Source organism: Pelmatolapia mariae, linkage group LG16_19 (genome assembly GCF_036321145.2).
Source record: "Pelmatolapia mariae isolate MD_Pm_ZW linkage group LG16_19, Pm_UMD_F_2, whole genome shotgun sequence".
NCBI lineage: Eukaryota > Metazoa > Chordata > Actinopteri > Cichliformes > Cichlidae > Pelmatolapia > Pelmatolapia mariae.
Genome location: NC_086241.1, coordinates 59542069 through 60695501, shown reverse-complemented (window position 1 = coordinate 60695501; position 1153433 = coordinate 59542069). Strand labels below are relative to the sequence as shown.

The 1153433-nt window shown below is 39.7% G+C and overlaps 60 protein-coding genes, 1 non-coding gene, 1 pseudogene and 1 gene segment (V, D, J or C); 30 read left to right on the top strand and 33 right to left on the bottom strand.

The window, feature by feature from the left end:
• Positions 1-49841: 49841 nt before the first annotated feature.
• On the top strand, positions 49842-50311 carry LOC134644713 (immunoglobulin kappa variable 1-8-like). The segment is given in 2 exon segments: positions 49842-49875; positions 49986-50311. Coding segments are annotated over 2 exon segments (360 nt in total).
• A 28378-nt stretch (positions 50312-78689) lies between these two features.
• Positions 78690-96759, top strand: LOC134644061 (M1-specific T cell receptor beta chain-like; annotated as a pseudogene).
• A 78715-nt stretch (positions 96760-175474) lies between these two features.
• LOC134645605 (M1-specific T cell receptor beta chain-like) lies at positions 175475-223530 on the top strand. Its single transcript, XM_063499106.1, has 8 exons — positions 175475-175523; positions 175667-175954; positions 193733-193740; positions 218047-218092; positions 222437-222802; positions 222915-222938; positions 223051-223157; positions 223265-223530. Exons 1-8 carry the CDS (start codon positions 175475-175477, stop codon positions 223289-223291), a joined length of 915 nt encoding a protein of 304 aa, XP_063355176.1. The 3' UTR covers positions 223292-223530.
• Positions 223531-226746: 3216 nt separating this feature from the next.
• paplna (papilin a, proteoglycan-like sulfated glycoprotein) lies at positions 226747-248852 on the bottom strand. Of its 2 annotated transcripts, XM_063498079.1 has the most exons (28): positions 248688-248852; positions 246589-246651; positions 246405-246508; positions 243380-243440; positions 242956-243058; positions 242664-242794; positions 240864-240987; positions 240613-240693; positions 240363-240535; positions 239732-239855; positions 239502-239628; positions 239259-239324; positions 237376-237580; positions 236365-236541; positions 236122-236272; positions 235826-235906; positions 234836-235034; positions 234584-234668; positions 234346-234472; positions 233333-233798; positions 231785-231943; positions 231563-231690; positions 230611-230656; positions 230300-230446; positions 229774-229901; positions 228673-228781; positions 228057-228232; positions 226747-227414 (listed from the first exon to the last, which is right to left on the bottom strand). In XM_063498079.1, the coding sequence occupies exons 2-28, from the start codon at positions 246637-246639 to the stop codon at positions 227236-227238; spliced, it is 3708 nt and encodes a 1235-aa protein (XP_063354149.1). In that variant the 5' UTR covers positions 246640-246651; positions 248688-248852; the 3' UTR covers positions 226747-227235. The 2 variants fall into 2 exon arrangements, with proteins under 2 accessions (XP_063354149.1, XP_063354150.1); XM_063498080.1 differs by lacking the exon at positions 239259-239324.
• Positions 248853-256532: 7680 nt separating this feature from the next.
• Positions 256533-267812, bottom strand: psen1 (presenilin 1). 2 transcript variants are annotated; one of them, XM_063497845.1, is made up of 11 exons: positions 267692-267812; positions 266240-266326; positions 264486-264847; positions 264011-264152; positions 262693-262760; positions 262378-262598; positions 261221-261319; positions 259977-260069; positions 259715-259891; positions 258799-258917; positions 256533-258587 (listed from the first exon to the last, which is right to left on the bottom strand). In XM_063497845.1, exons 2-11 carry the CDS (start codon positions 266273-266275, stop codon positions 258432-258434), a joined length of 1473 nt encoding a protein of 490 aa, XP_063353915.1. In that variant the 5' UTR covers positions 266276-266326; positions 267692-267812; the 3' UTR covers positions 256533-258431. The 2 variants fall into 2 exon arrangements, with proteins under 2 accessions (XP_063353915.1, XP_063353916.1); XM_063497846.1 differs by having other exon boundaries at positions 264486-264844; positions 267692-267811.
• A 166-nt stretch (positions 267813-267978) lies between these two features.
• LOC134644786 (enhancer of rudimentary homolog) lies at positions 267979-275747 on the top strand. The gene is made up of 4 exons (XM_063497847.1): positions 267979-268104; positions 269737-269824; positions 270394-270514; positions 274434-275747. Exons 1-4 carry the CDS (start codon positions 268102-268104, stop codon positions 274534-274536), a joined length of 315 nt encoding a protein of 104 aa, XP_063353917.1. The 5' UTR covers positions 267979-268101; the 3' UTR covers positions 274537-275747.
• A 1044-nt stretch (positions 275748-276791) lies between these two features.
• On the top strand, positions 276792-291317 carry si:ch211-168d23.3 (BRD4-interacting chromatin-remodeling complex-associated protein). Of its 3 annotated transcripts, none has more exons than XM_063497379.1 (14): positions 276792-276896; positions 277872-278057; positions 280252-280297; positions 280443-280485; positions 280699-280764; positions 280963-282504; positions 282867-283100; positions 284288-284960; positions 285135-285277; positions 285681-285742; positions 287448-287596; positions 287761-287855; positions 288013-288115; positions 288765-291317. In XM_063497379.1, the coding sequence occupies exons 3-14, from the start codon at positions 280257-280259 to the stop codon at positions 289457-289459; spliced, it is 3846 nt and encodes a 1281-aa protein (XP_063353449.1). In that variant the 5' UTR covers positions 276792-276896; positions 277872-278057; positions 280252-280256; the 3' UTR covers positions 289460-291317. The 3 variants fall into 3 exon arrangements, with proteins under 3 accessions (XP_063353449.1, XP_063353450.1, XP_063353451.1); XM_063497380.1 differs by lacking the exon at positions 276792-276896 and adding an exon at positions 277250-277437; XM_063497381.1 differs by lacking the exons at positions 276792-276896; positions 277872-278057 and having other exon boundaries at positions 280015-280297.
• Positions 291318-291335: 18 nt separating this feature from the next.
• exd2 (exonuclease 3'-5' domain containing 2) lies at positions 291336-301470 on the bottom strand. Of its 4 annotated transcripts, XR_010096486.1 has the most exons (11): positions 301371-301470; positions 299992-300043; positions 299451-299891; positions 298915-299171; positions 298701-298827; positions 298262-298569; positions 298002-298108; positions 295877-296012; positions 295237-295605; positions 293835-294319; positions 291336-293427 (listed from the first exon to the last, which is right to left on the bottom strand). XR_010096486.1 is itself a non-coding variant. In XM_063497382.1 (10 exons), exons 3-10 carry the CDS (start codon positions 299850-299852, stop codon positions 294103-294105), a joined length of 1923 nt encoding a protein of 640 aa, XP_063353452.1. In that variant the 5' UTR covers positions 299853-299891; positions 299992-300043; positions 301371-301470; the 3' UTR covers positions 293659-294102. The 4 variants fall into 4 exon arrangements, 3 of the variants coding, with proteins under 3 accessions (XP_063353452.1, XP_063353453.1, XP_063353454.1); XM_063497382.1 differs by lacking the exon at positions 291336-293427 and having other exon boundaries at positions 293659-294319; XM_063497383.1 differs by lacking the exon at positions 291336-293427 and having other exon boundaries at positions 293659-294319; positions 299466-299891.
• Positions 301471-301793: 323 nt separating this feature from the next.
• On the bottom strand, positions 301794-350476 carry numb (NUMB endocytic adaptor protein). Of its 7 annotated transcripts, none has more exons than XM_063496955.1 (11): positions 350338-350476; positions 319709-319845; positions 314964-315038; positions 310157-310189; positions 309338-309412; positions 307907-308047; positions 307493-307697; positions 306336-306632; positions 306067-306210; positions 304878-305009; positions 301794-304202 (listed from the first exon to the last, which is right to left on the bottom strand). In XM_063496955.1, exons 2-11 carry the CDS (start codon positions 319832-319834, stop codon positions 303448-303450), a joined length of 1983 nt encoding a protein of 660 aa, XP_063353025.1. In that variant the 5' UTR covers positions 319835-319845; positions 350338-350476; the 3' UTR covers positions 301794-303447. The 7 variants fall into 7 exon arrangements, with proteins under 7 accessions (XP_063353025.1, XP_063353027.1, XP_063353031.1 ...); XM_063496954.1 differs by having other exon boundaries at positions 301795-304202; positions 306336-306635; XM_063496957.1 differs by lacking the exon at positions 310157-310189.
• Positions 350477-352464: 1988 nt separating this feature from the next.
• On the bottom strand, positions 352465-389227 carry galnt16 (UDP-N-acetyl-alpha-D-galactosamine:polypeptide N-acetylgalactosaminyltransferase 16). Its single transcript, XM_063498804.1, has 15 exons — positions 388820-389227; positions 381757-381938; positions 379238-379336; positions 379009-379076; positions 374440-374505; positions 367284-367405; positions 362495-362582; positions 362043-362127; positions 361028-361131; positions 360156-360282; positions 359473-359565; positions 358735-358818; positions 356877-357003; positions 356045-356161; positions 352465-353357 (listed from the first exon to the last, which is right to left on the bottom strand). Exons 1-15 carry the CDS (start codon positions 389018-389020, stop codon positions 353214-353216), a joined length of 1707 nt encoding a protein of 568 aa, XP_063354874.1. The 5' UTR covers positions 389021-389227; the 3' UTR covers positions 352465-353213.
• Positions 389228-398932: 9705 nt separating this feature from the next.
• Positions 398933-422264, bottom strand: vps39 (VPS39 subunit of HOPS complex). Of its 2 annotated transcripts, none has more exons than XM_063498508.1 (24): positions 421749-422264; positions 421480-421545; positions 421300-421364; positions 421140-421182; positions 420896-420990; positions 419743-419841; positions 419542-419634; positions 418835-419018; positions 416391-416511; positions 415650-415770; positions 415266-415395; positions 414741-414883; positions 414467-414607; positions 413081-413222; positions 411558-411644; positions 410636-410709; positions 410341-410557; positions 409212-409340; positions 408993-409095; positions 408103-408148; positions 407220-407369; positions 403324-403458; positions 401342-401433; positions 398933-400963 (listed from the first exon to the last, which is right to left on the bottom strand). In XM_063498508.1, the coding sequence occupies exons 1-24, from the start codon at positions 421819-421821 to the stop codon at positions 400882-400884; spliced, it is 2631 nt and encodes an 876-aa protein (XP_063354578.1). In that variant the 5' UTR covers positions 421822-422264; the 3' UTR covers positions 398933-400881. The 2 variants fall into 2 exon arrangements, with proteins under 2 accessions (XP_063354578.1, XP_063354579.1); XM_063498509.1 differs by having other exon boundaries at positions 415266-415392.
• A 336-nt stretch (positions 422265-422600) lies between these two features.
• Positions 422601-433997, bottom strand: LOC134645940 (transmembrane protein 87A-like). Its single transcript, XM_063499576.1, has 20 exons — positions 433820-433997; positions 432473-432530; positions 431917-432014; positions 430504-430620; positions 430238-430285; positions 430108-430149; positions 429732-429858; positions 429591-429652; positions 429221-429404; positions 429012-429111; positions 428795-428888; positions 427028-427099; positions 426778-426886; positions 426013-426071; positions 425817-425920; positions 425642-425718; positions 424956-425020; positions 424820-424872; positions 424567-424597; positions 422601-424438 (listed from the first exon to the last, which is right to left on the bottom strand). The coding sequence occupies exons 1-20, from the start codon at positions 433934-433936 to the stop codon at positions 424397-424399; spliced, it is 1659 nt and encodes a 552-aa protein (XP_063355646.1). The 5' UTR covers positions 433937-433997; the 3' UTR covers positions 422601-424396.
• A 1378-nt stretch (positions 433998-435375) lies between these two features.
• ganc (glucosidase, alpha; neutral C) lies at positions 435376-447986 on the top strand. Its single transcript, XM_065472084.1, has 24 exons — positions 435376-435404; positions 435783-435845; positions 436491-436593; positions 437151-437263; positions 437374-437377; positions 437471-437540; positions 437712-437808; positions 437917-438100; positions 438193-438337; positions 438435-438670; positions 438757-438883; positions 439045-439124; positions 439403-439546; positions 439778-439874; positions 439982-440083; positions 440352-440526; positions 441791-441859; positions 442050-442114; positions 442213-442289; positions 442368-442442; positions 442534-442647; positions 444149-444261; positions 444414-444517; positions 446773-447986. The coding sequence occupies exons 1-24, from the start codon at positions 435376-435378 to the stop codon at positions 446880-446882; spliced, it is 2496 nt and encodes an 831-aa protein (XP_065328156.1). The 3' UTR covers positions 446883-447986.
• Positions 447987-448644: 658 nt separating this feature from the next.
• On the top strand, positions 448645-460434 carry capn3a (calpain 3a, (p94)). Of its 2 annotated transcripts, none has more exons than XM_063497206.1 (21): positions 448645-448896; positions 449510-449579; positions 450288-450406; positions 451418-451551; positions 451934-452102; positions 452475-452558; positions 452735-452829; positions 452944-453021; positions 453105-453265; positions 453693-453862; positions 454031-454042; positions 454218-454426; positions 455967-456003; positions 456269-456346; positions 456508-456565; positions 457009-457073; positions 457393-457461; positions 457574-457649; positions 458215-458331; positions 459744-459802; positions 459908-460434. In XM_063497206.1, the coding sequence occupies exons 1-21, from the start codon at positions 448645-448647 to the stop codon at positions 459932-459934; spliced, it is 2139 nt and encodes a 712-aa protein (XP_063353276.1). In that variant the 3' UTR covers positions 459935-460434. The 2 variants fall into 2 exon arrangements, with proteins under 2 accessions (XP_063353276.1, XP_063353275.1); XM_063497205.1 differs by having other exon boundaries at positions 456269-456372; positions 456498-456565.
• A 617-nt stretch (positions 460435-461051) lies between these two features.
• Positions 461052-478151, bottom strand: znf106a (zinc finger protein 106a). The gene is made up of 22 exons (XM_063498663.1): positions 478052-478151; positions 474957-475039; positions 474568-474629; positions 472908-473102; positions 470020-471903; positions 469482-469941; positions 469312-469381; positions 469054-469208; positions 468643-468703; positions 468119-468430; positions 466943-467732; positions 466698-466738; positions 465969-466114; positions 465733-465867; positions 465524-465640; positions 465145-465336; positions 464887-464949; positions 464672-464791; positions 464483-464554; positions 464139-464210; positions 463876-464022; positions 461052-462522 (listed from the first exon to the last, which is right to left on the bottom strand). The coding sequence occupies exons 2-22, from the start codon at positions 475008-475010 to the stop codon at positions 462466-462468; spliced, it is 5205 nt and encodes a 1734-aa protein (XP_063354733.1). The 5' UTR covers positions 475011-475039; positions 478052-478151; the 3' UTR covers positions 461052-462465.
• A 355-nt stretch (positions 478152-478506) lies between these two features.
• On the bottom strand, positions 478507-484983 carry pacc1 (proton activated chloride channel 1). The gene is made up of 8 exons (XM_063499050.1): positions 484832-484983; positions 482363-482504; positions 482018-482230; positions 480381-480535; positions 480104-480246; positions 479863-480004; positions 479662-479769; positions 478507-479574 (listed from the first exon to the last, which is right to left on the bottom strand). The coding sequence occupies exons 1-8, from the start codon at positions 484865-484867 to the stop codon at positions 479413-479415; spliced, it is 1101 nt and encodes a 366-aa protein (XP_063355120.1). The 5' UTR covers positions 484868-484983; the 3' UTR covers positions 478507-479412.
• A 554-nt stretch (positions 484984-485537) lies between these two features.
• Positions 485538-488759, top strand: nenf (neudesin neurotrophic factor). Its single transcript, XM_063497450.1, has 4 exons — positions 485538-485717; positions 485849-485909; positions 486103-486206; positions 488096-488759. The coding sequence occupies exons 1-4, from the start codon at positions 485577-485579 to the stop codon at positions 488270-488272; spliced, it is 483 nt and encodes a 160-aa protein (XP_063353520.1). The 5' UTR covers positions 485538-485576; the 3' UTR covers positions 488273-488759.
• A 507-nt stretch (positions 488760-489266) lies between these two features.
• ezra (ezrin a) lies at positions 489267-499142 on the top strand. The gene is made up of 13 exons (XM_063497449.1): positions 489267-489278; positions 490928-491011; positions 491574-491669; positions 492016-492290; positions 493055-493138; positions 493597-493743; positions 494131-494227; positions 494392-494555; positions 494663-494793; positions 496317-496477; positions 496678-496770; positions 497220-497480; positions 498978-499142. Exons 1-13 carry the CDS (start codon positions 489267-489269, stop codon positions 499140-499142), a joined length of 1770 nt encoding a protein of 589 aa, XP_063353519.1.
• Positions 499143-501766: 2624 nt separating this feature from the next.
• kcnk3b (potassium channel, subfamily K, member 3b) lies at positions 501767-504261 on the top strand. The gene is given in 4 exon segments (XM_063499412.1): positions 501767-501802; positions 501804-501878; positions 501881-502187; positions 503372-504261. Coding segments are annotated over 4 exon segments (1308 nt in total).
• A 5864-nt stretch (positions 504262-510125) lies between these two features.
• On the top strand, positions 510126-516503 carry marc1 (mitochondrial amidoxime reducing component 1). The gene is made up of 7 exons (XM_063498215.1): positions 510126-510430; positions 512428-512598; positions 512910-513072; positions 513164-513307; positions 513587-513648; positions 513865-513936; positions 515102-516503. The coding sequence occupies exons 1-7, from the start codon at positions 510180-510182 to the stop codon at positions 515226-515228; spliced, it is 990 nt and encodes a 329-aa protein (XP_063354285.1). The 5' UTR covers positions 510126-510179; the 3' UTR covers positions 515229-516503.
• A 1580-nt stretch (positions 516504-518083) lies between these two features.
• On the bottom strand, positions 518084-529427 carry hhipl2 (HHIP-like 2). The gene is made up of 9 exons (XM_063497749.1): positions 529068-529427; positions 527828-528480; positions 526309-526452; positions 525393-525724; positions 525114-525240; positions 524831-524976; positions 524666-524747; positions 522769-522851; positions 518084-522216 (listed from the first exon to the last, which is right to left on the bottom strand). The coding sequence occupies exons 1-9, from the start codon at positions 529425-529427 to the stop codon at positions 521654-521656; spliced, it is 2490 nt and encodes an 829-aa protein (XP_063353819.1). The 3' UTR covers positions 518084-521653.
• A 6727-nt stretch (positions 529428-536154) lies between these two features.
• wdr32 (WD repeat domain 32) lies at positions 536155-545693 on the top strand. Its single transcript, XM_063496904.1, has 7 exons — positions 536155-536844; positions 537516-537629; positions 539449-539646; positions 540291-540493; positions 540636-540716; positions 540801-540946; positions 541330-545693. The coding sequence occupies exons 1-7, from the start codon at positions 536357-536359 to the stop codon at positions 541699-541701; spliced, it is 1602 nt and encodes a 533-aa protein (XP_063352974.1). The 5' UTR covers positions 536155-536356; the 3' UTR covers positions 541702-545693.
• Positions 545694-545797: 104 nt separating this feature from the next.
• On the bottom strand, positions 545798-558007 carry LOC134644153 (probable carboxypeptidase X1). Of its 2 annotated transcripts, XM_063496902.1 has the most exons (13): positions 557659-558007; positions 556891-557000; positions 554799-554938; positions 554532-554616; positions 553088-553238; positions 552872-552957; positions 552607-552730; positions 551696-551892; positions 551329-551508; positions 548668-548962; positions 548121-548260; positions 547933-548035; positions 545798-547533 (listed from the first exon to the last, which is right to left on the bottom strand). In XM_063496902.1, the coding sequence occupies exons 1-13, from the start codon at positions 557981-557983 to the stop codon at positions 547211-547213; spliced, it is 2259 nt and encodes a 752-aa protein (XP_063352972.1). In that variant the 5' UTR covers positions 557984-558007; the 3' UTR covers positions 545798-547210. The 2 variants fall into 2 exon arrangements, with proteins under 2 accessions (XP_063352972.1, XP_063352973.1); XM_063496903.1 differs by lacking the exons at positions 556891-557000; positions 557659-558007 and having other exon boundaries at positions 554794-554875.
• Positions 558008-561975: 3968 nt separating this feature from the next.
• Positions 561976-571930, top strand: zmp:0000000662 (RING finger protein 145). The gene is made up of 11 exons (XM_063497973.1): positions 561976-562233; positions 562431-562738; positions 564773-564881; positions 566068-566159; positions 566487-566728; positions 566983-567158; positions 567254-567394; positions 567480-567662; positions 567741-567888; positions 568448-568804; positions 570614-571930. The coding sequence occupies exons 2-11, from the start codon at positions 562570-562572 to the stop codon at positions 571445-571447; spliced, it is 2451 nt and encodes an 816-aa protein (XP_063354043.1). The 5' UTR covers positions 561976-562233; positions 562431-562569; the 3' UTR covers positions 571448-571930.
• A 1906-nt stretch (positions 571931-573836) lies between these two features.
• On the top strand, positions 573837-580290 carry LOC134645113 (ubiquitin-conjugating enzyme E2 D2-like). Its single transcript, XM_063498402.1, has 7 exons — positions 573837-574246; positions 575364-575427; positions 575835-575866; positions 576061-576138; positions 576567-576672; positions 576980-577073; positions 579165-580290. The coding sequence occupies exons 1-7, from the start codon at positions 574223-574225 to the stop codon at positions 579208-579210; spliced, it is 444 nt and encodes a 147-aa protein (XP_063354472.1). The 5' UTR covers positions 573837-574222; the 3' UTR covers positions 579211-580290.
• A 1217-nt stretch (positions 580291-581507) lies between these two features.
• On the top strand, positions 581508-594755 carry manba (mannosidase, beta A, lysosomal). 5 transcript variants are annotated; one of them, XR_010096459.1, is made up of 18 exons: positions 581508-581808; positions 582852-582946; positions 583025-583130; positions 583219-583392; positions 583605-583728; positions 584263-584432; positions 584517-584627; positions 586114-586265; positions 586420-586537; positions 587765-587851; positions 588026-588193; positions 588509-588727; positions 588808-588972; positions 589423-589567; positions 589695-589837; positions 590158-590415; positions 591211-591419; positions 591678-591772. XR_010096459.1 is itself a non-coding variant. In XM_063496864.1 (17 exons), the coding sequence occupies exons 1-17, from the start codon at positions 581608-581610 to the stop codon at positions 594731-594733; spliced, it is 2730 nt and encodes a 909-aa protein (XP_063352934.1). In that variant the 5' UTR covers positions 581508-581607; the 3' UTR covers positions 594734-594755. The 5 variants fall into 5 exon arrangements, 4 of the variants coding, with proteins under 4 accessions (XP_063352934.1, XP_063352936.1, XP_063352935.1 ...); XM_063496864.1 differs by lacking the exons at positions 591211-591419; positions 591678-591772 and adding an exon at positions 594440-594755; XM_063496866.1 differs by lacking the exon at positions 591211-591419 and having other exon boundaries at positions 591678-592073.
• Positions 594756-595598: 843 nt separating this feature from the next.
• On the bottom strand, positions 595599-631385 carry sos2 (son of sevenless homolog 2 (Drosophila)). The gene is made up of 23 exons (XM_063496862.1): positions 630524-631385; positions 616852-616977; positions 616454-616585; positions 616164-616328; positions 615872-616075; positions 612846-612989; positions 611474-611584; positions 606544-606642; positions 603964-604091; positions 603178-603833; positions 603014-603095; positions 602789-602911; positions 601422-601534; positions 600362-600584; positions 600144-600263; positions 599889-600051; positions 599006-599123; positions 598581-598753; positions 598377-598493; positions 597950-598211; positions 597712-597756; positions 597488-597588; positions 595599-596110 (listed from the first exon to the last, which is right to left on the bottom strand). Exons 1-23 carry the CDS (start codon positions 630605-630607, stop codon positions 595604-595606), a joined length of 3996 nt encoding a protein of 1331 aa, XP_063352932.1. The 5' UTR covers positions 630608-631385; the 3' UTR covers positions 595599-595603.
• Positions 631386-632888: 1503 nt separating this feature from the next.
• l2hgdh (L-2-hydroxyglutarate dehydrogenase) lies at positions 632889-639286 on the bottom strand. Its single transcript, XM_063498701.1, has 10 exons — positions 639095-639286; positions 637885-638000; positions 636362-636513; positions 635236-635367; positions 634990-635152; positions 634857-634891; positions 634607-634774; positions 634142-634299; positions 633912-634043; positions 632889-633822 (listed from the first exon to the last, which is right to left on the bottom strand). The coding sequence occupies exons 1-10, from the start codon at positions 639172-639174 to the stop codon at positions 633627-633629; spliced, it is 1332 nt and encodes a 443-aa protein (XP_063354771.1). The 5' UTR covers positions 639175-639286; the 3' UTR covers positions 632889-633626.
• Positions 639287-639359: 73 nt separating this feature from the next.
• dmac2l (distal membrane arm assembly component 2 like) lies at positions 639360-644183 on the top strand. The gene is made up of 5 exons (XM_063499565.1): positions 639360-639437; positions 639534-639630; positions 641255-641463; positions 643369-643540; positions 643658-644183. The coding sequence occupies exons 2-5, from the start codon at positions 639536-639538 to the stop codon at positions 643770-643772; spliced, it is 591 nt and encodes a 196-aa protein (XP_063355635.1). The 5' UTR covers positions 639360-639437; positions 639534-639535; the 3' UTR covers positions 643773-644183.
• A 167-nt stretch (positions 644184-644350) lies between these two features.
• cdkl1 (cyclin dependent kinase like 1 (CDC2 related kinase)) lies at positions 644351-651959 on the bottom strand. The gene is made up of 10 exons (XM_063499564.1): positions 651850-651959; positions 650051-650241; positions 649011-649132; positions 646978-647050; positions 646562-646652; positions 645868-646068; positions 645652-645734; positions 645452-645508; positions 645195-645356; positions 644351-644710 (listed from the first exon to the last, which is right to left on the bottom strand). The coding sequence occupies exons 2-10, from the start codon at positions 650216-650218 to the stop codon at positions 644609-644611; spliced, it is 1059 nt and encodes a 352-aa protein (XP_063355634.1). The 5' UTR covers positions 650219-650241; positions 651850-651959; the 3' UTR covers positions 644351-644608.
• A 1055-nt stretch (positions 651960-653014) lies between these two features.
• On the bottom strand, positions 653015-681094 carry map4k5 (mitogen-activated protein kinase kinase kinase kinase 5). Of its 10 annotated transcripts, none has more exons than XM_063496710.1 (36): positions 680700-681094; positions 680136-680366; positions 676140-676197; positions 671955-672045; positions 670814-670878; positions 670639-670694; positions 670502-670549; positions 669457-669499; positions 669278-669350; positions 668880-669011; positions 668707-668769; positions 668504-668585; positions 667452-667568; positions 666589-666673; positions 665811-665882; positions 664742-664800; positions 664488-664552; positions 663946-663984; positions 663431-663475; positions 663299-663341; positions 662988-663216; positions 662844-662867; positions 662639-662724; positions 662218-662259; positions 661923-662007; positions 661761-661840; positions 659915-659975; positions 659097-659202; positions 658748-658806; positions 658515-658618; positions 658098-658275; positions 657834-657902; positions 657570-657662; positions 657068-657138; positions 655674-655729; positions 653015-653822 (listed from the first exon to the last, which is right to left on the bottom strand). In XM_063496710.1, the coding sequence occupies exons 2-36, from the start codon at positions 680241-680243 to the stop codon at positions 653735-653737; spliced, it is 2775 nt and encodes a 924-aa protein (XP_063352780.1). In that variant the 5' UTR covers positions 680244-680366; positions 680700-681094; the 3' UTR covers positions 653015-653734. The 10 variants fall into 10 exon arrangements, with proteins under 10 accessions (XP_063352780.1, XP_063352782.1, XP_063352783.1 ...); XM_063496712.1 differs by having other exon boundaries at positions 662988-663198; XM_063496713.1 differs by lacking the exon at positions 662844-662867.
• A 1067-nt stretch (positions 681095-682161) lies between these two features.
• Positions 682162-695891, top strand: atl1 (atlastin GTPase 1). 2 transcript variants are annotated; one of them, XM_063497290.1, is made up of 14 exons: positions 682162-682383; positions 683940-684190; positions 684574-684708; positions 685171-685275; positions 685855-685905; positions 687087-687143; positions 687261-687353; positions 687508-687646; positions 688180-688307; positions 688448-688504; positions 689731-689802; positions 689883-690314; positions 692125-692139; positions 693929-695891. In XM_063497290.1, the coding sequence occupies exons 1-14, from the start codon at positions 682344-682346 to the stop codon at positions 694040-694042; spliced, it is 1689 nt and encodes a 562-aa protein (XP_063353360.1). In that variant the 5' UTR covers positions 682162-682343; the 3' UTR covers positions 694043-695891. The 2 variants fall into 2 exon arrangements, with proteins under 2 accessions (XP_063353360.1, XP_063353361.1); XM_063497291.1 differs by having other exon boundaries at positions 682164-682377.
• A 146-nt stretch (positions 695892-696037) lies between these two features.
• Positions 696038-703436, bottom strand: sav1 (salvador family WW domain containing protein 1). Its single transcript, XM_063497292.1, has 5 exons — positions 703130-703436; positions 701953-702444; positions 698404-698674; positions 698129-698284; positions 696038-697506 (listed from the first exon to the last, which is right to left on the bottom strand). Exons 1-5 carry the CDS (start codon positions 703242-703244, stop codon positions 697293-697295), a joined length of 1248 nt encoding a protein of 415 aa, XP_063353362.1. The 5' UTR covers positions 703245-703436; the 3' UTR covers positions 696038-697292.
• Positions 703437-704537: 1101 nt separating this feature from the next.
• nin (ninein (GSK3B interacting protein)) lies at positions 704538-731908 on the bottom strand. 5 transcript variants are annotated; one of them, XM_063497361.1, is made up of 29 exons: positions 731676-731908; positions 729041-729253; positions 726188-726281; positions 725383-725555; positions 723541-723586; positions 723241-723416; positions 721677-721823; positions 721345-721512; positions 721058-721194; positions 720709-720849; positions 719676-719850; positions 719419-719529; positions 719162-719251; positions 718935-719070; positions 717940-718061; positions 716570-717693; positions 713960-716314; positions 713561-713659; positions 713387-713456; positions 713094-713261; positions 712890-713006; positions 712480-712593; positions 710360-710506; positions 710094-710273; positions 709865-709999; positions 709676-709777; positions 709490-709582; positions 706522-706635; positions 704538-705406 (listed from the first exon to the last, which is right to left on the bottom strand). In XM_063497361.1, exons 2-29 carry the CDS (start codon positions 729230-729232, stop codon positions 705200-705202), a joined length of 6933 nt encoding a protein of 2310 aa, XP_063353431.1. In that variant the 5' UTR covers positions 729233-729253; positions 731676-731908; the 3' UTR covers positions 704538-705199. The 5 variants fall into 5 exon arrangements, with proteins under 5 accessions (XP_063353431.1, XP_063353430.1, XP_063353432.1 ...); XM_063497360.1 differs by lacking the exon at positions 731676-731908 and adding an exon at positions 729409-729488; XM_063497362.1 differs by lacking the exons at positions 712890-713006; positions 731676-731908 and adding an exon at positions 729409-729488.
• A 2677-nt stretch (positions 731909-734585) lies between these two features.
• Positions 734586-740494, top strand: LOC134644368 (lysophosphatidylserine lipase ABHD12-like). Its single transcript, XM_063497366.1, has 12 exons — positions 734586-735056; positions 736374-736476; positions 736700-736819; positions 737008-737038; positions 737138-737183; positions 738259-738388; positions 738504-738541; positions 738961-739040; positions 739786-739868; positions 739969-740047; positions 740140-740273; positions 740387-740494. Exons 1-12 carry the CDS (start codon positions 734954-734956, stop codon positions 740412-740414), a joined length of 975 nt encoding a protein of 324 aa, XP_063353436.1. The 5' UTR covers positions 734586-734953; the 3' UTR covers positions 740415-740494.
• A 65-nt stretch (positions 740495-740559) lies between these two features.
• Positions 740560-752149, bottom strand: pygl (phosphorylase, glycogen, liver). The gene is made up of 20 exons (XM_063497365.1): positions 751833-752149; positions 751275-751376; positions 751082-751160; positions 750618-750721; positions 748706-748837; positions 748291-748402; positions 747878-747960; positions 747630-747767; positions 747109-747201; positions 746720-746866; positions 746442-746605; positions 745643-745757; positions 745361-745462; positions 744019-744166; positions 742932-742990; positions 742707-742848; positions 742416-742623; positions 742197-742331; positions 742033-742099; positions 740560-741179 (listed from the first exon to the last, which is right to left on the bottom strand). The coding sequence occupies exons 1-20, from the start codon at positions 752073-752075 to the stop codon at positions 740991-740993; spliced, it is 2562 nt and encodes an 853-aa protein (XP_063353435.1). The 5' UTR covers positions 752076-752149; the 3' UTR covers positions 740560-740990.
• Positions 752150-753381: 1232 nt separating this feature from the next.
• Positions 753382-797709, bottom strand: trim9 (tripartite motif containing 9). Of its 4 annotated transcripts, none has more exons than XM_063498408.1 (11): positions 796730-797709; positions 781024-781119; positions 780011-780133; positions 768262-768372; positions 766891-767044; positions 766509-766654; positions 763425-763563; positions 760990-761028; positions 759672-759975; positions 758485-758647; positions 753382-757799 (listed from the first exon to the last, which is right to left on the bottom strand). In XM_063498408.1, the coding sequence occupies exons 1-11, from the start codon at positions 797561-797563 to the stop codon at positions 757722-757724; spliced, it is 2187 nt and encodes a 728-aa protein (XP_063354478.1). In that variant the 5' UTR covers positions 797564-797709; the 3' UTR covers positions 753382-757721. The 4 variants fall into 4 exon arrangements, with proteins under 4 accessions (XP_063354478.1, XP_063354480.1, XP_063354479.1 ...); XM_063498410.1 differs by having other exon boundaries at positions 759726-759975; XM_063498409.1 differs by lacking the exon at positions 760990-761028.
• Positions 797710-820855: 23146 nt separating this feature from the next.
• Positions 820856-827427, top strand: tmx1 (thioredoxin-related transmembrane protein 1). The gene is made up of 8 exons (XM_063499767.1): positions 820856-821097; positions 821431-821546; positions 821818-821863; positions 823206-823334; positions 823683-823728; positions 824931-825032; positions 825161-825227; positions 825320-827427. The coding sequence occupies exons 1-8, from the start codon at positions 820934-820936 to the stop codon at positions 825550-825552; spliced, it is 903 nt and encodes a 300-aa protein (XP_063355837.1). The 5' UTR covers positions 820856-820933; the 3' UTR covers positions 825553-827427.
• Positions 827428-867992: 40565 nt separating this feature from the next.
• frmd6 (FERM domain containing 6) lies at positions 867993-896344 on the top strand. Its single transcript, XM_063499672.1, has 14 exons — positions 867993-868124; positions 880540-880815; positions 882181-882271; positions 883981-884060; positions 885260-885336; positions 885484-885670; positions 886862-887017; positions 887188-887253; positions 888127-888195; positions 892030-892204; positions 892426-892734; positions 893054-893185; positions 893310-893401; positions 893551-896344. The coding sequence occupies exons 2-14, from the start codon at positions 880717-880719 to the stop codon at positions 893854-893856; spliced, it is 1839 nt and encodes a 612-aa protein (XP_063355742.1). The 5' UTR covers positions 867993-868124; positions 880540-880716; the 3' UTR covers positions 893857-896344.
• A 9747-nt stretch (positions 896345-906091) lies between these two features.
• LOC134646083 (guanine nucleotide-binding protein G(I)/G(S)/G(O) subunit gamma-2) lies at positions 906092-923723 on the top strand. Of its 2 annotated transcripts, none has more exons than XM_063499781.1 (4): positions 906092-906323; positions 916596-916672; positions 920838-920956; positions 922787-923723. In XM_063499781.1, the coding sequence occupies exons 3-4, from the start codon at positions 920870-920872 to the stop codon at positions 922913-922915; spliced, it is 216 nt and encodes a 71-aa protein (XP_063355851.1). In that variant the 5' UTR covers positions 906092-906323; positions 916596-916672; positions 920838-920869; the 3' UTR covers positions 922916-923723. The 2 variants fall into 2 exon arrangements, with proteins under 2 accessions (XP_063355851.1, XP_063355850.1); XM_063499780.1 differs by having other exon boundaries at positions 906093-906323; positions 920834-920956.
• An 830-nt stretch (positions 923724-924553) lies between these two features.
• On the bottom strand, positions 924554-924636 carry trnal-cag (transfer RNA leucine (anticodon CAG)). The gene has a single exon. It is a non-coding gene; the product is annotated as a tRNA-Leu (tRNA).
• A 165-nt stretch (positions 924637-924801) lies between these two features.
• dusp23b (dual specificity phosphatase 23b) lies at positions 924802-945457 on the top strand. 2 transcript variants are annotated; one of them, XM_063499779.1, is made up of 4 exons: positions 924802-925080; positions 925775-926054; positions 926444-926567; positions 945390-945457. In XM_063499779.1, the coding sequence occupies exons 2-4, from the start codon at positions 925785-925787 to the stop codon at positions 945434-945436; spliced, it is 441 nt and encodes a 146-aa protein (XP_063355849.1). In that variant the 5' UTR covers positions 924802-925080; positions 925775-925784; the 3' UTR covers positions 945437-945457. The 2 variants fall into 2 exon arrangements, with proteins under 2 accessions (XP_063355849.1, XP_063355848.1); XM_063499778.1 differs by lacking the exon at positions 945390-945457 and having other exon boundaries at positions 926444-926630.
• Positions 926855-940816, bottom strand: LOC134646076 (afadin-like). 6 transcript variants are annotated; one of them, XM_063499770.1, is made up of 24 exons: positions 940601-940816; positions 937662-937854; positions 937307-937416; positions 937095-937219; positions 936883-936986; positions 936736-936771; positions 936420-936625; positions 936088-936233; positions 935563-935663; positions 935193-935464; positions 934843-934986; positions 933026-933224; positions 932840-932931; positions 932661-932747; positions 932461-932526; positions 932280-932353; positions 930981-931099; positions 930729-930887; positions 930502-930590; positions 930221-930364; positions 929217-930116; positions 927642-927729; positions 927461-927512; positions 926855-926965 (listed from the first exon to the last, which is right to left on the bottom strand). In XM_063499770.1, exons 1-24 carry the CDS (start codon positions 940694-940696, stop codon positions 926872-926874), a joined length of 3696 nt encoding a protein of 1231 aa, XP_063355840.1. In that variant the 5' UTR covers positions 940697-940816; the 3' UTR covers positions 926855-926871. The 6 variants fall into 6 exon arrangements, with proteins under 6 accessions (XP_063355840.1, XP_063355838.1, XP_063355841.1 ...); XM_063499768.1 differs by having other exon boundaries at positions 930502-930593; positions 940601-940815; XM_063499771.1 differs by having other exon boundaries at positions 930502-930593; positions 935569-935663; positions 940601-940815.
• On the bottom strand, positions 944619-945657 carry slc22a3 (solute carrier family 22 member 3). The gene is given in 3 exon segments (XM_065472128.1): positions 944619-944783; positions 945262-945573; positions 945576-945657. Coding segments are annotated over 3 exon segments (504 nt in total). The 3' UTR covers positions 944619-944673.
• A 1999-nt stretch (positions 945658-947656) lies between these two features.
• LOC134646080 (prostamide/prostaglandin F synthase-like) lies at positions 947657-955440 on the bottom strand. 2 transcript variants are annotated; one of them, XM_063499776.1, is made up of 9 exons: positions 955276-955440; positions 955023-955116; positions 954845-954898; positions 954594-954639; positions 954379-954506; positions 954122-954236; positions 948246-948368; positions 948032-948169; positions 947657-947888 (listed from the first exon to the last, which is right to left on the bottom strand). In XM_063499776.1, the coding sequence occupies exons 1-9, from the start codon at positions 955382-955384 to the stop codon at positions 947781-947783; spliced, it is 915 nt and encodes a 304-aa protein (XP_063355846.1). In that variant the 5' UTR covers positions 955385-955440; the 3' UTR covers positions 947657-947780. The 2 variants fall into 2 exon arrangements, with proteins under 2 accessions (XP_063355846.1, XP_063355847.1); XM_063499777.1 differs by lacking the exon at positions 954594-954639 and having other exon boundaries at positions 954379-954525.
• Positions 955441-957333: 1893 nt separating this feature from the next.
• On the bottom strand, positions 957334-962926 carry txlnbb (taxilin beta b). Its single transcript, XM_063499774.1, has 10 exons — positions 962891-962926; positions 960651-960921; positions 960194-960285; positions 959893-960063; positions 959066-959260; positions 958666-958785; positions 958502-958576; positions 958320-958412; positions 957978-958073; positions 957334-957840 (listed from the first exon to the last, which is right to left on the bottom strand). Exons 2-10 carry the CDS (start codon positions 960883-960885, stop codon positions 957358-957360), a joined length of 1560 nt encoding a protein of 519 aa, XP_063355844.1. The 5' UTR covers positions 960886-960921; positions 962891-962926; the 3' UTR covers positions 957334-957357.
• An 807-nt stretch (positions 962927-963733) lies between these two features.
• hivep2b (HIVEP zinc finger 2b) lies at positions 963734-976818 on the bottom strand. The gene is made up of 7 exons (XM_063497399.1): positions 976632-976818; positions 970201-974107; positions 969450-969607; positions 969104-969279; positions 968850-968948; positions 967972-968759; positions 963734-966319 (listed from the first exon to the last, which is right to left on the bottom strand). The coding sequence occupies exons 2-7, from the start codon at positions 974005-974007 to the stop codon at positions 965900-965902; spliced, it is 5448 nt and encodes a 1815-aa protein (XP_063353469.1). The 5' UTR covers positions 974008-974107; positions 976632-976818; the 3' UTR covers positions 963734-965899.
• A 4070-nt stretch (positions 976819-980888) lies between these two features.
• On the bottom strand, positions 980889-985384 carry fuca2 (alpha-L-fucosidase 2). The gene is made up of 7 exons (XM_063498130.1): positions 985092-985384; positions 984193-984380; positions 983694-984033; positions 983400-983610; positions 982481-982671; positions 982249-982354; positions 980889-982107 (listed from the first exon to the last, which is right to left on the bottom strand). Exons 1-7 carry the CDS (start codon positions 985280-985282, stop codon positions 981970-981972), a joined length of 1365 nt encoding a protein of 454 aa, XP_063354200.1. The 5' UTR covers positions 985283-985384; the 3' UTR covers positions 980889-981969.
• A 165-nt stretch (positions 985385-985549) lies between these two features.
• Positions 985550-989427, top strand: LOC134645305 (putative deoxyribonuclease TATDN3). 2 transcript variants are annotated; one of them, XM_063498699.1, is made up of 10 exons: positions 985550-985656; positions 985741-985773; positions 985860-985933; positions 986015-986099; positions 987615-987677; positions 987760-987869; positions 988411-988466; positions 988555-988667; positions 988876-988953; positions 989134-989427. In XM_063498699.1, exons 1-10 carry the CDS (start codon positions 985603-985605, stop codon positions 989275-989277), a joined length of 810 nt encoding a protein of 269 aa, XP_063354769.1. In that variant the 5' UTR covers positions 985550-985602; the 3' UTR covers positions 989278-989427. The 2 variants fall into 2 exon arrangements, with proteins under 2 accessions (XP_063354769.1, XP_063354768.1); XM_063498698.1 differs by having other exon boundaries at positions 988873-988953.
• A 2258-nt stretch (positions 989428-991685) lies between these two features.
• Positions 991686-1004784, top strand: coq8ab (coenzyme Q8A, genome duplicate b). The gene is made up of 15 exons (XM_063498572.1): positions 991686-991969; positions 992261-992417; positions 993799-994089; positions 994198-994264; positions 995411-995482; positions 996480-996605; positions 998257-998342; positions 998427-998567; positions 998664-998745; positions 998854-998947; positions 1000621-1000762; positions 1000978-1001085; positions 1001181-1001246; positions 1002470-1002556; positions 1003430-1004784. Exons 2-15 carry the CDS (start codon positions 992283-992285, stop codon positions 1003721-1003723), a joined length of 1791 nt encoding a protein of 596 aa, XP_063354642.1. The 5' UTR covers positions 991686-991969; positions 992261-992282; the 3' UTR covers positions 1003724-1004784.
• Positions 1004785-1007729: 2945 nt separating this feature from the next.
• LOC134645533 (proton-coupled zinc antiporter SLC30A2-like) lies at positions 1007730-1011740 on the bottom strand. The gene is made up of 7 exons (XM_063499005.2): positions 1011707-1011740; positions 1011358-1011504; positions 1010736-1010889; positions 1010440-1010638; positions 1009942-1010047; positions 1009731-1009865; positions 1007730-1008010 (listed from the first exon to the last, which is right to left on the bottom strand). The coding sequence occupies exons 1-7, from the start codon at positions 1011723-1011725 to the stop codon at positions 1007883-1007885; spliced, it is 888 nt and encodes a 295-aa protein (XP_063355075.2). The 5' UTR covers positions 1011726-1011740; the 3' UTR covers positions 1007730-1007882.
• Positions 1011741-1012316: 576 nt separating this feature from the next.
• On the bottom strand, positions 1012317-1021740 carry dnajc5gb (DnaJ (Hsp40) homolog, subfamily C, member 5 gamma b). 4 transcript variants are annotated; one of them, XM_063499905.1, is made up of 7 exons: positions 1021576-1021740; positions 1019980-1020109; positions 1018246-1018459; positions 1017930-1018083; positions 1016227-1016283; positions 1015222-1015278; positions 1012317-1014349 (listed from the first exon to the last, which is right to left on the bottom strand). In XM_063499905.1, the coding sequence occupies exons 2-7, from the start codon at positions 1020090-1020092 to the stop codon at positions 1014285-1014287; spliced, it is 660 nt and encodes a 219-aa protein (XP_063355975.1). In that variant the 5' UTR covers positions 1020093-1020109; positions 1021576-1021740; the 3' UTR covers positions 1012317-1014284. The 4 variants fall into 4 exon arrangements, with proteins under 4 accessions (XP_063355975.1, XP_063355977.1, XP_063355976.1 ...); XM_063499907.1 differs by having other exon boundaries at positions 1015222-1015275; XM_063499906.1 differs by having other exon boundaries at positions 1016227-1016280.
• A 1262-nt stretch (positions 1021741-1023002) lies between these two features.
• On the bottom strand, positions 1023003-1027260 carry tp53i3 (tumor protein p53 inducible protein 3). The gene is made up of 7 exons (XM_063499491.1): positions 1027154-1027260; positions 1025746-1025824; positions 1025444-1025617; positions 1025020-1025287; positions 1024622-1024834; positions 1023451-1023647; positions 1023003-1023255 (listed from the first exon to the last, which is right to left on the bottom strand). The coding sequence occupies exons 2-7, from the start codon at positions 1025797-1025799 to the stop codon at positions 1023058-1023060; spliced, it is 1104 nt and encodes a 367-aa protein (XP_063355561.1). The 5' UTR covers positions 1025800-1025824; positions 1027154-1027260; the 3' UTR covers positions 1023003-1023057.
• A 2616-nt stretch (positions 1027261-1029876) lies between these two features.
• cenpo (centromere protein O) lies at positions 1029877-1032619 on the bottom strand. The gene is made up of 6 exons (XM_063499451.1): positions 1032510-1032619; positions 1032171-1032322; positions 1031569-1031719; positions 1031142-1031413; positions 1030510-1030669; positions 1029877-1030093 (listed from the first exon to the last, which is right to left on the bottom strand). The coding sequence occupies exons 1-6, from the start codon at positions 1032529-1032531 to the stop codon at positions 1029984-1029986; spliced, it is 867 nt and encodes a 288-aa protein (XP_063355521.1). The 5' UTR covers positions 1032532-1032619; the 3' UTR covers positions 1029877-1029983.
• Positions 1032620-1032674: 55 nt separating this feature from the next.
• On the top strand, positions 1032675-1044256 carry slc5a6b (solute carrier family 5 member 6). The gene is made up of 17 exons (XM_063498072.1): positions 1032675-1032713; positions 1032878-1032934; positions 1034305-1034764; positions 1034849-1034914; positions 1035854-1035905; positions 1036007-1036074; positions 1036323-1036477; positions 1037421-1037561; positions 1037906-1038035; positions 1038414-1038502; positions 1039888-1040000; positions 1040103-1040173; positions 1040252-1040338; positions 1040415-1040566; positions 1040641-1040747; positions 1040833-1040954; positions 1043362-1044256. The coding sequence occupies exons 3-17, from the start codon at positions 1034417-1034419 to the stop codon at positions 1043497-1043499; spliced, it is 1839 nt and encodes a 612-aa protein (XP_063354142.1). The 5' UTR covers positions 1032675-1032713; positions 1032878-1032934; positions 1034305-1034416; the 3' UTR covers positions 1043500-1044256.
• A 9292-nt stretch (positions 1044257-1053548) lies between these two features.
• LOC134646330 (adhesion G protein-coupled receptor F5-like) lies at positions 1053549-1057277 on the top strand. Its single transcript, XM_063500198.1, has 7 exons — positions 1053549-1053685; positions 1053902-1053977; positions 1054192-1054371; positions 1054913-1056238; positions 1056338-1056379; positions 1056656-1056691; positions 1056772-1057277. Exons 1-7 carry the CDS (start codon positions 1053549-1053551, stop codon positions 1056829-1056831), a joined length of 1857 nt encoding a protein of 618 aa, XP_063356268.1. The 3' UTR covers positions 1056832-1057277.
• A 4792-nt stretch (positions 1057278-1062069) lies between these two features.
• Positions 1062070-1073875, top strand: LOC134646329 (adhesion G-protein coupled receptor F3-like). Its single transcript, XM_065469443.1, has 5 exons — positions 1062070-1062165; positions 1071963-1073282; positions 1073382-1073423; positions 1073700-1073735; positions 1073816-1073875. Exons 1-5 carry the CDS (start codon positions 1062070-1062072, stop codon positions 1073873-1073875), a joined length of 1554 nt encoding a protein of 517 aa, XP_065325515.1.
• Positions 1073876-1074182: 307 nt separating this feature from the next.
• Positions 1074183-1077992, bottom strand: LOC134646327 (ankyrin repeat domain-containing protein 66). The gene is made up of 3 exons (XM_063500196.1): positions 1077854-1077992; positions 1074441-1074669; positions 1074183-1074330 (listed from the first exon to the last, which is right to left on the bottom strand). Exons 1-3 carry the CDS (start codon positions 1077990-1077992, stop codon positions 1074183-1074185), a joined length of 516 nt encoding a protein of 171 aa, XP_063356266.1.
• Positions 1077993-1087480: 9488 nt separating this feature from the next.
• Positions 1087481-1108733, top strand: smc6 (structural maintenance of chromosomes 6). 2 transcript variants are annotated; one of them, XM_063500211.1, is made up of 27 exons: positions 1087481-1087586; positions 1088378-1088538; positions 1088638-1088749; positions 1090539-1090644; positions 1090776-1090912; positions 1091802-1091863; positions 1091975-1092055; positions 1092160-1092261; positions 1092536-1092655; positions 1092755-1092850; positions 1093087-1093233; positions 1093334-1093422; positions 1093506-1093676; positions 1093761-1093939; positions 1095841-1096042; positions 1096145-1096259; positions 1096378-1096538; positions 1096752-1096887; positions 1097644-1097724; positions 1097823-1097993; positions 1098075-1098212; positions 1098340-1098485; positions 1101252-1101377; positions 1101481-1101586; positions 1101688-1101840; positions 1101948-1102045; positions 1102344-1108733. In XM_063500211.1, exons 2-27 carry the CDS (start codon positions 1088392-1088394, stop codon positions 1102429-1102431), a joined length of 3270 nt encoding a protein of 1089 aa, XP_063356281.1. In that variant the 5' UTR covers positions 1087481-1087586; positions 1088378-1088391; the 3' UTR covers positions 1102432-1108733. The 2 variants fall into 2 exon arrangements, with proteins under 2 accessions (XP_063356281.1, XP_063356280.1); XM_063500210.1 differs by lacking the exon at positions 1087481-1087586 and adding an exon at positions 1087601-1088083.
• vsnl1b (visinin-like 1b) lies at positions 1107811-1114290 on the bottom strand. The gene is made up of 4 exons (XM_063500212.1): positions 1113963-1114290; positions 1112120-1112286; positions 1111727-1111942; positions 1107811-1109862 (listed from the first exon to the last, which is right to left on the bottom strand). Exons 2-4 carry the CDS (start codon positions 1112279-1112281, stop codon positions 1109665-1109667), a joined length of 576 nt encoding a protein of 191 aa, XP_063356282.1. The 5' UTR covers positions 1112282-1112286; positions 1113963-1114290; the 3' UTR covers positions 1107811-1109664.
• A 2112-nt stretch (positions 1114291-1116402) lies between these two features.
• On the bottom strand, positions 1116403-1123643 carry LOC134645223 (sex comb on midleg-like protein 4). 3 transcript variants are annotated; one of them, XM_063498574.1, is made up of 9 exons: positions 1123459-1123643; positions 1121662-1121727; positions 1120585-1120821; positions 1120052-1120181; positions 1119701-1119901; positions 1119363-1119524; positions 1119049-1119267; positions 1118806-1118951; positions 1116403-1118719 (listed from the first exon to the last, which is right to left on the bottom strand). In XM_063498574.1, exons 2-9 carry the CDS (start codon positions 1121662-1121664, stop codon positions 1118594-1118596), a joined length of 1224 nt encoding a protein of 407 aa, XP_063354644.1. In that variant the 5' UTR covers positions 1121665-1121727; positions 1123459-1123643; the 3' UTR covers positions 1116403-1118593. The 3 variants fall into 3 exon arrangements, with proteins under 3 accessions (XP_063354644.1, XP_063354646.1, XP_063354645.1); XM_063498576.1 differs by lacking the exon at positions 1121662-1121727; XM_063498575.1 differs by lacking the exons at positions 1121662-1121727; positions 1123459-1123643 and adding an exon at positions 1121174-1121363.
• afg1la (AFG1 like ATPase a) lies at positions 1123088-1134266 on the top strand. The gene is made up of 13 exons (XM_063498573.1): positions 1123088-1123301; positions 1123650-1123855; positions 1125724-1125775; positions 1125874-1125975; positions 1127188-1127318; positions 1127412-1127511; positions 1129544-1129602; positions 1129702-1129784; positions 1129886-1129956; positions 1130050-1130150; positions 1130896-1131036; positions 1131126-1131236; positions 1133236-1134266. Exons 1-13 carry the CDS (start codon positions 1123175-1123177, stop codon positions 1133371-1133373), a joined length of 1422 nt encoding a protein of 473 aa, XP_063354643.1. The 5' UTR covers positions 1123088-1123174; the 3' UTR covers positions 1133374-1134266.
• An 8793-nt stretch (positions 1134267-1143059) lies between these two features.
• Positions 1143060-1152191, top strand: foxo3a (forkhead box O3A). Of its 2 annotated transcripts, XM_063498571.1 has the most exons (3): positions 1143060-1143509; positions 1143591-1144519; positions 1149060-1152191. In XM_063498571.1, exons 2-3 carry the CDS (start codon positions 1143965-1143967, stop codon positions 1150362-1150364), a joined length of 1860 nt encoding a protein of 619 aa, XP_063354641.1. In that variant the 5' UTR covers positions 1143060-1143509; positions 1143591-1143964; the 3' UTR covers positions 1150365-1152191. The 2 variants fall into 2 exon arrangements, with proteins under 2 accessions (XP_063354641.1, XP_063354640.1); XM_063498570.1 differs by having other exon boundaries at positions 1143060-1144519.
• The last annotated feature ends 1242 nt before the right edge of the window (positions 1152192-1153433 follow it).

The following is a 1153433-nucleotide window of genomic DNA, read 5'->3' as shown; positions in this document are numbered from 1 at the left end:
CAAGTCAAAGCCCTGATCTTAACCCCATTGAGATTCAGTGGGGTGACTTGAAACTGGATGTACATGGCAGAAAACCCTCAAACATCTCACAGCTGAAAGAACTGTGCATTGAGGAGTGGGGCAAACTTTCTTCTGATCGATGTCGGAGATTGGTAAAAGGTTACAAAAGGCGTCTCGCTGAAGTTATATCAGCCAAAGGAGGCAACACTAGTTATTAGGGGGTAGGGTGTCCTAACTTTTTCCTCCATTGAAATAAACATTTTTGTTTATATCTTTTTTTTCTCCATGTTTCACAAAATGTTAATTTTTGTTGTTTAATTGCAATTACACCGCTTGCTTTTCCAGTAATACACAAAATCATGATAGGAAATTGATATGTGAACGGTTCATAATAAAGAGCTGATTATTTAATGGGGAGTCCTAATTTTCTCACATGACTGTATACACACTGAAATTACTACCAACCATTAAGTTAAACACAAAACAAACAAAAAAAACCCAAAACATATTTCACTCAAAGAGAGCCCAACTTCGTAAAAATCTGTATTTGCTGATTACAAAGATGATATATTTCACACCCACAGGGGGAGACAAATGTCAGCAAATGAATAATGTCACAAACATTTTGCATACGCCCAAATGCCACAATATCTACATAGCATACTGATAAAGTCAAAGCTTTGGTTTCACATCTGTCATATTTTAACTGTGATGAACTCCACAGGACAGAAAAGGAAGGGTCTATATTCAACATGATGTCCACAGTCTTCTTGATCTATTTCTTTCAGCTCATAGGGAAGTATGGTGAGTATTCTAACATCAGGAAATTTCCACTCATCTGGTAATTTCACTTTTTAAAAATCATATGTTTTTCTTTTTCCCCCCAACAGGAGTTTCTAGCACCTACACGGTCCAGCAAACACCTCCTTCCATCATTAAGAAAGTTGGTCAATCTGTTTCCAGTGAGATCCACTGTTCACACAGTGTGCTGTCTTTTAGTCAGATTCTCTGGTACAAACAAGACAAAGACAGAGCTCTAAAGTTCCTCGGATACCTAAATGTAAACTCCCCAATCCCTGAGTATGACGTGAAAGGGAAAATCAACTTTGATGGAGACGCCAGAAAACATTCAAACCTGACCATTTCTAATGTTTCAGTGACTGACATTTTTCTGTGAAGATTTTCACAGTCAGCCACATACATTTTGAAACAACGATGTCAAGTACCACAAATACAACTGTCAGTGCTGACACCACATAATAGGATCACAGAGCTCCCCACAAAGCAGTGACACGCCCACCTGAAACTCTTGAACTCAACATAAATTCAAACTGTCCTTTATTCATTTGTTCCTATCATCTACAACATGGACATTTTCATATATGGTGCCCTCCACTTTTTGATATTTCTGCTTTGGCTCAAAGGTGAGTTGAGTAAAATCTCATTTATGGTGTTTCTTATTTTAGGGAAGGCAGAAACAAGTGATTATGATTTAAAGTTTTATAGTTAAACATCTTAACTATTAATTGAACTGTTCTACACACACAAACACACAGGTCTAATTGATGCCAAGGATGTCACACAAACTCCCATGCTGTGGGAACAACAGGGTAATAATGCAACAATGGACTGCAGCCATACCAAGGGTGCTTCCTATGTCCAGATGTACTGGTACAGACAGCTGCCAGGAGAAAATATGGAACTGATTGTGTTCACAACAACAGCCAAAAAATACGACCATGACTTTGGAAAATTCAGCAGAGAGAAATACTCAGCCACAAAGACTGAGGCTCATGATGGGACATTTACAGTGAAGAACCTGGAGCCAAAAGACAGCGGCTGGTATTTCTGTGCCGTCAGTGAGCACAGTGATACAGACTCATGTGAAAGCTGAACAAAAACCTCACTGAATGGTTGGCACAAGTGTTGCATTATTCCCTGTACTGTAGGGGGACCTCAAGTACAACTACAGATTGGGAAATCGAATGAAGCTCTTCAGCTTCCCAACTCCCATCTCACACACACTAACAGAGACTCTGGTCTCTTAAGTTTAAGATCCCCAGAACACAATAAAATAAAAATGTTCTTCACTGGAAGTGCTGATCTGTACTACTCACTCACAGTCAAACTACTGAATGCATGCTTATTATTCCATCTTCATTCAAAGGAAGCTTGATAGTTTTTAACCTGCACAGATTTAAAAAGCTGCCATGTGAGGGAATGAGGTATGTCCTTTTCACGTTTCTAAATCTTCTGCAAAAATATGAAGGAGGCCTCATGAGGACCAATGTTCAGTAACAAAGAGTGACATTCAAACTAGATCTCTGACAGTGGAGAAGGTGCTGGATGAAGAGAACAGTGCATTTCTGTGCTGTAAGTCAACACAGTCAAACAAGCGATTTAGACACTTGAAATAATACCGCACTGCTGGTGTCAGGAAGCAGAAGATAATCTCACACACAGGGAACTTTAGACTCATTACTTGTAATGGCACTTAGAGACTGTGGCTGCTTTTCAGCTTTACTATTACTGCATAGTTGTTAAACAGACTACTACTAGTGTTGCAACTGTAACTGAAAAGACGGTCTGTTAAAGCAGGCTTGTATTTCTCTGCGGTGCGTCAAGGGCCGCAGTGCCATGACTAACTGCAATAATGTTTAAAGAAATCTGTGTAAGTCAGAAAACATAAATCCATGGACTAAACCATTATTTTTTATCATAAAGCTGCATATATGAACCTTCCACATACATGACCACATGAAAAACCATTCATAGAAAATTATGAACTCATATTCGCAGGCTTATTAAGTCATTCAGTAGATACAAACAAAATTAATCAGTAAAATAAAGAAAGATAGATTTAGTTACAATTTTAAATGACTGGTTAATGATATGACATACAGAACCATATACACACACCCTCTGAAATTACTACCAACCATTATGTTAAAAAAGCAAAACAAAACAAACAAAACATATTTCACTCAAAGACAGCCCAACTTCATAAAAATCTGTATTTGCTGATAACAAAGATGATATATTTCACACCCACAGGGGGAGACAAATGTCAGCAAATAAACTAATGTCACAAACATTTTGCACACGCCCAAAATGCCACAATATCTACATAGCATACTGATAAAGTCAAAGCTTTGGTTTCACATCTTTAACTGTGATGAACTCCACAGAACAGAAAAGGAAGGGTCTATATTCAACATGATGTCCACAGTCTTCTTGATCTATTTCTTTCAGCTTATAGGGAAGTACGGTGAGTATTCTAACATCAGGATATGGCCAAACATCTGGTAATTTTTTTTTTTTTTAAAGAAATCGTGTGCTATTCCTTTCCCCCCCCAAGAAGCTTCTAGCACCTACAATGTCCTGCAAACACCTCCTTCCATCATTAAGAAAGTTGGTCAATCTGTATCCAGTGAGATCCACTGTTCACACAGTGTGCTGTCTTTTAGTCAGATTCTCTGGTACAAACAAGACAAAGACAGAGCTCTAAAGTTCCTCGGATACCTAAATGTAAACTCCCCAATCCCTGAGGATGACGTGAAAGATAAAATCAGCTTTAATGGAGATGGCAGAAAACATTCAAACCTGACCATTTCTAATGTTTCAGTGACTGACAGTGCTGTGTATTTCTGTGCTGCCAGCACGGTACTACAGATTCCACTAAAGTCAATACAAAAACCTCTCCTAATGTCTCTGCAGAGAGATTAATATCTGAACACCTGCAGCCAGTATGTAACTAAATTTAGCCTTGGAAAAAATTTTCTAAAATTTTCAAGCTAATTTTCATCCCATCTGAAGTCACATTGGTGGCTCATTTCAAATATTAATAGTTGCAAGAACCATTGGAAGAATTAGAGCATTCATGTTGATCTATGATTAAAGCCAGGCACATAATTTTGCTTCCTCCAATCAAGCCATACCCATTTTTCTGTCAAGATTTTCACAGTCAGCCATATAAATGTTTAAACAATGATTAAAGAAAAGACAAAGCATCCTGTAATCTGTCTTCTTCAGCCTTCATCTATAATTAATAAAAGTGGTAACCAACAGTTTCACATATAGTCTCATCTACACTTGGAGAGAAAGTTGCACTGCTCAAATAAAATCAAAGTAATTAATGCATGATGCTCATTCTGTCTGAATCATTATATATATATAAAAACTGAATAAATGTAGAAACTAACACTATTTCAGCTTGAAGGTTTTACATATCAGGACACAAGTACACTCAAATTCGCTTATAAATGGCCCAGCTTCATTCAAATCTGTATTTGCTGAGGGCACTGATATCATTTTTCCCACCTACAGGGGGGGACAAAAGTCAGCTAATGAAATGAAAGTACGTAAAGACATTGTACACGCCCAAATATCACAGATCAGTTGTCTGCGTGCTGATAAAGTCAGTGCTTTGATTTCAAATCAGTCATGCGTTAACTGTGGTGTACTATAGGGTCTATGTTCAGAATGATGTCCACAGTCTTCATTCTCTTTTTCTTTCAGCTGATGGGGGATAATGGTGAGTATTGTATGATCAGGAAATCATCACACAGCTGATAATTTCATTTCTTAAATATCATGTGTTATTTTTGTGTCCCCACAGGAGTTTCTAGCACCTACACTGTCCTACAAACACCACCTTCCATCATTAAGAAAGTTGGTCAATCTGTCTCCAGTCAGATCCACTGTTCACATAATGTGTCAATTTTTGATCGCATTCTCTGGTATAAACAAGACAAAGACAGAGCTCTAAAGTTCCTCGGATACCTAAATGAGGGATATCCAAACCCTGAGAATGACGTGAAAGGGAAAATCAGCTTTAATGGAAATGCCAGAAAACATTCAAACCTGACCATTTCTAATGTTTCAGTGACTGACAGTGCTGTGTATTTCTGTGCTGCCAGCACGGTACTACAGATTCCACTAAAGTCAATACAAAAACCTCTCCTAATGTCTCTGCAGAGAGATTAATATCTGAACACCTGCAGCCAGTATGCAACTAAATCAGCCTTGGAAAAAAACTTACTGACAGTTTCAAGCTAATTGTCATCCCCTTTGAAGTCACATTGGTGGCTCATTTCAAATATTAATAGTTGCTTCAATCACTGGGAGAATTACAGCATTAATTTTGATCTATGATTAAAGCGAGACACATAATTTTGCTTCCTGCAATCAAGCCGTAATCATTTTTCTGTGAAGATTTTCACAGTCAGCCACATACATTTTGAAACGATGTCAAGTACCACAAATACAACTGTCAGTGCTGACACCACATAATAGGATCACAGAGCTCCCCACAAAGCAGTGACACGCCCACCTGAAACTCTTGATATCAACATAAATTCAAACTGTCATTTATTCATGTGTTCCCATCGTCTACAACATGGATATTTTCATATATGGTCACCTCACCTTTTTGATATTTCTGCTTTGGATCAAAGGTGAGTTGAGTAAAATCTCATTTATGGTGTTTCTTATTTTAGGGAAGGCAGAATCAATTGATTATGATTTAAAGTTTTATACTTAAAGATCTTCATTATTAATTGAACTGTTCTAAACACACACACAGGTCTAATTGATGCCAAGGATGTCACACAAACTCCCATGCTGTGGGAACAACAGGGTAATAATGTAACAATGGACTGCAGCCACACCAAGGATGCTTCCTATATCCAGATGTACTGGTACAGACAGCTGCCAGGAGAAAATATGGAACTGATTGTGTTCACGACAACAGTCAAAAAATACGATCACGACTTTGGAAAATTCAGCAAAGAGAAATACTCAGCCACAAAGACTGAGGTTAATGATGGGACATTTACAGTGAAGAACCTGGAGCCAAAAGACAGCGGCTGGTATTTCTGTGCCGTCAGTAAGCACAGTGATACAGACTCATGTGAAAGCTGAACAAAAACCTCACTGAATGGTTGGCACAAGTGTCTGCATATATGAACCTTCCACATAAATGACTGCATGACAAACCATTCATAGAAGATTATAAACTCATATTCGCAGGCTCATTAACTCATTCAGTAGATACAAACAAAATTAATCAGTAAAATAAAGAAAGATACATTTAGTTACAGTTTTAAATGACTGGTTAATGATATGACATACAGAACAATATACACACACCCTCTGAAATTACTACCAACCATTATGTTAAAAAAGCAAAACAAAACAAACAAAACATATTTCACTCAAAGACAGTCCAACTTCATAAAAATCTGTATTTGCTGATAACAAAGATGATATATTTCACACCCACAGGGGGAGACAAATGTCAGCAAATAAACTAATGTCACAAACATTTTGCATACGCCCAAATGCCACAATAGAATAGAATAATCCTTTAATTGTCCCACAAGGGGAAATTTGGTTGTAACAGCAGCCAAAAAGACACATATACAAACAAACAGTACACAGGACACAGAACAGAAACATACACAATTTTTCTTACATATCTACAGAGCATACTGATAAAGTCAAAGCTTTGGTTTCACATCTTTAACTGTGATGTACTCCACAGGACAGAAAAGGAAGGGTCTATATTCAACATGATATCTACAGTCTTTTTGATCTATTTCTTTCAGCTCATAGGGAAGTATGGTGAGTATTCTAACGTCAGGAAATTTCCACACATCTGGTAATTTCATTTTTTTTTTAAAAATCATATGTTACTCTCTTTCCCCCCACAGGAGTTTCTAGCACCTACACGGTCCAGCAAATACCTCCTTCCATTATTAAGAAAGTTGGTCAATCTGTTTCGAGTGAGATCCACTGTTCACACAGTGTGTCATCTTTTAATTGGATTCTCTGGTACAAACAAGACAAAGACAGAGCTCTAAAGTTCCTCGGATACCTAAATGTAAACTCCCCAAACCCTGAGGATGACGTGAAAGGGGAAATCAGCTTTAATGAAGATGAGTACACTCAAATTCACATATAAATGGCCCAGCTTCATACAAATCTGTATTTGCTGAGGTTACTGATATCATTTCTCCCACCTACAGGGGGAGACAAAAGTCAGCTAATGAAATGAAAGTACGTAAAGACATTGTACACGCCCAAATATCACAGATCAGCTGTCTGCGTGTTGATAAAGTCAGTGCTTTGATTTCATACAAGTCATGTGTTAACTGTGGTGTACTATAGGGTCTATGTTCAGAATGATGTCCACAGTCTTCATTCTCTTTTTCTTTCAGCTGATGGGAGATAATAGTGAGTATTCTACAATTAGGAAATCATCACACAGCTGATAATTTCATATCTTACAAATCATGTGTTATTTTTGTGTCCCCACAGGAGTTTCTAGCACCTACAATGTCCTGCAAACACCTCCTTCCATTATTAAGAAAGTTGGTCAATCTGTTTCCAGTGAGATCCACTGTTCACATAATGTATCAATTTTTGATCGCATTCTCTGGTATAAACAAGACAAAGACAGAGCTCTAAAGTTCCTCGGATACCTAAATGGGGAATATCCATACCCCGAGGATGATGTGAAAGGGAAAATCAGCTTTAATGGAAATGCCAGAAAACATTCAAACCTGACCATTTCTAATGTTTCAGTGACTGACAGTGCTGTGTATTTCTGTGCTGCCAGCACGGTACTACAGATTCCACTCAAGGCAATACAAAAACCTCTCCTAATGTCTCTGCAGAGAGATTAATATCTGAACACCTGCAGCCAGTATGCAACTAAATCAGCCTTGGAAAAAAGTTACTGTAAGATTCACATTGGTAGCTCATTTCAAATATTAATAGTTCCAAGAATCATTGGAGGAATTAGAGCATTAATTTTGATCTATGGTTAAAGCCAGACACATAATTCTATTTCCTGAAATCAAGCTGTACCCATTTATCTAACATGTTGAAACAACGTTCATAAAAAGACAAAGCATCTTGTAAATCTGTCATTCTCAGCCTTAATCTAGTATTAAAAATGGTAACCAACAGCTGCACTTCATTGAATTCAATCCAATTCAATTTTATTTATATAGCGCCAAATCACAACAAAAGTCACCTCAAGGTGAACATGTGAAACAGCATGGACATAATGGTTAAACGATCACTCCTCATATTGTTTCATCCATTTGCTGTGTGTATCAGATGTTTCCCAATGAACTTCTTCCATTAATCCATTCTGTTCTTTTTATCCAATTCCGGGTCACAGGATGAGAGGTGGTGTACACACTGGACAGGTTGTCATGCTGTGGGCTAACATAGAGACACAGAAACATCATGGACTGCAGGGGGATGTCAAATACCACAAATACAACTGTCAGTGGTGAAACCGAACAGGATCACAGAGCTTCCCACAAAGCAGTGACACGCCCACCTGAAACTCTTGATATCAACATAAATTCAAACTGTCATTTATTCATGTGCTCCTATCGTCTGCAACATGGATATTTTCATATTTGGTCACCTCACCTTTTTGATATTTCTGCTTTGGATCAAAGGTGAGTTGAATAAAATCTCATTTATGGTGTTTCTTATTTTAGAGATGGCAGAAACAAGTGATTATGGTTTAACGTTTTATACTTGAAAATATTCATTATTAACCGAATTGTTCTACACACACAGGTCTAACTGATGCCAAGGATGTCACACAAACTCCCATGCTGTGGGAACAACAGGGTAATAATGTAACAATGGACTGCAGCCATACCAAGGATGCTAACCATTTCCAGATGTACTGGTACAGACAGCTGCCAGGAGAAAATATGGAACTGATTGTGTTCACAACAACAGCCAAAAAATACGATCACGACTTTGGAAAATTCAGCAAAGAGAAATACTCAGCCACAAAGACTGAGGTTAATGATGGGACATTTACAGTGAAGAACCTGGAGCCAAAAGACAGCGGCTGGTATTTCTGTGCCGTCAGTGAGCACAGTGATACAGACTCATGTGAAAGCTGAACAAAAACCTCACTGAATGGTTGGCACAAGTGCTGCAATTATTCCCTGTACTGTAGGGGGAGCTCAAGTACAACTACAGATCGGGAAATCGTATGAAGCTCTTCAGCTTCCCAACTCCCATCTCACACACACTAACAGAGACTCTGGTCTCTTAAGTCTAAGATCCCCAGAACACAATAAAATAAAAATGTTCTTCACTGGAAGTGCTGATCTGTACTACTCACTCACAGTCAAACTACTGAATGCATGCTTATTATTCCATCTTCATTCAAAGGAAGCTTGATAGTTTTTAACCTGCACAGATTTAAAAAGCTGCCATGTGAGGGAATGAGGTATGTCCTTTTCACGTTTCTAAATCTCCTGCAAAAATATGAAGGAAGTCTCATGAGAACAAATGTTCAGTAACAAAGAGTGACATTCAAACTAGATCTCTGACAGTGGAGAAGGTGCTGGATGAAGAGAACAGTGCATTTCTGTGCTGTAAGTCAACACAGTCAAACAAGCGATTTAGACACTTGAAATAATACCGCACTGCTGGTGTCAGGAAGCAGAAGATAATCTCACACACAGGGAACTTTAGACTCATTACTTGTAATGGCACTTAGAGACTGTGGCTGCTTTTCAGCTTTACTATTACTGCATAGTTGTTAAATAGACTACTACTAGTGTTGCAACTGTAACTGAAAAGACGGTCTGTTAAAGCAGGCTTGTATTTCTCTGCGGTGCGTCAAGGGCCGCAGTGCCATGACTAACTGCAATAATGTTCAAAGAAATCTGTGTAAGTCAGAAAACATAAATCCATGGACTAAACCATTACTTTTTTATCATAAAGCTGCATATATGAACCTTCCACATACATGACCACATGAAAAACCATTCATAGAAAATTATGAACTCATATTCGCAGGCTTATTAAGTCATTCAGTAGATACAAACAAAATTAATCAGTAAAATAAAGAAAGATAGATTTAGTTACAATTTTAAATGACTGGTTAATGATATGACATACAGAACAATATACACACACCCTCTGAAATTACTACCAACCATTATGTTAAAAAAGCAAAACAAAACAAACAAAACATATTTCACTCAAAGACAGTCCAACTTCATAAAAATCTGTATTTGCTGATAACAAAGATGATATATTTCACACCCACAGGGGGAGACAAATGTCAGCAAATAAACTAATGTCACAAACATTTTGCATACGCCCAAAATGCCACAATATCTACATAGCATACTGATAAAGTCAAAGCTTTGGTTTCACATCTTTAACTGTGATGAACTCCACAGAACAGAAAAGGAAGGGTCTATATTCAACATGATGTCCACAGTCTTCTTGATCTATTTCTTTCAGCTTATAGGGAAGTACGGTGAGTATTCTAACATCAGGATATGGCCAAACATCTGGTAATTTTTTTTTTTTTTTAAAGAAATCGTGTGTTATTCCTTTCCCCCCCCAAGAAGCTTCTAGCACCTACAATGTCCTGCAAACACCTCCTTCCATCATTAAGAAAGTTGGTCAATCTGTATCCAGTGAGATCCACTGTTCACACAGTGTGCTGTCTTTTAGTCAGATTCTCTGGTACAAACAAGACAAAGACAGAGCTCTAAAGTTCCTCGGATACCTAAATGTAAACTCCCCAATCCCTGAGGATGACGTGAAAGATAAAATCAGCTTTAATGGAGATGGCAGAAAACATTCAAACCTGACCATTTCTAATGTTTCAGTGACTGACAGTGCTGTGTATTTCTGTGCTGCCAGCACGGTACTACAGATTCCACTAAACTCAATACAAAAACCTCTCCTAATGTCTCTGCAGAGAGATTAATATCTGAACACCTGCAGCCAGTATGTAACTAAATTTAGCCTTGGAAAAAATTTTCTAAAATTTTCAAGCTAATTTTCATCCCATCTGAAGTCAAATTGGTGGCTCATTTCAAATATTAATAGTTGCAAGAATCATTGGAAGAATTAGAGCATTCATGATGATCTATTATTAAAGCCAGGCACATAATTTTGCTTCCTCCAATCAAGCCATACCCATTTTTCTGTCAAGATTTTCACAGTCAGCCATATAAATGTTTAAACAATGATTAAAGAAAAGACAAAGCATCCTGTAATCTGTCTTCTTCAGCCTTCATCTATAATTAATAAAAGTGGTAACCAACAGTTTCACATATAGTCTCATCTACACTTGGAGAGAAAGTTGCACTGCTCAAATAAAATCAAAGTAATTAATGCATGCTGCTCATTCTGTCTGAATCATTATATATATATAAAAACTGAATAAATGTAGAAACTAACACCAAATATAGTCATTTGAAAAACAAATTACATCCTATTTCAGCTTGAAGGTTTTACATATCAGGACACAAGTACACTCAAATTCGCTTATAAATGGCCCAGCTTCATTCAAATCTGTATTTGCTGAGGGCACTGATATCATTTCTCCCACCTACAGGGGGAGACAAAAGTCAGCTAATGAAATGAAAGTACGTAAAGACATTGTACACGCCCAAATATCACAGATCAGTTGTCTGCGTGCTGATAAAGTCAGTGCTTTGATTTCAAATCAGTCATGCGTTAACTGTGGTGTACTATAGGGTCTATGTTCAGAATGATGTCCACAGTCTTCATTCTCTTTTTCTTTCAGCTGATGGGGGATAATGGTGAGTATTGTATGATCAGGAAATCATCACACAGCTGATAATTTCATTTCTTAAATATCATGTGTTATTTTTGTGTCCCCACAGGAGTTTCTAGCACCTACACTGTCCTACAAACAAAACCTTCCATCATTAAGAAAGTTGGTCAATCTGTCTCCAGTCAGATCCACTGTTCACATAATGTGTCAATTTTTGATCGCATTCTCTGGTATAAACAAGACAAAGACAGAGCTCTAAAGTTCCTCGGATACCTAAATGAGGGATATCCAAACCCTGAGAATGACGTGAAAGGGAAAATCAGCTTTAATGGAAATGCCAGAAAACATTCAAACCTGACCATTTCTAATGTTTCAGTGACTGACAGTGCTGTGTATTTCTGTGCTGCCAGCACGGTACTACAGATTCCACTAAAGTCAATACAAAAACCTCTCCTAATGTCTCTGCAGAGAGATTAATATCTGAACACCTGCAGCCAGTATGCAACTAAATCAGCCTTGGAAAAAAACTTACTGACAGTTTCAAGCTAATTGTCATCCCCTTTGAAGTCACATTGGTGGCTCATTTCAAATATTAATAGTTGCTTCAATCACTGGGAGAATTACAGCATTAATTTTGATCTATGATTAAAGCGAGACACATAATTTTGCTTCCTGCAATCAAGCCGTAATCATTTTTCTGTGAAGATTTTCACAGTCAGCCACATACATTTTGAAACAACGATGTCAAGTACCACAAATACAACTGTCAGTGCTGACACCACATAATAGGATCACAGAGCTCCCCACAAAGCAGTGACACGCCCACCTGAAACTCTTGATATCAACATAAATTCAAACTGTCATTTATTCATGTGTTCCCATCGTCTACAACATGGATATTTTCATATATGGTCACCTCACCTTTTTGATATTTCTGCTTTGGATCAAAGGTGAGTTGAGTAAAATCTCATTTATGGTGTTTCTTATTTTAGGGAAGGCAGAATCAATTGATTATGATTTAAAGTTTTATACTTAAAGATCTTCATTATTAATTGAACTGTTCTAAACACACACACAGGTCTAACCGATGCCAAGGATGTCACACAAACTCCCATGCTGTGGGAACAACAGGGTAATAATGTAACAATGGACTGCAGCCACACCAAGGATGCTTCCTATATCCAGATGTACTGGTACAGACAGCTGCCAGGAGAAAATATGGAACTGATTGTGTTCACGACAACAGCCAAAAAATATGATCACGACTTTGGAAAATTCAGCAAAGAGAAATACTCAGCCACAAAGACTGAGGTTAATGATGGGACATTTACAGTGAAGAACCTGGAGCCAAAAGACAGCGGCTGGTATTTCTGTGCCGTCAGTAAGCACAGTGATACAGACTCATGTGAAAGCTGAACAAAAACCTCACTGAATGGTTGGCACAAGTGTCTGCATATATGAACCTTCCACATAAATGACTGCATGACAAACCATTCATAGAAAATTATAAACTCATATTCGCAGGCTCATTAACTCATTCAGTAGATACAAACAAAATTAATCAGTAAAATAAAGAAAGATACATTTAGTTACAGTTTTAAATGACTGGTTAATGATATGACATACAGAACAATATACACACACCCTCTGAAATTACTACCAACCATTATGTTAAAAAAGCAAAACAAAACAAACAAAACATATTTCACTCAAAGACAGTCCAACTTCATAAAAATCTGTATTTGCTGATAACAAAGATGATATATTTCACACCCACAGGGGGAGACAAATGTCAGCAAATAAACTAATGTCACAAACATTTTGCATACGCCCAAAATGCCACAATAGAATAGAATAATCCTTTAATTGTCCCACAAGGGGAAATTTGGTTGTAACAGCAGCCAAAAAGACACATATACAAACAAACAGTACACAGGACACAGAACAGAAACATACACAATTTTTCTTACATATCTACAGAGCATACTGATAAAGTCAAAGCTTTGGTTTCACATCTTTAACTGTGATGTACTCCACAGGACAGAAAAGGAAGGGTCTATATTCAACATGATATCTACAGTCTTCTTGATCTATTTCTTTCAGCTCATAGGGAAGTATGGTGAGTATTCTAACGTCAGGAAATTTCCACACATCTGGTAATTTCATTTTTTTTAAAAAAATCATATGTTACTCTCTTTCCCCCAACAGGAGTTTCTAGCACCTACACGGTCCAGCAAATACCTCCTTCCATTATTAAGAAAGTTGGTCAATCTGTTTCGAGTGAGATCCACTGTTCACACAGTGTGTCATCTTTTAATTGGATTCTCTGGTACAAACAAGATAAAGAGAGCTCTAAAGTTCCTCGGATACCTAAATGTAAACTCCCCAAACCCTGAGGATGACGTGAAAGGGGAAATCAGCTTTAATGAAGATGAGTGCACTCAAATTCACATATAAATGGCCCAGCTTCATACAAATCTGTATTTGCTGAGGTTACTGATATCATTTTTCCCACCTACAGGGGGGGACAAAAGTCAGCTAATGAAATGAAAGTACGTAAAGACATTGTACACGCCCAAATATCACAGATCAGCTGTCTGCGTGTTGATAAAGTCAGTGCTTTGATTTCATACAAGTCATGTGTTAACTGTGGTGTACTATAGGGTCTATGTTCAGAATGATCTCCACAGTCTTCATTCTCCTTTTCTTTCAGCTGATGGGGGATAATAGTGAGTATTCTAAGATCAGGAAATCATCACACAGCTGATAATTTCATTTCTTACAAATCATGTGTTATTTTTGTGTCCCCACAGGAGTTTCTAGCACCTACAATGTCCTGCAAACACCTCCTTCCATCATTAAGAAAGTTGGTCAATCTGTTTCCAGTGAGATCCACTGTTCACACAATGTGTCAATTTTTGATCGCATTCTCTGGTATAAACAAGACAAAGACAGAGCTCTAAAGTTCCTCGGATACCTAAATGGGGAATATCCATACCCCGAGGATGATGTGAAAGGGAAAATCAGCTTTAATGGAAATGCCAGAAAACATTCAAACCTGACCATTTCTAATGTTTCAGTGACTGACAGTGCTGTGTATTTCTGTGCTGCCAGCACGGTACTACAGATTCCACTAAAGTCAATACAAAAACCTCTCCTAATGTCTCTGCAGAGAGATTAATATCTGAACACCTGAAGCCAGTATGCAACTCAATCTAGCCTTGGAAAAAAGTTACTAAAGGTTTCAAGCTAATTTTCATCCCCTTTGAAGTCACATTGGTGGCTCATTTCAAATATTAATAGTTGTAAGAATAACTGGAAGAGTTAGAGCATTAATTCTGATCTATGATTAAAGTCAGACACATAATTCTATTTCGTGAAATCAAGCCGTACCCATTTTTCTACATGTTGAAACAACGTTCATAAAAAGACAAAGCATCTTGTAATCTGTCTTCCTCAGCGTTAATCTAGTATCATTAAAAATGGTAACCAACAGCTGCACTTCATGAAACCATCTGAAACAGCATGGACATAATGGTTAAACAATCACTCCTCATACATATTGTTTCATCCATTTGCTGTGTGTATCAGATGTTTCCCAATGAACTTCTTCCATTAATCCGTTCTGTTCTGCTTATCCAATTCCGGGTCACAGGACAAGAGGTGGTGTACACACTGGTCAGGTTGTCATGCTTTGGAAGGGCTAACATAGAGACACAGAGACATCATGGACTGCAGGGGGATGTCAAAGACCACAAATACAACTGTCAGTGGTGAAACCGAAGATAACAGGATCACAGAGCTTCCCACAAAGCAGTGACACGCCCACCTGTTACTCTTGATATCAACATAAATTCAAACTGTCATTTATTCATTTGTTCCCATCTTCTACAACATGGACATTTTCATATATGGTCACTTCAGCTTTTTGATATTTCTGCTTTGGATCAAAGGTGAGTTGAGTAAAATCTCATTTATGGTGTTACTTAATTTAGAGATGGCAGAAACAAGTGATTATGGTTTAAAATTTTATACTTAAAAATGTTCATTATGAACCGAATTGTTCTACACACGCAGGTCTAACTGATGCCAAGGATGTCACACAAACTCCCATGCTGTGGGAACAACAGGGTAATAATGCAACAATGGACTGCAGCCACACCAAGGATGCTAACTATATCCAGATGTACTGGTACAGACAGCTGCCAGGAGAAAATATGGAACTGATTGTGTTCACGACAACAGCCAAAAAATACGATCACGACTTTGGAAAATTCAGCAAAGAAAAATACTCAGCCACAAAGACTGAGGTTAATGATGGGACATTTACAGTGAAGGACCTGGAGCCAAAAGACAGCGGCTGGTATTTCTGTGCCGTCAGTAAGCACAGTGATACAGACTCATGTGAAAGCTGAACAAAAACCTCACTGAATGGTTGGAACAAGTGTTGCAATTATTTCCTGTACTGTAGGGGGACCTCAAGTACAACTACAGATCAGAGGATCATATGAAGGTCTTCAACTTCCCAAATCACAGCTCACACACACGCTTGTTTTTTAAATTTAGGTTCCTCAGACCACAATTATTGATCACAGTTGGTCTGATCAAGCCCTCTTTAGCTCCGTTGTTCATTAGAGGTACTGTCCATTAAAATGGTCATCTGTACTCGTCACTCTGCTCAGTTAAATTAACTTATGCCAACACATGGGGAAAACATGAGTCCACATTCCCCCCCAGGTACTCGTGCTTTCTCCCACAGTCCAAAGACATGTTAATTGCTATGTTAATTGGGGGTTCTAAATTTCCCATAGGTGTCAATGTGACTATGAAGGGTTATCTGTTCCTCTGTGTTAGTCCTGTGACAGACTGGTGACCTGTCCAGGGTGTTTCTCCGGATCCAGACAGAATGACTGGCATCCACACACCCATCCATTCTTTTCCACTTATCCTACAGCAAAACGCAGGATACCCCATCTCTTAACATAATATCCAACCTTCTAACTTCATTTAAACAGCTAATCAGAGAGCTTAGGAACATAGATGGAAAATATATATATTTTTTCTACTGGATAACCAAGGTTTTGGAGTTCAGTTCAGGTCAAGTATTACGGTACTTTGATCACTTCTACAGGTAGCAGCAGAACTTCAGTATAGTGACAGTTCAGGAAGAGAAGAATGCATTATGGCACCACCTAATGAACTAACCCCTCACCCCACCCATGGGACGGTTAAACTCACATAAGAAATCAGAACTTCATACACGCAGTTTTAGAGCACAGAAGGAGTTACAAGGACCTTCTTAAATGAAACTATGAAAGACAAAATGATGACACCTGTCTTCTGTATAATCTTTAATATCATACAGGTTTCAGGTAACTGACTTTTTATATGTCTTGATACTTAAGATTGGTTTTACTTTTCCATGTGTAAAGTTGTTTGTTTCCGTACTGCTCAATGGTTAATTATGATCCATTTCCCACAGGTTCTTCACTCAGTGACCAAGTCCACCAGACTCCAGCTGATATGTTCCAAAATCAGGGACAAACGGCCACAATCAACTGTTCGCACAGTATAGATGACTATGATCGAATCCTCTGGTACAAGCAAACAAAAAGCAAAGAGCTTCATTTCCTGGGATACATGTTTGAAAACCTTAGAAACCCAGAGCCTGGAGTTAATGTGACAATGGCTGGAAATGCAAATAAAGATGAAACCTGCACATTAACAATCGCAGATCTCACAGTGAGCAGCAGTGCGGTGTACTTCTGTGCTGCTCGTTACCACAGTACTACTTATCACTGCGCCTCAATACAAAAACTCCCTCTCCACAATATGCACTGTTTGAGGACTCCAATGTGCTACAACAGCAAGAGTGATAGGTGACACATTTAGTAGCAGGTTATATGCTGATGATTGTTCTTAATTTATATTTAATATTTATATTTATTTATTGTTAGAAGTGTTGCTGTAGGTTATCACTTTTTGGTCTTGGGATCTGTGTATTACCAGGTACAAGAATGATTTTCTTTAGGCCAAACATTTCAAAGGTTAATATGGTGTGTTCATACTGTACATCACAGTTGTTAAAATGACACAAATCTTTGTGGATACTAAAAAAAATGTACTTTTTCAAAACTAAACTGTATATGGTGAAAAATGCAATATGATGGAAAATGATATATGGTAACTACTTTGATGCATGTTTAAAATGTATGCATATGGCTCAAAGATGCATAAATACACCTATAACTTTGACCCACTGGTGTTACTTGAGGTTTATGCATGAAACTTGGTGAAAAGAGTCAAACACTGTCGCAAATTTCAGAACCTTTTGCCATATCGTTCTACTGTTCCGGCTGCCACTGACAAAGAAAGAAGAGAAAATTGTAATAGAGAATTTAGAAACACTATTGGAGAGCTTACAAAGCTTTGCCATCAGCTTTCCAGCAGGTGCTGAAAAATAGGAATCAATTACACCAGGTGTTTCTGGGTTTTTGTTATTTTGAGTCCTGTCATGAGGTGGCAGTATGTCAACAGTTTGTGGCTGTTCAGAATACATTGCCCACCTAAAAGCAGTTGATTTCCAAATGGGAGGGGTTAATTCAGATATGAGATATCAGTGTTACAGAAGCTACAGCTACGAAAGTAAAGAAGCAATAACGCAGACAACATAAATCCATGAATCTGCAAGCAACCAAAAATGATCATCTTTTTGTTCTGTATGAGCTTTAAAATGATCCTGGTGTCAGGTAATGAGCTCTTTTTACTTTTCCATTTTTTGAAGATTCTCTCTCAGATTACTATGTTTTACATTTTTTGTTTCACAGGTTCCTCACTCAGTGACCAGGTCTACCAGGATCCAGCTGATATGTATAAAGAACAAGGACAAACCGCAGAAATCACCTGTTCACACAGTATAGACGACTATGATCGAATCCTCTGGTACAAGCAAATAAAAGGCCATCTACAGTTCCTGGGGTACATGCTACAAAAAGACGGCTATCCAGAGACTGGAGTGGACGTGACAATAATGGGAAATGCAAATACAGACCAGACCTGCACGTTGACTATTAAAGATCTCAGCCTGAACAGCAGTGCTGTGTACTTCTGTGCTGCTAGATACCACAGTGCTACATATCACTGATCCACAATACAAAAACTTCTCAATCATATTTTATTTGATCTCTATGTCACAGCTCACAGGCCCATGCACCTGTTTTGCAATATCTGGAATATATTCATTTGTATTGCGAATGTAAAGCATATGTTTAGGTGGAGGAAGATGCATATTGACACCACCCACAAACTTGCTGGGGAAGGCTTACTCAGAAAGGAGGTTATAAATATTGCAACTGCTTCAATTTGCTGTATCTGATTGCCTCTAATTCAAGCCAGGAGTCAAAATGATCATCTTATTTCTTTCCATTATTTTAAAATGTTTTCTGGTTTCAGGTATTAAACATACCAGTGTTTACTACAATCTTGTAAATGTGCAGTTTAAGTATTACTTCATTCAATTTTTTAAAATGTTTTTTAAATTTGGCTTTGCATCTTGGCAGCCTCAATGCTCATGTCCTTTTTTTGGTCTAATTCTTTCTTGTTTCTTTCCCCACAGGCTCCTCTCTCAGTGACAAAGTCCACCAGAGACCAGCTGACATTTATATAAATTCCACAGATACAGCCAAAATCTACTGTTCACACAGAATAGACAGCTATGATCAAATCCTTTGGTACAAGCAGTTAAAGAACAAGCAGCTACAGTTCCTGGGACGCTTGTACATAAGCATGGCAAATGTAGAGACCGGAGTGAACGTGTCAATAACTGGGAGTGCAGATAAAGACAAGACCTGCACATTAACTGTTAAACATCTCACCCTGAACAGTGGTGCTGTGTACTTCTGTGCTGCTAGATACCACAGTGCTACATATCACTGATCCTCAATACAAAAACCTTATCATAGTGGTTTCCATGTCTGCATGAAACTCCATGACATGCAAGCTTAAAGCCAGTTATATTGCTTCTCTTCATAAGGTGGCAGTACAGCCCCACAGTAGCTGACTTGATTGTAACATTAAGAGGAGGTTTATCAGAGTCCACCCATTTCATGAGTTCATGTCTGTGTGCTGATAGGCAGCTTGACTTGAAAGGAGGCTGAAAATTACCAGTATAAATGTTTATGAACTGAAGGATAAAAAGACTATAAGAACAACACTGTAGTCTCTTATTTTTCCACTAACATTTAGAAAACACAAAATGTTTGTCTTATTGCTAAGCACTACTTTTAACACCATACTGGTTTCAGGTAATGAGATTTTTGAAATTTATAAAATATATTAATATTTTGGGCCAATAAAGCAATTCTCTAACCATGCTAAAACCACAATACTTTAACTTATTGCATTGAATTAAGTCTCGTGTATTTTCTTTTCTGATTTTTTAACAGGTCTCTCTCCTAGCGACCGTGTCCACCAGGAACCAGCTGACATGTACAAAACATCTGAAGATATAGCCAAAATTGAATGTTTGCAGAGTATCGACGACAACCACAACCGAATCCTCTGGTACAAGCAATCAAATAGCCAGCTGCAGCTCCTGGGGTACATGTTAGCAAACAGAGGATTTCCAGAGACCGGTCTGAACGTGTCAATAGATGGGAGTGCAAATAAAGACCAGACCTGCACATTAACAATTAAAAGACTCGACTTAAGTAGCAGTGCAGTGTATTTCTGTGCAGCTAGTTACCACAGTGCTACATATCACTGAGTGACAATACAAAAACCTTGCAATTGGCAGTTTCTCCCTTACAGCCCACAGCCCCTTGCACCTGTATCCTAACCAACATTGGTCTTCTGGTTAGAACGAAGCATTGAAATGGGAGGTCCTTAATGTGAAGTAAAGCTTTTAATTGCCACCTATCATTATACAGGCTTCTTACTTACAGTATCAGCCGTATCTCAGTGTAGAATATAACTATGATTGCTAAAGTAGTCACCATATTTTTAGTCTCATCCCTGTGGCTTCCAGGTACATGAACATTTTAACATATGTGATAGAGAGGGTTTTTTTCTTTTAATCAGAAAATAATTATTATTAAATTGTATTTTATTCTTACAGGTCAATCCCAAGAAATCAGATGGAGTTATGTTAACAAAGCTGCACACATGAACTGCAGCCACAGCAAAGATAAGGGCCACCTCCAGATGTACTGGTATATTCAAAGACCAGGAGAGACCATGAGACTCATCGTCTACACAATATTTGGTGGGAAGCCGGACTACGGTGGAGCCCCTGAGAATAAATATTTAGCCAGCAGAAAAACCATTGAGAACGGGGCTCTAACTGTGAATGATTTGCAGCAGAATGACAGTGGTGTGTATTTTTGCGCTGTCACCAAACACAGTGATGTGAGAAATAAAAGTAGCTGGACAAAAAACGCCTGACAATTAATCTGATATTAGATATGACTTGATATTCATGTCCTCCAGTAGGTGGCGATGAAGCTCAAGAAATACTGACATCAAAACCTTTAGCAGCTGGTTTCAAGAGGAGGGCGTCAGTAAAAGTTTGCATGGTAAAGTGTTCAAGCCACTCTGTGACAGAAACTCATGCCGACATTTTTTAGTTTGTTTTGGCTCACTTGTAATCACATTCATCATTCCCACTTTATATCATTTATGGTATCCATGTAGATTATTCATTTTTTGTCTTTCTAGGTGTTGTCTGGGTGTTGAAGTTTCCCAAACACCTTTGGAAGTTTTCAGAACACCTGGAGAAAAAGTATTTTCTGCAGCCATGAAAAGACCGACTACCCACTCATGCAGTGGTACCAGAAATCCCCTGGAGACCAGGCTCTGAAACACATTGGACATTTATATTATAACAACAAAGAGCATGAGGAATCGTTTAAGACACATTTTAATATTAGTGGAGATTTGAGTGGAGAGAAACCAAAGAATGCTTCTATGTTTATAGTGGACCTAAAGGCCTCCTGAGCACAGTGCAGTGTATTACTGTGCAGCAAGCTATGCACACTGAGAGGAAAACCCCTCCCTGTAATACAAAAACTCAAACCCAATAAAGTGAATGGTTTCAAACTGAATGCACTCGCCCCACCTCGTTGTTAAATCCTGCCAGTATAATTTTCACTTCACTTTCCTCTTAAACCTCAGTCAGTCGAATCCCAGTAATTAAAAAGTAAACTCTTAAACAAATCAAAGGAATATAAAAATGATTCCCTTTCTTGTCTTCTGGTGTCTGACAGGTAATAATTGTTTGAATAACATAAAATTATCTAAAAGTGTGAATGTTTATGATTTAAACAAAATGTTTTTTGGTTTTTTTTCCTGTATCCAGGTGTCTGTCTGGGTATTGAGGTCCGTCAGTTTCCCTCTGGGGTCATCACTGATGTCGGATCCAAAGTGCAGATTTTTTGCAGCCATGAAAAGACTAACTACAGGGTGATGCTCTGGTACCAGCAGCCACCCGGAGACACAGCTATGAAACTCATTGGGTTTCTAAACTTTAAAGCTGTCACATTTGAAGAACAATATAAAGATCATTTTAATATCACAGGAGATCTGGGTGGTAATACAGCAAAAAATGGCTCTCTGATAGTCAAAGTTGTACAAAAAGAGGACAGTGCAGTGTACTACTGTGCAGCTAGAGAAACACAGTGACAAAAAGCTCCTCTGAACACTACAAAAACTCCACAGCCTGAAATCATGAGTGGTTTGACACAAGAAAGGGAATAAACTGATCTAGAACACCTGCTTTTGTGGTTTTGGTTTTCAATTTGTATATAATTTTGTTCTAATGATGCCACACTGATAACATATTTAATACATAATAATATGTCAAAAGCAAGATAACATGTGGATGATTCATGTAAAAATAATGGTATACAAAGAGCTAAACTGAATATTTAGAAAAAAATAATTTAGTTGCAGCTGAAATCTACATGTCCATACGTACTTGGACAATGACAGGATTTTTGTAATTGTGTCTCTGTAAACCAACACAGTGGATTTTAATACAAACAAGACGTCTGACTGATGCTGACTTTCAGCTTTAATTCAGTGAGTTTCACAAAACACTGCATTCACCTTTTTAGACCTATAAAAAGCTCCCAATTTACAGAGGTTAAAAAGTATTTGAACAATTGACTAGCAAACATTTTTATGACCATGTGAGCCTGTTGCCTAATTACTCCATGAAAGATTAAGCAGTGTTAAAGTGTTTAACACTTAGTGTTGAACTTGTATTTGGTAGCTTCTCAATGAAACATTTCAATATGAGGACGAATGATATACGGATGAAAGTGAGGAAGGCAAAAAACATATTGCAAAACATAAGATTTTTTTTCTTTAAGCCAAATACATTTCACTCACTTCCCACAGCTCATAAGTGTGGCTTGAAAAAAAATTAACCTTTTTTTAAAAGTGAATATAGCCAAAACATTTATTAAGGTAGAAATACATTATACTGTCCCTATACAGTATGTTTATTTGAAAGCTCATAGAAGTGTTCTGGCAAAGATTGAAAATGTGTAACTCAAAGTAAAAGATACTACTTTAAGTCCTTTGATAAGCTGGAGGTATGTCTGTAGTGTAGTGGCTCTTCAGAATCCACTGCAACACCACCCAATTTCCTGGTGGGAGGGCTTTATCAAGAAATGGTGTATGAATAATTAACAGAACTGAATATACAGTTATGAAAGCAAGGAAGACATACCAGCTCTGTTCCTGAGTTTAATTATGAAACACAACATGATAATCACTTTCTTCTGCATAAGCTTCAACATTATCCTGGTGTCGGGTAATGCACTCTTGTTAACTTTTTTTTATTTTTCAGGATTTACTCTTATTCTATATTTTACATTGATGCAAGATTTCTGATATTTCTCACAGGTTCCTCAATCAGTGACCAGGTCTACCAGGATCCAGCTGATATGTATAAAAAGCAAGAAGAAACAGCACAAATCACCTGTTCACACAGTATAAATAACTATGATCGAATCCTCTGGTACAAGCAAACAAACAGCCAACTGCAGCTCCTGGGATACATGGTGGGACCAAGCAAATCTCTAGAGCCTGGAGTGACTGTGACAATTGCTGGGAATGCAAATAAAGGCCAGACCTGCACGCTGACAATTAAAGATCTCTTCATGAACAGCAGTGCAGTGTACTTCTGTGCTGCTAGATACCACAGTGCTACATGTCACTGACACTCAATACAAAAACCTTCCAATTGCCAGTTTTTATCTCTTACAGCTCACAGAGACTTGCACCTGATTCTAACCAAGATGGGTCTTGTGATTATAATCTGGTAGTGGAATGGGAGGTCCTTAGAGAGAATTAAAACCTATAACCTCCACCTACCATTACAAATAGCAGCAGGCTTTAATATTTACAGCGTCAGCTTCATCTCATTGTAGAGCATCACTATGATTGCTCAAGCCCTCATCGTATTTTTTGTCTCATCTCTCTGGCTCCAAGGTACATGAACCACTCAAGAGATACCTGGACTTTAAAGATTTCTTTTCACCATCTAACGCCTAAACATTTTGCTCATAGAATTATTGGTATTAAATTGTATTTTTTTCTTACAGGTCATTCCCAGGATGTGATTCAAGAACCTAAAATCAGATGGAGTTATGTTAACAAAGCTGCAGAGATGAACTGCAGCCACAACAAAGATAAGGGCCACAGCCAGATGTACTGGTATATTCAAAGACCAGGAGAGACAATGAGGCTCATCGTCTACACAGTGTTTGGTGGGAAGCCGGACTATGGTGGAGCCCCTGAGAATAAATATTTAGCCAGCAAAGAAGCCATTGAGAACGGGGCTCTAACTGTGAATGACTTGCAGCAGAATGACAGCGGTGTGTATTTTTGTGCTGTCAGTAAACACAGTGATGTGAGAAGTAGGAGAAGCTGTACAAAAACTGCTTGACAACCAACCTGACATTAGAAATTACTTTCATCTCCTCCTGTAGGTGGCGCTGGAGCTCAAGAAATACCGATCAACATCTGCAGTAGCTGGTAAATGTCAGACATGTTCAGACAGGAGCTCACCATGCCAACAATATTCAGTTTCATTTGATTCAATTCAATTATTTTATATAGCACCAAATCACAACAACAGTTCCCTGGAGGTGTTTTATATTGTAAGGTAAAGACCCAACAATAATACAACAAAATAAGAATAATAAAAACAAAACAAAAAAAATAAACAGAGAAAAACCCCAATAGCGCTTCTGTGACAGTGGTAAGGAAAAACCTCCAAACTATATGCTTTATGAAAAAGAAAAGTTTTGAGCCAAATCTTAAAAGTGGAGATAGTGTCTGTCTCCTAAATTCAAACTGGATGCTGGAAGTTCAGTGCAGCTCATCTGCAACTACAGAAAGGCATAAATTCCCTGGAGACCAAGCTATGAAGTGCACTGGACATTTACATTACAAGAAAGATTTTCATAATAAACAATAATGTGATGTTTGCTTCTACCATTAGAGTTTGTGGGGGTATGTTAAGCTTTCTCTCCTCTGTGTGAGTTTAACATGAGTATGAAGATTTATTTTAATATTAATGGTGATTTGAGGAAAGCAAATAATTTTTCTGTGTTTATAGTCGACCTACAGGCACCTGAGCACACTGCCTTGTACTACAGTGCAGCAAGCTATGGACAGAGGAAAACCCCTCCCCTTAATACAAAAACTGAAAAAAAAAAAACCCAAACATTTATTTTGTTGGGTTTTGATTGTTCGCTTCACTTTCCTTTTAGGTCTTAGTTCAGTGTGGTCACACACTGAAGTCAGATCTGAAGTCAGATCCCAGCAATTTAGATTCCTACAACTCTTAGGCTCATTTAGTTTGACATGTTATCAAAGGAGGTCCACACGATTAATTTCCTCTTTTTTTGTTGCCTAACAGGTAATAACTTCTTTACTTACAACAAGGTTATCTGAACATGGTCGGTTTCATTAAATATGGCATTATGTTATGATTTAAACTGAATTTGTTTTCATTCTTTATCCAGGTGTCTGTCTGGGTATTGAGGTCCATCAGTTTCCCTCTGAGTTCATCACAAATGTTGGATCCAAAGTGCAGATTTCCTGCAGCCATGAAAAGACTGACTACAGGGTGATGCTGTGGTACCAGCAGCTTCCTGGAGAGACAGCTATGAAACTCATTGGGTATTTGTACTTCAAAGATGTCACATTTGAAGAACAATATAAAGATCATTTCAATATCATTGGAGATTTAAGTGGGAATACAGCAAAGAACGTCTCTCTGATAGTCAAAGGTGCACAACAAGAGCACAGTGCAGTGTACTACTGTGCAGCTAGAGAAGCACAGTGACAAAAAGCTCCTCTGAACACTACAAAAACTACACAGCCTTGAATCAGTGGTTTACACAAGTATAGGGAATAAACTGATCTCAGACACCTGCTTTTGTGGTTTCGGTTTTCAACTGTGATGTTATTGTTGGTTCATTCTAACTACATCACACTAATAACATTTTTAATATATAACAAAAGTCAAAAGCAATAGCTTGTTTGTGGGTGATTCAGATGAAAATATGAGCATATTAGGATCTAAATCACAAGGATTACATCAGTCACACAGAAAGGAAATAACTGGCAAGTTTAAGTTTCTTTTAGTGTTACAGGAAAATTAATCTTTGCATCTCACTAATCAAAATAAATCGTCTTAACCCTGTGGGCTTTACAAAGTGGTGATTAGCATTTTCTATTAAATATTCATTAAAGAGGTTGCACTGTTTACCAAAAAACAATGGCACTGACTAATGATATTCTTATGTGCTTAGATAAGGGTGAATATTCCATTTCAGTTCAACTAGATTTATCTGAAGCCTTGGACACCACTGATCATGGCATTCTTATTAACAGCACAGGCACTGCTCGCAGACGGATCTCTACAGGTCCCATCTCAACACAGATTTTTGACAAACTATAGAAAAAAGTGGTTCATATTTGCCAGCTATGCCACTGATTTTACTGGCTTTGATGGATTTATTTCTAATAAAATTAAAAATCCAAAAATGTTGGTGCATCTTGTCCAACCTTTGGTGGAGACCACAAAAAACTGTGGTCTTTGGATATTTTTAAATCTTCCAATAAAAAATTTGGGCAGTTGCAGGAACTTTGTTGGCATTCAGAAACCAGTCTTACTTGTTATTATCTATCGTCCACCTGGGCCTTACACAGAGTTTCTCTCTGATTTCTCAGACTTTTTATCTGATTTAGTGCTCAGCTCAGATAAAATAATTATTGTGGGTGATTTTAACATCCATGTAGATGCTAAAAATGACAGCCTCAACATCGCATTTAATCTGTTATTAGACTCAATTGGCTTCTCTCAAAATGTAAATGAACCCACCCACCACTTTAATCACACTCTAGATCTTGTTTTAACATATGGCATAGAAACTGAACATTTAACAGTGTTTCCTGAAAACCATCTGCTGTCTGATCATTTCCTGATAACATTCACATTTACAATAATTGATTACACAGCAGTGGAGAGTAGACTTTATCAAAGTAGATGTCTTTCTGAAAGTGCTGTAACTAAGTTTAAGAATATAATCCACCCACTGTTAGCATCTTCAATGCCCTGTACCAACATAGAGCAGAGCAGCTATCTGAACGCTACTCCAACAGAGGTCGATTATCTTGTTAATAATTTTACCTCCTCACTACGTACGACTCTGGATACTGTAGCTCCTGTGAAAACTAAGGCCTCAAATCCGAAGTACCTGACTCCGTGGTATAATTCTCAAACACGTAGCCTAAAGCAGATAACTCGTAAGCTGGAGAGGAAATGGCGTGTCACAAATTTAGAGGATCATCATTTAGCCTGGAGAAATAGTTTGCTGCTTTATAAGAAAGCCCTCCGCAAAGCCATTACATCTTACTATTCATCACTGATTGAAGAAAATAAGAACAACCCCAGGTTTCTCTTCAGCACTGTAGCCAGGCTGACAAAAAGTCAGAGCTCTACTGAGCCAACCATCCCTTTAACGTTAACTAGTAATGACTTCATGAACTTCTTCAGAAATAAAATTTTTATCATTAGAGAAAAAATTACCAATAATCATCCCACAGATGTAATATTATCTACAGCTACTCTTAGTACCATTGATGTTAAGTTAGACTCTTTTTCTCCAATTGATCTTTCTGAGTTAACTTCAATAATTAATTCCTCCAAACCATCAACGTGTCTTTTAGACCCCATTCCTACAAAACTGCTCAAAGAAGTCCTGCCATTAATTAATTCTTCAATCTTAAATATGATCAACCTGTCTCTAATAATCGGCTATGTACCACAGGCCTTCAAGCTGGCTGTAGTTAAACCTTTACTCAAAAAGCCATCTCTAGACCCAGCTGTCTTAGCTAATTATAGGCCAATCTCCAACCTTCCTTTCATATCAAAAATCCTTGAAAGAGTAGTTGTCAAACAGCTAACAGATCATCTGCAGAGGAATGGCTTATTTGAAGAGTTTCAGTCAGGTTTCAGAGCTCATCACAGCACAGAAACAGCTTTAGTGAAGGTTACAAATGATCTTCTTATGGCCTCTGACAGTGGACTCATCTCTGTGCTTGTCCTGCTAGACCTTAGTGCAGCGTTTGATACTGTTGATCATAATATCCTATTAGAGCGATTAGAACATGCTGTAGGTATTACAGGTACTGTGCTTCAGTGGTTTGTATCATATCTATCTAATAGACTCCAATTTGTTCAAGTAAATGGAGAGTCCTCTTCACACACTAAGGTCAATTATGGTGTTCCACAGGGTTCAGTGCTAGGACCAATTCTATTTACATTATACATGCTTCCCCTAGGCAGCATCATTAGAAGACATAGCATAAATTTTCACTGCTATGCAGATGACACGCAGCTCTATCTATCCATGAAGCCAGGTAACACACACACCAATTAGTTAAACTGCAGGAATGTCTTAAAGACATAAAGACCTGGATGGCCGCTAACTTTCTGCTTCTTAATTCAGATAAAACTGAGGTTATTGTACTTGGCCCTGAAAATCTTAGAAATATGGTATCTAACCAGATTCTTACTCTGGATGGCATTACCTTGGCCTCCAGTAATGCTGTGAGGAACCTTGGAGTCATTTTTGACCAGGACATGTCCTTCAAGGCACATATTAAACAAATATGTAAGACCGCTTTCTTCCATTTGCGCAACATCTCTAAAATTAGAAATATCCTGTCTCAGAGTGACGCTGAAAAACTAGTTCATGCATTTATTACTTCCAGGCTGGACTACTGTAATTCCTTATTATCAGGATGTCCTAAAAACTCGCTGAAAAGCCTTCAGCTGATCCAAAATGCTGCAGCAAGGGTACTGACAGGGACTAGGAAGAGAGAGCATATTTCTCCTGTTTTGGCTTCCCTTCATTGGCTTCCTGTTAAATCCAGAATTGAATTCAAAATCCTGCTCCTCACATACAAGGTCTTAAATAATCAGGCCCCATCTTATCTTAATGACCTTGTAGTACCATATCACCCTATTAGAGCACTTCGCTCTCGCTCTGCAGGCTTACTTGCTGTTCCTAGAGTATTTAAAAGTAGAATGGGAGGGAGAGCCTTCAGTTTTCAGGCCCCTCTTCTGTGGAACCAGCTTCCAGTTTGGATTCGGGAGACAGACACTATCTCTACTTTCAAGATTAGGCTTAAAACTTTCCTTTTTGGTAAAGCATATAGTTAGGGCTGGACCAGGTGACCCTGAATCCTCCCTTAGTTATGCTGCAATAGACGTAGGCTGCCGGGGATTCCCATGATGCATTGAGTTTTTCCTTTCCAGTCACCTTTCTCACTCACTATGTGTTAATCGACCTCTCTGCATCGAATCATATCTGTTACTAATCTCTGTCTCTCTTCCACAGCATGTCTTTATCTGTTTTCCTTCTCTCACCCCAACCGGTCGCAGCAGATGGCCGCCCCTCCCTGAGCCTGGTTCTGCCGGAGGTTTCTTCCTGTTAAAAGGGAGTTTTTCCTTCCCACTGTCGCCAAAGTGCTTGCTCATAGGGGGTCATATGATTGTTGGGTTTTTCTCTGTATTTATTATTGTGCGATCTACTGTACAATATAAAGCGCCTTGAGGCGACTTTTGTTGTGATTTGGCGCTATATAAATAAAATTGAATTGAATTGAATTGAATTCCAATATTAAAGGTTTACTTGGTGACCTGTATATTGCAAAAAAAAAAGAAAAATGAAAAAAAGAAAAAGTTTTCTTTAAGGTAAATACCTTTCAGTCACTACCCACAGCTCATGACCGTAAGTGTGGTTTGTGAAAAATTAAAGTTTTCAAGAAATTTAATATAACTGAAAAAATTTGTGGTCTAGATAATGACATTATCGGGTTCATAGGAACCCAGCAGTACCACGTAAAATGCCCAGAGAATATACTTGAAAATATAGGTCATAAAGACACCTCCAATTTAGAACCAAGTCCTTTCATAATCTGGCAGTATGTCTGTAGGGTAGTGGTTCCTCAGAACACACAGCAACACCACTGTATTTCCTCATGGGCGGGGTTTACCAAGAAATGTCCTATGAATAATCAGCAGAACTGAATATACAGTTATGAAAGCACAGACAACATAACAGCTCTGTTCTTGAGTTTAGTCATGCAACACAACATGGTAATCACTTTCTTCTGCATAAGCTTTAAGATTATCCTCGTGTCAGGTAATGTACTCTTGTTAACTTTTTTTATTTTTCAAGATTTACTCTCATTCTATATTTTTTATTATTGTGAGGTTTCTGATTATTCATTTTTACAGGTTCCTCACTCAGTGACCAAGTCCACCAGAATCCTGCTGATATGTATAAAGAACAAGGAGAAACAGCACAAATCACCTGTTCACACAGTATAGACAACTATAATATAATCCTCTGGTACAAGCAAACAAACAGCCAACTGCAGCTCCTGGGATACATGTTAGGAACAAGCAAATTTCCAGAGCCTGGAGTGACTGTGACAATGGATGGGAGTGCAGATAAAGACAAGACCTGCACACTGATAATTAAAGATGTCTTCATGAACAGCAGTGCAGTGTACTTCTGTGCTGCTAGATACCACAGTGCTACACATCACTGACACTCAATACAAAAACTTCCTCACTTTCTTTTCATCTCATAGCACACAGTTTCTTGCACCTGTATTCTAACCAACACTGTTTTGTGATTATGATCCAGTACAGGAATGGGAGGTTCTTAGAGTGACTTAAAACCTTTTATAAATAGCAGCAAGCTATAATATTTACAATATCGGCCGTATCTCATTGTATAGTATCACTATGAGTGCTCATAGAATTTGTTCTCTCGTCTCTCTGTCTCCAAGGTAAATGAAGCCTGCAAGAGGTACCTAGACTTTAAAAATTGGTTGTCAAACAGAGAGATGAGATAATCTGATAGAAGAAAAGACTTGACTTTTGTCTTCCAGTAGGTGGTGCTGGAGCTCAAGAAATACTGGTATCAAAACTTGTGCTAGCTGGTAAGAGTCATTTAATGTTCTGTTTTCAGACAGGTGCTCATCATGCTGACAAATTTCCATGTATTTTGATTTATTAGTAATCACATTAATCATTCAGGAGGCCCCCTTCATATCATCTATATTCTATATGTTTCTTTCTAGGTGTTTTTCTGGGTTTCAATTTACCAAACACCTGTGGAAGCAGCTCATCTGCAAGCACAGGAAGACAGAAATCACCTGGAGACCAAGCTATGAAGTGCATTGGACATTTGTATTACAACAAAGAATGTCACGATCAGTGATTATGCGATGTTTGTTTCTACCATACGAGTTTGTGTGGGTATGTTCAGCTTTCTCTCCTCTGTGTGTTCTGCTGAGACAGGTGGAGATTCCTTGTTAGCTGGTTTGCAGAAAATACTGCGTGCGAATTGGATATTTGGATAGACAGAAGCATCTTAATTTCCAGGTGACAGCCACCTCACCCCGCTGCTTGCTTCCCCTGCAAACAACGAGCCAGCAGTTAGATTTCTAGTAGCATTGAGTGTTTGTGTGATTAGTGTTAGAGTGAATTGTTAAATGTTTGTCATTTTTATGCTTACCATCCATTTCTACATTGTAAAGCAATTCCACAGTCCCCCTCCCCAGATTCTTGAGTTTTTGGGTGAGGGGCTGTAGGTTTGATTACAGACACATCCTATCTGGAAGGTCTGTTTGATGTAAGCTTCCTGCCCAGCAGGAGGTCTCTCACACACACACACACACACACACACACACACACACACACACACACACACACACACACACACACACACACACACAGTGCCTCGTCTTTGTAACCAAGGGGGGTTAAGAGGGGAGGTACGTGTTGTAAACTATTGTGTGAACTGTAACAGTTTGTCAATAAATAGCTGCGAGGGAAGCTGCTCTTTGAAGGACTTTGGGCTGGAGACAGGTTAGGAGCGTGAGCTCCAAGAGCTGGTTCTTGACCAAAGGCCTCCCTTGAGCAAGTAATCGATCGAACGCTGTTGCCTTGTTTTTCTTTCATGGGAATAAGTCCTGGATACAGCGGGGTCTGAGTTTAGACCCAATAATTAGTCTGAGTATAAGCTAATAATTGAAATGTGAAAGCTGAAAAATGCATTCTGAAATCTTTGTGTTTTATATTACTGCCAATATGAGTGGTGAGCAAGCAAAGAATACTTCTCTATTTATAGTTCAGGTAAAGGCACCTGAGCACAGTGCAGTGCGGTAGTGTGCACTCTGAAAGGAAAACCCCTCCCATTAATACAAAAACTCAAAAACATCAAAGTGGATTGTGATCTCTTAAATAGATGCCAGCCAGCATAGTGCTCACTTCACTTTCCTTTAGATCTTAGTTCAGTAGGGTCACACAGTGGATCTGAAGTCGGATCCCAGTGACTTAAATCCTAAAGCCTTAGGCACACAGTTTGATATGTTATCAAAGGAAGGTCAACATGATTAATTTTCTCTTTTTCTGTTGCCTAACAGGTAATAACATGTTTACCAAGAATAAGATCTTCTAAACATGGAAACTGATCAGATTATTTAAATGTGTAATATGTTTTGGTTTGGTTTTTTTTTTTTTATATATTTTTATCCAGGTGTCTGTCTGGGTGTTGAGGTCCGTCAGTCTCCCTCTGAGGTCATCACAAATGTTGGATCCAACGTGGAGATTTTTTGCAGTCATGAAAAGACTGACTACAGGATGATGCTCTGGTACCAGCAGCCACCCGGAGAGACAGCTATGAAACTCATTGGGTATTTGTCCTACAAAGATGCCAAATTTGAAGAGCAATATGATGATCATTTCAATATCACTGGAGATCTGAGTGTGAATACAGTAAAAAAAGGTTACCTGATTGTTCAAGACGCACAACAAGAGCACAGTGCAGCGTACTACTGTGCAGCTGCAAAGCACAATGATAAAAAGTCCCTCTGAACTGTACAAAAACTCAGCATTATTTTTCATCATTGTGGTTTTGATAAAACACGCTCTGAAGCACCTGCTTTGGTGGTTGTCTAGTGGCTTAATCCATCCATAGAACAACATGCTAACACACCCATGTTTTATTCTTATCTATCTAGGCATGTTGTTCAGATATGTACTCTTTATATAACCAGGAAGGAAGTCCAAATAATAAGTACAACTTTAAATCACAAAAGTAGTAAAAGCAGACATGCCTCTATAAGCCTCATGAAATTTTTCTGTTAAGATTTGAAAAGACATCTTCATCTCAACACACATGTACACGCATTAATGCCATGAAGTACTTAAGGATCCTTAAAGGTGGTGCAGTATAAATACCCACAGTTTGAGGTTATTACTATTCAGGTAAAGAAGAATTTTATCTACTTGTATCTATTTTTTTATCTATCAGCCAGCAAAAACAAAAAACAAAAAACAAAACATTAAGAAAGGGGCTCTAACTGTGAATGATTTGCAGCAGAATGACAGTGGTGTGTATTTTTGTGCTGTCAGCAAACACAGTGATGTGAGAAGTAGGAGAAGCTGTACAAAAACTGCTCAACAATTAATCTGATATTAGAGATGACTTGACTTTGATGTCCTCCAGTAGGTGGCGATGACGCTCAAGAAATACTGATATCAAAACCTTTAGCAGCTGGTTTCAAGAGGAGGGCATCAATAAAAGTGTGGATGGCAAAATGTTCATATCACTCACTGTTCTGTTTTCAGACAGAAGCTCATCATGCTGACATTATTCAGTTTGTTTTGGCTCACTGGTAATCACATTTATCATCCAAGTATCCCAATTTATATTTAGTTTATATGCTGATTATTCATTTTTTCTGTTTCTAGGTGTTTGTCTGGGTGTGAAAGTTTCCCAAACACCTTTGGAAGTTTTCAGAAGACCTGGAGAAAAAGTCCAGCTGTTCTGCAGCCATGAAAAGACCGACTACCCACTCATGCAGTGGTACCAGAAATCCCCTGGAGACCAGGCTCTGAAGCGCATTGGACATTTATATTACAACAACAAAGAGCATGAGGAATCGTTTAAGACACATTTTAATATTAGTGGAGATTTGAGTGGAGAAAAAGCAAAGAATGCTTCTCTGTTTATAGTGGACCTAAAGGCACCTGAGCACAGTGCAGTGTATTACTGTGCAGCAAGCTATGCACACTGAGAGGAAAACCCCTCCCTGTAATACAAAAACTCAAAACCATTAAAGTGGATGGTTTTAAACTAACATACTCCTCCCCACATCTTGGTTAGATCCCTGCCAGTATAATTTTCACTTCACTTTCCTCTTCAACCTCAATCAGTCAAAGCCCAATATTTAGATCCCTAAAACACATGGGAAAAAAATGGGAGGACAATATGATCCATATTCTCTTTCTCTCTCTGACAGATAATACGCTGCTTGCATAACATAAGATTATCTAAAAGTGTAAATCTTATGATTTAAACAAAATTGTTTTTTTTAATGTTTCTATTCAAGTGTCAGAGTCTTGAGGTCCGTCAGTCTCCCTTTGAGTTCATCACAAATGTTGGTTCAGATGTTCTGCGGCCATGAAAAGACTGACTACAGGGTGATGCTCTGGTAACAGCAGGAGCCTGGAGAGAAAGCTATGAAACACCTTGTCTTTAAACTTCAGAGTTGTCACATTTGAAGACCAATTCATGATCATTTCAATGTCACTGGAGATTTGGGTGGGAATAGAGCAAAAAAGGACTCTGTCCCTAAACAGCATGCCAAATTTCAGAGCCTATGAAGCTTTCACAGACAAAGAAAGAAATAACAGTGCGTAACTCAAACACAGAAACACTATTAATTTTCATGAGGTGGCAGTATGTCTATAATATAATGAATCCACTGCATCACTGCCCATTTTCCTGGTGGGAGGGTTTAACAAGAAATGAGATATGAATGATCAGCAGAACTGAATACACAGTTATGAAAGCACAGACAACATCACAGCTTTGTTCCCGAGTTTAGTTATGCAACACAACATGATGATCACTTTCTTCTGCATAAGCCTTAAAATTATTCTCGTGTCAGGTAATGCACTCTTTAACTTTTTAAGTCTTCAGGATTTACTCTTATATTGGAAATTTATTTTTGATGAGTGACATCATCGGTCACTGATGATTTTTGATTTTATTCTTTTTTTTTTTTTTTTTTTTTTTTTTTTTTTTTAAACACAGGTTCTTCATTCAGTGACCGAGTCCACCAGGATCCAGCTGATATGTATAAAATTCAAGGACAAACAGCAGAAATCACCTGTTTACACAGTATAGACAGCTATAATGTAATCCTCTGGTACAAGCAAACAAAAAACAGCCAACTACAGCTCCTGGGATACATGTATTTAACAAACCCAATTGTAGAGCCTGGAGTGACTGTGACAATTGCTGGGAATGCAAATAAAGGCCAGACTTGCACACTGACAATTAACGATCTCTTCATGAACAGCAGTGCAGTGTACTTCTGTGCTGCTAGATACCACAGTGCTACATATCACTGATGCTCAATACAAAAACCTTCCAATTGCCAGTTTTTATCTCTTACAGCTCACAGACACTTGCACCTGTATTCTAACCAACATTGGTCTTTTGATTATAATCTGGTACTAAAATGGGAGGTCCTTAGACTTAAAACCTTTAACCTCCACCTATAAATAATGACAAGCATTAATATTTACAATGTCAGCTGTATCTCATTGTAGAGTATCACTTCCTCAGGTGCTTCACATTTGTTGTCTCGTCTCTGTGGCTTCAAGATACATGATTGATGCAAGAAATGAAAAAAAAGAGAGAGAGAAAAAGTCATATCCATATGTACTGGTACATTCAAAGACCAGGAGAGACTGAGCCTCATCATCTACACCTTCTTTGGTGGGAAACAACTGAAACAAATTATTCAGGCAGCAGAAAAGACATTGAGAACTCTTAATGGGAATAATATGCAGCAGAATGACAGTGACATGTATTTTTGGCCTATCAGCAAACAGTGACGTGAGAAGCAGGAGACGCTGTAAAAAATCCGCTCGACAACTAACGTTGGAAATGACTTGACTTTCATTTCCTTCCAGTAGGTGGCACAGGAGCTCAAGAAATACAGATATCAAAACCTACAGCAACTGGCAAAATGTAAGAGTCACTCAGGGTTCAAACAGTAGCTCATCATGTTTATCAGACACCCGGAGACAAAGTCCAACAGGTCTTAACCACAAAAAGACAGAAATCCCATGGAGCCCAAGCCATGAAGTGCACTGGACATGTGCATTAAAACAACAAAGAATGACATGATCCATGAAGATGTGATGTTTTTTCTACCATTACAATGGGTGTGTTCAGCTTTCTCTCCTCTCTGTGAGAGATCAGCATTACAATCTGCAGTCTTTGTGGTTACAGTAGCTGAAAGCATTTTGTAAATAATCCTTGTAAATAGTAAACTTTAAATTTGTATTCACTTCACATATCGAGCACTTTGTAGCTAGCTTTATAAGGAGGGAGAGGCCCTTTTTTATTCAAATACTTCATTTTTTGTTTCTTGGTTTTTGAGAGTTAGAGAATAGTCTTTAGTTTGCTTATTACTTTGTAAGGGAAGAAAAAAGATGATTAGATGTTTTTATTTGTTTTGGATTGCATATCTTCAAAGTGACAAACTGCTGCTCATAAACTTGGATTTTTCTGTGCTGTTGACCTTTTCATAGGAGTGGTATGTGGGCAGCAGTTGCACTTGATGTAGGCCCAGGAATGAAACGTCAGAATAAAAATATATTTTAAGGTGATTTGAGTGGAGAGGGAAAAAAGAATGGTTCTCTGTCTATAGTCGACCTCAAGTCACCTGAGCACAGTGCAGTGTACTACTGTGCACACTCAGAGGAAAAACCCCTCCCCTTAATACACAAACTCAAAACCATCAAAGTGGATGGTTTTGAACTGATCATACTTCCCCGACCTCTTAAACACCAGCCAGCATAGTGTTCGCTTTTCTTTTAGGTCTTAGATAGATCAGTGGGGTCACACAGTTGATCTGAAGTCAGAACACAGTGATTTAAATCCCTATAAGTCTTAGGCACATAGTTTAACATATTATCAAAGGAAGGTCAACATGTTTAATTTTCTGTTTTTCTGTTGCCTAATAGGGGATAACTTCTTTACTTAAAATGAGATGATCTTGACCTGGAGGTGGTTTCTTTAAATGTGTCATATTTTCTGGTTTAAACTGAATGTTTTTCCATTTTCTATCCAGGTGTCTGTCTGGGTATTGAGGTCCGTCAGACTCCGTCTGAGTTCATCACAAATGTTGGATCCATAGTGGAGATTATCTGTAGCCATGATAAGACTGACTACAGGGTGATTCTCTGGTACCAGCAGCAGCCTGGAGAGACAGCTATGAAACTCATTGGGTATTTGTACTACAAAGATGCCACATTTGAAGACCAATATAAAGATTATTTCAGTATCACTGGAGATTTGGGTGGGGATACAGCAAAAACCAGTTCTCTGATTATCAAAGTTGCACAACAAGAGCACAGTGCAGTGTACTATTGTGCAGCAAGGTATGCACAATGACAAAAAGCCCCACTGAACACTACAAAAACTGCAGTTTTTTTTTTGTTTACATTTGGTGGTCTTGATAAGACAAGCTCTTAAGCACCTGCTTTAGTGGTTTGTGGACTAATCCAGTCATGTAAAAATGTATTAATATACCCTTGTTCTATTATCATTTATCTAAGCGTGTAATTTAGAGTATGCATTGTTTATAAAACCAGGAAGAAAGAAAAAAATAGCAAAAAATAAGTACAGCTTTAATTCACATAAGTAGAAAAAGCAGACATGACAGACCTCCAAGCCTTATAAAAGTTTACATTCTCTTTTGTTCCTACCAGGTCGGGCAGACCTACATCTCAACACATACACTATATTGCCAAAAATATTCACTCACATTCAAATCATTGAATCATTGGTTTTAGGAGATGGTGATGAGCATTTTCCATAGTGTCTGATATTCTGCAAGTTAAACAGTAAAGAATCAAAAGCCAACATATTTTTAGCTGCAGTTTCAGTTTACTTATGTAATATCTGCTGTGCTGATATCACATTTGTTTATTCCTTAAATGATATAATGCTGAGTGAGAAGGGACTTACAGAAGACACTAAACTTCACTTAAAGACTGCAATACAGCCATTATTTTAAAGTAACTCATCTTATATTGCTGCTTGACTATTACATTTCTCGTTTTATCTTTAATTTGTCCATCACTGCTCACAGCAAGTGTAGTCAGGTCCATAAGCATTTGGATAGTGACAGTTAAATACTGCATGCCACAGTCTGATAATTATACATGGAAACATCAGATCGTTGTCAGGGCAAAACAATATACATTAAAAAAAAAATCACATGCATTTTTGCAGCTCCCCTTTCAGATAAAAATATTCTTCTCTTTTCATTAATATCCTCTGGAAGGCCTTTTGATTTATTACACCACATCTGCTGTCAAACTACTGAAATGGTAGCTCAGGAAACAGCTAAATGTAGCAAAATGTAGCTTTTTCATAAATCTGGATATAGTGGATAGAATTCAGTGATAGAAATGAAAAATTCAAGCATATTAATGCACCATCAATTTTGACCCAATGGTGCTGCTTGAAGCTTGGATGCAAAGCTTCCTGAGCAGATAGCAGATAGTTCTGCATAGATGAAGGAAAAGATGATGAAGATGTTCAAGGAGATATAGAATAACATAGTGAGGTGCTGAAAAATGACAGTCTGTTACAGGTTTTTGTCACTTTAAGCCATTTCATAATGTGGCAGTATGTCTGTGGCGTAGAGGCTGCTCAGAATTCACTGCATCACTGCCCATTTCCTGATGGGAGGGTTTAACCAGAAATGACAAATGAATGATCAGTGTAGCTGAATACACAGTTATGAAAGCACGGAAGACAACATGCAACTTCTTGAATATAATCATGCAACACAATATGATAATCACTTTCTTCTGCATAACCTTAAACATTATCCTGGTTTCAGGTAATGCAACTTTTTTAATTTTATATTTTTAATCCTTTACTCACATATTTGTTGTTTTATATTGTTGTGGGATTTTTTGTTGACATTTTTCACAGGTTCCTCACTCAGTGACCAAGTCTTCCAGACTCCAGCTGATATGTATAAAACTCAAGGACAAAGAGCTGAAATCAACTGTGTACACAAAATAGCTAGCTATGATCGCATCTTGTGGTACAAGCAAACAGAAAACAGTCAACTGCAGCTCCTGGGATACATGGTAGTAACCCGAGACGTGTTAGAGCCTGGATGGATGGTTGAAATCAAAGGGAGTGCAAATAAAGACCAGACCTGCACATTAATAATAAAAGATCTCACCCTGAACAGCAGTACAGTGTACTTCTGTGCTGCAAGTTACACAGTGCTACATAACAATAATCCTCAATACAAAAACTTCTTCACTGTTGGTCTTCTTACAGCTCATAGCTGCTTGCACCTGTATTCTAACCAACATTGGTTTTGTGATTATAACCCAGTAAGGGAATGGGAGGTCCTTACTGTGAGGAAAAGCCTTTAACCTCCACCTACCATTATAAAAAGCAGCAGACTTAAATAATGAAAGTCTCTCTCATCACATTGTACAGTAACACTATGATTGCTCAACCAGTCATCGCTTTCATATTCTCATCTCTGTGGCTTCAACGTACATAAACATTTATCATTTCTGTTTGTGTAAGACCTGAACACGTTTGCTCAGAGCATTTTTAGTATTCATATATATTTTCTTCTTTCAGGTTTTTCCCAGGATGTGATTCAATACCCTGAAATCAGATGCAGTTATGTTAACGAAGCTTTCACAGACAAAGAAAGAAATTAACAGTGTGTACCACAAACACAGAAACACTATTTATTTTTACGAGGCGGCAGTATGTCTGTAGTATAATGGCTCTTCAGAATCCACTGCATCACTGCCCATTTTCCTGGTGGGAGGGTTTAACAAGAAATGAGATATGAATGATCAGCAGAACTGAATGTACAGTTATGAAAGCACAGACAGCTCTGTTCCTGAGTTTAGTTATGCAAAACAACATGATGATCACTTTCTTCTGCATTAGCTGTAACATTATCCTCGTGTCAGGTAACGCACTCTTCTTAACTTTTCAAGTCTTCAGGATTTACTTTTATACTGGAAATTTCATATTGATAAGATTTCCGATGTTTTTTTGTTTGTTTTTTTAAACACAGGTTCCTCACTCAGTGACCGAGTCCACCAGGATCCAGCTGATATGTATAAAAATCAAGGACACACAGCAGAAATCACCTGTTCACACAGTATAGACAGCTATAACGTAATCCTCTGGTACAAGCAAACAAAAAACAGCCAACTGCAGCTCCTGGGATACATGGTAGGAACAAGCCCATCTGTAGAGCCTGGAGTGACTGTGACAATTGGTGGGGACGCAAATAAAGACAAGACCTGCACACTGACAATTAAAGATGTCTTCATGAACAGCAGTGCAGTTTACTTCTGTGCTGCTAGATACCACAGTGCTACATATCACTGATACTCAATACAAAAACCTTCCAATTGCCAGTTTTTATCTCTTACAGCTCACAGACACTTGCACCTGTATTCTAACCAACATTGGTCTTGTGATTATAATCCGGTACTAAAATGGGAGGTCCTTAGATTTATTTATAATAATAGGTGGAGGTTAAAGGTTTTAATTAACAACAGGCATTAATATTTACAATGTCAGCTGTATCTCATTGTAGAGTATCACTATGATTCCTCAAGTGCTTTTCATATTTGTTGTCTCATCTCTGTGGCTTCCAGGTACATGATTCATGAAAGAGATTTTTTAAAAAAAGGAGCTCCCCTTTCAGATAAAAATATGCTTCTCTTTTTATTAATATCCTCTGGAAGGCCTTTTGAGTTATTACACCACATCTGCTGTCAAACTACTGAAACAGTTGCTCAGGAAACCTCTTCTTCATCGAGTTAGCTATGACAACAATCATTTTAAAAGGAAAAAAAAGCAACTTGTGAGCTGTCAGCAACTTTGGGACTTTGAACCTTTGAATAAAATCACCTTTGACACAGCTCACGGTCACTGGTGTGGTCTGAGAAAAATGTAGCTTTTTCATAAATCTGGATATAGTGGATAGAATTCAGTGATAGAAATGAAAAATTCAAGCATATTAATGCACCATCAATTTTGACCCAATGGTGCTGCTTGAAGCTTGGATGCACAGTTTCCTGAGCAGATAGCAGATAGTTCTGCATAGATGAAGGAAAAGATGATGAAGATGTTCAAGGAGATATAGAATAACATGGTGAGCTGCTGAAAAATGACAATCTGTTACAAGTTTTTGTCACTTTAAGCCATTTCATAACGTGGCAGTATGTCTGTGGCGTAGAGGCTGCTCAGAATTCACTGCATCACTGCCCATTTCCTGATGGGAGGGTTTAACCAGAAATGACAAATGAATGATCAGTGTAACTGAATACACAGTTATGAAAGCACAGAAGACTTAACATGCAACTTCTTGAATATAATCATGCAACACAATATGATAATCACTTTCTTCTGCATAACCTTAAACATTATCCTGGTTTCAGGTAATGCAACTTTTTTAATTTTATATTTTTAATCCTTTACTCACATATTTGTTGTTTTATATTGTTGTGGGATTTTTTGCTGATATTTTTCACAGGTTCCTCACTCAGTGACCAAGTCTTCCAGACTCCAGCTGATATGTATAAAAATCAAGGACAAAGAGCTGAAATCAACTGTGTACACAAGATAGCTAACTATGATCGCATCTTGTGGTACAAGCAAACAGAAAACAGTCAACTACAGCTCCTGGGATACATGTTAAAAACCCGAGACATATTAGAGCCTGGATGGATGGTTGAAATCAAAGGGAGTGCAGATAAAGACCAGACCTGCACATTAATAATAAAAGATCTCACCCTGAACAGCAGTGCAGTGTACTTCTGTGCTGCAAGTTACACAGTGCTACATAACAATAATCCTCAATACAAAAACTTCTTCACTGTTAGTCTTCTTACAGCTCATAGCTGCTTGCACCTGTATTCTAACCAACATTGGTTTTGTGATTATAACCCAGTAAGGGAATGGGAGGTCCTTACTGTGAGGAAAAGCCTTTAACCTCCACCTACCATTATAAAAGCAGCAGACTTAAATAATGAAAGTCTCTCTCATCACATTGTACAGTAACACTATGATTGCTCAACCAGTCATCGCTTTCATAGTCTCATCTCTGTGGCTTCAAGGTACATAAACATTAATCATTTTTGTTCATGTAAGACCTGAACATGTTTGCTCAGAGCATTTTTAATATTCATTTATGTTATCTTCTTTCAGGTTTTTCCCAGGATGTGATTCAAGAACCTGAAATCAGATGGAGTTATGTTAACAAAGCTGCACACATGAACTGCAGCCACAAAAAAGATATAACTCATAACCAGATGTACTGGTATATTCAAAGACCGGGCGAGACCATGAGACTCATCGTCTACACAGCTTTGGGTGGGGTGCCCGACTATGGTGGGGCGCCTGAAAACAAATATTCAGCTACAAAAGCAAAAGCTGAGAACGGGGCTCTAACTGTGAATGATTTGCAGCAGAATGACAGTGGTGTGTATTTTTGTGCTGTCAGCAAACACAGTGATGTGAGAAGTAGGAGAAGCTGTACAAAAACTGCTCAACAATTAATCTGATATTAGAGATGACTTGACTCTTATGTCCTCCAGTAGGTGGCGCTGAAGCTCAAGAAATACTGATATCAAAACCTTTAACAGCTGGTGTCAAGGGGAGGGCATCAATAAAAGTGTGCATGGTAAAATGTTCAAGTCACTCACTGTTCTGTTTTCAGACAGAAGCTCATCATGCTGACATTATTCAGTTTGTTTTGGCTCACTGGTAATCACATTTATCATCCAAGTATCCCAATTTATCTTTCGTTTATATGCTGATTACTCATTTTCTCTGTTTCTAGGTGTTTGTCTGGGTGTGAAAGTTTCCCAAACACCTTTGGAAGTTTTCAGAAGACCTGGAGAAAACGTCCAGCTGGTCTGCAGCCATGAAAAGACCGACTACGTGGTCATGCAGTGGTACCAGAAATCCCCTGGAGACCAGGCTCTGAAGCGCATTGGACATTTATATTACAACAACAAAGAGCATGAGGAATCGTTTAAGACACATTTTAATATTAGTGGAGATTTGAGTGGAGATAACGCAAAGAATGCTTTTATGTTCATAGTGGACCTAAAGGCACCTGAGCACAGTGCAGTGTATTACTGTGCAGCAAGCTATGCACACTGAGAGGAAAACCCCTCCCTGTAATACAAAAACTCAAAACCACTCATGGTCTTATGGATCTAAACTGAACATACTCCTCCCACCTCTTGGTTAGATCCCAGCCAGTATAGTGTTCACTTCATTTTCATCTTAAAGTTTAACACAGATCAGTAAAGTCCGACATCAAAACACAGCAAGTTCAATTTAAAGACACGTTATCAAAAGAAGGTCACAATGATTGTTTTTCTCTTTTTCTGGTGCCTGACAGGTAATACCTTGTTTACACACCATAAGATCCTGTTGACATTTATAATGTGTCATTAAGTGTATCATCTGTTGTAATTTAACCAGAATTTTTTATGTTTGTCTATTCAGGCGATGTTAACATGGAAATGGTTTCATTAAATGTGTCGGGTTATGGTCTAAATTGAATTTTCTTCATTCTCTATCCAGGTGTCTGTCTGGGTGTAGAGGTTGGTCAGACTCCCTCCGAGTTCATCACAGATGTTGGATCCAAAGTGGAGATTTTCTGCAGCCATGAAAAGACTGACTACAGGGTGATGCTGTGGTACCAGCAGCCACCCAGAGAGACAGCTATGAAACTCATCGGGTTTTTAAACTACCAAGCTGTCACATTTGACCAAGACCAATATAAAGATCATTTTGATTTTACAGGAGATTTGAGTGGGGATACAGCAAAAAACGGCTCTCTGATAGTCAAAGTGGCACAACATGAGCACAGTGCAGTGTACTATTGTGCAGCTAGGTATGCACAATGACAAAAAGATTGTCTGAACTTTACAAAAACCCCACGGCCTGGAATCATCAGTGGTTTGAAAAAAGAAAATAAACTGATTTGAGACACCTGCTTTTGTGGTTTTGGTTTTTACTTTTGATACAGTTTTGCTGGCTTATTCCAATTTTACCAGACTAATGAGATTTCTAATGTGTAATAAAAACTTAAAAGTGACCCAAGTTTTTTTGATAATTCAGGTGAAATAAGAGAATAGAGATTGATGCTGGAGCTTAAGCTTACAGTAATTCATCACCAGAAAAATAGATGGTAAGTTTGTTAGTTTTAGTTTTACAATGAAACAAATCTTTGCATCTTGACATGACCAACAGTGAAACAGTGAACATCAGCAGAACAGAAAATATAAAGTTAAATAGTAAAGAATAAATATATATATATATATATATATATATATATATACATATATTAGGGGTGCAACGATACACAAAATTCACGGTTCGGTTCGATACTTTGGTGTCACGGTTCGATATTTTTTCGATACAAAAAATGTTCATGCTTTTTTAATTTGTCATTTATTAAAATTATAAATATATATTTTAACTCAAAAGTACAGTTTTTAAATTTAATGTTGCTGAAACAACAAAGTAATAAAAAAAATTAATCTATCTGATGGAGAAATCCCTCATCTTTGGAAAAGAGAGTTTATTACAGAGAAATGGCTCTTTCCAAAATAAAAGCTATACTATACGCTTCTTCTGGGGTATACTCTCAGCAGCATATTAAACATATCAGGTCCCCATAAGGAGAATCATGTGCTAACGGCTGTCTAAATGACTCGGGTAAAGTTTGTAGCATGCGTGCTTGTTGTTTTTGTCTGCTTCCACTTGTCTTTGCACTAGGATGATGTCGGAGTAAATGTGCAGTCATATTCGTTGTGTTCCCACTAGTGCTGTCAGCGTTAATCTGAAATGACATTAACGCCACAACACGGCAAATCTCCGTTAACAAGCTACCGCGGATCGCCCCATCCGTGGGGCTGGACGGTGTCAACACGTTAACGAGCAAACTGCGCTAACGCAGTAGTTCCCACCCATGTAATTCAGCATTGCGTGGCACATCCGACATACTGTTTTACTTTTGTCCATGATGCGCTTACCATCAGGGTCATACTTCACATGAAGACCAAAATAGTTCCAAAGGCCAGATCTGAATGAGGGTGGGGGAGGTTCAATTTGCCATGTTGCAACGAGCTTAGCTTCTGTCTTGCTAGCTTGCGCTGCGCTCAGTGGATCTGCGCTCGACAGTGCAGCCTAGGCGGAGTAGTTGAACGCAGATCCACTGAGCTCTCAACACAGACAGCATCGTCAGAAGAAAAGTTGATAAAATAAATTAAAAATTTTGTATTGTTCGATACACATGCGTACCGAACCGAAAGCACTGTATCGAACGGTTCAATATCGATACGAGTATCGTTGCACCCCTAATATATATATATATATATATATATATATATATATATATATATATATATATATATATATATATATATATATATATATATATATTTCAGTTGTTGCTTGAATATACAGATTCAAAATTTTTTTGCACAAATTTTGTAATTTTGTCTCTGTAAATCACCACAGTGGACTTTAAATTAAACACACAAAAAAAAGATGTAATCAAAGTGCTGACTTTCAACTTTAATTCAGTGGATTTAACGCAAGCACTGTTTATGAACTACAGCTTTGAACAGTCTCCCATTTTCAATACTTCACTGAGTAGTTGACTGAGAAGTAGTTTCATGGCCATGCGAGCCTGTTTTTTTAAAGTGTTGAACTGTATTTGTTCGCTTCAAACTCATAATTCGGTATAAAATCTAAAGCGGCCCCCACAGACCACCTTCATGTTGGATATGAATATGTTGTCTGACATCATACATGAAGCCTTTAAACTTGTTTCCATCATCATTTCTGTGCTCTTGAATTAAATGTATCATTGAACTGTGATGACGAGAAAAACTGTCTGCAAAATTAACAATCTGACTAAAGCTGTAGCATGTCAAACATTATATTTCGTAATAATTACATTTAAAAAATTATAATTCAAGATAATCTGAGAAAACTTAAAACAATTATGACTGTGTACTTGTTCATCATGTTAACCAACAAGAAAAATGACTGTTTTTCAGAACATCCGCCTGAAGTGGTGCTGCATCAAAATGCTATTTGTTGCCAAACTGAAGAAATAGTTGCTGAGAAGTAGTTCTTCCATTGTGGTAGTAGTAGTTTCATTGCCTGTGACAGACAAATGTTTAATAAAATTACAAATCCCACTAACTTCTGTCTTGTTAAATGTTGTTGAAGAATACAAAAATATTTTTATATTTTCTCATTAAACTTGATTTGGTGTTTGTACCAGTGTGATAGTTTTATTACACTGGGACATGATCTTATTATTATTGTAGAGTCTTTACCTTCTAACATGGTCACCAGTGTATAACCACAGATTAGAACCACTACAGGGAGCTTGCACAGTCCTGAGGAAATAACCATCCAGATTATGATTTGTGTTACACATCTCTGTTCAGTTTAGGTCTTTGTTATTTGAAGTCCTGTCATAAGGTGGCAGTATGTCTGTAGTGTAGTGGCTCTTCAGAATCCACTGCATCACTGCCAATTTCCTGATGGGAGGGTTTACCCAAAAATTACATGTGAATGATCAGCAGACTGAATGTACAGTTATGAAAGCACAGAAGACATAATGTTCATGAATGTAGTCATGCAACACAACATGATGATCACTTTCTTCTGCATAAGCTTTAACATCATCCTCGTGTCAGGTAATGCACTTTAACTTTTCCATTTTCCAACATTCACTCTCATATTCCTTGTTGTAATTTTTTGTGGTGTTTTCATTGATATTTTTCACAGGTTCATCACTCAGTGACCAAGTCCACCAGAATCCAGCTGATATGTATAAAAATCAAGAAGAAAAAGCTGAAATCACCTGTTCACACAATATAGACACCTATAATCAAATCCTCTGGTACAAGCAAACAAAAAACGGCAAACTGCAGTTCCTGGGATACATGTACGGAACGGGCCCATCTGTAGAGCCTGGAGTGACTGTGACAATTGGTGGGAATGCAAATAAAGGCCAGAACTGCACACTGACAATTAAAGATCTCTTCATGAACAGCAGTGCAGTGTACTTCTGTGCTGCTAGTTACCACAGTGCTACATACCACTGACACTCAATACAAAAACCTCCTCATTACCAATTTTTATCACTTACCACCTTGCACCTGTATTCTAACCAATGTTTTTCTTGTGATTACAAACATGAATAGGAGATCCTTGCTGTGAAGCAAAGCGTTTAACTTTCACCTACTATTATAAACAGTAGCAGGCTTTAACGTTTGAAATAGGTGCTATATCTCATTGTAGTCTCACTATGATTGCTCAATAGGTTATCACATTAATAATCATCTCTGTGGCTACAAGGTACATGAACATTTCAATGACGTGCATAGCATTTATTATTATTTTCTTGGAATCCCTGAACAATTTTTCTCAAAGAACTTTTAAGTTTCAGGTTATAGGTCTACATAATTTGGCTGACGATGGTGTGGCCCTGGGGAAAAAAAACAACAACCCAAAACAAACAAACAAATGTCATCTGTGGGAGTAGTGGTAGGTTTTAGGTTTTTGTCTTTTTTACCAGTGTGTTATGTCTGTGAAGGTTCTCAGTCACGCATGGCACAACATAGAAGAGCCACCTCCACAGGACAAGACTCAGCAGTCCATCTGCATCTTAAGGACAAAGGTCACTCTTTCGAGGATGCCAATGTTCACATTTTGGACAGAGAGGACAGATGGTTTGAAAGAGGAGTGAAAGAGGCCATCTATGTCCACTGTGAGCGACCATCTTTGAACAGAGGCGGTGGTTTACGACACCAACTGTCTGCCATCTATAATCCAGTTTTGAGTTCCCTCCCCAGACGCCTTAATGCCCACTCACATCCTGGGCCATCTGACCTCAGAAATTCACACGACAAGGTGGGGCCAGGTTTCACAATGAGCATACCCGAAACCCTGGCTGATTAGGTCCCACACCCGCTTTCACACCTTGGCTCATGTGATTAGAGGATCACCAGGGGGTCCTTTGTCCCTCTTTGGGGGGATACTCCCACTGGGTTTAAATCTGGGACTCTCGGCCATCTGACCTTAGAACTGAAGAAGCTTCTCGGATGAGAGGTGAAACGTCTTCAAGCAACTTTAAGAAGTCCAGACGCTTTTCTTTGCTAACTCCTTTGACCAGTGTGTTATAATTTTTAATCGTTTAATTATGTTTTTAACTGTCTTTTTAGTTCTTATAGGTTTATCGCATGCTTTTATTGTGAAACTTGTTTAATCCAGGAGACACCTCACTGTTATCACTAATCTCACCTGTGGGAGTTCATGCCCAGTCAACCAATTAACGTGAGCCTTTCGACCACCAAAAGACCAAGAGCACTGAAAGGAGGGATTGTAGAGGATGTGTGGGGACCCTGGCTGTCTTAGTATTTTAAACTGACTTTAAGTGTTTTTAACAATTTGTGCATACTCTGTCTGGAATTTTATTTTTATATTGTTATATTTTAATTCTTTTTGCCCCTGGCCATGGCTGTTTTTATTCCTCGTTTTTATTGTAAATACATAAAATTTCACTTTTCAAAGGTTGTTCTCTTCTACCTTGGCTCCACACTGCTCTCCACTCATCTAGAATGGTTTTTCTCTTCCAAATGGACCTACCACACAAACATGAACATAGTGATGTTTGAGAACCTGCTCAAAAACATCCTGACAATTACTCTGATAAATCACTTGACTTTTAGGTTGCTCCAATAGGTGGCACTAGTTTCAACAAATACTATCAGAACATGACGTAGCTCCTTTAAAGAGGAAGGTGTTAATACAAGTGTCTATGGCAAAATGTTACAGACACTCAGTTTTTTGTCTTCAGACAGGAACTCATAAGTTATTTTTCGTCTATTGGCAATCAAATTCAGCATTTAGGAGTCCCACTTCATATCATCATATAGTTGCTCTGTAGAATATTCATTTTCTCTCATTTTAGGTGTTGAAGTTCACCAAACACCTTTGAAAGTTTTCAAAACAACAGGAGACAAACCCAGCTAGTCTGCAGCCATGATAAAAAACAATTACATACTCATGTTGTGTTACCAAGCTACAGGAAATCAAGCTGCTACCATTGCTGCTACAAAGTGTCCAAAGACAATGAGGAACTGTTAGAGAAACATCTTAATATTACTGAAAATTTGCGAACAGAGAAAACGGAGAACAAATCTCTGTTTATAGTTAATCTAAAAGCACCCGAGTACAACGCAGTATAGTACTGTGCTGCACAATGAAATGTAATGTAAGCACAATGAAAGGAAAACCCCTCCCCTTGAGACAAAACAGAACCATTAATCAAAGTGGATGTTTTAAACTGAAGGTACTCCTCCCACCTCTTGGTTAGAGCCCAGCCAGTATAGTGTTTTTACTTCAGTTTCATCTTAAACCTTTAGATCAGTGGGGATCTGACATCAAATCTCAGTCACTTAAATCCCTAAAAACTTTAGACACTCTAGCAGCAAAGTGTCAGCATGATTCATCATCTCTTCTTCTGGTGCCTGACAGGTAATGACGCCTTGTTTGCACACAATAAGCCCTTTAAAAAGTGGAATTTCTTTCCTTAAATATCTCATCTCCTTTTCTTTAAATATAATCTTTTGTCATTCTCTATCCAGGTATCTGTCTGGGTATTGAAGTCCGCCAGACTCCCTCCGAGTTTATCACAGATGTTGGATCCAAAGTGCAGATTTTCTGCAGCCATGAAAAGACTGACTACAGGGTGATGCTGTGGTACCAGCAGTCACCCGGAGAGACAGCTATGAAACTCATTGGATTTTTAAACGTCAAAGCTGTCACATTTGACCAAGACCAATATAAAGATCATTTTGATTTTACAGGAGATTTGAGTGGGGATACAGCAAAAAACGGCTCTCTGATAGTCAAAGTGGCACAACATGAGAACAGTGCAGTGTACTACTGTGCAGCTAGATATGCACAATGACAAAAAGACTCTCTGAACATTACAAAAACCCCACAGTCTGGAATCATCAGTGGTTTGAAAAAAGAAAACAAACTGATTTGAGACACCTGCTTTTGTGGTTTTGGTTTTTAATTTAACACTGTTTGCTGGCTTGTTCCAATTTTACCAGACGTGTAACATTAGATTTCTGATATGTAATAAAAACTTAAAAGCAACCCAAGTTTTTTTTGGATAATTCAGGTGAAATAACAGAATAGAGATTCATGCTGGAACTTAAGCTTACAGTAATTCATCACCAAAAAAAATTATATATATATATATATATATATATATATATACATACAGATAGATAGATAGATAGATAGATAGATAGATAGATAGATATAGATGGTAAGTTTGTTTCTTTTAGTTTTACAATGAAACAAATCTTTGCATCTTGACATGACCAACAGTGAAACAGTGAACATTAGTATCACAGAAAATATGGATAAAGTTAAACAGTAAAGAATAAAAAAATATATATATTTTTCCCGTTGTGGCTTGAATATACAGATTCAGAATTATTTTGCACAATTTTTGTAATTTTGTCTCTGTAAATCACCACAGTGGACTTTAAATTAAACACACACAAAAGAGATGTGATCAAAGTGCTGACTTTCAACTTTAATTTAGTGGATTTAACGCAAGCACTGCTTTAAATGTTTATGAACTACAGCTTTGAACAGTCTCCCATTTTCAATACTTCACTGACTGAGAAGCAGTTTCATGGCCATGCGAGCCTGTTTAGTCAAAGAGTTTAACTGTATTAAGTAGCTTCAAACTCACAATTCAGTAGGACATCTAAAGCGATATCAGTGCAAGTGAAAGAGGACATAATAAGGCTGCACCTCCACCCCCACAGACCACCTTCATGTTGGATATGAATGAACATGTCGTTTGACATCATACATGAAGCCTTTAAACTTGTTTCCATCATCATTTCTGTGCTCTTGAATTAAATGTATCATTGGACTGTGGTGATGAGAAAAACTGTCTGCAAAATTACCAGCTGATTAAAGCTGTAGCATGTCAAACATTATATTTCTTAATAGTTACATTCAAAAATTATATTTCGGAACAAACTGAGAAAACTTAAAACAACTAGCTGTGTACTCGTTCATCATGTTAACCAATAGGAAAAATGACTGTTTTCCAGAACATCCACCTGAAGGGGTTATGCATCAAAATGCTGTTTGTTGCCAAACTGAAGAAATAGTTGCTGAGAAGTAGCTTTTCATTGTGGTAGTAGTAGTTTCATTGCCTGTGACAGACAAATGTTTAATAAAATTACAAATCCTAATAACCCATATGGAAAAGAAATAGTAAAAACTTATAAAAGACTTGCATAAGATGTGGCCTACTTCATATAGTGAATCATATAAGGCTTATATGATTTACTCATGAAAGTGGCCACTTTCTCTTTACTTTCATATATTGTTTTAGTAAGTATCCAAAACATACAAGTTTCATTTATATAATTTTTCAAGGGATCTTATATCTGTTTTCACTCTTGTATGCTTTTCATACAAGTTTCACACAAGACAGATACAAACTTTATAAGATTTATATATATCTTTTCCATATGGGAACCTCTGTCTTGTAGTCCTGAGGAAATAACCATCCAGATTATGATTTGTGTTACACATCTCTGTTCAGTTTAGGTCTTTGTTATTTGAAGTCCTGTCATAAGGTGGCAGTATGTCTGTAGTGTAGTGGCTCTTCAGAATCCACTGCATCACTGCCAATTTCCTGATGGGAGGGTTTACCCAAAAATTACATGTGAATGATCAGCAGACTGAATGTACAGTTATGAAAGCACAGAAGACATAATGTTCATGAATGTAGTCATGCAACACAACATGATGATCACTTTCTTCTGCATAAGCTTTAACATCATCCTCGTGTCAGGTAATGCACTTTAACTTTTCCATTTTCCAACATTCACTCTCATATTCCTTGTTGTAATTTTTTGTGGTGTTTTCATTGATATTTTTCACAGGTTCATCACTCAGTGACCAAGTCCACCAGAATCCAGCTGATGTGTATAAAAATCAAGAAGAAAAAGCTGAAATCACCTGTTCACACAATATAGACACCTATAATCAAATCCTCTGGTACAAGCAAACAAAAAACGGCAAACTGCAGTTCCTGGGATACATGTACGGAACGGGCCCATCTGTAGAGCCTGGAGTGACTGTGACAATTGCTGGGAATGCAAATAAAGGCCAGAACTGCACACTGACAATTAAAGATCTCTTCATGAACAGCAGTGCAGTGTACTTCTGTGCTGCTAGTTACCACAGTGCTACATATCACTGATACTCAATACAAAAACCTCCTCATTACCAATTTTTATCACTTACCACCTTGCACCTGTATTCTAACCAATGTTTTTCTTGTGATTACAAACATGAATAGGAGATCCTTGCTGTGAAGCAAAGCGTTTAACTTTCACCTACTATTATAAACAGTAGCAGGCTTTAACGTTTGAAATAGGTGCTATATCTCATTGTAGTCTCACTATGATTGCTCAATAGGTCATCACATTAATAATCGTCTCTGTGGCTACAAGGTACATGAACATTTCAATGACGTGCATAGCATTTATTATTATTTTCTTGGAATCCCTGAACAATTTTTCTCAAAGAACTTTTAAGTTTCAGGTTATAGGTCTACATAATTTGGCTGACGATGGTGTGGCCCTGGGGAAAAACAACAACAACCCAAAACAAACAAACAAATGTCATCTGTGGGAGTAGTGGTAGGTTTTAGGTTTTTGTCTTTTTTACCAGTGTGTTATGTCTGTGAAGGTTCTCAGTCACGCATGGCACAACATAGAAGAGCCACCTCCACAGGACAAGACTCAGCAGTCCATCTGCATCTTAAGGACAAAGGTCACTCTTTCGAGGATGCCAATGTTCACATTTTGGACAGAGAGGACAGATGGTTTGAAAGAGGAGTGAAAGAGGCCATCTATGTCCACTGTGAGCGACCATCTTTGAACAGAGGCGGTGGTTTACGACACCAACTGTCTGCCATCTATAATCCAGTTTTGAGTTCCCTCCCCAGACGCCTTAATGCCCACTCACATCCTGGGCCATCTGACCTCAGAAATTCACACGACAAGGTGGGGCCAGGTTTCACAATGAGCATACCCGAAACCCTGGCTGATTAGGTCCCACACCCGCTTTCACACCTTGGCTCATGTGATTAGAGGATCACCAGGGGGTCCTTTGTCCCTCTTTGGGGGGATACTCCCACTGGGTTTAAATCTGGGACTCTCGGCCATTTGACCTTAGAACTGAAGAAGCTTCTCGGATGAGAGGTGAAACGTCTTCAAGCAACCTTAAGAAGTCCAGACGCTTTTCTTTGCTAACTCCTTTGACCAGTGTGTTATAATTTTTAATCGTTTAATTATGTTTTTAACTGTCTTTTTAGTTCTTATAGGTTTATCGCATGCTTTTATTGTGAAACTTGTTTAATCCAGGAGACACCTCACTGTTATCACTAATCTCACCTGTGGGAGTTCATGCCCAGTCAACCAATTAACGTGAGCCTTTCGACCACCAAAAGACCAAGAGCACTGAAAGGAGGGATTGTAGAGGATGTGTGGGGACCCTGGCTGTCTTAGTATTTTAAACTGACTTTAAGTGTTTTTAACAATTTGTGCATACTCTGTCTGGAATTTTATTTTTATATCGTTATATTTTAATTCTTTTTGCCCCTGGCCATGGCTGTTTTTATTCCTCGTTTTTTTTTTTTTTTTTTTTTTTTTTTTTTTTTTTTCCTTTCTTTTTTTTTCCTTTCTCTCTTTGTGGAGCTCAAAGTCTAAATTGTGGACGCTCTTTTTCCTTTGTGAAACAGTAAAGAGGCCTTTTAAAGTCTCCCGGGGAAAACTGTCCAGGCCTCTAAAACCCTCCCAGACTAAAAAGCGCCCGATCGAGAGGTGATCTGCTGCTAATGGGTGACCGAACCTACTCAGGTCTCCAGCTCTTATCAGAGGAGGCAGTGAAGACACCTGAACTTCAAGGCAGTCAGGCTGAGTCTGTGATTATATACTTAGATTGTAGTTAAATCAAAGTATTTTACTTGTAATTTTACAGTATTGTTATATTGTGTGTACTTTTTACAGATGTTCCTACTTTGAAAATTAAACAGAACACTATCGCTATAAATAGTAACACAATCACTAATGCCGGGTGATTTTTACCCGATATAATATAACCAATAAAAAGTAATCAAATATATCAAAATATGACAACACATGACAAATTAGAGTGGTCGTCTTTTACTTTCAACTGTGCCATGTCTAACAAAATGAAAAAAAAAACTCCTAAAACAAAATAATGACTCTGGAAAGCTGGTCTTTGGTCCACCCATTCCTGGGACATTTGAGACTTCCCTGGTGAAGGCACAGGCTCCTCGACACGCAAACAGCTGGAGGAGAGAGAAATCATGTAAATGTATTTGCTCGGGTGTAAATCACCCGGCGATAGTGTTCTAGGGTTAAATGTAACAACTAGACAGCAGCATGGATGTCATCAGTTTAATGGACACAGAGGAAGCTTTTCTAAGGCTTAAGAAGAATAACATGATGCTAGAACATCACATGTTATAATATGACAGTAAAAATAACTCACAGAGATCATCTCCGATGTTTTGCTCCACAATCAGAGCTCAGAGCTCCATTTATTCAGTAACAGAGGAGCTGCTGTCAGAGGGAAGCACTGCTGAGCATAAGTGGGGCGAGCCTGGGTCCAGCTACATGAGTGGTGTCTTCTTTTGGTCAAGATTTTGAATTGCTTGGCCTTTGAGGCCCGTGTGTCGCTCATAGAGTAGGCTGACACTAAGAGCAGAGAGGCCCACAGTGGGTGCACACACAGGATATAGATCCACAAGGACCATTCTCTATCATCAAGGACTATTCTCACCCCAGCAATCAACTGTTTGAACTATTACCGTCAGGCCGACGATACAGGTCACATAAAACCAGGACAAACAGATTCAGGGATAGCTTCTTTCCCAGAGCTATCACTGTAGTAAATAAGCACAAAAACAATTGAACCTGCTTAGCCATACCATACTGTCATACTGTCATTATATTAATGCTGCTATCCTGTAAATATCATACTTACTTTTGTTTGAGTACTTACGTTTGTTTTATTGTACCTTTTATATTTTACATTTATATTTATTATTGCATTTTGCACCAAGGGAGTGGCACTCCAATTTCGTTGTACCCTGTACAATGACAATAAAGGCTATTCTATTCTATTCTATTCTATTCTATTCACAAGCACCTATCTGTCACTCATTTCTTTTTTTTTTTTTTCTTTTTTTTTTTTAAACCTGTCCCGTTTGGTTCTTTTGCCATCAGAATTATTGTCTAAAGGCGAAGAAAGATGCCCAACGGATTTACTTTACCAAATGGACCATCCCAGCCTTGCCGTAATGGTCTATTTGATTTACCTTTTATTGTTTATTTTATTTTATTTTATTTTATTTTATTTTTTTTACTTGCTAGATACGGGACAGGGGAAAAGAAAAGGGAGAAAGAAAGAGGGGGGAAAAAACAAAACAAAACAAAAAAAAAAAAAACAGCGGAGAAGAGGGACGGGGATAAAGGGCAAAAAACAAAAACCAACAAAATAAGCAGACAAAAAATACATATATCGATCACCTGGATCACCTGTTGAGAAAGAAAAAAGAAAACAAGCAGAAGAAAACGAGAGTAATAGAATAAACAACATCACAATGATATATGGGAATATAACACTACATACTTAATATTAAACATTATTGTGCAGCACGTAAGATCGACAGCGCACAGTGTGCTTTGAGGTAGGAGCCAAAAAGGGTGTAGTTTGTGTGTGTGATCACCTGTGTGTACACCTGTGAGCATGAGCGCGCTTGTATTTAAAAGGTTCCTTAATGTAATGATCTGCTAGAGGGTGTGGGGGGCCACAGTCCCATCCTCCAGGGCATGAAGCAGGTATGGAGGAGATCATAACTCCAGACATCCAGAGGCCCCCAGAACACAAGAGACCAAGGAAGACCAACAGAGGGGCAGCCGCGCCACTGTCCCAGAAAGAGCTGAGGAGAGTCCCAGATGAGGGATCACTCAGCAGCCGCGGAGCAGAAGCCAGGGGGGGTTGCAGTGACGTGCCCGTGAGCTCCGCCGGCAGCCAGCTGTGCCTGAGTGACCGAGCCCCAGGCCGAGAGGCCGAGGGCACCCCGCCCCCGAAGTGGCCCGAGCGAGCCCCAGGTTCCAGGCCCGGATAAGCAGCCACCAAGGAGTGAGCCGGTGTGTACCCGGACGCCCACCCCCGGACACAAAGAACCACCAACGCATCGATGTCTGAGGGCGTCTGCCACCGGCAGGGGAAGTGGTGGGGGGAGATATAATTTTTAATCGTTTAATTATGTTTTCTTTTTAGTTCGTATAGGTTTATCGCATGCTTTTATCGTGAAACTTGTTTAATCCAGGAGACACCTCACTGTTATCACTAATCTCACCTGTGAGAGTTCATGCCCAGTCAACCAATTAACGTGAGCCTTTCGACCACCAAAAGACCAAGAGCACTGAAAGGAGGGACTGTAGAGGATGTGTGGGGACCCTGGCTGTCTTAGTATTTTAAACTGACTTTAAGTGTTTTTAACAATTTGTGCATATTCTGTCTGGATTTTTAGAACTTTATTTTTATATTGTTATATTTTAATTCTTTTTGCCCCTGGCCATGGCTGTTTTTATTCCTCGTTTTTATTGTAAATACATTAAATTTCACTTTTTAAAGTTTGTTTTCTTCTACCTTGGCTACCTGCTCTCCACTCGTCTACAATGGTTTTTCTCTTCCAAATGGACCTACCACACAAACATGAACATAGTGATGTTTGAGAACCTGCTCAAAAACATCCTGACAATTACTCTGATAAATCACTTGACTTTTAGGTTGCTCCAATAGGTGGCACTAGTTTCAACAAATACTATCAGAACATGACGTAGCTCCTTTAAAGAGGAAGGTGTTAATACAAGTGTCTATGGCAAAATGTTACAGACACTCAGTTTTTTGTCTTCAGACAGGAACTCATAAGTTATTTTTGGTCTATTGGCAATCAAATTCAGCATTTAGGAGTCCCACTTCATATCATCATATAGTTGCTCTGTAAAATATTCATTTTCTCTCATTTTAGGTGTTGAAGTTCACCAAACACCTTTGAAAGTTTTCAAAACAACAGGAGACAAACCCAGCTAGTCTGCAGCCATGATAAAAAACAATTACATACTCATGTTGTGTTACCAAGCTACAGGAAATCAAGCTGCTACCATTGCTGCTACAAAGTGTCCAAAGACAACAAGGAACTGTTTGAGAAACATCTTAATATTACTGAAAATTTGCGAGCAGAGAAAGCGGAGAACAAATCTCTGTTTATAGTTAATCTAAAAGCACCCGAGTACAACGCAGTATAGTACTGTGCTGCAGGGTAAGGACAATGAAAGGAAAACCCCTCCTCTTGAGACAAAACAGAACCATTAATCAAAGTGGATGTTTTAAACTGAAGGTACTCCTCCCACCTCTTGGTTAGAGCCCAGCCAGTATAGTGTTTTTACTTCAGTTTCATCTTAAACTTTTAGATCAGTGGGGGTCTGACATCAAATTGTAGTAATTTAAATCCCTAAAAATCTTAGACATCTTTATCAGCAAAGTGTCAGCATGATTCATCATCTCTTCTTCTGGTGCCTGACAGGTAATGACGCCTTGTTTGCACACAATAAGCCCTTTAAAAAGTGGAATTTCTTTCCTTAAATGTCTCATCTCTTTTTCTTTAAATACAATCTTTTGTCATTCTTTATCCAGGTGTCTGTCTGGGTATTGAGGTCCGCCAGACGCCCTCCGAGTTCATCACAGATGTTGGATCCAAAGTGCAGATTTTCTGCAGCCATGAAAAGACTGACTACAGGGTGATGCTCTGGTACCAGCAGTCACCTGGAGAGACAGCTATGAAACTCATTGCGTTTTTAAACGTCAAAGCTGTCACATTTGACCAAGACCAATATAAAGATCATTTTGATTTTACAGGAGATTTGAGTGGGGTTACAGCAAAAAATGGCTCTCTGATAGTCAAAGTGGCACAACATGAGAACAGTGCAGTGTACTATTGTGCAGCTAGATATGCACAATGACAAAAAGACTCTCTGAACATTACAAAAACCCCACAGTCTGGAATCATCAGTGGTTTGAAAAAAGAAAACAAACTGATTTAAGACACCTGCTTTTGTGGTTTTGGTTTTTAATTTAACACTGTTTGCTGGCTTGTTCCAATTTTACCAGACGAATGAGATTTCTGATGTGTAATAAAAACTTAAAAGCGACCCAAGTTTTTTGGATAATTCAGGTGAAATAACAGAATAGAGATTCATGCTGGAGCTTAAGCTTGCAGTAATTCATCACCAGAAAAATAGATGGTAAGTTTGTTAGTTTTAGTTTTACAATAAAATTAATCTTTGCAACTTTTTCGTGACCAACAGTGAAACAGTAAAAATTAGCAAAACAGAAAATATGGATACAGTAAAATAGTAAAGAATAAAAAAATATATTTTTTTTTTCAGTTGTGGCTTGAATATACAGATTCAGAATTATTTTGCACAATTTTTGTAATTTTGTCTCTGTAAATCACCACAGTGGACTTTAAATTAAACACACACAAAAAAGATGTGATCAAAGTGCTGACTTTCAACTTTAATTTAGTGGATTTAACGCAAGCACTGCTTTAAATGTTTATGAACTACAGCTTTGAACAGTCTCCCATTTTCAATACTTCACTGACTGAGAAGTAGTTTCATGGCCATGCGAGCCTGTTTAGTCAAAGTGTTGAACTGTAATTAGTAGCTTCAAACTCACAATTCAGTAGGACATCTAAAGCAATATCAGTGCAAATGAAAGAGGACATAATAAGGCTGCACCTCCACCCCCACAGACCACCTTCATGTCGTTTGACATCAAACATGAAGCCTTTAAACTTGTTGTTTCCATCATCATTTCTGTGCTCTTGAATTAAATGTATCATTGAACTGTGATGATGAGAAAAACTGTCTGTAAAATTACCAGCTGATTAAAGCTGTAGCATGTCAAACATTATATTTCTTAATAATTACATTCAAAAAATAATATTTCAAAATAATCTGACAAATTTTAAAACAATTATGACTGTGTACTTGTTCACAATGTTAACCAATAGGAAAAATGACTGTTTTCCAGAGCATCTGCCTGAAGTGGTGTTGCATCAAAATGCTGTTTGTTGCCAAACTGAAGAAATAGTTGCTGAGAAGTAGTTTTTCATTGTGGTTTCATTGCCTGTGACAGACAAATGTTTAATAAAATTACAAATCCTAATAACTTCTGTCTTGTAGTCCTGAGGAAATAACCGTCCATTAGGTTATGATTTGTGTTACACATCTCTGTTCAGTTTAGGTCTTTGTTATTTGAAGTCCTGTCATAAGGTGGCAGTATGCCTGTAGTGTAGTGGCTCTTCAGAATCCACTGCATCACTGCCAATTTCCTGATGGGAGGGTTTACCCAAAAATTACATGTGAATGATCAGCAGACTGAATGTACAGTTATGAAAGCACAGAAGACATAATGTTCATGAATGTAGTCAAGCATCACAACATGATGATCACTTTCTTCTGCATAAGCTTTAACATCATCCTCGTGTCAGGTAATGCACTTTAACTTTTCCATTTTCCAACATTCACTCTCATATTCCTTGTTGTAATTTTTTGTGGTGTTTTCATTGATATTTTTCACAGGTTCATCACTCAGTGACCAAGTCCACCAGAATCCAGCTGATGTGTATAAAAATCTAGAAGAAAAAGCTGAAATCACCTGTTCACACAGTATAGACACCTATAATCAAATCCTCTGGTACAAGCAAACAAAAAACAGCAAACTACAGCTCCTGGGATACATGTATTTAACAAACCCATCTGTAGAGCCTGGAGTGACTGTGACAATTGCTGGGAATGCAAATAAAGGCCAGAACTGCACACTGACAATTAAAGATGTCTTCATGAACAGCAGTGCAGTGTACTTCTGTGCTGCTAGATACCACAGTGCTACATACCACTGATACACAATACAAAAACCTCCTCATTACCAATTTTTATCACTTACCACCTTGCACCTGTATTCTAACCAATGTTTTTAGAGACACTCAGTTTTTTGTTTTCAGACAGGAGCTCATCATGTTAACATCAGTTTGTTTTGGTCTATTGGTAGTCAAATTCAGCATTTAGGAGTCCCACTTCATATCATCATATATGCACTGTAGAATATTCATTGTCTCTCATTTTAGGTGTTGAAGTTCACCAAACACCTTTGAAAGTTTTCAGAACAGTATGAGACAAACCCAGCTGGTCTGCAGCCATGGAAAATCCAACTACATGCTCATGCTACAGAAAATCAAGCTCTGAAATACATTTCTGCTATTGTCCAAAGACAATGAGCAACTGTTAGAGAAACACTTCAATATTACTTGAGATTTGAGAGCAGAGAAAGAAAAGAATGCATCTCTGTTTACTGTTGATCTAAAGGCACCCGAGCACAACGCAGTATAGTACTGTGCAGCTAGCTATGCACAATGAAAGGAAAACCCCTCCCCTTGAGACAAAACAGAACCATTAATCAAAGTGGATGTTTTAAACTGAAGGTACTCCTCCCACCTCTTGGTTAGAGCCCAGCCAGTATAGTGTTTTTACTTCAGTTTCATCTTAAACTTTTAGATCAGTGGGGGTCTGACATCAAATCGTAGTAATTTAAATCCCTAAAAATCTTAGACATCTTTATCAGCAAAGTGTCAGCATGATTCATCATTTCTTCTTCTGGTGCCTGACAGGTAACAATGCCTTGTTTGCACACAATAAGCCCTTCAGAAAGTGGAATTTCTTTCCTTAAATGTCTCATCTCCTTTTCTTTACATATAATCTTTTGTCATTCTCTATTCAGGTGTCTGTCTGGGTATTGAGGTCTGTCAGTTTCCCTCTGGGGTCATCACAGATGTTGGATCCAAAGTACAGATTCTCTGCAGCCATAAAAAGACTGACTACAGGGTGATGCTGTGGTACCAGCAGCCACCCGGAGAGACAGCTATGAAACTCATTGGATTTTTATACTACCAAGCTGTCACATTTGACCAAGACCAATATAAAGATCATTTTGATATAAATGGAAATCTGGGTGGCAACACAGCAAAAAATGGCTCTCTGATAGTCAAAGTGACACAAAAAGAGCACAGTGCAGTGTACTACTTTGCAGCTAGAGAAGCACAGTGGCAAAAAGTCCCTCTCAACAATACAAAAATTCAACATTCATTCTCAAACACCTGCTTTAGTGGTTTGTTTTGTGGTTCGATCGATTTGCATAAAACTTTACTGATATACCCCTGTTTCTAATATCTTTGCAGCCCCTTTTGAACTCACCACCAGGCCTCCCTCTCCCCCCCCCCCCCACACACTCTCACACAATCTGTTAACTGACTTTTTTGCACTTTACACACCACTACCTCTGTAAGATATGCTGCTACAATCTTTTTTTACTCCGGGTTTACAAGCTGCTGCACTGGTCACTTTAAACCACTCCAAATTATAAATTGTAAACTGTAAATTCTAATTGTAACTCTTAAGTGTATATTGATTTATTTTCTTCTCCTTTTTATATCTATTTATTAGCTTGTTTTTACACTGATGTAACCGGAGCCTCATCATCTTGTCTCTCTGTACGCTGCACTGGATACAGCAGAGATGACAATAAAGTTTACTTTGACTTTTGTGGTAGTAAGAGTTGCAAAGACCTCTTTATGCAGTGATCTTAGTACATGAAATACTACAATTCACAAATCTTAAAGGCTGTGCAATGTATCTAATCATAAATTCAGGCAAAGTTGAATTTGATTTTTTAACACCAAGTATAGTAAAGACAACCAGTACATCTTTCAGCACGCCACTTTTAATCGAGCGGCTCAGAAACACTCACAGAACACAAATATGACAGTTTCTCCAAGATAATTTCTGAAACAATTAAGTTAATACAAACAAAATGATGCCTTCTTTCAATAATTTGAAAAGGCATTCTGTATTCTGGATTAAATGCATCACTGAACACTCTTTAAAAATATATTTTCATTGGAGGGACATGTTCCATAAGGTTCTGACTTAATATTCTCTTACAAATTCCTTTTCAGCTAAGGTCTTTGCTATTTTAAGTCCTTTAGTAAGATGGCAGAGGGTCTACAATACAGTAGCTGCTAAATTCACTGCATCACTGCCCATTTTCCTGATGGGAGGGATTACCAGGAAATGACATACAAATGATCAACAGCTGAATGTACAGTTATGAGAGCACAGTAGACTTAAGAGGATTGTTCCTTAATCATGCAAAGCAACATAATGATCACTTTCTTCTGCATATCCTTTAACATTATCCTCGCGTCAGGTAATGCATTCGTAACTTTTCAGTTTTTCACGATTTACTCTTATACCACTTGTTTTACATTGTTGTGGGGTTTTTATTGATATTTTCACAGGTTCCTCACTCAGTGACCAAGTCTTCCAGACTCCAGCTAATATGTATAAAAATCAAGGACAAACAGCTGAAATCAACTGTTCACACAGTATAGCTGGCTATGATCGGATCCTCTGGTACAAGCAAACAAAAAGCAAACAGCTTCATTTCCTGGGATATATGTTAGTAAGCCAAGGAGCACCAGAGTCTGGATGGAGGGTCGACATCAAAGGGAGTGCAAATCCACACCAAACCTGCACATTAATAATAAAAGATCTCACCCTGAACAGCAGTGCAGTTTACTTCTGTGCTGCTAGATACCACAGTACTATATATCACTGCTCCTCAATACAAAAACCACTTCACTCTTAGTTTTTATCTCTTACAGCTCACAGCCGCTTGCACTTTTATTCTAACCAACATTGGTCTTGTGATTATAATCCATAACTGGAATGGGAGGTCCTCACTGTGAAGAAAATCCTTTTTTTTTCTTACAGGTCTTCTTCCAGCCTCATCCTCGACACAATTTGGCTGAAGTCAGAACATGGTGGGAGCCCTGACAAAACAAAAACTAACAAAGTGGTTTGTGAAGGAGAGACCATGATCCTCATCGTCTACGTACCCTTTAAAAACAAACACTGAGCCAGCAAAGAAATAGCTGGAAGAGGGGCTGTTACTGTGAATCATTCACAGCTAAATGACAGTGGTCTGTAGTTTTGTGCCGTTATCATCCACAGTGATGTGAGAAGTAGGAGAAGCTGTACAAAAACTCACCATTAAACTAATACTAGAAATGACTTGACTTTTATGTCCTTCCAGTAGGTGGCGCTGGACTGCAGTAACTGGCAAATATTCGAGTCACCCATTGTTCTGCTTTCAGACAGAAGCTCCTCATGATGACATCCAGTTTATTTTAGCATATTAGTAATCACATTTATGATTTAGGAGTCACACTTCATTACATCTATAGTTTTGCTCTCTTTCTAAGTGTTTTTCCTTGGATTAAAGTCTACCAAACATTTTTGAACGTTTTCCGAAAACCGGAAGGCATAGTCTAGCTTGGTTTGTGTCCATGGAAAGTTAACTACACACTCATGCAGTGTGTAATCACAAAACTTAACAGCGTACCATACCTGAAGTGGTCCATCTAAAGGCACCTGAGCACAGTGCAGTGTACTACTGTGCAGCTAGCGATGCACACTGATGATGAAATTAGCGATAAAAAACGCTCCCCTTAATACAAAAACTTAGACCCATCAAGTGATCAAAGAGGATGGATTTAAACTAAACATACCCGTAATGTAAGTCTATTTAAAAACCTGCATGTCATGTATAACTAGTCCCAAACATTATATTTGGTAATAAGGACATTTTAAATTAGCACATCCTCAGGGCAAATGCATATACAGTAGCTTAAAAGTAATATGAATAAAATCTTTTTGCAGAGTCTTGAGGACTTACCCTTCCCTACAGTCCTTTCATAAGGTAGCAGTATGTTTGTGATGCAGTTCAGAATTCATTCTAGAGCCTGCCCTCAATGTGACAACAAATGGGAGTGAAAATAAAAGCCAGACCTTTATTAACCACATTAACAATTAAAGATCTCACTGTGAACATCAGTGCAGTGTACTTCTGTGCTGCTAGTTACCACAGTCCTGCATATCACTGCTCATTAATACAAAAATTTCCTCATCGTGTTCATCTCTTACAGCTCACATGTGCTTGCACCTATATTCTAACCAATAATCTAATCCTATATTGGAATGGGAGGTCCTTACTGTGAAGTAACTGAAGTAATGCCTGTAGCCTCCACCTACCATTATAAATAGCAGAAGGTTTTAATATTTACAGCATCAGCTGCATCTCCTTGTAGATTATCACTATGATTGCTCAAGTGCTCATAACGTTTGTTGTCTCATCTCTGTGGCTTCAAGGTACATGGACATATTAACTGTGCAATAGATTCCTAAGCTTTCATTTTTTTTAATGTATTGGCTGAGAAACATTTCTCAAAGAATGATCAGAATTACTTTTTTTCCACAGGTTATTCCCAGGATGTGAATCAATACCCTGAAATCAGCTGGCGTTTCCTCAACAAAGCTGCAGAGATGAACTGCAGCCACAACAAAGACGCACGTTATAGTCAGATGTACTGGTACATTCAAAGACCAGGAGAGACCATGAGGCTCATTGTCTACACAGCATTTCGTGGGAACCCGGACTATGGTGGGGCACCTGAAAATAAATATTCAGCCATTAAAGAAGCCATTGAGAACGGAGCTCTAACGGTGAATAACTTGCAGCAGAATGACAGCGGTGTGTATTTTTGTGCTGTCAGCATGCACTGTGGTGTGAGAAGTAGGAGAAGCTGTACAAAAACTGCCTGACAATTAATCTGATATTAGAGATGACTTTTATGTCTTCCAGTAGGTGGCGCTGGAGTTCAAGAAATACTGACATCTAAGCATAGCTGCCTAAAAGAAGGGGGTGTTAGTAAGAGTCAACTGGTGTTTTGTTCACAGACAGGAGCTCATCATGCTGACATTAAAACACTGAACTTGCTCCTCCCACTTCACTTCCTCTTAAACCTCTGTGGGGTCAGTCAGGTTATCTGATGTCAAATCCCAGCTGTTTAAATCCATAAATAAATGTTTCTTGCCAAAGAAACAACATGATGATTCATTTTCTCTTTTTCTGGTGCCTGACAGGTAATAACTTATTTGCATACAATAAAATCCTCAGACAGCAGAAATGGTTTCAATGATTGTATCATCTGTTGCAATTTAAAAATAATCTTTTCTTCATTCTCTATCCAGGTGTCTGTCTGGGATTTGAGGTCCGTCAGTCTCCGTCTGAGTTCATCACATACGTTGGATCCAAAGTGCAGATTTTCTGCAACCATGAAAAGACTGACTACACAGTGATGCTCTGGTACCAGCAGCCACCTGGAGAGACCGCTATGAAACTCATTGGGTTTTTAAACGTCAACACTCCAAAATTTGAAGATGAAAATAACGATAATTTTGAAATCACTGGCGACCTGAGTGCGATTACAGCAAAAAACGGTTCTCTGATAGTTAAAGCTCAAGGACAAGAGCACAGTGCAACGTACTATTGTGTAGCAAGTAAAGCACAATGACACAAAGTCCCTCTGAACTTTACAAAAACTCAACAATATTTTTTATCCTTGTGGTTTGGATGAGATAAGTTCTCAAACACCTGCTTGAGTGGTTGTTTTGTGGCTTAATCCAGTCATATTTACTAATACGTGTACTAATACACTGTTTATACAACTAAGAAGGAATCCCAAATAAGCAACACACACACAAAAAACAATGTTATTTGACATAAGCATCAACATTAGGGGTCGGGGGTCTGTTTCCAAATAGTTGAGAAAAATTGCCAAACCCCTTTATGAGCTCCCATAGGTGAAAAAAACTGAGATAATGATGTATAAGAAAAGAAGATATAAAATAGAAGGACTATGTGGGCTTGCACAGCCCAAAAGCTCGGCTCTCTTAAACTTGCTAACAAATAACATTCTTATACAGATTTTTGAGTTTCAATTCAGGTCTTTTTTTTTTTTTACTTTTTTTTTTTATTCTGTGTCTGTAGTGTAGTGGCTATTCAGTGTCCCTGTAACTCATTTTCTTAATAGGAGGGCTTACCCAGAACTGAGATGTGAATGATTACAAGAACCAAACATACACTTACAGTTTTTTTGACTATAGCCATGCAACAAAAGATTATCACTGTCTTCTGCACAAGATTTGTTTTTTTCACTTTCAAATTTTTCAAGACTCTCACTTTCCTTGCTTTATATTCTTTAAGGATTCTGATGGTATTTTCCACAGGTTCATTCACTCATTGACAAAGTCTACTAAACTCCAACTGATGAGTATAAAAAAAATCAAGAAAAAAACCAAAGGAAAAACAGCTGAAATCAACTTTTCAGACAGTCTAAAAAATACAATCAAAACCTCTGATACAAGCAAGCATACTAGGATATTAGAAAAGACTTCACTTTTATGTCATTCCGCTAGGTGGCGATGGAGCTCAAGGGATACTAATATCTAAACATGCAGTAGCTACTTCAAAGAGGACGGTGTCGATAAAAGTCTCGAAAGCTAAAGTTACTCAATGTTCCGTTTGTAGTCGAGCTAAAGGCACCTGAGCATAGTGCAGTCTACTATACACAAGAAGAAAGAAAAACCCTTTTAAAATGAAACACACTCCTCCCACATCTTGGTAAGATCCAAGCATAGTGTTCACAGCACTTTCCTCTTAAACCTCTGTGGGGTGAGTCATATGATCTGATGTCAAATCCCAGCAATTTAAATGTTTAAACTCTTAGACACTTTATCAAAGGAAGGTCAACATGATTAATTTTCTCTTTTTCTGTTGCCTGACAGGTAATGTTTGTTTACCATTTATCTTCTGAACATGGAAATCATTTCATTAAATATATATCATTTGTTGCAATTTAAAAATAATCTTTTCTTCATTCTCTATCCAGGTGTCTGTCTGGGATTTGAGGTCCGTCAGTTTCCCTCTGAGTTCATCACAGACGTTGGATCCAAAGTGCAGATTTTCTGCAGCCATGAAAAGACCGACTACAGGGTGATGCTCTGGTACCAGCAGTCACCCGGAGAGACCGCTATGAAACTCATTGGGTTTTTAAACGTCAACACTCCAAAATTTGAAGATGAAAATAATGATAATTTTGAAATTGGTGGCGATCTGAGTGGGAGTACAGCAAAAAACGGTTCTCTGATAATCAAGAAAGCTAAAGGACAAGAGCACAGTGCAATGTACTATTGTGTAGCAAGTAAAGCACAATGACACAAAGTCCCTCTGAACTTTACAAAAACTCCACAGGATTTTTTTTTATCATTGTGGTTTTGATCAGAGAAGTTCTCAAGCACCTGCTTGAGTGGTTTTCTTATGGATTGATCCATTCATGCAAAATTGCACTAATATAATAAGCAGTTTGTAAAAGCAGCAAGGATGCACAAATTAGCAAATATGTGCAACTTTATTTGACATACCCATCAGCATTAACCGCTGACTTACTCCTGCAAGCCTTATGAATGTTTGTATTCCCTTTACTACCCCTAGGAATTGCAACAAGAGATTTGATTTCTGTCAACACCAACAAAATGATCGGTCTTCTTATTTTCTGTCAGCATAGGGTTCGTGGTACAGGGAATTCCATGGTAATTCATATTTAATAATTCTGCATAATTTGGTACAGAATTTGGTAATGCTTCTGTAGCACTTAATGTTTAGACACAAAGCATTCTCTAAAGGTTTTGAAAATATTCAGAGAAATTTCTGAACCATTCTTTAGGCTCAAAAAGGTTTTGAAAAATAACCTTCTGGTACACCAGCTGTTTTGGGGTTCAATTTTCGTCTTTGTTATTTTCAGTCCTTCATAAATTGGCCCTACATCTGTAGTGTAGTGGTTATTCAGTGTCCACTGCATCAAGGCCCATTTTCCAGATAACAGGACTGAGATATGATTACAAGGATTGAACGCACAGTTGTTCTTGAATATAGTCATGCAACACAACATGATAATCACTGTCCTCTGCACAAGATTTAACATTACCCTGGTAACATGGTCTTTTTGACTTTTTCCAAGATATTCTCTCATATTTATTTGTTTATATTCTGGAGGGATCCAATAACTTGACTGTTATGTACTTCCAGTAGGTGGCGATGGAGCTCAAGAAATGCTGATATCTAAACATGCAGTAGCTACTTCAAAGAGGGGGGTGTCAATAAAAGTGTGCATGGGAAAATGTTAGAGTCACTTAGTGTGCTGCTTTCAGACAGAAGCTCATCATGCTGACATTATTTAGTTTGTTTTGGCTCACTGGTAATCACATTCACCATTTAAGAATCCCACTTTATATTCTCTATAGGTTACCTATCTATAGGTTTATTGTTCATTTTCTCTCTTTCTAGGTCTTTGTCTGGGTGTTGAAGTTCACCAAACACCTTCAGAAGTTTTCAGAACTCGTGGAGACGAAGTCCAGCTGGTCTGCAGTCATGGAAAGACCGACTACACATTTATGCAGTGGTACCAGAAATCCCCTGGAGATCAAGCCCTAAAGCGCATTGGACATTTAAACTACAACAACAAAGAGCATGAGGAATCATTTAAGAAACATTTTAATATTACAGGAGACTTGAGTGGAAGTAAACCAAAGAATGCTTCTATGTTTATAGTGGACCTAAAGCCTGAGCACAGTGCAGTGTATTACTGTGCAGCAAGCTATGCACACTGAGTGGAAAACACCTTTCTTTAATACAAAAACTCAGAACCATGAAATCATCAAAGTGGATGGTTTTAAACTGAACAGACTGCTCCCACATCTTGGTTAGATCCCAGCTGACTGCAGGGTGATGTTCTGATCCCAACAGCTGCAGGGAGACAGCTATGAAACTAACTGGGTAATTAAACTATGCAGCTGTCACATTTGCAGAACAACATAGAGATCATTTCAAAATCACTGGAACTGTGGGTGGAGATGCTACAAAGAATGGCTCAATTAATACCCAAGTCAAAAGACACGAGCACTTTTTGCCACTATGCAAGCAACACACAATGACAAAAAGTTTGTTTGAATTTTACAAAAGCTCCACATATTTGATCATTGCTTGTTTTGATAAGTAAAGCTCCCACCACCTGCTTTAGTGGTTGTATTGTAGCTTGACTATTTCATTTTTATTTAACTAAGCATGTAATTTAAGTAGTTTACATAACCAGGAAGGAAGCACATATTAGAGCACTCTTTCACATACTTAAACAAAGCATCTCCATATGAAAGAATTTTTTTTACCAGTAGGAAACACACAGATCCATCGTTAGACTTGTAAAACTCTAATTCACACATCCTGAAATACTATATAATTAATCACAATTTTGATTTTTTGTAACACTGTTAATAGTAAACCCGACGATTAAATCGATTTTTAAATACAACATGTAGACTAAAAGGAACATTTACACAAAAACCACAGAAAAGCACAAACATGACAGTTTACTTAGAGAAAGCTCCGCCCAGCAATCTGCAGTTTCATCTGCAATGAAGTGATGATTCTTCATCTCCTCCCTTTCCCTTCTTAAACCTCAGTCATGTCAGATAGGCAGATGGTTCTCAGTATAAACAATTGTGTGGTCCAATTTCTTTAACTCATAGCCACTAAAATCTTATATAAAGTTTCTAAACACATCTAAAGTCAAGCTTTGAATACAGACAAGATGATCTCCCTTTTAATGTTCTGCTACTTGTCAGGTAATAATTTGAAAAGGTGCTAATTTCTTTAAGTATGGAAATACTTGCACTCTGTTTTTTGGCTTGTTTCTTTAAAATGTATCAACCTTCACAAGCTAAAGTTCTCTTTTATCTTTGTCCTAGGTGCTAGTCTGGGGGTTGAGGTTCGTCAGTCTTCCTCTGATATCGTTGCAAAGGCTAGTGACAAAGTTCAGATTTTCTGCAGTCATGATAAAACTGACTGGAGGATGATGCTCTGGTACAAACAGTCGCCTGGAGACACGGCTATGAAACTTATTGGATTTTTAAACTATGCAACTGTCACACTTGAAGAACAATATAGAGATCATTTCAATATCACTGGAAATCTTGGGGGCGATTCTGCAAAGAATGGCTCACTAACTATCCAAGTCAGAGGACAAGAGCACAGTGCAGTGTACTACTGTGCAGCAAGCAAAGCACAATGACAGAAAGCTCCTCTGAACTTTACAAAAACTCCACATAATTTTTATCATTGGTGGTTTTGACAAGACAAGCTCCCAAGCACCTGCTGTAGTGGTCGTCGTTTGACTTGATCCATGTTGGATGTTTTTAAAGCACATACTGTTTACAAAACCAAGAAGCAGACACACTCCTCCAAGCCTTACAAAGGTTCACATTTCCTTTTCTGCCACTAGGAGTTGCAAAGACATCATCACTAAACATATTCATGCAGTAAGACACTACTATGCAGTACTCGTGAAATACTCTAATTCAGATATCCTTAAAGACTGCGCAGCCTAAGTAATGACAATTTGCGGTTGTTATAGTCAGCAAATAGGAATTAAGTCAGTTTTTCAATATATAAACAAGAATGTTGTTCTATTCCAGTACACAGAAATCTTCAGGGAAACATCAGTTGAAGAGAAAACTCCTCCCAGCAACTGTAAAGCAATGACGTTTCATCATCACATCCTTTCCTTCTTAAACCTCAGTTATGTCAGCTGGGCTGTTAATTCTTAGTAAAAACACTTGGTGTGATCTAATTCTAGTCATTTAAATCCACTAAACTCTGTTATAAAGTTTCTAAATGCTTAGAAAGTCTTCTAAAGGCTTTATGTTGTTAAAGACAAAATGATCTGCCTTCTAATTTTCTGCTGCCTCCCAGGTAATCATTTTAAAAGATGTCAATTTCTTTAAGCCTGGAAATAACAGATTTTTGTATTTGTTTTAATTTATCAGCTAACAAAAACTTCTCTTTTCTTCTTTGGTCTAGGGGTTTTTCTCGGGCTTGAGGTCCGTCAGTCTTCTTCTGATATCATCGCAAATGTTAGTTCAAAAGTGCAAATTTTCTGCAACCATGATAAAACTGACTACTATATGATGCTCTGGTACCAGCGTCCACCTGGGGAAACAGCCATGAAACTCATCGGGTATTTGTACCACCAACAAGTCACAATGGAAGATCAGTACAAAACCAATTTCACTATGTCTGGGGATTTGACTGGGAGTACAGCAAAGAACAGCTCTCTGATAGTCAAAGCTGCACAACAAGAGGACAGTGCAGTGTACTACTGCGCAGCAAGCAAAGCACAATGACAGAAATCCTCTGTGAACATTACAAAAACTCCATAATCTGGAACCATCAGTGGTTTGAAACCAGAATGGAAACAAACTGACATCAGACACCTGGTTTTGTTCTTTTGGTTTTTAATTGAGATATTATTTTGTTGATTTCTTCCAGTTACTGATAATAAAAGGTAATTATTTCTAATAAATAGTAAAATTCTGTTAAAGCAGCATCTTATGTGGATGATTAAAATAAGAGCATATATTCTGTATAACTTGCAGGACTACAATGATACACCATCTAAAAGTTTGAAGTTCGTTTTACATTTACAATGCAGTAAATCTTTGCTTATCAAAACACTGATCATTGACAGGACTTTTAGAAAATGATAATGAGCATTTTCCATATTTTGTGATATTTAACAAGCTAAACAATAAAAGAATTAAAAACCAAATTATCTTCATCTGCAGCTGAAGCCACTCCCCTTCTGCCTACATCTTAGTAGCTTCTTCCTGAAACGGCAATCAGCTCAGTGACATGGTGCTTTCAGCAGAGACTGTGTTTTAATTTAAACGCTTCAGCACATTCATGACTTTATCACCACATCTCTACATTATGATTAGATTTCTTTTTTTCTTTTTCCTCACAGGTAACTGCTTCGTGGTGACGTGACACACACTGCATTCGCTTATTTTAAAATCATTAATTTTTCTATCTCTGCTTACAGCAGGCATCTCTCTGGGGATAGAGATCCGTCAGTCTCCGTCTGCTGTAATCAAAAAGGTCAATGATGATGTACAGCTACTCTGCACCCATGATAAAAGTGACTACAGAGTGATGCTTTGGTACCAGCAATTACCTGGAGAGACAGCTCTGAAACTTGTTGGATATGGATATACACAGTTCAAAGATGACAGCGTGGAGGAACCATTTAAAGAAAATTTCAAATTAGAGGGGGATTTGAATTCGAATAAAAAGAACGGCTCACTTTTCATCAACAAACTAAAAGCACCTGAACATACAGCAACGTATTTCTGTGCTGCCAGTCAACCACAGTACATCAAACACCCATCTGCTCTAAACAAAAACCTCTTCCCATGTCTCCTGTTACAGAAGAGCCTATTAGAACCTATTAGTCATCATATTCAGCAGCACTAATACTCACGGCTATAGGAAGTATTTGTCAAGGAGGCTTTTTGGATAACAAGAAATCTTACAGATTATTCACTAAAAGAAAAAAGATATTTATAATTTTTCAGTTAATAATTAACTTGAGGGAAGTAATGATGACATCATGAAACACAGTGTCAACACTTTCTGAGCTAACCTTTAAAGATGACTTTGAGGAAAAGCATTATTTTTATATTTTTAAAATATATAAATATATTATAAATTTTATAGGACCACAAGTCCTATAAAATTTATATTCTTAAATTAAGCATCAAGAGCAAGGATTTCTGCACAAAACCCCCAGAAAGAACAAAAAAAAAAAAAAAAAACCCACAAGCTGTTGATGAACAACTCTGATTTCACTACATCACTTCCTGTCTCTCCTTCTGACTGACAAAGCACTGAAGAGACTATTTGTGTGCTAACATCCAACATGAAGACATCTAGTTTTATCGTTGCCATCCTAATCGTGTTCTGGATTAAAGGTAAAACCGAACTCTTACAAAATCAGTTTATGTGGAGAAAAAAGAGAAAAAAAAAGGTAAATATTCAGACGTCTTTCTCCTTTTTTCCCCCTCTTCTTCTTCTCCAGGAGCTTATCTCAGCAAAGAAAAACAGCTGTCTCAGTCTCCAACTCAACTGTTAGTGGAACCAAACAGACAAGTGAACCTGACCTTCACTCATAACATCACTAATTACGATACCATTCTCTGGTATCAGCGCTCACCAGGCGACACCTCCCTGAAGCTGATTGCCTACGTCTATTTTACAAATCTAAATGTTGAGAAGCCATTTGAAGGCAACTTTCAGGTGAGTGGAGATGGGAGAAAAACAGTTTATCTCCATATCCTGAACCCACGACACCCGGAAGACAGTGGAGAATATTTTGGAGCAGCACGAATACACAGTTATAAAGATGGTGATGCTCTCATACAAAAACCCTCATCCTGATCTGGTAGATAACAGTACCCCAACAGGAAACCACACAGACTTTGTGAAACTGTACCAAGTTAAAATAGTGAAACTGCAAAAAATGATTGGCTACAAAATTACAATTACTCTTTTATAGAGCTGTTGCTTCTCTCAGTGGAACCCACTTTGTGTTTTCAGACTATAATTTTTGATCCAAACTGCATTTTGCCTTGATAATATGTACTAAATGCTTCAAGGATGCATTATTTGCAAAACTTTGGTCGCACAGAGTTTATATTTACAGATTGCTACTAACACTTCTGACACACCCACTAAGCATTGCAAAGAAATAAGTTGTTCAGTCTAGAAACCATAGCATTGCACGTGCCATTTTCATGCTTAATATCTATATCTATAACTATATCCATACATCTATGCCCAAGCAACGAAATAATTAGGCAGCCACCACCACACCTGTAGAGCATGTGCAGAAGAACAGAAGTTTCACACTGAGGTTTTCATTACAGATAAAAACCCCAAAACATAATTTGTTGCCATTACCAATTTCCAAAGAAGCTGATGCGTTTCACTTTGGAAGAAACCTGGCTTTCAGTTATACATGCTGCCCTCCATTTTCAGCTCTTTCACCCATAAAGTTCAAATAACGTTTTTCCTTCAGTCTCTTTAAAATGTTTTATGTCTAAATAAAAGACTGAACAGCAGAGAGCAGTGGTGACACATGAACATGGTAAAAAGAAAGCTCCTCCCTTCTCTTCACAAATGTACAATAAAGGAAGATGTAGTGTCAGGGTGCTTTCATTCATAGCTTTGTATATCTATATCTAAATCATAGTTATATAGAACACTGCAGCGAGAGTGAAGATTAAGCATCGCTATAAGGATTTTAAAATGTTTGTTGTATTGTCTTTGTCTTTGTTTGCAGGTAGGTAGAAAATAAACGGATGTGTGTACTTTCTCATGACAATATTAAACCAGTTTTTCTTTTTGTCCTAGACACTGTGCTGTCAGCACTTGTGATTCAGCAATCACCTTTAAATCTTCTGATAAAACCACAACAGCAAGAAGCCAAGCTCGATTGCTACCATGGAGACAACAGCTATCCCTACATGTTCTGGTACCAGCACAAGTCAGCAGTAGGAGGTCAGCGGACAATGGACCTGATTGGACAGCTTCATTATGAAAACCCAACTCTTGAAAAGACCTTTAAGAGCAAATTTAACATAACAGGCCATTCAAAGGGCAAAGCTCAGCTTGTAATCTCCAATGTTAACCTAGAAGACACAGCACAATACTTCTGTGCTGCGAGTCAGCACGGTGTTTCAACTCCTCTGGCTGCTTTACAAAAAGCTGGTGGCACACAGCATCAAAACCACACCTGCATGATTGATAAAGGAGGAGTGACAGTTCCAGAGTCTACTTTCACACAGTTTCTCTCACTTTGGTCCTTTTATCACTGATCAGATTCTGGTGTCATTTCCAGCATTGTTGGCTCTGTCTATTTCTGCCCATTTAATTTCCTCTTATAAAGGAAAAGAGACTCCTGGTTCTTTCTGCAGATCAGGTGAGCACTGTTATGTTTCACAAATCTCCCCAAGATAGTGCAACTGCAAGCATAATGATGCCTCCCTTGTAATGATGCTCTGGTATCAGCAAATAAAGGAGAATGTGTTTATAACTGCTATGGATATGAACAGTCTCCAAATTATGAGGGTCAATTTGAAGAATAAGCACAAGTTTTACATTTGTTGCTTTTTAAAACCAGAGATCAGGCTGAGAGTCAGACAGCCAATAAAAATGAAACAGAATGAGTATGATTTTATTTGCAGAATTATTTTGTTTGCAATCACAATTATAATTTTAGAGTAATGTCCCATTCCTATCAAACAGATAGGAATCTGCTATCTGTGTGTCACACAACACTTTGTCTAAATAAAATGACTGAACAGCAGAGAGCAGTGACAACACATGAAAATGCTAAGATAGCTCCTCCCTCTTCTTAACACACATATACAATAAAGGAACATGTAATGTCAGAGTGTCTTCATTGACACCTCTGTATATCTATCTCCAAATCAGTTACATAAATCATTGCTATTTAAGGATTTTCTCCAGTAAAGGTTCGAAATGTTTGGAATTTTGGTTTTGTCTTTGCTCACAGGTAGGTAGAAAAAAAAGATATGTGTACTTTCTCATAACAAAATTTATCCTTCCTGTGATCCTTCAGTTTGGTTTTGTTTTTTGTCCTCTAGACTGTGCGCTGTCATCACTTGTGATTCAGCAAACACCTTTAAATCTTCTGATAAATCCAGAACAACGACAAGCCCAGATCGAATGCTACCATGGAGCGAGTGACTATACCTACATGTACTGGTACCAGCACAAGTCAGCAGCAGGTGGTCAGCGGACAATGGACCTGATTGGACGGCTTCAATATGGAAACCCAACTCTTGAAAAGACCTTTGAGAGCAAATTTAACATAACAGGCCATTCAACGGGCAAAGCTCAGCTTGAAATTTCCAATGTTAATCCGGCAGACACAGCACAATACTTCTGTGCTGCAAGTCAGCACGGTGTTTCAACTCCTCTGCCTGCTTTACAAAAAGCTGGTGGCACACAGCATCAAAGCCACACCTGCATGATTGATAAAGGAGGAGTGACAGTTCTAAAGTCTGCCTTCACACGGTTTCTCTCACTTTGGTCCTTTTATCACTGCTCAGATTAGGATGTCATTTCCTGCATTGTTGGCTCTGTTTATATTTCTACCCATTTAATTTCCTCTTCTAAAGGAAAAGAGACTCCTGGTTCTTTCTGCAGGTCAGGTGAGCACTGTTATGTTTCACAAATGTCCTCCCCAAGATAGTGCAACTGCAAGCATAATGATGCCTCCCCTGTAATGATGCTCTGGTATCAGCAAAGACGGGAGAATGTGTTTATAACTGCTATGGATGTGAACAGTCCCCAAATTATGAGGGTCAATTTGTTTTTTTTGTTTTTTTGTTGTTTTTTTTTTGTTTTTGTTTTTCTTTGGCTTTTGAACTTGTTTTATTTCAGAAAACCAAAACTTGTGAACTGCACTCTTTTTGAACTCTTATTTTTTTTTTTACTTTATTTTTATTGAAAGTTTTATAATTATGACAATCATCTACATAAAAAAACAAAAAAACAAAAACAACAGACAAACAAAAAACAAACAAACAAACAAACAAACAAAAAAGCATAATACACACTGGCAATAACATATTGGCACAGTGTAACCCTCAGATCTACCCGGTCTGGGGGAGCTCCCCTCCACCTCTTTTCAGGTCCCATGTCGTCAGGTTTTTGCTACTGTCCACGCAGCACTTTATGGTCCACCCCTGGTGATATTCAGAAGGGTATTTCCAGTCTATTTTATAAGCTGCCTTCTAAAAACAGTGGCCACGGCCCTAGCATATGATGGTCAATTTGAAGAATAAGTATAACTTTTACATTTGTTGCTTTTGAAAACCAGAGATCAGGCTAAGAGTCAGACAGCCAATAAAAATGAAACAGAATGAGGATGATTTTATTTGCAATCCAATTATAATTTTAGAGTAATGTCCTACTCCTATCAAACAGAAAGAGCTTCTAGCTCTTCAATGGACCCTCTCTGACTATTCAGGCAACCTTTTCAGTTAGCCTTGATAAAATGTAGTCTTCTCTAGCATCCTCTTCTGTCATGCAACCCTCTGCCTCCTTCACTACATCCATAAATATTCTTGGTGATGTTCTTGCTGCATGATAGCTCCAATATTAAACATCAACATTAAAATTCCCCCAATCACTCAACCTGAGCTATCCCTCTGATGTACTCGTATCTAATTTTGTACATTCTGGTCACTGCCAATGAAAACCTTAACATTTTCAACTCTGTCACCTCCAGCTCATCCTCCTGTCTTTGCATTAGTGCTACTCACTACAAACCATGTTGTAAACCTTCCCTTTTACTCTTGCTGCTATCCGTGTGTCACACAACACTTTATGTCTAAGTAAAATGACTGAACAGCAGAGAGCAGTGACAACACATGAAAATGCTAAGATAGCTCCTCCCTCTTCTTAACACACATATACAATGAAGGAACATGTAATGTCAGAGTGTTTGCACTGACATCTCTGTATATCTATCTCCAAGTTAGTTACATAGATCATTGCTATTTAAGGATTTTCTCCAGTAAAGAATCGAAATGTTTGGAATTTTGGTTTTGTCTTTGCTCACAGGTAGGTAGAAAAAAAAGATGCATGTACTTTCTCATAACAATATTAATCCTTCCTGTGAACCTTCAGTTTGGTTTTGTTTTTTGTCCTCTAGACTGTGCGCTGTCATCGCTTGTGATTCAGCAAACACCTTTAAATCTTCTGATAAATCCAGAACAACGACAAGCCCAGATCGAATGCTACCATGGAGCGAGTGACTATACCTACATGTACTGGTACCAGCACAAGTCAGCAGCAGGAGGCCAGCGGACAATGGACCTGATTGGACGGCTTGAATATGGTGCCCCAACTCTTGAAAAGACCTTTAAGAGCAAATTTAACATAACAGGCCATGCAACGGCCAAAGCTCAGCTTGAAATCTCCAATGTTAATCCGGCAGACACAGCACAATACTTCTGTGCTGCGAGTCGGCACAGTGTTTCAACTCCTCTGCCTGCTTTACAAAAACTGGTGGCAAACAGCATCAAAACCACACCTGCATGATTGATAAAGGAGGCGTGACAGTTCTAAAGTCTGCCTTCACACAATCTTTCTGTCTTTGCTCAGATTCTGATGTCATTTCCTCCACAGATATCTACCTACAGTGTTGGCTCTGCTGAATTTCCACCCATTTAATTTCCTCTTCTAAAGACAAAATGACTCCTTGCATCACCACCCTGACTTTCTTGATTATCTCTACAGCAGGTAAAGTTTATCAACACAAAGACAAAAACATTAAGTCCATTCAAGAAATGTAAATATTATTACCATATAGATGATAAAAGATATATTTCTGCTTACTGTGTTTCAGGTGTTTCTGAATCTGTTCTGATCACTCAGTGGCCCCATTATATCTCTAACCCTTCCAATGGCTCGGCAAAGATGCACTGCTACCAGAATGACACAGACTATCAATATCTGTACTGGTATAAACAGCCTAGAGGACAAAGTTTCCAGCTAATTGTGGCTACTGTAGCTGGAAGTTCGAAGAGGGATTCAAATCTGTTTTTCAGGCAGAGAAAAATGACAAGCAGTGGTCTCTGACAATAACCAGTATTCAGGAGAAAGATGAGGCTTTTTATCTCTGCGCTGCAAGGCTACACGGTACTGTGGCAGACCTCAGAAGCATGACAAAAACATCTGACTCAAGCATAAGTAATCGACGCGAGGGGGTGGGGGGAAACCACACTGTAGAGAAGATAACAAACTTGATAGTAAAAATTGCTGTTAAGTAAATAAAAGGTAAGAAAATGTTTTCTAAAATATTAAAAACACTATTTGAATTTTTTCCCCAAAATAATGTTCATACACATGGATATTTTCCTCAGACTAACCCGCTTGTGATGATGCAAGGTGTTTTAAATAAATCCTGCCAATAGATGGAAGCACAGCACATGGCATAAGCACTTTACAATGGGAGTGTAGTGGTGAACTAAGCAGCAGATACTCACTAAACAAACCCTCCTCCCTCTTTACACTGAGCCTTTTTATGAGCAATCAACCATTCTCCCATCAGTGCTTAACTATGTCTTCAACTATTCTCCTCCTCATTTTTTTCATGTAAGATCTTAAATTTCAACTAAATTAAATACAAAATGTACAAATTTAAATGGTGTACTGACTCATTGTAAACTGTTTTTTGTTCTCTTTGCAGGTCAGGCGAGCGCAGTTATATTTCAGCAGTCTCCTCCACAGATGGTGGATAAGAATCGAGAGATCCAGATAAACTGCAAGCATAATGATAGCTCCCTTCTATTAATGCTCTGGTATCAGCAATTAAATGAGAATACATCCATGACCCTCATTGGCTCTGGATATGAACAGTCACCAAATTATGAGGGTGAATTTGAAAAACAATTTACCCTCTCAAGGAGCAGCACAGTAGAAGGAACTCTGACGATAAAAAACACAGACACATCGCACTCGGCTGTTTATTTCTGCGCTGCCAGCACACAGTGATGTGGTTTAATGCTGCTCCCTCACTAAAAACCCTCAGCATTTTCTGTAAGTGAGGTGTTGTACATGCACACATAGCTTTTTGCTGGTTTTCCTTAGAGTTGCAGCGAGAAACAGGAGGACTATATTCCTCCATAGCTCGCTACCATGAAATATGTTTGTTATAAAAATGAACAGAAAGTACTTCAATTTAGACTAAATACAAAGTGCACTGCAGTATAACTTAGGTAGCATAACTTAGAGAGGGCAGTCTATCCCATCCAATAAAAGCTGCTGCTCTCAATCTGTCACAAATCGCTCCTGATGCTAGTCTCCATCCACTCCACCCTGACTACACTCTCTTCTTCACCTCTCCTGTGCACTACTGGATGGTTGGAATTTTTTTTTTCCAATCTGGAAATCATAGCAATACACACAACTTTCATACTGAACACCCATGCCCAGGCAATCTGTTCATTGGGCAGACACCACCACACAGTGCAGAAGACCATAGTGTGGCACTCATCACTGACAACTCCTCAAAAATCTAAGTTATGCCTATCTCTGAAAAATGGATAAGGGAACTTGATGCATGCTATTTTAGAAGATGCCTGGATTTCTGTTACACCAATAGATGGAAGCACAGCACATGGCATGAGGCCCGTATAACAGGAGTGATGAACTAAGCACAACAAACATTCTCCTCCCCCTTTACCATGAGCCTCTATTAAAATGAGCAATCACCTTCTCCCATCAGTGTTTGAAAATGTCTTCACCTAGTCTTCTTGTCATCATCTGGTTTTCGTGTAAGATCTTAAATTTCAATTTGAACTCCCAGAATAATCAATTAAATGCAAATACTGTACTGACTCATTGTAAACTGTTTATTGTTCTCTTTGCAGGTCAGGCGAGCGCTGTTATATTTCAGCAGTCTCCTGCACAGATAGTGGATAAGAATCAAGAGGTCCAGATAAACTGCAAGCATGATGATAGCTCCCTTGTAATAATGTTCTGGTATCAGCAATTAAAGGAGAATGCATCCATGACCCTCATAGGCTTTGGATATCATCAACAGTCCCAAAGTTATGAGGGTCAATTTAAAGAACAATTTACCCTCACGAGGAGCAGCACAGTAGAAGGAACTCTGACGATAAAAAACACAGACGTGTCGCACTCGGCTGTTTATTTCTGCGCTGCCAGCACACAGTGATGTGGTTTAATGCTGCTCCCTCACTAAAAACCCTCAGCATTTTTTCGTGTTGTACATGTGCACATAGCTTTTTGCTGGTTTTCTTTAGAGTTGCAGCACAAACCAGGATGACTGGATTGCTCCATAGCTTGCTTACATGAAATACGTTTGCTATAAAAATGAACAGAAAGCACTTTAATTTAGACTACATACAAAGTGCACTGCAGTATAACTTAGGTAGCATAACTTAGAGAGGGCAGTCTATCAAAACCATTAAATGTTTCTGCTCTCACTCTGTCACAAATCACCGCTGACACTCGTCTCCACCTGCTCCACCCTGACTGTACTCTCTTTCTTACCTCTCCTGTGCACTGCTAGGTGGTTGGAAATAAGTTTTCCAATCTGGAAATCATAGCAATACACACACACAAATTTCATACTGAACACCCATGCCCAAGCAATTTGTTCATGAGGCAGACACCACCACACAGTGCAGAAGACCATAGTGTGGCACTCATCACTAACAACTCCTCAAAAATGTAACTTATGCCTATCTCTGAAAAATGGATAAAGGAACTCAATGCATGCTATTTTAGAAGATGCTTGGATTTCTGTTACACCAATAGATGGAAGCACAGCACATGGCATGAGGCCCGTATAACAGGAGTGATGAACTAAGCACAACAAACATTCTCCTCCCCCTTTACCCTGAGCCTCTTTTAAAATGAGCAATCACCTTCTCCCATCACTGTTTGAAAATGTCTTCACCTAGTCTTCTTGTCATCATCTGGTTTTCGTGTAAGATCTTAAATTTCAATTTGAACTCCCAGAATAATCAATTAAACGCCAATTCTGTACTGACTCATTGTAAACTATTCTTTTTCTTTGCAGGTCAGGCGAGTGCAATTATATTTCAGCAGTCTCCTCCACAGATAGTGAATAAGAATCTTGAGGTCCAGATAAACTGCAAGCATGATGATAGCACCCGTATATTAATGCTCTGGTATCAGCAAATAAAGGAGAATGCATCCATGACTCTCATTGGCTTTGGATATTATCAAGAGTCCCAAAATTATGACGGTCAATTTGAAAAACAATTTACCCTCACGAGGAGCAGCACAGTAGAAGGAACTCTGACAATAAAAAACACAGACGTGTCGCACTCGGCTGTTTATTTCTGCGCTGCCAGCACACAGTGATGTGGTTTAATGATGCTCCCTCACTAAAAACCCTCAGCATTTTTCTGCAAGTGGGGTGTTATAGATGTGCAAATGAAGTCATATTCTTAGAGTAATCTGTGCCACATTATAGATTTGCAGTCCTGGATAAGTGAAATACTTTCTGCATTGATGACTAATACTGTACTTTCTTCCCCATTCAAACATGCGGGCCAGAAAGGGGAAAAAAGAAAAAAAAAGAAAAGGAACCACTGAATTTAGTGCATCCTCTAATAACAGCAAAAAGGTCCAGTGCATTCCTCTAACTGCTTATGAGATTTACTTGGTAGTGAGGAATAGGTTTTTGATTATGACTGCAAACAAATTTACTTCACTAATCAATCATTCTGGGTTGTCTTGATTCAACAGCCCTCTTCAGGTCATCCCAGAGCATTTCAAGGCACATTCAGCACTATATGACTTGGCTGTTCCAAAACATGCATGTTCTTCGTTGAAGTCATTCCGTGTTTGTTTTATTTAGGTTCTTCTGGTTATTGTTAGACCAACTCCTCCTAAGGTACGGTCACAAACTGCTCAGTTCACAGAACAGAACATTTTTGTGCATCACTCAGGTGTGATCTTTGTAAGATGCCCACTCTCAACTCGAGCAATAAAAGTCTTAATTAGCAACAAAAGTGAAGCCCATCCAAAAGCAGTTTGTACCTACTTTAAAATCTTACTTCTCACATACAAGTGTATCCATAAATCTGCTCCTTGCTATTTGTGCGACCTTCATATCACCACTGTCTCCCGCCCTCTCAGATCCTCATCTGCTATTCATCTTACTGTTCCGTCCGCACGTCTTACCACTATGGGGAACAGAGCCTTCAGTCGCTCTGCTCCTCGGCTCTGGAACTCTCTTCCTCCACCCATAAGAAATATAGACTCTCTTCCCGCATTTAAGTCACAGCTCAAAACACATCTGTTCAAACTGGCTTATTCGCTTTAGTGCTGATTTTATCTGTTGTCAAGTTCTGTTTTGCAATTTTAACTTATTTTATGTTTTTATGACTATTGCTTCTTTTATTCATTTTGCTCTTTTGTAAGGTGACCTTGGGTTTTTGAAAGGCGCCCTCAATGAGGCTCTAAGTAATGAGGTCGTTGGGGTCAAAGGTTATTTCTAAAATAAGTGAATCTTTTTCAGAAATAACTGAAATTATCATGAAATATTGATCAATATATATTTACATTTTTAAAATGTTATGTAAATATAGTATTGTAAGTAAAATTGTAAGTGAAGAGGAAATCTCAAGTAGGAGAGAGGAATGTAAGATGACAGGAAGAAGGAAATACCGAGTTTGATTCAAAGTTTTTGTGCCACTGAAGAATTTCAGATTCTTCGGCTTTTCCCGACTTTCTTTAGGATGACATTTAATTACTGGCTGTACACAAAAACCAAAAGCATTAGCAAGCTGAAATTAGCAGGGCTAAATGTTACCTTAGCATTAAACACTTGATGAACAACGACTACTACATGTTACCAAAGTAAATGGGGGCTTACCTTGGTAAGAAAATAAAGCAGCATCAGCTTTCCGGAAATAAGGAGGCTTTTAGAAAACTCCCAGTCCGCAGGTGGATGTTGGTGTGGGAGAAAAGCTGCAGGAAAGGGGACTGGGAAGGATCCTCCACGCAACCCCTCTGGAGAAATTACTAAACTCTCGGCTTTAGAAATGCAGTACAGAATATTAGGACTGTTTATGATACTGGATATACTTGTACTAGGTAAGGAATTAAAAATTAGGCAACTGAGAGGCATAAATCAATGCAGAATTTAGTTTGAGGCTTAATTTAAAAGAAATGGAAAAAACGTGGGCTCTGAGTCTAATTAGGTCAAACCCTGCAGCTACAGGACATTCATGCAGCCACGCCTCCTGCAGCCACGTACAGGTGACCGCTGGGTGTGTCCATCAGAGAGGCAAGCGCTGGGTCAAAATGTTGGTGTCAACAAAACAGACAAACAAATAATTTGATGCGTTTTTATACATGTGTTGTCTTACGTTGCTCTGTTTTCTTCCTTTTATTCTGGCTAGTTTTTTTTAACAGCTCGTTTTCACACTCAACCCCATTTCACCAGCTCTCTTTAACCCGTCAGCACCATCAGTTATAATGAATAAAAATGAACTAAATTAACTAAAAATATGTATGAAAATGAAATTCTGGCTAATGAAAAACGGGAAAATAGAAATAACTAAAACAATATTCTCAACTTACAAAGCTATCTACAAAAAATTGCATTTTGAAAAACAAGAATTTTTTTTTTGACAGTTTAGTCAAATATCACAACCAGCCTTTTATTTATTTATTAGACTTTAGATGTGATTTAATTGACTGTGAGTCCACCACCTCAACGAAGTGTCTACTCCCGAGATCCCTGTTATTAAAAAAAAAGTTTCAGTCAATTACACAAATAAATAAATTGCTTGAAAAAACTGAAATAAACCCAAGAAAAAAACAAAAATCAACCCAAAATAATAAATAAAAAAATTAAATATGAATATAAAAAATTTGACTACAAAGGAAATACACAAACCTCAGTGACATTGCAGCTCATGGTCCATCACAGCTTACAGCTATTGGCAGTATTAAGTTATAAAGTTTTCTCATCACTGGTTGGCAGGTATTCCAGGTACACTGATTCATCTTTTACGAATATCAGCTTTACTTATTTTATTTGACTTATGTTCTTGTCCAGCATGTTTGTTTCCAGGTAATTACTGATACATGTTATTTAAATCTACATAATTTACTGTACTGATATCAAGCCTATCCTTGCTGAAGTCAAGCTTTTCGTTAATTACTAGTACAATATTATATTATTCTATACTTCTGTAACTATGATTTTTGCTGAATAGCAGGAAAGTGTAACACTAACGTGAGTTTAAAAATAGAATCGATATAGTCACTAAATGCTGCTTTCAAAGTTTAGCTCAAAGTAAACCTGGAGTAAACTTTGGACAGAAAACACAGCCTGAGTTTTTTTGTCAAAAGAATTAAAAATGTATTTGTCTCACACTTTTTTATGCTCACTTGCTGTCATCTAACACAGTAGAAACAGTAAGCACATTCAATATAGCTCATAATTTTCTAGAAAATACTTTTTTTTTTAAAATAATTGCCTTTCGAAGACTTTCACATTTAATCAAGACATTTTTGAAAAAGCATTGCAATAACTGTTTAGGAATTACAGTTCTGCTACATCAAATCAAATCAAATCAAATCAAATCACTTTTATTGTCACATCACATGTGCAGGTACACTGGTACAGTACATGTGAGTGAAATTCTTGTGTGCGAGCTTCACAAGCAACAGAGTTGTGCAAAATACAATAATGTAAAACAAGCAAAATATAAAAATGGCTAATCTAAAAAGTAATAAATATATGTACAATATGTAAAGGTATATACATTACTGAATGTGTATACTAAATATGTTTTTCTACGTGTGTGTGTTTGAGTGTGTATATAGTATGTATATACATGTTTTACAAATGAAATAAAGTAAACAATAAAATAAGATATATAAAATATACAGAGGTTGGTATGTGCAAAACAGTGGCATTAATGTACAGTATGGAGTGCATAATGTTGAAGTTCCAGTAGTGAGGGTGAGGTGTCTATGAAGTGTTCAGCAGTCTGATGGCCTGATGGAAAAAGCTGTCTCTCAGTCTGCTGGTACGGGACCGGATGCTGCAGAACCTCCTTCCTGATGGAAGTAGTCTGAACAGTTTATGGCTGGGGTGACTGGAGTCCTTGATGATCCTCCCCGCTTTCCTCAGGCACCGCTTCCTGTAGATGTCTTGGAGGGATAATAACACAACTGTAACATTTTAATCATTTTTAAATCATTTTTTGAAAATCTTTTTCATGGACATCTCCAAATGCTGCTTTTCCTCCCCTGAGATGCTCTGTCAGGTCTTTGGCTGCTTCTTGATTGTGGATCTCTGTGACTTCACCTTAGTCTTCATAACTGGACCTTATGGATCTGAGTGAAAACGCCACATGCTGCATAAATTACTACACAAATCGTCAAAGACTGTGTCCAGTTTCTTCTTTAAAGTTGGAAAAATAAAATTTGAAATGTACATCAAAAATTTGAGAAGCACTGATTACATTTCAGAATCGATCATGTTTAGTTAGGTAATAAAAAAGAAAAACAATTCTAATTGTTTTGAAGCACTATTAACCATGTGCCCTACCATAACAAGAACTCTGCTCTGCAGTTGCTGTTCAGTGTCCACTAGGAGACTGCTGAACTGCAGAGAAAGCTGTAAGAACCTATGAAATGTGAAAGTGAGTGAAGGCTTTGTGGTAAAATAAGAGAAGGAGGATGATCTGAACTCATTTTAGAAGCGTTGATTGTAGAAGACATGCAGCTCTTCAGCCCGACAGACGACTAAATGGTTCTAACTGTAAATGGACGTTGATGGTTCTTACTTTTTTTCCCTAAGTGTATAATAATGACCATGATGTACACTTTTTTGGTTGCAGTACTAATCTTCTCCAGTAAGTGCTTTAAATTCAGAGATAAATATTTTTCTGTGCTCAAGATTTTTTTATGCTCACTTGTTGCCTTTCATCTTGTTTTCCAGATTTCTCCTTCTGTTTAAAAATCAAACAGGATCCATTTATAAACAGTCACATTGGAGATCAGTCTGCAACTTTGTCCTGTAGTCAAGATGAGGATAATTCCTACATGTTTTGGTACAGACAAAGCAAGAGTGGGAAAATAGAGCTAATAACCTATTCTCTTGGTGAAAAAGTGTGGGACACTGAAGCTCCTTTCAACAAATCCAAGTACAGTATGTCCCGGCCTTCCCTCCTGAGGTCCTCTCTGCAGATACACTCAGTTGAAGCTGGAGACTCAGCTGTTTATTACTGTGTCTCTAGAAGAGCACGATGGTTCAGAAAGCCTCTGCAGCTAAACAACAACCCGAAGAGAAAAGAAGGAAGATCTGAGAGTGGATTAAAGTGTCAGACTCTGACCAAAATGTTGTTTTAGAAGTCAAAAAAGATATACAACTTGCATTAAAACACTTGAAACTTTGAAATATATCTAGAAAAGAAAAACATTCATGAATTCAGATACTTCTCAAAGAGTACAAAAACGACCTCTCCACACTTTGTTTCTGCAAACCTCATAAAGCTGATCTATTCAGATAAGAGAACAGGTGCATTAGCATTGTGAGGCTTATACAATATTACCCTTTTCAGCATCATCTGAGTCACTCTGTGCCCAAGCCAGCACCTTATTAAATATTTTGGCTCTGTGTACAGCCTGCCATAATAAAACTATATCAACTTTACACTGACCTCTACAGGGTTAATCATGCATTACACTTAGATGATTACATTTAAATGATACAGGTACTGTCGAGCTGAATGGTAGATTATCATGACGAGTAAATCTTGTGTATCATATTGGTCCTGTAGTACAGATGATTTTATTATGTAGGAATTCCTACATAATAAAATGTATTTAATGGCAAAGCAAAGAAGAAGTAGAAAAGAAAAAGGATTCAAACACATTAATGAGTTATAGAAATATATATACTTTATTATAAACATTATAATGACTAGCAGGTGAGGTGAAAAACTTGGCCTTCTCTTTTTACAGTGGAGGCAAACTTTGTCTGTTGGGATTTATTTGGCTCTTTTGTATAGTTGGCATGTACCATATAGCTAAACACCATTTGAGACACCCACCTGGCTCTCCAGGACAGCAGTGGTCTCTCCCATCACACCATAAAAACTGCCCAGGAATGACTTGATCAATATAATCCAGCTCCAAGGAGTTCCCAACCCACAACCAACAGGATCCAAAAGATCCAAGCTGTATTTGATACATTTTTGTTGCCACTTGGGGGCAGAAGTACAAGCTGTTGTTATGGTATTGTTTTGTCTAATGTAGACTACCTACACACCCAGCGTACACAGAGCACCAGTAGGATTTATATGGAGTTGTCCTCACGCACATAATGGATCAAAGGAAGTTTTTTTTAGCTAAGAAGAAAATATTTGGTCCATTATCTTTAATGTTCAGCAGCAAGAGGAGAACACTAGCCTCTCTGTAGTGCTTTACAACTATTGTTGACTTTTAGATCCTGAAAAAAAATTCAAATAATGAGACTGGGGATATGTTTAAAATTGCAGCCATATACACCAGAAGAATGAGCTTAAAAACAAAAGTCAATAATACTTTTTAAAGAAGCAATTTACTTATTCTTTAAGGAAACTTTAAAAAGCTATAATGCTTGTCTGTTGGGATTTATTTGGCTCTTTTGTTTAGTTGGCATAATGCTTCTTTAAGCCCTTAAAGTTTAGTGATTTATATTTGATATGTTCAGTTTTTGTGAGTTTCTGAGACTTTAGTGTGGATATTTTAATCCAAAAAAGAACCTAAATAAATTCCACAATACATTTTTAAGCATTAAAAAACAACAACAAAAAACAAGATGTAGCAAATACAAATTAAAAGTCATATGTGGAAATTAAAATTTTAACAAATTCAAACAAATTTGCCAAGTGGTTCAATAAATGCTTCGTTTAAATTGTACAGAATTTTCTGGTAATTATTTTATGGTTTAGGCTTTAAAGAGTCTGAGCTGCAGACTAATAACTATCTGTGGATCACACAGAAAATGACAACCTACCAATAACAATACACCAGGTCATCTGAACCACTGAGAAAATACTAAATGTAGAGTTTTGACCTTGGTTTGTATTATAAAGAGCAGCTGTGCTCTGTATTCATTTGAAAGTTAAACATCTGGAGATTGAGGACTGAGAAATGTAAATAATGTCTTGCTGTATCTCTCAGTGAATTTTGCTTACTGATAACTGATTGGATAAAGAGCTGTGACCACCAGAGATGTCACTTCCTCTGAGCAACTACAAACACAAATAAAAAAGTCTCTTTGTTTTGTTCTGCCCTCCCTTCCTGCTTCTTTTCTTAGCTGTCACAGAAATAGCAGCAGTCAGGTTGGAGCGCGTTCAGCCGTCAGTCAGCCCGACCTGCACAGCTGCGCTCACAGGCAGACAGAGATGGAGGCTGAGATAGGGAGAAGCGGGGTGGGGGAAGGAGAGACGAGAGAACGAAAAAGACGCAAGGTTTTTGTGTGATGCTTTTTCACCGTGGGGACAGGGGGCCACGGTGATACAATCCCATAGAGCCGTCGTACAAAAACCTCCTCCCATTAAAATGCATTGTGACGACTGCTACATGCAACTTAAAACGCTGGTAGAGCGGAAAAATCACTAATCTGAAGGTGTCTGGGATGGAGGAACACTTTGGTAGTGAAAAGTTGTTTATATGCAGAAATTTTAATGGAAAAACATTTTTTTTCTAACTTGTTGTTCATAGGAGCAGCATTAGGATGTCTGTCCCGTCATCTTGCCACACTAAACAAATTTGGACAATGTGAAGCTCACCCTCGATATTCTAAGTCTTTAAAGACCATCTGAATTATTAGAATACATGTAAACTGGATGTTTCTGGAAAGTTTTGAAAGCTTTTTGCAGAGGACGACATCAGCGTGACTCTGGAAATGAAGCTTACTTTGGAAAAGGAACAAAACTCACTGTTTTAGGTAAGTTGGATATCTCAAAGCTTCGGTTCAGTCGATTATAATTAAAAGGGTGTAAATGTCAGCATGAGAGTGAAGGAAAAATTTGTTGTTAAAAACAGCAGAAATATTAAGCTGAACAGAGAACACTGTGAACTACAATGATCCTGCTTACTTTGGCCAAGGAACCAAACTGACAGTTTTAGGTAAAAATTTACTTCAATTTTTTGACAAATATGACTTTCACTATAGACTTAGTGTTAACATAAATGTTCATTAATACTAACCTAAAGGTTATTCTGGTGTAAAAAGAGTTTCATGCTGAGTATTTTGCACTGTGACCAACACTCAACCTGCTTACTTTGGCCAAGGAACCAAACTGACAGTTTTAGGTAAATATTCCAATTTACTGTGGCGTTTTGTGAATTGTAATGTTGTTTTGAGCCTTAGCATTGACAGGAGTATTAGTAAAGACTATTGCCAAAGATTATTCTGATACAAAAAGAGTTTCATGCTGAGTATTTTGCACTGTGACCAACAACTACCCTGCTTACTTTGGCAAAGGAACCAAGCTGACAGTTTTAGGTAAATATTTCATTTTACTACAGTTTTTGTTAAATATGACTTTAGCTATAACCATAGTATAAACAGAGGTATCCATGAAGACTATCCTTAGAGAAGATTCGGATACAAAAAGAGTTTCATGCTGACTATTTTGCACTGTGACCTACACTGATCCTGCTTACTTTGGCCAAGGAACCAAACTGACAGTTTTAGGTAAATATTTCACTTCAGTACTGTGTTTTCTTATATGTCACTTTAATTAGAGCCTTAGTATAGAGAAAACTTATAGTAAATAGGATGTTCAAAGATTAGTCAGATCTAAAGAGTTTCACGCTGAGTATTTTGCACTGTGACCACTACTGATCCTGCTTACTTTGGCAAAGGAACCAAACTGACAGTTTTAGGTAAATATTTCACTTTACTGGTGTGTTTTGTGAACTGTAGCTTTGTTTAGAGCCTTAGCATTGACAGGAGTATTAGTAAAGACTATTGTATAATAGAAAAAGAGTTTCATGCTGAGTATTTTGCACTGTGACCAACAACCAACCTGCTTACTTTGGCAAAGGAACCAAACTGACAGTTTTAGGTAAATATTTCACTTTATTTCTGTGTTCTGATGAATGTACCTTTATTCAGAAGTTTAGTACTGACAGGATTATTAGTAAAGACAATCCTCCGAGATAATTCTGGTTTCTTGCTGAGTGTTTTTGCACTGTGACAGACCAGCGAAGCTTACTTTGGAAAAGGAACCAAACTGACTGTATTAGGTAAATATTTCACTTTATTTCTGTGTTCTGATGAATGTACCTTTATTCAGAAGTTTAGTACTGACAGGATTATTAGTAAAGACAATCCTCCGAGATAATTCTAGTTTCTCGCTGAGTGTTTTTGCACTGTGTCAGGGCAGCGAAGCTTACTTTGGAAAAGGAACCAAACTGACTGTATTAGGTAAATATTTCACTTCACTACTCTGTTCCGAAAAATGTACCTTTCATCAGAGGCTTAGTATTGACAGGATTATAAGTAAACACAACCCTCAGAGATAATTCTAGCGTGAAAAGAGTTTCATGCTGAGTAGTTTTGCACTGTGACAATGCTAACGAAGCTTACTTTGGCAAAGGAACCAAACTGACAGTTTTAGGTAAATATTTCACTTTATTTCTGTTTTGATAAATGCAATTTTGATTAGAGCCTTAGTGTTGTCAGAAGTATTATCAAAGATGTTTGTCAAAGGTTATTCTGGAACAAAAAGGGTTTCATGCTGAGTATTTTGCACTGTGAACACTGGCAATCCTGCTTACTTTGGCCAAGGAACCAAACTGACAGTTTCAGGTAAATATTTCACTTTTTCTACTGTGTTGGATGAAAATCGATTTGTTTAGAGGATTAGTAGTAGTGTTGGCAGAAGTATGAGCAAAGATTATTCCTGAAGAGAAGTGTGGTAGAGAAAGAGTTTCATGCTGAGTATTTTGCACTGTGACAAACAGCGAAGCTTACTTTGGAAAAGGAACCAAACTGACTGTATTAGGTAAGTGAAGCATGAAAATAATCAAATAAATGCATGAAGATGTTCAAGGGGACAGCGGCAAAAAGAAATGTAAGGAGCTCAGATGTTTAGAGTGCTTTTTGACATTAAGCCTGAGCGCTGTGTTGATAGAGAAGCTTATTTCGGTCAGGGAACAAAACTGACTGTTACTGGTAAGTAACACTTTTCTGTCACATGAATTCAACACAGAAATAAGTACAACATGTTAAAGGGCAGCTGTTGCTTCAAATTTATTTTCTTAATAGCAGCTTAAATGCTTAAAGAAGCAAAGTGAAAGAAGCATCGTGACATGTTTTGAGCACAGATTAAGTTCACTGTGCCACTGGTGGTTATGAAGCTTTCTTCGGTGGAGGGACAAAATTAACTGTTTTAGGTAAGAAAGAAAAATTATACATAAAGTTTGTAATAAGATTTGGGCCAGAGGAATAACTAATATAAAAAACTTTCTTACATGAGCAGCTTGGTAACAAACTTACTGTACTTGGACTCGTTATAGTCTGAGCTCAGTGCTTTTTGTTCAGAAGCTTAAACACTGTGCCAATTATGAAGCTTATTTCGGCCAGGGAACAAAACTGACTGTTCTTGGTAAGTGAAAAATCTAAATGTCTTTTCATAAACATAGTTAAACTAGTTAAAGCTGACAAAAGTGTTTCAGTAAGGTGTTTGGCATTTAAAGTTGTAAAAACAACAACAACAAAAAACTCCACCAGTCAAGCACAGTTAGAGTTTTTAATTTAAAGAAAAGTAAAAGGAAACTTCATTATTTTTTATGAAGAGACCAAAAAATGAAGATGCAAAGTAGAAACAGCATGTTGGGCTGTTTTGAGCACTAATTAACTTCACTGTGACTCTGGTGGTGCTTCAGAGGCTTACTTTGGTGGAGGAACAAAATTAACTGTTTTAGGTAAGAAACAAAAACTATACAGGAGTATATGTATGTCTGCAGTAAGGTCTTGGCGACATTAATCTAAATAGATGTTAAAACTTCCCAACTGGCGTCATTATTAAACAAACTGCATTTGAATTCTCTGTAGTCTCAGCTCAGGGCTTTTTGCTCTGAGGTTTAAATGCTGTGTCAGAACGAAGCTTATTTCGGCCAGGGAACAAAACTAACTGTTCTTGGTAAGTGAAAAATCAAATTTTATTCTCATAAACCTGTCAAAGTAAAAGCAGTTAAAGCTGAAAAAAGTGTTACAGTAAGGTGTTTGGCATTTAAATCTGTAAAAACAACAAAAACAAAAAAGGGGAAAACACCCCCACCAGTGTAGCATATGTAGATTTTTACTTTAAAGAAAAGTAAAAGGAAACTTCATTAGTTTTTATGAAGAAGATGAAATGAAATGAAGATGCAAAGTAGAAACAGCATGTTGGGCTGTTTTGAGCACTAATTAACTTCACTGTGACTCTGGTGCTGGTGCAGAGGCTTACTTTGGTGGAGGAACAAAATTAACCGTTTTAGGTAAGAAACAAAAACTATATATGAGTATATGTATGTCTGCAGTAAGGTCTTGGTGACATGAATCCAAACATGTTATTTTAGTTATCCCTGGAGTGAAGTCTTTTTTGAACAAGCTTATATGTTTGAGTTCTCTGTAGTCTCAGCTCAGGGCTTTTTATGCTCTGAGGTTTAAATGCTGTGTCAGTATGAAGCTTATTTCGGCCAGGGAACAAAACTAACTGTTCTTGGTAAGTGATGAATCCAGATTTATTCGCATAAATGTTTCAAATTAAAACCATTAACCATTAAAGCATAAGTCTTACCTGAAAAAACCAACACAAACATTTTGCATTATATTAAACTTGTAAAAACTTGGGACAAAAAGAGCAGTGCAGCATATGTGGGATTTTTAATTTAAAGAAAAGTAACATTTAGCTCATTAAAAGTAAGCAAAGAATTGAGGAGCAAAGCAGAAGCAGCATGTGTTGAGCTGTTTTGAGCACTGATCAGGTGCACTGTGACTCTGGTGCTTCAGAGGCTCACTTTGGTGGAGGAACAAAATTAACTGTTTTAGGTAAGAAAACATTTTAAACTTCACTAAATAATGTTGAGGACTGATTTTGTTTAGCTGCCTCTAAAACTTTAAATTCACACCCAAAACTCAGGTAGCTAAAGTCAAAGTCTTTACATGTAAAAAAGTGACAGTTGGAATAATTTCCATGTGGCACAGCTAAAGAGAGGCACTAGAAAGGGTTTTTGTCACAGTACAAAGTCTCTGTGCTCCTACAACGAGGCTTACTTTGGAGCTGAAACTAAACTCACTGTTTTAGGTAAGAAAACCTCCAACAAAAATCAGCTGGGCTTTATCTCATGGTGTTTATATGTTGGTACCATTGACAACATTTAGTATGTGGTTCATATATATATTTTGTGATGGTATTGAACAAGAAGTTTAAAACAATAAGTTTTCTTGTAGAAGTTTTCTTGTGCCAGTAGAAAAAAGTGTTATCTGTGTTCTCCAGTAAAAGTACTCTGCCTATAAAACGTTTGGCTCTGCGCCCAGAATATTGTTCTCACACTGAGTTCTTATCAGCTCTGTGAAATACTGTGAGTTCCCAGTCAGAAGCTTATTTTGGAGCTGGAACTAAACTCACTGTTTTAGGTAAGAGTGCAAAGATGCATTAACATTAAAGTAATAATTTCTGATGAAATATTCATTGTGATCATTCTGTAAATTAGTTGGTTTTAATGTCTGTTATTTTAGATTTGTGCATTTCAAAAACTAATTCTCTTACATGGTCAAAATCTGCTTAATAATGCTACAAGCAGATGATTTTCTTCAGGTCTTTTCTATATGTTTGGGTGTAAAGGTTGTTTAACACTAAAAAAGAGAACAAAGACAGACAGCAGCTTTCTAGAGCAGTTTTTTCTACAGCAGTTTATCAGTGTGAACAACTACGACCCTGCTTACTTTGGCAGTGGCACCAAACTCACAGTACTGGGTAAGAAAGTGACAAAATAGTGCATAAATACTTGTTTTTAGAGATGTAAAGATGTCGTCATCTGCTGCTGTAAACCTTTAAATTGCATTTTAATGAGTAAATGTCTCAGAATGTGTCAGAAAATCTGTGATATTTGAAAAAAGAATATTTGTGTTATGGAACAGCTGGCAGAAAAGTGCAGTTTGTTTTATCAAAAAGTGATTTAAATTGCACATAGCAGAGTAATCGTTTTGTGTATGAACTAACAAATGCTGCAGAAAAAATAAGCTTGAGGTGAATCCAAGTGTTCTAAGTCTTGTGAGTTTTTGTGGCTGTGACTTGGCATTGTGCTCTGGCACTTATCCTCCTTATTTTGGAGAGGGAACCAAGCTAACAGTTCTGGGTAAGATCACCGCAATAATTTTGTAACAAAGAAATCCTTTGTGTTAATATGTGTGAAAAAAAAGTTCTCCTGGATGTTTTTGTGTGTTAATGTTTATGTTTGCCTGGCATGTGCATGAGGCTTGGGTGTCTTACATTTGTTGTAGATCTAAAGGCAGTTTTAGTCATGTGTGTTAATGTGATTCTTCTTTGTCCTTGCATGGTCAGAGCGTGATGTCACTCCACCACAAGAAGTAAAAATACTGGGACCTTCAGAACATGAGTGCAGAAACAGCAAGGACAAAAAAAGGAAGAAGACCCTCGTCTGTGTGGCCTCTGGTTTCTACCCTGACCATGTCAAAGTGTATTGGCAAATGAACGAGAAAAATGTCACTGATAATGTGGCGACAGATGAAGCTGCAGAGCGGATTGAAACCCCCCCTGTATCCTATAGAATCACAAGCAGGTTGAGAGTTTCTGCTAAAGATTGGTACACGAAGGGAAAAAACTTTACCTGCATTGTCAGTTTCTATGATGGGAAGAACACCACCACACATCATAATACAACATTAGGTATTGAAGGTAAGTTTAGGACCACAGAATGATCCATAATTGATGACATGGGAAATAAATGTATTCTTTTCTAATTTAGTTTATTCTTCCATTAGATAACGAATATAGAGGCACGGGAAGAGGTAAATACATATTTTGTGGTTTTATTACAGTTCAAATCATCATCACAGGCACAAAATTAAAATCAGTGTATGTAAGAAACTGTTAAAATTCGAATTTTCTGCTAAAAGTCTAAACAAAATCTGTACTGAAAACTGCCTCCACAAAGTACACTGAACATTTCCCCTGTGATATTTATTTATTTATTCTTTTACAGAGAAATATTTGAAGATCACAAATAAAGCCAAACTCTCCTACGCCGTTTTTATCTTCAAGAGTTGCCTCTATGGAGCCTTTGTTGGATTTTTGGTGTGGAGGCTGCAGGTTTGTTGAACATGAACTCCAATTACATTACATTGTCCTAAAAAAAATTAAAACAAAAATTAAAACAAATATAACTGTTTTCTTGGCAGTAACACAGATTGTCCTTTACGTGTGTTACAGAGTTCACCAGGAAAACGTAAAAAATAAGAGCTGAGCTGTGGACTGACCAAAGACTTGGGACTTGGATCATTTTTGTTTTTTGTAAATAAAAATTATAAAAGATGCTGATTTTATTGCCACAACTTTGTGTGCTGCAGCCCATTTGCATTCAAATAAAACTGCTAAGCTGAGAGGAAAAGGTGTACGCAGGTCTATGCAAAAGTTAAATCTTCATATAGTGGCTAATTTTATTTTAGTTTTATTGTTTTTATGAAACACTGGCTGTATTCTTGCTGAACAATTTCCACTTAATGCTTCATTTTCATATCAATAAACATTTATGAGAGAATCTTTTCGGTCATTTCTTTCCTTTTGACTGTGCCTTTTTCCCCTCTCTGCTCCCACATCTCACCTCACACTGAACAAGATTTTTTCCGGAGATAAAATGCATTCTTTCCTGTTTGCCGATCATGACTGTTTTCTGAGAAGTCAGTTTCCTTTCTTCCTACATAACACTGAAGCATCTCAACTCAGAAAAGCTTCAGAAGTTGGTTCATTTTTGGTCATAAACATAGAAACTGAAAGGTGATGTACATTTTCTGAGAAACATTGCTATTTTAAATACATAATGACCTTTTTAAAGTAGGCTGTTTTTCATTGTTTCTGTTTTCACTTTGCACATATAAGTCAGTTGTATTACATTTTACATTCTCTTTATGTAAAAACCTGTCAGTAGGAAACTATAAGAATGCGAGTGTACATGTAACAACAGTCATCTGTGTACTAAAGAAGGTCAAAGCAAAAAAGCCAAACCAGGGCATGAAACCCTGCAGAGGAGTAAAGTGCAACAGCAGAGGAGAGGATGTGGTCACAGAGCAGCCTGCAGCTCGCTCTCTGTGCTGAGAAACGACGGAGGTGCAACCTTCCACTTTACCACAACCTCCGGCTCACAGTGTGCACCTGCAGCTTTGCACCGACCCCCCTGCTCTGCACATCAATGAGCAAACAGATGAAAAAACTTCCATTTCTGTGCTAACCAAAGCAATAAAATTACAACACCTACAACAGCTCTTAACTCTGATCTGGAACAGATATTTCTATTTGAATCTTTTTAGTTGGAGCAGATAAGAAATGTAAAGTTAATTGTGCTGCTGTCAAATGGCAACTATTTTTTAATGGATGCTTAAGCAATGAAAAAAAACCCCACTGAGGGTGTTTGAGTGAAGGCAGTTACACAATAGCTTTTGTCTAAACCGTTCACTACATCTTGTTTTTCTTGTCAGTGCCCCGGTGAGATGAAGAATGTGTTCTACTTTCCTCATTTGCTTCCTTTAAAAACATGTTTGCGGTCGCTCCTGTCAGATAAACAGAAAATAACATCTGTGAGGCAGCAACGGAAATATGGAGCTATAAACACGTGCAAGATAATTATAGCTCCTTTGGGAAACCTGGATCTTTATAGGTTGAAATTTTCCATATCTTTCAGAAATTAAATGTAAATATTTATGATTTTAGAATAACAGAGCAAAGATAATGCATTCCAAAAAATATACAATAACTTAATAATCAACTGTATTTGAAGATTCGATTAAAAGAGAGAACTATGCAATCTAAAGTATAGTTATTTTGGTCATTTTTATAATAGCTGTAGAGAACTCAAACGGAAACATCCTGTAACAAAAGTATTCAAACTGCAGAGTCTCACACTGACAAGGTATTTTTGTTTTTGTGTGTTTTGTTTGTGTACAAATATTTTTCAGGTTGACAATGACAATAAGAAAGTTTCCTAGAACACTATGAATATGCATTATTATTGTTTTGGTTTTTTTTAAATCACACTTTTACCAAGAGAGGTAATTCATAGGATAATGTTTGTTACATAAAACTGAAGGTGAAATAAAAATAATAAAAAACAGATGCTAAATCACTTCAGCAAACACAGAAACAAAATGCTGCATCCTCATGTTCAGTTTCAAGCAGGTATTCTGCAAAACTCTTGAGGCACCCCCTTCTTTATATTTTCCTAAGAAAATGGGAAATAGGTGGAGAAATTTATTGAAACATGCAAACATAGAGCAGAGCCAGCCTTAGGGAGGGAAAGCCTAGCAAAGTGCTCTGGGGACAATATGGAACTAGGACCCCTTTAAGATATGACGGGGCTTAATTTTTCATAACCTTATATGTGAAGAAAAGGATTTCAAATTAAATTCAGGATTTAACACTGAGCCAGTGAAGAGAAGTTAATATGGGGGTAAAATTATCTTTCTCATCCCTCATTGCAGCAAGAGCGCTATAAATACGAAGCAAAAATTATTCTAAAAAGTGTGGCAGCGTGTTTGGGATTGTTGGGTTGTTGATGCTTAAAAATGAATCTGTTTCCAATAGTATGTGTTCCAAATGGTATTGAAAAGCAGACTAAAATCTGACAGTAGTTTGTTCTTTGTTCTGTCAATTTTGGCAAGATCTCCAACACACAGTTTCAATGAGAAATCATATAAAGAGATAAGATAGATTTTCCACACTGGGGAAATTCTATGCTTTTGAAAAGTCTGATTGTATCTTTATACATTTATTACTATCTAAAATTATTTCTTTCATCCCTTGAGTTAGGTACCTTTTTGTGCATGAATGACTCAGGTGTTTAGTGGTATTAAGTAGAAACAAAAACAAAATTATCTTGACGGAGGCTCAATCATCCAGGTAAGGAAATCCCAAAAAGGTTAATTCTGTTCATCTGGATGTAACGTTTTCAGTTGTTTTCATCCAAGCGACTGAAGAAATGTTTTTCCCACTGAGAACGCTACGTCCAGATGAACAGAATCAGTCTTTTTGGGAAAACCAAAATAATTCCGCTGAACCAGGACAAAGACGGGTACAAGGACTAGACTGAAAATAAGTAATGAGAAAAAGCAGCCAAAGTTGAGCCAATGTTCAACAAACTAGAAAAGAACTGGGAACTATTGTTCAAGACAACAAAAATGCAAACGGAGGGGTGGTCTTAGACTTCTGCACATAACTGTAAACAAAATCTTAGTTATGCTGCATGACCCCTTGTGGTACAAACTCATGTTTTGTATTCAGAGATGCAAAAATAGTGAAGAAGACATCATCGATTCAATTCAGTTAATCTATCATACATTAGAAGCAGCACATTAGAAGCGCACATGTATTTTGTATGGGTACTGTAGTTGTATTACAGTATTTAGGATTTGAACAGCTCTCTGCTGGAGAGGGTGAAATTGCAACAGTTACATCAGTGAAGTCTGTACATGTGTACAGTCTGCAGGATTCAGCTCAACAGATCTCAGGGTGACCTCTGCTGGATAAACCTGCATGACAGCAGTCAAAGCATAAAGTCTCTGACAGCGATTTCAAGGAGAGTAAAGTAAGATAGAGTTCTGCTCATGTAATCTGTTGTCATGACTTAATTTAAAAGTCCAAATTGGCCTTTCAAGCAGTTTGTTGTTGAATTTAGAGCATGTATGAAGTTTTACAATTATGAAATACCCACAAACTCCTGCAGCCATCTTCAAAAAAAATCTAAAATGCTTCCCAAACTAACTGTACTTGAAGGAGCTGCAGAAGACACCTTTTAAGGAAATAACAAAAGTGCTGCTTATACTCTTGCTTGCAATTTCCCCAGTATCCCTATTACCTGCTAATAAAATTAGCTGTTCTGTTATAATGCCATAGTGTCTGTTCTCACCCACTTTCACAGAAATGTCAGCATTTTCTCAACTTATGTTTTAAACAGTCTTCATTTTTCTTTTTTAATGTATATAGGACTAGATGCAAGATAATAAAAAATTATTAGGAAAGCTGGGGAATCTGATGGTTCAAGCTTTTACAATGGCATTTACAGAAGCCTGTTAATGTGCTTTTATTGTATTTATTTATTCAATTCAATTTATATGTATAAAAACTTCGCAGACTTCAATATTACTGTCTTGTTTCCACATCGTTAGTCTACTGTTACTACATTATTACTAAATTGTGATAGTGTCTTATTTATTACATCTTTTAGCACTAATGTGTGCCTGTGATTTGGGAAAAAAACTAGATAACCAAACATTGTATCACATGATGAGATCAAATATACTGGGATGTACCGAAGGGGGACCCACAATACCACCACACCAACAAAGTTACTGACAATTCACAGTGCAAGGACACACTCACCAGCAGGTCTTTATTTAATCTGTGTGAAGCTGTGACAATATGGAATTCTGCACTGTTATACACACGCAGGTTGTGTTGATTGGAATGATGACACACAGACCTCCATACTGTCGAAATAGAGACACAGCAGAGAGCTGAACAAAAACCTCTGCAAGTGGCAAATTAAACAGATTACTGTTAAACAGATTAGAGTACTTTTGCTTTTAAATTACATTATTTTTGGTTAGTCTGAATGTTAAAATGAAACAAATAAAAATAAAAACTACAATTAGCTTGTTGCATCTCTCAGAGAAGATTACACTGTTTTAATTTATATTGATAAAAAATATATTTATTATTGGCAAAATTAGTTTAATCAAAAATCAGTTTCAGCTCATATTATATATATGTATATATATATGCCACATCAACAAACCCAGCCTACAGAAAGAAAGCATATTTTACATCAGCCCACGTGATCAATGTGGCACACTACAGTGACACACCTGCTTGTAACTCTTCATATCAGTGTAGCTACACTGACAGAATAAAGACACTCTCAGTTTTAGAACATGGCTATCACCAGACACAGTCTGCTCAGCTTGTTGGCATCTGTGCTCTGGATAAAAGGTATAGTAGTGTAAGATTATCATGCATATTCTAGAAATCTAACATTCTGGGAAACTGTCTTCTGCAAGAGTTAAAATGTTTACTTCTTTAACTTTCACTCCTATACACACAGGTGGTGCTGATGGAAGTGATGTCCAGCAGACACCCATACTGTGGGAAAGGGAGGGTAAAAGTGCAACAATGCAGTGTAATCACACGAAGGGTAGTGACTATCTTTGGATGTACTGGTTCAGACAGCTGCCTGGAGAAAAACTAACACTAATTGTGTTTGCAACAACGGGCAAAAAAGATAATGAGCATGACTATGGAGATTTCGACACAGGGAAATTTTCAGCCAGCAAGACTATTGCTGAGAGTGGGACATTCACAGTGAATAAACTGGAGCCAAAAGACCAAGGATGGTATTTCTGTGCTGTGAGTAAACACAATGACACAAACAGAGCAGAGAGCTGAACAAAAACCTCTGGGCAAAGTTCCCATTACCTGCTCTACTGTAGGGAAACCTCAAGTACAACCACACACATACTTACTATAATCTAATGCACTCAAAAATATCTGCAGTAACGTCAGACCTCCATCACTCACAACAGTATATTGTGGTCTTGGATTTTATTTAGCTAAGAACACAATAATGATCCTAGATTGCTTAATCTATTGAAAAAAATTCACATGATCATAATCAAAGGTACTGAAAAGAATTAAAGCTCATGTACTGGGATGTCCTGAAGGGGGACCCACTGTACCACCATGCTATCAGCATCACTGACAATTCACAGTGCAGAGACACTCCCATCAGCAGCTCTTCATTTAATCTGTGTGAGACTGTGGCTCAGTTTCTGTGCAACAAAAGATGGATGTCATCATCATTAAACAAGTTCACTTCACATTGGCAGTCTTCTTGCTGTGGGAATTAGGTAAGTTGCAACAAAATCAACATTTAAACTTATATAGAGTTGCATTGGTCATGCTGCAGTAAATATACTTTAATCATATTTTGATATGATGCTGAAGGATGTGAGCAATCAAAGTTCAATATGGCATTCTGTACTGTTATACATACATAGGTCACGTTGATGGGAGTGATGTTACCCAGACCCCCATACTGTGGAAATATGAGGGCGACAGTGCAACAATGAGCTGCAACCATACAAAGGGTGATCTCTATTTCCAGATGTACTGGTACAGACAGCTGCCTGGAGAGACAATGAAACTAATTGTGTTCACTACAAGAGGCAAAAAAGATGATGATCAAGACTTTGGAGAGTTCAGTAAAGAAAAATTCTCAGTCACAAAGCCAACTGCTGACAAAGGGACATTCACAGTGAAGAACCTGCAGCCAAATGACAAAGGATTGTATTTCTGTGCTGTGAGCCAACACAGTGATACAGACGAAGCAGAGAGCTGAACAAAAACCTCAGCGCAGTGTTCACAACTGTTACTATGACATAAACTGTAGGGGGACCTCAGACACCACAAACACTCCCAGATATAAATGGTTTCCCCAGACATATTTCTGGCACAGTTACTAACAAAATCACAGAACAAGTTAAAAACAATCCAAAGAGACTCTTACGTGGGAATTGCAGCAGAAGTGATCAATTAGATGAAAATATTGCTTCACACTGTTAAATATGCAGTCACACATAAGGTAGTATTATTACAGTGAAGCACCTGGTGTCAGAAGATAAAAACATGCAAACACATTCCCACCTGTGACTCATCTCTGCTGTCATACCACACCTCCCAACACAGAAAAAGACTGAGTCTGGTCTCTCAGTGTTATAAGAACACAATGATGTTCACAGCTGCTCTCATCAAACTCTCTGCAGCTTTGCTCTGGTTTGGAGGTATGTTTCATCGTGATGCTGAAGACTAGATAACCTGTGTCTTCAGTTTTAATTTAATGCTAAAAGTTTGTGGTGTTCATGAGGCACTGTATCATAATTATATTTTTCACACCTACAGGTCTAACTAATGGGAGTGATGTCTCCCAGACTCCTCTGCTATGGAAGTCAGAGGGTCAGTCTGCCACAATGACCTGCAATCATACTAAGAGTTTTGATTACTTACAGATGTATTGGTATCAACAGCTGCCAGGACAGAAAATTAAGCAAATCGTTTTCACAGCTCCAAAAACCCAGCATACTTATGAAAGTGGCTTCAGTGAGGAAAAGTTTCCAGCAACAAAGAGCAGTTATGAGACTGGATCTCTGACAGTGGAGAAGCTGGTGCCTGGAGACAGTGGAGTGTACTTCTGTGCTGTGAGTAAACACAGCGATGCAGGTGGATTAAAGAGCTGCACAAATACCCTGACTATGGTTTCACAATGAACTGAAGACATCAGTGTGTTTAATTATCTGTAGGGGGCGCTCAATGCTCGTTACTCAGATTTACAGTCATACTAAGCAATATCTGCAGTAACAATGGGTATGCAATGACACAATTCCTCTGCATTCTGGAAGCATAATTTTCTTGTACTGCTACAGTCAGAATGAACAGAAAAATAAGCATAAATGCACACACAAATCACAAAATTAATTTTGGACAAAGAGGAAAGTATACTTACCTTCAGTGTTAATTGTACAATTTTTAAGCTCACACGCCCCTCACGATATATAAGCAAACTTTTAGAAATTGTCCTCCAACAACACACGTGAAATAGAAAACAACACCGGAAACAATGTAAATGAACTTTGACACTTTCTCCTGATTTACCTGAAAGAAAATTATTAAATTGGATAGCTGTTTGTTTAAAGAAGGATTTTGCTTATCATATTATCATTCAAGATCAGAACTGACCACATGTGTTGTATCAGGTCAGTTAAAGCCTGATTCCCCAGAATTTTAAAGATACTCTTGCTTCAATTGAGCAACTCTCACGTCACCAAACTCAACCAACCGACTTCACAGAATGTCACACACTGTGACAGTGACACACCTACCTGCAACTCTTCATAGCTGTGTAACTACACTGGTAGATGAATGTGACTCTCAGTTTTAGAACATGACTATTATTGGACACAGTCTGCTCAGCTTTTTGGTATTTGTGCTCTGGATAAAAGGTAAAATTCAATATTATTCTAACAATCAGAAATGAAAAAACTTTATGAAGCTGTCAACTGCATGAGTTTAAATGTCCACCTATGTAACTATTACTGTTATACACACAGGTCTGACTGATGGAAGTGATGTTGAACAGACACCCATACTGTGGGAAAGGGAAGGTCAAAGTGCAACAATGCAGTGTAATCATACAAAGGATGCTAATCATCGTTATATGTACTGGTTCAGACAGCTGCCTGGAGAAACCATGACACTAATTGTGTTTGCAACAACTGGGAAAAAAGATGATGAGCACGACTATGGGAATTTCAAAAAAGATAAATTTTCTGCCAATAAGCTTGTTGTTGAGAATGGGACGTTCACAGTGAAGAACCTGAAGCCAGAAGACAAAGGATGGTATTTCTGTGCTGTGAGCCAACACAGTGTTACAGACACAGCAGAGAGCTGAACAAAAACCTCAGCGCAGTGTTCACAACTGTTACATAAACTGTAGGGGGACCTCAAACACCACAAACACTCCCAAAAATAAATGGCTTCCCCATACATATTTCTGGCACAGTTACTAACAAAATCACAGAACAAGATTAAATAGTGCAAAGAGAATTGCAGCAGAAGTGATCAATTAGATGAAAATATTGCTTCACACTGTTAAATATGCAGTCACACATAAGGTAGTATTATTACAGTGAAGCACCTGGTGTCAGAAGATAAAAACATGCAAACACATTCCCACCTGTGACTCATCTCTGCTGTCATACCACACCTCCCAACACAGAAAAAGACTGAGTCTGGTCTCTCAGTGTTATCAGAACACAATGATGTTCACAGCTGCTCTCATCAAACTCTCTGCAGCTTTGCTCTGGTTTGGAGGTATGTTTCATCGTGATGCTGAAGACTAGATAACCTGTGTCTTCAGTTTTAATTTAATGCTAAAAGTTTGTGGTGTTCATGAGGCACTGTATCATAATTATATTTTTCACACCTACAGGTCTAACTAATGGGAGTGATGTCTCCCAGACTTCTCTGCTATGGAAGTCAGAGGGTCAGTCTGCCACAATGACCTGCAATCATACTAAGAGTTTTGATTACTTACAGATGTATTGGTATCAACAGCTGCCAGGACAGAAAATAAAGCAAATCGTTTTCACAGCTCCAAAAACCCAGCATACTTATGAAAGTGGCTTCAGTGAGGAAAAGTTTCCAGCAACAAAGAGCAGTTATGAGACTGGATCTCTGACAGTGGAGAAGCTGGTGCCTGGAGACAGTGGAGTGTATTTCTGTGCTGTGAGTAAACACAGTGATGCAGGTGGATTAAAGAGCTGCACAAATACCCTGACTATGGTTTCACAATGAACTGAAGACATCAGTGTGTTTAATTATCTGTAGGGGGCGCTCAATGCTCGTTACTCAGATTTACAGTCATACTAAGCGATATCTGCAGTAACAATGGGTATGCAATGACACAATTCCTCTGCATTCTGGAAGCATAATTTTCTTGTACTGCTACAGTCAGAATGAACAGAAAAATAAGCATAAATGCACACACAAATCACAAAATTAATTTTGGACAAAGAGGAAAGTATACTTACCTTCAGTGTTAATTGTACAATTTTTAAGCTCACACGCCCCTCACGATATATAAGCAAACTTTTAGAAATTGTCCTCCAACAACACATGTGAAATAGAAAACAACACCGGAAACAATGTAAATGAACTTTGACACTTTCTCCTGATTTACCTGAAAAAAAATTATTAAATTGGATAGCTGTTTGTTTAAAGAAGGAATGTGCTTATCATATTATCATTCAAGATCAGAACTGACCACATGTGTTGTATCAGGTCAGTTAAAGCCTGATTCCCCAGAATTTTAAAGATACTCTTGCTTCAATTGAGCAACTCTCACGTCACCAAACTCAACCAACCGACTTCACAGAATGTCACACACTGTGACAGTGACACACCTACCTGCAACTCTTTATAGCTGTGTAACTACACTGGTAGATGAATGTGACTCTCAGTTTTAGAACATGACTATTATTGGACACAGTCTGCTCAGCTTTTTGGTATTTGTGCTCTGGATAAAAGGTAAAATTCAATATTATTCTAACAATCAGAAATGAAAAAACTTTATGAAGCTGTCAACTGCATGAGTTTAAATGTCCACCTATGTAACTATTACTGTTATACACACAGGTCTGACTGATGGAAGTGATGTTGAACAGACACCCATACTGTGGGAAAGGGAAGGTCAAAGTGCAACAATGCAGTGTAATCATACAAAGGATGCTAATCATCGTTATATGTACTGGTTCAGACAGCTGCCTGGAGAAACCATGACACTAATTGTGTTTGCAACAACTGGGAAAAAAGATGATGAGCACGACTATGGGAATTTCAAAAAAGATAAATTTTCTGCCAATAAGCTTGTTGTTGAGAATGGGACGTTCACAGTAAAGAACCTGAAGCCAGAAGACAAAGGATGGTATTTCTGTGCTGTGAGCCAACACAGTGATACAGACACAGCAGAGAGCTGAACAAAAACCTCAGCGCAGTGTTCACAACTGTTACATAAACTGTAGGGGGACCTCAAACACCACAAACACTCCCAAAAATAAATGGCTTCCCCATACATATTTCTGGCACAGTTACTAACAAAATCACAGAACAAGATTAAATAGTGCAAAGAGAATTGCAGCAGAAGTGATCAATTAGATGAAAATATTGCTTCACACCGTTAAATATGCAGTCACACATAAGGTAGTATTATTACAGTGAAGCACCTGGTGTCAGAAGATAAAAACATGCAAACACATTCCCACCTGTGACTCATCTCTGCTGTCATACCACACCTCCCAACACAGAAAAAGACTGAGTCTGGTCTCTCAGTGTTATCAGAACACAATGATGTTCACAGCTGCTCTCATCAAACTCTCTGCAGCTTTGCTCTGGTTTGGAGGTATGTTTCATCGTGATGCTGAAGACTAGATAACCTGTGTCTTCAGCTTTAATTTAATGCTACAATTTCGTGGTGTTCATGAGGCACTGTATCATAATTAGATTTTTCACACCTACAGGTCTAACTGATGGGAATGATGTCTCCCAGACTTCTCTGCTATGGAAGTCAGAGGGTCAGTCTGCCACAATGACCTGCAATCACACTAAGAGTGTTGATTACTTACAGATGTATTGGTATCAACAGCTGCCAGGACAGAAAATAAAGCAAATTGTTTTCACAGCTCCAAATACCCAGCATACTTATGAAAGTGGCTTCAGTGAGGAAAAGTTTCCAGCAACAAAGAGCAGTTATGAGACTGGATCTCTGACAGTGGAGAAGCTGGTGCCTGGAGACAGTGGAGTGTATTTCTGTGCTGTGAGTAAACACAGTGATGCAGGTGGATTAAAGAGCTGCACAAATACCCAGACTATGGTTTCACAATGAACTGAAGACATCAGTGTGTTTAATTATCTGTAGGGGGCGCTCAATGCTCGTTACTCAGATTTACAGTCATACTAAGCGATATCTGCAGTAACAATGGGTATGCAATCACAAAACTCCTCTGTAAGTCAAAATGAACAGAAAAAATAATAATAAATCTACATACATGTCACTGCATTAATTTTGGACAAGAAACATAGAAACTGTCTTCCAATGACACACGTGAAATAAAAAACAACACAGGAAACAATGAAAATGAACTTTGACACTCTCTCCTGATTTACCTGAAAAAAAAAAGTAATTAAATTGGATAGATGTTTGTTTTAAGAAGGATTTTGCTTATCATATTGTTGTTCAAGATCAGAACTGACCACATGTGTTGTATCAGGTCAGTTAAAGCCTGATTCCCCAGAATTTTAAAGAGACTCTTGCTTCAATTGAGCAACTCTCACGTCACCAAACTCAACCAACCGACTTCACAGAATGTCACACACTGTGACAGTGACACACCTACCTGCAACTCTTCATAGCTGTGTAACTACACTGGTAGATGAAAGTGACTCTCAGTTTTAGAACATGACTATTATTGGATACAGTCTGCTCAGCTTTTTGGTATTTGTGCTCTGGATAAAAGGTAAAATTCAATATTATTCTAACAATCAGAAATGAACAAACTTTATGAAGCTGTCAACTGCATGAGTTTATATGTCCACCTATGTAACTATTACTGTTATACATACAGGTCTGACTGATGGAAGTGATGTTGAACAGACACCCATACTGTGGGAAAGGGAAGGTCAAAGTGCAACAATGTGGTGTAATCATACAAAGGGTTATACTTATCGTTATATGTACTGGTTCAGACAGCTGCCTGGAGAAACCATGACACTAATTGTGTTTGCAACAACTGAGAAAAAAGATGATGAGCACGACTATGGGAATTTCAAAAAAGATAAATTTTCTGCCAATAAGCCTGTTGTTGAGAATGGGACGTTCACAGTGAAGAACCTGAAGCCAGAAGACAAAGGATGGTATTTCTGTGCTGTGAGCCAACACAGTGTTACAGACACAGCAGAGAGCTGAACAAAAACCTCAGCGCAGTGTTCACAACTGTTACATAAACTGTAGGGGGACCTCAAACACCACAAACACTCCCAGATATAAATGGCTTTCCCCATACATATTTCTGGCACAGTTACTAACAAAATCACAGAACAAGTTAAAAACAATCCAAAGAGACTCTTACGTGGGAATTGCAGCAGAAGTGATCAATTAGATGAAAATATTGCTCCACACTGTTAAATATGCAGTCACACATAAGGCAGTATTATTACAGTGAAGCACCTGGTGTCAGAAGATAAAAACATGCAAACACATTCCCACCTGTGACTCATCTCTGCTGTCATACCACACCTCCCAACACAGAAAAAGACTGAGTCTGGTCTCTCAGTGTTATCAGAACACAATGATGTTCACAGCTGCTCTCATCAAACTCTCTGCAGCTTTGCTCTGGTTTGGAGGTATGTTTCATCGTGATGCTGAAGACTAGATAACCTGTGTCTTCAGCTTTAATTTAATGCTACAATTTCGTGGTGTTCATGAGGCACTGTATCATAATTAGATTTTTCACACCTACAGGTCTAACTGATGGGAGCGATGTCTCCCAGACTCCTCTGCTATGGAAGTCAGAGGGTCAGTCTGCCACAATGACCTGCAATCATACTAAGAGTGTTGATTACTTACAGATGTATTGGTATCAACAGCTGCCAGGACAGAAAATAAAGCAAATCGTTTTCACAGCTCCAAATACCCAGCATACTTATGAAAGTGGCTTCAGTGAGGAAAAGTTTCCAGCAACAAGAGCAGTTATGAGACTGGATCTCTGACAGTGGAGAAGCTGGTGCCTGGAGACAGTGGAGTGTACTTCTGTGCTGTGAGTAAACACAGTGATGCAGGTGGATTAAAGAGCTGCACAAATACCCTGACTATGGTTTTACAATGAACTGAAGACATCAGTGTGTTTAATTATCTGTAGGGGGCGCTCAATGCTCGTTACTCAGATTTACAGTCATACTAAGCGATATCTGCAGTAACAATGGGTACGCAATCATAAAACTCCTCTGTAAGTCAAAATGAACAGAAAAAATAATAATAAATCTACATACATGTCACTGCATTAATTTTGGACAAGAAACATAGAAACTGTCTTCCAATGACACACGTGAAATAAAAAACAACACAGGAAACAATGAAAATGAACTTTGACACTCTCTCCTGATTTACCTGAAAAAAAAAAGTTATTAAACTGGATAGATGTTTGTTTTAAGAAGGATTTTGCTTATCATATTGTCGTTCAAGATCAGAACTGACCACATGTGTTGTATCAGGTCAGTTAAAGCCTGATTCCCCAGAATTTTAAAGAGACTCTTGCTTCAATTGAGCAACTCTCACGTCACCAAACTCAACCAACCGACTTCACAGAATGTCACACACTGTGACAGTGACACACCTACCTGCAACTCTTTATAGCTGTGTAACTACACTGGTAGATGAATGTGACTCTCAGTTTTAGAACATGACTATTATTGGACACAGTCTGCTCAGCTTTTTGGTATTTGTGCTCTGGATAAAAGGTAAAATTCAATATTATTCTAACAATCAGAAATGAACAAACTTTATGAAGCTGCCAACTGCAAGAGTTTTTTGTCCACCTATGTAACTATTACTGTTATACACACAGGTCTGACTGATGGAAGTGATGTTGAACAGACACCCATATTGTGGGAAAGGGAAGGTCAAAGTGCAACAATGCAGTGTAATCATACAAAGGATGCTACTTACCGTTATATGTACTGGTTCAGACAGCTGCCTGGAGAAACCATGACACTAATTGTGTTTGCAACAACTGGGAAAAAAGATGATGAGCACGACTATGGGAATTTCAAAAAAGATAAATTTTCTGCCAATAAGCTTGTTGTTGAGAATGGGACGTTCACAGTGAAGAACCTGAAGCCAGAAGACAAAGGATGGTATTTCTGTGCTGTGAGCCAACACAGTGATACAGACACAGCAGAGAGCTGAACAAAAACCTCTGGGCAAAGTTCCCATTGTCTGCAACCTCTCACAATAATGTGACACTCCCACATTTCTATCACTTCATATGTATGTCATGTCAGACTTCTCAGCACTCACACTGTGTTTTCTATTTCAGTTTTGACATGAATGATCACAGCTGTTTAGTATTTTCATGTTGTTCTCTGAGTTTGCATTTAGATATATATAAGATGACTTTTTGATTGATTTTTAACACCACAGGTCTCACTGATGGGGGTGACCTCTCCAGAACTGCTGAGAGTTCATATCTTCAGAAGTACTGGTATCAAAAGCTGCATGAGGAGAACAGATGCATTTTTTCATAACTGCATTGGTCAGTCATAAATATAAACTAGCTTTAATCCAGGAAAAAGTCCAGCATTAAAGACAAAGACTGCTCAGACTGTATTTTTGAGAATGTGGAAGTTAGTGTCTGGAGACAGTGGAGTGTATTTCTGTGCTGTGAATCAACGTAAATGCTACAGCAGAGTTACAAAATCGAAATCTTCAATCCAGACTAATGGCAAACATGCTAGGTAGCTAGTGTGGCAAACAAACCAGGTGAGTGGTCGGACTGTGCAAAGTCTAAAAACAGTCATACCGGAGATAAACCGGAGAAACACAAGGACAAGCAAGAAGAACATAAGGACTAGTAGGAACACTGTTGCTAACCTAACAAAATGTAGAACCAAGGAACTAAATCAGTGATTCCTAACATGACGGCCGGTGCCCTCAGGTGGTCCGTGAAGGTACTGCAGGTGGGCTGCGGTAAGAACAGAAATTCAGGTTGAAGTTACTCACAAGCACATATTGATACATTTTACAAACGTATAATAATGTATTCATCTATATAAAAAGTTAATTAAAACTGGTAATAGCAGGTAGGTAGTTTGTGATATTACAACTATAAGGGGCAACTATAATTACCCTCCATGTATTCTTCCAAAGAGATTAACTCAGACCTGTGCTTATACGTTACATTCACTTTCATTACACTCATTAAATAATATCATCAACAAACCCAGCCTCCTTAGCTTGTTAGTGTGACTGACTTTTATCTAACCATCTACACTTTAACAGACAGAAAGAGTATTTTACATTAACCCACAGGGTGAATGGATGCCACTCACTGCAGTGACACGCCTCCCTGTAAGTCTTCATATTAGCCTAACTACACTAACAACTGTACAAGACTCTTAGCTGTAGATCATGACTATTATCAGACACAGTCTGCTCAGCTTGGTGGTGTTTGTGCTCTGGACAAAAGGTAAAATACTCTAAGATCAGTAGATATCCCAGAAAAGTGACGGCATTTGGGAAAATGACAACCGCAAGATTTAATATATACACTTATGTAATTTTCAGTGTTCTACACACAGGTCTGACCGATGGAAGTGATGTTGAACAGACTCCCACACTTTGGGAAAAGGAGGGTAAAAGTGCAACAATGCAGTGTAATCACACAAAGGATTTTACCTATAGTTATATGTACTGGTTCAGACAGCTGCCTGGAGAAACCATGACATTAATTGTATTTGCAACAACAGGCAAAAAAGATAATGAGCATGACTATGGGAATTTTGACAAAGAGAAATTTTCAGCCAGCAAGCCAGTTGCTGAGAGTGGGACATTCACAGTAAAGAACCTGAAGCCAGACGACAAAGGATGGTATTTCTGTGCTGTGAGCCAACACAGTGATACAGACACAGAAGAGAGCTGAACAAAAACCTCTTGGTAAAGTTCCCATCATCTGTAGGGAAACCTCAAGTACTGCCACACAACACTGTGGAACTGCCAAATACAATTCTTCATATATCTGTTAGACCTGTTGTTTCTATTGCAGTTTGCTCAGATCACAACAATGATCACTGATGCTATACTGGAAGTTAATTACTTTACATTGCATTACAAATCACAAGAAACACTGTTATATTAACTTTGTACTTATGCTAACTATTTCTTTCCGTTATTTCAGAGTTGTTGGAAGTCCTGTAAAATTACTCAGCTGATATGTCCCTCTGTTGTGAGGGACAAAGCTTGAAGTTCGTTAAGGCAGACTTAGTGAGCTGCACGGCATCATAAAATCCCCTAGTCTCTTCACAGAATGTGCAAAACATACTCTCTCAATTGGTGATTTGTTTATGTTCCAAATTTTAAACCGTCTCACATGACATTGGCACTTCTGATCTGCACTGCTACCTGCTGTTTAAACTCTAAACACAGCTGTAGAGTCTGGGGACAAATTTACTCATCACTTCCCAAGAGTGATGAGAAAAGCTGAGCCTAAAGCTAGGACACCAAGGTCTAATTATGTTCTGCTGATGTAACACATCCATGCAAATGTTAGTTATCTGACCGTACTGTGTTCAGCACTCACAAACAACACAGTGATCCAGTAATTTTGGTATCAGTACAAAAGTGACTGGGATTACAGGGAAATAGTGCATGGTTATTACCCTAGCCTGTGTCTTATCATACATATTGACCCATTTAGGAAAAAACACATCTAAAAGGAACTGTCGGATCAACTTAACATTCAGCTATGAAAACATATTTTGTTTAAACATTTCTTGATTATGACAATTGAAGTACTCCAACTAGTATACATGTCTGATTTAGGGCTGGGCGATATGGCCTAAAATTCATATCGCGATATAATTTGAAGCATGTACGATAACGATATATATCACGATATATTCTTTTCTTCTGTATAACGTATTTTCCAAACTATAAGGCACACTTAAAATCCTTTAATTTTCTCAAAAATCGAGAGTGTGCCTTATGTATGAATTCTGGTTGTGCTCACTGACCTTGAACCGATTTTGGCGTGTAGAAATCTGTTAAAAAATGTTTTAGTACAACTTTGGTAAGCCTGCTGATGGACTGCTTGATGGATTGTCAGAGCATTACGGCTGCCGTAGTGAGGAGTAATCTGGGTCCAAAACTCCGTCCCCTTCAGGTCCCAAAGTCAAACGAACACTGAGAGTTAAAAACAGTCTAAATTCTTTCATCTTTAATTAAATCATCAGCGTTGCTGCTTTATCGGGTGTAACAATTAAGTTTAACATCCATGCATCCATGAAAACAGAATTTATTAAATTTAACGGAGTTAGAAGTTAACAGGAAGTTAGCTCGCTAGTTTACACCTAAACATTTCATACCATGTTCTGACAGAGATTTTTGAAACTAATTAAAACGTACAGCTCTGCTACCACTTCCAACATAAGTGAAGACAGAAACACTAAACAGCAGTGGCGTTTGCAGGGTTACCGAAGTTAGACTACCTGGTATATAATGTTGTGCTACGTGATTGCTAGCGACACAGCTATGTTAGCATAACATTAGCACAGTGAAGCTGGAGGATGAACGGCAACTTTTTTTCCACTCGATAAAAGTTAACGTGAGGGATTCTGGTGGTTAGGGACAAATGCAATCGCATAGCAGGATGCTATACACGGGCCAAACTTCAGTCAGGAGAACATAATTTACTGATGATAATGCTTGTAGCCGCTGTGATACTTTCTACCAAAACAGGCGCAGCTTGATGACATCATCAACATGCAATATCGCGATATCGCGATATAGTCAAAATCTCTATCGTTGGCCAAATCTATATCGTTTCTATCGTATATCGTTTATATCGCCCACCCCTAGTCTGATTACTAAAAATAAGACATCAATTTCTTGCAACTTTCAGTTTTATATTTATTAAAAGACCAGCATTTACAGCATATATTTTAATATTTCAACTGATAGCTTCATACATTTTTCATAATTCTTTATCTTCGTTAACTGACTGATTCTCAAGCAAATTGTAATGCTTTGTTCAGCTCAGAACTTCAAGCCTGGCCCGCTGAGCTAATCAATGTGACTGATCTGTATGTAGGGGGAGCTCCTGTACAACCTTTACGTATCTATGCATTTTACTTGACGTGTGAGCAGATTTTTTTTCTTACACCAGCTTATAGGATCAAAGAACATCATACATTGTACTACCTATTTGAAATTCTTCATATCTGTGTAACTACAGTAAACCAGCAGAGATCATGACTGTTATTGGATGCGGTCTGCTCAGCTTGTTGGTAATTGTGCTCTGGATTAAAGGTAAAGTTTATAAGGGGACAACATTAATGAACCTGTCATTAGTTGAGGGTAAAATACTGTAAGATCAACATTTATATATTTCAGCTATCAGAAGGTGACAACTGTCAAGTGCAAGAGTTAAAAAGTTTACTTGATTAACTTCAACTGTTGTACACACAGGTGGTACTGATGGAAGTGATGTCCAACAGACTCCCATACTGTGGGAAAGGATGGGTGGAAGTGCAACAATGTACTGTAACCACACAAAGGGTGATGTCTATTTCCAGATGTACTGGTATAGACAGCTACCAGGACAAACTCTGGAACTAATTGTGTTCACAAGTATAGCCAAAAATGTTGATGACCATGACTTTGGGAATTTCAGCACAGAGAAATTTTCGGCCAGCAAGTCAGTTCCTGAGAGTGGGACATTCACAGTGAAGGACCTGCAGCCAAAAGACAGAGGCTTGTATTTCTGTGTTGTGAACAAGCACAGTGATACAGCTACAGCAGAGAGCTGAACAGAAACCTATATGCAATGTTTCTATTATCTGCTCTACTTAAATAAACCTCAAGTACATACACACTGTCTCACAGTAATGTGACACTTCCACATGTATCTCTGCATATATCACACCCGCTGACAGTTGACTGTGGTTTCTATTTCAGTTTGCTCAGAACACAGTGATGATCACAGCTGCTCTGATCAAACTCTCTGCAGCTCTGCTCTGTATCGGAGGTACTTTACAAGTTGTTATTTTACAGTAAAAGCTGCTGTGCTGTTGTTTTAGTTAACATATAGAAAAGTTGTTGGAGGTCTTGTTACATGATGTGACTTTTTCATTCTCAGGTCTAACTGGTGGGAGCGATGTCTCCCAGACTCCCCTGTTGTGGAGTACTGAGGGTCAGTCTGTCACAATGAACTGCAGCCACACTATGGGGGTTACATATCGACAGATGTATTGGTATCAGCAGTTGCCAGGGAAGGGAATGAAGCAAATTGTTTTTACAACTGCATACAGTACTCACACATATGAAAGTGGCTTCAGTGAGGAAAAGTTTCCAGCAACAAAGACCAATGAACAGACGGGATCTCTGACAGTAAAGCAGCTGGTGCCTGGAGACAGTGGAGTGTATTTCTGTTCTGTGAGTGAACACAGTGATACAGGTGGATTAAAGAGCCGCACAAATACCCTCAACAGACAGCACACTGATAAACTAAAGATATCAGTGTCTGTAGGGGGAGCTCTGTACCTGTTACTGATGTCAGGATTGATCTAAGATAAGAATGGCTTATTGCAGTTACACAAATTTATTTACAAGCTAATTTATCTATTTCAATGTTTAACACAGCAACTTTAATAAAATGTTAGATTACATCTGAGTTTTACTTTATGTTTTTGATAGTTTTTTATGAATAGTCACAAGCAGACAAGTACCTGAAAAAGGAATTTTCTGTGAATAAAGGCCAAATTTATTTGGATTGTGTTCTACAATAAGACACACGGCCTAATTGAAACTGCCTAGTATTAAAATTGTGCATAGTAGCAGTAATGATTTACCTCTTTTGCAGCACAGCGTCATGCTTAACAGCTCCCGAAAATACCTCAGTGTAAGAGTAATTTTCAAAGAAGATCAACATGAACTCTGCTCTCATCATCATCCATTTCTTGGTTCTCTGTTTCTGGTATTTAAACCTGCTTTGGTTCCATGATATTCGTTTTAGATGGGTTAGTATCAACAGCTTTCAGGGAATAGTGCCTTTGAAAACGAGAGAAACAAGTGTACAGCAATCTGGCCAACTGCCATAACATTACAATAACAGTTGCTTGCTATATCATTATATTTATATACTTTGATAAGAATCACTCAGCTAAATATTTTTTGAGTTTTGAGCACTGATAGACAGTGTAATGAATATACACTACACATAAGCGGTTTATTCCATTTAAGGGTGCACAGAAAAATCTACACTGCTGCAGGAAGAACCTGCAAACACCCCCAGCTGACCAGGAGAGTCAAGCCAGAAACCTTCTTGCTTCAATACCGGCACATTCTGTTGCTTTCCTTCTTGGTATCATATTTTTGTCTCCTCCCCTTTAAGTAACCCGCAGCAAGTGTTCAGCCTCTCACTCAGTGCAGATACAAAGAGGAACATAAAGACATTATGATGAGAATCATCACCAGGATCATTCTTCTGCTTCTCTGCTTCTGTAGGTTTGAAACTGAATTTATTACTCACAACTGGCATTTTTATTTTGGTTCACTTTATATTGTTTTTCACTTTCACCACAGGTCCTTCATTGTGCACAAGAGTTCAGCAGGTTCCATCATCAATACTAGGAAGTCTTAATAGTGAAACAACAATCAGCTGCAACCATTCAGAGAGTGCATACATTGTAATATTGTGGTACCAGAAGCCAAGGGGTGACTCTGCTCTTAAACTCATTGGATATATTTTATATGGAAACCCAACCATTGAGGATGGATTCCAAGAATCTTTCAAAATTAGTGGAGATGGGTCAGTAAAATCACAGCTTGAAGTGGAGAAACTCAAAGCTGAAGACAGCGGTATTTATTACTGTGCAGCTAGTACACACAGTGAGCTAGTTAACGTCTAGCTTTTACAAAAACCCTACATGATATTACGCCACATAAATAAGCAGCGAAGAAGAGCGCACCTGCATCTAGCTGCTGTTTATGGCAGGAAATCACCAATGATATCAGCCATAAAACCATCTCTTCCTGTGTTAGCCCACACAGAAAAACGCATTGATGATGAAGTAGCACACATAATGTAGATCCCTCCTCTTCCTTTACATTCAGGCAGCTCTGTTCATATTCGTCACACCTTTGTTTTCATCAATGTAAGGATCATGATCAGACTCATCATCCATTTTGGAACTCTGTCATTCTGTTTAACAGGTAATGTTCAATTCAAACATACAAAATCTTCCTAAAATATTTAAAGTTTTTTGTTACCTCTAAAGCTTTTATTTTTTAAACTTTTACTCTGCAGAAGTCCCAAAATCTGGCGTTCATCAGACTCCAGCTGCCCTCATTAAGGTCCCAGGAGAGGAAATCCAAATACACTGCAACCATTCAAACAATAAATTTGATATGATACAGTGGTACAAGCAGTCTCCGGGGAAAAATGAAATGATTCTACTCGGTTATGCACGATTTACCTTTACGGCTGTTGAAGATGCATTTGAAAACATTTATAAAGTGACAGGTGAAGGGAGTAGGCTGTCAACTTTTCACATTCCAAAGCTGAGAGAGTCTGTGGACAGCGCCATGTATTTCTGTGCTGCCAGCGCTGCACAGTGTTGCATCTACTATCCTTCTTCAACAAAAACCTCCTCTAATGCAGACAGCAGCAGTTATTCAAGAGAGCACCAAATAAACCACATATCAGTGACTGCTCACACAGCTGTCATGCCATGAAACAGCTATAATTATTTCATCCTTTAGGGAGCACTGTTTCTCTCCACATTGTCTGAATTATGATCATTCCTCATTATGAGGAAACAATACAAAACACTTAAACACAGCAGGAGTTCTCTAGAAAGAAAAAGACGAGTCTGGGTTGTTAAGAGAAGTGTGAGGGCTGGAAACAAGAGGTAATAGGCAAACAGAGGGAATAGAAATGGGTAGAGAAGAGGAAAAAGCGACAGTGACAGGAGCATTGAGGAGACTGCTTTCCTGTTAGCTCCTTCCTTTCTCTGTACTTACATCCTGGCCCACCATGCAACAATCATCTATCTGTTCCATTCAACCACAACCTCAGCTTTTCTTTCCCTTTCCTCTATTAACTTCAGCCAGTTCCCTTCCCTTTCTAGCCCAGGACTGTGCTGTGATCCAGAAATAGTTGTGCATATGTTGTACCAGAATTTTCTATTAAGGATTTACTAACAGACAAGAACCAATACAATAACAATATGTTGACTTTACTTAAACTCGGACTGTGTATTTGCATTGCACTATACTTGTGTGTTGCTAGATCCCACAGTACTAGTGTTACTAATAGTAGCATTAATAAAACTCTTTAATTTAACCATTTTGCCTCCCTGTCATCTTTTTTTCACCCAGACACTTTTTCTTACTTTCCCTCATCCCCTGGACCTTTTTAGGGGAACGTTACAGTGTGTGTGTGTGTGTGTGTGTGTGTGTGTGTGTGTGTGTGTGTGTGTGTGTGTCTGCTCCCTAAAATTCAATATTCCAGTGATCAGTTCTCACAGCTCAGTCTCACGCACCTGTAACATTTTCCTTTATGGTTTGGCAGTATATCTTTCTTAGACCTTAATACTACATCAGGCTGACACCATGATAGTGGGCTCCACCCCCAGAATGAAGTTTTACTCAAAAGCTAGTTTACTCAGAAAGGTTGGAAATCCCAAGCAGAACTCAAAACGAGGCATCATGATTTTTCTGCTCCTGAGCGTCCATTTAAACTCTATTCTAGTTTCAGGTAAATACCATAAATGTGCTTAATGGTTTAGGACTTGATTGCACAGTACTATTATTATAACAGTGTATAAGTTGCATTTTTAAACATATAATTTTAGGTTAACTCCTATACATTGTTTCTTACTTTTGATGTTGATGTCTGTTCAACAGGTTCCTCTTTCAGTGATAAAGTCGACCAGACTCCAGCTAATATTTACACAACAGGAGAAGAAGCTAAAATCTACTGCTCACACAGCATTACAAACTATAACCGAATCCTCTGGTACAAGCAGTCAAAAACACAGCTACAACTGCTCGGATTTTTATTTTCAGGTAAAGGTACTATAGAGCCTGGAGTTAATGTGACGATGGATGGAGGTGCAAATATAAAAGAGAATTGCACATTAACAGTTAAGGAAGTCGAACTGAGCAGCAGTGGAGTGTACTTCTGTGCTGCTTATTACCACAGTGCTGTACATCACTGCACCTCAATACAAAAAACTATCAAACATGTTCTTAATCTTTTTAATACAGCCTCTCACACCTGGAATCAGCCATTATAACCAATGTTGGTCTCACAAAGATCAGATATTATAACAGAAGGTTCCTTATAAACAACTATGCAACATTTGAGCTGCCACTTCCTGTAATAAAGGCCAATCTTAAATAGCAAATATATCTGTAGGGGATTATTATTGGCTGTTGACTATGAATAAAAAAGCTTAAAAAAAACAAAGAATCATTTTAAGATACATTAGTTATTATAAAATTAGTGATTTAATTATTTTAAATACATTGAATAAGAGGAAGAAACTTGGTTGGGTCTCTCTAATTAACAGCAGAGTTTCCAGTACTAGTGTAACCTTGGTGATGGCACATGTCCTGTCGTAAGGTGGCAGTATATCTTTGAGTTTCTCACTGAACCAGGTGTGTGAATTGGTGGTTGTGAATGGCACAATCCTGTAGATAAAAATAAACCTCAGGATATAATAGGACTCCACCCCCCGAGTGATGATTTGACATAAGAGAAGTTAGACGTAATCGGCACAACTGAGAACATCTGTCATAGCAAGGCATCATGATTATTCTACTCCTCTGCATCTATTTTAAATGTAATCTAGTTACAGGTAATGTCATGAATGTGTTAAATATATTTGATGAAAGTATTATACACTGCTATTTTTTATGACTGTATGTCACAATTGTTGATGTAATTTTTCATTTGTACATATATATTGTGTCTTACTTTTGTTTGGTGTCTGCTCAACAGTTTCCTCCTCAAGTGATAAAGTCGACCAGACTCCAGCTAATATTTACACAACAGGAGAAGAAGTTAAAATTTACTGCTCACACAGTATTCAAAGCTATAACACAATTCTCTGGTACAAGCAGTCAGAGGAAACACTACAATTGCTTGGATATCTGCGTTTTGGCAAAGATTATCCAGAACCTGGAGTGAATGTGACAATAGATGGGGGTGCAAATGTAAAAGAGAAATGCACATTAACAATTAAGGACATCGAACTCAGCAGCAGTGGAGTGTACTTCTGTGCTGCTAGTTACCACAGTGCTTCACATCACTGCACCTCAATACAAAAACCTATCAAACATGTGTTCTTAATCCTTTTAATACAGCCTCTCACACCTGGAATCAGCCATTAAAACCAATGTTGGTCTAATAAAGATCAGATATTATAACAGAAGGTTCCTTATAAAAGAAACAATGCAACATTTGAGCTGCCACTTCCTGTAATAGAGGCCAATCTCCAATTGCAAATACATCTGTAGAGGATTATTATTGGCTGCTGACTATGAATACAACAGCTTAAAGAAGAAAAAACAAAACATTTTATGATATATTATTTAAGTTTTACATGTTTAACCATTAAAATACTCAAGACTTATATTTCATAAAGTACTAGAAAATTAGTGATTTAATTATTTTAAATACATTGAATAAGATGAAGAAACTTGGTTGGTTGGGTCTCTCTAATTAACAGGAGAGTTTCCTCTACTAGTGTAACCTTGGTTGTGGTGCATGTCCTCTCATGTCCTGTCATAAGGTGGCAGTATATCTTTGAGTTTCTCACTGAACCAGGTGTGTGAACTGGGGGTTGTGAATGGCACAATCCTATAGATAAAAATAAACCTCAGGATATAATAGGACCCCACCCCCCGAGTGATGATCCACTCATAAGAGGCAGGCAAAAGAGAAGTTAGACGTAATTGACACAGCTGAGAACACCTGTCATAGCAAGGCATCATGATTATTCTACTCCTCTGCATCTATTTTAAATGTAATCTAGTTACAGGTAATGTCATGAACGTGTTAAATATATTTGATCAGAGTATTGTACACTGCTCCTTTTACGATTTTATGCCACAATTTTTGATGTAATATTTTGTTTGTACATATATATTGTGTCTTACTTTTATTGGTGTCTGCTCAACAGTTTCCTCCTCAAGTGATAAAGTCGACCAGACTCCAGCTAATATTTACACAACAGGAGAAGAAGTTAAAATCTACTGCTCACACAGTATTCAAAGCTATGAAATAATTCTCTGGTACAAGCAGTCAGAGGAAACACTACAATTGCTTGGATACCTGCGTTATGCCAAAGGTTATCCAGAACCTGGAGTTAATGTGACAATAGATGGGGGTGCAAATGTAAAAGAGAATTGCACATTAACAATTAAGGACATCGAACTGAGCAGCAGTGGAGTGTACTTCTGTGCTGCTAGTTACCACAGTGCTTCACATCACTGCACCTCAATACAAAAACCTATCAAATATGTGTTCTTAATCTTTTTATTACAGCCTCACACACCTGGAATCAGCCATTATAACCAATGTTGGTCTCACAAAGATCAGATATTATAACAGAAGGTTCCTTATAAAAAAAACAATGCAACATTTGAGCTGCCACTTCCTGTAATAGAGGCCAATCTCGATTGTTAAATTTATCTGTAGGGGATTATTATTAGCTTTTGACTATGAATAAAACAGTTTAAAATAAAAAAAACAACTTTTTAAGATATATTAGTTAAGTTTTAGATGTTTAACCATTTAAATACACAAGACTTACGTTTCATATAGTACTAGAAAACTAGTGATTAATTATTTTAAATACATTCGCTAAGATGAAGAAACTAGTTTACTTTCAAAGATTTGTGAAATAAGACCTGAAAATTTTGAATTAGTGTTGGACTTTTAACAAACCAACAACTTATACTGCATTAAAATGTACAGCTATTATAAAACCTTTAATCATTTTGAATTACTAAAACAAAAGGTGATTTGTGATGATTTGCTTCCCTTTGTGTAAGGCTGGTATGCTTTTGACCATAGAGCTGCAGACGGGAAGTTGAATGGTTTGGTCTGTGTCATTAACGGGAGAGTTTCCTCTCCTAGTGTAACCTTGGTGATCGCACATGTATTTCTTTTTAGGGTGTGTTTAATTTGTGTGGATTATAATGTAAATTTATGTTGCACACTAGATTTTGCAATATTATTTTATGATTTTACCCTTTTAAGTTTATTATAAATGAGTAATTACCTTATTGTCACTTACTTCAATTTATAATTTTATGTATAATAATCAAGTTATTTTTTATGGCATTTTGTAAGGTCACTTTGGTTCTTACCCAGTGTTTACGGTGGGACTGTTTATGGTGTAACAGGTCCTTGTGCCTTCTGCATTGCAGAGTTGATGTAAAATGTTGAGTCCTGCCATGTTGGTGTTTATTTTAGATCATTTCTAAGAATTTTAAACTATAGCAATACACCCACAGCCTAGAGAGACTGGAAAACAGTCTACCACAACCAAAAATCAGGGTTACATTAACTTAAAATAAGATTGAAACACAGCATCATTTAGACAGATGTTGAATTCATCATTGCCAGTGCAATATACTTCTGTGCTTCTTAATTACTACAGCTGCTTCATAATCCTGCTGCTTAATACAAAAATATCCCTGTGAAGTTTTCATCTGTTCTTCCGAAAAGCTCAAGACACCTGTAACATGTCCTGTCATAAGGTGGCAGCATATCTTTAAGTTTCACACTGAACCAGGTGTGTGAAATGGTGGTTGTGAATGGCACAATCCTGTATATAAAAATCAACCTCAGACTATAATAGGACTCCACCCACTGAATGATGATCCGCTCATAAGAGGCGGACATAAGAGAAGTTAGACGTAATCGACACAACTGTGAACATCTGCCATAGCAAGGCATCATGATTATTCTACTCCTCAGCATCTATTTTAAATGTAGTGTAGTCACAGGTAATGTCGAGAGTGCTTTAAATGCATTATATTGTACACTTTTTTGAGTATTATACACTGCTACTGTTATGACTGTATGCCACATTTTATGATGTAATTCTTCATTGGTACTGTGTCTTACTTTTGTTTGGTTGGTGTTCACCAGTTTCCTCTTCAAGTGATCAAGTCAACCAGACTCCAGCTAATATTTACACAACAGGAGAAGAAGTTAAAATCCACTGCTCACACAGTATTCAAAGCTATGACCAAATCCTCTGGTACAAGCAGAGAGAGAAAACTCTACAATTGCTTGGATACCTGCGTTTTGGCAAAGGTTATCCAGAACCTGGGGTGAATGTAACGATGGATGGGGGTGCAAATGTTAAAGAGAACTGCACATTAACGATTAAGGAATTCGAACTGAGCAGCAGTGCAGTGTACTTCTGTGCTGCTAGTTACCACAGTGCTGCACATCACTGCACCTCAATACAAAAACCTAACACACACTTGTTTTTCTCTATATCTCTATATTACAGCTCACAGCCTCTCACACCTGGAGTCAGCCATTATAACCAATGTCTCACAGAGATCAGATATTATAATAGAAGCTTCCCTATGAGTAGCAATGAAACATTTAAGCTGCCACATCCTGTGATAAAAAAGCACTCTTTAATATTAAAATTATCTGCAGTGTCTGATTTCATTGGGGGGAACATGTCATCATAAATTTCCCGTATATGTCATTTTCTCTTTATTTTCACATTGAGTTGAGTCTCTATAAACTCTAAATTGTTTTTGTTGGTTTCCTGTAATCTTTAATATTTTAATCAACCTATTAGTAAAGACTTAATACTTAGTAAAGATCTAATACATTAACACATGAATACATTAATGATAAGATATTTCTCTGAAAAAAAAACCACTCTATGTCAACGGCAGTACGATAGTTTACCATTAAAGGTTTTTGTAAAAGAAACTGTTATTAACTTTTAAAGAAAAGGAAACTGTAAATGTGCTGGTTATATTGTAAAGCTGCATGAATACCAGCTCAGTGCTGGAGTGTAAAAAACCTAAAGCTGTTTTATAACTTAAATAACACTACCTTTGGTAAAAGACCAGTTGTGACAGTGTTAACAATAGTTAAATACCAGCATAGATGAAGATGGAAACACAATAACAAGTAGATTTATGTTCATTCAGTCAGAAAACACAACATCATGATCATTTTCTTGCCTGTTCACACCCCCTTGCACCTTTAACATTTCCTCTCATAAGGTGGCAGTATATATCCTCGCTCAGAATTCTATACTGAGCAATGAGTGTGCATTTTGTAATAGTTATTGACACGGTGATGTTCATGATAGTAAACTTAGGACATAATAACGGTCCACCTACTGAATGACAGTTTGCTCATGAGAAAGTTTCTTCATTGATGAGAAATAATCGACACAACTAAGATCATCATGATCATTCTACTCCTCAGCATCTATGCTAATATCCTAATTTCAGGTAATGCAGTGGATATGTTCAATATATTTTTGAACAGTATTATACAATGTTACTGACATAACTTTAAGCTGCATTTTATAATTCTTGTCTTTTCAACAGGTTCTTCTGTCAGTCATCAAGTCGACCAGACTCCAGCTAATATTTACACAAAAGGAGAAGAAGCTAAAATCTACTGCTCACACAGCATTACAAACTATAACCAAATGCTCTGGTACAAGCAGTCAAAAACACAGCTTCAACTGCTGGGATTTTTATTTTTAGGTAAAGGTACTATAGAGCCTGGAGTGAATGTGACGATAGATGGGGGTGCAAATGTAAAAGAGAATTGCACATTAACAATTAAGGAATTCGAACTGAGCAGCAGTGGAGTGTACTTCTGTGCTGCTAGTTACCACAGTGCTGCACATCACTGCACGTCAGTACAAAAACCTATCAAACATGTGTTCTTAATCTTTTTAATACAGCCTCTCACACCTGGAATCAGCCATTATAACCAATGTTGGTCTCATAAAGATCAGATATTATAACAGAAGGTTCCTTATAAACAACTATGCAACATTTGAGCGGTCATATCCTGTTATTAAAAACAATGACACAGCCTCCCTACATGTATCATGTTCACCTTACTGACTTGAGTTTGTGACATTTTTTAAGTTTACTGTAACTTAAAATATTTTTTAACATCTTTTTTTCCTATTATCATCAAATACAACCAAATGAGTGATAAGATATTAATAGAGGCCAATCTCCAATTGCAAATACATCTGTAGAGGATTATTATTGGCTGCTGACTATGAATACAACAGCTTAAAGAAAAAAAAACATTTTATGATATATTATTTAAGTTTTAGATGTTTAACCATTAAAATACTCAAGACTTATATTTCATAAAGTACTAGAAAATTAGTGATTTAATTATTTTAAATACACTGAATAAGATGAAGAAACTTGACCTCTACATTGGAGAGACCAAACAGCCACTTCACAAGCGCATGGCACAACATAGAAGAGCCACCTCCACAGGACAAGACTCAGCAGTCCATCTGCATCTTAAGGACAAAGGTCACTCTTTCGAGGATGCCAATGTTCACATTTTGGACAGAGAGGACAGATGGTTTGAAAGAGGAGTGAAAGAGGCCATCTATGTCCACTGTGAGCGACCATCTTTGAACAGAGGCGGTGGTTTACGACACCAACTGTCTGCCATCTATAATCCAGTTTTGAGTTCCCTCCCCAGACGCCTTAACGCCCACTTACATCCTGGGCCATCTGACCTCAGGAATTCACACGACAAGGTGGGGCCAGGTTTCACAATGAGCTCACCCGAAACCCTGGCTGATTAGGTCCCACACCCGCTTTCACACCTTGGCTCATGTGATTAGAGGATCATCAGGGGGTCCTTTGTCCCTCTCTGGGGGGATACTCCCACTGGGTTTAAATCTGGGACTCTCGGCCATTTGACCTTAGAACTGAAGAAGCTTTTCGGATGAGAGGTGAAACGTCTTCAAGCAACTCAAAGAAGTCCAGACGCTTTTCTTTGCAAACTCCTTTGACTACGATGACCTGGATGACTGAGAACCTTCACAGACATGAAGAAACTTGGTTGGTTGGATCTCTGTAATTAACAGGAGAGTTTCCTCTACTTGTGTAACCTTGGTTGTGGTGCATGTCCTCTCATGTCCTGTCATAAGGTGGCAGTATATCTTTGAGTTTCTCACTGAACCGGGTGTGTGAACTGGTGGTTGTGAATGGCACAATCCTTTAGATAAAAATAAACCTCAGGATATAATAGGACTCCACCCCCCGAGTGATGATCCACTCATAAGAGGCAGACATAAGAGAAGTTAGACGTATTTGGCACAACTGAGAACATCTGTCATAGCAAGGCATCATGATTATTCTACTCCTCAGCATCTATTTTAAATGTAATCTAGTTACAGGTAATGTCACGAACGTGTTAAATATATTTGATGAGAGTATTATACGCTGCTCCTTTTACGATTTTATGCCACAATTTTTGATGTAATATTTGGTTTGTACTTATATATTGGGTCTTATTTTTGGTTGGTGTCTGTTCAGCAGGTTCCTCTTCAAGTGATAAAAATGTCTGGCATATCTCAGTTTTACCATGAATACTATCACAACTCAAAATCTCACGTCTTTCAGGTTGGGTTATAAATACTTTTTTACTATTTTTCTGTATGCCACCACACTACATTTTCAATAAACAATCAAGTGGGATTTAAGTGAAGTGACTTTCTGATTTAATTCAAGAGATTTAACAAAGGCGCTGTTACAGTCTTGTTCTATACATAGTACCTGATTTCACATCATCAAATGTTGCGTGTCTTACGTTGAGATGCTCTGCTTGGCCTTTACTGCAGCCACCTTCAGCTGTCATTTATTAGTGGGACTCTCGGAGACAGGGGAAGAAAAACTGAACATAATGCACATGGGACAAGGGACTATCAAAATAAAACAGGATGTAAGACTAAGACAAATAAACTTGACAGATCTAAACAGGGAAACAACCGTGGAGAAAGAGAGGTAAAAAACTATTTAGACAAGACTGACTCTCACAGGAGATGCTGAGGACAAGGAAGGGACCAATATGATTAAACAATAAATCGTTAACCAGAAATATAGATAAAACTCAAAGGTATGAGAAAGAACTAAACTCAAGATTAAGAAATACAGAGCTTGAACTTAAATAACCTCTTAAATGCAGAAGAAACAATCACAAGAAAATACAAAATGTTGGGTCCCAACCAGGACCATTACAGATAAGGAGTGGTTTCTCTCCTGCTCCATATTTTTCTTTTACCATCACCTTCTATTTATCTGTCCAAACATTTTTTTCACAACTGTGTGTCCTCCTTTAGATTGTTTCTGGAAAAGTTTAAACTGTCCTTCTTAAATTTACTTGTCGTCTTCTGTGGTCTTTCAGGCCTTTTCACGTTGCTGAAATACATTCCCTCCTAACTTCTACCAGACTGTTAATATGACCACTTTGGGCATTTTCTTTACTAAACCCCTTGAATTATAGCTGAAAGTCTGCACTTTAATCGCCTGTTTGACTTCAAATACAACATGGTTGTGTACACATATAAACCTACAGCAAGTGTATCAATGTCAACATTGTAGCAATTCATGATTTAACAGACAAAAATAATAACTTCACTCTACAGATGTGAGTGCAGCTACTAAATGGACCTGTACTATATCAACTAAAGACTGTTAAAAGCAGTGCAGTTTGCTTCCTTACTGCTAGCTACCACAGGGGTTCATATCACTGCTCGTCAGTACATAATCTTCCCAAACACCATCTCAGAGCCCTGTGCATCTTTAAAACATCCCATCGTAAGGTGGCAGTATGTCTTTACCTTTAACGCTGAACCAGTTTTGTAAATTTGTGGCCAAGGTTGACACAGTCATGATTACAAAGCTAAGTTGAAGCTATAGACTCCGCCTGCGGAATGATAGCTCACTCAAAAGGAAGATTACAAAGAAAAAAGGGTGCAAATGATCAGCACAACTGGGAAAATCTGCCAAAGCAAATCATGATTATTGTACTCTTAACTATTACTTTTAACTGTATTCTTGTTTCAGGTAATGCCATCAATATGCTGATTGTTTTATAGTATGACACAATGCTACAATTTTAACTGTATAGCTGCACTTTTTTAACATACATTTTAAATTTGCATAACTTTAAGGCTTAATCCTATATAATGTGTATTATCTTTGGTTGACGTTTGTTCAACAGGTTCCACTTTAAGTGACCAGGTCCACCAGACTACAGCCAATATTCATGCAAAAGAAGCAGAAGAAGCTAAAATGCACTGCTCACACAGTATTCAAAGCTATGACACAATTCTCTGGTACAAGCAGTCAGAGAAACAGCTACGATTGCTTGGATACATGCGCTATGACAAGGGTTATCCAGAGGCTGGAGTGAATGTGACAATAGATGGTGATGCAAGACAACATAAGAACTGCTCTTTAACGATTAAGGATCTCAAAGTGAGCAGCAGTGGAGTGTACTTCTGTGCTGCTTATTACCACAGTGCTGCACATCACCGCACCTCAGTACAAAAACCTTCCAAACACATTTTACTGTATTAAATCTGTATTAATGCTCACAGCATCTCACACCTGGAATCAGCCATTATAACCAAAGTTGGTTAAAGAAAGATCAGATATTAAAATGGAATATTTAAACTGCCACATCCTGTTATATAAAAAAAAAAAATCCAATATTTAAAATATCTGTAGTGTTTTATTTAAATCCGAGCACTTAGATTGTGCATATCACTTTGAAAACTCAATTGTTTTGTGGAAATCATTACAAAATGACAGGCTTTTGTTGTTTTGCTTCTGTTCAAATGATGACATTATAGGTTTGTACTGAATGTTGTCTAGGTCTAATTTAATGTGTTTAATGTTTTAACAAAATGAGAAAGGACTCAAACAAAGCACAACTTAAAGATTGTCCATGTTTTCCTAATGAGAAAATTCCTTCAGAGGTAGCAATAATGAGCACACTACCACACAATTAAAATGAAACATAGTATCAACTAGATTAATGTTCAGTGCGACCTGGTGGTCACAGAGCTGAGGATATAATACGACTCCACCTGCTGAATGATGATTTGCTGAAAAGTGAGTCTACTCAGCACAACGGAGGCGATCTTTCATAGCAAGGCGTCATGATTATTCTACTCCTAAGCTTTCATTTTAAATGCATTCTAGTTTCAGGTAATACAATGAATATCTTTATTATACTTTAAATTGATACAAGGCTATTATTAAACTGTATATCTGTATAATTGCATTTCATAGTATAGTAATAGTATAGTAATGCTAAAATCTATGGTTTATTGTAATATGATGTGTCTTACTTTTGGTTGATGTCTGTTCAGCAGGTTCCTCTGTCCACCAGACTCCAGCTAATATTTACACAAAAGGAGAAGATGTTAAAATCTACTGTTCACAAAGTATTCAAAACTATGACACAATTCTCTGGTACAAGCAGTCAGAGAAACAGCTACAGTTTTTGGGATACATGTATTTAAACAACTATAATCCAGAGCCTGGTGTGAATGTATCAATGGATGGGAATGCTGATAAAGGCAAAAACTGCACATTAATCATTAAGGAACTCAAACTGAGCAGCAGTGGAGTGTACTTCTGTGCTGCCTATTACCACAGTGCTGCACGTCACTATACCTTAATACAAAAACGGAACAAACCAAAGTTTTTTTTGTTTTTGTAAGATATCTCTATTGTAGCTCACAGCCCCTTACACCTGGAGTCAGCCACTATAACCAGTGTTGGTCCCACAAAGATCAGATATCACCAGAGAATGTTCCACACGAGCATCAACGTAACATTTAAACCGCATCCTGCCATAAAAGGCAACCTCCAGTGTTCAAGTGTCCAAATTCAACTTGAGCAATATGATGGCAAAAAGATGCTCACAGGTATCATTAGTTGGTTCATGTTAATATGATAGCATCACAGTTGCTGCCCAATCATCATGTGAATTTTAGTTCTACTATATCCCAGAGTTCCTCTTTTGGACTGAGACCTGGTAACCATAGAAGCCATTTAAATACAGTAGTACTGTCATGTACACAAAAACCGTTTTAGTTTTGTGATTTGTGACATGGCGCCTTATCCTGCTGGAACAACCGTCAGAACATCGGTGCATTGTGATCATAAAAGGATGGACCTGGCAACAGCAGTATGGCCAAAAACATCGTATTTGTACATAAACATTAAAGTTATACAGGCATAAAAATCAACCTCTAATATACAAAATATCTGCAATTTCTGATTTCAACATTAGTACTATGAAGACAAACATTCTCACAAATAACATTCTCGACTTGCTAAGATGCGCTTATGTGATGACTGTAAATAAAGTAGCTGTTTTTTTAAATTAAACTTCCTACAACCTTACAGAAAGATGTCGTGTAATAACACAGGACTTGAGTTTCAATCGTCTATTATACTAATGAATTCGTGACTGGAGATGTGTTTTTTGTTATATATGTAGGCTAAGCCAAAAGTGCTACAGTAGTCTACAAACAAACAATTGCTTTAAAAAAGTTATTAACTTTCAAAGAAAGAAAAAAAAACTGTAAAATGATGGTCAATCTGCTTAGCTCCACAAATACACATGAATAAATAAACATGAATTTTCATCTCTTCTCACACTTTAGAGCCCTTTGCACCTGTAACACTTTCTGTCATTAGGTGGCAGTATATCTTTTGAATTGCACACTGTTGTGAATGGCACAATGCTGTTTACACAAATAATGCTCAAGATAAAAGAACACTCCACCCACTGGATCACGATTTGCTTAAAAGAGACTTTCACGAAACAAGACAGAAGTATTCAGCACCACTGAGGATATCTGTCACACCAAGGCATCATGATTATTTTACTCCTAAGCATCTATTTTAAATATATTCTAGCTTCAGGTAATGCCATTGATGATAAATATATTTTACAACAGTTATATAAATTGTTAATGTCATGACATAAAGCTGTATTTTATATAAAATTTTTCATTTATTCTTTTACATCGTGTTTACTTTTGTTTGATTTTCTGTTCAGCAGGTTCCTCTTCAAGTGATAAAGTCAACCAGACTCCAGCTAATATTTACACAAGAGAAAAAGAAGTTAAAATCCAATGCTCACACAGTATTCAAAACTATGACACAATCCTCTGGTATAAGCAGTCAGAGAAACAGCTACAATTACTTGGATACCTGCGTTATGGCACAAGTACTCCAGAGACCGGAGTGAATGTAACAATGGATGGGAGTGCAGAAAAAGAAGAGAACTGCACATTAACGATCAGGGATCTCAAAGTGAGCAGCAGTGGAGTGTACTTCTGTGCTGCTAGTTACCACAGTGCTGCACATCACTGCACCTCAATACAAAAACCTATCAAACACATTTTTCGATATCTGTACAGCAGCTCACACCTGGAATCAGCCATTGTAACCGATGTTGGTCTCACAAAATATCACATATTATAAACTTATTTTTTCTGTTAACTAACACAACCAAATTAATGATAAGACATTTCTCTCAATACACTCTCTGATGATGGCATTACGGAAATTTACAATTAAACGTTTTTGTGAAAAGAAACTGTGTTATTGACTTTTAAAGAAAAGGAAACCGTAAATTTGTAGGTTTTATTGTATAGCTACATAAATACCAGCTCAGTGCTGGACTTTAATGCTCTTAAGCTGTTTTATAACTGTAATAGTACTACCTTCAGTAAAAGACCAGCTTTAACAATAGTTAAATACCAGCATAGATTAAGATGGAAACGCAATAACAAGTAGATTGATGTTCATTCAGTCAGAAAACACAACATCATGATCATTTGCGGCATTTTGCCTTTATTGGATAGAGGCAGTGAAGATAATGAGAAAACAGGGGGAAAGAAAGGGGGAAGACAAGCAGGAAAAGACCCACAGATTAGACACTGACCCAGGCTGCTGCTCTCTGGACATGCAGCATCTGGTTGCCTGCTTACTAAGCTAAACTGGCATCCCATCATGATCATTTTCTGGCTTGCACACACCCCCTTGCACCTTTAATATTTCCTCTCATAAGGTGGCAGTATATATCCTTGCTCAGAATTGCATACAGAGCAAAGAGTGTGCATTTGTAATAGTTATTGACACAGTGATATTCATTATAATAAACTTAGGATGTAATAAGACTCCACCTGCTGAATGCTCATTTGCTCATGAGAAAGTTTCTTCATTGATAAGAAATGATCGACGCAACAGAGAACATCATGATCATTCTACTCCTCAGCATCTATGCTAACATCCTAGTTTCAGGTAATACCATGGATATTTTAAAAATATTTTAGAACAGTATTATACGATGTTACTGACATAACTTTAAGTTGCATTTTATGATTTTCATATAATGTGTATTACTTTTACTTGATGTCTTTTTAGCAGGTTCCAATGTTCAAGTCTACCAGACTCCAACTAATATTTACACAAGAGGGGGAGATGCTGAAATCAGCTGCTCACACAGTATTCCAACCTATAACCAAATCCTCTGGTACAAGCAGTCGGAGAAAACTCTACAATTGCTTGGATACCTGCGTTATGGCACAGGTACTCCAGAGCCTGGAGTGAATGTGACGATGGACGGGGGTGCAAATGAAAAAGAGAATTGCACTTTAACAATCAAAGATCTCAAAGTGAGCAGCAGTGGAGTGTACTTCTGTGCTGCTAGTTACCACAGTGCTGCACATCACTGCACCTCAATACAAAAACCTATCAAACACATTTTTTATATCTGCATTGAACCTCACAACCTCACACACCTGGAATCAGCTATTATAACCAATGTTGCTCTCACAAATATCAGATATTATAATATAGGGTTTCCCTTGAATAGCAATGCAATATTTAACCTGCTACATCAGGTTATAAAAAGCAATGACACAACTTTTTTTAAGTTTCCAGTAACTTAATATGTGATTGAAAAAGAATTATATTTTTCTGTTATCTAATACAACCAAATTAATAAGCTATTTCTCTCAATAAGCACTCTGTGAAGAAGGTGTTATGGTAGTTTACAATTAAGGTTTCTGTGAAAAGAAACTGTGTTATTAACTTTCTAAAAAAAACCTGTAAATTTGATTATTATGTTGTATAGCTACATGAATACCAACTCAGTGCTGGACTTTAATGATCTTAAGTTGTTTTATAACTTGAATAGCACCACCTTTGGTAAAATACCAACTTTAATAATAGTTAAATACCAGCATAGATTAAGATGGAATTACAAGAGCAAGTAGATTGATGTTCATTCAGTCAGAAAACACAACATCATGATCTTTTTCTTGCCTCCTCACACCCCCTTGCACCTTTAACATTTCCTCTCAAAAGGTGGCAGTATATATCCTTGCTCAGAATTCTATACTGAACCAGGAGTGCGACTTTGTAATAGTTATAGACACAGTGAGGTTTATGATAATAAGCTTGGTGTATAATAAGGCTCCACCTGCTGAACGACAGTTTGCTCATGAGAAAGTTTCTTCATTGAAAAGAAATAATCGACACAAGTGAGATCATCATGATCATTCTACTCCTCAGCATCTATGCTAACATCCTATCTTCAGGTAATAACATGGATATGGTCACAATATTTTTGAACAGCATTATACAATGTTACTGACATAACTTTAAGCTGCATTTTAGAATTTTTATATAATGTTTATTACTTTTGATTCGTATCTTTTCAGCAGCTTCCTCGTTCAGTGATCAAGTTCACCAGACTCCAACTAATATTTACACAAAAGAAGACGAAGCAAAAATCTACTGCTCACACAGTATTTCAGGCTATTACACAATTCTCTGGTACAAGCAGTCAGAAGAACAGCTACAATTTCTCGGATACATGCTTAATGACAAAGGTAATCCAGAACCTGGAATGAATGTGACGATGGATGGGGGTGCAAATGAAAAAAAGAATTGCACATTAACAATCAAACATCTCAAAGTGAGCAGCAGTGGCGTCTACTTCTGTGCTGCTAGTTACCACAGTGCTGCACATCACTGCACCTCAATACAAAAACCTATCAAACACATTTTTTTATATATGTATTGAAGCTCACAGCCTCACACACCTGGAATCAGCCATTATAACCAATGTTGCTCTCACAAATATCAGATATTACAATAGAAGGTTCCTCATGAGCAGCAAAGCAACATTTAAGCTGTCATATCCTGTTATTAAAAACAATGAGACAACCTCCACACATGTATCATTTTCACCTTACTTTAACTTAAATTGTTTTTAACATCGTAAAAAAACCCAACTTTTTTCCCCCCTATTATCATCTAATACAACCAAATGAGTTCAAAGATATTTCTCTTAATAAACACTACTACTATGGTATTTTAGAAATGAAATTGTGTAATTACTTTAGTTCATTCATTTGCTGGCTATATTGTATGGCTAAATAAATATTGGCTCAGTGGACTGCTGCTCTCCGGCCATGCAGCATCTGGTTTCCTGCTCACCCACTGAGTTAAACTGGCAACATCATGATCGTTTTCTTGCCTGCTCACACCCCCTTGCACCTTTAACATTTCCTCTCATAAGGTGGCAGTATACATCCTTGCTCAGAATTATATACTGAACCAGGAGTGTGAATTTGTAATAGTTATTGACATACTGATGTTTATGATAATAACCTTGGGATATAATCAGACTCCACCTGCTGAATGACAGCTCATGTAAAAGCTTCTTCATTGAAAAGAAATAATCAACACAAGTGAGATCATCATGATCATTCTACTCCTCAGCATCTATGCTAACATCCTAGTTTCGGGTAATATCATGAATATATATATGAATATATTTTAGAACAGTATTATACAATGTTACTGACATAAGGTTAAGCTGAATTTTATAATTCTTATATACTGTGTATTACTTTTGTTTGATGTCTTTTCAGCAGCTTCCTCTTTCAGTGACCAAGTTCACCAGACTCCAGCAAACATTTACACAAAAGGAGAAGAAGCTAAAATTCACTGCTCACACAGTATTTCAGGCTATTACCAAATCCTCTGGTACAAGCAGTCAGAAGAACAGCTACAATTTCTCGGATACATGAGTTATGACAAAGGTAATCCAGAACCAGGAGTGAATGTAACAATGGATGGGGGAGCAAATCAAAAAGAGAACTGCACATTAACGATTAAGGATCTCAAAGTGAGCAGCAGTGGCGTCTACTTCTGTGCTGCTAGTTACCACAGTGCTGCACATCACTGCACCTCAATACAAAAACCTATCAAACACATTTTTTAATATCTGCATTGAAGCTCACAGCCTCACACACCTGGAATCAGCCATTATAACCAATGTTGCTCTCACAAATATCAGATATTATAATAGAAGGTTCCTCATGAGCAGCAAAGCAATATTTAAGGTGTCATATCCTGTTATTAAAAACAATGACACAACCTCCCCACATGTATCACTTTCACCTTACTTTAACTTAAAATGTTTTTAACATCGTAAAAAAAATCTCCTTTTTTCCTATTATCATCTAATACCGTCAAATGAGTGATAAGATAATTCTCTCAATGAACTCTGTTGAAAGTGTTATGGTAGTTTACAATTAAGGTTTTTGTGAAATGAAATTGTGATATTACTTTTGTTCATTAATTTGCTGGTTATATTGTATGGCTAAATAAATATTTACTCACCTTCAACAAATAGATACCAGCACAGATTAAGATGGAAACACAAAAGTAATCACACTTACGTTCATTCAGTCAGAAAACACAACATCATGATCATTTTCTTGCTTGCTCACACCCCCTTGCACCTTTAACATTTCCTCTCATAAGTTGGCAGTATATATCCTTGCTCAGAATTTTATACTGAGCAAAGAGTGTGCATTTGTAATAGCTTTTGACACAGTAATGTTTATGATAATAAGCTTAAGATATAAGGAGACTCCACCTGCTGAATGACAGTTTGCTCATGAGAAAGCTTCTTCATTGAAGAGAAATAATCGACACAACTGAGATCATCATGATCATTCTACTCCTCAGCATCTATGCTAACATCCTAGTTTCAGGTAAAACCATGAATTTGTTTAATTTATTTTAGAAGAGTATGTTACTGACATAAGGTTAAGCTGCCTTTTATTGTTCTTATGTATTGTTTCTTTCTTTTTAATTATCTATTTTCAGCAGCTTCCTCTTTCAGTGATCAAGTCGACCAGACTCCAGCTAACATTTACACAAATGGAGAAGAAGCTAAAATCCACTGCTCACACAGTGTTCAAAGCTTTTACCGGATCCTCTGGTATCAGCAGTCAAAGAAAGAACTACAGTATCTTGGATACATGTACTTAGGCCAAAGTTCTGTAGAGACAGGAGTGAATGTGACAATAGATGGGAGTGCAAATAAAGGTGAGAACTGCACATTAACGATTAAGGATCTCAAACTGAACAGCAGTGGAGTGTACTTCTGTGCAGCGAGCTCCCACAGTGCTGCACATCATTCCACCTCAGTACAAAAACCTCCCAGATGCATTTTAAAAAAATATTTCTATTAAAAGCTCACAACCCCTCACACCTGGAATCAGCCATTAAAACCAATGTTGGTCTCGCAACAATCAGATATGGGAAAAGTTTCATTTTGAGCCCCAGTACAACATTTAAACTGCAGGTTTTAAAGAGCAACCTCCAACATTAAAAACGTCTGATATACCCAATATTTACCATGAACTCTGTCTCAACTAAAAATCGGATGTGTTTCAGTTTGGAATATAAATATTTAGTCAATAACATGTTTTCTTCTCTCTGTACAGCACTACAATAGAGTTATAATCAAACAATCTGTGATTGAAGTTCAGACTTTCAGATTCAGGTGAAGAGGTTTAATAAAAGTGCTACTTTAACTGTTCAGGAATAACTGTCTTCTTCTATGCACAGCATCCAATTTTCAGAGAGTCAAAACTAACTGGGTAAGGGATACTTTAAAATTTAAGTACAATTTGAAAGCCTTTGCAATGACTGCCTTTATTCTACATAGGCATAAACAAATGCTGCATGTCTTTGCTTCAGATTCTCTGTTAGGCCTTTACTGCAGCCACCTTAAAGTGAGCTTCTTTGTGGTTCTTCATGCCCTTAGTTTGGTATTAACTAATCAAAAAACTGGCCTTTTTGGTTAAGATCACGTGACTTGGCCATTGAAGAATATCCCATTTCATTGCCTTGAAAACCTCTTGAAATTACAACAGTGCTTCATATTACTGCTCATCAAAACATAATCTTCTCAAACACCAGTTTCCATCTCTCGATCTCACAGCACCTTTCAAACCTCCTGTCATAAGGTGGCAATATATCTTTGACTTTTACGCTGAATCAGTTGTGTGAATTTGTGGAAACAGCTAACACAATGAAAACAAAACTAAGCTGAGGATATAATAAGACTCCACCTCCTGAGTGATGGCTTGCTTAAAAGAGAGTTTTCTCAGAAAAAAAGATTGGAAATCACCATACCTGGGAACATCTTTCACACCAAGGCATCATGATTATTTTACTCCTAAGCATCTATTTTAAATATATTCTAGCTTCAGGTAATGTCATTGATGATAAATATATTTCATAATAATAAAATGAAATGTTACTGTCACAACATAAAGCTTCATTTTATAACAGAACTTTTCATCTATTCTTATACATTGTGTTTTTATTTTTATTTGATGTCTTTTCAACAGGTTCCTCTTCAAGTGATCAAGTCGACCAGACTCCAGCTAATATTCACACAAGAGAAAAAGAAGTTAAAGTCTACTGCTCACACAGTATTAAAGACTATGACACAATCCTCTGGTACAAGCAGTCAGAGAAACAGCTACAATTACTTGGATACCTGCGTTATGGCACAGGTACTCCAGAGACTGGAGTGAACGTAACAATTGATGGGGGTGCAGAAAAAGAAGAGAACTGCACTTTAACAATTAAGGATCTCAAAATGAGCAGCAGTGGCGTCTACTTCTGTGCTGCTAGTTACCACAGTGCTGCACATCACTGAACCTCAATACAAAAACCTATCAAACACATTTTTTAATATCTGTACAGCAGCCCACATCTGGAATCAGCCATTATAACCAATGTTGCTCTCACAAATATCAGATATTATAATACATGGTTGCCGATGAGCAGCAATGTAGCATTTTAGCTTTCACATCCTGATATTAAAAGCAATGAAATAACTTCTCCACATGTATCATTTTCACCTTGCTGAGTTGAGTCTATGTGACACTTTTCTAAGTTTGCTGTTTAAGTTAATATTTTTTTAATATCCAACAAAAAAAATACTTATTTTTTCTTTTAACTAACACAACCAAATTAATGATAAGACATTTCTCTCAATACACTCTATGATGATGACATTATGGTAGTTTACCATTAAAGGTTTTTATTAAAAGAAACTGTGTTATTGACTTTTAAAGAAAAGGAAACCGTAAATTTGAGGGTTATACTGTATAGCTACATAAATACCAGCTCAGTGCTGGACTTTAATGCTCTTAAGCTGTTTTATAACTGTAATAGTACTACCTTCAGTAAAAGACCAGCTTTAACAATAATTAAATACCACCATAAATTAAGATGGAAACACAATAACAAGTAGATTGATGTTCATTCAGTCAGAAAACACAACATCATGATCATTTGCGGCATTTTGCCTTTATTGGATAGAGGCAGTGAAGATAATGGGAAAACAGGGGGAAAGAAAGGGGGGAGACAAGCAGGAAAAGACCCACAGATTAGACACTGACCCAGGCTGCTGCTCTCTGGACATGCAGCATCTGGTTGCCTGCTTACTCACTAAGCTAAACTGGCATCCCATCATGATCATTTTCTGGCTTGCACACACCCCCTTGCACCTTTAATATTTCCTCTCATAAGGTGGCAGTATATATCCTTGCTCAGAATTGCATACAGAGCAAAGAGTGTGCATTTGTAATAGTTATTGACACAGTGATATTCATTATAATAAACGTAGGACATAGTAAGACTCCACCTGCTGATTGCTCATCTGCTCATGAGAAAGTTTCTTCATTGATGAGAAATGATCGACGCAACAGAGAAGATCATGATCATTCTACTCCTCAGCATCTATGCTAACATCCTAGTTTCAGGTAATACCATGGATATTTTAAAAATATTTTAGAACAGTATTATACGATGTTACTGACATAACTTTAAGTTGCATTTTATGACTTTCATATAATGTGTATAACTTTTACTTGATGTCTTTTCAGCAGGTTCCAGTGATAAAGTCTACCAGACTCCAACTAATATTTACACAAGAGGAGGAGATGCTAAAATATACTGCTCACACGGTATTCCAACCTATAACCAAATCCTCTGGTACAAGCAGTCAGAGAAAACTCTACAATTGCTTGGATACCTGCGTTTTGGCACAGGTACTCCAGAGACGGGAGTGAATGTGACGATGGAAGGGGGTGCAAATGAAAAAGAGAATTGCACTTTAACAATCAAAGATCTCAAAGTGAGCAGCAGTGGCGTCTACTTCTGTGCTGCTAGTTACCACAGTGCTGCACATCACTGCACCTCAATACAAAAACCTATCAAACACATTTTTTGATATCTACATTGAACCTCACAACCTCACACACCTGGAGTCAGCCATTATAACCAATGTTGCTCTCACAAATATCAGATATTATAATATAGGGTTCCCCGTGAGTAGCAATGCAATATTTAACCTGCTACATCAGGTTATAAAAAGCAATGGCATAACTTTTTGTTTAAGGTTTCCAGTAACTTAATATCTGATTGAAAAAGAATTATATTGTTCTGTTATCTAATACAACCAAATTAATAAGCTATTTCTCTCAATAAGCACTCTGTGAAGAAGGTGTTATGGTAGTTTACAATTAAGGTTTCTGTGAAAAGAAACTGTGTTATTAACTTTCTAAAGAAACTAAAGAAATGTTCCTTTTAAAGAAAAGGAAACTATACATTTGTAGGTTTTATTGTATAGCTACATGAATACCAGCTCAGTGCTGGACTTTAATGATCTTAAGTTGTTTTATAACATTAAATACCACTTCCTTTGGTAAAATACCAACTTTAATAATAGTTAAATACCAGCACAGATTAAGATGGAATTACAATAACAAGCAGATTGATGTTCATTCAGTCAGAAAACACAACATCATGATCTTTTTCTTGCCTCCTCACACCTCCTTGCACCTTTAACATTTCCTCTCAAAAGGTGGCAGTATATATCCTTGCTCAGAATTGTATACTGAACCAGGAGTGCAACTTTGAAATAGTTATTGACAGAGTGATGTTTATGATAATAAGCTTGGTGTATAATAAGACTCCACCTGCTGAATGAAAGTCTGCGTATAAGAAAGTTTCTTCATTGGGAGAAAGAATCAACATTAGTGAGATCATCATGATCATTCTACTCCTCAGCATCTATCCTAACATCCTAGTTTTGGGTAATATCATGAATATGTTCAATATATTTTAGAACAGTATTATACAATGTTACTGACATAAGGTTAAGATGAATTTTATAATTCTTATATAATGTGTATTACTTTTGTTTTGTGTCTTTTCAGCAGCTTCCTCGTTCAGTGACCAAGTTCACCAGACTCCACCTGATATTTACACAAAAGAAGACGAAGCAAAAATCTACTGCTCACACAGTATTTCAGGCTATTACACAATTCTCTGGTACAAGCAGTCAGAAAAAAAGCTACAATTTCTCGGATACATGCTTGATGACAAGAGTAATCCAGAAACTGGAGTGAATGTGACAATGGATGGGGATGCAAGACAACATAAGAACTGCTCTTTAATTATTAAAGATCTCAAACTGAGCAGCAGTGGTGTCTACTTCTGTGCTGCTAGTTACCACAGTGCTGCACATCACTGCACCTCAATACAAAAACCTTTCAAACACATTTTTTAATATCTGCATTGAAGCTCACAGCCTCACACACCTGGAATCAGCCATTATAACCAATGTTGCTCTCACAAATATCAGATATTACAATAGAAGGTTCCTCATGAGCAGCAAAGCAACATTTAAGCTGTCATATCCTGTTATTAAAAACAATGAGACAACCTCCACACATGTATCATTTTCACCTTACTTTAACTTAAATTGTTTTTAACATCGTAAAAAAAACCAACTTTTTTCCCCCCTATTATCATCTAATACAACCAAATGAGTTCAAAGATATTTCTCTTAATAAACACTACTATTATGAATGAAATTGTGTAATTACTTTAGTTCATTAATTTGCTGGCTATATTGTATGGCTAAATAAATATTGGCTCAGTGGACTGCTGCTCTCCGGCCATGCAGCATCTGGTTTCCTGCTCACCCACTGAGTTAAACTGGCAACATCATGATCGTTTTCTTGCCTGCTCACACCCCCTTGCACCTTTAACATTTCCTCTCATAAGGTGGCAGTATACATCCTTGCTCAGAATTATATACTGAACCAGGAGTGTGAATTTGTAATAGTTATTGACATACTGATGTTTATGATAATAACCTTGGGATATAATAAGACTCCACCTGCTGAATGACAGCTCATGTAAAAGCTTCTTCATTGAAAAGAAATAATCAACACAAGTGAGATCATCATGATCATTCTACTCCTCAGCATCTATCCTAACATCCTAGTTTCAGGTAATATCATGAATATGTTCAATATATTTTAGAACAGTATTATACAATGTTACTGACATAAGGTTAAGCTGAATTTTATAATTCTTATATACTGTGTATTACTTTTGTTTGATGTCTTTTCAGCAGCTTCCTCTTTCAGTGACCAAGTTCACCAGACTCCAGCAAACATTTACACAAAAGGAGAAGAAGCAAAAATTTACTGCTCACACAGTATTTCAGGCTATTACCAAATCCTCTGGTACAAGCAGTCAGAAGAACAGCTACAGTTTCTCGGATACGTGCTTTATGACAAGGGCAATCCAGAACCAGGAGTGAATGTAACAATGGACGGGAGTGCAAATGAAAAAGAGAACTGCACATTAACGATTAAGGATCTCAAAATGAGCAGCAGTGGTGTCTACTTCTGTGCTGCTAGTCACCACAGTGGTGCACATCACTGCACCTCAATACAAAAACCTATCAAACACATTTTTTAATATCTGCATTGACGCTCACAGCCTCACACACCTGGAATCAGCCATTATAACCAATGTTGCTCTCACAAATATCAGATATTATAATACAAGGTTCCTGATGAGCAGCAATGTAGCATTTAAGATTCCACATCCTGATATTAAAAGCAATGACACAACCTCCCCACATGTATCATTTTCACCTTACTGTAACTTAAAATGTTTTTAACATCTTAAAAAAAATCTCATTTTTTCCTATTATCATCTAATACCGTCAAATGAATGATAAGAAAATTCTCTCAATGAACTCTGTTGAAAGTGTTATGGTAGTTTACAATTAAGGTTTTTGTGAAATCAAACCGTGTTATTACTTTTATTCATTAATTTGCTGGTTATACTGTATGGCTGAATAAATATTGGCTCAGTGCTGGACCTTTAATGACCTCAAACTGCTTACCAGCTTCAACAAATAGGTAGATACCAGCATAGATTAAGATGGAAACACAAAACAAGTACACTTATGTTCATTCAGTCAGAAAACACAACTTCATGATTGTTTTCTGGCTTGCTCACACCCCTTTGCACCTTTAACATTTCCTCTCATAAGGTGGCAGTATATATCCTTGCTCGAAATTCTATATCGATCAAAGATGTGCATTTGTAATAGCTTTTGACACGGTGATGTTTATGATAATAAGCTTAAGATATAAGGAGACTCCACCTGCTGAACGACAGTTTGCTCATGATAAAGTTTCTTCATTGAAAAGAAATAATCGACACAACTGAGATCATCATGATCATTCTACTCCTCAGCATCTATGCCAACATCCTAGTTTCAGGTATAACCATGAATATGTTTAATTTATTTTAGAACAGTATTATACAATGTTACTGACATAACTTTAAGCTGCCTTTTATGATTCTTATTGTTTCTTTCTTTTTAATTATCTATTTTCAGCAGCTTCCTCTTTCAGTGATCAAGTCGACCAGACTCCAGCTAACATTTACACAAATGGAGAAGAAGCTAAAATCCACTGCTCACGCAGTGTTCAAAGCTTTTACCGGATCCTCTGGTATCAGCAGTCAAAGAAAGAACTACAGTATCTTGGATACATGTACTTAGGCCAAAGTTCTGTAGAGACAGGAGTGAATGTGACAATAGATGGGGGTGCAAATAAAGGTGAGAACTGCACATTAACGATTAAGGATCTCAAACTGAACAGCAGTGGAGTGTACTTCTGTGCAGCGAGCTCCCACAGTGCTGCACATCATTCCACCTCAGTACAAAAACCTCCCAGATGCATTTAAAAAATATTTCTATTAAAAGCTCACACCCCTCACACCTGGAATCAGCCATTAAAACCAATGTTGGTCTCGCAACAATCAGATATGGGAAAAGTTTCATTTTGAGCCCCAGTACAACATTTAAACTGCAGGTTTTAAAGAGCAACCTCCAACATTAAAAACGTCTGATATACCCAATATTTACCATGAACTCTGTCTCAACTAAAAATTGGATGTGTTTCAGTTTGGAATATAAATATTTAGTCAATAACATGTTTTCTTCTCTCTGTACAGCACTACAATAGAGTTATAATCAAACAATCTGTGATTGAAGTTCAGACTTTCAGATTCAGGTGAAGAGGTTTAATAAAAGTGCTACTTTAACTGTTCAGGAATAACTGTCTTCTTCTATGCACAGTATCCAATTTTCAGAGAGTCAAAACTAACTGGGTAAGGGATACTTTAAAATTTAAGTACAATTTGAAAGCCTTTGCAATGACTGCCTTTATTCTACATAGGCATAAACAAATGCTGCATGTCTTTGCTTCAGATTCTCTGTTAGGCCTTTACTGCAGCCACCTTAAAGTGAGCTTCTTTGTGGTTCTTTATGCCCTTAGTTTGGTATTAACTAATGAAAAAACTGGCCTTTTTGGTTAAGATCACGTGACTTGGCCATTGAAGAATATCCCATTTCATTGCCTTGAAAACCTCTTGAAATTACAACAGTGCTTCATATTACTGCTCATCAAAACATAATCTTCTCAAACACCAGTTTCCATCTCTCGATCTCACAGCACCTTTCAAACCTCCTGTCATAAGGTGGCAATATATCTTTGACTTTTACGCTGAATCCATTGTGTGAATTTGTGGAAACAGCTAACACAATGAAAACAAAACTAAGCTGAGGATATAATAAGACTCCACCTCCTGAGTGATGGCTTGCTTAAAAGGGAGTTTTCTCAGAAAAAAAGATTGGAAATCACCATACCTGGGAACATCTTTCACACCAAGGCATCATGATTATTTTACTCCTAAGCATCTATTTTAAATATATTCTAGCTTCAGGTAATGCCTTTGATGATAAATATATTTCATAATAATAAAATGAAATGTTACAGTCACAACATAAAGCTTCATTTTATAACAGAACTTTTCATCTATTTTTATTTATTGTGTTTTTACTTTTGTTTGATGTCTGTTCAGCAGGTTCCTCTTCAAGTGATCAAGTCGACCAGACTCCACCTAATATTCACACAAGAGAAAAAGAAGTTAAAATCTACTGCTCACACAGTATTCAAGACTATAACCAAATCCTCTGGTACAAGCAGTCAGAGAAACAGCTACAATTACTTGGATACCTGCGTTATGGCACAGGTACTCCAGAGACTGGAGTGAATGTAACGATTGATGGGGGTGCAGAAAAAGAAGAGAACTGCACATTAACGATCAAGGATCTCAAAGTGAGCAGCAGTGGAGTGTACTTCTGTGCTGCTAGTTACCACAGTGCTGCACATCACTGAACCACAATACAAAAACATACTGAACACTTTTTTAATATCTGTGTTGAAGCTCACATCCTCTCCCACCTCGAATCAGCCATCATAACCAATGTTGCTCTCACAAATATCAGATATTACAATACAAGGTCCGCCGTGAGCAGCATTGTGGCATTTAAGCTGCAAAAAAAGCAATGAAATAACTTCTCCACATGTATCATTTTCACCTTGCTGAGTTGAGTCTGTGACACTTTTCTAAGTTTGCTGTTTAAGTTAATATTTTTTAATATTCAGTTTTCAAAAAACTTATTTTTTCTGTTATGTAATGCAACCAAGTTAACGATATGACACGTCTCTCAATACATTGTATGATGACAGCATTACATAGTTTACCATTAAAGGTTTTTTTAATGAAAAAAAAATTCTGTTATTAACATTCAAAGTAAAGGAAACTGTAAATTTGCTGGTTATATTGTAAAGCTACATGAATGCCAGCTCAGTGCTGGACTGAAAACAACCTAAAGCTGTTTTATAACTTAAATAACACTTCCTTTAATAAAAGACCAGCTTTAACAATAGTTAAATACCAGCACAGATTAAGATGGAATTAGAATAACAAGTAGATTGTTCATTCAGACAAAACACACAACATCATGATCTTTTTCTTGCTTGCTCACACCCCCTTGCACCTTTAACATTTCCGCTCATAAGGTGGCAGTATATATCTTTGCTCAGAAATCTATACTGAACCAGGAATGTGAATTTGTATTAGTTATAGACATGCTGATGTTTATGATAATAAGCTCAGGATATAATCACACTCCACCTGCTGATTGCTCATTTGCTCATGAGAAAGTTTCTTCACTGAAAAGAAATAATCAACACAAGTGAGATTATCCAGTAAATATGATCATTCTACTCCTCAGCATCTATGCTAATATCCTAGTTTCAGGTAATATCATCGATATTTTCAATATATTTTAGAACAGTATTATACAATGTTACTGACATAAGGTTAAACTGAATTTTATAATTCTTATATACTGTGTATTACTTTTGTTTGATGTCTTTTCAGCAGGTTCCTCTTTCAGTGACCAAGTTCACCAGACTCCACCTGATATTTACACAACAGGAAAAGAAGCAAAAATCTACTGCTCACACAGTATTTCAGGCTATAACCAAATCCTCTGGTACAAGCAGTCAGAAAAACAGCTACAATTTCTCGGATACATGCTTTATGACAAAGGTAATCCAGAAACTGGAGTGAATGTAACAATGGACGGGGGTGCAAATGAAAAAGAGAACTGCACATTAACGATTAAGGATCTCAAAGTGAGCAGCAGTGGTGTCTACTTCTGTGCTGCTAGTCACCACAGTGGTGCACATCACTGCACCTCAATACAAAAACCTATCAAACACATTTTTTAATATCTGCATTGAAGCTCACAACCCCACACACCTGGAATCAGCCATTATAACCAATGTTGGTCTCACAAATATCAGATATTATAATAGAAGATTCCTCATGAGCAGCAAAGCAACAGTAAGGCTGTCATATTCTGTTATTAAAAACAATGACATGCATGTCCTTGCTTCAGATCCTCTGTTAGGCCTTTACTGCAGCCACCTTAAAGTGAGCTTCTTTGTGGTTCTTCATGCCCTTAGTTTGGTATTAACTAATCAAAAAACTGGCCTTTTTGGTTAAGATCACGTGACTTGGCCATTGAAGAATATCCCATTTCATTGCCTTGAAAACCTCTTGAAATTACAACAGTGCTTCATATTACTGCTCATCAAAACATAATCTTCTCAAACACCAGTTTCCATCTCTTTGATCTCACAGCACCTTTAAAACCTCCTGTCATAAGGTGGCAGTATGTCTTTGACTTTTACGCTGAATCAGTTGTGTGAATTTGTGGTCATGGCTGACACAATGAAAACAAAACTGAGCTGAGGATATAATAAGACTCCACCTCCTGAGTGATGGCTTGCTTAAAAGGGAGTTTTCTCAGAAAAAAAAAAAGATTAGAAATCACCATACCTGGGAACATCTGTCATAGCAAATCATGATTATTCTACTTCTAACTATTAATTTTATCTGTATTCTGGTTTCAGGTAAAGCCATGAATTTCTTCACTATATTTTTGTATGATGCAATGCTATAATAATCCTATATATCCATTTATCTGTATTTTATAATTTAGATAATTTTAAGGCTTATACTTATGGATTGTGTCTTATTTTTGGTTGGTGTTTAGCAGGTTCCTCTGACAGTGATCAAGTCGACCAGACTCCAGCAAATATTTACACAAATGGGGAAGAAGCTAAACTCCACTGCTCACACAGTATTTCAAGCTATAACCAAATCCTCTGGTACAAGCAGTCAGAGAAACAGCTACTATTGCTTGGATACATGTATTATGATAAAAGTTATCCAGAACCTGAAGTGAATATAACAATTGATGGGGATGCAAGGCAGCACAAGAACTGCACATTAATGATTAAGGAACTGGAAATGAGCAGCAGTGGAGTGTACTTCTGTGCTGCTAGTTACCACAGTGCTGCACATCACCGCACCTCACTACTATAACCTATGAAAACCTTTGTTTTCTTAATCTTTTTATTACAGCCTCTCACACCTGGAATCAGCCATTATAACCAATGTTGGTCACAGAAAGATCTGATTACTGTAAGACGCCGGAGACAGACGCAAACTCAACTGCAGCTTTATTGCTGGGTTACATAAATTTAGAATCATGTACAAACAAAGGCATAACTATGAACTAGAGAACAGAACACCGAACAAATCACAGAAGATTGATAACATGACAACGAACAACAGGAGACAAGCGGTAATCCGGGAGATGGAACACAGAAGGGGACACAGTTGAACTTAATCAGAAGCAAAACTCAAAACACTGAACATGGGACACGAGACACTCCAAAGTAAAACACGAAATACAAGACAGACACAGAGCTGACTCTGAGACATGGCAACATGAGGCGCAGAACCAGAAAAGAAACCTAGAAACCAGCAACAATAAATATAACAGAAAACCATAATTCAAAGAGGAAAAACTTAAACCAGCAACACAAAACACTGGGTTGCAGACCGAGGACCGTGACAGTTCTTTCATATATCATTATCCATTAGCTAAGTTGTACTTATGTGTTAAGCTTTAACAAATAGCTCGTTTTGTGTAAAGCATTCAAGCTGATCTTTGTTGTTGTGTTGTGTTTTGTTTTTTGTTTGTTTGTTTTCATTCACATCAACATGGTATTATTTTCTCAAAAAGATAAAGCACTAACTATCAAAGACCAATTTCCATCTCTTGATTCTGACAGCTTACAGCTTGTAGCACCTGAAACACTTCTTAGCGTAAGATGCCAGGCTATCTGTGACTTTTACACTGAACCAGTAGTGTGGATTTGTTTAAGACTCCTCCCACTAAATGATAATTTCTTCATCAGAGAGTTGGAAATAATAAACACAACTGAGAACATCTTTCATAGCAAGACATCATGATAATCCTACTCCTAAGTATTTATTTTGATTGTATTCTAATTTCAGGTAATACCATCAACATGTTAATTGCATTTTAAATTGGTATTATATAGTGCTAGTGTTATAAGTGTATTTAAATTGTTATATATTTTGTCTTACTTTTGAATTATGTATGTTCAGCAGGTTCCTCTTTAAGTGACCAAGTCCACCAGACTCCAGCTAATATTTACACAAAAGAAGAAGACGTTAAAATCAACTGCTCACACAGTATTCAAAGCTATGACCAAATTCTCTGGTACAAGCAGTCAAAGAAACAATTGCAGCTGCTCGGATACATGTACTTAGGCAAAAGCTCTGTGGAGACTGGAGTGAATGTAACGATTGATGGGGGTGCAGACAAAAATGAGAAATGCACATTAACAATTAAGGATCTCAAAGTGAGCAGCAGTGGAGTGTACTTCTGTGCTGCAAGATACCACAGTTGTACACATAACTAGACCTCTATACAAAAACCTCCCAAACACACTCCTTTAATATCTGTTTTACAGCTCATGCCTCTCACACCTGGAATCTGCCATTATAACCAATGTTGGTCTCACAACGATCAGATATTATAATATGAGGTTTCTTGTGAGCAGCAGTTCTACATTTTAGCTGTTAGTTTACACACGCAATATTATAAAGATTTTGTCACTGTTCTAATATGTATAGACTGAACTATGTCATTGCCAACCTACACTGTAGCAGTTCATTAAAGTGTAAATATTGGACAGAGCTGCCATTATCAACTGAATTAATTGTGAAAAGCAGTGAATTTAACTTATGTGATCAGTGATTCATATTACTACTCATTAATATATAACCTTACTGAGCATCAGTTTTCTTCTTCTCACAGGCTGTGAGCTGTTAGACCTGTGCACCTCTAACACTTCCTGTCATAAGGTGGCAGTATATTTTTCCATTGAAGCAGTAGTGTAAATTTGTGATGATGGTTGACACAGTGATGATTGCACAACTAAGCTGAGTACATAACATGATCAAAACAACTGAGAACATATTTCAAAACAAGGCATCGTGATCATTCTTCCCCTAAGCATTCAATTTAACTGCATTCTTGTTTCAGGTAATGCCATCAATGGCATTACTGTATCACACAGTGGGTGGCTGGAAACAAACCAAAAGTTAGTGGGAGCAGGAGGCAGAGAGTGGGCAGGCTGGTGAGCAGGTGAGTCCTCCCTTTGACAGGTTAGACAGATCAGGTGATCAGGTGAAGTGGCCAAGCTTGACTGGAGATTTCCACAGCTAGTGGGTGAGTATGTTTCCAAGACAGCAAGAATTTCCAAGACAGACAGGAGCAGGTATTTTGGGGATACAAGGAGAGACAAGGATTACTACAGACAGGCAATTTCAAACAAAATGTACAAAATGCTCACGATAATGACAACAACTATCACGCAAACAAGTGATGCAGCCTCCAGCCTTGATCTACCCAACACTTGACTGCCAAATATAAGGCATGTGTAGGAAGGATGGACACATGGGGAAACTGCCCTGCATGAGAAGCCAGCCCAACAACTTCACCTGAGACTAACAGCAAAATGGTTAAAGAAAAAAAAATAGAAAAACATCCTTCAAAGACCTACCATAACAAAAATGAAGTATTGGATTCAAAAAGCAAGCTTCCAGTAACCTTGAATATTATTTACTTATTTAGTTGCACAAGAATGAAACTTTATACTAATAAATATTAATAATTTAATTAAAGTAATTTTTAAATATATAACTTATACAGATAAGCTACAATAATCTACCATCATCAAAGGGTTATGATCAGGAAATGTTATGAACTTTCAAAGAAAGAAACTTTATAACAATCATATACTAACTTAGGTAATAAAGAAAATCTTTAACAAATAGATTTAGTATCAACAATACTTGTAGTAATTTCGATCAGAAAATATAACATCACAATTATCTTCTTGTCGCTTTTACTAACGATAGGGTTATTCTTGTTGACTGTTCACTTCTTACAGCTCACAGCCCCTTGCAGCCATGAAACTTCCTGTCTTAAGGTGGCAGTATATATTTGCTCAGATTTTTGTGCTGAACCAGTAGTGAATTTGTGGAGGTGGCTGAAACAGTGATGATTTTAATAATAAGCTGAAGATATTGTAGGACTCCACCCGCTAAGTGATGGTTTGCTTTTAAGAAATCTATTCATAAAAGAGAAAATATCAGCAAACCTGGGAATATCTTTAGTCAAGAATCATGATCCTTTTACTCCTAAGCATCTTTTTTAACTGTATACTGGCTTCAGGTAAGGGTATAACAATAATTAAGCTGAATTTTACAATTTATTATTTGGCTTTTTATATATATTTATTGTGTTTTATTTTTGTTTGTTATCTGTTCAGCAGGTTCTCCTGCCAGTGATCAAGTCGACCAAACTCCAGCCAACATTTACACAAAAGGAGGAGATGCTAAAATCCACTGCTCACACAGTATTCAAAACTATTACACAGTCCTCTGGTACAAGCAGTCAGAGAAACAACTACAACTGCTTGGATACATGTATTATGATAAGAGTTATCCAGAAGCTGGAGTGAATGTAACGATGGATGGGGGTGCTGAAAAAGATCAGAACTGCACATTAACAATTAAGGATCTCAAAGCGAGCAGCAGTGGAGTGTACTTCTGTGCAGCTAGTAAACACAGTGCTGCACATCACTGCACCTCAATACAAAAACCAAAGTAGTTGTTGTTTTTTAAAAAAAAATATCTCTATTGGCACTCACAGCACCTTACACCTGGAATCAGCCGTTATCATGAATGTGGTCTTACACATCAAATATAGAAGGTTCGCTATAAACAGAAATGAAACATTTATGCTGCCACATCCTTTCTTTAAAAGCAACCCCTATATATCTATAAATATCTATATATTTAAAATATCTGTTTATGTATCTAGTGTTTAATTTCAACGTGATCACCATGATGACACATACGCTCACGTATATTGCTCAGCTGGAAGGTCATTTCAGACCCGCTCTATAAGTAATACCCCACTTCCACTTTCAGTCATTAATTCCAAATGCTGGAAAAGTCTGGCCTTTCAGATTATGACCTTTTCTGTGGTCTTTCAGTCCTTTGGTGTTGCTAAGCAGGCCAATCCATTTCTTCTTTCTAGACATGTAACAGATCATTGATTTGGACACTTTGGGCATTTCTTTTGTTAAGCCTTTGAGATAAACCTGAAAGTCTGCACAAAGTCTGCGCAAAATTGCAAAAATTGTGTCACTGTCTAATTGGAGATTATGTATCAGAATTTCAGGAGCAGGACCACACCTCCAAACATGCTCCTTCCGGTTCTCATCTATATAGGTTCCCCCAGTTCTGCAAGCTGTCATTCTCATTTACGTGCCCCACCCTCCCTGCCCTTTTCAATTCTTTAACTTCTTCGCTTCTATTTAGTACATGGGGATGTGCCAGGCCCGGGAACCGTCGCCTTCCCCAAACCGCAGCTCAATTCATGTCCAAGCATTCACCTTTACCTACTAAAAGGCTGTCAAACCTAAAATGAGGACGTGGGCCCAGCTAGTGAAATACTTATGGACATGACTGTAGCATTATCAACCTACACTATAGCAGTTCCTTGATTTCAAACCAATGTGATTCCTGTATACATGGGACTGCAACAAATGGACCGACTTGCACGTGATCAACTGAAGGACCCGTTGTGAAAAGTAGTGCAGTTTACTTCTGTGCTCCTAGTTACCACATTGATTCATATCACTCTTCATCAATATGTAATGTTCCCAACACAGGTCTTAATCTCCTCCCACAGCTCATTGCCCCATGCACCTGTAACATTTCCTGTCATAAGGTGGCAGTATATCTTTGACTCTTACACTGAACCAGTAGTGTGATGTTCATGGCTAACACACTGACAATTACACAACCAAGTTGAAGATATAATAAGACTCCACCTGCTGAATGATGCCTTGCTTAAAAGGGAGTTTCACTAGCTGGGACCACATCTGCAGTTAAGATGAGCGATGATGGATGAGGGAACTGTGAACTGGTGCTCCGGGTTGGGGAAGGCCTCGAAGGAGACTGGCAGCGGCTCCCAGGCCGGGCAGATCCCCATGTACTAACGAGAGCTGAAAGAAAGGAAAAGGAGAAGAGAAGAAGAAAAGAAGGGGGGGTGGGGCATGAAAATGAGAACAGCAGGTATTGGTGAAGGGGACATATAAAGCCTGAGGCCGGAAGGGGCGTGAATGAGGTCTCGTCCCGCATGTCAAGAATGTTTGAAAAGATCTTTACAACTGAGAACGTCTTCCACAGCAAAGGCATCATGATTATTCTACTTCTAGCTATACACTTGATGAATTCACTTCTGGTTTCAGGTAAAGCCATGAATATGTTTAATATATTTTTGTCTGATAACTTCAGCTTTATAGTTGCATTTTATAATTTAAATGTTTTATTCTTATTTACATTTTATTTATTCTTATTCTTACATGTTGTGTGGTCCTTTTGGTTGATGTCTGTTTAGCAGGTTCGTCTTTAAGTGATCAAGTCGACCAGACTCCTGCTAACATTTACACAAAAGGAAAAGAAGTTAAAATCCACTGTTCACACAGTATTCCAAGCTATGAAACAATCCTCTGGTACAAGCAGTCAGAGAAACAGCTACAACTGCTTGGATACATGTTGAATGACAAGGGTTATCCAGAAACTGGAGTGAATGTGACGATGGACGGGGATGCAAGACAACACAAGAACTGCATATTAACGATTAAGGATATCAAAGCAAGCAGCAGTGGAGTGTACTTCTGTGCTGCTAGATACCACAGTGCTGCACATCACTGCACCTTAATACAAAAACCTCCCAAACACATTTTAAAAATTTCTGTATGGCAGCTTGCAGCCACTTACACCTGGAATCAAACATTATAACCAACATTGGTCTCACAAAGATCAGATATTATAACAGAACTTCTAAAGTGTCACATCCTGTTTTAAAAAGAAACCTACGATACAAAAACTGTCTGCAGTATCTCATTTGAACATATTAAAATGATGACACAAATTCTCACATATATCATATGTCAGATATATTGGTAGTTTAAGGTGATTTGAGCTTTGTCACATGCTGTGTTATCTTGCTGGAAGCAGACATCAAAAGATGGGTAGAGTGTGGTCATAAAGGGATGGACATGGCAGCAACAATACTTAGGTAGGATGGGGCATTTAAATGATACTCAGTTGGTACTGAGCAGCCAAAAGTTGAAAGAAAAAAAAATCCACCACCCCATCACACCTCCACTGTCTATCTGAATTGTTAATACGAGACTGGGTGGATCCATAATTTTATGTTGTTTATGCATTTTTCTGATTATCATCTGAATCTGAGACTCATCAGACTAAAAACATATTCCAATCTGTTGTCCAATCTTGATTAGCCTGTGTAAAGAGTAGCCTCAATGTCCTGTTTTAACAGCAGGCATGCCATCCAGTGTGTTTTTCAGTTGCTGTTGTTGTAAGTTATGAAAAGTTGAAACATTTAGATTTTTGGACTTTTTTTGCTTTTTTCTTTTACTTGTCAATTTTATAGGGAATGAGGCTGGTCTTGGTCATGTTTATGCCTATGTACACATTTCACAGCCCCTCGCACCTGTGACACTTCCTCTCAGAAGGAGGCAGTATATCACTAGTCAGACTAGTGTGAATTATTCTAATAATAACCCGAGGATAACTGAGACCAATGAATGATAGTTTTCTCCTATTAAAGTTTACTCAGAAAACTGGAAATGATCAAGACAACTGAGAACATCATTCAGCACAAAGCATCATGATTATTCTGCTCCTAAGCATCTATTTGAATTATATTCTAGTTTCAGGTAATGCCATGAAAATGTTCAGTATATATCCAGTATTATACAGTGCTACAATTATAGCTGTAGAGCTGCATTTTATATTTTACATAAGATGTTGTGTCTTATTTTTATTTGATGTCTGTTAAACAGGTTCCTCTTTAAGTGACCAAGTCTCCCAGACTCCAGCTAACATTTATACAAAAGGAGAAGAAGCTAAAATCTACTGCTCACACAGTATTCAAAGCTATGAGCAAATTCTCTGGTACAAGCACTCAAAGAAAGAGCAACGATTGCTTAATCCTGAACCTGGAGTAAATATAACAATGGATGGGGATGCAAGACAACATAAGAACTGCACATTAGTGATTAAGGAACTCGAACTGAGCAGCAGTGGAGTGTACTTCTGTGCTGCTAGTTACCACAGTGCTGCACATCACTAGACTTCCATACAAAAACCTATCAAACACATTTTAAAATCTGCACTGTAACTCATTGTTAGAGTGATTTTGATAAAAATTGTCATTGTTGTGCTTACAGCTGTAAATCTTGTCCTGAACTGCATGTTCAGATATTCTGTCACTTCCCTAAATCTAGGATGGTGGGGGATGCTATAGCTATAGTGTTTAACTGCAGGCATATTGCATGTAAAGGTTCTGGTTTGCTTATTTGCTAAGGAATGTTTACTTCCTGCCATTTATGGGCTCACCTGTGCTTGTATATGGTGGACCGTTAAAGGGGTTAAGCCGTATACAGGGGTTAGGGGAGATGACCCTTTTTTGACTAGGGATGTTGCTAAAACGGTTGTAACCAGGATTTGCAAAGGCAAATTGTGCAGAAAGAATGAGGAGCAGACCCAAACACAGACAACGGAGAGATAGGTGGAGGTTTAACAAAACGCGAGCCTTTATTTGGGCTACACAAAAACACTAAACAAAAGGCGACAGGAGACTACGATAAACTAGCAAAGACTTAAACTGGGATGGCTAAACTTAACAGTGCGAAATACATAGAAAAACAATACAGAAACTAATAATACAAATAACCTTAAACCGGGAATGAGGAACCTTAGGCGAAGAGACACAGAGGAAAACACACAGGAAGATGAACAGACGATCTGACGAGAAACAGAGCGAAACAAGGAAATGGCACACAGGAGGTGGACACAGCTGGACCTAATTAGACCAGGTGAAACAAGGAGGAAGCAAAACCCAAAACACTGAACACAGGACATGAGACACTCCAAAGTAAAACAGGAAATACAAGACAGACACAGAGAGGCAGATTTGACTCTGAGACATTGAAACATGAGGCGCAGGACCAGAAAAGAAACCTAGAAACCAGGAACAATAATTATAACAGAAAACTATAATTTCAAGAGGAAAACTTAAACCAACAACACAAAACACTGGGTCGCAGACCGAGGACCGTGACAGTTCTTTCATATATCATTATCCATTAGTTAAGTTCTACTTAACAAATAGGTTGTTTTGTGTAAAGCATTCAAACTGATCTTTGTTGTTGTGGTTTTTTCCATTCACATTAACATGGTATTGGTTTCTCAAAAAGATAAAGCACTAACTATCAATGACCAATTTCCATCTCTTGATTCTGACAGCTTACAGCTTGTAGCACCTGAAACACTTCTTGGCGTAAGATGCCAGGCAATCTGTGACTTTTACACTGAACCAGTAGTGTGGATTTGTTTAAGACTCCTCCCACTAAATGACAGTTTCTTCATCAGAGAGTTGGAAATAACCAGCACAACTGAGAACATCTTTCATAGCAAGACATCATGATAATTCTACTTCTAAGTATTTATTTTGAATGTATTCTAGTTTCAGGTAATACCATCAACATTTTAATTGCATTTTAAATTGGTATTATATAGTGCTAGTGTTATGAGTGTATTTAAATTGTATTTTTTCAGAACCCTTTTCCTTGTTATATATTTTGTCTTACTTTTGAATTATGTATGTTCAGCAGGTTCCTCTTTAAGTGATAAAGTCGACCAGACTCCAGCTAATATTTACACAAAAGAAGAAGACGTTAAAATCAACTGCTCACACAGTATTCAAAGCTATGACCAAATTCTCTGGTACAAGCAGTCAAAGAAACAATTGCAGCTGCTCGGATACATGTACTTAGGCAAAAGCTCTGTGGAGACTGGAGTGAATGTAACGATTGATGGGGGTGCAGAGAAAAATGAGAAATGCACATTAACGATTAAGGATGTCAAAGTGAGCAGCAGTGGAGTGTACTTCTGTGCTGCAAGATACCACAGTTGTGCACATCACTAGACCTCTATACAAAAACCTCCCAAACACATTTCTTTTATATCTGTTTTACAGCTCATGTCTCTCACACCTGGAATCTGCCATTATAACCAATGTTGGTCTCACAACGATCAGATATTATAATATGAAGAGCAGCAGTTCTACATTTTAGCTGTTAGTTTACACACGCAAAATTATAAAGATTTTGTCATTGTCCTAATATGTATAGACCGAACTATGTCATTGCCAACCTACCTACACTGTGGCAGTTAATAATAAGTTGAAGTGTAAATATTGGACAGAGCTGCCATTATCAACTGAAGAGTTAATTTGTGAAAAGCAGTGAATTTTACTTATGTGCTGTACAGTGATTCACATTACTACTCATCAATACATAACCTTACTGAGCATCGAACGGCTGTGAGCTGTTAGACCTGTGTAATTCTAACACTTCCTGTCATAAGGAGGCAGTATATCTTTGATTTTTACACTGAACCAGTAGTGTAAATTTGTGATGATGATGATGACGACGACGACGACGACGACGACGATGGATACAAGGAGAGACAAGGATTACTACAGATGTGACAACATGTAACTGAACATAATGCTGAAGATAATGACAACAACTATTGGGAAAACAACTTATGGAGTCTCCAGCCTTGCTCTACCCAGCACTTGACTGCCAAATATAAGGCATGTGTAGTAAGGATGGAAACACGGGGAAACTGCCATGCATGAGAAGCCAGCCCAGCAACTTCACATGAGACTAACAGCAAAATGGTTAAAGAAAAAAAATAGAAAAACATCCTTCAAAGGCCTACCAAAACAAAAATGAAGTATTGGATTCAAAAAGCAAGTTTCCAGTAACCTTGAATTTTGTTTACTTATTGGGCAGAAGTTCAAGATGGCGCCAGTGTGTACGGCCTGCCGTCTGACTCTGTTTGTACTAGTGTTTTATTTTTACTTTGTTTTAAAACATGCTAACTCTCTGCTTGTATATGATCGCCAAATGCTGCTGGCTTTAAGATCCTCTCAGTTAAAAACTCTTTATTGGAATCGTGGATATCAGGGAACCTTCTCCCCACCACTCCTGTCAGGAGTTCCAGCTTGTCTCCGTTGCGTTCTGGCGCTACCTCAACTGAGAGGGCGCCGTAGACGCCGTGGGAAACGCAGTGGCTTATTGGTGAGAATGAAGGCTACCTGGACACGATTTCGAAAAATACCTCACCCTATCCCGACTGGATTTGACCGCGTCAACTACTGGCACTCTCTGGACATGGCTTACACTTGCCTGACACCTCTTATCGGGCTTACGACAATAACCCCGCGCCAGCGTCCCCCCTGTCTTCGCTCAGGTGGAGTAAACCCTCAGAACCTACGGCCGATAGGTCGGGCACCCACATCGGCCGCTGAGCCACCTGTACCACTGATATTAAGTCTTGTTAATGCTCGATCGCTAGCAAACAAAACTTTTATTCTTAAGGACTTCTTTACCGATCGGGAACGGGATCTTATGCTTTTAACGGAAACTTGGCAGAGAGCCGGTGAGTCCAGCTGTTTTACTGAACTTTTACCGCCTGACTGTGAATATCTTAATGTGCCGAGGATGACTGGGCGTGGTGGTGGACTGGCAGCTGTTTTTAGGAAGAAGCTCTCTTGCAAACAACTCTTAACTGACTCGTATTCTAGTTTTGAACTTCTGGCGTTTGAATTGGGGCATCCTCGCCCGACACTCGTTGCAGATGTATACAGACCTCCAAAATATCACAAGGATTTTATCCAAGACTTTTCAAACTTCCTAGCTGGAACTGTGCCAAGCTACGATCGAATCTTAATCGTTGGAGATTTTAATATTCATGTGTGTTGTCCCTCCAATTCGCTGGCCAGAGACTTTTTAAGTTTGATAGACTCCTTTAGTCTTTCTCAATTTGTGTCGGGGCCAACCCAGAAACAGGGTCATACGTTGGATCTTGTGCTGTCTTTAGGGTTACCGGTCCTAAACATGGAAATATGTGATGCTGTTTTTTCTGATCACTGTCCTGTTGTGTTTGATATACTTTTATCTCTCCGCCATTTTACACCTCTTATTTCAACACGTCATTGTCGTGTTTTTAACCCATCTAAAACAGAACAATTTTCTATTGCTTTTAAAAAAGTTTTAAGATCTCCCCTTGGCTTTGGTACCGAGGAAATGACAGTTAATTTTTATGATAAATGCAAAACTGTCCTTCATGAGGTCGCTCCTTTTAAAACTATAAACTCGAAACCACAACCAGACCCATGGATAAATAAGGCCACTCGTTCAGCCAGACGAGAGTGCAGGAAGGCTGAACGTAAGTGGAAAAAAGATGGGCTGCAGGTGTCCTTTCTCATGTTGAGAGACAGTCTGTACAGGTATCAGGACATTGTAAAAGCAGAAAAGTCTAGGTTTTTTTCTAATGTTATTGAGAATAGCTCCAATAATTCTCGGGTTCTTTTTTCAATTATTGACTCTGCCCTGAATATTTCCCCAGCTTCTTGTATTAATAGTTCCTCAGACACCTGTGAAAGGTTCTTGCAGTTTTTTATCAATAAGATAAAACAGCTTCGATCTATGATCGCCCTGCCTTCACATGACCCTTCTAAAATATTCACCTGCTCTGCTGTTTTTGATCAGTTTGAGCCTGTGTGTCTTGATCAGGTGGAGGAAGTATGTAGTGGCACAAAGACATCATCGTGTCCAAATGACATTATTCCAACGCATCTTCTAAAAAAGATTTTTAAGGTTGTCAGTTCTGACATTTTAGCTATTTTTAATAGCAGCCTTAGCTCAGGTGTTGTGCCAGCCTGTTTTAAACATGCTGTTGTACAGCCTGTACTTAAAAAACCTAATCTTGACTCCTCCGTCCTCACTAACTTCAGGCCTATTTCAAAGCTCCCCTTCCTGTCGAAAATTTTGGAAAAGATTGTGTTTGTTCAGCTACAATCTTTTGTAAATGGACACAATGTTCTTGAGAGCTTTCAGTCTGGTTTTAAAACTCTTCATAGCACAGAAACTGCACTTTTAAAAGTTCTTAATGATCTTTTATTAGCCACTGACTCAGGTGACTCAGCTGTGCTTCTGCTTTTAGATCTGACCGCTGCCTTCGATACTGTTGACCACAGCATCTTAATCACACGGTTGGAGCATTGTGGCGTAAAGGGCACCCCATTAGAGTGGTTCAGGTCATACCTGTCTGACAGGACTTTCTCTGTGAGCTTTGGCGATTTTATCTCTTCCTCAGCTCCCCTTACTTGTGGTGTTCCCCAGGGATCTATACTGGGGCCAATATTGTTCTCCATTTATATGCTGCCTCTAGGTCTAATTTTTAGAAAATATAACATTTGTTTTCATTCATATGCCGATGATACTCAGATCTATCTTCAACTGAAGGGAAACAGTCCTGCCTCACTAGAACCCTTACTTCAGTGTCTCGGTGAAGTTAAATCCTGGATGGCCTCTAATTTCCTTAACTTCAATGAGAACAAAACCGAAGTGATCATTTTTGGACCAAGCGGCAATCCCAACACCTCTAATTTTAACCTGCACAGTCTTGAGCCTTTTGTCAAATCGCATGCCAAAAATTTGGGGGTTATATTTGACAACAATTTCACCTTTGAGAAACAAATTAGCTCAGTCGTACAGCGGTCTTTCTTCAAACTGAGGCTTTTATCTAAGGTGAGATCATTTTTATCTTTTAAAAACTTTGAACGGGCGATTCATGCTTTCATTATATCCCAGCTGGACTACTGTAACTCCTTATATGCTGGAGTTAGCCAGACCTGCCTGGCAAGGCTGCAGTTGGTCCAGAATGCTGCAGCTCGTCTTCTGACACGTACTAAAAGATGTGAACACATTTCCCCGGTGCTTGCCTCCCTTCATTGGCTCCCTGTCCGCTTCAGAATTCATTTTAAAATTTTATTGTTGACTTACAAAGTCCTGAATGGACAGGCTCCCGGGTATTTGTCTGACCTCTTGCAGACTTATACCCCCCTTAAATCTCTTAGATCAAGGGATCTTTTGCTTTTAGCTGTACCAAGGTCGAGGCTGGTTCATAGAGGTGATCGAGCATTTGCAGTTGTAGCGCCTACGCTGTGGAATAATTTACCCCTACACATCAGACAGGCTCCCACTGTCAATCTTTTTAAATCTTATCTTAAAACGCATTTTTATTTACTGGCTTTTAATACAGCATGAGAGTTATTTGTTAAATTCATATTTGGCGTTTGCTTTTAATACTCTAAGTTATTTTATTAGGTATGTTGTATTCTTGTACAGTTATATTATGTATGTTGTATTCTTGTACAGCACTTTGGTCAACGCTCCTGTTGTAATTAAATGTGCTATATAAATAATTAAACTATTATTGAGTTGCACAGGAATGAAAGTTTATACTATCAAATATTAACAATTTCATGAAAGTAATTTTCTAAATATATAGACTTATACAGATAAGCTACAATAATCTACTATCAAAGGTCATGAAATGTTAAAAGGAAATGTTACAAACTTTTAAAGAAAGAAACTTACAATTATATACTAACTTAGGTAATAAAGAAAAAGTCTTTAACAATTAGATTTAATATCAGCAAAACTTATAGTAATTTTGATCAGAAAACACAACATCACAATCATCTTCTTGTCGCTTTTACTAACGATAGGGTTATTCTTGTTGACTGTTCACTTCTTACAGCTCACAGCCCCATGCAGCCATGAAACTTCCTGTCTTAAGGTGGCAGTATATATTTGCTCAGATTTTTGTGCTGAACCAGTAGTGAATTTGTGGAGGTGACTGAAAAAGTGATGATTTTAATAATAAGCTGAGGATCTTGTAGGACTCCACCCGTTAAGTGATGGTTTGCTTTTAAGAAATCTATTCATAAAAGAGAAAATATCAGCAAACCTGGGAATATCTTTAGTCAAGAATCATGATCCTTTTACTCCTAAGCATCTTTTTTAACTGTATACTGGCTTCAGGTAAGGGTATAACAATAATTAAGCTGAATTTTATAATTTATTATTTGGCTTGTTTTTATATATTGTGTTTTATTTTTGGTTGTTGTCTGTTCAGCAGGTTCCCCTGCCAGTGATCAGGTCGACCAGACTCCAGCCAACATTTACACAAAAGGAGAAGAAGCTAAAATCCACTGCTCACACAGTTTTCAAAGCTATGAAACAATACTCTGGTACAAGCATTCAAAGAAACAGCTACAACTGCTTGGATACATGAATTATGATAAGAGTTATCCAGAAGCTGGAGTGAATGTGACGATGGATGGGGGTGCTGAAAAAGATCAGAACTGCACATTAACAATTAATTATCTCAAAGCGAGCAGCAGTGGAGTGTACTTCTGTGCAGCTAGTTACCACAGTGCTGCACATCACTGCACCTCAATACAAAAACCAAAGTTGTTGGGGTTTTTCTTTAAAAAAAACAAACAAACAAACAAACAAACAAACAAACAAACAAAAAAAAAAAAAAACTTCTTTATTGCAGTTTGCAGCACCTTACACCTGGAATCAGCCATTATCATGAATGTGGTCTCACAAAGATCAAATATAGAAGGTTCAATATAAGCAGAAATGCAACATTTGGGCTGCCACATCGTTTTTAAAAAGTAGTCTCTCTCTATATATATATATATATATATATATATATATAAAATATCTGTAGCGTTTAATTTCAAAATGATCACTGTGATTGCCTTTTTCATGACTCGGCCATTGAAGAATATCCCCTTTCTTTGTCTTGAGAAATTCTTGGGTTGTTTTTGCAGTATGCTGTGGGTCATTATTCATTTGCATTTTCAACCAAGAGAAAAGCTCGGTACCAGTGTTGGTCAAGTTACTTGAAAAAAGTAATCAGTAACTAATTACTGATTACTTCCCCAAAAAAGTAATCCCGTTACTTTACTGATTACTTATTTTCAAAAGTAATTAATTACTTAGTTACTTTTTAAAAACACGATTTACAACCTGAATAGGTGATAAAGCAATAGATCTTTCAGCCCAATTCTACTTTTTCTGCATAATCCATCATACAAAATGTAATCAAATGGAAAAGTCTCTTTTTAAAACTTGTTTCATTAGTTTTAATCTTTTAACTTTATGCATCAAGCAAAAATTTAATTATATGCAACATTCTCTGACTGGAAGAAATTTGTTTAACATTTAAACCTATTTTCTGCACATTCCAGCAAAAAAATAACATATTTTTTTGTGTTTACACTCACTCTTTCAAATACAGTGGCTTGCAAAAGTATTCGGCCCCCTTGAACTTTTCCACATTTTGTCACATTACAGCCACAAACATGAATCAATTTTATTGGAATTCCACGTGAAAGACCAATACAAAGTGGTGTACACGTGAGAAGTGGAACGAAAATCATACATGATTCCAAATATTTTCTACAAATAAATAACTGAAAAATGGGGTGTGCGTAATTATTCAGCCCCCTGAGTCAATACTTTGTAGAACCACCTTTTGCTGCAATTACAGCTGCCAGTCTTTTAGGGTATGTCTCTACCAGCTTTGCACATCTAGAGACTGAAATTCTTGCCCATTCTTCTTTGCAAAACAGCTCTAGCTCAGTCAGATTAGATGGACAGCGTTTGTGAACAGCAGTTTTCAGATCTTGCCACAGATTCTCGATTGGATTTAGATCTGGACTTTGACTGGGCCACTCTAACACATGGATATGTTTTGTTTTAAACCATTCCATTGTTGCCCTGGCTTTATGTTTAGGGTCGTTGTCCTGCTGGAAGGTGAACCTCCGCCCCAGTCTCAAGTCTTTTGCAGACTCCAAGAGGTTTTCTTCCAAGATTGCCCTGTATTTGGCTCCATCCATCTTCCCATCAACTCTGACCAGCTTCCCTGTCCCTGCTGAAGAGAAGCACCCCCAGAGCATGATGCTGCCACCACCATATTTGACAGTGGGGATGGTGTGTTCAGAGTGATGTGCAGTGTTAGTTTTCCGCCACACATAGTGTTTTGCATTTTGGCCAAAAAGTTCCATTTTGGTCTCATCTGACCAGAGCACCTTCTTCCACATGTTTGCTGTGTCCCCCACATGGCTTGTGGCAAACTGCAAACGGGACTTCTTATGGTTTTCTGTTAACAATGGCTTTCTTCTTCCATAAAGGCCAACTTTGTGCAGTGCACCACTAATAGTTGTCCTATGGACAGATTCCCCCACCTGAGCTGTAGATCTCTGCAGCTCGTCCAGAGTCACCATGGGCCTCTTGGCTGCATTTCTGATCAGCGCTCTCCTTGTTCGGCCTGTGAGTTTAGGTGGACGGCCTTGTCTTGGTAGGTTTACAGTTGTGCCATACTCCTTCCATTTCTGAATGATAGCTTGAACAGTGCTCCGTGGAATGTTCAAGGCTTAGGAAATCTTTTTGTAGCCTAAGCCTGCTTTAAATTTCTCAATAACTTTATCCCTGACCTGTCTGGTGTGTTCTTTGGACTTCATGGTGTTGTTGCTCCCAATATTCTCTTAGACAACCTCTGAGGCCATCACAGGGCAGTTGTGGAGCTGTTTTGCAAAGAAGAATGGGCAAGGATTTCAGTCTCTAGATGTGCAAAGCTGGTAGAGACATACCCTAAAAGACTGGCAGCTGGAATTGCAGCAAAAGGTGGTTCTACAAAGTATTGACTCAGGGGGCTGAATAATTATGCACACCCCACTTTTTAGTTATTTATTTGTAAAAAACGTTTGGAATCATGTATGATTTTCGTTCCACTTCTCATGTGTACACCACTTTGTATTGGTCTTTCACGTGGAATTCCAATAAAATTGATTCATGTTTGTGGCTGTAATGTGACAAAATGTGGAAAAGTTCAAGGGGGCCGAATTCTTTTGCAAGCCACTGTAGATGTAAGTAAAACACAGCAGAAAATAAATAAAATCAAAGACTAGCGGTTCTGTTGCTCTATTTTCACCTGTAAAGCAGGAGTGGGGTAGGCGGAGGTTTACCCTGGTGCAGGTGTGCCGCAGCTGTCAGTTGAAGAATCCGCGAGTTTCTCTGAATTTCCCATTACGTGGTAGCGCACTCGGTGCTTGCTTGGAAGTTTAGGGGTTTTTTTCGCTGTAAAAAGAAGTTCTCTTCCCACGCACAACGGACACTAATGTTTTTGTCACTTTTTATTTAAGTAAGGTCAGTACTTCCACGCTTTAAACGCTGCATGCTCATACTCTCTCCCGCACTCGATATATTATCCATTGTTGATCTGCACACAGCTGTTGTCACGAACGTCGCACTCGCTTACGTCACTGTCATGAGACATTCTCGCAAAAAAAAAATCACGGTTTTAGTAACGCAGTGTTCCTACAGGAAAGTAACGGTAATCTAATTACCGTTTTTGCAATAGTAATCCCTTACTTTACTCGTTACTTGAAAAAAGTAATCGGATTACAGTAACGCGTTACAAGTAACGTTACTGCCCATCTCTGCTCGGTACACATCACAGTTTATCCTGCTCCTCTATAAGTAATGCCCCACTTCCACTGCAGTGCGCCAGCTCCAGTAGCAGTCATTAATGCCAATGGTGACTCTGCCATGTTTAGTAGATCATGATATGCTTCAGATCAAAAGTTGTCTCCTTCATCACTCTCTTCGCTCTATCATTCTGGTAAAAATTTATCTTGGTTTCAAATGTCCAAACAACGCTTTTTCTGAACTGTACAGTCTCTATTTTCTGGAAAAGTCTGGCCTTTCAGATTATCCCCTTTTCTGTGGTCTTTCGGCCTATTTGTGTTGTGGAGCAGGCCAATCCTTCTCTTCTTTCTAAACATGTAACAGATCATTGATTTGGACACTCTGGACATTTCTTTTGTTAAACCTTTGAAAGTTTGCATGTTGCGTATTTAAAATCCACTTTGGTGGTATACAGAAACAAAATTGCAAAAATTGTGTCACTGTCTAAAAACTCATGGACATGACTGTAGCATTATCAACCTACACTATAGCAGTTCATTGATTTCAAACCAATGTGTTTCCTGTATAGATGGGACTGCAACAAATGGACCGACTTGTGATCAACTAAAGGACCCGTTGCGAAAAGCAGTGCAGTTTACTTCTGTGCTCCCACTTACCACAGTGATTCATATCACTCTTCACTGCCCCATGCACCTGTAACATTTCCTGTCATTAGGTGGCAGTATATCTTTGACTCTCACACTGAACCAGTAGTGTGATGTTCATGGCTAACACACTGACAATTACACAACTAAGTTGAGGATATAATGAGACTCCGCCTGCTGAATGATGCCTTGCTTGAAAGTGAGTTTACTCAGAAAGAATGTTTGAAAAAATCTCCACAACTGGGAACGTCATTCACAGTAAAACCATCATGATTATTCTACTTCTAGCTATACATTTCATGTATTCATTTCTGGTTTCAGGTAAAGCCATGAATATGTTTAATATATTTTTGTCTGATAACTTCAGCTTTATAGTTGCATTTTATAATTTAAATGTTTATTCTTATTTATATTTTATTTATTTATTCGTATATGTTGTGTGGTCCTTTTGGTTGATGTCTGTTTAGCAGGTTCGTCTTTAAGTGATGAAGTCGACCAGACTCCTGCTAACATTTACACAAAAGGAGAAGAAGTTAAAATCCACTGCTCACACAGTAATCCAAACTTTTACACAATCCTCTGGTACAAGCAGTCAGAGAAACAGCTACAATTGCTTGGATACACGAATTATGATAAGAGTTATCCAGAACCTGGAGTAAATATGACAATGGACGGGGATGCAAGACAACACAAGAACTGCACATTAACGATTAAGTATCTCAAACTAAGCAGCAGTGGAGTGTACTTCTGTGCTGCTAGTTACCACAGTGCTGCACATCACTGCACCTCAATACAAAAACCTCCCAAACACATTTTAAAAATTTGGCAGCTTGCAGCCTCTCACACCTGGAATCAGACATTATAACCAACATTGGTCTCACAAAGATCAGATATTATAACAGAACTTTTAAAGTGTCACATCCCATTATAAAAAGAAAGCTACAAAGCTATCTGCAGTATCTCATTTGAACATATTAAAATGATGACACAAATTCCTACACATATCATATGACACACATATTAATAGTTTAAGGTGATTTGAGCTTTGTCACATGCCGTGTTATCCTGCTGGAAGCAGACATCATAAGATGGGTTGGGTCTGACGATAAAGGGATGGACATGGCAGCAACAATACTTAGGTGGGATGGGGCATTTAAACAATAGTCAGTTGGTATTACACCACCATTGTCCATCTGAATTATTAATACAAGACAGGGTGGATATACATGTTGTTTACACATCTTTTCTGACTATCATCTTAATCTGACAGATCAGGCTAGTCAACATTTTCCAATCTTGATAAGCCTGTGTAAATAGTAGCCTCAATTTCCTGTTTTAACAGCAGGCATGCAATCCAGTGTGTTCTACTGTTGTGAATTCTGCCTTGGTTATAGCAAGCTTATTAAATAACTGTTGACGTTCTATTAGCCTGAAGCTGTATGTTCATTTACATCTGTTCTCTAGCATCAAAAAACAAACGTAAGTCATCATAATTTCTTGTACATAGCTTTTAAAGTTATTGTGGTTTCAGATGTTGAAAACATTGAAACATTTATTTATTTACATTGTTTTGCTTTTTTGTTTTCCTTGTTAATTTTTATAAGGAATGAGGCTGGTCTCAGTAATGCTTTTTAAACTTATCAATCATCAATTTTAATTTCTTATGCATACATTTCATAGCCCCTTGCACCTGTAACACTTCCTCTCACAAGGAGGCAGTATATCGCTAGTCAGACTTACTCATGTGAATTATTGTAATAATAACCTGAGGATTACTGAGACTCCACCCAATGAATGATGGTTTCCTCCTATAAACATTTACTCACACAGAAGACTGGAAATGATTAAGACAACTAAGAACATCGTTCATCACAAAGCATCATGATTATTCTGCTCCTAAGCATCTATTTGAACTATAATCTAGTTTCAGGTAATGTCATGAATATGTTCAGTATGTACACAGTATTATAGAGTGCTACAATTAAAGCTGTATTGCTGGATTTTATATTTTACATAAGATATTATGTTTTATTTTTATTTGATGTCTGTCTAACAGGTTCCTCTTTAAGTAACCAAGTCTCCCAGACTCCAGCTAACATTTATACAGAAGGAGAAGAAGCTAAAATCTACTGCTGGCACAGTAATCCAAGCTATGACACAATCCTCTGGTACAAGAAGTCAGAGAAACAGCTACAACTGCTTGGATACATGTATTATGATAACAGTTATCCAGAAACTGGAGTAAATATAACAATTGATGGGGATGCAAGACAACACAAGAACTGCACATTAACGATTAAGTATCTCAAAGTGAGCAGCAGTGGGGTGTACTTCTGTGCTGCTAGATACCACAGTGCTGCACATCACTGCACCTCAATACAAAAACCTCCCAAACACATTTTAAAAATTTCTGTATGGCAGCTTGCAGCCACTTACACCTGGAATCAGACATTATAACCAACGTTGGTCTCACAAAGATCAGATATTATAACAAAAGGTTCCTTATTAAAAAAAAATTGCAACATTTGAGCTGTCACATCTTGTAATAGAGGCCAATCTCCAATGGCAAATATATCTGTGGGGGATTATTATTATTAGCTTTTGACTATGAATAAAAGTGTCACATCCTGTTTTAAAAAGAAACCTATAATATTCCAACGATCTGCACTATTTTACTTTAACGTAATAAAATGATGACAAAAATTCTCAAACATATATGTCAGATATATTGGTAGTTTAAGGTGATTTGAGCTTTGTCACATGCTGTGTTATCCTGCTGGAAGCAGACATCAAAAGATGGGTAGAGTGTGGTCATAAAGGGATGGACATGGCAGCAACAATACTTAGGTAGGATGGGGCATTTAAATGATACTCAGTTGGTACTGAGAGGGCAAAAGTTGAAAGAAAATATCCACCAACCCATTACATCACCATTATCTACCTGAATTGTTAATATGAGACGGAGTGGATCTATACTTTCACGTTTTTTACACATCTTTCTGATTATCATCTGAATCTAAGACTCATCAGACTAAAAACATTTTCCAATCTTCTTTTGTCCAATCTTGATAAGCCTGTGTAAGGAGTAGCCTCAATGTCCTGTTTGAAACAGCAGGCATGCCATCCAGTGTGTTCTTCTGTTGTTGTAAGTTATGAAAAGTTGAAACATTTAGATTTTTGGACTTTTTCTGCTTTTTTCTTTTACTTGTCAATTTTATAGTGCAGTGGTTCCCAAACTTTTTTTGCTGGGCCCCCCTTTGTTTACAAGAAAAATGTCCCCCCCCCCGCGCACGCGCACGCACACATCCTCCAACCACACACACCCATATTTTTGCTCCATTGCGGTTTATTTCACACCTCAAACATTTAGTAAAAAATTAAGCAAATACGAGTAATCTGCAATAAATTACAGGTAGTAATAAAATACACTACTAACTCTTTCACGCTGCGTCCACTCCTACAATGGAATTTTTGGAAACGCAGCTGTTTCGTCCACACGTAAACGGCGTTTGGAATCACCGAAAACGGAGATTTTTTAAAACTCCTTTTTTGCGTTTACGCGTGGACGAGGAATACAGAGTTCGTCACGCAACGTCAAAGGTATGTGCCTTTTTTCATGTCACGCTGTGCGCCACGTTATTGTTTACATGAGATGAATTGCAGAATGGCAGATAGAGACAAAATACTGTTAATCTGACTGTCTGCAGGTTTTACACGCTTACATACACACACGCAGTTACTGTCCCTCCATTTAGAAAGGCAGAGGCGTCATGGTGTAATTATTTTAGGTGTAGTTGTTTTTTCCCTGTGTAATAATATTCAACATTGCTATCAATACATTTTTCAAAAAATGTCTCTCTGTGCAAAATGGGTTCAAAAACATAAACAGCTGTGGGATACTGTTAGTCCGTGATTTGGAGAGCCCAGCGCTGCTCCCAACACAGGGAAAACCAATTCTGCAGGGGAGAGCTACCTCAGCACTTCTGCAGGTGAAGCCAAAGGGATGATATGCTTCACCATATTTTCTAGTCTTTGGCTTAGAATGAAGTTGGTTTGGAAACATATTCAGCGATGCTTCATCTCCTGCTTTGCATTTCTGTGGCCGCCCCGTGCTAGCAGTGTCCAAGCGTTTTGTTTGCCCCCTCTTTCATGCCGCGCCCCCCCTGCAATGGCTTTGGGCCCCACACTTTGGGAAGGTCTGTTATAGTGAATGAGGCTGGTCTTGGTCATGTTTATGCCTATGTACACATTTCACAGCCCCTCGCACCTGTGACACTTCATCTCAGAAGGAGGCAGTATATCGCTAGTCAGACTAGTGTGAATTATTCTAATAATAACCCGAGGATTACTGAGACTCCACCCAATGAATGATAGTTTCCTCCTATTAAAGTTTACTCAGACAGAAAACTGGAAATGATTAAGACAACTGAGAACATCATTCAGCACAAAACATCATGATTATTCTGCTCCTAAGCATCTATTTGAATTATATTCTAGTTTCAGGTAATGCCATGAGTATGTTCAGTATTATACAGTTCTTCAATTTTAGCTGTATAGCTGCATTTTATATTTTACAGAAGATGCTGTGTCATATTTTTATTTGATGTCTGTTCAATAGGTTCCTCTTTAAGTGACCAAGTCTCCCAGGATCCTGCTAATATTTTCACAAAAGGAGAAGATGCTAAAGTCTACTGCTCACACAGTATTCCAAGCTATAACAGAGTCCTCTGGTACAAGCAGTCAAAGAAACAACTACAATATCTCGGATACATGCTTACTGACAAAGGTTATCCAGAGACTGGAGTGAATGTGGAGATGGATGGGAATGCAGATCAAGGCAAAAACTGCACATTAACAATTAAGGAAATCAAGCTGAACAGCAGTGGTGTGTATTTCTGTGCTGCTAGATACCACAGTGGTGCACATCACTGCACCTCCATACAAAAACCTATCTCAGTTTTTCAATATCTGGATTATAGCTCACAGCTCCTTACACCTGGTATCCACCATTATAACCAATGTTGGTCTCACAAAAATCAGATATTATAATAGAAAGTTGCAGCAATGAGCAGCAATACAACATGTAAGCTGCCACATCCTTTTATCAAAAGTACCTCTAATACTCAAAATATCAGCGGCGTCTGATTTCAACACGCTGAGGACTCAAATATTTACATATATTTAGAGTTGTTCCTCAGTTGGTCTTTAGCGGGCTGTAAATAACGTAGTTAAATTAGCTTCTATACTGAAAAATGTTCTTTAAACATCTGGATATACAAGTAAATTTTTCTTTTACCAATCACTAAGAATTAATTTTGAGATTCTTTTAATTACACAGATTAAAATGATGGCGTAGTTACAGTTACAGTGTGAGTAAATACAGTAGGAGGTACTGTTATGGAAAAAAAAAAAATAAAACAAAGATATCAACCTTCAAAGTAAAAAGGAAAACTTTAGGATGATAGCCAATTTGTGTAACTCAAACCACCTTAAAAGGTTAGGTCTGTTTACTTAATGGGAGGGAGAAATAATGAGCATAATAACATACGTAAGTAATCAATCAATCAATCAAGGCTTTATTCGCCACATGCAGGTTGCCCTGCAGTGAAATGGGACCCCCCCCCGACCTTACACACACAACACAGACATTACATGGGGATACAAGTCGGAGATCGGTAGCATTACAGAAAAAACACTGAAATGTACACTACAATGGGAAAGTACAAGAAGAAAAAAAGAGACCTCTACTCATGCTGGGCTCCCATGGGAGGACAGCATGACAACAGGAAACAAAAAAAACTCCTCTGCACAAAAAAGCACATAAATGTCCTCAGCACAACATTATGGAACACGTGACAAGCCACAGGGTTGGGTGGGGGGTGAGGAGTAATCCAAAGCGAACACAGCAGCCGCCCTGCCCAACGCTACCATTCCAGCGCGGGCTCAGACCCGCCGTGTTCCCCAGCAGAAAACAAGCATCGAAGGCGTTGGAAAGGGAGGGGGATGAGTGTGTGCATATCGGTGTATATGTTTGTGTGTGCATGTCCAGAGTTCAGCTGAGACAGTGTCCTTCGCCCTGCCAGGCTAAGTAAACAGTCTTCCAGCCAACCCAGGTGGCCTTGCATGGAATGGGAAGGAACAGTCTAAACACAGTCGTTATCAGGGAGTTTTTGTTCGGCTCCAGCCTTGAGCCCACAGCTGGCGCCGAAGGGATAGCCGAGTTATGATGGTGGTTTTTCTTTTATGCGAACAGCTCATGAGAATTTCAAAGATGTTCTGTAACACTCTGACACCGACACAGGTCTCTCAATCTCCCGTTGGAGAGCTGCGAGCTTCTCCATGATGTTATCAAACTTGCGCTCCGTGGTCTTGTCATTCTTGTGCTCAAAGAGCCAATTCTGAGACCTCACGACCGCAGTGAGTATGTAAGTAAGTATGAGTATAATAACATACATATACATAATAACAAAAGTAAGACGTAACACAATATCAAGTACATTGATATTTACTTCAGCAAGAAAACACAACATCACGATCATCTTCTTCCTGTTAACTGTTCCCAATAACAACATTTCAGCCCAATGTACCTGTAACGCTTCCTCTCATTAGGTGGCAGTATACCTTTACTCAAACGTTTACACTGAAACACGAATGTAAATTGGTGGTAGTGACTGAAACTATGACGATTATGATAATAAGATAAGGATGCTGAGACTCCACCTGCTAAATGATGGTTTGTTCATAAGAACGTTTTTGCACAAAGGAGCAGCACTGAGAGCATCAAGGAATCATGATTATTCTACTCCTAAGCATCTATTTTAACAATATTCTAGTTTCAGGTAATGCCCTGAATGTATTAAATACACTTTAAAACAGTATCATCCAATGCTACCATTATAACTGTATTTAAGCTGCATTTTATAACACATTTTTATTATTTTTCTATTTTGGGTCTTTTCTTTGGTTGATGTCTGTCTAACAGGTTCTACTTCAAGTGACCAAGTCAACCAGACTCCTGCTGACATTTACACAAAAGGAGAGGATGCTAAAGTCTACTGCTCACACAGTATTCAAAGCTATGATGAAATCCTCTGGTATAAGCAGTCAAAGAAACAGCTACAATATCTGGGATACATGAATATTGACAAAGGTTATCCAGAAACTGGAGTGAATGTGACAATGGAAGGGAATGCAAATAAAGGCAAGAACTGCACATTAACGATTAAGGATCTCGAACTGAGCAGCAGTGGAGTGTACTTCTGTGCTGCTAGTTACCACAGTGCTGCACATCACTGCACCTCAATGCAAAAACCTCCCAAACACATTTTAAAAATTTCTGTATGGCAGCTTGCAGTCACTTACACCTGAAATCAGACATTATAACCAACGTTGGTCTCACAAAGATCATATATTATAACAAAAGGTTCCTTATAAAAAACAAAACAAAACAATGCTTATGCCTATGTACACATTCCACAGCCCCTCGCACCTGTGACACTTCCTCTCAGAAGGAGGCAGTATATCGCTAGTCAGACTAGTGTGAATTATTCTAATAATAACCCGAGGATTACTGAGACTCCACCCAATGAATTATAGTTTCCTCCTATTAAAGTTTACTCAGACAGAAAACTGGAAATGATTAAGACAACTGAGAACATCATTCAGCACAAAACATCATGATTATTCTGCTCCTAAGCATCTATTTGAATTATATTCTAGTTTCAGGTAATGCCATGAATATGTTCAGTATATATACAGTATTATACAGTGCTTCAATTTTAGCTGTATAGCTGCATTTTATATTTTACAGAAGATGTTGTATCATATTTTTATTTGATGTCTGTTCAACAGGTTCCTCTTTAAGTGACCAAGTCTCCCAGGATCCAGCTGACATTTATGCAAAAGGAGAAGATGCTAAAATCTACTGCTGGCACAGCATTCAAAGCTATAATCGAGTCCTCTGGTACAAGCAGTCAAACAAACAACTACAATATCTCGGTTACATGCATACTGACAAAGGTTATCCAGAGACTGGAGTGAATGTGGAGATGGATGGGAATGCAGATCAAGGCAAAAACTGCACATTAACAATTAAGGAAATCAAGCTGAACAGCAGTGGTGTGTATTTCTGTGCTGCTAGATACCACAGTGGTGCACATTACTGCACCTCCATACAAAAACCCATCTCAGTTTTTCAATATCTGGATTACAGCTCACAGCTCCTTACACCTGGTATCCACCATTATAACCAATGTTGGTCTCACAAAAATCAGATATTATAATAGAAAATTGCAGCAATACAACATGTAAGCTGCCACATCCTTTTATCAAAAGTACCTCTAATATTCAAAATACCAGCGGCGTCTGATTTCAGCACGCTGAGGACTCAAATATTTACATATATTTAGAGTTGTTCCTCAGTTGTTCTTTAGCGGGCTGTAAATAACGTAGTTAAATTAGCTTCTATACTGAAAAATGTTCTTTAAACATCTGGATATACAAGTAAATTTTTCTTTTACCAATCACTAAGAATTAATTTTGAGATTCTTTTAATTACACAGATCAAAATGATGACGTAGTTACAGTTACAGTGTGAGTAACTACAGTAGAAGGTACTGCTATGGACAAAATGTACAAAACAAAGATATCAACCTTCAAAGTAAAAAGGAAAACTTTAAGATGATGACCAATTTGTGTAACTCAAACCACCTTAAAAGGTTGGGTCTGTTTACTTAATGGGAGGGAGAAATAATGAGCATAATAACATACAGTAAGACGTAACACAATATCAAGTACATTGATATTTACTTCAGCAAGAAAACACAACATCACAATCATCTTCTTCTCATCTTCTTCTTGTTAACTGTTCCCAATAACAACATTTCAGCCCAATGCACCTGTAACGCTTCCTCTCATTAGGTGGCAGTATACCTTTACTCAAACGTTTACACTGAAACACGAATGTAAGTTGGCGGTAGTGACTGAAACTATGACGATTATGATAATAAGATAAGGATGCTGAGACTCCACCTGCTAAATGATGGTTTGTTCATAAGAACGTTTTTGCAGAACTGAGAGCATCAAGGAATCATGATTATTCTACTTCTAAGCATCTATCTTAACAATATTCTAGTTTCAGGTAATGCCCTGAATGTATTAAATACACTTTAAAACAGTATTATCCACAGCTACCACTATAACTGTATTTAAGCTGCATTTTATAACACATTTTTATTATTTTTCTATTTTGCGTCTTTTCTTTGGTTGATGTCCGTCTAACAGGTTCTACTTCAAGTGACCAAGTCGACCAGACTCCTGCTGACATTTATACAAAAGGAGAGGATGCTAAAGTCTACTGCTCACACAGTATTCAAAACTATAACAAAATCCTCTGGTACAAGCAGTCAGAGAAACAGCTACAATATCTGGGATACATGAATATTGACAAAGGTTATCCAGAACCAGGAGTGAATGTAACAATGGACGGGGGTGCAAATCAAAAAGAGAACTGCACATTAACGATTAAGGATCTCAAACTGAGCAGCAGTGGAGTGTACTTCTGTGCTGCTAGTTACCACAGTGCTGCAGATCACTACACCTCAATACAAAAACCTAATAAACACAATTACATATTTAAGAAGCCACATCTCTAAAAAAATAAAAACCTCCAATAATAAAAATATCTCCTGTGTAGGATTTCAACATGAGCACTATTTTATTGTAGATTTCTACTCTGCTCTTAAAGAGAAGAGAACTCTGCAAAAAACGAAGACATGGTCAGAAGATGTTGATTAATTGCAGATACATAAATGCACTGATCTTCTCTCAGTGATAATTACCATCCAGCTCCACTTAAGACACTGAACTTGACTGTAATGCACTTGTTCAGTCCTAAAATAAACTAAATTTGTGTCACTAAACAAGAAAAAAAGAACTGAAAAACAACAGGTGAAGTCATTAAACTACAAGCAACAACTCTTTGTTGAAAGAAATCTAAAACAAATGCACATTTTGTTCATCTACATCTACAAATTCTAAAGAGATAAGATTTGCCATCAGTGTCATCATCTTCCTATTCAACCTTTAAAATTATATTGATTTCAGCAATAAATTGTTTTTACTGTCACTTTTACAAACAACGAGGTTGCTCCATTTCACTTAAATCTCCCAAATAACCAACTTCAGCTCTTCTCACAGCTCACAGCCTCTTTGAACTTGTAACACTTCCTGTCATAAGGTGGCAGTCTATCTTTGACTTTTATACTGAACCGGTAGGCTGAATGTGTAGTCATGTCTGTCAGAGCTATGGTATAAGCTGAGGACATAATAAGACTCCACCTGTTGAATGATGGTTTACTTGAGTTTGTTTTCTCATCACAACTGAGAACATCTTTCACAGCATCATGATTATTCTACTTCTGAGCATTTATTTTAACTGTATTTTAGTTTCAGGTAATACAATGAATACATTAACTGCATTTTAATAAGAAACTACACTATTATTATAATGTTGGTATATTTGTATTTTTTAAGTAGCATAATTTTAAGGCGTATTCTTACATGTTGTGGCTTACTTTTGATTGATGTCTCTTCAGCAGGCTCCTCTTTAAGTGACCAAGTCTCCCAGGATCCAGCTAACATTTACACAAGAGGAGAAGATGCTAAAATCAACTGCTCACACAGTATTCCAAGCTATAACCGAATCCTCTGGTACAAACAGTTAGAGACACAGCTACAATTTCTGGGATACATGTATTTAAACGACGACAACCCAGAGGCTGGAGTGAATGTGACGATGGATGGAAGTGCAAGAACTGGAGAGAAGTGCACATTAACAATTAAGGATATCAAACCGAGCAGCAGTGGAGTGTATTTCTGTGCAGCTAGTTTCCACAGTGCAGCAAATCACTCCACCTCTATACAAAAACCTAACAACACAAGTTTTGTACAGCTCCTCACACCTGGAATCAACAATTATAACCAATCTTGGTCTCACAAAGATCAGATATCACAACAGAATGTTCCTCATGAGCAGCAAGGCACTATTTGAACCACCACATCCTCCAGTATTCAAAATATGTGCACTGTCTTATTTCAGCAAGAACACTGAGATGTTACAAATTCTCACACGTCATTATCAACTTGTTGAATTGAATTTGTTGAATTTGTGACTGATGACCTTTAAATTAAGTAATTCATTTTTAATTTTTTTGCAGAGGCCGATATAATCAGCACCTAAAAAGATGTAAACACAATAAACACAATTGTTTCACTGTTTTTGTTTCGTTGACACAAACGAGGCTGCTCTTATTGCTCAAAAATCTACTGCTCATGTAGCCTTCAGATCTTATAACCAAATGCTCTGTTTCATGCAGACAAAGAAAGAGCTTTATAAGAGTTTATAAGATACATGTCTTAAAACAATGATAATGAACTCACACTCCTCTTAACATCCCAGCCTTGCACTGAGTCATGTTTCCATTATTATTGTGATCTTTAAAAAGGGTTTTTTTTTGTCATTTCTCACAGGTTCATGTCCAAGTAACCAAATTTCAGTCAGATTGAGTTTCTTTAATATATATTAGGAAGTCGTGAATTCCAGAGGGTGAAGTTGATGTCAAGATGAATGGAAATGCAAATAAGTGCAGTGTATTTTTGTGTTGGTCTTTAGCACAGAGTAGGAGAGTTACTAGTCATATCAGACAGTTCAAAGCTTCTTACATCTGCATGACTATCTTTGACATAGTGACAGGATATCTATAGGTAGACTTTTATAATGGGACAGGAGTCAATAAAAGTCTGATGGCAATCATATCAACATGGTACTAGTAACATTTGTGTATCACTTTCAACCCAGCAGTCTAAACTGGCTGCAGTCACATGCATGTTTGTGAGTTGCTCAGCTACCGAGAAATATGATTACTTTGGAGCTTAAACAGTCATTTTTACCCGCAACAGTTATTATGCACAATTCTAAATGTGGTGTGCAGTGGTAGTTGATCAAGAAGTGGAGAAAGTACTATGACACACAACCCATCTTAAAGGTTGTGCTACTTCCCTGATGGGAGGGGCTATAAGTGAGATGGAATCAGTACACACTGTTACAGAAACATTATACAGACTGATGTTTAGTCTAGTCAGAAAACGCAGCATCATGATATTTTTTTTCTTTCTAAGCTTTGACGTTATTCTGGTTTCAGGTAATAAAGTCTTAATTGTTCCTTGTATTTCAAACGGATAATGTGTTTATGAGTACCAGTGATTCAAGAACTGTATTTTATGTAATGAAAAAAATAGTTGTTCTTGTCATAAACTCCTGTCCTGAAAATATTTTTGTATAAATCATCTTACAGGTTCTTCTCTCCATAACCAAGTCCAGCAGGATCCTGCTGAAATATACTACAGAGCTGAAGAAACAGCTAAAATCAGCTGCTCTCACAGCGTTCAGTACTATGATAAAATCCTCTGGTACAAGCAATCAAGAAACGATCAGATGCAGTTCCTGGGATACATGAATGTGAACGATGGATATCCAGAGACTGGAGCCAATGTGCAAATAAATGGGAGTGCAATTCAAGGCAGCACCTGCACTCTAACAATTAAAGGACTCATTGTGAACAGCAGTGCAGTTTACTTCTGTGCTGCTAGTCACACAGTGCAATGTATCACTGCTCCCCAATACATAAACCTCCCAATCATCAGTTTTCATCTCTTCTTCTCAGAGTTCACAGCCCTGTGCACCTGTAACATTTCCTGTCATGGCGCTGCAGTATATCATTGCAAAGACTTGTAAGTTGAACATGGCTGACACCATGACAGTTCTAATAATAAGCTCCACCCACTGAATGACTGTTTGCTCTAAAGCAGATTTAGTCTTACTTTAACCATAGAACACCTTTCATAGCGAGATGATGATCGTGATTATTCTGCTCCTGAGCTTTCATTTAAACTGTATTCTAGTTTCAGGTAACAGCATAATTGTGCTGAATATATTTAAGCCAGAATTAAAGAGTATTAGAAATATAACAGGATATAAATTGAATTTTTAAATACATCATTTTTAAGTTTTAAGTTAATGAATTGTCTCTTACTTTTGGTTGATATCTGTTCAACAGGTTCTTCTATCAGCGACAAAGTCTACCAGACTCCAGCTGATATTTACACAAATGGAGAAGATGCTAAAATCTCCTGCTCTCATAATATTTCAAGCTATAACCAAATCCTCTGGTACAAACAGTCAAAGAAACAATTAGAATTGCTGGGATACATGCTTTTAACAGGAAGTAATGCAGAGGCTGGAGTGAATGTGGTGATGGAAGGGAGTGCAAGTCAAGGCAAGAACTGCACATTAACGATTAAGGAAACCAAACTGAACAGCAGTGGAGTGTACTTCTGTGCTGCTAGTTACCACAGTAGTGCACATCGCTAGACTTCCATACAAAAACCTATCAAACACATTTTTTAATATCTGTATTACAGCTCACAGCCTCTCACACCTGGAATCAGCCATTATAACCAATGTTGGTGTCACAAAGATCAGATATCACAATAGAAGGTTCCTCATGAGCAGCAAAGCAACATTTGTTGCAGCTGACAGCCCCATGTATCTGTATTACACTTCAAACCAGCACGCATTTGTTCTCTAACCCAGATCACATATTAACATATATGATTCATAACGAACAGGGATGCAGCATTCAAGTTACCACATCCTAGTATAAAAAACATCCTCAATATTCAATATGTCTTCAGTAAATTTAACTTGAGGATTGGACCGCAGTGATGACTCCAATCCCAAAAAGAAGGAAACTGTTTAGGTATGAAAATACTGGCATTGTGTGAGATGTTTAAGGTTTTACATCTAGAGCTTATAACACTACCTAGGGTAAAAAGCAAGCTTTATTAAACTGCTTTGTGTGGTGTTTTTGGTTCTTCTCACACATTTTGGTCCAGAGTGGTGTGCACGAGTAGTTGGCTTTAATGTTAAAAGAGGAAGTGATGAGATACAACCCACCTTTAAAGGTTCTGTATGCTTACATAGTGGGAGGGTTTCCTCTGAAGTAGGAATACAGTAATCGCCATATCAGCCTATAGTAAGGCAGAAACTCAGTATCAAATAGACCGAGACCCAGAAAACACTGCATCATGATCATCTTCTTGTGTGTAATCTTTAGACTTGTACGGGTTTCAGGTAAATATTATTGTTTCTTTTATTTTTATTTCAGTTGCTAATTAAGTCTATAATTAAAATATTCTATTACTGCATAATTGTTTTGCATTAGTCTCCTTAATACAGACATACTTCTTTCAGCAGGGTCTTCTCACATTGACAAAGTCCACCAGACTCCTGCTGAATCTTTCTACACATCTGAAGAAACAGTTGCCAAAATCAATTGTGTCCATCATATCCAGGACTATACCCGAATCTTTTGGTACAAGAAATCAAAAAATAATGAGCTGCAGCTCCTGGGATACATGAATGTCGATAAAGAATATCCAGAGACTGGAGTAAATGTGACGATGACTGGGCGTTCAACTAAAGGCGAGACCTGCACATTAACAATTAAAGGTCTCAACCCGAACAGCAGTGCAGTGTATTTCTGTGTTGCTAGCCACACGGTGCTATATTCCATTGTTTCTCAATACAAAAACCTCCTGTCAGCTACTTTTTTTTCTTTTTCATTTCAGTTTTGCAGCTCACAGCCTTCTGCACCTGGATCACACTTCTAGCCAACATTGGTCTTGCTCCCCATCCAGATCAGATATTATAATATGAGGTTCTTCTGTGCAATAACGAAATACAGCTGCCACATCCTATTATACTAAACAAACACCTCAAGCCTTCAGTAAGACTGTTTATATTCAAACATAGTTTAAATATTACTGTCAAATAAACAGGTTAATCTTAGCCATGTCCGTTGGTGCAATGGTGTTTATAAGAAACAACTGACCAATACTTTAAATTATCAGTGCTATGTTTTATTTTGAAATTCATCCCAGTTATTAAGTGAGCAGAGCACTGGTGAGTTTGATGCACTGTGCCTTTTGCCACAGATGCATGGACTATGCAATAATACCACTTTAATACCAATAACACTTACATAACCACTTAACTGACCGTTACATTGGTTCCATCCTATTAATGAACCGTGCTTTAAGCTCTTTAGAACAACCCATTTTTCCACAAACATTGTCGAAGACAGATTGTATGGCTATGTGCTTGACTGTATACACCTTTGGCAATGGGACTGAAAACAACTGAATTCAAAGATTAAAAGGCTGGTTTTAACCATGGTGAAAGAAAGAAAGAAAGAAAGAAAGAAGGAAAGAAAGAAGGAAAGAAATATTCATTTATCATTAAACTTGCATCTGATCAATTTAAGTGACTGACAAGGAGGCTGGTCTTAATCGGGGGCTGAAGTAGCCAACTGTCATGCCTGCGGAACAGGAATTTTTACAGTAGCCCTGAGAGGCCAAACGGACTGCAACTTAAGAAAATACCAGCAATAAGAAAAATGCTGCAAAAGCACACAAAACACAAGGGAAACAGGAAAAACGAAAACAGAAAAAGGAAAAAACAAATTTCCAAAAGCACAAGGGAAGTGTTTCTGGGGAGACAATAACCCGACGGACTAGTTTAAGGAACCAAAATATGCTAGGTAAGTGTATTTTAATCTGATGATTCATATAATACTGATGACGAATTTTTAGGCTAATACTTAGGCTAACACGCTTACCTCTCATCTTTTCTTTCCTCACAAAACCGATAGATCCTCCACTTCTTTTAGGTGTCTCCCGGCGCAATTCTTCGCATATTTTGGTTCCTGCTACTGGTCCGTCGGGTTATTGTCTCCCCAGAAACACTTCCCTTGCTTTTGGAAATCTGTTTTTTTTACCTTTCTGACATAAGCTGTAACCATTCATTTACCTAATGTACAGTATCAGTTAGCAGTTTTTACACATAAAGCAGCGTGAAAGAACTGGTCAAACTATAAAGCATGACAATAATGATGGAGGAACTATGGTCTGTTTACTTCTCACTAACATTTAAGACCCAGTCAAATTGGACAATTTAGGACAATTGAATACCTTTAACACATTTTATTATTAATAACGTGACAAGTAACTTGTCTTGTGAAGCAAGATAGTAGATATGAATGAACACATCTACTAATGAATAATAAGTTAATGATTTTACAAAGGGACTGTTTTCTGACTAACTTTGGATATAGTCTTACGGGTTTGTTTTACTTTCTTTCACAAGATGGCAGCATATCTTTGTTGAGGCAGCGGTGTATGGTGGTTAGCAGCATTTAACATAACATATAGAAGAGCAGGAACCCGTAGGACACCACCCACCTTGAAAACCTGGTCTCTTGTATTCCTGAAAGGCTAACCTATAACCAGACTGCTCTTAAACTGAAGTCAGAGAACACAATGATGATCATTCTCTTGTATTGTTCTCTTGTTGGTTTTTTCCATGTTTCAGGTAAAAATAAGTATTTTATTGTATTTATTCTTTAAAATGTTTTTATAAGAGGTATTTGCTTGCAACCATGAGGTTCCTATGGTCTCTAAAACTAGGATTAGTTGTCAGAAGAAGTAGATCGGTTGTATTAACTTAAACACTTAATTTCTGGTCATTTTTCTATTCTACAACACTTGTTTCTTCAAGTAATGAGGAGCTGCAAATATATATTGTTGTTAAAGTGTTGCTCTTCTTGGTTTTTATAAAGGTTACTTACTCAATCTAGTCAATCATATATGCACAAACTGACATGTGGAAAATTTGTCACATTTGTAGTCAGTATTTTTAATGTCTTTTCCACAGGTTCTTTGCTGAATTCCCAAATTTACCAGACTCCAGCCCAGCTGTACATTTCAAGGGAAACAGAAGAAGTCGAAATAAACTGTTCTCACAGTATTCAGGGCTATGATCGAATCCTCTGGTATAGGCAAATGAACAACAGACATCTGCAGTTCTTGGGATACGTGTACGGGACCGTGGATAATCCTGAGAAAGGACTTGATGTGAAATTAAAAGGAGATGCAAATAAAAATAAGACTTGCACACTAACAATAGAAAAACTGGGCCCAAACAGCAGCGCAGTGTACTTCTGTGCTGTCACTCAACACAATGCTAGAAAGCACTGCACTTCAGTACAAAAACCTCACCATGTGTTCTCCCCTCAGCACGTGGTGCTACACCAGCACCTGTGAAGAGGTTTTTTCCCCTCCTTTTTTTGAAAGTTAGCTTCCTTCTGTCAGGCAACTCAGTATTTAAATGCCCTCAGATATTCAGTATATCTGCAGTGGCAGCATCTCAGGAAACTGGAGCACTATCATGATGCAGGTTTTCATTAGATTTGTAATTTTTCCCCTTTGGCTTCAAGGTAGTAATTAATAATTAACATTTGAAATGCAAATATTTTCTGCTATAGTCATGGTGTGCACTGCAACAACCAAGTTTAGTTTTGTTTTGGGTTCTTGTTTTCCTATGTCAAGGAATACCTGGAACATTTAAACTATTTATTTAAAATATTGCCAACTAATACCTGAGATATTTTCTGCTTATTTTAAAAACTGATTGCTGTAATAGTTCATCAATGAATATGGAAAAAAGTTTAAATGAGAAAAAAATAAATACACTTTTTGTTACAACTTATATAAGAAGATATCAAATTCTGTTTGAATGTTGTATTTTCTTTGCACAGGTCACTGCCAGGATGTTACTCAATATCCTAAAATCAGCTGGAGTTATGTGTCCAGTTCTGCAGAGATGAACTGCAGCCATAACAAAGACTTTACCTATATCCAGACATACTGGTACATTCAACGACCGGGAAAGACCATGACCTTCATCCTCTCCAAACCTCTTGGGGGAAAGATCGAATATGGAGATGCCTCTGAAGCAAAATATTTAGCCAGCAAAAAGAACTTTGACATTGGGACTCTCACAGTGAAACACTTGCAGTTTAATGACAGCGGGGTGTATTTTTGTGCTGTTGGCAGACACAGTGATGCGAGAAGCATGAGAAGCTGAGCAAAAACTGTTTGCTAATCAATTAGATGTATATTAGAAAAAAAAAACACGCATTTTATATCATGTCACCAGGTGGCACTAGGGCTCAAGAAATACTTCACCTTAACATGCAGCATATGAAATATAAAGTAGGTAGTTAAGATTTCAGAGGGCACAAACAAAGTTCACAGCAAACAAAACTACTTTAAATGTCAACTATGAATTTTGTCCAATGATAATCACTTTTACTAAGATAGCAAGAGATAATTACTTCTATGGCCTCTGAGTTGATAAATTTCTCTCCATCTATCACATCACAAAATGTAGATTCTGAGAAGCTACAGAAACTATTTGCCTCACTTATATTGACTGGAGTTTTGATTAAATAGGTTTTTCTTTTAGGCTCTCTCAGTCCTTATAAATTCACTTGAACTCCTGGCTCCTCCCAAGTAGCTGAAGACTTTCTCTGTCTGGAAGTGATTGTGTTTCTTTATCACTTCAGTTTCAATTCAGTCACCATCACTATCAGCCACTATAAGTCACTTTCATCTCATGCAAAAGCCCAAGTGTAGTCTGAGTCGCTTTTTGAGCAGTTGCTCAAAATGATTGCGTTTCTCCTCTTTTGCCTGGCAGGTAAAAACTTGTTTCAACTATATTTGTTGATGTTTGATTAATACTGTACATTTAGTTTAGCTTTTTTTCAGGATTGATCAGAGCATAACTAATAGTATTTTGTTTTTTTTGTTCTTCATACAGGTGTTTCTCAGGGTCTTAGAGTTCATCAGACTCCCTCTGATATTATTGCACAACTTGGTGGCAAACCTGGTGACAAAATTCAGATTTTCTGCACCCATAATAAAACCGACTACTGGGTGATGCTCTGGTACCAGCAGCCACCTGGAGACACAGCTATGAAACTCATTGGGTATTTATACTCCAAAGATGTCACAATGGAAGAGCCATATAAAAATAATTTCAACATCTCTGGAGACCTGACTGGGAATACAGCAAAGAAGAGTTCTCTCATAGTTCAACTTACAGGACAAGAGCAAAATGCCGTTTACTACTGTGCTGCAAGAGAAGCACAATGACAAAAAGGCTCGTTGAACCTTACAAAAACTGCACAATGTGGAATCATCAGTGGTTTAAAAAGAAGAAAGGGAATAAACTGATCACATACACCTGCTTTTGTGGTTGTACTGTGGTTTGATGTAATCATGTTTTCATTGGCTAACGTATTTTGTGGCTGTTTTTTATGTTTGTTATAAGGAAAGCTGTCCAAAAATGTCATTTGTTGGGAAAGCTAATAAAAGGAGAGCTTAAATCACATGAAGCCACTCCTCCTCTGCCTACATCACACTGGTTTCTTCATGCAATGACACCCAGCTCTGCGAGAAAGCACCTACAGCACAGACTCTCTTGTTTTAAAAGCTCCGATACAACCATCATTTTATAGTAGCTCATGTCAGAACTCTACACAATGATCAGATTTCTTTTTTGCCTTTTCCTCACAGGTAACTGCTTCACACTTAAATGAGATTTACAATCTTTGCTTTCACATTTTATATCATTGATGTGTCAACCTCTGCTTACAGCAGGTATTTCATTGGGAGTTCAAGTCCATCAGTCTCCCTCTGCTGCTATCAGAAATGCTGGCGATGCTGTACAACTAATCTGCACCCATGAAAAAACTGACTACAGAGTGATGCTGTGGTACCAGCAGTCACCTGGAGACACAGCTCTGAAACTAATTGGATATGTGGACTATAGCACAATAAAATATGAAGGAGAATTTGAAAAGTATTGCAACATCACTGGAGATTTAAGTGGAAATACAGCTAAGAAGGGGTCTCTGTTTATAGCGGGTCTAAAAGAGTCTGAGCACAGCGCAGTGTATTACTGTGCAGCACGGTATGCACACTGAGGCAGATTTCCTGTTAGTTACACAAAAACTAAAAGCTTGTATCTTTTATCAACTGTGGTTTTATGTATTTAAGCAACCTTCAGCCATCCAGCTGCTCTCTGGGATCCCTGTCATGTGATACATACGTCATTTCCTCATGTCTTTTTTTTTTTTTTTTTTTTTTTTAACCTACATACTAGTGACAACCCTCATCAGTATCACATTTATCTCGCAGCTGCACAGGATAGAGAACTAAAATGATCATTTTACTTATTTTAGGTCATCTTATGGGTAATTTCAACTTTCCTCTAGATCAGCAAGTTTCTATTTTGTTTCATTGTTTAAGTAAATCTAAGTCGTTGTTGGGCTTTTTTGTAGGTTTTTCACTCGGGGTTCAGATCCTTCAGTCTCCTTCTGTCATCAAAAAGGCTGATGCCAATGTTGAGATTTTGTGCAAACATGAAAAATCTGACTACAGAGTGATGCTTTGGTACCAGAAGCGACGGGGAGAAATGGCCCTGAAACTTGTTGGATATGGATATGCAAAGTTCAACAATGACAGCGTGGAGGAGCCGTTTAGAAAACATTTCAAATTATCTGGAGATCTGGAAGGAGAGAAAAAGCATAGCTTGCTCACCATAATCAACCTTAAACCACTTGAGCACACTGCGACTTACTTTTGTGCAGCCAGGGAAGCACACTGCATCAAACATCCATCTTCTCCTAACAAAAACCTCTTTTTTGCTTACCCATGAATGTAGGTTAAAGAGTAAGTTATCTCCCATACAATCATGGGTTGTTTTTGTGGTTTACTGAGTTCCCAGCTTATCAGCACATTTATTATACTACTGCTTTCCTTTCACCCTTCATACATACACTGCGTTGCCAGAAGTATTAACTCACCAATCCAAATCATTGAATTCAGGGGTTCCAGTCACGTCTATTGCCACAGGTGCATAAAATCAATGTAAAAGAATGGCTCAGTCTCAGGAATTCCAGCATAGTATTCTGACAGTATGCCATCAGTGCAACAAGTCCACAGTCAACTATTGGTGGTATAATGTCCTGGTTTCCAGGGGTTGGGCTCAGCCCCTTAGTTTGCATTAAACAGTTTGAATTAAAATTACAATTATTTAAATTTTGTGGATTAAACTACCATATTTACCTATAGATCGGTTAAGATCATAACACAAAACAACTGCTAGTACCAGCCCATAACCCTGCCTGTTTTGTTCACCTCTAACATGCCAGCGAGTATTGATTGTAGATGCAACGCAGGTGTGTCAGTCTCACCTGCAGCAGCATCGCAGACCACGCCCTGCCACAGACTAATACCAGAGTTTCACAGAGAAGAGGTGTTATTTTAAATTACACAACAAGTTGACTAAAATAGCAGGTACCACTATGACAAAGACTACTCTACTTCATGAAAGCCTGCCTCAGGTTTGCTTTCATCCACACCTGACTAGGCGTGATCAATTAACAACAGCTGAATACTCTTGCACTGCCCCTGCAAAGAGATTGGGGGCTCCAGAGGGGCGTAACAGTCATCTTATACGCCGGTCTCTTTACATCACTTCCTGTCCCTCCTTCTGTTTCTCAAAGCACAGTAAAAACTCAGACATTCAATTCTTGACATTCAACATGACACCCGTTTATCTTATCATTTCCTTTCTCTGGATTAAAGGTAATTAATTATTTAACCTTCTTCTTTAATATATTTGTAAATTAATTCCCTTAAAATGCTTTACAGATGGAAGAACTGGAGGTGGTATATAAATATTTACTTTCACCATTTTCCCAGAAATCAGCTGACGTGCACAGGTTGTCTTCTCCAGCAGCAACACATTACAGCACCACCTAACAGTGCTTCTTTATTTCTTTACAGGAGTTTACCCCAATAAACAAAACCAGGTTTTTCAGTCTCCAACTCAACTGTTAGGAAAACCAGACATTCAAATAAACCTGACCTTAACTCATAACATCTCGAGCTATGACACAATTCTGTGGTATCACCGCTCAGCAGGAGACACCTCCATGAAACTGGTTGCATATGTCAGTTATAAAAACCCGAAAGTTGAGCCGGGTTTTGAAAGTCGTTTCAGTGTGAGTGGAGATGGAGAGAAAACTGGTTATCTTCACATCCTGAACCCAAAACACCCCGAAGACAGCGGAGAATATTTTGGAGCAGCAAGTATGCACAGTGATAAATATGCTCACCCTCCAATACAAAAACCTCCATAATGATCCAGCAGATACCAGTACCCCAACAGGAAACCACAGATACCATGTGACACAGTATCAGTGTTCTAACAGCAGTCTTCATTAGAACTGGATGTAGGCTTTACAGGTGATGTTAATCTTCGTATTGGAGAGTCGTTTATGAGTGATTTGCAACTTGGATACAATTTAAATACACAACAACTGAATAATAACTATTCATTTTTGGTAAGATTGCAAACTAAGCTCTGTACATTATGTTTCTATATGAAGTTTTATTTATTTTTGTGCACCAAACAGAAGATCTGTTTGCCTTCAGATCTTCTCTGCTTTTTGTAATCAACTCACAAATGACTTTTCAATAAAATCTTGGACCAACTAAAAAGCCCAAATATGGCCAAAAAGCAGCCACATCTAGCAAAGGAAATCAGAAAATATTTACCATTAAAATTTTTGCAAATGACTAATAAATGATTAATCAGTTAGGTGAAAACACCGGTCAGACACGAGATTCCACACAAAACCGTGAACACTCAAGCCACCAAGATCAGACCACAAAACAACTGCCTGTGAAATCTGAGAGAGACACTGTACCAGTCCAGTCCAGTAACCAGTCCAACAGTACCTGTCAGCCAGCATACCTGATCCCTAATAGTTAGAGAAGAATCTCACACAGCCTGGCAGATAAGAAGGTGACATGAATCTTTGTAACAAAAATTTGCCTTTAATTTCATTGATCTCATACATGGCTCATCATTTGAAACATGTAATGATAGGGCATGGACCTTAGCTATCATTACGACAGCTTTTTTTAGAAGTCACTACAATAGCAAAAGTAACCAGTGTCCAAAGAAATGCTTTGATACACATCTAAAACACCTGGAGAACCATTTTTAAACTCAACTGAACATCCTATATATGAAAATAAAAGCCTTTCAGATGAAAATAGTATTCATACTGTAATTAGCCAATCCAAATGTTTTTTTAATGCTAGAAGACAAATGACAAATAAAAAATGGAGTCAGTATCTTAACTGAGAAACTCAAAGTAAGACAAACAGGAGATCTATTGTTACAGACCACTCGAAAAATTAAAAGAAAGTCTGGCTTCTTGGAAGACTTTTACTCACTATTTTATATCTCATCTTATATGCTGATCTCTTTACATCACTTCCTGTTCCTCCTTCTGTTTCTCAAAGCACAGTAAAGACTTCATTCAGTTCTTGAGATTCAACATGACACCAGCTTATCTTATCATCACCATCATCGCCTTTCTCTGGATTAAAGGTAATTAATTAGTTAACCTTCTTCTTTAATGTATTTGTAAAATAACCCTCTACAAACACCTAACTCTGGAGGAATTGGAGGTGAAATATTTACACCTTCTCTACCACTGTTTTCCAGTGATAAAGCTGAAGGTTTTTATTCTCTGGTAGCAAAACATTACAGCACCACCTAACAGTGCTTCTTTATTTCTTTACAGGAGTTTACCCCAATAAACATAAACAAGTTTTTCAGTCTCCAACTCAACTGTTAGGAAAACCAGACATTCAAATAAACCTGACCTTAACTCATAACATCTCGGGCTATGACACAATTCTGTGGTATCACTGCTCAGCAGGAGACACCTCCATGAAACTGGTTGCATACATATATTATAAAACCCCAAAAGTTGAGCCAGGTTTTGAAGGTCGTTTCAGTGTGAGTGGAGATGGAGAGAAAACTGGTTATCTTCACATCCTGAACCCAAAACACCTCGAAGACAGCGGAGAATATTTTGGAGCAGCAAGTAAGCACAGTGATAAACATGCTCATCCTCCAATACAAAAACCTCCATAATAGTCAAGCAGATATTAATACCCCAACAGGAAACCACAGAAACCATGTGACACCATATCAGTGCTCTAACAGTCTTTATTAGAAGTGGAAGCAAGTTTTACAGGTAATGATAATATTAAGAAGAAGAAATTTGAGAAAAGGAAAGGATTGTAAAAACATCAGCATGATGCTATGAAAGTTAGATAGACATTCAAATGATTTTTTAAATGTTCAACTTTCTTTACTGCACAGTAAAAGTCAGGAAATCTAAATATATGAGAATCTATACTTAAGTATACTATAAGTTTTATCTTCCAACTATCTAGTTCAGCCAAAATCAGTCCAACAACTCTCTGGGCCAAAAAATATGGTCAAAAGCAACCACATCTGGCAAAGCAGATCAGAAAATCCTTGCCATTAAAATCTTGCTTCTGTAATACAATAATTTTATTTGTGGGATCAATAAGTATCTCTCTATCTGTCAGTTTATCTTTGCAAATTAACCGGGTGATAAATGTTTTGGACTTGTGGAGAAATAGCATTTCACTAAACTTACATGCTATGGATTTAATATAGAAGAAGAGTGCATTTAAATAAAGGATGTAAATGGTAAAAAAGCAGGTGGAAGAATTGCCACATTCATTATTTCAGAGAAGAAATAGAAAGTTAGCAGGGAGCACATTCAAACTGGTTTAATTATGATCAAGAATTTAAAAAGCAGCACATCAGGGGCAGGACTAAACCAATTCAACCGATAGGTGGAGGCACAGCACGTAGTTTGAAGCTTTTATCATGAGGATGTGGTGATGAATTAACCCGACACTGCTACTGCTTCACAGTCTTAATCTCAGAGAACTACTCTAGTCACATCAGTGCCTGACGATGTCTTCATTGTATGCCTTTGGTTGTTTCTTCGTCAGTCTTTATTGTAAGATGTCAAACTTCAGGTCTTTGTGGAACTCTTTTAATATGCCTGAACAGTCATGTTCAAAATATGCGTTTTTTTAGAGGTGATTTTGTTGGATGTATTTTGTTTGGTTTGTTATTGTTTTTGCACAAATATGTTTATTGTATTTTCTCTACAGGTCAGGTGAGTGCTGTTACATTTCAGCAATCTCCTTCACAGATAGTGGCAGAGAAAAGTGAAGTCCAGATCAACTGCAGCCATAATGATGGGAACCTTCCTTTAATGCTCTGGTATCAGCATATGAAAGAAAATCAGTCTATGACCCTCATTGGGTATGGATATCAAAATACCCCCCAAACATTTGAGGGTCAGTTTGAAGAACAATTCAAGTTGACAAGAGGAAGCGCAACAACAGGAACACTTACTATTCCAAGCGCAGAACTGTCACACTCTGCTGTTTACTTCTGCGCTGCCAGCACACAGTGATGTGGCTTAATGCCAATCCCTTACTAAAAGCATTTTTTCCTATGCCTGCAGGTGTGATGTGTCTCTTACAGACTTTCACTGATAAAAACCGTGTTTATCCTACAACAGCACAAACTTGGAGGATGTCAGCTGTGATCGGGTTGCTTCTCGTCTTGCTTTCAAGTAATTATTTCAAATTTTCTTGCACTTTTTACAACACTTGTTATTTTAACATGACTTCAACATTACCTTCTTTAACATTTGCCTTTCTCCCCACACAGGTCAAGCCAGCAGTGTGACCTTTCAGCCATCTCATCCAAGAATAGTCACTGAAACATCCAATGTTGAAATTACATGCAGTCATGATAAAAATGATTTCTATCTAATGCTTTGGTACCAGCAAAAAGAAAATGGTTTAATGAGCCTCATAGGATACAGCTACTTCGGCAATGTCCCTGTCAAGGAAGAACAATTTGACAATCGCTTTGACATTAAAAGAGAAAATATCCAAACAGGAGCTCTGAACATCAGCAGCTTGATTGTATCAGACTCAGCCATGTACTTCTGTGCTGCCAGCACACAGTGATGTGTTTTGGTGTAATGCCAATGCTAAAAACCTTGTTCTTCCTGAACCAGGCTGCTGGAATGTGCCTCAAAACAAATGTGTTTTTAGCCAAATTTTCAGTGGTTCAAACTCACAGTATCTGTACTCCACATACACACCAGTGAGCCTGGGGTGCCCACTTCCTTTAACCGATTTTGGAGACCCTCTGAGTTCATTGTTTACAGTTTGGTCCTTGTCAAAGTTTTTTAAAAATGTTTTTACACTTGCCAAGTACTTCTTTTTACAACACATCAACTTCACTTGCTGACATATAATTAACTCTTTAACTGGTACATGTGGTACGTCATCATTCTTATTCAATTTGCAGGCTACGTGGTGTAAAAAGAACCAAACATTTACCTTAAAAGGTGAAGCTGTAATTGTCTAATGTCTAATTGTCTAATGAAATAAGCATAGCAGAAAAAGGGATTTCCCTGTTTATTCCATTCTGGTGTCATTTTTGAGTTTTTTACTGTAGTTTATAACAGTCAAATTTATTAAAGTATATATGTGATCTTATAACTTTGTGTATTGTAATGTAACATAATGTGTGGCTTTAATTTGAACTTGTTAAAATAATACAACAACAGTTAAATAATATCCATTATAATTAACATGTTCAAAAAGGAGTTTTAAATTGGTGACAATCTCATATCACAATATCATGTTTTGCTTCTGGCTTTAATCAAGTAAAAATAAGTTGATCAAAACCAGTCATCTTATGAGTTTGGCAGGTAATATAATTTAATATAATTTAATATATTTTTTTAATATAATTATTAGTCCTTTATTTATCCAGGTAAAAATCTCATCGAGATTAAAAAGCTCATTTCCAAGAGAGACCTGGCATCATGGCAACAAAAGTCACATACCACATAGGTATATAACATTTAAAACAAATACAATATCCCATACCAACATGTGTAAAATATACAATAACAGATCAAATTAAAATGTAGACACTAACTTTTTCTTATTTGCAATGATGCTGCTTGACGCTGGGAACAAAAGATTAATGTCACAGCAGCACAGAATACAGGCAACATTTCAAAAAGAATAAAAATAAAGCAGTCGATCATGAAGGAGGGTTATAGATGATACTTCTCAAATCATGTGATCATGTGATCTCAGCTCATGATGTCTTTTGCATTAAATGTGGTGAGGTTTGCATCTGCTGTATCATTCCACTGAAGGCAGCTCATCACTAACATGGTTATAGCAGTTATTTATTTCTCATTTTTTATTCACTCTGGTGGGTGCTCTGTGTATTTACTCACACTTTATTTACTATACTTACTATATAAGTGACAAATCTGAGTAAATTCACTTTTTTTCCTGTTTTTTCTCTACCATGGTTGCTAGGTCTGACTGTTGTTGTGCTTCAGTCTGAAGATCAAATGTCTGACCCAGGGAGAACAGTGATGCTGGAGTGCAAAATGGGTTCAGGGTTCAGCATGAGCAGCTACACCATGCTCTGGTACAGACAGAACTACCATGGAGCTCCAGTCGACTTCCTTTTAAATGAATATGATAAAACTGTGGGACGCTTAGAGTCATTTCTCGATGCATCCAAAAACAACTTCTCTCTACAAATAACTGAGCTGCATATCAATGACAGCAGCACCTACTACTGTGCTGCCAGTCACAGTGATACACACAGACCAGACACTCATACAAATAGCAAGTGTGTCTCTCACACATCACATACAACAGGAAGGGGCTGTGGCTTGTTTGGTTTGATATAAAATTTTTATAAAGATGGAGCAGTCTACAAATTTTCAAAGTTACACAGAACTGACCTAAAACAATTTGGTGCATTTACTTTTAATATCACATAAAAGTTAATGACTAACACCAATTACCTCTTGCACAAAGAATAAGCCAAAACATTTTAAAGTCACATGTCTAACTGTTACATCTGTGTGTCTGTGCACACCAAAAGAGTTTAGACCATACCGTATTTATTGGAAGCAATAGATTTGTTTGTAAATCATAATTTTGTATAACCATCTGCCCTAACTCTACATGCAGCTGCACAATTAATCCAATAAAGGATGAAGACAGCAGGTTTGAGGTTTAGTAAAATTGTGAAATGAGCAAACAAATCTTCAGAAAAGTAAGAAAAAAAAACAAACCTAAGAGAAGAATCAGTATCAGAATCTCTGGAGAAAGGAAATTAAGCTGCAGTTGGCTTGGTGGCCACTGGGAGACTGCTGCTGTAAAAATGAACCCCTTCAGATTGTCTGTATGAAAAACTGTGGGTTGTTCATCTTATTTCAGAAGCTTTGACTGCAGCAGTTCAATAAGTTGCATCAGTGCTGTGCCTGCTCAGTCTGTTAGAAATTTAAATGCAGAAAGATATATTTTTATTTGTCATAATATAATCAATGTAAACATGAATTTCCTCTTTTTTGTCCTTTTGATATTTACTGGTAAGAACATTTATACTCATATTAGATAACTGTAATATCTCTGGAAATTCTTCATCATATTTTTTCACTGAATTTGTTGATTTGCCTTTGTCTCTTTGTTTTACAGATTTCTCCCGTGGTGTTAAAATTGATCAGCCTCAAATTATTTTCAGTCGTGAAGGAACCGCAAATGTGACCCTGGATTGTAAACAAGATGACAATCAATATTACTACATGTACTGGTACAGACAAAGCAGCAGTGGGAAACTGGAGTTAGTGACATTTTCTTCTGGTCAAAATTCCTGGAACATTGAAGCTCCTTTTGAAAAATCAAAGTACACCATGTCTCGGCCTTCCGTGCTTGAAACCACCCTGCAGATACACTCTGTTGCAGCTGGAGACACGGCTCTGTATTACTGTGCTTCCAGAATAGCACAATGGTTTAGAAAGCCTCAGCAGCTAAACAACAACCTCACAGGAAGAATAAACTGGAAGATAAGAGGAAGATGGATAAATCTGAAAGCTGATGTGTTTAACTCTAAGTAAAGTAAGTAAGTAAGTAAAATTTTATTTATATAGCACCTTTCAAGATAAAAATCACAAAGTGCTTTACACAGGCAGAAAACAGACATTAAAATCCAAAACAAAACAAAATTAACCAAAAGCGAGTTTAAACAGATAGGTTTTTAACTGCTTTTTAAAAGACATGACTGAGTCCACAGATCTCAAACTCAAAGGAAGCGAGTTCCAGAGTCTGGGAGCCACTGATACAAACGCTCTGTCACCTTTTGTTTTTAACCTTGTATGCGGGACAACCAGCAACCCCTGGTCACAAGACCTCAGGGACCTGCTGGGGTGATAAGAAAGAAGAAGATCACTTAAGTAAGTTGGAGCTACACTGTGCAGGGCCCTATAAGTCATGATTATGATCTTAAATTGGACCCTGAACTTGACAGGGAGCCAGTGAAGCTGAATCAAAAGAGCCCCATAAAATAAGTATCAGGACTACATGACATAAAAGGAAACAATAATTGTTATAAAAGCAAATAAAGCATATTTATCTTATATATAAGTATAAGAACTGTCTCTGCAAGGTTCAGTCATGTCTGTGCATCACCACAAAGCTGATCTGTTCAGATAAGTGAGCAGGTGTTGGTACTCAGTATATGACTACTTTAGTTAGCTGTAACATTTGCAGTGTTATTACTGATAAATCTACCCAGAAGTTTGAAATTGGCAATAACAGAATATCAAGAATATAATGACTTTGACAGTTTTCCACTTGATTAATTCTGGTCAAAAACACTTTATTCCACCAGAACAATTAAGACCTATCAAGGTTTGGACTCCACAATATCTCTACTGGTGTCTAATAGTATCAGGCAGATCCTTTCAGTTCTGTCAGTTGTGAGGTGGGTCTTCCACTGATTGTTGTTCCAGGGGTCAGCATAAGAAGTCTGTCATTTCACTGTCATTTCAATAATACAAGTTTTCACTTGTATTATTATTTTGAAAGAGATCTGGTTTCCTGTTTTGGTTTTGGTTTTTGTCTCTGCCTGAAATGCATGCATTCAATTTTTATTCTGCTTTCTCCACATTTCAGCAATCTCCTCACCAAACAGTGGCACAGAAAAGTCAAGGCCAGATCGACTGCAGTCATAATGATGGGAACCTTACTCTAATGCACTGGTATCAGTATATATAACAGAATCAGTCTATGACCCTCAATGAGTATGGATATCAAAATGCAAGAGGGAACTTGTCATTCAAAGAGCAAAACTTACACAAGCTGCTGTTTACTTCTGCACTGCCAGCACACAGCGATGTGTTTAGGTGAAATGCCAATGCTAAAAACCTTGTTCTTACTTTTAATATCACATAAAAGTTAATGACTAACACCAATTACCTCTTGCACAAAGAATAAGCCAAAACATTTTAAAGTCACATGTCTAACTGTTACATCTGTGTGTCTGTGCACACCAAAAGAGTTTAGACCATACCGTATTTATTGGAAGCAATAGATTTGTTTGTAAATCATAATTTTGTATAACCATCTGCCATAACTCTACATGCAGCTGCACAGTTAATCCAATAAAGGATGAAGACAGCAGGTTTGAGGTTTAGTAAAATTGTGAAAAGAGCAAACAAATCTTCAGAAAAGTAAGAAAAAAAACAAACCTAAGAGAAGAATCAGTATCAGAATCTCTGGAGAAAGGAAATTAAGCTGCAGTTGGCTTGGTGGCCACTGGGAGACTGCTGCTGTAAAAATGAACCCCTTCAGATTGTCTGTATGAAAAACTGTGGTTTGTTCATCTTATTTCAGAAGCTTTGACTGCAGCAGTTTAATAAGTTGCATCAGTGCTGTGCCTGCTCAGTCTGATAGAAATTTAAATGCAGAAAGATATATTTTTATTTGTCATAATATAATCAATGTAAACATGAATTTCCTCTTTTTTGTCCTTTTGATATTTACTGGTAAGAACATTTATACTCATATTAGATAACTGTAATATCTCTGGAAATTCTTCATCATATTTTTTCACTGAATTTGTTGATTTGCCTTTGTCTCTTTGCTTTCCAGATTTCTCCCGTGGTGTTAAAATTGATCAGCCTCAGTTTATTTTCAGTCATGAAGGAACCGCAAATGTGACCCTGGATTGTAAACAAGATGACAATCAATATTACTACATGTACTGGTACAGACAAAGCAGCAGTGGGAAACTGGAGTTAGTGACATTTTCTTCTGGTCAAACTTCCAGGGACATTGAAGCTCCTTTTGAAAAATCAAAGTACACCATGTCTCGGGCTTCCATGTTTGAAACCACCCTGCAGATACACCCTGTTGAGCCCGAAGACACGGCTCTGTATTACTGTGCTTCCAGAATAGCACAGTGGTTAGGAAAGCATCTGCAGCTAAACAACAATCTCACAGGAAGAAAAACTGGAAGATAAGAGGAAGATGGATAAATGTGAAAGCTGATGTGTTTAACTCTAAGAGCCCCATAAATAAGTATCAGGACTACATGACATAAAAGGAAACAATAATTGTTATAAAAGCAAATAAAGCAAATTTATCTTATGTATAAGTATAAGAACTGTCTCTGCAAAGTTCAGTCATGTCTGTGCATCACCACAAAGCTGATCTGTTCAGATAAGTGAGCAGGTGTTGGTACTCAGTATATGACTACTTTAGTTAGCTGTAACATTTGCAGTGTAAATGATAATGATTTAATACTGGAGTGTTATTACTGATAAATCTACCCAGAAGTTTGAAATTGGCAATAACAGAATATCCAGAATATAACTTTGACAGTTTTCCACTTGATTAATTCTGGTCAAAAACACTTTATGCCACCAGAACAACTAAGACCTATCAAGGTTTGGACTCCACAATATCTCTGCTGGTGTCTAATAGTTTCAGGCAGATCCTTTCAGTTCTGTCAGTTGTGAGGTGGGTCTTCCACTGATTGTTGTTCCAGGGGTCAGCATAAGAAGTCTATCATTTCATAAGTTTTCACTTGTATTGTTATTTTGAAAGAGATCTGGTTTCCTGTTTTGTTTTGGTTTTTGTCTCTGCCTGAAATACATGCATTACATTTTTATTCTGCTTTCTCCACATTTCAGCAATCTCCTCACCAAACAGTGGCACAGAAAAGTAAAGTCCAGATCGACTGCAGTCATAATGATGGGAACCTTGCTCTAATGCACTGGTATCAGTATATGTAACAGAATCAGTCTATGACCCTCATTGAGTATGGATATCAAAATGCAAGAGGGAACTTGTCATTCAAAGAGCAGAACTGTCACAAGCTGCTGTTTACTTCTGCGCTGCCAGCACACAGCGATGTGGCTTAATGCCACTCCCTTACTGAAAGCATTTTTTCCTATAACCTCATGAGTGACGTGACTCTTTTCACAGACCTTTGCTGAATGAAGCCGTGTTTAACCTACAACAGCACAAATAACAGCACAATAAAGAACATGCTAACAGGAGCTCTGAGCATCAGCAGTGTGATTGTATCAGACTCAGCCATGTACTTCTGTGCTGCCAGCACACTGATGTGTTTAGGTGAAATGCCAATGCTAAAAACCTTGTTCTTCCTGAACCAGGCTGCTGAAGTGTGCCTCAAAAAATGTGTTTTTAGCCAAATTTTCAGTGGTTTTGAACTCAGAGTGTCCTTACCCCACATACACACCAGTGAGCCTGGGGTGCCCACTTCCTTTAACCGATTTTGGAGACCCTCTGAGTTCATTGTTTACAGTTTGGTCTTTGTCAAAGTTTTTTAAAAACGTTTTTACACTTGCCAAGTACTTCTTTTTACAACACATCAACTTCACTTGCTGACACATTATTAAGTCGTTAACTGGTACGTCTGGGACGTCATCAATCTTATTCAATTTGCAGGCTACATGGTGTAAAAAGAACCAAATGTTTACCTTAAGAAGGTGAAGCTGTAATTGTTAGTATAAACAGTCTAGTGATATAAGCATAGCAAAAAAGGGATTTCCCTGTTTTGTTTTGTTTTTCATTCTGGTGTCATTTTGGAGTTTCTACTGTAGTTTATAACAGTCAAATTTATTAAAGTTTATGTGATCCTATAACTTTGTGTATTGTAATGTAACATAATGTGTGGCTTTATTTTGAACATGTTAAAATAGTACGACAACAGTTAAATAATATCCATTATAATTAACATGTTCAAAAAGGAGTCCGTCCCTTTTCCACCATTTATAAACTATTGTTTTAAAGACAATGTGGTGACAATCTCATATCACAATATCATGTTTTGCTTCTGGCTTTAATCAAGTAAAAATAAGCTGATCAAAACCAGTCATCTTATAAGTTTGGCAGGTAATATAATTTTATCATACAATTATAGTGCATGTAATATAACAATTATTTGAATCATTAGATGGATTTTTTTTCTATTTATTATTTGCATGGCCTGTTGTTTGTTATAATTAAAATGTAGACACTAACTTTCTCTTACTTGCAATGATGTTGCATGACGCTGGGAACAAAAGATGTAATTTAATGTCACAGAATACAGGCAACATTTCAAAGAGAACAAAAATAAAGCAGTCGATCATGAAGGAGGGTTATAGATGATACTTCTCAAAACATGTGATCATGTGATCTCAGCTCATGATCTCTTTTGCATTGAATGTGGTGAGGTTTGCATCTGCTGTATCATTCCACTGAAGGCAGCTCATCACTAACATGGTTATAGCAGTTATTTATTTCTCGTTTTTTATTCACTCTGGTGGGTGCTCTGTGAATTTACTCACACTTTATTTACTATACTTACTATATAGTTGACAAATCTGAGTAAATTCCCTTTTTTTCTCTGTTTGTTCTCGTATTATTCTCCAAACTGAATGAGAATAATCAGTATCAGAATCTCTGGAGAAAGGAAATTAAGCTGCAGTTGGCTTGGTGGCCACTGGGGGACAATTGCTGTAAAAATGAACCCCTTCAGATTGTTTGTATGAAAAACTGTGGGTTGTTCATCTTGTTTCAGAAGCTTTGACTGCAGAAGTTCAATAAGTTGCATCAGTGCTGTGACTGCTCAGCCTGTTAGAAATACAAATGCAGAAAGATATATTTTTATTTTAAATAATATAATCACTGTAAAAATGAATTTCCTCTTGTTTGTGCTTTTTATATTCAATGGTAAGAACATTTACACTTATATTAGATAACTGTAATATCTCTGATAATTCTTCATCATATTTTTTTCACTTAATTTGTTGATTTGTCTCTTTGTTTTCTGTGTTTTCCAGATTTCTCCCGTGGTGTTAAAATTGATCAACCTCAGTTAATTTTCAGTCATGAAGGAACCAAAAATGTGACCCTGGATTGTAAACAAGATGATAGTCAATATGATTACATGTACTGGTACAGACAAAGCAGCAGTGGGAAACTGGAGTTAGTGACATATTCTCTTAGTAAAGATTCCTGGAACATTGAAGCTCCTTTTGAAAAATCAAAGTACACCATGTCTCGGCCTTCCGTGCTTGAAACTACCCTGCAGATACACCCTGTTGCAGCTGGAGACACGGCTCTGTATTACTGTGCTTCCAGAATAGCACAATGGTTTAGAAAGCATCTGCAGCTAAACAACAACCTCACGGGAAGAAAAAACTGGAAGATAAGAGGAAGATGGATAAATCTGAAAGCTGATGTGTTTAACTCTAAGAGCCCCATAAAATAAGTATCAGGACTACATGACATAAAAGGAAACAATAATTGTTATAAAAGCAAATAAAGCACATTTATCTTATGTATAAGTATAAGAACTGTCTCTGCAAAGTTCAGTCATGTCTGTGCATCACCACAAAGCTGATCTGTTCAGATAAGTGAGCAGGTGTTGGTACTCAGTATATGACTACTTTAGTTAGCTGTAACATTTGCAGTGTTATTACTGATAAATCTACCCAGAAGTTTGAAATTGGCAATAACAGAATATCCAGAATATAATGACTTTGACAGTTTACCACTTGATTAATTCTGGTCAAAAACACTTTATGCCACCAGAACAATTAAGACCTATCAAGGTTTGGACTCCACAATATCTCTGCTGGTGTCTAATAGTTTCAGGCAGATACTTTCAGTTCTGTCAGTTGTGAGGTGGGTCTTCCACTGATTGTTGTTCCAGGGGTCAGCATAAGAAGTCTGTCATTTCATAAGTTTTCACTTGTATTGTTATTTTGAAAGAGATCTGGTTTCCTGTTTTGTTTTGGTTTTTGTCTCTGCCTGAAATACATGCATTACATTTTTATTCTGCTTTTTCCACATTTCAGCAATCTCCTCACCAAACAGTGGCACAGAAAAGTCAAGGCCAGATCGACTGCAGTCATAATGATGGGAACCTTACTCTAATGCTCTGGTATCAGTATATGTAACAGAATAAGTCTATGACCCTCATTGAGTATGGATATCAAAATGCAAAGGGGGACTTATTCAAAGAGCAGAACTGTCACACGCTGCTGTTTACTTCTGCGCTGCCAGCACACAGCGATGTGGCTTAATGCCACTCCCTTACTAAAAGCATTTTTTCCTATAAGCTCATGAGTGACGTGACTCTTTTCACAGACCTTTGCTGAACAAAGCCGTGTTTAACCTACAACAGCACAAACTTGGAGGATGTCAGCTGTGATCGGGTTTCTTCTCATCTTCCTTTCAAGTAATTATTTCCAATTTTCGTGTACATTTTACAACACTTATACGATTTTTAACATGACTTCTACATTAGCTTCTTTTAACATGTGGCTTTTCCCCTACACAGATCAAGCCAGCAGTGTGACATTTCAGCCATCTCATCCAAGAATAGTCACTGAAACAGCCAATGTTGAAATTACATGCAGTCATGATGATAATGGCCTCAATTTAATGCTTTGGTACCAGCAAAAAGAAAATGGTTTAATGAGCTTCATAGGATACAGCTACACAGGCAGTGTCGCTGTCATCGAGGAGCAGTTTGAAAATCACTTTGACATTACAAGAGAAAATATCCAAACAGGAGCTCTGAGCATCAGCAGTGTGATTGTATCAGACTCAGCTGTGTACTTCTGTGCTGCCAGCACACAGTGATGTGTTTTGGTGTAACGTCAATGCTAGAAACCTTGTTCTTTCTGCTCTACGCTGATGGAATATGCCTCAAAGCAAATGACTGATTTGGCTTTAACAACAATGTGTAGTTTTAAATGGACGGAGAATAATATATTTTCTTTCCTTTTAGGGCACAATATCTCAATAAAATACACGAAAATGCCGCTGTCTATTTCTAAGTGGCATTTCAAACTACAATAAAAGGAGGTGGAACTCTTCATTTAGGGCGAATTATGACATTTTACCACTTGCAGGAAAAGACACACCAAAACTAAAAACATTAAAAACACTTGATTAATACTAGTAAGACACCGTTCAAGCCAACAGAGCAGCTCTGACGTATCAACTCTCCACAATACCTGATCTGAGATCTGTAATCACTCATCTGCCTGCCTTCCTCGGTGTTTGGCTGCTTTTCTGTTCTTTACATGACTACCACTTTCTCACACTGTCACTGTCAATACTGACATCATTACTCTAGTCCAATCATCTTCTCGCCTGCCTTCTTTGAGCCAATGAGTCTTCTCAAGTTTTAAATCTGAGCTCTTTATCATTCTCCCTTAAAAAGTGTCTTTCATGCAACACACCTCCCAATCACCACCACTTTTCAGCAGCTGCATCATTACACTGAAGACAGTTCATTGCTAACATGGATGTGGCAGTTTTTTATCTGTACCTGTCATTTCTTATTCACTCTGGTGAGTGCTGTGTATTTAATCAAGCCTTATTTATTACCTAATACCTACTTGACTCTACATCAAATTTAGTTTCCTCCTTGTTCTCTCCCATGGCTGCTAGGTCTGACTGTTGTTGTTCTTCAGTCTGAAGATCAAATATCTGACCCAGGGAGAACAGTGATGCTGGAGTGCAAAATGGGTTCAGGCTTCAGCATGGGCAGCTACACCATGTTCTGGTACAGACAGAACCACCACAGAGCTCCAATCGAGTTCCTTATGAAGGAATACGAGAAACCTGTGGGACGCTTAGAGTCATTTATAGATACATCCAAAAACAACTTCTCTCTACAAATAACTGAGCTACATATCAATGACAGCTGCATCTACTACTGTGCTGCCAGTCACAGTGACACACACAGACCAGACACTCATACACATAACCAGCGTGTTTGTCACAGATGGCGTAAAGCAGGAAGGAGCTGTGGCTTGTTTGGTTGTGAATGTCCTGGTGGAAACATAAGACAGAACATCTTCAGATCTTGAAATCTATGTAGAATTAGGCAGACATGCTGGTACAGTTACATTTATTTTTAATATCAGAATAATGATAATAACTAATATCAAATTTGTCTTTCACAAATAATAAGCATACAGAAGCAGATTAAAGTCATGTGCACCAAAAGAGATTAGACCACGCAGTATTTTTGGAGGTAATAAATTGGTTTATAAATCCAAATTTTGCATCACCATCTGCCCTCACTCTGCACAATTAATTCAATGCGGGACAAAAACGGTGAGTTTGAAGCTTTTACTGGGTATAAAATTATGAAAAGAGCATGCAATAAACTGACTCATCATAAATAAAAGTATCAAAAAACAGGACTGAAAAAGAAAAGGTGGCTAGCAGAAATCAACATTAGTTCATTTACCAGTAAAGTGATATAAACTGCCCCCTTGAGTCCTGCAAGCAGCACTGTCACAGTACACTGGAGAGAGGAAATTAAGCTGCAGTTGGTTTGGTGGCCACTGGGAGACTGTTGCTGTAAAAAGGAAGCTGTGGAAAACTGTGGGTTGATGACATCTTGTTTCAGAAGCTTTGACTGCAGCAGTTCAATAAGTTGCATCAGTGCTGTGACTGTTGTAAATATATATGCAGAAAATTAAATCATTTTTATGTTTTGTTATAAAGATGAATCTCCTCTTGTTTGTGCTTTTTAGATTCACTGGTAAGAGCATTTATACTTATATTATTTAACTGTAATATCTCTGGTAATTCTTCATTATATTTTTTCACTGAATTTGCTGATTCGCCTGTGTTTTCTCTGTTTTCTTGTTTTACAGATTTCTCCCAGGGTGTTAAAATTGACCAGCCTCAATTTATTTCAAGCCGTGAAGGATCTGCATTTGTGACTCTGAAATGTGAACAAGATGACAGACAACATTACTACATGTACTGGTACAGACAAAGCAGCAGTGGGAAAATGGAGTTATTGACATATTCTACTGGTCAAGATGACTCAAACACTGAAGTTCCTATTGAAAAATCAAAGTACATCATGTCTCGGCGTTCCGTGCTTAACTCCACTCTGCATATATACCCCGTTAAGCCTGAAGACACGGCTCTGTACTACTGTGCTTCTAGTAGAACACAGTGGTTCAGGAAGTCTGAGCAGCTAAACAACAACCTCAGTGGGGAAAAAATCACTACATGATGGGGAGGATGGATAAATGGAAAGGCTTATATCTGTAACTCTGATAGCCTCTTAAAATGAATTTCAGAGATATACCAATGTGACATTATAGGACAAAACAAATCTTATAAACAATAATAAAGAACATTTACTGACACATATAAAGTACAAGAACTGCCTGTGCAAAGTTCAGTCATGTCTCTGCATCACCACAAAGCTGATCTGTTCAGATAAGTGAGCAGGTGTTGGTACAGTAAAGATATTTTACTACGTTCAGTATTGTTTTCATGAAATAAAATAAAATTATGCCATTCAATTATTTGCTACTACAAGCTGGATTTGCACCTTTTGGATGAAATTTCTTATATTCTTTAAATTATTTTCAAAATCAGTAAATAATTTTCAATGGCCATGAAGGAACACGTGCATCAAGGGACATGTGAGCAGTTTTAAGGAGGCAGGAATGAAGGGGTGTGGTGTAAAGAAGAGAGAGGATATAACTCAACATGTATAAGTTTGTTAGGCATGAGCGACATGTAAATATTTCACCTCCGAGATGTTAGTTTTGTAATTTTGCTGTGAAAGCAGTTTATTGTATGATTTCACATATCTACATTTAGGTTTACTTTCTAGAATGCCTCCAGCTCTGTACACATTTGGATTTTTACTCGTGGTGCTTACAAGTAAGCTGAATTGTTTTTTCTTTGTTTTTGTTGAATTGCAATGCTCAAATTCACCTCACGTCACCTTTGTTTTTCTCACAGGAAAAGTGGAGAGTGTTACCTTTGAACAGTCGTCTGCTCAAGTTGTGAACAAAGGGACTGAGGAGCTCAGGATTAACTGCAGTCATGATGGCAACAGCTTACAAGTAATGCTGTGGTACCAGCACAAGCAGAGTGATCAGACGATGAGCCTCATTGGGTTCACAGTGCTTATGGGTGAACCAAACTATGAGAGCCAGTTCACAGACCGGTTTCAGATAAAAAGAGACGACACAGTGAAAGGCTCTCTGATCATCAAAAACCTTAATCTGTCAGACTCAGCTGTGTATTTCTGTGCTGCCAGCACACAGTGACGTGTTTCATATCCCAGCTATACTAAAAACCTCTGATAGAAAACTAATGACAATGGCACACTGTTTTTTCTTTTGGAAGTTGAAACTTCCAGAAATGGGTTCAGGGTTCAGCATGAGCAGCGACACCATGTTCTGGTACAGACAGAACCATCACGGAGCTCCAGTCGACTTTCTTTTAAATGAATATGATAAAACTGTGGGACGCTTAAAGTCATTTCTTGCTGCATCCAAAAGCAACTTCTCTCTACAAATAACTGAGCTGCATATGAATGACAGCAGCACCTACTACTGTGCTGCCAGTCACAGTGATACACACAGACCAGACACTCATACACATAACCAGCGAGTATGAGAAACAAACCAGGCTTGTTTGGTTGTGAATGTCCTGGTGGAAATATAAGAAAGAACGTCTTCGGATCTATGTAGAATTAGGCAGACATGCTAGCACAATTACATAAATTTAATTTTAATATCGGAATAATGCTAATAACTAATATCAAATTTGTCTTGCACAAATAATAAGCACACAGAAGCAGATTAAATTCATGTGCTTCTGGTGTACACCAAAAGAGATTAAACCATGCAGTATTTTTGGAGGTAATAACTTTGTTTATAAATCCCAGTTTTGCATCACCATCTGCCCTCACTCTGTATGGAGGTGCATAATTCATTTAATACGGACAAAGACATCGGGTTTTAAGCTTTTACTGGGTATAAAATTATGAAAAGAGCATGCAATAAACTGACTCATCATAAATAAAAGTATCAAGTAGTATAAAAGTATAAAAGATATAATGAGTGGCCTAGTCAGTAATCTACTTTGGAAACTGCGACAAAAGCATTTCGAGTTTGGGGATAAACCTGGTATGTTGTTATCACGACAGCTGAAGGGTGTTCAAGCTGCAAGAGCAATACACAGCATCAAATCCAAAACAGGAACTCTGTTAACTAACCCAATTGATATAAACCGTCGCTTTAGTGAGGTCTACAGTGAGTTATATTCTCTTAAGCATAATGTGTTACAATCTGATCTTAATGGCTTCTTTGACTCTCTCCCATTGCCTAAATTGAGGAACTCCTTCCGGGATTATCTTGAATCCGAGTTCACTCTTCAAGAGGTTATCCAGGTTATACAATCATTCCCTAATGGCAAAACAGCGGGACCTGATGGTTTCTGTCCAGAGTTTTATAAGACATTTTGCAACATTCTTGCACCACTAGTGCTTAGGATGCTGCGCAACTCAAAAGAAGAAGGAAAATTGCCTAAAACTTTATGTCAAGCCAATATTACTCTCATTTTGAAAAAGGGAAAAGATAAGACTGACCCTACTAATTTTAGGCCAATAGCACTTCAAAATTTTGACCGTAAGATAGTTACAAAAATCCTGGCTACTAGATTGAATAAACACTTGGCATCCATTATTCATCCTGATCAGACGGGGTTTATCCCTGGTAGACTTTCCTTTTTTAATGTTAGGCGATTACTCAATACCATCTATTCTGACTATAAAAACTCTAAGGGAGCCTCTGTTTTGGCTTTGGATGCACATAAAGCTTTTGACCAGGTCGAGTGGCCTTACATGTTTGAGTCACTGCGCAGATTTGGGTTTGGTGAATCTTTCATTTCTTGGGTGAAACTGATTTACACAGAACCAATGTGCTCTGTTTTGACAAATAACAACCAATCTGCCCCATTCCTTCTGCAGCGTTCGGTGCAGCAGGGCTGTCCACTATCCCCAGCACTCTTTGCCATTGTTTTGGAGCCTCTTGCTGTGGCTACAAGAGTGCATCCAGATATCAAGGGGCTCCAGGTTGCAGGTGTTGAATCACTAATTAGCTTGTATGCTGATGATGTAATACTGTACTTGCAGGATGCGGAACAATCAGTTCCTCTGCTCCTCAGCCTGATTGCAGCTTTTGGTAAACTATCAGGATATACCATTAACTGGTCAAAGAGTGAGTTTATGCCTCTTTCCAACAACAGCTCGCCAGAATTTCTGCAGCAAGTTCCATTCAAAGCAGTTAGGAATCATCTAAACCAGGGGTGCCCAATCCCAGTCCTCGAGAGCTACCGTCCTGCAGCTTTTAGATGGATCCTTGTTCCGACACACCTGAATCAAATGAATGGCTTGTTATCAGGCATTTGCCAAACTTGATGGCATGCTGAAGAGGCAATCAAACCATTTGATTCAGCTGTGTTGGAGTAGGGATGCATCTAAAAGCTGCAGGACAGTAGCTCTCGAGGACTGGGATTGGGCACCCCTGATCTAAACCATCTTGGCTTGATTATACCTAGAGATCCCAAATTAATATTTAAATTGAATTTCACTAAGTATCTGTCAGGTCTAAAGCAAAGCACTGAATACTGGAAAACACTACCTCTGTCAATGATTGGACGCATTAATTCAATTAAGATGATTTCTCTTCCCAAATTTTTATATTTATGTCAAAATCTCCCCATTTATCTTACAGCAGCCTTTTTCAAACATTTGGACTCAATCATTCAGTCCTATATTTGGAATGGCAAAAGGGCTAGAATCTCTAAAGTGCATTTGCAGAAAACCGAGAGAGAAGGAGGGCTGGGTCTGCCAGTTTTTAAACATTACTACTGGGCTGCTAATATCAGAGCATTAGTGTTCTGGCAGCAGGACTCCCTGGATAACCAGGCGTCGATGCTCCCATTATGGGTTAGACTGGAAGCTGAATCAGTGAAAAATTCCTCTCTGTCGGCTATGTTATTTACCAAGTTTGAAAAATTAGACTCTTGTAAATGTCTGGGTTTTGTATTAGAACAAACCATTAGAATCTGGAATCAGATTAGAAGATTTTTGGCATTGCCAGACACATCTGTACAGACGCCAATATGTTTTAATCATGATTTTATGCCTCCTTGGCATGACAAGACTTATCATGACTGGAGAGATAAGGGTTTAGTGTCTATTAAAGATATGTATATTGATAATAAATTCTTGTCATTTGGTCAACTAAAAGGGAAATATAATCTGCCACATTCACACTTTTATAGATATTTGCAGGTCAGGCATTACATTCAAACTAAGTTTAAAGACTTTGCAACTCTACATTCGGAGCACGGGATCTATGAAATACTCAAGAGCCAACCTGATTCCAGAAATCTTATCACAAAAATTGTACAATTATTTGGCGACTCTATTGTAGTGCATACCGTTGAGATTATGCAGGCTTGGGAGAAAGAATCGGGGATGAGGGTGCCCGAATCTATGTGGAGTAAGTGTCTGGCCAAAATCCATTCCTGCTCTATAAACAGTAGACATCAATTAATTCAATTTAAAATCCTCCACCGGTTACACTATTCTAAGGTCAGACTGCACAAGATTTATCCTTCTATCTCTCCAATGTGTGACAGGTGCAGACGGGCAGAAGGTACCTTGTTTCATGCCTTTTGGTCTTGTCCCTCATTAAGAGGCTTTTGGTTTAAAATATTTGACTGGTACTCCAAGGCATATATGAAACCTTTACAGCCTGAACCTGAACTTGTAATTTTTGGATGTTCTCCGATGTCAGAGCTACTCCCGGTTAAACTGCAGAGGCCATTGGAACTAGGCCTGATTGTCGCCAAGAGACTAATACTGAGGGAATGGAAGTCCCCCACCCCTCCTTCCTTTCAGTTGTGGGTAACAGACACGATGTCCATAATACAAATGGAAAGGTTCAGTAAATACTCAAAAGACTCTCTTCTGAATGTCTGGAACCCCTTTTTGGAACACTTTGCAAAAGCCAGATTGGGCTAAACTAGATTTGTAAACTTACACAAAAAGCTGAAGTCGATGAATATGTATGTGTATGTATATATTTGTAGATGTGTGTATGTATGTGTATATGTATATATATGTATATATACATATATTATGAAGTGCAAGTTTGTTTGAATTAATTGTTTTTTCTGTAACGCACCTGAGCCTGTTTGCGTCTTTTTTCTTTCTTTCTTTTTTCTCTTTTTTTTGCGGGGTTTGTTTCTGTGTTATACTTTGAAAATTAAAAAAAAAATTATCAAAAAATAAATAAAATAAATAAAAGTATCAAAAAACAGGACTGAAAAAGAAAAGGTGGCTAGCAGAAATCAACATTAGTTCATTTACCAGTAAAGTGATATAAACTGCCCCCTTGAGACCTGCAAGCAGCACTGTCACAGTACACTGGAGAGAGGAAATTAAGCTGCAGTTGGTTTGGTGGCCACTGGGAGACTGTTGCTGTAAAAAGGAAGCTGTGGAAAACTGTGGGTTGATGACATCTTGTTTCAGAAGCTTTGACTGCAGCAGTTCAATAAGTTGCACCAGTGCTGTGACTGTTGTAAATATAAATGCAGAAAATTAAATCATTTTTATGTTTTGTTATAAAGATGAATCTCCTCTTGTTTGTGCTTTTTAGATTCACTGGTAAGAACATTTATACTTATGTTATTTAACTGTAATATCTCTGGTAATTCTTCATTATATTTTTTCACTGAATTTGCTGATTCGCCTGTGTTTTCTCTGTTTTCTTGTTTTACAGATTTCTCCCAGGGTGTTAAAATTGACCAGCCTCAATTTATTTCAAGCCGTGAAGGATCTGCATTTGTGACTCTGAAATGTGAACAAGATGACAGACAACATTACTACATGTACTGGTACAAACAAAGCAGCAGTGGGAAAATGGAGTTATTGACATATTCTACTGGTCAAGATAACGTGTTCATTGAAGCTCCTTTTGAAAAAATGAAGTACACCATGTCTCGGCGTTCCCTGCTTAACTCCACTCTGCAGATACACCCCGTTAAGCCTGAAGACACGGCTCTGTACTACTGTGCTTCTAGTAGAACACAGTGGTTCAGGAAGCCTCAGCAGCTGAACAACAACCTCAGTGAAAAAAAAAATCACTACGTTATGGGGAGGATGGATAAATGGAAAGGCTTATATCTGTAACTCTGATAGCCTCTTAAAATAAATTTCAGAGATATACCAATGTGACATTATAGGACAAAAGAAATCTTATAAACAATAATAAAGAACATTTACTGACACATATAAAGTACAAGAACTGCCTGTGCAAAGTTCAGTCATGTCTCTGCATCACCACAAAGCTGATCTGTTCAGATAAGTGAGCAGGTGTTGGTACAGTAAAGATATTTTACTACGTTCAGTATTGTTTTCATGAAATAAAATAAAATTATGCCATTCAATTATTTGCTACTACAAGCTGGATTTGCACCTTTTGGATGATATTTCTTTAAATTATTTTCAAAATCAGTAAATAATTTTCAATGGCCATGAAGGAACACGTGCATCAGGTGGGCAGTTTTAAGAAGGCAGGAATGAAGGGGTGTGGTGTAAAGAAGAGAGAGGATATAACTCAACATGTATAAGTTTGTTAGACACGAGCGACATGTAAACGTCTCACTGCAGAAATGTTAGTTTTGTAATTTTGCTGTGAAAGCAGTTTATTGTATGATTTCACATATCTACATTTAGGTTTACTTTCTAGAATGCCTCCAGCTCTGTACACATTTGGATTTTTACTCGTGGTGCTTACAAGTAAGCTTAATTAATTGTTTGTTTGTTTTTTTTGTTGAATGGCAATGCTCAAATTCACCTCACGTCACCTTTGTTTTTCTCACAGGAAAAGTGGAGAGTGTTACCTTTGAACAGTCGTCTGCTCAAGTTGTGAACAAAGGGACTGAGGAGCTCAGGATTAACTGCAGTCATGATGACAGCAACTTACAAGTAATGCTGTGGTACCAGCACAAGCAGAGTGATCAGGCGATGAGCCTCATTGGGTACACAGTGCCCCAGAGTAAACCAAACTATGAGAGCCAGTTCACAGACCGGTTTCAGATAAAAAGAGACGACACAGTGAAAGGCTCTCTGATCATCAAAAACCTTAATCTGTCAGACTCAGCTGTGTATTTCTGTGCTGCCAGCACACAGTGACGTGTTTCATTGCGCCGCTATACTAAAAACCTCTCATGGAAAACTAATGACAACGGTACACTGTTTTTTCTTTTTGGAAGTTGAAACTGTTCATCTTTTTATCGGGGCAAAATTGGAGTATAACAAATCTATGTATTCTTTATGAAGTGTACTGTAACTATATATATGAAACAAATTTCCCTGTTTAACTACATTTAAGTTCATTTCAGCTTTAGTCTTTTTGTCTGAAAAACTTTTTTTCTCAATAAACTATGTGCTTCACAGTACAACAATGCTACTTTAGCTGTTTCTGTTCCAATGTTGTTGTTTTTTGTATGTCTGCTGTAATCTTAATAAATAGTAAAATATATTAAAGTTCATGTGATCTTATAACTTCTGGCTAGTTAGACTCGACAGACTTGATGCACACTGATTTTGATGCAATGAGCAGTTTTTAAAAAACGATTTATTTCTCTAATTATTTAGACAAAAAGTGTTTGTAAAGCAGTTTTTTTAAAACTCTGGAAGTAGTCCTATACCAAAATATCATAAGGGTGACATAATAAAGACTTTTTAAGCAAAAATTTCATGAGGTAATAAGACAAGATTCTCAATATATAAAGCAGTAATATTGAACATTACATTACTTTTTTAAAAATGATTGTTTCCATTACCTTGGGTTTGTTATGATTAAATATGTACACCTACACAATCAATTAAATGTCACTAAATATATGTCAACATCTGTTTTCAAAGTTGTAGCATTGAAGAAAATTGTAGATGAAACATCCCCCAAATGACGTGGTCGTGTGACCTCATGACCTTTTGTACTGAATACAGTGATGTTTGCAACAGCTACCTCATTTCACTGGAGACAGCTCAATACTAACATGGTTGTAGCAGTTATTTACCTCTCATTTTTTATTCACTCTGGTGAGTGTGTTGGCTGTGTATTTACTCACACTTTATTTACTGCCTAATAAGTGACAAATCTGAGAAAATTCACTTTTTTTCCTCTGTGTTCTCTCCCATGGCTGCTAGGTCTGACTGTCGTTGTTCTTCAGTCTGAAGATCAAATGTCTGACCCAGGGAGAACAGTGATGCTAGAGTGCAAAATGGGTTCAGGGTTCAGCATGAGCAGCTACACCATGCTCTGGTACAGACAAAACCATCATGGAGCTCCAGTCGAGTTCCTTGTAAAAGAATACGAGAAACCTGTGGGACGCTTAGAGTCATTTATCGATACATCCAAAAACAACTTCTCTCTACAAATAACTGAGCTGCATATGAATGACAGCTGCATCTACTACTGTGCTGCCAGTCACAGTGATACACACAGACCAGACACTCATACACATAACCAGGCTGTCTGTCACAGATGGCATAAAGAAGGAAGGAGCTGTGGCTTATTTGGTTGTAAATGTCAGAGCACCTTTGTCCTGGTGGGAACATAAGTTTAAAATATGAGAGAGACTTCAGCTCTTCAAATGTATGTAGAAATAGGTGGAAATTCTAGAACATTTACATGGATTTATTTTTGATATCAGATCAATGAAATGAAATGACAGAAATCTATCAGCATTGCTTCACATTTTTCAAAGCCATCCAATGGAGCATAACAGAGTCTTCACCTCGACAATTTTGGCATCCGGGCCTCATGTTTGACATCCCTGAACAAGAACTTCTTTGTGTTTGCAACAAAAGCGATTAGACCATGCAGTTGTTATTGTAGGTAATAGCTTTTCTGTAAATCCCAGCTTTGCATCACCATCTGCACTCCACAATTAATCTAATACAGAATACAAAAAAAGGGAAGAGAATTAACATAAGTGCAATCTATGTAGCTAGCAGATACAGTGGTTAGTGATAGAAACTGCCCCCTTGAGTCCTGCAAGCAGCACTGTCTCATTACTCTGAAAAAACTAAATTAAGCTGCAGTTGGCTTGGTGGCCACAGGGATATGGTTGCTCTAAAAATGAACCCCTTCAGATTGTCTGTATGAAAAACTGTGGGTTGATGACATCTTGTTTCAGAAGCTTTAACTGCAGCAGTTCAATAAGTTGCATCAGTGCTGTGCCTGCTCAGCCTGTTAGAAATACAAATGCAGAAAGATATATTTTTATTTGTCATAATATAATCACTGTAAAAATGAATTTCCTCCTGTTTGTGCTTTTTATATTCACTGGTAAGAGCATTTATACTCATATTAGGTAACTGTAATATATCTGGTAATTCTTCATCATATTTTTTCACTTAATTTGCTGATTTGCCTTTGTGTCTTTGTTTTCCAGATTTCTCCCGCGGTGTTAAAATTGATCAGCCTCAAATTATTTTCAGCTATGAAGGAACCAAAAATGTGACCCTGGATTGTAAACAAGATGACAGTGACTATTACTACATGTACTGGTACAGACAAAGCAGTAATGAAAAACTGGAGTTAGTGGCATATTCCCTTAGTAAAGATAACTCGAACATTGAAGCTCCTTTTGAAAAATCAAAGTACACCATGTCTCGGCCTTCCTTACTTGAATCCACCCTGAAGATACACCTCGTTCTGGCTGGAGACACGGCTCTGTATTACTGTGCTTCTAGTATAGCACAGTGGTTCAGGAAGCCTCAGCAGCTAAACAACAACCTCAGTGAAAAACAATCACTACGTGATGGGGAGGATGGATTAATGGAAAGACTTATATCTGTAACTCTGATAGCCTCTTAAAATGAATTTCAGAGAGATACCAATGTGACATTATAGGACAAAAGAAATCTTATAAACAATAATAAAGAACATTTACTGACACATATAAAGTACAAGAACTGCCTGTGCAAAGTTCAGTCATGTCCCTGCATCACCACAAAGCTGATCTGTTCAGATAAGTGAGCAGGTGTTGGTACAGTAAAGATATTTTACTACATTCAGTATTATCCTCACAAACAGTTTGTTATCAACATCCATGTGCTTTAGTTTCTACTTCATTCATTTATTTTTTTTGGTGTGTTAGGTTTGATAGGATCAAGTTCAGAAGATTATCACACACTGACCTCTACTGGGTTTATACGGGATAACAATTAATCCAAATAAAGTGTCATTTATACTAAATATTATAGCTACTGTACACATGCTCTCATAAAAATGCTTATAGTTTGCACTATTAAGTCTGTTCTTAATGAATTTTTAGGTTTAAACATGAGAACAATTCCTGTGCTGCTAATTATTTACTCATCCTTAAATGCCAAACATGTAAATATACATCAGCTTTTACAGATGTAACTGATGGAAGGTTTGACTATATAATTAAGTAAGTTCTGAAATGTTTCAAAATACATTATAAAAGTTAGCAATAAATTAGAAATGTAAGGTATTATAAGGTAAGTATAGCCCAGGCTAATTTGCAGAGGAGCAAATGTAACTAAATAAATATATTTAGACATAAATACCGTTTTAAGGAATTTGTACATAACTACGTTACTCAGTATGTGATTACTTAGTTAGCTCAAACTTATGTTATGTAAAATATATCAAATAAATATTTTTTACATCAGTACATACAATTTTATATTATTATGAAATGGCTCATTGTGTTCTTGACTATGACTATTATCTTACAATTCACTTCAGAATAATAACTTTTGCTCTTTTATTTCTATGATTCTATATCCACACAATCCAATATTATGTTATAATTTGTCAAAATGTCCTTTCAGTTATACAAACTATATCATTTATGTGATAAATTTACTCTTATGAACTCGACTAGACAGCAGAAGTTCATCCATAAACAATGAGATTTTACTTTACTGGTATTACTGGTATCAAGTACTTAGTGCTTGGTTGTTTTGCATACCATGCTTTTATAGCATTCTATGTTGGGTCTATCTGAAGGTTACAGTTATCGAAATGCGCGAGCATCCATTTATAGTATTTCTCATCTTGCTTGCCGATAACTGATTGGATAAAGAGTTGTGGCCACCAGAGATGTCACTTCCTCTGAGCAACTACAAACACAAATAAAAAAGTCTCTTTGTTTTTTTCTGCCCTCCCTTCCTGCTTCTTTTCTTAGCTGTCACAGAAATAGCAGCATTCAGGTTGTAGCACGTTCATCCATCAGTCAGCCCGACTTGCACAGCTGCGCTCACAGGCAGACAGAGATGGAGGCTGAGATAGGGAGAAGCGGGGTGGGGGAAGGAGAGACGAGAGAACGAAAAAGACGCAAGGTTTTTGTGTGATGCTTTTTCACCGTGGGGACAGGGGGCCACGGTGATACAATCCCATAGAGCCGTCGTACAAAAACCTCCTCCCATTAAAATGCATTGTGACGACTGCTACATGCAACTTAAAACGCTGGTAGAGCGGAAAAATCACTCATCTGAAGGTGTCTGGGATGGAGGAACACTTTGGTAGTGAAAACCTATTCCTAAGAAGTAATTTTAATGGGAAATAACTTTTTAAAGACTTGCAATTCATAATTGCAGCTGTTGGATGTTTGTATTGTTATCTCAACAAATACAAAATAAATTTGGTCATTGTGAAGCTCACCCTCCATGTTTAAAGTGTTTAAAGATCATCTGGATTATTAGAATATATGTAAACTGGATGTTACCTGAAAGTTTTGAGAGTTTTTGGCAGAGGAGGCCTACAGCGTGACTCTGGAACTGAAGCTCACTTTGGAAAAGGAACAAAACTCACTGTTTTAGGTAAGTTGGATATCTCAAAGCTTTGAGTCACCTTATTACACATAAATTGGTGTAAATGCTGGTTTGACAGTGAAGGAAAATTCTGTTTTCATAAAAATCTAAAATATTGAGCTAAAAACAGAGCACTGTGAACTACAATAATCCTGCTTACTTTGGCCAAGGAACCAAACTGACAGTTTTAGGTAAATATTCCACTTTACTTCAATTTTTTGACAAATATGACTTTCACTATAGGCTTAGTGTTAACATAAATGTTCATTAATATTAACCTAAAGGTTATTCTGGTGTAAAAAGAGTTTCATGCTGACTATTTTGCACTGTGACCAACACTCAACCTGCTTACTTTGGCCAAGGAACCAAACTGACAGTTTTAGGTAAATATTTCACTTTACTGGTGTGATTTGTGAACTGTAACTTTGTTTAGAGCCTTAGCATTGACAGGAGTATTAGCACAGACTATTGTCAAAGATTATTCTGATACAAAAAAAGTTTCATGCTGAGTATTTTGCACTGTGACCACTGGCCAACCTGCTTACTTTGGCAAAGGAACCAAACTGACAGTTTTAGGTAAATATTTCATTTTACTGCAGTTTTTGTTAAATATGACTTTAGCTATAACCATAGTATAAACAGAAGTATCCAAAAAGACTATCCTCAAAGATGATTCTGATAAAATAAGAGTTTCATGCTGACTATTTTGCACTGTGACCTACACTGATCCTGCTTACTTTGGCCAAGGAACCAAACTGACAGTTTTAGGTAAATATTTCACTTCAGTACTGTGTTTTCTTATATGTCACTTTAATTAGAGCCTTAGTATAGAGAAAACTTATAGTAAATAGGATTTTCAAAGATTAGTCAGATCTAAAAAGTTTCATGCTGACTATTTTGCACTGTGACCACTTCTGATCCTGCTTACTTTGGCAAAGGAACCAAACTGACAGTTTTAGGTAAATATTCCACTTTACTGGTGTGTTTTGTGAACTGTAACTTTGTTTAGAGCCTTAGCATTTACAGGAGTATTAGTAAAGACTATTGTATAATAGAAAAAGAGTTTCATGCTGAGTATTTTGCACTGTGACCAACAACCAACCTGCTTACTTTGGCCAAGGAACCAAACTGACAGTTTTAGGTAAATATTTCACTTTATTTCTGTGTTCTGATAAATGTACCTTTATTCAGAGGCTTAGTACTGACAGGATTATTAGTAAAGACAATCCTCTGAGATAATTCTGGTGCAAAAACAGTTTCTTGCTGAGTGTTTTTGCACTGTGACAGAGCAGCGAAGCTTACTTTGGAAAAGGAACAAAACTGACTGTATTAGGTAAATATTTCACTTCACTACTCTGTTCCGAAAAATGTACCTTTCATCAGCAGCTTAGTATTGACAGGATTAGAAGTAAAGACAACCCTCAGGCGTAAAAAAAGAGTTTGATGCTGAGTGTTTTTGCACTGTGTCAGGGCAGCGAAGCTTACTTTGGAAAAGGAACAAAACTGACTGTATTAGGTAAATATTTCACTTTATTTCTGTGTTCTGATAAATGTACCTTTATTCAGAAGTTTAGTACTGACAGGATTATTAGTAAAGACAATCCTCCGAGATAATTCTAGTTTCTTGCTGAGTGTTTTTGCACTGTGTCAGGGCAGAGAAGCTTACTTTGGAAAAGGAACAAAACTGACTGTATTAGGTAAATATTTCACTTCACTACTCTGTTCTGAAAAATGTACCTTTCATCAGGGGCTTAGTATTGACAGGATTATAAGTAAATACAACCCTCAGAGATAATTCTAGCGTGAAAAGAGTTTCATGCTGAGTATTTTTGCACTGTGACAATGTTAACGAAGCTTACTTTGGCAAAGGAACCAAACTGACAGTTTTAGGTAAATATTTCACTTTATTTCTGTTTTGATAAATGCAATTTTGATTAGAGCCTTAGTGTTGTCAGAAGTATTATCAAAGATGTTTGTCAAAGGTTATTCTGGAACAAAAAGGGTTTCATGCTGAGTATTTTGCACTGTGAACACTGGCAATCCTGCTTACTTTGGCCGAGGAACCAAACTGACAGTTTTAGGTAAATATTTCACTTTGTCTACTGTATTGGATGAAAATCAATTTGTTTAGAGGATTAGTAGTAGTGTTGGCAGAAGTATGAGCAAAGATTAGTCTCAAAGAAAAGTATGGTGGAGAAAGGGTTTCATGCTGAGTATTTTGCACTGTGACCATGGGCAATCCTGCTTACTTTGGAAAAGGAACCAAACTGACAGTTTTAGGTAAATATTTCACTTTTTCTACTGTGTTGGATGAATATTGGTTTGTTTAAAGGATTAGTAAAAGCGCTGGCAGAAATATGAGCAAAGATTATTCCCAAAGAGAAGTGTGGTAGAAAAAGAGTTTCATGCTGAGTATTTTGCACTGTGACAAACAGCGAAGCTTACTTTGGAAAAGGAACCAAACTGACTGTATTAGGTAAGTAAAGGACAAAAAATAAATAATCAAATAAATGCATGAAGATGTTCAAGGGTGAAGCTGCAAAAAGAAATGTAAGGAGCTCAGATGTTTAGAGTGCTTTTTGACATTAAGCCTGAGCGCTGTGTCAATAGAGAAGCTTATTTCGGTCAGGGAACAAAACTGACTGTTCTTGGTAAGTAAAACTTTTCTGTCACATGAATTCAACACAGAAATAATTAAAACATGTTAAAGGGCAGCTGTTGCTTCAGATTTTTCTTCTTAATAGTAGCTTAAATGCTTAAAGAAGCAAAGTGAAAGAAGCATCGTGACATGTTTTGAGCACAGATTAAGTTCACTGTGCCACTGGTGGTTATGAAGCTTTCTTCGGTGGAGGAACAAAATTAACTGTTTTAGGTAAGAAAGAAAATTGACACATAAAGTTTGTAATAAGATTTGGGCCAGAGGAATAACTAATATAAAAAACTTTCTTACATGAGCAGCTTGGTAACAAACTTACTGTACTTGGACTCGTTATAGTCTGAGCTCAGTGCTTTTTGTTCAGAAGCTTAAACACTGTGCCAATTATGAAGCTTATTTCGGCCAGGGAACAAAACTGACTGTTCTTGGTAAGTGAAAAATCTAAATGTCTTTTCATAAACATAGTTAAACTAATTAAAGCTGACAAAAGTGTTTCAGTAAGGTGTTTGGCATTTAAACTTGTAAAAACAACAACAACAAAAAACTCCACCAGTCAAGCACATTTAGAGTTTTTAATTTAAAGAAAAGTAAAAGGAAACTTCATTATTTTTTATGAAGAGACCAAAAAATGAAGATGCAAAGTAGAAACAGCATGTTGGGCTGTTTTGAGCACTAATTAACTTCACTGTGACTCTGGTGGTGCTTCAGTGGCTTACTTTGGTGGAGGAACAAAATTAACTGTTTTAGGTAAGAAACAAAAACTATACATGAGTATATGTATGTCTGCAGTAAGGTCTTGGTGACATTAATCCAAATAAGATGTTAAAATTTCCCAACTGGCGTCATTATTAAACAAACTGCATTTGAGTTCTCTGTAGTCTCAGCTCAGGGCTTTTTGCTCTGAGGTTTAAATGCTGTGTCAGTATGAAGCTTATTTCGGCCAGGGAACAAAACTGACTGTTCTTGGTAAGTGAAAAATCAAAATTTCTTTTCATAAACATAGTTAAACTAGTTAAAGCTTACAAAAGTGTTTCAGTAAGGTGTTTGGCATTTAAACTTGTAAAAACAACAACAACAAAAAACTCCACCAGTCAAGCACAGTTAGAGTTTTTAATTTAAAGAAAGGTAAAAGGAAACTATTATTTTTTATGAAGAGACCAAAAAATGAAGATGCAAAGTAGAAACAGCATGTTGGGCTGTTTTGAGCACTAATTAACTTCACTGTGACTCTGGTACTGGTGCAGAGGCTTACTTTGGTGGAGGAACAAAATTAACCGTTTTAGGTAAGAAACAAAAACTTTACACGAGTATATGTATGTCTGCAGTAAGGTCTTGGCGACATTGATCCAAATAAGATGTTAAAATTTCCCAACTGGCGTCATTATTAAACAAACTGTATTTGAGGTCTCTGTAATGTCAGCTCAGGGCTTTTTGCTCTGAGGTTTAAATGCTGTGTCAGAACGAAGCTTATTTCGGCCAGGGAACAAAACTGACTGTTCTTGGTAAGTGACGAATCAAAATTTATTCGCATAAATGTTACAAAATAAAACCAATTAAAGAATAAGTGTTGCCTGAAAAAACAAACATTTTGTTTTATATTAAATTTGTAAAAACTTAAAAGAGCAGTGCAGCATATGTGGAATTTTTAACTTACAGAAAAGTAACATTTGGTTTATTAAAAGCAAGCAAAGAATTAAGGAGCAAACCAGAAGCAGCATGTGTTGAGCTGTTTTGAGCACTGATCAGGTGCACTGTGACTCTGGTACTTCAGAGGCTTACTTTGGTGGAGGAACAAAATTAACTGTTTTAGGTAAGAACACATTTTCACATTCACTAAATAATGTTGAGGACTGATTTTGTTGAGGTGCCTCTAAAACTTTAAATTCACACCAAAAACTCAGGTAGCTAAAGTCAAAGTCTTTACATGTAAAAAAGTGACAGTTGGAATAATTTCCATGTGGCACAGCTAAAGAGAGGCACTAGAAAGGGTTTTTGTCACAGTACAAAGTCTCTGTGCTCCTACAACGAGGCTTACTTTGGAGCTGGAACTAAACTCACTGTTTTAGGTAAGAAAACGTCCAACAAAAATCAGCTGAGCTTCATTCTCGTGCTGTTACATGTTAATATCTTTGACAACATTTAGTATATGTTTAATTTCTTTATTTATATTTATGGTATGGTAGTGAAAAAAGTGGGCAAATGTTAAAGTTTAACAGTAATTTATGTAGTTTTCTTGTGCCAGGAGAAAAAGTGTTATCTGTGTTCTCCAGTAAAAGTACTCTGCCTATAAAACGTTTGGCTCTGCGCCCAGAATATTGTTCTCACACTGAGTTCTTATCAACTCTGTGAAATACTGTGAGTTCCCAGTCAGAAGCTTATTTTGGAGCTGGAACTAAACTCACTGTTTTAGGTAAGAGTGCAAAGATGCATTAACATTAAAGTAATAATTTCTTATTAAATACTCATTGTGATCATTCTGTAAATTAGTTGGTTTTAACATCTATCATTTTAGATTTGTGCATTTCAAAAACTAATTCTCTTACATGGTCAAAATCTGCTTAATAATGCTACAAGCAGATGATTTTCCTCAGGTCTTTTCTATATGTTTGGGTGTAAAGGTTGTTTAACACTAAAAAAGGAGAACAAAGACAGACAGCAGCTTTCTAGAGCAGTTTTTTCTACAGCAGTTTATCAGTGTGAACAACTACGACCCTGCTTACTTTGGCAGTGGCACCAAACTCACAGTACTGGGTAAGAAAGTGACAAAATAGTGCATAAATACTTGTTTTTAGAGTTGTAAAGATGTCATCATCTGCTGCTGTAAACCTTTAAATTGCATTTTAATGAGTAAACATCTCAGAATGTGTCAGAAAAACTGTGATATTTGAAAAAAAAATGGCCTCATGTCTGGAAGAATGTGTGTGTTATGGAACAGCTGGCAGAAAAGAGCAGTTTGCTTCATCAAAAAGTGATTTAAATTGCACATAGCAGAATAATCGTTTTGTATGTGAACTAACAAATGCTGTAGAAAAAATAAGCTTGAGGTGAATCCAAGTGTTCTAAGTCTTGTGAGTTTTTGTGTCTGTGACTTGGCATTGTGCTCTAGCACTTATCCTCCTTATTTTGGAGAGGGAACCAAGCTAACAGTTCTGGGTAAGATCACCGCAATAATTTTGTAATAAAGAAAATGCAAGTTTTGTAATCTAAGTTCATCCTTTGTGTTAATATGTGTGGAAAAAAAGTTCTCCTGGATGTTTTTGTGCGTTAATGTTTATGTTTGCCTGGCATGTGCATGAGACTTGGGTGTCTTACATTTGTTGTAGATCTAAAGGCAGTTTTAGTCATGTGTGTTAATGTGATTCTTCTTTGTCCTTTGTCCTTGCAGAAAAAGACCGTACCGCCACTCCACCACAAGAAGTACAAATACTGAGACCTTCAGACGGTGAGTGCAGAAACAGCAAAGACAAAAAAAGGAAGAAGACCCTCGTCTGTGTGGCCTCTGGTTTCTACCCTGACCATGTCGAAGTGTATTGGCAAATGAACGAGAAAAATGTCACTGATGGTGTGGCAACAGATGAAGCTGCGCGTGAAGGAAAAGATGACAACGACAAGACTGTGTACAAAATCACCAGCAGGCTGAGAGTCTATGCCAAACAATGGGAAAATCCTGACAATACCTTTAAATGCGTTGTCAATTTCTTCAATGGCAGTGTATATACAGATTATCCAAAATCTATTGAAGGAGTTACAGGTAAATTCTTGTGCAACTTAATCGTCTTGCTCTTATATGCACATATTATATGCAAATCTTCTAATATTTCAGTCATCTGTTGTGAACTAATAATTTCTTCTTTTTCAAACAGCCAAGACAACGTCTATGTCAAGAGGTAAATATTGCAGATTATTCCTTCAGTGAATCAGTTCTAGCATGATTGTCATCACTTGGAAATATAGAAGCTGTGTTGTTTCACTGAATATTTCTTCTTTACTCCTTTACAGAGAAGTATTTGACAACTACACAAAATTTCAAGGTCGTCTACAGCGTGCTTACTGTCAAGAGCTGTGCCTATGGAGCTTTCGTTGGATTTTTGGTGTGGAAGCTTCAGGTTTGTCCAAATCTTACCACTTCTGATGAACTGAACTGTCTCTCTCTATAATAATAACAGTAACACAAATGACTTATTACTCTCTGTGTTCTTTCTATGTTTTGCAGCGTTTTGGTGGAAAGCAGAAGTACTGAGAGCTGAGCTGAAGCCTCAAAAAATAACTCTGGGACATGAGTTACCTTGCTCTCTGTAAATATCGTTCACAAACATAGTCTATTGTTAAAGCACAATGTTAATCACCTGTTCAAGTTCTGCTCTTGATTTTTATTTGCTTATTTGTCTTTATGTAATTAATAACTGCCTTTCAAATAGACTGATGTCAATTTCTTTAGACACAAAGAGATTTCTGTTTGTAACTTCATTTTCTTCTTAATAAAAGTATGTTAGATTATTTTAAAGCTGTCTTGTTCTTGTGTAGTTTGCCCTGGAAATACTTTTTAAATCTGTGAGTCAGTCTTCATATCATAATATCAAACACTATTACTTAATTTGAAAAAGATAGGATGAGACAGGTGAATAATAATGTGTAATTTGCTCAAACGAAAGAATATCATCGCCTTTCTCTGGTTTTACATCTCAAGTTTTTCCAGAGATACTGTAAAATGTATTTTTCATCAACTAGCCTGTTTTCTGAGAAGTCTTCTATTTTCTCCCCCATAATCTTGAAACATCTCACCTCAGGAGAACTTCTTAAGATGGTTAATTTTACTCATAACAGGATTTTCCATTCAGAAAACCGATGACTAAAAAGTGTCTGGTAAAATCTACTAGTAAATTTAAATTTCATCCAGTAATTTTCTTTACTTTTCTTGGAAATCAATTATCTTTTTGAGTCACCTTTTCCACAAACACAAACAGTGTGTGACAACATGCATTCTTTTCTTAAACAAAGAATATCTTTCTTTAGTTCAAACACTCTCTGTAGCAAAATAAGAACACGAGTCTAACCCATAACAGGAAATCAGCATTTCATCTGTGTACTGAAGAAGGTCAAAGCTGCTGTGGGTGAGAAAGATAAACCAGGGCATTAAACCCTGCAGAGGAGAGTGCAACAGCAGAGGAGAGGATGTGGTCACAGAGCAGCCTGCAGCTTGCTCTCCGTGCTGAGAAACGGCGGAGGTGCAACCTTCACTTTACCACAACCTCCGGCTCGCTGTGTGCACCTGCAGCTTTGCACCCCCCCCGCTCTGCACATCTATGAGCAAACAGATGGAAAAACTTCCATTTCTGTGTCAACTGAAGTTGCGCATTGTACAAAAACAGTGTCATATATTATGCAAAAGCTGTTTGCAGTGATCTGGCACAACATTTTGCACCAGATAAAATCAGACTTGGGGGAAGCCACAGAACTTCAGGCAAATATCAGCAGCTCATTTGCAAACATAACTGACAGTGTTAAAATGTACACATGTGTATATAACTATAAGATAAAGGTTTGTGTGGGACTGCATTCAAAAGATAATCTGGCCTTTTTACAGGACTCTGTTCAAACTGTCACATTCTGCTTTCCCTGGTTGCTTCCTTAAAAACATGTTTTCTTGTCCTGAAGTCAAATAAACAGGAAGCATAGTCTGTGAAGCAGCAACAGAGATGTTGCACATCTGCCACCTGTTAGGAAAATTATTTTAGCTTCCCCTGCATGTGATCCTTAAATGACTGTATAAGCTGTTAATTTAAACCTCACATGTGTGGAGCTCATAAAGAAAAGAGCCAGTGTTTGGGTTTTTCGTCTTAAAAACACAATCACAGCTGATGGGTACAGACATGACAAAAAGAAGCACATAAAAAAAATTAGCCAGTGTGTACCAGGTCTTATAAGCCGGTAACAAAACATAAATTATTACACTAAATTTAAGCCAAAATGCATCACTGTAGATGAATTTTTAGCTCACTTTTCTTTACAGTATTGCTTCAATTCATTGAGCTTTTCAGTCATTTGTTATGTACAGCTCTCTTAAGGCACAACATTTCACTCAGGTTGAAGTCTGGACTTTATCCCGGCCATTCCAGCACCACTTATTCTCTTTTTCAGTCTTTCTGCTGTAGATTTGCTGCTGTGCTTGAGATTATTGTTCTTTTATATTATCCATTTTCAACCAAGCTTTAGCTGTCCCTCATATGGCCTCACATTTGACTTCAGAATACTTTGGTATACAGAGCAGTCCATGGTCAACTTAATGACTGTAAGGTACTCACGTGTTGTGGCTGCAAAACTAGCCCAAATTCTCTCCCCCCCCACCACTGTATCTGGCAGTTGATATGAGGTGTTTATGTTGATATGCTGTGTTTGGCTTTAATCATATGTGATCCTGTGCATTCCAGTGCTGTGCAGTTGGTTCAAGTTGAACGTTGCAAACCTAAGCCATGCTGCCATGTTGTTTTTAGAGAGAAGAGGCTTTCTCCTAGTAGCTCTTCAAAATATGGTATACTTATTCAGTTTTACTCTCATTAAACTGTCATGAACTTTACATTTAACCTGCTAACTGAGGCCTGTAGAGTCTGAAATGAAGCTCTTTTTTCCCCAGTTTCTCTGTGTATTACAGAATGATCTTGGAGTCAAGTTGCTGGGACTTCCACTGCTGGGAAGATCGGCAAATGTATTGTCTCGTCACTGTAGCATGATGGATTTCAGATTGTCTGTAAATTACCTCATAAATTTTCCCAAACTGAAGGGCAGCTTGTCTCAGATCAGCACCAGAACGCTCCAGACCAGCAAACTTCCTAAATGTCTGCATTTATAAAGGAGCTCACACTTGTAATTGGTCAGTTCACAAACTACCTCTTCATGTTGGCTCACTTTTTGTTAAATAATAACATGATATAACATGATGTTTGTCTGAGGCTGTATTTCCGTAATCTTAGGGAAAGGGACAGATTATTTTTTATAACATCCTAATGTGCAAAGCCTTGAACCTGAACTGTAAATATAAAGATTATTAAACAATGAGTTTATTTTTAAAAATGGCTACATTAAGTAAAATATTACACTATACCGTTTATTGTCTGTCTAAACCAGATGTGCCGTACTATAGCTCATAACTGTACTAAAAAATATATAAGATATAAAGAGAATGCTCCACAAATATACGCCACGGCGAGGAGATTAAATACTGATAGTTGGCTAAAGATTGTTTTGTTTGTAGAGTCAGCAAATCCATCTTAAAGCTAGAATGTAAGTGGTTAAATTATGTTTATGAAAACAACACAAGAGCAAAAAAAGCTGATTGCTGAGAGATGTTACAAATGTTCATCTCAATGTTTATGCTTACTGTTAGACATTGCTTGACTGGACGGTTGGAGTAGATACTGCAATATGCAGTGGAAAAACATCTCTAATGAATTTAGAGATGTCACTGAATTATTTTCCAGTGAAGGTTCAGTTACGTTCATATTCAGTTTCCATCAAGTGAATGAGAAACTGTGCTTCTCATGTTGGGCGACACCTTGTGGTAGAAACTGGAACAATTCAGCACACGTGTATAACGTACAGTCATTGAAGTCAACCCAAGTTTTTATCAAAATATGACCTTTATTGTCAAATAATTACATAGAAATAAAAAAATAGTGGAAAAGTCTTGTAAAGTTTCATTATATGATACAGAAGCAGCAATGAGTGCAGCCTTGTATCAGTGATTTACTGGCATGAAAAAAAGTAATTTCCCCTTTTTTAATAACATATAAGAGTTATTATCATCATGATTCTCAAAAAACAGAGAACATATAGATCAAGTGAGAGCATAACTCATTTTAAAGGTGTGGTAGAGTAAGAACGAGTTCATCGTCTCATCACATTCAGACTTTACAGGTTTGCGTTATATTTTAAGGCCCATCTTTTATCGTTCCATAAGATTCCCTGAACACCACTTACTTTGTAGCTTTAACTACTGTGCATCTACAGTGATCTGTCCCTTTTTTAAGATTGTACAGAAATGTAATTCAATATTGCAATCTGGTCAGGGTTTTTTGAGTCCTTTTGGCAAATGCAGCAGCTCACAGTCAACAGCTTGGGTTTTTTTTAGAATCTAAATGGGAATTCAGATCCCACCCCAGTGTCCACCACCACACATCACATATTTTTTTACACCCTCTGTGGCTTTAACCTGGTCGACCAAACCTGTCGTTTCTTCTGTGAATGCCTGGTGCAGCTGGCACAGCAGAAACTGGAGTAGTATGAGTTGGAGCAAAGTCGGGCGTAAACTATCAGCTCACAGTTGGCGAGCTCAGGCTGGTCCACACATTCTGGCGGGACGTCAACGCCTGCAACAGCACAGTAGACAGGGTCAGAGTCACATAAATATAAGTAAAACAGATTAATCAAGCTACATATAACACTTTTTATGGTTCTACACTTTATTTGTAATTGTTTGTTCTCTGCATTAAACAGCTTTCTTGTTTATTATGTCATATAAAATGTATTGTTAAATCTAAAAAACAGCAACATTAAAATTTAAAGCCTGAGCCATGAAATATTTGCTAGAAAATTCCATTTCTTTTTAAAATAGAGTGCTTATGATGAAATAAAAATTTATTAAATATTAATTTGCATATATCAAATTAATTTAAATCATTTTAATCTGTTAAAATGTAGATAATATTCAGTCATTTTTCTGCAATTGATTTCTTAAAAATGTATCGTGCAGTTTATGTTGTTTTTTTCAGGTGGAAAAGTCACACTGGTGATGCAGAAATCAGAAAAACTCAAGGTCACTCACATATAAAATATGATACACTTGAATTAAAAGGGTTAAAGCAAAATGATTGTTTAAACTCAAGCTAAAAAAAAAAAAATACATGATGATATCGTGGAGAATAAATAAATCAGTTCCAAGTTCAGTTTTTCTACATTCCCTCTGCAGTGCAGATAACAGGTACAGGTCTGAGCTGATTTAGCGTTCTCACCTTGCTGTGTTTCTTTAATGACCTTTACTTCAGCTGTGGCGCTCACAGAGTAAATGCCGGTGTAAGCGTTGCAGGTGTACGTGCCCTGATCAGAAGGCTTGACATTATTAAGGATCAGGCTGCCGTCAGAAGACAAGAGGATGTTGCGCCCATCTGGACGCACCGGTACACCATTTCTGTATTTAAAGAGAGCAACAGGAAAGGTTTAGGTACATTATTTAAATGCATTCAGTAGGCACTTAAATTAAAAATCAGTTCACTCTTTTTAATGCTTATATTAATGCAGGTGTGCTCTGTAACTAACAGAAAGTAAGTAACAGAAATACAACTCATGGCTTTATTTCTGGATTTTAGGGCCATGAAAGTTTAAATAATGTCAGTGTTGATGACAACAAGAACTGGATTTATATATATTTTTGTAGACAAATATCACCTTATTTAACATTTAAGTCTTTAAAGTTATAGGGTGTATTTTTCTGGGTCATTTTTACTTTTATTGGGGATTCTTTTTGAATGCTTTATAACCTAAAATCAGACAGTTTAACAGATGTTTCATGCATCTCTTCCACTTATTCTTAATGATGTCTAATAAAATAATAACAATGTCATTTTTCACCTTGACCAGCCTATATTGACATCGTCTCCTGACACCACACAGGGAAGCATGCCCGTGCTGCCTTCTGACACTTGGATGTTATTGGGAGCTGTAGTGATTTTCAGATCAGCTGGACAAAGAAACCAAGAGAAAAGATCATTAATGTCACTTTTTCCTTACACTAAGTTTTTACAGTTTAATCCTGGGTGCTGCCCTATGGGTAGAGTATTTTTTTTTTTAAAGGCAATAACAAAAACAACATCCCAAAATAAAACTGGTCAACAATTACTTAAATTAAACAGAAAAAAAACTGCTTAGTTTTATCCTTTTACACCCAGTGCATACTGTAAACTGAAAGACCAAAAAAGTAGGCAAAATATTAACAATAATGTTTCATGAACAGTAATGTTCAATAATGTTTCATATGCAATAATAATCACACTCCAGTTTTATATTTGTTTACTATCTGATGTATAATTGTTGTTTTTAACCTCTTAAGCCCCAACGCCCCCTGATACGGGGGCAAAAGGCAGGAGATCAGGTAGGCTTGGGGCTTAAGAGGTTAAATAAACTACACAGCCTTACTTCCTTATAACACTTATTTCACATGTTTACTGGTCTGACAAAGAAATAGATTTCTTTATTACGTGATCAACTCAGCTGTAAAATCTCAGGAATGTAAATTTAGGAATAATATGTTCATGGTCTGGAGCATATAAACTGCATGAGTGTTTATTTGGTGTTTCCACACAGTCGGGAATGCATTGAATGGAAAGGAAACATATCTGTTTACAGTATGTGTTAGATTTAAGATGTCTTTGGTTTTATATCATAAAATAATAATAATTTAGTTTTTAACTATATTTCTATGAGATTTCTGCTAAAGTTTATGTCTATTAACACACACTCACACACTCTCTATTTCAGCACTGTTCATTGTGTTTGAACAGCGCAAGCAGAGAGAGAATCATGCAGTCAGTGACATTTACTGATCTCTGCTGGTGATTATCTGAAACTGCAGTCTCATTTTTCAGTCTTGCAGTCACAATAAGCTACCTATTGCACACAAGCATCCAAATTGTACATGTTTAAAAAAATGATGAGGCTGTGAATAAAACTCACGCTGGACTCTGAGCTGCAGCTGTCGCTGCTCCAGCTGCTGCTGGTTGGAGGCTGTACATGTGTAGACACCGGAGTCGTCAGACTTCAGAGGGCCGATGATCAGGGTGCCATCTGAATGCTGAGTAAACCTGCAGCGCAGCCATCAGACAGGACCCCAGTTTACACTGACTTCTTCGTAAATGACTCATCTTTATGGTTTAAAATGACAAATGGCCGAGACCCTAACAGGCAAACCAGGGCAGTTTATACCAAGCTGGTTTATACCAAATAACCTCACATGGATAAAGACAGATCAGGTTATTTTCTTTAGACTCCAAAGTTCAGCTTGAATCAGATTTATATATAAAGTGGACTAAATAACTGAGCTATGCTAACTGACATCACAGAGGTAATAGATCTCAAAAATAAAAATACTAATAGTAATAGTAAGAACCATGGATAAAATCAAAGAACTTTCACAGCTAGCAATGTTTTTAAAAGATTTTAATAAAAGGTTCATAATTTTGTGAATTTCTTCACTTATTACCTGGGGTCACTGATTATCTGTCCATCTTTAGTCCACCCAATGCTGACAGACTGCCGAGCTGAGGAAGGGACAACAGTGCAGGGCAGTCTGGCAGTTTGTCCTGCTCGCATTTCCACCTGGGCTGAGCTTGAGCGATCAATACTGAACCTGACAGAAATTACAGGGAAGCAAAGATAATGTGAAGTGATTTATTTCTTCTGTCAAAAATAAATCAGAATAGTGAGGTTTCCTGATGTGCCCGGGCTCTTAATATCTACAGAAACAGTAAATAACCATCTTTAGGTGCACAGATCCACAGATATTCTTCTCACCTTGCAAATGGACCGTCTCTGGGAAGCGAGGTAGGAAATGGTCCCTCTGTGGCCGAATACACAAACACAAGCACATATGAATGATTGCAAACATTCAACACACAGAGTGAGCACTTGCACAGTGTCATTGCATAAACACCAAGTGACTTTGCAAGATCAGCATGTTCTGACACAACCTATGACATCAGAGCTTTACCCCAAACTTTCTACATGTTCATGTGACAGACTAATTGGGGTCAAAGTCGGTCAACTTAGCGGTTTGACCGAATCCAGCCCCAATTAGCTGATTGTATATCAGGGTGTGAGAACGCCATTCCATGAAAAATCAGCCATTGCCTCCCAACTGACCCCTTTACAATCAGGTGCAAATTTTTACAACTTTTGTCTTCTTATTGAAGCAAAATGTTACATTCACACAGACTCTATAGCATATATAGGATGTAATTTCACACAGATTCTCAATTAAGACCCCCATTTAGGAACTTTGAAACATTTCTTCAGGTAGATTTTACTTTTTCCAGGCTTGAATTGATTCCCAATGGAATGGCCTGGAAATTGCAATGAATTGCAATGCCATCTAGTCTGTGGATATGTATAACAGCAGAGGTCTGAAATCAGAGACATACCACCAAATGAAGACTTCAGATAAAAGCCTTTAAAGATCACCTCCCTCAAAAATGCTTATCGATTAAAAGCTCTTTATCACTCTGAGCCTCTTCCAAAATATGCCATTTCCCCTTTGTCAGCAAAAGTCACTCTGTTGACATCAACTATAAGAATATGAAATTCAGATCATGTCCCACATATCAGTTTGTTTGGACTGTCATAGTAATGTTTTCCAAATTCTTCCACTACTTGGTATCTTAACTTACTTAACTTCAGATATAATTATCTGCAAGTGAACCTACCAGTTTTGTTTTGACCATAAAGGTTGTGGCTAAAATGTAATTACCTGAAACAGCCAGGTAAATGTAGCGGTGGTCTCTCTCTCGTTCTCGAGTGGCCACACACAGGAACCAGCCAGAGTCCAGCTTAGAGACAGGACCTACTAACAGAGAGCCATTGGGCTGTTGGTGATGCCTAGATGTAATTAAAAGATAGATAACAATTAAAAACAGTAACAGAAAAACAACTTGAATGCAAATTAAGTCACTGAGTATGTTTCTCTACATACCTGTGAGTTGATAGAGGTATACCATCCCTCCTCCACTCCACGACAACGGTGGAGGAAGGTGGAGGGCTGACTCGGCAGGGCAGCACAACTGTCTGGCCAACTAAAGCCTCGACTGTGGATGGGTCGGTCTTATCAATCGTTACTCCTCCCAGAGTCAAGCTGAAGAATAGGGAGGGATAAAAGGAAAGGAAACAGAAAGAAAACAAAGGAGAAAAGAACAGGAAGAAGGAAATGTGAAAGGAAAAGGACAAAAGAAGAAGAAGAAGAAGAAGTCACTTTATGCTCCACTTCTGGTACTTTTATTAGCAGCCACCAAAGCAAGCATAAAGAGTGCCCACAACCTGGCTTTAAGAGTTTGTCAGATATAGCTCAGAGAAGAGAAATCCACATGCAGCCCAAAAAGTGACGAGACAAACAGTGCAAAAAAAAAAAAAACAAAAAAAAACCACAAACCCAAATACAAAAATACTACTAACATACAAAGGAGACAAGGACAACTTCCACGTAAAGTACCCAAACACCACTAAAGAAATCAAAATCTAATACCATCTAAACAAGAAAGAGAGATTTAGGGACGACACACATAGGATGACTGAATTATCACAGCAGAATTTTTATTAGTTTGATTTCATGACATTTAGGTGAAGATACCAAAGCCCAAACGTGATGGTGGTTACTGACACAGAGAGGTAGCATGCACAAATAAGCACCGACAATAATGACTGACAGAGAGCAGTGAGTCCCAGAAGCACTAAACAGCGTTGATGTCCATATAAGGTGTGTGAGGTCTGGTGACTTCCTCCTGATTTGGTTGAGGTTAAAGGAAGAAATGAGGTGTTGCGACATAAGCAGGCGTGAGAGTGAGAGTCTGTGGAGCTGGAAAGAGCTGTGGCTTCATTATAAAGCAAGAGTTTAGATTATATGAGCATCGAAAGAGTCTACAAAGACAGCATGTTACACAGAAGCACAGTACATCAAGTATTTTGTTGGACACAATCCAGGAAAAATGGGAAAGGCTGTTGAAACTCAACACCAGGCTGGGAAGCACACAGCCTGATTTACTTGTGGGTGAGGTTGGGTGTGATCAGAGGTGTGCTTTGTTACACCAGATGTTACAGGAAAATGACACACCCTACATCTGCTGTGTCAGAGTGAGAGCTTAACCACATGGAGGGTAAGACTAAGTTAGCTAATGTTCTCTGTTTTGTTCCCTGATAGATTTTACTAAAGAAAGTTAAAAATTTGGATTGCATAAAATATCATTTGCTTATATATGATTTTGGTTGCTTCATGTTGGGAATAATTATACAACATCAGCTCCACCATCATATTTCCAGGATGGGTGAATGAGGCACATGATTTGTCTTTTGATTGTGTTTCCATCTCCTATAGCCCACTCTTTGGCCCTGCAGGGTAGAGTGAACTGGGTCTCCTTCAGCAGGGATAAGCAGGCTCTGAACAGCATTACGAGGCCAGTACTGGTAGTGGTGGGGTTGGATCGGGTAGGGTTAGCTTTTCACTGCTCTCCCTGGGTCTTCGGGATCTTACCTCGCAGCTGGGCCGGTGTGCTGTGCAGCTGTGCCATGTGAAGGCCGGCGTACCCGCAGGTAGACTCTACCTCTGTGGGCATTAGTGGCTGCACTTGTAGCCTGTGTGCCGGTGCTGCTGGTCGAGCCACGCTGGACTATAAAAATCCTCCCCATGTTGCGTGACCGCCCATCTGTTGTAGATCCTCGCCCAGCTGAGGTCTCTGCTCCAGTCGTGCTGTGTTCTCCAGCTGCGGTTCTTGTAGACTCTCCAGAGGGAGCTGCAGGCTGTGGGGCCTGCCGGCTGGGTGCAGGTCGTGGACATGCCCGTTTGCACTCTGCTAGGGTCATGAAGTTATTGCTGTTGCCGTGGCATCCTCCATACCAGAAGTGCACACATTTGGAGGAGATCACATCGAAGTGGTACCGGGACACCCAACTGCTGCAGAAGCCAGCAGCACGGGGCAGGGAGCAGATTGATCGCTCAACTGCACAAAGACAACACAATGCAGATCAGCTGTTTGTCATTGTCAAGCATTTTCTCAAACAGGGCTGTCTTGCATAGATGTATTGTGCAAATACAGAGGAAAAACAATATTATAGTATTTTTATCAAGTATAATTTGAATGTTTGTGTTCAGTATTACTACTAAAATGTTACAGTTTACTGCAGTCACATATTTGTTTATAGTCGGTTTTCTTACTACAGCACTATGGGGCCTGAGGGGTTAGCCATGAAAAACAACTCCCATGTTTTGTATTCAGTAAGCATCCTCTGCTGCATACCATTTTTTTTTGTTTCTCTGTCTGATTATTTCTTCTCATATTATTACTGCCAGTTGCTACAACACCATCATGGCCATGATATCAATCATGCCCACGAGATGCAGGTGATCTAGATCAACTGGATAAAAGTGACTGTTAGAGTGACCTCTAAATTGGAGCATCTCAGTAACCAACAGCACAAAATTATATTTTAACTGGAAATAATATAAAAATAAAAAAGATTTCTCTTCATTGAGTTTAGAAAACTTACTATAATTTGGAGGATTGGGGCAGCCCTCCCCATTGGGTCCTCCTGCAGGTGTGGTGCGGTCATAGCAGCAGCCATAGGTGGTGGTGCGGCATTCTACTGCATTCTCAGTAGGGAGAGAAGGTGTAACCTGAAAAGGCATGACACATGAAATAAGGCAATATTTTCCCATTCTTTAAATAATTTGACTGACATTTGACTAATGTTTCATTCATTCAGACTTTTGTGTGCTTTTGCTTACAGTTGGTGCAGGGTTCACATACTCCGCACAGCCTTCCTTATTGGGGCCCTGAGCAGCCGTCACACCATCTTCACAGCAGCCATAACTGACACACAGAACAGGAAGAGAGCAAGAACAGTTGGTATTAAAAGTTTGAGCTTCTGGTCACGTATAATGCCACATAGTCCCTGGTTAGTAACCAAGTCAACGACCTAAAAAAAGTCTCTGCATATGACCTCAACTGCAGCGCAATGACAGAGTGCAGGTGGATACCTGGTCTGAATGCAGGATGTTGGGACAGGAAAGGGAGCTGGAGCTGATGGGCAACCCAGACCCTGGGGGCCTCTGGCTGAAGTATGCCCATCTGAGCAGCAGCCATAATAAGACTGGCTGCAGTGGAGAGCCGGGGCGAAGCTGTGAGGGTCGTAGACTGTATTCGTCTGGGTTGGATCTCTTGTCTCAGGCCTGCGGGCTACAGGCAAAGCCAAGTGAGCGGTGAATTCACTAATTGTACATGCAAAACAGACCCCATAGTTCACCATGTTTCACAAGACAACACCATACAAGCAACAGGGACGTTCACACATCGGTTGAATAAACAATAGAGTCTGTCATTGTGTTTGAGACCACACAGTGAGTCTGTACAGGATGCTGAAGAACAAAAAAAATCCATACTCCTTTTGTTTATGGGCTAACAAAGCAGAGGAAATTATAAAAGAAATCACGATCAGCAATCAGACGAAACAATCTGAAGGGAAATAAACACACAAGATGTCAAACTTAAAAATCCTGGACCACTGGGACAGCACATGATGCTGAAAATGCCAGAAACGTCACTGCCAGCACTAGCACACTTCAGTGCTTCGGAAATATTTTAATCAGGCCAACAATGCCCATGGAACCATAAAAACATGTCAATCAGGCCCAGATAATTAGTGCTGGGACAGGCTGAATGGGGATGAAGGGGGGCGGAGGGGTTGCTGGGGACAAAGTGACAGGAGTTATATCAGCAGAGAAGAGGGGATGCTGAGCAACAGAAGGGCAATCACACCTACAATTAGCTTTTAATGCTCCAACCATAATAAGAAGATGGTATGTTTTGGTAGTTTTAATTGTTAATAACTAGCTGACAAGATGTTACCTTTAGTCACATTGAGCTTTTTGTTTACTTTCTGCGTAACTACGTAGCTAAAAATGCTTACGTACTAGCTTATTTTCAATGCTGATGTGATTATGAGATGCCTTTGAGAGGTAGAGTCTAACCTGTTGCGTGATCTGGCACATAAGGCTGGAAGCCAATCTGAGTGCTGTCATGTCCCCGTGGGTCCTGAATGCTGGGGACGACTGCACAAAGTGTGGATAAAACAAACGCAGAACAGTGTAAGCATGCAATTGCAACTTAACTGAAGACTGGCAGCAGCCACAAAATGTTAAATGTAAGTTTGCACATGGTATTTATAGATTGCAGTCTATTAAGTAAATGGAAATTTAACAACTTAACTTGAGAAATAAAATAACAACAGGTGTATTGTTTATTTGCTTAGTTAGCATCTGCTCACCCTGTGGGATGTAACAGGGCTGGGCGTTGCAGCGCTCCACTGTGAGTGGTTTGGGCTGGGTGTTACACTGGTCCACAGGGTACAGGTTCCTCTCCTGATCAGAGCAGATCACCTGGCGCTCTCGTGAGCCAGATCCACAACTCTTAGAGCACTGTGGGAAAATGGAGAGAGTTTTTCACCCATACAGCTGCTATAACTACATTTATGAGTCCTTGTTTGGTTGCATGTGTGCATCAGGTTTACCAGTCCCCAATCTCCTACGTGCCAGCTGATCTGTTGGGGGCAGGAGGCCATCTCACATCGTTGGACAGTGGCCGGGCGTAGCAAAGCACTGCAGGATGTTTCATCCAGCCTCGTACCATCTGAACCCACACAGGTCACTTCTCTGGTCTGCTGACCTGAACCACAGGTCACTGAGCACTGCAAACACAAGGATTATATATCAGGTGCATAGATTACACTTTTTCATAAAGATCCAAGAAAGATGAAAATAGGTGGGGGAGACAAGCTTTTTAAATATAACCCAACCTTACATGTTTGTGTGGTATTTTAACCTTATAGTCAAATGTGCTTATCATGTAATTTTACATGTAGGACTTTCAATCTGATCTGAGGTTTCTTCCTGTTAAGAGGGAGTATTTGCTTCCCACCATCGCCAAGGTTTGCTCATAGAAGGCTGTTTCCAGAATACTATGGCATCTTACAGTAGAGAGTGCTTTGAGGTCTATGTTTTGGTGATTTGGTGCTATATTAAAAAAAAACTGAACTGAACTGAGTTGAGGTAAGCCACTTTTTTCTAGAAACAAATTACTCTAACAGAGTGTAGATTAGATACCAGTGTTTATTATAGCTCAGTAAAGCTAAAACCAGCTTCTCTGCTTTGTAGTTAGTTGGATTAACATATTATTTATGTATAAATCTTTGTTTAGGCTGGTTTAGGGACTGCAATTAGTACCATCTTCACTCTCACAACATATTACATTTGTTCCCAGAGTCAGAGGCCAGAGGCTTTTAAGTATGCAGCCTATTTTTTCCAAAGTAATCAACACAACGGCCAGAAACTGTCAGAAATTCTCTTGATAAATGTGAATGCTCTTAAAGTTCTACTTTCTTGATATCTTTTCCATCACTTCTACATGTTATGTAGAAGAGAGAGGACACACATTTACTGTGTGCTGGTTGAATTTTTTCTTTATTTAATTTATTTATAAAGTCTTTTACCAGGACTTAAATAGAGTTCTACAGTTTGCTCACCGCACTCCATCCAGTCACATGGTACTCAGCACATTTCTGCATGTTGCAGGTCTGCAGAGAAGGAGGAGCGTCAGCGTAAGCGGCACAAACGACATCCTCCACCACGCGGGGTCCCGAGACATCATTGGAAACACACTGCACACTGCGCACCTGAGAGCCTCCACCACAGGTAACTGAGCAGGCGTTCCACTCCCCAGTTTGCCAGCTGAGAAAACCACCAAAAGACAAGAAACAGGAGTCACTCTCTTTGCTGCTGATATAGACACTGTACAGCTGAACATACAACATACACAGCTTCAGCCAAGAGGAGTGATGGGAAGAGTTTCGTTCCAAAATCAGGAAAAACAAATGAGTTGAACAAATACTGTCCAGTTTGACTTCACTGCTCTTCAGAGCCGGTTCTTTACATTTTAGTTTAACTATAACGTAAACATTTTTCTTTGTCTTCCATTAGCCAAAAATTCTTGGCTAATGAATTAAAAGTTTTAGTAGATTATGTATACATTTTTAATTTTATTTTTGGTTGGATGCATGGATAAACTAATACAGGAAAGAAGTGTTATAATTTTAAATTACTTGTTTTAGCAGCAGCATCAGCAGTGAGAAATGCAAAGACATTTAGTTTACTTTTTTTTTTTTTAAATGAGCAGAATCACTTGACCTATGACCTACATGCTAAACCTATTTGTGTTAACATATCAGCATTTTTTATTTATTTATTTTGACTGACAAATTCAATAATTATTTCATATTTGATGCAAATCGCTGTTTGGAAAGAAACCTCCAAATGCCTTTAAAAGGCTGCGCTGTTTGAACAAAGCCTCTCACATGCAGCTAGAAAAACTACTAAACTACTGGACACATACACACTGATAACAACACTTTCAGAGACAGACGTCGAGACACCAGCTGATCCCAGATGAAACTCAGACAGTGTTTTTCTCACTATAATAGGTTAGAACTGGCACTAATGGGGCTGCTAGAAGCATAGGCAGAAGTAAAAGCAGCAATAAACGGCAATTTAATTCCCCGCATCTCTGCAAATTAAGCATCTACTGATTCTGGCTTTAGGTGTTAACTTTAATGGATACTGAGGGTGCAGTTAGAGTCACTTGAGCTACATAAACATCTCAGGTTTCAAAGCTGCAGCAGCATGAAAGAAAAGAAAGCAGGAAATACCAGAAAGTCGTAGACTAAAGCGACTATTTACCACTTAGCACTACTGCTGTGTCCCAGCCTGAAAAGTACACAATCCCCAACACCCACTGCATGACGATCTTTAACCTCCAAGCGCCTCACAACACATCGGCTAGAATATTGCACAGGAACAGAGAGCTTTACAGTTTGCTAAAGAGATCAGGCAGCAGCCCAGCTCAGGAATCAGACACAGGTGCCACAGCTTAAATGTTAAAGAAGAGTTTGCTCTTTGGGGGGGAAATGCTACATCCAATCATCTATCACTCACTGTACAAAGTGCTGGATGTTTGTCTAAGATAAATGACGGTCATTAAAAGGTTGGAAAGAGATCTCTGAGCTGGACAGTTACCCGTGCCTTCATCCTTATCTCACATGGACAGAACAGACTTGGCACTAAAGACGGACTCAACTAGAGTCAAACACTTCTAAAGGGGGAGAGATCACGCTTTCAATCGACATTTATAACATTTCTGGTCATTTTTGGCATTTTCAGGCCAATTTTAGGGACATGTAGCCAAAAATGATTTGTTGTAAAAGTGTTTGTTTGAGAGAAAGCATGGAAATGATCTAAGAGAACTAATAAAAAAATATTTTCAAGGAAATAAGTGAAAGCATTTAATATTTTGATCCTCCCCCTGTGTTTGCAGTCACCTAAAACTCTTCTACGACCGCTGACCATGGGTTACCTGAACACAGAGGCTCTGGGCCTCTTTGAGGATCTCAACAACTGTGGTGGATACAGGTACGCCATCCTTTCAGACAGGCATAACATACCAACAACAGTCAAAATGCTGCTCTGGGAGTTATTTATAGTACTCTTTAAATTCATTCATTCAGAGTGGAGCAAAGTAAACTCTGGAAACGTCTAAAATTTCGCTTACATTTACTGAAATAACACATTTCATCTGAGAAGTTTAAGCATTATTTACCTGCGGATTTGTGGGCATGGTTGAGGATTGCATGTACGGTTGCTCTGTGGCCTCGGCAGAGAAGCACAGAGATAGTCAGGATAGGCCTCATTGTCGATTGAACAGAAGACCAAACGAGACTGGTAGCCTGATAAAGGAAGGTATGGAGCTATTATACTTTCCAAAAACAAGGATGTTTAAAAATCTTTAAATAAAATTATGCTGGCAGCAAATAAAAGTTGCAGTCTAACCTGATCCACACTCTTTGCTGCAAGCAGACCAGGATCCATAGCTCCAGTAGTAGCCCTCTCTGGAGCGTCCATTTGGAAGGTAGTATTCATATTCCACTCCCTGATTGGGCTCCTGGCTGATCAGCTGAGGGAACAGGGTTAAACATACTTATTGATTAATTTTAACTCCTACTTTTATCCACACATCCAAAACGCTACCTTAAGTTTAAAATTTTAAACAAACACTTATGACATGAAGAAACTAAATGTTTCTCTTTTGTGGAAATGTTTCTCATATATTTCTGTGGCAGAGGTGTGGTCCCTGGCTCAGCTGCAGGGGAGGAGTGGTGCAGCGAGCTCAACGGGGCGGTGCCAGCGAGGCAGGTGAGAACACAGCTGGTGGCATTTGGACTGATGACAGTCTTTTTCCCCTTTTAGTGAGGCAGGAGACGAGAGAGGGGAGGATGGAAAGCTGAGACCAGCGCAGACCAGACTGTGGGTCGTTGTATAAGAACCACAACAAACTTGACATGTGTGAGCACCGTTGTGTGTGTGGAGTGCATTCTACAGTTTCATATTTATAACCCTGTGAAGTCTATTTGATCATGAATGGTGCACCAAAATCCCAGTTTCAGTGTCATTTGTTTTTTACCTCAACAACAAGTGGTTCGGTGGTGGGGCCACGGCCGATGATGGTTTCAGGGACGCTGTCGCCCTCAGCACCTCTCTGGTAGTACAGCATGGTGCCGCCGATAGGTGTGGCTCTGGAAAACTCAATTACCCAGTGGCCATTGAGATAGTACTCTCCACGTAGATTCTTGATAGCTGTAAAGAAGTTGTAAATGTAAATTATTTTTGATCATCTTGTAGTGTGTTTTCTAAAAGGTCTGACACAAACTTACCGAGGTAGTTACGTGTGGCATGTGTCTCTCTGATGCTGATGGTGGTGGCTCCAACAGGGATGATGAACATCTGGTTGTAGCCTGATATAAAAGTGGCAAAAAAGAAGAAACTGGGGTTTAAACTTCAGGAGAGGATTTAAATGACACATATTTAGATAATGTTGATTTATGATATTTATCTTCCAGGTTGAGTGGCAGGTATATATATCATTTGGGAGTAAGTGTGACCAAATTAGAAATGTGAATCATACCAGTTGGCAGGTCGCGGGCAGTGAAGCTGTTCTTGACGCGGTAGCAGGACTGGCCGTTACCCCCACACTGCAGACAGTGGTCCTCCTGCTGAGGAGACTCCAGCATGTTGTCGCAGCCCATACGCTGATGAAAAGAAAAGTTGTGAAAAAATGTTCAAAAAAGAAGATGAAATCCAGCTCACCTCAACCTTTATTCTGTGTCATTTAGGTTGTCTTCTGCAGATATAAACAAGCACACATAGCATCATTTTAATTCAACTTTGATGTGTTCATCCTGTCAAATTCCTGCCTTTGTATGATAACTGACAAAGTCACTGCTCCACTATAAACTGAAAGAGATTAGAAATCATCTGCTGAGCAAATGTCCCGAGAATATATGTGCTAAAACATTATTTCTGTGAAATGTGTAGTTCGAAGAAAAACATGATTGGAGGTGAAATAATTGAAAATAAATAAATAAAGACCCGAGAACATAGTGGATTTGGGACAGCTGTTCCCTTCAGGGAAGGTGATAGAGACATGAAGTCAGAGGTTAAACTGACAAGGTTTACTCATGAGGAAAAAGTTGCAGCAATAATTGCATGAGAAAAGAACAAGAGCAGAAGTGTTTGATGTTACCACAGAGTGAAGCTAATCTTTCATCCTGCTGCTCAGCTCCACTGATTGTGTCCTGTCTGATTAACGAAGTGATGCTGCACTCCAAGATTTGAAGTCGTCAAACCCCAAATCATGGATGGGCAGACTAATCAACTCATTAGACCTAACTGGCAACTCATATCAGGCTATGTGTTGCATTTTTTAAATAAGACCTCTAAAGCCCTTCACATTCCTTTAGTGTGTGGTAAGCACCAAATTGCATATGCTATACATACTGTATGGTATTTGAGCTGCCACCTGCAGGGCAGAGGGCAGAACTACAAAATATGTGCCTTGCAACTTAGTTAACTTTATAATTGAAATGTTCATGCACACATTTATTAAATTGCAACCAATATATTTTTAGCAATCATGTTTTCCCAAATATATTTTGACCTCTGCTGGTCACTACGTATTCTGCATGCAAGTATCAGGTAATGTACTTTTAGTACATTACATTTAGTACATTAGTACAAGGAGTACTTTTAGCTGTCTCCTTGTTTCTCAAGAGGTCACTACAACAGATGGATTTTCATATTTTATTTGACACCACCCTCCCATTTATCCAGGCTTGGGCCAATACTAGGAGTAGACTAGCTTGTGCCCCATTGAGGCTGGCTCTCAAACCAGGGATCTTTTGTGTGTTTTTGTGCGTTAACCACTGCATGTAGCTATTACTACTGCATATAACTGTGTTATGTGCAATTATAAATTGCTTTAACACGTGTTTTCTTGTCCACATAGAAACCCCAGATACAAATCACACGTTCGTGTCAGGTATAACCGGGGTAAAAATGTCAGCAGGGATTGCCCTGGGGGTAAGTGCTGAGGAGAAGCCAACAGGAGCATGTTGAGACTAAAGAACTTACAGTACACTCATATTTGGAAAGTTTACCACTTAAAATAATACAATAAATTGCCCCTTACATAATCTCTAATCAACTGAAAAGAATACTTATTATTAGAATTATTAATACTCTTTCTCAAGAAGTATGGAGTAATAAAAACTTACATCAGGACATTTTCAGGACAAGTTGGAAAACATAAAATTACATTTAGATGTCACAAACCTCCTTCCTACCCTCTCTGTTTTTGTCACCTGTCAGATATTAATTTCTTTGTGTGTGTGCAAGTGTGTGCGCAATATTTGGTGGGGCATCCTACCCTGCACACTCCATCCACACAGATATCCCTCCGCCCTGGGTGACAGGGCGTACCATCAATCACAGCTCTGCGGTGGCGGTAGAAAAAGTTTTCCCCTCTTGGCATGCAGTTCAGCTCACAGGGGTTCTCAGCTATCACAGAAATAAGGCTGATTTTAACAATTTAAAGAACTTAGAAATACAAATGCTGACAAATAGCGGGTGCTTGGCAAATGTCACAAGAAAATTCAGTCAATAGTATATATAAATATGGACTGTCAAAGCAAACTCTCAGCTTTGTTTTTGTTTCTGACCTCCGTAATATGGAAGCCATTTGTAGAGTTTCCCGTGGAAATCTGTCCCATCAAACTGGGAGCACTGCTCTTCACGGAAATCCCTGGATCCCTCTGGACAGTCCTGAGTTGAATAAGGAGATGCAGCAAAGGTCAAAGGTCAGTAATCCTAAAATAACTACAGGTTTAATACAAAATCAAACAACTGGAAGGGGTAGAAAAAAAATCAAAAAATATATTTACAATGTCTTCTTTAAGAAAGAAACACACATTTGTTCTTTGATTTGCCTTAGGTTTTAGTGCATCATAGTGATTATTGCTATCAAGTTATCATGTTAAAAAAAAGCCCTTTGATATTTAAAAAAATGTAGAGATCTAAATATAAAAGTATACATGAAAATAAAAGGTTGACCATTAAAACCAAATTAGTTTCACATGTGATCACCTGGATGTTGCAGGACCGATATGACTTGTCTGGTCCCACACAGTTGTGCCCTCCATCCGCCCTGAGTGCAAATAAAATAAAACATGACATTTCACGTAATAGTTTTATGAATGAACCCTGATCTGCCCGATATAGTGAGAGCAATTTCCACAAGAGTAGAAGAGGCTAAGACTCCCTGGCTGACTTTTATCCTTGCTTCTACTACTCGTTATGCTTTAAAAACACTCCACAACATCATAGATACATTTCTTTAGATGCTTTAGATGCTCTGTGCTTCTTAATGACCACTTCATTTAAATTTGTGTCACAGACTTTCTGTTAAAAGAAGATGTTCACAAATAATCCTGTCTTTATCTTGTCTTCCTTCTCTCACCCTAACCGGTTGCGGCACATGGCCGCCCCTCCCTGAGCCTGGTTCACTGGAGGTTTCTTCCTATTAAAAGGGAGTTTTTCCTTCCCACTGTCACCAAAGTGCTTGCTCATATGGGGTCATATGATTGTTGGGTTTTTCTCTGTATGCATTACTGTAGGGTCTGCCTTACAATATAAAGCGCCTTGAGTCAACTGCTGTTGTGATTTGGCTCTATATAAATAAAATTGAATTGAACTGAACTGAAAATGGGCTGACGATCCAGTATACAGTCATTGCCCTTAACTTCCCATCAAACTCTCTCACATCTTTCCCAAGTAAAGTTTCATTAAAACTTGACAGCTTCTCATTGCGAGACAAAAACAGTTAATGAGTAGGTGCAATGAATGTACGCAAATACAGCAGAGACTGTCTGCGCAAGCAGAAATAACAAGTTTCAGCTCTGACATTAAACAACATTCCTCTTTAATCTGTACCTGTTAAAAAAATGACCTCTCAGCACAGCAGAAGCCTCAACATCAACATTGCTAAGCCCTAGCTTTGCACAGACATCCGTGCACATGCCAGTAAACTGCAAGATAGCAGACTGTTTCGCCACTCACCATTCCAGCACTGCTGATAATTCATGATTTAGTCACCTTCAAAAGTACCTGGCCTTAAGCCCTAAAACAAGACATGCTCCTGTCAGCACACCTGAACTGAAACTAAAACATGTCAAAACAACGGCTTTTCACTTAATAATGGAAAACAGCACATTGGCAGCATTAAACACTACTTTCAGTTTAAAATGATACAAAACAGAAATGTGGAAAAGTGGCAGTTATTCATGCAAAATTATTGATTGCACAAAATTGAAACTGATTATAGCCCCGACTGACAAAATGACAACCCCAATCATGCTTGTTTTTCTTATGAATGTGTGTACTTTTTTTTTTTACTAAAATGAATGTATGGTGAGACGTGGGAGTTCCTGTAAAGCACAGAGGGAGCTGTCAAATCACTGTGTTTAAAGGGGTGATTCAGCAAGCCTGGCAGACAAGATATGACAGAGTTCATCTAACTGGCAATGGGTAGGACCTCTTCCCTATTATTCATCATTTTCCTAAAGAAGGGCTACAGACTCACTATAAGGCTCTGACTCACTGGCTGACTGCACGAACATGTTGAAAACAAGCATCAAGAGACATCAGACATCAAAACACTGCCATCAAGCTTCTACAGAGATGTAGAAGCTGCACAAACAGCTATATCAACACTGTATGATAAAAACAACATATCTAACAGCTTGTGGTCAGGTAAATGCAACAAAATATGACACAAAGTAAAACAAAGTAATTAAACCTGTTAAAAACAGCTCCTCACAGACTTGTTCTGTCTAGTGGGAATATTTCTGTGCAAAAGAAAATAAGACTTGTTGTTTTTAGAAAGGTATTCAGTATATTAAGCTAAATTATAGGTCCCTGAGATACTCTGTCGTCTACTTTATAGGAAGACTTTTGTTTTAAACCTCTTTGATAGTTTTATTTATAGCGTGGCTATATTAAGATTGACTTTTTTCTCTATTTTTGTAAGGTACACTGGAGAAAAAGAGCGGAAATGCAGGAAACAAAGCGGGGAAGTGACACAAGGGAGAGAGGCGGGGTGTACCCTGGACAGGTTGCCAATCTAAGGCTAACACAGAGAGACAGACAATCATTCCTGCCTACATTCTCAACTATAGCTTATTTACTCTCGCCATTCACCTCTTTGTCTTAAAATGAAATGATCCGTCAGTGCTGCCACAGCAGTCTGTCACACACTTGAAATCCTTCAGCCAGTAAGTTAACAATAAAATCTACAGTTAATTAAAAAAAAATCATAATGCAGAATTTTAATGCACTCAACTCAACTGTACAAGCGTGTTTAATTTTATATGTGCAGTGCAGTTTGATCCCAATATTCAGGTAGAATTTTGAATGCTAGTTTTATGTGTAATATAGTATCTTTACTTCAGTTTTCTCATATTTGTATCTCTGTAAAAGATCTGAGTACTTCTTCCAAATGGCATTATGTCAGATGGCCCCCAGCAATACTGCAACATTTACGGGAAAAGCTGGGAGCGTGCTTACATATTAGTCACATGTGAGAGGAGAAGCTTTAAAAACCAGTCCAAAAACTAAAGAAAAACTGTACGTGTTACTTAAAAGTAACAACACGTGTGCCGCAAAGGAAACCTAAAATTTAATGTTGACTTTTAAAACCACTACTGAAGCAAAAAAATGGCAGCTCGAAATGTTCACTTCCCACCTGATCCTCTTCAGCAGCCAAACGACAACACACAACACAGAGACGTCCTTTTAATATTAAAGGGCCCCTCCCTGCAGTGTGTTTTTGGAGGTAAGACAAGCCGACATCCTCGTGACTTCAAGGCATTCTTTCACAATAAAAATACACAGTCTGTGCCCGTGAACCTCACAATTAGCTTTATTCAAAAAGGAAAAAACTCTGTGTGTGTGTGTGTGTGTGTGTGTGTGTGTGTGTGTGTGTGTGTGTGTGTGTGTGTGTGTGTGTGTGTGTGTGTGTGTGTGTGTGTGTGTGTGTGTTATAAGTTTATACATGTATTTATGTACATCAAGATGCATTAAAATGGGTAAAGTTAATGTGCAGAAGACTTACCTGTGAGTAATACAGCGCCTAGTTCTCACAGTCACACCACCGCCACAAGTCCGACTGCATTCTCCATATGGACCCCATGAGTCCCAGTAATCCACACTGGGCCCCTGGGTGCAAAATTAGACATCAGAATTTGTCAAAATTACTTTTTTTTCTCAGTGCTTTTCTGTATTAGCTGGGAAATTACCATGAGAGCTGGAGTCAGGAGCAGCTGTAGGATTGCCAAAGGCAGGAGCATCCTCGTTATTCCCTGGAAAAAAAGAATTAAAGGGCATCCAGAGTTAGTCACTGTGACTAATAAAGATGACTGCACATGCAGCAAACTTTTTCAAAAACAAGCCAAGAGTGAGAGAGAAACAGTAATTGATTAGGCGCACAAGAAATGGGCTAACACAAGCAGAACAGAGCTCTAAGGAAGAGGGGGAAAAGACTAAGCAAAACACTGCCGGCTGACACTCAGTAGACATCATTTTTGTTGCCTTGCAGCATTTCCTAAAATTTCCTAGTACATAAATCAGTTTGTGGTGCTTCTGCACTGCTCGTACTTCAGTGTTGGGTACTTTGACAGTTTTACAGACAGACTTTTACAAAGTTTTTTACCTGGCAAAATGCAAAAACATTTACTGGCTTATCTTTTGATATGCACTGTTTTTCTTAGTCCTCTGTAACAGTAAGTTTAATATGTTTTCCACTAGTCCAAATAGTGATTATTGAAAAAATATTCACCAAATTTATGACTTGTTGTTCCAGTTATTGTTAAAACTGGACATTCACAATCCAAAATGCGCATATAGTGACAGGAAGAATGCGGACATGAAGAAAACCTCTTTAGGAAAAACACTTTTTATCAGATGTCCATCACTTCAAGCGCCAGCCTTATCATTTCCGTCTGCTATCTCATTGCTTAATTGCTTAACTGAGCTAAAATGTTTCCTTTGTTGCATGTGGAGAGGCTGTTTGTTTGTTTTGTTTTTTCCAGGGCAAATTGCATGTTTCCTGCCCCTCTGAGAGTGAGAAGGGGGTTGGCTGTAGCTGCCAAACTACCCCTGACCTCTTAGCCATGACCACCAAACTGAAAGGAAAGTTACTTTACAGTAAAGACACAAAGAAAACAAAAAGGATGGCCGTGCCCAAGCGAAGAGAATACAGGGTGTCAGCTGGTCTGTCTCAGACATATATACACAAACACTTACTGAGCCATAGGGACAAAATTGAGTAACTTAATGCGGTAATTGGCCTGGGTGGGGTTAATCTGAGGCTGTTCTGTCTGGACCCGCAGCAGTCCTTGATGATGAAACCAGCACCTCCACATAAAACTTGTCATGTCATTTACTACTGGAGTGGTAACTGTTTTCATGAATGAGTTAATAAGATAGTTAATAAAATACAAACACAGTGAATTATGTTTTCTCTGATCCAAACCCTGTAATGTTTAATTTACATTTTTATTATTTTTATTTATTGATTATTATTTTTTTGGCTTCAAGGGTGATTTGCCATTTTTTCCTTAATAACTATTAACTATTTTTTTTTAATGAATTCATTTTACACCCATCAACAACCACATTAATCGTGAATTTCTGCTTTCATTTGTTTCGGTGGGTTCAGCTACAAATATTAGTTCAGAAACAATAATTTAGAAATAAACTCGCTAAATTAAGCACTTTCGAAAATAAATAGAAACACAGAAATACCACCACAGAAACACATCTAATAAAAAAAAACTTCATATCATTATATTATAGCTTTATTAAAAGTATTCCACCATATTAATGTATCCTGAAACAAAGTACTAGAGTCAAATATTTATTGATTAAAGTTTTAAGCTAATAAATCTTAGTTGTTTTAACAGCGATTGTAAACTGATCCCGACTATAATCGGTCACTGATCTATTTAGAAGTTCCCTATGAGATTCCTGCCTCGCTCCCTTTTTATTGTGCCAGCTCATAAAGCCTTTATCCCCGGGCGATTACATGCTTTTATCCAACCAAATTAATAATTATTCGCCAGTCAGCGAGGGCATGCAGTGTCTTGTGTCCTCTGTACTGTGGGTGAAGAATGTCTGCATCAGGCACCTGATCAGCCGGGAAAATTATAACAGTTTAGCCTATTTGTGCTATTTCCATATTAAATAATAATAATAATAATAAAACATACTATTAAAATAAATCCTACTTCCTATGGTACCTCAGTGATATTTACAAGAGCGCTATCAGTGACTCAGTGACCGTGAACAGGTTAGTTTTAAAAACTTAAAGTCAGGTAAAATAATGTTGGATCCTCACCGTGTTCAGCGGGTTTAATAATGTTTTCCTGGAGTTCCAACCCGTTGGACCTTGCAGCGCGCAGCAGACCTGACAGCTGATTTCTCCCTCTCCGAGTTTTGACCTGAAGATGCGTCCGGTGCAGTGTCCTGGATATATGAGGAAAGTTATCTGGGTGGAAACCTCTCGCTCCCTCTCTATTTCTTTCTTTCTGCCGTGCGCCCAGCCTACGAGGAGAAGAGAAAGTCCCGTTGGTTAAACCTCCTCAGCGTCATCACCGCGCCTTTTAACCAGGAGCTCATCCAGCCCGATTACAGCCCCCCCTAACTGCAGAGGAGGGTACATTTTACTCACCATCTCTAATTTCAGACTGTAATAAAAAGGGTTAATCAGCATGTTCGCTTGTTCTAGGCTCCCCACAAGCAAATGCTAAAAGAAAAAGACCCGCTTTGCTGTAACCAAACGCGTTATTATCATGCTCCCCCACTGTACCCACCGAACATGTAATACCGAACATGTGACACCATGGTAATCATCCAAAGTCATCTTTCCTGGAAGCTGTGGCTCTATTTTAAAGGCTCAGTTACAAATTATAAAACTGAAAATAGGTCCCAAATGTTCCCTGGATTGTATGTTCAGCAGGAATGTGTTGGTTTAATCTTTGTGTTTTACTTTTGCCTCTTTATATCTTGAGAAATTGCGCCTGAGAAGAGAAACAGCTGAGCTTGTTATTACATCAAATATAAATTTCCTTTTTCAGAAGAAAAATTGTACATTATGCTAAATTGTCTGTGCAGTTGTGTGGTCTGTTACTGAGAACTGCAGTAACAGAAATCCAAGTAGACTAATATAGAAAAAAGAAGTCACAGATTACAAAACATGAACATCCTTTTCTTTGGTTTCAGATATCCACCTTCCCACTATTACCGCACAATCAGTCAAGACGTACACTGAAAACTGTTGTCAATAATTCAAAAGTCTGATTTTTTCCTCTTTTTTTGCATTTTTTCATAATCAGAACAATTTAACAGACATATGTCTAACAAAGTGTTTTGATAACCTACTCAAACAAAAAGAGGTCATCTTAATTACAATCACCCAATTCTCACAGTTTAAGGAAAAAGAGACTGAAGAAAACTAACTAAAAAAGACGCCTGTGTAGCTTGATAGCACCAAAACATTCAAGGTTTTAACACCAGTAAATATACCTATAACAGTTTTGTCAAATTACACTGGCGTGGATTAAAAGTCCACCTACATGCCCCACTTTGACATATGTTTGTGTGTCCTTTCATAAGCTGCCACTTTACCTAATCACCCAGTCTTGTATAAGGCTCTCCGGGTATCTTCCAGTCCCTCAGGGTTATTTGTTGTCCAATCATAGCAGTCATTGTCCAGTGTTACTTGGGCTCCAGTAAAATTGTTGAACATTTTTAAACTCTATAACTCTTAAATCTGATTTCAAACTTGACAAAAACACAAAGTCTATTTGTAGAATTTGGTGATTTAATTTTCAAAACTTACTGAAAATGTTAAAACTAGAAGATACGAGCACAAAAAGGTTGTCTTTTTCCTTTGGTTTTTAAATGCAAAACCAGATCTATAAACATCTCCAAGTATGTAACGTGATTATTATTTTTTTCGTCCCACTTCTTCTGTTCCCAACCACAATGTGAAAACTCCACAACCATCTAAAATTATATAGTTTGGGGTTTATAAAAATACAGCTTGGGTGTGATTTGTAGTTGTTTTGAGCCAGCTTTCTACAGTTGACATCATTTGTTTTTCAACCAGAGAGACACTGTGGTCCAGAAACCTTCCTGAAGTGTTTTGTTGCTGAATCTTTGGCTCCAAAAAGCGCTTTTTTCTCCTTACAATGACACCTCATTTTAAATCTTTAAGCCAGACTGAGTGGCTCACAAATCTAAGAATGAATATGTAGAATTTCAGTTACCTTCATCTTTAGTGCAAACTTGGCAAACCTGGCACACCTCTCACTCCACTTAAATTCAGTGGACCATCAACAAGACACTGAGTAACCTCCTGTGGTCCAAATCAAATATACCATCTAGTTATAGCTCTCAAGAATGTCAGTCTTCAATCCAGTGTATGACATTTACAATAACATGCTTCCTATACACTGCACAAGCGTGCTTTTATTTTATCACTGGTAAGACCATTGTTTAAAGAGACCACAGGAGTATATTTTGGTAAACGTACTTTAAACCATCAAAAGCAAAAGGACTCATTGCGATATTGTTTGATATATACATTTTCAGACTTATATATCTCAACAACTCAACAACACAGCTAGTGCTACTCTCAGAAACCGTGGATCTATGAAAAATGAGCTTGAATAGTCATGACAATTTTGCATAATAATGATCAAGAAAGTGATTTCAGAGCCCATTGCTCATTTAGTGAGCTGGTTCCAGTTATTGTGCAAATGTACTGTTTATAAAATTGGGGAAACCTGCAGTCAGCTGAGATTGAAGAAGTCACTTGGATGAGTGATGAAACATTCTTACCCATTGAAAACACTACATCCAGATGAACAGAATCGACCTTTTGGGATGAGCTTAAAGGGGACCTATTATAGCTTTCAATTTAGTGGCATATGCTGTTACACTGGTGGATTGTAAATAATAAGCATATTCATGAGTAATCCAGTGAATCAAAACCTGAAGCTTCAGACTGCTCCTAATGCTTTAGAAAGTTTTTTCTACATTTGGATGTGATCTAATGTCAGTCAGAGTAAGCGTCTTTAACATGGGCATCTCAGGCCACAATCAATCCCACCCACCTGCTCTTTAAATCCTTGTTTGTGAGGGGCAGCCAATCAGAAGAAAGCTTGCTTAAACGGAGGGGGAGTGAAGTTTAAACAGCTTATTTTAGACACTAGATGGACTGAAAGAGTACAGCAAAAAGACAAATAAGGATTATTTTTAATTGCAATCCTACTTGTCTAGATAAAAAAAAAATATTGAGCTAAAATAAGGGTAATAGGTGCACTTTAATTAAATTAAAAACTCTTTAAATCACCTTGACTGTCATTTGGTACATGGTCATTACTATTACTCTTTTTAACAAAGTAGCTCAGAGTTGTTGTCATTGGAAGAAAGCATGCTACATCATGAGTGCATAGTTAATAACCTACCTTAGAACCAAAGTGTTATTCTTTGACTCTGTTATACTATATTTGTATCCCTGAGTTACAAGCTTGTTCCAACATGCTTTCATTTGATGACGAACTTCTTTGAACTGGCCTTTTTTTATCTATATTGTACTCCTCCTAAAGTATTTTTACAATCCAAACAATTTTGATATCTTCTACAGTTTCAACACTGCAAAACACTGCGGAACTTTTTGCCATACCACTCACTTTGTACATACTCACAATCAGAGTGTTGATTAGTGTTGGATTTCAACTACCGTACTGAGAAAGCTTGTGAGGAATCCTGAAGAGGGGCCAAAGTCAGGATGCAGTCAGGTGAAACAAGCAAAATGCAAACCTCAGTGACTGAAGTCTCCAGTTGTTATCTTACAATAATGTCCTTTATCATCTTGAATATGTTTTGTCCTTGAAGGCAGCGATGTTCCTGCTGTGGGAGGCAAAAGGCCACCTGTGACATGAGTTTTAAACATACAGTACATGAATCTCAGTGCATGTTTGAAGATCTGTGCTGTGGTTCACGGCAGTGAGCTCAGATTTCAGGGCAAATTAAGGTCCCTGATGTGTTCTGTAGAATATATTAACTGAACATTAGCAGGTGAAGATGATTTGAAGTCAGAGTTGTGGAATAATTTTTAAAAAATCTAGGCACACGTGTGTCATTGCTGTCTCACAAGATGTCAGCAGAGATGTGATTGGTCAGATGTTTTTCAAAACAGCTGTATGGAATTTTACTCTTATGGGCAAAAATATAAGAAAACAACAAAATGCCACAAATAAGATTTGAGAGAGAAAGATGTTTTTGTATGGCTGTCAGCACTGAGTCTCCTCCTTAGCTCTGCCTAAGAAGGCTTAAGGCTACGTCAGCCACGCCCACAGACTGTTTTTGTGGATTGATTTTAAGCCTTGTGGTGATCATCCCTATCTGGGTTTGTTAAAAGTAGGCAAAGGGTGGATTTGACTGAAAACCCAAAAACAATACATGATGAGAGCAATTACAAAGTCACCGCACCCTAACGCGTACCCTGATATGTCGTTAGTTTTGCTTTAAATATGACTATAACTTGAAAATGATCGTGAGGTTGTGCTCTTTGAGATTTTAAACTAGCAATTAAAACTTTACAGAGGAAATAAATCAAGTGAAAATCAGCTCATTTCTCAGAACCTTTTATACAATCGGATTTCCTTTCAAAACCAGTGAAATCGCCACCTCCTGGCTTTCAGAAAGAATGCAGGTTTAATGCACATGTTTGACTACATCAGTTTTATTTTATGCTGTGTAAAACCATTAGTGTCATAACAAAACTGTCAGCGGTGACATTGCATTATGGGCAATGTAGGCACCAGGTTTTCCCAGGAAAGAATAAAGTAAGAAAGACAGTATTTCCAGTTTGCAGTTTCAGCTCTGATATGTCTTTTCCAACAATGTTGCAGGAGTGAGAGGCTAATTAGTGCTTTGAATGGGTTTGTAAATTAACATGATGCAAAAAGCCTTAAACACAAGCAACTGTCAGTCTTATCTGCATAAGATGTTTAGAATTTAAACATGCTGAACAACAAATCAAAGCACATTTTCTCTGTTTTTCTTGTATTTGCACTCTTTCTGTGGGCGGGAGGGATAGCAAGTTATTTTTAGTCCTTGACACAACCAAAAATAGCTGACCACCCACTTAAAAATAATATCCAGTGGCTTTTATCCTATAAAAACTTTGCAGGGAAGTGTATCTTAGCTTCCAGGAATGTTGTTTTAATTATAGAAATCTAATGAGCATAATTCTACTCTGTGCATAATCTTCACCCATTTTCAAGTCCACACTTTCCACATCCACATTTCTTAAAGACTTTCGGTTTTTATTCCTGGTCATTAAGTCTTGTTGCAGCTTTAAAAGGACTCTAAGCCACAGGATTTAAGTTACATTCAAATTACTAAGCTTTACAGCCACTCTGCCACTGGCATTAAATGTACACATATGTTCACTCTATATGTTAAAGGAAACAGCTGTGCCCAGTTTATTTTGCATGCCCACCCAGATTCTAGACATCATCTTCAATGAGCAGTTTTTTGGGTTTTTTCCATTCGCCTTCCAGTCTGGTTTTCCTACAGGACTGGGTCACATCGGGTTCCCACTCTGCGTGTGGGCCCTCAGAGCTGCCTGCTGAGCTTCTGAGCTTGCCTTTCTTTTGCATTGAAAGCATATTTTGTGTCCTGTAGCTGTTCTATAATCTCCTTGGCTTCCTTCATCTCCACAGCGAGCTGGTTGTACTTCTCCACCAGCTCCTGGTTCTCTCGCCGGAGCTCCACCACCAGCTGGCTCAGCTCCTCGCTCTGCCTTCCGCAGTGCGTTTTCAGCTGCTCCATCTCCGACAGTGTCTCCTCCATACGCTTCACCAGGCTCTCCAGCTTGTCCTTGGACATCTTTGATGATTATTTATTCACCTTTACGGGCTTTTCTGCTCTTTTTGTCCAAGCTTCGTGTCCTCTCTCCCGTGCCGCTGAGTGTCTGCACTTGTTGTCTGCGCAGAGCGATTAATGAAGCCTAATCCTCAATTCCTTGCATGTCTCACATGCAGAAGACGTCCCTCCCTGCACGGTAATCTCCTTATTAGCACTATCCTGGGAAACCTCTTACGTGCACAGGTGTGATACACAGCCACAAAGTCTCCTGGCTAAATCAACTCCCACTAGAGGATGACAGTGATTGGCAGATTACCTCAGTTCACTCTGTGGTCTCACATGCCCAGTAAAGGAGCTTAAACAGCCACAGCCACAGAGGGATGTGGAAAGTTGAAGCTTTCATGTGAAGTGTTAAGTCTTACTTGCTGGCTTACCGGTAGTATTAACCAATATGAATGTGTCCTATGTATGAATCTATATTAATTAAAAGTACCTGCCTGTAGTGGAGGTCCCCCTGACCCCTGTTTCAGATGCTCAGTTGTATTGAGCTCTTAAGATAGATGGTAGAGATCAAAGTAGCATCAACATGAGTATCAGGACACAGTGTGTCCAAGCAGAACAATACCCAGCATCACACTACCTCCACCTGGTAGCTCTCGTCCCATAGATCCTGCCTCCTTCTCTTTCCCAGGTAAACTTGCACGCACCACAGTGGGATTCATCCACGTTCCATTGCTCTGTGCTCCACTCTGACTGGTCTGCAGCTATGAGATGCACTCTGTTTCTGTTACTTCTTTTCTATTGTGCAGACATCATCTGCAGACATCACCAGACACACTGATGAGTCTTGGCTGCCCATGACCCTGTCACCAGTTCATCGGTTGTCCTTTCTTTGACCACGTTTGGTACACACTAATCACTGGATGCTGGGAAAACCTGGTAATATCTGCCATTTTGGTGATGCTCTGACCCAGTTGTCCAGTCATGACAGTCTCATTCTCGTCAGGCGACTCTCTCACACTAATGACTGTTCATCTGCTGAGTTATATCTCACAACTTTTCCAAGGGACATTGTAAAAAGAAAATCAATGTTATTCACTTCACTTCCCAGTGGTTTAAATACTGACGGGTAAATCCCTTCATAGTGTAAACGTCTATGAGGGGATTTACTGCACTTTTCCAGCAAATACTTGCACATCCATAAAGTCTAATTTTTGTGCATTTTCACTTTTAATATCTATGTCAGTGCAACACATAAGATGAGACTTACGTGTCTTTCATTGAAGGGAGAAAGTTAAAAATTAGTTTAAATCTTTTTTTCCCCCTTGGTGAGAAGCCCAAAAGAGCTTCAAGTGCATGGTATAACTTAATCTGAACAGAGCAGGTTTCTGGAATCAGTGCAAGGAAAGCATTATGGAATTAACTCGTAGGTGTTCACCGGCCGAGCTGCAGGATTCGCATGCCAGGAGGAGGCCTCACTGAGGGCTTGTTAGGTAAGTCACAGTATGAGGCTAAACATTCTGGGTAAACTGCCATACTGTGCCACTGTCCCAGCCAGCGAGGCCAAACAATCCCCATGGTGACAGCAAAAGCGGCCAGTGCCCCAGGCTACATGCCAACTGCGTCTGTCAGCCAGCTGGCATCAGGGGATGCTGAGTGCGGGATGCCAGTTTACCAGCACGACGAGGAATTTCCACAATGTTCCCACCGACCCGTGTAGTTCTACGACAGTCTCACGAGGGAAAATCAAAAAAGGCTAAAGTGTTTTTCAGCTATTTGAAGGTTGATGTTGATCCTGACCTTTGTGGGGAATGGAAATGAAAAAGAGAACAATCTAGTTTATAGCTTTTGTGCTGAAATGACTAAATATCCAGGGGTTTTTTCTGGTTCTATCCCGATTCATCTGCTTAACTAAATATTTGACCAAAGTGCCTGAAGAAGTCACTTGGATGAGTGACAAAATGTTTCTCCCACTGAAAACGCTCCAGATGAACAGAATCAACCTTTTGGGGTTTACTTACCTGGATGATTGTGCATCAAGAAACAGAGACATTAATTCACAATTCTGTTAATTTAGGGCAGCTGTGGCGTAAACCTTACATTTGGTGGTGGTCCGATACATTAGCTATGAACTTTAAGTAGCAGAGAGAGCAAAGACACCACTTCCAGGACTATAACTGTGGTCCCACCGTTTGTACAGGTTGAGAATGGACATAGAAGCAGATGTCTGATAAGAAACTGCAGCAACAACAAAACAAAAAAGGCATTTTCAATTTTATTGTTTATTTTTTTTTATTTAAAAAAAGAACAAAATTCGAATTGGAGGAACCTTGCATAACACACATAAGCATGTGAAGGACAAAAAAAAAAAGCCAGTTACCCAGGTTATTCCCAAAAACCAAAAGGGGGAAAAAGAAAATGGTCTTTTTAAAATGTCGCCTCTTGAATTCTTCTCTTTGCAAGCATGAACCTCTAGTGGAATAACAGAAGTCCTGGTCACCCTCCAAAGTAATGTGCAGGCTTTTTGTTCTTACACATATCATATCGCTTTTTTTTAATTTTTGAATGAAAGTTTTTGGTTTTAAATCTGACTAAAGCAGTCTGCTTCATAAGTGGAGATTAAATTGTTTGCAAATTCAAGTGTCAAATTGAAATAGATGCACTCGTTCACTTATCAGGTTTTGACGCTCAACAACTGCACATCACTGTTTTCACACGCTCGCAGGTTTTAATAATCTGGCAGGAATACAGTGAATACAGTCATGTCTCTAAAAGTACTGTTTCTTTTCTGCATATGTTGGAAAAAAAAACCCAAACAAAACAAAACATAACCGTATCTGCTTGTAAGTAAAATCATTTCAGTATCGATGTAGCATAGTTCCAAAAAGCACCAGGCGAGCATCATGAGGGCAGCTATAGCCTAAAGGTTCAGAGTTTGTGACCATATGATCACAGGTTACAATCCCAATGGACAGGTTGGAAAAAAATAAAAAAATAAAGACAACAAACTTTGAGTCGGGAAAGAGAACGAAAAGGATGTTTCTGGCCTACAACAACAACTACTTAAATGCCCTTGAGCAAGGCACTGAACCACCAGCTGCTCCAGCAGAGCTCCTCAGTGGCTGACAAGTCTCAGGTGTGAGTGTGTCACTGTAGTGCTCTTTCCTCCCTCTACGAGCTGCGAATTCAAATCCGATTCCATTTAAAACTGGGGGCAGAAAACTTGGTGAAATGATGTGATGGGTGTCACAATAACACTTATTATTCAGTCCAAGAGAGAAAAGTCTCTACTATTCACATAAGGAAGAGCCTCACATGATCAAAGCATCCATTTCAGCGTACATCAATGTAAATCACACCTGCTTCAGACTTCGGCGTGTCTAAAGTGATTTTTTTTTAACCATTCTTAGCAGTGAGAAAAGCACACTCTGGTGACTGATATCTTATACACAATCAAACTACACATTTCTATCTATTATCACTATCATCACTGAGTGTCCATTCGTTTGATGAAGGCTTGGAAATCTTCGGTTTAGTTCGGGGCCAGTGGTAGCTCTGCAGTAATGCAAACAGACGTGACAGGAAAGTTGTTCAAAGTCTTTAAAGGAAGATTTCATGAAAACGTCTCCCTTTGCTCAACAGCTACCGCTAAGGTGTCCCTGAGGAAGGCACCTGCTGTAAAGCCACAGCTGTAGAAGACTGCAGTTGGACCGGGCTTCTCCCAGTTTTGAGTGTGTGCGTGCGTGTGTGTGTGTGTGTGTGTGTGTGTGTGGGTGTCTGCGTGTATGCAAAAAAAAGAAAAAAAGGGCACTGCTGAGAAAGGAGCGGATGAGCTCTTGTAAAGCTTCCCTGGATAAATAAAAGTAAAAGCTTCCCACTGGGTTTGGACTGCGCCTGAAGCTGTTGATCAGCGAACGAACTGAAGATGAGATCCCAAGCCGAGCGAGAAGCGTCACTTCTTGGTTTAACACAGAAATACAAAGGTTTAAGAACAGCTGTTGTGGAGAATACACTCCTTCGGTGCCAGAAAAAAGGCAGAGCAAAAACAACTTGTGTCCCAGCATCATGAGCTCTTAGGAGGGGATGTGGGGGCGGGAGTGGCCCCAGCATCGCTCTTTGTTCCCTGGCTGTGAAGGGGCTGCTCTCATGTTGTTGGCCGGAGAGCTATGTGGGTGAGGGTTATCAGGGCAGCGTCCTGCTAAATGTAGAACTGGTGTAGCGCCAGCTTGTCCATAAAGGGCCGTACCAAGTTATCTGTGGCGAAATAGAAGACAAGGCCGAAAAAAATGGAGATGGGCAGAGCGGGGAGTGCTTTCTTGAAGATGGCGAGGAGGAGCAGAGTCAGACATAAGCCCTGCGGGGGAAGAGACAGACAAAATAAAACACTTTGGAAATAGCACACTGGGTAATTGTATACCAAACAAAATCAGCGCTGAAGGAGACAAAAAATTGCTTATTATGTAATCAAGAGGTTTACATAAAGGGGGGTGGGTACTGTGCACAGAGAGAGGGTTGAAGTTGCGGTGAGTCGAGTTTGATACCAAAATAAACAGCTGATCACTCACAATGAGGATGGCTACAAAGCAGGCGAGGGTGGTGTTCCAGTCGCCGCTGGCTGTGGCTGAGGCTTTTCCCACCAGCATGCTGTAGAAGATGAAGTCTCCGAGTCCCAGCTTGACACCCCCTGAGGAGGCAGAGGGACGCCACATTCAGGGTGGAGTCAATTCAAACACAAGTTTTGCTTCAGCCACACACCCTATAACCCTTGTAGAAACCTTTCCTCGTGTGTAATTACTGTACAAACAAGATCTCTGACCCCATATTTACTGAAGCTTTAAGTTAAAAAGAGCACTGGCCTCAATATAGCACAGAGATGAACACTAGCAATTTCCGTGAATAATCGCTTCCTAATTTTCTCAGTCCCAAAATAGTTCCATTCACACATGCCCCCAATTTCACAGAAAAGGGAACACTTAAAAACATTCCTAAAATGTTTAATGTCTGTGGAGAAGAGGGAAGTGAAAGCTGATGATTACACGCTAAGAAGAGGAAAGCAGACAATGTGAGAATTCACAGGTTTGAATTACCGAACCCGGCTTTTAAATTTTTTACACTTTTAAAATCTAAAAATGACCCTGACGGGTTTTGTTTTTACTTAATAGCTAATCTGAATGATTTAAAGTATGATGCTCAACTCTATGGAGCACTGTTTCGGCAGGCAGCTGATTTCAGAAAACTGAGGTAGGATCTTTGCCCATTTTAAGTAATAACTGGAGAACAGAGTGGAATAATTCACCGATGCAAAGCCACATAGTTGCAGGGAATACTGGGCTTAAATTTGCAATCCTGCATGGAGGCCAACGTTAGTAAATATACTTGGTCCATTACTTAACATTCTGTTTACGCCTCCATCTGCCCTGTGTACTTAGTACTACATAAGATCCAGTCAGTCATAATGTTCAACATTGTTTCACCACTTACTCTCCTCATCGTCCTCTTCAACAGGAGGACGCGCTGAGGGCATCTGCTGGATTTCCCGTCTGGTCTCCTCGGTGGACTGGAGCGGCCCCAGTCGATGTTCCTGCTGGCTGACCCAGGACTGGGTGAAACCTCCGTCGTCCTGTGACGGACTCGAGGGGACCGGAGACGCCACTGGTGCTGAAAAAAGATAAAAGTCAGGTTTCAAAAATAACCGTTGAGCACCAAAGTCAAGCCCAGTCCATCTCTTTGAGTTGTTAGTTACCTTCTTGAGGCTCTTGTTGAGGCGAAGCTGCTTCTGTCGAGTTCCTATTTGGCCTGTCTGTGTCCGCCATGTTGACGAGCCACACCATCGTAGCTGGAGAAGAGAGTTTGGGAGAACAGTTTGTGTTAAGAGCCTTTAAAATGTAAATATAAGTTAGCAACAGCTGAAGCTCCGTTTAATCTGTGGTAACTGAAAAGCAAGCTCTGCTGGGTCTTAGATCTCGCTGAATCTTAGCAGAGAGTACAGCCCTGTACACTTCACAGTTCATCCTACTACTTCTATCAGCAGTCGCATCATCATTAAACACTAGTGACCCAATTGTCAGCCAGACATGCCCATGGCATAACACTACCTTCACCACGACTGACAGATGACACAGTTTTCTTTGGCTGATGACCGATTTGTGTCCTTCTCCATACTTTTCTCTTTCAATCATTTTGTTACAAGTTAGTCTTCGTTTTGTTTATCCAAAGATTTTTTTTTTCCAGAACTGGGACTCTGGGAGAGTCTAATCTGGTCTTTTTGTTCTTGAGCGCAAACAGTGTTTTGTACATTGTTGTAAACCCTCTGTATTTCCGGTTATGAAGGCGTCCCCTGATTGTAGACCTTAACAAATGTGCCGAGCTCCTGATGAATGTTCTTCAGGCAGACGTTGCAAAGTTGTTTTCTTAGTGATGAAATTAATTATATTACCGTGCTGTTTTGTTGGGCTTATATTTAAAATTACAGTGATAAGCTATAAATTACAAATTTACCTCTTTAAATCAATTTTAGGCATTATGTCTGCTTAATTTGTCATGAAATAACAAGAGATGAATCCTCTCCTGTCATTTAAAAGTCCAATTAATTTTGAGCCACTGAAGAAAGGGGACTGTGTATAAAAATACCTGTAATTCCTAAGTTCTTGATGTAATATGCTTTTAAAACCCTTAAATATCAGCAAAACTCTGCACTTTTAAAACATTACGATTGTTTGAAATTAAATCCACTGTGGTGGTGGTGGTGGAAACACTGGAAACATTACATTTAGAGTAGAATTGGGATTTCTTATTCTACATATAAAATCATTTAAAATGCAAAAAATGAAATTAAATCACTTAAAGAAGAGGAAAGAGTTTAAGTATGAGAAGAAAAATAACATTTTAAGTAAAGGTACTGAGGATTTCATTTGCCCATCTTTGTTTTAATGCAATAAAATGTTACTATGTGTAGTGGTGTAGGCCTGCGGACATTGTCCATCTTACAAGAATAGATGAGAGCTGGAAAGATGGGCTCATTTCTCTCTTGAGCAGTCTCCACCAGGATCCTCAGAGGCCCTTTGGGACAGAGCACCGCCAACAGATCTGCAAGAGAAAAGACGACAGAGGCCAGAAAAAGGATGTTAGCTACTGAACAGAGGGTTCTTCAAGAGGCCAAATGACCTGATGTGATATCTGTTATGAACAAGAGGCAGGAGCTCAAGTTAACATGCACAGTTTCTGGCAGTCCCAAATCTCTAAAGGGTTTACTTCCTAGTTTACTGAAACACGGCAAAATTTATGATACATCCAAGTATTACACAACACTGTGATCTGTGGCTAAACTCTGGCTCCCAGTTAAATATTGTTCTTGGAAAAGAAAACTGCCACACAAACAGGAAATCTAATTTGATGACGCTTGATATACCCTGGACTTTGTCCCAGTGCGCTGTCTTTGAGGAAATACATAAATCAAGACAAAAATATTAAGCAAGCTTTCGGGCAAACACACTTCCTATTTATTTTTCTATGGCATACAAGCAAAGTGATTTAAGCCTTGAACAGTAACTCAAAAATTCCTCTGTGACTGACACCTAATCTATCTAAATGTTTCTTATTACCACCACTGATTTGACAGTTTGAGCATCTGTGTGTGCTCTCTGGATATCAGGTTTGGCTTTTAGCCCTTCTGCCCCCACATTTCCATTCCTCACAGACTTTTCACCCCATTTTCAAGTACTTTTGTAAATGTTTTAGCTCTTGAGAAACATTCTTCCCTCTAGCAACGAGTTATTTCGACACTTGCATACATACCACTGCAGAGAGAAAAAAGGTTCCTATAAGTAAGAATACATTTACACAGCGGTGTTTAGTTAAAAGTGTAACTGATTGGTCAAGATTAGGTTTTATTTCAGAGTTTATTCATTTATCAAAAATATAGAAAAGGCTCAATTGCTTAAAAAGTTTTTGTTTAAAAATCAAAAGTTTATATATCTTAAAAGCGACATTTTAAAGTTTAGCTTTTTTTTTCCCCTCCATGCTTTTATCTAGCGCAACTGCTAAAAGAAACCAGATGACTGGACATTAGCACACAAAAACATCTTCAAAGGTTTGATGAAGACTTTAAAGCACACAGAGGTCAAAAAGCAGAGTGCAAGACTTACCGTAGACAGATATGACAGCTAATATGAGCCAGGCAGTCCACTCTGGCAGGTACTTGATGAAAACCAGGGCCATCAGGGCGCTGATCATGATGAGGTAGGCCTGCTGGAGCCGCAGAGGTCCCTTCCAATGAATACACATCATGCCCACCACTCCGAAATTCCAGATTATTATCGCTAAGGTTATGTAATCCATGGCCAGATTGTAGGTCTTAAAAACCTCTCTGTTTGGACGGAGTGAAAGCATAATGAATTAAACTGCTTGACACTTTGTAATGTTTGTAACAACTGCATTAAAAGTTGAGTTGTGCGGCTTACTTGAGGTAGATGTAGGAGAAGAAGAAGAGCAGGAGGAGAGAGGAAAGGAAGAGCCAGCCTTGGATCACCTGTGAAAGCAAAAATCCGCATTATTTACAGAATATTTCACCGAATCTGTGCTTGTAAGACTATGTATCTAGAATTTGATTTAAACTACAATATTTGACCCAAAAGGGGTCGCCTTTGGGTCTTCAATGAAAATTTGAGTTCCTTTAACCTCTCCTCCTGAAACATTTTTAGTTCAGGGTATGACCAAAATATGTGATTATGGTCACTAATATGTGGCTCACATTTTCTCCAACACTCATTCAACTCAATTTCTGCTACCATTCCACCCTAAAAATCTCATGTAATGGGAGTTGGTTCTCTGATGTACTCCAGTCCATGTTCTTACCACTTATCCTGTAGTATAGCTGCATTTGCTTTGCCAGCAGAAGGTTTGTGGGTGGGGCTTCTGTGATCACAGAGCAGTATTCGTGAGATGACCGTATGAGAGATGTTGTATTATTGCCATCACATACAGCCCAAGAATAGCAAAAATTTATCTGTGTTTGCAGCAGTCTGAAGCCTGTGCTTTTAGCTCAGACGGTTTACTTTTATATATGTTGCAAAGCCATGTTTAATACAAGGTAGACCACAGGAAACACAATGGACTAGCAGAAAACAGCATCAATGAGAGCTGTATTTGTATTTGTGATCACTCCATGATTAAATTGCTATATATTTCATCACACTTAATCCCTGTATTTTTTATTTTAGTCTCCAACTCAATGTGTAAATGTATCCATTATGCTGTGCATTCTAGCAATGGAAAGGGAAAACAATGGTGTCTGTTTCTTATAACTACTCTCTGCTAATTCAACAAAAATTATGAATGCAAAAGTCAAGTATTGATTAAAAACTAAACCTTTCAATAATAATGAAGGAGCTTTGATAAAGGAAGCAGTGATTTCGAGCCACACCTTACCAACTTTATTTTGTTTCTAACACAGTTACAGTTCCTGAAATCATATTTCTACAGCTTGACTGGGGATCTACACCAACTGACAGACAACTTAAAACATGTTTTGTGTTGGGCGGTTTTCCACAGGAGATTTCTGTATTTGTTTTTTTATTGTTTTTTTATCTAAGCCGTACAGCTAAATAACAAATTATCACGAACACTATGTTCCTAGTGAAACTATGTCTTTCCGACTTTAACAAGTTTAAACACATCCTGTAAAAAAGCCTTGAAACATTAAGTGTTTTTACACTCTAGGGTGCAGCTAATAAGACTATATACGTGGTGCGGCAAGATGTTAGAGGTGTTAATCCGTACCTTGTAGCAGCGGTACTTGTATAACATCACCAGCACCAGAGTCATAACGATGATTACAGTGATCATGATGGTGGCGTTCAGAATGGAGTTGAGGGCTCTCTGTCCTACTGTGTCTGTGTCTTCAGGGAATGGTGTGTAGATCCTGAAGTGACAGATTAAACACACATACACAGTAGAGTTACAGTTTTGGAGCTGATGCATTAAAGTCTTCAGAAAAACTAAAGATATGTAAGATTATCTCTCTGTGGTTTGAGCCAAATTCAGGCTCTCTATAAAGATGTTAAGCATTAACAAAGCTACACGTATTACTGTCTTCATGTCCAAAGGATGGAGGAATGACACAAGCACATTACATTAACTATACCTAGTTGCAGTTTGGCTGCTCTGCATGTCATTCAAACAGTGGCTCTAACGTGAGCCTTGGATCATCTCATTTCCCTATTACAATCAGTGTGAAATGGGCCATAGCACTTACAATCTCTGCCCGTCATTCTGGGTGTAGAAGCTGACAGATTTTATGGTTGCCACGACGACCACCATGCAAAGCGTCACTGGGACAAACAGCATGATGACATGCTTGGCCCCGTATTTCAAAGTCAGCTCCTCATCCTCCTCCTCCTCTCTTTCCACCACTCTTGGAGCGGGAGCAGCGGGGGGCTGCCCATTCTGCTCCGGGCTGGTGCCATTGCCACCTCCTCCACCGCCACTATCACCTCCTCCTCCAGTTCCAGCTCCAGCACCAGCTGCTGAACCTCCTCTGGACCGCGCTCTGGGCACACCAGTTTCTTGTGGTTTCTGGGTGGAATCTGGGGATCTATTAGCCTCCTGTTGGTTCTGCTGATGCAGGAAAACAGCCATATTTGAAATGTGTGAAAAACAAACAAACAACCAACCACACACACACAGTTATGCCTCCCGTTACTAAATAAAATTCCCTCAGACAGTTTTATCAGCCCCTATCTACTATGATAGAGTTCAAAAATGTATCTTACACATACATAATGAAATCTCTGAACTAAGATTTTGCCACACAAATGTCTAGTGGTGTACACATTTGCCTAACAAGTGAAAGATCCCCAGATCAATCCCAGGAGGAGACACAAATCCCTTTAGGGCTGTGTCAGGAACGCTGTGGTGACTACCTTATGAATAAAGAAGCAGCCAAAAGTAGTTTCTTCTTTATATTGGCAAATTAAATGTTTTCATTTAGCCACTTTATTTGCTGAAATTGAAAACAAATGCACACCAAAATGTGAAAGATTAAAACTAAATGTTATCAGACGATCCATATGTGCACTTAACTGGCTCACCGCCTCTCTTGCTCCAAGGATAACAGCAGCGTGCTTGTTCCCACTCACCCTGAGGATCTGTCCCGTCAGGACAAAGTAAGGACGCAACTCAAGGAGACTGTGTGAACTAAAACTGTCAGGCTGCCAGACGAGTCGAGACATGCGGCAGCCTAGACATGAAGCAATTGTACCAGGTACACAGAAATGAAGACAGGAGGCGTCTCCAGAGATCTGAGTAGTGAAAGCTGCCAGAGCTTTTAAACAGGCTGCTGTGCAAAAATGACCTCGCTGTGTGGTATGCTGCTTTGTGTCTCAGTCCTGGGAATTAGGCCAATATTGGTCCCAAGGACAAAAGAGATACAGACTGCTTTTCTGAATAAATTAACCAGGTATGTAGTGATACTGTAACAGCATGCCCTTCCTAGCCAGACTTGTCACTCTGACAAATCTGGCTGGAAGACAGAAACAAAGTGTTCCCTTAGCTGAAATATAGATGCAGTGTATGAGTTCAACTGTTGTGGAGCACGAGGCTAAGCACTGTTAAGTGCACTATGACAGTAAAGAGGGACTTTGACTTATTCACTCCACTAAGGAGGAAACGCCTTTGTTTACAGTAACAGCAAACTTCAGAGCACAAAGCCAACTTGTTCCTAAAGCTTCTATCTATGATTTAAAGGTTAATGGTTGTGCTGTCAGTGGAAACACACTGCTCCTTATCAGAATATAATGACCCTGTCCTGGGCAATTTAGTGTAACAGAGACCAAATTAAATGATTCAATTAAAACTACTCAACAGCACATGATGTTACAAAGTGACTACGAAACAGACTCTTACTTTACTTCCCTCTTACTGAGACTCTTGTGTAGCAATCATTAACCACTACATTAACATAGACGGATATAGCATTAGAGCCACTGTGAAACTTTATTTCATACTGACCATATTGTTTTCGATATCCTCTGCATTGTTCGCCATTGTTGGCTCGGTGGACTCTTGTCCTCACATGCAAACCGGAACTTTTCAACCCTGATGAAAGAGAAGTAGGTCAATAGAGCATATAACCACCAACACAGGAATAAATCAAGCGTGTAAAGACAGAGAGAGTCATGTTTTGTGCAGATTATAAACTAGATTAGGCAAATTTATTATGTGAAATTAAAGGGACAGTGACAAAAATAAATCAATCAGAAAACATGTTAAATATCAGTGATTTTCCATTGCGTGTGCATGTTGTTACAAAACATAAGACCAATATGGGTGTCGGTTAGCTCACAGCATGAACATGCAACCATATGCCGCAGCGGCCCAGGTTTGATTCAGATCCACAGCCCTTTGCTGCTCATCTTAACTACTTTCCTGTCTACCGGCCACTGTAAAAATGTTAAAAGTCAACCTAAAATGCATGCTAAAAAACCTAAGACCAATATAAAATACTAAAGTAGCACTAATTAAGTGGTAGGATTTTACTTAGTGGTGGAATTCAGTGTTTCACAGAGTTGGAAATCATTTTAAAGGACAATTTCACAGTTTTTTTTAAATACATTCTTCTTATATTTCAAACAGTTCCAGTTATTTCTCAAAAATATTACCTGTGAAATCGTTTTGAAGACTTATCAGTCATTCCATTTTAATGAAAACATTTTAAATACTAGGAAAAACTTAAATAACAACCTTGATTGTGCTGAATCATGTTGATGTCTCTATCTTTCAACAGAGGGGCCTTTCTTATTGTAAAATAAGGAGGAAATGGATTTTGATAAGACTTCAGTTTTGAGAGATAACAACACGATATGTGAAGGTAACATTTGGGCCACAAATTAGCCTTGGTTGAACTTTAATAAATAAATAAACAAATAAACAAACAAACAAACAAACATACACACACACATTTTGGGGGGAGGAGATCAGATAAGGGCAGTGCTTACTTCACAGCCATTGTGTACAAGAGGAATGATTACGCTGATTAGTAACTCTTCTTGTGTATACAGAGACTCGTGAGAATTGTATTTGAACCTGTACTTGAAGACTTGAAGATATCTTTGAAGGCCATAAAAATAAAAAAATAAAATATCTATGGGAATGTAACGTTCACGTTGCTGATTACACGCCGGGAAATCCAAAATCTTTATTATTTGATCCCTTCTTCTTGCTGACTTTACATGCCTATCAGAGAGAAACCAGTAAGCTGTAACGTTGATTATCTAGCTGTAATAACTACTCACAGAGGTATTTTTTAATTGGAGATTCGCTAAAATGGCTAGTTAACGATAGCCAATATTGTAATAACGATAGAGCAGGCTGCGACCGCTGCGGGAGGTTAGCGCTGGATAAGTTACGTAACCCAAATTTCAAATGGTTCCTGAAAAGGTCCCTTAAAAGAATGACACTTACCTGCTATGAACGCAAGATAATTTCCTTAATTTGGGGGTTCTCGAGTCGGGTTTAAACCCGGGTACTTTCTCCTCTTTGTTGTTCCTGTGTTCTCGCAATACATCCGGCCGCTGCTGGAAACTACTTCCTGTAGAGTCAGCGAGTGTTCAGGATCAAAAAGGCAGTTCGAGATTTGTTTGTACTCTTTATTGTTTTGCCAACCTCGTCGTTAAATAAATTCTAAGGATGAAATGTTAACTTTTAAAATCGCCATACCGAAGCAGTAATAGGAAACCGAAACAAGTAGCTTGAATTAAAATAGCGCATTTTGTTCTCAGCTGGTTGTTCTTCCGGGTAACAAAGGTCAACAGAGGAGAAGACGCAAGGAGCTAAGAAAATCTACAGAGAGCTACTCAAAAGCGTCAGAAAACATGGTTAGTACGTTTTGATGCAGTGTTTGCAGGAATGATTTGTACGAAGAGCAAAAGCAGTGCGTCGGTTTTAGCGTGTCATTTCAGCAGAGCCGGGTTTGTTGTAAAAACGAGTTGTAACGCTTAGTTAGCATGAGTGGGCGTTTGGCTGCAACAAACCTCTGAAGAAATGAAGCACATTCACGGCTGAAAGACCACCAGCCTGAGGCGAAAATATTATTTTAATTACTTTTATTAACAGTTTTTTTTTTGCTACTTGCTTATCGCCTAAAGAGAGTTTTATTAACTAACCAAAATATTGCATTTTAATATACCATGTGTAATAACTTGATTATAACAGATGGAATGTATTTGTTGAATGTAATGTAGTTATTTATTTAATACTCAATGCGCCTTATATTGAAAGACAATTACATTAAATAAAAGTAAAAATGTTTAAAAATTAATAACGTAGGTGACAGAACTGTGCAAAAGTCATAAGCCACTCCTCATTTCATAATGTTTTGCTTCCAGTCGACCAGAAATTTCTGTAATATTTTAAGGGGTTCTTGAGCAGCAGTCCTCCAGGGTCACACAGGGTTAAAATAGTAATTTTGCACCATCAAGATGACTAGAAAGAGTTATTAGCTGAAAACCTATCATATCTTAGCATGCCTTGCAGAGTGCATGGAAGAAAATTGAGGAAACCTGACAAAATAAGTGGTAGGCTGAAAAAGAAACTCTGCACCAGATATCTGAAAGTTATATCCTTAAGAAATAACAAATAAATAAATCCAACAACGACCCGACACAGGATCTGAGAGATGCATCCTACCCTTCGGTTGTTCCATCTACTGTTCACTGGGTTCATCAGAAATGGTCTCAGTGGAAGGGTGGGTAATAAGAAGCTATTCTTAAGATGGGTAAACAGGAAGAAAAGGCTGAGGTATTCCAGATTATACAAAAACTGGACTGAAAATCAGTGGGAACAGGTCTTATGAGGCAAATTTCAAGTTTTTCGTACAAATTATCATCAATATGAGGAGACCTCAGGAGAAAGTGACCACAGTGAGTGTTTTGCGGTTTGGGGCTGCATTTCAGCCAGTACAATTGAGAAATTTGTCCAAATTGATAGAATTATGAACACAAGTAGCACAGATGTTGATCTACTACGTAAAACCATCAACAGTGCATCTGATTGGCAACACCTTAATTTTTCAGCATGACAACGACCCAAAAAACACAAGCAATACAGTAAAAGCATACCTGGGTAGAAGAACACACTGTAGAACACTATCAGTCATGGATTGGCGTCCCCAGAGCCCAGACCTCATTATTACTGAAGCATTGTTGTATCATGTTGACATGAATTGGGGGAAAAAAGGTAGCCAACATCCAAACAATGGCTTTGAATGTCCTTCAAAGAGCCCTGCAGAGCTATTCCTGAAGGCTACTCAAAGACATGACAAGAAGCCTAAGATGGTCAGAGCAAATATTGACTTTCATGCTTCTTAGAACTATAAATTGTTTTTGCCTCAGATTCTATATTCACACAGAAGTACACCCCCACAAATTAACAAAAAAAGACATTTGAAGATGTTGAATTGAGAAGGTGACTTGTATTATCAGACTAACAATAAGTATTTGGTTTTTCAGTCTCACACCATACTTCTGGTACAGCCCACCAAGAGGCCAGAGGGAAGGACCTACGCTGATTATGAGTCAGTCAATGAGTGTATGGAGGGTAAGCTGGTGGTTCTTTGTTCTTTTGTGTATTGCCTTTTCTTTCAGTGATATGTAATTCCACTCCACACTTCCAGGCTTTCATTGTTTACATGTACACAGCTTACGTGCATCCACCTGGAATTTTAGTCAAACTTAGAAAACATCATGGAAACTTTACTATCTATCTTGAGTCTGTAGTGTTAAAATATTAAGGGAAACCTGGTTATTTTCACCCGACATGTATGCAACTTGTGTTTACTTACATGAGAAAACTTTTGGTTGTAGTGGTCAGGCAGTTCAACTAAAACTGTCCAGCAAACTCTGGTCATTTGACAAATAATTGTCAAATAAGCATTTCATATGGTAATAATCTCCTGTTTCTAATAGCACAGTTATCTTTCTTTGACTTTAGAAAGGAATTAATCTGTTATGTTATTATTTTTACTGCAGTATTTCTAATCATAGACTTTTCAGGTATTTATTTTGTAAGGTATTCCTTATTTGCATCAGAAATCAAAACATTGTCAAGTGAATATAGAAATATTTACTCATTGTGAGTGTAACATAGCATATTTTCCCCCTGCACAGGTGTATGCAAGATGTATGAGGAGCATTTAAAGAGAATGAACCCCAACAGTCCGTCGATAACATACGATATCAGCCAGCTGTTTGACTTCATTGATGACCTGGCTGACCTCAGCTGTTTGGTGTAAGTTTCATGTTAAATTATTAAATTGTTTTATCCAGCCCTGTGCATGTCTTCTAAACCTATGTATGTGCAAAACATAATTAACTGATGGTAGAGAATGATCAGTTTTTTAAAAAAACAAGAGGAGTCAATAGAGTGTTAAAAGTGTTTGCCACATCAGTGCATTCAGTTCATGATTCTGCTTGCTAAAGCTGCTGGGCAGGACAGATTTAAAAAGGAGGGTGGGGTTCTATAAAAAAGAGAAATAAGTCTTGATACATGCTCAATCATCCAGGTAAAGAAATCCCAAAAAGTTGATTCTGTTCATCTGGATGTAGCGTTTTCAGTGGGGGAATCGTTTCGTCACTCAAATGACTTCATCAATCTCAGCTGAATGCAGGTTTCCCCAACCTTATAAACCGTGGAACCGTGGAACGTGTCCTCTCTGGTGGGGAAGGAGCCTCAGCTAGTGTGTGAGGTTGAGAGGTACTGGCTGGATAAGATCAGGCTCACCTAAGCGCACGCACGGCTTAGGCTCCAGAACCAGTCTCGTGGAAAGGGCCCGGACTCTTTCTCAGTCGGGAGTTGCCCTTGGTGAGAGGCGGCGGCCTGGGGTGGGTATCTTAGCATCCACTCGGCTTGCTGCCTGTACAGTGGAGGTTTTCCCAGTGGGTGAGAGGATTTGTTCCCTGCACCTTCGGGTTGGGGAACAGGTCCTGACTATTGTCTGCTCCTATGCGCTGAACGACAGCTCAGAGTACCGAGCCTTCTTTGGAGTCCCTGGGTTGGAGTGTTTGAGGGTGCTCCACCTGGAGACTCTTTCTTTTTACTGGGAGACTTGAATGCTGACGTGGGTAACAACAGTGAGAACTGGAGGGGAGTGACTGGGAAGAACGGCCTACCAGATCTGAATCCGAGTGGTGTTCTCTTACTGGACTTCTGTGCAATATATGTGAGGTCACTGAGGCATATTATCAATTCCTTGGTGGCAGGGCCCTTGTGGTGGATAGGGTTTGCCCTGAGTTCCTGAAGGACTTGGCCCACATAACTGGCAATAAGTCAGACCCCAGTGGGTTTTGGACTCTGCCAGGGCTGCCTTGGCATCTTGTGGTGGCCTCCAACTCACACTGGAGTGATTTGCACCCAAGTGTGACGCACGGGAATGAGAATCAGCACTCCAACTCTGAAGCCATGGTCCTCAGCCGGAAAAGGGTGGAGTGCCCACTCCTGGTCAGTGACCAGTTACTTTAACTCCTCCACTTGGGGCAGTATCTTGGGTTCTTTTCACGAGTGAGAGAACGGGAGATCGACAGACCGATTGTTGCTGTGGCTACAGTGATATGGGCGCTGTACTGGTCGGTCGAGGTGAAAAGGAGGTTGAGAATAAAAGCGTAGTTCTCAATTTACTGGTCAATCTACGTCCCTGCCGTCACCTGTCATTGTCAGGAGCTTTGAGTAGTGACCAAAAGAAAGAGATTGGGGATAAAAGCAGTGAAAATTAGCTTTCTCCAAAGGGTAGTTTAACCCTTCCCTTAGAGAGGGTGAGGAGTTTGGCCATCCGGGAATGGAACAGAGTAGAGGCGCTACTCCACCACATCGTTAGAAGCCAGTTGAGGTGGTTCGGGCATCTTAAAAGGATGCCTCCTGAATGAGGTGTTCTGGGCATGTCCCACTGGGAGGAAGTCCTGGGGCAGACCCAGGACATACTGGAGAGGTTATATCTCTCTGCTGGCCTGGAAACACCTTGGTGAGAGGGAGGTCTGGGTTTCTCTGCTTAGGCTGCTCCCCCTGCAACCTGGCCTTGGATAAGCGGAAGAAGATGAATGGATAGGTCAGTACATGGACTCTGCGCTCAAACCAGCGTTCCTCCCTGTCCAGGATGCGTACATCCTTATCATTGAAATAATGGCCACTGGCCTGTAGGTGTAAATAGACTGCAGAGTCCCCTGGCCTGACGAGTTAGCTCTTCTGTGTTGTGCTATCCACTTAGCCAAAGGTTGTTTGGTTGCCCTGATGTATAAATCATGGCAGATTTGTGTCGGGGGACCGGATCCTTGTTGTGGACCAATTTTTAGCGCGGCATGTTTTGGGGATGTTTGTGGATGTGTTATGCTCCAGGTAGTCCAGGAAGGATGAAGGACAAGTGCTGCCTAAGCGAAAAACTTTAGTGATCCCTTGTGTGTCAGGGGTATCGGAAGAGTTTGGATGCATTTTCTCAAGACACCACATCTCTGTGGCTTTCAAACCTCACAGCCCATCATTCATCAGTGGTGCTAGTTTAAGTCATTATGCAAATTTACTGTTTATAAGGGACTGAGACTGAAGAAGTCGCTTGGATGAGTGACGTTTCTCCCACTGAAAACAGTACAGCCAAATGAACAGAATCAACTTTTTGGGGCAATAAGACAAGTGATTAAGAAATGAGATGAATGCTGCAGAAACTCGTTAATCTCTGGATTCATCACACAGAGCAGTGGAATGTGTTTTAATTCAAGTTAATTATTTTATCTCTGAGTGCGCTCTCAGGGATGCTGTTTATTCTAAAGTGATGGCAGCAAATTAGAGCTCTTAAACTTTAAACCAGATACATTAACATATTAAATGCTACTGTCCCACAGCCTGATAGAGGAGATCTAGAAATCACTTTAGTTTCTCGGCATATCAAAGTGAAATAAATTTTATTGACTGAACAGGTATTCTTGCTGTGTGTTCTGTATTTTAGTAGCTGCAGTTCCACCAGGCTAAATGAGGCTTAACCGCAGATTAGGACCGAGTATAACAACATTTATGCAATTTCTGCATCACAAAATTAATACAAGTGCATTTCCATGACAATGTGGTGTCCAGTTTGCACTTTATTTACTGTTTTTAGGTTCAGCTTAACAACATGCACATATAAAACTTATTTCTCCAGCAGAGGATCTATATTGTGCTTAGAGCATGCTGTAAGTAAAAGAATCAGTGAAAACATGGCACTTTCACACTATTTTAAAACCAAACCTGCTCCCCAGGTTATGTGTTCAGCATAAGTTATCGTGGCGATTTAACCAGGTAAAAAGAGAGCCACCCACAACATAGAAAATAACTGTCTAACCTATTAATCTCATTTCATTGTACACCCTTCAGGTGTAAGAATTTAGATGAGCAATGTTGACAGACTTAAAAAAAAAAGATATTACAGTTGTAGTGGCACACTTGATGTTTTGCATTCTTAAAGAAAAACAGATCAGCCCCTCCTCGAGCTAAAATCTGTCCTCAAATTATTTAAAACCCATATCTTTTGATGATGACAAATCAATGACAGTCCTTTTTTTTTTTCTTCAATCTTTTTCTGTCATCTGCTGGGTTTTCTTATTTCCTTCATTTAGATTTCTCCATCACAAAGCTGCCAAAACACATATATAATTCATAGAGCAACCCTACAGGGATATTTCCAGCAGTTTTGTAACACAGTTTGATTTGAAACAAAGTTTTTAGCAGTAAGTTCGCCTTCTAAAGAGAGCTTGTTTCCAGCTTTTTTTTCTGCTGCATTTGGCAGGAACGGGCACATCTCAGCATCAGTGTTTCTATTAATATTTTTTTAATGCTCGTGGCAGTGAGTGAAAACCACATCAAGCTTTACAGAGATGTAGAACAAGCCAGCTGCAATAACCTGCCCACAGGTGATTTAGGGCAATTTGTTATTCTTAATGTGGGAAGTTCAAGCTCATTTATTCAGGCAAGATTACTCTGTTTGAGTTCCTCTGAGCTAATCACAGCTCACAAAAAGACAAATCTAGAAGAAAAGTCGCTACTTAAGGTCACTTATTTGCTCATGTTGGGTGTTTTTAAAAATAAGGAGTTGCATGTTTTTCTATAAAAAAACTGAAGATCCTGGGCCAACCAGAGGGGAAAAAAAGAAAAACATTGAAACTGAATTAAATTTTTGGTGCTGCCTCAGGTATCGTGCTGACACGCAGACATACCAGCCGTACAACAAGGACTGGATCAAAGAGAAGATCTACGTGCTGCTGCGGCGTCAGGCTCAGCAGGCAGCGCAGTGAAGCTTCTGAGGAGGTGGAGGGTGGGAGTGGGAGTGGTGGGGGGGATCAGAATTATTTTTCCTGTCTAGAACTTGTTTTAAAAGTTTTAAGTAACTTGTTTTCAGACGTTTTTGATTTTTTTTTCTCATCTCATGTGGGGGGATGTATTTTGTATTTTATTGTTGGACTTAATAAAGTTTCCCTTTAAATAGCAAAACTCCAGATTCTCGTCTTATTGTCCTATGTTCTGTATTTCTGTGTTCTGTCTTTTCTTTCTTGAATTGAATAATTTTGCTCATCTTTTATTTATTTTTTTATCTCTGTCGTATTTCCTTTAGTGGAATTCTTTGTTTTCTCACTAGTTTTATTCTTAATGTCTTTCATCTACACGCCCTCTTGAACAGCGTGTCAGCTGTAGAAAAGTGCTAATAATGACTGACTTTAGAGTACTCGTGAAGTTTTCCCCTTTTTGCCGCTGCTTTTCTGTTTACATTATTCTTTTTTGTAATTGTGTTCTTTTACTGCCTTGTTCCTCATTTTCTGCACTATTTATTCTCCCCCTCTCCCTTCTGCTATCAATTTGTCAAATGTAGAAACATGCTGCTGAGAATGATAATTTGCCTTTCAGTCCTGCACGTTGTGAGGCTTCCAGTTTTGGCTCAACAACACAAAAGCAAATAAGCTTAACAAAGCAAATAAGCTCTGTGTTTAAAAAAAGGGGGGGGGTTCAAAAAGTATGGACTGATTTACATGGTTTTGTTTTCTTCTTCGTTATTATTATTAGAGGTGAGACTTGGCCCAACTAGATGCAGGGACTGAATTAATGAATAGCTTGGAGTTATTTTTCAGCCTTAATGGATGTGTGCAATCTCATTCATTGTCACAGCCACAGTTCATTGTCTGCCTCCATCTCACATTATCCAGCATCCTCTTCAGTCACGCCAACCCTCTCCATGTCCTCCTCCACTACATCTGTGAATCTTCTCTGTGGTCTTCCTCTTTTTCTCCTGCCTGACATCCATCTTCAACATCCTATGTCCAGTGTTGTCTGTCTAACTTTGTCTCCTGCTTCTCAGCCTGAGCTGTCTGTCTGATGTACTCATTTCTAATCTTGTCCATTCTGTTCACTCCAAATGAAAATTTTAAGCACCTTCACCTCTGCCCTCTTGTCTTTTTTGTCAGCACCACTGTCTCCAAGCTATACATCATAGCAGGTATCACTACCATCTTGTAAACTTCTCCTTTCACTCTTGCTAAAGGTTAGGTTAAACAGACTCTTGCTGCACTCTGTAATTAGCTCCTTAATGACTCGGTCCAGTGGTAAACAGTTTGATATCCTTTCAGAATAAATGGGGATAAGGTTTCGAAGAAAAGGCTTCCTTCTTCACTGATATTTTTTTCCCCTTACACTCATTCTCCTTTGGCAGTTTAGTGCACAACTTTTGAAAACTGTGACTAATTATGTTAGTTTGCTTTGGAGTTATCCCTCATTTCACAGACAAATAACTCTTTGTGTATGTGTGTGTTTTTCCATGGATCATACTTAAGCAGACTTCATTTTTTTTTCTTATTTCTGGTTATATGTGGCCTACATTCAATCTTTTTCCACCTTCTTTAATTTCCTTTCTCTTTTTCCCCTCATTTTTTCCACTTTCTCCTCTGTTGATCTCTTGAACAGTGCGTGATTAAGCAACCCTCTTTGCAGCAGAAATAGTTTTAGAAAACAAAAAACTCTATTTCCTCAGTCATTTTATTTATAAGCATTATTTGCTAATGTTTTCTCATTTTCTTTTAGCACTTGTACTTTCTTCTTCCTTAACACCATAAAGTCCTACACGAATGCAGCTTGCTTTACTTTCCCGTAGTTATGTCTTCCTCCTTTAGGTAGCACATGGCATGTCCAAACATTGATTTTCTTTTTCTTTACAATTGTGACCTACAAATGTATTACAAATATCAGAAGCGAGTGACTAAAAGATGCAAAAAATGCAAGAAAAGCGTCAGTAATCGGGATGAGGGAGCTCCGCGGTGAAGCGCAGACACATCTGAAGCGTCTGCCGCCTGGCGGAGCGCACAGCGCGGTCAGCCTCCTCCCGCAGTCGCGCCGCTGAATCTGGATACTTGTCTCCTCTCAGCTGTATTTTCCTCCTCTCCACCTTTGTGCTGTGATCGGCTCTCCCAGTCTGTTTCTCACACCCACCCCGGTACCCCCCATCCGCACCCCTCCTCCTTCCCACCTCCATCCCACCCTACCCTACCCCATCCACCGCCACCCCCTCCACCACCACCCCCTCTCCTCCTTTTAGCATCTGAAAAGACCACTGAGTGAGAATCGATGGCGCAGAGGCCCGCTTGACAGGACAATAAACCACAAAGAAGGGGTGAGTTTTTTTTCCCTCTCTTGGTTGTTTTTTTTTGAATTGCGGAATTAACTCTAATGGCACAACCATAAGGGGATCGCTCGAGGCTGGCTGCGCGGAGATGATATTTTAACACACGGCATCTTTTGTTACCGCGATATGATTTACAGCAGGCGTCAGCTGCCGTGGTCCCACTCAGGGGGTGGGGGGGAGAGAAAAAATTATATATATATTTTTCTAAAAAGAAATTTAAAAAAATATATACCGTAAGGGGAAACCAGCGGCTCTGCATCCAGCATCGTTTGGGACATTAATTTCACATGAACACACATTCACCTTACGTAACCTATAAATGCATCACAGAATCCAAGAGAATAGCATGGCACTTGCCGCTGCAGCTTTAGATGAGTGTCGTTTGCCTGGATTTCATTGGGCGATGCGGTACCTTGAGGGTGTTAATGCGGTTGTCTCTTGTTGTAAACAAAAATATGTCAGCGGAATCGGAGAGGGAGGCTTGTCTTGTCTTTTTGAGGGACCTCCCCGGGAAATTGAGCGCAAGGCAGTGAGTAATGTTATAATTGGCTTGCTCTGCGCCGAGCTTTTCCACATTGCTTCCCTTTTCAGCCATGAGGAGAGGACAAGTCACATCCAAGGCGCAGGGGGAGCCGTCTATTTACAGCTGAGGCGCTCAGATCTGCCTCTCACGTCTGTGAGCGCCACAACAATAGCTTCCATTTTCCTCATCAGCCTCGGGCATAATCGATAGTAAAATATATATGTGTGTATTACACTATTGTTAGTGCAGATTTGGTCCAGTCTCCCAGGTGTCTGCTACAAAAATCACACCAGCACTGCCCACAGCTGAGAAGAAACTGATGAATCATATATTGATCTTATGTCTCAGCGCTCAGATGAGAATGTGTTTTGGCTGCTGGTAACCTTAAGTGACCTGACAGCATGTGGTGGTCTGTTTGTGCCCCCCCTCCTCGCGTACAGCATCTTCACCGGCTACCCGCACCGTGAGACGCAGCGATGCCCCAGCAGAGGGAGGTCTCGTCTCCGTCCCGCCGCCTCGGCCTGGCATCCACCCGCCTCCAGACACTGATGCCCGACCACGACTTTCCATGAGGCCACCACCAGAACTCAGCTCGACCGCTCTGTATGGGGCCTCTCACATATGAAGTAGGTTCCTCTTATATATGGTATATGGGTGAGATACAACCAGTGCTCATGTTTTTCGTCCAGGACTATAAAATGGTCCAATAATTCTCGTTTTGAGATCAAGATAGATTTCTGGATTCAGTTTTTTCACGTTTTCTTATGAAACATGTGACACTTTTACTCCTTCAAATGTATAAAAAGAAATATTTATTAGCTGAACCACCACAAAACTTAAATTCATAACGAGTTATTTTATTATTTATTTTTTTAAGTGGTGTTGAGAAGTAGTTCTTCAGGCTTTCTGAAGGTCTTTGGATAGCAGCCTGTCACAAAAAACACATGTTATTTGTTCCTTTAGTTGAATCTATAAAAAATAAAATCGAGCATAACACAATTTGACAGGCATAAAACAGAAAACCTGGCAAACCTCAGCATGCTGTGCAGAGTGTTCTTAAAAAAATCTGAGGAAACTGAACAAGTGGAGGAAAAGGGAATGGCAGACCTAAAAGACAATCTACAGCACACAAACAGTCCCCTAAAATTGCTTAAGAGAAGGAACAATTTTAGCAAAGACCTGATTTAGGACCTGAGAGATGCATCTCTTCAGTTGATAATGGATTGCATTTATATAGCACTTTTCAATTCCACTATTCATTCACACACTGGTGCAGGCAAACCACAGTTGTAGCCACAGCTGGGGCAGACTGACAGAAGCGAGGCTGCCCTATCGCGCCATCGGCCCCTCTGGCAAACACCAGTAGGCGGTAGGGTAAAGTGTCTTGCCCAAGGACACAACGACCAGGACAGAGAGAGCTGGGGGATCGAACCGGCAACCTTCCGGTTACAGATGAGCTTCCCAACCCCCTGAACCACGGTCGCCCCACAATCATGATACATCTATTGTTCACTGAAACCTCATCAGAAATGGTCTCAAAGGAAGGGAAACGGGGACGTAATACTGAATTATGCCAAATTACACAGGAATTGGAGTAAAAATCGGTATGTACAGAGAAAATCAGGACAGAGATACAGCTCTAAAACACTGTGGAGGCTCTCCATGGTTTGGGGCTGCCTTTCAGCCAGTGGTGTTGGAGATCTTGTCAAAATTGATGGAATTATAAATGCAGAAAAGCGCCATCAGTTTTTTATACACCATGCAATACTATCTGGAAACACAAACAAACACACACTGACAATGCAGCAGAAGCATATCTGGATAGGAAAAAAACACAGCGATGGACTGACTTCCCTAGAGCCCAGATACTGAAGCAGTGTGGGACAGAGAATGGGACAAAAGGGAACCGACATCCAAAGAAGAGCTCTGAATGTCCTGCAAGAAGCCCTGAGGACTATTTCTGAAGACTGCTTAGAGAAAGCTTGCCTCAGAGAATTGAGGCAGTATTGAAAAATAAAGGTGATTACACTAAATAGTGACATATTTCCACATTTCAATAATTCACTGCACCTAATTCCAATTTTCCTATTAAAATATAAAGAAATGAGGGGTGGCTTGAGACTTTTGCACAGTATGGAGAACAATACTGAAGCAAGAGTAAACAAAATGATTTAAAATATCTTTAAATTCAGATAAATAATGCACATGAGAATATGAAGCAACTTCACTTGGTTGGGTTTGCAAACTGAGAGCAGGAATATTGTTTGCAGTAGAGAGGCTCTTAGAAGTTTAGTTTACAAAGAGCAGAAGCTTAAATTCACAAAACAAAATGTTGTTACCAGAGGAGAAGCCAATGTTCAAGTCCTGGGTAAAACCTATTAGGCAGATTGTTGAATAAGCTAGTCTCTGGTTCTGCAGGAAGACACAAAACCAGGAATTGCCATGGTCTGAACTATGTGTAACAGAGCCAAGTTTTTTTTGGCATATTTCATAGATTGTAAGAGTGTGTGGCCTCATTTCATTTCTACAGTTTTTAATTTTGTCATTAATTTGTTAATTATAATTTTTCCAGGCTAAAAAAAAAGTAGAATGATGATTAAAATAAGTGTGGATGATGGACAAATAAAGTAATTACTGTTTTACTGTCACCGTATCCAGTCACCTGCTCCATCTATTCAGTCAGTTTCAGCAAATGTTGTCCACCCAAACTATCTCTCGTTCAAAAGCAGATTTAGCCACTTAACCAGCTGGGCTGTCCTTAAAACCAAGGAGCTTACATCAAGTTTCAAAATGTTCACTGTTTCCTCCTCTTCCTTTCAGTTGACATGGAGGATGAAGATGGGACTTGTCTACTTGATGTTTTGTGGTGAGTTTCTGATCTGTAATCGTACAGCAGGTTAAAAAAAAACAAAGTCTCAAAGATATTTAAAGTACATAGATTATAATAAATTAAGCCATGAATAAATACTCACTAGGTTATTAACTGATTTTTTTGTTCTTTGCCTTTGTAGTGACCCCCAAGCCCTGAACGACTTCCTTCATGGGACCAATGAGGTAACAAATACTTAAATAAAGGGACTCAAATGGGGGAAAAAATCAATAGTGCTAATGATGGGTTTGAGTTGGAAATATTTCTTGGCACATGGTACTGAGAGATGTCTGGAGGAGCGCAGAGAGTGTGAAAGGGACTCGTTATGTAGTACTGCGTGAATTTCTCAGCACGTTTGCGTGAGCCCGACTTAAAATTGGCTGATTTTATTCCACCAGCTGCAGACTGAAGACCTGCTCATTAACTCCTCCTCTGGGGAGCCCTCCCTCTTCACAGATGCCCCGGTGAGTGTCTGGATCCACAGCCAGTAGCGTCACAACAAACAGCATTTTCCCCCTGGAGAATTGTTTTTCTCCCCTTCTGTGCTTGAAAAAGCTTCCTGTTAACTTGTGCTAATCACACAGTTCTCCCCTATTTTCACTCAGCTTCCTCTCTCTGTTGTCTGCACCTTTCTGTTTACCTCCCACTGCTTCTTCCCCCAGAGTCCTGTCTCTCTGCTGGGAGATGGCAGGGACTCCCCAGACACGCCTCCGCCTGGATGTGTGGATCTGTCCTTCCTGGAAGAGGCCCTCCTGTCATCTCCAGAGGGTGGAGAAGACCCACAGGTGGTGCAGGGTGAGCCACCTGTGGAGGCAGCTTGTGAGGCAGAGAAGAGAGAAGTGGAGGAAGAGGAGGAGGCGGAGGTGGCATGTGATATCCTCCAGCAGAGCCTACAGGAGGCTGAGATCACTGAGCAGACCATGGCTCTGGAAGCAGGTCTGGCACAATCAGGGGACAGCCTGTCCCTGTACTCACCGGCCCCTCTCCTTTCTCCACCCACCGCTCCATTCATTCCTAAATCTGTGACCTTGCCTGTGACCACGGCATTGCCCAGAGACACCCAGGCAGCAGTGGAGCCTCCCCAGCCCTCCCTAATGGCTGTCGGGCCTGGATGTCCTTCTTTAAAGCCTGCCGCCCCTCCTCAGCTGATGGGGCTACTACCTGGAAATGTATTTCCTGCTCCTTCTCCAGAGACCTCCTTCTCTCTAAGTCCTGCCCAGGGCTCAAGTATGATCATCCACAAGGCTGTGCCGAGCGTTGCCAGTCGACCTCTTATAACTCCAACCCTGAGAGCAGCAGCAGCAGCAGCACCGAGCATCGTCCTGCAGCGCGCACCTCTTCCTATACAGCCCAAGTTGCCCATCAGCATTCAGCCCAGACTGGTTCAAATAAGCCCCAAGCCCTCTGGGCAGAAGCCCACTCCTGGTCTTACATTCGTCCCTGGGACTGCCTCACCAAACATTCTATTGTCTCAAGCAGCGGGCCAAAAGACTGTCGCTCCGCCACCGCAGCCCACCCAGCAGCTCCCCAAACCAGTCAGCCTGCAGCTGGTCAATCAGGGTGGCTCCTTTGTGCTCCAGCCTCAGGGACTCTTCCAAGGCCAAAACCAGTTCCTTCTTCCGGGCCAGTCTCCTGTTACAATCTCCCAGCCTGTCAGTGCAGCACGACCGCTGCTGACACCCAGTCACCAAGGCTCATCGGTTCACAGCATGACCCCCTCCACTGGGCAGCTTGTAGACGGCTCTCAGATCTTAACTGTGCCCCAAAGACAGCTGAATTTCAGCCCTGTGTTCACCACCCCAGCTGGGCAGCTAGCGCTCCGCCAGGCCACTGTGCTTTCAGGACCTTTGCAGCTACAGTCAGCACCTGCTACTGTCTTCCAGATGCCAGCACAGCTGGCTGGAACCTATGCTCCAGGAGGGCAGGGGCAACGTGCCACCCTGGTCCACAGTCCTGCTCTTGGAAACCACATTACCTTGATCAACAGTTCAGGGGTGCTTCCCCCAGATCTTACTTCTATCTCAATCGTTAATGGCCCCTCAATGGTTCAGGGGATGCCTTTTGCTGCCCAGGGCCCAGCTCCTCCGAGAGGAGTGACAGAAGGACAGCTAAACCTCCAGCAGGCCTCGGTGGTCCTGCTGCCAGAGAGAACTATTCAAGAAGAGAGGACCAGCTCTGAGGAGACTTTTCACCAGCTACAACAGGTGAGCTGTAACTGGAGTGTAGAGGCACATGATCTGCATGAAGGAGCTTTTGGTGTAGATACTTACAAAGTAAAACTGAGTAGCTGCTTTAACATAAAATGACAACTTTGAACTGTCTGATTTCTTACTGTAGTAACACACGAGATGCCTCAAAATGCCTAAAATCCCATTTTGCCCACAGAGATTCAGAAAATATTCCCTCCATAAACACACCAAGTCTACACGACTACATTTACATTTTTTATCTATTCCTGAACTTAATTACCACACAATAATAATACAACTATGATATAAAGACTTGATGGTCATTGTGCTCAATTACACAACCCAGTTTTATCTGACTCTAACGTCTCCTTCTGCAGCCCTACGGACACACTCTCCAGCACATCTCTGTACAGTCCACCACTTCTGCAGGGCTGCAATCCTCCTCTCCCCCTGTGGTTACAGTCCTACAGCCACCTCCTGAAGCACCTCTGGCCCCCGACCCTGCAGAGATGCCCAAACTCTTGTTGCCCCCATCAGATATGACCCAAGTGGTAGAGGAGGTGACCCACTCGATGAGTCAGAACCAGGCCTTTATGCAACATCTGCAACAGGTCAGAGCTCGACCAACCCCCTGCGAATTTTACATTTACATGACAGCAAGAAAGTGCCAATTCTCATCAGTGAAGTGGATGTAAAAATATAACCAACAGGCAGCTAAACGGTAGAATGTAACTTAAGGTCTAACTTTACAGTACAGAAACTTTACAGAAAAGGACAAAATGATGGTGAATTAAAAAAGGAATTTCACTGATAGAAACAATTTATGTTATAATAACAAGCCCTGGGTGCAAGTATGTGATTATGTTTCAAATAGCTGCTGCTATTTGATAGACTTGCCTCTGTTTCCTGTGGAAGCAGGCTCACCAAAAACAAGGATTTGCCTGAAGTTTAAGGCTCAGGCAAACTGGAAGAACTTAGATAGGTGATACAGAGAGAAGTAAATGGACTGATTCTTATATAGCGCTTTTCTACTCTTCCGGAGTACTCAAAGCGCTGTATACAACATGCCACATTCACACCCATTCTCTCAAGCACTGACTCTAAACTGAGTGCTTTTCTAACAACATTCACACACTGATGGATGCATCAGAGAGCAACTTGGGTATCTTGCCCAAGGATACTTGGCATGCAGACTGGAGGAGCCAGGGATCGAACCACCAACCTTCCGATCAGTAGGTGACCTGCGCTACCTCCTGAGCTACAGCCACCCCCAAGAAGTGAGATGACCTTTTTAAAGATGTGCAAAGTCAAATGTTAGATTTTTGAGTTTGCTGCTTTAAGGAGGGACTAGACCCCCTAAGTCACCCCTCTTTTCTAGCATAATTGTGGCCACAAACACTATAGGATTCAAATTACAAAAAGAACTCGCAATATAGCATGCTTGTTGTTTGTTACGTTTACTGGTGATGCAGAGTCTGAAAAGACCTGTAAACATTCATACCTTGGAGAACTTGGAGTCTTCAACTCTTCGGTCTGCAGCTCAGTCTCCTGGCGTTTTCTCAGTGCCACCATCTCCTAAACAGACATCACAGCAGGTCTCTTTACCATCTTGTAAACTTTCCCTTTCGCTCTTGCCAAAAGTGAAGTTAAATAAATTAAAATAAAATGTGTGCAGAGCTTCTGGTATAGCTCTGTAATGTAAGTTGCCTCAAAACAATAGAGGCAATAAAGATGCAGTGGAGAAGATAATATAAAATGATCTAATTTGTCTTTTTTTTTATTATCCTTTCTACCGCAGCAAGCACTTAGTCCCCCGATCACTTCTGAATTGTTGGTTGGAGCGCTGCCGGTGGTGCCAATGGAGTCGCTTGCCTCACCAGTCACCAGTGACAGAGAGTCCCAACCTCAGACCCATGCAGTCTCCGGTCAGAACACACACACAGTGATGTCAGACCAGTGTGTTGAGGTTTCGCCGCTTCACTCGGACCCTGAGGATACGCCACTGATCTGCTCCCCCTCTCAGATTCAGGACACTGGAAGACCAGCAGCAGCAACTTTTTCCCCTCCAACTGGCCCTCAGATTGCTCTGCCAGGACCTGAGAATTCAGTCCCCCAGACTACAGCTTCCCAGCCACACAGTGAACCTCTGGTTCAGTACGAAGTCCCTCATCAGCTACAGGTATCGCAGGCCTTGTTTGCCCACAACCAGGCGCAGATCCAGTCAGCTGTTTCCAAGCCTCTGCCCCAGGCTCAGGCCCCAGTTTCACGGCCCCAGACCCAGGTCTCAGTTTCCCAACCCCAACTATCTGTTTCCCAGCCTCAGCCTTCAATCCATACTTCAATCCACAGCAGTCAATCCCCTCTGCCTGTGAGTGTCTCGGTGCCTCAGCAGCAGCCTAATCCCACAGCTGCATCTGCAGTTCTCTCCAAAGCAGGAGACGACTCTGCTGTCCAACAGCACACACAAAACAGTGAGTTATCTGCTAGTTGATAAATAATATGATTCTTAATTAGCTTCTTTTTATTTTATTTTTTTTATTGCCCCCACTATTGCTATCGCTGTCATTATCTTTCATTTCCAGTCCATTCATTATCATTATTGCTGCCACCGTTTCTGTCATCCTTGTAATTCTGTCCTCTATCAGAGCCAACAGCTGCCTTGGCCGTGGAGAGTAAGGCATTTACTCTCGATGTCCATCCACCCTCTCCTGCAGCCCAGGGGGTCCAGGGGCCCCCTGCTCCCATGGAGTGCGCCCCCATCCAGACTTGTCAGCAGACGAGCACCAAGGTGAGCGAAAGCTAATATCCAATTACTTGAAGTCTGATTTATTATTTAATTCAATAACAAAAATCTAATTGTTATTATCAGTTAATATTATAATTATTTTGTCAGTGTATTAATTCCTTGGTATGTTTCTAAAACAATTAAATTCTGACCAGCGCCTTCATCATTTCATGATGTTCTTTCTTGTGATAATATTGATTGTGTTTAGTAGGTTTAGTGCTATTAAAATCTGTAATCTACTCATAATTACTATACATAATTTCTCCTCTGTACTGAAATGAAAGAATAAAAGATGACAAGCTTTGAAATTATTATTTGTTTAATACTGCAAATGTGTAACGACTGACTTCAAAATGCACCCGCGTCTGTCGTTTTTAACACGTCCAAAATGTTGTGCATCTGCCAGCTGGCAGGTCCTCTGGAGCTGCAGAGAGAGGAGAGGCTCACACCAGCAATGCGCAGGCACAGGTAAGAGGAACAAAGAAAATTTCTGTACTGCTGAAAGTCGTCATGTAAGACGCTATAGTGTCTTTCAGATTTTTTTTTTCCCGGTAAATAACACGAAACTGTCTGAAATGCAAAATATTGAAAATATAATACATATAATATATATAATACATATAAATGTATAAACAGAGTGCAGTAAATAATGATTCTACAAGCATTTACTGCTATTGACAGGAAAGATGGGAAGTTAACACAAAGAGAAACTTCTGTCGCTTCTCTTGTTGTTGATGATGAGATTTTAGAGTATTGGATGAGTATGCTATCTTAAGTTCGTACACACCAACTGAAGTGTGAGGCCTCGCATTTTAAAACATTGTAAAATTTGATTTAAAATCACTTTATATTCAGTTATTGATTTATCTACTTTAAATATGAAGTGAGGAGTTTAATAAGATTACATGATGATTCAGAGTTATCTACACCATTATCTCAGCTGATGGAGGAATCCAAATGGTGTATTGATAAAAGCTGTATTCAAACTGGAGGGGGGCGTGTTTCAATCCCTAGCTCCACTAGTCTGCATGTCGAAGTATCCCCGGGTAAGATACTGAACCTAAAGTCGCCCCGAATGCATCTATCATCTGAGTGTGTAAGTGTGAGTGTTAGTTTAAAAGCACTTAGGGAAGTGTGAATGGGTGAAGGAGTTTTGTAGTGTTCAAAGCGCTGTATAAGTACCAGATAATTTAGAATGCCCTCGGCATGTAATATGGACCCATTCCCCCAGCTAGCAGTTCAATATTAAGCCCTTTGCAACATAAGTTGTTGGTGTTTTTGTGAATGCAGATGGAATTTCTCGCCATTATCTGGCAGCTGCTGAGGTTTAAGGCATCTCTTATCTAAGCAGTGTTTGTTGGACAAAAATAGGTTTGATAAGCAGCTTTTACTTAAAAGTGAGACAGTTTACATTTTATTCTGCCAGTTGTCAGTGCTACCTGTGTGTTCGCCTCAGTATAGACAACACTCCACCAGCAAACATCAGACTTTACTTGCATTACTGCATACACACGGCATAAACTCAATACTGCATGCTTCAGAAAGCTTGCCCAGTGGGTGAAGCGGATTCAGATTCTACATAATAACCCAAAGTCTCTCCCCTGAAGAGTTCACAGCCTGGCAGCAGCTCCCCGTGTCTGCAGTACATATATATGTGTGTGTGTGTCTTGTCAGCCCTGCGCCTACTGTATAAAAAGGTAGACTTTAATTGGCAAAATGTGCAACAGGTGTGCCAGTCACTTCACTTGGCACTGCTCCCTGAATCGCTCTGCCCCACCTTTCCTCCTGCAGCTGAGCCCCAAAACCACACAACCACAGTACTACTACATACTCACTTTCATGCGGTCCTGCCTTATAAAAGGGCTCAAAACATGTCCTCACAGGGACATGTCCTCACAGGGACATGTCCTCACAGGGACATGTCCTCACAGGGACATGTCCTCACAGGGACATGTCCTCACAGGGACATGTTTTGAAACATAAAACATGAAGATTCCTGTAAACTGGTACTTTTTATGGCTCTTGAAGCTGATAAAAGTAATGAAACAAACAAAGAAAAACCCCACACTATTAGATGGTTCCACCTGTGTTTTCTGTATTGTCCTACTTTGTTTGTCCTGTAATAAACTACTGTAGGTTTAAGTTAACGCAGAGTTTTTATTAAACCCTTCAGGTTCCAGCAGCAGCTTTGTTTGGACCATGGAGCAGTGCAGGCTCCGTTCACTGGCCCAGCCTTCTCCACACTGAAGGACGCCGTTAGACGCCTGCTGCCGTACCACACCTGCGCTGGTCACCTGCCCACTCAGGATGACTTCAATTTAGGTTAGCTTGACCAACAGATTACTGATTTTCCTTCTTTAGTGTTTATCACCTAACCATATACTGCACATCAATGTATCTGGAAGAACAAGTGCCAAACTACCTTAAACCTCAATAGGATGTAATTATTTTATCATATGAGTTATTAATGATATTCCTCTTCACAGTGGACCAGGAGTTCGACACTGTGTCCGGTTTCCTGCTGAAACGCACCAAGGACATGGTCAACAAATACAGGCAGCTATTAGTTAGAGAAGCCCAGGTGAGACATCTCTGGGGCGGTATCGCTTCAAAACCAAAACAATGTCTGGATGTTGAGTGACTCAGTTCGCTCAGTTTCAGATGTTGATTCTCTATAATCCTCTTCTCAGTACCGTTTGGATCTGTGTGTTTAAGGGGATTTGAACTTGTCTCCACAGCAGGAGAGTCCCTCAGCAGAGATGGTGATGCTGGAGCGTCTCTTCCTCCAGGCCGAGCGATACGCTCTAGCAGAGGACAGACGGCGAGCCCGCAGAGACCCGGGTCAGTGTCACAGCAGGATAAAAGAAGTACCACCGCCTATTATTGTTACTATTATTAAACAGAGGTTTGCTATGTGTGTGTGTGTTTGCCAAAATGCAGATGCCAGCGCTGAAGTAAATCTGAACTGGCAGGGAAAAAATGAATTAGTGAAACAAACTTATTAGCACTGCTTTTAACCTGCATATTTGATCCAGAGCAGCTCCCAGGTGTTAAGAAGTAATTAAATGGTGTAAATGTGGAGCAGGGTGTGCTGAGAGAGACTCAGCATGATGATGAAAAACACCGTTATGTTAATTAAACATTTGGAAAAGGGGAAGGAGGTTGTTAAAAGCTGTTACGAAAACTAAGACATCAAACTATTCATGTCTGTTTGCATGTGCTCTCTTCAGGTGCACTGCTGCATTTTAATCTGACAGTTCTATAGCTGGATTAAAACATTATGTTTTGGGGGTGAAGGCATAGGGCAACTAAAAGCACAGCTCTGTGCATAATTAGACAAAGTTGTTTGGATAATTTTTTTTATTCTCTATGATCTGATCCTTTAGACTTTTATGCCTGAAAATTCTTCATCTTCACAGCATGTCTATGTAGAATTAAACCAGCCAAACTGGATAATATTGCTCAATCAGCTCCACTTTCTTTTTTCCAGAGTCCTTTATGACAGCTTTGGCTACGTCAGCGTCTTCCCCTCATGCCCACTCCTCTGGCAGCCCCTCTTCTCCCCCGGCCTGGACCAGACTGTCCGACAGGCCTCCGGGACTGAAGACCTACCGCTCCAGCTCGCGGGGGGCTCTCAGACTTACCATCAAGCAGGAGTCGGGCTCTCGTAAGGTGATCCACAACTCGGCCTATGACCCGGGACTCAAAAGGGACCACACGGGGCAGCTGACCAACGGTGGTGGAGCTGTGAGCGAACGCCACTCTCAGGCACCCAACGGAGAATCCCAGCGTCCTCAGCATGACGAGGAGATGACCAACGGAGCTCCGCTCAGTAACACTGCTGAGCAAGTCTCACAGACAGCACCCACTTCCGTAAAAAAAGTCCCAAATCCTCTTTCTATGCCAGAGCCGCAGGATGTGTGCTTTGAGTTGCCTCCCAGAGATGTCAGCGCTCCAAAACTGAAATGTTTCAGGTTGGATGCGTCACCTCGGGCCGAGCAGCGGTTCAGCCCGCCGCCTCCGCCTCTCCAAGAGGACAACATGCTCAGTGAACATCTACAGAGTGCCATCGACAGCATACTGGAGCTTCAGCGCCTGCAGGGCCCCTCTGCAGCCCCGACAAGGGCCACGTCAGGCCCGCAATTGGACCAGGCTGTCACCAGCATCCTGGAGGGACACCTGTGAGGTAATCTGCATTGACAGGCATCCACACAGATCCTAAAACATCGAAGTTGGAGTAAAACAAAGGAAGGTGTACAAGACTTCTTACCTGTTCCCAGAAGGGTTTCAGATTTTACAGAAAAAGCGAGGAGAAAAAAGTTAAGAGGCACTATAAGCAGATGCATACCAGACAACAGCACTATCTATAGTCCGATAGATGTTAGATACTTCATTTTGATGTACGTTTGTGGAAAAAAAATCTATTTGAATAGGAGCTATATTGTTTCAGTGGTAGTTGAGTCATTCAGAGGTTTACGACACTGGTGTAACCTTCATCAGCATATAGTATATAAGTAATAGTGAGGCAAACGAAAACGTGGAGTAGACTGAGATTATTCAATAGTTTTTTATAAGATTTCTTTCGAAAATGTGAAGTTTTCATTTGCATAGTGCCAAGCTTCCAGGGTATTTATTTTGATAATCTGTGCCAATTGTGTTTTGCGCAGCGAAGGTGTGCGTGCGTGTTTTACTTTGGTTTGTGTGGATCCGATGAGTGCGTGTGTGTGTGTGTGTGTGTGTGTGTGTGTGTGTGTGTGTGTGTGTGTGTGTGAGAGAGAGAGAGGACATTGCATCCTGCTATGGGACAGTACACAAAAAAACAAAAAAAAAATATAGAATTCCCGCAGGCTCCATCATCTCGGCTTAATGAATGAAACTCCAAAGAATTTGTGCTACATCCTGAATACACCAGCAAACGTCCGTGTTGTGTCTCTTCCCACAAACTGGAGTGCGTCCTTGTTATAGCAGAAAGAACCCGAGGCGGATAAAAATACACATTAGGCAGTCATGCTTTCTTATTTTTCATTTTTTGGACCTGTGAAAAATTTCTAGTTTTCTGTGCGTTTTCAGAAACGATAATGGTTTCCCATACTGTATGTATTAACATGCAAGCAATAATAAGTTGGGGTTGTTGGGAGCAGTGGTGGTGCAGTGAAGTGAAGGAGACGACAGATCTTTGCCTGTTTTGCTTATCGGTGTCATTGGATGAGAACAAAGATTATTTATCATTGACTAAGATGCTTACTCCATCATCAAAGCCCGTGTAGTTTAGAAATTGTGTTTCTAACATGTTTTAAGGGCTTTGAGGGTACTTAACTGTAAACGTGACCATGAAAATGTCCATTTTAGGGGAAAAAACCCACCAAAACAGACAAACTGTACAGATATTGAGCCTCTCTGCATCATCAAACAGCCTTTGACCAAAAACTAGAGGAACCATCCGCTTCTCATCTCTTTAGAGTTCTCTTTGTTTCTAGCCCGCTGTCCTAAAGCTGGAGCTTTACTTTACCGCAGCCGTTGTGGAGCAATATATGATTTTTGCAACATCTTATGTTAATGTGACAATCTTATTGGTCTATGTGAAGGTGTGAATTCTGGTCATTTTGGGGTCATTTGTAACAGCTGTACGACTCTCTCCCTCGTGAAACGCGTGCAAAATGTTCCTTGTGGATTTTTGCCTAGAAGGTTGAAACGTACAAGCGGCAAATAGTCTCCCTTTTTTGTGATATTACCTGAAAATTTGTTTAAAATATTTTGCTTTTGCAAATCCCGTTAGGGATAAAGGTTTGACTTGCGAATTGGAATTGTCGAGAAAATGCCTTATTTTAATTTCAGTGTACCTGAATTGGAGAAAAAGCTGATTAATGTGGTGTTTTTGAATACTTTTGAATAACATCTGGTGTTCTGAAAGTGAAAATAACTTGTCCCTTCAAAGAAAAAAAGAAAAAGAAAAAAAAAGATCCAGAGATTTGGGGCTAAATCTGAAACTCATTTGTTGAAATGTATTGTTTGGTTTCCTTTTTTTTTTTTTTTTTTTTTTTTTTTTTTTATCATCTGTAAAAAAAAATTGTCTTTTGTCGCAGCGAACAAAAGGAGTTATAAATATGCAGTAATTTAGTGTTGAAACTCTGCAGGAGTACAGGTGGACACACACAAGAGGATTCACTAAGGACTCTAAACTTTTAAAGTTTCCTGCTCAAGGTTGTGAAACCATGCATATCCTTGCCAACATAGATTGTATATAAAGGACGGACATGGGCAATTTGACACCATGCACTGTTTGTGAAGCCTTATTTTTTTAAGCCTCTAGCTGAGTGTTTTTGTTTTTTGTTTTGTTTTTGATCTTTAAAACCCAGGTACCACAGCATGGGACAGATCTCACTGTGAAATATAAGACAGGGAATGATTTGGCCCCTATGATTGCTAACTGGGATGATTACCTAAAGTTAAGCCCATAAACTCATCAGGAAAGTGTTTACTGAAGGCAGAAATCAAGGAAGCTGAGGACCATATTCCAAGTCAAAAAAAAAAAAAAAGGCAAATGTCAGATTATTGCCTCAAAAATGTCTTGTGATATTGAAATTAGGATAACCTGAAATTTTCACAGTGGCAGAAAGAAGCTTCTACACTTTTCCAATGGAAAAGTGACCATTGGAAGCAGACCTTATAAGACCTTACCATACAAGCAGACCTTTTTTCACAAGCACAAGAGTCGCCCCCTGCTGGCCACTGAAAAGAAAAATGAAGGTGCTTCTGCAGTGAGCCTGAAACTACAGCCTCCTTTATATACAGTCTATGTATGCTAAGTTAGCATGAGGCCTGTCCATAGCAGAAACGGCTAGCCTGGTTATGTCCAAAGGTAAATGCCTACCAGCACTGCTAAAACCAGGTTAGCAGTCACCTTTCAAAGTAGTTTATTTGCAAAATTTATTAAATAGAAATTGCCCAAATAAAAGCAAAGGCTTTCTAATAATTTAAACTGAATCTTCAGGTGTGTTTCCACCCTCAGAGGTTTTCACTGTAATGCAGTAAAGATGTCAGAGTGTCTTTCATAACACAGGATTGCACTCTTTATCACCGCTAGACTTCTTCAAAGGGTAAGTCCACCAAAATTTACTTCAAGAAAAAAATGAAATAATCCCCCAAAGTCAGCCCTTATTTGTCCATGTTAGTAAATCAAGGGCACCCAAGAAATGAAAAGTCAACTTTGATGGAAACCCCTTGGATGAAGCAGCGTCATGTGCCATTGTTATTGTTGCAGTGTCAAACACTGACCGTTAGAAATATGCTTAGGTTGTCAGCGTCTTAGGATAAAGGGATTCTGCATGTTGAGCCATTTTATTTATTTGTAAATGTGTTTTATTTAATTTTCCTGACTGAACTGTGAAACCAGGGGAGCTCATAACTAATTCAACTTCAGATACAAAACATTTGACTGACAGATTGTTTCTGATGCCAAAATCAAGAGGCCTTAATTCAGCAAAACTAGATTGTAGAAAGAAAAAAAAAAAAAATCCACTTAAAGACTCCTTTGACCTGAAAGTCACGAGTGATTCATATATGAAATGTTAAGAAAACCACTTTTGTACTCATTTTTACAGACTATTTATTAAACTGTGATTTTGTAAGAAATAAATGAATGTGGCTGTGTCTTGTTTCGGGGTGGGGAGTGGATGAAGGGTATAGGTGTGTTCAAGAACTCATAAGATTAATAAACATCACTTATTTACTGTATCATTCACAGGAAAACATGAATAAATACAATGCAGCTGCTTCCATAAGGTAAATTTCTTATACTCAAAAGCTTTGCAGAGGGTTAAATCTTGTAATTTATCTTCATCACGTCCAAGTTGGCAGCTTTTCTTTACTGTGCAGTTTGGATTCTGTGAAATGACGTCGCTGTGAAACTGAAACGAGCTCATGTCCCGACACAGTCTCCGGTCAGCTTTAGGGGTTAAGAGGCACGTTCAAAAACGCGCCATGGAGAGGTCCCAGCCGTCAGGAGAATCAGCACCGCGACATAAGCAGGAGTTTAAATAAATGACCAAGTGAAAGACGCCAACTGTACTTACATTTTGTCTCCCCTGCTGCGATAAGTGTACAAAACCACAGACGCAATACATTCAGGCCCAGAAACACCTCGACTGACTCATCTTTGAAAAAAGGAAATAGAGCAAAGATGAATTTTATCTTCATGGCATTCCCAGGGAAATTCAGTTATCATCTATTGACCTAAACCAGACAACAGAATGAAAACTTAAGCTGGACGGAGAGCCAAATAATTTAAGGTCCTATAAAAACAACCATCTCTCTGCAAAGCAAATCATTCATAATAAGCTGCTGACCCACAGGGGGTGGGGCTGGAGGTCAATAATTGTAGGGGGGGGGGGGGGGGGGGGAATTAAAGTAGCAGGCAGCAGCTTTTTCTAAAAATCTGTTCAAGCTTTATGGTCTCAACACAAATCATTTTTGTTTCTGTTTTTTTTTTGTTTTGTTTTTTTAAATAAAAAAGTCTACATGCGAACAACGTGTCCACGACATTGTAAGGTTAGTGTTTTACCTAGATTTCTCTCCACAGGTAGGGTCAGTTACTCTTACTGGCATTTGGCATCAATGTTCTTTGCCCAGTGGGGTCCTGACAGCAGCCACATACTATAACATTTCCATCCCTGCTGCTCAATTAGTGCGTTCACGTGCTCACTAAAAAAAAAGCAAAAAGCAGGTTGGAGAAACTGATGGAGTGGCTGTTGAGTTTCAAAGTAATAGAGTAAAATCCAGGTTTCCTATCCAGGTGCGAGGCTAGTCGTGCCCTTCTTGGAGATGGAAAGTCAGTTGAGTTTAATGGGCAGGTCCTCTCCGTATTTGCGAAGTAACTTGCTGTGATTGTGATCGATGGACCACAGAGGAGGGAGGTGGCGAGGCTGCATGGTGGTGAGGAAATGCTGCCTCCAGCGACGCTCCAGGACCATCAGTCCCCGCAGGCCTTGCTCAGCGTGCGCTTGCACCACCTTCAGACCGTGAGGCACGTACGCCTCGTTTAAAATCCTTCAGAAGAGAGAGGAGCGGTCAGAGTGAGTGCAGACTAGCAAAAACGATCATGATACACTACATGCAGCTGTTTAAACGTACAGTGATGATTAGGACTCAACCAATAATTTGGTCCACTGAGTGGGCTGTTAAATTATGAATGCTTCTTAGCATATTTAAACTGGGTACTAAGTAAAGTTAAATGTGACTGTACACTTATGTTTCACTGTGCCTGTGATTGGCAAGTACACATCTTTGCACAAGTGGTTCACAAAAAGTATAAATAAATTCCTTATTTGTCTGACATCTGTGCATTTTTCTGTCATTTGACCACTTAAAAATCTCTGAGCTTGTTGTCCTGTTGCATGACACCGTTTCAGCCTAGTTTTAATTATTGGACAGATGGCCTCACATCTGACGTTATTTGGTATACAGAGAAGTTCATGGTCGACTCAACGACTGTAAAATCCTCAGGTGCTGGGTCTGTAAAACAAGCCCAAATCATCACCCCTCCACCACTGCGCTTCAGGGTATTTGTGTCGATATTGTCCATCGATTATGGACAAACATCTCCCACTTTGGTCTCATCTTTTCAAAGCACTCTTTGTCTTGTAGTTTTTTCCGATGCAACTTTGCAAACCCAAACCATGCGGCCATGTTTTTGTTAGCAAGATGAGACTTGCTCCTAACAGTCCTTCCAGACAAGCCATACTTGTTCTTTTTTAATTGTCCTGTCACAGCTTTAACATTCAACATGCCAACTCAGGCCTGTAGAGTCTGAGATGTAGCTCATGGGTTTTTTGCAGTCGCTGCTTGGTTACATCAGCAGTGCTCAGCTTTACTTAAAACCTAAACACGAAAGTATTAAAATAATTTCAGGTATCATTAAGACACAACCATAACTGACGTGTGATCACGTATCAGTTTAAACTCACTTAGTCTCCAAATTGGCTGCTTGCTGCAGCGCCTCCTCAGTCACCTCCTCTTCGTCATTCAAATTCAAGAAACTCTTGATTAAAGCCTGCAGCTCCTCTCGCCGTTGTTCGGGGAGTCCTTCCCCGGCAGTGAGCAGAGCCCGAGCCGCCGAGCGTACTTTCCGTCGATCAGAGTCCTCAAAGATCCGAACTCCCTCCTCGCAGCCCTGAGGGGCAGAAAACTCTTCAGCCAGCTGCTGTTTCAGGAAACTGTCGTGTACATTGGAGGCAGCGTGGCAGCTGGTGCACAGCAGCAGGATGTCATGGGAGTTGTGGTCCTTCATCTCTGTGGGAAAATGCCGTCTGTACTCATGCGGCACAATATTTTTCCTTCAGGATCAAACAAAGATGCATGTTAATCACGTCTGCAGTGATTTGGTGGCACCACAAAATAAGACATTTATACTTTAACAGCACAAATCTGTGCATTTAGCATGGCAAAGGATCCTCTGAAGTTCGGAATAAATCCTTCAGAGTTGCAAACCGCCATTTGTCAAGCAAGTGTATTTTATTGGTTCTGTGCTTGAGTTCAGACAAGCAGAGCAAGTTCTAGGTAAACCTTCAATATAAATCAACTGCAAAGTGAATAAGTGTGTCAAACCTGATGTAAGAATCTGCTTTTCCACAGACCACACAGAGATTCTCCTTGGCAGTCAGGTAGTAATCCTGCTGCGAGTCAGGACGTCCCGACGGCTCAAACAGCAGCCTCACAATAAAAGGCTCTTCACTCTCAAGCACTGCATCACAAACAGAACAGCATTGGGTTTTCAGGCTATTCTTTGAACCTCACAGGGATGCAAATGCATGACAGTATTTACAGAATTTGATGAGTTACAAAAAAAACAAAACCCACCAACAACAAACAAAAAAAAAAAAAAAAGACCTCTGCTTTTATATTGTTAAATGCACTATTAATACTATTACACTTTTTAAAAAATACATAAATATATACTTTAAACCGGTGGCCGCTAGCTCTACTCCACAGCCTCTCAGAAGACACACCTTGTTGACTTCCTCTTTATCTTTTAGTTTCCACTTAAAAAACAAAACAAAAAACAAAAACAAAAAAAGGAAAAAACACACACCAACCACAACAACACACAAACTGAAAACTTGCTCTATGCCCTGGATTGCATGTTTGAAATCAAAGCAGGCTTCATGTTGCTGTGAACTAATGACTGAGAGCATGCTTTTTGTAAGGAAGGATGCTCCTGACCATGGCTTTACTTCTCATATTAAGTCCTTTAGTATAAACAAAACAGAAAACTGAGTCAATACAAATACTGCATGTTCATTTAAGAGCATTTTGATAGTCAAATCAAGTTTGAAATGCTGCTGACATGCATGACACTGTGCACCACGTATAACACGACAACTTACTGGGTAAATCCAAACACCTCTGAAACCCTACGATGTGGTCTACATCAACCTGATTAATATTCAATCATCTGATTGCAAACTTTGAGTAAAGATCACAACCAATAAATAAACTAAATGTCAAGCAACAATAAAAACAATTAGAAAAAAAACAAAAACAAACAAACACAAAAATACAGGATATTCTAAGGAGCTGCTGCAGGTGCAGCAACGCGCCTCAAGTCTGGCTGTTTAACCCTTTAAGACCTACCATAGAGCCAAGTCCGCCAGAGCTTATCTTTATATTTTTACATGCTGTAGCGCCATTTTTGAGAGCATTTTAAGTTTCTATATATCAATACAACCGTTATATCCCAAATTTGAATAATATGTATGCATTAAGTCCATAGTAACTACATAAATTGCAAAAAAGTGCAATAAACTACAAAAAACACCCCCCCCCCCCCCCCCCACCTGAAAATTTCTTTGTTTTTTTTAAACATATATTTCTAGTTAGATAAATTTAAGAGGTTTATCCCTCAAAACTGTAAATACAACAAAGTTGCTCAAAATTTATTTTAAGTGTCTACATAGTTTTATTTTTGAGATACACCAACTTTTATATGCTGCAGGAAAAACAAAATATAAATATTATAATGCAAATGTTTAAAAAAAAAAAAAAAAACAAAAAAAAAAAAAAACAAAACCCACACACCAGCATGTGCATCCAAATAAACTATTTCCAGCAGTGCAATCTGAGTTCTAAGCATCCCAGAAACTACACAGAAAAGCATAAAGTCAAACATGACTTTTAAAAACACCAGTATATGCTTATAAGGCCCTGAAGGTTAAAAAATTAAATTTTTCACAATAATGACATCACTTCCGGGTCGGGCAGGTAATGGCGGACATGCGATAGGTCACGCTGATGTCTATTCCAACGTAGGAAGTGTTATGAACAGCTGATCGGATCGGCAAAGCGTGTTTCTGGAATATTATGTTTTTGCTGCTGCAAGTGCTTTTTATGTAGTTTTTGCAAAGCTATATGTGGAAGGAAACGGTGAATTAGGACAAGCTGATGGCATAAGATGTAAGTACAACTCCTTCGGTTTCATATGCAAAAAAATTTATTGCGCTAGCTTACGTGGTTGCAGTTCTACAGGGATTTAAAACAGTTACGCAACACGGAGCGTGCCGCTCTGACCGGTCTTAAAGGGTTAAAGAAAGTCACAAGAAAGTCAGAGCCAAGAAAATAAAGCAACAGAGCTGTGCAGCTGCTGCAAGGAGTGAGACTCAACATGAAAGGGAAAAACATTTAGGTTGTATTTAGGACAGCTGAAAGGCAATAAAGAGGGTGTTATCCAGCATACCTCCTATTCCTTTATCAAGGTACCATTTGGCTTTTTTCTTGTCACAGGTACACAGGGGTTGGCCATCTGGTGCATGGAGGAAACAGTTATCATAGAGGGGAGATTTCCTGGAACAGGCAGAGAGAGACAGTATAAAGCAGTTTACATTCATATTTTCCTGTGCAAACGATGCCCCAAACTCACTGTACAGTAAGAGCGGAAAACAAACAACTGCTCATCCTCATCTCAGGATGAGCTTCTTTGTCATTAATAACACTCACCTGGCGGAATACCCGGCACCCAGTGATTTCCTCTTGTGATTCCTTCGAGGGTCTGAGACTTGCTGATCTCCAGACTCTGGGTTTTCATAGCCTAACGACCTGGCCCTCCTCTTCCTGTCTCCATCACCAGCCCTGTCATCTCTATCTCCTTGGCCCTTGAACGGCACATCGACCAGACCCTGGCAGCGGGATGCCAGCTCAGAGTAAGAGCTCCCACTGGAAGAGGCGGGACTGGCTTCAGACTGAAAGCCGAGGAGATGGAGGAAGACAGCAATGGAAACCTGGGCATCTCTAGCAGCATAAGTCATCTGGAACGAGCAAAGGGGTAAAGAGAATTATTTTGAGAATACGCGTTTTTGTTCGATTAGTTTGGCATGGCAGAAGAAACCAGCGTCTTGTCTGTACAAGCATAGTATTTGCAACACAATAAGATCCCCACCTGCTCCTGTGTCAACTGATCTGCTTCCCAATCACTGCAACGCACCTCTGGAGATTTGTCTAGAGAGATTTTCAACACATCTGCTGCCAGTGACTTCAAACTGAGGCCGTTACTTACTGAAGTTTGCCTAAAAAGAAAAAGAAAAATCAGTGAGGGTGTATTTGCAATTGACACAAATAGCTTAAATTCTAAGCAAGAGCAGAATTATTTTTACTTTTGTCGCAGGGCAAGGTGACGCAGGTCAACCGTACACGTCAGCGACACGCCATAGTCACGTGTTAGCCGCTTGCCATCTTCGTAGCAACCAACTCCCACTTTAAGAATGTGTGGGTTTCTGAGAACTTCCATTAAGCTGTGCGGGAAAGGCTGTTGACTGCTGCGAAACGGCAACAGCCTCACCAGGATGCACAGACCCGAGTACGAGGCCATCTGTAGCAAGGAGACCACAGCGGCTTTGCCTTTAGCAGACACCTGTATCCAAACAACAGCAGCTGGGTCAGAAAACACAGAGACAGTTGTGTGAGGTGATGATGATGGATGATTCTTAAAAGGAAAAAAATCCTCCACAATTGTGTAACGTCATAAATGTTTTGTAAAGCTCAAGGTGTTTGCTTGTTGTCAGCCTTTAGGGAAAAAGTAGGAATTCCTCACAACCGGAACGCTGAACCCCATGGCCAATTATTCTTCTACATTTAGGTGGATTTTTCCCCTTTTTTAAAAATGGAAAAACATGCAAAAGGTATTTCTTACGGCGGAGGTCTTTACCCATTCACAGTCAAATCCCAGCACAGGGAAGACTGACAGTTCTTTTTGCATTATTGGCCACAACTGCTGCCACTCTTCTTCAGAGGTCACAATCACTGGTTTGATTCCCAGCAGGTGATCAGAAGACGGGATCCGGGCAGGAAGTGTGGTCTGGCACTGTACAGTCTGAAATTCATCCTTTACAACATGTGGCGGCTGTATGCATGTAGACTCCACAGCTGTGACCTCTGTGGCCTTTTCCTCAAGATTGTGCAAGGAATCTGCGACCTTCTGGATGGAAGGTAGCCTTTTCCTTTTTGTTCGATACACCCGCCATATGAGCAGCCCTCCCAAGGTTGCCCCTAGTACTGCCGTTACGACAGCTGTTAAAGGTCCTCGATGAGACATGCTGACTTGCAATGATCCTAATCAGTCTGAAGTTCAAACCTAGAGCCAAAACACAGTAGAAGCAGTGAATGAGACGATCTGCAAGTTTTATTCAGCTAGTCTGTTAAAATAAATGTAAAAAAAAGGAGAGATGACTTACCTTTCCTGCATCAGTGAACCCAGCTGTTGCAATTTAGACAGACAATGCGCATCTTTGGAACAAAACCAGCAAAAAGAGGTCATTTTATAAATACCCTTCATAAACAGATCTATATCTAGGTTTTAAACTGTCTTACAGCATCTCCTCACATCATCAATCTCTGCCCATCAACATGCAAAATCCAGGAAATTGTTGGCCAAGTTAATCATGTTGGTTTATTTTTTTAATTCCAAGAAGCCAGACTTTGTAGCAATTTTAATGCACTCTTGAGCCATTGTTCTCCAATCTTTAAGGTCATTCTAAGTTTTAAATTAGACATTAGCTGCATTTTACTCATTTTCACAAGATTTTGATCTACCATGCAATGCCGTCTGAAAAGGATCTGTTTGGCAACAGCTTCATTTTTCAGTATGACAATCTGAAACACACTGACAATGCAATAAAAACATACGTGGGTAGAAAAAAAACAAAAAAAACAATGGAAAACTAGTAGTCATGTTTTGTCCTTAATATTATTGAAGCAGTGTGGGATTATCTTGGCAGACTTGAACACCGCGCAGCCAAAATCCAAATACGAGCTTTGAATGTCCTTCAAGAACAAAACTATGTTTGAAGAATATTTACAGAAATGACAAGAAAGCCTGACTAGTTCTGAATTTGCTTAAGAATAAAGGTGGTCAGACCAGATGCGGTCTTCCAAGCAATACATGTTTCAATAAACATTTGCTCCCATTTTCCTACAAAATAAAAAGAAATCAAGCGTGACTCATGTATAGTTAGTAGCTGCAGCTCTTGACGGTAATCCTGCCATTATATATTTGCACATGTCCCTTCGGGTACTAGGACAGGATTAGGATTATTGGGGAAATTGGGGGACAAAACAAGGGCGAATTTAGTGTAACGTCGGTCAATTTAGCTGACACTGGTTTGTAAGGATAGGCTGGGTTATAAAATCACTGCAAAAAAAAAAAAAAAAAAAAAAAAAAAAAAGGAGCTACTGTTAGTTGTTACAAAGAGCAAACACCTCTCGATCAGGTGAGCAGCCAGCAGTTACTATACCGTTTAACACAACTTTTGCTAGCTTCCCTCTCCGACGTAGCTTTAGCAGAAATAAACATCGATAAATTCAGTTCTTCAAATGTCCATCACTTTTAAATGCAAGGCGTACCACGAATTACGTTCTGCCTCTAATCCCGTTTAGTGTCCTCCAGTTTAGTCAAAGTAAAGTTTAATCAACGTTAGCTTGGTTAGCTGCTGGAGCTAACCGGTTAGCTTGTGAGCTCTTCAGCCCCAATACGTCCTTTAAATGCAACCTGGACGCTAATTTGTAAGCGCAAAGTAGTACACATATATACCATCCCACGTATTCTGCAACTTACCTTTACACTTTCGAACAACACAACGCCACTTTATCTCACATGTACACTTGTTTGCTGTGCTCGTCCATCTCTTCCAGGGTGCATTTATATGAAGCTGCAGCGCCACCTGTTGGGAGGATGGACCAATAACACAACAGACCACTGGAGCCCATAGAACTTTAGCTCTCTGGCAGTGCTGATTGGGTGCGAGCACTTGTAAGGTGATTGCCAACAGCTTTCACACATTTCTGTAATTAATATTTAATATTACATTGGTACAGTGGCAACTAATTGCTAAAAGAGTATGTTTTGTCAAAAAAAACAAAAAACAACTACCCATTAAATCAAAGACATGATTTTTAATCATACAAAAAAAATGGCACAAATTATCAGATTTTACAACCTGAAACCATTTAATATTCTTCTTCTTTAAAAAATAAATAAATCTATGACTATAATTTCACTTAACTAATCATTTAAGAAGTTCATATTTAGTCATTCGTATTAAGAGATTTCTCACATAAAGTGTATATTGCTTATAATCAAGAACACACACCACTTTTTCCTCTACCACCATAAATTTATTCAATCTTTTAGCTTCAGTATTTTTCCAAAGAAGTGGAACGAAGTAATGAAATAATTACAAAATGGAAAAATAGATCAGAGAATAGATCATATTCACAGGTTTGATTTAAAAAAATAAAACATGACAGAGAGAAGAAAAAAAAAAAAAAAAAAAAAAAAAACAGACAGTGAGAGATGAAACCATTAATATCTCCCTGCATTTTTCTGCTGCCCGTCAGAACAACAGCAGTCTAACGGAGGTCAGGGTAAGTCAGCATGCAGCTTCTCAGATCCTGCAGTACCACAACTGACAAACCGTCGGCGATTGAGGTCACCTGGGAGGTGATGTCGAATCATCTACTTTAGTGCTTGTGCATAAAAAACTTTTTTTTAAAAAAAAGAACTAAAATTACCAACTTAAAACTTAAAAAATAAAGAGGTGGATTAAAAACAAGATGACACATCCTACCGTGTTAAATAAAAACAAATAAGATAGTTACCACACAAAATGAAAATAAAAATAATGACAATAAAGACAGAAGAAGAAGTAAAACTATTAAAAACTGAGCACAGGTAAGAGAGGCAACCAGTCGGGCACCACCACCATCGCTAGGTCCACATTGGATGTAAAGCATCTCACTGTAAATAGGGTATCATTGCAGCAACAATCAATCACGGGATGCAACAGACGGCAATAAAGAGACTTGTCTTCAAAAATAAAACAAATAAACACAAAAGTAAAGCAGCTGTCCCTTCACAAAATCTCTTTACATCACATTAAAAATTAGCACTGCTGTGAGCTTTGTGTACAGTATAGATTCTTTATAGATATATATTTTTTGTATAATATATACGATCATTTCTTGTATACACAAACAAACTCGATTCATTGTAGCTAGCCTGTGCCTTTGGCAAGATTACTTACAACTCTTCTGTTAGATTCCAAAGCTATTTAAAATATACTTAATGCATAAAAATAAAGATTTTGGCATCGTCTCGCTCTATTCTTAAGATTCTGGAAGCTGAGTTCTCTCAGTACTGCTGCATTCCTCTGCCAGTTGACAGATCTTGTCATGCCAACAGGGGGCGCTAGGAGCTGGACTTTGTGAAAGGGAGCTGCCACGCCTGGGGTAGTGAAGGAAGCTGCCACACCTGGGGAAGGTGGAGGAGCTGATGGGAGTGGCTCGGCACAGATATTCCACAGAGTTATGACGACCTTGCGCTCCACAGCAGAAACAAAATAATACAGACAATGCCAATGAAATGCCTCAGGGAGGGGGAGAAGGGGGATACACCCTGTTTTTTATTTTTGTTTTTTGCCTTCTTCTTCTCTCAATGTCATGCAGGGTTCTGCTCCCTTCTGATTTGCCCGCTGTTCTCTACAGGCTTAACCCCCACCCCCTGCCGCCACTGAGATTTTCCACTAAAACAGAGAGCGAGAGAGGCAGAACAACCTTCTGAGCTCTAGTCAATTAGTCAATTCAACCAATCCAAGTCCTTAACGTCCAGTTCTTTCTAACTTCAATCTTAGTGTTCAGAGCTGGATCTCAAAGGTTTTTTGTAGCTCAGTAGAGAAGGGATTTGTGGGGGAGGGTGTGGTGCGTTGGCGTGAGCGGCCCTCCAGGGCTGCCCACTGGGCCTCAAAGGCATCTTCCTGCTGCGGGGGAGGCTGTGTGGATGGGGAGGATGGAGCGATTCGAGATGGAGCAGCCCAGCTGTCCGCCCCGTTAAAGGTCACACTGTCACTGGATGGCTGCTGGGGAGCAGGGATTGCCGTGGTGGACTGCGGAGGCTTGATGAATGGGCTGATGTTACTGACAGGCTGAGCGTCATGCTGGGGCGTCGTGGAGACCGGGCCGGGGAACGGCTGGGGTTGTGTGGCTGAGCCAAACACATTAGCCACCATCTGTGAAGGAGTGATGCCAAACACAGGAACGCTGGGCTGAGGAAACGGCAGCCCATTAGCCATCGGGTGGGAGGGTGGAGCCTGAGCGTGGAAGGCAGGCTGGCGAGGGGGCAACATGGGCACAGGAGGGGGTATAGAGGGCAAAAAAGCCACTGGGGGACCAGAAGGTACAGAAGCCACGGGCATCGGCACAGGGGCAACGAACGGCTGGGGAGGAGGCGAGGCAGTTGCCAAGATTGGATTGGGCTGCGGGGCTCGAACAGATTTGGAAACTTCTTCTAACCACCGGTCTGCTTCTGAAGGTGTGCGTTTGTGGGAGGAAATAGCTGGAGAAGACGTGGGGGGCACAACGATCACTGGAGTAGGAGCTGACCAGTCACCTCCTGTCAGCAGAAAGTACAAGAATGAGTCTCGACCCAACATTTAACTGGAAAAAACATGAGACACTGCAACAGTGAGACAGAAGCAAAGGCAGGCAAAAAGAGTATCAGGCAAAGTAAAAGTTGATCGTGCTACTGATATCTGTGAGCAAGAATGAAGGAGAACCTTTTAAAGACCTGAAAGAAAAACACTTTTTCCAAGTTTAATCCTTGAGTTAAATGATCCATGAATGCATTCATGCTTAGTCTGATTTTTAAAATCTTTATTTATCATAATCCCACCCTGTTCCCTTGCTCTAAAGTGTTACAAAAGAGTTGGATACCTCACCTGTATCTGCTTTAAATAACCGGGGGCTGCTAACTTACCCCACATCTGACCTTTAGTTACTGGGTTGTACTATTTAGGAGAGCAGTTCTATAGCAAGACAAGATGTTTTAGGGACTACTCTAATAAAAATCACTTCTTCCTTAGAGAAGACAGATCCTACTATGTGCTAATCTGTAGTAATCCATACCACCTTTTAAGCAAGGCATACAAATTTGAATGGTTTGATCAAATCTTGTCTTCTTCCCACATATTCAGTTTAACTAGAAAAACTGCTCATCACATTAGACTGATCTTATAAGAATTATATTGAATTTTAACTCTCAATCCAAACCCCCTTATGAGCTGCTTACCTGTCTGTGCCGAGGCCGTTGCACCTGCAGGGCTTTTAGCCCATGGGTTAGTTTCTCGAGCGGGCAGAGCAGGGGGGAGAACTGAGGGGTTAGCAGTAGTGGCAGCAGGGAAGGCAGGAGTTGTGCCATTCACTAAAGCAAATAAGAGACAGAAGCTAGTACAAGCAAGCCTGTGCAATGGATGATGTCCATTGGACATGCACAATGTTACTCTGCATTTAATTAGCAGTCTAATGAGGCATAAACTGCACGCAAAATAAATGTTATTCACTAAGTTATGAGAAAATATGAGCAGCCACACATTCTCCAACTGCAAATTTAAACTGCAAGCAACACATTCATCAAGTTATTGGAAGCTGGCTGAACTTCTACAGAGCAGAATTACAGGGAAATTCAGCCAAACTGTGAGAAATAAATAACGCTGATCATAAAAGTGAACAACCAGGGTTTTAGTGTGTGCTTCTATATTTCCCTGAGTTGGCAAATGCAAAATCAACAGCTGATTGAGCTAAACCATAACAAACAAATAGTTAAAGTGGACCTATTATACTTTTTCTTATGTTGGAGTTCAGAGACTGAACCTGGCATGGCTGTTGGTGCCAGACAGACTGGTCTGAGCATTTCAGAAACTGCTGATCTACTAACATTTTTCTGCATGACCATCTCTAGGGTTTACAGAGAATGGTCCAAAAATATAAAACATCCAGTGAGCAGCATCAACAAGTTGAAAATGCCTTGTTGACCATCCCTAATAAGGCCTACTCAGTCACACAGCTCTGTTCGCTTGCTGATCAACCCTTCTGATTACAAGAGGCATCCAATTAGAATACATTTAGATTAAAAGGAAGCGGAAAAGAGCTAAAATGGTTTGATACATAACAATTATTTTGAACTGTGAACCATACAGCGCTCCTCTAGTAGAGTCAAATAATAAAAATAATTTAATTTAAAAAATGAAACAAACATAATAGGTCCACTTTAAGCGTCTTATCTGTTTTCATTTAATTGTGTGTTTAGTATTAAAAATAATCTTTACCTTGCAACAGGATCTAACTGAATGTAACCTTTTACCAGTAAACAGCAAAATTATTTCTCTACTACTTTTTATTTATTTATTTATTTAAATGCAGATTCATTCAGAGCTTCTCACAGTACACACAGCTTATCAGAAAGTTTTACAGGTTTTTACCCGGTGCTACAGGAGACTGTGGGGATGAAGCCGGTTTAGGCATCGGCGCTGAAGAGAAGGGATCCTCTGGCGGTCCACTGAAGGCCGTGGCGATCTGAGTACACAGTGAACTGATGCTGTCACCTTCTCCTTCTAACTCAGGGACTGGAGGAGGTGCACATTAGAAAAGAGGTAAAGGTCAACATAAGCTTATATGCTATAGGAACATGGTAGAAGTATGATTTATATTTATTGTGCATATTTGCAAGGGCAGTAACAGTTGGACTCACCTGTGTTTTTCATGGGGAAGTCAGACTTGCGCTGCATAGTGGAGGGCAGGTCATTCATGCGCAGTGACTGCTGTCGTTTGAAGGGAGATGTCTTCTGACTGAGTGCCGGGAAGCCTCTGAAGGAGCTCTGCCTGTGGAGAATCTCAACTGGTGCGTGTCTGCGGGGTATCGCCTGAGGTCCCAGCATGGGCACTGAAAGAGGCGGGGACGATGAGGGGGACGGTGAACCGCCCGTCTGGTGGACTGACGAGTTTGTCACACTCGCTGCTGAGTTCCCAGCAACCTTCACTTCTGTCTCTGCTGTAAGAGATGCGCAACATTTAGACAACAGGCCTCTGCAGTGGTAAGAAATCACAAACAAATTAAAGCTTGTGGCATCTGCCGATTTAATCAGTCATGCTTTTTAATCATATCTACATCTGTAATTCAGTGTGCAACACTACACCCCTTCTATTCTAAGAACATCTTAGAATAGAATAGAATAGAATAGAATAGAATAGAATAGAATAGAATAGAATAGCCTTTTATTGTCATTTACATCAAATGTAAATGTAATAAAAATGTAAATAGTAGGACAGCAAGAATAAATAACATACAAGAGGAATATATGCAACAAGAGAAAGGCACATATTGGAGGACAGGTTGCAAAGAGCTTGAAAGTAGTGCAATGGACTTGGTCTGAATATAGAGTCAGTAATGAGGGTTACTCAGACCATGGCTCAGATTGCTGGTTGGGTGGGCAGGGGTGGTGTGTGGGGGGGATAGTTGCCTATCCTTCATCTTCTTTTGATGTTTTTTTTTTTTTTTTGGTGCTTTACAGCGACCTTCTGAATCAAATTACAAATCTGAGACTGGTGTAGAGGGGGAAACTTTCAAATGAATGGTTATATATTAGCTAATGTACATTTAAGGCATTTTAAGGAGCCGCTAATCTGCTGCCATGGCTTTGTAAAAGAAAGAGGTTATGTAAAGCAGCATCAAACTACTATATGCTGATTCGAGCTGCGCTGGTTTATCATATATCTCATTTAAAAATATAATCATAAACCTTTAAAAAGTCAATATATCATAAACTATTAAACCTTTTTTAAACTGTGTGGAAGACAAGCCGGTCGATCTAATCCTGAGGACGGGGAAAAACACGCTTAGATACAGACCTTTTTTAGCATCTTGTAGCTGCCTCATGACTTCTTCCCGCTCTGCTGCCTCTGTTGCTGTAGTAACACGAAAGGAGCCCTCACGGGTGAAAGTGGTTCTGTTAGTGTCAAAGGTTGCTGTGACCCCGCACTCCTTTTCCCGTTTCTGTTTTCGTTCCAGGCAAGCAGCGAACGCACAACCCACAGCGTGACTGAGACGCTCTCCCTGAGAGAAACAATTCAAAAAGCACACTGAAGTGCATAATGTCAAAACGGCCATCTAACCTAAGTCATTCAGGGATATGACGGTCTTTTAAAAAAGGTTAATCGTACACCTGAGCAACCTCTGAATATGAACTCCAACATTTTTAATGTTCACTGTCAGTGATTATGAATCAGGAGAATAGAACTGCAGTTATAAAAAGGAGTCCTTACTGAGTCTTTAATGGCCATAAAACAATGGCAGATCCAGCGTCGTGTGGTGCCATCCCTGCAGATGTAAGAGAATGCCCGCTCAAAATTTCTGTCTGGAGCGCAGAATGACACCTTCTCTATTGTCTGGTCCAGAATCAGGTCCTGCAAAAAACACACACAACCTTATAATTTTTTGATGTCGTGATTTTATTGCTGAAAGGAGGTTTTCTGATCATCAAGATTCTCTCAGCCACTCCAAATTTTCCAAAACTGGAGTGTCTGTAGCTCAGGGGGTAGAGCAGGTCATCTAATAATCGGAAGGTTAGTGGTTGCCTGGCTGCTCTAGTCTGCGTGCAAGGTGCTTTGTATTAAATATTGTTGCTGCTTTGGTGCTATATAAAATAACTGAAATAAATAAACACCTGTAGTTAAGAAACTCTGTTTCAATTTGAAAACATGGGCTGAAAATGTTCACAGTAAATAATAACTGAATGAAAACGAGCCCAAAAAGACTGAACTAATTACATCCAGCTTCAGAAGGTACAGCCTGCACTTGATTCTGGTCTCTGACCCAACCCTGATTCTTACATAAACAAACTAAAAAAAAAAGAGAAAAAAAAAAAAAAGAGTTTCACTCATGCAGGAAGCTTGCCACAGTTAATACATTAATTCTAATAAAGCATAATCTAGACAAATGACAATACTATTATAGAAAAGACAAGATCAACAGGGGTAGTATAGGATGCAGAACTTCTTAGCAGTACTTTCTCACAAATTACAGTTATTTTCCACAAAAGGAAATGTTCTACTCTTTCACTATTTCTCATTTAAAATATTTAAAAAGCAGCTTAGTACCATTCTTTAACAATTATCCCCAAGAAGTAAATTGTTAGCTAGAAAAATGTTATGAAAACCGAAATTAGCCAAGTTATATGCAGTGAATAGTTAACTCACCTAACACATGCACGGTGCATTTAACTTAAATTTATCTTAAACTACATTCTGTGCTCACCTGCATGAAATTGCTAGCAAAGGGTTTATTAGTAATCAATGGCACAAAGAAGAATAGATGGGAAAAATGTATTTTCTTTTCCATGTTATAATCTCCATTTATACAGCCTCACAGAAACCACAAAAGACCATCAGCACTGGCAGTCTGAGGCTGTTGTCTGGCAACAAAGTGATGCATGCAGTACCAGTTACTTCCAGCAGGTGTCAGTGGAACCTGTAATGTGACCCTGTTTACCTGAATCTTATCTACAGGTGCACTAAGTACATATTTCCAGAGATCTGCCTTTTGGAGGTCACTAGGCTACAATTGTAGTAGCTTATCTTATTCACTGCTGAAGCTCAGCGGCTTCCACCTTTACAGCTGCTAAAGCTACTTGTAATTCCTCCGACTGTTCTTTCCTTTTGATCAAGGTGCGACAGGCGACCGGAGGGACTCATTACCTTTGTTTTGTCGTCTACAACACGAAGACCATCTGCCGACACCCACAACACAGCTCGCACAGGCTTCTTCCCAGCCTGGAAAACACACGACAGGGATGGAATAAGTTAAGAAACAAGGAAACTTTTTCAGTCTTTCCACATGCCTCAAGATTACTTCCCTTTGTGTTATTCCTTGGAACCTTCTCATAGAGGGGTAAGGGAGAAAAAAATATATATATATATCAGTCCACACACACACACACACACACACACACACACACACACACACACACACACACACACCTGTAAATAAATAGAAACCAGCAGATAAAAAGACAAAAGAGAAGACAAGTCAGGAGTTGTTGTTTTTTGGGGGGTTTTTTGTCACACCGTAGGACCCAAATTTAAAGCAAAGAAGTTGATATGAGATTTTTTGTGCCCTGATGCATTCGACAGTGAACCCCATTAGTTAGAACAACAACAATAAACAAGGAAATGTTCATTCACAAAGAAACTGTTCATTGTTCTATTCTTGGTTCAAGGAAGAAGAGCTGAAGGGAGAGAGTCACGCATGTTAATACCACACACACACAAACACACAACAGAAAAGTGCCCTGCCCCAGCCTAAACCGCCCCACCTGCTCACAGCCACATGCATCATTATGTTTGTCTCTCCCCAGACAGATTCCCCCTGTATTATGAACGTGTGTGTTTGTGTGTTTTCTTCCAGCCTTCAGATGTGATCAAAGGGTGAAGTGTGAGAGGAAGAAAAATAATAATAATAATGATGGTGCTAATAATAAAGAGAAACACACTCAGACACACAAAGCAATAACTTACTTTTGAAAAGAATCCTTTGAAGAATTTCCTGTCCTGGAAGTGGATATGGTAAAAAAGGGAGGGTGGGTGAGAAGGGCGGAGGAGGTGGAAGGAGGAACAAGGCATGAAAATGTTACCTAGGAAGTCTAAAAATTGTCGGGAGCCGAAAGTAAAGGATTGGATTTGGTTTATTTTTGGTGAAGCTGGGTTATGTGTGAGAGTGAGTGGGTGAGGGAATGGATCAAGTAGCTCCAAGTGATTCCACAATGAGAGAGATGTTTCGATGATGTGTTTGATGATTACTGTTAGTAACACCACAATGGAAGCAAGAATACCCCTGAAAGCAAGACCTCCACAGGCAGAAAAACCACCCAGGAAAACGTACAGAGCCGTCTGAACAGAGGTGATAAAGATGGAAGATCATTAGGTTTCTGTCTGTGGACGTGAAATTCCTGAATCCCTTTTCATTCTTTTTCCCTCTGACTCCCGGATCGAGACACTTTGCATGGTTGTTCAGCAGACAGAAACAAATTCCCACTGGCAGCAGTTTGACCTCTGAGTCAAACCTGTGACTGTTCAATGGTCAGCCTGAGTCTGGAGTCATGTTTAGGCTTCCACAACCACATCAAAAAACCAAACCAGACCTGGTCTAGTCTTAGCCACCCCGCCCTCCCTCTTCTTTCCCCCACTCCCCAAGAGTTCCTCGCCTCCCCGTAAGCTGTGAAAAGGAGTACCACTCCGCTCCTGTTACACAGCCATGGTGGAGACGGCACTCCAAGCGCCATGTTAATGCATGATTTAACATGTTAACCAGAACTGGAGATTCATTTGGAATGAGCTAAGCGATTGTTAGGGTGTGTGTGTGTGAGCGTGAGAGTGTTTACATTTATGTTTGAGAGAACCACACAGACATGCTGATGATAGCAAAGCCTGCAAAGTTAGTATTAGTATGCTATGGTTAGGGGGAATAAATCTCTAAAGGGTTAAGAGGAATGTGGAGGGAGGAGGATTTCGAGGCATTTCTCTGCATTAAAAACCTGCTTAAAAAGACAAAAAAAAAAGCACCAACAAAAAGGTAACACAACATTCAAGTATTCAATGTGTGAAGTGAGATGGAACTAAAGTGAATGGGAGGACTTTTGTGAGCAGAAAGGGTAGTTTTTAAATAGATGAAGGTGATTCCAACAAGACAAAAAAATAAAAACAAAGCTGTGAAGCCAACATGATCGCTGTTGATAAAAATAATAATAAGTTGAACATTGAGTATTTCAACTACTGCCTACAGTTACAACCTTTCATTGTCACACCCAACTGGTGGTTTAAAGTCATTTTGCCCTCAAAACAACGGTAGCCACCAACAGGATGTGCAACAATGTATTGCACAGCTTGTGCAACATCTGTGACGCTGCTGCTTTCTGCAACAACTGACACCTTACAATATTTGTCGCAAGGATGAAAGAAATCTCTAATGCAAGACAGCATGCTCTTAATCCCTGAAAGTGGATTATTATTGATGATATGTGGCTTATTTACTTATTTTTTTCCTTCATGAGGTCAGGTTTGTGGTTTAAAAAAAAATGGCACCGAGACCAGAATATTAATAGTGGGGGAGGGTGGCACAGGAAGTACTTTAAAAGTTTGCATCACAAAAAGCACATAATTTAATTGTTTTAGATCCGCCGTCAATGATACATCCTCAGGCTACTGGGCGTTTATGCCCAAATGCAACTATGTCCTTTAAATGTGTCAGCAGTTCCTCGTGGAGTGCCTCACCCAGCCTGCACAGAGGTAACACGCCAACGCACTATCATCTCCTGAGTAACAGCAAAAACATTCACACATTCACTCAGAATACACTTCAAATCCCCAGGCTGCTGGCCAACAACGACAGGAAGTGATGTCACAATGACAGGAACAAAAAAAAGCAAAAAAACCCCAAAACAAAACAACAACAAAAAAGGCAGCCTGGAGGTTGCTGGTGGTGCAGTGCAGCTTTCTTCTCCACTCGCCTCTGCCCCACCTCCTCCCATGTGAGTCACGGGTCAAAAAGCTGTGAGAAAACTCTTATTATCGTCCCAAAGGCTGCTGGGAACGCAGCGGCGTCGGCTCAGAGCTGTGGCTGTCACACTTGCAATCACACACACCGGCTGAAAGGCTGGACCACCAACATGCACCCTCAAGCACAGCGCACATACAAGGACATCTAAACACATTTCTTTCTCTGCAGCTATTTCTCACGGCACATCAGCTTATTGTCGTTGTTCTTCGTGTTTTTTGTCTGTTTCAAGACTTTTAGTGCCGATGTTGTCGGACTGTGTTGGTAATGTGGCTGCAGTTAGCTGACTTTCAGAAAACAGCCTCCCCTCATCGGCCAGGAGCAGATATTAAGTGCCTACAGGTGTGGAGCCTGGTTTCTGACCAATTTAGTTATTAGCTTCTGGAAATAGAGCAATATTAACTCGCATGTCTCTCCAATGGTAGGGACTGTATTTGTTGCCTGGCAACAGTCTGCTTATTAAAGCGTCAGTGAGGATGAACTTGGATGTATCAGGGCCTCACTAATTGTATTTTTGTTTAAAGGGTGGCCCTGGTCTGCTCTGACAATCTAACTTTGACGTGGATCATTGGCATCAGGGGGCTGCTCGCTGCAAGGCTGTTTACTCAGACTTGTCCTGGCATCACGGGCTGCGTTTCAAATCATCCATCAAGAACCTCTCACTCCAACTTCATTTTCTCAGCAAAATGCACACTTCGTATGCTGCATCACGGGGTCACAGTACAGCAGGCTACAAACACTACAAACCTACTCTCATCTACTGACTGAAATGGAAGAAGAATGATGGAAATGAGGGACAGACTGACACAGTACAGCAAGACTCATTTCTGTTTGCTGCTCCACTGCTTTGAGCTCCAGTGGTGAATGTTAATGAATAATAACACTCCTGTATTATGAATTTTTTAACTGTGAAGACTTAGTATCGCTATGTAAAATCTATGGGACAACCCTAAGGAACACAACAACAATGTGCGCCTCAAGGCGGCGGCACTACAATGAGGGAGAGGGGAAACAGATCTGCATCCCTGGCACTGAGGAAGGACAGGCACACATTATGCAGTTCTCAAGCTACTGGCAGACTGTTTTCCGGCATTTCCTGTAAGACAAGCCATTCAGGGCACAGGTAAAGTGCCACATCTAGGCCAGAGCTCAACATTTAGCGAGAATATAATGGCAGCAGTTAAACTACAAACAAACTTTTTGGTTTTTCTAACACTCCCAAAATATAGTTTTGGAAAAACATAGTTTTGGGAGTGTTGGTGTAAAATACCGATCAAGCTTGTAAACGCAGATCAATGAAGCCGTGCATCTGGCCATTTACACATAAGGCTTTTGGCCAGTGAGGAAAGCGAGGGCGAGCAGCAGCGGAGGAGACAGGGGAGGAAATGTCATTAGGCTGAGGAGGGTCAGACAGTCGCAGCCTGCAGGAGGACGGGAGGCAGAAACACCCGCCTCTCCTCTTGAGTTGGCTCCATTTTGTCCGCCTTGTTAAAACGACTGTAACTCAATAAGAGCTCGCGGCCTCGGGCTCCGTGTTAACCACGTGACCTCATCAAGCACCAGTGTGTGCACGACACTGATGTGTGTTGTATCTGCAGTCGACCTTTGTGCATTTTCTGTACACTAAGAGAACAAGTGTGCTGCAGGGCATGCAGCATGTCTGTCTGCTCTGCCTCTGGGTGTACTTCGCCCTGTGTGCGTACACATTATCCCACTTTGAGCTCCATCTCAGTGTGCATGCTGTGCAGCGAATGTCGACAGCTGCATCCAAATATAAGCAAATGTACAAATCGCCATATGTGCTCACGTATGTTTCACGTCAAACCTTTTCCTCCACAAGTAGTGTGTATAATCCCTGTTGTGTTTTCTAAAAATATAACAAAATGTCAGTATGCAAAAGTGAGAAGAAAGGCCCTTACATATAACTGTAAGACTGCGTGTGAGTGCACATTCTCTTATTTGTCTTGCATTTCAACTAGCATGTTTTTCTGTATAATCGTTCTAAGAAAGGGTTCTCACAGCTCAAGCAGTCTTCAGTAGTTTGTTGAGCTCGACTAAAAGCCGCTTTTTCACAATAGCAAGAAGAGGCATTGATAACAAGTGAAACAGGGTGTGAATTCTCAATTATTCTGAGTCACCTCAAACTGAAACCAAAAGCTGTCAGCAGACACGTCGAGCGGGAGATTCATTACCATTGCTGGCAAAGGAATCAAATTTACGTCTGCGCATGACGTCCTCCTGATCATACAGAGGCCGACTGTAGCAGCAGACCTGCCGACTCAGGTTTGGCCCCGACTACAGAGAATCAGCCTCTTTTGCCCAGAAGAGTTTATGACCTGGGTGGGGCCTTGGCAAACAACTGACAACGTGGAAAAGTAGCGCCGTTGCTTTCCCCCTGTCCTTCCCCTCCTCCTGCTCCTCAAACTGGAATTTGTTCCTTTTTGCGCAACTCCGCCGGAATCTGCTCCAGCAGGAAGTACGTGCTGACCTGCTCTGGCTGAGAGTGTGTGGCGAGAGCCAGACAGGAGAACAATCAGACACACTTGGGCCTCTATGTACTAGAAAGCTAAGTAGGAATAAGCAATGATAAATCTTGGAAGGAGAGAAATGATCGCTAAAGGAGGGCTGCCTTAGAAATAGTTTTTAGGAAAAGTCAGTAGGATGTTGGGGAAATAGAAAAGTAATGGAGGAAAAGTTGAAAGAAAGAAGATACAAGTAGGAAATAGCAGCCTCATTCCTGGAAGTACAGAAGATATTTCTAGTGAAACCTACCGTCTTCAACCGTTTTACTGCATCTTCACAGATGTGCATGCCTCTGGATTCATCCACCTCCACATGTCCCAGGTACTGCAGGGCAGAGAGAAGTAGATGGACAGAAAAAAAAAGGAAAGAATGAGTAATGCTGTGACAAACCTTTCCTGTGGCTATCTCTGCTGAGGTTTAACTAAGGCTACAATAATAAACTCTAGAATGAGATTAGGTATTTAAATGAGCTCAGATTGTCTAATATCCCCTGGTACCCGAACGCTGGTGATTTATACACCTAATTAAATTCCGTTTTGAGGTCAATTGCAGTCAATAGCTCCCTAGCTGATCTCTAATTTTGTCCATGGAGAAAATGATAACCCGTTCCTGAGAAATGTAAATGGGCAAGTGTGTAGATTGTAGTGTGTGATCCTGTTAGGGACACAAGGAAGATCAAAGAAGCACGCAAAGTGGCAAAAAGAAGTTGCCCCTTCCGATCTCTTTGTGAGCCAACGGAAACAATGTAGGCTGTATATTTTATCTTTTGCGCTTCACCAAGTTCCAGTTATGGCTGGCTCATTGCAACTCTAGTTAAGACTATAGCAGGTTCCAGGTTGTTCCAGGTTATTATGCAATAACTTGGCAGATGCTCCCACAGTATATTACTCCAAGGCTTCCCACAGTATATTGTTGCTGGAGCAGGCTGCTTCACATGAATCAAAACTGCCTGTACTGACACTTCAAGTATAAAGTAAAGAATAACTTTGAAGTGAGAGCAGTGCATTTCAGCTAGTGGCCTTCAGCAGGGTCATCTTCATCCTATCCTGTGGCTTGTGAGTGCAAACATCCTGGTTTTACTGTGAAGTTGCTGATAAAGCTGTAGCGGTGACCTTTTCGGACAATTTTCCTTCTCGCTGTACTTTGGAAGTAAATAAAAGGTCTCCAGTTATGTTAGACAAAGTCAGTACGCCTTTTAAATCACACAGAATTACAGTTCATGGGGAAGAGTCATTACCCCATATATGCCAAACATTTATTGAGACTAAGCTATGGTAATTAGAGACAAGATATGTCAAGGTTAGTCAGATTCAGCACTGGAAGCTGCACTAAATGATCGTCCACATTATACGTTCAGTCCAATCACCAATTTCTCGGGGGAAACCCTGTGCTCCTGACTACGGAAATACTCACCAGGAGTGAAAACCTTACGTGAGTAGGCTGAGCTCCAACTGAATGAACAGAAAAGGCTGCCGCTTCCTGCCTGAACCTTCCCGCCCCTTTCAGACCTGAAGCAAGATCACGCCCTGCTGTGTGTCACTCCAGAGGAGTCACAACCTTGACTACCCCAGAAGCCATTGTGCATGCTGAGCCGGAGAGGAAGTCCTTACCCTTTCCTTATAGATACACATGCTGACCCACGCCTTTCACCCCCACCCTCTGGCCCTGCTATATTGAGCGTGTGACGCAACCGCTGTGAGTCATACTGTCGCCGTATTGGAATACACATGCACGTAAACACACATCGATGCATGCAAACGTGGAAGGTGTTAAGGACAATAGAGATGCGAGGAGGCAGCTGTGGATAGTGAGGACAATGAAAGCAGCGGGGCTACTAATCGGGGATCAGCCAGAAGGATGTGGCAGAGGTGAAATGAATAAATGCAGGGGAGACTTGAAGTGTCACAACAGATTCTTCATTATGGCGTCTTACTCTGCTCCATTAGTAAATAGCTGCCAGCAACAATCTGGGGGCTGAAACATTCACATGTAACAGAAGAAGAACTCCACCAAATAAATGGAAAATAATAGAATCCTACGGTGGGCTACCGTAGGATAGCTGAAGATAAATAAAACATAAATCGTGACCGTTGAAGAAATATGCTTTAGATGCACCTGCTTTTGTTTAGTTGCAGAATCACTTTAAATTTTTCCAGCAGTAAAAGGCCAACAGAGCTACCATAAACAGAGAAAGTACTAGGGCTGCTTGATAATTGCAACAACCATAAACATGTCTATTGCTGGTCAGTAATTATATCTCTTAACATGGTTATTCATTAACTTAAAATGCATGCAATTATTAAACTGTGGGATGGTTTCATTGACCTTTATATCTAGGTCAAAGTAAAAATGAAAGAAAAAAGGGAGAGTTTTAAGGTTTGTCTGGTTAGGATTTAGACTCAGAGTATGAGGTATTTTTGCCAGTTTCCAGTCATCAGAAATAAGAGCAGCCCTTTGGGAAGGCAGTACTGTAGCTACAGGGAGAGCAATGTACAGCTGAAACTCCCAACCAACACCTCTCTCTTACACTACAGAAAGCAGCACCTACAGGTCCCCGTCAATAATTCTTCCACAGGTTTGCCCATTGAAAAATTCAGAGAAATTTACTACTTCTAGACAGATTTTGCTTACTAAAGGTTCACGTTTGTTTGATTTTTGGTTCAAACTGATCTGAACTATGAAGGAATTTACAGTTTTAGGGGCATGTGAAAGACCCGCCACTATAAAAGAAAGGAGTGTATATCCTCTGGATGTGACCTGGGAATTAATTCTGAGAACTTGCTATAAATCAGTGTCAAGTGACAAAACAAAATTCAGTCCAATTCCATAAGCAGCCTCACAAACGTCTCTGCTGGTAAACAGCACACACAAGCAATTGAATCTAATCTTGCATCTGTCACCAGCCCTCAGCAGTCATAAGGCTGATATTCCCGTATGAAAAAGCAAGTCTACATCTTTATGCCTTTCACCATCACCTTAAATTATAATTGTCTATCTAGACATATTTAACATTAAAACAGTTTGCTTATGCTTAAAAAAAATGTGCAAATAAACACAAGCACTACATAACAGGCACTGATAATGACAATTAAACTCATAATCTTCTTGCCAAAGGCACTACAGAATGGGTAGGTATTCTTCTTCTCCTTCCCTGCATGTCCTGTCCTACCATGTATTTATTACTCTGTATTGTAGCAGTCTGTTATAATTTCACCACAACTATTCACACACAGACAAACACTCATGCACAACAGGGCTCCTCTAAGGCACCTAGAGCAGGAGACAGGGAGCAGCAGGAGGGGGAGGAGGGATACAGATGAGTAGCATGGTAGGTTGCACCATTGCGATGAAAGCCAGTGTAAAGATGGAAAGCAAAATACTGGTGGAGTAGTGTGCGTTTGGCTGCAGAGATAACATAAGGACAGTCAGGTTTCCCCCCCCCATTTACCTAAAGTATCTGGCTTCTAAGTCAATGGCTACTTTTACACCTTCACTTCTGTAATTATGGCTAATTCTTACTTTTCAAACAGATACAAAAGTTTTCTAAACGCAACAAACCCTTTTCTGTGTTTCTTAGTCAAGAAAATACTATCAAAAGTTATAATATTCTATTATTTTATTATACCAAATAATAAGGCTAATATTCCTTAGCATTGCTGAGCTGAGAAATACATTATATTAACAAAATCCAAATTACTTTGCACAACAGAATGAAACTGAGGTGCCGTTGTCAACAAAGGGATAAATGCCTATTAAAGAATTTGCCTTATGTTGGTAATCCATGATTAAAATATCTCTTAAAATATGAACTAAGGGTTAGGGCCATAGCAACAAAATCAAAAATGATGTGCTCATAAGACCTACATTTCTTATATAAGCATATAAAAGATTAAATACAGTTAGCGTGAAAGGTTTTCCACTTATCTTGTTGGAGAAAATTAGGATCTCAATATTCTATTCTGGACTTCGTGAAAGCATCTGGACAAGTAATTCTTTTTAAAATGAAGACCGTTTATGCAATTCCAAGAGCAAATTCCAAGTACTTATTCAGATAGCAAGAAGGTAATTACTAAGTGCTTAAACTTGAAAGTACTTCAATAGGTGATTGGATTGATTTGAGATAAAGTGACCATTTAATAGTTTGGAGGAACTCTTAAATTGCTGGTGTCTTACATTATGGCTAAAATTGTCATACGTGTGCTTAAATCAATCAAATGACACTTTATATTTCTGTTTGGAACACCTCAACACAAGAAAGAAAGAAATCTAAAAACTTCCTGTACTTGCTGTCACTTCCACCTTCCTCCTCTTCAGTTTTATACATTACACATTATATTATATTGCTCAATAAAAACTACATAAAGGGAGCACATAGGCAACATCAAATTAGAGCTTGTACACTTGCTTATGCACAATTTACATCCACTGAACAGCCGCCAAGCTTAGAAATTCTGAGGTAAACGTTCCCTTTCATGACTCTGAAGTCTTCAGTTCCCTTTTATCCCGAGTAAGAGAAGCATTTGAGCCCATGTGATGGGAGGAAGTGTACCGTCACACTTCTGTTTGCAAAAGTAGGAGGTTTTGTTGCCAAAATAAGGTGAGATCGCCACTTCATCAACTGCTGCACAGCAGGGCTGACTGCCATTTCACCATGTCCCCGACTTATCTTGCCAGTAATGAAACATTTCTTTCAATTCCACATATTTTTACTGGGGATTCAAGTGGTTCTGATACTCCTAAAACACAAAGTAATTGTGCACACACATCCCACAGGTTTGTTAGACTACAGCAGATAATCCCGCAACCCAGATAAAAGCTGTGCTCAAACTCTCTGAATGGTTATGATTAATCACAAGCCGTGTCCTTGGGGAGGAAGGTGGTATGAAGAAGTTTCGCAAAGGTAAGAATGCATCAAAGTGAGGTCAGCACTGCACTCGGTTTCTGTGTCTGAAGTGGTGTGTACGCAGGTGTGTTTGTGTGTGAGGGAGAGTCACCTTGACTGCAAAGCTGCATTTGCCGGTGCGGACCGCCTCTTCGTCTGTCTGCCACTGGTGCGGCCGACTCGACTCCGGCACGTAAACGTCTTTCTTCCGGCGGAAGCTCTGCCGTAGCTTATTCATCGCTGAGCTCCCTGTAATTGGAGAGACATTTTTAATAATCCTACAGTGAAAACTGAGCTGTCAGCAGCAGCAGTGAAATAAAGAAGGTGCAGCACTAAAAAGCTGGAGATTCATCCAACTCAGGTTAAGCTTAGTGTTTTTCTACAGTGAAATTATAGATAATGGTCCAAAAAGCAGGCGATCACGCAAACCCACAGCAGCAGAATAACACTTTCAGCAGTCTTGTTTTGGTGCCTGTAAATAGGAATCCTTTAAACTCTGACATCAGTGCAAAACACAGTAAGCTGCTGCGTCTCTGACTCACCAGGAGAAACAAAAGAGGCTGAGACTTTGCAGTGTTGGGAGTCAAGGCAGTGAAAATAAAAGGGAGCAGTGTTCCTTTTATTCACAGCCCTTTTTTTTTTAACCACAATTTAACAGACAGTGTTTGCACATTTTTAATTTAGATGGTCTGACATTTTCCATTAATATCTCAAAACACTGCACTGAGGCCTCTCTGGGGGGAATTTAGTACAACAAATCTTTTCAACCTCTAGATCACATTGAATTAAACTGCAATGTAATATTTTACAAAGCTAAAGTTTGCTAGAACATGGCTTTATTGCCACCCTGTACTTATTAATGTAAACTGAGCAAAAATAGATCTAACAAGGTGGTCAGGTGATCATTCAGGCAGAAAACAAACTCAAGTCCCCAGTAAAGGTCAGAAGTAAACTTATTACCAGGTCAGGTATAAATAGTCTTGGAATAAAACATTTGCCAGTTAATCAGCAGAAAACTTCACATTACATTAAGTTCTGCAGTCATCTGTACAACAAGGAAAAGAGTAGTGTTTAACACACTGTATACACATGAAGACAAATGTACTAGCCCACCTATGAAATACAAAGTTATTGTCAATTGTTTTTAACAGAGCTTTAGAGTTTTAAAAAGAATAAATTACTTCTATTCTATTTCTTTTATTTCAGAAAGACAAACGTTACCAGGGTCAATATCATTAGCCCCCTGAAAAAATGACTTTTTTGTTGAATCACAGCAGAAACCACTGCTGTGTAATGATGTGGTATAACTTTTTTATGCTTAAAGCTTGTAACATCAAGTTAAAATTTAGGGTTATCTTCCAATTTACACAAATGCAATTTGAAAAATCGTCATGGCAAAAAAGAAAAAGAAAAGAAAAGAAAAAGAAAGAAAGAAAAAAAGACATCAGTTTAGACTTAAGAAAAAAAAATTCATGCTCACAAAGCAGGAGATGGAAAGTTCAGGCTTTGAGACTACTTTGTGTATATAATTTGTATCACCAAGAAATTGAAAGAGAGCCACACAGTACATAACAAGCCCAGCAGAGATAGGAAGAGAAAGATTTGAAAGGCTTTATAGACCCCAGAACAACTGCCAAGACATGAGTGAATAGCAAGTCAGGAACTGTAGCTTCAAAGAAGGCTGTCACTAGAACCCTGCACAGGAATGAACTCAGAGGTTACAGACCAAGAAAAACTCTGCAGAACAGACACCTTCAAGCCAGGTTGAAGTACACCGAGGAGAACCTTGAGAAAGATTATGCATATTGAAAGCGCATCCTTTGATCAGAGGAGACAAAACTAGAGCTCTGTTGTCATGGAGACGCTCTTTATGTTTGGACAGAGAAGTGAGAGGCGTACAACCTAAAAAACACCGTCCCCCACAGTGAAACACGGTGGTGGGAGTATAATGCTGTGGGGATGCTTCGGTCTGTCTGGAATCTCGTCAAGGTGGAAAGAATCATGAAGGAAGATGGATATGCAACACGTTCTCACTCCCAAAGCATAACATATTACGTTATGTGACAAGTCGTTGGTATGTTACGCTTTCGGCCACCAAAAGGAAGGAAACATGAGAACCGTCAATCCGCACATGTACATTTATTTTACTTTAATCGCTTTAGAAAACACTATCGAACACCATTAAGGTTGTGGGTAAGGTTAAGGACTAGGTTACAGTTAGGATTAAAGTTAGGGCTATGGCTGGGATACACAGCTGGAACGTCTGTTACTGCCAGGAGCATCATTCTTTTGGATTTCATCCACAATCCGGCCTGTATTACAGGAACGCGGAAGGTTACTTTTCACGTTCCCATTGGACGCCTCGGGACGTGACAAATCGTCGGTATGTTATGCGCTGGGAATTCAGATTCAGAAGACTTTATTTAACCCCGAGGGGCAATAGAGAGACTGACCTTGCCGACCGTACATACAATACACAAACATCACATTGGGGAGACAGGTCAGGCTAGGTAGCTGGCTGGTCAGCCACACGAGCAGCGACCCGGAACCGAACAATGGAAAATACACAACATCAGGAAAGATAAGAAGAAAAAAGAACTCCCCCCAGACTGAGCTCCAACAGGGAGATCAGTTTGAGAACAGAAAAAAAAAAAAAAAAAAAAAAAACACCTCTGCGCATAGCACATGAATAAACACTTAATACACCATAGAACACATGACAAGCAACAGGGATGGGTAAAAGGTGAGAGACAGCCAGTGTAGAATGGAACGGGCTGGGATATGTGAAGATTTTAGAAGAAAACCTCAAGCATTCAGCTTCAACAGCAAAACTGGGTGTGGGTCTTTGTCTTCCAACATGACATCCCATTGAAAAATCTATGGGGTGAACTGAACACCAAGGTCCATGTCAGAAGACTATCAAAGCTGGAGAGGTTCGACGGATTCACAGAAGAAGAATGGGCTGAGACAGCTCAGGAGACGTGTGAGACTTGCTGATAACTACAACTACAAAGCTTAAAAATCAAGTTTTCATATGGAGGATAATAATTAACAAAAGACCCCAATCCTGGCTATAAAATTAAAATCGTTAAACCCACTTCCTCATTCAAGTTTGAACTACCCTTCACACTGCAAGTTGCCCTCAATACTGGTTTAACTTCTAAATATAGTTCTCAACAATCATTCAAACATTTGGCCAACTCCACATGTTTCAGGTCCTTTAGGGATCTTGTTGCACTCTCAGATCTAAGCAGTTATTAAACTAGTGTTATTAGTGCTATTATTCTAAATTATTAGTATACTAAATGAGTATTATTTATAAATAACCTAATACATGGAGTTGTTGAAAATATAACCCAGGTTTGTATTTTTCCTTAAAATCTTACAAATCTGAAGTTTGACCTTAGTGTAGGTTCAAACTCTAAAATTATCTTGAATTTAAAAAAAAACAAAAAACAACACAGCACAATTAATTGGGCTAACAGCACATGTATGTCCTCTTGGCTCTGAGAGAGGATTAGGAGGCACAAAAAAAAAGCAAAGACCCAATTAAAAGTTGCTGATCCAAACTAGAAATGAAAGGTGCATCCATCATCGAAAGCCCGGCTCATGTCTCCTGGAGTGAGTCATAACTGGGGACCAGAAGTCATTCAGCCATGCAGCTCCGACTTTTAACACGTGAGCAAAGCAAACTCCTTGACTAACAAGTTGTACCCGCTAACTTCTGAGCTGATGAGGATCTACTGGGATTAAAGGTCTTTAATCCACTAGATCGGACTGTCCGCATACACACAAGACACAAGGACAAGCAGCAACATAGCAGCAAACACACACTCTCACATGAACACACCTACTTAACCCACACATGTATACACACAGAGGACCTTAGATGTTTCTTTGGATAATGAAACCTGTACTGAGAGTGTAAAGTGTGTTTGAGGTGAGGCTCACTTATCTGTCTGTGCTAGGCTCCGGCGCTACGGGCAGGGCACAATAAAGCTTTCAGCCTTGACCAGGTCACAGAAGCACAGATGAACACATCAGACTTAACTAATGTCACCAGAGAAGGACACTGGAGTTGACTACTGACTCTAAAAATGTCATGCAGTAGCATTTCTCCACAAGACAAAAGATACATCAGAAAGTTAATCTGCTGCACAGGTTACAGGCCAGCTACGTTTTCTTTTCACCAATTTCAGAGCTAATCAGTGGATCAAATCAGTTTGAGTGTAGCCAAATTTAAGTAAGGTTTAGATTATAATCTGTAATGGAAACTGTTTTCTGCAATATCACATGTTGAAAAATCTGACAGAAACAACGTAGAAACCAAGCAGAAGCGTTTAAGCCAAATACTTCAGCGAGCGCTGAGATAATAACAACACTCAGTCACAACCTAGTGCATATGTCTGCATTAACTGTGCACAGACACATGCATGAGTTGTACCCTGCAGAAGACTGGAGTGTTTGAAAACAAGATGACTTGAGCTACCAGAAAAAAAATATTGCTTCATCGCTCGCTCCCGCTCTCTCCTAACACACTCGTTTATTTAGGTCATATCATGTTTGGGCTCACTGCAGTGCCACTGACAGGCTGCATGCTTCTAGCCTGCAGAGTGAAGAGGAGGAGCAGGAGGGAAAACACATTTGTGTGCACACACACCAGGCGCACATTTTGAGAAAAATGTTCTCACCTTGAATTAATTTGTCATATTTTCAGTAGACACAGAACATCGTCCAGTGCTGATGACTTAAACACTTCTTTGAGATGTGTCAACAATGTTATATTTTTGGGGGATGGTTGGGTTTTTTTGGTTTTTTTAAAAACAGATTCGTGATAAGCAGGGATTTTTTTTTGTTTTTGTTTTTTTCACTTTATATAGAAAACATGCAGCTTTGCTCCTCTACCAGTTCCACGGGTTTTTCAAACTTGTAAAGCACATTTTCTGTAAATAACTACTAGAATTAGGTCAAGTTCAGTGCACCAAACATTTTTTTTGTCCTGCCCTGTCCTAAAAACACAATTTAATCAAAGAAAGAGAAATACAACAAATCTTTTCGTAAGTCCCAAAGAGAGAACCTTGACTATGACCTTTTCTAACACTCTTTCACGCGGAATTATCCAAATGCTATTTTGAGCTTTTTTTGCTCACTGTTATTGTGTACAAAGCTGGTTGGTCTGAAACAAAACAGAAAATTAACACGTCTTGCTCTGTTTGAGGTTGACTGAATGGCTCAGTGGAAAGGGTGTTTACCACAAGGGAATCCCCGTGTTTTCGCACCTAAATGTTTACGTCTACCTCTTCTGTTAGACCTAATCGGTGTGTGTTCACCGATCAACTTTAAAAAGTTGACATCTATGTTGTGTTTATAGCAACTATTATTTTTGTTATAGTTCAAGGTGCAGATTCATTCTTGGATTCTTTTATCAGTTACTCAAAAAATAGATAAAGGCTTTACGTAAGTGTGCATCTTTAGATACCTTTATTAAAAGATAAATGCATATTTGAAACCCACTTTAGGCTGAGCTGGAATCTACGCTTTGAAATCATTTTTTGTCTCAGTCAAATGTTTGCCTACTAATGCCCCTGTAATTTTTGCCTCATCTCACAGCACCTTGCTCAAACTCAACCTCTAAATCGCTCAATGCTTCATGCCAGCTTACAACCCACACGCTCTGTACTGTAAACGGCAGGGCCTAGAGTCCAGGAATCTAAGTCAATGCACATATATTCATGTGCGTGGGAAAAAGCATACGCTCACTGTGTGTGTAAGTGTGAGTTAATGTATGTATGTGCTGGTGCTTAGCCAAGCATATGCACTTTAGGAGTGTACAACATGTGTAACCATTTGCATGAATGTGCAAATGTTTGTTCAGCATGTTAGAAACAAGCAGTATTAAGAAAAATGTTAACTTCCCTAATAACATGTTATTGCTGGCTGCTATTAATCCAATTTGGAGCTCCTACTAATGTTCTTTGTGCATTGACCCTTTATATCTCCTTCAAACTGTGCCAAAGAAGCAGGATTTGCCAGTGAACTAAAAAGACAAAAAAAAAATCTAACCCACAGCAAGGTGCAAGGTGCAAGTAGGTTTATTAGCATCAAAATACATCACACAGCTCCTCTCCAGTACAACATGTTTAAATCATAATACTTTTTGGCCACAATAAACCGCGCTTTATTCACAAAGATCATTTCCCTGGCCTAATGAAAAACTTCCAATGCAACGAAGACAAGAAAAATTCCAGCTTCATATAGAACTTCCAAATAATTTACATTAACTGCAACAATTAACAATTTCTAAACTGATCCAAAACAAGTGCTTTGATCAGTAAATCAACAGCATTTACATTTCAGCAACGTAAACACATCACAGCCTTGTGCACACAACTAAAGCTGCAAAGGGTGTAAACCAAGTAATCACCGGTGAAATTTTCATTACCGCTGGCATTAGATAAATGCATTGTGTGTGTTAAATGGCAGAAAGGCGAGCGTGAAGGCCAAGCAGTGCAAACCAGAGAAACCAGATATTGAGCAATGATGTGAAAATCTGTCTGCGTTTGCCTGTTACAATGAGCAACGCAATATGTTCAGTCCTACGACTGGCCACAAGCCAGAAGGACGAAGGGACAGACTTACGGAAGGTAGGAGACAAAGACAGAGTGATAAGTTTAGACAGGAAGGGGAAATAATTGGGAAGGAAATGATTAAGCAAGGGAAGAAAGAGCAGGGTGGAGGTGGAGATAACTTTTCTTCAGTGCAGCAGTAAGACTTCTCAAGCAGTTTTTTTTCACTATATCAAAGAACTATATATAATCAAAGAAACTTTATGACCTCAAAGAACAAAAGCAAAGCTGCACTAATCCAACATGGCTTCTAACACTGACAATCACATCACAGTTTATGAACATTAACAGCGACAATTATATTTAAAAAAAAGACAAAAAAAATACAACCAGTGATATCAAAACTTCAGCTAAATATAAATGAAGCAACTTCAAAATGTTGTTGCTTGCACTTCGAAAAAGTCAAAGCAAAAATCAGAGCGCTGTTTTCACACTTGTAATGTGTCGAGAAACACGTTGTTTCTGCTCTGTGTTAATGAACTTATAGTCTTTGGAGAAATGCCTTAACATTCTGAGTGCCTAGCATTTATATGAACCTTTTCATTCCAGCTGCACAACACATGCTTGGCTACTTACACAGGGACAGTGCTACCAGGAAAACAAGCCTGCAAGTAATGGTATAATTTTATTCTAATAACGAAAGCTGCACAACAGATGCAAACTGTAAGGAGTAAAAATATAACTGTGCTCCTTGACAGCAATTATATATTTTGCACCCATTGTTAGACCTTAATAAATAAAACGATACTTTTTTAAAACAGAGGGCATAAAAGGTATGAGGGGCACGCCAGAGCCAAAAAGTTATGTAGTGAGGTAAGGGCTTTGGTTTAGGAAAGCAGGATCTGAATCCCGCTGGAGCTGTCATAGCTCTTGCAGCCTATTGCTGTGAGGCCCTCTGGCTGTACTCCTAGAAGCACTAATGAGGACAATTACACAAGGACCATTTATACTCTCTCTGCATTCATATACACAGTAACGTGCAATAATAAAAAAAAATTGCAGAGCTCTCCCAAAGACTCTCACGTGCAATATCACCAACATGCTCAATGGACAATTACAGACACAGGCACGCACAGAAAATCAGGTAAACAATGTTGGTAAAATGTAAAGAGAGCAAGACATGGTGGCCAAACAGAGGTACAAACAATAATCAAAGCTACAAAAACAGTGGAAAGCAGAAAGAATGAACAGTACTTTTTTCCCCCTCAGCCTGGTGGTGCACAGCACAAGGAGGGAGGGAGTACTGCTGTTGGCTGTGGATGTAACAGTATTTGAATAATCTCTCCAGGAATGGAAAACTGATTAATCCTCGCAGAAGGATCCTAGGGATGAGTACAGCAGTTGGGTTTCAAAGAAGAGATAGGGGCAGGGAGGGAGGAAGAGGCTAGGAGGGGAAAAGTGTAAGACCAAGAGAAAAGGAAAGAGAGAGAACAGGCAGCAATTCAAGACAAAAAGGCCCCACTGTCCCCTTTCTTGACTTGCTCCACCACTCTGCCAGCTGATACTCTTCATCCCATTTTATACTCAGTTCAGGGAGTTCCACGCTGTGCGTGTTCAGTTACTTCATAGTTTGGGGACAAACAATAACACACTATATACTAATTTGAATAAGACCAGCTATAGATAATGCAAAGCATGCCTGCAAAGCATATCTACTGAGCCATGTTATCAGGGCACCGGCCAACTTGAGGTGATAGTGCCTCTGTTCTCCTTCCCTCCAAGACGGCCATATGAATAGAGAATTTTAAAAATGCTGTTACCGTGGTAATCCAATTTTCCAGCCCCAGTTTGTGGCTTGGCATGCTTATATAAAAAAGGTGGGGGCAAAAAAAAAACAAAAAAAAACCGAGAGGCGAGCTATATGTACATAACAGTAAAAGACAACAAGTCAGACCAAGATTGAACTAAAACCTCAGGAAAATGTAGTTTTTGCCTTTTTTTTGGGGGGGGGGGGGTTTGCTAGGCTAAACCAACTTGGATGATGTCTCATCCGTGTTTGGTGATGCTGTGGACAGAGTACAATGAAATATCTGGGTCAAAAGAAGCTGTTCTGTGCTTCTCTGCAAAGCCTGTCCTCATCATTCTTCTGCTATGAACAGAGAGCAGCCTCTCACTCGTTAAAGTCTCTGTTCGTGTTGGCAAAAAGCTCTGCACCAGTCTATCAAAGTCTGCTGATGCCTGGGTTTGTGTGTGTGTGTGTGTGTGTGTGTGTGTGTGTGTGTGTGTGTGTGTGTGTGTGTGTGTGTGTGTGTGTGTGTGGTTTTTTTGTTTATTTCCTTAGGGCACTAAGAATAAAAATCTGCATGCAACTCAGACCTTTACTGTGTTAAAATTAATTCATAAATGTCACCTGGTCCATTATAACAGCAGTGCCATGAAAAAATGTCCTGGTTGCTCATTCAGATTAATGGAGTATGTGCCTAAAAGTAGCTAAAATTACTGGTGATAAGTCAGCTAATCTCTCAATAATTACACACAAATAACTACACAATAAACATGAGACTGACCAAAACTTCACAACAGACATGCAACAGGGCTGTCACTGACATACAACATTCAGTTAAGAGAAACTGTGTGTGAAGGGGCATTAAGCTGCAGCTTCATTAATGCTAACCCCTAAATGTGATATTCTGGGTCACATGCAACTGTACAAATTCAATTACAGTATTACAGACAGCAAGTCGGAGGAAAGCATGACCTAAATGGTGTCTATTCAGTGGTGCTGTGCCACAACATATAATTTGTGATAGCACTGATACAAATTTTTTATGTGATATAAAAATGTCATATCATGACATAACTGCGTAGTGTGTGCAATAACAAGACAAGGTCGGGCATGTCTGACAGTAAGAGCAACATGCCTGGCAACAAATTAGTACCCAAAATGGAGCTACTTGAAAAATCTCAAAAACTAAACAAAATAAACAAAAAAAACAAGCCCAAAACAAAACACCCCCCCCCACCCAAAAAAAACCCTCACTAATTCACACAATAGATCACAAAACATGCATAAAAAGCTACAGATAAAGATGGAAACTACACACTCGTTTCAGCACTTGAGGCAAAAAAAAAAAAAACACACCATCAAGCACAACCACACTATGGAAATACCAGCAGCTGATGATGTGCAACCCAAATGTAAACAAATTACTTGCCGCTGGAGCACTCGCTAGCTATACTCCATATGAAAGAAAGAGCAAACAGCAGATAAAAATTACTGATGTGACAACATGATGGAAAAGCAGGTTTAAGTTACTTTAGTTTTTGTTAAACTAAAGCATGAAACATTATTTTGTACTTTAACTTAAAATTCTCAAGGGAATAAAATTAATTAATTAATTTAAAAAAAACAAAAACACTACCTAGGCTACTTTTGTGCTTAGGTAGTGTCCTGACTTATGCTGTGTTACTGGATACAATATTGTTTCACTACTATTGCACTAGAATGCTGTTCTTGCCGGCCTATATCAGCCAACTCACACTTGAAATTAAGAATTGCGTCTTCAATGACAGTGAAAAACTGCCTTCATTTACTTATATTTATAAATGCTTAAATACTTATGCCCCTTTTCCTACTCATATCAGCACGGTTCGCTACTTAAGATGGCGCCGAGTATGGCAGCCTCGTCGCGAGCTCCCCCAAGCAACAGCTGTTTTTTGTGTTTAATTTTACTTTTTCTTTATTTTTTCACGAGTAGCACATGTCTCCTTGTGTACGACCGACAAACCTTACTGGACATAAAAGATGGACTTTCTCATCACTTTCCGGAGTTCAAGTTTTGCAACACGGACCCTCCGTTTGCAGACCCCCCATTCATCTCACCTGAGACGCCTTTGTTCTGGGCCCGTGGAGGCCGCAAACGCCGACGCAGAGGGAGAAGATCTGGCGTTCTGGTTCGACTGAGACGGCGCACTAACAGACCACCGTTACCCAGTTTATTACTGGCTAATGTGCAGTCTCTGGAGAACAAGCTGTGCGAGCTTCGGGCACGGATCTCATTCCAGCGAGAGATGCGGGACTGCTGCGTGATCTGCCTCACAGAAACCTGGCTATCGGACAAGGTACCAGACTCCGCAATACAACTACCGGGGTTCTCTGTGCACCGCGCGGACAGGTCACAGGAGCTTACTGGGAAAAGCAGAGGCGGTGGTGTGTGTTTCATGATCAACAACAGCTGGTGTGATTATGCGAACGTGCACCCGGTCAAATCTTTCTGCTCACCGGACCTGGAGTACCTGATGATTAAGTGCCGGCCATTCTGGCTACCGAGGGAATTCACAGCAGTGATTATTACGGCTGTTTACATTCCCCCACAAGCCGACACTGACCGAGCACTCAGGGAACTGTACAGCGCGATCAGCAGTGAGGAAACCGCACACCCAGAGGCGGCGTTTATCACGACCGGGGACTTTAATAAGGGTAACCTGAAGAAAGTCTCACAAAAACTCCACCAACACATCCATTTCAGCACTCGTGGAGACCGGCTTCTTGACCACTGCTACACCTCTTTCCGGGATGCATACAAAGCCCTCCCCCGCGCCCCATTCGGCCAATCAGATCACCGCTCCATCCTGCTCCTGCCCGCCTACAGGCAGAAGCTGAAACAGGAAGCTCCAACCCTGAGGGCGGTGCACCGTTGGTCGGACCAATCGGAGTCTACGCTGCGGGACTGTTTTGATCACGCGGACTGGGAAATGTTTCACGTGGCTGCTAAAGACATTGATGAGTACACAGACTCAGTCTGCGGATTTATCAGAAAATGCGTGGAAGATGTCGTCCCATCCAGAACAGTTAAATCCTTCCCAAATCAAAAACCCTGGATTAACGGAGATGTTCGCACAGCACTGGCGGCACGGAGCACCGCTTTTGCCTCCGCGAACACATCGGACTACAAACACGCACATTACCAACTCCGGAAGACGATCAAAGCAGCCAAACGTGAGTACAGGGACAAGGTGGAGCAACATTTTGACAACCCTCGGAGTATGTGGCAGGGACTAAACACGATCACAGACTTTAGAGAGAAAACCAGCACACCGCAGACCACGGCCTCTCTGTGTGAGGATCTAAACGTATTCTACGCTAGATTCGACACAGCGAACACCACGAGACCGGACAGTGTGCGCACCGCGGATGACGTCAGTGCGCACACTGTGTCTGAGGAGGATGTGCGGAAGTGCTTCAGGAGGGTGAACGCACGCAAAGCTACTGGTCCGGACGGGATTCCCGGCCGCGTCCTCAAGTCATGCGCGGCTCAGCTGGCTGGAGTGTTTACACACATCTTCAACCTTTCCCTCTCTCTGTCTGTAGTCCCAGCCTGCTTCAAAATGGCCACCATCGTCCCTGTACCCAAATCCTCCACCATCTCCTCATTGAACGACTGGCGACCCGTAGCCCTGACCCCCATCGTGAGCAAATGCTTCGAGAAGCTGGTCAGGGACTTCATCTGCTCTGCACTACCCGACTCACTGGACCCTCTACAGTTCGCATACCGCCACAACAGGTCCACTGATGATGCCATAGCCCTGACACTCCATGCTGCCCTGTCACACCTGGAGAAGAGAGACACGTATGTGAGAATGCTGTTTGTAGATTACAGCTCAGCATTCAACACCATTGTTCCCTCGAAGCTGGACAGGAAACTGCAGGATCTAGGACTGAGCAGCTCCCTCGGCAGCTGGATCCTTAACTTCCTGTCTGACAGACGCCAAGTGGTCAGACTGGGCAGCACCACCTCATCCCCCCATCACACTGAACACTGGTGCTCCACAGGGGTGTGTACTGAGCCCTCTCCTGTACTCACTCTACACCTACGACTGCACGGCCACTAGAAACTCCAACATCATTGTGAAGTTTGCGGACGACACTACAGTGGTGGGTCTTATTACCAACGGTGATGAGACGGCCTACAGGGAGGAGGTCAGCGCCCTGACCCACTGGTGTCAAGACAACCATCTCACCCTCAACGTCGCAAAGACAAAGGAGTTGATAGTGGACTTCCGGAGGTGCAGAGGAGTACACACCCCCATCACCATCAACGGCGCCGCTGTGGAGAGAGTGAGCAGCTTCCGCTTCCTTGGTGTACATCTGGCTGAGGATCTTACGTGGTCAGTACACGTAAACAAAACAGTGAAGAAGGCGCAGCAGCGCCTCTTCTTTCTCAGGAGACTGAAAAGATTCGGCATGAGCCCCCGCATCCTCAGGACCTTCTATCGCTGTGCCATTGAGAGCATCCTCACTGGATGCATCACCACCTGGTACGGCAACAGCACCGCTCACAACCGCAAAGCTCTCCAGAGAGTAGTGCGGTGTGCTGAACGGATAATTGGAGGTGAGCTTCCCTCCCTCCAAGACATCTACAGGAAGCGGTGCCTGAGGAAAGCGGGGAGGATCATCAAGGACTCCAGTCACCCCAGCCATAAACTGTTCAGACTACTACCATCAGGAAGGAGGTTCTGCAGCATCCGGTCCCGTACCAGCAGACTGAGAGACAGCTTTTTCCATCAGGCCATCAGACTGCTGAACACTTCATAGACACCTCACCCTCACTACTGGAACTTCAACATTATGCACTCCATACTGTACATTAATGCCACTGTTTTGCACATACCAACCTCTGTATATTTTATATATCTTATTTTATTGTTTACTTTATTTCATTTGTAAAACATGTATATACATACTATATACACACTCAAACACACACACGTAGAAAAACATATTTAGTATACACATTCAGTAATGTATATACCTTTACATATATTTATTACTTTTTAGATTAGCCATTTTTATATTTTGCTTGTTTTACATTATTGTATTTTGCACAACTCTGTTGCTTGTGAAGCTCGCACACAAGAATTTCACTCACATGTACTGTACCAGTGTACCTGCACATGTGATGTGACAATAAAAGTGATTTGATTTGAGTTTTCAGGGTTTTCCATTAGGTCATAGTACCTAGTACCAGATACTGGATTGTAATAGAAAACCAGTCAATCCGAGTACAGTCCATTTATTCTATTTTGTACAGTATTTTATTATATTTTGTATAGTATGTTATTCTACTTTTATCTTATTCTAATCTATTGTTTTTTTTCCTTAACGTTTAATCCTCTTAACTTGTACTGTCCACTTTCTGCCACGACCAAAAAATTTCCCATGTGTGTGACGAATAAAGGTTTATTTTATCTTATGCCATGCGATCCGTGGTGAGTCAACCCAGGTAGGTACTACTGGAAAAGGGTTTTAATGATCAAGATAAATAAAAATACTACCAAATAAGTTTTCTAGCAATCTATCCTGGCAATGTTGTTTCAAATAACCACCCACCCATCCATCCATCTTCTTCCAATTGTTCAAGGGTGGAAGAAGATCTAAGCACCAATTTCTTCATGGAGATATGAAGTAGTTTCCAAGCATGCCGAGAAGCTTTATCTTTAGTATGTCCTGGATCTGCACCAGGGTTTCCTCCTAGTTGGAATAAGACACATTCAGGAGGCATCGTAGTCAGAGGCCCAAACCATCTCAACTGGCTCTTTTCCATGTCAGAGTAGTAGCAGCTTTACTCTGAGAGTCCCTCCCAAATTACTGAGCTTCTCACGCAATTTCTTAGGGGGAGCCCAGCCAAACTTCAGAGGATACGAGAGGAAGCTTGTATCCATGATCTTATTCATTTGGCCACTGCCCACAGGCCATTTTTGAGGGTATTCCATTCACATTTAACTCTCTCTTTACCTCAACCAACCAACCATATCCCTGTCAATCCATCTGTCAAACTTTCCACTCTCCCCCCACTCATTAATAAGAGTCCACTTAAACTCCTCCACTTGAAGCAGAAGCTCAATCCACTTTTTCTACTAGAGAACCATTATGTTTAAATTAACATTTCTGTATTTTGTTTGCTAATGTATGCATACACAAAACAATTACAAAAGTATTAAAGTGGTACATTTATTTTTATAAACCTTTGGAATGAAGTACACCTTTTACCAAATGCTCCATTATGTTCTGAGTAAGATTTTCCTAACTTATATCAACAAGCTCTACATGATATAACTACTACGAAAATTAGCTACAGCATGATCGAGCTGGTGGAACGAGTTTGCAAACAAGTGTAACCCACTGCCAGCTGCTCTTCAGCATGCCGCTTTTGAATATCAATGTCTGTACATTCTGCGTCATTCACCTGTCAGGTATGGCATGTGTTGGAAGTGATCCCCTGACATAAAGTGATGAAAAGACGGATGCAGAGAAGTAGTTGGCAAATGCAGCTAGCATTACTACTTGGAGAGGAAACAAAATTAAAATATTCCAGAATGTCAGCAAGAAATCGGGTCAGCAATTTTATTTTGGTAAAACATCTATTTGGGGATATTCAAGATGCTCAGAGTGAGCCAACTTCCAAAAAGAGAGGCAGAGAGTGCATGAGTAGGACAAGGTATAAATGGGTGGTACGCAACATAGGAAGGAAATGATGGGAATAGGGTTGCTGGCTACTGTTTGTGCTGTTCTCCCTGCCGCCTATCTGCCACTGAATCATTTCGGAGTCCTTCAATCTGTTCCCTGCCCCCAGCTAGACACGATGACCCCTCTTTCCTGAGTCCATGTGATATATATATATATATATATATATATATATATATATATATATATATATATATATATATATATATATATATATATATATATATATATATATATATATATATATATATATATATATATATATATATATATATATATATATGTGTGTGTGTGTGTGTGTGTGTGTGTGTGTGTACACCTAGGAGCATCGGGGGGGCTCAACAACAGCAAGTTCATCAGCCAGCCAACCCTTCAACACAGAAAGCCACACATCACTTTGAGCAACAGCTGAAGCCACATTTAAAAAGCCAAGGCAGTCCCCTTTCACTGGGGAGTGGCAAATCACTGTCACTGTATCTTCTCCCCTCAAACATGCCCCCTGCAATGATTCACAGACTGAATCGATAGCCAGGATCTGGCCTGGTTTCCACCACAAGGCCACAAAGGTCATCAAGCAGGCACTCCTAAGATTTATATCACTTGCATTTGCAAAAAAACCATTTAGTTTTCAAAAATTCTTGCCAGAGGAGATGGCGTGCCAAATTTTGTGCAATTTCACTTAAAAGAATCGTTCTGGAAACGTTGCAGTGATGTGCTGGGCATGGGTTGCTGATTCAAACCCCTGGCCTGCAAGGAAGAGTTTGATGTAGTGTTCTCAGTGGCCCAACTTCATTAATTCTGGCCCTGGACTTTATGACTGCTCCAAACTCAATAGCCATTAACTCATGTGGCAGCAATGGAGCAATGTCTTTATGAAGCAGCTGTGAGTTAACAAAGCGGCTGTTTGTATGTGTGCTTGGGAGCCATGGCCTTCTCTCTCTGCAAATGAGAAGAATCACGATAGCCTTCCTTTGTTGGGAATACATGAGTGTTGTGTAAACTGTGGCACAGAAGTTTAACCTCCTCACAGGGCGAATACTCAGAGCTAACTTCAATACATTCTCCCTGACTCTGGAAGTGAACTCTTCTGGGGAAACTTTGAGTAAACCTCTGAGCAAAAAAGCTACTCATGGAAACCGTGTTTACTTTTTCCCCTTGACATCACACGCATTACGTGCACATGCTATAGCAGCACTTCAGAGAGCGAGCGAGCGAGCAGAAGAGGATACACTCTGACGTGGATACGCACAATGCTCATGAAAACACACTCTCACAAGTTAGACGGATGACCACAGCTTCTCAAGGCCCCAGAGCCAAAATGGCACTATTATTAAGTTTGGGTATTCTTGAGATAAGTAAAGTGCTATTAGTAGGGTTTTACCAAGATGAAGAAACCAGGCCAAACTGCTCACGTTGGGTATTCTTCATGAGGACAGTGCTGACAATAAGGACACACAGCCATGAATGTTACTCATTCACCTGACTTCCAGAGATCAGTTAATACGTGATCTATTAATCCTACTTATGGTCAACTCACAACAAAAAAAAGCAAGCAGTAGCACATTTATTTTGAGCCTCAGAAGAACAGAAGAAGAATGCTAATCTCAGATTGCAGTTTGTCTTTTTTTTTTTTTTTTTTTTTTTTTTTTGAATTACCGAGCTGAGACCATACCCTTGAGATAACAATCTAACCCACCAGAACACCTGCTGACCAAAAAGTGATAGCTTATATTTCTGAGTGGTATTCTTCTTTTGACTTTGTGAAGTTACTGCAAGCTGTGCTCCCAGGATCTATGTGGATTAGTGACTTTTTGAAGCCCTGTGTGTGTCAACATACACTTTATAAAAGTCCCCAGAAAATGTCATGTTAGAGTGCTGTCAGGGTCAATAGAAGCTTAACCACAAACTGACATGTTGTTTTGCCAAGAAGAACGGCGTGGACTGTGTCGCATCAGATCCAGCACAGACAGACACACTGTTTCTGTCAAGTTAAACAGGAGAGTCCCAGTGTGAGCCAGTTAGCATGCAGAGCAGGGCAGTTTAAATAAAAAAATAAAAATAAAAAAATAAAAAAAGCAGGGATGCACCATTGAGCACTTGATGCAGAGCTGGTGATTCAAATAATTAAAATAAAATATGGTATCTTTAATGGTTAAGCAACATGTTAAAGACAGTCCCTGTCTTTCAGGCAAGGATGCTGGATGAGCATCAGCAATCACGAGTCTCGGAGTGAACATTTTGCTCTTCCAGCACCACCACGCCTAATTTAAAAAGCATCAAGAAAGTGACAGTCTACAGTTCTTGTCTTTTTTGAAACACTGTAATTACTGCTGACCCACACAGGCAGCTACCAACCCCCTGTTTGTAACTGTAAAAATGCTTTCAGCTTAATCACCAGCCAAACATGCAGTTTAACTCCCAAGGAAGTGATCAGGAACACAAAAAACACAAAGAGTAGGAGTCAAAGATTAAACAGAGTTAAATTAAATCTTTGGCCAGGTTATTTTGTAGCAGTATAAACACCCGCTAAAGTGTATATCTCAACTCAGCTATGCAATACGCAATGGATTTCACTAACTCTGAAGCCCTAGCCCTGGGCCTTTGTGGATTAATAGAATAAACCATGTCTCCAGGGAATTTCTCATCCTGCAAAGGAACCACAACTCCAACATCTTGGACTACACCTGGCAGTAGTGCTCATTCTGTGTTTAAGATTTGAGGAGCTCTGAGACTGCTGCTGCAAGGAGCTTACCAAGGCTAGGGAACAGAAACAGGACTAGCATCAGCAGATGTTAAAGCCCATGTACAGGTTGAGAAGATCACAGAAGAGACAAGTGATTCCATTAATCCACCATTTATTTGGCACAAAATATTTGGTTATTAAGGTGCAAAGCAGCCTTTGAACCTTGCTTTCACTATGCAGTTGCATAGACTCGTTGGTACAAAGTCTCCTGGGAAAATGAGGGCTCAATTGCACAACCAAGACAGGGAAAGGACAGCGCATTAATTTATTTATTTTTTTACCCAGCATAACTGCGGCGACTTTACCTTGCAAAAAGAGAAAAAAATGAAGAAGGTTGACAAAGAGGAGAACCAACAAGGAAGCAGTCTATGCCACTTAAAACTGCTTCATCTGAAATAAAACAATATTCATAAAATTCAATGTTTGCCTTTTTTTTCTTACTTGACCACTTGTTGGCTGTAACAACTTCATGTTATGCAGTATATAAACACTGCTAAATGGTTACAGTTTGTCAGCTGCCCCACTCTTCTCATTTTCCTTGTAGTCCACTCATCCTTCTTCTTTTCCTTCAGTTAAAGCAACCCAGAGGATAGATCTGCCTTGCATCTGCCAAATGACTCTGCTGCTTATAAGGAGCTTTGATAACACACTTGCAGCAATGAAACTGGCCTGACAGCCGAAGGCAGATGCTCAGTTAACACGAACATTTATTGGTTAAATGTTCTAATTGTTATTTGGACACATGCAAAAGAAGAAAGACAATTCAGGCATATAAGAAAGACCAGAAAGAACAAAAAATGATGCTTTGATCAGAGCCAATTAACGTTTTCCTCAAATGAGCTTGTGGGCCATTCCAAGAGGAATTAAGCTTCACAAGGTGATTTGTCTATCTTGTGCGTGGTGCAAACACACTAAGGGAAAGTTAAATTGAGCTGTCTGCAGCATTTAAAGAACCTGTTAGAATCTCCTTCCAATTGCTGGGGGTGACTAAAAGCTAGTCATTTTTGTCATCATCATCATCATCATTACAATCCGCTCTCTTAGTAAACAGTGATTACGAAGCCACCAGAAACATTTAACAGTAGCATTAGGTTACTACACAGCATGCAAATGAGCCCATGCCTGCGGGCCTATATAAAAACTGAGCTCAGAGGTAATATGGATGCAAGATACAAAAAGAATGCAAATAAAAACTCTTTAAACAATCCAGATTAAAAGCACCCTTGTCGTTTCTTCAGTCTAATTTAAGTGTTCAAAGATCATTTAGGCTGGCAATCCTGGTGTGAGAGGTGCTGAAAGCCTCACAGTTAGGAATGGTGTCAGTATGTGTGTTTATTTTGTTCACTGAGTGATGAAGGCCTGTCACTCTTCAATGCTCTACCAATCATCATCTAGAAATGGCTGCAGGGGGAAGCGCATTCTTTCGGGTCTTTCAAAACTGCACGGCTGGCTTTTGACATTCACACACACTTTGACACGTTGCAATACATCATATACAGTGTTGAACATGTGTCACTTAGACATGCCCAAACACAAGCCCACAGGAAGTCTGAGAGCGCCACACTCACAAGTGATGAAGATAAAGGCAAAGAGAGCAATTTAAAAAGGAAACAGAAAAAAAAGAAGTGGCAGTGTGAGAAGAATAAAAATGAAAAAGAGAGGGGCACGAGAGAGAAAGACATGCAAAAAAACTACTGAGTCAAGGTCATCTCAATAATATAACTGTTTATCCCAACAGTGCTGTTTGTAAACGGAAAGACAGTGGCACTTAGTGTCTGTGTGTGTCAGGAGCAGTATTTGTTTAGCAGCAGGAGTGATGAGAGGATGGAGTGGAAGAGGAATTTCCTGCTGCGTGAACAGACATACAATCGCTACACTGCCCCTCTGACCAGGCCAAGACACACAGGAACACACGTATCCATGAAAAGACAAATAAGTAACATACACGGGGACAAGCCATTTTACAGTTATCTCCACCTGCCCGTCAGTTTGGTTGATTTAACCTGAATGATGACAAACTAAGAATAAAGACTGACGTTTCCAAGGAGGTTGTTCTATAAACTACCTTTAACTGACTTTCAAAGGAAAGGGTAGACTGACTCAAACAGTCTGATGAAAGGCATGTTGTACTGACGTCAGGAAGCCAACCAAACAGGTCTTCTGAGTACGGCTGCAAATGCAGCTGTAGTAATTACTGCAGCTGTATGAGCTGCTCACTTATTTTTGGAATTCTCTGCACGTATCTGAGCTCCACTCTTTGTATCCTGGTTGGGCTATTTGTCAAGTTGAGGATGACTGTAGAATACCAAATTACGTAACAGATTAAGGCAGACTGCTGGTGCTGCCTAGCTATTTATCTAGCACATTTATGGCTGTGGCTTTTGCTCAGACAGGGGTGGAGCAGAACTTCATTTCTAGAATATGACACTAACAGGTTGTACTTTGACTGTTCAATGTGTACTCTACTACTTACGACTATATTGTGTTACTCAGCAGTAGGGCTGCACGATTTTGCAAAAAATGAGAATCACGATTTTTTTTGCTTAGAATTGAGATCACGATTCTCTCACGATTTTCTTTTCCAATATAAATATTTATAGCACTTATTAACTGCACATCAACTTCGTAACAGTTGAAACTGAACATAAAAACAATAAATAAACATAAAAACAATAAATGCCTCACATTTTGTCGTTGCCACAAAATGTTACATTGCTTGAAATTCCGTCTCCACCGTTGCTCGACACTGCGTGCATAGAGCAGGTAGTGCAACAATAGAAAAATAGTTGCGGGACGGCACTGTGTAGCGTTTGTCTAGGGCAGGGGTCAGCAACCTTTAACACCCAAAGAGCCATTTGGACGCGATTTCCACACAAAAGAAAACTCTGGGAGCCGCAAATACTTTTTGACATCTAAAATGAACATAACACTGTATATATAGTTTTTTTTTACCTTTATGCTTTGTGTGAACAACTAAGGTGTGTTGCTTAAATGCATGAAGTGCTACAGAGAAAATTACATTTTAATTTTGTAATTAACACATTTTGAACTTTGCAAAATTCCGCCTAAGTATGTATTTTACCTGGTTAATATGTGTGGCGGGGCGTGGACTGCAGCGCTGCTGCAGGGGAGGCGGACGCACCTTAGCGGTACCCGCAATCACGCCTCGCCGCCTTAACGTCTGTGCCACCTATGCTGTTGTGTTGGTGTGTGTCGGGCTGCGAGCTTTAACACCGGCTGTATGCGTAAAGCAACAGTGTGTGAAAAGTGGTCAATGAAAAGATGCTGAAAAGCGTGTTCATGGAAACATAGTCGGGTCTCCCGTGATATGTTTACAATGGGACTTCCACTCCTGAACCTCTGCGCACAGCGTCTGCTGTACGATCGGGGCTGTACGAAGTCACTTTCATCTTTACGCACGACTGTAAGCTGTCGTCTGTGAGGGGTGAACGTGTTTGTTTTTGGAGAACAGCTGCTGACATAATGTGGATCCGAAGATCCATAATTGGCCTGCCTGGGGTTGAAAGTCTTGCACGGCGTTTCGGCGGGTATATCGGCTTCCGCAAGTGTGACGCTTATTTTGATCGATCAAAAACTAATAGAATATAATTTTATATTTATATTTCAATATCACAATAATCTTCCAATTTAGAACTACGAGTTAAAAAAAGAACTAACGTAAATAAAATAGACTTTAGCTAATTACTTACAAAAAATTATTTATTTCCCCAAACCACGCGGAGCCGGAGCCGCAGGTTGCCGGCCCCTGGTCTAGGGTGTTGATCATTTTCCTAAATCCCTCGTTTTGCACAGTGTTGATGGGAGCCATATCTTTGGTCAGGTGATAAGTAAATAGCCTCCGTAATTTCTTTGTGCCTGCAGGAGTTCGACGTGTATAGGGAAGCGCTGTATAAGGTTCCCGTTATTGATGTTTGGATGGTTGACCGGGACAGATTTTCTCCTGTCACTTTCTCGTCATCCCTGACGTGTTCTCCGTTGTTTCTTTCCTGCCAATTTGAGCATCACACGGCACAGCTTCTGTATCACGTGGTATAAGGCTCCGCCCTTGTCATTTGTTGAGCAGGAAGAGTGAGCGCTTGTTTTCATGCAGGTTATGTCCCGGATCAAAATGCGGTACAATCGTCGTCGTCTTTTTTTTCTTTTTTTTTTTAAATCGTTGTCCTTTGGAAATGAGATCGCATGTAAGTATGAATCGAGATCGCGATTTTCTAACGATTAATCGTGCAGCCCTACTCAGCAGTATTATCTAAAGTCTGGAACTGTGCTGTGTTAGCCATGTGCTTAAATTAGATTCCCAAACAGGTTGCTACCTCTGGAAGCACAAGGAAAGTTTCAGTTTTGGTCAGTTTTATAGCTATGTTAGTTTAAGGCTGGACTATGAACTCAAGCAGAGTCATTAAAAATGTGATAATGAAAACCTAACATCAAACAAAAATCTTTATTGCTTTTATTTCAGAGAGACTAATGATTATGCAGAAATGGCAAAACACTAAATTCATAGTATACTTTGAGTACCAGCACCCATTTGGGACTGTGTGCCTTCTTTTGCCCAAAAATGGACAATTCTTGTGAACAAGCCTGTAAAACAAACATAAGAAATGATTTCACCATGTCCATTTGCACAGCCAACGTGCCCAGGCGAACAAGCCCTTCTTCAGCAGCTAAAAACTGGAGACCAAAGCCATTTCACATTTTTAGATTGGACCCCATTTTGGATCTGATGATTATACATTTACAAATGCAGGCCATTTTATAAATCATATTTGAAGGGTAAATATGAGGGTTGTACAGATCCTGGGTTTTTTGTTTTTGTTGTTGTTGGTTTTTTACACTAGCCAAAGAGAAAATAGATGATGTCATTAACCATCAATGCAGGAAAAAAAAGACCAACGCAATCAGTTCAAGAGAGTTTAGATGAACTAAAACTGTGCAAGGCACAAGATTGAGGTGTAGGTGTCACTAAAGAAAGCTGTGCCAAATCACACAGCTGATGGATACACTATTGCTTGAGGGCCTGAACTTGACTTTCCAAAATTTATTGATTTTGAGGAACTGAGCTGTACACGTTTCAGCACTCAAGCTATTTAACAAGGAAGTAAGCCAGGGTGTTTTTTTTTTTTTAAAAAGCAAGGTAAGGACAGCCCACCACTGTCATGTCATATGAGAAAAGCAGGATTAATAACAGAAACAGACGTCAAGCCTTTCCCTTCATGTCCACAGACAGAGTTGGAGCAGCCAAGCAAGCAGAAAGAGAGATGGACAGGCAAGTAGGCAAAGACTGCAGAGCTTCAGAGGATGGAAAATTACCAGGGTTCCACAATCAGCTGGGCACCTTTGATCAGCAAGAGCCCAGGCACCAATTACTGCCGGATAATCGGCAGCTCCTCAGAGGGCTGACGAGCTGCAGGCAGTGTGGGCACAACGGGTCACTGACCACCAGGCAAAGGCCTGGTCAACAAGGCTCACAGAGCCAAAAGCTGATGGTGGCCCTCGCTGAAATGCTGCATGAAGGCGGCCAAACAGAGAAGCAGCACAGCGAAGCCATTGTTCCCCTCCTGCCGACTCAGCACACTGGCACTCTCACAAGCCAGACATCCCTCTCTGCAGACCGCTCAGTAGTGAAGGAAGAGAGCTATGGTTAGAGTGTGTGAACCTGCTACGGCACATGTCGTAGTTTTTCCACATACTGCCCCCGTGTCTGTGCTGACACATACGTAACATACGCAGAACAAATGTGCACACGCATGCTGATCAAACACCTGTCCCTGTAACTGTGGTAAACAAAATGCTGCAGTGCACAAGGCACCACGAGCTGCACAGTGATGCAACACACATGAAACACATTCCACGCTGCCTTCCTGCCTGATAACCTATTCCTACGCAGGAAAAAGGCCAACCTGCCTGTTCCCGACTTACAACACGTTATCTAAGAGGAATGTGGACTGACAAAGATATTTAAACCAAACTCTGGCATTTCAAACACGACTCATTTCTTTTCCTCTTACTCATACCGATCGCTGTAAATCAGCAGTGATTTATAAACAAAAAACAAAACAAGTGTCTTCACTTGAAGCAAAACATGATATTCAGCTCATTAATAATTGACGTCTTTCTTGTGCTGGGGAACGTTCATTATCGATTAGGCTACGCTAGAGTGGTGGTGCTTGGTGTGCCGATCCTCCCTCCACTGTCAACAATACAACAGTCTGAAACAGTTCTGACCACCACCAGAAAAAAACTCCTGCAGTGGTGCATTAGAAGACCAACTCAGAAGCATCTCCGATTCCTTTGCTTGTTCATACCATACTGTTATCTAACAGAAATCCCAGCAGCAGCCAGCAGACTTTGGATGAGGCACGCTGCAGTTATACAACAGGCAGTGCCGGTAAAAGCAGACCCATATGGGCCAGAAGGAGCTTCCCTGTAAACCAAGAGTTAGAGGAGGAATTTGCTCACTAAGCAGCAACATCTGAACAGACGAGAGATGTTACACTGGAGGAAAAGAGCTCGTTTATGAGGCCATAAAGCAGACAGCTTTCGAGACCGGTATCAATGTCATATTTTCGAGCTGATTTCAAAGATGTTTCTTAGTGTTGATACCACAGCTGTACCTCATTTCACATGTTAATTCATTATGTTGCGTGCAAACAGATGTCTCTATAAAAACAGGTATTTTCATTAAATCAGGCAAGCAACACCTCAGAAATGCACCAGTGTTTAATGCTTTTTACCTCCACACAAAAATAACCAAGAATAAACATCAGCATACAGGATTATTTTATAGATTTATATCACACGTATAAGTTCAAGCTTCAATAGCTGTCAGTTTTCAATCAATGCTATTCTATGAACACACTCTATAAAATAACTACTTATTAAGATAACAAAAAACAAACACTTTTATGTGTTTGATGATGTGTTAATGATAACACACCAACTCTATTAAATCAACTTTCTCTGTATTGCAACACTACTATGGCTTACTATGCTTTCTTTGACTTGCCCCCAACCAGTATCATAGCTCAGTGTATTTCTAAACACAGTTCTGCTGAGATGACAAAAATTGTGGGTGCAAAGGGAATTCTTATCAAGCACAGTAAAACAAAGGAGGAATTTCAAGTAAACTTGGGAATCAATAAGATGACAGCTATTAGATTTAAAATGTAAAAACAATTATTAGATCCTGATGTACATAAAAGCACACAGAGCACATTTAGGCCGTACGCTGTGGACGTAAAAATAATGCAGTTTTTTCCCCATTTTGTATGTAAGGAGGTTTTTTATTCTGTGGCACCAACTTTGAATATTTTGTTGGGTCATCTTGCTTTTTCTGCTGCATCATCCAGCAACCACTGTGGTGGTTACCAGGGAACTGGTTCCACAGCAACCTTGATACATCAGGGTGACGAGAGGAGGCGGGGCCAAGAAAATCCATGACTATTGTGCAGATTAGGCTGAACTACACTGGAAGCTGCCTGCAGATGGTCACAGTATGCAAGAGAACGGTGCAACTGTTACCCATGCTATGGACAGGCAGTCATTTGGCATAAACACATATCACTTAGTGTTAAGACAAGTAGTAATTACACCAACCGCGCTCTCAGTTTACGTAGTTCATACACAGGAACTGAGAAAGGGATGCACAGCGGTGGTTTTACAAGATCAATACCGAAACCTGACTTTGCATCAGAATCTTTTGTCACGTTATAAGCTGCTGAAGTGTTAGTTTAGGTGACAGACAGACACTTTTCCAGTAGTAGATATTCATAGTAAAACTAGCTGGAGATTCAAATAATCAAGTCAATGTGCCTCAACTCCTGAAGCACAGGAGCTCTTCTCTGAGCTCTGTATGGTGCCAAGGGGAGAGGATTTAGCCAATATGGCCATCTCGGGTGTGAAGCTCTTGTTGTGAGAACAGAAGCCCCACCCACCTGCTGTTCAAATCTTCCATCTGAGAGGGGCAGATAATCAGAGGATGGGAGGATATCTTATATGCAGGCTGGAAAGGAGCTAAAAACTTCTGGTTCAAACACTTATACAAACTAAGGAGCTGCACCAAGGCAAGATAAATAAGGATTATTTTGAACTATAAATCATACTAAGCTATATTAGTCCAAGAACAAAAATGTAAACGAGCATTACAGTCCCCCTTAAAAGGTAAATAACATCTAGAAAAGATCAGAAATATAAAAAGCTCCTTAAATCCCAGATTGAAACCTCTTCCAGTGGCTATTTTTATACCTTATCCGATGTCACTGTGGCCTACTGTTAACATTTTGGTCATTCCAATCGTTGTGCTTTATAAATAAACATCTCTTTGTGAAGCAACAAGCACCACAGTTAAAATACTTACACATCTTAGCACTCTAACTAGAACTGGTTACTCCCAACCTGTGAGATACACTAGCGGTCACTCCATTCTGGGTCACTCATAATTAAAGCAGAGATCAGAGGGCTGAATAAAGCATGAGCTGTTCTAGTCCAGGAGGCTCAGGTATCACTATTACAGGGGCCTAGAGAGGGACAAAGGAGTCCCTGAGCCCCATACCATACCAAGGGAGGAGTCACACAGACACCAACCTGAAAGGCAACTCCTTGCATACAGTGATGCACCCCCAACCCTCCTGGCCCTAATCCATAGTTTCAACAGCCAGGGCAAAACGAGAAGCTCAAAGCCCTTTGGACCTAATTACAAGCTAAAGATATTGTCCCTGATGGGGACACTTTAGGAATCGAGTTCAAAGCAGTAAAACACCATCCAGGGCCCACCTTACACTGGTATTTTTTTTCCACTTTCTTAAAAGAGTGCTAACAAAGCCAAATGCTGCCACTAAGAAACAGCCTACAGATACAAATACTGCACGGTTTGCATAAAACAGGGCAAATAAAAGTACTTTGAACCAGAGAGAAGAAATGTGATTTGAAAAACAGCCACAAGAACTTCAAACACTATTTCTGTTAATGTGTAGAAACATTGAGAATTATCAGTTCTACCAGTTTTATCTTCTATAAAAGAGGAAATTCCTGTTGAAGTAGCCCATAGACTCTGTGTACTATGCATATATTTTGTAACTGCAGCAGTTGCACTAATACAGTTATTGCTCCAAGTGATGGGAAATTACTTCACCACGTCTTGGACATCAGGTGCAATATGTATATATGTGATTACAATAATACATTTACAATGAAATTACTGTATTTTTGCTTTGCCTGAGAGAATCACATTACTAAAACCAGGGTTTATGAGTGGTAATAACAATGCAGCAAATAAACATGTCCAGTTAGCCTGTGTGTGGGCATGTAAGCAAACTCTAAAATGCTTATTTGCCTCAATTTTTCCATTCATTTAAATTTGTTTACAATCTGGAAAACATTTTCCCCAAGCAGCTAACTTGTGTGAAACCATCTTGAACGACAATAATCGTCCTTTGTGTGATAAGACGACACGGTTTACCAACAAACAGCAAACACAGAAGTTCAAATCAACTCCACACATCCTATTTTAGGCTACTTATGTTGAAATGGGGTCAGCGGCACATTTGAGATCCTGCTTCTAAAACCTCTTCTCTGGTTGAATCCTCTCAAAGTGTCTTTGCTGGATCTAATCCAGCAGAGAATATGAAGCTAGCAAGTGTAGACAATATCGATTCAAAGGCATCGAATCCCACATGCACCTGGATGTTGACCTCTTTCTTTTGTGAGGGGGGCCATTAAAATACAATGGTCCTTTTTACAATGCTTCCTTTTTGTGGCATTTATTATATACGTCAGTTTCTCTATGCTTATTCAAAGCAGAAGAGTTTAATTTGGTGGATTGCATTCATCTTGTGTCACATTGTCCAATTAGAGTTTATAAATAAAAACTTACAGACTGCAAGCAGCATTCTTAGGGAGCAGCATTTTGGTACTTGTAAAACAGGAGGGCGTCAAAACACATTCCGCTTTAGCGTTTGATGTTAATGACAGCATTTTCTGCACTGTCGTGTCATAATCTCACACATCTACATCATCAAAAGACCCACGCGTTTGGATAACATTCTCACGCCTGACGAAAAATCACTTGGAAGAGAATCGGGTTTGCAGGCATCTCGGTGAAGATGAGTTTACAAACCCTTTTTCTCGCATTCCCACGCAAGTCAGGTTTAATAAGTAAACATCTGAGCATTTCATTTAATGGGTGCATCACTACCACCAAGAACTGGTGTTGACAAAAAGCACAGGATATGGATAACAACACTGAAACTGGCTCAGATGACACATACACATCACCCTTATCCAGACTGTTTGACGATAACGTGAAAACAAAAAACATATCTGCTATATCAGTCATCTCTTAATGATCAAGGTAACGCTGGACTGAATGCTAAGCTGAGAGTGACATTCACTCTAATTTCACCATGAGCAGCAAGAGGCTCAGCTATCACTCTCCTATCAGGGTCCTATCAGGGTAAAGCTTTAGACTGCATCGTCATCATACGGCAACTTTATCTACCTGCAGTTGCATCACTACTCAGTATTCACATGTACAACTCACTGCCAAGTGTAGGCCCCGCCTTTGAGAAGAGAGCAAAATGCTGAGAGTTAAAGCTAGATTCTCCCACAGAGTGAATCACAGAGCTCAGGACAGAGACTTGCTCCTGCATTCTCCTCCTCTCCCAAACAGCTGACAGACTTACACAGTAGGTTCGGTGGCTGGTAGCCAATCTTGCCTCCCTCATCCTGTGAGATGAGCTAAGCCATCCCTTTCAAAATTTGGAGGAAAAAAAAATATCATCTCTCTCTGTAAGGGAAAAGCAGCAGTCCCCCCAAAAGAACACAAAATGAGCCTTTGGAGACTGCTACACACATAACCACAAAAGGGTCTGTATAACCGGACCTTACAGAAGTCTGCATGCGTATTTTAAGGCTGAGTAATTTAGAGACCACTAGCAAAAAATATTGACAAAAATCACAGTCCTGGTGATTTTCCTTAGAGTGGAGGCTAAATTGTCTTTGATGGCCGCCAAAATGTTGTAAATGCAGAACAAACCCTGGATAAGAGCCGACATCAAAACAAACTGCATCTCTCTGGTCATTACTGTGCTACCACTAGGGATGAATAACAATAATGACACTACTTCTCTTTCCTGTATTGCTTTTATAGTTCATTGAGGATTTTTTACATATGGTAAATAGAATTAAGACTACACTGTTTCTCTGGCAATTAATCCATTGATACATCCAGTTCAAAATCACTGTTAAAAATATACATTTGGCAGATCTTTTTTGATTGTTTTGTTTTTATTTTCTGCCCTAACATTCTTTTTCTAACCCTTATCCAACAGAAAGTCTACTGCTTCTTTCAGGTCTTGAAAACACCATCATTAAACATTTAGCCTGTGCAAAACTGACATGACACAACAGATAACTATCCCCTGCCATCAGTAAATGTCATCTTCCCTGCAGATAGCCTGACAGCAGTCAACAGCTGATGTGCGAGCACTCCTAATATCCTCTTCACTCACTTTAGTAGGTGCACCTGATCAACTACTCGTTAATGCAAACAAATGATCAGCGCGATCACATGGCAGCAACTGGGAGAGCTGGTTGACAAGACCAAGTTCAAACTGAGCATCACAATGGGGAAGAAAGGTGAAGAGCACAACATACAACATGTCCAGCCTATGAATCTGTGCCACAAAGAATTTCTGTTCTCAATGAAAAAGGGAGTCAAACCTGGCACTAGCAATACCTAGTAAAAAGTATATAAACTGAATAGCACTTGACTACATCCCCCACTGCTCTGAGCACTCTGAAACCGAGTGCTAGTATTGTAAGCAGAATAAAATAAGCAATGCAGGACATATTTTGAACTTCTTCTTTTTTACTATAATCTGATATTTACAGTCAGAATAACTGGATTTCAGCACCTCTCCTCGACCAGTCAGAGGGTTGCGTCTGTGTTTTCCAAACAAAAACAAATAACTCATCCTGTGTATTATTTCAGGTCACAAATTACATCGCTGCTCCAATAATAAAATGCCTAATGACAGAATCCAAATAGAATTAGCGTCCAATAAACAGGATGTTTTCAACCGTATGGTTGTGCTGCTGGGGCTATCACACAATCTATCACATGGTTATCTTAGTACAGTCTCCACGTGGAAGGTAATCTGACCACTGATGGTTATCTGATCATGAATGGCAGACTTCTCGACCTCTCTTGCAAGAAAAGATCCACCTGCCATATAAGACGATCTAAGACACATTATCACACTTCAGAAACATTCCGAGTGCTAAGACTCTGAGTCACAGTCTGTATCGTCATGGTGATCAACCTGTCTGGATAGATGAGTGTTAAGAAGACTCACCTTTATTGTGACAGAACACTTTTTGAGGGGGGCGGGGGGGACAAACTTGCAAGTCACTAAACTGCCAAGCTACCGATGAATACCATTTGTAAGGATGGTATTACACAAGCGAACCGTGTGATAGGGTGTAAGTGAATGTCGTGACAAACCGTGTGCTAGGAGCAAGCTATCCGATGAGCTTAGGTCATTTTGCTGAATAACGTCCATCCCCCTAAAGTTATCCAGGTAACTTGAGAATCGTTAGCTACTTAACTGACGTTAGCCATACCTCTTAAACACCTTAGCTTATTCGGCAAGACAGAAGCAGATATTTTCTAACAGGAGATAAAGATGTTAGACAGCTTAACACCATCTATTCTGTCCCTGCTTGTGCTATTTTGTTAGGTTAGCAAGAGAGCTAAACGCCGTGTTAATGGGAGCTGCCATAGCTCCGTGTGCCGCATCAGAGAGGCACAAGCTAGTGTTGCTTAGCTCGGTGAGCTAACAAGCTTCACCGGGCATGCTTACCAAAGTGCACACAGCCCACTTTCAGCCTACCTGCGATCACCGCTGCGACCCTGAAGATGCCCCGTGTATGCCGTCACCAGTGTATCACGAGCCGTGCCCTGCCAAAATAATTCAAATTCCACAGAAAGTGTCGGGAGAGACGCTCGCAGTCCAATCGCTTCAGCCACCGCCGCTGAATGGCTGCTACTCAGCGCCTCAATCAAACTTCCTCCTTAGCAACGGACCGCCTCTGCGTGACCCCCATTGGCCGGCGCGTGTACATCGAAGGTGATCGATGGTCGATAGTGCAACCTGGATCGAAGCTGAGTTTCACGCTTTATGCTGTTCGTCTTGTAGTTATTAAGAGAAGCAGGCGTGAAAGCACATTGTAAGACACCGCTTCTGTCTATCGGGTTTAGCTCCAATTAAGATGCACCTGTAAATATATAACTACTATAATCTGACCTGAATCCATCACACACTCTGTGTGATGGATTATTGTTACAATTAATAAGTTGTAAGCAACACTTTACTTTTCGTATTTTGTTACAGTGGGGCTGATTTCTATATAAGCAGGTATCAAACTGTATGCATATGTTCTCATTAAGTTTTCTTGTATTTCATACATTAGTGCTATTTTCCTCTCAAATGTAGTAGGGTATGTAAAGCACCACTGCAAACGTTCAGTTGCACCACTTTTAACGAGCACCTTCATTACAAATTCATCGTCTGGGTGATATGCAAATATAACCCTGTCAGTGAGGTCACTCCTGAAACGACAAAAAATTAGGGCAACAGTCCAGTGCCATCCCGAGTTTCACCGCAATCATCCTTCCTGTGTAGGCCATCACGTTCTCACCACATAACAAAAACGAAGCTCGTTTAAATGAGTGAAACGTGTTTCTTTTCATATACATCCAGTTAAAGGCTTCCTCCACTCCCTCTGTCTTCACTGACCCCTTGAAAAGGCCAGAAGTTTATCAGCATAAAGTTGCATTCCTCGCATACCTTTAAAGCCTTGTAAGCTGAAGTGTAGCTTGTATTGTGTCCTCAAAGGTTATGAAACCAACAAGGAGGGAAACAAAAAAACCCTTTGGTTCACAAAGTTGTCAAGCCTGTTATGCAGCCTTGCACAGTAACTTTAATAATCATCACAGTGCCCCAGCAGTGACCTCCCAGTCTCCAACACGTTGTTACTGCCGATATTTTATCCCCTTAATTATCTAAAATCTTCGAGAGTCTTGTTTTATTTTATTTTTAAATTTATTTAAATTTTGTATATCTATTATTTTTACCACTAGGTTCCATCAATGAAGTTACCAACGTTATAATGAAAAAAAAAGTTAGCATATTATGCCCCCTGGTGGTCACTTTGTGTGAGTAATGAGTGGTGAACGGTTTCAATCATGTAGCAATGAGTCTACAGATTTTCCCACTTACTGCGTTGCCTAATTAAAAAGATTATTTATGCACACATTGAAGCTAATCATGGCCCTTATTTTTAAAGGGAATACACTCCTAATTTCACGCTGGCCCCAAGTAATGGAATAATCTATAGAAACTGTCAGCATCTGAAGAACTCTATTAAACTACTTGAATTTTTTTTGCTTTATATTAAAAATATATATACTTTAAATAAATGTCTCAAATATAATGGACTTAAAAGGGGAACTGCAATGCTTTTCTTTGTATATTTAAATTGATAATTTCAAATAATCTGGTCAGAGTATGTGAAAGTAATGCCTGTGAGCCAAAACCTCACTCCATTTCAGACTCACTTTAGCGTTTGTGATATCTAGGACAGGGGATAGTCTAAAATGGTTATGTTAGGCACTGAGTCCAAACAACCACTCTTTAAACTTTATGTTTGAGAGGGGCAACCAATGACAAAAAAGAAGGCTTAAAGCGAGAGAAGCTAAACCAGTTGTTTGGCTACACAAAGGAATAAAATGATTACTTTTAACTGTGAATCATGTAAATCTACTCTAGTAGACTCCAAGGATACAAATGAAGTTGGAAATGGCTACAATAAGCCCCATGTAATTATTCAGATTGTGAATTAGGATGCAAACATGTACAATGCAAAAAAAGGATTTTTGCTGTTTTATAAAATGATGAAAAGCGCGGTGATGGTGCAGTAATCCAGTTTATTATTCAAATGACTACAACAGCAATGTCTCCATTACCACATTTTATTTTTTCAAACAACATATAGAGAACTTTACACAAAACAAGCCATTACCTGCTTTAAATATTTACATAAAACTTTGTAGAGACGGAGAAAAAAAAACATTCTTTGGGTCTGACCATGCAAAACAATAAATAATCTTCCTGACAGTGCTTCGCATGGTGGTTTCAAGACTGCCATTCAGCAATAACAATTTAAAAAAAATAATTGTTTTCAGATTTTAGTTGACTGCACATAAAACTGCCCTGGTCCACACAGTCATCAGACATGCTTCAACAGCCCAAAAACCTCAAGACTCAGAGTGGGTCAAGTGCAAGTCAGCATATTAGCAACAGTACATTATGCATATTTCTCTTTCTTTTCAGGTAATCTTCACTATTCCAGATTTAAGCAACATATAGACCAGAAGCGATACAGAAATGAAAAAGTGGGATGTGTGACAGTTTTTTGTGAAAAGCGTAGATTACGTAGAAGAACTAAAGCATCCTGGAAGGATGAAGCACTGTACACAGAAGACCTTAGATGTTTTGTTCAACAGGGTCTTAAAATGTTTTCAGCGCGCTCTTGTCCCCAAGACACAATGAGCAGGAGCTAGAAGTTGACTTCAAGACAGTAGAGTTCCCACTACTTTTATCCTTCAGCAAGGCGGCAAACAGTGTGCAGACGTGATACCCCAATTCCTTCTGCAGGCTGGGTCCAGAATCTGCTCCTCCCTCTCCCTCTTCCCATTTGCTGTGGCTCAGGTAATGACTTGTGGCTCCCAGGACTGGCTGGCCATCTGGGGGCGACACTGTAAAATGACTGGAGGTCCCATCGGGGTTTGACTGTCCAGGCAGAGGCCACTGACCATGTGCTGCAGAGCTGTGCCCTTTGGCTTCCACTTCTGTAAAGACCAAAAAAATAATTTCATGCTGGTTTGTTAACAGATGTTCGTGCACATTGACTCATTCCTGTTAATCCATTGCTCATAAATGATGTGCATCAGCACAGGAGGTTCATGTTAGTAGTGAGAAATGAACTGAGTCAGGGGTGGATTGCAGTAATCACATGAATGACTGACTTTCTGCACTCTCGGTGGAAAAATCATTGTACAGCCAGCTGCAGAGCACGGCAGCCTGCCATCCCACGAGAGAAGAAACAATTTGTTTCTGCTGATAAGATGTCCTGTGTAGGGGCCATTTTCAGTCATGTGCATATACTTTATAAAGTTATTTATTTTTATACCTCCGGAGACTTAAAGGGGTTTCAGATGTGGATATAGATTTGTGAGAAAGTAAACTTTTCTTTTTACTTTCCTTCCCCCACCTTCACCATTCTTTGCCCTCAGATCACAAGGTGTCCTGAATCAATCTACATAATGAATCTAATCTTTAATCATAGATAACACAGACTCAATTTGTTACTGCATTTCTCAGAGCTAAACATTAATTCAGAACATCTATTCTCATAAATAACTTAAAATCCAGTAAAGAATCTGGCATTTAAACTACTTATTACTTTTACTTGAATACATGTCATAGAGAATGACTACATTTACTCAGTTGCTTGTGGAGGAGGATTTTAAAAACAAAATATGCAATATCATACCAATAAGCTACCCAGTAAATTTGCATAAATTTACAATTGATTCTTTTTGTACACGATTACCTGATCTTTTTTTAATTACAAGTATAATGCACAGTCATGTGACCCAAGTCTGAGCAGTTCAGCAATATTCCTTTTTCACTAAAACAGTTGCAAAGAAGGTCATTCATTTTGTTTGTTTCTTTGTTATAGATGCACTATTCTTGGAGTCAGTTTGCACTGTAACGTTTCAAAATAATCCTAATTTTTCTAGTACTGGGCTTACAGCCCCTCACTTCATCCACTGTCTTAAACAAGCCATTTTAGCTACATGGGAGGGGCTACTGGGTTACAAGCAGCGAGGATATACATCAACACTGACATAATACAAAGCCAGGTGTTGAACTGATATTCCATAAATCGAATATTGTTTTCTACCATCACAGTGTGTAAAGCAAATCTGACAAGAAATCTGAAAGGAAAGCCTGCCAGAAACACCTGTCCCTCAGGCAGGATGTCTACAAATCACCAGGTATAACTGGTTCCTTTATTGGGTCACTGAGTAAGTACTCAGAGCTGAACTGAATGCCAAGTACAGATATCAAGAGCCACATGGAGGCTTATTAAAGTTTAGAGGTGAATGTGGGGTTAATCTTCAAATCCCAGAGAGAGTGCATCTGTGTATGCACGTGTTATTACACTGTAACTACTAGATGAGTGTGCTCAGTCAGAACTTTTGTTTAAGGAGGAAATAATATGTCACTGCGCCAATGCATCAATAAACAGGAGACTGTGTAATATACAACTGACACCATTATTTTGTGATCCGTTGGCCAGAGAAACTCCGAGTATTTTATTACATTTATTCATTTTGGCCTTGGCTCTAAAACAGCTTTTAGACGATCACTGGATCTGATATCACCAATGAAGCCCTAAACATAATGAAATTCTTTCAAAATTGTTGAAAGAATTGAAAACTGAAAATATCAAAAAGACATTCATGGCAGAAAGGTACAATATTGCTATAAACCATTTCAGACGGTTGTTTATGTTTTTATAGAGGCTCCATTGTCACTTTATGCCTACAGTGTTAATTATCTTCTGTGCAGCAAAGTCAAAAACACAAGTATTATTTTTCTTTCTCGGGGATTAAAGCCTCAGGACAAAGAGACCAAATGTCTCCCACAGCAATAACTGGTTTCTTGTTGATGGGCATCCTCCCAAAAATACTCTCAAAGGACTTCGATGGGCCAGCTGAGAGATGAGAGGAAAGCCTGGCAAGAATCCGGCACATGGTTTGAGTTAATAACTCCCTCTTTAGTGTCATAAATCACCGTGCAGCCAACTCCATTCCCCCTGGGATGCGAGCATTAAATAATCACAAAAAGGAGAACAAGGAAGGAACAGGGTGGGGTCTGAAGTTATGGGAGCATTTGTTCTACTGCATCTATAAAGTCAACTACTCTTATTTGGCAGGATCTGCATCAGTGCGAAAAGAACACTCAGATTATCTTAGCCTCCTGGCATCATCAGCAGGCGGGCTGCTGAGCATCTGCACTGAAACCACCTCTTATGTCCAAATCTTTTATGTTCGACTTCAGGTCTGTGAGTGGCACATCAAGCATGAACAGCTTGATGCCAAAAGTGAAGTAACCTTCTGGAAAACCTAAGACATTAGGTTAACGGTGACTGGCAGCACAAGATTAAAGCATGTCCTGTTTCTTTTCTTAACCCTTAGTTAACACAAAGACAATTGCACAGTGTGTGTGTTAAATGTGTAGACACCACCAAGCTCAAGATAAATATGCTCACCTATGTTATCCTTTAAAGCTATTACTATAAAGCTTTTTTATTGATGAACGGCTAAAGTGTCCCTCACTGACTGCTAGCACAGACTGTTTAATTTGCTATGACCGATCCACAGGCAATAGTAGGAAAAAACGCTTTAGTCCAGTTCTTTATGGCTCTGAAAATACAATTTGATCAGCTAACAGTATTTCCTCTTACCTGTCTCGGCTCTTTTGTATTGCAGGGCTCCATCTTGACCTTCGACCCCGCTGTGAAAGCAGAAATTGCCAGGCAAAGGTCCTGCTGCCGGATCAGCGGCTCTATTAACTCCCATCTCTGCAAAACACAGAAAATGTATGACTGCTATCATCTGAAGGAAGAATGTGAAATAGGCCGGTGGTTCTTAAACTGTGGGGGTGGGCCCCACCGATACAGAGTGGTGCCACTACAGGAATGTTGTGGAGACCATGTTAAAAATATGAAGTTAAATTTAAATGTCGTCTTTAATAATACATTTTTACTAAACTGGTAAAAATGACACCTGTGCATCAGGCACTTTGCTTCAGTGGGTTATGGATTTCCACTAATACGAATAAGAAATCCCATTTTATGCCCAACTTGTTTATAAAGATGCAGTCCTGGGACACGATTGAATTTAATGGGACCATAAGTGAAAATTCTGCACACTCAAAAAAACTCAAGCACACCTTTTAGTTTATTGAATATTTAAAGGAAGGATCTCTTGCATACTTCAAACAATATGTACCAGTGTTTTTTAAGAGCAAGTCAGGCCACATATGGATAATTTAGCATGCATTACACACACACACACACACACACACAGGCACCTATATTAATATCTACCATTCACTGTTTACAAATTGGGCTGGTGAACAGCAGCATAGAATTTAAAAAGAGTTGCATTTTGCTGAGGTAGCTTTAATAGAACTCAATTAGAACCAAAAATGAGAGTGTGCAGGACAGAGTCTGATGTATTTCTAACAATAACTGTGAGCCACAATAAATCGCCCTCTAGTGGCAAAGTCCTGACCTGCGACTGTGGCCTGTTGGCTCCGAGGCCCCTACACTCTGCCAGCCCGAGGCCGTCGGTCCCACGGGTCTCCAGACACAAACCGCCCTGTTTCAACACACTGGACACTGCTTCCTGCTCAGGGACCCTGTAGGGAGCCAAGAGAGAAGAGACAGGCGCAAAGCCAGTGAAAGGTCTTATTTCAACAATAAAGAACAGATGGATTAAACTGAGTAATTGAATTGCAGCGCTAAGTAATGTGCATCATTGCAACATGTTCTGAAAACGATATACAGTTACACTCTGAGAGACCAGACTTATTTGGAGCAGATACAGCTGAAGTGGCGAGGGAGTAGCTTGAGAAAAAAAGCTCGTGAGATACAAGCTGATAACCCACTCAGAGGTTCCCACCCAGATCATTTATATTTAGATGACTGGCTCTGAACTTCGGGGTAATGGCACCTCGAGGGGTTTTGAGATTACTTCAGGGGGAAAAAAAGTTTTATCTTAAAGGAAACAGAGCTTGAATGTTATTTCTGCTTCACCAGAGCCTCTTCCAGAGATCAATCAGAAATAAACATAGGTGAAAACATGATGAGAACATTTCCATTTGTTGGAATCTAATGGTGTTTGGAAAAGTCTTTGTCTCTCTTGCATAACAGATAATTCAAAACAGATACTAAAAAGTGATCCACAACAACTTCTGTGATGCACTGCATAAATAATGTATATCTCCACTGAAAAATGGATGTTCCCTGTGGAGAGTCTGACACTATGACTCAGTTTTCATATTCATCTGCTGATGGAAAAGGTTTTTTTCTATGATAGCCATACATATGACCTCACACATGTGAGGAAAAAGAATACTAGTTTTCGCACAGGCAGTCATTGCCAATCAAATCTGAACTTTATAAGTGCAGAAATGCAGAAAATCTCGTGCCAGTTAATCTTTTAATATCGACTCCTTTAAGTGTAAGTACAGTAATTAATGAAGCTTATGCATAGGTTCAATAAGGGACATCTGTAATCACTCAGCTGTCTGCTTCCTAAGTGTTTGGCTCCTAGTCTATTCTTTACATCACTTCAATTTCTCCACACTGTCAAACTCAATACTAACATGATTACTCATTTTACATCGTGGGCCAAGTACAACCTTCTTTGATGTTACATAGACTGGACCAAAGAAACTCCCCTTTCTGTCAACCTAACTATACCTTAACTACTCATTGTGAAAAAAAGACATTTCTATTGTAGGTAGTGAAAAAAACAAGGATTCTTCTGTCATCTAATAGTTTATTTATTACTTCATTACTTTGGTGTAGTATAAATAACCACAGGGGAGGTTTTTATTATTAGGAAAAGTTGTAAAAGTACAAAGTTTATGACTTTCACTGGGTGGGATTGAAGTCTTATGTTTGACACTCCTGCTCTAATCCAATCATTTTCTTACCTGCTTCCTGTGAGCCAATCAGCTTCCATTCTATATACTTTAAATCTCTTTTGTCATTCTGTCTTTCAGGCTCTCATTTGTGCAACCTTCCCATCTCTGCCTCACCCGGGTCACTCAGAGCCCAGTCAAAGCCTCCATCTTCATGCTCACCACCACTAGAGTCTACTAGAGTCTACTAGACTCCGGGGCTCCTGTCCTAATTCCTGTCACTGATAGGATTCCATTCTGCCTTGATGGATCATCGGCATCTAATTACCAAACAGCTAAACTGAATTCTGTGTCTCAGTAAATTGTGGTCAGTTTTTCCAAATGATTCCTCCTTACTGAAATATTTTTCTGTATGTGATAAAAAATGTTGGAAATTGCACTTTAATTTTTTGTGTTCCAATGCTGTGCCATTGAGGGAGAATTAAACGTTAACCTCGTTACCTCAGCTCAGGATAGACGTTCTCCATGTACCAGCGGAAAGGTTTGCAGTTCAGCTTCCGTCGCAGCGCCAGACGGTCTGTGATACTGCAAGACCAGATAACAAGAATATTTAGGGACAAAGAGAAATAATGTAGAGGGAACACATAAAAAAAGATGAGGAGGAGAGAATGAGAAAGAAAATGTGGATTTAACCTTGTGAACCTACCATCAACAGCTTACGGAGTATGAATTACAGACTCAGCTAACACAGGTTTTCTTTAAAGTGTGTGTGGGTGTTTTATTTACTGAGTTTTGTTTTTGTTTTGTTTTTTGCTTCTTACTTCTTATATCTTTGCATTTTTACTGCTGTTGGGCATTTTATACAAAAGGAACAGAACTTGTAGGTCCAACGGAAGATTATCTGACACTGACAACAGTGTTGAAACTTCATTGTTCTGGTTTCATCTATCAAATGTAAGGGTTTGTTGTCTTAACTGGGCCACCTTGGATTGAGTAACATCATCACAGGCATTTTAAAATTATTTTAACAGATCATACAAATCCCCTGAATAATCTGTAATTAAAATAAATAAATGTTAGTTGACGTCTAAGTGCATGCAAATTTAAAAATTGTTTTTTTTAATGCTTGCGTATAAAACTTGGTACCTTATAAACATCTCAGAAACTCAGGAGACACAGAATCATTGTGTTAAATATAAGCAAACTCGGGAGAGGAGGATGACATTATAGCAGACAAACCTGCCGAAGGCTTTTCCCTGAGCCGACGGCCTCGCAGAGTAGTAGAACTGTTTATACTCATCCATCCACACTTCAGCGGCCCGACGGGTGTTCCTGCATGGACATAGACACAACACCTGCTCAGACACAGTAATGACAGCGCTGCCAGCATTCCTGCAGCCAGCTTTAATGACAGTGCTATGCTTCTGGAGCCTTCATACGTCAGCTATTCACTGCAGCTCCGCTACAAATATTATTGTGCTTTGAGATCTTACGTTTTATGTGCATTTTCAACTAGTAATGTTGGGTTTGATTCATAAAAAGCAACATTATCTAAAGAGTCTGTCAGCAACAGCACATTATGGGTAATTATACAACAGTTCAAAACCTGCAAACTTGCTGCTTTAGTCTTCCCAGACAGAGCCAGATATTTGTGAGCATCTCCACCTTTACTAGGTATTAAGAACAATAATGTAAAATAAGGAGCTCTGCGGATGCTTTCATAGTTCTCTTACACACTCATCTCTCACTGGCACTTGGGTCAAGATGTGTGAAAAGTGTGAGTTTGCCTGGTGAAGCATTTAACTTCACACTGAGTGCAGCTGAATCATGTGACATTTGAGATTTTAGGGCAAACAACAAGCGAAACGTCATTCTGTTGTTTCCGTGTTAATAACTGTCATCAGTCAGGTCAGCCTACTCACTTAATGTAGGTAAGAGCGTTGCCCTCTGGGAAATCGTACGGGTGCCGTTTCCTGAACACGTGACCCACGCGGCTGCAGGGAAGAATCTCCAGACTTCCTCCGCACAGCCACACCCGGAAAGAAAGCTCTGCAAAAGGAAAGATGCAGTGGTTGAGTCCAAAAATGCAGGCATACCACCGAAGACGTGCCTGTCATTTTGTCAGTCTCTCCTAGAATTAATGCCCTGATGTGTATCATTCCAGTATCAGCGTAGTACGCCTGCTACTGTTTCCTGTAGCAGATGGCTGTTAGCTGTAAATCATCAGAATGAAAGCAGTCATAGTGGATCATTCAAATTCCAGGGACATATTTAGCATTTTGGAGATGCTGGGCATTCAAAAGAGCCAGGCATGCAGACTTAACACATGAAATCATTTTATGGGAAACGGCTTCGTATTTTACAAAATACGCTTACTGCAGCACTAAATTGACACAAACATTATTTTCTTTAATATGTGATTACATTATTTTTGTTAGAAAACCTAAACCTAAACACAGGACTTAGTATTTATTTTAGACTGAATGAGAAAATTATTCATAAACATTATGACTTTTATTTTGGTAAGTACATGTGCTAAATCTGACCCTCCTACTTCCTGCTCCTAGCCAACATTAGGTAATTGTAAATGTCATCAATTAACATAAACTTGTTAGGAATCCTTCATCTTGAATAAAGTTGGGAATATTTACATTGTTAGAGTCTGGTAAGTCTTTGCCAGCAGAGTAAGGTTTAGTTTTATTTAAAGACATTTGGTGTGGGATGTGTGTGGAGGATGATATGATAATAAAAGTCATCTGATTCAAGTAGGGTTAGAAATCATCGATGATCTCACCAAAGTTCTCCCCTCCCCAGATGTCCATGTGGGTGTCATACTGGCCGAGGTGGTTGAACCAACTCCTGTCCATGACGAAGATCCCACCAGCGATGACGGGAGTCCTGCAGAGTGGAGGAAGGGAAGGAGTTACAAAACTTCACTTGCAGACTTATTCAGGCAGACCTCATCAGAATCACCAGAAAGGAATATTTTCCAGAAAGAAACAACAAATCAAAGGAGCTTAAAGTTGTATTTTGCTCAGCAGATGTTATGCATTAACTACTTTGCTGCGATTTGGATGTGTTTTAGGGGGAAAACACACCACAAAAAGACTGCAAATACCAACATAGAAAAGACCTGACTATCGTGATTTATCTTGAACTTTTGTAGAGTAAGATATGTCTCTCTATTTTAACTTTAGTCTAATCCAAGAACTAAAACTGACATATTAATCCATAATGTGTCATTCACATACAATATACAGTCTCTGGCCACTTTATTAGTCACATCTTGCTGGTACTGGGGTTGGATTCTATTTATCCCTCAGAGCTGCCTTAATTTTTTATGGCACAGATACAATAAGGTGCTGGAAACATTCCTCAGAGATTCTAGTCGATGTTGAAATGACAGCATTGCACTGTTGCGGCACATTTGCCATGATGTGACTCTCCTGTTCCACCACAGGCGGCTATTTGAGTACAGTGTCATCTTCAAGAAACCAGTCTGAGATGATTTGAGCTTTGTGACTTTGGGTTCATCTATCATGCTTAAAGTCACTGAAATCACCTTTCTTCCCCATTCTGATGCTTGGTTTGAACTTCAGCGGGTCATCTTGACCATCTAAGTGTCTAAACGCACAGAGTTGCTTTCATATTGGTGGATTAGATACTGGTATTAATGAGCAGTTGAACACATATGTCTATCATATCTAATGAAGTGGCCTGTGAGGGTATAATGTACGTATAATGCATAAGAGAATGTTCCAGGTATGAGTCAAAGCATATTATCACACTAAATATCATTGTAGACATACCTTATTGCCTGAGTGGGGTCACTTCTTGCCATCTTTTGCTCAATGGGAATCTGCTCCCACTTGAAGTGGAGACTCCAGTCAAATCCTGACAAAAAAAGCATGGGGGAAGCAAAACGTCAGCTCTCATCTTCAAATTTATCTTCTTGTTGTCTAGATATGAGCCCAAAGCGGACAAGATGACAGATATTCTGGCTGGACTCAGTTCCATGATTTCACCTAATATATTGGCCTGAATTTAATATCAATCGTAGCCTTACATCTGTGGAAAAACTCTCTTCTATAAATCACTGCTTTTCAATAAAACAATGAAATATTTAAACCTCTTTTATTGTTCAGTCGTAGGTATTGAATTCTATCAGGAATCATGATGTCATGTCATAAAGGTTTGTTAAACCTGCAGATCTCTGTGTGATCAACTACCACTGTGTATGATCTATTTATTACGCCCTGACCTCCTCTCAGGTCAGCAGAGGCAGCCAAGTAGGCAAAGTTATCCAGGCTGATGACGTCGATGATGGGGCTGACCACTCTTGTATGATCCTGCATGGGAGGAGAACACAATGACATGTTATTTTAAATTAATTCTATTATTAAATATTTAAAGTCTTAAATACTATTTGTTTAATTTATTTCAACAAATCGAGATGGATTAAAGTTTTAAAAAATACTTGAAAAAACACTGACTTTCACTTAAAGAATAAAACATATTTAAACCTTTGCTTTTCTAACTTCAGGTTTTTCTTTATAATTTCCAGCCTCTGATCTCATGAAAATAAGAATAATGCTAAGAAACAAATTAAGAAGAAAGAACTGCGTGCAGTACTCTAAACTTGCATCTGCATGTAAGCTCTGATTATTCTTTTGATGTGAATAATAACAAGCACGTACTGATTACTTTTGAAGAACATAAGCTGAGTATCCCTAACCTTCCTATTAAGCTCTCAAATCTGACCATCAGCTGCAGATCCAACACAAACTCTAAAAGACAGAACTGTTGATTGGTTTGTGCGTACTCGAGCGTGTATGTGCTGCCGGCATCTGTCTGTGAATGGGTGCCTGTGTCCATGTAGTCAAACAGCTTATAGCTCGGGACAATCCAAATGAGTGTTTCCAATTAGAACCGTCCGTCTCTTTATCAGAGATTGAACCCGCTGTGAACTCTGTGCTTGTTGCGCCGAAGAGTGCGGGGGAAGAGCGAGTGTGAAAAGCCACTCTGCCAGAGAGCAATTTAAAAAGTGATGCTCTCAACAGCTTTAAGCAATGGACGTTTATTGGGCTTTTAATGAGTCTCTGTGATTTGGTAATGCATAAAGTGGCTGCACTTCCAAAATCAATGTCACCTTTTTTCTGTGTTTGAATTTACGACACAGTACTCTGCCGGTGAAATAGTATTTTTAACTGAAACAGGTGTGTATGTTATTCTGTTAAAATGTGCTATCAACATATTAACATCATGTCAGATGGTGCTACACAGCTATCCACCATAATCGGTGTGATAACCAGCTAGCCCTGTCCTGTCTCCTAATACCACTTTGTATTTCACAGAACCAAAATGAGACACAATAATACAAAAATGTGTTGTCGCGTCTGTTGTCAATCCAAATATTTCTTTTATAGTCTATCATTCTGATCTCTGTCAATCATACTGAGGAACGGGCAGGCGACAAATTCACAATTCGCTCTTGCCATTTGATATGTGAGGATCTCTGTTCCTTCACTTTCTCATCCAGGATCAGACTTTGAGTTATGAAACTCAGACAATGCATGCTGGGGTAAAAGATTAAAATTAAAAACATGTTTTTAACCCTCCATATATATTAGACTTTTCCTTCAGAGCATTACAATTATTTTTTATGATTTCATAATTTAGTTAAAGAAACTGTGCCAGCGAATATGAAAACAAGCAAGGTAAAGTGACCACATAAGATTAGCCAGACAATTATTTGAATCGTGTTCCCTTTACATTTGTCAGTGAGAAGCTCATTGCTGCACATTAGCAACATTTGAATTACGCTGTTACGCCTGCTGGTTTTAATTAACAAAGGAAAAGCATAATTAAGTTAAAACAGAGAAGATTTTTATTCAGCATTATTTCTGCCCCCCAGAGGCTTTAATAAAACCAGGGTTTGGTCTCTGGGACACAAACAAATGCAAGGCGGGGTGCAGTTGAACTCTGGGGCTGGTAAATTATCACTGAGGCCGGCACTCTCGTGAACACCAGACTGAAAGATTGTAATGCAAGCTGGATGAGTCACAGCTGCCCAAAGCCAAAGAAACACAAACAAGTTGTGCGCACACCCACAATGTGTCAAGTCTTGTGATTATAAACTGTGAGGTTTGCACTGAAGAAACATGATATGTAGCTTGACTATATAGCTTGTAGCTTGATTTGTTATATTTCCACTGAACTCTTGGCAAGAAATTAGTCAGTCCTTTATCGGGGAAATGACCACATATGGCAACTTAAATCGACATCAGAATTGTCCTCCCTATGTCTCTCTGTGACATAATTTAATCTGATTAATCAGCAGTAGCCCAGAGTTTTTCAAACTTGAGGAACTCCTCGATTGTGGTCATAACGAACAATGGTAGGTTGTTGAAACTCACGCATTACAGTATATAGTTGAAGAACTCTCCTAAAGACTGAAATAGGTTTGATTTTGCATAGGATCTAGATGTGTGAAGTTTTGCTGTTTTTTGTTTTTTATATCCAGCTGTGTGGAATGGAGATTTAAAATGCACCCGGATGAAGTAGCTGGAACTCAAACACAAAGTGGGCATTTAATGCAGCGGCTTAGTGTCCAGAGTTCAAAATCCAAAAATCCACAAAGAGCAAAGCCAGGGGATCCAAATGTCAGAAATGACTAGGAAAACAAAGTCAGGAAAAAAAGGAAATACATGGTTAAGAAACACACAGCTACATGGATGACATGACAAAAGTAGACTGAGACAACATATACACAGCTGATAATGAGGGAAGCGCAAATAGGTGGGGACTATACACATTTAATCAAGACAATGAACAGGGGAAGTAATCTAGACAAGATACAGAAGACCAAAGAGCTACCAGAGTAAAACAGGAAATAAGACGAAAATGAACAGAGAACTAAGATCAACTTGGGGAGCGGTGAAAGACAAAAGATAAAAGTCTTCAGCATAAAAGAAAGATCATACGTGTGTCCTCATTAGGATAGGGATTTTTGTTTATGTGTGCCAGTGTAGTCTATGCCTCCAACATGCACAAACATTTGACCAACAACATGCAATTAATTTGCATGAATGTAATGTCTTTGATATGCTGCTTAGAGATGGTGGTGACTCTCAAAGCAGAGCCAGTGAGAACACAATGAGCATCGATAAGAAAACTGATAAGGAATTGAATTGATGGAAATTTCAATAGTGGAATCGGAATGATTAAATTCTTATCAATTCCCATCCCTAGTAGCTAGTAAAAAGAACCTAATCCAAAGAGAATCCAAAATGCAAAACTCAAATGACATAATAACATATACAGAGGACACAGGGGAGAAGTAATAAATATAACACAAGGATCTTTGTTATGTTCTTTGAAAGCAGAAAAGCACACCACTGAAACAAATGTTATTGTCAACCTCACAGGTATACTGTAATTAGGCGAATAAGAAAATTCAATTCACTGGGTGCCAGTTGAGCTTGCTGGTTGGGCAGGAGCCCATATGCTATACAGCTGAAATACAGGAGCCTGGGTTCAGGTTTGGAACCCTTTGCTGAGTGTCGTCCTGTGCTCTTTCCCGTCTTTCCTGTCTTCTCTGTGTTGTCACATAAAGGTAAAGATACCCCAAAAAGAAAAATCGAGATGCCAGATATCTTGTAAAGTAAAACAAAAAGCCACAAGTTGAGAAAAGTTTAAAAAAATCCATTGATTTTCTTCTTTTCTCAACTCTTTTCTTGTACTTTTGCCTGGAGAAGCAAGCATGCTGCTTAAATGCCAAGCAGGAAGAAAATTAAGAAGCAGTGCATTGCTGACGGGGAAGAAACTGCAGGAGCTACATCACAGTGTCACACATTAGTGCGAGTCATGAACATGAGAAAGGTGATTACTAAGAGAAATATGAAATGAAACAGCTCCTGCTGACTAGAGTCATTGGGACAGCCTGAGATTGGTGCGGGGGGGCATCAGCAGTTGTTCTCAACCATAACCAGTCACAGTCACAGGATGCTAATAATGTCAGGGCAGAGAGGAGACAGTCACAGGTCGTTACTCATCAGCAGGTGATGAATTTCTTTCCGCAACTATATCAATACACTCATTTCTTAGGAATTAAGCATTCATCTCTGCACACGATTTTGTGCCGCTATGTATTTCCATTCTCTGTGCACCTCACTTGTGTGAGAAAAAGAAAGCAGACTGGAACAGAAACAGTGAGTGCTTACAGCTGAAATGTCCAAGAAAGTGCACATGGAAATACCACCAATATTTAAAAAAAATAAATAAATCCAGCACATAATGAAGACTGGCTGGCATCGCATCATATTTTGAAGTGTAAAACACTTGCGGCCGGATGTGACAGTACTATAGTGCTCCTGATGGACGGCCTAATTATTTTTTTAAGAGGCAGTGAATCAGGAAAATCTGTCATTAACAAAGAGTGTTATTGATTTAAAGACTATGCTGTAAGAATAAACGCAATTGCTGTGAACGGCACTACAGCTGCTACACAAAGCAGCCAACTCAACCAAACCACTCCCTCATTATCCCATTCAGAGTTTCCTCTATAGCGGAGACTCAGTTGTGAGAAGCTAATTAGGATTTTGGTCACTCAGTAATCATCATTTTGTCTCATTAAAGTCAGCTCCCAAGTGTCACTGACCAATGTGTTAAGCAAATAAGACAAAAAGAACCAAAATCAGGCAGAGACAACTATATATAGCACAATTTCAGTGAACTATATGAAGTGATTTCATGCAAAGGACAGAGTGGAAAACAGACTGAGGAGGAAAAAGCCCACCAAACTTTTTCCAGCTGCGGCAGAGCAGTGTGTGACATCTGGTATAGTCTGACTTGAATCTTAGCTGAACAAATTGAGTGTTTATTTAACAACACGCAGTGCCAACATATTGCATCACAGTCAATAAAATCTACCACAGAGAAGAAAATAACTGTTCCGCCTCCAAGCATATGCATGAGGTTGTGCGTGTGGATATGTGCAGCATGCAGTTAAGTGTCTGATTAAGTGTGTGTGTGAGCATGTGCGATTGTACCTCCTTGACTCTCTGTATCATAGGCTGCAGCCAGTCAGTGTTGACCTCACAGTGGCTGTCCAGAAAGGTCAAGATTGAAGCAGAGGCCGTGTTGGCTCCTCGCACACGTGATCGGATCAGACCTGAAGGAAACACATGACACTGAAGTCTCAAACTGCTCAGATGGTCACAGTTTTATTAAACTGATGCTGTTTAATGCAAGTGTTGTTTTCAAGACTCTGATCCTTAAAAGAAATCTCTGGAAATCACATTTTCTGGTGACATCTTGGGTCACTTTTAAAAATGCTTTATATTGATTTAAGATGCCATAGTCATTTTTTTTGTCGACAATAACTGTTCTTCAGTCTGTGGACAGCTATTAATCACTCTAGTAGCCGTTCTGAGTGAGCTTTAGGAGAATTGATATCTTCAAAAATCTGTATCTCTGAAACCGAGATGGTTATAATTACAAACTCCTTTGTTTCCTCCTCATGTCATCATGTTCTGGATGTTCCTCACTCACACGGTCATGACATTTACATCTAAAATAACTGTATCAAACTGATTTAAAACTGAAAACTGAAAGTATTTAAATCTTTCTCATCCAGTGCACATTACAAATAAGCAACACTGCACCCTGTTATTTGAAAAGACTTAAAAGTCCATTTTGAGGAAATACAGTATGTTTAAAGACTTTTCTTAAGGAGAGAAGAGATTGTACCAAATAAAAGAGACCCTAGAATGAACATGGATGAAAAAATAGCGGTTTTGTGTAACATTCTTCTGGTTGGAACCTCTTATTCGTGAATAGACAGAAGGGATATAAATGTGATGGAAAACCTGATGTATTCCTTGAGATATAAAGCAAACTGCCCTCCTTAAATGGACAAAATGAATCACCATCACTAAGATGGTGACTCATTTCAAGGATGAGGTTGCCCTCATATCTGGACCTGCATAAATTGAACAACACAGACACAAAGTCACCCTACTTAGGTCTCATGATTCCCCCCACCCCCCTTCTTCCTTTATTTTATATAATATCTCACACAAAATTGGAGAAATCTCTGTGTGCAAGAACTAGCTAAAAAGTCAATATTTGATGGCCATGATCTTCAGGCCCTCAGGCAGTACTGCGTTAAAACAAAAGTTGTGGTTTTGTCATAGAAATCACTGCTTAGGCTCAGGAACACTTCCAGAAATCAGCATCTGTGAACACAGTTTGTTGTTTCATCCAGAAATGCAGGTATAGCTCTATGATACAAAGAAGAAGCCATAAATGAACATGATCCAGAAATGCTGCTGTCTTCTTTGGGCCAAAACGAATTTAAAATGGACTGAGTGGAAAACTGTTCTGCAGTGAGATGAATTTATATTTTAAATCCTTTTTAGAAAACAGAATTTCAGAACAGAGGGCGCCTTGTCTTTCTAAAGAGGAAAGAGACCCTCAATCTTGTTGTCACAACTCAGATGACGCGACATCTTGTACATGTGCAAAAGGCATCATCAATGCTGAAAGGCATTAGAGCTCCCACACAACGTCTTTTTCAGGGAAGGCCTTGCATATTTCAGCAAGACAATGCCAAACCACTTTATTTATTACAACAGCATGGCTTCATAGCAGAATTGTCTGGGCACTGACCTGGCCTGGCTGCAGTTTTTGAGATTGTTGCATTGTAATTGACAGTTGACAGACAAAGCATTGGCTTCTTCTTCTTTATTAAATTGGTGCTTTATGATAAAATATGATGATAATCACCATCATCCATGTTTCTGGAATATTTACTGTACGTTTGACTTAAGCTGGACAAGCATGTAGAGAATAAACAGCCTCTAGAAATGACATTAGTTATTTGGATTTATCTAAAGTAGATACCAGAACTTGTCTCACTCCCGTCAGCGACGCTGAGGGTAAAACCTACTTTTTTTTTTTTTTTTTACTTTAAAAGAGTTCACATTTAAAGTAGACTCGCTGGAAGCACTGAAAACAGTTTTCTTTTTCATCAAGTACGCCTCCAGTTACAGTAATATCTGGATATGTGGAAAAGGTTAATTGTCTTTGATATTTATGCAGCATCCATAAACAGACAGAGCTCGTTATCTTAAGAGTTTTGTTCTGAAGTCAAAGATCATTAAAATAACACAAATTTATTAAATGCTTGTAGTTTTTAATAGAACAAGAGTTTGAGAACTTAATTCTGAATAATAACCTGAGTGTTTCAAGAGGAGGTTGTTTCTCTGAATAATTCAAAGGATGATTTTCAGAATTATCACCTTTCTTTTGTAACAGAGAAGAAAAAAAGAAGAAAAGAAACATTCACTGTCCTCTATTGCTAATACAAGGATCAACTGCCTTAGTTCTTAATTAATTCTGCTGGAAACATTTCTCAGAGATATTTTGGTCCTTGTTGATATGATAGCATTACACCGTTGCCGTTTGCACATACACCCTGACCCTATCGTCCGACTGTTGCACCTGAAATTGAGACTCTTCAGACCAGGCAACATTTTTCCAGTCTTCTGTTGCCCAATTTTGGCAATCTTGTGCAAATTATAGCCTCAATTTCCTGCACCAGTGTGCTCTTCTGCATAGCTTGGTTGTTACTTCCCAAAGGCTTGAAGCTTTTTTGTCACCCAGAGAACTGCTGCTCACTGGTTGTTTTCTCTTTTCCTGATCATTCTCTGCATGTGGGAAAGTTCAAATAGATCAAAAGTTTCTGAAATACTCAAAAAAAATCAAGTTTCTTCCTCATTCTGATGGATGACGTTTAACCGAAGCTTCTTTTGATAGAAGCTTCATGTGAATAAGCAGTGCTCAGTTTAAGGCACATCATTTACACAAACACAAAAATATTAATAAACAAACAGCAACTGATGATAACATACATCATCCTACCTGATGCATTAGCCTTTGTTTTACCAATGAATGAGCTTGAATCACACCAGTTCACATTTCATCCTTCCCCAGTATAACCTAAGTGACATTTGAGAGTAGGTTTGCCGCCTGGTCAGTTAAGGCACTTCACCTCTTAGGGAGAAACAGTAATTTATCTGGTGCTGTGTTTCGGGCCACCTACCGAATGTCAGGCCAATAGATTACTTATCCGTGTGCTTTTAGTTTACACCAACACACGATGAAAAAACTGCATATTGAGCTGCTAAATGTAATGTATGTAATCTATCTAGCAATGTGAAAAATTCCTTAATTTACAGAAGATACTACATATTAGATACACACTGGCTATTCCACAGTTCTCACCCATGATAGCAAAGACTTCCTGGTCGTGCTTGTTTGGTGTAATTGTGGGTACATTTAATGCTTCGGTGCCTGATGACCTCTGGCAGCAGTTTGACGCATTAAAGCAGAGAAAGTCAATGATGCCTGAAGGTGTGAAGCCATTAAGAGCTGAAAATCAATCCAGTCACAAGGACAGGGACTATTTGCTTTTACCGTCTTCAGTAAACTCTCAGAGGGCTGTATTTTGTTGGGTCATCCTGTTTAAAAAAAACCTCTTGTGTATTTTTACACGAGAAAGCCTATGAAAAAGATAGATTAAGATTAAGCTTATTATAATTTGTGGACGTGGGTTTTAAGGGTGGCAGTAAAGAAAGCTAAACTTGGGCTTCTGGACTGTTGCTGCCAGACATTAACAGCATGTGGCCCAAAAAATTTGTTCTGCTGTGAGTGCAAGAACCTGAGAAAAATGGATTATCAAACAGAATCAGTAACACTACTTATTTTAGCTTTAAGTTCAGCTGAACTTCCCTGATTTGGAGCACGAATCTCATTTTGGTTCAAATTAATCTCAAATAGACCAGCACACCATTCAGTAATGGCACATAAAACAGTATCTTCAAATTAAGTGTGAAGAAATTTGCAAAAATGGGATTTCTTAAGAGAAAAAAACCCTTGCATTTCCCACATTCAGTCTACTGTCATCAAAAACAAATGCTAAAATGAAACGAGTTGGTACAGTCCTTGGTTAAACCAGCTTACGTGGTGGGTCACTGGAAAGGCTGTTAGTAAGAAGCTAGAAAACATGACAATGATTCAGACCTGAGGCCTGGATAAAATGAGCCCACATCTATTTCTAACAGCGTGCAATACAAATGTTTCCTGGTTAGAAACACAGTAAAAAAAAAAAAACTGTACCCTGCATTTCCACAATTTCCACACAGTAGGCTAGACTGAACCCTTTGACAGACTAATCATTGTGTTTGACATCCTAGAGTTAGAGAATAAAACTCATTCAGGTGCCTGTGAAGGAGCGATCGAACAATAAAGTGAGTGGTTCTAATAAGTACTGCCACAGAATTTTGTTAAATGAAAGGTGTGAGAGTGCAGAAAAAAGCAGATCAAACTGTAAGGAATGCAGATAAATCCAGAGATATGGATCTATACTTACATGTGACCAAACACAATTAATAATATTAATGATATATAAGTCTATGTTTCTACAAAAATTACTATAACTGTCTATTTGCCTTAGACACGCATATGTTGGTTGTTTTATGTTTATGAAGGATCAGATTTTATGTTGGTTTTTGAGTTTTGAGCGTTTAGCCAATATATTGTAGTTATGATTTCTTTTTAGGTCTTTCTAATATTTTAGTGTCTTAAGTTTGAGTCTTATGTTTTCTCAGTTTAGTTTAGGATTCTTTTTTTAACGTCATATTATTTTAACAATATTTTGCCTCAGTTTTCTTCAGTTTTGGTCTCTGTTTAGTTTTTCTGGACTTCTGAACACCTTTCAAGATGTTTTACTGTTTTCGTGTTAGTTTTTAACCTGTCTGCAGTTACCTACACTATACTGACCACCTCTAGCCGTGCATTTTGCCTTTACAAACATTTGTGAAAGAATGGATCATTCTAAATAGCACGCTGAATTCGAGTGTCGTAGGAAGCCACTTTTGTGACGAGTCAACTTGTTGAATTTCTTCCCTCACAGATATTCCTTCATCAACTGTAAGTGATATTACTGAAAAGCAGAAGTGTTCAAGAACCACAGGAACTCAATCAGGAAGTGGCAGACCACATAAAGCTACATAGCGGGGTCAGTGAGCACTGAAACATATAGTGCACTAAAGGCGCCCCCGTGCTGCTGACACAGTAACTGCAGAGTTAGATACCACCTCTGGAGTTAACATCAGCAGAGAAACAGTGCACTGGGAGCTTCAGGGTGTGGTTTCTACATGTCCCAGCAGCTCCCAGTACTCCATACAGCGTATCAGCTGTCAGTAGGTATACAGTGGATAATAAAGTATTTTTAAATGTTTATTTTTTTGTTCACACTTACATTCTTTAGATCATTAAACAAATTTTAATACTAGACTAAGATAACCTGAGTAAATACAAAATATAAAGGATTATTTAATTTATTAATGGGAACAAAATGCCCTTTATGAGAAAGTAATTGTACCCTAGACCAAATAACTGGTTCTACTCATCCTCAAGCATGTGTGATAACTGGCAATGACACTTTCACATCACTGTGGAGGACTTTTGGCCCACTCTTCTTTACATAATTGCTTTAATTTAGCCAGATTGGAGGGTTTTTGAGAATGAATGGTCTTTTTAGGTCATGCCAAATGATCTCAATTGGACTTAAGTCTGGACTGGACTTTGACTAGGCCACTTCAAAGCCTTCATTTTGTTTTTTAAGCCATTTAGAAGTGGACTTTGGATGGTTTCCTTGGATTATAGCTCGAGCTTCCGAGCACAATCTCATAACCGGATATTTTACTTCAAACTTTGTGGATGAGTCAGCGATGCGCTCTGCTGAGAAAGTTCACCACTCTTCCATGTTTTATCCATTTGCCATGGAAATGGCTTTGTAACCCTTTCCAGACTGATAGAAGTCAATGATTTTGTTTCTCAGCTGTTTCTTTAGATCGTGGCACCATGAGCTGCTTTTTGAGGTCTTTTAGCCTCCTACACTTTGTCAGACAGGGTTCAATTTAAGTGATTTTGGGATTTAATCTGGCAGTCTGGCAGTACTCAGGTCTGGCTGTGGGTACTGAAATTGGACTCAGCTTTCCAAAAAATGTGGTTGATCACAGTTAATTCATGATTTAACATGGAGGACTAATGCTTTTTAACATAGGGCCAGGTTTGGATAGCTTTTTCTTCCTCTTAATAAATGAAATCATTATTTAAAAACTATTTTTTTGTATGTACTCAAGTTATCTTTGCCTACTATTATAATTTGCTTGATGCTCTGAAAAACACAAGTAAGACTAATAAGCAAAAAAACTAAGAAATCAGGAGGAGGCAAGTGTAAATCCTGTCATCATTTTTCATGCTGTCTGTGGATGTTCCTGTTTCTTCTTGTCAAGGTTATTATAATTAACTAAACCGATGCTAAAAACAAAAACTAGGAGTGAACTAAAATTTATTTTTCACTCCTAGTTTCACACACTTTCACACAACACACTAAAGTAAAATAAAAATACAGAAGAAATATCTTTAGTTTTAGTTTTTTTTGGTAAAAAATAAATCATTGACATGTTTATTGAGATATACTATAATAATTAGAAAGACTAAAAGTAACACTGAAACTGTTAAACAATAAAAAACAATAAAAACCCAGTAAACGACCTGAATCTAAACAGAATTAAAAATAAATAAATGAATGCAAAATATAAATCTATAATAACTCTGCTTCTTCTGTGTCCTTCCATTTATTTCCTGGTTCTTTGTGTTTATCCCTTTGGATGCTGTCAGTTTCTTGTGTATTCTTACAATTTGGCCTCATCCATCAGCAATTACAAGCCCACTTTTTCCCGTGACAATCGCTTTTTTAAGCATTTTCTGTTTTTCACTGTGTTGTCAGATATTATTGACTAAATTATTAATTAGATCTCATTACATAAATGATTTTTTTTTAACATAAAATGACTGAAACAACAGTTGTTCATATCTTTTTGGTCTGTTTCTGTTTTCCATTTGATTTGTTTTTTCCACTCCAGTATTTTTGGACACACATTTTCAGTGACTATCTGCTGTCATGTGAAGCATTTTTACCGTCTTCTGCAACAAAGCTCGCCTTCACTTGTCTTTCTATGAATTATTCCTTTAAAAAAGCCACACAAAATACATCCCCTTTTCAGTCCAATATCTTTTCCATTAAGTCATTTTCCCCCCTTCCCATCGTTCCCCTTGTCCCCGCACACTCACCCTCTCTCCTGCCGTTCCTCAGGCAGCGCACTTTGGGGATCTGAGCGAGCAGCTGGCAGTCCTCAGCTGGGGGAGGAGAGCAGAGGAGATGGCATTTTACGGTGGAAGGAGAACACACACTGAGAAAAATATTTCTCCTCGCTGCCTCATCTCACACTCTGTCACTCACCCAAACCCACAAGCACACCACGCTGCCACACTTACATGGATTTAGTGCACTTAAACAGACATAAACACAGACAAACAAGGGCATGGTTACGGATACACACCCTCAATAAGCATACTACTCAGTGCTGTGGTAAAAGTCACTTAATGCTGCAGTATAATATGAGCTAAAGACATTCAAACATCCATCGGTGCATCCATTTTACTTAGGCTATAAAAATGAGAAACACGTAAACACAAAAAAGTGCACAGGTCAGAGTGTTCAAGCAAAAGAGCTACATTTCACTGCATAAATCGACTCAAAATCCTTTTTTCCATAAACAAATCCACCAGCGAGCCAACTTCCATCATCCACTCCATGTTTCTACATGAGCCATAGCTGGCACAGAGCTGCTGTTGTAGTGGACATCATTGCAAACAACACACAAGCACAGGTACACACATACACACACACTTGGGAAGATTGGCATTAGCAGCAGAGAGTGTGTGTTTGTGTTTGTGATCTTGCTGAGGGATTGTGGAGAGATCAAGCAGACCCCCTCCCGAGCAGCAATACAACCTTATGCTGACAGAAACGAGCATGACAAGTTGTAATCCTCTGTGATTAAATTTGCTGTGTGTACAAACCTGTTTGTTTGCATGTAGACTGTAGAGTCAGAGGGCGTGTGTGTGTATGTGTATGGCTTTAGTGTTGCTCCTAATGGGGGGACAGCTGGTGTGTGTAGAGAAGACTCACAAGACTCGGGCAAGAAGAGCAAAAAGTCATAGATCACTCCCACCGAACAGATGTTGTACACTTTTAGCCAGATTGTATAAGCTTGTATGCATGCATGTGTGTGTGTGAAAGCCTGTTTGCATCAGGGAATTTTTTTCCCAGACTACACACAAAAAATGACAATTTTAAGAGTTTTGTGAGTTATCGTTTTAAACTACAGTATATTATCCTGTTTTTCTGAATTAACAAGATAATCATCTCATCTGTTTCTTTCTGCTGACCCAGTTCAGGGTCACAGACAACATTCACACCTACAGCCATTTTAGAATCCCCAGTTAAGCTAACCCATGTATGTCTTTGGACTGTGGGAAGAAGATCGGATACCCGAGGAGAACCCACGTAAACATGGGAAGAACTCCACAAACTCAACCAGCCAGAGGATTCAAACCCAGGACTTTTAGTTTGACTGATTGTGTGAATCTGTTAAGTTTAAACTGAGCTTATCTGATAGAGTCCTGTAAACATTAATTAATCCATTGTACTCCTGTCTCCACACTGTTGGAGTCACATGCAGGCTTGCAGTAAAGATCACTGTCCTTGATTGAGCACCATGTCCTTGTGATTAAAGCAGGCGAGCCTTAACAGGATTACGCTCGGCCAGGACAATCCCTCCTGCTGCTGCTGCTGGCCGACATCCTCCAACACCGTCACGTCTACTAACAAATCAGCTCACACTCTCACTGCATCGGCTGACTGTCTCTCTAAATTCCACCTGCACACTGGACACAGCAGTCCTGATTTGAATATATTCACTCATTCATCTACATTTTTTCTCGGTGGAGATATTACAACACAGTGGGAAATAAATCCATGAAGAAAAGCAAAAACATGCTTATTTTATCATATATGTTGGTAAACTGAACCTTTATGATCAGAGTCTGAATAACAATTGCTGCTCATACAGCGGGACATGTATAATATTGTAGTGGCTGCCGTGAGAGCGTGGGAATCCATGTTTATTTAAGCCTGCAATAACTGATCTGTCACTTGGGACTTGCCAGCTGTGACCAGCTGCTATGACAGCGGTGAGAGTTCATCAAAACACAAAAGTTAACCTCTAACAATGAGCTGAAACCTGCTGTAAAACACTGTAAAGGATTCAGCTTCAGAATGACTATTAGGTAATACATACACTGCAACAATCCCCAGAGTAAAAATGTTGGGTCTAAGTGGTGAGTGACTCTAACTGTACAGAAACTACAGGAAAAAATCTCATTTACTATCTCACAGAAGTAAAATAAATTGAAATAACAATATTTGAGGAACAAAACATGCTGTGGACCTTCCTGTTTCAAAACTGTAGCAGCTGTTGTGTTAATTGTCTGAAACTGGTAACAATGGCACCCATTAGAGCGCAGCAACTGGAGAAGTCAGCTAATTGGAGGCTCGCTGGCTCACAGTCAGACTGAGTCGAAACTAAAAGCCACAAACTGGAACCAAAGTGTGTTTGAGACTGGTTCACATGATAATTAATACTGGGAATTAAAATCCAAAACAGGGAAGAGATTAAGAGTGTAGCTTAAGAACCCTTTGTTCACTGTGAACCCTGCTGGTACAGCCAAGGTGCAGGTAGACTGGCAGCAGGAGACGAGGGATAAATGAGGCATTAGTGGGCTACAGAGCTCCCGCTGCTCCTGCCACTGAGACACTACTGTTTAGATGTCTGGCCAGCTTTGACACCTCCGAGTACGAATGCACGTGTGAGGGTGTTAGTACACCGTGGATATAGGTCGCCGTGCTGTTCCCACAGACAGAGGATCCATGCGGTGGTAATTACAGAACGCACTGGCGACATGAGCTCATGAAATTTCTCAGCCCGATGCTGACAAAGGGGAATAATTACTAAAGTGTGGTTATCCGATAATTCCACAGCCACATAAACCACATCAGCCACTTTTTACGGTGATATTAAACCAATTCAACTCCAATTTCCAAAATGGCAAGGTGAATTAAACTGATTCTGCTAGTTCTCTTTCCAGGCTGTTACTCATGTGTTTCTCCAGCTCACTTCTGCTACAGCTGTTGTTTACGTTCACATTTGTTCATATTTGCCTCAGACATATAAAAAGCAGTCACCTGTCATTAAGTTTCTGATTTCCTGTGAGCATTACAAACCTAAAAGGCCACTAGTTTCTTCTGAAATTATTCCCTCCTACAATTTTCCAATAATTTGGATTCCCGACTGGTCGGTATTTTCATCACACACGCTGATACATTGCCTTCCGTCATCAAAGTCAGAATTTTAGAAATATAAAAAGGAACAGTTAAAAAAAGCGAATATAAGAACTAGTCCATTTAAAGTTTACCATTTACTTTACACTGTCTTCCTTCTGTAACCTCTCCTGACGTCCTCTGTACATATTGATGATTTGAACCAAAATCATTTGAATTAATTCGGACCTACTGACACTGATTTACAGTTCAACTATTATACAATTTGGTACATCTCAGCTTTTTCTCCTTGTTTTCCTTTATTTTGAAAGCCAGGCTCCCACTGAGACAGTAGATGATCAGTTGAAGGGCCTGATGCATCTCTTGCATGCTATGTCAGGTCTGTGCAGGATTTTTTTAGGTCTTTTGTCCTCCACTTGTCCAGTTTCATCACTTTTTATGGACACTCTGCACAACATGCAGAGACGTTTTCAGCTAATAGCTCTTTGGGAATCACCTCTTTGGTGCAAAAAATATTATTTCATGCCTGTCAAACACTGTTATTTTTTTCATATATTCAACCATTTTTTGTGACAGGCTGGTAATAACAAATTGCCCTCAAGATACAATTTACAATTGATTCCTTACTAAGGTGTCTTTTATGTGCGGACACAAAACTGGTTCCTCCCTTGAGTTAGGTGCCTTGACTTTTGCACAGTACTGTTCCTATACATTTACATGAGTCTTTGCACATTTCAGCTGCTCCCTTCTCTCCCAAGGGGTCACCACAGCAGATAGAGCTGCATGTTTGATTTGGCACAGATTTTAAGCCGGATACCCTTCCTGACACAGCTCTCCCATTAATCGGGCTTGTGAGCAGCAGTACAAATACACTGTCTTGTGAACCCCTGAGGCTACCAAACCAAAAACACTGTATTATGCAGTCAGATTTTACAGTAAGCAAAATTTACAACGTCTGACTGTGTTTGCATGTCCTGAAACTTTTTTACAGCAGCTTTCACAGGGAAGGTGAACTATACAATTATAATTCATGCCGGTCAGTGTTTCCATGAAAGTAGCCTCAAAGTTACTCCACATAAACAAGTAAATGAATAAATTAAGAAAAATCGAAATAATAATATGCACCATTAGCCCAAATATAAAATCTAAGTTCTCAGAAACAAGCACAGTACAGAATCTTTGAGCAAATTTAGCTTTCATATTATATTAATATTTATTTCCATTTTCAGTTTCTTTGTTTTGTTTGCTTCAATTAATTTTTTTACAGTTTTCTTTTTTGGGGCAGGTGGGTGGGGGTTGCCATGGAGACAGCAGAAACAAGCCGTAAACTCAGAATTAACATACTTTTTTAACAGTTTTCTATTTTGTACATACAAAAGGCACAGAGCAACATCTATTCAGCATTCATCTGAAGCCTTTCTGACCAGCAGTTCAGATACAAAAAGAACAAAACTCACGGTCAGAGCTGAAGTCATCTATCAGGATTATTTCTTGAATCAATGATGGCGGACTTCGCATCAGGACACTGAGCGGGAAAAGAAAATAAGATAAGATAAGATAAGATAAGATAAGATAAGACTTTATTGAGCCCACGGGAAATTTGTGCTGTGATAGAAGAAGAAGATTAGAGCAAGCACACAAGTTGGTGTCATTTCTCCTGTCTAATTGGGCCACTTGTGTCATTACCTTTTAATGGTGCGAAGAAGAGTAGAGCGGGCCTCATTGTGAAAAGTGATGACGATACTTGTGGAGGGAAGGTCTGTGTCATAAGTCAGAGCTGCACACCTGCACGCAGGGGTGAGAAGGTCACATGTGGTAACTCATACAAACCTGGACGTCTTGTATTCACACACGCGCGCACACACACACACATGCTGGACACAGTTTCAGACACATGCGATTGGCCGAGGTGCCCCGCGGAGTCGTCTCTGCATTGTTGCTGTAGTGACATAGAAATATCCAGTTGCCCAGCAACAGTTGCACAGATATCTGACCCTCAGTTTTAATCTGCTACCTGTTGCTGGGCGCATTGAACCTAGGTTATAAGGCATGAAATTCAAATATCATACACCGCTTTGTTTTTGGAGCAACGAAACAGGGAAATAAAGGCAACAATATACATTCACTAAGGAGTCGTTATTACAAGATTAACAATCACTGCACGATTGCAGCGTTTGTTTAATTAGTAAGTCGTACGGGTATGTTCACATATTAGACGTGCTGCCATTTGATATAATTACGTATGAGACTTTGATGTAATTTTGTAATGAAAAAAAAATCAACAGCAGCTTATAATAGGAACAGAAAATTAAACTGGGAATATTATAGCATGCAGATCCATTATCAGAAATGAAATGAAACATCTTTATAAAAATAGTTTGGCTGTTCTCTTTATAGAAACAAATGTTACAATCCTCGTGAAAACCCTCTGAGGAAAAAACAGTTTGTACAGTGATCTACTGTAAAAGCTGTTACAATGTATCATCAAGTCCTATTACCTTCTTTTAGCATGCTGTCAATGTATAGAAATTTAAAACGAGGGCTAAAATACTGTAGCAACCCGTGAGAGTGGTCAGAGACTCACTGGAATATCCATATGTCATATTCAAATATTTAAATTTGGAAGTGTGATGATTTTCTATTCCACTTATGCTGTGGTTTGCAGTGTTTGTGGGGCAAGAACAGCACTTGGGTTTTATTTAGCACTTGGCCATCATGATCAAGACTCTTGTAGTGATTATTCTCAAAGGAAATTCTCTGGCCAGTGATTATTTTTAGTGTGCTTGTTTCTGTTTTTTAAACGTTGAATACAGCAGAATTTCTGAAATCACAAGACGTATGGAGGGCAGAGACAAAAGCTTGAATTTTTTCATAGTTAAAATGGGCGTTTTGAGTGAATTTCTCCACTTTAGTATGATTTTACATTATTTCACAGGTCAAAGCCTCTTAGGCCAGCTGTCTTCTAATTTGGCCGTCCCTTTCAAACAAAGGTTTAAACAGTAGATGGGTAAAGACTGTCTGCTCACATACAAACCAAGAACCTGTTCAGCATAAGAAGTGCATTTTTAAAGATATGTATCTAAAATACTGAAAAAATATTTTAAATAATAAGCTGGTTGTTGGTAAATAAACAGCTGGCAGTATTATACTGTACAGCTCATACTGTTTACAGCACAGTAAGGTTATATTTTCTCCACCTACACTCTAAACAGCAGTTTCATCCAGTGAAACTAGCTTTCACTAGTTTACTGTAATTTAACAGGAGACCCACTTGTTTAATTATATATTATATAATTATATATATGCACGTATAATAACCTTTTACCTGCATTCAGCCGAGCTCGCACTTTGTTTATTGTCTATTGTCCCCTTCTGTTTATGACTCACTTGTGTTGTTTCCTGAAATTTTATGCCTCAGTGTAACAGTGAACAGAATGCGGCTTTAAAAAGGAGCGACCTGCTCTGCATAAATAAAGGTTGAATAAAAAAATTATTTTCAGTTGGCAGCCATTTAGCTGCATTTTACAGTTATAGAAGAAGCCCAACAATCATGGATAAGTGGATTTTAGAGCAATCTGGATAAAAAACAAAACTCAAAAGAGGCAAAATATCTTCTGAGAAAAACTAAAGGTTTGTTTTACTTCAACTCAAATTGTATCTTTAAACATGACGCTGCAAACAAAGACTGGAGGAGACATTATGCACACTCAGAAAAAAAGGTTCCTTGGTGCCGCGAGTTAAAATGCAAACCTGTATGACCTGTTTTTGTAGCAGTGCTTGTAGTGACCACTCCACTTTAAAAAGAAATTCTAAATATTCTAAGTTACTGAGTGCACTTAAACCCAAGGCCTCTAAACTAAGCAAAGAAAATGTGTTGGAAGATTCATTCTTGATCTTTTGATCTTTAACACAGCAGAAGGCAAAATGTTTCAACACAAGGTCCAACGTCTTCAGCAAAACATTAAATCTCATCTTTCTTTCTTTTCTTTTTTTTTTTGCCAAAAAAAGGTTTAAGTCCACGTCATGATCTGAATCACAGCAGTTTACGCTAAACGCTGCACGTCTGACGACAAACTCCCAACATCAAATCAGCTTATTAGACAGATCTTTGACCACCTCCAAGTGTACAGCTCATGCAAGATTAGTCCCCGATCCACTTGTGCAGATCAGAGGAGGCAGACAGTACCTGGACTAACCCCGCTCACCTGTAGTGTCGAGTGTCTCGTATGGCTCGCTCGCTGCCCAGCCGGTCGCTCTCCTGCAGGTTGAAGGCGTGGTCCTTGTACGGGTCGTCGCCCGGTTTCAGCTGCTTTGCTGCTAAGTAAGCCTTCTCATCGAAGCTGCCCAGCAGCTGGCCCTGATGCTCGGCCCGAGGGGGCTGGGTCACCTGCACAAAATGATGAAAGCTGGATTCAAATACTAAGAAAAACAAGGATTATTCTGAATGACTGATACTCAAAAGTGTGCACGAGTGTGATTTAAATTATATACACACACAAAACTCTCTTGTTGTCACTCAGGCATACACAGGTGGTTTTGACTGTCAACACTCCACTCGCTCAGTGCCTTAACTTTTATCAACAATCAGCACCTATAATTCCTGTGAAAGTGACACTCAAAGGGAACTGTCTGTCTTAACAAACTCTATAAGACACCTGTCTGCCTTTGGGAATAATTTGGGATCTAGTATCCTCCTCAAGTTAAGAGAAAAAACAACTCTGACATCTCTGAAGATTAAAAACAGCTCATCTGATATTTGTAAGCCCTTACACTCTGCTAACTAAACATCTCACATTCTTGTTTTTTTAAATGTGACTTTGTAATATCTGTTCAGGGACATCCCCCCAAAAACCCTCTTGGCAATCTCTGGCATATTTCCTGCCATAATTATTAATGTGCAGCGTCCCTGCTAAATAAGGCAAAAAAATAAATAAATTGCTTTAACTTTTAATCCAATGTGAAGAAAAGTACGAGCCAAGTGATTAAAATGTAAATGCTATTTTCTTATTCAGGTCATCGTGTCAGTGCTAACAGGGCAAAACGGGATGGGCACTCATCAAATCGGAATACATAGTCTATAAATCCTCAGTAATTAATGGATTTTCCCCGCAAGGAGCTTTAACACTCTCTGGCAGCCTGGGTGAGTGGGAGGTTAAAATAGCTGATGAATACATAAAGGGAGATGAGAGCAACCCTCATTAGAGATGCAACGGCAAAATGGACAGAGACAGAAAGGCAGCGGTTTTGTACTGCGCCGCTTTATTAAAGGTCGGTGTAAGTAGGGGGATTTAGAGAAAGCTCCTGAAGAGGTTCAGGTGAGACTGACCTCATTTTCAGTCACCCCAGAGGAGCAGTATGACCCCGCAAGCCTCAAGGATTCATGCTCAAATATATCTGCGCTGCACAGCTAGAGAGAAAGCCAGCTGAAGGGCACACTTACTATAGCAGCGAGACCTCTAGTTTTAAGGCTGTAATTTATATTTTTCAACAGTGGACCAGGTGATGATGAAGCTCAAACTCTGACTCTTCAGTTTACCGCCTTTTAGCTCATTGTTTTGGTTTTATTTGGTGGTTAATGGTGGGAATTTGAGGAGCAGCAGCCTTAAGCAAAGGCTCTCTGACAAATATTACATCAGCAACATGAAACAAACTAAACAAATCACATCCAGCAGGTGAAAATAGTCACGCTGACATTATTCAGAATCAGTGCTAATGTCACTTAATGCCTGGTGGAGGAATCTGTGCATGTGGGATTAAATTGGGCCAGCTAGCAGCTAGTACATACATTAGCTCATGAACTTGAGCTCTTTAGACTTCTTGGGATTTTTTTAAAAACTAGACTAATTTATTTGGACAACTGCACACAGCGGTGACAGCATATTTCTGATAGATCAGCACAAAATCCGGGTTTATGTTATTGAAATAAAAGCAAAATGTAGCCTGAATTTGCAAAGTTTAGACATTACAGCTTATATAATATATAAAATAGGTCTAAATTCTAGTCTATAAGCTTACTCATTTTATTTTATATGATAGTCATTTTATTTTATCTTTCAGAGAATTGCTGAGTTATGATGTTTTTTCTACAAAAGAAAAACAAAAATCTAAAATGCGTTAAATACTTAAGTCTCATTCTCTTGCATATACTTAGAACCAAATTGAAAGCTGTAAACATGAGCTGAGTACATAATTTAAGTAAATCCAGTTCAATCAATTGATCATTAAAGTGATAACCAAGCTGTTTGACCTCAATCTGTGCATCAAGTGCATTTCACTGATAAGGACATATAATTTTCTATCTTCTTTCCATCTACTTGCTAATTAGATATAGATAGATTTCTAATAAAATTACTCGTCTGTATGCAAAACAGGATTAATCCTAATCCTAATTTCAGAAGCCATTCACAGATGGCAGGAGTATTTGAGGAAAACACCAAACAAAGCCCGGCAGCTTTAGCTTTGAAACAGTAACAGCTTCAACAAATCTAATCTGTTTGGCTCGATCGATTGGCAAACCAGATTAACTGCAGCCAATTACAGAAAAATTAAATTTTAAATTTCTTTGGCTGTTATTGTAACATTTTCTAGCCCTGTAACCCAATGCTTGTTACACAGAGAAAAGTACACGAGAATTTATTTAGCTATTATTTATTTTTACGTATTTGATTGATGTTGGGCAAATTGAAATGAATTTTTCCAGGATTACAAAAACCAAACATCAATCCAATAAAATACCCAACTGAATGACATTTAAACTGAAATTATATGTGTTTTTCATATAATTTAATCAAGGTTGATTAAGTATACCAGATTCCTTTAGATGAAAATATAGAGGTGTGATAATTATGCTCATTCAGCAGATTCTGGTCAATTTACAATCATTTTAAACAAGAACAGTTCTGGCTTTTTAGAGCTAAGGTACTCTATGTAAAGCAGGCTCGTAAGGCCCAAACTGTTATCATTTGTGAATGTAAACAAGCTGTCCATTAGCAGTCTCTAAATCATCTCGGAGGGGACACAATCGGGGCTACGGGCCTATATTTATCACTGCTATTAATTTATCTTTTCGGGCTGGAGCCAAGAGTGCTGAGATAACAGAGTCAGGCCATGGACTAGAAAATCTGCAAAACAAGTGGGATAGTTTAATAAGTATATGTTACATGTGAAATTCATTATTATGTTAAGTTCTTCTACCATAATGTGATATTTTGACTTTTTTTAGTCTTTGCGTTGTTCTGATCTCTTTTCAAGATCCCTTGGTTATCTGTAAATATCATCATGACTAAATATTAAAAGCTACAAAAAATGGTACAGAGAGGATATTAAGATATAAATAACAGAAGGCGCTTTGAGGCTCGGTCCACTGAATTAAACATGAGCTTAGTCTGGAAGATGAACACATGTCCGCTCTTTCAGGCTGAGTTAAAAGACTCAACAAGTCACATACAAGTGCAATCTGCCTGATTGCCCGGAGACGCAGCCCTGCTGTGGCTGTGGTAACAGATGAGTCCACAGAACATCTATGTAGGTGTGTATACTAATTTGAATATATTTTATTTCACCCCATATGTGAAGCACTTTGTGTGTTTTTAAAAGTGCTACATAAATGAAATTATTATTAAACTGTCAAGCAGCCATCTTAATTAGTTTTCATCATCAGCAAAACTGGTTCTTTCCTCTAAAGAGTATTTTTGGTCATTTAAAGTAACAGACTTGCACATTTGGTATACGTTTGGAGACTGACATCTAACGGGGATTCATTTAAAATGAAAAGACACAATGCCAAGGGAAGGTAAATTCAGGTCGAGCAAGACAAATACGTCCATAAACACTCTATGAACAACAGCAATGTGCCATCTAAATGTTAGGCCTAGAGGAAAACCATGCGACGAAGCTCCAAACACACTGTTTTTGTGCTGATGTTAATGCCAGAGAAGGTGTGGAGCTCTGCAGTTACTGATCTCTGCATTGGCACGTTTTCCACACTATGCACCTCAGTTCTCAGTGACCCTGCTCTGCAACTTTACATGGTCTGCCTCCTTTGCGTAATAATACCACTTACAGTTGATCTTGGAATATCTAGGAGAAAGAAATTTCACAGTCTGACTTATTATAACAGTGGTTTTGTATGACAGCACCACACTCAGACTCAGTCAGCTCTTTAGAACGACCGTCTTTCACAAATGTTTGTAAAAGCTACGTGTTTACATTTATACGCCTGTGGCAATGGGACTGAACACACCTGAGTTCAAAGATTAAGAGGTGTGGCCCAACACTTTCATCCATATAGCTAATGTGTATTGATATACAAACTTTCTTTTCAGAGAAAGATGGGTGGGTAAATTTAGAAATTATATCCCAGTGTAGGTGTAGGCTCATCAAGGATTCTATAAGAACACATGAGTTTGGAATAATTATAGAGCTGTTTCTGCTTTAGTCATTTCATCTTATTTGGGTTAAGTCAGTTAGGAAAAAATATGCTCTGCATTTTTTTGGGCATACCAGGATCGAACAGGGTTTATACTACAGGCAATCAAATTTAAACAAACCACGCACACTTTGCAGATTAGATGGGTTTTGGAGTTAAAACGCTTGATAAATAAGAAAAAAGGAGGTTTTTTTAAAAAAACATTTACTTGGAATGCTGCTTATTTTTGCAATGTTTATCCGGGTTTTAAAAGCTTTTGTGTTTGTGTAGTGGAAATTGCCAAACTACAAAGCATTAGTTGAGCTTTGTACTCTCACAAAGTCTTCAAGTTATGCATGCATCACTGTAATGGAATATGTAGTTAATCCTAGCTCAGACAAGATTGTTAACAGCACAGTTCTCTCATGAAGTGTATGTCAGAAATAATGTTTGACAAAAAAAAAAAAAAAGTCTGGGCACCCAGACCAGCAGTCTGAGCCGGTTCCAGGCACTGACAACTTCTTATTATCAAATCATACATTAAAAATGTTAGTAACCGAAAAAAAACCTGAAGACATCACCACACATATGAAAAATATAGTAGGGGGGACACGTGTTGCAAGGAAAATGAGAAAGTAATTGGCTGATGTGGCTCTGCGATGACATGATATGAGGGGAGCTGTGCAGGTCGGCGAGGCTGTCAATTACTGTGAACGCTAAAATCAAATTAGACGATGAAAAATGCTCATGCACTTGGTTACTGTAGCAAAACAAAAGCAATGCTGGGAAACTGAAGGCTCAGTGGGAGAAATATGGAGGAAAAAAGTGGAGACAGTGCAAACAGCTTTCAAAGATGATGTATTAGTGATTCAAAAGCATTTAATGAACATAAGTGACAAAAAAGAGAAGCCTAAGAGGACAGAAGGAGGAGAGAATGACAAGAAAGAAGGACGGAAAGAAAGAAATTGTTAAGGAGGGAATACATGAAAAAGAAATAGATAGATGGTGGGAAAAGAATAGATGACTAATGAAGAAGATAAAATAAAGATACAAAGGAAATAAGGAAAGAATAAAGGAAGAGAGGAGAGATTGGCCAATAAAGGGAAAGACAAAGTGAAAAGAAAGGAAGGGGAAAATAAACAATTGGAAAGTCTGTAAGAAAGACAGAAAGAAAGAAAGCCTTCCTCTGTACCAGCCTGCTCTTGTTGAACCGTGGGACCCTGCTGTGCCGAGCTGGCAGCCTGTTAGCTTCAGGTCAGATTACCAGGACAAACTACAGCTAGAAAATCTCAGTTTGGTGATAAAGGTGAACGACCCCGCTGAGCAAATCAAAGATTACAAACAGTAAAGACTTCACTTTCAAAACTAAAGCATACAGACCAAAGAGCAATCTGATTAGAAGTGATGTCTGTTTATGGTTCAGCAGCAGTTTGCAGTTTATGGCATCAGCTTGTAAACTATGACGGGGACATGATACACCTCGCTCTCTCCTCTGACTGCAGTCACACTGAGGGTTTTTTAAACTGATTCCATATTTGTTTGTGTGCATCCTCCGATCATCGCCATACTCTTGGCCAGTGCTCACACACTAATGCAAACCACAGCTTCCTCTCTTCTGCTCCAGAGGGCCTGCCTGCATAGATGCCACAACAACCCCACTGCTTGGTATTTGCCCCTGAATTAATAAATCCTGCGAACAAGGCTTTAATGATTTGGCTGCTGCTGGAGTGAAACGCTTTGACATGTTGGCACACAACCCCAGCCACATCTGAGGCAATTTCATTGGTCTAGTAAATTGTGAAAGAGGCTCGAGTGTGCAGTATTTCCACAACAGTCCCTGTCTCCTTAAAACTGAACTGGATACACACACTTAAGTGATTTTTATATTTGCTTACTGGGTGGTAGTGGCATAAATATCTGAGTGAAAGTGCTTGGTTATGCCTTTGCCCTAAAAATATTCTATTAAGATACACTTTTACTTTAAATTTTACACGTAATCTCTTATTATTTAAGCAAAAGCCTTTCCACCTTCTGACAAGATTAAAAGGAGCTCTTAGTCATTTATATTGAGTCAGTGACCTGTCAGTTATTCCCAGGATACCAGATTATTTTTCCGCACTGCTCTAAAAGCACAAGCTACAGGTCTTGTATCTCTTCACACTAAATGCAATAGAAAGCCTGCAGCCCGACTAGACTGGATATTCTAATCTGAGCTGGCATGTAGCCAGTTCCAGCTCTATACTGTTCAGACCGTGTCTGTAGGCTGTGTTGCAACCTGGAGGCTACTAAAAGTCAAGCCTGACGACCACCACACCTACAGTCTTGGTATTTTTCCTCCTTCCCTCAGGCAACAACAGGCGAATACAGACATGACCTGACTGAAACAGGCCCTTTAATGACAGAATGCCCGACCTGGAAGTCCGTGTTTTTCACCTCACATTTGCAATCCGCGAAAGGTCGCAGCATAATGTGGTTTACTAGGCGTTTGCGCACGACGCACGAGACTTACGGAAAGCCTCTTACGGGTACTTGAGGTTCCCTGGCGTCGGGTGTGCAGCTCAGAAAGGCGGGGAAACACAACAAAATAGGGCTGCACGGTAGGCTGTAGATTGCTCTGCAGGTTGCGTGCACCTGACGAAGTTGAAGTCGGCGCTCAAGCCTGCAGCCTACACGTCCAGTCAAACTGTGACACTTACAGCTGTGCAGCACCACCTCCACCTCCATCCTCATCATCCCTGGGTTCGCGCACACACATGCACATCAACATGCAGCACACACTCTCCTGCAGCTCGGCGCCTCCAGCAACAGCGCCGCTCTCATCCCCCCTTTCCTCTTTATCCCTCACAGCCGTGCTCACTCACTATCAGCGGGATGGTCCTGTCATCCCGGTGAATCTCCAGTCGACCGGGGATCACCTTCTGCCCGTGGCCCCTGCCGCGAGTCTGCGAAGCCGATGACGACGGCGACGACTGGGGCTTGTTGTCCTGCCACAGGTAATAAAACGTCCCTAAGATCCATGCAACGGTCAGAATCGCGATGGCGTTGGCCCGTATCCTTCGCATGGTGAGCCCATACGGAGGGCTCCGCAGCCTGGCAGGTTCAGGTCCGTGCGCCGTGGAAGGTGCTGCCTCCCACGCCGGTGATGGGTCGAACCGCAGCGCAGACAGACAGCCTCTCTGTCTCTGCGCGTACAGCCGCTTCTACCGGAGCGATGCCTCTCTGTTGGGATTTGCGCACTGACAGAGCCACGGTCCTAGCGCCGAGTCATATCATCTCCCCACTCTCAAACACTCGCGCGCTCACGCACGCTCACGCGTTATCCATCCGCTGGCTGTGATGAGGAGAGCGCGTCCAATCTACGACGAGCAGCTGACACGCAAGCTTGGGTGCAGATCATTGGGGGAAACAAAGGAAAGACTCAGATGAGAGATCTTCACTTCTGGCTCTTTCAAGCTTTAATTCGCGGTGATATTTTAGTTTTTACTCCCTTTGCGCGTCACTGAAGCACCGCTGGTTGGTTTTACCTACAAGAACATCACCTCTTTCCCTTTAAACCCAAAAGCAGCTCCCCTTGTTTGTATAATAACCAAAGCATTAAGGGTGTAGGGTAGCTAAGTCGACCTCCACCCAATGCTTTAGAACGGCATTTGGAACAGATTTGAGGAGTTGTCTCGTTGTACTTCGAGTTTCCGAAGGTAGTTTTTAGAGGCAAATATTTTACTTTTAGCCTTTAAAGTTGATTCGTTTAAATAACGTGAGGCATTTTTGGAGGTTCAGCATCCCGAAGAAGAAAGTCAGAGGTGAAATAGAAAATGTTGGGCTGTAACTAAATGTGTTTATGAGTCTTTATTACAATACAAAAATAATTAATAGGGAAAAAATGCTCATCACATTCAAAGACGTGTTCGGATGTCTTTTTCTTATTCTGTTTATAGTATTATAAAACGAAGAAAAACAGCAAGTTTCCCTTTATAAAAAACTACAAATGAGCAATTCATTTGCATTACTTAATTCATCTACCAATCAATAGACCGATTATTAAAGCTGGGGTAAGTTGGGTTTTAAGAGGAAAATCAATAATAACCTTTCAGCTTATTATAATTCAGCAGTCTGAGAGAGAACTGGGCTGCTTCACCTCAGTGGGCTTTCAGGCTTTTATGACAGGAGACTTTGGCCAATCAGTGCTCTTTTAAAATCTCCCATTCGGACATTTTCAGGAACAAAGTGGGGTTGAGCAATAGTTAAGTAGAGGGTTTTCATCTGGTCCCCTTTACTTGCTGTTTTTCAGCAGATGAGAAGCACATGCAAATGACCATCTGGTGGGCATTGCTTAGAACAAAGATGGGAGAGCTGTAGGAGAAGCTGCAGTTGTGTTTTTGTCTTTTTTCCACATCTCTGTCTCCACGTCACTTCGCATCACTTCAGTTCAATCCAGGTTTATTTATACAGGGCTAGTTCCCAACAACAGTCGCCTGAAGGTGCTTTATACTATAAAGACCCTACTGTATTTGAGGAAAATCCCTGCACTTAAACAATCCTCTGTGTGCCAACACTTTGCGACGACGGGAAGGAAAAAATCTCTTTTAACAGAAGGCATGCTGCTATATAAACACAGCGACTGAAAAGTGCTCAGTGTGTCATATGACATCCTGCAGCAGCCTGAACCTATGACATCATAATTAACTGATTGTTCAGGGTCACTTAATCCTGGTTTAAGCTTTATCAAAAAGGAAAGTTTTGAGTCCAATCTTAAACATATCTCTATTTAGCTGTCTATGTGTGATTGCACTGTCTTTTATGGGTCCAACATTCATGAAAAATGGCAACTCATTGATCAAGCATGGTGTCCAACCATGCAGATAATTAGGTTTTGTCCCTGCAATTTATAATGGAGGTCAGTGTAGTTTAATCTGTGGTGTGCAAAACAAGAAAAAAACTTCATCTTCTTCTATTCCAGAAACAGTGGTTCTATTATTTCTTAATTTGCAAATGTAATTGGATTAGTTTCTTATGCACAGAGATATGAATCAAAACTGAAATGAAATGCTGGCCAAATAAAACCAGAACTGAACCAGCTACACATAATGAGAAAAAATCTATTCACTTAAATATATTGACCCTTTTAATTTCTTCAGTACAACATCTGCTTCATCCTGAATCTAAATAAAACCTGCTGCAACATTTTTCCTCATTGCACAGGTAGGCTCATTAGTCTACCTATGCATTTTAAATAACGCTTCTAAATTTGGAGCCTCCAGCTCTCGCCGAGTAAATTAAGCAATGCAGCTGAACCGATCATGAAGACAAAGGAAGACTTTGTAGCAGCATGAATATTTAACCCTTGGTTTGCACAGATGACCTTTGCAACTATGACGTATTCTGTGTGCGAATAAATCAGAGGCGTAAGAAAAAGTCAGAATACATTAGCCTGAGAGGACCCCTCTCCAAAATCCGTAACAACCTTTAAACGGCCTGAGACACCAGCGAAGAAATCAGAGCAGCGCAATAACACCCCAGAGGCATAACAGAGCTGAGGAGGCTGAAATTTCTCATCTTACTCCCTCTCTGCTACAAGAAACAGAAAAAAAAACAGCCCACAATATGAGCTCATCCAGCCCCACCTAACAGAAAATGCTATGTGTGCGACGTCCTCACAAAGCTAGGCCCACCGCTACAACATTGGGAATCAGGAATGCCGAGTTTTCCTTGACAGAAGAAAATAAAGAAATGTGATCCAGCAACAGTGGAGGGAAGGCAACGAGGAGCAAGATGAAATCAATAAATGGAACACAAACCAGTCTGCAGCTGTGCACTGTTATGTTTTTAATTGCTGATGCATTCAAGCAATTATTTTGTGATGAAACACGCTTAGAAATGCCAACAGGCTTACTTTTCTCTGTTATTTCCGGTGTTTAATAGAACCACTTTCTAATGAGTTTATAACTCCTGTGGCGTTAAATTTTTAAAAAGCTAATTACATGCTTTTTGCATCAGTTATAAGCGTGGGTGAGAGCTTGTAAAAAAAAGAAAAAAGAAAGAACTCCCTTTACCACTATGGTGTATGGTCATTCCACGAGGAACACAGACAGTTGGTTGCACTAATCGCCAATTAACATAAGGTATCTTTGGACTGTGGGTGGATGCCAGAATACCAGTGCAGCCACAGGGAAAGCTTGCAAACACCAAACAGAAAGGCCTCAGTCGGGAGGTGGAATCAAACCCAGAACTTCTTTCCTGTGAGGCTGAATCAAATTATTAAGTATTTATCAATAGATCATCATATACAAATGCACAATCATTAAACAGAAAGGATAAATGCTAAACAAAGGATTTACAACCTGGCAACCCAAACCTGGTTGTTATTGAAGAGAAAGCATGCAAGGTCAAATTAAAGTTGACGTATCATAACAAAATAACAGCAGGTCACTGAGTAATCCCATAAAGCTACTTTTGGCTGCTCCCTTATTCACAAGGGGTCACCACAGTGGGCAGCTCCGCATGTCTGGTTTTCACGCCGGATGCCCTTCCTGATGCAACCCCAAAGGGATTTGTGTCTCTCCCAGGATCACCCCGGGGATCTTTTGGTTGTAAACATGCCAACCACTACACTACGAAGCCAGTTACAGCATAAATTCAGAAACAAAAAAAAGCATGGATTCAACCTGTGGATTGATTTTTCAATATTTACTGAGAGAGTAAAAGACTGGCAGCAGCCTCAACCAGTAGCCATCATAGGCCCCTTATTTTCTTCCGAGTCTCTTTTTCATTATTTATTCCCTCTCTTCCATCCCTTCACTGAGAGACCCATCAGGCAGCGAGCTCTGCCCTGCATCCAGGCTGAGTATATAGAAAGGGAAGGTCACAGGGGTCAGAGCCACATCTGGCTCAAGGCTGGGAGATATTTGTCTTCATTCGTACAGACAGGGCTGCGCCTCTCGCGGCTCTGCTGTCACAGTTATCTTTGGGAAAGACAGTGACACCCCAAAGCAGGGAGGGAAAAGTCTCTACACATTGAGACAAGGAGAGGATAAAAGAAGATAAACACACACAGCAGCCATGGTGAGGTGTTGGTACTGCCAGCTTAGCTGGGAACACCGCACACTCTAACGTCTCATGGCATTTTCTTCTTACACAGGGCTTGGCAATCCAGCTCTTAACAGGCCTTTTAAAGGTGCAGAGAGGGAACCCTGGTTGCATGGGGGGCTGACAGCAGAGTAAACTTACTGCTAAAGTCAATATTGTCTCTCCTGAGATGTGTGGAAAGACAAAGCTCCACATTACCACAACAGCTGTGGAAAAAAAGAAGTGAAATGTACTGGGTGAGGAGCAGGTCCAAAAAGTTGACCTCTAATGAGTCATGACTGATCAAGATGAAAAATAGCAACGTTGAAAAATTACTGCGTCAAATTGCAGTTATTGCAGTTTCACAAAAAATTTACGGAGAATAATAAACAGTAAGTACACATTTATAATTATTAAGTCATCAGCAAATTAAATAAATGAGCTGTTCAATGTGGCAACACTTACCAGGAGTGGATGAGCTGGAAGGACTCTGATGTGTCCTAAAATCTCTACTAGCTGGAAGGTTTCCATACCTATTGTGACCTCTGACCTCTTTGTCCTTGAGGAGGTTTAACATATTAATGGGTGTTACACAAAACATATTTTGCGTCACACTTTGCAGTGTTTTCTGTATGTGTGTTTATTGCAAACACAGCCACAGACTGTCACCAGCACCTTTAGTTCCGGTGAGAATCACTGTCGGCATTTCACACAACTTTGCCAGTGCAGTGGAGACACCCCCCCCCCCCCCCCACCTCCCCACCCCCCACCCCCACCCCACAAAAAAAAGAAAACAAGCCTCTATGGAATTCCTCTATAATAATAGTGGGAACTCAGCCCACTCAACTGGCTCTCGGCTGTATCCGGTGATCATCGAGCTCTAAGAAATACAAGTTTAGTCTTGCGTGTGTGTGTCTGCGCTTGTGTATATATTATGCAAATACAAAGTGTCAGAACACAAAGACAAAGCAGGAATTTATGCGAGCATCTGTCCTGATGCATATGGAGCAGGGTTTCAGCTTCTGGTGCTTCACTGAAGGCCAGAGGGGACTTTACCGAGTCTGCTCTGTATAACTGGAGTATTTTTACATCAGGTCACGTAAAATGCATCTTTTAAGTAAAACTCAGGGTGGCAGGTCTTGTTTAGCACTTTCACCTCAGACCAAGAGGGAGACTGGTTTGCTCCTGATGGCCTGGTGGAGCTTCTTGTGTGGATATTGTCGTCTCTCGGTTCTCTGGTTTCCTCTCCCAGTCCAAAGACATATATTTTGGGTTAATCTGTGACTCTAAATTGTCTATAGTGAGCGAAAAGTGACTGGCAAACTGTCTAGGGTACACCTTACCTCTCACCCTATGACAGCTTCGATAGCTCCAGCACCCTTACAACCATGGAAATGTTAAGCAATTAAAAAAAATAGATGGGTAGTATAAGAAGCACTCATTTTAGCCCTTTAGAGGGCTATCTAAAACTGAAAGATTGCAGACTTAACTGTGCATTCAGCAAAGTCTTCAAACATCCATAGAAACTTCTGAGACCTCTGAGCGCACACCTAATAATTAAATGACAAAAATTTCTGGCTTTACAAGGTAATGGTTCCAGGATTATACATGTCTCAGTGACAGTAGTTTCACAGCAAGACTCAGCTGAGAAATGAACTAATTTGTTTTATTGCTGAGAAAGGAGAAAGTCACAGTTTCCCTTCTCTTGTATATGAAGCTCGAGCCATGCGTGCGAAGCGTAGTTTGGCATAAAGTCTGTAACGTCAGAGAAAGAACAAGCCCAGCTCTATTCAAGGACAAAGGTAAGGTTAATTGTTTAACAAATCACACCTTGGTTTACACATATGCCTGATATTAAAAGATCCCTGATTTGAGATATGGAGAAGACACCCTTATGAGTTATGTCAGGAAGGGTGGTGTGGTGACCCTTTGTGAATAAGCGAGCTGAAAGCTGAAAGGAGCTTTTAGCTTGCAGAATCCACCTTATAGTTCCTCTAAAGCTCACTGATAATAAGATTTTGCATTTGGCTGGTTAATATTTAGAAAAACTGCTCAAAAATATAGCACAGCTTGGCTAACTGTTTTCCACTCTTTAGTCTTTGTGCTAAGCTGATTGCACAGCCCCAAGTTTATGATTGAAAGCTTGTTCTCGACTGAAAGTTAAAAAGAAGAACAATGAATTTCAAGTCTCAAGTCTGAGCAGTTAATTAAAAGTCCATCTTCTCTCAAGGACTTTCAAGTGTTCCAGTTTTGTTTAACTGTTAAGTTTTCAGTTCAGTTCCATTCAGTTTAATTTCTATAGCACCAAATCACAACAGCAGTCACCTCACTGTGCTTTATACTGTAAGGTAAAGACCCTGAAATAATACAGAGAAAATCCCAACAATCAAATGACCCTCTATGAGCAAGCACTTGGAAAAAGTGGGAAGGTAAACCTCCCATTTAACAGGAAGAAGCCTCCAGCAGAAGGGGTACCATTCTACTTTTAACTATTCTGTTAACCACAAGTAAGGTAGCAGTCTGAGAGCAAAGTGCTCTACTGGGGTGAAATGATGTCAAGATAAGATGGTGCCTGATTATTCAAGACCTTATTTGTAAGGAGAAAGACTTTTGACATTGATTCTGGATTTAACCTGGAGCCAATGAAGAGAAGCCAGTATGGGAGAAACATGCTCTCTCTTTTTAGTCTTGGGTCCAGCAGTCAGTTTGATCAAAGGAAAGCTACATGGAGAGCTTCAGTGGACAGTGTTGCATTTGCTCAACATTTATAACAAGAATCCAGTTTGGGAAAAGATAATTAAAATCAATTTAGTTTAGTGATGAAGAGAAAACTTTTGATTTTTGAGTTTGAGGAACCCGGCAGTCTGACTTAAAGCCTATAGATGCCTGACCTCAAGATAGATTGTATATATCCCAGCAAATCAAACCCAAAAACCTAAAGTACCCAACTCAGAGTTTCTTTCCTTATGATGGAGTCCCTCTGCTACCGTACCAACTATCCTTACAACAGTTTTCTTAATCAGCCATTCGATGAGAGCAGATGCAGCTACTTTCCAAGCAGTGACGTCTGATGGAACAAAGCATCATTTGTGTTACTTTAATGGAAGTCACATCAGACGGGTGGAGCTCCAGGATACGGAGACTTGTGAGCAGGAAAGTACACTGACCTGATGTGCAGACATTGTTAGACTGTATTACTTAAAGGTTATGTGAGCTACACCCCAACTAAACACATATTTGAAACACGATAAAGCTAACAATCATACACCACTCAACTCCTGCTGTAGCTTAGCAGCCAGTCCATGGTGCTTTGAGCCAGCAGAGCACTTCTACAACCACCAAAATGTGTCAGTATTTTGTCTGCAGGGTGGGTGCATTTGGGATTCACCAAAGAAATAGCCATGGTAGATGACAGAGGCTGAAAACGTTAATTCATCCAACAGCCGATGTGGTATTTTATTACAAGCTTAAAACTTTTTAAACCTGGGAATCACAAAACCTTTTAATAACCTGGTTTAAAAAGGTGTTGTGTGAAAAAAAAAGTCTCTACCAAATGGTAGTTAAAACACGAAAGCCAGCGTCAAAACATGTTGGGTTTATCCATGGGGGGCATAAAAACGCCTGTACAAAATTTAATAGCAATTAAGTTACTGACATATTTAAATCTGAGACAAGCCTGTGCACCACGGTCCTAAAATCACTCGTCATATCTACACATTCAAGTCTTCCAAAAAAACCAAGGAGGTATTTTCTCTGTGCCAGCTGCGAAGAAAGTAAAGCAGATGTGGACTGGTTTAAACTGGGCACACAGCTTCCAACTGGAACATCTTTTCCATTCCCACGCTGCTGCAGCATTCCAAGACATGACACCATCCCAGTGCTGGTGTTATAAGCGCTCTTCATTTTTACAGTAGATTATTAGGGGCAAACGGGACAATACGGTGCTGCTGGATGCAGAAGACACACTTTTAAAAAAAGACAGAGCTACATTTTGGAGATTACTGAATTATTCAGTGCTTCTCTCAGCCTCACAGACACTGCTGTTTTCAAAGTCGCTGGGGACCTGCGTACTATGATGTCGGAGCTCTCCATATGCTCCAGTGATGCTTCTATCAGCCAAACATATTCTGCTGGTTTGGGCCCTGTTCTCAAGCTGGATCCTGTCTCCCTGCCCAGACGAGGAAGTCATCAGGATCCATCCAAGGCCCCGATGTAGAAAGCAGTTGGCAGACTTCACTGTTAGTGTGTGAGACTTACTGCGTTGCTGAGCAGTCGGGCTGTTGTGATTCTGTTACTCCAGCTGGCTTGGCTCAGTTTAGGAAGTCCATTAGCAGGACAAGTTACAGTGTGAGTATTCTCCGGTGCCCCGGCTCTGAGGATAATGGGCCTATCTGGGAAAGGACTTCCAGATGAGATGTGGATGGCTGACTGTTCGCAAACAGATAAGGAGAGGAGCTACTTTTCTTTATTTGTGAAAGCGGGAAGAGGAAGTGCTGTAAATTAAAAAACAACAACAACAACAACTAATAACTGATGAGCTCATTATCCAGTCTGCATGTTACCTGTATATCTATATTTCTGATAGAAGATTTTTCTTAAATTGGTTTATAACTAATGGAAATGTCAGAATAAAAAAAGTAAAGGTGAACAGTTAAAACTGCTACTGAGTTAACAAATTGAATAGTCAAATATTTTAAGAAAAATCTGAATTTTGATTAAAAAAATAACACACAGTTGCTCCAGAACATCATTATTTCCTGAAGCTGCTCTCTTGGATTGAGATGTGGTGACCATTTGTATACTGTGTACTCATTGTCATGTTCAAGAAACCAGTTTGAGATGATTTGAGCTGTGTGACAATGTGTGTTATCCTGCTGGAAGCAGCTGTCAGCCTACACTGTGGCCACATAGACGGACAATGCTTAGTTGCCACTAAGAAGCCCCAAGTGTGCCAAAAACATACATACATACACTATTCCAAAACCAGCAGCCTGAACTGCTGATACAAGGCTGGATGGATCCACGCTTTCATGTTGTTTATGCCAGATTCTGACCCGACCATCTGAATACTTCAGCAGAAACTGACAATTAGTTTATTCAACCCTGTATTGTCCGTTTTGGTGAATCCATGAGGATGGCAGCTTCAATTTCCTGTTCATAGGTGACAAGTGTAGGACCTGGTATGGTCTTCTGGTGCCGTAGCCAATCTGGTTTATTCATATTGTAGATTCAGAGATGCTCTTCTGCATACCTTGGTTGTAACAAGTGGATATTTGAGTTACTGTTGCCTTCCTTTAATCTCAAAGCAGTCTCCTCTGACCTCTGATTTTCACTCAGAAAACTGCAGTTCACTGAATATTTTTCAGACCATTCTCTGTGAACCCTAAAAGTGACTGTGTGGAAAAATCCCATTAGACAGGAAGTTTCTAAAAATATTTAAACCAGCTTGTCTGACAATAACTGCCAATTAAAATTTGAATTTCAGCAGGTTATCCTTATCAGTAATGCATGTCTAAATGCACTGAGTTGCTGCCTGACTGCTGACTGATTTGCGTTTAAAAACAAATAAACATTTGAACAGCTGTAGCTAATAATCTGCCGGGTAAATCAGTTTATTCAGTAGTGGTGTTAGCCACAAGAATTCTGAATTATGCAGAGTAAAAATGTAGATGTTAAACATAAAAAGTAAAAAAATTCAATCATAAACCCATTTTTGCTGGCAAGTTATCGGTAGCTGTAGCCCACACATCTCCACATAATTTATACTTAAGAGTCTGATGACATTTTCCACAGTGACAATACTGTTTTGGCTTCCTGCATCAACTAAATCCAAGCACTAAAAAGATTCATCACCTGCATAATGAATATGTGCAGTGTCGGTGTTGAGAGTTGCTGTCACACAGGCACAAACATGAGTGGAAATGCATGTTTATTACAGATTATAGCCAAACAGACAGACTGCACCAACCTGCTGGGTTGCTTTTCAGGAACAAATAACTTCAATGAGAAATATGTCATCTACCCTCTTAGTCTTTATACAGTATACACTCGGTGGTACAAATATTTCCACAAAACAATACTTAAAAAACAAAAATGTGAAACAGTCTTAGCAGAGAATGTGTGCAAATCTCTAAAAGCAGAAGAGGAGATATTTCAAGGAAGAAGGGATGTAGAAAATGCTACAAATTACAAGAAAGATCCAATTTTTTCTTCCAGTCATCCAGATATCCAAACAACAGTGTCACTGACAACATGGACCAAGAAAAGAAAATCCCAAAACAAAACATACATTCAATGCTTTAACTTTATTCATAATAAACTGGGGGAGCCTTGCTTTCGTTAAATACCTCCCAGGTGAACAGTAATATGTCATTTGAACATACTATTGCAATGAAAAAGCAAAGATCCGAGTTAACATGAACAAACAGGACAAAGTTACAACACTTTTAATCTGTCTCAGAGCAAACCAGGCAACAGCCCTATAAGTAAAAGAAAAGGTTACAGTGGCTAAGCTGAGACTCATGGTCACAGCAAAGGGCATAAATCAATAATATTTACATCAGTTATTCCATTAGTCTTCAAAGCAGCAAAGAAAGCCTTTAATAAACCCAAATATATTAAATTTCATGTATGACAAAGGAAAAAAAACAAACAAAAACTGTTTTGGAAAGTTTCTTTCGAAAAAAAATATTATTAACATAGTTGGAGAGAAATTTATGTCACTGAACCAACTAAATAAACCACAACATCAAAGCTACACATCACATGTTATTGATTATCTTCCATGGCAACAGCACACCCTGACAGAAACAGTTTCCCTCTTCAGGAAAAAAACAACTTTGCAAGAGCACATGGCATAGACCTAGCTCCCAAATTCCCAAAGATCCCAGTCAGATTGAGCAGGAAGATCCATGGGGGCTGCGCCCTGTAACCCACAGGACGCACTGCAATCAAGCCCTGATGGGTCACAGCGGCACGAGGGAGGCCTAGACCGTATAAGGCAGGTGGCTTCAATGCGGTGGCTCATAGGTGAAGCAAACCAGGAGAGAAACTGGGCGAATGCTCCTCAAGCATTACAAAGTTTAAATTAAAAAAAAGTTATCCCACGACAAAGAAGACACCGACGACAAACGAGACATTAAAACAGTGGAGAGTGAATTTAGAGCGATAATATTTAAACTGTAAAAAACAAACAAGGAAAATATGTTAGCTGCAACAGATGATTAAATAAAACACAAAAACCACAAATGTGCTGTAAAGCTGTTTTAGTAAGTACCATCACTTGCAATGACAAGTCATGAGAGACAATCTTCAAAGTCGCAGAAGGCATTCACCAGTACTCCTGCAGAGTCTATATGGCATATGAAGCAGTGTTTGAGGCCGACGCAGCGCAACAGGAGGGAAGGGAGACTGTGTAAACCAGGCTTGTAATCATCTCCTGGTGAGTGCATGCACAACTTCTGTTGTTACAGTTGTCAATAGTGTCCGTTTTCCTCAGAGGGAATGTGTACCGTAGAGCCGTGAATCCCTTCTAGCGTTACAGCGACACATGCTTTTCAAATGTCAACGTCTACCTCGCTCCCTCTCTCTCCCCGCCTGTTGAACGACCCTGGGCATTCCTACTGCTACTTCATGCACAGAGAGAGAAAGTCGTCTTCGGCTCCCGTTCTGCTCTGTGGTTTGAGCATGGCAACGGGAGGTCAACTCAGGTTAAAAAGAATCTGCAAGCAAAATCCTCTGACGTGCTTTGGACAAAAGCGTCCCATTCTAAGCACTTCCAACTACCACGTGTATTTCTAGTTCACAGATGTCCAAGGAGTCGAAGAAAAGAGGGCAATTTATTATTTCTACTGAGGAGATGTTACTGTTCAGCGGGGCAAATGTTGCGGTCTTTGCAGCAGAAGTAATGCACCACCACGCCATTGGGATACCTGGCAAATGCACTGAAAGAGAAAATAAACAGATGTGTGAATGCTTTACTACTGATTGTTACAAGCACATAAACAAGCATTAAATGAAAGCTGAAGGAGTAAACTATGTGTATGTGGTATTAACAGCAGCTTAAGTCTCATAAGAAAATACAACTAAATTAATAAGCGTGCATATAACAATACATAACCCCACATCAGTGAGAGTTAATGTGTCTTAGAGCAAACAAATCATCCCACTTTTCAGTTTTAAGATTCAAATATTTGTCATATACTCAACTTTTCAGCAAAAGAATGGAGAAGAAAACTCAAAATCAATGAAACAAAGATAAAATTTGAAAACTAAGTAAATATAAAACAACAGCATGCTAAATCTGAACAGGACACTCCTACCTATTTCCTATTTTCTTCTTGCAGACTCTGCAGATCTTCTCTTCTGTAATAACGCATTTAACCTGCTGGTGGAAAATCCGCTCCTCTTGCACCTGAAATCAAATGACAGGAACACAGACATTAAATCGGCTTTCTGCAGCACAGTCACTTGATTATAAGGGTACAAAACCTCCATCTCGAACGCTCTGTCGTCCACCATTTCATCGCAAATATTAAAATATATAGCGTGATGGATGGAGGAGTGTGGACTCTCCTGCTTTGAAGAAATAATGCACAAGAAATCAAATTGTGGACATGATTTGAAGTGACAATTTCTGTCAGTGTTTCTACAGCTCCTGTTTATTTAACACTCTGGATTGGAGACAACTTCAGCTCAACCTGTCAGATGTGGATCTCATGATTAATTCTCAAATAGCTCTGGAGATGACAGACGAGCATATGAAATGTAAATATTAAAAAATATATATGTAGCACAAAGATTTATGCTGTTCATTTGAGATATCAGTTTAATTACTCACGCAATCATCCTAGTACTTTTTTTTGTATCGCAAGGAGATAAAAATGTCTTAAAGAAATATATACATTAGGAAAAGTAAACAAATATGTTGCATTGCATTTGCACTCACTGCCCACAGTTTCCATTACTACAGCAATATTGAACGGTTGAACCAGGCCAGCATTTAGGGGCACTAAATTGACATCTGGACATATGTGTGCAAGCTGTTTAATGTGAAGCTAATTAGCTTGCAAACTGATGTCAGCTGTGACCCTTTAAGCTCATCTTTTGTAGCAGGTATTGTTTCACTGCTAATGGGACCATCTGCCCTGCCACTGAGAGAAAGCGCACAGATATGGTTTTAAATTAATTTGTTAAGTTTAATGTGGAAACAAGCTGTTTGGGTCTGCTAATCAAGCAAAACTACTGTTGGTTATAATAATAGTAATTCTAAAAGTAATTCTTTTTGATTTGCAGAGATCTGACAACATCATAGTTCTAGTTTGACTCTGATTAAAAGGAAACAATTTTTAAAAAAAAAATTTTTTTCCTTATTTAACTTTGCGGTGTCTTTTTAAAAACTGGCCACCGACAGAAGATAAATGTTATGCAAATGTGGCTCATTTAGTTAACTACAGACATAAAACCCATGGCCAGTCTACTGCTACTGAAATGAATCCTACTTTCATAAGGTGATTTTCTAATAAAGCACAGCAAACACAATAAAAGCAATAAAAGGAAATGCAATATTATAACTACTCTAAGAAATGGAGAATGACGTAAGAGTTAACGAGAAAAATCAAACTGGAAAATACATTTGAGAAGTTAGAAAAATGTCCTTTTAGCCATTAACTGTTGCAAACTTTGACTGTCCACCGTGTTATTGATATTACAATTTATAAAAAAAATTCTTTAACTAATTTCTAAATATTCTGAGAGATCTGGGAACAAAAAAAGTAGGAAAACAATCTAATTAAAGATGGGGGTAATGCAGGAGCACTGTACCAGGTCAAAATATTAACTTTCAGTTTTAGTGGAGGTGGGGGGGGGCTTCCTCTGAGCAGTGCTTACTTCATTTCAGGTGCAGTAAGCTCACTGAACATTCCTGTTTGTGTCACTGGCCTGGTGGTGTACCGGTAACTTTTTTATTTCTTAATAATTCTTAATAGGCCATTGAAGGAAAACAAACATCTGTTTCTCATAACAGTGCTAATAAATTTCATATTTAAAATATTTTCTCCCAATTGAAACTGCACCCCTCTAAAACATCAGCTGTCTATCCTTCAACATGAGGACTGAAAAACTCTCAGACATGCACACCTCTGCTTCGCTCAGGCGTTGTTGAACATGTCTGGACTCTTTCTCAGATGTCAGCCTAAAGTAAAAAATCTTTTAAGGAAGAGGGCAGAGGCCTAAATTCCTTGCTAGCATATATCAAGTATTAAAATTCAGAAGTCATTATGTGAACCCGCTCTCCAGGACTCACCCTGAGGAATTCAGCTTGCAGCAGACTTTTCAGCACCTGGTTGCAGCGCTTCCTCTGAGCCTTCTCCTCCAGGACGCTCTCCAGGAAAACCCGGATCTCACGGATCTGAGTGTTTGCTGGGAGCAAATTGATGGCCTGAGTAAAGAAAAGAAAAACAAAACACCAGCTTGGTAAACACTACTGACCACACCTTGCTATTTAAAAAGGTTTCAAAGGCATAAGGGACCTCTGTGGATTACTAAATGGCAAACACAGACTTTAAAAGTATATTTTTTATAAACAGCAGTGCTGGTAATTTTCATGTTGTGGGGCAACAAATTTCAAAAGCAGCAATGATAGTGACGTGTAATAGTCATTTTCAAATCCATTAGACTTTTTATTACATACTTGTTCATCATTTCAAAGTCATAACGGCAAATCAAATCACCTCTCTTGGAAAAACTAATTTGCTGTCCCACTTTGTGTTACATGATATCCTCCAAACTTCTAACTGCATCTTACCCTCCTTCACAACAACTAAATTACATCTCCTGCGTGCTTTTATGTGACCGTTTAGAAAAACTAAACACAATCAAGCTCTAGTTTTTCTACTGTCCTCCTGCTTCATTTAATGTAATAAAATTAGTACAAATTGCCTTGTTAAACCCAAACAGCTAGCATAGAGCACAGAGCACAGAGCGAGCATTTTCTTCTGAAAAACAGAGCTGGATTTAGATTCAACTGTATTTTTTTTTATTAAACAGAGACGTGCAATAACAGACTGTGCAATAACCTTAAATAATATGCACATTTTGAAATACAGCAAAGTCTTTACGCTAATCAATTACCCTTCAATTATGCCACTAGCACTTACATTTTTTGTGTTTAAAGTGTTTCTATAGATCTTTCTGCCTTGTGCATCGTAAGGTGGTCAACTGCACTGATGTCTCACTGAGGGGAAGACCAAGCTCCTAGCATCTGGCTGTGGTTCTTCTGGACCTCAATTTTGCAATTGACATCTGCTTTCCTGAAGCCAAGATTGAAGATGCACATGATTTCCTACATGAAGTCAAAAGTGCTGCCCAGGGAACCAGTGTCCACCTTGAAATCTCAAACTAATATCAATGCACCGGCCGACTGCTTTATTCTACTCACCAAGGACAGATCTACCATCAAATGCGTAGAAGGCTTGAAATACCTCAGTAGTTACACTGAAATCATTTAAGGCATTAACTGCCAAATTGGTCAAGCTTGGGGAGCATCTTGCCAAGATGTGGAAGGCTCTGAGTAAAAGTTAGCCAGACTTAAAGTGTTTAAGTCGTGTGTTGATGTGATCCTGCTCAGTGAGTCTCTACTGTTGCCCTTGAACAAACTGCTGAGCAAGAAATTGGATCAAAACCAAAACTGCATGCTTCGTGCCACCCTTAATATTTCCTGGAAGAGCCACATCGCCAAGGCCGTATCTATAGAACCATTCATTCATTGAGTAGACTTATCTTGCTGATTTCTTATTCACTAAAACTGTTCATTTTCATTTTGTTGGAGTACAATGAAACCTATTTTAAATAGCAAGCATGCGAGTGAAAAAATGAAAAAGTGACATTATAAAAAAAACAAAAAAAAAACAACACACATCAGATGTTTTGCATAAAGTTTTCTGTCATCTTGTCACGGCAAGGCAGACTCTGGGAGAAAATCCATGGGAAATGAAAGCAGGGTGCCAGTAAAGCCGATGAGGGTGTGCAGCACAGAAAGATGGGATGAAGCGCTCTGGTCTGTGGGATCTAAACCCCAAACGTGCTCATAAACCCGCAGTGTTCCCCTTGACAGTCTGATAATTTAACATATCTGTGATCTGAAATCAGCAGTGCCTTTCTCAAAGAGTCACATGTTCATTAAGTCACAGACAGAACAGAGGCTGTTGGAGCACATTTTACAACAAGAACATAACCCAGAACAGACAAACATTCTTGATTTATGTGTTTAAACTTTAACAGAGACAAAGAGGTCTTTGAAAAGCCACGCCTCTTCTCCTTCGTGCTAAGATATTAAGAGTTTTTTGTGTAACTGTTAGCTGGATTGTTCAGAAAAAAAACAACTAGAACTGCAGTCAAAAAAATGTTTTGACTGAAATCATATCAATCCACTATCAGTCTTACTAAAGTACAAATCTTTTAAAAAAAATTGCTATTCACAGCAGAAATAACTATACTAGAGCTTACCAGTAACCCAGGCATGGGCAGTCACAAGTCAGTGCACTTGTAGGTCTGGTTAAACAGAAAAGGTTGCACTGATGCTCAAGGGTATCCAGCATAAGATCTTTGGAAGTATGTTCTGCCCCTACCCCTATGATTACCCCTATGAGAAGAACCGCAACTCAAATATCTATAGTATCATCTTCATAGTCATGTAAGATATTTTTTTGCAAGATTTGAGAGGTTTTATAAAAGTTATTGCAACATTAAGTAGGTACTCTCGGCTGTTCCTTTATTTCCCATGGGGGGTCACCACAGCGGATGGATGACTTGGCACAGATTTTACACTTCATGCCCTTTCTGATGCATTTATCTAGGCTTGGAACTGGAACTATGAGTACACTAGCTTGTGAACCCCCAAGGCTGGATTTGTGTCTCCTAGAACTGAAACAAGGATCTTTCACATGTAAGGTGAATACATTACCCACACCAGCTTATGTCTTCTAAATTAAGATTAGACTGAGGTGACAAAGACTTTTAGACAAAGATATTTCCTCTATATATTTATTTTTTTGTTGCGTTTTTAGTATTCAGTTTACAGTTTGACGTTCTAATGCCTTCATTTCAGTTACCCAAACCTAAATTACCCTTAGTTTTATTTTTAACAATAATGACCTTAATTGTGTCACCCAATTTGACATAATCAATTAGGGTGGGTGAATTTAAAGGTGTGGAAACTTTAACAGGTAATCTTTTTCCCCTCTGGCCAAAAAAACTGATTAACTCAAGAATACAGCTATTGATGTAGCACTCTTCTACACCATCAACAGTCAAACCAATGAAAATTTGGCTGGATGAGAATTTATGAACCAAATCAGTTGACACGGCGACTACGGCGGTGTTAAAAACAGAAAAACGACTTTATAAAGTAGTCTTCAAGAGATATTTTCTTCACAGCATTTGGAGGGATTGAGTGGGGGATTGTGAAATGATATTTTGACAAGCAAAATGGGTTACGAGCCACTTTTCAGTGTAACATCTTTTATTTAATTAACTTCTTGCTATTTTGATTTTGGGTGCAGGTCTTTTAACAAGTTACACAAAGTAAGTTTTAGAAACTTCACCACAGATGCCTCTCAGGGGAGACCAGCACTCTGTTGGACATGTTTTTCTGCTTTGCTGAATCCTTCTGTCAAAAGACAGCAGCTTGATTACCCCCAGCAGTGCGAGCGGCTTTCATTTTGTGCTATAAACAAACTAAATCTTTAAAGAATCTGCATTCTGTTCAGTGGCTGCTTTCTTTCTTTTTTTTCTTTTTTTTTTTATAAATGTCAGATTATTAATTTTGTGTAAGTCACTGAGTGCGTGTCACTGTTAAAGCTGTTTTTTTTTTTAAACCTAATTTTAATCCAGCCTAAACAGGACGACTCTGTCCTGGATTGAGTTAGAAAATACTTTAATTGATTGAGTGAGATGTTTGAGGGTTTATGAGTTACTGTTAAGCAAAGTGGAGTTATTTTATGTCAGGGGACTCATAAAATTCAAACTCAATTACCGTCACTATACTCTGACTGGCCTCGCTAGACACTAACAGAGCCTGATCTGACTTGATGCTGTTAAACATTTCATACTATACAAAGAAATAACAGAATCGCTACCAGAGACTAGGCAGCAGTGAGTCACTCTGGTGAGAAATACCCTGCTTATGCAATCACTGTGTACCTTGGTGGTGTTGAGCTTGCTGTGGTGCAGCTCCAGGACCTGCAGGGCTGCCTGGAGGTTGGCCTGAGGCTCAGATAGCTCCATCTTAACTGGCCCCAGGCAGTGGACGTCAGGAGGTGACAGGTACATTCGCAGCAGAGAAAGATAAACCTACAGAGCAGAAATACAGCTGTTATTAATGTGCTTAGTCTAGTTTTGACTGCACTAGAGAGCACCAACGATAAGCCACACCAATTCAGTATCTGACCTAATGTAAAATATACTCATGAGCTCCCAATCTGACACTCAGTTGCAATCTTGAATTATTAACATTATGATGTCAGTCAAACTGACCCTTGACCTTTTGAAAATAAATGGCAGCGCTTGCTCATTTCATCCTGTTATACATTTTAGTGTAATGTGTCATAAATGACAAACTAGCACCTTAAGTTATGGCCAAAAACCTGTTTCATGAGGTTTGACTACTAACGCTTAAAGCACTCCATCCTCAAGTCCAAGTGAACATTTCTGCCAAACATACATAAATTTAAAGAGGCATTCAAGAGAACAGAACAGGCAGACAAACAGGCCAACAACATGCTGTCATGTCAGCTGTCATTTCTAGTTAAGTGAGGAAGAAAATTGGAAAAAAAATGTTTTTTGTAAAGCTGGCAATGCTCCTTGTAGCATAAATAATTCATTATAGTTGTATAGCATGTTCTGTGAGCACAAATGTGCTTATCAGAAGGCAGCAAAGCATACAAACTGAAATATGTGGTCATAAAAAATAAACATAACAATTTTAATAAAATCCAGGAGGACACAACAAACTCAAAAGAGGTAACCCCCCCCCACCACCAAAAAAACCCCCCAACAACCTAGAATTACACTGAAAACTACTTACATCTTTATTTCCTTCCATTGAACTGTTGTAATGTCCGTGACAGTATCTGCAAAGAGCACACAGAAAAGCATTAGCAAATACATGATGATATAAAATTGCTCTTTTTAGTGCTATGATGTTGACTGATTGGACAAACACAGCACTGCAGGTAATTACACTGGCCTTGCAGAAAATGCTGTTAAATATAGAGCTACTTTCAGCTGCTCCCTTATTCACAAGGCGTCACCCTTCAGGCAGCGGCGCATATTTGATTTGGCAAGTTTTTAAACACCGAATGCCCTTTCTCATGCAACCCCGAAGGGGTTTGTGCCTCCTCTCAGGATCAGGCCAGAACCTTCACTTGTTGGGCCAAATATGTAAACCACTACTCATAGTCAGGGCCCTAACTATATGATAAAGCATATAGTTGGGGCTGGATCAGTGAGGGTTTCTTTTTCACTCACTATATGTTTAGACACCACCTTTCATGTAATCATTAGTTATTAATAATCTGACTCTCTTCCACAGTATGTCCTTTTGTTCTTTGTGGTGGCAGATGCCCGCCCCTTCCTAAACCTGGTTCTGTCAGAGGTTTCTTCCCGTTAAAAGTGAGTTTTTACTTCCCACTGTCCCCAAGTGCTTGCTCACAGGGGGTTATTTGATTATTGGGGTTTCTCTGTCTTATTGTGGGGTCTTTACCTTGTGATGTAAAGTGCCTCACAGTGACTATTGTTGAGATTAGGCGCTATATAAACAAAACTGAATTACACTATGGAATCCAAAATGCATGTAAATATGACTTCAGGAAATGACCTAAGTTCATGACTGAGTCAGGAAATACTTTGACAGTTTAACATCAGTAATATTAGCTGTTGATTGGTGTTAGTTTTCAGTTGTGCAGGAATACTCACTCTTCAGCCATGTGGGTGTCTTTCAAGATGTGTACATAGATGAAGAGCGCTTGCTCATGTTTACCCATACGACCCAGAAGCAGAGCCCGTTCCTCCAGCAAACCTTAAACATGGAAACAAAAGTCAAGGATCATGGCATAGTTAAACTCACGTCTTTATTTGTATTTGCCAAGCAAACGGTAGATAAAACCTGTCATCTCAGTGTAAGCAACATCCTACCATCAAAGGGGAAGTCACTGATGAGTCTGGCAGGTTCATAGAATGTAGAAATATCCAGGAAAGTCAACAGCTTGTTCCTGAACTCTCCCAGTTCACCATTCTCTTTCCCTGCAGGAACAGCTGAAGCGCCTACAATAACAGAGCATTTTATTACAGAGATGTTCAGATAATTGGTGAGTCTGTGGAAAAAAAAGAAAGAAAAAAAAAAGCTATTTCCATTTTTAAGAATGGCTGTTGCTCCTTCATATTTGTCTACAGTGATTATTGCCATTTTGGGGGTTTTAGATCGCTTGTGATGTAGAAGAAGTAATATGAGGGTTTGTCTTACTGTTCTTTGACAAATTATAACTATATTAATGAAATAAATAAATAACTGAATTATTAAATTCCAGAAAAGGTAAATATCAAGATGATTTATCATATGCCCAAAGTAAAAATATATTTAACCACATATATTCCCAGCCTTGTACCCAACGATCACAATAAGCCTAGAGAAACTCTTTAATATTGAGGGCTGTGTATGCTTGCATTCCAGTTTATCATGAAATGCAGCAATAGCTGGCCCAAGGATTGGGTTTTTCTTATTTCATTAGCTGTTTTTAAGTTTTTTGGGGGTTTGGTTTTTGTTTTTAAACGGAGTGCACATTAACGAGCATTCCTGCTTGGAGGCGCATTAAAAGGTGTTTCAAGAGTAAGAGATGGATGGACCTGATAATCAGTCCTGACACAGACTTTATTTGCAACAGCAGTGAGAGAATACTCTCTGCATGAAAAGCCAGAGTGAATCCATATGCAGTGCAGTAATGAAATCAAATGAAAATTCTAAAATACAATTAAAAAATAAAGAGTCTTTTTGAAGTCGAGTTCACTTTTAAAGGGCAGGTTTGCTAGAAAGCCTTCAAAGCTCCAAGGTCACATCACCCTGCTACTCTGATGCTACAATTACACTCCTCCACATTTTTCCACAGCAAAAGGAGGTTATTGTGTATGTTAATTAATAATTTATCAATATGATATGTGCCCAACAATGTAACTTATTTTCATAGTCTAACAGGGAAAAAAAAAGGCTAACTGTAAAACTTTTTCATGCCCAGACACTCAGTGTACTCAGGTTTATTCTTGCTCATACCTTTAGGCAGCAACTTGAGGTACTCCTTCATGAGGACTTGAACCCTGCCCAGGTAGAGCTGGATTAGCACATTGTGAAACTCGGGACCCTTCTCTTCCCACACGTAAATGATGTGCTCTAAATATGGGATGGCGAGCTCCTTAAAACCATCCTTTAGAAACTGCAGCACCTTGTCTCTGGGCAAAGACTCCACTTCTGTCAGGTCTTCTGTAAAGATCTGAGCAGGAAGACAGGTTTTTACTCCATTGGGTAATAGAAAGAAAGTAGCGGCAATGCATGTAAATGTTGTACCCACCTTCAGGCCATCTTCAGGACAGGTCTTCAGCACCCAGGGAGAAAACTCAAAGATTATACCCAGATTCTCTGCTCCTGTGTGCACAGAGGTCTTAAGATGGCTAAGTGGGCTTAACTTACAACTCAAATCATTAGGTTTTAATCAGCCTGTAAACATTTCCGACCTCAGGGAATGATTAATTATAAGAAAATTAACATATTGTTTGACTGGACTCCAATGCACTAACATGAATACATTTATACAACTGAACAAGTTCAATACTGCACAAAACAACAAATGAGTTTTACTGTTGTGCCCTGCATTTAGAATTTTGTTGCAAACGGAAAATAATAATAATACTAATAATAATACTACTACTACTAATAATAATAATACCTAAATAAAACTGTTTTGGACTTTTAAAAAAAAAATGCCAATAATTAAACACAGCTAATTGAAGCAAATGAAACTGTCCCAGTGAAGCTGGAAGAGTCCACAGTTTCAGAGGGTTGTTGTTGAGTTTAAAATAACATTTACAATAAACAAAAACACAATCAAACACCAAATGAAATTCTTAAAGCACAGTCGAAACACAGACTACTGAAAGAATCATTTCATTATTAATCTATCACTACGCGAGACTCATTCTAGTCATTACCTTATTCACCTCATAGGAATTCAAAAAGTACTACAGCAATTTTAGCTGTTGAACACCCAGTAAGCAAACGGTATATAGATGTAAAGTTTCATAGCAAAACAAAGGAAATAAGAAAAATAATAGAATTTATTTAAACGCTCCCATGTAATTAATCTCAGACACGCAAATCACTGCAGATCAGTTATATCCAACATCCATAATCAATCAACATGAATGTTTTCTCTGAGAATTTTCCAAAATCCCATCAACAAATTTAACAGGCTTGAGCCAGCTGTTGATCCTTACCCAGTCTTTGGAGGTACTGCACTGTTCGCTCATGGCCCTTAAGTGGAGAGTTGGCCTTGGTGGATTGGTCGAGCAGCACCTGCAGAGCTGCGAGAGTGTAAACAGGTTTGAGAAAAAGTAACGAGAGGTGAATAACAGAGGAACTAGAACAAAAGTGAAGTCTGCCTGAGCGAAAGTAGCAAGATGTGGTCAGCTCTGCATTACATAAGTCCTCCACCAACAGAAATTGGTCGAGGCATATGCAAAGTGTTAATCTGTGTTTTGGAACAGCTGGTTTGAATTGGCAGATGCAGAGAGAGGCAGACTTCAGCAGCATGACATCACAAGCCCAAACTGCAGCAGGCCAATTAAAACCAGACGCACTCTCTGCGAGAACAGCCACAGAGTACCAGCAGAAACAAAGAGCGTTAAGGCAGCTCTGATTCACGATGACCAGTTGACCTCATGCAGGAAACCTCCTCGGAGATAATCTGTGCAACCACACCAGAATACAGCTACGAACTTATAACTTAAACATACTGAAATGGTTACGCTCACAACGGCTTTTGTGTTTGGGAGGTAATGACAAGACCGCTGACAAAAGCAGAGCAGATCTGTGATCAAATGAGCTGCCACTTATATAGCGAACTCCAAATACAACATCCAAAGCTGGAAACAGATGTCTCATTGCATTTTATTATTATGCATTCAGTTGCTATGCTGAGGTCTGCAACAGATAAACCACACTGACAAATCACTTTAACTGTGATGGCAGTCATCATTCAGCTGATTGACATATCTGTTCTCTGCAGCTCATCAATTCAAAAGATATTTCACAGTGTCACTTATATTTTAAACAAGTGCATACGCATCATGTCAAAAGAGACAAAAAGAAAATTAACTTGCATGTATTAAACACTGACAGTAATTTGAATTCTCTCAAAGATGGACATCAACCAGCTAAAGGCAAACACTTAAGGTTTGGTGTACAACTAGCCATTGTTCGAGCTTTGTTTCTTGATTATAAAAATATGAAAAATAAGGGGGGTAAAAACCCAAAACCCATCCTCTCTTATTCCCAGTTTTAAAAAGAGAATGTCAACCAACAAGTCGACAAGCTTGAGAGAGAAATGACTTGACTTTGAACTCTCACTTGAACCCAACAGCGTGATACCTGCCAGTTTTCCAGAGGAGTCAAACACAGCTGAAGGTGTATAAATCTTATCCATTTCACTTGAATTATTACGATCTAAATCACACTTAATCAAATGGAATTCAAGTTGTTATTCCAAAGAAACCTCTCCCTGCAAATACACTAGAAAGGATCCATGCTTTATATTCTGTTTGTAAGACTGGTCACTTTCACAGTGTGTGAAAAGGAAAAATGTTTTAAATATTTTACCTGACATCAATAATGAATACAGCAATCTCATTTATCATTATCAGAAGAAGATAATAAACAAGTACCCTAATAATACAAAGCCCCTCTAACATGAAAAATTTATGAGATTTTAGGATTTAAAAGTCAGCAGCTTGACAATTACCTTTCTGGTGCAGGCCCTTCTTTTCATAGAGAATAATGAGCTCACTGTACTTGTGAGCCTTCTTCAGGACATACTCGCTCTCCTCGATGTGGCAATGATTGTTCTCCAGACGAAGGAGGGGGGACACAAGGGCCACGTTTGTCTGGATGAGGTGAGGATAAAAAGCAGATCACTGTTTCTGTTGCTATTTATTATTTAAGCAATCTGGCACGTATTCCCGGCATCCCAAACGCGCACTCATATTAAACTAGCTGCAGAGGACTTTAAGGCAAATTCAGACAGTTAAGCTGCTAATGCAAAGCCCAAGCAGTAAGCAGAGAAACTTGCTTACATACATCTTATCCCACATTCCAACACAAGTTACCATTTCTCCATAGATGAGGACTGAAACTAAGTTTGCATAATAAATTCAAAGTTTTGTTTGGTTTCCCAGGTACCTACTTCACTCAATCAACACCGGACCCACAGTGCTGCTGCTGTCACGCATCAATGACAGTCAAACTAACACTGCTTTGAACTGTGATCCAGTTTGTCTTAAGTTGCTTTAAACCTGCCCATTAACTGTTTAACACACACCCCTATGGCTACATATCAAGTTGCCTAATGTTGCTGCCAGTTTCTACAAGTGAGAAACAGGAAGTGAATCACATGCGCTCACAGTCATTGTCATTCATAGTAGAGCCATCATTCTTTGTCAGTTTCTGGAAAGCACTGAGTATTTTATGTTGCTGATATTCAAAAGAATTCAATGATGAGTTTTGGTACTGTAAGCATGTTTGTGATTTCTAATAGCGGATTTTATGTTTTATTATGCTTTGCCTGCGTTGTATTCCATCAGATGTGCAGCTATATTGTGCTTGTGAAAGAACGCCTGTATTTGTTTGCATCATTTTGTGACATTACATAGCCCTGGTCATGTCTAATGCATCATCTTTACAACATATGTTTAAAGTCTGTTTGCTGTTGTTTATATGGTGAAACATAAGTGAGTGTCTGGAAGATTGTTGATTAATTTCATTCAGGTTTACATTTTTAAAACATCTTAATAAAGAAGATGATACACCTGTCACTTGTTGAAGAGTTTTGTCTGCTTATCTGACTAAACCAGTTACAAATTTTACTTTTGAGATCACTTCCTTTTACTGTAAATGGATGGTGAAAGCTGCCAAGTTTGTCAGAGCTGATATAACTTGTATCGCAAAGTATAAACATTCGGAGCAGGCTTGCTGACAATAGCAAGCTGTTCTTTAAACTTAAACTATGGTCTGAGGCGTGAGGGGCCAGCTTCATGCAATATTTGACCCTGCTTTGTGTGTGCGAGCTTTTATTTATGTGAAACCTAAACTGCTCGAGAGGGTTATCTTAAAAGTATTAAATACGTCGTACGTGAAGGTAACATTTCAGCAAGGTGGTATCGATGATCTGCAGGAGTTTTTTGCGGCTCTTTATGGTAGGCGTGCCCTCCATGAGAGGAGACGTTGTAGAAGGGTCAGAGTCATTCAGCTGTTTCACAAGGTGGCTCCGTTTCTGTGAGGACAGGAAAAAAATAAAAATCAGGGTTTGTTTAAAAGAAAAAGTGACCAAACCTCCTTAAAGCAAAAATCTTACCGATCTTCTATGAAATTTTCCACTTTTCTCTGACACACAAACACACACCTACCTGTGTGAGGTAATCAATAAGAGCCAGATGCGCCTTTTCCAGCTCTGCCCCAGACAGAGCAGGCAGAGGGTTGGGGTAGTGCAGTTGTTTCCGGTAATCACCTGGGAGCAAGTCTGGATAAAGTCCAATCACGTGTGTGGGATCTGCCGAGCAAAGGAGGATAACTGTTAAAACTTTTACCTTCTTCTAGATTGATTAAAGGAAACTACATTTTGAGTAACATGTTTATATCACAATGTTGTGAAAACTGAAATTAAAAGCCCATTAGAGCAAGAATCACACGATAATAAACTCTCATATAGGCACAAGTGAAGTAATAACATGCAGTGATCATGTGTATAAAATTCTTCCATCAATATGCACAGTAAGCAACAGGAGCAAAAAAGAACATACTGGGAAAATTCAGATGCCTTCATCTGAGTGGACAAAATATTTTCAAGACGTCTCAGCTATAGGCGCATATTGCTGAGCCGTTTGTCAGAAAACAAAAGGAAAGGTGTCCCTGCGGATTGACAGAAGTCCTACCTGTGCCGAGTTTGGCAAACACCTGCATCGAGTCATCAAATCTCTTCTGGCAAAACAGATTGAAGGCATATAAATTCTGGATGTGATGTATCTGCTGCTTCTTATCACCATCCGAGTCATCCTTCATCTTCTGGCAGGAAAAAAAAGAAAGTCAACGAATTCATCACGCTACAGTAAAAAGTCCCAGATACGTCTCTGGATAGCCAGATTGCTAAATAAGGTAACCATAAACTCCAAAGTTGAAAGCATTTTACTGTTTCGGCTTGCTGCTCCTAATCAAGATAAGTGATTTTAATGTCCCATGCTTCGAGCTAAAGCACAAATTGAATCCTCAGGAATGTAATAATGGGCTTTGATAGTAATGTGAGTGGTTTTGCTGCTCACCGCCAGCTGAAGAGCAAGCTCAAACTGTTTGTCCTGTAGAAGCTGCCGGATCTGAGTGGCTATTGACACGGGCACCAGGCGCCACACAAAGTGGTTGCTGGCAACATACACGATATTTGGCCTGTAAAAGATAAGATAAGAGGAGAAAACAAGATTAGAGACAAAAGCCTGAAGCAAAAGTGTTTTTCTTTCAAAGGATGGACCACCATTATCGGCATCATTATCATGGGAAATGGAAACCAGGAGAACCGATGAAAGCGAGGATGTTAGTTAAATGATGTTATACAAGGCAGCCAGTGTGAAAGCATCAGGAAAGGCCAGCATTCATTATCAAACCTACCAAAAGTGCCCAAATACCACTGCAGTGTTTTACACAATACTGCACCAGTAAATATTTTCTGTTTCTGTTTCCAGAAAGAGCCTCTTCACAAGAAGATCTTTTGCCTTATAATGAAACATTTTGTTGACTTTGTTGTTTAGTATACCCAAATAAAATGCATCATAACAGAAGAACTGTCAGGCTTAAAAGCGTGGATGACACTACATTTGAAAGGTTAAAACACAACATAGCAATTAGCTAGTGTAAGATTGTATGGAAATGTACAACTCAGTGTTTCCACTCCATTCTCCAGATTTTTACACTGCAAAAACATAAATCCAAGGTGTGACAATGCAACACATCGTGATGTAAATGATCAGACTTCCACGCAAAAGTAAACTTCAGAGGTCAGCCTGCCTCACCCTGCTGAGGTGATGAAGCGTGGTCTCTGCAGCTCCACACTCTGCACCAGCAGCCTTGGCTCAAAGGTCCGTATCTCCACATACCGAGGAAGAACTGCTATGATGTAGGGAGGCTGGTGCTCTGGAAACATTAAAAAAAAGAACATAAATAAATATTCAGATCAACCAAAATGTTACCAATCTTTGGCAAGATAGCATTATATATAGCATATAGCATTTTGCTTGTAGTATGACCAAATCGTGTCTGGCGACACCTGTAAACTCATAATAAGAAAGCAGTGCTAACAGTATAGTTGCCATGATGTTTAAAGGCATATAGAGGTCAAATCTGACAAAAGGTGAAAAGACCTTCACACAACATCTATAATATATCTATACTGAAAGCAGGGGGCCACATTTGTGATGAGATTTCTGGTCCTCAGGGCTATACAGGAAGGAATCTAACCAGACTGCAATCAAGTCAAGCCTGTGGTTAGATATGGGATGAAAGACTTTCACAGCAAAAAGCCCAGGCCTTCTCTTCCGGTTGGGCAGTTAGGGGACACTGTTAGAAATATTCTAAACTGACCATCCCTCAGCCTCTATGTCTGCTTGCCAACACCACTATCATGACTATTTCAAAATGAGGAAATTGCAAACTGCATGAAACCACTGCTTGGAGGCTTCATTTCCCCTTCATAATGTTTCTTTCCACATGCCAGTGAGCACAGAAAAAAAAGGCCCTTCAAAACAATGCACAAGCTTATCTGCATCTCTTCTGTCACAAAGTTCCTCAGACCTACGGTGTCTTAGTCACAGGATAAAAAAAGCTGATCTAAGACTGAGTTTTGTGTTCTGACATGTGGAAAACAGCATCACAGCTCAGACAGCGAGGGAGGAAGGGAAGAATGGGGACAAGAGAAGACAGACAGCAGCTGGATAAGAACAATGGCAGTATTTAGACAACAGGTCTGACTGATCTGTAAACTGCTGAACAAACCTACCCAGTCACTGTGGCAACAAGAGAATAGACTATTACTATTACATCATCATCATTATTATCATCATTATCATTACAGAAAACCACAGGCTACATACATTTCTTTACCAGGCTCATTTACATAAAATAATATATGGACATTCTGAAAACTTCACACAGATGCTGCCATGACCAAGTTCATTAATTAAGCTCTCCGTTATTAAGACAAGAACTGAAAGACTTACCTAAAATGTAACAACTAGGAAAAAGAGTATTCTCAGATTATGGTCACACATTTGCTAAAAGAATTCTAAAAGAATGTTTTTATATAGAACCTATCGCAACAATAGTCACCTGAATCACTTTACAGCATTAAGTAGAGACCCTAGAGTAGTAGAAAGAAGACCCTATAGGGACTCAGTAACAGCGGAAAGAAAAAACTCCCCTTTAACAGGAAGAAATCTCCTACCAGCAGTACCAGCTTCAGGGAACGGACTGGCTGGGGGGGGATAAAAGAAAAAGGATAGGGATACAAGACAAAAAACACAGACTGTAGCAACGAGAAGACAAAAATCTAATGACGTGCAGCAGTGGTGTATAAACACCTGGGGAGTGAAAAGGGGTGAGAGAACAAGCTTCAGTGTAGAGCAGCATTACTAATGGATGCTTCAGGGTCAACTGATCCAGCGCCAACTATAATCTTTCATTCCATATATATTTTTAAAGCCAACTGTTTTGTAGAATTTATGAGCAAAACAAAAAAGCCAAATGTCACCTCGAGAAAATAAACTGTTTAGTGCTGTGGTTTCTTTATTTGGTCTGCTGAGGTTTTCCTTTCTTGCCTGTGAAGCTCTGGATTTTGGAAGGAGAGTTTGTTTTCTATAAATTTGATTGCTAACATTAACAATGTCCTCAAAGAAAACAATCGATGCTCTCCCTCAGGAATTCATAAACTTAAGGAAACAACAGTTACTGAAATGCATGAGTTTAGTTTCAGTAAATCGCTGGATTTTTCTGAGGTTTTATTGTATATAATCTGTGAAATCAAAGTGCCCAAGAGGAAAAAAAAACAAAAGGTGAACACAGTTGTTTTTCACTTGGGTAAAACAACTGCCAGGGTTACACATTTTGGCAAAACACCTTTGTATAATATCTAAAAGATGAACCCACACAGAGAATTGAGGGAGGATTTTTGGCTCTTGTTTGCAGATAGCTTTGTGCCCTTTTAACTTTCCTGTCAGTTTGTATTGATATCAAGAACAAATACACTCTAGCAAAGACATTATGAGTCAGAAATAGATAAATAAAGACTTGGATTGGGCTTGAGGTGGTGTGTGGGTTTTCCTCTCCTTCTTTCCCTTTTAACATGCTTGGATACATGACAGCAAATTTTTAATATATTTTCTTTTCACAAGCTGATTGATTACATCAGACATAAAGCTTAAAATACAATGACAGCGTATGAGCTGTTGTGTTTTTTTCTTACCCATTGCTATAGGGATATCTGTCCAGTTCAGGGCACACTTCTGGGTGCACACTCCCTCGTCATTAAGCACCACAGTTAGGTCATCCTGCCCAACAGCCACCTTCCCATCTGCCAGTGGGGCAACCAGAGGTTCTAATTGTTTCCCAGTGGGGAAGAGCTCTTTTATGGAGCCACGGCCATCCATCTAGTTGACAGCAAATGCAGTTTGAATGAGTCTGTGAGATTCAGAATAAAGTAATAATATCCTAGCAGTGTTAAAATGATCTGTGAGCCGGGTATCAAGTGCTTTACAAAGACAATAAACACTATTAGGGAGAGACATCTATATTATTAACAGACTTTCTGGATGTAGCTGATAAAACAACAGAGAGAAGCATAAAGGAAAAAGTCTTAAAATAAACACAAAGTCAAGGACAAAAAAAGAAGACAGGAACTCATTATATAACTGTCTGCTTCTAGAAAGTGGCATAAAAACATCACCTTCAGGTATTAGTCTAACTTCTACTCAGCAAACCGGGCATAGAGATGAACAGGGAAGATGTGAAATATGAGAAAGGTTTCTGTGGATATTTCTTTTCTTTTGACAATGAGTTTTTCCACACTTAAAAAGACACATTATGGCTGGAAATATCATTTTAAGTTATAAGCGCATACAAGTAAGTTGAAAAGTAAAGAAGCTGCTTGCACCCCTTTTCTGTAACACATACCCGAATGAGGTAATAGTCTCTCTTGAAACCAACACATATGGAGTTTTCACACCAAGCCATTGACTTTGGAATATCTGGTGCAGCAAAGTCCCCCTGACAGACGAAACGAAAACATTAAAATGGCTAAATGTGTCAAAGCGCTGGAAAATACTGTTAAACTTGAATCACACTATAGTGAGTCACATGTCCAGTATACATTACCTGCAGCTCATGAAACTCTCTGTCCTTCCAGTAATACAGCTGAAGTTTCTTTTTCACTGCAACACACATTCTCAGCTGTTCCTCCCCTGAGCTGGTTTGCTGAGGACAAAAGGAGACAAAATATACAATTCGTGAGAGGAAATGTGAGGCAAAATATATGTCCAGCACAGATGAACAAACAAGACAAAATGTTGCAGCTACTGTATAAAAAACTAAGAAAATGTTCAGGGTTTTTACATATTTAGCACAATTAAATACAAACTGTGTTCATGTCACTCCTCCATATGTATGATACTTTACTGTTTTCAAGACACCCACTGTTGTCTTAAAGCAGATGACAGACGCAGAGTTGAACTAAGCAATCACATTGCTTTTTATTTCTATTGTTAAGTGTTGAAAGAGAAATTGAAAATGTTAGTAAGCAGTGCCATGGTAAACCTCAGATTTACTTCCTGTATTGATGTCATCTGATGAAGGGCAATGAAATCCAGAGGATTATAATTACCTAGGTCCTCGGTTTGCTTCTGTAAAGTTTGTGAGTTGTATGAAAACACATTTGAAAGGCTACTAAAAACAGTCAGAAGTAAGATGAATGGCCTACGCATGCTCAGTTTGATTTGGTTTTGCTTGTAAGCCATTATACTCAAATTGCCACGGCCCCAAATAACTCCAAACTTAGAATTTAGTTCACTTTTGTCTTAAATGGTTCACAAACTTGCAGCTGTATGTCTCGCAGTGTACACAACTGTTCAGGTGAAAACTGTTTTTGCTTTCATTTGTAATGGGAAGCAATGTGTGCAAGAATATGACTGTAGTAACAATACCACTACGAGAAGGAGAACTGGATACCGGACTAAAAGAAACCACCAGCTCACATCAACAGAAACTTGTTTGACTGCAAGACCAAAAAAAGTTCAAGACTAGCTTCTAAGTCTTTATCCTGCTTTAGCCCCCTACATTTCCCTAGGAAACTGCTGCTCTATTGTACACATAGTTAAGACATCACACACACAAAAAATACTAGGGAAAATACTTTTGGTTTTTTAATTGCAATACCACAAGTCACCACTGGGAGATAACTGACAGCTGATAGGTCTTATCTATCCTCTCTTACCACATGCTGAGTTGCAGAAAACAGGGGTCTATTACTGACCTGCAAGTCACATGCAAAGAGTGTGGCTCCTTTGGCTTTGGACACCACAGTGATCTGCTGGAAGGTCAGGAGGTCATGGACATGGATGTTGTTCTCTGTGGGGATGTTTACATCGGTTTGTTTAGTTGTCACGATAATGAAGAATTGATATTACTTTGAAGTCTTTACAAGCCCAAGGTTCCCCCAATTTTTACTTTACATGACATTTTAACTCTGTAAAAATGTATTGCTGAGAGAAACTTACCCAGGAGACTGACAAGAATTTTGTACTGTGAGACAACATAAAGCTGGAGAAAAAAAACACAGTTGAAGAGATAAACACACATAAGCTGGTCAACAAACAGAGGTGAACAATTTTAATTAAGATCTAAATTTGTGGTTAAGTGACTTAAAAAGTCAGATACCTGCTGAATCTTCTTTGAGAAGTTCTTGTTGGATTTTTCCAGTGTGACCTCAAACCGGTTGCCTCCTAAGATAAAAAAAAAGAAATGTGTTCATCAGAATTACTTAAATTGGTATTTGAAGCGTGCAACAGAAAGGTAAACCGGTCTCCAAATGGATAACATCCCCTTTGGTCTCCTTACCTGCATCCTTCTTTATTCGGTACAGAAGGAGATGGCCTGGTTTTGTTCCTACAAGCAGCCAGTCCTCTGTAAGGAAGTCGGTACAAAAGATGCGGTCAGTTAATTTCAGACATAACGTTTTCACATAAGTCTGAGATGTTACCTGTGTTCAGTGGTGAAACAACTCATGATTTCTTGACAACTTAAGACTGCAGTTCGATAAACAGGGGTACTATTTCAGTGTCACAAAATTAAAGAGTAGCCGTGGGACCAAAGTGTCAACAACTCACCCCAGGCCGCAAGGCAGTCAATCTGAAGAGGAAGCTTTTCCAGAATAGGTACAGGCTCATATGCGTCGTGCATCTTGAAGCGACGCTGCTAATTCAATCTCACACACCCCTCTGATATATCAATCCCACACGGGGCGGACGCCTAATCGCTGATAAGTCTGTCCGGGGGTACAGCTTTACATGTCGCCATAAACTAACACAGTTCAGTTTTGCTTTTTTGGAATGGCCAATACGGAGAACTGATTAGGTAATGCAATGCAGTTTGGCTTGTTAGCCACCTTCCTCCCTGACCAAAACAACAGCTGATCGTTAGCCTTTTAGCTAAGAAGTGAGCAACTATCGGCTCCCTATCACTGCAACTGAAATCTGAGCGAAGACTGTAAGTTAACGACCAGCGCAACTGCAATTAACCTAAAACGTTTAACCACAAACGCTATATTATCCACAGCAATTAGTTTTCGTTAGCCATGTAGCTTCTTGTTACTTCCTTAGTTGTTTTGAACACGGCTGCGCGAGCTGCTGGGGTTTGACAGGCACGTGACTGAAGTACGTGAGCTCACGAGGAACGCATTAAAGGCGCAGTGGCTTGCATTAAACGGTAAGTTGAACGGTTATTTTGCACTCTCGCGAGGTTTCGTACGAAAAGAACAATCAGTATTTATGACACAAATACTTAAATATTATGTATTTTTTAAATTTTCAGGATTTAAAGGACACTCCTACTTGTTTTTTTAACTAAAATATTCTAGAAAAGAACACGTTTAAATATTGTAATTGTGATATATATTTAAACATGTCTTTTAGAAAAACAAAATAATTCTAAGTTTATACAAAACTTACGTTTCAACCATCTTTCAATATAAATTTATTTGCAGGACATACGCAAAAAGCCATACAATATTATCAGCTTCACAATACAATGCAGACTCAAATCCAGACACAGGGTTTTAGTGTCTCTCTGAAATAAAATATTGTCAACAAGATTTAGACAAATAGAAAAAAAACAAAAACAAAACACAAACATAGTTCAGAGCTTTAAAATTATCCACACATACTGCAGTAGATCACACAAGGATGAGGAATTATTCCAGATAAGGCTATTTTTGAGCGTAGCTGGGAAAGGGTCAGAGAAATCTGTAATAATGGTGAACTGATACTCCCCTGTGCTACTAAAGTAAGCAGAGAACCTAAATAAAACTCTGGACCTGTTGGTGGAGGGGGTCGGAGAGCACATTTTATAGACACACTAAATTACATGTATATTTTTCAGCTATCCAGGTTCGTTATTCAGTGGCTAGAAAAAAGTGTTCACTTTGGTGACTGCAATATCTAGTGTTTCTAGATCTATTATATGAAATCAAAACTATAAAAAAACGTTACTTTTCATAAAAATTAAAATAAAGCAGGCTTAATTTTACTACTAATGCTTACAAACAGGATTTTCTTTTACTTTTTCTACGCTTATCAACCAATTAAATATAGTCAAATTTCAACTCGCTTAAACTGATCAGTGTGTGGATGACATCCTGAAGAAATGATCTGGCATGTGTCTACAAAATGAACACACCTCACGCGGTTTTATTACAGTTAATTCTTTGCATTGATATAGCTCCATAACTATCATTATATGCTCCCAGATCAACAGATGTGGCTTATTTTCTGGACGATGGTGATATCCTTCAAGTATCAACATGACAGATTTTAACAGTGGCTTAACTATTTTGATATTTAAAATGACCCAGTTAGCCAGACACTACAGTAATAATGTGTTAACAATTAAACACACATATTTGTTGGTTAAGCATTAAAACATTTGCTTTTAGCTGTCTGGCTAAATGGCTAATTGTACAATAGAGTTACTTGCACATTTAAATATTAAATCGTGTGATCAAATAAATATGTAATGTAACAACGCATCTTTTTTACATATATGGCACAGCACTGAAGATAACCTATTGTTCATTAAGATGCTGCAATGGCTTAAATATAATCCTGTTATGAAACTACTTTAATGTTTTCAGTTATGTTCATTATCTTCCGTTTGTAGCATCATCTGATATCTTGGCTGTGATGATGGCCAGGCATCACGAGTCATACCTGACTGTGTTCCAATAAGGACCTCACATTCCTACAACTCTGACCCGTCCAGGAGTTATCTGTGCAGTCTGAAGTGGGTGGAGCTTTTGTCAAATATTTTGATCATCTATCCCTTGCACTGGATATCACATGTTTCATTAAATACTTATAATAGTCTTTAAAAAAAAAAAACCCAAAAAAAACCCCCCCCAGAAAATTTTCACAAATCTCCCGATAACTAGCGCCTTGTGTAACAGAATCAGCTTCTCCTTCATTTTGTTCAACAAATAAAATAGTTATAAATATAAATGCTATACTATATAACTGCTTCTTGTATTTTATCCCAGAATAATCCCAGAATGCCATCAGCAGCCGACCCAGTCACTCCGGGTTGCACAGTATGGCGTTAATATAAGAGCTTACTGTAGTGTTACCCAAAACCTGTGAAATAAAAGTTTTTTTAAAAAGTGTTTGAAGAAAGAACAGATATCCATCCCCCCAACAGTTTTGGTAATCAGATCACTCATTGCTGCCTCAGTTGAATTCCTCTCTTTTCATTCTCAGATCGTCTTCTACTCCATTTTGGACCTCTCCATCTTGGTTTTCAGGATTTCCTGGAAAAAAACAAAACACAGCAGTGTGGTTGTTAAATGATGTCACAGTAAAAGGTCAGGACTTTAAATAGATTAAAGTGTGAGTAGAATCATGGGACTCGCATGTGTAAAGTAAAAAGGCTCCTTACTTCTTCCTCATCTAGCATTACAGGGAGAGCTCTGTATGGAGGGGGAAAAGAAAAAAAAACAGAGAGAGGCCATGGATATATCACGCACATCAGGAGTAAGTCAAACACTATGAGTATGGCTTGAATAACAGCAATATAGTACTTTTCTATCATGGGCTGCCCGTAAAAAGCTTCCTCTTTAAAGTCATCACCATATTTCCATCCAAATGTCATTTAGTGTAGCAGTTTTTCACCAAAATAAAAGTTTACTTACACATCAGCAACAGTAGTAGGAATGTTCTCCTCAACCCACTTTAGATCTTCATCCTGATAAAAAGCACAGTTTTGGAACACAGAATTAAGTAAACGTGACAATAACGCAGGAGAGAAAATATCAGTAGTCAACCTACCTCTTTACTCAACATTTTCTGGGAGCCGTTAATGTCAGGCTTTGCGCCTCTCATCTTCATTCCCTCTGAAAAATCAAGGAAAGGCAGTTGAAATCATTTACTCTGATACTATTAAATGATTATAAATTTCTCAATTAACGTCTATACAAACAGACTGAGAATGTGTCACTGGGTTAAACAAAAGCTCAGACAGAAGGTTGTCAGTAAAGGATGTGAGGAAAATTGTGATTATTTGGGTTTATTAGAGCATACAACAGAAGATACAAACTGCTGGAAAACATTTCTGTGACCTCTGCTGTTTTATATCTTTGTGTTATACTAGCCCACTGGCCTCAATTCTACACTTAAACACTGTTACTATAGGAGAAAAAACATCCTGTTAGTGGAACCTAAACAAAACTGATCAAAATTTAAAGAATCAGCTGGCATGTGATATGGCACAAGATGACAAGCCGGCAGGACACTACATTTTATGGCAGCTAATACTGTTTTACACAACCAAGCTTATCAAAAGCTGTTTTACCTTTTCTCCCAACACACAACACTAGGGTTAAATAAAACCAACATTTTTCTAAGCAACTTAACTGTGTAACACAAATGAGCATTCAGTGTCTTTTTCAAACACTGTTTAATATGGCAAACACTTGTCTGGGGCTTTAAATTACAAGAGGAGTCAAATGTCGTACCAAAGGCTTCGTTCAGCATGGGCTCCTTGGCTTCCTCCTCTTCATCATCATCATCAATCAGAGGGGAATGGGAGAACCTGAAAGGAAACACCACATAGGCTGAAATCTTTATGAATCGCGTTAACCGCGAGCTTACACAGAGGTACTTTGGCCCAAACTCCATACTGACGCTGACCTCTGATTGTTGGCTGAGGGCCGCAGCAGCACCATGATGACCAGAAGAATAGTGGAGAAGAGCAGGCGCCAGAACGCATCATCTACCCACAAGTCCCTCCAACCCTGCAGAAAGGATAAGGACAGATTTCAGGGGAAAAGCAGTGAAATCCAGTACAAGATAAATATAACTCAGCCAAAAGAGAAAACAAACTGACCCTCTGACAGTCGACCAACTTGAAGACCTTGGTGGTCCAGATGATAAATATGATAGAAGCTATGGACACAAAATAAACACCAAGGATTTAGATGATTGTAAACAAAATACACGTGTTTCGCAGAAACTACAGCACACAAACAACAAACTGACCTGAAGGTAATTCTAGCCACAGCATTGGTAAACTGGAGATGTTTTTTGTTTTTTTTAAATGAAACAGATGTGTTCAAAAAATATTTATCACATATGGAAATACGCAGATTCCCTTTCTTGGGAATCTGCGGGTTAAATGAAGATTGGCCACACTGACAGCTACACAGTAAACACAAAGCAGGAGCCTGGAGCTTAAATACAAGTTGGTAACAGAGGGAAACAATAAACCTGATTTCACACGAGTTGATAATAAAGTACAAAAAGGCTAATGAAGACAAAATCAGCCCTCAGTTAGCACTATAACTCATTAACATTTCATGTTTTGTAAATCAATAGAAAAACCTAGTTTTTCTAGAAGAAATTAGCTTCTTTTTTTTTCCAAGTTATATTAGTTTCATTACCTCTATACAGAAGTAGGTTCACATGTTTAGCTTGGCTCACCAGCTTCCAGCACCCTCCACAATAAAACATATTTTCCAAGTCTGACCACATCTTACAGAGGAGCAAGTGCAGCACATTTCTACTATTTCATAATTGGCTTCATAGTTTACGGTAATCTTTTAACTGATGAAAACGTGGAAGCTACGCAGACCCCAGTGCAGCTGTAACTCACCGACAACAGAGAAGATGAGTGTTTTAGTGAAGTGCTGATATAATGAGAGCTTCACTATATTTCTGCGGAGCTTGAGGAGACGAGTGGTTTGAGACAAGCTGATGAAAATGTAAATGCAAATTAAGGAAAACACTGTGTATATGGACAGCTTCTAAATAAATACAATCAAATGCCTATATGTGCAGTGCTTGTGATAATACAAATCGCAGTGACACCTGAGCAGTCATCAGGCTAGTTGATTAAAGGATATCCACCACATGACACAGGAGTCAATGAGGGAGAGGCTGAGATTAGCCACAAGGGCAACAGTCCCATAGAAGCCCTGTAGGAAGAGGACAACAAAGACACATTTCAGAGACACATTTCAGATGTGATCTGTCTAAAACTTAGAGCACAAAAGAGAGCAAAGAGTGACTGTGAATCAAGCAGCTACCTCTAGAACTAAAGAATTAAACCAGCAGTGTAGTTCCTTTAATGTTCACTTGAGGCTGACTCCAAAAACTAGTCAATCTCCTTTCAAAAGAAAAGATCTGCTGTAGCCCAGTGATTTGGTAGAATCTTTTTGCTCCTGGAGAATGACTGCAAAAAGTTTTGTTGGTGTGACCAGACTGACCGTAAACACTCAGATCAGTGAAAATTTCCAAATAAATGCCGTCAGATATCCAACACAAGGCAATCAATCTGAATCAGTCTGTAGCAATAAGCAAAATTTGTCTGCAGGACATTTCTTTGCAATAAGGGACTCAACTGAGCTGCTGGTACTCTGGTTGGTGAGCACCTATGTGATTTTTGCAGTCAAATCGCCATCCTGCAGCAATTACGTCACTACTGGTGGAGGAATTTCTGTTTCATATCTATGAAGTTCTGACTAAACTCATGTGAAAATGCTCTTTTTATAACTCACCTGTTTCACCTGAGTCGTGCATTATTATGGGTGTGGCTGCTTTATCTGACAGGCAGATGTAGCTGACACTTTCTGCTAGGCTTCAACTGTGTTAATTGACAGTCACTGAACTCGAACACTCAACTGTAGTGGTATTTATGGTGCCTTTCAGAGCATTTAATTACGTTTTTAATGTGGTTTTCTGCATGGTTAACTGTACTAACAGCTCATCCAAGAAGTCTGTGCTCTGGCAAGTGAAACTTAGGAAGTATCTATGCCTGGGGATACAGACTGCTGCACAAGTTTGCAACCGTTAGGTGAGGATTTGGCACTCCGGCATCTTATTTAAATATGATCACCTCGAGCACAAAAGAAGAAAGGTGAAGTGTACATGCTATAAAAGTGTTGGGTAAACATGAGCTTGTGTTAAGATTACAAAACACATTCCAATCAACTTCATTACTTCATTCTCCTTGCTGTCTTTCTTATCTTACGTTTAAATTGCATTTGCTGAACTCGCTGCTGTTTTCGAAAAATTACTCATGGATCAAATTTGTCATTCTCTATCATGATCACTTGTCTGCCTCCCAGAGACAGAATCCCTGTGTAACCTTCCCTCTCTATGGTCTCCTGCACTCAAATCAAATTTATATATAGAGAGCGCCTTCCCTGCTGCACCGGGCCAGATTTTTATGCAAAAATACATCACAGCCATCAGCTTCAATCACCCTCCAGAGACTGCAACAAATAATGTGCACTAACTGAAATGCAGTGGGTTCATTTCACTTGCCTGGATAAAATTAATGTGAGGCCACTGAAACTTAATATGTGGTCCTAGAAGTGAAGTATAAAGGGTGTCCTAATCAGCAGAGAGTATGCCTTCAAGGGACATTTTAAATCAACCTTTGTTCAAATGTATTTTATTTATTTAGGGCATGATTTATTTATTTAAAAAAAGAAAAAAAGAATATGTATGTGTGACTGTTCTTATAATCCTTGTATACAAAGTACTTTGTAGTCTTGGTTTTGAAAGCTGCCACACAATAAATATTTAGCTAACAACTGATTTTTATTCTTAAGGGTGACTGCAAGATAAAGACTTGCATCTGCTGCTTATCAATATTAGACACTTACACCGGTTACTCGCAGCACACCTTCTACTGAGGAGAAGAGAAGGTAAAAAATTCCAACAGCTACTAGCCGATGTACGGTGGTGCCCAACCTGGGCCTAAGCAGAAGGGAGAATAAAACAGTGCATTAATACTAACAGCTTGTTTAAAACAAGTAACAGCAGTGGGTTATCCACTAGAGACTATATACAATCAGGTAACCTTTAAAGGAATCAACTCACTTGACTATGCCATAGCCAAGGCTTACAATGAGGACCAGGATTCGAGCCAGAGATCTTTTGAGTGCAGAGAGCAACTCTGCAAAAATCACAGCCCCTAGCACTGCAAAAAAATAATACAAAGAGAAAAACAGATGCCAAAATATGAAAAGGAAAAACCAAAACCAAACAAACTTATACCACAAACAAGAGAACGTGGAAAATCTGCCAACCATAGTCTCCTTTGTAATGGATGCTTTGGTATTCAGAGTAGAAAACCGCTTTCTCCAGCATGCCGAGGATAATGACGGCACCAATCCAGAACTGGATCCGCAGCAGATCCCTCCAATAACAGGCGCACCAGAAGAGCCAGAGAGCCCCAAACAGCACGTAAACAATGCACATGACCATGAAGAACTGTGATGGGCGCAAGAGTGGGAGACAGTCTCAGCTTTGTCATCGATAATAAGTAAGCTATACACTCAGGTTCCAGTGCTATGGTGAAAGATTTTACATGTCTGAATTCATCAACTCCCTTTACTCCTAGATATACCAATTAAATATCAAATAATGTTAAATATTACAGAAAATGAGGACTTATACCATCATGAGAGGCCAGTCTGCTGGAGAGGAGTACTCATGTGGACCTTTCATCTCCACTTTCACTGGGAAATAAAGAAAGTTGCGTTATTGTTTAAAGAAATATGATTCTAAAGCTCTTTATGCAAAATGGTTGTTTCTCACTCGAAAAAGTAAAGCTGGACTGCTCTCCTCCCTCAGCTTCATCGTCAGCTCCACGAAACAAAGGCTGCACCTTCACTATGAACAGATAGGGACTGTCTTCCCAAGCTTTGGCCACTGCACTGATATCCTAAAAAAGAAGATTTAGACTTTTAAATCTGATGAATGAAGCAATTTTTTATACTTTTTATAGATTTATTTCTTTGCATTGAACAAGACAGCATATACTTTTGTTGTACTTTTGATATAATGACAACAAAGGATTATCATTATTACACTTGTTCCCATGAGCACTGGAATATAAAAACCCCCAGAAAGGATTAAAACTTTCCTTAAAAAATTAAAAATATAACATTTATTCACTGTTGTCATGTCTTACCGGTTTTTCAGACCAAAAGAAGCTCTGATTGGATGGGTCACTCTAAGAGAAAAAATTTGTTTTAGGGCTATTCTGATAAGAACAATGAAAAATTATAATAAGCGTCAAAAGATCAGTGTTGATCACGCACCTTTGGGCTAGTCAGTGGCTGATAAGGGTTGAAGTCTGGGTAATAGACCTAAAACAAAGGCCAAAGTAAACAAATACACATGAATAGATATGGATATATAATACAGTGTATGCAGGAAATCTCTGAAAGAGCAGTTTCACATGTTTAAAAACTGACTTACATCAGTATTGGATAACTGCTGCACAGAAACTGGACTATTACACACACATAATAAACGATTTTATGTGCCATCTACAGTGATCTAGGACGGTATTGTTGTCACTGACCTTTGGTAACAAGAGAGAAGAGCAGTTGTCAAAGTACATGTAGCCCTGACTGTAGAAGCCACTCCAGCCATCTTTCAGCATGTGCTCCATGCCAAACATGTTCCTTGCTTTGTTGTCCTGCAAAACAGTGTGTTATAACATGTACTTTAAAGTTATGTGTTTAATATTATGAACAGACAGGATGTTATTGCAATGATACTTGACAATCACAGCAGTAACTGAGTTTACTGTATTTCAGTACATTTTTGCTAAATATTTGACACCATATAAAAATGACCATTAATATGCATATGACAATATTTTACACACCAGCTGAATAATGCTGAATAACAAAGACAAAAGCACCAGCCTTCACAGGACTCATTAAATAGTGCAAACACAGGCAAGTAAGTGGAACCTATTTTCAAGGGCCCAAAGTATTTCAGCTAGTAAATACATTTTTTTGTAAGAAGAGTAGATCCAAACACCCAAATGATTAGGCTCCAGCCCACCACAAACCTGAACTAGATAAACGGAAGATGGATGGATGTAAAGCCAATTCTTTTCAGCTTAAATGAACAGCACTTCTAGGCACAGAGAAGGGGTAAAGGGTGGAGGGTTCGGTGGTCTCAGGATTTTGTCTGTGCTTTTTGCAGTTGCTCTGTTGGCGTGAAGCGTGAAACCAATGCTGCTGGTCTACATTCCTGCCAAGACATTTGGGTATGAACTCTGGGTAAATTAGATGGTAGACACAAACGTGGGAAATAAGCTTCCTTCACAGGGAATGAGCTCAGTCATTCAGGAGGGGCTCAGGTTGCAGCAGCTATCATTCCACATTAAAAGAAGCTAGATGAGGTGTTTCAGGGATATTATACTGAGAGGAAGATCCAGGACATAGAGAGATATTACATCTCTATGCTGGATGAATGCCTCTGTGTCCCCCTTGAAGGAGCTGGAGGAGGTGGCCCAGAAAAAGGATGGATGAAATGAAAAATGTAAAGTTTGTTTATTGCAGTGAATTTCCTTCCTGGTGTAAAACTGCTTTGGACTTGCACTACTTTCCTTCCAGCTTTGCATTTGTCTTGGAAGAGACGTTCAAGCTTGAAAGGAACCAAACCTTTCAAATCAAATCTGACTTCAAAGTCTCCTTTGTGCTACAGGTGACCTCCACGTATCCTTGTTTGTGACCCTCACTTAAAGTCTGACAGCAACAAAGCAAAGTGCAGCTGAGTCTGAGAAGCCCTTGGACAAGGAGCCAGATGGAAGTTGAGGCCAAGGCCAAGAAATCGCTTCAGGAAGGAAACAGCAGCTGCTCTGACTGACAAACAGTTGATGCACAATATATCTAAATCCTGAAAAAAAGTTGATAAACCCAAATTTATCCAAAGTATATCTTTGTTTTCTTTACTCAAAGACTCACTGGTGTATACTCACTGGTGTGTTAAAGACCTCATTATAGCAAACAGAGGAGCGCAGGTACCAGCTGATGTTGAAGGCGAAGCTTTTGTTACACCGCCTTGAGTCACCCTGGACTGAAAAATAGAAGAAAGAAGAACATATCAGCACTTAGTATCCACTAGCTGATTCAGACAAGCAAATGCTTGTCAGTGGAGTTCAAAGTATTCCAGGTTCTATTCTAGGTCAGTGTCTAATTTTCCTTAGAGGAACGCCAGCAATCAGTTCTACGAACAGCACCATACAAAGAAGAGAAATTTACACCACAGTACAATCTGTACTGTGGAGATAAGACTCTTTCAAAGAGTATTCATCATTTTAAACACTGACATTTTGCTTTTAGTCTCTAGATATTCTGTTTGAAGGCTGCAGGGCATCCAACTTATCTGCAATGTCTGGATACCAGTTAGAGCCATAAACACGCTGTGGGGGATGTAAATCACAGCACAACAATGCCATCCAGTCAGCATTTATGTGTGAATCCTCACATCCATAGACCTGGCCATCTGCACCTTAGAGAACGTAGGCTACTTACACTTCATGAAGATGGTGGTGTTGGCATACAGGGTCTTCCGAAAAACGGCATCCTGCGTCTGAAACCCAACAGAGACATATCAGTCAGCTTCTGTTTTTGCTCTTATGCCAGTGTCAGGTACCGAAGCAGCTCATCAGCGATCACTGTATGTGTGAATTCTGCAGATTCCTTTGAACTGTGTTCAGAAAGAATGTACATTTTACACCATCTGCTCGTGTGATGCATACAGTGCTCAGTACTGGAAACAATGGTGCTGCAGCTGCTGCGCTAGACAAATTATGTGATAACACAATTTTTAATCATCTTTTCCTGAATTATGTTCTTTCAAAAAAATACCTATGTCACATTAAAATTATATATAAAAATAGGTACAGCGGTTTACTGACACATGCAAACATACATGGAAATACAGCATATAAGGAAAAAACAGAAGCGTGCACAATACTAAACAATCAATATTTGGTCTGAGCATCTTTATTCTTTAACACAATCTGAACTCTCTAAGAGAAACTTTCTTTCTTTAAGTAGTCTTCAGGGATAGTTCTACAGGCTTCTTCCAAAGCTCTTCTTCTTTGGGGAGGCCCATCTATCGCTGAGTGTCATTTGCCTCCACTGTGTTTCACATATGGCTGTAGACACTCACTGTTATGCCTCCTCCTTAGATATTTATGATGATTTGAACCAAAGGATAATGAGTTTTTAAAAAAGTAGGCAATGTCCTAAGAAACACTTTTAAAGCCCTCCAGATAGCGTGAAAAACTATTACTTAAAAACACACAATGACAGTCTGGCTCCTTGGAACAGAAATGGTCTGGTTCCAAGGCAACATATGAAGAAATACCAAGACACCACTATATCTACCTAAGCTTCAATAACATGATGCAACACATGTTTTTCCACATATAATCGCCTATCCACGTCACGTGGGAGCACGTTTAGCTCGCCTTGAATTTAGTGAGGTAATATCACCGGCTGAGCCACCAATTTCTAAACTAGAATTACTTTTCCTGTGTAACACAGATGCAAACGAAGCTGTAACATGACACCACCTAATTTTACACAGTGGAACTGAGGAAAATATCACATTTTAAATGTCCAGACAGAAATAGTATCGTTAATGAAAGGAAAATCTGTGGTTTAAAAGCGGGGTAATAAGCGAATAAGCAACTTGTCGTGTCAGACAATCCAAACGAGAGCTTGTCAAAGCAAAACGCCAGTGTTTGTGCCAGTTAGATATTACAGAGGAAAGAAGGGGCTAGTTAGCTTCTTCGGCTAACAGCTACAATGGAAGACTTAGCTTAGAGACTATGTAATAATGGTAAAGACACATATGTTAAAGACACTAACCGAGTTGATGTCCATGCTCCATACCGAAACCTCTGCCGCTGTCCCAGGACGGAAAACGAAGGCAAAAAGCAGCAAACACAAGCAATGCACCTGATCATATGACATCTTTTTGTGCATTTACTCCAGGTCAGCCAGGCTCGTGTCCGCATCCAGCTCCGGTTTGTTCTCCCTGTAGTTACCGCGGTCGCCACAAGAGTGCAACATAACACCGAATACAGTGAGAGCGGAAACCATCTCCCTCCATATATGCCTGACCGAGGGGCAGGCAACTACCAATTATTATAAACTATCTGCAACGCTAACAAAAGGTTTTTTGAAAATATGGAATTTCAATTTATTTATTTAGAAGGGACAATGCAGTTTAACATAGTTCCAATACAGAGCATGAAACTCATGTGCACATAGAGTTAAAGCTAATAATTATTTATTATTATTATTATTATTATTATTATTATTATTATTATTATTATTATTATTATTATTATTATTTACAACCCTTGTCCCTAACTGGCCTTTCACATCCAAAATGCACAAACAATATTTGCAACATTCAGTTACATAAAACCACAATACATACATATTACATACACATAATAGAAAAATATAGTGTAAGAAAGCTACAGAAATTAAAAATATTTCGAAAAGTATGAATAATTATAAAATTATAATTAATTAAAATGACTACAGATCTTGTTTACCTTTAATTAACCCTTGACCCTTACTTAAAAAGAAACAATTTTTATAATAATTTTGATTTCAGTTGTAAATGTAGATGAAAAGCCAAATTTAGATGTGTGATGTGGTATTTTGCAGTTACCATTCGGCATGCTCTAAAAATGTGATCACAGTCTTCTCATTTAAAAACACAAATGAATGAAACTCTCAAAACGAATTCAATTATATATATATTTTAAAATTTAACTATGTTACCACCGAAATTGTTGGATAATAATGAATTTCTTATTCATACGCAATACTAAGTACTCTCCTACCAACAGAGCTGGATAAATAAGCCTTATTCTAACATGCACCACAACCTTGGCATGACCTGGCGGTTATACTTGGAAGACCTCCATCTCGACTTGTAAAACAACAATTATAAATACTTTAATAATCAATCTTTAATCAATAAAATTAACAAATGATTCGTAAGCACAAGATTTAAAAATCAATTTCTATAGGTTTGTTTAGATAAATTTAATGAGCTTATTTTTTTCTTCTTTTTTGGCTTTAAATAATTGTATTTTTCAATTATTGTTATTATTTATGTATTATTTTTACCAGTGCAAAATAACATAAACTACATCGTAAATAACTCCAGGAAGAGAGGCCTGTTCGCTTCAGTGGGGGATTTATTTTGGAAATCCACACCGGAAATGAAGGTTGACGTACGTAGCGGTATCTTGAGGCAGAATTTTTCTCTACGTGTTGTTTCCCGAGTTGAAGCTGTCAGGAAGCTCTTCCTGGTTTAAACAGAAAACAAATGTAGCTGTGGTCAAACACGGAGACCACCCCGACTGTGAAGGACCGAAGGTTTTGTCTTATGTCTGCGTGAAATGGCGGAAGTGAGCCAAACCCTTGCTAGGTACTGACATATGGGTATATAAACATGCTGTTTTCAGCCGCTCTGTTGCAAAGACCACTCTCTTATGTTGACCTTTGACATTTCACAATGAACCTATATGAAGAAAGCAACATAAAGTAGGACAATCATGTAGTTACTGTGTAGTTATTATCAAATACATGGCAGCTGTTTTTTACGTCACTGAAAGGTGCTTGGCAATATTTGAATTATGGGAAGTTTGTGACTTTAATATATGTGTGCACAGTCAGATTAAAGTTTAACCACCATTTTAGATACTTTATCTTTTAAAAAGGTGCTTTCCATGCCCCAAGTGTCTTGAACACCTTGGTCTACGTGTATAAGTGTGTGTATTTCGCTTTATTTTTGCTTCTCTTATAGTGTTATCCCCAATGTTGAGGGGGAAGGCAAGTTCAAGAAGAGCAGCGATGTTGCTTTTTACAGGTGTGTTGCAGTTAAAGTGATTTTATTGTGTTTTGTTGGACTTGAGCCAGTGTCTAAGTAATTAAGTAAGTAAGTCACGTTTATTTATTTACCGTTGTAAAGAACTATTAAAAATAATTAACATCAATAGAGAACCATGTTGAAACACAATGAAAGCTAATACAAACGTTTAAATTCACCCTGGACAGGTCGCCAGTCTGTCGCAGGGCTAACATACAGGGACAGACAACCATTCGCACTCACATATTTACACCTAGTGGCAATTTGGGATATCCAATTAACCTATCCCCACAAACTGCATGTCTTTGGACGGTGGGAGGAAGCCGGAGTACCCGGAAAGAACCCACGCAAACTCCACACAGAAAGACCCCGGCCTGACGTTGGAATTGAACTCAGGACCTTCTTGCTGTGCGGCAACAGTGCTAACCACCGTGCCACCGTGCGGCCCCTGATTAAACAGAAATGTTTAAACTGTTTTTAAAAGGTAGCTTACTAGAATTAATTTGGTGTGGCTCAAATACAATGAGATGAATTTTCTAAGCCGATAAGTGGTAAGCGCAATAATCTGGTCTAACTCTAAAACCTCTCTAAAATTGAAAAGTATTTGAATCTCATCACTGATGTTTATTTTCGCTTGCTTTTAAGGCGGCAGATCCAGGATCCAAACATGCAGCATCGGGCTCTTTTGGACACCATGGTGCTCACAGAGAAGGGGGCACGTTTTGAATTGCTGGAAGCAGACTCGCAGGTTAGTGTTACTTTAAAAAAGTTTCTTTAATCAAGTTTAAACATCATTTAGACAGCACAGATCAATGTTTTGACCTTTGATTATGCCCACAATTGTGAATGACACTTGAAGAAGAGTTCTTTTTCTATAAGCTTACTCTTTTCACAGACCAGGCTGCTTCTTTCTTTGTCCCCGTCCAAACACGGCATTGTAAGGATAACAATAGATGAATTCCAGCCTATAAAGGCACGCTATCGAGTTCCAGATGTGTTATCCGGGGAACCACAATGTGAACAGTAAGCGATGTATCATTTTTATATTATGATGTCATGTTACACCAGCACTTCTTTATCCAGTCCCCTTTAGTATTTCTGACAGCCTAAGAACTTCTACAGTTGTGAGAGAAATTATTAATTGTTCATATCAATAAAAGACAAGTTTATAGATCTAGGTTTAACTCACAGGATTGCTGCAACTGGAAATTAGTTGACCTTTACCCCTCATCCTTTGGTAGATTAAGAGTGGAGAAACAGACTAAGGACTCAGTCACGCTTTCTTGGTCTTTCGGACGTTATCAGCTCCGTGTGTGGCATTCTCCTTTCCGACTGGAGATCCTGTGTGAGCAGGAAGCGATGGTCACATTCAACTCTAAGGACAAACTGTGGTTTGAGAGACTGCAGCATCGACCCAGGTGAGATTTGCAGGAAACAGATGTGCAGCAGATAATTGTTTATATTATATAGTTGACTGCATTTCTTTTCTTTATTCTGTATTCTTCTGCTGGGCCACATGTCATGGTAGCGAGGTAAGAAAATAGAAGCACATCTGAAACTGCAGCTTAATTTTGAAGCTTAATAAGGTCTGTGAATGCCATTGTTCTTTGTTGCTTTTATTTCAGCTTCAAGACGAGCGGAAAAGTTCATTATGGAAGGAGACATTCAAGCAGTTTGTGGATATCAAGGCTAATGGTTTGTGCCTCTACTTGAATATTTTACCAGCAACTATCTCAGTTTGGTGTACTGTGTTCACATTTTTATGATCATAAATTACAGGCAAGTGTACATTTACGGAGCTTAAAATTCAAGGAACAGAGTGTACTCTAAACTTTATACTGAGAGACACATGTTGTGCACCTTCAGGTCCCGGCAGCATTGGAGCAGACCTCTGTCTTCATGGGTTCAGGCATGTGTATGGTCTACCCCAACACGCAGACAACTTTCAGCTCAGAGACACAAGGTACACGCGATGGTGTTTGTGTCTTCATTTGTAAAAGTGTAATTTATCTGTGCATCCTGGAGGCAGGAGAGAGAGTTGACAATTTTTAAAAAATGTGTGTCATTTCAGAGATGGTGAGCCTTACCGGCTGTACAACTTGGATGTTTTTGCCTATCCACTGTACAGTCGTCTCGGACTGTATGGATCTGTGCCATTGATGGTGGCCCACAAGCCAGACAGGACTCTGGGTGTATTTTGGCTGAATGCATCAGAGACTTTTATAAACATTCAGTACTCCCCCTCTGACCATCAGGTGACCTTTGTTTCTGTGCTGTCTGTATTTTACAGTGACCATGAAGCAAAAAGATACTTTTCTACTGCTCAGTAACCCTCTGTCTCACACAGGATGATGAAACCCCTCCAGTTAAACGGAGGCGGGCTGATCCTCAGACCGATGTCCACTGGCTGTCAGAAAGTGGTATGATTGACTGCATGGTTCTGCTTGGGCCCAGTCCACAGCAACTTTTCGCCCAGTATGCTCAGCTGACAGGTGAGAATGTGGCTCTGAAATTATGGTACCCAAAAATAAATACAAAAATTAAGCTCTCAAAGACTCAAACTTTACTTGTCTGTCCTCCCTGTGTCAGGATATCAAGCCCTGCCCCCTCTGTTTGCCCTCGGGTACCACCAGTGCCGATGGAACTACATTGATGAAGCTGACGTGAAGTCTGTGGATGCTGGATTTGATCGCCACAGTATTCCTTACGATGTCATCTGGCTGGACATTGAGCACACAGATGGAAAGCGGTACTTTACCTGGGATCCTGTTCATTTCCCTGAACCAGCCAAGCTGCAGCAGCACCTGGAGAAGAAAAACAGGAAGGTCAGTTTTACAGTGCAAAACATGCATCATCTAGAGAAATTGTTTTGCTTTGATACGTTAAGATGTTTTCTGTTATATCTCTTCAGCTGGTCATTATAAGTGATCCACACATTAAGGTTGATCCTTCTTGGTCCCTCTACTGTGAGGCCAGAGACGGAGGGCATTTTGTCAAGGACAGAGAGGGACAGATCTTTAAGGGCTCATGCTGGCCAGGTAATGGGAAAAAAATCTACTGTTTAATGCTAACAAATGTGACATATACTGGACTTTGAAAAGCCTGTGTTAACATGTTGGCTGTATGTACTTGATGTGTATGCGTGATGTTGTCATATGCATCTTCTTTGTAAATGGAGTTATGTTAACTTCCCCTACAGGCGAATCCTCCTACCTTGATTTCAGCAGTTCAGCTACTCGAGCATGGTACTCCAGATGCTTCAGCTTGGATAAATACAAAGTAAGGCTCAGAAGCTATCAGCCATGTTTAAACAGAAATGATGCATAATGCAAAGCTACTCGGGACCAGAGCAGAGCAGCAAAAGGCTGAAGAATAATTAAGCTGTGTTTTCTTCTTATGTTGTGGTACCAGTGAAATAAAATGAAACTTTTTAAAAGCATCTTAAATAATTTAATGCTTTAGTCCTTGACAAAGATTTCATCTCATATTATTTGTTTTTTGTCCACCTAATACTGAGATTGTCTGCTCGGTAGTGATGGTGTTTATTTATGATACAGGGATCAACACCTTCGTTGTTTGTGTGGAACGATATGAACGAACCATCTGTGTTCAGCGGCCCAGAGCTGACGATGCCAAAGGATGCAGTGCATTGTGGGGACTGGGAACACAGAGATTTACACAACCTGTATGGTTTTTACCAGGTAAGCAATCTCTTAAAGGGAAGGCCTGATGTGTTTTGTTACTTTAAGCACAAAAAATCTGCTTTTCTTCTCTTGATGGAAAAATGTTATTTTGTCCTTCAAGTAACTCTAAAAGTACCTATCAATATCCAGAGTAGTTAAGTTGTGAAGACAGTTTTTAAAGAGTAAAGCCTCCAAGCCTATTCTGTATAATAAAAATAAAATAATTAAAAAAATATTTTTATTTAACAGCACATGGCAACAGTGGAGGGTCTAATCACTCGTTCGGGTGGCTTAGAGAGACCGTTCGTCCTCTCGCGCTCTTTCTTTGCAGGGTCACAGAGACTTGGTAAGCTATTTAAATGGGAAAATGAAAATGCTTCCATCCTCTCCATATTTCCGCATATCCATGCTTAACTGTGCCATTTGTTGTAATTGGCTTTGTTTGGGATACAGGAGCAGTGTGGACTGGTGATAATGTTGCCAACTGGGAGTATCTGAAGATCTCAGTTCCAATGGTGTTGTCCCTGAGTCTGGCAGGCATAGCGTTTTGTGGAGGTGACGACATTATTGTTTATGGATTAAATTATTTAAACACTAAACAGAATTATTATTGACTAGTCAGACAGGGATGTTAATGCTTCTTTTTCAGTCAACATGTAAGTTTCTTTTGTTGGTGCAGAGATATTAATGAAGTACACACTATACTAGCTTTTAACTTAAATCTAGTTGAGTAGTTGCTTATATATTCAGTAAGTATGGGATATATTACTGCATACTGTCATGTGCTGCTGTTTATCATTAGTCTCTGTTTTTGGTGTTTCAGCTGATGTTGGTGGGTTCATCCAGGATCCAGAGCCAGAGTTGCTGGTTCGCTGGTACCAGGCAGCTGCCCTGCAGCCATTTTTCCGCGGTCACTCTGCAAATGTGACAAACCGTCGGGAACCCTGGCTTTTTGGGGACGAGGTGACTGCAGCAATCCGCACTGTAATCCAACAAAGGTACTACTAGAGAGGTGTCAGTGTCGGTTACTTGAACACCATGTATAGATTGAACATAACCTTTAGAGCAGCGGTCCCCAACCCCTGGGCCATGGACCGGTGCCGGTCCGTGAGTCGTTTGGTATCGGGCCGCGAGAGTTGAGGCTCGGCTGTGAAATTTGTGATTCTCAGGGTTTTTATCGTTAACTCGGTTTCCCTGTGTCTTTTCCCATGTTGTAGTTGTGTCTTATTTTGAAAGAACTATTTACGCGTCACCATAGCGACCAGAGAGCATTAAGGGGGAGAGAGGAGGATGTTACTCTCAATGTTGTTGGCGCATTTCAGGAGGACGCTGCTAATAAAGTTACACAATTACACAGTGAATTCGAGTTTATTATTATATTTACAAAATACCACAGTTTTTGTCTTGGTTGTATCATTTTATTTTGTTGTATTTATCTGCGACACCTTAAAGGCCAGTCCGTGAAAATATTGTCTGACATTAAACCGGTCCAAGGTTGGGGACCGCTGCTTTAGAGGACGGGTTGTGAAAAACATTGTTGGGATGTGACATTCGGTGAATCGAAAACAATGTTAGATCCAGTCGAAGACAGTTTCACTAATGCCAGCTAACAGCAGCTAACAGTGGCTAACAGTTCAGGATATCCTCGACAACTCACCTCAGTATCGCTGTTATCACACAGATGTGAGATGTTCTGACTTGTTAACTTGTATTGGACCTGTTTCACAAAGTTTTACAGCCTCCTACCGAGTAAATAAAGATGGTTGCTTCTCATCCGGCATTGACAGCTGAGGTAAAGAGTGGACTGACAACCTGCCTACTGACACATATTTCTTTTCTTTTCTTTTCTAATTTATTGCCAAGTGTTGATATTATTCAAATACATTGAAATATAGTGTGTACAACAATGTTTTTATACAAAGAATACAAGAGACATACCAGCTGGCCACAGCCATTATGGGGTACACTCTAAATTGAATGTTTTTGATCTCTCTTGGTTGACTAAAACATGTTTGTCCTACAGCAGCCACTGTAGCTAGGATGCAATTCAAATGCAGTGTATGCATTTGAATTGAGAGTTGACTTCGGTCTGCAACCTACTGACCTCTAGTGGTGATAGTGTATATACAGTAGCTTTAACATAAATGTCAACGTGAGGGACAAGATACAAATTTAACATGTTTCATTAGGTTCTTCTGCCTTTGGTAAAACGCTTATTGTCTGACTATCTCATAATCCAGAGTCCATTTTGTCTGTTCTCAGGTACAGTCTGCTGCCCTATTGGTACACGCTGTTTCACCAGGCTCACACGTCTGCGTTGCCTCCACTCAGGTTAGTCCTGGTGCTGTCTACTGTTCAAATATAGCAGCTGCAGCTACACCTCTGTTAACTTAAGTCATTATTACATCTGTGGAGACAAGATCAGGGGAACATCATGCTATTAATGTTCACTTTATAAGGCTCTCATTTTAAAGCTAGTTTAACTTGGATGTGGCCTCTAATTCAATTTAAAACTATACAGACCTCTGTGGGTGGAGTTCCCAGAAGAAGAGAGCACCTTCAGTGTGGACAGCCAGTACATGCTTGGTGATAAAAACTTTTCATCTTTGCATGATTTCTCTGTGTACCCTGGAAATATTGCACTTTCATTTTTTCTTAGTTAAACTTTGCTTCATTTTATGTAGGAGGAGCACTGCTGGCCTGTCCTGTAACTGAACCAGGCATCCAAGAAATCAAAGTCTTACTTCCTGGATCTGACGAGGTACTGTGTTATATATATTTTAATATCGTCATGTTACACTTGATTGTGGATGTTATTCACATTTTTTGTCTGTTTTAGATTTGGTATGACATCCATTCTGCACTGGTATACAAAGGAGGCAGGACTCTGAGCCTTCCTGTCACCCTGGACACAGTAAGTTTAGACGACAATTTTACGTGTGTTATTTTTTTAAAGTCAGATGATCTGTTATCTGTCAGTTGACTCTGATGTTTCTTCTGCTCAGGTTCCAGTATTCCAGCGCGGTGGCTCGGTAGTTTGCAGATCAGTAGGAAGTTGCTCCTGCACAGCTGAGCTTCGGCAGCTCCCCCTCTCTGTTACTGTGGCTTTAAACTCTCAGGTAACTTGTGCAGGATACTGGAATCCTACACTGATGGGATCGTATTTCCATACTGATAAAACTTAATTTTTTTCCATGAGCCTGAATTTCGCTCTCTGAATTTCACACAAAGATTTAATCTACGGCCTTTCTGTTGTCCCTTTTTTTCTAATACTGATTCCAGTATGTTTCAGTTGCAGTGTTTCAGTTGCAGTGAAATATACTGGAAACATACTGATTCCAGTATGTTTCATTCTGTATTGAGTTTTTTTCCTGAGATTTTACTTTGGGGTCCAGATGCTAGTATAGAAACAATTCCACCAGAGGGTGCCAAACGTTTGTGGACCACAAGCTTTATACAAGTACTTGTCCAAATTTTTATAGAAGCTTGTTTCTGCTGTTAAAAAAAAACATTTTTGCCAACCGTAAGTCAAAATTTGGGGTCATTGTCTCAAAATTTCAACTTAACCACTTGGAATTTACAGTTATTTAAGTTAACAAGTCAAAAATGTGAGATAATAACATGAAAAATTGACTTATGGTTGGCAAAAAAAAGTTTTTTTTCATTGGCAGAAACAAGTCATACCACTTACCATGTGGTTGATCAAAAAAAAAATCCATAACAACCTACAACAGATCATGACTAGTAGAAAAACAGATAATCAATCAGTGTGTTCTATTTATTTCAGTGAGAAATTCATAAATATCTTTCAGTCATGATTCAAAACTTACAGTTACAGTTACCTGAGTAAAAGAGAATGGAAATAAAATAATGTACTTACTTATTAAAATGTTTTTTTATTTTTATAAATTGTAAATATATATTTTTTAAACTTATTTCATTCAGTTCTCCAGGTCACTGTTATCTATTAATATTTAACTTAGTTTTAAAAACATGATTTTACAGTCTCACATAGTTATACTAATAACAGAACAATTATTCAAATTCACTAATTTTCATCAATAATGATCATGTATTTGTTCACAATTACTGTCTATGTAAATTAAGAGTTTCTTAATTCACTGATGTACACATGTTTGCTAAATTGTAAATATAAAAAATAAAAAAAATATAAAAAATAAATATCATAATATTATGCAATGTGTTTCATCAGAGACTTGTGCCGTGGTGCATATCAGTCAATTAATTAGATGCAGGCTAATAAGGATTTATTTAAATGCATTATTTTATGTAATTAACCAAATTCAGAACAGGACTGTGTGTAATGTATCAACTTGTTGCCTTTGGCTCATTTCACTGATATAATTTCAGCCTTTTGGAAAGAAATTGCACATGTCTAAACTCTTTGTATTCAACAATGCTAATTAATGTAGAAGCTGTCTGTATACAGGTTTATTTCAGTGCCTGCTCAAAGATTTGAAGGTAAACTAATACTTATTAAAATTGAGTTTTTATTATGCCAAATCTTTAAGCTACAACTACTGGGAGCTTTTTATGCAAATTGTGACATTTGCATCTTTTAATTAGTGAAGCCCTGACTGCAATCTCCTCTCTCCGCAGGGCACTGCTGATGGTGAGTTGTACCTGGATGACGGCCACTCGTTCAGATACCGTGACAGAAAGGCCTTCTGTCTGCGCAGGTTCAGCATGCTGTCAGGCCGTCTGCTCTGCCGGTGAGTCACATTCACACTTCCAAGATGGGCTCCAGTTTTATGCCACGTGTGAAAAAGAGAGACTGTTTGTCATGTTAAAATAACATTAAATATTTTTAAGGAGAATAACTCATGACAATATGATTTACTGTTGTTGGTGCTGCTTGTCTCAGTCCTGCCAGTGAAGAAGGAACATTTGACTGTAGTACAGTCATACAGTCAGTCACCATCCTGGGGGTCAAGAGCAAACCATCCACAGTGATTGTGCATGCATCAGGTAAGGAGATCTGGCATTGATGTAAGGTTTATGGATAAATGACATTCACAATAAAAGAAACACCCACTTATACCAGCATGACTCCAGAGAACAAGCCTCCAAAACAACCACCGTCAAATAACACATGCAGTTATTGTGTGTCATGTTATTCTGGTTGGCTTTTGAGATATATCTGTGTATGAATGTGTGTTTTTAACATCAGTAAGTAATTTGCCTGTTTCTTACCTTAAGAATGCATTTTATTGTCCTTGAATGCAATTGGATTTTATTGCCACTGAAGTAAGTTGTGGCCTGTAAACAGTAAAACGATATTTAGCACCCAACCTTTCCTACTACCTTCCTGTTGTCTGTTTAGTTTCGTATATTCCTCTGCATGTATGTTCTGCAGGTTTATTCCCTGTGGTACACACACGCATTATTTTAGTAAATGAAACCAGGTTATTCTAGAAAAACAACCAAAAAAGCAAAAAGAAAGCAAATGCACTTTTAAGTTATTAAAGTATTTCAGTTGATAAAGTTTTTTTGTGAACAACATTTGCCCATTTTATATTTGATGTTTCAAAAAGTTGAGACGCAGGACAACAAAAGACAAAAACGTTGTTTCATGCAAGAATAAAAACACTCATTAACTAATTAGATTAACTGATGAAAGGGCAGCAATATACTCTACATGTCTCTGCCTCTCCCTGGTGGGAAGAAAAAAGTATCCCCCCTGCGTCTTGAAATCAGTCTACGACACAAACAATAAAACTGGAAATTCACTTTCAGCAATCCTGGTTCCACAACAGCAAATGTGACATAGACAAGTCAACATGCACCAGCGTTTCCTTATGAAAACAATTAAATAATAAAGAACAGAACTGAGACTTAAACCTTCTTATTTCAACTTTTTGATGTCTGTGATATCCTGCAGTTCAATATCCTCCCTGTAAATTTGTCTCTAAATAAATCTTATGTGGACGGGTTGTTGGCTTTAGAGCTGATTGTGCAACTGTTGAAAAACATCAGTCCTAACCTGACTGTAACTCACTGAATAATTCACAAGTTAGAACTTGCGGCCCATGATGCTGTAAAACACGTGACAGTGGGGGTCATTTTCACAAAATTAATGACTTTTAAACTCCAAAAACCTGCTGCTAATATCAGGATCAGATCTATGGGACAGGGTCACTTTCCTCCTGAGATTTGCAGATGTGCGTAAAAGAGAGCGAGGTGATGCTGTCTGTCAGTAAAACAAACTATAACAGGAATCTAACAGTCTGGAGCAAAATATGTATCTATGTTTTAAAACTAGCAGCATTTTGAGCTGTTGCATTTTGACAAAATTTCATATTAAACATGGAGGTTAAATAGCACAGGGGAGTTAATTTTGGCATGTTAAACTGGTTGTAATGTTACGTTTGTCTTCTGTGTCTGTTTTTTTCTCTCACAAATCTCATCCTGTGATTGGGTAAAAACAGTACATAAAAAGGTACCAGATTGCACAAACACTTAAAAATCGTATGTTTTTAAAGGTAAAATTGCAAATAGGTGGGAAGGGTGAAATCAATAATAGCATTAAAATACTCAGATAATCTATTGGTCAAGTCCAAAGACAAATAACCCAGTTGCTATTCCTAGTGGTGACACCGATTCTTTTTCACTACATCCAGAAATAGAAGCTACATTTCTTCCATGTAAAGAAAAAAAGACATTAAATATTTAGTAATGTTGCTTCAATTTCTGTCTCCAAGCTCATTTAAAATGGATTGTGGCAAATGGGAAAACTGTCCTGTCTAATGAGTCTGCATTTGAAATTCATGTATTGTATCCTCAGCATGACAGAGGAGTAGACCCATGTGTTGTGTTATCAAATGCACAGTTCAGACAACAGCATCTGTGATGGTTACAGGGGTATAAAGAGTATAAGGGTTAGAGGAAACAAATGCACAACAACATTGACTGAATAATTTAACAAAAGGCAAACTTTAAAGCTGATCAGACTTTACCAAAAAGTAAAATATCTGCAGAAGGAATAAAAAGAAAACAAACCCAGGCAGCACACGGGGGATATAAATGAGTCTACATAGGTAACAGATTGCACAGGAACCTTGTTGAATCCATACCATGAAGATGGTTTGAGTGTATGCTTTAATTAAGAAAAGAAAGCTGTCATAGAAACATTTGGAATCTTAGGAATTTGTTCCCTAATCTGTGTATCGATTTAAAAAAACTCTAAAAAGGTAAAGCATCACCCGTTTTCCTTTTATCACCAGGTGCTAAGGACATTTCAGCTGCATTTCAGTACATGGAAACCTGCTGCAAGCTGACTGTGAACAGTGTAAACCTCAGCGTGGCGATGGAGTGGGAAATACAGATACGATGATTGTGGATATGTCAGTGATTGAGTTCCTTTATCTGGATTTCTTCATCCTACCAAGAAAACGTCCAGTTAAATTGCCCATTTTAATAACTGTCAACTACAGAACTTGCCTGAATACATTTCATTGAAAAATAAATTGATAATTGTTTGATGGTGTGGACACTGATGGCATTCAGAGCATATGCTCATTTCTGTGCTCTAAACAAAATCTTCACAAAATTTTAATCACTTTATAAAATAATATCCATAAATCTTTGGACACTGAGATAAAGCCTGTTTTTTTCTGTTTACCATAACCTATTGAAATTGTGGTCATGTGATAAATATGGACTCAAAGTGTACGCGCTACTGAAATTTGTGCAGTTATTTACATAGATTGCAGTAACTACTAAAGAATCACAGCCATTTGTATAAACAGTCTCCTGTTTTCAGTGGTTCAAATGCAATTAGAAATAAAAAATAATTATAAATTAAAAAATTAAATACTTGGAAATATTGGAGATATCCACTGAATAGATGCTTTTCTAAGAAGAAGAATGTAGTTATTTTTTAATCATCGTATGGACATTTTTAAATTCTTGTTACAATGTGTAGCTTATACACCAATTTTTTAAAAGGTTACATCTTATCAACTACAGCCTAAGTGCCTTATCTTCTTAATTTAGCTGAACCACAATAGAAGAATCAGTGGGGATCGTGGATATATATAAACATCAGTGTTTAGTCTCGAATCCTCTTAGCCCTCAAATCCAAAAGATTTGCCAGCAACAAAAAAGTAACGGGGAAAAACATTTCCAGAACAGTCAGGATATCAGAAGAACCCTGACGTTAGGTGACTATCTAAAAATATTTCTGTATTCAACTTCATTCATGCTACTGTCCTATGATTACATGTTGGCACATGGTTTTCTTTGAGTACTGTACTTTACCTTGACACTGCCTTGTCCCTATAGACTGAGCTTTGCTGACTGAATCCTGGTCTGTGAGGACAAATATTTTAAAAAATGCAATCTTTTATTTTTATTGAATGTTTTTAAACAATTATGATTTACAAGTTATTTTTAATTCTAAAGCTTGACTGAATAAATAGCGATGTGCAGCTTCTGATTTTGATGTTTCTAACTCTTTTATTGTTGCTGGATCTCCACCAAATTACTATGATAATTTGTTGCATGTGGTGCTCTGTTTATTATTTGTTCTGTTTAACAAAACCCAAATGATTAGATGGAGTTTTTACTTTTCCTACCAGAGCTAAAAACGGATGGCTGTCCATAGCATTAGCCTGCTCCAGTTATGCTGAGACTGCTCAATGCTGAGCTCCATTGAGAATAGGTTTAAATGGATTGAATGCCTTCTGCTGAGGCAGGGCATCTACGGACCACTCTTTACATGCCCTCTGTCGCGGCCCGCTGGCCTTTGTGTCACCCAACAATGATGGCATCGGAGCGCCACTGCCGGGGAAAAATCATTGTTCACTTTGGCCAATGGGGACGCATCAAATGGACGTTTACGTGATATGCGAGTTTCTGTGCATATGTGTGTGTGTGAATGGTAATGCAAAGGTGAATGCATGTGAAGTGAACATCTCTTTCACATCAAGCGTTTGCATCTACTCTGTAACAAAGAAGAGGGGGACGTCACACCAAGAGAGAGCCAATCACATATTAGCTGTTTGGATTTATGCCAGGCCTTTTGGCTTGTAAGACTTTAGTACAAGTGGCAAAAGCCAGTTTTTTTTTTTCCAAAAAAAAAAGCCTGAGACAAGATGCCTTATACGCCATCTGGCTTTTTTTGCGACCGGTTGATCCGGGAACGAGAGAGGAGAGACGGGGAAGGATCTCTGAACAAGCCCTTGCGCTTCAACGGCCAGGACTATAACACCCTCAGACAGGAGTTCCTTCAGAGGAAGACCCTGTTTGAGGATGAGACTTTTCCGGCCACTGTGGAGTCTTTGGGCTTCAAGGAGCTCGGACACAAGTCCAACAAGGTCAAGAACATCGCCTGGAAGAGGCCCAAGGTAGGAGGGGGGACTCTGTTGGCACATGGAGAGGCACTTTGAAGTTAAATAAAGAGGGGGTGGACACATGGGAGGTGGGATGTTATTTTTGGTACACGGCAAATGAAAGCTGCAAAGAGAAACTGTATTTTTCCGGCCTGAAAAAGGAATTATTTTATGGTGAGAAGTGTTTGCTGCTGTGGAAATTTACCTGGAGATGCAGATGGGATGAAATACTCCACAGCAGTTCAGCTTTGAAGAAGCTGAGCTCAGTTTTCTTTATATAGCGTCAAATCACAACAACAGTCGCCTCAAGGCTCTTTATAATTTAAGGTAAAGACTCAACAATAATAGAGAGACCCCAACAATCACAAGCACTTGGCGACAGTGGGAAGGAAAAACTCCCTTTTTGCAGGAAAAATGGAATAAATTGACTGCATTCCCAAACAAACTGGGAGGGATTAAGTCTGTTTCATGTTTTTTACTCTAATTTCTCTAATAAGATTGGTGTTACCTAAGTCATACATGTAGAGAATACTACACCCTTATGACTCAGAGACATACATAACTGCTATAAGGCTAGTTCTTGTTCCATGTTTAACTGAAGTAAATTATTTGTGTTTATTTTCTGCAGGAAATCTGTGAAAATCCTCAGTTCATCGTTGGAGGAGCCAGTAGGACAGATATCTGCCAGGGAGATCTAGGTAAATTATGCTTCCTCTGGAATTTTAGGCCCACAATTTGATCACAGCGTCAGGCAATACCAGGTGATTTCTATTATGTGAAAAAAGCATTTTAATAACATTCAAAAGGGGAAAAGGGGAGGGACTAAAATTTCTTTTTAGCAAACTTCACTCGACAGCTTCTGACTTTTGACAGGATTGGGGCAAGCGCAGATCCAACACAGTCTGCAGTGACAGTCTTTATTAACAGGGTGGCAAAATATCCCAGCGATCCCCTCCACACGGCCTCTCAGCCTGCAGTGGCCTCCCCATATTGTGCTTACTCTTTTGGAAGGGAATCCAGCCAGCAGCATTTCTCATTGTTGTTTTGTTCAGACAGCAAATAAAGGGGTCCAAACGGGACAAAAGTCCTGGTAGACACTGTTAACCATTGAAATACTTACATTGTTCACAGCCCTTCGCAGCTAACACCCTGCTACACACCTGGTAAAAAAAACACGAGATCAGCACTCGGCAGCAATCTTTTACTCCTGGAATACAAGAAATGTCCAGGAGAGAATGTCCTGTCTGTGTTTCATCTGATTTTCAAAATTTCACTTCATATTCTTTATGTAGGCTGAGGGGTTTTTTCTCACAATTTTCACTGCACTGGAGAAGATTTTAAAATCAAATTTAGGAGTGGAATAGCTGCTTCCAAAGACATAACTACAAGTAATTTTTTGTGTCCAGGTGACTGCTGGTTGCTGGCTGCTATTGCCTGTCTCACCCTGAATGAGAAGCTTCTGTACCGTGTGGTCCCCCCGGACCAAAGCTTTTCAGAAGGTTATGGTGGAATCTTCCACTTCCAGGTCAGAGCCACCCGCCTGCAACCCTGAAATTATTCACACAATATACTTGGTTGAAATTTTTATTAATAATAACAATAACTATATTTGTGTAGTTCTTTTTAAAACACCCAAAGTGCTTTACAGTTTGCATAAAACCTCACATTAAAGAAAAGTGTGCAGGTCCTAGCATGACTGATGCACAACATTAATTCATTCCTGCATCCATTCATACATCAGATGTGAACCGCAGCCAAAAATAATGAGCAAAATATCTGAGAGCCGATCAAGAGAATTAATAATATACTAATTAAGAACAATATTTATCCAAATTAAACTGAAATACTTGAGGATTCTATTCTCTACAGTACATAATGTTATTAACAGAAATCCCTGCATCCAAGTGAAAATCACTGCAAAATCAGCACCAGTGATCACAGTTCATAACTGCATCCACAGAAGATAAAGTCAAAGTCCACCAAGGTGATGCAAGACTCTAATGTGTTGACATCAACTTAAAAAACTTGCATATATTTTTAAAAACTTCAGATTTCCCATTCTTTTTTATTCATGTTCTCCACAGTGCCCCCGTTTATTTTGGCTTTTGTCAATACATCTTTGTAAAATCAAGATTAATGAAGCAAATAATGAGGCATTCAGCAGTTGATGGTAGAACATTATGCATTATTTTTTAATAATTTTTCTGGCATTGTTATTATTTTAGGCACTTTCAAGCTTTCATCCTAGTGTCTCACATATGAGAGTTTGATCTTAGTCATACATGATTGGAGATTTTGAAATTTTAAGACTTCACTGTTGCTGACTATACAATGTTATCAATGTTATACAATGTTACATGTTTTTCATTAATTTGTGACATATTTTAGATTTAAAGATGAGTTGATTGAAAAAGAAAATAATCGCACAACTTAAAAAGTTCCTGGCAACACTTTAAATATATCATTGTCCTCCCGTTTATTTTAACACGTGATTCTGTGGATTGTTTCTCCTTCGTGATGTCCTTCTGCTCATCAGTTCTGGCGTTATGGTGACTGGGTGGATGTCATCATCGATGACCGCATCCCAACTTTCAACAACCAGCTGGTCTTCACTAAGTCCGCTGAGAGGAATGAGTTCTGGAGCGCCCTGCTGGAGAAGGCTTATGCCAAGTGAGTGTCTTTATGCTCGAGTGGTGGAAAGCAGAGCAAAATGGTGCTTTTTGGTAGTTTTATTCAACTGTTTAATCAGAATCATCAGAATCTGAATACTTTATTAATCCCAGAGAAAATTAAATGGTCACAGTTGCTCCAAGACCGTAAGAACAGTAACTAACTGAACTAAATTAAATTATTACTAATATTAAGTATTACAAAGTTACAAAATATAACAAATAGCTCTAAACATTATGATTCATGCAGTCATGGGTGTGGGAATTGCTCACGTTATTAGACATCCTTATACAAAATTAACTTCCTAAAGTCAATTTAAAGGCTTTATTGTTGCGCTGATAAGTTAATGCCTGAATGGACAAAAACTCTCTCTATGATCCAGGCTTCATGGTTCTTATGAGGCTCTGAAGGGTGGAAACACCACCGAGGCCATGGAGGACTTCACTGGTGGAGTCACTGAGTTCTACGAGATGAAGGAGGCTCCCAAAGAACTCTACAAGATCATGAAGAAAGCTCTGGAGAGAGGGTCGCTCATGGGCTGCTCCATCGATGTGAGGCACTGTTGTCTCTCCACACCTCTTCTCTAGTATTAGTGTCGGATGTTTTACTCTTGATAAATTTACACTAAAGCAGTCGAACCACCTCGCTGTGCTCAGATTTTAAAGACACGCATCACAGTCTCACTTGTGTCTTTTACATTTTGACATCTTCTCCGCTGTTAACTTCACATAAAGATGAGGTTAATTAAAGCCTACAATATGTTAACTTCAACCACCAGGTGTCATCAAAATCAAAGCAAGCTTTTCAGCTGCTATTAGGCTCCTCATTCAGAATTGTCATTATGCACAGTCGTGCTGGTGTTTGCATATTTATTTCATTTTATCCCCATTAAACTTCCATAAGCTGTTTTTTTTAATCTGCAGTCCCTGGTTCCTGCACGCTTTGAGACACGTACGGTGACGGGACTTGTGAAGGGACATGCCTACTCTGTGACAGCAGTGGAAGAGGTAAAGTAGTGTGTTTTGTCCAGTGAGATTACACCAGCCGCTCAGCAAAAAATTGACAGGAGTGTACGGCTGTATACTTTGAAGCCATGAATGCTGCATTAATATGAACAAAACGGGAAGATGATGGATTAATGTGAGTTCATATTAAACCTGAGAGTCTCTCTGAAATACCACAGTGCCGACCGTCTCAGCACAAGGAGTCTAAAGTTCGTCTGGTGCGTCTCAGGAACCCGTGGGGTCAGGTGGAATGGAATGGTCCCTGGAGTGACAAGTAAGAAATTTTTAACTTTTACAATTTTTAACCCTACTTTAGCTAAAAAACTCAGTATTTTAGTTTAATCCCTCTTTAGACTGTTTCACTATATCTAATATGTTTCCTCAACAGCTCCAAGGAGTGGGCCACACTTTCTAAGGCTGAAAAGGAGAAGCTTCAACATCAAAGTGCAGAAGATGGAGAATTCTGGTAAGTGAGATCTACAGTTTTTACTATTTTGCTACATTTGTCTGAATCTATAATCTTTCCTGGTCTCTTGAATTCCTGTACAGGATGTCATTTGAGGACTTTAAGAAGAACTACACCAAGATTGAGATCTGTAATCTCACCCCTGATGCGTTGGAGGATGATAAGATCCACAAGTGGACGGTTTCTGTGAATGAGGGGCGTTGGGTGAGAGGCTGCTCCGCTGGAGGATGCAGGAACTATCCTGGTAATCTGCTGTACAGATGTTAGTTAATCCTTTCTCACAAGAGAAGAACAGAGTGGTCTTTCACTTTACTAATACACCAAACGTGTGAAAAAGCTTTACATTGGCTGAAGAATAATGCACCTTCCACCCATTAATTTTCTACTACTTATCTGGTTTCGGGTCACAGAGGCAGCAGTCTAAGCAGAGAACCCCAGAATTCATCACCCACCCATCATTCCCGAATCATTCCCAAGCCATCCGAGAGATATAATCTCTCAAGGGAATCCTGGGGCTTCCCCAGTGCATAATTTGGATCCCCAATTTCCAGTTTAGGCACTTTTTATTCCCAAAATATAATGCATAAAGAACCTGACTGTCCTCTTTTTTAAATGGTGCATATGATATGATCGATAAGAGAGTAAGAGAACAGTAACCAACTCTTTTGCAGACACTTTCTGGACCAATCCTCAGTACCGCCTTCGCCTGCTGGAGGAGGATGATGACCCTGAGGACAACGAGGTGGCCTGCACCTTTGTTGTGGCGCTGATGCAGAAGAACAGACGGAAAGAGCGCAAGATGGGAGCCAACCTCTTCACCATCGGATTCGCCATTTACGAGGTGTCCACTTCAGTTCTTAGTCATCGTTCCAAGACTTTTCCCTTTTCCTCCCTCTGATGCTAATTTACTTTCACAGGTTTCCTTTTTGTACAGACAAAGATACGTCAATTTGATTAAGCCGTAGTTAAAATTAATGTTCTTACTGATGTTGCTATTTTCTCTCGACAGGTGCCAAAGGAGGTAAGGAAGGCATGAAAGGGATTCTCAGCAGTTTGCGAGTTAATTCCACCCTACACTTTATATTTTCATAGCCATTCTTCCAGTTTCTTTTTTCATCACCAACTTTAGCCCTGATGGAATTCTTCTGTACTATTTTGCATTTTTTGCTCTTTACATTGTGACTACCCCAAACCAGATGCATGGAAACAAGCAGCACATGCAGAAGGATTTCTTCCTATTCAACTCCTCCAAGGCGCGCTGTAAATCCTACATCAACCTGCGTGAGGTGACCCAGCGTTTCCGCCTGAGCCCCGGCGAGTACGTCATAGTCCCCTCCACATATGAGCCACATCAGGAGGGAGAGTTCATCCTGCGAGTCTTCTCTGAAAAGAAGAACACCTCAGAGTGAGTGGGAGAGGGTGATCAGGGTGGCCTAAGATGCCATGAAGTGGGAATGGTTATATAAGTAGTTTTCCTTCTAGTATGGTGCAGAATTGTAGTTGGATATGTTATGATCTTATATTTCTTAGTAGGGCTGGGTATTGGAATACAGCGCATTGGCTGTTTGCTAAGATAGTTATTTATCAACTTATTCCTATTACCGGGTGTCAAAGATAAAGTCAAAGCACTCTTTAATAATGAGGGTAGGGTTTGATCTTCATGGCAATAGAAATCTCAACACACAGTGGGGGAGCTTCAGTTTTCATTTTGCAGGGTTAACGTAATGAGGTATATTTTTTTCCAGACGTATCTTTTCCTCAAAATATCCAAAGGTTTTTAGTACCTAAATCTAACCTGCGAGTAAATATGAAAAAAAGGAGGACGCTTATCGTTCTGCATTAAATAATGCCAAAAAACACCTTGTGTCTGACAGAACAGCAGTATTTCAGATTCTAAGATTAGAATCTGTTATACAATAAAGGTTAGGGTAAACAAAGAGGTATACAGAAATTATTAAATATATTATATTGCGGTGCCTGTATTTAGATCAATGCATTTTACTTCCGAGTCCTGTACTATAAAGACAGTCAGTCTCATTTCAGTTCAGTTTTAATAGATAAAATTACAACAATACCCAGCCCAACTGTATGTGCAGTTTAATTGGACTTGGAGTTTATGAGGCATTTCTCTACCCTGTGTGTGCGGGTCTCTGTGTCTGTTAATGAGGGTGGGATTTTCTGCTTGGTGGGTGGGACACAAACCACCAAGAACAAACTATTTTAACGGCGATTTGATTTGTAGAATCAGAAGAAATCGGCCCGAGTTCGAAGCTGTTATGGAATCTTTTTTAGGACAAGCATCTTCAGATTTGGGGATGATCTGGTAAACTTTTTAAATATTTAGTACTGCATACTCAAGCCTCAACAAACATCTGCACCTCCCAACCATCCCACTGCTGCCCAGAGGACCAGACAGCATGCAGAGCCGGCCTGAACTCTGATGGACCCGGACTTGGGTGTGACTCAGGGTGTGGGACGGATGGGCTTTGAATTACCTAACATGGCTTTAGATCACAGTATACTATGACACCATTAGCTATGCAGGTCACAAATTACTTAAACTAATTAAAAATGGAAAGTTCTGGTAAGTGACAATCAAGTTTGCCCAAAATAAGAACAATCGGGAAGAACAAAACTTGACTGGAGGAAGCAGCAGGTGATACAAAACTAACAGCTCCATTTGCTCCATTAAGCGTTTTATGCAATCATTTTTATATTTTAGTGCAATGTGACTTTGGGGACTATAAGCCTATAAACTCCTTTATAATAAATCTGTCAGATGACTTACAGATTCAGCACATCAACATAATTAATGCAAAATTTGATGAGAATAAATTTGATGAATGCAGTAAAAAAAAAAAAAAAAAAGAAAAAAGCAGAGGCTTATAGTCCAGATGAGATGATGGTGTCACCGTGGTGACTGCTGTTTATTCGTCTTCACTCAGGGAGATAGAGAACAGGATCGAGGCTGACCATCCAGTGGTAAGTGTCCTCTTAGTTTTCCGGAGTGTGTAGAGCTACTGCAGCACAGGGATTGCCTTAATATTTCTTCCAAGTATATCTAAGTGTCTGGTTACTTTGGCAAGTTACAGAAATAAGCAGCAAAAAGCTTCAGCTGGTTTAGTTTATCTTATTTTGTTCTGGAATTGAGGATATAACCAGTTTGTAATGTAAAAAGTAAATAACTTGGAAAGGATCATCTTGAGAGTTTTTCCTTCTTATGCTTTGTGGCTCAATGACGCCTCAGCCAGCACCAGCTTCAGCGGGGGAAGAGAGCGAGGAGGACCAGCAGTTCCGGACTATTTTTCAGGAGATAGGTGGCGAGGTCAGTACAGAAAGACGAAGAGAGGCTTTAAATTAAAAAAAACCAAAAAAACATTTTGTGTTTTTCATTAGCAGAAAACATTAGGCGATTGTTGTACTTTGGAAAGTAATCTCCTGTCTCTTCTTTATTGGTGTCCCCCTCTGCTCTTCTTGTTCTCACAGGATATGGAAATAACAGCCAACGAACTGAGAAACGTTCTCAACAGAGTGATCACCAAGCGTAAGGCTGAACTTTCCACCATTATAAAACTTACAGGACACATGCACACATCAGTCCACAGCAGGCAATTCCCTGCTTGATCCATCAGCCACCAATTTTCTCAACCTTTTATCTAATTCAGGGCTGTTTATACACATGCAGGTAATTAAGGGGATTGAACACAGCTGTCATGGTTTGCTGTGTGGCAGGCAGGATGTAGGACCCAAATGCAGGACTCACACACAGGAATTTAGCTGAAAGCTGCAGCTTTATTGCTGGGAATCACTTACGATAAATACAAAACAAAACTCAAAACTTGAAACAAGAAAAATAAATAACACTAGAAAATAATATTTTATCTGCTTGAAAGTGAGCACTTAAAGCCAAAACTTCAGGAAAGGCCAATAGCAGCATGCTGTGTTTAACTGTCGTCCTCTAAGTGTTTTCACTCTTTACGTTCCCAGACAAGGACCTGAAGACGGAGGGTTTCAGCCTGGAGAGCTGCAGGAGCATGATTGCTCTGATGGACGTATCCTTTGTATCGAGTGCATCGGGCTGGCTGTGTTGTCTGTAGGAGGCACAACCTGCCGAGACCCAGGCAGGGTCTGTGATGGATGCTCATGGGGCTTGGGCCTCATTTCAGTCAGAAAACAGTGACATTTGCTTTTAACCTCTAACTTTGTGTGGTTTTAAGCAGTCTGTGTGTTTACTTTGGCAAGTTTATGATTTTTTTTCCCCCATTTCATTTGGCTCAATTTACCTAACTGAGAAAAGCCTTGTTGCACCACTCAAATGTGACAACACGACTGACACGGTACACCATTTTAGTCTTAACTATGTCTGCTCAGATGGATGGGACCGGTAGACTCAACCTTCAGGAGTTCAGACACCTGTGGAATAAGATCAAACAGTGGCAGGTGAGAAAACAGGTGTCAGTTTATTATTATATCAGAAATTATAGAATCGTTCTGCAGTAAGCTTCTGCTCAGCTTATTGTCATACATACCGATCATACCCGATTTCTTTCAGGGAATTTTTAAACACTATAACACCGACCAGTCCGGTATCAACAGTTACGAGATGAGGAATGCTGTCAATGATGCAGGTAATAACATAAAACGCAAATACAGTACTGTGCAAAAGTCTTGAACCACATCTCGTTTCTGGTTCATAATTTTTAAAGCGGTCTTGAGCAAAATAGTTCTTCAGGCTTTCTGAGATTTTCTTTGGACGTCTGCAGCTTTTTAATTTATTTTTAGTCCAGTCATTATAATGTACCATTTTCAGAGGAATGATTTGTTTGTTTGTTTAGCCACTTAACATTGACCTATGAATCATTCAAGCATAAAAATGCACCTAAGTCAAGGGATGAATCAGAAAACTTTGTTGGCAAATGATCTCAGTAGAAGGAGAGCTGTCAAGAAGCTATTTTAAGGAAAGGACACAGGGAGAAAAAGTCATACCAGATACTGACTTTCAAGCTCCTTAGAATTGTACAAACGGCTTTTTCCTTATATCATCTATTTCTGTGTACCTGCACCTATTTCCCATTTTCCATTCCAAATATAAAGAAATGAGGTATATTATATGAAATATATGAAATTACAGCTTCAACTCATCCTCTAAATGTTGTTGTCGCTGTACAGTCATGTGTCTCATGTCCCGCTCAGGCTTCCGTCTCAACAACCAGCTCTACGACATCATCACCATGCGCTACGCAAATGAGAGCATGAACATCGACTTCGACAGCTTCATCAGCTGTCTGGTCCGGCTCGAAGCCATGTTCAGTAAGTCAGTGAGATGGAGTTCATTTTTTTTTCTGACATTTTAGAGAATAACCTCTACACCAAACAACAACAACAAAAAAGCACATTTCCCTTCTTGTGCCTAACTGTATGCATTTGAAAGTTTCCAAGGATGCCAAATAATTCAGGTTGAATTTTGGGAAAATGTTGATTCATAGGCTGAACCATACAAAAACTTAAAAGTTAAAAATTGAGATGTAATTGAAAGATAGTGGGTCTGCTTACGGTACCTCATCTTAAAGGAAAGTTAACAGTCATGGCCAAAGGTTTGCCACTTCAGTTTTTATTCAAACTATTGTTTTGTTTAGTTTTTTTTTACATGTTTCTAAGTTAGAGTGAAGAACAATCATAAGCATTTGATAATGGCAAATAAATCAAATTTATGCAAAGAGTTCATCTTTATATGTGCAGTTCTCTGGATATCAGCTTATGGACCAAATCCTCATTGATGGCGATCCATTCCTGCTTTATTGGTGCTCCCAAGCTGATCACAATTAGTGGGATTGTGGTCTTTAACCTGCTTTTTAAGGGTGGCTTTTTTTGGGATAGCGAGTCCTTAAAAAGCCCACAAATTGTGATCAGTTTGGAGTGTAGAAAAGGCAGCAATGAATCACCGTCAATCATTATGTCCCAGAAGATGATATCCAGTAACCCACAGAAAACTGCAGAAGTAATGAAGAAGTACCTCAACACTGTAAATACTGACTCCATCCATCCATCCATTTTCTTCCACTTACTCAAATCAGGGTTTGGGGCTGGAGGCTATCCTAGCTGTCATCGGGCAAGTGGTGGAGTAAACTCTGAATAGGTTGCCAGTCTGTTGCAGGGTAATACACATAGAGACAAACAGCCATTCATGCTCACATTCACACCTACGAGCAATTTAGAATCACCAATTAACCCAACTCCATGCATGTTTTTGGGCTGTAGGAGGAAGCTCCACACAGAAAGGCCTCAGACTGGATTTGAAACCAGGACCTTTTTGCCCTAAATAAAAGCTTTTTGCATACATTTGCTTCATTTGCCAATAAAACTCTTACTAAATGCATAAGAATGTAAAAAAAAATCATCTAAAAACTGAAGCGAGGTACTGACATGAGTGTACTCTAGAATTGCATAGGAAGGCTATAGGAAGAGAGTCCCTGCAGTATAGTCAGTTTAATCAGATTAGACTGTGGTGTTTCTATGTACTTTATCATTTTTATTCAAACTTTTCTTCTGACATGACTGACAGGCCCACTGGATTAGTAAAAATGGCATTTGTTTCTCCAAACATTGTTTTTGTCATTTCTTTGTGTTTAAAACCAAGTGTAGTTTCATTTCTTTTGCCCCTTATATGAGATGAACCACACTCGTGTTGAACTGCAGCTGCAGTGTGATGTTTCTCTTCTCAGGGGCGTTCCAGGCCTTTGATAAGGATGGAGATGGTACCATCAGACTCAGTGTCCTGGAGGTACTAATCTTTGATGATAAAACACAGATGTAGATATATTTATTTAAAAGGTCAGCACTGGTAGCTCTGTAATCCAATGAACCTCTTCCTTGTGTCCATCTTTAGTGGCTCCAGCTGACCATGTACGCCTAGAAAGCCCAACCATCTCCCAGGTGAGCTCCACTCCATGCGAGGACCAGACCTGCCAGCCTTTACCTCAAAACTCAGTGTGCCTGACTACCGTTAGCCTTCATCCACCTCACCTTCAGCTCTGCTCCTTCTACTCCAAAATGTCCTTTCATTTGATCTTTTCCACTTTTCTCAGCAGGTCTCAAGCCTTTTGCATTTCCTTCTCTGCCTTTGTCCTCCCACCTCTTTCTCTCATCAAAATATCAGTCTCAGTCATAAGCTCTGTTCTGATTTTTTTTTTTTTTAAATACATACTTACCGTTAACATTTGTACCATCTCAGGCAGCAAACACATACGACCTCTTTTATTCTGTCATAATACCTCACAGAGCCTCACCCAGCAAAGCCACCTCTATACCATTCATATCCCCTGCTAACATCTCCTCCTTCAGCCTCCCTGTGTTTTCTTCTCCTTTTATCAAACTGAGCAGCAAGGCCTTTCTTCCTGTATTCATTCCAGTGAACTGGGCTCTCTGGTGGACAGTGAATAAAAACTGTGATTTACTCTCTAACCTGTTATTAACTAAGAATCTGTACAAGTAGGGCCTAACAAGGATTGAAAATATCACTGTTTCCTCATTAAGTTGTTTTATTTGCTGATTTTTTTTTTTTTTGTAAGCAATGAATCCACCTGATCGATCGGCCTGGACTCAATCACATATAATCCCACCCATCAGTAAAAAACATATATATTGTTTTCTGGTGGACAAACTCAGGCTTCTTGTGTTTATCTCAGCTGAAAAACTGTCCAGTTCTCCAGTGCTATTTGTGGATGGATGAAAAACAAGAAAACTGAGAAGCAATGGGTTTTTTCTTTCTTCCAAATTGGATTTTAAAGACTAAGGCTAATGGGTTGAACTGCAGCTTTGTTTTTTTTGTGATTTTCCTCTTAAGGCTTTGGTCTAATGAGTGTACTGCATTTTTAACCACTTTAACCAAAAGAATAAATGTGTAGTTACTGATTTGACTGCGTTACCAGTAATTAAGTTGTGAAACTGTGATAAATATGCAAATTTCAGTAAACACTGAGTGAAATAAGAAGAAAACACCATAAAAATACAGCATTTTTTCTGATGTTGCAAACATTTTTATTAACTTTCTCTTTCTTAAAAAACATCTCATAACTTTGATAACAACAGAAAAACTTGAAGAAACTCAGGAATGCCAGGTAAGAGGTGACGCGCACGCTTTTCTCGATCATAAATAACGAGCGAGAACGTCAGGTTAACTCGGCTAAGGGCAAATCCTCAAAAAAAAGAAAAAGAAAGATAACGCAACCCGGAGAGCTGCAACCTTCAAACCAAGTCTGCCAAAGAGAACAACAGCTGGGCTTTTAACAGAAGATTTAGTCACCTGTTTTCAAGAGGGTGAGGTATGGCATGGGAGATGAATCCAAAATCTTCTCTTCGAAATCTTCCATCGAACACCTCCTCTAAACATCCGTTGTCTCCACACTTTATTAGACAACTGTGGAAAACAAATACAGCTCCAGTGCCTTCTGCTTGATTCTCCAAATACAAAATAAATCCACAAGAATGTGACATAAAAACAGCACCTCACACTCACGCTTGGAAAACAAGGTTCGCCGGACAGGGTTAAACACTCTGCCGACAACGATGAGGAAATAATCCACACAGATTAGCACACGTACTTCACATCTTGGTTCTGTTTTCACAGCAAATGTCAATTCTCAAAAGACAAATCCTTCAACACAGTCCCTATTAACGCACTAATCACCTGACTGAGCAACAACAAATAAATAAACGTAATCCTAAACGACCCAACGAGATTGTAAGAACTTGAGTTTTTTTAGTTTTAGAAAATAAAAACCAAACATTAAATAAATAAATCTTCAATTAAATTCACACTGTTAAACGCAGCCTCAAAGACGACAACACGAATTTCCAAAAATTTTAAATCGCTCATTGTCATAAGTGGCAACTTTAATTAACAAAAAAAAACAAAAAAAAACACACACTACAGGTTGCTCAACGTGACACGCAACAACTGCACAACAACGATAAAAACATCTCTTAACCCATGCCATATTGTAGCCAACCAATCTGGAAGACGATAACTGCTTTTTGTTGGCGTTTCATCGGAAAAGCGTGGCAACTCCCTTAGATACCGGCTACGCTGAAGTTTCTTCAATAAACAAAAGTCACGTGTTTCTTTGTCTTTCTTTGGTCATTGACAAGAAGAAGCAATGGTCAGACGTAAAAAGGGGAAGGTGTGTTTTGTAGAAAGTTAAAAAAACAAAACAAAACATAACAGCACAACCAACCCTCCTTTTTTGTAACTGTATTATGGTTGGATTCCAACACCGAGCATAAAGGATGGACTTGTCAGACGCCACTCGCCAGGCTCGACGAGAGCGCTGCTAAGGGTAAGTGGGTCCCAAGAGCGTGCCTCCCAATATGGGAGGGTAACATTAGGGTAAAGGTTACAGGAAAGGAGAGAAGTCTCAGGGAGAAACGGCGTTCCCACCAGAAGCTTTAAGGCTCCACTTCAGTGTCCTCCTCAGCATGTTTCTGCATGTGCATCAGCATTCCCTGCAACACACAAAGTCACAGCCTCTAAATCAGCTACTAAAACTTGTATGTACTCAACCAAAGCGTATGTAAGCGTTTATATAATAGATTTACAGGAGGTTATATTACAATGCATATTTACACAGCATCACTCATTAAATATGAAGTTCCTGCTATGTATTGCTTTAGAATCATTTATAGATTCTAACAGGACATGATTTGTTTTTACACTTTATTTGTGACAGTGGAAAGGCTGTTGTGGTCCTCTTATGCTCACTCAGCTCCATATTTATTAAAATAGCACAAATTAGCTTTGCTGGATTTGCAGTTGAAAGTTTATATTATAGTGGGCCTTGGTGTTTCACCGTCTGACTGAAACAAGCTATTTTAAATCTATCTGTCTACTGATTGGCTGTTACTAGCAGACAGGAGTTTTCAACAGCAGCAGTAGGAAAAAAATGAGCATTTTAGAGCTTTTGGGCCATAAAGATGATCTGCATATATGCCGAAATGAAGATTTGAAATTTGGGCTATGTTTAATATAAGTATCCACATTGTATCAGTACACACAGTCAAGCAAAAAACACAAAGTACACTCTTACTGCTACCACAGGAATTAAGAGGGTAAGCAGCAGCCAGGTGCTGCTAATCAAATGTACCAAATTAACTAATCATCAGTAAATAAATAAATAATACCACCTCTAATAAAAGCTGAAGCTTTGTGTGTCTGCTGGTCTGAAGCATTCAGGTGTTTTCGAAGGAGTGGGTGCCCGAGCAAACACACCCCAAGGTCAGATCGTGCAATACTCACAGATATGGGAAAAAACCCAAGAGCTACATTTTAGAGTCTTAGTTAGCATGTAATAGGTTAAAGTTCATGACAGTTGCTTGGAGGGACTGCCAGGAGAAAGCCTATTCTCTCTAAAAGAAGTTGGCGCCACGGCTTAGGTTTTTTAAATGTGCATCTGAACAAACCACAAGATGTCTGGAACAATGTTAACCAGACCAAAGTGCAGATGTTTGACCATAATGCATAGCACCACATTTGGTGAAAAACAAACACAGCATATCAGCTGAAACACCGACTGTCAAACACGGTGGTGGAGCGGAGTCACAGGACTGAGCATTAACTCTTCTGAGTTTTGCAACAATCCAGTCAAAGTCCAGACCTCAACCTCACTGAAATGCTGTGGTGGAGCCTTAAGAAAGCTGTGCATACCTCAATGAACTAAGCAACGTTATTAGGAAGAGCAGGGCAAAAATAAGAAAAAAAATATTAATGGCTCATTATGGAGAATGAATGACTTTGACTGCATCTGTCCAAAAAGAAAGAAAATGTTGTTGGGTGTTGAGTTCTGTTGAATGTGTTTATACCTGCTTGGAGGTGTTGCGTGCAGAGAAAAACACTTCACAGTTTTTCCAGCGGCACTTGAGCGTCTGAAAGTTGGCACTGGTGTGGTCGTTGATCAGGTGCTGCTGCAGATGCTCAATCAACCCAAAGACCAGTGAACAGCCATGCCACTGGAAACACAAAACGCCAATAACCAAACAAAATGAGAAGCTCAGAAGGAAAAGACGGGACTGGGACACAGCTTATCCATAAATTTCTCAGCTCTGCTCCATGACCCATGTCTTACCCAGCAGCGGTAGTTTTGCATTAGGTTCAGCTTCACTGCCTGCACGCTGCCATCATAGCAGCCCGTGTAGATCTGAAACACACAAAATTAGAGTTAGGATTTAGCCTTCTGAGATATAACACAGACAATTTTATGAAAAAAGATGTCTTGTAGAAAGGTAATCGCTCTCAATCATCACTTAGGACCCAGTAGAGGTGTGTGACAACATTAAAGCTTAGAAATTCCTCATATCAGCAATGAAACTTTACAATTTGTTTTTCAAAAATATTCTGTATGAGAACCAAATAGATGAGTTATTAAGTCATAACTGGTGTCTAAACAACACTTGAAATAGCGCATCTCACCATGTTCTTGTGGATAGCCATGCACATCACCATGTCCTTGTGTCCTCCGTAGACCTGCAGTTGGTCATGAGACTGTGGAGAGAGTATGCTTTCAGATTTTCTTGTGCAATGGCATGTAAATATTAAATAAAGAAAGAAATTCATGAGCAGTTTATGTTATTAAAAGACAGATGGTGTGACGATGCTAACCTGCAGGTCATAGACACGGACCAGTTTGTCCAGGCAGGCGGTCACCATCACTTTCCCCAGGATGGCCACTACAGTAACAGCATGACTGTGGCCCTTATAAACCCGCACCAGCTCACCTGTCTGTGACAAAGTAAGAAAATATTAATCTCACATGGCTTCTTTTTCAAATGGTGAATAACTGAAATTAAAGATGCAAAACTGTAACAGCGACTCACATGGATGTTGTGTGCATAGACACACTGATCACTGGATCCACTGAATACCAGATCATTGACCACCTGGGAAAAAGCAGCAGACACACTCACAAAAGACACAAATTTGCATACAAACATAGATAATCTGTGTATTATATTTTTTAACAGTACAAAACATCAAGGTTTATAACATGCCATCCTGTCATTGTTGTCTTGAATATCATGAAATTTACTCCAGCAGTAATGCAGTTGCTCTGTCGAAGCTCAGATGTAACCTACCTTCATGCAGAGCACAGTTTTGGTGTGTCCCTCCAGAGTGCGCAGCAGCAGTCCGTTCTTGGCGTCTCTCACACTGATGGTGCTGTCGTAGGAGCCCACCAGCAGGATCCTCCTGGCTCCCTCCTGCGATGAGGCCAGACAGCTCACGGCCCGCGGCCCGTGGCACTCAAACACGTCCATCTGCTTGTTTGTCTAAACAAACAATTGCAAAATGAACATCGAGCGAAGCACATTTCACGATGGTGATGATTCTTCTTTTTATCATTGCAGAAACAAGTAGCTGCAAAACCTTTTTATTTAAGGGCACACTTAAAGTCAGTAATATGTGCAAACAATGCCATTATTTTAAAGACATTCCTGCTTGTGCTTAATTTTTCACCTTAAGGTTAAAGGTCACCACTGTGCCATTCGCCAGACCAGCATACAAAGTTTTCCAGCGGCTGTGGAGGCAGAGGACTCGATCAGACAGAGAGAACTGCTGCTCGAGTTCCCGTGTCTGTGGACAAGAGCGAATATACAAAGTGTCAATAATCCAATGTTGCTGTGACACTAACATATGGCAGTTTAAGTAAAATGCCTGTGATTTACCCTGAGGCTGTAGCAGCGTATGATCTGGTCACTGGAACCAGAATAAAGGCGATGATGCAGGCTTGGAGCCGCTGAGACCAACAGGCAGCTCACTTTGGAGCTGTGACCCTCGAACGTACCCACACATTTATGACTCTACGACAAAATTTAAGAAAAGCAAAGTTGCAACGTTGTTCCATAATAGATATTCAGGCACATCCTGGCAAATAGCAGCAGTTATTTCATTCATAACTCACCACCAAGTCAAAGGCTTTGACGGTTCGATCTCCTGAGCACGTGTACAACAGGCCGTTGTGGATCTGCATGGCGTTCACCGCCTCCTGGTGGCCCTCAAACAGCCCGTCAGTGGGCATCTCATCTTCACCGTGGTCAGATGATGCATCTGGAAAATACAAACATGAAGGAAAAATGTTAAAAATCAAACACACAGTGAGGAAACTGACATAAATGATCTTACAGCAGTACATCCACTCATAAGGGGCCTGTCCAGATCATTTTAACATTTCTAATTCAAAAGATGGAACCAGTCTTGTGGTCCTTTATGGAAAAAAATAGATTACAAAGCATCTTATCTGTGTATGTGTGTCTTCTGCTAGTTATATCTGCATACTCATGCATGTCCTCAGATAACAGCTCTATGAATACTTTGCCCATAAAAAGTAAATTGGGCACACTGGAATCTATTTTCATTTGGTGACACAGTGTGATATTCATAACATAGAAATATTACTACTTAATATCATTACTACTACTGTTTGTACGTTTATGTGTATTTAAGGCTATCTCACTCCTAACATAACTATTTCTGTCACTTATAATGTGAACAATACAAGCCCCATGTTATGACAGCTGGTTTTTCACTCTATTTTCCAACTAAAAAAAACAAAAACCTTTTTAGTACAAACTGTTTGGTTAAGTATGACCCGACTCTAATCATAGCGACTGCTCTCCAGAGATGAACGTACCTGATGAGTTCTTGGGCAGAGTGATGGCAAATGGCATGTCACTGTTAAGAGAAAAGTTAGAGTTCAATCTAAAAGTTTGTTCTTATGAAATCTGACCTTTCTGAAATCCAGTTGTCCATCTTATAATTAAGGAAAAAAAAGTGTATTTTGCAATTATCCCGCTTTCTTAAGTCTTTAAGTCTGTAGAAATAAGTATTTTTGCTCATATGAGTTCACACTGAGCTGAAATTGTGATCGCGACTCACCTCTCAGATGATTTACACAAATCCATGTCACTGGTGGAGGAGACCTCGTTGCAGGCCAGGCTCTGTGGCTCAGGTCTGGGGGAGTCTGCGATTGGGTGTGGAGGGGGAGTTTGAACTTGAACATTCACTTGGGGCTGCTGTCCGGCAACGGTGACCTCCATGCTTTCCTCTGAATCCAAGTTCACCATAATATCAGCGGGGGCCTCATGAGGAAGCTCTGCTGGGGACTTCTGCTCTGCCTTCTCTAATTTAGCACTTGGAAACAGCATCTTGAGTGGCTTCTTATCACCCTCTGTGTTCATGTCACCCTCTCTGTCTTCTGTAGGGAGACTGGACGTACTGACCTGAGAGCCTCCGCTGGGTCTCCTACGCGTTCGGGGGCATCTCGGCCGTGAGGCCTCTTCATCCATCTCAGTGTCACTGCTTTCAAACTGCTCTGTACCCTGAGCTTTCTTCAATGCCTTCCTCTTCTTCAGCTTCCTCACACGCTTTCCAGTCCTCGGCTCTGATGGAGAGGCAGGGATATTAAGGACTGAGGGGGCTAAAGGGGATTTAAAGGATGGGATGTCTGCAGAGTCATTAACCTCACAGTCTCTAATGGGTAATAGAGACTTAAGGGGGCTTTTTGTGTCAGCTAAAGAGGTGAGACTGTGCCTTGCTGTCTGTATGGCTTTTTCCGTTGTCTCAATAAGTGTTAGCGACTTCTCCTTGGAGTCTGCAGGCTCTCTAAAGTTCGACGGGTACAGCTCAGGGTGTCTTTCAGGAGAAGCCTGGAAGTTGACGGCGAAATCTGCAACAAGCAGCACAAATAACCCAAAATTACTTTATTTAGTGAAATCTCCTACATAACAATATCCTTTTATTCAAATAATACAAATAAAACATGATGGACTCTTCCGAGCAGTATGTGTAAAAACTTGTAAAGATTAGATTCACATGTAGTATTTCTCAGGATAAACACACTGTGTCCAGAATGCTTGTAAAACATTTGCAAAGCTGATTTTTGTATTGTGTTTAGTTTAGTGACATAAAAACCTTTTAATGCTTTTTACTTTTTGTTGGTCTTTTAGACATCAAGGTGAGCTCGTTGATCAGTGAGAGAGATCACTGATCACAGTGATCAATGAGATGTAAAATCTGGGTTGCTGTTTTATGGTCTGGGAAAAGCAATGTTACCTGGTGAGGAGGCTCTGGCAGGAGTGACCGGCAGCTCCGGGGTGGTGCTGTGAGCACAGTTGGTCAAAGCGTCCGCAAAGTCCGGCTCTGAGCTGATATGAACAGGGGACAGGGGCTCCTGCTTGATAGCTACAGACATAAAGGGAAGGCTGGAGGAGGGGGGAGATCCACACTCTGCAGCACGATTAGGACTGTGGACGGCGGTTTCCACAACAGAGGAAAGTGTGACAGAGGAGGGTACGTGTGCCTCAGTTTCAAATGTATCCATCTTTTCTTCTTTCAGTTTGATCTGAGGTGCTTCCTCCGTCGTACCTGTATAAAAAAATCCATGATTAAAAAGCTTATTCCACCAATCATAGCTTCTTCTGTAAACTATATTTGTTCCATTACTGCTACAAATATAATCAACTTATTTTTAACTATAGTAGAATACGAACTGGCTTTTAATTGAATCTAGTGTGTAGTAATTTGTAGTAATAGACATTTGGTACAAATGACCAAATGTATTTTGCACATGTTTTTACCTTGCATCCCTTTTAGTAACTCAATGCGCTTGTTTCTTAATGTGCTCATCTCTGCAGTCATCTGAGAAAGACGAAGCCATACAAAACAATGGTTAGGCAGGGAATATATTATCTTGAAAGATAAACTGCATAGAAAGTATAAATCCTCTATTAATCCCTAACTTTTAGAAGTAAATGAAATTCACATGGAACGCAAGACCATCGTTTAAATAGTGAGACTTGTGGTTATATATTAATGTGAAGTAGCTGGCAAGACAACAAAATGCTTGCCAACACATAAACTCTCTGTGAGTCCTTAGGTGTAGGCCCTTTTTGTTATAATGCGTTGGCATTAGACACTAAACACCTAAAAGCATGTAACTGTGCAGAGAGAGAGAGTTTTTGAATAATAGAGTTCAGCTGTGTTCAGACCTGCTGTTTAACCACCATGAGACGCTGCACTTCCATGTAGGCGGCCTCCAGTGCAGCCCGGGCCTGGATCAGGCTGGTGTCCACAGTCTGCAGGGAGCGACTGAGCTCGTCCTCCCGCAGAGACACTGCCAACAGCTGGTCAATGTGCGAACGTTCTGCAGCAAGCCCAAAACACAGATGTGAAACACAAGCAGCTAACCCATGACAGGAAAATGAAGTATAACCCCAGAGATTCTTGGTTTTTTTGAGTCTACTAACCTCTTTTCGATTTGACCTTCTGTCTTTTGCTATTATGTTCTATGCATGAAGACTCTGTACTCAGAGCGTCCTACAGAGAAGAAAGAAAGCAGTCACGATGACATATTCTGCTTGTTCTTTCAAAAAACAAATACACAAATAAAAATGAGAACACTGTTTCCTAAGCTCACCCCGGCTGCTCTCCGCCTCTTTGCTGTTCCCAGACCATCGCACTGCTCCGTCCCTGAACTGCTGTCCCCGAGCACTGAGTCAGACCGCTGGAGGGCTGATGTTAGGTTGTCTGTCTGGTTCAGAGCTTTGGCCTCGAGCTGAACGAGCATCTGTCCAACCTCTGGCTGAGACTGACAGTCTTGATTTCCTAGAGAAGACTTGCGATTTGGATTAACTGTAGATCTCTGCTGCTCTGAGTTGAAGCTTTCTCTCTGTGAGGTTTCCTTTGATATATGGGATGTAAAGAGGTTGTGCGTGGATGCAGGAGCGAGGCTACTCTCTGATAAGGAGCGTTTTCGTGAGGGGCCCTGGTAAGAGACGTCCATCAACGACTCCCACTGGAAACCCTCCAGCAGCGGTATGTCACCCTCCTCTTGGCTCTGGTACTCCTGCTCATATGAAACCATCTCAATGCCAAACCTGAAAGACAGAACATAAACTTGTATTAACTGAAATCAAAACGTATTTAAAAATTTAAAGATGAGATTATAATTTCACCTTGGCATGCCTTTTCCTTTGTCTTGTTTCTTCCTGACCTCGTGATACACCTGTTCCCAGTTAACATTGCGCCGAGACCCAGAGGAGCTGATGAGCTGCCGCACAGTTGGCTTGAGCCCTGAATCCTTTTCGGTGTCGCTTCTCCGCGACTCGCTCACGTTACGCACCCGTCTGGCAATGTTCAGGTTGGGCTCGTGGCCGACTGTTTTGTTCTTGGAGCTGATATGTTTGGTGAGGTCACGTTTTAAAACTGGAGGCAGGTCAAGTTTGGACAGACTTGATGCGTGAGTCTGTGCGTCACCACTTCTGGAGGTGTCACTCTCTGAGCTCTGCCCTGCCTCACTGACCTGCATGGTCTCATCTGGAACAACTGAGCAGCTTTGCTTTTCCACTTTCTTACTGTTCTCCTCGTATTCCCTGCCTGATTCTGCCAGCTTGGAGGTCTCCACAGTAGAGGTGCTAACTTGCAGTGACTGGAGAAACTGACTGCTGTCTGAAGATATCAAAGCAAGCTTTTCTGACCCAACTGGATCAGGTAACACTGATTTTGCTGCATTCTGCCTGCAGCTGATCTCTTTGTTCACTGCAATTTGACTCTGTACCTGATTCGTTTGCAGCTCCTTGACACTGTGCCATGTCATTTCCACTTTTACGTTATTACCAAAGGTATTTAAAGAGCCCTTCTTTTCTAACACAATCTGTTTGGCATGCTTAACTGATTCTGGGAGCTTCTGTTGTTGCTGTGATTGAAAGGACCCAGTCAGTGGAGCCTTGACTTCACTCTGGATTCCAGTTGGTTTTGATTGCACTTGAGCCTGACTGGGGATCTTGCTGAGATGAGCCACACTGCTGATGCCAGGAGCTGAGGACATTTTCCGATCTAGCAATGATTTATTTGCATTCTGATTGGACAAATTAGATGCTGAATTCTGGTGGCCATCTCTCTGCGAACTACTGCTTCTACTGCTACTGCTGCTCCCATCTCTAGGTTTGACTGCAGGGTTTGTTTTATGCCTCCCTTTTTCTTCTAGTCTACTTAAGGGCAAAAGACTTGATTCCTTTTCAGATCGTGACTGGCTGTTAAAACCAGTGGCTTCCGGTGCTTTGTTTTGAGGTTTGGGGGCTCTTGGGTATTCCTCAGATGATTTTGGACCAGTATCTTTATGGGGCACAGACTCTAAACCCTTCACAGGATAGGGTGACCAGCGACAGGATTTGTCAATCTTCGGATTGCTGCCCAAAGTCTTAGAGCTTTTACTGCTACTAATATCAGATTCTGCTGGTTGGCCATCCCCCTTCTGTAGCCCAGCACTGGCCTGACCTGGTTGGTCATTACCTGTATTCTGAAACCGATTCACAGCCTGGGCCAAAGAGACAGGGGGAGGTGGATACATACGAGGAGCCCCCAAAAAGCTCATGTGCCGGTTCTTTTGAGTGTACTGGGAAATATTGTTTTGCCCATAGAGCCCATTTCTACTGCCTCCATTGCTGAGCCACGGAAATCGATTTTCATTTTTGCCAGGAAATGCACAATGACCCCACGTCTTGTTGCTTCGAGCTTCCTGACTATCCGAGCTTCTACCAGCAAACTCTCCAGATGCCCACCTCTCTAAGTTGGGGGGCTCCTGAGCATGCCAGGTGGCGCTCTTCCCCTGTTTCCTCTGGTTCCAGGGTTGTGTCTCCCCTGCTCTGGAGTCATACTGGCTGCTTCTGTACCAAGTCCTGTGGTGACTAGACCCACCGAATCCCTGTCCCGGCTGCTGCCAGCCACGCTGTAAGGAGTAACGCTCTTTAGCTTCCTTTAACCTCTGCTGAAACGCCTCCTTTCTCCTTTTATCCTCTTCCTCTTTTGCTAGCTTTGCAGCAGCAGCCTCTTTCTCTTTTCTGGAAATAACAGTAATATAAATGATATACAAGCAAATATTTACAGCTGCCCCTACATCCAACTTGCAACATTCAAAACAAAAAGTAATAATATCTGAGGCATTAACACAAAATGAGAGAAAGAACTAAACTTAGAAATACGTGAGGAGGATTGCCGCTCTGTGTGGGTGATACAATACACACTGTCAAGCTTAAAGAAGAAGAGTGAATTTGGATGGAAAATTTCAATTTGTTTTTTTAACTTTTTGTTTATTAGACTTCACATCAAAAGCAAATAATCCCACCTACAGATTTGCCATAATAATTTCAAAAGTTTGTTTGACACTGAAAGTCATTATTAGAGCAATTCATTTGCTTTAAATTAAAAATGCATTAATAAAATTATGATTTCAGAGAGTCTCCCTGACAATTACATGCACCGACCAGCAGAGGGAAAATGTCTGGTATGTGACAAATTGTTTTCCTTTACATATCTTCATATGGATCAGCTGCTCCAGTCACACATTATTATAAGGTATTTTGGGGGATTATACCAAATATGCATAGAAAAGACTCATTTGAAGAAATAGTCTAATAGTGCAATTAATGTGACATTTTAGTATGGCTTAAAAAACATGGATTTTAGAAATTAAAGTACAAAAAAAGGGTTGAAGTGAAGGTTTTTGTGTTTTACTCTTTAATAAAAGCCTTAAGCATCAAACTGCTTGTGTCTGAACCCTGTATGTGCAGTCATGCTTTTTTTATAGCCTTCAGTCCTGACATACGACTCCGGCCGCGGCATAATGTGAAGCTGTGGCTAAAAGAGGCCTGTGAGCGCCACTGAGCAAAATGTGACTATACATGGTGTATATACACACACACATACACAAGCTTGTAAGGTATCACTACTATTTAAATCATAAAAGCTTCATAAAAGTCATGTGTGACTGTCCCGGAGACTTTTGATTTAAAATCCTAGACAACATTTTGTGTTTAAACCAAATGAGTAGCTATTTTTCTTTTACCTGATCTTCTCTTTTCTCTTTTCAATCAAGTCCACCAATTCCTGATCGAAGTAGTCTTCTTCGTGGTCGTGCCCAGCAGGCTTCTGGTCAGCAGCCTCCACGTTCTGCTTGTGCATGGGGCTGGAAATGTGGCTGGCATAATCAGTCAGACTCACCACCTTCACCTTACAGACCCTGCACTCATGTCCGCAGTCCCTGGGGAGGGAAGGAGAGAGCGGACGTTCAATCGTTCCTTCGGGCATTGCTCTAAACTTGTCTGGTTCGGTTTTCCTGCCTGCAGAGCTTGCAAATATATATTCTGGCTCTACTTTCTGTTACTTTAAAGTCTTCATAAAATCAGGAAAGGAGAATACTCTACAATCCTTAAAAATATTACTTGTCCAAATTCGCTATCCGTTACAGATCAGGAGGTCGCTAACTTAGAATTTTCTCTCATGAAAAATAATCTTTATCATCCTGATCGTGTTCTCCTTTCTTCAGCAGGCCATGGGTGGCAGGGTGAGGGCAGGAAGAGGAGCAGCAAGGCTGGACAAGGCAGCATGCTAATCTAGCTGTCCCGCTTATGTCCAGCCAAGCAGTGCAGCACTGGGACGCGTGGAGGGGAGAGTAGCCCGGCGTCCGCAGCCTAGTGAGCCCTCATGATGGTGTCCGCTGCGCTCTGAGACTCTACAGCAGGCAATGTCTGTATATGACCTCACTCTGTGTTCCACGAGCCAGGACCCAGCCCCCTCTCAGGCCAGCATGTGTTATTAGCACAGGCCTGTGGATTGTACCGACCAATCCAATGCACAGCCTGTGTAACTGGAGCTGTGTGCAGCTGCTTCTAGCCTGCACTTCAAAACCTCTCCCAAGTATGCCATCCTGTGATTCTGATAGGGGCAGTGACTTTGCTGGCTCCTTCTCAACTTCTTTTTCAAATCTGTGTCATGGCATCCTGCCTTTTTGTGACCTCTCGTGCAGCTGGCACACAACTAATCAATATTTTTTCAAGTATTATTTGTCAGCTACAGAAACAGTGCTGAAAATGCAATCTGCGAGTCAGCTTAACCTCACAAAAAAAACTGTAACGAGCTGTAGCTAAATTTAAGTTTATTGTTGCCATCATATTCCTACACAGGAGCTTTTCAAATAAATCTCCACACATTCTTTTCTTTAAAAAATACTAATATTCAGCTTTAGGTGATGAGCACAATAAGATTTCATCTTTGCACATCAACAGCATGAAATTCCAGTAACTGAAACAAAGTTAGCTCCTCTAGAGATTCTTCCATCTCAGCGACACAGCCACATGCTTTTAGTAATCTACATGCGAGTCACAAGATAGCCAGTTGCCTTCTAACGGTCATGCCTGTTGTTCCGGAGAGATTGTGTCTAAATATATGTGGTACAGTTGAGACAGCTGACCCTATATCCACTTGCTCGATTACTGTGTACACGTGCCCGTGTGCACACGTGCCTCATGACCTAAATAATCTCGGCAAAAGTCTTGTGAAGCCAGTATTTTTGTGAAGCCAGTATTAAGCAGGATGCAATAACCTGAACCTTTTCAGTATTGCATGAAAGTCACGAGTCATATAATGAAATCAAACACCTTTTTGTCTTACATCAATTCAATTTATCTTTAAATAAATGTAACAAAATAAAGAAAGAAAAAACTCACCGGCCTTTAAGGTTCTCCAGCTCACGGTGGTGGAGCATGCTTCTCATGTGCTCATCCATCTCCTGCAGGTACATATTCACAATAAAACATTTAAGGCAAGGTACAGAGAAACACATCAAAAACACGTAGTTTTAGTTTAGTCAGGCAGTATAAAGTCCCTGCATGTGCCTCATAAGGCATCACAGCATCACAACAATGAGGAATATTAAGAAAACTCATAGGTGGTTAAAAATAGGTATAATAAACCTAACTGCAAGTATCTTAAATCAGAACCTTGCACACCTGAGAGTGTAGATACATGCCACGGTGATCAAATACTTATTATTATTCACTTTGTCTTTAAAGTATCGACATATTTATAGTGTAAATCAAATTTCTGGGTTAGTTACCTGCTTGGAGACATAGACGGTTTCACAGAGGATGCACTTTCTGTCTCTCGTCATTTTGAATGCAGATGAATCTCAGCCCATTACTGCCGAAAGAGAGAGTGTTGTTTAACTTATGTGACGCCTTCCTGGGTGGATGTACCTGAGTTTTATGTCACAAGAACAAATAATTATGGGCAGTAACAGTGTCCATACTGTATGTAGAAAAGTGACACGTCAACCAACAAAATGAAAGGAACTCAAAGCTTTTTTTTTTCTTTGAGCAACCACACCTAACTATTCAACAACATGCTTTAGTACCACAGCCCAAATACCAACAAAGTTCAACCTGATCACTAGTCTAATTCCAGTCTGCTGATAGAGCAGCTCTATGGCCAGAAGGCAGAGTGATGTCTGGACGTGTTCAACACTCACAAACAGGGGGAGGAATAAACACCGGCTACAAGTCAACTGCTGGTCAAGGTCTACACCAACACTGCCTGTTTTTAAGAAGGTGACCACATGAAGGATTTTACTTTATCCCCAAAATTCTGCTGGTTTATGAATTTGGGGATCCAAAAAATATTCAGAAAAAGAGAGAAAATTTGCAGTAGCTCTATTAATGTTTAAATACAACGACAAAATACTAGTATGGAAAAACAAACTACCACCCTGGAAACTGGAAAAACTAGCAGTCAAGCCTTTCTACAAACAATGACAAGGTGAATATTTGAGTGACGAGTGGATAAAGACAAAAACAGTAGGGCAAACCTTGTCTCACACTCACACACACACACGGTACAATGCAATTAAAAAGCATTTGGCCCACTTCCTGACTTTCTATTTTTTATTTTTGCATATTTTTCACACTTACATGTTCAGGTCCTGAAGCAGCAAAGCAGCCCCAGACCATCACACTAACACCACCATGCTGGCTTGCTCCCATGATGTTCATTTTATGAAGTATTAAGGTACTTTTACATCAGATGTAGCGGGACCCAAACCTTCCAAACAGTTCAACTTTTATTTTATCAGACCACAGAGTATTTTCCCAAAAGTCTTTGGGATCATCAGGATGATTTTCTATAAGCAAATGTAAGATGAGCCTTTGTGGTGTTTTAGATCAGCGGTGGATCTCTTCCATGTAAGCCATTTTTGACCAGTTTCTATGTTATTGTTAAATCATGATCCCACACCTTAACTGAGGCGAGTGAAGCCTGCAGTTCTTTAAATGTTGTTCTTGGTTCTTTTGTCACCTCCTGGATGGTGGTCGATGAGCTCTTGGAATAATTTTGGTAAGCCAACTGCCCCTGTTAAGGTTCACCACCATTCCAGATTTATAATGGTTCTCACAGTGGTTCACTGGAGCCCCAGTTGCAGAGAAATGGCTTTGTAATCCTTTCCAGTCAGATGTCAGTGAATTTGACACTGTTTCTTTAGATCATAGTATCATATATTTCTTTTTGAGATTTTTTTTTTAGCCTACTCCACTTTATCAGAGAAATTCTATTTAAATTATCTCTTGATTCAACAGGTTTATGAAACTAAACTCAGCTTTCTGAAAAGATAAGATAAGATAAGATAACCTTTATTAGTCCCACACGTGGGAAATTTGTTTTGCCACAGCAGGAAGTGGACAGTGCAAAAGTTATGAAGCAAAAATTAGAATAAAATAAAATAAGAATAAATACAGTACACAACTGTACAGAATAGAATAAAATAGAATACTATATACACTAGAATAAAATAGAATAAAATATACAATAAGATAAAAATGCTATATACAACTGAGTAAAAATACAACGATGCCAGAAAAGATTATTAGATTAATATTTAATTAAATTAGATTATTAATATTAGATTAATATTATATATATAATATTAATATATAAAAGATTAATCACAGTTAATTCATGATTTGGAGTGAGTTATTTTTTCACACTAAACCAGCTGGGTTTGGACAACTTTTTTCCCCTTAATAAATGAAACCATCATTTAAAAATCACATTTTGTATTTACTTGAGTTATCTTTGTATAATATTATAATTTGTTTGATGATCAGGAAGTGGGTAAATACTATTTTTTTTATCAGCATCTGTTTTTAAGCATTATGCAATCTCACTTTCTTCGCTTTTACAGCACAATTTCCATTAACACAACTTTCCAACTTTTACCATACAGAAGAAGTGATCAGGTGAAATAGTTTGACAGTAAGAATGGGTACTCTTGTTTTAGAAGTGCCTTACAATACCTTTGAAGGGCTATCTTTTAACACTTTAATATTTATAAAACGCATGAGTCAGCTGCTAATTTTCTAAAGAGCAGCCAGGAGGCCAATGTTAGATATCCAGTGAGCTTCTGCACAGTTATGTTAGCAGATCGGGCAGCTGTGCTACAATGCTTGAAAACAGGCAGGGGGCAGTTAAAGAAGTTCCATGTCAAGTCAGTTTGTTTACATGCCACAGTTAGGATCTCATCTCATTTAGAAACCACAGAGAACATCTTCTACTGACGTTTCCCCAAGCTCATCACAACAAGGTACTTTATCATCAAAGCTGTGCGTAAATAAATGCTTAAAATTCAAATGCACATATGACCAAAGTACTTGGAAATTTTAGTTAGCATGCTAACTTTGTGCAAAAGTTTACCACCAGTCGCATGACATTTTATTATGATGTTATCAAACACACTAAGGTAATAAAACTTTATAGTAAATGTCAAACCACAGCTTTATTGCTGTTTTAAACTAGCTTATGGTTAAATAAAGTCCTGGGTCCTTGATTGTTGTTAGCCTAGCTGTTTCTAGTTGTACAGTTAGCTGGTAAGTATGCAAAAAAGCATAATAACGTGACTCAAAAACTAGCTTAAATACGAGCTAACCATCCGACTACCAAAGTAATAAAAAAATGTTATTACGAATTATGATTTCAGCAGAATTTACTTGAACTGTTATTGAAAGCTAAGCTAGTAAGTTAGCGAGCTAGCAACAGCATGATAGCTGCCACATGAACACGCCAGTAATGTCCTTAACTTATTAAAAATTATAAGGTGTTGAGGGAGCCCGACTACAACCGAATGGTTTTACACACTGTAGACACTTAGATGTGACTGATTGCTACCTTCACAACATCCAGATGTGTGTAGGACTACTGCATTTTCTCATCCATCGCTGAAGCTAATAACAACATCCGCCTCCTCGCCGCGCCCCCAAACGGAGCACCAACCCAAGAAGCGTTCAGGACCATTTCGGATTTAGGAAACCAGGACGCCACACAGAGACCGTGCAAAAAATAAAAATGTCTAATAGAAAAAATTAACTGTAATGGCACTTTACAAATAAATAAATAAAAAAAATTTCAAAAAAGACAGATTTCCATTTTTAAATTGCCAGTGCTTTATGCCCATTTCAACTCCATAATTTTTAAACAACTTTCTGATTCACTGTCATTTAGTATTTAGTCCTTCCCAGGTCTTAATATTAAATCCCAGATGAACAACTGCACATGATACAGTACACTGTGGTATTGTTTATTTAACAAGAAGTAAATTAAAATAAAGTGTGTGTAAAACTGAGAACACCCCACGATTCAAAAGCTTGTAGAAGCATCTATATCAGCAGTAACTTGAAGCATCTGTTTTCCATCCATCTATTTTCTTCTACTTCACAAATTAGTGGTCCCCTATTCAAGGTAAATCCAAACATATAGATAAAATCAAGTATCAGTTCGTCTGGGAAAGATATAAAGTCTGGACAGTCTACCCATTGATACCATGTAAAATTAAATTCGGCAGTAAAATACAGAGTAAAAACATATTTATTTTGAAAAATCAGTAAAAGATTGCATTTTACACATAACTAACACATACATTTAAACAGCAAGATTTCAACATATCGATGCATAACGTTGAATCTAAATGAAAAACAGCAGCACTGCTGGAACATATATGCTACAGAAACAAACTACAAATTAAAAACAGTTCTCAGTAATCCCTTTAGAGTCTTTAAAATAGTATTATCACTTTCAGAACAGAACCAGTCCAAGATATAACACAAAAGTTCACATTTTCTCAGTTTTACACTCAAAACAACTTTTAAGAACTTTTAAAAGTGTCCTGGCTTTCAGCAACATTTTCTTGAGTGTGCGTGTCAAACGCAGTGTTTATTGAACGTTTTAGAAGATGTTTGTGAAGCACATCTTCTTTTGAAATGCAGTAACTAAATACTGGCTCTTAAAGAAAATTAATCTAGCAATAACAATAATCTAGTAATAATCAGTTATTACTGCCAGCTTACATGTTAAAAGAGAAGCAGCAGGGCATGTAATTCATAAGCATGCCCTAGTGCTAATATTTCTCACCATTGATTACAAAAACAGTGCCTGTAGTGACCTGGAAAAAGCAGCTGTGTGAGAATAAAGCTCAGCTCCGTCAGATCTTAGAGTTTGGATACTGTGAGATTGTGTCATTTCTGCAAAGTGTTTCAGGTTACATTGTTCAGTTCCCGTGATTTATTCCTCAGATGCCTCTTGCGCATCTTGATAGTCCACTTAATAGTGAGTTTGGCAAAATTGGCAGCTTTGAAGAGAGCCATGAAGACCCCACAGAGGATGGCTATAGAGCTCCAGGCATTCGCAGTCACTATCTGTTTGGAAAGAAGCAAAGTTTTGTTGAACAATTTTTTTGTTGAGCACACAATTCAAATAAAGAGAAAACTTCTGTGAGAACATACCAGTCGGATTTCCTGCATAAAAGGATCTCGCCACTCAAAGACAGCAAAGTAGAGCTGATCGGTTTGTGCCCCTTCAGGCCTTTTATCGTTGAATTTCACCACAGAAGACTAGACCATTCACCATAAATAATCAAATTAAAAACTTTCAATTCAAATGCCATCATGCATGGAACTACATGTAAACTGTTGGGACATAAATACCTCTTGTCGAAACTCGACAGCTTCATTTTTTACCCCAGATGTTGTCAATAATGACATTTTGACCCAGGTTCTGAAGCCTCCAGAGAAGGTCCACATGGAGTAATTTCTCTCACAGTCCCTCATAAACTCGGATTTATTTGCACTACAGGAAGAAAACAGGCACATATGCTGCTATCACACAAATCACTGTTAGCACTTTGCAAAACATCAAGCTGCAAGTGTCTTATTAAACAGTGATTACCTGTCAATCAAGTCACTAAACTTGGCAAAAAGCATGTAAGTGATGGCACTGAAGTCCTCCTCTGTTTCATTGCGACTGAACTGCATGAAGATCAGTTCTTTGTTACGGACGTCAGATGGCCCGCGGACCACCAGAGCTTTTTTCTGTAAGAGTATAATAGTATGTAAATCCAGTGGAGACAATTTTGCAGTTATTTTATAGCTGCACATCTTTTGGATTGCTCAGACTTGTGGGTCATGTCTGAGAAACAACCAAATAAAAAAAAGTTAATTCTGACCTCTGTTTCGTTCGCGAATGGCCCAAAGTAGGTCACTTCTTTTGTGTTACAGTCTACTTCTTGAGGCTTGCCGGGGTCCACTAAAGGTGGGATGTAGTCATGGTAGTGATGTTTACAGCTGAGCAGCTGGGCTTTGCCAGGGTACAGAGCTATGCCTGCTCAAAGAAAGTAAACAGAGTCTGCATCAACGTTCTTCAACAGCAGTGTTTATGGACTCACAGCCATTTACTTGTTTGTTCTATGTGGAGGTAAAAATGTAAAATTTTGCAACGGGTGCCTCCAAACACGTTTTATTTTGGTGACGCAGACGAGGACACTTAATGCATTTCAAAATTCTTCCATGTGTCTCTCATCCACAGAGAACAGGATTTGTTCAGCTGTTACTGACTATTTTCATGGATGTCTTTTCAGATGGAGATTTAAGGCTTAAGGGACTAGCTGGAAAAAAAAATACAGAGAGCGTGTATTGTTTAAAGAATAAACCACATTATCTTCTAAAGCAAAAATACAACACAAAAAAGAAAATGCACCTTGCATTGCATGTCTGCAACAACTGACCAAGTCACATTTGATAAGCTGCAATTTTAGAAAAGTTTTCAGATTTAATACACCCTCTGGTGGCCACACAGCAGGCAATACAAATTATTCACAAATAACTAGCGCCTGCCTTCTGTCTCAATGTTATTCAATTATTGACTATTTTGTCACCAACAATAATTTGGGGTTTATTGCGATAGAAAACAGGCCAGGTGTGACGATGAAAAGAAGCAAAGAAGTATTAATTTCTAAAATCTTTGCCAGCGTGGATCATCTGGCTCCATCTCACCCTATCCCTAGCATCTTCCTCTGTCACACAAACCCTCTGCATGTCCTTTTCACTACATCCATGAGCCTCCTCTGTGGTCTTTCTCTTCTCCTCCTGCCTGGCAGCTATATCCACCATCCTGCTCAACCTGAGCTGGTTCTCTGATGGACTCATCTCTAATCTTGTCCACACTGGTCACTCCCATTGAAAATTTTTACCTCTCAACTCTGACAACTCCAGCTCTGCCTCCTATCTCAAAATCATACATCATAGCAGGTCTCACTACTATCTTGTAAACCTTTCCTTTCACTAGTGCTGCTATCCTTCTATTGCAAATCACCTTTGACACTCATCTCCATTATCAAATGCTTTCTCTAGATCCACAGACACACTGAAACTCCTTCTGACCTTCTCTATATTTCTCCATCGACACTCTCAAAGCAAACATCCCATCTATAGTGCTCTTTCTCTTCATGAAGACATGCAGCTGCTCACCTATTATAACCTAGCTTCAAAATCTCTGTCCCATATCTTAGTGGCATAGTTTAATCAGCTATATCCCCTTGTATACTCAGATACTATATTCCATCTAGTGCCACGACAACCACTACACGAAAAGCACGTGTTCCTCCTTCCTGCTAAATGCTGATAAAGGCAGATTTAAATGCTTATTAAAAAAAATGGGAAGTGCTGCTATGTGGCGCAATCTGTATTTTCTGGATGAAATGAGTTATCTGTGGTTCTATGTTTTGGACATAACAGCACACTTAACACCCACTAACCCAGTCATAGTCCTAAAATATGCCCTTAAAAGTGTATCATTTATACTAACCAGGAGGTGAAAATGAGTCAACCTCTTTGTAAATGACGGACATAACGGGGTTGTTTAGTTTCTCCAAGAAGTCAGAGATCGTCTGGTAGGCCAGGAATGCTGCCACCGCAGTCAGCAGCAGGTAGATGAAGATGAGCACCACCGTGAAGAAGTTCTTCAGACAGGTTTTACTGAATCTCATAGGTGGATTGGTCCCCCTAACGTCATCCTGTGCTGTAGGGACAAAGGGGTAAAGGCAGGAATCTGAGTGGACAAATCCAATTAAATGCCACAAAAGCGTGGACCAATAAAAAATATATTAGTGTAATGAGTGTCCAGCATGTGGTGCAGAAACACATCTCCTACTGCTTTGTGAGATGCTGCTATCAGGCTTCTCATGCTCCGGGTCTTCAGTGGTATCATCAAAAAAGACTGGAGACGGTGCGTTGCCTTCATCTTCATCTTCTTCCTCTCCCCCCCCGTCATCATCATCATCCTCGTCATTGAACTGTGGGGTTAAAAAAAAGAACATTTAAACACATATTTCTGGTTACAAGTATAGTAAAACTATACTTAAAATCCTAACAATTATTAAGGTGGGGTCACATTTGTATCCAGTTAAAGTGGAGTGGAATAGCACCCTGAGATCTTCAGTTAATGATGAATCAAACCTAATACAAAACCCTTTGCTGGCAACGACGGCCTGAAGTTTTGAACTCATGGACAAAATCAGATTGCTGGGTTTCCTCCTTTTTAATGCTTTGAGGCCTTTACTGGAGCAGCTTTCGGTTGCTGTTTGTATGTGGGTCTTTCTGTCCGAAGTTTAGTCTTCAACAAGAATAATTCACTTTGCTTTAATAAACTCTTGGTTTGCTTTGGATGCATGTTTTAGGTCATTGTCCAACTGCAGTCATTGAGTCTATCCTGTGCTCTTCCATCGCAGTCTGGTATGGAGCAGCCACTAAACAGGACAGGTGCAGACTGCAGCGGTGCCTGAAAGGCATTCAACCTATTGAGTTTGTGTTTCTTTATTCTTTATTGGGTGAATACCTGAAAGACAGTAAGTTTTATATATATACACACTATTGTTTTTGGTATATTGTTCTCTTCTCAGTAACGCCACACCTTTTAGTTGCAATGTATCCATCTTCCACATGTTAACTTGTCATATTTTAGTAATATGTAAACATCTGTTATAGTTACATGTTTTCATATCATATATAACATCAGTTTGTTTTTGCTGACTTCACCAGTGCTTTCTTTCTTTCTCAGAATGAACAGGGCTGTTGGAATGGTGCAGGGCAGGTTGCAGTTTTCATGCTCAATATCAGGTTATATCAAAACAGCAGATCTGTATATATCAGAGTTATTACAGTATCATATTTTAAAATTGGTTTTTATTTTTTCATTTTGACTTTTTTTTTTTTAACTCACTAGTTTTTAGTTTCCTCAGCACATTTTCTTGTTTGAGTTTAGTTTTTATTGTTGGAAGATGTTTAATTTTATTTTAGTTTCAGCATTAGTTCTAAAAGTTAGTTCTATTAGTTAATCTTTTTAATTATTACTCTATGGAGGGCATGCATCAGAGGCTGGATTTAGGAAAATGAGCTCAGATATTTCAATAAAAACCCTAAACTTTGGGAAAGTTGTGACTCAAAATTTTTGTACACAGCTGGTCGATGTCCATCAATGTCTCATCAGGCAAGTTATTATTAAAACTTTATCAAACTAACAGACACTAAAGCTTAATATTTTTCCCTCTACTTTTTTACTTAATTTGGTTTAGTTTTTCATTTTTGTTAACTAAAGTGTTGTTTTCAAGTCTAGTTTTAGGACTTAGTTTAGCTTCAGTTGGCTATATGACCTTGGCCTGTATCTTGTTCAATTCAGTTAAATCCACAAAGAGCAGTGAACCTTAGAGAAGCAGGGACACAGGTCAGCCGATCATGGTTACACACACACACACACACACACACACACACACACACACACACACACACACAAAACAAATCTGCTCGAGCTCACAGTACAAATTTTCACATCTTGTAATTATTTTCTTTAAATAATTTTAGGATTCCCTCATCTGTTAAATCTGTTAAATCCCACCTTAACTCCTTCTTTAAGACCCCCTGTCTCAAAAGAAATTATAAAATATAGAAAACAGTAACATTTCACTACTTTTGCCTTCTTCAAACCTGACATTTAGCCACAACAACAGTGATTACTGTTTCTTTCATTTCACTGACCTGCAATCAAATACTCCAATGAGAAAACAGTTTAACTTATCTGGTGTTGATATTTAAGGTCAGTGGTTATAAGTTAAAGGTAATGTACTTACAACAACAAAAATACACATTTAAAAAAAAAAAAAGTATCACACTGTCGGTTTTACATTATGTCCAAACCATCTTTCAGTAAGGAGAGCGTAAACAATGAAAACACCTGACAGCACCACAAACTTAATGACCAAGTCAGCGCTGGCTCCAAATGCAAGCAAGGCTTTAAAATGGCCATACCGACCAGTGGTTTTAAAAGGTTTTACGCCATTTTTGCAGCTATTTTAAAGCTTAAAATAAGAACTGGCGAATAACCTAAATGAATACTGCTACTACAGCTAAAACCCAAAGAAAACATGAAGTCAGGAAGCGGCTGTTCAGTCACATGATGCCAAATATGCCCGACAGGAGCATGCACACAGCCAGAGAAAAAGACTTTACTGCTGTCCTCAGAGACAATAAAAAAAGAAGCCTACAGTCTGTAGCAGTCCTGTGATTACTGAAACAAACATGAAAGATTTCAGAGTGAAACACAAACACGAAGGAACTTGTAACTTACCTCCTGGTATGAGAGGGACCTTCCTTTTCTGAGCATTCCTCTGCGGAACTTCCAGTGACTTCACCTAAAGCAGCTCTTCGAGCCTTTTGTGCCAACTCAGCAGATTGCTCCTAATAAACCTGACATGTTTAAAAACACCTCATTCCACCGAGCTCAAGTCTCACAGTTAAAAAAAAAAAAAAGACACCAGCACCCACCCCTGGAGGTTTTGGAGAAGTCGATAAAGGCCCAACCCACGATAATAACAAGGGACCTATGGGCCGCGATTCAATGCGATATCTTGTTTCCTTGTTGTGGCTTCCTTGTGTCCTAGCTCATTACCTTAGGTTGATTCCTTGACTCATGAGAAAACTCATTTATCTAAAAAAAAAACATATCATCATAGATTAATACATGTCTACTGCGACAAGAAACCACATATTTACTGAAATGCCACCCCATTCCTACAAGTTTGTTTTTTACTCTAATGAACTTGACTATGGTGTTATGTTTTCATAAGATATTTATGCCATTTTTTAATTTATGTCTAAATAAAATCTATACAAATGACAAATAAATGCACAAAAATCACATCTTCATTGCGTATAGTCCAGAATATAAATATCAGCGAGAACTGGTTTAAAATAATGTCAGTGAAATTTCCGAGGCTTCCAAATGCATCACGACCAGAGAGTACCTGGGCACTGAAAGGGAAGTGGATGAAGAAGTTTCCGCCTGAACTTCTTGTTTAAACAACGACCTTGCCATGGCAACAGCGCGATTTTGTGCCTTATTTATCATCCTCGCCGTGGCTTTAGCGGAAGATACTAAAGTAAAACACAAAACGGCTCCAAAACCTGTCCGTTTATTCACCGAGGAGGAGCTGCAGAGATACGACGGCAGCGAGGTAAACTGCTGGAGAAATAAAATCCCGGCATGTGCTGCTGAAAATGAACTCGCGTGTCTGCTTGTGCGTGCATTTTTTTTTTTGTTAAGAGTCATCTATATTTATCATTGCTCTTTCTTTTCCTGTTATAGGAGGGCCAGCCTATTTATATGGCAGTAAAAGGGGTTGTGTTTGATGTCACCAAGGGAAAAGGTAAATGTAGAAAAAACATTATCTAACTCCTGGATTCAAATCAGTCATTAAAGTCAGTTCTAATAAAAAGTGATTTAGCACATTAGAAGGCTTTCCAGCTTCTCTATAAACTAACCTGACTCGGGTGATTTGCTTATTAGTCTCTGCAGTCAGCGCGTTGGTTTTAATGTGCATTTTATTTCACCCAATCCAGAGTTTTATGGAAAAGATGCTCCATATAATGCGCTGGTAGGTAAGGACTCCACTCGAGCTGTGGCCAAGATGTCACTGGACCCCGCAGACTTGACATCAGACACTGTGAGTTTCAGCTGAATGTAGAGTATTGTGCAAAACTCTTGATTCACCCCTCATTTCTTTATATTCTGCTCCCAAGGAGCCAAAACTTCTTCTGAGTTTTTAAATCTGGTATTAAACAGTCTGGAGGTCTGAAGCATTTTCAGACTAATGTTTTTTTTTTCATATTACTATTATTGTTATTTATTAATCTACTTGACATTTAATGCAAGAGATTCCCCCCCCCCCCCCCCCCCAATTTCTTTTTGGCTGTGCAGATTGAATGTAACAGGTAGAGGGAGGATGAAGACACTAAATGCAACAAATACGTATCTATGTTTTGAAAGAAGAAAAAAACTAGATAACAGAAAATTTCTACCAGTTTTATCTTCTTCATGAAAGAATAGGCAGTTTCTGTTGAGATAAAGAATGTACAGCACAGTATGCCACTCTCCTTTTCTTTGTTAATATGAGTCATTGTAGCTCATCCAACAGTCTCACTCTACATATGAGACATTTTCCCATCCCACCATTATGTGGGGTGGGGCAGTGTCACACATTGCTCAGCATGACAATGATCCCAAACACACTGTTAGTGCAGGAAAAGCATACCAGGATAGAAAAACACACAGTAAAACTCTATAACTCAGCGTTAACGAAGCACTGTGGGATCATCTGGACAGAGAACAACAGAAGAACATCCAAAGAAGATATTTGATTCTCCTTCATGAAGCCTGGAGAACTATTATTGAGAACTACTTAAAGAAATTACAAGAAAACTGACGAAGACACTGCTGACTAAGTTTAGACTGTGCTGAAGAATGAAGGTGGTCATAACAAATATTGACTTTCATGCTCCTTAGATTTGTGTAAACTCTGTTTTTGACTCACATTCAATGTATGTTCAGACATATTTCAATAAATCACTGCACTAATTTCCCATTTTCCCAGCAAAAGATAAATAATGAGGTGTGTTTCAAGGCTTCTGGACAGGATTGTACAACAGTTCATTAATGCTCTGACTACATTTTTCCCTGGTGTAGACACTTTAAAAAACAAAGTGACTGGAGAAAGTAAAACAATAAATCACAAAGTTTCTGCAACACCAAAGGCCACAAAAGGTGGAAAAAATGCCAGACTTCCTTACAAAAAGTCACCATTTGAACATTTCAGACAACTTATGATTCATAGGAAATACATTTAAAGGGACAGTTTCACAGACCCAGGTGCAGGTGAGGTTTTGACAGCTGTGTGAAAAATATGAGGTGAAACTAAGGTGAATAAATAGGATCTTTTAGGGAACATAAACAACACTGTGCTAATGCGATTATATCTACTTTTATTAAAGTAAAAGTTCATTTAGATCACTTTTTATTGTAAACGACTGAAGTAATCATCTCGCTGTTTTAAGTAAGTTCTTTGCATAAGTGCTAATAGTCTTTCTTTCGAACTCTTAGCAAAATAAATAAAAGGGGGCAAAGAGGCAAGCATAGCTTTCCCAAAAAGCGCACCCCTTTTCCCAGAACAGGTCTCTGAGCTTTTCCACAAGTCAGAATGTTCAAAGGTTAAAAAACATACGGCTGCTGGATCTCCTACTTTGTACAAAAATCTAAAGACAAAAGAAAATGGACATTTTTTATACAAGGTGCTGAGCTTTCTGTCTGGATGTCATTCGGTGCCCTCTTACCTTCTCCTAGGCTTTGGACGTAATATTACAGGATCAATCAGAATTTACTATTACTATTTTTTAGATCATGATTATGATTTAATGGTAAGATTTTTGCCACATTGAATAAAAACATTTGTTTTGAAACATGTTACAGTAAAAATTAAGGAGGCATAGTTTAGTAAAGTTAAATACATTTTTTTTAAAAGCACTGAGTAATGTTCCTTAATTATCTTCACCTCCACAGGCAGGCCTCACTGAAGAGCAGCTGAAGTCTCTGGACAGTATATTTGAAGGCACATACAAAGCCAAGTATCCTATTGTGGGTTACACAGCATCCCGTATCCTGAACGAGGGTGGAAGTCCCAACAAAGACTTCAAACCTGAGGACCAGCCTCATTTTCAAATCAAAGATGAATTTTAATGTAATTTTGTGTGGTCACTTTACTTGACAAGAATCGTGATGAAGAAGTTTGATACATGTGCAATAATAGGAGAACCATTATCCTGTTGACTCAAGATTAAGGTTTAAATAGCGCTTTAATAGCTTTGACCAGTTTACGGTGCACCAACCACTTTAATACCTGTTGTATCATCTGACTGAGATAAAAAGCGGGGACTTTGGAGTAAGAGTATGCAGATAGTTAACGATCTCCTGGAGACACACTTAAAGAAGTTTAAGCACACACAAGATCAAGATGCCTCCTGCTTCTCTTAATTTCATACTCTAAACATTAGGAGCTCAAAGATCCTTGTGAACTTAAAACAGTCTTCATGCACTGTAGCTGCAGTGTTTGGGAGGGGGTATTTTTTGAGAAATGACTGTAGCTTAGTGTGAAAGTAAATGAATAATGTGAATGACTCAGTAGAATATTTATGTTTAGGAAACGATAAATCTGCAGCTTTGTTAATGTTCATCGGTCCACATGTATTCAACTTTTGTTCGTCTACAATTCTCATTAAAGTCTGAAAATGTTCTAATCTTTTGTTGGTCTCATTCGTGTTCTACCACACACAACTGTGTTACCTTGACACAATCTCTTTATGACAGCCCTCTCTGCTGTCACCTCCAAACAGGCGACATAAATAGATCGTCCGGCCCCTTATAGTCTTGCTTGCTCTGATCAAAGGTCGCAGTACTTAAGGTGCTGAAGCAGGTGATAGTCTTTGGGTGGAACTACGCATCTTGCGCTGCCAGTGGTCACATTGGAGGTAAATCTTTCAGTTTTGTGATAGTAACTCTCACGTCAGTCTGCGTAATCTGCTGAGTTCAAAGGGCACGAGCCCTGCCCAGGAGTTTTCGAGCGAGAGTGGTGCTGTGCTCTTTATCAGGCGCACGTTCAGCTGGGAGACGTTCACTGCAACCTGTGACAACCTGGGAACCACTTGGTACTACTCATCCACCAACTGCAGCCAAGATGCCCAAAACGGTAGGATCGCCACGATTTAAATGATTATATGTCACTAAAGTGTTTCTTCCTGTTGCATATTCAAAAATGTCAGTGGTGGGTTTATACATTTATTTGTGTGGTTTCTTGTATTGCTTATGCTGAGAATGACCACTAGATACATTTCAGAGTTACTTGCATAAATACAGATTTAATAGCTTTAATTTCTAATTAAATGTCCTTTTTTTTTAAATAAATAAAAAATCTGGCCAGGCTTCTTGTTTCCAAGAGTCCAAGATCCTTCTTGGCATTTACTCATTAACTAAGTGTAGAGTTTGACCCATGCTGCTCACATTCCTGACAGAAAAATGCTACTTCAGGTCTGCAACCAGCCTGTCTGCTGTTTCTGTGGGCATGCATAATGCACTGCAATCATGGTAATTCCCTTTAGTGCCACTGGAGTGATTTTTAAATGTTAAGAACGAACTCATGACTGTACAGTTTAACCGCTTTTCTCTGCTCCGTTTGATTTTCGGAGGCACCCTGCAGAAAACAAGAGACCTCTGTCTTAAACAAAGAAAACTCTCATGTTCTAAATGTCCGCAGTTACTTAAGCTTTCAGCATCAGTCTGTCGGAAAACTGATAAGAACGACTGGCCTGTGCATTACGAAAGCAGCTCTGTGCTTATATTGACACTGCAAGGAGAAAGCCTCTCTTAAGAGGTCATTCTGACGTCTACGTCCATTTGACTGACCTTAAACTAACTAGAAATCAAATAAAATTATGAGTCATAGTCGCAGGTGTTGTTTGCGCTGTGGAAAACGGTTTTTGAACAGCTAAACAAAAGAGGTGTGACGGTACCAAAAAGCACAATCCAAGTATAAACAAATTAAGATAATCCTACATAGCTCAACAGTATAAGCTGGTGACTGAGTCTAATGGATTAATGATTCATTAGTGATGTCCACAGTCAATGATTAGTGAGCGATTAAGGTTGTGGCAGGTAGGAAACACCTGCAGGATGTCAGCGAGTTGAGCTATTACCTTATGCATGCCATCACTGGAGGTGGTAACAGTTGAGTAACACGTTAGAGGTTTCACAAATGGATGTTCCAGCTTTTGCTGCTCAAGTTTCAGTGGGATTATCTTTATGACACCCGGGGCGTGCTGTAGTATAACTTCATAAAACAATTGTGTAACTGCTACAAGCCCAATCTGGCCTGTGATCAGGGGTCCGTGTGTTGAGAACGACCTGGGTGTTTTAGTGTTTTTTTTTCTGTTGGACATCTGCTCTATAAACATTTTAAAGTGTCATTTCTTTTCCACTTTAATCGTTGTTGTTATAAAACAGGCTGATCTTGACGAACAACGGTAAAGTCAACTCTGCAAGCGTTGTAATCTACGTATGTGCAACCTTGTGTAACCTCGCAAGAGTAGTCCGAAGTCTAATGAGATAGTGAGCAATTATGGTTTATGAATAATCCACTTCACAGCTCCTTCACACATATGACTACAATATCTTTATGTTTCCAGGCTGATCGCTGCAAACTAATAATAAGATCACAGTAAAATATTTCTGCCCGGTTACAGATTCTCTGAGAAAAGGAAGCTGATTGTTTGCGAATATGATTTATGTGTATCCAAATAGAAATCTCTGTCATCACGTGACTAAATGACCTTTATGCTGCAGGTCAATGTCCGCGTCACCACAATGGACGCGGAGCTGGAGTTCTCCTTCCACCCCAACACAACAGGGAAGCAGCTCTTTGACCAGGTCGGTCTGATGCAGTTCACAAAGCACATCCTGTATTATTTTATGGATCCCGGATGACTTTATGTAGACTGAAAAGTTTCTGTTTCTTTGTTTCTTTTGAGAAGTCTTTCATGCATTTAAAAAAAAAAATGGACTGGCAAAGTGATGGATTAATGCCAAGCAGCAGCAAATGCAACAGTGTAAATACAGACCTTTGAAATACTTCAGTAGAGAAATACTCTCAGTCAGATACACTCGCTTTGGTATTTGTTTTGCAGATAAATGGTCTTAACTGTAACCAGTGGGTATTTTATTCTATCAGCAAAGCAACTAGTAACCATAGCTGTCCTACAGATCTAGTCTGGTAAAAGCTGGCCAGTTTAATGAGCCCCTTTATGATAAAAAAAAACAAAAAAAAAAAAACAAGCTTAACGTCCTCATTTAAAAGTTCTGTAATCTTATCCAAAGGTTTTATTCTTCAGGGAGAGATTACCGCAAGAGTCACGGAGGAGGTTTTGATTAAAAAGTGAAGAAGCTGTTGAGAAGATGTGCAGGATTTTGTTATCATGTCTCCACTCTGAAGGTTTCCAGGACCATCGGCCTGCGTGAGACTTGGTACTTCGGGCTGCAGTTTGTTGACATCAGAGGATTCACCTCATGGTTGAACTCTGAAAAGAAGGTGAGGACTTGCAGTGACGTGAGTTTCATCTATTCTGTTTAGAACAGTTAATTGTAAATGTAAAACCCCAGAGGCCTGCTGCAGCTCTCAGTTCTAGAGCCATCTTTTTTATTATTAAATGTACTGTATTATTTTTGTGTGTCTATTTAATTTGGATTTTTCTGTTTTGTGTGCAAGTAAGCATTTAATTGTTAAATCGAGAGTTCAAATAAGTGTTGTTCGTAAAAGTAATTTGACCCTTTTTCTACTGGACTCTTGCCCACACTCTGTTTTTTATTTAGCTGTCTTTACTACTCTGCTGTAGGAACTTCAATCATATTTTATTCTTTAATTACTGCCCCTCTAGGTGATGTCTCAGGAAGTGAAGAAAGAGACTCCCCTGCAGTTCAAGCTGTTGGTCAAGTTTTACCCTGAGGATGCAGCCGAGGAGCTGATCCAGGACATCACCAGGAGGCTCTTCTTCCTGCAGGTGAAGGAGGCGATCCTGAGTGAGGAGATCTACTGCCCTCCAGAGACCGCCGTGCTGTTGGCCTCCTACGCCATCCAGGCAAAGTATGGCGAGTACAACAAGTCGACGCACCAGCCACGTTACATGTCCTCTGAGCGCCTTCTGCCCAAGAGGTGAGTGCGAGTGGATCTGCAGCAGCTGCACATGGGTCAGCAGAAAATCAGTTCTTTGCAACTCAGTACAACTTTATTGGTTTTTGCAAGGGCAGATTTATGCAGCAGTGATCCGAGTTGAAAGATTAACACCGCATCCACCCTACGGGAACTCTTTACAATTGTGACGTTCCAAAATGTAGATAAAATTCCTCTAACACTACAACTAGATTTGGCTTTCACAGTTTTATTACTACGAGTGTTATTCTCTCAAATAATTATCAGACATCAGCTGCTCTGATAGTAAGTAGCACATTTTTTAAATATAATTTGTCATTCCTCATCTTATTTCCTCTAAAAGTTAGTGAACTGATTATTTTCTAAAATTAAACACATGACCACATGGATGAAGCGGCTCTGTCTTTTTACCTTGCTGAGTGCACTTAAAAGAAGATTAGGACCGTTTATCTGTGATTGGTGTAGTTTTCCATCAACTTTGCACTCATAAAGTGACAGAACAGCCGCATCATAAATGATAATCTTCTGGATAAATGACCTCTTTTCCTTTACAGCAAATGTGGAACTCATCCTGGGTACTAGCCTCCCTGAATAATCGAACTATTAACCCCTGTGTGCCTGTGTGATAATGCCCCTTCGGCTCCTGACAAAGGATCGCCGGGAAAGACACAACAATGCATCATGTGTATGCTTTAACCCTGTATGTATACACAGACTGTTTACATTTTCACCAGCATGGGTTGCTGATAGCTTGTTGCTCCCCTCAGAGTGCTGGACCAACACAAGCTGTCAAGGGAGCAGTGGGAGGAGAGAATCCAGGTTTGGCACCAGGAGCACGGAGCGATGCTAAAGTAAGTGAAGGCTGAGTGGCGTAAATTTCCTCCAGCGAATGGATGCTTTTAGGACTTGACTTTTTAAGAATGAACAGCAGTTTTGGTCTCACAGCGTCCTGGAGTTTTATAGTCAGTGAACTTTTACAAGCAGTAAAGTAGAGTAGACTTAGAAGGCTTTGTTCTTACTCATGATCACTCAGCTTTTATAGACGCTGCAGTGTAACCGAGTTAGCGTAAAGGAAAAAGAAATTCAGCAGCAACTATTTTATAACTCATTGCTGTGTTTTTGATGCCCAAAAAAGCTTCACGCACTCTGTTGTAATGATTATTTGCTTTTTTTGGTTCTAATTAGTTAATAAGGGACATGGATTATTAGGTGGAGGCTTGCCACCACACTTTAAACCCCCAAAATAAAGTAAAAGACAAATTAGTCTGTTGAACATTTAATATTTTATTTCATTATCTAATGTGAACAGGGAAGAAGCCATGATTGAGTACCTGAAGATCGCCCAGGATCTTGAGATGTATGGCATTAACTACTTTGACATCAAGAACAAGAAGGGCACAGACCTGCTCCTGGGAGTCGACGCTCTAGGCCTCAACATTTATGCGAAGAACGACAAGTAAATCAGTTTTTGTAGTAAATCTCTTTCTCTGTATTTCTGTTGTTTTGTCCCTGCTTTTGTTTGCTGTAACGTTGTTCTGTGCGCTGACCTGTTAAAACACATCTGTAGATAGGAGATCAATGCACGAGCGGTCAAACCTCAGTCGTAGACGTGTGTCAACTTTCCTTTCAGTGGCCCTGGTTTTAAATAACGGATCTAACTATATGGATGTTGCTTTGAAGAGGTCATTGACCCAATTCTACTACAACATGAACCTACAAACCCTCCCCAACCTCTTCCTCTGATATCACATGCGTCATCCTGTCCAGCTGTGAACCTTTTAAAGAAACAAACTTAAAGCTCATATCAAACTGTGAAAAATATCTCTTTTTATCCATTTTTCAGGCTGACTCCAAAGATTGGATTTCCCTGGAGTGAAATTAGAAACATTTCTTTCAATGATAAGAAATTTGTTATCAAGCCCATAGACAAGAAAGCCCAAGTAAGTGTTTTATGAGTTTAGTAATCTTCACTAGTGTTCTTTTAAATCCACTTTTGTAGCAGTTATAAAACAACTTTTGCTATACCAAGAGATTTTAAACGAAGCCTATGAAGCCCTTTTTGCAAAAAAAAAAAAGTTGTCTTCTACTTTTATGTCTTTTAAAGGACTTTGTATTCTATGCTCCACGGCTTAAAGTCAACAAGGGCATCCTGCAGCTGTGCATGGGCAACCATGAACTGTACATGCGACGCCGCAAGCCCGACACCATCGAGGTTCAGCAGATGAAGGCTCAGGCCAGACAGGAGAGGCTGCAGAAGAAGATGGAGAGGTGGGTGAAGCTAAGCGCCCGGTTAAAATGATGCAGGCAAACTTAATTGGGATTTGAAATTTAGGCTTTCCGTTAGGCGTGCGATTGAGCTTTTCCGTGTTCTGCAGGGATCAGCTGGAGAGCGAGAAGAAGAGGAGGGCGGCCATCGAGCGGGAGAAGGAGGAGATGGAGAGAGAAAAGCGGGAGCTGATGGAGAGGCTCCACCAGTTTGAAGAGACAACTAGGAGAGCAGAGAGGGGTGAGATAGAAAATTTGATGTAGAAGCTGTGTCGCTGCAGACCTTATCTGTTGTATAGTGCTATGAAAAAGGAGATTTCACTGATTTTTTTTCTCAATAGTCCACATTAAACCGTTTATTAACCATATGCTACCACCTGTAGAACCTTAAGGGTTTGAGCTATTACAGGTTTACGGCTTAACTATGCATCCCTCCATCCGTCCATCCATCCATCCATACATCCATCCACTTCAAGGTTCCAACTTGAAAGTTCACACTTGTTTTTACTGCCCTCTGCTGTTTAACTGTTTGATAGAAACTCATATGTGAGCTAAAGCGATAAAGGGTGTCCCACATTATAAACATGAACCTTTCATTCTTGGTTAATTTACTTTTTGGGGCGGGCTTTTTTTTGTAAAACCTGGATATTTTAGTCATTAATGGCTCTTAAAAATAAAACTAAACATAAATGCCACATCTATATCAATGAGTGAAAGTATAAGTATGATAAAAATTTGTGTCTTACCAAAATAATATTTTCTAATCTCTTCCTCTTCCACTACCCAACTTCAACCGTCATTTTATAAAATTAATTATTTTAAGAACTTTGCACAGTACTGTATATATTCTAAGAAGAAGATCAGAAAACCCTTTTCTCAAAAGTACTATTGACATTTGGTAAAAAGTCCACCACCATATTAGGCACAACCCCCTCCCCCATCATCCTCTCTTGCTTCTCCCCCATATGGTGGAATATATATTTGAGAGTTGGAAGGGCAGATGGTGGTTTCAAAACATGGTTTGACAAAGATGTGAGGAGGATGGGAGATTGTTACTTGAAAAGCAACTTCGTTATGTTGGGCGAATTTTGTCAAATATGATCTTCACAAAAGGCATTTCTTTAAATATCTGCAGTTAACATATTTTTTTCCCAATCATCGCCCTTTAGCATTTAAAACGTTCAAATCTTTTTAAAACCTAAAACAGAAGGCTCATATTTCTATGATTTTAACAACCTTGATGTCTTATGATAATGAAGATGTGCAGTAAAAATAATAATAAAATAAAATAAATTCATAAAACTCTTCTAAAAAGGATGACTTTAACTAATTTATTACATATACATTTTCCATGTAATTTTGTTACATAAATATGATTAAAAATTCAGCATGAACCTGGTCAGATGACTAGATGACTAAAACATTTTCGTAAACGATTGTTTATAAAAATAAATAAACCTTTGATTTGAAATATTTCAGTTGCTTTATGTTTATTGAGGTAGAATAAAAAAAAATTGAGTTTGGAAACCTTTATTAGAGTTTCTGAACCACCAAAATATTTTAATAATGCTGTCCTGAGTATTTTCCTTTTTTTCCTGTAACGTTAATCTTTTTTCTATGATGTTAATATAGAAATGTTAAAAAAAAAAAAAGAAGAAGCACCCCAGTTTAAGACAAATCTGAGTTTTGAGTTTCTTATCCTGCATTTTTATAACAGCGTACAGTGCTTTATAGATTTCCATGTGTTCTGACTTTGTCACGCAGAGCTTCAGGAGCAGCTGGACCGGGCCATGAGGCTGGAGGAGGAGAGGAGGAGGGTGGAGGAGGAGGCGGCCCGGCTGGAGGCTGAGAGGATGGAGGCTATAATAGCCAAGGAGGAGCTGGCCAGGCAAGCTGAGGACCAGTTAAAGAGCCAGGAGCAGCTGGTGAGTGTGGAGCACATGAGGGAAAAAGTCCTGATAAATCTCCTGAATTCATTCTAAGCACTTATCGGCTGTTCTAATGGCAGATTAAAGTAACACGGAGGTTTTTAAGATGTCCCTGCCTTTGCTTTCATCACATTTCCAAAATGACAGCATGCCTATTCTGTTATTCTCACGTCACAGTGTTGTGCTTCCTCCTTCAGGCTGCAGAGCTGGCCGAATATAGTGCCAAGATTGCTGCGCTGGAGGAGGCCAAGAAAGCCAAGGAGGAAGAGGCTGAGACATGGCACACCAAGGTGGGTCTCCAGCATGCAGTAAAGAGCTGCACAAGTCACAGGAAATACCAGAAAAAATGTCACAGCACAGTATAAAATATAAATTTATTGTTTAAAAGAAAGAAAACGATTTATCTGTATAAGTCATCCATAATTTGAATCTTTTGCACTGTAATTTACATTGCATACTTCCTCAAAAACATAACTACTCATGTACTGTAACCCTTGCATCTTATTCGTATTAGATTGTTTTGGTTTGAAAGTATAAATTCAGGAGCCATGTTTTAGTGGAGAGGTCAGAAAGGCAGGTTCAAGAGAAAGATTTGTCAATGTCCTTGCAAATTTGGGTATTACTGTCACATATATACAACTAAAACACTTAAAATACTACATTTATATTATAATCAAATGCTCAATGATGTAAACCACCAGCAACTCTAACACACGCATCTCCCTACCTTTCCTTTTAGGCTGTCGAAGTGGAGGAGAGTCTGCTGAAAACGAAGGAGGAGCTGCACACTGTGATGAGTTCCGCCAACTCAGCTCCTGTTGCTGAGCATGCTTCCTCCTCCTCCTCCTCCTCCTCAGACAGCGAGAGTGACCATGAGCACAGCGAAGAAAACAGCACCTATAGCGCCGAGCTGCAGACACAAGGCATCAACTACGACCGCCAGGAGGAGGAGCGACTCACCGAGGCCGAGAAGAACGAGCGCCTGCAGAAGCAGCTTCAGGTTAGTTCAGGGACCTGGACTACATCCCAGATCAGCTGGAGTCTGCAGCAATGCTTAAGACACTTTTTTCTCGTAGCTTTTCTATAGCTTCTGAAACACTTATAGCAAAAATATGCTGTGTTAAAAAATAAATGTTTTTGTCATATTCACTTTGTCACAAAAGGATGAAAGTCCCTGGTAAGACAGGGAGGGTATTTAAAAAGAGCTACAAAGGTAAACGATTAAAGAGGTCTTTCATCCAAAAGATGAGGATGAGGCCTGTGTGTAGCCATATATCCAAATGCAAAACCATATGAAAAGCGGAGCTCAGAAACACATTAAAAAAAGGGATATTAAACCTATAACCATAGGATTAGGATGCATATAGCTTCTGTGCAGTGCTCTGGTTCATTGTTTTGGCACTCGAGATTAAGCTTTTATTTAAGCTGTAAAGCCATGAAATTTTAAGCATCTATTATAGAAGCACAAATAATGTTGTTCTAGGAACAAGTCTCACTACTCGGCACCTGAGCACCTTTCTTAGAAGGGTTTGGCGAGGCATTATCAAAGTTAACTTTAATTTCAATCTTCACTCGGACATAAACAATTAAAACTATCTGTGACTTTGCCCCCAAAATAAGGTTTTTAAAAGTTTTTTTCCCGATGGATAATACTTCTACCATCATCTTTGAGGTTTTTTGAATTCACTCACATTTTCAATCACGATTCGTTGAGGCTCTTTTCCCTCTCTTGTAATACTTCAGGAAAAGAGCCTGGAGAGGGGAGGCAAGGGCTGGAGAGAGCAGTAGAAGCGAGACAGAACACATGTGTGAGCAAGAGACAGATAGTTGAAATAGAGAAGATGCAAGGAGCAGAGGTAGTGAAGGTGGATGAGTTTAAATGCCTTGGGGGTCAAGCATTCAAAGCAACGGAAAGTGCACAGGATAGGTGAAGAAGAGAGTGCAGGCAGGGTGGAGTGGGTGGAGACGAGTCTCAGGGGGAATTAGCAGCAAGAGTGAAAAGGAAGGTTTACAAGAAGGTAGTAAAACCTGGTATGATGTATGGTTTATGGTGATGGTGACAGTGACAAAAAGAGCTGGTGATAAGATTTTCATTGGGAGTGACCTGAATGGGCAAGATTAGAAATGAGTACATCACAGGTACAGCTCAGGTTGAGCAGTTTGGAGATAAAGTTAGAGAGGCAAGGCTGAGCTAGTTTGGACATGTGCAGAGGGATAGTGGATACAGCTGCCAGGCATGAGGAAAAGAGGAATACCACAGACAAAGTTCATGGATGTAGAGAAGGATGACATGCAGAGGGTTGGTGTGACAGAGCAGGATGCTAGTGATACGGTGAGATGGAGGCAGATGATCTAGTGTGGCAACCCCAAAAAGGAGTAGCCAAAAGAACAAGATGATTAAATTAAAGATATCGCTTTCTAATGGAGGGGTTGCCAAGATATCTGTTGATAAAGTGAATTGTATACAGTTTAATAACTGGACACGACTCCTCCGCAGGCCCTGAGCTCAGAGCTGGAAGAATCCCGAGACGATAACAAGAAGACCCAGAACGATAAGCTCCATGCCGAGAACGTCCGCGCTGGCCGTGATAAGTACAAGACCCTCCGTCAGATCCGTATGGGCAACACCAAGCAGAGGATTGATGAGTTTGAGGCCTTGTAGAAATGCCAGAGACCTAAAGCTCTCTCCCAAATACCTCATGAAGGCCTTGTTCAGCATTTTAATATAACTGAAGCCAAATGTGATCCCAAACACCCAGAAAAGGCATGGAGCTGATCTGTGTAATAATTTCTGCATGAGTTTTACTTTGCTGGCTGAAACTGGCACTGTGGGTTGTTTTTGCTCTATTCTGTTTTGTGTTGCACTCAAATGTTTCCAATGTGCTGTTTAGTCCCATTAAAATGCTGATGTGCATCACTCTGGAGACCAGATATACTGTATGAACAAAGCTAGTACTAGGGGTACTATAGAACCTATATATCTTATGATAACTAATCAGTAGTTATTGCAATTTACATTTGCAGTTTTGTTACTGTAACAAACTGAAGTGGTTAAATTTTGATTTATTTAAATGAATGCCTGATGCTTAAAAAAAGAGATCTTTTTTATTTTATTTGTTTGATAGTTTTGCCAAAGAAATGTCAGCAAAGTGTAGAAAAGGTCCCACTTGTGTTCCAAGAAGCTTGATGTAATGCTGTCATACAAACTGAATCTCAGTTTGCAATAAAATAAAACTGAGACACACAGCAAATTAATTGATAATTACTCATGAATATTCCTGGTGGTCTGGCCCTCCTCATCACGTTCTCCTGTATTTTATTTGTGTAGATAACAGTGCAACTTTTATTTCATTAATATACTTACATAATTTCTCCTGCTTCAAAAGTATTGTTTTTATGATTTTCAGAATTTACCTATTGGAGTTACTGTATTTAACCACATGGGAACATTTAATGTATTCTTACGCTGTCCTGTTTGTGTTCAGGTCAGATCTACAGCATCTAATTTACAGTGAACACGATCCAGCAGACAAAAAGACAAGAAAAGACAAAAAGGCCAAAACTGAAGCAGCTTAATGGTTTCTATATTACATCTTTTATTATTTCTCCATTTGTTGTTTGAAAATGTTCTCCGGTGCTGCAGAAGCATTTTTAATGTTCGGCATTAAAAATGAAACGCATGTTAAAAAAACACCAAAAAAAAAAGTCAGCGAGAAGACCTTAAACTCGGAATGAATTAAACTTCACCTTGTGCAGCTTTGTATTTTCAGGCAGAAGAGAAAATGAAGGCAGGAAAAAAGCTTTTTATGAGGCTATGGCATCTCTTGAATATTGTCTCCTTACAGGCATTAAACATTAAAACTTGAAAAATATTCAAATTGTCATCATTTGCATGATTCTTCTCCATTATTGTCTGTGTGAGGAAGGGATAAAAGTTGAATTTAGAAAGATTTAATAGCTGCATTAGTGAAAAGTGGAATTTGATCTTTTCTGTAACTTTCACCATTTAGTGAAACATGCTGATGTGAGTGCAGCAGAAAGAAAGGAAGCTCAAGTGATGCCCGCTTTCAACTTTGGCTTCCTGTGATGATGTTTGAGGAAACTAAACTGAGGCTCCCTGCTGTCACAGGTCAAAACATATGTAGCTGAAAGGACGCATTGTTGTGCATATAACAAAACATTCAAATTGATTTGAATTATAAAAATATTTATTTAAAAAAAATTGGAGCAATACAGCACGAGGACTAAAAGGTCTCCATCAGGGTCTGACACAATGATGATACAATCAGTGAAGATTAAATTCTGAAGAAAGCAGAAAAAGAAGAAAGAAGAAGGAAATAGGGGGAGAAGGAAAAAAAAACATCATATACAACAATGACCAATTATCATCCAAATTATGTGAAACACAAGAAACAGAAAAATGGGGGGGGGGGGGGGGGGAATAATAATAAAATATACACAGAAGTGTAAGCAGTTAAGTTGATATAAGCTACCTGAATTAATAAAATACAACAAAACACAAACACAGAGATATAAGTAAGTATAAATGTCAAGATTTCAAAAGGAGCAGAATATATAAAAACGCTATTCAGTCTCAGAATAGGAGTTTTAGTAGCCTGTGAAGTTCCAATCCAGAATGTCTCTGGTGAAGAAGTTTTTCTAATCTGTCTTCACTTCTGATATGGATTGGTCCGGCGTCCTTATAGTGAACCACCATTAGGCAAGTTAAGTTATAATAGGAAACTAGAAATCTTATGTTTACCAAGTCTGTCTTTGAACCTCTTCTTTACTCTCAAATAATAATTCAATTTTTTTTCCCTGTTGATTTTTTCTTATAATCTTAATTGATCTGAAGAATCCTGCAGCGCACCGTGAGGAGGATGCGCATCTTTTAAATATTTGCACAGAACGGTTATCGTCAGGTTGCTAGACAACTTGGGAACCAGAAGAGCCGGTCTGTTTAAATAGCCACTAGGTAAATATTTACGTGTACGATCACATGGATATCAAGTTTAGTTTTTTTTTTTTTCTTCCATCTTTTTTTCGGCGCTATGTGTTCTTCTTGGAAACTGGAGTAATGTGCTCGTTCTGGCCTCAACGACGGAGGCTGGCCGTGCGTTTGTATATTTAGTGCATAAACTCCTTAAAGATGAGCGCTTTTGCTTGGAGCTGCTACTCCAACAAGCCGCCTCTGACAGTCTGTGGGATTGCCCTGTGTTCCTTTCCTGCGCAATCTAAATATAAGTCGGTGACAAATAGTCCAAATACAGTAGCAACCCAACTGTGATGTGGGGGTGGTGCTGAGAGAACAGCTCCGTCTCCAAAGTCCCCCCTCTGTTGGATCCGGAGTCCGTCAGGAGAAGGTGGCAGAGAGCCTCAGCTCCCACCTGCGCTCGATTTTTTTCTCCCCCTCTCTTTATTATCATGAAGAGACAAAACGCCAGGACTCTCGCCCTCATCATGAGCATCCTCACCTACCTGGTGGTCGGAGCGGCCGTCTTCGAGACCCTGGAGTCGAAGCAGGAGAAAAGTCACAAGAGGAAGCTCGACGCCAGAAAGTACGAACTCATGCGCAAATATAACTTGACCAAAGAGAACTTCGAAGAGCTCGAGCACGTCGTTTTACAGCTCAATCCTCACAAAGCAGGGGTCCAGTGGAAATTTGCTGGGTCTTTTTACTTCGCCATCACTGTGATTACGACGATAGGTGAGCAACAGTTATTTAATCAATACATGTGATGTATTATTGCATTTCATTGAGAGATGTTCAGCGCAGGGCCGGAGGAAAGATTTTTAGAGGTAGTGGAGTCACCGGAGCCCCCCTTACATTAGTTTGTGCGTCTCATTTAAAACAACAGATAAATAAAGAACACCTATGACTTCCCACAATTCCTGGGGGCTCTTCTAACTACTTAGACAAAGAAAATCCTGTCTGTAGCACTATAAAAAATTATTTAAAATATTTTTAAAGCTGAAGATTCTGTTTCCTAAAAGAGTGGAAAAATTAAACCTTCACTTGTTAGCACATTGTTGCTAGTTTGTATTTTAAATGAGGAGGTTGTACCTTGATAGTATGATTAAAAAACCTATTTTCTTCTCATGCCTTATACAGTTTATTTGGAAACATTTTGGAAATGGATCAGATTTGACATATCCTATAATAACCCCAAAATTTTCATGTGTTTGCTGTGCCCATCAACGGTGAATTTTACTTTAATATTCTTGAGCGAAATGAAGCTTTGCTTTGGCTTTCATCCCTTCTGGGTAGGTAACATTATTCAAAAAAGCATCTTTTTGTGCAGCAGATCTTTATTCTTTGAGTTATATCTTCAGAGCGGCTGTAATTGGCTAACCAATCAGAAAAGTGATATTTATCTCAAATGTAATAGCTAAGATACACAGAGAAATGGACACTGAATCGTTATTATGACTGTCTAAGTAAATCAGAATAATTGTATGCCATTGTGGCTTTCTTGGATGATTAAAGACAAAACAACACCAGGTGTAATTTTTTAAATTTATTATAGAATAAAAAGATCATTTACTGATGCCATATGAAGAAGAAAATATATGGAGATGTCTATGGCTTTGGTTCTCGTTCACTTCAGCATAAGTTATACTTAGAAATATTGCAATATCTATGCTGTCAACAATCTGCGAGTTATAAATGAAGTAGAAGTTAGTTCACCGTATTAATGCCAAGCTGAATCGTTTTCCTGGGCTTTCCCTTTTTCTCTTAGTGGGAGTGTGTGTTGGTTTCCTGTGGAATTAAATCAAGCAGCTGCTGTTCTTAGGCATTTATATTAGGTGAGGCCGTCTCTTGCTATGACTCACCACGGCAAAAGAATAGGGGCAAAGATGTCTAAAAATATGCAATATTCCCTGTCTCAGGTTATGGCCACGCGGCGCCGAGCACCGACTCAGGGAAAGTGTTCTGCATGTTCTACGCCCTCCTGGGGATCCCGCTGACCCTGGTCATGTTCCAGAGTCTGGGCGAGAGGATCAACACGTTTGTCAGATACCTGCTGCACCTAGCCAAGAAGTGCCTGGGAATGCGTCACACCGAGGTCTCCATGGCAAACATGGTGACGGTGGGCTTCTTCTCCTGTATGAGCACCCTGTGCGTGGGGGCTGTGGCGTTCTCTCACTCGGAGGGATGGAGCTTTTTAAATGCCTTCTATTACTGCTTCATTACACTCACCACTATTGGCTTTGGAGACTACGTGGCTCTGCAGAAGAATGAGGCCCTGCAGAATGACCCTCAATATGTGGCTTTCTGCTTTGTTTACATCCTCACGGGCCTGACGGTGATTGGAGCGTTCCTAAACCTGGTGGTGCTTCGCTTCCTGACCATGAACACTGAGGATGAGCGCAGGGACGCCAAGGAGAAGGCGTTGCTCTCTGTCAGTAAGCCCAGAGGAGAGGTGGCTCATCTGTTACCAGTCTCAATATCAGCTTCCTCCACACCTGTAGCAGATAACACCACAAAGGCTAAAGATTTAAAAGGTGTCTACACTGAAGTGCTTCAATTCCAGACTATTTGCTCCTGCTTATGGTACAGGAGCGAGGAGAAGGAGCAGGACTCCATACCCAACATGATCCCTCAGGAGATGACATTCTCCGATGCCTACTTGCAGCAGAACAATGACTGTGCTCACTACATGGAGCCTGGCTCAACAGGCTGCGTTTGCAGTCCACGTCAGTGCACGAGCATAAGCCCAATATCAGGCCTACACATTTTCTCTCCATTCAGGATGTTTAAGAGACGCAGCTCCGTGTAGCCTTTTCAGCACAACAGATTTCATTACAGCATAATTTGTCTATAACTGCCAAGTGGGCAGCAGATACTTGGCAGTCCTCAGCAAAGACATGACTGCAAGTCGATGTTTGTGGTGCTACAATCCCAGTAATCCAGAAGCATAACGTGCAAAAAGGGAAAAAAAAGCACATAGAGTACTGTAAACACAAATATATATATTTGAGAAACATCACGCAGTGTTTTTAACTGAGGTGTTATTCGAGGGCATCAAGTATGCTTTGAGGAATCCTGTAGGTGTGTCGAAATTGATCTGGTTAGCTGCACATGAACAATACGTGCGCGCAGTGTGTAGGTAAGAGCAGAGGCTTCAGAGCGGTGGCACAGCGAAAGGGTGACATAAAAAAAAATGAATAAATGATTAAAACCTGTCAGTCAGCAGCTCTCAAAAGCTAAACTTTGTGTTTTTGGTAATAATCTCAGAGGTGCTGATTCAACTCAGGGGTTATTTCTTAATGTTGTAGCTGGTCGGTGTTTTCCTTTGATAGGCACACATCATGATGATTTTCTGGACTTTTTCCACCATGGTGTTTGTGACTGGGCTCATATCAGTTGCCTTATGTCGCCCTGAAACAAATCGTGATTGTCAAAGCTTCAGAAAAGCTGATACATACCAGAAATTTCATGTGACTCATGTGTAGCTGCCCCTGGTGTTATGACTTCCAGGGCTCTTTGCCCAAAGTACAGGTGCATCACAGACACTACTAAATTATGTAACGTGACAAGTGGGTAGGTTAAAAAATAAATCACATCTCAAGCGCAGTTAAAAAATCCATTTGGAAATAAGTGCGGTGATCACAAGTAGACACTTGTCAGCACTGAGCGAAACGCTCTCAACTGGATTAGTTGTGTAACACTGAAAGCACTATTTTAAAAATTACTAGTGGGAAGAAGCAAGAACTCCAACAGCCCCATCAAAAATGAGCATTGCCAACTTTCTATATGTGCTTTATTCATGTCCCCGTGAACATTAAAATCAAAGCTCCTGTGTGTTTAGATCGAGACTTAGAGAGATAATTTTCCAAATACAGTAAACACCTGGTGACATTGCCAAGATAGCTGTTAAGTGGCAGGAGTTTGTTAAAACGCTGATACCTTTTTACCCCCTAAAGCTCACTTATTAACAAGCATTCTGTTTCACTGACTTCATTTGTACAAACGAAAAAGTGTTAAATGTCAAGTTGTGAACAGCTTTTTTAGTTAATGTGCCAAGCCAAGTAATCACCTCCAATTAAACCACAAGTTGTATTTTTACACTGATTAAATAAAAGAATTGTTTTAATGTTTACATGTTCGAGCCACTGAGAAGTAATTTAGAATTAAGGGAATAGATATAAGCCAAAAACCTAAGATCTAAGACCAATATGAAGCACACCTCTGGATCAAAAAGTAGAAGCAGGCTATTTGAGCAGCAGCTTGGAGTGGCAGGTGGCAGGGGGGTTACTCTGTTGGTACAGTGGATAATAAGCTGGTTGCCAATCACAGACAATTATTTCACAATGGACTGAGCCTGGATGATTGATGGAAAAGGAAAAATCCACCCTCAGCTAGTATTTCCTGTGTTTCTGAACCCAGTTTGGTGCTTAGTGGTGTATTTTTCTGTGGGCGACATGATGCGATGTCACACTCAGTTTATTTCCAGCAGCTTCAATAGATGATTAACCTCTTAAGGTATTTTATTTATTTACGAAAAAAACAAAAACAGAGTCTCTCTGTCAGATTTTGCTAATGACCACCTTGATTCTTTAAAACAGCCTGAACTCTCTAAAGCAGAATTCCTTCTCATTTCTTTATGTAGTCTTCAGGAATAGTTCTCCAGGCTTCTTGAGGAACATTCCAATTTCCTTTTGGGTTGTTGACTCCCTTTTGTTCTGTTCAGTGTCAAGATGATCCCACACTGCTTCAATAATGTTGGTGTGTGTCCGGGCTCTGGGGAGGCTGATCCTCGACTGATAGTGTTCCAGGTATGTTTTCGCTGCACTGGGATTGTGTTTGGGATCATTGTCATGCAGAAAAATGAAGCTGTTTCCAATCAGACACTTTCTAGATGGTATTATATGGTGGATCAAAATCTGATGATCTCTGTGTGATGAAATCTGTGTTCATATTTCCAACAATTTTAACAAGATCCCCAACACCACTGGCTGAAATGTAGTCCCAAACCATGAAAGAGTCCTCAGCATGTTTCACAGATGGCTGTACTCACTCACAAAACCATGCCTTTCCTTGCTGCTTCCTTTCCTTAAGAATTACTTCTTGACAGTCTGGCATTTTTCATATATTCAATGAAAGAAGTGGGAACTAATTGTGTATATTAAGTTATCTCCTATGTGTAGGCACAAGACTGGTTCATCCCTTGGGTTAGGTGCTGTTTTTGTTTGAATGATTCATATAGGTCAGTGTTGAGTGGCTTAACAAACAAAGAAAAACATTCCTCTGAAAAAGGTTGAGTACAAGGACTGGACTGAAAAAGAGTGAAAAAGGACATAATAAGCCTGGAGAACTTTTACTCAAGACCATTAAGATTTCAAGAAAGTCTGGCTCCATGGAAGCAAATACAAGGAAATGAGGGGTGACTCAAGACTTTTGCACATACTGTAGCTAAAATTAATATTTATTTATTATTTAAATTGTGGTAGATTAATTTTCTGTTCATCAGCTAATAGATTAAGTAATAAATTATTGTAAATTTATACAAAAACACAAAAACTGTCAGATCCTACCTGTTCTCTCTGGATTTTTGTAACATGTGTAAACTCTCCACCTGAGGCACAAACACATGAGTCATGATTTTATTCAGTGTTGCTCTGGAAACAAAGTGAACGTCCCAAATTCTTGAGGATTTGGCTGTTTTGTTTTTTCTTTTAAACTTTTTTTTTTTTTTTGGCTTAAGAGGGAAATCCTGAACGCTATTTTATGCACGTCTGGGTCTGATCTGATCTGTGTTACTGGAACTGACCTTTTGTGGTGGATGGAAATAAATTAGTGCTGTCCGCACATGATAAAGGAAGGAAAACAATGAATGTGACTTTTTGCCTCATAAAATAGCAATCAGTTGTACATTTCGTGCAAGTACTGCATTAGTTTAAAGTAGTAGATCACGTTGCAATGGCACAAAGGTTTCTCTTCTTCTTGCTGTTTTCCAAGATGACAAAGGCTAAATTAGTACTTGAACAATCAAAGAGTACTTGAATTTTTTTATACATACCCTGCCAAGGATTGTATGTATAGTTGAGACTATTCATTTGTCCGACAATACAAATTCCTCTGATCATATCTACTCATAATACTGTACTGTTTTGTGCCATCATAGGGGAAAAAAGAAAAAACATCCATAGAAATACTGAAAATTTGAATATTTTATCCAATAAATGAATAATATTGAGTTTTAACTGTTGTTTTCCTGCTCACAAAATCACCATCTACAGGCCATATAAGCTGTAATCATGTGACTTACGATCTCCATGCTGCTCATCAACATGTGCTGTGTGAAAGAAGAAAAAAAGCCTGCTGAATGTATAGAAATGACTGTTTGGTCCAGATGGTTTCCCCCTGGGAATTCTGACTTCAGTCCAGTTCTGGACATCCTACAGCAGGTTAGTCACGAGCAAAAGTTTGGCAATGCATCATTATGTCATATTTTTCTCTATATGTGTCAAAAAAATGAAAAAAATAGAAACACGTCACTTTGATGCTGCACTTTCAGTTTAGGGGAAGGTGCTGATGTTTGAGCTTTAAATATGCTACCAGGACACAACTCATTTTTTCTTTTTTTCTTTTTAATAAAAAACTGATTTGGCTATTACAGACCAATGAGAGAAAGTCTTACTGTTTCCTTGGCAATATGTGTCAATGATATCTGAAATCTTAAATCACCATTTTCATTAAAGGAAAAGTTTCAAAAATGTAATAATTTGCAATTGTGCAATAAAATAAAAGGTTATGTGTAAAAGTTGGGGGTTTTGGACTATCTTGTTTAAGGTCAAATATTGTTTTTATATATTATAAATATATAGCATTCTTCAGGAGTGTTGATTCGTCACTCTTTTTTTTTTATTTTTTTAAATATTTCGCTTCTAAGGATTCGGATTCTTGTACGTTTGGTCTTGAGGAACAGTCATCTAGTCTTTCTGAAGGTCTTTCAAAGTTTTGGCTGCTTTTTCACTTTCCAGTCCAGTCCTTGTACCTGACATATCTCAGCAAACTTTTGGTTAATCCATGTTCTGCTCACTGAAACCTCATCAGCAATGGTCTCAGGTGACAACAGGTCTTATGGGGTGATGAATCCAAATTTGACTTTTTTTTTTCCAAGTGGATACAAAGGAGATCAGTTGGTGACATCATCCGGCCACCATCTCGTAACAGTTTCATATTTAAGTATGAAAATGACCCCAAACAGGACGCCAGTGCAGTGAAGGTTTTCCTGGATATTATTGAAGCGGAGCTTTGTCTGTCCTTCAAGAAGCCTGGAGAACTATTCCTGAAGTCTACTTAAAGAAAGCTTGTCCAAGAGAGTTCAGGCTGTGTTGAAGAATAAAGGTGGTCAAAAAGGTTGACTTTATGTGTTTTGCCTTAAATACTGTATTTCCACGTGTTTGCATCTTTTAACAAACTACATCTATTTCCCATTTTTCTACAAAAAAAAATAAAATAAAGAAAGAAATGAGAGGTGGCTCAAGACATTTGCGCAGTTCCATATTATGGCAACGTGTTGGATCAGTGGTTAGCACTGTTACTTTACAGGATGACAGTTTCTGGTTTGAAACTGCTGGTCGGCTGGGCCTTACCTTGTAGGTGCTCCACTTTCCTCTCACGGTCTAAAAACATACGTGTGAAAGAGGTTGTTAGACTTGATATCAACTCTGTGAAAAGCTGAAAACTTTCTTCTGTTTTCCAGATTTATTTTGAGCTGTGTTGTTATATTTTTGTGTTGAAAACTACTGGCCTGAATGATTTTAAGTAAAAGCGGTGCTCTAATTTTCCAAAATAAAGCATCATTAAAGTGGATTAGAGGCCCAGTAACAGGAAGCAGCCTCATTTTAGGCTTTATAAAAATAAAGATTTCTTTATGCACCTAGAATGAAATTGATACATCAAAGTGTGCTCAGGGCAATTAGGACCGCATCTCGTTATCAAGATTTGCCTGCCATTGCAACATCAAACCAGCTTGCAAAGCCTGGCTTGGTGCCTGTGAATCTGCCCTCAGCCATCAGACATGAAGCACAAAAAAGCAACAGAAGGACTATCCATTCGACAAATCCCTGTATTGACCCCCCACGGCTGAAGCATCTGCTGTTTTCTACTTTGGCTGTAGACCTGAGTATCTATGTCAAAGACAAAAATAGTTTCACTGAGAAGGTCAGCTATGACCTTACATCACTTGGTTTCTTCTCTGTTTCTGGAAAAAAAAACTGAGCAGGTTAAAACTGAAGGTTTGCCTCTCATATTGCTGCCAATTAAACAGATGGACTAAAGTGCCCTTGGTGTTTATGTGATTTCAAACAAAATTTTATCTTCTACATTTTCCAACACAAGATTGATTTGACAGATTGGAGATAATTAATTACTCACTGGCATCTTAAAGTTACAGGTTATGGAGAAAGAAAGAAATGTGATGCATGATGTTTGAAAAATTTCAGAGGTCTTTGGTAGACCTGAGAGAGAGCTTTGAGATCATTAGTGGTGAAGCAAAATAAAAAAGAAGTCCTCGTTGCTGGGTCATCAAAGTGCTCAGTCACTCACAGCAGCTGAAGCGCATCACGTTAATAAAACGGTCTCCCTGCAGCGTGCTGCTGCTGACCCAGGGCCTCTGAACGTCGCACGCAGAGGCCGCTGTCACTTTAACAAAAGTTCAGAGTCCAAAAAATTCTTCGAGGCTTCAAAATGGATCTGAGGAAGCTGGCTGCGGACGCAGTGTCCCAGAATAAGAAAGCCGCTCTTCTGATCGGCGGAGCCGGAGTTGCAATTCTGGGACTCGGTCTTGGATATAAATACCTGCGAAAGCCAGAAAAAGCTGTTCGTGTGGGCGTAGTGTCGCAGCTCCTCATTCACCCTCTCAAGTCTGGCAAAGCGGTGCCTTTGGCGCTCGCAGAGTGCCAGAAAATGGGGCTGAAGTTCGGAGAGCTGCAGGATCGGTGAGTATTGCAATAAATAAATAAATAAAATTAACCGTGACATTGTTAATTAGTTCCACCGTTTAGTAAAATGAAAGATATTTACCGCTGTAACCATTCTTCGTTACGTCGCCATTAAATCTTACTGCAGGGCAGCGACGTCTCCTACTGAGTTCTTAAGGAGACATGAGGTCTTTCAATTCATGAAATCACAACAAGTCAGTGAATTTTCAACCACTTTGTTTTTTTTAAAAAATTCTGTAGGAACTTTCTGATATTCCCATGGACCCTCCCCTAAAAAAATCCTGGAAACACCCCTGCACGGAAGCCCCCAGATTATTTTTCAGTTAATGTTTTATGAACAATTGACGAATAATAAAGTTTATATAGAGAATAAGTTTTTGTGTAAAAATCGGCATTTAAATTAACAAAAGCCTAGTACAAAACGTGGATATAGTTAATGATAAGCTACTGTGTAAATATTAATTAATTTATTATTTGTTTTATTTTGGTTTGTGGGTGTGTTTGTGTCAACATGGATATCAAACCAGATTCTAACAGAGCATTTTTACTCAGGTAAAGAATATGGGAAACAATTAAACAAAATCACACTGCCATGGTTAAAACATTTCACACACTACCGTACTTCTTACCTCTGCTTCAAGGTGTCCTCTGACCTCTGTTCCTTATGGTTTTAAGTGTACTATAAATAATCATCATGCCTGTGCAGTTTTACTGTTTCAACAGCAAGTCCCTGTCTCTGTGGGAACCTGGAATACAGACGTTTGTCTAATCCAACAGGAGAAATCGCTTAGATTTGACCTAAAACAGCTTCATTGTACAAAAAGCCAATAAATATAAATGATTATTAGTCATAATATCAGAGTTCAAGGTGCCTATGCTGCCGCCACACTTGTCCAGATTCCTGCAGAGACAGGCAGGAAGGGTTGGTGCTGTCACCTCGCAGCAAGAAGGTTCCTGGTTAAATTCCCAACTGGGATCTTTCTGCATGGGTTTACTGCAGGTTTTCCGGCTTCCTGTCACAGAGAAAAGACGTGCATTTGAGGTTAACTGGTGTTTCAAAATTGGTCACGGATATGGGGTGTATAAATATTTTAAGTGTACAGAATAAAGTGTGGGATAAAACTTTCACTTGTACGAAGGTGCTACATGAAGGCAAATACATCAGATTTGCACCTGCAAAGTAAAAAGTAAATATATTTAGTCTGAGCTAAGATTAAAGTGAGATAAAAACACAGATAAAAGGGGACGGTCATAAGATTATAAAAGCACCTGAGCTGAGTACAGAGAACACATGTACGAGTCCCACACACACACACACACACAAGGTTTCCCAGCACTGCTTCTTCAAATGCGCAAACTAGTTTTCAAAAAGCAAATGTTTTTGTACCCCAAGTGTTGTTTAATGTTGAATTAATACTGATAAATATAAATGGTAGGTAAGAGGATTTTTTTATATATATATAACAGTGAGGACAGTGTTTAATAGTTGTAGTGGTTATACATGGTTGTATAATAAATCTATTATACTTATAATACATATTTTTAACTTCAAAAAATGCTCTCTCCCTCCTTGCTGACACATTAAGGATGTCACGCTATTTATACATTCAAAACAGAGCTGTAGTTCAAAATTTGGGTATAGATATTTATTATAAGGGAACTTTTATTATGAAAGGACATCCTATTTTCTAACTCTTTAAATACATGTGATGACAGTGCTACCTTGCATGAGCCTTTCTGGATGACACCCAGAACAATTTTCAACCAGGGGATAATAATAAATTGTGATGTAAATCTGGGATTTCTGTGTGACTCAGTTTTTCCATGGCAACCTGTGACGTCATTGATTCCCATCTTGTTATCCGTTATTCGCTAGTCCTTTAATATTGTCTCGAGTTTGTGTGGATTTCTTGCCAGACGATGGAATTAAATTGGGATGCCAAATGGTGCAGATGGGTGAGGGAAATCCAGCTTTCTATGTGTTTTGTTTGCAGACACTGGATGATGGTGACAGAGGACGGTCACATGGTGACAGGCAGACAGGAGCCACGTCTGGTTTTGGTGTCTCTGACCTGTGAGGGAGGACAGGTTTGCTTGAACGGACCAAACATGGAGGAACTGAAGTTCCCCATCAAACAGCCCGACAACCCTATCCTCGACTGCAGGTGCTACGTCTGCTTTTAATTTATACTGCTCGGTCTTCTTTTGGTGAATAATTCAGTTTCTTCCTGTATCTTATATACTAAAGTTATGAAGTGAATGCATTTTGAATGTAAAGTTTAGTTTGACGTGGATGCAAACTGAATCTGGACCAGTCGGTGAATTAATACAGTCATAAAGTGATAATTCTGCCTTTCAGAGTCTGAATCTTTTGATAAGTTGACCAAATAATCAGTGGCGTTGTTTTTCTAACCTTTGAGATTTACATAAATGCTTCTTCTGTGTTTTTGTGTTTATTTACTTTTTTGTCCTGTAGAGTGTTTGGCGTGGACATTCAGGGCCGGGATTGTGGTGACAAAGTGTCTCACTGGCTTACTCATTACTTTAAGGCAGAGAAAACTTATCGCCTGGTGCACTTTGAACCTTGCATGAGGCCCAGAAAACCAGCGCAGAAAGAGGCTGTTTACCAACAATTTGAGGTACTACATGCTTTGTAGTTTATTTTAATGCTTAAATTTGATGCATCTTTCAAGCCAAAATGCCCTGATCCTGTTGTGATGTGTTATCCAGGAGGTGGCCTACCCAGATTTTGGACCTGTGATGCTGCTGTCAGAGGCCTCTGTTAAGGATCTCAGCAGCAAGTTAGAGAAGGGAGTCACGGTTGAGCGCTTCCGCCCAAACATTGTGATAAGTGACTGTAAACCATTCGATGAGGTGCGTTGTTCAGCCTTTGCCTAAAAAAGTAATCCTCGTACCTCCTGATACTTGTCTACAAAGAAAAGCAAAAACTAGTTTAGAGCCAGTTAAGGTCTTTAAAATATTAGCTCGCATGTGTGTCTGCAGTACTGGTGATTAGCTTTTGTTTTATTTTTCCTGGCTGAGAAGACGATCATTTGGTCCTTTTACTTGTGACTAATAACTCACCCTTTTTGGTGTGAACAGCGTGGACTAAATTTATCTCCAACTCCAAAACCAACTGCTTTGCTTTTTCAGGATTCGTGGGAAGAGCTCCAGATTGGCAGCGTGCGACTGCAGCGTGTAATGGCATGTGGAAGGTAACACTGTGGATGCTACGCGCACATTTTAATCAGACACAGAATCGGTACATTTACCAACAAGAGCAAATCCAAAGAGTCATTGCTGGTCTGTGCAGTTTGATTTTAGAAATAAGCAATTGTCAGGCAAAGTGAATGTGTGTGTTTTAAGTTAAAAATGATTTAGGGGTTAAATGGATGCAAACGTACCTGTAATTTTTTTTTTTTTTTTTCCAGGTGTCTTTTCACCACAGTCGATCCAGAGACGGGTGTAATCAGCAGAAAAGAGCCTCTGGAAACACTGAAAAAGTAACATTTTACTTATTATTATTATTATTATTATTATTATTATTATTATTAGGAAAGGCTTTTTTTTTTTTTTTTTTTTTTTTTTAAATTTGAATGTGGTTTTTTTTTTTTTTTTTTTTTTGTAATGTTGTATTTCTATGTACAAACAGTGGCCACTTTGTTAGGTACACCTTTACATCTGCTCGTTAACGCAATTCTCTGATCAGCCAATTTCATGACATTTAGGCATGTTGACATGACCAAGATAGCCTGCTGACATTCAAACTGGGCATCACAGTTCAGTTCAGTTTTATTTGAGTGCCAAATCACAATAATAGTCAAGGCACTTTATATTGTAAGGTAAAGACCCTACAGTAATACAAAGGAAAGAGAAAACCCAACAATCATATGACTGCATATGAGCAAATGGTTTAGCGACAGTCAGGGGAAAAAATCTCCCTTTTAACAGGAAGAAACCTCCAGCAGAACCAGGCTTAGGGAGGGGCAGGCATCCGGGAAGAAAGGTGACTTTGAATGTGGCAAAGTTTTTAGTGCCAAACAGGCTGAACTGAGTATTTCAGAAACTGTTGATCTACTGGGTAGGAGTTAGAGTATGGTCCAAAACAAAGAAAGCATCAGGTGACAAAAGAAAAGCCTTGGTGATACCAGAGGTCAGAGGAAGGGTGAGAAAGGAAGGCAGCAGTAGCCACAATACTCACTCGTTACAACCAAGGTATGCAGAAGAGCATCTCTGAACACACACATGTCAAACCCTGAAGCAGATGGCCTACAGCAGGCACACCAGGTGCCAGTCCTGTCAGCCAAAAATAGAAAACTGAGGCTACAATTCCCATGGCCTCACCAAAATTAGACATAAAAAAGACTGGAAAGATTTCTGGTCTGATGAGCCCTGATTTCTGCTATGATGTTCATATTATAGGGTCAGAAATTGATGTCAAAACTGCAGAAACTGTGTGTTGCCATCATGTCAATATGGATCAAAATCTCAGGGAAATGTTGTTGAATATATGCAACAAAAAATTAAGTTTTTTTTGAAAGAAAAGCTATCTCCAATCTGGCACTAGTAAGGTGTACCTAATAATAAAGTTGCCAGTGAGTCTATGTTTTAACCTTACAGTGGGGTTTTTTTCTGTCTGTCACATCTAAAATGTCTTTGAACTCACAGCTATCGCCTGTGCAAACCATCTGAGAAGCACATCTATAAAACTTCTCCACTGTTTGGACAGCTGCACAACGTGAAGAAGACGGGCATCTTTCAGGTTGGCGATGTGGTTTACAAGATCACCCGCTGATAGAAGGCGTCGAGAGAGAGGGGGCAAACCTGAAGTCAAAACACTCAGAAGTCACAAGTCGTCTTTGATATCAGACTGAAGAAAGCACTTAAATTCATGTAGTGTAAGCAAATAGTAGAATAGAAATGGACAGAAATGAACTGCTTTGAAATAACATTTAAAAAAGTAGCACAGCATTAGTATTAATCATTTAGTCCGCCACCCCAGACTTTTTTTTTCTTTTTCTTTTTTTTTGAGGGTCTCAATTTTCAATGATTTGACTGCCTTTTAATCAGCTAATAGAACCTGATTTGAAAATATTGCTAACATCTGCTCAATATTCCAGCTGGTTATTAAAACCTGAAATTACATGCTGCTATTGAAGAAAGAAATGAAATCGCCTGAAGTCTTTGTACTAAAGTGCTTCCTGGAGTGAACACAGCAGAGATGTACTGCTGGGTTTGATCACCTCTAGTATTAAACTTTGCAAAACTATTTGTAAATCATCCATCTCATTGCTAATAATTACTTTTTAATGGCATATTTTGAAAGGAGCATCCTTTTTTACACTCGACGTCCCCCTTTTTTCACTGTCGTATCTTCTTATTTTGTGTTTTAAAAAGGACAAGCTTAATTGCTCATGTATATTTAATAGATACTAAAAGTTCTTCGTGTGATTCCTAGAAAATGGCAAGGCTGCTTTTGTATACTTTTACATGATCTAAACATTTAAAGGTGATAATCACTACTTTAAAAATTAGAAAATAAAAGAAATCTTGCCTTTTCTGTATCATCTCTCTGGGTAAATATTTAGTTATGGACTCAAAACTTTTATTTAAAAATAACTCAATTTTAATGTCATTAGTGGGAGTGATGTAAAATGTAGACCTTACCTATAAACAAGAGCTGGGCACATCAGTCCAAATCCAATCAAGCAATAGTATCGATACCAATGCTGGTGGTATTGGATTGATACTAGCACGATAGGATCGATACTCTGTTTCTATCCTGTAGGTTTGGTATGTAGCCCACTGTGTTGTGGTAATCGGGGGGGGTTGCCGGTACGGGGTTATGAAAAAAAAATTTGAAAAGTAAAGCTGTCAGTGATTTAGTGGTCATTAAAATGTGTTCAGAATTTGCAAATTGATGATTCATCTGATGACACACTACTCTCCTACATAAGCCAGCTTCATAGGTTAACAGTATTGGTAATGGAAAATTGGTGCTCTATTTACTTGGTGTCAGATCGATACCAAAATTTGCACAGCACTGCTACAAGCACCAGACAGATTTTTGCAATGTTTTTGTTTAAACTACTATAACTATTAAATTATTTACGCAATTTAAAAAAAACAAAACAAACAAACTCAGTCGACCAGTTCAGATGTCTCCTTTACATGATATAAAATTGCTGAATGAGTAACTACCATACGAAGAAGCATATTTCATACATGAGGATGATTGCTATGAAGCCAAGATTACCCATCAAGCAATGCATGAAAGACAAACCCACCAAGTGAGGGCTAAATAGACTTCAAACTGTACACAGGGAAATTAAAGGGCTTTCTTTTGATTTGGTTACATCAATGGTGAACGAAGACTGTCTGCGATGGGGTTGCATTATCTACTGTGACAGCTTCTACACCTGCCCAGCCTTCTTCCAAACACCTGAAAAAGCAGGGATTTAGGGCTTGTGGAACATCCAAGCAGGACAGGGTGACTTTTTCATTCATTCAGGAAAATGCTCTGCATGAAAGATCACCAAGAGACTTGATTTGGTACATCAGGGACCTTTAAGTTATAAATTCAATTGACATTCAAGAAGTCTCCCTCTGTGCCACCGTCAGCCCTGTGTACAATGAGGACACACTTACACTGGCAGGAAAATGAAGATGGCCATCTTGAGAGGGTCTCCATAACCTTAACCCAGACATGTGTGACTGAGTACAATAAAACATAGTAGGGGTGGCCTCGTTTGACCAGATACTGGGAACAAATTCAGTCCATTGCAAAGCTGGAAGTTGTAACGGTTTTCCAGCATCTTCTGGAGAGTGCAGTGACAGCTTCATCCTTCACAAAGATTCATTAATCCATTATCCATTTGCAGCGTACAGTAAAGCAAAACAAGTAGTAGTCCTGAAAAAAGCACATACATACAGCAGATTTTATGACACTTTTACAACAAAAAAAAAGTTCCAGATGGCCTCCTTAACTTTATAGGGTTCTCCTCTATTTCAGACCAGCAGGTGACAAATTTGGGTCTCTTTAACCCCACACGTTGTAGTCCCACGAGTATAAACAGTTTTAGCACTGGATGTTTTACTGGCTAAAGTTTTTGACCCAGTTTTAGTTGCTAATAGTGGCCAGTAGAGAGCAATATGACTTAACTTAACCATGAAGAGTCTGCAGAGTAAAAGGATATGCCTGTAATTCCATAAACCATAAATTAAATTGCAGAAAAATGATACAAAGTGTTGCATAAAAAACCCACCATAATGCAGGAAATGAAGTGTCTGACGTTCATAATTTTCCGAAGGAGGATCCCTCCACCCCCAGACCCCTGTTTAATGACAAATCCAATCTGATGGTGTAGCTTGATATATATAAAAATAATAATGAATTAATAAGGGATCACTAAGGCTAGTGAGTCATCCTTGGGGACGAACGGGACACACAAATCATGGCATCTATGCAGTAGATATTTTTAGTCTGCACACAAAATCACCCAACAGATTGCTCTCCCTTATGGCTTTTATAAGATCTTTTTTAAATTATTATTAAAGATTTGTGAGAATTATTCAGTAAACCAAAGATGTCTTCCTGCCTTGTGGGGCAGGAAGACATCTTTGGGCGATCGTGGCTCAAGAGTTGGGAGTTCGCCTTGTAATCGGAAGGTTGCCGGTTCGAGCCCCGACTCGGACAGTCTCGGTCGTTGTGTCCTTGGGCAAGACACTTCACCCGTTGCCTACTGGTGGTGGTCAGAGGGCCCGGTGGCGCCAGTGTCCGGCAGCCTCGCCTCTGTCAGTGCGCCCCAGGGCAGCTGTGGCTACTGTGTAGCTTGCCATCACCAGTGTGTGAATGGGTGAATGACTGGATATGTGAAGCGCTTTGGGGTCCTTAGGGACTAGTAAAGGCGCTATATAAATACAGGCCATTTACCATTTTACCATTTACCTTGTGACTACACGTCCACAGGTTGCAAAAGAAACCGGGGCTTTGGTTATTTACTATTGCAGTTCCACCACTTTTCAATGCACTGATGACATTTTTAGCTGTTTAAATAGATTCATAAATAACTAAAAGGCACTACAGGATGTTAGCACCCATTTCATGGACACAGGCTAAAGAATTAAGAGGCATAACTGTTTAATTTAAATAAATTCATGGTAGGTTATTAAATAAATTTCACCTCATTCGCCTAATACACTAAATGTTGTTTGTGTTTTTTGCTGTACTTAATTTAGGATCGGGCAGCTCGTTGCATGTAAGCCTCACTCTAAGGAATTCAAACAAATAGACAAAACACTGAAACCTGCAAAAACCCGTCTCTAAAAGGGTGAAGAAAGCCATCATTTGTGTGTCACCATACGTCAAAGGGTGATCCCTCTACTTAAAAACCCTCCAGCTAATAATTACAGAGTTAATACAGGTTGATGCACAATAGGATGAGTCACTTCCAAATGTCTGCATGGCCCCTTCGCCGGCACAAAAGGTCTTTTTTTAAGGAACATGTGTGTGTTTGTGTTGAAGCTAAAAAGCAGATTTGTGTTGCACCACCCAGCTGCTTGAACTTGGAACATAGTTACATGAGTCTGTAATTTGTAAGGAATCTGTGGTTTTAAGCAACATATAGTAGACTTACCTACACATTTAAATCCGGCATCACTTTAAATTACTTCTTTCCCAAATCAGTGCAATTTAATATGGAACCTTTAATGTGGAGTGCTTAAAGTCACGGTACCCAATTTCAGCTAAGCTTTAGCTTTTGGACAGATGGCCTTACGTCTGACTCTTGAACACTTTGGTACAGGAGGAGTTTAAAGTCGACTCAGTTAACACAAGTTGCCCAAATCATTTTGAGTTTCCACCTAAACTGTGCTGCCATGTTAGAGGGAAGAGGCTTTCTATCGTCAACCCTTCCTAACAAGCCTTACTTGTTCAGTTGTTTCTATGGTTGATTTTATTTAACATAATGATGATGAAAACATCAGACATACCAATCGTTAAGTGCTCCACATGTTCCACATATGTCTGATGGTGGTGTTCATCGCAAATTGTATGTAGATTATTTTAAGAATAATCTGGCCTGGATCAGATTAGGATCAGGTACAATTGTATTCCATCATGACATCATATATAGATGTCATGATGTCCTGTGATAGTGTGTTGTGGGGCTATATACGAAGATTGAGTGTAATGTGAGCTGTATATGATGACTTCGCATGGTAGGTTTATGTCATATTACAAAATACTGTATGCCTGTTATCAAGCATTGTATTGCTGCAGGATTGTTGTCATGACTGGGCATGCTCACGTCATATCAGAAGTATAAAGCAGACACTTGTGGATGATGAGCTTACTGTCGATTTGTGAAGCACCATACGGTTTTTCAACCATGCTCGACTCTATGACCCAGTTTTTGTGATTTGTCTTTGTGAAATATTGTCCTGTTTCACGAGAACTTGATTTGTAGATCGTGATGAGCAAGTGTGAGCTGAAACGGACAAAATCACTACAATTACATTGCTATTAGGGGCTTTTAAACAGATGACTAGGGTAAGATTATATTGAGCTATAGCTGTGACGCCTATGATTTTTTTAATGTTTCATCTTCTTATGTGAAGCTTATTGCAGCCTTGAATGACCTTTCTTTCACCAAAAATCAAAACAATACACCAATTTCAGCCACTTTATAGAAATTATAAAATATTTTACGACACAGGCATCAAGTCCGGAAGCCAAGGAAATGCCGGACTGTGAGACTTTTGTAACCTCAGGCTGCACAACTGCATGTGGAAGTCGGGGCGGCTTTACGTTTACAGCACACATTATACAAGTCATGGTCACGGCGGTTTCAGTTAAGATCAGTGGTGCAGAGTTTAATTACAGAGAGCTTCTGAGAGTCAAGGATACTTGTTAATGTTTATTTTTAACACTTCCATGTGTTGTAAAATTAGAGTAATTTCAGAAACTGGGCCTGGGTATAAATAGAAGTTGTGTTTTATGTTTGCTGTCTCTTTAGATTTTAGACTAAGCTGATATGTTCTAAATACAGACAGGGGAGAGTTTAACTTGGAACAATGATTTTATGGCAGCTAAATATAAAATATAAAGGAAACAATGTCGTTACATGCATAATTGCATGCACATCCCTGAGCAGTGATAAATGTGTTGGTAGAAAAGAAAAAATATGCACCCATGGTAAAAAGAAAGAACAACCTTGGTCAGTTTTCAGGATTTAGGTGTCAGGATATTATAAAAAAAATGTCTTCTTTTTACCATACCTTTAAGTATTTGTTTTCTGTGTGACTTTATCAGTCTTTCACATTGTTGTGGAGGGATTTTAGCTCTGCCTTATTACAGTGTTCAGTTCCACGAGGATTGTGGACAGGACAGCTCTCTTAAGATCCCACCACAGCATTTCAATCTGGCTGAAGTCTGCGCTTCACCTTGATTCTTTGATTTTTTTCAGCCTCCCTTTTGTAAATTCGCCATGAATTTTAACATTTAACATGCTAACCGAGACCTGTAAAGTCTGATATGAAGCTCTTCGGTTTTTCTGGAGTTTCTCCTTGGGGTGCTGGGAAGGTTAAATGTTTTCCACTTGTGACTTTAAAGTCTAATTTATGAAGCTGCAGAAGAAAAGAAAGTCCTAGAGGAAGAATGAATCCATTTTTCTTTTGACATATTTTGAAACTGGCATCCTGGTCATTATGTGTTACTTTCTCCTTCAATGATGCTTTCAACAGTTACAACAGCTAAAACGACTGCACTGAAAACAAGAATGCTGAATATGAAATGTAGTTTATTGAAGTTTATTTTCAGAGATATGCATAACTGGTATTTAAATGAATATAAAAATCTCAAGTAGCCACTGCTGTACTTTCTACTGGTAACCAATATGAGAAACACTGCTTTAAAGGAATTGTTCAGCATTTTGGCAGAGGCTGCTGATATCTGGAATTGGAGACTTCAGTGTCAACAATAAAGGTGAAATAATAATTAGCAATCTTTAGAAGTGCTGGTGAATTGATTCTCTATTAGAGCCAGTCTTCAGGAGCTTGCCTCTGTCGTTAGCCTTTGCACTAAGCTGCTGTCTCTGTGCATACATGGGAGTGGAATAAGTCTTCCCATAGCTGAAAATAAGAGTAGAACTATTGCTTTAAGATGTGCCAGTCAACACTATCATTTCATGAAGACAAAATCTGATTAAGCTATAATCAGACTCATGTTTGTTTGCTCTTCACCTTAAGCTGTCTTGTCAGTGTTCTGTTGCTTTTTACGTTGAAGTTTGCCTTAGTTTTGTTCACAAAGGCAGGATACTCTTTTGTAGATTCCTTAATCTTCATCTTTGGTCCACTTTGCTTCTGCGCAGCTTTCCTCTGGGGGATCTTCCTCTTTGTGTGGATTTTGTTATCTTTCAGGCCATTGTGGGCGTTTGAAGTGTTTAAAGTCTCTGTGGCAGTTTGATTTGTCTTTGGTTTTACTTTATCTTTGACGCTGACAGTCGTCTTCTTAGATTCCTGCTTCAAAGTATTCTTCTTCGCTTGTATGCTGGCTTTTTTCTTGTTCAGCATTTTGTCTTTTTTCCATGGTTTCAGCATATTTTTCTTCTTTGTGTCTTTGTCTGATGATTTCGGTTTGACCTTTACAGCGGTGCCCGTCGTTGAGTTGCCTGCTGCAGTTGTCGTAGGTTTGATCTGGCTGCTCCTCACTGGCGGTTTGGTGGGGAGTTTGAATTTTCTTGGCGGTGGTCTGGTAGGTTTTTCATTTGTGCCCAGTACAGTCACTGAAATGGTACAGATGTCAATAAGTACCCATTTTCACCATTTTACTCTTCTACAACCACATGTTTTTAAATGGTGTGCATATTTGGCTGAGCCTAAATGTTTGGAATGCTTGTCTCTATTTTAAATATGTTTGATGTAAAACTGGATGCTGCTTTTTATAGTTTTATGTATGAGCCCAGTGTGATTATACAATTTGGCAGCATATAGACAGTAAATCCAGAGAGGGGGAAAAAGCAGGTTCTGCTCAGGACATGCATGCATGAGTAAACAGTGAACCCAGGCAATTTGTCGGCCTGCAAGAACAGATTTTGCTTAAATGTGGCTTGTGTAACACTTACGCTAACCTCTAACATCAGGTTAATTGACTTGATAATATGGTGTGTATATGTTTATATTCAATGCACCTCGAAATATTAGACGTTTCAGGTTAAAAGAAATGTTTTTACTTTCTTAGACGACCTCAGATTTACAACAAGTCTGGTATGCGCACACCATAAAAATGACACATCAAGAAGTGATTGAAATGCAAAGATAAGTTTGAAGTTACTTACATTCCTTTGGCACAAATGGAAACTTTTTTCCCCTCACTTTGACAGGGAGTGGCTTTTGCTTACATTTCCCAGGAGGTGCTCTCCTATAAAAGTAAATGAAGTCCCTTTTTTAATGACAAGATAGTAACTCTGTCTTTGTTGTTTTCTTTAGGACAGCACAATCATATTGTTATTTATTTTATTTAAAAAGTTTAGTTATTTTCTGTACAAAAACTTTCCCACAGCATCCTTAAAACCAACAAAAAGTCATAGTAAAAAGAAAGTACGCACTCTTTTGGTTCTAAGGTTTATGTGTCGAGACATAAAAACATCATCTGGTTCTTATCAAGTGAGTACAACCTCATATGAACCTGTGAAATATTACAGTTTACTCAATGAAAACTAAGCCAAAATGCAGAAACTAAAAGTAAATAAATAAATTAAGTACACTAAATCATTCAGTAACTAGTGGAATCACTTTTAGCAGCAATAACATCTTCTTTATAATGTTATTTCAGTTCATTGAGGTTCGAGGCATTAATTTAAACACAGCTTTGTTAAGGTCCTGCCACAGCATTTCAGTCAGGTTGAGGACTTAAGACTCATTCAGCAGATTTGCTGCTGTGTTTGGGGTCATTCTGCTGTTGCATGACTTAATTTTAGCCAAGTTTTAGCTGTTGGGCAGACGGGCTCACACTTGACTCTCGAAAACTTCGAATATAGAATTCATGGTCGACTCAATGACCACAAGATGGCCTCCACTACTGTGCAGCCGGTATGAGGTATTTGTGTTGATATGCTGTGTTTGCGTTTCTCCGAGTGTGGTGCTCCACTCCTGGGAAGACTGTCAGCTGTCTTGAATGTTTTCCATGTGTAAGTAATATTTTGCATTGTTGAATGACGGAGATGGAGTTGAAATTAATTGGAAATGGTCTTATAACCGTGCACAGATGGGTGGGGAGTAACAATTGTTTCTTTAAAATCATTGCTGATGTTTTTGGTACTTGGCATTGTGTTAACACACCTGAACGCTCCAGACTAAATGCCAACACTCACACTTGCTAATAATCAGTTAATCAAGTGCATTTGATTAGATCCTATCTACCCTTTTAATTCCTATGGAAGCAGTGAGGATATAGTTAGTATTTATACACACTGCTTCAGCATTTTGGCTTAGTTTATATTAGAAAAATAATGAAACAGTCTAATGTATGATGTGTTGTTGTTTGTCTGAGCTTATATTTGCCTAATATAAGACCTGGTAAGAACTAGATTTTTATGTACTGATGCATAAAAACGTAGAACTGAAAGAAAGTCTACTTTCTTTTTATTATGACTGTAGTTTTTGAAAACTCTAATAAAGCTTTCCACCCTAAACAATTTCTATATATCTGAGTAAGGGTACTTCCAAGATTCAAGTTGGATTGGATAGGATTTGTGTTAACTCACAACAATTAAAATGCCTTATTATCATGACCTGATTGCTTGATACAGACTCATAATGCCTCAGTGGATTTTACTTGAAAGTAAAAAATGTTTGCTTGTAAGGGCCTGCCCCTAATTTTGATCCTATAGAAAAAAACCCTTTGAGATGTCAAACGTTAGAATCCTGCTGCTTTAAATGACTGATACAAAATTTCATTCTTGTCATTTTGTGTTAGCGTTTGAGGACTTCTCTGGTAAAGTGACTGCCTAGGATGCAACAGATTGTTGGAAGACACATCCTTTATTCTTCCTTTATGTGCAATTCATAATTATTTGGCTCCCGGGATTTTTGTTCTTTTTCATAACTTGAATTAAAGCCTGTTTGAAAAACACGCCTGTCTTTTTAAATAGTTGCTCCAAGCAGGTGTTCCCATTTAACACAGAGCACGTCCATAATGTGTAAATGTAATATACACCTGGCCTGACACTATACCTGGAGGGGTCCATGAATTTAAACACAGTTCCAAAAGCAGACATGGCACTCGGGTATGACGTAGCCAGGAAATACAGCTCCCCTGGATGACAAAAACAGCTTGTCAGCAGTGTCACACGGGTCTGATCCTGTGATAAACGCTTAAAGAGACTGATCAAACCTTACCTGCTTCATCTTCAGCAAATGAGATGATGAACTTGTGGTGTTGATTGATGAGTCCGGGAAAAGAGCAAGTCTGCGTATCACCCATACACACACTCCTCTCTTTCCAGTTTCCTGTTGTCCTGTCTTCCTCTAATGCCATAATTCGACTGAAAGGTTGACAGCTTTATGTCACTTCGAGCAGGCGAATTAAATAAAAAATGTAAAGGTAACTGAGAAGACACACCAATTGGGTTTTTTTTTTTTTAATTCAGTCTTGAAAAGGCCCAGATAAACATAATCTTACCCACTCATGAAGTCTCCGAAAATGTACAAGCCATTCAGATTGGGTGATTCACATCCTCTGTACACATACCCCCCTGTCACAGACTTCCCAACATGATGGCTGTATGCAAATATAGGGAGGATGTCATCTGTTGTGGCAGAGAAAGACAAACCTAATTTAACTCTGAGAATGAAAACAATCAAAAACGATGAAAATAAAACGTGGCAAACATTTCAAGCAGACAGAAAATAGCTCTTGACTTGTATCACTGGGGAAGCTTCATAAGAACAGAAAACATACTCAGGGAGGAGTTTTGGCACAATTTCATGTCGTAGCACTCGAAGCCCTCTTTGGCCCTCCATCCATAGTTTCCTCCTTTGATAATAATGTCAATCTCCTCGTAGCGGTTTTGACCAACATCCCCGCAGAATATCCGACCTCTGCCGTAGCCGCTCATCGGGTCTCCACGGTCCACGGAGCATCGCCACATGTTTCGTACCCCATAAGCAAACACCTCTGGCCGGGCACCTGGGTCCCTGAGGAATGGGTTGTCAGGGGGCATCCTGTATGGCATGCCACTGGGGTCATTTCCATCCACATCAATGCGAAGCACTTTTCCCAAAAGAGCACTTCTGGATACCAAGAAAATAAATGAAAAACTCAGTGTAGAGGCCTTAAGTGAAAGAATTGTTATTACCAAGCAATCTAAAGGTGTAGATAAATGGATTAATAATTAGTCATTCTTAAATGAACATGCTTTGATTGAGCGCCAGGTCATATTGCACAAACAGTTAATAAATGGTAATGTTTTAAATGGCTGACTAGTTTTAAGTAATATAAGAACATTGATACTGCTGCATAATGCATCTGACTCTTACAACGATTCCTCTGAATGGTGGGCCCTCTCTCTCTACCCACTTTCTTGTATGTCTACTCTGTCTCTATCCAATAAAGGCTAAAATGCCTTAAAAAAAGCCAAAATAATCAAATATTTGTCTAAACTCTTTATAACTCAGAAATGTATGTATAGATGGAGGGTAGGTGTAGCTGAAGGCTATGGAGACTCAGCTGAAGTTTCGCTAAATAGATTAAATTAATAAAAATAACAGCTAACAACGGCAATACCAGGCTTAACGTAATGGCTTTATGGGTGATACACTGTTCACATATTTGACTAGGTTATTATTTTCACTTGAGGGAACCTGAAGGACCTTACTTGTTTTGTGCGTTGCCGTACTTCCCAAATGGATCCCCAGCTTTTCCACCGTCTCCAGTGAAGATGTACAAATAACCGTCAACACCAAAAAGCAGCTGGCCTCCGTTGTGGTTTGCGGCTGGCTCCACGATCTCTAAAATGAACCTGAATGTAAAATGCATGCAGTTCAGAACAATTAGATAAAGTATACGTTAAAATACTTTTTAATAATATTTTTTTATCAGGTTGTCAAGATTCTGAAGTGTGGCCCGAGGCTGGCTTTAATCCAGCATTCAACTCTTCCGCTGCTTTGGTGTCTGTCATTCATTCCCTATACAGTAAAAAATGTCATTCTATTGAAAAAAGTGATGACAGAGCAGGCTTAAGGCACTATTACCTCAGAGATTCTCACCTATGTGAAATGGTCTCTGGCACCCTGTTTCTTTGTTAAAGCAGTGAGTGAAGCAATTTATTCAAAACAATCCTTAAACTGAAACAGGCTGGTTTACAGCTGGTTCTCCAACATGTGGTCATCCTCCTTAAATAGTACTTTTCAGCTCGCTCATGTAGGCAAATAAGGTAAATTTACTGTCTGCTCCACGCATTTGCCTAAGGACCCGAGCAGATCAAACACAGCACCTGTACTGTGGAATGCTGATTCTGTGATTTCTCTCACAAGTAATCTAAAGATCACCATTTTGGTAACACGTTTGCACGAAACCTTTATGCATTGTGCGTTGTTGTTTGCTTTTAACTCAAATGTTGTTTCTTTTGTCTGTTTTAATTGTTTATCTTTCTTCTACATGCCTGCATTGTTCTTATTATTTTTATTTCTGTATTTTTTTCCTTCTCTTTTGTTCACACAGTTATTAGTTTTACTACTTTTCAGTTTCTCTCCTTTGTGATTTTTTTGCCCCGCCCCTAGTAGCATCAACCGTATATGACCTCTTGAACCTTTTAATGGCCTTTGACTTTCCCCTGCTCTCTCTGGATTGTTTGCTGTGTTGTTTTTTCCGTCTCCCGTCTCCTGCCTCTGTGTGTGCTGCATTTGGATATTGTTCCTGCTGCCTCCTCGTTTTATAGTTAGTGTCTGGCTTATGCTTGCTTGCACAAAGAAAGAAAACCTGCTGGAGAGTTGTCATTTCTCTGAGTCCTCCTAAATGTAACACAAGTGTTGAAGTTTTTTGTGGGTCTATAACATACTATAGGGGGTTTGGGGATATAATAATTAAATATATCTCCTGTAAAATTTTAGGATTATGAGCAATAAATGTTTAGAAGGCCTAAAACAAAGTGAAGGACTACTCCTTTTTCTGTTTCACTGAGATATTTTCATAGTTTCACGCTGCAAAGTTCAGGGTAGGTTGTGAATTTTAATGGTCCTCAGAATCCCAGAAAATCGTAAATTGATGTGTAGTGTTTAGCCCTGAACATGTTTATGCAAGGTTGGTGCAATTACAGCCCCTCCCCTGAATGATAATAAAGTCTATGTAGTTTGTGCAGACCTACATCATGAAAGAAAGACCCTCCCTCTGCATACCTCTCTGAGTAGGGATCAGCCACGTTCATGTCATAAGCAGACACCTTCATCTCACTGATCCTGATTTTTTCCAGTTCACTGCTGACCTGGATGGAATAGTAAATAAAGAAGCGTCCATTATCCCGGTACTTTGGGTGGAAAGCCATTCCTAGGAATCCTCTCTCATCCCCCAGCCATGGAGTGGTCATCACCTCCCCGCTCATATCCAGGAAAGGCTGCTCCAGCCGGCTGCCGTCACGTAGGTAAACCCAAACAAAGCCCATCTGTTCTGCAATAAACATTCGGTGTGTGTCATCTCCACTGTGCAGCATCAGCACTGGGTTCCTGAGATTGTTGGCCACTTCAGTCAGGCACAACTGGAGACAACCTCTTGGGTCCTCTACCACCTGTCCCAGGTTACTATTAAGGTCAGAGCTTTTCAAAACATTAGGGTAGCAGTAGTCTTGGTCAGGCAGGTCTACCATGCTGCAGAACGTGGTTACGTCGCGCTCTGCGGCGTACAGCAACAGCTGGTTGACTGTTAAATATTTAAGCACGTGGCGACATTTGGAATGAAACTCAGAGCAGTAGTCAAAGCAAAGACCAGGAATTTCTCTCACAGGTGTGTAGGGGTCCTCAGCATCGTAGAGGTGGGCAGCATATGGAGAGCATTCCTGGATGGGGCAAACACAGTGGTTTACCATTAAGACATTGAAATATGGAAACATGTCATAGTGATTTCATTGTCAGATGTTTTTAGTTCAAATGCGGAAACCATAATCTGATGTTATTGATAATTGTTACAAATATAAGCACTTTGGATTAAAACCTCAATTACAGTTAGATAATATTTGTTTTTATGAAATACTATCAGTCACTAGTAGTCACATTTAATATCTGATGGGGGTATCCAGTATTAGTTTGCTTTAAATTTGAGCAAAATTTCACAGTTTCTATTCAACCATTTATAACAATTATAAAGTTAAGTGATGCCTCAACTTTTGTGTGATTTTTTTTTTATTATTGTAACCCTAAATTGATTTTAACTTAAGTTTAATTAGATTAAACTACAATGAATCAATAGGTCAAGTTGTGTATGTCTAACTTTTTCTGTGAGGACTTTTTTTGTTTGTTTGTTTGTTTGAAATGGAGAACATACAACCAAAACCGCAGCAGACGTGAAAAGACTGCAGTGCACCTAAAGTAAAGATGATGATCATGGCATTAATAGTAATCCTCAAACTCAAGAGAATATATTTACCTGGCACATAATTTCCTTCAGCATGTCGGTACAGAGCTCATGACCTGCCGCTTCCAGCTGTTCAATGATGTCCCAGTACCTCTCCGCGATCATGTTGTCAGTTCCCTGGTCGCAGCATCCAAACTGCTCATACTGATTGCAAAACTCCAGGTGCCATGGAGGTTTAAAAGGTGGCTTGAAGTCCAGGCATTGAGGATGAGCTGATGCTGGCTTGACCGAGGCTAACAGCATCACTGGCACAATCAGGATAACCGCAGGAAGGCTTGGCATCTTTTTAGATGGCCGTAGTTGTGCCACCGCGCGTAAAACCGCGCAGCCGGCTCGGCTTGGATGGAGCACAGCATCCCTCTTCCTTGTCATTTTTGCCTTCTGGCCCCGAAAGAATTCAGTGACTATTCGTTCATATAGGCCATGAGCCAGAGTTTAAGTATGCGAGCGTGCGTTTGAATGCATTTTACGCGTGCGCAAAAGCATGCAGATGGAGGGGGCTCGTTTGCCCTCCTTGTGTCGCCACCTACTCCATCCAGGTGAAAAGTCACTGTGTCACCAGCTCGGCCTCTCATTGGACTAATTAGTACCAATTAAAACGAAACACAATTGTAAAGACTTTATTGGCATTGGTATTTCAATCCCTCGAGTTATTTTCTGCACAGCAGCGATAATGGTAGCAGTAATTATCTACAAGAGGGCACGCTCTGTAGTATGCACACGCGCGGCACGCATACATCCAAAACGCGGCACATTGTGGAGGCATGCAAACATAAACCCAACCACGACACAAACTATAATTATGTCTCACTTCCAAGTTATAGCGCCTCGGGGTAGTGCGCTGTTTGTGCAAGGCCTGCTTATTCATGCTTTTCATCCACTGTCCCAGCAAGTCACTTTTAAATTTGAATATAAGGTCAGAGGTGTCTATCAGCAATTTAGCACCGTGCCAAAGAAAACCAGCAATTCAACGAGACTTTGGCTATTAATCGTTCAAATACTTTATGTCTTACAAGGCTGGCAAGTAAGGACAATAAAATCAGGACTTCCTTAGGTAAACTGGACATGTGGTGTTATACCTAATAACAAAGAGGGCATCATTAAAAACTTGAGGTTATGGATATAACCATGATTCTCTGATAAACATGAGCGTCTCAGTATGGGAAGGACCTATTGTCTAAGCAAAAACACGGAGACATACTGTGGATTTCTCTGTGGCTTTCAAACTCTAAAACAGGCTATGCCAAATACTGCCCCCTACACTATATTGCTGTGTTTGCTATTTCTGCAACAGTAGCATGCCAGCAGTGTCAAACATAAGGTCTAAGGGCCAAAATCCTCCGCCAAAGAGTCAAATTTATACTTGACAATCATTAAAAAATGAACAATTAAATAAGAGAAGATCACGTTTTTTTTTTCATGATCTACTATAGAGATGTTTGATTTTTACAGTGGATTCATTGTCAAAATCATGCACAAAAAAAAAAGAGAAGACATTTTTCTGTCATTTAATAAAAATGTTCCATTTTATAATTACAAGACAGTCTGTGCAACGAGTTTTTCTGTAAATCTAAGCCCAAAGCGGAATTCCTTTATCATGTAGGAAAACTGATGTGTGTAAGTGTATTGTTGAAAACTGAATTCCTTTTTCTTCGATTATATTTATATAATTATCTCAGGGATTAAATTTGTAGTTAAACGTCTTTACACTGGCAGAAAAGAGAGTTTCACTGGTCTGGCCCACTTAAAATCAAAGTGGGCTGTACTTGGCCCACAATAGAAAATGAGTTTATATCTGATATTTGCAATTAAGTATCAAAAGGATTGCTGTGTTGTGAGAGTTATACATCGGGGCAACTAAACAACTTCTGGCTAAGTGCTATGATTAGAGCCATACTGCTACTCTTTGATCAGTGGTCATGACAGTTTGAATATTAACAATCGTGAAACTGAGTTTGAGGCTTATTGTTGCTGATAGTTTCAGTCATTATGCAACAGTACTGTTTATGAGGTTAGGGAAACCTGCAGTCAGCTGAGACTGAAGAACCCTGATAGTAAGATGACATTGAATTCATGTTGATTTTCCTGAGAAACATCTTGAAACAGTTGGATCTTTTACACAGTCACTTTCAAGACTCCAACGTGTTTCTGAGAAAACACCCCAAAAAACAACACATTTACGCTGGCTCTCCTCTCAAGGGTGCCCAGCCAGACTCCCCAAATGACATTTTATCCGTCCGAAGGGCATTAGCTGAAAGTACGCAGGAAAACCAAAATCTAGAGAACATGATTATACAAATCCAAGCAGAGAAAATTCAACTTGAAGAGAAGTGCAGACACACGGAGGCACACATTGTGCCTTTCTTCCAATAAACACTTGGAAGAAAGGCACAATGAATTTCTCATGAACCAACAACAAGAGCAAGAAATTAAAAATATGCAATATAACCCCAACATGGATATTATAAAGGAGGGCTGAGAAATAATGTTTAATCAAGCACAGCAGCAGATTGTAAACCTGATGACAACAAACAAGCACAACAAATACAAGCTATTAATCAGGAGCTACATGGGAATCTCCAAGACACAGAGAAAAAGAATCAGGAGCTGCAAGTAAAATTTGATGAAGCCCTGGAAAAAAAGAGTTTCTTCAAGAGAAGAAACAAGAGGACATAAAGGAGAAAGAAATGGAAAGTAAACTCCAAAACATGGAGGAAGAACATCATGTGTTGCAAATACTGCTTGATGAAGCACTGCACAAAAATGCAGAAATGCTTCAAGAGAAAGAGCAACAGGAAGAAATACAGAAAAAAACACAACTTATTCTCCAAGACTTTGAAAGGAAAAATCTACAACTGCACGCATGTTATAATGAAATGAATGCGAAAACCATTGAACTAGAAGGAGAAAAGGAAAAACTGGAAAAATAATGCTCAGACATGCAATATAGGTTCAATGAAATGCTGAGAAAAAACAGAACTTAATAACAACTTGAGGTGCAAAAACAATGAAATGCAGGTGCAAGGGAAGAACTGAAGAAAACACACAAAGACCTGTAGTGTACGCTTCAAGAAATCCAGAGCAGAAATGAGGAGTTAGAAGACATGTACAACAAAGTACAACAGAGGAATATAAACATGCTACAGGCAAAGCGAATACAGGAGGCAAAATCTAAAAAACTGAAAGAAAAGCTTAAAGAAAAACAAGCAAAATTAGAAGAACTGGAGAAAAAATGCAAGAAATTTGAGGAGCAAAATGCAGGAACAATTGATGAACTGAAAACCCTCATCCTACAGAAGAAAGAGCTCCAGGAACAGTGCCTGAAAAATAAGAAAAAACGCTTCTGCTCTTTCAGGAGGAGGGACCCTACTGCTTCCTCACTTAATCATGAGAAGGCATAGCCTTGTCTTCCGCCACCTCTTTTCTATCTCATCACCCCTCTCCCTTTCTCTCCGACCACCTCTTCATCACTCTCCATGTTTTCTTTCTCCAAAATATTCGTCATCCTTTTTCTTTTCTTTTTTCACCCTCACCCCCAAACCTTCTGCCACAGGTTTCTTCCTGCTTAAAGGGAGTTTTTCCTCCTTGCTCAGAGGGGATTGTTGGAGTTTTCTCTCCTCTGTCTCTTTCCTCCTTTCTAATCCTTTCTTTTCACCACTTTTTCGCCCTTCTACCCTTGCTTTACCCTCTTCCTTTCCTCTATCATCTCCCAACCCTCTGTTCACTTTTGAGAACACATGGTAGGGAGCTGGGTGGAGGGGGCAATAAACACAATCAACCATATTTTTACATGTGTCAAATCAGTGTCTTCGTTAAAGAATAATTCATTTTAAGAAAATTAAGAAAGGTTTGATAGCTGCATGTGTTGGTTTGGCAGCACATTTATGTTTTACATTTCTAGCAGTATCTGTTACGATCTCCTTGTTTGACTCACGCAATAAAGAAAGGGATAGACGAAAAACACAGAGTTATGTTTCTCTTACAGGCCAGAATATCAGCAGATGTTTAATATAAGAGAAACACATGTATAATATTCATTATTTAGACTGATGAAGAGCAAAAATTTGATACATATTTGGATTAAAAAATTAAAAAATAAATAGATGAAGGAAAAATTAAACATGTTCTTTAAAAAAAACAACAACAAAAAAACGTTAACATATTGTAGCACTGTAGATATTTACAGATAGCTAGGACCAGAGTCTAGATTTATAAGAGCAGTTTATACTGAAAACCTGAAGTAACAAACAACAGACCATCGTGAATTTTGAACTGCTGGCTGTTTTATGGAAAATGGAATACACAGAAGTGTACGTACAGTTTCGGCACTTAAGTTGTTGGATCTAAATCCCAGAAGGAATTAAATAAAAGAAGAAAACAACAACAAAAAACCCCAAAAAACAAAAATAAATCTCTCTCACTTCCCACTTTAGGTTTGGTTTTAAATCCTGATTTGTGTCAAATACCAGTTAACCCTGATTAGTTCCTTTCAGGTTAATCTAAGTTTCTTTTAGTTGTTGTTCTAACTCTCTGATCAATATGAGTCAGCGTAGTTCTAATAACTCGATTTAATTCAACCTTATTTAGTTCAACCAACCCATTTACTCACTGTACGTACAAAGTGGCTGGTTATGAATACTCAGTAACACTTCAATGAGTTACCAATGCAATTCCAACACAATGAATGGAATTAGGATGCTGAACATGAAATCAAATGTCCACAGATTTACAAGAAAATCGTTTGAAATCACAATTCAGAAAACAACAATAGCTCTAATCAGGCTTAAGTCCTCAGAACGTTGCAGCAACAGAAATTATTATCAAGGGGTGCTGTGTGGTAGGTGGAGACGCAATATGCAGGACTCCTTAGACAAACATAAACTCAAAATAAGCTTTATTAGCTATCACTGGCAAGCTTAATAGAAACATAAGGCAGAGTTAACTGGAGCAGACTGACTGGAAGAACTAACACTGACTGACAGACTGGAGCGCACACAACATAAAGGGATGTGACGACGACATGTTGCATCCCTGAACAGAATCAACTTTCTGGAATTTCCTGGCAAGGTTTTTTGATACAGAATCCTTAAGTTATTTTTCATAGCACTAGTTTTGTGTCTCATTATGGGAAAAATATTTTTTTCCAGATTGCCAGACGTGTCTCCTAAGAAGACAACTATCCCCAGTAGTATTTACAGAGGTTAAAACTCCACCGAGGAAGAATTTGCAATGCTAGCCGTACCTTATAGCAAAATGTTGCTACTTTAACAAATATTGCTGCTTCCTGAAGTTAAAGGGTTGTGAGCATTCATCATTAGCAATAGCTACAGGACAGCCTATTATGTTGTGGTTTCTCATGTCACATCATGTGATACAATCACTAGTGCTAAGGGGGAAAAAAGTGTGTAATCCCCAACTGGTCGGTGGTTCCTGGAGGTTGGTGGTTCTCGCTGGGTGAAATAAGTTGTAAAGAAGTTGCTGCACCAGAAATCTAGTTATTGTTTTGGTTGCAGATTGCTACAGTTGCCTGTACTTTTTCATGTTTGCCTCCTAATACTTGCTAACTACTAGCCAAGCATGTCCATAACTTAATTGTCACCTAAATTTATAACCACAATGGAATTTTGTTTGATTCGCAATTAAATGTGTGTTCATACAGTCCATTATTTCCATTTAAACTATGACTACAGGAATATGCTACCAACCAAAGCAGTCTTAAGGAGGTTTTCACAAACTGTTCAGATTACACATTTTCCTTAATAAGTCATTTTCTTAATTCTTCATTTGTCAGTTAATCTTCCTGTAAAAGGCTATATATATATGTGTATATATATATATATATATATATATATATATATATATATATATATATATATATATATATATATATATATATATAACCACATACATATATTTTACTTCAAATATCTGATATATGAGAAAACAGATTATTTTAAAATAGCTCAGTATGGTAAGCAGGAGTCAGGTGTTTCTTACCAGAAATGCACTGAGGAATGGACACACCCTTGTGGAGAACCTGTGAAGCTACAGCTGTGAAGCTGATTTTGACCCATCATCCATGTGGAAAGCATCTGATTGCCAACGTTTGGATTTTTCAGCATGGCAATAATCCCAAACAACTTGCCAATGTAGTAAAAGCAAACCTGTATTGAAAAACACACACTGGAACACTATCAGTCACAGATTGGCCTCCCCAGAGCCTGGATCTCAACATTACTGAAGCAGTGTGAGATTATCGTGACAGAAAATGGAACAAAAGGCAGCCAACATCCAAAGAAGAGCTTGTAATGTCCTTTAGGAATTCTTTGGAGCTATTCCTGAAGCCTACTTAAAGAAATTACTAGAAATTGTGCCTATGAGAGTTCAGGCTGTGTTGAAAAAGAAAGGTGATCATACCAAACATCGACATTCAGTCTCCTTAGAATTGCACAATCTATTTCTTGCCTTATATGCCGCATTTCCTTGCATGTTTACACATGTTCAAAAAACATTGCTGCATTTATTTACAGTATTCTTGTAAAATATTAAAAAAAAAAAATGAGGATTGGCTCAAGGCTTTTGACTTGATGTATTATTATCACTATTATTATTGTTGTAACCTTTTTATGACAGTGTTTGCTTTGTTGATCTTCCTGCGCTGTTTACACCTTAAACATTTCAGTCTTGCGCATTTATATTGTCATATTCATAAATGAATTTGTGGTTAACTATTGTCACATAGCAAATCCACTTATTCAGCAGATGGCAGCAAGCAACCTGCTAGGGAAAGGAAACGGAACTACGTCATTGTTTGCGTTTGTTTTGGTGCGAACAAAACAAGTTATCTGAAAGAAGCACGAATCTTCCGCTTGGATGTTTCAGTTCGGCATTTCGACTCAAGAAAACGGGCTTATTTGTACGTGTCTTATTTCGCTAATAATGAGTAGAAGCACAGTTTAGGAGTAATAAACAATACTTATATTGTGTTTTGCTTTATATAAGACACACGCATAGAGTTTTAAAGGCTATTTGTGCTTTTATTTTGAAGTTTAATCATCATCTTCCGGTGGAATTTAAGCTAACATGTGTGTGGTTTAACGGGAGGCGTTAAGGCGCTGGCAAACCTAGCAACAAAATAAAATTTGCCCAGCGTAACCTATGCACCTAAAATGCTCTGCAATGGATTCTTAAAAGAGTGAAGGAAGCAGCGGGTTCGTGTTCATTTGGTGACGGGCCAGCCTACTTTTCGAGACCCTGCACCCCGAACCGCAAACGTCTGTGCGGACGCTGGAGAAGCTACAATGAGCTCGGAGCACCAGAGCGACAGCGAGGACACCGACGAGTCGCGGGACAGGCCCAACGGCGGCACCGTCTCCGACAAAGAGGAAGACCCTGACATTAACGATTCGGATGAGGAAGATGACATCGCTCGGAGAGCTTCTCCTTCACCCCCCGCGAGCAGCGAGGGTCTAGTGGCTCCTATCGCGGGGTCTCCCGTATTGGAGGAGCGAGAGCCCCGCTCCAGACCGGCCGTCGCACCGCTGAAGAAGTGCACTGATGGTAGCTCCGACACTGGTGGTGGCTCCGACACTGACAGCTTCAGGGGTGCTAGCCTGTTTTCTTGGTTGCAGAGCAGGACTATAAGACGAGGGGTGTTTGTGGACCCAGCTCGGGATAACTTCAGGACAATGACAAGCTTGTACCGCTCTATGAATCCGGCTGTAGAGTCAGTTAACCTGAGCACTCAGACCCATGGAGCCGTGTTTAACCTGGAGTACTCCCCGGACGGGTAAGATTTGTCTGCGTTTTAGGGTGTGGAGTTGAGAGATTTCCCGATATTTGTCCGTTAAAAGCTTGAATTTAAAAGCCAAATTCGTCATCACCTACCTACCTACTTCATCTCATATATACGTACTCCTTGGTGTTTAATGATGACATAATAAATGGTTTCCAGACAACCCCATAAGTTTGTTCACTGATGATTAAACAGTACGTTCTTGATATCCTTTAAATGTAACCTAGAAAGTCTTGTACAACTCGTGAGTACTTCTCGGACTTAAGCCAAGAGACAGCAGATGCAAGAAACAAATCCTGCAGACAAACCAGGTCAAGCTGTGCCCAGTCTGGGTCACATTTGTTTTGTGGGCTCACACTTCCTGTCCTTGCTGTACCGTGATAGCGCTGCTGTGCACAATACTCGTCAATACTCAATATTTTTTTTAAATTTTACCTATTCTTGTTGTGCAGTTTTAGTAACATTGTTGTGACGCATTATTATAGCAAAAATGCAATGAGTAGTGTAGAGTCAATGCAAGTAAAATTCAGCCTGTCTACTTATTAGATTGCCTATAAACTGAGAAAATATTCTCCTTTTTCCCCCTTATGCTTTCATTTGCTGCTGCATAACATCTTGTCACACATGGACAAAGAGATCAACTGTTTTTTTCCTCTTCTGATTAGGTCTGTGCTGACTGTGGCCTGTGAGCAGACTGAGGTCCTGCTGTTTGATCCAATCTCATCCAGACACATCAAAACCCTGACGGAGGCCCACGAGGACTGTGTCAACAACATAAGGTGCATTCTTCTAATCTTGAATCTCTGGGGAAAGATTTTACAAATTGGGTCTGTAGCGCAGTAAAAGGGAGCAAGAGACCTGTGGGTTAAGGTAATAAAACATAATAAAGAGTCTGTATTACAGCATGAGTCTTTAAATCATTTTTAAGTATGACATGCAGAGACTAATAAAAACTACTTGGATGCATTTTATTGGGTCTGAGCTCTCGCTGTGAGGATGCAAGAAAGAGATGTTGGATGGAAGAGCTGAAGGTGCCAAATAAGAAATCCTTCCGCATTTCAGTACAACCTTAGTTGAACAACAACACATATCATCCATTGCCTTTATTTATATGACAAAAATTAAGCCAAAATGCAGAAGCAGTGTGTGGAAAAACAAAGTAAATATTTGCAGCTTCCATAGAAATTGAGCAGGTATGTAGCAGCCAATGAAATGCACTTCATTAATAGATAATTAGCAAGTGTGAGCACCTCTATAAGCACAGACGTTTTGTCATTTTGCAGGTCTGGAAAGTCAGGACTGTCTTAAAACAAACCCAAGGAGGAAAGACAAAAGCAGTCATCTTAGAGAAGCAGCTGTTGTTGTCCCATCAATCTGAGAAGGGTTATGAGGCCATTTCCAAACAATTTGAAGTCCATCATTGCAGAATGATGGACTTCAAATTGTGTGAAAAATATTATTCACAAAAGCAAAATATTCAAGACAGCCAACAATCCTAGGCTCTAAGGCCTCATTTAGTGTGTTTAATATTAAAGTTTATGACAGGACTGTACTGAACAGTTATGGCTTGTTTGGAAGGGTTGTCAGGAGAAAGCCTCTTCTCCCTAAAAAGAACATAGCACCCATCTTAGATCTGCAAACCAACACCTGAGCAAATCACAAAGCTTCTGGAACAATCCCCTTTAAGACAGAAGAGACCCAAGCAGAGATGTTTGGCCATAATACACAGGCCCACGTTTGGAGAAAGCGCCTCACAGCAGCTGTCAACGTGGTTGTGGAGGGCTGATGATTTGGGCTTGTTTTGCAGTCACGGAGTTGACCATGGACTGTTTTGTATACCAGAGTATTCAAGAGTCAAATGTGAGGCCATCTGTCCGACAGCTAAAGCTTGGCTGAAATTGGATTATGTAACAGGACAAAGATCCAAAGCACAGCAATAAAGCGGCAACAGACTGGCTGGAAAAGAAGAATCCAAAGTCCAGACCTCCTTCTGATTGAAATGCTGTGATGGGACCTTCAGAGAGCTATGAATAAATGAATGCCTCCAAACCTCAATAAAGTGAAGCAACGTTGTAAAGAAGAGTGGGCCAGAATAACTCCACAACAATGTGAGAGACTGATAAAGTCGTACAGAATGTGAGAACATCACGTTATTGCTGCCAAAGGTGGTTCTTCAAGCTACTCAATTATTGGGTGCACTTAGATTTTCACACAACTGCTTCTGCATGTTGGTTTAGTTTCTGTTAAATAAATAATGATGCAGCGTAATGTGTCATGTATTGTTCTTCAGTGGCAGTTGTATTTAAAGAGAACCTGCTAGGAACAAGAATTTTATTTTCACCTAATATGTAAAACCATAGAATTGGAACAGGGTGTATTTTCATTTCCACAGGACTGTAGTTTCATTTCAGCAGCATCAGCACCCACTTGATAAAAGACTTCCATGTGGAATAGCTCTCTTCTCGCTCCTCACAGTGTAATTACGGAACTGGGAGATCTTCACGAGGATGGCAGCGTGGGGAAGCGCCCCAGATTGGTTAACCTGTGTCGAAATTACTATCCACTGGGTTTCCTAAATCTGTGTTTCTCTCCCTGTAGGTTTTTGGACAATCGTTTGTTTGCCACCTGCTCCGACGACACCACAATTGCATTATGGGATCTGCGTAAGCTTAACTCAAAGGTTTGCTCATTGCACGGGCATGCCAGCTGGGTGAAGAACATCGAGTATGACACCAACACTCGTCTCCTTGTCACTTCTGGCTTCGATGGTAATGTCATCACATGGGACACTAACAGGTTAGTCATTGTCTACGGTATGTTTATTTTATGTCCGTGTGCTCGTTGTGTCTCTGTGCCATGTACAGTTATGGTGAAAATAAAGTATATCCTTATTAGAAGTGGCCTGTACTTCAAACCAATTTCACCATGCCCAGGGTATCTTATTGTGATCTGGATTTTGTGTCTTTTGGCTTTCAATCAAAATGCTTTAATTTAGTTAGTTATTTAGTTTCATATATGTTACTACATGTTATACAAAAATGGCAAAAATTTCAAATACTGATTTCAGTCATGAGCTAAAACCTCGGGTTTCGCACTGCACTAAATACAACCTTTCAGTCAGTTTTTCCCAGTATCAGATATTAATGTGGGTGGATAGCTCTAATATGATCATCTCCAGGATACAGCTTTGGCTGAGATGATCATATTACGTCTGTGATATTAGACCACAGAAGCCCAAACCACCCGCTGGTCGACCTTTCTGTACACAAAGGGCAACCAATCAGAAAGCTGGGATAAAGGGAGGGAGCGGGAGCTAAAACAGCTGATTTGAGGAAATGAAACTGAGGGGCTGCACCAAGGCTGATCTATACAAGAAGGGTTTTATAAGATATTGTAATCTAACTGTCTGTTAAACCTTAATTACTCCCCTGCCATTATAGGTTTACAGAGGATGGCTGCCCACACAAAAAGTTCTTCCACACTCGCTACTTAATGAGGATGCGCCTGACACCTGACTGTTCCAAGATGCTCATTTCTACTTCCTCAGGGTACTTGCTCATCCTCCATGACCTGGACCTCACCCAGTCCCTAGAGGTGGGCAGCTACCGAATGCTACGAGCACGACGGACTCCCCTCAGCTCAGGTCAGATCAGGCTCAAGCGCAAATTAATGAAGTGTTTTGCTCACGTTCTTTCATCTTAATTAGCTGAAAATATGGGCTGAAAATATAGGTTGGTGTTTATTAAAAAAAAAAAAAACTACAAATGCCTTTTGTGATTTTGTAGATGGAGGCACATCAGCATCCAGATCAGCTTGTACTCCTCGCCAGGGAAATGACTCCAGCAAGCTCCACCCTCATAGAGAAGGTCAGGGCGAATCATGATATAGAAGGGATAAACTACTGACACCTGAGGCTTTGTCTTTAATGTTATGAAAAACTGTGCTCGCAGGTCTTTCTCCCAGAAACAGTCTGGAGGTGTTAACTCCAGAGATCCCCGGCGAGAGGGACAGAGGGAACTGCATCACCTCCCTGCAGCTCCATCCCAAAGGCTGGGCCACACTCATCCGATGCTCCAGCAACATGGACGACCAAGAGGTGAGAAACATGGAGCGGTGCATGAAGCTGACATAATCACAGTTTTGTTTATTAAAATGCCTTAAACCACCAAGCTCCCTCTTCATGCTATTTCTGTAATCCACACAGGCTAAAATACACCTTCACTAATATTTGTTCCCTCTAAAAGTTTTATATCAACCAGAGGTTTTTGTTAGCCATTAACAAGCGTAATTCTGGCTGTATATTTGACCACTTTTCTTGTAGAACCGAAGTGCAGTGTCATAATTTTAAGCAGCTCACAAGTAAAAGGCCACTAAAGGCCATATTTCCAGTGATGACGCTGATGCGATTGCGTATTTAATCATCTGGTATTAAACTGCATCACTTGTATGTCCGCTTTCTCACTGCCTTTCTCTCTTCAGTGGACGTGCGTGTATGAGTTCCAGGAGGGAGCACCCACTCGCCCGCTGGTGTCCCCCCGTTGCTCCCTCCGCCTTACCCACTACATTGAGGAGGCCAACGTGGGGCGGGGCTACATCAAGGAGCTGTGCTTTAGCCCAGATGGACGGCTCATTTGCTCCCCTTACGGCTACGGCGTCCGCCTCCTGGCCTTCGACGAGCGCTGTGGCGAGCTGGTCGACTGCCTGCCCATCCAGACCAGCTGCCTCAGGGAGATACGCTCCATCTACTCGCACAGTGACGTAGTGCTCACCACAAAGTTCTCCCCAACACACTGCCAGCTGGCCTCGGGGTGCCTCAGTGGGCGCGTGGCCCTTTACCAGCCCAAGTTTTAGCATCCGGTGCTGTTGAAGAAAGAAGTGTTGCAGACCTCAGTGAAGAAGTACTGATTAGGGTTTATGCACAGAAGGTCTGAGAATATATCAAAGAAGCATTAGTTTATTCATAATCACACAAAAATCTATAAAAACCTTGCATTGCCCAAGTTTAGTGCAGCTACTTAATCTCTTTGATTTTTAGTCTTTTGCCATTATGTGTTTACAGATTGTTTAGCTACTGAGAAATATGCTTAGCTTCTGTATGTTGGAAACATTAAAGGAAAAGTTGTCAAAAACTCTAAAAAGGAGAAAAAAACGTGTAGCAATCCTGAATCGGATTCCCAGCATCTGTTTATCTGAATCTTTTTCCGATTAACTAAAGAAACAAACCCTAAAAGTACTTCTTGACCCAGGTCTGCAGCAGCTAAGCAGGCAAAGTTAGTTTGGATTGTAGGTGTCAGCTGATAACAATTGACATGGGAGAAGAATGGAGAAGACTTGAGGTGTGGATCGGTGGCCAGACTGCAGCAGTGGATGGAAACCTCGCTGACCCTGAACTTTAAGAAGAAAAAAAAGGCAGTACAAGAAAGATCAGTTGGGTTTTACTTTTCTCCTTGGAGACAGTGGCGCAACGTGGCATCAGTGAAGGACAAGCTCGTTCTTTTTCATATTAAAGATTCATTCTCTATAGCAGTAAAAAACTTTGATTTTGTTGAGACTCAGCACACCCAGATGTTGCTGTCTCAGGACAAAAACACTAAGGATGCAAGCGGACATGAATCCTAAAGGGACAAGTAAGGAACAGGCGCTTTCGTCTGTCGCTGGTCGTCTCAATTCGGCGTCCTCTGCTGCACATCGTGTCGCTCTCTGCTGCTCTGCTCATGCCTTTTCTCCACAGGTGCTGCTTCTCTGCTCATACAATCTGAACTTTGACCCCTGACTTCAAGTACGTTTTCTGTCTCCACCCTGTTTCTGCCTTCATGGTCTTTGATAGTTTTTTTTAAAGTGGTTTTATTGGTGTATGAATTATGGCACTACTTGTAGCACGATGTTTGATGCTATTCTCACGGTCACTGAGGCTACTTTAGGAGTAGATACATTGGAGTCACTTTTCATTTCCTGTAAGTGGAAACTGCTGAAGTCCAGCTGCTGTCGGTGTCTCATTTTCAGATTTTTCCACACCCACTCTTTGTAAAAATGAAAATGTAGTAGCAGTTAAGTATTTTTCTCTTAAACATTGCTGGCATTATTATAGATTTTCCACATCGAGCACGCTGCTCTGGCTTCCCAACCCTTCCTGCGTCTCTCAGCACCTACATCGTTTCATCTGAAAATGCAACTCTTTAAAATATTTTCATCTGACTTACTTTTTTCTTTTTCACTTTTTTCCCCTCCAGTGTTACTCAAACAGAATGGTGCACTAAACGTATTTACAGTTAGCTACAGTATCTATGTTCAAATAGTGAGGCTAACTAATGTGTTTCTAATGTTTTTGACTGCATTGGAGCTGTCAGACAGCTGGAGACAGACAAATAAGCTGTTTCATTAATGCTTGCTGTAGAATATTGCCTTTTTATTTTATCAGTGGCATGTTCACTTTTTGACTGAGAAAGATTCTTTACCATTCTTTATTTAACATTTGCAAGATGAAATTGTGCTTTTTCTACCCCTGAACCTAAGTTTGTTGGTTTTTGGAGAGTGCTAATCCACACTGTTTTGTCACACCTAGTGTTTCACGTTTGCTTGTGTTGGCATAAAGTTGATAAGCAAGGCGTTTCTCCTCTTTAAAGGAGCAGATTGCTTTGACTGTTCTAGTAAGAGCAATGCTTTTGTGTTTTGTATAGCTGCTGTAAGCACATGCCTGATTGTTACAACTGTAATGTATACTGGCTACAGTACATACTGACTGACTGCAGAGTAGATAGGAACTTGCTGTTAGGGAAACAAACAAAAAAAAAAAAAAGACAGAAGCGTATACTACTATGCATACCAGCCTCTTAAGATAATTCTTCTTTCTTATTTATGTGAGGCTCTGTGTTGAGCTCTTAGATGCCAAATGTTTTGTTTCTGTTTTTTATTTTCTTTTTCTTTTTTTACTTGGACTAATCTGCCGTGAGCTAAAAATGGGTATCTATTTGTGGATTTGGAAATATCTTCTCTCGTTTCACATTTTGGGAAGTGTCTCATTCACATCTGGTGGGGTGTTGAGATGGAACTACATTCATGCCTTTGGTATTAAAGGGGGAACTGTTGCTTTATGGATATATTGAACACTCAGTATTTAGTGGTGTATATATGACAGTGTTTAGATGCTCTAAATTCTGAACCTGTGTCTCTAAACCTTAATGTTAAAAAAAAAACAAAAAAAAAACTGCAAATATAAGAGTGCAGCAGCACCCCCTACAGTCACAAAATGTTAAAATGCTGGCTAATTTACGGTTTTACGGTCATGTGACCACCAGCTCCACTTGTTTGGCATCTTGGATGAGTCTTGGACACAAGTTTTGGACAAGTTGCAAGGAGAAAATATGTATTTTAGATAGCGGCTGATGGCAATACCTGTGAAATCGATTGCTAAAACCCCCAATTATTCTCCCCCCCCCAAAAAAAACAAAAAAAACCAAAAAACCTCTGTGTGATTGCTACCAGATTCCTGTGGTTGCATGGAGTTTGCGTCAAGCAGCAACTAATCTGCAAACACTCACCAACTAGTCTGACTGCTAGTGAAACAGAATGTTCACCAAGTAAAAGTTTGCATTTTTCAAACCCAGAAGCTACATCCATGTTTTATACCATCTGTGCAGCCAACACGCTCCAAAACATTCTGGTTTTGTAGCGTTTCTGGGTTTTTTTGCACTTTTTTGCTCGACTAGTAGTTGGCGAGTGTTTGCAGACAAGTCGGTGTCTTCCACGAAGAGCACATCCAGCCCTGGCAATTTGAGAGCGACCAAAGCACTCTGAGATTTTGCAGTAGTACCCTCTTTGAGGCAGATTTTTACCTAGCAACAGCACGCAACCGCTCACCAACCGTTGGGGGAAATATACATTTTCTTCCTGTCCCGAATGGTGATTGTATCTCGTCCATTTTGGCTGACAACGAGCGACTTGCATATGACCTCAAAAACCTTTATAAAGCCAGTGGTAAGATTAGCATAATCACTGGGAAGATTACTAATTAGCACTTATGTCTCCCTTGGCTAGTCAGTGTGCCAGTGGATAACATTTAATTCTGTTAGATAAAGCTGGGCTAGCTGCTTCCAGTTGTTTCCACTTTGTGCTAATCTAATGCAAACTGGCTGTTAGGGGTAACTTTATATTAATTGTGAGTGAAATAAGTGCCACAACTCAGTGCCACAAAATGTTGGGGGGAAAAAGTACGTGATAACATTTAACTTCATTTGGGTTTGAGGTGATAACACAGGTGGATTCTTAGATTCTAGCTCACTGTATGGTCCTGCAAGCAATGAGAAAGGATGCTTTTAACACTTTGTACCTCAGTTACATGCTCAAAATGTGTTTTCAGTATGTTGCAAACGGAGTCCAATTCACCTTCAGCTCAGTCGTCTTTCTTTCCCTTAGAATTATTTAATTTCTTTGATTACTGACATTTTAAAAAAGTAGACATTTCTTCTGTAAACAGCTACTTTAAAATGAACTGACTGAACTGATGGTTAAAGGATGCTGTATATTCACCGCTGCTTTTATTTCACTTATTATACTCACGAGCTCTTTGAGGAAAAGTGTCTTATCTGCCATTTTCACTTCAGGTATAGTAACTAAACACCGGGTTCATTTTTAGGAATTTCTTTGTTGTTTTATTGCTGCGGTTCTGGGTTTTTAACCTGTTTTCAGCTGTGGGTTAAAGGAATGCTCCCAGTATTTGTGGCGATCACAGCTGGGGGGGAGGGTAGATGCACTGTTGTTTCCTACCTGGTTACACAGAGTAAGTAATCCTGACAGTGATACTAAAAATGGTACTTATCAGAAATAAAAACTTAGCTTCTTTTTCACTGCTGGCTGCTCTGTGTTTGGGTCCTTTATTGTTAATTTTCTCTTCATTTATTGATTTATTTTAAAATTCATGTGTCCTAAGAATGTCAGTCAAACTCTTTCCCATCTGCTGCAGTCCCAACTCTGAGAATGACTTTCCTCATGGGAGGATTAGCAAGTTAAAGGAAGAAATGGTTTTTGTTTTTATGATCTGGTGAGTTATAAAATAAACAAATATTAGACATCATATAAAGGGGAGAAGAATCCTATTCATTCAATCACATTACATAAGGACTGGACTGAAAATGAAGACTCAAGACTTTTTTTTACGGTACTGTAAATACACAGGAGGACGAGCAATGCAATTTCTGACTACTTCAGAAAAGAAGCTAATCCAGTCAAAAATACATCTAGGAATTGCAACAGTAGTAGTAAAGGATCTCATGTGCATATGTACAGTCTGTCATTTTTTTCTGTTAGTGGCAGAAGCATGTTTGCACAGCTACATGATTGACCTGAAAATGAAAGACTTTGGTTGCACCTGAAACACTCTCAATCACATCATTACTTGACTTGCAGGGGGTGTTTATCAGTGGGAAAAGCTGTAAATCTTATGAAAATACAGTTAAAGTCCAAAATCTGACATAAAAAAATCCTTTTTGCAGAAATGTTTGTAGTAGATAGACATTTATTGTTTGTCTATTGGTTATCTAATTTGGTGTCGCATGAATGGGCATGGCACAAGTATTTAAGCAATAAAACGGATGTATTTATGAAACTTAAGCCATTCAGTGGGCTGGATTGGTGTCTAGCCACAGGCTTTATGTGTGAAACCCCTTATTTAGATGTTTACAGTGAAAATTAATTTTTTATCTCATTTATTTGAATTCTTTCTTTTATTTTGACTACATTGTCCGTCTGTTCAGCACTTTAGCCGACGCTTGATGTCTTTTAAACGTGCTATACAAATAAAGCTCATTTGATTTGAGGTTTGTCCATGTGCCACACAGATTTCCCTCTTTTTCATCCTTCCACTCATCTCATGTCCTGACTTTCAGATTGCAACCAATGGCAGTTTCTTTCAGCTGTCCCACTTCTGTTAACCTTAGGTTCAGATTAAATACGCTGGATAACACAGTTATTTAACTTTATTGGTCCAGTTGGACTTTAGTCAGACAACCAAACTAAAAAAAAAAAAAAAACACTTTTAGAAAAATTATGACATCAGGCCAGCTGACACTGAAATCCTCACCTTAGTTAATGTACAAAAGGAAAAAAAACAAACAGTAAATTCACAATTTAGGAACTCTTTGCGTAACTTTTAAGGATACTTGAACCAATTTAAAAACCTGTTCTGCAATAACATTGTCTCCAAGAGTTTATGTGCCTGTCCCCAAACTGAGAACAGTGAGACATAAAACGGTCTGCATGTTTTGATATTTGAGGAATACTTTGTGTTAACCAGGCGAGCTCCTTTAACAGCAGAAATGTAATTTTTCCCAGAGGACAGTTCATGAACCCGTTCTCCCATCTCCTCTCATGCTTTCCAGGCTTGAGAGGACCGAGCTCTTCTCATATGCTGACCCTCCCTGCGGCGGTTGATGGCCTTGGTGCTAGCCCGTAGCTTTCGGAGCCTAAGAGCACGAAGACGCAGCTGAAGATCCTGCGGGATCTTCTCCCCTTTGGCCCTGATCTCCTTCAGCCTCTGGATGGGTGTTTTGGTGAGGATGAAGTCACAGATGGTGGGATTTGGTTCCATGCCGACATTGCACCGACGCATGGATGGGAAGTAACCCTCGGCCCAAACAATCACCTTGTACTCGCCTGGGTTCAGAAGACGCCAGTAGTCCCCATCAGTGGCTACAGGAAAAAATGAGGTTTGCAGAATTTCAATCTAAGTTTCTGGTTTTACTGGTTAATGCACCTGTGGAAGATAAATAAATAATTTTGCTAAAAACTGATTGCAGCTTCTATCTTGTGACGAAAATGTTCTTTGGGGCTCCAAATGGCTTGATATCAGAGATATGTTTGACGGATTACAGGTCAGTTAGTCATTTACAACACTTCAAATACAGCAATTGTCAAAATGGTTCTTTCGCTGTGTTTGGTTACAGGCTGTCAAGTTAATTTGGTATATACAGAAATACAGCTAAAACAAAGATGCATTTGATTGTTGTAGTTTGACACTTTTTACTTTAACACCCTGCTCATTAGAAAGAAAATCAGATTAAAACAGATAAATAAAATCAACTGGCTGACCTGATCGGATGTCATGGTCGTGGTCCTCCACCTTGATTATAGCATCTGCTATTCCTTTTTTGGTGAGCTTGTCCCTGACCACACCTTTGATGCCTCTGTGAACCTGAGAGAGCAGAAAATGCTGCCGTGTGAGCCACTGCTTTGAAAACCACATGATAACTTGTACCATTTTCTTTGAACAGATTTACCTGCTCCATGTAAACCAGCAGAGACTCCTTATTGTTCTCCCACTCGATGGGGAGTTCACTAACATGAGGAAACTTATCACAGGACAGCTCCACGGTCACCTCGAAGCAGTTGGTGTGCAGGTAACTGAAGTCGTTCATACCTGCAGGAAAGGCAGGCACAGAAAACACAGTGAATATTGAGTGAAACATTCGTGCAATTTATAGGTTTAAGGGGAAAAAGAACTGAATTTGATCCTTGAATAGAGAGAAATATAACATCTGTCAGTGATTAAGTTGGTTAAATATTATGTATTTTTTAAGCTTGCAAATTATAGCAAGATTAAAATTTGATATTTACTGGAGCCTAGTTTAATTTAAGGGATATGTAATTTGACAGGATGTTTGCACATTGGTAGTAACATTTTTTAAGTGTTTCAATCTGCTCTCTTGTTTTGTAACACGAACTGAAATCACACAACATCCTCTGCAGAGGACGATGCAGCATTTTTTGGGTCTGATGAGTCTCAGATGGCGGAAATCATGCACAGAACAGACTGATGAAACTCACTGCCAGGAACCGTGTGCCAGGCTCCGCCGTTGATGATGTTGTTATGTGCCTGAAATTCCTCGTAGTGGCAGATACGTCGGTCCGGGTTGGCCATCACCAGGTTAGTCGAGGCATAGACCGAGGCCAGCCAGCGAAAGAAGGCGTTGTCTGCTGTTGGCGTGTCTTCCTGTGGCGCCCAGTCACGGGTGCAGTCGAAGGGATAGGTAACAACAAGCTCTCCACCATGGAGGTTGGCGCTGAGCACAAAGGGAATGTCCTGCATCCAGCTGATGACCGCACGTGTCTCTGGTGCAACCTGGGCAGAGGTAGAAGGAGTTTAGTTTAAGTACCCAAAGCATGTGAAACTGCAAAAAGATAAAGTGTTAAAAGTAAAAAGGCATGCAATGTTCAAAAAATAAAAAGCGGAAGTATTAAAAGTAAAGAAAAAAAAGGTGAAAACATTATTTTATTAGGTTATTTGTATTTTACTACAGCGCATTATCATGTTTTCTATTTGATTTTATATTTGATTCTTAGCATGCTTTTCTATTTCTTTAGCATTGTTAGTTGCAGTTACTGTATGTATGAGAGTCTTAGGTTCATTGGGTTTTCCCTTTATGTTAAGTTTACTGTGGTGTCCAAGTTTCCCTGTTTAGTTATTTCCTGTTTTAGTTTTCTAGTTAGTTGTCTCCTGTGTTTTGCATTTAGTTTTATGTCCTCTGTGATTAGTTTGTCCTGTGCCTCGTTGCCCAGATGTTTCTAATTCCCCGATTTGTTAACTGACCCTGTTTTCCTGTTACGGAGTGTGTGATGCTTTTGTTTTGGACTATTTTCTTTGTTCATGGAAGACACTGCCAGATACAGTCCGACTGATATTATCAGCCAATATTAGCTATTTGTTGATCTAACACTGTTGGTGTTTAAAAATCAATGAATAAAGATTAGATGAAAATTTAAAGATTAAAGGCAGGGCGCTCCTTTCCTGCTGGCATCATGTAAATACTACAAATCCAAAAACCAGGTGGTCCGAGCAGAGTTAGACAGAGACATGTACCACGTTATGGCGTCCAAAACGATGACGCAAGATTTCACCTTATCTGGGTAACTTCAGGGTTGACCTTTGGGTTTCAATACTATGACGATGGATCACTACTTTCTGATTTTATTGCCACGGTAACTTAAACTGCGAACCCAACCTGCTCCACATGAGGTTGTGTTGCAGATTAGAGATCAACAGGTATGAAATCACCTCCTATTGACCAATCAGTTCTCTAGAAAATCACTTTCCCAGACCTCTCTGCTGAGAGTAAGAGGGTCTAAAGATTTTTTAAAGTGTTTAAAGTCATTGTGTTTCACTGATGAGCAATAATTAAGAAATATATGTTCTTAGACATAACCTTGTGGTGGGATTATCTTTATGACACCCAGGACGCACTCTAGTATAACTTCATAAATCAGTTGTGTAACTTCTGTAAGCCACTTCTGACGTGTGATCAGCGACTGCGTGTTTGCCATTAGTGAGAGCAACTTTTAGTTCTTTTTGGAAAATCTTTTCTATATACACTTTAAAGTTCTTTTCCTGTTTTTCTAGCATGATATTGACTAACAATAGTAAAGCCAACATGGCAAAAACTGTAATCTGCATATGTGCAACCTTGTGCAACCTGCAAAGTGTCTCTACACCAAATGTCTGTATCGATATTGATTAATATTAATTCAAAATTGATTTAAAAGTCCAATATTGGTCGGGCTCTAGTCAGATAGTTAATGGATGGAGTAAAGAAGGAGAGGAAAATTCTTGCTCTCATTTTGTACTTTTGTTCTTTTTTTGTGAACTTTTGTGGACTTGATCTTGAACAGGTTTTTAACATATACCTTTTTCTCATTTGTTTTTCATTCAACAACTTTAATGTCTGATAAAACGAGCAATTTCTCATTAGATCTATGCACTGCTTACACTGATCAAACATCTAACAACTTGCAGACATTTTAAACGTGGAGGAGCCCACTGTTTTTGTGAAGTAAATTCTGCTGTCAGATGTATGTGAAGAAGGAGGGAAGACAATACTGACCACTGAAATGTTACAAAGTCAAACTTTTAACAACCAAGCAAACAAGTGGAAACACTAAGTCTAGCTCCTAAAACTGGTACTTAAGTACAGTTCTCAGGTGAAATAATCAGACACTGGAAAGATTTTCAGAATAAAACACAGATGGCAGGATTAATAATCCTAACCCATATGATGCAGTTAAATAAATTTTTTAACAACTTTTTAATAACAAAACACACCCAAGAAGAAATTCACCAAAGAAAAGCTTGTAGATTTGGTGACCTTTTTCTGTCATTAAGCAGGATTTCAGCCTGTGTTTGCCTTGAACACTGTCACCAGACACTGAGTGACAATCCTCAGGCTTTCAGGAAAACTAGTTTCTTGGCTCTGAAATGATTTCCTGATCTGAGCCTTTGCATGTCAATGAAATGAAAATAATCGCACACTGACTAAAGCTGCTCTTTCTCACGACCTTCGTGAGAACAAAACAGTGAGCATTGTAACACTGTAGTTTTTAGGTGAAGTCAATTTTAATGCTTTAGTTCCTATTTCCTGTCAATGTTAAAATAGCCTCCAGGTGGTGCCAATGAAATGAATTTTTCAAATGCACAAATAAGATGCATTTCCTTACTGTGGCATCTTCTTTGGTGTAGTATTCTGGGATGGGGATGTAGTGGTTGGGCACTTTGGATTTATCTGCTGCTTTTTCTTGGGTGTCCCACATAATGTTGTTCAGGTCTGGGAAGTTATGATTCAGGTCGATTCCTTCAAAGCTGTATCGTCCCTCAGCCCATCCAGACAGTTCTGAACCCTGCACCACATTAACAAGTATAATGTGGGGATTATTAAAGAGCAGATTATATATTTATATATATATATATATATATATATATATATATATATATATATATATATATATATATATATATATATATATATATACATATTTAAAAAAAAAAAAAAAGAACAAGACATGAGCATAATTAAGATTTACCCACCTTCACATAAGCCTCTTCATATCCATCTGGGTTCATGGAGGGCAGGAGGTGGATTCGCGTCTCGGTGACCAGCCGTACGATACGCTGGTTGCCCTTTTTGTATTCTTTGCACATATACTGCATGAGGTTTAGGACAAGCTCTCGACCAAGAGCTTCATTTCCATGCATCCCTGCCACGTAGCGAAACTCAGGTTCCCCTGCCAAGAGGAAAATTTAGAGCCACTTTACATGCCAAGGAATAAAAAAATGTGGAAGAACTGACTGCGGCACTTCTAAAAGGAGGTCATATTAAACATGATCTAAGATTTTAAGTTTATTTTTGTTTTCTAAAGCTCAGCAGCACGCTAGGAAGACATTTAACTGCTCAGATAAAGCAGTCTGTGTTAGGCAACAGTTTGGCGCCAGGCATTTCTAAGTACATGACTCCAAAGACCTGAAGTCTGGGCTTTTACCACAAAAATAAAATATGTGCAAGGCTTTAGTGTTTTCTCTTAGACTTGGCACTGATCACTACCCTATGAAATCAATCAAACAGCTGCTGACGCATAAGAGCAAAATTCCTGGGAGCAAAGTGATTTTGAAACGTGTTTATGACATTTCTCTTAAGAAACAAAGACGAGCTGTACCATACTTGATTTTACTAATCTTGCTGGCAGATGTGGAGTGGCCACAGATCACATTTAAACCCAAGCCTGTGTCTAATGGCAATGGCTCAAAGAAATAAAATCATTTGTTTATACAAGAGAGGCCTTCTCCTCAGGACCCCCTGCCTCCCTGTGTGGGGCTGCTGCAGAAATCAGGCTGTATAAACAATGGTGGACATTGAACTGCACCTCTGAGCTGCGAAACTCTGGGTAACTTGAGAAATATGACAAACCAGAAGGTTTCATTCCAATATCTTCAACTCTTACCGAGTTCGTGTTTGCCCGGGTTATCTGAGATCTCCATAACGTAGAGTTTGAGGCCCATGTAGCTCCTCCCGATAGTGTAGACGCGGGTGATGTCGGGACACTCCTCCGTCACAGACTTCATGAGCTTCAGGGTTCAGAAAACACGCTTGAGTGTAAGGCTTAAAAGTGTTAAAGCTGATCCTTTACCAAATCTGCAAACCGTTAAGAGCATGAGTAAAAACCCTGGTGTTTATGGGAAAGCCACTCATCCTGTAACTTTCCTAACCTTTCTCATCTCTTTGTAGTTGTGGTGTCTAAAGTCCAGAGCATCCTTGGATCCTGATTCATGCGCTGAGTAAATATCAGATGGATCTAAAAGAAAGTAGCAGATGTTTCCACTTACATATTTTCTTTTAATTGACTTTCGGAGGTCAACATCTTAATGCATTTGAACATCCACAGTAAATGCTGTGTCCCTCTCGCCTACTGTTTTTTTTCCTACCGTGAACACGGCAGCCAAGTATCTCAGCCCTGAGGCAGACGGTCCCGTTGGAGTACCAGGTCTGTGGGTTGATGCGGATGAAACGGGCAACGGTGGGAACAGGAAGGAGCCCAAGAACCGGGGTCTCAGGATTCTGGTTTCCTTCAAATAGCTGCACAATTCAGTGTGAGTTCATATAAGTTTGTGTAGTCATGGAAAAAAGATAGCAGACCCTCTATATATTCTGAGGTTTTGTGAATAAGGATAAAATAAAAGTAATCTGGCCTTATCAGGTTTATTTACGACATTTATTAGGCCATTTCCAAAGAACTTCATTCTAAAAAGAACATGCCACCATAGCTTAGGTGTGCAAAATTGCCTCAGAACATCCACAAGGTATCTGGAACAATGTCCTTTGAAGAGATGGGATGTTTGGCCAAAATGCACAGTGCTACGTTTGGAGAAAACTAAACACAGCGTATCGGCACAAACACCTCATACCAACTGTCAAGCACGGTGGTGCGGTGCTTACAATTTGGGCTTGTTATGCAGCCACAGGACCTGGGTACCTTGCACTCATTGAGTCGACCACGGATTCCTCTGTATACCAAAGTATTGTAGAGACAAATGTGAGTCCATCTGTTGGACAGCTAAAGCTTGGCTGAAATTGGGTCATGCAAAAGGAAAATGATCCCAAGCAAATCACAGCAAATCTACAAAAGAATGGCTGAAAAAGATGGTGTTGCAATGGACCAGTGAAAGTCCAGACCTTAAGAAGGCAAACTTCAATGAACTGCAACAAGATTATAAAGACTAGTGTGCCAAAATTCCTCCACAACGATGTGAGAGACTGATAAAGTCGTAGACAAAACAATTCAAGTCGTTGCTGCTAAAATAGGTGCTACAAGCTCTTGAATCGTGGGGTGACAGGACAGTGGAGGAAGAACATGCAGAAAGTGGGCCAGAGTTTGATTCTGCAGTTGCCTTTTGGTAGATGGTTTGCCTGCTCGGCCCACTGTGCTAATGATTACAACACAAATATAGCTGAAAACATGACCTTCTTGGCAGAGTTAGCAATGGCTTTAAAATGAAGTGGAAAACTTTTGTTTCGCCTTCATTTCCTTGGAAAGAGCTTGGACTTTCCAAAATATGTGGCGTCAGGCAAAAAAAAGAGTTTGAACTGCAGTTTTCAGTCAAACTTTAAATTTCTTTGTACACACTGCATGCTGGAACATTGATCAATATGTACTTTAGTTTGTTTATATAGTGTGTTATAATGAGTTAAAGGCCACCCCCGAATTTCAGTTTTTGCCGTACTGTATTTGTTTTATCCTGAGTCCTCTCTAATCTGCACCAATACTTAAGGTTTTGGTTCGCAGTCTATATTTCACTTTGGCAGAGAAACTTCAAAATCTGTTTTCCATCTATGTTCCTTAAATCGCAGAATACAAGAAGTAGTTCTCACCGCTTCCTGCGTCCCGTTCATGGAGGTATGCCAGGTTACAGAGTCATTACTCAACTGAACTTTGTAGGTTTCGACCCAGTCCCAACTATGACATAGACCAAAAAGGAAAACAAACATATATTTTTTCAGTGAGCTCATTGCAGCGGGCAGCCAAAGAATACCACAGCACTCCATCTTTGCTTTAGACAGTATGTTCAATGAAGAGCTAATGTCCATAATGCTAACAAATTGTTTTGATTTTCAGCTTTAATCCTGATACTACCTGACCTCCAGATGGAGTTTCGCCCTTGCAGAATGACTCCAGTAAACAGAGTGAGATGAAGGGCATCCACCTCGAGCCACTGGTGCCGGTCCTTATACTCGGCACACCAAGCTCCATCATACAGATCTCCATCCTCAATGCCAGACTTGGAAAAAAAAAGAAGAGAAAAAAAGAAAAACGCATGTCACAAAGAATCCATGAAACACTCCCTGAAAACTTGAGGTTTGGCCTTCGTGTGAAGCATTGCATAAGAGTTCAGTTCTGACCTAATTTTGAAATAATTACTTTCAGACTCCAGACTCAAGATTTTGGACCGCAGAACAAGAGGAGTGGACGGCTGCAGTGACAAACACATCTGGCTCTGCATTCATCAGATTATTTTATTTAATTTTTGTACATTTTTTTCTTGGAAGAAACAATGAATAGATTTTATTTTATTGGCTAATTTTACAAGCCAAGCAAGACCAAATGAGCCTGCTAAGTTAAAGGGTGGATACTTTATAATTTATAGTTCCTGTAATAAACACTAGAAATAAGTGTTTAAGTTAAATATGACAACTTGAAAGGAATGGCTGATCCCATTAGGAGATACAAATTAGTCAAGATATCTGATTATAGAATATAATAGAATAGAATAGAATAGAATAGAATAGAATGGCCCTTTATTGTTATTGTACATGTACAACTAAATGGTGGATTGATTTTGGCTGAACAAGCTCAGCTTCTCTACTTTTACTAGAAATACACACTTACTTTACTTGCCACTTTATTAGGTACACTGAACTACAGAAATACATTATTTCCTCATAGCACCGATTTATCAAGGTACTAGAAACATGTCTCTAAGATTTTGCTCCACATTGACATGATGGCATCACACACAGTGGCTGCAGATTTGTCAGCTGCACATCCTCAATGTGAATATCCCTTTCCAGCTACATCCCAAAGGTGCTCTGTTGAGTAGGGCTCTGGTGATTACGTAGAGTATTTGAGTACAGTGAACTCATTTTTATGTTCAAGAAAGAATGTTCAAGACTTTTTAAATGAAGCAGTGTCTTTCCAAATCTAGTGGGTCTTCTGCTGCTGTAGCTTCAAGGCTCGACTTGTTGTGCATTCAGAGATGCTATTCTGAGAGATTATTTGAGTTACGGCTGCCTTCCTATCAGCTCAAAGCAGTCTGGCTAGTCTAGCATTTTCTCCCAGATAACTGAAGCTCACTGGATATTTTCTGTTTTTCAGACCATCCTATGTAAACCCGATAGGTGCTTGTGTGGGTAAATCCCAGTAGATCAGCGGTTTCTGAAATGCACAGACCATCTGGCACCAATAACCATGTCACATTCAAAGTCACTTAATTCACCTTTGTTCCCCATTTTGATGTTCAGTTTAAACTTCATCAGGCCATCTTGACCATGAGTGCATCCTAAATGCACTCAGATGCTGCCATATTATAGGTTAATGAGATATTTGCATTAACAAACAGTTGAACAAGAGAACCTAATAAAGCGAGAATAAATTTCTAGTTAATTGATTTGAAAAAAAAAAAACCCAAACAAACTTCAAAGCACCAGACATTTAATTAATAATGTATTAAAACTTCCCACTTTCTTGGTACTTTGGACCAAATCTTTGATTCCACATTAAACTGAGTCTCAAGTAAAGTAATTCTAACCGTGACAAAAAGTAACTGTAGTTTTTCCTGGACCTTTATGGTGACGTTTCTCTTCACTATGGTGATAAATTAAACATCTGTAGATTTTGCATGTTGAAAGAAGAAATAATTTTTTAAACTGTTTTTAATACGCTTTGCATAGAAACTGGAGATTCACACACACACAACATTTGAAACATAACAAAATAGTATTCAGTAGGTTCAGCTTGATTCATCAAATTTAATCCATTCAAATTCATGTCTTTGAAGTAGCAGTCAATCTAAATGAACTAATAAAGGTAATTTTAGGTTTTATTTATTTATTTGATTTTCAAAGGGGCCAAGTTTTTAAAAAATGTGTGCAGTTTGTTTATGTTAATAAAATTTAACAATGCTTTCCAAAATGCTGAGAGATGAGTGTCTGTAATAGCCTCTGACCCACTGACCTGGATATTCAGCCTCCCCCTGTGAGGACCCAGCCCCGACCGCTGGTAGGATGAAGCTTGAATCTGGCTGTCATCAACTCGCAGGGACTCCAGGCCGAGGGGAGGACAGTCTGCGCGGAAAACAAAAGTGAATCATCACGCGATAAGATCTTCTCTGAGTTTCTGTCTCCACATGTTGATCCTCTGCAGAAGCAGCTCTGCGATCGACAGCGGAAGGGTTAACCTTTCTTTCTCTTTGTGGTTTGTCTGAGTAAGCAAACACATGCCAGATGTAAAACGAGCTCCAAGTTGTTATGTGGAATATCTCTGATCATCTTGGGCTAGTTCTGTGGAAGTTTGGAGGCCCCTCACCTCCTCCTCCCCCTGCTCTGCTTGTTTCGGGGAGTAGAGGAAGCTGCAGATATCGGAAATAGTGGAGGGTTTGGATGTAATTTGAGACACGGGAGAAAAGTCAAATGTTCAGCAGATCAGGGAGGTGAGAGCTACAGCTGCAGGGGATTCTGTGGTTTGGGGAACAACTAATGACACTCACATCAGTCACAAGTAGGTCAAAACAGCTAAATCAAAAATATAGAGCATGATTGTAAATATAATATAATAATAGCAATAATTATCTCCATCTACTTTTACAGCTTCATTTGTTTTAAAGGTTTTAAAAAGGTAGGCATCACAATTTAATTGCCTCTTTAATTAATATGGAGTTAATACTGGAGCTCATAACACAGCTTCATGCAAAAATCAGACTAAATGGGTAATTTTTTGTCCTACCCAGTTTTGATTTGTCATCTTCAGTCTTGCGGTCTCTCGGGTCTTTCTCTTTCTTGTTTCTTTCTTTGCTGGTGTCCGTGGTGTCCAGCTGTTTGTCTCTGACAGTGGTGGTGAAAATGTCTGGCTCTGCTGTTGCTGGAGTCGTTCCGTCCCTGCTCTCGCCCTTCACAGCCTCGGTCCAATTCAGAGTTGGCCTTGTTGTTGTTGTGTAGTTGATTAATGCATAACTCTTAGTCGGTGCTGGGGTGTTTGTCAGTGCTGCAGCACCGTGTGTCAAAAGTCCCAGAAAAAGCGCTGCAGGCAGCATGCACAATGACTTTTCCATCCTGGTCTTTGTTGCTGGAGAAGAGTGAGGGGGAAAAAAAATTCCCCTTTGGTTTATGAGATGACAGAGCCAGACCTCCATCCACCTCCCCTCCTCCTCAGTCCCACCTCCCCTTACTCCCTCACTCTTCTTCCCTCCCTCCCAAAATTCCAGCTGAAGTCCTGCAAAAAATTGTGACAGCAAATGTATCTGTGCATGGTTACAATATAGGCTGTGTGTGCCCGTGTGATCCAAACACTGAGCTGCCTTCAAAAAATTTGTTAAAATGATGATTAGAAATGTGTTTATCATAACAAAGTGAGCATGTAGTTTTATAGCACTTGACAAGTGGGGTTTCTAGTCCTCTTACAATGATTCAGACTTACTGTGCCTAGCTCTTTTGAACAGGACTGCACAAGTTGTCCACAATGAGTTAAAAAATGAAATGGTTTTGGTGCATGAAGAACCACCTTCAGCAGCAATAATTTGAAGTAATTATTTTCTGCATGACCCAGGCCATGTAGCTACAAAACAAGCGCAAATCATCACCTCTCCACTACCGTGCTTGACCGCTGGTATGATGTGTTCGTGTTGATTTGCTGTGTTTGGTTTTCTCCAAACGTGGAGCATTGCATTACAGACAAAGATCTCCACTTTGGTTTCATCTGTCCAAAGGACATTGTTCCGGAAGTTGTGTGGTTTGTTCACACGTAACTTTGCAAAGCTAAGCGATGCTGGCATGATTTTAGAAAGAAGAGGTTTTCTCTTACCGAACCTCCCAAATAAGAAGCTTCAGTCTTTTTCTAATCGTGCTGTCTAGAACTTTAATATTTAACATGCTAACTGAGGCCTGTTGAGTCTGAGATGTCACTCTTAGATTTTTTGCGGTTTCTCTGAGCATTGCACGGTCTGATCTTGACATGAATTTGCGACGACCTTCACTCCTGGGAAGATTGGAAACTGTCTTGAATGTTGTTCACTTGTGTATAATGTTTTCTTCATGTAAGATTGTTGCTTCTCCTGACATAAATGCTCCAGTACAGCAGAAAGATAAAACGGCTACTTTTATGGAGATGTTCACAATTTCTGATGATCATTCAATAAGTGCATTTGATCATTTTGGTGTAGTAATATATTTTTTGATGTTGTTCTGCTGAAGTTCTGTTTAACTCATTTAAGACCTGCTAAGAACCAAATGATGTCCCGAGTTTAAAGAATCTGTACTTTCTTTTAAGCATGACTGTATATTTAGAAAGTTGCTCTAAAAGTAAGGTAATAAACATTATGTACGGCTGTAAATACATTTGGGTGTTCTCAGTCAGAGTATAAGAAATAGCTTCCATAGCTTCCGTGCAGTAAAGAGGTTTTCTGGTTAAAACAGGAAATGATAAAAATAGGCTTTACTGGAGGCTTTTTTTTCACCACCCCCCCCAAAAAATAAAATTAATTAACAGTGGATGTGCATCTGAGCAGCAGAAAACGTGTACAATGTATGCTTTACTGTGATATATTTGTATGAACAACTGTTCAAATTCAGCCTGACCTTAAGACAAATATTCCTGTCTAGCAGGTACATCTTTTCACTGTTTTAGCAAACAGTCAGTGTGCTAGTGTACATGACGGTTTCATCTGATATCAGCCCACTCAGGATATCCTTTGAAACATTCAGGTTTAGGTTTCAGGCTTCTTACAGTTTAGAAGCAGCTTAGTCTCTGTTTCTTTGTCTTCCTGATGAGTTCAGGATCTGACATGGAAATTAAAAACACACAGGTACGTCTCATATTTCTCCAGGTGTGTTTGGACTACTGGTTTATAGCAGTGAATACAATGTTTCTGAACTTTGTAACCACTTTCGGCAGAACGTCTTTTTACCTTGTGTCATTTAAGTACATTTGCATTCAGAGGGACTCTTATTTCTTGTGACTCATGTTTCCTCCACCTCTGTCTGGTGCTATGACTGTGAGAAAAGCTCTTTTATCTGTGTGTCAACAGCCTGTTGTGTTCATGAGTCTTAGTGGGTCATGAGATGAGCTGCTGTTTCATTTCCCACATAAAATCATCTAATATATCACAGCTTAGACAATTTTAACTGCCCAAACAGCCATATGCTTATTGTTGACTCAGCTCTGTCTATGTAATGTAACAAGTTGTATAGGGTTTGTGTAACGACAAATGCACTAAGTACACATCATTCCTCTTTGTTTATATCCACATAAACCCTGCAGCATTACACTCTTACATCTGTATTATATTTAAGCTGTACAGTCATGAACTTTACTCATATGGCTGTCATGGTTTGGGGAATTTAATTAACCTAAATTGAAGGAAAACAGTCTCTGTCTCTTGTGTGAAGCAGTTCATCCACTGCTACGTTAAATGGAAATACTCCACCCGCTGCTGCAAGCTGCATATATAAAAACAGCACAATGAAAGAATAAGTTCCTGAAGAGGTTCTATCAAATACATGACCTGCAGATACAGTTTGTGGGAAAGTATCTCTCGCTTTGAAATTGAACTTCCTCTCTACATGCAGATAAAAGTTAAGGTCACTTGATGCCCACACAGTCAGGAAATTCCACTTTCTTCATATATATATGTATATATATATATATATATATATATACATATATATATATATATATATATATATATATATATATATATATATATATATATATATATATATATATATATATATATATATATATATATATATGAAAAGTTGCAGTGCATCAGTGCTTCAGAGCCACATCTCATGACCCTAAAGAGACAGTCAGAGAATGTAATTTGTTATTTGGTTAAAAGGAATAATGACTTGGAGAACTGACTAGGAGAAATCTTGTGTGAAGAATAAGTAAAAAGCAGCCCATGATGTCCAAAAAAACCCCTCTTAAAGCTGGACAATGATTTGAGATGAAAAGGTCCAGTTTTCTTTTATTTTTTGTAAAAATAAAATTATATTGAGATAAAACAAGATAAACCTTTATTAGTCCCACATGTGGAACATTTGTTGGGTCACGGCAGAAAGTGGACAGTGCAAAGTTACAAGCAGCAAAAATTAAGAAAACAATGGAATAGAATAAGATTTAAAAAAGGATAAAATACTATATAAAATAGAATAAAATACTATATACAATAGAATAAAATGCTATACATAATAGAATAAAATGCTATGTTTCTTAAGAAAAATTACACTTAGTGGTATTGCACATGTGTGGATGTGTTTGTCTGTGTGTGTGTCTGTGTGCGCGTGTATGGTCATCTGTGAAGTCTCTGTTGTGGAGTCTGACAGCAGATGTAAGGAAAGACCAGCGAAATCTCTCGGTCCCACATCGTGGGTGCCGCAGCCTGCCACTGAAGGAGCTGCTCAGTGCTGTCACAGTCTACAATTCCTACAAGGAATTAAATTATTCTTTTTATTCTTTTTAATTTTTATTGTTTGGTTCGACTCTGAAAAAGATATGAAAAGATTTTTTTACACACTTATTCATTACTTAAATTAGGTGACTTTTTTTTTTTTTTTTTTGCTAGAAGTACTCATAGATCAGGGTTAAGTGGCTTAGGAGACAAGAAAACAAAAAAACAACATTCCTCTTGAAATGATCGGGTACACGGACTGGACTGAAAATGGGTGAAAAGCAGTCCATGATATCCAAAGAAAAAAACTCTTAAAACTATTTCTCAAGTTCACTTTAAAATATTTCAAGAAAATCTGGCTAACCCTTGGAAACAAAATATAAAGAAATATAAAGAAACGTGGCTCATAACCTTTTGCACATCACTGTATGCAATGATCGTTATGTCACTTAAGTTGCACTTTTGTATACAAAAAATATCATTAGCATTCACTTCTAGAAAGTACAAGCGCGAAATACATTTTCTTCCTCATGTCAACATTACTTAAAGTAGTAGTGACAGGCGTCGTGGAAAGACGTTACTTTTATTTTGAAATCAAAAATACTTGAACCTGATTGGTGTCTTTCGACGTGACGTCAGGACAGGAAATAGCCACGCAAGCCACTGGAATCATAACATTGCATTTGAAGAGTCTTTACTAACCCTGACATCATGGTTTTAGCTTTTTAATTTCGCTTTTTCTGATGACGGTTATTTCCGTTTATCTCGGAGAAGCGGAAGTTAGAGAAAAACTAAAATATATTTGAGCGCACTGCTAGCAAAACATGCCATTGGCCGCCGTGAAAGCAGCAACAGCAGCAACTAGCGATAGCTAGCAAATGGCTGCTCGGCTGTGATGTTTGTTACTGAGCGAAGTAAGTGTACCACTGTCACTTTTTTTTTTAACACAGTATCTACTTTAAAATGTGTTTAATTCGCAGTAGTACTCATGCATTTCTCCAGCAATAAATAATAGTGGCTGGAAATGAGGCGCAAAAGCAGCTAAATAACGGCCTGGCAGCTAAGAGGTTTCTTCTCAGCACCCTAACTTGTGTTTTTGTGTGTTTTCCAGATGACAAGACGACGAGCAAAATAGTTGTGAAGATGCTGGAGGCTTGTGTCCTGTACAGGGAAACTGTTAGTTAACAGTATGTGACACATTAGCACTCTGCTGACTAAAAAAAGGTGGGGGGGAGTTGGTTTAAATCAAGATGCCTCGTCTGGAAGTGCTGGCCAACGTTGCTCTCAGGGTGCCGAGCATACTGGTGCTAGACCTGCTCTACAAATGTGACATTGAAGGTGTAACGGAGCACCTCAAGGCAAAAAATGAAGACATGCTCTTCAAATACAAGTATGTCATCTGGAACATGTATTACATTGGTAAGTTTCATCAAGTAAGGAGCTGGGAGAATAAGTAAATCTCTCTAATGTTAAGCTCCATGGCTTTTATTTGTCTCTCCTAACAAGAATTACACTGAGTCGCCCTCCTTCAAAAAGCTGTTTGCTTCAGAAGAAAGACCTTAGTCTTGGTTTTACTGGAGTTTACTGTGGTGGTCTAAATCAGGGGTGGGCATTTAATTTTCCCAAGGGGCCAAATGAGAAAGTGGGACTGTTGTGGAGGGCTGCACTAATAAGCAGAACTCAATTCTATTCAATATTAATTGGTTCATTACATCTTAAATAATCATATTGTTTTTAGAGTATTTTCTGCTTAACCACCTCTGATTTGCCTGAAAATTTTATGGTTTCAAAATGTGAATTTTTATTGCTTTGTATATAAAATATTGTTCTATATGTTTATTTTTTTAACAGGCCCACCCACACACTTTCAGGCCTTTTCAAAAAAAAAAATTTTCACTTTGAAATCTGAGGTGGTGTTTGAATATGATATGACTATCTTATTCAAACAAAGTTTTTAGGACTGATACATTAGAGACATGTATGGGTATTGGTTAGTTAAAATATGTTTTACAAAAAAAAAGAAAGCCACCCTTTAAAAAATAAATAAATAAATAAAATTCACATGAATAGTTTGCAGTTATATTTCACAATAATGTAAAATAAATCATGTGCACTACTTTTTAACATGAAATTCTTAGTCACAATATTGAAGAAAATTCTATTTTCATTCCGCCTTCATGCTGATTTGAGCAAATCTGAATAAAACCAAATTCTGGTGCTTCCAGTTCATATTTTAATCATAACTGAGAAAATAATTGTCATAAATAAATGCATATTTTTCATTTTCAAGATCCACTTTGTAGGCATGCACATTGCTTTCGAGGAGTCTGATAATTCAGGTACAGCTTAAAATATACCGAAAGACGTAAAAACAAAACAAGTACCAATAAGATATTCGTGGTCTCTGACTTCAAAGTGCAAAAAAACGTGCAGGAAGTAGGTCAACCGTTTTTCTAAAAAAAAAAAAAAGGAAAAAAGAAAGAAGGAAAACTTGATAAGTATGTCAAAAGTTAAGCTAAAATTTTACAGCTATCATTATATATGTTTGAACTTTGGACCATTATATTTTTTGGCAAATCAGAAATGAATGAGCAGGGGGCCCATGATGATTTGAGATGGAAAGACCAAGTTTTATCTCTTTATAAGATTATTGTGGCTCTTCACATCAGTCCCAGTTTCCCATGTGGCGCTTGTGAAACATAACTGTCCACCCCTGGTCAAAATGTTACTTCAGATTGCTTTGTCATCTTAAAAGACACAGACTTTATCCAAATAAAAGCTAATGAAAATTAGAAAACCTACAGAGAATTACCTTTAAAAAAAAGTTGAAAATGATCTGCATTTTTAAATCTTACGTGCATTACTATGTTTTACTGCTTCTCTTGAAAACCAGAAACCAATAAAAAAAATATTGAAAAGGGTCCTGTGAAAAGCAGCATTTGGGTGATTAGAATAACGGAATAATATCACATTTATAAACACTATAAATATTCTTGTTTTTATTCTGTTTCTCTGTTGTGGGATAAGCAGCTGTAGCTGATTAATTATTTTAATTATTTCATAATATTTTCTGGGTTGTCATAGTGTGAGGATTTCCTGTGTTTACCTGGCTTGTGTAACTGTAAACTGAATCTGTTTAACTTTTGGACTGTTGGCGGGACATACGAGATTTCAAAACCTTATATTAACAGTTTTTAATCAATGAAATCCTCAATAAAAACTACATAGTTTAAGTCGTTGGCATGACTTAAAAAAAACAGTTAAATATAAACTATTCATGTGGTTTTAGACTCTCTTGGAAGCTTAGTCAGCCTGATGGGGAGAGTCAGCATTGTCAAAATGATAATAGACATTTATAAGTGACAGTATCTTTTCTATTTCGTAATGTTTGTGTGCTTTTAGCTGTGCATCAAACGCATAAAAACATCACACTCATTCTTCTTTGTCTTCCAGGTCATTTGATAAATGTGGTGGTGTTAATCCTTCCATTGAGACACATTGTGACGCTCTACCTCCATATTCTCACCGGCCTCCTCCTATACATGGGGCATCAGATTTCCAAGTGAGATCCTTTGGCACTATAGTTGCAATTCCTAGATGTTTGGGGTTTTTTGTTGTTGTTGGGGTTTTTTTGTTTGTTTTTTGATTGAATCAGCTTTTCTGACAAAAGGTGTCAGAAATTGCAATGATCCTGCTTTTTTTTTTTATAGTACTATGGAAAAGTCTTGAGTTTCCTCTCACTTATTTACATTTTACTTCATTTTTCCTTCTAAAGAGTTTCTTGTATTTTTAAAGCAGTCTTTAGCAATAGCTCTCCAGGCCTTCTTGAGGTTTTTCAAAGTTTGTTTTTGGACATCGGCTGCTTTATCACTCATTTTTCAGTCCTGGTATCTGACCATTTTCAGAGGAATGTGTTTGTTTGTGTCGCCGCTTAACGCTGACGTATGAATCATTCAGACATTTAAAAAAGGCACCTATGGTTATTGTCAGTGTTATTATGGGAACACTTCGTATATCTCAGTATGGTGTGCAGTGTGTTCTTAAAAAAGATGAGGGAACTGGACAAATGGAGCAGTAAGTAACAATTTCTAAAAGTCATGTCATTAAGAACTGTACAAAAAGAAATCAAGCAAAGATCTGACACAGCACCTGTGAGATATAGCATAACCCTTCAATGTACTGTTTGCTGAACTCTCATCAAAAATGGTTTAAGCGGCTGTCAAGAAGCCATTCTTAAGGAAGCAAAACAGGGAGAAAAGGCTTAATTATGACACAAGAATGGGACTTTAGTGGCAACGGGTATTATGGAATAATCAATCAGTATGCACAGAGGGAGTCAGTAGAGAGGTAAGCATCTACAGCCATCTGTGAAATATTCTAGAGACTCTGTCATGGTTTTCAGTCAGTGGTGCTGGAGATCTTGTCAAAATTGATAAAATTGTAACTTGAACCCCCCAAAAAAGTCAACATCCAGAAAAGCTTTGAAATGTCCTCCAAGAAGCCTACAGAAAGCCTGTCTTAGAGTTCAGACTGTTGATGAATAAAGGCAGTCACACCAAATATTGATTTTAATGCTCAAATTGTATAAACTCTGTTTTTGCCTGATATACTGTTTGCACATGTTAAAATAAGCTGCTGCACCTGTTTCCCATTTTTATAGCAAAATATAAAAACATGAGGGGTAACTCTAAACAAAAGCATGCAGTTTACATGTGATTGTAAAATGATTTTTTCTGTTTGTTTTATAGGGATTATGTTCATGAAGAGCTACAGTACGGTTATCAAGGAGCAGTGTATCGTGATTCTTTGGCCTTCAACAGATTTGTCTCTGCAATGACTAGTGAGTACTAAACCATGTATGTAATTAGTTAGAAAGTTCAAAGCTTTAGATTCCTATAGGCTCACGTTCTAAAAAGGTCTGTGAAAACTGGATTATTTAATGTTACATTAAAAGAAATCTGGGAATTAAAGCCACTTCTCATAGCGAACAGTTTATCCAGTTTAGGGCCTGCTGAAGCCTGTCACAGGTGTTACAGATTTAACAAATCAAAGTTCTCCTTAAATTCCTCAAAAACTGTAATCAGTTGTAAAATAATGCAGGAAGCATCTGTTGTATTTACTTTTTAAGGTTTCGCCATTGTGAAGCTGTACTGTTATTTTCTGCCAGGTCAGATTATTCTCAGCACACTGTGTGCCTTCTTGATGAAGACCAGAAAGGTGTGGTTGTTCTCTGCTCACATGCTCCCCCTGCTGGCTCGACTCTGCGCCACGCCTCATGCCACGCTGCTAACAGTCAACATTTTCTCCATGGGCCTGACTGGAGCGGGGATCGCCGTGTTCCTGCTGTCAAATATCTTTGTGCCATACCGTCTCGCAAGGGCTGCCTACTCTGAGCTGCTTCACCTTGAGGTTATTCTGATATTCAAATTTTTTTATTTCTCATATTTCATACCGGACTGTTTTTGTCTTCTGTCGACACAATCACCTTTTATTTGGTTATTATTAAGTATACTAAACTTCTAAATTATGTTTTTGGTTTTCTTGATTATATACTAGACTGGAAAACAATCAGTTAATGAACAATATAAATGTAAAAATCTGTGGGGGTTTTGTTTTTTTGTTTTTTTTAACATTCCCGACCTTATCATGTTTCCTTTCCTCAGGTAATTGAGCTGTACAGACTTCTGGGTGTGGGAATCTCTCTGTGGAACCAGTTTGCTGTCCCAGTCCTCTTTAGCGTCTTTTGGTTTATTCTATTCATTGTCCAGCTGTGCTCAGACATCATGTCTGCTGGCACCTCAATAACCCATCATGGGATCATGTTCTTCCTCCTCACAAGGTGTGAAGGTTAATTACATTCCCTTCATTTTATGTATGTTTAATCCTGACAATATGAAAATTATCATTTGTTTCTCATTTGCTTGAACCCTACAGTGTCTCTGAATGTTGTGCAACACCATACTCTCTTTTGGGTCTGACCTTCATGGTGTCCTATCTGGCTCTGGGGCTGCTCAATCTATGCAAGTTTTACCTGGGAGGTTTTGCCGCTGTTCAGAATGAGAACGTCATGCACAGGTAACTGATAATGTAAAGCTGTATCTCTGTGTTATACCTCCTTTATTTTTATTTAATCTTAATTCCTGATCGTTTTTGTTCTCAGAGGTGTGACTGAGGGCGTCACTCTGCTCCTCCTCGCCATTCAGACAGGCCTGTTGGATATGCAAGCACTGCAGCGCACCTTCCTCCTCAGCATCATCCTCTTCATCGTGGTGACCTCAACCCTGCAGTCAATGATAGAAATAACAGATCCAGTTATTCTCGCACTGGGTGCATCACGAAACAGGTAAGAGCAGCAATAGTGTTTTTTCTTTTTTAAGCTTATTCCCCATTTCATTAATTTCTCCTTCATATGTGCTTCTAGGAGTCTGTGGAAACACTTCCGTGGCCTCAGCATGTGTTTGCTTCTCCTGGTTTTCCCAGTGTTTATGGCTTACAAGATCTCCCAGTTCTTCCACATGGATTTCTGGCTCCTCATACTGGTATCCAGCTGCATGCTTACATCCCTTCAGGTAGGAAGTATTTATGTTCTCTCTCTCTCTTTTTTTTTTTTTTTAGTGTGTTTTAAGTTATGAATACATTCAGGAAGCAATCTTAAATGCAGCTGTGGTAACAGATATTCCAGAAACTGAAATACAGGGTTAGTTTATTTATATGCTTTTAAATCACTGGCTTTAAATACTGTGACATTTAAAACAGGACTACTACTGTTGCCATTTAGTTCCAGTTGTAAATGTGTGTAGTCATGTCCCAGCAATGCGGTGTTGAATGTGAGAAATTTTATGGCTTTGGCTCCCCCCACTGGAGGTCAGATGTAGTGCATGTCTACATAGTTAATACCTTTTTGTTTGTTTTTTGTGATATCGTCCTGTTTCTGTACACCTGTGCAGTAACACTAATGTGACACATCTTATAGTCATAAATAGAAAAAGGCATTTAGTAGACAACGTAAGGTCACCTTCACAAACTGAAAACAAAGAAGCTGTTAACATGGCAGAAGCTGTAGATTTATACAGGGAGAGGAGGATGACTGCTGACTTGCACATGTAAAAGACTGACTGCTTGTTCCAGGTTACAGGCACTATGCTGATCTACTCCCTCTTCATGGTGGAGCTGTTTCGCAGCGACCCAATTGAGAGCCTGGACGAAGTGATCTACTGGGTGAACGCTGTCAGCCGTGTGTTGGAGTTTGTTGTGGCACTGTGCGTGGTGGCTTATGGCACCTGGGAGTCACTCTTTGGAGAGTGGAGCTGGATGGGTGCCTCCGTCATTATCATCCACTCATATTTTAACGTTTGGCTCAGAGCTCAGTCTGGCTGGAGGAGCTTCCTGCTCAGACAGGAAGCAGCTAAGAAGATCAACTCCCTGCCCAGAGCCACAGCTCAGCAGCTGCAGCAGCACAACGACGTGTGCTCCATCTGCTTTCAGGTCAGTCACCCTTGTAGCTTTTGTTTGTAGAAGATGGTTAAATAATAAAAATAATAATAATGATGTGTACTTTCTGAGAACCAACAACAATAAGATACTGTAAAACCTCAAACCCAGTCCTAATCCTCATTTGGCTGTGAAAACTACACTCGTGTAGTTTCTGCACAAAATGACGCAAAGGATCCAATGAACTTAAGTAGGTGGTTTAGGTTTTTACTTATTTTGTTCAATTATCTGACCCCATTTCGGTTTGGAAATAGTCCAAGCCCCCATGAATGACCTGATGGCCTTAATTTGTTTTTTTGTTTGTTTGGGGTTATCATGACCTCTGTTTCCTCTAAACCACCACCTCTTTTAGTTGCTGTTTAAGTCTTACACAGCACTATGCTATGCAAAAAAACAAAACAAAATTAAACTCCTTGCAATCACATTTTGTGAGTTTTGGATTTTGAAAATTGTTCTCCCAAATTTCAGCATTCATGGTTTAAAAAAAAAATCCAAAAGCAATCATCAGTGATGTAAAATTTGTGCATGTTACACAAAATAATGCATTTAAAAATTCAACAGAAAACCTCAAATCTCAAGTGGCTGACACGCCATGCTTAGGTGTGGTTAATAATTAGACTGTGTGGATTATGTAGCAAGAGGACTGGCAGGCTTTGAGTTGCTAAATGTGCCCTCGGTTCACCTCCATATCAGACATAAAGTGCTTTCTTGATTACATTATTGATACTTATGAAAATACATAAATGCCTGCTTAATAAAATATACTTAGATTTAGTTTTTTTTTTCTCTGAATACTTTGACTTCCGTGGTAAATTGAGGCATTTTTACTAAAGTTTGCTAAAATTATTTAAACAATATAAAAAGAGTGTTTAATGAAATGATCCCAGATAGAGATGATGATGCATTTTAGTTGTTCAGTGCTGAAGGCCAAAATTAATTTACAGTATTGTTACATTAACATAACAGTTGTCAGGTTATTGTAGCTGCTTTAGGTTTTACTTATTTACTTATTCTAATCAGTGTGTCATTTTGTATTGGGGCATTAATTAAAAGTTGTCATGGGTTGATACTTGATTTTTGACAGTGTTCCCCGTTTGTTGTCATGACTACTACTTTGCATATATAATAGCTGATGATGTGTGTGTGCGTGCATGTGTGCGTGCGTGCGTGCGTGCGTATGTTTTTGAGGTTTGTTATTCCTGTTTTTCCAGTTTGGCATTCAGGACACTTCTTTGGCCTTGAGTTTGTTTTTTGTTTTTCTGGTCAAAACAAGTTAATAATATCTCTAGTAGTCAGTAGTTAGTCATCAAGGAGGTTCCTAAAGAAAATATGTGAAGACCTGTAAAAGATAAGACTTTATTGACTTTCATGGAAAATGTATTACCTGTGTTAAAGCAGGATAGAAGTAAGCTGACGGGGGACAAGAAAACTATTAAATTGACTGATATTAATGCAAAATAAATTAGAGGTAAATGAAGAGAAGTCACATGAAAAAATAAACATCTCATAAAGAAATGAAAGGGGGGGGGAAACCCAACAAAAACATAGTGGTGTTCATAAGAGGAAGTAGGAGGATGCAAATGCTTAATCATTCCTACACCTGTCTAGCTCATCTTATATAGATGTTTTGACTATTTATACAACCTAATATCTACACATATGATACAAATAAATATTCCTATCTAATACACAGACTTGTTATATTAATATAAACTTTTATACTTTGATAATTATATATCATTTTTCTATGCATTTTGTTTATTTTATTTTTTTATTTATTTGTGTTTTGTTTTTTTTTTACAGGAAATGAGCTCTGCCGTGATCACATATTGTGGACATTTCTTCCATTCTAACTGCCTCCGCAAATGGCTGTATGTTCAGGAGACGTGCCCCATGTGCCACCAAACGGTACGACCGACACCGCCGGGTCAGAGCCAGACTTCAGCTGACAGCCCGGCCGCCCCACCTCAGAGAGACGCGGGGCCTGATCCAGCTGCACCAGAGGGAGATCAGAAGCTGGATACAGCAACAGTGCAGGAGACACAGAGCAACAGTGTAACTCCTGATGATACTGAGCAGCGGGAGGGAAGGGAAAGCTTTGAGAATGGAGAAAATAGCGAAGCCCATCAGGGTCTTCATTACAGCCCCAGTGGGGACTGTGTTGAATGTGTCCATCCAGTGCGTTCAGGGGACCTTTCAAGTTCTCATACGCATCAAAATAAAAATCCTCCCAACACACCCAACCAAGCTGAGGAGAGTGGTAAGGACTCCATACTGCCATCTACCCTGAAAACTGTTACAACAGAGGGCCAGTCTGCCTCTGAACTAGCAGAGGTTGAGGACAGCATTCATTTCAGTCCTAGATGTGATGGGACACCTGAATCATGGAAGAGCTTCAATTCACCAGAGGCAAACAATACAGAGAAAAATCAAGAGGGAATCTCAAGTGGAAAAACACTTGTTGACAGTCCATCATCTGTCCAATCATGTAATAAAAACTCAGAACTCTGCACTGATCGTGCCCAAAGTTATAAAGGTAGCTGCACATATTCAGACTCAGAAAGCCTCAGAGAGGTTGAACCTGCTCCACAGAGCCTTGAGCTCAGCCCACGTAGAAGCACAGACACCAGTGACTGACTGCCCTGTACCAGTGCCTTGAAGGGTATAAAAGCATAATTCTCAATAATAGGAAATTAAAAACATTTGGCTTCTCTGTGTGAACCAATAGATTGGAAAAAATGCCAGACAGTATAATGAATGTGCTTCGGTCTAACAAATAATGTGTATCTCGACTAAATAATGAGATTAAATTGTGTTCGATAAATGTATACCTTTAAAGAAAATGTTAAATAAAGGTCATGTTTAATAAAAAAAATGTAACTATAAAGCATTGGTCTTATATCAGTATTTACTGAATTTTAGCAGGTCACAACTAAAGATGTTTTCTTGGAGAAATCACATTTGTTTTCTTTTCATGTCAGTTTTCTTGCTCAAGGTTGGGTAGCATTTTTGTGAAAGAAATGTGGCAAAGAGAAAAGCTTCAGCAGGTGTCTTTTTATTTATGAATCAGCCGTTTGTACTCAACCTCCCGAATTAAATGACTGCTCTCAACTTGTCCCCCTCGTACTCCCTTTAATAAAAATCCTCACAGACGCACAGTGACATGACATATTTCTAAGCAGAGGATTATTTCTCTCACTAAGTGAAATGAACAGACAGATTTTTCACAAATGAATGAAAAATCTGCTTTATTGATTTCAATATTTGTTGCATTGTTCATGGGCTAAAAACAACCTTTTGGACACGCATACCACATCAAGTTAAAGTTGAACATTTAATTAAGGGGTGAAAGAAAACCTTAAATCTGCTGCCATCTCTTTCATGAAATTTAAATACAAACTGTACGGTGCAAGTTTTGAGCCAACCCTCATTTCTTTCAAATTTGCTTCCAAGGAACCACATATTCTTGTAATTTTTTTAAGTGGCCACTTTGGCGCTTTTTTCGCTTATTTTCAGTCCAGTCCTTGTACCTGACGATTTTCAGAGGAATGTTTCCTTCACTGGAGAGGACAGTGCAGACAGTAGAGTGAGGGGAATGACACATGCAAAATGATCTTGGGTAGACTCAAACCCACCACTGTGCAGTGAGGACTCTAGCCTTTAGTACATGGGCTACCTGCTGAATCAGGTAAGCTATAGCAGGATCATCAACTGAGTCAAAGACAAGGATGAGACTGGCCATCAGCCAGTGAGGAGTTACCACAGCAGATCATCTATACCCTCCTCTGTCACCCTAACACTCTGCATGGCCTCCTTCACCACATCTGTGAAATTTCTTTGTGGTCTTCCTCTTTTCTTCCTGCCTGGCAGCTCCATATTCAACACCCTTTTTCCAATATGCTCTGTTCATGTTCTAACTATCCCAGCCTTGCCTCTTTAACTTTGGAAACCACTCAACCTGAGCTGTTTCTCGGATGTACTTATTTCTAAACTTGTCCCTTCTGGCCAGCCTCAGTGAAAATCTTAGCAACTGTGCCTCTTTTCTTTTGTTAGTGCCACCATCACCAAATCATATATTATAGCAGGCCTCATTACCATCTTGTCAACTTTCCCTTCCACTCACTTCCACCTTCTCCCTGCTCTCACTACAGAGGAGTCATTCAGCCATGCTCAACTATAGAGAGCCACACATGTGTTCGATTTCTAATTAAGCTTCATTCATATTTGTTCAAGATAAACGTTTGTTCTGCAAATATATTCATTTTATTTTAAAAATTTCCTGACAAAATAAATGGCACTGTTATTCAGTAACAGAGGTAGATACTAAATATTAACCACATACACACACACACACACACACACACACACATATATATATATATATATATATATATATATATATATATATATATAATCTTATTTATAAGCAATATATATATATATATATATATATATATATATATATTGCTTATAAATAAGATTTTAAAAATTAAGAATATGTTAAGTTAAAGATATGGACATATTTTTTTGTAGATGACTTGATTTAAAAAACCTCAGAAAGCCAGTGGATCCACCAGATCTATAAACACTGGCTGAGTAACAAAAACCTGAATAAAACACAAGGCTTAATGGCCTAAATTGATTCCGTCTTTTTCTGCTATTGAATGTTTAAATGTCTCCTTTGGAAAAAACCATTACCACACAGCCCCCTTGAGGTTCAGAAGCTTTTGTTTGGTAATCCAGCCTCGTTATAATTTAGTTACTTGGATTAATATGAATACTGCCTGATTTACATTAACGCGATTAAAATTGTATAACATGTGGTTGAAGTTGTGATCATCTGGGCAACTTTTAATCACTACTTGACAAAAATCCTAAAAAGTGTTCGCGTTTAATTGTGTCTTTCAGTAACTAAAGACTGGCATGTCACGGCTGGTCTCGCATGTATGTTGTTTTTCTTCAGCAGCAGGAACCAATGTGCCATCACAAACGCCCCGTCACTCAGCAGCCGACTGCACCGCCTTCACAACTAAGCTTCAAATACATGTAGACTGACGCTAGTTGGCCAGCGGCACCGACCGAAACCAACAGCAGAAGAGAGCTTTGTCGACCGGGTTACGCCACCTGGCACTCGCACTTATTCGGCATTGATTTTGGGGTTAGGTTTAATCCAATATAAGACGTTTAATTCACGAGGAAAGTGAGCGTTATTGAGGGAGTGTGTAATATTTGACGTTTAACACCGCGTATACGTAGTTTGGGCTTGCTAGCCGGCTAACTCTGCTAGCCAGAGAAAGAAAAAAGCCGTCGGGTTTGACCTACCGTCAGTTATTTCACCGAGAGCGAAGCATCTCTGTTTCTTCGTTTGGGATCGAAACACCGCCAACTTAGAGAGCAGAACACCAAGACAGGATGGCTCTGAAAAGGATTCACAAGGTAAGATAACGTCGTGAAGGTTGGCTAGCTGTGTAAGCTAGTCCCGCTAGCCTCCCACAATGCAGCGAGCCGCTGTTCTCGAAACAAGGCGGCGAAACATGTTCGAAGATGTGTTAACTTTACAGCTCGTTTTATTTAAAAATGTTAAGGAGAATTTGGTGTGTTTTGACTTGAGTGAATTAATGGTGGTTTTTACTACTTGCACTGGTTAGCACGGGCCAACACGGCTTAATGTTGGGCCGGTCAGCTAACGTTAGCAGTTTCACTTGTAGAGAATGTATGTTTGACGGCGGAAGGAGGCCGCATGAATTTCCCAACACTTCATACCTTTACACGAAGGCACATATGTTTGAAGGTTGCCTAACTGTAATACGAAACTTTCAACCTGATATTCTTTGTACTCACTAGTAAATTATAAGTCGTTTAGTCATGAATTAAAGCGGCAATAATTCATGTTGGAGGGTCCATGACTCATATCAGTCCCTGAAATCTGTTAGTCAGAGCTGCCTTCATGATACATTTCTTTGGTATGTCATCGTATTTGTTCTTGGTCTGTAATCGTGATTGACAGAAACTGGCAGGAACAGAATCGAGTAACACACTCGAATTGCTGACACCTGGTTTCATTGCTTCACTCTGCTGTTTACGAGAATTTTCTTCCAAGAAAATCAGACACCACTTCTTTGTAAGTTTACGGAAGGCTAGGGTGGGGCTGTGGCCTTCACCTCACTCTAAAATAGTGTATACCCTAAAAATAACATAACACGTGTCACAGTATACACGGTATATGCTCGGTTCTCAATAACTTCGCAATAACTGGCATGGAGTTGAATTTTGAGCATAGTGGCCGGGTGATGACACCCGAAGTGAGGATGGCGTGAAATATATTAACCACACACCTGTCAGGTAGCACCCCTCACCACCGCAGTCTCGGTTTCAGCATGTATATCAATGATGTTAAAAGGCGCTCACGCCTATAGACAGATTTTTTTGTTTGTTTCTTTTTTCTTTTTTTTTTCTTTTCTTTTTTTCTTTTTTTTTTTTGTTTAGATCACATCTACTCATTGTTTTGTCTTTTTGTTACTGTGGTCTAACTGGTTATTGTTTTTCCTCATAGGAGCTTAACGACCTGGCTCGTGACCCTCCAGCACAGTGCTCAGCTGGCCCAGTGGGTGATGATAGTAAGTGTCCCAAACCTGCTCTTTATTTCATTTCTTTAGTTTCGTCAAAAATAAAATGGCAAAAATCTGCAACTAAGGTGATATTATCTAATGTGTCATTTGAGATGTGCAGCCCAAAAAAAGAACAATTTTTCATTTTTGAAATGCTGTGATGTGCTAAACTTTAGCATATTTGATATAAAAACATGTCTTAAATATTATAAAACCATTTGGATGTTGATTTAAAGTGGAGAAATTGGTTGCTGCTGCGTTTAGAAAATTTACAGTGGGATATTAAAATTGACTTTAAAACAGGGAAATTGTGTTACTGGGAAGCTATGAGGTCTGTTTAGAAACCTTAGTTCCCGTCAGATCACATACCTGTGACCTTTTCTTGTTTTGTAACTTTTACTTTCTGTTCTCTGCAGTGTTTCACTGGCAAGCCACAATCATGGGGCCTGTAAGTAGATGTTTTATGACACAGTTGTTGCCCTTGTCAGGTTTATGGCAGCACGGTGCTGAAATTTGGCATTGAAGTAGTGTTCCCGAGTGCTTAAAATGTATTTGTAACAAAGGTTGAAATTTGACTTGATAATGAGTAGCTGTGTGTTTTCTGAAATATGTAAATGTCCCCTTTTTCTCTTTTTCCATCAGAGTGACAGTCCATATCAGGGAGGTGTTTTCTTCTTGACGATTCATTTTCCAACAGACTACCCCTTCAAACCCCCCAAGGTAAGTGTGGTTGGACTGGTCAAACCTTAAGCAAAGCTTCCGGTTTTGATAAATTAAATATGGAAATAATCTGTCGTGCTCTAGGCAGTTGTTAATATGAAAAAATGTCCAGTTTATAGCATAAAGTATCAACAACAAGGGTCAAATGTTATACTTTAAAATGCTGAACAGCTCTTCCTTTACACATGAGGGAGATATCTTCGAAAACACTACATTTATAGTAAATGGAGAGGGCCTGGTGATTCTTGCGCCATGAACATTGGCCAGTAGCCCACATGAAGTAATACCTGTCATTCCAGAACTTGACAGTCATGAGCGTCACACGTCAGTGCCTTGTGTCAAAGTATCTGAGTTGCATAACACGGATATGTTGTTGTCACTATGTTTTGTATAGCTTTTCACTGTGTTTTTGTTTATTTTTCTCTCAGGTTGCGTTTACGACAAGAATTTACCACCCAAATATTAACAGTAACGGCAGTATCTGTCTGGATATTCTCAGATCACAGTGGTCTCCTGCGCTTACTATTTCTAAAGGTACTGTTCTGTTCATTAATACCCAACTTGTACAATTTACTTAGGCCCATATTTTTAATCAGGTATTTATTTCCCTGCTTTTTGGATCAGCAAGACCTGTACTAATATTTAATGTCTACAGTTTGAGTTTAAAATTTAGAATATGGTAAACCATTTCTTTACCTTAAAATGCTAATATAAATAGTGTAAATAAATTGAAATGTCAAGGGAAATTAAATATTTCCTGTTTTTATTTGTTTATTTTTTTAAAGCCATCTAAAATATAATAAGTGTTAAAGAATGCTTAGCATCCTTATGTTTCTTGCAGTTCTTCTCTCCATTTGCTCACTCCTATGTGACCCAAACCCTGATGACCCGCTAGTGCCAGAGATCGCACGAATCTACAAAACAGATAGTCAGAAGTAAGTATAAATATTATGTGTGGAAAAACTAACCTCTAAACATGTGAACTGACCAATTCTGTCTCCAAAATGAAACAGCAGAGTTTTATGGTGCTCTGTTTGCAAGTGTTGCGGTTTCAAAGTTGCTGATTGCATTGATGTCAAATTCACCTTTATCTCTAGGGTATATTATAAAACCTAGTTTTATCCTGTTAGGTACAATAAACTAGCACAGGAGTGGACAGTCAAGTATGCCATGCTTTAGGGTAAGGCCAAGAGCCATCACTGCATCTTGGCTAGTGCTAAGTGATCAGATATGTTGTGATGCTCTGCTCAGTACATAACTAGAGGCTTGGATCTGTTCTAAAGAGTGTGACTACAATGAGCTGCTTGTACTAATCTTTGTCTCTACGTGCCGAATAACTTATTGACCCTGCTCTGCTCTCAGGGTGTGGGTTTGGATTTTTATGTGCACCTTGATTTCCTGCATTTGCACTCTCCTGCTGGAAATAAACAAGTTAACTGAAAATTTCTGCCTGTGGATATAATGGACACTTGAGTATTGTGGTGTACCGGTAACACAGGGCAGAGGAAAATCAAGATGTAATAGAAAAACCCTTTCAGTGTTCCATGAAATTAGTCTGGTAATAAGGAAGCGCCTCCCTAACTCCCTATATTATTTTTTATTTTATTTTTTTTCTTTGTAACCCCACAAGTTTCATTCTTTGGTATGATTTCTAGCATCAACTTGTAGAGACTTGAGGATAATCCCTCAGTTAATCATGGGTTGCCTGCATTTGTCAGTTGCATTGTTCAACAGATGTCACAGCATTGTGGAAAAATGTTCATGGTGATGCATTTAAGGACACTGCAACAGCTGGCTGTCAAAAAAGGCTGAATTCATGAGCTTGATGTCTAAAACTAAGGGAGGGCTGACAAACAAATGGGAAATGTGATATGATGGTTAGGTTAAGAGCGTTGCTAATTGGCCAGTATTTTCAAACCCGCCAAAGGCTTTTTTCTTTTTCTATCCCCTTCCCTCTCCCCACACATGAACTCTGGACAGTGTGGAGGAAAATCAGGTTGTCTAAGTTGCCCTTTGTCATGTAGCACACAACAGGAAATGGTCTGCTTCAGATGCGTTCTCGCTGCGGAAATACTCAATATGATTTAGACGGAGGTGCTTTGGGGTTGAGCGTGAAGGAGGCAGGACCCGACGCCCACTCTATTCTCACATGTGCCCAATTGGACATCACACAGACTTCTACAGGGTTGACAATTTAATGTCTGTTTTGACAACGCGCCCTTTTTCTTTTCTTTTGTTTTTTTTTGTTTTTTTTAAATTTTCCGTTCTCGCATTTGGCTTCTCCAGGTAATGTCGGAGTTCAGGCCTGCAGTGTGGTGTGAGAAAACTGCTTATACAACAGTCTGCATTGGAAGTTATATCACCAGCAGTATAACACGTCATGTTTATCAAATGATTTTACTGTACAGGATTATTCCCAAGTGAAGAACAATGTTTATTATGAGATTAAAATGAATGGATACCAGTTCCCGCTTAGATCAGTGTAAATGTGGTTTGAAAAATGATTCGGAGGATACACTATGGTGGGGGGGGGATACGAATACAAATTTTAATTCAATGCTGGAACAAGAAAAAACTTCCTAAAACGGGCAAGAAGCAAAGTAAGCTGAAACCATCCAAATGTAGTGTTATAGTCCTTTTTATAATAGGATTAATTTAATCTGGGTATAACCATGGATATTGAGAGTAGTAATGATGGCTCGTCTCATCACTCGCCAAAGTTCAAAAACAATGTTGTTTTTGCATGCACACAGCTGCTAGCTCCAGCATGAAAAGGATTGTATACCCATCCCCCTCCAAAAAAAAAAAATTTCCGTTGCTTCAGACTTGGTCTTTTAGACATCTTATTTCTGTGCTAATCTGGATGCGATCAGTTAGGGCGCTAACTTGGCATGGCCTTCAAAAAAAAAATAGCAGTGTTTTCAGGTGCATGAAGAAATCCTGCTGATATTTTGGGTATGACTTAAAGACAGGAATTTTTGTATTAAATCAGTGAAGTTAATGCTTGCCCCCCTTTTTCTTTGCAGATACACCAAAATGGCAAAAGAATGGACACAAAAATACGCAATGTGATGGGATCGTTTGGAACGCTGGTGAAAATGTGGTTGCTGGTTCAAACTTAAAATTTTGGGATTCTGTTTTACTTTTTCACTTTATTATTATTATTTTTTTTCTTTTTCTTTTTGGTTAATCAGAGCATTTTACCCCTCCTTTTCCCACCTGCGCGCTCATAAGAAGATAGTGTTTTCTCTCTAGGACATGTGCCAGTTTCTGTAAAGTTTCGACTCCTGTTTTATACAGAGTTCAAATAAAAAAATTAAAAAAAAAAAGTATATAAATCACGAAAACTATCGTGGTCTATAGACTCGGCTTGAGCATGCACCGGTAAGAGTTTTCAACCCAAAATTGGTGATGATAGTCATTTACTCTGCACACACTTGGTAGAATCTGATGCAGCTGGTCTCCTCATGCTGAGCAGCATCAACCCTACGCTGATCCACTTGTAGACAGACTGGATTCTCTGGGGTTGATACTTCGTCATAGGCCGGGCTTCTTTGAGCATTTGGGGCAAAGTCTGTGTTTTGCCATTGTTGTAAATTTTAAATTCTCAAATTGGCACTATTCTGCTGCACTTAAGGAAAAAACAAATACAAATCTGTGACAATGAAGAAACTGTTTTGTGGACCCTGTCTGCCTCCAGGACCGGTGCGATGTCAGTTTGTTCTTCTGATGCATAGTAAATGAAGTTTATTATCTGAGGAAAGAAGTGTATCTTATTCCACTATCAAAGTGTGTACAGAGAAGCACAGCAGTATATATCAATGTTAAAGAAACAAATGTAAGAACTTCAATGTTGTATTTTATGCATGTTAATAAAGGTAGGCTATATTATCTGATATGTTTCTGCAAATTAAGTGGATTGTAAGGTTGAACAGTTGGAAAAAATTTGGTTCCCCTCAAAGGCTTTCTATTTCTTTTTGTTATTTAGAAGCCAGTAGTTGAGCTCTTAGTTTTACACCCACTCGAACACTGTCTTCTTGTAGCCCTAAAAATATGATGCAAAGCTGATGGTTGATAATCAACTTGTCGCTCTGTTTCTTTTTAGTTTCCCTTCAATAAAGTTACTTAAACCATAAAACAACCAGTGTGATGTTTTGTTTTGTTTTTTTTGTTTTTGTTTTTTTGTAGTTTTCATTTGAGGCATTTAAAAATCCCCTGAACACTGCTGGACTTTGGAGACTATGCTGAAGTCTTGTCTTTAGTAAAACCATCTGTACCATGTTTTAAGTACCGTACTGGGTGAACGTAACTGAGACACCTCTTGCTTTTGTTTTTTAACTGATGCAACAATTGTAACATAACCAAATTTGGTATATAAGGTAAAAGCTGAGTTCGTACAATTCAAATGAGGTTGAAACTCAGTATTTGTATCGGTTTTATTTTTCACCAAACTCATTTCACCCTCTGGCAAGTGTGTGGGTTTTGTTTTGTGTTTTTTCTTGTTTGTTTGTTTGTTTTTTGTGTGTGTGTGTTTGTCATTTCTTTAACTAGGCTTCAGGAATACCTCATGAGGGACATTAAAGCTCTATGCATGTTTGCTGGTTTTTGTTCCTTCTCTCAGGATAATCCCACATTGCTTCAATAATGAGGTCTGCGTTCTGGGAGGGCAATCCATTACTGATGGTGTTAAAATGGCTTGTTGACTACTCTTCCAGTGAGACCATTTCTGATGACCCATTAATGAACAATAGATCAACAGAAGGGTCAGAATTTAAAAGATCCCTGACTCGGGTGCCTTTTTTTAAACACTGACATACGAATCGTATGTCAGTGTTAAGTGTTTTAACAAAAAATATAGCTTTACAATGACTGAGCTAAGAATGAGTGAAAAGGCAGCAAATGTCCAAAGAAAAACTTCAAAGGACCTTCAGAAAGTCTGGCTCTGGAAACGATGTAAAGAAACAAAGGGTGACTCAAGCTTTTTCACAATACTGTATATTGTTATGCTTAGAAATATTGTCTCCTAAGAGACCTACTAAATATAAAGGTTTTCTCTGACTTCCATTTTGCTTGAGTTGTTTTCCATAGTTTTCCATAATTGCTTACCATGTCGGTAAATGTTGTATACACACCCTTGTGTTTAAAAATGCAAAACACTCCCTTATTTGGTCCCTCTAAAATAAGTACATCTGTTTGTTCATTAGGAAATTATGCTTTTAAAAAAAATCAAATTCATGTTTAAAATATATATTTTATATTAAAGCTGTAGCAGGATTTTGTTGAAAGTTGAGTTAAAAAAAAGCTTCTCTTTTTCGCGCCTTAACTTCCTGCCTGCAAACAGCTGACTACCACGAGCGGGTCACGTGACAAACACGGAAGCCCAGTATCGGTAAACGAAGCTAAAACGAAAAGAGTACACAATTATGGAGGCTTGAGTGAACTCTCCGTGCCTACAACGAGATCTAAACTATGCTACTGCATGTGCGCCTCTCTGGCTGGGCCTGCTGGTGTTTGTTTTCCGGTGTTTTCTCGGTATTTTCTCTGCAGCAGCGTCTCACTGTGAGCCTGAACGGCAAATGGAGGCTGTCAAACTCCAACGGTTCATTGTTACTGCCTGCACAGGTCCCAGGCTGTGTCCACTCAGCTCTGCAGCAGCAGGGATACATCACGGTAAGACGACTCACTTCATGGTGTTAATTTGTAGTCTTTAATCTTTCATTTATGTGCATTTAAGTAATGCATTTTTAACTGATCCCTATAAATCTTATTCTATGTAGTCATTTATCAAATGTTTAGATTGTATGTAAAATATATTAGATCAGACAGCCTGCGTGGGTGCAAAGAGTGAAAGACATTTACAGGTGAGACTAAAGGTTAATCCCAGTTCCAAGAAGGAAACAAATGTCAAAACTCTGAGAATATGTCTGCTGTTTGAAGGATTTACTGCAAGGAGCAGCAGGTTTGTGATAGATGACAAATGGTATTGAGCAATAGTTCTTTCTGAAGGTCTTTTTCACTCATTTTCCGGTGAGTCCTTGAACCTGACCATTTTAAGAAGAATGCTTTTGTTCGTTTGTTCATTTATTAAAGCTCTTAACACTGATCTATGCATAAAGCAATTCAAGTATAAAGCAATTCAAGTATAAAACAGGGACCTAACTGCAGGGAAAAAACAATGTTCTTTCTACACATAAAAACCTAGAATATAACCCATTCTTATATCAAGAAGGTGATTCCCAAAGAGCTAATAGCTGACAACATGGCATATCAGCATGATGTGCAAGGTGTCTTTAAAAAAAATTGAGGAAAGTGGAAAAGTGAAGGACAAATACAGAAGTGACAGGCCCACTAAACTACTTACAGTGGGTGAACAGTATCTGAAAGGTCTGAAGAAATTCAGCTGGCCCTTCAGCTGATCCAGCTTCTGTTCATTGAAGCCTGCTCAGAAGGTCTCTGTGGACAGGTTGCTGTCAAGAACCCATTCATAAGGAAGGGAAGCCAAGAGAAAAGGTTGGAGTATGCCGAGTTACACAAGAGCTGGACTGGAAAAACATACAGTGGAACACCCCTTAAACAGCCGCACCCCTTAAACACATTATGCACTGACATAAAATGTACTGCATGTGCTGGTAAAACATTTGACAGCCAAAAACTAAGAGAGGACTAGCATTTGTCATTCCTGGTAGATAAACCTTGTCGTTTTTGTCTTTCAGGACCCGTATTTCAGGTTTAACGATGTCTCTTATCGATGGATTGCGCTCGACAACTGGACATACACAACCACATTTACATTGTCTGCTGAGCTGAGGTCACTATACCAGTATAGGTCATGATTTAGAGACTCCTTGTGCTCTCTGTCTAACTAATCTGTGTAATCTCTTGATAGTGTCAAGCAGAAGGTGCTTCTTGTGTTTGATGGCGTGGACACCGTTGGGTCGATTTCACTCAATGGGATTGCTGTTGGAAAGACCTACAACATGTTTTGTCGATATGTATGTTTAACTTGAAACAAGCACACAGTACCTCCCCACATGTTCTTGCACATGTATCACCCGTGTGCTGTGCTTCTTTGGTGTGTAGGACTTTTCTGTGAAAGACCTGCTGAAAGACGGCGAAAATGTTCTGCAAGTTGGTTTGCTGTCACCGATTCTCTACGCGTCTGAGCAGAGGAAAGCTCATACGTCTTACGTAGTTCCTCCTGAATGTCCTCCAGATGTCCAGAAAGGGGAATGCCATGTCAATTTTATCAGAAAAGTAAGTCCCTCCCTTCTAGAAAATAAACTGGTAAAAACAGAGAATGAATACCTTCAAACATAACAGCAAACCCTTTATAATTAAAGCTTAAAGCCTGCCCTTCCGTGGCATTGTGAAAGGTTGACTTTAAAATCCACTGCGGTGGATGACATATGTATGGACCTGTAACTGTGCCTGAACAAAAATAAACCTCAGTATCTGTGTTGGTCCAGGAGCAGAGCTCTTTCAGTTGGGACTGGGGACCTTCGTTCCCCACGATGGGACTGTGGAAAGGCGTTCGACTCGAGGCTTTTGATATTCTGCAGCTCATCCAGGTTTCCTCTGTCCCTCTCTACAGTACGTCCCATCTAATCTTGATCACCAACCTTTTCTTGGGGAAAAATGGATAGTCAAACAGGGGCACTTTCAGATATAAGGAGAATTTTATAAAGCCTTAGTGTCCCTCCTCTGATAGAGAGTGGTGCATTATTTATCGGTTGCATAAGAGCAGTTGTGTAAGACGCAGCCACTCAACACATAAAGGAATTTTATTTATTTATTTGTTGCGAGCTGCACTGAATTTAGATTTTTGGAGTTCAGTGTGTTCTGTTGTGACTTCCTCAGGAAGGATCTTGGGCTATTAGGGCTATTTTCCAGAAAGTTCTGAGAATCTTCCCGATAGTTTTAAGAATTAACTCACCAGATATTGCTGAACCTTTTAACTGCTTCCTGCACGCAGATGGGAAAAAAACCACAAGGCATTCTTAAAATGCTTTTCATGGCTGCGTCATCCATGCTGTCCGTCTTATAGCGTGAAAGCATATCACAAAAGCTTTCTCTCTTACTTATTCCAGTATTTCCTGTCTTTTTATGAATAATCTATCTGTCCAGATGATGCCTTCTCCCAGTGGAGGGTGCAGGTTGAGCTTCTTATAGATGCAGTTCAGACAGCACGTGGCCAGCTCACACTCTCCATACCTGAACTGGATTCAGAGCAAACCTTCCAGACACACTTTAACCCTGGAAAGACCAAGAGCAACTTCACCATACTCATCAACACGGTGCTTGAAATGACTCAGTCCCATTGTTGTGTGTAATATCAATTACCTGTCCACGCTCATGCTTTGTTTTTTTTCTTCATTCAGGCCAGTCAGGTGAAACTATGGTGGCCAAATGGACATGGAGAACAACCGTTTTACCGTCTCACTATCAGAGGATTTCAGGATGAGTTTTTAATTTTCAGCACAGAGTCTAAGGTGAGAGTGCGTTGCCTGTCAGCACTTGCAGTCTCCTCATTTTTTATTTATGGATTTTAATCACAGTGCAATTTATCGTAGCCGCCAAGTCTGAAAACTGAAGACAATGCAGATAACTTAAACCTGTAATGTTTTTAAAGGCCAGCATCGAGTGGGATCTTACGGTTACAAGACAAAGTTTGGTTCTGTAGAAATGACCCTACTTCTCACATGATTTATGACTTTATTGAAGAATAAAGTCATAAATATTTATGGATTTAATCACAGTGCAATTAATTGGGTCACCAGTTTTATCTATCTCTTCTCAATCTCTATTGTTCTGTGTCTACTGAGTGAACAATGTCCCTGAGTTTCACAGTAGCTCGCGTGTGATGTCCAGTTTAACAACAAAAGTGCAGAATTTAATGCAGACTTCACGAACAAATAGCTGATGTCACAGTGGATACATCTTTTATATACAGTCTATGGTTTCAATATAAAAATTGCATAACTGCAAAGTTTGAGTTTATATTGGATTTTCTCTAAACCACACAGAATCAAAAGTATACTGCATCAGATATACACGTACACTCTCAATAACATTTGGTTAAATGTCCCTTAGCAAGTTGTGCCTCGACTAGAAGCTTTTATTTTCCATAAACAAGCTTCTGCCATAATTCTGGCTGGTTATTTGACCATTCTTCTTGGCAGAATTGGTAGAGTTAGTTTAAAATGATCGGTTTCCTGGCACAGACCCGGCTTTTAAGCATAGTCCTCAAATTTTGGGGACTATGCTACCGCTTTTTAGACTGCTTTATCCATTTGAAAACCAGTTTTGATACCTGTTTGAGATCATTGTCCTGTTGAAAGACCCCAACCGTGTCTAAATTTTAACCCTCTAACTTATGAAGTTGAAGATTTTGGAGATAATCCTCAGTTATTCCATCCACTTTGTGTAATGTACCAGTATCGCCTAACAGCTGGTGCACTGGTCTTAGGTTTTAAAGCCTCACCTTTACACCTCCAAACATATCTCTTCTCATTGTCGTCAAACGGCTCGATCTATGTCTCAAAACGAATAGTTTGAAAAGGAGACTGTGTCTTATTGACTAAATAAAAAGCTACTACCAAAAATACAGCTTACCTAAAAGCTCTAAAATACTCTGTATTGAATTGAAACACCTGTTTCCTTCTTATCTCATTCTCTCAGTCTCCCTGATGATCTCTTCCTTTTCCTCCGTTGCACCACAGTCTCACTCATGAATGTTTGTTGAAATAATAATGAAGTAGAGTTTAGAGTGTTTTTCTCAGGAAAAGCACTTTTTGGATGTGTCCACGTAGAAAAGGAATAAAAATTATTTGTCTTTGTTGAAAAATAAAATACTTTTCACCCTTTTTCATTTTCATGCCACTTGCCCCACATTGAATGGGACAGTGGAAGTTTTCACTGATTTTTAAAGTAGCTGTTGTAGTAAATTGAAAGTGCTCATGAGAGTATCTCCCGCAGGTGTATTTTCGCACCGTGGAGCTCATCCAGGAGCCAGTTGTTGGATCCCCGGGCTTGAGCTTTTATTTCCGTATCAACGGGAAACCAATTTTCCTCAAAGGCTCCAACTGGATCCCAGTCCACTCCTTCCAGGACCAGGTCACCCCTGATGTGTGAGTGGACGTTGATTCTTTTGAGTTCAATCAAGTGATCGCTGCTTAGTTTAACCTATATTCCTCTTTTGCCTCTTGTGTGTAGGTACGTGTCGGGTCTTTTTAGTATTTTATTTTCATTAATGCCAGATCTTTCTGTCTGTCTGTCTTGCAGCTTAAAGAACTTGTTGCAATCAGCAGTAGATGCTAACATGAATGCCCTCAGGGTCTGGGGAGGAGGAGTGTATGAACAGGATCTCTTTTATGAAATTTGTGATGAATTGGGGATCATGGTAAGTGACGCTGCCCTCTAGTGTTTAAAAACAAAATTTTAAATACTTGTTTCATTGTGTCCTTTGAGACATTTGTAGCGATAACCACAGGTGCAAGAGACACCATAAACCAAGTGATATTTACTGGCATTGTCTATTAACTGAAGACGATACAGTTCTTTGGATAGAAAGCTTATTGTAGTCTTGATATATAATAGAGTATCCTTTATGGGTCTTTGAAATACTGATGTGGTACATGATTTTTCTGCAAGGTTTTTTGTATGTAATAGTCTTTATAAGTTTATAAGGTTTTGCAGATCAGGACATAATAAAAATAATCTGGTCCTTAGCAGGTTTTAAAATCGGTAAATACAACCTGAAATAAACAACTCGTGACATATTAGACAAAGTCATCATTCAACAAAAATTAAGCCAAATTGCAGAAACTGTGAACAACTGTTTACAGCCTCACTGCTCCCACAGGATTCAACAGGATAAGTAAGATATTCAAATGCATTTGATTAGCTGATTATGAGCACCTCGATAAAAGTAGTTTGCTGGTCGGGAGCATTAAGATGTGTGTTAACATGATACCAAAAACTGAAGCTATGGCAGTCCAAGAGCTGAGACGTAGCTCTTTCTCTGACTGCACAGTGGTGGAGCGGTGATGAATTGGGTTTGTTTGGCAGCCACAGGAACTGGACACCCTGAGTCAACCATGAACTTCTCTGTATACCAATTTATCCTTTGTTTGATGTGAAGCCATCTGTCTGACACCTAACGTTTGGGGCAATGGGATGATGATCAGAATGGCTGAAAAAGAAAAGTATGCAGACGTTGTGATGACCCAGTCAAAGTCCAGACCTCAGGCTGATTGAAATGCTGTGGCAGGGTGTTAAAAGAGCTGTGCATAAAAACAAATGCCCCCAAAAGCTCAATGAACTGAACCAATGAGAGATCAATAAAGTCAGTTAAAGGTGGTTCTATAAACTACTGATTGAGTAGATGTTGTAGTCATTTTAAGACCTGATAAGGACTAAAACATTTTTTTGTTTACCTGAAATGTAAACCTTTATTGACAGACTGTGCACTGCTTTGTGTAATATGACATCCAGCTTTATGCCAGTTGTTATGCTCTTGCACATGTATGTAACAGTCGGTGGTATTTTTACATGACTTTGGTTGTGTAACACCACTGAACATATTGTAAACAGATGGTTTGCTCACTGTGTTTAAACACGTCTTTAGGTTTGGCAGGACTTCATGTTCGCTTGTGCAATGTATCCCACTGAGACCGACTTTATACAGACAGTAAGAGAAGAGGTCGTCCAGCAGGTCAGTTGATATACGGATGTGATTTTTTTATTTCCTGAAGGTGTAAAATACTGGATAAACAAACCAAACACACAGTTTTTCTCCACAGGCTCTGAGAGGAGATTTAAAATTCTAAAGAAGCTTGAAGTGATTTTTCTCTTTATTTCTTTCTCTTATTTTATTTTTACTGCTCAGGTTCAGCGCCTGAAGTCCCACCCCTCTATAATAATTTGGAGCGGTAACAATGAAAACGAAGCTGCTCTGGCAACAGATTGGTTCGACATCCCAGCTTCTCAAAGGCCGAAATACATCAGAGACTATGTGATGCTTTATGTAGATAACATAAAGAAGGTTGTGCAAGAGGTAGAGTCTGGTTATGTCACACTTAATGTAAGGAGCTGTGTTTTAAATGACTGATTTATCTGTATTGTAATTTACGGTACTGCCAAAGTGTTTTTCCCTTCCAGATTTATTAGTTTTTTACATATTTGCCACACTTGCATGTTTCAACAAAGATAATCGAGTAAATACAAAAAGCAGGTTTGTTTTTTTTTGTTTTTGTTTTTTTTTGTAATTGATGATTTAATTATCAGGAACTGGAGCAATACTCTTTCCCAGCACTGTATTTTCAGTATTACTCCTGCAAATCGGTAGAAATAAAAGTCCCATCTCCTTTAGGAGGACCCGAGTCGCCTGTTTCTCGTCTCCAGTCCAACGAACGGGGCTGAATCGGAGCAGGAGGGATGGGTGGCGGAGAATCCCTACGATCCTCACTACGGAGACGTTCACTTCTACAGCTACATCCTCGACTGCTGGGACTGGAGGACCTTCCCACGGACGCGTTTTGCCTCTGAATATGGTTTCCAGTCCTGGCCGTCATTTTCCACTTTGCAGCCGGTAACTAAATATTATAAAGAAAGAAGCAAACATGGATTAAAGTTGCTGAATGTTTGTGTTTTCCTTTTATGATGCTGCAGGTTTCCATTAAAGAAGACTGGAGCTACGGCAGTAATTTCACTTCCCATCGTCAACACCATGAAGATGGAAACCAGCAGATGATCCTGCAGGCTGCTCTACACTTCCACCTGCCAAACGCCACTGATCCCCTGAAAAGATTTACAGATACTCTCTACATCACTCAGGTGAGGTGCAAACCGTCCATGTGTGTGATACTTTTAAGGTGGTATTTAGACTGTAAGTGAAAGAAAACCAACCTGAGGGGAGGAGAAGCTGTCGTGGAGATTTGCTTGAGGGACCTCTTGGACCTCAATGTTCCATTTGGGTGGTGCAGGTGGATGTAACTGAATGCAGAACTGATTTTCAGCAGCATCTGATAGATCTGATACAAAAACCGTCGGTCATCTAGGCACCTCAGGCTGGGGGCATCTTGTTGTGTGCACTAGAACATATGTTGCTTATTTAATGAGCTCCTCCACATGCAGTCCAACAAAACAGCCGAAGCTAATTTGTCTGTATCCCAAGTTACAAACGCAAGAGTCGCTGACAAAAAAAGCATAAAATAATGTTCTTTTTTAAGCCGCTCAGCTCTGTTAATGTTGTCACACATTTTGCTGACTGTACTGTATGTCCAGGTCATGCAGGCCCAGTGTGTGAAGACTCAGACGGAGTTTTATCGGAGGAGTCGGAGTGAAATTATAGAGGGCGAAGGTCACACCATGGGTGCGCTGTACTGGCAGCTCAATGATATTTGGCAGGCGCCTTCCTGGTCGTCGATTGGTGAGTGGCAAGACAAATTGTTTGTGTAGACACTTTGTGTTCTTAGCTTTGGTAGTTTGACCATTTTAATGTGGAGGTTGTTTTCTAAAATACTTACATAGTCATCTTTGTGTATCTGTTTGCACAGAGTTTGGTGGAAAGTGGAAAATGCTGCATTATTTTGCACAGAGCTTCTTTGCAGCCGTCCTTCCTGTTGCTTTTGAGGAAGATGACACACTGTTCATCTACGCCATTTCAGACCTGAGCCGTGACCTGAAGCTGAGGGCTGTGGTAGGCTTTAGGAGCCAGAATAATTTATTATTTATTTTTAGTCCCATTTTTGTCTGTTTTCAGTGGTGAACATCTTTAAAAATCAAAGTTTTAGCTACTGTTATGTGATGTGATGCTTCATGGTAAAATGAGGGTGGTAATATGTTTGTTATGTAAAATATGACAGAATATGAAATCATAAATAAATTACATTCCTCTCAGTTTCTATTGATAAAAACAGGAATATTTTCTCAAGTCTAAATGCTTGTAGGGGTGTGCAGATCAGTTGAACTGTAAATTTAAACCGGCGCTGTTAATGTTGTCGTACTTTTGTGCATCAGGTGAATGTGTTCTCCTGGACTGAGCTGGATCCAGTCTGCACGCTAAACTCAAGCATGCTGCTCGTGCCCGGAGGTAGTGCTGTGGCTGTCTTCAAACAGCCCGTCGCCACCCTGCTGGCAGGATGCGGAAACTGTACCCGTCTTACCTGCCTGCTCACCTTCCAACTGGAGGACGACAGCAGCCAGCAGGGTCCCACTAACCACCACTTTCTCTGCTCGCCCAAAGATGCTCAAGGACTCCGCAGACCCAACATTACGGTAAGCATTGATTTTTACTCAGAAAGCTCAGCTTCACAGGCACAACAGCTTTAGGACGCTAAATCTGAATGGAGAAAAAAATATATATATGTGTGTGTGTATATGTTTTTCAGATTATTTACAAAGAAAAAAAAAAAGTAAATACAATTCCCCGTTCACCACTGGAACCACCATTTACCTTCACATCTTCTCAAGCTCTTGGTATTTCTCGTGTCCTTCCCCCAGGATCTTAGCTCGGTCGTTCTCCACCACGCTTGGGGGCGTCTTGCCCGGTGTGATAGATCCCAGCCTCTATGGATCTTGTGCTCAGAGCTTGTTCCTGTGCTGCCATGATTAGTGCCTCTGTGCTGTCTTTCAGTCCAGCCACCTCCGCTATCTGCATACCGTGCCAGGGGCCTGTACTTCCATGATGGTTCCTCGCCATTCACTGAGCAGTTGGGGCCATCTTCGTTGCGTACAGCCCCCGGGTGAAACCTTCCATGCAGGAGCTTTCTTGTCTTGTGGCTACTTTTCTCCAGTCCGAATGTCGTTACTGTATATTCTGGCATACAGCTTGATGTCATCCATGTACAGGCAATCCCCTCTCACTGGGGATTCCCTCTCGAGGCAGGTTTGGTAGATCCCGTACTTGATGGTGACTTGTAGTTGGTTTGAGTTTGTGATGATCTTGTATAGTTCTAGGATCCAATCTATAGTTCTAGTTCTCAATCAATCAAGTTATTGGTCTGTAGTTGAGCTTAGCCTCACAAAAGCCTAGAGATGGTCTAGAGACCTTCTGGCACTCCTATCTTTCAGGTCAGTTCCTCTCACGATCCTTCTCCTATCACACTTGGGGCTTGGTACCTAATCTCGGGTGGGGGTAATGATATCTCCCCCCTGTCCTGGCGTCCTGACTCCTCCTTGCCGTAGCATTTATGTTGTACCTCGTCAATCTCTAGCTGTAAGGGCCCTTACTGGATACAGACACCCCAGGCGGGAATCGAACATGCGATCCTCTGCTCCAGGTGTGTAGTCTAACCACTACGCTATCCAGCTATATACATATAGATATATATAGATTTAGATATATACACACACACACACACACACACACACACACACACACACACACACACACACACACACACACACACACACACACACACACACACACACACACACACACACACACACACACACACACACACGTTTTTTTTTTCATTTTATTATTTCAGTTAAGTTATTCCATAAGTCCCTAAAGACTGATGCGTCCTTCCACACAGGCGAAGGTGGAAAAAAATAAGACATGCTTCTCAGTGACCCTCCACTCTGACTCCGTGGCTCCTTTTGTCTGGCTCGACGTGGGAAACATCCCTGGACGTTTCAGCTCCAACGGCTTCCTGATGGTTTCCAGAAACAGGACAGTTGACTTTAACGCGTGGCGTCCTACCAGCGTCGCAGAACTTACTGCGTCCCTTACAATCACATCTTTAAGAGACATTTACTGACCTGAGACCAGCCACCTTTCCTGTTGAACTTTAGAAAACTGGAACGGTAAAACAAAAATCGAGTGAACAGATGCAGGCACTGCTCACAGGACATTCAATTCAACACAGAAGAGTATATATATTTTCTTGCTTTTAATATTGTAAAAAAAATAAAGGTTATAAACTCATAAAATATGAAAGCCATTTATTTTTGTGCACAGTACATACTGTTGTAAGTTCTATTAAAAGATAAACTTTTAACTGTCTCATCCATCCTCTTCAGGGGGGCTGGAGCCCATCCCAGCTGTCTTAGGGCAAAAGGCAAGGTACACCCCGGACAGGTCACCAGTCTGTCACAGGGCAACATATAGACACAAACAACCATATGCACTCACACCTATGAATTTCCAGTTTAGAGTTTCCAGCTAACCTATCCCCACTAACTGCATGTCTTTGGGAGAGAACCCACAAACACGGGGAGAACATGCAAACTCCACACAGGAAGACCACGGCCCGATGGTGGAATTGAACTCAGGACCTTCTTGCTATGAGGCAACAGTACTAACCACTGTTCCACCCATGATTCTGTCTCATGCTACACTGGTTAAATCACAGGTGTCGAACTCCTCGAGGGCCGGTGAGATTATACATTTTTGCATTTAAGATGTTTTATTTTAAAAAATGTAACTTCAATATGGCATGTACACGATCAAAGGAATCATTTAGGATTTTTCCTGGACAGATGTTGCATGGACTTAAAAATGGAAAGCGATGTTTTTAAAGTTTTAATGTTGTTTTTCCCTTCAATAGTTATCATTGCTCACTAATAAGACCAAAGTATTTCTTATCCAGTTACTTGATTACTGAAATAATCAATAGCTGCAGCCCTACAAGGTGTAACTAATAAAGTGGCCAGTGAGTGTATCCTCTTAACTTGACCCGCATGTGATGTGAATTCCAACTACAGAAAAATCATGAGTTACACTCTCTGAATGGGCACTGCACTAGTTGGGCAACTCAGTGATGGAGCAGCTTCTCTATCGCTGATGTGACGTATTGATCTTTGGATGGGGTCTCTGCTGCCGGTCTGCTCACAGATGCAGTTTCAGAGTGCCCCGCTCAGAATAACAATTTGCCTCATTTCCACTATCTACATATAAGGGAACAAAATGAAGAGAAAGGAGTAGTTCAGTACAAAATAAGACTGGGTGATTTATTAATCTCATCAAGACCATTAATACAAAGCAGTTAAAAGGCCACATACCATCAAATAAACCAAATGCTGGATCAAGCTGTTACACTGCCACCAAAAAGGTTCTGTTGAGGGTTTAAAAAGGAAAAAAAATCTTCTGAAATGAACCCCAACAATCCTGATATGGGAAACTTGGGACAAAAACATGGGCAAAAACAGTCAAGTGCAGTCACTTCTACTCTTTATAGAAATCCTCCTATGCACGCCTTTCATCCCTAGATGGATCAAAAACTGAATTATCCACTGCCGTCGAGCACGAGGAATAGAGGGGCTCTGTACTTTCAGCGCAAAAGCAAAGAGATAAAAGGGCACGAGTGAGTTTGGTTTTTTTAAGCAATTCTGCTCACGGCGGTCGAACATGTCAGACCCAGCACGGGGGATAAAAGCGAGGCGGTAGACGTGTGTTTGTTCTGCCCTGATCCACGTAGAAAGCAGGTTTAACAGTTGCATAGGACCACTGTGTTTACAAACATGACCTATAGCAACTGTGGCTCTTCAACAGTACAGCCTAAAGTGCACAAAGTGTGTTTCTCAGGAGAAAAAACAAGAAAAAGAGGAAAAAAAATAAATTCTAATTATTCACTATGCTCCAATACTTGCAGTTGAATTTATGTCTGCATGTATTCAACTGGAACTTTAAAACAATTCCAACCTCTGTTTAATGAATGTAACCATTAAAAAGTCTTGGAGGGGGAAAAAAAAAAAAAAGGCAATTAGTAGGATGTACAAAGTGAAGGTCGCGTTAAGTGCTTGGCATACTGAACTGTAATTTCATTGCTTTGAAATATCTAAGGGGCGGGGAAGAAATAATGGCTTTCCTTAGTTAATAAACTGGAGATTGTCTGTGAGTAAGTTAGTGACGTTGACCTGCGTCTTTGTTTTTTCTTTTTTTTATCCGACTGTGGCAGCAGTGGATTATTAGGCAATATTTGACTGAACAGATGTGGATGAGCGTACAATACAACAGAAAAAAAAACTTGTCACTTTATACAAATTATTTAGTTAGTGTATACATGTTATATATACACACAGTATCCACAAACATGTACAATTTCATAGTGTATAGCTTTGTTCTAAACATTACATAGGCAACTTTATTTTTATTTTTTTAGCATTTTAGACACCGTTTACTTATTTCCGTGAAGTAGAAAACAAAATAAAAGGCACATTTTGAGCATGATGCGAGGATTATTTCAGTCTTTCAAAGGGAAACAAAATGTTTCAAGCAAATTAAAGAAAAAAAAAGAGAAAGAAGAAGAAGCTGGGTTAAAAAGTTCCTTTTTCATGGATTGGTGGTTGTTTTTAGGTCTTTGGAGCAGCCACCGGCGGCTCGTGGGCAGACCCAGCTTTGGTGGGAGGATGCGTGCTTCCAGTGCTAAGTTTTAATACCAAAGAAGAAGAGTTGGCCATGAGGGTGGCTTCTGGAGAGGAGCACAGTGTCAGACAGCAGCGCACATCCTTAAGGGGTTCGGTTAAGACATCGGCTTTTGAAGAGCAGGAGGACATGTCGGAGTCCTCGACTTCGACCTGGAGGTGCTGTTTGATATCGTGGCAGACTTCCCTCCGTCGTGCAGCGCAGACGGATGTTTTATTTATTTAGTAAGTCCAATCAAAACCTGCTGACTTTGACCAAAACTGATGTGCAAATGGAGTGTTCTCAGCTCTCGTTTTCAAGACTGCGCTGAGAGAACTGGAGCCTGGGGTCAGAGGTCAACGCTGTTGGATTTATTTTTAAAGGCAACGTTTTGTGGCTGTGGAGAGGCCCGTCTTCAAAAAGAAAAAAAAAGTTTGACTCATGTTCTTACAGTCACAGTGTTCAGCTGAGATACAAGGTGTGAGGGGGGAAGGGGATTCAGTGTCACCTCCTTGATGTTTCTGCTAATGTCACATTTATTTAAAAAAAAAAAAAAAAAAAATCCCTTATCCCCCTGCATAAAAATAAGACTTTGGCAACTGTTTGCTTTCAGTTAGGAAAAACAAATCAATGAAAACATCTGCTGCTTACAGCCACTGTGAGTGAGCTACATCTGTGAGCTGCAAGACTCCAAATCACGTCAATGCCCAAAAGAAACAAAAGCACGATAGTTGAAGCTACAAAATCCAAGGTCCCCACATTCTCCCCTCCTCTCCGCCATCCCGACTGGTGACGGAGGTGTGGGGCTGTGGGGTAAGCGAAGTGTGTGAGACATGAGAACTTTTATCATCAGGAGCAGGAGGTAACGCTCCAAGCCGACAAACACTCCTTGGTGTTTAATAGCTGGCACACCGGTGTGGGTTTCTCATTGGCACGGCGGGTTTTAACGATGGAGGTGGAGCTACCGATCCCCCTGAGAGGCACAGCGGGGGTTGGTGGAGTTCGTATGTTGAGCAGTGTTTTTCTTTCAGATCAGTAGCTTTGAGTCATCTGTGTTGTAGTTTGAAGGAGCAAGTTTGAAGTTTGCCTTTCGGTGGTGGTGAAGGAAAAGTTGGCTCAGTGGCTGCTGTCGGTGTTCTCCACCAGCGAGAGGCTTTGTACTGGCGCCTGTAGCGGCTCCCTTTTGTATGTCTTTGGTGGGAGTTTAGGGAGGTGTGGGCTAGAGTTGTAGCGAGGGGGGACGGGTGGAGCAGAGGTGGGAATAGAGAGAGGGCAGAGGCTATTCTGGCTGGCGCTGAGAGAGCAGCCCCGCCTGGTAATGCGAGGGGACGGTGTGCTGGGTGGCGTGTTTGGGGAACTGGGCGAGCTGCTGTAATCCCAGGTATATCGGCCCACGGGCGAAGGCTGGTTGACAGGGTAGTTGATGAAGATCTCCGGGGGTCGCTGGGGCACCGGGGGAGGCGTGTCTGGGATGGGGTCGCGGGGTGGTGGTGGAGGTGGAGGGCTGGGCAAGGGGCCATCGGTGGGAGGGCCGTTGTAGACTGGGGGTCGAGGCTGGTTCCTGTGCAGAGGAGGCGGCACCCGGGGAGGGATGGCAGGAGGGCTGTCGGACCTGGAGCTCAGCTGAGACATAAACACATAAGAGGTGTGTCAGACTTACTACACATGCTGCCCTGTTTATTGCACATCACTGATTCTGCTTCAGAGAGAGCTGAGAGATTTGAGATATCAGAAAGCATTCATGCCATGTGAAGTTATTTTCTTACAAAGTTCTGGACATTTTCTTTGCTTTTTATAAGTTACTATGTGGAAAAAGCTTGTAAAAATCTGGATTTGTTTTTTCCAGCTCAGTTAATTTAAAATGTAAGCATTACAATTCTTTCCCTGAGGCCTCAGAGCCGGTTAGCATCCATCTGGTAACCACCAGCTGCAAGTGGTTGTGGGGTGAAGCTGATCATAGAGGGTGCCGGACCAAAAACCTTGGCATTGCCTAACGGATTGCCGTACTTGCCCATGGTTTGCGTGGAAGATGCTGAGTTGTGCGCGAATACGCATCGTTTTACTCTCCAAACAGTCTCCTTCAAAGTAAAAGCTGTTCTGACACCAACACATTTTAAAAAGTGCAACTTTTACTCTCTTCCCAGCATCAACCACTTGGTGGGTATTTTACTAGTGCAAACTACAGATGACTGCAGCAGTCTGATTACAAACAAAAGCGACAGCAGTTAGGTTTTCGGTGTAGCAGCATATACCCCTTTGTGACGGACTTTACCGTCGAGTTGCCCCCGACGCATCAATCAGAGTGCGAGCGTGTGAATGTGAAGTCAAAAACAGTGCTTGGCTTTAAATATATGGGTGATGAGTTTGTAGCAAGGAATGAGCTCAAATTGGGAAGGAAAAGCACTGCTAAAGTATTTAGTGCAATCCATTTTATTCTTAATCCACCCATTCACAAATGTTTGTAGAAGCATGCCTAGGTGCTCAATTTTATACACCCGTGGCCATTAAAGTGATTGGTTCACCTGAAATCAGGTGGGTGAATGAATACTTTTGAATACTGTATTTACCATAGAAGCTGGTAGTTGTCAGATGGGCTGTGTGACTGAGGCCTAAGAGACATTTTAACCTTTTCATCCATCCATTCTTTTCTGCTTTTTCCTATCAGGGTGCAGGGGGTGGAGCCTATCCCAGCTACAATAGAGCAAGAGGCAGGGTACACCCTGCACAGGTCACCAGTCTGTCACAAGGCTAACATATAGAGACAGAACCGTTCACACTCGCATTTACACCTAAGGGCAATTTAGAATCTCCAATTAACCCAACCCCACTAGTCGGATTTTAACCTTTTATTTTTCATATTGTGATACGGTACATCTTAAATGCCAAAACAAACTCTTAAAATGACTCCAAGTCTTCAACTTTAAATCATCTTTACTTCAGAGAACTGAGGTAAGTCTTTGCAAAACTCATAATGATGCAGAAACGGCGCACTGCTCTTACTTTAGTGTCCGACATGGTGTCTTTCCTTCGAGGCGGCAGAGGTGGTGGCTTTAGCTCCTCTCCGAGGTGGTGGAGGCTACCACAAGACGCAGACTGTAACTCTGAGGAAAACAGAAAACACGGATTAAAACAGATGAAAAAGTTGACATGCTCGACTACTTTAATATTGGCAGAATTATGCAGAACTACAATCGGGAGCAATCAAAATAAAACTTCACACTCACTTCCAGTAAACAGGAGAACTGGAGCAAATATGGAGTTGCTACTACCTGTGAAATTCAAACACAGAAGATTAAGGTCACATGTGGCAGAAGGATATAGAAACATTTATTAACCTGAAACCTAAATTCTACTATCGGAGAATGTAGGGACATAGTAAAGAACGTAACTTGGATCTGCAATACTTGGACTAGCTGCGAGCTTTTCTTTGTAAACCGTGGATCAAGCATCGGCTTCACTCACCACCGTAGGAGTTGCTGAGCTGGTCGTGCTCTGTGAAAACTGAGCTAAAGTCAGGAGTGGCCGACTGTGGGGGAGTGGGCGTGTTCGGAGAGGTGGGCACCGAAACCAGCGACTCCGAATCGTTCTCATTGATACTCCGGAAGGTGATCTTATGTGGGGGGTCCCTCTCCAGGGGGACAGGGTGGCCCTTTAGGGTGCCAGAGGTAGACGTTCGCACGGGGCGGATACCCGGGGATTTCAGACTGTACACAGTCTTCCTGGGCTGCAATGAGAGAGGAGAATCAAGAGATTGATCAATCCCATCCTGAGAAATGTATTAAACTTATTCAGTTCCAATTTAAATAATCCAAACTGCCCTTTCCAATCTGCAACTGAACTGGAACTTGTATAAGAACAGTAAAAACTTCACTAAATTATAAATACTCACAAATCGAGGAGGCTGCCTGCAATTCCGAGGCTCTATTTCCAGAGACTTTATGAACAGGTAGTCAGTAAACTCCTTCTCGCTCAGGTTACCCATCGGGTTCAGGTTCTCAAAAAATTTCTGTGCAACACAAACAATAGTCAGAACTCGGGTACTGGGCACAGTCAAGACAAGCTCAAAGACAATTCTGGAAAGGCGAGCGCTCACCCTCATCTCGGGCTCCACTTTCAGACAGTAGGGCTGGTTCTGATACTGCTGGATCTCTCCTGTGATTTCCGCCACTTTCCTCCTCTTGCTGAAGTTGATCAGATCCTTCCCGTGGCGTTTCAGGAAGTCTGGGTTGCCTTCCTCCGTCTTCAGTATGTTGGTTAAATAGATACCTGAGGACCAAAAAAACAAAACAAAAAACGTGAGTAGAGATTGAAGTGCTCATTTGTTCAGTACTTTCTCACTTGTTAAGTCAATTTACTATTATAAAAACAACTCCCAGGACAAATAAAAGATTGAATTGTTTTCTGATAAATAATGGTGACTCACAGCACAGCCAGGATCCAGACACAACTACTTTAAATCAACATTTTTTTGTCCTGCCATCCTTCACTAGCACAGTCAGAAGACTGTAGAAGACTTACCAAAGAAAGGCACACAGGGTGGGTTTATCGACTTGAGTTTAGCCAAGTATTTCTTAAAATGGTCCTTGCTCAGTTCTGCAGCCTCTTCCAGGATTTTCCTTTTCCTCTCTGGTACTGCCTGCAGAGGTGAGGGAGACGAACTCAGACTGTGGTCACCACTTCAGCCTTACAGCGTAAATGCCAGTTTCAAAATCAATGCCAAACATTGCATGTAGACACACAAACACAGAATGTGCAAAGGCCTTGAGCCCTCCCTCATTTTTGTTTTTCCTACTTTGCTATTAGAAAAAAAGGCAAAGGGATTTATTGAAACACATGCGAACACCTGGAAAGACTATGTATAAAGGCAAATATTGAGTTGGTACAATTTTAACGAGCTAGAACATCAATATTTCTTAGTCAAGTTCTCCTCCACTGTGTTTTAAAGGCTGGCTGCAGACACTGTTGTTACTTTCTTGACCTCTGATTTCAACCAAACAAGTTGCTACTGATTCTCAGTCCAGTTCTGGTGTAATTTAGCATACATCATCATTATCAGCAGCAGATGCTTTTCTTCTCTCTTCCTCCACTTGTTCAGTTCCCTAGACATTTTGTTTTTTGGAAGTACACAGTACTGAGATGCCAAGATATGCTGAGATATTGGCCAATATCTGTTTGGAAATCATTTTGTTGGTGCAAAAATACTATTTTATCCTTGTCAAACTTTGTAATCTTTAGAATTTTTATGCTAAGTTGTCCACAATGTGCTGACACAGCACTGGTTCATCCCTTGAACGCTCACTCATTTTCACTTAAGACCACTAAAAAAAGGAAAAAGTCTGGCTCCTCTGAAGCAAATGCTTTAACTTGTGTAGTCCCGTTTTTCTCCTCATATCTCGCTCACCTCATAGGTGTGATCAAGTCTGTAGACTGCAACAGAGTTGATGGCACTGAGCACCTCCAGCACACCGTTGAAGTTATTGAGCTCCTGGAAAACCTGCAGAATCTCTATGACCCGTGTGAACACCGCCACCCTCTCTTCCAGGTTCATTGTCTCCACAATACACCTGAAACATGCAAACACATCCACGAAACATCGTTAGAGGAAACGGGACCTGAAAAATTAATGGTGGATTTTCTTATAAGCAAAGTGACTCACTTCTCGAACCACAGAGTAAGGTTGGTAGTGTGGCGAATCATGCGGAGCAAGTTTGGAGAGTGCTTCTCTTTGTCCTCTTTGGTCCAGACGCTGCCGACCAGCTCGGAGGGCCGAACAGCTCTGTGGAAGCAGAATTTTATTTCTTTATGTAAAGAAGCCGATTGCTACACGTATTTTCTGACTTCAACCTTCCACTTCTATTCCTATGAATGACTGACCTGTACAGCTCAGACTCGATCAGTGTCAGCTGACGTGCAATCTCTATGGGGTGAAGGGTCATGAGGTCAAACAACTCCAGTTGGCCGCTTCTGCAGATGTGCCACTCGATGGGAGGAGGCGAGCTCTCAAATGTGATGCTGGGACTGACGCCGTTTGTCTGAGGCTGCATCTTTCTCCTGATGATCTTATTGATGGACTCCACCCATTTCCTCATGGACTTGCCTGAAAAAAATAAATAAATACATTTAAAAAAAAATCATCCATTAACCACTGGGGTGTCACTGTACTCATGTTTCACAGGTAAAACTACACTAGAGACTACATCAAGAAGCCCACTGAGGCTTTGCTCAGATCCAAACAGACAGTAGTTGGACAAATCTGTACACATTAGTGATGTGGTCTTTTTAAGGCAAACAAAAAGACTATATTTAAGTCAGAAGACAGGAAAAGAAAGTCAGAAAAGGCAGCAATTTGCAGCAATGATCCAGTAGAGTCAAATTATTTATAGCTGCAATATAGTGTCTGAACCCTAGTTTCTTTTCCTGCATATAGATATATGTTAATATTTTTATAGACACAAAAAAATAACTAAAAATGCAAGAAGTGACGAGATAATTTAACAAGGGGACGTAGTTTCAGAATATCAGAGTCAAAGTGAGATTTTACCAAAATATACCTTTTTTAAACATTATTTTTTGGGGTATTTTTGCCTTTATTTGATTGGACAGTGAAGATTTTTCTGACAGCAAAAAGGGTAAAGAGAGCAGGGGAAGAGTCATGGGTTGCAATCGAACCCAGGACATGATATCGAACCTTGTTGTATATGGTCGCCGTAGGATTTTGACGTACCAATATATGGCACAGGACGGGGATTTAGATCAAATAACATTGCTTGCTGTTTATTTGCAATTCACGCATCAGAAGCTGCTCAATAAACACCCTTTTGGACGTAGCTTTGATAGATAAACGCTGGAAATATTGCAAAGTTAAGCTGTAGGACAGCTTTTCCCATGCTGTGTCACATATTTGTGGAAGCAGCCGTTTGTGTTTGTGACTGACCTCGCAGTTGAATTTTGGTGGTGAAGTATTCTTCTAATCGACTTCTAAGCTCTGCGTCGTTCTCAAAGTCGTAGAAATGATGTTCAACCCACTGACGGAAAACATTGAGAACCCTGCGAGGTGAAAAAGGTAGTTGAGTTAATTTATTATTAGAGCTTCACAGGTTTATTACGACACAATGCATACTGTTTGCAAAGTACATCTACAAGGGAAGATATTTCTACAGTTTGTTGACATTAACAATTATATTTGGTATGTCAAAGAAATACATAAGATTACCAAGTAGTTCACAGAGACATGCTTTAAAAGGGAAAAGCAAATGTCGAAAGAGGGACACCTTCTGAAGTGCCAGTGTTAAAATACACAGTCTGACCACATTTAAGTGCTTACTGAACAACAGACCACACATACTTTTGTCCTGCATGTACACTCTAAAACATCCTGAAGGCTTTGTTTAAGACAGACACTTCAAAGATTTTAAACTCTTTCTCAGAGTGTCATATAATAGCAGTACAGGACTTTATCTAGTTTACAAGATCCACTCGTTTTGTCATCGTTTCTGTGACGAACATTCACAGAATTTACAGGAGCATGTCTGACACTAAGGAGCTCCCACTTTTTTAAAAAGGGGACTTACAAGATTAGATCAGAGTCTGCTGCTCCTTATAAGGATACACAGTCAAATACAAAAGTAATTCTGTGATACGGTGAGAACATTTTTGCCTTAACAGGGGGGCAGACACAAGAAAGCACTTAAATAAAAAGTAGAATAAGCTTTCTACAAATTTGAGTGATGTTTATCTAAAAATGCAGGTTGTTCAGCTGTGTATTAAACTGAAAGTTGTTTTTTGGAGCTTAGTAAAACACATAGCACTTGAATTTAAAATGACCCAAACATGAAGTTCATTTTACGATGTCCCTTGCCATTGCCAAACCTTGACTGCATTCACAAGATTTTCAAAAAACATTTGACTTCTGACCTTTGACCTTTAGATCGAGGCCACTGACATTAAAAACCATCCGAGATTTTTAGGAGATAGACCTAGGGTGTCAATTTGAAAGTCGTAGATGACTTCCTTCGTGTGTCATGGCATTCACAAGATTTTCAGAAAACTTGACCTTTGACCTCGTCCTTGAGGTTGAGGTCACTGAGCTTCAAACTCATCTGAGATTTTTAGCAGATACCCTTATGGGATCAATTTGAAGCTCCTATGTCGCCTTGTTCTCGAGTTATCGCATTCACAAACTCAGGCGTCCACATCGCCTGCCCTCCCACGTGCCCGGCGGGGTGACGACAATACCAGTGTTCCTGTGTTTCTACTTTCACTCAGATACACAATTAACTCGCACATGAGCAAATTTTTCACCTGAGTTGGACCGGCTGCACGTATTCCTTTCGGAACCTTTGGAGCTGGGCTACCATCGGATGATCACTGGTCATCAGTATCTGTCTGTCTTCGTCTGTTGGTTCTGGATCTGGAATCGTAAGCCTGAGAAAAGAAATGATCAGGTGTACCCTGACGTCAGTTACAGTTGTGCAAATATCACGAATTATAGCAAAAGAATTACTGTAGTCACAGAAAAGACTGAACCTGTCTATCAGCAGGGTGAGAAACTCGTGCGGCTTGCAGAATGATCGGTATGTGGTAAGAAATGTGCGAACAAAATTGGGATCTAGAAAAAGATCAAACAGATGATAAACATAAAGGAAATTAAAATATTCATTGCCACTAGCAAAGCTTATGCAGCAGCTTACCAGCATACATATGGTATGTGAGCCTCTCTATGAGCTTGTCCACTGTGCCGGCTTTAATGATGGGGATTCCTGTTTTGCTCTGCACTTTGTCCTCAAACACTATATTCTCCTCAGAGTCCTGCACTGCAAAACGGTACACCTCTGGAGAGGGCAGTCTTAGAGGCTGTGCCTGCTCCTCTTGCTGCAGCTCCGTGTCCAACATGCGATCTAAAGTAGACCGGTATTGCAGAGTCACCAGCGCTGCCATCCACGCTTCCTTCTCCTCTGCTGTCCGAGCACAGAAAACGGCACGGGTATCATCTTTGGCTACCAGTTCAAAGGCGTTCCGCAGCTCTGGCGAGTCCTCGCGGTCCGTAATGCTGACCTTCCTCAGAACAAACTTCTCTTTCAGACGGAACTCCGCCCCGCTACCCGCTCCCGGGAGCCGTGAACTCTGATTGGCCTTACAGCTGATCATCAGGCCATCAAAAAGGAAGTTGTGTCTCTCGTGTTTAGCACCTGCACGTATAAGCGGGCCCTCCAAGATGAACTCGCTGCAGCACTGACCGATGTCTTTCCCCTCCCAGCCGTCGATGCTTTTCTGTATCTCGTTCATGCGTTTGATGGCTAGCTGTTTGCTACGAATCTGCCTGCTATACAGACGATACATTGGCTCTCTGTGAGGGAGGAATAAAGTTTGGTCAGAAAACCCCAAAGCCCAGTGCACAAGTTTTTAAATGCTAAACCACTGAAATATAAGTAGACAAACATAAGTCTTTATTGCTTATTAATAGTAAGGAGACGTACCCAGGTTTACGTCGAGGCTGGTGTTTGGCATAAATTCGCTCCATGCTAGATTGAAGGTTAAGCAGAGCTGTAAGTGCCTGTTTCAGACATTCTCTGTCGTCTAAGTCTTGACTGCGCTCTTGGAGTTGCTGTAAAACGCATCAGAAATATTCACAATTGCATAATATCAACGTCTTCTGCTTTAAAAAGGCAAAGTGCAGGTGTAGCTGATAATGGCACCAAAGGCTTGTTCATATGATGTATGAATGGCTTACTGGGACACTTAATGGAGTTGATTACATTATTTTAAAGGCCTACAGAAAGCCTGTGTTAAACGCAATTAAAATAGTATTTGATTTGTTACATCTTACATTAATTGTTGGGCAATCTCAATCTAATGGCTGTGTGTTCCTGGAGCATCAGGCTCACTTATTACATCACTCTGGCATGATGATGGTGCCACAGGACAGAGAGCTTTCTCTCGTGACACCATGTGCACATAGCTCAAAAGTTATGCACCATGTTGGATGTGATAAGTGTGTCTTTTGTTGCCTTTTCCTTCCATCACGCCAACAGGTGGCGGCAAATGGCTACCCTGCCCTGAGCCTGGTTCTGCCAGAGGTTTCTTAATATGAAAAGGAGGTTTTTCCTTCCCACTGTCGCCAAGTGTTTGATCAGAGAGCCGTTTGATGGTTGGCGTTTTCTTTGTATTATTGTATGGTCTTTACTTTACAATAAAAGCACTGTGAGGCAGCTGTTGTTCCGATTTTGTGCTATTTAAATAAAACTGAACTGAAAAAAAAATTCATTTAAAGCAAAAAGGTCTGAATTTGTGGTTTGTGTCACACTTATTACCATTTCACTACCACTCGAAGAGGGGCGGACGAGTGTTTGCAGGCAACTAGAGCTGATTGTGACCAAAGCAACAAGGCTTTTGCCAGCTGAATGGGGAATACTATTTTTTCCAAAGTGACTGGTGGTTGCCAAGGGACCAGCAGCCTCTAGGTTAATGCGACTGAGTCTTTAGCAATCGATTTCCTAGTGACTGCCATTAACCTCCAGCAACCACTCGCCAAACTTTCAGGAAACTAATCTTTTTTCCCCATATGCCCATGACCGAGGCTTTATTCACCAAACCCTACACTGTTGTCATGGTTGTCACGTGTCAAAAATGCAAACAAAACACCACTTAGAAACATTAAAATTACTTCATATTATGCAGTATTCTATAGTTAATAAGCTGCAGGGGCGTATTATTTCCGTGAATGCAGAGTAGGCTTTTGAGTAGAGTGTCTTTATTTATTTGAGGTCTTACGAAAGTTTGGACTTGAAGAAGGCTTTGTAATTTTGTCAAACTTATCCATCTTTTACCTAGCGCCTGTGTCCTTTTTAATGGCTCTAGCTCTTCAAAATATGCACTGGAGAGATGTGACTGACAAGGAGACCGTATCATAGTATAAAAGGACTTTAAATAGATTCAGTTCCCTACAATAGTTTTGCAAGCTGATGATGTGCTTCTCTTCATCTCAAAATTGGAAAAAAAAAAAATCTACTCCCATGTTGATGTCAGTGATTCAAAATTTGGGATCTCTCCCTGGCTATAATATTAATTTTGATAAAGCAAGAGCAATGCCAGTTGGTTTTGATAGCAAAACTTCATATCCATCCATTTCCCCTTTCTCCTGGTCTGACTTGGGATTTTTATATCTAGGGATTGATATAAAGCCTAATGTAGGTACCTCTTGAGACACAATTTGACCACAATACAAAAAGAAATGAATAAAGACCTTGCAAGATGGATGAATCCGCCAATTTCATGGATGGGTAGAATAAGTCTAATAAAGATGAAGAGGCTTTACTATTTTCTTAAAGGTAATGGAAGTCATTTTGCAAAATTGGGATGTAATCCCTTTGATTTAGTAGGAGACATGCAAAAATAAATCTCTCACAAAAACAAAAGACAATCCAATTCTTCAAAATACAATGAAAAGCTGGCGAGATATAAACAACTGTATTTGAGGAAGGATTCATTTACCTACATTACACTGTTTTTCAACAATAGAGATTTTCTCCCTGCCATGAATTTGGTTGTATTTGGATCCTGGCACAGAAGAGGTATCAAAATAATAATAGCAGGCCTGTTTGATAAAAACTACATGCTTAAGATGTTTGCCCAACTTCAAAATACCTTTGGCCTTCCTCAGAAAGACTTGTATGCCTGTCTTCAAATTCATCACTATGTGAGTTCAGGTATCAGGCTGTCACAGGATTCTCGCTTGCTTCCATAGAAAAAATTCAAGTGTACTTTAAATAAAGGTTTTATTTGGGGTTTTTATAACATACTGCAGAAATATGATAATCAATCAATATTGGGAATGTTCTCAGTCAATGAGAGGATGATTTACAGAAAGCCTATGGTGACGACGATTAAAAAAAAAAAAAAAAGTAAACATGATAATATCATGTGGTCAGTGGTCACATATTTGTAAACCCCAACATCCAGCCATTGTGTGCATCATTAACAATAAATCAGGGTTGTGATGGGCAGTCAATTTGAAAAAAAAAAGAAAAAAAGAAAAAAAAGTAAACATTAGGACAAACCTGCAGTAGCTCAAAGTAGTGCATACAGTGGTACACTGGGACCATCATCAGCTGGGGAAGGATATATTGCACAGCTTCTTTAAAGCCTTCTGTAACTGACTGCAGAAACAGAAAGAGAAAAATGAATAATAAGAACACTATGAACCGATTTGACCAACCAACATAACAGCAAATTTTCCACTTGAATATAAAAAGTCTTTTTTTCCCCCCCAAACAGCATTTAACCCAGTAAATCTGTTTCAAAACAAAAACATTTTCAAATCCAGGAAAAAAAACAACAACATTTAGAAATGCAATATGCATTTATTTATATGTAAGTCACAGAGAAGTTATTTTAAAGTGAAACTGAAAGTTAAGAGTTTATATTGCAGTTAGCTAAACCACTGAATAAGTTGTTGCTGGATGTGTTTAGACCTGTCTAAAGCTCGCCTTTCGTGCCTCCAGGATAAGCCAGTATACAAGTGTATGGTTGTAGTCATGTATTCAACTCAAACGATAAATGAATGACAAAAATTGATCATAAAAAAATGACTAAAATGTCGGCCCTGACTAAAAATATTGTACAAAACGCACAGTCGGTCAGCAAAGACAGATAAAATGGCTACATCCCAGTCTGTTAATGTGAAATCAGCCCAGATGAGAGGGTACAGGGGGGACCAGGGGGAGCGAGAAGCAGTTGATCAAGTAAGGCAGAGGTAACCAGAAAGGGAGGGAGGGGTGTCACAGTATCCTTTTAAAGCTCCTGTTCCCCAGATAGCCGAATCAGAATCAATACGCTCGTACTCAGACTCCTCTGCAGCGACCACAGTCTCTGCATGCAGGGAAGAAGTCTGGGGGGAGGGGGAGGAGGGGGATCGCGTGCATTAGAGAAAGGCATCAGCTGCCTGATGCACCCAGATGGACAGCAAGGGAACAATGATCCAAGTTTAGATCATGTTATTGATATGTCAGCATCCTGCAGATTCACAAAGTGTATACGTGCTTTTTGTCACCGTTTTGAGACTTATCATAGTTTTAAGATATAACGCTTACAGGGAACCTAAGGAATCCATGTATGTATATTCATGTTTGTCACCCAATTCATGAGCATGTAGTCGACTTACTTCTGTCCAGAGTGGGTGCAATCACACAAATATAAAAGAAAAAAACAATAGAGAGAAATGGACTTTATGATTTACTGACTATTTTGTAACTTATTCTGTAAATCTGATGTCATCAGAAATCTGGAAAAGGTGTTTACATGCCACAGGATCCTGCTTTCCACTGAAGCAATGCAGCTATGCAGGTATCACAAACCCAGTGTGAAACAAGAATTTTCATACACAACAGAAGCCTCACAGATAAATAGTATGCTAGCCCTGATCTAGATGCTTTCAGCGAAGATTCGACAACTTGGTGAGACTAGTGATCTTAAGAGTCTTTAAAGAAAACAAAACTGGCTTTCCATTTCTAATCATAATTTAAACTTATCGTACATCTCTAAAGGGATATGCATCATTTTCATGTGGAAACTAAGCTGCACTTAGTTTCCACATGAAATTGTGCTTTTGGCCCCCGACCCTCCTCTTCACCAGGAGAGAAAAAAAAAAAAGTCCTGGAGCGTGGCTGGCTGTTCTATTTTTAAAAGGCGATGTAATTTACCCACAATAGCAGACGCTGCAGAGTGCAGGGGCTGAGTGCTCGACAGACGCATCTGTCTGACAGAGAGGAGGGGCAGAAAGTCAAGAAGGGTGGAAAAAGAAAGATGAAGCACATGCTTTGAGACAAAAGCTGAAGAGGAGAACCGATGTGGCCACTGCCACAGGTTTGACTGGAACGTATGCCATTTCATCCAGGTGTTCTAGATACAAGTGTCCACATAATAAGTGTGCTGGATAAAGAAGGTAGAAAGAAGATGAGTCACTGGTTGGTTGAGAAACACCATTACACCATCTCCCGTTGGGACAACTGATGATCAACACGTATACATGTACACGTACACATGCACACACGTCTCTGAATGTGCACTCGAGCAAAATGGATTTGCAAGATATCTTTCCATCAGATGCAGTAAGAGCTGAATGTCTTAGCTGCTGGGTTAACGAAAAGGCACAGCCATACATCATTTCCTTATATTTTGCTTCCAAAGTGGTCTTTATGAATCGTTCTCCAGGATTTTAAAGTCTTTCTTTGGACATTGGCTGCTTTTTCACCTGCGTTCAGTCCAGTCCTTGTACCTGACTTTTTTTTCTTTTTCTTTTTTTTAAAGAGGATTTTTATTTTTGTTAAGCTGATTAACACCGAGATATAATTCAAATAGCACAAAAAAGACTCAAGGGATAACTCATAACTCAAGGGATGAAACAGTGTTGTGTATACACAGAGAATTCTTTAAGTAATTTGTTACTAGGAGCCAATCACAAAAACACATCATTTGTTCCAGTTTCTAACAGTTGTGCCATTATAAATTTTGAAGAAACTGGACAAGTAAGGTGACAAGAGAAGAAGTCTCATGGTGTCAACATCACTATCTACAGCAGATGAACACTACCTGAAAGTCATGTCCTTAAAAAAAATTAATTAAAAAATAAAAAAGACCTGATAAAGAACCTGAGAGATTCATCTACTGTTCACTGAAGCCTCATTAGAAATGGTCTCAGAGGAAGGGTGGCTTCTACTGAGGCCACTGGATTGAAAATAAGTGGCAATATGATGGAGTAACAAACACATGGAGGTGGGCAGGACAGAGAAACGTACCATCAGATTTTGCTACACCACACAATGCTTTCCAGAAAGTGTGATCTGTGTTTTTCAGCAATGCGAATGATCCCAAACACACCATCACTGCAACCCCAGAGCCTGGACTGAATGAAGCAGTGTGGGATCATCTTGAAAGCCAACATCCAAAGAAGGGCTTCTTCAAGAAGCCTGGAGAACTATTTCAGAAGACTTCCTTCTAATGGAGAAGCTGAAACTGAACCCCTTAGATTATGAATCTTAACTGCTATTTTCTGTTGACTGAACTGATTAATTGACTGATTCGTTCTTACATATATAAATCGATATATACACACTCAAGCAAAGACACCATTTTTAGTTATGTGCTGCTGCTTTAGCTTGTGAAACAAAACAGTTCTTTGTTTAAAAAAAAAAAAAAAAAAGTGTTATCAATATGGTGCACAAATAAAGCTGCATTTTTAACTCTGGTGCCCTTTCCCTCACTCTCATACAATGAGTATATGGAAATAAACACTAGGTGTGAATAATCAGAAGACTGTGCCAGCACTCTAACTGGGGTTAGTCTAGCGGTTCACGAATAAACACAGCGAGGCCTCAAAATGAGGTACAGGCAAGGCTGCAGGGCACTCACTCAGCCAGACTTGGTTTCCTCACCGCCAACAAGATACAAATGAGGCCTAAAGGTAGATGATTCGTAACAAACAGAAATTTGACTTGAACAAAATTAGACACTTGTTTTGAAAAGCTTAAAAAAGAAGAACAGAAAACAGTCTCATTCTGCAAGTGGTGTTACAGCGACTCTGGAGCTCTGATGCTGCATCATGTGAACACTCCACCTCACTGGGCTTTGGCCTGAGAAAACACCAGAAAATATTTAATCTTCAAAGGCTGCCAAACTGCACCCCACTGAGCATAATTCAATGCTATTCTTGTGAGGAATGTCCAAATAAAACAATGCAGCAGCAGCGAATAAACTGTACACAGGACGCTGGATATGTCATGACATGCACTCGGCGATATTAAGAGGAATTCCACCCGGTATGCAGGTTGACTTCAAAGCAGAACAGGAACAAATACTGAAACAATGTTTGCTGGGTATAAACTCAAAATGACCTACTTGCACCTTCACATAAAAAAAAAATACAGATTTTCCTTTTTTTATTTTACAGCATTTTTCAGTATGTAAAGTTTATTTTTGGCACCGATAGAAAGAAGAACTGATTCTCAGTTATAACAGCTGTAACCGTTAATTCTCATACCTAGTGCATGATAATACAAAGTCAAAGTAAATAAAACTCAAATGCACACTGTAACCCAAGTTCCAAAAAGTTAGGACGTTTTGTAAATGGCAAATAAAAGAATGCAATGATTTGCAAATCTCATAAACCAACAGTAGAATATTAAAAAAAAATGTTTACACATGTTTAGCACTGTGTAGCATCCCCTCTGCTTTTAACAACAGTCTGTAAACATCTGGGCACTGAGGAGAGCAGCTGCTTGACTTGTTGTCGCATTCCTGCCTGTAGAGGATTCCAGCACCTGGACTGTTCTATGAAGCTATGCCAATACAGTAGATCTAGCATGTGGTTTAGCATCGTCTTGCTGAAATATTAAAGGTCTTCCCTGAAAAAGACAATGTCTATAGCATACGTTGCTCTAAAACTTGTATATACTTTTTAGGGCTTATGCCCCCTTTCCAGATGTGCCAACTGCCGAATCCACAGTCACTAATGCGCCCCACATGTTATCAGAGATGACACCTTTTGAACTGAGCCCTGATGTCAAGTCAGAAGCTCCTCTAATGCTTTAGTGTGGAAGAGACAGGATCCAAGTTTTCCCCCAAAAGAAACTTATTCTCAAAATTAAAATTGTGAGGCACATTGTTCTGAAGTTGTTCCACAATTTGTCAATGCAGATTTATTTTTTAATACCCCATCGTTTTATTCACTTGTTGCCAGTTGCGAAATGTAATTTCAGCTGTTTTCTTTTCAGCACCGATTACATTTCCGTCCCTTTTTCACACCCGTCCCAGCTTTTGATTCATGTGGCTGCCATTAAATTCAAAATGAGCTAATATTTTCATGAAACAGTCCAATGGGCCCATCTTTTGAATTGTGGATGTGCGGTTGTGTAAATATGACAGTATGTTTTTAAACCAAACAAATGTAGAGACCCGAGCGTCACCTTTCCAAACTCTTATGAAATCTCTTACCTGGAAGTAGAGGCCAACTGTTGGTCGTGCCATCAAGCTGTTGAAATGTGAATGAAATTCCCCGCCGAGGATGTCTTGAGACAAAGTCTCGTAGGGATCGAAGGCCTGCTCCTGCACACACATGCAGAATAATACAAAAGTCTTAAGAAAACATCACATAAAGACGGTGTCATATCTGAGTCATCAGCGCCGTCTCCATCATAACCACAAGTTACAAAAAGTAGTTAATCAAGTAATGACTTACAGTAATAAGTGTTTTTACACAAACAGATGGGTTTCATTGGAATGTTCTTAGTTCTTAGAAAGATCCTCAGTAATTAACCTTCTTTTCACCCATTTTGTTGTTTATTTTTATGTGTGTTTTCGTTAACAGTCTCCTAAACTGCTGTCCTAATGTCCTCCTTAGAAATTCCTCATATCCTTTTGAATCCATTATTCTGATCAACAACAACTGCAAGATATACAAGCCCTAAAGTAACAGAGAAGCCCGAATGTTGATTCTACCTCCACCATGCTTTACAATGGCTGGATGTTGTTTTTGTGTTAGTGTGCAGCGTCTTTTTTTTTTTTTTCCTTTCTTAAGTCATAACACTGTGGGTACCAGAAGTGTTGTGGTAAACCAACTTTCAAGTTGCTTTCTCAAAAACACAATTTAAAAGTTTCTTTCTCAAGAAACCGATTTGAAAGTTGCTTTCTTGAGAAAGCAGTTTTTGCCAGTAACCAAACTTTGTTTTCTTTATTCATATGGAGAAATACCTTTATAACCACTGGCCAAAGCAGCTTTTCAAGACGTCGTTAGCACAGATTTTCGCTCAGCTTTTCCCAATACGTGATCGAATAAAGCATAAAAACTAATTTTGTCTTATTAGTTAGATTTTGTTGGTCTATGATTCTGACTTAGATAATAATGACAATTTTTTTTAGCAATCAAATGAAGAAACTTTATTTGATTACAAACTTTTTCTCTTTCTGCAGTAAATCCTAGATTGACTTGATTAGTTTGCTGTTAATTATCCTTCAGAGAAATACTCTCAAAAACTAAGAATTATTTTTGTTTCTATATTTTCCTAAAACAAGGATTAAGGTGAAATTTCAAGAATGATGCACTCGTGCTGACATGCTGGTTTAGAATGAATGGATTTCCAACAAATCCAATAAATTCAAGCCATGCATTACATTTTTTTAACAACCACATGACAACCCAACACAAAAACAAAGTAGTACCAAAACTGTTTTTTGTACAGTTTATTGCACACGCAGTTTATTGCAAATTGTGTATTTCCCAACCATACTAGTAAAAGCTCAGACAATATTTGGCGCTGCATTGTGAACTTGTGTGTTTTAAGATTTGAAAATCAGAGTGACTTCATACCTCCGCCAGATCTTCAAAGCAGCTGCCCACCAACGGATGAGGGCTGCCATCAGCAGTCATCTCAACAGCGTCCTCAATCAACCCGAGCAGCTTCACAGTCAACTCGTGGATGTCTAGGATGTTACTGAAAACCACCTCGACATCCTGCAACGACAGGACAACATGAGTGCCCGTTTTACTGTTGTGGTGTGAAACGAGAGTAGCTATGTTAAACTGCTGTGACTAAGGATTTTTATCCTCCAATGCTGAAACCACAGATGAGTGAAAGGTCTTTTTACGCTGGTACAAGGCACAGAAAGAGTCCACATGACGAGGTTATGCAGTTTGTTAACACATGGACATGAGGGAAAAAGGATAGAGTTACAAGATGATATACATTACATTAAGATCCACTGGATGTCACACTAGAGCACCTTTATCTCAGACCAAAACAAACAGGCCACACTTCTGCCCTCCTTCCTTTTGTCTCTCACTTAAAACTTAGATGAGTTGTTTACAAGAGAACACAAAAAAACCCCAAAAAGCCACAGCCATCTACCCACGCCAGCCCTGAAAATACATGAACGATTGTGATGTAATGTAACCCTGCCGCCACTGCCTTTTCCAGTCAACTTCTCTTTATTTGTGGGGGGGCGCGCACACACACACACACACTTCTTATTTTGAGTGCGTTTCACTTTGACACACATCTTTAAGGAGGCTAAATCAGTTGACCAGAGTGCAAAAACATAACACAGTCAGAAGTTGAAGCAGAAGCTGTCTCAACATAATTGCATGTTCTGCATTCCACTGGGCCTCACAAAGTTTAATCCTCCTCACCCAAATGATACCACAAATTACCCAACCCAAAATATGCAAAGCCACAGCGACCCATTAAACTCAACTTTCCACTCAGTTCTTCTCAAACTGTAAACAGTGTTTAATCCCTTCCCTTACCTATACATTTCCTCCTTTTTATTTTTAGGGAATTTAGAGCATTTAAAAAACACACCTGTTAGAATGGGTTGTCTGCTAGCTGGAAGGCTGACTGTGCAGAGCAAGACAAAATTTACATCATATCTGCGACTGTGTGATGATGTTGCAGCAGCGTGCAAAGCAACCAATGTGGAAAAGTGTACAGCAAAGTATACTGGTGCTTTCATTGTCTTTGTGATTCACATCTCTGCCTATTCCTCAAAAGTATTTATCTCAGCTGATTGGCTTGTGATCAAAAAGACCATGTCAAGTCAAACCACCCACCAGTAGCTTGTGCTGCTCTCCAGGCATGATGTAATTCACCTCTTCTGACTTTAGAGCTCATTTTAACCTGCAATATAGTGTAATTGTCCATAGGCAGGAGTATGTTTTTTTTCCTGTATGGGGCTTCTACTGCTCAATGAGCTGATCCCATTGAGTAGCAGACATTTCCTTTTTCTGAGGGCGACATGTCCTGATCTCTCTGAATCTGGGACTAGATCTGCTACCCAGAGGCACTGTGTATGGAGATCTGCATCAGACTGTTATAGAACAGTGGCTACGCTATCAGGGACGATCAAAGCGCACAAGGTTGAGTTCATATCTCTGAAGACATTGTTAACAGTCTAAGCCTGTCAGTACCCCCTTCAAACACTAAGTCTACCCCTGAACAATCCAGGGCGTCACTGAAGCCTGACCTGGCATTTGTGTCTAAAGTTGTTGGTTCATTTGTGCCTGTTATCTCGACAGCTGAAAAACAAATGGTTCAACATGCCGTCTCCTGTTTTTGTTTTGCATGCTTATTTGGACAGGAGCTTTGGACAAGTGTTTAAAAAAAATAAAAAATAAAAAAAGTTGTGCAGCATCAAGCTGGTCCTCACCACTCACTTTTTGTTTAAACCGAAAAGCTCTCCTTAAAGTGTATCCCAAGCAGTGCAAATCACTGTGTCCTCACTTGGATAAAGGGGCTACTTGCTAACTGGAGACTTTATAATGAGACATTGAAAATGCCAGGAATGACCACTTTAGGTTACACGCATAACCTCAGTTCTCAGAGTAACATGCGTAAGCTGCCTCAGCCCTTCTTGTTGGGGAAATATGATAAGTGCTTACCTTGAGTAATGACTGCATAGTAGTTCAAGCCACTTAAGGGTTGGTGGTTCAGTCTGACATGGTCACCAGCCATTCAGAATTGGCATACTGAGGCAAATTCCTCTGAGAAATGTGAAGGGAGGCACATCCCACAGTAAGACATCTCACTCATGTTACTCTGAGAACTGTGGTTACGCAAGTAACCTAAAGTTCCTTTGGTTAGCCTTCTGTAAAAAGGATATGAATTGCTATTTAATGGCTGTTTACTGAGTAAGAGGGAGGAGAGACAAATCCCTTTGGGGTTGTGTCAGGAAGGGTATCCAACATTAAAACTGCCAAATCAACCCGCTGTGGCAATCCCTTGTGAATAAGGGAGCAGCTGAAAGTAGGTTTACTATATGAGTCAGAGAGCATGGGTCATGCTTTGTGTGATGAAGAGGAACTGTAGCCTTTTAAGGCCAAACATAATGACATGTTTCTGTATGATGCTGATACTGACTGCCGATTATAGGACTTTGCATTGAGAAAAATCTGACAATACATTTTTTGATTATGATGCTTTATTCATTTTGACATAAAGTCATACTGTAAGCAAAGCAGTATTGATATTCAATACTAAGCCTTAGTAGAAGAGACAGCCCAAAAAACACAAAAGTAAAAAAAAAAAATGATGAAAGGTATAAAAGGTATGTCACACTGCTTCATGATGCTGAGTACAAGTTAGCCGATTACAGAGTTTTAGCTGTAATCTTTAGATGATCTTAAGTTGGATTAGACTGAAATAGCTTTGATGAAAACCTAACTGTTTTCTAAGCTGGCTTTGCCCACCACTACTTTCTAAGCGCAAGACTTGATCGTGTTCACTGAACAGTTTACTTTGTATTATAAAATACTAGTCAGTGATTACATCAATCATTATGTTTAAATAAGTCATAACCTGATTCTTTTTTGTCAAACTGAGAAATAAGCAAGTTCCTCACCTCGTTTGTGAAAACTTTGGAGTGAAGGAAGTGTCTGCGGAACACTTTGACAATGAGGTCCAGCTCTCTCAGGTACTGCCGCTCCTCTGCGATTTCAAGCCTCACCAGGTCATCATACGTGAGCTCCCCCGAGGACAAGGGCTCCTCTGCACACTGCGACATCAACCCAATATCCTCCTCTTGGTCAAACATGTCCATCAACACCTGGAAACAGGTAGCAGTGACAACCAGTCAGTGTCATTCAAAAGAAATTCTTCTCTCCTAATCATGTTTGACAACTTTAGCGTCTCACTTTGTCTGCACACATGGACACTTTGATGTCCTGCTGGGTGATTTCAAAGTGCCGAATGTTGCCAACATAGTTTCCTGCCAGTTTCAGTATATCTGCTGATATGTATTCAAGCACTGCCACAATGTATAGGGACACATGGTAGTCCACTTTGTAGCCCAAAACCTCCTGTTGAAAGAAAAAAGGAAAACCCACAATGAGACATTAACTATAACACAGCAGTTCAAAGGGTTGAAAAAATGAAAGTGAGGTGCTGAGGATGAACAGGACAGCGAGCTGTCAAGCATCCTTACCTTGAGCAATGGATGTATCTTATCCACAGGAAGTAGTAAGGGGTGTCTTCTCCTGCGTTTCTCAATGGCTGACTGGGCATCTGCAATTGCCCACTTATCTATAGGGTGGGGGAAAGTTTTCTGGACGCGTTCCTGATTTAAGAGAAGAGGAAATGTTACTTTTCCTCATCAAGAATATGAGTACAAACATTAAGATGGATGAACTTATATTAGAATAAAGTAAGTTTGTTTGAAATGCTTCTGTTGAATCATACGATTCCTAAATGGAAAATGCCAGGACACCCAGTGGGAAAATTAGCTCACAATCTGTTTTATTGTTCTTCCATATTTTTTCAGTTTGACACATCATTAATATCTACTTAGAAAATAAATACTACAAGGGATTGTAAAGGCCTTACATCTACATCTTGTACAGTGCGAGGCTGGGCCACACACAGCATGTTGAGAAGCTGCAAGATAAGCTCCTCGATATACTGGAGGGCATCCTCCTTTGCTGTCAGGTTTGGGTGGACCTGCTTCTGTACCTGAAAGTTACAGAAAAACAAATAAGTGTCAGATATGGCAAAAATTTGTCATTCACCATAACGTGGAGTGATATTATTTTTCATTCAGTAGGACAGGAAAAAAAAGAAAAGAAAAAAACCCCCAACATGCTTCTGGCACTGTTGACATGACGTAAACTGAAACTGTTTAATATATCAAAGTGATGTTAACATCTGGTATGATGCAGCTCAGCTGGCCTCACGCACAATTACATCAGCCTACAGTTACAATGACTGGCTGATATAAACATTTTTTCTTGGTTTTAACAAGGTGTTTATTCAGATTTTAGCCCACACACTAAATCTACTACCTCAGTTTCATTCAACACTAATTTGAACATTACAACTCACTTGTACATTTAATATCGAAACAATCTGACAAAGCTTCTTCTTCTGATGTGAAACCACATAAGTTTTGTTTTCCTTCAGCTGAGTTAGTCATTTGTGGACTTCATGTTTAAGCTATGATTAGCCAGTGCTGCTCACTGATACTCAGGCGTAAGCACAATCATCATATCTAGTGACTTTCTGCAGAAAATGAGACACAACTGTAGTATCAGGAAACATCTCATTTTTAAGTAACTGGCAACAAAAAGCATTTAATATATTTAAAAAGTTACCTAATGCAAGTTTTAATAAAACACTCTTTTTGCTGCTTTCAAGGGAGCTCAGACAAATGGATGTCTAAACTCATACTTAATATACTTAAAAACTATACTTACTCTAAATTTAGCTTTGTACCTACATTTACGGGAAACTAGCCAACTCTGTCGACCCTATAAAACCCACTGATGACTATGAGCTCATGCACAGTAGATGATAGAGTGACATCATAGCAGGAGAGGTGGTGTGTAGATGGCACCTGGCAAAAAACATTACAACTCTGAGGAATGTGATTGTACCTGCAGTCCTCTAATCAAATCAAATCAAATCAAATCACTTTTATTGTCACATCACATGTGCAGGTACACTGGTACAGTACATGTGAGTGAAATTCTTGTGTGCGAGCTTCACAAGCAACAGAGTTGTGCAAAATACAATAATGTAAAACAAGCAAAATATAAAAATGGCTAATCTAAAAAGTAATAAATATATGTACAATATGTAAAGGTATATACATTACTGAATGGATCTACAGATCCATATAATTCTGCATTAGCCATTCGAAGAGAATAATCATAACTAAATATTTACAATGAAGTCTCAAATATTCAACTCCAGCTATTATGTATCTATACACTGAAATACACAAGTAAAAATGACTGCTTTTAAGGTTGGAAACCAATCTAAAAGACATACAAGCGATTAGGCTATGGCACACAAATCAACAAGTAAGATTCATAAGTTTCCTATAAAAAAATTAATAAAAATCAGGAATCAGCAATCCAACACACGAATACCTCTCCACAAAATTAACTGCAAGACAATAAGTCTTTTAAACAAGTATCATCTCAACTGAAAAGGATTTAGAGCTCTTTTCTGCAGATATATCAATTCACCCAGGTTTGCTCTGTAGCGGGACTCCTGAGGGTGCAACCAGCCTGACAGACGGTGTGATTTTACATGCTGACAACAAAGAAGGTGTGGCTGCATCAGGTCTACTAATGCAAAGAGAGTAACACCACCGCCCCCAAAATACCCTCCAGCTACCCAAAAGTTGTCGTCATTTGGGCCGTGCCCTCTCACAGGAATGCTGTCAGTTGAGATACTATTATAGTATCCAAAGCAGTCTTGGAGGAGGGGGGGGGGGGGGGCTGTGGCAGAAAACACGCGCAGAGAGGTGCATAGAAAATAAGCCTGGTTTCTTACAAAAGCCTGTTCACATGCTAGTGATGGAATTACCCTGGAATATAGTAAAAGTGATGCGTTATGATGACAAAACTTTGCCCCCGGATTAAGGAATGTGAGAGGACCGTTAAAAGGTCAATGCAGATCGCGCTTCATGCATTCCTGTTCTGTGACTTAACAGAGACTCAGCAAAAGCAGGATGTCCCCCGTCTCAAGTTTATTTGGGATAGAATAATTATCAGAGAATATAGGAGTACAGAAGTGTCTCTAGGGGATTATAAAAGACCCGTTTCTTAGCCCTCCTTTTAGTTTACATTCCGATTAACTGAATTCAGATGCTTTTCAAAACGAGAGGAGCTGGAAAGTCTGAAGCCACAGCCTGGTCTCATTGGGGTTTCTGTACATCATTTCTGTTTTGATGCACACTCACAAGACCTAACAGTTAAAAATATCCCACACATATAGGCTCTACTCGGAAAAAAAATACATATCAAAGCAGAAGTACGTTATGAGATAGATCCTTTTTAACCACAAATAGGCACTTGACCAAATTCCACAGGACACCAGGAGCTGTGAGTCACCACACTGAAACTACGGGGGTTTCCCCTGACTCCATTCACAGAATAGTTGGCCCGTTTCTGAGAGGCCCACATCCAGCAAGTGTCGTCTATCTCCAACAATGTCAGGACGGGAAACATTGCAACAAAAAGACATGAAACTGAATGCTGTTTGAATAAAAACATAATAATTCAAAGACAATACACATAACTGGGACAGAGCTTAAGACGTAATCAAATAAACTGCTGCATCCACCCGCAGTACAATACAAAAAGGAGTTCAGTGTAAAATTCAGTAGGGTTACTAACTAATTTTAATTACCGGTCAATTGTCTCCAAAAAATAAAAAATAAAAATGCATAAAAGTTCAGCGCGTTTACGTTTCCTCTTTCACAAGACAAATTTATTTTTCGATAGCTGGGCAGGTATATGTCAGCTATTTTCTTATAATGTTGCTATATGCTAAATCTGATAGTGAAAAACATTTGTTCTGCACTGAAATGACACCAAGTGAATCTGTTTTCAACAAAAACATCTGACGAGAGGACTGAGAGCGGTGGCATGTGCAGGTAAGACTGTGGCTCAGTGTATTATTTACAGTACTGCTGCAACTTGACCCTAATGGGTAGTGGATGTAACAAGGTCTAATATAGTTGGCGGCGTACATCGAAGTAAACGCAAGCAAAGTGAAAGTAATCGAGTGGAAAAATGGCTGGGGAACTCCTGAATTTGAAATGCACTCAGCTCAATTCAGAGAATCTGCAACGCAGAGGAATTCTCAGGGTAGGAAAAATCAACTGTTTAATCTGAGAAGCACCACAGAAGGTGTACACAAAACATGCTTCAGACTAGGGCCGTGCAATTATTCTAATTTTAATTTCAATGTCAGATTTGGCTTCCAGCGATTATTAAAGCAAGACGCTCGACATAAAGTGATTATTGTGGCGCATTCTGTTTTGCAATAATTCTTTGGTTTTGCCTTTCAGCACATCTTTTTCCCTTCTTCTGTCTTAGCCTATCCATAATAACCCTCTATAATTAAAGCTCAAGGAGCTATACCAAATAGAAAAGATGTCTTAAATCCTCTACAGTATTGGGGTAACTGTGTTAAAGTACTGCAGCTGTAATAATCTAGCAACCCAACTTTAGATGCAAAACTAAAAGATTAGTCAACATTATGAATTTTTTTTTTTTATATACCCAATATTTCTAAGGCTGAAAAGCTAGTGCAAGCAAGGCATTATCTTTTTAATAATACCGGTCATAATTTTTGTATCATTTATCAAGCAAAAAATACCAAATATTCACCCTCACAGTATGAGTTGGGTGGTGGTGGTGATGTTGCAGCTCATGGCCAACAAAGAAAAAGTTATCAACAATGTTTAGGTGGGTGGCAAATCATCCACATAAATGCCAGGAACTAAGAGTTCTTAGAAGAACATCATATTGCAAGGAAATCAACAGTTTCTCCCTTTAGGGGTCGCCACAGTGGATCTTCTACCTCCATCTCAACCTATCCCTAGCCTCCTCTTCTGTCACACCAACCCCCTGCATGTCTTCCTTCACCACATCCATGAATCTTCTCTGTGGTCTTCCTCTCTTCCGCCTGTCAATGAGCTTTATCTTTTACATCCTTTGTCTTTCACTATTCTTCCTTTGGACACGTCCAAGCTCCTTTGTCTCCAAAACACTCACCCTGAGCTATCCCTCTGATCAACTCATTTCTAATCTTGACCCTCCTGGTCACTCACAATAAAAAGCTTAACATCTTGAGCTCTGTCACTTTCAGCTCTGCCTCCTGTCTTTTTGTCAATTCCACTATATCCAAGCCATCACAGGAAGTCTCAGTACCATCCTTTTCCCTCTTGCTGCTAAAGTGTTACCAACTTTCAGTGGCCTTAATGTTTTTTCTTTAAAATTTAAAGTAGGGTACAAGCTTACTAGAGAGTTTCCAAATTAAAAATGATTTAATTGAGATCCAAAGGTGAGCCATGCTGTAGAAAAACATTCTTGGCCTTTCTGAGAGGAGTCTGGTTCATCATTAATAAAAATCAGTCAATAGAAACAGTTAATTAGATTGGTAGTTTACACCCAACTGCTACATGTAGGCAAAGACAATGAAATTAAAAGCATCTCAACCATATGTAAAGCTTCATGCACACCCTCCTGTGCCATGTTAAGGTGTTCAGTTTCATGGGTCAGCTCCATTAGGAGGGGAAAAGCTAGAGTACAGGAAGTCCCAGTGCTCACTCACTCTCACTTTCTCTCTTCCAACCCCCCTTCTGCTGGCTCTCCACCCGCACAGAACAAAGCCTCCAGGGAGAGCAGCTCATAGCAGTAGGCTGAGAGATATTAATGTGCATGTACAAAGAGGCAGCAGCAGCAGGTTCATGCTACACACAGACTGGAGCTGGTCCAAAAGGAGAGGGATTCAGAGGCACACAAAACCCACTCAGTGTCTACATGTCTGCCAAGAATTTTAAACACAGACTGACTGGTTTGATGAGGAGAACTAGCACATAAGTTAGCAAAAACGTTGTCCAACAATCATTTGACAGGGTTTCCACCACAAAAGTATTCAAACCTGGAGGCAGCAGTTGGGTGGGGTTGGTTCAATTTAATGTTGCATAGGATTAATGCAGAGCTACTTTAACAGTAATCATTAATTGTGTGGCGACACAGAGAAACAAGAAAGCTGTGTATGTGAAGTTCTACTGAGGAGGGAGGAGAGAGGAGCGATTATTGCCAGTATATGTGTGAAATTATATTTAACTGTGTTTATATGCAGGAACAAATAATTTAGACTATTGGTGTCAAACATAAGGACCAGGGGCCAAAATCTGCCCACAAAAGACTTCATTTCGGCCGACTGGACAGCTTTGGAAAATGTGAAAGAGGGCATAAATTTTGGACTTAAGTGTATTTTTATGAGTTTAACTGCTTTTCCTACTGATTAACAACTCCACCATTCCCATTCATATTACCCCATAGTAATAGATAAACAATTAAATTACAGAAACCTTCCTGTTTTTTCCCACCATTTACTATAGGAATGTTTCAAAATTGTTCTGCAATCATTAAAAAAAAAAAGAAAAAAAAAAAGGACATTTTATGTGTATTAACAAAAACTTTGTTTTAGAATTAAGAGGCTTAGCAACAGATTTCCTTTATTTACTCCCTGAGGAAACTATGTGGTCAGTAGCTGACAGTAACTGACTAAACAAAATTAAATAATACAATATATTACAAAACTTTATTTTCTCTGTAGACGATGTCCAAACATTAAAAGTGTGACAAATATTAAGGGTTTAAAGACTGAGTTTGACAGTCCTGATTGAGATGTAATCAAAGGAAGAAAAAAAACTGGTTTGATATTATCCATCCATCCACTTCTGCTTATCCTTTTCAGGGTCGCGGGGGGTGCTGGAGCCTATCCCAGCTGTCATGGTTGGATATTAGCTATTAAAAATTGTAATTGGTTTTTAAGCAATTTTATGCATTAAAACAGGAACAATATGCTAATGAGGTACATTATCTAATGGAATTATTTGCAACTTTGGTGTCAAAAAATTTTTTTTGAAAAAAAATCCCCATTGCATGTCAACATGACTTGCAATGTTCAGCCAGTCTTATAATAAACTCGGGAAAACCCTGTCTACAAAAAAACCTGGTAAAGCTTAAGTGAGGTCGACAAGGGCTTTGTTTAGTCCAAACCCAAGCCACTTATTTTTATTTTTGCATTACTAGATGCGATGATATGAGCAAAAAAAGATCACTCTTTTTTCTTTTAAATGTAAACTATTTCTTTTTATACAGGAATTATATTGTACCAATGAGCTAATAAGAACCTCTATTATTGTTTCTTTCATTTAATAGATGAAATGACAACTGAATAACTAAAAGCATCAAATCATCAGCTGAATAATCCTCTAGAGAAGTTCTGTTTCATCCACTTGTCTCCAATAATAGAAAGTCTGTTCTGCACATCAGAGTGCAGTGGATGCAAAAGGCGAAAACAGATGCAGGTCAGTGGTACACAAAATCAGCTTACATCAAGTTTCATCATCTTGGTTACAACTCAGCTGTAGTGTGATCAGGTGCTGTGTGTCTTCACAATAGGAGAACAGAAAGGTTGGAGGTAATAATAGAGGCAGGAGGGTGTTGATACAGGGTTAAAATTTCTAATTCAATTGATTATTCTCCTAGCTGTGTATATATGCCCTGCATCAGGCTCAGGTTGCAGGTAATATGTGTCTGTGTGTGTGTGTAGGAGAGGTGGGAGTGGGGCTTGTTATTATACCCAAGCATGTGTCACTGTTTGTGATTCATGCCATGACATCATCTGCATTACAACCAGACTGTCTGGGGAACCATGAGGCAGAGATCAACTCTGAGACAACAGGCACACGCAAACACATTAAAAATACACATAGACACAAAAGACGCACAGATCTGAGACATAAACAGATACAACTTCCACTACGATACTAAAAACCAAGCACATATATACACACACACACCGCACACACATACGTCCCCTATCCCAGCTCACATCCAGATAATAAAAGACAATAGGTGGTGGACATGCAGCGAACTGCACGTGGCCATGACTTGACGCCAGGCTTGTGTGACCCAGTGACCCTGTCCGCCTGCCTGCATCCACCCATCCTCTGACTGAACCCTGTGTGAGGACAAGCTGATGTTCAAAGCCCTGATTTAATATTGTGGGAAGGGCGGGGAACCTCTGTTTTAACCAGCAACATCTTTTTCTGTGGTAGGCCTGAGCCTGGTATACAGGAAACGCAACCTGTTACCAGAAACATCCTGCTGTCATCACATAGGCTCATCCTGGAGGTGCAGCAACACACCCCTGCACATTGTGTCCTCCCCACATACGTTTACCATTTGCACTTTGACAGGATTACTGCAAACAACAGAAATAGCCAAGTTCACACAGACAGACATTCATATCCTGTCCAGTAACCACCACGACTACTAATCATTACTAAGTATTAGTGCTGTAACTAATCATGTGACCAAATGTTTTGGAGGTTTTTTTAGAATTACCTAGAAATGCCTTTTAAAAAAACTTCTTAAAGTCACACTGCCACAAAAATATTCAACTCAAGACAAAAAAGACCACCAATTATTATAATTTCTAGCAAATAATAATAAGTAATAAGTAATATATGCAAATACAAATTTTGATAATCATGACCTTTTGGTGTTTAACTGCTGGGAGGTGAAAATTTCGTTGAGATTGGCCCGCCAATTAAGGAGGAGATAGGGTACATACAGACATACATTCACTACAGTGATTATAGTAAGATTATTATATGAATATTGCAGCTATTCTTTGGGCCTGGTTTATTTTCAACCTTTGTCCTTGCACATGACCAAGTATACATAGTTTCAAGTCCAGCCCAGGAACTTTGCGCAATTATATCACCCTCTTCTCTTTTCTCATCATTTTCTCTCCCTGTCTACATACAACCTGGTAATAAAGGCATGAAATACCTTTAAAAAAAAAAAAAAAACCTTTAGGGTTTTGTAAACACAGTTGTACCATCTAATATTCTGAAAACTGATGATAATGTTATCTATGACTGGCTTCAGATTACATATAAAAAAATAAATAATAAATCTGTTGGCTTGTTCTTGGCTAATCTGTCTTCCTTTATACAATACTGTCGATACACATTCACTGGCCACTTTATTAAGCACACACAAATGTCACAAATATTTAATTGGCCAATCCCACAGCAGCAACTCAGGGCATTTAGGCATGTAGATTTGGACACAGCGACTCACTGAAGTTCAAACCGAGTGGGGAAGAAGGGTGACTGTAAGTGGCTCTCAATGTTGGTGCCAGACTGGCTGGTCTGACTATTTCACATACTTCTGCTCTGCCAGGATTTTCCCACACAACTATACTTCGGATTAAAAAAATAAATACATAGATATCGAGTGAGCTGCAGTAACCAGACTGCTTTAAGCTGATAAGAACAAAACAGTAAAACTAGAAATGCAGAAGAACATCTCTGAATGCACAACCTCGCAGTAAATGCACTGTAGAAGACAACCAATATTGGATAACAAAAGATTGGAAAAAGATTGCCTGGTCTGATGAGGTAGGGTTACAATTTGGAGTGAACAACATAAAAATCATAGATCAACCTGAGCTCTTTGTTACTGCCTTGTATCAAAGAGCTCAGGTGGGAGGTGTAATGATGTGGGGGATTTCCTTGGCATATTTTGGGCCAAAAGTCATCAACAAAACACAGCCCATCTGAGTATTGTTGCTGATCATATGTCCATCCTTTTATGACCACAGTGTGCCCATCTTCTACAGGCTGCTTCCAGCACAAAGCTCAAATCATCTCAAACTGTCTTCTGAACATGACAATGAGTTCACTGTACTCAAATGTCCTCAACACTCACTAGATCTCGATCCAATCCTTTGGGATGTGGTGAAACGGGAGATTCACATCATGGATGTGCAGCTGATGAATCTGCAGCAACTGTGTGATCCCATCACGTCAACATCGACCAAAAATCTCTTTGTACTTTGCTTAATCTATGCCATGAAAACTAAGACTTCTCTAAAGAGCAAAAAGGGGGTCCAATCCAGAAATAGCAAGGTGTAACTAATAAAGTGGCTGTTAGGCATAGCATTTAGCAGTCATTTAAGGTCGCAGAGTCAGTTCTTTCTGCAGCGTGGCATAGAGAAGCTGGAGGTGAGCTCTTATTATTTGGTTAAAATGTTTATTTTTTCCTGACAAGCACTTTTTACTTCAAGACAATAAATTATATGTTAATACGGATATTATTATTCACACGGTACTAAAATGTATATGGTTTCTGTAAATCTTTCTTTTTTCAACAGCGGGTTACTTTAATCTACATTTACAGAAATTTACCTCACCATATAAACAAAAAAATAAGATCTCATCTGTTCGTGGGAAACACAGGAGGACTTTCTTTCAACCATCTGTTTACTGATTTCACAGAACCTTCTGTGGTTACAGAAGATGAATACAAAACTGTGGGGTTTTTGTACTACTTCCTGCCTCTTTACCACTTTCAATTAAAACCACTTGATTTGAGCTGTCAATGTATAAAATGCAGCACTTAAATGGAAGATGCAGGTTTGATGACTGGCTGGATTCGTGCGCTGCAGTAGAGTCTCGCAATAAATCTCTGATGGTGAAATGACAAGAGCTCTGTCTAGTCTGAGTAAAAAAGGCAACAAAACCATGTGACTAAAATGAAACAACTCTCTCAGCTTGGGCCCCAAGTGAAGTCACCCTTTCAGAATTTAACCGACTGCTCATGCTGAGACTATTAAAAAAGGCAACACACACAAACATAAAGCAGGCTTGTAACCTGACCAATCACGGTTTAAAATGCTGTCCTGTGAACTCAACTGCACCAGGCTGCTCTAACTCAACAAGGCAATGGAATGAAACTGTACCCAGCAACCTCTGGCTCATTTCTCAATGCCAATGAAACAGCAGACCTGGGGAATGCACAGTTATTATTAACACCAGCATGTCAGGGTGAGATAGAGATCTTGCATTGCACCAAGCATGAGCCATATAATCGCCAGCCAGGATATGTAGATGCAGCAATATGAATCAACAGGTTTAGGGTTCATGGCAATACATGACTTAAGTCTCAGTAATATATGCAAAAGCAATGAGAGCGATCTCGTAAGGATTTTTAATAAAACAGAAAGATCAATGGAAAACGAAAGGTTATTGGGGAGCACAGTAACAAGAGAGCTGCAACCGCTGCAAGCACCGTTTTATGGAAGCAACCCTTTATGCAATGCAAAACGAAACTTAATACTATTCTCTAATCCTGTTAATCTTTTGGAAATATACCGATAAGGTTTTTAAAACCAGTTATTGTCCAACCTTAGCCTGGAGACAAACACTGCACTTGTGTCATGGTGAAATATTCATTTATAATATAAAATGAGCATAAATGACAGACGAAAGCAGGATTTGAACTGTTGCATTTTATAAGTGTTACTACAGTCCTTCATGTAGGTATGAACTCAGCACTACAACTTCAGCTGCTTCACAGCAAAGCAACCAAGTACCTAATTCTTACAGACATGCAATTAAACTTACATCAAATTAAAGACTTCCTGAGAACTGTGCATTGCAACTAACAATTACTGTTTTTAGTTCATCATTTGATGCACAAATCTTCCAACATGATGTCTTCACATCAGCTTTTCTACCCACCCTACAGCATAAAAAAACATTACATAAAAAATAAAGAGAAAAGACAAGAATAGCACATCTTCACATTTGACAGCATTTCCGGCATTTATTCTTTGCAAGTGATTCATTTTTTGTCAGAAAACTAACAGATTACACCATACAAAATACAAAATTAATAGATTTTTAATCTCGCTCAAGATTTTGACTACCCACGATCAAATAAACACGTTCCACTGATTTTGAAAATGCAAGCTCCACCAAATCAAACGCTCCCTAAAGCACTGCCTGGCACCAATCACAGCTGTGATAACACTACATTAAAAGACAGATGTCTAGAAAATGTCTGGCACAACAGAAGGCGAAAGGCTAGTCTCTAGAAGCACATCAGCGTAGGTTGTTTGGAAATTGAATTTAGAGCAAGTGATGTAAACAGAGAACAAATCACATGCAAAGAGTGCTACAGAGATGTCTGCGCACCGCAAAGCAACACAAATAACTTACTCAACCACCTGAAAAACGCACCACAAATTGAAGTATAACGGCAACCAAGAAAAACAATGCAACGGTTGCTAACGTGCATCATCTATGAACTCACATATCCACAAAGGTGAGTGTGCAGCGTGTCAGCATGTCCATTTAGATAAAAGATGGACAAAAGATGCGTTATGACACAGTTACTTTTCCAAAGTGCCAATACCAAAGAATTTAGGTAAATACAGAGGACTAGTTTTAAGTTTAAAACTGGAAAACGGTTTGTGTTAACAAAAGCATTTTTGTCACTTAAATAATCGTGACAAATAACTCAATTCACCCATCAATTTTCTTCCACTTATCGAATTCAAGGTCGTGGGAGTGTTGGAGCCTATCGTAGTGCAAGAGGTGGGGTACACCCTGGGTAGGTCGCCAATGTGTGGCAGGGCACGACAAATAATCTTGACAATAATTTTGGCCAAAATCATGCAGCTCTAGCCTTAATTCCAATAATGTGATGTCATGGTTATTTGTTAAGCCTCAGTAAATACATCCATCTCATTTATGATCTACATATATCCAAAACCAACCACCACCTGGTGACGCATCTCAGAACTACCTCCCTGCTTGATAACAAACTTACATCCCTGATCTGGCCTTTAGAACGTATTCACAAGTTTTCTTTATTTATTTCATTCTAGAGGATGGAGTCATCCACCACAGCTCCTGGACAGCTGTAAAAAACAAAACAAAAAAAAAAAAAAAAACAGCGAGTCACAGTCAGTCAAAACCATAACAAACTTCTCTTGCGTCAATCTCTGACAGGCTCTCCCTCTGGCAGTTGCGCAGCAAGTTGAGACAATGACACTGTGGCATCGCGACAGACCACCTGCTTTCTCAGTTTCACCTGATTCATCACACCATTTCCACTGCAATACTGATCACTGACATGAATAGGGCAGTGTTATTTATAAGCATGATGTTGCTACACAGCTAAATCCACAGACAGTAACCTCTATAGCCACAGTGCTGCTAAAATTAAAACATGTCACAACAAAAATCACATTAAATACAGGTTCAAGGCTTTTCTGTCAGATACTGAAAGCACGTAAAAAAACCAAAAAAAACATTTATAACACGACCAGTGATAAAGTTAAGCACAAAACCATCTTTCAACCTTGAGAAATGGCTTGTTGCTGATATTTATTTTAAGAAAGGAATTATTTAAGTATTTCTATCAATGTTAAATTTCATTTTTCAGTGCATCCGTTTTGTGTAAGGGGCTTAGTTTTAACTTGGAACCAAAGCACTCAAACACCAATAATGAATAGCAGGTTAGGTGAACCACAAGTCTCTAAAGGTCACCTAAATAAGCAATGCCATTTTCCATTCTGATGCGCCACACTTTGCCTGTTTGGCCAGTGTATTTCTTATAGTGGAAGAAGAAGAAGAAGAATCTAGTTTCTATTTTGAACTTTCTTGGGACTCTCCAGCCACATCAGAACACTAAAATTCATGAGTAGGTCTTGACGGGACGCTGTAAGTTTATACACACAGCCAGTTCAAAAGGAAACGCAGCATGCAGATCATTGTGCACCTTCCAGTTTCTAAACAGTTTGGCCTTGTGTGTAACCTTACAGAAAAACAAGGCAAACAGTCCCCAGTGAAACAGAAAGAGCGGTGACAAATGCGTTTTTCTCCATTAAGAGTTGGTACCAGACTTTCATGACTCTGCAAGTCTGAGCAGAAGGGGTGAGGGGATGTGGAGGGGCCACAAAACAGAAAATAAACCTAGGAGGAGCCAAGATGATGCAAGAAAAAGGAAAGAACAGGGCAGTCAAAAAGGAACTGATACAGATGTGTCCTGCTGACCAAGGAAATTAAAATGCAAATGCTTCCTATTCCGAAGAATTCATTTTAAGTTTATAAGAGTCTAAGCTGCATTGCTTGGGAAAAAAGGCAGATAAGTGTGACCAAAAGCACCCGAAAACAGCTATAGAAGCTCTTTGCTCAGCAATGATGATACATCTTTTGATGAAATGAGGAACAAATAAAGAAGGCAACACGACACTCAACTCAAGCTTCATTGGTATTCACCCTGGATCATGCAAGTCGTTAGCACACCCTCAAAACGACGAAAAACTCGTTACAAAGGAACAACTTCTTCAAAATCACTGTGGGAAGTCATTATGAGGAACTTGGGTGACGAGCATATTGAATAAGCACAACAGAGACATGTCAACAGGCGCGGGATATCTTCAGAGGTCTGCAAAACACTAAATCCCTCACAAATAAGTATAGTGTTAATATAAACACTTTGAAGTTTTTGCTTCTGAGCCGACTCAAGTCAAGAAGTGTTACCAAAACTTTTGTGCTGGTAAAGATGCACAGATGAAACCAGTGTTCAAATCGGTCACCCCAATACGGGTGTTTTGATTTATAACAGTGCATAGAGAAAGCTGGTGGTCGCAGTCGTACCTTTCGTAGAGCTTGCACGAAGAGGCCTCTCCATTTGTGACTATTCTCGTCACTTGAAAAGTCGTATATCTGCTGGGGCTGCATTGCTGAAGCGGCTCCTGGTGTTGCCGTGATCCGGGCTGAACCGTCAGCATCGGCCCCGGGTAAATTGTCCTTATGGGTGGGTCAGTCCCGGCTTTACAACGGTGAAACAACACAAACTGGCTCACTTAATAAAAAGCAGAGTAACTAAAGCAGAGTGTGAGTCCGAGGTCAATTCGGGCTAAACAGCGGAAAAAATATCTATAAAAAAAGATGGAAAAAAGCACATGTAGCAATAAAGTTAAGTCGCTAGCTTTGTGGCTATGTGGCCAGCCTGCTGCTCCTGTAAACACCCAGCAGCTGCTAACTGCTAATAAGAATGCTGCTAAGTGTAACACTTGCTGCTTGGCGTTTGCTTAAAAACTTTAAAGCAGGCACATTGAGCTCAATGTTGAGGCAAGACGTTGGAACCGAGGTTGCTGCCAGCTAACTACAGCTACAAGTTATGTTACGTTGTTTACAGCCAAAACACCTGCACGCTAGCGTTAGTCGGCCAGCTAACGATTGCTACAGGCTGCTGGGGCTGGCCTCCGCTGCGAGTACTATGTTGTGGCACACGACCCGTTCAGCTCCAAACAAGGCACACTTTCTCCTGCGCTGCTTGCTCCGAATTCAGTCATCTTCCCCGCAGCAGATAAGGCGCTAAATCCGGCATATACCTCCAAAGCAGCGGCCGGTCCGAGGCATATTTGCGAGCAGAGCCGCTGAAGAGCAGCCGAGGTGTTTTTGGTTCGTGAAGTCGAAGATGTTCGTACCAACTCCGCTGCCTGCCTACAGCTTCTGCTCGCTGCGCCGTGCGTCCCTGCGTAATTTCACATTTTATTGGACTGAAAAAAACAAGGCTGGACTTTTGTCTCTACACACAGAGTAGACTCTTAGCAGCGAAGAGTAGCGACACACAGGGATAGATAGCTGGAAATACAATAAAACTTATTGACTTTCCCTTTGAAGTGTCTGCCACACTAAATACATTTCTAATTACGTTTTATATGACAAGGAGGCTGGATTTATGTGGAAAAATGCGCTTAAATAAATATTATGAGTGAAAATATTTTTTTTAAACTTATGTGCCCCATACCTTTTTTTGTTGCCCTGATTCAGCACATAAAAAATTTATTAACTTAATTTTTAAATAATTAAATAATTCATATGTATTTAATTTATTTTGGCTCTTCCAGTATGTTGCCTCCTTGTGTCCAAACTTTATAATTCATTGACTTAGCCATGGCACAGAAGGGCTGTAGTCGCCACAGTGGACCATCTCCCTAGCATCCTCCCCCTCAAACCTCTCCATGTCCTCCTTCACTACATCCATGAACTTCCTCCTGCCTGGTAGCTCCATCTTCAACATAATTTATCCAGTATATCCACTATCCCTCTCTTGTACGTGTTGCATCTTTAGAGCTATTTCTTGACATGAAGCCATACTGCTGCTTGGTGATCATCATCTCTGTCCTTAACCTAGCTTCAACAACTTTTTCCCATATCTTCATGGTATGGCTCATCAACTTTAGCCCTCTGTAGTTACTACAGCTCTACATATCCTCCTTGTTCTTCAGACAATACAAGTACACTTCTCCGTTGCTCAGCCATCCAGTCAGTCTCCAGGATTGTGTTAAACAATGGACTCTGGTTAATTGTGGTTCCCCAGGGTAATTAAACGTAAAATGGCAGGTAGAACCTTCCACTTCAGGCCCCTCTTCTGTGGAACCAGCTCCCAATTTGGAATAGGGAAGCTACTTTTAAGATTAGGTTTAAAAAATCTCAGTATGTAATCATTAGTTATTATTAATCTATGGCATGTCTTTATTCTGTCCTCTGACCCTCCCCCCAACCAGGCTGAGCCTAATTCTGCCAGCGATTTCTTCCTTTTTAAAAGGGAGTTTTCCCCTCCTACTGTCGCCAAGTGGTTGCTGATAGGGGACAGTATTAACCTTGCAATATAAAGCACCTTGAGGCAAATGTTTTTGGGATTTGGTGCTATATAAATAAAATGTAACTGAATTGGTTAAAAAGTCCACAGCTCTCTCTCCATACCGCCACTTCATCCTATTCAGTGCTGTAAAATCACAGCACAGTGAAAAATCAGCTTTAAACACAGCAAGGTTGTGTTTAAATATTCGAAGTTGTGGTCAATTCCCATATTAGTCATTATATTTAAATATAAAAGAATGTAGCCTACATCTTTAAAAAAAAATCCTCCAAAAAACCTAACCTAAAACAGAAACCACAAAAATGTCACATTTGTTTTCAAAAATATATATATTTTTGAAAATTACCTTAACATTCATTTGTCATAATCAATGTAATGACAGAGAGACAAACATCAGAACATTTTTAGGAACATGTGCAGAGTTTGAAACAGATTCAAGAGAAATCACCAGCAGCTCTACAAAAAATATAAATTTGCCTTAATGAAAACATAAATAAGACAAAGAGACTATTTAGTCATGATATAATTTAACAATCTTTGTAGCACAACTGTCAAATCGAACCGATCTTTCTTGGTAACTGTGTGCTACATGAAGAATTTCATAAGCCAACATCTAGATAAAAGCCTGCATGATGACACTGAAACTCTTCATTCATTCATAGCGGACTATACAGTCTTCAAACCTCTCTTTCATACAGGTAGAAAAATCACATTGAAAAATTAAAAAGAAACTGTCTGTACTGAAATGTAACCATTAAAGAGCCCTCGTTTAAATCTAAAGTGCACATTTATGCACAGTTGATGTACATTGATATTATAATTTTAATGTTAGAAACTGATGATAATGCCATTGAAGTTACAAATGTCATGGCAAACTTTATTTCTAGACAGAAATGTAGTGCACAAAATAAACTGTACTTTCATACGTGGTGGAGTAAACATACAACCCGAAGTAGCACCACGAAAATAAAAAAGTGTTAAAAACAAAACCGCAGCAGATAAGTCACTTTATTCAGTTAAATTAAGGCCTGTCCTGTAATAAAGAAGTCATGACAGCTGGACTTTCTTTGGTTTTCTCTTCTCCCTCTGCTACAGAGTAAAACGGTTCTCCACCTCATCTGCAATCATCTCAGCAATTGCAAGGGAGGAGGTGGCTGCCGGCGAAGGAGCATTACGCACGTGGAGCACTCGACTGCCCACGTCTCCGACCCCGCCATCAAACACAAAGTCATCCACGAGGTTTCCGTCGCGGTCGAGGGCCTGTGCTCGAACTCCCGTTGGACCCCTGGACAGGAAACAACCGGCGGTTACAGAAAACCGGTCCTAACATTTATCCTAATATTGTTTAACAAGCACCAAGAATGATTTCTCTACCTGATCACATCACTCAGGGAAAGTTCAGGGATGTACTTCTGCAGATTTTTAACCTGTGCGCCAATGAAAAGTCCTCTATACATTTCTCCAACTCCATATGTAATGTTCCTCATTATTAGCTTCTGAAGGCCTCTGCAGGTGAAAAAAACAAAACACAAATTGGCATCACACACTATGCAGCTGTTACACTGTGACTGAAATCGTCACATCTTCCAGGACAAATCTGATACCTGAACAAGAGCGCATCAGCAAAGTCTTGAGCATTGAAGTCGTACACTTTGTAACCCTCCCTTTTAAAGGCGAGGACAGCGTTGGGGCCGAGCCAAATACTTCCATCCATCCTCGGGGTAAAATGAACTCCGAGGAATGGAAAACGAGGGTCAGGAACCTAATGAGAGATTTTACAGAATTTATCAGAAAACACAGACATGTTAAACCTACAACAGGTATTTAAAAAAAACCCACAAATAATGTGGATGCAACCGTCGGAGCTCTGCTTCAGAACAACTCAATTGGAATCGACAGGAAGTCATCTTTTTAAAATTCCCCTTAAAACATTTCAGGGCAGAAAGGAAAAAGAAGTCCACATGCTGTAACTCACTTATAGTTTTTCACATATATCTGAGATGTTCTGCAATTGAGAAAACACCTGCCTGTATATGTTTGCACCAGGAAAACATTTTCAGCAGACTTACAGGGTAAATATTTCCTTTGACCAGGTAATTTTTCTCAGGTTTCAAGACTAAATAATCTCCTCTGAACGGGACGATCCGTGGCTCCCGACTGCATCCGGATATCTGTGACAAACGGTCCGAGTACAGGCCCCCACAGGTCAGGACGTAACGGCACCGCACCTCATTACCCTTTGAGAAAGTAATGATGCAAAAAGTGTAAACAACAGAACACGATCTGACCATGTGATACCTTTGTTTTAACGTGTCTTACCTTGTTATCTCTGACTGCAAGTGGATATTTCATTCCTGCAAATGGAATTTAAATAAGAGAGTTGTGTTAGCTATACAGTTTTTATGACAAGTTATGACTGTGTCGACACTGATGTGCACAACCAGCTTGTTACCTTCTGTGCTTCCTGCTGAGCTCTCCTTGATCATGGAAATGTCATTGACCTCATATTCAGTTACCACAGTGCCACCTGCCTCCTTGAAGTCAGTACCATAACTGAGAGCCACCATCCTCCAATCGACAATACCAGTGTAGGGCGAATCCAAAGCCATTATCCCCTGAAAAGACGAAATATTAAATATTACCCTGCATTAACACGTTTTTGTCGAAGTAAATGAGATGATGTTTGTTTTCTTTTCACCCTGCAGTAAGGCTCTCTGTCCCGGATGCCCTTGCCATCGACAATGGTGAGGTCACGCACGTTGTTCTTCATGCCGCGCTCATATAAAGCCTTCAGTCTGGGAATCTCTTCCTGCTCCACAGCAACGATGAGCTGCGTCCAGACAGAAACACATACTGTATACTTCACTATCACCAACTGAAAAGTTTCAGAGTACCAACAATCGCTAAAAAAAACAAGCAGACATCAAATCGTTGGTAACATACAGGGTCCTCTTGTATTCTAAATAAATATAAGATTTTATTTTTTGCAATAAGAATTGGCGCTCAGTCCTTTTCTTTACTCTACGGGGCAATGAAAAATTAACATCAAGTCAAAGATCTTGGTTTGGATTTAATCTTTAGGGGGAGACATCAAAGCTGTCTCCAAATATTTGATCCTTGCATTGGATTTCATTCAGCTACAGAGCTGACTTTAAGACCCTTGTCTGGGAATAAATATACATTTCAAAGATTTAAAAGCTAGTTCAAACTTCCATCCATCTATTCATCCATCCTCCCATTCCACACTGCAAACTCCAGACAAAAAAACTCCAGAAAATCAATTTGAAGTAGGAACCTACTGGGACCTGCTGTGAGGTCACAGGTTAACCACTGCCACCTAGTTCAATTTTAGTTGCTTTCAGTCGTTATGCTGCCTCCTGCTGGATTAAGCTCACCATGAAATTAGTTCCAACTGTGGGTACTGACTTTTCTTTTCCCCCACTGCTTTTAATCAATATGCAGTTTTATTTTTTCTGTAAATTTCCTGGACCTTGTCACCCATTTTTGCTTTACATTTCACAGTGGCTCCATAGCGTGGTGCTTAATAAGCAAGAAAATATCTGTTTTCTATCACAGATATCTGTTCTCACTGAGAACATATAGAACCAAGAGTACAAAACAATTAGTCCCTGGTAAAAATGGGTAACATTAATTAAACTGTGTAAATATGGATGAAGCTGAAAGGGCAGTAGGCTACTGTTAAATACAGTTAAACTAGTAGTATATTTACTTCCCAACACTGTTGATAAATGTCTGCTGTAATTTCAGTCACTCAAGGTGGTCACTGAAATCTAGATCTATCAGCTTAACATACAGAGACAAACCTTTCCGCATCTCTTGTAAGGAAGTCCTTTCTTCTCACAGTATTCGTAGGCTAAAGTGGCTCCTCGCACACACAGGCGAGCCTTCAGTGATCCCGGCGTGTAGTAGATCCCACTGTGAATGACTCCACTGTTATGCCCACTCTGGTGTAAAGCTGGTAAGATGGACAAATTAAAGAACAATAAGAGAGAAGGGAGTATTAACTCCTACAGAGTGATAAGGGGGGGGGGGGAGACTCAAAGAATTGTTTTGTTTTGTTTATTTATCTGCTCTGGGTTGATAATTTTAATATTTAAAAGTTTTAATTAACTTTATTTAACTTTCCTTTTGGTAAATATTAGGGTACACCTAGGAGATTAGCATAGCATAAAAGAGTGGAAAACAGTAGTTAATATTCAGGTGTGTTAATACAAAGCCACTATCTTCCCAGGAGTTGATGTCTCAACAAATTCTTTGGACTTTGGACAAACAAGAACAAAGTGTGCATTATATTTGGCCACAGTGCACAGTGCCACATTTGGAGAAACTCAGCATAACAGCGCAAACAACTCAAGCACAGTGGTGGATGGCTGATGGTCTGGGTTTGTTTTGCAGCCACAGGACCTGGGCACAGTCATTGAGACAACCATGAGCTCCTCTGTATACCAAAGTATTCTACAGTCAAACGTGAGGCCCTCTATCCGACAACTAAAGTTTGGCAGAAAATCACAGCATCAAATTTACTACAAAAATGCTGAAAAAGAAAAGAATCAACATGCTGCAATGGCCCAGTCCAAGGCCAGACCTCAACCTCACTGAAATACTGTGGTGGGACCTTAAAACGGGGATTCTGTTAGGGTCCACTTGGGTCTCAAAGTCATGAGACAGTTAGCTGAGGGTCTGCCCACCTGCCTGTTTACAACGCACCAAATACGCATGCGTCCAGACAGCAGACTTGAAAGAAGTATAATAGGAATGACAACTCAGCCGTGGGTTCGCCAACTGTTGACTTCTGTGTCCGCAACAGTAGAATCAGGCTTAAGAGAATAGTGCACAAACAAATACCTGCAAACATCAATGAACTGAAGCACTGTTTTAAATAAGAGTGCAGTTTTACCACAATGATGTGAGAGACTGAAGTCACACAGGAAATTATTAATTTAAGTCATCGCTACAAGCCATTATATCATGCATCTATATCTATATATATCTATATCATGCAAGTTTTTCACATGACTGCAAATGCAGTATAAATATCTTATATACTGATTGGGGTAAAGTGTTGTCATACATCCAAAATCCTGCAATAACTTCAGAAAACAGTGCCAGAGTATGTTTGCTGGTTTGTTACATTTTTACAAAGTTTTGCCTCTGCTCTCCAGGACATTTGAATATTAATGAAACAGTAACTAAAGGGAAAGGGCTTTCAAGTTTAAGAGTCTCCGTGAGTGGATCAGAAGTTTGCACAGAATATTACAGTTGGAGAACACAAATCTCTACATTAACATGTGGTTCAGTGTATTTACATCCACAACACTCCACTCACAAAGCTCCTTTTCTTTCTCCAGGAGGACGAAGCTGAGCGACGGGTGTCTCAGAATCAGCTCTCTGGCTGTGGCCAAGCCCACAATGCCAGCTCCTACCACAGCTATGTCAAATGTGCTGGAAAAAAAACAACAAAAACAAACAGACAGGACGAAATTTAAGGTGGCTATTAATAATCGACCAGCTGTACAGATTGAAAAGGTACAAAACAAAGCAGAATATTTAGGTCAGAGTCCAGCCATGGATGAGAAAGAGACCTTTGACGCAGATCAGTCTGGAGACCTATGACACAGATGTTTGAGTTAAAGATTTTACAATTACAAATATGATAGAAGAACCCTTCACCATATAGGCAAGCTAGAGCAAGCAAGGATCTGCAAGAACACAATGTTCACAAACATTTAAATCTTGTAACCAAGTGAGTACACCTTGTGGCATTTTTACAACAGCCAGACAAAATGTCCTAATGTCCCACAAAACATTAAAGCAATAAATGCAACCAGAGATTAAATCAGGGACTATCACCAAATTGTTTAGAAAGTGTCAATGTTCAGAGATGAAACCTTGCTTGAGAGTTTCTATCATAACTAGAACAGAGTGCCAGGACCTGTACAAATGCGCACAGGTGTAAGTAGTTAAACTTGCCAAACATTTCACCTCTCAACCCGAGGGTTATCTCTGAAGAAGCTGAATTCAAGTAGGAAGATTTCCCTTGCTCTTAATAATCATTAACTGTAATTTCCTATATTGCAGGGCTTCCTTAAAGTAAACTGGAGAGGGAGCGGTAAGCTGTGAGCAGCCTCTGAAAACACGGCAACTCTAATAACTGTCCTCCCTGCTGGACACTTATTAAGAAATCATGGGAGCTTCTGAAAGTTTAAAATGACTTAGTGAAATATGAATGGAGCACAGATGACTGGAGAGGCAGACAGATGTTTTGTGTGTGTAAACAACGTGGTGTGAGGACCTAGCTCATTCAGAGGGCACAGATGTTGTTGAATCTATATCTTGGGGAGTTGGGTGTCCTTGGCAGTGACTATAGGCTCAATGAAAAGTTGCATATTTGGGCAGGTACCGGCTCGTCTGCACATTTTCCTACCTATCTGTACGGAATAAAGAAACTAGCACCCCACCACTACTTCCTCTCTCACATATAACTGAACAAGCTCACACTTATGCACAAGTCATTGTCTTTGTGGTGTCAGCCTCACCCGTGTAGCTGTCTGCTTTGAATGTCCTTTAACAGTCCACCAGCAGCCTTAAAGGACGCCCCGCTCAGGATCCGGATCATTGTCACAGCGTTTAATAGCAGCTCAAATGAGCCTCTTCATTGTATAAGAGTCAGGAGCGACTTTCCTGAGCTCCTTGTGTTCGTGTTTCCTCCTCTTGCTCCCGTACGTAGAGCCGCTAACGTTCCGCTCTGACGTAAGCGCGTCCAGCCAATTGGATACCGCGTTTTTTTTATTCGTCGTACGTCGTAAAGGTTAAAGGTTAGAGCTATGATGGACGCGCTCTGAATGTAAACAATAGTGTTCTTTGCTTGTGGGAGGACAGGTGAGAGACGGGGTTGTTTATGTGTCGCAATCCTGCGCTGTTTGTCGGTGAGAGCCAGTAGAGGAGATAACTCCCAGTGCGCTGTTTGACTTTCAGATATGAGACTGTTGTCGCAGGCGGTGAAGTTTGCGGTGACTCACCCGGAGAGGAGCCGCAGACACTTCTGGGGCTGGCTCAATGCCGTTTTCAACAAGTGAGGCACCTTTTTATTAACTCACCTCCACCTTAATAATACATCACTATACGAAAGTCTTGAGCCATACTTTTCTTTTTCTTGACATTAGCTGCTTTTTCACTCATTTGGAGCCCAGTCCTTGTACCTGACCATATTCATAGACTTAACCCTGACCTATGAGTCAGACAAATAAAACAGGCATCTAACTCAAGGAATGAACCAGTGTAGTGTCAACACATAACAAAAAACTTGGCAAACACCCTTTTAAAATGTGTCCTTAGGCACTTTGCTACTAGCATCCTGTAATTTGTTCCTGTTTCTGTAGCTGAATCTATGAAAAATGCTAAATATAATACAGTTTGACAGGCATAAAGTAGGATTTTCACACCAACAAGATGATCCCCAAAGAGAGATTAGCTTAAAACTTCTTATATCTCAGCGTGGTGTGTCATTAAAATTGGAAAGTGGACATGGCGTTTACAAAATAAGAAGTGAAAAGCCATTACAGCTTCTACAGCAGACAAACCTATCTGAAAATGATGTCCTTAAGAAATCTAAAATAAATAAAATCCAGGTAAGACTTGACACAGGACCTGAGAGATGCACCTGGATCTTCAGTTGATCGATCTAGTCTTCACTGAGGCCTCATCAGAAATGGTCTCGGTTGAACGATGGCTATAAAGAAGCCGTTCTTAAGGAAGAAAAAAAAAAGCATGATGTATGCCAAATCACACAGGAACCTGACCAAAAATCAGTGACAAAAGGTCTGATGGAGTGATTCATCAATATGTACAGAAGGGGTCAGAAGAGAGGTACAATAGTGAGTGTCAACAGCCATCTATAATGCATGGTGGAGGCTTTGTCATGGTTTGGAGCTGTGTTTCAGTCAGCGGTGTCGGGGATCTTGTCAAAATTGATGGAATTATGAACACAGAAGAGCAAAAATCTGTTTTTGATCCACCATGCAATACCATTTAGAAAGGATCTGACTGCCAACTTCATCTTAAACACATTGTCCATCCAGTAAAAGCATAGCTGGGTAGAAATAGACACAATGGGTCAGCTACAGTATTATTGTCTTCCCTAAATAAAGAAAAGAAAGCCCACATTGAAACATATGAATTTCTTTAAGATCATATAAACATAAAGTATAAACAAACATTTAAACAGAAAAACTATTTCTAGGTCTGTATTTATAAATTAATTTTCACTTTTGTTTCATTTAGAGATTTTTGCTTGTTACTGTTTAGTTTTTATTATTTTATATATTTAGTTTAATTGTTGTTAACTTTACTTTCACAGTTTGTAAGTCTCTTATTATATTAGTATATTATTATAATTATTATTATACAAGATGTTTGTCAGGGACAGTGTTGAGATCCTAAGATGAGGAATTACAGTCCGGTGTCGCTTAAAATAATTTTTTTCATGCTAAATAACCTGACAACATGGGGTTTTTTTGTAAACCGTGGATGATTAGCTCAGGTTTTAACATTTGCCCTAGTGGGGAAGTTGCCAATAGGACTTTTGACTTTTGTCTCTTGACCCTTCTTCCCTTTCTGCACCCAACAAATGTGACCCGTCACATTTCATCACATATCAGCATGTGCAGTACTTTGACTGTTTGTTGATCTTCACTCAGGGTGGACTATGAAAGGATAAAAGCTGTGGGCCCAGACCGAGCAGCAGCAGAGTGGTTGCTGAGATGTGGTGCTAAAGTGCGCTTCCAGGGTTTTGATCGCTGGCATCACGACTACAATGCATTGCCAACTGGGTCTCTGGGCAGATACAAGATCCAGGCGATTGACGCCACTGAATCCTGCATCATGTACAAAGGGTTTGACTACCTGGGTCAGTGTGGAGAACATCATGTTCTTGTTCTAGACACATTGACGTCTTCGCCTAATGATCGCGGATGTTGTCTCAGATATATTTAAGTGTACAGTCACACACCTGGTGAGGCTGTTATCTTGTTAATTAACAGAAAAAAATGTTCATGGGGAGGAAAATATTGATGAATTAATATTGTGTTTAATGGCTGATCTCATATCACAGAAGAAAGAAAAAAATCCATATTCTTAGATTCAGAGGGTTTGTCCTCTGCACTTAAATATCTTTTGGATGCGTTTTGGATAAGTACTTTGTTAACCTCAGATATACATGCAGTTGTGGTCAGAAGTTTACATCCATGGACGTGAATCTCACAGTTATTTTGAGCTTTTAATGATTCCTTTGAACTGTGCAGATGTGCAGCATATACAAATGTACAAATTTGAATTTACTTCAAACTTTGGGTCAGAAGAATACATACAGGCTCAAATATATACATACAGCCCCACTCATATTCTGTTAAATGTTCCTTAGCAAGTTATACCTAGACCAGACACTTTTCATAGTCAGCAACAAGCTTCTGGCATAATTTTGGATGTATATTTGACCACTGTTCTTGGAAGAATTGGCAGGGTTCCTTAAATTGTTTAGTTTCCTGGCACGGACACAGCTTTTAAACATAGTCCACAAATTTTTGATAGGTCTGAACTCAAACCTGTCAAAAATTTGTGGACTATGTTTAAAAGCTACTGGAAGGCCGTTGCAGGAGTTTAATGTTAGCCAGCTTTATCCATTCCAAAATCAAGTTTGATGTATGTTTGGGATCATTGTGTCTAGCGGTTGATTTAAGGTTAAGTTGAACAATTTGGAAGTAATCTTAAGATATTCCATCCACTTTCCAGCTTAATGTCCGTGTCGTCTGACCATTAAAGGTTTCTCCAGAAAGCATTTAGCTTGTCCATGTTGGGCGCTGCAATTCTTCAAAGTATTGATCAATCCAATGAGTGCTGGTAAACAAATCCTTGTTGTAGTCGATCATGATCACTAATGAGAAGTTAATAGGCCCTGTCAAGTTAAAAGACATTGTAGAACCTTCAGCGTACTTATTAAAAGATTTAGGGGAATGTGTATATATATAGTTTTGAGTGTATATATTTTCAGCCCTGTATGGATTAGAAAAAAATCTAAAGCAAATTCAAATCTATGCACCCAGTTCTTGTTTTTTAAAGTGATTAAAATGTGTGCTGTGCAATCATTCCACCCTGGAAAAAGAACTGGTCAAAGAAATCATTAAAAAACCACCATATTTTACTTTAAAAATAAAGTTATATATGTCTCGTATATAATATGACAACTTAAAAGCAACATTGCAACAAAAATATGTTACAAAACTGACAAACTGTGAACTTTTATAAGGAACGCTTTGATCAACAAGGACAGAACTCAATATTCTGTACTTCCAGCTTCATAATGATCTTGTTGACCTAATGATGGCGCTGGGGGAAAAGTCATTAGGACTTATGTTCTGTTAACATTAGTAAATCCAGATGTTGACATATGTTAACATAGGTTATTTCCCTTTGCACTCGCATTGCATTAACATAGTAAAGAGTGTGTTTAAATTAAAAATTAAAGCCAAGTTCAGAAAGTGTAAATTTTGCATTAGCTTTGACCTCGACGGTTGACCTGAAAGCGATTCCCTTCCGTGGTGTTAACAAGAAAGGCGAGGGGAAAGTGCATCTCTCTTAGACTAATTATCTAAAAGTGACGCAAGTGTCCGGGATATTTTACACCAAGCAGGCACGCACGCTTTCTCTGACCTTGCTGGCTGCTGCACTCCAGTATATATATATTTAAAGGAGAGCATGCCTGAGTCCCTTTTCCTAAACGTGCTGATGCCATGTTTTTTAACGTTCATTTTTCTAGATGGTTTGAAACATTTGGAAGAAGTCAAGTTCAATAAGTGTATCTACATTGAAGATGCCTGTCTGGAGAGGCTGACCTCCATAGAGAACCTGCAGGAGAGCTTGTACATGATGGAGGTGGTGTCGTGTGGAAATGTGACTGATAAGGGTATTATCGCCCTGCACAAACTCAGGTCAGTGTTTATTGTTCGCTCCAAAGGAAACAAATTTAAAGTACCGCTTGTTTTAATGGTGCTTTTTTAAAAACAATCTTATAACGAGTGAAGTAATTAGGCGATGCTTCCTCTCAGGAACCTGGAGTATCTGTTTCTCAGTGATCTTCCCGGAATCAAAGACAGACAGACAACAGTTGACAGGCTGCAAACTGCACTTCCACATCTGGAAATACAGCTGGACCTGGACTGATCGTGTGAATGGCACACAGCACAACATCCATTATTCTTAGGTTTTTAGGGTTTTTTGTCACGAGAAGGTGTGGAGTAATCATTCACAGAGTTGTCATTTCGTCAGTCCAACAAAGAGTCAAATGAAATCGCTCGTGACACTAGTTCACTGTGATATTTATTCAAGGTAACTCCATATGTGTGTACATAGAGAAAGCAATTGAAAAGGTTTATTTTAAGAGTAATTTACATCTTTTCTTTTTAGATTATTTTGGCATTCATCATAAAATATCTGAGGACAAACAGATGGCTGAAAACATCCTTAGCACCAATATTCCAGAGACGTTGAGTACAGTGTGACTGCTGCTAATAAATGTTCATGAAAGTGGGATAAAGGATGTTTAATGTCTGTATTTACTCCTAATGTCAATAAATAAGATTTTCTGAAACACTCACGAGCAGTTTAACTTCATGTCCTGCATTATAACTTACTAAAATAACAAACAAGTTGCTCTTATAAAGCCCGTCATTATATAAAAATACATTTGGCAAACCAGGCAAGGCAGTACATTGGAGTTTTTCCTTCAGTCTACTGTGCAGCTACGAGCGGAGCAGCTCACTGCTTCTTGTCTTTATACAAAATCAGCCTGAAACGACGGCGACATACATAAACCAACATGACCTGCTGGGAATAGTGCATAGACTGACATCAACGAGAGAAATACTAGAGACACCTCATGTGATACACCTCATAAAAAGTGGTTGGAGCTTCATTAAATGTGTTTAAAAAGTGCTACTGGAGTATGCGTCACGTTACTGAGCTCTTGGTGGCGGCTGGACTCGGATCAGGGGGCGGGATTAGATGTTCGGTAGGTGATAGTTGAATTTGCGCAGGTTGTTGTAGTACCTCTTATTGTCCAGAGCTGGAAAGAAGCCGCTGCTGGTCAACTGTGGCAAATACTGTAGAGCACAAAAATCAGTAAAAACAAGGTTACAGGGGCATTTTTTAAAGATCAATGAGTTTTACATGAACCAAATAAATTATTTGTAGTTCCTCTGTGTGAGATAGTTGGGATGTGTGTTGAAGATGTGGATTTCCTGCAATTTGAGTGGATTGTTTAAATACTTGTTGCAACTTGTTTCATTCATTCATTGCACTGTATGGTTGTTCCAGGTGTTCATTTATAAATGCTGTTTATGCACAGCTCTCTTAAGGTCCCAACACAGCATTTTGACCAGGCTGAGGTCTGGACTCTGACTGGGTCATTGCAGCAGTTTGATTCTTTTCTTTTTCAGAGAGTCTGTTGTAGATTTGCTGCCGTGATTATGATCATTGTCCTGTTGCATATAACCACTGACACTTCTGTTGAAACACAACCAGTTTGGCACCAGTTATCCCAAATATGGTACGTCATCTTTATCATTGGAACAGAAGGCTGCTCACCCCGGGGGGAACGTGTCTGCGAGGTAAACGTGTCCTTTTGTTGCCGGAGCGGTCCTGCTGTCGAGATGTGCTCTCGTTTCTTTCTCTCAAGCTGTCGAAGTACGGATGCTGGAGGAGCTGCTCACAGGTCAGCCGCTCAGACGGGTCCATCCGCAGACAGCCCTGCACCATCACGTGTGGACAAACCACCAGAATTTGTCAGTTTTGTAAAACAGCAACAGGAAGAACTGCAAACATTAAAATAAAAACAACTTCACCTTCATCAGGCTCAGAGTTTGATGTGAGAGGTTTGGATACTTTTGCTCCAAAGATTCCTGCAGAAACCGAAGAGCAAAAGGACTTTTTGAAAAGACAATCACAAGTTTAGATATTTCTTTTTGTTCATTTATTATTTCAGTGAAATTATCTTTATTCTGCCTTTTCTGGCTGAAATAAAGAAAGCAAAACTCGTCGTCACCATCTGTTGTGGCTCTGGAATGGATACTCCACAGAAGAACTGGTTGTTGCTGAAGACCTGCTGGTGTCGAGGAATCAGATCTCCTGGAACATAATCACACAGCGTTTAGCGAGTATAACCCATTATACCTCACTGCTAAAATTAGGGGAAAAAATCGCTAGAAGATATTGTTTCTCCGAAAATGTAAAGGCATTTTACGCAGGAGGCTGATCTTACCGAGGGTCTTTATGATCAGGTACAGCTGGTCCATGTCCGACTTCCCGGGCCACAGAGCCGTCCCCGACAGGAGCTCAGCAAACAGGCAACCGACTGCCCACACGTCCACCGGGGGGCCGTACTGAGTGTCTCCCACCAGCAGTTCGGGGGCGCGATACCAGCGGGTCGCGACGTAGTCGGTGTAGTAGTCACACGGACCAGCTGCCAAACACAGAAATGAACAACATCCAACATCATTTCAACTATCAGTGAAAACACGCATAGGTTCTGCAAAGACTCATTCAATGAGTAATCCCGGAGCTGCACACATCATTTAGCCGTTTTCCTGTAATTCAATAAAGCAAATGTAGTCAAACTTTAACCCAGAAAGAGACACTTTGCTCTTTTTCATTGTGTGACAGTGAACTGAATATCTTAAGTTTGTTGTTGGGGATTTCTGTTGGTTTTCAGGGAATTGTGTTGGATGTTTTTGGACTATAATTTAAATTCTGAATGAGGGATTAAAACAAATATTAGTAACAAGCCTTGAACTCTTCTATGTGAATCTTTGCTGAAGCACTGAAACTATCCAGCAAGTAATTAACCAAGTTTAGGGTAACATTCATTAAGTTCTAAATATGAATATGCACTTGTAATGGTAACAGTGACCACTAAGGGGCACTGTCAACACTGTTGCAGCTGCTGATACACTTACTGAGTATCCTGGCAAAGCCAAAGTCGCAGAGTTTGATGACTTGATGCTTGGTGATGAGAATATTTTCCGGCTTGACGTCTCTGTGGATGCACTGCAGAGACAGTACAGTAGAGTTACACCACTCTATGAACTTAACCACATGCTTTCTGATGGGAGTAGAAAGAGATTGTAGACTTCAAGCCACATTGTTATACGGGGGCCGTTCTAGCGTTTGTTGTGTTTTGGTGATACATTAACTGCTGGTCAGCCAAGGGAAAGGAATTCTTGTAAAAAAAAGAGCCATAAAGCAGAGTGTTTGTTGGGTGGTGGAGGAGGGTAGTAAGGAATTGAAAAACAAAGCCGAGGGGAAGGTTTGACAACTGGGAAATACGCTACGTGAGGAGTCAGGTGGGAGAAGCGAGCGTGACGTCACTTACATTCTGTTTGTGGCAGAAGTTGACGGCCTGAAGCGTCTGCCAGGTTATACTTTTAACAAGATGCTCTGGGACGCTGTAGGACAAGGAGGAAATCAGTTAACTGATGGACAGAAACTTATTCGAGCTTGAAGGGTATTTGTTGATCTTGGAAAAGATTCTTAGAACAAAATGGGGTTTACTGGAAAATTTCCAAATACGTGATGACATTGTCAGAGACTGAGCTTGGAGCTTCACGCTTGACTGCCTTTCTTAATGTAAGGCCTTTTAATGGAGGGAACAAGCTTCCTGATACACTAACAACAAGCCCAAGTGATGCCAAAAAAACAGACATTAAGATTTCTGCCATGTTTACTAGATTTAGTATTTATATTGTTTATATTTTGTATTGTTATATTGTTTTGGGTCTGTGTTTTGTGGTGTTAATGATGAACAAAAATATAAAACCCCTGGTTTGGTAAAAAAAAAAAAAAAAAAAAAAAGTCTGGGATCACTAAAATCTGTAAGATGCATGCTCTGGGGGTCATCAATGTCTGTGCAAAACTTTCAGTGTGGTCCGTAAAGTCATTGATGAGGTGGGGTGTGAAGGTGGTAGACCAGGGGTGCCCAATCCCAGTCCTTGAGAGCTACCGTCCTGCAGCTTTTAGATGCATCTCTACTCCAACACAGCGGAATCAAATGGTTTAATTACCTCTTCAGCATGCCATCAAGTTTGGCAAAGGGCTGATAACAAGCCATTCATTTGATTCAGGTGTGTTGGAACAAGGATGCATCTAAAAGCTGCAGGACGGTAGCTCTCAAGGACTGGGATTGGGCACCCCAGTGGTAGACTGACCAGCAAACAGACATCCCTGGAGTGGTGCTGCTAAAGAGGCCAGTCATACAGCATATGGATAAAAGGCTACCTACACTTTACGCCTACGGGAGCTGCTGGGTCATGGAAACCCATGTCACGAAGCTCCCGGCACACAGCTTTTGTGCTGATGTTAATGTCACAGAAGGTTTGGAGCTTTGCAGTTAGTGAATCAGAAGAATGTTAGCATCCTTCATGCATTCAGCGACACTCCTCTGTAACTTTGCGTGATCTGACACTTTGCAGCCGAGTTGCTGTGGATTCCAAACACTTTGTGGAATCTTGGAATATCTACGAGGAAAGAAATTTTACAAACTGACTTGCTTTTTGTACCCGATGAAGGTCGGTTAGACCAAAATGTTGTGATTCGATAAAATAATGGTTTGTGAGACAGTTTTGGGAGGTTATAATTTATCGTTTTAACAGACTGACTTGTTGCAATGGTGACTTCTCATTATGCATGAATTCAGGGAGCTCTTTAGAACGACCCATTTTTCATAAATGTCTGTAAATGCAGACAATGGGACTTTAGTCCATATATCTGCAGAGCTTGGAATAGAAGTCGCGTAGCTCGTCACGGTTCATCTAGCAAAACACAAAAAAATACATTTGTTCAGTTTTCTGCTCTGTTTTGTTTCACTTCTAGTTTTCTTTTGCCCCTCTGTGGCTGAAGATGACAGTCAGTAAAGGCCCAGCAACATGTTCAACAACTGAGGCTTTGTTGGTCAAGGGGCCGCTATCTATCAGTGTTGCTGGGGAAATGGCTAATTCGAGCCTTGTGACTGGCAATTTATAACAATCTCAGCCCTTTTCTCTCCATTTTGTTGTCTCTTCTTTTGAACCCGTCTGTGGCCTGAAGGCTATAGGCCAGGACTAGAGGAGGGTGGGGGTTCTGGAAAGCCAAAACACTCCCTATAAAATGTGGCTCCCTTCCAGCAAAGCATTCTGGGAGAGCATCACTGTAAGCATACCACAGAAAGCCAGTCAGTCTCCCAGGAGATGAGCGTTGTGCCCATCAGAGCTGGACAAAGCAGCATACATGCTATATAAATGAAGTTTGGAGATAACCGAAAGCCAGGTGTTTGCAATGCTGTTCTTTAAACATGTGCAGTTACAAAGCAACTACCAAGTAATTGCATGCATCTCTTTCTTTCAGGGAGGTTTTGTGGGGAGACACACCCACCCTCTGGGATGGCGGTCCAGCTCGTTGAGGACGGTGTGATCGCAGTACTCGAAGACCAGGTGAAGCTTCCGTTTGCGTCGAAACACTTCGATCAGATTCACCAGGTTGGAGTGTTTCAGTTGCTGCACAGACAGAAAACAGAAATCCCAAACAGACATTACAAGCAGAATCTGCTGCACAGAGGAGTGGCTCATCAGTCTCTGTCTGTATCTCAAACACACTAAACTGTTAAGAGAGGGTAATAAACATGCTGTTGCCCCTGACAACCTGTCCTATTTATGAGCTCCTGATGTCCAGCAGGCCTCCAGCGCTCCCACCCACTGCATGACTAATTAAACCACCAACAAACGCACCAGTACATCTTTGATAAATATGTACATCGTTAACAAAACACATGACTTGACCACAACTGAGCCTAAGCTTCCAATTTACAGCCTAAGAAAGATATTCAACTCGTGCCAGAGGCTTTTTTAAAAGATAACTCAATGTTCACAGACATTTCACACTGCAACTGAAATACTGGAGTCAGCTCTGACCCTGCAGGGTTTTGCCTTCATTTGATTACAGCCCTCTAAACCTTTTCTCAAGTTTGCTGGTTTGAAAGCGAAGTGTTTCCCCTCTGTCTGCAGAATTAATTGCACCGTGTCCCTCCCGCTGGCTGCACAGGAGGAGGAGGAACGCTTTACATTTCCTTGCATTAAAAACAAGATTTAAATCCTCTAAAGACTGAGTTAAAGTTTCAAAACAATAGTTTGGCTGAGAGTTATGATAAAAACTTGATTTGTTAAGTAAAAAAAATGACGCTTCCTGCTAATAATTTTATCCTGATGAGTTTTTTATTTGATAAATGTAACTTCGTAAGTCATATATTTCGTTCTTAGTCACATAATTTTATCTTGCAACTCTGCATTAAGAAAACCAGTTTTGTAAAGCAGACTTTAGCATTACATTCCTCTTTTATTTGTTTATCATTTTGATGTTTTTCTCTCACAACTTCTGTACTAATTTGCAAGCTTCTGTCAGACAGGCTGCGTCTTTACCTTGAGCATCCTGATCTCCCTCAGTGCAATTTTTTTAATGATGGGATTATCCTCTGACTCGACAAACTTCTTGATGGCAACGATCTGGCCCGTGTCTTTGTTTCTGCACTTGAAGACGACTCCGTACGAGCCCTCTCCAATCTTCCCAATCTTCTCGTACTTCTCCATACTGAGGAGGAAGCAGTGCTCCTCTGAAAGGAGACAAAACAAAAACTTTACAAGCAGCAGTGGTTTTATGGGGAGGCACGGTCATCTCTGCAGCCTGAAAACAGACAAAGAGGAAAAGAAAGGAAGAAGGGGGATTTACTTGATAATCTACTGCTTTTATGAATGGTTTACACAAGCCAAGCTGCAAAAATGAGCTTTTTAAAAAAAAAAAAAACATGTTTTTGCAGCAATAAAAAGTATGAGCAACTTTTGACCCGTCAAAAGCATGCCTGCATGTTAGCTCGTTTTACAGGGATGAAAATGTTAGGGTAACTTCCTAAATGGCCCTGCACAAAGGGGGAACGTTACACCCATCTCCCAGCAGTTAGATTGCGTAACAAAAACATTTGCAATGCAAAGTATATTCGGTCATTTCCCTGAGGGGGACACAAAGATAAGACTAATAACACGGTGAGAAACGGTCCGGAGGAGAAAATCAAAGTGCTGCACTGAAAAATTTGAATGCATTTTGAAGGGGGAAATACCACCTCTGATTAAAATGATAACCTCTAAGTATAACACCTGATATTTATGATTAAAAGCTGTTATTATGGTCCAGATATCTGAATGAAAGGTGACTCCTGAAATAAGCAAACATAATTTAATATTTATGAGAAAAGAAATACAGAAATGTCCACTTTTGGAATGGCCACACATTATTACATCACTTGCTGACTTCATGTATACACACAAATGACATCTTAATTATTATCTTTTTGTGTGCATTTACATCCTGAGCCACAAATCGGGAGATCATCTTTAATTTATTTGCACCTCAGTCCTTCTCTGCAGCTCCGTGCAACCTGCACAAATACTCTGCAGTGGATGGATGTAGTAGTGAGGGGCCTTTAATGAGAATCATCTGCTTCTGAATGGGAACAAGATGATGAGAGATATGATCAACTTCAGAAGAAAAAGGATGGCCACACTAGCTATATCTATCCTGGGACAGTAAGTTGATGTGGTGGAGGAGTGCAAGCACCCGGGAGTCCCATCATCAGACAGCAGACCGAACTGGAAGACCAACACAGAGGCTGTATTCAAGAAGGGTATGAACAGGCTCTATTTCCTGAGGAAGATGAAGATCCTCTTTATCAGTCAGTTGTAGCAAGCACAGCTACAACTGACTGAATAAACTCATCAAAAAAGGCTGGCTCTGTGATTGGCTGCAAACTGGAAGCACTTTTGAAGCTGTGGTGGAGAGCAAGTCGCTGAACAAACTTCTATCGATCATGGATAACATGGATATTTTGATAGAGGCATCTGTCAGATAACATGATTATTATTATTAACTATTCATCATTACTTCAACTGCTATAACAAAATAATTTCCCAAATAATGGATGAATACAGCACTTCCCATCTCATCTCGTTACACCTGCCTTCTGTAGTGCCTAGACACCTGTATAATTTATTAGAAACAAAAAAACAATTGCTAAATTGATGCCTCGAGAAGGTGTAACTATTTTTTTTTAAATACCCATGCTACTTTATTTTAACATGGAAATAAAGTGTTTCTGTAAAGTCTATGGACGGATAATCCTGACCATTAAAGTAAAATAACCCAAAATAAAGCACATTTATAAACTTACTGTCCGTAAAATGCTCGCAGATGTTTCTTTAGGAGGAAATCCAAATTCAGGAGGACCCTCTTCTTCCTCCAAACAACATCAGCCTGCGAGGTAGACGATCACAGAACAACTACTCCTGCAGCTCCAGCGAGCTCCTGTTTTTAATCCGTAAAGGTGGTTAAATGAAACCTACATCCGGTCGCGCTTTTCAAAATAAAGCGACCCAACTGTAACTGCATTTTTTTCTTCATTTTTAATGCTGTCACTTCTTTAACATTATCATCATTAATATCCCTTTACTGTGCTTCACTTGCACACCTGTTAAAAATTAAGTATTAAAAGCATTTTATTTTAAAACAAACTCAAATCTTTAACTCCTATTTTGATGAATCAGCTGCGTGTTTAATTTTGGAAGTAAGATCACCTGACTTCCGGTGCTGCCTACTGAATACGTCTCCCTGAACAACAACTTAACACTTCTGCTTTTTTCCACCCTGGTGCCCATAGGAACAGCTGACTCCCCCCCCCCCCCCCCCCCTCCCCTCCAGAGGAAAAGGGAAAGCAGGACTCCTGTGGATTATCACACCTGAGTGAGTTACCTTTGTCAGGCTGTTTACCTACAAACGTCATTATCGTCATGCCTGACTCATTTCAGTCTAACAGGAGAGCTCAACCACTGACACATGGGAAACATTTTAGGGTTGTTTTCTCACACATCTGAGTCCATGTTTACCCGACCATCAAAAACCCTTAAACCACAAGAGCCTGATATCATCCAGCACGTAACACTGAGCTGCAAATTTAGTCTGGTCTCACTGCGACCAATTAGCCCGGGGAGTCACATCAGACTGAAAGCAGAACGAAAAAAAGAGGAATAATGGAAACTAAAACTCACCATCACCTGCTCTCCCTAACGAGAGATTATCTCACGACACAAGAATAACCCACAGCTCGTTCTCATGTTAACAACAGCTTTTATTATAAAAACAGTACACATTAAGCAAAGGGAATGCAGAGATGTTAATAAAAACTAGCAGTCCCTCATTTTGTCTTTTTATTTTAAATAAAAATGTACAAAAGTGCTTACATGGTGCAAATAATGATAAGTAAAAGGTCTATAAAAGAGGGGGGTAAAGAAAAATCAAAATAAAAACATGTACAGTATATCCAATTTCTAAAAAAAAAATAAAAATGCAGCAGAGCAGGAGACGCAACTATATTACAGAGCAGTAAAAATAACCCAAAGCTGCTTAGGTAGTTAATTTTTACACAGCAGACCGCTCCGTCACCGTGTATAAATCCAACATACCCTCTTACGGAAGATGAGGTTAATAAATATTGCTTAAATAACCCACAGCACTTGTGGGTTTCTGTTTCAACTGATCTATTATTCTCACTACAGAGCTTGTAAAATCTCCTCTCAAGCCTACTAACGTTTGCCACTGGCAGTAATTATGAGTGACAGACAATAACACAACAAATCTCCCATGGTTTCCTAATACAATCACAATTCTTGTGAATTTTAATGGCACTTTTGTAATAATACCTCTAGATAATTTGTTTGTAACTCAGTCCACAGTACAGGAAAGTGAGGAAAACGCTAAGTAATGATGATTATTCAAGCTTTTTACTGCTTCTCCTCCTGCTCGTAACAGTCCTCGCATTGTTTGAGATGAAGGAGGCTACAGTTAACGTCTTGCTGGTGAAAGGCTACGTATGAATCCGAACTGACCAGGCTCCTCTTTTACTGACCTGCAGATCCCGTGATCAGTAACAAAAGCTCCCAAAAACGCTTTTAAACCGGACACTTCTCGTAACAGAAACGCAGGTCTAAGAGTGTCATTTTCTCCCAAAAGTGAGGCCTCTTATCCACTTTTCAAAGACCTGGCGAGTCACTGGCTGAGGATCAGTAACTGTTCTCGTGACCTGCTAAAATATAGAGGTTGCTCAGGGCCGTGGGGTTGTCGGTCGGTCGACTCTCTAAGACCACCACCCTGCAACAGAAACACAGGAACAGCAGTTTGTAAGAAAAACATAATATCCTGTTTCTTTACACTTCGAAACAACAGTCATTTAATGCAAGGAAGCCATTTTTCCCCACTCGCTTTGCTTTTACTGGAAATCCCTGCTGCTCTCTTGATTTTCCACTTCGATCACTTCTTCTCGTCTACACAGCTCTGACAACAACGTGTCTTCCCGGTAGTCAATTTTCCAAAAATCCCTGCAACATGATCCAGGTGTATCAACTAAACCATCATTCCCTTATCATCTAAAATCCTGGAAGATTCTTCTTATCACTCGTTGTTTTCCCCACACATAATCTGATCAAAAAAGGTCTAAAGCCCTGATTCACATTTGTTGGGAATCTATATAAAGCCTACAACGTAACCTACATAAGTGGTTGACGTTGCTAGCATTTATGCTGGTGCATTATCTGTTAATTACCACGTGGTTTTGTCCTGGTGTTTTATATGTGGTGTCAGTCATGATAGAAATAAAATGGAGGGACTTTTTCATGCTCATGTTTGTTCCTGAAGTTCTACATTCCTTGACTTCCTGATGTCGTTTCAGGAATTTGCTGACATTTGTGAGTCCTTACTTTAATGCTATGATTATTATTTCTCATATTAAGGGGGTGACCGTTATTCTGTCACTAGTAAATCAAAAACTGTGGTGAAACAGCACAGGAGGAATTGATTGTGCTGATCAGGCAAATCACAATTACATTGACCTGAGATGGACATGAGATTATGCCGTAAGATTTCAGAAGGGTTATAATGTAGCTAGACGTAGATTCCCCACTGAAGCATTAATCTTATGTTACTGTATTATTATTTTTTTAATTGATAAAAATGGGTAAAATTGATGTTTTTAGTGATGAAAATTATACATATTTTATGTGTGTAACACTTCAAAGATCAGTTTGAAAAATGCAGAGAAACAATGAGAAGACAGCTGGCCGACTTCGTTCACCCACAGCTTTGATCAGATTATTGACAGTCTGATAAAAAAAAAAAAAAGAAGAAAAAAGGCTGAACTGCACTGAAACTGACATTAGCAACGTGTTGCATAATGTTCGTGGTTTCAGTGTGCAGAGTCGTGCATGTTAAGTAATCAACAGTCAGATGACGGCCAGATCAGGACGGCAGTGGGTGCATCTTCAGATGCCATCGGCCTTGTGGCGGTGACAGCTGAGCGCAGAAGCTGCAGTCTATACTGCCCGTTCCATCAGATGAAATTACAGAGGCGCGGAGAGACACACAAACCAGGCTGGCAGTGCCCAGGCGGCGGTGAATAAAACATGGCGGGCTGGGCAGCAGAGAGTGGCCTCGCTCTGGTGCCACAGGCGGGGCGGCTCCATCAGGAGTCACCGCTGAACGAGAGGTGCTGCTGGGAGATCATCCTCCAGTTTGAGCATGCTCTGTTTGACTGAGTCTAAAAATCACATCCTGCTTCATCTGCAGCTGAGAGCAGTCACCACAGAGAGCAGAATCGTTCATTTATTACAGTGTTACCTAAAGGTAAATCAATAAGACGATTTGATGAGGGACAACCGAAGTAACACACCGGAAGGTAAATGTCTGAGTGCAGTGACAGATGAGAAACGTCTGCTCAAAATGTTATGGGTGAGGAGGTTGTTTGGTGGTTCCCAGGTAATGGAAAAATACACCTGAGGGATAACGGTCATAATCTAGCGGGACAGGTTTCATCGGAATTATGGGATGAATAAATAGCTATACCAAAAAACAAACAAAACAATTAATAATAGAACAGAGATGCTTAAAAGAGGAGGGAATGTAGGCTGTGACTGATGACATATCTGAAGTGTAAGGATCTGTACCAACCTGTCAGATCCAAGGAGGCGGAAGACTCTGCTTGGATCAGAAATCTCCTGGGTCACCTTCAAAAGAAAGAACACACACACACTTTCATGTGACAACTGGCTGTATATCAGAAGTACTGCTGGCAGTGAAGGTACACTGTAACACAAGAATAACAAAGTATAAAGCTTCTTAAACTGCATGGGGACATACACGAAAGGCTCTGTGGTGTTACATCACACCTCTCTCATTAACATACCTCTCTAATTTCACTGTCATCTATTAAAAGATATGCAGAATTCCCAAATTAGTCCATCTCCTGTGTTTAAATTTTGAATTCACAGACTTCCCCTTTTATAACAGACTATCTAATGTTTTTAACAAGCCCTCAGTGCCATTTCTGCTGTGTAGCTATGAGCCTGGAGCTTACTGTTACCTTAACTCATGATATGTAGCCTGACACCACGCAGGGTAAAGGACAGGGGCCCCTTCAAAACACTCATATGCTGGCATGTCATGAAAACTTGTTGACAGATGTGAGACAGTGAGTGGGTGACACCTGCTAGGTGTAAGACCTTGGCCCTGGGAGAGATCTGATCTGTTTAAGTCTAAACGAGAACAAGGTCTCGGGTGTTCACAGATGCACCCACCGAGGCAAGCACGGATCACCAGACGTGCCCCCCCCCCTGAATGCCTTCGCTTTTCACAGGAATCATAACAAGACAAAGGCTGAATTATTTAGCAGCTTCTCCCTGTTGTGCGACGGGTTTCGCTTATGATTGAGCATGAATTTTGCATGACTGCTGACATTTCGAAAATCCTTGCTATGGTCGATCTGTCAAGCTGGGCCGGGCACGGACTCGGGGCACAGACCTTCTGTTTCATTCGAGTGCTGCTGGACCATGTCTCACACAGCCAGCTTTCAAAAGGGCAGCCCCTAAGGCCATATCAATTTTCATTTAAGCAGAATGCTTCACCTCTCTGTGATCTCTTGAACTTTTATTGTACCGCTGAGCGCATCTCATGATCAGGTTAGCTTGGAATCCCTCCGTGGAAAGGTGGACAAATTCATTACCTCGCTCTAACACAAAGACACGCTGTCTGCTCCACCTGAGGGCTAATCTCCTGGGATCACCTACAGCTTGTAGCCACACACATAAACAGACACTACGGGTCTTTGTTGACAGCAGAGAGAGGTGTTTGTTCATGTGTACAACACACAAGCCTGTGTCAAGGATGTTAACACATACTGCATTCACAGTTTCCACTCTGGCACCTATTGATGAACCATGAAAATGATGGTGAAATTTTAAATAATCACGGTTCTTGTTAAGAGCACAAGAAAAAAGAAAAAGAAAAAAGAGCACGATTCAGGTTTTATTTTTCTCCCCAGGGTGATTAAAATGACTATATTTTACCTCATTGGACTTGAAGCTCTTTCCTTGCATGCCATGTTTCCAAAAGGCCAGAACGCTGTCCTGAAGGCACACTGTTACAATACAGAGGAAACTGTGTGTTAGTGCACAAACAGGTCAAACATTACCCAAGACAGCCAATGCAACGCTTTCAGCTTGATTAGGAGAAATACATTTACACAGCCCTTTTTACAACTTCAGTCTGAGCTTATAACTGGGGCGCTGCTTTACAGCTCACTCGGTTGGTTGGGTGACCCAAGTGCCGAGTGGGGTCCTGGCTTTGACTCTGCCCTGGACCATTTCCTGTGTGTCATTAATGGTTTCCTGTCTGTGCTCTACTGTCCCTGTCCAATAAAAATGTCCAAAAAAATTATTATAAATCTGTTTCGCACTGGAGTTTATAAAACACTTCCTTTAGAATTAAGAAATTAAATTTTTTACTAACAAGAAACATTTTCCAGAACCAAAATGTCTTTTAAACACTGATGCCTTTCAGAAATCTTACCAACAGCTTCGATGCAGAAGTCAAAGCTGAGCTCAGAAGCCAGCTTCTTGTTGGATTTCAGTCTGCCCAGGAGATTAACGATCTTCACATTTTCTGGGGAGAGAAATATAATTATTGTTGTGCTGTATGTATGTGTGTATTCTCCTCAGCGAGTGGGCCAATCTGAATGAAATCAGATCACGAATTTGAAAAAGTGCCGCAGGGATGCCGCTACTAGTAGTAATGCTGGTTGATACAGTTTGTGTACAGTGTACAGACACTTACGGTCCAAACACACCAACACTGTGTCTCTCTCCAGCTGGGTGACATGGATTGCATCCACCTGCTGATTACCTGTGGGGAGAGAAGTGCTCAGTAACCGTCCTGCTCTCCAACTCTTTCTTCTATTACTTAGTTTATTTTGCAACACTACTGGATATGCCATCAGTTCACCAATGCTACACACGCTTTTGTTTTTCTTCAATTTTTTTTATCCAAGCATCTTGAATTCTTCCACAATTCTTAAAACAAGGCACATGTTAGACTTACCTGGTCCGATCTCTGTGAACCACGATGAGCAGGAGTTGAGGTTGATGGTCTCAAAGCAGACCACCTGACTTGGCTCTGTGCCCTGGCTGATGGCAACACACACCAGAGGATACTCCTGCTCTGGAACCACCAGCATCTCAAACACCTTTAGCGGGCTGGGAAGAGGGAAGTCAAAGTGCTGCGCCAGGAAGAGAGAAGCAACATGTTATCTATGATCACCGGTGTTCCGCTGTTTAAAGTACAAGAGCATCAGTTTTATATAATTATGCTTATGGAGACACTTTCACAATGAGCTGTGGAGCAAAGGAATAAAAGCAAACTACATGCATGCAAGTTATGAAGCACAACCTTACTGGAAAAGCAGAGGCTTAATTAGAGATGTTCATGTTTCTGCTGTGAGAAAAATAACCAACTGACCTTGATGAGCATAAATCTCTGCATGGGCTCATACCACTGCAAAAGGACAATTCCAGACTGAAGCGCTCCACACAGGTACTTGTGGCCAGTATACGGGTTTCTCACTGTGGATCAGAACAAAAAGTCAGAAGAGCATACAAAACTAAAATGTTTTGGCAAAAAAGGAGGCCATGATGCAACTTTTATACAGACACGATTTAATATGCAGGGTTTAAAGGGGAAAAGCCACTCACCAATGCAGCACTTGTGACAGCCCTTTGTGTCAGGGATCTTAGTTGTCAAGGCAAATCTCCTGAGGAGAGAAAGAGTCAAGCTGTTGTGACCACAGTCTTAAAAGAGCTGATGACGTCTAGAATCAGGGAAGTTGGCCTGTGGTTCTCTTTTTCTCTGTACCGCTGCAGCAGTTTGTCACAAAGGTAAAAGAACAACAAAAAGACTGCACAGCATGGGCGTAGCAGCAACACTTTAAATGAGAAAACCAGTGGTGTGATCTTATCACAATGTGTCAGGCTGCTGCTGAAAATGCAGTTAGATAATCTTATTTATGAGTTTCAGATACCAAACCAGGCCTTTCGAGCTTACTTGGGCAAAGGGAAGCGATGAGTCTGGAACTGAGCGGCCAGGCCAGGCTTCTTCATCTGCTCGAACAGCCCGATGAGATTGTGGGAGTACAGCTGGAAGGTTTTACCTGCACAGCGTGGGACACAGCGTATCCCATCATCAGTTTCATTACGGGCAATAATTTCTAAATATTTTTGACAATCTTGGATCTCGTGAAGCAGTTTTCACATGTAGAAAGGTTAGATGTGGACAGGGGTAAAAATAGAAGTGTGATGATGATGATGATGTGAGCCATGATTACCTTCTGATGAAGCCAGTTAATAGAATATCAAATCAAGCCAGGGGAGAGGAGGGTGGAGAGTGTCCAAGGGAAGAGGAGAAGAGAACAGAGGTTAAGTATACCGAGGTGCAAACTGCTGAAGGTAAAACCGAAAGCAGACCTGACGCTTTGTAATCCCATCCTCAACTCTTAAGATGAGAAAAGGAGAAGTCGTTGGGACATCCAATTGAAGACAGTTTGGTTTCAAATGATAGCTAGCACATCTGATTTCTATATGGAAGACACTACCCTTGGCTACACTTACAAAGAGCAATATAACTGCGTTTCTTCAGTAAAGGGACAGGCCGTAAAGCCAGATGTGCCCCTCTTGGGTCACTGCTACAAGTATAAAGCTATTAGAGAGGCTTTCTGGGGCTAAACAAAGTACACAGTTATTTTTGGGCACAGATATAGAGCGGATGTGTTGCCTCAGGGGGCAGCCAGATAACACAGGACAAAGAAGCAGCAGGTTATGACAGTGGCTGTTAAAGCAGGAGGTTGTTATAAATCCATCACCTACCTGATAAAGACATCAGGTTGTTGTTGATAACGTACAGCCACGTACATTTCCTTGGGAAGAGCTAAACAGAGATTCAAACACAATAATTCAATAACTGAACATTGGCTTGTAAAAGAACAGAGTCAACAGTCGAACTGTCCAATCAGAGCTCAGCAGGTTTTCTCCACACCTCAAAACACAAATAATTCATTACGATGTACCAAACTCTTTATTGTGTTTTGGTTGTTTTGCTCCACCAACTCCAGGATTATGATTAAAGATGAAAAGTGACGAGATCGGTTCTGTTTATCAGTCTGACTCTTTAGCAGATGTCTGACTGCTTTCTGTATACACAGGGTTTCAGTACAACAGCTCATTATGTCTCAACTTGACACTGAAGTAGAACGAGAAACGAAAACTTAAAAGGTCAAGATAAATTCTTAAAAAAATAAAATAAAAAAAAACACCACAATGCATGCACACACTTCTGATTATTTAAACAACTAAGATCAACTCACATTGCTTATTAGAATTGTGTAATGCACTGAAGTTCTAAAATAGCTGGTGTTCTTTGCACAAAGCCCTAACTGACTGAGATGTTGAAAGCTTGTTTCTTCCTCTCTGCCATGATTGTGTCAAAATTTGATAAAAGAACGTGATCAGCTTGGAGGTATATCAATTAGAAGGAACTAATAATTTGTGACCAGTTTGTGCAGGCTACAACTGCCAGCCCTTGAATAATGTATTTTAATTTTCAACTATGATCAATTTATCTCTAACAACAAAATATGTATCACAGGCTTTGTAGGTAGCTGTAGTTAAACCACAACTTAAAAAGCCTTTACTTAAACTGGGGGTCTTAGCTAATTATAGACCAATCTCCAAACTTCTTATTTCTAAAATTCTTAGTAGTATTTGTCAAACAATTAACTGATCATTTGCAGAGGAATGGTTTATTTGAAGAGTTTCAGCCAGAATACAGAGTGCATCACAGTGCACTCCACCAACGGCACTAGCGAAGGTTACAAATGATCTCATGGCCTCTGATAGTAGACTCATCTCTGTGCGTCTGTGTTTTATATATTCAGCTATGGAGTCAGATTAAAATTAATTAGTTAAACTACAGGCATATAAAGGCTTGGATGACCTACTATCCATCTTCCAAATTCTAAATTCAAATGAAAGTGAGGTTTGATCTGAATTCAGTGATTTTTGACCATGATATATCCTTCAATGTGCACATTAAACAACTATATAGGACTAATTCATGCATTTATTGCTTCTAGGCTGATCAGGTTGCTTTTACAGTTCCATAAAAAGCCCCCAGTTAATCCAAAATGCTGCAGCAAGAGTACCAAAAGGGACTATAAAAAGATATATTAGCTTCTCGTCTTTAGCTCCCTGTTGAATTGAAAATCTTTTTCCTCACATATAAAGTCTTGAAGTAATCTGGCCCCATTGTAACTCGAAGACCTCATACTATCATATTATCTCAACAGAGCGCTTTGCTCACAGACTGCAGGCTTCCTTGTGGTTCCTAGAATTTCTAAAAGTAGAATGGTTTCAGAGCCTCTCTCCTGTGGAACCAGTTTGGATTCAGGAGACTATTAAGATTAGATTGAAAACTTTCATTTTTGATAACGCTTTCAGCTAGGGGTGGATCCTGAATTATCCCTTAGTTATGCTGCAGTAGAACACCCATGATAAATATAATATAAAGCAGCTTTTGTGTACTCCTGCCTAAAATCAATAAAACGCTGTTTTATCTGTGTGCGTCCCATAAAGACTTCCAAGCAATAGAATCAGGGTGGAGCTTCACAAAAACTATAATTTCATTTCAAGAAAACCAAGTTTCAGCTGCTGTTACCTGCTCCATTGTAGCTTCATGCAATTCATTAAGATTCAGAGTATAAATGCCATCTTCTGTCCCAAAGATTAGGTACTGATCTAGAAGAGGGATTAAAAAAAATTGTGTTAGTAAAATATCCGAAACCCTCTGTGTGTGGTATGCTCACTGCTCTTTGTGTACCTTTGGTGTCTGGATGAATCCATGACGTGGCACAGTTGATCTTCAATGGACAGCCATCAAACACTTTAGAGAAGCAGGCTCCCATCTGCAATGAAAAGCAGCACAGCTCAAAGCAGGCAGCCTCTTAAATGTCAGCCAGAGTTTAATGAGCTGAGCTGAACCACAAAGCAGAAAGCTCTGTGGACCCCAAATATCTACAGAATGTACAGTAGAAGCTCAGACGAGAGTTTAATAACAGTCTCAGTGAAAGCGGGTCGGCGGGAACCGTGAAGGACAATACAAATGATTCACTCACCAGTACTTTAGGAGTGGGTGGCAGGCCGTTGATAGCTGGTTTCTAAGGAGGAGGGGAGGAAATGAAAACCATAAGATATTATAGATGCAAAAGACAGAACAATTCTCCTAAATTTAGCTCCATAATTTTAAAACCAGCCTGAACAATAAGCAAAAGAACAAAATGCTTGTGTGAGTGTCCTGTCAAAGTCAATTAAATGTGAAACATGAATGGATGCCAAGTTTCCCCCATTAACCAGCCACATTTGGATATAACAAAGGAAAAGCATCATATTTGAGGTTTCAGTTTGAGTTCAGTCAGCCAGCTGGAGGCACTGCACGTATCAAATGTAGGCTGTATGTTGTAGTATCACATGACATTTTATCCTTAATCCAATGAGACTAAATATAGCTATTATGTGTTACAGAATCTATAAACTCACAGGGAATTCCTTTTTCTCCTTCCGGTTTTGCTCACTGGATGGTGGCTTGGGACTCCCTCCATTCACACTGCCATCTGAATCATTATCTGTAATGAAAAACCAGGCAGGTAAAATTACACTTACACAGTATTAATATCAGTTCACGCTGTCAAACAAGGAGGGTGTGAATCCAAAGATGAGCCATGTTTACATCAGGCTCCCTTACCTTTAAGTTCAGATTTACTTGGAGCTTGCAAAAAAAATAAAACATTTCAGAGCTTATGAAGAAAAATGAAGAGGGCAAGGTATCCAGACTCATACTGTGAATAAATCTGGATTTAGAAATAGATACAGATATGCTGAGACTCACCAGGATCCGAGGAGTGCGACAAAAGGCCGGGGCTACTGACGCTGGCTGACAGGAAGTCTGGAGATGAGTTCTCTACCTTGTTGCCCTGCTCAGGTGTGCTCTGTCTGCGAGCCACTTGGCTCGGTCCATTCTCCGAGTTAGGGAACCTCTTTACTGTCAGAGACCTCTCATCGTTAAGGCCCATTTCCTCAGACGAGGTGCTTGAAGTTGGCTGAGAAGAAACATAACACTACAACACATTTAATCTTTACTTAAACCTAAAAAAAAAAAATTTACAGCAAAAGTAGACAATCTTTAATTTTAAGTGTTACCTTTGGAGGCAGAGGAGGAGGAACGCCTGGCTTGATGGTTGATCTGAAATTGAACCATTTTTAACAGTAAGGTGTAAACCAGCAAAGGGTCATGCATTCATGATAAAATTTAAATCTGATGGCATAACTCACCGCTCCGTATCATCAAAGGCATCTTCAAGAGGGGCGACGTGTCCCCTATAGGACACACACAGTAATGAGTAACGCGGAAAGTAAGACTCATTTGGGTTTAGGAGGAATGCAAATGTTTATATGAAGTCCTATCTTTGAATAAGAACAATGAGGGGAAGATTCTGTGTTACTACAGACTTTAGATCATATTTGAGGTGACCTAAACCTACTGGGGACAATGCTATTATTATGACTCTGACCACTACTATAAACTACCAGTTAAAAGTAGGTTTCAAAACAGCTTCAATGCAGTTGAGCCCAAAAATGGTTAGGCTGACACTTCAGCACTTTTTCTCTTCACATCACAGCAGTACACACAGCTTAAATCTACAGTAATCGTCACACCACACATGGTGAATGAAGAGGAGGCAGAGAGGGAGTGGGGCGGACCACGCTGAAAAAATGGTTGTGGCGCAGCAAGCAGGGAGTGGATTGGATGGCGTAGCTTATTACAGCACATGCAGTGTTAGTGTTACCGTTGGAACAATTCATCCTCAACGCTTTTGAGAAGGCTCCTTCGAGGGACAAGACGAGAGCGACACCGACAGCCAAAAAGAGGACAGAGAGAAGGTGAAGGAGGAAAAAACCCCAAAAAACAAACAAACAGTCAAAGCACATGGACATGTGAGAGGGAGCTTAAGACCAAAGTGACATTTCAAAGTGCAAAAGGGGGGCAAGGGGAGTAGGGGGAGTGAGCTCATGTACAGGCATAGGTTAGGTCCAGTGAGCAAGCATGTTAATATGAGACACAGTGAAGAAAATTTATAAACACAGAGAATCAAGAATGAGTAGTTTCTTTAGGACTAACATGCTTTGACTGTCTCAAAGTAAAAAAAACAAAAACAAACTCAGACGATGTGAAATCCAAACAAAAACAAATCTTTAATTTGCCTTAAATTCCTTTGTCTGGTTAAGCCTCATGAGGCGCATTTATCTAAGACAAACCAGGTAGAGACTGAACGAGAACAACTGGGGGTAAATGGGAGCAGTTCCCATGACAACAGTTTCCATGGATCACCTGGTTGTTATTCCTCCCTCTGCAAAAGGACTCCAGGGGGAAGAGAAGTCATTATCTTTGACATCCTGTGGAAAAGCATACATTCACAGAAATAGATATTTACATAGCTGCAGTTTTGTTAATCACCTGATATCTTTTTACTCCTTACACACACACACACACACACACACAGAGAGAGAGATAGAGAGAGACTACAAACAAAAACTAAAATTAGTGTTAAACAGAAAATGATTAAAACAGAACATGATAATCACCGTTTCATAATGAGCCGCAGTTTCCTTCTGTACTGGTGCTTTAAACTGGAGCTTGTCAACTGTAAAAAACAGAGATGGTGTTTCTTTTCTTTTCTCCCTTTCTTTGCACACATCTTTGACACTAGAGGGCATCAGCATCCAACACTTCAACACACACTAAGCACTGGAATTATCAACATTGGGCATTAGTACCAGAAAACTTGGGAAAAATTTCCTTCCTAACCTAAAAACAGGTGTAAGAACAAACCCAAAGCAGATCATCTGCTTCCACAACAGTGAACCTGCCAAAACACTACAGAGATCCTTCACTGATTTACGATGCTACGACTTGAATGTTTGGTCTGTAGCTTCGAGACAAGTTGCTCACTAAAGACAAACACAGATTAAACTTGACGCTGACCAGACCTGTTCCCTTTGGGGAAATATTAGTGAGAGGGAACATGAATTACAGATACATCACAGGACAGATTCTTCAGCAGTTTAGACTTCAGGTTACGTTCTGTCAAACAGTTCATCCAATAAGGGTGTCTGGTTTGCTGTCCAGTATAAATACGACATGATCCGGCTGTAATTATGAAGGTGAAAGAAATCAGCCCACATAATCAGCTTCGCATTAACAAAGACGCGTTGTATTAAAGAATTCAGACCACAGATCCCTGCCCACCTCCCCTTTCCCATGTTTTTCTTCTCAACATATGCAGATAGTGTGGAGGTTGGGAGGTAAGAAAAACAATGAAAAAGTTTAAAGAATTGAAGCCGAGTGATCAGGTGAGTCTTACGAGGCAAGCTTTGCTTTCTTGTCAGGGTAAGATTAGTCATTTAAATGCAATTTCAAGTCAGTCAGCCTAACAGGAACCAAGATGTCACAATATCCAAATTATTCAGCCTTACAAAAAAGCTGAAGTTACATTAGGTAGCCACTCCATGCAGACAAAATCGCCTTATTAGTACCATTTAAATGTCAAACCGAGTGTTCCATTTCTACAACATTATCATATTTCTAATGAAACCTTAGGGGTGAGGGTTGGAATTAGACAAACACACACTGTCTCACTACTCTCACACTGACCTGCATCCACCCTGTGTCCCTCAGTGAAGCTAGGACTTGAGGGTGGCTCTCTTTGGTCTGTTCCATTGTTTGCTTCATGGTGGAGGGAAGGTCATATAACAGTGAGAAACTTAGATAAAAGAAACCAGACAAGAAGTACATCTGATACAAGCGATCACAGCACAGACGAGCACAAAACACAATGCAGCATGGTATAAATACCACACCTATCTCAATGTCAGGCAGCTGTTAGGTCATTCTAAAATGATGAAATGAAGAAATGGCCACAAACTACTGACACAACAGGCACAACACTGCATTCGGCTTTATCTATCACAACTAACGGCGACACAAAAACACAGCTTCCCTGAAGGGGCAGGGGGCAAGATGTAGAATTGAAACAACTGGACCCATCGCCAAATTCTTGAAAACAATTTCTGGCTAAAAACTTGAGATTTTTAGGAAAACTCAGAGACCCTTCAGACAAGCTATTTTGCAGGATTCCTTGAGCAACAGATGAGACAACACTTAACATGTAAAAATAGCACAAGCGACTTTACTTTCTCTTCCATGAATCCACAGACTTTTTTTTAGACACGCCAAAACATGCTGTGGCCTGGAAAGGTGCCAGCCTCTGCTGCAGGATTAAAGGAATGACCCTTGGTGATGCCACCAGACCTAGATCGACCTAACCACTCACAACGGCTAACACGCCAACCAACGACAGGACAGAAGCACAGCGAGCGATTGCGGAGAGGGGCTGGCCTTGGTGATCCATTTAGCTTTGATGTTCACTTACAGTCGATCTCTGAGCGCGTCCTCTCAGCTCTGGCGTGCTTATTGGTGGAGCGGATGGTGTGTCTGACTTCGCTGTTTCCCTGAAACTGATGGTGAAAGACAGAATTTTTATTGAGGGAGCAGCACTTCAGAAGACAGTAAAATGTTAGGAGCTTATATAATATTCAGTTTGTAATTATTAGTTATCGCATCATCTTTTTAGATTATCTGCAAAATTTGAGTTAAGGTTAGCTAAAGCTGAGCTGAGACCAGCTTTTCTGGAGCACGGACACATTATTATGCATCCCAGTGGCTGTTTGTTTGCAACAAGCTCTATTGCTTGCAGTCAATAGCCTTTAGAGTTTTTTCACTCATCGTGGCCAAGACAGTGCTACTGCTGTCAGTGGGAGAAAAGCACAATGGTCCTTTAAAAAGCGCTGGTACCACCTCTTTGGCTGCCACATAGATGTGATGTTGAATCCAGTCGGAATAATAATGTCATTGGAGAGAATCAGGAACAGGGGGAAGGGAAGTTTTAGGGGAACATGAAAGACCTGAAAGAAGCTCGCTGGTTTTAGTTCACTGCTGAAAACATGTCACACATTCTAATATTTACATTCACTGATAAGAATCTGTCGTGTAGCTCAAACAGCAAGTGATAGTTTAACGTACTTCTTTAAATCAGTTATTTGCAACAAGTTCAAACATGTTCAAACAAACATGTACCAAGAACTGCATTACAGGTTTAATATTTTCAGGGTATAAATAAAAGTTGAGTGTGTTTATATTTCTGATTACTAGCTTGTTGACTGGGTTGGCTTTGATTTTCTTAGACAATCTCCTAAAAACACACATTTCTATATATCATTTGGAGTCAGTTATTACCTCAAGGTCATCCTCATCCATTTCTCCAAAATTCTGGTGGTTGTCCGGGTTGTTCATCTTATCAATAAGCTCCATGGCAAGTCTCCTCGTCAAACCCGTCTGAGCCATAAACACATGCTGGGAGAAACACTGAAGAGTTAGAGATCTTTACCAGGATCATAACAGGAAAACAGCTATTTGTGTTAGACACCTGACACTAATTTGACACATAAGAGTCATAAAAGGTATAGAAGCAACGAATTTAGATTCATGTAAGGGTGGATGAAAAGGAAAGCACACTCTCTGTCAGTTCAAAGATTTTTTACAAATCATGACCTTATCAGGTCTTAAATTTAGGTTAATACAACCCGAGTTGTTAAATAATGACATCATCTGAGGTTGTATTTACCTAATTTTATGCAAAGAACCCCATTAGTTTTTCTATGTCCTGATGCATAAAACTTTTGTATTTAAAGAGGGTGTACTTTCTTTTCAGATTGCAGATTGTAGGTGGTGTTCTACCCCAAAAGCTTGTTACAGATCACCAACTCCTAGCTATAAGGATAAATCATCACGTTCCAGGACTTCTGGGATGCAACTATCCTCAGAGATAGACGCTGTACTAATGAGACGAGAATACACTGCTTGTATACCTAAAAATTAGAAACAGGTGCTAACTGAACTCTGGCTCCCATCCTAAAGAGCTGAAACTAAGATAAGGTTTAATAAATACGAAACACTGAAAACAGTTCAAGGCCAGAGTCTGACGGCAAGCCAAACATTGAGAAAGTCAGCCAAACCACACAGAAGCTGAGGAGGCCAGCTGGGGTTCATAAGGCTCTGCTGAATTTGGACAGAATGACAACTTCTACTTGTTTGTCAGGTGTTTTAGATTTGCAAAGGAACATAGGCCAACAAGCAAAAGAAAAAAAGAAGACGAAGAAGAAACTGCAAAAAACAACAGACTCTCCGAAAACGTTCACATTTTTTAAACATCAGCGCTCATACTGCACTATATTTTTTTATTTTGAACATTTCAACCACACATGGAAAACCAGAGTAATATTTATTACCCCTAGAATTTTTTCTGCAGTGGGCCGCTTCTTTGGGTTCTTTGTTAAACACACTTTCACAAAGTTATGGAAGGCAGGAGACCTGTTGGATAAGATAAGTTTGTTTAAAACAGCGACTATTCATATTATCTAAGAGCAAGGTATAAAGGTATAAATTATATCGCAATCCAACAATAGCATTGTGATTACTTTGGAACACTTACCATTTGCTCTTATCTTTTAGCTTCGGAGGCTGGAAGCTACTCTTCGACATCAAAAACAAGGCCCTACAGCAGATAAAGGAATGAGGATTTAATGACGCCAAGGAGGAAAATGTATTAATATATTATGTAAGGGAGCTCTAACTGATCATTTATGGGGAGGAAGTAAAACATACCTCATTGGATGCAAGTCAAACATCGGAGGCTGGAGCTCAGCCAACTCTATGGCTGTGATGCCAACAGCCCAGACGTCACACAGCTGGTTGTAGCCCCCGTTCTTCTCCACTGCAGCTACTTCAGGAGCCATCCTAAAGAAAGTGAGGACAGAGATTTAGCAGTGGCTCATTTGTTAGAATAAAAAGCAGAAGTCAGCTTTAGTGAAAGAGCAGAGGCCTGAATGTACCAGGGTCTACACATCTATAGCGTGTGACATTGAACTTTCATCTAGAAAATGGTGAAAAATATTCTAGGATGGAGCTGAAAAGACTTAAATTCTTTCACCAGCGCTCTTTAACCAGACTAACAAAAGCTGTCAAGGGCCTAGAGGCCTGTTTTATACAGATGACACACTCACCAATAAGGTGTTCCGATAAAGGACTTTCTTTTGGCAATCGTGGCTGTTATTTTGGCTGCAACTCCAAAGTCAGCTGTAAGAAGGATAACAGGGCTTTTCAGATTATGTAATGCACATACAGCTAAAGGCTGTTGAGGAGTTCAGGTTCTTAAGAATTAAGATGCTGAAGAGGAACTTACCCAACTTCACGTCTCCGTTGTCTGTCAGCAGTATGTTGGCACCCTGTAAAGAGTAAAATTTGATTTATGCTGAGAAAATCCACTTAACATTAAACATACAACAATAATTTATTAACATTAGAATGAAGCTTGATTCTCATGTAAAACAACGTTTCAAAAATGTACATTAGATTCAAACAGTTGTATCTATTATGGATCTCACTATGATCACTTCAGGCACACACTGTACTGCTGTGAGCACAGAAGCTCCGCCCACCTGCTCCTCAAACCTTCTGTTTGCGAGGGGGAGCCAATCAGAAAAAGTTGGCTTAAAGAGTGTTTCACAGATTGAACTGAAGAGCTATATCAAAGCAGATAAGGATCATCTTATAATGTTAATGACGTAAAGCCGCTCTAGCAGAGTCTAAAAAGATAAATACAGTGCCAGAAATAACCACAATAACAACTTTATATGTGTAAAGATTTCTCAGCAACACCCGGCATGTTACTATTCTGGCTTCTCGTAAACTTGGAGTAGTATCACAGCCTTTAATAGTTTCACTAATATTGTTTCTGCTGGCTGTGACTGACGGTGTCTCTGGTGGCATCCTGCGGTGAGAGTAGAGGAAACAGGAAGTGCTTGCTGCATAGAGCTGAAAAAAGATAATAGATCCAGCCCTGACCTTTATGATAACACATGAGTGTGAAGTTCCAGCCTTTAGTGCATGCATCGAGCAAAGTTAACTTCAGCTCAAAAGTGCAAAACGTAGCATCAGTCACATGCTTCCGAGCAAGCACACCCAGTTATGCTTTTCCTGTGACTTTGGTTTTACACCTCTGCTGCCATGTCCGACCTGTGCCCCATTTTGAGGGCCACCAATGCATTCATGCTGACATTAATAGTACTGAAACTGCTACTTGTGCTGCTGCTTTTTCTTGAGATGTTCTGAAATTTACTGCTTAAAGTTTCATCAAACGGTCGGTGTTTGTATGTGATATGTTAGAACAGCCACAACAAGGACAGAAAATTCACATTCAAAGAAAATGAAATAAAAAGCAATTGTACCTTGATATCGCGGTGCATCTTCCCCTTACTGTGGAGATATCCCAAACCCTGTAAAGGAAGGCACAGCATTATGTAATGACCACATCTGAAACCACAAACTCTGTAACGTTTCCTCACAATATTCCAAGTAAAATTACCTGTAAGGTCTCTCTGCAGACGTATGCTATTTGAAGCTCTGACAGAGGTCCAGTCACTATTACACACATTCATTCAATGTTAGTAGGGCTGAAGACAGAGATGGCACAAGGTGCATAGTAATAAAACGTAGTTCATGTCTGCACCTTGCCATGTATGAATAAAACTAAAGCTCACCATGATAGATGTCCTGCAGAGATCCTCCCCCGCAGTACTCCATGCATATCCAAAGTTTCTCTCGACTAGAACAAAAACAAAAAACAAAAAACAGAATTAAGAACATTTTAACCACTTTTGCAGTCACAAAATACACCAGAGCAAACAAACATTTTGACAAGCTGCAAAGCTTGTTTTAGAAAAAATAAAATAAAATTGCTCCCTGATAAAAACAACTAAGAATAAGAGGTGTATCAGTTCTGAAACTGGAAATGAATCCTCCATAGAAAGTTTCTTCCTGTTTCACATGAAAGCTGAACGTCTAAAAAGCCTTCAGGTAAAGCGTGTGCTGAAAATACAACAAGCGATCGCTGCTGTGGTGAGAAGTTTTCTCTCAGCTTTGTTGTTCACACGCTACACCCTAAAAAAACATATAAAAACAGTAACAAGGCCTTATAATTTAGAGAATGGTTGCAGTCCTAATAAAAACGACACGTGAACCAGTAGAGGGGTTGCTCACTGCCACCTCGTTTCACTCAACATTTAGGTGGTCATGGAAACCATTTCAGGTAACTAAAAAGGGGTCAACAGGAAACTTCAAATTTCCCCAAATAAACAGGAGTTCCTTTGATTAAATTAAGGTAGTTTTATAATAATTAATGCACAGTTCATTGCTCATTAACGTTTTACTGTATCCAGTTGAGCTCTGTGTGGCAACGCCACATAAGACATGCCTGCTGAGATAAGACATACAGCTCTCTGCACGAACAGCCAAATAAAATAGTTCAGAGGCTTTTATTCCATTTAAACCTGCTGGAAGTCTAAGGAAGATGTGGGCGGAACCGGGCCAACTTCCTCTGAAATACCGGCCACAAATCATGGACTCCATTAAAACAGAAGAATAGCATCCTGGCACCGAAGGGCCTAGTCAGCACCCGTCTGCCCAGTTGAAGAGTCTGAGTCATACTTTCACACACACAGGTTTACTAAGTAATTAAATACATCATGTCAGTTTCAGGCAGCGGCTTGTTAAATCCTTTTGACAGTTACATATGAATTCCACAAATGTTATGCACTCGACTGGCTGTGAGAGCGAGGAAAAAAAGAAAACAAACTGTGAGGGTAAAATGACTACGCAGGAGCATTTTGTGCTGGCTCTTACCAGAGGTAGCTCCCAAAGTAGGCCACAATATTGTGGTGCTTGCATTCCTTCACCATGAAGATTTCCTGCTGTATGATGGAAAAGTCATCCCCTGGAAACAGAGAGAGAAATCACAGACACACGGACCAAAAAAAAAAGTGTTTATTTCATTTTCTGTCCTGCTTTGTTTTAAAATGAGAAATTACTGCAGTCTTAAAATAAAAACCATTTAGTTTAAAAGTTCATGTAAAAACCCTTAGAGGTAGTATGTTTATTGGGCACTAAAGTCTGTTGACACAAACGACCACACAAGCATCCAGTGTGTGACAATGCTTGCATCTTCCTTAAACTTTAGGCTTTAAAAAAGCAAAAAAAACAACCCTAAATCTTCTCTTTGTTATCTTTTCAGTTCAGTAAACAAAAAGTCTTCCCATGTTTGCCAAGGTTTCACCATATTTTATCCCTGTGTAAATACAGCAGGATACAGAACACTCAATGACATTAGAGGTTTTAAAGTTTATGTGGTATAGGTCATTATCAAAGCAGCATTCCAGCTCAGCAAAGATCACCACCACATTTAACCAGTAGGAAGCAAAAAGACAAAAATATGTAAGCTCAGCTTCCCCAGTTGTGTATAGAAAGACAGCCCTGGAATACATTAACAGCTGGTTAAGATCAACTACACTCTATGACTGTCATCACAGGCAATGCTTTAAGCTTAAGTTCATATATAAATGTCTTTGGTTCCGCGATCAATCATCCAGGTAAGGAAACGAAGAAGTAATCAAACTGATGAAGCTTTTCTCCCAGTGAAACGCTACGTGCAGATGAACAAAATCCACTTTCTTTGATTCAAACATAAATATACTCTCTGCTTAAATAAATAGTAGGTTGCACATCATTGGTAGTGACAGGAAATTACTGAAAACAAACTTATTTCCTTTCCAGGCTGTGGTCAAACCTGTGAATTCTTGTAACTGAGGTGGTATGTGAACAGACCTCTTTTTTTTGCTTATGTTATACAATCATCAGAGTAAATTAAACTAACACTGAGCTGCATTACACAACAATACTGTGCTTCAGTACTGTGCTTCAGACACCAAACCAGGTGGTTTGGTGTCAGCTTTTCTGATACAGGGCTAGTTATACTCAGAAAGAAAGCATAATCAGCAGAAAAACTTCCTGGAGCACAGCGGCTCGTTACTGTGCACAAACACTTTGCAAGCAACTAGGCAACTTGTGTACAGCCAACCTGTTTTCAGTGTGTCTGGGATGGTTTAGGCTTTTTCACGTGCCTGGAATGCAAACACGAGTCAAACTATTTAAACAATACACGAGTCGTGTCTTAAAATAAACCAAAAACTATCTATATTCCTTTGATTTTCCTACATATAACTCAGCATAGCAGAAAGCACACATTTCCGTGCGTCACATTATTTTAAGTGACACAGAAGGACGCTTTTTTCCCGAAAACTCATTCAGTCACCAAGGTGGCATGTCAGACACTCTGCTTACAGCTTTTACATAGCTGAAATGTCAAAGAAAAGCTTACCAGAAGGAAGACGTATTGCAAAAGTGGAATACACCTCCAACTGCTTTTTACACGCACGCTGGGATGTTCCTGTTAATGTGCCTTTAAAAGGCTTTAATCAGATTCACAATTAAATCTACTTGGTAAAGTTTCTTTTTCATTTACTCAACACACTGCCATAGTTTTTACTTCTGTACTTTTTGTTACACATTCAACATGTGCAATGATGACGATTGAATTACTCGGTGCTCAATATGGTCAAGAGAAGCCTCAACAGGAGGAAGTGGAGCATTGGTGTAATTCTGCTTGACTCCCTCCACTCCATTTGTTAAATGTCCTGTAGATAACAGGCTATAATAAGAATATGAGTAATGCCTCACACTCACAGGTCCTTGTGAAAGCAACTGCTTGACAGCTTTGACGCAAAGCTCCAATTTTTTTCATGGAATCCTACATGAAGCCTCACCTTGGCGAACAGGGTTATAACTATGTCATACCACATGTGTACAGGGAGAACTAGTGTGGATCACAAACAATCTTAAATATATCTGTTGACTGACAGCAAAGGGTTTGAAGAGCCACAAAAATTTGAGCAAGAGTAATTTTAGTGACATGAGTGAGCTTAGTACAAAAAAATATATATAACAAGTCACCCCACAATCTTCTCTTCTTGGTGAGCAGAGGCCTAAGAGTTTAGCCACTTCCTCCCAGATCGAGCGCTTCCCCCTGCTCTGAATATACACACTGCCTCTCATCGTGTCAAGTTTCATTTCAGTATGTAGGACTTTATCAGTAACAGGTTTCGACAAATCTCAGAAATAAAGTCCTTTTTTAATTTAAAAACATATCTGATGGTAGAAGAAGATGGCTTTATTTTAACTGACTGCTAACTGGAACCATCCAAAGATGAGAAACAAAATTAGGAAACATTAAAAGTTCCTGCTTATGTGTTGAAATTAAAAAAAAGAAAGTAAATTTTTTTTTTAAAAAAGGTAAGTCTGGTGACATAGTTCTGAGAATTTCTAGTGGAAACTGCTGGGAGGTTTTTGCAAACACACAGAACTTAAAACTACAGAGTCACAAGACGACCAGAGTAATGATGAAGTGATTAGGAGGTTGTACCAAAAAAAGAAAACAAAAAAATGTCCTTCTCCATTTGTCATTAATGGTCATACAGTGACAACCCACACCAATTTGGTTCAGTGGTTATTTTTCTTTTAATGCTGCAGTCAAAAGCCCCACAGTCTCACCGCCGGAAGGTTTTACCACTCCTAACTCTTTTTTTGTCCCGTATTTTCTTACGGGCGTCACTCCTGGTTAAACCTGTTTGATTGCATGGTCCACCCAAAGCTGTTTACCTCGAGCACAGAAAGGAGGGCCTCTTGCGAAAGATTAGGTAAAGAAAGGAGTCCTTCTTTGACCAAAGCTGGGTCAAAAAAAAGAAAAGAAAACAAAGCAACTCTGAACACAGGTTTAGATCCTCTTGATAATCTATTCAGTTAACCTGTAACAATTTTTGCTTTAAAGCCTTTGCAGTCCAACCTTCTCACTTCATCTGATATTTTCTGATCATTCCTATATAACCTGTCAAGTCTGCACAAGTCATATCTACTATTTTGCACAGTCCATCATAAAAACAAGAAACGTTCCTCCTTCGCCAAGTCTGTCTTCTGGCATGCAGCTCACTTTCCTAATTTTTTTAACAGGTTAAACACGACAAGAAAGACGAGAAATGTTTCTTTGCATCTGTTTACGACCAGCCTGCCAATTAAGAAAACTCTACCTTGAGCTGTCAAAACATGTGATGCACGTTTTTATAACTGCCTTTCGTTCAACTTAATCAACAAGAACCTTCATCAGAAAAAAATCAAACAAAGAAAATACATTGCGGCTCAACTGCATTACATAACAAGATGGGACATGTTCTGGCCCTCAACCAGCTTCAGCTTTCTGAAATTTGTAGTTGAAATATTCAGCTTGTGGTCTCCATCAGACAAATTTAGCACCATTGATCTCAGTCATTGTCATAAGCCGAGGCCACCAAGTCAGGATAAATTCATACTTTAATGCTCTGTCCTGCAGGAATCCATACTACCGCACAATAATATATATAATAATAATAATATATATCAAGTTCATGGATTAAACATTTCAGTTTAAACATTTGACAAGAAGAACAAGTGTAAACACTGATTAGTGATCCTATGATTCTTCACTGCCAGCTTGACCCGGACAGCGATGTGATGAATGAAAGAAAAGCATAAACAGGAGTGAATGTCCTCCTTCGCTGTTAATCAGCTGAGCTCTGTCTGGTCGCTGGTGGTACAAAGCCCTCTCCGTAATCCCACTAATCTGGATCGCGCTAACTCTGTCACTAGGTCATTACCAGCATAAACCCCAAAGTGGAACCAGTCTTTCTGTTCCTTGTACACAAAACCACACATCATACTCCTGCTGGGAAAATGAGATTTATTTTTCCCTGTTTAGATATTTGCCTTTTCTTGATAAATATTTAAAATCATACCAATAAAATCTTCAGTTTAAGTCCTGTTTTGTTGCAGTAAAAATTTTTTTTACAGTCATTTGAGGGGAGGTTTTTTTCTGTAAAAAGCTGGAAAGCTCTGTGTTTTCTTTTCACTGCGATGAGATAATGAAATAAAGGTAACAGCTCTTACCTGGTTCCAACTTTATGACCTTCACAGCAGCAAGCTCTCCGGTTTGTATGTTTCGAGCCTGAAAGAGACAATAACACAACTTTAACTGAGGCTTTAACTGTAGATTGCTGACCGCCTGTTAACTGTATTGACTGAGACACCGACTATAGAGACCAAATAAATCACTCATTTTGGGTATTAAGTCTTCATTTGTCCTGATTCAAGCTGCTCAATCATGACAATTTACTACTTCTGTTAGGTTCATTGGATTCTAACACGCATTTTTGGGGGGTTTGAAGCAGTAGCTGAACAACACAAGATTATAACTAGAATTTTTCACCATTTTTGGATATTTTATAAAATTAATTTGTTGATCTGAGCAGCAGCTTTATCAGATTGGAAACTGCTGCTGAACTGTCACTTCTAGGATTTAATCAACTACAAACTTGAACACAAAACTCAATAAAGAAAAGAAGTTGTGGCCAACCATTATAAATTAGTCACCAGGGAAAGGCCGGACACCGTCTGTGACTTATGAATAAATGTCTGAATGATACATGTCTGCATATTTTAGTCATTCCTCAGTTAATTTTTTGTTTCTTCTCTGTATCACTTCATAATGCCGACAAGCAGATTTGTATTTCATAGATTTTACAAAGCATCCATCATGTGTAAAAATCCTGTGCTACAGCAGGTTTCACTGACGTCCAAATCCAGGTCAAGACGGGATGCTCCCTAATCCGAGAGAGTGAAATGTCTGGACGAGCGGCTAAATCAGCCATAAACCACAAAACCCGGCAGCCTGGCCATCTTTTAGTAGTGGAATGTGGTGGTGATTCACACATGTAAACAGCAACCCAAACAAAGCTTTAAACTGTTTAAAATGCAGCTGCGTGCACACAAACATAAAGACATTTAAGAAAACAGAACAATTTTTTCCTACTGTGCACATATTACGAGAGCATATGACTGCTCTGCTTTAAACTAGTGTGTTTAGTATTTGTGTTGAACCTCTGTTTTGGTATCTACTTCCTGAAGCAGAGGTAACCAACCTAAGAAATAAGCCACTAAAGGGGGGAGTTTTCATTATAATACCCACATACGAGATGAAGCAGATAAGACGGCTTTAATTTGGCAACTTTTGATTTTTGAGAATGTGTAGCATGTGACAGTGTTTCTCATTTCCATTAGGATTCTTTCCATCTCTCTCTCACGTCTCTGGTCTCATGTTTGCGCAAATTCAGGGTAATTACAGTGAGGCTGATTCCTTCAAACTGAACATATACATAAAACAAAGTGAGTAAACATCATAAGTGTGAAAGACCTGGCACTTTTCACAACTCAAAATACCTCCAGGTACCCCATTATTTTGGGAAAACAAAACTTTTCTAGCATTTTTTTTAAAGTCAAATTTGATTGTTGAGCCTATAAGTGCAGTTTTAATGCCCTTGTGACAATCAAATAATAAGTAATTTAGATAAGGCTGTAAAATAGCTGGTCAAATAATGGATGTGTAACTAAGATGGCTGCTGAGTGGCGAGACTAGCTTCTAGAATGATTTTGCTACAAGTGACTGACTATTTACAGGATTCCTTAGTTCCCTCTTTGTCCCTCAACACTCAACTTTGATGCAAATATTTTCAAAGCCATCGATACTCCATTCATCTACTGGCCTTCCAAGGTTGGTTTTTCGCTTTCTAATTGTGTTATATGACAGGAAATTGACCAGAAAAAGATTCACAACCTGGGGAATTACTCTACAACTTAAGAAAACCAAAATAACCTCCACAGAGATGCCATGAAATTGTTAAACCAATATATTCACATGTAGTAAACATTCAAAGGTGAGGAATGCCATGCTGAGGACTTTTCCCAATCTAAAGGCGCTTTCTCTGTCAACGCAGGGCAGAACACACCCATAGTGAAACGCATGTTTAGACAGGGGCCTGATCATATTTCAGCTCACTGCAGCTCTGAGCCTGTGAGCTCCGGGAGAATACCAGGCGCAGCATACCACCGGTGGCCTGTCTGGGGGTGGAGGGTGGGCTGGCTCGCTGGCCAGGAAGGCTTTGTATGGAGGGAGGCCATGTGAGCCCGGCTGAACCATCACGTCTACATCAGATGGTTCGTCTGTTTGTGTGCGACAGATGGATAAACAAGAAAATTCTCCAGCAAAACGCACCTCGCCGCAGCCAGACAAACAGTGGGAAACATCTGGCAGTTAGTCGGCTATACCCAGCAAATTAATAACACATACGCAAAACAGCATTGGCTTGAAACAAATACATCAACGCACTAATATAATCATTCGATTTTCTATGGGGATTCTCCAGATGTTTGAGGTTCACAACAATACGACAAAGAAAAGGAGAAAATCCTCATAAATGTGCAGCTGGAACAAGTGAACCTTTGCCATTTTTCAAGAAGAACATGGTAACAAATCACCCGAACAGTCAATTACTCTCTCTCTACTGTTTCTTACTTTGGACCTCTGGTTTTAATTGCAATAAAAGCTTGTAGACTCAAGACATATTAGCCCAGGTTTTCCACAAAAAAGGGAAAAACCCCAAAAAGAAAAACTTACGAAACTAGACTGTCTCACAAAAAGCTGCAAAATAAATATAGCACATACGCAAGTGAAAAAAAGGAACCAAATAATCATATGTTATTGCTGACAGTCTTCCCATATCATGTGCATGTCCAAAAATTAAACACAAAGTTGACAGTTAAACTCTTATTCTGAAAAGTTATGCATCACACAATGTACTCTAACTGACCACTTTATTAGGTACGTCCTTGTACTGTCCTGGAGCCACTTTTGCTTTCAGAACTGCTTTAAATCTTCACAGCACAGATTCAACAAGGTGCTCAAAACATTCCTTTGGCCCATATTAACAGATAGTATCACACAGTTGCTGCACATTTGTCGCGTGCACATACATGATGTCAATCTCCTGTTCCACCGCATTTCAAAGAACAATAGAATAGAATAGAAATATCCTTTACTGACCCTGACTGGGGGAAACTCTAGTGTTCCAGCAGCCAAGTGACAGGCAGATGGAAAATGCAAATAAAAAATAAGAAATAAGAGACTGTACACTAAGTAAGGGCAATTTACAACATAAGTTGGTGTAGCCCATCTGATTCAAGGTTAGACATGTTATGCATTCAGAGATGCTCTTCTGCATACTTCTGTATATAACGAGGTATGCAGAACGAGTGGTTATTTGAGTTACTCTTACCCTTCTATTAGCCTAAAGCATTTTGGCCATTCTCTTCTGACCTCTGGGATCAACAAGGCATTTTCCCCTGCTGCTCATTGGACATTTTGTCTTTTTCAGATATTATCTGTAAAGCCTACCAATGATAGTGTGGTGGAAAATCCCAGTAGATAAAGAGTTTCTGAAATATTCAGACTATCCATCTAACACCAACAACCACATTCAAAGTCACTTAAATCACCTTTCTTTCTTCCTCATTCTGATGCTCAGTTTGAACTTCAGCAGGCCATCATGACCAAGTCCACACGCCTATCCCTTGAGTTACTTCCATGTGACTCTCTAATTACATATTCAGTTAGCAAGTAGCTAAACAGGTGTACCTATTGAAGTAAGTGGTGAATGTATTTCTGATCTATGTTGGATTGTCTCCACCAAAAGTGGTAGAGCAAACTAACAAGAAGGCGCAAGCAACGACCTGAGCACAACAGTCAAACTGGTTCAGCAACACTGCCTCGACAAGCAGGAAAATACAGATAACAAACTGATCCAACCAATAAAATAAGATAACAAAGTAAAAAAAACAGTAAGCTTCACCATATGCAATGTTTGGCGCATGAATGGATGCACAACCTGGCTCTCACTCAAAAGCTCCTGTCAATGTGTTTGCCACATGTTATCATGGCTTACAAAGCAAACACCACTCTGGCTTAAATTACAGCGACAGTCTGATTAGTCTTGATGTGGTGGGTTATGTTATCTCTAGCTCTAATGACAGACTGTGGGAACATCACTGTACCTTATACACGTCTCCATATGTGCCACTTCCCACCCTCTGAATGAGCTCAAAGTCATGCTGAGGGTTCCTCCTTTGGATTTCATTGCTTGGCCGGGTAAAGATATCCATGGTACCTTGACCCAGAGATGCTTTTACATTTATTTGGACTGACCAACGGTGGTGTCGATGATCTGATGCAACAATGGTTTTGAGTCAGTGTTACTCAGACTGCCCGTCCCTGTTGTCCATGTCCTGAAAGGTGGAAAGTTTTTTTGGGGGAAAAAGTGCACAAAAGAAAAAAAGCGAGTATTAATCTCTAGTAATAACCCTGGACGAGCTTAGCTTTGACATCTGTCACGCAATCACTAATTATTCACCGCCAACTACTCCTCAAAAGTAATAAAGAGAAAAGCATTTAAAAACAGTGACCATTATAACGGTATTAGCATGCAGGTTGTGGTCATTCCAGCAATTAGCCAGAGCCAGTGAGAGGCTTAGCATCCGGGCGGGTCAGCTAACGCTAGCTAACTGGCTAAAGTTAGCTTCTCGGCTGGCTCTTCACTTCACAACTTCAACAGTGTATACCTTCAACAACACAAACACAGCGGGAGCATGTCTTGAACTCCGAATCGTTTTCAGGCTTTTAACCGTGCGATGGCGTCGAATAGTTATCCAAAAAACAAAGGCGGTCCCCCTCTTTTGTTATCGAGGGAACAGTAGTAAACTTCACTCGCTTGCTGGTCCTGCTGCTGCTGCTGCAGTTCACTCCTTCAGAGAAAAAGCGACAGGGTCGACTTCAAATCCCCGCAAGCCAGCGTTAAGTTTTGCCGTTGCCATGTCATTTCCCTCGGCTGACAGTTTTAGATTAGCCTTGGGCTCATGGGTAGAATACTAACGTTAAACTACATAAACAATAAACTGTTGGATTTACTGAAATAACACGCTCCCTTAAAAGCAACAGTGTGTTACTAATCTTTGTGGAGTCGCAGTTATTGGACGCTGCTGCATTCGAGTGCATCACGGAAAATAATCTAACCACAATCACGTATACAGACTAATTATTACATCGTTAATAATATAACAAAAGTATTCGATTTTTAATAAAGAAATAAAAATATAAAGGGCATTAAAAGCACATGAAATGTATCTAGACGTCTCATTTTTAAAATAGTACCTTTTCTTTATTATCTATTCAAACCAAATTTTGATTTATGGGCTCGTTTTTGATGTAGTTATGGTTTAGTATCTCAGCATATCTTTTCAAAAACGTTGGATGAATAAAATTTCTATTGAGATGTAATTATGACCCCTTAAAGTTATCATTTGCAGGTATTACTGTATTTGAAAATGCTTTACAAGCATAATTTCATGCCACAAAATACAATCAGGAATAATAAATATATTCTAAATAAGAGAATATCTTTATTTTTCAAAGGGTTGGTGGAAAAAGGTCTGAATTTTTTTTGATGTATGATAATAGTAATATTTTAAGTTATTCTTTTTTAAAAATAAAATTTAAGTGAAATAATTATCTGATATCAATAGGTCTAAAACCAGATATCTGTAATTTTCTTTATTACTCAACATGAAAGTGGTTTATTTTAAGACAATAATATTTATCCATGTGTTAGAATATGATATGGGTAATTGTTTTAATTAAAAAAATAAAAATTTAAATTGAGTTGATGTTTTCTATTCATAAAGTTACAGTTCAGTTCAACGTATAGTAACAGTTCAATAAAGAGGGGGATTTGTATTTATTTATTTATTGAATGTAGTATTTTAACAACATACTGACTACTACTCTACCCATTTGGAATTTACATTTTTACAAAGGCGCACTTGAAGGGGGCATACCTTTCAACCTCTGTGTAATTACCGCCACCTGCCGGTAGAAGCTACAATTTCACGTGAAGGCAGCGACAAAGAAATGCGTTTCTGGTCGCACTTTCAAGCACATAATCGTTAATCATTCTTTTCTGTAGACATTGCAATATGAGCTGAACTGCAGCTGTCGTTCCATGCCTCAAGCTGCTGCTTTAGAACTGCGCCCCCTAGCGAGATACAGCATGGCTGCATCACATTGAGGATAAAAGCTCCATCATCCTCCTGCGATACGAGCATCGTTTTGGTGGAGCCAGGGCATTCTCCCAGCCCACGATATACACTCATGACTACCGACTAGGGTCGCTCAGTAACCCACAATCAAAGGGATATAAGGACAGTATTATGGCGAAACACCGTCCAGAAAGAGACAGCTGGGGTGAGTGTACGTACAGTATTTCATATTTCATTGCTTTTCTTGACGGCACAAACCGTTTTTATCCTCCCGGCCGAGGAGGAGAGGGTGTAAGCCAGTAAGATGTTTATCTTAGACTCCATGATGAAAGGCTTGGTTTCGTTTTGACCGTATCGTGACCAGTGTTTATTTATTTTAATGCAGCAATGCATGACGCCATTTATGGTGGGAAATACGTGTTTTTGTGAGTCTCTGCAGGAATATTGTCTAATCAGGCATAAGCAAGCACAGACCTATATTTCTAAGACATATTATATTTTTATTCAGTGATCAGCGCGTAGGGAAATGTCTGTTAGTGCTCTCTGGACCTCCCTAAGAGGCCTGAAAACCAGCTTCTGGTGTATTTTGTTTATCACAGTGAGCTTCTCGTGATTGTACGTGGTGCATCTGGCATACAATTATGTAATATTGCATCAGAAGATAGCCTCTCATCATCCTCAGGACCACCATCTGCACCCTGGCCGTTAATGTCATCATCACTGTTCGTGATTGTCACTGACATCACGCTATGCTTTGTGTTAACTTTAAATTCAGGCCTGCAAGGGGAAGGAAGGGGCTGAATGACTGCATTGCGAGTGAGGGGGAAAAGGGTGAAATGCTGCTGTTTGTCATCAGAGAGTTTATCTGGGCTGACCCACTTTAAGCAGACCGCTTCTGACGTCTTCGGCTGTTTTAAGGGCAGCAGCAGCAGCAGCAGCAGAGGAACATGATCAGGTTAACCAGGCAGGCTCATGATGCCAGGCCTGGCTGAAGAGGCCATTGCAAGAGATGTGAATCCACCCCGATAGTCCCCTTCAAGCCTGAGACGAAACCTTGGATGATTCCTTGCTGAATTATTCACCGTGCATTCTTGGCACCCTTTATTAATCATTTAGCACATCCTTAAAATTTTGTCTGCTACTCCTTAATCTGTCACTGCTGCTTTTTTAAAGAGTTGTATCCATGCTTTGATTTGCATTAAAAGCTCAAAATTAACACCACAGCTGCAGTGACTGGAATTAGCGGTGTGTGTTTGGACTTTCTTTCGTCTTCAGTAAACAAACATTACAGTGTGGGGAATTTGGGAGCTCGGAAAGCCTCCAATCATTGCAGGAAGCCCATTCAGCCCTTACACTCTACATGAGACAGCAGAGACTGGAAAGACACTGAGTCATTGCATGGAAAAGTACGGAAAAACCTCTGAATGCACATGATCTCATTGGATAAAAAGAGTGTAGCCTGATTCATTATGAATATTATTAACAAGCTTGGAGGCCATGCTATTGATCTGGAGCTGAAACAGGAAGGAGTAATGGACTCAACTTTCCTGTTTCATCACTTAATGGACTGCTAAGTGCGCTTATCATCACTGTGAAGAAGTTCTCGCTGTTCAGTCACTCACACAACAACATTTTAGTTGGTGTTTCACTGACACAATAAATTCTTTAAATAAAACATTTTGCCTTCATCTCTGTGTTTGACTGTAATGTTAATGCCGTTTTCTTGCTTCAGGTTTTATGATTTCCCACGACTGTCTTCTCTTCCAGGGTCCCTCAGTGATAAAAATGTCTATGATTGGAGCTCGGAGGAGGAGGAGCCAGATGGACGAGCTCGGCCCATCCAAGTGCTGCTGGTCAAAGATGACCACACCTTTGAGCTGGATGAGGCGGCGCTGAGCCGCATCCTGCTGTCTGAGGAGGTCAGAGATCGCGAGGTGGTGGCCATCTCCGTGGCCGGAGCTTTCCGGAAGGGCAAGTCTTTCCTCATGGACTTTATGCTGCGTTACATGTACAACCATGTAAGTCTCTGCAAAAGCATTACTCCAGTCTGCGTGGTATAGATCATACAGTCTGTGTGCATGAATCGGCTCAGTCGTGCTGGTGGAAAACTTCCCGATTTAGCTTGTGAGTTGATGTAGCACATAAAAAATTGAAATATAGCAAAGGAACTGGCAAAAAAGAAGAATATTTATGATATTATATTACTACATGCATGCACCAACCTGCTTATGTACAGTAATCTTGGATTAAAATGGCTATGCATTTCTTTATCTTCCATTATCCTATTTATACCTTCTTTTTTTTCAAGCAGCAGATCAAAAAAAAAAAAAAAATGCAATATTTCAAAGCCACCGAGGGTAAAATGACCTGTTAGCCTAACATGTGATCTGTCGGTGCTCAGGCGTCTGAAAACTGGCTCGGCAATCCAGAAGAACCTCTGACTGGCTTCTCCTGGAGGGGCGGCTCAGAGAGGGAGACCACCGGGATCCAGATCTGGAGCGAGGTCTTTCTGGTGGACAAACCAGACGGAAGAAAGGTGAGACTGTATTTCATCCCACGACTGGACGAGTAGGCTAAAGTGCAATTGAGTGCTTAATTAAATATCACACATATACTTGTTTAACCTCTTTACAGTGACACCTTTATATTCTCAATGAGCCTGGCAACAGGTCGTCTTAAAGCTTCTCACCTTCACAGTCGTAGCTGCAGCTTTGGTTGGATAACTTGAAAGGAGTCTTTTGTGGTTTAGGACATTTTTTTTTATACCTGCATCAGCCAAATGTTTCTAACATTTTGCATCAAAGGTTGGTCGTTCTTTTTAGTTTCATTCAAAACGAGCTGCTGAACATGAATGGTTGCTTTAGGCACTTTCTGTTCTCTGGAGTGTAAACACTCCACACGCTGTATTAAAACTCACTTTCCTCAGTACAGCAGAACCACGGCGAACATACTGACTCCTGCAGCAAAGGTGAATGCGTTCATCTGTCTCCTCACACAGGTTGCTGTGCTGCTAATGGACACGCAAGGCACATTTGACAGCCAGTCGACGCTGAGGGATTCAGCCACTGTGTTCGCCTTGAGCACCATGATAAGCTCCATGCAGGTGCAGTGACCTTCAGTCACCTGATCCAGCTTAGCTAAGTATTTGTAAAAATGCATGCATGTACTTTGAACTTTGTTTGGGATGGACTATCTTAGTGATGATTTTTTTTTTAAAATAAAACTGCCATGAAATCCTTTAGAGACGTTAATGACCCCAGAAGTTTTCCTATAGCGCCACCACAAGACTGACGTCTAGTTTTGGGTGAAAAGTCTCCAAAACTAGTTCTTTTCTTTCTACTCAAGCACACCTGCCAACTGCATCATTGTTCAGAAGAAATGGCCCATCTGTCCCTACCCTGTTTCCTCTTTCGGCTGAGGTCTAATGTTAATTAGCTGCATGCTTGTTTTGGAAAGAAAATAGTTCCTCTGTTTGTAACAAGCTCAGACTTTATAACAAAAGTTTACATGCTAACACACCAAACTAAGACACAGGTTTTACATATTATACCTGCTAGTCCCGTTTGTTCCTTAATGCAAATAGGACTATTTGGTCAATAATTTAACCTGGACAGATTTACCACATTCTTCAAGTTGTACATGTTTAAAGAAAAGAACCCTCTAACTCAATGGCCTCTCTCAGGTTTACAACATCTCACAGAATGTGCAAGAGGACGACCTTCAGCACTTGCAGGTAAAATTGCCTTTCAGTTATTACAGGAAAATACAGTACTGCACTAAAGTCCTCAGCTACCCCCCTCCTTTCGTTAGGCCAGACCTTCTTATATATTTTAAAGTGGTCTTGATCAATAGTTCTCCAGGCTTTCTGACAGTCTTTTAAAGTTTCTTTTTCTTTTTGGACTTTGGCTGCTTTTTACTCATTTTCAATCTAGTTGTTGTGTCTGACCGTTTTCACAGGAATGTTTTTTTTTTGTTTGATAAACCACTTAACACTGACCTATGAATCATTTAAGCATAAAAAGAGCACATAGCTCAAAGTATGAGCATGTCATATCTCAGCATGGTGTGCTGTATGTCCTTAAAAATTTGAGGAAACTGAACAAGCGGAGGACAAAAAAAGAAATGAAAGGTCTAAAATAAACCATCTACAGCACATGAACAGTATCTGAAAGTCATGAACTTAAGAAACCAGAAAAAAAGAATCCAGCAAAGACCTGACACTGGTCTATACAGATGCATCTGACCCTTCAGTTGGTACATCTACTGTTTACTAAAGCCTTATCAGAAATGGTCTCAGTGGAAGGGAGGCTGCCGAAGCCATTTATAAGGAAGGGAAACCGGGTGAAAGGACTGGTGTAGGCCAGATTACACAAGAACTGGACTGAAAATCAGTGGCAACAGGTCTTAATTTTGAACATGACTTCTTCTTTTGGCTTGTCCCTTTAGGTTTGCCACATCTTCCTCCATCTCTTCCTATGTCTACCGTACTCTTCTTTCAGATTATTTTTTAACAATGAAAAGGATCAAACACAAACACACTGTCAATGCAGCAAAAGCATACCTGGAAAGAAAAAAATACAAAGAAAAAAGTTGTGGATTGGTTTCCCCACCTCAATATTATTGAAGCAGTGTGGGATTATCTTAACACAAAACATAATAAAAGGTGGCCACAATCCAAAGAAGAGCTTTCTTTATGCCTTATAAACTGTATTTCCATATATGGTTTCACATGTTTCAATAACTGGAGCTATTTCCATTTTCCTAGCAAAATATAAATAAATTGGGTGTGGTTCAAGACTTTTGCACAGTACTGCAACTCCTTCAACAGACTTGTTTATATATTAATATCAGAATTATCATCCTGACACATTAGTTCTTCAAATTACTTGTTACAATATTGTTACTTTATTTCAGCTTTTCACTGAGTATGGAAGACTAGCTATGGAGGAGACTTTCCTGAAACCATTCCAGGTATTTTGTATTTAATAGAAATATCTTTAGTATTTCTATTAACACATTTTTATGTCTCAAAATTATTTGAGTGAGTGAGCCCACTTTATAACACAAGAATTATAATTTCCTTTCTAGTCCATGATTTTCCTGGTTCGAGACTGGAGTTTTCCATATGAGTTTCCCTATGGACAGGAAGGCGGCATGAAGTTCCTCGAGAAGAGACTTAAGGTCAGACATCACAGATGTTACTGAGACAGATGGTCACACCACTTTCACTCCTGTCACATCAGTTTCCTGTGCAGCCTTTGCAGTGATGTGGTTGCTTACTGCTGCTGAGACTAGCTCAACCAAAGCACATCTTGTCTTCGTGTTTGCGGTGCAGATCTCAGAGAACCAGCATGAAGAGCTGCAGAATGTGCGGAAACACATCCACTCCTGCTTCACCAACATCTCCTGCTTCTTGATGCCTCACCCTGGCCTCAAAGTGGCCACCAACCCACACTTTGATGGGAGAATCAAAGGTACATTTTCTTCATTGCTCACTTACACCACATGCACCTTTCATTCAGGAATAGTATTGTTTGTGAAAGGCTAGGCAAAAACTTCGCAGCCAAATTTCTTGGAACTTGGTGAGGAGGTGACGCTCGGGTGAAAGAAGACCCCATAAAATTTGAAATGCTGCATTAGCATTGGACATTAGCCTTGGTGGAGGATGCACTCTGCAAATGTATTTCTAGTTTTGAACACCTAATATTGTTTAGTTCGCTCACTTCAGTGATGACATGGAAGCTCTCGGTCTGTCCTGCGGTATCTACGATCGGGATATTAGGTCTTAAAAGTTGCTGGTGGGGCCTCTATAGATCAGACATGTTTAGATATATCCTGAAAATACTCAGATTGAGATATGAGGGCTCTGGAGGTTTTTCTAATGCTCGTCGAGGCCTTGCTGGGCAGGTTTTTTGGGTCTTGCATTTTGTCCCAAAGAAGGCTTCTGCTGTCAGTGGTGACTTTGCCATGCTGTACACACTCACCAGCCGTTGTCCTCTCTGTCTAGAGATTGATGGTGAGTTTATAAACAACCTGAAGGTCTTGGTCCCCTGGCTCCTCAGTCCTCGCAACATCGATGTGAAGGAGATCAACGGCAGCAAAATCACGTGCAGAGGCCTGCTGGAGTATTTCAAGGTCAGAACAAAGCACCGTGGTGATATGCACAACAACCAGACTCTGTCCTTTCTTTATTTAAAGTGTCATATTTCCATTTATGACTGATCAAATGTAACAAATTAACTTTTTCATTTGTCTTATTTTTTTTGTATTTTTAGGCTTACATCAAAATTTACCAAGGCGAGGAGCTGCCACATCCAAAGTCAATGCTACAGGTATATTTTTAATGATTATTTTGCTAACATACAATAAAGCTTTGCACGCTTTCAAGATACACCTTTGGTCAGAGGTTTACATACACTCATCTGGACATTATTTTAATGGTAATTTGGGGATTATAACGGTTTCTTTGAACTTTTTTTTTTTTCAGGGTAGGATGATTGGATGGCATATAGCCTTAATGACTTTAAATAACAAAAATCAAGTGCACAATTTTAAATTTAATTACTGTAATTTTTGGATTTTCTCTACACCACAGAGTCAAAAGTATAGATGCATGTTGAAATATATATTTACAGTTACTTCAGTCTTGTAATTGATCTCGCAGTATTTTAAGCTGTGAAAGCCAAGGTCTGTTAACTTTTCATCAGTGATCATGATTGACAGCAACTGGTAGTTTGTCTTTGCCGCATAAAAAGGATTTGTTTGACAGCAATCATTGGATTGATCAATACTCAGAACAATGGGAAACTCCAAGGAACTCAGTGAAGATCCAAGAAGTAGAAATGTAGAGTCAGATAAGTTAGGAAGGTCTCTTGGAGCCATTTCTAAACAACTGCAGGTTCCAAGATCATCAGTTCAAACAAATGTGTCACCACTTTGCTAAGGTCTGGAAGAAAACCCAAACTTGCCCCTACATGAGAGGAACTTGATTAGGATTTTCAGGAACAACACAGGAACCACCAAGGCTCAAGCCTTCAAACTTAAGAACACTGTACAAGCTGTCCAGCATGGTGGTGCTAGCATCATGCTCTGTTTTGCTGCCAGTGGTGGATGGAATAAAGGAGGAGGATTATCTCCAAATTCTTCAACTTCGTCTCAGATCAACAGCTAGAGGAAACTTATGAGACAATGTTCCCAAACACACATCAAAAGTTATGAAATGGCCTTCCCAAAGCCCCAACCTCAACCTTAGTGAAAATTTGTTGACTATGCTTAAAAGCCAGGGCTGTGGTCAAATATCCAGCCATAATTATGCCAGAAGGTTGTTGATGGCTACTAAAAATACTACAAAATATGAGTTTAGATGTATGTATATATTTGAGCCTGAATCTAATAATAATATAAGAAGAGTTCAAAGAAATCCTTAAAAGCCCCAAATAACCATGAAAATCAATGATGAGTGGACGTAAACCTCTGATCACTGCTGTAAGCTTATCCATACTGTTAATTTGTGGTTGCTGACATTGATTCTTACATATTTCCATTTGCTTCCCCTCAGGCCACAGCTGAGGCAAATAATTTAGCAGCTGTTGCAGCTGCAAAAGATCTGTACAACAAGAAAATGGAGGAGGTAGATGAAAACAGATTTGTAAGTGAATGTCCAGTAGCTACCAAGTGACTTCACCGACTCACTGCTGTCACTTCTCACAGGTCTGTGGAGGTGATCGGCCTTTCCTCGCCCCCAGTGAGCTGCAAGCCCGACATAGCGCCATCAGAGAGGAGGCGCTGCAGGTGTTTAAGGGTGTGAAGAAGATGGGAGGTGAAGAGTTCAGCCGCCGCTACCTGCAGCAGCTGGAGGGAGAGATCGACGAGGTGTTCGTCCAGTACATCAAGCACAATGACTCCAAGAACATTTTCCACGCAGCCCGCACGCCGGCCACGCTGTTCGTGGTCATCTTTGTCATGTACGTAGCCGCGGGCATCACAGGCTTTGTGGGCGTGGACATCATTGCCAGCTTGTGCAACATGATCCTCGGCCTGGCGCTGATCACTCTGTGCACCTGGGCTTACATCCGGTACTCTGGGGAATACCGAGAACTCGGTGCCGTCATTGACCAGGTTGCTGGTGCGCTGTGGGACCAGGTAAATAAAAAGAATAACCTGTCTAACTTATCAGTAGTTAGATGGTAATGGTGGCTGCTTAGATTTTGTACAACTTATAAAAGTAAGAAAAAAGGAGAATGATTTGTTTGGTATTGAATTTAAAAGATGTCAGGTGAGTGAAAATCATCACATGCATTCAGGTTTTGAGCACTTATACCGTTATCAGGTCTGGTATCTCTTGCGGTTTGATTAGTTTAGGGATGATTTTAGGTTCAAACTTTTATGGGGGCTCGGCTCCCAATCAGAATGTCCTTACAGTGTTGTGTAATTAATGTTAATGGAATATGATGTTTGCAGATGTAATCAACCCTTTTCACATTTGCAAACCTCAATTCAACTGGATAAACATCACAATGTTACCTTCAAAAGCAAACTAATCAGACCTATTGTCTTAGACACTACACCCGCACTACACACTGCGGGTGTAGTGTCTAAGAATATTTCAGAGTGAATAATCAAAGATTTTAATATATATATTCCACCCGTTTTAGGGTGGAGCCTTTAGTTATCAAACCCGAGACAAGGCTCAGTCATTAAAGAATTTAATGAACCGTTTGTGGCAAAGTAGATAAGATGAAAAACATGCACAAAATTATTTCAGTCTCTTAATCAGATTGAGGCAATCCACCAAATCATCAAGCACTGATAGTAGCATTATTCAGTGCAATCACTGGGAAATCAATACATACAATACAAACCCTCCCTTTATTATGCAGATGCAGCAGAGAGCGGCATGTACCCCACTTTTACGAGTAGAGAATAGATTTGTAGTCCAGAAACTAGAAAGTGACCAAAATATAATCTTATAATAATTATTATAAGAGCAAGTGGGACAACACACTGCTTAATTATGTGAAATCTTCATCAATGAATGTGGGAAAGCAGAAGCTACAGCTAAATAAAAGACATAAACGGATCCATAGCAGTTTATAGCAATATTCAAACTGAATACAGGCTGCTGCTGGACATCTGGATCTGAAGCTGTGCTGTAAACAAACACTAAAGAGCAATTTCATCCGAATAAGCATAGAAATTTTTAACAAACTAAAATAATAACACATATCAGCTCCTTTCCTGTGAACTGCAGTATATCAGCAGACTAGGGGATCAGAAGGTTAAAATAAGCTAATAATCTCAAGTGATTTAATGTTTTTGACCCTATTTAGAGAACAAATAAAAATAAGCAGACACTTTAAAGGTCACGCAATATCCCCACTTTATCAGAACAGTTTGAACTTTTGCTGTATTTCAGTTAAAGTGTGTTTTGAATCAACTTCACTGATGTGTGTCATTAAATTACCTCGTGGTTTAGAAGGGAAACTTTCACATCTTTAGCCTTTAACAGCAGCACAAAAGATATGAGATTTGCTATTAGCAATAAAACACATGGTTGGAGCTCTAGCTGCTCTAGCTGTCCTGTTACAAAGCATGAAGACTGAGGAAAAACATATGAAACCAGAGTCACTGGTAAAAATAATTAATCATTACTTTTTCTTTTATCTGCACACATTTACTTTATTTTAAAATGAGAATATGGCTTTTTCACTTTAACATTAGCCATTAAAGACAAATACAATACACAGTATCCATCCACATCTGTTAGAAATGAAAGAGTGTCTTTAAACCACTAGGGGGCAAAAACCTCCTTTATTAGTGGCAGCAGCAAATCCATACAAGCCTAAGAGCAACAATTGTGCACTGTTAACGAAGAATCTGTATGTGCTGTTTGTGTTACATGTTCACTACCTGTGCTCACACTGTATGTTTGTTTCTTTTAACGCCTCTGCAGGGGAGCACAAACGAGGTAAGTAGAGCAAATCAACTGGAAGTATTAACAAGAACACATTGCCACTGATGCATTTCTATGAGATTATTGTCATCAAACTCAAGTTCTGCTCAAATTCCCTGAGCTACAGTTAAATTTCCTCATGTTCCCTGAATGAAGACACCTCAATTCACACCTTAAGGCCGCTTTATGAATTAAAAATTCTCCGCCCTTGTGCACCTTTGGAAAACTTCCTCTGCAGCTGCTATCGTTGTGTGCAAGACTAAATATAATTTCTAAATTTCTGTGATTATGAGCACAGGTCGATGCAAAGTTTGCTTTTTGTGCTTGTATGTGTCTTAATTTTTAATGACTTTATTTAACTGTTATGATGAATAGTATGAACACCTGATTTTTCTGTTACAGTAAACCATCTCAGTTTAGCAGATATCACGGCCTCTGCTCTCCTCTCCACTCTAAGAGATTTGATACTGTTGATGAACAGGTTGCTTTCAGCTTTGATGGTTGAAATCATATTGGGCTCGTCTATACATAGTTTAAACAGCTGCTGAAGATATTTTCAAATTAAGATTTCAGATGATTTCCCTCTTGGATCAAAATTTGCTTTGTTATATTACTCTACGAATAATAGTTTTTATTAGGCCGATCAGCACTTTGATGAAAGGCCTATTTTTATGGTAATAGTGCAGTTTTTAATGCCGTTGGTCCGATGCAAACAAAGCTTTTTCCAAACAGACTGCTTCCCTTCCTGGTCTAAACTTCTGAAACAAAATGTGCCCAGGACTGAAAAAGCCGAGACTTATAAATCCATGGCATTTGACTTTAAAGCAGATTATTCTATGAAAGTTAAATTTAAAAAATGAACAATTGAGCAAAACTGATGTCCTGTAGGTTTCCTGTGCTCACCACTGTGAGTTTTATGAAAGGGTAGAACACATTTCTAGGCTAGTCATCTGTACTGGCTTTTATTTCTAAGCAGTCATTACATATCTTTAACCTTCTATAGTCTTTTTAGTTGTGAATGATTGTGAATGACATGTTAATCAAATTCAAATTGAGTTTGTTTTCATATTTTGTGGTGTCCCAGCAGAAAATATACTCGGATTGTCCTGAAAAATAACCTAAAGTTTAAATTTTATATGTAAACAGTGGGCTGTGTATGGACATCAACTGAGTGCTCCCTGATTTCCCATTTTAAGCTTATTAAATCAGGCTTAAATCAAGCTGCTATATAACAGCTCTCAGGGAGCTCACTTTCTCTTTCCATTTTTTGTTGTCAGAATCAGCAGATGTAACATTTATGAAGCAGTTGATTTAGTGTTTCAAATCAAATATGAATGAAGAAAACTGATAAAAGTAGCCACTGGAAGCCTGCTGTGCATGTTTCAGCAGTGTGGAAATAAAGAGAGCAAACAGAGTGAATAAGTTATATAAGAATAATTTGTTTTCAGGTCTACAGAGGTACAAAGGAAGTCAAAAAAACATTATCAGTATTGAAATGCTTCTATTCCATATGACTAGATTAAAAAAGAAACCCAAATCCCAGCTACCGGTTTCTGTTTCTAAAAGTATACAGATGCAGTGATAAACCACTTGATATACACTGATCATTGTACAAAATATGTGTGCATAGCTTTAGCTTTACCAGCTTATATTAGAACTATAAGCATGTTCATGCATGATGGGTAAATGACTGAATGGACTTTGTTGTCGTGATCTTGTGTATGTGTGAAAATGTAACTCAGGTGTTTCCTGCAAAAGTAATCCGTAAGATAAAAAACTAACCAGCTCCATGTTCTCTCCATAGGCTCTCTACAAGCTGTATAATGTAGCAGCCAATCATAGGCACCTGTATCACCACGCCTTCCCCGGGCATCAGGTGGAGGAGGTGGCTGAGGAGCAGGACAAGAAGAGGGACTGATTAGTTCAAAGACAGAACATGTCCGAGATTTCCTCGTGATGGACCGAGGGAGGAAGCGGAGGAGGAGGAAGGCAGATGAATGCCCTCACCCATCAGGCACTCTTTAACTCTGGTACTGGCTGCCGCAGCCCGCCACTACCAGTCGTTCACTTCTTTAACCCTTATAACGGACTGTTTAATGTTCATGCATATGCCGAGAGCATCTCCTCAGTGGGTGGCTGCTTCTAAGCATTGGATGCAATGTGTCATGGTCTCTCACCTTTAGTTCGTGAAGCAAACACACCTGTACAAATACCGCGGGCACTCTGCTGGAGGAGACTGCTGTTTATTTCTCATCGAGCGTTTCTTTTTATTTTTTTTCCTCCATCATTCGTCACTGACAATGATTTTTAAAGTATATTCAAATCTGTGAAATCCCCATTTGTGACAATTGTTTTGTTCTTTGAAGTTTTAGTGTTGTTTATAAGGAACAATATCTATGACCTGCAATGTTTGAAAGACAAAATATGTACTGTATATTAAATAATGAGGCGTTACAAGCATCATCAGCATGGTAAGTGGTTAATGTCTGTCATCTTTAAGCTCTAAAAGCAGGTATACTTTATAAAAAAAATAGCTGAATGGTTGTGACTAACTGGTATTGTGCCATAACATGTAAAAAAAAAGATTTCTCACCTGCTGCAGCCTGGCTACATGCAGACACTCCATGGCACACGAGTTAGTTTTAGGGCTTGGTGTATCTGTGTGCTACGGCACTGGTGGGAGAGACAAAAGTTTACATAACATAGCCGACATCATCTCACTTTATAGTCTGCTTGCAGTTTTGTAATCACGCATCGTCCCAGTGATCGTTATATGTGCGTTTGGCCTTTGAGGTTTAGGAGGAAAGAGCAAGGTTAGGTTTCCATTGTGATGTGGGGGGGGCTGCCGAAGCCATTGTTGTGTGTTTCACTGAATGTTCGAGCAAATCCGAGGAATGTAGCTATTCTGTGGCCACCGGGGGAATCAAAGCTAGATGCTATTAGGCGTGGCGACAGGCCTGCTTTGGAAACGGAGCCTCATTCCACATCTCTTTCATCATCTTCTCACACTTAAACCGAATCATCTGTGCAAAACTGCTGCATGGTGAAAGAGGCTTTTCGTGTTTCCACAACAGCTTGCATTTTTAAACAAAAGGCTTGTATCGGTGATGGCTCTTTTTTGGTGTTTGAATACTTCGGCTTAGTAGACTGTTACTGTATATTTGTACAACTGCGGTCACTGTTTTAACTCCTTGAGTCACTTTGCTGTAAAATGTCTGCATCACATACAAAGCTGCAGCAAAACTTTTCTATGTCTTTTTTTTTTCTTCCCCCCTCCCATTTAGATCTGCTCACCAACCATACAGGAACACTGTCATGCATATTTAGCAAGTTTATAGTGAGGTTCGACCTCAAGGGTTGAAAATTTAAAGGCACTGCAGCAGAGTGGCTTCTAGAGTCTTCCACAATGTATAATCAACATCAGCGAGGCCTTCACACAAAGAACCATCCAAGACCAGTTTAAGATTCGTGACGTTCTGAAATCCCTTTTTATTTCATGACTATGTTTTTGGGTGTTGTGTCCATTAAGAAGTCAGAAGAGCAGTATTTGTTTACACTGTGTTGGAATATCTCGTCTGTGAGACAGAGCTTTTCTTTCATTCCTAAAGCATCACCTCTCAATGTGGTGGGAGGACTGAAAGGTCAAATGAATCAACCTTTTTTTGTGAGCTCCTTCAAATTGACTCTGCTTAGTTTTCAGCACACGCATTGCAAAAAAATTCAGTTGCAAAGAAAAGACCTAATAAAGATGGACCAAATTAATGAAATCTAGACTTGAGTTTTCTTACAATCAGAAATGTTTTAAATACAAGTCCTACGAGGCGTACCGGCAGCGTTTTAAATGGCTCTGCCATTATAAAACACTGTGGGAAGACAGGCAAGCAACAGGAGGCAACAACTGTACATCCATACGTGTATTTTTCTTCACTGCAGACTTTATTGCTTATGTCCTGTAATTGCAATTCACAAAATAAGGTATGAACAAACTGTTGACATTGTTCTGAGGAGATATGACAGAGGCCCAAAGAGAAGCCCAATGTTCTGTACAAACCTATTCCACTGCTCCCATTTAGGACATTCAGAAATGTTTAGGTTCCTCTGATACACAGGACTCCTTAAACATTTTATATATTGAGAATAACACATTATCACTGGTCTCCAGTAGACAAAAAAAAGTAAGAAAACATTTCTGAGTATCTTAAGAGGAGATAAAAGCTGATTAGTGATCAGTAGAATATGCGTCCAAGAACCTGGACTTCTGTTATATCAGTGAAGCAAGATGTCAGGCCATAAACATAAAGCATGAAAAAACTGAAACAAAGGGAAAGTAAAGTTTTTGGCAAAATGAATGTGACTTCTTTAAAAAAGTTCCAGTAGCTTATTTGCGTTTAATTAAATGCACAAAAATGTGAATTTTCCTGACGAACAATAATGCCGAGAGACGCTCAAACCACCGCATCCAATCTGATGCTTCATCAATCAAAAAAGAAAAATCAAAAATTAAATATCTGTTAAGGTTTTGGTGGATTGTCTTAAAAGTACGTCATAAAAAAAGGAACAATGTACACTTTCTGTGTGTGGTTTCAGTTTATGACAGTAACAGAGCAAAGGAAAGAAGCCATGAAGTCAAATTAGAAAAAGCTGCCTGTCGCTTTCTCCCACAGGAAAAAATGACGGAGTAGCTGGCGTATACACGATATGAGCAGACGTAAAACTGCCGCACTTTGTTTTATTAAAGGCACAATGTCAGGATGCTTTTGCAACAAATACCCAGAGTTGATTTTTCATACTCTGTGCTTCTCAGTCTTTAAAAAAGGAATTCAAACAGCAATTTTCCCAGGTCGGTGGCTTTCAATGGAACCACAAGCAGTTTCCCATGATGCAACACATTATTTCTTCATTCTAGTGTTTTTTTTTTTTTGTTTTTGTTTCTATCAGTCATCCATAAACGGAGTGTCACATGACCCCCACCCTGGCCATATATGTGTCTCGACCTCCTGGCTGATATATTTGGATCAAGCAAAGGCACAGATGTGTTTGGTAAAGAGGCAATTAAGAGTCAATCATGATTTCAAAGGCAGCTCTGACCGCTCCCAAACTGAGGAAACCTCAGAGAGGTGTGGCATTGAGAAGTCCCTGCTGCACACACACGCACACACACACACACATCACATGTTCCCTATGAAGTTCTTGTTGGACTGCTGGGCGTACCACTGTTGCCGCTGTTTGCGTGCCTCCACCTCCGACAGCAGCGCCTGCCGGTACGCCTCATAGGACTTGACGATGTGTTCGAGCTCCTTCATGAAGAGCAGCTTCAGCATTCCCTGGTACGTGTCCAGGTCTGCCAGCTGGAACAGCTCCCACTTCAAGATGTGGTCGTACCTGATGTAAAGGAGAGGAGAGTCACTGTACCTTTAAAGTTACCCTTTGGGCTGGTTTGAAGATCTATCAGTCGCTTCTTTGTGACAAAATACTTTTATTTGGTAAGATTTTTTTTCAGGGCTTCTCTATTCAATATGTACAAACTCTGAAATAAACACCGATTTGGAATGCAGTTTTCCACAAATAAACATACATGTTTTTGAGGTATTAAAAAACACTATACAATAAATACATTACATATTTAGGTACCCAAGGATAAACATAATGCTTTTCCATTTCCGTAAGTTATAAGGTCAATTGACCAAAACTACCAAAAAATACTGATTCTACACTTTTGGTAAGAGCTTGAAAATAACTCCTATTTGGTTACTATCACAAAAAAAAAAAAAAAAAACTATGTCCAGGATTAAATAAAAAGTACAATAAGAAACTTAGAATTATTAAGTTGAAATTTTGAGATACTAACCCCGAATTTTGACTTATGGGCGGCATTTTTTCCCCCCCAGTGGCTTCCATAGATTCCTCCTTTTAGTACCTCCCTTTGTTTGTAAATGTACCGATTATTGACTGACCAGAATACTATTAACTAGACAAATGTCAGGTAAGACTGAGTTAGACTCACTTGAGTGGTGCACGAGCATACACCTGCAGCCAGTCTGGGATCTCGGCTGTGTGGTATGGGTTAGCTGGTACGAGGACTGGCTGGTTCCTCTCTGCAGGACGTGGCTGATAGGCCACGGGAGGTGGTAGTGGTGGGGGTTGATCGTAGCGAGGTACGCTAGAATACAAAGAAACATAATCTCTATTGTGGTAGGGTAAGTTTTCTACTAAGTAAAGAAATAGTAGAACTTTAGTTGCTTAAAGAACTAAAAGCAGCGTTTTTTTAACGCTTCATACCTTGGAGCACATGGATGACGGTATTGTGCCCTCTTGTTTATGTGATCCACATAGTAGACCCCAAACTCAGCGGACTCCACCTTCTCCCAGCCTGGAGGGAGCCCCTCCCTCTCGAGAGGGTGGCTCCAGTGTGTAGTGTTAGTGTTGTGGTCGATGTAGTACTTCCTGCCACGGATGGTCCAGTCAACGGTCCAACCGGCCGGAAGGGGGAGGTCCTCCCCCGTCAGACTGGACAGGTTCCCCAGAGACTTGGCCTGTATTCGACCTATGGCTGAGGAGAACAAACATTTCTTTTTTAGAAACCCTGAGGGAGAGGCAGAGATGTCTGACCAACCATACAGAGGAGCAGCTGTTGGCTAACAGCGCCCCTGGGAAAGAAGAAATATTTGGAGAAATTTCTTAAAAACTGCCTGTGTGGGAAAGTGTCATGTAAAGCAGAGGACAGAACAGCATTTAAACTTTAAAACTGAGATTGCTCGACTCTGTGATTGTTGTGACAGAGGGGCATCTTATTCTAAGTGACACTGTGTGATGAATGGTAGGAAATGGGATTGTTGATACTTTTAGACAGGAAGGCAGAGAGCTCTGCATGGCCAGGCATACACACAGGGCCTTTCACTGGGCGAGAACAAACGGCTGTAAGAGCCGACAGCAGAGAGGGTTCATGCAGCGGGTCCTGTACTTTTATTGGAGAATAACGTCAGCGAGGAATGTCAAGTCGACAGCTGTGTGGATGTGGATGAGCGAGAAGTGCCATGACTCAAAGCAAATGAGCTTGCAGAAACCAAGAATTCCAAATACAGGGGAACGCTAAAAGATCTCAGCGAAATGGCGGCTACAATCTGATAAATTCTATGCTAGAGTGACAGCAACAGAGGTGGAGCTCTTTGCCAGCTGCTGAATGAAGGGAAGGAATGTGTGAGAGCTCCACAGAAATGCACTCCTCCTCCTACACCACCCCCATCTCATCATCATGATCATCATGTTTGCCCTTTCCTTCAGAAAAAAAATGCTCACAGCAGACCTAAAGCTCAAAACATCACAGGAATTTCTTAGATCACCGTGAGGTGTAGCAAATTTTACAATCATGCTTGTGAGCTAATAGCTGGGCTGAATGAAACAAAGTGGGTAGACTGATAACAACAAGTTAGGGAAAACACCACTGAAAACATGGAAAGAAGAGAGAGAGAGAGAAACTGGGATAATTTATGAAAACATCAATCACACACAAGAAAATAACATATGATTAACTATACCAGGCTCATCCTTTCAGGGTTTGCAGAGGGACAACTTATGCCATTTCTGTTTTACACCTGGACTGTAGTAGCTCAGCAGCTTTTTGCACGAGTTCAAAATAAGCCTAAATTGTCTTATATCAGGTGAGGAACCGCATATGACTGTCTGTGAGGTGTGGAACTTTCTCCCAACCAATCAGGAAAGATCAAGCTATGTGACAGAGAGTGACATCTGATAAATCTGCAGTGGCCCAGAGCTTTTCAAACTTCCAAACCTTCACCCCTACCTACGCCTACACCTGTGGTTGTAACATCAAAACAGTGGTAAATTAATGAAACTCTCAGATTATGTGTTTGCAACATTGTTCTACATGTTGAGACAGGTGTTGTTTGTGTAGGATTTCCACAAATTAGTGAAATTTGTGGCATGAAAAGTGACAACACCATATCTGATCATATTCCCTGTGACCTAAAACTAGTGCAAGTGATGTCAAGCCATTTGTAGACCCATCTTTTTAAAGAAATAGCACGTTATAATGTAGGACTTTAAGTTCGATAGTACACTGGATAATGCCACAGCATTGTATAACATTAGACAGTGATCCATTGAGAAGGTTAAAACACTTGTACACATTTTCAGGTTTATAATTATGAAACGTGATTTCCTCAGTTTTATATTATACTTAAAAGTCATATATAGTTGTTTATTTTTAATGTGAGTCTTTTTTCTACTAAAATTGATTTAATAATTCACCATTTGTTTTTTATTTATCTTTGACTCAATTACATAAAAGGAAAAAAGTGGTACAATCAGTACATATAATACCATTTTTCACTTCTTAGTAAATATTTACAATTTATTTGTCAATATTTTTTTGTTTTCAGTAAATCTACACTTATTGACTCAAAAACATTCCGTCCCTTTTTTTGCAGCTGTCTGATCAGGTTGTTTATGGAAAGAGGGAAACTGCTGTTGTGTCAAAGAATCATGTCACAGAACAGGACAACCTGACTTTAATTTCCAAGTATTTCAATGAGTGCCCTATTAAGAGTTAAGCCTTGACAAAGCCCCTCAGTTCATCCACAGCTAACCCCTCTTTCTTTTAACTGGCTGCCATTTGCAAACAGGAGATTTAAACAGCAGGTGTGTCGGCTTCAGTATAGTATAGGACACCACTTAAACAGTATATACTCTTTTATTTCCCAAGGGGTTGCCACACAAGACCTTCATACCCGATTTGGCGGGGATTTTCCAACAGATGCTTGTGTGATGCAACCCTCCTTATCTGGGCTTGGGAGCTAGCTTGTGCTTCTACCCGGCTGCCTGATGGACCAACAAAAGGACAAGCAAGAGTAGCCCACAGACCGGTTGTACAACATACTTTGGACACTGTCCAACAACAGACGGTCTCTGCAGGTAGATGGGCCAGCATCCCACCCCCACTGAACCATAATTTCAGCTTAAAGCAAATGTGTGACCAACTACATCACAGAGCCACGCTGTAATAACATATAGTGGCATTGTACTGACTGGGCTTCATACACAAACATGCTGCAGCGTCTCAAACCTCACTGTGTGTCAAATGTAAGTATAAGGAGATCAGCACATACGTAACAAGGATGATTCATGCTAGCAAGCAGTTTGAGGCTGAGACATTTGACTGGGGGCAGTGTGCAAATTACTAGTTTGCTGGCAGAAAGTTTCAGCAAACACAGAGGTGAAAAATGCAGAGCCTCTAATGCTTGTTTAACTTTACTCCAAACAAGGCTACGTGATAGGCAGGCCTGACATAATACTGAACTGTATACATGACGCTGACAAGCCAGCCACAAAATAAGAGTGTCTTTATGGTAAGAGGAGGACAAGAAGCATTCCCCCCCCAATCTCAATGTAATTACACTTACATCATAGTAATGTTTACAACACAGAGCAGTAAAATAAAGACTGAAATGAAATTGCTCTTTTCAATTTGACAACTAGTGGCCTGCATTCCTTTCAGAGTGGCCTCTGTGTGGTTGGACAACCATCCATAATACTCAAAACAGAAATTATACATTAGTACAGCCACTTATACTGCTACATCTTGCCATACACCAAAGAAAGAAGGTTTTTTTTTTCAAAAAAAAAAAAAAAAAGTTCTCCAAGAGGAAATTTTAAAACGTTGTAGAGTTGCTGATGGGATGTCAGTCATAAACTTTCTGAAACTAGGTGTTTCTTGCTTTTATCACTAAACCTCTTTACATCCCTTAAAATATATAAATAAAGACATGAACAGTGTTAAAAGGGAGCTTCACAAAATAATGTAAAATCTACCTGAAGGGGGTCTGTTTGGAGCTGGGGGAGTATGTTGTCGGGGATGTCTTTGGAAGTTGTGCTCATTGTGCTCATAGTATCTATAGTCTTCAGGAAAGCGGTCTGGGACTCTCCTTGGCTGGCGCTGCTGCTGCTGCTGTTGATGTTGCTGGTTTTCATAATAAGGTTCAGAGGGGTAATAATACCGGGCATCTCCATTCTCAGACATGGGGCTCACGTCTGTAAGGAAGGACTGTGATGAGCCTCCATACTCATGCGAAATGTCTCCCAGACTGCGAGGCAGGTACGGAGGTGCAGACAAGCGGTGGCTCTCTGTGCGGGCCACCTCGTGAGGAGTCTTCTGCACATGGGTACGGAGGACACTCTTGTTACGGGACACCACAGGTTCCCGGCTGGGTGCCAAAGGGTAGGAAGAAGGCACCATTTCTGGCAGAGGGACCTCTGTGCGTCTGGGTATAGTGGGTCCATGACGGATGAAGGAGGGCATAAGATCTGCAACCATGTCAGCAGAGCAAATGTCAATAAAAGGCAACGCAATATCTGGGAGCTGCTCATGCTTGATGGCTTGAAAATAAATAAATAAAACACCATAATAAAAACAGAATATTTTACTAATAGGAGCCAAATCGCGTACTTTTACTTTTCATACCTGAATTATAATATTAACTGACTCTCGAATAAAACTTTTACACGAGAAGGTAATTTAGTAATACCCACATTTCTACAAAATACTGCTATTTTCACTCGAGTGAACGTTCATAATACTTCTATAGATACTCTAATAGAAACAGCTAACAGCAGCTATCACAATAATCATAAGTCAGTACAGACACTAAAAAAATACTTTTAACTAAACTAATCTACTAGTATAATATGCCTTTAGCTGAGTAATTTAAAGCTGTAAGCATTATCTTGTAACTATACACTACAACTGGCGCTCATGTAGCATCTAGCTACAATAACTATCATCGTAGCTGTGTTTGGTTAGACTGTACAGGATTAAACTGTTTTTTACAATCGTGGGAGCTTTAAAAATAAGTATAAATGTTCCCACAGAGTCGTTTTACAGTATTTGTTAATGTTAGCTAACTAAGGTTTAACAGTGTTTAACTTTAACTAGCGAGCTAAGTGATGCTATTCGGGGCTAGCTGACAAGCTAACCACTTGTTGCGCTTACTTCTCAGGAGCGGCGACGTTTCCTTCTTCACATACTTCCCGTGTACCTCGGCTGGTTTGGACGCTTCGTTCTTACTTTTCTTTCGTGAGAGCATAACTCCAGGCTCGGAAAACATCAACAGCACGGTGGGGTAAAGTCATGGCACAATCCTTCGACTTTGCAACCATACCGGCCAGTTAGCAAAGCGCGGAAAGTCAACATTTTCCCCGCAGCTTTGGATTAGCTAGCCGCAGTTAGCCAGCTAACTGAAGCCATAGGGAGCGTCTGTGCTGCTGCAGCGGGTACAGTCCCACTACTGGGAAGTCCTTCCATTTGAAGGAGGAGGAGAGAGGAGCACAAATCACTGTGGGCCCTTCGGTGACATAAGCACAGTATAAACATATTAAAATATATGAAACATATAAAAATATGATTCTGAAATAAACTGACATGAGAGACTTTTGAACGTTGGATGGCAATAAATAATTAAGCCAATACCTTTAAATGTGTTATATTACAGTCTTCAAAAACTGTACTATAGTTAGAAAATATCAGTTAATTTTTTCCCAAATGTAATCACTGACATGGCAAAGCTCCATGTTAACACTGAAACTAATAAAAACTAGGTCAAAACTGCACAGAAGGAAGCAAAACCACCTCTGTAAACTAAACAATGTAAAACAAATATTCAAAACAAAATAAAAGTCATATTAAAATATATGCTAAGGACATTTAACCAAATACTAGTGGGGGTGTATGTGTATATTTGAGCCTGTGTGGATTGGAGAAAATACATTCAAACTCTTGCACCCAACTCTTGTTTTTTTAGTCATTAAAGATGTCTGCTCTATAATCATTTCATCCCAGAAAAATATCGGCTTCAAGATATCAATAAAAGCCCAAAATCACCACGACTTTCATGCTCGTGATGAGTGTATGTAAACTTCTAATCTCAACTGTATGTCCAGTTTAGTATCCATTGTATTAATTTACAACATGCTCCAACATACTTATTTACAGTACAGTATAAATCTCTTTCTGTTGTCTTTACTTATACATGTTTTCATATATAAAACCCCCCCCCCAACAATTGTATTTACAGTATAAAGTGTGGGATGCCAGTGTTTTTTTCCTGTAGCTTTAATCATTTACTTAGACAAACCTAAAGAACTACATTATAAAGAAATTTGACAGCAAAGACTGAGACGCACTGAGAGAAAGAGGAATAATTAAGAGGCATCTTCTAGCATGTTATTAGGCCACAGCTTTAGCTGGATGTAGGACCACAATGTAAAATAAGTTTGACATTCCTGGCATGGAGGGTTGGCATGAATTTTAAATATGCTGATTTTGCTTGAATCACATTTATTGTTATGTGTATGTGCAATCAAATAACTGTGGAAAAAGCTGTAACTTACAAACCACCAAAAACAATCCATTCATTTTATTTATACCTGAAGCACAGCCATTACCCTGTCTCAACCATAATGACATAGCATATACACCTTTACATATTGCAACAGATCATACAATTTCCTTTAAAAGTAAAATGACATGTTAAGTATTGCCACTTGACAGACATTTAAAGTCTTTTCAACTTCAGGTAGTGTTCGGGTAAAGCATGATTCGACTTCTCAGTTTGCGTGATTTTACTACCGAACAACAGGTTTCTATTTATTCTTTTACAATAGGGCTAGAAAAGGAAAAGATACACACAACTTTTGGACACACTTGTATAAAAAGTACACTTCATAATTGTTTTTCCTCTCTTTGGACAGAGAAAAAGTTTAAAGGTAAGATATTTACTAATAATAGGTAATAGTGCTTTAAAAATATAAATAACTGTAAAAAGACAAGTCTTCTTTGCAGTTTGACCTCATATTTAGTTATTTATGGGTCCCATTAATTACTGGTTAGAATTAAATGGACAAAAATACTGCATATTTAACATAAAACCACCAGTTCTCATGAATTGGCAGAATCTGCCGCATAAAGTTTGCAGCAGTGATAAATATAATAAAATAAAAGTATTTAGTAAAGATACAGTGCAAATATTGACTTTGACACACATTTCAAGTTAATACTTTGTGATCATTTATAATGGTACGGCAGTGGAAGATGTGACGGGTTTAGGTCACACACTATCTTATTGAGGCTAGAGATCTTCTCCTCCAGCAGGTAGTTCTTCTTCTCTGCGATTTTCTGACGTTGCTCAGTTATCTCCAGAGCCTTCAGCAGCTGGGCATTCTCCACATACAGATCTTTGATTAGTACGTCTGCTTTGCCGTTCTTGTGCAGCTAGAAAAGTCAAAGTAGATAACTGATTGTAATGGGTTACACTGCACGGCAATGTTTTGAATAATTTCAAATTGTTCGTAAAAACAAGGAGTTTAGTTATGGAGTTCCACAAGGTTTTGTACCAGGACCCATACTATTTCCCTTAGGTAGTATTATTACAGGATACATTTCCATTGCTATGAAGACTAAATGGAGTTGGAATTATCTAAGAAGACAGAAAACACAATATGGGTGTAGTTTAAATTAACTGTTATGTCGTTTAAATTAACGACATAACCTTTCTAATTCTAAATTCTGAGTTTCTTTAAATTAAACAAAAAAGAAAAGAATCTCTGTGGAATTCCCAAGCATCTCAGAGTGATGTGGAAAAACGAATTCATACATTCTTGGCTGGACTCCTGCAATCACTCATTATCAAGCTGCACTAAATGTTCCTCTTCACATATAAAGTAACAATGAGACCCCATCAGATCTCATCAGACCTCTTCTTCTGTGGAAAGAGCTCCAAATTGATGGAGGCAGATTCCCTTCTCTACATTTAAAATTGGATTTAAACCTTTAATGTTTGATTAAGCTTATAGTTTGGGCTGTATCAGATGACCCTGAACCATCCCATGTTGATACAGGCTTAGACTGCTAGGGAACCTCCCATTATGCACTGACCATGTTTCAATAATGAATATTATTAACTTTTGTCTGTCTTCTCCCACAGGTTGTGTTGCGTTGTCATTGTTACCATGTGCCCCCCCCCCTCTTTTTCACTTCACACTAGAAGTAATCGTGGCAGACGTTTGCCCCTGTAGTCTGACTCTACTGGAGGTTTTTTCTGTTAAAAGTGAATCATATTTCTCCATTGTCACCAAGTGATTGCTAGCATTTCTGATATTGTAGGATTTTACTTTATAATATAAAGCACAGTGCAAGACAGCTGGTGGGCCGGTGCTATATACAAAGTAAAAATAAAACCAAACTAAATTAATAAGTCTCCTTAAAGGTTGTGTTTAAAAATCCAAATTAGCCAATGTATAATAGATTTTCTTCAAAATGGCAGTCCAGCTTTGTACAGCACCTTAAAAACAAGTTAGTGGAAGCCAATGAACTGAAACTGAACTGACCTGGTCTTTGAGTTGAGCAACCTTCTCTTTAAGCAGCAGCTTGACATTATGCAGAGACAACTCAATTTCCTTCATTCGTTCCTCCATGCGCTTCATCTTCGTCTCCCTTTCATCCTGGGGAGAAGACAGTCAAGGACATCGTCAAACTGCTGCTGATGCAAGACTACCATATAAAATGAGTTTTTTCGCTTCTGAGTGGGTTACAAAAAATAAAAATAAAAAAAATTCACAAATGTGAGCGTGAGATGAGTCAGAGACACCATACAGACGGCATTTCTTGTGAGCTAGTTGCTTTATTCTTTATTAATGGATTTCTGTTACATTTCTAAAGAGGATGATTCACTAGAAAAATAAACAAGTATAAAATTATGACTTATATTCCAGATATAGCTACAAAAAATATTAATTAATTAATTAATGCATAAATAAAACAAACTCTAAACATGAAAAATAAATAAAATAAATAAAACCAATGTGCATCGTAGGAAGAAGAACAAAAATGCACTAAATGATTAAAAAAACCAAAACACGGACATAATGACACGCTGTACTAAAGACACACTACTAACCTCACAAAGATTTAATAAATACCAGCCAAACACTGAAATTAACTACCAAACATGTTTGATCAGTCCTTGCTTAAACCCCCCCCCCCCAAACAAACAAAAAAACACACACAAAAACAAACAAACAAAAAGATGTGATTCACTTTGGGTGCTCAGCAGCAACAAAAAATGCCCAGAACACAAATATACAGTAGAGGACAGTAGAGGACTAAAAACTTGGTACCTTCATTGAAAAATCTCCATGAACCCTGACTGCACACAAATAGCATCAGGTAGCATCACCTGGCAATAAGCGGTGTGAATGGTTTGATTGTTAGAAAAAAAGACTCAAAAGGCTGTCAGGCACCAACCTTGGCCCTTGATGACAAGATTTTTCCTCCGAGGATACATACATACCTTGTCATAAACCCTTTAAAGTTTTAAAAAGACACAAGTGCATAACAGTCATTCCCAGAAAGTAAACCCTGCATTGAAAAGACTGTCTGTGATCAGGATGTATAATGAATCCACCAAAGGGTCTTACCTCTTTCCAGTCTATATAAGCTCTATAGATTTTTATTTATTTATTCTTTTTAGAAAACATAGTATATCAACTGTCAATGCAAGTATTAGTGTGATCAAAATCCCATTGGGAAAACAAATCAGGAGCCTTTTCTGTGTCTTCCTGCCACCTAGCAGCAGTGAAATACAACTACAACTTCATGCCATTTATCTCAGGCACCACGAATGTGGGGCCCCATGTGGCACATTCAGATTTTTATTCCGGATACAGAGGGAGAGCAGAATGTAAGCAGTCTCTAAAGCGAAGAGCAGGAAATGACGCTGGCGTTACAATCCACCGATCCGCCGGCAGCTGTCTGCGTGTGCCGCCCGCTGCTCCGGCATCGCCCCCTGGAGAGAAAAGGCAGGTACACTTCACCAGGGCTCTACCCTCTAATCCTAAAGATGGGCTTTTTATGCCTGAGATGTGTGTAGACTACTGAATAAATTAAGATAGACGAACTAGGAATCCTAATACGAATGCAGATTTATTAATCTGCAGGATGTCAGCATTCCTTCTGTTCATACTGGCCAAGAAAACATCTCTTTAGTTTTGCGTTTTCAAATTTATAGTCCACTGTTTAAGCACTGTGGATTTGGAAAGTGGTATAAGCCAAATGAACAGCAGGACTAATCATACATACAGGGATCTCAAACTTCAATCAGTAACTGATCCCCACTGATGATGTGCTGAACAAAGATGTGGGCAAACTAGGACTAAGTCAGCAATTACTAAAAAAAAAAGAAAGAAACTTAATCTGCAAGTAAACTAGAAATGAAGTTTTCTGCAGATGTTGTGCATAATGTTTTTGTTGCTAACAAAGTCCACTGTGTTAATGGCAACCTGGTGATGATAGATGAAGGTGGAAGATGCCACTTACACGTATGATAACTATAAAAGGACAATTTGTATTTGTTGGGAAATGAAGATTTATGCAGAATGTGGGAGAAAACGTGAAAAAAGGAAAAAATAAATAAATAAATAAATAAATAAATCAGCCACCTCACCCAGATGATCACACCATGGCAACTACTTCAGCCTATTTCAACCAGCCTTCAAGGTTGAAAATAAAAGACAATGAATTCAGAAACAAACAAACAAAAAAACCCCAAAACAAAACAAAAAAATAGGTGCCGAAAGCTAAAACACCAGACCCATAAAGGAAAACTTCTACAGATATGACAAAAGGAGATGAAGACAGATGGGTGCCAAAATGGATCTACGACAGGTATAAAAAAAACAAAAAACAAAAACACAGCAAACACAGCTTTAATAAATAAAAGAAAAAGAAAGGAGCGGAAAACTCAGACAAGGAATGGAGGACACTCAGCTCAGGTTACACTTTTTTTTTGCTATGATGTTGAAAATGTTAGTGATGTCCAGTTTTTCATTAACATTTACAGCCACAAGTACAATATGAAAATGCTGTACATTATTTAATATCTGAACAAGTAACAGCAGTCAGGGAAATAAGGAGGTAAACACAGGTGCATCTAATCACATTAATGAAGGCCCTGTGAGTACACAGAACAGAACCTACATTAATTAGAAAAACCTGCGTTTAACTACGATTTCATGGCAAACTGAAGCTGCTGTGACAAAGGTCTATGTATCAAGTCCCATTAGAAAGTGAACCAGCATGAGAAGTGGTGCACAGGCTTCAAAGATTAATTTAATATTAACAACAAAAGAAGGGGAAAAAAAGTGCAATGTGATCGAACAAAATAAGTGTGAGAAAAGAACGTCAATCTATAAATGTACTAATGCAGTACTTATTTAATATATCCAAGCTTAGTTAAGCAGTAAACTGTTATATATTTGGTCGGGTTTGCCATTGTGGAAGTTCTGAATTGCACTGTACCTGCATGTTGTCTGGATCTTCACCACGGTGCTGTCCTCTGGGCATCCTGTGAGGTGATGGAGGCAGGAGTCCCATGAATTGTGCCTGAAAAGTCTGGAAACAGGAAAAAAATATTGTTTAAATTATTTTGCTTTCTTGTTAAACTGGTATATCCAAAGAAAGCTTTAAAGAAAAAAGCTGGAGTACCTCGAGCAGCTGTGTTGATAGTCGAGCCAGCTGAGCCTTGAGCGCCTCGTTTTCTTGCTGAAGGCTCTCCAGCTCAGTGCGTCTTTGTCCACCTTCACAGCCCTGAATGAAAAGCACATGTAATGAGAATTTGAGGACTTTATATAATCGGAACATTCGTTGGTTATAGTCAGCAGCATGAATGCACACCATGGTAAGCTCCCTTTGTGCTTCAAGCTCCTTCTTAAGAGAGAAGTTTTCCTGTTCCAAGGCCTTCATCAGGGAGGACTGACTCTGATGTTTGTGCTGCTTCAGGGACAGTATGGTAGCATCAAGCTGACGGACCTGCAAAACAGAAAAGACCACTCACATAACTAACAGAGAAAAAAAAAGAAGCAGCTTTTAAAAGCCTGCCATTTTTCTGTGGCGCCCGGCTCACTTTTTCTCTGGACTGGATGAGGTCTTCTTTGATGCTGCACACTTCTGCTTGAAGTCTCTCGTTTTCTTGCCTCAGTAGCTGCTGCTCCTGCTCCATCAGCCGAGACATCTCATCTCTGTACAGCTTCTTACTGTGATTCTGCAGACCGCTCGAGTGCAGGGCTATCTCCAAAATACGGTTCTGAGATTAACAAGGTCAAAAGGTCACAGTTTGTTCTGCCCTCAGCTTGTGTCTTTTACCTTACTATAGAGAAACAAAAAACTCACTTTATCTATAGCATTCTGCAGCTGTTTGTGTAGCAATGCAACTTCATGTTTTAGAGAATCCCTCTCTTGTTGCGAGACACGAAGGTCCGACTTCAGACGAGCACTTTGATGGTTGACAGTCTGAAGAGTTTCTTCCATAGTCTTGACCTTGAGTGGAAAGAAGCATATTAGTGCTAATTAATGGACCAAGTTTTTTAAGGAGATTTTTCCTAGCATAGGCCAGGCTGTTCTTACTGTTATAAACAGCAGTTTAATATCTGGTGTAGTCCCTGCTAATTTTAAGCATGCAGTAGTACAACCCTTGCTTAAGAAACCTGCCCTGGACCACACTGTATTGGCTAACTACAGACCTATCTCCAAGTTGTCCTTTATGTCTAAAATCTTAGAGAAAATTGTACATTGCCAATTGATGGACTTTTTAAATGAGAATGGTATCCTGGAGGTCTTTCAATCAGGTTTTAAAAACTTTCATAGCACAGAGTCAGCACTCTTAAAGGTTTTTAATGATATCCTCCTTACCTGTGACTCTGGTAATCATGTTGTTCTTGTCCTCCTTGACCTAACAGCTGCCTTTGACACTGTAGACCACAACATTTTACTGTCTCGCTTGCACCATCTTGCAGGCATTGGTGGTACTGCTTTGAAATGGTTTAGGTCTTATCTTTGTGACAGAACTTTTAGTGTTAACCTTTTAGGGCATGAGTCCTTTTCTGCTCCTCTTCAGTTTGGGGTCCCGCAGGGCTCAATTTTAGGGCCTCTGCTTTTTTCATTATATTTACAGCCCCTGGGAACCATCCTCAGAAGGCATGGAATATCCTTCCACTGCTATGCTGACGACTGTCAGATTTATCTGCCTCTGAAGCAGAAAGAGGCCTTCTCTATTAAGCCACTTCTAGCATGTCTAGAAGACATTAAATCTTGGATGTCCCTAAACTTTCTAAGGTGTAATTCAAGCAAAACTGAGGTGATTCTGTTTGGTCCTAGTGGACCTTGTGAACCCTCTGCTATGGATTTGGGACCTCTGGCAGAGTATTTTAAATCCGTTGTTACAAACCTGGGTTTTAAGATGGACAGTGATTTTAAATTAGACAGTCAAATTAGGGCTACTGTCAAGTCCAGTTTTTACCATTTAAGGCACTTGGCAAAGATAAGACCTATTTTATCCAGGCCGCATCTTGAAACGGTAATCCATGCTTTTATTTCATGTCGTCTAGATTACTGTAATGCTCTGTATTGTGGAGTTAGTCAGCATCTTCTCTCTCGTCTGCAGCTGGTCCAGAATTCTGCTGCACGACTTTTAACCAAAACTTGTAAAAGAGAGCACATAACTCCCATCCTGGCTTCGCTCCATTGGCTGCCTGTATATCATAGAGTTCATTTTAAAATTCTCATGTTTGTTTTTAAATGTTTAAACGGTCTTGCCCCAACTTACCTCTCTGAGCTTCTGCATCCTTACTCACCCCCCAGGTCTCTCAGGTCAGCTGACAAGCTGCTCCTGGAGGTACCCAGGTCCAAGAGGAAGCTCAGAGGGGACAGGGCCTTCTCTATTGCTGCTCCTAATCTGTGGAACAATCTGCCCCAGCACATTAGAGAGGCCCCTTCACTGTCCACTTTTAAAACACATCTTAAAACCCATTTTTACTCCTTGGCATATGACACAGTCTGACCCGATTTTATTGATTTTATTGTTTTGATCTAATGTGCTGATTTTATTGTTTTAAATGTAATTCTCATCATCATTTTTTTATACTATTTTATTATTGTCTTTGCTATTTGTGCTAATTTTATTTATTTTCATGTTATTTTATTAATCATTTTTATATATATATATATTTTATTTATTTTTATATTATTATTTTTCTTATTTTTTTAACATGTTCAATGTATCACTTTGGCATGTCAAGTGTACAGCACTTTGTGTTCGGCTGGGGGCTGATCTGAAAGTGCTATATAAATAAATTGCTTGCTTGCTTGCATTGTGTGCTTTGCTAGAAATCTCTATAAATTCTATTAAAATGCTGAGAAATAAGCCCACTATACCCCAACTATTGAAAAATTCCCAAACGATTTGTCATTTATCTGGCGACCGAGTGAGATCCTTTAGGCTACAGCAGCCTTACCTTCTCTTGAGCTTTGGCTAGCTGGTTGCGCAGCCCTACAGTCTCCTTATCCACACTCTTCCGCTCCTCTACGAGGTGGCTGAGGTGACTCTCCATTGTGCCCACCGTGATTGCCTGACAACCAAAAGACACCTACAGGTGTAAGGGAAGCAATCTTTTGCATAACTTTAATGGTAAGGGCAAATAACACCCAAAGATCTCAGCAGATCACAGCTGGCTTAAGGCTAGAAACGACTTAGTTTGTATTTTTTCCTGCATCTTAATCATTGCAGGTATTCAGAGATGGGGATGAGCTTGGGTCAATTAATTCTAAGAAGGGGTGGTGTTAGGAAGTTCTTAATATTGTGTCTGTGTTATATTATGGTGGAGTTGAATGTGAAGTGTTTTGGTGCCCATAATCTAATGCTCACCTTCTCTCTGAGGTTAGAGAGCTTCTGTGACAGCTGGATATTCCTCTCCTCCAGCTGTGCAGTGTCCTCCAGAGCTTTGGTCAACTCTGCCTCCAGAGCAGACACACAAGCTGCCAGCTAACACAAAACAGCCACCAATTAACTACCCGCTACCACCGCCACCACACCGTGGCGACTATCAGCTGGTCATTAAACGCCGTTTACCTTGTTTTTCTCTTCAGCAGAAGCAGCTTCCCTCCTCTCATTTTCCTTTATCATTTCTGCCAGCTGCTGTCGTAGACTCTCCATACCGGCAGTATTTTGGGCATTTTTCTCTGACAGCATCCCATTCGCATCCTCCAGCTGCTGACTCTGCAAACGCAGCTCTACAATCTGTGGAGATTCATGTTTTTAAAGTAAATATCTTGGTCCAAATAAATCGAATCCAGTGTGTAAGGACAAATTGGTTTCTTTTGTATATTTCAAACTTTTTTGTATTTATCTTTGCATAACATCACCTGTTTTTGGAAATTCTGTGATGCTTTTTGAGCTGCTAGCTTCTCTTTCTTCAGGTGCTCCCATGTTTGTCTGTAATTAAGTGTGAGAAGAAAATGTGATTATGCATTAAAACAAACTAACAAAAAAACCCCTACTGTGGTGGTTAGCCGCAAACTATATTTGGTGCTTCTTACGTCAACTCTTGCTGGACTTCCTTTAAGTCCTCTTCTTTCAATGCAGCGATCTTTTGCCTGAGGATGACGTTTTCTTCAGCAAGACGACTGGCTTCAGATCTGGAGACAAAAAGTCAGAAAAATAAATTCAGTGAAACTGCAGGAATCCATCACACACGATGCATGTTGAGTACATATGAGAATCAAACGGATTGCAGCACACCGATTATAAACAACTCTACAGTTTACACACACTAAACGACTTCTTGCTTTTCCGCTGATGACCTATGGGGACAAAAACTGTCAGGTTCTGCTACAGAGGGTTTAGAAGCTCAGTCGCAGCTAGAACTTCACAGCACTAAAGGATGGTGGTAACACCGGCCACAGAAGACAAAGGGATCCTAATTTTCTCCATGTTACCTATGAGCCTGCGTCACTTCGTTTAATGTCTGCGACTTGTCTTGTAGCTCTGTGATGGTTCGGTGAAGTTGCGTGTTCTGCTTCTCCAACTCCTTACAGCAGTCTTCAAGATCAGTCACTGCATCAACATTAGCCTCCAGCTCCCTATCTAAATCCAGAAAAGCCTCCACTGAGGGGCTCTCCAGTCGTTCAGCATCTAGGCCAAAGGCTGAAAGAATCCCGTCCTGCCTTTCTAATTCGCTGAACAGCTCAGACAGTTTAGTGTTTTCTTCTCTCATCCTGTTGATCTCATCCACAAGTGAAATTTGCTGCTCTTTGAAACTGTGGAAAATATTGATCCTACTCTCAAGGCTCCACACCCTTTTCTCAAGTTCACCATTTTGCTCCTTCAGTTTGGTATTTTCACACATGCAATCTTCATACCTAATCTGAAGATCTGTCATTTTCAAGGCCTTCATCTCCAGCTCTTTGACATGCTCCATTAACAGCAACATTCTAACTTTGAGGCTGTAGTTTTCCTCTAACACCTGGTGCCCAGCCTTGATCTTTTCATTGTTATGAGCCAGCAGGTTCTCTAGTATTTCCGTCTTCTGCTGAAGCAAAGCAATCTTCTCATGCAGGAGAATGTTCTCCTCTGTGGTCGTATTATAGAAAGCCTGTAGTTTCAGCAAAGACTGCTGCTCACAATCAGAGTCTTGATCCACACATTCATGTCCACATTTAACGTTTTCCCCCTTTAGTTCTGCGAGTAAATGTTCACAGTCTGAATCTGGGGAGTTATTCAGTAAACAGTTAACCTCAGCATCCTCCAGACACGGTTCACCAGGGTAACCTGTCTCCTCCAGCGTTGAGGGCACAACCACAGTCTCATGATGCTGCTCATCTTCCTGGGAACAGCTTTCAAACCCCACTGCTGCAACATCTTGAGGATTGTTCTCTTTAAATAATTCAAGAGTTGCTTTGTTCTCACCATCTTCAAAGGCCTCAAGTGATGAGACGGGCCCGCATTTCATCTCTGGGAAAACTGCTTCATTTGTGTTTTCTGTGGATTCGGACTCAGGGTGATCAGAAGGTGCCAACTCACAGCCTGCGTGATAAAGTTCAGCTTGCTCGGGGAAATCGGTAACATCAATATCATCACCACATCCCTGAAACCCATCAGCATTTGCAGGCCACAATTCATGAGTCTCTTTCATATCTTCTTGCACGATATTTTGTCGGAGTTCTTGGTTTTCACGAGCACCCATTAACTCCCCGTCTCCCCGAATGTCACTGGTAGCAGAGCCATCTTCATTGTTTGTGTCAAAAACATCCACGTTTTCAGTGGCTTCCTCTCCTGCATACAGAGTCCCCGTTAGAGTCTCTTCATCGCTATCTTGTCCATCCAAAATTTCAGGTGTTTCTTCACCAAATAATGAAACACATTCTCTGTTGTGTAGCATCTCCTCCATAAATGTGTTCATCCCTTTCAATTCCTTCATCTCTTTGTCTTCCACTTTTTCCACAGAAGACGAAAGCTGTTGGACTTCCATCTCCAGCTCTTTAACTCTTACTTTAAGCGCATCTCTCTCTGCTTTAAACTCTTCTGCCTTAATCTCAACTGCATCTTTTAACTTTTGCTCAAGAATGGACACACTTTCCTGTAGCTCACGCCTGTCAAGCTCAGAGTCCACTGCGGCCTGCTTAAGAAGCATCTCCAGCTCTTCGATCTTCATCTTTAAATCATCGCACTCATTTAAAAGTTCAATCCTCTCTGCTGTCTGCCTTTCTGAAATACAAAGCATCTCATTGTACTTTGACTCAAGTTCTGAATTACTACTCAGAAGTTCTTCCCTCTCCTGTTTAAAATCATCGACTGTTTGATTCAACAGGAGCTCTGTCTGAACAAGAAGATCATGTTTGGTTTTCAGGCTTTCCTGAAGCCTGTTATGGAGATCATTCAGCTGCTTGCTGAGCTCTATTTCTTTGGTCTGAGCCTTGCTAATCAAGTCATCGAGCTCATGTTGCAGCTGCTTTTTCTCTTTCATTAGTGCTTCCATTTGCTCTTCGTGAACACTTTCTAGCTCCCCTCTTTCTTTTGTCCACTCCTGATTTACTCTCTGTCTTTCCCCCTCCGCTGCCTCCTCCATCATTTTTCTTTGTTCCTCTGCTCTCTCGAGAGCCTTCTGCATCTCTGCTTCCCATTCGAGCTTCTGCTTGGCATGGCTTTCAGAAAGAGCCTCCAGCTCTCTTTGGTAGTGCTGTTCAAGTTTCAAAACATCAGCCTGAAAACGCTGTGCAACAGATTCCTGATCACAGGAGAAACGATCTTCCACTTCTTTGATTCTCAGGTTGAAACTGATCTCGATGTCCTTCCTGCACATGGTTATTCAAGGGTGGTTACAGCAGCAGTTTGCAAAGTATTGCATTATAATTGCTGACAATCCTCAACAAAGGAGGCTTAAAAAAAAAAAAAAAAGCAGCTTAGACACCTTATCACTTAGCAAAATCTTGTTCGATTGTTTGGTATTACTTTAGAGGATTAACACCACTTTTATGTGATGTTAGCTTGAGATTAAGGCTGAAGAATAAATTTTGATAAATTTAATTAAGTAAAATGTTGTTTCTTACCTCTCCTGGGCGATGTCATCTCGTAGTTTGTCTAACATGGCGCTGAGTGTGTCCCTTTCCTCTATGTGCTTGACACTCAGCTCCATCACGGCTTCTCGATGGCTCTCCTCTAGATGTGCCTTCTCCTCTGCTATCAAACTTTCCAGTCTTTTCTCCACCTCCTCTCTCTCCGTCTCAAACTTCTCCCTCTCCTCATTTATCCTATCCTGGATCATCCCTTCATAATCCTCCTCCAGTTGGAGTCTCTCCCTCTCCCACTCCTCCTTCAGCTTTTTCTCCCTCTGCTCAAACTTCTCCTGTATTTGCGACCTCTCCTCGAGTATTTTTTCGAGCAGCGCCGCCTCGTGATGCTCCTGAAGCCGAGCTCGTTCCCTCTCCCACTGCTCCCTCAGACTGTTCTCCTTCTCTTCTTGCTCCTTGACGAGTCTCAGCATCTCTTCCTCCAGCAGCATCTGTAAAGACTCGCCGTTCTGCTGATCCAGCTGAGCCCTCTCTTTCTGCCACTCCTCTGTCAGCATCTTCACCAATTCCTCACGCTCCTCCTCAAATTTCAATTTTACCTCCTCTAGTTTATCACTTAGTTTCTCCTCATGGCTTTCTAGCAACAATTTCTTTTTGCTTTCCCAATCATCTAATAATCTCTTCTCCAAATCAGCCTTTTCCTCCTGTAATTCCTTTCTCTCCTCTGCTAGTCTGGTTTCAAACAGCTCTGCATGCTCATCCTTTAGTTTCTTAAGCTCTGTGGCATGTTGAGTCCTCAGCTTCTCAATCTCAGTCTGAAGACTTTCATCTGTCTCTGTCTGTTGAACTCTTAGGGTCTTCAGCTGTTCTTCCAGGTCTGCAGTGCGAGTCTGGGCCTCCAGCAGCTGGTTCCTTAGTTTTACCAACTCCTCTTCTTGCAGGTTCTTAAGCTCTTCCCTTTCCTCTGTCTGTTTCTCCTCCAGTAAACTCCTCTCCAACTCTACCTCCTCCAGCTGGCTCTGCAGCTCCTGTGCATGGCTCTGAATGTTGACCATCTCATCTCTTAAAGCCTGAACCTCCTGCTGGTGGAGGTTCGCCAAGGCAGCTTTCTGGTCTTCATGGTTCACCCTCTGTTTTTCCACCATGTTGTTAAATTCATTCATCTGTATGGACAAAAGAGTTAATTATTTATATAAACCTTGTAGTTAATTTCTGAATAATAGTCACACATTCCCTTTCCCCATATTTTATATATAATAATCATTTTTATTTATTTATTAAAGCACTTGAGAGTGGAGATGCAGAGGACCCTGCAGAGGTCTCACCTCCTGATTTCTTTCCAATTCTAAAACTTCTCATTTTCTTCAGCAGATTTATGCATTAAAAACTGATGGTGCTAGCAGACTAACCTTGATTTCCAACTGGTTTCGCAATTCCTCAATTTCACGTAGGTGCTGCTCCTTCAGCTGCTCCAGCATCATCTCTGCTTCTAGGCTCATACTGAAAGGCTGAACCTCCTCTGAACCGAGACCTGTGAGAAGTCAAGTTAGAAGTGAGGAGTTGGTTAATATTTGACAAAGGATAAAAAAAACAAAGGAGGACAACACTAATAATAAAAAAAACACCAATAAATAACCTCTAAATAACCAGTGCAAACAGAGTTGCAGCATAGAAGCACGAGTCAGTTATCAGTGCATTAATTTATCAGTACATTTAAGTGTTCAGGACCCAGTTAGTCTTTAGAAAGAAATAGTCTCTGAAGCTATAGGTGTGCACTTTGGGTGATCTGTATCGTCTGCCTGAAGGCAACAGTCCAAACAAACTGTGACCGTGGTGAAAGCAGTCCTTGATGTTTTGTGCTCTTTTGAGGTAGCGTGCAATGTCCTCCAGGGATGGCAGCTGGCAACCAGTGTTTTTTTTTTTTTTTTAATTCTTTGCTGTTTGTACCACTCCTTGCAGCACCTTTTTGACTGCTACAGAGCAGCCAGCATCCCACACTGATGTGTGTTTTGTTGCTTTTCCTAAGTAGTCTCTGATGTGCCTTTTTCCCTGTTCTAGTAATGTTGTCTGACCAGGAGAGGTTCCCTGATTGGGGGAAACCCAATTCAAAGGACCTTACACACGCTACACACTTCCTACTAATGCAGAATGAGACTGAGTCATGCCTTTTCCTGTAGTCCATTATTAGCACTTCGGTTTAAGTAGTGTTCAAAACCAGGTTGTTTACCGACAGTTGCTGTAACTCACCTCTGCATGCTGACTCATCTTCACCTGATATCAGGCCAACAGCAATTGTGTCACCAATGAATTTAATAATACTGTTCCACGATAGGTCATGTATGCAGTTAGTCCTCTTTAATGATTCTGAGCACTATTTTACTGCACTGTTACACTATAGGCTTACCTGGGTCAGACTCCATTCCAGGGCTTTTACTCTCCAGCTCCTCGGAGAGAGGTTTCTGACAAGACTGATGAGTTCGTCCGAGGCTGTGGAACTCCTGCAGCTCTGACTGCAGCTCATCGATACGATCCTGTAATTCCTACGGAATAAGAGTACTTAAAGTTAAACATCTGTGTGATGTCAGCACATTCTACACGCTCCTGTGTGAAAGAACAGTGTCTCGTAGTTACCCTGCACTGAGCTTCATAGCCGCTGCGTAGCTGTTTAATACGCTCCTCTTGGAGGAGGAAGTCTGCACTGTTAGGGTCCAGATCACCAAACTAAAATAAGAAAAGATCATATACTAATCATCATGCTAGCACAGACACAGATATTAAAAAAACAAAAACAAAAAAACAATAGCAACCCAAACTCAAATTGCAAGCAAAAAAAGTGAAAGTCAATATTATGAAAATCCATTATATAGCATCTCAAAATGTGTCTGCACCTTATCTTTCATAATGTTGTCCAAACTTTTCTGGAGTTTGGTAATTTGGTTTTGAGCATCAACTAGTTTTTCATTGCAGTCCAGTAACTCCATCTCCAGACGTCTGTTCTCCTGAAAATGAACAACATCATGATTCTTATATTTTCAAATTATTTTTTTGGGATAAAGAACATAGTGTACATTAGAAACACTGACATATTCCATGCTTAACAAAATAAAAAACAAATACACTTGCACACCATGAATTATTCGGTTACCTTCACCGAGATGGAGAGGTGGTCTCGGAGGAAAGATTCATCCTCCCTGATCTTCTCGATCTCTGCTTCCAGCTCGTCACGCTGCAGGCAAGCCTGCTGCTGAATCTGCTCCATCTCCCTCATCAGCTCAGATTTTACTGCTGCTAGCTTCTCTTTGTGGTCCTGCTCAAGCTTCCTGCAGATGATCATCCACAGCAGACAAACTCAAACACTTAATATATATTACGTAACAAATTTATTGGATCACATGTCATAAAAAAAAGCAAGAAAGCACAAATATTTTAGAAATCTGTCAAAAAAAAAAAAAAACAAACAAACCCAAAAAACTAAAAATAATAATAATAATATTGTAAGTCACTGAACTTTAACTGAATTCACATTTTTAAGCTCAAATTTGAGCTGGCACACCAAACTTTGAGAGTTCAGATATTAATCAAGCAGAACCATTAAAGAGGATTTTTCTGTTCAGGAAAGTAAGTCAATTTGGCATCTTAAACACAAAAATATTAAAGTGCTTTATCATTTTTGTAAAACACAGAATTTTAAAAGTCATGGATAAAAACAATAAAAATACTTTACTTTTAAAAAAAATGTCATTTCAATTAAAGAGCTTGCTTGGGAAATTAACCATTATAAATACAAAAAATTATTTTGTAATTACCAATACTGTTAATTTAGGGCAGCTGTGGCACATTGTGTTTTGGTCTAGTACATTTCATTAACACTGCAAGTAGATTTAATATTTGCTCTCAACCTTTCTTCACAAACATTTAGAGTAAACAAAATTTCTTAGTTAAAGTAAAGCAAGCTAAACAGGCTCAACTGCAGTTTATCAATGAATGAAATCCATACAGATAACAGACGTAATAAATTAAAACCTCAGGAATGAGGCCTCTAGGAGACAGGTCCAAAATTTAAAAAAAGTTAAACAGGACAAATGTGTTTCCAAACCTTCCGTTTAGTCACTGGACTTTATAAAATTTAATAAAAAGCATCTCAAAAGACGTGTGGTGCGACTGGAATGATAAATTACCTGAGATTGAGGTTATTCATGTGCTCAATTGCAGAGTGATGCTCATCCACCTCAGTGGCAAGCTGCGTTTTCTGCTTCTCTGCTTTTTCCAGATCAGATCGGATTTTCTCTTTCTCTCTGAGCTCTCTGTCTACACGCTCTCTGAGATCAGAAAAACCAACAGGAACAATAATTGTACACGAGTTACACGGCACGATAAACAAAAACAACAATCCTGCTGTTTTTTAAAAATATTTATTTTCAATTTCAACACTATCAGCTTTAAGTAGTTCACAATCCACTTAATCATGGATCAACAAATCGTATTAAGATCTGTATGAGCTGTATTACGATGATGACTCATACTCACAGGAGATATCTGATCTCAGCTTTGAAGCTCGCTAGTGCCGCTTGGTGAATCCCATTCTTAGTAACAAGTAGCTCATTTTCAAGTGCCATGGTGAGATCACCAAGACTCAGTTTTCCATCCAGCTCAAAGTTCAAAGCCTGCAAAAACAATTTCCAATTAAAATCCTATTTTAAATATATTCCAATTATATTTTGAAGATGAATTCAAAGTCAACAACTTTGTGAAACACTGTCTGTTTCACCATAAATAAACTAAGAAGAGTAAGAAGTGTAACTTCAGTAATGTACCTGCAGGATCTCAGTGCTGTTTTCTATTCCGTCTTCTATCCAGGCATCCAGGATGTACTCCACAGGAGTGTAACCGGTGCCATCATCAAGAGAGGAGAACAGACGCATGCCAATGGTGCTGGTTAAAGAAGAGGGCGTAGCTATCCTCCGTCCCCCCTCATCAAAAGGCTGTAGGTAGAAGAAAACAATTTTTTTTTAATACATCATAGCAGAAAAAATACAAAATACTACAGAGATTGAGCCTTTTCTGAATTTCAAAAAGCATCAAAAACAACCCTGAAATTAGCCCCAAATCTCCTAACACGGTGAAGCTCAAACAACAAATACCATACCTGAGTAGAGTGATGCCGTTTAAGCTGTCTGTAGGGTGTTGAGGCTGATGGCGTGGGGGGTTTGTTGTGGTTTGCAACCCTGGATACAAACTCCTGAACAGTCATCATTCCATCGGCAGACAGGCTTAGGAGCACATCTCCATTCACCTGATATATATATATTTAAAAAGAAAAAAAAAATAGAAAATGCAAGATTTTTTATTAATACCTTTACACTGCATTTACCTGAGTAAAACCAAATAAAATGCAACCATCTTTAGGTTATCAGAAAATGGTTGGAAAAAGAAGACGTATCCAGCGTAGAAATACGCTGGGTAGAAAAGAACTTGTTGATGGCAGAGCTCAGAGGAGAATGGCCAGACCGCTTTAAACTCATAAGAAGGCAACATTACCTCAGTCATTACAACCAGGGTACGCAGAAGAGCATCTCTGAATAAAACACGTCAAACCTTGAAGCACATGACCACACCTGGTGCCACTACTGTTAGCTAAGGTCAGGAAACTGAAGCTACTGTTCACATGGGCTCACAAAAATTGGACAGTAGAAGACTGGAAAAACATGGTTGGGTGGTAGAATCAAAATTTGGCACAAGCAGCTGTAGAGCATGGATCCGTCCTGCCTTGTATGAACTATTCAGGCTGGTGGTTGTGTAATGGGGAAGATTATCTTTGCACACACCAAGCCTCTTAGTACCAACTAATCATTATTTAAACACCACAGAGTATTGTTGCTGACCATGTTCATAACTTTTTGACCAGAGTTTACCATCTTCTGATGGCTGCTTCCAGCGGGATAATGAGCAATGTTACAAAGCTCAAATCCTCCCACACTGGTTTCTTGAAAATGAGTTCACTGTACTCAAGTGGTCTCCAAACTCATCCAGTCTCAATCATATAGAGCATCTTTGAGATGTGCAGCTGACAAATTTTAAGCAACTGTGTGACGCCATCATGCCAACCTGAACCAAAATCTCTGAAGAATGTTTCTAGCACTTTCTTGAATCTTTGCCACGACATTTATAAAGACCGAAGCGAATTCAAACCGGTGTAAGCAGTTAGTTTATATGTAGAAGTGCAGTAATTAGTTAATGAAAAGACAGAAAATTTGCTAACAACTTTAGATGATAAAGTAATAATCTCTAATAAATCATGAAATTTGTGTCTGTTGATCCGATTCCCTTTAAGATTTACTGCTGGGAACATGATTAAGTACCGTGCCAGAGGTTGCTTAGATGAGGGACTATCTAAATTCTGGGGATCTTTTCCGTGTTGCAAGGCTATCATGCCTTTTACTAGGAAAAAAAAACAACATTATTATCAAAGGCTCTTAAGTTATTTAGAAGTTTTGAAGGACCTTTTCATATCAGTAAAAATAAAAAAAAAGTAAAAGTCTGTGGAAGATAAAAAAAAACTTTTTTCTAACCATTATAAGAGCCCTCAGAAGAGGAGGGAAAAAGGGGGGGAACAACAACAACAAAGAATAAAGATAAAAAAGACCAAGGCAGACATGGTTATTTTAAATCATGGGTAATTTCAAATCTCTGCATTTTTCCCTTTAACATACCTCCAGACCCAAATGCTCACAGAGAGCAAGCAATTCACTGTGACCAGCACATCTGTCCCATTGTATCGCCATCTCCTCGCAGGCTTCACGCAGCCTCTCCTCTAAATGAGTTGATAGGGGAACAATGGATCCCCGAGGCGTGTTCGGCTCATCCGGGTTCCAGAGATGCATCTGACCTGCACACAAGACAAAAGTTAGATCATGCATCAAAAAAAAAAAACAAAAAAAACCCAACAAAACCAAACAAAGCTATGTCCTGTATTAAGTAAAATGTCTAAAATTAATCTGAATCTGATGTACCTTCTGCCTCATATTCCTCTGTGCTTGAATCGTGAGCATTCCAGCGCTGAAACAAAAACATATAAAAGATAAAATAAGCTATAATCAGTTCTGTTTGGAATCAGTTAACCATTAAAATATCTACTGAGAACAATTGTCCCAACCCCCCCTCTGATCTTCTCATGAGACAATCAGCTGAGAGTGTGTGTGTGTGTTCAAGCATGGTTTTAAATCAGACAAGTTTGAGTCTGAATGCAGGGGGGGGGGGGACTGCAAAAAACACACACACACACACACACACAGGACCTTTTGTAATAGCACGGGCCCTGACGGGGGAGGTCTGGAGGACTGATTTCGGCACCAAAGAAAATGTGTTGTGCACACACGTTTCTTTATTTTCTATTATAGACAAATAATAAAGAATAAAATAGAATAGAAGAATAGAATAGCATAGAAATCAAGCAAATAAATCAAATAACCTCAACCATCTGCAATTTCGAAAAAGTATTTACTCAAAATTATTAAATTTAAGTTATTGCTGACAACTAGCCTCACAAAAAAGGTTTTAAATGATTTTCAATTTGAAAAAATAAAATAAATAATTTCCTTGTGAAGAAATATTGAAGACCTTAATCGCTGATCTCCAACTCCGAACCCAGAATTCCCACCTATTGTTTGGGAAACCAGCAGTAAGGGAATGAAGAGCAGATGGGATTCTGCAAGTGGCGTTTTGATACATGAAGTGTGGGCATCCAGGAGGGAAGGGGTAACGGAGCTCATTGTTTCCCTGACACAGGCCTACAACCTCCTCCCCAAGCAGCAGGCCTGCAGCCTCTGAGGCAGAGCCCCCTGACCCAGCCCCATCTGCTGGTCCCCAGGCCGGATACTTTCAGCATTGTTGCAGCTACATTATTCAATGCCAAGACGCGTTTCAGTTCAGCATCTCCAATAGTGTTTGCTTTTGGGCTGCTAGGCATCTCTGGGTGGAGTCAGAGACAATACACAGAATACCAACATTTCCATCCAAGCTTAAATTTACCACCATTGCCCTGGTGAACACTTGGAGGAGTTTCTTTTACTGCAGCCCAGCTTTGCAAAGTTCTGCACAACTAACTGAATACTAAAGGCATTATTTTTATAAGCATTTGTCAGAAGGTTCAATAAACACTCAGAAATGTGAATTTTCTGGCAATTATTTCATAGTTCAGGCTTCACAGGGTTAAACAACCTGTTAATTGACTATGTATCGTCGTTCGGAGCGGATTTAAAGTAAGCTACTAATAACTGAAAATCTCTGCTGTATGCTATTTGTGAGAAAGGACTGCGTGTGGAAACATGTCAGAAGTGAGTCTGATTAACCAAGAAACAGATGTAGAAGATCAGAGTGGCCACACACCCACACCATTCAACTGTTCACGGCCATAAATGACCTGATAATAAAAACTCTGTGACAAGTCTCATGTCCCTTTCCTTTTCAGCATGTGCCAAAAACACAGGATGTACATTTTTAAAACCTCCTATTCTTAAACCTCTGCATAGCCGCCAGCACATAAATCGCCTGATGAAGTCTGACGTTACACAAACACTGTGGTTAGGTGTTAATTACTCAAGGCTTATCAAACACTAATTATCCTCACAATGTTATTTACAGACAGTACTAATTTGTTATGCAACTAATAGGACCTTGTGAATCTTGTGTTGGAACGCTTATATTACACTTCAGGATCTGCCCTGCATGCCGCTAAGCTGATTAGCTAAGAATAACGCCTGAATGCCGGCCCGTGGCTGCTGGGAATCACGCAAGGACAGGAAGCGATAAGGATGGCACTCGAGATGAAAAACCGATCGGTCTCAGCCTTTTACCTCACGTTTCCTGGGAACAGCTGAGTCATAGTTGTCCTCCAAATCCTCCTCGTCGGCTGGTTTTACGTGTGTGGCTTCAGTCAAGTCTGAAATAGGCTCTATTAACTCTGGTGTGGAACGGCGGCCATAACGTTTACCGCCCTTCACAAACTTTGGTTTGATCTCAGGAGACTCTGAGGAAAAATAACAAGAAAGTGTCAAATAATACGCATAGAGTATTTATTTGCATAAAAGTTTAGCACAACAAAAACAGGAAAAAAAAAAATGTGATGACTAGCATTTAGCTGAGCCTCCAGTATGTACTTCTCCAAATAACTTCTCTAAATCTTGTAACTTTAGGATCTTTTCAAAGCCACATCTGTTTCAGTAAAACAGCCATGAACTAAATGTCAACCTTTAGAGAAATTAACAGGAACCACATAGGTTCAATATACATCACGCTTCACTGACAGGCATAAATATTGACAATGTAGTATTTGCTTTGATGAGGTCCATTCTTTATGTTGTCATATAACAAGGATCTTACACAATGTAACGATGACAGATCTGTAAAGAAACTGAACTTGCATCCAGCCTCTTCTGTCATCATCTACACAATAAGTAGCATGGTAATAACATAAGTCATTTCAAAGACTTGCTTTGGGTCCTGTGGCTGTGCATAGGGGCTTTTCCACTTACACAACTAGGTGAATGAGAAACATAAATTTCAACTCAAGTTAAGGGCACAACGTCATGCTCTGTGCCTTCAGGACGATGCTGCAGGCAGGTTTGTTCAAAACATTGTGCACAACCATCAAGACTTTACCTGGTTTTGGCAGGACTTCCTGTTCTTCCTGAGGTGGCTCGATGGATGAAGACAAAACCAGAATAAGAGCATCCTTGAACTGTTCAAAGTCAACCTGCAAAAGAATTAAAGAAATACGTCTTACAGAAAGTTCATGAAATTCCTTACAATGGGTGCTATTCTCTGTGGGTGAGGTGGAGTCTGGGTGTCTGTGTGGAGGAGGGTTTGAGCAGGAGCAGCAAGGTCACATTTTAAGAATCAGCAGCTGCCAACCCTGAATATGGTGATTTTCTTTGTGCTGCGGAGGTTGACGGCTCCCCGGTTTAGATGGTGTTGGAGGGGAGGGGGATACTTGGGGCTTTTTGACTTTATTGTTGGATGCCGTGAGTAAGCAATCATTTAAGCGGCCCCTCTGCTAGCATTTACCCCGCCCACTAACACCCACACATGCCAGACAATAGCCACCCGTCTGTCTACACGCTTACATACAAACAAACATTCATGCCACTAGTGCTGGGCGATATGGAAAAAATATTTATCACGATATGAATTATTTTATATCACGATAACGATATATATCACGATATACGACCTGACCTGTGGTCATCTGGAAAGTACGCAGTCTGTAAACAGCGAGTGCCGAGGGTGCAGTCTTTGTTTTGAGTTACCGTAAAGTATGTCGCAAATCCGGGTGCACGTACAGCAGCAAACCACGAGACGGAGTTTCTTTGCGAAAAATATCATTTTTTTTTATACCATATTATTTACTTGCATAAAGTTAAGAGCATGTATAGTGAGAAGACAACACTAATATATTTGCCACAGGCTATTTAACCCTTTAAGACATACCATAGAACCAAGTCCGCCAGAGCTTATCTTTATGTTTTTACATGCTGTAGTGCCATTTGTGGGAGTATTTCAAGTTTCCATATATCAATACAACCGTTATAGCCAAAATTTTAATAATATGTATGCATTAAGTCCATAGTAACTACATAAATTGCAAAAACTTGTAGTGCAATAAACTACAAAAAAATTGAAAATCGTTTTTTTGTTTTTTACATATATTTCTAGTTAAAAAAAAATTAAGCGGTGTATCCCTCAAAACTGTAAATACAAAAGTTTGCAACCACGAGAAATTTATTTTGAGTGTCTTCATAGTTTTATTTTTGAGATACACTAATTTTTATATACTACAGGAAAAATGAAAATAAATATTATAATGCATCAAAATAAACTATTTCCAACAGTGTAATTTGAGTTCTAAGCATCCCAGAAACGATACAGAAAAACAGTCAAACATGTCTTTTAAAAACACCAAACATAGGCTTATAAGGCCCTTTAGCGAAAATGACGTCACTTCCGGTTTCGGGCAGGTAATGGCGGACGTGCGATAGTTCGCGCTGACGTATATGCCAACGTAGGAAGTCTTATGAACGTCGGCAAAGCGTGTTTCTGGAATATTGTGTTTTTGTTGCTGCAAGTGCTTCTTATGCAATTTTTGCAAAGTTATATGTGGAAGGAAACCGTGACCTTGGACAAGCTAATGGCATAAGATGTAAGTACAACTCCGGTTTCACATGCAAAAGAAAAATTATTGCACTACCTTATGTGGTTCCAGTTCTACAGGGATTTAAAAATAGTTAGGTAAAACGGAGTGTACCTGCTCCGACCAGTTGTAAAGGGTTAATTATATATTTCATGTAATAATTTATAAAATTTGGGTTAGTACGATATAAACGATAGAAGACAAATGGCACGATAGACACTTTTCTATCGTCCACACGATATATATCGTCATATCGCCCAGCACTACATGCCAGCATGTGGAGTTAAGCTGTTTGGATACGTCTCATCTTTATTTATGGGTTGAACTATCAGAACCACTGTCCTTATTTTTTTTTTTAATACATTTCCAAATGGCCCCCCTCTCAAATAAAAGTGTGTGTGATCAGCACATAGTTTGTTGTCTTGACACCTGGGTCAGAGCTGACCAGGGGTTGGTATCTTAAGCAAACAATGAAATGGCAAATAAATACGAAAAATCCTGGCCTGCACAAGAAAAGGGGCACAAGTAATACCTGTTCTACCTCATAGCTGTAGCTCAGGAGGTGGAACCAAATATCCTCGGGCAAGATACTAACCCCAAGTTGCTCTCAAATTAATGTGTGTAAATGGTAGATAGAAAGCACTTACGTTTTACTAATCTCGTAAATCCATATTTTAGTCACAACAGAACATACTGAAATATTATTATTATTTAATGACAAATACTGGCTTTTAAATGTCAAAATCAGCTACATGTCTCTGAAAAAAACCCAAAAACAAAAACGTTGCCAAAGGCTGACAAAGGAAGCGTTACGAAAAATAAATAGCTGGAGAAACTAATTAGGTTATTTGGTAACAGGTCACATAACATAACATAACATATAAAAACAAGACCATCTTAGAGGGAGAAGCAGAGTTTCTCAGAAGTAAAGCTGGGCAGAGGTTTACCAATACACAAAAAAAAACCCTGCATCTACAAAATTTTTATAATATTGTTCCCAAATCCAAAATTGGAAAAACTTTGAATATCTCATAATCTACAGCATGTAGTATCATCAAAAAACTCAAAAGACTCAGAGAATCTGAAAAAAAAAAATCTGTGCACATGGGACAGGCCAAAAATCATTACACAGCATGAAATTGGGATTGTAGCATATATTCAACACTAGTAATAGAAATGAATATTGCTGCATAAATAACAGCTTTTTAACAAGGGGGTGTGTGTCTCATTTCCAACCAGGTAAAGTATAATTTCAGACTTCACATTAGCAGTATGACGATTGTTTATGATGAAATGGCTGCTTAGCAGCAGTGGAATAAACTCACCCTGGCAGTGAGGCGGTCCTGGCTCTGGAGCAGAGTCTGGAGAAGAGCTGGAGCGGTATCATTAAGGTGCAGCGACTGACAGAGGTCGGAGAGCTCCTCTGGGCACAGAGAGCCACAGCCGCTAGTGTCAAAGCTGTTAAAAACTTCTTTCAGCCGCTCCTCGTACTGGTCCTGCTCTTGCCCGTCATCCATCCCACAGGACAGCACCCTGCCCTAAAGAAAGAGTGAAAGAAATGTCATACTTTCCATTACAACTATTGGGCCTCTCGAGGATGATATGCCAGACAATAGCAGGCAAGATAAAGGCAAGACATTAAAGTACCTTGACAGGATTTACATATTCAGTCACAGTGCTAACAGATACTCACAAACAGGATGGCTTCATCAATCTCAGCAGCATCTGTTCTTACCAACAACTTCATCTGAGAGCACTGCCCTGCAACTGAGCTTTCAACGCACTGCTCCAGCCTCATTTGCAGTGGAGGCTTTAGGTAATCCAATTACAATGATTAGACAAACGGATAAACTGATAGACACGAAGATATCCGACAACAACCATGACTTTCTTTTGATTCATTAAATAAATAAAAATGAATCTTAATTTATTTCACTTTGATCACCAAATAATTTACTTTTTTAAGTATCTATAAGCATTTAGATTATATGCTATTGAAACAGCTAATCAAGAAAACATTGAATACACAGTGGCACCAAGCCAAGTGGACAGAGCAGCCAGGGACTAATTGAGAAAGTTAGACCAGAGCAGTGTGCCAGCATTTCCAGACTGGCAGATTCAGTTACACATGGACCAAGTTTTTGTGTCAATTGGGTTGCATCATTTCTCTAATTGAAAAACAACAGAAGCAAATGGACAGAGAGCGGCGCCTCAAAACACAAGTCTGGAGTTCAAGTCAGCTGTAAGCCACGTTTCCCTGAAGTAATGATAGCAATGCAGACAATCAACCTTGGCGAATTATCTACAAGGCTAATATTTTAATGTGGGATTGAAGTAAGAGAAGAAGCTGACATTGGTCCAAAGCAAAAAGACAGAGTCTTACTAACTTAAGCAGTGACATAACTTCCAGACACAACAGCTGAGGTCAGCCGCATGAAGCTTACCAAAGGTGATGCTTAAATTGGGCTGAGCAGAGTTAGAATACATGTTTCTATTTTTATTTACATAAACTCTAATAAGATTTGTCTGTTTGTTGCATTATTTAATTTGTACTGTCCACTTTTTTCTTGAATTTCAAAAATACGATATTTTGCCACCCTCCTTAGGTGTCTTTGTGTTCTAATATTTTATATATTTTGATCACCTTACTTCAGTTTGTCCTAACATAATATATATAGATGTGCATAAGACAAATTCAACATAAAGAACATACCAGTATGTCTAATGAGTTGAAACTCCCCACTCAGGGCTCATCTATACAATAGATATGCTGCCTGACCCTTTGCTCTTCCAGCTGCTCTCACTGAAATCATCAAGTGCTCGGCCAGGTGTCCCCCCACACTCCAGACTCGGGGTGCCCATTCACTGCACACAATAGGCTGTCCGCAAAGGCCAAGTCACTATTCTACATCTGCACATTTGAGCAGCTTATGGCATGCAGGAAAATAATGGTTCAGCAGTATGGCAGCTTACAGAAAACTATTGTTTGGTAAACCTGCAGAGCAACAGGGCGACAAACAGAAAGCAAAAGCAAGCATTGGGCAACTGCTTAGGACCGCTGTATTTTACATGCATGACTCCTGAACAGATTCTTACTAAACAAAAATCTCTTTGCACATCTTGCTGGCATTGTTGAACTTATTCAGGTTTCTGCAAACAAACTTCTGAGCCAATTATCCAAGCAGCCCTTCACCTCAAGCTTGGCCACAGAGGCTCAAGGTGGCTGTGGGTCGACAGCTGCTGTAGCTTAAGAATAAAACCAGTTCATATTAGGAGGGAAAAAATAGGTTAATCCTAGAACCATCCCAGCATTCACTGGTCATAGTGTCACTAAAAGATTTTAGCCAGTAAAGATAAAACTTAAAAACCTGAGGACTGAACTAGAGATGAAGGAACTAAATTTTAATCTGTTTTCTCTGAGGACTTGATATTCTCTCTCTATACAAACCTTCTGTCCAAAGAAACTACATAAAGATAATTCCCATGTTCCCATTTTCTGTAGACATATGTGAGAAAGTTTAGTAAAGGAATAACTTTGAAAACCTGCAAACAATCCATCTCAGTCACATTTAAACAACTTTGGGTGAAATGTGAGGGCAATTGTTGGTGATGCAAACTGCAAAACTGCATTTTATTTCCATTAGCGCGCTTACTTAACCCCATTTAAATCAAAATGGAAAAAAGTTAGCAATCAGTTGCAGCTCGTGTATGTTTTGCTTCACTGACTTTTCCCTGTCTTCATCTAAGTAAAGATTTAAAGTCACTTGTGAGAATAAACTAACTGTAATGCAGTTTAGCTAGCTTCACCAGTCATAAGGAAAGTGATGCGCTATGCTAACCGCGCTAGTTCATTTGGGAACGTGAGGGAACACTTTTTTTTAGGATGAAAGAAGCTAAGTACCCCGAGCTGGAGAAGAGAAAGAAAGAAACAAAGAAATGTCTGAGAAAAAATAAACTCACCAAAGTGTCGAAACTTTGCGGACAGCTGGCTCCTTCCTCGAGTGAAATTTTCTGATTAAACACACCTCTAAAAAAACCTTTAAACTACAACATTTCTCCCGCTACAGCGCAGGTAAACCTTCCGCTCCGGCAAGTTTGACGAGCAGCTAATTTGTCGATAGCAGCATTTTGTTCCCTAACATTACCGAGAAAGTAGCTGTCAGGGTTTTGCTGCTGGCTGCTTTGTGTCCGCGGCTGTATCATCCTCCTCCGGCTTGTAGCGGGTTTTGAAAAGCGGTTGTAAGAGGAAGGGGCGGTGACCGACCAAGAAGCTGCAACGCGGTCCTGCCAGCCCCCAGTGGACCAAACTAAAACAGCTCCGAAATCACTACAGTCTTTTAAACTGAAAGCTCTGTCTTGTTTTGAATAATGTGTGTTGCAATGCTATCTTTTAGGCAATATTCAAGCACAGAAGGGGGACTTTTCCTCAGCAGCCAAAGTTCAAAACTGGATGCAACCATCTTTGGATCAAACAACCCCTATTAGATTAAAGTTGCACAAGACATTATGCTGGCTTTGTTGAATCTGCACACTCAGCACAATCAACAATACAAATCTAAATATTATCTGCCCTTTACTTAAAATACCTCAGAGTGTTTGGCCTATATTTGTTTATATTTAGCTTCCAAGAAGTGAGACTTTGTTCTCTGAAGGGATTTGTGTTTCTTCCTTCATTGGCTACTTTTTCACTTATTTTTGTTCAGTCCTTGTACCTGACCATTTTCAGATGAGTGTTTTTTGTTTGTTTATTATGCCTCTTAACACTTACCTATGAATTATTCAAACACACAAAGGGCATCTAGCTCAAGAAATGAACCAGTTGTATTTCTAGCAGCAAGTCCAAAAACTCATCATTTGTTTTTCACAATTCCTTTGGTTTAATCTATGAAAAATGCTAATGATTACACTGTTTGATAGGAATAAAATATTTCTGTACCAGTAAGGTCAATTACAAACTTGAAAACTTGCCATATCTCATCGTGCTACGTGTTGCGTGCTGTACTGTGTGACTTTAAAGGTTTTGTGGAAACTGGAAAAGTGGAGGACAAAAAACTGGCAGACCTTAAAAAAACTATCTGCAACAAATTAACGTATTTTATTCCTGTGTGTAAGAAACAGGAATCAATCCAGCAAAGACCTAAAACAGGACCTCAGAGATGCAGCCACCCTTCAGTTGGTCCATCTACTGTACTGTACAATGATCCCAAACACACTTTCAGTGGAGTAAAAACTTACCTATAAATAAAAATATACAATGGAAGACTATCAATCATGGATTGGCCTCCCTGGAGCCTGCATCTCAACATTACTGAAGCAGTGTGGGATCATCTTGGCAGAGATTGGAACAAAACCCAGACAGCTTCCAAAGAAAAACAAATGAATGTCCTTCAAGAAGACTGGAGAACTATTCCTGAAGACTCTTTAAATAACTTAAAGAACTTAAAGGCTATGTTGCAGAATAAAGGTGCTCATACCAAATATTGACTCTTAAGCTTGTTAGAATTGTACAAACTCTGTTTTTGCTTTATATACTCTGTTTTCATGGATGTTTGCAAATAAGTCACTACTACTTAGCAAAATAAAAAGAAATGAGGGGTATCTCAATACATTTGCACAGTACTCCATAAGCCATAGGCCACAAGCTACAATCATAAAAAGAATGGCTCCCAAGTAGGTCTTCATCTTACCAAAGAGTAATTTCAAAACAAGAACACGAATCATTCCTGAATATAAGTGTGTCAGTGAAATGCTCTAGTCCACATCCACAGGATAAATGTGAACAGTTTCACTACAACTGCTCTGTACTGATTTCTACTGTTTATAGCATCGGTTCATGGATGACCAGGAGTGAAACTAAGTTTATTGGGAAAATATGAAAACAGTAGTTTGCTAATACTTTGTTGGCTTTTAATTTATTTGCTAGCAATTCAAACATTTGTGGGACACTGAATATTAGCTCAACCAGCACTGACCAGGCAAACGCTTCCCCTCCTAAAAAAAAAAATCAGTTAAACCCCAGGGGATCGAATAATTGCATTAACTGTCTTATCTTCCTGCTTTCTTAGATACAGATTGGTAGTTGTTAGTATGAAGTGATGAATAATCACCTATCACAATGCTCTTACATTCAGTTTTGAGGGTTTTTCTAGTTGCTAACATATAAAGCCAATCAATGTCCAGTATTCAACTCACATAAACCCTGAAAGAGCATCATCAGCATCAGTTGCTAAACTCCTGAAAACAAAATAATTTTCATATTTATATCTACTTTTACCCTCAGCCTTTTTTTCAGTGAAGGTGGAGAAGTGGATTTATTGCATTATCTAATACAATATTGGTTTCATCTTGGTTTAAAATGATTTTAAATATCGAGCCAGCTACAACTGTTGAATAAAAATCCAATCTTAGGACTTCCCCATTTCATTTTAATATACTTAAATGGTGTAGTTAAATAAGCAAATGTGAAATTGTTTTAAATTTATAGTAGTTTTAATATGTTTAATATATTTACACCAAAAGGAAACATAATCCCTTAAACACCTGTAGCATTAATTTTTTTACATTCTTAATTCATGCAATTATTATTGAGCAATAAAAAACTTAATGAAATAAAAAAATCTTAGTGTTGACATTGAAAAGAAACATTATAATTTAAACATCTGCCACTTGCATTTTTTAATTTGCCTTTAATTTTTCTTCTATTTTAAGAATTTTAATGATATATAGTTGTGTTAATATGTTTACACTGAAAGGAAACGTAATAACTTATGCGTCTAACGGGCAGATTTCAAAGAACTTTAATACCCACAATTCCTTGCGGCCACTTATCAGCCGGGTTTGTTCCTGTTTTGTTGATTACGTCGGCGGTAAGGGAGTTTGTGTCCCTAAATATTCTTTATGCACGTTTTCTTCTTCGTCTTTCTTTTTTAAGTTAAAGAAAGATGTCCACAGGCATGGAGTTTTTGCCTTCTTTGGAGAGCACTGCACTTTGATCGACTTTATTTCTACATGACTGACTTACTGCATGAAATATTAACCAATAGCAGAGCGGCAGAGGAGATGATTAGTCTGAGAAGAACGTTGACCTCTTTTCACTTTATTTCACAACACTCTTGTTGTCAGGACAAGATCCCTGCCGGATTCAGTTCACTGGAAAGAGGAAAATTCGCATACCCTGATCTGGACAGCGGGCCAGATTGTGTTGCTGTGGAGTGGAAATAATTTCACCCGTGGCAGAAATGAAGAGAGCTATTTCATTTCTGATAACTGTCTATGTCTCGGTGCCTGTCATTTTATACCTGTTCCCTTGGATACTGGGCCAAGTCATATTTGCTCACTTGTGTAAGTAATGTGTCTCGAGGCCTGGGTGTTTATTCAGAGTCAAGTTATTACATGTCGGATAGAGCAGATCTATCATTTAAATGTTTCCTAAAGTCACGTAATACTAAGGAGACCAAATCGCCATACGCAGTGTTGTGTAATGTTTATGATAAATGTTCTCATGGGAAATACTAATGCTGAAACAAACACTGTTAACAAGTTAACAACCTGTTGATCAAGATTATGTTACTGAACATCATTGTCATTATCCCGTTAAGTTCATTATATTAATATTTAGATTTGTAAGGCATCATCAATAGAAGATTTACCAATTTCATTTGATAAGTTGCTCTGCTGTCAAAAATAATTCAATCAAGGAGTCCTCTGAGATTGGTGTGATACTTAAGGTGTTTTAAATATCAGAGTAAACACTTGATTTCCTAGGAGTCTGGGTTCCTAGAACAACACAAAATGAGTTAATTGTTATACAACAAAATCACAATAATAGTATTTTGATATAATGATCATTTGTCTCATACTGGAAAAAAAATGTACCAAATGCTAGTGGCAATCGACTGCAACCACCACAATAACAAAAGTTTTTAATTGTCTTTAAGATGCTATTAAAATTGGATTCAAACAACTTCTATTTGAAGGGATTTACATAGCTTGATAACAAAAGTTTGTTTGTCTTTACAATAATAATTAGTATTACAGGACAGCCTGGCCAATGACATGGCATCTTTCTGTAATTTTACACATTTATTTCTTACAATTTAAGCCCAAAGAGTCTGATTTCTTTCATTTACCAGAGCACAATTTTTCTGTTATGCCGAAAAACTGAGGTGTGCTTTTTAAATTGCACGCTTCCCCCCCTAATACCAGCGATTAAGTGTGTAGTTAAACTTTGTTTGACATCGTTGAGGTAGAAGAAGATAGAAATAGGAAGAAGAGAGAGGGATGATGGAGAGAAAGCATAATAGGAGAAATCTATCAATCTATAAATTCTGTGGAACTGACAAAGCAACAGCACTGAGTTTTCTATTATAACAGCCTGGTTCATAGTAGAAGAGTACAGGTGCTAGACAAATAAGACTGCTGTGCAGCTAGAATCCCATATCAGACAAGGACAGGGCAACTTTCCTCTCCCAAAAATCCAGCAACTGGTCTCCTTGGTTCCCAGATGTTCACTGTACTGTACAATTTGATATGTTACAGTTTAATGTAGTTCGATATCTCATGGCATACAGTACACTGCAGCATAATCTGATATAATCTAATAAATCACAACACGACATACAAAAACATACTGACCTTGTGTGCTTTCGTTTCCTGCAGTGAGGTTTCCATTCTTTGTGGATCTCAGCAGACCTGAAGATGTCCTAAACCACACATGCAATTTCTACCTCAACACAGAGGAGGGAATCTCAGTTGGAGTGTGGTAGGTCATTTTTGGGATCCTGTTGTGTCCATTTATGTGAATCACTCGAAAATACCACGTGCATATTGAGTACAGGTGGCTCCAGACTGAATACAGCAATGGTGTAATCATTTAGCTGGACAAGACCCACTCAAAAGCTGCCTGCGTATCTTGAAATGTAAGTGGATTTGTTTGTATTGTTCACTATTTCCCTTTTGTCCCTCTCCGGCTTTGTGTCTCATAGGCATACGCTCCCTGCCAGCCAATGGGAGAAATCCGCCAGGAGAAGCCCTGAGTGGTACCGGGAGACTCTGGGAGACGGCACTCCTGTTATTATCTATCTCCACGGCAACATAGGGACCAGGTGGGATAAGAGCAGTAGGATAGAGATCCTTGAACTGATCCTAATGGAGTCTAGTGGGTATTACAGGACTGCTCAGGCCCCTGGTTTTGTCCACAGGAACAAAGCGCACAGGGGTTTGTGGGTCAGAGTAAATGAGACTGAAAGCCACTTGATTACTTGTATTCATTGCTCTTATTTTGCTTCTGCAGGGCAATAAATCACAGAGTACAACTGGTGAAGGTAAAATTCATAATCTGAAGCATGTTTATTTTTTAAATTCTGGTAAAATGCTTTTGACTCTAAGCTTTAAGATGATATTCAGATGTTTTTCTTTTGTAGATCTTAAGTGCTGCGGGGTACCATGTCTTATCTTTAGACTACAGAGGTAAGATGATTGTTGCTCATTAAGGGATCATTTTTCTGCTACACACAAACCAGATCTTCTGTTTGTTGTCCTGGAGGTTTGGAGCTATATATAAAAGCTCAAAATAAATACTTATAAAATACATTTCTTTCCTCTGTCAGTAATAACCGCATATATATCAGGACATAACAAAGAATTCCCCCAGTCCTTAGCAGGTCTTTAAATCATTTAAATACAACACATGAAATATTAAACTTTGTCTTTTTTTATATTTAATAAAAAAAATGAGCCAAACTTCAAACCTGTGTTTGAAAAGTACAATCCATGATTCAGTAGCAATTTTTTACATTACTTTATTTTTCTCTGACATTGTTTTGGAGGAATTTTGGCTAACTCTTATTTATAGCCTACTTCAATTCAATGAGATTTGTAGACATTCATTTATGCACAGCTCTCTTAGGGTCCTACCACAGCACTGCACAGATCCAGCCTGTTGCAGATTTAGTTTTGTGTTTGGGGTCACTGTCCTGTTTCATTAACCAGTTTCAGTCAATCTTTTTTGCCAGACAGATGGCCTTGTCACTGACTGTAGAATACTTTGGTGTGCAGAGTAGTTCATGGTTGACTTAATGCTGCTAGGTGCCCAAGCCCTGTGGCTGCAAAACAGGCCTGAATCATCACCCCTCCACCACTGTGCTGACAGTTTGAATGAGGTGTTTGTGCCGATATGCTGTGGATTATGGCGAAACATCTTTGGGCTCATCTGTCCAAAGGACATTGTTCCACGAGCCTTGTGGTTTGTTCAGATGCAACTTTGCAAAGTGTTGTTTAGAGAAGAGGCTTTCTCCTGACAACCCTTTCAAACAAGCCATAATTGTTCACTCTTTTTCTAATAGTACTGTCATGAACTTTAACTTGCTAACTGAGGCCTTTAGAGTCTGAGATGTGGCATGGGTTTTTTGCAGTTTTTACAAGAAATGCATGGCCTGACCTTCAGAAAATATATAACAAAGGAGAATCTGTTTAAAAAAGTTATAAGTCTCAAACAGAGTGTCCTGTCAGTGAGTATACTGCATAATCAGTATCTTTTAACAAGGTTTTGGAGATTCCACTGGGGACCCCAGTGAAGCTGGATTGACCAATGACGCCCTCTACCTGTACCACTGGGTAAAGAAACACAGCAGGGGGAGTCTCGTCTGTCTGTGGGGACACTCGCTTGGCTCCGGGTCAGTTTCTCTCTACAGCCAGTCATGTCAGCCATGTCCACCACTCATGGTGCAAAGCTAGGTGAAAGCTGTAGTAAGGAAGGAGTTTAAAACATAATTGGTTTTTTTTTTGTAGGGTGGCAACCAATGCAGCAGTGAAAATACAGGAGCAAGGTAGATATTTAAGCTTACTTTAAATGCCCACTAAACCATGGGAAATATGACTTTTAGGGTTACTTACGGCTGTGTGTGCATGTACGGCCTGTCACTGCCATTTTTCAACCTATCCTGAATCATTTATTTGTTCACGAAGTCACCGTTACCCATCTTTTCCACCGGAGAAAGTTTCATAGATTACAGTAGAAATAATAACAATTATCTCTGAATAGGGTTGAACTACCTCGGTTCAAAGTGCCTCACTGTTACAAACCCCTTTGGCTTAATGTGCATTTTGCAGTTAATCACTGAACAATGCAGCATGATGTTTCATTAGCAAGAAAACAGACTATTCAAGTCTATAAATGTAGTTTTAAACTCCAATCATTCATTTTATTTTCTGTTTTAATCAACTGCACTTCAATGTATTTAATCAGGGTCTGCTGTTGATGCTTTGATCCTTGAAGCTCCATACACAAGCGTCGGCGAAGTCGTAGTCAACCATCGGTTCACGAAGGTGTGGACAGTCATTGCACATTTGTTTATCTGCAGCTGCAGCCCTTGGGGCTATTTACAAATTCAGCAAAACACAGTTCTGTTCACTTTGTCTTGTTCAGAAAAAAAATGTCATGCCCTAATGAAGTGATTGCTAAGAGATTAATCACTTCATTAGAGCTGTTTGTGATTTTAAAAAACAAAAAAAAATAAATCACTGGGTATTTTTAATGAGCCACTCCAGAATAGTGAGTTGCAAAAGATAAGACTATAGGGGCACCACAGCTTTTGGTTTTTCCTCAAGCCCATTTTAATCTATACCAAAAAAAGCAACAGTTACATAAGAGTAATTGTATTGTTAAAGCCCCTCAATCGCAACAACAATTGTGACAGTTAGTTGCCCCAAACAGAGTCTAGCTTTGTTGGCATTCTCTTCCTGTTATAAAAGAGATTTTCCTCACCAGCATCACCAAATATTTCCTTATAGTGCATCACTGGGATTCTCTAATGTTGGAGGATCTTTACCATAAAGTATAAGGTGCTTTGAAATGACTGATGCTGCAAAAAGGGATAATATTAATACAACTGATCTAATACGGTTTAGTTTTGTGTGAATTGCTAATATTTACTCCACCTGGGACACATTTATAAAGTAGACTGGAGTCTCTCACAGAACCTTCTGTTCTGCCAGTGTTTTTGTATGCTGTTACAGTGCACAGGATATTGCAACATATTTGTGCAAAACTTTTTCCATCTTTTTTTCCCAGATGTACAGGTTCCTTCCAGGATTTGAGAGCTTGCTGTGGAACATAATGAAAAGGACCAACATAGTATTTGCTAATGATAAAAAGTAAGTGTGGCGTCTTTTACTCCGAAAGAAATGCCAAAGAGGTGTTCTGCATTTCCACATTAGATCTCTCTCACATGTTTTTACTCCAACATCTTTGCAGCTTGGAGTCGCTGATCAGTCCACTTCTTATTCTGCATTCAGAGGATGATAATGTTGTTCCTTATCACATGGGCCTGGAGGTACAGCTGGTACTCTTCCTCTCCATTTGGACAATTTCCTCTAGTGGACTTTGCTGCTTTCTTGCTGAATACTCTGTATTTGTTGTCTCCAGCTGTACGAGATATCACTCCAGACTCAGAGAAAATTCTACACAGATGCACACGTCAACATGATCTCCTACAGTGCAAGGCTTGGATTCTCCCACAGCAGCATCTACTTGGATCCCAATTTATCAGATGTGGTTAGGTAAGGTAATAGCTAAAATTGATTAATTGCTTTTCCATTGAAGGCGGTCTATTATGTTCATTTTTAGGTCCCCTTAACCCCTAAAATGAAAGCTTTTTCTGTTTTGGTTGCAGGAAATTTCTAGAAAACCTGAGACACTAGAGTGGCGTTCCCTCCTCCAGGCTCACAGTTCCTCATGGTCCTCATCGCTTTGTAGGTTTTGTGAAAAAAGTCCAACACACTGGCCAACTTCTTGCACAAAAGCTTCTATATCTTACAAAGATGTCAATAAAAGCACAGTACTGTATGTCATTACACTCTGTTTTTATTTCAACACTGAGAGGAACACGTGTTGATCAGAAATGTAAGTTTGCATACTTAAGTTACAAATGCCTTTAAATCCTTGAAATTGTTCTGAGTTTTTTCAGAAATGTAACAAATGTGAGAACAGTCAGCTGACTGTGATCCTACTGGATTCCTGAAACCTCCACCCACCCCCATAATGTTAAATATGAGCAAGTTGTTTGGAAATACTGAAGCTTGCTCAGCACAGTGACTCACAGTTTAAGCCTACTACATGCATTGTGCTAAAGAAGTGTAACAGTGCTTTGACAATAAAGAAGGAGGAAAGAAAAAAAAAAAAGAGAACTCCAAGTCCTTAAAACAGTTCAGTGACATGCAAATTGAAGGCTTAAACCAAACAGGAACGGTTAATATGCTGTAAACAAAAAGGCAGCCTCACAGTTTCTTAAGAGCTTTGACAGTTTCTTCGATGGCTTCCCTGGGCTCGCTTGGTGGCGGGATTTTGAGGTTGGTCGGCTCCACGCCCCACACCTCTGTGGCGTACTCTTTGATGGTTCTGTCGCTGGAGAACTTTCCCGTTGCAGCGATGTTCTTGATCACCATCTTCGTCCACTCCACTGGATTCTTTTAGAGAAAAAAATATATATAATTTATCATTTTAGGTTTTATATTTAGTCTTCTAAAAGTGTGATGGTAGCAAATACTTAATTTTGTGAATGAGTGTGCAAGTGCATGCATCATGGCGAGACTCTCACTAGCCAGTTAATTTTGCAGGTTTGTGTATGCGTGTGTAAAGTCTTTTCAACCTCCATTATTTTAAATTAACCAGCAGGGGACTATTTCAGTTGCCAAAAGAAGTCCATTTGTGACCTTAGTGAACATATTTTTAGCGAGTTTCTGGACCCCGTTGCTAGTTTCAGGTGTTATTCAGTACAGCATGATATTAATTTGGTAAATGATGGCCCACTTTAGAATTAAAGATAAATGAGAAAACAGGATATGGTTTTGGGCGTGGCAACCATGTGGTCGATAAGCTGGTACTGTAGGAGTGTGAGAACCATCAGTTTCTTCAAAACAATGTCTGCTGTCAAGTGCCCATCTTTTATATGCCAAACACTGCACATCTGTCTGAACAGATTTTGTTAATAACTGTGGAACCCTGTGATTAAGGGTTTTAAAGCTACTCATGCCCTGGTTTATCAGCAAAAGTGAGCTGGTGTGCTCCAAGTCCATGCAAGATGTTCTAAAGTTTTTGTATTTGTAAAGAGCGAGAACTTCTTATGTGGGAAATGGTTAGAAATAGTGCAAAAAGGACAGTGTAGAGAAGTAAAACTGTAATTAGAGCTGCATGTGCTACATTAAAGAATTTGATATTATACAGATGCTAAATGGGGAAATGTAAAGCAGCCTTTTTTATGAAAAACAAAAGGAGCAGACCAAAGAAAACTTTGCAAAGGTGTTGCAAAGCGAATATCACCTTGTAGAGCTTGCTGACTTTTTCTTGGCATTTCACGTAGGCTTCAAAGTCTGCAAATACCTTGAAACTGAAAAAAACAAAACAAACCCAACAAGCGTCAGATTTTTAAGACATTCAATTGTTGAAGACAGGCTGAGATGATCGTGCAATTTGAAATTACTCACCGGTCATGTTTGAAAAGCATCTCGGTGAGGTCTTTGAACAGCTCTGGATTTTTGGGGCTAAAGAATCCACCTGTGATCTGATCCATCACTTGCTTCAGCTCAGGAATCTTGTTGTAGTATGCCATGGCGTCATATCTAACAAAGAACAAGTAAGAAAGGTGGGTTTTCGCAGCATTAAGTTACTTATAAAAGATCAGAGTCTGTGAGAGACTTCCTTACCCCTTTTTATCCATTTCAGCTACATCCTCTACCCTCATGCCAAAAATGAAAAGGTTCTCCTCTCCGGCCTCCTCGGCCATCTCCACGTTGGCTCCATCCATGGTGCCGATGGTCAGGGCTCCATTCAGCATGAACTTCATGTTGCCCGTTCCTGAAGCCTCTGTGCCTGCAGTGGAGATCTGCTCTGACAAATCTGTGGCAGGAATCACTGAGGAAGAGCACATGAAAATTTAATTACTTGCAAAATATCTTTCTCAGTTTATCTGAGTGGCATTTTAAAGCGAATGGTACCTTTCTCTGCAAGAGACACTCTGTAGTTCTCAAGAAAGATGACCTTCAGCTTGTTGCCCACCACAGGGTCGTTGTTCACCACATCAGCGACTGAGGTGATCAGCTTGATGATCATCTTTGCCATGTGATACCCTGGTGCAGCCTGCAGAGCGTCACACAATCACAATCATTACCCTTCTTTGTCTGTTCATCGCACCAGAGTGTTTGATTTGGCTGAACTGCTACCTTTCCACCGATGATCACAGTTCGTGGTACAAAAGGTGCGGTAGGGTTCATTTTGATGCCTATGAAGCAAAATAAAAAATAAAATAAAGAAACTCAATATTAGTGATTTAAACAAAAACCATCTGGACTCTATTCATTTTCAGAAAGTTACTGATTTAGTCAAAATTAATGAATTAAAAACCTGCTCACACATTTAGGGCATGGAGCAAAGCACACAAAAAGCAGCATTTTACACACTCACACAGTCATTTTAAGTAATTTTCAGTGTTTTAAATTTGGGGGATTTGCATTTTTTACTTCTTAGATCCATCTTTTTCCTGTTGGCTTGTTTCTGAAATTTGAGAAGAAAAACATTTGGGAAATATTTTTTGCTTTCTTTTGAGAATTTGATGAGAACAAAAAAATGTTACTAGTCAGTTTCTTTTAGCATAAAGAGCAGAAACAGCTTAAAAAAAATAAAAATAAATATTGGGCCTAACAGTGCAGATCTGCTAGGCTGCTGCCTGCTCCAGCTGTACATAAAGTTCTCAAACTGAGGGGAGCAGTGAGCCACTGCAGGTGAACAAACATGAAAAATATAGATTGAAAGAATTAGTTATGCAGGGAACATCAAGTGCCTCATTAAAATTCAGCTCTGATGCTTTTCATTGCCAAAAAACCGACACATGGTCAGCAGAAAACTTGAGAACTCCTGAGCTGAGCACATCTAAATAAAGCCAAAATGTAATCTTATGCAACTCATTGGCTTGAAGCTCAGAGTGAAGCTGCCTGGATTGCCACATTGCATGACATATATGGCATCTGTGTGCAGAACATTTCCAAAACAGGAAAGGACTTTAAGTGCAGGTATAGTCAGCATCATGCTGCACAGAAGAAAAGTGCTGATGAAACTGATGTCCTGATTATTACAACCTCGGGGCTGCATGGAAAATTCCCACAGCTGAGTCAGACGGCCTTTGCTTTAACATGCACAGCTGGGTGGGGAATCTGCCACATCGGGACGTGTCAGATTGTGTCATGTAAATTCTCACTCAGAAAATCAGCCATTATTAAGGCTTTTGGCACTGAGCAATCAAACTGCACGTACGGTTGTACATAGTGATGATGTGCAGGCAGTTAAGGAGCTGGCGCTTGTATTCGTGGATCCTCTTCACGTGGACGTCAAACATGGAGGCTGGGTTGATTTTCACTGGGTACTCCTTCTCCAGGTACTGGGCAAATTTCACCTTGTTGTCCTGTGAGAAAAGGAAAAGAAAAGAAATATGTGACTTGGCAGGAAGTTGCTGAGGTGAAATTGCTAAATAACTGACGAGTGCCGCCTGGACACGTACCAGGTTTGAAAACCACAAACTGCAATCATGCACAACACAATCAGATCGTTTGAGCCTGCAATGATGTGCACAGGCATTTAAAAATGATATGTCATTTTCCACCGAAGATCAAATTTTTAGTTTCATGGTGCAGCAGAACAAACACTACCATGCAATCATAAGCTACATAAGCATAAGGGCTAATGGTTAGAATCAATTCATGTAAGTGGAGATCATTTATCTGCATTTCAGGAGTGGGACCACACCTGATACCCTCCCTTTCCGGTCCTATGTCTATCTATGCCTCACATGGGTATCTGCCCAGCCTGGGAGCTTCTGCCAGTCCGCTCTGAGGCCTTCCCCAAACTGCATCATCAATTTACGATGGCCCATCTGCCATTGTCCAATCTAAAAGGAGGATGTGGTCTCAGCTAGTGAAACTTATTTAAAAAAAAAAAAAATAAAATAAAAAAGTATCAGAAGAAACCAATAAATGCTATATGCAGTTCTGAGGCGTTCTTGAATCCAGTGCCATTACAGCATTTTCTGTCTGGATAGTGGTGCAAGGAGTATTTACTAAAAGACTGCAGAACAATGCTACGACTGGTATTAACAGATATGATTTCAGTACAAACAATAGTGATGCAACAGTGTGTAAACCAGAACCAGTCCAGTGGCAGATGGTTGTAAAATCACTGAGCAAAAAAGATTTTACAGCACAACTCCTGCTTTACTGCAAGGGACAGACAGAAAATAAAAAGGGATTTTTAAATATTCCACAACTATTCTTTTATTTAAAATTAATCAATTATGTCTGCCAGATGAATGTAGCTCAATATCGTCTTTCAAGTGTTTGAGCATTAGAGTGCTTTTGACTGCTCCCTAATTCCTGATGCCCTTCCCATTTATCCAGGCTTCACATCATCGCTGGGACTTCACAAACCCGTGTCCTCCCAGTTTCAAATCGGGGATCTTTTGCATGTAAGACACTACATCTGGAAGCCACTCCCAATGAAGCTGAAGTATAAATGCCCACTTTTTAAAATTTTACTCTTAAAAGCACAGTAATTGAATAAATCTCAGTACTCAGGTACTTTGCAGTGACACCTTCCACGTTACCTGTTTCACTTTAGAGACATCGCGGATGAAGGTAGCATCATCAACAAGGTCATTTAGCTTCCACAGTTCACCGAGGTCCCTCACATAATCCTCCCCGATGGCCTGAAAGACACTTAAGGTCAGGCTAAAATATGCAAACACACATCGACAGTTTACACTTCAGCAGACTGTTTGTAAAACAGCAAGTAAATGCTCTGCCAAGAACACAGCCGCTTGATACATCTCTAAAGATTTAGGGGTCTTAAGCGGTCTCTTGGCATCATTACTGCAGCTGAAACAGACCTCGGCTATAAGCTCCGCCAGTCCAGGGTTACAGAGGAGCAGCCAGCGTCTGGGAGTGATGCCATTGGTTTTGTTCTGAAACTTGTTTGGTTCTAGTTCACTGAAATTACGAAACCTAAAGGAGGAAAGAGAGAAATGTTCAGAAGGATAGCTGTTATAGTAAAGCTTTTAAAACCAGCAGCAACACTACAGCATTTGTAATGGTCTCCTTAACCACATAGCATTCATATACAGAAAAATGAATAATTATCATCTCCTGCTGAATTTGTAAGTCTGCTCACTACTTATTTCACTCAGTGACATGCAAATCAGTTGATAACTTTCATGTTTTGTTCTGGATTTTTAGGTGATATTTTGTCTCTCTCCATTAAAACGAAACTACCCTAAAAATTTATGTTGTGTTTGCGTGTTTGGAAGCGAGCAAACATAAGCGTTACCCATTTAGCTTCTGTTTTAGAAAAAATTGGAAAGTACACGTCAACAAGCAGCCACCTGAAAATGTCCTTCAGCATTACAGTACCACACAGGTATTGAGGGTTTTGGCCTTTAGGAGAGTTTCAACATGCAGTTGATGTAATGGTGAATAAAAGAGGTAAAGATTCAGTCCTGTTGTAACATATGAAGCCATGCTCATTTAGCAACAAGTGGTGCAAACGTTCTCTTTTAAGCATCTGTTATAACGACATTTAAAGATTTCCATTCTAAAATCACTCAATTTAATGGCAGCTGCAGCGCTCGTTTGGTCTTTAGTCTGATATTCGATCGACTTTTTTACTGCATCCAGCAGCAGAGGGCTTACACTTGGGTCTTGATGATGTTGGAGTGTATCTCAGCGACTCCGTTGACTGCGTGCGATCCCACGATGCACAGGTGCGCCATGTTCACCCTCTTGCCTCCGTCCTCTTCAATCAGAGACATTTTTCTCAGCTTGTCCATGTCGTTTGGATATAGAGCTGCAATTTTCTGCAGAAAGAGAATAGGTGGTGACATGTCAATCTCATGAATCATCAATGCAGTTTCTCATTATAGACACTCTTAATGCAAAACTAAAGAGCTGAAAAAGTCCAGCACACACACATCAAGGTGGGCCTGATTGATCTGGTAGATGATTTGCAGGTGTCTGGGTAGGAGTTTTTCCATCAACTGCACAGGCCAGCGCTCCAGAGCCTCGGGGAGGACTGTGTGGTTAGTGTAGGCAAAGGTGCGCCTTGTGAGGTCCCAGGCCTGAAAATAAAGATAAAATTTATTCTTTTGCAGTCATTTACACACATTCTTGATTTCATCTCTTCTCCCAGTTGATTAAAAGCCTCCAACTGCCTGCATTTTACTTCTTAACATGGCAGTCAACTTCTTCTGCTTTGCCTATGCAATACTGAAGCATCTGTTTCTTGTGCTACCTTACTTGCCCATAGTTGTTCATTATTTCCTAATTAAAGCTTGTTTTAAGTCGGTCAATTTCTACTAACCGTGTCCCAGTCGATTTTCTCAATGTCCAGAAAGATTCTCATCAGCTCGGGGATGGCCATGGCTGGATGTGTGTCATTTAGCTGGATGGCGACCTGAAAAACACGGCATCCTGTATTTAGATGTTAGTTTCCTTCCCGTTGACCTCCTATAATTGTTGCTATAATCTCTTTGAATTAAACGCACACATTGCTTAATTTTTGCTCCAAATCAGATAAACACTACGTGCATAAATTTAATATGCATGGTGAATATCTTTCCCTCATCTTTCTAGTAGATCACTGTTCTGCTTTAATCTTCTATGAATACAGAACTTTATTGTGCAAGTGAAGAAGTATCTTTGAGAAAAACTGACTGGTGCTGACACACAGGTTTGTTTGGAAACAGCAAAATAACTGCTCCTTGCTACAACAGGATGGTCAAAGTTACAAAATACAATGAAGTAATGCACTGCAAATCCACTGAAACAGATGCTACCATTTTGCCTTTATTATTATAAATATTAGAAAACTCAGCGGGTTACTTTGTCTGGGAAGCTCTTGAATGACGTGCGACCGGGTATGCCTTTCTTAGTGGTCTTGAAGCGACGGATGATGTCTTGGAGTGTGGCTGCCACGACAAAGTATTCCTGCTTCAGACGAAGTTCTTTTCCTTCAAAAAACTGTAACAACAAGTGTTATAAGTGGAGGAAAAGAAAAAAAAAAAGAAATATGTGTCTTGCACTTAATGCAAAAGAGTGACGATATTGAAATCGACTACCTATAAACTTACATTGTCATTTGGGTAAAGTACACGGGAGATGTTCTCTGCCAGGTTTCTGTCCAGAACGGCTTGGATGTAATCTCCCACATTAACTACAGACAAATATTACAAATTCAATGCTTTAAATTTAAAGTGAAAGAACAAAAAATGTGCAGGAGGGGGGGGGATGCAGCGTTTGAGGGATTTGGCAATGCATAAATCTTGTTGCATGTTTCCAGTCTTGCAGCAGTTGTGCAAAATTTGTCAGTTGAATACTTAAAAAAGGAAACATGACTTTAAGCAACTATGCATTTGTTAAGTGTAATTTCCGAGTTTGTTCTCGCAATGACAAAAAGTAGTTGGAGCCTCACGCCACTGCTGGTAAAATATTCAAGCAGCCGACTCAGAGAAATTTAAATAGACAGTGAAAATTCATGACCTACAGTCTTTCAAGTTAAAATCATTGGGAGCGCGGGCAGACCACAGCCTCATGGTGTTCACAGTGTTGTTCATATAGCCAGGGATGGGTGTGTCATAAGGCATTGCGAGAACCACCTGCAAGTTAAAACACACAAAAACCCCCAAAACACATTTATAGAATACTGTGATGTACTCTCCCGTTTTCCCAACTGCCCCAATAACCAAAAACACACCATAAATTAACATTTTTTATGCCTTCTTAACAATATTCTTATAGTAGGATACTATGTTGAAGAGCTGGTGTGCATACATTTATGGATGTTTGTCTGTTTTGCTGATTCTCATCAGCTGTAACTAATAAAGACTTCCATATTCATGCATTGCTGAAATAACCTATAAAACCTATTTCTTACTTCATCAATAATTCTGTATCAGTACCTGAGTGTCAACCCATTTTGGGCCATCTCTCGTTTCCTCCACTCGTCCATAGAAGTGCACGGGCAGCATGTACTCGGGGCGAGCCTTCTCCCAGGGGTTTCCATGTCTCAGCCAGTCATCTGCCTCTTCCACCTACAGTAGGTCACAAGTTAGAGCTCCAGGATAAGAGTCACTGAACGAGACACAAAAACTCCACTTAGAGCACGTGGTCCAATCAGGGCCCTATTCCAAGTGGCATGTTCAACAAACCAAGTTAAATAATTAACTCTGAATCGATCAACTCAGACTGGAGTTGAGAATTAGTTCAATCAGCTCCGAGTATATTGACCTTGAGTAAAGCACGTGCATGAGTAGACAAAAGAAAATCATCACGATTCATCGTGGCAACAGATAAATAAAGAGCAGAAGCTCTATTTTAATAAAAAAAAATTAAAAAAAAGAACATGTCTCAGTGCTGATTATGATATTTTACTATAAAAGACAGGAGAGAACAAAGGAGTTATGTTAGTTTGCTAAGTCCACTCTGTCACCAAGACAGTGGGATGGACCTGCCCTCAAGTCAGTTTTTCATTAAACAAAAGCTGTTTTTGCAGAAGTTAAAGATGTCAGGAATATAGGTCATCTTGGGACAAACATTTAATGGTCAATAAATGCTGGGACAAAATAAATAAATAATAAAATAAAGGGAACATAAAAGGTTTAGGACAGGATGAGCTGAGAAAGAGTTAGAATAGATCTAAGTAGATCTTTTTTGGATCTATCCTGCTGTGAAAGTGGGCTCTGACCTGGACACAGGTTGCTGATCTGTTATGTGGAGTCACTGCAATCTGACCCACTGAGACTGAATCGGGTGATTTTGAGTGAAATATACAAACTTTTACAAATGTAATCAGATTACAAGCAGACTGCCTGCAGGCTACTTTTTAAAAATTCACTTTCAAAATAGATTTTCACTCAGTTCAGTCTCATCTTTACTCCACACAGTGTGGCAGACTTTGTACAGAGAAGTTATTTAAACAGTGATTGCTACAGTATTGTAGAGTAAATTTTTCCGGTGGGGACCAACTGGCTGACAGTCTGACAGCTGCATTAGTGTCCACAGAGTCACAGGGTTACAAAGAGGTAGGCTACAGAGTATGGAACATAATCACCGCCTCTGTTCTCATACATTGATGAGTGAACGATCATGAATGTGTTCATCTTAAACATAATAAAATAGTGACCTACTATCCAACTGGGATCTTTGATAGCAACTTTATGAATGAGGAAATGAAACTGAGCGTCATTCAGCTGGCGTGTGCGCTGCAGGAGGGGAGGAGTCAGAGTTTGGTGAAGAAAACCTCCCAGTGATCAGGTGAAGTTTACAGAGTCCGTTATTCCCGCGATTGACTCACAGTTGACGTTAACTCATCTCAGGGTTCACAAACTCGGAGTTGCTGGCTACAGCAGCTTCCTCGAGTAGATTTTGAGTTTACACTGTTCACCAGCAACAGGGATTGATACATGCAGGTTCAGTCACACTGTGCAGGTTTATAGGTTGCTGTTCAGAAGTCCATGTTTACACTGAGAGTTTGAACTTCAAATAAGCAGCAAAAAAAAATCCAAAGGGCAGAAGCCTTTTGCTTTATCACAAGATACACAATTTTTTTTGTTCCTATACAATCAACCAACCAGCTTCTTGCATCACTCGAGCAGTGCTAAACAGAGCTGAACACAGGTTTTTATTAATGATTAGCTTTAAGAGTATTCTGACCTAATTTGGCCGAAATCAGCCTTGAGAAGACAAAGAAACCAAGAGTTCGAGAAAAGCGAGAATATGTGGTTGAGTTTAATCAGTTTCATTGTAGTTTAACTGCAAGAGTCCACAAAAAAGGGTAATTAATGTAAAGCTTTGAAAATAAGGTGCAGGTACCTGCCAGCCGTCTCTTATCTTCTGGTTAAAGATCCCGTATTCATATCGAATGCCATAACCGTACGCTGCAAGTCCCAAGGTGGCCATTGAATCCAGGAAACATGCTGTGTGCAGAAGAATTAGACATGAAATCAGAAACATAAAACCCCTGTAGTGAAATTAGAATTGAATTTATTTTAATGGCTGGAAGTTGATAGAATAGGCACACAGAGATATTTGATAGAGGACTGCCAAAATAACCTGGAAATAGCAATGACATATTGCTGTAGTGGAGATAAGGAGATAAGGAGTTCGCCTGCAAAATGACTCATCTTTAACCCTTTTGCGGAGTTGCAGCACACTGAATTTTATTTTTTGTTTTCCAGCTTTTCCTGTTAGTTAGGACTCCCAGAGGAGAGCGTGGGCAATGAAAACCTTTTCCTCCCCTTCTCTCAGCCTCCTTTTAAACACTTGCATTATTTTACCTGCCAGTCGGCCCAGACCTCCATTCCCCAGCCCTGCATCCTCTTCCATCTCCTCCAGCTCTTCCATGTCCAGGCCAAGCTACAGTAAAGCATTAAAAAGCAAAACAAAAACAGAAAAAAATCAGCAGTGTCATTATGTACGGTCAGCTTGTGCGGCTGTGGATGCTGCAGAAATTGCTGCAATAAACCAGACCTGATAGATGGCTTCATCGCAGGCGTTCTGCAGCCCGAGGTTGATCATTGTGTTTTGGAGTGTTCTGCCCATGTAGAACTCCAGAGACAGATAGTACACTCGCTGGTCATGTGGAAAGAAACAGAAACACTAAATATTTGCACCTGCTACATCTTTTTCACCTATCAGTCTTCAACTACCCCAAAACACTGATAAAGTCTTTGTGTGACTGTGGCTTTTGTTGCAGTTTCAGAAATGAAGCACTAAGTGCAACAGAGAGCCATTTTTTTCTGCATAAAAAAAAAAAAAGAAAGAACAGTGGCTCATTCTAACAAGGAAAATTTTATGCAGCGTTAAAGTACCTCCCATAAAAAGGGAAACACTAAAGCGCATAAAGTTGTAGTTTTTTTGTTCTCTCGTTTTAAATTTCAGGAAATGCATTCTCTGAGGAAACAGTCTACATGTAGAGATATTTTTAATCTGTCAGTTTGACACTCTGCAGAATAGGTTGGCTGCACTACAGCTGTGTGCGCGTTTGTGGTGGAGTTTAACTTTGACACTAAAACTTCTTGCTTTTACCTTTGGGTCCACCTCATAATAAAACTGCTGTGTTCTGATCCATCTCCCCACCAGGTGATCTCTCACGGTGTGGGCCAGGGCAAAGTAATAATCCCTTGGCGTTGCAATGTTTCTGTCTTTCACCAAAGTAAAGTGCAGGTGTCGATTAAAGCCCTTCTTCAGCTCTGCCACGTTCTCCACTCCCACGATCCCCCTGATACTGATCTGCTTGCGCTTCTCCTGGTCGGTGAGAGGTGTCGCCATGGTGGGTGCGCAGTTTCGGGCCTGAGGAACCGTGCCTGTCCTGGACTGAAAGTGAAGTTAAATGGGAAGAGAGTTGCCGTTTTCATGCACTAGTCTCCTCCTCATGCTGGTTGTTATTGGTGAGTGCAGGGGGAGGGTGTTACCCTGTGGTGCCTCTGCTGACCTGAAAACAGCAGGAAGCAGAAACACCACAGATAAAGAATGAATGGCTCTTTATCTGCAGTTTTTTTTTTTTTTTTTTTTTTTGGTATGATTTGATGTTATATAAAGGTGAGAAAGTGCTGACTGCCCTGAGTGGTTTTATATGTAACGTAACAACACATGCAAATATGTATACATGCATATAATAAATATATAAAATATTTTTTAAATATAATATAGAATTTTTTGCACGCTGTCATTTTGGGTAGCTTCCAAACTCTGTCTGGCCCCTCCAGTAGGTCCCTAGAGACACACCAGGGGACAAACTAATGATTTTATCCCAATCGAAAACGTAACTTTTTTATTCTTCAGATAATTACTGAGGAGTTAGAAAATCACTAATTTGCTGTTCAGCGCACCTCATGTAGTGGAGTAAAATATAAAACTGAATTCTGAGCCACCAAGTGGCTAAAGGGGGTAATGCAACAGCTAAAACTTGTGGCTCTTCTGATACATGTAAGAGAATTTGTAAACCACTTTCCATTATTGATGTATGTATGCATAAATTGTTCTCTGAACAGGATTTAACAACAACCATTAACTATTATGATTTGTTCATAGCTCAGGCACAGGAACTACAGTGTGCATCTCTTGGATTGTTTTCAATGTCATTTTTGTATTATGGTGTTTAAATTAAAAATAAAGTAAATAAAATAAAGATATATAAAGTAGAATAAAATGGGACACTTGTGTAAAGTGCAAGTGCCTAAAAATTATCCATAAAAATGATTCTTCAAATTAAAAACTTATGTCTGATTAACTGACAAGGTTAGTAATTTTATTTGGGTAGACTCATCTCTTGGTTGATTTTACTTCCTGTCTTTGTCTTTTTCCCTCTCATCTGTAATTGTCTGCCCCATCCTTATTGGCTCCACCTGTTACTCATTTCTCTGCAACTCCACATCTCAGCCTCTTTAACTACCCATTTACCCAACATATCTTAATCCACTCGCTGCTGTTCCTTTTGTTGTCTTTTTGCTTTCCTGATGTGCACATCTTCTATCCAGCCTTTTCAGCCTGCACTGAATCTGTCTTGCATGCCTCCCGAATCCTTCATTTAGGTTCTCATATCGACTACATATAACAATAACACATTGTTCACACCTATTTATTGAATATTCACACATACAGAAAACACAGAGGCTCATATTATACTTCAAATCATCAGAATAATAGCAGTAATATGGTAATGATAGACACTGGAACAATCATAGTAATTATACTTTGATAAAATCATAGTAATACATTGATAAAATTCTCCACAGAGATATTTCAGGTTCACTGGAAATAATAATAAGCGATGACATTCCACTTCGGATCAAATGGGGCAAAAAAAGGAATCACTTTGGAGGTGAAATGAGGTCATAATGAAGGTAATACACACACACATTCACAGGTGCACACGCACACACACATACACACATAGACTGTATGTATGTACATTTGGAGATATAACACCCAGTGTCGCCCAGCGACTGAGTGCAGTCCTTTTAAGAAATAGTTTCCATATTTGGCGAGGCTTTACAGTAGACTTAAATCATCCCCGGGTTAATCTATTTAATGTTGTATAAGTATATATGGCTGGTTTAGAAACAATAAATGTTACAATCACACACTTTTGAATGTCAGCACCCCAAGTGTTCAGTTCAGAAACACAGATTCAGGTCATCTTTTTAAATCAAAGAAGTTTAAATATTCTCACAGAATATTACACAAGTGTGCGCAATCTTACATTAGACATATGGAAAATGTCTCCAATGAACTATTTTGCTGAGTTAAAGCCACATTGTTCACGTGTCCTGGATTCTGAGGTTGTGCAATGCTTTGATAATGGCTGCACTTGTCTGCCTATGATTGAAAAGAAGCTCTCGTCGCTGAGTGACCCACTGCTGAATGCGTTATTTTCCGCTATCATAATTATGGCTGAACAAAGGGCTTACCTTGAAAAGCAGCCAGTTAAATGTTGCATAAATCAAAGCTTGAATTCAGCCTTGGAGCGAAGGCTGTGCAGCTTGCTGAATGCTGCAGTCAGTATACATGCACGTACTCTGTCATACTGTAAGTTATATTTTCTTTGTGCAGCCATTTTAGCAGTGCCACATGAATTACAATCACTGTAATTACACGGGACAGGAAAAGAGCAAAAAAATCAAACCTGACTGTGATTTTTCTCCCCAATGCTGTGGTTGTATCAGGAGCAAACATAACCATTGTTTCATTTTGCCCTTTCACAATATAAAAATATGTAGCAGCAGGTGAACTCAGGCATCGCGGATGTTACAGATGACTCTGCTGAAGCAACGAATCTAGTTCGTAGCAAAGTTTCATAAATCTTTTGGGTACTGAAGAGGGGGAAAAGGCACACCCATGAAGCTCAAACACAGGATAGCACCTTCTGTGTATGATGTATGTCTCAGGGCTACGATGCTCCAGGAAACTTTACAAGCAACCTGAAGGGGCAGCAGTTCCCTCAAATGGATCATTCTACATTTTGACTTGAGCATTGACTGGCAGCGTCTTGCAGTTGGTTGAATTCTGTAGCTCAGATACATTCATGTTCCTCTCAGGTTGATTTACCTTCTGGTGTGAGTTATCAGGCACACTGACCGAAAATTAAATCAGACTAACATAGGAGCTCTGAACAGAATCTCATCATCCTGAAGGTTATGGTGTCCAATGAAGTTTGTGGAAGAAAGAATTTGTAGTGTTACTGAACTGTTTGAACTTTCAAGTGTCTTGACCCTCATCGTTAGAAATACAGTACCGACTAAGGTGGATTGTCTGCCATCAATCCAGTCCTATGTTGTTGAGGGGCTCAGTGGTTTTAGGATCATTTAAGTTGTGCAAAAGTCTTGAGCTACCTCTCTTTTCTTTATATCTTGCTTGGTTTGGACTCTGGGGAGGTCAGTCCATGACCGATTATTTTCCTGATGATGTGCGACTGATCTGTTGCCAGTCAGATGCTTTCCAGATGGTATTGCATGTTGGATCAAAATCTGTTGGTATCTGCTGTAGAGAGTTTTTTAGGCCTCCCATTTCGTCTTTTGATCTCCCTTTTTCCAGTTTCCTTAAATGTTTTAAGGACACACTGCACACCATACCAAGATATGTCACATTTTCAGCTAATAGCTCTTTGGAAAACAACCTGGTGCAAAAATACTATTTTTCATCTGCCAAACTGTGTTATGTTTAAGATATTTCATAGATTTAACTAAAAAAATTGGAACAAATGATGCGCTTTGTGACAGGCAGCTAGTAACAAATTGCCTAAAAGTGGTTCTTTGTGTAGACACAGCATTGTTTCATCACTTAAGTTAGATGTCTTTTAAATGTTTTAGTGATAGGTCAGTGTTGAGAAGCTTAACAAACAAAAACATTTTTCTCAAAATGGTCAAGTACAAGGGCTCAACTGAAAATGAGTGAAAAAGCACCAAAGCCTTGAGAAAGTCTGGAGAACTATTGCTTTAAACATCTGGTTCATTGGAAGGAAAATGTAAAGAAATACAGGGGTGGCTCAAGAGTTTTGCATAGAACTGTACATCTGAGTCATGGTATGCATTTTCCAAAACAAACTAATATTTAATTTAACCATGATTTAAGAGAACTTGGAGGCAGCAGGGTTCATATTTTGAGGGAATCAATGAGGATGCACAGCTGTTTTTTCCCCAGGGGCCCTAAACCAGTTGAAACGAACCATGATTTAATGTATTAGTAATTGTAGCTAGCTTCTAATACAATTTGGTGCTAATATAACTTTTTGACTAAACAAATGCAAACTAATGTCACTCACCTCAACCTTGTGTGCTTTTTAGAGCTTGTTAGCAAGTGTTCACACTTTTGAGCTAAACAAAGTAAACATTATCCCTGCTAAACACAGCATGTTGGCATTTTCTTTGTCATAATGTCATGGTAACATTAGCACTTAGCATGGCTTAATCTTAAATAAATCAAACTGCTGGTCTGACATTGTGGCCCACTGAGGAAGCCAGATGTGATGCCACAAAAACAGCCCAGCGTCGCTTTCCTCTCCTGTTGCTCTCTAATGAAATTCAACTGAGAAGCTTCCTCAGCACGAAAAAAACAAACTCTGAAGTACATTTTCAAGGCGACAAAATGTTTCATTTCTTTCTGTAACAGCTATGTATCAACTGAAGGAAACATGAAGAACTTTCGTTGAAAAACTCTGAACATCAATAACTTATTTAGCTATACACCTCTTTGTAATAGATCATTTGAATAACAATAATAAAAAACTACCAGTACTCAATCACCTACATTTAAAAAAGCCAGAACTAAGCGAGCTGCTGTAGCACCTTATTCAAACTCACTTCTATATGATATATTAATCCAAAACCCCCTCTTTCCTGTTTTGAGAGCTGCACTGTGGAGAAAGGGTGCATGAAGGCCTCGCTTCCAGGAGTATTTCAGGCTGATACTGTAATTTTTCCTTTTTCTTTATACAAACGATACAGAAGGTTCACACAAGCTAAGCCACTAAGAAAAGCGTTTCATTTATACGAACGAGGATATGACAGTGACACGGCTGAGAGTCAGGCTATTGCTCTCGTCCTTGGATCGTTACGGCTGCTGACCCATCTCAACCAATCCTCACACGCTTTCATACACATGACCTCTCATTCTCCCTCCCTGTAAGTGTGTTCATGAGGAGGAAAAGATGTGTTTTTGAAAAAGAAAAGAGAGGGATGAGCATGAAAAATAGGATATATTGAACTGTATGTGGATGGTATGATGGGGGCTCTTTTTTTCTTATAAACTCATTTACAAAACAACACCACTTTCTTGGCTATCCACTAAATATGAAGCTACAGCCAGATGTCCCTTAGTTTAGCTTTGCATAAAGACAGGGCAAAGGGGAAATGGGCAGCCACACTCTATTTAAATATGTATATTTAAATCAAAATATTTAAAAAAAAGGTTGAAAGTTGGCGCCCACGCTAGCTTCCTCCCCATTGTTTTCAGTCTTTATGATAAGCTATGCTAAGATGGGCTCCATAATCCAAATCTAAGTCTTGGAAAAACAAAAGCAAAACAAATGAGTGTATTTCCCCAAAATGTCAAACTATTAATTGAAGCCCACATTATAAACACTTTTCTAAAAACATTCCAAGTCCATCAGCTGGGAAATTTTCTTCTTCAACCAACTGGAACGCATCATAATATCAAAATACAGGGTACAGACAGCAAAGCACCCTCCATACTGACAGTGTCCTAAGGATGGACCACGAGTCCGGGGTTTATGCATGATAAAGGCATGGCTCAGCGCTGGATGGGACCTCTTCCAGATTGCTTGGGGTCAGTTGGTCAGGAACAAAAGAGAAGGAGAAGGGAAGAGGGAGTTGGCGAGGGTTTTAAAGAGTTTCTGACTGGCAGGAGGAACCTCGGGAAAGCTGGGGAGGTTTCCTTAAATCGGATGGTGTTGAGTTTTCAGCACACTGAGCCAGTTGGATCAGCCTCCCCAGGAGTGTAGAAGTCAGGGATGGGTAGACCAGTGTGCAGTGTGACCTAAAGAAAAACACATTTACACACAAATGGGTTACTAAACTAAATCTATTCAATATATTTTTCCTCCTCCAGGGGGAGCTGTGGAACTATTCCCTCAAAGCCTGAAAACTATTTTTTTCCCTTTGGGAGGCATTTTGCTTCCTGGATACAGCACTACAAATGAGAAAACTGACTGGGAGCAAAAAAGAAATTCAAAGCTTCTCACTGATGTTGACTCTTTGAAGCTTTTTCTCTGTTAAGATTTAATCTCCCGAGGACATATTTGTAAAAGTTAGATAGTTGTAATGAATAATAACTGAACTCATGTGATGCTTTATTAATTCACAAGCAGAATCCTCACTTTCTGTTTGTTGCGGCGCTCCGGCAAAAGACAGAATTAGCAAATTAAACACCATCCCCCAGAGTGGCTCAGCACTTCCCCAGCATGAGAACAAATTTAAGACTGAAAGAAGAAAATTAAAATCGAAAGGAAAAATATAAACTTGTTTTCTGCAATACCGTGCAGAGTCAGTTCATTATTTAGTCTCTGCAGTATTTGGATATAAAAAATATATCAATTTTTACTTTATTTTTCGCCTTTATGCCTCGGTATGAACTGAAGTTTAAGGTTAGGGAGTAAATTCAGTTGGAAACAGTTGAAATGATTGCAGTTACTTTGGTGCATGCATGGACTGAAATTTTCTACCTGGACGTTTCGGTTGAGGCTGATAGCGGGGTAGTAAGCGCCCTCCAAGCCTTCGAATGCCACTGGGCCCTGCTGCTCATCGTTCACGAGGAAGATGAGAATCCCACGTGTAAAGTCCAGCAGCACTCCTATTGTAGCTCCTTTAGTGATGCCACCGTCTGTTCTGTGTGGGCACAGGAAAAAAACAAAGAATAACCGTATTATTAATTTACTGTGGTAACCCTCCAGTTCTGAGCTTAGATTTTCCATCAAAACATGGTAAAAAAAAAAAATCTAGCAGTGACTTGTTTTAAGTCTTTGTCACTTTAGAGTCTGGATTCTTTCCACCCTGTTAATCATATTATCAGTCCTCATATTTATCATGTAGCCTTTAACATTACTACTACTACTACTAATAATAAAAGTAACTACACCATGATCACATTGACCACATTTAAAAGCTATTTAAACATTCATTTACAGATGACAGACAGACATTTGGGTTGCTAGGATCAGAATTTGGCTTAAACAACATGAAATCGTGGTTTGGTCAGTCTGGTTGTATTATGTTAGTGTTTGGTATGTTTAGTTGGCACACTTTAGGCCCCAAAGTACAAACTGAGCATCAATTAAATGGCACAGCCTACGCAAGTATCGTTAGAGCCCATGTTCATCCTTTTATGGCCAAAGTATACCCATCTAATGATGGCTGCTTCTGGCAAGTTAACATAGAACGTCAAATCATCTCAATCTGAACACGGCAAAGATTTCACCATACTTAAACAGTCTTCAGAGTCACCAGATCTCAATCCAATAGATCATCTTTAAGACAAATCTGCAGACACAGTATGACGCTATCATGCCAATATTGTCCAGAATCTCTGGACAATGTTTCCAGCATCTTGCAACAAGGAATTGTTTTTTAAGTGAAGCATTTTCTTGCACCTACAGTAATCTTATGCTAGAAGTAAACTTTGCTTTTACCCAAGTAAGATTTCACTTAGTGGCCTTTTATCCTGTGTTACTGACAGGGAAGCGTGGGGCAGATTTAAACCCAGGCCTCTGCAACAAGCTTAATAAGTAAAACTGGTGTCCCTTTTCTAAACACTACTATACTGTACATCTAAAAGCAGAAGACTTCCATTTGTGATCGAAGAAATGATATCTGCATTAGTACATGGACAATCACTTGTCACTTTCTTTATTACCTATTGGTGTGAGAGTTGTTGTGCATGAACCAGGAGCGGTTATTGTCCACATACATGGCCCAGGCTTTGTCATCCTTCCCTAGCATCACATCCTTCAGGACGTCACTCCGAGCGATGCCGAAGGCTGGGTCAGGGTGGTTGTCATAGCGGTCAACGGTCATTTCCCAGTAATGAACACCTCGAGAGAAAGCAGTGTTCCCCAAGACCACTCGGTCATCATAGCTGTTGCACGACACCGTCAGGTTGTCGTTGGAGAAGATGATGTCAGGGTGAGCGGACGCCGGGTCAAAGGTGAACCAAGCAACTGTACAAAGGGAAATGCGTACCATTAGCTTTTTAGTGTTAATAATATCACCGACTGCAAGATGAGAGGCAATGATCATGATTTTACAAACACCACATAAAACCAGAAGGTAAAGGTTAGATGAGGTGAAGTTACACTGTAAAAATATCTGAATGGAGGGAACAGTAATAATATGAAAGACAAAAAGAAGACTTACTATCATTGTTATAATCAAACACGATTAATAATACCTAAACTATATCCTTATGCTACATAACTTAATCTATAACTTAATAAGCTTAACCACTTTTAGATAATCAAACTTGTGTCAAACACTCTGCAAATCTTAACCGGTTCCTGCACGGAAAAGCAGATTAGTTTGATAATTATAGGTAAGGAAATTGTTAATAAAATAAAACTTAACTTTAAAATACATACTAGAAACTTCTAATAGTTATTATACTAAGAGGTCAGTTCACCCAAACAAGAAAAGAAACGTGAAAGGTAAAAGACTCTGTGTGGTTTTTTTAGACTCTGAACTCAAGCTTGCTTGAGCCATCTGACAACCTCCACTATCAGAGCAGACTCTGCCGTGTTGGTCTACTTAAGTTAAATTTGTATTGTATTTAGGTGAACTGCTCCTTTTCTCTATTACAACACATTGTTTTTAAACTTCTTAAACCACATGCTAATGATAAATTTGCAATACTGCTTGACTCACTGCTGAAAGACACAGTAACAGATCTCTATACAGGAAGGTAAACAGGCGGGCTTTTGCAGTTTTTATGGGCTCCAGTGGACCTGCTTTTACTGGTGTCACCATGTGCAGTGACGTTCCATTACACTGCTTTATTTCCCGAAGGAAATAAAGCAAAGACATTTATTAGAGGCTTGTATTGCACGTTTAATAAGTGCAGCCCACAGAGGAGCAAACTGCCCACCTGCTGGGTTGAGTGTGAAGACCTCATTGATGAAACAAGCAATGGCCTGAAGGGGATCAGAGCAGAAACAGTGTGCAAGGAGAGTCATCCATACCTGTGCCTATAGACTGAATATCACATGGAGGGAGTCCAGCTAAAATGTGAAATGGTGGGGGGAGTGAAGAAGAAAAGCGGGAAAAGAAAAGAGGAAGAGGAGGAGAGCAAAGCGAAGCAGTGAAGCAGTGTAGAGGGGTGGGAAGGGCGGTGGAGAGGGTAAAAAGCAGATTTGATCAGGGATCCTGGTTCAGCTCAGTGGACATAAGACCAGAGGAGATCCCCAAAATGAAAACAAAAGAGCTCCTAGAAACAAACCACTGCAGACTTAGAAGGAACAACGAAGGAACAATGAAAACAAAGCAATTGTTCTGAATAAGAAAAATAAGAAAAGGACAATCTGATCTGGAAGAAGGGTGCAACAACACTGAAAACGTCTGAGTGGTTAGATCACTTTGTACGCCTCCAACAGCTGCTGAGTGCTTTCTGTGTCAGGTAGGGAGGCTGTCTGGGCCTTTCAGGTCCACTGATGGATGACAAGCTTCCCCGTCTATGCAGATCACCATTTAACTAATGGGAAAGCCGGCACATGGGTGGATTATACACAATCCAGCTGCTCGTCGAGGCCCCTGGGCTAAAAGGCGCAAAACACACCCTCGAACAGAATTCACATCCTGCTGCTGCCCACTGGATGAAAATCTTGGGTTTTGGAAGCCTTTACTCTGATCATTTATTGTGCTGCATGAAATATAAAACAGACAGAGGCTGTTTTGGGATCTTTCAAATCCCTTTGAAACTAACTCAAAAGAAAGCAGATTTTCACTGCAGACTTAATATGTAATATAATATAAATACAGCATAATAATCAAAATATAAGGGTTTAGCCAAGAAGCAGCAAGTTATGATTTCTTTAGATTCTCTGGAGTTAAATCAAGATTTCTCTGGTATAAACTCCCAAATGTAGAAAGAAATGTAACTGAACTGTGATAATCAGTAAAAAAAAAAAAGTAAGTAAGCCATTAGATTATATTACAAATGTTGTTAGAAACACCTGCCAGCTGTTTGCCAGCACACAGATATTCTTCATTGCATAACATTACATTAACTACAACCACAGTGGTAGCTACCCTTTTTTTATGTTCATATAAAACACTTTGAAAATAATAATAATAATAATAATAATAATAATGATAATGCATAATTCACTGTAACATTTCAGCTTATAATAATATCAATGGAAATACAGCCAACAGGATAAGATCATGCAAGAAAAGTGTCAGCATATTTGGGAAGATGTCAGCTGCACCTGAGGAACAAAAACATGAAGACAAACATGTGGGTGTTAAAATGCTGAAAATATTCGCCTCTAAGAATGAATCTTGGTGGTCCGTAGAGCATCATAATTTCCAGCTTTCCATCTTGGGATAAAAAAGCTAACTGTGTGCCTTTTAAAAAAAATGTTATTATGCTGTAATATAAACCTCCTCTCATTCATTTCCCCCACTTGTCATGGGAGCTACCAGTTCTTATATCATTAAGAACATCAGCAGTATTCTTTCTGTCAGCCGTGCTTCTCACCTCTTTAACTGCCAACACACATCTGCTCATTATGCCCCTAATTAGCTCCCCTTGTAGATATACCGACTGGCTTTTGGCTCCTGCCTGTTACTGCCTTACAGACACCTTTGCACGCCTGCCCAGCTCCATTTGCTTTCCTCGCTTTGTTTCTTTGCTCTTGCCACCTGCTGGTATAGCTCGTTTTGAGCTGGCAGCATATGAGCCCATTACCTGCAACATGGATATTTATGATATTGATTTGATAATGATATTTTGCCTAGCAAGCAATCTTGGTGTTTATTTTAAAGATCAAGCTACAAACTGAGCAGCACATTTTACAGCGTGGTAATGACAGACTTAAAATAAAGGGGAAACGGCGAAATCTTCATGGAGGTGAAGCAAAAGTATCTGAGTATCTGAGCATTTGTAGCCAGAGGCTGCTCGACCAGTGGTGCACCCAACCTGGTTGGAAATTAAAATCACCAATAAAAGATGGCAGCGCTTCAGTGTCCCACTGTGCAAGGACGTGCTGATGGTTTGACCATCTTTATTTATAGTGTATAATAAAAACCTAATTGCCAATGTTCTCTGGTGGACAAACTGTTTAAATGGAGACGTTGCAATTTCTCGTTATTTATCGTCTGACCTATACAATACACTGCCACTGATAATTAACTAATATCAGCGCTGGCCTGAGCAACCCAACATGTAGCTCTATTGTAAAAAGCACAGTGTTCTGAAAGCTTGCTTGCTCAGTAGCAAATATAAAATAAACAATGGCTGAATTTTGATTCCTTTTTGCTCAAAACTGTCAGTGAGGTAGCACTCTTAAAAAAAACAAAACACCAATTCATACTTGAGTCTTTGCTCTTTCTAGATTCACAGTGATTTAGATTTACAGTGAAAACAAGAGGAAGAAGGAGATGAGGCTCAACGTACTCTCAGAGGTCTGCATGATCAGTGTCTTGCTGTACTGGCCCACTCCGCTGGCATTGAAGGCCTTCACCCTGGACTTGTACGTGCTGTTGAAGTGGAGCCCGTCCACTGTGCAGATGGTCTCCGTCCCCACGTACACTTCCTGTAAAGACACACAGTGCTTCCTGTTATGCTGGCAGATGCATCAAGTGCGTAACTATGACACCAAAGAGAGTCCATTTCTTCTGGAGGAGTGTCCCATTTGAATTTGGTGGAGAGGGTAATAAGAGAGGATGCGAGCTTGTACAACTGAACGTGGGCACGGCAGCCCACACTTGAGTATAAATAGACATGGGGACACAACTCGCCAGGCTCAGCGTGGAGCTGCGTAGGTGTGACTCAGTGAATCAGAGAATAGAGGAGGAAGAGAAAACTTCCCTCAGAATTTTTTGGCATAGTGCTGCATCAGATGCAGGTACGGCATACAAGGATTTTAGTTTATATTATAGAGACGCACAGACCAGATGGCAAATTAATATTTAAAAACACACACACACACACACAAACCCCAAACCAAATCATCACAGACGCTGCAAAACATTCGCCACCACTCTCGTCTTGGTGCGTTTGTGTTGACGATCACACGCTAACACAAAAAGTCTCCAGGCTGTAATACAATTTGGCAATGGCTCTCTACCAATTAGCAGTTAGCAGATACAGTTTGTGAATCAGTTGGCAGATTGGATGCGAATGCTCACCATGTTACTCCACACTTGTAATTAAGAAACAGACAATTACAGAACACGAAAAGAACTCGAAGGGTGAACGACTACGACCAGCTGCTTTTAGCTTACAGTCTGCATTTAGGATGTAAGTGTCTGCTTTTCATAAGTTTGAAAAACAAAACAAAACCGGATACGTTAACAAATAGCTGCTATCCATTTCCAGTCTCCTTACAAACCACTGAGCAAAGCAACAGCTTCACAGTCAGAATCTGCAAGGGATCTCTGCACGGCAGGGATGAAAAAGTCCAATATTTTTTGAGTTAAAAGCTCTAGTTACTGCTGCCGGGGGTGTGCGAAATACTTTAATTATGCTGCACCAGCTGCTATAATGAATATAATGGACATAGTGCTTCTTTTTTTGGAGTAATGAGAGGATGCTGACAGAAAGTGCAGACTAGAATATCGAAGATGAGATGTTTATGTATGTGTGTGTGTCTGTGGTTGGCCTTCGGGGATTTGCAGGCTGCTTTTTATTGGCTTGTGTTCTTTTTATTAAAGGAGACCTATTACACTCATTTCCGACTCCATATGTCCCAGCTCTGCATGATTCACAGTTTAAAAAGTCATTATCAATGTTATATCTGGGCATCAGCCTCTGTCTGAAACAGAGGGTTTGAAAGTGGGTGGGGCTTCTCTGCTCACAGCTAGAGTGTTGTGCCCAGAATAGCCATATTAGGAAACATGCTCCCACTGACATCATACAGGGCCAAGAACAGAAAAAAAAGAACTGTGAGAAACATTTTTTGGGTCTGATCTCGTTATCCAAAAGCTGAATAGTGAAGAGAACGGCTGTGCCATATCACACAGTCCACGTCAACACCGGTATAAACTTTTAAATGGTATCAGCGTCCTGTCACAACATCAATGATATATCAACAACACAAGCCCAGACATGTCTGCAAGCAAGAGCAGGCCATCATTACCCCTCCCCACTCTGACTGCTTTATCATCTCTTTATGTGTTTGTGTTAATATTCAACATTTGTTGTTTTATTTTGCTTGGGTTCTGGGTTAAATTATTCTTCTTTTTAAGATTTAGTCACTGCATACTTCTGTTTAATGTAAGTTAATATATATTCTGTTAAATGCCATTAACTGTCTGAACCTCGAGCTGGTTCATGACAAATATTTATAAAGGGGCAGCCCCAAATAACTTCATCATCTATCGTCAGAAATATCATTTGCTTGGAATATCGTGATATAGTTTTGAGGCTATGTCACCCACCTCTAAACAGACCAGTCCCCTTTTAGAAACAAATATACTGCTCAAACAAATGCAACACCTAAATCACAGAAGGAATTCGGTGAACGAAATACTGAAGTTGGAAATTTTTACTGACTTTTATTGAGGATTTTTTTTTTGTTTTTAATTAAGCAGCGCACATTTTTTTCCTAGGTTACATATTGGAGATTATATATAGAGGAAGATATGAGGAGCACTTTTATCTTAATTTGCTCTCTTTAAATGGAGACTCATACTACTAAAGAAGAAGATTTTGTTTTCCCCTCTCTTCTTCTTCTTCTGTTTTTAATTAAACATTGCTTTCTTGCCTGCTTACAAAGTTTTTAAAAGTGTGAGCCTCAGGGCTATGTTGAAATAAAACCACATTTATTCTGCAAACCAAGTAACATGACTCATTTGTTTCCAACTCTGCGAGTACTAATAAAGTACCTGCCTTGGCGCTGCATCCTGTATGTTAATATCACTTTTAGGAAGCCTCCCAGATTGATTGTTGCGAGAATCAACAGGCCTACTATACGGAGGTTTAGAATTCAGACACAGATATGCTTTGCCATTGTACCCAGGGAATGGCTCAGGAGGTATAAGTTGCTGTCGTAACAAAGCAGGGGCTTCAGTGAATAGAAGCTTGGGGAGTATCTTATAGGATGGATTACATGCTAAACCTCTGTGAGAGTATGACGACTGCTTTGATGCCGGATCACGCTTCCTACAGGATCATCCTAGCGGTGGTACAAATGCTTCCTCCTGACGCCGTGTCATTCAGCGCCTGTGTCATGTGACGTGCTCTGTACGACTGTCACACATTAACTTGAGTGATTTCAGCTACAAAACACTGCTGCCACATTCCCCTGGCTGAGCTGGTGTCCTCCCTGGTATCAAATGATGGAGCCTTTGCCCAGACAGAAGGAAAGCATGTCACGTAAAGGTGATTTATACTCTAGCTGGTCTTGTATTTCACTTTTTGTTTTGTGATCTAAATGTAAATATCTCAAAAGTTCTCATTTAAAGAAAAATACGGCTGAAGCAGACAGATAAATTCCAGCCTGCAGGGACAAAACAGTACCTGCACAAGGAAACCTACCCTGAATGGCCCCCCGTTTCCATCGTCAAGCTCCAGGATGTATCCGTCCACGGCGATGGTGGAGAGTGGTGGCTGTTTCCATGACAATGTGGCGCTGTTGTTCTGAGTGCAGCATTCCTCCAGCTGGAGCATGGGAGCAGCTGGGACTAAGAAGGGGAAAAACGAGGCCAGATTACAGCCCACAGAGGTATGAAGAGACACACACTCACTCCCCAAGTGGATATAACTCTGCATTACAGCAAAGACAACTTTTATATGTATAAACGGGCACATAGTGAGGGCCTTATAATGTAAGAGTGGAAAGGTTTTAGATAGAATTTTGCACATTTAAGTAGAGAAAACAGTGGTTCTTAAAGAAGTATCAGGCTCTCTGTCTGTGTACCTTTCATCTGTACAAAGTCCAGCTGGTGGATTGTTTGCAGGAGAGGTCCACTGTCCAGAGTGAGGTCAAAGTCACTGGTCATCCTGGGGGTTAGGGTCCCCTTTCCCCACTGACTCTCTGTCATGTGGACTCTCCGAATCAAAGCATCAGAGATCTGTGAGACACACAGTACAGATTAATCTACCGCTACATCTCTCCCTGTTACTCATTAATAATAAGTATGCCAGAACATTTCAGCCTCCGTTCAGATGAAGAAATGCAGATAAAGATGCAATGATTCATATATGCAATAATGGGATTTTTCTTGTCCATCAAGTGTCTAAAAGGTTTCTAGTTGTATTCCAAAAAATGTTTTCAAACTTGGATAGTTTCTCATTAAAATTTAAAGAAAAAAACATGGGTTATTATATGAATTCAAAAGTTATAATAGGTAAACCATGTTTTCTCCCATATATCTCCTAATTCAGGGGTGTCAAACATAAGGCTCAGGGGCCAGAATCGACCTGGCAAAGGCTCTAATCTGGCCCCCGATCTGGCTTTGGAACATACGAAGGAAGGCATAGATGAAAACCTTATGAAAAGGTTTACAGGTTTTCCGCCTGATAAAGACCTACGCCTTTGCTATTCATACTACATTAAAGTAATTAAATAATAGATAAACATCTAAGTGACAGAAAAGTTTATTCTTTCTTTTATTTCATTCTCTTTATCATCAGCATTTGACAGATTAAATATGTAGCTAAATGTCTGACATAAAGGAGAGTTTCTCTGGTTCGGCCCACTTAAGATCAAATACGTGGCCCACGACGTAAAATGAGTTTGTCATTCCTGATCTAATGAAGAATGAAGAATTTTGAATGGTGTTAAAATTACTTGCTGAATAATTAAGATATCAATTTAAAAAGGTCACCGAACGCATAATGCTTGAATGGATGCCACATACAGTCATAAAGTGTGACACAGCATTTGCTCATCAGAACAAAAACTTCAGTCAGAGGCGGCATTAGAAAGAAACATAAAGTCTTTTTTGCCTTTAAAGAGATGTCAAGCAAGGTTTGATTTTAATAAGGCAAAATTGTTCCCCTAAAAAACAGGAATCTTTTCATGAAAGAAGACTAAGAGCTTGGAAATATTTGGTTTCTTTGGCAAACCATCATTTACGTCTTTCTCATGAAATTATGGATCAGTTTTCCAACAGTTTAATTCCAGTAATAGCTGGAGATAGTTGCTTTTTGATGTCAGCTGGAGGTGTTGTAGCACCTTGTTTTAAGACATTTTTCATCCTGTTCTACGTCATTGCTTGAAACTTGGTAAATAAAAGTTTCAGCTGTAGCTTGTAAAAATAAAAAGGACGTCTTGTGGCCATCTCACCTGCAGGAAACCACTGGGGTCATTTTCCTTGATGACCTCCAAACAGTACTCCATCAGGCCTGTGGTCTGACGCAACTTCACTGTACAGTGGGAGATTTGATCCCGCACCACCTGGAAAAACAGGGGGAATAGAAGAGTAAACATGTATAATACATTTACAGTTCATAATCACAAGCTAATCGTCATCCCTAGAAGAAAGACAAGTAATGAGAAGAAGGATGGATGTAGACAGACCTAAAGAAAACAAGGAAAGAGGGGAGAAAAAGCCAAAAAGGTCAGACAGAGCTGTCGGATGAACAGTTGGAGGTGAAGCTGAATGAGACGACCACGAGGAATACCAATAACGTGATTAGGAGCAGGATTGTCAGAGTTATTGATTGAATAACTCTTTTTCTCTTGAGACACAGATTGAGGGAGGAAGAAGAGGCTGACGGGACACTAGCAAATGATCCTGTAACTGACGTTAACGGAAGGAAAGTGATACTGTATTTTCACACCCAGGCAGCCTGAACAGTCATCACTAGTTACATCAGAGACAGGGATGAGGAAAAAGTCGCCCTAAAATGTCTTTATAAGTGATGACACGGCTCTGAGATGCATTCAGAGTTTTCAGATTTTCTGCCCTGTACTAGTCGTTTGATTTAACAAAAAATATAATTTGGATTAGCTCCATTAATCCTAATCGAGGGGACAGGAACAGAAACCCTTCCAGAGTAACATGTCGTCTAGAGATTCCCTCTTTCTTACCGAGACTGATGTCCGCAGCTTCTTTGCAACAGTGTGAAATAAACACAAGTGCTGGACAGGGGGTTGCTAGGAAACAGAAACTTCACCGCCACAGCTCCAAGGCTGAATGGAGAGGAAAATCCTTCCTGAAGCCGTTTGCCGACCAACAGTATGCATGAAGATGATTTACTGATGACTGCAGTCAGTGCACGCCGATACGCAATACTGTACCATAGGTGCACAGTGACTGCAATAGAATTACACCTCATTATATGTGAATTAAATTACCTCTTACTGATATAATCAGTTTTTATTTTACTGTGATTATTTAAGGAACCATTTCAGAAGAAGCCAAGTGTATACATGTGGTTGTTTTAAACACTGCACCATTTTAGGATGATAATCCATTCAGAGCATGAGAGATGACTGAAGGGATGCCCTCTGAATGGGATCATTGAGACAGACAGTGAAGAGTAAATCCCAAACACGGCATGATAATTCTTTTTTTTGTAATTTTCAAATTTTAACTGAGAATTGAGACACATGGAAATAATCTTTATGGTCTGGTATTGTTTTAGGTCTTTAGTGTATATTAATGAATATCACTATTTGTCTATGTGCTACATTTCCTCCTGTCTTGGGCTTTTTCCCACCACCATGTGATTGCCTGATTGTTTGCACGTGTTTTCAGTTACCTTTGTGTATTTTTTCTTGTGCCTTTCCCTCTCTCTTTATAAATATGCCTGCCTGACCTTGCACACCTCCTGTAGGCTTGGCACTTCACTGCGTTCATTTATCTTCCAGTCTGGATTTTTGTTGCGTATTTTCTCCCCTGCAGCGACTTCAATTCTTTATTCCTTAATTTCGAGAGCTCATTTAACTTGGTTATATTTTGCAACCTCCCACCTGTGTCCCTGGTGTGCCGGATTTGGGTCTTATTGTGAACGCACATGAAACACATCTGATGCAACAGTCTCAGAAGCCCAGTAATGTCATGAAGCATTTAGAAATTGTGCAATCAAAGCCACCATGAGAAGATGTAGCCAAAAGGGTCGGATTTAGAGGTTCAAACTTTCTAACCCTCCTTCACTGAAACAGACACACATGAGTCTTGTGCATAAATTTGCAGCAGCAGTGAACAAAAACAAAGTATGTGGTCCTGATGGAATAGGAGTTTGCCAGCAGAAAAATCTCTCTTTTACTCACATACTCGCTTTTCTGGATAGTTATTGCACGGCAGCCTACCTGACTCCATGTTAACTGTTCTATTGGTGCCTGTAGTCAAGGACAAAACTGGTCAAATATCCACCTTAGAAAACTACAGCCCAATTTATCTGGGTAGCATACTGTCAAAAATATTAGAAAGAATCTTTGGAGATAGGCTTTGAGAATATAAAACAACTACTGGCAATTAATTTTCTTTAAAAAATAATCAATGATCAAAACACTAATTTGTGCATATATGCTGTGTATATATGGTGCATTTATGTGCTTCTTCGATGCACCAAAGATTTTGACCGTGTTAATCAAAATTAACATAATTAAGTCCCCTCATATCTGATAAGGATCTTGCATTATTAGTATTTATATCAAACTATGCATGTCCAGTGGGGAAGAAGTACAACCTTTCTTCGTCAACTTTATATGAATGATCTTTCTAAAACACTAAACAAGCAGAATACAGGATGCATGATGGGGGAGAGCCTTATTAATAATTTGTATGCTGATGATTTAGTTGCTTTGTTTCCTTATAGACCCAGCTTGCAGCAGCTGCTTAGAGTCTGCTCAAACTATGCTTTGCAGTATGATATGAAATTCAACTCTGAAAAGAGTGTAGCAACGATCACTTCAATCAAAGAGAATCGGAAGCAAAATTTTCCCATTTTCGTTTGGAAAATGTAATTTTTAAATGCACTGACTAAAGTGAAATATTTGGGCCATTTCATCAGGAATCTTTAATATGTGACAAGCAAATATGCTAGTCCATAAATTATGTTAAAATTACATTAAAACGTTTCAGTTGGGCTATAACGACGCATATAGGATCGTGCTCAAGATACAGGTTTTTTCTCCTCCTTTTGTAACCCCGAAATAATTGCTTATTCATTTTGTATATTTATATTTTTATTAAAATGGACTATAATGTCTTTAATAATGTTTGTCTTCCATGTGGATAATAGTTTTGGCTCATACATGAAAACACAGACATGTATGTTAATTTATCCTTTTATTCTTTTGATCTGTGTAACTCTTTTTGCCAGTGAAATGTCAAAAAAGGCTGTTCATAATAATAAAAAGTCGTATTTATTGTTCGTCTCTACAAGCTACATATTCATTAAGACAAAGTAATCAATTACAGGCACTTTTGATGAACACTTATTTACAGATATGGACTGCACTGCACTGAAATTAATTTAGCAATTTTACAAACAGCATCACTGAAGATAATAATTCCTAAAAGCTTTATACTGATAATCCTGGTACCCTAGGCAGTTTATATAGCAAGTTTTATCCAGATTGATTAAAACATCTTTAGGGAACATACATCATTATAGTAAAATAAAACGCCCTTAGTTTGGCTTACTCTACAAACTATTCAATGATTCACTGGATACTCCTAAATATCTTTGGATTTGTGTTTTTAAGCAAAATCTCGAGATCGGTCAGCCCTGCTCAGGTGACATTATAGATTCTAGTAAAACTGCCAAAATATCTGCAGCGTTTCATCCTTTTGCTGGGCTTCAGAAATGAGCGAGCACTTACAAAGCCTTGGTCCACTCCTACTGAGGCGGCGTGAACTTAAATGAACCAGATTTAAAAATTCGGCTCTACCTCTGACTTTCATACAAACGACAACAAAAAGCAGGCTCGACCGCTTGCCTGGTGAATTAATATTTACTAGGACACACTGAATCATTTTCAAACAACTCTTTGAAATGAATCAACTTTTCTCTCTCTGGTGAGAGAAGATTTCATTTCACCTCTGACAGTTCGGTTTACATTTCTGTGGCTGAAGGCCAAACCATCCCTGCTGTGGCAAGCTGGAACATCCACAGCCCCGCAGTGGCCTGGCAGAGCTCCAGGAAAAGGCTTCTTACTGCTGTCGCTGCCTGCTTAACAATCGCTTCGCCGTCCCTCGTCTGCATGTGAAATGTTTTAAATTCAGTGTATAAAGAATATCTCTCTTGAAGGTGCAAAAGAAGTGCTGCCAGCTTTCATTGCATCCTGTCCTTATTGTCATCCTCCTCTTTTCTCTCTCAGATTCGATGCTCCCTAACAGCTTCTCTCAGCATTCTAGCCATCCTCCCTGAAATCTGCTTTAAATCAGCTTCCCAATAAGATATAAAAACTGCCGCCGGCAATAGTGCTCTGCCAGATGATCTCCGGATAATCAGCGCAGGGAAGATTCATTCGTCTGAATTTAACCGAGAATGAAGGGGCTGCAGCAGCTTGTGGTGGGACGGCAGTGGAGCAAATTTAGCATCTTGATGAGAGAAATTAATTGAGAGACAGAAAAAGAGAGTGAGAGATGGTGGATTGAGAGACAGAAAACACAGTGCAGGACAGCAGTAGAGGAAGGCAGAGTCTGCTGCGTTAAGTGGGCCACAGTCTCTGCACAGCGGAAACAAACTGTGTCCTCTCATGTGGCTGGTAGGGTGATCAAGCACTTTGTCACAGAAGCTCCACAGTGATGGTAAAACAACAGGAAACCGAGGGATGATGAAAATGTAAGACAGTGATAGTGCTAAAACAAACAGCAGTTTTGATAGCACGTTTGATTTCTTCATGGTAGGAAACACTGAGAAACGTGTTTGCAGTGGAACAGGTGCTTATTAAATAAATGAGCACATGTTGGAGTCACAAATACTACCTCATAAAAACACACTAAAGATACATTTTACATAGGAAATGCACTGGAAACTACAAACCTCATTCACCTATTCATACAACCGCTTTTTTAACCTAACATCCACACACTCACACTCTGATGGACGCATTGCGGGAAACTCTGTATCTTGCCCAAGGAGCTGGGGATCAAACCTCTAACCTTCCGGGTGGTGTATGACCGCTCTACCTGCTAAACCACAGATGCCTTAAGATGCAATAACTGTTCTGTAGTTACTTCAGCAGTTACTGTTTCTCTGTGTCGTTAGCTGCTGAGGAGGTAAAGCTTCTTCTACCATTTTCTATTTGTATCTGCTGTAGTTATTAGGCCACTGCAGCACTTGTGTCTGTGAGATACTGTGGCTGCAGTGTTTGAAAATGTCCCCTTCCAGGACACAGGATAACATTTGCAGACTGACAAAAGGGGTGTGTATGACAATCATTAAATGAGGGTCAAATATAAAAGAACACACACAAAATAGTTTGTTATTAGAAACATTAAACATTAAGGTGTGTGTGTGAGGATATGCTGCACAGTGCAGTGACGATCAGAGGAAGTGACAAGTGCCACATCCACTGAAAATCAGCTGTCAGTGAGAATCTGTTAGCATTTACTATTAGAACTGAAGGACGGAGAGCAAATACAGCAGTAAGCGACCCATGCATACATGCATAGGTCAAAATAACAGATTTGAAATGCATTTTCTTTACCGACTGATCTCAGTTATTTTCTCTTCTTTTTGCAGAAGTCCACACGACAGACAAAAACCCAAACATGTTTACCCTGGAAAACCAATCAGTCAATCAGAAGAATAATAATAAGCAACTACCTTCAACAATTTTCAAGCAAAACTACTGCCTAGGTTTCATAGTTGTAGCTTGAGTATAAGACTATTTTCATCACTTTTATAGAGCTGTAACTGTCATGGTCTTGGATCTCAGAACAAGGGTTGTGAGTCAGGAATTTGTTTTTCTGTGTTTTCATTATGGTTTGATGTTCTCAGTTATTACTGGCTGAGGGTCTGTAGCATGTTGTTGTATCTAAGCTTTAGTCATACCTCAGGGTTTTTGAGGTTTCTGGAGTTCTTTGTTTTTTGTTGGTTCTGTTAGGGTTCATAGTTCTTTTGCTTTTAGTTTTGGCTCATGTTTGAGTTTTTTTTCTTTAAATCATATTTTAGTCCAAGATCCATTTCTTTTTGTGTGTCTACTCTTGGTCGGTTCATTTACTGTATATAATTGCACTTGAGTCTTTTAGTTTTCATTTAGTATTAATATACTTTGTTATTTGAGTTTTTCTGTTGTGTTTGGTTTATTTTTCCTAGTTTCCGGGGTGTTCCTCATGTCATGTTCAGTGCGTGTTTATTGACTCCGTTATTTCCTGTTTTACTCTGATAGGGTGTGTCTCTTGAGCATTAATATGAGTTTTACTTCCTGTCTCTTTGTCTTGATTATGTTCTCCTGTGTCTCCTTCCTAATTAGCCCCCTCTGTGTATGAATAGCACTTTCTTCCTTGCAGTCTGAGTTGGCTTGCCTGTTGTACTCGCCTTTTCTAGTTTCTGTGTCCCCGCGACCACTACAACCTTTTATACATATTAACTAGCTATTTAAAATGTTTATCTATTATCCATCTATTTTCTTTTGCTTATCCGGTTTATGGTCGCGGGGTGGCTGAGCCTCTTCCAGCTGCCATAAAGCCAGGGGGGAGATGCACCCTGGACATCTCCCCAGTCTGTTGAAGGGCTTGTTCATCTATTACACTAACCCTGATTCCATTTCTTCCCCCATACTAGCAAATGGTTTCAACAGGTTGTTCATAGCTTACAATTTCAGTTGTTCGGCCATACTTTTAACGAGCTATGACAACCATTTTTTTCATTACTTACACTGATATAATTATAATTATAATCCTTCTGAGTGTCTTTTTCTACTGCCTAGCCATTACTTTTTACTCAAAATTATTCAGTTCCAATTAATTCTTAAATGGTAATTCTGGCTTTTGTTGTAGATTGTATAGTGCTAATCTCTCCCCCCCCCCACTACTGCAGAAGTACCTCTTGAGATACAGCCCTTGTTGGGAATCTCTGAATTAAACTCTTAATAGAATAAGCGATCATATATCTTGAACATAAATAGCCTTTAGCTCTAGAGTTTCTTGTCTTGATTAGTTCTCTATTGATTGTCAGGATCTGACAGAAAAGATACAACTGTAGTGGCGAGTAAGACCCTTATACAATATTAGCAGTCTCAACATTAACAAGTAATCCTCCCACACTGAATAACCTTCAATAACAGGCTCTGCTGCCTATCTCGCTGCAATGAAAACTGTCATCCACTATAAGAAAATGAATCATTTGAAATCTGCCTCCGCTTTTCTTTATACTTCCTACCACATCTCTAAGCATCCATTCGGTCCAAAATACCTCCCATGCCTAGTTAAAAGTGAGAAGGACCCCGAGAAGGAGGGTTCCCCTGGAGTAACACAGTCGGTTCAACAAGGGGGAAAGCAAGTGGAAATAAAAATAGCCTCAAAGCCGCTGTACTCATTAACCAACCCGAGCTGGGTGACCAGGGGACCTAGCAACCAGTGACAAACTTTGCATGAAGCAGGAGAAGATGCAGACTGACTTCGTTTCTGATTCACTTTGTGTTGCTCTAATCAGCCTTCATCTGCTGAATCTGTTCCTTGAAGAATCCAGTGAAAGAGATTGAGAGCATAAGAAGTGGGCCCCGTTTTGATCATATTTAATACAATCTTCACATTATATTAGAGGACCGTGCTGATGTTTTCTTTTTTCATGTTTCCGTCAAATGAAATGTGCTTTACAGAAAAAAATTCATCGCAGTGAATTTAATTACATTCAACATTTTTGCTGAGATGTATGCAGTTAAAAGCATCAGCTATATCAAAGGAATAGTTTGACATCTTGAGAAAAACCAGGCTTTCATACCAGGAGTTAAAAGATGCATGCCCGTGCACTATATCTGATGATAAAACCAAGAGACATTTAGCTCAGTATAGCAAGTGGCGCAGTTGAAAAGTGATCAATATACATGATAATATACACAAAAGACTGAGGTGACTCGTGTTGTTACTCTGATGTTGCAAGGGGGTAAGCTTGTTTTCCATGAAAAGACTTGCAAACAAACCTCCAAGGCTGAAAACCAAAGCCACCTTGGAAATGCCAGATCTGCAGTTCCTCCAGCGGCCTAACGAATCATCCCAGGAGTATAGAGTTCCCACTGGTTCATGAATTCCATCATTTTATTAGTAAATTACTAATTAGCATGTATCTGCGTCTGCAATTCACGCACCTTGCTAAGGCTTTAGCCACACAGACCTAGAGGCAACCTCTCGTTGCTGGGTAAAATTGTTCACAAAGAGGGTGCTGCACCCAAAAAATCTTTTTGATTACTTTGGCCACCAGCAGACTGCTGTGGTCACATGTAGGTTGCATGGAAGACGCTAACTTTTGTGCAAACACTTGCAATCTACTCTCAGAGCAGTAGTGAAACTTGAAAAAGTGCAATGGAAACAGAAAGCGGAGAAAGTTTGCCTTCAAAGTAAAAGCTGTGCCGTACCACTGCAACCATCACATTTTTAAAGGTGCAGCTTTTACTCTGACGGCAAGCAGACCCTTTTTCTGTGTCACATACATCTCTGGGACCAGTTTTGTGCTAGTGACTGCAAGCAACCTTCAACTACTTGCAACTAGTCAGGGAGTACACATTACTCTGTGGGCAGGACTCTAGGCCCGAGGCTTTGCCAAGCGTGCTAACTTAAGAATCAACAATTTGGTTTAAATATTGACACTATTTCTCTAAAAATTTAAGATAGAAGCAATCAAATGCTAAAATGGAGGCGTCAAAACAGGATTGAACAAACCAATAGGTGACATCATCCATCTTTTATATACAGTTTGAGAGCCTTTCTCTAAACCACAATGTTTTCATATCTAATGAAAAGATGTGAGCTATGAACAGATCTGTAAGGAACCAAGTATTACTGAAAATGTGAAGTCACTTTTTTAGATCTTTTCTTGTTGGTGCATTAAAGTGCTTGTTGGAAATTTGAGCCTCTGATCTGTCAGAGTCTGATGGAGAACAAGAGCTTTTTTACACACTGACATTACATGCATGTTTTTCTGGTAGCTTGAGAATCCACAAAAACTTTGTTCTGCAGTCGACTCAAGAAAACCACACATCAGAACTGCTGGACACTCAGTCCCTAGTATTTACAGCAAAAGAAAGAACGAAAAGAAAGAAGACTATAAAATGCTTACGGTGATAGATTACCAATTACGCCAGTTTAAAGGCCATGTGATTTTCCATCTGACAGAAACTGAGAAAAATTGCTGCCTGGAGGGCAAAAAATCTGTCAGAAAAACTTTTGAGGTTAAAAGATTAAGCATGCGGTTTTTAGCCAAAGCCTGCAACACAATCCTTCAGGCTACAGAGAAGGCTGCAGCCTGCCCTGCTCATGTCCGGCTTTGCGTCTAGGAACCCGAGGGCGAATGAGTCGAACAGGAAATTATATTAGGCTGTTGGACACCTATAACAGATTGCAGGTTTTCAAAGGTGACTCAGCTAATTTTTTGATTATAATTCATCCAATTTAATAATTCTTTTACGAGACATCAACACGGCATTTAGCGTGTCGTGTTTTAGCTGTGCACAGATGGTTTGAATCAGCATTTAGAAGATAATCTTTACAGACTGTCTGCTTAAAGGAGACCTATCTGGGGGGCCTTTTGTATCCACTCCACGTGACAAACCTTCTGCCTCTGCTGCTTCTCTACACAAACACATGGGTCAGTCCTCCTGATGTGCTGGAATAAATGAACCTGACTCATGCTATGAAGGACTACTTCTCGCCTCCACAGCTTCAAACAACAAGCTCAACGTGCCTCAGTCACCATGGCGACCAGGCTTCCTTGTCAGGAGCCAGGACCAGAGGAGAGCAGCAGGAAGCTCTGCTGGAGATGCCAAGTGATCTGCAGCAGCCTCGTTTTAAAATCAGATTCAATTGATTTAATGTTTCCTGCTCTTTTTACAGCTTTTATTATGAACCTCGTGTGCTTAAATAAGCTGTATTATTCAGGCTATATCACTAGTTGCTCAACTGGACACTATGTTTTATGCAGCTATCAGCATTTATAAGCACAGACACCAAAAACCTCAGCATCACCAAGAGCGTAGCGGGACAGAATTGTGTCTCATTCAGCCACAGCTGCAGGATGAATGTCCATGCCAGAGTTAACACAGTTCCTGGAGATGACCTCAAGAAAACAAGCTTCATCTCAAATGATCCTTTCTCTCCTCTTTTAGCTGTGCCTCGTATCTACATGAGTGAGCTACGCTGCCCTCCAGGGGACAATAGGAAATAAGAGAATGCACGAAACTTCGTTTTCTTGCATCACTGACTCTGTGGGAAACTCTTATGATTGAAGAGGTACCCCCGAGTAAGCGAGAAGCACATTCACATGTGAGATCAGCGCGGAAAGCACGAGAAAAATCTGACATCTGCGTTGGAGAAATGTGTTTCTCCAACATTAAGATTCAGCGTACGACACATGCAGACACCGAGCTGACAGGCGGGATCAAATCAGCACTGACATGCATTAAAATTCCTCTGTGTTGGAGGTGTGAATCTGTCCAGTGTCCCTTAAGATCCATCCGTCTTTGAAAATTCATCCACTGAGAGGACACAGTTCATTTTTCATGTGCATCGTGCCACACACCACTGCAAAGTCTTTGCCGTTAAAACTAAAATCATGCCTCCTATAGGCAAGAAAATACTGCAGCAGCGACGGCACTTGTAATAGCCGAGTTGCTGAGCATCACTTAAAGGTAAAAGAGAGCATAAAAAGGTAGCAAGTTACATAATTACTGTTAAATAAAAACAACTAGTATGATCTGCCATGGTTAGTTTATTTAAACCTGCGTGATTTACAGCTAAAAATGAGAAGCTGCTGAATTGAGTAATATTGTTGAAGCGAAGGTGCTCTAAGGTAATTCATACACAAGTTAACCAATCAAAATGCTGGCAGGGTAGGCTCCTGTAAAAGGAACAGCGCTAGAAGAGTGCTTTAATTTAGTGTAGTTTAGCCAGTGGTGAGGGTTTAGTGTTCCTATTCTCTTCTATTGCAGATCCTTAGGAGAGCATGACTATGTGGTGGTTATTGTGTCATTTTTTATTTACAGTTTCAGGAGATTACAGGAGGCAAGAATGTCACATCAAGGTTGCAAGTTGGTGAGTGTAACTGATAGCCAGAGTGCCTCCTGTGCAAAAGTAATTTCCATGAACATCACATCTAAAATATATATATATATATATATATATATATATATATATATATATATATATATATATATATATATATATATATATATATATATATATATATATATATATATATGTGTATATATATATAGGCAGGACTAAAAAAATAAATAAAAAATGTCTGTTGCTGGTCCTGTATGCCCACATGTTGCCATGCACAAGCCATGTTCCTCAAACCACCTACACGTGTGAAACCTCAATTCTACAGAGCAACAGAGCGTGAAATTGGATGCTGTACAGCACAAATGTATCTCTCCATCCTCTCATCTCACTTATGTCCCCCGTTCAATGTGTTGCAGATGGCTTAAAGAAAAATGCAGCTCTTTATGCATCTAAAATCGGTGGCACGGTGTACTATTTCTCATTAATCTTTATCAAAATCGTTAAGGTACTGAAAAACCTAAAAAATGCAACTGGAAAAATACATAACTTCAGATTCTTTAAGAGCAAAGAGATTTTCCTCACGACTTTGTATTTTATCCACTACAATATGAAACTTCAGTTGCAGCGCCAGCTCATCCATCAGTCACAATCACCGCCCTCATTTTGTCAAACCAACACTGCAAGATTATACAGCAGCAAACAACCACTATGAAGCAGATCAAATTTAAAGTCCCAACCTGGCAACTTCTAAAGAAAAACAAGGATATTTTTAAGATAATTTTGTTTCGGTTTGCACTTGTGTGGCTCATGAATCAATACCTCATTAGGGTTAATGCCTCATTATCCATTTAACACATCCAGCCTTCTGATGCATACAAGTGGATTCCAGGAACAGATCTTGTCATGCTCACTCACCTTCAACTTGTGTTCATGCTCTTTGTTTACTTGAGACAGCAGCTGGGCCTTGCGCCGGTTCAAGGCGTCGATGAGGGCGTCGCACTGCGCCACCAAGCAAGCCTCAAACTCCACACCGTTCTCCTGCGGGAAAAATTTACAAGAAGCTGGAAAAGCAAAGCATCTGAAGACAGAAAATATGCAGGAATTTGCAGCTGGAAACAAAACAACAATAACAAAAGAAACAGATGGAAGATACTTTTAAGGCCGCATGCATCACTTTAATAGCAGGAGTAACAGTGAAATACAGGAATGACAAAATTAATAGAGTTTAATGATGGGATGGATAGTTTGCTGAGATACCTCCTCCTTAGACGAGAAGCGTGAGTAAAATCATCATGATTCATGCATCAGCAGAGTACTAAACTTGACAATTACGCCTCATGCTGTCACTTTTTCACACATCTTAAGTTTTTTTTGTTGCTCGTCACCTCCTCTCTACTCTTTTACCTCACCCTCACCATTTCACACTGCGTGACGACTATCCATGAGGGGTTTTAATCCCACCTTCCTCCTCTAATCGCCTTCATAAGCTGACCAAAGCTTTGTCTCCACATGAGCATCTAAATTTAGACCTGGTTAATGTGTTAGATGGAAGAAGATAATATAGGTGAATGTGAATAAAGGGGAATTCCCATTAATGCTAATATAATCATGTGTTTCTGTAAATGTTAATCTTTATAACCACCTTTGTTTTGCATCCTGAGCTCAATTTTGATGCAAGAATCTTTTATAGTTTTATTAAGATAGTATCTTCCCATCTGGCCCTGTGCAGAGTTCAAGACAGAGATTAGAAAATGTGAAATTCAAATGAATACAATAAGCCTTTTTGTGTCTGCTGCTCACGGCAGTCAGTGGACAGTCTGGGATCACAGAGGGGGATTACAGCTTGGTAGAAGAAAATATTCATGCAGATTATGGGTGCGTGCAAAAAACAAAACAAAACCCACGTGTGTGCGTGTGTGTGCGTATACCTGGATATGCTGGACCATATTTTTTAGTTGGACCAGGAACTCTTTGGCCTCAGTGGCTCGATCTGACAGGCCGTTGAGGGCCTGGGACAGTTGACCCTTTGAAAAGAGACAATAAAGTATAATTACATGGATTTGCAGATGAAGTGCTGAATCGTCAGAATCTAAAGAAGGAAATGAATCTAATAATAATCAGAGCCATATTAGTATTTAAAAACTCCAGGGTCATACACAAAGACTACAAAGATCTAATAAAATATAAGATAAGATAAGATAACCTTTATTAGTCCCACATTTGTTTTGTCACAGCAGGAAGTGGACAGTGCAAAAGTTATATAGCAAAAATTAGAATACAATAAGAATAAAATACAGTACACAACTGTACAGAAGAGAATAAAATAAAATACTATATACAGTAGAATAAATAGAATAAAATATACAATAGGATAAAAATAGAATACAAATGCTTTATACAACTGAGTAAAAATACCGCAGGGTGCCGCAGCCTGCCACTGAAGGAGCTGCTCAGTGCTATAAACCTAATTTTGGGCCAGTTCATAGTGATACAGAACATGTACCTCTAGCTTTTATTCCATTAATCACTTACTGGGTCAAAAGATTCAGTAACAATTTTGTTTATTTGCACCTTTCTTCATTTCATTTGAAAACAAATTGCATATCTTTGGGGTTTTGGAAAAAACATGTGATTTTGTCACCTTGGTCGGCAATTTAAAGATTCAGCTGGGCCTTTCCCCACACAATTTTTGCATTAAATTAGATTAATGGAAACTGAAGATAACCATGTAATTAATATACCTCGTGGACTATCAGCTGCTATGTCACACAAGCATCCATTTTGTAGTCCTTCATCCTTGCTGAATAGGGGCTAACAGTGGATTTTTTTGTCTTAACTTTTTAACTCAAACCCCACCTAAATATTTCCAACCCCGACATCCTGTTTTACACAACAACTAAGGCCCCAAAACTATTCCGTGAGACCTTTAACACTGACAGGAAAGACACATGGAGGCAGCCCAGCATGAGTTATTTTGGATGCAGATTCCAGCCCTGACAGTTCATCATGTGCTACAACCCCAGATCAGAAAAAGTTGGGATGACATGGACGATGCTGATTTTAAAAAACGCTGACATATTTACTTTGGCTTTTATTTGATTGCAGACAATATGATCGACTTTATTTCATTCCTGCAGTTCAGGCTTGCAACAAATTCCCAAAAACATTTGTATAAAGCAATAAACACTTATGAGACATTTAAGCACTGAGGATACAAGCGACAAAATGTTTCAGGTGTTATGTTGTACCTTTCTTCCTGCAAACACATCTTTGTTGCATTTTTTGTTTTAAAATTTTCCACATATTTCCTGTTGGGGGTGGGTCAGGACTGCAGTTGGGTCTTTATAATGTGGTTTTATTTTGTTTTGTTGAAAAGTGCATAGATGTTGTTGGACTTGTTGCTGACAACAGTCTGGATGGCGTTTTTGTCTTTGGTTCAGAGCACATGGTTTCCATGTGTTCTTAAAAAAGATCTGGGATACCGATTGTTGTGACCAGAACATGTTTTCATCGTCACAGATCAACATGCAGTAAAATTTGAAGTTGCATTTGTGAATGTAATTGTGATTGTAGTGCTTCATAAAGGTTTCCCACAGAAATCCTTTGCTTTTATTGTTATATCAGCTGTTGATGGATGACGGTGATGTCTGAGGGACTGGGGTCACGAGTGTTCAGCGTAGGCTTCCACCTTTCCCCTTTATGCACTGAAATTCCAACAGATTTCTTTCTTCTTTGAGGAACACCATTTTTAAATACTTCTACAATTTTCTCTTGCATTTCTTGAGAAACTGGAGCTCATCTGCTTATCTTTGCTCCTCAAAGACTGCAGCAAATCAGGATCACCTGTTGACATCATGTTGACGGAAGTCCTGTGGAATGGTTGTATGCTAACAAATGAAAGGAAGATGAAAAGAAAAATGTGAAATATCTCGGGTTCACACGGAAACGAGTGGGTTTCTTTCTTTTTTTTAAATGATTAACTCAAAGGCACTCAACATGGGCCGACTTACAAACAAAGCTGCTTTTGATAGCGGCTGAGAATCTGACATTTTAAAGTGTCAGAGCTTTCACCCCTGAGACAAAATGCACTGACAGCCTAATTTTCTCACACAAAATGTCATTTTCAGCTTAAAACTAAGATGATGTGTATATTTATAAGCATTTAACTTTTGCACTGTTAATGTTATAGCTGGGACTCTGGTGTGTGGAGCACATATGATGGGAAATGCCATTGTTGTGCGTGTGCGCTGGCACAGAAACGCTTTTGAGATGAGTTTTTCATGTATGTGAAGCAAAGGCTGTGTGAACATGGAGGTGACAGGGAGAGAGGACTTGGCCTGACCCTGTGGGAAACTCATTCGCTTGAGTGAACAACCGTCAAGCTGGTGGGTGTATTGTCTTCTGGGAGTAAACGAGGGCACTGGGCCTTATCTAAGCAGAAAGAAAAACTCCACTTCAACGCAGGAAGACAGCAATAAAACCAGCGACTAGCTGATACAGTAGAAAACGCTGTGAAAACAACTCATCACACGCAGTCTGCTCCTCTTTGTCAGCCCAGCTCGTGGAATCTGACGTTGGCCGGACGAGTGGGAATCAGTCTGCGGGGGCCGACAGCTGACCTTCGACCTTGGTGTTTGGGAAACCATGACAGCTGCCGTTAACATGAGTCTACTGCACTGGGGGACTGTAAGACCTGGTAACAGCTGAGCAAAGATCCAAATGTAAACTTTCTGCAATTGTGTGGGATTTCAAAAAAATGTCCTCTGTGTTATTTAGGGCTGCATACTTCAACACTGCAAAGAAAAGAAATGAAAGAGAAGACTTGAAGTGTAAGTTTTCTTTCATATAAGAATAAAGTAACAACAGATTTCTATGAATTCTGAAGACCTGTTTGACCTCTTATAAGTATGTACTTATCAAACATTAGTCTAAAAAAATGGCAAATACTTGTAAAATCAGAAAGTCTCAAAAGGAAAAGATGAAGTCTTTAAATTGCTAATCCTGTCTTATCAACTAAAAGGTAATCCTTTTACAGTGCAATAGCACAACTGTAGCATATTTTGAATATTATGAAACAATGAATCCAGCAATTTGGCTCTCTAAATGCCTAAAATGACTGATTACCAACATTTAAGCATAGAAGAAGAGAGATCATTTACTTTATTAACCCCCAAAGGAAAATTGTATTGTAGTAGCTGCAAATTCACATAAACATAAACTACATAAACCAAGAAAAACTCATGCAAGCTACTATGCTACAAATTTAAGTAAAAAATAATAAATATACGATAAAAAAATGGAATTTAATAGAATTTAAGATATTTGAATTCTTGCTTGTGATTGTTTTGATTGCTAGCATTTCCTGTGATGATGTTTTGAATGGAGTTTTCTACAAACACTGGCTGGCTAAATTCTGATCAGTAGCAAAACTATGAAAATGCAAACTGGAAACGAACCATTTGCCTTTAAAATGAAAATTGCACCTCTGGAAAAACGTTGAGTGCATCACTGAGGCACAACTTTTACTTTGGAAGCAAACGATCTCTATTTCTGGTTTATGTTTCAGTTTTTCAAGTTTTATTACCACTGGGCTAGCCGGTGACTAACGAGATCACAAGAAGCTTTTAGGTGAAGCACCCTTTTTGTTACTTTGTGCATGTGACTTCACATAGCAACAGCCAGCAACCTCCATGAATCACTCGCCAGCAAGTCGGGGAACACACTTTTTTCCCTAGCAACCGTTATCCAATATAATGAATGGCTCCTGACGCAACAGAGTGTTTCTTCACAACTGTAGTAAATTTACCAATTTTTTTCAGTTTTATGTTCCAGGTTGTTTCTAGGTTGAGCTAAGTGTCTTTCTTTCAGAAGTTTTTTTTTTTTTTTTTAAACTTTGTTTTGTGTACAGAATAAACAAACAGGATTTAATGAGCTTTAGATGTGCTGGTGGGCAGATTTCCATGTTTTCAGTCATCTTTATGCAAAGCTTTCCTGGCTCCAGCTTTCTAGCTACTGCTCAGATATGACAGCGTTACCAATCAAACTCTTGGCAATGACAGAAATAGAAGAATTTACCAAATGTCAAAACATCCCCTTAGATAAGGAAGACATCTTCTGATTTGAATTCAAATCCACAACAGAAAAGAAAAACTTTCTTTTTTTTCAACTCACTCACTTTTTAGGACAACCCTTTTGGGTTTCTGAAATCAATCAGCTGCACTCTGCCTGGATCGCTAAGCTGCCACCATCATTTTAAGATCCTGCCAATCACACTCTGGTGACTTCATCACTGATCAGCCGGTCCTTCACACCTGCCCTTTCATCTGTCCTAAACTGGGAGCTGGTTTTCACTCTCAGTTCTCTCATTTTGCTCTCTGATACAGTGATGGATACTGTGAGAGCTCGAGCCTCGCCTAGTTAACAGTCAGCTTGCGTTTGGTGACAGAGCAGATGAAATGATAAGCACTTGATTGTCCGGGGGCGTTTTTCTGCAGTGTCTGTTTGAGAGCCTGCAGAGCTCAGTCCTCAAAACCAGGTCAAAAAGTGCCACGAAAGTGGAGGCTGGTTTATTTTTGCACAGCTCACGGCGACTTCCTGCTCTGCGGTGTCCACGGTGCCAAGACCGGCAGGTCGGCATATGGGAAGACAGACTTTAGCAACAAATCAAGAAAGAGACTGAGGTCAAGTAGGAAGAAAACTTGTTGTTCACACCTCAAGTTCTGTCGCAGATTTTTTACATTTAATGACTTATTTTTAAGTAACAGCTAAACTATTCACGAAAGGGAAAAAAAAGACTGAGGCCACATCTCTAAGGCAAATATATAATTTGCTTTGATTATTTTTTCATCCAAGTGCTCTTCATACAATTCAACTACACAAGCTGGGAAGCCATTTTCCCGATTTTGCATATAAATGAGAATGAGAAGATGGAAACAACACGGAAGCTACAAAACAGTTTATGAATTTATGGATCGGAGCTTTAAACGACATGCTGACATTTATTTCCAGTATATCTGAAATATTTTTCTTTATATCCTCCCGAGAACCAGCTTGTTCATTTATGACCTCTGTAATGGACATTTGTTTTTGCTCTAACTCTAACTTTTGACATATTTGAGCTACCCTACTAAGTCCTGATGTAATAAATAGAGGATATCTTGGGCTTTCAAGTGATATCTTGTGTGTTTTCGTTTGGTTTGTAGGTACTAAGTCAATCAGCTACAAATACTGAGGTTAGCTGAGAAACACTCAGGTCTCAGTAGAGCCACACCTCTTAATCTTTGAATTCAGGTGTTTTCAGTCTCATAAAATCAAGAAATCAGCCAGGCAGGCTACCTTTACAAGAATTTGTGGAAGAATAACTATTCTCACTAAATTCAAGTGTGATACTGTAAAATGATGCTGTGAAATTTCTTCCCTCCTAAATGTTCCACAATCAGCTGTAACAGGTAATATTGCAAAGTGGAAGCATTTAGGGACTGCACCAATTCATTCATGAAGCAGGAGACCACCTAAAGTTGCCAACACTCCGCTGAGTCAATAACTACAGCGCTCCAAACCTCATCTGGCATTAACATCAGCACAAAACCTGTGTGCCGAGATATCATGATAGCATGGGTTATGATGGCTGAGCAGCTGCATGCAAGCCTTACTATTAGATAGAGCGGTGTAAAGCACACTGCTACTGTACTTGGGATCAGGGGAAACCTGATGAATTAGTGTAGGTTTGGTAAAAACCAGAATGCTGCCTGACTGCATTGTACAGGTTGTTTTTCTAAAGTTGGCCTGGGCTTCTTAATTCCAGTAAAGGGAAATTTTAATGTTTCAGCTTACTGTACCAAGATATTTTGGGCAAATCTAGGCTTCCAACTTTGTGGGAACATTTTTGGCAAGGCCTTTTTCTTTTTCTTTTCCAGGATGACTGTGCCCTAGTGCACAAATCAAAGTCCATAAAGGTATGGTCGGATGAGTTTGGTTTGGAGGAAATTGACTGACTGGCACAGAGCCCCGACCTCAACCCCATCCAACACCTTTGGGATGAATTACAGCAGAGACTGCGAGCCAGGCACTCTCACTCAGCACCAATATCTGACCTCACAAATGCTCTTCTTGATGAACAGACAAAACATTTCTATAGATTTGTGTAGAAATATTTCCCAGAATTTTGGAAACTTATATTTGCAAATGAAGGGCCAACTCAATATTAATGTCTATGGATTAATGCGTAGGTGGCCCAATACTTGTAATGTATGGAATAGCAAGACTTGCTGATGATATCCCAAGGAGATATTTTACTTCATCCATTTGTTACAGTTTTTATTCTTGTGTTTTTGGTTTGCATGCAGCTTGATGAGATTTTCATCATTTCTAAGATGATTGATGAGAACATTTAGCGATAACTTAAAATGCATGACATTTACATCTCATCTTCCCGCATTTGCATTTTCATTGCTTTTAAAAGAGAATATATTTCACTGTCATGGCATGATTCATGCTACTGTGATATTAGTTCTGGCTGATACCCTCAGAGAGAATAGGGCTTTCTAAAAGTTTCAGCTGAATCCTCTACTTACATTAATGCAATGCAACTTCAAGCTTGCCCTGGGGATAAAATACATCTTGTTCAGGGATAGTGGAAATAAAAGCATCATGCAACGTTAGACTGGAGAAGAGGATGGTGCAATGTTTTGGGACGAGCTTTGAGGGGTTGTTGAGTTAGTGGGGTGGGGGGGCTTAGGATATCCCTGCTATTTGGAAGTACTAATCATCTTAGTAATTAAGCCAAGTGGGAACACGTGCATAGGATGAATAATTCACCACCAGCTCTGGGGCCATTCTGCATGTTTCATTTTCTCTCCACGGCCGAGTGAACTAGCCAATCTGTCACAGGAAAGCGCGAATGTCAGAAAGGCATCAGAGCCATTTTGGATTAAAGCACCCACTAGGAAGTGGGAAGTGCAAGGACAGTAGGAGGAAGGTATAATGTCACTGCAAAGCTCTTAAAGTTGCAGAAGTAGAAAAGTAAAAACACTCAACTCTGTGCTAATTAAAAACACACATAGGCACAAAACTTTCCATCCCCGTCACTGCAAAGATAGCATTTTGAGTTCCCATAACCTACTTTCAAAAATTGTGGCGATACCTCTCTGTGAAATGCTCCGCTCTCAGTGTTAAGTACTTTCTTTAAGTACTCTCCTTATGCACACTTAATCCCGCGTGTAATACACAGTCATTTTGGCTACATGCTGTAAACAGACGTAAGCTGACAGAAGGTCAACTTCTGGATGACAAAGACACAAAACAAGCAAACAAAATTAAATAATACATTTTCCCCCACAGCTTCCAGAAGAAAGAACGTGAAAATTAATGCAATTTTACACAGCTTGATTACTGATTGTGCTTTTCTCTACAGAGACACCAACCGGAAACTTTAACATGAAAGATTGTGGTTGTTTACATGAGCTGAGGCAATCCTTGGAGAACTCAGTCTGCAGTATTCAGCGGGCGACTTGATGATATTTTGTATCATGGGAACCTTTTGTTGTTGAAAAATTAAGCCCTGACATGTTGGAAGAGTTAAGAGTCGGCACAGATTGTGTTTCTCCTCTGTGTTTAACAAGATCCCGTACGACACTGTCTTCTGCAGGGAGAACCTAAGTGGCTGGTGCATTATTCATCACTTAAGTCATCAATAATGTACAAGGAGCCGTTAACTATCCACACACACACACACACACACACACACACACACACACACACACACACACACACACACACACACACACACACGTGTGTATTTATATCCTTGTGGGGACATCTCATTGACACAATGCTTTCCCTAGCCCCTTACCCTAACCCTAACCATCAAAAATGAATGCCTAACCCTGACCCTTACCCTAAACCTAACCATAACCTAATTGTAACCCTGACACTAAAACCACATTTTGAGGCTCAAAAATGCCTTCAAACTCGTGGGGACCGGGATTTTGGTCCCCACAAGGGCTGTTTGTCCCCACAAGTATAGTAAACTACCAATTTTTGGTCCCCATGAAGATGTTAATACCCGTCCACACACACACACACACACACACACACACACACACACACACACACACACACACACACACACACACACACACACACAAAGACAGATAAAACTAAAATAATTATAGGAGGGGATCTGAAAGTTGCCACAGTTTCTCCATGTGACAAACTGAGTCATTGTGTGAAGGACCCTTGGGACAGCACCGCAGGAAATGGGGCAGAAGTGATCTATTCTTATCAGTGAGGCCAGCGTCTGCTGCAGATGATCAAGAGGCTTACCTGCTGGTCTAACTGAAAATGTCAAATGGATAAAATCAGGCAGAAAGTACCTGATGATTGGAAATCATTTATTTCTTTACTGACAAGTGCATGTGTGGCAAGTGTACATTCTAAGTACTTGGATGGTATAATCTTTATGATCAAATTGCTGGTGAGCTTGGCTACACAGGGGAAGTGGAGGGACCACCAAGTAGTTTTAAACAAGTAGGAATATATGCACAGTAACTAACCAGCAGCAGCAGAATTATGGGCAGTGGCCTAAGCAGAGAAGCCCAGACCTTCCTCTCTCTAGCCACCTCCTCCAGCTTATCTGGGGGAACACCATGGCGTTCCTGAGCAGCCGAGAGATGTAATCTCTCCAGCTTATCCTGGGTCTACCCCTGGGCCTCCTTCTTGTTAGACAGGGGTGGGGAACTCTAGGCCTCAAGGGCCGGTGTCCTGCAAGTTTTAGATATCACCCTGGGTCAACACACCTGAATCAAATGATTAGTTCATTACCGGGCCTCTGGAGGACTGCAACATGTTGAGGAGGTAATTTAGCCATTTAAATCAGCTGTTTTGGATCAAGGACACATCTAAAACCTGCAGGACACCGGCCCTTGAGACCTGGAGTTCCCCGACCACTGCTGTATGACATACCTGGAACACCTCACCCAGGAGGTGCCCACGAGGTATCTTAATCAGATGCATAAACCACCTAAGAAGACTCTTTTTCATGTGGAGGAGTAGTGGCTCTACTCTGAGCCCCTCCCAGATGGCTGACCAATAAATCGAGAGCTTCGCTTTCACGATCAGCTCCAGCATCCACATCACTGCAGCCATGGTTCCAACTCATCTGTCGATGTCCTGTTACTGTCTTCCATTTCTTGTGAACATGATCCCGAGATACTTGGGACAGCAACTCGTCTCTGACGCGGAGTGGACACTCCACCCTGATCCAGCTGAGGACCATGGCCTCGGAGCTGCTAATTCTCATACATGCCACTTCACATTCAGTTGCGAACTGCTCCAGTGCGAGCTGGAGGCCACCACCTGATGAAGCCAACAGGAACACATCATCCACAAAAAGCAGAGATGAGATTCTGAGGTCGCGAATGCAGAATTCTTCAACCACTTGGGTATGCCTAAATATTGGCATTGTTTGTTTTTAATGCATTTTGAATCGTCGTCTTGGCATAGGCCAAAGATGCCTATGACAGTCTCTATTAGGTAGATAAACTAGTACTTGCATCTTTATACTCAAGTTGAGTACTTTTTACCCAGTCGTGCACACATTCATACAGGTCTTTTTATTCATGCCTAAGTGCTTTGACTTTGAGAAACACTCACTCAGACTCTGATGGATGCATCGGGTCTGATTTGGGTATTTGGTTGAGTATTTCGAGTATTTGTAGATGAACTGCTCTACCACCTGAGCCACAGCAACATTTTGTGCCAGGTAGAAGGCCCTGGACAGTTGATCATGTCTATTTCATTCCTTTAAGCAAAAACAACCTACAGATGTCACTAAAAAGCCTGAACACTGTTTCGTAATGGGACCGTGTAACTCTTCCTATTAAATTAATCGTTCAGCTATATCCATACTTGAAGCTAATTAGACAAGACTCTGAGAACAGATTGATGATAATTACATCAGTGCCACTTCAAGGTTTGCCACTTTATGGTCAGGACAATGATGTTGATGATGCTGATGGTAAATCTGGGAGTTACGCTGACAAAAACAAGGTCAGTGCATGATTTAACTTGTGCTGCCCACGTCTCAGTTTGAGCTCACTTTTTTGGTGTCCTTATTTAATAATGTGGGCTGACTGTTTCAGAGCAGCCAGATGTAACAGAGCAAAATAAATTATGCTGTTTAAAACATTTGACTGCTTGAGCTGAAAAGAATAACTCTTTTTTTGTTCCATTCCCAGTTGGGTCACAAAGGAGAAATGGCACTGTGGATTTTCTAGGCATTTATCTCTCTCCAGTTCCATGCCTGGAGCAAGCTAAAATATTCAGACAGTCTGTGTTCTCACCCGGAGAAGTTATATAAAAATATGTCAGTGTTTTCTGTGCAAACCCGACTCATTTACCTCACTGATGAGACCTTCAGCGCTGCTCTGCCTCTCCTTCCTGCTCATTCTCTGGTTCACTTCTTCTCTTTGGGGTGTTTGGGGTCATTCATCGCTCTCATTTTGCTGCTTTCTTATCTCCCTCTTTCATTAACATTTACACAGATAATCTCTTTACATGGCAGCTTGAGGGGTAAATATCAGCGCCTTTAATGGAGCAGCATCAACCTAAATGGCTTTAAGACACTGAAGCTTACGCCCACTGTGAAAATTCATTCTTGAAAAACCTCAGGCCTGACTTTGCCCTCTGCATTTATTAGTGCTTTCTTAAACAATTGAGCAACCGTGTCTTTTATCTACACAGAGTCACTTATACAAAAGACATATTTAAGGGTAGTGTGAGCTGTATCAATGCACGGCGTTGGACTATTACTGAACAATGTTCTTATGCACTTACACTAACTAGACACTTTATTAGGTACACCTGTTCAACTGCTTATTAACATAAATTTCTAATCAACCAATCACACGGCAGCTCAAAGCAGCAAAATGCAACTTAATGCATTTAGGTATGCAGACATGGTCAAGATGACCTGCTGAAGTTCAAACCGAGCATCAGAATGGGAAAGAAAGGTGTTTTAAAGGATCTTGAACGTGGCGTGGTTTTTCGTGCCAGATGGGCTGGTCTATTTCAGAAACTGCTGATCTACTGGGATTTTCCCACATAATCATCTCCAGGGTTTACAGAGAATGGGCCGAATGGACCAGTGAGAGGCAAAAATGCCTTGTTGATGCCAGAGGTCAGAGGAGAATGCTGGCTGCCTTGAGCTGGTAGGAAGGAAACAGCAATTCAAATAACCGCTTGTTATTTGAATTCACAGTGCATCCAACTTTGAAACAGATGGCTACAGCAGCAGAAGACCACTTCTGTCAGCCAAGAACAGGAGAATTAGGCAACAATTTGCACGTCTCACCAAAGCTGGATAACATAATATTGGAAAAACCTCGCCTGGTGTTATGAGTCTTGATTTCTGCTGCAACATGTGGATGGTAGAGTGGTTTAAACAACATAAAAATTGAGCCATCCTGCTTTTAATCAACATTTTAGGCTGCTGGTGGTGGTTCAAACTGGATAACACGCCATGCCATAAAGCTCAAATAATCTCAAACTGGCTTCTTCAACATGAGAATGAGTTCAATTCAATTCAATTTTATTTATACAGCGCCAAATCACAACAACAGTTGCCTCAAGGCACTTTATATTGTAAGGTAGATCCTACAATAATACATACAGAGAAAAACCCAACAATCATATGACCCCCTATGAGCAAGCACTTTGGCAACAGTGGGAAGGAAAAACTCCCTTTTAACAGGAAGAAACTTCTGGCAGAACCAGGCTCAGGGGGAGCGACCATCTGGTTGGGGTGAAAGAAGGAAGACAGGACAAAAGACATGCTGTGGAAGAGAGCCAGAGATTAATAATAAGCAATGATTCAATGCAGAGAGGTCTAAGTTCACTCTATTCAACTGGACTCGATAGTCACCAAATCTCAGTCCAGCAGAGCAGCTTTGGGATTTGGTGGGACAGGAGATGAACAACCAGCAGATCTGCAGCAACAATGTGATGCTATCATGTCGATATAAACCAGAATCTCTGGGGAATTTTTCCAGCACTTTGCTAAGGCAGTTCTGAAGGTGAAAGAAAGTCCATACCAGAAATGGCAGGCTGTAACTAATAAAGTGTCCAGTAAGCGTATTTTGAACGAAGCCATCATGCAGAACACCTTTGACTTGAAACATTTGTGCAATAATTAACTGAAAGCATGACACATTCTTCTCATTACTAATTAAATACAGTAATGGACAGTTTTTTCTGCTTCTCTTTATGTGGCTGTCCCGACAGTCTGACAGAAGACAGCGGTTAAAGCGGGAAAGGACAAATAACCTGCTTCTTGTATGTGAATTTTTAAGGCTTTTCCTTCTCTCCCACTGAGTTTAACAGAAGCTCCAGGTAGCTTCTTCTTCTACCAAGAAATTACAAGAAATTACATCAGCTTCAAGGCTGAAACAAGACTTTAAAATGTTTCCCGGCCACGTGACCTGTTCTGTCTGTCCTCATTAGCTTGCTTTTGGGGCCACCTTGAATGAGAGCTTGTAGAGCATCAGTTTGGGTTAACTTAGTGTCACTTTCTGTTAGACCCTTTTTTCTTAATAGGAGTAAAGATAAAAGATAGCACATGTGCAAACCCTCAGAGTCTGGGTTCAAACCTCTTGATTTATCTCCCTTCTTGTAGCATGAAAAAGAAGCTGCTGCAATCTGTTACCTATTTTCTACACACACACACACACACACACTCACACACACACACACCCCCACACACACACGTATGCAGTACATTCAGTTTGATTAATCACCTTTAATTGCCACTAAACATAATGAGGTGGCAGACTGTGACTTGGATTGCATTCAGTGACCTGTTATGACATCCGTGAAGAGTTGAGGACCACTCACTGTGTCGCAATTTAACACACTGATGATACCCCTTTACTGTTTTTAATGTGATTCATGGAGATCAACACTAATGTCCTGCCACCACATAAAACCTTCCAGTACAAATCTGAAGAGGCAGACGTATGCCGGACGAGTCACTCTTTCATTTCTGCTCTTTCTTGATGACCATTTTGGTTTAGAGTGACCAAAAGGAGAGCTTGGAGATAAATCAGGGTGTTTTATTGCCTATGAGACTAGAAGAGAAGCCAAGAATGCGTTTGAACTAATGCAGTAAAGGAGCATGTAGAGCGCAAGTAATGATCTGAAGCAGCATTCATTTTTAGAACGCAGCAGAAGAAGGAGGGGAGAAGTGTAAAGCATGTGGGGTGGATTCCTCGTGGGGTCCAGTATCTTAGAGACCTTTGCTGCTTTGTACTTCAGGAAGAGGGATTTGGCTGTTATGGCAGCAGGTGGTTAAAGTTGTTTACAGCAAGGAGAGAAATGCTGCAGAAAGATGGAGAAATCACTGTTTTTCCGCTCAAAAAGACAAGAAAAAATGCAACTGAAAAACAGAACAGATCCTATTAAATGATATCACCACATTTCCAGCTCTGAAGTGTAAATGCTGCAGGTGTGGATTCGAGATCAAGATCCTTAGTGTGGTACTTTGTGCATCAGCATTAGACAGCAAAGATGAAAAATGCGCCGGCTCAGTCACAAAAGCGCACAGATCAAACAACCAAAAGCTTTGATCAGTTTAAGCATGAAGGGGAATGCAAGATGTTTATGGGCATTTCTAAGGCTGTGTAAGTATATGGGTAAGCAGGACATGCTTTTTGAATACTGGTTGGTTTTTCTATGGCTACAGCAAAAACCTTGAAGCTCAAATAGTTTTCTTGAAGTTTGCAACTGTGCTGTTTTGGTTCATTTTTATTAACCCGTCTTTCCAGAGGTAGGCTTTTTGGGAAAATGCTGAAAAATGTGAAGCCTGCTACTTGCCCAGTAAGGAGAGTGAAAATTTGATTCCATAGGGGCCCAGATTCAATCATGCTGTTTTAAAGATGCTCGGGTGGAGGAAATACACAGAGCTAGGACTGTGTGTTAAATGTGAAGCTTTATGAGATGATCCATCTCTAATATTTGTGCAAGTGAAGAAGAGAAACTACCCCAAAAAAGGCACAAATCCATCATTTTCCCTTTGCAATGTAACTGAATCAATATTGTTTGATAAACCTGTGTCTGTATTTTGGCATTAGCGCCAGAAATCTAGGTTTGGTCAGTCTCTACTTCATACTGGGGGAAAACAAATCAGTAAATAAGCTGAAATAGGTTGAGATTTCTAATCGTTACATAGGATTTCTTGTCATTTTGCAGTAAATATTTATCAAGATGTAAAAAAGCTTTTTCTCCAGTGAACATTGTGAGGAATACCCTGAAGCTCCCAAAGATGACCATGCTCAACTCTGCCAACTCTGAGCTTTGAGCCATCTGTCACAGCTCCGTGGGCAGCTTCAGATGATAGATCAGGAATAACCAGGTGCCGTGAGATACAGTCAAAATAAATAAATAAATAAAAAAAGTGCCACCAGCTGAATATTGGCACTAAAATGCCTGGTACCACTGATTAGTTTCTAAAAATACTCTTTTTCCCATTTTACATCCAAGCATGATTACGCAGAACAGATTGGCAACTTTTCATGTGATGGAAATTTGATTTGAGCGAAATGTTCGACCCCATCTGATATTCCCAGCAATTTTACAGTTATCTATCGCATCTGAAGTGACACATTATCTCCCTACAAGGGGTGATCGGAGTGGGGTGCTTTTAAATTGCTGTTCTGGAGACGTATAAAACCAGACTGCTGAGTATAAATGAAGAGGACGGGGAGATAATGATGTGCTTGTGTTGCTTGTGCACCAGCACTCAATACATTCATTGTTTTTTTTGGTTTTTATCATGGAAACCAGGAGACACCACCACTACACATCACGTTCCCTGTGTGTGTGTGTGTGTGTGTGTGTGTGTGTGTGTGTGTGTGTGTGTGTGTGGGTGCATGTGTGAGTTATATCTAGCTCTACATTCTTCCCTTCTTCATTGAAGGCTGGAGTGTGGAGGTGAGGGTTGCTGGTGCAGAGGCGTAGATAATCTCAGCTCTGCCTCTCCTGCCCACAACAACTCAGCTTCCAAAATAGCTTCTCAATTCACACCACAGGCCTGCATCTGTGCTTCACTCCCCATTCTTAATAAAGCATAGCTTCAGCGTTTGCCATGCCTAATGATCTCCAGGGCGCCTGTGAGCTGTCAAAGCACTGAAGGAATTTGATGTTGGCATCTCGTGAGACAGATTGTCATCATTTACATGGTCATGCAAATAGAAAACAGCAGCTTCTAGTTGTCCACTTATGAGGTAAAATTTAAAATGAACCACTGCCTTTCAGGTTTGTTTGGCAGTGTTTGGATAAAGGCAGCGTCACATGAAGCTGGACCGTGTATCAGGCAATAAAATGCATCCTCTTACTATTGTTAAACACTCATTTAAATCCAAAGCGGCAGAACGAACACCCCACAGCTCTGTACCTCTCTACCGGATGCTAAGCAGAGCTGACACGACAGCGCAAATTATTTCGAACACAGACTTGTTGCTCAGCTCAGAGGATGTTGAATCATTGCACAGAGCGGCCAAAAACACAAATAAAGACAGAAACAGACGCACTTGTAAGGGACGAAGACAAATCTTTGCACCCCGATCATTTTTACGCACGTACCTTGTGCAGTTTCCACATTGCGCCTAAAGCTTTGACCTCATGCGTGCCGTGTTTCCCTTCCTCCAAACACTGATAACATACAGGCATCTTGCACTGTACACAGTACATGCTGAGATTCTCCAGTTCGTGCTCTGTGCAAGTGGAAATTTTGCGGGGACTGGCGCGGCGACTTATCCGCCCCTGCGCCGGCGGCACCAGGCGATGCTTGGCGAGTGGACCGCGGGGAGGATGGCAGCGCAGGCGGCACGGGTCGCAGTAGAAGACATCGCACTGCTCGCACATCACGGTGGCCTCCTTTGGACTCTTCTCGCAGAGCTGACATTTGAGAGCGGCCGCTTTGCTCTGCTGATACCTGTCCACCACCCCCTCCAGCACCCTGTTCTTGGGGAACCCGCGGAGTCCCCTGTCGTCCAGGATGAGGCTGCGGTGACACTGCGGACAGGTGATGCAAGAGTTACGAGGGATCGGAGTTAAGGAGCCGGGGTGCGGTAGAAGGTGCTGCTGCTGCGGCTGAGGGACAGTCGGGGGGAAAACCCGAACCCCGTTCGGTGATTTTTGGCAAGGGGTGGTCGGAGCGCTCACGAAGCCCCCGTAGGAACCGTAGCCACTGTCCGCCTCACTATACAAACTCATTTTATCCAAATCCAGATAATCATAATCGGATACCCCGGACCCGGAGGCTCGGCTGCTCTGTGGAGACTCTGCGTCGGGGGTCTGCACAAGAATATTCCGAGCACAGGCTAAGCAAATGTTATGGGAGCACGGCAGTATGATGGGCTCCCGGTAAAATGAGCCGCAAACAGGGCATTTTAACTCTTCCTCCATTTCATCCATGGTTGCTCCTGAGAGGTGAGAGATTCCTCCGGGGTGTGCAAATAGAAACGGGAGAAGTTTCGGCAGAGCCTCGGCTGATCGGGCTGCTCTCTGTTTGCGCGTAAACGAAGCTCCAGTCGCGTTCTGCTGTTATAACTGCAAGTGCAACCTTGACCAAATGTAAGGCATCAACGAAAAGGAGGCATACTAACACTACTCACCAATAAGCACGCAGCGTCAGCTCAGGCTGGATTGCTATTGGACAACCAATGGATTCCAAACAACCATTGGACAAATCAACTGTCGGAGTGAAGGTCCGTTAATGAGCTCTAGAGCGATATACACAGCAGACGCTAATGTGTGTGGACATCAGTGAATGCACAGGATAATTGTTTAGAATCTTAAAAGGAAATCAATAGAATAAAATGATTACTAAACACAATCTGAACTCAACATCCGTATGCTTTAATTTGAGAACCAAACCAAAGAAAATATTTTGTATTGTCTCAGAAAATGTTCACATAAGCCGATTAGTCTTGTCTCTAAATGTGCTTTCAAAGTATTTACTTAATACAGAATGGAAACATCCACACAGGTCCTCATCAGCAAAAGGTATTTAAGTAAAACGATGATGGGATTATTACTGAGGCATTCATGCACAGGCAGCTGCATTTAACTTCTTCATATGCTGCAGTGTATTTTATACTGTCACAATTATAAGTTCAACAGAACTGGATCTAAACAGGCTAGAAAACCAACTCATGCAGCTGCAACTAGTGATAAGCATTTATTCAGATTTACAACTTTGGTTAATAGATTATTTTATTTTGTACAAAAACAGTCAAAAATGCTTATCACCAGGGGTAACATGTGACATCTGTAAAAAACATTTGTCCAACCAGTGGTTATAGAAAGGAACAAAAGCTAAATTGCAGTGATATAACAGAGTTTGGGAGTCTGATATAACATTAGAACCAGAGAATATCTGACATTTATATCATTGCTAATTTTCTGTATTTAGTTCTCTGTAGCTGCTGCACAACATAAACTTGCAAACTTGCTGTTTGAAAAGCTCCTTTCAGCCGCACAGGGAGCAAAGATCACTGCTGAAGCTGAGCGAAAACATGGAAACTGACACCTTGTGAGATAAGATAAAGCAGCAGCTCTCCACTGCACTTCAAAGTGTTTTTTTTCCTTGAGTATCCAGAGCCTCTTTATTTCTCTGGCCAAATACCTCAGTCATTTTTGAGACATCCATGGCAACGTGAGCAGCTAGTCTTCAGTGAAGCTGTTGATAGGGAAATGAATTGGAATAATCCCATTTAAAAGAATACTTTTTCTAAGAGGCCCAGAGGACGACATGAGGCCACTTAGTGTGATTATATTAGCATATTTTCTAAGAAAGTTTGGGAATAGAAATGGCATTAATTAGGACGTTTTTGTTAAACATAATCAGTTTGTCATAGTTCCAGATAAATATGTCAAACTTGAGTGTGAATGACCACACAATCACATACACGGTTGCATCAGTGCATCACCTGGAAAATGGAAAATGGAGTTTTTGAACATCTCTTTTGCAACACTGTCAAAGAGTTGTTTAATTTCTGCCAGAGCTTCCTGTGCTGTCAATGTTTCTGCCCATTATCTTCTCAGATTCGTGAAAATATACAACAAATGGTGAGTTTATCCCTGCAAATGCATCCCTGGATTAAACCAAATACAGTGTTGACTTCAACCAAATGTTTGTAACAAGTCCATTAGCTATTTTTGGATGCATGCTCACTGCCTCCTCTGGCATTATGGCATTGTTCTCTGTGTAATCTCCTCAGTTGGGGGCTACAGTGCAGCTTCCTGTTTGAGTAAATCTTTATTTTGTATTCTTTCTTTCTTTTTTTTTGTTCTTCATTGCCAACACTCTCCTTCTGCCAGGACACACAGGCCAGGCAGCTCTCACCGGGAAATCTTCACAGATTTCTTTTTACTTTTCATGGATCACATCCCAGAATGCTCCTGTGTCTGTGATCATTCTGATGTTTTTAGTGACCTCATGTGCACCAACATGGGAGAGAAAAGACAACAGTACCAAGAAACCATAAACCCCCCCACAAGGTCAAGTTATGGGAGAATATAATTCTAATTATAAAACAATTATTAATTATCAATTATGACCTGATCAGAATTGGTTATTTTTTCAGAAATAACTGATGAGCTTTGAAGAGTTTTACTTAAGGATAACAGCTGCAGATTTTAATTAGTATTACTCTTATTGTTGATTCTTTAAATACCCAGCAATATCCCAAACAGCAGGCCCATAATTTTCAGTGAACAGAAATTAAATCTAATTTCTAATAAACCTTCAATGAATGCTTTGAAATCATCTTTCTTTACAATTCATATCAGTGAGTTTTTAAAACTGTCTTCAAAACAAACGGCAGCCCAAGTTTTTTCATAACTTGAATTGCTTTATTAAACATACAGTATTGTGCATTTCTTCCAGCGATGAACAATATCTGAAAAATAATACGGATAAATATAAGAACACAGGATCTGAGAGATGCATCTGGCCCTTCATAAATGTTTACTGAAGGCTCATCAGGAATGCTCTCAGTGGAAGGATGACAGCCAAGATGCCATTCTTATGGAAGGGAAACAGGGAGAACCCGTGCACTTGGATTTCTTTGATTGCCATATGAAAGATGGAGCACATTACTTCAGAAACTACTTCACCAGCCTGGGAACATTCTGCAACAGCATTTATTTTATACTGATGTGACAGTAATGTGTTTTTTTTAACTGGACAGCTAATTTATAAGCAGGTTTCCTACCTTCCCAGCAACGGCAGCTTTACAGTGGAAGCTATCATTCAGTGCTTACAGTGGGAGGAGGCATGTGTTGTTAACAAGATATTGCTACATTAATAACACAATAATGGCAACTGCTGCACTGAACAGATGCTCCGTCTTCAGGGAGCTGATCAAACACATTCCAGCGAGACATACAAAAGACAAATGCATATTCATCACTTTTGTTGAGTCACGCAGAGGTTCTGATGAAGTGATTTGCTGCATGTATGTTGTATAATATTAAATTATGTCAAAGGCTTGACTGGCTCTAAATATATGCGTATGCATGGTCTGAGGTATGTGTGAGGGCCACACATTGTCACCGCACACTGTTTATGTATAAATACCTGTTTATGTGTCGGAAAAAGCATACATATTGTTTTGTTTACTGCATATATTCAGGTGTTAGTGTATAATTTGGTTTCCTTTAGCTCTAATATGCCATTGAAGAGGTGGGTCCAAACATTGCTCTCTTTTGAATGCTCTTGAAAAAGCACATTAATGCAACAGTTCATCGTTTCACCTTCAATACCTGGATCACTAACAGAGATAAAAAGCCCCTTTTGTCAGTTGAAACTATTCAGCTCAGAGTTCAGTCATCCTGCTCGGAGTCTGCACTGCCATCGATAAGGGATGAAGTCTCCTTTGTGCGTTACTCTGAGTCTATTACCTCGTTTCTCCACAGACTCCCTTTGCAGCCCCAGAGGCATCCTGCCATCTGTGTAAAGAAGCGCGCAGACTGAAGGATCTTTATGGTACACAGCTCAGCCTAGATAGCAATCTCTATGGGACAAAGTGGTGATATTGTGAAGATATGACTAGAAGGGGTACGCGTGCTTTTGTTCTTGACCTCTGGCATAAGAGAAATTGTGGTTTGATAACTTCTGGAAGAATGAAGGTACTGTAATTTTTAAAAGATGAATGGTTACACTGAATCCAAAATTGTGCAACACCGCAAAGAGTCTTTATAAACCACCTTTAAAGTTCCTTTTGTTTTGAGCTAAATTTAAAGAGTCAGATTCAAACTTCCAGCTGTCCATGTACAATAGATTAGAATTCCTATTCATTAGAATAGGTGTCAAATATTTAGTTATAAAAATTTTTTTGGCACAGATGTGCTCCTTAAATTGCCTCTGCTCTGTTAGGACGGAGGCAGGAGAATATCACCATCAACAGGACCCAAGTTGAAGACTGTGGAAAAGGAAATTTGGTCCACATTGACAAGATAGCATCGCCCAGTTGCTGCAGATTTGTTGGCTGCACACTCATGTTTCAAATCTTCTTTTTATCCATCCCAAATGTGCTCTACTGGAGAGCTGGTGACTGCAGATGTAACATGAGTGATTGGTGTTCTAGTTTGAGTTTTATGACATGGTGCATTATCCTGATGGAAGCAGCCATCAGAAGTTGAGCATACTGTGGTCATAAAGGGGTGGACGTGGTTAGGAACAATATGCTATGACTGGCTTATAGACTGTAGCAAAGATTAGAGTCACACCACCAGCTGAATGATGATTATCAAAGATTTATTAAACCTAATAATGACAGTGAAAGGCTAAGTTGGCAAGTGTTTGGCATTATCACAGGAGAGGAGCAGAACAGTAGAGGGAGTAGAGATGGGGCCAAAGTCTCAAAAGGTGTGACTTTAAAAAGCTCTGCAAAACAATGGCCAGGTGTCCAGCAACCCCCTGCATCAAACAGGAAACTCCTGCAAAACAGAGCACAACTAACACTGCAAAAAGCCCCCAGAACGTATCACAATAGTGAGGGTAGGCTGTGGCATTTAAATGATTCTCAGCTGGTGCCAAGAAGCCTAAAATGTGCCAAGAAAATATCTTCCCACACCATTACACCATCACCAGCAGTCTGAAGCACTGATTCAAGACAGGAAATATACATGCTTTCATGTTGTTTAGACCAAATTCTGACCCAACTATCTGAATGTTGGGTCAGAAATCAAGACTCATTAGACCAGATAATGTTTTTTCAAACCTATTATAAAGCTTTGTTGAACTCATGTAATTGCAAAAGAGTGGCAGCAGAAGATCAGGCCAGATGTGGTCATCTGCTTCAACGTGAGTTACAGTTGCCTTCCTATCAGCTTTAAGCAGTCTGGATGTTCTCCTCTTTACCTGCATATTTTTCTATTTTTCTGATTATTATCTGTAAATCCCAGAAATGGTTGTATGCAGGAAAATCCCAGTAGATCAGCTGTTTCTGAAATACTCAGATCAGCCTGTCTGGAACCAACAACCATATTCAGACTCATTTAAATCACCTTTCTTCCCCATTCTGTTGCTCACTTTGAACTTCAGTAGACTGTCTGGATCATGACTACAGGATGTGCTGTTACATGATTGGCTGGTTAGATATTTGCTGTACCTCATAAAGTAGTCAGTGAGTGTAGTAGCACAGTGTGAGATGCAATCTGGGAGAGGGTGCACGGAGACACACAACCAAATTTGTTCCCAGGTCCAGATGGTACACACCACTGAAGGTATTTTGAGAACAGCAAATCTGAATGCCTACAAGTCCCAGACAGACAAGCAGCTGGTGGCTTACCAACCAGACATCGTGGTGGGTCACATGAAACAGAAGAGAGCATGTTATACTGTAGATGGTTAAAAGTAACATCAGGAAGAAGGAATGTGATTAAACTGAGTAAAGTATCAGGGGGAGAAGGAACAACTGGTAAGAGGTGTAGAGGATAAAGTCCAAAATAGTCTCAGTGGGGTTGGATGTCAAAAGTGTGCAATTTAATCCAATTCTGCTCATATTTCAAAAGCTATGCACAAGGAATTGTTTTTCTTGGGTACCTGGCACACCTTGCACACAGTGAAAGTGATGAAAAACTATCTGGTTATGTTTAGGCACCAAATACAAGTTAGGTTTAGGAAAACAGTCACAGCATCAACCAACTGAAAACATGCATACCCATTGCAATTAAATGAAAATCCAAAGGGTTCTTTACGAGCATCCGCGTGAGCGTTAATGTTGCATCAAGAGCCACTAAAGCACACTTTGTGTGTATTTGTGAGATGCCAGCAGCTGTGTCAGAGCCGTTTCTTTCACGATGACAATCCACTAAGTGTCACTGAATGGTTTGATGAGTATGAAAAAGCTGTGACTCATATGCTAAGCTCTTCACACTCGTCAAACATCGAATCACTTGAACACATATGGGAAATTTTGTTCTTATGAGCTCGACCACTCTATATAATACCAACATCAGAATATGCAGTAGAATCGATGCCACGGTGCATGAAGCTGTTCAGGTAGCACATGGTGCCCCAACAATAAGACACTTTATCCTTCTCTTTCTTTAATTTGTCAGCAGATATCAGGAAATTAATATTCACTGACATTTAATTGTTTTACTAACACACCATCAGCACCATTAATATCCCTAGATCCCTCTACTTATCCCTAAACTTATTGAGCTGCTTGAGTGAATTTGAAAGGTATGCAAGTCACTCTTTTATGTAACCTTCAGTGACCAACTGCCGCTCATGGCAACCTTCACCAACCTTTTCCTTATGCAATACATTGTACATTCTACCATCTGCTATTAGGATTCTCTGCAGGAGAAAGGACACACTGGGTGACCAAAGCCCACCATCACTGTGCTTGACATCTCCGCACAATGCAGCACCTTCCCAAAGCTCAAATGAGCTCATGTTTATGGATTCAGAACCATCTGTGCCCTTCACAGTGACCTGATAAATGCATATCCTGATGCAGTATTTGTAAATTAAGCCTTCAGGGAAAGATTCATGAAGTAAACAGATATTTGAGATGCTTTTGTGCAATTATTAAAGTGTACTTCTAGTCCGACCTTTCCTTAAAGAAGAGGGAAGGGTTGGAGAGTGACTGAAGACTATTGTGATACTGAGCAAGACAGAAGAAGCAATGGCAGAGAAAGAAGGATATGGATTGCAACAAAGGTAATCCACCTTAACAAATCAGATGCTTTGTGAATCCAACTGAGTACAAAACAGGTTTCAAAACATGACCTGTGGGCATAGGGCAAAGTGATCACATGAGAGATCAGATGGTAGTTCTGTCCAACCGACTTACTTTCATTCAGGCATATTACACCTTATTATGTCATATTCACAAGAAGGAATGGACTCAAATACAAGACTAATGCAAATTTTAGCTCTTTATTTGCACGAGCAACAATTAAATCAGAATTCAGGCAAGTTTCAATCTGTTAAGTATTGCAAGAGATCGAGCTGGAGGACACTGTAAACTTGTAAACTTGCAGGTGGGGGAGGTTGGTTAAGTTTCCAGGTGACAGTGACAGAGATAATTGGTAGACAGCTTAATTTTTCATTTTATTTAACTTGGAGGTTTCTAATCTTACATGTTTAGTTCTTGATCCATCCAAAACACACATATAGAAGAACTCAGTGAGCAGATGAGAAGGTAAAGTCAAGTTTCTGAAAACAATAAGCTGGACTACTCGCAGGAACAGACCTTGACTCCCACCACAAAGGTAACAACAATCTGGCAAAGAGTGGAGGTTTGAGCTGGCCGTTGAATCTCAGGGTAACAAGTAGATGCAGCCAGGTGTGCCGGATGGAACAGAAGGCAGGAGAAACCCTGCCAAAGGAAGGCGGGGGTAAAACCAGAGCCTGGTTCAACTCCCATCTGAGAAAGAAAAGAAAGTGAAAAGAGGAAGAGAAAAAGAAGGAGCATGGCAGGACCATGACATATTATATGTCTTAGTTTGGAAGAAAGGTTGAACTAAAAATGTTTGTGGAGATTTTTACATTTTGCTTTGACAGCAGAGTCATGCATTTTATGTTTGATCTCACTCACTTCAAGCAAAACGCAAAACAAGCAATATTTGATCAGTAAAAGTGGATTTTTTAAGCGACTCTGTGAAAAGAGAAATTTTGAGGTACTCTTTTAAAGTTTTGAATGCTGTGTTTGCTTTTGTTTGCCATAAATGAGACAACAGGAATGTTGTAATGATGTGTTTCTTAGCTGCTGATTTGGTTTGGCTCTTTGCCGGTCTGTGCCATGCTCTCGGTATAAATACACAGGCTGGAGCAGCTGAAACTACAGCTGAAATGCTGGATTTTTCCCCCTCTGTATTTCTGCACTCAGTCTTCCTGTGAGAGAGGCCGAGGTTGATGCTACTGTGAATTTCCACAAAAACAACCAATTGAGAGTGCACTGCATCGCTAATGGAGAGCATTTTCACTACATGTGTGGGCTGTCTGAAGAGACATGTGGGGCCTCCACGTGCACCATCACTTTGCACCTCTCCCGTGCAAACTGTCCGGGCTCCACAGGGAATTTGTGCTGCAATTAATAGCGTAATGATTTTTTAAGAAATCTAAGTGGGTTGGAGATTTGCTTCTAAACCCAGCTCTCCTGTTGCACGGGGACTCACATGATGTTCTCCTAACCCAAAGGAACCAGAGGAGCTGAGCACAGAAAGGAAAATATTGATCTCTTCCCTGTCTTTAAACATGAAGTCAGTCAAATCAAGAGAAAAATGTTTCTGAGCTGTCATGGGGTAAGGAATACAAAAGTAAATAATAAAGCTGTGTAGTTCAGAGAGATGCTGGACCTGCTGGACCTTTTTCCTCCTCGGCTAAAAGCTCTCATTAAGACAGAAGGGTCAACAAAATAATACTTGTGGTGTCTTCGGATGTCCTTTCCTTTGTTTCAGCACCCCCAACAACAACATAGACGAAATGTGCCTCACTGGCCACAATCCATACATTTACTCCATCTCCCAACCCCCACCAAGGATACAGCAGGGACCCCTCTAATGGCACCAGCTCTCATTACAGCAGGCTATATAGCTTTCTTGAGGACTCCTTTGTTTACCTCTGATTCAGTAAAAACAGGTGAGGGTTCTATATTCTACTTTCACATAATATGCTTGCAAAAGTCAGAGATGGCCAAAATATATTGGGACCCAGTTAAAGTTTGATGGAGAGTGAAAAAACATGGGAACTCCGCTGAGAGTTGTGTAGAGGGAAAAAAGGGTGAATACCCTGATGTGATTCATGAATATTGGTCAAAGGTTTTATTGCAGTTACTTGTATAATTAATGGAGATTTTTTTTAATATAGCAGAACTAATTCATGGATGAAAGCTTGTAGCAAACAAGCAGCAAAACCTAACAGTCCTATGGAAAAAAAAATAGCTAATGCAAGAGGCCAGCCACTTAATAGAAGCTCCAGAAAGTCCCATGGTTCATCCTGACACATCCTATTATAAAATGCATTTTTGTTAGATGTAGACTGTGTCCCACTGATATCCACAAGTTAAAGATTTAATGTGCAAATATTTTACAAAATAAAATTGCAGTGGCACCAACAAAAGTGATCAGAAAGAGCTGATTTATGTATTGATAAGATGAATGATAAAATCCTGTGAAGCCCCACCTGCACTGTAACTTGGCCACGTTTGACTGTTCTGCTCTCGTTTCTTTGTTTCCTTCTATTGTTCTTTGATTTACAACTATCCACATCCCTGCAAGTGTCTCTTTTCCCCCACTGTCAGCTGACCTCCCACAGGCACAATAGATGCAGACTGGAGAGATTGGTGTGGTGACCATTGATCTACTGGGACTCTCGTTGATGCCTCCATCATCTGAGTAACAGCAACACTCCTGGAAGGGGGGGGGGGGGGGGGGGGGGGGGGTGTCATGATTGACTCTTTCTGTGAGAAACATAAATCATTTTGTTTATTGGCACAAACGTCAGCTGTATATTCAGTGCTTATTTATTAAGTGGCATGCCATTTTCTTAATGCTTTAAAACCTGTTTTAATGTATTCTCCTTTGTACCACACAGTTCAGTTTTGTCAAAACCCATTAAAGCAGTATTATTCTTCAGTATGAAAAATAATTCCATTGTCTCCAGACAGTTATTATTGTGCTAAACAGATCGAGTACAGAGTGCTATTCCCAGCCTTTGGGGGGCAGTGTGTTCAAAAATAGCAGCTGTAAATGGTCCAGAGGCAGCTGCAAGAAAGCTCCTTCTAAATAGACTACAAATGACAACTCATCAGCATCAAAATAGTTCTCACACAGTTGCTCTTCTCTCATACTGTACTGAAAGAAAACACTAAAAACAAAAAGTTAAACATACTGACCGGGGCACAGAGACAGTGTCCCACGAGGGTCCAGTTTAGCCCACTGCATGGCACTTCACTGAAGTCATTAATTACTCCATTTTTAAAGTAATATGCGTTGCTATTTCTAGTGTGGTGATGCCAATGTTAAATAATGAATGGAAATTCAATGTTTTTTTGAAATGTCAACAAGCTGAAGTCATGCTGGTACCTTTTCATTCTGCTTTTACGTGGTACATGCATGTGACGATAGTAGGCTCATTAAACATAGAAAACCTCAGACATGTTATTTTTGTAAATGGTGATTCATTAAATAAGAAAAGATGATTTTTAGAATTTACTTCTGTAAATTTATTAAAGAAAGGACCTTCATGTAGGGATATGGTAAAAAGAAAGTATACCTTCTGTGACTTCTAAGTTTTATATTTCATAACATGATAAAAAAAATGGTCAGGTCCTTCTTAAAATCTGGTAAGCCTTAACTTTCAACATACTAACTGAAGCCTGTAGAGTCTTAGATGTAGCTCTTGGGTTTTTTGCATTTTTTCTGAGCATTGCATGGTCCGACCTTCGCGTGAAGTTGCTGGGACGTCCACTCCTGGGAACATTGACAGGTGTCCTGAATATTAATCGCTCTCACCGCAGAATGATGGGCTTCACATTTTTTGGAAATGGCCTTCCCAGATTGATGAGCAACAAGAGCTTTTCAAAGAGCTTTGCTGATGTCTTCTCTCACTTGCACTGTGTTAATACACCTCAATGCTCGAGATCGGCATACTCAGTGTAAAGGGTGTACTTTGTTTTTCATGCACTTTTTTGTATTTTTGCTTAATTTCTGCTGAATCACATATTACACTGTATCATTATTTAATGATACAGTGTAATATGTGATGTTTTGTAATTCATCTGAGGTTATAGTTACCTCAGGGCCTGATTGTTTTTTATATTATGTCCTGACATGTGAAATGTTAGAATTTAAAAGTGTACTTTCTTTTTACCTCTAGTGTAGATTAAACAAATTTCCCACGTGTGGGACTAATAAAGGTCATCTTATCTTATTATGCAATATCTTTACAGCTCTGATCTTTTTGAGATCAAATATTATTATATGTATGAACAGATGTGTGTGTCACATCACAAATAAGAATAGCTTGTTGTGTGAATAATATTTTATGTATTTCAGCTTTTTGTTCTTACTGACAGCATCAAAAAGCAGACAAGTTCAGCAAAAACTATTCTGGCCAGATGGGTTTTGAGCAATGTTTTGAATTTGATAAAATTGTAAATACAGTTAGCTTTGTCTGCAACAGCCTCATGTTAGCTTCGGCCGAACCAGAGCTGGAAATTGTTGTTGTATCATTTGAGGATTGTGAATTTGTCCTGGGTAAACTACACTGATGAAGCTGCATGGAAAATTGAATGACCCTACTTTAACTTGTAAGGTGTCGTAATGGCATCAAGACCGGGGTTGTTCTTTTAGAGCATTCTTTTTCTTCTAAATCCTAGAGATGATTGTGTGGGAAAATCCCAGTAGATCATCAGTTTCTGAAATATCCAGACCAGCCTGTGTGGCACCAACACACTCAAAGGCATTCAGTTGTCTTTCTTCTCCACTCTGATGCTTGGTTTAAACTAGGTAGTATGACCGTGTCTACTTTCCTTTGTTCGCTGGGTTACTGCCATGTGAAATGTGTTCATATAAAAAAGTTAACACATTTTGATTAATTTAAAAAGACAACACATAAATAAATAACTTTACTTGTTTGAATGCATCTTTAAGACTGCTTTTGCTGTTCATTTTTGGTATTATGAAGTAAAATTATGTTAAAGGTTATTGCTTCGATGGAAATTCCCCAGTTTGGCTCAAGGACCTCCCCTTTTTTACATTTGCAAATGTCCAAAAAGATCATCAGAAGCTCATGAGACAGCTGCCCAAAGCGTGGGAATCTTCTTAACCCATTTTCTACTAAGAACTTGTTAATGAACATTGAATTAACGGCCTTATAGCACAACCACATAAGGCCACAGCTGTTATAGCTCACTTTAGATTATTTCCATTACACAAACCCTTCTCTGTGGATTGAGCTATACTGTTATGGTATATATTGCATGCTCTATAGTTGGTCTTTGACTGCTTTCAGTTCTCTTCCCTGTATGTTGTACAGGGAAGAGAAATGGGAAGCACTGCAAGCCTGTTAATATTGCAGAATCTTTTAATATAATCCCGCAATTAATTTGGAAGCTGGCTTGCTCTATTGAAAGGGTTAAAATTGAAAACTGAAAGTTCCATGGAGACAAACAACTGTATAATTGCCCTAAACAAAGCCAACACAAAGTGGCTGAAATAAATTCAGGGGGGATTTTGCATGCAGAGGAAGTGCTCTCAATCCCTGCACCCACCTCAAACTGCATCTTTCAGGAGACGTCTTCAGCGACAGGTGAATTACTTTAAATACATGCCAAGCGTTATGCACAATGCATTTGGCATTGTGACGCGATCTAACATATAATAAGAAGTATGGCGAGGGAAATGTTTTACGTCACGTCTTGAAGAGGCATCTGTTTCAAAAGATGTGTCTATTTTTATTTAGGATGAGGATCTACTCGTGTACTTTGCTCTAGGCAGGAAGCCTGTTACATAAATACATTTTATACGTGTTTCCATGAGTGTGTGTCTGTGTGGGTGTCCGTCGGTGAATGATACGCCATTGTGCGCCTCCCACCGCTTGCTTCGTTTCCTCGCGCTTGCCTGCCCTGTCCACCCACTGCTTCCGACAACCCAGCCTCCCTCTCAGACGCCAGTAGAGGCCTGCAAGAGCATCATCTGTCACTGAGTCATGAATGACTGTACTTACAAGGGTACCGAGCTTTTTCAGAAACAAGTAAATCCAACTTATATAACTGCCTCTTTCTGTTTATGGATAAACATGAAAAAAGACTGGTGGTATATTAGCAGCACAGGCCTGAATGGAGTATAAATAACATAATGTCGGCCTTCTTTGACAGAATTTGAGTTAGCTACACCAGATTACAATGAATTTCAGTAGAACACAGTAAAGTGGATCTGCTTATTAAATATTGAAACAGATTATTAAATAAATTAGATGAAATAAAACAGTATGGAGAAGAGAGATTTGGGGCAGTTTGAAATACAGAAAGTCCCACTAGGCCAAATTGAGTTACAGTTAATAATGCTGTAGATAGATCTTCTGTTGGTTCAGCTGGGTGGAGAACCAGTAATCACAAAGGCGTTGTGTTATTTTCACAATCATCAAAATATTGTGGGACCACTGGGGTCTTTGGATTCAGAGGGAGTACTGTTTGTCAGAGACCATTTTTTATCAGTTAATCAGGATTCATGTGCAGGATGTTAACCAGTACAGTTTATTTTTAAAAAATCTGATCAAGAGTCCAGCTTTCTGTTATTCTTCTGGTTTGAAGTCAGTCATCACCTTGATGTGGATCTGAGAGAAAACGGAGAAAGTTTTGAATCTCAGGTTATTGCTGCAGTTTGTGATAAAAAATTCATTTTTTATCACAAATATTGTGAAGGTTTATTTTCTTCTTGTTTTAAAAACACAAGTTGGTTTGAGTTGCTGTCTTTTTCTTATTCTGACCTCAGTGATTACATAGTTATTTTGTCTGCATCGGTTCGCTCCTGTTTCCAGCTTTAGCTTCCCATTTCCATCTTGTTTTTTTAATTGCCTGTTTACATCTTGTTTGAACTTTTCTTGGATTCATCTTGACACAGAAATGAGCACTCCTGTAACTGACTGACAGCAGACCACCTGCCAGTTCCCAACTCGATCTTCTAGCTGACCAACTGAGATTTTGCAGTCACTTGTCTGCTAACTATGTGATGTTGTCCTATCACCTAACACCACTTTGGGTGTGCGAAAATAGCGGTGACAGTTTAAGGCCATTCACACCAGGCTACAGGCCGGTTCATGTCCATCTGTTAACCACTGGTTCTGAGGGAAAAAAGGTGGTGAAAAATTCTTCCGGATTGGTCTCCAGCAAATTGGCATGGTTTTCTGTAGTTTACATGGAAGATGCCAACTACTCTCCAAGTGGTGATGAAACTGTGAAAAGTTTGACACAAACCAGAAACCGAGATCGTTTGCCTTCAAAGTAAAAGTTGCACTTTTGTTGGTTCTCTGTTTTTCAGGTTTTTAATACCACTTGGCTAGTAGTTGCAAGTGTTTGAAAGTCAGCATCTTCAGTGCAAACTATTGTTTAGGCAACCATGGCAATCTGTTTACAATCACAAGGAGGTTTTCAGTGCAGCACTCTTTTTGCCACACACTCCATTTTAGTAATAGGCAGCAACTTCCGGGACCCACTCACCAACCAGTTGGGTAACACACACTTCCCCTAATGACTGGTGGTTGTATCACCAGTTATATGGTTCACAGCTCTCCAACAATGTGTGCATGATGCCATGCACAACCCCTCTACATCTGAGAATCACCTTTTCCTGCATTTTCTCAGTCTGAAGAGCATCAGTCTGATCTGCCCTGTCAGCTAATACCCAGGTGGTATCCAGCTGCTCTGCATTCAGGCTTTTACCTGTCCTATATTCTGTCCAGAACTCCAGTATCTGGGAATGGGGATTGTTTTTTGTTGCTGAATGTCTGACATGGAAAAAAATTATACTTATTACAGTCTTAATACTTCCGGTTTAAGAAAACAACATTTTAAAGGAGAGAAAAGCTTTCTGCCATTGCTTATTTTTGACTTATCATCAACTGAAGAACGAGTAACTGTGTTATCAGGAAGATATCTTCCACATATTCATTTTCGAGCCGGAAAATTCAGATCTGCACATAAAAGAGAGCAACACAAAAACATCATTTTTCAAACCTACTTTTTAAGAAGCTGAGTTTGCCTGCTCTCGCCATTACCAGCAAATAGGAAATCACAGTGTGCTATTTGTTTCACTGCTTTTATCACACACATGTTCAATGCATCTTGCCTTCACCTTCAGATCTGCACCGTGCCAACATTAATGAGAATATGTGCGGGTGTTAATGGCTTCCTCAGAGCTCCAGAGGCAGGGAGGTTGGGTTCAATTTGGTTGATGCAAAATCATAAAAATAAAACAGTGAGAAAAGAGTTTTCATTGTAATCACTGCCTAAAACACAGACTGATTGTTTGGGAACATTGTGAGGTTTACACGGTGTTCTGTCACCTCAGGGGATTAGAGTATTCAGGTAAAAACAACCTTTTATGTTGATATTAAGAGAGAAAGTAGGGAAAGCAGGAGGAATACAACACATTCAAAATGCAATTTATTGCCTGAAGTGCAACCGGAAAATCTAAAGTTAATATAGTACAGAGCCAAATAAATGCAAATCTGTAACTGTAGTCATATATTTGACTGCATAGGGATGCACTGACTGGTTTTATCTTGTATCTTGTATCTATTGTATTATAAGTTATCTATCTATCTATCTGGTGATCTACACAAGCTATGCACCTTTAAAAGAAAACACAAAGCAGGGTAAAATGAATAAAACAATGAATTCTGACTATAACATGCAATTTATTGAAAATAACACTTAAACTGAGACAGGCTGTTTTACAGCTGATCAAAAGTTTATGACCACACCTCCAAAAAACTTGAAACCCACCCCCCCAAAAACAGAAATTAAAGTTCCAAACATGAACTGAATAATGAGTAGCTCCACCGTTATTGTTGATCACTTCAAATATTCGTTTCAACATGCTTGATGCAAGCGTTTCCACGAGATGAGTGGGAACATCTCTCCAAGTGGTGAAGACAGCCGCACGAAGGGCATCTACTGTCTGGAACTGTTGTCCATTTACTAAACTTCCCTTGCCATCCATCCCCAAAGGTTCTCAGTTGGATTTGGATCAGGGGAAGACGCAGGATGGTCCAAAAGAGTGATGTTATTCTCCTGGAAGAAGTCCCTTGTCCTGCGAGCATTGTGTACTGTAGTGTTGTCCTGTTGAAAGGCCCAGTCGTTACCACACAGATGAGAGCCCTCAGTTATGAGGGATGCTCTCTGCAACATCTGGACATACCACCTGAAGCTCCATTGTTCCACTGAAGGAAAAAGCCCCCCAGATCATTATGGCACTCCTACTGTGGCGCATAGAAAACATCTCAGGTGGGATCTTCTTGTCATGTCAGCAACGTTGGAAGCCATCAGGACCGTCAGGGTTAAATTTTTCTCTCTTCGGAGAATAAAACTTTCTTCCACCTCTCAATGTCACGTTTGATGTTGTCTTGCAAAGTCCAAACGTTCAGTTCTGTGGTGTTCAAGTAGACGAGGCCTTTGAAGATTTTTTTGTTTTTGAAGCCCTTCAGTCTCAAATGCTGTCTGATGGTTATGGGGCTGCAGTCGGCACCAGTAAATGCCTTAAATTAAGTCGAGGATCGTCCAGTGTCTTGATGGACAGCTTTTTGGGTCTTCCACTTCCACTTTTTTGTTCCATAACCCTCAGCAGTGATGGCGCGCTGCGAGAGACCCAGCTTATGCAGTTCAACAACCCGACCACGTTCAAAAAGGGAAAGCTTTTTTTGCCTTTGCCAACAGAACATCATGACAGTGTGACTACCTGACAGAAAATGACAATGAATCCACATTTTTGCACAGATTTGGACTTTTAAAGGCATGTGGTCCTAAACTTGCTGTAAAACAGCCTGTTTCAGTTTAAGCATTGTTTTCAGTAAATTGCATGCTCAAAGAAAATGTTTTGTCTCACTCCCATTTCTTCTTGTTGCACGTTGAAGCTCTACTTGGAACCTTGTTAAGATCCAACCATGAAAAATATGATTTTTTGCCATTTTTCAAGTGGTCTTAAACCTTTGATCGAGACTGTATCTTACAAAAGCTGAAAAGAATAGCACATAATTTCCATTTCCTGGTCAATAAAGCTAATATCAGATCATATTTAAGGTATTATGACTAAAAAGAACCACAAACAGCTCTCAGAAATGTCAGAAACAGACCTGAAGAGCTGCTGCTAGTAGTTTCCTCTCTTAATAGCTCACGCCAGTGTGTAGTGCATTCAAAAACAGCCTGTTAATCATTAATTTTAAATTGAAGATCAGTGGTGGAATCCTCTTTAATATTAAAATTAACTTGTTCTGTTTTGTGAGCTGATTCCTAAAAGCAACCTTGCATCTTTTACAGCGTTGTACTCAGGTAGTTGAAAATGTAGAACAATGGGATGGACTGTGTAGGACGAGCAGAATAAAGGCTTTTGTTCCAAATGAATCCAGGCCTTCTACCACACGTGCAAATCCAATTAGAGGAACCAGAGGAGCTGGCTTTCCCTTGCTGCTGCCTGACACATTTACATAGCCTCATAAAGAGGCATCCCAATTTGCACGCCATTACCCACGAATGCTCCTAAACTAATCTACTGCGCGCGAAATCCCAGTGAACCTGTCCCCACTGCTTTGTAATAACCAAAGAGAACATGGAGAATGCACTTTGTTTATCATTAAATGAACATAAACCGCAAAACTTGCACAATTATTTTCAATCTACACACAGCCAAACACAGCAACACAAACGGAACAGCAGATAAAGTCTTTCTCATTTTAACAGCTCTGACCTCGTTTTCCTGTAAAATATTTTCAGGACTGCACTAAATATATAACGTATGCTTCTGGGAAATATACAAGTTTATCTGGCATTAACAGTTACATATAAACTGAAACGCAGCACATGATTTACGCTTTCTGGTGGCAGGTCAGACATAATAAAATGAAAATAATTTCACTCTGGAGAAACCCGAGTTACTTAATCTTGAGGCCATGACACATTCAATTACTTTTGAAGCAATAATTTATGCTCTTCACAGCCTCAGTAGAAATAATAAAGTGTCAGTGGAGATTAAAGCGCTGGTCAGCGGTGAGTCAGGACGTTGAGACGTAAGCTGAGCTCAGTAGAATCAGTGGTACTCCCCAGCCCAGTGACCCAGTGTCCGACTGATCCAGTTTTAAGAGCACCTCCTCCTTTGTCACTCAATGCATCACCCCTCCCTTTCATTTCCCTGCACGCCACACTGCGACATGGCCACTTTGCAGACTATAAACCCCAGAGAACTGCAGGGATCGAGGGAATCACACTGCAGAGGCTCACTGGGCTAGGACACACAAAGCCAGTACATAAAGGCCCCCACTCTACACACGCACACAGATGCACACACACACCTTCACTGATTTACTAATAAAATTACCATGAAAAATAGACATATTGGACTGAAACAGGCATCTAAAAGAGAGGAGATAAACTGAGATGAAATCTATAATCTATAAAGAGAGTGAAATTTAAAAATTAGATGGTGTGGTTAAAACAATATTTTGTTTCTTTATCCTTGTCTCTGCCTGGGTGGCTGGCAGTGTTTCATAAATTTTGTTTACAAGATATCACGTCGCACGCTGGTGTGTTCACTATTTTGAGTGGTCCTTTAACTCCTGAATTCGTGGTCATTTGTCACATTTAGGAACAGCTTTTTACTTTTCAGAATTGGGTTCCAATAGCAATTTTTAACAGCATAAAATCCACCAAGTTCTTCCAAAGTTAATGACCTTTAGCTGGTTTCAGAGAACTGTGTGCTAATTAGTATTGCACTTTGAAGAGCTTATCTGAGGAGTGTAATTAATGCAAACCATCAGAAAAACAAATCATTTATCATGCAATGTGCAACACATCCAAATGTGGCACGCAGGTTAAATTCAGCATTGAGCTGCAGGGAACACAGAGAAGAAAACAAATGACAACCGAATGGCACCTGAGGAGGAATGGAACTCATTAATCACTGGCTGGAGAGTTCAGTAGCTTGACACTTTGGCACTTCTGTAGGCTGCTGACCTGAAGGCTGCAGAGACTGTGTGTACTGGGTTTTGCAAATGAGAAAAGATATTATGCTGTTTTTAGTGTGGTTTGGGTATGAAGAGTGATATGAAAAGTGATTTATAGCTCTTGTGAGAGGAGCAGGAAGTGCTATTTCAGTTACAAAGGCAATTACTGTAGTTTGGATTTTACACTGAGGAAGAAAACTCATAAAAGTGTAATGTAAAAGGAAGAAAAATTGGTAGAAAATAATAAAAAAATCTACTTTATCTCACCTCAGCTCCCTTTTTACACATGACTCACTGATGGCACACGAATTAAGCTGATCACTCAATGACAGAAATTTCTAAAAGCCATAAAACAAAATTTAAAATGTAAGCTTTGACTTTACTGTGATTTGAAGACAATTTGAAGGCTTTACTGTGTCACTTTATAAAAAGATGTTCACATTTGGACAGAGGGGTTTTGGCTTTGCTTTAATGATGGCAAAAATTTAAAATGCAATAAGCATCTTTCTGATTTACCTTACCGACTTAAATTATTAATATTAAATTCAGTTCAGTAAACGGCTGTCATGCTGCCCGAGGAGTTGGTAGTGAATCCCTGGAGAGTGAATCACAGGAGGTGCTCGCTGTGACAGTGAGTAAGATTTATGAGAGGACATTGGGCAAAATATAAATTCTCACAGGTGATTAGGAGCGCTCCAGTGACTCCAGATGTTGAAGGGGATGTTGGACCAGCTGGTATTGAGATGTAATTGCCAAAGTGGGCTTTGCTACTCACAAGTATGTCTAGTGCTATTCATCTATCAGCTGGGAAATACCTTGTCTCCGATTTTGCTGACAGAACACCTTAGAGAGGGGTCACGGGAACAAATATACTAATAGAGGATGGGGTGGGAGGGCAATAACGAGGACCAGGTAATTCTCAGATAGCTTTAAATAAACATCCATTCATCCATCATTCCTTCCTTCATTCCTCCGCTTATACAACCCAGGATTGCGGGAATGAGAGAAAAATATCTATTAGATTAACTCGATGTCTTTGGGTTTATCAAAGAAAACTGGTAAAAATAATATCTTTCAGGCTGAATGACTGAACCAAACAAAAAAAAGTTGTATTAACCAGACCTTCCTATGCTGTAATACACACAAAGCAATCCTAACATTAATGAATTTATGAGTGTTGTGTTAGCAGCTACAAATATTTAGAAAACACAAAGGTATTTTCACTGAATGCAATGAAAATGCCTCCACGATCGTGGGCGACGTGGGTGAAAAACTTGATGCTTAACTGTAAAGAAGAGTGCTGAAAAAACTAAACAATACGAGGACACATCACCAGTCAGCTTGTCTTTAACTGAAACATTTAACTGAAACATTTAATTACAATATTTAAGTGGAACAAGCAAAGTTGAATATGGAGTTTGAGAACGACATAGAAAACCCAAAGAAACTTGTCCCACATGTGTGTTGCGTAGCTGGTTTGAGAGGATGTTCTTCCTCTTTACTCCCACACTGTGCCACTTCTCACTCTTGAAATTACTGGAATCCATTAGCTGTCACGTGGACAGTCTGAGAGCTTCGTGACAGCACAGTTGCACATAAAACGAAGCACCGATGCCCTTTACATCCACACAGAAGTAGAGCTGCAGGAGCATGTAGGTAAAAGGAAAGAAGGCGAAAATTATGGCTGCCAGAAAGACAAATATCTACACTTGTCGATGCTGCAGAAAGGGTGCCAAAGTGGAATTTACTGTCCTTTTTACATTTTACATTTTACCTCATGTACAAAGTTTTGAAAGTGTTGTAAAATGTTTTGTGAAAGTTTTCAAGTTTTACAAACATTCAAATTCAACTAAAATTATTATCAGCATGTAGTCTGTATATATTACTGCAGCTGTTAGCTTTCAAACCAGGTAGTGTTTGCGCGTACCCTCCCTGTCAATCACGCTGAAGGACGGAGAAGGTAACAGGAAACAAAACAACATTAAAGAAGAGGATTAATGAGAGACTCTGTGGGATTGAGTTTCAATATAAATTCTTAATACAAAGAGTAAAAATCTACCTTGTTTATATTTGCAAGTGTCCTGTTCATGTTATGAAAATTGTGATGAGACCATTTGCAGAAATAATTGCTCAGGAGCAACAGATGGATAGCATAAAATTGAATTTTACTCTCCAGACAAGGAAACACAGCATATCTTTGCACTATGGAAAAGCAGCCATGGCTGACCTGGAGTCATTTTGCCTAGCTAAAATAAACAGCGCTAAAAACAAGGCTCCATCAGGCTTAACCTTAAGTGTAGGTATTAACTCCAAAAACATTATAAACATAATTGTAGTGTTTGGCGAAAATATGTATATTTCTCATAATCTGGTAAATGACCGATGGGACGGGCTGGCAGCAAGGTTGCCTGGCATTCGGTATTCTTAATAAATCCATGATCCAGGAAAATTACTGGTGTTGTTGTTGCTCGAGACACAGAAGAAATCTCAGAGCTTGACTTTGCAATGTAACCAACAATTTTCTGGATTGTTTGTTTATCTAATAAAAAAATGACTCAAAATACTATTCACCTAAACGTGAGTGTGAACCAAACTAAATACCGTTGCAGACTAAGAAATCCTAAACCTTGTAAGTGGAGCAGCGCCGATGGCTGGAGAAAGGGGACAATAGTAGGGGCACAAAAGGATGTCATCTGGCGGGTATTTTTAGAGTGTGAGGTGCAGTGATAACTAGAAGCTGTTGCAATTTGCCTTCAGGTTCCCAACAATAATAAGTGCTCTCATTCTGGGGTTTACTCTGAGTGACATCCTCTCATAAAGGGGAAGAGGACTGGCTCAGACGCACACACACTGGTTTATAGGTGGGAAACATTTGCCTTATGTGGTTGCAAAGCACAAGCAGACTTTTCTGGAGCATTTTGAAGCATATAATAGTATTTGGCTCACGACCCACTAAACGAAATAGCTAAACACAAGAATGTTTTGAATGCAGAGCCTAGTCTCTTGACGTGAACTCTCTAAAAGGCTTCAATAAGACATTTATGAATTTGAAGGCAGGAAGGTGTCTTTTATTTTCAGGTTGAATCAGCGTTGTCTGGGGGAACAGTCACATATCTTGTTTTCATTTTTTTTTAGCCTCTTGTGATGTAATTTGTACCAAATTGCTTTAGCAATAGTCAGTACTGAGATATTAGTACTTATTAGTGCAGTGCTTTAAACCAGTCTGGCAGTAGAATGGATTTAATCATTAGGTAATACTTAGATCTATACATTTTTCAGTAATAATTGATAAATTATTGTTTACAGCTAATAAAAATGTTTTTAAAAATGCAGAGAAAGAGGTAGCCAGTAAGTCCAAACCCACATTACTACAAGAGCTAGAGTTTCTTTCTTTTCCCCCTTTTTTTAAAAAAAACAAAACAAAACAGTAGCACCACCTGCTGGTAGTTGGCGTTTACTTAACAACAAAACACGAATATTTTAAAGAAAAGATTATGCAATGTTTGCTTTGAGAGTGTTGATGCAGAATTATAAGGTCAGGAGCTTCATTATGCCAAAAGAGGAACTGTGATACTGCATGAGGAAGTCAGGAGTGGCGGAAAAGCATGTGAGGGCTGGTGCATTTATGAGAACAGCAAGACAGCATTGAGATGTGCAATAGGAGTGACAGACTGGTTCAAGAAGGGGGTGGGATCGGCTCTGAGGCCCTTCTTGTATGGAGTGGTAATGGACAGGCTGACAGATGAAGTTAGGCAGAAGTCTCCTTGGACTATGATGTTCACAGACGTGATCTAGTGAGAGTAGGGAGCAAGGGTAAGAGAGCCTGGAGAGGAATAAAAGTCAGCAGAGACAACACAGAATACATGAATGTGAAAGAGAAGGAGACAGGTGTAACAGTAAAGATGGAAAGGAGTGAAAGTAGTGAAGGTAGAGAAGTAACAGACAGTGGACAAGAGAGGTGCAGGCAGGAATAAAAGAGGATGGCCGCAGAGAAGTCCATGGACGTAGGAGGACATCCAGAGGAATGGTGTGACAGAAGAGGATGCTGGTGAGATGGGCCCCAGCGAGGAGTTGTGCCAATCCCAAAAGCGAGCAGCTGGAGGAAGTAGAACAAGATCATGGGTAACGAGAAAAAATATAAGGTAAATAAGCACATTTCTGCTCCCCTTTAATGCTTCTAATTTTTTAAAACACAAAAGGAATAATGAAGAAAAATCCAGTGTATTTGCCAAGTTAAGCCAGGAGGATTCATGAAATAAAACAAAATACATAAATAAAAACATAAAAACCTGAAGCTAACAGGTATTACTAACTGTTCTAGTTATAAATTGATCAGATTAAATATATTTTTAAATTTTAAATATTTTAAATATTTATAAATAAATATAAATATTAAGATATAAAATAAACATTGAAATTATAAAAAAAAATAATAATAATAAAAACAAAATGTATGGTTCCAGCTATATTTTGGAGAAAAATTAATTAAAAATAATTTGACTCGTCAGCTGACCGGTGACGTTTAGGCGCACAGCGGAAGTTAGCCACGGCGTGTTTGCTAGCTAGCTGCAGCAGTAGCACCCAAGAGCACCAGAGGCTCAAACATGTTTACTTTACTTCTGCAAACGAAGTACAAGTCATGGATATACTTTTCACTGCTGGGAATATGCTTTATAACGTCGCCAGTTTTGGCCAAGCCGGACAGTCTCAAAGAAGTAACGGATGCTAACTGGGAGGAGATCCTGACTGGGGAATGGATGATTGAATTGTCAGTGTCTTGCTAACGTCCGGTGCTCACAACTAGTCAGCTAGATTTATTTTTAAACTCCCATAAACACGAGTCCAGCCGTCTAAAGGCAACGGTCATTAGTTTTATTTAATTGTTATGTTTTATTCCGACATGTAGTCAGGATAAATTCAAATTGTTCAGCTCTGCTAACAGCTGCTATTTTTAGCTAACCAGCTTCCATCAGTTGCATGGGGGTCACTTTGCTAAATAGCAGACTCATAATAGCTCGTAGATTAGTGGTTATCTGCACGGTGAAAGTGATGATTGTGCTCCTGATTTGCGTCTTTCTTTGTGAAACTTGATCTCCATCAGCTACGCACCCTGGTGTCCAGCGTGCCAGCAGCTCCAACCAGCGTGGAAGGAGTTTGCGGACTGGGGAGAGGACATGGGGGTCAACATAGCAAAAGTGGATGTGACAGAGCAGCCAGGTGGGTCTGAATGACCGCTCCCATTTACCAACTACACAATGACTTGTACACATGAAACAAAGCTTTCAGGGCAGTTCAGGAAACCTCTCTGTGTTGGAAAGGATGATGTTACAGATTTGGCAGTGATATGGCAACTCTGCAGTGAGTGAGTCAGTCAGTCAGTCATTGTTTTTCCAGCCTCTTGTAAGGTGTTAATACTAATGTTGGTCTGTAGCTGAAGATCACTTCAACATGTCTGTCACTTAGTGTACTTGTCTCCCCCCTTTCTAAGGTTTGAGCGGGCGATTCATCATCACTTCACTTCCTACTATTTACCAGTAAGTTCTTGGTTATTTTGTGGTTTTATTTACTTCCTCTTTTAAATGTGTTAACCCAGCTGTGTAAGAAGCTCTTGTTTTATCATGGTTTGGTCTGTGGACGGCAGAAAACTTTGCATTGGGACTCTTAAGTACAGTAGCAGAAATAGGATTTATAGGATGGGAACAAAAACATTTTAACTGCTTTGTCATAGAGTTCAAAGAATCAGCTAAAAGTAGCTGCAGTAGGAAACTATTCCACAGTCTTGGTGACTCGGATGGAAAGGTGCCGTCCCTTCTCAGTCTTAATCTTATGTTTAGTCTTGTATGAGGAACAACTAGTAAATTCTGAGCCTGTGATCAAGTCTAACCTGCTGTATTTTTCTCCACATTTCCTTCATGTTTCCAGTAACAATGCAGTACAGTCAAAATGCCACATAGTTTTCAAAATTACCTAGCCTAAACTGCCAGAGTTGAAGGTCAAGTTTTCAGATTGCAACAGACCAAAATTTTAAGTGGAAAAAAAAGAATAACCTAAGGCTTCTTTGGTGCCCCTGAACTAGTAGTGTGTTTATTTTCCTGTAGCTCACAGTGATTCATATTGAAAGATTGACCTGTGTCTCTGCACTGTTTATTTGTCTGACTAAAACAGATTATAACAGTGGCTCTGCTTTAGTTGTTCTGGCTGTGCCACTTCAGTTTATATGTGCAGTACTAGCTATATACTGGGTGTGTGTATATTTGTTTGTAGTGAATTGGCAAATTTGTGCAGGCTAAGCTCTTGAATTCCTGTGCTCTATTAGCAACAGATCTAAATTTATCCTTCTGAAGCGCTGCCAGTTCAAATTCAGGGTTTATTATATTAGGAGCACAAAAAAGGAGTTACAGTTCAGCTCCTGATGGCTATCCACAGCATTACTGATTGCAGTTGCAGCTCTAACAGTTACAAAATCTGCAGCAAACAGGTCAGCAGCACCTATGCGTTTCTGTTTGTTTGTTTGTTTGGAATCAACATTAAATTCATCATATAAAGTGCCACATTATCTCTTAATAAATTGGCAGTGGTGTATAATTGGACCTGTGGTTCAGGAGAACGCAGAAGTCATGACATGAAAACATAGAAGCACAAATAAATTAACTTTCCCTTGATGCAGTAAAATACTTGCCAAGAATCATTTTTCATTTGTTTAGTGGAGAAAATTCAAATCTTTATCTTATCACTTCACTACTTTATCCTGCAGCTTGTCGCTCAACTTCAGCTCTCAGGCTCAGAGCCACTATAAGCTGCTAAATGCACACATTTTTTGATAGTATATCAGTGGATAAGATGGTCCCTATCTGTGTGAATCTGTGTGCGTTTCAGCTCTAAGGACGGCGTCTTCCGCAAGTACCAGGGAGCTCGCACTAAAGATGACTTCCTCAGCTTCGTTCATGACCAGAAATGGAAAGCAGTCGAGCCGGTTTCCTCTTGGTTTGGACCGTCTTCCTTTTTGTGAGTTTCAGTTAAGTCACTATGCTATTAATGCTAGAGATTTATCAGCCCGGGTTATTAGTTAAATTAGTTTTCCTTCATGTTCAAGGTAGAATTTGTGATGGGAAATGATTCATTCTCCATTTATCAATTAGTTTAATAATAATGAGTCACTGTTGTACATTACTCCTTTGAAAAAGCAGAAAATAACTTGAAGTGTTTACTCTTTTCTTCATGATGCTTTTAAGTGAGACACACATGCACACCCTCCTGTGCCGCTCCTGTTATTTTTGTCTTTTGGCTTTGTAGTGATGTGAGAGATTGAAACAGTGTTAAATTACACGCTGTCCTCCCCTCCTCTGTTGACAGAATGAATTCGATGTCTGCTTTGTTCAAGCTCTCCATGTTTATCCGGGTAAGTGAGGATTTCTCTCTCAGTGCTGTAGGTTATTATGCATATTAAGCATTTGTTTTGTGTGCATGTCACGCCTAAAGTGAAATTACATGTTGAAATTGGACTTGCTTTCATGTGCAAAGTGTAAACTTCTAATCCAGTTTTACGGAGTTTAAACGTAAGTGGACCTCACAGAGAATTGAGTAATCAAACATTATTCAGATAGGTGGAAACAGGAAATTTTGAGGGAAGCCTTGCCCTGCTTAATTGAATTGGGATGCAGAGTTAAGACATACATCAGTTGCATGGGGTTATGACAGTTATGACAGATGGCTTAAGAATGGCTTTACACATTGATAAACACACCAGGACACAAGTAAACTCTACCACATACTTGATGTTTCAAATATATTTTGAGTATCTCCGTTGGTAGCTTTGTTTTAAATGACAGTTTAAGTGTCGTGATATCTTAATGTTTAGCTGTTGATGAATATTCCCGAATCTAATTCAGTTCAGCTGTGATACAAAACTGTGCAATAGTCTTCAGCTGCCCCTCATTTCTTTACATTTGTTTCCAAGGAGTCACGCTTTCTTGTGAATATTTTTTAACAGTCTTGAGCAATCGTCCTCCAGACTGTCTGAAGGTCTTACAAAGTTTTTCTTTTGACATTGACTGCATTTGGCTGCATATTGAACAAAAGGCAGCCAAAGAAGAGCTTCTATTCCTGAAGACTGCTTAAAGAAATGATAGAAAAGGCTTGCCTAAAAGCGTTAAGGCTGTGGTCATACCAAAAATTAACTCTTAAGCTTATAAGAATCTCACTTTTTGTCTCTTATTCTGTATTTCCATCTATGTTCAATAAATCTCTGCACCCTTTTCCCATTTTCCAAATACGGTATAAAGAAATTAGGGGAGGTTTAAGACTTCTGCACAGAACTGCATCTGTTAAAACAAGAACTAAATTGTATATATAAGCTATAAAAACAATAGATTCAACTTCCAAATCTCTATTGTAGTGGTTGCCGGCGCTCTACCCTGCTGTACATGTATAATCAGTACAGTGTGTGGCCTGAAGGTGGCGCCAGAGGTTCACTGGACCCTTCTATTGATGACATGAATTTTAGCTACATATAAACAAAAGCACGGGTTAAAAAAGATCTAAAGAATAACCAGCCTGCTTTGTTGATGTGGGTTGAAATATCTCGTCTCTTGTGATTTCCAGCGTTGTCATAACTACATGACGGAGAAGCTGGGGATTCCCGTGTGGGGATCATATGTTATCTTTGGCTTGGCCACTCTGTTTTCTGGCCTGGCGTTGGGTCTGGTGAGTAATTTTGCCCTGCTTCGTCATTATGAAACCGAAATGATTCTGTTTTGAAGCTCTTACATCGTTCATCACAAATGCACACATTCCCAGTGGTTTAACGGTTAATCCTGTCTTGTCTGTTGCAGTTACTGGTGTTCATTGCAGATTTCGTTTTCCCCTCAAGAAGATTTTCTTCTCACGATTACTACCCGAGTGAGTTTTGTAATAGATAAGACTAAATACTAATTTCCATTTATGTTATATAGAGTAAGATACTGACTTTTGCTCTAAATGCTGCTGTGCAGAGAAACAGACTATGGATCAGGCGAGATTAATCCAGCAACAAGAGGATCCCACTGAGGCTGACGGCGAGGAAGATGACGAAGAGGAGGAAGAAGAGGACCACGACGAGGTCTGGAGAAAGCGGAGAGGATCTCCCGAGGGCCGCCCTGAACCCAGGGGGCAGGCTTTCCCTGACGACGCCCTGAGGAAGCGGGTGGTGGGCAACCGGGGCGAGGAAGAGGAGGAGGACACTTAGAGAGAGAGAGAGAGAGAGAGAGAGCCTCCTCTTGACACGAGTACCGTTGAGACAGCAGAGTTGAAGGAGCCAAGTTCCTGAGCAGCAGTGTTTTTTTTTTGTTTGTTTGTTTCTTTTAGAGCAGAGTCCAAAATCTTCCCGTTGGTCCTGTTCCTCACCCCCAAGATCCTAAAAATGCTTCACTTCTTATCTTTTTCTCTTTCTTTTTTTTTTTTTTTTGGTTAAAGGAGAGCTTTTGACTTTCGCCTCTGCTCTCTCTCTAAGCCTAAGCAGCAGACTCCACCTGGAAAAAGAAAAGCAGCACTCCAGACACCTGTTTCTACTTGTGGAAACAAACGGTCTGGCTGAGGTTTAGGTATGACGTGCAGTGCGGCTGGATTTTTGCAACGATGTTTATGCTATGCATTGTTTTTTAAATAAATGTGTGTGTTATATTTTTAATCTCTGAATTATTATAACAGGGTTGTAGGTTATCTATGTGGACAGGTAACTTCATTTAATTTGATTTAATCTGCAACTTGAACCCTAATGTTCACACACCTTTCCACTTTCTGTGCCTGATGGCGAGAACGTGGCGAAGGACATCTAAAATGTTAGTTTTTATTATCAAGATTTCAGTTTGCTTGTTGCAGAATTTAAAAAAAAAAAAAAAGATTGAGTGATTTGATATTTTCCCACGTTGACTTTTCTGGGGCTGCTTCACTATAAAAGCCTCCTTCTTACCAAATGGAGGCTTTTAAATTGAAGCAACTGTAGGAATCTTTACGTTTGTATTAGCAGTAGTGTTACAGCTATGGTTTAGACTTGGGTTTGAGGGCGGCAAACAGTGATGCTCGTTTTCTCTCTTTTATTCATGTGAAGTTAATTTAAACTCAGCCACAAGCTTTGTGGTAAATATTTTAAGTATATCAAATGCAAATGTGGCTACACTTGTATTTGTGACCCTATTTAGAATACTAGTTTGAACAGTTAACACAGCCCGGGCTGTATTACAGACATCCTCTTGACACAGGTACATGTGGGGCAGGAACCCTTCGAATAGCATCTATGCTATAGAAAGAGCGACGATCACGTCACTCTTTCACTTTGACTAGGCTGTGTTTCTGTTGTTCAGCAAAGAACTAGGCCATCCTGCACAGATGTGATATTGAGTTTAAATTAAAGACGTGGAGAATGTTTTTCAGTAGATTCTTTAGTTTCCCCATAAGTTATCCTAAAGCTATTAATGTTATGTCTGATTTATTATCTGTTTCTAATATTTTTACTTGTGATTCTTTAACTATGAAAAGATATTTGATTTAAAAAAAAAACAAAACCCTTTGCGATGCCAGGTCTGCAGCGCCGTGTAGGTGCGATTAAGAAGACGAACAATATGAAGACTTGGTAAATTCCTCTATCCAGAGCGATGTGTGGCATATCTGTACTAATGCTGCTCCGCTTTGTGGAGCAATAATAAAACTGACGTGTTTTCTTTTTTTTCCCCACCAACATCACTTGTAAAAATGTCAAACACCTGAGCTTCTTTTATATGCATGAGTGACACACATCGTGCACTGACGTGTCATTAACACTTTATGAACGATGGCACTCAAAGAACATTAACTCCTGTATACTTTTCCTTCTTTTAACCAAACAACAGACCCAGTATACGACCAGTGTTTTGTTACACGTTTTCGTTCTGAAGGGGCTTGTAATGACTTGCATTTATTTAGATTTTTTTTTCTATGCTGATTTTTATTCCTTAAAAAGCCAATTGATCATTTAGGTGATGGATGAAACTGGTTGTACATATGACTTGTAGCATTCTCACTTTAACAGTGAGTCACCTGTGATGCTTGATTGTTTCTTTAAATAAAGGGTTAACTCTAAAAACCATTTAACTTTTAGCTGTCGTTTTGCTTTTACGTGATATTATTCTGTAAAATATATACAGTTTGACAAAGATGCAAAAAGGATATTAAGCAGGTGAAGCGAGGAATGGTAAATGGCCTGTATTTATATAGGACACACACACACACACACGTACGTGATGGCAAGCTACGTTGTAGCCACAGCCACTTGATTTGTCTGATCTGTGCAGACACTCATACAATCTTCTGAAGTACACAGAATTCCCTTGTCGCCGGACACTGGCGCCACCGGGCCCTCTGACCACCACCAGTAGGCAACGGGTGAAGTGTCTTGCCCAAGGACACAACGACCGAGACTGTCCGAGCCGGGGCTCGAACCGGCAACCTTCCGATTACAACACCACCACATCCCAAAGGTCTCTACTAGATTAACTGTCACAGTCATGAAACCAGTTTGAGATGATTTGAGCTTTGAGACATGGTGTGATATCCTGCTGAAAGCAGCCATCAGGAAGTCTTACTATCAAGATGTAGATGGTAAGCAACAAGCTTGAGGGGGCCTTCAGTGTTTTACAGTGATGCTCAGTTGGTGATAAGGGGCTCAAAGTATGTCAAGAAGATATCTCCTACACCATTACACCACCAGCAGCAGGATGGAGCCTTACTTTTCTATCTGCTTAAAGGAATCTGACTATTCTCTGCACTCTAGCAACAACAACAAAAAGAAAGTATTTTCCCAGACAGCTGCCACTCTGCGGATATTTTCTCTTTCTCAGATCATTGTCTGTAAACTGTTGAGATGGTTGTGTGGAAAAATCTCAGTATATCAGCAGTTTCTGAAATGCTCAGCTTGTCTCACACACCCATTCGTATAGTCACCTAAAACACCTTTCTTTCCCACTTTGACGCTTGGTTTGAACAGGTCATCTCGACCATATCTACACTCCGAAATGCACTAAATGAGTTTCCGCCATGTGACTGGCTGACTAGTGCTTAGCATGGCAGCTTCTGGTGTGTAGTCAGAATAATGATTGGGAGCAGTGATACAGTCAGACAGAGACAGTACTCAAATAATCCTGAATTAAAATCTTTAGAAAAACTCAAGGGGTAGGTAAAAATCTTTAAGCTTTTTAAGTTGTTGTTTGTTTTAACTGTATGCAGTTTTGTATGCATTCTGTTTTGTTCTGGCGACCATTAAAATTAAAGGAAGTTCAATAACTGTGCCTGGATGTTGGGTGGTTTTCTTCTAAACTGACTCTAAATTGGCTACATCCACTTAAATACAGTACATGGTGTAAAAGGCTGAATGAGGAAAAGTTTAAAAGGTGCTATAAATGTGGATGATGTATCATTGTTTAAGGAAACGAATTTGATTACTCTGGAGAGAGTTTTATCTTCTTCCTAGTGTTGTGCAGCAGTTTCTCCCCATAAAGGATCACAAGACAAGTTGATTTAAGAAACATGAAAACCAAAGGTCTGCCACATGTGCTCCATCCATCCACCCTCTTCTCCTTATCCTTATCAGGGGTCCATGTGTGGTCTGGAGACGATCCCAGCTACCATAGCATGAAGGGCGCATACACGGTGGACACGTCACCAGTCTGATGCAGGGCTAACACAGAGAGACAGACAACCGTCACACTCACTCACTCACCTATGGCCAATTTAGAATCACTAATTCACCTAACCCCAATAATATATACTATATTCTTGTATACATGAAAAAGTGATCATAGCTTAAACCCAGATTAAAAGGTAACAAGTAACTGTCAAATAAATGTAATAAATGAGTGAAAATTAACTCCAGTTTAAACATCTTAAAATCTAAATATAAAAACTTTAAATGAACATATTTTATAATAAGTGCCAAAGTCTGCCAGCAGGTGACACTCTCACACACATTTTGAGTTATTTTCAAAGCCAATATTGACCTCGGGAGCTACTAGTAAGCATTATGTCAGACAAATGTACACCTCAGGAAATTGTGACAGGAATGTTAAAGTGTGGTATTCTGAATGTAAAAGCTGCAGCTGACATTTTCTCTAATTTATTCTCCTGAGGCTTCCCATTTCCTATCTTGAGTGACAACTCCTGTATTGTATCTCTAATCAGAGCTGTGATTTCAGCTTGAGTACCCTTGTGCACACGCTCTGTTTAGCAGTAGTATGTTTCTTGGAAGGAGAGCGAAAGAGGAAAGGTGTTTGATGGGATTCCCCTGATGTACTGTACCAGCCTGCTACAAGCCCCCTCGAGCGGTTCAGTGCAGCAGGGTCATCCTGCACATGAAGAACACAGAGCAGATGCTTGATAAAAGCTGAATACACACTCAACTGAAGCTGCCATACTGGGTTTGATTTATCGGGCACATACACAGATTCCCTTTAAGCTGAACGGGGTTTAGGCTGCGTACTGTTCTGCATCCTAAAGCAAAGGCAGATGGCAGTTTAGTAGTTTCTGTTCTTGTTCATTTAACTCGCTTTGGTCCATATGGTTTTCTATTGTCCTTGTTTTAACTTTACCAGCAGTTTTCTTCTTAAGTGCCATGTCTGCAGCAGGAGAGCTGGATTCTGTATGATAACACTATGTTGTACTGTGACATTTCTACAGAGGCTCTTTGATTCTTCTTTTCAGGCTGGCAGAGTTTATTAGTTCTCCAGACTTTGATGATCCCTGTTAAGAGAATCCTGCAGACTTTGGTGAAACACTGACTTCTCTACATTGGAGAAACAAAGGGGGGAAGTGTATGCCAAGGAGTTCAGTCTGCTGTGTTGCCATTGTGGTGGGTGTGAATCATCAGTGCAGATGAAAATGGCCAAGAGACATTAAAATTGCTGGTTTATTTAGAGCTCATTAGAGAGAAGCTCTCAGTGAGGCTTTCAGCTATATGTCTTAGGTGAAAGAAGTTTTTAGCTTCTTAAATCCTGACAAATATGCACTAAAGTGTTATGTGTTATAATATTACTAATAAGTAATATGTAAGGTTTAATTAAGCCTTTATTACCATGTCAACCATCGTATTATAGCAGTTAAGAAACAAGTTGCCCCTGGCTCTAGTCATATGAAAGGCCTCTTGCAAAGAAGCCTTCATTTTTATGTCTTTTTGTAGTTGGTTTCTGTCTCATTATGCTCGTTTTGGATCTCTTTGTGGTTGATTTGAACCTCTTTTACTTTTTTTCTCCACCAGAAAACAAAGTAAGATGGCAGTTTCAGGCAGTCTAGTGGATCATCCTCTTCTGTCACACCAACCCTCCTTTACTACATCCATAAACCTTCTCCATGGTCTTCCTCCTGCCTGATATCTTCAACATCTTTGCCCAATATATCCTATCTCATCTGTACCTCTCTAACTTTGTCTCATTCTATTTACTTTTATATTTAAAAATAATTTGAATTCTTTCATATCTTAATATTTTCCTAAGTGGAGCTAAATGAGGCGTTTATGGATATTACAATTTCTTTTCCCTCCCCCTTTTTTTAATAAAGCACATCCACTGATGCCTCTGCAGACACAAGGTCTTACTATTTTGAGGTTCCCAAAGAGAACCAGGGTTTCAAGCCTCTTTTTTAATGTGAAAACACAGAACAGCTGAGCAGAACTGCTCTGCTTTGGTAGAAATGTTCCTTCAGATTTACAGTTGGCATTGGGTTTGGTTCTCTCTGGGGTAACTGTGAGCCTCCTGCATTTGTTTCAAGTCTTATGTTTGTTGTTTTTGCTTAATGTTTTGCATATGAATAGTGGGAATTTGACTCTTTGAGCCCTCTGGCCTGTTCAGTCATCCATCTATGAATACATGCGTACTTCCTATAAATCCCAGCATACTTAGCTTTAGATAAGCAACCAGTAGCTTTTAGATAAATGTTGTTGAGGAGAATCATAAATTAAAACTGTTAAAGTACAGTCTCGGAGTAAATGTACTCTTACTTGTGTCTGTGGAAGGGAAATGAAAGTCTGTGTGCCACTGAGGCTAATTTTTTACCTCTCACTGAATGGATGTGCATGTTTTAACCTGACACACCTTTTCCAGACGACCACAAACACAAACAGAAACTTTCAAAATCTTGTTTCCCACACCCCCGTAGTCCAATTCCATAATTAATTCACTCTATGAATCAGTTCCAATTCCATTTTTTCAGCTACAATTTCTCTCACAATAATAATGGTAATCTACAAAGTGTCTGTACTCCTCTAACCCTTAAAAGTCTTATCCTATAATAAATGAAAAGTCACTTATCCAGCATGCAGAAAGAGGCAGAAGCATTTTTTTGGGTTTGAACTCTTTTAAAAATACATAAATAAATAAATCCAGACACTAGTGGACAGAAGGGGTTTTGGCTCAGACCACAAAAATCCATGAGAAAAACAGGATAGTGTTATATGATCTTGCCGGTCCCTCTGGTCTACTGGACGCCAGCGAGGTAAGAGTGTGAGCGTCCAACAAGGCAGCGCTTGTTCTGTGAGCTTTGTCCCCTCAGTACCCTCCATGTGGTTAGACCATTACCACACATAAGGAAGATAAAGAGACTAAGATTTCTTTGTTATAATAGGAAAATTTTAAGATCATCCGGGTATTGGGTCACTGAGATTGGACATGTTTTTGTTTCTTTAGACTTCAAAACCCTCAAAAACCAGTTAAAGATGAGGATAATTTTCTTCACAGTGGTGCTGAAAACCCACAAAATTGATCAGATCATTCAAAGAAAGAAAATTAGAATATGTGTGTGTGGTTACTGAGAAAATCTGTGAATCTAGCTGAAAATTAACCATGTCTATGTGCACATATATCTGTTTTATTTGTTTTTTTAAATGCATTACTATTATTGTTTGCATTTCTTTGTCTTCCCTACCTTGCTTCACCATCATTTGTCCGACCTGTGTTTCATTCCCACCTGAGCCTGATCACAAATTCGCCCTGCCATTTGATGGTTTTTTCAGTTTGCCTGTTTATACTATATACTTATACTGTTTATACTGTTTATACTGTTTCTTAAGACAGATTGTTATATGCCTGATTTGCTTTGGACTTTGCATTGCTTACCAAATCCTCATTTTTTTACTTGTCTGATCAGTCATAACATGAAACTATGGGAGAGATTTGTTGAAGCCAGACTAACTGATGTGAAAGTATAGAGAAGCACAGAAGGAGCTACAATGTGACTTTGTGGCTCTAGAGAAAGCAGAAACAGAAATTGTGGTATTGCATGAACGTTAGGAGCGGCAGAGAAGTATGTGAGGTTGGTGTAGGACATGTATGAGGACAGTGAGACACTTGTGAGACCTGCAGTAGGAGTGACAGATGGGTTTAAGGTGTGGCTGGGATTACATCAGGGATCGGCTCTGAGCCCCTTCTTGTTTGCTGTCGTGATGGACATGTTGACAGACGAGGTCAGGACAGGTAGAGACCAGGTGGAAGAGAGCCTGGAGAGATGCAGGTATGTACTGGAGAGAAAAGAAGCTAACATTAGCAGAAGCAAGACAGAGTAGGTGTGTGTGAGAGGGAGGCAGGTAGAAAGCTGGAGATGTAAGGAGCAGAGGTTGTGAAGGTTGTGAGTTTATTTCACTGGGAACAAGCAGGACGGACAAACCTAGAAATGAGCACATTAGCTCGAGCAGTTTGGAGACCAAGTTAAAGAGTCGAGGCTGAGATGCTTTGAATATGAGCAGAGGGGGGATAGTGCACGTACTAGATAAAGGATGTTGAATATGGAGCTGCCAGGCAGGAGGAATAGAGGAAGATCGCAGAGGAGCTTTATGGATTTGATGAAGGAGGACATGCAGAGTGTTGGTGTGACACAGGAGGACAGGGTGAGATGGAGGCAGATGATCCCATGTAAAGGAAGAAAGACGTGTCACCTGCAACCATGACCACTATTCCGGAACATTTGGGCAAACACGATTGAATTTTGTGAGTGTAAATCAATGGAAAATGAGGATATCAACACACAGTAGTGGTTTTGGACATGGCTTTAAGACATGTTTGTGGTCCTGACTGACTAATCTCAACTACCACCATGTAATAGGTGGTAAATTGGAAAAAATGTTGGGATGTAAAAGACTTTCAGCATGTTAGCACTGCTGTACCTAAACTGTTAGCACCTCTTCAAGACATGTTTTTTTTAGTCTTAAATTATCATTTAATAACCATTTACTTTACATTTCTTTACTTTTTAGGGGGCAAATTAAGGATAAAAAGCTACTTTCCGTGTTTCTGAGTTTTCTCAGAAGGTTTTAGGCTGGCGCGTGCTCACGATATTACTACTTGTAGCAGTAGCAGGGTCTTTGTCCAGCTCAGACTCAATATGTTCATTGTGCCGTTACACATTCATGACAAAGTCTGTCTGTTTAGTGACTAATTGCTTCTCCACTGTAATTACAGTTGACCAAAATCTTTTTTTTTCCTTCCACAAACACCCTCCTCTGTATCCACCCATATTTACATCTAGGAGCTCTGTCACTTCCCTTCAGACCAGATAATTACACTGTGGCTAAAACAAAAATAAAAATGAAACACAATGGTTTGTTGTTGCGTCTCCCATTCAGTCTACAGCAGGTACATTTTCAGGAAACCAATGCGGTCATGCCAGAGAGAAAACCCTGCCACGTTTCTTTGCCTGAATACAAGGGCACTAAAATAGCAACACGGTATAAAGTATAAACACAGGATACACTGAGTGGATTTTCAGGGGTGAGGGGAGAGGGGGCGGAGATCGAAAAAAAACACCACACGGTCCATTTAAAGAAATAATAAATGCTCACAGCCTGAGTAAAACAAGAAGGAAACTCCACAAAACTGCTACTTTTAAAGGGATTTTCCTCTAACCAGTAGAGTTAAATTTAAAAATACCACAAGAACAAAAGTATAAAAGACTGTCACAGCTTTCTTTAATTTATAATGACAGAGACTTCTCAAAGGTTGCGTAGCAAACCTGTAAACACTATACTGACATACTGGCTCTTAATACTAGGGGTGTGGTTGTTGTCACTTTGCTTGCACCTGAGAGAAATATCTGGCTCTTCTCTGTCAGAGAGAAAATTGCCCAAAAAGAACATTATGAGCATGTTGACTCTCATAATGTGGTAAAATATAGTCTTGGACTGCAAAACCATGAGATGTAACTCTATAAATCTTTAAATCAAGTCATTAGTTTCAATGTGACATCGTTTTACACATTGTTACAATATAGCTGTTTAATCACGATCTAATGTTATAAGCAAAGCATGCATTTTCTCGTATGTCTTGTAAAACAATCTTGTGCAAATGTTTATCTCAGGGGTGCTGTTGATGCACCGCTTCATGAGTCTTTTAGTTTGCGCTGGTGTTAAGACGCATATTTTCTAGTCAGAAGGAAGTCGATGTTTACTCCAGTCCCAAAGTTTTAAACCAAACTCAGCGAGCAGTCCGGCTGTTCCCATGGATATGATAGTTTGTTGTGGAGCACCTCAACCCATGTGAAACACACATCTGGTCCTCTTGAATTGTTTAAGTCCCCGAGCTGACACGTGAAAACACCCTCCAGTACAGTTTAAACATTATCACGGGTCAAAAGAACAAGTGAAATCTGGTCTTAGGTTTGGGCGTGGGAGAGTGTTTAGAATCCGCATTCCTTTGTGTGAAGAGAAAAAAAGAGAGCGAGTTTTCTTTGACATCTTAAATCTCTTAACAGCGGGGGAACAATGGCAAAAGGGCTCAAAAGTGACAGATTTTTGAGTCTTTTCTATTGACTATCCCTCTCCCAGTGCACAAGGTTTTTGTGTGTGTGTGTGTGCATTCTCCACCCACCATCGTTTGTCTACCAGAAAGGTCGAGGAGAAAAATTAAAAAGTGAAGAATGACGAGAAAACGCCTCTTTAATTAATTGGTGCAATTATTTCTGTGTAGTAGGTTTATACGACCAAGGTTTCCTTTGCACGCTTAAGACTCGCAAAATAAATGCATCGGGAGATAATTAATGTCATGGGAAGAAGAAAAAAAAATACTTCTGTTTCACTTTTTTTTTTTAAATTCTCTAGGTGAAATACTGTTTAATTACACCTACAAATAGGTTTTTAAATGAAGCCAGACGAGAAGTTTAAAGGATAAGCTCTTCTTTGTCTGGCCTTGTGCAATGCCTAAAAACTTCTAGACATTTGAAATCCCCTAATTAGATACTTGAGTCACAAGTCAAATAGTTAGGAATTTCTAATGTCGAGCATTATACAATATTCCCGTATCGTGTTAAATCGGCATCTGAAAAATCGCTAATAGTTGGCATTAACTAAAAAATGTTCTCATAATGCATCTCAGTGCATTTAGGCATGTAGGTGTGGTCAAGGTGACCTGCTGAAGTTCAAACTGAGCATCAGAATGGTGAAGAAAGGTGATTGAAATGTCAATATGGAGCAAAATTCCTGAGGAGTGTTTTCAGCACCTTGTTGAATCTATGCCACAAAGAATGATGGCAGCTCTGAAGGAAAAAGAGAGTCCAACCTACTACTAGTATTAACAATTTAGAGTGTTAATATTTGAGCTCTGTGTGGACAAACATTAGCACACATCAGTGAAGTTTTATTTCCATACCTCTCCAGCAGCTCCCTGAGGTCATGTAATCAGGGCCTGCTGGCTGTGAAGCGTACACAGAGCTTTTGCACCACTGGGCCCCAGACTCTGGGTCTCTCTCCACTGAGCCTGAGATTTCCTTTCAAGATAAATATCGCAAAGTGCTTCACAACAAAATAATAAAAACATGAAAAATCTACAAGTCCACAGCTGGCACTATATCACTAAACTTTTACTTTATTTACTTTACTAGTATTAATAAAGTGACCGGTGAGTGTATAGTGAAGTAAAAGTATACAGGAACATCACATGAAAACCAAAAAAACACTAAAGTACATGTAAATGAACCACTACTGTAGTTTCAATGCAGTAATCAAAGTGTGAGGACACTACGCCACAATTTTCTGCATAATAACCGGACTCATTATGAAGAAGAGAGCATAAAGATTGTTTTATATCTCTGAAATAAATAATAGTGCAATGATATAATTTGGTTATAAAATATTAATTCAAGATCTTTTCTTTTAATTGTGGGATATAAAATACAGTATTTTCCATTTTTCATAGGTTAAAGTTCAAGTTAAAGAAGGTTAGAAGAATGCACATAAGTGAAAGGGATTGGTTATCTTTATTCGCTGGTGGTCCTCTCAGATCTCTGGTTGTTCTACACTCTGATTTAGAGGCTGACATCGCTCAGTTTTAAGTTGAGTGCTTCAACAGAAGCTGCTCGTCTGGCTTATAAAAGCTCATATCTGAGGCTGTTGAAGAAAAGCAGCTCACAAAAAAGAGCCAGATAAGAGCCGGGTCAGAGCCGGGAGCAATAAACCTGGCATGTCTCTGTCAAGGTTAAGTCTCTGCTGTAGGTCGGGGTTAATATATTTCTCCTTGGATGAAGCTTGTCTGCTTAAGGCTGTGTGAGGCAGGCAACAGTATGGAAATCACAACAAACTGAGTTTACTTCACTGCAGAAATGAAATGTCAGAATATGGATGTGTGTTATTTGTTATGAGCACCAGTGAGAGAGCGTATTCTGACTCGGGCAGCATACTCACTTTACAATGCGGTTACATAACCAGGGAGATGTTGATGCTTGGTGCTATGGCAGCACTGTTAGATGTGGGCTCACAGCAACACAATCCTGTAGCTTGAGAACTTACTTCACCTTTAACAAGGAAACCATTTACACATGTATTAAAATGATCGTTTTTAACAAAAGGCCCTTGTGATGGCTACAGTTGGATGAGACCTGAATAGATTTGCAACATGTTAGCTGCAAACCAACAAAAAAGCACATCCAAACATTGTGGGGGATATGCACTGAATTAGATTGCTAAGACATCTAAAGCCAGATCGCACATGTTGCAGGCTGAGACAAAACAGATATGCATCTGGCAATTACATTAATGTAGAAAATGTCTGACTTGAAGCAAACCATCATTTCTTTTAAAATATTACAAACTGCTGATGAGGAGCAGGTGAACACTAGGTAACAAAATAGCTAGAAACACACATGTACAAGAATACCAATCTAAATGGAACGTATTGAATTCGTTTACAGAGGCCCTGTAGATTTATCACACAGATGCATGAGTTCATTGACTGCAACAGTTTACATACAGAGTTTGAAGCAAGGAGTGCGTGCACATGCGTCATCTTAGGCTGCAAAAACAAAAACATGCCCATCAGAGAGTTAACTGAAACGTTATGAGTGGACAAATCAACAGTTTGGCATTTTCTGAAGAAAAAGCAGAGAGCAATCTGTTAAACACAACATAGGAAGCATAATTCATCAGACCATGTATGGTTTCTGATGGCAGTGGAATTTAGGGTGTGGCGAGTACAGACTAAAACAGCAGCATGAATTTTTCCTCAGTGGTCGAGTCAATCACCTGATCTCAGCTCAGTTAATCATGCATTTCCCTTGCTGAAGATAAAACTAAAAGACCAACAAACAATACAAACTAATGACAGCGTGGCACAAATGGGGGAAACTTCATTGTCCGGTGATGTCTATATCCATGAATTCCAGGTTTTGGAGTCATTGCTTGCAGGATTCTCACAGTGTTAGTATGCACAATTTATTTATGGTTATGTTTATTTTTATTCACAGTTCTCTATTCTGTGCACTTTTATCTATTTTAAGTCCGCTACCCAATTAGAATCCCCAGTTAAGCTAACATACGTGTCTATGTGTGTCTATGACCACTGTGCTGTGCAATTACATGGTGATGAGGAAGAGTACAGGGCAACTTTGTTACGCGGTGTGAGCAAAACCATCGACAGCTTCATTTGGCAAAGACTAAGCAACCGTTTGTGGACACGAGAAGGACAACAACAACAGTGACTCCTGTTCCCATCCACGGGGTCTGTGTGGAATCAGAGGATTATAAATACCTTAGTGTGCAAACTGACAATAAACTGGACTGTAATAAAAACACAGGAGCCTGACTGAGGTCCTTCAACATCTGGTGGATGATGCTCGGGGTGTTTTATGAGTCTGTGGTGCTCAGTACCATCCTCGATGCTATGGTGTGCTGGGGCAGAAAACTGACAGTATCAGATAACAACAGACTCAATAAACTTCAACCATGTTATAGCACCGAATACCACAGGAGGCCATTCCTGCCTGCGGCCATCAAACTTTATAACTCTCCTTTAAGACACTTGGACTATTTTCACGTGTAATTTCTTGTCTATGCTGTACATAGTCTTCTTTTAACTTTGGAATATTTCATTTTCATTTCATGTGGATCACATATTTATATTTTAAGTGAGCATCTGTAACAAAAGAGTTCCCCCCTGGGATTAATGAAGTATTCTATTCTGATTCTGATGACACCGCTTAGGGCACTGTGTATAAAAATGTCTCAGATTCCTTAGTTATTAATTCAGTATTTTTCCTCAACCCTTTAAATGAAAGCTAAAACATGCACTTCAAAATTGCATGTTGATTGTGTCATTAAATCTTTCCCAGAAGCATACAGAGCCAAAGCCATTTTTGTTACTGCTGAACAATTTGATGGCCTTAAAAAGAAGTGCAGAGCCTCAAAGCACAACAATGACTGTTGTTTCTCTGCAGGGCCGCAACAGTGGGGAGGAGAGATGGACTATTTCTGTACCGTCCTAAAAGCCAGTCAGAGAGAAGATGCCTTGATCACCAAGAAGTAATTACATAGCTTATTTTACAGAGGAACAATTGCTGAACATTGTGTGCAGCAGTCACGTTGTCAAAGAGGCATAGGCCTTTAAATTGCAGGGCTCTGGTGTTTGTCAACATGTATTTTAAGAGGAAGGCTCAGGAATAATAGAAGGGTTCACGTGAGTCTATACAATATTTGAGAACCATATCATGTTGCACTTGAAAACAGCTCACTCTAGTCAAAAAGATTGTCGTTTCCATCTGTAATAATAAATATGTTCAGGGCCATCACTGCCCCTCATCACTCATGTGGAAATCGCTGGAAAGGCTGTTGAAGCACACCTCCCCACTATGCAATGAGGCATGGAGAGCAGCAACAAGAGTTTAAACAGACAAAACATCAGTGGCAAAAGATATTGATAAATGCAGCATTAAAATAGGAGCCAGGGTAAAGGTGGGTTGCAAAGCAACCTGCAGGTGTGAGGCTTAAACGGACAGCAGGATGTAAGAAGGTGAATCAGCCAAAGACTGACCTCATTTACCTCAACAAATTACCGTGCTGACATTTTTAAGGTGCATTTAGAGGAGCTGGACTCTCTCATATAAATCAATAACAGGACCTAATTGAAACTGACTGAGCTGGCACTGAGATCAACTTCACTTCATGGCCTGTCTGAACTAACGTTGTGCTCAGGTTTGTTTCTTCTTCCATCCCTAGTGTCTTCACTGTGACTATTTACAATAGCACTGTCAGCAGATCTCAGGTCAGATAATTAACAGAAGGAGGTTTTCCCTTCTGGTCAGCTAATTTTATTTAAAGACCAAAACCAGCAGTTTTGTTCTCCTGCCTGTGCTCCTCTGCACCAAGCTCATTTATTTGAATGGGCAAAAATCTGTAAAAAGAGGTAATAAATACACAAAGTCACAAAGCCATTTGAGCAGAGGGGAATTAGAAATACTTCTCACTGCTCCAACTGCTGCTGCACAAAGTCTGTGTTTATTACCGTCCACTCATCATATGGCCATTTTAAGTCTGTTTTACTTGTCATCCAGTATGCTAGAACATGTGGGAGATTCACAGGAGATATAGAGCCAATAGCGGCAATAGTGGGTTACAATGTAACACAATACTGGAAATTGTACTTAAGCCTCTGTGCAGCTCCAAAAAACTGTTTCAGACATATGATTAATTTTAACACTACAGGGTGCTATACACAGTGGGCTTATAGCTGAGAAATGTCCCTGCAGCATAGATAGACAAACGCATGATAGATAATGACTCCTTCTAATAATATGTGAAGGTACATGTGAAAGAATAACAAGATTTGGGGATCTGAACAGCAGGACACCTGAACAACTCCTTAGGGAGGGATTATGAGCTAACATGGAGGAGGGGGAAAGAGCCAGAGTGTGATGGGGGTAAATTTAATCTCTTTCCTGGACTTTGATCATTTCAGATCCTTCCCAGAGGACCTGGGGAAAGCAGTTAAGGAGTGGGACACCTGGGGTACTTTGCTTAGCCTGCTACTTTGGATGCTTCGACTTCAATGATCACATACAAAGCTCATCACTGGATGTGGATGTAGTGACACGTACCTCACTTTTATATAAATGATACCTAGATGGCAATGACTCATAAAACACCCTAGTATCATTTTTACATGTTACATATAAACAACTCCAGGGTTGTGTGCATGTGAACTCAACCAATTTTTAACTTTACATATTTAGTGGTTCATCAAGATAATTTTTTTGTGCTCTGATCGCGCTGTGGTACAACAAAAGTCAGCTAGCTGGAGCAATTTTCATGTACGTATCATCAAATAGTGCATTTCTTTCTCTACTCTGTAAGAAAATAAATCAAATTACACATTCTTGTTGTTTTTATGACTTATTGTAGGTTTGGTGTTGCCAGAGATAATCAGTGAAGTGTGTTTGAGACAGATTCTTCAGACTCTTTCTCCGTCTGAGTCGCCATTGATGAAATGCAGCCACACTGCTTCAAACATTGTGCCTGCAAAGATTATGAAATATGACGCCAGCACATTGTTTGGGCTACAGGCACCGCTCACACTGATCCGACTGTGTAGCACATCAAAAGGGTCCATTTCTGTCATCCTGTGATGTCCGCAGTCTCTTGCCTTTTAAATCCAGCCAGTGTTCTGGAGAACGGAAAGAGTGATTTATAAAGAAAGCTTCCAACTTTCATCCTGCCATACACCTTCAAAAATTTACACTCAGAGACACTTTCTTTTAAATCAGGAGACATGTGGTTTGTGGTTTTCTGTTTGTCCTTCAGGGTCAAAAAATTAACAACCACTGACCACTGATCTTTTCCTGAGTTGCAATCAGATATACTTTTTCCACTCTGCTCTATTTGACATCTCTGCAGACACACTCATGGAGGATTGATGCCCGCTCTGAAAAGAGTAAAGGGAATTTCACAGGTGCCTGAATTCCTGAGCTCCTGCTGGAAAACTCCAGACAGTCTGCACCATGGCATTCCTACTGCAGCATATGGATGATTCATTTCCCCTGACTAAAGGTGTTCACCTCAAGCCGTCAGATACCACCATCAGATTCACAGCAGCAAGCAGGGGTCAGCAGGTGAGAGGTCGAGCCTCAAGCAGCTGAGGTCGGGAAGGTTCACTCCACAATGACTGCAGGTCGTCTCCACAAAGAATTTCCCCCATCTGAATTAAAGAGCCAATCGCCAATTCATACAATGTTATTTAAAATGTCTCAGTGTGAAATCATTTCAAATTGTAGTACTGGATTTATTTGCAACATAGTTTTTAAATAATTGACATAGACTTTTGAAGTAGAGGTTTTCTCTTGTAATGCAACAGGCCATTACAAGAGAGATAAGTAGTAGAGTGAATAAATCCACAGAGAAAGCCTCTAGGCAACTAAAAGGGACGATCCATAGGTGGTTGTGTACTTGCCACAAGTAGACACCCTCACCCTGGGATACCTGGGTAAGGGTGTCTGATGCTGAGAGACCCAAAACACAGCAGAAGTATCACTAAAGATGGATCTCATAGCGAGGATCTTGAAAAATGTATCTTACACAAAACAGCAACAGAAAACTTCCAAAAGAGTCCCTAAGGGACAAAGAGCAAGTAATAAAAAAGTAAGAAAGTATGATAAATGCTCAAAAGTCTGTAAAGGGGGACACCTGGTCACCCTACAACAGCAACCAATGACATCTAATTGTGAAACAGTGAAAACTTGAGCAACAACAGCAACGACAGCATGCCAAATTAAAATGAGACATTTGTATAATTTTAATTATTTCTGTTAACTTACTACCAGGAAGATGAAGCTTCTGAATAAATCTAAACACAGTCGGTAAGCTCTCAAGCCTCTTGGATATCTACAGTAAACATCTTTTCACATTCTGGCTTCATTGAAACTACAGCAAATACAGCAATTGCTAATTTACACATACCTGGAATTAAACTTCTACCCATTTTTCTAAAAATCGAAATATATAGCTCTTATCCCTACAAAGATCTGGACTTGTTTTGGCACACAGACCAGATTGTCTTGCAAGGATTTAAAGCTTTACAGGGAGACACATTTTTTTCATTTCACTCTAGATCCAGCTTCTTGAATTCAGGACAGGCCGTAACCTGTTCACAGCTTTCCTGACATCCTGATCCCTCCCTCATAGCATAGTAACACAATCATTCTCCTATGTGTGTGTGTGTGTGTGAACTTGCTTTGTTTCACACAGAAATTAAATGCAAATTCGAGTTCAAAGCTTTAATCAGTTACTTTAATCCTGACTTCCTCATAATTTCTTCCTTTCTTTTTCTTTCTACCGTAAAGAATCACCTGGAAAACCTAAATTGTTTACCAGAGCTTCACTTAAGTAAATCCCAAACTCAGCTTACAAAGCGGAGGGACACCCCACACAAACAAATCCTCAGACTGCTTGTGGGCTCAACAGGGTGTCTGCGTTTCAGTCCTTCAGCAAAAGTCACCTGCACGTACGGACATGTTGAGCTAACATTGAAGGTAAACATTTTGAAGCTAAATTTGACAATGGAGGGGTGGTCTGGTGATAAATAAATGTCACATTGTTTCTGTGCCCGTCTTGGTCTTTATTTGAATTTCACATGTCTTTGCAAAGGCATGTCTGCACATTGCCCTCCAAAAATACCTCAACAGCAGAGTAAAATGGATGATTTGGTACTTTTGGATATTTGCTCCCTAGATTCTACAGTATTACTCCAAATACTATTTGAAATATTAAACAGAGATGCAGTAGATTTAGGGTTCCAAAAAGTAATCATATGGCCAAACCTTAGTATTATGAAACTATGGCTTAAAGTCTCTAGTCAGCAGTTATCTGTATCATGATGTAACACACCGTATTAGCTACGAGCAAATGTGTAAATATTCTAAGCAATGTTTAGCAAATCTTTTATCAAAAAACATCAGTTCAGTTAAATTCAGTTTAATTTCTATAGCACCAATTCACAAGAACAGTCACCTGAAATTTCTACAACATCAGAGAGAGAACCCCAGCAATCTCAGGATCCCCTATGAGGAAAAAGTTGGTGGAAAACACCCTTTTAGAGAAGAGACAAGAGACGAGCACAAAGAGATAAGATGTAACAAAAGATGAGACGAGATATAACAAACTGTATTAGTTATGAACAAATGTGAAAATATTTCTAAGTATATAGTGATATTTAGTAAAAGTTCCAGCTCTTTATAAAAACATCAAATTAGTTAAATTAGAATTTATTTATATAGTATTTATTTATATAGTTGACAACATTCCACTTCTTCACACTATCTGCGATCTGTGAGCTGGAGGCACCACCTGACGAAGCCAAGAGAACCTCCGCCACTTGGTTACACCTAGAATGTCCATTAAATTATGAACAGAATCGGCGACAAAGGGCAGACCCGGCGGGGAACAAGTCCAACTTATTGTTGGCTATGCAAGAGGGTAAAGAGCTGGTCCAGTGTTCCACGAGCAGAATGAAAACTGCATTGTTCCTGTGGCTGGGGAGAGGGAGGTCTGGGCTTTTCTGCTTAGTCTGATGACTCCATAACCCGGCCCCGGATAAGTGGAAGAAAATGGATGGATGGTGTCATGGCACAACGGCCCATGAAGAGAGATGGACTCAGGAGCAGATTTAATACTGGAGTCACGTAGAGAGTTTAACAAAGAACATTTAATTACAAAATCAAGAATTGTCAGACAAACTAGACTGTGACTCTGAACTAGGTTAACATGAAACATGAACTGAGAGACTAGCACTAGATGGCAAAGGCAAAATCATGAATACTGTAAAGTACTGTGAGAGCTGGGTGCAGGAACTGGACCGGGGAAACTGTGGCTGACCATGGGCGCTAGGACAGAGGGAGAGAACAGTCAGAGCATCCCAGAGACATAATGAATAATTCCAAGAGTCAAACTGAGATGCTTTACTCACAGGTGGAGATAAGCAGGAGGGGAAAGCTTGGGGTGAGTATGGAGCACAACGCTGGAATCATGGACTTAATATATATTTGGCGCTTCCTATAACTACATTATAAACTTGCTTCTTCTATTTGAATTTTCTATTCAGTTCAATTCAGTTCAATTTATATAGCACCAAATCACAATAGTTGCCTCAAGGCATTTTATATTATAAGGTAAAGGCCCCCAAATAATAAACAAAACAGAGAAAACCCCAACAGTCATATGGAAACCCTATGAGCAAGCGCTTTGGCGTCATTGTGAAGGAAAAACCTCCAGCAGACAGGTGGTATGTTTAATTATTATTTATGTTCCAAGAACAACAAAAACAAAAACTTTACATGAAAAAGTTTTCATGTAAACTTGGCCTTGGATCCAAAATGTTAATTTAATGATCTTCTAGGTACTTAGTTATAAATTTCACTTTGATGCACAGTGCTCCATCATGCTGGAAAATTCATCTTGGTTTTGTTTGGTCAGTCCTTAAAACTTTTGTCCGTCCCTTTGACCTTAAACGCATCCTGTTCTTTGATTTTGTATTTTTTTTGTGTGTGTCTATCACAATATATTTGATGCAAATGTAGTTTACAAGTTAATCAATTTGTATTAAAACTTTATAAAGTATTATATATTAAGACGTATATATATTAAGAAATAGCTGTTATTTCTTTGCATAGCAAACAATTCATATGCTGAAAACAAGGATTCCTGTTTTTAAAGGTAAAATCAAAATTAAAATGTCAATTAGCTGGTCAAAAATATTCATCAGTCTAATTAGTAGTCATAAAACCTGAGGGGTTTTTGGGGGGTTTTGTATGATTTTGTTTTCTTTAGTTGTTTTTGTTCCCATATGTTTATGTTCAGTTTCCTTAACATTCACACAGTAAAGTGGGAAGTTCCCACTTATGCATCTCCCTAAAAGAGAGCAAATTTAAACACATCATCTACTTTAACAACCAGCTATTTTGAGAAAAGGAATCTGGCTCTCTGTGTGGGCGATTCAGAAACTATCAAAGCCTCAGCATGCAAGACAGATGCATGATATGTTTGGGTGCCAAATGACTCTTGTTATTTTTGTTGCTCTGTGGTTCGTGCCAGTGCTGTGGAATGACAATGAGGATTGTTTGAAGATGCCAGCCAGTTTAGACATTTTGGCTGAATTCTGAGCTTTATCCAAGTGCGTTGGGATTTGTAGACAACAAACTTGGCTTGGCATTTGCATTTTGGCTATTTGACTTACAGTTCATGGGTATATTGGCTATGGTTGGGAACTTTTGACCTCCTTTAGATGTGGGTTGATTCACAGAGTCAGGCCTGCAAACCTCCCAGCCACAGCATTATAAATTTACTTAAGCATTACTGTTGCTGGTTCTATCTCTAACCATGAGCAGAAAACATGATGAGGACAAATAGAGGACAGGGTGAAAACTGAAGCTTTTCTTCTTTTTCTGTTCTTTCTCCGGGACTTTCTATTTGACACAAGATACACCATCAAAAGCTCATTTCCCACAGTAACTATGACCAGACTTTTTCCATCTATTTGACTTCTTTGGTGTCAAACTTCTGACAAATTTCACACTTCCTGTGAAGTTTTAAAGCTAGTAAACTGTCATATGTCACCCAGACAGTAAGTTCCACATAGACTTGTTGTAGATAATACAAAACACCAGTGATGTCAGGTTAACACCCGATGGTTTGTGGGTCATTCCATGAAAGTAGACAATTTAAATGTTGGAATAAATAACACAGATAAATAAGCATGAGATTCTGACCCAGCCCATGTACTTTGAAAACCTCTAACTCTGAAATATTACACATTATTACGGCATAATGTTGCATAGTTTCATTAAATATGCTTAAAAAAATACTGTACTGGAGGCCAAGTGAGACCTTTTCTCAGATTTAACTGATTTATATTTATTAACCCGTAAATGTATTTAGTGAAGGCCTGGTAGCTGTCAACATAATCCAGTATTGCTGTGCAAAATGAAATAAAAATACTTGAAGATAGTATAAACAACAATAAACTAATTAATGGTGCATTTTGATTATATTTAATGTGATCATAAATATATTTACGAACTGATGACTTATTGACAGCTACATTGTACAAGTATTTGCTTTCTGTTGGAAAGCATTTCATGGTAATAATGTTACAAAGAGTAAAATTACTTGTGTTATTTTATTAATTAATTAATGGAAAATAAAAATCTTCAAAAGGGCTGTAATGATAGCAGCTATGCATCTAATGTGTTTTGTTTGCATTTGAATGTTATGATTCATACATGAATAATTTTACTATGCACAGTCATGAGGAACAGAAAGTACACACATTTACTACAAAATACTATGCTGTGTTTGGTTTTGACCAAATGTGGTGCTAACCACACATCTCCACTTTGGTCTCATCTATCCAAAGGACATTGTTCCAGAAGAGTTCTAGTTTGTTCAGATGCAATTTTGCAATCCTAAGCTGTACTGCCATGTTCTTTTTAGAGCACAGGCTTTCTCTCAGCAGCCCTTCTAAACAAGCCTAGTGTATTTCTTTTTACCACCACTGCGAATGTGATGGTAAAAAGTGTATTTACCATTAATGAAACCTGGTAACTTTAAACAACATAGTTCTGAGTAATCTGATGATGTTGGCCCTCTCTTCTGTTTATAACGTCACATCACTGTAGAATATACACAAAGTACACACTACGTATGTAATTTCCTGTTTTGTTTAAAACAGTTATGTATGTATAAGTGTATGTGTAAGTGCTACCAGTAATATATGTGTCACAAGTTTTGGTCTTTACAGAGAACTTTGTCTTCTACTGTATCATGATGAAGCAAAAGGTTTTTTTTTTACTGTAACACAAACGGAATTTGTACCACAAGCACAAATGAACAGCTTCACTTTGAGTCTAATAGATAGTTAGTGGGTTTGGAGGCTGAGGTCTGACCCTCGGAAAGTGCTGCGTATGGAGTTAACATCATGTGAGAGGGCCTTCATCCAACCCAATGGTTGTGTAACAGCAGGTTTGGAGCCTTGGCAAGTCTCAATTTGGTGGGAATGGAAGTGGTTTCCTCCCAAAGAATGAGGGTGGATCCAGTCAAGTCCCTACAAATTGGATGCTCACTTTACTTCAAAACTTCACCCTGGGAACAGAAAAAACAAGCTAGATTCCACCCAGGAGGACATTTTTTTGCATCATCTAATAATATGAGCCTGAAACCATAATGCATGTCAGATGAAGAAATTATGATGCAGAATGTGAAAATCTGTTGTTTTCTGTGAAAATATACATGGGCCAGGGAGACTAATCCCACAAGTTGTTGCCTCTCCAAACTTCCTTTGCCAAAGTTTTGAGTTACAACGAAAGCACGTTTCTCCGGCCAGATCAGCCATCATGGCTTTCAACTCAAAATTTATGAACTGTCATTAGTCCCTTGAAATATTAAGGGTTGTGTTTACTTCCCACACTGTATTCCTCCTGTAATATTAAATAAAATTAAAATTATATGAAACCTGCTGGTTTTCTTGTCGCCTGTTATACATTTTAAGCCCAAAGAAGTTAGCAGACCTTAAAAAATGAAGGCAACCGATTCCCTTATGTTTTTTTAAGTTGATGAACTTAAAAGTTGAAGCTTATCAGAACTCCAATATTTTGATTACAATTGAAATGTACTGTTTGGCTAAAAAAAAAAACGTTTAATATTTAAATTCAAACTCTTTAGTAACTAGAACTTAAAGTTTTCATTAATGTCTCCTATGTGAATAAGTTGACATAACTTAAAAGGAATGAGTTACTTTTTTAGTTTAGCAAAACTCAATATTTACTGTTCATTTTTGTAATCATTTTTAGTTAAACAAAAGTCAAAGATCTCGACCTTAAAAGCTCAAAAACATGTCCCACAAAATGTTTTAAAAAAATTAAGGCATCTCAATTGCATTGAGTACTGCTAAATTTAAAAGCTTAAGTTCAATAATATTTTCTTGGCCTCTACCAATAACACACTGCACTGTTAATATTAGAGAAACACCAAAATAAATCATCAGATTTAAAGAGTTAAAAAATGTAGCAGTCATCTACAGCTCTGAACTCAGTCAGTTAACTCTGAATGGGCTGTGTTAGCTTATTAACTGTTAGCTTATTAACTGGGTCATCTCTTGTGTTTTGGGCAACATTTTGGTATTATGGTTTAGGTTCAGATTAACTGGTAGTCTTAGTTGTGCTGTTTTCAGTGTTTAATTCCTTGGTTAGATTCCTTCTTGAGTCTTGTTTAATCTTGTTAGGTTTTCTGTGTATTTTATATTTCCTAGTCACTATGTTGATACTCTTGAGTTTATTCTATGTGTGATTGGTGTCAGCTGTGTCTCCCAGCTGTTTCTTCTTTGCCCTGTTCACCTCTTGTATTTAGTGTCTGCGTCTTCCCCTGCTCGTCGTTGCAGCATTAACCTACACTATCTCTTTGTGCTGTGTCTTCTGTGTCCCTTACTGTGTCCCTTCGTGTCCTGAGTATTTCCTAGCGTGAGTTTCTTAGTTTCTAGGTTCCTGTTCCCAGTTTAGGTTCTAGTTCTGTGTTTGAGGTTTTGGTTTGTTTTTGTAATGGTTATTTCTATGAAGAGTTTTCCAGCAATAAAGCTGCGCCCTAAATTTAACTCTCTGTTTCTGAGTCCTGCATTTGGGTCCTCCCTCCTGCCTGCCACACAGCAGACACCATGACAAACTGTTAGCTAATGGTACCACTGCTTTGTTTACATTTCACTAAAATGGCTTGGGAGAAAAAGAGAAAACGAAGAAAAATTTGAATACTTGCTGTGATGCAAACAATGCTGGTAACAGTCAACGGTGACTAATACAGAGCCACCACCTTTCTGGTTTTTCGAAGAATCCTCAATCCTGCCCACTCACATTTCAAAACCTGCAGACAAGTGGGCAGACCTCCAAATTTGACAGGATATGACCTCATTACCAGAGTCTTTAGCTAAAAAACTTTTATAGAGACAAGGACATTTTACTTTTATTCCATCGTGAGCTGTTATATCAGACTAAAGACTAATATCTTTCAGGTTTGGGGTCACATTGACCCCAGGAGTCAAAACCTTCCAAAGATACCATATACAGTAATTTAAAGAAATTAGTAAAATTATATTTTTTAAGTACTTTATTTGCAAAAAAGTAAAGTTGTTAAAAATAATAAGTTGAAGTAACTCAAATGAAAGAAAATGTTAGATAAACTTAAGCTATCTGAGTTATTTTGTCAATTTTGTCCCCTTTTCATCATTCTCTCTTTCCCATACAAACACTCGTAACGTGCCATCGCGATAACCCAGAAATCTGACAAGGATTATCATAGGATTATAGTATTACTAAAGGGTCATTTTTAACCCTTATCCAAACCGGGTAGTTTCTTCTTGTCATGCAGGAGTTGAACCCTAATCTCCTTGATCAAAGTCTCCCAACTTATCTGATTTTATGTCTTTAAACCTTGGCTCAAAACAAAATGAAGGATTTTATGGCAATATAACTGATAGAAAAGTGGGTTTGATTGTCACTTTAGCATTTAGTTTAAAATTATGCTGTGCTTTTAGGCATGTGCATATGTGTAAACTCATTTTTTCAAATGTGAGTTCACTCTAGACGTAGGTTGTAATCTGAGTTTGTTTCCCCCAAAATATGCAACGCCTAGTCCAAAAAATGCAAGAGGCCCCAGTTCGGGCCATATCGAGTCCAAAGAAAGCCTGATCCAACCTTTCTACTTTAGTAACAGCCCTCATAGTCAACATGTCACTTCACTCACATCGATTCAGTTGCTTATAAAAGCTAATATTCTCATAATTAAATGTATACATTGCTGAATAAAGGGTCTCAGAACAGGAATAGTCACTCCGGTGAGGCACAGGAAGAGGGCTGTTTTGCTAAGGCCTAAAGCTGGAGCTGGTTTGCTCCAGTGACGCTTGGGATCAGCCCAACCCAGAGTGGGATCACAGCACTCTCTGGTTCATAGCTGCAGGAACATCTGGTTCTGTTTAGGCACAGTGTTTATTCCACGCGCTGTTCCAGGGACTGTTTGTAATGCGTTCCTCTGTCGGTGCAGTCAATGAGGTCCCAAAGATGGGAATTCTGCTATGTGATAAAAAAGGTTAATGCTCTCCCTTCTTCTTAAGACCTGTCCCTGATCCTGGGTTGAAATGAGTTTAATCTTCCTTATACTTAACCTTCAGATAAGATCTTGTCCTCTGCAATCTGCAGGAGTTTTTTTTTCATTATTATCTTGTGGCTTTGTAAAGACAGGTGGTTCAGTTCTGTATTCAGTCAGAAAGTTTCCTCATAAAACAACTGTTTAAAAGAAGGCTTTTGTTTCAGCAGAAGAAAATTGCACAGTTAAGAACCTGGAATAGAAAAGTGGAGGGCATGACACATGTTCATTTCCTTGGCCTATTTTGCACTGCTCACAAAAAATGCCATTCAAAAGCTCAGAGCTGTAAATTTTATTTTAAGTCAAGTGTTATGACTGAAAATTGGATACAGAAAAACCAGCATCATTTCCACTGCTGGTCCCATTCCCACTGCTATTACTGCCATTTCCACTGCCATGCCATTATGATTTCCAGCAATACCTCCAGCTCTAGCCATATTGCTGCTTCGCTTTGCCTCCAGTTCCCTTCAACACTCCCACTCAACCAGTTTCCTGGCCCAGTTTATCACAGCTAGCACACTGATCTCCCTCACAATCAAGAGGAAGTAAATGACATCAGCAGCCTTCAGATCAGGCGTTTTGACCTGCAGGATCAGCAGGGACACAATGAATGCTTTTTGCCGTAAACATATCAGCAGGCGAGGATTGTTTACAGAACTCAGCGGCCTGCAGATTTGCCGGATTGGCTGATGGTTTTGAACAATACCTGAGTACACACTGAGCTGTGGTGACGGAAATATACCATTACTGGCAACATGTTCTGGCCACAAACTGGTATTGACATGTTATTGCTTTAAACTTGATAAGAGAAACGTGAGTACTGTAATTAATTTAATGGTGGAAACGCTTCTTGTTGTTAGAGCAATATTAACCAAATTTTTACAGGAAATTGTTTGAGCTTAGGAGCCCTATATCTCTCTCTTTCTCGCTCTTCCTCTTTCTATCAGGAGTGGGAAGCAGGTGCTGTGGGATTTCAGGTGTGTGAGTCCAGCCAACACACCTGTTCCTAATCAATTCATCACCTCTTTGGGATTTTAGAAGCAACCCACCAAACTGCGGTTTGTCCCAAGGTTGCAATTTGGCTCAGTAAACATTTACTTGCTTTCCTTAAAATCTGTCTGATTCTGGTTGCGGTCCCGTTCTCTCATCCTTCTTTTGCTCGTTTTGGCTCAACCTTCTTGAAGATTCAAGCTTGCCGATCTCCGCCTACTAACCCAGAAACCACCCACTCGCCTGCCTGCCCACTCTCCTCCACTTTTTGACCTTGCACATTCCTGGACTGTAAAACCCCATTTTTGCAGTGTGAAGATAACCCCAAGTAGGGAATCCTCTCTGCAAATTAAATCTCCTCATCATAAGTGTTCCTGCACCTGTAGAGAAACAAGCCTCCCCCCATGACCCTGAAAAAGATACAGTGTAAAAATTTATTACAGGTCTATTAAGTAAATAATTATTTATCTGTTTCACATTTTGGAAATAAGCAATAAGCATCGAACTGCACATCCTCTGCTACTTTCTGTAATGCAGTAACTGGGGTAAAATATGAAACACGGATGCACATTTTCAAAAACAAACAAATATCATTACCGTTGTAGTAAGAGCTTTACACTTACAGTATATTTTTCTAGATATCAAACGTTTTCATTAATACACACACTACAAATATTTTTTTCTTAAACAAGTGTGTCAGTTTGGTTGTGTGAGGAGCGAGGAGCTGGTTTCCAGGTGCTTTGAAGCTGTACTTGCTGGCAGTGGTGGGAGTTCAGGGTTTGATCATTGAAGTATTAAATTGGTGGAGGGGGTGGATAAGCTACTCTGAAGGCACAGTTGGGGATCACACGGTGAAAGTAGGAGGCAACATCATGATTTCCCACTGAGTTTACAGAAGAGAAACAACAACACTGGATTTACTGAATATTTAAACTGCACAGTTTCTTCCTATTAACACCATATTTTTGTGAGTTTCCTCCAGTTTTAAGATATGCTTTGTACTTTTTTGCAAACATAAACGTAAGTGTAGCAAAAAAATGACTAATAAGTTTTTCTCTATTTTTAAAAGGGGCAAAAGAAAAAGATGCAAACATAACACATCCCTACATGCACAAAAAAATCAATAATATCTCCAATAAATGATGAAAAAGTGAATGTAAACACAACAAACATGTTTAGTGACAAACTTGCTGCAGCTGCCGCTTGTTAACAATTAATCTGTTCCCAGTAAGACAGCCTTTTCCTTCTGACTCATAAGGAAACAAGACTCTTTGAAAATCACAGTTTGTTTCACACCATTAACATGGGGGAGGAAAAAAAGCCTTCTTCAAACCAGACATCCTGATTTAGAGAACAGGTATGTTTCACAGCGAGGCGCATGCAAGGTGGGTGGTGGTGCTCCCACGGGTTACTGTTCTCCATAATTAGCCCATTACTGGATGACAGAGAAACAGGCCGACCTGCAGGAGACTAATAGCCCACAAAATCCCCTTTGTTAATTTCTGTATCCCACCAGCAACCATCCTGCCAGATACTGTAAAGCACATTTACGATGGAGGGCAAAACTGTTAAAAAAAAACCCTCAAAAAACAACACAGTTAAAAACAAATAAACCGTTACCATGTTGTAATTACGTGCTGTCACACATTTATACAGCAGTCTGTACTACACCAGTGAAGTGTGACTATTAGCTGGCAAGCACAAACACCTCCCAAGCAGGTAAACATCCTTATGTAGGTGAACTTCATCATACTGCTTAATCATAACTTCCAGAACAATCCGGATATTACACAGAAATGACTGAAGCAAGAAAGGGTTGTTCATCGTGTCTTGTCCTGCCGATGTAAGTCAGAGTAAGGACATTCAGTGCTGCGTAATGGAGGTGAAAAAAATGTGAGGAGCCAATCAAAAGTCAGGATACCCAGCTTGATAATAAACACCTGATGAGCCTACGGGTCTGACTCAGCTCCAGGATGCTGTTTAATCACGTACGAGGAATGTACCCTCAGGTGTGTTTTTCTATTTTGAAACAGGAACTTTCCTGCTGCGATTTGCTTCATCATAACTCAGTCTTTACTCTTGATTTGTTTTTAATGGCAACATTGAGGAGCTATAGTTTGAAAAATCTCAAAGGCTCTCTGTAGTTGAGCAAAATTTGGTGTGGTCTTCTCAGGTGAAGGGTTCTGGGTTTTTCCAAGGGTAGAGAGAGATCTCTAACTTCTGATGCATATCCAGTCATTTGGTACTGGACGCAGGCCTTGAATAGGGCAGAAACTGCTCAGTTCACAAAAGAGAAACAAAGGTAACCCCTAGTAGGCGTCAAAGTGGGAAAGATGCAATATCTAGCCTTCATTTCAAAGTGAATACATAAACTAAAAAGTACAAACAGTTTGGGGATGGAGGATGTGGAACATTGAAGCTAATCTGCAGGATGATGCTACGTCGTGATAGATTTAAAACCATAAGCCAGCTGAGGTTGAGATCCAGTGTATTATGGATGTTGTTTAGACAGAGAGACAAGCAGCTGCTGTGTTGGCTGATCCTCCAGCTCAGCAGGAGTCACACAGCACTCATTTCATTCACTTTGAGACTCATAATTCTTCACTTCGCTCATTACATCAGACTAGCAGCCAGGAAACTTCCACTCATGAGTTTTTTTAATCACACTCTGCTGTCATGAATCTCGTCTTCAAAAGCCTGTCGTTCATTTGCATGAATCACCAAACGTCTTAGATCAAGTCGATCAGTGTAAAGGTCATTCAGATGAGACGCTAACATTCTTTCAAAACGGGCCTTTTGGGAAATTTGCAAACACGAGGTGAAATGAGGGTAAGATCCCGTGCAATAGCATGGAGAATGAAGTCCAGTCAAAGCCGGATTAATTTCCGAGGCTCTTTAAACAAACATCAAAAAGTGTTTGACAAAGAACAAAGGCAGTGCGTGAAGATCAAAACCGGTGATAAAACCACAAGACAGGGCAGGCACATCACGAAGTCTCAAGCATGAAGAGCCAGACTGTGTGTGTGTGTCTAAATGAATAAAAAGCCAATCGTTTCCAATCATTAGCTTCAGTTTTCTTACCAACAGAGGCACCCAGTGAAGGAAATGAAGATTAAACAGAAAGTTCTATTTGTGGGGGTAATGACAGGTGAAATTACCGATGCCAACACGATCCTATGATTAAACCATCTGGACCAAAGTAAAGTGAACTCTCTGTGTGTATGTAGCGTTTGTGTCCCCCTCCCATTTTATTTTTCCAAAGGCTAAAGCGGCCCCTCCATGCTGACCATGAATAATTAAAAAAGCCAAATTTTATCAGTAGGTGGCATTTACTGAACACAATTATCTGCATACATTGAACCGTATGAAATGAATTAAACTAAACAGCAAGATAGATGGTTTCATTTAATAGCCTCTGAAAAACATCATCGTCAGCAGCATGATTGTGTAAGAAAAGTGCAACTCTCAAATCTCTCAAACTAAGCTGTCGAAGCAGTCTAAAATAACTTCTAATCTTATAGTAAGTGCAGTGACTGACTGCTGTGAACAGTTGTCAATAGATGTGTGTATTTGCGGTTGTCATAATAGTAGAAAAGTCTCTAGTATCTCTAATGGAAACACTGATTATCCTCAAGTCGCACACATAAATCCTTCACATTTCCAGCCAAGAACTCATTTATGGGCACAGACCTAAAAGTGTAGAGCGTGCCACATGCCTAATGAATAATTCTGATTAAAGACTTAAAAATCAACACAGTGTAGCTGCCTCTTAGCAGTTGGGTCCAAAATATAGCTGTTTATTTTATTTCCTAAATCTAGAGGTTATAGTTTTTAGGACACATTACTCAAGCAAAACCCCTTTTTTCCCCCCTCAGAACTGCCGTATTTCTTCATGACATAAAGTCAACCAGTTGTTGGAAATATTCTTTGGTGATTCTGGTCAACATTGACATGATAGTATCACACAATTTCTGCAGATTTGAAAGTTACAGACGCTTGATGAAAATTCCCCTTTTGAGATGATGTCAGCTTCGCGACATGGTGTGCTGTCCTGCTGGAAGTAGCCATCAGAAGATGGAAAACTGTAGTCATAAAGGGATAGCCATGGTCAGCAACAACACTGTGACATTAATTGATGCTCAGCTGCTACTAAGGTGCCTGATGTCTACCAAGAAAATCCTCCACAAATTTACAGCGCCACCAGCCAACCTGAGCCTGATACAAATGAGGATGGATTCATACTTTCACGTTGTTCACATCAAATTTTGATCCTATCATACGACTGTCCCAGGAGAAACAGACTTTTCAGGCCTCTGTTATCCAGTTTATCTCCACCCTGCACTTCACTGACAGCAGGGCCAACCAGTGAGGTCTTCTGCTGCTCCAGACCAAGGTGATGTGTTGTGCATTCAGAGACGCTATTCTGCATACCTTGGTTTAAATTAGCGGCTCTTTGAGTTCCTATCAGCTCCAATTTTCTGGTCATTCTCCTCTGACCTCTGACATAAACAAGCAATTTTCACCCAGAGAGTGGCTGCTCAGTTATCCTTTTTCTGATAATTCTCTGTAAACCCTAGGTATGTTTGTGCAGGAAAATCCCAGCAGATCAGCGATTTCAGAAATACTTAGACCAGCATGTGATACAAACAACAATGGCACATTGACTTTAACCACTTTTCTTCCCCATTCATTCGGTTTGACTGAATGCATTGAACTGACATTATGTGTTATATTAGATTGTGTTAATAAGGAATTAAAGCCCTGATAAAGGTACCCCTAATAAACTGGCAGGTGAGTTTATCACATTTGGTGCACTAGTGACTTCAGTAGAATTACAATGTCTACAGTAAATATGTCACCCATCGTAATACTGAGGCTGATTTATATGTTTTTAGCAAGACAGAGAAAGTCTAAAGATAGAAATGCTATTATGTCATTTGGCTGCTCTGCCACTGCTGGTTACACACATTCAATCCTGTATCTCACATTCCCGTGAGCAGTAGCAATCTCCCTGACACAAGTCAATATGCTGTTTTAATTTTAGTTATGACTCACTTAATTTGACCTTATCTAACTGATGTGTAAGCTCACTGCTAGCAAAATGTAATTATATTGCTTTTTCATTTGGTGCAGGGTTATTGCTGCCACATAATGGATTTGATTGATACACGGTATCTCATTAAGCGAGAACAGGAAAGCAGAAACAAATCACTTGTCACAACAACACCACAAATCGAGGCATTCTAAACTAAAGTGTTCCTTTAGATACCAGGGTGGTCAGAACCAGTCGACTGCCATCACGCAGGGAGCAAGTCAATTCAACAGACTGCTGTGGCAGCCTGAATCCTCCCAGTTCTATTTGAACCAGTCAAACCAACTAATGAGCAGAATGAGAGTTTACACACATGACTGTATGGTTGGGCGCAAAAGTGTGGAGTGTTGTCCAGTTGCATGAGGTCAGAAACACTGAAACAATACTGATTTAGTACCAACAAAATGGGATTGTTTGGATCCCGAGATCCCCGTCCCATTACAAAATGAAACAACCATTTGGAGAACAGCCTCAGGTTACCTGCTTGCCAAAAGTTGGCACACCCTTCTAGTCCTAACATTCCTATTTGGCTCACATAAAGATAAACTATTTTTATTTCGCAAAATTATTTTGTAGTATATAGTTAATTTAGTTTTAACGTAACACAAAAATCTTTCTTCACAATGAAAAACTTTTGGGGGGATCAGAAGACCTGCACATCCCAAATGCACAACACACATTATTTGAGCTCAAATAACAGCCTACTTGAGTAAGTGAAACTCTACCTGAAGGGTAAAACAGGCTTAAAATGATGTGAAACACATGATCAAAGCTGAGCTACTTTGGCCACACTTGTCTTTTATTGCCTGAGTCAATCTTGAGATTACTGTCTGCTTTGAAGGCGGGGCAGGCAGCCACAGGGCAGGAGCTGTTAACTCTGACTGAACTCTCTCTGCAGTTTGCCTGAAATATACCAGGCAAACTGCCAAATTTCAAGGGACACAGAGACAAAAACAGAAGAAGACGCATAGGGATGGCAGTGGATAGCGCGGTCTTTGCTCTGTCACAATAGCTCCACAGATCACATTTTACCTCCCAGCATCTTGAGCTTGGGTATGGCCACTACAGAGAGCCAATGAAAAGCCAAGGGGATGCTGGGATGTCTTACTCATCCCAGTGGGAGATGATGTCATCAGATGGTGATGTAATTGATGGGCAGCATGTAAACGTTTACAGCCACACCACTCTCTGATGTCACATATGACCCTGTGCTCTCTCAGTTTCAGACCTCCCTACAATTACTGACAGTAACAAACCACCAACCTCACTCAGTGTCGAGTAGATGCACATTACTATCATCTTACCAGTGGTTAGACAATAAAAATATAACAAGATGAGTTTTGAAATCTTATACTCTGTGCTGAAGCACCTTGAGGTTACTGGTTGTAGTGATGTGGTGCTATATAAATAAAATCTAATTAACTGTATGCACAAATATAGCTATTTTGAGTGTCAGGTCTTTGACTGTCTGTGACTTTGAACCTGGTATGGATGTTGGTGCCAGACAAGCTGGTCATCAGAATGATTTGCTGGTTGCTGCTTTATTGTACAGCTTAAAATATTGTGTCCCTTACATTAGACAGGGGAAGCAAAAAGTACAGACCTTTAAACCTTTAACAGTGAACGCACAGCAGGACCAATGTTCCTCTCTCACACAGCCCCCCAGAGCTTTAAAACTTTTCATCCTGGCTTCTATTTTTAGTCTCTCTCTTGTCAGTGTCAAGCTGTTTTAGAAGGATGCATAAGATGCAAACATTGAGTCTTTGTACGGGTTCATGCTGCTCTTCTCTCTGGAAAACAGGACAGTACTGTCACGCACTATGTCGCCAACGTCTCAGCTTTAAATCAATGTCGATAGAGCACATGCACACAATGTTTCCTTACACGTGAACTGAGAGAAAAAGAAGTCAGCTTGACACAGTCATCGCAAACAACACATTTTTTATGTTTCTCATAAAAAGGTTCTGACATGATATATCTGTTAAGTTCATATTTGCATTGTCTGACCTCACAACAACCGACCATTTGCTGGGTGAAAACATTAGCAAAGATTTAGATCTTATTTGTTCAGTAAGAGAGATCTGAAGTACATGTCTCAGTATATTAAAGCCCAGTGTTGAAGATAAATGCTGTCAGTCAGTAAGCTTTTTGACTTACAGTCTGGGAGGCACAGTGCTTTGATCGTTATTATTGCTGCCTCACATCAAAGCAGGTCCTGAGTTAGATTCCCCTGGCTAGGTCGCGGTCCTTCTATGTGCAGTTTGCATGTCCAGGTACTTTTGACTTCTTCTCATTGATGATCCTAAAAAAAGCAGTCCGTCTCTTTGTGTTGGCCCTGTTATCGACTGCAGACTTGACCAGTGTGTACCCACTCAGACCCTGAAGTGGACTGAATTGGAAGTGCTTAAGAAACTGGATGGATGGAATTATAGCTATTGGCTACTCGTGTTTGTTAAAACTCCAAAACCAACAACTTCTCACATAGTCAGGTAACAAATGCCAAAGCTCACAAACTATAACCATTTAAAAACTGCTGCAGTCCCTCATTTTCCTATTGCAGAATAATAAGTTACCGTACCGTATTTCAGTTATGACTGAGGTACAGGTCTCTAGTTTAATGAGGCTAATAGAGATTAATATGAGATTGTTGATTATTCACTGACTAAATATAAACCACTATAGCCTCAAATGTTTTAATATACTAGACATGTTGTTTTTAAAGATCAGGGGATTTCTCCTGTCAACCCTTCAAAATAAGCCATTCTAGATCAGTCTTTTTTGTTTTTTTAAATTGTGCCGTCTTTACAATTAAAAAAACCTTAATAATTAACATGCTATGTGAGGCCTATTGAGTCCAGGGTGTAGCTCTTGGGTTTTTTGGTCCAACCATGGTCCAAAAAAAGGTTCTTTTTGGAGGTGGTCACACTTGCTGATGATTTGATTAGCAGTACCTGGCTACTACTTACCACCTTAAATTCCACGGAATGAATGAGTACTTAATTTTTTACAGGACTGTATCAAGTCCCATGAAAACATGACATGACTCGCAGCCAGTACTAGCTCTGGATGTAGTTAGAGATTACAGCAAATAATAAAGATTTATCTTTTACAATAAGGGAAACTGTGGACACAAACTGTTTTATCTTCTTTGCTAATAAGGGTTAATGAGATACTAAAATAAACCAGTGTAAATGAATTAATATGCCAGTGATTCATTCAGCAGGAAGACTATCCCAGATTTAAATCTTGTTAGGAAATGTGAAAAGTTCAAACTTAGAATAGGACACAATAGTCTCATTAAAGACATGCCAAGATTAAATAATTTCTCTTTTAGTAAAGACTTTAAAGTGTTGGTACTATAAAAAATGAATGGTGAAGTATGAATCTAGTATCTCTAGGATAGATGCTTAAAAGCATAAATATTTCCATTTTAGGTGTCGTATAAGCACGTATGGTGGTATTAACATTAGGACTTAAGAGTTTTCTCTTATCAGGAATTCTGCTGATTCGTTGTTAATCCCTCAAAACATCACACACCCACCACCTTCCAGTAAATTTAATCCAGTGTCCTCCTCGTTCCCCTCCAGTCCCTGGCACGGCAGCTATCTCTGCTTGCAGAGACACAACACGCAGAGCGACAAACACGCGGGAGGACATTGAGTTCCATACTGTGTGTTTCTGACAAGGGAATGGTGGGGAAGGTTTCTCAGCCTTGAGAACATGCGTCAACAAGATTTAGACTCCTTCGTGCCGACACTCAGAATATCATATCTTCCTTTTATCCTGGCAACAAAAGTGATAGCGTGTAGGAATTCACAGTCAAACAACACCTGTGGTTTTGAACCTCCGCTGTGTTTGAACTCATGGGTTTTGCCTGCTTTAGTTTTGACTGGCAAGCAGAGTTCAGAGAAGTAAAAGTCCAATTTTAGATTCTGGACTTTGGACTGGTTGAGGTGGCCGAAACCCAAACACGCTTCGAGCGAGGGCAAATATTTGCTCTCACCCCTTCTCGTTTCTCTGCACAACTCAGTAATTACTTTATGTCGCCTTTGTCCTCTATTTTATCCTGTTTTGTCTTGTATCAGATGTGTTTTAGTTTACAGGAAACAGCCTCTGACTCAGATTTAGACTCAGCACAGATAATAAATGCAGTGTCGCTCAAGGATATCGTACCCTTAGTATCTCATTATCTCCTGTCTTTGTGACCCTTCTGTCTCGGTTCGGGCACAAATGAGTTATGATATGAAGGGAACATGAAAGAATTTGTGCTTCTCATAACAGGACAGACATAAGCAAAGATTTAAACGGGAACTTAATGTGTCATATCTGATCTGATGGTTGATGTTTGATGTTAACAGAAAAACATGCAGTTTGCTCTTTATTTCTTAATCTCTGATCTGACCACATCCACACTTGATTCAGATGACTTAACTCTATTCTTTAACCAGTGAACGACGAAGGAAGCTTTTTTAAAAAACAAAAAAGGAAAAAAAAAAACATCCGATAAAGAGGCAAACTTTAAATTCAGGATTTGAGATGAAGTGCCATTAGTTGCTAACCATCCTTTTGAGAATGTTTTTGTTGCAGTGAAAGGGAAGTGAGCTGCAGATACCTAGTTCAACATACGCTCACCGCTGTTCACAGCCTTAACTTGCACATGCTGATATTTACTCTGTGCGATGATAGATTAACAGTCAGGTGCAGATAGCAAAGTTAACTGTGGAGATGAGAGCTAACAAACAGACACATTCCATGCAGTGGGGGTGGGGACGGGAGGTGTTGTTTAGTTGCTCCCGAGCCTCCGGCCTCTCGTGGCCTCTTCCATGACCCTTGCAGCTGGGAAGTACCAGTGATTGCAATCAGTACTAATCCCAACAACAGATATTCTCATCCCTGCTGTGAAAATCCAGCGTAAAACTGGTTCGAGATGTTGGACAAGGTTAGCCCAGGTGATTTATGACTCAGGAACTACCAGTGACCTGTGGTGGGACAGACAATAACCCGCTGATTGAGAGCTGCTGTTGAGTTTTCACCAAACAGTAAACATCTTAATTCATGTTAATGGACTGCGGATGTGTTTCTCTGTTTAGGAAGTAACAATAAACTTAGGCTTTCAGGGTTGGGTAATGATGGCTATTCACCTGGGGGAAGAGGTGTTCTCAAGGTGTCCTGTGTGTGTGCAGACAACATCAGTCACAAGGCAACTGCTAGCTCAGGAGCTTTTCACTGACACATTTTAACCTTGACTTCCATACAACACACTATATTAAAATACTGGAGTTATTAATAGCATAGACGGCGAACTCTCACACTTCAGCTGGATGCTATTCATGATAAATTGTTCAACACATATTTACAGTAAAAGCTGGAAGCAAATTCTCACTGAAATCTAACTATTTATGGTAAAACTGATTATGAATTTGGTCCATTCTTCCCTCCAACCTTGCTCAAAGGCACAAATACCAGCTGTGACTGGCCAGAATCAAGTTAAAGTGAAGCCATGATCTTTGGTAAACCATCACTGCCAGAAAGAGAAAATCAATAATTCTTTATTACTGTTATAAAAAGCCATTAGCCATTTTCTTAATAGTCTCTTATGTAAGCATCTGTTGTGATCTGTTATTGGTCAGAAAGGCTATGCATGGTCAAAGCACAGATAGATTTTGCATCATCCAAAAGCATTCAATACCTTTAATGAATAATGCAAAACATGTCAACATCAGTAGTCTTTATGATGGTAAGTGCTAAACGTGGTTCCAGTCAGTGTTTGATTGTGCTAAAGAGGGATGTTCACCATGTAAAGTGACACCTGCGGTGACTGAATTACAAGGACAAAGCAAATAGTTCAAAGGTCACCAATTCACGTCGCATTCCTGTCTGATATAAGACTCTAGCTGCCCTGAAAAAGACATTATCTGGACCAGAGCATATGTTGCTCATATATCTTTCAGCACTGATGCCTTTACAGATGTGCAAGGTGCCAATTCCATAGATACTAATGCACCCATATACCACCAGAGATGCAGGTTTATGAACTGAGCACTGATAAGAAGCTCATTGGAAGCGATTTTCATGCTTTCTAAAATGAAATTACATTTCTGTTTTAAACAGTTTTCCACTTCGACCCAGAGAAGACAGCAGCATTTCTGGATCATGTTCACATATAACTTATTCTTTGCACAACATAACTTTAACCTGTATTTGTGGATGATACAGTGAACTGTAGTCAGAGATGATTAATTATAGGAGGGTTCCTGAGTTCACACAGTAATTTCCATGGCAGAATTATACCTGTTTCTAATGCAGTGCCGCCTGAGTGCCACACAAGCATCCAATATTGATTTTCAGCCTTGTTTGCGCACAGAGATTTCTCTAAATTAAATCTTTTGATAATATTATGTACTTTAGATGAAGAGTATTTAAAGTATTTTTTATGCTGAGGAACATTATCGAGTGCAGTTTTTTTTTTAATCTTGGTGAACCGCTGCTCTTTTTTACTTCTGTGAAACTCTGCCTGTCTAAGATGTTCTTTTTATACCCAAGGCAAATGCTTGTTTTCATCCGTGGAAAATTATTACAGACATTCCTGTATGGCAGTAAAGGCACCTCCAGAAAATATGCTCCTTAAATGAAATGTGGTGCCTGTAATACTCATAATAATAGTTCTGAACAGACAAGTAATGCAGCAGAGCTGATAAACTGCCAGCTGGCTGTGTGAATGGGGACATGGCCAGGTATGACAGCTGGTGCTCAGATCTGGCCCGTATTAATCGCACTAGCATGACCCCATGTTGCTACATTAGCCACGTGGATGCCATACCAAAACAAAACAACAACCCACTGTGACAACACACACACAGACACATACTGTATACTTTGTGGCTCATGTTTCCACAGAGCGTCCTTGCACAGTCATATAATCCTCAGTGGGAAAAATACACAAAATTTTATAAAAGTAACAATAATAAACTGTTGCTGAAAATCATGCTCAGTTCAATTTAAAACTTCAGTTTATGAATTTAAAGCAAAAAGCGCAACAATTCTGCCCTCATTAGAGGTTTTTGTAACAATATATTGTCTGTTTTGTCCTGTTAAATTCTGCTGTCTAATACAAATGTAGACACGATGTCAGCTCTTGATATGGGCGGCGTCATGTTTGAGCATTTCAGAAAGAGAAATGAAAAAAAAAAACCCAGCTCACTGCTCATGGACAAGAGGCTAGTCAGAGAGCTTTATGTGTTTTATTTTATTACCAGTTACCAATGCCATACATTTATCTACAGCCTTTTCTCCTTCCCAGACTTATTTTACGTGATACAAATTGGATCAATACAAACATTGTTTGTGTGTTATCACTGATAAAACTCCTGGTCCACTAATGCCAACATAATGTTATAGTCTGCATGTGCGTTGCATATAGTATTGCAGTTTAGGATTACAAGAGCACACTGAAAGAAAGCAGTGTTGTGTTACCATTGTGCATTCTTTTCACTGTACCATCTGGTGACCTCACTCTTCCACCCCCATCTACAGCTCTCTTTCTCTCACTTTGTTTCTTTGTTTATATGTTTTCCTCTGTCACTTTCTCTCCTGCTCTCTGGGCCGCAGCATTCAACGTCCAGTGAAAAGTGCATTGTGAGACGAGCCAGTGACTGTGAGCAATGTGAGAGTGACTTGAACCTTTTTTAGCGGGACATGCTTGTTGCTTTTGTTTCAACGATACAGCGGCGATTGTCTCGCTCGATGCTGGAGAATCACATTTTGACAACAAACGGAGACAAGTCTTGGATGATTAGTGGTATTTGCTACCAAAACCTGCAACATGAGACAGCATAATAAACTTTTTATTGCAGCTTGCAGTGCCACTACTGATGCCACAGGGTTCTCAGACAGCATCTGGAGATGGCCTTGGCACAATAATTCAGATCAATGACCTCTATTCTCTATGTGGCTGCAGGAAACTCAGCATGTTTCTTCAGAATTGCTCTTGGACTAACTTTATAGTGCACCAGGGCTTTGGGATTACCACCCATCTTTTCTTCCAGTATTGCAGGATGAGGAAGTTCATTCTTAAAACTTTCAGTAATCTGTTTCATTATTGCACTTCAGTAAAATTACAGCACACCAGAGCATCTTGAAGCCTTCCTCTCCCCATAACACTTAAGTTATCTTCCATGCAGATACCCCACCCCTATTTCCCTGAGATTTCCCTGGGGAGTGAGAATATTGAGTCCATAGCATCGTGTAACTGACCAGCCATCTGCCTTACTGCCTGAGAATGCATTCAAAGGACACTACATAAAACAAACAAAAGAGCAGCAATACTTGAAACAGAGATGTTTGTACTCCTCTTCATTCCTCTTCTGATGCTGCTTAATAAGTTTGGTATGCATCCTTACATAACAGATGAGCAAATGACCACAATTAGAGAACATCTGCTGAGCTCTGAATGCATGCTCAGCTTCTTAGAGTCCAGGCTGTTGTATTTAACAGAACAAGTACAAGCATTCTTTTGAAGGCAGAGACGGGGAAAAAATAACAAAAAGCCGATAGAGTTCAGCTCAGACGTAAATAGCTGTTCAGTGAGAAGGCAAAATAAGGTTTCTGTTAAATGTTGGTAATGGATGGTTGGCAACATCAAAGCGCTACGCAAATAAATGACAGATTATGATTTCTGACGATAAATTCCCCAACCTGTTTCTCATAATAACTGCACTGACAATGGTAACTTACCGAACATGTGTGTGAAATCCCCTATTTGCTTGTTTTCATCTATTTACATTGATATCTTAGGCAACAGTGCCCTCCCACCTTTGATTCTACAGGCTGTTTATCCCTGTCCTGTTTCATTATAGCATCATTTAGTAGTGCAAAGCTGCACCCAGAAGAATAGCTTTGCAGAGCGCAGACTTACAGTGCATGCTGCAGAACTACTTTAGGTCCCCAGGGCACATTTCACAAAATGTGCAGCATACAAGTTGCAACTTGTAACTTGTGACATGTCATTGTTTACTCTCGAGGTAATTTTGACACTATTGTCTTATGAAAAGAACCATGCCGCTCTCCACAAGTATAAGAAAGAAATTAAATAAAGTGATCCCAGGTGTATTTTTTTTTTCTACATGACTCTCTGGTCCAAAATATTTTAAGAAAGTAAAAGCAATAAGAGCAGAGGATGGTATAACATATTAATGTCCTTAAGAAATAAAATTCATGCAGTCCAGTAATGACTGCATGCTCAAGTCATTTAGTTTTAGCTATCTAGACGGTGAAACCAGTCTGTGCATGCTCATCCGTAAGCTCTTTTGGAAAGTATGGAACATTTATAAGCTGATGATCCAGAGCATTCTTGCAGGGGTTATTTTTGTATCCCTTCTTGTGCACCAAATAAATTCCAAATCACCACTGCAGATTATCACTCCACAGGAGAATATCATAATGTCTTTCTTTTTACCTTGCTTTGAGTATACAGAGTGGCTACGTGCGTCATATTAAGCCAAAGGAAGAGCTGATGGCAAGGACTCTCCACTGAGACTAAAGTCTGGTGGGGGAGCTGTTCATCTTCCCCTGGGGAGATAGAAAAGCAGAAAGAGTTATGTCAATTAGCCAGATACTGCCTCAACAAAAAGCTCCCCCTCCTTTGCACCTCCAGTCTGGCCAGACCCAGCTAATCAAATCAAGACAGTGAGACAAAGGCTGGAAGCACTCTGCGGTTTAAGAAGGAGGCAGACGGGGTGGAAATAAGCTGTGGAATATGTCAGGTATGTCACATTTGGAGTGGCATTTGTTCCAGTGGTTTTGCATTTAGTGAGAAAATGGGAGAGGACTGCGCAAAGCACTTGCACAACAAGAATTAATGATGTTGCAGAGGTGTCACCACCAACTTCTGAACTTAGCTTCAAACACGACAGTAACCTGATCAGTGTTTCATCCTGGATTTGGGATTTGTGGCTTTTCCCCCCTTTTCTTTTTTGAAGATAATGGCCTGTGGGTCGCTTTGTTGTTCACAGGTCCCTTTCTGATGTCACTTCAAAGCTAAGCTCTGCGCAGTCTGGACTAGATGGGGGTTTTAGCCTGGCTTGACCAGGCACACTTCCGAGCCCCTTTTCATGTTTGACACTCGTCTTTTTTCTCCGCTGACAAGCAATTGCAGCAGAGTGGGAGCCCCCACACACTAATTACAGGTCAGCACGTCACCTAAAAGGGGCTCTCCCTAATATTTTGTTGTCTTTTAAGCAGCCACTGCCTGACATCAAAAAGGTGGAGCTGGGTTCCCCAAGCACACCCTTTGGTGAGGATGCAGTACACAAGTAACTGGAATGAATAAACATGAATATGAAGCATATGTACAGTTATTGAGTTATTACAATCATTTTTAGGGCTGGCTAACCTTTACTCTCATTACATGCTTTTTGCCCAGGTTTAAAAATCAGTAAAATTAGCGTATTTATTTATTCTAAGCAATTTATGCTGTGCAATTTGTTTTCTTAACTGATAAAACTGACTTGCTATGTGCTAACATCCACATTTCCAGTTCAAAATTAAGTTTGTTGAGCTCAAAGTCACCTTATGATAATTTTATGACCTATAATATCACATGATTGGGTGTTTTATCAAATTGGTTTTTGTATCCTTCCTTTATCCGTGTGGAAAATACTGCCCGTTACTGCATGTTCAGTAACAGTGCAAGAGGAGAAGAAGACCAAAACAGCTGGTGATCCTGAAATAAAACAAACTGCCCTACATCTCAAACTTTTTGAGCTAGGCTTTTAATACATACGAACGACGCCGTTACTATTTTATCGCGATCTCCCTGCTGCGACTTCCAAATTTAATGCGGCAGAGTTGAGTCCTACACAGTTGGGAGGAATGGAATGAGAGGCGGCCGTGGAAGATACCAAATCAGACCTCTATTAGGGGGGATGAACTACAAGCTCCACGGCAATTCTCGATATTAACAGGCATAAACTGTCCCCGGGCACATTACTGAGTATACTTTTGGGATATTGACATATGTTGCCAATAGTCGTTTGGCTTTATTTTGTTGGGTGATGTAAACAGAAAATCCACATCTGCATCCCGGTTCCCTCCTCTCACTCGTCCCTTCACCGCACATGTATTCCTATGTGGAGCTCCAGCGCGGACAGTGTGGCTCCAGCCGAAGGCGGCCGAACGACTACTCTTCCCAAAAACTTACTGAAGTCCTTCTAAACTGTGGATTTCTTTTTCTTTTCGGAAAAAAACTCCTTTTGGATTAACCACTTCAAAGGGGAATAACTTGTTTTGTCATTAAAAGGTGAGTTTTACATCGCCGGCCAAATGCTTTGAATACCTTTAGCCGTTTTTATGACTTAACGCGGGGGGATTACTAACGGTTAGGACTTTAGCTAGCAGGGCTGCGGCGTCTTTTCTCCGGGGTTAAGATGTTCAAATGGAGTGGGTTTCACTTCATTTCATATATTTAAATTATTCTTATTATTATTAGCAGTTTTGAATTCGTTGCCGCAAAGTCTGGGCAGATTAGTTGCGTTGCTTCATCAACTGGGATGCTGCCAGGATATTTGACTGGGAATGTTGCCCTGAAATATGAGTATCGTGGACTTAGTCGCTGCTATTTACCTTTACTTACACGACGGGAAGACACCTTGTTCAGGGTACATGACGAGTTATTTTATTTGCACGTCTTCACCCATCTTCTGTCATCATTACCAGAAACCTGGTCCCATCATTAAGAAGCGAATATCTCGTTATGGGGGTTGTGTTTTTATCCAGTCCAGTTAAACAGTAAAATGACTAACATCCAGGATTTATTATTGTTGTGTAAATACCGCACACGTGTGGCTGTGGGGACGTAAATGGCAAAAAGTATGCGTGCCCCATTGCAGTCCTATCCCGGTTTTTTGTTGCTTCAAATCCCCCTTTTGTTTTATTTTAGGCAAATTGCAAAGTTGTTGTCTTAGCGCACAGGAATGCCAGCAATTTCCCCCCTCTGTTTAATATTAGACCAAAGGGCAATCAAGACACAAAGGAGAATGGGAATCCATGGATTCTGTTTATGGAAAGGTGTTGCTTATTTAAAGCTAAAAATGTTGCATGGGTCCTTGGTTTATTGTTAATTTTCTGATTTAAATGACCTCATTTCAGAAGAAGCCAAAGCAGAAATGAAGCTTTCTCAGCTGGACTGATGTTAACTAATTTGTCATTCGTGTTCTTTGCCAAGCTCTAATAGGGACATTAATGCAATGTAATAAACATTCTTGCACAATGCATAAACATTGCACAGTGATGATTACTGCACTTGTCACGCTGGCTGCCTCTGAAGACACCAGCATAGTCAGGCAAGGGGGATCCCCCTGATAACGTTAGGAAATCTCTCCACTACATATGGCAGCTTATTCAGATACTTTGCTTGGACCATTCCAGAAATACAACCTGCTATCCAGGTCTCTGGTCCAGCTGTAAGGGAGAACGGAAGAAAAACAAGTCATGTTTTTGATATGGTGACACTATCTTGGCTCAGTGTGGTGTATAGTATATATAGAGCAAAGTGAATGGGAGAGGGGGATAGTGCAGGTGCTGTCTGCACGGGAAGAGCAGTGCTGGTGTTAGAAACAAAAAGGAAATGAGTGAACAAAGGTGGTTGGTTGGTGTGTGTGCGTGTGGGTGACTCATTCATGCAAGTCTGTAGGAATGTGTGACGGGATGGTCCATAATTTCACAAGGCAATCCCCCCTCTCTAACTGCACTAAAACTTTGTGAGTGTAATGTTTTCTGTTATGTTTTTTGAGCTCCTTCTAAAACTTTTACCCTCAGCTTTACCTTTCTGTTATAAAACCATAAACAGCACTTGACATTACTTCACTGAATGTTTTACCGATTGTTTTTCTGAAGCTTTCAATGATCTCTGCAGTTTTACACTAAGCATCAGAAGCTCAACTGAATCCTTAGCCTTGGGGCTGGCTTTCTCCGATACTAAATCTCTGCAGTGAGTACAAAACGCCTACATATAGTAACAAAGCTGAAGAGGAAAACTCCTGTGGTGTTCTTTGTAGGTAACTGAAGATAACCCGTTACCTGTATTTTACATAACTCTCAACTTGCAATGCAAATTATCCTAAAGAAGCATGACATAATGCAATGTGGGGATTATCATACCATTTAGGAAGCTTGTTTTAAAAAGGCTCTTCTCTTTATCTGCCCTTGGTTTTGTTGCTAGAAGATAAGGTGAAACTGTGTTTGAGTTTCAGGACAATGTGATAAACATATACAAGAAAGGGTGAAATTACTGTTATTGCCATGAAGTATGAGAAACTTTATCTCTTGCCATCTTGCATGTATTATCTGCACAGTATCTACAGTGTGAGGGTGTATACACCCTCAAATCTATTTTTCTGTAAATTATACAGGTGCCCTCGGCTCTCTGCTGCTATCACTTTCTACTATCTAGCCCAGATAGCTGCTCCAGGTAGCTTGTATCTCAGGAAAGGCCAGTTTTAAACTAACCTAATTTCCAGAGAAGCTGTTTATGTACCTTTGTAATTCTCACAATTGACTGGTTTTATTGCCTCAAGAGTCATGAACACACTTTGGCTCTGACAGGACAAAAACAGCAAAAATGTTAAGCAAAAACATCAGGGTGGTATGCTTTTACCTCAGCTGAAAGGCTTAAGTGTGCTAAGGAGATAGAAGGGGAAAAAATGGGTCAGCTCTTCCTGCATTTGTCTTCCCATGTCCTTCTTCCTTGGATTGTGTTTTTCCTCTGCTAGCTGGGCTCTTTAGTGAAGCTCATGTCTTTTTGAGGAAGTGGACCTGAGAGATTTAACCTGCCGGCATCCCCTGAGGATATTATCGGCTTATTTCTCAAAGCAGCTCTTCGTGTTTCCTGAAGGCTGGTTTGTTGATTTTTGGTAGGACTGATTGTGAGATGAGTTACAGAGACATGGGACCACTGGTGGGTCAGTAACACCGGATAGTGAGAAACTAAAGAATACCTTTAGCAAAAAGTGTATTTATTTCTCAGCATGCTATGATGTAATTCCAGCTGTAAGTGTTGTATGGGTTTGATGATGGCTGAACACACTGGCCCAATTATCTCTACTTTGTCTTTCCGTTGAGGTCATTTTCATGCTCCAGAGCCCTTCGTAGCTGGCATGCTACCAGGTGATCGGGTTAGAGCTCTTGTTTTCCTTTCTTTAAAAAAAAAAAAAAAATGGTGCCCAGGAGGTCCGCACAGTTCAAGCATTTTTCCAGAGAAAAACAAAACAAAACAAAACAAAAAAAGACTTCAGTGTTGTGGTTCTCCCCTAGTGGGACAGTGCAAGCAACTGGAAGACAATCCTTGTAGTTGCACACAGGAAACAGATTAGATCACCTGTGCAAACATTTTCATACAGTTATAATGGAGCACTTTGCTTGAAACAAAACAACCGGTTTTGGTTGGGGTTTTGTTATAATTGCAGCTCATTTTTTAACCCTCTCCTTTAAGGCTATTTGTGCTATTTCAAGCATATGTAATGGTCGGGTTGACGTCTCTGTGGTGAATTGCACTGCGATTGCTAGGTTTGTGAGGTTACTCATGCAGAGTCCAAGATTAAATGCTGGGCGGGGAGGGAAGGGAGCGACTGCTGACTCTGTCCTAACATGTCTGGCAATGCCGGCAGTGTAAGATATGTGTGCGAGCTCTCAGTCCTTCCTCAGAGCCACATGGATGCCAGATGCTATGACTGTTAAAGCAGTTTTTCCATAAAAGTAGCCGAGCTTAAGGTGTTCACTGAGAATTCCCTGAATCTTTTCTCTTGGAGCTTTCTGTTACTGATTTTTGTTGTAGAGAAAGAGAAGAAAAGTGGCATATTCAAACGGTGAAGGATGTGATCATTCTGAATCAATTTACAGATTATAAAAATATATTTATTTAAGCTAAGGGAAAAAGGCAAACACAAGGAAACCTGGATGTTCTTTTAACTTTAAGCATATTAATTTCCTTTACAAGATGAAAGAGAAGGTTTTATATTGTGTGCTTTCACATGTTGCCACTTTGCAAACCTAGCCAACTCTAATCCAGTGTATTTAAATTCAAAGGACCTAAAAATCTATAGCATACTGGTATTAATGCAGAATGATTTAACCTTGGCAACAACAGTAGAATGATGACACAGGACTTATGAATTATAAATCCAGAGTCAGCAACGAGAGGTGACGGGTATCATTGTGATTTTTAAGCTAAAAATATAAATTAAATAGTTAATGTTATTAATTATTAACTGTTAACTGTTTTATTATATGAAATATGTTGTTTTTACTGCTGGTTTGTAGGATGCAATGTGCTACAACTTCCAAAGGTGGCAGTAATGCAACTTTTAACAGAGCTGAAGTAAAAGAAGATACTACATACTAGGTGTTGGACCAGTAAAGTGTGTGTGCGTGTGACACTTTGAAATGAGATGCCATTGAATAAACAGGAGAAACACGCAGAGCCAAAGGCAACAAACAGCCTTCTGTGGAACTGCTTGGAAAAAATAAAACAAATGTGCCAACCCGTGCCAGGTTAAGCAATTACATGATAAGTCTGACATAAATATTCACAGGTGTTCGAGAGTAGTTTGAGAAGGGGTGCGTACTCCAGCCTAAATTTTAGATGCAAAATGATTTTAAAATTAAAATCCTAAAAATATATGTATATATCACCATTGAAAATTCACCACCCCAGTGAATTCAAGTAATGGCTGCTATATACTGAAACTGCATTTTACTGGTTGAGTGGTAGTTTACCCTGAGGGCACCTATTCCTTGACTTTTCTCTGTGAATTATGTAACAGCAATACAGTGCTGTCCTGTATTCAGGTCTGACATTCAGCAATTACTGAACATGAGAATAGTCCAAGAGGACACCTAGAAATTTAGAGGTCACGTGATCATATTTTTTTTTTTTTTTTTTTTTAAGATCCATCTACTGGCATGGAGGGACAAAATATTTTCTAGAGCTGGGGCTGGATTTGTCTGCATTGTGAATACTTGCCTCGATTTTCATCACACATTTCATCAACCTTTGATAAATCACCAAAATTAGGTTTTGGTTCTCAGAGCTAGTTTTGCTCAGAGCCAAAAGGTTGTTTATACTCTGCAAGCTGGGTGGTAGGAGACAAGGAATTCTGACAGTCTACACACAATATCTGCTAGATATTTTTGTGGGCAAGGGCTCAAGAGAAAATAGTGCACTGCAGCATTTCAGCCAGTGTATTGTAGGTCTTACTGGCTCACTAGCCCTAGCATCGGAAAACTGTCTGTGTGTGTCTCTCATAGACAGGTGGGTGTAGCCACCGTGATGTTTCCCATTGGTTTGTGAAGTCCTGCTTAGAGCCTTGAGCTGAGGGGTGGATAACGCATCCACCCCTGAGGAACCACATATTCGTTGGCAAATGACTTGTGGTTGACGGGTCGTTAGCCAATGAGCATACACCGTATAGTTCTTCTTGCCAACTCTTGGAAGAACTAATGTTGTCAATATGAACTGAGCCCATAAACTCATCAGGAAAGTGTTTACTGAAGTCACAAAGACTTCTGTGCAACCTCAAGTGTTTTTGGAGCCATAGTAGTCACCCTCTGCTGGCTGTTTGAAAGAATGCAGGTTTACGACTTAAGAAGTTTAGACCATAAAAGGAATGGTTTCACTAGTCAAGTAGGTCGGCCATTAGTATACTTTTTATGCCTTTCTATGCCTCAGCCTTAAAAGGCTGATGGGGTATTGTTGTTACCCTACCAGGTGGGCAGGCAAGATGGACAACCAAATTTGTGAATGCAAAAACTCGAGGACAAAGCGACGTGGGCGTTTCAAAACGATACCATAGGTGTATCTACTAAAAATCAAGTTCACATCTCAGGTCAGGCTTTCTGAAAATTTTGTGAATGCAATAACTCAAGAAGGAAGTCATCTCATCTGAAATTGATAGCATAGATTTATCCACAAAAATTTTCAGAAGAGTTTGAATCTCAGTGCCGTTGACCTCAAGGTTAGAGGTCACACATACTTTTTTCTGAAACCTTTATGAATGCGATAACTCGGGAACAAGGTGACATAGGATTTTGAAATTCATATCATGGATGTATCTACTATGAGGCTGAGTGGTACCACTGGCCACCACCCGTGTTTTTTATTCTGCTTCTCATTTAGTCCATCAGCAAGTTAAACAGAAGAGATGGGAAGTCTTAGTCTTCAGGTTAATGCCATCCTGTGACTAATATGATTTAGAGTTACTTGTCAGCTCAGCAACATTTCCTATTAGCTGCATAAACTGATCTTTTGGCAGGGAACTGTGAGGGAAAAAGGATCAGCTCCTACTCGAATTAAGTCACTGGAGCTATTTATAAAAGTTGTGCCCTTTAAATATTTCAGTCAGGGCACCATCTGAAGCCCATGAAACATGTCTGTATAATATAAGGATTTGTCTTGTGTTTTTGTTCCTCACACATACCCCATTGTGGAGAATTTTTAGCTCTGACTAAAGTTCAATCCCAAGAAAAGAAAGAGGATAGCATATTATAGGGCTGCTCAATTAATCGAATTTTAATCGTGATTACGATCTGGGCTTTCAACGATCTTTAAAAATGACTGAGCCGATTATTAGCTCCTCCTCTCGCGCTGCTCCGTGTGGCAAATCGAGCGCACCTCTCTGCGTTTCGAACACGCGTCACAACAATTAAGAGGACCCGAGGGAAGCTCGGAGAGCTCGGAAAGCTAAGCAGAAGTTATTTGGTGAGGAGAGGATAATGGCTGCTGAAGAAAGAATGCCGTTGGTTGAAAAGAGAGGTAAAACGACTTCAGTGGTGTGGAAACATTATGGGTTCGCGGAGTCAGACGTGGATCAAGTAGACATAGTGTGGAAACTTTGCTACGGTGTCGTAGCTGCACCACAGAGCAACACTACAAATTTATTCAATCATTTGAAGACCGCTCACAAAGTGACATACAATCAAACAATGAAGGAACATAGAGAAAAAACTCTTGACAACAGCTGCTTCATCCTCACAGACTTCCATTCACGCTACCCTGTACAACGCGACTAAACATCCCACCAGCTCCCAGAGACACAAGGAGATAACAAACGCGGTAACGTTTTCCTCGCCAAAGACCACTGCTCAATTAACACAGTGAACAACCAGTATTATGCAGTATTTTGAAGTTCACTAAACATAGATGTTTACATTTTTCATTTATTTTTTATATTGCAAACATTTGCACTGTTATCAGTATTTGCACACTATTTTATATTATTTTTTGACATCTTTAAAGCCATTATTCAATATATTGTTATTGTTAAATAAATATCGTCAAATAATCGAGATCTCAATTTCAGTGAAAATAATCGTGATTATCATTTTTGCCATAATCGAGCAGCCCTAGCATATTATGACCTTATGGTGCTTCAGTTTCTTAAAATTGAGGATTTTAGTTATTATTTGTGAAGTTCTTCTGAGTTATTGCAGTTTAAACGTTTGTGGTGCTTTTATATGGTTCTTTTACAAATAAATAAGTTACCTGTCAAAGGTGTCATTTGTAGATGTTTTGTTTCGTTTCACAACAGTCTGAAACCCAGGGATGCTTAAGTTCACTGTCATATTGGACAAAGAATAGCACCTCATTTGTATTTGTTATATTTTCTGGGAATCTCTCTTAAAAGTAGCACCAAAAAGTTTTCACAGTAACTAGAAAGTATGAAAATCTTAGCTCACTTGGCTTGACAGTTGTTTTTTTTCCTGGTTAGCTCCACATGAGGGATTACAGTGCATGTGTGCCACTCCAGGTTTTCAGATGCTGTCAGAGGATTGTGGTGGTGCTGCTCGTTGTGTGCATCAGGAATCAAAGGCCGCCATTGTTGGAATGAGAAGCAGATGTTCGTGAGGAATTCTCCTGACTACAGCAGTTTTTTTCTTTTTTTCATGCCAAAGCTCTGAGCGCTGCCTTGTTCCAGCTCCCTCCCGCCTGCTCTCTCGTTCTTTGTTGTGTATATATATCCACTCTTCTTCTCTCCGTTTTCTTTAACTTTGACATATGCTGTACCTGAAGCTACACTTAAATCAGCACAGCACAGCCTCCTTCAGTGAGTGCGTCCTTCTTTTTTCAAGTAGAGGAAGTTTTTCTTCTTCTTGTGTTCCTGGAGCTTTGTAAGACTTGGAAGTGTCCACTCCTCTAATGTCAATGGAGGGAAAGAATGAGAAAGTAAGAGCTGCAGTCTTGACAGAAGGCCTTGCTCTGTATCTCAGTGTGGGATTCGGTGTCATACCTGGTCCTGCCACGTTGACAGGATCCCTGTTTTAGACTTAAAGGCAGGAGGAAGCGCAGTTGGCCGCTTTTTGTGCGGGTGTTGGCTTAGTTGGACCTGAGCATTGCATCACACTTTGCAATCCAGTAGAAGGGGATTGAAAGCAGCATCCGATTCATTATCCAGCACTCTTTCCAGTAGGCCCCTTCACACACACACACACACACACTCTTATCCATTAATGTGATGCCATCTGAATGGTTTATGTCTAATGCAGCACCCTGATCACATTTCCATAAAACTTAGCATGGCGCTCTTACAAGACGTGATGTATCCCCTTGAACACACCACAGGGCTTAATCTACCTCAGCTTAGATTCAGTAAGTACTGTGCATGTATGGAGACAAAAATAGCTGTCTTTACGACTGTTATGTAGTTATATATGATTAAAGCCTTGAGGAACAATTTAGCAGATTGATAAATCCAGTAAATTTATGTATTGCATATATGAAAAGGACCAGTGCGTTGTCATGGTGGACAAGTCTGCAGTTATGTGTCACATGTACACCAGACATGACACAATAGCCCCGAACCCATCAGTAATGGCAAAATGCAGTCATGTCTGAGTTACCGCTGTCTTTGATATTAGAGGCATTTGCTTTCACCATTCAAAAATGTAAAAGTGTAATGAATGGGTAGTATGAAAGATGTGACATTTGTTTTTTTTCTCCCCCTGCTTTCCATCATCACTCACTGTACAACATGTCATATGGAGCCACCCTGAGGAGCTGCTTGATTTTTGCACCTTAACCAAAACATTTAAATACAAGACAGAGCTATGCTGAGTGCAGCTGCCATGTGGATACTGCAAGACCTGTGGTTGGTCAACCAGTGAAGCTTGTTCTGTTACTAACTTTTCAATATCACTGATAATTAATATGTAATTCCACTGCAAACCTTCTGGTCTCAGCAGCTGTTTATTTTCTGTGTCACAAACTGAATGATTATGTGCCATTTGACTTATTACTTTAAACTTCCCACATAACTTTGTTAAATATTTGCTGCTTACTGTATAAAGCCTTTGAGACATACAGCACAAGTGTGTTTTCATTGGCGTTTGTCTGTCTGCCAGCAACATAAGGTGAAAATCAACCAGTCTTATTTCATGAAACTAAGTGGAGAGGTGAGGCACGGAGAGAGGAAGGAGTCATTCAGATTTTATGTGGATCTCAATTAGGGCTGCCACAAACGATTATTTTGATAGTCGACTAGTCACCGATTATTTTTGCGATTAGTCAACTAATCAGATCATGCATGCATTGAACGTAAAACGTACAGCGTATTGCACCAGCAGCATCTGCTCTTATATAACTATCATTAGCTTACAGCTTTAAGTGTTTAAGGTATGTGCTAACTAAAAATAAAAACAAGATGATAGTTTATTAAATTTAAATGAAATTTGCAGATTGTTTCGGTGAAGTTTAATAAACTCCTTGTTATCTAAAATGTAACGGGACATCGGAGTATATTCTCGAGCATCTCACACTTCTGATAATCAGTTGTCTGCTTGACGTTTATTCAGCTGTGTAAAAACTATAACTTTAATCTCAGGCAAACCGATTTACTCAGGAACAAATAAAATACTGAAAAAAGCCAAACAATAACATTTTTAAGTTATCTAAGTGACTCATAAATCATGTTTAACCTGAGTAGTGAAAGACAGCGGTGGGTTTGAAAACAATTTGCCGGGAGTCCGCTGTTCTCACGGGCTCTAGTGAGGCTTGCCCCCGGCTCGCTATCGAGCTAGTGGGTAACAGACGTCTCCGAAAACGTCGGAGCGCTTTTGAAAATATGTGGTGTCTTGATAAACTGAGCAGATATTTGAAGTTTACACAGCTACATTCTCGCCTGAAAATATGTTAAACGTTTATTTTGTGACCCAGAAAGAATAATAAGATATTAAAACTAACTAGCTGCCGCCATTGTTGGAAACTGAGCAGGGCCGCGCTATGAATTCTGGGACACAGTTTCTTCTTCTTCTGGGTTTAACGGCAGCTGGCATCCTTGTACATGCAGTGCTGCCATCTTCGGTTTCATTCCGTTATTACACTCTTAAATCCTACTACTTATTCCTGCGTCTTTTGGGATCTTACAAAGCTTCAAACGATGCATCGACTATTAAATTAGTCGTCGACGACTTTGATAGTCGACGTAATCGTGACTAGTCGACCAATCGTGGCAGCCCTAATCTCAATTACTTTCTTGAAATGGAACATTGGTGTGAATGAAGGACTATGCTTTTCAAGTGTTTTTGTAGTTAAAGCATGCTTCTAGTATTACAGTACTGCTATGATTGGGAGAATTCTGAAGCTAACCTGTAATGTAAATTAAAACCTCCTGTATTTTTTATCTATGTACAGATGCCTTGGCTTTGTTTTCCATGCACTGCCATTCTGGCTAAGCACGGTATTTTCTGTAAACATTGTGTTTGTCCTGGGTCACTTGCATCACTCGTGCTCCAACGAGGAAACAATGATAGAGAGTAGTAATCCAGTTAGATTGGTCTCATGTCTAATTAACCCTGCTGCCTTCCCACTGCTCAGCTGCCCTGTAGTAACACCTGACATATGGTCATTGCAAGAGTCCAGGAACATACCCAGTGTGAGTGTGTGTCCTTATGAATGCTCTTACTGTAAATTTTGTCTCTAATTTTGTCTGCCTGTACACACGCGTGTTTGTGTGTGCAGTGCAGTTGCAGGTTTAGTCAAGGTCAGCAGCAACCAGGGAGCTGCCCCAGTCATGGCTCATCAGCTGACTTTGCTGAGTGGCTGGTTGCCTGCTACACTGCACACCCAATGACCGGCTTTAATGAGAACTGATGCTATATGTCAACAGTATGTGTATTTATGGGCGCTTTACCCACAATGCCCCTTGTCTATGCAGAAACAAAGCAGTGTTATATGTCGACAGCAGGCGTACGAATGGTCGGTGACTTTGCTGCAGAAGTGCAGTTCTACAGTTAAGGATGTTGTTTATTGGTATCAGTTCAGTAATTTCAGGGTTGTTTTCAGTAGTGCTTGCTTTGTTAAAGCTGGAATTTACAGATTTAAGACTTATTTTTTTCACTTAGTCTTAGTTTTTATAAGTGGTACTAAAATGCTGTATGGGGAGCTTATACTGCAGTGTTTATGGCATGCAGGTACTGCTTACTGAATCTTTAAGCTGAACCCCCTGTCAGTGAATCTTGTATTATTTAACTGCATCCTTTTAAATGCTAATAGTTTCTCACATGGTAATGTGATCCTCTCTGTTACCCATCCTGCCTGTTTGTAATGACAACATGCCTTCAAGGTGAGTGACTTTAAACAGGAAGAAGTGATAATCTTTACTGATTGTTCTCAAACTTTCTTTGGTCTGGTCTGAGACTTTTCATACCCTCTGAAGGTCTCACACATCCTTAGGTGTAATTCAAGCTGTGAGCTACTAGCTGCTCACAGGACAGCTGTTAAAGCTGTTGGTATGCCTATTGTGTGAGAGACTGCTATTTATAGTACTTAGTAAGAAACTAGGGAACACACTGCTGTTCAAAAAGAGTATCGGAACTGTTTTCATATGACCTGACTTCAGGTTCATACACAGAATAAAGTTATAGTTGGCCTTTTATATGAAAATACTGCTGAAAATTAAAATGAGAGGGAATATTTTTAGTGTTTGTATTTCCTGTTCAGCATCTTCAGACTTTAATTCTAGGAAACTGAGTAAGAAGGCATGGAGCAGACACTGCCACAGTCTGACTCTTGCACTTGGATTCCAGCAGACGGTGAAAAATTCAAGAAAGTCAGACAGCCAAAAGCTTTTAACAGAACTGAATGAGTTGACAAAAGTAATGCCAGGAGGGAAATGTGGAGCTGGTTGGCTCACAGTCAGACACCCAGTCAGCATCCAGTGCCCTGTGTAGGTTTTTATAGACAGCTGTTCAAGCTGCAGTTTGTTACATTTGCCAAAGATGAGAATAGCAGCTAGATTGAGTTGTTTTTTTTTTTTTAAAGAAAGGTGGTGACATAAACTGAAATTGGATAGGAGTGTGAGTGGCTTAGTCAGTATCTCCTTAACCCAGCATTACATGTCATCAGTTCCTCTCCAGACCCACCTCCACAGCTTCCTCCGGAGTCATTTATAGTCTTCTGAAATGGTGTCACATATACATGGAAATGAACAGGAGTGCTTCCCCTCCTTATTTGTCTTATATTTCTCATTCCTGTTAGGCTTCATTAGTACAGTTTTGCTCTTTTTAAATAATAATTTAGATCTTCAAACAAATTCAGATTTTTATTTTTTAAATGTCAGCCATGCCTCCTCCGCACATTGCAGAGCACATCTTTATAGTTCATACATTTGCATAAATCAGACTGTACTAACATCAAGTCCTTTGTTCTCTATGATGTGTCTTCACAGTGGCTGACTGCAGCTCGGGTCCCCATGCCCTGTCTTGTGAGCACTGCTTGTCCCGCTGAGCCCATAGGTGCGTCTATACCGGGCTACAGCTGAAGCAGGTCTGGTCGGTGGTGGAGGTGGGTCCTCGGAGGGCCTGATAGCAGGCGAAGAGGCCTGTCCCGTTTCAGCCACACGAAGATGAACAAACTGAACTTCCACAACAACAAAACCATGCAGGACCGCCGCTGTGTCTGTGTCTTTTTGCCCAATGATGACACACTAAATGTCATAGTTAATGTGAGTAGATGTCTTTTTATCTTAAAAAGCTAAAAACTTTTTAAGGTAAAGAAATACTTATGAGTGAAATAATGTAGTGCACTTCAAATGCTTTAATTGACAAACAGGCAGCTTTATTTTCTAGATTAGATTTAGAAACATAAACAAAGATGATGCACATCTTTTATATACAGTCTGTGGGCGAGACTGTAGAAAGAAAGTCAATGACCAAACTGCTCGGCTTTGTCTGAAGGTTCTACTATTTAGCGCTTTACCTCTCAGAGTAACATAGGTCATTGATTGTGCCAGGTGTTTCTTAGGTGAGCTACCTTTTGTTTTCTTATCTTGGAAAACAGGTGTCTGTTTTGTAGGTTCCTGATTGAAAGCTGCCTGGTTTGTTTTTCAGAGGTAGACATAACATCATCTAAATGAAAAGCTTTTAACTCCTTCAGGAGCAGGCATGAAGTCAAAATCATCTCTACTGTTACACATCATGTTGAGTTTACAATAAGTTTTAAAGAGCTGTTTGCTGATTGAGGTATACATTTACACTTAATGAAGAGCTATCAGCCAAGCAGCTGATCGATCCCAGTGCTTTCCATGCTAACTAAGCAAGGAAAAACAAGGTAGTTCTCTCCAAAAACAATAACTGTTACAGGATCTTTTTTTTTTTTTCTTCAAAGAAATGTCTCTGGCCTGGTCAGCGCTTTACAATTCCACTATTCATTCACTCTCACATTCACACACTGGTGGAGGCAAACCACAGTTGTAGCCACAGCTGCCCTGGGGCAGACTGACAGAAGCGAGGCTGCCATATCGCACCATCGGCTCCTCTGGCCAACACCAGATAGCTAGATAGATAGCTCTGTTTATGTTCTTATTTTACCACTGGTGAAACTGCCTTATGAAAATGACAATACAAGCTCGGAGAGCATATTAAGTCTGCTTGGTACAGGCTTAGTAAAAACCAGTTGGTGCGACTGGCCATTGGCTCAAGGTTGGGATTAGGTTTAACTGTAAGTGTCAAAGTAAATAAAGTTTTTGAACTATACCTAAAAGCACAGATTGAGAAGTTTTGATTTCATTGCAAATTGTAGTCAATATTTCAGAAAGCTCACGAATCTCTTCAAGTTAAAAGATCCAGAATTTCAATCTACAATCACCCATCTGCTTATAGTTTCCTGTGTTTGGTGGCTAACACCATGGTACCACAACATGTTTAAGCTTGCACAAGATGTCATAGGATGATAAACATGCAGGCAGAGTGCTGCTCATGCATGCCCCAGGTCTTTGTAGTGGTTCATAACAGTGCAGAATAAATACAACACACCGCCGGTTTGCAGTTAATTGCGATCACTAATAATTGTCCTGACATCTCCTCCCCAGGTGAAGAGTTTGTGCCAGGAACTGTTGGTCCAGGTGTGTGACCTCCTCAGGCTGAAGGACTGTCATCTGTTTGGGCTCAGTGTTATTCAGAGTAAGACTACTTTTCATTTAGGGGTATATATATATATTCTGTTTTGTTGTGTGCAGCTCAAAGTTGAGCTCATCAGTCAGAATGATTATTCTTAGGGTCTTTATACAAATAGTACTTTTGATCATGAAGTATGCTTATCATCAGGAGCCACATAAAACCAGTGTAACCAGACAGATACTTTCCTTAGTACTAAAAGTAGCATCTCTCACATATCTGTCATGGCGGTTGCCCAGGAACCAGGGCCTCCTCATCCTGACTGCCTCCCATTGTGTGGCAAAGTTAAAGTTGTTTTTACAGTGATGGGGCTCAGCGAGGGTCGTCCTATTGGAATGAGTCACTGTGTCTGTTTTATGGTGTGGCAGACAGCAGATGACAGTTGTAGGCAGCTGCATAGGGAGAGTAAATTGCAAAAGGCGGTGTTTTCAGACAGCTGCCCGCCAGATGAGCCAATGGTGGCACAGCAGGTCAGTTGAGCCGGAGCCAAAGGGTCTGATTGTAGGACATTCCTGAAGTGCTTGTCTGAACAGCGTGAAATCCCCAAAGCAAACAGAGGCCACCCACTCCCTGTGTGTCACCCACTGTCCCCCTGACAAGACGATCTTCACCAGACTCAGTTTTAGATAATATCTGTGGTTTAAAATAATAAAATTTGTGAATGTTTTCAGCAATAGGGAAAAGATTTCTGTGGTTCTAGCGTCTGAAATGTTAGGAGTTGCTAATTTTGAGTTTTCAGAAAATATTTAGGCCATCCAGATATCGTTACTGTATGTTTGTAATTGTGCCAAACTGTAATTTAAATATTCACACGGTGTGCCAGAAATGGCATCCTTCTCTATTTATATTGCCGTTATAGGCCACAAAATTACATTTTACAGGTCAGTTTACACAAATATAAAAAAAACAAAAAAAACAAAAACAGTTTCCCACTAACCCCTGGTTCATTTCCACTTCCACTAATGTGCAACCACAAAAATACATCTGCAGATTATCCTTGGTAATAGGAATATTGTTTCTGGAAACAGATATTGCCTTTGGGTATTTCAGATATATTTTTTGGATTCTTCAAGTGCCTCAAACCAAACATAAATTGGCTCAATAATAATAGAATGGCGGCAGAAGTCTTAGCTGTGGAGATCTCAAATTGTCACCAAGTAAAACCAGCATTTTCTTGGAAAATGTTTGAAATCTAACAATGTGGAAACAAAAGAATTTTAATGGATCTTTGTATTCTGGTAATTATAATAATGTGCTGCTTCTTAATGTGCTGACTTTATAAGTGCAAGTCATGTAAACGAACACTCAAGTTCCAGGTATATTTATAATGTTGATAAAAATAGGTGCTGGCATTCTGTCATAGAGGCGCTGCTCCTGCTCTTTATGTGGCTTTTAGCTTTTCAGCTGGTTTCAATTGTATAGAAGCCCAGAGTTGTCAGATCAGCAGGCTGCAGCTTATGAAGGGTGTCACTTTAGGAAAAGATTAAGACATGACAGCGTGAGTTAAAGAGAATGAGAGAAAGGCTCAGAGTACAAAGGGAAGCTCAGAGGCTGTCTAATGTGACTGGTCTGAGGCAGTCTTTGAACTGGGCTCATTCAGTGGTGATTTTTCTGAGCAACACACACAAAGGCATATATGTATGTATCCAGGTGTGCACACACCGATGACACAGACAGTGAGTTCCTGGGCTAAAGCTGTTTCTCTCCCATTGCAGATAATGAGCACATCTATATGGAGCTGGATCAGAAATTGTCCAAGTACTGTCCCAAAGAATGGAAGAGAGAAGCAAGCAAGGTAAGAAAAGTTTTGCTGGGCTCCCAAATTTCAGTAGAAATTGGAAGAAGACAGTAAGATGTAAATCAAAACCAAGGATTTACCAAGAATCTTCTACCTGGACTTACATGATTTATACAATTAAAATTCCTTGTCAGATGGGTATAATTTACCATCTACTTGCTTACCTTCTAAAAACCGTGGGCGTATTTGCATACAGTTCTGCTCAAAGCCCTGACCTTTTTTGGATCCAGAGGAGCTATATGCCTAACATACAAGTTCAAATCTGTAGGTATGGACATTAGATTGACTTTATCTTGTAATTGTCTGGCCAAGCCTGTGAATAGAGAGGTTAACAGGGTAGATGCCTGGAAAATTCACAGGTGGGGAAATCCTTAACCAAAATCAAATGGATTATTTTTAGTAGATACAAAGCATCTGATGCAAAGAGTTTCCTTTTATCTCCTACATATGTGAAAGAGCAACTCTGCACAGTATCAGGATTATATCCTTGCCCAATTCCCCATACATTGTCTAGAGCTCATGTGTAAAATTGGCTCAACAAAGTTCTTCTCTGGATTTAGACAGTATTAATGTCTTTGCCCTGTTCATGTAATCGCAGACTAACTGTGATGTTAAGTTCAGGGCTCTGTTGGGATCAGTCTGCTGTAAGGCTCCCTGTTCGAAGCTGAAGATAGAGGAGTTCTTTATCAGTCTACTGGCTGTTTTTTGACAGTTGTCATATTGCAGAATGATTTTGGATCACATGCCTGTCGGTGGTATTGCTCTAAACATATAAAGTGTTTAAAACATTTGCACAGTACTGCATGCACCTGGAGATTTGTGCAGAATCTCTGGCTGTAACACCAGATACAACTGTGTGCACAGGCAAAAGTGTCTGTACATCCAAGATGGTACCACACCTGGAAACCTCAGTCTAACGACTAGACTTCAGGGAGTTGCTGTGTTAGGTTGTCAAACTAGCCAGGCTAGCTGTTTAATGCCAGTGTTAATGCCAAGTTGGTCAACATCTGGGCATGAGACGTGGTAATGAGCTTCCCTTCTCACTCCCAAGTATTACAAAAACTTAGTAATTAAGTAATTACCTGTTGCTCCTTTTCTATAGAGTTGATCCAGTTCATTTTTGTAGATTGATTATAATCGTTCAGTGATGCTGGTTGTAGTATATAAACACATTTTTCCACATGTGGCTTTTGCAGGGCATTGATCACTTTGGGCCTCCAATGATCATTCACTTCAGAGCTCAGTATTATGTTGAGAATGGACGATTGATCAGGTCAGTATAGCCTCTTGCTTGTTTATTTGCATGCTGAGTCAAGTTATGTGTGAATAATAAGGATATTTGTATAGACTCCACAAAGATCATTCTGTTTAGCCCCAGTTATCTTTGAAGCTGGCTGAATCTGCTCTTTCTGCCCTGCAGCGATCGGGTGGCCAGGTACTACTACTACTGGCACCTTAGGAAACAGGTGCTTCTCTCTCAGTGTATCCAAAGGGAGGAGGCCTACTTCCTCTTGGCAGCCTTTGCCCTGCAGGCTGACCTCGGCAATTTCAAACGAAACAAGCACTTTGGGAAATACTTTGAACCTGAAGCGTACTTCCCCCCATGGGTGAGTCTGTCTAACATGTACTGCATTTGGAACGTACTGTATGTCAAACCTAAGTTATGATTTAAGATAAATGACTATTATCCTGCACACTCACAGGCTGTTCTGAATTTATCACTGATAGTTAGTTGCCTTAGTATCACATACAGAAGTTGAAGTATAGTCTCTCTTAATCAAATGATAGCCATTTAACTTTTGTTTGACTTCTGTGGTTCTAAGACCATATTTCTTATGCATTAGGTGATGCTATGTTATGTGAGGAGTTATGTGTTTGGACTGGCAACATGTGCACAACTCAAAGTATAAAAGTATAAAGTATATCAGTATTAAAAGATGCATAAAATGTAAAGTTGAGTGCCGGGACAAGAGAATCTTTTTTATAGTTGTATCCTAATTTAATTGCCATCTGGTGGAAAGCTTTGGCATATGCTTAAAAATCTTAGAAGTGATGTTAGAAGTTGGAAACACAAGCTGTCAGATCATTGTGTGGACAGCCTGCCGGAAATAAGACTGAAAGAAGAACACAAACTGCTGTATCACTAGCTGAGAAGCTGCAGGTACAGTGGGCATTATGTTAAAATGAGATTTTAGGCTGTCAAGCAGTGTTCCTGGCCTGCAGGGTGTAGAGTATGTTTTAGCACCTTCCATTAGTCATGCTGACCAAACACTTAGCAACAGCTCCATAGCCTAGCATGGAAAATAATGAGAACTGGAACACTTCAGTTTATTTTTGTCCCTGAAAGTAGCACACGCACTTTTAAAAACTGGCATCACTGCCTCCCCAACCACTACTACCATCCCTCTGAATATGGCAGCCACACCCATCTGATTGCCCCCACTTCCCGTCATTAGCCTCCTGCCTCCTTATCACTACTCGGAGCCAGCAGTGACAGGAAATTGTTGGAAATGAACAGCGTACGCTACCCTCTGTAAATCTTGCCCAGATTTAGGTGCTTAGAAAGCTTACTAAATCTTCAAAAAGGGGCTCACAAAGCTTAGCGCGCGTGTTTCCGGTTGCTGCCTCTGGCTCTCGCTCAGTCTCTTTAGGTTGACATCTGTTTGCCCTGCGGCAGGCAGCTTCATCACCCTCATCAACCTAAGCCGCCAGTCGGCTGTAATAACTCAGCACAACTTCAGGGCAGCCAAGCCTGACGACTACCCCCCTCTCTCCCCCACTTCTCTCTCCTTACTCAGGTGATAGCCAAGCGTGGCCGTGAGTACATTCTGAGGCATATCCCAAACATGCACAAAGACCAGTTCGCTCTCACGGCTTCAGAGGCACACCTCAAGTATATCAAGGAGTGCGCCCAGCTTGATGATGTCACAGTCCACTACTACAGACTCTATAAGGTGAAAAATGCTTCTAATCAATCTAGTTTCTGACCAAGATAGTGATATGTTGTATGTTATATTGTTATGTTATGGCTAGGCAAAGATGGACATGCATGGACAGCTGGTTTGATTTCAGCATTTTCTCCTTAATTTCCCCCTCTTATCGTGTAACTTAATATTTTCAACAGGACAAGAAAGAAGTCGAAGCATCTCTTACATTGGGCCTGACTTTACGTGGTATTCAAATATTCCAGGTACTGTTCCTTAATTAGAAATCAACATAGCTACTTTTTTTGTATTCTTGTATACATACAGTTAGGCTTTTAAACACAAAATAACATAACCAGACAAAATCATATCCAGGAATAATAAATCATACCTAAATCTATCAATCCTTAATTGCTAATAGAGGCAAGTCCCAAATTGTATTTAATTTTTTTTTAAATTTTGTTTAATTTATGAAACCAAGTATTCCAAAAATATTGAACTTTATTAGTGTCATTTCTTTTCAGATTTCAGGTGGTTTTGCCTTCAGTGCCTTTCATACGGTTTCATGCTTCACATTAACTTAATATGACTCATGTACGCTGTCATCATGAATCGCACCTAGAAACCATGGTGACCATCTGGCAACCAGAGGCAGCAAGAGAAAAATGTTTATTCCCTGACTGGTTGACAAGTGGTTGCTGGAAGTTGCTTGCCAATCAGTATACGGTTCTGCACCAGTCACCTCTGTGTGATTGCTTTGGTTGCAAACAGATTGCTGTGGTTGCCAGAATTTTGCATTGAAGATGCAAACTTTGCTTTGAAGACTCTTATACCAGTTAAAGTGGCAGTGAAATTATGCAATTGTTAGTGACCAAAGCAGTCACAACATTTTTTTGGTGCAGCACCCTGTTTACAACCAGTTTCACCTGGCAACAGCCAGCAGCCACTCACCAAATGGTCAGGGAATATACAATATACATTCTTTGTTTACTTTGATTTGTAATAGAAGAAAGAAAGAAAGAAAGAAAGTGTACTTTATTGATCCCCGTGGGGAAATTCCTCTCTGCATTTAACCCATTCACTCAGTGAAGCAGTGAATAATAAGTCGACATCCATGCATTTGTGCTTCTGTGTTGCAGAATGTCGGCTCTGTGAGGCAGCTGTTGTACGACTTCCCTTGGACCAATGTGGGAAAACTGGTATTTGTGGTGAGTCAGATGTCTCATCAAAACACGTAGCCCAGAGAAATGTTCTTCACAGGTCCTGCAATTTACTTTTTTGGATTTAAAAAGAAAAATAATTTCTGTGATGATGAAACACAACCATCCCCTTGCTTATGGTGATGTATGTGAAAGCCCGGCTCCTGCTTAGGGTCGCGGAAACTTTTACGTAAGGATTTTTTCCTCCTTGTGGCTGTTTTATCTTAGTCCTCCCAGTCCTCTGGAACTAATCAGGGATTTAAAGACTCTCCTTGCACACGTACACATGCAGAGCCACATACTGTAAACTACAGGCATTTTTTCATCTAATGAGCAGCAGGATTTTCTGTTTCATGATATACATGTCCCTCGATTCATCCATTTTGATCAGTTATCACTGTGGTCCCTGTGCTCTGTAAAGGAAATCCTGTTAAATCTCCTCATCTCTGCTCTGACTCAGCTTGCTGTTAAGCTGAGCGCTGCAGCAATTTACTTCCATAGGGTTTCTGTTATCACAGGAGAGCAGAGAAGCTTACTGTATATCTGTTTCACTCTTGACGGCTTCACGTTTTCTGCCAGTCTGTTATTAATCACAATCCCAAGAGGTCTTTATTGCTCATCACAGCTGTTACACAAAAATGGGCTCCTTGTGACTCTAAATTTGGCTGTTTTGTTGTTTTTATACAATGAGGCAGACTTTACAGGCTGTAAGGTCTCTGAGAAATGTGGTTTCTTTGTCCCAGAAAGTTGAAGGTCTTGGTCTGAGACTGGGTTTTAGTTTGGTCTAATTTTGGAGTAAGCAGCCGTTGTATCTGCTGCACAGTTCACAGTGGAGACTTCCTGTTTTCTACAGTCTTGTTTTTTTGGGTGGTTTTCTTGCGTCTGCCATCTACACCGTCGTGACAGCGAACAAGCCGTGGCGTGGCTGTGGTTTGACTGAGACCCAAAAGGCCTCTGAAGGCGCTGTCCCACCCTTCTTCTGAATAACAGGCTTTCTCCTCCACCCCACCCGCAAGTCACGTCATCCTGCATTGCTGCCATCACCGCTGCAGCTACAGGCAAACCAGAAAAGGATGCAAGCACAGGGGCGCATGGGTCAATAAGCACCAGATGTTGTGATGATTTTAGGGGGATTTCCGATTCAGGATTTTGGCTTTTGGAATGGCTAAAACTCCCCCTTTTTTGTATAAAAGTTTAAAGCAGGAAGGGTAGAGTATGCTCATGGTTCACTAATGCAACAGGGTGGAATTCTGGTTTTTTCTGAGGGAATAAGTTGCATTTAGATTTTTTTTGAGCCAGTGAGCATTTCATCTCCTCCCCTTGAAAGCTGAAATTAAGTAATTGCCCTTATGTCCTGTGCTCTTGGATGTCAGGCCAGCTTTTCCTTCGCTACTGCTCTGGTTGATGCTGGTCTGTATGAGGAGTTGTTGGTGTTGCTGGGAGATTTCGATGTGTGTGGCCTGCTCGGGAGGTCTTTTTTCATGCAACGATTCAGAAAGTTGTACAGCAGCTTTAGATGACCCGATCATGTACAGTGCACAGATCAAGAAAAGCTGTGGCTTCTGAAAACCTCTTAACAATCTGCCACTCGACACCAGTCTGCTCTTTGCTGTGTGTGTTTGTTCTTGAATAGAGTTACCGTCACGCAAGCTGTTCATCCACTATACCTGCTCCTGGGTGTCAGATTATTTTTGCCTACTTAAAACCTGACTGAGATATTATTCTGCAAAAAAAAAAAAGAAGCACCCCTCACAGAGTCATAAATACTGATGTCATAATCAAAACCAAACATATCCCACACATCCCTCTTCATATTAATCATCCATAGACCTGCTGCAGAGAGTTCAACTTAAAGATAAATGCCTGTTGAACAAACGATGCAGCATCGACACTCACAACATGTTTGAAGAGCGTGTTTCCCCATCTCCTCTTTTCTTTTTACTAATTTTCATTTATCAGCTGTCAGTACTGATACTGGCTGATATATTGGCAGGGTGTTTGTATAGATGTCTGTGGGAATACAAACCTGCTCTTTTGCCTCAATAAACTCTTTCCTGATGAGCTAATGGTCTCAATCTCTAGTTTTAAGTCTTATTATAAAAGGTGATGTTACTTTTCTAAAATATGGCTCCATTAGAATGAAAAAGGAAGAAAGAATTAGTGTGTGGTTTAGGGTTGGCCTACCGTGTGACAAATTACTACCCTAATAGCCATTTTCCATTAATACCTGCTCGGGTTGGCTTGGAACAGCTCGAGATGATTTTTAGAGTTTTCCATTAGGTGATTGTACCTGGTACCAGGTAAATTTTTAGTACCTACTCGACTGGGGTTCCAAGCGATCCAAGTAACGTCAACAGACTTCATGCCACCAAATGGCTAGTTAGTGGCGTTGTTCGATAAGTCACCTTCACGAAAATCAAAACAGCTATTTTTGAAACCCAGCAACAAAGGAAATGGCTACACAGAAACAATGCCATAGTCCCAGAGTCTGACCAAAAGCCACAGACTGAGCAGCAGGTATACCATCGCCTCGACATCCACCTTTGTTGTAGCGTTCATGTCGCATACAAATGACATCAAGAAACGCTTGGCTGCATTGCTATAATGACCCTTCGCACATTAGGTGGTACTCGATTGTAATGGAAAATGAGTCGAGCCGGAGTGGTGTCAAGCTGATCCAGTTAGGTACTATTGGAAAAAGGGCTCAAGAGCGTGTACTCTTCACTTGTCACATACGGAGAGCTAAAATACTCCATTCAAGACTTCACACCTGAACCTCGCCAACCAACAGCTGATGTGACAGCCACATAAAATCTTTTGTGCGCAGTCTGCGGTTGTTATCCATTTTTCTCCCCTCTGCCTATAAATAAAAGGAGCTCGAACCAAACAAAACAGTGGATGGTTCAAAGGTTTAAGATAAAAGCATTGCCTGGGAAGAATAACTACAGTTCATAGAGAAGAGATTTAATGCTCAGCATCAGCTGCCTCCTCCTTGGACTCACCGAGTTCGCCTCGTTCACACCTGGCTGCTGCCCAGTACGACTTCACTGTTTTAGTGGTGGTTTCTTGGATCTGCAGAGTAGCATTTTGAGGTTAAAGATAAATACTCAGTTTGAAGGATGGCAGCAAATTTCTCTCGCACTTTCCCACCCAGACTTTTTCTCCTCTCCCACAGATTTAAAGAGGAAATCTTATTCACAGAAAAGGCTTTTGTAGGAAAGCCACCGGTAAAGAACTCAGTTCATTTTTTATGAGCTTATTTCTTGAAAGCTGAATAACCAACAATAACCACTAAACATACTTCAGTTCAGCAGCTTTCTTTAAAAGTATTTGTCTAAATAAAGTAATGCTCTGTCCCGTAGTCCGAAAGCATAGCTATTTGCATTTTCTCGAGGTCAGACGCTAAACACTTGCAGAAATGTTTATAGGTCTGTGTTGAAAACAACCCTGCTGACACTAAAGACAGCTGTTATTGTGTCGAGCCTCTGCCAAAAGGCGCAGGAGAAAGCACAAACCCACCATTTTAGTTTTTCCGAGCATCCAGCTAATATGTCCTCTGACTGGAAAAACAACCAAACTGCTGAGAAATGCACAGTTTCAGTTTCTGGTTTGGGAAATGAAGAACAGATTCATGAAGTGATTGTTGCTTTGTGTTCAGCTACAAAATAGTTTTCAAGAACAGACTTTGTTCTTTGGCTAATGCTCGCCTTCAGGCCTCCCTGGCACTTAGTCACAATTTCACATTCCAATTTCATAATCGTGTTTTGTTAACTGCTATAAATCACCGAGTCCTGTAATCAACATTCATGTGTTTTCTTTTCCCCCCTCCCTCCACACTCCCAGGGGAAGAAGTTTGAAATCCTTCCTGACGGTCTACCCTCGGCTCGTAAACTCATCTACTACACAGGATGTCCTATGCGGTCTCGCCACCTCCTGCAGCTGCTCAGCAACAGCCACCGGCTCTACATGAACCTGCAGCCGGTTCTCAAACAAGTCCGTCGACTGGAGGAGAACGAAGGTATTTGGCGCCAATTATTCTGTCAACAGTAAACACCCTTTGATCAGGTACTTCTTCAGAAATATAAGACAAAAGAGAGCTGATGCTTCCTGTTTTTTTGGTTGCCTGGAGTACGTAAATTTGTGTTTTGAGATGGATATAGCATTTTGAACAGAAGTGTGTTTGGTTTAGATATTAAAAACTACCTGTTTTTTCTTTCTTTCTTTCTTTCCCCACTTCAGAGAAGAAGCAGTACCGGGAGTCATACATCAGCGATGCTCTTGAACTAGACATGGACCATCTGGACAAGCGTTCCCGCGCTAGTGGCAGCAGCGCAGGCAGCACGTCTCATCACAAGCGTCTGTCTCGCCACTCCACTACCAGCCACGGCAGCTCGCACACCTCCGGCATTGAGGCGGACAGCTTCAGGGCCCCCGGCCAGGCCCCGCACAGACCCCTGCGCACCTGCAGCTCGTCCACAACCAGTCACGGGAGCTCGCACACCTCTGGCATCGAGAGCAGCGGCAAGGAACGCAACCTAGATGATGAAGGTATGAGTATTTACATTTATCTATTTTGTGTGTTTAGAGTCCAGGTAAGATTTCCCTTCAACAATATAGGGGTAGATTCATTTCATAAAGTTTTTGCTTTTTTATATAAGAATCCACAGGAAAAAATTTCTCTTCAGTTTTCAAAATAAAATGCTGTAAGACCTGCCTGATCAGAGTTAACATGCTGATGGCTTGCTAGATTTCTGGGACTTGATATTACCAAAAAAAAGCAATGATCATACTCCAGTAGTGCTGCTCCAGAGAAAGTGAGAAGACTTGTTTATCTCAGATAATAATTCAGAAACATTTTACTCTGCAGAAATTGAGATGCTGGTGGATGACCCCAAAGACTATGAGGAGCTTCATGAAATGGCCCTGGATCAGGAGATGTGCATCCACATTACCGAGGACATGCTGACGATGTCACCTGATCAGTCCAACGGATATTCAGGTACAGTTTCTCTGCAGTCAGGGGAATTAGCCCCAAAGTGGAATGAGTTAATTCAATTAATGCCACCTGTCTGTTTTTAAGGAGGCGGTAGCAAAATGCATCTCAAAAGTTTGTCTTTTTGCAGGATTGATTGTAAAAGATGTTAGCTCCTCCACATCCAGCTCCTCTGAGACTGTCGTGAAAATGAGAGGACAGAGCATCGAGTCTTTGCCACAGGTAGTTAAAGCCACTGCACATACAAGTCATAAGGAAGTAAAGCAGAGGGTTTAGAGTGACTATAAAGAAACACCTGGACAAACTTCATAACTTATCTGTGTTTGATTGTCTACGTTTTTACTCATAAATTTGACTTGTTTTCCATGCAGACGTCTGCCTGCAGGAAGCCTCAGTCTTCGACCGACCGCCACAGCCAATCACTAGACGACATCCGCCTCTATCAGAAGGACTGCCTGCAGTGGGCGGAGCTCTGCCAGGACACTGCCCACAGCTACACGTTCGGTTGCGCTCAAGAGCTGAGCGACAGCAGCGGCGGCGGCGGCGGCGGCTATCAAGGCCTTGCTGATCAGCGTGGCGGCATGCTTGGCGAGCAGCACCCGTTTCCCATCAAGAGAACCAACAAGTACTTCTCTCTGGACCTGACCAGCGATGAGGTTCCCGAGTTTGTCGTGTGACAGAAGCACAAAGTAGGCGACCTCAGGGTGCCCTTTTCGCTCCTCCACGTCAGACGTGGAGATGTTTCAGGCCTCAGGGAACGAGATGAGAGGTGCGCTGCAGAGCTGGTTTCTATTCTTGGCAGCAAATAGTAGCGATGAGTAAACTGGCAACAAGTAAGCTGCCCCTTTTAAGCACCACTCGAGACGTTTCACATAACACATAATAATCAATAGACATTGAGGTTTCTGTCTGAAAATCAGACTTTAAGAACAAACACTGGGCTCAAAAGAACTAAAAAAACTGCACCCCCAGGTCAAAAGAAACAAAAGGGATTGTGTCATCTTTAAAAAAAAAAAAAAGATTTTATTTAATTCAGTCTCCTCCAAACTGATCTGCTTCTTTACAAAGTCATCAGAAGACTTGTGCATGTAGGTTTACAGCAGACAGATTAATGCACCTGACAAGCTTTTCAAAGATCTTCTGTGGAGGACACAAAGGACAGTAATCACGCTGAGCTACAAACCAAAGACGAGATGGAAATAAACTGAAACCACATCTGTCTCTACATCCAGTGTGGTGGAACATTACATTTCAGTCATGCAGGGAGGGAACATGGACCTACGATCCTCTGTGTGAGAGCGGCCATGCCTCCTTCCTCCTCTCTTCTTCTTCTTCTGCTCCACCACTTCATTTTACCTCAACTGGAAGTGGAGTGTGCCAACACCCCCCTCACAGACTGGACTTTTTAATCATTTGAACACAAACCCGACGTGCCTTTATCACACTATGCAGGTGTCAGTCTCGCGCCTTGACAATCACACACCTTCACCCTTAGATCCAAGCCATCAGAACTCAAGCTCTGCTTTATTTTTTAAACATTGCGCACGCACACACATAAACACAGAGGTCAAGCTAGTTTTTCGGCAATTAAATGTTAAAAATATCCCGATTTCACAATGTTTTGTGTCCTGTCAAATTCAGCCGAGTTTCCCAGGAGGAATGAGGTCGGGTGAGTTCCTACGTGTTCTGACTCGCTCTGCGATTGCGGCCACAAAAGTTTCCCTGTAATCTAGCCTCAAAATGGAGCCGGGCTGGCTGTCAGCCAAAACAAACCACACTTTGACGCATACATATACATTCTCCTTTGACTCTTCTAATCCTTTTGTTTCAGCTATTGTTTTAAACTGGAATTTGTTACATTTTTCTCTTAAAAATCAATTTATATGTTGTATTTTTTATGAACTGTATATGTTACACACTTAATCTGTTTAAGGTTAAAGTCATTCAGTATTACAAGCCAGTGTAGGTGACAGTATTAAGGACATGTGGCTCTGAACAAGAAAGACAGGTTTTATTGTCGGTTTGATTCAAGAGATGTGACCGTTACTCAAGATTTCAATACTCTAGAAGTGGCACTGTTTCCACTGCGGTTTGTAAGGCAGTTGGTTGTGGAGATGACATCTTTTCATCAGAAATGGAGACTCTTTCCCTGAACCGATGTTTCCAAACTATTTTATTGGGTTAATTTTTCCGTTTTTCTTTGCCCCACTGAGCAGCATGAATGAGAGCAGGAGGAGGTCAGTCAGTTATTGCTTTTGATCCAACAGTTTTCTTTTTTTTAATCATGAGATTAGGAGAAATGGTGGAAATGTTCAGTTTTAGATATTGAGGATCATGAATTTTAAAAAACGCTGCTTTATAAGGATGTAGGATCATTTTGCTATAAAGCTACAGCTTAGCTTAGCTAAAAGACACAAAGAACAACTATCCTGGCAGTCCATCCACCTGCCAGCTCACATTCATTCAACATGAGGGTGTAGGAAGTGTTCATTGCCATTTTAAAATTTAAAGTTATAGGGTTGGCTAAATCAAACCCCTCAGTTTAACCCCACCTGCCCTCTTTCTTCTTCTTCTTCTTCTTCTTTTTTTTTTTGGTTGTTGTTGCAGTCAGCAAACACGTGCAGTGTAAGAACCGTTAGCTGAGAGTTTAAAACTCATTTATCATGGTTTTAAGTGTCCTGCGCTTAAAAACGCTATTTTAACACAGTCTATCAGACAGCATCAATGAGAATTTTTATGCAATACATAACAAATACATGGATTTAATAAAGCTGTGTAATTAAATCAACTTCTATATTTCATACTGTTTGTTTTCTTTAACTGTTTATATAATTACTCATTAACTGAAAATGTCTATTTTGAAGGACCGCAATGTTTCTTATATTAAAACAGCATGTGTTAAGGTACATAGCCATACATTCATAACCCATGTCCTTAAAGTCTTCCTGATTTACTTCTTTGGCTCTGCTATATGGTCATACTTACACTTTGTAAGAGTCTGTATGTCTGTGCCCATAATCCTTTCTGTGAAAGGATCGCCCTGCAGGTAAAAAATTTTTTTGTCACCTTGTTGTTCAAAAAAAAAAAAAAAAAGAAAAAAAAAAAGATTTGTTATAATGAAGTCTGGTCCGTGCCTTCTTGGTACTAATGCCCTCAATATCCAATAAATAGGTACATTTATCTACCAATTATATGTTGTCAAGTCATTTTCATTTTTTTGAGTATTGCCAGCTGGAAGCTAAAATCTTAACTCTTTAAGTATAAAACTTTACATTTGGAAGGTGGTGTACAAAATGTTCCCTTAGTTTTTGCTGCCCTCTGGTGGTTTACACTCACTGGAATGCAAGTCTCACTTTGGCCTGAGGGTGGCAATATTTCATGATAATTAAACAGCTCTGTTCCTTTTGTCCTCTGGCCTCAAATTTGCCTTCACACCAACTTTTTTTTGTAAAACCATACATATAAGCGTTATTTTAAAGTGTGCTATCTGAACATAAAAGGACACTATTACAACTTAATATTAACAAAACCATTAACATCAGAGCTTCAGCCGACCTTAGTTACCTGTCATCCTCATTTGTACCTCATAAATCTAGGTGACATAGTGATTGACTACATCAGGTAGAGTGATGTCCATTTTCTTAAACTATCTGAATTTCAGTTTCTTTTCCCGGAGTTGGCAAGCCCAGAAATCTGATTTGATACTGTTCGTATTTTTATCTTACATGTTTTATTAAAAATACATTTCATTTTCACAGAAAATGGTTATCCCAATAATTTATACTATGAATTGCAGTCAGTATTAATAGCAACGAAATAAGCAGATCAGCTGACAATCAGTGTTTAATTCTAAGCTACACTTCTGTAAATATCTATCAGACAATCACAGAAACTGCTGATCTATTGGGATTTTCCCACACAACCATCTCTAGAGTTTACAGAGAAAGAAAAAATCCAGCTAGCAGAAGCTCTCTGGGTGAAAATACTTTGATGCCAGAGGTCAGAGGAGAATGGCTAGACTTGCCCTGGGCTAATCGGATGGCAGCAGTAACCTCAATTAACAACTTGTCATCATCAAGGTATGTAGAAGAGCATCTCTGAATACACAACATCTCAAAGTGTGGAACAGATGAGCTACAAGAGCACACTGGATGCTACTCCTGTCACTAAACTGATGCTACAGGTCACAGGTTAAACAAAATTGGACAACAGAATTGTAATTCTCCATTTCAGCTGCGATATTCAGATGTTTACACTGCTTCCATCGCAAGACTCACATCATCTCAAACTGGTTACTCAAACATGACGGTGATTTCACTGTACTCAAACGGCCTCACAGTCACCAGATCTCATAATCAATATCAGCAGAAGCCCCCAAGAAGCAAGCAAGGCTACAAGAGGTGAAATCTTTGAAGTAGGAGGAACTGTAACTGTGTTTTCTATTGCATTCAAATATGCAACATCGGGCTGAAAACAAATCACCACAAAATCATTGATGCACAAATTAAGGGGAAACATGGAAGCCTTCCTCAGCGAGCTCCACCTCTTTCCCGCACTCTCCCCTCCGAGCTACACAGCTGTACAGGAAATCATTCATCCACCATCCACTGCCGTCACCATGGCAACACAGAGGGGGAAATCCATTCTCAGTCCCTTGTCAACCCCCCTCTCTCTCCTTCCTTTTGTCTTGTTGAATTAGGTGGAGCTCTTTTCTGACCACGTTGATGCATCATTTTTAAATTTTAAAACCGAGCAAAGGCTTCGTACACTGATCCTAATAATGCTTCCAGAGACTCATTTGTATCCTCCATTTCCATACATCTGTTCTCCCCATCAGTGAGCATGCATGTGTAGGTGATCATTGCTGCTGACTGTTTGAGAGTATTAGGTGGCAGTGTCTCTCCAGCAGCAGTGGTGACCTCTCCATAAATCCCGTGGGGCATTGGGAAAGGACAGGCGGGGCGGTTATGCTTGGATCGGGCCAGCAGCTGCCTGGAGGAGGCAGATGGTCGCAAATCAGAGATGAAATCCAGGCCCCTCCCCTGCCTGCATGATAACCTACCCCTCTCTCTCTCTCTCTCTCTCTCACTCACACACACACACACACACACACACACACACACACACACACACTACATGAATAGAACAGTTCAAACTGCTGTCTTATTCCACAAATTTTGGGCGAGTGGGGTGAATGAATGCTGATGACCAAAAGATTAAGAAAAATATAACCCATTCAAACAAAGGCAGGCCAATCAGAATCAAAGGCGGTGCTTTCCAATTCCTGAAAAACCAGCTGAATTTAAGCTCCGCCCTGATGCACGAACATCACTATTAATTGCAGCAGAAAAGTCTGAAGTCACCACATCTGTCCGTGTCCCCTTGGAAATGGATTAACAGCACTTAATAAAGCAGCCTATTAACCTAAACAGCTGCACTGACACCAAAAGGAGATGATCCCCAAAGCCGATAATAATGAAAAACAGTAATCTGATTACAAATAAACAAATCTCTGGAGTTATCTCTTCTCCAGTGGTGGAGGGAGGTGCCTGACACATGTAGCTCGAAACCAGTTGGTGGTATATGATATACAGTGCATCTGAAGTTGCTACTAGATAAGTGGAAAATTTAACCATCTCAGAAAAATAATTCTTACAGAGGGGATATATTAAATATGTGGTTTTGACTGTCAATTGTCCAGAATATTCATTATATTAGGTAATATATATATGTGTGAACAATATGTGAAAAACTAAGTACAGCGTACTTCCACAGGACTTAACAGGGTACTTAGCAACCAGGTGCTGCAAATCAATTGCTTGTGATAAACTGATCATCAGTAAGTATGAACACCTCTATAAAAACAGGAATTTTGTACATCCAAGAGTGGGAATACCAGCAAATTACCCACAAGGTCAGAAAATGGTCCGAAAATTCCAAAAAGCTAAATCTATAAGCCTCTAGAGGTGGCTCGTTCATTGCAGATTGCTTTGACGCTGAGATCTGGTTGCTTGTGGACATTCAAGGCTCATTAAATATTAAATATATTTAATACCAACTCATAAGTCAATCGAGTTTATTCTTCTCTTTTACTAGCAGTCGCAAACTATAAAGAGGAGAAAAGTTTATCTCGGGTCCTGGCCGCTTCCTTTTCTCCATCATGGCGCTGCGAATCACTTCCAGTGTGTGTAGCTTCAGTTCAGCTATGTTAAATCTGGTCACAGTGCAATTAGAAAAAGACTGATGCTGCAGGACCCGAGGACCTCGTGCAGCATCTGACGTTGTGTTTACCCAAAATTAATAATCTAGTATGGACAAGATGATTTCTCCATTACTCCTGAAATGTAAAACCTAACTGAAAGAGGATGTGTTCTCTCTTTTTACCACACCGTTTTAAGAACATGATTAAAATACCCAGGCGTCTGATCCATATACCAAGCATGCATAGTTAAAACTGCTCTTATCTTAGACACAGAGTGAAACTTCTGATAAGAGTACACACTGCACTAATGTCTACTGAATGTGTTTTATATTATTGGAGACAGAAATCAAACATCTGACTTCCTACAAATCCATTCCAAGTCAGTGAGACGGAGGGGCATGCAGCGTTTATCTAATTAATGGCAAAAAGAGTCAAACAACTGCCATTATAAGTCTTAATGAGGGAGTACTGTTTCAAAGAGGGCAGAATAAGATGCACACACTGCTGGTACTATGAATCAAATTATCTTAAGTGTAATGAAACAGTCTCATCAATACTTTTATTCCAAACATCAATGACTGTACAATGTGCGGTGCATTAAAAGTGCCAAATTTTCACAAGTTATACTCGTGGCTCTCTATTTAAAATATAGAACAGAATATTATTTTTATTTTAAAATGCTGTTTCTCTTAAAAGAAGGTAAAGGAAAGCACATATGAGGGTAGCGTGGTCGGACAACGAGGACGTGACCAGTTTCCTGCTTTTCAATATTGTGTCAGACTCACACCTCTATTTTTAGAGGACATAATCACACATATTGTTGTTACATTTTCAGCCACTGGTTGCTTGAAACCTTTCACACCTCATCTCATAAACCAGAGTGTCTATGATTGTTAAAACACTGTGGGTGGCTGCTGCTTCACTATCCCATGACACAACACAGAACTGCTTTCAGCATACAGTTTATTCATTTTGGGCTTTGCCTAATTCTAATAACAAAAAAAAAGGTTTCTAGCATCAATTAAAGCTTAATATGAATATAGACATAAATAATAGTACCAGGGGAGTAGCACAGAACTCTGGGCCCTATAATAAGCAGTGTCTGTGGCCCCCTTCCTTTGGTGATCCACATCTCTCAGGAGTCTTTTGACTGTTCTGAAAAACTATTAATACTATTTTCAAGGCTTTGGGGTCAAGATATAGAGGTCAAGGCACACCATAATAACTGTAAATATTGTAATTATCTTGATAATCTTGTGCAGTAAACATGCATTACATTAAATTAAGTTTATGATCTCAAACACAAAGATTAGACAGATACAGTAACACGTGTATCCTAGTGTGCTGCCTGTGGGTGTTTAGAACTAGCAAAAGCTAAATTAAAAAATCTATCCCCATTTAAATTAAGCAGCAGTGTCGTTGCGGTATTCTGAAGTACCATTTCATCAGCCTGAAACACATCGACTTCCTCAGAACAGCTTATTTATCTCACGGCACAATGCTTGAAAACCACCGGGCCAACAATAAATAAAGCTCAACAGTACAGCAGATAACTTAAGATGATGGGGGGGCTACACAGTGATGCAATGGTTAGCAGTGGTGCCTCACAGCATGGAGGTTCTGTGTTTGAATGCAACCTGGGGCCTTTCTGTGGGGACTTTGCATGTTTACTGGATACTCAAGCTTCCTCCCACAGTCCATAGACATGCATAGGGTTAGGTTTATTAGTCATTCCAAACTGAGCAAGAACGCTAGTCTGTCTCTGTGATAAATTTCCAAACCTGTCCAGGATGTACCTTTCCTCTTAATCTGTGACAGCGGGACAGACTCCAGCCTCCTCCCACAGCCCAGAATTTGATAAGTGGAGAAAGATGCATGGATGAATTGTAGTTCCTTGTGTTTTTGTTATTTCAATCTTTCAGTTCTGAGCTTCTGTTGCGGAGGTATTTAGGTTAATACAACTAAAACTGCGAGAGGGTAGTTATTTACACAGGTTAGCCAATAGAACCTGCTCAGCGCTACGATTGAAACTGTCCAAAGATATACTCGTTAGGTTAACTGATGATTCTAAAGTGCCTGCTGGTGTGATGGTAAATGGCTATAGATATATATATATATAGATAGATAGATAGATAGATAGATATCTGTTAGTCTTTTAATAATAACAATAATAATATTAAAAATTAATGATAGAGTGTGCAAGCATGAGAGAGCTGAGCCAAGGGTAAAGGAGACTTCATGCACTGAATACATAAACTTCACTGACTTGAAATAAAGAAGAAGTTTTTAATTTATGAGAGGAAAAAACTCTACTCAAAAGTAAACCCTATGAGGAGCCAGCGGTTGAATTTCTGCGGTAAAACTCTTGTTTCCTGAGATGGAAAATGATGGCCTAGTTGGAAAACTGAAAATTTCAGTTGCTAAGAGGAACAAACATTCAAATTCTGGCGCTTGGATACACTTCATCTTTGAAAGTTTATTTGAGTTATTTACTTCACTATAATGCTGGATCATGGTGTTTCATTAGAACTAGCAAAAGCAGCATAAGTGCCGTAAGCGTCCACCTATTTTTATTTTAATTAATAAGACGTGTCATTGTGGTATTTTAATGTGCCGTTTCATCAGCCTGAAACGACACATTAACGCTTACTGCTAAAGTTTCACCTGTTTCTCACTGTCTCTACCAACTCATGCTAGCTTTGGGGAGTGCTCTGCTTACCTTTTTCTTTTCCTCAGTTTTCTTCCTTCTCTCCTTCTTCCCTTTCGTTAATGGGTGGGCTAAACCATTCGGCTTCATTTGTAAGGGGTGGAGTGGCGTCAGAGAGGCTCCATTAGTTTTGGGAATCAAGCTCAGTCACCAAACTGAGTTATTCAGAAAAGTTAATTATGACACTAATTACTTAGGAATACAAAAATTGCAAATAAATATACAGTTTTTATTCGACGCTGTCCAGGATCCATGCCACCACTGGGGCCCTAAGTTGCTTGTGACCCCAAAAGCTAGGCTAGGTTAAGTGCCAAGACATCAAAGGCGATAATGCGCATGTGCAGCTAGCAAGAAAGGCACTTATGGATGTGTACAGAATATTGAATCATGATTTTCAGTCAGGTAAAGACCTTTTTTGCACCTGACAAACGGCTTAAGAGATAAATACTTAAATCAATAAAACAGTTTTTATAAAAATCACAGATGCCCTTCAAAAACGTTAAGTTAAAATCGCGTAATTGGTTTTTTGTTTGTTTGGTGTGTTTTTTTTTAATAATTAGCTCAAATGCAGTTCAGTGCAAAAGTCTTATATTTCTCTAGGAAAAGGGGAAGTAGATACTACTGTAGATGGAAATAGAGTATATAAGGCAAATATTTGATGTGGTGCATTGTTTTTCATTAGAACTTCAGTAAAACCTTTATTCTTCAACCCATCCTGAGCTCTCTTAGACAGTTGTCTAGTAATTTCTTGAAGTAGTCTTCAGGAATAGTTCTGCAGGCTTCCTAAAGCACATTCAAAGCTCTTCTTTTGTTTTGTTTTTTTGCTCTTCCATTGTGTGTTTTTCTATCTAGGTATGCTTTGAATGTGTTGCCAGTGTGCTTGGGATAATTGTAATAATGAAATGAAGCTGCTGTCAATCAGATGCTTTCCAGATGGTACTGCACAGTGTTCACACTATTCTGTGTTTATAATTAAATCTTGACCCGATCTCCAACACCACTGGCTGAAATGCAGACCCAAACCGTGACAGCACCTCCACCGTGTTTTACAGATGACTATAGATACTCACTGTTGTACCTCTCTCCTCTGACGTCCTGTGATTTCAAAATTATTTGTAAAACAATACCGTTCAGTCCTGTTTGTTAATGTATACTGAGCATAGCCGTTTGCTACACACTTCCAGCTGGAATTCTTGCATTTACTGAACTGGATGTGGACACGTTAACAGTGTAATCATCAGCAATTAAACTGCATGACAACATTTTTCAAAGATTTTATAGTAAAACAAAACAAAAATCTAGATGTTTATAATATCAGGACAGACGGTGCTATCAGTGATTCTTGAGTTCAGAAACAAAAGGACTCTGTGGAGGATATGTGAAAAAAAAGAGATGTGTGGAAACCATTAATTTACTGGACCCAGGAAGGGCTATCCCAGATCAGGGTGGTATCCTGGCGACAGAGGCTTCCTACAGTCGCCTTCGCAGGAACCATGACTCACTGATTCTACATCTTCCTCTCCCCCCTCTCTCTTTCTCTCTCTATGGATATGAGCTGCTACTGTAAGTCACAGAAAATAACATCTGCTTGAATGGAGCCAGGGTAAATGTGACTCACAGAAAACGTGATGCTCAGACAGTAGGAGGAACATGAATACCATTTGCTCAGTTTACCTGGAGGTGAAAAACTTGATATGCATGAGAGTAGATGTACAGTATTCTCATAGAGGCATCGTCTGAATGAGCTCAGAATTAGAAGCTAGACAGCTCTTAAATGCTGCCTTAATAATTTATATGAAATCACAGGATCAGCACAGTTTTTTTTTTTTTTTTGGTGTGGCAGGATGTAATGCCCTCCTGGGGGAAGCATCTGCCATCAGGGAGAGTGGCTTTGGCACTCTCTGTCGATTTGTTTTTACAAACTACATCTGCGTGCTGTTATAAATGTACAGAAGAAACACTCCACTACAGCTGTTTGATATAGGACTTTTAAGACCGATACCAATACCGATATTTCGTGGTTTACAAATCCAAAATTCTGATATATCGTCTGATTTTATTTTAGGCAAACAAACAATTTGTTATGTGTAGTTATGTATTTACTTTTTTTACACTCTGCTAGGGCCCAGTTGATGTACCAGGGGAGCCGATATATATCAGTTGAAATGAGCTATTTGTTCATATATCAGTATCAGCATTTATAACAGCAGAGAAATGAAAATTTAAAGAGTAAAGAAGAGATGGGAGAAACACTTTTAATCATGCTATGAATGTTGATCTTGTATACTTTGCCCAGCTGAGGGGACTTTGCAACTTCCCTGTCAGCAACACGCGCTTGCAGCCAGTTGAGTAATCCACGAGTTACTGTGGCAATAAAACAAGGTTATTTTTAAGCTGCATTACATTGTCCTCCCCACCCAAGAACAAACAAATACATTTTAGGGAAGCTGTTTATGTTTCTTCCATCCTAAAGAAAAAAAAACAACTATTGGTCAGTTTGATTTTTAAAATCATAAAATGTTAGTGTTGTTATCAGCCTTAAAAATCTTGTATTGGTCGCGGACTCGGCTCGGATGGCCAGTTTTTATGTTTTTAAGAGTGGCAAACAGATGTTGCCAGCATGGTGCCTCTGCTCAACACTCATATCATGATTAAAGGGGGTTTTTCCTGTCTCTTCTTTACTCTTTAAATTTTGATTCATCAGCTGTTGAAAGACGTTTTTGTTGTTGTTGGGGTTTATTTGTTTGTTTTTTGGAATAAGTGGTTCAATATATATGAAAAGAGATACTGAGTGTTGCAACTGGCACCAAAACAAGCCAGATCAATGAATGGCTCAACAGAACAGAGGAAACTGGCCTAAATTTCAATTTTTGGATGAGTAAAGATTGTAATCACCTTAATTCCCTGTTGTCTCTGAATGCACTGAAGTAATTACACGGCACAAAAACTTAATGTATTATATTTACTAGTTAAAAAGCCAGACATTCCCTTGGTTGTTTGTCAGAAACTTAGGATGGGTTGTTATGCTGTTAAATGCAGGAGTAGCAAAGAAAGGCATAAAAATAACAACACTAACCAATTACAAGGAAAAACAAGCTTATACGAAATCAGATAAATGCAAGCGTATAGTAATCAACACAGCTATTTTATTCATTAATGCCGATTTTAACATGTTTGTTTATTGCCGATTGCGTATCTGAGTTAAGAATCTGGCTTTCGCATCAGGCACTTGTTTGCTAAGTGCCTTTGCAGCACAAATAGCAGAAAAGAAAAGAGAAACAAGTCCCAATCCCACAATAATATAGAACATGGCGCCATCAAGATAATGTGACAAGATATGGTGCAAAGTGCAACATATTTAAACCATTTCCAGTTGTTGGGGCCTGTTGCCTTTGCGAGATAATATCAATTAGGTTTGTCAGTACTAAGGGTAAGAACCAGTTTTTGACTTTTTTTCTTCTAGTACACTCACCCAAATTGAGTGTATCCAGCACATGCAGAAAACCTCTGTACTCCCAAATGTACAGCGCACTTTTTGTGTTTTTTGCTCCACATCTGGTGTACGGTTGCTGAAGCGCTCTGGTTTTTTTTGTTTTTTTGTAATCTTTTGATCTTTGGCTTTGCTGTGATATGCAAGTAGACTGATGATTAAACATTTCCGCTGTGGCAAGAAGGCATGTATCGTGCATGCAATACAGGATGTGATGTTGTTAGATGGTGTTGTTTTTGTTTTTTTTAGTTATGTAGCCCTCATCAGTAAGGGTGGTTTTTTTTAAAGCGCCACTAAAATTTCTCAAGATTTAAATCCAGACTGTCGGCTGTCCTGGTATGCATCTGTTTATTGCAGCTGTTTACAGAGACACTCAAGGCTTTTCCTGTGGACCTCTGAGAGGCGGAGGAAGTGTGTCCTAATAGCAGAAAAGAAAAGACACAAAGAGGGAGGGAGGATGAAGAGGCGGGTAGATTCTTGGAGCCCAAGCGTTTCGCTGAAGGGTGGAGACTCAGAGCAGCAGTGAGGAGGGAGGATCTCAGCGGGAGTAGACACAGAGAGAGAGAGGGAGAGAGCGAAAGGCATACAGATAGAGGAGTGTGTGTTGTGAGCGTGGATGTAATCGGCTGCCTCTGTGTGTGTGTGAGACAGAAAGAGATCAGCAGAAGGCAGAACGTGTGGATACTACTCCACATGACTGGCTGCATTTGGATTCACGGAAGGAGAGCACACAACCACAGTAAAGGTAGATTGAATTTTTATTTACATTTTTGCTTCCTGTCATTTAGTTATTTTTTGCAATTTGGTGGCATATGGGTTAATCGCATCTGAAACAGGGTGTGTTCCAGAGGAGGGGCGGGGGGGTTTACATATCCATGATGTCTTTTTTGTCAGCACTCGAGGGGTGAGATTGATGCTGCTGGCTGGTTTACGTCATGGAATCCCCTCCTCCCTCTAAAATCACTAAAAAGCTCCTTCCTCAGAGGTGAGCCGCTGTTTAATATCCCCCCCCCTCCATTATCTCCTCCTATACGTGTGTGTGAAAAGAAAACAGGAGAGTGGGCTTTCTTCCTTGCTTTTCTTATTCCTCACTCCTCCTTCTTGCCTCAGGATTGGGCAGATCTTATAATGTGGGGCCAGAGGAATTAAGGGCATCTGTTTCAGGGGATATTTGCCTGAGCAGAAGGGATGGAAAAGGCAAAGAAAGAGGTGGATGAAAAGGAGGGTGGGGGTGGTTGGCAGGAAGAGATGCAAAAGACGGAAGCAGCCGAAAGTTATCCAGAAGCTTTTCGTGAGGCTTCCTAGCCCTCCATTGAGGAAAGGAAAAAGCAGTTGACAACACACAAGCTGGATGTAGTGGTTGTATCAGGCAGATGGCTGAGGGAGAAGGAGGGAGGGAGGAGGTGGAGAGGGGGGTGGTGGATGTTTTTTTTTTAATGTAGCTTACAGACTATATAGTTACTGACAGCGGCACACATTCAAAAGAGAAGCAAGAAAACAAACACAGATGCGCTGTTTTTCCCCGGTCTTAGCCCGTCACACAAAGGCATCGTCATGCACAGCTCACGTTAAATCACCCAATCATGTGCATGCAATTGTGTTACATATCCAGGCCTATTACAAATGCGAGCTGGAATTACGCAAGAGCTCGCGTCCAGGCAGGTCGTACTGTATCTCAAAGAGGAACTGCTCCGAGGCCACATTTTCGGCTGCATCGATGTTGAGACTAAAAGAGCGGCTCACAATGCCTCACAAAACCTTGAGTGTTTTCCAGAACCCCAGTGCCGAGTGTTTAAATAGAAAGCGAAGGGAGTAAGGGAGGAATGACTGAAAAAGAGTAAGGGGAACCGAGCGGTGCACGACTTGCTGAGCACGGTGACCTCTCCCTGCTCCTTTCACAACCTACGCCCAAAAATGTTTCTGTTTCGGAGGAAAATTGAGAAACTACAGTTAGCCTTGTCATCTGTGTGTCAGTTTCCTTATTTAAGATGTGAGCTGAAGTGACTTCATAGGAAAAGCAAACATGAAGTAGGAATTATGTTGAATTAAAGGCTTTGACCTTTGTACTCAAAGCGCTTGTTTGCTTCTAACAGTGTTGATTTTGGTTTTTAAGCTCATTCGACTGTGCTGTGTTCTCAGCTGTCGGGAAAGAGGAAATCAAGTCTGGAGTCTTCGAAACAAAGCTCAAGCCAAGTCACTAGACTTCATTTGTTTTTTTACAGTCTAAACTCAAGACCTAATTTTTACAATTAAAGCCCCATCTGCATATAAAAAGAAATGTCCACCATGCGTAGCAGTGCAGCGGGCAGCCGGTCGATACAGTCGACTAACTGCCAGAAAACAGAGTAGTTTGAGTTGTTATGTCTTCATTGTCCACTGCTAATTGTTATTTTGCTTATAGTCACTTTCACTGGCGTGTGGTCCCCCTTTGGATTTCGATTTCCCCCTTTTGACTGGGGCGATATAACTTTAACCCTCTTAAAGTACGCATCTAGACAACAGGGCAAAGTATAAGTTGTGGGGAAAGTATTCGGAGTCAAGTCACATAGCTGTCACACACTTTTGTGGCATTGTCGTGCCGCTGCTGCCATTGGGGAGCGCTATTTCCATAGATTTGTGGTTGGGTGGGTGGTAGATGTCACATATCCACCCTAGCGCAGGATACGGCCTGAGTTTTCCCAGCAGACCACTGATTCCAATGAAAAAAACATTGTTATTTACATTTTTATTTTTGTGAATTAAGTGTGAGCCGGATCTACCAGATGCAAGTCAATTTCGCAGGAGCAGTTTTTCGGTCTCCTGGAGCAAATCCAGCAAAGGCTAAAGCCATGGCAGAGGTCACTGCAGGAGGAAAAGTCTCAGGCCTGTCACCTCTCATAGCTGTCATATAAGTTTAAAGTCTCTCTTAACTGGTTAATCTCACAGAGATGTGTTTAAATAAAATTTACAGCAAGTCTGACTTGAGTCCAAATCAATCAGAAGTGTTTAGTTTCCAGGCTTTTAGTTTGTAAAAGCTGATCAGAAAGACCAGAGGGCCAGTGAGCGTCTGTGATGGTCCCTCAGCAGAATCTACACAAGCCCGGATGTTTGTGATATTGTTAACAGCCCAGGAATCTGGCTGTGTTATTGTCTTGCATGCTGATTAATTCCAGAGGAAAAATGTGTTTGTGCTGCCATGAGTGAGGGCAAAACTCCTTCAGATTCCCGTCAATGAAATCACGGAGAACAGAAACTGACGTACACAAGAGATGCGACCACACTGTCTCATTCCAAGTATAATTTAGAGTGGGTAAAAGATGTGATTACCCCCGAAAACCTTCACAAAAATCAGCAGCATTATTTGGCTGATAACTGGTGTCCCCCCCCCCAAAGAAAAAAGAATTGGGTTTTTTCTTTGTGTTTGCTCCTGAAGCTCAGAGGCTGTTCCCGTGAGCGCCAGTGTCATGCATTGTTTCTACCCCACTAACTACACTGCTGTTACGTAACACGCAAATCAAAGGTTTAAAATGCTTTACGTTTGAGGAAAAGCCAAACCACTTGGTCACTGCTTCAATCTGGCAATGCAAAAACACACAGGACCTTGGCTGTTTGATTTAATAAACATAAAAGACCATATTTGCACTCCCTGGAGCAAAAGAAGCCTCCTCCCTGCTGCCTCCTTGACTCCCAGCGGATGCGTCATTTCCTGGGCCACTGCTTTCTCCCCTCCCCCCTCAGGGACCTAGATTACCCCCAGTACACATGTATACAGTATATGTACACACACACAGCCTCTGAAATGGTAAGATGGGCAGGGCGTCCTGGGGGTGGCACAGATGTCCAGGCTCATTGAATGATCGTGGGTGGTGGTGGTGGTCTGACTGGGAGGAAGTGGCACGAGGAGGGAGCACGAAGCAGCTAATACGTGCCAAAATTAAAACAATGCTGGGGGGAAAATTAGCCTGATGATCATCATCATCATCGTCATCATGAATATTTATTTCGCTTGACACAGATTCTAAAAATGTTTTTTGTGACTGAATCAATAAAACAGATTTACAGCTGTGTGCTTGCTAGCCCTTTAAATGGTTAAATGATTCAATTAGCAGCTAAAATGTTTTAATCTTACATGTTTTTGTTTTTTAAATGATGAAGATTTGAAAGAAACATTTAGATCCTTTTCTATTTCTTAGTGAATTCGCTTTACAGTGCTATATTAAAAAGCAATGGCTTTAGAGATATTGAATGGGGATTGTGTATTTTTCATAAATCATGAATGAAACGCAACCACAAGCCTCCCTCCCACACACAATATAGATCCACAGCACTGAGGTGCTCTTTTAGTACTAAATACGCAACTCTGGTGGCTCACATGAGATTTTCCCGTGATGTTTTCACACTTTTCAGTCAGTGCATGTTCAGTTAGCTAGTACAGATATTAACTTGCACTATGTTTTCATTTCTTTGTGTTTTCAGGCTTATCAGTGAGGGATAGGCCTCTTGAATGGGCCGTTTTGTGATCAAACCTCCAATTGTTCTTTATTTCTTCTACTAATATGATGCTATGTGTTGAGATCCCGCTCAGAGCCCAGTATAACTGAAGACTGTGATGGAGAAGGGCATTCAGCTGTCGCACTCAGCATCATCTCCACAGACAGTTATGACCTGACAGTTCAGCTCTCTGTGTCTCATCGCTTCGTCTTTGCGTGCAGAGGGAGGGGCGTCCTTTCTCCTGTTCAAGGGCAGGGATCCGTGCTAAATTACAGTCAACAGTCAATATCTTCCTGATTGTGTTCATTAATAACTCCGGAGGTCAGTTTTATGTTTCTGTACTTCTCCTTGCTGCGGTCAAAGCCACTCTGGAAGAAGGTATTGCTACCACATCCTCTCTTTCATTTTTCCAACAAACTTTATTTCCAGCTTTTATTTGCTTTTCTCTCTCTTTCTTGGTGTCCTCTAGTATCCGTTTACACTTCTGCAAATCTTTCTTTAGCTGAGTGTGCCCTTTGCTGTCTTTAGTTCCCCAGTGACATCGCAGCTCAGTGTCCTATGACGCATTGAGGATGGTACAGTTACTCTGTCACACTATGAGAGGCAGATGACTGAAGTTTTTGCACACTTATTCTTCTGCACACTCACACAAGGCTACAGAAATAAATGGAAAAACTACATTGTTAAAAAATCCGCAGCCAGGTTTAGGATTGGTTTTGTTTGGTAGGAAAGCATGAAATACTGACTCAATGGGAAGGATTGCAAATACTTCTCTCAGGATGCTATGAGCTCACCTTGATTAATATGAAAAGAAATAACTGTATATCTGTATAGCTCGCATACCGTCATTTGTAGCGAGCTATACAGATAGTTTTTTGTAGGATGCAATATGCCAGGGAGGATAGGGTGGATTTCGGCCCTCTGGCCTACATGTCCCTGCATTGGGCGGCACATAGTTAACCAGGATTGCACAGAAAACCCTGTGTGACTTCTTGGTTGCTAGTTGCCATCGAAGTTTGTATGGATGACACCAACTTGTCTGCAAACACTAGCAAAATACAGTGTTTACAAACAAATCTGCATCTTTCATGCAGACAAGTGCGGCAATCTGCTAATGACCAGAGCAATCAGAAGGAGGTTTTTAATACAGAACCCTCTTTTCACTTGGCAACAGCCAACAAAGTCCAGCAATCACTCATGAACTCGTTGAGGAATATGCATTTTTCACTCTCTAGGCCTTAAGAGCTCAAATCTGTCAGTTTGAAAAAGGCAAAATTAAATGACAATTTGTCCACTAGCAAAGAGAAACTTTTACTTTTTTTTAAGAAAAATTACAAAAAAGAATTTTTCTGCAGAAATAACCAAGTATTTGTAGTAAATCTGCTGGGTTTATGAGTGTAACTTAAATGTAACAGCAACAATGAGTAAGGGGGCTTTGAGGAAGGTGTGCTGTTTGGATTCTTGTAAAGACAGGCCTTAAGAGACCTTCAAATGAGCTCTGAGCAGGGGTTACTTCCTGCCTTCTTGCTGTCCCTGCAGACCCTTGCAGGTTAATCACTGACTCTCCAGGGTCCAGATGGCTGAGCCAGGGACACATTTTTAATTACCACGCTCTGATTTCACACCCTAGGCATCACAGAGGACAGAACACTCCCTGCTTCGCTGCTTAAATTTCTCTCTTTGGATGGTGTAGGGAATAAAAGTGGATAAATAAGGTGTGCACTACAGAAGTGAAAGGAGTTGGAAAAAAGGAAGGAGAACTGAGCCGAGAGCCAGCCTGTGTGGGAGTACGTAAGAGATCGTCACTCTCGACAGGCCAGGAATTATATTTTCCTCACCAGGATGTTTCCTGCGGCGCTTAATCACCCTTTAAGTCAGCGACACCCAGAGTCGAGCAGCAGCTATAATCACATCTATGGAGGGCCTCGTCACGAACACAGACCCCCCGAAAGCCTGTAGGAAGAGGTTCAAAAAAGCTCCAAATGTCAGGGGAAGGATGGCAGGAGGGGTTAGATTGATTCGGTGGTGTTGGAAGCAGGACAGAGCATGCTGGGGGTGGTTCTGTCATATCGGTGAACACCTGTCTGCCATACAGGGAGGGACGGGAAGCAGAAGGCTGGAACAAAGGAGAGAAATGGATCACCACTCACATGTTGCATTTGTTTTTTCCCGCTCACCACAGTTTAGCTAGAAATTCTTTACTGGTCTAAAAGTAAGGAACGATATTTTTCAAGTATTTAGATAAAAAAAAAACTAATTCCTTGGACTTAAGTATTTTAACACCCTTTGTCTCTCATCCACTGATCTCGCTGCTGCTTTGCGACATTAATATGACGACACAATCTGTTCACCAGGAAATCAAATTCAGCAACGTTTTTCTTTTCTTTTTTAAGAATGGCTGGCTTTTCTGACTTTCCCACAGCATAAAGTGAATTAAAATAAGCAGGAAATTACCAAAGTTAGTGCAGCCATTACTATAAAAAAGCCGCTTTGTCTCTTTTCTACAGTAAATGAGATGAGTGCTTATTTTCAAACTCACAAGAAGTGCTTGTTTCCCCACAGAATGTGTTTGATTTGAGTGTTTTACTTCCTGATGTAACCCCACCTGGGTGGGATCAAACCAGCTACCTTTCAGCTACCATGCAAGTGTGTTAACCACCACACCATTGGAGGAACTTGACTAAAAGGGCAACATTATATGGCTGGAAAAGTAATCTAAAATACGCGCTAATGTTGTTTGAAGTGTGTTTTTGCTCCCACACTTTTAAAAGTTTATCGTAACCTCCAGGCCCGACAGGTGAAGCACATTCAGAAGCGCCTTAAACCTGCATTCTCTTAATGGGCAACAGGGGGCGACTCTTCTGGCTGCAAAAATAAGTCTTATTGTAGAGAAGTCTTTTAGAAAAAGATCCTGCTTCTCACTGCGGTCTCAGTACCTAAGTAAAACTAAACTCAGTATACTTTGTTAACCCCTTTTAGAGTACAGAGGATAAACTTGGATCTCCTTTAGGACATGGCTGTCCTCTAACTTGAACTTATTTACTTGTACTTAAGGAGTCATTTTTTTCCTGAGTAAATACATTTTGTTTCAAGCCCACTTGTCTCTGAGCCAAATAAGCATCCCAGTTAATAACTGGCTAGCTAGCTATGGTCACTTTAAGTTTCAAAAACCCAACATGCAAAACACCATCCTTCAAAATCATCTACAAACCTACTTTTATATCCAATCTGAAGAAATGATCACACAAAAATACAGCTGTTTTAAACACTGTGTCATAATTGGCTTAGTTGAGTTAAACCATGCAAAAACCTTTTAAACGTTAATCACAAACTTTGTTTGGAGGGTAGCAGACTGCTGAATTAGTTGTTTAATTTCTTGCAAATTCAGTGTTTACCGATGCGGCATTATACAACTTTACTTTCATATTGCTCTCGATCCCAGCAGCAGCCTACAGAAGATGATTGCTGGAAAGTTCCCGGATGTAAAAGCGATTCTTTTGATTGACAAGCCGGATATTTCTGTGAGCAAACATGTGTTCTATACAAATAAAACTTATGATAACACAGTCGCATGTTACTAGTCATGTGACTCTGCCACTGTGTAATGTCAATAACAGTTATTAGTTAGAATAACTGGGTGATACACACAGCAAATAAACTCACAGGCCAGTTCATTAGGTACACCTGCTCAACTGCTCCATAATGCAAACATCTAATCAGTCAATCACATGGCAGCAACTTAATGCATTGAGACGTGTAGACATGGTTGAGATGATGAAGTTCAAGCTGAGCATCAGAACGAGGAAGAAAGATGATTTTTGTATCTTTGAACATGAGCTGGTCTGAGTGTTTTAGAAACTGCTGCTCTACTGGGATTTTCCCACACAACCATCTCTGAGTTTACAGAAAGTGATCCAAAAAAAGAAAATATTCTGTAAGCAGAAGTTAACTGGGCAAAAATGCCTTGTTGGTCTCAGAGGTCAGAGGAGAATGGCCAGACTACTTTGAGCTGATAGCAAGGCAACAGGTACCGTTTGCATCTCTGAATGCAAAACGCATGAACGTTTAAGCAGATGTACTACAGCAGAGCACACTAAGTGCCACTCCTGTCAGCTAAGAATAGAAAAATAAGGCTACAGTTTGCACAGGCTCACTAAAATTGGATGATGGACGACTGGAAAAATATCGCCTGGTCTGAAGAGTCTTCATTTCTGCTACGATATTCAGATGGTAGAATTTGGCATAAACAAGATGAAAACATGGATTCATTCTGCTTTATATCAGCGGCTCAGGCTGTTGGTGATGGCCCCGGTAGCCTGAACCATGGGGAACATTTTCTTGGCACACTTTGGACCTCTTCGTACCAACTGAGCATCATTTAAATGCTGCCGCCTGCCGCTGACCAGGCCGTTCATCCCCATCTTCTGGTGGCTTCTTTCAGCAAAATAATACACTGTCACAAAGCTCAAATCAAACTGGCTTCTTAAACATCACTGTTCTTCAACTGCTGCTCTGAATGTGCAGCAGCATTTGACTTTTTTAGTGGAGTATCAAAAAAACATTTTCTTTGCCATCAAGAACTAAATAAAATTTCCCGTTAGGAGATTTTACAAGACCATCCCGTTACACACTTCACACCTGCTACAGCTCTCCTGCTGCTAGTTTAAGAATCACTGCGCAGATGAGATTATTATAGACGCTTGCATAACACAGTGTAACAATGTAGATTAATGGCACCAGTGAATCTGGAGGGGCTACAGTGAACTCCAAGACTGCAAGAGTTCTTTTCTTTTTGCTTGTTATTTAAACTCCAAGCAGCTTCAGCATTGCTAAAATACTTTGGCTCAGGGGTCCTGCAGCTGTTGGCAAGCTTTTGTTAATGGATTCCTCATTGTAACGTTGCTTTAATGTTGTGCGCTGTGCTACCATGATTTATGATGGCAGGAATTCCCGTCCTCTGCAGATCTGCTCATGCAGGATAATTGGCCCATTTATCAGAACCGAGATGCAGAGTCACAGATGCATTAAAGAATGAATCTGAACGGCCAGAAGAAGAAAGGACAGGCTGATAGAGAGAAAGTTAGGGTCAGCACCCACTGAAGACTTAAAGAAAGAGTTGGACATTTTTAGAAGTGTCATTATTTGTTGTTTTGCTGAGAGTTGGATGGGAGGACCGATAGCACTGTTGCTTTGTTTAGCGTAAAGACTGCAAATGAGGACAAATAACTAGGCTACTTCTGTCCTACCAGCACATCTAAATCTCACTACACAGCACTTTATATTCCATATGTCTTCCTGAAAGCCTGTAAAACCTCTTTATGCTAAGCTAGGGTAAACAGCTGATCTCTGTTGTAAATATTTATTGCACAGACAGAAGAACGATCAGCCTTCTTATCGTGCTGAAAACCTTTTAAGTTTAGTCTGAGGATTAGTATGTTTACAACAGAGGTAGCTGTTTCCAAGTTAAGGGACCAGCATAGTTCATGGAACAACTGGTCTGGGGAAAAGCAAAGTTATAACATACAAAAGACTAAAGTGAAACCAAGTGTTTAAAACAATAAAAACTGTCCACTGTAGCTATTTTCTGTGCTTCTTTAATGTTTTTTTTTCCACCCTGCTCCCTCTGTGTTGTGAACTCCACTGCAATTCCTTTCCTGTTCTGGGCAACTTCACAAAATCAGCACTTGAGTTACACACAGAGTCATCTCAGTCAGGCTACCCAGTGTTGGTTTTTATGGAGGACCACATGCAAGCATCTCATGCATAGGTTGCATACCCATAAACCCTCACTCTGCATAGCAAATCACCTATGCAAATGACACAAATGCAATATCACAAATGCCAAATTATCCACATTATACTATGGAATACCTTGAAGGAATTTCTTCAGTTTTGGCACACACTTTGAGATTGATTTAAGGTGAATTTACTCCAAAATATGTTGCCATTTCACACTAATGTCTGATAGATTAAAATGATGACAAAGTCCCATATCTCTCAGGACATTAAGTTGGTGACATCCTTCGTGGCACGTATTTTTATGAGCCTGGACAGGCTCGTAAAAGTTTGACTTGTGCTTATAATTAAGGATCTGGCTACAAAATAGTCACACATTTAACCCCTCCAACACTAAACTTTGTATGGAATCAACAAATGGGATCAAACATTAACTGATGAGTTTTGGTGGCCCTACAGGCAGATTATGTTACCTTGTCCCTGCCCTGTCTTTGAGATAGCCTTACTGGCTGTTGAAAAATCATCCTCTCATCTTTCTCTCAAGCATATTTCCTTTAAAAGTATAAATGACTTTGCCTTGTCACTTGTGCTCCACTTGCATCTCCATCTGTGGTGCGCTGTTTCTCCATCAGTGATTTGTCTTTAGCCCAGTTTGTAGGAGCTATCTGTGACATTCTGACACACAGTGATCAGAGGACAGAGGCTACACAGACATGCCTTGGCGTAATTTATCTGGAATGTGGGATTGAAAGCATGCAGAGCTCTGATTCTGATTCTCACCCCCCTTCTCTTTTCTTCTCCTTGTTTGCAGAGAGTGTGGCAGACACAAACTGCTGACTGAACTGCAGACGCGCACCAGGGCAGAGCGCGGAGGAGTAAGTAGACAAGGTACGTCCAGGCAAGAGGAAGAAGGTTGACGAGAAAAGACGAATGGCGACATCTTTCTCAATCTTGTGGCATGAGGGCACGGTGATGACACAGCCCTCTTGCTGCAACTGCAAAGAGTTTGTGAACTAATCGTGACGGCTGCCATAAAGTTGTCGACAGCTTACACGGTTAAGGCCTCTGTCCATCTGAATGCATTATTTATCAGTGTCACACTTATCGGGATGATGACACCAGATGCAACATCTCAGAATGGTATTTTAAGCAGCTAGCAGAAAGGAAAGGAAAGTAGGTTGGAAGGAAGGAAGGAAAAGTGTGCATCTGCTACATGTCACCATCAGCCCGCCCTCTTTTAGCAGATATGAAAATGTCAGGGTGGCATTTTCGCACGCTCCAACAGTAATGAACAGGAAAGTGACCTTGCAGCCTCAGTGAAAGCTCTGCCCAATTGCTGCTTACTTTTTTTGTTTTTCTCTTTTTTCTCTTTTTTCCACATTCATGCTTTAACTTTAGTGTCATTTGGAGAAGTTTTTGCCATTTTTAGCCATGCGAGCAATGTAGCTTTTTGTTTCATCCCTTAGCAATGTGTTAAATTAACTTTGATGAGATGAAATATAGTCCTGTGATTAATTAACTACACCCTTACTGCTTCCATATGAATAAAGAGCACTTAATTAATTAATTAATTCAATCTTTACTTAAGTGATCATCATCAATTGTGAACGCCTTTAAAATCAGCATTTTGATAGTTTGCTAGTCTTGAGCATTTAGGTGCATGTTAATATGATACTACAATCTTCCCAGGAGTCAACATTCCTGCAAAGGTCAGGCTGTGCAATCCTCGGAAAAACTCAGACTCTACAGGCCTCAGTTAACATGTTAAATGTTGAAGTTCATGAAAGTGCAATTAGAAAAAGACAAGTATGTCTATAAAAAGACAACAACCAAGGTGCTTGCAGTGGACCAGTCAAAGCTCAGACCACAAGCCAGTTGAAATGCTGAGAGCTGTGCATCAGCGAGTGCCCACAAACCTCAAAGGACTGAAGCAATACTGTGAAGAAGAATGAGCCAAATATTAAAAGACTTTTAAGGTGCACAGAAGATGTTTACTTCCTGCTAAAGGCGAGTCTGCAAGCTCAGTTTCTCACATGACTATATACAGTCTAGTAAAGAATTATTTTCCACATGACTGTATACTTTATTTAGCTCTAAAGTGGGGAAATTCCTGCGTTACAGCTGCCAAAACTGTAAATAACCAGAGTCGCAGTTAATTTATGTCGCCTCCATTTCTTTTATTATCATAGAGCTTAGCTGGTAAAATAAAAAGTGAAACTTTTTACATTTCTCAAATTTCTGCCTCGTAGTCTCCTCTGTCCTCTTCCCTGTGACCTGAAAATTAAACTCGGAGTGCCATTTAAAGGATGTCCCAGCTATTAAAATGTATCTGGAGGACAAGAGAAAGCCTCCGCTCCACTAGTGTTTTTGGCCTGTATTTATAAAGTAAGCATGACACACAGATGGAATACGCAAAATACAGAGGGACTCCGGGGACTCTAGGTACGCTATCTCGTCACAATGCGCCATGTGGTGAATTTAATTAAACGCAGACCTAATTATAAAAGCTGGTGTGAACACTGTTATTCTCATCAGTAGTTGGGCTGTAGCGAAACAATTTATGATGCATCTGTGCCAAACATCATATTTAATTGACATGAAGCGCTGAAGCCTCATTGTGTTAAATGCCTGATACCTGCGGTCCTCTCTCCTCGTGTCTCTCCCTCATTTCTCACATCTCTTCACGTGAACTAAGACACAAGGGGAGGATGCAAGGACGGGAAAAAGATGTAAAAACTGAGAAATTACAAAGGGGGACTTGACTTTGATCATTTAGCTTCTTCCATATTTTGTACAGCGTTTGTTCAAAACATCAACTCTCCTTGACAATTCTACTTAAAATAGGCTATTGTACCTCTTTCTTTTTTTTTGGCATGTGTTAAAATGGAAGACCTACTTTTCTTCACGTATCCCAGAAACCTTACAGAGTGACATTTATCCCTATCAATAGTCTGATGATACGGTGGCCTGTTTTGACATCTCCCAGGGGTGTTGAAACAATATTGTGGCCTTGATATAAACGACACCAAAGACTAATTTCTGTTCAGCGATCATAACTCTGTCCTATTTTTATTTTGGTGAGGGACGAAAACGAAGTTTGCTTTAAGGGCTTTTAAAAAGCTAACAGAGTTGATTAGCAACCTTATAATGGATATTGGGGTTTTTTTGGCACACCATGACCCTACAAGGTGATGTTCTCCTCAAACTGAGAACATCCAGGATCCTTCAGCTGCAGTGACTATAAACCATCGTGTTTATGTTCCACTCCTCGCGCTTTGAGCTTGCTGCAGGCTGTTCTCACAGATCGTCTACACGTTGTCATTTGGTTTGCGCTGACATCGTGCAGAGATGTTCCAGCTTAGGTTAGAGGAGGGGGAAAATGGAAAATGAAAAAATACTCTTCCTGTCGTGAAAATTTTTAACCTTTGTGTTGATAATTAATCTTCTACATTGTATTGGTTTCCATTTTATTGTTTTAGGTCATGCAAAAATTACAAAAACAAGCCAGTTGGAGCTTCTTGTGCATAATGCTTTACAGTTTTTCTCCCATTTATTTTAGGGTTACTCCAAAGATTAAATAGATTACTGTAGTACTTTTTAATCATGATATTTCTTTTCATCTGTAAACCATTTAAGAACGCTTTAAAGTTAAATTCTCTGCTTCATTTGAGTACAATCACTCTTTAAAGCATTGCAAATATAATATGGAATTAACCCGTGAACCTGCGCTGAGGAGCAGATGTGCCACCGCAGAGCGTTAATGTTTATGCTTTGCTCCAGCACCTCACTGAGATCAGTGCTGAACCCACGCTGAGTCGTACCACAGCGTGCACAGACGAATAACGAAGGGGGGGCTGCAGTGATGATTGATCGCACACCGAGGATGAAGCCGTTTTGGAGGGCTTGATCCATTTAATCAAAGCAGCTGGAGAACTCAGGGGAGGCCCTCAGGACACGGTGACAAATGTAAAGAATAAATAGTTGGAGAAACGTAATGAAGACTCTGAATAGACGCTGAACAGACCTGTGAGCACATTGGGAAGTATTTTCCACCAATATTTAATCGCCCATAGTGGCAAGAAATGTGCACCTTCAAAGGCGTTCCAGAGAGAACTTGAGGAGCACTGAAGCTTCTCCAAGGAGGCAGTTATTATTTGTTTGATCTACAAGAAGCCCATTAAGCATTTGAACAGTTTTAATCACTCAATACAGTAACTACAGTTGAGAGAAAAAATATGTGTATTAAAAATTGCTTTCTTCTTAAAGATATTTGAATAAGTAGATATTTTCTGAGCCTCTGTCCATGCATTCTTTAAGTATACCTGCTTTACCCTTCAGTACACCTGGTCTGCTTGCTGCCACAGGGCTGTCAAAGGAGAAAAAAAACACCACTCACACTTGTAGCCAATTTAGAATCGCCAGCCAACCTTCCATGCACTGTGAGAGTAAGCAAGACCACCTGCAGATAGAGGTAATATACTGAAACAAAGGGCATGTAAGAAACAGTTTGCATTTAATTTAACATCTTGCAACATTTATATGGAGGAAAAGTCCAGTTTCAGCAAGCGTTATGACTGCTTAAATGGGGCAATAATAGCTTCTGAGGCCAGGTTGCTTACTTTTTCACAGAAGCAATATCCTGTTATGTTGAAAAAAATCAAAAACTTCAAATAAAATGTGACACTGTGACTGAGTATCACCACATATGTTTAAAAAAACAAAAAATATTATGCATAATGAGAGCTTTTCCTTTCTGAAACCTCTAATGTTTCTTATCCGTTTATCTTTTTTGAAATTTAGTACCGGACAAAGCGCCACCCCCACACTCCCCTCCCACCTCCTCTGCCTCCCCCTCCTACTGTCAGGGGCTGCCTAGCAACTGACACCATAAATAATATGCTTGTGTCTATGGTTTGTGTGTCCGTAGGCATGTGATAATAAACAGGGTATCTGTTACTAGCACTCCTCTCTGCATGCCTGTTACACTATATTATAGTGCTCGTCTCTGAGCTGAAATGTTTGGGATGTTTAAATCTCTTTCTGCTAAAGGCAGACAGAGCACGCGAGGCCTGACTGATAGCGCCCATGGCGAGCAATAACACGGCCAGCATCGCACAAGCCAGGAAGCTGGTGGAACAGCTGAAGATGGAAGCCAACATCGACAGGATAAAGGTGGGCTGGCACCTCGTGGTTTACGTTTTTAATTAGGTTTCCGTCCGTTAACTTACATGTATTTGTTTACAATTGGGCTTAAAAGTTTACAGAGCTAATGGAGGTAAACAATAGCAGTGAATACTTTATTTACTTTTAATTTTTGTTAATGTATCCAAATAAAAAGCCTATTAAGAACAAACTGTACTTACAAAGAGAGCAGCAATCACTGTTACGGTCATAAAAACAGACAAGCGCAGCTGTCGCACATGACTTTATTATTATTTTTCAGATTTACAGTACTGTGCAAAACTCTTGAATGAACTCTCATGTCTTTATATTTTTGGTTTTAATGAGCTGGACTTTCACCAACAAGGTGATCCCCAAAGAGCTATTAGCTGAAAACGTGGCGTATCTCAGCGTGGTGTGCAGTGTGTCCTTAAAAATGTGAGAAAACGGGATAAGTGGAGTACAAAAAAAGAGGTGGCCTAAAAAACTAGCTACAGCAGATGAGGAGTATATGAAAGTCATGTCCCTAAGAAATAGAGGAAAAACTCACCAAAGTTCTGGAACAGGACCTGAGAGATGTATGAGGAGCTTCCATTTAATAGTCCCTGAAGCCTCATTGGAAATGGTCTCAATTGGAAGGGTGGAATCAAGAAGCCCCAAACACACTGTCATTGCAGTAAAAGCATACCTGGATAGAAGAACACACAGTGGAACACTATGAGTCATGGGCAGGCCTCCCCACAGACGTAGAGCTGGATGTGAGATCATCTTGACAGAGAATGGAACAAAAAGCCAGCCAACATCCAAAGAAGAGCTTTGAGTGTCTTTCAAGAAACCTGGAGACTATTCCTGAAGACCTTAAAGACTAGAAAGCTCACCTAAGAGAGTTCAGGCTGTGTTGTAACATAAAGGTGGTCGGATCAAATAGTGACAGGTTTTGGATTTATATACTCTACATATACTGTTTCCCATTTGTATTTGAAACATGAAGAAATGGGGGCCAGCTTGAGACTTTTGCACAGTACTATATGTACAGATTTGTATGGAAGCCCATTTCCGCCACTTAAAAAAAAAAAAAGTATCCATAACTCGAATTTTGAGTTATCGTTCTCGAAATTTAGACTTATTTTCTCGAAATTTGGACTTATTAACTCGAAATTTGGACTTATTAACTCGAAATTTCAAGAATATAACTCGTAATTTCGAGTTATGGATACTTTTTTTTTTTAGTGGCAGAAACGGACTTCCATAGATGTGTAAGATCAGAACGATTAGATGATTTATTTGGTTAATTTTCTCCGAAATTTAACATTAGGCATTGCAAGAGCAAGTCACATTAATGATGGTGGTAGTTTGTGAGAATTATTGATGAAATAATGTGAGTAAAGTAGTGCTAAGAGGTGAGACTGACTTCTAGGGGTACTTTGGTAAAGCTAAGCTAACCAGGATCTAGCTCAGGGGTGGGCAACTCCAGGCCTCGAGGGCCGGTGTCCCTGCAGGTTTTAGATGTGTCCTTGGACCAACACAGCTGATTTAAATGGCTAAATTAGCTCCTCAACATGTCCTGAAGTTCTCCAGAGGCCTGGTAACGAACTAATCATGTGATTCAGGTGTGTTGACCCAAGGTGAGATATAGAACCTGCAGGACACCGGCCCTCGAAGCCTGGAATTGCCCACCCCTGATCTAGCTCCTACATGCTGCTATGCGTTTGCCATCGAGATAAAAGACAAGCATCCGCCTTCTGATTTAACTCTTTGAATTAAACTGGACTAGTGTATTTCCACACTGTGCACGCCAACTTGAACTGATACACTTGTGTGTGTGTGTGTTTGTAACTGCAGGTGTCTAAAGCTGCAGCAGACTTGATGTCATACTGCGAAGCTCATGCCAAAGAGGACCCTCTATTGTCGCCAGTGCCAGCGTCGGAGAACCCGTTCAGGGAGAAGAAGTTCTTCTGTGCCATCTTGTAAACTCGGCACGTCCCTTCAGCAGTCTGCTTAGTGTGGGGACTTTGAACATGGACGTTCAAAACACGTAGAAATCTTCTAGTAGGAGGGCACGGCGATCATTGCCCCCTTTTCTCGAACGGCACCTAAAGAGTGCAAAAATTAAAGTGTAACCATTAAAGCGGTGCAATTGTTTTTGAGGGGCTGTGCGGCATGTTGAAGGGTTCTGCGCTTTTAGATGACACAAAAGGGATGATGACGATGAGGAGGAGGAGTGTGATGATAACCACCTAGAGACATGATGGACAAGCAGTCAACCTACCACGTCGTCGGGTTGTGATGTGTAACAACAAAAAATAGATAAAATGAGAAAAATATGGATGTGGTTCTTTTGGGACTTCCAGATGTTTTGTTCAGTGGTTTGTGGGTTGGTTGAGCTCTGTAGGAAAGCAAAAAAAAAAACAGAAAAAGAAAAAGAAAAAAACTACGCCTACCACTAGACGCCACCTGTATATTGGAATGTTTTTTTTAAGTTGTTTATTTTGTGTTTATTCCAACTTTACCTAAATATCTTTCTATAACTACGTGATTACAGCAGTCTTTTTTTTTTTTAACACCAACAGGTTAGTGAAAACTTTTTTAATAGGATGTTTGACACATTCAACTCTGTGACTATTTACACCTTTACCTTTCTGAAAATCAGTCTCTGTGTATCAACATCTAGCCTGTCTGGCACATGTGATGCAGTTTGTCTCCTTCAGATACAAACCCTCTTTCTACTATTTGTATGAAATGACTAGCAAGTAAACTGTGCCGTGCTGTGAGTTCTAAATGTTTGTGTTTGTATCATTAACTATTGCATGAAACAGTCAAATGATCTTCTCACTTTCCTTTCATGTGGAGGTTGTATAAAATAGGCAGTCTCATTCTAGAGGTGACAAAAGTAAATATTAAAACAAGAATGATTCAATGCAGACTCAACGAGGACATCTCTCGATTATACATGATACAGCTAAAAGCATTTTTTAGCAGGCAGCGGATCTGTGAGATTATTTTTTCCACATTGCTTGTAATCATATATATAAACTAAGAACCTCTGGAAACATCATCACATCTGCATGCTCAAGTCAAGCTGACACTGGTTTCATAAGAGAAAATTTACTCTCATGAAAAAGCGACTTTAGAAATATTTCTTTGTAATATTTGGCATCCCAAACTTTGACATCTCCACCACAGTTTAAAATAAAGTTTGAGAAGTGCAACATAAATTCATTAAAATGGCTCCAGCAGTGTGTTTGGCAACTTTAAAGGACATTAACTAAAAATGGTAACAGTGTAGCTATTTTGCTGCCCTCTGCAGGTACTGAAAGTGCAACTGCATGGATTACATTTAGGTATTTCTAATTTTCATTTTAAATCATTATTATTTGCATTTAAAATGTAAAATATAAAGTTGTAGACTAGCTAGATTTAACATAAAAAATCCCTGTCTCTTAGCACTACATAACAGAGTCATTAAGGTCACTGAATCAAAACCAGTACTTTAGCTTGTCAGTGTGGGTTGATTCTATGGGCCACAAACAAGGAATCAGTCAGCATTAATAATAAACAAAACGGTGAAATAAAACCAGATTCTTGTATCAAAAAATGTAAAAAGGTTATTGTCAGAAGTGGGATTCGAACCCACGCCTCCAGGGGAGACTGCGACCTGAACGCAGCGCCTTAGACCGCTCGGCCATCCTGACTTACACACAGAAATAGCTAGACCATCTTTTAAAGTCGATCATAGCTAGTCATTGTAGATTGTGCTACTAAAACAACAATTCATTCCACTGTGAAGGCGCTGTACTCAAATCAGAAATCTTCTCTGTCATTAGCAGGCAGCTAAATATCCATTACAACAAGTAAGATGATTTTCATTGAAGAACTTGACAGCCGCTTCCCACACTGATTGATTGATTGACTGGCGCGTCATACCTAGCATTGCAACAGACACAATCTAGCCTTGGTTAGATAACGTGTCTTTCCAGTTTTACTCTTGTAGAATCGTAGTAGTTATCAGCGAAATTGTGAAGTAGCTGTTATTAAGTTGTCTACGGTACGTGCTAACGGCGAACGTAGTAACTAGCTTGACAGACAGGGTGAGGCGGTTTGAACAAGAGTCCCTAGAGTGCATTCATCAGTAAACCGTGAGTAATTCTCAGGACTTTTTGTCAGGTGATAGACATTAATTATTTATAGGGAAGCTAATTGCTATAGGGTGAATTCCTCGCCCGAGTTGTCTTTACAAATCTGCGAGGTGCTTAGTTTCTTCATGCCATTGCTAAAGTTTAGCTAGGTGTTACCTTTTGTCACTTGCTTTTCTAATCTCTGAAAACAAACAGGTAAAGTCTGGTAAGGCCTGAAGTGTATTTCCGTACCAGACCTGTACCCTATTATGGCTGCATTTGTAACCCTATTAAACTAATCCCTCAATGAGTCACTGGACTGTCTAGCCTAGCCAATAGCATTATGCTAACGTAAAGTAGACAGCTGCACAGTGTCACTCTTGGCATCTTATTTTAGCGCTCTTTCCCGACTGTTTACTGATATATTTAAGATGTAAAAGTCGTTGTTGCTTTATCTGTATCTATGTGAAGTTTACATGTTATCCTCAGAAAGATAAAAATATTTTTAGTGTCCCGATTGAGACTCTTTGAGGCGGGTTGTGACACGATAAAAAAATAAATAAAATAAAAACACTTCCCTGGAAGTGAGGGTTCGAATCCCACTTGTGACATCAACAGTTTTAGACTAAGATTATGGTTTTATTTTACTGTTTCGTTTATTGTTAATATAGACTGAATGTTTATAAAATAAACCTATGCTCTGCCCTCTCCTCAGTTGAATACTTATGGCCTCCTTTGCTCCACACAACTTCTCCTGGGTGGAGCCAGGCAAACTGGCTGGACTGGCGATGCCCAGGATGCCATGTGAATACCGGTATATGGTGGACAATGGCATCAAGCACCTGGTTTGCCTCTGTGAGAGGAAACCACCCAACCATGACTCATGCCCAGAGTTACAGCTTCACCACATCAAGATAGCTGACTTTACTCCTCCTTCACCCAATCAGATTGATAGATTCCTCTCTATTGTGGAAGAGGCCAACTCCAAGGGTGAGGTAAGATCTCAGATGGTGACAGGCTGTGCATGATGGATGGTTATGCAATTAACGTACCTTCAGACCTCTCTTGGGCTGACACTATAGTTGTATGCTAGCTCAGTACTGTAACTTAAAGCATTTGACATTAAGTTTTATTTCCATAAACAAACGTCTTCTTTTGCAGGTTTTCCCCAAAAATAGCTAAGTGCTGCACTCTGCCAAGAGCCCAAAGGGGGAGGGGGGGATAATAGATAAATAATAGATTATTTAAAAATGTATTACAGAGCATTAGTAATCTAATTTATCCCTTCTGGGAACTGCAAGCCTAGGAGAAATACTCCATAACTCCCAAAATATTCAGGGATACAGATAACTGACTCAAATAATGATTATATTGTTTTCTACAGGGTGTGGCAGTTCACTGCATGCATGGTCATGGGAGAACAGGGACAATGCTGGCCTGCTACCTGGTGAAGACCAGGAAGATTTCTGGGATTGACGCGATCAACGAGATCCGTAGACTGCGGCAAGGTTCGATTGAAACTCACGAACAAGAGAAGGCAGTGGTGCAGTTTTATCAGCGCATTAAGTAACATTAATTAACTGCTTCCACTAAAAGAAGCCGCAAACAGTTACTGTTAAAAAGAAAATGATGTAAGAAGTGCCTTAACTACTCCTAAATGAAAAATACAAGAAGGAACAACAGTGTTGAACAATATTGTGTTAAAATTACCCACTTTTTGCCCTTGGGACATGTGATTAATAGATGCTGTCATGATGCTAGCAAATAATTACATTTTTTTATTTAAACATTTTTGTCTTTTGAGCTTTCTGTTTATGAACTGGACGCCAAGGAAAAAAGACGCTGGCGCTCCTTGAATGTTAGCTTCTCAGGAGCCGCCGCTCTCTTCATTTTCTCCTCCTGGTTTCTGCAAATACAACCATCACATCAGAGATACTTGAATTATATCACATACGGGTGAAACAAACATCCTGTGCTGTTTTAGAATGTATTTATAAAGGGGACTTTATAGATTTATTTCACTCAGGGATATTATTCCGTTCTTTTTTTTGCACCACTGTGGGCAGATGTATCATTAAGTCTTCTTGAGAAGAAATGTGGCATTAGTAGCTGCCTGTTAAATTAGATCAGGGATGGGGAACTCCAGGCCTCAAGGGCCGGTGTCCTGCAGGTTTTAGATCTCACCCTGGGTCAACACACCTGAATCAAACGATTAGTTCATTACCAGGCCTCTGGAGAACTTCGTGAAATGTTGAGGAGGTAATTTAGCCATTTAAATCAGCTGTGTTGGATCAAGGACATATCTTAAACCTGTAAGAAACCGGCCCTTGAGGCCTGGAGTTCCCCCACCCCTGAATTAGATTAATGTTCCGCTTTGTGTGGCAAAAAAGTGTAAACTCACTCTTTTGATGCTGCTTGATGAACATCATGAGCTAATCCACTTAATCGCTGAGCTGCCAAAAACATGGACATTTTCCCAGTTAGAATCAAATGACATAGCTGATATGCACACATACTTTTCTGAATAAACAAAACTGACACAACAACATTCACTTTTCTTTAATGTGTGAATTAAGGATTACCTCTCTTTTCTTCATCTTCCTTTTTGGAGAGGTGAGTTCCCGCCTGCTTTTCCGTTTTGTCCTTCCCACCAGAGCTTCTTGTGTTGTTCTGAACCAGGAAATAAAAGACAATAATGCAAATTATTGGGTGTTTTTTAGTTGTATCCACAAGTAAATTTGTCATTACAGAAGTATGCATGTACAGCTATGGTTAGATATGTTAGTTATGGTTAGGTTCATTATGGACATGAACTTCTTGGTAATTTTGACCTTTTAATGTTTTCTTTAATAATTATTATTTTCTTTGGAATGTTCTTTTTCCAAGGGTAGAATGATTGTACAGCAAATGTCTTTAATGACTTAAAACAACAAGAATTGGGTGCACAAGATTGAATTTGAATTGAAATGTCCAGTAGCAAGTCGCACCTTGACCATACACTTTCAGTCAATACGTTTCTGGCATGAATCTGGCTGCATATCTGACCTCTCTTCTTGGCAGAATAGGTAGAGTTCATTGAAACTGGCTGGCTTCCTGGCACAAACCTGGCTTTTAAGCCTAATCCACACATTTTCAATAGGGTTGAGATCAGGGTATGGGAAGGGCATTCCAGAAGTTTAATGTTAACATGAGTTATCCTTTCCAAAACCATTTTTATGTGTATATGGGATCATTGTCCTGTTGGAACACCCAGTTTTGTTCAAGTTTCAAACATCTAGCTATTAATTTGAGGTGAAATTTACATCCCTACATTTACATGTAGGGATGTAAAATTGGCTTCACTGTGGACAGTGATGCTGGTGTTCCAGCAGTTTCCAGTTCATGGCAGGGTTGAGCCTGTTTCCTTTCATCCAAGTATGACAATTTGGGTCTTCTTCCAGGCCAAGGTGGTGACACATCTTCCTTTTACTCATTAACATTTGTTTGAACTGATGATCTTGGACTCTATAGTTGTTTAGAAATGGCTCCAAAAGACCTGCCAACATGTGTAAATCTACAGTTCTCCTTAAATCTTCACTGAGTTCTTTAGACTTTCACGTTGATCAATCCAATGAGTGCCGTCAATCAAATCCCTTTTATACTGACAAAGAGAAAATTCTAGTTGTAGTCAACCATGATGACGAATGAGAAGTTAATAGGCCTTGGAACCATCAGCAAAACTTAAGAGTCTATGTATACCCGAGGCTGTATGTAAACTTTGGTATATAAACTGTGTGGTTTAGAGAAACTCAAAATAAAGTCCATCGAATTCTTGTATTTTGAATCATTCCACCCTGGAAAAAGAACCATTCAAAGAAATCATTAAAAGCCCCATTTTGCTGTGATATTTATGTACATGAAGAGTGTATGATTTTTTCGTTAACACTCTCTACTGAAGTCCTAGAATAAATTACCATACTAGGCTCCCTTTAATACACTTTGCTTAATACCACAAAAACGTTTGGGCGTCACTGTGTTCAGCTTTAAATTAGATGAGCTGTGTGACCTAAATAGGAATCGGAAGAGGTTCTAACAGTGTTGTGTGTTAACAGTGTATGAACAGCAGACACAAAAAACAGGCTCAAAAAGTAAAGTTTTCAGTGTGTTTTCTCTTTAACCTTGGCCTGTGACATGCTGTTCTCTAGCTGCTGTATCATCACCATCATGTCCAAATCCTTATCTTCATCCTCGTCATCTCCTCTCTGCTGAATTTCCTGCAGCCTCTTCTGAAACTGCCACTCCAGGTTGAGCTTTCGGAGTCGGTCGTTCTCCTCCGCTGTGCGCTTAGCTTTAGCCTGAAGCTCTTGCATCTCCTGCTGCAGGAACTCCACCGCTTCAAGCCTCTGCTGCTTCTCCAGCTTCTCCTGGGCTTCCCTCTTCCAAGGATCAGACATCTCCAGAGGATCTTTCTGTTTCATTGGACCTGTGCTCTTTTTCTGTTGACAGGGAGGTTCTTGGAAGGAAACATGCTTTGTTGGAGTGATACTCACTTGAGGTTTTGCTACTTGATCTCTGTGCGTGTTGAATTTTTGTGATGAAAGTGAGGGCTGAAGTAGCTTCTTAGTTGGAGATACTGGACATGCATAAGTACTACTAGCTTGGCTTTGAGGATTCTGCTTGTGTCCATTGATTTGAAGAGTTCGGCTCATCTTCACTGCCAGCGATGAAGAACTCTGCTGGAAGGTAGTGAGTGGAGGATTTGACTGGTGGCTCACCGCTCTTGTTAGGGGGATGTCGATGCGTATCGGCTGGATTGAAGGTGTGGATGTTGAGTGTTGTGAAAAAGGGGTTCTCCAGACACCGGCACAGCTTACATGGCTGACCTGCTGCTGATTTGTGGGGGAGCTGTTATCAGAGAGGATGTCATGAGTAGAAAGACAAGAGCGGATAGGGAAAGACGTGCAGTAGTTCTCAGTTTGCTTTGCACCCTGATCCTTCTGTGTCCACTTGCTCTGACTTTTGTCCAGCAGGGGGTGTCCACTGTCTGTACACAAGTTCTCCTGAGAGAGGGCTTGGCGCTAGAGGGGGGTAAATAAAGAGATTTTAATGTAATTCTTTCTAGCTGTACTATTATGACTTTCCTTATGTATTTCTTTTAATGTCTTGGTACACCAAAACTTACCATGACGTTTAGAGATCTATTGGAGCTCTGTCCAGCTAAAGGTTTCAAAGACACTTGGAAAGTTTGCTGTGGTTTACTAGGTTCAGATACATTCCTGTCCTGGGATCTAGGGTTCGGTAGTGTCAAGTATTCCCAGTGGAATTTCTGACCACAAGAAAGAAAAAGTGTTACGCTGAATCCTTAAATATTTAAATGTATCTGGCCTGTGTAAGATCATGACAAGTCACTGAAAATGTGTTAAAAACATTGGTCAACAACGATAATATTAATAATAATCTCACATCAGAGCAAAGATTCTTAGTGGACACAGAAGCGGTGCTGTTTCCTGTGAAAGGGTCAACAAGTTTATCTCCATCCTCCAGGCAAAAGTCTGCTGTAATAAGAAGAAAATAAAAGTACTGCAGCTGTTATTATGACTCGCTCTCCAATGTTATGCATATTTAACAGTAAGAAATATGTGCGGTCAGTGCTCAGCAACAAAAAGTGACAACAGGAGAAGAGCGCCCACCGGCCATGTTGGGGTTGGAGCGATAAAATTGTCTGTTCCTCTGCATTATCTGCTCTTTCTTCCTTCGACTGCCTCCATGGAGCTGCTCTGAGGGACTGTGGTCCTCTGTGCTGTACTTTATGCAGGCTTTATTGTTTGGCTTAGCGTGGTCTCTCACCCCTTATGAGGCAAGAAAAGGTCTTTGTCAGGTAAAAGAAGGTAGAAAGTAATGGAAAAAAAGCAGATGTTTGATTTGAGTGTACTGGTGCTTGCCTGTAGTCTTCTCTGGGGTGGATTCTCTCAGCAGGGCTTCTAGGCCGTGGTAACTCGCAGCAAATTTTGCAACCTGTAAGGTCACAATGGGGCCAGTTTGCATCATGATCGCTGCTGCCCTAAACCAGTGTAAGATTAATAAGGTTACTTTTCTTTAATGTCACAGTTTAGAGATTGTTTCGGAATTACTAAATACTTAAACTTGGCTAAAACACTCTTAAATTTTGGCATTTGTAAAGTTAAAAACATGCTACTCTCAACCAGCTAACCTGTGCTGTGTGTCTAATAGTTACATTGCAGTTTTGGGGGAAAGAAAGAAGACAAATAGTTCATGAAATTCAGTGTAATGTATCATATTAAAGGGAACAGAGTGAGCAACGCACTTTTTTATTTATTTTTTCAAGACTACGCCCTACACTGTCACAGTGACGCAATAAAAAGTTTTGCAAAATCACACACTGCATGAGTTTTTACAGACTGTAGAGGCCAAAGATTTCAGTCTATTCTGCCCCAATAATATGGGAAACCCTGATAAAATACACAATTTTGGTATGTAATGCTTCAAGGTCAGAGGTCAGAAGTCAGGATCACACAAATTGGGAAGAAGCTTTAGTTTTCTTTTCTTTATCTCCAGATTTTAAAGCAACATATTAGTCACTGGAGGCCAAACTGTTATTTCAATATGACATTATATGACTTTACAATGGGACAAAAAGATTAAAATACTACACTAGATTTCCATTTTAACAATAATGACATCAGCACAAATGATCTATAAAAACTGCTGATGTCATCATTTTGTAATAAAAACAGTGTGACAAAAACATCAAAGTTTTAGTGTAGCCTTTTCCTTCGGGGGAGTTGCACTGTCTAAGTACTCTTGTTATTATTGTTATTTTCAGAAGTGAAGCTGATATGCATTTGTTGAAGGAGGAAAGGATAATATCTGTGCTTCTGAATGAAAAGAACAGTACTTAAGTAAGCATATAGTACACAAAGCAAACATACAGAAAGTATTTGTTTACTATAATCACCATCTGTGAGCGCGTGCAGCCTACAGAGGTTGTGATGAGATCATAGATTAAAAGTAAGGGTATCCCAGATGTTACATGATGTCATATCATGATGGGAATATCAATGTCTTTACAAGTTTCGCTAATTGTAAAAGAGAATAACTCAGGGTTATTCTTATTCACTTATAATCTCTCTTGCAGTTTTCAGCTTAGACTAACCACCGTCCTGCTTTCAAAAAGAAAAGATAAGAATAGCTAAACATTTCCCAGGCTGTGCAGTAGCTACCTTTCTTGGCTGAGACCAACCAGGCTTTGACCATCCACACTGAGCAGCTGATCTCCTGCAGTTAACTTGCCATTCTGGACAGAGTAAAGAGACACAGTTTGATTAAGTGCGTACTTGCGCAGTTCATTGAAAATTCTGCTCCTCTTTTTCAAAGATGGACCTAAACTGTGTTTATTTTCACCATTTCAGCCGGTCCTCCCTTGACGATGGATTTAATATAGATCCCGAGGGTACGCTGCCCAGCTCCCTGCAGCAAAATAAGAGGCAGGCTGTTCATTTACTGAGATGGTTTGCACATTTTTTTGACATCTGTAGTAGTGAATAGTAAAATGCTAAAAACTAAGAAATAACAGAAATAGTCAGGAATAAATGAACGGTCACCTTGGCAGCTACAATGCTGACCCCCATCCCACTGTTCAAAGGTTTGTTCAGTGTGATCGTCGTAATCTCTGGCTGTCTATGTGCTGCCTGTCAAAGAAGAAATTATGCACCCTTAAGTCAAAGTAAAATCATATTTCAACACATCTTGGGCCATGTGTTTCTTTTTTGTTTTCGTTTACCAAATATGTACTCTCTACGGAAGGGTCAGATTCGCTGAAATAAATGGTCCAGTCCCCTTTGGAGTTTGGTTGGGGTGTTAAAGAGCAGAGATCTGTAAGAGAAGGATGTAATATGGTGAAGCAAAGATCCCATTTTAGGTTTAAGTACAGTCGCTTACCGTAATCTGAATTTTAAAAAATCCATACCTTTTTGGCACATTGGCTCCAAAAACTCTCTAAACCCCTGAGGGATTCCTCTCACAGTGTCACAGGAGTATCCTCCCTCCGGCAGCAGGAAGGGCAGGTGGAGGTCGAGGCTCTCCTGCAGCTGGATGTCCCGTCCTTCGCTCCGAATCAGGTTATCTGCTGAGGCCTCGGCAGCTGTCACTACAGCATTGATCAAATCCTGCAGTGAGGACAGGCAGCGGATCACGCAGCTGAAATATTTCAGGAAAAGGTCGATGTGCTGTATAGAGTAGATTGCCATTAGTCATTATGTGGCAAGGCTTCAGGAAACGGATATCCAATCAACTGGGACTCAAAATCTGGAAAAGGACCCTGACCTCGGACCTCGGTTGCAAATGAGTGCTGTTACCTTCAGGCAACTATAGTAATGGAGCAGGTATTGGTGCTAGTTATAAAGAACAGCAGCAATAATATAAGTTAGAGAAGATTTATCAGTTACAGTTAATATAGTTAAAATACTGTATATTCAGTATTGCTTAGTTAAAATAAAATTAGTTTTTGGACAGATGTAATCACGATGCCTCACGATGCTCAGTTCCTCTTCTCATGTACTGCCTACACCCAGACATTCTCAAGCCAACCAAGAGGCAAAACCTCTCTCGCACGTCGTGAATCTGCTGCTCAGTCTCCTCCCAGTCAAACATGCTTAAAATACCTCACACATGAGGCGTTCAGTCTTTCCTAAGGTGCCCGAACCACTAACACAATCTAATATTAGATGCAGTAAATCATACCCTAGTTAACGTTACCATGGGGCGGTTTTTACAGTGAACGTTTTAGAGAGGTGTTGATATAACTGTTGGACTTTTTGATGACTTAGTTTATACAAATGGAACAACGACACCATTGTGGAAGGACAAAAAAGCTGCAGTTCCTCAAATGTCCACTTGAGGCTGGCTCCCAAAAGTGAGTCCATTCCCATAGATATAGGATTAAAAGCATTAAAAAGTGTGAATATATTCTGTTACAAAAGAGTTTTCAGCTAATTCCCCAGTTTATGTTGTAAATCTTTGCCTCATTCAAAAGCACTTCTTTTTTATTTAAGTGCTTTCTTTCTAACATTTACATTCCACTTAAGACAACTTGAGGTTCAGTATCTTGCCCACGGATAATTTAGGATGCAAACTATCAACCTTCCTATTGGCAGATGACCTTCTCTACCTCCTGAGCTACAGCCACCACACATTTTCAACTCACTGATTTTATTAAAGCTTTAAATGGATTATTAGGGGTGTGGCAAGTGGGTGCTTCCTGAGACTGCAAGGTTTCACTTCAGCCAATTCAAGACATTAAACTGGACTTTGCTGTATTTGCACTGTTGGTGGCTTTTGACTTTTTGATTTAGGTGTACAACAAAAGCTATTGCCCTGTGCTCTGCCTTAGCATTAATAAGCATTCATTGGTATCTCTCTGAGCAGTTACCTGATCGAGCATGATGGCACATGATGGATAGTCGGCGTAAATATTTGTTCTCAAACTCCCGAATAAAGTAATATGACAGCTCAATTTACTATTCCTTATAAATTATTCATTATCATATTATTCACCATTAATTATTCACACAGATCTATACAGCGGTACTCATTTTCTGTGGTGAAGCCTTTAATTCAGCAAGGCACACTAAATGCAAACCCTACGTTTATGCCAGCGTACTGTTTTCTCTGTCACATGAAAATGTGTTTCACATAATTTGACTAACTGATCTTTAGATTTGGACCTTTTCTTTCAAGGATTTACAAGCATGAGTGGAAGTGGAAGAGCAGACTGAAGGTACTCACAGGGGGTATGTGTGGCTCATTGGTTGCATAGAGGTAGCCAGCCAGCAGCATGTGCAGCTGCAGTGAGTTCAGCTTGAAACAGGTTGTCTGGATGTCCTTCGCATCCTGCATTGAGTACTTGTTCATGGTCAGGAGGGTGGTTGCCTAGAAACAGCCAGGCAATGCTATTTTAACGGCTTTAACCAAATGAAACATGCTGTAAATTAAAGCCAATAATACAGCTGTCGAAAGCTCTTCATATTAGAGAGAATAAAACCTGGTTCAGGTTTAAACCATTTTTGAGGTAGAAAGTTTTAGTTTTGGTAAAAAGTGCTACTGTTTTAACAGTATTCAAACAGAGAGTTGCATACCTGGATGATGTGGCCCAGGTGGCAGTCAGCTGCCAGCTCCAGGCCCTGTCTCTCTGCCCAGGCTTCGATGGCTGTGAGCCTCTGACGGAGAGCAGCTCCCCAGTAGTGGGAGCGCAGGCCTGGGGTGCTGGCTTCAGGGCTCATGAGCTGATTGAAAAGCCAGACGCTGATGTAGTGGAAGAGCTGAGAGAAGAGCTGGATGGTGAGGGCAGGGTTGACCTGACAACGGCGTAACAGAGACATGGTGTTCATCAAGGTGTTAAGCACCATTTCTGCAACAGGAAGACAGAAAAAAGAATATTTAGTAAAGTCAAGGATCCAAAAACAGTTCACTTAGTAAAATATATATATGCTAATTTAATAACCAAACCTGCACCTATACCAGCTGGCAGGGAACCATATTGCTCAGGATCAATCAGGAAGGTTGGCAAATGTTTCCTCAGCTCATTCTGCAGACACTGTAGCAGACAACTTTGGGGAGTAAAAAGTACAACAATTAGACTTTGGGTGATACACTATGCATAAGATTAGATCAAATCAGAGTAACATACATAAGATTCAAAAATATCATAATGTAGTTGCGCATAAACATAAGACGTGCAAAAAGTCTTTTAATCATAAGTTTTGAACAGCAGGTGGGCAGGGGCTATATTCCCTCTCACTGACATCATACAGAGCCAGGAGAAGAAAAAACTTTCAGAAATGTGTCCTTATACTTGTGTAACAGCAGATATAATGAAAAGCACAGTAAGACCTCTCTAAAGTTCTTGTTTTTACTTGTATCACCACATATATAAAAACACATCCTTAGAGCATATTAAACAAAGTGGAATAATTAAGAAAATGACATGTTAAAGTCAAACAGAAGGCTATGGTCTGATTGTGTCGTGTCTACCTGTAGGCTTTGTGCACCAGGTGGGACAGGTCCAGCTGGCTCTGCTGTGTCAGTGGGCTGAGGTCTTGGTCATGCTTGAGGAAGTTTAGCAGCTCAGAGGAGTTGGCCATCCAGAAGGCGAGAGCCCCGCCAATAGTCTGCTGCCTCTGGAAAGGTAAATGTAGCCCACATATGAGCATCATGCAAACTTAAAGAACACCTGCAAACATGATTCTGAAGTGTTAGTGTCTGAAAGTCCATCTTGACTGTAGACGTAATTTAAATTAAACAATAAAGTGACATTTCCTTGAAGTTAATATTTGCAAATGTCACAGAATCTGTCATACACTTGCCTGGATGACCTTCCCTGTCATCGACACCATTTTGTTACTGATCGAGGTTACACTGTCTGCGTGCTCTGAGGTTCGAGAGTCTTGACCGTACCGGCGTTGTAGAGCAAACCGACACGCGGCGTAGAGGATGTATGCAGGCGAGAGCTTGAAGTGAACTGTGGAGCTGTTGGTGTAATTTATAACTGCAGACAGGAAGGGCTCTGCAACTAAATGTGTAAAAGACACCAGCAGGGGGCAGGAGGACATTATGAGAGAGGAAGGCAGCAAGTCTGCAAATTCCTTGTACCAAACTATAAAATCCTTATTTCATACTCACAGTTATCAGAGAACTGAACGCCAATCGGTAATCCAGCTTGATATGAAAGTTCACGATTAGATTTAGATTTAGAATTTAAATATGCCAGACTGTGTCCAAGTAAAGCACCCAGTTATGATCCAGTCTGTAGTGTTTAAGATTACTCACCTGCAGCAGCCTGCCTCTCTGGTCTTTTCTTTTCTGTGCAATATTTTTGTGCATCAAGGTTAGACAAGCAAATGCTGTCATTGTTGAGTGAATTTTCAGCTGGCCTGGATAATAATTTAAAAGGAGAGGATGTTATTCTGATGGTTCGGTAGGTGTGACACTGGTAGTCTGGCAAATAAGAAGTAAAAACTGCGAACAATGAAACGTTTTACCCATTCTCATCCTCTGAAGCTTTGTCATCTGTGTTGCTGTTCCTCTCTTTCTTCTTTCCTTTTCTTGACAGCGTCCTCTTAAAGTTTTGTATGAAGCCTCCTTTCTCTTTCTCCTCGAACTTTTCCTTTATTGTTAAACACATAAAACGATGGCGCGGGTGTCAGACAGTACGTTACAGTTATAATTCAGGTTCGATGGGTGTTAGAGTTACCTCCACACTGTCCTTGTCTTTCTTGAGCACAAAGCGTCCTTCTCTGTTGGCTGAGTTCCAGTTTAATTGCACAACTAAAGGTCTCTCATTCAGATCCAGCTTGCGTTCTTCTTCCATAGAAAACAAATAAAGCAAGGAGGGTGTAGTTACTGAATCATATAAGCAACTAAAGCATGTGGCTGTGCTTGATTACTCCTTTATGTAATATAACTTGTTTTAAAAATAGTAACATAATGATAAAACTGACATTTCAGTATTAATAAATGGCTTATGATCATTTATTACCTATAAAAGCAAGTAAACAGCCAGAAACAGGCAGTGTCTTCACTTGTTTTCTCTTGAGTTAATTGCTTACCCCGATTGTTGTGGATTTCATACAGGGCATAACTAGTAGTCAGCATTTTCATGTCGGGTCTGAATTTCTCTGACAGCATGTCAATGATCTCACGAGTCACTGAGTCGCTGCAGACGCGCAGACACTTCGTGGCCACGTTGCCTTCAGCAGGATCCTCGAAGTAGAAGCGCATCACGCCATGAAATTCCAGATTCTGCCAAGAAACGTGACATTCTTAGTGTTTTGTGTGTTTGCCTTTCATATTACTGCAGTCGTGAAAGAACTAAGGCGGAGTTTGAACCAGCGGCTTGTGTATATGTAGGGTAACCAGTCATAGATGACAGCTTTGAACTGTGTCCTGTGTTTTCTGTTCATTAAATTGACCTTTTTTTATTGTATCAAAAAAAAAACCAAAACACGCTTTTCTATCCTTCTGTGTCCTTCCTTAACTGTGAAGGTGAACAGACTTTGAAAAGGAATGGACCAATTTAGTCTTTATAAAGAGCTGTTTTATATTTAGGAATTTAAAAAGCTTTCAGAATGTCCCTGAGAAGCGTTCCTGCTGCTCCTCGTGTCTAAAACAAAACAAACGACCCGTTAAAGCTGAAGCTAAAAACAGGATTCCAACTGAGAAAAAGTCTGTTTTCTAAGATTTGGAGCTTGGATTTAAGAGAACATTTGAATTTTGATCGGCTGGTTATAGCCCCACAGAGAGAAACAGGCAGTACAGCTTACGCTAAATGTAAGTTAAATGAGCAGAGCAAGATTTACAGTTTCTGCTGTCCTCTGTACAGTTGTGCTCTGAAGTTTATGTACAATTGATTTTATGGTAATTTTAGGCTTTTAATGATTTTGTTGAGCTGTTGTTTTTTCAGGGTGGAATAATTATACAGTATACATCTTTAATGACTTTAATAAACAAGAATTGGGTGCAAAGTTTGAATTTATTTTGGATTTTCTTTATACACTCACATAAATATTTTAATAAGTGATGCTGGAGTTTCCACAATGTCTTTTAAGTTGGGAAGGCCAAGGGCTGTTAACTTCTCATTAGCAATCATGATCAAGTACGACTGGTAGTTTTTCTTCGAAAAGCATAAAAAAGATTTGTTTGACAGCACTCAGTGGATTGACCAATACTCAGAACAATGGAAAAGTAGATATACACACCCTGTGAAGGTCTGTTAGAGCCTTTTTTTTTTAAACAACTGCAGACTCCAAGATCATCATTTCAAGCAATTGTATATAAATACATGTTGTTAAGATGTGCCACCGTTTGTCTCAGGTCTGGAAGAAGACCCACGTAGCCTGTGACTCCAGCCAACTATAATTTCAATCACCCGTTAAACTTAATCAGATAAAAATAGACATTATAATTTCCTGAGGTGGTGTCTTCTGTTGTTTTCTAACCTCATAACAAACAAATATGTGACATTTATTTGGGAAAAAAAGAAAATTATCAATTTACTGAAATTATGAAATTACTGTTACTAATGGACTGAGGCCTTTCTTTGTGGAGTTTGCATGTTCTTTTTGTGCCTGTGTAGGCTGGATACTCCAGCTTCCCTGGGGTACAACCTTTCTAGGGTGTACCCCACCTGCACCTGCCCAGTGACAGCTGGGATATGCTCCAGCCACGCCCCTCTGTGACCTCGAACTAAGTGATAATGAAAGTGAATAGAGGCTTCTGTATTTTTATATACTTTTGGGGTTTAGCCTTTAATTGATAGGACAGTGGAGAGAAGACAGGAAATTTGGGAGCAAGAGCAAGGAGAAGACACGCAATAAATGGCCCCAGGGCAGATTCAGACCCAGGCTTCTACAGTAACTTTATGCAATATGATTAAAAGCAGAGACTCAACCCAGTGAGCTAAACAGGCCCTCGGAAGCTTCTGTATTTAAATGTTGGGGCTATTTTAAAACACAGACTTTCTGTGTGTTCTGCAATTTTGGCTACAGTAGCTTTTTTGCAGGATTAAACAACATCGGCCTACTTTTGCTTATCACACTTAACGAGCTTTGGATCTGTTCACCCATCTCTTATTCCTTTACCCAGTTGGTAGGCACTAAGCACTGCATCACAAGACCCATTGTTTTGGAGATGCAATTCTCTTGCCATCACAGATTGTCTTATCAAAGTCCATTCTTAAGGGGGCAACTGGCTGCTAAAGTCTGGTCACCCCTCAGCCATAGTGAAGCTCAGTGGGAGGTTGCACACATGCTCACTGGCTCAACCAGTAATTTATCAGTGAGAACCTTTTTTTGCGGAACCTCTACTATTCATTACATTTGTATTTATCTTCAGAGCTTCAACAGATAAAACTAAAAAAACAGTTAAGAGCACTTCCAATTAAAATTTCTGTAACCCTCCAGTGCAAGTCTCAGCCTGGCCACCTCAGTAAAAAGAATAACTACATACTAACTAAATAACTTCATATTTCAGTGGTTTGAAAACTGTGGCTGGTGGGTGAATATAATATAGCACACACATAACTAAACATTTTCCTTATTAACCACGAATATTTCAGTTATTTTACAACAGATAATTTTCCTGTTTTGGAACATAAAAAGTGAAACAGCAACAAGAATATGCTAGTGGCAAAATATCTGATCAGACCGGAAATGTAAAGGCCAAAAGTACGCAGTTGATTCTTCTGTAATAATAACCAGTAAATCCAGAAATTTAAGAAGCTTTAAATTTAAGAGTAAACGACAGAATTTGCTATAAATAAATTTGAAAAACTGATTATCTAAATACTTTCTATTGATCAGCTAACTGAATTGTTCATTAGTCATTTTTAAATGAGCTTTTAAAGTTACATTTCTGTGTCTTATAATATCAAATAGCACCAATAATTAAAAGTAGAAAAACATTTTTATCTTTGAAACTACATCTAAAACTGTGGCACTGACAGAAAATACAGAAACCTTCACAAACACAGATATTTTGTGTTCCTCACCTCGTCGGGTTGGCTAATTTCAAACAGGTCCAGTCTGTTATTGTTCCACTGTCTGATGACTTTGCCTAACTTATCTCGTTCGTCCTCTTCGGGCATTTTTAACAACCAACCTCAAAGTTGTTTTCTAAATAACAGCAAAGCTCCTTCCTACAAAAACAGGCTGTTTCATTAGGACTCCAGCTCTCATCGAATCTATTCCCCACTTACATTGTTCTCTGCAGTGAATTCTTAGTTGCCTACTTAATACTCACATACTCATCCCCTCTTCAAGCCCCCTCACCGCTCTGCCCTCATTTAACAGGTCAGTGGATCTTTGTTATGTGAGAGACACAGTTTCCTAATCACACATTTGATGCAAGAAAATAATCGGACAGCACAGATTTAATCTATCATCTTCTCTTTTCATTATTTTCACCACTTTCAAATATAATTGTCTTTAAAGATTGTGTTTTGCTGAGAAAACATTTTTTCTCAGTCACCACTTTTTTCTTTTTTCACAGCATTGTTTATGCTTGAGGGAATCCCATTTCTCACGCATACCATTGATTTTCAGCACAATTTATAGTTACATGTCTTCCCATTCAGTCAGCACTATGTATGTGGGGCAGCTTTTGTTGGCTGCTCCAAAGCTTTCTGGGTAAACCTTCGGTGGAACAAAAGGCGTAACAAAACCATCCTCAATTATACATACAGTATAGATTTTTTTTTTTTTAAATGAACAATCAAGCGTATTGTTGTCTGGATGATGGAATGTGCAGATTTCTCAGAGAAGCAGATAAACAAAAAACTACATTAAAGTTTCTTCCATTATTGTCTGTTTGATGAACACATCGAAGCTCCAGCCCAGAAGAATAACAATTTATTTATTTATTTTTTCATTTAAAAGCTTAGTTTATACAGTGTTTTATATATAAGGTTATATAAACATATAATATATAATGGTGTGGTGAATATTTTCTTGGCACACTTTGGTACCAACTGACCACGTTTAAATGCCATAGCCTTGGTATTGTTGCTGAACATGTCGATCCCTATATTACTACATTATACCAATCTTCTGATGACTAATTTGAGCAGGATAACACTATCTCACAAAGCTCAATTGAGCTATATGTAGCTCTAATGACCAATCACATTGGAAGAGGGTTACAGGCGGGTAAACAGTGCATGTGAAAGTAACAAAAGAAAGCTATTGCATCTGCATTTCAGAACCAGGTTCATGGAGTTGTGGTAGTGGGATGGGTGTATAGATAAACCAATATAGAGCTGAATTGATGAAAGAGGTGTTTATTAAACACAATCAATAAAAGGAACAAAAATGATAGTACTCAGACAACATAAGGGTCTTGTAGGGGATCTCTTGTAGGGGCCAAAGTGTTTTATAAATGGCTACATGTTGGCAAAATTGCGTATCTGGTCTTTGGGTCTGTAACTCAAATACCTGAGGGTTTTTTTTAGTTTTAACACCCCTTTTATCTCAAGGAGACATAAAGGTGCTGATCCCTTATTCATTTGACTGTCTTTACACCTTGTGTGTTTCATCACTTCACAGTGTCTATATTTCTAGTTAACACTTCATATGAATGTAACACAAGTCTGCACAACCACGGCAGTTTTAAATAACTTTTCACTGGCTGTGAAGCTACTGTTCAGTGTATTGTAAACACAGGACATCTGCAGAAAAAATCCACTAATGTTTTTCTCTGTGAAGCGTCAGACTTTCATCAAGCTGTTTCCCTCTGCATATTTCGATTTCTCTTTCTTCCTGTCAGAAAGCGCACACAAACAGAAATGAAGGACTTCGAACATGAATCTCTCTGCAGCAAATGCCTAATTGGAAAACTGGGCTTTTTAAGCACACTCTTGTCTCTTAGACATCAAACACTGATTTTCTTTCTGCTGTCTTCCTCCCTCCTCCAGTGTTTTTGTCAGCACATTTCTATTTCATGTTTTGAAATTTATTTTTCATTATCCTGAAACATTTCTGCAAAACAATTCTATGATCTCTGGCAGGGCAACTCTAGACATCTCAGGCAACAGTGTTACCTGTACACTGTACCACATCAACATCACACCTGAAACAAAGATAACATATGTAATATGCTAAATACTTTAAATTTTACTATATACAAAATAGTTGCAGGTAGATCAAAAACTTTAAATTAACTGTAAAGAACCAGAGGCAGCTCCAGCCACATACTGGCCAGTCTGTATAGCAGGAATGGGGCTACAATGGCTCCAGTGCCACTAGCTGATGAACACACTGACACATCCAAATTTCTGTGAGAAATGAAAACTTACAACAGGAAGTTAGAGCTACATTGGTCTGAAAAGTGAAGCCAATATAGAAGTGTCTTAAACCTGCTCTTTTTTAATGGGCACCAGAGGGCGATATCGGTGGTTGAAAGGACTGGTGGTAGACTTTTGCCTACAGAGTTTCACACATGATGCAAGTGCAAGGAGATGTCTAATAATGTGAATGTGATACAACCACTGGTTGGCGAGTGGTTCCTAGCAGTTGTTCACCGGGTGAAATCAGTAATGTTTCAGCTCCTATACTCTTTGTCTGTAAACTGTTAGCCGATAAACGTCTAGCTGCACAGTCAAATCCATTCATCACTTGTCACCTTCAATTTCAAAACCAAAATGGCTGTGGTGAAAGTGAGTATCTGAGGGAGCATCAAACCCGGTTGACCAGCAGATAAAATATGAGCCCAATGGGAAGCTCCACCACAGCACAGAAAGAAATCCAAGAAGACATTGTTACAGTGCTTGTAAACCTGGATCAAAGAATTATAGTATGGTACCATCATGTTGTATAAAAACATAAAATCCTTAAATGTAGTTTCAGACTGATTTACCAAGTATACATTAAAATTAGAGTGTTTTTTCTTATATTTGGTGTCCTGAACAAATCCATAATTGACATAATTGGGTGTACTTTCTTAGTTTACTCCTAATGAATGATCTAAAAACATTTTAATAAACTGTTAAAATATTCCATTTGTAAATTGCATCTCCTATGTTAATAAGAATATACAGTTGTTCAAAAATGCTGTCATACCTCTGGTAGCTCATGTGGTAAACATTTCCCATTGTATTTAGCAATGTTTGCAGCAACTTTCATGGCCTCGGTAGTTCTTTGTTGTGAAAACAACCAGTGTGGAGATTCAGGAACAATCCTTTTAACAAACACAACTTACTATTGGACTCAGCGTGAATATGAAGTGAAGATTAAGCATTGAATGTGTCACATTGAAGGAAAATTATATTCATACCAATGGTTTGAGATAAACAGGATGCAAAGAAGACTCATGGTCAGCTGCAGAGTCTTCCAGGAGGACAGGAAGTAAGCCAGACCAGCCAGGCAGGATAACCATGCCAATAGAGTAGGAAGTTCGAATCACCATGGACACAAATTTCCTGTTGTTGGACCCAAAGAACTCAATCACTACGTAAAGAAAATAACATGTTTTAGCAGAACATTGAAAGTGGATCAGTCTAACACAACAAATGAGACAATATGTGACAAAATATGCTAAATTAATCATCAAAGGGTAGATTTGATCTTTCGCAGCCAACAACCTAATGTAAAAGATGGAAAGATAGCTGCTAAGTCTAAAAATAGTGCTCCTTAAACCTCCATTCTATCTAGTGGCCAACAGGGGGTGCTCTAGTTAAAAAATAAAAGTATAAAAATGTACAAGAAATCATTGTGTAGTTTTCACTTGATTTGATATGTCACTATTCATTTTGATAATGAGATTATGGTTGGAATCGCTAGTTTTAAGCCCTACTTAGTACAAAATGATGATCATTTTATAAATTATTTTCCAATTTAAAGTAAATCAGATGACAATCCAAGAAAAGATTTAGGCATTGCTACCCTGTAAGTTGCTACTTTATATCCTCAGTGATGTGATATCTTGTTTTAAAAGATGGATGAAATGACTAAAATGCTAAACAAGAGCAACCGCGAAGGTCCATAAATCAGTCGGTGATGTCATCTAGGGTCAAGGAGTTAGAGGGGTATGTCTAAATCGATTTGTTGGTGAAAAGAAAAAAATGTGTTGTCATTGGTGCATAATAAACCTGACAGCTGGGTAACCTGTCACAAAAGTTCCAATGAAAAATCCACATGCCAGAGAAACTTGATGCAGGTCGGCGAGCCAGGATCTAAAAACTAGGTGGGAAGGAATTCCAAGAAACACAAAGATTAACACTGTTTTTCTTTGTGATTTCATGACTATAACAGTAAAATAAACCAAAAACCAAAGAACACAAATAAATGTGTGTGACGAGAATAGCAAGGGGGGCAATATTGGAAAGTTTAGATCCAGGAAAACACTTCTTTTCACAACAGAACTTTTCTGATATATGTATAGCAAAAGCTGAAAATGGATTTCTTTAAAACTCACATGGTAACATGGCTCACTTGTTTTATTTTTAGCTGCAGGGCAGATTAGGTCATGTTCCAGAGTTACACAACATCACATGAATATTACATGTGATACAGTAAGTTTCTTCTCAAGCAGTCAAAACATGAATCAGTCTAATGCAAACACAACCCATGAGATCAATTACAACAGCTGTAAAATCAATTTAAAGATATATGACATCATACTATAACATCATTGGAGAAATAGGAAAACAATGACCACTTACCTCAGAAACAATAGTGGTGCGGTTTTCATCAAACACCCATCTGCTTTCGCACGCCACCGTCTGGGTTGCATTAGAAATCCACTGCCAGTCAAGTTCATCATATTTCTTTTGGCTTTCGCTCCAGTCCACTGCAAATCTCTCACAACGGCTGAAAGATCCAGACTGTTCTGAGTGGGGAATGGTCACATCCCGCACCTTGACATCACTCCATCCACATTCCTCCCGGAGGCCCTCAGATCCATGACTCCAGCACCAGTGATCCAGAGTGTGGCCTAAGAAAACAACTCCAACAAGTACAAAAGCGAAAATGGAAATAAACCAAGTGTGGCAATCTTCCTCTGGAATGGCCCAAAGTCTCATATCTGCATGATGAGTTTGTCCACGTTTGCCATCTCTGGTGATTAAGGACTGTCTTAAAATGATGGGTCTCGTCAAGCAATTATAGTCTGAAGATGTCTAAGAAGAGTCTTGATCAAAGGCCCACTTTTTTTATATAGCTCTTGAGTTTACTGCTCATCATTTCAAGGGTTTTGCGCAAGCTTATGTCATTAAACATGCAGCATTATGAAGCTTGATCCTGTGATTTATGTCTGCAGAGGTGCATTTTCTACCTTCAGCCTTCATCGTTATTTTTATCGTTAAGATGTATTTTTGAACTGCTCTTCTTCTGCTCTTGCAAATTTGTCGAAATTTTCTTGCATCATTTTCTAATAATTGATTGAAACTCAGATATTAGAAGCAGCAGTTTTAACATTGATTTTAAAGCTGAAAACGGTTATTGTTTCTGTAAAATGTATGCTTTTAAAGATAAAATGGAAGAAACACTTCCAAAAACCTGCCATGTTTAAATGGGCTTCATTTATACACCAGGTTTTATCACTTAATCACTCAGAGCACTTATCATAAGACAAAAGAGGCTTCAGACCTTAGAGCATAGAGACAGTGCTGTGTCACCTCTGTTTAGCGATGCTGTGTAAGCAATTGCAAACTGAGGAAACCCAACCATTAGTTGTAGTTTGTCTCCTCATTACTAACTGATGTTGGACTTCAGCCACTCAGCAGTTTACGCTTTCTTTTTCATGTCACAATGCATTACATGCAGTCAGTGGGTGACAGATGTGCACTTCGGACGTCTTTAGGATCCATACGCTTACTGTGGAGCTGTAATTTAAAAGGGCTGTGTGTCGTTAAACACTTAGATGCCTTGACATATGTGCAAGTTACCCATAGTGCTAATGCAATCCAAGAATTCCAAGTGGAAAACTGGGACTGTGCAGTGATATTGTGTCTGTCATTAATACTTAACATATGTTTTCATATTTAATGCACTTCCTATTTCATCATCTTATCTTCAAACTCTTAATCTGAATCTGGTCCATTTTAATCCTGAAATACTCGGAACAGTGGTGACGCTTTCAAGGAGCGATCACCTTACGAAGAGTGCATCAACGACTCATCCAGGAGGTCACAAAAGAACCCGCAACAACAATAATGTAAAGAGGCGCAGGCTTCACTTGCCTCAGTTATGGTCAGATTTCGTGATTCAACAATAAGGAAGCGAGTGGGCAAAAATGGCATCCACGGGAGAATTCAAAGACGAAAAACATGACTGCTGACTAAAAAGCTTGTCTCATCTTTGCCAAAAACAAATCTTAATGATCCCCAAGAGTTTTGGAAAAATATTCTGAATACACAAAACTAAACTTTTTGGAATTGGAGTCCTGTTTCATCTTGTGTAAAGTCTGGGGCTCTTTGGCTGGTTTGCTGCTTGTGCCTCCATTACGTTCTGTAATTGATTGTGAATTCTGCTCTCTACCAGAAGGTCCTGAATGTCCAGTCATCAGTTTATACACTGAAGTTCAAGCTCACTTGATACACTTAATACAGCAGGATATCTGAATGGCTAAAAAAAAAACCAAAACTAAAATAAAGGCTTGGAATGACCTTGTCAAAATCCAAACTTAAATCTGATTAAGATGCTGTGGCATAACCTCAAAGAGGCCGTACATGCTTGAAAATCCTACAATGTGGCTGAATTAAAACAATTCTGCAAAGAAGAGCAGCCAAAATTCCTCCACAGCGATGTGAGAGACTCATTGCCAGTTATTGCTAACGCTTGATTGCTGCCAAGGGTGACACAATCAGTTATTAGGTTTAAGGGCAATTACTTTTTCACATAGACACAGGTAGATTTGGATAACTTTTTCCCCTTAATAAATAAAATAATTTTATTTGGGGTTATCTTTGTCCAATACTGACATTTCTTTCATGATCTAAAAGATATACATATGACAAATAAGGAAAAAATGAAGAAATCTAAAAGGTGGAAAATACTTTTTCACAGCACTGTATAAAAAAAAAAAAAGTAATACCTTTAAAGCAGTTCTCACAAAATTATCGTTTCAAAGATGGCTTAATAATCACATTTATCTTAACTTAAAGAATTAATCAGCTGACATCATCTGTTTCTTTTTTCCTTTAATTAATTCATGCCGTGCATGAAGGATTTTAATATTCACTGTGCAGATAAAATGTCCTCCACTGAGGGTCGGTCTATAGGACTCTGGCAGCGGTGAGAGAACAGCACCCTTCCATGTTCGTCCAAAACAAAGTTGCCTCCCAGCTGGAACAAATGACAGTAACGAGAAATTATTCATGAATCTTAAAAGTCTTTCTTTGTGGTGAAAATTTCTCTATCACCTCTTAGAGTTTATTAACACATAGATAGATGTGTTGCACAAAATAGTCATATTGAATTCTGATGACCTGAAACATGTCGTCTTGAATCCACGGAAGCTCTCGTGGAAACTCCATATCGTTCGCTACATATTCAGAGTAGATCAGCATGTTACTGAAGTTTAACACTTTCTTCAGAGATGCTCCCAGGCCAAATGCACTATACATCTGCAATACCAAACAATGAGTTCATTTATCTGTTTATCAAAGACTGAAATGTGTATTGTCTGATGTTGACCCTGACCTTTCTACTGGGATCCAGCAGCATGTCATACTGACAGCCTGTTTGCTGTACCCAGTGTGATGCTCCCTCCTGACAGCCAAACGAAATGACCACCACTTGTACTGAGTGTGCATCCAGAGAACTCTGCAAAGTAACATTAGAGATAAAACTATATATATATACACACACATGTGTATGTATGTATATATATATATATATATATATATATGTGTGTGTATATATATATATATATATATATATATATATAAAAAACAAACACCCATCTCGCCCCTGCGGGCGGTTTATCCTTCAAGCTCGGGTCCTCTACCAGAGGCCTGGGAGCTTGAGGGTCCTGCGCAGTATCTTAGCTGTTCCCAGGACTGCGCTCTTCTGGACAGAGATCTCCGATGTTGTTCCCGGGATCTGCTGGAGCCACTCGCCTAGCTTGGGAGTCACCGCACCTAGTGCTCCGATTACCACGGGGACCACCGTTACCTTCACCCTCCACATCCTCTCGAGCTCTTCTCTGAGCCCTTGGTATTTCTCCAGCTTCTCGTGTTCCTTCTTCCTGATATTGCTGTCATTCGGAACCGCTACATCGATCACTACGGCCGTCTTCTTCTGTTTGTCTACCACCACTATGTCCGGTTGGTTAGCCACCACCATTTTGTCCGTCTGTATCTGGAAGTCCCACAGGATCTTAGCTCGGTCATTCTCCATCACCCTTGGGGGCATCTCCCATTTTGACCTCGGGACTTCCAGGTTATACTCGGCACAGATGTTCCTGTACACTATGCCGGCCACTTGGTTATGGCGTTCCATGTATGCCTTGCCTGCTAGCATCTTGCACCCTGCTGTTATGTGCTGGATTGTCTCTGGGGCATCTTTACACAGCCTGCACCTGGGGTCTTGCCTGGTGTGATAGACCCCAGCCTCTATGGATCTTGTACTCAGAGCTTGTTCTTGTGCTGCCATGATTAGTGCCTCTGTGCTGTCTTTCAGTCCAGCTTTGTCCAGCCACTGGTAGGATTTCTGGATATCAGCCACCTCCTCTATCTGCCGGTGGTACATACCATGCAGGGGCCTGTCCTTCCATGATGGTTCCTCGCCTTCCTCCTCTTTCTTGGGTTTCTGCTGCCTGAGGTATTCACTGAGCACGCTGTCAGTTGGGGCCATCTTCGTGATGTATTCGTGGATGTTTCTTGTCTCATCCTGGACTGTGGTGCTGACACTCACCAGTCCCCGGCCTCCTTCCTTCCGCTTAGCGTACAGCCTCAGGGTGCTGGACTTGGGGTGAAACCCTCCATGCATGGTCAGGAGCTTTCTTGTCTTTATGTCAGTGGCTTCTATCTCCTCCTTTGGCCAGCCTATTACCCCAGCAGGGTACCTGATCACGGGGAGGGCGTAGGTGTTGATGGCCCGGATCTTGTTCTTACCGTTCAGCTGACTCCTCAGGACTTGCCTGACCCTCTGCAGGTACTTGGTGGTTGCAGCTTTCCTAGCGGCCTCTTCATGGTTCCCATTTGCCTGCGGGATCCCCAGGTACTTGTAACTGTCCTCTATGTCTGCAATGTTGCCTTCTGGTAGTTCAATCCCCTCAGTTCTGACTACCTTCCCTCTCTTTGTTACCATCCGACTACACTTCTCCAGTCCGAACGACATTCCAATGTCATTGCTGTATAGCCTGGTAGTGTGGATCAGTGAATCAATGTCTCGTTCACTCTTGGCATACAGCTTGATGTCATCCATGTACAGGAGGTGGCTGACAACCGCTCCGTTTCGTAGTCGGTATCCGTAGCCAGTCTTGTTAATGATCTCACTGAGGGGGTTCAGGCCTATGCAGAACAGCAGTGGGGACAGAGCATCTCCTTGGTAGATCCCGCACTTGATGGTGACTTGTGCTATGGGCTTGGAGTTGGCCTCTAGTGTTGTACGCCACATCCCCATTGAGTTCCTGATGAAGGTTCTTAGGGTCCTGTTGATCTTGTACAATTCTAGGCATTCCAGTATCCAGCTGTGGGGCATTGAGTCATAGGCCTTCTTGTAATCAATCCAGGCTGTGCACAGGTTGGTCAGTCTGGTCTGTCTACCAGTAGCTGGTGTTTTGCGCCTCTGGTATTCTTGCCAATCCCTTTCTGTGCCCCGCTCATGTATTGACCCATGTGCCTGTTCATCTTAGCCGATATGATGCCTGACAGGAGCTTCCATGTAGTACTGAGGCAGTATATATATATACAACTCTTCATATCCAGTATGAAGAGTTGTATATATATATATATATATACAACTCTTCATATCCAGTATGAAGAGTTGGACAGCACCAGGGCCCGACATGGTTCACGCCTACTGGCTGAAGAAGCTGACTGCACTCCACGAACGTCTGGCAGCACAAATGAACCAGCTGCTAGTTAACGAGAGACACCCGGAATGGCTAACCGAAGGTCGGACGGTCCTGATCCCCAAGGACCCCAAGAAGGGACCGGTCCCATCCAACTACCGACCAATAACCTGCCTCCGTACTACATGGAAGCTCCTGTCAGGCATCATATCGGCTAAGATGAACAGGCACATGGGTCAATACATGAGCAGGGCACAGAAAGGGATTGGCAAGAATACCAGAGGCGCAAAACACCAGCTACTGGTAGACAGAACAATCAGCCGAGACTGCAAGACCAGACTGACCAACCTGTGCACAGCCTGGATTGATTACAAGAAGGCCTATGACTCAATGCCCCACAGCTGGATACTGGAATGCCTAGAATTGTACAAGATCAACAGGACCCTAAGAACCTTCATCAGGAACTCAATGGGGATGTGGCGTACAACACTAGAGGCCAACTCCAAGCCCATAGCACAAGTCACCATCAAGTGCGGGATCTACCAAGGAGATGCTCTGTCCCCACTGCTGTTCTGCATAGGCCTGAACCCCCTCAGTGAGATCATTAACAAGACTGGCTACGGATACCGACTACGAAACGGAGCGGTTGTCAGCCACCTCCTGTACATGGATGACATCAAGCTGTATGCCAAGAGTGAACGAGACATTGATTCACTGATCCACACTACCAGGCTATACAGCAATGACATTGGAATGTCGTTCGGACTGGAGAAGTGTAGTCGGATGGTAACAAAGAGAGGGAAGGTAGTCAGAACTGAGGGGATTGAACTACCAGAAGGCAACATTGCAGACATAGAGGACAGTTACATGTACCTGGGGATCCCGCAGGCAAATGGGAACCATGAAGAGGCCGCTAGGAAAGCTGCAACCACCAAGTACCTGCAGAGGGTCAGGCAAGTCCTGAGGAGTCAGCTGAACGGTAAGAACTAGATCCGGGCCATCAACACCTACGCCCTGCCCGTGATCAGGTAGCCTGCTGGGGTAATAGGCTGGCCAAAGGAGGAGATAGAAGCCACTGACATAAAGACAAGAAAGCTCCTGACCATGCATGGAGGGTTTCACCCCAAGTCCAGCACCCTGAGGCTGTACACTAAGCGGAAGGAAGGAGGCCGGGGACTGGTGAGTGTCAGCACCACAGTCCAGGATGAGACAAGAAACATCCACGAATACATCACGAAGATGGCCCCAACTGACAGCGTGCTCAGTGAATACCTCAGGCAGCAGAAACCCAAGAAAGAGGAGGAAGGCGAGGAACCATCATGGAAGGACAGGCCCCTGCATGGTATGTACCACCGGCAGATAGAGGAGGTGGCTGATATCCAGAAATCCTACCAGTGGCTGGACAAAGCTGGACTGAAAGACAGCACAGAGGCACTAATCATGGCAGCACAAGAACAAGCTCTGAGTACAAGATCCATAGAGGCTGGGGTCTATCACACCAGGCAAGACATCAGGTGCAGGCTGTGTAAAGATGCCCCAGAGACAATCCAGCACATAACAGCAGGGTGCAAGATGCTAGCAGGCAAGGCACACATGGAACGCCATAACCAAGTGGCCGGCATAGTGTACAGGAACATCTGTGCCGAGTATAACCTGGAAGTCCCGAGGTCAAAATGGGAGATGCCCCCAAGGGTGATGGAGAATGACCGAGCTAAGATCCTGTGGGACTTCCAGATACAGACGGACAAAATGGTGGTGGCTAACCAACCGGACATAGTGGTGGTAGACAAACAGAAGAAGACGGCCGTAGTGATCGATGTAGCGGTTCCGAATGACAGCAATATCAGGAAGAAGGAATACGAGAAGCTGGAGAAATACCAAGGGCTCAGAGAAGAGCTCGAGAGGATGTGGAGGGTGAAGGTAACGGTGGTCCCCGTGGTAATCGGAGCACTAGGTGCGGTGACTCCCAAGCTAGGCGAGTGGCTCCAGCAGATCCCGGGAACAACATCGGAGATCTCTGTCCAGAAGAGCGCAGTCCTGGGAACAGCTAAGATACTGCGCAGGACCCTCAAGCTCCCAGGCCTCTGGTAGAGGACCCGAGCTTGAAGGATAAACCGCCCGCAGGGGCGAGATGGGTGTTTGTTTTTTCTATATATATATATATGTATATATATGTATATGTGTGTGTGTGTGTATATATATATATATATATATATATATATATATATATATATATATATATATCCCCTGGGGGACAGGGCTATGGATCTCCACATCCTCTAGCAGATCGTTACATGGATAAACCTTTTGAATACAAGCACGCTCATCCACACAGGTGTGCACACAGGTGTACACACGGGTGTTCACAGACACCTTTCTTGGCTGCTACCTCAAAGCACATTGTGCGCTGTCGATCTTGCGTGCTGCACAACAACATTCAATATTTAGTATCTACTGTTTTTACTCTTAGCTAGATTATTGCGATGGTGTTGTGTTTGTTCTCTTTTTTTGCTTGTTTTCTCTTCTGTTTTTTCTTCTCTTAACAGGTGATCCAGGTGATTTTTTTTTTAAGTGCCCTTTCTCTCTCTCACTCTTTGTGAGAATATCACACTGCATATACACCATGGTGCAGAAATCTTGAGCCAACAGTTTACTGAAAAAAAGAAAATAGGAACACAGTGTATGGGGCAAAAACAGCATGTGTACATTTCCAATGAGCTTGAAAGTAAATATTTGGTATGACCACTTTTATTCTTCGACTTTGAACTTTGAACTTAGGGCATTCAAAACTCTTCTTTGGATGTTGGCTGCCTTTTGTTCCATTCTCTGGTATCTTAACAGAGAATGGGGAGGAAAAGCCTGATAGCCTTGAGGCAATTGTGATTTTGGTGCTACATAAATAAAACTATTGAATTTGATTAATCTCCCCACATCCTGGACTCAACTAATGTTGAGTCTAGGATGTGGGGAGGCCAGTGTATGACTAATTATGTTTCATTGTGTGTTTTTCTATCTATCCATGTTTATTTTTACTGCATTAGCAGTGTTTTTGGGATCACTGTCAATCGGACGATTTCCCGATGGTATTATTGCGTGGTGTATCAACATCTGATGATACTTTTCTACATTCATAATACCATTTATTGACAAGAACCCCAACACCACTGAATGAAATGCAGCCCCATATCATGATAGAGTCGTGTATTACGGATGACTGTAGATACTCACTACTTCCTCTTTAATGATTTCCTCTACACACACTGATTACAATTAGACCCAAAACTTTTAAATTTGGGCTCAAGACCTGTTACCACTTTCTCCCTGTTTCCCTCCCTTAAAGACACACTGCACAACATGTTGAGATATGCAAAGTTTTCACCTTATAACTCTTTGGTAATCATTTTTTTTGGTTCAAATTAATACTTTATATCGTGCTGTTATGTCTGGCATTTTTCTTGCATAGTAAAAAACATGAATGTGTTACTGCGGTCACAATGAGTCGTCCAAATAGGTTTGGATGAATGTAGCAAAACATTGTTATTAGGTGTGTGATGTTTACTTGATTCTTCTGCAGATCTTGAATGTGTAGACGGCAGAGCAGACAGGAGAACTGACGGATTAACACCAGCAATATCTTCTTGCCTCTCCCAAGATATCTCTGCAGTGTTACTGTTCTGTCAAACACAAAGCCTCAGTAAAATATAAAGGTGCAAAGCAGACAGCACCAACAACGCATAAACACTGGCAGATATATGAGGTTCATTGTTACGCTTTTTTAATAAGTGTGGAAGCATTAAAGACTTTCATCAAACCCACTCTCCAGTTCTGGCATCGATGAGCGGCGTATCTGGTGAAATGCGTTTTGATTGATGATCGACATTGTGTATTTTAGGACTCAGTTGTAACTCATCATCCAAACGCTGTAGAAAGGCATCCCACTGCACCTGCGGTACATTGGCTGCACTACATAAAATGACCGTGGTGAGTATGCTTTTTAAAAATATTTTACATTTTGTATTACAAGAACTCACTTCGAGCTCTTTAAAGTCCTGAAGAGCTTCTCTCAAAGCAGCACAGCTGGGAACATCATGCAGAATAGTTTTCAGGGGTTATGTCAGTTTATTAAGGCTGTGACTTACTGTACTATGTGAATCAGTGAGTGGATGCACAGCAATTGTGAAAGCACAAGCTACAGCTGATTTGGCCTTTGCCATGTAATCTAGATGATAATAGTTATATATACCTCAATACAAAATTAAAAATTAAATTTTTGTGCTCTTACTTTGTATTTTTGCTCCAGAGATCCTCAGCATCCTTTTTTCGTTTAACAGACAGGCTGTGAAGCAGAAAAAATGGGCCTGAAATATAACACTTCATTACATATTTTAGCTAAAAATATTAAATATAATAAGGTTTAACAGAAGAGGCTGCTTAGTTAAACTGAAGGTGGGACTTTAAACCTGTTGTACAGAGTTGCACCGGCTTCAATCAGACCCAGCAGTGACTGTTTACGCTCTATGCGGATTTTCTGCCTGACGAATTCTTGGCACAAGCCTGTGTGACACAAAGTGCACGAAGTTAGCTGCTAACCATCTGTTTCAGCGGATTCTTTATGTATAATGATTGATAGGACTCCTGCAGCCCCTGCTCATGCTACGTCCATAAATTGTTTGACGACTGGTGTCTATTTTTATGTACACTTGTGTGACCTACCTTCCCTGCTTTCCTTCTCAGCGAGGTCCAACAGAGCTTTTCCTTTTTCGACAAAAGATGAGAGAGCTTTTGCACAAGAAATTGCATTTGAATCTGGTTGTTCTGCCATTTTTCATTTAAACTCTCCAGCCTCTTATCGGGGACCGCAGTAACAACTGCCTCTGCTTTCTCTCAAAGTCCAGTCTGGCCAAGTTTAGAGCCAAAAGATTTTTGACTGAAGCTCAGTTTAAAGGGGAACGTCACTGATTTGTGACACAAGTGTTTGTTTGCAGGTTTTAAATGACTTATAACAAAACATTTAATCAAAACTGAAATAGATAAAAAGCCCAAAAAACAGAAAGGTGAAAGAAAGGAAATAAAATTCTAAAATAAAATACATTCTTTGACATCAAGCCCATTTCATTGTTTAGTTATGCTATAACTGGTCACTGTTTTGGCACAGTATCACATTAGGATATTAATAATTATGTTCATGGGTAATTGGACACTTGACTGACCAGCAGTTTAATGAGCAGGTGAGATCCGTTGCTCCATTATTCCATGACAAACTAAGCAGATAAAAGATCTGAAATTGAAGTGCTGAACATTTAGTAGAAGTCTTAATATCAGGTCCATAGTGATTTCAGTCGAAGTGAAGGAGACAACATTAGCTGAAAACCAAAATAAACCTTTCAGGGACAGAGAGAGAAAACGTAGGAGTGCCCAAATCAACAATCTGGCACAGAGAAGGAATGCAGTGACCAACTCAGCAACACCAAAAGGTGTGAAAGACTATAAGACAACTAAAAGTGATGATCACAGAATTATTTCCATCTAACCAAGTCATGTACACTCTCAAAGAGGTAGGTGTTTCATTTTAATAGTCCACATTTAAGAAAGAGATTGTTTAGAGCAAGGTGCAAACCCAAGACCAGGAAGGACAGATTAAACTTAGTGAAGAGCCTGAACAGTTCTGAAAAAAATATATATGGGCAGATGAAACTAAAATTCCCTTTTCCCAAAAAGATGGGAAGAGAAAAGTGTGAAGAAGGACAAAAACAGCTCATGATCCAAAGCATATCACATTATCTGTCAAACATGGTAGAGTCAGTATTATGGTATGGCTCCCAATGGAACCAGCCACCTCTGTTTATTAATGATGTGACTGCTAATAGAAATAGTAGAGGAATTATAAAGTGTAAAGGGCTGTCCAGACAGATTTTGCTAAACTAATCAGATACTGTTTCACAGGGCAAATGGATAATGACCCAAAAGCATAATGCAAAAGAAACCCAAGGGTTTCTCATGGCAAAGAAATGGGATGTTCTTCAATGCCCAGGCCAGTCATTTGATGTTGGCCCAATAGACCATGCTTTTTAATTACTGAAGACAAAAATGAAGCCAGAAACAAAAAGCATCTGAATGTGTATGAAACAAAGGCCGGAAAAACTGATTATTTTGCTTACGTAATCAGTAATTAGTGAATTTGTAGTTAAATTCATTCAACTTTGGGCTCAGTTTTTGTTTTCTTGTGAATTTCTGTTGTCTCTTAGTCCTTAGCTAGCCACCTTAATACTGAAAAAATACAATCTTGTTTGCTTGTGTAACAGTTTTCATGCTCACTAGATCCTATCAGGTCCTAGACTGGGTGAAGCGCAGAGATATTGCAACACAAGTAATTAAAAGCCAAGACTCTCTACAGAGTGATTCCAGAACCAGTTCGGATTGGGATTTGTACTTTTAATATTGGGCTTAAAACTTTCCTTTCTGATATACGATTAAAGTTAGAGCTACATTAGATGACCCTGAACATTTGTTTAGATATGCTGCTATAGGCTGAGGCTGCTGGGAGGGGGCTCGTGGTATAGAACCGAGTTTTACAAAACTGTTACTGGAGAAAAACAATGGGTAGTTGGAAAAGCTTTGGTTTGTTAAACAAGTTCATAAATCTGTGTAGTTATAGGTGGAGATTTGCATACTAAAATAAACCCACTTTTAAATGTCTTTACACTAGGATCAGACACTCAACACAGATGTAGCATTTTTATTTTTATTGCTAAGAATCTCACACGACCATGGTTTCTTTTCACAGTGATTTCAGCATTAATCAACTGACTCCATTTCCAAATCTCTCTGTTGTTGGTATCCATCCTCGTGGACTTCCTGGTGTTCGCTCTGCTCTATGTGGTTCTCCTCTGGCTCCTTGGTGGGTTCATGTGATTGACTTGTGCCTGTTTCTGTAGGGGCAATGTGAGAGATTGTGAAAGAACTGGCGACCTCTTTCAGAAGGGCTTGTTCAGCCTTCAGTTTAGCCAGTTCCTCGGTGAGCGGACTTGTGAGCGTTGGTGTCCCGGTAGGGGCAGGTGCTGCAGTATTCTGGATGGGCTGATTCTCATTTGGGTCTTCAGGTGTCTTCTCAGAGCCCCCCTTCTCTGATGGATCAGCAGACTTGTCCTCCGGTTGACTGCCAGCTCCATGCACCTTTGCATATAGACTCTTCCTTTCTTCCTGCAAAGCCCTGCACAGATTCTCAAGCTTCTGGTTTTTGATGGTGAGAAGCTCAAACTCCTTTTCCTTGATTGCTTTCTGTAAAAAATATTTTTAACATATTGTATAAAATTTCATATGGTGAACTGAATTTTTTCCCAGGTGGGTCATATTTTTTAAAATATATCTATATATGAGGGTATTAATGACTTAAAACAACAACAAAAAATTCTTACATCTGCCACCATGTCAATAAGATTCTTATTGCAGCCATCAAAGCGAGTCTTCCATGACTGGCACTCTTTCTCCAGCTTTTTCATTTTCTTGGCCATCTGCACAACAACAACAAAAAAAATCATGTTATGCTGCAGACAATCAAAGTATCTTCTAAAAATAGCTGCAACTGAGCAAGTGTAGGATTATAAGGTTTGTCAGTTTTTGAAGTGTTACTGAAAGGCTCATGGGATTCTTTCCTCTCATTTGTATTTTTGTCATCTTTGTCATCATCTTTTTGCAGAAAAACTCAATAATTTAATCTCCTGAAGCCGACTTCAAATATTCTGTAAAACCAAACTTACTTTGTCCATGTCCTGTTTGAAGCTGCTGTAGACACTGTTACTCTTTGATACCGTGCCCTGGAATTCATCAAACTTCTTGGAGTACATATCAAGCTGAGGAAGAATGGTAACAAAACATTATACTTTTCTCCAGGGAGGTAGAAAAATGATCCAATTTTGCCCATGATGCCCTGATACCATACCTGGGCCTTAATATCGATCTCTTGCTCCTTCATGACCTTCACTTGCAGTTTATATTCTGCTGCCTGTTTCAGCAGCTGTGTGATTTTGAAATGGTATAGAAAAATGAGCATAAGGGGATTATTACAACAAATCTTTTATTAAAATGCACAACGAAAAAACGTACAAGGTCTTTTTCCAGCTTATGCTTCTCCTCTGCTTCCTTCAGCAGCATGTTTGCCTGCGCGAGTTTGGTTTCCAGCAGCTTTTCTTTCAGGTCTCTGTGCTTGAAAACCTTTTCCAGGTTCTGGAAGACATTCAGGTGGATTTATGAGTCGTTTTCACAGAGAAAGCTGTTTCATTTCTTGCTCTGGGAGCCTTTGGCTACATAAAACTGAAATAGTGTAACTAATAAATGTAAGACCTGGGAGAAATCTGCAAATAATTCATGGGCACAGATGTGAGAAGGTTTACACAAGTACAGTTTATCCAGTTTTAATAATGCATGTAGACTGGGAGTACAAATTGGCTTTGCTGTTATGTTATGCGAGTGTCCGTGTGTGTTCACAGTGTAGCAGGATCCATACCGCCTCTCGCTGGTCGTATTGTGAAATGAGTCCCTTCAGTTTTTCTGCAAGAGCGCTGTTCTCCTGACACAGTTTGGTGTTGCGGCTGCTGTGTTCCTCAATTTGGGCCTGAATCTCACTGAGCGTGCCCTGGAAATGGGTGGTGATCTCTTTCCTCTTTAGGTCATCCTCTCTGCACCTCTGCAGGGTCTCCTCCTGCGATTCAGGCATGGGTGTTAGCTTTAAAACCTGCACTGCAAGATGCATATAAATGCTCAACCGTTTTGTTTGTCTTGTGCGCCACCACTGACTTATATAATTTGCGGTTGCTCCAACTAGCAGCCATACAGGAAGCTCATGAAGGAACTGTATCACTGTACAAGAGGAAGAATCCATGATGTTAAACTTATAAAAGAGAGAATGCAAACCCTTTCAGCTGAACTGCAGTGTTGTCTGCACAGTTCTTATGGTTGTTATAAAGGTGATAGTTGCTAAAGCATCAAAAAGCTCTGAAACTGAGCAACTCACAACAAAACAATCTTGACTAAAAGCGCTACACTGCAAGCAAAAACATGCATAATTGATCAGGGAGTTAACTATCGCTTTAAAATAAAGTTCTGCTGTTTTGAACAACACTTGGCTTCACAACAGGAGTTGTGAGGGTGGCAGTGGAATAGGTCAAACTTTGAGCTTTGACATGGCGGCAGATTTTCAGTGTCAGCTGATGTCATATCCTGTAGAGCAAAAAGTATGCTAGGACCACCTGGCACCATAGCTCAACAACAAATGGCGATTTCGGCATCTCTGATTAGACACTGTTCAAGCAGTGATGTCTGGAGTTGAGCTACCTTTAAAGTCTTGTTATGTCTTTGCAGCTCTCTGCAGAGCCCCTCCAGTTTGCTGCGAGCCAGCACTGCACGGCTGTGCTCGCCCTGCAGCTGGTCCTTCTCCTTCATCACTTGGAGAAGCTTCTTCTGGAGAACTTTCATCTGCTTCTGATCACTGCGATGCTCCTCCAGCTGCAAAAGCACACACACAGTGCCCCATAATAGTGAATATATCTTTTCTCTGGAAACAAACCATAGCTTTGATGAGAGCTACTATATATTTTCTTTTTTTGCTCTCTTCACCTTTGTTTTATCCACTCACCAGCTCGGCATGCTTCTTGATGATGGCCTGCAGTTTCTCATCCGGAGAATCGAGTTTGTTCAGACTTTGCATCAACAGCATAGCTTCCTTCCCTGAGCAGCCATACAGAATTTAACCTTAAAAATCAATCATTGCCATAAAGCCAGTTTTAAATAGACTGACACAGAAATTATTGTTGGATGATTTTCTGGGACTTCAAGAACTCTGCTGGTCCATCTTGTGAAAAATCATCTTGGCAGCTGAATGACACAAACTATAAAAGGCATTTGGAAATACTATTTTACCTCCCTCTCTGTTGCAGATGGATGCACTTACACGCGTTACGGCTCTGCTATCACACAACTATCACTTTCAGTACAACCTGGATTTTTGCTGACTTCACTGAATAAAACCCGCCTCAGATAAAATCAATAAAACTGTTTTTTGTTGTTTGTTTTTTCAAAACCACACACAACACCTAGATTTTTCAGCATCTTCTTCTCCATTTTCTGGTCCTTGCGGGTCTCTGCCTCTTTGACGGCTGTGACCTCCTCCGTGTCCTCTGGCTCAGCTGGAATCTCAGCAGCCTGGTAGGTGCTAATGATGTCCTCCAGCTGTTGGCCCAGGTCCTCTGTCAGGTCAATGTGGTGATCCTCGGCTGGCGATGCTTCAGGACCCGTGGGTGAGGGTTTACTCTCCTGACAAGCCTCCATTTTTCTGAGGTAGTTCCAAAAGGGAGATGGTTGGTTCTGTAATGGAATCCGTACATGTGTAAGAGGCTAAGGATTAGGCTTAGGATAAACTCATGTTTTCCTGTTTAGTGAAGTAGTAAACATGGAGAAAAGCAAAGTCATGCTGAGTGTCCATTTTGGTCCTAGTTATTCCAGCTTTGCTATTTGAAGCTTAATTTTACTGATTAATCAATCAGAAATCTGATTAACTCAAATCAGATCTGAGAATTTCCAGCACAGACCTTCATCTCTGCAGAACTTTCTGTCATAGTAAAAAAAAGCACAGGTCTTTACAATGATGTCATAAATGACTTTTCCATTCATGTTCTCCAGTACAGCAACACAGCGTTATGGTTAACTATTAAGAAAAGGAGAAGTAAGATAAATATTCACACCTGATTTTCATACAGAGACAGTAAGTAAATGTCTTTCAGTGAATTGGCTGACCCAACACATCAACAGATTATTATTTTTTGTAAATAGACACACATAAAACTCTGTAACCCTGCTGTAAAGGCTCAGCAGAAAAATAGACTCAAACTTCTACACTACCATCAAGTTCTTCTTTGGACATTGGCTGCTTTTTTGTTCATTGGGTTGTTTGTCAGGCAACTTAAAACTGACCCAAGAATCATTTAAGTATAAGAAAGACTCAAGGGGTGAACAAATGTGTTTACATATACTGTAATAAACAACTTTGCACAGATCGATTTTAATTTGTATCTTTAGGCCCTTTGTTACTAGCACCCTGTCACAAAACCACGTAATTTGTTTTCATTTCTTACGTCGAATCTATTTTTAAAAAAGCCAAAGATAACACAATAATTTGACAATAAGCTTTACACCACTAAGGTGATTGATAAAGAGCTGTTAGCTGAAAGCATATCTCAGCATGCCGAGTAGTTTTTACTTAAAATTCTGAGTAAACTGGACAGGTGGAGGACAAAAGAAGTGCTAGGCCTACAAAAATATCTCCAGGAGAGTCATTTTCTTAGAAATAGGAAAACGTCCAGCAAAGACCTGACACAGGACCTGAGAGATGTATGTAGACCTTCATTTGATGCATTTGCATCCTTCAATGAGGATGGAGAACAATTCCAGAGGAGTAGTTAAAGAAACTAAGAGTTCAGACTCCTGCCGAAGAATAATGGTACAAACGTTGTTTTTAATTATTTGTTTCCGTGTATCTTGACACGTTTCAGTAAATCAACGCACTCATTTTTTGCAAAACAAAGAAATGAATAGTGGCCCAAGTTTTTCTTGGTTTTGAGACCATCTTATATTTACTGTTAAGACAGGCAGACATTGGAAAATCTGCCATTTTTACAACAAAAACAATAATCACTTAAAGTAATACTAAAGCTCATTAGTGAATAATAAATATAATCCCCTATCGAGTGCTTGCGTTTGTCTTGCGTTGTACGGGCTTGCAGCCAGAGCCTGTTTATGTGCATAAAATTAGTGCAGCCTTCACGCTGCCTGTGCTTTCACAAGCTGAGCACATGGCACCTGTTCCAGATCCACAGGCTATTTTAAGAACTTCTTAATATGGGCACGTTATTTATTTATTTCTTATCCACTCTTATTGATGTCAGTGGTTGTGCGCAGTAAAGTTGTGTTTTTCAACTATTAATATTCAATAAAAACACAAATGTTACATAAGCAACCCCGTCGGCACGCAGTATATTTCTAGGAGGTTAAAGTTACCTTTAAAACAGTGTATGTAACACTGTGGCTTTAGTGAGCCATTACTTTAACATAAGTATTACTAAATGCATTCACAGACTAGACTAGCCTCACTGCCGTCAAGAGCTTCTCGCCTCTAACAAACTTGGCAAAGACTGCATCCATCAAATTCAGAGAGGCACTCATTAGTATGTTAAAGAAGACGTTTTGAAAACCATCCCAAGCACAAGAGTTAATCTTTTAAACTATTAAAGTCTAAATATCCCTGAAGAAGCAGGGCAAGGAGCAAACAGGGTCTTACCAGGACCAAGGGCCAGAGGGAGAAAAGGAAGAGTGTCGAGGGGCTTGGACAGGCTGCCACCAGCTACAACAGCTGTGATAAGACCACCTCAAAATAAACCAGAGGAGCACAGCTCACTCTGAACAGAGAGAGGGAGTACAGAGATACTCCAGAGCACACCTCTATTAAAAACAACCCACGGGCCTCCTCTGATTGTAATCTTAGTGGGAATTTACCCCAAGAAGCACCTGTGTTCACGCTAACAACGTATGAATGCAATAAATCTTCTGGTAAAATCTTTAGCAGCCATTTTATGTGGTGTCTTTGAACCAATGCAGCACTCGTTTTATTTTAGGCAAGGTTGCTGTTAACAGCCATATAATTATTCTAACAAATGGGCCTGACAAGCCTGGTGACTGAGCAGGAGACAGGGGGAAAAAAAACCCTGATGTGTCTCTGTGATTGGCCAGAATTAGAACAGACCTCCTCCCCCGACCCAGAGAAGAGTGGCCGAAAAAATGTGATTTGCTCATTTCCTCGCTTATACATGCTTCACACATGCAGTAAAGTGCACTGCAAACGCTGCTGATACACAACAAAGTGTGTGCGAATGTGGTTCAATATTAGTCACAAGGTGAGAGCTATTTTTGGAAGCGTTCATTTATTTTTCCTCTCCCGTGTTATGACTGCAGTAATAATTTTTCACCAGAGGATGTCACTGGTTGGAGATTCTCCAATTTTTCACTGTACCCTGAAGATAAAATGTGAGCGATTTCATCTGAAAACCTTCTCGTGCGAGCTCTAATTTAAACAGCGGTGAATAATGCAGGAGCAAAGGTACGGAAGCCGTGAAATAAGCTGCGACACACATTTTTGGGTTAGAATTATATTCTTTTAAAACAATTTTGAATTTAATCTGAAAAAGTAGAGCACCAAACAATAAATTCCTCATAGCATAAAAGAGGCACTCCGTCCTGACTAGCCAGATTTGATGCAAATAGCTAAACAACAGATTGGCTACTGAGGTTGTTTTTTCCCCCCTCGAAAAAATCTTAGCTTAGAGGTAAAATGATTTGTCCTCTGTGTGTTTTACAGGATTTCCATAGACATGAGAGGCACAATGCAGTTCAGTATATATGAATACACAATTTTAAAAAAACACAAACACAATCTGAATACATAATGTATGCAAAAGCAAATAAAAGGCTTCACTTTCCCTTCACATTTTATGAGCTATCTGCACAACAAATGAAAATACACAACCATGAAATCAAAGCTACATACACCTTCAGAAAGGAAAACACAAAATTAAAGCAGTGCACCTATAAATCTTTTATGTAAACATGAGTGAACAAAGTGTTGTTGTGTTTTTAAATTTTGAAATCTCAAAAACGGATAATCACTTAAAGATGTGAGTACATTTTTTTTAAAAAGATGAGACACGCTGTGTTAGCAATCAGCCTCATTAAATCTCTGCCATTACATCAGCTGCAGACATTTTACCTCTTAAAGAGATATAAACAATCCACATAAAAAGTTTTCAGAATTCAACACTGCAAAAATAGTTTAAATCATAAAAATACACATATATATATATACAGAGAAGAAGTAATGCATTTGGTGAATGATTACTTACATTGTGAGCTGAAGCACAGTAATAGTCATGCTTTTAACGTCATTACTTATATTGATTCATCCAGTTACACTTGAAATGCAAGAAAATGTACTATTGACTGATCATTGTAGCCCCTTGGATTCGTGTGCAACGTGTTTTACACAATGAGAAAAGAAAAAAACAACTGGAATGTGTCAAAAATCACAAGAGAACAAACTGTGTTTTACTCCCCCATTTCCTCCACTGACCGAGTCAGTTAAAACATCAAAGGTAAAAGGATGAAAGTGCATCTTGAAAACTCATAAAATGCTCATGGTCATCTGTATAAGCAAGAAAAAAAACTGTAGACGACATGAGATCAAAAGCAATGCCAGCGTAGCTCACTGCATAACTGCATCACTGCTGCATAAGTACAGATATACCATATAAATAGTAGTCAAATATTTACCAGTATCAATAAGTGCTTACGTTCTAATATATAAATACATCTTACAGTATTCATAATTACATAATTACCTCCTCTATTGTTGTGCAATAGCAAATCCCATGCATTTTTACCAAGATAAAAACCACAACATTAAGAAAATTTGCAACATAGGAAACTTTTTTTTGTTTCTTTTAAGCTTGTTTCACATAAATAAAGCTGCGTCCGTCTGTCAACAGAGCCGACGGGGCAAGAAAGAAAAAGCTGTCCTCTGAGCAAAATAAAGAGTACCTCGACCGCTTTCCGTAGTTCTCGCTCTGATAAAGAAATGAAGAAACGCAAAATAAAGGCACAGACCCTCGCTGCTTGATCAGAAGCACCAAACTGCACAAGAAGCATCTACTTAAAATTTGGTCAGACTGTTTCATAATACACATACTTTTCCCCTTATAAATAGTCTTTATTTACTGCACTACTGCATCACACCTTGATATGATTACATAAACAACAGTCTATTTTCAAAGTACACACAGTAAAATACACTGTTTGTATGTATCTAAGAAGGAGTATATGTTAAGGACATTTGTACAGAATTCATAAATATAATTTATGTGCAATTGTACGCAAACTACTATGTCAGACAAAGGCATATTAGCAGAATATCTTTCCATATTGCACCTGAACCCATTAATGATTCTCCACCTTGCAAAACACGCTGCTGCTCGTCCAAGTTTTCAAAAAAGCATCTGAAGAGTAGAGCTCATCAGATGCGGTGGCTTTCTTCTCCACTGAAAAGATATGACCTCCACTCATATTATCCAATTAAGAAGATGTCTCGGGTATGTGCAAGACCAGAGGAAGTGTTACTATATTGCCTCTAATGGGATAAAGATGAGGTCATGTGCCTAAAGGGCAGAAGGTGACAAGGTCGCAGGTGTAGCAAGGAGGTGTCTTTTCCTTGATCAACCCGAGAAAACAGACAATGGCGGTTCTAATGAGGGTCTTCTGTGGTAATCTTTAGCGAGGCGATGGCTTTCAAGCAGGTCTGTACATTCTCCTCTTGTCTGCTGTCTCCAACTTCAGGGTCGAGGCTTTTCTCCTGAGCGGCCTCGTGGCAGGACAGCTGGCCGTGGCCTCTGATGTCCTCTCCTTCTGTCTCAGGACTGAGGACAGATCCCTCCCTGCTGCTGCAACATTGGCCTTCGCTGCTTTGGGGGCTTGGCGCCACAGAGGGGCTGACATCAGTGCTGGAGGAAGGCGGGGAGTGTAATATCTGGAGCCCGCCAACAGGAACAACGGGGAGCAAACTGTGGGCCTGCTGCTGGGAGTGAAGAGGGAGGTGGCTGAGGATGTTCTGATGATGAGAACTGGCAGCACCAGGCAGACTGGAAGCCAAGCTGCTCCTTTGATCCTGGAACGACACATTGGCAGAATTAGCAGCAGTTTCAGCATCGCCAAGATAATTTCTCATGTGAAAATATCTTAGTTAGAAATCATGAAGTAATGTGAATGTTGAAAAATGAAAGCACTCAGAGAAGAAATAGCTTCTCTGCCAACAGAATATTTTACTACTTGTTCTTTCAGTGCAAGAAAAAGAAAATGTATGTGTGCTTTTCTTTTAACTAGTGAAACACAAATAGCTAATTCCATGCTGAAATATACACTGGTTGCTAGGGAAAAATGTGTATTTTTTTTGAGTCGTTGGTGAGTGGTTGCTGGCTCTCGCTAGGTGAAAACAGTCGCAAAAAAGGTGATGCACCAAAAACCTCCCTGTGATTGGTCACTAGCAGATTGCTTTGGCGAAAGTTTGTATTTACAGTTTGAGCCACATTCTTCGCCGCTTCACTGCCGCTTGACAAGTTTTTTGAGAGTTTTGCACCTAAGTTGCCATCTTCCATGCTAATTATGCAAAACCTGCTAACGCTAAAAGCAATCACAAGAAAGTTTGTGGTGTAGCATCATAAGTTTCACACTAGCAACTGCCAGCAACCAGTCGCCAACCATTTGTGGGGTACACAGTTTTCTGAGACAACCGGTCATTACCATTGGGTAACTGACTGCCCTCTTGGCCTGGTTGAATCAGGCTTTTGTAATCAACTTAAAAGCAACTGCCAGCAACGTCCAGCAACAGTTGGGGGATAGCCTGTGTGACTAGGGCATTAGTGGAGAATAGTCTTCACTATTGGGGGCGATCTAGTGGGCGATCGTGGCTCAAGAGTTGGCAGTTCGTCTTGTAATCGGGAGGTTGCCCGTTCGAGCCCCGGCTCGGACAGTCTCGGTCGTTGTGTCCTTGGGCAAGACACTTCACCTACTGCCTACTGGTGATGGCCAGAGGGGCCGAAGGCGCGATATGGCAGCCTCGCTTCTGTCAGTCTGCCCCAGGGCAGCTGTGGCTACAACTGTAGCTTGCCTTCACCAGTGAGTGAATGAATAGTGGAATTGTAAAGTGCTTTGAGGGTCCCGAAAAGCGCTATATAAATGCAATCTATTAATCCAATCCATTACTATTGGTAACAAACGCTAAAGATCAGGGTGCGCTAACTGTAGCAAGTGTCAAATCTGCTGAAAAACTAGTATCCACCATACAATGCCAGGTCATGATAGCACGACATTAGCTAGTCAACAGTTGTGCTTTACAAGCTAAGTATTTACTGACTTGAACTAAATTAATGCAAAAAAAAAAAACTGTCCCAAAAGAAAAAATGGCGATGGACTCAACTCGCCAACTGCTAGCAAGAGTTAGCATGCTTGTTTGCTAAGCTATAATTTTAAACATAGTTACCATTTTAACTGTTCCTAGATTAATATCTTATGTTGTTCGAGTTAGATACACTAGTAGACAAGAATATAACATTTCCAAAAAATTTGTTAAATACAGTGTATGAAAATATTTTTGTTTTTACACCATACATGGTCTATCTACATGTACCCAGATTCATCAAAATTTAACAAAATAATTTTTAGATGCTGTTCTATACACTTGAACAGATTAACAATAAGTCCTTAAAAGCTCTTTGTTTGTGTTACACTTGAACTGGCTGCAGCACACGCTGTGCTACTTACCATCTCCATTTCAAAGGCTCCTTGGTGCTGAGCCATCTCCATCTTTGCTTGGTGTCTGGTTTTGTCACCGCTGCCTTTATGTTGGTGTGAACCTCTGCGTGGTGAAACGGCTCTTAACACAACCCTCTGCCTGCCTCTGACTGAGGATTCCCGCTTTCCAGCAAGCTCTATGCCGGGAGACATGGGCCGTTCAATTGAGACCGGGGAGGGATGCTGGATGGGTGTGAAGCTAGGTGAACCAGGCCTCAGTGGAGAGGTATCCCATCTAGGTGAGGAGCGACCACGTGGCGAAAGCTCCCTCCTTGGGGACGGGTAACGTAGACGTGAAGGGGACGGCTCCCTGATGGGAGACTCCCAGCCAGGAGAGAGTAGACAAGATGAATAAGGGTCAAAAAGGAAGCTGCTGTGATCTGGAGACAGCATGGTCAGAGAGTCTTCATCCACGGATTTCTCTCTCTGGTCGTTTGCAAGAACAGGACGATGATCCAAGCTCGTACGTCTGCCGGAGGGTTGCTGATTGACATCGACTCCGGGCAGAGATGCGAGGGAGCAGCCGTGGATGGCAGCAGTGGCTGTAACTGACAGAGAGGTAACTCCACATGGCTGAGGACTCGTGCTTCTTGAATGTAACTTCGGAGTGGAATCACCCTCGTATTCATCGTCCTCATCGTCATCTTCATCGATTTCATCAGCTTCTTCATCCATGCCGTCGGAGTCCTCGGCGTCTGAGAACTGATGTTTGGTCGTCGCAGCCACCTCTGTCTTGGACTTTTGTTGCATGTCGTCCACTTGAAATGAGAAACACATTAGTTTAGCTGGATTTGCTGCACTGACAGCTGGGCATATCTACATACATCTTACATACATCCCAGTCTTACCATGTTCCTGTATCTCTGTCTCATCCATCGTCACTGACACTCCCAGTTCAAGACACTTCTTCATGTGCGCTTTTGACTTCATGTGTTTAGTTAGGTTTCCTGTAGAAATAAGGCAAATTTGTTGAAATTAAACACAACAGAAACTGAACTTTCATACATTTCAGATGCTTAAAAAAAGTTAATCTAACAGCTTTTTTTTTTATCACTGCTACAGCTACGATAACTCACTACTCTGTAAGAAAAAAAATGCTTACCTTTAGTTTTAAAAGCAAAGTTGCAAACCCTGCAGATATACGGCCGCACATCCGTATGGGTCCTGATATGTTTTTTCAGCATGCTTGGCTTCTTACAGCGAATACCACACTCCTCACATATGTATTTACCCCGGCCTCGACCTCTAACATATACATAGTCTTCATTGGATTTGTACCTGAAAGAGAGAGATTCATTTCTAATAAAGAAATGCACAAAAAGCACAGTCGTAAACTGCAAAAAGAGCGTGGGCCAACAGATACTTCACATACTAGCACTCTAATATATCCGCTGCATATGCAGTCAGCAGAAGTGACAAGTGTAATGGTAAATAATATCTCGACTGACCCTCCTTCAAAGATCTTTATTCGTGTTGGCACAGTCTGGGTTGTGGCAGCCTCCCTCTCTTTCCACTCTTCCTTGGCAGTTTTCACTCTGCAGCTGATGTCTTTCACCTTCTTCCCGTAGGTGACGTCCACCTCTTTGGGCTCCGGTTTCCTCTGCAGCTGAATCAGATGAACAAACATTGTGTTAACATCCTTTTTAAGTGGACACTATATCGACAGTGCAACACGATCCCACCAATATCGTATGTCACACATGGCATTGCACAGCATGTTTTGCAAACATGAACTATGCCACTGCTGGGGAAAAACCCAGCACAGGTAACTCTGATCTTAATGTTAAATGTTATGCTTTTTATCCACTGAGCACAGTGGAGAAAAGTACCAAGATTTGGACTTAATAATTACCTTAATATAATTATAATGTCTGGTATTTTCATCTCCAAGACATATTCTTTTAAATCAAGACCATTTGGCGATTCATAGTTAAATATCATTATCAGCACCAAGCAAATGCTCGTTCCAGGATCTTTCCAAGGAAACCTTCTGTCGGTTGATTAAAGTGTGCAGTTTGCCAAATTCTGGGTATTAAGGTCCTTTCTGCATTTTAAACAGTTATCTTCTCATAATTATTCCTGATTATATCAGTGATTACTGATATAAGATATACAATAAATAAGGCTTTAATTCAATATCTCAACAGGTGTTTAAAACACCAGTATGCTTTTGATCCAAAGACAGGATCGTTTTCTTACCTGTTCCATGGTCTGCCTCCACAGGATGAGTGATGAGACCAGTTTCCCTGTACCAGGCTGGCACATGGCAGCCATGGTGTATATAACCTTGTCTCCCCTCTGTCTGGACTGCAGCAAAGCCAGAGCAGCGCTGGTGCTCACTTCAAGAGGGTTCGGGTTATGGGAACTCACACGCCAGGTGGCGTACACAGATGAAAAAGGGGCGGTGCTGTGAGAGCAGCTCGGTGTGGTGTAATTGAGATAACACCAGCTCACACCTGTCGTCGTGCGAAGACTTGGAAACTGAGATAACAGTCCTGAATGCTCAGAGTCTGACATCAGGATGTCTTGACTGGTTACCAGCTGTGCCACTATATCCATCTGCACTCGTTTCTCCGTGCCAGCTTCTTTCACTTCACTGACTGATATCATGGCGTAAGGAGGCGAGCTTGCATCCAGGGAGCTGCTTTCCATTACTGACTCTGCGCCGTGGTCCGTGGCCTCGGCCTCTTTTTGCTGAAGTGTGATAAATTTACTCCTGCGTGAGTCATTCTGAGCATGAGGTGTTGGTGCACCCTGCATCCCTGACCTGTGCCCCTTCTCTTCACTCAAATTACATTTTCCCAACTCCACCGCACTCAGTTCCTCTACAATCTGCCCAAACATCCTCTCCTCTTTCACACGCTTTTGCTGCTTGACCTCCATGAATAGGTCCAGGCTGCTGGCAGGGGATAGCATCCGTTTGTTTGCGCCACCACTGGAGGCATTAGTGGTTGAGATAGTTCTGGAGGTCAGAGAGAGAGGGATGCCTGTCTTGAGCTTAGCTGAGGACAAATCAAGGGCCTCAACATTGAGGGTGTGTGTTGTAGGTGGTTTTGTATGAGCCGATATGTTATGAGAATCAAGATTCCCAGAAATTCTTGAACTCTGACTCTGAAGGGTGGACGTAGTGGAGCTAACACTGTCATAGTGATTGTCAAAAATCTGCGACACTGAGGTGTATGTGATACTACCGTAGGATGGAACATGAGTCTGAATTCTTACGGGAACCATCAGGCTCGGATGTGCAAGCTGAGGAAATGTACTCCCAGCTGAGAATATTGGCAAAGTCTGCGGCAGGATAGTGGCGGCAGTGAATGAAGGGGAGATGCTGCTGAGATACTGTGGAAACACTTGTGATGGGACTTGTGTTACTTCACTATCCATATTCAGTGACTCCTGCCGCACTAAGTTTCCCCTTCTTCTCTCCTTCACAGAGTTTATGTCCACGTGTCTAACTTTGGATGTTGGAGAAAGACTGCCATAGTCAAATGATATGCTGCGCACCTCTGGGAACTCTTTGCGCAAGTTACACGGCGCCTGCTCTGAGGAGGAGCGTCTCATTTCATGTTGTTGACGCTGGTTGAGCACTGAGAGGGAGTGCCCACTCCCTGGCACAGCTAACAACTCTAATGGTTTGCCAAATTCATCCTGCCTGGCTGGAGAGACCGACTTCAAGCTCTCTTCCCTGTCAAACGATAAGGTGGAGCTGTAAGATAAGTTGCTGTCTTGACTGGGGCTGCGGGACAGGCTAGTGCAGGCGGACTCAAAGCTAGATTCACCAGAGGAGTGCTCAATATCAGCTAAGCGTAGCCTTTTTTTCTTTGGAGGGAGTTTTTCTGGAGGGAATTGTGCTAAAGTTTCACTCCTTTGAGGCCACTGAAACTCCTCCACGTGCTTCTCTGGCTCCTTCACCTGCACCTCAGGAGCTTTTTCTGGACTGTCAGGCTCTACTGTGACTCTAATTTCTGGGACTTGTATGTTAGACTGCCGCACGAGCTTGGGCCCCAATTGAACCGACTCCCTTAATCTACTGTCACTTCGCTCCATCTCATATGATTCAGAGGCCTCCATAGCTTGATATTTGTAAGATTCTGAATGTTCAGAGTAAGGCCTGTTTATTGAGTTTGTGTGCTGGATAACTGATATTACATTCCCTAAGTTTTTTCGAGCAGACACTTCAGGGCACACCGATATGTCCATGTCACACCTGTCCATCTGTGAATGGCCTTTCCGTAAAGCCATAATGCCCAGTGCGCCTTGTTTTACATCATAGTCCTTGCTTGAATCAAACATCTCCTCACACGGTTCATGATGGCCTTCATATTGACCCGACAAATCCTCCTCTTCCCTTTTTTCCTTCCGACGCTTGCGCGTTGCCAGTTCCATCGCATGCCTCTGATGGCTCATACTAGGCACCACAGAAGGGTAGTTTTCCATTTCCAGTCCTGAGGGTGAAATGCCACTCTCACTAATCTTTCCGTGACTGTCAGTGTCAGTATGGCCATCTTGCGCGGATAGTTCGAAAGCGGCTTGCCGCCTGAGTCTCCTCATGCCGCCGGTGCTTGTTCTCTCATCAAACGAGTGACTGCCTCTGAGTGCTTGAGGCATAGTCAGACAGACTGCTGAGGATGTTGGCATTGAGTTGCTTCTGATCAGAGGCCCCACATCAGAGCCAGCATCTAATAGGGGTTCTTTTACCTCTTCCCTTGTGAACGATTTTGTGTTTATTTTGATTGATTCAACTGTGTCTTTTTCTTGGGTGAAAACACGGGAGACGCCTTTCTCTGAGCGTTTGCCGGTATATTCACTCGTGTCTGTGCTACAAGCCGCAAAAGCTGTTGCCTGCTTAGGGCTTGGCCGATAACACTTTCCAAACATAATTTCTTGGTAGGACTTTGCGTTAGTGTTCGGAGGGCCGGTCTGGTGCTCAGCACTCTCAGAGCGAGAGAAGTACCCGGAGTCCGTGCTGCCCTTGCTAGACTGACTTGGGAGGGACAGATTGTGGTCAGAGTCACTGCTTCTTTTTTCAGACAGCCGGAGTGCCAGCCTCTGTTTGATTGTGCAAGATTGAATTGCACGACTAGCCTCGGCAGCAGCAGAAGGTGCATTGATTTCTTGGGGTTGGGATGAACCATCCTGAGCTGACATTGACGTGGCTCCCTTTTTCTGAGCAATGAGATTTAGTACTTTTACAGCAGTGTTATCTGATCCCTCCATTGGAGAGTCCAGCAGCAGCAGCGGGTCATTAAGAGTGTCCTCGTCCGTGTCTGTGCTTTGCTCAGCATCAGAGAACAGCTCTCCTTCCCCTTCAAAAGACCCTTGGTCTGTATTGGCATTGTACGAACCGAGTTCTGAGAATGGCACCGTTCCAGCTTTGACTGAGTGAGCATGAGACTTTCTGTGTTTGTACAAATTACTCTTGGTTTTGAAGGAGAACCCACAGGGAACACATGGGTAGGGTCGTTCCCCTGTGTGCGAGCGAATATGTTTCTTAAGCACGCTGGGTTTGGCACATGCCCTTCCGCAGTAATCGCAAACATACTTCCCAGGCTTTTGTGGTTTCTGTTCCACCTTGCACACCGTTTCTGTAAGTGGATCCATCCCTGAATTTGAACATTGTTGTTGGACTTCAGGTGAGCTGGGGGACTTCCTGTGAGATGTGAGTGCTGGGGACTGTGTAGAAGCTTTCTGTCTGCCACTAGAAAACTGCTTTGTGGACTGTAGTGGGTATGAAGATACCTCATAGTCTGGATGGCTTGTGGACTGGGCTTGAGGGTGCTGATCTTCTAATTGCAGCGATTTCCCTGAGTCAGACATTTCTTTGAAACCACATGTATCTTTGCTCTGAGCTTCTTCTAGTTGTTGGTGCCACCCTTTGGCTTCCAATTCGACTGGTGGTCTCCGCCTACTCTGTGCAACCTCCGATGTGCATTTTTTCTGTGCAGCATTTCTGTCCTGACCCTCAGTGGAGCTTTTTACCCCTGCAGTAGTTTCAAGTGACTCCATGAATCCAGTGTCACTTCCTTTGCGATCGATTTTCAAGGACAATAACTGTTATGTAACTGTAGTAATATTAACATACATGTGAATTGCAGGGAAGGGTCATCTGAAAGAAATAAGAAAGAGTCGTTAGGATGCAATAACATGAACTAGGACCACATAAATATGCAAGAAGATTATCGTGACAAAATAAATGAGGCAGGAAAGTCTGCGTGTGTGTGTGTGTGTGTGTGTGTGTGTGTGTGTGTGTGTGTGTGTGTGTGTGTGTGTGTGTGTGTGTCTGCGCTTGAAATTGAGAGCTATTCAAGGCTGTTTCCCAAAAGTCCTCCTAATAAAACTGGAGTATAAAATTCATAATGAGCTCCATCACAGCAGGAATGGAAAAGCTGGGTCTCTTTACCAAGGTAAACCCTGGCACCTAATTTTCTGAAGCTCTGTGAATGTGCATATGAAGAGGTATTTAACTCTTTACCCCTTGAAAGCCTACTAGGAGTAACCCTTGAAGGTCCCTTCAGACCTGAGTGGTTTCTGTCATATTTCAGGCCTCCTTATGGAACAAAATCACTGGGTGAGTGAAGGTGGTCTCTGCCCATGTATCTACCAAACCCCGAATTTACTGATATATACTGAAGTGTCAAAACTGATCATTAAGGGCACAGGTGAGGTTGTCAAATGATGTCCTCATGGGGAAACAAGCCAGTACCGTAATGTGGAATGTCACTTTTATTCAAACATTTATGCACCGGATCACCATCACCCCAACCCGAGTTAGAGGTAGTGTTCGGCTTTTGATCAAATTTTAATCTTTTTGGAAAAATTTAAAAAATAACTGCAATGTATAAAAATTAATCTGAAAGGTAACATGATCTAGTTTGTAAAAATTCATCTATTTGTATGGCTCATAACACAAGCTAACCCTACTGTATAGGTTGCCACTGGGTGTTACAACAGGTCAAAGGGAATTAATAAATTCAGTTTTAAACTCACATGTTCAGCCGTGGTCGACGTTATTGGCAATTATGGGAATAAAAACTGAACCAGACAGAAGACAAGGCTGTTATTGGAAGTAAGCATTTTTTGAAGTCTGGTATGTGTGCTGAAGCATGCCAGTCGATAGTCTTAAATCAATGGCAATGAAGTGTAATGAGCCCGCCTGCACCTTTAAAGCCTTTTATCTAAATCCAGTATCATTTCATATCGCCTCCAGTAGGATTCAAACCTTCCAACCTATCTGAGTCACTAGTGTCCCTCTCCACAGTGAGCTGCACAGGACCACACTCTTCACTGTAGGTAAACATGCAGGACTCAAGCGAGAAACATCATGATGCCTGTGGCTGAAGTGAACTGGTTACACTTTCACTTCATACCGTGGGGATGGATGGCCATCTGAGGGCACGTCATTTTCATCTTCTCAGTATCAAATGCTGTGTCCTCCCTAACGACGTTATGTAATTTTATCTGGTACAAACCCTCTGAGTTCCCTTTAATTAGGACATCCTTCGACTCTCACTCTCTTTCTCTCACTCCCTTTCTTTCTTTGTTAGCACACCACCACACTGCTCAAGCATAAAAACCAGAGGATATGAATCCAAGGTGACTCTTGAGATGCCGAGAGACGCTCGAAAGCAGCGGTAAAGATGATAATCTACCTTTTGTGTTCTTATCCAAATGCCCATTCCCCTCTTTGAGCTCATCTTTAGGGTCTCTGCTGTCAGACAGATTTGAACGCTTCCTCCACATACAGGAAAAATAATGAAGGCATATGAAGGATGGTGAGGAGGGGAGGAGGTGGAGGGGCAGCTTTGGATTGGAATGATCCATGTTTCAACGGGGAGGTTTAGAGAGGTAAACTAAGCTGGAGGGTGCCTGGGGGGTAACAAAAATTCAGAGGCCTGGTAGGGAGCTCCCTTTCAAGGTCGATCTGACCTCATTGCTTAGTTTCCATCCTCTGTGAGCCACCAGAGGAGGGAAGAGGGGAATATGGGTGCAGAGTGACAATGAGATAAGACCCTCAGAAACAATGCATACCTTTGAACTGAGCACGACAGGGAGGAAACAGAGCCGTCACATTCAGAGTCTCATTGACAAGTCTCTGAGCGCATTCAGACTTTTCCAAAAAAAAAGAGTGGGCCAGCGCACCTTTGAAAGCCAAATTCCTCTCACTCCTGGCAACAAGCGCTAACCTAAACGAAAATATGTGACACAGCAGCAATGACGTGCAACAACAGGAGGCAGGTGGGTGGCAGTAGGTGTGCTTCGGGATGACTGTGGGCTGACTGTGGTACAGTATGTCCGCATGGATGGAGAAACGACTCTGTGGAGACATTTATCTGAACCGCACATTCGCTGGGCACATCCCTTCACACACAAGGGAGCACGGTGAGCTACGGGAGAGCATCGTTATGCCGCTGCATTACATCATTAGGGGCTAAGTTGGCCATTAAAGGGAATAGGGCTTGAAGTCTCACGCTGACAACAAATCCATAAATATCATAAGGAGACGGCTGGCTTTAAAGTACTCTACGACAGCATGCAGAATGAACCAGCAGCTCTCTCACTGTGATCGGAGTGACACACGGCACACACACAGCAGCTGGCATTCACATATCAAATATAATCCTCATACAAACCTGACATTTGAATAGTCCCCTGTCCCATATCGGCAGTCACATGTGACATTCCTCATACTGCATAGTCCGTCTCTCCATTCTCCTCATGTCCGGGTGGCGAAATATGAAAGAAACGAGCGAGGTAAAAGTCCCATCAGTCGCGAAGCTGCTGGCCGACTGGATGTACATTAGAAGATCTATTGATGCGAGCTAGTCACCAGAGAAAATACCCAAGCGTGACGTGCGGACCCAGGCACAAAAATAGCAAAGGGGCCCAGAGAGGGATACACAACAGCCCACGTTTAAGGGCGCTTTTCCTCTCCCTCTCCCTCTCGTCTCTCCGTGCGCTTCGCACACTCCGCACACAAAGTGGGGAGCGGGGCTGTCATGATCCAAAGAGCTAAAGCATCACCCATCCCTCACAGCTCAAATTCATTCAGGTACACATATTCATTAACTATTATTATCTATGTAAAATGCGTCGGACAGTCGGTAGGAAGAAATGCAAAAGCGCTCGGCTGAAAGACTCTAATCATATGGTGCAGCGAGCTCTGAATGTACATCTCCTACAGCGTGATCCTATTCAGCGTGTGCATACGGAGAGGAACTCAATGAATGTGGCTGGCTGCGAGGCTGCTGCAAAAATTAGACATGTTCTCTGAATTCTGAGACACCCACAAGCCCCGTTCAGAGCCAGTTCTTTCCGTCACGACAGGATTTGCTTTGTGAATGGAGAGAGTCGTGATGAGGGGTGTCATTAACGAGGCAAAAAAGAAAAAAAAAAACTAGGACAATACTGCAGATTATGTGCAGCTGCGAACCTCATCTTGTGAATCACATGTGCGAGTTTAGTTGGTGCCATTTGGAGCCTTTGCATTAATGCATCAACTCTGCAGTGAATCTTAAAGACTTCCTCTGAGCAAGATTCAGTAAGAATTAGTGACTCTTGGGCTGCATTGTTATAGTCTGAGCTTTAATTTTGCAAAACAAGAGAAGAAAGACTAATTGCTTAATTCTATTAACGTAGCAGTTACAACTACAGTTTAATGTATTTACTGTTTGCACGTAACCCTGTTACACATAAGCCTGTTGCTTATAATTAAATAATTGCCTGTGATATTTCCTGATCAGGTTAGTCCACAAATTTCAGTAAACAAAGGGTTAAAGATTTGAAAATGACTCCAGTATTGGCATATAATGTTACTAGTCACCTTTTACATCCTTTTTTGGCTTATTGTTAGATAACAAAATGTGGCACATTGTACCCAGGTAACTACTGCTGTGTTACTTTGTACTTTCTCGTCTATTTTTAACATGTCTGATTGACTTTTGGAATCAAAATCATACATGAATATAGATTAAACAGTGTCCTTTAAAGCATATGACAAACATTTGAATTTGACTTGAATTTTACTGTGAAATTACCTTTGCATAGAGGCCAAACCATCTGATAAAATGTGTCATAACATTCGTTTGAAGCTGCAGGTTTTGCCATCAAACACATCAAACGAGGTCTTTCCGTGCTTTTGAACTGATTTATGATCACTCCGCCTCAGCCATTTGTGTGAAACTTTGGCCTTTCGACACAATATAATTTACAGAACTTCAGATATTACACCCCGCTTTGACCCTCCTCCTCCTCCTCGGTTACACTCTTTGCTCTTGGGTGAGAACAACTGGAGGCTTCTATGAATAGGAGTCCTTGGCTTTGGGCTTGCACCAGCTGTGCTTGCTGTGGCTAAGACATGTTTCACAGAGGTCCTCCCCTTAATGCAAAGCTTACACAACAGAGCAACTTATGTAATGACTCGCTGTTGAACTTCACCTCATAGTTCAAAATCTTATCCAAATGGCAAGCATTTCATTCCTCTGCAAAACTGTAATTTCACAGAGCATTTCCTTCAGAAAAACAGCAACTCGCTGTGTGCTAGAAAAGCAGTGAATGCAGAGTCTGTGTATTGACAGAGTCCCTCCACAGTATGGAATTGCAGAGAGCTATTATTAGATATAGCCTCTAACAAGCCAAAGATGAAGTTGAAGCTAACTAACTGCAGTGCAGCTGAGATCCATTATGCTGTATTCAGTATCTACAGGAGCGGCACTAAAATGGCTGATACTCAATGTGCAGTGAAGGTCAAGTCGTGAGCCTCTATAAATATAATGGTCTGTCCCTCAGGATGTTCCACACACTGCTTGGCATTTCCACTATCTAAAGCTACGCCGTGGCTCTACTGACCAGCTCAAATCTGCCACAAATCTGCATGTGATTGAATGCCACACATGCACCTGACTACTAGCGGGCCTTTAATTATATTAGTCCTAAATTAGAAGGGCAGGGAGGGGGGTTTATGAATGGAAGGAATGAGGTTTTCCTCTTGGCTCACTGTAGTGGCAGTCATATGGCAGCCTGAGATAAAGGTGGGGGGGAACTGAACCCAGCAGGTTGAACAAACACAACAGCATTAAACGAAAAACCTTCTCACAGAAGCCATCAGTTCATTCAGAAAACTTCAACCGATTCACTTTTTTCATCAGCCGTCCACCGCTCCTTTGTCCGTCTCTTCAAGTCAGCCTCTCGAGCAGGCATGCTTATGCCATTATCACAGCAGTACCTGAAAATAATCTAACATGATTGTGTGTTTCCATGGCAACCATGCCAACGTCTGTAACAGTTTCCCAGTTCCTGTCTACATATATAATTACTGCCTGCAGATTACAGAAGCAAGACTGCAGAAATGAGCCGGCAGTGTGTCGACCACACAGTGAATCACGCAGTTTTACATTTTCTGTGCTGATTGTTAATAAATGTACACGCAGTCCCAGTGAGCATGAAAAATAATAGTTTAAGAAAAGGCAAGGATTTGGCTTTGTTGAAGTCTTGCCTTTACTTCAAAGTAATATGCAAGTGGGAGAAAGTCAAGATGGCAAAGTACAGTAACATGTCTGTTTTCAGTTAACTGAATATCATTATTCAGTATTACAAGAAAAGTCCTTTTAATGTCTCTGACACCACTAACAACAAATAAGTCACATAAACCTAATGTACTATGCTCAAGTCAGTGCTCTACATCATTTTATTGCTGCTTTGCCTGGGATCATTGTTGCGTTTTTAGGACATGTGGCCTCACATTTGACTCCAGAATCCTTTGGGTGGAATTCAAGATCGACTAAATGACTACACAGTCTCAGAACCTGGGCTGCAGAACAAGCTCAAATCATCTCCTCTCATCACCATTTGTGCTTATATATTGTGTTTGATTTTCTCCAAACATGGCACCATGTGCATGCATTACAGCCAAACATCTCCACTTTGGTCTTGTCTTTCCAAAGAAAACTGTTCAGGAGGTCTTTTGGTTTGTTTGTATCCAGTGTTGCAATCCTAAGGTGTGCTGCAGTGTTCTTTTTAGAGAGTAGAGGCTTTTTCTAACTGTGCTGTCATTTAACATGCTAACTGAGGCCTGTGGACTTTCTTTGTCACACTACTATATATGCAAATAAACTCCACAATATGCAGTCCAAACAGAACAAATACATCATTGTAAACAAGTAAGTTCTGTTCCAGTTGACTAAACCGAGAAAATAATCCACACTGCAGTCCTGTTAAATTTTTTGACATCTCAACAACTCAACATTTTTGCTACAAACTTTAAAGCTTTAAAGCCCGGGTTCTCCCAGAATTAATATGTGTATTTCACTATTATTGTGCATCTATCTGTGCACGCGTTTTGCATCCTTACATCTCTGTTTGTTGTGTTTAGGTGATCAGCTGTGATGTGCGCGTACCAGGCTGGGGATAGCCTGCTGAAATTAGGGTATGTGTGTGGGGTGGGGGGGTTGCACAGACGTGAGAACCCCTTGCAAACCCCCCATCAGCACGTCATGGAACATTTGCAGAACAGGGACCTCCCACCTTAAAGGCGTGCAACAGAGAGCAGACGCAACAGTGAGATCTGCCCTGCACCGGACTCTCTATCTCAGTTGACAAATACTCCTGCAGCTGCTGTGGTTTCAGTGCAGAAAAAGAGCAAAGACCAGCTTTGAAAGAAATTCTGCAGAGGCTTACCGGTCAGTGTGCAACATGAAAATAACTTCACTGCTGCTGCATTTTTCAGAGCCAGAAGCGGATGTGTTGTTTTCCCGGGTCATCTGTGCACAGCGGGGGTGCATAGATCTGTTTTGCACCGTCAGACTGCTTAAAATGTCCCAGGCGGCTGGGGCGTTACATATGTTGACACAAGGGGGCGCCAAACGGAAGCAAGAAATGAGAACAAGTCAGCGTAATAAAGGTTGATTTTATTGAAACATTTATTAAAAATTAATCAAACCGATCAGTGCAACAAGCTTATCAAACTTCCCACAAAGCACATCTCAAAGAAAAGCAGCAATTTGACAGTGTTTAATGTCACTGGTCCCAAAATTACAGAAACTGGCCTGGGTTTCTGGGTGAGAAACTAAAGGAAAACCATGGTGTTCTGTGTAAAAATGTCAAGCAGACCCAGCTGAAACTCTATCAAGATAGCAAGAAAAAAAAGGCGTTACAAGTGAAAAGGGATTCATTAGGAACAATGAGTAAAGCAATATTGGCATTTACAGATAGGGAAAAGTTTATTAAATGGAATTGGAAACTGTGGTCAACACTGCACATTTGTTGACTCTGATGCTTGTGCATTAGTGCGATTTGTACGGCATAAACAGAGGAGGAACTCTTCCTCGGGCTAATGAGGATGTCAGTGCAGGGCATCGTCTCACCCCGCAGCAACAATCGGTCAACAATTACATGAAGAGGGATGTTACACTGGAGCTGCAGGGCATAGCCCCAGTATTACAAAGATGATTGCACATTTCAGAGCCAGGGGTGTTTCGAGACACGGAAATATTAATCAGCTTTGACTATATTACGAAAACAATTTACTAACTTAAATGTTTGCTCCTTAAAGTGTAGTGACCCAGCGGATCACTAGCTTGCTCTGAGGTCACTGAAAATCAATACAGTGTTGTTCTGAGTGATAACTCTTATCCTGTAATAAAACATTTCTGCCCTGAGGAGTATAAAAGGTTTCAGTTTTGAGGAGCATAAAAATTATGGTCTTAGAACACATATTTCTGGACTGACAGCAGTTTCGCCGTCACCAGAAATAAAATAGGGAATATCTTTTAAAAGTACAAAGTTCCATCTCTTCATTTAGTTTCAGACACTTGTGGAATAATTGCCAATGAAGCTGCTCTTACATAATTACTTAATACTCTAAGATATTTCATATTGATTTTTTTCCTTTAATTTGTCACTCGTCCGTATAAGCGTATGTATAATCCTTCCTTTCTGCTCCATCAGTTCCTCTTCAAGTGATGTGATTTTCCTTTAAGTGGCCCCAGTCAGCTTCAGTGTCCAGGCCCACTGACATGGCATCTGGCTAAAGGACAGCTGGGGCAGGTGAACCTGCAGCCCACTGGGCTTTACAGGCTCCCACTTCAGAGGGCCATAACCAAGAAGCACCACCTTTTTTGTTAAACAAAAGGAAGTTATGAATAAAGTTCAGATCTCAAACAAGGTTCTGCATTTTATTGCCATGTACAATAATACCAGTTTATATACAAGATGCTGGCATCGCAACATTATTAGGTATGGAGTCAGTCTTACCTGAGTTTGCCCAGTAACCACTGGCTCATTCAGAATCACTGATCCATTATTTGGCCACTTGAGTAAGATGGAAAAGATGGTTTTTTCCTGGGGTCTGAACGTGTACCTGTTGAAGATCAGACCCATTAATGACCTCTGATTTTATCTATCTATATTTTTCTTTCTATAACTTTCTATGTCTTTCTATAGATAGATATCAATGTAGCCTTATAAAAAAAAGTTGGGGACCCACCACAGATCTGGAGTGAGGCTGTCATTCTGAGCTCGCCATGCTGTCGTGTTATAGATGGCCTCCCCATTGACCTTCAGCCACTGACCAATCTGCCTCAGACGCTCCTCAAAGATCGGAGCGATTCTTCCATCGTGTGTGGGGCCGATATTCATCAGCAGGTTTCCTCCACAGGACACAGTCTCCACCAGTGTCTGAAACACACACACATGGACACACATTAAAGTGGACATGTCTGGAAATTATTACAAGCGAATTTTGACACATAAACATGAACAATCAAAGCCACAAGAAGGGCTCCAGATCAGCATTTCCATCTTTGACCCTCGAACCAAACGAACTTCAATCTAACGTGACCGCTCCCTTGTCTGGGTCTGGAGGCGTGTTTTAAAGTAAAACAGAGGAGAATCCTAACATTTTAACCACAGAATGGCATCACTGCTCAGCTGGCTCACCTTGGCTTGCAGAGCGACCCTCTGGCTATAGTTTCTAACTTAATTCTCTAGTGCCGCTGACTCAGGTTGAACTCCCATATATTATCTCTATCCCATTTTCTTTCCTCTTTAATGCCACTCACTCATGTGATGATATTTTGTCATTCTTCTTGTTGATTTTTTATTGATTTTACTGTTTTAATTATTTTATCTTTTTGTAAATTACACAGACAACTTTTGCATTTTTGCATCTTTTTAACTAGTTGATTTAACTCTCATGGGTTTACATTTTTAAGTGTAGTCATGGTATGTTTTTTGTGTGTGATGGCTGCTAGTAACAAAATGCCTAAAGATACAATTTAAAATCGCAAAGTCGTAGGAAATGTGTTGAAAAGAGTAAAGAAGCTATTAGCTAAATTTCCCAGTGACTCATTTAATCACAGTGAATCTGTTTTAGTTTAGAGGTGAATACGATTTTCAGCTCTCACCGACACAATCTGATCGATGGTGAGGTAATCACTGAGAGGAGCGTTACGTCTGTAACCCCAGGACTTTTTGTCAATGGTCATGCAGTTTTCCCATTTGTGCTTGAGCAGGTGTCCTGGCTGGTAGCGATCAGAACAGGTGTAATATCCACCGTGTGTGCAGATGGAGCCATAGCCCCACCGATCATTCGTCACCACCGTGTCACGTACTGGACTGTTGAGAAGATTTCAGTCAGCTCAGTTTTTATATCCATGATGGGAAAAAAGTGAAAAATAATGCACATTTTGCAAGTTTACCTGTCATTATAGAGCCAAGCTAAGAAACCAGTGCTGTTCCAGTACTTGTCAGGCGCGTCTCCATCTCCGTCAGACCACAGCACCTCTGGTTTGTACTTGACAACAAGCTCGTAAAGCTCAGGCAGAGTTTTACTGGTAGGAAAGTAGTTTGTAGTAAAGACATTGGCAGCGTCCAGCTCATAGAGCGGGTTAAACCATTCGAAGAGGGAGTGATACAACCCTACACGAATGTCACCGTTATTGCGAAGAGCTGTCACCACTTCATCCACCAGGTCTCTCTTTGGTCCAACATCCACCGCATTCCAGTTCCAGGAGTTCTTTGAGCCCCAGAGTGTGAAACCTGACAAATACACCAACAAAACAGAACATCTCTTGTGTGGTTGAAGGACAGTCATATATCGCTGACACCGATACTGACATCAGACTACTTCTTCAGAAAAAAAAAGAACACTGTAGCTGGTATTATATAAACACAGCGATACACAAAAATGTGGTGTACCTTCATGGTGTTTTGTGGTCAGAACGATGTACTTTGCTCCCGATGAGGCGAAGATGTCGGTCCATTCTTTGGCATCAAAGAACTCAGCAGTGAACAGCGGTGCAAAGTCCTGATACTTGAAGTCTGGAGGATAATTCCTCTGCATGAAGTCCACATATGGCTTTTGCTTTTGCTTTTGCCAGTACCACCTGTGTAACAAATAAAATACAAAATGTGTCATCACTGTGTCCCTTGCACATAAAACCTGTGGCCCATCCTTCAGTGCTTTGCTGGAAGCAAAACGAATCATGGTTTTGCTGGAATGCTCTAATGACATGCGACTTCCTAGATGTTTGGCATAAGTCGAAAGTTTGACATTCTGAGGTGGCAGTTGGAATTTTCTGCCATATTTCAGACACCTCAGAAGTCACATGTCAGAAAAACAAAAAACAGGACAAACAGGATTTTTTGAGGGGGGTTCTTAGCAAGGTATCACAAGCAATGCAGCATAATACTTGTTTTTTGTTTGTTGGTTTGTTTCTTTCTTTTTGTTTGTCTTGTTTTTGTCTTTAAAACACAGCTGTAGTACATTATTAGATAGAGCTTGGTCCGTGCTCAGAGTGTGGCATATTTACTGGGTCACAAAAGCACAACAGTGGCAGTACAGATTTAAAGTTTTACAGTTTTACAGGTTTTACAGTAGTAAAACTGTAAAACTTTTAATCTGTACTGCCACTGTTGCCATGATGTAAAACATATGGGATCTCCGACTTCGGACAGGATAGATGGTGGGTTCCTGGATAAGTCCGAAGTCGGAATTTCCAGTGAATGAGTTGTTCCCTAGATTTCACAGACCCTCTTGCCCTCACTGATTGTCTGCAAAATTTTAAAGATCTGGTAATGTCAAAAGAAGAACTCACCAGAACCATTCGCTGCCAAAGCTCGGGACAGAAAAGACACCCCAGTGTATGAAGATGCCGAACTTTGCCTGGTCATACCATTCTGGCAGCGGTCTGGAGTCGATGGACTTCCAGTTGGGTTCGTATTTGGCATTATTGGCCCCGATCTGCAGGATCAATAATAGCAAAGGAAAGACTGCTAAAGCTCCCATTTCAGTGCCGCACACAGATCCGACTTCACTCTTTAGACATCATATGACTGAGAGTAAAGATGCGGAACTGACACTGGCAGGAGGAAAAAAAACAAGGAAGTCAAAACGGCTGGTTTACCTTGAAGAACCAGGTACGTTTGATTTCTTTCCGTTTACTTCCCGCCATAGTTCAACCAATAATTTCTAAGAGAGCACCGCCCTCTCGAGCTGCGCAGTGTTATCGATCTCGCGCACTGACGAGCCCACACGTGCACATGCGCAGTCGGATTTTATTAGAGGAAGCGGGTTTGTTTTGATTTTGAGGGCTAAACAACGTCCACATGCACGGCTACGTTGACTGCCACTGTCACATCTCTGCGGGGGATTTTGACAAGGTATTAACGCTTGTTTACGGACTGAAAATTCCTTTTTTTATCTTTAGCAACCTTAATTTAACCTTTCCACGTTTTTTTCGCCAGGATGTAGAAGAGGTGATCGAAAATTCAAAAAAGGTGAGATCTTCGTGAGTAAAAGCTGAAAATTAGTCAGATATTTGTTGTTTTAAAGATAATTTCTGGTTGTTTTAACTCTTGTCCAGGCTGGCTTGTTGGCGTTATTAGCTGTGGCCGAGCATTCAAGGGAATTTGAGAAGATTATAGAGTTGTCACAGAGGTACCCAGCACTGTTTAAATGATGATGTATCTGTACTGTGTAGGTCGCGGTTTTGTAATTTCCTGCTGTAATTTTCTCCAGGTTTCCAGGTTTCATTTTCCCCTGCTTAGGAGTTCACCCTGTTCAAGAAGTATCCCCCGAGCAGCAGAGGGGTGCTTGCCTTCAGGTAGGATTGCTGCAGTTTAAAATCTTTTTCCACCCATGCTGTTAACATAAGCTAGTGGTGTCACAACTACCTCCTGAAAACAGAAATCTTCTTGGATTTGAGAATTTATAGTGCATCATATCATAGAAACGACACTAGTGAAGGTTACGAATGACCTTCTTATGGCCTCTGAGAGTGGACCCAGTCCTTGTGCTTGTCCTGGTACTCAGTGCAGCATTCAGTGACACTGATCGAAACATTTTACTTCAGAGATAAGAATACAGCTGTGGCCATTAAAGGAAATACACTGCCCAAGTTTGAATTGTATCTGTTTGTTCATGTAAACAGGTAGTCTTTACACGCAAACGTTAGTCATGGAGTTCCACAGGGTTCTGTGCTGGGACCAATACTTTTTACATTGTACATGCTTCACTTTGGCAGCTATATTAGAAAACACTGCATGCATTTTCATTATTTTGTAGCTGATACCCTGCTATATTTATCTATGAAGCCAGATGACACAAATTTGTTAAACTACAGGAATGATTTCAAAACATAAAGGCCTGGATGAGCAGGACTAATGTCCTGCTTCTAAATTCAGATAAAACTGAGGTTATTATATTCAGCTGTAAAAGTCAGAGAAACATGGGGTCTAACCAAATTCCTAGTATGGATAGAATTACTCATAGTGCTACTCCGGTAGCACTATGAGGAATCTTGAAGTGCCTTACAAATATGTAAGATTGTTTCCTTTTATCTGTGTAGTGTCTAAAAGTAGGAACATCCTGTCTCAGAGTGATGCTGAAAAAATAGTTCATGATTTTATTACTGCAAGGGTGAACTATTGTAAGTTATTATCAGGCTGTTCTTGAACTTCCCTGAAAAGCCTTCATTTGATACAAAACATTGCAGCAAGAGTACTAATGGGGGATGAGAAAGACGGCTCATATTTCTTTATTCACCAGAAGGCCACAAACACAACAGCCAGCTGATCCGAACAGCCATGTAGAGCGTAAACAAGTATTGTTGTATTGTGGCTTTATGAAAATATAACATCCATCTAGCCACCCATCTTCATCTGCTTATCAAATTGAGGGTCACGATGTGCTGGACTGTATTCCAGCTATTTTAGGGAGAAAGATAGGGTACACTCTGACAGGTCACCAGTGTGTCTCATTATTAGTGCTTCAGTTTGATCTTAAAAAAATCAATTGTGGTACTCAGCAGTGGAAAAAAAACAGCAGCGCTTCTTTCCTGAAATAGTGTGGATGATTCATTCTTTCTGCAATTTTGCAGTGACTAATAGGCTCATTAAAGTCTCGCACCACTAAGAACTGCAGATTGTAAGGACGACTGTTGTACAAGAATGGATAGACAGTTAATTTGTCTGTGTTTCTCTTCCTCCACCACAGCTGTAGTTTTCTCAGAAAACAGTAAAAACATTGTAATTTTTACTGCTTGTAAATTTTAAAAAATGGATGAATTATTTCTGGTTTATGCAGTTAGATTCAGGAGTGTGTTCTGTGTGTTTTGCAGGATCTGGATGCTGCTTTGCCTATCATAGAGAAATACAAAGACCAACTTGTTGCCATTGGGGAGGTAAAGATTAAGCATCTTTGATTCACCTTCATTGGTTTTCTTTATTAACTACAATGATATTACAGCTTGTTTGCCATTATAGGTTGGTTTGGATTTTACACCCCGATATGTCAGAAGCGACACCGATAAGGAGAATCAAAGGCTGGTCCTGATTCGTCAAGCACAGATAGCCAAGGAGCTGGACCTCCCTCTGTGAGTCTTGAGATATTTGTTATTAAGGCTATTCTCTGAAATTCATGTGGTACATTTATTAGCATTTTTTTAAGCAAAGACTAATTAAGAGCTTTCCTGGGAGGTGTAGCAATATATACAGTACAAATATTAATGTGTATTGTTTTTGGGTTGGGTTTTTTTTTTGTTTTGTTCTTTAATAAAAGAAGAGTCTTTCAGCCACTCCCTTATTCAGAAGGGGTCGGCACAGTAGATAGCTTTGCATATTTGATTTGGTAGATATTAATACCAGATTCCCTTCGCAACACAACCCTAAATGGATCTGTGTCTCCTCTTGGTATCAAAACAGGGACGATCCATACATTGGGCAAATGTGTAAACTACAATTAAAGTGTAAAAACCTAAATAAGACAGAGAGGAACTCCATAAGAAAACAAAAATTAGCAGAAATTAAAGCGCTCAAAATCTAAGGTTTATGAGACAAGGACCGCCACAGTATATTACAGAATCCTTCTATAATACATTGTGTTTGTTCATTTGTTTTTTTAATTTTTGGCTTTAGAAATGTTCATTCAAGGTCTGCAGGAAGACCCACCATCCAGCTCCTGAAGGAGCAAGGTGAACACCTAAGTTTATTCTGTCTGTGAGTTAACAGTTTTCTTGAGCGTTTGACAAATAAACTGCAGTTCCTTTGTATTGCCACTAGGTGTCAAAAAAGTCCTTCTTCATGCTTTTGATGGGAAACCATCTGTTGCCATGGAGGGAGTGAAGGCCGGCTATTTCTTTTCTATCCCTCCATCCATAATAAGGAGTGAGCAGGTACAGCCGAGCATGCAGTCAGCTTATCTGTCATTCGTGTGTAAACAGACCAAACTAGTTTATTTAATTGACACAGGTAACAGTTGTATGTGAGTATTTACACTCCCCACACAGCACTGGCATGTTGACTTTGTTTTCATTGGTTGACTTTATCACATTGAGCATTAATGATTTATGGTGACCTGTGTGTGTATTTTCCACCAAGAAGCAGAAACTTGTGAAACAGCTGCCGCTAGAGAACATCTGTCTAGAAACTGATTCTCCAGCTCTCGGCCCAGAAAAACAGGTCGAGTATTTACAAATTTCTTATATTATTCTCTTTGTTTGGGAGGAGTAATTTAATATTTTCTTTATGTATTACAAAGAAAATTGTATAATAAATGTTCTAGTTTGTTGTAATTAATATAGTTGATAATATCATAACTATAAGAATCAATACAACGATTGCCCCATGTCCTGACTGCAGGTGAGAAATGAGCCAAAAAACATCTGTGTGTCTGCCGAGTACATCAGTAAGATTAAAGGAGTGTCGCTGGAGAAGGTGATGGAGGTGACGACACAAAACGCTCTCCAACTCTTTCCGAAGCTGAAGGCTGCCATCAGACCTTGACGGAGAGCACAAAGAATATTTTATCTATCAAGAAATGCTATGAAGGATTTGCCAAGGAAAAATTATATATATGATGGAAACAAAATGCCCTACGGCGTAAAAAGCAAAACAAAAATGTGAGAAAATAAAGACGAGTTTACAAACTCACATCCAAGTTGTGCTTTTTTTGTGCATTTGACACGTCTGAAATTCCTGCCACTGACATCCTGCATGCCAGTTTTATATCCTAGCATAAGCAGAGCAGTAGCAGTTATTTCCTTGATCACTTTTTCAAATTAAAAGGCAATTCATTGTTAACTTCATGACAGCTGATGCTACCACACTCTGATGGCAAAGTTGACAGCTGCATGGGGTAGTGTTGCCTTCATGTGCACCTCATAATTTTCTGCATTTTCACTTTTGAGCTCTGAAGTTTTTTTAATCCACTTATGAAACTAAATTTCATTCTTGTTTTTTTACAAAAGAACAAATTGAACTCAGTGGTACACTAAGCTAGTTTAATACCACAAGACTGTAATCAATTCTGCTTTCAGACTAAATAATAGAATTATGTCTGCTGCTTTTGTGTTTGCACATCTTAGATTTAGGAAATCAGTGAACTGATTTGATTTGTTTGAGTTGTGAGATAGTTAGATAAGATTCAGCTGAGTTGTACTGACATGCCATCTGGAGAAACTAGTTCAGGGCTATCTCTAGCAGATTAGACCTCTGTAATGGACTTTTGTCCAGTCTTTCTAAGACAGTGATAAAAAAAAGCTTCAACTTATCCAGAACGCAGCTGCTAGAGTCTTAAAGACTAAAAGAGCTGAATGTAATCCAGCCAAGCAGTTCTCAGATTACTGCACAGGTTAATTTTGTCTAAATTCTAAAAATATTATTGCTTATTCATAAACTTGTAAATGCTTTTGACCACAGTATATTGTGGATATGCTGATCTCTCAGACTGGCAGATTCTGAGTTACTCTAAAATGAAACTGAATACCTTTTAAATAAAGTTTCTTTACCTTCTATCAAACTTCAAGAAAACATTGTATTGCATCATGATTAAATGATATAAAAAAACATTCCTTTTGTCTATGTTGAAATTAGAGGCATTTCCAGATTTAAAAAAAAAGGGGGGGGGGGGGGTCGCGGGGGACCAAGAAGCGCAGAGGCAGATGTGCATTGTGTTCCCCTGTGTTCTGAAATACAATTTCAGGCTCATGTGTCCTATCACAGATTTTCTGGGTAAAAAGTGGCGTTGGACAAGAATTTCAAGACACTTATTTTGGGAAAGTGGAAAAGGCATTTATACCTTTTCTACTTAAGCAGCTTAACTGCTGACAGGTTGTATATTTAAAATATATTTAAAGCATCTACAGTAAATGTACTCATCATGTGGGATGAAACTTTTCAGAATCATATAACCCAGCATGATGTTATTGTATCATAATTATTGACTTGTTTATATGTATATCTCTTTAATGTCAGAGATGCTGCTACTTTTAATTGCTTATCTAATGCTCAGTAGCTCGATTAATAATAAAAGCTGCTTTAAGCTACTCCCTTTTTCCCAAGTGCCGCCACAACGGATTGCTCTGCATGTTTGATCTGGCTGTATTTCCCGCTGCATCCTCTTCCTATAGCAACCCCAAAGTGAATTATGTGTATTCTTGTTATTGAACTGGAAGTATTTCCCTTGTTAGACGAATGTGTAAACCGCTACGTGATCTACAATCCTCCCACCCCCCACCTTCTAGACACACCCCTGCTTGTAAGCAAGGTTATTAGAGTTAACTAAAACTAAACAAAAAATAAACCTAGACCTGGAAAAAAAGTGTCAGCTGGCTAAAATAAAATAAAAAATGACCTTTTTAAAAAAAAAAGAAAAAAAAAAGAAAACTAACTGAAACAATTTTGTGAACTTGAAAAACTAGCTAAAATAAAATTTAAAAAAAATATCGAGAAATAATCTTTAAATTTTGTGTTTATTAATTTGGTATAAATAAATAAATAAATGTATAAATATATCTAGTATTACAGTAGTACATTGTCTATTACTTTGCTCTGTTGTACTACTACTACTATTATTGTTATTGTTGTAAATTGTGGAAATTTCTGAGTAGCCTCTGGTACACCTTTGGGGCAAATACGGATCTACCTTATCTAAATAAATAAATAAATAAATAACCATTTACTTTGAGCGTTGTACTACTTCTCGTGACCATAGTAACCTTTCATCGAACGTTAGAAAGCGCATGTCCAGCACATGGTCTGGCAGAAAGCCTTCTCCCCCATGTGTCCTTTTTTTTTTCTTTCTTGCTAGTTGCTCGTGAATGCCTCACGTGTTCACATCTCGCACCGCCCCATTGGAGGACACGTCAATCGGTCGCGTGCTGACGTGTGAGGGGCGACTGACAGTTTGTCCAGCCAGTAAGGGTGTTTGTTGATGTCTGGACCCCGCGGCTGAAGTTTGCCTCATTGGCCCGTGTTTGTTAAACTTCCTCCGGGGGAGCCTCGGACAGAATCGGCACGTCCTCCAGCGCGTCGCCCGCCTTTTTCCTTCGTCCCGCTGGAGGTTTTTAAGGGAATTGTGTCGAGTTAAATCAAGGTGAACGTGGCTCATGCTACAGTAGCACAATGCTCGCTGGTGTGCACGCTCACTGAGCGGGGAGGACGTCTGAGGACGTGTGTTGCGAAGCTTTTGTTAGTGGTGAGTGGAAGTTGTTTCTTTGTCCATGCCTTTTGTCTCGGGTTTGTTTTGAAAGCTTCTCTTTGTGTTTTTTTTTTTAAATTTTCCTTTCTTATCCAGGCTGTGAGCAACGTCAATATCACACTTTTGCAGTGTTTATTTTGTTGTTTTGCTTAAGCGTGCTATACGTGGTCTTGTTGTACTCTTCAAGTGTGAGAACATAAACGGATATTCACCCAGAAGAGCTACACCACTTCACACATCTCTGCATGACACCCCAACACCTGTTTCAAAGACCTTACTCCCCTGCAGGTTTCTAACCGACAGCTGCCACATGGCAGGCGACACCGTGGTCTGGAGAAGTCTTAAGTGGGTAAAGCAGGCGGCCTGCAGAGCCCCACCAGGCGGCCTAACTGGCACCGGGAACCAGAGGCTGGTAAACTTTCATCACACCACTGGAACAGCAAGGGTGAGCAGTCAGCTGTGATTTGGGTGTTGTGCAGTTGCAGACTAGGATCAAGTTTCACATTGCATGCAGCGCAGATACCTTCTGTTTTTGCTTTTTGGTCACTATGACCTCATCAGCAGCAGAGCAGCAGAAGATAGAGGCTTCTGGAGGCAGGTAGTGCAGAAGCAGAAGTGAGAGGGGATGGTTCGTGAAGCAGGCTGTGAAGGATACAAACAGATTTCCTAAAGCCTGATAGGGGTATTTAAAAATAATAATAATAATAATAGTAGCCTGCCAAGTGTACGGCACTGCTTCTGTTATTTATTTGCTGTTGGGAAGTAAAGGCTCATAGTTAAAATTAAAGGATTTGTACTTTGGATATTTAATAATTAATCAATAATAGTCTTTTGGGACTAAAATAACAGCCTCTGAACTAAGCAGGTAGAAGCTGGATTTGTATACACTTGGTTTTAGTGTTTATAACGCCTTACACCAGGGGTTCTCTTTTGCACCAAGCTGAAGCATCTAAAGGCAACAGCGTGAACTTGTACTGTATTTTTGTAACCTGTTAATTGAGACCAAACACTGATGTTGTATATAATAGCAGTTTACAGTGTATTTATTATAATACACTTTCATTAGAAACACCTCTGCATGGGCCCTTTTCTGTAAATGCCAGCCCATCTTGTGTTCCACTTTAATAGGAGTTTCATACAGAGCTCTGTGCATCAAGAGGAATACAGCTGTAATGTTTATTTTCTACTTTAACAGAACTAATTTGTTAGTAGGTTTTCTTCTAAGGGTTTTATGTGCTGTAGATACTACAAACCTCACGGGTGGGAACAGCTCACATTACTCCAAAAGTAATGTTTTACACATTATGAGTTATTGTTTGTTTTCTTATTTACTTGATGTAATGAGTAACATGTTATCCCACTCTTTATATTGCTTTTTCCACAAATCTTTTGTTATTTATTTGTGATCTTTATAATTTTGTTAATCCATGTGCCCATTAAATACATCATCAACAACTTGTAAATTAAGTAGCAGTGCAGCTATTTTAGAAGTAACCTTACATGCAGTGCATCACTGTAAAAGGGTAAAAAGCAGGAATTATGCTTTTATAAACAGCATTGTTGTGCCTGTGTGTATTGTCATTATTATTTAAGAATATTATAATATTTAAATTTACATTTGTTAGCTTTCTTGTCATTTTTCTGCTGCAAGATTCTTCTCTTCTTCCCTGAAGTTTAGTTATCATCTTCGTTTTAATAAAAATATTGATATTTGGCGCCAGCGTTTCGGTAACATATCACAAGAGAAAGCGAAAAATATTTTGTCCCTTCCTTACTTAACAGCTGCATAAATAAATGTTGCTGAATGTCATGTTTTGTTCTTTTAGGAGAACCAGAAAGATGTCTGCGTATACAGAGGCACAACATTTCACAGATACTCCACTATGGCTGCTTGCTTCAGTACAAGCTTAACAGGAAGTGCAAATGGGCATCGGAGGACCTGCAGTGGAAGATGTGATAAAGGTCTGAGGTACCACAAAGACTGGTCAAGTCGGCTGTTCTCTGGGCATACGAGGCTCTTGAACCAGGACAACAGCACAGTGGGGCGGCTGACATCGGAGGATATCGATAAAGCAAGAAGTAACAAGAAAAGGGACTTTAAGCAGCATACGCAAGTGGTATCTACTCTCTCTCTTTTTTCTGTAAATGAGTGTTTTAATGATAAATGCGAGTGTGTGTTTCACAGCTGCAGTGAAGTGTTTACATTTTATTTCCTTTGATTTCAGCTTAGTGAAAAAGCTCGAGAGAAGAAGGTACCCGTCACACGGATAGGAAGGCTGGTAAACTTTGGAGGTAGGGGATTTCTTTACCAGGGTATTTGTCACAATAAAGCCTAAATTAAAAATGTCTGTAAATCTCAAAACAAAGTGTAGCTCTCAGTAAGGCATTTGACCCTGAGTTGCTCCACTAGGCAAGAGCTGGACAACGCCAGCTTGTGTGGGAATACTGGGCTGCTGCCAGGTGCTGTCAAAGTGTGATCTGCATGAATGTTAAGCAGCAGCAGTGTTGAAAACCTATCACACTCCCCCCAAAAATGTGTTTTAAAATAATCAGTTACAGCTTCTTTAATGGGATTCTGTCTTTAAACTGAGAGAACATCCATAAAAATCGTTAACCAATTTAATGTTGAGCTCACTTTTATTTTTATATATTAAATGAGAATCTGACCTTTTTAAAAATCATAATCCTGGATGGAGTCTGGGATTTTCATGAGCAACTAACGACTTTTTGCGATAGAAGTTCTGCAAAATAGTTCTGCAATTTGTTTTTGGCAATGCTGGCACTTCCTCCAAGTCTAACTCAGCGAGACGTCAATATGCACTTGAGTAAAAACTCCCTCACAAAGCCTGAACATGCCATTTATACAGACATCTGTTTTTTTTGTAAGTAGACTAGCCACTGTTGCTTGTATTCCTCATACTGTAAAGTGTTTGGGTATCAAAGTTTAATTTTGGATTTAGTAGAAAGAGTCTGACCTCATGACCTTGGTCAGCAGTTTTCAAGAGGTGGGGTGAGATTGTGGGAAGTGCTGACGTGCTCCCTCACAGGACTTAAATTACAGAGTATCAGTAGCAGAAAAAGCGTTTCTGGAACATGCCTGAGAATCCAGATAATAGGAAAACGTGCAACCAACCATCAGCTGCCTTCTCGTGGAAGTATCAAATGTTTCTCTCACTAATTCTTGGCCTCCATTTGCCCCTGAGCCTTCCATGGTGCTGCTTTAAGAAATTATACCCAAGTCTGGTTGCTGATTGTTGTTATCACGTTCTTTTTTTTTTATGCAGTAGTTATCTTATGCAGGTAGGTTGTTTGTAAGGGCAACACTGGTCTTGCAAGCAGTTACCAACACTGATAATGTTAACTTCATCTTTGCAGCAGTTTATTCAGTGAATTGTTTGGTTTAAAAAAATATATATATATATTCACTTCCTTTTGCAGGTCTGGCAGTTGGACTTGGCATCGGAGCAATTGCAGAAGTGGTCAAGAAGAGTTTAAAACCCAAAGAACAAGGTGACAACAGGAGACTTTTGCTTTACGAGTCTGCTGAGGTTGATCTTCATGTTTGGGCTTTGCTAATGATGTCAGGAAAGCTATAGCTGCTCCTCTAAACCTGCACAGCTGACCTGTCGTTTAACTGATAAGCAATTGTGATAAAACCACACACCTTCCGGTTTATCGTCAGGATGTCCAGGTAGTCTAATTCTGGATATTGGAGTTCAATATTTTTTTGTGTGGAAGCAGAAAGCTTACGCAAGCACAGAATATCAGTGACTAGTTTAATGTTTGGGGAAATGCAGGACACTATTGTAATGTTTTGTTTGTAAATAAGGGGCTCTGAGATTTTGTACAGAAGAAACAATCAGCTATGTAACATCCCGCTACAAACGCTGGATGTTACAGCCTGATCGTACCCAAAAAAACTTCTGCATTTCACAAAAACATGGAAATAAAAATGGAAAGTCTGTGGAGTTAAACTGATGTTAAAAAATTGCTAATGTTATGACTAAAAGTTAGAAAGCGATATTGTAGATGCTTCATTGGCTCTAGGTCAGGAGTCAAATTTAAGCAGATTAGTGGTATTGATTATGTTGCTTGCTTTGAGCAGCAGGTCACATTTCCTCTGGATGTAACCTTCCACTGAAGCACGTGTTCAGTCGATCCACTCATCAGAATCTTGTTCAAGCAAATCATCTTGGAGACATTTTTCACCTGTTTTAAATATAGCTGGGCCTCAGTGAGCTGTACACACAAAGCACGATCAAGCAGATTATCTTAAAGCTTTTAGTCTTTCCTCCACACTCACCTGACCTGAACCCCACTAAACATCTAGGAAGTGGGGACACTTTAAGACAGAGAAAGCAGAATGTGCTAGGATAACAAGGATTTGCACATTTAGGAATAAAAGAAAAATGGTGGGATTTGTTGTGGATTGATGCATTTTTCGAAGACACGTGTTCAGTTGCGAGTTGTCTTGGCACATGTTATAAACAGTTTTTGTGTTTTCTAGGTAACAAAAAGGCTATAATGGATTCGAATGCTTTCCTCTCTGAAGCCAACGCTCAAAGAATTGTCCGGACACTTTGCAAAGTTCGAGGTGCTGCTCTAAAAATTGGACAGATGCTCAGTATTCAAGGTGAGGTACAGATACACATACACCTGAGTGATGCAACTTAATGGATCTCAGCTGTGTTAATCACTGTAAACACAAACAGGAGTTAATCTTTAGTGATACAGTATTAACTGATCTCACGTGATACAAGGACATGAGGATCTGGACAAACTGCTGAGGCATATTACAAGCAGGAAACCCACATGTGTCGGTGTACAAATAAAGGTTCAACTTCCATCACAGACTAAACATGCCTACTGTCTGCTGCTTCAACTTGTCAACAAGACTCTGTCATGCCTCTGATTTGGACTCGCTGGCTAAAAAACGAGATCACTTCACCAACTAAAATGTCATCTCCAAAAATAAACAGCTGTACACAATACGTGCAATTCCAGTGGAGTTATTGTAGGTGGCAGAGTCTAGCCTGACTGTGGTCTGTTGACTTTAAAAAGCATGTTTACAGCGCAGTCATGTTTTTCAGCTCTGGCCTGTGCAGTCATGTATGATCCCTGCGATTAAAATCATTCAGCTAAGCATTTTTTTAAACATTAATCCTTGGCAACCTTTTAAAAGAAACCACAAGATTGTTCAACAACACTTGTTTTAAAGATGTTTGTAGAAGCTTTATTTTCCCTTATCCAAACTGACATGGTAGCCAGCTGTGACACAGTTTCAGCGTTATCATCAGCTAACTTCGTTTACTTTATCTTAATACTGACCTTGAGGGAAAAAAAAAAAAAAAAAAAGCTGTTGACAAAACGGTGTCACTTCAAGGTCCGTTTAGTATCTCTTCAGCTTTCAAACGATCCTTATCTGCAAGGAGTAGAAGTGAAACCGTTTGTGATTATTAGTGTTATTAGTTTTCACGTTAAAAATACAGAACAACAACTATTTCCAGTTTTTCAGCTAGAGGATCTGTTGTTTTTCTTTCCATATGACAGTAAACTTATTTATATTTTGAATATATTATTAGATAATAAAAGAATTTATAGGGAAACACTTGTCTCTACTACAGTGAAGCTACATTGGATGGTTATATTTATATTTTAAACATATATATTTTACAGCTTAATTTATGTGAAAGATTGATGTTAGTGATGGACCTATAGAGTGTTAAACCTAACTCGGCTATGGTCTGGACCCTGTTTTGATTCATTCTTATCTCTCCTTTAAGGCACCATTTAGGCTCTAGTCTAACTCACTGCATGATATCAGCTAGCCAAATTTAAGCTTTGAGGTATTTTTTCATTTAAAAGCAAGGATTTAATTAAGACTATCGGTTTTGCACACTTGAAAACATACAGTACCAGAGGATTGTTTTTACTACTTCGTCATCATTTACTTGCTACCTCACTCTATCCCTGTCATCCTCCTTTGTGACACCAACTCTCTGCATGTCCCCCTTCACAACATCGATGAATCCTCTGTGATCTCCCTCTTTTCCCCCTCCTGGCAGCTCTATATTCAACATCCTTTATCCAGTATATCCACATCCTCTGCACATCTGCAAGTCTCACCCTGAGCATTTTCAATTCATTTTTAATCCTAAATTTCAGCTCCGCCTGATGTCTTTTCAGTAACACCTGATTATTATTTTTTTAAACGGTTCTTGACTTACCCTATAGGCATCATCATGTGTTTCATTCGCTCTGTACTTTTCTTTTTTGTTTATCAGATGACGCCTTTATCAACCCTCAGCTGGCTAAAATCTTTGAGCGTGTTCGACAGAGTGCGGACTTCATGCCTACTAAGCAGATGATGGTACAGTATGGAGAACGCTGGCAAACTATGCAAATAAAGTTACATTTCTCCAGTTAATTTTTTTTTTTCTTTTTCTCTCTACAGAAAGTCATTTACAGTGATCTCGGCCCAAGCTGGAAGGACAAACTGGAATACTTCGAGGAGAGGCCATTCGCAGCTGCGTCCATTGGTCAAGTCCATTTAGCAAAGATGAAGGATGGCCGGGAGGTAGCCATGAAGATTCAGGTGAGAGAAGTATTTCTCCTGAGATAAATGCAGATGTTAAGTGGGTCATAAGTCAGCAAATAGAATAAAATAACTCAATCAAATTTTTTCCTTCAGTACCCTGGAATAGCAAAGAGTATCGAGAGTGACGTGAATAATATCATGACTGCTCTGAGGTTAAGCAACGCACTGCCTGAAGGTATTTTTCTTATCATTTAGGGATAACAGCTGCTATTGTCTGATCTTTGTAAACCTGCAGCTCGACTGCAATGATTTTCCCCCCCCCCCATTTGACCTCTTTTTCCAGGTTTGTTTCCTGAGCATCTCATTGAGGTCATGAGTCGAGAGTTGGCGCTGGAATGTGATTATATAAGGGAAGCAAATTGTGCCAGAAAATTTCAGTGAGTTGTTTGCATTTATTCTTACTAAATTGACTAAGCTTGGGTAATGTTTTATTTGTCTTTGCTAGAAGCGTGCTTTGCACCAGAGCTTCCAGTTAGCCACAATCGCTACTACTCACACAATACTGTTCAGATTTTAGTAAAACACAGTGATCACCTACTTGGTCTTCACTAAAACTGCTCAAGGTCACGGTCACGTTTGTTATTTTATGAGCAGTCACCTGTGAATTGTGATGACATGGTGAGACAGAGGAGCTGCTGCATCATTTACATTCTGGCTTGTGGCCTTTATCTGTGTTATTTTTTATATTTTTGTATTATTTAGCAGTTTGTGTATAAATGCATTGTTAGGTTTTAGATTTTGAGTTTTAAAAAATATTCCTCATATAGTCTGTGGCTTTTGCGCCAACTTCCCAGAATTCAGTTGTGTTCCCGCCTCCTCAGAGATTCAGGTTGTGTCACCATTGGTGCCACTATTTTTGGCTATTTTAGCTACTGTACTGTATTTCTTATCCACAAGAAAATACTTTGTAGTGTTTTGAACCCTCTGATTTTGTTTAAAAACATACAAACTTATTTTAACCTTTGGTCTCTGCCAGTTTTTCCTGGAAAGTCCTACCAGGCAACAACTTACAATAATAGCTGCTGCATAATGAATGATATACAGTATACACAAACATTGCTGAAGAATTTTCTCTTTTTTCCTCTCCTCAGAGTTCCCATAGTAACACCTCCACAGCTCTTATTGTGTCATAATGAGTCCTAAAGATATTTTTGATTTGGGTTCATGCCCTTGACATTTTCAGCAGCAGGCGGCTTTGATAAAGGAGCCATTTGGCAACAAACAGTAACTAGATCATGAACATGCAGTACTGTGCAAAAGCCTTGAGCCCCACCCCTCATTTCTTTCCATTTTGCTCACGAAATGAGTGCAGTATTTATTGAAACATGTTCCAACATAAATGGAAATGCATAAAAATAAAAAATCTAACAAGCTTGAAATTCCATATTTGTTATGGCCATCATTATTCTTCAATACAGCCTGAACTCTCTTAGGCAAGCTTTCATATTATGTGTGTATGTGTGTGTCTAGGTGTGCTTTTACTGTACTGTCAGTGTGTTTGGCGTCATTATCATGCTGAAAAGTGAAGCAACTGCCAATCAGATGTTTTTTTCAAATGGTCTTGCATGGTGGCTCACATTCAGATAACTTTATTTATCCCACAATGGGCAATCCAGTTTGACAGTCCGCCATTGCAACAATATGGCAAAAATTTAAATCAACATCGAACAGTACTTTTCTGAATTTCCACTGGCTAAAATGCAGCACTCCATGAGATCTGTCGCCAGCAATTTTCAATCCAGTTCTTGTATAACTGTGGGTACCTCAGTCTGTCCTTAAAAATGGTTTCTTGACAGCCACCCTTCTGTTGGGATCGTTTCTGATGAGGCTTCAGTTCTCCAGGTTTTCCACAGAAAAAACTTTGAAAGACCTTCAGAAAGGTCGGAGAACTATTGCTCAAGACCAGACAAAAACATCTGGCCCCTTGGAAGCAAAATATAAAGAAATAGGTGGCTCAAGATTTTTGCACTGTGCCGTAACAGAGCACCTGAAGGACCAGATAGGGGTTATCTACACGCTTCTTCTGACTTTGTTGCTGTGTGTTTGGTAGCGAGCTGCTGGAGGATCACCCCTTCTTCTGTGTGCCTGATGTGATAGACGAGCTAAGCAATAAGCAGGTTCTCACCACAACACTGGTGCCTGGTTTCCCGCTGGACAAGGCCACACATCTCCCTCAGGAACTCAGGAATGAGGTATGCCTTTAAGAGCTTCACTCTGCTCTGAACTCTACACCACTTACAGTATAGTTAACACCTGTGCTCTGCCAAGATGAGGTACATGCCACCTTAAAATAATAAAAAAAAAAACCCTGAGACATGGCAGCATGTAGCAGAGATAACTATTTAAGTGTCAGCACCCACTTATAAAAACACCTCATGTCACTTCCAGTTGTCTCTCCTTCTGCCAGATTTGTGAGCAGATCCTTATTTTATGCCTGAGGGAGCTTTTTGAGTTCAGATACATGCAAACCGATCCGAACTGGTCCAACTTCTTCTTTGATCCACAAACTCATAAGGTCAGTTTGCCCAAGTTATACCAGAGACACGCGTGGATTTAATCTTTCTCCTTTTCACTGACGCGTGTTTTCTGTTTTTTATGACTTCATGTCAGGTTGCACTGCTGGATTTTGGAGCTACTCGAGGATTTAACAAGAGTTTTACTGATACCTACATTGAGGTGAGAAGTGTTCTCATTGTTGTTGTACACTGTGTTGCCCCCGCTGGCTATTGTGCTACATGAATTTAAAAACAAAAAGATGCATACACCTGCCTGAGAATTTAGTATATCTAGTTCTCAAACAGTGATGTGCAAATGTTATGTCATTTCTTTATAATTATTCTTCTAATGTGCTGTGTAATGTTTTTTTTAAGTGGTCTAGACTTGTAGTTGTCGAGGTTTTCTGAAAGTCTTTCAAAGTTTCTTGAACATTGGCTGCTCCTTAACCCATTCTAGGTCCATATAATTCTGGTCACATGAAGTACACTTAGATTATTACTTGTAATTACAACATTTTGTTTTGTAATTGGAAAATAGCGTTCGTGAAGACTATCAAGAAACTAAACACACATACAAATATGAAAAAAGGATGTGAAAAACTTAGCACACTGCTTCGATTGACAGAATTAAGCAGGCAAGAGCGCTAATGAAATGCACTTTATTGAATGAACATCGGCAAGTGTGAGCACCTCTATAGAGAACAGAGGTTTTTCTGGTTTTCTGGTCTGGAGCATTTAGGCGTTTCCCTGTAAAGTCACCCAAAAAAACCCAATAGCTACATCTCACACTCTGCAGACCTCAGTTAACATGTTAAAGTCATTTTGACAGATGATACTAAAGCACAGCTCCATGTTTGGAGAAAACCAAACACAGCATATCAGCACAAACATCTCGTATCAGCTGTGAAACACCGTGGAGAGGGGTGATGATTTGGTTTGTTTTGCAGCTAAATGCAACAGTACAATGATCCAAAGCACAGCAGCCAGTCTAGAACAAAATGGCTGAAAAAAGAGAAGAATCAAGGTGCTGTAAAAGCCCAATGTCCAGATCTCAAGCTGATTGAAATGCTGTGGTCCCAGAAATGAACTGAAGCAACACTATAAAGAAGAGTGGGCCAAAGTCCTCCACAATGTTGTGAGAGACTCACAAAGCCGTGCAGAAAACGAGTTCTTCAGGTTAATGCTGCTAAAGGTGGTTCTACAAGCTGTTGAATCATGGGACAGGACTGCAGTCCTTTTCAAGTTACTCTGTTTTTGTCATTTTGCTGTGGGAATATCTGTTAACCACACAGGTTAAGACAGATGATGTGCTTTATTGTTGTGCAGACAAGAATTTCAATAAGTTTCAGTTGAGAAATATCTTTTCGACATGTGAAACTGTCTGGTGCGATTTCTCTCACTCAGATTATAAAAGCGGCTGCAGATCAGGACAGAGAATGTGTCCTACTGAAATCCAGAGAAATGAAGTTCCTCACAGGATACGAGTCAAAGGTGAGAAACGGACATTGTAAATTTTACTAATGAACCACACCACACTGTGATTCAGTTCAACAGTGGCTGTGAGTTTATGTTTATGATTTGTCTGTTGTTGTATTTTTGAATGTAGCGTGAAAGACATGAAAGGTTCATGCAGTCAAACAGCAATTTTACTGTGTTCAAAGTAAGATTGAGAGGAACTTCTGAAATGCACCACATTTTTATTGAAAATGTTTTGAAATATTCAGTCACTCAAAGTATTTACTAGGTGTTCTTTAGCGACCTCTAGTGGCACCCAACAGGAACTACAACAGCACTAATATTTTGTGAACAGTCTCGCTATCTTAGTTTTTATTATAAAGGAACTGTTATGAGATGATAGTAAAAATGACTTAGAGTATATACTGTGGACATTTTTTTTTGTTCTCTTTATTATATGGTGCCTGAAGATCACATTGCTCTCTCGTCTTACTACAGTTCTTGTGTGAGTTTAGTGTGTTCCAGTGTTGTTCAGTCTGTCTCTTCACATAACTCCAGTTATTCCCTGAGGCTGAGAGCAGGCCTGTGTGTCTTTAATCAGATTTGCAGCTCTTGTGGTAGAGGAAATATTTTTTTATTGAGTCTGGCTTTGTGTTTGGGCTGCATGTCCTCCTGCAAAATAAATATGTGACCAATGATGAATGAAGTGTTAGCTTTAGAAGTGCTGATGGAGGGGATTATTTCAGCTTGTTTCCAGTCTCTGTTGCAAGCTGCTGGGTGCAGCGTCCTATTCAACACAAATAAAACTAATATTGATCTCTTCGTCTAAAGGCAGAGGAGCAGGCTTCTGTACATGCTGAACTTTTACTTGAAAGCCTCTTGATCATTTTTCTTGTCTTCTGCATTAAGGCGATGGAGAACGCCCACGTGGATGCGGTGATGATCCTCGGGGAGGCCTTCAACTCAGAAAAGCCCTTTGACTTTGGAATGCAGAGCACAACTGAGCGCATCCACAATCTCATCCCAGTGATGCTGAAAGAGCGTCTCACGCCACCGCCAGAGGAAACCTACTCCCTCCACAGAAAAATGGGCGGCTCCTTTCTCATTTGCTCGAAACTCAAAGCTAAAATCGCATGCAAGAACATGTTCCAGGAGGCCTACAGAAACTACTGGAAAGATGGAGACCCCAAGTCCGCACATTGAAGACTGCTTTTCCAGAAAGTGTGTTGAAACCAGGAATTTTTGTCATGCTGAACAATTCTTATCTGCAAATTTCTGGGCTCATCGGACCAGAAAGTGTTTTGTTACGTGATATACTAATAACTACCTAGATTTGTTGGGGTTTTTTTTTTTTTACTGTTTGTTAAACTAAACTGTTACAGTACATCCAAAAAAAAAAAACCTTAAAAATATGCATATCGGAATAATCTCTACCTATTAGGAATTTCATATCTATGTTTAACATTTCATTGCTTGCTTTGACCTGGATTCAGTCCAGATTAACTCTTGCTATACCGTCCTTAATAATGTGCTAAGACTCTTTTGTATGTATTGTTTGAAAAAAATTTGTACCTCATAATTATGTGCCTGTATGATCTGAGGGAGCGTACTTCATCTGACCTGGATTGTCAGTTGAAATAAATTGAAACTGATGCTGCAAAAAACAAACCAAATCTGTTCTAGCGAGCACTGGAGATCTATTGAGTGAAGCAAGGTGCAGACAGAAGTAAAGAAAAGGGTGAAAAAAAAGAAGGTTCATATGAAAAAACGTTTCAATTCACGAGAAAAAAATTCAAGTTTAAAATTTTATAACTGCAAAATGTCTTAGTGACAGACGTGTGTGATGAAAGGCGATTCAAACGTCACACAGCGGTGGTGTTGACACTGCTAATGTTACAAATCTGAAAGGGTGTTACTTCAAAAGCCAATTATTGTGCCAAGTGAATCCATTATGGTCTTATAGCTGAGGCAGGTAAGCAGTTTTTTAGTTGGCATAGAGAGTACACCATGTGCGTTCCGTTAATATATCAGTGGTGGTGGATACCATATGAGATCCTCATGAGGTAAATGTCTTGGGCTGTGACCTTTAGTGTTGTGGGGAATATGGCTACTTCAGTTGGATCACTTGTGAGTGTTGTTGGCCAGGTGATGGCAATAACACTGAGGGGTGCTGAGCCACCCTTGATGTGATCGTTGTGTGGCTATAGCTCCTCATTTTGTGGTTGTTCACTAGTATGCTTGCTTTACTGAATTTTGTATATTACAGTAACTTGTTGTGGTATGAGGCCACTTGTAAGTGACCGTTTGTGTGGTGGAGACCACAGATCACTTGTGAATGTGATTATTCGTGGCTGCTCTCATTTTGTGTTGTAGCAGGTTGAATAATCCTTTTGGGTTTGACTGTTGTACTCCTTTATGTTAGTCACATGTTACTCTTTGTGCATTCAGTGTGGCAACTTTAAATCCTCATGCAGGGGCATCCATGCTTAAAGATGCCAACTAAAGAAATGCGAGTATTTAGTTTTGTGTTAGGAGAGCAGGTAATAAAGTGCTCAAGTTTTGGCTTTGGCTTAATAAATTTAGGGGTCCTAGAGGAACCCTTTTGAGGGAGGTGGTGTTACGCTCCTCTGCAGCCCCTAATCTCCTCAGTGTGTTCAGCTGTTGCTAATTGGCCACACCTAGTAAGGTGTAAATAAAAGCATACCTGAGGCAGGCTTTTCAGGAAGCTCACTAGTCTTTGCCTTTGTGGCACCAGCTATTTGAGCCAACCTGCGATGCCATTTTAAGCTAAAACCTTTTCTCACTTACACTCTGATATTCGTCTCCTTTTTTATGTTGCGGCCTCGAGCCGGGTCGTAACACCTCCTCTTAAGTTTTCCAAAAAAAAAAAAAAAAAAAAAGTCTTGACGATCCCAAAGACCTTAGGGAAAATATTCTGTGGAGTCATGAGACAGTTTGTGGATAGTTGGATTTCTGTTATTTCTGGTAGTGAGATCATAAAGCGAACACAGTATTTCATAAAATGAACATCAAACAGTTGATGGAACCATGATTCTGCTCTGTCTGAAAATCCTGAAGAAGAATGTCCAGCTGTAAGTTCATGCACTGATGCTCTCGAGCACTTGAGTTATGCAACAGGACAATGATCTGAAACACAGCAGCAAGTGCACCTCTGGATGGCTCCTAGTCAAAGTTTTGACTTAAATGTTTTTGAAATGCTTTAGCAATACCTTAAACAGGCTGTTCATGCTCAAAGATTCTCTAATGTGGATGAATTAAACGAATTCCTCCAAAGAAAACCCCAACAAACAAATGACCCCTTGTAAGCAAGCGGTCGCCGACAGTGGGAAAGAAAAACTCCCTTTTAACAGGAAGAAACCTCTGGCAGAATGAAGCTTAGCTTTTCTGTTTTCTATTATGAATAAAATACGGGTTTGAGATTTGTACATCGCTATATTCTGTTTTTGTTAACATTTTACACAGCATCCCAGCAGTTTGGGATTTGGGATTGTATTTGCTGAGTGAATCTTTGTTTTCACTCCCTTGAAAATTAGATTATACATCTAAAGGAGTTTTACCAGATATGGATAAACTGGAAAGAAAATTCCATGGACGTTTCTCTGTCTGAGGTAGTTAGAGCGGTAACTTGCCTTAAAGATTGTTGCGTTAAAGAAATACCTACATAACACACACAGAACCCCGTGGCAAGGGAGAAGGTATCTCCTTATTTTGTGCAGCTACCAAAAGGCAACTATGGGAAATATCCCAAAACTCTCCTCCTGACATTGTTTGTTTCAGTCTTAAAGTTTTATTACAGATTACCTTGCTCTTCTCTGATATAACAGCGCTTAACATTTCAGCAAGCAAACTTGCCCATTTTCTATTAGTACCTACTTGGACTTGACTGGGCACGGTTCGCCATCAGGGGCGGATCTAGATTAATTTTCTTAGGGTGGCATGAGGGTGGCAAAGAAATCAAATGGGGTGGCAAAATCAAAGCCTTTTTTTCCCCCAAACACATACGCAGGTGGTTACATATGGTTAAAATGATTCAAATGCAGTAAGTATACACGTTTTTCATATAAATATAGTCTATAACTTAATTATTGTCTGTAGCCCACATAATTAAACAATTTAGTTACATAAAACATGTGAGTTTTGATTTTATGTACTGTATAGCCTGTATAATAAATAAATATGTAGCCCAATAAGTATAAAATCCAGAAAGCTACACAACATGGGGCGGTTCATTTACAAACACAAGTCTAACTTCAGTTTCACACTGTTTTTTGTTAGAAAACAATCACATTGTTACAGCTTAAATTACACAAAATGTCAGAAATCTGCACTGTCATGAACAAAAATTTAAACCTAATTTTTCATGATTTGTTGGATTAACCCACTGAGGTCTGAAATACAACCGGCCGTTTTTGACTCCTTTTGAGTTTACGTTTGTATTTCACCCTCAAATTGTTTCTTTTAATTTTTCCCCTTGCCTTGTTTGGTATCATTCTTTTCAGCTCAACTGAATTTAGTTGTTTTTTTCACTGACATACTGCATTAGTATTACTGATCTGAAATCACACAAAGAACTTAAAATCCTAGTAGTATTTTTTACTGTAAAAAAAAAAAAAACACAGACATGTTGAGTAAATTTTTATAACTTGAAATGCAAATATAAAATGTACATTTTGTAAACATATACAATTATTTATCTAAAAATGCAGCCTACGTCAGGTTTGACATTTTAAATGGACAAAACTAATTTTTTCCCACGGGTCTTATAAATCTAAAATTATTGCATCAATTTTTTTTGGCAAGTTGTGAAAAACCTGAAATCTAAAACTATTTAGAAATATTCAGATCATTTGGGTGGCTCCTAACTTTGTAAAAGCACATCCCGTTTGCGTTAATAATCTATGACTGAGTACACCTGTGGTAAAATGAATGGACTGGACACAGAGGCCTAGATCTTGTGTTTACAATTCAACCTACATGTCAGGACAAACACCCAGCCACCTTTTTACAGCAGATTATCTAGATAGTTAGCCAAGCTGACCCACCCATGTAACTAGTGCAAAAGAAGCTCCAGTTATAGGCTCAAAAAACATTTTTCCAAAAGAAAAACAACTTTGATTGTAGATTTTTGGGGAAATAAAAGCAAAATATATAACTTTACTTTTGCCGGATAACTGTACATTATCACATTTATCTGCTCTCATAGGAGTCATTCTTTAAAATCTGTTGCAGTGCCAAAAACGTTCAGCTGTACCATTAGCTGGTCAGTCCCAAATATGAAGCTGTTAAATGGGAGCACCCAGTGCCTTTATTTTTGCAGTCACCAGTCTCTGTTCAGTCAACTTTAAACCTCTACACTGCTGCCCGAAATCCTGCAGCTCTCTACTTGAATTGTGATGCTGGAAAAACCAAATTTGGAGCGCAGGACCCTTGTTGCCTTCCTAAGGATGATCTGCGAATCAGCATCTTCCTCTGGAAAAACAAACAAACAAATAAATACAGACAATGACATGATTTTATCATCAGTGCTCTTCTTCTGCTACAACTTTGGCTCAACTCTTCCTCTTCATTTTATTGTTGATGCTAGAATTTTGCTTGTACTCAGAAGTTCATGGAAGTAAATAAAACTTCAGCCCAAAATGACAATATTTTACCTGTTTAGCGTGTATTCTGAACTTGTGGGGTTTTTTGTGTTCTATGTAAATCAGATTATATTCATAGAGAGTTGGGGAATGGCTGCCGTGATTTAAACATCAGGGAAACCAAACAACCTCTGGCGAAGCGGATGGCACAACACAGAAGAGCTAACTCGTCAGGCCAGGACTCTGCAGACTATTTACACCTACAGGCCAGTAGGTACACATCCTGGACAGGGAGGAACGCTGGTTGCAGCGCGGAGTCAAGGAGGCCATTTATGTGAAAAAAAAGGGGAAGGGGGCATCTTTCACCATCTTACAATGCTGTGATTGCAGCCATTCCCCAACTCTCTGTGAATGGTACTCATGGCCATTGATCAGTGGTCTTTGATCAGTAGCTGTTGATCAATGGTCATGAGAATTTGCATATTAATGATCAATGAACTGACCTCACAGCCCATTGTTCATTCAGTGGTGCTAGTTTCAGTCATTGGGCAAATGTACTGTTTATAAGATTAGGGAAACCTGCAGTCAGCTGAGACTGAAGAAGTCACTTGGATGAGTGACGAGGTTTCTCTCACTGAAAACGCTACGTCCAGATGAACACAATCAACCTTTTGGGGGTTGTTTTGAGGTGTTTGTGTCCATATTCTTCATTACTTCCTGTGTTGTGGTTTGTTCAGATGCAACTTTGCAAACCTAAGGTGTGCCGCCATGTTATGTTTGCAGAGAAGTCATACTTAGTCTTTTTTTAAACGTGCCGTCAATGGACTTGAATATTTCACATGTTAACTAGGGCCTGTAGAATTTGAGAGTTAGATCTTGGGGGTTTTTTGTTTTAGTTTTGTTTGGTTTTTTGAGTTTTCTGGGACCTTCACTCCTAGAAAGAACTAGAATGCTTCAGAAAATTGCCAAAAACCTTTACTTCTATAGAGTTCATCAATGAATTAATCATTTGCTGATGATCATTTAATCACATGCATCTAATTAGCAGCACCTGGCGGCTTCTTACCCTCCTAATTCTCGTGAAAGCAATAAGAACTTTCTTTTTCAGTTGACTGGCACCTTACATTACTGCTGTAATATATCAATATTTGCCAAAGGGTTTTCCATCCTATTTGCTTAGAATACAAACATTCTGATCAAACAATAAACAAATGTTTACAGGACCAGGATAAAAGGTGCAGGATGGGCGTGTGGTGTTTCATTTCTAATTAAACCTCCATAGTTTTAGCAGGGGCACCACCAAGGGGGGCAGTGGGCACTCCCAAAAATCTGCAGACAGATTTGCAACAGACTATTATGGATTTCAAAATCTTATTTGACTTTTATATGTATCTATTTTCAGTGATATCAACTTCAAAAGCAGAAAATTAACTAATTAATTCTTTTCTTTTTCTCTTTTTTGCCATATTTTTCAAGTAACTTATATTTGGCAACAGCATAATAAAACTGGAAATTCTGTTTTTGGTGTACTACCCCAGTATTTTTACTGAGTTTCAGAGCAGGTTCTGCTTCCTCTCCACAGTAATAACAGTACCGTCTTCGCCTCTTACCTGTGGCAAGGTGCACGGAAAGCAGAGAATGAGTCGTGTTGAGGCTCCACATGTGTAAACTATGAATGGCGGTGACTCCTCCTAAAGACAGCAGCAGCTCTGTCACGGCGCACAAGCTCACATCCCGAGGAGCGCCTTCAGAAAATACACACGTTAGGTAAACTGTCGCTAAAATCTGAACGTCACCACCGGCGGAGGGAAGTGTGTTTACCTTCCAGCAGTATCCTGAAAACATCCTTCGTGACAGGAAGCGTTGTCCCAATAACGAGAAGAGAGAACAGGAAGGTGCAAATCGGATCTGCTACTTTATATTCAGGCTGTGAAGAAGACAGAAATATGATCAGAAACAAATGATGGAATGATATTGCTCTAATGAACATTTACAGCAGTAAGGCCAGTGTTAAAAAGTCGCAACCTGCATATAGCATGCGTGCATGAGCAACAGCTCATGTAATTGATTTGTTATAAGTGCATAGCAAAATTTCCATAAGAAAGAGCAAATGGGGAAGAAACTGCGGGTTGCTATTCTATTACAGTGAGTGAATGCTTACACCTAAAACCAATTTAGAAACGGCCATTAACCTGACACGCACACCTTTGGACTGTGGGAGGAAGCCGGAGTACCTGGAGAGTACAGTGCTCTATCAAGCCCATCCTGATTATTTTGGTTATTGTTATTTTACTATTTTATTTTTCATCTTACACTTACCCAGAAGTGAATGATCATGGCAGCCAGCATGACACCGACACTCTGCACCAGATCTCCTACCATGTGGACAAAGGCTGCCTTCACACTTGCATTACCGTAGCTGTTCCTCTGCCCATGTTTGTCACTCTGGGTCAGGTTGGTGGCAAACCCATGGCTGTGGCCATGTGAGTTGCCAGGCTGATGCAAGATCAGGATCATCCTGGGTAAAACAAAACATAGACGTCATCACTCACCGCTGCTGACTGCCCCCCTAAACCAAGCAGAAATAATCCATAAAGTAAGCTCGGCACACTCACAGGACATTGACCCCCACAGCACAGCCTGATGTTATGAGCATGATCTCACTGTCAATCTCGTATTCCCCATCGGAGATCCTCTGCACGGCTGATAAGACGAGCACTACTGTCACGGCCCAGATCGACACAATAGATAGAAACATGGCCAGAATCTCTGCGTGAAACAGTAACAGAGTCAGAAATGGCCCCGAAAATATGAAGGATATGAGTTTGTGCAACTCATATGGACTAATATGCACATAAATTCAATGGCCACTTGATTAGATACACCCTACTAGTATCGGGTTGGATGCCCTTTTGCTTTCAGAACTGCCTGAATTCTTCATGGTACAGATTTAACAATAAGCTGAAAACTTTTGGTCCATATTCACACGATAATGTCACACAGTTACTGCACATCCACCACATCCCTGCTCTACCGGATTGAGATCTATTGACTGTGAAGGCCATTTGAGTACAGTGCACTTCTTGTCATGTTTGCGAAACCAGTTTGAGATGATGGGAGCTTTGTGACAGGGTGTCGTGTTTGTTCTCCTGCAGGATGCTGCCATCAAAAGTGACATTTAATCTTGACATTTAAACATTTATTCTTGAGAGCTACTCGTGAGAAACTTGTTCCTACCAGCTCGATACCATCCAAAAGTCATGGTTCCTGTCTGAGGCCTCGATGCGAGCCACAGAGAGAAGATGCTGATCACAATGCTGACAAAATCAGTCAGAAGGTGAGCTGCGTCCGTCATGATGGCCAGACTGCCGGCGGCATATCCACCTGCAAAAAACCGTATGCGTGTTTGGGCAGAGGAAGCCTGAGTGTGTCACTTTAAGATCAAGTTTGTATGGAGCGATTCAAACTCAACAAGCTTTACGAACATATTTATGCATGACACAGTAAAAAACGAATAGGTAAACTTCATTTTTTGGCACAATCAGAGTTGCTGACAGGGAAATTTGTGATGAGTCTTTTGTCTCACCAATGACCTCTCCCGTCATGAACACGAGGCTGACGGCACATGCAGTGAAAAGCTTCTTTCTGGCCAAACATCTCGAGTCCCTTTTAGTCACCGACCTCCAATCGGCCTCTTGGCAGAGCCATTCGTGCTGCCACGGCCCCTCCACACTGAGGGCATCTTCACTGAATTCTGAGTCTGAGCACTTTTTCTCTGGACAGCTCACCCTGACACAAGACGGAAGATCTACACTTAGGCTGGCCCAATGTGGAAGTCAACAGTTTTAAAGCCATCTGTGTTGAACTTTGGTGTTTCAGGAGGTCAAAAGAAAATGAAGACGTACCACACAAGAGGCCCCAAATGAGTCTCAATCAAATGTTGCTTCTCTGGATCTGTTGATGACTCCATATCCTCATGTTATTGACAGCTGAGACACTCCCGTATTTAAGGTTGACCTGGAGCTAGAGGGAAGCCTGGCAACTTACCACCTGCTCTAACCCACGCCATCTCTCAGGGGTGGAGCACCGCAGGAGCCAATGGCAGGTTACTGAGCCAACTCCAGTGAAATCATAAGACAACCGCATGACATTTTCTGAATTATTCAACTTTATTTCATGAACTGCTTTAGAAGAAACTCAAATTTACACCAACAGTTGGAAATTTGTCAAAGTGGACAGAACAAACCCAGCATGGAAATGTTTAGATAATGACATAAAATACAAATTTCTGTAAAATTATTCAAAAACTGCATTCAGGCACTTTTGCGTCAAGTATAATCATTGGCATACAAAAGTATACAAGCTGGCTTTTAAATACACCGCAGGCAAGGATCGTCAGAAAATCAGCATCCATATTATTATTATTATTATTATTATTATTATATCCAGATCTGTATAAAATGAAATCAAAATGAAGCGCAATCTCAACATTTTTACCCCGAGAGAAAATAGAAAAATATCATTTAAACAAAAGAACCTTTATCTTAATATATACTCAATTTGTAATAAATCCTCTAATCATAAATATAGCTCTGACTTTACAAGACAATCACAACATACACAAAAAAGTCAAAATGGCAATAAATCAGAAAGCTGCGTTCTTATTTTCTAAAGAAACAAACGACGATGGTTTTAGTGTCAAGTGTAGAAAATTCACACAACTTTCTATTCACCTTCCTGCGTATTTTTTAACTTATGTGCAATGACAAAAATGACCAACTGTGCCTCTTCTAAAACACTGGCTCACTTTCCAGGAGTTAAAACGGATTGTCGTCACTGTGCCTGTGTGTATAATTAAGCTTGAGCTGGAGCCAAAGGGACTTAAGCATAAAGGTTGAAAACATCACAAGTGGAAACATCAATCAACATGTCCGAAACACATGTCTTTTGTTTAATCTCTGCACAAACAGAATAAACAATGGTCCATTGGTGCAGCCGGTTCTTTGCTTTAGGTAGTGAGGGAGGCGGAGGCTTGGAAAAAGGTGTGCTCCCTCAGCTGGTTGGCGAGTGGTTCCTGGGGCTTGCTGGTTGTTGCTAGGTGAAATCACACACAAAGAGGGCGCTACAGCAGAAGCCGCCGTGTGATTTCTTTGGTTTCTACACATTGCTGCACTCGCCCATCCAATCACAGTTAAATGTAACTCTTTTAGGACTAATTTCTAAACGTACCATTGGAGTAAATCCAATCTTTTTGTGTTAATTAAAAGCAGGTATATAAATCATAAATCATTTGGGGGGGGGTATTTCATCCATTTACAATCTATCCTTAGTAGATTTCAAGTGGACAAACACAAATGTGATCAACAGTCCTCATCCAACTCTCAGAATAAGGTGATTTAGTAATTCCTTAAAATCTCTGCAAGCATCACAAGACTAAACTTCAATGAGTCATTTACAAGCTAGCAACTGAATGTGTCACATAAGGTAGAGCTAAAATTTTAAAACTAAACCTCTGTTTTTTGATAAATCTGTGTGATCTGTGGCCACATCTGTAAACCCTTTAACATAGAGTCTGTTTCTATGTGCAGTGCGACCGAACAAGCGTTTTTTTCCCCAGCCACTGAAAACTGCGAGGCAAAGTAAAGTCAAAATTTCAAGTCACCATCTCAAAATTTCAACTTGCTGGCTCACACGTCTGATTAGGTGAAACTTTAAGTGGGACTCGACTTGAAATCCTGAGTTATTGAGTCGAAATTTTGAGATCTGACACCAAAATTCAAGCTTCCACAGAAACCCCTGAATCGGCATATTAAAAATAAAAATATGAAAATTTCTGAATCTTGGGCCAAAACGTGCTCTGATCATGGCAGCTTCAGAATATTCCGAACATTCAATATGAATGTGTGAGTTTAAAGTGCGCAGGAAAAAAAACTATTATCCCCGAGCTCAGAGGCTTTGATCTGCATGGCTTTGTTATTTGTCTCTGCCCCAAATTCAGAAATTTAACATTTAAAAAGAATAAATACAAGACTGGATCAAAGAAAAAGCACATTTTTAAAAAAAATAACTATGGCACAATCAAATAAATTGCAGTTTGACTCATGTAAACAAACAAATCTCTGAGATGAAAACATTCTCTGCACTTCAGTGTTTGATACATTCGTTCATTCTCCAGGTCCCGAGCCCCCCTTGGCTGCATGAGTCTGAATCACAATCGGTGTGTTCTCCCCTGCAGAAGGTAACAAGAACAGGTGATGAACAGGTGTGTGGTGTGGGAGTGCTCTTAAATGAGGCAACAAGCTGTCAAAACCACTTACGTCTCACAGAAAATGACACATGAAGGAAAGTACGTCTAATCATTTAGAAATAAATAAAGCAATTATATTACTGACTGGGTTCACTGCCTTAGTTTAGCATGTCAGCGCGCTAAAGCAAGGCATTTGACCAGATGATGGCGCCAGAAAACAAGTTAAGTGAACACCATCTGTACCAAATTTCATGTCACTCCATATTTGTACAAATTTTTCCAGCCAAAGCTCCAGAACTATAAATCTGTATGAATCATTATGTGACAATCTGTGCAATCTGCTCATACATGCAAAAGGAGACTTTGATGATTGGTTGTATACTCTGTTCTGTGTCCTTTTTTTATATAATGTGGGAAATGGACAACACTTACAGTCTAAATTTCTATAACCATTCATTAAATAAAACCCAAAGAGCTTAAAAAGAAAACCACTACTATTACAGTTTGAGCCATGATCTTTTATAGCAGGGAATAAACCATATAAATGGTATAACGCCATAAAAAACAAACAAACAAAATAATAAAAACAAAAAAACATCCTTCCAAAATCCTTTAGGATAGAAACACTGAAAAACACTTAATGAAGCTTTTCTCATTAACAACAACAGATGATACAGATAGAAAACATAAGCAGCACAAAAACGTTTAAATTAACATGAAATTTCCCCTTGTGGGACTAATAAAGGTATATCAAATCAATTCTTTGCTGCAAGATCTAGCAGCGAGTTAAGCAGCACAGAGCAGCAGGAAGCTGACAACAGGTGAATGTATTTGGAGGAGGAATAACACCTTACCTGAATGCATAGCGGCATTGCTAGAGTTCGGCTGAGTAACTATTATGGGATGGTCTGCTGTAAAACAAAATTCAACACTGGGTAAATCAACACGGCTTCTTAACAACATCTCCTCACATGCTTTTGTCTCGGCTTGAAATGTACAAAGACGAGAGAATACAGAGATCAAGATCAGCGCAGAATTTAAAGGATTAGCATGACATTTTGTTAGGCATCAGCATCGGCGAATTTAATAACTGCCACTCTACATGCAAGTCTCATGTATTAGAATAACAGTAATCTGACCTTCAGCACGTCTTAAAATGACAGAAATATAACCTCACTTGACCTATGAAATGTGTCATTATTTATTTAACAAAAATAAGCCAGAATGCAGAAGCAGTGTTTGAAAGTATACGAACACACTTACCGCTTCGATTGCAATTAACAGCGTAACAAGCATTCAGCAGTCGGAGGGGGTAAAGGATCATCAATTACAGAGATCAAGATCAGGGCAGAATTTAAAGGATTAGAGTGACATTTTGTTAGGCAACAGAATCAGCATTAGTGAATTTCATTAATTACGACTCTACATGCAGGTTTCATCAGAGTAAAACAAAAATGATCTCCCCTTTAGCACGTCTGAAAATTAGACTGGGGGGGCTGCTTGGGTTTGCAAAGTCACATCTGAACAAACCACAAAACATCTGGAACAATGTCCACTGGACAGATGAGACCAAAGTGGAGACATCTGTCCACAATCCACAGGACCACGTTTGGAGAAAAACCAAACACAGCACATCATCAGAAAGTCCTCTGTAAGTGATAAGCTTTGGATTTCCCATGTGTCCTTCACATTAAGGATTTAATACATGGACAAGATATTGGCATGCAAAAAAATAAAAATAAAAAAAAATCTTCCACAGTGAATCACTGCTGTAAAATCTAGCAGCCGAGTTAAGCAGCACAGAGCAGCAGGAAGCTGACAACAGGTGAACGCTACCTGAAGACGGAATAACACCTTACCTGAATGGACAGCAGCATCGCTAGAGTTCGGCTGAATAACTATTACGGGATGGTCTGCTGTAAAACAAAATTCAACACACAGCTTCTTAACGACATCTCTTCACCTGCTTTTGTCTCGGCTTGAAATGTACAAAGACGACAGAGTTCAGAGGTAAAGTATCACCAGTTACAGAGATCGAGATCAGGGCAAGATTTTCCACTCTATGTGCAGGTTTCATGAGGATAAAAGTAAAAAATATTTTGCCATTTAGCACGTCTTAAAATTAGATGGGGTAGGGGGGATATTAAAGCTATTTCGATAAAAATGCAAAGTCCATCATTCTGCGGTGAGAAAGATTATTCACAAGTGGAAAGCATTCAAGACAGCTGCCAATCTTCCTAGCAAATTTACCCAGAGATCTGAAAAACTCAAAAAAATCCAAGCGCTGTATCTGAGATTCTTCAGGCTACAGTTGTCATGTTAAATGTTAAAGTTCGAGAGAAAACAATTAAAAACAGACCAAACAAGTATGGCTTGTTTAATAGAGAAAAAGTGACAGTATGGTTTAGGTTTGGAAAGTTGCATCTGAACAAACCACAAAACTTCAAGAACAAAACCTTGAAGGGGTGATGATCTAGGCTCGTTTTGCAGCCACTGAGTCAAACATGAACTCCTTTGTATAGCAAATTATTCTAGAGTCAACTGTTAGGCCATTTGTCTGACAGCTAAAGGTTTGGCCCAAATTAGGTAATAAAATTGGACAATGATCGCAAGCACAGCAGCTGAAAAAAGAGGGAAAAAAACCCAAAAGTGCTGCAGAGGCCGAGTAAAAGTTCAGACCACAACCCAGTTAACATGCTCAGAGCTGTGTTTTGGTAAATGCCCACACACACCCCACTGAAAAGAAACAAATCAACGAGTTGCAATGGGACTCCCAAAGTCAAGATTAAAATGCTGCAGTGGGACCTTAAGAGAGCTGTGCATAAACAAATGCCTCCACTTCAATGAACCAAAGCAACGTTATAAAGAAGAGTGGGCCAAAGTCCCTGCATCCCTGTGAAAGACTGATGAAGTCATCCATCCCTCCGTGGTTCTTCAAGCTACTGAGTCATGGGGTGTACTTCGTTTACCCACACACTGCTTCTGCATGTTAGCTTAGTTTTTATTAAAGAAACAATGACAGTGTAATATGTCATCAGCTGTTGTTCATCTGAGATGTTTACTTCATTTTTATAGACTATATCATTTTCTAAACATGTCCTGTACTGAATGAGGATGTACACCCCCCCTCTTCTTGGAAAAGTTAACTAGCTGCTGGATTTACTGCTCATGCACAGTTAAGATCAAGATTACTGGCAGGCTTACAACTGCTCAGCATAAAGTAACACCCGTGTTATCAGTACAGCAAAACTGGGCTGTAAATACTTCAAGAGGCTGTCGACTGTAAGAGAATCCAGTTAACGCCATCCTGTGCAGACTTTCCACAGGAAAACACATAATTAACTATATCGGTGAAAAAAAGGCAGACTAAGCTGTGAAAACTAATATTTCCATATCATTAATCCTAGATTTCTAGAGGAAACATTTTCATCTTAAAAATGCTGATAATCAGAAACTGGACACTACACCATTTGGTTTTCTAGCTCCAGCTCTTTGTTTCTATGCAAGCTGCTGCCTTGCTCAACTGTATATATTCTTAAGTGAATATGAATTAGTTCCTCACCTGCATCTTGTTCTCTGATCTGAGCCTCCAGGTCCTCAGGGTCCATGTAGACGAAATTGTCCTCTTCATCTTGTGGTTTGCACTTTCCGCAGCAGCAACAGCAGCAGAGGCAACAGCAGCAGCAGGTGAAAATAGTGCAGCACACAAACAGGGTCTAAAAGAAAACCAATGTGAGTATTAGGAGAGTTTTTGGACACTTTGCGCCATGCTCTGGTCACATTTTGGTGTTTAAATTTCTGCATAATTCACCTACTACCAGTACAAACAACTTCATACTCTGTTTTCACCTTTAAAACTACATCCCCTTGCCTCTCACCTTGAACCAGCACTTGGACATGAGAAAGTAATATTTGACTCCCTCCTCCCCAAACTGCTCGGCCACCGAGAGGCCCATGGATCCATATTGGTCGTAGACACCACGCTTGTCCAAATCAGTGAGGATGGAGTGGGCATTATTGATCTCCTTGAACTTCTCAGCTGCTTCAGGGTTGTCTGGGTTCTTATCAGGGTGATACCTTAACGCCAATTTCCTGGTCAAAAGAGAAATTAAAAAATTAAAAAATATACAAACAAGTGAGGGTTAGAATTCAGACTTCTTTTCTTGACTTAAATGATTTGTTAGGACTGACAATGTAATCAGCTGGATCTTTGGTGGTCCTCTACATCACAGAGTATGCATTACTGAGGTCTTGCTATTGTAACTATGACATATCCCCCATCACATAAGTCATAATTAATAATATTAAGTTTGTCACAGAAAAAAAAACTGTTCTTAATAAATTAGAAATCTGCTTTTTTTAAACCGTAAAAAAAAACAAAAACAAAAAAACCCACAACCACGTGGCATTTAAAATGCTTGAAAAAGACTAAAAGACAAAGTTAGAGAGAGGGTAGAGTGGGTATATTGGACAAAGGATGTTAAATATGGAGCTGTCAGACAGGAGGAAAAGAGGAAGACCACAGAGATGTGGTTAACGGATGTGGTGAAGGAGGACATGTAGAGGGTTGGTGTGACAGAAGAGGATGCAGGGATAGAGTGAGACGGAGACAGATGATCTGCGGCGACGACCCGCATAGAGAGTGATTAAAAGAAGAAGATGGCGATCAAAAGAATACAAAAAAATCTCAGTCCTCCCCCCCTTAACTATTTAATAGCACAGAGACAAAACAAAGCAAGGACATACTGAGGGGAATAATACACAGGAAATTATTTGGGATATGCATCACTTACTCAACTGATTTTTAAAAACAATGACTAAGGCTATGTCCACACTAATGCGTTTTCGTTTGAAAACCCATCATTTTCTCTCCGTTTTGGCCTCCCATTCCACACTGAGATGCCGCTTTCGCTGAAGGAAAACGCAGCGGTTTGAAAACGCATACATTTGACAACGGTGCTTTCGTGTCGCAGTGTTGACAGCAAAAACTGAGACTTTTTGAAAACGATGACACATTTTAGTCACGTGATGCAGTCATGTGACCAATTAAACTAAGATAGCGGAGGGCATTATACAGCTCTTGTTTTGTTTGCTCTCAATTTTGACAGCCCTATTAAAGATTAATATCAGTCTGTACATGCTTCACTTTTCTTCAAATTCTTTAATTCTCACTCACTTTTATAACTTTGTACTTTTGTGTTGCTCACAGCAACAACTCCACCTCATTGTTAGTCCATTTAAAAAAGTCAGTGCTTTGCCACGACGTTTCAAAGAGCCAGAAAGTAAATAAACAGCAGACAGAAATGAGGCAGATCGACTCTTCTTGCGTTTCACGCATACGCAGTACTGGAACGTTTTCGGCCGTTTCAATGTGGATGCACAACTCTGTGAAAATGACTGAATATGCTAGTGTGGACACGGAGCGTTTTCAGACGAATGCAGTTTTCAAATCTATCCGGTCTAGTGTGGACGTGGCCTAAGATTTCACTAATGTCGCCATAAATCTCTGAAACAATGATGCCATTCTATTGTAAGAACAGCACAATTAACAAGTGAGAGTAACATTTTATTTATTAGTTCTTGTAGCTCAGAACTGAAAGAGATAATCACACCTGTACGCTCTTTTCAATTCGTCAGGAGACGCTCCCTTCTCCACTCCCAGCAACTTGTACAAACTCTCTCCTGCTGTTGACATTTTCCTCTGTGGTCTGTTTGGATCCTCCATGTTTCAGGATGTGTTTTCTGTGACATAAAAACGTAAACAATTCCACCCTTTTCTGACAGGCACATTGCAGACAGATCAGGAAAGTAACTTCAAGGGCTCAAAGGTTTAGTTGAAATAAAGAAGTTTGAGGGAAAAAAAGAAAAGAACATATCTGGAAGTTCTGATGGACAGCATGCTGACCAAGGACATCATTCAGTATATCATTAATCTGCATTGTCCCAGTGCAAGTGAACGCAGGAGCACACTATTCAGACACTGTAAGGCGTTCTAATTCATGTTTATTGCTGTGGTTGAAGATGTACTTCTGATCACAGAAAGTAAGCGTATTACTTGCACACATTTGTACAATTAACCTAATTTAGCCTAAACTGCACGTCTTTGGACTGTAGGTGAAAGCTGGGGTTCTCTGGGAGAATGGGAACAACATGCAAACCCCACATACAGTCATATATCCAAATAAAGCTCAAAACAGAAAGTAGGATCAAGTTTAAATACAAAGGTTCCTCATACCAGCAGTTAGCTAAAGTGCTTTACACATGTAATTACTCTGGTTTACAACTCTTGTTTATTGCTAATAAACCTAAATAGGCCTATTTGCTGGGGATGTTTTGTTCCTTAAAAGGACATCATACTCCTTCACATTTACCTTTTCAATTAAAAAGGTCAGCCAGCCTCTTTGAAGAACAACAAATGCATTTCAGCACCCCTTAACTTACATACTGACATGTTTTTTGATTAGCCCGTGCACCTTAGCAGCAAAATAGAATTCTTTAAATTCAGTGAATCGGCTTTTGGTTTTAGTTACCCTACCACCCCTAAAGATTTATGTAGAACCACTGGTCACAATATGTATGCCAAACACTGCTTGTTGACGTCTGCATGTGTTTTTATGCCTAATACCCTTGTTTGATTTGTTTAATTGGTTGTAGTCTACAAGATTTACTAAGGGATTGAATAAAGAATTGACTTGTTTTGCAAGTGTCCCTATGAATGCATCATTGCACCTATTTGTACTCTGCATTATAATCAACCTAGTTCTTTTAGCCCGTTAAAATATCTTTGTAGAACTGTTATGTTATATTTGTGGCAAATTTTGCAACCCTACTGGCTAAATTTGTCTTGAAATTGACATTTTTAACGTCAATAAAACTTGTTACCTTGATAAATAAAGGACATAAGCGTCACATTACCCAAACACAGACTGCAGCTTCTAACTTGTGACAGATATGTTACTTCTGGTTCACAATGGCTTGATATTCATGAGAGACATGTTTGACCGATTATAGGTCAACAATTCATTCACATGAATCAGCTTTTAACACGACTGTCTGTATAACTACAGCTCACTCATAAAAATATTAGTTTAGCTCTTACATTCAACTAGTTTTGCTAAATTTCACGTGAACACCTGCGGGTTCAGACTGCTAGCTGACGCAGATACGTTTAGCAGGGCGGCTTGAGGAACATGCTCAGTCTTACTTACCAGATAAATAAAGATATTCGCTGTTTTCCGTCGACTCATAGAGTCCGAAAGTTGTCCGTTGACTAATTTAATATTTATTCATTAAAATAACTCAGTTACGCGACCTTTTTATGTTAACTTTGCCTCCTCATGACCTGGAGGGAAGTTGTGAAAGGAGCCGCAACACAGAAGCCGGAAGTTTGAGAACTTTTTTTTTTCAATTTAAAGAACTTTATTTAAACAAGTACACAACCAATCAGCATCGTCTAGAGAGTCGTCTCTAAATCCTTTCCGATTTTTTTTTAATTTATTAATATAAGATCCAGCTCACATAAAATTTGAAGACAGACAGTTATTATAGTTTGCTATTTTTCTATTTATTTTTTTTTTAATTATTATTTATTCGATTTTTTTCTTTCCAATACAGTTTCAAATCACGTTTTATTATTATAATTATAGCGAGGCAGAGAAGTGTGTGAGGGTGGTGCACGAAATGTATGATAACACTGAGGTAGTAGTGATAGATGTGTTGAAAGTGGGCGTGGGATTGCATCAAGAAACATCTCGACCCCTTCTAGTTTGGATCTGTGATCTGATGAGGTCAGCCAGGAATCTTCATGGAGTATATAATGTTTGCAAACAACATTGTGATCTTTAGTGAAAGTAGGGAGCAGATGAAGAAGAGTTAAGAAAGGTGGCGATATGCCCTGGAGAGACGAGGATTAAAAATCAGTAGAAGACATAAATGGTTTGGACATGTGCAGTGGAGTGATAGTGGATTTATACTGGACAAAGGATGCTGAGTATGGAGCTTCCAGGCAGGAGAAAAAGTGGAAGACCACAGAGGAGGTACGTGGATGTACTGTGGGAGGATATGCAGAGGGTTGGTGTGGCAGAAGAGAATAGATAGGGTGAGATGATGGGAGATGATCTGCTGTGGTGACCCCTGAGGATTATTATCAGGGGCAAAATTTTGGAAAATCAAAACAGGTATTGTTACAGTACAAATGTCAGCTGACTCACAATCATGTAGACATCACAAGTCTCAATAAGCAAATGCAACAAAATTTAATCAGGCAGGCTGTGATAATAAAATGTATCTAAACTGGCAAAGATTAAAACTTATAACATTTACTGTCTATGTTTTTCTAGTTTTGTGAGTTAGTTTTCCTTTTTTCCCAATTTAACTTTTTAGTTAACTATTATAAGCATTGATCATGCATTGAAATGCATATTTCTGTCATTTCTATGCTGCTAGTAGAAAATTGTGAGTAATACCACCACAGGAGAAAACTCACCTCAATGAATAGGGGATAGAAAAAGAACAGTAACACGGGACGTAATCGTAACAAAACTAGAACAGAAAATGAAAAACAGTGATTTGGTCTATTTTATTAGTAATTTGTGAATATTCATAACAAAAGAAAAGTTTTACAATGACAGTGGGTTTCAGTGTTTTGGGAAATTTCAAAGCCAGTGCGTTTCTATTACAGTATGAATTCATCACTGTGTTTGCTCAATCTGTGGAATCACATCGATGACAATCTTCCCCATGTTTCTGTTAGCTTCCATGTGCTTATGAGCCTCTGCAATGTCATCCAGGCTAAATGTGCTGTCAATCACTGGCCTCAGGGTGGCAGGCTGGTCTGAGAAATATGGCAACACCCTGCCTGTAAAAGCTTTCACCAGGTCAGCTTTGTACTGTGAAAGGAAAATGCAAAGTACATATCAGGTCCAGTTGCAAACATATATATTACAAGAGATGTCTGAAAAGTAACCCAAGCAAGTTGCCTCATTTTGGCAAACCAGACCCAGGAGAGGAAAGCGACACTGACATGAGTCAGCACAGAGATGAAGAAACACAGCTGTTGTGTCACTTCTGTTTTCAGTTCTTACCTGCAGGCTACGAGAGCGGAGGAGACTAGTGAGCAAGTGGCCTCGCTTGGACAGCAGTTTGCCCAGCAGATCTCCCTCTACCGCCCTCCCTCCCATGGTGCCGTACAGCACCCACCTGCCGTCGATGGCCAAAGAGCTCACATTTGACTCCCAGTTGCGCCCACCAATGCAATCAAGGATCACATTTGCTCCCTTGCCTGTGAAATGAGAGATTTTACAATTATAGGTGACTGCAATTTTCCAATACAATCAAGTTCTTGATTCAAAATAGCTCCAAACCAGAGATGCTAATCTTATTTTACATCATGGCCCACCACAGCCCACTTTGACTCCATGTTTAGCGTGAAAGTTTAGGAGTGAACTAATGCTGTGGTCCATACTGAATATAGCCTTTAACCCAGTTTATTTGCATATAATATCCTCTTATGCAGATTTGTTATTTCAGTGACCTTTTCCACCCATTGTGTTCAAATGTATTCAAAATTACTTCAGTGTTTTGTGGTGTAGGTTAGCTAGGCTAAACAAGACCAATGAAGACTACATTTCTGCAGTGAAGAGTGAAAATACAGGAACTATTCTATCCGTCCGCTGTTTTTAATGCAACTTTACTACATTAGTGCAGTATGAATGACCATAGAGGAGGTTTGTATCAGTAGGAAAAGTTGTAAATGTAATGAAAATACACCGAGAACTCCAATCTTTATGCCCTCCTTTGCATTTTCCAGTGGGCGCGATTGGACTCTTTGGCAGGCCGATTCTCCCCCCGGTCTTATGCTTGACCCCTGTTCTAAACAAATACACTGTGACTGATTAAATAAATGTTTTTTTAACTAAAATTACAAAACAACTCATTTTTCTTTTATCCTTGAAAATGAAATCATGTGTTTTGACTTGCTTCTTAAGTATTGATGGAGGATTTTTTGGAGTTGGTTACCAAAGCTCTTTGATGTACATTTATTAGAAAGCTACAGAAGAGCTATGTAGCATTAAGCTCTGATTGCTACAGTGGTTGGAAACATTTAACTCCAATATAATGCCTATGAAACAAAGACAAAACATTTGATAGCAATCTGAAGTATGCAAAAACAATGCTATCATTAGGGATTGTCAGCAGAGACACTGCACCGTCGCCTGCAGCAAAATTAACTGCATGTTGTTTTCCATAATTCACCTCCAGTGAAGTCATGCACTCCCTGTGCAAAGCTCTCCTCTTTGTAGTTGAATCCAACTACAGCGCCCAGTTTCTCAGCCAGCTTCAATTTTTCTGGGCTCCCTGCAGTGACAACCGGCACACCCCGAAACAGACAAACAAGCTGAACAGCCGCTGTTCCGACTCCACTGCCTCCAGCGTGAACCAGCACCACCTCACCCTCTTTCACCTGAGCTGGAGCAGAGAAGACAGATGGCAAGTATAGAATTTGCACCAAATCTGACTTTGGCCTCTTGTTAATTAAAAAAAAGTCAAATAGAAATAAATGTGACTCATTGAATAACTCAGTTGTCTAATCTTTATCCATAAAACATATAAAAATGAAGAAAAACAAAGAGAGACAGAAATGTTTGTTATACCAACAAAATCCAGCAGTTGGAAAGCAGTGAGCCAGGCCTCTGGGATTGCAGCAGCCTGACACATTGTGAGATTAGAGGGAACGGGCATGAGAAGCTCCTCGGGCACAGAAACATATTCTGCATATCCTCCTCCACAGAGCAAAGCCATGACCCGGTCATCTGGTTTCCATTGCTTTTTCACCCCTGGACCCAGGGTGTGGATAGTACCTGCTACCTCCAAGCCTATGATGTCACTCTCACCAGCAGGAGGAGGGTACAGGCCTCGTCTCTGTGGAAAACACAAGATAATTATTCTTAGGCCAGTGTTATGCAAATTTAGATATAATTCAGAATACAGTGAGTCACAGAAGACTGAAAGCAGGCTATGAGATTTACAGGAGATAATAGCACTGTGTTATGCTCTTTTGGCTATAATATACTCTACCTGTAACAGGTCTGCTCTGTTGAGGGCAGCTGCATGAACTTTAATCAGGACTTCTCCTGCTTTGGGATTAGGTCTGGGAACAGACTGCAACAGCAAATTCTCCGGTCCTCCGGGTACATCAACACACACTGCCCGCATCATCTTGGCAACACTAACGTAATGCTTGGACCACACCTTGAACACAAAAGTAGAGTAGGCCTACGTTTTTCTTTCTGACCCGCAAGTGGCGCAACAAGAAAAACTGCAGCACGTAAAACTGAAGCAACTTTATGTAGGCTTTAATTTAGTGCTTAAACACTCACTGTGTGGCACGTATTTCTGAGTAAAAATCTTCCAGGTTGCAGGATGTGATGCATTAGATAACCTCTGCAGGGGCAATTGCTATTTGAGTGGAAAACAAAAGAGGAAATTATGATGTTAAAGCACCAGTTGTTACAGAAAAGATAATACTACTACTAATAATAATAAGCAGCAGCATTTCATAAAATAAGTGTTATTTGTTGATATCTGCATTTCCATAGATTTGTTTAGGTGCTCCATATTCAAAACGGCAACATGCTTCAGCTCGGTTTTCAGCTTCTGTCTGGTGTGAAACCTTAAGAGTAAACTGATGCTGTGGTCTATACTAAATAAAGCCTCCAACCTGGTTTATTTGCATATAATATCTTTTGCGGATTGGTTATCTCAGTGATCTTCTCCACCCAGTGTGTCCAAATGTATTAAAAAATGCCTCAGTGTTCAGTGGTTTAGGTTATCTGGGTTAAACGAGGCTAAGGATTCTGAACGAGGCTGTTGCCGTTACATGTTTTAAATAATATCCAAGCATAAACCTCTGTGAGATCAAAATTAACTGTTCGTATTTGGTAACAGCCAACTCATCTCTTTGCAGTTATTAATGCCAAAGTCAGCACCTGAAGTAGCAGAAACAGTTTGACTCTCCTGTTAACACAGTTTTACATCTCTAAACAATTACATGGGACCAAAACTGTTTAAACCGCAAATACTGAATACAGGCCAGGAACTCAAGGGGAAGAATACATAGCAAAACTATTTAGCAGAACAAAGAGAAAAAACATGGAGAAGAGACAGCGAAAAAGCGGAAAAGAGAAAGCCCTTATTGTAAACGTATGAGTTTTTCTGCTTTTACATTGTAAATGGTAAATGGCCTGTATTTGTATAGCGCTTTACTAGTCCCTAAGGACCCCAAAGCGCTTTACACAACCAGTCATCCACCCATTCACACACACATTCACACACTGGTGATGGCAAGCTACACTGTAGCCACAGCCACCCTGGGGCGCACTGACAGAGGCGAGGCTGCCGGACACTGGCGCCACCGGGCCCTCTGACCACCACCAGTAGGCAACGGGTAAAGTGTCTTGCCCAAGGACACAACGACCAAGACTGTCCGAGCCGGGGCTCGAACTAGCAACCTTGCGATTACAAGGCGAGCTCCCAACTCTTGAGCCACGATCGCCCCTTTCCGTAATGCGCATGCGCATCATTCTCACACGCTTCAGATTGCTGTATTTTGCATTATGTCCGAATCATTATCTGTTTCATTAAATAATGTAAATCGACAAACCTGATTGATTACATTGTTTGACCCTAAAACCAGCGAAGCAGCAGTGAAGGTAAGCAGCTGAAAACGAGCGAACACCTCATCTGCAAATGTAAATGAAGCCAAATCACTGCAGAGAATAAACTTACCAAGCAGCGATGTCAACAGCTGATCAATTTTGGAGTAACTGTGTGACATTTTGGGAAGTTTTGTTGTGCCATCTTCTAGCCTGGTTTTCAGTTTTGGCGCGGGAGGGCCAAACTCCAGAGGGGCTGGCTTTGCTTGTTAAAGGTATACTGCAATTTTACACCATTTTTTGTAAATATGATCAGGACACTTCGTACTATTTCCATTTATATAATAACTTAATATATGCAATTAATATTTTATGGGGAACAAAGACAAATAAAAGTAAACTGAGAAATATAACAAACTAGAGTCATGTTTTTGTAATATTGTATCTTTTTTCAACTTTTTCGTTTTCTGCCTGCTGTAGCACAGCGATTTTCTCGTAAGCATAGTTTGTCTTATGTTCATGCTAATGTGGATCTAAGTGCTACAAATGTTATTTTCAATTATAAATGAGTATACTAAAAAGCAGATTGAAAACACCCACAAGAAGATGACAAATCCCAAGGTCATACAAATCATCAAATCAACCAATCAAAGGGAAAAAAAACCCCTAAAGATTCAGAGTTTACTGTCAAATAAGATGATAAAAAACTTAAAGTAATGATAAAAAAAATGTTTTTGCTTAAAACGACTGAAGGAGTTAATAGATGATCAAAATATTAGGAAAAACCAATCAATAAATATAGAAAGCTAGTGGAGATCATGACCAATATATATTTATTTTATGGCTCAACCCAGAGTACTCCTAGTGCCAGTCCCAAGCCCAGTTAAATAGTGAGGGTTTCACCGGGAAACGTATTCAGCATTAAATCTTTGCCAAATGAAAAACTGGCAGGAGGGTTAGTGGATACATCAGGCCTAAGATAACATTGAGCTGCCAGGCAGGAGGGTCAGAGGAAGACCAGGTAAGATTCACAGATATAGTGAAGGAGGAGGTGAGAAAGACAGTTGGAGAAGGATGACACGTGTGTGACACTTGTGTCAAAGCAAATCTTTCTCAGTCAGAATAGCTAGGATTCATGAGCTCAGTGTTTCTAAAACCACCACATCTCTAATTACTAACATTTATATAAAAGCAACAGTTTAGGATATTCGAATAACAGTCTCTGATTGTATTTATTTGCACAGCATTTAAAGTAAAACAAATGGTAACTCATAATGTAATTGTCTCCCAAAATGTACATTTACAATTCATTTTTTATCATAACCCCAAACAGTGAATTATATGAAGCAGCAGGGAGAAAACTGCACAAAATCGAAGTATTTTTCACAGTCACAATGTAACGTGCAAGAAGCCCTGCTACTGTGCTGAAATTGAATCTCTAAGGAATGTGCTGATGAACAATTACTGCACACTTGCAAATCACCAACAAAGCCTCCATTAGACATGCTTTACAATAGACTATTATATTACAGATGGTGAGACTGCCATGGGACCAAACACACCTGTATGACTGTGCTCAGTGGACTAGTGCACAAAAATCAGGTAATAAAACTGATATTTTTGGTTTTAATAAAAAAAAAAAAAAGCTCAAAAAATGCTTTCCTCCGCCTAGTCCTTGGATATAATGGATATAATGAATCACATCTATAGAAGACCTGAACTTCAAAGAGTGTTAAGAGTGCTAAACCAAAAGGAGGACCGAGATCTGCAACATAAGCTAAACATGTTGGATAAACAGCACCGATACACCCAGAAAATGCTTCAACAGCGAAGGGACAAACTGCTAAATGAAGCAAAACGGTTGGTGATTGTACAAGTCTGTGAACCAAAAGCTACAGTCAGCATCGCTATGAAAGAAATCGCCGAGTATGAACGAAATGCAGACGCAAACTTCTCCAGGGCGATATACACATCTGCTGGACGATTGCGTTCTAGCAAATCCAGCTATGAAGGATCTAAACTCGTGGAACAGGGTCGGTCCATATCAGCACCACCACCATCGACTAAACCCACAAGTTCTGTGAGACACAAAGGGAAAGTCCAGAGCAACTTGTCACTTATGGAGATGAAAAAGATTGCAACTATTGACTCAATATCAGAAAAAGAGCTGGCCAGGCAACAGCAGAAAGCCCAAGAGGAAATGGAAAGGCTGAGACTGCTTCAGAGAGAGATGTTACACAAGAAGGTGATGGAATTTATAGAGAAGCTGAAAGATAAAAAAGACGTGGAGGTTGTTACGAAACCTTCGTAGAGGAATTTGAAAGGTATTTGGGCATTTTTACTTTTTCACAACTCAATACCTTAAAAACAAAACTAGTTCTTATTAGTCGTTTGATGTGCAACAAACTCCATGATTGTGCTGAAACTGAATCTCTAAGGAATGTGCTGCTGAAAAATTACTGCACACTTACCGACAACCGCTTGCACTAGACACGCTTTACAATGGGCTATTGTATTACATGTGCTGAGACAGCCATGGCAACGAGCATACCTGTATGACTGTACTCAAAGCAAAAAAATAAATAAATAAAATAAAATTGATGTTTATCCTTTCTTTATTAGAAAGAGGGACAATACATATCATTGAAGATTTTAACAAATGTAACTATGCCAGATTATAGCCTAATTTCCATCTGTAGACCCTCTGGCAGGTTGATGTTACACACAAGTTAATAGCAACATCAGAGACACTATTTACAGACCATGTATATAGAAACAGGGACAAAAAACAGCGATCACATCACGAATATGACTTTTATTGCCTGAATTTTAGCTTGAACATTTGGAAACTTCACTTTCTTACCATTTAATACCTTAAAAACAAAAATGAAAAATGAGTAAGTACATTACTCTTTTAGCAAAATGCAACAGCAAAACTCATTTAATACATATTAGTGAATAAATTAAACAATGCTTCCCATTTTTTTCATGCTTATTAAAGCTTTGTGCACAGGAGTCTCCATAAGCAAGGTGCAGTTTTTCTTCCACTGTGGAGAATCGGGAAGCTGTTTGTCTGCAACAAACAAAAGGAAATCAACATTAAACAACATTACCAAATTTAAGTTTTATGGATGTCTTTAACAACAACATCACATGTTTGTAAACAGACTTTCTACATCTATTAAATGGACAAAAGTATCGGGTCGCATTACAGCAAAAGTCTGCTCAGCCACTGAAACAGTCCTGTCACTTCATGTACCCTTTGTGGCTGACCTCTTGTGGCTCCTGAACAATTCCACTTTTGCAGCAATACTACTTTCAGCTGATGGTTGAATTTCTAGGATTTCACAAGCTTCCTTTCTGCAATTTAGTGACCTCTTTACAATGACCATTGCTTCCACAAATGTTCGTAAAAGCATGTTGCATCATACGCCTGTGGGAATGGGACTGAGTTTGTGTTTAAAACAAGAATGAAGGTGAAAATCCTACCTTCACTTTCAAGATGGACTCGTGTGGGGAGACATCTGGTGTGGTCCGTGTAGTCCAGTGTGCAGAGCACAGCTGTCTTTTCTCTCGGCACAGTGAATAACAGCACCAGTAGTGAACATAAAACATTACTCTCCATCACCTCAACCGACTTATGTTTCTCCTATAAACAAAAAGCAGAACAGGGTCAATTTGATATTGTTTTAAAACAAATAGCAATGAATACAAAACGGTTTTGTTTTTTAAAGGCCATAAATAGTTTGTGCATAACATTAATGGGTTCTTGGCTTTCAAAATCTATGAATGGAACAAAACTCCACGGTTTCTGTTGCTCACCAACAAAACTACAAGTTTCATAAAAAGAACTGTGCAACTGTTTAGGGTACTTTTGATTGTTTTATTCATAATTTAATCAAAGTGTAAATTAATTCTGTAGCAGAACAAGCCCAAACGTCCAGCCAGAGATATGTTTAAAAAAAAAAATAAAAATCTTCAGCCACCTAAACATGGAGTCCTGAAACAGATGGCTTTGCCCTCCCAGAACGTGGAACATGATGGAGTCAACATTAATAGGGCGATGCCACAGCTACTGAGGGATATGGTGAAATATAATTTAAAAAAGTGAAATCTGGCACCTTAACACGCTTCAGCTGCTGCTTGCGACCAGCAAAGGCGTTGAGATGTTGGCTGAGCGTGTCCAGAAACACCCTCAGGTCTGTCTGCATGTTGTTCTGCTCAGCAAGGTTGTTTAGGGGAATAAAGGGAGGGATGTTGTGGCGACTAATCTTTACAGTTGGCTTCAGATCAATCTCCAGGTTAAAGGTGTCTAAGAAGACGTCCTCATAGGCCGTTGCGATAGATACGCACGCTCCTTTACCTTTGCGAGTCTTTATGATGTCATACCCACCTGACGATATCAGCAAATAAAACAGAGCAGGAAAAAAAAGAGGATTAAAACAGGCCAATAAAGATCTGAAGTATGAGACACACTGGAAAAAGTCAGTGAAAACATCTCCATGTGACACTGAACCAGAGGAAATAATACTGCAGTTAGGCTGATACCAATGAGGTGATGAGCATGTAGAAGGTCTTTCAGCTGAGTGTGTCTGGCCATGAGCTGCAAAAGTTTTGAGTTCTCCGACTCTTCCTCCATGTTCTCCTCTTCTTCATCTGCACACTGTTTGTCCATAGCCAACCTCAGTTTCTGGAGGTCCTGTAACAGGAAAGTTTAACCAGCATGTGAAAGTGATGTAACGTTTCAGACCCAGTTCAAATGTGAGCATCATATGAATATGAAATCAGTTGGTTTATCACTGCTTTCTCACACCTAACTAAACAATCAGGATCTGAATCCCATTCAAAAATACTATTTTATGCCTGTACCTTTTTTATGCTTGAATGATTTATAGATCAGTGTTAAATGGCTTAACAAAAAAATACAATGTTCTTCTGAAAATGGTCAGGTAAGGATGAGTACTCTACTGTAGTATAATAGTAAAACACTAACATAAACTACTATATCTTGATAAAGATTTCAATGTAATCCTACTATAAACTGTATATTTTATGAATATAAATACGGCTTATAATTTTATAAATTTATCACGTGTTTTGCGTAAATATTTGTCCGCTAAGTTAGCTTCTACCACCATGAGTCCCCAAACCTGGTGTGTCTGTATCTGTGCCTTCAGCTGCTCTCTCTGGGTCTTCAGTGCTTCAACTTTAGCCTTCAGCTCCATCACACGACTCTGCTGCTGAAGCTGACTTTTACGACTCCTGGCTTGAACTTCCAGCAGACTCAGGTGACTCAAAACACCTGAGGATAAAGCACACATTTACTAACTTCTAAAGGACACAAACGAATGTTTTACTGTTGTATTGTTGGGCTAATAAACATTAGCTCATAGCATTAGCAGGCTAACGAACTTTGCATCACAACAATGTTCTTTATAAGCTAGCTTGCGGTGTCGCTAAGCTAGTTAAAAGCTCACGCTCCGAGGTACCTTTCGCAGGTGCTCCCTCCATGTTTCCCGAGTCTTTTTCTTTATTTTTCTGTACGTACTTGATCCGATGTAAACATCCACTCCTCTTGCAAGTTTTCGATTTTGGCGGCTGTTGCGTCACCACACCGCCCACTTCTCCAACCCCGGAAGAAAATTAAAAACAGTTTGCGATCACATGGAGCAATGGGGCGACAGATTAGCAAGGTACGTGTGTTCAAGTCCTTTTTTCAACATAGCATAAGTTTAAACACACAAGACACACGTTTATTTGAAAATACAACCCTTGATTTTCATAAAGTCGTGATTTCATTCATGGAAATATCTTCCTCATCAAGTTTTAACTAACGCAGTGCTCTTGAACGTCTCAGTGAAAGGCATGGTGACGGTTACACTCACCCGGATACCCGCAGTGCTGCCCTGTAAAGGTAACCCTGCTCAATGCTGTTTTACCTGTTCATGTCTCCGCTAACTCACTGTTTCCTCTCACACATCATGCTGTCTTGATTAGGGCCATTTCCTTCATACCCAGTCAAGTTATGCAGATAACGTTACAGATGGTCACGGGACAGTTATTTATAACTAAAATATCAAAGCTACAGCAACAGTGTCTCCAAGTCAAGTTAAAGTCACTTTTAAAATCCTGCATCATGCCTTGCCATAGTACAGCGAGGCTTTTGTGACCTTGTTGTATTTTGTGCGCCTCCTTTGTGGGGTGTGAGGCAAAATGATCAATTCATTGATCAGCAGAGATTTTTACAGTATATTAATACCTAATCTGGCTCCCGGCCAGATGAAATGATTTCAACCTTCAGTCTGTTTTAATGTGGAAGGAAATCAAAACAAGATACATGAGGATGCCACCCTGGACTCTTGGGTGACACCTATTTGTAATGCTAAACCCCCCCAAATGTTTTGGAAAACAATCTTCTAGGTAATTTTGCTTGATTTAGTTAAGCAGTCAATTTTAAAATACTGCAACCCTTGTGAATTTATAGTACATTCCACTGAAATATTTTTTATTGGCTGTATATTCTGATAGGAAAACACGTTTTAAAATGACCTTTTAACCCCTCTTCGCCACAGCTGGAAGCACTTGTTTGATGTCATTGACCTTGAAAACTCACAGTGACTTGTTCCTGCTGTAGCTCAGGAGCAAGGAACCTCCCCCTTTCCAAAACAGCTGACATTATTTTTGGATCAGCACAAGCAGGGAAAAGTTGACATAGTGAGAGGTTACGTGACTTCAGTTTGTCTGCTTTACATTGCACAGATTGGTGATATTCTCATGTAGCAGCGGTGCTTTGATGCAAGCATTACAGTTTAGTGACAGCAGACTCAGTGCTGAATCTGTTTGTCTGAGCAGGAGCACAAATGTCTAAGAAAAGCACAAGGAAATCAGCTGTGTGCAGATGTGTTTCTTCTCCCACTTTTGCAAAGTTGTTTTTTTATTTTATTTTATAAGCAGAAAAGGGCTGAATAGAATAATATTAAATAATATAAATAATAACTCTGGATATCTGAGCAGATCACCTCACATGCAAATGATAAATAGACGGGTTCTTAAATAGCGCTTTTCTAATCTAACTGAGCACTCAGTGCTTTATAAAACACTCACCCATTCACACCCTTTCATAGAAACACTTTTTAATGCTTAAGTGCTTTCTGTCTGACATTTATACTCCAATGGATGCATCAGAGAACAACTTGAGTTTAGTATCTTGCCCAGGATTCAAAGCACCAACCTTCAAAGGCCAGCCCACATGCATATTTATTCAGCTTTTTTGTTTCCTTCAAGGTTGTTGGACTGTTATGACTGATGGGTGTGAACAAGGACGTTTCCTATTTTTCTGACCGTGTGTGTGAAGAAGCACACAATCTTCTCAAACTGCAGCCAGGAGACAATCAAGATGGAACAGTCCGACCAGAAGTTCTTCACGGTTATAGACTATGTGATATTTGCCCTCTTACTCGCTGCCTCTATGGGCATCGGGCTGTACTATGCTCTGTCTGGTGGGCGTCAGCGCACGACTCAAGAGTTCTTAATGGCAGACAGAAGCATGGGCTGCCTCCCCGTTTCCCTCTCGCTCATTGCCTCGTTCCAGTCGGCCGTGGCTATCATTGGCGTACCAGCAGAGATCTACACGCACGGCACTCAGTACTGGTTCATCGGCTGCGCCTACATCCTGGGCCTCTTCATTCCAGCTCACATTTTCATTCCAGTGTTTTACAGACTGCGCGTCTCAAGCGCTTACCAGGTTTGCCGAAGCATTTTCATCTTTCACCAGTACTCAGTTAAAGCAAGCTTATCTTTAGATTTCTTATGCTGCTTTGTTTCACAGTATCTTGAGCTGCGCTTCAGCAAAGCAGTACGCATATGTGGAACTTTGACCTTCATCTTTCAAATGGTGAGTGCAGCACTGCAGTGCGATAACACAGGATGTGCTGATGCAAGGTTTTTTCCCAATATTTGATATTCAAATACCACAGCTACAAATATAACATCACTGCTGTCTTTCTCACAGGTGTAAAATATAAATAACCTCCTTTGTGTACCCATTAAGATTTTTTTTTTAATGTAACATAACATTTTATAATAATGGTATTCTGTAGGGATGGTGCCAAAAAATAAGTTTAGGCTTACATTTATTTATTTTTTTATTTACAACTAGTAAAAAGCAAGACAGAATAAGTGTAAATGACAGGGTTAGAGGTGTAACAGTGAAACTGCAGCAGGGGTAGTGAAGGTGGACAAGTTTAATGGAGGTGGAGATGGTAGAGTTGAAGATGTTAAGATTTTCACTGAGAGGCGCCAAAATTGGCAAGATTAGAAATGACTACATCAGAGGGACAGGTTAGATTGAGCAGTTTGGAGACAAAGTTAAGATAAGGCTGAGATGGTTTGGACGTGTGCAGAGAAGCGATAGTGGATATGCTGGACAAATGATGTTGACAGTGGAGCTGCCAGGCAGGAAGAAAGGAGGAAGACCACAGAAAAGATTATGGATGTACTGAAGGAGGACATACAGAGGGTTGGTGTGACAGAGGAGGATGTTAGAGATAGTGTGAGATCTCTAACACCTTTAAAGGGAGCAGGCAGAAGAAGAAGGAGAAGAGGAAGACTGATACCCAGTAGCTATGTCATGTTGTACCAGCTCTAGTTTTAGTTTAAGCAGATATAATAAAGCAGTATAAATATTCTCTTTTTTACTCTCAGCTATAAGAAAAATAAACTTCATGTCACTTTGCACATTTAGTGGACAGCTTTAGTGCATTCAATAATATAAAGGCCTTAAAGTTCAAAGGTTTTTCTATGAAGCTGACATTTTCTTTTTACCCGACTGCAGGTTATCTATATGGGAGTTTGTGTGTATACTCCTGCCTTTGCACTAAATGCAGGTAAGAAGAGGTCATTTATCTTTTTTTTTTTTCTTACTCATTGAATTTAACTAAATAATTCTTGTAGTTCAGTGGGTTGCTCTCTGTCTCTGGTTTTGCAGTCACTGGGTTTGAACTATGGGGAGCAGTGCTGGCCACTGGACTAGTGTGCACGTTGTACACAACACTGGTGAGTTACATCACAGGCTCAGCTCGCACAGCCTTCTACAAGGGCTTTGAATAAATTAAGATTTCATTGAGCTTAACCTGATAGGAATGACTTGCTCTTCTGTCGACACTGACTTTGCTATTCTATAAAAATAACTTGCAAGAGCTGACAAAAAAGTAGTAGTAGGGTCTTTATTTTTGAGTAGCAATTGAATACTTCTCGATTCACATATGTAGCCTTTTAATGCTTTCCGTTCCTTTTTGTCTCAGGGTGGTTTGAAGGCCGTCATCTGGACAGACGTCTTTCAGACTGTTGTGATGTTTGCAGGGCAGCTGGCTGTCATTGTGGTGGGAGTGCAGAAGACTGGAGGAGTGGCTGATGTTTGGAGGAAAGTCTGGGAGGGAAATCGCATCTCTGGTCTCGAGTGCGTTTGAAGTTTGCTTAACGGAAACGACTCTTTATAGAGTTTTCATATGAATATGTAAAATATGGAGGCAAGGGGCATGATATTTGATGCTGAAAGCTTTCTGGGGTGTACAACACTTCCCATGTGAGCACACATTAGTTGCATGCAGATAAAGGGGAAAAAATAAAATACACAGCATATATATCCAGATGATAGTCAAATACATCGCATACTCCAATAAAGCTGTCGTTATTTTTCACACCGGCAACCACACGAAACTTCCTTCTTTCTAACAGTCTTTCAAACAGCTGCAGAATTAAAGCACTCTGAAATCTAACGCTTCTTTTTGTTGTAGCTCGTACATTTAAAAACCACAGTGCGGTTTTTCTGGTGAGAAATTAGGTTTGCATTTGGTTATTAAAATTTATCTGCATTCTAAACAATGACTGGCAGATGGAAACCAATATCACCTGGCTCCATGGGAGCTGTAAAAATGTGTCTGTTGGCACCTGAGGCTACTTTGCAAACATTTTTTCAGATTTTCCGCATCTATGTAAATCCAACCGCTACTTTGCTAGACAGTCTTACAAACCTAAAACAATCCTTCACCTATCCTACAAGTTAAATGCAGGTTATAGTACTGCAGGTGGCATTAAAACCACTTATTTAGTAGAGGGAGGAAAAAAATAAATCTAGCTTAAATGTGTTTTTCTTCAATATTTAGTACTTGCAAATCTTTGTTTCTGCAGATTTAAGAAAGGTTTTGTCAGCTATTGCTTTTGTTATTAAATTAATCCAGAACTGTATTCTTCAACTAGTATATTTGGAATCATTACCTGCTGTTGGAAGTTTACTCTATACTGGAAGCTTGTTGAAAAGCACTCTGGTCCATGCATTTGATTTCATAAGATATAGTCTTTAAACTGCATCTCTCTCTCTCTCTCTCTTGCCTGTGATACAGTCTAAACCCAGATCCGACAGAGAGACACACCTTCTGGACTCTTGGGGTCGGTGGGGTCTTCCTCATGCTGTCCCTGTATGGTGTGAACCAGGCTCAGGTCCAAAGATACCTCAGCTCACGCACAGAGAAAGAGGCTGTCAGGTAAGCAGTGGCTTTGATATTAAAGCAAAGATTCTTGTGAATTCATACTGATAATATGTTCTACAGTTATTCATGACACAACAGAAATGGAAGGAGACAGTAGATGAGCCTCTAAATATTTTATTTCAAGCTAGCTTGTATGTATTCATGTGCTTTATTAAATCCTGTGGCTGTTAGATTAGCTATATGTGTTAGCCACTCTGCCCTGCAAGTTTAAAGGAGGGTGCTCCAAAAAAAATAAAGAAATGAAAAAACATCTGCAAAAAGGATGAGTGAAATAAAAAGAAAATGACAAGAAGCTGACTTCAAAGTTAGCACCTTATTATGTTCCCAACCTCCTGCAGGTCTTGCTACATGGTTTTTCCCTCCCTGCAGCTGGCTCTGGCTCTGAGTTGTGTGATGGGGCTGGTCATGTTTGCACGTTACTGTGGAGAGGACCACTCTGACAAGCTGGCCAGTTCTTCACGGGATGCAGTGAGTTGCACTGTGCTGTGTAATGTTTTTAGTGTTCCCATCCATCCATCCATCCATCCATCCATCCATCCATCCAAGATGAATATTGCATAACTCCCATACTCTTTTCTGGAGTGAACAAAATCTGAAGTGAAATATGAAGGATGATCAAAAATATTCATGCTGAATTAAATAAAGTACCCCTGAGGGCACAAAAAAACAGCATTGGTATTTGCATATTTTATAGTGATACCTTTCATTACATTCAACTCATGTCTCTCTAGTGTGTTTTGGACGTCAGAGATGATACAATATGTGTTTTGTTCCTGGCAAATTATAAATTTATGCAAATCAAACTGAAGGTACCAGGAAGATATGTTTATAGTTTGTTTTCCACAGATGGTGATATATTTTGTGATGGATATGCTGCACGGTCTGCCGGGGCTGCCTGGACTCTTCATTGCTTGTTTATTCAGTGCAGCCCTCAGGTACGGGACTTTCCACAGTTTCTGCAGAGACAGAATAATTTTTTCTACCAATCCTCTTTCCACAGTATTTCATCACTCAGCATTAGGCTTGTCATGATACCTGCATTATCTGCTTATCGTCATGTATGGACACAATTTCAATAATTGCCCATGACCCCAACATTGCATGATGTTTACATGCATCTTTGTAAAAATAGGAAACATTTTAACTCACATTTCCAAAAGAAAAGCAGGTTTTTCACTCTCATTAAAAGTGAAGAGACAAAAAAATGATTCTTTTTTTTTTTTGCTGTAATTTGTGGCTGTGCTGATCTTTGTGATGCAGTTTCACTGTCAGTGGGGCACAGGTACTGCTCCTACACACACACAGAGTGAATCTGGGGGGTGTACCAGGATTAATGGATTAGTGTGCTATGCTGAGTCTAAAGTCATACATTCCAGTGTGAATAACCTGCTGCATTTGTAGGCTATTTGTCATTAAGAATACCATAAAGGTGGCTCTCTTTTCAGGTTAGATCACCATAGCAACTTCTGTTGAACAGCTAACCTGGTCTGGAACAGGTTATGTTCACAATTGGAAGTGACTCATTTTCAGTATTTCTATTATTTACAGAATCTTTAAGTGCTGTTCTCTGCTGAAGGAACCTGTTTTACCTGTAGAGATGTAGCTTAGTAACACCACCAGTTTAAGCCCAGCTATAAAGTTACAGCAGCACAAACCATTGCTATAATTGTACAGCTGCTAGTCTCATTGCCACTAGAATTTACATTTAAGTTGGTGATACAGAAAATATGTAAATGTTTGTGTTACATTTGTAGATCATTTTATCTACAAATGTGACTTTTAGTGACTTTTACTTTGATCTTGTGACAAACTCTCCTGGTGTCCATTATACTGACTCAGAACTGAACACACTGCATAACTTTGATCTTTTAAATGCATCAACATGAAAGTTTCAGAGCTCTAATGTGCAGATGTCACATATTTGTGTGTACAAAATAATAATAATAATAACCACTGTTGTGTTACGTGTTATCTCTGATAGGAATTGTAGGTTTTGTCAAGCGAGTAAACATAAAGAGAACCTGACTGTTTATGTTGAGCTTGCTTTATAGCTCTGTTGTGGAGTTGAAACACTGTTCCATTCTCTTTATCTCTTGAAGATAATTAATAAAAGCATTTCCTCAAATTTGTTACCAAAGTTCACCTGGACTCAAAGATAAGACTTGGTACAGACCTATAATACAAGGTGGTAATTGTGGTTGTTTATCTTTTACATCAATTCTTATTGCTGTAATGATTTGGTAACTAGAATTCAAGAGGTGAAACATGCTTTAAATATGCATTTTGAAGTTACACGTCCTTTTTTCCTTTTCTTGTTTAGCACCATATCGTCGGCCTTCAACTCTTTAGCTACTGTAACAATGGAAGACCTCATCAAACCGCAATATCCTGCCATGACAGAGGCGAGAGCAACCCTGCTGTCCAAAGTTTTAGGTCTGCTCTCTGAAACTTTAAATGTTGCAATTTGTGAATTAAAGCAGTGAATTGAAAATGATGCTTTGACCCTAAAGTTTATACTTGTGTCTCCTTAATAAGCTATGTCCTATGGACTGCTCTGCCTGGCCATGGCATATCTCACTCACCTCATGGGTGATTCGGTTTTACAGGTAAGCTCGCACCGGTTATAACTTTATAATCAACGACCTTCTATGTTTGGACTGATTGTTTATCATATTTAACGTTAGGTTGCTTTGAAAATCTTCGGCATGGTTGGTGGTCCTATTCTTGGTCTGTTTTGTCTCGGGATGTTCTTCCCGTGGGCCAACTCCATCGTAAGTTGACTTCTAACGTAAATTCACAATAATGCTGTTTATTTATTTATTAACTTATTTTGTTAATTGTTTCCAGGGAGCTCTGGTAGGTCTGTGTGCAGGACTGGTTGTGGCTTTCTGGCTCGGCATTGGAAGCATCGTCACTCGTAGCACAAGACCACTACCACTCGAATGTGGCGCCAATGCGACTACTGCTATTCAGACAGCGTTCAACAATATCACTCTGAGGTACGGATCACTCCGGCTGCACACTGTGACCTCTCCTCATTGATCATCTCCTTAAGCATCTCTTTGTTCTTCAGCCAACCCTCTGGACTCAAGAGATTTTACTCGTTGTCCTACATGTGGTACAGTGGCTTTAACTGCACTACAGTCATTTTAATAGGCCTGATTATCAGCTTTCTTACAGGTAGGTGAGTTCTTATGCATATCTTTATTGTCCATAACTTTTCTTTATAAAATGTTTATTAGAAATTCTAAATTATGTTTCTCAGGCCCAACAAAGGAAGAAGATGTGATGCCAGGAACACTCTATCCCTTGTTAGGAAAACTTTTTTGTTTTCTACCTGAACACCTGAAGAAGAAGCTCTGCTGTGTGACTCCACTGGGACAAACGGTGAGTGAAAAGATCAATTTAATAGCAAAGAACCTTGCAATGTTTATATATAATGTATTTGGAGTAGAATAATAGTAAAGCATTATGTAAAGATGGTGTAACCCCCGGTGACACAGAGATGACGTTTTGAAATGTTTACTAGAATTTGGAAGAGCGGGACTTTTTTCAAGAGCCTCTTTTCAGGATCATGATTTGCAGGTGGCTAAAGTGGGATTTGGCAGGTGGGGAACAATAAGATTGGGCATAGTGGTGCAGCATGGGAAACTAAATTACTTAGAAATAAGTCAGAATAATTTGTTTTGCTCTTTCTGCCCTTTTTAGCCAACTGAATTCTGCATGATATTAGTAACTGTTACACAAGCTTTATAACTAATTTCCAACACCTAGACCTTTCCAATAAGAAAGGTACAATTCAGTGAATCTAATCAGCTTCATCACTTTGAATATACATTCATGTCAGCTACCTAGATGTAAACAGTCCAGCACTGTAAACTTTAACACATTACTCCAAACTAACCAGTTTAGCCTGTCCTGAATTTCCTGATATTTTCATCCAGTCTTTGTATAACACAGAATTAGTGTACTTCAGTTCATTGTGCAAGACATTTTCACAAAAATGTAATTCAGCAACACATCATTTATTTATAAATATGTGACTCAAAAAATTCTAAGGTTAATTACAACATTACATATACACTTTAAAATTCCAAGCATGTAAATTTCACTTTCTAAGCAGTGCTTGCCTTTGAAAATAATCATCCTTCCTTTCTTGTCCTGTGTTTCTTGCATCTTTTTCCATCTCTGATAGTGCCACATATTAACATTTTATTCTGACCCTGTGAAATACAGAAAGTGTCATTTAAGCCCACAAACAAACTGCACAGAAGCAGTTTGTTTGTAGTGTAGTGCGACCACAACTTCACATCTGCATCATGAACCCATTGCAGAGTTGAAAGCGAAAAAGGATGAGTTGAATGTGCTAGCAGGCCATGGATGCAATTATTTTCTTATTATTGAGCACATATCTATATGCTGTCATTAGAAGCAATGCCAGGCTGCAGTACATGAAAATTAACTCATCCAGTCGTAATATGTATGAACCTGCGGATTAGATTTATTTATTAACTGACTGCTAATTGCCAGGATTAACACTGCAAATTGCAGATTGTCCAGTCGTGCAGTCGTTTAAAGCTAATTTTTATTGAGCTGACCTGACAGGCTGATGAAGGCTATTGCAAAATTTAGGTGCTACAACCTGAAAAGCATGGTCTCCTCTGGATTTAAAGTAAGAATTGGAACAGTTAGACTAATCAGATAATCAGAGAGACTCTAATCAAGAATATTTCAGTCTTGTGTAAGGAATCCTCATATCAGTCAGGGCTATGTAAGAAACTCATAGTTCTTTTTAGACTAAAACTGAAAGAGGTGCATTCACCTATTTAGGAGGACTTAAAAGGATTCAGAACTCGGTGACTTCATTCATCTTTATTATAAGTAATTTATCCTGACTGATTCGTCAGAGGTTGTATTCTTGCAGGAGTAAAAATCTGGTCTCATAGACATTTTTTATTATGTTGGAAATGAGAGAGTGTTGGATATGGAGGCAGTGGGAGGGATTATCCGTAAACATCTTCAGGCACCACTGAATACAATGCTGCTTCCCCCTTTTTCCCAAAATTAGACTAAATATTATGTATGCTTGCTTGCATTTCGTTCGTATGTACTCTGCATCATTTAGAGTCAAAATTCGGAAGTTGGCAGCAGTCAGTCATTGTAACAGTTTATGGAAATGTGTAGCACAAAATTTGGTGGGAGGGCACTGGTCTATCTGGTTTTAAAATGTTTTCAATGTGTCAGACTCTGGCATGTCATGTCAGTGTTAGTGTAGCATACCTAATACAAATGTGTATGCTCTTCCTGATATAGCTGTACCAGGTCTTATCTGTTAATGTGGTTGCACCAAAACTTTAAAGTCTGAAATATTTCAAGAGTTTGAAAATGTTTTAAATGCATTCTATGGCTCCTTGTAAAATCCTGTCCATCTCCACTGTTAATCTAGTTTTTTAATCTTTCGGCATCTGTAAAATGAATTCCTATCAGTGCTAGCAGTAGCGGTACGTGAAACATCCCTGGTTTGATCCTTCTTTGGGGCTGTATCAGAAAGGATCTCTGGCAGAAAATACCAAATTGAACGTGTAAAGCTACCTTCTGTGGAGACCCCTTGTGAATAAGGGAGTGGCTGCCAGTAGCACTTAGCATAATGTCAGCATGCTAACTAACATGGTGTCTATAATCAAAATGATCACTGTTAAATATTTGCTGCTTTTTCACAGGTGTGAATATTTGATAAAATCAGTTTCCTTATGTGTGTTTTTATCTTTTTAAATTAAAAAATATATACGTATAGCTTGCAGCACCACAGAGGCCACCTTCACAACACAAAGAAGGTAATGGACTGGCATTCCCACAAGAAGATAGATCATCACTGGAAGAGAGGGAAAGTTTTCTTTCCGAGACTTTCGTAGAGTATGAAACCGCAGTGTGACGTCGACGTCTGTCACAAGAGGCTCTATTCAGCTCCCTCTAAAAATTTACATGTAGAAGTTGTGAATATCGTCCACATTAGATTGATGCCTGCAGCATTCAAAGCTACAAATTTTTCAACATTTAACATCAGTTTTTTTTGTTTGTTTTTCTATTTATGTCAAAAGACTCAGCTGAACCTGTCAGTGTCTGAGTCAGTTATGTCTTACTTACACTACTTGCCAGCTTTATGTGAATGCAGCTGACAAGTTGTACTAGGCCCTGAGGCAGCTCCTCGGTTGAACATCCGTTTTAGCTTCTCTTCCATTAAGCAGGTGTATTCTGATTGAGGGCCTCTCGCAAACAGCAGAGCCAAAGCTGAGTCCCTGAGATGATTATCTTAGGAATATCCACTCTCACCTTGACATAAATGAGCAAAGACTATAGAGGCAACTTTCACACCGAAACTTTGCACATATGCCAACCTCATTATATTTTGGCCATGTTAAATTTGAGCATCCCCTATTGGAACAGTATAAAAAACTGCAGCAAGTAGGGTGAAGAATAAAATGCTCACTTCAAATTGTTAGCTGCTTTCTTGAAGGTTTTTCCTGAGTACATGTTAAAAAGCTGAACATAAGAGGAAAAGAAGTAAAAATATTTTATGGTGATATTTTTTTTGTACTTGATGACTGTTTAGCACTACTGTGGCTGTTTTAAAAATGGTCCTGTGAAAAGATACTGCCTTGTATGTTAAGAATGTATGATTATTACTTGACAGAAAAAGTACAAAATTTTCTAAAGAGAATTAAAGATTTTATAGTTACATTGTTGTCTTTTGTGTTGTTTTCATTAGAGTTTTTGTTGTTTTATGTTTTGACTTTTTTATTTTTTTTAGTCTATAGTTTTGAATAGATTTGTTTCTGTAAGTTTTAAGAAAATGTTTAAAGTTTAGTTTTTTATATTATTGAAATTGTTTAATTTGATTTTTATCCTCTAATATTGGGGTAATTTGACATCTTTAAGAAGTTCAGAGTAAATATTAAAGTAAACACAACACTTTGTAAAAGGAATTGACCCAGAGCTACACAATCATCCCAGTCTCAGTATTTGGAAGCACAAATGATTCCTTGTGTTTGACGTGTTCAAAAAGTCAATGAAACTGGCCGATATGACTGAAACTAGCACCACTTAATGAACAATGTCAACCTATTGTTCATTCAGCAGTGCTAGTTTCAGTCATTATGCAACGTACTGTTTATAAGGCTGGGGAAACCTGCAGTCAGCTGAGGCTGAAGAAGTCATTTGGATGAGTGACGAAACGTTTCTCCCGCTGAAAACGCTACGACATCCAGATGAACAGAATCAACCTTTTGGGTTTTGTTTTGTTTTTTGTTTTCCTAAGTTTTTATTTTATTTTTGCGGTTGCAAATTTCAGCGGGCCCTGCACAAGTTTCACACATGAAGATTAGTATAATGTAGTTGGAGGACTGTGTTTAAATTGTATTTAATTCCAAAACAGTTGATTACTTTTGTTAAACTTCCTGAATTAAAGTTGGAAGTCTACACTTCAATTGCATATTGATTGTTTGATTTAAAATCCACTGGGGTGGTGTATAGAGGCAAAATGACAAAAATTGAGTCCCTGTCCAAATTTACAACTAGTGCTATTTATAATTAGCTTGCATTAAAACTACAGGCTTGGTGTTTAAATGATTAGACATTTTTCAAACGTACTCAAACATCGTACTGAGTTAGTTGTATTAATATAATATCGTACTTTCCTTAAAGCAATTTGATTTTTTCTTAACTTGCACGTACCATACAATGTATATAATAAGTAACTGGACAGAAAAACACCAACAGTATTAAGATTTAAATATACGAGCTATTTTCCAGCTAGTTACATCATTAAAATGCTGTTAATGTAAAGATCTACATTCCAATCATGTATTCAAGTCACTAAATATTATCATTTATGCTTTTAGACACTTTTTACTCTTGTACATTTTGAATGCGCTATTTTTTTTAACTTATAGTCTCCCTTCATGCGCATGTTTTCGGTTGCGGCTGGTTAGATTTAGACTTCTCTACAACATTCAAACTAAAAGAAATGTTTTGCATTTCTCCTAAATCAAGTTTGGGAGAAAGCAGCTTTTATTCTGGATGTCCTTTTTTTAAAATAAACAAGGAAGTTTCACTTCCTATTTTGCCAATACTATCTTTTTTCTTTTAACCAACTGATAAGTCATCGATTTAAATAATATCCAGATTGTTAAGTTGATGAATGAAAATATTAATTTAGATATATTTTATTACACTACTACTATAGTTTTATCATTAGAATAGAAACGACTGAAAGCTAAAAGTATTTTTTATATTCATTTTGTTTAATAAGTAATTGGCATCACACATGAGTTATTTGTATGTAATACATAATCCACTTTTCAGGGTCACGGGGAGCACTGGAGCCTATCCCAGCTGTATTAGGGCGAGAGGCAGGGTACACCCTGGACAGGGTGTTCTATTGTTCAGGATGTACTATTCACACCTATGGGCAATTTAGAGTTTCCAATTAACCTAACCCCACCAACTGCACGTCTTTGAGAGGAAGCCGAAGTACCGGGGAGAACCCACGCAAACACCACACAGAAAGACCCCGGCCTGATGGAATTGAACTCAGTTGAACTCATTTATATCAAATCACCTTTGAAAATATAATTGAATGCGATGTCAAGTTACTGTATATGTTTAATCTAAAAATCAAATGTGAGGCTTATTATTTAAAAATAATAATAATAATAAGAGTTAGATACCATAAGTCTCCAAATAGATTACCTGTAATATCTGTTTAGCTGTAAACTCTTTATCAGTTCACCTTGCCTAGAAAGAGTTGTCAGTTGCTCCTAAATCTCATTTGACTAAACATTTGTATTCATATAATACTTGGACAAATGAGTTCTTTGTTTTAAGGTCAGACCACTAATGATTATCCAAATGGGACCCATAAAAGTACCTCCTTACAGAGCTTCTCTGTACGCTCGGTCCTCAACACAAGGTTTGTATAATAAGGTCTGTTAGCACATAAAGGTTATGTAAAAAAAAACTGTAAATGGTAAATATAGATACTTGGTATAGGGCTAATTTGCCATTGCATTCACGTGAAAAGAGTTGGCTTTCCAATATGTTTGCAGTTCTCACTGGTCTTCTTTGATAAGGTGGTGTACAACAAATTCACAAGGAAAATTAACAATTCAATCAATTATTCAACAGATAATACATGTAATAATACTTTAAGAAGGGATTGGACAGTTAATTTACTAAAACGTCCTTTAGTTCATCAGTTTATGCTCAAAGATCTTTTTACTTTGAGAGTTGGGATTTGTGTCAAATAAGGACATATCACTGGTAAACTGGAAATGGCAACCAACCTGATATTGACATATAAGGACCTGTGGAGGAGTTCAGAGTTCAAAGAATATATAAATAAATAGGAAAAATTATTATGGTACATCCCTTGTGAAACGTTAATATGTGTACAAAAATTAATGGTCACCTCACATTAACACATGCTTAAGTTACTCTGAAGCAGCAAGTTGAACACTGAATAAACAGTATAGTTCAGTCTGAAGGCAAACATCACTGATATAAAAACGGTCCTTTTCATATATGATGTCATAAAAATGTTACTTTCTGATAGGTCTGGGGTGAGTTTCACACTCGGTTTTATAAGTTAAAAGTTGTTTATTTTTTATGGGGTTTTTTTATGTTTTATTATGCCTCGCATCTAATAAATAAACTACACTTTTGCTTTATATAAGATACTGTATTGTGGAGTTATTCAGGTGACACTGCACTTTTCTGTACACATAGTTTCAAAATGAAAACCATATTAGACACAAACACCATTCAGTCTCTGTTTTTGATAGTCAAATTAGTGGTACATGACAGCCTTTTTACTTTGCATGTCTATCTGCAGTAACCTCTACAGGTAACTGGTCATCTACTGCTGTCACGTTAAAAAATACTTCAGTCTTCTGTTGACCATTTCCTTGTGAGCAGCTGTAGGGATACCTCCATCTGGTGCGCCACCATCATTTTTGGGCTCTGATGGGTCCTTCTACCATCCTGTACACCAGGTTAGTAAAATTTTCAGTATTTGCGATTTTCCACAACGTGACCATTTAAACTAATTTGGCTGAAAATAGTGTTTTTAAACTTGGAATTTTTAAAATATGTATTTGAAATTTGATCCTGAATTGTGGGTGGCTGTGGCTCAGGAGGTATTAGAAGGTTGGTGGTATGAGCCCTGGCAGTCAGTATGATAAGAGGGGCACCTCAATTTCAACTTAGTTTAAATTTCTTTTTTTATGTAATATATCAGGATTTTTATTTCCTGATATATTTCCAGATATGTTTCCTCTGGGATTAGTAAAGTATTCTGATTCTGACTCCACTCCACTCTGCATGCAAAAAATGGCCTCTCTCTCTTTCCTTCATTAATGATCTCTATCATCTCTTTAATCTTATTGCCATTATAAACTTTGCAAAGGCAGAATTTTTGCATTTTTTGGCTGGTGTTGCATGGAAGTGCAAAATTTTAATTATAGTATTTATATATATAGTATTTATAATTAATAAATGCTATTGTTTGCTACACCAAATGCTTTTTAAAAATATAATTAATTTTTCCCAAAACAGGATGTGGACCTTTTTATTTCTTTACATCTTGGGCATAAACTTCTGTCAGGTTTGTTGATTACACAAAATTAAACATTTTGATCTTAAAATTCAACCGTAACATAAAATTTTAAAAACAGAAAAAATGGAACTTTTCCTTCACAGGCTGATAACTCAACACAAATGCTTTATGCCAAACTGATAATAGACCAAAGTGCAATTGAAAATATCACGAGCATACTGAAGAGTTTTACGTATAACAATGCAGTTGTTGAAGCACCTGTAATGACAACAGGTAAACTAATTTCCAATCTTCCACATACACCATGTTGTGATTTCTGAAGAAAATACTTTTATAACCTATAACTCTAACCCTGCGTAACTCTTGTCCTTATAAGTGTGCACAAATGATACAGGCAGCAAAGTATGTCAATGCAAGCCGGGCAACATATGGAGCGACACTTTCTGTCAGTCTAATCCAAAATGTTGCGGCGATGCAACATGTACTTTGAATAGTGCAGACGCAAAGTGTATCCTAAACACCACAGGTATTTATTTTTAATTAATTAATTAATTAATTTTTCAAATTTATGTAATTTGTATACATCAAGGTTGAAGGCATTCAAAAAACAATACTGACATTTTCTTGCTCACAGTTACCATCACAGGATCTGTGAAAATTACACAGGCAACCAAATATGAAAACTGTCTGAAAAACACACAATCCCAGGAATACATAAACTGCAGAAATGACTTGTTGACACAGGTAATAAACAGTTATTTAAAAATATACACTGTATTTATTACCGTGATAATAAATAAAGAATACTGTTATTAACTCTTTTTCCATCCTTTGTTGCCTCTTAGATGAAAACAGTGTACAGCACTCTGCGGGGATTTGACTCTTTAAACATTACAGGATTCAGGTATATTCTTTTATCACAAATAAAATGTTTTGGTAAATTTATTTTACATGTGTGACTAAAATCTGTCTTTGTTTTTTATTGAAGGCTCGGAAGCCTCTTCATAGATTTTACAATGAGCATAGCTTCAACCGTCAATTCACAAACTCTGATTAACAGTTCAGAAGCCATCAGCCGAATTCTGTCAGCCTCGCTTGATATGGAGACTGCAGGTAATGTAATCTACCTGTGGAGGGCGCACATATTAGAAGTTAATTCCAACCTGGACGGAAGGTGTTTTTTTTCCTCAAATTTTATGCAAATTCTGTTAGATTGCCTTTTAGATATCATTTTAGCGCTCCTTGATTATCATTCTTCACCAACATGTCAGACTGACATATCTCGACAGCAACTGGATGGACTGCCATGAAATGTTGTGCATATTATACAAACATTTTTTCACTGTGTAAAATTTGACTAACACTCTTATTTAAATGACCAGTTCAGCTAAATAACCTTTCAATGTTTACAAATCGTTTCCAGCTAAAATCCCAATTTTATTTCTTTGTTTCTATTATAAAATGATAACCTGAGGTCAACAATGCTATGGATACAATCATATTATTCTGATAAAGATCAAGAAAATATGAGCGAGAGACAAAAATCTCTCTAAACCTCACGCATCTGGTTTTAGTTTATAATGATACGCTTTAAAGATGGTTTATCTGCAGCTACAGTGCTATTCAACCTATGGCGTTCATGGAACTGTAAAAGCTTTCAAGTTTCAATGACTGGCCGCAAGGTGGCAGTATTTCCATATGCCATACCATCTAGATGTATGTGGTTTCCATGGCAATTGATTATTATTGTTTGTTCTCTGTAGGTGTTGTCCGCTTAATAATGCCAAACAACATGCCCGTCCCTTATGGAGCCGTTAGCAAAACCATCACTTGCATAGCAACGGAGGACCTTGGAACTACACCAAAATGGAGTATAACAAACATCAATGGGCAATATGACATAACTAATGGAACAGTTTCAACTGTCACAATATTATCACAAACAGAGAGTAAAATCCAGCTCAAAGAAGTGACAGAACTCTGGAAAGGTATGTTTGTATGTATGTATGTGAGACTTTTCTATAATTAGTGTAAACTCACCCAGAAAAAAACTAAATAAATTGTACAATACATGTTTAAGCAATTAAAAAATAAAGAAATAAAGATATATTTTTTTACATCTCGAATGTGATACAAATTAAAACTTGTATATGCAATTTGATATTTCTTTCTTTCTTTCTTTCTTTCTTTTTTTCTTTTTCTTTTTTCTTTTTTATGTCAGAAGGTTCAATAAATATTTCATTCACTTTTCATTCACTTTTTTTCTGGGAATGTTTCAGGCTTTAAACAGTTAACTAGTTTGGCACTATGAGCTGAAAAACTCAGTAACACTATCTGGATTAAATCTAATTCCTACTTGTACCAGCTTTAACCATGTGTTTTTTTCTAGGAACATACTTGTGTCTCTACCAACAAACCAAAAATTGTGGCAATGCCAATCTGACATGTACAATCAACATATTACACAAAGGCAGTGCTGTACTGGATGTAGCTCTACTGCCAGACATTGCTGTCTTCACTGTGCCATCATTTCCACGCTGTAAAACTAATGATGATGTTCTCCAAGTAGCAGCCCAATGTGACATAAATAATAGCACTGAACCTTATAATGTCACATGGAATGGTGACGGCCTCAAAGATTATTCAACAACTTCAGGTATGCATATTTTCTCTTCTTTTCTTATTTGCCAAATAATTTTAGTTCAAAATATTTCTTTTGCAAGAATTGTTATGAAAATCCATGACATGAATGTATCATTCTTGCAGCTGACAAAACACAAATTTATTCAGCTCAAAAAATTATCAACTGTGGTGTAAACAACAACAATCAAACTACAGCATCGTGTATATTTACAAACAGACTTGGGCAGAATACAAGTGCTTCGGTGCCCTTCAACATCATTGCCGGTAAGTTATTGCATTTTGTAATAAGGATTAAACGCATAACTTAAAGAAATCCTACAACAAAGTTCTTGTCTTTGGCAAAAATAAATGAAAACAAATTCAGCTGATTTAATTTTATTCAAAAAGTGCCAGTTCACTAAAGTTGTCTGAAGTTGCTGATATTTTAAGATAAACCAACCAAAATATTTATAAATCATTACTTACCTTAATAAGGACAGTCAAAAGATTTGCCATTTTAAATGCCCCAAAACATATTCCTAAATAATTACAATTAAATTAAAAGAAATAGAAATAAAAAGAAGTGATATTTATAGCTGTAAGACACACATATTTTATTATGGGTTTTGTTTATACTTTTCTTTTTTTATCCTGCTTTAGACTATGCAATTAATTAATATTTTGCTGGTCTAAAGGTTTGGTAAATACAGCCTCAGATAAACTGCAAAACATGGAATATTACACTGTGTCATTATTTATTTAACAAAAAACTAAGCAAAAATACAGAAGCAGTGTGTGAAAAACTAAATACACCCTTCCTGCTGATTAACTGACTGTCAGTGTCACGGTCCTGGGTCATGTGACTCAGTGTTTTGCGTTTTTTGGTATTTTGATATTCATTGTTTATGTTTGGCTGTCATTTATTTGTCCAAAGCTCATTTTAGGTTGCCATGTTAGTTCTTTTGTTGATTAAGTTCCCCTTGTGTTTTCACCCCTGTGTTAAGTGTCACTCGCCCTTCAGGTGCTTACTTATGTCCTTGCCTCATCTCCAGTTTCCCTTTTCCCTCTGTATGTTTCCACAGTGTTAATTCTCCACGTCAGTCCACGTCGTTGCCTGTCTTGTGTTTCATGTCGTTTAGCTCATGTCATGTCTGTGTCTTATTATGTTTCCTGTTTTACTTTGAAAGGTACTTTTGTTCATTGTTTTAGTTTCACTTCCACTGTGGCGTCATTATGTTCATTCTAGTCAGCTGTTCCCTCATATGTTTCCACTCCTGATCACCCCTTGCGTGTATTTAGTCCATGTGTTAAGTCATCGTCAGGTCATCTGTTATACTTCCCCCATGTCATGTCAGTGTTTCTAGTGTTTTGCATGATTGTGTTCAGGGCATGTTCATTGTTTTAACTCTTGGTTTTTCCTCACAGTTTCTATCATGCTCACTATCATGTTCAGGTCAGGTATCAGGTATCACAGTTTTGTCATAGTGTCATAGTTCATTCATAGTTGCCAGTCTTGCCCAGTTTAGGTTTAGTTTTAGTTCTTGCCACTGTTGATAATGTCTTGTTGTATGTTCCTGGTTTTCATCAGCCACAATAAACAGCTCGATTTTAGTTCACCACAGTTTTGTCCTCCTCCATGTCCTGCTCTTGGGTCTACTTCCTAATCACCGGCGTACCCTGCCATGAGTAAGTTTGGGAGTAAGTCAGTAAGTTTGAGCACCTCTGTAAAAGCAGATCAGTTTGCTGATCTGGAGCATTCAGTAGTGTGTTAACACATAAGAAAGACACCAACAATGATCTTAATAGAACAGCTGTTACTCCCCATACTGGGTGGGGATATAAGACCAAACAAGTTAACGTCCATAATTCAGCAATACGAAATATTACTCACAAGTGGAACATGTTCAAGACAGCTGTTAATCTTCTCAGGAGTGCACATCCTAGCAACCCAAGGTTAGACTGTGCAGAAAAATTACATAAAAACCCAAGAGCTACATCTCAGACACAGTTAGCATGTTAAATGTTAATGTTAAACACAATATAATTACAAAAAAGCAGAATGAGTGTTACTTGTTTGGAAGGGCTGTCAGGAGTAAACTCTTCTCTTTAAAAACAAATTGACAGCATGGCTTAGGTTTGCAAAGTTGCGTCTGAACAAACCACAGGACTTCTGGAACACTGTCCGACAGGACCAACGTGGAGAGGTTTGTCCACAATAAAGGTGGTTCTACAAGCTACTGAATCATGGGGTGTACTTAATGCGGGTGGACACAGTGCTTCTGCATTTAACTTAAATTTTGTTACATAAATAATGACACAGAATATAAATGTATTAAAAATATTGTGTATCTGAAGTTGTAGTTAAATATTTTGTGAATCTGCTAAGGTCCAGAGGTTTTATTTTATATTGTTGTGATATATAAAACCTTGTGAAAGTGAAAGAGGGTGCACTTTCTTTTTACCATGACACTAGTAGTTTGTAAAAATAGATATAGTGATAGTGATATATACAGTGTAAAATAAAATGGGGTAAAGTATTAAGTTGCTTCTTATACTTATTATATAAAATATAGGAGAGCGGCCCAATGTTTTAGAATCATGAATGAATGCAGGCTGTATTGATTACTTCAAAGATGAGAGAGTGTTTCTGGAGAGACCAAATATTTTTGAGACATTATAGGATATAATTTCTGCAACAGATTTGAACTCATCATTCTCTAAATTAACTTTTGATATTGTCTTAGTTAATGTATGAAAGTTTCTTCGAAAAAACAGCAGGTGACCCGTACTGTCCGGCTGAAGGTGTATGGGGAGACACCAAAGCTGGTTTCACTTCAGTCTTAAAATGCACAAACTCTGCTGGAAAAAGAAAAAGGGAATGCAAGTAAGAATCCAACTGCTGATCATATTTATTATGTAATAATGTATCAGTTATTTGTTTGACTATTTTTATTTATTTTTTTGTATTGAAATGGCTCCAAGAGTCCACCAACAATGATTGTTTGCATTTGTGACTGGGAACATCATTTGACCAGTTCATAAGTGAACATTTATTTGTGACATTTGTTAAGATATTCAATATTAAAATTAATATTTTCAGCTTAAATGCACAATGGAAAGACGAGGTGTCAGAATGCGTGAACTCAGATCTGTACAATGTACTGCAAAATGCAAAAGTAAGTAAGCTTAAGTTTCATAATTTATGTTAAGAAATTGTTTCCATATGATAGGAAAGTAACTTAATAATCTCTAACTTAATATAGCAACAAATTCTCCAACTGTTATGAGATTTTTACAGAACAGAAAAATGGAAAGTTGTTCATCTTTTTGTCAAAATCACTGTAGTTGATACAGTTAGGCTTGACTAATTCATATGTGCTCTTGTTACAGATTTCTGACACTGGACTTGGGGCATTAGATAAAAATGCAGAAACAATATTTTCTAACCTTAACAATGTCACTCAAAATTCAGGGCGTATTAACACTTTTGCTAATGTGAATGCATCAGTTGATGTACTCAGCACCATGAGTGACAAACTGAAAGTAGTAGACAATGTAACCACAACTAAAGTAAGTATCAAAGAAGCTTTATTTTTATTATTATTTAAATTCTTTAACAAATATTAAAATGAATAAGTATAAATACTTGTACGTAAAGTTGGAATCTTTATGAGTTACAAGGAAACAAATTTCCAATCTATTTATTCACTTTTTTAAATACATTAGCAGTTTTACTATTTACAATTAGTTCATTGCTAATGCAACTCAAGAATTTCCTGCTGCTGTTACTTCATATTAAAAGAGTTCAAGTGCTGAATAACCCTGTCCCTTTTATTGTGAAGAAGCCACAGGAAGCCACACGTCACCACCTTAGCCATTATTCAATTCAATTCAATTCAGTTTTATTTATATAGCGCCAAATCACAACAACAGTCACCTCAAGTTATTAGTTTTGACAGTGGCTTACTCAAAGAAATCGAGGGTCAATCAATGACCAACTAGGGAAGCAGATAAGAAGCTGCATGTGGTAAATTTTGACTAGTTCAGTTTTTCATGATTAATTTTAAGCATTGTAGTTATATCACCCTCAAAACTTTGTTTTTCTTTTCAGAATCTCCTGGCCTCATCCAGTAATCTGCTGGATGAGTCTCTTGAAAACTCATGGAATAAACAGAATCCTGAAAGCAACCAAACCCTGGCTGAGAAATATCTGCAGTCAGTTGAGAATTTAATTAAAATGTCAACCATAAGTAATGATTCTGATCAAAAAAATATAGATATAGGCACATGCAGTGGAAAAACATGCACCAATACGGTGTTCAATGCCGCAGTCACTGTTAGAAGCTCAGGAAATGGCATCGTAAAAACAGCTGGATTCAATAACCTGCAGGACTATTTGCCCAATAGAACAGATCTGACATCTGACATCAACAGTATTGTTGTGTCAACAACCACTACTGAAGGGGGAAAAGAAAACCTTCAGATTACAATAAAGTTCCCATTGCTCACACCCAGGCCTCCCGATGTTAGTCTGCAATGTGTCTCATGGAACTACAACCAGAGCAAATGGACAGATGACGGATGTGTATGGGGGGGTGCTTCTAAACCTGACGAGTGCACTTGCAATCATCTGACTTCATTTGCCATTCTGATGTCCAGGCGTCCCATTGAAATCCCTTACATGACCGAGATAACGTACGCTGGACTTTCTGTGTCGGTGGTGTCACTCGTTATCAGCCTCCTGATAGAACTGACCGTCTGGAGCAAAGTAGTCAAGACAAATACTCTGTATTTGCGCCACACCGCCCATGTGAACATTTCTCTTTGTTTGCTGGTGGCAGATTGCTGTTTTCTGGCATCTTCTAAACCAGAGAGCATTTCAGAAATCTGGTGTAGAATCGCGGCTCTTCTGAAGCATTTCTGCTACCTGGCCATGTTCTTTTGGATGTTGAGCCTGAGCACCACGCTCCTTCATCAGGCAGTTTTCCTGTTTCACAAAGTGAGCAAGAAAACCTATCTGAGGTTCTCGTTGATCCTGGGCTACGTTTGTCCTTTTCTCATTGTTTTCATCACATTTCTCACCAACAACGCCGGCGCTCAAGGCGCGTATTTCAGTACGAAAACCTGTTGGCTGGTCTATTCTGGAACTCTGAAAGGAACCATCTATACATTCATTCTCCCAGTTGGTATAATTGTTTTTATCAACTTGTTTGCCATGATAGTGGTAATCATGAAGCTTTTGGACCATAAGATCACAGAAAAATCTCATGAGAAAGAAATACAGGCCGCCAAAACTGTCCTGAGATCAGTTATTCTTCTGACGCCAATCTTTGGTTTGCCATGGATTTTTGGATTTGCAACATTTAGTCTGGACCTCACAGCTGGAGCTGTGACTTTAGCTGTGAACTACGCTTTTGTTGTGCTCAACGCATTCCAGGTATGGTCACAATTATTAAACTGATCAGACTCAATATCTGTTCTGCTAAAAGTATCGCTTGTTGTTTTTTTTTTTTAAATGCTTGTTTTTCACTTCTAGGGTTTGTTTATTTTGTTGACCACGTGCCTGGGGGACAGAATGGTAAAGTCATTTACTTCTAGAGATAAGAGGCCTACCTAGTTTAGTTACATGCTGCTGTATCACTGTGATAACATTTGAATATATTTAAAGTTTGAAGCCAATGGCAGGAGTGCATGATCTAAAATCCACAGCTGAATCGATGTCATTATTGTTGTAGTTGTTCTCAGGTTTATTCTGTGTTATTTCAGTTATTTTAATAAAATTATTATCAACAGTTATCAAAAATATCCTTGGAAATGTTTTCATCAAACTTTGTTTTTATTCTGATTTTGACAGACCCGTGAAGCACTGCTGAATTCTTTCAGGAAAAAAGTAAGTGAACCACAGCTTGTTTGTAAATGACCACAGTGACTAATAATGAATGACGCACATCTATTTCCTCTGTTCTGCAGGCTCCACCAACCATCAGCGAAAGCTCCACAAAGTTGGAATCAACAACTAAAAAGTCCTAAACAACACCTGTACACCTGTATACTCACAAAACACTACAGTTAAATCAAATATATTAGATTCATGAGCTACATTTACTCTTTGATGTGACTGTTTCTTTGTTGTTTATTCTGGTTTATTTTCAGTAATACAAGTCAGAAATTGTCATAATTGTTGTATGCATATCTGTGTTTCTTTGTTCAATATACATATTCATATGAAATGTGATTTAATAATGCTGTACATTGCACGTCTTAAATAGCACCTAGCAGTGAAGAGGTGAAGGAAAACTCTCAGCTGAAAGGAAAGAAGAAAACCTGCGTGAGGATTTTATTTCTGTAAATGGGATTTGGGCTCACATCTTGCTTCAGTTTTTAAGTTTTCTTTGTCCTGTTCAGCCCACTCCTCATCTGTGTCATCCACTGAAACCCCTTCTCGCGCTGCTTGTGTACAATAAACATGTCACCCTGTCTCTGCTCTGTAACACACAAAAACAAGAATGTACACTCGTCATGTATAAAGATTATACTCTTGGTTATTGTTATTAAAATTACAAGAATCTGAGGTGTGAACTGGGCTTTATGTCATACTGCTCTAACTGCTTTGTAGTCCTTGTCATGACGATCCTGCGCCTTCTGACGGCGTCCTTGCTTGTGTGGCCTTGCAGATGAAATACAATTCTCAGCCACATCGTTAGCAGCAGTTCTCACCTATAATCCGTGCACTTGGAGTTAAAATAAAGTAGCCTGAAAAATAGGCTCTGGATCTTTTACTTTTCAAGGATAGCGTAACCTGTAATAACCCTTTGAGTGATTTTATAATAATACACAGGCTTTTACCTTGTTTACTCATCCAATTAATCTACTGCGAGCTAATGATGATTTCTAATACTGAACTTGTGACTAAGAGGAGGATGGGCATATCCAGGCTGGAAGAAGAACACTGAAAAAAGGGATTGGCCATCTTTTGAATTTATGTAAGCATCTTGCATGTATTCAACACAATTGCTTCATGCTTTAAAGTTAAGTGTAACGATATAGTGTAGAAACTACATGATATGCAGAGAGGGTATATTAAATTGTTCATATCATGTTCGAGTGAAGTAAGTCAATAATATAGCAATGTTAAATCTCGCAACACTGCATGTGATTTAATCTCGACGGCTTTGGATCGTGGTTTGAGGAAGGCATCCATCTCAGTCAAGTCGAGCAGCCGCCTTTCCTTTTTTCAGTATATGTGCCCTAGAGTATATGTACCCTGCCTCTTACCTCTATCATTTCAGGGTTATACCCCAGCCCCCCTGCAACTCGGATAAAGACAAGAGGATGGTAGTTGTTGTAAATCCATTTAATTTTTATGTTAACCAGACTCTAGACTTTGTTGAACATTATGTAATATGAAGATAACATGTAGTATTTAAGTGACCAAGTAGTATTGGGGTAAAAGCTATTGAATAGTTTGGGAAAAAAAAGACAAAATTGTCAATGATTACAATATTCCAAGAGTTCAACTTACTTCATCTAACCATGTTTCAATCACGTTTAATCAACACAAAATGCACAGGTTTATTGAATATAAATAAGTTGTGTTGATTAAACTAAGTTGTTTAAGTTTCTGCCAAAGCAAAACAGTTGTGTGCAACCATTGTCCATTACTGAATTAAGTAAATCCAACATGGATTTCAGTGCACTCATCACTTATAATCCAGCAGGAAACAGCCAAATCCTTGGAAGTTATAATCCAAGACAGCAAAAATTAGAGAAAGCCACAAAATATATAATAATACACAGGCTTTTACCTTGTTTACTCATCTAATTAATCTACTGCAAGCTAATGCTGATTGTCTAATACTGAACTTAAGCGGCGTGACTAAGAGGAGGATGGGCACAGCCAGGCTGGAAGATGCACTCATCACTTATCCAACAGGAAACAGCCAAATCCTTGGAAGTTATAATCCAACACAGCAGAAATGAGAAAAAAAAAGCCAAAAAATACAAATCCAATTTGTAAGTCCAGTGTTTGGGAGTGGCTAATCTTCTGATGATGCTCTCTATACCAATTGCAGGAAACTAGAGGAAGAACACCTTATCCAATGTGCACTGGATATTTTTTATACATGTTCTTCTCTCTCCTCCCGCCCTTGATGTCCATATTGTGCAATATCACATCTACATTCCCATATTTCAAGTCACACTCTGTTGCTCTCTTTGTATAACCTTTAACATACTTAATATAGAAGAAAAATAAATAATTATAGTCATTCAGGAATTATTGATGTCATTATTGATGAGGCCTGCAGCTGTCCATCCTAAACAAATTTTATTTCAGCACTAGTTGTTTTTTAATTCTATTTACAAAGACTCAGTTGAACCTGTCAGTGTCTTAGTTAAGTCTTGTCAGCTTCATTTCATGATCACTGATGGGCATTTCCAGCTCAATGTGATTATATTATTCATTTACAATAGAACTCGATTCACATTTTAAAATAAACCTTATTTACCTCATACTAGGCCTCTTCAGTTAATCCTCAGTTTGGGCGTTTACTGCTTTAAGCAGGTTTTCCTCTGACTGGAGACCCCCCTCAAACAGCAGGTGAGTGGGTCTACTGCATATAGTCAGAGCTGAGTCCCTGAGTGATTATTTTATTAATATCCGTCTTCACCTTGACACCACAGACCAAATAGATTGGCTAAAACACCCTCCCAAAACCAAACTCATGAACCGGTTGTTTTCAAACTGTCTGACACTTAAGCTTTTGGATCATAAAAATTACCTACACATTTGCTGACCTCATTATTTTAAACTTTGGCCATGTTAAATAGAACAACATGTATTCTAGCAGTATAAAAAACTGCAGCAAGGTAACAGGCCTAAATCAAATGGTTATTTCCTTCCTTGTAGGTTTCTCCAGGTGAACTATGCTGATATATGTGAAAAGTGATATACAGGAGCTTGACATGGGAAGAAAAGTAATAATATTTTATGGTGATATTTTCTCTGTACTTGATGATTTTTTAGTACTAGTTTGGTTGTAAAAAATGTCCTTTCAGAAGATATTGCCTTGACTTTTAAGAATGTGTAGCCAAGTACAGGATAGGATAGGGGAAGTTAAAGTAAGATGGAGAGAATGGGCCAATAGCTAGATTCGTAGGAGGGATAAAGTGAGTTGCGTGCAGAAGAATGACTGGAGCCACAGGTAAAGTTGCTTTGAATTGTATTGAACTATTTAGCAACAATTTAACAGCACTTCATAAACAGGAATGAAAACATAAAATAAAATACAATGACAGCAATAATAATAATAACCAGAATCTTATCTGAGCTCAGATATGTCAGTCTTGCTGGCTTAATAGTCAGTGTTCAGTCAAGTCAAATCCAATAGGTCAAAAGTCTGTGATTGGTGCGATTTCGTCCTACCGCACTGTTGCAATTGTTCGTGAGAGAAGAGCAACCTGCCCTTCTGGGCCAACTCGGAATGGCTGTGGTTCGGTTCAAAGGGAAAGGCTCGCCATCTTCCTCGTCACGAAGAAATCCAGGTCTCACGATCCCACAAAAAAAACAAACAAACAAACAAAAAAACCTAACCTGTAAACAACAGGGCGATCGTGGCTCAAGACTTGGGAGTTCGCCTTGTAATCGGAAGGTTGCCGGTTCGAGCCCCGGCTTGGACAGTCTTGGTCGTTGTGTCCTTGGGCAAGACACTTCACCCGTTGCCTACTGGTGGTGGTCAGAGGGCCCGGTGGCGCCAGTGTCCGGCAGCCTCGCCTCTGTCAGTGCACCCCAGGGTGGCTGTCAGGGTTGCCATCACCAGTGTGTGAATGGGTGGATGACTGGTTGTGTAAAGCACTTTGGGGTCCTTAGGGACTAGTAAAGCGCTATACAAATACAGGCCATTTACCATTTACTAATTCAGTTCACACACTATAGTGATGTATATGGCCATATGAGTAAATAATGCAAGTGCTTTAACAAAAACAAGCACAAAACATTAAGTTTCATTTCTAATCAGTCTTTACAGTGCATCTTAATCATGAATGCAATCTTTAAATCACAATCAGCTTATTCCATCATCAAGGTGCACATTTCTATCAGAAATAAACCATGAACTATGGTAGATTATTTTTTACAGTACTGCCCCTTTAACTGAATTACAGGAGCATTGCTTTGAACTGCATAGCAGTGAAGCAATATGTTAATTACATTCAAATGTACAAAATAAAATGACCAAAAAGTATACAAAAGCCCACATGCTGTAGTTTTACAGTATGTGGTAACTTATCAGCACAGTAAGAGTACGCACGGACATCTATACAGTGCCGCTAGAGCAGCAAATGTAACAAAAAAAAAAGTAGATTCATGACCTTTAAGATCAATATTAACTTATCCCATCATCTTATTTTAGTGCATTTAATATTCAACAAGTAATACTAGAACATCATCAGCACACAAGCTGAGTGCTCAGAGTGGCTGAACTCCGTGAGAAACCCCGTGTGCTCTCCCACAGTGAAAACGTGGTCAGCTACAGCTATGAGCATTAGGCTAGTTAGCTTTTCCATTAGCCTGATTCGCCCAGTCCCAGTTTAACTCACCAGCACACTTCTAATGTTCAACTCTCAGAGAGGATCTTGTCCACTTCATCCGCACCCGTGCAGATCTACAACATTGAAATCGGGCCATTATATTCCCCGTTAACTTCTTGTTAGCTTTTTAGCTTCAAGGTTAGCTTAACAGCTTCTGACTCACGCGATGGTTTCAAAGTCCAAAATGTTCACAACAAACCAGGTCCGTTTCTCCAAGGTCCATGCAGATCTCCGGTATGGATATTTGCTCAATTTATCAAGTTAATACTTATTTTCCAGCAACAAGCTTGGCAGTGAAAATCAGCATGGTCTCTCTCTGTGTCTGAGCACATGTGACGGTTCAGAGCAGGGGAAGGCGGGGCTTGTTCCTTCCTAACCAGTAGGGGTGTTAAATGTACTCTTTGGGGTTTTATTCTTATATTTATATTATTTATCTTTTATTATTGATTTACTTTAGCTCAACTCAGTGATTAACAGAGTAATGATGAATCACAATTAACAATAACAATGTTGTAGTGCATTTTTGAGTCGTGTAAACTCACTGGGTTACAAATGTATGTTTATTACTTCACTGATAATGTCAGGTTTGTCCCTTGGATGTTTGCCCTGAGTTCCTAAAGGCTCTGGATGTTGGTGGGCTGTCTTGGTTGACACACCTCTGCAACATGGTGTGGAGATGATATGGGGCGGTCCCTCTGGATTCCAATCTTTAAGAAGTGCAACTGGAGGGTGTGCTTCAACTACAGGGAGATCACACTCCATAGCCTCCCTGGGAAGGTATATGCCAGGGTGCTGGAAAGGAGAGTTTACCCTTTAGTCAAACCTTTTCATCCACCAGGGCTGCCCTTTGATTCTGTTTATAAATTTTATGGACAGAATTTCATCTGTGCTTTTTTCAGATGATGTGGTTCTGTCGGCTTTATCAGTTGGTGGCCTCTGGCTCTCACTGTAGTGGTTTGCATCCGAGTGTGAAGTGGAGGGAATGAGAATCAACACGAATGTGAGTGGGAATGAGAATCAAATTTGAGGTCTCAGCTGGAAAATGGTAGAGTGTTTACTGTGCGTCAGGACCAAATTGCTGCCCCAAGTGGAGGAGTTCAGCACCTCGCTTAGATATAGGGTGAGGAGTTCAGTAATTAGAGATGCGTAACGTTTTTATTTAAAAAATAAAATAAAATAAGAGTTGTAATAGAGTGAATTGTTGCCCCCCAGTGGTAAAATACAGAAGTGCCTGTTACAGGGCTAGTTCTTGGTTGACCAACGTATAACAAAAAAGGGTATGTTTGTGCACCGCTAAAAAAACAACACGTTAGTGTGTGATGTCCGGCTGTTCAATAAAAGCACGTATCCACGTCCTTCTGTTCTGATCTTTTCAAGACCCTAATCAAGAATATCACAAGAGTTACATACCTGACTCTCCAAATACATTTCCTGTAATATGCGTACAATTCACATACTCCTACCAGCGTATGAACAGTCAGTTCCTGATAAATATATTTTGACTGAAGATTTGTATGCTTGGAGTGAATAAGTTCCTTGTTTTAAGCTCAGGCCTCTAATGATTGTGCAAATTGGACCCAAAAACTAGGCACCCTGCATTACAGAGCTTCTCTGTACTCTGGGTCAACAACAAAAAGGTTATATAATAATGTAAATCATGTAAAAGTAAATATAGATGCTTGGTAGTGTGCTGATTTGCCACTAAAGTAACATCAAAAGTACATCCCCCGTGAAACATTAATATGGCTAGTTCCTACGTGTGGCTAACCATAGGCCACAATTTATCTCCTGCTAAATGTTCAGACAAACTCTTGTAATTCACCATTTATCATTTGTATATTCAGTCCAAGACGAAATACTTCAAGAAATCCAAAAGAATTTCCGACATACAGTCAAAAGCATGGATGTTGAATAAATATAATACAGGTTAACGAGGGATTGCATGCCAATCCCAACTGAAGGCAAATGTGACTGATGTAAAAAAATAAAGTGGTTTTAATGTATGAAATCATAAAAAATGATTTCATATATGAAAAATCAGGAGTGAGTGGGGAATTTAGCTATTCCCATTCCATTATTGAGATCACTTATCAATCCCTAATCAACAAACAGCATATCAAAGACAATCGATTCATGTAAATGATATATTTTATACATAGATAAGAGAATTCTATCAGTACTTAGGTATGAACACTAAGCCAACAGCACAAAGCAAAGATGAAAACTAGAACAGACTTTAAAGTGAGCATGCCATTGCATGTTTTTCTCTATGCATAATTTCAAAATGAAAATATGCTAAAACTATGGACACCAACATCATTCATTCTATTTTTGAAAGTCAAATTAGTCCTTCATAAGTCTTTTTAATTTGCATGTGTATCTGCAGTAACCTCTACCAGTAACTCCTCATATACTCCTATTACTAGAAACCAGGTTTTAGTCTTCTGCCGACCTTGTAAGTTGCTGTAGGGAGAGCTCCGTCAGTTGATAGTTCATCGTTTATGAGCACCGATGGGTCCGTCTACCATCTTGTACAGCAGGTTAGTGACGCTTTCACAAAAATGTTTGGATATGTGTGTAAAGTATCATTTAAAATGAATTGAAAATAGTGTTTTGAAACTTACTATCTTGGAGAAACTGAGACTGCAAAACTTCCTCTGGGATTAATAAAGTTTTCAGATTCTGAATCGCTTTGTTTGCTTGAGTATAAATGATATAACCTAAAACTTAAAAAATCTAAAAGCTTTTAAAAAAATATTTTTAAAGAAGGCTGTGCCGCATCACCTTTTTTGCTTTTGTGGTCCACATGTGTGTGTGTGTGAAAGATTTGGACATTGGACAGGCCAGTTTAGGAGCCAAACTGTACACGACCACATAAAATATGGTCTGACATGGTCTTGCTGTAATGATTCAGACATTCCTTGGAAAAGACGCACCACTCCGAAACCTGACATCACAGATGTGCCAGTCATCCGTGCCATGTGCATGAGTCTTTCAGAAGTGTTCTTGAGCCCAAGTAGGGATTCCTATATATAGTCTATATCACATCGCTTTTTAAATTGGATTGCACAGTGGTGGAGTGGTTAGCTCTGTCAATTCAAAGCATGAAGGTCCTGGGTTTTAAGTCACCAGCCTGTTGGAGGTTTCTGCCTGGCGTTTGCGTGAGTTCCCTGTGATGGCGTGAGTTGCCACAGGGTACGCAACACCCTACATTCAAAAGACAGCCAATTGAGGTTAACATACTCTAAACTGGAGGGAGGTGTGAATGTGGGCATGAATAGTTCCTCTGTGTGATAGCCTGGCAAGATGGATGGAATGGTTTGTAATTCCAGGCTCAACAGTAATGGCCGTTCTATATTAGAGTTCAGCTTTGTATCTTGTGTGTGGATTTGTTTTTACTAATTATTTCTATCATACAACATAAAATCTACATTTCTTTTTCATTCTTAGAGTATTTTGTAGCCTGCTGCTGGGATATTTTTCTCAAAAAAGAAGAGAAATTTATGTTGTACTTGAACTATATTTAGTCAAATGATTACCAATCATTGCATCGTCTTTTTACACATCATCCGAACTTTTTTTTGGAACTTACTTGTTTACGGAGCTAGTGCTGTGATACAAGCTAGACACACACTTTATCAGATACACCTGCACAGTTTGACACAACTGTTCTTTCGAGATAAGTGGATTTCTTTGTACTGCATCATATTCAAATGTGTTTTTTCCTCTCTCACGTATGCAAAACAGGAAAGATAAAGCGACAGAAAATCTTTTCCATATATCACCTTCATTTGTTTCGAAGCGCAACATTTTAATTATAGTATGCTGTGTACTCCAGATGCTTTTTAAAAGTATCATTTATTTTTCCCAAAACAGGATGTGGACCTTTTTATTTCTTTACATCTTGGGCGTAAACTTCTGTCAGGTTTGTTGATTACACACAATTACACATTTTGATCTTAAAATTCAACCTTATCACGAAATTAAAAAAAGAAAAAAGAAAAAAAATGGAATCACTTTTCTTTCACAGGCTGATAACTCAACACAAATGCTTTATGCCAAACTGATAACAGACAAAAATGCAATTGAAAATATCACGAGCATACTGAGGAGTTTTATGTATAGCAGTGCAGTCGTTGAAGCACCTGTAATGACAACAGGTAAACTAATTTCCAATCTTCCACATACACCATGCTGTGATTTCTGAAGAAAATACTTATATAACCTCTAACTCTAACCCTGCATAACTCTTGTCCTCATAAGTGTGCACAAATGGTACAGACAGCAAAGAATGTCAATGCAAACCGGGCCACAGATGGAACGATACTTTCTGTCAGTCTAATCCAAAATGTTGCGGCAATGCAACATGCACTTTGGATAAAAATGCCAATGCAAAGTGTGTCTCAAACACCACAGGTATTTAGTCAATTTAGCTGTTTTTGCACATGTGATTATTTATGTGCCTCAAGGTTAAAAGCATCCCCCAAAATGACATTTTCTTGCTCACAGTTACCATCACAGGGTCTCTTACACTGCGGGGGTCTAAATATGCAGATTGTTTGGAAGATATAACAAACCCTAAATATGCAAATTGCAGCGATGGGTTGTTGACACGGGTAATAATTTCTTTCTTAAAATGTATTTAAAAGTATACAGCATCATTTTTAACCTTGAAAATAGAAATTACTGTTATTTACTCTATTTCCATCCTTTGTTGCCTCTTAGATGAAAACAGTGTACAGCACTCTGAGGGGATTTGACTTTTTAAACATTACAAGATTCAGGTATATTTGTGCAATTACAAATAAAATATTATGTTTTTACATTTATCTAATAAAAATGTAAAATCACTCTTTTTTTGTTTGTTTGAAGGATTGGTAGCGTCATTGCAGACTTTAAAATAATCATTGCCTCCAGCATCGATTCACAAGCTCTGATAAATAATTCAGTAAAGATTGGCCAAAATCTGTCCGCCTCACTTAATATGAAGACTTCAGGTAATGTAATCTTACTGCAGAGTGGTGCATTATATACTGTATGCAAGAAATTCTTTCCAACATGTGAGTTTAAAAAAAATGTAAATTCTGTTCTCGTCTTAGTTCTCCATGATCATCATTTTCTGTCCACCAAAAAACCAAGAAACCAAAGTGAAATCAGCTTTGTTATGGATGCAATCATTACTCTGATGAAGATAAAATGAAAGTCATAGATCCCCAAACTTTATGCATCTAGTTTTAGTTTATAATAATTTTAAGATTTATTCTGTTGCTCCAAAACAGTACCTCCAATCTGTGGTGTTCACAGCACTGGATAGTTTTTTAAGTTTCAGGGATTGAAATTTCATTATTAGTTTTTTCCTCCACAGGTCTTGTCAACTTAGAGATGCCACCAATGCCTGTGCCTTATGGTGCCCCCAACAAAGTGATCAGATGCACAACCAAAGAGGACCTGAAAACTGACCCACAATGGAGTATAAAAAACAGCAAAGGGCAATATGAAATAACTACTGGAACAGTTTCAACAGTTGATACATCATCACGAACTAACAGTACAGTCAACCTCACAAACGTGGCAGAACTCTGGGATGGTATGTATGCCATATATGTATGCCCCCCCCCCCCAAAAAAAAAAACCCCACCCCTCTATGGACCAGAAACAAACAGAATGAAAGGAGCCCGGAATTGAACATCAACCTAAATCACAAAATCTACTGGCTTTAACCCCACTTGTGTTTGTTTCTCAGGAGAGTACTCATGTATCTACCACCAAACGGGTGACTGCACCACATCAGGCTGTACAGTCAACATATTAAACAAAGCCAGTGCTCAACTGGATGTAGCACTATTACCAAACATTGAAGTCTTCACGGAGCCATCATTTCCACGCTGTAAAACCGAAAATGATATTCTCCAAGCAAAAGCCAAATGTGAGATAAACAATAGTACTGAACCTTATAATGTCACATGGGATGGAGGTCTCAAAGGCCAATTAGAAACTCAGAGTAAGTAATTTATTTGGTCTTATTTGACAAATAATTTCAATTAAAATATTTATTGTGCAAAATTGTTCTGAAAATACATGACATGAATATTCAATTCTTGCAGGCGGCAACATACTAGTTTATACAACTAGTAAAATAATCATCTGTGCTCATAGCACAAGTGTATATACAACAGTGTGTACATTTACCAACAGACTTGGGAATGTAAGAAATGCTACAGTGCCCTTCAATATCATTTCCGGTATGTCTTTGTATTTTGTAATGGGAATTATTGAATGCATAATTACCCACAAATGATCCCACAATGAAGTAAAAAAGAACTAAGTAACTATAAAACTTTCAACAAACAAATGAATCTGATTTCATTCATTTGTGCCAGTTCACAACAACAGTTTCTGATATTTTAACATATACTGCCTAAAACATTTTTAAATGATTACTTACCTTAAAGACGACAGTCAAATGAATCATTTTAAATACCCCAAAACGATTCCTAATTCATTTCAAGAAAAATAAAAGATATACAAGTTTAAAAAGAAGTCACATACAGTGGGGCAAAAAAGTATTTAGTCAGCCACCGATTGTGCAAGTGCCCCCACCTAAAATGATGACAGAGGCCAGTAATTTGCACCAGAGGTACACGTCAACTGTGAGAGACAGAATGTGAAAAAAAAATCCATGAATACACATGGTAGGATTTGTAAAGAATTTATTCGTAAATCAGGGTGGCAAATAAGTATTTGGTCACCTCAAACATGGAAAATCTCTGGCTCCCACAGACCTGTAACGTCTTCTGTAAGACGCTTTTCTGTCCCCCACTCGTTACCTGTATGAATGGCACCTGTTCGAACTCATCATCTGTATAAAAGACACCTGTCCACAGCCTCAAACAGTCAGACTCCAAACTCCGCCATGGCCAAGACCAAAGAGCTCTCGAAGGACACCAGGAAAAGTATTGTAGACCTGCACCAGGCTGGGAAGAGTGAATCTACAATAGGCAAGCAGCTTGGTGTGAAAAAATCAACTGTGGGAGCAATCATCAGAAAATGGAAGACATACAAGACCACTGATAATCTCCCACGATCTGGGGCTCCACGCAAGATCTCATCCCGTGGGGTCAAAATGATCATGAGAACGGTGAGCAAAGATCCCAGAACCACACGGGGGGACCTGGTGAATGACCTGCAGAGAGCTGGGACCAAAGTAACAAAGGTCACCATCAGTAACACACTAAAACGGCAGGGAATCAGATCCCGCAGTGCCAGACGTGTTCCGCTGCTGAAGCCAGTGCATGTCCAGGCCCGTCTGAAGTTTGCCAGAGAGCACATGGATGATACAGCAGAGGATTGGGAGAATGTCATGTGGTCAGATGAAACCAAAGTAGAACTTTTTGGTATAAACTCAACTCGTCGTGTTTGGAGGACGAAGAATACTGAGTTGCATCCCAAGAACACCATACCTACTGTGAAGCATGGGGGTGGAAACATCATGCTATGGGGCTGTTTTTCTGCCAAGGGGACAGGACGACTGATCCGTGTTAAGGACAGAATGAATGGGGCCATGTATCGTGAGATTTTGAGCCAAAACCTCCTTCCATCAGTGAGAACTTTGAAGATGAAACGCGGCTGGGTCTTCCAACATGACAATGATCCGAAACACACCGCTAGGGCAACAAAGGAGTGGCTCCGTAAGAAGCATTTGAAAGTCCTGGAGTGGCCTAGCCAGTCTCCAGACCTCAACCCCATAGAAAATCTGTGGCGGGAGTTGAAAGTCCGTGTTGCTCGGCGACAGCCCCAAAACATCACTGCTCTGGAGAAGATCTGCATGGAGGAATGGGCCAAAATACCAGCTACTGTGTGTGCAAACCTGGTAAAGACCTATAGTAAACGTTTGGCCTCTGTTATTGCCAACAAAGGTTATGTTACAAAGTATTGAGTTGTATTTTTGTTATTGACCAAATACTTATTTGCCACCCTGATTTACGAATAAATTCTTTACAAATCCTACCATGTGTATTCATGGATTTTTTTTTCACATTCTGTCTCTCACAGTTGACGTGTACCTCTGGTGCAAATTACTGGCCTCTGTCATCATTTTAGGTGGGGGCACTTGCACAATCGGTGGCTGACTAAATACTTTTTTGCCCCACTGTTTGTATCTCTAAGACACACATATGTTATTATGGGTTTTGTTTATATTTGTATTTTTTATTTTTTATTTTTTTAATCCTGCTTTAATACTTTGCAGCTCTAAAAGTTTGGTAAATAGAACCTCAGATAAACTACAACACATGGAATATTACACTGTGTCATAATTTATTTTTAAAAAACTAAGCAAAATTGCAAAAGCAGTGTGTCAAAAGCTAAGTACACTGTTCCTGCTAATCAAATACACATGATTAACAGGCTGTGAGTAAGTGTGAGCGCCTCAGTAAAAGCAGATGTTTTGTCAGTTTGCTGGTCTGGAGAATTCAGTAATGTGTTAATAAAAAAAAATATATTAAAAAAAGACATCAACAATGATCTTAACAACAACTGTTACTCCCCATCTTGGGCTGGGTTATAAGGCCATTTCCAAACAATTTGAAGTCCACCATTGCAAAATATTCTAAGTCGAAAATATTGAAAACAGCTGTCAATCTTCCCAGGAGGGCACATTCTAGCAAAGTCAATCTTAGACTCTATGAGCCTCAGTTAGCATGTTAAATGTTGAAGTTAATCAGAATACAATTGGAAAAGGAAGAATAAGTATGGGTTATTTTGTAAAGGCTGTCAGGAGTGAACTTCTCTAAAAAATGAACATGGCAGCACAGCTTAGGTTTGAAAAACTGCAACTGAACAAACTACAAGACTTCAGGAACAATGTCCTTTGAAACGTGAAGACCAGAGGGGAGAAGTTCTGGCAAAAAAACAAACACAGCATATCATCACAAACAGCTCATGCCAACTGTCAGCACAATGAAGGGGTGATGTCCAGGTCCTGTGATGGGACAGGACCCGGGCACCTTTCAGTCACTGAGTCAACCATGAACTAATCTGTGTACTGTATAAGTTTTCTAGAGTTGCATGTGAGGCCATTTGTTTATCTGAGGTTGTAATTATATAATTTCAGAACTTGCTATAGTCCAGACAAGTTTTTTTTATTACATCCTGATATATAAAACCTTGCAATCAAAAGAGGGTTCACGATATTAGTGTATAATAATATAGTAATTGTGACATACTGAATTATACTACAATGTAAAATACGTTTGGGTAAAATTGGGCAAGGATTGTGCAGTCATGACTAAATTCTGGAAATACTTATTACTTCATTGAAGGATCAAATATTTATATTATCTTAACAGGAAATATTTTTTGTGACACAAATTCAGTTTTAACATATTTTTCTCTAAGTTATATTTTGATATTGTCTTTGTAACTATATGAAATTTTCTTCCCTAAAACAGTAAATGGTAACTACTGTGCAGCTGAAGGCGACTGGGAAGACACAAAAGCTAATTTTACTGCAGTTTTAAAATGCACAAACTCTGCTGGGCAAAGAACAAGGCAATGCGAGTAAGAATATAACCAATCATGTGTAGTATGTAATAATGTATCAGTTCTTTTTAAAATTATTTTTATTTATGTATTTAGATTAAAAGTTCTGTTTCTTTTACTGTCCAAAACTATAATTGTTTGCATTTTGATTAGGAAAAATATTTAAGCAGTATATATAATAGAATTTATGTGTGACATTTATTTTTTTAATTAATATTTTCAGCTTAAAGGGGATATGGGGAAAGGAAGAATCAAGATGTGTGAACTTCGACCTTGACAATATACTACAAAATGCAATAGTAAGCCTAAATTTCATAACTGAGGTTATCATCTTATCATTTGTTAGTTTTTTATTTTGTTTTTTTAAATATGAAAGGAACGTAATCGTATTAATATAAAGCAACAAATTATCCAACTGTTTTGCTATTTTTACAGGACAGGAAAATGGAAAGGACTCTAGTGCTTTTGTTAAAGTCGTTATCTGACACAATTAAGCTTGCCTAATACATATGTGCTCTTGTTATAGATTTCTGGCACTGGACTTGGGGCATTAGATAAAAATGCAGAGTCAATATTTTCTAATCTTACCAATGCCACTCAAAATCCACGGACTATTAACACTAATTTGAATGCATCAGTTGAAGTGATCAGCACCATGTCCACCATTCTGAAAGACCATGGTGTAAATGATACAACCACAAGTAATGTAAGTACCAAAGAATATCTTTTTTATTACTATTTAAAAACATTTAAAACATTAAGATTGATAAGTATAAATACTCGTATTTAAAGTTACAATCCTTAAGAGTTACAATGAAACAAATCTCCAGTATTGGTCAATGTATTTATTCACTCGAGTCCTATTAACATAAATTAGTAGTACAGTCTCACTATTTAACTTTTCCATTAAGTTCATTGCTAATTTAAACCATATACCATAAAACAGCTGCAGAAGACTAACTCATTTTTTATGATTATTTTTTAATGAGAACATCACAGCTATATGAGCTGCAAACCTTTGTCTTTCTTTTCAGAATTTCCTGGCCTCGTCTAGTAATCTGCTGGATGAATCTCTTAGAAACTCGTGGAATCCACAGAATCCTGAAAGCAACCAAAACCTGGCTGAGAAATATCTGAAGTCAGTTGAGAATTTAATTGCGATATCAAACATAAGTAATGGTTCTGATCAAACCAACTTACGTGTACAGACATGCAGCGAAGATAAATGCACCAATACGGTGTTCAATGCCTCAGTCACTGTTCAAAGCTCAGGAAATGGCATCGTAAAAACAGCTGGATTCAATAACCTGCAGGACTATTTGCCCAATAGAACAAACACATCTAACATCAACAGCATTGTTGTGTCAACAACCACTCAACAGGGAAAAGAAAACCTTCAGATTACAATAAAGTTCCCATTGCTCACACCAAGGCCTCCCGATGTTGGTCTGCAATGTGTCTCATGGAACTACAACCAGAGCAATTGGACAGCTGAAGGATGTGTCTGGGGGGGTGCTTCTAAACCTGACGAGTGCACTTGCAATCATCTGACTTCATTTGCCATTCTGATGTCCAGGTATCCCATTGAAATCCCTTACATGACCGAGATAACGTACGCTGGACTTTCTGCGTCAGTGGTGTCACTCGTTATCAGCCTCCTGATAGAACTGACCGTCTGGAGCAAAGTAGTCAAGACAAATACTCTATATTTGCGCCACACCGCTCATGTGAACATTTCTCTTTGTTTGCTGGTGGCAGATTGCTGTTTTCTGTCGTCTTCTAACCCAAAGATCATTTCAGAAATCTGGTGTAGAATCGCGGCTCTTCTGAAGCATTTCTGCTACCTGGCCATGTTCTTTTGGATGTTGAGCCTGAGCACCACGCTCCTTCATCAGGCAGTTTTCCTGTTCCACAAAGTGAGCAAGAAAACCTATCTGAGGTTCTCGTTGATCCTGGGCTACGTTTGTCCTTTTCTCATTGTTTTCATCACATTTCTCACCAACAACGCCGGCGCTCAAGGCGCGTATTTTAACGAGAAGACCTGTTGGCTGGTTTATTCTGGAATTCTGAAAGGAACCATCTATACATTCATTCTCCCAGTTGGTATAATTGTGATTATCAATTTGTTTGCCATGATAGTGGTAATCATGAAGCTTTTAGACCATAGGAGCAGAGAAAAGTCTCATGAGAAAGAAATAAGGGCCGCCAAAACTGTCCTGAGATCAGTTATTCTTCTGACTCCAATCTTTGGTTTGCCATGGATTTTTGGATTTGCAACATTTAGTCTGGACCTCACAGCTGGAGCTGTGACTTTAGCTGTGAACTACGCTTTTGTTGTGCTCAACGCATTCCAGGTATGGTCACAATTATTAAACTGATCAGACTCAATATCTGTTCTGCTAAAAGTATCGCTTGTTTTTTTTTTAAAAAAAATGCTTGTTTTTCATTTCTAGGGTTTGTTTATTTTGTTGACCACGTGCCTGGGGGACAGAATGGTAAAGTCATTTACTTCTAGAGATAAGAGGCCTACCTAGTTTAGTTACATGCTGCTGTATCACTGTGATAACATTTGAATATATTTAAAGTTTGAAGCCAATGGCAGGAACGCATGATCTAAAATCCACAGCTGAATCGATGTCATTATTGTTGTAGTTGTTCTCAGGTTTATTCTGTGTTATTTCAGTTATTTTAATAAAATTATTATCAACAGTTATCAAAAAAATCCTTGGAAATGTTTTCATCAAACTTTGCTTTTATTCTGATTTTGACAGACCCGTGAAGCACTGCTGAATTCTTTCAGGAACAAAGTAAGTGAACCACAGCTTGTTTGTAAATGACCACAGTGACTAATAATGAATGACGCACATCTATTTCCTCTGTTCTGCAGGCTCCACCAACCATCAGCGAAAGCTCCACAAAGGTGGAATCAACAACTAAAAAGTCCTAAACAACACCTGTACACATGTATACTCACAAAACACTACAGTTAAATCAAATATATTAGATTCATGAGCTACATTTACTCTTTGATGTGACTGTTTCTTTGTTGTTTATTTTGGTTTACTTGCAGTAATACAAATCAGAAGTTTTAATAATTATTACGTACATATCTGTCTTTCTTTGTTCAATATACATATTAATATGAAATGTGATTTAATAATGCTGTACATTGCATGTTTTAAATAGCACCTAGCAGTGAAGAGCTGAAGGAAAACTCTCAGCTGAAAGGATAGAAGAAAACCTGCGTGAGGATTTTATTTCTGTAAATGGGATTTGGGCTCACATCTTGCTTCACTTTTTAAGTTTTCTTTGTCCCGTTCTGCCCACTCCTCATCTGTGTCATCCACTGAAACCCCTTCTCGCACTGCTAGCTTGCGATAAACCTCGCACTCTATCTCTGCTCTGTAACACACAAAACAAGACCATATATTAATGATGTACAAGCATTATATTATATATAGTTTATTGTTATTAAAATTACAAGAATTTGAAAACCGGGCTTCATGTCATACTTTTTAAGGAATCTAACACAGTCTTGGTGTCCGTATATCTCGGCTATACGCGCTGGCTTGTCTCCACAGCAGTCCTCCTTATCAATAGGTGCATGGAGTGAGTGCAGCAACCGCAGCACTGCCAGCCGACCAGACTCTGCAGCAAAATGGGCAGGGGTCCACCCATACTCTGTCCTCAGGCACGGTCTGGCTCCATGCTTTATAAGTATCCTCACCATTTCTGTGTGTCCTATGGAAAAATATAATTAGTTTGTGAGCAAGTTAAGAATATTTATTTTGATGAATTAGGGCTGTTGGGAAAATTAAACAACATTGTGCAGAGTGTTTTAGAAACGTTTTCAGGGACCCTCCTTAAGGTTTTGGTGTCCTCTTACTGGGGAATATAGATCTTACTGTTATACTCTGATCGTCTGCTGGACATCTCAGCATCATTTGAACTGATGTTCAGGATGTATAGTGTATAAAATGCATTCATCCTGGCTATTTGGCAGAGTTGACAAAAGTACAGACTATCTTTACTTAAGTAGACTTTAAGAAGAAGTACCGATCCCTGTGTTAAAAAAAAATACTCCAGTAAAACTTGAAGTAGTGAAGCTACTTCTTTACTCAAGGAAAACTGAAAAGGTAAAAAAAGAAAGAAAGAAAATAAGAAAGAGAGTAAAAAGTAACTCCTTGAAGGACAGCTCTACTAACATTGGTTGTACAAAGGTAAGTGAATATATTTATGTAACAATAAAATAATAATGGTACACAAGAATACAGATATGATTCAAATCTAAATTCTAATGAATGTGCTTAGTCTGAATCTGTTATTTTCACTCAACACTTGAATGCGTGAAAATACACAATTTATTAAAACATGTTATATATAAATCCAATACATGATTAAAAATTATTACTTCACATGGAAGGTTTAAGTTTGCAGTTTACCAAGTGTCACTGAGAAGTCCTTCCCTTTAAATGGAACATCTCTTCTTCCTCTCCTGTCCTGTCTGTCTTCCTACATCTTTTTCCACCTCTCAGTGAAGTTATCGCTCACTCATTTCCTCCCTGTAAAAAACAGTAGCTGGACCTTTAGCTAGGAACACGCCTGACACACAAAAAGCCACTCCTTTCATGCGTCTCCTCTCCTGTAGTGCTGATGAAGTACAGATTTTTCTTTAAAAATGTAGGGAGAAAAAGTAAAAAGGTAGTCATAAATACTCAAGTAAAGTACAGAGAACGGAAAATTCTATTTAAGTACAGTAACGAAGTATATTTACTCCAGCAGTGTGGAGAGTCTCACAGTGGCTTCACCCAAAACCTTTGCTAATAATGGCCCACACCCTTTTTCACACCTTGAAAAAGGGTGTGGGCCATTATTAGCAAAGGTTTTGGGTGAAGCCATTGTGAGACCTTGCCTCGCCCTAAATAGCCAGAAAATCTGAAAAGAGACCTCTCAATGTTTGAAATTTTGGGAGATGTTGTCGTTGTCTATTGCGTGTGTGTGAAAAAGCCACCTTTCATGTAATGAAACACATGATCAATAGTGGGTCAATGACCCTCTTAAGGGACAACTCGCACTTGGGACTCTCCACCATTTGGTCTTAGAACTGAACAAGCTTCTAGGATGAGAGGCGAAACATCTTCAAGAAAAGTCCAGTCACGTTTTTTCCTTGATTCCTCTAAAAATGTTTAGGTACAAGGACCGGACTGAAAATGAGTAAAAAAGCAGCCCAAGCATGTCCAAATAATGTTGAAAGACTGGAAAATTATTGCTGAGGTCAAGGTCACTGTAAAAATTTACGAACAAGTCTGGCACCTTTGAAGCAAAATATAAAGAAATGAGGTGTAGTGCAAGGCTTTTGTACAGTGCTGCACATGCCTAAAAGTACTGCGTTTCTGCAATCTGATTGGCTCGTTAGAAATTACAATAACCGAGATGTTGAAAAGGTGTACCTAAAAAATTGTCTATAGTGTGAAATCACAGTTTTAACCTCCTAAGATCCGAACTCTTCCACGGCATGCATTTTTAATTTCTCTTTGATATTTGGGCTGATTGGGTCCTGATGAATGTCAAAAAACAAAGAATTACCAGATTTTCTTTTTTACCTAATTTTTGTTTCTAAGAAAAATAAGAGCCACATATGAGGATATTCATTTAAATTTCGATAGAACAGTAGCAGTATAATGTCCTCGTAAGTGGATATCAGGCCCTTGTAGAGCAAAATTGAGTATTTTGGTCTAAATAACCCAAAATGTGATGTCCACATATGCAGACGCCAGGTCCTAGGAGGTTAACATACAAGCACAAAAAAGACATTGTTGAATATTTAGAGACTGTACTGGACGCAGCAACTCAAAACTCTGATTCTTAGCCAACTACAAGGTTGGCCTGTAGCTCCCATGTTGGCTCACTTTTTGTTTTTTGTCTCAGATGGCCTGACTCAGCAGGTGAGGGTAAATGCAGTTTCTGAATTTGCCTTTGCCCAACAAGTGCAGGAATTGCTCCTATATGCTCCAGATCGGATGGGTGGTGCAGGACACCCAATATCCAGCCCCATTCCAGAGTAAATTAGAATCAATGAATTCAAAATAATACACTGAACAAAAAAAAAATGTTTTTATATAATAAACTGTTCTTAATTGATGCAAAGATAAAACCTAATGCTTAATAATATTGGGATATTATTATGGACACGTTAAATTGTAACATAATGTTTAACAGATAATGGTTATCCTGTTTTTAGATCATACACAACTGTCTTATGCACAGGTTTAAATACTGATGGTAATTTGCAGTGGTTTAGTATTAGTCCTGTTATTTTTAAAGGATTATTTCATTATTGCTTCAATATTAACGGAGGATGCAAAAGTGATGGAAAAATCAACATCAGAATTCAACACTGATTCACTTTTAACAGAGGGTGAAAATTGATATAAAATAAATGTTCAACATCAATGTTGAACTTTAAAATGTATTTTATCCGACTCTGATATTGTTTCAATATTAATTTAGTTTAAAAATTTGATGTAATGTCAGATTTCAATGTTGAATCAATAGAATTGAGGAAAGGGCTTTTTTTGTCAAGCTTTTACAGAAAAATCGTCAACTTTATGGCTATTAAAGGAGAAACTGTTTCCAAAGTCTTTTTAATGAATGCTGTCTACTGTATTAAATATTTAGTGAAAAGGCAGCTCTAAAAAATATTCATGAATTCCGACTTCGTGCCTAAATCGTTTTTACGCACGGTATAAAGCGCAGTTTAGTGCACTGACACTAACATTTATGCTGCATAAACAGCGTACACGTGGCCTAATCACTTTTTTCATTTTGATTTTACCACGAATGCGTACAGGTAATTTGAGCCCAAGACTTGCGCAGTCACCAGGGGACAAGGATACGGCTCATTTTCACGCATTTAACGAACTACCTTTAGCCGCTGCCCAGTGGAGAGGTGTCTTGCTGTACCAGTCGATGTCCTTCTGGTTGGGATTACACTTATTTTCCCTCAGAAGCTCCTCAACTTGATCATAGTCGCCTGCTGCTGCAGCTTGGTGCAACTCTGACATTTTAACCTAGCAACAGTGGATCCTAGCAACGGATCAACACTAGATGGCTCCTAACCTGAAGGTAAAAACACGGAAAGGAAACCAGGGCGTGTCTCTTAGATCGTTATCAATAATATAATATATTAATAATAATATATTATTATTCAAAAACAGCAAAGACACGATTTAAGTAAGGCTAGCCTGTCTTAGGAAGTGAAAACTCATTTTAGGTGCTATAACAAGTAAATAAAGGTAACACAATCCACATTATGTCCGTCTTTACTCATTGTGTGGAAATAAATTAGGCTAACATTTTAAGTGTCCTGTGCTTCACAGATATAGCCAGATTCTTAATTAATTGCTTTATTAGTTATATTATTTTATTCACATTCATGACTCCATACTGGTTTTCCACATCTGCTGACAAACAATTCCCAGATCTAACGGGCCTGCATGAAGCACATTTATTACCACAGTACATTTTTTCTTGACTTTAGTCATTTTGAACCTGCCACACATGTATCCCTTCATCTAGATTCAAGACTTTGAAGACATGCTCCCTACTTTTAAGATTACGCTTAAATCTTTCCTTTCTGATAAAGCTTATAGTTAGAGCTGGTTCAGCCTGAATATCTCCTAGTTATGCCATTAAAGGCTCGGACTTGTGGAGGGGCTTCCTAAATGCACCGACCATTTCTTCCCCAGGTGTTTATACACCACTGCAGCATGTCATTAATGTTAATTTTCATGCCACAGTCGATTTTTGTCTCATCTCTCTGTGTGTGCCCTTTTTCCTCTTTCCTTTCTGCCCCAGACAGTTGCAGCAGATGGCTTCCCCCTCCCTGAGCCTGGTTCTGCTCAACGTTTCTTCCTATTAGAAGTTTTTAAACTGTAAGGAGTTTTTTTCCCCCCCAATCTCAAAAGTAAAACTGATAGTTTGAGTTTTTCACTCAGAGACTCTACGTTAAGACATAAAGTGCCTTAAGGTTACCGTTGTTTCATAAATGAAATGCCAAATAAATATCCATAGAAAAAAAATAAAAATTAAACAGCACCAATTGTCAATGCTCAAATCTTTATTATAAGCAAATGCAAGTCATTTTGGATTAAAAGTGAAAACTGCTGTAGGAATCAAACCATCTTTAAGGATTGTCAAAAAACAAAAATCAAAAATATGACTCTGTACGTGTTTCTAGAGACTTGACCTGATAAAGGATATTATAACCTGTTATAACAATAAATCCAAACAAATCTAAAAGCTATAAAAGCTACGACTAAATCCCTTTTATTTATACAATCATCTTGATGATTTGGTTGTAGAGATTTATTCCAAGTCTGCATTACTGTTCTTTTAATCAGAGTACAAATGCTAAGCAGCTGCAAGTCTGCCAGCCAATGCAGTCTGCAAAACTATCTGTTCAAATGTTTAGAAACCATGAAAATAAATAAACAAACCAGTTTTAATCTATGTAAACACTTTATTGGGACAAATAAAAAAAAAAAAATGTAATAAGACAAATTGTTACTTCATATTGAAACAACGTATCAGACACATTTTGGCTCCCCCAGAGCTGGAAGAAACAAAGAAAGATTTTTTTTAGTGCTGTCATTAATTCTCCATTTCTGGAAATTTACTTTTGATAGATAATTCACCTGTGAGTTGCTATTAATAACACACCAAAAAGAAGCATTTATCAAAAAGAGACCTTTATGTATTAAACGTACCGATTGCTGTATCACTTGACAGCTTTTAAGCCTCGTCAATCTCGTTCTTGGCACTGGTTTCATCCTTGTATACTGGGAAAAAAAAAGTCAAGATACAGTAAACTAGCAAAGGACCTTTCAGTCATTTCAGTAACACTAACTAGTAGTCTACTAACCTGATTCCACACTTTCTGCCAAGGCACCATCTCTGGACACTCCTTTCCAGTATTTCTGCATTTGTTTGTTCACATCCACTCCCTCACACTCAATTTTAACGTGATACTGAGGAACAGTGATCTCCGAGTGGTCTCCGATGCTGATTACTGTCAGTCTGAGTGGTTTATTAATCACAAGGTTGAAAAAGTCATCATAAACTGTGTCATCCCAAGACTCCTCAGACTCCTTAAATCCATTTAAGCAGCACAAAAAGGCCTGAGGAGCCTTCTCCAACAGAATCTGAGGCAGTGATCTTATATTACCGATGTCAACTTGAGACTCGTTTCCATAGTCAATGAACACAACATGCAGTGAAGTGTCAGCTTTCTCAATAACCTGGGCTCTGTACCATTGGTTGTCATCGGAATACAGAGCGAGGCATGGACTGCCTGGACGAGGAGTCTCAGGGAACAGTTTCTGCTGTGCCTCTCCTGCTTCCTGAGCAAGCTGCGACACTTTGCAGAGGTCCTCTGTGTTGGCATATTGACACCAGAAGAAATGTGGTCCCACAACACAAGATGCATATACCATTTCTGTATCGTTTGGGGAAAGTCGCGGCTCTTTGTACATGCATTTAAAAACATTTTCTTCGGAAACACAAATTTGTTTCACATCAGGTTCAGTCTGAGCACCCTGTGGGAGGTTTTCTGTTTGATGGCTTTCAGCACCAACACATTCTTCTGTAACTGGATTCCAGTATTTCTGCATTAGTGTGTTCACAGCCACTCCTTCACACTCAATTTCAACATGATACTGAGGAACACCAACCTCTGAGTGGTTTCCTATGCTGATTACTCTGAGATTAAGTGGTTTATTAATCAAAAGAGTGTAAAAGTCATCGTAAACTGAGTCATTCCAGGAGCCCTCGGACTCCTTAAATCCATTTAAGCAGCACAAAAAGGCCTGAGGAGCCTTTTCCAGCAGAGGCTGGGATAATGATCTGACGTTCCTGATGTCAATCTCTGACTCGTTTCCATAGTCAATGAACAAAACATGCAGTGTACTGTCTGCTTTCTCAATTACTTGGGCTCTGTACCATTGGTTGTCACTGGAATATAGAGCGAGGCATGGACTCCCTAGACGAGGAGCCTCATGGAGCATCATGCCCTTCTGTGCCTCTCCTGCTTCCTGAACAAGCTGTGACACTTCACGGAGACCTTCTGTGTTGGCATATTGGCACCAGAAGTAAAAGGGATCCCCAATGCAAGAAGCATATACAGTTTCTTCATCGTTTTGGGAAAGCTGTGGCTCTTTGTACATGCAAGGATTGTCATTTCCTTTGGCAACATCAAAATGAGTTGTGTTGTCCTCAGTTTGAATGCTTTGGGAGAAACTTTTTGTCTGATCAGTCTGGTTCTCTGAGTTTTCTCCTGACAGTGATTTCCTGTTTTTCTGCGCTAAGCTACTGATGAACATCTTAACACATTCAATATTCACTGCATATTGAGGACCCGCCATCTCTGAATACTTTTCCTTAATGACTGTCAATTTGAGTGGCTTATCAACCACAAGATTGTAGAAGTCATCATACACGTCATCGTCCCAGGAGCCTTCAGACTCAAAGCCATCTAGAAAGCACAGAAATGCCTGAGGAGGAATCTCCAGCAGATGCTGGGGTATTGACCTCACATCTTTAATGCTAACTTCAGACTCATTTCCATAGTCAATAAATAGAACATTGAGAGTACTGTCAGTCTTTTGAATTACTTGAGCTCTGTACCACTGGTTGTCACTGGAAAAGAGAGCAAGGCATGGACTTCCAGGCACCAGTACCTCAGGAAAAACTGCATCTTGAATTTGTCCAGTTTCCTGAGCAAGCTTTGATATCATGTTGAGATCTTCAGTGTTGTACTGACACCAGAAATAATGTGGTCCAACAATGCAGGAAGCGTACACGTCCTCAATCTGTTTTTGAGAAATATTTGGCCAATTGTACATGCAGATGGTCAAGTTTTTCTCAAGGCAAGAATTAGAGTGCTGTGTCTTGTCTGAGTCACTGTGGCAAATCTGAACAGAAGTCTCTGCCACAGTTTTGTCTTCAAGAGTGACATGCATTATGGGTTTTATTCCTTCATCCAAAACTGTTGCATGCTCAATCCGTGGTGAAGCGACATTAGCTATGGATATTGAACTCCCCTTTAAATCATCTGCAGCACACATCCTATCGTTACCGTGGACTCCATTTTGTCCTGCTGTCTCCACCAATACTGATTCTTGTGCTGAACAGCCTTCGTTCAAGCTGTTAAAGTGGTGCTGGTCAGTCTGCTGATTGACATCGGTCATTTTGTTTTGTTTAGTTTTAGCTATCTTCTCTCTGACTTTCATATTCACACTCACTGAGCCATCATACAGTTCAACAATTAGCTTTCCATTTTCCACTTTTGCCACGGAAATGATGAAACTACGGCCAACAGCACGATCTGCAAACCACTGGTTGACTTCCTGGGGTAATTCTGCAGGGACATCAAACAATCCAAGGGGAATAGCCTGCACTGGAAATGACCTGGCCACGCTCGCTTCAGTGGGAAAGGGACAGATATCAGTTTCACTGACTACAAGAGTATCCCCATAGTCCACAAAGTGCACTTTGAGCTTTGGAGTTATTTCTACTATTTGACCTCTGTACCACTCATTATCGGTGTACCTCGCAAAGCACAAGCTGTTGAGTCCAAGAGTCTGATCTAAGCGCTGTGGCTCGCTAAGGAGTTGTGCAACACTTTCCATCAATTTGTCAAACAATTTGGCATTCCTGTCCAGTTGGCAGTAGAAATGATTGACAGTCTCTGAAGACGTTATCCACACATTTTCTTTACCACCCACCTCAATATTATATGTGGAGTAATTGTACACATCAGATGTGACTTGTGGAGGAGATTGCAGATGTGCCTCAGACTGTGCACATTTCTTATCCAGAAGCTTGCATGCACTACCAGATGCAGTCTGAATGTCTACCATATTAAGCAGCAGACCTTCTTCATCAGATTCCACTGCCTTTACAACGCATTTCAAACCATTGTCTGTCGACACACTTAAATCCACAAACTTGTGAAACTCTGCTAAGGCATCGCTATTCCAAGTAGTGGTAACAGGATAAGTAGGACTCTTCAGACTGAATAAGCAACATGGGAAAGCCTGAGTACTCAGCCGCAAGAAAGCTGGATCAATGGGGTGCACATCTTGCAGAGGGACCTTTTGAATTTGACCATAGTCTATAAATCTCACGTCTACAACAGGCGAGTTGCTATTAGCAACAATCCTCGCTCTGTACCACATGTTATCATCTGGATTACGGGCAACGCAGATGAACTGAACAAGTGGCCGAGAGCGGGTGGATGAATAGTGATTTTGCAGATCTTGCATAAGGCATCTGAGGGAGTCTTCATTTTCTGTTATTTGACACCAGAACTTCTGTAGACTTTCAATGCAAGATACCTTTACAGTGACACTACGTCCGACAGTGAATTCACTGTCATGACAAGCACTTTGCAACTCGGAGCAGAAACCTGGTGCAGTATGCCCATTGCAATCTACTGCAGGTTCAGAGCTTGCTTTCGTATAAATGTCACTGTTACAAGAAGGAGATGCACACTCTTGTCCACCGTTGACCGTTTTGTTTTTGGAGCTTGCCGCAGTTCCCTCTGATACACCATCAGGAATGACATTGACTTTGTTCTGTAAATTCATGCATTGTTCATCTTCAAGTAAACTGAGAATGGATGAGTTAAGAGATTCATTCTGGACAATTAAATCCTGCTCAAGCTTAGAGAGGGGAATAAAGTCTGCCTTCTCCAGAAAAGAACTGTTGACACAGGTAGCATTAGCTGCATAGAGTGTAACATTATAGACATCTTGAGTTGCATCATAGTGGTCAAACGTCACCACCACAGTCTTGTTCAGCAGGAGTGATTTCAACAAATCTGTCTGCACTGCAGTCCACTCTCTGCCATTTTCTTTTATTCCATCTAGAGAACAACGATATGTGATAACTGGCATTCTCAGGAATTTGCCAGCCAGTGGCCTGATGTCTTCAACAGGCACCAAGTCATTTTTTCCTTCATCCACATGAAAAACCTTTACAGCACCATCACAGGTCTCAATGTTTTGCTTTAGTAATGATCGGTGCCATCTGCCATCTGTCCCTTTAGCAGCGCATGGATCCCCACAGCTCTGCGGAAGTTCCTCTCCAAAATTGGAGCTCTCTTCATAGTGTTGATGGATCTGTTCAGACAATATCTTCACTGCTTTTGAAAGAATAAGAAGCTGGCAAAAAATATTTTCTGGATCAATTACCTCAGTCACATAAACCGTTTCCAAAATGTCAGTAAGCAGCTCTGGGTAAAAGTATTGGTTATGTTTAGCAAATTGGCTGCTAACATTCAGGCTCTGTTCCTGTGTTACATCAAAGGCCTCAGAACATTTCAGTACAATATTTTTAAATTCCTCCACTGGGATCTTCTTTGCAACTCTAGACTTGCACATATGCTTGGAAACAACTGGTATGTCAAGGAGAATTGTCCTATCCGGCATCAGTACATAATGAACGAGTCCCTTAAACTTCTTCCCAGGCAGAGACATCAAAAACTTTGTAGCTCTATCAGGGAAGTTTTTCTCGAGGGACAAGATATTTGCAAGTATGCAACATTCGATTTCAGGAGGCAGGAGAAAACTGTCATTTTGAGCCCATGCTAAAACTTCATTTGTGGCAATGTGGGGCTGCCCCTGATCAATTAGAAAAAGATTGTATGTTTGACTTTCAATCGATACGATCCGAGCTCTGTGCCAGGTTTCGCTGATGTAGACCAGACAGAGATCCCCTGGTTTCCCTTCTAATCCAGAAAACTTCCTGTGAGGAGTCTGAATTTCCTCTCTCATCTGCTCGTAAATGTGTTTCTTCTCATCATCCATGTTTACCCATAATTCCACAAGACCACAGTTAGGTTTCAGGTTCACCCTCGTGATGAGAAAAGAGATTTCTGTTCCTGGCGCTGGAAGCCCGGGAATTGAACACATCGTGAAGCTTAGACATCAAATATATCTGCAAAATAGTAAAGACAAATGTGTTACCACTTAAGAAAAAAAACAAAAACAAAACTTCAGTCCATTATTTTTTTTAAAGGCACTTAAATTTTACTTAAACTGTAGTGTGGCCTAGGTTACTACCACTCTGCATTTAAAGATAGCAGCCCCTCCCTGAGCCTGGTTATGGTGGAAGGTTCTTCCTGTTAAAATGGAGATTCTCCTTCCCATTGTTGCCAAGTGCTTGTTCACAGGCGGTCATCTGATTGTTGGGGTTTTCTCTGTATTATTGTAGGATCTTAAACTTCCAATATAAATCACTGAAAAGGCAATGCTATTGTGATTTCAACAGCACACAGACTTGAATTATATTTAGTTTTATACAAATAAAACTGAACTGACTTCACAACTGCTGCAACGCCATGTACTGTGGGATTGATATAGTTCCTTGTTTTTAAAATGCAACTTTTACATTTTGATGATGGTGCATGCATTTTTGTGTTACAGTCATCTATGTCAGAACTGTTAGCAGAGAAACAAAGTAACACTTTGCATCATTTTCATGAGATAGCAATTTTTTTCTTATTTTCTAACCATTAACCAACCAAAACGTATATAATCTGTACTGACTTCGCAGTAATTTCTAATGTAACTGGAAAAGTTGCCTCCAAGAGTTAAACACACCAGAGGATTATTTGGCCACATGTGCATTCAACTATTTTACTTATGCATTTATCTCATTGCTTATTCTTATAAGAAGAGGATTATTATTCAGGTCTGTATGTCTTGGGCTGCAGGGAAATGCATTCCATAAAGGCAGAGGAGTCTCAGGTTTCTTTAAAACATTCACTTGTTGGACCTCTCACTAAACTGACAAAAGCAGATGCACAAAAACAAATGTGATGATAGAGAGAAACAAATTTGTGCCATTTAAATCACTCAAAAAGTGAGAGAGTTCTTTTTGGCCTACTGTGATCTACTAACAACTAACGTGCAATTTAATCTAACTTCAATCAGGCCAGAGGATTGCAGTGAGACTGGTGGTTTTCATTTACAAAACAAACAAGCTAAGGACTTAATGACCCATTTCATTATTAGCACATTAAAAACTACACGTAAAGACAGCTCAGGCAGCCTGATGAGGAGAGACACATTCAGGAGCAGATGAGAGAGCAGATCATTTAAATTTCACAACACTGGCATTTGGTGCCATCTATTGTCCATCTGCAGAACATGCCAACATTTTTTTTTTAAAGATATATCCAATAACTTAAGTTTATTCAGGTGAAAGATGTCTATCCATGTATGCTTTTCCTGCACTGGCACTGTGTTTGGGGTCATTGTCATGCTTAAAAATAAAGCTGCTGCCATTCAGACGCAGATGGTGTTGTATGGTGGATCAAAATCTGATGCTAAGAGACCACCAGCACCACTGGCTGAAATGCAGCTTCAACATATTTTACAGATGGCTGTAGACAATCACTGTTGTACCTCTCTCTCCTGACCTCCTTTGTACAACCACTGGAACCAAAAATGTCAAATTTGGATTCCTCACTCTTTTCTTAACGCTTAGATGTGTAACCTTCACTGTTTGTCTGCTGTTGATAGTTTTAGGCCTGAAACGTTTTTGTCCACCACAAACATCTTTTGACAAATACTGCAGACCTTGCATCGATATGCTATGTTTTCAGCGAATAGGTCTTTGGGAATCCCCTTTTTGGTGCAAAAATAAACAGTCTACTAGCCTTAAGTGCCTAAAGATACAATTCAGTATTGGTTATTTACTAAGCTGTCTATGATGTGTCGCCAACACTGATTCAAAGCTTGAGTTACGGGACTATTTTTAATGCTTGAATGACTCATAGATCAAGAAAAAAAGAAAACAGCAGGTGTCCAAAGAAAACGTTTGAAAAACCTTCAGAAAGTCTGGAGATAAATTGCTCAGGTCTGTTTTTTTTCCTGGCGTATTGCAAGCAAAATAAAATGAAGGGTAGTTTAAGACTTTTGCCACCAAAAGTGCCCGTCGCTTCACAGTTTAGTTTGCGTGCTTTCTCAGATGTGTTACACGCATCTTCAGCTTAATGTTTTTTCTCACCACGTCTGCTGCAGGCCACACGTCTCATCTTGTTCCTGTCGTTAAACTGAACTAGGATCCGGTAGGAGGAGGACATGGGGGCGTGTACTCACGCCTTTTAAAGGCTTCGATGAGCCATGACACAAAATCCTCCCGGAGATCAATGTGTTTGTATTTTTGTTGTTGTTTTCTTTATTTTATTTTTATTTTTATTTTTTTTTAAATAAGATAAAATAAAATATAGAGTCTAACTCCACATGCAGCACAATTTAAAGCCCCGGTCCCTCCCTCCCTCCACTTCCTCCCTCCACCGGCTTTTCTATTTTCAGCCAAAACAAAAACAAAACGGGAAAAACTGTCACATTTGTTTTGAACGCGCGCGCGCACACGCCCACACACAGCCACGCACGCACACAGGTGGGTGCCGAGCCAATCGCGCTGCACGCTTCGTGTTCCGTGTTTAGAACCGAAATCACACCCACAACTGTCACGGCAGCGGCTCGTTTTCCACGCAGTCACACCGTACGACCAGGAAGTCGTAAAGCGACGTACACTCTTCCCGTGATCATAATATTTTTGAAGGCTTCCCACGAGATCGAGCGATGGTAGGCGACTTCTAACAAGGTGCTATATTGTTTGTGATCCACGAGAGCTGAACTCTAGCGGAGGTCTGCAGAGGGGGGTTGTGATCGCCTGCGCTCTTGGGGGGCTATGAGACAAAGAGCTGGACTTTGGTGTGCACTTTTGGAAACTGTTTTCTCACTGAGCTCAGGGGCTCTTGCATGTTGATGCAGCTGGCATAGCAGATCCAGCTTATTGTGACCTATAGATGCAGCGTAGCTCGGCTTGCTGGTGCCTGTAGTTATGTAGAGTTGCATAGAGTTACATGTGGAAGCAAAACGCTTAGCTACATGTTGCACTGATCATCTATTTGTATCGCCGCTGAATCTGCTGGTTCAGGTGGCGGCTTCCTGACTTCAAGTCAAAATGCATATTTCTTTATTTTTACATGCTGACTCTATGAGGAATTAGTTTTCACCACTGTGTAAGCTTTCCTATACCTTTTTGGTGCTGTCTCCAAACTGCTGCATGTCTCGCTGGGGTATGTCTGACATATTTACACTTCTGATTGCAAATTTAAACAAGGAACTACTATGATGGCTTATTCAGGGCTTTTGCAGGTGGACACACTTATTAATAGAAGCATTCAAATCTGCCCAGTTTAATAGGTTAAGACTGAACGAGAAAAGTTGTTCTGGTTGTGCATTAGTAGAATTAAAAACTTATCAGTTTGCAAAATGAGTGGAAGTTTCATTTAAGCTGACAGTGCTGAGCTATAGGGCGAGTTAAAAATAATGGTATCTCATTTGCTTTGTCATGTTAACTCTGTTGCCAGTGACTTGTTCCAAAATGAGTAAGAGAAAAGGCAAAGTGATCACTGAAGCAACAACTTTCAAGAGCCGCAAAGTCGCAGCTGCGAGTATCGAAAATACGCCAGATGATGCAAACCCAAGTCATAAGGGGATCTCTTCCAAGGCCTTCGCTCAGTTTGCTACAGTGAGTATTTCACCCCAACATTAAAACTCACACAAAGTTTTGTCTTTGCTCGTCCCGGCTCGTTAAAGGTTAAATTTTGTTTTCTGCTTGTGTTTGTAGGGCGACATTGGAGTCATTGAAAGCATCACTCTGAAGAATTTCATGTGCCACCATTCTCTTGGTCCGTTCCAGTTTGGGCCAAACGTGAATTTCATAGTCGGCCACAATGGAAGTAAGAGCTTTCCCTTCACTTGATCATATCTGGATGCTGTCATGTCTGACATGTGATTTAAATTGGGTGCAGCTGTTCTTTTTCCTATATATACAATCGCTGGCCACTTTACAGCTACAGCATGCTAGTATGGGGTTGGACCTCCTCTCACCTTTGGTCCATGTTGATATGATAGCATCACAGAGTTGCTGCAGGTCCATGATGTGAATCTCTTGCTACACCGCATCCCAAAGCTGCTCTTTTGGATTGTACAAGCTATTTGAGTACCTCGAACTCACCGTCAGGTTTAAGAAACCCAGCTGAGATGATTTGGGATTTTTGGCATGCTGTGTTATCTCGCTGGAAGCAGCTTTCAGAAGTACACTGTGGTCATACAGGGACGGGCATGGTTAGCGACAAAACTCAGTTTGGCTGAGGTGTTTAAACAATGCTCAGTTAAGCAAAGTGTGCCAAAAAAGTAGTCCCCACAACATTACACCACCAAGAACCTGAATTCAAATTTTGATGCTGCCATCCAGAAATTGAAAATCAGCAGATGAACCTGTGCAAATTGTAGCCTTGGTTTCCTGTTCTCAGCTGACCCAGTCTGGTCTTCTGCTACTGTAAGTTTCAAGGCTTGCCATGCTCTGCATTTAGAGATGTGCTTCTGCACACCGTGGTTGTAATGAGTGGTTATTTGAGTTATTGTTGCCTTAAGCAGTGCAGTTATTCTTCTCTGACCTCTGACATCAACGCGAGAACTGCCGCTCGCTCGATATTTCTCTAGTAAACTCTAGAGATGATTGTGTGGGGAAAGTCCCAGTAGATCAACAGCTTCTCAAATACTCACATCAACAACCATGTTACATTCATGTTGCACTTAAATCACCTTTCTTCCCCACAATGATGCTTGGTTTGAAATTCAGCAGATCATCTTGACCATCTCTGCATTGCGTTAATGTTGAACAGTCGTACTTAACAAATTAAGAGTTTGTTTTTAAAATGATATCAGGAAGCAATTAAGGGATCTTTAGAAGAGAATGAAGAATGAATATTGCCTCTTTGTTTCCTGTAATCTACGCTTTTCTGTTGGGGTTGCCAGTTGAAATGTTGTGTGCATCAGGCACAAAAGAAACACATGGTGGACAAAGGAGAGCGGTTAAATAGCAAAGTGAATTGTTTGTCTTGTTATAGGCGTAATCTTTCCGATTCTGTGTCCAAAGCAAAGGAACAGGTTGGTGTGGAGGATGGGACTGTTTTTCATGCTGCTGCTGCTTCAGTGTGACATCCAGCAGTTCCTATAAAGTGTTTGTCCAAAGTGGCATCTTGAATTCAGCCCTAAATTCAGAACAAAACCTTGTCACCCTTTTTGGATTAACAATGTAGAGTGAATGAGCAAAGCACCCAATTTTGTTATCTACACAAGAACATTTGATCCATCCCTCTCCAGCTTTGTTATTTTGTCACTTAAGGCCACACAAACTCCCCTGTAAAACATGTTAAACATTTAGATTTTTTTCACTGGAAAAAATACTTACAGGATTTACAAGATTATCATTTATCGCTCACTTGGCTGAATCATTTTAGGTGAAGTATCAGCTTATTTAAGGAACTGTTTAATGCTGAGCTCACTGAAAATTTGTTTATTCAAAGACGGCTCCCTGATTTCTTTTTTTCTTTTCTTTTTTCTGTTGATGCATCATTTACAATCATTTGCATAGTTTTCTAGCTCTGCCGAGCGCCGCATGTCTGTAAGATGCTTTACATGCACTGATTTAATTTGATGTCTTGTAACTGGTTTATCCCTCAGGTGGAAAAAGCGCTATCCTGACCGCTTTGATCGTAGGCCTCGGGGGAAAGGCCACTGTGACGAACAGAGGAATGTCACTGAAAGACTTTGTGAAGACCAATGAAAAGTAAGTAATAGATCCTAATATCATCCCTCAGTAATAAATCGTGTGTCTTTATTTTAGTGTTAAAAATGCTTCAGATTTCTTTACTAGCAAATGTCACTAAAACAGTGTTAAAAATACACTCTGGTTTCTAGTACTGCAGATATAACAGTAAAGCTGAGAAACAGAGGGCCAGATGCATACAAAAAGGATGTTTACGGCGACAGTATCACCATTGAACATCGGCTCTCGAGTGATGGATGCCGGACCTGCAGGCTGAAAAGCAAATCAGGTGACTTTCCACAGATGCTGTGACTGGAAAACTTTCTGTGAGTCAGTCCAAGTCTTGTGAAACCTTCTGGAAATCTTAGATTAACCAGACACAGTTGGGAGTGAAGACCAAACACTTCAGCCACACTGTCACCTCCTAATACTGTATACATTCTTTACTCTCAGTCTGGAATTTTCTCTATAAACTTGCATATATTTTATTTGCATGGCACTGCTTTCAGCCGCTGGTTTTCCTATGTTGTAAATGTCATTTTATAAATAAAAGGAACTTAAAGTGCATGTGCCAGTATGCATGTTCACTCTTGTACCTGACCATTTTCAGAAGGATGTTCTTCTGTATGTTAAGCCACTCAACACTGACCTGTGAATCATTCAAGCATAATGAAATGAATCAATTTTGACTTAACAAATAGCTTTTGGGGTACTATTATTACGTTCTCACACAAAATCGCATAATTTATTCACATTTCTTCTGTTGAATCTAGCAAAAAATATACCAAAGTAACCAAGTTTAACAGGCATAAATTAGTATTTATGCACCAACAAGATTCACAAAGAGCTATTAGCTAAAAACCTGTCATATATCAGTATGGTCTGCAGTGTGTCCTTACCAGACAAGTGGAGGACAAAAGAAGAAGTGGCAGGCCTAAAAAATTAGTGAAGTGAGTGTAGACAGTGAGTGTCTACAGCCTGGAAAACACACTGGAGGCTCCGTTGTGTTTTGGGCTGTATATCGGCCAGTGGTGTAGGAGATCTTGTCCAAATTTAAGGAATTATGAACACAGTACAGTACCATCTTATTATTTTCCAATGAATGGCATGTAAGTTATAACCTCTTTTAAAGGGCAACAGAGGTTCAAACCACTTTACTTGCATTTTATGTCTTTTAGGACATCTCGTCTCAAACAAGAAGGAGGAATTAACGGCCATTTTGGACCACTTTAACATCCAGGTACTTGCTACTTTTTAAATTTTTTTCCTGTAGATGCCCCGAGGTTGTACTGCTTCCTGCACAATCATACACATTAAAGGACTTAACAGGATATTTGCTTGTGTATTCCAGCTGGATAACCCAGTATCCATTCTCAGCCAAGAAATGAGCAAGCAGTTCCTGCATTCAAAAAGTGAAACAGACAAGTATAAGGTAGCGTAACGCCACGTTCGCTAAAAGCGTTAAGATTTAAAGGTTACACCTGCGACGAAGCTTACTTTGATAAGTGCTTTCTTTTCTGCTTTTTTCGTTTGTAGTTCTTCATGAAAGCAACGCTGCTCGAGCAGATGAAGAGAGATTACATCCACATTAAACACACTAAAACGGTCACGCGGCAGCAGGTTGAGAGGCAAGAGGAGGTACGGCATTCCTCACACAAACCGCTGAACGTTGATGTTGCACGTCAAGCGAGATTATAAAGCAAATACACGTTGGAGGAATGTTATTTACATTGTTTATTTCTGGTTAAACACTGACAGTTTTAAAAGCATCTTCTTCTTTGGGGTTTCTCTTGATTTTCTGCCTTTTATTTGGGAACCCTAATTGTATCCAGTTGCAGCTTATATGTTTATCTATGAGTAGCATTTGATTTTTACATAAATAAAACATATTTTAAAATGCTTTTGTGTCCAGTGTCTCAAGGACCTGAAGCAAGAGTTTCTGCAGAAGAAGGAACGATATGAAAATGTTGCATCCTTCAGTGACATGAAGGTTGTTTTGGAGAATCTGAAGAAGGCGATGGCATGGTGTTTGGTAAGACTTGATCTTGAGGCTTGAACGCAACATTTGCTGGTTGGATAGAGCTTGCAATTTTTAATAAATGTGTTTTTTTTTTTTTTTTATCTCTTTCAGGTGAGTGAGAAGGAGCAGCTCTTAAAGCAGTTGAAGGAAGACATTGAAAAGGAAGAAAATAATTACAAACCCAAGGATAACCTTCAGCTCTGTCAGGTGAGTCACAAGCGTTTCTTTTCTGTTAAATATACAACCCTATTTATAAATGTCAGACCACTTCAGACCTTCATCTCTGCATAAACTCAAAGTCCTTCCTTCACATAATGCATGGTTGTGTTTACAGTAGATATCCTGAGGTTGTGGGTTGGGGGAGGGGGGAGTGGCTCTATCTTGCTGGTAATTATTTTCAGGCTTTGTCTTTAAAAACCTGTTTCTGTCTCTCTCATCTTCAGACGAAGATCATACAGCTAGAGAAGAAGCTTCAATGCATCAAAAGCAAAATTGACACTCTGAGAGAAGAGCAAGAGTCTCTATCAGAGGACAATGTTAAGTTGAAAGAACAAGTGAAGAGCATTAGCAAAGCACACAAGGACCAGGAGGTAATCACTGACAAACGGCGCTGTGTTAATCTGCACATTTATTTATTTATGCATAGAGAAATATTTGAAGTCATGTTAATGTCACAATCTTTTCCCATAGGTCGTTTATTTTCGAGCTCTAAACAAGCTGAAACAGTCGGAACAAGAGCAAAACCTTCTCCAGGAGAAGCTTAACAAGGCAAAAGCAAGGTAGGGGAGTAAGAGTTACAAAGTACGTTGATAGGAATACAGCTGATGTATTTATTTTCAATACTTTTTTTACTCTGTTTCAGTAAGAGTCTGAACAGTGAGGGAGACTCGGAATACACGAAACGGCAGAAGACTTTAAGTAATCTGAAAGAGCAGCTTGCAGAGCTCGAGAATAAGTGCACGCACCTGAATCAAGACATCAAGAACAAACATCAGGCGCTTCTCAAAGGGAAGGAAGAACGGGACAAGCTGAGGTATAACAAAGTAAATCAGCTCTCGTGTAAACATATTGTCAAGGAAGTGAAGGTTTATGATCTTGCTCTCTTTGTATTTACCAGACTGGAGGAAAGGAACGTACAGGCTTCATACGAGTCCAAACAAAAGAGGAAGAATCAGCTGCTCGCCAGTCGATCGAACAAACTAAAGCGCTTTGGAGACCAGGTGCCTGACATGATGAGTGCAATTAGCGAGGCTTATGCCACGGGACGCTTCCTCAAGAGACCTGTTGGTCCAATAGGTAACGCTCATTTTCAGGGGGTTTTTTGGGGGGGAGGGGGATAAAAATATTTTCAGACTTGTTTTGTTTGACTTTTCAGTTCAATACGATCTGCTTGTTAACGTTCTTGATGAGAAGATTGATAAAACTCTAATGTTTGCATACTAAATTAAAAACAAACACCAATAACCAGTTTGACTAGAAAAGAGACTGAAAACTGGAAACAGGAAGAAGTGAGTCATCTATCAGGTATCTATCAGGTATCAGCCAATTCTGTGTTTCATTTATCTCTTAATTCAAGTGTTGGCGCTTGGAGTGATGTCACTCCTGAGTTGAGAGGGTTCTAGTAGCAAAGTTGGAAAAGCAAGGTGAAAAAAAAAATAAAGATGACTTGTAGCAAGATGTCTGTAAAGGTTCTCAGACATCCAGGTCATTGTAGTCTAAGGAGCTTGGAAAGCCTCCTAGAAGACCAGACACCAGCTAGGGAGGATCAGAAAGACAAACGCAACAACATTGACGGCCCAGCAACACACTCAGACAGAAACTGGTTCATCCCAAAGACAAAACTCCTAAACACAAACTTAACAATGTAGTGTATGTTGTACAGTGTAGCGAGGAATGCCCAGACCTCTACATTGGAGAGACCAAACAGCCACTTCATAAACGCATGGCACAACATAGAAGAGTCACCTCCACGGGACAAGACTCGGCTGTCCATCTGCATCTAAAGGACAAAGGTCACTCTTTCAAGGATGCTAATGTTCACATTTTGGACAGAGAAGACAGATGGTTTGAAAGAGGAGTGAAAAAAGCCATTTATGTCCACTGTGAGCGACCATCTTTGAACAGAGGCGGTGGTTTACGATACCAACTGTCTGCCATCTATAATCCAGTTCTGAGATCCTTCCCAGACGCCTTAATGCCCACTCACATCCTGGGTCATTTGACCTCAGGAAATCACATCATAGGGTGGTGCCAGGTTTCACAATGAGCTCACCCGAAACCCTGGCTGATTGTGACCTACACCTGTTTTCACACCTTTGCTCGTGTGATTAGGTAGAGGATCATTAGGAGGTCCTTTTGTTCCTCTTGGGGGGATAGTCCCACAGGGCTTAAATCTGGGACTCTCCACCATTTGACCCTAGAACTGAGGAAGCTTCTTGGATGAGAGGTGAAACGTCTTCAAGCAACTTAAAGAAGTCCAGACACTTCTCTTTCCAAGCTCCTTAGACGACCTGTAGCAAGGTAGAGCCATTCACTAGTAGTCATAATACAGTGCAGGGGTCGTTTTTCTGTGCTTGAAAGCATGACTGAAGAAAATTCATGAATAGTGTGCTCGATTATCTCTGTATGGCTTATTTAACAAGTCACAAGCACACAACAGTGGCAGTACAGATTACAAGTTGAAAACTCTGACTTCAGACTTTAAGTGGAGCACATCACAAAGACAGGGAGCTGCTCCACATTGTTTAAAAAGCATCTTATTTTCCTTGAGATCAAATGTGAAATGTGTCTCTTCTCTTCTTCACAAGTGTTGACATTTTGTTGCTTTTTCATGAGAAACTGAGAGCACGAGAACTTGTACGTTTCCCCTGGGCAGATCAACTTGTCCCACCTCTCTGAACAACTTAGTTTGTTCTGATTGATCCGTCCATTTTCATCTCATTTTATTGACGGACAAAAGTGTCAATACATTTCATTATTGTGCATTAGTTTTTTCATGTTTCCATCTTGACGCTAACTAAGCTAACGAGTTCCTAGCTGCAGCTGCGTATTTACTGTACAGACATATGTCTAATGTTCTTTTCTTTCATGCAAAAAAGCAAACGCTGAACCTTTTTTATAAACATCTTTAACATTTAAATAATTCAAAGCTTTCTACTTTTGATATATTGCAGTTGACAGTCTGTGTTTATTCCCAGGGTCATGTATCAGTTTAAAGGATCCCTCGTTAGCTGTGGCTGTGGAGTGCTGTCTGCGGAGCTTCATGAAGGCGTTCTGTTGCGACAACTACAAAGACGAGGCGGTCCTCCAGGAGATGATGACTCGCTTTTATCCAAAGGGCAACAGGCCACAGATTATCGTCAGCCCCTTCTCTGATAAACCGTACAACATTCATGGAAGGTTGGCATTATGTGAGATTTTCTTTTCTTTTTCTTATTAAATTTTTCTGAAACTTTTGTTTTTTTTAAGCATGTTTTGTTTTCACTCTGTGCTGTTTCACAGGAAAGCATATCATCCGGAGTACCCATCGGTAATGGACATAATCACAGCAACAAGCCCAGTCATTATCAACTGTCTGATTGATATGCGAGGGATAGAATCAATCCTTATAATCAAAGTGAGTGTCTTACTGAGACCTGCTTATGCCTGGAGCCTAAAGTACTCTAAGCCTAGAGTAGTGCTTTAGGATTGATGTTGCATTTGATTTTTTTGTTGTTGTTGTTGTTTGATATCAGGAAAAAGATAAAGCGAGGAGGGTCATGCAGCACTGCCGTCCACCTAAAAACTGCCGTGAAGCCTTCACAGTTGAGGGGGATCAGGTGTATCCAAACCGCTATTACACGTCTGATTTCAGCATGGCAAAATATCTCGGTGGGGACATTGAGACTGAAATAAGGTAACCACTGGAAACTATTCAAGGCTTGAGTGATTGTCTTTCACATTTACAACCAGTAAAATGCTCAAACTGGATCTTTATGTGACATGGAAATGACAGTAGTATAAATTGTGCCTGAGTACAGTCCCCCCCCCCCAAAAAAAAAACAAAAAACAATTTCATGTGACTTCATAGATGTGGTATGTTATGTTTGTGGTATCCTGTCTGTTCCAGTATGCTGGACTCAGACCTGGAGAATTACCAGGCTCAGCTGTCCAGGTTTCAGCTCCAAGTAAACTCTGTCACCGAAGACATTGTGAATATGGAGGGCAATCTTAACAACACCATCCTGACCATGAAGACAACACTGGTCAGTAAAAAGATACACGTGAAGCTGTTTAGGTTTCCTTTCATTTTGTGAATTTGCAGTCTGTCTCCTCTTTTTGTGGTTTCTGGCTTCCGATTAAAGCAGAAAGCTAAAGAGCTGAAAAGTGAATTCAGTGTTAGGGCTGAATATGTTGATTACTGATTTTCTGGAGTAAAATGTGAACTAAAGCGTATTTTTAAAGGACAAGGAAAAAATCTACATAGTTTCTTAGTGTTCCAGCCTCAGTAATTTTGACACAGTAACATCTGCTGTAATATTTACACCTCTGATGAAATCTCACAAGTGTTAGCTTTATTTTGATACCAGGATTGTTTACACAGAGTATGTAATTGTTGAGAAATACAATGTTCAGTTTGGGCATGTCATTTTCGAGCAGGAAGCTCTGAAAGCCCCTGGAGGCATGAACAGGTAAAAAGATTGTGGCTATTTACTCCCCTCACTAAAAATGAAGTTAGCATCCCTTTCAGTTTTACAGTGATTTACTAATGTACCTTGCTAACCAAGATAGTTGCTCAGTGTTAGCATTGGGCGTGTTTAGTATAAAAAAAAAAACCCTCAAGATGGTGACAACAGAAAAACCAGTCTTGCAAACAGTAATCCATAAGCTACTATGTATCCATCTTTTGTGTGCAGTCTATGTTCCAATTGCTGTTTAATGCTGGCAAATCAGTGCTGAAAAGTGTGATTAATGTGATTTTTAATTAACATTAGATTACATTTATTTTCTCTTCGTTGCAGGCTTCTGTGAATCATGTCAAAGCAACAATAACTGATCTGCTGACTGCTAGTGAGGAGCAAATTAATGACATCAGCTCACTGGTGATACTTCAGTTTTTATTTTTATCTGTTGCGTAATAAACTAAACGCTGCCATGAATTATGCAGGTTAAGTGTTTCTGAATGTTTTAAACTGTGCAGGAAGAAGTTGCCCAAGAGATTCAGCAGAAAATCGAGGCAGAGAAGCAAAGTGTTCAAGAAGCAAAGGTAGAACTGGACGAGCAGCGAAAAATGGCCGAAGACTCAGATTCCAAGTACTCATCTGTCAGAGACCGGATTGATCAGCTTCTAGAGGAAATAGAGCCCCTTAAGGTGCAGTAGAGGTTTTACAGTTTCAGGTCTACAACTTGTTGTTTTGTGCAGGTTCCAAACCTTTGTGCTCTTGATCTACAGGATGAACAGCTGAAACTGGAGACGGAGTGTGCCAAGCATGAACGAAACCTGAAAATCTTAGAAAACAAAGTGAAGGCTCATGAAGACAACATTGAAGGCATGAAAAACGAGCTTGCCCAAAGAGAAGAAGAGCTACAGGTAGGAAGTTTTTTTTTTCCCCAGCACGATACGGTGCAGTTAAGCTGTAGTTTAGCTATTCACGCCAGCCAGTATTCGGTGAATTCAATCAAAGAAAGTCAGCAGATGTCTCGTGATGTTACGACAGGAATACGTGGCAAAGGCTACAGAGATCAGTCCCGAACGGCAGCACGTGGCCGGCAACACCAAGAGCATCGACACAGAAATCACTCGACTGAAGAAGAAGATCAAAGTGTACGAAAGCAACCACGGCGAGCAGCAGCAGGTGGTCAGGTGAGAAACTGAAGGCTTTCAGCAACAGAGGCAGAAATTATTTTAACAGTTAAAACTCAAATGTGTATTGAGCTAATTCATGTTAGTGCATGTGTAAACTGTATGTATAAAACTGGTAGAATGTAGGTAATCTAATCAGGTACTGTACCTGTGTACAGACTTAAGGTACTTATAATATATATTAATCCCAGTTTCCCCCTAGACCTAAACTGGCACCCCACTCAGCCAAGGATTTTCACCTGAGCTGACTTGTTTTATTAGCTAACCTAAATAGACTATTAGGTGTTATCATGGTTAAAGTAGACCAGAACCATCCAGAACGATGGTCCAGGAACTTTAATTGAGCCAGCATATGCTCTCAGCACCTTCTTTTTTCCTTCTCATCGGTGTGATGCCTTCATGCTGCAGATGTCAATAAAATTGTTGTTGCTGAAATTGATTATTTGGCTGCCTGCTCTGTCTGTGCTTACTTGTATTTGCTCAGGATATAAACAGAGTAGCATTTATTGCTGTTGACATTCAAATGTTTCAAACAGCACGAGAAATAAAGACGCTGTGTTTCCCAGGGAGAAAAGAAACATTCACGTGTGAAATGTTTACTGAATAGAAATGAGAGATGATGAAAGATGTAAGGAAGACGTGAGATTAATTACATTTAATATGTTATTTCAGGTTAGTTTTTGTCATATTGTGGAAAACCTGGAAAAACTAATTGAAATATAAAAACTTTCTTTAGTCAAAGGTTGCATGACAATACTAGACTGTCCAGTTCGGTGCATGCTAAATTGGTTAGTTTGCATTAGTGTGGTGAAGTTTACAGTAAAGCAGTAATGTTGGGAGTAGTGCAGAGCAGGCTGTGTTGTTCATGGTCAACGTCCGGTTACATCCAGAGTAGCAGACATCAAATTTAAGCTGCTCTGTTATTTTGTTGAATTCAGATAAATCCACAAAGAGCAGCAACGGCACATGTTAGCTGATCACAGCTGTATGCAAAGCAAACAAATCTATTGGAGCTCGAAGTACAAGTTTTTATCTCATTTTTAAGTGATTTTTCTTCTCATTGCTACACCTGACAAATCCATTTTAACCCCTTTTTACACATAAAACAACAGCTGAAAACAACCCATACGTATGAAACAGGCAACTGTTATGATTTGCTATTGTTTTCCTTGCCCTTATGCTTCTGCTAATCAAAGATGACTATCATAGATTGCTACATATGAGTCGGGTTGTTGAAGTAAACAATAAACTCCTCGGTCTCCTGCACACGCTCTCAACCTCCGGTGTTAAAGACCGTAGGCGCACCACCACAGACGAATCGACGTCTGTGACGCACATGGTGCAAAAATAGGTCTGCATTAATCGGGTGCAACGTTACATTGAATAATTATTGTTATCTAATAATTGTTGTCACCACACTTAAAGGTGGTGTCTTACTTTAGATTGAACGGTGTTTTTGTATTCACTATCTTGCCTTTATTTACATATTTATAGAGGGTGCAGTGTTAGAAGCACTTCTGAATGTGTCATGGGTGTTAATTGTTTTATTAACACCTATAACAAGTGGAACGCTATTGGCATCGAAAACCTAGACCTGGTGGAACTTAGCTGTTGTACTGGATAAAGCAATATATTGGTTTTTTGTAATCAAAATGCCCAACCTTATCATATAGATAATATTTTAGAAAGCTCTGTCTCAACCGGCTACAACTGTTAAATCCTTCTCAGACACTTATGCATCAGTAATAATATTAATTTCATTATATATAGTAGTATGACCCTTATAGGACTCATTAGCAAAGTTGATGTGCAGAGCTGTAGCAACTATAGAGATATAAACTTGAGGTAGGAGTAATGGATGGATTAAAGGTGGGGGTTGACAGATGAGACCAGGCAGAAGTCTCTGTGGACTATGATGATGGCAGATGACATTGTGATCTATAGAGTAAGGAGCAGGAGGAAGAGATCCTGGAAAAGTGGAGGTGTGCTCTGGAGAGAAGAGGAATGGAAGTAAGGAAGCAAGACAGAAGACGTGTGTGTGAATGAAATGGTGATGACGCAGGGAGTAAAGGTAGTGAAAGTGGGTCTGTTTAAATACCTGGAGATCACCCAAAGCAATGTTTAGTGCACAAACAAGGTAAAGAGGAAAGTGCAGACACAGTGGAGTGGGTGGAGATGAGTGTCAGGGGTGATTTGTGACAGAAGGTTGACAGCAATGGTGAAAGGAAGTGTTTACAGGAGGCCTGCGATCTGTGGTTTGGAGGGGGTTGCACTATTCAAATGACGGGCGGCAGAGCTGAAAGATGTTAAGATCTTTAATGGAGCGATCAGGAAAGTTGGAGAGGCAAAGCTGAGATGTTTTGGACATTTAAAATTGAAGTGTTTAAAGGTAGAATTTACTCAACCACTCTTTCTCACACAGCAAACATAACTCATACAGATTTACAAGCTAACTTAGTTTGCTGTAGACCAACTGTATTTTTTCAAAAACTTTTTTAGTTAAAGGCTTCTTCAAAGACATCTTCCATCTTCCTTCTAACCTATCATTTCCCTGGATTTCATCTCCCAAGAAATAAAAAAGGCGCGCTTCTGCTCACTGAGTCTCAGCTCATCTCCTTCGGACTGTCTCTTCCCCTGTACGGATTAATCAGATCTGCCTGTTGGCCATCACTAAATCATCTCCTGCCCTCATTTCACGTGTGCACACTGAACGCTGAATTGAGAAGAATTTAGGCTATGCCAATTTCTTCCCTCTGACCTCATTAGGGAGTACGCCGAGGCCCTCGCTCTCTACAGAGAGAAAACCAACCAAGTAAGAGATTTGCGGAGGTTCATCGATCGTCTGGATAACATCATGTCAGACAGGCAGAACAGATACAAAATAATGCGTAGGTAAGTAACGATCTTGCACGGTAGAAAAATATAATATAAGGATTCATTGACATGGGAAATATTGTACTTTTGGCTAAAACTTTTTCTTCTCTTTTTCCTGAAGGTCCCTGTCTGTCAGATGTAAGTTATACTTCAATAACTTCCTAATAAAGATGAACTGCTGTGGATCTATGATTTTTGACCACAACAATGAGACGCTCTCTATCATGGTACGTGCTTATCTCTCTAGTTTGCCAGAAAGGTTTGTTACATTACAGCAAACCAGCAGTACGGTTAATATAAGTAACACTCAACTTTGTTGGCACCGAAGGTAAAGCCTCCAGGCAGGGAGGAGGATGGTGTGAGTGACATGAGGTCGCTTTCCGGTGGTGAGCGCTCCTTCTCCACTGTTTGCTTCATGCTCTCACTGTGGGAGATCACCGAGTCACCCTTCAGATGCCTCGACGAGTTTGACGTCTACATGGTGAGTGCACAGAAAACACATTAGTCGCATGTAACCAGTAGAAAATGCTTACGGGGTTTGGCTTTTACTCACTTGAGTTAACAGTTCCCTTTCTTTTGCTGCGGCAGGATATGCACAATCGAAGAATCTGTCTGGATCTGCTTCTGGAGTTGTCAGAGCGGCAGCATCTTCGACAATTTATCTTCATCACTCCTCTGAACACCAGGTAATGTATTTTTGTGATGTTAGCCTTGATATCCTTTGACGTTGACTGCTACTTCTGTTTTCTCTGTGGAGGCTGATGTGCGCAAGTAGAACAATTGTAGATTTTTGTTGTTGTTATTGTTCCTGGAATCATTTTATGTCAGTTTGGCAGGTAAGTATTTTTGATTTAACTGTTTTTCAAGATCCTATATTCTTCTTTTTAAACCTCCCGCTATCCATCTTTACCTTTTAATCTCTAAAAATGACCTGTGCTGTGTGAAAAATGATTGACACCTGATCAAAAGGTTCGTATTTTTCAGCAATCTACCCAAGTCGGACCTCATCAAAATCCACCAGCTGCGGGCTCCAGAAAGACACCGGGGTCAAACAGAAGATGAAGATGTTTAAACTGAGCATCAGTGACATCAGTGGATGAATGTTAATGGGCATTACTGTATACAGTTAGAAAAAAACGTTTATGAACCCTTTTGAATTACCAGGATGTCTTCATTTAATTGCTCTAAATGTGGTGTGAGCTTCACCTAAGTCCCCAGTGGTATGCTGGCTAGAGTAAACAGGCTATCTCAAGAGCTGTTTACTTTAGCCGGAAAGAGTAAGTGTGCTTTTGAATTTATTTCGTGACTTGTAGATCCTCCTCGGGTAGCAACAACTCCCATCAGACATTTCCTGTAGCTGGTCTTGAAACTTGTACAGTGATGAGGCATTTTGGACCCCTGCTTCCTACAAAATAGTTTCAGTGCATTAACATTTATGGATAAGGTGCAACATCTCACTTGGATTAAGACAGAGACTCTGCCTTTATCATTACAAAACCCAGTTTTCTTTATCAGCTGTTCTGTTGTTCGCTTAGAAGTTCTTGATACAGCACCAGGCTCTGAGGTATCAAAGCAACATCAGTCCATGGTTTTAAAATTAGATCAATAGCAACATATGATATATTACACCGTGCCATTATTCATTTAAGAAAAATGCAGCGCCCGCAGGTCGGCCGCTACATTTCAACCGCAAGACCAACGTGCGCCTGCTCACCTAATAGCTGAAGCAGCACCCTTCAGGTCTGGACTTTGACTGAGTCATTGCAACACCTTGATATTTTTTTTCTTTTTCAACCATCTGATGTAGATTTGCTGCTGTGCTTGGGATTATTGTCCTATTTTATGGCCCAGTTTGGGCCAAGCTGTCGGACAGATGCCCTCACATTTGACTCTAGAATACTTTGGCATACAGAGGAGTTCATGGTCGACGCTGTGGCTGCAAAGCAAGCCCAGGTTATCACCCCTCTGCCACCATGTTTGACATTGTGCTGATATACTGTGTTTGCTTTTCACTAAACGTGGCGCAGTGCATTATGGGCAGACATCTCCGTTCTCGTCTTTCGAAGGGAGATTGTTCCAGAGGTCTGGTCATTTCGTCAAATCCATCTTTTCGAACCCAAGCCGTACTGCCACGTTGTTTATAGAGAGAAATCTTTCTCCTGGCAACACTTTGAAACAAACCATACTTGTTCGGGCTTTTTCTAATTGTGCTGTCATGAACTTTAACTTTTAACACGCTAACTGAAGCCCGTAGAGTCTGAGATGTAGCTCTTTTTTACACTTGCTCTGAGCAACGCTCAACGCTCTGGCTTCGGGGTGAATTAAGCACCTTGATCGACCGTTGTTGCGATTTGGCACTACATAAATAAAATTGAATTGAATTTGCTGGGATCTCCACTACTAGCAAGACTAAGCACTGTGTAAAATGTTTTCCACATTAATCTTTGTAATTACAGCACGGTGTCCTTCAAGTTGTTTGGAAATGGCCTCGTAACCTTTTCCAGATGAGCAGCAACAACCGGTTTTCTAAGACAGCTGCTAATATCTGTGCTCGTTGGCATTGTTTTAACTGCTCCAGGCCTCCAAACTAATAAAACGTCTGCTTTTATAGAGGTGGTCACAATTGCTGATGATCATTTAGTCAAGTGCATTTGATTAGCAGCACCTGGCTCGTACCCACCCCCTGAATTCCATTGGAAACAGTAAAGGTGTACTTAGATTGCGTTTTGGTTTAATTATTAATGGCAAAGTGTAATATGTCATGTTTTGCAGGTCAGATTAGGTTGTATTTACCTCATTTTAAAGACTTGCTAAAGCCACAACTACTTTATGTCCTGATAATAAAACCTTAAAACTGACAGGCAAACATCCAGGTGATCGTTTGCAAGCTTGAAATGTACCACAGTATGTTTGTGTGGAGTGCTTTTTGTTTCTTTTGTTGCACTGATTTCGATGAAGGCTCACACAAACCAATCTTTCTTGAGATTTTTTTTATTTTTTTTTTATTTCTATGAACAATCTGTAATTTTTACAGCTGTGTCCAAGCAGCTGTTGTTGTTGCTCATGTGAAGGCTCGTGTAGTTTTTTTCTTTTTTAGCCTACAGTTCGAGCGCTTTGAGCGATTGCTCAGTGTGTTCACTAAAGGCTGCTTTTATAATTAGTTTTGTGTTTTCTCTATTATCGTTACTTAGATGAAGATCACGCCACGTTTTTAACAAGGACTAAATATAGCCGTAGTTGCAGCTGTATATCAGTATTACTGTGTGTTTTGGAGATCGCTGTTTTTTTAAAAATGTCATTTTTCTTGTGATGAGCACTCGTAAGGCACAGATCCATCCCTGTTGGATCATGTAATGGATTTTGAGTTCTCAACTTTTTATTTTATGTAATGTTTTTATCATTTTATGGCAAATGAATGAAGGCTTTTAAAACAACACAGGAGGTTGTATGCCAAAAATCATGCACTGTACAAAGTTAATGTTTTGTCCATAATAGATAAGATGTCTGAGTGTTATTTTGATGTTTTAATGAAACACTGAGTGGCTGATGATGATTTCCTCTGTTAATTTTTGGACTTTACATACACGTTCTCAGTTTTAGTTATTAATGTGAAAAAATTTAGATCTACCAGAAGTGTCCTGCACTATTAACGTTTTCCAGCAGCTTTTATTCCAGTTTTCATGAGCCAATGTCTGTGTTCAAGCTGCCGCGTAAAGATGGAATCAGGCCACGGTATCTTCTTTAAAATTGTCATTAGCATCTGGCAGGGCTGCATCCTGTCTCTGTTCTTCTTTCAGGTTGCCCTTGATTACATCATGTGGCAAGCTATAACACACATCAGAGGTGGCATCTGCTGGAGTGATGGGCAAACACAACATCACAGATGATTACAGTGTAGTTGAAACGCAGCGTTTTGGATAGAAGAAAAATCCAAGAAAGTCAGCGCTGGGGAGAAACCGTTCAGGTCTAATGCTTGTGCACAAATGTTTAGACATCAAAGAAGACTAAAAATACATGAAAGAGATGAGCCCCTCCTGGTCTGTCCAATTGGATTCTTTATGAGGGAAATGTTTTGATCCCATCCAGTGAAAGACCTTAGACAGAAATTTTGATGATTGAGTTTCCTTGAAAGCCAACACAATGGAGAAACCATTTGGCTTATACGACTGAAATAAGAAGTTTGTCTTTGTTTGCAGAAACTGAAATGAAGGCAGTGAAATGACAGATCAGTTGGACAGCCATGTGTCTTTTGTGGGTGGTCCACCTCTCATCCAAGAGACTTCTTCAGTTCTAAAAATAAAAGAGTCCCAGATATTTTACTCTTAGTGGTTGGTTGTCCCCTCCCAGGTGGTCCTGAGGGTCATCAACCCACTATTGATCATGTGAGTCATCACATGAGCATAGGTGTATTTAAAAAAAAAGTATGGGTCATTACCACTGGGGGTTAATGGTGAAACCACCTTGTAACCTTGCCCCACTGCATCATGTGACTTATTGGGATCACATGAGGCCAGGTGTGAGTGGGGATTGAAGCACTCGGGAAGGGATCTCATGATGGCATTGCAGGTGGTTGATAGCTGGTGTTTTAAGCCACCGCCTCTGTTCAGTCATGGTCGTTCACAGGGGACGTAGGTGCCCTTGGTCCATAATGTCAACACTGGCGTCATCAAGAGAGTGTTCCAGTGCAGATGTATAGCTGAGTCTTGTCCTGTTAAGGTGGTTCTTCTGTGTTGTGTTGGGTTTATGGAGTGCCTGTTTGGTTTCTCCTTTGTGGAGGTCCAAGCATTTGTCACTGCAAAGCATACTCTATCCTGTTTAGCTTGTGTTTTAGAGTTTTGTCCCATGAATGAATCAATTTTGTCTGAGGGTTTTGCTGGGTCTGCTGGTGTCTGACCTTCTTTCGTGTACATCTTTGCTGATTTAATGGAGGCCCAGTTGGGATAACCACGTTTTATTAAGAGCTATCTTTAAGTGTGTGTTCCTTTTCTTTCTCTTTTTCCTTAGAGGAAATATTTTCTGCCTGGTGTTGTAGGCTCCTTATCACCTCAACGTTGTGTTTCATAGGGTGGTGGGAGTCAAAGAGTAGGTACTGGTCTGTGTGTGTGTGGGCTTCCAGTAAACTTCAATGTTGAGGCTTCCAACCCAACAACACAGTAAAGGATCCTGCTGTCCTCCCTGGTGAACATTTGTTTTAAGCCACTTGAGTGAATTTGTTTGGTGGAGGCCTCTACTTCCTGGGTTTTAATTGCGACCCATGTGTCAGCGGCATATCTGTACCCGAAGGCAGGTGCTGTCCATTTGAAGGAACCGAGAGCTGTACTCTCCACTCCCTCCATGTAAAAATTGGCTACAATGGGGGAAACTGATGAGCTCATGACACGTCCATGGTTTTATCTTTAGAAGCCCCCATTGCATTTGAGATATGTTAATATGAAATTATTCTTAATCATAGAAATATGCTTTAGAGGATAATCGTTAGCGCATTAGCCAGCTTGGCTAATGCATTTAATGTGAAATGGTTAGAGCATCATGTGAAGTGTCATTCATATTCTTTCTTAGGTACAACTATTAATCCCACCCTGCAAAAAGTACTGTAAAAAAGTCCCGCTTTTTATTTAATTAGTTATTTTACTTAAAGTAGTATGTAGTCTGTGTTCTCCTCATATGATCCCTATGAGCCAAAAGCATGACTTCAGACTAAGTGCTGTTTCTGACAGTTTCTTCTCTCTTAAAAAAAAAAAAAAATGTATTGAATTGTGATGTCAGTACTCACAAGCTTTCTGTTTACAAGGGGCAGCCAATCAGAAGAGAGTTGGCTTAATGTGACAGTGGCCTTAAAGGGAGAGGCGTAAAAACTGGTTGTTTCAGGTAGTGGATGAATTATAGTGTGGATTATTTTGAACTGTGAATCATGAAGAAAAATAGGGAGCTGGAAAAGAGTATAAAGTTTAGGGTAAAAGAGAGGTAGTATCAGGTACTTGCTTTTTATTCTGATATAGATTTTCTTCTATATTGCTGGATAGTTTTTGATGAAAAATCAAATTGTGATGTAATTTTTCTGTTTTTACGAGGCTGACAAGAGTAGTGTTAAAGTGCTGCATAAATAAGCAGTACTGGAAAGGGTTGTAGTACTATTATACTCGTAGTGATACCCATACTGAGCTACTAAGTCCCAAAGTGGGTGGTGTGTTACTCCCAGCGGGAAGCGCTTTTTATCCTTTTGTAAAGATAAGATTTAAATTTACCTCACCAATGTGATACCTCGAGTCTTTTAGTCAATCAACCCAGCTCTTTACTCAGTTTGTAAATATTGCCACAATATTAGTGCTCTTTTTTAGCTACTTGTTGTCACTGTTCCTGTTCTCTTTATCAAAAGTCTTCATTGATTATCTTGCGGTAGTTGTTAATTGTCATTTTTGTGGATAATTGAAAGCACTGTCACAAATAAAACTGTAATTCTGAGCACGTTTTATGCGGATCATATGATTTATGCACACAAGGCTGTCCATCCATTCATCCCTTTGTCCATCCATACAGAGCACTGTGTTCAGAGATGATTTTATTTTGTGCCCATTAAGTCCACCTGGCAGCCCGTGCCTTTTGAAAAAAGCCTGTTCATGGTTTATTTGATTTAATCACTACAGAATTATTTTTGGGTGCAACACATGCCACATGTATAAAAGAATACAGTCACTTGTATTATGCTTTTTCATATTTGATATAAACATTTACTAGACAAAGAATCTGACATGGTGACTGGCCTGAAATTTATAAATTATATAGACACTGATAATGTAATGCTTGGTTTGAGACAAAACAATGACAAGCTTCTGCACCTTCCACTACTATAAGTGGACTACAAGCAGACACTCAGTCCTTGCTTGCATAGCCTGGAAATGGGGAAGCAAAACTGCTGAACGAGAATTTCTGCAATAGTTTCAACCTTCGCCAACTCATTACTGTCTCGCTCTGAAACGCTCTCTCAAAAGCTTTATCAAGCACCTCTCTCGGGGGTCCTGCATCTTTAATGACTGCAGCGAACGGAATAGATTAGAAGATGAGACCTTTCGATAAAAAGTTTCTCCTTACAAAAAAGTTTTATACGAAGGAATGCAGTGTGTTCGGTAAACATATATATAAGGCTTTTTCCCTCCTTTTGCTGCACTGAAAAGTGGAGCCCCTCTCACGAGGGCCCTAGCTTTAAGAGTGAGCTCCCAGCAATAAGGTCAAAAGCCAAGACTATTAATTTTGCAGTGCTCTTCATTTCTGTAAACAAGTTGATATGTACTGAGTAAAGTTTAGTTACTTTAACGTTAACTCGAGTAAACCATAAATCAAAGAAGAAGCCTAAAAAGAAGCCAATCTGGGATCGCCGTGGGGAATAACGCACGTGTCCTGCGCCTAATGACAGCTGTAAGTCTGGCCTCGTCTCTAGATTAAGCGGCAGCAGTACAATAGTAACATTAAGGGACGCATGTTGCATAAATATATTTCTGCTCATTCTGTAAGTCACTTAAGCAAAATATAATATGTTCACGTGAAAGCTCTTCCTTGGAGATTAGCCCTCAACTGCAACCCGAAAACCTTTCGAAAGTGTCACACATACACGTGTATCGAATGGAAGGAAGCATGCTCCCACATTACAGGAGGTGAACTAATGGTCTAATGAGTCACATACTGTACATCCCATGCAACAATACTAAATGAATTTAGTGTGACGGTTTCTCTTTTTATAACCACCTAAAGATGAAAAAGGTAAGAGATTTTTTTTGACACATAATATATGCATGCAAAGAACCTACTCTTCTTGGTTCCACCGTGTGAAAACATCTGGAACAGACAGGAGCCTTTCTATCCTCCAAGAGCTCAATAAGTCTGTACAGTAGAGACAGTTACAATTATCATAGGAATTATTATTTAGTTACTATCATGTAAAGCGTACAGTAGTTGCAGCAGTGAACACTGGGGATCCTAAATACTGCAGAAACATAATTTAATGCAGTGCTCCACTGATATACAAGCTAAGGTTGAATGAGAATGTAGAGGGATTACTGTGCACAAATCACATTGGCATGTTGTCAAATAGAAATGTATGATATCTTATAGCTATGTTCAAAATTATTCAGCATTTGACATTCTCATGCATACAACCACAAGAAGCGAGTCCATTGAAAAATAGTCCAAGCATTGTTTTTTGTTATTTTTTTTCCTGTGGAAATGGCAGAGAACCTAATGAGACATTAAAACGTGTGCTGCTGTCCAGAGTGTGTGGATACAGACAGGAAGAGGAGGGAGCACCGACGGCTCACTTCTGCATGTCACACTGCAACAGGAGCACGATGGACGGGTCGCTCTTTGCCGCCTCTTTGAACTCCTCCAGCGAGATCTGGTCGTCGTTGTTTTTATCCATTTTACTGAAGATCTTGTCCACCCTCTGCTCTGGTGTCAAACCGTCCTCGTTCATTTTCATCATGATCACCGTGCCCACCATTTTGTAGATAGCCTGTGGGCGAGGTGTGGCGAGAAATTAGCTGAGAACTGTGGTTTGCTGTGCAAGAATAAAAGATGAATGGATGGATGAAGCAGTGAATAAACAGATAAAAGTAAAATGTTGAAATAATATCATTTTTGTGGAGATTAATGATTAAATTGCTGAAATGGCTACAAGTAAACAACAACAAGCTACATACAATTATTAAGCAAAAGTAATCCGTGGATGGAAATAGTACCAGTAGTTGAATAATGTATGCATGCTCTGCTCTGCTACTTTTTTCTGTCAGCAGGCTGAAATTTGGTGGCACACAGAAGACCAAGAACTCTGAATATTTCATAAATAAATATCAAATGAAATCAAGAACACGTGTAGGAAACACTGGGGCTTTACTGATTTATTGAATTATTTCAAAAGCAGTATTGCGCAACAGTGCAAACAGGAGTTGAGTTGGAAAATCCTTTGTAAAAGTGGGAAAATCATTTTGACTTTTTATTTAAGTAAAAGTTATAATTCTACTCGAGTACCCAATAAGTGTGACACAGTATTACCAAAAAACACCAAAAGAACAGATTTTTTTTCATCATTATTGTTCAATTTAAGAATAAACCAAATCTTCAGATTAAACTTGAAATGCTATTTTTGAGAATCATGTCGAAATATTATTTTGAGAAAAAAGCTAAAGTTGAAATGTGGATTTAATGAGTTGATACAACAACTTCATTAGCGTTCTGATTGTGTTTTGTGATCATCCATTGCCAGCTATTTCATTTTGCACAAATCAAGCCAACCCCTCCAAGTTTGTGTTTTTTCCTTCTGAACAGATGCAGCTTTTTGCACCATCTCTTCAACATCATTGCACTTATCACCACATCGTGTTTATGTAATAAAAGAGAAATAATTTCCTTGTTATTAAAACCAACTCTTAAATACACTTGCACTAACTCTACACAAGCTATTTTGTAGAGGGCAAAGTGGCCCTGGCGTTTGTCTGACTTGAAATAACAACATTTCAGCTTTAGTCTCAATATGAGCAAAAATAATATAAAAATATTTTTGCCTTTTCTTTCTTAATGTGGCCCTAATACTCCTTTATGCAGTAGTGCACAAATCGTGTGTCCAAATATATATCGAATGGCACTTTTGGAATAACATACATCATTTCACTGGATCATCGCAGGTGTCCATGATGTTAAATACTTAAATATTGTTGCGTAGCTCTATAATAACAATAATAACAGCCACATGGGTCAGTTGTGGTCCTGGTGTTTAAGCATAATAATTCTTTTTGAGTGCAATAGTATGATGCCAATAAAGGTTTAATATGTATTTGTTTATTCTTCAAACTGTTTGGCTGCTTTTGGGTTTGCTAAAGAAAAGTTTTATAAAGACCCAAACTGTGATTTGAACACAGTTACAATGCTCAAATCTCCAAAAGTCAAAATTACTGGAAAACAAAAAACAAAAACTGAAATCTGGGCTCTTTGCTCTGAGGTGATTTATTTGAAAACCATAAGTCAATTATGTGAAAAATATCTTCTTACTAGTGTTAAAAACTCTCAGGTCATAAAATAATGGGGTTTTGTCTGACTGTTTTTGTACTGTTGCACACTTCAGAGCATATTGACAGTCTCAGTAGGGGCTGTCAATATGCTCTGATATCACTGACACATATCGGATTTATTTTATAGATTGTGTTTCCACAAATAGCCAAATGCAATTCAATACAACTGCAGTTTTGCCATTACGAAACTGTATCTGTACTCAAGGCTCTGCAGGTGTGTGGGAGACTGATAACACCAAAAACAAATGGAGAAAAAAATCCCAGAGCCAGTCCCCTGATGAGCAAAAGCTTAATGACTCCATAATCCCTCACCTCGATTATCTCCAGCATCTCCACTCTGGTTATTTTGCCATCACCATCCAGGTCATACATGTTGAAGGCCCAGTTGAGTTTCTGCTCAAAGCTGCCACGGGATGTGATGGACAGAGCGCAGATGAACTCTCGGAAATCAATGGTCCCGTCTCCGTTTTTGTCAAAGGTTCTGAAGGCGTGTTGTGCAAATTTTGAAGCATCACCATAAGGGAAGAACTGCACAAAACAGTAGAGAGAGGTCAACTGGTGCTTTCTTGTTACAGCATAAGCACAGCTTTTAAAAGGGAAAATAAGTCCTCTACTGCTGCATGATTAAAGTTCCTACAACAAATAACTCCAACAGATGCAAAAGAGGCAGTTGATAAAGAAGAGCGGGAGCTTGTGGACACAAACCTTCACATAAAGCTGCTGGAACTCCTCCAGATTCAGCCTGCCACTGGGGCAGTCCTTCAGGAAGCCTTTGTACCACTGCTTCAGCTCATGTTCATTAAACTCTGTGTTCTTCACCAGATCCTCCATCACCTCAGGAGTCAGCTTGCTGTTCTGCTTACCCATGTTTCCTGTGGTGCAAGAACACGTGAATAATGCATTTGCCTTTGCTTCGGCTCGAAAATATTTGTCAGATTCCCACTTCGAAAAAATGAGCACAGAGTGTAAAAAATGTGCTCTTTTTCTTCTGGGATGGCAGCAAATATTGCCCCAGTGCTCATGTTCTATTTCAGTCCCTTCAGCCTGTTTGTGCCAGCCAGTGGCCTGGGTAGCACTGACCTGGATCAACACCGTCAGAGCAGATCCAGTTCATCAAATGTTCGATCGCTGCTATCAAGTTTCCACTGCAAACGCTGTCCTATAACCTGACAATGACAACAAAGGCTGTGCTTGCTTGTAAAAGAGAGGCTGCTGCAGTAAGTCCACAGACACGAGTAAGGGCAGCGTGCAGGAGCACACAGCACTGGATCAATTGAAAACACACCTGAGTGGTCTGCATGTAATCCAGTGTTTAAAGAAGCTGTGGGAAAGCTGCACAACAATCAGCCTGGGTCAGTTTGTTATCTTTGACAACTTAAGCCAACCACACAAGGGCAGTCCATCAGAAGCCCCACATTCATTAATTATTTACTCATCATGTGGCGAATGACATAAGTGGCCAAGGATGCGTCAACTTCCATTGCATAATTGAACAAATGAGAGAGCAGAATATTGTTTGTAATCTAAATACAGGCCGTTGTGGGAGTGTCCACAACTTGAGACCAACATATGGTCCACATCTCTGCAGCATGACAGCAGGCTGGACAGCTCCACCACAGGCAGCACTGCATTGGCTTGGGCCTTCCACAACAAACGGCAGAAATGTGCGCTACAGCCCAAATCACTGCAAACCACAGCTTTTAACGTCCATCCCCTGCGTGTCATAGAACCAAGCTTGGCGAGCGTGATTAGTAATTACAGTAACAGATGTTGGGTATTATCTCTAAAATAGGCTACAGCAAATGACCTTGAGGAGCAACATTTTGCAGGAAGATGACAAAACTGTTTCACGGAGCGCTGAGCTGAGAGAAACGGCTCGACGCGCTGCAACTGCGGCGTTTAATAGAAATATCAGCCACATTGCGCACAGGCCACAGGTATGAACGACTCGTTCTGCCATCGGATGCTGTTTTATTTCACGCTTTGGGCAATGACATCCGAGTTAATGCTATTAAAGCTAACCGCCTCCTGTGAGAGCTGGAGAGGGAGACGCTGCTGCATTCCGATGGAAACGACGCAGTGAGAGTATTTTCAGATTAGATCCCCCCCATCCTGCTCCTAATGACATCTTTCCGTGCGCATCGGGCCAGCAAACATGTCAAAATGCAAGAAGCAAACAGCTATTTTTAAAACACAACACAGCCCCCCTCGGTGCCTCCGCAGAGCCACAATGTAGGGGTGGGAGAAAAGCGAGAGAGAAAAAGCCCATTAAGTGCAGAAATCTTGGTGACATTTTCTAAATTCACCAAATAATCGCTCTCTGCCTTATTTCTGTTTTTCTGGCTCTTTCCAGGCAAAACGCAGAGGCTTTATTTTAAAGGATGCGCAGGTGCCAGAGAGCCAGCCCTCTCCTCAATCCCCATTCATTCACACCAAAGGAAAATATGAAACATAATGCACGACATATCAACACGAACCCATCCCTGCATGTATAATCTGAGATACATCTAAGACATGGCACATAGCTCAAAGTGCACGCACTTCTTACCTTATTATTTGGCGATTCTCTATCGGAATAAATCTGCTCTGGCTTCTGCAAAGTACAGAAAACCCCCTGCCGATGAAAACGTTTGCCCAAAAGGGATTATTCTCAACGAGGCTCGCCCTCTTTCAGAGAAAAAAAAATCACCCGCTAATGAAATTTCTGGATTTTCCCGACGTTATTCCAGATGAGGCGCAGCAGGCACCGATCCCACGCCAGTCTTTGGTTATGCGACTACAGGAGCGCGGCGTCACCCGTGTGCATCACAGCCTGATCATAAGTTCACTGTAGCTGCTGCTGCTGCTGCTGCTCGGTTTGGGTTCAGCCTGATCCTGTCACGTTATAACCGGATCTTCATCGTGATGAGGATGGTCAGCTTGAAATTTCATCATCAGGAAATTAACATGTTGGATGTGTCCGTGGCGCAAGAATGGAAGATTCATCGCCTATTCATTTTTGGCCCTGATGAAATTATTCACTGCGACTAATCTGGAATTAGATTTAATAAACCCGACTGTGAAATATTTAACTTTTATGGTTTTAGACAAATCTGTGAGAAGAATAAATACATTTATTAAAAAACTTAGTTTGTAGACAGGCTGTAGAAAACCTGTCACCCCAAACCCAAACCCACCTTCAAAATTTTGACCACAAGCCAAATCAAAGTGTAAAATTCATTATTTTTTAAAAAAAATTATTTTTAATATGTTTGCACTTTTGTTGTTTAAAGCCCTTCACGTTGATCCTAAATACACGATTTACCCTTACTTACTAGCTGTTTCCCTTGGGTATGTTCAAATGCGTCCCCAAGGTGACATTTGGTTTAGTTTTAAAGCCTCCTCATTACCTTTGGGAGACAAAATCCTGAAGTACTCAATTAAAGACCGATTATTACCATTTTCTTTCTTTTTTTTCCTCAAAAATAATGCCAAGCTTGTCTTAAAAGTATGAAAAGAACCCACACATCTTGTCCATACTGACTGTGGCTTTAAGGCTGAAGCGACTCCAAATTTCTCACAGTCCTCTTTCTGTGAAAAACTGCCCCATCTCTTAAGGTGGTGGTGGGGGGGCTTCCATCCATGTAAGCTAGTGAGTGTGAATCTAACCTTTCACGTCTCCATGGTGATTAAAAAGTCTAGGTTTGGCATTTAATTTCTTCCTTTTAGAGTTGCGGGGGATTATGCACATCCTCACACACACAGACACACACCCACTCACACAGAGCACAAATTCAGTTGACCATGAATGTGGCCAAAGTTTTAAATAATGGGGTCAGTGTATGTTCAAATAATCCCTGTGCACCAGAAGCTTAGGCTTCGGAGTTCTCCATGTACTTTTTTTCTATTCTTGGATGTGTATCGTGTAAAAGACAGGAGGTATCCCTCTAGATGCGAGCACAAAGCTGCTGTACAAACCTTCTGTCAGGGGAAAGTTGCCTTAAAGGGAGAGGAGCTGGCTGGTTTCAGACAGTGGATGTACCCAGGCAAAGAAGGGTTATTCTCAAATGTGAGTAATGTTTAGCTACTCTACCAGAGCCCAAGATTTGTATTTTTTTTTTTAAATGGAGCTGGAAATTAGCATAAGAGGTCCACTTTAATATCTAGGTCCTTCTCACCTGATTACAACAGCCTGTGACATAATCTTTTTTTAATCACTTCAGGAGATAAACATGGTGCAAGTTCCAGAGCAAATGTGTCTTTACTTAGAATTTAGACCAGATAATAAGTCAGGGAAAAAATAGCCACAAGCAGAGGAGAAAGTGAGGATTAATATTTTTATAGCACTTATTTTTGACTTATTATAATATCCCAGAACATAATGGCCGCTTGAAAGAGAACCAGCAGCGTGCACAAAACCAGGGCCTTGAAACTGACGCAGCTGAATGGAGTTTAGTCATTGTTACCTGCATTATTAACATCTACTTTTTCTGCTGTGATGTCAAAAAGTCTTCAGTGAATTATTAAAGCCCTCCATAAAATCATTTTCTTTTACTTACAGTAAAAGTCATTTCATTCCAAATTAGCTGTGATATAAGTCTCAAAGACCTGAAAAATCCTTTGAATTATAAGGTATAAATTTGACCAGAATTACATGATATACTGTGTTATTTTTTAAATATTCTATTCTGCAGTTGGTAAACCTATTTATGATTCACGGAGACCCCTTGAGAGCCCTGCAGAGAAACCTGGAAGCTCCCTGTACACCTGTTTGAGAGGCACAGATATAGGTCACCTTTGTTAAATCATGTGTGTTGAAGAGCAGACGAGGCTTCCAGCCAAAATAATTCTCAGATGTGTGGACCCAGATTTAAACCGCCACCTATTCAGGATGATTGGGTGCTGTAAAAAAAAATTAATGCTAACTGTTGTTCTACAAGCCAAAGGCAACCAGCCCCTTCGAATATTGTGTTACAATAACTCTAACATCACCTCCGGTTATTTGACTTCTTAATTTAATGCTCACATACAATACAGCATACACATATGTTTTCCTTTACATCTCACAAACACAAAAGCAAACAGTTGAATACGCTGATAACTTTTAGCACCGGTATAGAGCACTGATCCACTCAGCTTTCTCTAAAAGTCTTATTCATAGTGACTTTCAAAATAAAACAGCTTAGTTTGATCTCACTAGGCATGGCTTACATGGAATATCTTTACAGCAGCATTCACTTACAAAGGTTAATTGATTAAAAAAGGATGCATACTGTACACCAAAAGTGGTATACAAAAGCAATATTATCTTATATACCCATTTACATGGCCTTTTGGGTTTTCTCAGTATAACATTTAAGTGTTTCATGTGTTCTGACAACTTGTGTATCAACACTGATGCTCAATAAAAACATAGAAACATATAATTTAAAAAAAATGTTCTTATGACTGTACATAAAGAGGCTATGGAGATAGGCGGCGTGTAACAATCTTGCATATTAAAACATTAATCTATCACGTTCACAAAGCTCTCGCTTTTCTTTATATGTGTATGTACAAGAGAGCTGCTGTCCTTCTGTGTAGGCTATTGTTCTGTTTTTGTTAGGCTGTACTGTTTTTAATATGAAAATTATAATTAAAAAAAAGAAAGGGAAATTCAATGGGAACATTACTTTTTCGTCATACAGTAATGTGAAAAAATAGTATCAAAAATGATTTTCTAAATCTCTCAATCAAAAAGCGACGTAGTCTTTAATGCACCGTTTTTTTAAATACACTCGTAGATATGTTTTTTCAGCTTGGTGAACGAGAAAACGAGATCTGATAGTGACATTTGACAAAATGAGACTTTCTTAAGGTATAAAGTGTTTTCTGTTATACATTGCTTGTCTGATGACGGATATACTGTATATATAATCTGCAGCAGACAGATGTTCTGCCAATGAAGGTTTGTGAGACAAAAGTTGGCGTTATTTTAATGATTACAAATATGTTATATAATGTGTATGAAGGATGTATTCCACAATATGATGGGTTTAGATCAAACTTTATGCCAGACATAAGACAAGAGGAAGGGATGAATCGTAATTCTGGGAAACTTAGCAAAACACTCATTTCTGCTCTGTAAGCCAATAGCAAGGGAGTAAGCAGTCCAGGTCTGAGGTGCACCAGTTCAAAGTCAAAATGTTCGAGTCTCTCTGCCCCCGAGTATTTTATAATCAGTATGAGGTGGTTGGGTGTAGTGCACAATGGATGCAGCGACTGAATCGTCAGCTCCTCTTGGCTTTATTTACCTTTACACAGTGTTTGCTTATTATTTAGTTGTCTGGCTATTTTGGGTCAATCTTATAGCATAGTGCAGTGGTTTACGCAGTCACCTAACAACTTAAAGATCCCCAGTTTAATCCTGGAAGGAGACACAAATCCCTTAGGTGCCTTAGGATGTCAGAAAGGGAATCTGGTGTAAAAAACAAACATGTGGAGACCCCTTGTGAATAAGGGAGTAGCTGAAAGTAGCTTCTTCTGTTCGTAGCGTCATTTTTTGCCACTACAGATTTGAGTGAAGAGTCTCTCAACAACCCATTTATACTTCATCTGCTCAGCACTAAAGGGCTGACAGTCAGAATTAGGAGCCCAACAGTGAACAAAAAGGAGCACCTAGCATTTTAGGAGGTGGTGGAGACCAAAACTGGAGTTAAAAGATTTAAGTTGACCTGAATATGGTGACCATAAAAATAACTCCAAATGAATAATAAGTTTATTAAATGATGCTCATTATCATGTTTGATATAGAAACTTTAAAGAAAAAATCAATATAATGCAGATTTTTACGATGTAAGAACCAAACTAATCTGTGATACTAGTTAATCAACCTAACGTTTACAGGATTTAGATGGATACGGTCTTGTGGTGTGACCTTGCTAATGTTAAAGTGCTAAAGTTACCAACAAATACCTTTATGATAGAGATAAATGAAAGACTGAAACAATACAGTTATTCAGTAATTCATATAACCAATTTGCTTTTATACTTTTGGGGCAGATAAGGAACAGATGCACCTTACTTCCGGGGACTCTAAATGAAGTGGCACACCTCATGACTCTACTTTCTTCCCATTGGCTGACAGACCTGCCTTCCCCAGATGTGACCTTCCTCAAATATTCTGCTGGATTTAAGAGGTTAATAAACTGTAGTCAGTTTTCAGAACTTAGTCTGCTTAAGCTTGTCGATGTGGTAGCAAAGCTTCAAGGCCGGCCCCAGCTTGAGTCCGAGGTACTTCATGATCATGTCGCTCTTTAAGAGTAACAAAGCATTTCCATCTATCTCCTGTGAAAGGCAGAGGAAGACGGTGTGAAACTCAGTGAGGACCTGAGGTTTAGTCTAGCCAGGTAAATCAGCAGTATAACACTTACATGTTTCCTAAAGACATCTGCGTGAGGACCTAGAGCCTGGGGATCTGCATCCCTGATGAACCATACAACATCTTCCACAGACCAGGTGGATGGGTCTTTATTGGGCGGAGCTTTAGACTCCTGCGATTCTGAAGACACATTATAACCTCAAGAAAGAACAAATGAAAGATGGAGAGTTACTTTTGTACCTTAGAAAAATAAAGGCCACATCAATGCTTGATTTATCTTGTAATGGTGTCATACCTGTCCTGTTGCTCTCCGGGAACGTGTTTGGGCTGGTGGATGACTGCCTGCACATGGAGGCTGAGCCATTAGAGAACTGCTGTGAAGAGCGAAACCCGTAGGTGGACTTTGGTGAGTAGGACGAACTTATGGAGCTGAAAGCAGAATCGCCAGGGTCAACGGAGTAGCGTTTGCCATCTGACTGGTCTAAATGGTAGTCATCAGCCATTGATGTTTCAGCTAAAGAGATGATGGAGACTTCTGTTAGTGATAAAAATTCCCCACAGATTCAAAGTATTTGTTTATATTAGTTAAGGAACTTAATTTGGAAGTACCATCTGACTGGTAGGAGCCACCGCTGTGCTGTGTAATGGGCTGATCACTGAAAAGGTTTTCACAGTGCAAGCTGCGACAGAGCTTCTTCAGAAAACGAAGCACATAGTCGATGCTGTTCACCACGGGGAGGCTCAGAAGATGCTGCTTCCCATCAAATGTGGCTGGAAGAGCAAAACAGAAGACCACTTGAAATGCAGCTTAGACAAAAGCTTCTTATAAGTCAGACAATGAAACCTTTAATATTCTTTTTTCTCTCTCAGTAACACCTTAGGGAGTGTGCTAAAGAAGCTATTAAACAAACAGATAACAACACCTGAAGGGGGTCTTTGTACAACACCTGATATTTTTTCTCCTCCGTAGCCTTGCGTGAGGAGAGTGAACACCGTTTTCTGCTGGAAAGCACTGTCGATGCAGCCCTGAACGGCCTGCTGAAGCACCACAGAGGGTCTGTCGGGCCCAAAGTGATCGGGAAGCTGTTGGATCTTCTTCCTGTCCAGGTTGGGCCCAGTGTTGGCCTGCTTGTTGATGTAGATACAGACTGGAAAACACAAATGGAGAAAACGAAGGAAAGGAGAAATAGCAGAAAAACATAAGGGAAAAAAAGAGATCATATGCCTTTTTGTCTTTAAGCTAACAGAGAAGCACTTTAAAGCTTCTTAAGTGGGATTAACAGCGTATTGTATTTTACCTGTGAGCACCTGGGGCGTGGCAGAGTGGGGGATGGTGGCAGCATCCTGAGGAATGGAGCTCATATCGGGCTCTGGGGTGCTGCTGGGTGGAGAAATAGCCAGTGGTGTCATCACCATCCTGGGTTTGAGCTGGAGAGGAAGAAGGGGGTTTTGTTATGTTATATGTTTGTTATGTTATATTGCTATGTCTGTTTTGGAAATATCATTTATTTATGCACACTAAATCATGCAGGGAGGTTTAGGATTGTTTAACACTGTAGTTTTCATGCTTTGGCCTGTATGAAAAGAAAACAAATGTGCTGATAATAATGTCCTCTTTAGGCTAAAAAATAATTCCATAACACAACAGAACAAAGCCTCACAGATGTTAACTCCAACTCTGTTTATGCTGGGATCCCACAAAATCTGAAGGGCATGGAGTCTCCCTGTCTGTGTACACATGTATTTTTAAACACACTGCACCCACACACACTACAACTCATCCACCAGCCCCCCCTTCCCCTTTCCCATCCCCTTCCCCATCCTGGCTGACCTTGAAGCCCGGCTTTCTCCCCCTCTTCTTGGGCACTTTGAGTGGAGGGAGCGATTCAGGGTAGCGATTAGGAAAATCCATCTTGGCGACATTGCGGAGCGGAGGTCTCCCTCTCTTCCTGCCCGGTATCTTCCCCGCCTGGCTGGGGATGAAGGAGGGAGCCACTGCAGCTGATTGCATCTCACCGTTGTTGCCGTCTGATTTCTGTGCCGTCACTGCAGGTACGCTCATTTGTAGCTGGACACAAAGGAAACAATGAGTGAGCTCAAACAAGGGCAAGGGAAACGCATTGAAAACATGCACTTTAGTTGCACATCAATACTCCTCTGTAGCCGCTGCATACTAGAGTGCAGCATTAGCATGAATTCAGAGGAAGCAGACGCAATTGGCAAAGGTGTACCAACAGTAACATCCAAACACTAGGAGACTGCAGAAAAGCAATGTGCTGAGAGAAACAGCATTTAGCTGAGCACCATAATAATCACACAATACACAAAGGCAGCCATGCATGTGCCGTGGTGGAAACAGCACCTCCATCCTGCACTCATAACACACTAATGAACCTGAGAGAGGGAGGGGTGACTATTACCTGCTATCTTCTATTGTGAAAGCCCACAACCTTTTGTTTTAAATCCCAGGAGCCTAAAGGCAACTACAAAGTTAAATCCCATGCAGTGCAGGAAAAGCCATCTTGCTTTTTTGCCCCCTTAGTCTCCCTTTGGTTAACACACCGCTGCTGCTGCTGCTGCTGCTGCTGCTGCTGTGCTGCTGCTCCTGGGCACACAGGCTGCAGACATCTCATTAGACTAATGCATTCAGCAGTGGCAGAGGGAGGGGGGGAAATTGACTTCACCATGGCTACCCAGCTATGAATTACCATTATCATGACAGCTTCCAGCCTATTCTTAAAATAAGAGAAAGGAAACAAGAAGCAGCTACTAAATAAAAGAACCCCCCCCTCGCAGCAGCACAACTAACCGGAAAGAAGCCATTTGCAATGCCTCCAAATGTATTTTGAAGAGATTTGTGAAAGGATGCAGCATGTAAACAAACAATAACCGGTCAGCAGGCACTCACCATCCAAAGCAGATGTGAAGATGTGGAGTATCCCTACGCTCCGTGCTGTGGTTCCTATATTTTCTTCTGCTACCAGTAGCAGAGCACAGATCTCAGAGCAAGGCGGATTCCACTGTAATACTGTATATATGTCTGTGTGCTTGTGTGTGTGTGTGTGTGTGTGTGTGTGTGTGTGTACAACAGAGACAGACAGAGAGCGAGTGACAGTGTGTGTGTGCATTAAAGAGACAGAGAGACGGAGAGAGAGGGAGAAGTGCTCCTCTGTTGTCATGGCAACAAGCCTGTAAGCCCTGACAGTTGTCTGCCATGTTTTGTCTGCAACCCAGGCTCAGTGCTTCGGAGGCACAATTAGACCCAAGACACATTTGCATCTGTCAGTTGATATAAAAATTAAATATCTGTTATTTATTTATTTATTTTTAACACGATTCTTTATTTTTGTGTTTCAGCGTTATTGTGAGCTTTTAAATTGTTTATACTTAAATTATATTTAGATCTTTGGTGAACTGTTGATAAATTCATCAACCTATAACGACTATCAAAATGATCATCTTAGTTATGTTCTTAAGTAAAAATGACCCAGATTATAAAAAAATGTTTTAAAAATTCCTGCTTCGAGCTTTCCAGATGAGAGGAATCAGGGCTTTTCTTTGTTATGCATGAGAGCACGCTGAATATATTTGGGCTTTCTGTTTGTAAAAACAACACGAGGGAGCTGCTGGAGCTGCAGGAAATCAGACCCATTTTTTTTACTATTACTTATGATATTTTACAGTGAATAAAATAAATAGCTGCTGTCCAAAATAATCATGTTAACATTAAAATCTTATTGTGAAAATATGAAGATTTTACAGAATTCCATGTGGATTTTTGCTGTGAAGATCGCATGTTTTATCATTTTGTGTTTCAAATGTATTACTCATTAATTTGAATAACGCATTTTTTTTTTTTACTTCGGGTGGGCGAAGAAAGACTATATCTAGCATTAATTTACCCCCTACAGTCATACAGTGAAGTCAATGATACTGCTGCACTTGATATTACAGTCACAGAGGACAAATCAGGTGTGCGTGCAGCCGTGAGATTTAGGCAAATTAGTTTTTTTTAATTATTCAAGAAATTATCTAGCAATACATTTTTAAATTAAGTAATTATCCCTAACTACACACAATTTCCCAGAGCTGAAAGTGATGCTTTTAGAGGTCTTCTTTTGCCTGACTACTAGCCGAAACCCCAGAGATGTATTAAGTGTATAACATTCTGAAGTGGCAACACGCAATAATAATATAGCCTTTGAAAATGTATTTTTAGGAGGCAATAGCACATTTACTACCCATAATTAAAATACAATATTATTTTAGTTACGTTTTTCGTATTTATTTGTATACGGACAGTATATAATGAAAGGTGCTGTTAAATAATCTGGCATGGTGAATTGTCGCCTCCTGTTGGCCGAAAAGCGACTGAAAATGTCATTGCTAATAAAGTTTGATTGACAAAATTTGAATCCAAGATGGCGGCGCGCGTACCGCTGTCTATGAAGATGTCACCCTCAGCTTCTTTGGGCTTTAGGCTTCTTTTTAAAGAGCAACATTCCTCCGGAAAGCTGCTGAAATCTCTCAGAGAGTTCCACAGAAGAGGTGAGGTTTGTTTTCAGCCAGTTTAGACTGCTTAAAGTAACCGTCCGCGGCTCTAATCATAACCTTGTCCTACTTTTAATTAACATAGTTGGTTAGTGTACGCTTTTCCACGTTAACCTGGCATAATGCATATTTTTGAGGTTTTGTACAAACTTACCTTGTTATGCGTGTCGGTTTTATCCTGCCCTTTGAGCTGTCAGAGTCGTTACCCGCTAATTCTTCCTATTCGCCCACCAGAGCAACGTTATCGTTACTGTCCGAATCACCCAGAAATCGTTTTCGTAGTGGTCTAAAAGATTTGCGGAGAGCTAACCTGTCGGTAACGTGCGTGTTGTTACGGTTTTTAAGGCTACTCTGTGAAAGTCCGGCAGGCGGAGGAGGAGAGCGGTGTTAGCGCCGCCAGCTTCAGCGGCCCCCTGGATCACTACACCGGACTGATCAGAGATGGGACGCTGCGGGAGGATGAGCACCAGAAAGCGGTGCTGCAGAAACTGGACCAGCTGCACAAAACTCTGAGAGGATACAGCAACACCCCGACATCCATCTTCTCCAGGGTAGGTAGAAGCACGCCCCAACTTATGTTATTATTATTAATATTAACGGAATATTAGTGCAGAGCAACGTGGTTTATAATGTTGGCAATATTAGAGATTAATCTTTACATTTGTCCAGATTTACTCAGCCTTTAACTTGGTTATCATCCAAATTATAAAGTGTTTTTGCATCACAGAGTATCACAAAGGTTTTGGAGTAATAAAATGCTGTTATTGTGTAGCATTCACACTCCAATGAATGGGGCATCTTGCATAAGGATACTTAGGTATTCAGACCTAAGGTACTCAGGTGGGTGGCTGTAGTGGAGGGAGGGTTAGCACTGTTCCCTCACAGCAAGAAGGTCCTGGCTTTGAATCCACCATCTTGCCAGAGCCCTTCTGTGTGGGGTTTGCATGTTCTCCCTGTGTCTGTGTATCTTTTCTCTGGGTACTTCGGTTTCCTCCCACAGTCAAGAGACTTAGCGGGGTTAGGTTAACCAGTAATTCTAAATTGTTCATAGGTGTGCATGTGAGTGGTAGCTCACATGTGTTAGCCCTGTGCTCAACTATGGCAGCTGGGGTAGGCCACAACCCTGAATTGGATAAGTGAAAGAGGATGGATGGATTATATATACAGGGGTCCTTTTGGTCATGTTACCTACCATAAATTTCATAAAGTTTCCCTATTTCCTGTCCATCCATCCATTTTCTGCTTATTCAATTCAGGCACTGGAGCCAGTCCCACTTGACACTGGTGTACCCGGAGAGAAGCCGTTTGAGCACATGAAAACTGTGTCTTACAATAATATGTGCCTTGAGGTGACTGCTGTTTTGATTTGGTGCAATATAAATAACACTGCATTAAACTGAAAAGGCCCCAGGGTACAAAAGTGCTAACAGCTAAACCACTGTGCTGCCCTACATGTGACCGTTTCACGTTCAAAAACATTAACACAGAAAGTCCAGTGTTAATGATGACGTGTGAAACGTGGTTTTTCAGTTTACCACTTTGTCTTCATCTTCTTCTGTTGCTCCTCCAGTTAGAGGTTGCCAGAGCAGATCATCTGCCTAAATCTCACCCTGCTCCTAGCATCTTCTTCTGTCACACCAACCCTCTGCATCCATCTTTTCTGTGGTCATCCTCTTTTCCTCCTGCCTTAAAACTCCATATTCAACATCCTTCATCCCATATATCCACTGTCCCTCCTCTGCAAGTGTCCAAAATATCTCAGCCTCTCCTCTCTAACTTTGTCTTCAAACTGCTCAACCTGAACTGCCCCTCTGATGTACTCTTTCTAGTCCAGCTTGTCCATCCTGGTCACTCTAATTGAAAATCTGAACATATTCAACTCTGCCAGCTCCAGCTTAGCCTCCTGTCTTTTTAGTCAGTACCACTGTCTCCAAACAATATATCACTAAAAGTGTCACAACCATCTTGTAAAACTTCCCTTGCGCTCTTGCTCCTTCTGTCACAAATCACCCCCGACACTCATGTCAGCCCACTCCACCCTGCCTGTGCCCTGTTTTTCACTTTTTTCAGGTTACCACTGTGTCACATACATCTGAGGAACGTAAGAGCGGCTCTCTTTCATGCTTTATCTTCTTTGCTGATAATTTCAGCAGCATCCCTTTTTAAAATTTGCCTCTACAGTGTTTCTCTTATCTTCTTACTCAGTCTCATCAGCTGTAGGCTTTGTTGACATAACTTGCGCTCTTACTGAGTGTGATTCCTTCAACAAAAAAAGCCTGTGTATTTGGCATGCTTTGTTCAGGTCACACTTTAAAAAAAGGAATTAGTGAAAGATTCCTAAATAATTTGCCATCTATTTGTCTATATTAGTTTATAATGATGCTTTTTGCTCATTTTTACTTGTCTCTGCATCTTTTAGTTTTTCACAAAACCAAAGCCTCCCAAAGGTTACTACATCTACGGTGATGTTGGTAAGCCATGGAACTCACAGAGTTGCATATCTCAATGTAATGAAATTAAGATTTGTTCCTAACTCAGAAGATCTTTTTTGTTTGTTTGTTTGTTTCAGGCACGGGGAAAACGATGGTCATGGACATGTTTTATTCTTATGTGGAGACTGAGAACAAAAAGAGGGTTCATTTCCATGGTTTTATGTTGGACGTGCATAAAAGTGAGTACAGTTGTTAGTTAAGCTGCATTTAAGAGAAAAAGCGGGGGGGTGAGCTGTGTTTATCAATGCAACTTTGGACTTTCTCTGCTTCTAGTGAACATGTGGGGGAAGATAAGGTGTCTTTGTTTTATTGACAAAAAGAAATACTGGAGAGAAACTGAGTTTTGTTCCAGATAAATCAAGTCTCTTGTATCTGTGCCGTAAAAGAAGAATGCAAATATACATTTTTTTCTACATCAGTACATAATCCATCTGGATATATTATATTTACTCAAATCCACTTGTCACTAATGGTAAAATCTCTAGCATGAGACACAGTTTTTTTTTTTTTAAATTTATTTCTCTGTGATTTAATTTGTGGAGATTCAAAACATTTAGCTTTGAAATACTGCAGTATTTCGTCCAGTGTAAGCAGTACTTCACATACAGTCATGTGAAACAAAAGATTTAAGAGGACTCTAAGTACAACCTTACTGCTTCCATAGCAATTAAGAGGGTAAGTAGCAAATCAAACTCAGCATATCAGCACAAACACCTCATAACAACTGTAAACACAGCGGTGGAGAGGTGATTATTTGAGCTTGCTTTACAGCCACAGGACCTGGGCACTGAGCTCATTAAGCCGACCGTGAATTCCTCTTTATAACAAAGTATTTTAGAGTCAAATGTGAGGCCATCTGTCCAACAGCTAAAGCTTGGTCCAAACTGGGCCATAAAATAGGACAGTGATCCCAAGAACACCAGGAAATCTACAACAGAACAGCTGAAGAAGACAAGAATCAGTGTTGTAATGATCCAGACCTCACGCTAACTGAAATATTGTGGTGGGACATTAAGAGGGTTGTGAATGAACAAAAAACCCCACAAACCTCAATGAACTAAACATATGTCGTAAAGAGGAGGGCGCAAAATTCCTGCACAACGATGTGAGAGAAAGTTGTGCAGAAACAATTATTTAATAATGGCAACTTTGTCCAATATCCTGTGCAGACAGCCATATAGAAGAGAAAGAGTCTTGTGCAAAACAATATATATTACTCTATCTATTGCATGCTTATTATACATAAAATATCTAATATTATAATGTTGTAAGAATGTGGTAGTTTGCATTTTCCACTTGGTTTTTCTGGGATCTTATTGGGTTCACTTATATTTGTCTATTCTTATAGACTTACAATTAACAGTAACTGCATTTATCTTTTCAATCTACAGGGATTCATCGGCTGAAACAGAGTATGCCAAAAAGGAAAGCAGGAAAAATGGCCAAGTCTTATGATCCCATTGCTCCGGTTGCAGAGGAAATCAGTGAAGAGGCTTGTCTGTTGTGCTTCGATGAGTTTCAGGTACTTTTAAATCATCTTGTAAAAAAATGTTTAGTCTCTATAGCATGTAACCTCATGTAACAATCATGTTGTTGTGCTTTACCCACATTTCAGGTCACTGATATTGCAGACGCCATGATTCTCAAGCAGCTTTTTGAGAATCTGTTTCTAAACGGTGTTGTTGTTGTGGCTACTTCTAATCGTCCGCCTGAAGGTAAGTAATGTCTAGTGTAATATGATTATAATTGTGTTCTTAACACGGCTTAAAACTCCTTTGGTTTACATAAAAAACAAGTTATGCCTTTAAAGCACAATCCTATGGGATTGTAATCATAAATGTATAAGCTATAATCACATTCAGGAAATTATTCATCATGTTAAAGTAAACATGTGCATACATCATTTGACAAAAACAACTGCAATAAATATTGTGTTACAGTGGCCCCTCGCTATAACGCGGTTCACCTTTCGCGGCCTCACTATTTCACTGATTTTTTTTTTTTCTTTTTGTGCAATTTTGCATGCTTTTTTTTGTTGTTGTTGTTACAGCGCATTGTGTTCTGTGTCCTGATTGGCTGTAGACTATTGTCAATCAATCTCGTGCCCTGTCTCCTGTCCAGTACAGAATGCGTTCAACTTGTCAAATTTACATAAATCTTCGATCGCTAGCAGTGTGACTCTGAAATGCTGTACTGTATGTTTCTAAGTTTTCTCCCCAACAAACACAACAATGTCGATGAAACGTTTTGCGCCGTCAAAGGCACCTGCAGTAGCACCCAAAAGGTAGAGGAAGATGCTAACCATCGCATGAAAAGTAGGACTTCTGGACATGCTTAAGGAAGGTAGAAGTTACCGTATTTTTTGGATTATAAGGCACATTAGGCGAAACCAAACAGTCAGATAAGTCAAACTTTACTCAACTCATCCTTCTTACTTCCTCCGCTTCCGTACCACTGATTCATTAATGTTGAATTCTCTCACAGCTGCTCTATTCCCATGTTCTGGACCTGAAAACAGGGTTTGAGCTTTGGTTTCATTCTATAATACTGGACTTATTTTTCTACGAAGGTTTGAACTTTGAGGGTGTTTAAGCAAGTGAAAAAAGTGTGAAAATCTTCATGCCTGTCTGGGAAAAGTGTATAAAGTGTGTAGTGAGGAGGTTTTACAGCCTTAAAACATCTAGAATAATTGTAAAATATAAAGTTGGCTACTTCGCAAATTTCACCTATTGCGGGTTATTTTTAGAACGTAACTCCCGGGATAAACGAGGAACCACTGTATTTAAAATTTGTAGCATCAGTTATACTATATCAAACTGTTATTTATCTTACTCGTTCATCATTTGTTTGAAAAGGGTCATTTTACCTCACTTCGCCCTCCTTTTAAGCCAGCTTGCTTCTTACTGGCTGACCCTTACAGCAGGTGGGCCGGGCAGTTTTGTGGCTAAATCCATAATGTTAGGAGCCTGAATCGATGATGTTACGAGTATCTGCTCACACTGACACCACAGAGAGCCAAGAGTAAAAAGAAACTGTTGTAAACTGAGAGTGTTTTAACCCACAGGGGTTAATTTTACATCCAGTGACCTCAATATCCGATTTAAATTGTAACAGTATAGAGTATACACTCACCAAGCACTTTATTAGGTACACCTTGGTAGTACGAGGTTGGAAAGAACTGCTTTAATTCTTCGTGGTATAGATCCAACAAGGTGCTGGAAATATTCCTCAGAGGCTTTGTTCCATGTCGACGTGATGGCGTCAGAAATGCTCTTCTCCACACCTTCGTTGTAACAAGTGGTTATTTGAGTTTCCTGTCACATTAAAGCAGTCTGGCCACTTTCCTGTGACCTGAGTAATCTCTGAGTCAATGAGGCATTTTCAAACACTGAATTTGCTCATTCCATATTTTCTTTTTTTGGACCATTCTCTGTAAACCCTAGAGATGATTGTGTGGGAATATCCCAGTAGACCAGCAGTTTCTTAAATAGACTAGCCTGTCTGGCACCAACAACCACACCACATTCATAGTCGCTTAAGTCCCCCCTCTTCTTCATTCTGACGCTTGGTTTGAACATGATCAGGTCATCTTGACCACGTTTACAAGCTTAAATGTGATTTGAGTGTACAAATTACAGAAAACAAGAAAGAGGCATAATCGGTCTTCTGTAACACTTTGAAAGCCATTTAGATGTATGCCAGATAACAGCAAATGTGACAATGATTTCTTGCTTTCTGTTTCCTCAGACTTGTATAAAAACGGCCTGCAGAGAGCCAACTTTGTGCCTTTTATTGCAGTGTTGCAGGTAAAAAAAAAAAAAAAAGTCAAGTCATCTTTTGCTGCTGAGGCTACCAAATGTGACATCACAGTATTTATCTGTAAACTGTTTGTTTTCCTCCTGCAGAAATATTGCCATACTCTTCGCCTGGACTCTGGGATTGACTACCGCAAACAGAATAGACCCTCATCTGGAAAACTCTACTTCCTGTAAGAAATGCTCATTGTAAAACAAGACAGGGGGATGATTTTGTTTTGTGTGGTTTGCACTGTTTTTCCTATTTAATGTTTCCCTGTTACATCCGTTGCAGTTCCAGTGAACCTGATGCAGAAACGACCCTCGATAAAATGTTTGACGAGCTGGCTTTTAAACAGAATGACAGTAAGTCTGCTTTCAAAATGGCACTCTGTCACTGCAGCATTTTACTGATGACCCGCTCATTATATAAAGTACTGAACATAATGTTTTCTGCAGTAACACGACCAAGAGTTCTGAACGTCCACAACAGAAAAGTCCGCCTGAACAAAGCGTGCGGGACCATTGCAGACTGTACGTTTGAGGAGCTTTGTGATAGAGTGAGTCTCTTTTACAGACACACTGTGTGATGGAAGATATGTTATAATTACTGTTTGTCATTTTTTTATTTTTAGATTATGTGGTATGTCAGGTTTAATATGGGAGAAAAAGTGGTTTGCTTTATTTTATGGCACAAGTTGGGCTTGTTTTGACTTTGTATCAGAAGTCTCTTATTAAAAAGGGAAATCAAAGGTATGCTCAACCACAAGAGTGCAGTATTTTTTTGTTTTGTTTTTTTTTTCCTTCAAATTTGCAAACTACTCGCTACAATCTTGAGCTACTGGTTTCCCATTGCTAGTAAAAACGTGCAGATGCGTGTGTTTTCAGAGTTGCAGTATGACTGGTTTTCTGCATACTGATGACAAAGTCCTGCTGCAAAGCCCTCGAAGACTTGTTATCAGATATTTACTGCACCAGTTTTTATTGCTTTAACGTCACTTCAAATAAATTCAGATGTATTTTATTTTATGTACCTCTCCCTGCATTTTAGTCTAGTTGGTTTCCTTCACAATGATGGGAAATGAAAGGAGTCTGTTTAAACGACTGACTCGCTTTTGGTTCTGCTTATGCTCAAGAGAAAGAAAATGACTAATACAAAGCAGCAGAGTCGGAAGTTTCTAGTAAATATTTTATGCAAAGTGTGGTTTGGTGAAAAACTTATGGAAATGAAAAAATGACTCAAACCAGTGCGGGAAGTCTTGCTTGTGGACACCTCATACATATGTTTGAATATAAATGTTCCAGCCTTTAGGAGCAAGTGACTACCTAGAGATATCCAGGCTGTTTGACACAGTCTTCATTCGACACATTCCTCTGCTGACCGTGAACAAAAAAACTCAAGCCAGGCGGCTCATTACGCTTGTGGATGCCCTCTATGAACACAAGGTACGATTCCTTCATTTGTTTGTATGCACATTAAATCTGCGCTAAAACACCAAACACGGGAATTTAACACTAAATTTGTCTCATTTCAGGTACGTGTGGTGATCCTCGCAGATCACCCGCTGGAGGATATTTTTGTACAAGACGGGGATCACAGTCACGACGAGGGCCACATCCTGATGGATGACCTGGGGCTGAAAAGGGTAAGCTGTGACTCTGTTTCCACAGAGAAACCAGATTTGGGTAATTTTGGTGGTAAACACAGATGATTAAGGCCCCTGTGGCCTACGGCTGACAGTAAATGAAACCCAGAGCACACAGCTAACAGTAAGTCAGCACATACTGTGTAAACTGTAAGAATCATTTTAACCAGTATATCAGTTTGTGCCTAAATCCTTTTTTTATTAGGAAAAATACAAGTCCATCCTTGAGGTGTATCAGTAACATAAAATAGTGGAAATTAATGTGTACATTTTTGTGTGAAATGTCATTTAAAACAGAATTTGCGAATCTCATAAACCCAAATCGTATTCACAGTAAAACATAAAACTCTAAAATGTTTAAACTGACACATTTTATTATTTCCTAAAAATTATTACCTCATGTTGAATTTTATGGCAGCAGCATGTCTCAAACAGGTTGCCACGGGGATGACAAAAGGCTGTAAAAGTGGGCGATACTAAAAAGAACGCTGGAAGGAACATTTGCAGCTAATTATGTTTATTAGCAACACGTCAGTAACATGACTGAGTATAAAAAGTGCGTGTTAGAAAGGCAGTTTCTCAAAAGTAAAGATGGGCAGAGATTCACATAAAATTTGCGAAAAAACCCCCCCACAAATTGTAGAAAAATTCAGAATAATGACCTTCAATGTAAAATTATCAAGGGTTTGAGTATCTCATTATCTAACGTACATAATGTCATCAAGTGATTCAGAGAATTTGGAGAGATCTCCATTTGTAAGAGACGAGGCTAAAAATCAGCTCAATTCAGTTTTATTTGTATAGCACCAAATCACAACAGCAGCCACCTCAAGGTGCTTAAATTATAGAGTAAAGACCCTTCAGTAATACATAGAAAACCCCAACAATCAAGTGAACCCCCTTGGTGACAGTGGGAATGAAAAACCAGGCTGAGGGAGGGGCAGCCATGTGCCATGACCATTTGGAGGTTGATGGTACAGTTTTGTATCAATGTTGGATGCTTATGATCTTCAGGGCCCTAAGGCATATGCTCCCATCTAAACACTGTCTTTTTTAAGAAATTGCCTCGTCTATTTCAGCAACACAGTACTTGCCCACAAGGACCAAAGGGCTCTATAGCAGCTCAAATCGCATATAAGACAACATATCTCTCCCAAAAGTCCAGCAGCTGGACTCCTCGGTTCCCAGATGTTTGCAAACTGTTGTTAAAAGAAGAGAGATTGCTACACAGTGATAAACATGGCGCCGTCGCATCAGATTCAAAATGAGTTCTTTTTTCTTCACACTGAACATTTTCATTGTTTAAACCTTTGATATGGTTGATTTGCTCTATTGTGAATAAAATGTTGGTTTATGAGATTTGCAAACTTAACTTTAGGTTTGTAAAAGTTAAGTAGCTTAGTCAAGAATTAAAAGCATTTAAGACTACAGGTTGTTTTTTTCCTGTGTCAGAAGAGAGATGAAGCATGTTACCATAGAAACAGTGTTTCTATTTGGGTAAAAATTAACTTTAAATTTATCTATTCAAGTTAGTGGATCCACAGATTGTATTTTTCACTTAATTTCATGAAAATCCAGTTTTCAAACTTTTGGAACATCTAATTTGGAAACTATTAAACCTGTAAATACAACACTGAACACCAATAAAAGCAAAAGATCTACGTAAAATCATGTTAAATCATCACATGTAATGGCAAATTTTTCTCGTTTTATAATTCTGATTCATTTTCTGCTTGTCTGAGTTTTCCAAAGTTATTTAAGCCAAAAAAGAATAAGACAAATGATATAGGAGTTTGAGGGCACTGAAATCTGAGTGTAATAATAGAATAATCTGTGTGAACATGTAAAGATGAAAGATCTGAGAGTGAGGAGGTTGTATCGTTTTATTAGACTGCCACCATTTGATTAATGGCTTTTTCCCCCCCAAAGTCGTGTGTGTTGCCATACAGACTGGGCTTCCCCTGTCTCAGTAAACTGTAACATGTCCAATGTCTAACAGGAAGAAGCCAGCAGTCTGTCCATCTTCAGCGGCGAAGAGGAAAAATTTGCCTTCCAAAGGACCGTGTCCCGACTCACAGAGATGCAGACAGAAGAATATTGGCTGGAGGGGGACAGAAGCATGAAATCACAGGCGTAACATTTAGAAAGGAAACAGTGTTACCAAACTTGGTGCTCCTTAATCTGCACTCCTCGCTGCCTGTAACAGCCCAGAACTGAACACTACTACTCCTCATCATCATCTTATGCAGCACAAACCCAGTGGGACTCCTCATCTGTGCGTGTCTGCAAATGTAGTGCAGAGTATTTATTCTTATCTAATCATTTTATTGTGACATTGCACTTTAAGGAGGATTTATAAGATGAACTTTGAGTTATTGCTTTTAACTTGGTGCCATTTTGAGGTCCAACTTCACTTTTTTTTTATGTGTGGGAAATCAGCTGGACGACTTTTGGAAAAGTAATCCAAAAGGACTTTCATGAAGATTTAAGGGACATTTTAATCGGATCTATTTTAAGATACACTACGGTTTGAAAATGAAATGAGTTGTATATGATCTTAACACGTCTAAATACAATGGCAGCAGACTGGTTTGGAGATTTGCAGCCATGTGTTTATTCGAGTTGTGATTTATTTAGCCTGTGCATGTGAAATGTTTATCTCAGAAAGCTTTGCAGATGCTGCAGAGAATGAATGGCACCATCTGACTCTTCATCAGTGTCTTCATTCTCCAGACGGAAAAAGAAAAGCAAACCATGTCAGCTGAATATCACTTATATGGCACAATAGCTTTGTACATCTGTCCCCACAAATGAAACCGTTTCAGTGTTGGCGTAGGTTGATATTTAACTGCTTTCTGCGTGCATTCATCCTCTGTTTATTTAAATACAATAATGCACACAGCCTTACAGAAACAAAGACTGCACTGTGTGGGAAGTGAAAGTGAGAAGAAAAAAAACTACAGGAGTATATCTCCTGTACAAACAAAAGCGTTACCAATGCAAGCACACAGTTTTTTTTCTGCAAAAATTAGATCTCATGTCCTTTTTTAATCAGCATTTCACTGATTCATTTTGAACGTGACAGTGAGGTTAGCAATAACAATACTCCTGATAAGATTTAATGCTCATATGAAAACAAAGTATTGTACAGTGAGTCATTCAAACACAGTTTCATCGTGTCATGTTATTCTATTTACGTAAATATACTGGCGACAACTTTATTCGGTGCATCTTGCCTAGTACTGGGTTGGACCCCCTGTGACATTAATTAAACAAGGTGCTGGACACATCCCTCAGAGATTTTGACATGATACAATCACACAGTTACTGCTGATTTCTTGGCTGCACATTCATAATATGAATATCCAATTCCATCACATCCCAAAGTGCTCTATTGGATTGAGATCTGGTGACTGGGGAGTGCAGTGAACATCACTGTCATGATCAAGAAACCAGTTTGAGATAATCTGAGCATCATAAGTTGGGTACATTGTGCTCATTTGTTACTAGGGGCCAAAGTGTGCCAAAATGGAACCATTACACCACCAGCAAACATTTTGAGTTCCCAGAAGCAAGTGATTTACAGCTCTCTGTCACATGTGAAACTTGGGCCTAAATTTAATTTTTGGTGCCCCAAATTAACTCTAACAAAAACTTAAGGTTATGTATATAACCCCGGTTCTCTGAGTAGCATGAGTGAGTGTCTCACTATGGGGAACGCCTCCTGCGTGACCTCATCAGAAGCTCAAATACCATTACGCCAGCCTTTACAGGCTGGCTAGGTGACGCCCATGTCAGGAGGGGCTAGTGCCTCCCTATATAATAGCCTGACATAGCGTCAGATGTCATTCAAAACAAGCCCACCTCTTCCTCGCTTCCATAGCAAGGAGGGCGGTCTGGTGAGACACTCACTCATGCTACTCAGAGAACCGGGGTTATATACATAACCTTAAGTTCTCTTTCATAGCATTCGTTTCGTGTCTCACTATGGGAGAAATACTGACTCCCGGATTGCCAGACATGCCTGTTAAGAAGACAACTGTCCCCAACAGCACCTCACAGGTGAGAAGCCCCCACCTGGGAAGAACCTGCACTGAGGACTGAATGCGCTAGGTTAGGCGCCGTCACATCTAACCTGTAAAACCTAGCAAATGTGTGAGGTGAGGTCCAGCATGCAGCCGCACACACCTCCTGAATCGAAACTCCCCTAAAGAGAGCCCATGAGGTTGCCAGACCTCTAGTGGAATGCGCACGTAAGCCAGCAGGGGGCTGAAGGCCCCTGCTAGTATAGGCCAGGGCAATCCCTCCCACTATCCAATGGGAGAGGCGCTGTTTAGACACCGGCTTTCCCATATGTGGTTTAGCCCAGGACACGAACAGCTGGTCACTTTGTCTGACACTCTGGGTTCGGTCCATGTAAATGCGCAGAGCACGGACTGGACACAAGGTATGCAGCCGCTGTTGCTCCTCTGAGGAGAAAGGCGGTGGGCAAAAAGCCGGCAGTTCTATAGGGGAACATGTGCCGACCACCTTCGGGACGAAGGCAGGGTTGAGCCGCATACTGACCCTCGTATTATCCGAGGAGAACTGAATGCATGACTGATGCACTGAGAGAGCGTGGATCTCTCCCACACGTTTAGCAGAAGCTAAGGCAATTAATAGAGCCGTCTTCAAGGACAGAAATTTTAACTCAACCTGTTCCAGGGGTTCAAATGGGCAACAGGAGAGCGCAGCCAATACTGTGGGAAGGTCCCACGATGGAGCCAACGGCCTAGATGTAGGCAATTTACGCCGTGCACCCTTCATGAAACGGCATATTAAGGGATGCTGGCCAACAGTCCTCCCCTCAAAACCAATATGGCAGGCCGAAATCGCCGCCAAATACACCTTAATGGTGGAGAAGGCTTTACCCTTATCAATCAGGGCCTGAAGAAATGACAGAATCACAGCCACAGAGCACTGAAAAGGGATGGTCTGTGATTCTACACACCAGCTTTCAAACAGACGCCACTTGTGCTCATATAGCGTCCTAGTGGACGATGCTCTAGAACACTGAATAGTATCGATAACACTATGAGGGAGCCCCACTGTGTTCAGGTTAAACCACTCACGGGCCAAGCCCATAGAGCTAGCCTCTCTGGGTGGGGGTGGAATATTTCCCCCTGTGCCTGAGACAGGAGGTCTCTGCGTAGTGGTAACGGCCAAGGTGGGCCGCACAGCTGCTGAAAAATCTCCGCCAGCCAGTGCTTCCCTGGCCAGTGCGGGGCTATCAGGATCATATAGTGACTTCTCTCCCTCACTCTGGCCAGAGTTGGAGAAATGAGGGCCACTGGGGGAAAAGCATAGAGAAGGGTTCTCGGCCACTCGTGAGCCAGAGCATCCACCCCGAGTGGAGCTCTCTGATCGTGCAGCGAGTAAAATAGGGGACACTGAGCATTCTCCCTGGATGCATAAACGTCCACGGTCGCCTGGCCGAATTGCAGCCAGATCTGCTTCACCACTTCTGGGTGAAGCTTCCAGTCCCCATACAGCGGGTTGCCCCTGGAGAGAAGATCTGCTCCAAAGTTCAAGATCCCCGGCACGTGAGTCGCTCTCAGTGACAGCAGGTGGACACTGCTCCAGACTATCAGTCTGTGTGCCAGTGTGTGTAACTTGGGGGACCCCAGACCCCCCTGTCTGTTGATGTAGGCCACAACGGTGGAATTGTCCGACCTCACTAAAACATGATGACCCTTCAGCCAAGGGAGAAAGTGTTTTAGCGACAGGTGAACTGCCAGCAGTTCCAGACAGTTTATGTGGGTGGAGCGCATGTGAGGGCCCCATTCCCCATTCACTGTCCTGCCTTCGTGGGTGGCCCCCCAGCCCGAAAGAGAGGCATCCGTGGAAATCACCTTCCTGGCTGAAACTGCCCCCATGGCGACGCCCTGAGACAAGAAACCTGGCCTCTTCCATTCGCGGAGAGCGAGTGAACAGTCTGCGGAGACTCTCACGCGACGGTGGCCGTCTCGGTGAGGGTCCAGTCCCCGCGAGCCCACCCAGCGCTGAAAGCCTCTCATGTGCAGGCGTCCCAGTGTTATCGCCACTAGAGAGGAAGCCATCAGACCAAGCAGCCTCTGGCACTGTTTGAGGGTCACTGTGTTGCCCCTGCGAAACAGTGCTAGGGAAGACCGTATGACTGCCGTTCTCTCCGGGGACAGAAAAGCCCTCACCCGGAGGGAGTCTAGGCTGAGCCCTATGAAAGTAATGCATTGAGTTGGCGTCAATGTGCTCTTCTCCACGTTTATCTGGAAACCCAAACTCTCCAAATGGTGTATGAGAGCGTTTGTGTGACAAGTCGCCCCCTGGTGGGTTGGGGCTGCCACCAGCCAGTCGTCGATGTATGTGGCCACCCGAATGCCCTTTTTCCTGAGCGGGGCCACTGCTGCCTCGGTGCACTTCACAAACACCCTCGGGCTCAGTGAAAGACCAAAAGGCAGGACTACAAACTCGTATGCTATCCCCTGGAAAGCAAATCTCAGATACTTCCGGTGTGGGGGATATATGGGGATGTGGAAATAAGCATCCCGCAGGTCGATTGATGTGAACCAGTCGCCCGCTCGTACAAACCGTAGCAGCGAGGCGTGCGTCAACATCCTGAACTTGTATGTCCTTAAATGCCGGTTCAGGGCACGGAGATCCAGGATGGCTCTCATCCCCCTCCCCCCTTTCTTTGGCACGAGGAAATACCTTGAATAAAATCCGCTGTGCATTTCCTCGGGAGGGACAACTCTTATAGCTCCTTTTTCTCTCAAGGTGGAAATTTCCTCCAGGAGAAAACTGGCAGACTCGCCCAGAGCACGAGAGTAAACGATTTCTTTGAAATGTGGCGGAGCGACATTGAATTGCAGTCTGTAGCCCCTCTCCAATGTCCTCAGCACCCATGCCGACTGAGTGCAGGTGGCCCAGCTCTCCATGTGGAGAGACAGAGGGCTCACTGGCCACTCCACCGAAGATGGCGTTTTGGCGCCCTCTTGTGGTCGCTGCGCTAAACACACGCCATTTCGGTGTCCCGCCACCCCTGTCACAGGCGAGCGAGGTGACGGGCTCATCTGCATCATCACAGCCGGGAAAACGCGAGTCTCCACGGGCTGCGTTATGGCAGACGTTGCTCCGTTTCTTTGCATGTCTGATTTTTTCATGTGTTTTGCAACACTCGACAGCGCCCTCGGCAAACTGCCTGGATGCGCGTGTCGGGGCTTTTTTAATACAGAATGCACGAAAGAAGTGCTTGCGAAACAACACTGTGAACTCTGGCTCTCTTTCCCTCTGGCGGGTCCGGTGACAGGAACGCCGGCCCGGGTCAGGCACTCTGTGTGGGACATGTCCCGTTGAACTGGCTCTGGAACGGAGCTGGGAGGCGGCAGGGCGGCCCATGAAGGGGGGAAACTGGGTTCGCTCCCGCCTGGAGGAGAGGCTGTCAGGCCGGCCGCTTCTTCCTCCTCACGATCGCGGCAGCGGGGGGAGGAGGTGGGACCGCTTGAGGTCTGGCCTGGGGAGACTGTTTCCGGGCCCATGGATTCTTAGGGGCCCCGGCAGCCTGGGGGGCTGCCTGCGTCTTAGGCACTTTGGGAATCCTGAAAGCGGGGACCGGGCGAGACGTTGCCTGCGCGAATGACTGGCGCGGTGCCGCTGGAGTGACGTGCTGGGTCCTCCTCGGCAGGCAGAGTTTCAGAGCCTCATCATCTCTCTTTTTCTCCTCACATCTCTTCTGCATGGATGTAACAGCCGCACCGAAGAGACCTTGAGGGACGACAGGGGTGTCGAGGAGGTCCTCTTTCTCCTTAGTCGTCAGGTTGGTGAGCCCGAGCCAGCGTGCTCGCTCCTGAAGAACCATGAGGCCCATGGCTCTCCCAGTAGCCTGTATGGCTACCTTGTGGAGGCGGAGGACGTGGTCAGTTATAACGCAGATTTCTTCCCACACTGTGGTATCTGGTTTAGTCGTCATGTCCTCTTCCAGCTCAGCTTGATAAGCCATTAGCATAGAGGAGGCGTTGTGGGCTCTCACTGACAGAGCCGCTGCCTTGTAGCACTTATCTGTAAGGCTAGACTGGAAGCGGTCTGCTTTGGAGGGGAGAGATGGAGCCGATGAGGACAGAGACGTCTTCGGGTGAAGATGGCTCGCTACCAACGGCTCCACTTGTGGCATCTGGCGGAGGCCGATAGACTCCATCCCCTCACAATCCAGCAGGGAGCTCCCCACGATGGGGTGTTTCTCGCTGTAAGGTTTTGCTTTCCACGTCATCGCTATCTCATCGAGTAGCTCCGGGAAAACAGGCAACAGATGCTTCCCCGTCTTTTTCGCCTTAGGCAATTTCTTACCGTCAAAACGAGATTTCACAACCTCCGTTTGTACGGCGGGCCACGGGATGTTGAGCCTGGCAGCTGCGCGCTTGCACATGTCCTGCATGTCGAGATCCAGGGGAGACGGCGGTGTCGGTTTTTCAACCTCGCCGGTAGCCGAGGGCTTTGCAGCCCAGCCGCTGCTAGCCAAGGAGGTGGAATCTTCCTCCTCGTCGTCAGACAGCAGGAGCTCCGAGTCAGCCGACTCATCTCCGTCCTCGTTGGCATCTCCTCCCCAGATGACTCCAGCATCAGGGAAAAGCTCACGATCTCCGTGTGCCTCCAGCGACGGGAAAGCGGTCGCGATGGGCTGGGGGTCTGCCTCTGCCCAGCTCGGCCCTGGCGTTGCGGCCAAATCATCGGGCATCTCAGTATCTCCTTGCGCCGCAGCAGCTTCACACAGCAAAGGGTCGCCGCCCGACAGGTTAGCCTGGCGAGCTAGCCTGCGGCGGAGTAGCTTGCGTGGGAAAGCCGCGCAGTGGATACAGTCTTGTGCGGGTGTCAAGGCGGCCTGAGCGTGGGATAAACCCAGGCACGCCGCACACACGGGGTGTGTATCCCAGGCAGAAATTTTCTTGCCGCAGGGACAGAGTTTTGCAACTTCGTTGGCAGCCGTAGCCATGGTTAGCTAGAGGGTTGCGCACGTTAGCGAGACTGACACCGAGTGCGGAGAATATTGCTATTCTTCGCTAACGTGGGGTGAAAAGTGTTGCTACTTTTCTACAGGTATTGCTACCCAATGTGTAAAAAGACCGCTAGCGTTGAGGGGTATTGCTACCTGATGGTAAAGCTAGGGGTATCTTTATTAGCAAAGTGTTGCTACTTCGCTTTCGGAAAATATTGCTACTTCCCTGGGTGAAAGTATTGCTACTTGGCACCAGCACTAGTAACAGAGCAGTATTGCTACTGCTTGTATGCTAGTGGACAACTGAAAAGCTGGGAACAAAGCGCCCGGCGACCGAGTTGTTCACTCGAATCTGTGGACAGTTTAGCTTTAGCACCCAATCGCACAGTTGTCTACAGGCTTCTGTGAGAAGCGAGAAGAGGTTTTTGAATGACATCTGACGCTATGTCAGGCTATTATATAGGGAGGCACTAGCCCCTCCTGACATGGGCGTCACCTAGCCAGCCTGTAAAGGCTGGCGTAATGGTATTTGAGCTTCTGATGAGGTCACGCAGGAGGCGTTCCCCATAGTGAGACACGAAACGAATGCTATGAAAGAGAACTACATAATCTAAGCAGGAAATAGCACCTATCTTCTTCTAAAGCGATGGTGACCGACTATATATAGGGCTGTTTTCGCGTCTAATTGGTCTGGCCAGTACCAATACCTTAGGCGGGTAAACATGGCAACCAAAATAAACATATTAGGATCACACACCGCTCACTAACCCAGCATTAGTGCATTTACATAGATAAACTCTTTCCTATATGGACAAATTTTTTCAACAATTTGTTCCATAATCCATTAAACAATCAACAGAAAACATTCCCACACAAGAAAACCCCTCCACTTGGTTTAGCCCAGCGCGGTTAAACATGACGTCACCTGCACTATAAAAGTCGGGAAATACTGGGCGAATTTTAAACATTTGACCAGTATGGAGAGCAAGGGGAGCAAAACTCTGGTAAGTGTAAACAAAGGAAAAGCAAAACCCTAAACCTGCAACATAATAAAAGAATTTAGCAATTTATCAAAATGAATTTGCTTTAACTGCATTAATTACTTAAACTGTCACATAATGCTAACACAGATGGATAGCTTAGATAGCAAGTGAACCACTGTTGCTTTAGCAATAGCAAATCAACAAATAAACACATGGTTTAAAAATAAATATAATAATTATCTGTATTATACTGCTCTATGTCACAGTATAATGTAAAAGATAAGCGGAGAATCTGAAAGTGCTTCAAGTACTCGCCCACTTTTTTCCAATCTTCTGAGCCCATGGGAAGTGTAGCCTTAGTTTTCTGTTCTGACAGGAGTGTCAAACAGTATGCTCTTCTGCTGCTATACCCAGTCCACTTCAAAGTTTGGTGAAGGACAACATGCAGAGCATTCATAGATGCTCTTCTGCATACCTTTGAGTGGTTATTTAAGTTACTGTTGCCTTCTTATCAACTCTAAGCATCAGTAAGATCCCATTACCCAGAGAGCTGCTGTGGACTACAGATATTCTCTTTTTGGACCATCATTCTGGAATCTCCTGAGATGGTGGTGTGGGAAAATCTAGATCAGCAGTTTCTGAAATACTCAAACCAGCACATCTGGTACCATCAACTATACCATGTTCAAAGTCACCTAAATGACCTTTCTACTCCATCCGGATATTTGGTTTGAACTTCCTAAGGCTGTCTTAATCATATCTACACGTGTAAATGTACTGAGTTGCTGCCATGTGATTGGCTGACTAGATATTTATGCAAACACAGGTGTTTGATTACTTTATTGGTGTACCTAATAAAGTGTCCAGTGACTGTGCATACACACACACACTCCTGCCTTCCTGTGATTTAAACTTTAATTATACAGTAGCTTTTAGATTCATTTTGGCAATATGGCTTATAAGAGTTGAATAGTTTCACATGTTGGGGAAAACCCTCCCTTTAGGCAGGTTTTATAAATAATTTTGGTGGTTTTGCTATTGTGAAGTGTCTGCAACAAATACCAAGGTCGATATCTAGAAATGTACTCCAGTGAAAAGAAATTTATAAATATTTTAAGCTCTTCAGTTCTATTTTCTGTTTCTATCCTACACTGCTGGGGTGTTTTGTTTTTTAAATAGTGGGTCCATTCAAAATCTGTTTTTTGAACTCTGATTTAAATCTGTATTGGCTATCAAAGACTTATCGGATATCAGATAACAATCTTTGACCTGGAAAAACATCAGAGGCTGTGTGGGTAGGTGTGCAGCTGGCATTCTTCAGGTCAGTATAACCACCAAATTTCCGTAAACGGTTACTGTCAGGACCTGACTATATCTAGCTCTGGTTTCAGATAGGAAAATGACATGTTTAGAAACTGCATATTTGAATAAGGGACAAAAACAACAACCTATTGTGAGGAGCGTGTTTATTTATTCTATACTTTTACCTTTTTGGTAGAAATGTATAGGTTTTTGCTGTGGCTTAAATGTTTTTTAATGCCAGTCAAGTACATATTAGGACTGTATTCCTGGCAGTGTGGGAGGAACTTAAAGGCATATTTGGAGAAAATGCACATTTTCACATATTTATCGACTTTAACGATACAGTCAGTTTTTCAGGTTATAATTTGGGTTGGTTGTAATTTTTTTTTTACATTTGTTTTAAAGATGACCTATATATTCTGACATCCAGTTATTTCCCCTGTATTCCTGATTTTTATGTAAACGTTTTTTACTCCCTTTTTTCGTGTAATATTCAAGTGAATAAATCCAGTTTTACCGTTAATTTTTGCGCACTGGAGACTCTCCGATGGTCACATTAGAGGTGATGTCATTGGCGAGCGGACATCTCTACACTGTCGCTTTAATTTCAGTGCAGTCCAGGGGGCAGGATCGCTTTTTCCTTTTTAACCCTCTTCTCCTGGGCTCTGAGCGTTTGCGCCAACCGCAGCAGCAGCAGATTGAATGAAGTGTGTTTGCAGGCAGCTGGGCACACGGAGGACGCCGTGCTGCTTCGTCCGGGATGCTAGACTACAGCCAGCATCATTATTTTTCAGCTCTTAACGGGGCGGATTTTTAGGCTCGGTGCATTTTCCCAGCAGCCACATTTTTAAGAAGGTGCAGGCCCTTAAGAAACCGTCCTCTCATCGCCTTGATGGTATCTGGACTGCAGCGCTCAAGCGACTGGCAGCTCCACAGCACGGCTGATTAAGAACTTGGGGAAGGGAAATGGTCAAGATGGCAGCTGTGCGTGGAGTGATGAAACTGATGTGGTGGCATTAGATGCAGCGTGCGTGTACATTTAAGATTTTTCCCTTTGTCATGCAGGATCGCCGTGCGGGACGCGGACGCTTGTGAAGGAACGCCGTTTTGGATTCCTCCGAGACTCCGCGGACTCTTCACGTCTTTTCACTCCACAGTTCGCGAAATTGCAATGCATGTTGGCCAGGGTGTGGGCTTAGCACGACAAAAGGCGATGTTTTGGTGATTGTGGTGAGCTCCAGCTGCTCCGTGTGCTGCGGACGGACGCCGTGCAGGAGGACTGATAGACGGACACGTGCTGGGACCGAGCTGCAGGCAGGGACACTTGCATATCTTGCATAGTAAATAAACTGTCCACGAAGCCTGCACGCAACATTGATGGAATGCGACCCGAGTGATTTTATAACCCTTTGTGCAACCCCCGACAAATTACGATCAACATGGCTGAGGCGTCGCGCAGCGGCAACGAGCCGCCTCTAAACGTTGAGATAGATCCGGATTTCGAGCCCCAGAAGCGGCCACGGTCCTGCACTTGGCCCCTGCCCCGTCCTGAATCTGGTGCGGGCAAGCCCGGGGCAAATGACACTGACGTAATCCCCGAAGAGGAGGATGATGAGGGTGGGAGCACGGAGAGCGGCGCTGCTCAGAAAGCCAGCGGCGGCGCTGTTAAAACCCGAGAGCCGAGCAGCAACAGCTCCATCTCCCAGCCGGTGGAGGTCCAGCGGGGCCCCTGCAAAGAGGAGACCGCCGACGGCTCGCCGTCCTCGGCGCAAACCCCCGCAGCAGCTCTGGGCGGTTCTGCCACCCAGCAGCTGAGGAAGTCCTCCGCCCGCAGGAATGCCTGGGGCAACTACTCCTATGCAGACCTCATTACCCAAGCCATCGAGAGCTCCCCTGAGAAAAGGTTGACCTTGTCCCAAATCTATGAGTGGATGGTGAGATCCGTGCCATATTTCAAGGACAAAGGCGATAGCAACAGCTCTGCTGGCTGGAAGGTGAGCGGTGATGTGTTGGGGCTGTCATTGTAACAAAGACCAGTCTTTTTTTTTTTTTTTTTTTTTTTTGTCTTTAACTTGTCCTGTAAAGACATGCAATGCACAAAGCTCATTTTAATTCGGAGATGGAGGCAGTGGGTGCAATCACAAACCTGTAGTCTCATCAGTTACTGGCTATACGCTTTTATTTATCAAACATCCCCTCCTATCAGCAGGGGATCTGAAAATGTGTACCAGTCTAACGGGACATGGTGTAACTATATGTAAACCAGTGTAGTTGTAGTAATGCGCATCACATTACGGGCTTCATTATGCCTCTAAAATTAAGGATGCAGACGAACCTCTGAGAACAAAGCGGCTTGCTTGAAAGTTGAAATCCAAAAAAACGTGCAATGCAAAGTTGATTTCACTTTCAGACAAACTGCTCAGACTGCAGCACAGACTTCACCAAAGCTTCAGCCGGGCCTTGCTTGTGTTTGATTTTCAGGATTAGTTTGGCCTGGACCAAACCAATTCATCTGTCATGGAATCTAGTCTGATGAAAGCTTTGAGCTTTGCAGGATTTAGATGGTGTGTGTGTAATCCTGCACAACTGGATATGCAATGCAAGCTGATTCCAGTGAGCAGCTTCTTTGAATGAATCACACTGGTTAGATTGTGCTGGTTAAGACTGTGCTGCATTTATAGAAGGGGAAATAAAATAAAAAAATCACCCTGAACATGTGAAACTGCTTAATCTGCACAGAATCGGATAATTAGTTTATGCTCAAAACTGCTAGATGTCAGTTTTCATTCATGTTTAAGCTGCCTGATGCATATTTGAGATCTTGGCAGATGTTGACTGGAAAAGGAGAGTTAATAACAGGGTTTCACATGTGCTGACATCAGCATTTCCTAGGAGATGCTTTGGAGCTGTGTGACATTCAGCATTCAGGTTGAGCCTGGCAAATGTGTCCCCAGCAGGTTCAGGGTTGAACAGATGGGTTTTAAATTCAGACCCGTCACACATCTCATTCGGCACACTGAAAGTACACCACCTTCAGTTTTGAGCTTTGTCTCCAGTGCTGTAAGTCAAACTAAATATTCAGCCCCTGTATGGACGCCCATCAAACCCTCTGCGGTTCAACCCCGCTGTTGTCTTTTCATGATGCCTGGGCACAAGAATCAATCAGCTGACTATAAATTATGTAGGTCAATGTGTAGCAGTATGAGAGAAGCTCAGTGTTTGTCTTTGGATCTGGCTCTGGTTAAACTGGCATTGCTCCAGTCCCTGCTCAGAACGAGGCTTTGCTCAAAGGGTGCTGCAGCACTACTGTGACTGCGTGTGGGGGAGGGGAAGGCAGGAGTTCGCTCTTTGTGATTTCTCTTGTAAATGCAGTACAGCTTGTACTGTACGTGCCTGTGAAGCTTATTGGATACCTTCATATATCCAATAACATTTCATCTTAAGGAGGCAGACGGGTAGGTTGCGCTGCTGTATGTTTGCTATCGGTTTTATTCATATGGATCTGGTTACCTTAAATCTTTAACAACAACAACAAGGTGCTTCAGTCTTTTACTAATTGTGTACAGGAAGTGAATTCAATAAAAGAAGCATGTTTAAAATTCAGTACTTCTGCAGTAAACTACCTTTGAGTCTTCAGATTTTGTTGTATCAGTGCCTTGGGCATTTTGAGGTTGTAAATCTGCCTGCTCCAATAATTGAATATAACAACAGTATATCTTAAAGCCTAATAAATAATCACAGACTTGAATGAAAAACCTCCTGTGTCAACACCGGACTGTATCCGAGGCTTATTTGTTGCGACTCCACTGTATTGGATTGCATTAGATTGAACGGGACAGGTGGTGTTATTGTGTTCTCTGCCTGTAGCTCATGGGATAAGCAACATGTTGGAATATTTGACTTGCCCCATCGACAGGTGTGGTATTGGATATCATGGTAGTGATAAATTTACATGTAAACATTTTGATTAGTTAGAATGTGTAGCTGAAAAGAGATACACAAATCCCACTGGATAGATCGATATCAGAAAACAATTCTAAATTGATCAAATTTAGCTTTAATGGATGGAAACTTTCTTTTTTGTACCTCGCTGTGGTCTGTTGTTCACCCAGTGAGTTCTTGTCAGTGAGATAGCTTTTATGCAAACTGATTCAGTAGTAGCAGAGACTCTGACTTTGTCTATATATATTAGGACAGGAAATGAGTGGATTAGTGCATTTCTAACCAGAAATAAAAGGTCTAATGGCTGCTCATCTGTTGTGTAAACACACAGACCAGATGCAATTGCATAAGATTTCAGCAAAAAACAGTGAAACACTTATCAGGTATGCGTTTACTGCAGTATGTTTGGAATCACTGTTATGCTGAAAAATGAAGCTGTTGCCAAAAGGATGTTTTCCAGATGTTGAATCAAATCTACCATATCAAATGGTATGACAGAGCCTCTTCTGTACAACAAAAAAAAAATTGTATTCATCACTCCATAAAACCTGTTGCCACTGATCATCAGCCCAGTTCTTGTGTAATTTAGCATACCTCAGCCTTTTCTTACTGCTTCTCTTAGGAATGGCTTCTTGTTGGTGGGTCTTTACTGTCTCAAAGCATTAAGAGGGAAAACCTGCTTGTTTGAGAACCCTCAGTCATTAAAGCCCAGATCAAGTGCCTTAATGAGACCAATTTCTGGTCTCCTCTTGGTGTAGTTTGTTTTGTGTTGAGCTTGTTTAGCGGTTAAGTTTAATCATCTTAGAGATGGGTTTAAATGGGACCTTGAGTTAAATCAGGTTAATTTAAGCTTTAGAGAATTGAGCTGAAGCCTCTCCCTGTGAAGCTGGCCTCTGGGTTATGGAGATCACTGCGGAGTTTCTCCCTCTGTTACTGAAGTGTGAGCTCCAGCTGTTTAATTTTGTACGTGGTAGGGAACATCTCCAGGGAAATCCTGTAGACCTTTCTGAGCAGCCAGAAATGGGTCACAGTGCAAAGAAATGTCTATGAAGACACTGCAGCATTGGTAATTAGTCCTTTTGTATTAACCCTTTAAAGCCTGAACCATGAAATAAATGCTAGAAAACTCTCTATTTTTTTTTTTTTGAAAATGGATTGTTTAGTGAATCTTGAAATGACGATAAATATTAATTTGCATACAAGTTTAAATTTGTATCATATTAGCTACATCAGGCTTTTGTTTTCCTTTCTATATTTTTTTTTGCAAAATATTTAAACTGATATAGAAGTAACATCTTTGATACACTTGGCCTTAAAGGGTTAAATTACAGTTAACCCTGTGCAATATCCTTGAGTCACTAATTTCTTTATTTTGCTAGGAAAATGGTATGGAAATACAGAACATATGGCAAAAAAGCATATGGAGTTCATAAATTTCCACTGAGCTTGAAAGTCAATATTTGGGATGACCACCTTTTTATTCTTTAACACAACCTGAGGTTAGGCAAGCTTGCTGGGAATTTCAGTAGTCTTTGGGAATGGGTCTCCAGGCTTCTTGAAGGAGATTGAAGTTCTTTGGATGTTGGCTGCCTTTTTGTTCAGTTATCTGTCAAGATGATCCCACACCGCCTCAGTAATGTCGAGGTCTGGGCACTGGGGAGGCCAATCCATGACCGATGGTGTTCCCCTTTTTGAGTTTTATCAGTTGTGTTTTTACTGCATTGGAAGTCTATTGGGATTGTCCCAAAAACACTACTGCTAATCACACCTTCCAGATTGTATTGCACGGTGATGTCAAACTGTACTTGTTTGCATTCATGATTCCATCAATTTGGCAAGATTTCAATACCTCTAGCTAAAACGCAGCCCAGAACATAACAGAGCCTCCACCATGTTTTCTAGATGGCTATAGACAGTCACTCTTGTACCACTCGACTGTACATATTGACAGCAACTTGAACCATAACTTTCAAGCTCCATAATACCTTTTGCCACTGACTTTTAGTCTTTTGTAATCGTCTGAAAAGTCAGCAGCGTCTCTATTGGTCTCTATTTAGAACACAAAATTCAGATAATTTCAGTCCTGCAGTTTTATTGTTGTTATTGTTATTTTTTTTATTTTGTCATCAATTTGTCCAGTTTTCTCAAATTTTAGGAACACTGCACACCATGCTGAAAACATAGTACTGTAGATGAACAACAAAACCTTAAGAAGTTTTGTAGGGGACACAGAATACAGCACTGTCTGCTTACAACACTGAGTTTTATATTCTGTTGTAGTGATTTATATTATCTGGCTCATTGCTCCTTTGTTGGGCTGTTATAGAGCTTGGCAATTACTGTAATACATGTTGTAATCTTCTTTTGTAGTTTTAAGCTTGAGTGAAGTTTGAGAACAACACTAACAGATGCAGCAGGAACACACATTCTGACTTGGTCCACTTTGTAGGTCACATCTCATTAAAGCTTTTGAAGCTCCTAAAAGTACTTAATACTTAATCGTATCATGTACACAAGATTTTTTTATGAATTATTGTTCATACTGGGAAAGTTATATTAATACTTTTTCTTAATCATTTGTCTTTGTTGCAGAATTCCATCCGACACAATCTTTCCCTCCATAGCCGTTTTGTGAAAGTCCAGAATGAAGGAACTGGGAAAAGCTCCTGGTGGATGGTCAACCCAGAAGGTGGGAAAGGAGGTAAAGCTCCCAGACGTAGGGCTGTGTCGATGGACAACAGCAAGTACATCAAAGGAGCCCGAGGACGTGCCACAAAGAAAAAAGCCTCATTGCAGGCTGCTCAAGATGGGAGCTCTGAGAGCTCCTCGAGCCTCTCCAAATGGACAGGAAGTCCCACCTCCCGCAGCAGCGACGAGCTCGATGCCTGGACAGACTTCCGCTCTCGGACCAATTCCAACGCCAGCACGCTCAGCGGTCGTCTGTCCCCAATCCTGGCTAACCTGGAGCTGGATGAGGTACCTGATGACGACTCACCCCTGTCGCCAATGCTGTACTCCAGCCCCAGCAGCATGTCTCCGTCCACTGGACCAACAGGACTGTCTGATCTGGCAGGCACTATGAACCTCAATGACGGGCTCTCTGACAACCTGATGGATGATCTTTTAGACAATATCAGCCTCACAGCATCCCAGCAGCCTCCTCCTGGAGAGGAAGATGGGGCCAACAGTCAGGGGAGTTCAGTATTTACCTTCAGCTGCTCAGGAAGCAGTTTAGGTAGTCCCTCTAGCAGCTATGGGACAAACCCACTCTTCAGCCCTCCGTCCATCACGAGCCTGCGACAGTCACCCATGCAGACCATCCAAGAGAACAAGCAGACCACTTTCTCCTGCATGTCTCACTACAGTGAGCACCAGGCCCTAGATCTGCTTGGGATGGACTCCCACAGCCACAGCAATGTCATGATGACCCAGTCCGACCCTCTGATGTCGCAGGCCAGCACCGCCATCGCTCTGCAGAACTCCCGCCGAAATGCCATGCTGCTCCGCAAAGATCACATTCTGGTTAACCACACCAGTGCAGGCCAGGCCCAAAGCTCTTCAGTGCCTGGTTGGCAAGCGGGCTTGTCAACCTCTGACAGTGACGATGGCCACCCTGAAACCAAGCAGCTACACCTGAAGTCTCCTAGTAAGAATGCCTCTATGCAGCTCAGTTCCAGTTTAACCAGTCAGGACCGTTTCTCCGCTGATCTGGACCTCGAGGTGTTCAGCAGCAATCTGGACTGCGACATGGACTCCATCATCCGCAATGAACTGATGGACGCAGATTGCCTGGACCTCAGCTTTGACTCTCGCTTCACCTCCACACAGAACGGCAACAAGAATTCAGGAAGCTTCTCCAGCTCGAAACAGAGCCCTCAGAGCTGGGTGCCGAGCTGAGGAGCTGTCAGAAGTAAGGAAGGTGTAAATTTGGGTTAATTGTCCTGCGTTGTGCAACTAGAGGGAAGGAAGGTATGTAAGCGTTTCAGTAGACTTTCTACCTATTTTTCATTTGCGGCATTAACTTCAGTACTGTACTGTAGGTGTCTGAGACAAAACAACGGTGTCTTCACAGTGAAGACAAAAAATAATTGTTTCAAAAGATCAATGCCTGGCCAGTATGAACAAACGGTACTGAGTGGAATGAAACTACAGTACCTTCAGTTAAAACTACATGGATCAACTCGTATTAGTCTCAGGGATTCACTCATATCACAAAGTAATACATAAAACTGAAAATGAAGTGTTTTCATCCTGCTTTCTCTCCTCTTTCACACCCTTTCATACCCAAAACATTTTTTGCCAAACCAGCTGTCAGCCTGACTGATGGCCTGTTTACAAAAAACTGCAGAGAATGTTACATTACTACGTTCCAGTGGAGGATACTTGACAAGCTGCTTTTTTTCTGTTTTTTAAAGATTTCTTTGAGACGTAGCCTAAATGGACAAACAGTTTTTTAAAAGCTTTCCCTCCCCATTGATGCACCAATTCACACCAAATATCAGTATGTAATGTTATCAAGATGTGAACTGCTCTACATGATGTGTTTTTTGTATGCAGTGTTTTTTCAATTTATTTTTATTTTTTGTAGCAAATTTTACCCTGTGATTTTTAAGTGACATTACTGTGAATTCTGTTCCCTCTGAAGAGGTCCATTACTGAAGTATTGATGATGTTTCTGCTGCAGATCCCTTTTTAGGTCCCTCCTCTTCCACTCACTGCAATATTGGAAGTACTGCTCTGTATACAGACCTTAGGACTGAGTTAAGGACACGATTTAGTTCTAGTTACCACTTTTTAGTTGTCAAACACTTGGGACTACTTGGGTTGAAATAACCACATTCAGTGACTCGCAGCGCTCTACAACTACACCAGTTTTGGCGTTGATTTGATGGAGTTCTTGGTGCTCTAAATCTAAAGATAGCAGGGAGTGGCTGCAGATGAAGCACCGTCAGTAGCCTCTCCTTTGTTATCAGCACTATAGCAGGTGCTGGGTGACATGTTTTCAACACTGGGAGGGTGTGTAGTATCTTGGAGTTTTCTTTTTTCTTTGTAATGAAAGAAATGACCACAGTATCTTAAATATTGCCAAAGTTTATCTGCATTTAAATAAGTGGAAAGAGGCTACACAGTGCATAGCTAATCAGAAGTGTGTGATTATAAGGGCAAAAAATCTACATCAGCACAATTCTGTAGGAACAGCAGGATGCTTTTTAAAATTGTTTACATTTTTAATTTTTTTTTTTTTTTAATTATCAGGAGTGTTTTAGTAAATTTGTCATGTTGGATCATTGTAAAAACACATTTGGTTTATTTATTGCGATACTTGTTGCCATTGTTCCTCCATGCACATTTGGTTAGGGCTGTTTTCATTGCTCTGTTCACTGGGTGATCACTTGCACAACAAATGAAAGGGTCCTTTGAGAAATGTTTAACAGTGTTGAGTTAACCAGATTAAATAATTCTCATTGGCTTAACCTTTTAACACATTTCTGCACAGCTGTGCTTCCACTTTTTCTTTTTTCTTTTTTTCTTTTTTTTCTTTTTTTTTTTTTTTTTTTTTTTAAGTTGACTGATTTTTACGGTCTGCGTTAAGGTTTAAATTTCACTGCCAATCTCCACATTTCATACCTTCCTATTGCTCCTACAAAAAAAACCATGAAGTTGACATTTCCACTTGTAAAGCAAACACTTGGTTTTATCAGAGCTGGTGCATGTAAATAAAGCATAAAGAACTACTGAAAAGCTGGAGTTTGATGTTGTCTTTTGTTTTTAAATCTGTCCCTAGAGGAATTCCACAGCTGTGGAGGTGATTTGCTATTGGATAATCATATCATTGAAGAACCAATCACACGCTGTATCCAAGAGGAATAGACCATTTGGGCCTAAATCGGGGTTTTTGAAGGCAAGGAGCTGTGATTGGTGAATTCAGGTGCTCCTCAAAGATGTAATAGTACAGTGATGCAATGACTTGTATTTGAGATATTTTTATTACAAACTAGAGCACAAAACAAAAATTACATTGTGACTGAAGAGTCTGACATCAGACGTGACAGCCCAAAGACTGGTTGACTGCAGTGAAACGATGGAGCCCTCTAGAGCCTGAATGGAGTCACTGAGTCCAGCTGCCCATGCCCATGGATGTTGGTCTCCATGGACACACCACAACAAGTCAGCGTTGAGGCAGAGATTTAGCAGGACTAAAGGAATTATTTTTATGTCATTTGAATGTTTTGATCATTGAAGATGTCAGACATGTGTGCAGTGTACAAAGTTTCCTCCTCTGTGAAGGTGAAGCAGATGGAGGCAGAGCTGTGGAGTCACCTCTCTGCACTCAAGGCAGAGATTGAAGAGAATAGAGGAGCAGGACCTTCTAATGCCTGCAGGTTTGTCTGTGATGTATTATTTAAGCTCAGATTGCCAAAAGGGTAGACCTGAAAGCTATCCTCAACTCAAAATATGACTGGTTGTTATTTAACATGAATGTTTGCCCTTCACAATGCAGACCGATGTACTTTTGTGCTCAAATAACCCTGCACATGATTTCAAATTTCTGTTCTGAAACAGGGCACCTTTCAGTTTTCCACCTTAAATCCAAGTTTAAGATGCATATGAGGGTTGTAAAGTATGCAACACAAAGTATTATCAGTAGTGATTAGAAATTCACATTAACAGGCAGTGTTTAGTGTTATGTTCTCTGTATATTTATTTATCCATTTCTTGTTTTTAGGGTTTTTTTTTTTTATTTTTTAGCCCAAGTAGTGTAGCAGAATAGTAGTCACTTTAGGGAAAATGTGACCGATCTGAGCTGTGACGGATTTGTGGGCATTTACATTTTAAACCCATGATGTTTGTGTAAAAGCTTTTTATTAATCCAAGTTTTTGTTTCAGTTCTGTACTACCTCCTAAAGATATTTCCTCCTTTCGTGTGGAGAGGGAGCATGCACTGAGGAGAGGGCTTCAGGTGAT

What these genes read in the sequence shown, in the direction of transcription:
- tmx1 (XM_063499767.1), top strand. Translation starts at nt 820,934, where the DNA reads ATGTTTACTTTACTTCTGCAAACGAAGTACAAGTCATGGATATACTTT. An exon ending in GGATGTGACAGAGCAGCCAG is followed by an intron (nt 821,547 to 821,817) that starts GTGGGTCTGAAT and finishes CCCCTTTCTAAG; the next exon opens with GTTTGAGCGGGCGATTCATC. An exon ending in TTCTCACGATTACTACCCGA is followed by an intron (nt 825,228 to 825,319) that starts GTGAGTTTTGTA and finishes GCTGCTGTGCAG; the next exon opens with AGAAACAGACTATGGATCAG.
- dnajc5gb (XM_063499905.1), bottom strand. Translation starts at nt 1,020,092, where the DNA reads ATGGAGGATCCAAACAGACCACAGAGGAAAATGTCAACAGCAGGAGAG. An exon ending in GAATTGAAAAGAGCGTACAG is followed by an intron (nt 1,018,460 to 1,019,979) that starts GTGTGATTATCT and finishes TCTTTTGACCAG; the next exon opens with GAAATTGGCGTTAAGGTATC. An exon ending in GATCAGAGAACAAGATGCAG is followed by an intron (nt 1,016,284 to 1,017,929) that starts GTGAGGAACTAA and finishes TTTGTTTTACAG; the next exon opens with CAGACCATCCCGTAATAGTT.
- LOC134645940 (XM_063499576.1), bottom strand. Translation starts at nt 433,936, where the DNA reads ATGCACAAAAAGATGTCATATGATCAGGTGCATTGCTTGTGTTTGCTG. An exon ending in ATGAGGTCTTTAACACACCA is followed by an intron (nt 430,621 to 431,916) that starts GTGAGTATACAC and finishes ACTGTTTTGCAG; the next exon opens with GACAACAAAGCAAGGAACAT. An exon ending in GTCCAGCTTTACTTTTTCGA is followed by an intron (nt 429,653 to 429,731) that starts GTGAGAAACAAC and finishes TTTATTTCCCAG; the next exon opens with TGAAAGTGGAGATGAAAGGT.
- LOC134646080 (XM_063499776.1), bottom strand. Translation starts at nt 955,384, where the DNA reads ATGGCAGAACAACCAGATTCAAATGCAATTTCTTGTGCAAAAGCTCTC. An exon ending in GGTGCAACTCTGTACAACAG is followed by an intron (nt 954,899 to 955,022) that starts GTTTAAAGTCCC and finishes TCTGCTTCACAG; the next exon opens with CCTGTCTGTTAAACGAAAAA. An exon ending in AAGATCTGCAGAAGAATCAA is followed by an intron (nt 948,369 to 954,121) that starts GTAAACATCACA and finishes GTTACTTTGCAG; the next exon opens with AGTTCTCTGGATGCACACTC.
- pacc1 (XM_063499050.1), bottom strand. Translation starts at nt 484,867, where the DNA reads ATGCTCAGAAAAGGAAGGTCCCTCTCATACCAGGAG. An exon ending in CATTCGCGAACGAAACAGAG is followed by an intron (nt 480,247 to 480,380) that starts GTCAGAATTAAC and finishes ATACTCTTACAG; the next exon opens with AAAAAAGCTCTGGTGGTCCG. An exon ending in TTTAGTGACTTGATTGACAG is followed by an intron (nt 480,005 to 480,103) that starts GTAATCACTGTT and finishes TTCTTCCTGTAG; the next exon opens with TGCAAATAAATCCGAGTTTA.
- LOC134645223 (XM_063498574.1), bottom strand. An exon ending in TGGCTCCTACCAGTCAGATG is followed by an intron (nt 1,119,268 to 1,119,362) that starts GTACTTCCAAAT and finishes TCATCTCTTTAG; the next exon opens with CTGAAACATCAATGGCTGAT. An exon ending in CAGATGTCTTTAGGAAACAT is followed by an intron (nt 1,118,720 to 1,118,805) that starts GTAAGTGTTATA and finishes TGCCTTTCACAG; the next exon opens with GAGATAGATGGAAATGCTTT.
- LOC134646076 (XM_063499768.1), bottom strand. Translation starts at nt 940,696, where the DNA reads ATGCCCGAAGAGGACGAACGAGATAAGTTAGGCAAAGTCATCAGACAG. An exon ending in TGAAATCCACAACAATCGGG is followed by an intron (nt 937,417 to 937,661) that starts GTAAGCAATTAA and finishes TTTCTATGGAAG; the next exon opens with AAGAACGCAAGCTGGATCTG. An exon ending in GGAGCCAATGTGCCAAAAAG is followed by an intron (nt 932,932 to 933,025) that starts GTATGGATTTTT and finishes CTTCTCTTACAG; the next exon opens with ATCTCTGCTCTTTAACACCC.
- LOC134645113 (XM_063498402.1), top strand. Translation starts at nt 574,223, where the DNA reads ATGGCTCTGAAAAGGATTCACAAG. An exon ending in TGGCCCAGTGGGTGATGATA is followed by an intron (nt 575,428 to 575,834) that starts GTAAGTGTCCCA and finishes TGTTCTCTGCAG; the next exon opens with TGTTTCACTGGCAAGCCACA. An exon ending in TGCGCTTACTATTTCTAAAG is followed by an intron (nt 576,673 to 576,979) that starts GTACTGTTCTGT and finishes TGTTTCTTGCAG; the next exon opens with TTCTTCTCTCCATTTGCTCA.
- sav1 (XM_063497292.1), bottom strand. Translation starts at nt 703,244, where the DNA reads ATGTTTTCCGAGCCTGGAGTTATGCTCTCACGAAAGAAAAGTAAGAAC. An exon ending in AACGTCGCCGCTCCTGAGAA is followed by an intron (nt 702,445 to 703,129) that starts GTAAGCGCAACA and finishes ACATGGTTGCAG; the next exon opens with ATCTTATGCCCTCCTTCATC. An exon ending in TCCAAACAGACCCCCTTCAG is followed by an intron (nt 698,675 to 701,952) that starts GTAGATTTTACA and finishes TGTTCTCCTCAG; the next exon opens with CCATAGGTCGAATACAGGCC.
- foxo3a (XM_063498571.1), top strand. Translation starts at nt 1,143,965, where the DNA reads ATGGCTGAGGCGTCGCGCAGCGGCAACGAGCCGCCTCTAAACGTTGAG. An exon ending in ACAGCTCTGCTGGCTGGAAG is followed by an intron (nt 1,144,520 to 1,149,059) that starts GTGAGCGGTGAT and finishes TCTTTGTTGCAG; the next exon opens with AATTCCATCCGACACAATCT.
- map4k5 (XM_063496710.1), bottom strand. Translation starts at nt 680,243, where the DNA reads ATGGATATCTTTACCCGGCCAAGCAATGAAATCCAAAGGAGGAACCCT. An exon ending in AAGTAAATCTGAACTTAAAG is followed by an intron (nt 662,725 to 662,843) that starts GTAAGGGAGCCT and finishes TTTTCATTACAG; the next exon opens with ATAATGATTCAGATGGCAGT. An exon ending in GATTCATCCAGACACCAAAG is followed by an intron (nt 661,841 to 661,922) that starts GTACACAAAGAG and finishes TCCCTCTTCTAG; the next exon opens with ATCAGTACCTAATCTTTGGG.
- numb (XM_063496954.1), bottom strand. Translation starts at nt 319,834, where the DNA reads ATGAATAAGCTACGGCAGAGCTTCCGCCGGAAGAAAGACGTTTACGTG. An exon ending in TTATGGCCATTAAAGACTCA is followed by an intron (nt 307,698 to 307,906) that starts GTAAGGACTCCT and finishes TGTTTCTCTCAG; the next exon opens with GGAGAGCGTCTCAGTCACGC. An exon ending in CTTCCCCATGAAAAACACAG is followed by an intron (nt 306,211 to 306,335) that starts GTGAGTCCAACT and finishes CACCTCCTCCAG; the next exon opens with TCCCTGAGTTAGAAGGAGAA.
- hhipl2 (XM_063497749.1), bottom strand. Translation starts at nt 529,427, where the DNA reads ATGACAAGGAAGAGGGATGCTGTGCTCCATCCAAGCCGAGCCGGCTGC. An exon ending in ATTTGCTGAAGATGAAGCAG is followed by an intron (nt 524,748 to 524,830) that starts GTAAGGTTTGAT and finishes TTTGTCATCCAG; the next exon opens with GGGAGCTGTATTTCCTGGCT. An exon ending in TCCATTTGTGCCAAAGGAAT is followed by an intron (nt 522,217 to 522,768) that starts GTAAGTAACTTC and finishes GTACCATTTCAG; the next exon opens with TGACTGTACTGGGCACAAAT.
- nenf (XM_063497450.1), top strand. Translation starts at nt 485,577, where the DNA reads ATGGCAACAGCGCGATTTTGTGCCTTATTTATCATCCTCGCCGTGGCT. An exon ending in AGAGATACGACGGCAGCGAG is followed by an intron (nt 485,718 to 485,848) that starts GTAAACTGCTGG and finishes TTCCTGTTATAG; the next exon opens with GAGGGCCAGCCTATTTATAT. An exon ending in TGATGTCACCAAGGGAAAAG is followed by an intron (nt 485,910 to 486,102) that starts GTAAATGTAGAA and finishes CACCCAATCCAG; the next exon opens with AGTTTTATGGAAAAGATGCT.
- manba (XM_063496864.1), top strand. Translation starts at nt 581,608, where the DNA reads ATGCTACTGCATGTGCGCCTCTCTGGCTGGGCCTGCTGGTGTTTGTTT. An exon ending in ACATTGTCTGCTGAGCTGAG is followed by an intron (nt 582,947 to 583,024) that starts GTCACTATACCA and finishes ATCTCTTGATAG; the next exon opens with TGTCAAGCAGAAGGTGCTTC. An exon ending in TCACCATACTCATCAACACG is followed by an intron (nt 584,433 to 584,516) that starts GTGCTTGAAATG and finishes TTCTTCATTCAG; the next exon opens with GCCAGTCAGGTGAAACTATG.
- dmac2l (XM_063499565.1), top strand. Translation starts at nt 639,536, where the DNA reads ATGAGACTGTTGTCGCAGGCGGTGAAGTTTGCGGTGACTCACCCGGAG. An exon ending in CTCAATGCCGTTTTCAACAA is followed by an intron (nt 639,631 to 641,254) that starts GTGAGGCACCTT and finishes ATCTTCACTCAG; the next exon opens with GGTGGACTATGAAAGGATAA. An exon ending in CAAAGGGTTTGACTACCTGG is followed by an intron (nt 641,464 to 643,368) that starts GTCAGTGTGGAG and finishes TCATTTTTCTAG; the next exon opens with ATGGTTTGAAACATTTGGAA.
- vsnl1b (XM_063500212.1), bottom strand. Translation starts at nt 1,112,281, where the DNA reads ATGGGTAAGCAGAACAGCAAGCTGACTCCTGAGGTGATGGAGGATCTG. An exon ending in TCCAGCAGCTTTATGTGAAG is followed by an intron (nt 1,111,943 to 1,112,119) that starts GTTTGTGTCCAC and finishes TGTTTTGTGCAG; the next exon opens with TTCTTCCCTTATGGTGATGC. An exon ending in AGATGCTGGAGATAATCGAG is followed by an intron (nt 1,109,863 to 1,111,726) that starts GTGAGGGATTAT and finishes CCTCGCCCACAG; the next exon opens with GCTATCTACAAAATGGTGGG.
- LOC134646083 (XM_063499781.1), top strand. Translation starts at nt 920,870, where the DNA reads ATGGCGAGCAATAACACGGCCAGCATCGCACAAGCCAGGAAGCTGGTG. An exon ending in CCAACATCGACAGGATAAAG is followed by an intron (nt 920,957 to 922,786) that starts GTGGGCTGGCAC and finishes TTGTAACTGCAG; the next exon opens with GTGTCTAAAGCTGCAGCAGA.
- tp53i3 (XM_063499491.1), bottom strand. Translation starts at nt 1,025,799, where the DNA reads ATGCATCACATCCTGCAACCTGGAAGATTTTTACTCAGAAATACGTGC. An exon ending in ACAGAGCAGACCTGTTACAG is followed by an intron (nt 1,025,288 to 1,025,443) that starts GTAGAGTATATT and finishes TGTTTTCCACAG; the next exon opens with AGACGAGGCCTGTACCCTCC. An exon ending in AGTGCATGACTTCACTGGAG is followed by an intron (nt 1,023,648 to 1,024,621) that starts GTGAATTATGGA and finishes CTCATTTCACAG; the next exon opens with GCAAGGGAGCAAATGTGATC.
- capn3a (XM_063497205.1), top strand. Translation starts at nt 448,645, where the DNA reads ATGCCTTATACGCCATCTGGCTTTTTTTGCGACCGGTTGATCCGGGAA. An exon ending in GCAGAAGATGGAGAATTCTG is followed by an intron (nt 453,022 to 453,104) that starts GTAAGTGAGATC and finishes ATTCCTGTACAG; the next exon opens with GATGTCATTTGAGGACTTTA. An exon ending in GAATGCTGTCAATGATGCAG is followed by an intron (nt 457,650 to 458,214) that starts GTAATAACATAA and finishes TGTCCCGCTCAG; the next exon opens with GCTTCCGTCTCAACAACCAG.
- paplna (XM_063498079.1), bottom strand. Translation starts at nt 246,639, where the DNA reads ATGCTCCTGCCTTTGGCAATCCTACAGCTGCTCCTGACTCCAGCTCTC. An exon ending in CCCAGAGCCTCTGTGTTCAG is followed by an intron (nt 237,581 to 239,258) that starts GTAACCCATGGT and finishes TGGTTTTCTCAG; the next exon opens with CTGGCAAACTGGGGAGTGGA. An exon ending in GTCAATATAGGCTGGTCAAG is followed by an intron (nt 228,233 to 228,672) that starts GTGAAAAATGAC and finishes CTTTAAATACAG; the next exon opens with AAATGGTGTACCGGTGCGTC.
- sos2 (XM_063496862.1), bottom strand. Translation starts at nt 630,607, where the DNA reads ATGCAGCCCCAGCAGATATACGACTTTTCAAGTGACGAGAATAGTCAC. An exon ending in GCACTGTACAAGATGTAGAT is followed by an intron (nt 616,586 to 616,851) that starts GTAAGGCCTTTA and finishes CTCTTAAATCAG; the next exon opens with GAACGCGTCCAGAAAACTTT. An exon ending in TGTCCATGTGTGCAGACAAA is followed by an intron (nt 616,076 to 616,163) that starts GTGAGACGCTAA and finishes ACCTGTTTCCAG; the next exon opens with GTGTTGATGGACATGTTTGA.
- cenpo (XM_063499451.1), bottom strand. Translation starts at nt 1,032,531, where the DNA reads ATGGAGGGAGCACCTGCGAAAG. An exon ending in CACAGATACAGACACACCAG is followed by an intron (nt 1,031,720 to 1,032,170) that starts GTTTGGGGACTC and finishes TTCCTGTTACAG; the next exon opens with GACCTCCAGAAACTGAGGTT. An exon ending in AGTCCATCTTGAAAGTGAAG is followed by an intron (nt 1,030,094 to 1,030,509) that starts GTAGGATTTTCA and finishes TGTTTGTTGCAG; the next exon opens with ACAAACAGCTTCCCGATTCT.
- exd2 (XM_063497382.1), bottom strand. Translation starts at nt 299,852, where the DNA reads ATGTCTCATCGAGGACCTTTAACAGCTGTCGTAACGGCAGTACTAGGG. An exon ending in CACCTTGCCCTGCGACAAAA is followed by an intron (nt 298,828 to 298,914) that starts GTAAAAATAATT and finishes TTTTCTTTTTAG; the next exon opens with GCAAACTTCAGTAAGTAACG. An exon ending in CCTTGATAAAGGAATAGGAG is followed by an intron (nt 296,013 to 298,001) that starts GTATGCTGGATA and finishes TTTGTGATGCAG; the next exon opens with TGCTTGAGAGTGAAGAGCCT.
- trim9 (XM_063498408.1), bottom strand. Translation starts at nt 797,563, where the DNA reads ATGGATGAAATGGAGGAAGAGTTAAAATGCCCTGTTTGCGGCTCATTT. An exon ending in GGACTTTGTACAGATGAAAG is followed by an intron (nt 766,655 to 766,890) that starts GTACACAGACAG and finishes TCCCCTTCTTAG; the next exon opens with TCCCAGCTGCTCCCATGCTC. An exon ending in GATCATGCAGACCTCTGAGA is followed by an intron (nt 761,029 to 763,424) that starts GTACGTTGAGCC and finishes TTCACATTTTAG; the next exon opens with CTGGACTCCCTCCATGTGAT.
- marc1 (XM_063498215.1), top strand. Translation starts at nt 510,180, where the DNA reads ATGGATCTGAGGAAGCTGGCTGCGGACGCAGTGTCCCAGAATAAGAAA. An exon ending in TTCGGAGAGCTGCAGGATCG is followed by an intron (nt 510,431 to 512,427) that starts GTGAGTATTGCA and finishes TTTTGTTTGCAG; the next exon opens with ACACTGGATGATGGTGACAG. An exon ending in CCTCTGGAAACACTGAAAAA is followed by an intron (nt 513,937 to 515,101) that starts GTAACATTTTAC and finishes TTGAACTCACAG; the next exon opens with CTATCGCCTGTGCAAACCAT.
- LOC134646330 (XM_063500198.1), top strand. Translation starts at nt 1,053,549, where the DNA reads ATGTATGAAAGTTTCTTCGAAAAAACAGCAGGTGACCCGTACTGTCCG. An exon ending in AAAAGAAAAAGGGAATGCAA is followed by an intron (nt 1,053,686 to 1,053,901) that starts GTAAGAATCCAA and finishes TAATATTTTCAG; the next exon opens with CTTAAATGCACAATGGAAAG. An exon ending in ACAATGTAACCACAACTAAA is followed by an intron (nt 1,054,372 to 1,054,912) that starts GTAAGTATCAAA and finishes TTTTCTTTTCAG; the next exon opens with AATCTCCTGGCCTCATCCAG.
- frmd6 (XM_063499672.1), top strand. Translation starts at nt 880,717, where the DNA reads ATGAACAAACTGAACTTCCACAACAACAAAACCATGCAGGACCGCCGC. An exon ending in GGAAGAGAGAAGCAAGCAAG is followed by an intron (nt 884,061 to 885,259) that starts GTAAGAAAAGTT and finishes TGGCTTTTGCAG; the next exon opens with GGCATTGATCACTTTGGGCC. An exon ending in GAGAATGGACGATTGATCAG is followed by an intron (nt 885,337 to 885,483) that starts GTCAGTATAGCC and finishes TCTGCCCTGCAG; the next exon opens with CGATCGGGTGGCCAGGTACT.
- l2hgdh (XM_063498701.1), bottom strand. Translation starts at nt 639,174, where the DNA reads ATGATCCGGATCCTGAGCGGGGCGTCCTTTAAGGCTGCTGGTGGACTG. An exon ending in ACAGAGAGCCTTACTGCAGG is followed by an intron (nt 635,153 to 635,235) that starts GTGAAAAGAAAA and finishes TCGTCTTTTCAG; the next exon opens with GGGATAATGGCTTTGGATTC. An exon ending in TCAAAGGAAATATTTACCCT is followed by an intron (nt 634,300 to 634,606) that starts GTAAGTCTGCTG and finishes ATCTCTCATTAG; the next exon opens with GTTCCTGACCCTCGTTTTCC.
- hivep2b (XM_063497399.1), bottom strand. Translation starts at nt 974,007, where the DNA reads ATGGAGTCACTTGAAACTACTGCAGGGGTAAAAAGCTCCACTGAGGGT. An exon ending in ATAAAGATCTTTGAAGGAGG is followed by an intron (nt 969,280 to 969,449) that starts GTCAGTCGAGAT and finishes TCTCTCTTTCAG; the next exon opens with GTACAAATCCAATGAAGACT. An exon ending in CTTTGCTTTTAAAACTAAAG is followed by an intron (nt 968,949 to 969,103) that starts GTAAGCATTTTT and finishes TTATTTCTACAG; the next exon opens with GAAACCTAACTAAACACATG.
- LOC134644368 (XM_063497366.1), top strand. Translation starts at nt 734,954, where the DNA reads ATGAAGAGAGCTATTTCATTTCTGATAACTGTCTATGTCTCGGTGCCT. An exon ending in AGTCATATTTGCTCACTTGT is followed by an intron (nt 735,057 to 736,373) that starts GTAAGTAATGTG and finishes CGTTTCCTGCAG; the next exon opens with TGAGGTTTCCATTCTTTGTG. An exon ending in TCAACCATCGGTTCACGAAG is followed by an intron (nt 739,041 to 739,785) that starts GTGTGGACAGTC and finishes TTTTTTTCCCAG; the next exon opens with ATGTACAGGTTCCTTCCAGG.
- LOC134646327 (XM_063500196.1), bottom strand. Translation starts at nt 1,077,992, where the DNA reads ATGTCAGAGTTGCACCAAGCTGCAGCAGCAGGCGACTATGATCAAGTT. An exon ending in CCACTGGGCAGCGGCTAAAG is followed by an intron (nt 1,074,670 to 1,077,853) that starts GTAGTTCGTTAA and finishes ATTTTTCCATAG; the next exon opens with GACACACAGAAATGGTGAGG. An exon ending in TGTGTTAGATTCCTTAAAAA is followed by an intron (nt 1,074,331 to 1,074,440) that starts GTATGACATGAA and finishes TGTGTGTTACAG; the next exon opens with AGCAGAGATAGAGTGCGAGG.
- atl1 (XM_063497290.1), top strand. Translation starts at nt 682,344, where the DNA reads ATGGCGAAACACCGTCCAGAAAGAGACAGCTGGGGTGAGT. An exon ending in AAGAGACAGCTGGGGTGAGT is followed by an intron (nt 682,384 to 683,939) that starts GTACGTACAGTA and finishes CTTCTCTTCCAG; the next exon opens with GGTCCCTCAGTGATAAAAAT. An exon ending in TCCTCGAGAAGAGACTTAAG is followed by an intron (nt 687,354 to 687,507) that starts GTCAGACATCAC and finishes TTTGCGGTGCAG; the next exon opens with ATCTCAGAGAACCAGCATGA.
- psen1 (XM_063497845.1), bottom strand. Translation starts at nt 266,275, where the DNA reads ATGGCGAACAATGCAGAGGATATCGAAAACAATATG. An exon ending in TTCTCCTACATCTACCTCAA is followed by an intron (nt 262,599 to 262,692) that starts GTAAGCCGCACA and finishes CCGTCCAAACAG; the next exon opens with AGAGGTTTTTAAGACCTACA. An exon ending in TCAACAAGAGCCTCAAGAAG is followed by an intron (nt 259,892 to 259,976) that starts GTAACTAACAAC and finishes ATCTTTTTTCAG; the next exon opens with CACCAGTGGCGTCTCCGGTC.
- LOC134644153 (XM_063496902.1), bottom strand. Translation starts at nt 557,983, where the DNA reads ATGGAAAAGTCATTGTGCATGCTGCCTGCAGCGCTTTTTCTGGGACTT. An exon ending in AGATGACAAATCAAAACTGG is followed by an intron (nt 557,001 to 557,658) that starts GTAGGACAAAAA and finishes TTTTCCGCGCAG; the next exon opens with ACTGTCCTCCCCTCGGCCTG. An exon ending in ACTACAAAGAGATGAGAAAG is followed by an intron (nt 552,731 to 552,871) that starts GTTAGGAAAGTT and finishes TGAACCCTGAAG; the next exon opens with CTCATGAAGTCTGTGACGGA.
- znf106a (XM_063498663.1), bottom strand. Translation starts at nt 475,010, where the DNA reads ATGACGAGAGACAGAAAGTGCATCCTCTGTGAAACCGTCTATGTCTCC. An exon ending in CTGGAGAACCTTAAAGGCCG is followed by an intron (nt 473,103 to 474,567) that starts GTGAGTTTTTTC and finishes TTCCCTCCCCAG; the next exon opens with GGACTGCGGACATGAGTGCA. An exon ending in TGCCAGAGCCTCCTCACCAG is followed by an intron (nt 467,733 to 468,118) that starts GTAACATTGCTT and finishes TGCTTGTTGCAG; the next exon opens with ATTTCGCCGTCAACTTCCAG.
- vps39 (XM_063498508.1), bottom strand. Translation starts at nt 421,821, where the DNA reads ATGCACGACGCATATGAGCCTGTACCTATTCTGGAAAAGCTTCCTCTT. An exon ending in AGCTTGCTCTTCAGCTGGCG is followed by an intron (nt 415,396 to 415,649) that starts GTGAGCAGCAAA and finishes TTTTCCTGCCAG; the next exon opens with AAGATGAAGGATGACTCGGA. An exon ending in GCAGTACCTCCAAAGACTGG is followed by an intron (nt 410,710 to 411,557) that starts GTAAGGATCAAC and finishes CTGTGCACACAG; the next exon opens with GAGCAGAGAATCTGGGTATA.
- galnt16 (XM_063498804.1), bottom strand. Translation starts at nt 389,020, where the DNA reads ATGCGAAGGATACGGGCCAACGCCATCGCGATTCTGACCGTTGCATGG. An exon ending in CGAGACACTCGACACTACAG is followed by an intron (nt 379,337 to 381,756) that starts GTGAGCGGGGTT and finishes CCCTGCGTGCAG; the next exon opens with GTGTGCAGCTCTGACTTATG. An exon ending in CTTCTTCGCACCATTAAAAG is followed by an intron (nt 379,077 to 379,237) that starts GTAATGACACAA and finishes TTTCCCGCTCAG; the next exon opens with TGTCCTGATGCGAAGTCCGC.
- coq8ab (XM_063498572.1), top strand. Translation starts at nt 992,283, where the DNA reads ATGGCAGGCGACACCGTGGTCTGGAGAAGTCTTAAGTGGGTAAAGCAG. An exon ending in ACACCACTGGAACAGCAAGG is followed by an intron (nt 992,418 to 993,798) that starts GTGAGCAGTCAG and finishes TTGTTCTTTTAG; the next exon opens with GAGAACCAGAAAGATGTCTG. An exon ending in AAGGCTGGTAAACTTTGGAG is followed by an intron (nt 994,265 to 995,410) that starts GTAGGGGATTTC and finishes TTCCTTTTGCAG; the next exon opens with GTCTGGCAGTTGGACTTGGC.
- LOC134645605 (XM_063499106.1), top strand. Translation starts at nt 175,475, where the DNA reads ATGATTATTCTACTTCTAAGCATCTATCTTAACAATATTCTAGTTTCA. An exon ending in GACAACGTCTATGTCAAGAG is followed by an intron (nt 222,939 to 223,050) that starts GTAAATATTGCA and finishes ACTCCTTTACAG; the next exon opens with AGAAGTATTTGACAACTACA. An exon ending in TTTTGGTGTGGAAGCTTCAG is followed by an intron (nt 223,158 to 223,264) that starts GTTTGTCCAAAT and finishes TATGTTTTGCAG; the next exon opens with CGTTTTGGTGGAAAGCAGAA.
- nin (XM_063497360.1), bottom strand. Translation starts at nt 729,462, where the DNA reads ATGAAGTTGTTGGTAAGAACAGATGCTGCTGAGATTGATGAAGCCATC. An exon ending in CTGTTCCCAGGAAACGTGAG is followed by an intron (nt 723,587 to 725,382) that starts GTAAAAGGCTGA and finishes TTTTTGTTTCAG; the next exon opens with CGCTGGAATGCTCACGATTC. An exon ending in AAGATCCAGACAACATGCAG is followed by an intron (nt 706,636 to 709,489) that starts GTACAGTGCAAT and finishes TCTTCTCCCCAG; the next exon opens with GATGAAAGGGAGACGAAGAT.
- fuca2 (XM_063498130.1), bottom strand. Translation starts at nt 985,282, where the DNA reads ATGGGAGCTTTAGCAGTCTTTCCTTTGCTATTATTGATCCTGCAGATC. An exon ending in CCATCGATCAGATTGTGTCG is followed by an intron (nt 982,672 to 983,399) that starts GTGAGAGCTGAA and finishes TGTGTGTTTCAG; the next exon opens with ACACTGGTGGAGACTGTGTC. An exon ending in TGGTTACTGGGCAAACTCAG is followed by an intron (nt 982,108 to 982,248) that starts GTAAGACTGACT and finishes TTAACAAAAAAG; the next exon opens with GTGGTGCTTCTTGGTTATGG.
- LOC134645533 (XM_063499005.2), bottom strand. An exon ending in CCATGATCATTCACTTCTGG is followed by an intron (nt 1,010,048 to 1,010,439) that starts GTAAGTGTAAGA and finishes TCTTCTTCACAG; the next exon opens with CCTGAATATAAAGTAGCAGA. An exon ending in TTTCAGGATACTGCTGGAAG is followed by an intron (nt 1,009,866 to 1,009,941) that starts GTAAACACACTT and finishes TATTTTCTGAAG; the next exon opens with GCGCTCCTCGGGATGTGAGC.
- si:ch211-168d23.3 (XM_063497379.1), top strand. Translation starts at nt 280,257, where the DNA reads ATGGAGGATGAAGATGGGACTTGTCTACTTGATGTTTTGTG. An exon ending in TCCTTCATGGGACCAATGAG is followed by an intron (nt 280,486 to 280,698) that starts GTAACAAATACT and finishes TTATTCCACCAG; the next exon opens with CTGCAGACTGAAGACCTGCT. An exon ending in TCAGGATGACTTCAATTTAG is followed by an intron (nt 287,597 to 287,760) that starts GTTAGCTTGACC and finishes TCCTCTTCACAG; the next exon opens with TGGACCAGGAGTTCGACACT.
- ganc (XM_065472084.1), top strand. Translation starts at nt 435,376, where the DNA reads ATGGCGGAAGTGAGCCAAACCCTTGCTAG. An exon ending in TTCCTGTCACCCTGGACACA is followed by an intron (nt 442,443 to 442,533) that starts GTAAGTTTAGAC and finishes TCTTCTGCTCAG; the next exon opens with GTTCCAGTATTCCAGCGCGG. An exon ending in CTGTGGCTTTAAACTCTCAG is followed by an intron (nt 442,648 to 444,148) that starts GTAACTTGTGCA and finishes CTCTCTCCGCAG; the next exon opens with GGCACTGCTGATGGTGAGTT.
- dusp23b (XM_063499778.1), top strand. Translation starts at nt 925,785, where the DNA reads ATGGCCTCCTTTGCTCCACACAACTTCTCCTGGGTGGAGCCAGGCAAA. An exon ending in AGGCCAACTCCAAGGGTGAG is followed by an intron (nt 926,055 to 926,443) that starts GTAAGATCTCAG and finishes TGTTTTCTACAG; the next exon opens with GGTGTGGCAGTTCACTGCAT.
- ezra (XM_063497449.1), top strand. An exon ending in CTGCAGAAGAAGATGGAGAG is followed by an intron (nt 494,556 to 494,662) that starts GTGGGTGAAGCT and finishes CGTGTTCTGCAG; the next exon opens with GGATCAGCTGGAGAGCGAGA. An exon ending in TAAAGAGCCAGGAGCAGCTG is followed by an intron (nt 496,478 to 496,677) that starts GTGAGTGTGGAG and finishes TTCCTCCTTCAG; the next exon opens with GCTGCAGAGCTGGCCGAATA.
- LOC134646329 (XM_065469443.1), top strand. Translation starts at nt 1,062,070, where the DNA reads ATGGGGCGGTCCCTCTGGATTCCAATCTTTAAGAAGTGCAACTGGAGG. An exon ending in TTGTGCTCAACGCATTCCAG is followed by an intron (nt 1,073,283 to 1,073,381) that starts GTATGGTCACAA and finishes TTTCATTTCTAG; the next exon opens with GGTTTGTTTATTTTGTTGAC. An exon ending in TGAATTCTTTCAGGAACAAA is followed by an intron (nt 1,073,736 to 1,073,815) that starts GTAAGTGAACCA and finishes TCTGTTCTGCAG; the next exon opens with GCTCCACCAACCATCAGCGA.
- afg1la (XM_063498573.1), top strand. Translation starts at nt 1,123,175, where the DNA reads ATGGCGGCGCGCGTACCGCTGTCTATGAAGATGTCACCCTCAGCTTCT. An exon ending in TTGAGGAGCTTTGTGATAGA is followed by an intron (nt 1,130,151 to 1,130,895) that starts GTGAGTCTCTTT and finishes TAAATGTTCCAG; the next exon opens with CCTTTAGGAGCAAGTGACTA. An exon ending in ATGCCCTCTATGAACACAAG is followed by an intron (nt 1,131,037 to 1,131,125) that starts GTACGATTCCTT and finishes GTCTCATTTCAG; the next exon opens with GTACGTGTGGTGATCCTCGC.
- slc5a6b (XM_063498072.1), top strand. Translation starts at nt 1,034,417, where the DNA reads ATGGAACAGTCCGACCAGAAGTTCTTCACGGTTATAGACTATGTGATA. An exon ending in TGGGTGATTCGGTTTTACAG is followed by an intron (nt 1,040,174 to 1,040,251) that starts GTAAGCTCGCAC and finishes ATTTAACGTTAG; the next exon opens with GTTGCTTTGAAAATCTTCGG. An exon ending in TTCAACAATATCACTCTGAG is followed by an intron (nt 1,040,567 to 1,040,640) that starts GTACGGATCACT and finishes TTTGTTCTTCAG; the next exon opens with CCAACCCTCTGGACTCAAGA.
- zmp:0000000662 (XM_063497973.1), top strand. Translation starts at nt 562,570, where the DNA reads ATGCCTCGTCTGGAAGTGCTGGCCAACGTTGCTCTCAGGGTGCCGAGC. An exon ending in CTGAGCTGCTTCACCTTGAG is followed by an intron (nt 566,729 to 566,982) that starts GTTATTCTGATA and finishes TCCTTTCCTCAG; the next exon opens with GTAATTGAGCTGTACAGACT. An exon ending in CTGGGTGCATCACGAAACAG is followed by an intron (nt 567,663 to 567,740) that starts GTAAGAGCAGCA and finishes ATGTGCTTCTAG; the next exon opens with GAGTCTGTGGAAACACTTCC.
- LOC134645305 (XM_063498698.1), top strand. Translation starts at nt 985,603, where the DNA reads ATGCACGGCTACGTTGACTGCCACTGTCACATCTCTGCGGGGGATTTT. An exon ending in TGATCGAAAATTCAAAAAAG is followed by an intron (nt 985,774 to 985,859) that starts GTGAGATCTTCG and finishes ACTCTTGTCCAG; the next exon opens with GCTGGCTTGTTGGCGTTATT. An exon ending in CCAGCTCCTGAAGGAGCAAG is followed by an intron (nt 988,467 to 988,554) that starts GTGAACACCTAA and finishes TATTGCCACTAG; the next exon opens with GTGTCAAAAAAGTCCTTCTT.
- pygl (XM_063497365.1), bottom strand. Translation starts at nt 752,075, where the DNA reads ATGGCGACACCTCTCACCGACCAGGAGAAGCGCAAGCAGATCAGTATC. An exon ending in CAAAATGGGTTGACACTCAG is followed by an intron (nt 748,403 to 748,705) that starts GTACTGATACAG and finishes TTTAACTTGCAG; the next exon opens with GTGGTTCTCGCAATGCCTTA. An exon ending in TCAATCAGGCCCACCTTGAT is followed by an intron (nt 746,606 to 746,719) that starts GTGTGTGTGCTG and finishes CTCTTTCTGCAG; the next exon opens with AAAATTGCAGCTCTATATCC.
- LOC134644786 (XM_063497847.1), top strand. An exon ending in AGTCAATGAGTGTATGGAGG is followed by an intron (nt 269,825 to 270,393) that starts GTAAGCTGGTGG and finishes CCCCCTGCACAG; the next exon opens with GTGTATGCAAGATGTATGAG. An exon ending in GCTGACCTCAGCTGTTTGGT is followed by an intron (nt 270,515 to 274,433) that starts GTAAGTTTCATG and finishes GTGCTGCCTCAG; the next exon opens with GTATCGTGCTGACACGCAGA.
- smc6 (XM_063500210.1), top strand. An exon ending in TGGACCACTTTAACATCCAG is followed by an intron (nt 1,091,864 to 1,091,974) that starts GTACTTGCTACT and finishes TGTGTATTCCAG; the next exon opens with CTGGATAACCCAGTATCCAT. An exon ending in CCGTACAACATTCATGGAAG is followed by an intron (nt 1,096,043 to 1,096,144) that starts GTTGGCATTATG and finishes GCTGTTTCACAG; the next exon opens with GAAAGCATATCATCCGGAGT.
- txlnbb (XM_063499774.1), bottom strand. Translation starts at nt 960,885, where the DNA reads ATGGAGGCTTGTCAGGAGAGTAAACCCTCACCCACGGGTCCTGAAGCA. An exon ending in TCAAGAAGCATGCCGAGCTG is followed by an intron (nt 960,064 to 960,193) that starts GTGAGTGGATAA and finishes GTGCTTTTGCAG; the next exon opens with CTGGAGGAGCATCGCAGTGA. An exon ending in ATAAGCTGGAAAAAGACCTT is followed by an intron (nt 958,577 to 958,665) that starts GTACGTTTTTTC and finishes AAAATCACACAG; the next exon opens with CTGCTGAAACAGGCAGCAGA.
- cdkl1 (XM_063499564.1), bottom strand. Translation starts at nt 650,218, where the DNA reads ATGGAGAAGTACGAGAAGATTGGGAAGATTGGAGAGGGCTCGTACGGA. An exon ending in TGGCTTTGCCAGGATACTCA is followed by an intron (nt 646,069 to 646,561) that starts GTAAGTGTATCA and finishes TGTGTTTGGCAG; the next exon opens with CTGGTCCGTGTGACTACTAC. An exon ending in AAACTCTGAGCCTGATGAAG is followed by an intron (nt 645,357 to 645,451) that starts GTGAAGTTGTTT and finishes GTGATGGTGCAG; the next exon opens with GGCTGTCTGCGGATGGACCC.
- wdr32 (XM_063496904.1), top strand. Translation starts at nt 536,357, where the DNA reads ATGAGCTCGGAGCACCAGAGCGACAGCGAGGACACCGACGAGTCGCGG. An exon ending in GCTCCACCCTCATAGAGAAG is followed by an intron (nt 540,717 to 540,800) that starts GTCAGGGCGAAT and finishes CTGTGCTCGCAG; the next exon opens with GTCTTTCTCCCAGAAACAGT. An exon ending in GCAACATGGACGACCAAGAG is followed by an intron (nt 540,947 to 541,329) that starts GTGAGAAACATG and finishes TTCTCTCTTCAG; the next exon opens with TGGACGTGCGTGTATGAGTT.